Source organism: Mustela lutreola, chromosome 1, assembly GCF_030435805.1.
Source record: "Mustela lutreola isolate mMusLut2 chromosome 1, mMusLut2.pri, whole genome shotgun sequence".
Lineage (NCBI taxonomy): Eukaryota > Metazoa > Chordata > Mammalia > Carnivora > Mustelidae > Mustela > Mustela lutreola.
Window position 1 is genome coordinate 239,815,070 of NC_081290.1, and position 1,148,658 is coordinate 240,963,727.

A 1,148,658-nucleotide genomic window follows, 5' to 3' on the forward strand; every position below is an offset into this window, starting at 1 on the left:
GGGGGAAGCAGGCTCCCCGCTGAGCAGAGAGCCCGATGCGGGCCTCGATCCCAGGACCCTGAGATCGTGACCCGAGCCGAAGGCAGAGGCTTCAACCCACTGAGCCACCCAGGCGCCCCTGTAAGTGAAGTCTTATGGGACAAAGGTGCGTGCACACAAGCAGACACTGTTTGAGCAATCTGCACATCTGGGGTTCCTTGCTGCCTCATTCCCAGGGAACACTTACATATTCCATGAGCAGACAATTCTGGTGGGCCCTTGATACCTGGGAGCTCAGCAAAGCTAGCATGATCTGTCTACAACCCCATCAGCGGGGGTGCTGACTGTCCTGACAGAGTATGCTTTCCCTTCAAACCAGAACTTGCTTCCAACACAGAAAGGCGGCACTGGAATTCTAAGAAACACAAGTGACCAAGGAACCCTATCACATTCTTACATATGTGACTTCCTTGTAGCAATCACTGGCTAAAAATGATGAAATAGAAGGAAAAGGGAAAATTAGGGCAACCTATAGTCCCTTCTCCTTTCAGTCCTTCCCTACTCATCAGTCAGAAGAAGGCTGAGACTGTTGGTAGAATGTGCATATATCAAGAAGTGAAATAAAAACAGTTGAGTTACTTTTGGCAGCATTTCTGTTATTCGTGTAAGAATTGAATATATATGCATGTATGAGCTTCAGAGTAGAACTGTATTATTTCAGAGAGTCCACACACGGGTAAATACTCTTGTATTTGCATTTAAAACCGGCACAGCGCAATATAATGTAAACTAATAATGTACAATTTTAACTTTTTCTTTACTTAGAACAATGTTAAATAGAAAATAAAATACCATAACAAGTCAAGGAGACTCTGGAAGAAAGGAAAAAAATCTCTTTATTTTTCTGTCTTTAATGGCACCTTTATTCCCCCTGCCTTTTGAATAAAGGGCTCTGCATTTTGCATTGACACCTACAAATTATATAGCTGGCCCTGATTATTATTCTCTGAATTGCAGCGGCTGGAAAACTACAAACTTTCAATACTGGAATTCTGCATGCAAAATAGTTTCCACAAATTAGAAGCCCTTGCAAGAAATTTGAATGGAAAAGAGAAACAGATGTTATCTTCCTGCTACTTTTGGCAGTGTTCCATGGGCAGGAAGGATTGCAGAGATGTCCATGGTCCATCTCCAGCCTTGCTGGTGATATGACAGAGTTTTAGTGGTATAAGTAGCAGGATCTTTCTTCCAGGATCTAAGAAGCAACATAAAATTCTTTTAAAAAAGATTTCCTGGTATATTCTCCAATCCTTTCATTTTTAAATTTTTGTTTAAGTATGCATTTATTGTATTCCGTTTTAAAATTATTTAAGTAATCTCTACACCCAACGTGGGGCTCAAACTCACAACCCCAAGATTGAGAGTCGCATGCTCCTCTGATGAGCCAGCCGGGTGCACCTGTATTTTTTTTTTTCTTTTAAAGATTTTATTTATTTGAGAGGGAAAGAGAGAGAGAGAGAGAGCGCACAAGATGAGGTAGGGAGGAGGGAGGGGAAAAGGGAGAGGGAGAAGCAGACTCCCCACTGAGCAGGGAGCCCAGACATGGGGCTGGAGCCCAGTACCCTGGGATCATGACCTGAGCTGAAGGCAGACACTTAACTGACTGAGCCACCCAGGCACACCCCCTGTATTGTTTATTTCAATTATTACATATATCATACTTAATGTTTTTACCTAGTTCTTTATAATTTCTTTTTTTAAAAAATATTTTATTTATTAATTTGACAGACAGAGATCACAAGTAGGCAGAGAAGCAGGCAGAGAGAGAGGGAGAAGCAGGCTCCCCGCTGAGTAGAGAGCCCGATGCGGGGCTCGATCCCAGGACCCTGGGATCATGACCGGAGCCGAAGGCAGAAGCCCTAACCCACTGAGCCACCCAGGCGCCCCTTCTTTATGATTTCTTGTTCTTGCATATTAATATCTTTATCATCTTGAATATTTTATTTTTAAATGTATCTGATCCAATAATTCTGCTTTAAGTATTATACATTGTTCAATTTATTGTCTTTCTTTCATAGTGATTGTTCTTAGCTGTTATCTTGCTTTAAGACTTCATGTTCTAATACTAGTTACTGTTTATTTTATTTAAGATTTTATTTATTTTGGGGCACCTGGGTGGCTCAGGGAGTTAAGCTTGGGTCATGATCTCAGGGTCCTGGGATCGAGCCCCGAATCGGGCTCTCTGCTCAGCAGGGAGCTTGCTTTCCCCTCTCTCTCTGCCTGCCTCTCTGCCTACTTGTGATCTCTGTCAAATAAATAAATACTCTGTCAAGTAAATAAAATCACTTGACAGAGACACAGAAAGAGACACAAGCAGGGGGAGTGGGAGAGGGAGAAGGAGAAGCAGGCTTCCTGCTGAGCAGGGAGCCTGATGGGGGTCAGGAACCCAGGATCATGACCCCAGTCAAAGGCAGATGCTTAACAGCTGAGCTACCCAGCCATCCCTGGTTACTCCGTTTATACGTGTTGAGGAGGGGCTGAAGGCAAAGCTATAGTGTCTTTCTCTGTGAATTTAAAGCACATCAGTAAAGATTCTTTTTTACTGCCACTGTACTAGGCCACTCCTCTGGCCAGGAACTTCACCTGGGAAGTCTTCTTCTCTAGGGAAGAAACTCCAGTCTAAGAGGCAGTCTCCTTAGTTTATGATTACTTGGTCCTAGATGGAGCAGGGAGAGAAAAGAAGTGATACTCACCAGTTCTTCACCCCAACAGGACTTTTGCACTATGTTGTCATTCTGGTGACACAGTGAGTCTGGGCTATAATTTAACACAGGAAGGGATAAAACAGAACTTCAAAGCCCCATCATCTCATTGTCTTCTAGTCCTCCACCATGTCTATAGCTGCTAATAATAGTTAACACACACACACACACACACACACACACAGGCAAAACTAAAGCTTTTTTCCTCCCCAGGGGTTTCTCTTGGTGTTTGTTGCTGACTTCTCAGACCTGTGCTTCTCTCTTGCTTCCATTGTTTCCCTAGGGTTGATTTTGGGGAGGAAGCTAGTAGGTTATGCTAGTTCACCATTTTGATAGGAGATGAGTTTTTAAGAGATAGTGCTGGCTGCCGTGGAGAAAATGGATTTTAGGAGGGTGACCTTGGGACAAGGCAGACAAATTAGGTTACTGAGGTACTTCAAGGCAAAGGTAATGATGGACTTGGATGAACTAGGATGCTAGCAGTGAAGATAAAAGAAATTAGATTCGAGAGTTCTGGAGGTACAATCAGTCTTGCTCATGAACTGTTTTCAGCTGAAGAAAGAATAATGGTGGAGAAGCAGGCTCCCTGCTGAGCAGTGAGCCCGATGCGGGGCTCGATAAATGGAGCCACTTTTAGGATAAAGACTGACCGGCAAAATTAGGGGACTTTTGATTTCAGAGTTCTGTATCGTATATTCTTATTGCATAAACAAACAGCAGAACCCCTAAATTGGGTGAGTTCCCAGGTAGGGTCTTCTGCCACTCTCCCCTCTCAGAACCACATCTTCCTTTTATCTCTGTCCCATGCCAAGGCCTATCATACATAAGCTTCCTGATGGTCTCAGGGTTTCATTTCAGAGTCTCTGTCACATGTAGGGGAAAGGACATGGCATGTATAAAATCAAAGCTTTTTTCTCACTGGGATCAATCACTGTTTAGTATCTCATTTCCAATTTCCCACTTGTTGCTTTTTAGTTAACTTGAATCCATTTCCCCTTCCTGTCAGCATCCCAATTTCTTTCTGCCTTAGCTTGGTGGAACTGTAATCAGGTGCTCTGCTCTCCCCTGGCTGAGTGGGGGGGGCATATGACCCCTGGAATGTAAATGCTGAGCAAGTGACAAGGTGAAGACAACTGTACTTTATTCATTCCATCAGCAGTAGCCCGAATTCCTGAGGGCATTCCAGTGTTTCTGGGTCTGGGCCTCCAGAGGTGCTAATAAATGTCCTTGTGCTCAAGCCAGAGTGAGTTCTTGTTGATTGCAACCAATGAACCTTAATAATAAACATACTTTATTAGGTTCTAGGACATGAGTGCAGCCTAGCCCCAATGCCCAGCTTCACCGTAACAGTAAAAATGGGCTAGTGTTGACCCTAACACACCCTCATCCTCCCACTCCCAAGCATCCCTTTGTTTTCTCATAACTGTCCCCATATACTGAGGCCTGCTAGGATTCTGTTTTGTTTGTAATCAAGACTTCCCATACATTCACAGCTGAAGTAAATTATGCTTTCAGACAGCATTTTGACCAAAAGAGAATGTGTTTATTTCCATTGTCCAGAATCTAGCTCATTAGGCCTCTGAACTCTCTTCTAGCTCAAGTCTGAACTGAGGCCTCCCTTCCCAACAAGGCTGGTTAGAATTGTTATCTGAAGACGACCAGTGTCTCATCCTGCATCTACTCCACCCAAATTAGACCCCTAAGAAAGATCAGAGAGCCTCTCAGGTCTTTTGGGGTTTTAGTTTCTATACTTCACTAAAAATCACTCCTATAAGCGTTTAAATCTAGCTAAGACTGCTGTTCCAAGGTGCATCCCCTAGCGCCCTTATCACATGACTTAATGAAAATCTCCCAAGCCTTACATATAAAGATTATTCTTCCTTCCTATTTTTGTGTAGCCAGGGGCTAGCTATATATATAAATTCTGACAATTCTACATGTTCCCAAATACATTTTATGAGGAGTCACACATACCACTAGTTATATGAGTACCGGCACCTTTGACACCACATTATATAATTCTTGATGACAAAGTCTAATGTTCTGTATCTATCACTATTCCTTCATTATTTCCTAAGCCTCTCCTTCTGTAATGTTTTGGCATATGTTCTAACCAGAAGTTCCAATTTTCCTCTGTTGTATCTATTGCTATGTCACGTCTCCAGGTAACAGTTGCCTATAACCTTGAATTAGGTTTCTCCAGAGAAACAGAACCAACGTGTGTGTGTGCATGCGTGTGTGTATGAGATTTGTTAGAAGGTAGTGGTTCGTGATTATGGAGGTTGAGAGTGCCTGCCATCTATTGTCTGCAAGCTAGAGACCCAGGAAAGCCAGTGGCATAGCTGGAAAGTTTGAGAGACAACAATGTCAATTCTAGTCCAGGTCTAAAGGCCTGAGAAACAGAAATGCAAGGTGCAGATGATCAAGGTCTCAGCTTATCAGTCAGGAGGAGTGAATTCAACCATTTTGTTCTGGCCTTGAGCGGATAAAGCTATCTGCTTTATTGCAACCACCAATTCAAGCGCTAATCTCTTCTGAAAAACACCATCACAAACGCACCTAAAAATAATGTTTAACAAGCTATTTGGATGTCCCAAAGCCCAGCTGAGATTGACACATAACAACAAGGGCTTATTAATTGGAGCAACTGGATGGCTCACTCGGTTATGCATCTGCCTTCAGCTCAGACCCTGATTCCAGAGTCCTGGGATCCAGCCCCACGATGAGTCCCAAGGTGAGTGCCAAGTTAGGCTCCTGGTTCAGCGAGGAGTCTGCTTTTCCTTCTCCCTCCCCCCAACTTGTGCACGCCTTCTCTAATAAATAAATAAACCATAAACAAAGAAGGACTTATTAATCTTTTTTTATCAATTTCAGAGAATTCTATCATATCTGAGCTATAAGGAACCTGGACTTTAGAACTCACTTGTACCAGATGAGAAAAATGAGGCCGAGCTTAAACAAATTCCTCCTAAATTCACCCAGCCTAGAAAGTTTTCCTAGATAAGGAAAAAAAGAAAAGAAATGAAATTGCGCTACGATTCACTTTCTAAACATCTGAACTATAAGCCCTGAATTATCATTTACACACCAGGAAAGCTTCAGCCCTTTTGATTTATTCTATCCATTTTCAAAAAAACCAAAGAGGGGTCCTGGGTGGCTCAGTTGGTTAAGCATCTGCCTCCGGCTCAGGTCATGATCCCAGGATCCTGGGACAGCCCTGGGTTGTACTCCCTGCTCAGTGGGGAGTCTGCTTCTCCCTTTCTCGACTCCTCTCCCTCTCCCTGCTCATGCTCTCTCTCAAATAAAATTTTAAAAATCAAAGAGAATTTTTATAGAGAAATCCTAAATGAACTAGAACTTAGATTTTTTTTTAAAAGATTTTATTTAATTATTTGATATATAGAGAGAAACAGTGAGAGGGAACACAAGCAGAGGGAGTGGAAGAGGAAGAAGCTGGCTCCAGGGAGCCCAATGGGGGGCTAGACCCCAGGATCCTGTAATCATGACCTGAGCCAAAGGCAGTCGCTTAACAGCTGAGCCACCCAGGCGCCCCAGAAACTTAGATTTTTACTTGTATTACTTACCTCTATAATTTTTTTTGACCTCTACAACTTTAAAAATTGATATAAGATTATCAAAAGCCAAGTATAAAAATTAAAGGTCTTTAAAAATTTCTTTGGGGGTGCCTGGGTGGCTCAGTTGGTTAAGCGTCTGCTTTAGGCTCAGGTCATGATCCCAGGGACCTGGGATCAGGCCCCCTGCTCTGCGGGGAGCCTGCTTCTCCCTCTCCTTCTGCCACTCTCCCTGCTTCCACTCACTTATTCTCTATCAAATAAATACAATCTTAAAAAAAATTTTTTTTTGTTCTTAGATGGGAAAATGTGCATCAGAATTTTAGAATATATTTTAGTTCAATGAATAAAATGTTTTTTAACATAAATACTTCCACGAAATAAATCCCAAGTACTACATTAAAGTTTTTTCAGTACAATTTATTCTTATTACATTTTAATTTGCATTTATTAAGTAGCTTAGAAATATTATATTCAAAGTAATAGAACTCCAGAGAAAGGCCACTAACTAAGGTGAACAGTCTCAGCATGTCAGCTTCCTAGTTAGCATGCTTGACTCTTTTTATACATACTTGCTCTCTGGTGGTTATTACTATGTAACTGTCTTCAAGATGTGGCTGAAGCTTGAATCTATATCTGGGATCAGGCCATGTCTGTAAATCCATGAATACAGGTCACTGACTGCGTTTAGGGTAGAGTCAATGATGATGAATCTGAAAAAGACTGGCTATTCTTTTGGAAGAAGAAAATACACCCCACCTAAATGGCAGCTCAGTTTTCTAAGAAACTCTGAAAAGAATCATCAGCAAAGGGAAAGAATCAATAATAAGGATAGAGATAATACTCTGAAAATAGAGTAAATACAATATATACACACTGAAGTAAGTAGGCTTCTCCTGAGTCCAAGGTCTTACTTTTATTTTTAAAAGTCTGATAAAAATGTACTCAACTACATTTTACACAGTAATATTTAGCGAACTTTGTTCAAAAAGACTTATGTTTTAAGTTCATTTGTAAAAATAACAAAAGCTGTATCACTCAATCTCTGGTCAATAAGGAAGGAAGAAAAACCTTGCTAGAAATGACAATAAATAATTACACACAAAAGGCCAGGTGACATAAGAATAGTATATTAATTAATATATTTTCTTTGTATTTACAATAAATCCATTTGTTAATACTGTGATAGAAAAAATAATCAGTCCACATTATGTAGTAGAAACAAGCTTTGAGGATGACCATTCCTCTCACAATAAAAACATACAAGGATTTCTCCCACAGCTAAAGTACTTTTCAATGTGACAGTCTTGGGTGAAGGTGAAACTGACAGAGTACTTTACCTTATAGATCAGCTATGTCCTAGAATCAAGACTTCAAGGGTATTATTAAGCAGCAAAAAGCTGTTTAGTTTTTCTAGGACCATTTAAATGTAATAGTTACCATGTGAGAATTTAATTTTACTTTGAGTTATAAAAAGTAAAAACACTAAGTTGGGTAACTACATTAATCAAAAGCAATCCCCAACCAAAAAACCCATCAATAAAAATGAAACAAGGCATTCTTGTAAGTGTATCATGCATAAAAAGGATAATTACATAATATATACTTTAATGACCAGACTAATAAATAAATGAGGTAAAATTTTCAGTTATTGAAATAAACTGTATTTAACCACATTAAGTGTTATGCTGCCACTGCTTCAGTTTCAAAATATAAAGTAATATAATTAATCTATCACCTAAAAACTGCATACTTTGAATGTTTACTTTGATCCCCCTCTGAGACAGTAAAGGGAATTGTGTAACAAAATATTATCCAAATATAAATTATCAACACCAATATAATACAATTATCATGTAATCACCATTTTCATATGCACAGTGGAAATACTGTGAAAGCTAGAAAAAAGGTGAAAATAGACTGGCCAGAATTTTAAATTTCAGACTAACCCATGATAATCTAGAACAGGAAAAACAAAATAAATTTAGAAAACAGATATAACTTGATATCCTTTCCAAATTCAATAATCTACCAACATGCAGCTTCTAAACATATCTATTACCTCAAAGTTAAAAAAAGAAAATGTAAATCTCTTTTTGAGCTTTAGTTTTCAAGTTTATGCTCTTAACAAAGACTAACATTAGCAAGAACTATAATACTACTTTTTAAAAATCTAGAATCTATGTTTTTTTATTTTGTGTTTGCTTTCCCTATTTCAGTTATTATTAAGGGAGTAAGAGGGAAAAACACTGAATTATCCAGTCAAGGGTAAGTATGTGGAGCCAGTTCATGAAATATATTAAGTTGAATTAGTTGGATCAAGAATTTCCTACTGTGCTGCTACTAATTATCTATAGCTACCCTGAAGTAGTGATTTAGAAGGTGTCTATCATAACTATTGACAGTACTTTTCATGGTACATCAATTTCTATTTTTACTTTCTTCCCTCCCTTGCCACTTACATGCATTACTTTAACTGTGTGATCAGAAATTATATTTTACAAACTCATTTCAAATTACTGAACAGGTGATTTTAACACATAAACCTGCCAATCCTGAGATGATGATGATGATGACAATGATGACAATGATGATGATGATAGGAAAACTAAAACCCAGATAATTTCTCACTCAAATTTCTGCTTTAGTTTCTTTTGGAAGATGGCTGGCAGAATGGATAGAAAAGCCAAAATCATTAGAACGAATACTGAGTTCCAGGAAACAGCCTCCCCGGCTGTCGTAAGCTGGTAAAGTGTTGTTCCAGCTTTAATTGCGACAAAAGAGGGAGGTGCAACACCTAAAATAAAAAATAAAAACATCAGCAGTAATTTTTAAAAATAAGATTTTGTAATATACTTTACATTCACAAGATTATTCATAACTTATAACAGCACTAACATTATTCTAACACTTTGTTATGTAATATTTTAAATGAATTCAAATAAATCCATATTCAAATTTTTAAAAATTAAAATTTTCTCTGTATAAAATTTCTTATAAGAATATACTGATCTCCATTTTGGAAAAATGTAACTTAATTTAAAGCCCCTCACATTTATTTCCATATAAAGAACTAAATCTTTCATAAATACCTCTGAAGGATAATGAACTTAAAAACTCAAGAAAAATTTCTGTAAAATAATTGACCACATTTATCAATAGCTTTAAAAAAGAGAATGTACTTTGATTCAGCAATTTCAGCTTTAGGAAATACTAATGTAGGGGTGGTGCCTGAGTGGTTCAGTCGTTAAGCATCTGGCTTCAGCTCAGGTCATGATCCCAGGGTCCTGAGATGGAGTCCGGCATCAGGGTCTCTCTGCTTGGTGGGAGGAAGCCTCCTTATCCCTCTCCCACTCCCACTGCCCCCTGCTTGTGTTCCTTCTCTCACTGTTTCTCTCTCTGTCAAATAAATAAATAAATAAATAAAATCTGGGGGGGGGGGGGATACTAATTTATATAAGCAAAGATCTAGTCTCAAGGATTTTCATCAATGCATTATAAGTAACAAAAAAATCTGGAAATAATCTAGATGTTCAAAAATAAGATTGAGTGGATCTGTCATTCATTCTTGACAGAACATACTTAAAAATGAAGTGGTAGAAGATACTCAAAATATGAGTAAGAGCAGTTTATACAACAGCATAGGTGGAACAATGTTTTATTAAAAACCAGAACAGGGGCGCCTGGGTGGCTCAGGGGGTTGAAACCTCTGCCTTCGGCTCAGGTCATGATCCCAGGGTCCTGAGATCGAGCCCCGCATCGGGCTCTCTGCTCAGCAGGAACCCTGCTTCCTCCTCTCTCTGACCGCCTCTCTGCCTACTTGTGATCTCTGTCTGTCAAATAAATAAAATCTTAAGAAACAAAACAAAACAAAACAAAACAACAGAACAAAATGGAAAAATAATTTTAGACCAAGTTGAAGTTAACTAATTCTCTAGGCATTCCACATGTAAAATAAGAAGATAAGGATAAATTCTCTATTCTGATTCCATGAACGTAACATTGTTTTACAAAATCCAAAATTATCCCTGCTAAGATTTTCAAGTTTGTCATGAGTTTTTTTTAAAGCAGCAACAAAAAATTGATTATTCTTTTCAAGATCTATAAATACTAACTTAAACTTCAACACACAGTACAAGAGAAATCTGTTCATTTCATTGTTATCTAAACAATTCAAATTAAATTTGAAAGAAAAGCAGAATACTCTTACTAAAGAACCATCAGAACTCACAAAATGTACAAATGAATTTTTATGTCCACTAATTAATTTCAAATTTAAGTGCCAGCTCCTTGAAAGCAGGAACATTTTATTAATACTGCTTGCCCCATACTTCTGGTAATGCCCATAGTAAATACTTATGTCAATAAAAAAGAAAAATATATCAACTTTCTACTGAACATTAAAGTTCAATATTTCAATATGTGATTAAAAGACAAGGGAGTAAATTATTCAAAAAGGGTACCTTGATTTTCTTTTCTCTCCACCAAGGAGAGAACAGAGTTAGTTAAAGTTCTGCTCAAACCTGTGTGATTATAAAAATATCCAACAGAAATTGCTCTTCTTTAAAAGAAGTAAAACAGAAATACTTAAACACAATTCAACAAACATTTCTATTTAAGTATGACAGGCTCTGTGCCCAAGAGTTATATATGGTGCTGGCATGTGCGCAAAGAATCCGAAACCTAGCCCAGCCAGACACTGTTAGGTACATACACAACGAGTTCTAAGACACTGTGAACCAGAAGCCTTACCTAGAAAAGTGCCAATAAAAAAAACTTTCAGTGGCACATTTATCACAGGGGATGTAATATTAATAAACCAATTGGGCAGAAATGGTGTTATTCTCAAAAATATAATGTAGTTAATGAGATGTTCTCTATGACGTTCAACCTGTCATAAGAAAGAAATCAGTTAGGATCAAGATAAGGCCAATATTGAAAATAAGTTGCTTAATATAAAATATTTATTTTGAATTCTCATTCCCCGATAGTTCAGAATCTATCTAATTGAACTGATCAAAAAAGGAGCTTGAAAATGACAATGAACTACTTAACACATGCTCTTTACCAGAGCTAGATGAGACTTTTTTTTTAATTGTATTTATAGCTTAATGTTATACTACTAAAGATGGTTCTGTATCAGCCTAGCTAATACGGCTCAACAATAACACTTTACACCTCAAAAAGCAAAATTGGGGACACCTGGGTGGCTCAGATGGTTAAGCGGCTGCCTTCAGCTCAGGTCATGATCCCGGTGTCCTGGGATCGAGTCCCACATCGGGCTCCTTGCTTGGCAGGGAGCCTGTTTCTCCCTCTGCCTCTGCCTGCCACTCTGTCTGCCCGTGCTCACTCACTCTCTCTCCCTCTCTCTCTGACAAATAAATAAGTAAAATCTTTAAAAAAAAAAAAAAAGGCAAAATTGAACTTAAAACTATATACAAGATGCACATCAGGTGACTAATATTTTAATGCATTTAACTTCCTACAATGTAAAGGACTAGAACAGCAGCATGTCACTAAACCTAGCCTCCTATTTAATCTTTATTTTTCTGTTATTTTGATATATATTACATGAGTGATTCATTCATTAGATAAATGAGATTGCATAAGTATATGGAGATATTTAGCCAGTTAAATAAAAGCACTGATTCGTTTATACTTCTAGATCTTGCTTTACAAATAATGATGGTGATTTGCAGCAAAATGCTTACTTTGTCATTTCGTAGTCTGTAAAGCAAAAGGGTAAGGCAGAATGATTTCTACAATTCTACTGGGGTTTAACAGGTTGTTTCTTCTAATTCTTATAAAAATAAGATTTTCTTAGCAACACTGTATTAGACCTTACTGTGTAGTGCTGCTATTATTTATCATCACTTGTCTTTGTAGAGATCCTGCCTAAGAGAACAGTCATTTCTACTGATGAAATGCATTCAAGGAGTTGGCTGATGAAAGTTTTTCAGTGACCCACTACAGTGGTCTGCATCAACCCAAAACAGGTGAGGTACCCAAAACTGCAAATGCCTTCACACGTTGACTTCTCTGCTCTGACTGACCTTACTAGGAATGAAGAACTAAAACTCCTGTGACAGGGAAACCTGGGTGGCTCAGTCATTAAGTGTCTGCTTCGGCTCGGGTCATGATCCCAGGGTCTTGGGATCGAGCCCTGCATCAGGCTCCTGGGATCGAGCCCTGCATCAGGCTCCTTGATCAGCAGGAAGCCTGCTTCTCCCTCTCCCACTCCCCCTGCTTGTGTTCCTCTCTCGCTGGGTCTGTATCAAATAAAATTAGTTACAGGGGCGCCTGGGTGGCTCAGTGGGTTAAGCCTCTGCCTTCGACTCAGGTCATGATCTCAGAGTCCTGGGATCGAGCCCCGCATCGGGCTCTCGGTTCAGCAAGGAGCCTGCTTCCCCCTCTCTTTCTGCCTGCCTCCTCTCTGCTTACTTGTGATTTCTCTGTCAAATAAATAAATAAAATCTTTTAAAAAAACAAACAAACAAAATAAAACTATTTTTAGAGCACAGAAACTTCATATTTGAAAGGATTAACATTCATTATTTGCCCACCACTTTAATTTACTTAGGTGGAATGATCATTTTTATTAAAGCCCAGGGTCTGGCTTAATTCTTAGAGAGACCATACACTGATACAATGACCTCCCAATTAGCCAAAGAATTACATTAAATAACTTAAAAAATACATGCTTACCTGCTGTGACCATTTTACTGCTTTCTCTGTTAGGTATTTGTATACAACTGGCCTCCCAACTAAATAGGAGAGCATATAGCAGAATGAGGCACCGAGTCCCGAACACTAAGAAATAACAAGAAGCCATAAGCATTATGTACCTTTCCATCTTAGTCATATAGATATACTCACTTAAGGAAAAGTTCAACTAGTATGCTTTTTTCGGGGTTAGGGGAGGATACTCTGCATGACTCCTCTCTGTGCAGAGAACAAGAACCCATTTGATCTAGTCCTTTCTCAGTCCAAACCAGGACTAAAATGAGACCAGCTGAAACTAACTGGCACTTGTGATTAAACTTAGTGACTATATCCAAATAGTTAAGGACCGCATCTAGCCTAAGAATAAGACTTAAAGAGCCAATTCTTTTTTCAGTTGCTATGCCCCGCCATCCTGGACTTAACTCACTGTGCGCACCAACACTCTTGGACTGTTTGAATTACAAAACACAGTAAGAAGGAAAGGCTAAAACAGAGCCTATGCAATTAAGTCTGTGATGTCCCTGTTCCAGGAAAAAAACAAACTATAACATCTGCTTATGGGAAGACTTAAAAGATATTACTTTAACATTAATCACCTCTTAAAACTAATGAGTTTATGCTTACATAGACTGGTGGGACTAGACGCCATCCTTCTCCCTCATCATTCTATCAAAAGCTACTTTTTTTCCCTAGTCTCCCAAATTCATTTTATATACTTACCAAACAAACAAGAAATAAGGCTAGCGGAAAAGGATAAAGAAACCCTGAGAGTATACTGAGAAATATAGAGCCCGGGATAGCGAATGTTTGCAAGCTGTTAACTTTTAAGTTAAGGACTAAAACATAATAAAATGGAATTTTTAAAAGACAAATCAAACATCTTAGGAAAAAGTATCAATATAGAAGTTATATTTTAAGATTATATCCATATTTCAGTATTAGTAAAGCAAAATTATATCTAGAAGTTTAAAAAACCTACAATTCAGTTATAATGCCTTTAACTCTAAACTGACCACTTGCTAGCATTATCATAAATACAATGCTAATAAGAGTGTGTTATTAAAAGAAAAACCAGGACAAATATCCAACATGTACCAGATAAAGAACTTTGGCAAAAGAAAAGAACTTTGAACTTTGGAAAGAACCCTTTGGCAAAAGAAAAGAACAAAAGAAAAAAAAAAGAACAAAGGAGGCCTTCGGTATGTTTCTCTAATGCACTGCATATACTCCTAAAATGTGTACAGGAAATAGGATTTCCGTGGAAATCTAGGTACATATGGGGTATAATAATTACTTGTTTTTAACTTAACTTATAAACATTTACTTCAACTCACTACTCATTTAAAAAAGGATAGGGATTAGAAACTATAGTAAAAATCACAAACTATATTTTAAAAACAGAATTATGCTTTTTTACTACTTCCCTCTTGTTCCCAGTTTTAGTGTGGAGGCACCCCTCCACCCCCTGACCCCAGCACCTTTTTAAAAATTCCTAACATGATTTACTTATAGGTCGGTCAGAATTGAGTGGATTCCCTCAACATCTACCTTTAAAATGTCTATCTTCAAGCGCACCTGGGTGGCTCAGTCGGTTAAGCATCTGCCTTTCACTCAGGTCAAGGTCTCAGGGTCTTGGGATCAAGCCCTATGTAGGGCTCTCTGCTCAGCGGGGAGTCTGCTTCTCCCTCGGGGCGCACACTATCTCAAGATTTCTATCTTCCCTCATTCTCCCACTCTTCTTTTCCTCTAATTCCCACTTTATTCATGTTTTCATCTCACTCTCCTCTTCTTCCTGGCTTCTTTCATCTTCAGCTTCTTGCTCTTCCACAGGATCCCTCCTATGGAAAACCGCTCAGATGCCTATGAACTCAAGAAAACCTAGGCTTTCCTTGACTGGGATATTCTCCCCACCTACTGCGTCTCATCTTTACTTCCCCATAGAAGATTCCTTCCTTGTCCCCTTGCAACCTGACTTATCCATCTACCCACTCTACTGACACTTCCTCCTGGCCCAAAATAATGATTTTGGGGGCACCTGGGTGGCTCAGTGGGTTGAGCTTCTGCCTTCAGCTCAGGTCATGATCCCAGGGTCCTGGGATTGAGCCCCACATCGGGCTCTCTGCTCAGTGGGGAGCCTGCTTCCCTCTCTCTCTCTGCCTCCCTCTCTGCCTACTTGTGATCTCTGTCAAATAAATAAATAAAATCTTTAAAAAAAATGACTTTTTTCCTGTTTCTTTTTTCATTCTGACTTAATTGGTTTTAAAATTATGTAAAATATTTACCTGGTTCTAAAGTCAAATCTACGCAATGAAGTACACCTAGAGGTTTCACCTCCATCCCTGTATCACATTTGCTCCCCATAGGTAAACACTGTTGTTGGTTTTGTTTTTTTTTTTTAAGATTTTATTTTGTATATTTGACAGACAGAGATCACAAGTAGATAGAGAGGCAGGCAGAGAGAGAGAGAGGGAAGCAGGCTCCCTACTGAGCAGAGAGCCTGATGCGGGACTCGATCCCAGGACCCTGAGATCATGACCTGAGCCGAAGGCAGCGGCTTAACCCACTGAGCCACTCAGGTGCCCCTGTTGTTGGTTTTTAAAGATATCCTTTCTTTTCAAAAAAAGCTAACAAAATATCTGCATCTGTATGTGTGTACTCACATAGATAAAACACAGCATACTGACTTACTATTTTGCCCCTTGCTCTTTTCATTTAACAAGATAGCCTGGAAGTAACACAGTAACAGCATAGAGAGACATTTCTCATTCTTTTAATAGAGTCCACTCCAGTGTTTACATTTACTATGGCTTATTCAACCAGCCCCCTATGGACTAACACTGGGTATGGATATTTAAATATTTAATTGATATTTGAATATTTAAAATTCTGCATTACCTAAATCATCTAAAGTAAATATTACCTTCCTTTCCCAACCTATTCTCTTTTTCTCAAAAAGCCAAAGAAAGGTAACCAGCAAGAACAAAACTGGCATAATATTGATAACTGCTGAAACTAGGTGATGGGTCCGTAGGAGTTCATTATAGGACTTTCTCTACTTTTGTGTATATTTCAAATTTTCCATAATAAAATAAACTTTTTAAGTTACTCAAAGATTTTAGTCTTAGGGAAATAAACAAAAAGGGATGATGGCGACACTTTTAACGTCATCCACAGCTTAAAAGTCCTCAATGAGTACCCAATTCCAACTGAATATTCTAAATTCCTTAGTCCTCTACAGACTGAGTGCAATATCTAGCCTATCTTACTAGCTTATTTCTCTATCCTCCCTTTTTCATACCCTAAACTCCAACTAAACTGGATGGCCGATCACTTCTTACAAATGCCCTGGGCTTGCAAACTCTGCTCTAGACTTGCTCCAACTAGAATGAGACTGTGCCACGCCTCATTGCTCCAGTAGTTGTTCTACTTTTGAACGCCCAAAACACTAGATTTGTAAACAGCATATAATTAATAACCCCAAAGCTGAGAGGCAAAATAGGGCAAAACAAGATGACTTTCCACAGTAAACAGAAATTATAGGTCTTGTTCCCAAAAACCTTTTAAAAGTCAAATGAAAAAAATGAACCAAGTTTTTATCTTACCCAGGAAAAATATTTTAATTTATGGTTAAAGTGTATAAAGGCAAAATAATCCTTAAGTCTAACACTATGATTTTCCCAGATAGGCTCTAAAATAGAATTAGTAGGTAAAGGCAGCATTTATGGGTTTCTTAAAACAGTTTATTACTATTAAATTACTTTACAAATAGCTGCTAAATAACTTGTTGAAAGATAAGTGCAAAATAGTAATTCTCTAAATTTTCCCTTTGATTTTTTCTCACAGTAAATAAATAATGACAAAGTTCCTACATACAGCACACTACCTAAATAAAAATGTATTCTCACTAGATGGATAAGAGTCATGTTTATATCATCATCAGATTTTGTAAATGTACCTGTAACAAACTGCTTATGCTAGGAATAACTGGTGCAGTGCGCTTAAGTATACAGCCAAATTTGTTAAATATATAGCACTTATATATAAATATATAATAAATATATTTGTTAAATATATATACTGAATTTTAAGAGAAAAAGTTTACATTGACAAGTCCAATAACCAAAAATTCAGGAAATAAAAGATGCCAAACAGAAATAGTTTGAAAGGAAAAAAAGTTTGAGAGAATTAACAAAGTAACTAATTTAAATTTTATTTATTTATTTTTAAAGATTTTATTTATTTATTTGACAGAGATCACAAGTAGGCAGACAGGCAAGCAGAGAGAGGAGGAAGCAGGCACCCTGCTGAGCAGAGAGCCCAATGCAGGGCTCCATCCCAGGACCCTGGGATCATGACCTGAGCCGAAGGCAGAGGCTTTAACCCGCTGAGCCACCCAGGCACCCCACTAATTCAAATTTTAAAAATAAATGCTGGTTGGGAGGATGCCTGGGTAGCTCAGTTAAGCCTCTGACTCCAGCCCAGGTCATGATCTCGGAGTCTTGAGATCAAGCCCTGCACCTAGCTCTGCGCTCAGCAGGTTGTCTGCTTAAGACTCCACCCATCTCCTTCTGCCTGCCGCCCCCACCCCCACGCCCCTCCCCACTCCATCATGAGCACTGGATAATGATTACCTTTCCAAAATCAAGAGATAATGTCTTTTTTTTTTTTTTTTTTAAGATTTCATTTATTTATTTGGCACAGAGAGAGCAAGGAAACACAAGCAGGGGGGAGTGGCAGAGGGAGTGGGAGAAGCAAGCTCCCTGCTAAGCAGGGAACCTGACATGGAGTTCAACACCAGAACCTTAGGATCATGACCTGAGCTGAAGGCAGATACTTAACCGACTGAGCCACCCAGGCACCCCAATAATGTCTTCCATTAATGGAGAAGATCTGAAAATAGGTTGGATTAAAATAAAAAATACAAAAAATCAGATTGACATTAAAGTCCATAAATTAGAAGATTATTGACCAGTAGCATAAGCCATTTGAAAATATGTAGGAAGAATAAAGATATTTTCCTGACTAGTTAACACATGTTTCTATAAAATGAAATACATACCAGTCATTATTTTAAAAATTCATATTCTTTGAATTGACTAATTAACCTCTTAAGATCTTTTTACAAAGAAACCATTAAATGGAAGGGAAAAATCATGAACAAAAAGATTTCTAACTGGACAAGTAGAAAAATAAAAAATTAAATACAAATTATATCTTCAAACCTAAGGGAATATTTTTTAAAATTATGCTGTAGTGGTTATTAATTCAACATAACTAAACTAAATTATAATAATCAATTAAGTAATATAATCATAAATTAAATAGATAAATAAAATAATTATCTTGAATAATACAGAGGAAAGGAAGATGTTTATGATAAGTGAAATAAGCAGAAAACAAAAGAACTGGCAATAAATATTCAGAAATAGTAACTGAGTTGTGATAGTTTTAAAGTGAGAATTTTTTCCATTTTAACTTTTCTATATTTTATTAAATTATACTGAATTAACAATTTTTAAAAGAAAAAAGTTATGCATAACTAAACAGAACTTTTAAAACTTCTTTCTTGAATAAAACTAGAAAACTTTTTTTCAGTAAAAAGGATACAAAATATATGTAGCAAAATAAGCTACAAGTACTTGTACATAAAAGGTGTCCTTATATTTGGATAAAACTTTTCCTAGAGCCTTGGCATCATCCATATCTCTGGGAACCTTCATATTCACTCTTTCTTCTCTAAAGAAATAAAATTAAAGTGAAAAATTTTAAAGCAGAAAATTTGCCAAGATAATTTTATCAAAGTTCAAAACATGAAATTTTATCCAAAATGATTTGATACCTTGATCTATAAAATAGTAACCATAAATTTGTAAGTTTTAAGTTCAAAAGCCTATAAATTATTTGTTTTTCATGCTTTATTATGATTTCATGAGACCTGTAATCTATATATGAAAGTAAGGATGATCCAAACTCAATTAGGTTAAAAGCATTTACTCCAACACTGGTACAAATTTTGAATTAATTAGTGAACTAATGATATTAGCATATTTAAAACATATTCAGCATCATTTTGGGTAATCCTCATGATAAACAAAGGTCAATAATTAATTACAACTAAAATTAAGTAAAATTTTTGGTGAAATTACAATTCACATCTTTTCTGGAATATCCCAGCCCAAAGTTCAGATAAAAACGGAAACATTTTTCTTTTTCTATTCATTTTACTTTCTATTTGGTGCCTTATTTGGAACTGAATGATTTCTTGATTATAAAAGCCTCAAATAATTACCTTCGTGTTTAATGCATATTGTGCCCATTTGTTTACATGATACAATTTAACTGATCTTGCATAACAATGACAGGCTGCTGCTTAAATTCTATAAAAATAGCAGGTAAACTGTGTTTTTTCATTTATAAATTTAAAAACTTTAAAAACTCATTATAGGGGTGTGCGCATGCATCTGTATCCGCATGCACACACACAGAAATAAGCAGAACATAACAGATTTATAATAGCATACTTATATACAAGTCTTGTTATCATTCTTACAGCAGACTGAGAGCAAAGACAACGTCAATTTATACTCTATATTCTTGCCCTCTTCAGTCAGTTCTTTACTTCCTCTCCTTGATCAAAATCAGAAAGGATCTAAAATTCAATCATGCTAATGTTAACCATCAATAGGAATGTTAGCCTCCCAAAGGCACTTATACTGATGTAAGAAATCAAAGTACTAAAATAAAGATAAGTTTAACTATAAAATTTCAAGCATAAGGAATTGTTAATGAAAGGAATGTAGGGCAAAACAGGAACTTCCGAACACCTTGAAATATTTCATAGTCATCCATTACTACACCAGTCTGACCCTGGCTGAAAGTCTAACTACATTTTAATAGTCCTTTATGTAATCTATGATTATACAAGTAATATATGATTATATATTACTGTTTACATGATACAATTTAATTGATGGGGAATGACAAAAAAAACACACACAGCCCTGGGGTATTTTGCCTTCTTAAAGTGTGTTTCAGGTCCATAATCTCTTCCCTAAAATTCAAAAACCTCTAAAAACCAAAAGTGCTTTATACCTTGTCAGCAAAAGTTGACCCACACTTACATAATTATTCATATAGTCTTTTATGATGCCCTTTTCTGTGCAAAAATATTAATGTATTTGATTATGGGATGCTGCCCCAGATCCCGCTAGAGATACTACGTAATATACAGTATGTATTCCATGTAGTCTTCCCCAAATGGAAAAATTCTAAATTCTGAAACACATTTCACCTCCAAGGTTTTGGCTAAGAAATTTTGGACGTATACTAGATAAGGTATACAAGGTTTACACAAAGTCCATTTCACTGTGAAAACTACCTTTCCAGACCATATCATTTTCATAAAATGCAGAAAAGAAAAAGAGCGAGGAGAGAGAGATGTGGTGGGATTGGAAACGGATGAATAGAAGCAGACAGAAATTGATCACAAGAAGGAAGGGAGAAGACATGGATGGACGGGTGAGGGAAGGGAGGAGGCAGAGAAGAAGAGCATCAATATGTTTCAAACTGCAGATCAGTATCTTTCATGGATTTTAAAATAAGTTTGCTTCCTCACTTATGGCATTAAGAAATAAATCGAATAATTTAGAAAATATAAGAGAACATGACCTGTTTCATGAAACTTTAAGTTAATTTTATATGTACAGATGTATGCAAGTGAGCAAGAGAAAATGGACAGGCAAATGCATGCAGGATCGTGATATAAAAACATATTTCTTAATGTAGTTGTATTTTTTTTAAAACATTTGAAAGCCATTAGAAAAATGAGACTAACTAGAGGAGCAGTGCTAGGAAACCCCCGCGCAGAAAAGCAAGAGGCAAATTTGGAAAGGAGTGTTTAAATAACAGTGTCAATATGGACTTGCTACAAACCGTGAGAGTTGATATACAATCACCATGACATTCTGTTGCTTAAGATTAGTTTAACTTTTAATCCATCTATAAATGTCTAGCATTTTCAGTTTCTTTCTGTATACTTACTCACTAAGCTGAGGAAAATTTTTATATACCAGAAACATAACAAAAGCTGCAGATAAGAAAATGGACACCAATATAAGAAGTGACATTCTTGCTGACCCAGCTTCTGCACAGGCTTTTTCTGAAAGGGGGAAAAAAAAGAGGCTGTAATTAAGATAAATATTTTAAAAAGATAAGTATTCCAAATCAACAAATAATTTCCTCAAAGAATTTCCTTCCCCAAAAAACTGTTCACACTTTTGTCCAAAACACTGTTTTAACATAAAATTTTTACTACTATTGTATTTGACATTTATTAATCAGGCATACTACTTTTGGGGGGGGGATATATCCATTTCAGAAGCATGAAAAACAGAACCACAGAATTTGTAGCCTTGATTTGTTGATAAGGCAAAGAGGAAAGGGGGCATCGCTCTAAATACTACCACTGACTTTCAAATTTATTTATCTATATTGGGAGCTGACAGCACAGACAAATGGCCTCTTAGGAAAAATGAAGTAATTTGGCAATTACTTCAACTGTCATAAGAACCCAGAGATTGACTAATACATCTGGTAAATATTATAGTTCCTTTTTTACACTGAGGGCTTCAGAATATAGTTGAGTCTTGCATGTTTTCAGTGGCTCTCTGAGACCCAAAGAATGGCAGAATTTGTTTACATTCCCTCACAAGGTAATCTTAGTGTTATCTAAAAAATTATATGCAAAATAAAAGTATGGAATGAGATCCAGGAGACAGCAAGCAGAAGAATGGGCAAGGCTGTTTCTACCAGGAAATGGTCAATAGTGGGGAGGTTAAGGTACCTTAGTAGTACTTACTGGGAAAAGGCAGAAGTGGGGGGGGGGAGGGGCTCAAGTTTTACTGCCTATGTTTGCCATTATCCCATGTATATACAGATAACACTCAGATTTTAAAAAAATACATGTATGCTATGATAAGGATTATTTTTAGTTCTCTGAGAACTAAATGGATGGATCTACAATGCCCATTCCCTAACTACTGTCTATGTAACTTTTATACACACTTTTATAAAAGTATCCTAATCAAATGCCTGCACTCTATTCATTAATTTCACAAATATGCATAGTAGAACATAGTAGAACACCCTCTTTCTCTAGGAAACTTTCCCATGTTCCCCCTCCCTCCAAAGAGACTAATCTCACTGGCCCTATTACAGTGTGATTCCAACCCTCTACCCACCCAAACACAGAAGGCTAAGTTGCCCAAGATTGGACACCTGAGTCAAGTAGAAACACTTCATTAATGGCTGATGAAAAGCTGGACTAAAACAAAGAGATGCTCTTGTCAAGAGATGCTAGGTTTTTGTTTTCGTTTTTGTTATTAAGATTTTATTTATTCATTTGAGAGAGATACAGCGACAGAGACAGGGAGAGAGAGAGAGAGCATGAACAGGGTACGAGTAGCAGAGGGAGAGGGAGAAGCAGACTCCCCACTGAGCTGGGAGCCTGACATGGGGCTTGATCACAGGACCTGGAGATCATGACCAGAAGGCAGATGCTTAATTATCTGAGCCATAAGTCAGGTGTCCCAAGAGGTGGTAGGTCTTGAGGCTGAAAGGTCAAGCAGTAAAAGCCACAGATAACAACTGTGGCAAGCCAAAAATATGTATCAGAAAATAAAAGAGAGGAGACTGAAACATAAATCCAGAGAAACTGACTGATTTCTAACTTTCTCACTCTCCTTGAAGCCTGGCTATATTTTATTTCTTGTTCATAAATGCCAGTGAGGTTGTCTCTTATATTCTTTTTCCTATATTCTCCTCTTTATTGGTGCTGGCTTAAACTTATTTCTGCTCCTTTCAACCAAAAAGCCTTAATTAATTAAAAAATAAACTTCATATTATTCCCTATCTCATTATGGCAGCTTTATATATTTTACAACTGAATTAGTAAGATTTTGCTCAATTCTATGTTGAACATGGAGCAACAGAAACCATCTAGCTCAGTGCTATCCAAGACGTACTGCATGGGCCACTTGAATCAGCATCACCAGAAAGTTTGCTGGAAATGCAGATTCTCAGGTCAACATCCCAGAATTACTAAACCAGAATCTGTATTTTAACAAGATACCCAGGTGATCTGCATGTACATTAAAGCTTAAGAGGAAACAATAGGGTAACCATGTACATTAAAGCTTAAGAAGAAACAACATGGTTAAGTACTTATCATAAGTGAGTAAACAGAAGCCCTAAGGAGGTTGTACTATTAAAAAAAACTAAATCCTTAAAAAAATTTTTTTTTTTTTTTAAGATTTTATTTATTTATTTGACACAGAGAGAACACAAGTAGGCAGAGAGGCAGGCAGAGAGAGAGAGGAGGAAGCAGGCTCCCTGCTGAGCAGAGAGCCCGATGCGGGACTCGATCCCAGGACCCTGAGATCATGACCTGAGCCGAAGGCAGCGGCTTAACCACTGAGCCACCCAGGCGCCCCATTCCTTAAAAATTTTTAAAAATTAAAAAAAAATCAGGGGCACCTGGGTGGCTCAGTGGGTTAAAGCCTCTGCCTTCGGCTCAAGTCATGATCCCAGGGTCCCGGGTTGGAGCCCTACATCGGGCTCTCTGCTCAGCGGGGAGCCTGCTTCCCGCCCCCTGTCTCTGCCTGCTCCTCTGCCTAGTTGTCTCTCTCTGTCAAGTAAATAAATAAAATATAAATAAATAAATAAATCATAAGCAACCAAATAGCGTAAAGTATATCTCTAAAGCCTTTTAATAGCCATTTATAATCAACTCATAATTTCTGTGGAAATACAAGTTGCTTAGGTTAGTGCTTTGATATACTAGATATAAATTATTCTTAGCAGGTCATTAAAGCAGATTTCCTAAAAGACAATACGAGGTTTATCAAGTTCTAGTATTTTGTGAACACTAAAGACAAAAAATTTTACTTTTCCAATTTTCTGTAATCTAAACATTAATTTACTTTGTTATCATCTGACTCTAAAAAAGGGACTTTACTTCAAAAACCAAGTCACAAATAGAAACTTACTTTTTCATTTCATACTTCTAAAATTTACTGCAGGAAGGAATAGGATCATAAAATAATATAAAATATGCCTTCAATGCAGTAATAAACCAGGCATGCCTGCCACTGAATACTCCAGTTAATTAACCCACTAACGTATTTATATACATGCTTTTTTGCAGCACAGAAAATTAAACAGAGACTTTAAATATCCGAGGTGGGTCAAATGTGAAAAGGTTTCTCCAGAATCTTATAATAACAAATGCCTAATTGTTCATATCTTTGCCGTGGTTATGATATCTAACTCAATGCATGTCTTGAGAATTTAAGATATCATATCTATTCACCCTGAAAAGAAATGAGCAATCAGCCAAAAGTTACAAAAATATCAGTGTGCACTAAAACTAATTCAGCCAAAAATGTAGTTTTAAATAGAAAATTCACTCAAACACAAACTTCTCATAAGGCTAAAATGTTATTTTCCTACTTTATTAAATAAAGAAGTGATCTACTGGAAAGAAATTAGAGTAATATATAAATACTGAGGTTTTGGGCATAGTTTTCTATGTGCTGATAACAAAACAAAGACATATATATAGTCTGTACAACATATATATATATATAACATATATATAGTCTGTACAACTTTTTCAAAGGTCTGCTACTTCTTTTTTTTTTTTTTTTTTTAAGATTTTATTTATTTATTTGACAGAGAGAGATCACAAGCAGGCAGAGAGAGGGGAGGAAGCAGGCTCCCTGCCGAGCAGAGACTCCGATGCCGGGCTCGATCCCATGACCCTGAGATCATGACCTGAGCCGCAGGCAGTGGCTTAACCCACTGAGCCACCCAGGCGGCCCGGTCTGCTACTTCTTAAAGGCGTGTTCCTTTTAAATCTACCTGGAATTACCTTGCTCACCCTTCATTTTTCACTAACTTCCCTGCTTGAAGTCCAGAGTACAAAAAGGATTGGGCATCTTTTAAATTCTTCAAAACCACTGCTTTTTTGTTTTTCATCCAGAAGATATTTGCAGACCCAGAATTACTCCTAAAAATAAACGGATCATTCCCCACCACCACCACCCCACCCCTTTCTTTGTACTTTTCTTTAGGATTTCTACTCTGCAAAGTACACACTCAAATGCAGAGTTACTCAGAACTATCTGCTGAACATCTATTATATACAAAATGTTCTGCTCAGCCTCTGCTTTTAAGAAGTAGATACCACCATTAGCTAATTTCCCAAAGAATGGCAGAAAGAGGTTTTGAGTATACAGAGAAGCAAGATTACTGGGCTAGAGTAATGGAGACAAGATTCCCAGAGCAGGGAGAAATTTGGTTGAAGACTGAAAGATGAGAAGAGCTTCTAGCCTTATAAACTATAACCTGTAGCTAAATACATTTTTAAAGATTTCAACAGATTATATCATTCTCTTAAATTAAAAATTAGGGGCGCCTGGCTGGCTCAGTTCATACAACGTGCAACTCTTGATCTCAGGGTTGTGAGTTTGAGACCCATACTGGGCATAGAGATTACTTAAAAATAAAGTCTTTGAAAAAAATTTAAAAAGTCATTTAGCATGTTAGCTCTAAAATTAAACTATAATATTTTTCTTCCCAATATTTTTTTTTAATTTTATTTATTTATTTGACAGAGAGAAATCACAAGTAGATGGAGAGGCAGGCAGAGAGAGAGAGAGGGAAGCAGGCTCCCTGCTGAGCAGAGAGCCCGATTCGGGACTCGATCCCAGGACCCTGAGATCATGACCTGAGCGGAAAGCAGCGGCTTAACCCACTGAGCCACCCAGGCGCCCTTTTCTTCCCATTATTAATTTACCAGTCCTAAGTAAGGGGTCACAGGGAAGAAAGGTGTCAGGGAACATTTAGCTGGACTACAGAACACCACCTGAGTGTTCCCTGAGTACACATTTCTCTGACTCCTGCTTGTTGTCTTACGGTTGACTGATGAAATATATAGACAACTGAATAAAATTAACTGCCACATTTAACCTGATATCAATTTTCTGCACTCTTTAAAAGAAGGCAAACTTTTTCAAGCACTATGTTTAACAGTAACACAGAAAACAAGAATGTAAAAAATAAAGTGACATTCAAAATTGAAGCTCTCCTTTCATTGACACTAACTGGTAACTAGGGGTTTGTTAGTTACTATGACTCAACAATTCTTCTTGAGTAGCATTCTATCAAGTCCAGAGACTAGCATGTAATTGATTTAGAGTTCTAAACAGATAAAAGTTGAAAATTTTGGGGCGCCTGGCTGGCTCAGTTGGTTAAAGTCTCTGCCTTCGGCTCAGGTCATGATTCCAGGATCCTGGGATCGAGCCCTACTCCGCAAGGAGCCAGATTCCTCCTCTCTCTCTGCCTGCCTCTCTGCCTGCTTGTAACCTCTGTCTGTCAAATACATTAAAAAAAAAATTTTTTTTTAAATTGAAAATCTTGCTTTAATGATAATTCTACATTGATATGTATAGCATGCATAATTTATAATGCATCTCCTCTTGGTTGCATTAGATGTATGTCATTTAGCATCTGAAGTTACCCACAATAGTACTTTATATATTCATTAACCTTCAAATCTTCCATCATAGTAATTCTCAATCTGAATTATCCCATTATCTGCTTTCCAACCTCCTCCAGGCCAAAGATACTGTTAGAAAGAGTCAAGATTATGTTCTCTTGGCCTCCAAGGCCACATGCTTTTCTATCTTCAATTACAGTTATCACGGGCAGACAATAATCTTTTCACAGCATTCTCTAAAAAGGCTATTTCAAGTCTCCTCAAGCCTTTAATTCTATCTTCGTCTTTTCTCAAACAATGACTCTGCTTCCACACTTCAGTAAGCTCCCCAATCTGTACCTTAAGATTTGTTCCCCAAATTATCTTCCCTTGCCCCTTATCTCTGCATTAAATGCTAACACATTTCCTTTCAGATTTTGCTCCAAGAACTGTCTCTTCTCCATTCACCCTGTATCTCCAATTCTTCCTCTTAAGAGCACCTTTTCTCTAACTCCTAATATGCATTTATCCTTTCTGAAAAATCCCAGGGTCCTGGGATCAAGTCCCAAATTGGGCTCCTCGCTGAGCGAGGAGATCATGGAGGAGTCCACTTCTCCCTCTGCCTGCCACTCTCCTGCTTATGCTCGCTCTCTCTGACAAATAAATAAAATGTCAAAAAAAAGAAAAAAAAAAAGCAGAGGTTGGGGGGTACTTGGGTGGCTCAGTTGTTAAGCATCGGCCTTCGGCTCAGGTCATGATACCAGGGTCCTGGGATGGAGCCCCACATTGGGCTCTCTGCTCAGCAGGGAGCCTGCTTCCTCCTCTCTCTCTGCCTCTCTGTCTCTCTGCCTACTTGTAATCTGTCTGTCAAATAAATAAATAAAATCTTAAAAAAAATTAAAAATGGTAGCAGTATCATCAAGTATAAATTCAAACAACTAAGATAAATATAAAATACAAATAATTAACTATTAAGAACAGACACAGAGAGAAAGCATGTTTGTAGGTAGAAGAAATAAGACTACCAATTTTGTATAAAGGCTCATTCTCTAAGGCTTATGCCCTACAACTGTGCTGCCACTCAATCCACACACCCTCACTCTCATCTAACCACTTTCGCATGTGTCCCCCCCATTCACTAAAAAGACTGAGATCAAGCTTATAGTAAACTTCATAATCCTAAAAGATCCATCATCCATTTAGATAATCCACCAGATCCACCAGCCTCAAAATTCTTAGACCTTCATTTTATTTTTAAGATTTTATTTATTTACTTATTTGACAGAGTTCACACACAAGTAGGCAGAGAAGCAGGCAGAGAGAGGAGGAAGCAGGCTCCCTGCTGTGCAGAGAGCCTGATGTGGGACTCGATCCCCGGATCCTGGAATTATGACCTGAGCCGAAGGCAGAGGCCTTAACCCACTGAGCCACCCAGGCGCCCCTAGACCTTCATTTCTATTCAACTTTAACCACCTACTTCCAATGATAAACTAAGTTCTCACATCCCGAGACTGCTCTACCTTGAACATTTTAAATCCCAATATGCCATTCTTCGATCACCTTTATTCTTTCCTGAGCTTACTCCCTCCATTTCCTCCCTTCCGTTGGGCCCCTCACTTTTCTTCCTTCCATGCCCAGCCTCAATTTCACTGTGTATCTGAAGCAGCACCTTTGATTGGAATCCTTCTTCACTAAGATGGTTGACCACAAATTGAGAAAAATCATGAGTGATCCATCACAGCGATCTATGTCTTTGGGAAAACTGACTTGGCCTCATTCCTACTCCCATTTTTTTAGGTGTCAAACATGAATCAGGTTGAGCTAATTGGATAATAGGGATAGGTTCAGGGACAAGCATTACTGAGACAATCTAATCAGAATGAATATCTAAACTTCTATTGGTAATGCTAGGAAAAAGATTCTCAAAGTTATGGGAGGATTTAGCTCACCTGGACCATCAAGAGAAATCAACCTTAAGGTTAAGCTGACATTAAACTGGGTTATGGACACTGGGGAGGACATGTGCTTTGGTGAATGCTGTGAAAATGTGTAAGCCTGATGATTCACAAACCTGTACCCTAGGGCAAATAATACATTATATGTTAATTTTTTTAAAAAGCTGACATTAAAGATATGAAAGAAATCAGATCCTGATGATATCATTAGGCCACGGTTCCAGACTGAAGCCAGTGAATCCCACTGAATCTCTCAATTTTTTAGTTATATAAGTCAATCAACTTCTTTTCAGCAAGTTTCTTTCTTTTTTTTCTTTTTTTTAAGATTTTATTTATTTATTTTGACAGAGAGAGAGATCACAAATAGGCAGAGAGGCAGGCAGAGAGAGGGGGAAGCAGTCTCCCCACTGAGCAAAGAGCCCAATGCGGGGCTTGATCCCAGGACCCTGAGACCATGAACTGGGCTGAAGGCAGAGGCTTTAACCCACTGAACCACCCAGGCGCCCCTCAGCAAGAGTTTCAATTGTATTTTCTATTGATCACAAGCACAAGAAGCCTGATACATTCATATTTGGGTTGGGACTGGCATCAACAAATTATACTAATAGCTTGGCTGATGCCTAGTTGTCAATTTTAGTCTTAGTTCCCAGTTATCAGTAAGAGCTTCCTTCTTCCTCTAAGCTAGTACCTTGCCCATAGCAGATGCTCAAAGAATATTTACAGAAAAACCAAATGAGCAAGGCAGGATTTAGAACAGACATCTAAGAGGGGTTTGTTATCCAAGTTTGAACAATATTGTCTTCTAAAAGCAGTAAGATCAACTTTGAGACAATGTTTCTCAAACATTTTTGGCTGAATCACAAGAAGCAACTTTATATCATGATTTGGTACATACAAAATCTACAAAATTAAAATATAAAATTCCAAGAACACTTATGCCTTACCACATGCAAAGTACTCTATCTTCTCTTCCATTTTTAAAAATGTCTCATCATTACCCATCAAATTGATTTCACACTGCTCACAAGGATGATGACCTCTATATACTGGAAATACACAGCCTTATGAGCTCTTTTCTTTTTTTAAGTTTATTTATTCTTTTTCAGTAATCTCTATACCCAATGTAGGGTTTGAACTCATGACCATCATCATCAAGATCATCAAGATCACCAAGAGTCGCAAGCTCTTCAAGCCAGCAAGGCATCCCAGAATTTTCTTAAATCAAAATGGGAAACTTCTATGACTTGTTAGTAAATAGATCAGCCAGGACAAATAACACAGAAGAAAATAAATACCCTGGTCCAGGCACCCTTGCAGATAGATTAGATCATGAGCTTCTTCAGTACTTCTACCTCTTGTCTTGTTTCTTGTCCTTCCTCATCATTCAAGAATGAGACTTTCAGCGGCACCTGGGTGGCTCAGTGGGTTAAAGCCTCTGCCTTTGGCTCAATCATGATCCCAGCGTCCTGGGATCGAGCCCCACGTTGGGCTCTCTGCTCGGCAGGGAGACTGCTTCCCTTCCTCTCTCTCTGCCTGCCTCTCTGCCTATGTGTGATCTGTCTGTCAAATAAATAAATAAAATCTTAAAAAAAAAAAAAATTAGACTTTCAGGGTCCTTGTTCAAGTTTTCACAGTCTGTAAGGCTAAGATGTAAGAATAGAGACCACAGTCATGGTAAGGGACCTACTAAACGTACCAAACACTGCAGATAGCATGTAAAATATTTCAAACATACACACAATGACAACTATTTATCAAAGTTGGGTAGGTATGTCAGTTAAAAAAATACAAATTCATTTAAAGAGTCTTGGAATTTATAGGAACATTCTATTACTATGTATTTCTCAATCAAAATTTTAAAAAATTTTAAAAAATATTTTATTTATTTGTCAAAGAGAGGGCCTGCTCGGACAAGCAGGGGGAGCAGCAGGCAGGAAGAGAAGCAGGCCCCCCACTGCGCAAGATCCCAGAACCCTGGGATAATAATCTGAGCCAAAGGCAGATGTTTAACCAACTGAGCCACCCAGGCGTCCCTGGAGTTACTAAATTTTTATCTCTACTCCAAAACATGTAATTTTTCTGAATGCCAAACTAAATAACACCTGCAGTTAACAAAAACTGTTTATCATAATCTGGAATATTGGTTGCTAAGTAGTTACTAATGGCATCACATCACAAGTAAGCAAACCCTATCACGTAAGGGATCTACAAAATCGTTTGCCCAGAAAATGAATTCCTAACACTAATTAAAGAGAGACAGAGACAGAAACAGAGAGGCAGAGAAGAAAAAGACAACACTGGGAATCACTAATTAACAACATGGATCAAAAAAGTTCCTCAGCATAGCACTTAAATCCTTCTGTACCAACACCATTTTGATCATGGCCAATCTTATCTCCTACAAAAACAGAAATCCTCCACTCCCAACAAATTAATCTCTATACTGACACAAAGATTCACACTAACCTCCCAGCTTAATGTTTCCCCCAGAATCCCCTTACTATCTATAAGTCCAAAACCTACTGCTCCATGAAGGCATGCCTTCACATCTCCCTCTATCTTCCTATAGATTTGTAGTCCACAGAAGTGGTATGATAGGGGCGACTGGGTGGCTCAGTCCACTGAGCATCTGACTCTTGGCTTCAGCTCAGGTCATGGATGGTCTCAGGTTGGTGGGATTGAGCCTCATGTGGGGCTCCATCCTCAGCAGTGAATCTGCTTGGGATTCTCTCTCTCCCTCTGCCCTCCACCCCCCACTCCCAGGCACTCTATTTCTTTCTCTCTCTCTCTCTCTCATAGTTTTCTTTAAAAAAAAAAAAAAAAAAAAAAAAAATGGGAGCACCTGAGTGGCTCAATGAGTTAAGCACCTGCCTTCAGCTCAGGTCATGATTCCAGGGTCCTGGGATCAAGTCCCACATCTGGCTCCCTGCTCAGCGGGAAGCATGCTTCTCCCTCTCCCCCTGCCACTCTGTGTGCTTGTACTCCCCCTGTCCCTCTCTCTATCAAATAAATAAATAAAATTCTTTAAAAAATATATATATTTTTTAATTAAAAAAAAATGGCACAGTCGGTTAAGCATCAGACTCTGATCTCAGGTCATGCAATCAAGCCCCATGTCGGGCTCTCTTTATCTCCCTCTGCCCCATCCTGCCATGCTCCCTCTCTCTCTAAAGTAAATAATCTTGGGCGCCTGGGTGGCTCAGTGGGTTAAGCCGCTGCATTTGGCTCAGGTCATGATCTCAGGGTCCTGGGATCGAGTCCCGCATCGGGCTCTCTGCTCAGCAGGGAGCCTGCTTTCTCCCCTCTCTCTCTCTGCCTGCCTCTCTGCCTACTTGTGATCTGTGTCAAATAAATAAATAAAATCTTAAAAAAAAAAAAAAAAAAAAAATAAAGTAAATAATCTTAAAAAAAAAAAAATTGTGCTGAATGTGTCATCTTAATGATAAAATAAGATAAACAATTATAAAAGCACTTCAGAAGTTTCAAGGTTTTATTTTCTAAATAGCTTTAGGTTAAAACAACAACAAAAATCAGAAATACACAACTGACTGCTACCACAAACCAAATAATAATCTTTAGGGATGCCGCATCTGGAAAATACTTTTCTGAAAACCCTTGGATTACTCTCCACAGCAGCATCTTCAAAACAATGTTCCTTTAATTTAGAGTGGATTTATACTTAGACAATTCATTTCTGAGTTTTTGAAGTTATGTGGCCCTATGTCTATAAGATGGAGAAATATCCAAATACATAAAGCTTAAAAAGTCAAATTACACTGGGGATATTTTAAATTATTTGAAAAGAAAATACCATTTTCTGCAGGATACTTTTTAAAAGTTTTATTCTCTTTTAAACTTCAGCTGTATGTTAAACATATGATCTTTATATATATAAATATATATTTTTAAGTGTGCAATACTTTATTGTTGATTGTACTTATAATGTTGCCAGACAATTTAAAAAGACCCTCTCCTTACCCATCACTGGTAGTGGAACACATCACTGTAAGCTGAAAACAACTGAATGGACATTTGTTAGGATTTCTTCAAGTTTATGGGATTTTTAAAAAGCATTTAAGGGGCGCCTGGGTGGCTCGGTAGTTAGGTGTCTGCCTTTGGCTAGGGTTGTGATCCCAGATTCCTGGTATGGAGCCCCACATTGGACTCGCTCTTCAATGGGAAGCCTGCTTCTCCCTCTCCTACTCCCCCTGCTTGTATTCCTTCTCTTGCTGCCTCTCTCTCTGTCAATTAAATAATAAAAAATAAAATATTGGGCACCTGGGTGGCTCAGTGGGTTAAGCCTCTGCCTTTAGGCTCCGGTCATGATCTCCAGGTCCTAGGATCGAGCCCCGCATCTGGGCTCTCTGCTCAGCAGGGAGCCTGCTGCCCCCACCCCCTGCCTGCCACTCTGCCTACTTGTGATCTCTGCCAAATAAATAAAATCTTAAAAATAAATAAGTAAATAAAATAAAATAAAAAGCATTTAAAAAGTTTAGTCATTTCAACTGTTGAAAAGCAATGAAAAACTCTATGCCAAGATGGAATAAAAGGATTTAGTTTCTAAGTATACTTTCTTTCAAAATAATATTTAAAGTCCTGAAAAATGGCAGAATGGTGTAATGCAAAAAAGATTAAGAATGAGAGATCTCAGTTACAATAGTAATCGCTAATATTTATTTAGCTTCCACTTCACATAAGCCATTACAACAAATGCTTTACATCAATTATTTTGTGTAATGCACATAGCAAGCTAAGCAGAGACTACTCTTACTATAATCATTGTCATCCTCACTGTACAGTTTAGACACTGAGCTCTGAAAGATAACAAGTCCAAAGTCATAAGTGGTAGAGCAGGGACTCACACCCAAGTGTTCCTGCCACCTGGAAGAGGCACCTGTATACAGTTAAAACCTTGCTCTTAACTACTTGACTAATCTGGCTTTGTGACTTTATGCAAGTTCCACATCTATTGTGGGCCTCAGTTTCTTCATCGGTAAAAATAAAGTGCTGAAGTTCCTTTCCGTTCTGTCTAGCTTCAATATTGTCAACCTTACGTCCTGCCTGAGCTTCAAACAAGCCAGTGTCATTAGTTCTTTTATTGAATTCAACTACAACAGCATTTACGACGCACCTCCTAGGTGTCCGGCCTTGCGGTGGGCAGCGGCCCAAGCCCAGGTCCCCCACCCTCTCTGCTCCAGCGTCCCTGGGTGGCAGCAGGCCTCCTTCCCCTCGCAAATCCCCGGGGCCAACTGAGGTCCTTTCCACCCCAAATCACCCCCCGGCACACTCTCGCCTCTGGGCCAGCCCCAGCTCTGGTTCCGGTTTTACTCACCCTTCAGGTGGTCTCCGCCGCTCTGCGCCGTGAGACCCCGTGTCCCCGCTGACCTGTCCCCCACGGGGGTCGTGTGGAGTGCCGCCGTCTGCGATCGTTCAGAGACTCTGCCTTTCGCCATGGCCGCTGCAGGGAAGGTGGAGGAAGAGAGGTGATGCTGCCCCCCTTAACAACAACTCTGCCGCAGGCTCCTTACAACACCCAGGGGCTACGGCCACAGCCACTTCCGGGGCGACCGCCTCACCTGAGCCGACCTCAGCCCCGCGAGCACAGGGACGCTCAGCTGAAACCTACAGCGCCCACTCGGACTAGGCTCCGCCCCGCACCATCCCCGAGCCTCGCGCGCTCACGCTCGCCCAGTAACCGCGAGACAAGTCAGGGTCCCCAGTCACTGCCCCGCCCCGCCTCGCGACTGCAGGGAGCATGCGCAGTCGCGGTGCCGGCGGCCCTCGGTGGGGCTGGAGGACGCAAGCACCTAATGCGCAGCCTTAATTATCCGGAAGTGCCGTCCCTGAGACTTCAAACCCTTTGTCCCGGCCGCCGGAAGTGCTCTCGAGTGATTAGTTGGCGTTTCCTGGCGAATGCTGATTCAGCTTACTGACTAAAACAATTCCCCAAGCTGCTGTCTTCGCTTTGGATGATGTAGGTGATGTTTGATCTGAAGACGCTGGAAAATATACAGCCTGAGCCGAACCTACCGAGTTAAAGGACAGTGAAGGCCCAGAGAGGAGCTGTAACCTGTGAAGGTCACAGGATGGCAGAAATGGGTCTAGAAGCTTTCCCTGTTCATCACCCTGCCGCCCCTCACTAGTAAAGCCGGGTCAGCTTACGTAGCTTTACCTTTGCTCAGCCCAAACGTGCCATTTTTTACTTAACTTTTTCCACTCTGAAATCTCAGAGCAGTATTTAGCTTCCTCATTGGCGAGTATGTATTGGAATTCCCTCATGAAAGCAACTTGGCAGTCTGTATAAAAATACTCTGTTCCTATCCAGTAATTACATTTCTAGGAAACTATTCCATGGAAATAAATGAGAATACAGAGGGAGTTATTCCTAACAGCATTATTTATTAGTATAATGGTAAATGTGGAAGAAATCTAAAAACCTAACATTAAAGAATAGTTGAGTAAATTATGAGATTATTCAAGGGAACTGTTTTATGTACACAACCTCTGCCTACTTATATTAAGACCTTCAGTGGCCGCTCTAAGAAGTAGCTCCCTATTTTATTTCCTTCATTGTCGCCATTAAAAGCGGTAATTATTTGGATTCTTTAATTGTTCATTGTCTGCCATCTCTACAATGTGATCTTAACTAAGGATTTTTTTTTTTAATTTTTAAAGATTTTATTCATTTATTTGACAAAGAGATCACAAGTAGGCAGAGTGGCAGGCAGGGTGGGGGGGCAGGGAGCAGGCTCTCTGCTGAGCAAAGAGCCCAATGCGGGGCTGGATCCCAGGACCCTGGGATCATGACCTCAACTGAAGGTAGAGACTTTAACCCACTGAGCTACCTAGGCTCCCCTCAATTAAGGATCTTTTTGTTCACCATTGTAACCCCCAGCACCCAGAATGCCAACACCTTAAGTGGACATTCAATAAATTCACTGACTAAATTTTCAACCATAGATAATTATATTTATGAAGAGACTAATAATGTGGACAATGCTTATTCAAAATTAAAATCAAAGAGTATAAAAAACAAATATTAAATACATAAGAAAGTAAATTTATATTTTTAGGATAAAATCTTTTTTTTTTTTTTTTTTTTTTTTTTTTTTTTAAAGATTTTATTTATTTATTTGACAGAGAGAGTTCACAGTAGACAGAGAGGCAGGCAGAGAGAGAAGCAGGCTCCCTGCTGAGCAGAGATCCCGATGCGGGACTCGATCCCAGGATCCTGAGATCATGACCTGAGCCGAAGGCAGCGGCTTAACCCACTGAGCCACCCAGGCGCCCCAGGATAAAATCTTTTTTTAATGTAATCTCTATACCCAACTTGGGGCTCATACTCATCACCCCAAGATGAAAAGTCACATACTCCACCAACTGAGCCAGTCAGGCACCCCCAGGATAAAGTCTTCAGGAAAACACAACTATTTTAATTATTTTAATTTTATATTACTTATTTTTTAAAAATAAAACTATTGTTAAACATTTGACATATTTTACTACATTAATAAATTAAAAGTAACTGTAACAAAACACCAAAAAAAAAACCTAAGAAACCCTTCCAAACCTAGGAACAGACTGAAAAGATATTGCCACGTAAATAAGAATTACTGCAAACTGGGGCTTCTGGCTGGCTCGGTGGAGTATGTGACTCTTGATCTTGGGATCATGAGTTTGAGCCCCACACTGGGCGCAGAGATTAACTAATTTAAAAAATTTTTGAAAAGAATTATTACAAATCATTAAGAAAAGCACAACTCAACAGGAAAAACGAACAAAGGATATGAATAGTCAGTTCACTGAAAATAATTAAATACACCGGGGTGCCTGCATGGCTCAGTGGGTTAAGCCTCTGCCTTCAGCTCAGGTCATGATCTCAGGGTCCTGGGATCTAGCCCTGCATTGGGCTCTCTGCCCATCGGGGAGCCTGCTACCCCTCCTCTCTGCCTGCTACTCTGCCTACTTGTGATCTCTCTCTGTCAAATAAATAAATAAAATCTTTTAAAAAAAATTAAATAGCCAACAAATTAAGAATAGGTGAACAACTCATTAATACAGTATGATAACACTTACTGAGAGGCTCATAGAATCCAATAGCAATAGAGAGGGGTATCTAAATTCGAACAGGTTGCAGTGAAGGCCTCCTACATAGAGTGATTCTTAAAGTGATTTAAAGGATGAATAGGAATTAACAAAGGGGAAGGAAACATTTGCAAAGGCTAGAAGCTACTGGTAATCTTTGAAAAATAAGTAGAAGCAGAGTACGAGAATGGAAAGAAATGAGGGAGATAAGACAAAGGACTTGTCACTAAATGCTAGAAGTTTGAACTTAATCCTCAGAGATATCTGGTCATTAACTGGAGAGGAACAGACTAGGATTTGTATTTACAAAACTTATTCTGACTTCTCGGTGATAGATTTGAGGAATGCTCTCGTAGCAGAAAGAAGGTAAGAAATTATTATAATCCTGGCCTGACCCAGGGTAATGGGCTGGAAACAAAGATCTGACATCAGATATAAGATGATATATGAGAAAAACTACATTTAACCTTTTATTATTTTAATTACATGAGTAAATACATAGTCATTCCGGAAAAGTCAAAAAGCAAGCTATCAGGAAAACAAAGATCATATCCTGTCATCCATAGATAACCATGATATTTGGAGTTTATCCTTCTGGAATATTAGAAACGTTAAGGAAGTAGAACCTAGGGTACTAATGCCCTAATTAGACAAGCCTACTAAGTGAAAGGGAAGAGACTAGAGAGTTTCTGATTTAGGAGGTTGGGGGAAATACTTGTGCCTAAGAGATAAAAAGAGGAGTCAGATTGGAAGGAAAGGTGCTGAATTTTGTTTTGGATACCCTCAATCTAAATTTCCTTACTTCCTGACTTCTTCCACCTTTTCTCAGTTAAAACTGCTCTCATTAATGGTCACCAGTAGGCTTCTTTTCACAGGATTCAGTGGTCAGTTTTTAGTCATTTGCCACCTTTATGCGTTGTTAACACATTAACTGCTTCCTTCTTCATGGTTTCCGTGACAACTCTGACTCCTTCATAGACTCTTGAAGGTCATTCTTTCCCCACCTGTTAAATGCTAGTTATTTCCCCCAAGATAGTCACTCTCTTCACAATCTACAAATTTTTTCTAGGCAATCTTGACCATGATTTCTGCAACTGCTAACACATACATAGAAGACAAATAAATATTTATCTCTAAAACCAGAATGAGACCTATGAAGTTTATTTATACCAGGGTGTACTACACACAAACACTGCAAACTCAGAACATCCAAATCTGAAATCAATATCTTACCTCCAAACTTTTTCCACTCCCTATATTCACAACCTTGGGAGATGATACCATCCATTCCCCTTTTGCTCAAGCCAGAAACGCAAGAATTCTCATTTCATATTCATTAAATTCAACTTGGTTTTTGGTTTTTGGTTTGTTTTGTTTTTGAGAGCGAGGAAGGAAGGGAGCAGGGCAGGGACAGAGGGAGAGGAAGAAAGAATCTTAAGCAGACTCCAAACCCATCCTAACAAGAGGTGCAATCTCACAACCCTGAGATCGTGACATGAGCCGAAATCAAGATCAAGAGTCAGACACTTAACTGATTGAGCCACCCAGGCACCCTTCAACTTGTTGAATGAATGAATGAATGAATGAATGAATTTTTCCTTTCATACTCACATCCAGTTAAATCTTGGGTCTAGTCAGATATCCGTTTCCTTACTCACTTCATTCAAATCCTATGATACCTCTTCTCATTTGCCTCTAAGCCATCTTCCATATTACCAGTAGAGTGGTCTCTAAGAGATAATCTTGAAGCCACTCATAATCTGAAATAAACTCAATGGTTCTAGCTGACTCTGAATCCAACATGAATAAACATATCAGTGAATAAGCCATTCTGAACCACACGTGCCCTGAACATACCTTACTCATTTGTGCTACTGTGCCTCTGCATAAGTTATCTCTCTCCCATAAATGTCTTCTCCCCAGTGTTTCTGTATGATCAATTACTGCTTATCTTGGGAGGGTTTGTCTTAGGATACCAGTCCTGAGAGGTACTTTCTGTCCTGGATTTCCTGTATTTTAGCAATTATCTAATTATTTTCTAATTGTTTACTTATCTGCCACCAGACTATGAGCACCCTTTGGTAATCACCACAGTGTCTTTCTCAGTATGTTTTTACACAATGAATGCTTTTGAGATGCATGAAAACTCTCCAGTTATCACTAGATAATTAAATGTACAAGTCTGTTGCTCAGCAGAGATTAAAACAAAGTCAAATATTGATACTTTTTGAAAAAAGGAAGACTGAGGATGGTAGACCTGCATCAGCAGATATAAAAAACACTATAAAGCTACAGTAATTAAAACAAGGGTATACTGGGGCAGGAAAAAAAGTAAATAAATGAGATCAAATAAGCTTACATAATTATAAGGATTAGTATATGATAAAGGAAGCATTTTAAATCAGGGGGAAAAAAATTACTCAGGGGCACCTGGCTGGCTCACTCAGTGAAGCACAAGACTCTTGATCTTAGGATTGTGAGTTTGATCCCTGCACTGGGTGTGGAGATTACTTAAAAATAAAATCTTAAAAAAGGAATTATTCAATAAATGAGTAAGTGGTATGGGATATTTAACCAATTTTTAAAAAGTCAGATGCCTGTCATACTATATACAAAATTAATTATCAAAAAGTTTTATTTTTCTAAGATTGATTTATTTATTTTAGAGAGAGTGTGTGTGTGTGCACTAACAGGGTGGGGGAGCCTCAGAGGGAGAGAATCCCAAGCAGACTCCTCAGTGAGTGCAGAGCCCTACAGGGAGCTAGATCTCACAACCCTGAGATCATGACCTGAACCAAAACCAAGAATCCGACAATCAACTGACTGAGCCACACAGATGCCCCTATCAAATGATTTTAAAGCTTTGAATTTAAGAAACAAAACTATGAAATTACTGGGGAAAAAAAAAGAATGCTTTTGTTACCTTGAGCAAAAAGACCTTGCTTAGTAAATCCAATAGGAAAGCCTCTGATTTTACCCTCTTGCAACCCTTAAAAACAGAATATAACACTTCGTCACATACCCAAAAGAAAATCTACTCTATATAAACAATAACAAGCAGCATAGAGTTTACTGAGTTGTTTGTTTTTGTTTTTTTAATTAAGTAGGCTCAATGCCCAAAGTGGGGCTTGAAATCATGACCTTGAGGTCAAGCGTCACATGCTCTTGGACACATGGGTGGCTCAGTCATTAAGCGTGTGCTTTTGGCTTCAGGGCATAGTCTCAGGGTCCTCGGATCTAGTCCCACATCAGGCTCCTTGCTTTGTGGGGAGTCCGCTTCTCCCTCTGACTGCTGCTCTCCCTCTCTTTCTGACAAATAAATAAATAAAATCTTTAAAAAAAAAAAAAAAAGGGCGCCTGGGTGGCTCAGTGGGTTAAGCCGCTGCCTTCGGCTCAGGTCATGGTCTCAGGGTCCTGGGATCGAGTCCCGCATCGGGCTCTCTGCCCATCGGGGAGCCTGCTTCCTCCTCTCTCTCTCTGCCTACTTGTAATCTCTATCAAATAAATAAATAAAATCTTAAAAAAAAAAAAAAAAAAAAAAGAGTAGCATGCTCTACCAACTGAGCCAGCCAGGCACCAGAAGAATTTATGGAATTGTTTGAAGAAAGAGAAACAGTTAATAAATTCCTTTAGACATTTCTCTTCTTCTTCTCTTTTATTATCAGCTCCTTCCTCTTTTTTCTTCCCTCGTAATCTCTAGAACAAACCATCTTTTTCTGCTTTTAATCTTGACTCACAGACCAGGAAGGCCTAGCTTTATTGCAAGTTTTAAAAAGCCTTTATCTAATAAAGTTGAAATTTCCTTTTTGAGAATCTAAAACTAATATTGGACTAGGAAAAACATTTAAGTGTATTATACATAAAGAAAAATTGACATAAGTTTACAGCTTGCTGAATATTCGCTAACTCAACATGGGAGCCCCTAAATCAATAAATAGAACATTACTGATAACAGAAGATCCCATATTTCCTTCCAAGTCACTATGCATGCTCCCCATGATAAAAAAAATTACAAAGGCCTCTTAAAATACAATGTAAAACCAATTTGTAATATAAAGCCAATTTGAGATTTCCACGTATAGCTATGACAAAGTAATTGTACCAGACCAGTCTTCCCACTGCAAACAACTAGAATATGAACTCTGAAATACTGGTTTTAGGTACCAAACAGTAGTCAGGAACTATAGTCCTTGGGATAATGGAAACAAATAAGACAAATCTCATGATCACCATGGCTTTCTGCCTAGAAGCACTTTCTGGACCACTATACAAGGAGAGGTAATCTAAAGAGGGAGGGCACAGTGGTGTTACTGAACCAAGGAGAAAAGGATTGGAATTCAAGGCTATCAGTATGGCTGGAATTTGCAAGGCAGGATATAAGAGAGGGGTAAAGAATAAGGTTTAGATAGCTGCATAGGAGTCTGTTTGGGTTTTTTTTTTTTAAGATTTTATTTATTTATTTTTACGAGAGGGAAAGAGAGAGAGCCCACTGTGTGCAGGAGTTGAGGGGGAGGGAAGGAGGGGCAGAGGGAGGAACAGACTCCCCACTGAGCAGGAAGCCCAATACAGGACTTCATCCCAGGACACCGGGATCATGACCTGAACTGAAGGCAGCCACTTAACCAATTGAGCCACACAGGCACCCTCTGTTTGGATCTTTTGTTAAAAATCTACACAAGCCAGGGTGTAGACTTATATGAGGTAGAGCAAAGAACAAATGCTGGGAAAATTACAAGTGCTGAAATTACAAGTGCTGAACTATGAGCTGAATGGAGATACCAGAGCTTTCATGGGGCTCGAAGAAATTAAAGTTCCAATCAACCAACCAAAGTGGAGAAGGGCAACCCTTTTGGGTCCCTCCCTCCTCAAGAGCTTTGTACTATCATTTTGCTATCATTCAATAAACATTGCTTTGCTGCCCACCAAAAACAAATAAAACAACCCCATAAAAACAAAAAGCACCAAAGTGGAGAAAACCATATTGGGCATTCAGAAAAGACCCCAAAAGAGGCAAAGCCTAGGCATTAGGGATAATCTAACCCTAGAGAAAGGATTATTTTAGACACACCCTAATAAAGTTTAAAAACAAGAATCAAAGGATTAATTTGATGCACAGTAAAGTTTTCTTTAAAGATTTTATGTATTTATCTGACAGAGAGAGAGAGCAAGAACACAAACAGGGGGAGTGGGAAAGAGAGAAGCAGCCTCCTGCTGACCAGGGAGTTCAGTGCAGGGCTCAATCTCAGGACCCTGGGATCATGACCTGAGTCAAAGGCAGACACTTAACAATTGAGCCACCCAGGCACCCCAGCTGCACAAATAAATTAATTGCCTACCAGAAGAAGCCTCAACATTACTCAAAGTACAATTTTTTAAAAAGAGAAAACAGGGAGACACCTGGGTGGCTCAGTCAGTTAAGAATAAATCTGCAACTCAGGTCGTGATCCCAGGGTTCTGGGATCAAGTCCCACATGGGGGTCTTTGTTCATCAGGGAATCTCCTTCTCCCTCTCCCTACTTCTCCCTCTGCCTTCTGCTCCCCCTGCTTGTGCTTGCTTGCTCTCACTATGACAAATAAATATATAAAATAATTTAAAAAGAAAATAGGAGTGCCTGACTGGCTCAATCCATTAAGCCACTGACTCTCAATTTCAGCTCATGTCATGATCTCAGTGTCCTAGGATAGAGCCCCAAGTCTGGCCCCACATTCAACATGGAATCTGCTTGAAGATTCTCTCTCTCTCTCTTCCACTGCTCCTCCCTCCAATTTCTCTCTCCCTCTCTAAGATAAATAAATCTTGAAAAAAAAAATTTATTAAATAAAAAGAAAATCAAATTCTATAGCATGGAATCCATCATGTTCAGCCTGTAATCTAACATTACTAGACATTCAGGTGCCTGGGTGGCTCAGTTGGTTAAGTTTCCACCTCTTAATTTCAGCTCAGGTCATGATCTCAGAGTCATGAGATGGAGCACCACATTGGGTCCCACACTCAGCAGGGAGAATCACCATATGCTTGTGATTCTCCCTCTTCTGTCCCTTCTCATATTCATACTGTTTCTCTCTCAAATAAATAAATAAATAAATAAATTTTAAATTGTTTAATAAATAAAATTACTAGACATTCTCAAAGAAGCGGGAAAAGGTGATCCATAATCAGAAGAAAAATTAATCAATAGAGAGAGACCCCCCAAAAAATAAAGACCCAAAAATGACTTTTTAAAAAATCTGTCATTAGGGGTGCCCGGTGGCTCAGTGGGTTGAGCCTCTGCCTTCAGCTCGGGTCATGATCCCAGGGTCCTGGGATCGAGCCCCACATCGGGCTCTCTGTTAAGCGGGGAGCCTGCTTCCCTCTCTCTCTCTGCCCCTCTGCCTACTTGTGATCTCTTGCTCTGTCAAATAAATAAAATATTTTTTTAAAATCTGTCATTAAATGTTCAAGGACTTAAAGGAAACCATGAGCATAATAAGGGAACAAATGAGAAATGTCAATTAAGAAATGTAACCCATAAAACAGAACAAAATAAAAATTCTAGAACTAAAAGTGTATTATCTGATATGAAAAACTCATTAGATTGATTTAACATCAGATCAGACACCATATAAGAAAAAAACAGTGACCTTGAAGACAGGGCAAAAGAATCTCTTCAAACTATAGCATAGAAAGAAAAAGGCTGAGTCTAACATAAGCCTAATCAGAACTTCAGAAAGAAGAAAAAATAAGGTACCTGAAGTACTTTAAGAACTAATGGCCGGGGGGCACCTGGGTGGCTCAGTGAGTTAAGGCCTCTGCCTTCAGCTCAGGTCATGATCCCAGGGTCCTGGGATCGATCCCCATATCAGGCTCTCTGCTTAGCAGGGAGCCTGCTTCCCTCTCTCTCTCTGCCTGCCTGTCTGCCTACTTGTGATCTCTGTCTGTCACATAAATTTAAAAAAAAAAAAAAAAAAAAAAGAACTAATGGCCAAAGAATGACAAGTACATATCAAAAGGATTCAAGAACAAGCTTGAAGAGGTTCCAATGATGAAATCAGGTATAATGTGAGCTGCAAAATAAATAATGATATTAAATATTAACAGACAGTAGCTCATTAGATAAAACATGAAATTATGAATTTATATCAATAAAATCAATGAATAAACTAAAATTCTGATGAAAATAGAATAATAGTTTCAAAAAATAATAAAATATGATTAACTACAAAAGGAAAAAGTAACTCCACCTATCATATCAACAACTGCTGGTAAAAATTTTGAAAGAAATAAATACACAAATCACAGCTATAGTTGACGATTTCATTACTCATCTCTCAGTAGTTAACAAAACAAGGAGATCCTGATTGTGACATTGGTTATGAGTCTGTATCTTTGCTAAAATTCATAGAACAACACTGCAAAAACTCAATTAAACTGTAGGATAATTTTTTTTTTTAAATTTTAAGTAGGCTCCATGCTCAATGTGGGGGCTCAAACTCGCAACCCAGAAATCAAGAGTCACAAACTCGGGGCGCCTGGGTGGCTCAGTGGGTTAAGCCTCTGCCTTTGGCTCAGGTCATGATCTCAGGGTCCTGGGATTGAACCCCACATCGGGCTCTCTGCACAGTGGGGAGCCTGCTTCCTCCTCTCTCTCTGCCTGCCTCTCTGCCTACTTGTGATCTCTCTCTCTCTGTTGAATAAATAAATAATATCTTTAAAAAAAAAAAAAAAAGAGTCACACACTCTACTGATGGAGACAGCCAGGCACTCCACTGTAGGATAATTTTTTAGATAAAATAAAAATAATATATTTACAGTTACCTGGGTGGCTCAGTTCTTAAGCATCTGCCTTCAGCTCATGTCATGATCCTGGGGTCCTGGGATCGAGCCCTGCATCAGGCTCCCTGCTCTGTGGGAAGCCTGCTTCTCCCTCTCCCTCTACCGCTGCTTGTGTTCCCTCTCTCGCTGTCTCTCCGTCAAATAAATACATAAAATCTTTTTAAAAATACGTATATACACATATATATTAGAAAGAGTGGCAGAGTAAATTAATAACCTAATTATACACCTTAAGGAACTAGAAAAAGAGGAGCAAACTGACTCCACAGCTAGCATTAGGAAGAGAATAATGGAGTAGGGACAGAAACAATAGAGAACAGAAAAACAATAAAAGGAAAATCCACAAAAACAAAAGCTGGTTCTTTAAAGAGACCAACAAAATTGACCAAATTTACCTAGGTCTACTAAAGTGTAAAGTGAGAAAAATGAAATTACTAAAATTAGGAAAGAAAGTAGAACATTACTACAGATTTTACAGAAATAAAAAGGATTATAAAAGAATATTATGAACAATAATATTTCCTTCAAGGAAAAGAACTGGATGGCAAGGAAAAGTGAAATTTCACTATTTGAAATTTGTCCTATGTGCATGAATAATATATTTAACTAATAACAACAAACTTCTGAGCACGAGAACAGATCAAACAGAAAATAATATATTAAAGCATAAATTATGGGTTCCTGGGTGGCTCAGTCATTGATTGTCTGCCTTCAGCTCAGGTCATGATCATGGGGTCCTAGAACTGAGCCCCGCATCGGGATCCCTGCTCAGTGGAAAATCTGCTTCTCCCTCTCCCACTCCCTCTGCTTGGGTTCCCCTCTTGCTGTGTCTCTGTCAAATAAATAAATAAAATCTTTTTTAAAAATTAAAAAAATAAAGCATAAATTACTTGTACTGTATTTTTCTAGCATTTTGAAATAAGCTTGTGTTACCTTCATGATTGAAATGAAAACGATTTTTAGATGTTTGTAATGTCAGTGTGCATACAATTTTGGCTGTTTCTTTAACTTAATATCCTATCAATTCTTACCACTTCTTTGAGTAGAGGAATTTAGTGAAAACAGCTTAGCTGTGAGTAGGAACTGGAACCCCCAAGCTTTGCATTCCCAGGTGAGGAGACCTCAGTCTGAACTGGGCATGGAAGCAGTTTAGAAACAAAAAGAAGAGTAGTTTCTCAGGGAAAAGAAGGAGGATTGTCCTAAAAATAGACTGGAATGTGGTGACTGGACTCGGGCATTTAGAACTAATTTTTAAGTTCCAGTGTTCAGGCAGCTGTCAGACAGGGCAGGCCAGAAGCCAGCAGGATCAGGTCCCTGGAAACCAGTTGGTGAAGCTGGAAAGAAAAAGCAGGCAATGAATGTGGGGTAGGGAGGGTCAGCACCTTCAGATACTGGCATAGCAGTGAGTTCTGTCCCCAGACTGGGTAGAGAAAGGCCTGGGCTCTGGTCAAGAGCAGCCAGCCGGGTCAGACTCTCTGGACTGACATCACTCTTCTGCCCAAAGAATGTAGGCAGCTCAGACTGCCTTTTCATTTTTACTGGGTGGAGAGAGTGCAGAATGACTTCAAATGGTTGGTTCCAGGCTTCAAGGCTTGCTTGGCCCTCTGGCCCATTTCCCTCAATGCCATCTGCTTAGCCCAGTAAAGAATCCAGGCCTCTAAGGAGTCAAGAGTATCTGAACAGATCAGAATAATTTTTTTTTTTAAAGATTTTATTTATTTACTTGACAGAGATCACAAGTAGGCAGAGAGGCAGGCAGAGAGAGAGGGGGAAGCAGGCTCCCTGCTGAGCAGAGATTCCCCTGATGCCGGGGCTCTATCCCAGGACCCTGGGATCATGACCTGAGCCGAAGGCATAGGCTTTAATCCACTGAGCCACCCAGGCGCCCCTAATTATTTATTTATTTATTTATTTATTTATTTTTTAAGATTTTTTATTTATTATTTATTTGACAGAGAGAGAAATCACAAGTAGGCGGAGAGTCAGGCAGAGAGAGAGAGAAGCAGGCTTCCGCTGAGCAAAGAGCCCGATGCGGGGCTCGATCCCAGGAAACTGAGATCATGACCTGAGCCGAAGGCAGTGGCTTAATCCACTGAGCCACCCAGGCGCCCCTAATTATTTATTTTTAAAAAGTATTTTTCCCCATAGGACATGTCATCAATCATTACTATATTGTATGGCATACCTGTATGGATTTTGCTTTGTTCTGTTTTGTGTTGCTTCCCCAGTTGGAATGGAAGTTTCACGAGGACAGGGGACTTATTCTGCCTCATTCATTGCTGTGTTCTCAAAGCTCAGGAGGGTGGCAAAAACAGTGGCTCAGAAGATTTTTGTTGAGATACAAAAAGCATCATGGCCGAAAGCTGGTCCCAGAAAGTTCAAATAATACAGTTCAAAAGGAAAAAATTTAAGGGACCTTGTCCATATCTCAATCTGATTTAGCTCCCGAAGATAACCTTAATAACACTTCTGTGTGTATGATACTAATCCTAGAAAAATCTGTCTTATTCATTTCTGTACCTCTTAGGCAGAACACAGTGCCTCGCACTGAAGTACTGGTCAAAAACTAGCTGAAAATCCACTGAATGAGTTATAAGCGGTCTTAGATTAAGGGTGGAGGGAAAAAAAGGGTTGGCAGCTATAGGCTATTTCCCCAACCAAGTTAGAGTGAGTTCCTTCATACATCACAAGCATTGAGGGGCATGCCTAAACACTCTACCAATTATTTATTAAGTACTTACTCAATGAACCACCCATATACTGTGGAGAGAAATTTGATTCTCTGGCCTGCAACACTACTTTGGGCTTTCTTGCATACGACTCTTTGCCCCATTAAATTGGTCCAGTGCCTTCATATCAGAGCATGTTGGCCCCAGGGCAGAACTCCCATCCCAAGGGCTCGCTATGTCTCTTGACTGTTGGCAAGACAAAATGAGAAGCCCCTCCTACAGGCCAGCAAACACAGACACCCGTCCTCATGCCCAGCCTGTCTGGATGGAACACTGCCCAGTCAGATCCTCAGAGACAGAGATCTGTCAGCATCTCTTTGTGAGGATGTCTCAGGGGATTTGTCCGAATGCCAGCTTCTCTGTGGAAAATGCAGTCAAAGCCAGAGAAAAACAGCAACTCAGCCACACTGAAAATACAATATTGAAGCATTATGCTGTAATGTGGCAATTTACAGCTGTCACACCACACTCACTAAGTGAAATCACATTTTGTGCCAGATTTCCAAGGACATAATCACATGAAAACTATTTTTATTGCCTTGATGCATGGTTAGAAGCAGTTTACCACAAATGAAAGAAAGTCATATACTATAAGATCTCTGTTGAGCATAAATACAGAGAGCAAAGTAGCTGTTTTCTACTTCAGGAAACATTTAGTTATAAATAAAATGAAATAAAATAATGCACTAAGCACAGAAGAGTGACTTAGGGTAGATTCCTTGCTAGTTAATAACATCATTGAATCAACAAAACAATCAAATCTTAGAATTCATCTTCTTCACAGAAAAGCTTCTCAGTGGGATAAGCTATACGATGGGATTCAATTCACTTTTACTTTCTTCCTGACTCCTGCTGATCTTCGTATCAGGTCTTTTAACTTCCAGAAGTTAAACAAAATCTTCCCATCTTCCTCTGTACTTGTCACCGGGTTCTTGTCAGTGAGGGTTGGGAGGAATGGAGAGAGGACTTATATTCTCAGTATCCAAAACATTAAAATTGCCAAGTAATTCCCAGGCACTTGCACCTGCTAGTCCCTTGTTTTGAGAGACTCTTTTCCCAAATCTTCGAGTGGCTCCCTCCTCATCATTCAGGTTTCAGTCAAATGTCAGTCCTCCCTGACTGTCCTATTTAATAACAAATACCCTCTTCCCATCTCTCTGTTTCATGTCACTTAGTCTTACTGTTCTCACACCACATCATCTGAAATTATATTATTGATCTGCTTATTGTATGTTTCCCTAGGTAAGACCTAGGGAAATGCTGTTTATAGCAGCATTATATAATAGTCAAGACATGGAAGCAACTCAAGTGTCCACCCATAAATGAACGGGTAAAGAAGTGATACAGGTGTTATATAATATAAAATATATAAAAAGTATAATATATTTTTATATTATATATATATTATATTATGTATTATATATAAATATAAAATATATAAATATATAAAAGTAAAAATATATAAAGATGTATATAATAAACTACTATTCAGCCATTAAAAAGGAATGAAATCTTGACATTTGCAACAGCATGGATAGACCTAGGTGGTATAATGCTAAGTGAAATAAGAAAAGTCAGAGAAAGACAAATATCATATGATTTCACTCATATGTGGAATTTAAGAAACAAAACAAATGAACAAAGGAAGGAAGAGACAAGCAAAAAACAGACTCTTAAATTTAGAGAACAAACTAGTGGTTACTGAGGGGGGCGGTTAGGTAATATAGATGAAGGGGATTAAGAGTATACCTATTGTGAAGAGCAATGTATAGGATACCTATACAGAGCAATGTATAGGATTCCTGGATCATTATATTGTACACCTGAAACTAATACAATACTGCATGTTCATTATACTAGAATTTAAAAGAAAGAAAGAAAAGCTGGGGAGAAAAAGACTACCAGGATGGAAAAATTAAGATATTTTATGCCCTTGGGGCACTTGGAGGATCACTCAGTTGAGTATCAGACTGTTGGTTTCAGCTCAGGTCATGATCTCACGTCAGGCTCCACACTCAGTGGGGAATCTGCTTGAGATTCTGTTGCTCCTTCTGCCTCTCCCCTTTCCCCTGCTCGCTCTCTCTCTCAAATAAATAAATTTAAAAAAAAAAAAAAGGATATTGTGTGGCCTTTGTATTTGTGGTGAATTGATACCAAGTAAAGCTCTATGTTTGCACCACAAATAATTCATATTAATAAACACAGATTTATTGTAAATGTCCAAAATAAAACTTTGGTAATATTGCCTCTCTGAAATCTTAACTAGATTTCTGGGTCGGTATAGAAACTTGTCTTTAAGAAGCAGGGCCCTCAGAAAAAATGACAATTGATTTCGTTCCTTTTACCTTCACTTTCCTCATCTGTTAAATGGAACTAATAATCTTTATCACATAGAATAGAGACGTATACCTAGCTTTAGGTGTAAGCACCTTGCTTTAGAAGATATTCAGTAAATGTTATTTTGGATTGTCTCTCTCTCTAAAGTACTTGAGGTCCAATACTTGAGTCTAAAGTACTTGAGTAGCATCTGGCCTTCTGGTCTGTGATCTGCTTCAGCCACATTGAGCCCTATGACAGAATGTAACACTAGGGGAGCTTGGGTGGCTCAGTGGGTTAAAGCCTCTGCCTTCGGCTCAAGTCATTATCCCGGGGTCCTGGGATGGAGCCCCGTGTCAGGCTCTCTGCTCTCTCTCTCTCTCTCTCTGCCTGCCTCTCTGCCTACTTGTGATCTCTGTCTGTCAAATAAATAAATAAAATCTTTTAGAAAAAGAAAAAAAAGAATGTAACACTAACAAGGTATCTGGGGTATGACTGAACAGTGTGCATTAGGAGCCTATGCACCCATTCAGACTTTATCAGAGACCCCATCAGGAGCAGAACAAAACTGAACCCCAGCAGTGAATTTCAGGGATACCTCCCTAACAAGTGGCAGCTAACTGTGTGAGGAGAGCTCTGACTGACTCATCCCTCTTCCTAATCCCTTCCCAAGAACTGGCCCAAGTGCATGACCTAGATATACCCGCCCTCCAGGGCTCTAGAGTGGGAAAATGATTGAAAAAGTCAAAAGTCTCCTCCTGAGTATGTCTAGCTTGTATTGGGCAAGGCAGAACGTTTTGAACCAAACAGGAGGCTGATGTTTTAAGCCAGATTGATCTGCACTGTAATAGTCAAGTCATAGAATCTGCCAGGGGTGTCATTAAGGTACAAGAGAGGGGGCTTTGGCATCTCAGTTGAAAGTGGTGATTGAAGGGCGCCAGGGTGGCTCAGTTGCTTAATTGTCTGCCTTTGGCTCAGGTCATGATCCTGGAGTCCTGAGATCAAGGCCCACATGGGGCTCTCTCTTCAGCGAGGAGTCTGCTTCTCCCTCTCCCTCTACCCTTCTCCCTGCTCGTGCTTGCTGTCTCTAGTTCACTCTCTCAGATAAAAAAAAAAAATCTTTAAAAAAAAGAAAGTGGTGATTGAAAATAATAATAACACCTAATAATTACCAAATGCTTACCAGGTGCCTAGCCTGTTCAAGAACTTTACATATATTAACTTGTTTAACCTTCATAATAACCTTGTGAGTTAGGTCCATGACAATCTCCACCGGACACAAGAGGGAACTGAGGCATGGAGAAGTTAATTTGCCTAATTTCAGCCCCAACAGTCCTGCTCCACAGTCAGCCTTCCATCTAATATGCTCTACTGCTTCTTATGCCCCTGATAGGTTTAGATTTCCTCATGTATGTGCAGCTCACCCCATATCCAAACCACATAATGTGTGAGTTCAGAGTTCTCTCTTCCACTTCCTTAAAGAATAAAATCTCTCATGATATGAATTTCAAGAAATCTCAGCTTCAACAAAGCAGAGGTTTTAAAGGTAAGGCCCACCTGAGTTGTAGGATCAAGGCCAAATGCTGTCACCTACCAAGAAGAGTTAAGAGGGTGTCTGCCCTTTCTGCTATTGTCTGTCTCTACTCCTTTTTTTTTTTTTTTTTTTTTAAGTAAGTTCTACACCCAATGTGGGGCTTGAACTCACCACCCCGAGATCAAGAGTTGCATGCTTTATCTACCTGACTGATCCAGCCTGGTGCCCCTCTCATTCCATTTTTTTTTTTTTTTTAAGATTTTGTTTATTTATTTGACAGGCAGAGATTACAAGTAGGCTGAGAGGCAGGCAGAGAGAGAGGAGGAAGCAGGCTCCCCGTTGAGCAGAGAACCCGATGCGGGGCTTGATCCCAGGACCCTGGGATCATGACCTGAGCCGAAGGCAGAGGCTTTAACCCACTGAGCCACCCAGGCGCCCCTCTCATTCCATTTTTTAACAGCAAAGAATTTATACAAGAGAACATCTCCCCAAAGGATTAATGTCTTTCTTAAGCTACTTTGCCTCTTGTCAAAGAACTCTTCAGTTTTTTGTTAGTTTCTTCTATGATTCAATTTGACAAATGTTGTTGGGTGTCTGGATTGCATTATTGTTGGGTGTCTGTCATTTTTTTTACTTTTTGGAGAGGAAGAGAGAGAGAACCACAAGCAGGCCCCACACCCAGGGCTGAGTCCAACGTGGAGCTGATCTCACAGCACTGAGATCAGGACCTGAGCCAAAATCAAGAGTTGGACATTAACCAACTGAGCCCCCCAGGTTCCCTGTACAGTGCACTCTTATGATAGTTTCTTCCCTCAGGAAAAATCACATTCTACCAGGAGAGAAAGGAAAACACATAACTAGCAATAACTCCAATTGGGTTATAGTATTTGTTCTAGCGGTTCTGTGGGAACCCAAAGAAGAGAATGATGGGTCCCAACAGAGTATATGTCAGGAGGCTCCATGGAAGAAATCAGCATTTGAGTTGGATTTTGAAAGATGAGTGGGATTTAGGTAGGAAAAGGTGGGGAAACAGCATTCCACAAAGAAGGAAAGGAGGAACGGAGGCATAAAATGCATGACATGTTCTGGGAAAGTGGTACCCAACAAAGCAAAAGAAGGAGGATAAATGTTGGGACAAGGCAGCATTTAGACAAGAAAGTGAGAATTGGAATGGGTACCGAGAAAGGGAACCTAGGGGAGAGAAGAGGTGTTGAGAAAGGAAGCCTGCAAGACTGGGCAGGAACATGGAAGAGAGTGTGGCTTGCCAGAGAGGTTCTGTATAAGAGCTACTGCTGGCTAGAAAAGTAATTTGGTACTAGATTAGGAAAAGGAGAAATTCAGCTTGGGACATGTTTGCAGTGTTTGCTTATTATGTAGGTGAAGATATTCATCAAGAAAGTAAAAATTAGGACCTAAAGCTCAGCAAACTTCAAGGCTATGAATAATAAATGAGGAAATGATTCATAGGAATTAGCTTATGAGTGAGACAGAAAACTGTAGTAGTGGATAAAATTATTCAGCAAAGAGGGTAGAGCAAGAGGGCAAGATGTCTAAGAACAGAATCTCAGAGGTCTCTATAGGGCAAGTGGAGAAAAGAAAACAGTAAAGGATACGGAGTAAGAGCTGTCAGAAAAGTAAAAGGAGAATCTATGCATGGGGGAAATCACAGAGACTGAGGGAGAAGAAATTCAAGAAGGCAAAGACAGTCAACATGGCAAAGAAGGGAAATTGAGGGGCACCTGACTGGTACATTTGGTAGAGTGGCTTTTTTTTTTTTTTAAGTTATTTATTTATTTGACAGACACAGAGAGAGACGGAACACAAGCAGGTGGAGTGGTAGAGGCTGAAGCATGCTTTCCCCTGAACAGGGAGCCTGTCTCTATCCCAGGACTCTGGGATCATGACCCAAGCAGAAGGCAGACACTTAACAGACTGAGCCACCCAGGTTCCTTTGTTTGTTTGTTTGTTTTTTAAGGGACTCCACACTGGGCTTGAACTCCCCATTCTGAGATCAAGACCTCAGCTGAGATCAAGGATCAGAAGCTTCGCGGAATGAGATATCCAGGTGCTCCTCACTGAAAATTTTTAAAATTGAGTTATATGCAATTGAAAGAATTCAGAATTTCTGATGATAAAAGTTGTTAAACCTCAGGATGGTTTCAGAGAAAAGCTTTCATTCTAAAGAAACTCTCCAAGAATTGTCTACAATAGACAATTCTTTTCTTAAAAAGGCCTCAAGTCCAGATTTTTTTCCCTATCATTTCAAAAGCAAGTGACCAAGAACAAATCACTCAATTGCTTCATCATCTCCCTGGGGAGGCAAGAGGTATTAAAATCGCAATCTGACCCAAAGATACTGAATTATTTTGTTTTCATCCACCTGTCAATAGGCCTGCTAAGAGTGGAAACCCCTTTTTAGCCTCAGGACTACATTTTTTCCTTTTCAAGAGTAAACTGCAACAGATCAGCAGTTAACAAGAAGGAAGGTAAACTTCTTGAGCTCATTTATTCCACCTTAAGTAAACACTGGCCCCTCCCTTAGTCAAACATCCTAGGTAGAGTCAGGCAAATGATCCCTTGAGCAGAAGATATGATTGGGAATTAGCTCCTTTAGCATTTAATCTTTTTCACCCAGTTATTTCTGCACAGCTTTCCTTCTCTGAATAATCTTTCATCATTTACTCTTCAGGGAATCTGAGCATTGCATTGCCTTTTGAGATCTGGTCATGAGTATTTCAAGTCCTTTGGTAAGAGTAGGATTTCCCACTGTGAGAAAAGTATTTTGCTAGTATAATAGCTGTTACCTTGAAGTTGGGGGGTGGGGGTTGTGCAGCCCTTTACATCCTAAATTAAATATTTCTGACTTGTTTGAAATTTTTACAATGATCATGGATTGCTTTTGTAATCAGAAAATAATGTGAACATATATTTCTTTAACATGTTCAATGCCTAATAAAAGGCAACCCACAGAAAATAACTTTCAGCTGTGGAGCTCTCCAAGGAGAGTAGTATTTTGTCTAGTATCTTGCATATGCTGTCCTTTTTCTCTTCTAATGATGAAATCCTGTGCTTTTCTAGAAATGTTAATGTCCTAAGAGAATTATAACCTCAGGTCTCTGCCTCCAGCCTTGCTCTTTTCAAATCATTACCCACACTGTTACCAGAGTGATCTTTTTAAAGCATAGATCTGAGCATGTCCCATCCCTGCTTCAAATAATCTGAGAGTTCTCTTCCCCCTGCAAGCCCCAGAGACTCCATGAACTAGTTACCCACCTGATTCTCTAGCCCCATTGCCCTTTACCTCTCACCTTGCTCCTTAAATTACCAGACTAAGTTATAAGACACAGCATCTCAAGGTCCAAACTAAACCATCTCCTTCTCTGCCTAGGTGAGGAAGGACAAAGACTTCTCCAAACACTTGACTTTGTTGGGGTTGGACTCAGGTGTGCTCCTGTGAGTAGGACTGAAGCTATAGGGATGGAGACTGAGTTGGCACTGAAACATGTGGAGTGTCATCACGTTGGTGACCATCTGCAAACATCTCCTCATTCCTACCTTAACAACAGCAGAAACACTAGTGCATCTCTATGTCCCCTTAGTAATGGCTTTCTCTGTGATTTTAGGGGCTTGACATAACTCTCTGGGGACTATTGCAATGTCTGCTAAAGGGATCACCAGGTATTTCTAACTCAGAAACAACCTCAAAGTGAATGTCATGTAGATCACAAGCTGCTGTGGCTTACCTCTACTGGGCCTCTTGTGTTCCTGTTGTTGTTAAAGGATCAGGAAGTGGGGAGCGGGGGAAGGGGACTTAAGGAGGAAGAGAGGCCACACCAGAATAGTCCTGTGCCCCAAAAGACTGTGTTATCAAAGACCAGCTTGCTTCTTGCCTGCTCTTATTGTGCAATAATTGGAAGCACCCCAAGCTTTCCTCTTTTTCAAGCACAATTTATTATTGAACTGGTACGCTATAAGAACACAGGAAGTAGGTGCTAGTGATTACATCCAGGGCAAATACGCATATAAGTGGTCAAGATCTGGAAAGGAATATGCCAAAAATATAATTAGTACTGTGTCAGGTTAGTGGTATAATGGGTGACTTTTTTTTTTTAATGTTTAAAACAGTTCACCTTTTAAATACCTGCTAAGAGAAGAGGGAGTGGGGAAGGGAATACTGTTGCACCTTTGTGGCCTGAATTTCTAACATCCAGAGTAATGGACTGTGTTATACCGTAATAACCCATTCTACTCCAGGAGTCACTGTAGAGTTCAGCCGAATACCCCCATGGAATTAGAAAGTCACAGAAGGTGACTTAAAGACAGTCTAGTCCAGTTCTTGCTTTTCATAGAAAAGAAAGCTGAGACCCAGGCAGAGCAAGTGGCTTCTTTCCACACTAGCCCAGCTAATAAGTGGAAAACCTGAAAAGACAACTTGGGCTTCTTCTCTTTTATCCAAAGGAAAGAACAATTTTATTCTTTCTTACTACTGCCTTTCAAACTCTGTTAACTCTCCCTTCCTATCCCCTTAACTTACCGTCTTTGGTCCTCCAGCCTCTGACCCATCCTCAGGTGGGATAAGACATCAGTCTCTCTACCCTGCAACTCCCCAACTCCCGGGGCTCAGGTCAGACTGTCCCAAGCACTCTCTTCCAGTCACCTCAGGGCATTGCTTCCATTCAGCACACATGGCCATAAAATGTCAGTCAATCTCCCCTCCTGGTAGATCCCCACTCTTTACCATCCCTTGACTGGAGAGTAAGGGAAACACAGCACTCTGATAGTTCTCTTCAGAGAAGTCCTCACTTTTTTAGCCTCTTCTCTTTGTCTTTGCTCAGGCCCAAATTGGGTGACAAGCGACAGGTTTCAGAACCAATTAGGGCACTGCTCCCTGAGCAAGTCACGCATAAATGATCTGACACATCTCCTTATAATATTAGGACACTTGTCACCTATTATTCTAAGCTCTGAAATGAAAGAAATAGGGAAATCTCATTTAACATCCTGCTACAAGGGCATCAAGTTCTTTCCCAGGTCTCTCTGTTTCTTAACACATTCCAGCTGAAATTTTTCAATTTAATTTTTTATTACGTTATGCATTTCAATGAGGGAACACACGCCTCTTACATTTTGAAATTCGTTAGCCCCTGTGATGGGACCAACCTCTGTCTCCTTCCTTTCCTTTAGCTGAGACCACCAAGCACCTGCAGCCTCAGTCTTGATCAGTCACTGGATCCTAAACTGAGGCAGGAGGAATTTATGGCACTCACTCTAGGGTTTCCTATGGAGGCTGTTGCTAGGCTGAACTTATGCCCAAGTTCTATCAGATAGCTGACCTTCAGTCTCATTCTTAAGACAGCCCTGCTTTGGACTCCAGACCCAGTCCATGGATTCCAGCCTTGGGCCTCATATCCTATCCCGATAGTCCTGTCCCTGGGGCAGTCCAGCCCCTTTCAATCATCCACTCCTTGGGATTGGAATGTCCCTGAACTTTAGCTAAGTGAGGGGAGTCCTACTACCTGCTGACCAGACTTACCTGTTTGTCTGAAATGGAGTATTATCTACTATCATAGAATCCTCTGTCTCTCAATAAGACAACATGCCATTTTCTATTTGGCTTCAGATACCACCGGCTTGCCTATGGCACTGCTTGCTATTGGCAAGTGTGCCCTCCCAATGGCAGATTTGACCTGCCCAGTGCTTCTGCAGCTGACACTGTGTCCCCTCTCAGCTGGTCCTAGACCACCACAGACCTCAAGCCAGGCATGAACCATTTCCCTGAGCAGGATGTTTTCTTATACAGCTGGTCGGAAGAGCAGTGCAACCCTTGGGACCAAACCAGGAAAAGCACAGCCCTGTGTTAATGAGCCCTTTGAGGACGGATCAGAGAATCTTCCATTGTCTCTATTCAGGCACAGTCAACCTGGATCAGGGATTGCTGAGTCCCAGTTCAGTGGACATCCATTTTGCCTGCCCATCACCCCTTCTGGTCTGATACCATGATTTTCCCTTCCCCATTCTCAAGCCGTAAAGTTCTGGCAGAGTTGACCCATACTTACTCCAGCATTAGCCCTGGTCAACCAGAGCAACACAACGCACCCAGAATCAGTGATTGGTGTAGGGATGTGCCCATGACCCAAGCTGGACCAGTGACAGTCTTACCTGAGGAGAATAGAGATGCTTTCTGCCAGGGTTACTAAGTTGGTAGAATGTAAGCTGGAGCTGCTGATGGCCATCTTTGTTCCCACATAAGGAAGCCTCCCTGGGAATGAAGTCAGCTCAAAGGAAAGCAAAACTTAAAGAGAGAAGCAAGTTTCTTACAACACTAATCCAATCCTAAAGCCAACAATCCACCAATGGACTCCTTAGTTTATTAACTGACATATTTACTTTTATTGTGTAAGTCAGTAGGATTTCTGTTTCTATTACTTTTTTTTTAAGATTTTTATTTATTTATTTGACAGACAGAGATCACAAGTAGGCAGAGAGGCAGGCAGAGAGAGAGAGGGAAGCAGGCTCCCCGCTGAGCAGAGAGCCCGATGAGGGGCTCTATCCCAGGACCCTCAGATCATGACCTGAGCCGAAGGCAGAGGCTTTAACCCACTGAGCCACCCAGGCGCCCCTGTTTCTATTACTTTGAAATTAATACAGGTGGAGCACCTGGCTGGCTCAGTCGGTAGAGCACGCAACTCTGGATCTCAGATCATGAGTTCAAGTCCCACGGTAGGTGTGGAGTCTTTTTAAAACAAACAAACAAACAAACAGGGGCACCTGGGTGGCACAGTTGGTTAAGCCACTGCCTTTGGCTCAGGTCATGATCCTGGAGTCCCGGGGTGGAGTTTCACATAGGGCTCCCTGCTCAGCAGGGAGTCTGCTTCTTCCTCTGGTCTTCCCCACTCTCATTCTCCCACTCTCAAATAAATAAATAAAATCTTTAAAACAAAGAAACAAATAAGTAATTTAAATTAATACAGCTGACAAGGCTGACTGACAAGACTGGCTTATTTCCTCCCATTTTACCAGCTGGTTAAACCTCCAGGTTGGAAATACAGCAAAGAAAAGCAAGTTGAAGAAAAATGTGCTCAAAAAGATATTCTTTCATTCGTTCAACTATTGCATGAGAACAGCAGCATTGTGCAATGAAAACAACACAAGCTTCAGAGCCTGTCAGAGCCCTGTTCAAATCCTAAACCTTCTGTAGTCTAGCTGTATATATGGGGCATGTTAATTAATACTTCTGAGGCTTTGTTTCCTCTTTTGTAAAATGGAAATAATATTACCTACGTCATAGGATTATTATGAGGAATAGAAATTATGTATATGGTGCCTGGCACTAAAAGGCTTTCAATAGATGATGCTTATTTTAATCATCAAATATCTTGAGCTGCAAGGACTTCGGGCTAGGGCATTTAAAAAACAAAAACAATGGGTACCTAGTTGCTTGTGTAAAGTATGTGACTCTTGATCTCAGGGTCATGAGTTTAAACCCAAATTAGGTGTGGTGCCTACTAAAAAAAAAAGTTATATAAAAAAAAGTAGGAGCGCCTGGGTGGCTCAGTCACTTAAGCCTCTGCCTTTGGCTCAGGTCATGATGTCAGGGTCCTGGGATGGAGCTCCATGTCAGGCTCCCTGATCAGTGGAGAGCTGGTTTCTTCCTCTCCCTCTGCCCCTCCCCCCTGCTGTGGTCTCTCTCTTTTGCTCACTTTCTCTCGAGTAAATAAAATGTTTTTTAAAATAATAAAAATAAATAAATAAGAAAAAAATCTAAGTAAGGGAAAAACACAATGTTAAAGAGAGACAGGCAGTATAAGCTGTCTTGTGGCTGGCAGAAGACTCAATAACTTGAAGGAAGGAAGATAATTCCCTCCGGTGTGATGAAATAAAGGCTTCATGGAAGAAGTCAAATCTGGGCCCTAGAATGAACAGAATTTTTAAAAGATTTTTAATGTATTTAGTGGGGGGGCATGAGCAGGGGGAAGAGGAGAAATAAGCAGACTCCCCACTGATTGCAGAGCCCTATTAGAGGCTTGATCCCAGTACCCTGAAATCATGACCTGAGCCAAAGTCAGACATTTAACTGACTGAGCCACCTAGGCGCCCCTAGAACGAACAGAATTTTTGATCAGCAGAGATTGGGAGAAAGAGAATTCCAGTTAAATAAAAGACAGCAGTGAGAAAATGGCTCTATCTGCAGGATTACAGGACATGTCAACATGGCTGCATTGTAGAATCCGTATAGGAGAGGTTGCTGAAGCTGGAGAAGTAAGCTACTGCCAATCCAGGGGTGGGGTGTGCTGAGGAATGCAGTTTCTGTCCTCTTCTCAGGGACTAGAGTCTTTGAATAGAATGAGGTGATGGGAAACTTTAAACATTTTTGGACAACCTTTGTACAGGATGAAAGTTCTGATGGATCAGAAAAACCACTTGGATCTTCTTTCAAACTGCACTTTTCTATCAGTTGTCGCTAGAAACCCTGCCTCAGTGAACCACTGTAACCAAGGAGAGCATTTTTTAAAAAGATTTTATGTATTTATTTGACAGAGATCACAAGTAGGCAGAGAGGCAGGGAGAGAGAGAGAGGGGGAAGCTGAGCAGAGAGCCCAATGTGGGCTTGATCCCAGGATCCTGAAATCATGACCTGAGCCAAAGGCAGAGGCTTAACCCACTGAGCTACCCAGGGCCCCCTAAGGAGAAAGCATGTTATAATCCTCAGCCACGTGCAGGAACATGAAAAATGACTGGGAAACATCTACCCAAAAGCAGACACACTATTTCAGAGACTGTTGTGTGCACTCAAAAGGGATCAGTAAGCTGTAGAAAAAAAAGGAGGGGGCATATAGGAGAGGACCTGTATTTGTCTGTCCCTTGGACTGCTACAAGCATTTCCTCCTGGCTGCTCTTTCTGCCTCTGGGCCTTCTGCATTTCTAAGTATTTTATATTTCACTATCAGATTAACCTTCCTGTTCTGATCCTGTCATCCCAACTCCAAACTCTTAAAGATCTACAGAACAGACTGAAATTCTTTGGTTTCCCATAGAAGGGTCCTTTTATATGAGGCAGAAACTACTTTATAGACCTCATTTCCTACTATTTGTTTGTTTGTTTGTTTTAAAGATTTATTTATGTATCCGATGGAGAGAGAGAGAGTAGGAACAGGGGAAGGGGCAGAGGGAGAGAGGGAGAGAGGTAGACTCCCCGCTGAGTGTGGAGCCCACCAAGGGGCTCCCTCAGGGGCTCTATGTGGGCTCCATCTCACGACCTTCAGACCATGACCTGAGCCTAAATCAAGAGTAGACACTTAACTGACACCCCAACTTCCTGCTATTTGTTGTTCTGGTCCAGCCAACCTATCAAGAGTCCCTTGATTTCCTGTCTCCATGCCTCTTTTGTGCCATTCCTCCTGCCTGGAATACCGCTCCACAGTCCCCTTCTCATCTTTCTTCATCTTCTCCATCCCGGAAGGCTCAATTCACAGGCCTTTTGCTTCAAACCAAAACCAAACCAAACCAAAACAAACGATTGTAGTAATTTATATTTTTTAATAGATTTTATTTATTTATTAGAGAGAGAGCATGTGAGAGAGAGCACAAGCATGGGGAGCAGCAGAGGCAGAGGGAGAAGCAGGTTCCCTGCACAAGCAGGGAGCCCAATACAGGCCTTGATCCCAGGACTCTGGCATCCTGACCTGAATTGAAGACTTAACCAACTGAGCCACCCAGGCGCCCTGGTCATTTATTTTTAAGAAATCAAAATTAAAAATACAAAACAGTGTAATAAAATAAAAATTGTACATACTCTCACCACCCAGAACTACCAATTTTTTAACAGTTTCCCTCCTCTCTATCTCTCTCTTTCTGCTAAAAAAAAAAAGAAAAATTAATTGTGGTTAAATACACATAACATAAAATTTACTATCTTAACTATTTTAAGTATACAGTTCAGTAGTGTTACATATATTTACACTGCTGTGCAACTAATCTCCAGAACCCTTTTTCTTCTTGCAAAACTGAAACTCTAAGGGTATGTACATTTTTAACACATTAAGTACATGACTTATGATTTATTTCGCCTACTAAACTGCAAGCTTTATAAGTGCATGATTAACATCTTATTAATTTTATATCAAAGAGCCTAGTACAGTAATTTATTTTATTTTTTTTAAAGATTTTATTTATTTGTCAGAGAGAGAGAGGCGGAGAGAGCGAGCACAGGCAGACAGAATGGCAGGCAGAGGCAGAGGGAGAAGCAGACTCCCTGCGGAGCAAGGAGCCCGATGTGGGACTTGATCCCAGGACGCTGGGATCATGACCTGAGCCGAAGGCAGCTCCTTAACCTACTGAGCCACCCCGGTGTCCTGCCTAGTACAGTAATTTAATAGGTAAACATATAGCAAGTATTTGTTGAGTGAGTGAAAGAACTAATATTATTTTCACAGTTTTAGTGGAATTTTAGTGAGATAAACATCTCACACAGGTGAGATCCTGGAACTCAGCACTCAGCTCTGGCAATCTTACATATTTGGAGCATACCCTGCAAGCCAGAAAGGGACAGCAAGGACCTCTGACCAAAAAAGAAAAAAAAAAAAAAAAAATCAGTGCTCTAAAAGCACATGTACTTTACCATAAGAGAATCCCTTCTGAACATTTATTTATTTGGAGTCTACTTACTAATTTAATATTTGTATTATTTTTTTAAATGGCACATTTGGTGCAAAATTAGGAGATCACAAGAAAACAAGAAAATGTATAAAAATAGGTTTTAAAAAAAATCTGACTTTGTTGCACATAGAGAGATGTACTGGTCAGAGTTCCCCTCAAGAAAGAACTTACTTCCCAGTTGACAGCATTCAGCTGTTAACCTCATGGTCATTCTCAGCTGTCCAGCCAAGGTCAATCCGTTCTCAGAGTGGCCCAACCAATGAGGATGGTAGGTAGCAGTACAAAGGCCTGTTTATTTCTAGCCATCACAGAACACCTCCGATAGGCCCTTTCTCCTCCAAAGTTCCCTGCTGTGCTGGGAAAGATTTTATATCACACCAGCCCAATTCTACTTTCTCCCCCTTTTTTTATTGGTTTAACTCCCTGACAAACTTTTTCACTAATTCCAACTCAGCATTTGCTTCCTACAGAACCCAACTGACACGATCTTAATTCCATAATCCTAATTCCCAGAGACACACAGCATAAGCATTCTAAAGGACTACCATCAAGTGTCTGTTTACTAAGAATTTATGTACTTTTGCATTGCTTTTTTCCCCTCATTTTTATTTTTTTTTTTAAGATTTTATTTATTTATTTGACAGACAGATCACAAGTAGAGAGGCAGGAAGAGAGAGAGGATGACCTGAGCGGAAGGCAGAGGCTTTGACTTACTGAGCCACCCAGGCACCCCTCCCCTCATTTTTAAATTAGTATTTTACCCTGAAATTAAATAATTCTCAAGAAGCATCATGATTTTATACATTTTTGCACTGTTAGATATTTACATTGCTGCCATTTTTTTGCTCCTAACTATATTATCCTACAATGGCTATTGTATATAACTTGTTGCCCTTATCTGTAATTATTATCTCAGTATGTACATAGAAATGAAAGTATGGGAGGGGCTCCTGTGTGTCTCAGCGGGTTGAGTGGCTGACTCTTAGCTTCAACTCAAGTAACAATCTCAGGGTGGGGAGATAGAGTCCCACATAGGGCTCTATGCTCAGTATGGAACCTGCTTGAGGAGTCTCTTTCTCTCTGTCTCCCTCTGCCCCTCCTTTTGCTCTCTCTCTCTCCCTCTTTAAAATAAACAATTATCTTCTTTTGAAAAAGAAATGAAATTATAGAAGGATGAGTTTGCATGCTTTTATTTTTATTCATGTAAAATTAGTTTAAATTTATTTTCACTGAAAATGTTCACTAAAATATCAAAAAATATTTCAATACTACAATACTACTAAAAAAATGTATAGTGAGGGGTACCTGGGTGGCTCAGTCCATAAGCATCTGCCTTTGTTTCAGATCATGAGCCCAGGGCCCTGGGAGCCCAGCCTTGAGCTCCCTACACAGCAGGGAATCTGCTTCTCCTTCTGTTCCTCCACCTTTCTGTTCTCTCTCTCTCTCGCATGCTCTCTTTCTCTCTCAAATAAATAAATAAAATCTTTTAAAAAAATGTAGATTGGTGCTTGGGTGCCTCAGTGGGTTAAGTGTCTGCCTTCAGTTTAGGTCATGATCCCAGAGTTCTAGAATGGAGTCCCGAATTGGGCTCCCTGCTTGGCGGGGAGCCTGCTTCTCCCTGCTTGCTGCTCTGCCTGCTTGTACTCCCTCTGTGTCAAGTAAATAAAATCTTTTAAAATATAAAAATAAAAAAATTTAAAAATGTATAGTGGAGAAACAGTTGTCTTCTGCCTTGCTTGGTCTTCTTCATAGCCCAAGAACAACCATTTTCTACCTTCCCTGTTGTTTCGGCTATTTACCTCCATATTTGAAATAATGTGTTTATGTTGCTATTTCTTGGTCTGTGTTAAACATGCTTTATGGCCTCACTGCAGTGGTAGATAAGGATGTAGCACCCTTACAAATACACCAGCTACACAATCCCACTTCTTCTTCCCCATCCTCTCACAGTAGTGAAATCATAAATTTTGGCCTTTTTTTTTTTTTTTAAAGATTATTTATTTTAGAGAGAGACAGCATGCGAGCACGCTCACCCTTTCCAACCTTTCCCCTTTCGCCTCTACTTAGTTGCTCCCTATCCTGCTCATACTTACCTCAAAGCACTTAATATACGGTTTTATAAGTATGCGCTTATGTGTTTATCTCCCCAACCCCCAGCTCCTGCAGGGGTGCCACAATGCAGGATGAAAAGTGAGCATAAAATATTTATGGGACGGATTCGGGGTGTGGACGAGCCAGGCTTCAGTGCTTTAAATACTAGGAAAAGGACTTTCTACTCAAACCAAAAGACAACAGGGAAGTGTTACATTTTCTTGAGCAAGGCAATGTCTTAATGAACATAGCCGTGCCTTAAGAATGTACCAGGTCATTGTGTGAGAACTGGATGGGAATGCAGCAAAACCAGTTAGGAAGTCACTGCAGTGGCCCTGCACTGGGATGTAAGAAGTGCCAGATGGTTGGGGTGTCATGGTGAGAGGAACAACTACAACTACTAGGTATTTCAAAGGAAATTAAAAAACCAAAAAACTGAGATTTGCCAAGGCTGTGACACCACCACCGAGGTGCGTGCGGCCTCCCCCCGCCCCCCATTTTACCCATGTGCAAAGTGAGATTTGTAACTCTCTGGGGTGTTCCACTTCTGCCCAGTGATGGAGCTGAGCTGGCAACCTATGTCTGTCCTCGGCCTCAAAGACCCTCGGCTGCCCTAGACCTCAAGAGCCCAGATCAAGATTATTCACTCCGCACTGCGGGCTGAGGAAGATTTTCCTGAGCTGAGATCTCAACTCCTCCACCGGGAAGGGCTTTGCAGGGCCCAGAACCTGCAGTTCAGGGACGCCTTAAGGAGCTGTCAGTCCCTTTCAGGACCTTCGAGGCCCGCCACCTAAGGACGGAAGAAGGCGCGTCGCGGCGGCGGCGGGTCAGTGCGCCTCGAGGCGGAAGCGGCTGAGTCACCGCGGGGCAGGACCGCCGCGCGCGAGGCGAGGGCCAGGCGCCCGGCAGCTCCGGCGCCGGGGGAGACCTGACGCCCGGCGTCGGCATACTCAGGGCTTCAGGCCGCAGACCGCGGCCGGAAGAGCTGAGTCAGCGGGTCCGGGCGCCGCAGCTCGGGGGAGCGGGGGCTGCGCACGGATCCCGGCCATCCGTCTGCACCGCTCCTCTTGGACGCGATTAGGCGCAGGCTCGCGCGGTGGCGCCCGGTGGGGACTGGGAGCGGAGACCGAATCTTCAGGTGGCCCGAAGCAGCAGGTTTCAGCTACTGACCTTGGAAAAGCAACAAGCTGTGTGTCAAAGACAGGACAGATCTTGAAGATGGAAGGGACTTGCCCAGAACCAAAAAATGATTTGTCTTAGTTCCAAAATGCCGTGAATAATAATTAAAACACTCACACTCAATATTATTATTATTTTTAAGGATTTTATTTATTTATTTGACACAGACAGATCACAAGTAGGCAGAGAGGCAGGCAGAGAGAGAGAGAGGGAAACAGGCTCCCCGCTGAGCAGAGAGCCCGATGCGGGGACTCGATCCTAGGACCCTGAGATCATGACCTGAGCCGAAGGCAGCGGCTTAACCCACTGAGCCACCCAGGCGCCCCTATTATTATTATTTTTTAAAGCAAAAGCAAAACCTCAAGAATTCCAGGAGAAAATAAACCTTGGAATAAAGGTTTACCAAAAATAGAGTTCTGCCTGAATGAGAGCATTGCACAGGAAACTTTCTAGAGGTCCCCGGTAAACTGGATGGGTAGCTCTTTCTCCAGTTTCTCCCCACTACTATACTACTGAGGCCAGAAACCCATTTTTGTGTATTTTATTGTTTTTAGTCAAGTTCCTGTTTTTTGGTCAAAACGGTACTACAGAAATTTCGGGGGGGGGGGGTCATACCTAATTACAGTCCCTAAAAGTGGAAACCACAATTACTTTTGCTTCTCCCCTTACATTTCTGTTCACAATAAGAGGTTTTTCCATAGCTGCATCAGAGCTATCATTTTCTATTTTACTGTCTTCAGGTAATGTTATATAAACATTTACCCATGTCTCACAGATCTTCAAGATTATTTTTTTAAATAACTTCCTTAAGTTCACCACATAAACTAATAAATTATCCTCCTGTGGTGTACTTATAGATTGTTGACTGGAATCGCTCTTTTCTTGCTTTTGATTGTCCATGTTTGTACTCCATCAGGAAACCTCACTGGACAAAATGGTAGAACCTCATCTGGGAAAGTGGCTCCCAACCCTTGCACTATAGGAAAGCTTTTTTTTTTTTTTTTTTTTTCTTTTTAAGACCCGGCATAATTTCTCCAATTATTCTTTTGATATTTTATCCTACTCGGATATTCATAGCGTTTCTTATATCTATTTATTTACTTTAAAAAGCTTATCTAGAGGTGCCTGGGTGGCTCAGTGGGTTAAGCTGCTGCCTTCAACTCAGGTCATGATCTCAGGGTCCTGGGATCGAGTCCCGCATGGGGCTCTTTGCTCAGCAGGGAACCTGCTTCCCTCTCTCTCGCTGGCTCTCTCTACCTACCTCTCCGTCTACTTGTGATCTCTCTCTGTCAAATAAATAAATAAAATCTTTAAAAAAAATAAATAAAAGCTTATCTATCTATCTCTCTATTTATTTATATGAGAGAGGGCACGAGTACGGGGAGGGGCACAAGGAGGGGGAAAAACACACTTCCTGCTGAGCTGGAGGGTGGGACGGTGGGGGGTCACTGGATGCTCTGTGAGGAGCTCCATCCCAGGACCCTGAGAATAGGACCTGAGCTGAAGTGAGATACTTTAAGAGACTGAGCCACCCAGGTGCCCCTATGAGGTATACGTGTAAAAAGACTAGACCTTTCCAGGAGTCTGACTTAAATGGGATTCAGAGTTGTGTCTGAGACATTTTCAGATTTCCATCAAGCAGTTTATGTTCAGCTGCCACTGTTTACAGTCTTCTGTGTGACTTGGAACAAATTATTTATCCTGTGTCGGTCTCTTATTTCTTCATCTGAAAAATGGAGTTAATTATAGTATAAACCTTGAAAACTGTTGTGAGCACTAGATGAAATCATATTTGTACAGTGCTTAGAATGATGCCTGCACAGAGTGCTGCATAGATGTTTTCTTAAAAATATTGTCTTTTTGCTACTAAAGACAACAATAGCTATGTATTGAGCAATGACAGGCACATCTATCATGGCTACCAAGGCTGAAATTGTAGAAGTAGTTCCTTGCAAACTTTCTGCACTGTTTGAAAATCAACTCAATGTGTAAGTCTTCGCCATCAGATCAGTAATTTCATAGTTAGAGAAAATGGATAAAGCTGAAAAGAGGTATAATGTCACAAGATCTTTGGAACAAAGTTTGTGTATAGAAACTTGTACCTATTTAGAGGCATTGGTATTAAAGATGGGGGAAGAGGGAGATCAAGAAGCTGTTACTTTTTATCTTAAACTCTCCAGTACTACATTATAACTATGCAAATATATTACTTCTTTTTTTTTTTTTAAGATTATTTATTTATCTGAGGGAGAGAGATTAAGAGATCTAGTGGGAGGAGGGGCAGAGGGGAGAAGCAGATTCCCGGCAGAGCAGGGAGCCAGATGCAGGACTCAATCCCAAGACCCTGGGATCACAACCTGAGCTGAAGGCTTAATCGACTGAGCCAGCCAGGAGCTCATTACTTCCATCTGAGTCCTAGATTTGGTTCTGGTGTAACACACACTAGAATTCTCTTTTTTCATTTTTCTGTTTTAGGTACTTTTTAATCTACTGTTATTCATTCCTCCATTCAACACATATTTAGTAAGTGGCTATAATGGGCCAGGCACTACACTATGTGCTGAAGATGTTTCTTTAAATAATCAACCAAAATTTGGAACATGTGTGCCAGCTACCTATAATGGATTTTTATTCAAGACTTGTGTTATTGTAGGGATGCCTGGGGGGCTCAGACGATTAAGCATCAGCCTTTGGCTTGGATCATGATCCGAGGTCCTGGGATGAGCCCCACATCAGGCTCCTTGATCAGCGGGGAGACTGCTTCTCCCTCTCCCTCTGCTGCTGCTCCCCTTGCTTGTTCTCTAGATTGATCGATCTCTCTCTCTCTCCCTGTCAAATAAATAAAATCTTAAAAAAAAAAAAAAGACTTCTGTTATCGTCATTTCTTGGGTTTGTTGCTAGAAAATCTTGAGATGATCTAATAGAATGTAGCTTTTTTTTTCTTTTACTTTGCCTTTTTTTTCCCCCAACAGAGCTGGATCTAGAAATTCTGCTTCAGACTCCAGGGTCCTGCGCATGAGAAATGGAGACACGACTGACTTTGGGTCCTATGGTGAGGGAATTGCTTCCACTATTACTGCCTTTCTGGAACTCTGCCCTAAGATAATGTTATACCAAAGGGCCCTGTGGGTACTTTGCTGGAGATATTATTTGATTCAAATCAATTCAATTCAAAATCATATATTGAGTGCCTACTACTTAGAAGCACTGGGGTAGGAGTGGGAGATCAGCCAAAGATGAAAACAACCCAGACCTTGAAGTTCGTCATCATTTAAGAGTCTTAAATCTTCCTGAAGTTCGTTCTGATCCAGACACTTGTCCTTTTAAAATCTTTAATGGGTATCTTTTGCTTTCAGATTTTTTTTTTAATCCCCCAAAATACTAAATTTAACTAGACACTATGGTTGGGCCTGATGATACCATTTCAAAAAGTTACATTGCTGATTGCAGTGTTGCTGATGACATCTGAGTCACCAACACAACAAGCTTGTATCAGTCCAAATTGCAACTGTAACATTTATAGTTTTGCTATGTATAGTTGCAAGCATCTGACTACTGCTTTATGACTTCTGGTATAGCTATGCATGAGCAATTACATACTGAAGTACGTATTATTTTATTATAAGTAACTTTCTTTTGGGTTTTTTTTTTTTTTTTGGTAATACAGTTAGAGCACTTTGTTAATTTTAAAAATATATATGTGTTTGTGTAGTTAGACTATAGTATCTATGTACCCCATTCAAGAAGAGTAGAGAGTTTTAAACAAAAACAAAAAAGGAAGAAAGAAAAAATAATAGAACATTACAAAAAGGGGTCTGATAGGGTTGAGAACTCTGGCCTAGTTAATTAAATCTAGATGACTTATCCTGGCACTTATGGTCATCATTGTCTTGTCCCAGGTTTATTCCTCTTTGTTATACCTAAGATCAGCCAAGTTGCTCTACTTAATACGTCTAACATTGGCGCAGTGCCTTCACCCCAAGCTGTGAGGTCACCTTGTTCTATGCCACAGGACTCTCTCACCTTTGACACATCTAATTGACCATTCTATTCATAGCCTGTTCAAATGGCCAAGGGAGTTGCTCAATGAGAAGGATAATAATTAATCAGATCAATTAAGTTTTCTCTTGCAAAGATTGAATTTGAGACCTAGACAGTAAAGTGGTTAATAGCAGGGTCATAAGATGAAAGATATACAGAGGAAAAAGTGTAACTGGAAGTTCGGACACAGCAGAAGCCAGGAGTAGACAGAATCTTGAGTGTGCAGAAACAAAACAAGATGTTAAGTGGCAGTAGATGCTGGAAGAGCATCCCTATGTAGTGACAGACCACAGAAAGGGATCCAGGCAAAACACCTAATCCTTTCAGGTGCCTTGGATCCAGTATAACCTCCCAGTTCCCAGATAGAATTTAATCCCCCATGAGGCCTCAGTCCCACATGATTGAAATTCCTGTGTTCTTTATTTCCCTGCATAGCCTTGAAAGTAATCTTTTTAAAAAATTTTTAAAAATTTATTTGACGAGAGAAAGATCGCAAGTAGGCAGAGAAACAGGCAGAGAGAGAAGGAAGCAGTCTCCCCACTGAGGAGAGAGCCCGATGCAAGGCTCAATCCCAGGACCCTGAGATCATGACCTGAGTGGAAGGCAGAGGCTTAACTCACTGAGCCATCCAGGCATCCCTTGAAAGTAATCTTTATCACCTAAAGTATTATTACATCACTTAAAGCAATACAATCTTTGCAACCAAAGATCCTGACTACCACATTCTCACAAACCACGCTCTCCCATTGCTGGGCCTTTGTCATGTCCTCTGCTTGCATTGTTCTGCCCTTGGTCTTGTTACTGTGCCACGCAAGTGGAGCCCAGCTCAGATGCCACCTCCTTCATCTACCCAACCCAAAGTCTCAGCAGCAAGGGATGCTTCCCTCTCTCCTCAGAGCTCCCTTTTCTACTGCCTTTAAAAACATTTTCCCCTCCCAACTCTATATTATATGTATTATATAAAAATACCATCTTTATTAGATTTTAGGAGCTCCTTGAAGTAAATACAAAGACTGTCACGTACGTTTCCTTTTTAGCAGGGCTACACATGCTCAGAATGGGTGCTTAATTATTCACTCTTCCTTCAACTGTTATGTTGCTTATCTTCTCCCCATTTCTCAGATCTCAATCCTTTCATGGTGTCACTATCCTAAGGAACATGGCATTGAACCAAAACTAGTGGGCACATAGTAGATTTTCAATATGTGTTAGCTGAATGGAAGCTCTGTGTTTTACTTGAGACTAGCTCAGCATCACATCCTGTGTAACAGGCATCAAAAGGATGCCTGTTGAGTAACGAACATGTTCCTCTTACTGCATTGCACATTTATTCTATTTTTTTAAAAGATTTTATTTATTTACTTGACACAGAGAAAACACAAGGGGGAGCAGCAGAGGGAGTGAGAGAGGCAGGATCCCCGGGAGCCCGACATGGGGCCCGATCCCAGGACCTCAGGATCATGACCTGAGCTGAAGACAGACGCTAAACCTACTGAGCCACCCAGGGCCCCTGCATGTTTATTCTAATAGTGTTACCACCCTCCAATCACTCAGACTTAAAAATTTTATGTTGTCTTTCCAGTTCATCTTAAGTTGCATTGCCATAGTCTGGGTTTCCCCCGAAGTAGAGCCTGGGCCATAATGCTAGCAGTTTATTTGGATGTATAATTCCAGATGGCAGGAGTGAGGAATAAAACTAGGAAGGAGAAAGAGCCAATACAAGGAAAGGTTTCAGTTGTCTGCTACTAAGGGAGATGGCCTGTGGGATTGTGAGATTTATGAAAGGTATCTTGGGACCATCTGACCAAGAGGAAAAAGAGAGAAGAATCAGCTCTTATATTCTCATTGGTATAGGATTTGCCTCACAGACTATTAATTTTCTAGTACTTCTAGGTTGCACATGCAGAAGAGCCAAGCATGTTTCTGTGGACATACTGTAGGATAACATCACAGAAGCCCTGGGGTAGGAAGTGAGAAGCCTGAGGTTCAGGCACGAGGCAAGGCCCAGTCACCCAGACAGGTTGTATACGTATATGTCAAGAACTGTATTTGCGGGCTCTGGGGTGGCTCAGTCGGTTAAGCATCTGCCTTTGGCTCAGGTCATGATCCCAGGGTCCTGGGATCAAGTCCCTCATGGGGCTCCCTGCTCAGTGGAGAGTTTGCTTCTCCCTCTGTCCCTCCCCCTGCTTGTGCTCACAGTCTCTCTCTCTTGCAAAAATAAATAAATAAACAAACAAATATTTCTTAAAAAAAAAAAAGTACAGTATTTTCAAGCCACAGTTATAGGGATGCTGACAGAAGTTAAAGACTCCTAGGTCAGAGGCAAAAGACTTTATTACTCACTACACAGCAGGCAGCAGCAGTTTTATGTTCACATCAGTACTCTATTTCTGGAGTCATGGTCAGTCTCAGTAAGAGCCAACTGCTGTCCCTCCAGGACGAGGGGATCTGATGTAATCAGTCTGCTACCAAGTGTCCAACTAGTTTCCTCAAGAAATGGAGTGATATTGTGCGCTCAGCATTTATCTCTTCTGCTGGCGGGTTGGGCACACATTAGGTAACAACAGCCAGATCAACTCTGATTTGAAGGAACCCATAATGTTGGACCCATGCAGAGCCTCCATCCCTGCTATTATGGCCACTCCATTTGTAGACCCATTGTTTAAGTACTGGGATGGCCACAGAGAGAGTCTGGCTGCCATCCACAAGACAAGTCATCCTGCCTGCCTAGTTTCTGAGTGCATTTTTTGTGATGTTTAGTCTCTGGTGGACATTATAAGGAGGCACAAAGATCTACACACTTTGTGCCTATTTCTTTAAGTCCAGCTGTTTACGTTCCCGAGTTCTCTTTGTTCCCATCTTCCAGTGTTTCTTTTTCTAGCACCCTGATTAACCAGATAAAACATTCACCCTAGAGTCCAAATATATCCATATCTCAACCACTTACCCTGCCATATAAAGTGATGAGCAAGTGTACTGTTATCAACTCCACCTGCTGGGAGAATTTTTCTTCACCACCAATGGGCTCTTTAGAGCCACCCCCTGAGTAGAGCTGTGGTTCAGCATAGTCCATTTTTCGTTAGGACCAGCATATTAGCTGATCTTTCTGTGAACCAGGCCTACCTTTCCTGTTCCCATCATTGAAGTGAATTGAAAGAGAGGCTTCAGTGCTACAGCGGTAAGTGACCCAGGAGTTGGGGTCACATGTTACTGCAATTCACTTATGCCTTCCCACCCTGCCTAGAACCAATCCCAAATCCAGCATTTCTACTGGACTACGGAATGCTAGACCTTTCTCTTTTTTAAAAGATTTTATTTTAAAGTAATCTCCATATCTAAGTGAGGCTCAAACTCACAACCCCAAGATGAAGAGTCGCATGTTCTACTGACTTGAGCCAGCCAGGCGCCCTTGGAATACTTGACCTTAGGACATGGTAGATCTTGTAACACCCGGCACATCATTGGGACCTCTGATTGCCTGGTCACCAGTGTCCCATGGAATAGCACTTGGGCTCCACTGGATCCCAGTTAGACACAAGAAATTGTTTCTCAAACAAGTATTTAAAGGATCAAATAGTAAATATTTTATACTTTGTTTTTTTTTTTTTTAAGATTTTATTTATTTATTTGACACAGAGAGAGAAATCACAAGTAGGCAGAGAAACAGGCAGAGGGGGAGGGGGAAGCAAGCTCCCAGTTGGGCAGAGAGCCACATGTGGGGCTCAATCCCAGGATCCTGAGATCATGACCTGAGCCAAAGGCAGAGGCTTAACCCACTGAGCCACCCAGGTACCCCAATATTTTATACTTTGTAGACAACATATAATCTCTGTTGCATATTCTGTTTTATAATACCCTGTTTAAAAAAACGTGAAAACCGCTTTTAGCTTGTGAGTTGTAAAAAACAAACCCAAGGGCGCCTGGCTGGCTCAGTGGGTTAAGCCGCTGCCTTCGGCTCAGGTCATGATCTCAGGGTCCTGGGATCGAGTCCCGCATCGGGCTCTCTGCTCGGCAGGGAGCCTGCTTCCTTCTCTCTCTCTCTGCCTGCCTCTCCATCTACTTGTGATTTCTCTCTGTCAAATAAATAAATAAAATCTTTAAAAAAAAATAAAAATAAAAAACAAACCCAAACAAACTGAAATAAAAACCAAACAACCGACAGGATGAATTGACCCCCCAAGCCATAGTTTTCCAACCTCTGGTCTAAAAGCCTAAAAATATGTGGCAACTCTCCTTTAGAGCTTGCAAGAGTGGTTTTACCCAGCATGGATCCCTCTGACGTATCCCATCTACTGAGTCATATGATCCAGGTGACAGGACAGCTTTTCTCTGTTGCTTGGACCTTTTCTGCAGCAGGGTCTCCCTCTTGCTCTTGGTCTGTCTCAAAATTGGGAGCTTTCTTACATAGCTGATAAATGGATAAAGCAATATCCCCAAATGTGGGATAGACTGCTTTCATAACTGAAAGAAGTCCACCAAGAACAAAAGAATGCTGTCTTTCTTTGTGTAAGGGGAAGCAATTTGTCCTTAAACTTTTAAGGGATGTCACAGACCATAGGATCCCTAAACACTTCACCAATGTGGTAGTCCCTTAAGCCTTCATGTGTTTTATCTCTCACTCTCTGGTCTGCATTTGTAAGACTAAGGTATTTGGGGGATATTTAACACTTCTGCTCACCAAGTCCAATTAGTATGATGTATATTGGACCAGTGTTATGCTCTATAGCACTCTTAAGAATATTCTTAAGAGATCAAGATCACTACAGACTAGATAAGGACAGAACAGGAGACTTAAATAAAACAGTCATGGGGCAAGGCAGTTAATAGGTATGAATGTCTTTTCCACTAAAGGCAAACTGGTTTTGGTCTTTACTTTCTACAGAGCCATAGCCACTTACTAATTACTAGAAGCTGTGTTCATGTGTTGATATACATTCCTTATGTTCAAGCTTCAAAAGAGCCATTCCTGGCAGGGTGCTAGAACTAGCTCCAGGGTTGCTCTTGCCAGAACACTGAATTTGAGTTTTGGGCGAATGCCTCCATGCTAATAAATTCTCACCTACTTAGCTTTCTGTCTTACCCTGACTCTTTAACACGCTCAAGAAAGACTCCTTTGGTTTCTGTTGGGGCATATTAGCCAATTTCTAGAATTCTTTTGGTATATAATTGATTTTCTCTTGGAGCAGCAATGATCTTTCCCTTCCAAGGCTGTACCGAGACCAAATCCTAGGTACCAGTATTAGCCTGGAACAGTGAAGAGTGGCAGGAGTAGATCTTAAGAAGGACAAGTGTCATCTTATGAGAAATCTGCTTCAGATTACATCTTCAGATGACAGATCCTCAAGTGAAGGGAAGGACTGCTTCTAGCTGAACTTTTTTCTGGCTTCTGCGAGCTTGAAGGATTTAAGAGAATCCAGTGGTTCAAAATTCTCATGCTTATCCATCTAATTATCTTTATCCTAGATCTCAGAGTTCCACTTTTTATCAGGGATTGACTTTGACATAAGAGATCCATTGAGACTTTGAAGCAATACTGTCCTTATGATTAGAACATATGCATGATTTTCAACACAGGCTACATTTTTTTTTTTTACCAGCCTTGGGGGTCTCCTGAAATGCTGTTGTAGAGGCCCTCTCTTTCATAGCTTAGAGTAGTTAATTGGTTTACAGGAGTTTGTCCTTTTCCTTTTTAATTCCAGTCTACCAGTGCTAACAAAAGTGAACTCCATCCGTAATTTCAGAGTTATCACTGCCCTATGTTGTTCAAGAGCCACAACCACTATATATGTAGCCAATATTTCCTTTCACCTGCACTTCATCCCAATCAACCACAGGTGAGATTCTTAGTAAATGGGATTCCAGGGCAGATCAGAGGTCTTCTAACCCATCTAACTAAGCCTGTTACCAATAGCAATGACGTCCTCATTGGGTGATACAATTCCCTCCTGAGGGTCTGCTTTCGAAGACCATTTTCTGTATCAGTGCTCTTAGCCTGGGTTGCCCTGGTAGCAGACTCTGAGACAAAGGCTCATGTATTCATTTTAGAGTGTCATTTCAGAGGGCAGAAGTAAAGGAAAGCATGAGTTATAACAAGGAAAGAGGCAGAAATCAAGATAGAGACGGGCTATGGAGTTAGCCACTGTTCTGGACTACAGAACACTAGGTCCTGGGAGATGATCTGAGGAATTATTTGAAATGTATCTTGGGACTGTCCACCTAAGGGAAGAGAAGGGGAACCATCCGTCCATTCCTGTTTGCACTGGCTAAGCGTTGCCCCACAAGGCTGAAACCTGCCTGGGCACTTCAGGGTTACTCATGTGCAAATAGCCAAGCAGGTGCCCTCAGATCCCAAGATGGGAATTAGAGAAGTCCTAGGGCAGGAAGTGAGAGGTAAATTGCAGGCTTGAAATGAAATGCTGACAGGGAGACTGAGTGGCGCAGTTGGTTAAGATGAAGTGTCCCACTCTTGGTTTCAGATCAGGTCATGATCTCAAGTTGAGCTTCAAGCTGGGCTCTGTGCTCAGCGTGGCAACTGCTTAAGACTCTCCCCACCTGCACATTCTCTCTCTCTAAAATAAGTAAATAAATCTTAAAAAAAAAAAAAAAAAGTGAAGTGCTGTCATGTTGTACCTTGATGTGAGTGAGGGTAGATGAAACCTGCACAGAACTGTTCACTATTGCTGTAGTTATGAGGATTTGAAGTGGTGTATAGGAGTATATAAAAGACCCTTGAACTTTACTTCCTGAAATATTACTCTCTAGCAACACTTAGATCTTTATTGTCCCTTACCTAGATGGCTACAGCTCACTTTTATCTGTTATCTATTCTTAGTCTCAGTCCTTCCAAGTCAACCTTCGTATTATTACCAGAGCAATCTTTCTTTCCTTTTTTTTTTTTTTAAGATTTAGTTATTTATCTATTTATTTGGCAGACAGAGATCACAAGTAGGCAGAGAGGCAAGCAGAGAGAGAGAGGAAGGGAAGCATGCGCCCCGCTGAGCAGAGAGCCCGATATGGGCTCCATCCCAGGACCTTGGGAACATGACCCGAGCTGAAGGCAGAGGCTTTAATCCACTGAGCCACCCAGGCACCCCTAGAACAATCTTTCTAAAACACAGGTAACTTTCTGATTCAAATAATGGGCATGATGAGAACAATGATGATGATGATGATGACAAAGATAATAAAAATAATAATAATATAAGTACTAATAATAATTCAAGTCCTGAATATTTACTATGTGCCAGTTACAGTGTTTATATTTTTAAAGATTTTATTGATTTGGGGGTGCCTGGGTGGCTCAGTCAGTTAGTGTCTGCCTTCAGCTCTGGGTTCTTCATGGTAGGTGTTTGCCATGATCTCAGGGTTCTGGGGTTGAGCCCCACATTTTTCCCTGTTCAGTGGGGAGTCTGCTTCTCCCTCTCCATCTGCCTGCTGTTCCCCCTGCTTGTGCTCTCGAACCCTCTCTCTGTCAAATCAGTAAAAAAAAAAAAAAAAAAAAAATCAGCTTGGGTTTAAAAAAGAGAGAGAGATTTTATTTATTTGTCATATAGAGAGAGCAAGCACAAGCAGGGGGGAGCGGGAGGAAAAGAGAGAAGTAGGCTCCCCGCTGAGCAAGGACACTGATGCCGGGACTCCATCCCAGAACCCTGGGATCATGACCTGAGCTGAAGGCAGACCCTTAACTGAGCCACCCAAGTGTCCCCAGGTACAGTATTTAGAGCTTTACTTGCATTTATGCATTTCTCACAATTCACTGAGATAAATATTATCATTACTTAAATGTTCATGAGAAACTGAGTCTCACTGAGATTAAATAACTTGCTCAAGGTCATTTACCTGCCATGTGGGACAGTTCAAATTCAAGTCCAACTCTTTTTTATTTAAATCTGAGCTTTTCAAACACACCACAGTACTGTCTTAAATACCTTTACCTATAGCAGAAAGTTTAACATAACACTTGAACGTTTCAGCACTAACTGACCTTTCTGGACTCATCTCTCATAACTGTCCTCCCTGTTCCTCTCCAACAGACTCTGTGCTCTCATTACTCTATGTCTGTACACCTACTATGTCTTCTTCCTGAAATGCTCATCTTAACTCCATTTGTAGAAGTGTCTCTTTGTCATCCTTTGAGTTCAAAATAGTCATCTGAAAATCTTTCTGGACACCTTAAAAGTTCCATCTTTTTAGCCTTATATTTGTCCTTCTATTCTTCCTACCTCTCTGTCTTTCTCGCTTTCATACTTTACTTTCTGGGTGGCAGATGTGAAAAGTTGAGTTAATTATATATAATCTCAGTTCTTAACACATTATCATCATTAGCCTATGTGAGACTCCTTTACTTTTCCTCCTTTCATCTGAGACTCTCATTAGCATCTCCTTCCCCTCCACAGGCAATACTTTAATATGTTTGATATGTATCCCTGAATAATTATAATCTTTGTAGAATATATAATATTATTCTGTGTGAGGATGCATTTTTAAAAATTTTTAAAAAAGGTTTATTTGCTGGGGCACCTGGGTGACTCAGTCGTTAATTGTCTGTCTTTGGCTCAGGTCATGATCCCAGGGTTCTGGGATTTCTCTCACTGTGTCTCTCTCTGTGAAATAAATACATAAAATCTTTTGAAAAGAGATCTATTTATTTATTTATTTATTTGAGAGAGAGCAAAAGAGAGTATGAGTGCAATGAGGAGCAAAGGGAGGAACAGACTCCCCACCAAGCAGATAGCTCGATGTGGGGCTCGATCCTGGATTCAGGATCATGACTGGAGCCAAAGGTAGACGCTTAACGGACTGAGCCATCCAGGTGCCCCTCGTCTTTAAATGTTAAGTACAACAGACTTTAATGAAAAAAATTTTTGAGATAAAAAGAATCATTTCATAATGACAAAAGTTTCACTTCACCAGGAAATAACATAGCCCCAAATATGGAATGTAAAAAACCTATTGATAGAATTATAATAATAAATTTAGAAATCCACAATCATAGTTGATTTTTTATTTTTAAAAATTTTTCAAGAAGCAAAGAGGACTTAGAAAGAAGAGAAGAGGGGTGCCTGGGTGGCTCAATGGGTTAAAGCCTCTGTCTTCAGCTCAGGTCATGATCCCAAAGTTTTGGGATTGAGAATTGAGCCCAGCATTGGGCTCTGTGCTCAGCAGGGAGCCTGCTTCCTCCTCTCTCTCTGCCTGCTTCTCTGCCTACTTGTGATTTCTGTCTCTCAAATAAATAAATAAAATCTTAAAAAAAAGAAAAGAAAAGAAAAAGAACAAGGGATATTATATTGTGTCCCCCCAATATTCCTATGTTGAAGCTGTATGGGTACCTCAGAATGTCACTGTATTTGGAGTTAGGGCCTTAAAAGAGGCTAAGTTAAAATGAAACCATTAGAGTGGGCCCTCATCCAATCTGACTGGTGTGCTTATTAGAAAGGAGAATAACTCTACAAAAAGATACCAGGGAAGCACATACACAGAAGAAATAGTATGTGGGGACACAGTGAGGAGACAGCCATCTGCAAGCCAAGGAGAGAATCCTTGGGACAAACTAACTCTGCTGACATCTTTTTCTTTTTTTTTCTTTAAATAACCTCCACACTCAACCAGAGATCAAGAGTTGTGTGTTCCTCCTGACACAGTGAGCCAGGAACCCACCCTGCTGACCTCTTGATCTTGAACTTCTAGACTCCAGAACTGTGAGAGAATACATTTCTATTATTTAAAAAAAGAGTGACAACATGGTTTATTTTTATTATTGTTTATTATATTATTTAAATTTATTAAAAATTAAAATTAATATATAAAATAGTGTTATTTCATGGTATATAAAAATATATTTATCATTTTATATATTAATGTATACTTTTAAATAATTATATATTAATATAATATGTGTAGTATATATTATATTATTTTATATATATTATATATATTTTTAAGTAGGCTCCACAGGTGTGGAGCCCAATGCAGAGCTTGAACCCACGACCCTGAGATCAAGATGTGAGCTGAAATCAAGAGTCAGACGCTCAACCCAGTGAGCCACCCACGCGCCCCTCATTATTATTATTATTTAACTTTTTACTTTAAAAGAATGGCAAACTTGGGGCGCCTGGGTGGCTCAGTGGGTTAAGCCGCTGCCTTCGGCTCAGGTCATGATCTCAGGGTCCTGGGATCGAGTCCCGCATCGGGCTCTCTGCTCAGCGGGGAGCCTGCTTCCCTCTCTCTCTCGCTGCCTGCCTCTCCATCTACTTGTGATTTCTCTCTGTCAAATAAATAAATAAATAAATCTTTTAAAAAATAAATAAATAAAAAATAAATAAAAGAATGGCAAACTTTACAGGAAGAGTCCAAGAATCCTCATATACCCTTTTACCTTGATTTTCCAAATGTTAACATTTTACCACATTTGCTTTATCATTCTCTTTGCATATATATTTCAAAAAACTTTGAGATTAAGTTGGCAGACATGATACACCTTTACTGCTAAATTCTTCCATGTATATTTCCTGAAAGCACATTAGAGCGTTTGTTTTTAAATTTTAAGGTGAACCTAGTGTCGGTTTTTCTTTAAGACATGATCCTTGGGACACCTGGGTGGCTTAGTCAGTTAATCTCCTGCCTTCAGCTCAGGTCATGATCCTGGGGTCCTAGGATCCAGCCCTGCATTGGGTTCCTTGCTCAGCAGAGAACCCACTTCTCTCTCTGCCTGCCAGTCTCCCTGCTTATGCTCTCTTTTTCTGAAAATAAATTAATAAAATCTTTAAAAAAAAAGAGAGAGACATGGTCCTTACACCTAAGCTATAGTCTTTCTAGTGATTCTGCTGAAGTCCAGGGATATTCATGAGATTTCTCCCCTTTATCAGGACAAAAACTCCAGTGACCCCCAGACTGCTTAGTCTGTAGTATCTCTGTTCCATTCTCAAGCTTCTAGGAGATTCTATCTTGCAAAACTTCAGTGGTCTCATGGTGTGTGTGTACGGAAACCACTACCCAGACTTCCAGGGATCATCTCTATAAAACTCCCTCTTCCACAAAATTGTACTCCAAAGATCCTAGTAATTTCACCTGTCTTGAATTCTGATTCTGCCTCCTCACATCAGCAGGATCCTTGGGTTCTGCCAGAACCGGGTTCTGTGAACTCTAGGTAAGAATTATTCTCAGACAGGTAAATGGACAATCACGGGACTCACTTTCTAAGTTCCTTTTCTCCAAGGGATCACAGTCTTACACTGTCTTTTTCTTTTCCTTTACCCCAAAATCAATACCTCATATATTCTAATTTTATCATTGTTTACAATGAGAGGTCTATTCCTGTAATTACTCCATTATGATCAGAAGAGGCATGTGTGGGGCACCTGTGTGGCTCAGTGGGTTAAGCCTCTGCCTTTAGCTCAGGTCATGATCCCAGAGTCCTGGGATCAAGCCCCCTATGGGGCTCTGCTCAGCAGGGAACCTTTTCCCCCCTCTCCCTCTGCCTGCTTCTCTGCCTACTTGTGATCTCTCTCTTTCCATCAAATAAATAAATAAAATATTTTATAAAAAAGTGGCATGTGTATGGACTTGTAATTTACATCAATGTCATTATGCTGTAAATTTCATTGAGTTGCTTCCTTCTTCGCACAACAGTGTGTTTTCAAAGATCTGTTCATATTGTTGTGGGTAGGTATGTAGAGTTTGTTGCTTTTACCTGCAGCATAGTGTTCCACGGTGTGAATTTACTACTTTTATCTTTTCTTGTGCTCTAGTGATAGATATCTGGGTTACTGCCTACTTCCCCCTACAACAACAAAAAGCCATGAAGAATAAACTCTGAAATATAAACCTTTGGACTGGGAGTATAGCCTTATAGTATGTAAGCATTATTTAATTTTGCCAAGTGCCAACAGATTACTTTCCAAAATAGCTAAACCAGTTTATACTCTTATGAGCAGTGCACAAGAGTACCTTTTTTTTTTTTTTTTTTTGAGATTATACTTATTTGACAGAGAGACATAGCAAGAGAGGGAACACAAGCAGGGGGAGTGGGAGAAGGAGAAGCAGGCTTCCCGCTGAGCAGGGAGCCGGGTGTGGGCTTCCATCCCAGGACCCTGGGATCATGACCTGAGCCAAAGGTAGCTGCTTAACGACTGAACCACCAGGTGCCCCAGAATTATGCTTTTCAAAATGATGTCTTTGATCTTTCTGGGATCCACTTATGTATATGGTGTGAGGTAGGAAACCAGTTTAATTTCTTTCCTTATAAAGGGCCAGTTTTTCCAAAACTACTCACTACACAACCTGTACTCTCCACATTACTTTGGGGTGTCCACTTTGTCATATATGAAATCCCCATATATATAAGGATCCAGCTTATAGCTTTCGGTTCTGTTCTGTTTCTGAGCAAGTGATTGTTGCATGTTTTAAATTACTATGATTTTATGGTATATGAATATAGTATTATAGTGAATCATATCGTATTTCCTATTATCTTTTCTAATTGGTTATGGTTGATGTAGGCAAGATTGTTTCTTTTAAAAATTTATATTGAGGGGGCCCCTGGGTGGCTCAGTGGGTTAAGGCCTCTGCCTTCGGCTCGGGTCATGATCCCAGGGTTCTGGGATTGAGCCCCATGTTGGGCTCTCTGCTCGGTGGGGAGCCTGCTTCCTTTCCTCTCTCTGCCTGCCTCTGCCTACTTGTGATCTCTATCTGTATAATAAATATATAAAATCTTTAAAAAAATTTTTTATTGAGGTATAACATGTATAATAGAGTACACAAATCTGAAGTGAAGAGCTAGGTAATTTTTGCATGTGTGTATTTAACACTTGTAACCACTATCCAGACAAATAGAAAACACCTCCATTATCCCAGAACGTTCCTTGTGTCCTATTTCTGTTAGTGTCTCCTCCAGGGGTAGATGCTATTCTGACACCAATGATTAGATTTGCATGTTTTTTAATTTAATGTAAGTGGAGTCATATAATACATACTGTTTTGTGTGTGACTTCTTTCATTCAGCATTGTCAGGGAGACTCAACCATGTTGTGTGCATATCAGTGGTCTGTCCTTTTTCATTGCAATGTAGCATTCTATTGTATGAATTTATTTGTTCATTCTTTTAGTAGATATTTGGGTCATTTCCAGTTCTGAACAATTACAAAGAAAACTACCATAAACATTGTCATACCTGTCTTTCGATGGACATAAGCACTAATTTCTTTATGGTATATATGAAGGATCATATGTATGCTTAGTTTTAGTCAGCACTGCCAAACATTTTTCCAAAGTGATTGCACCAAATTAAATTATACTCCACCTGCAAAGCACTCCACCCACAAAGAATTCTAGTTGCTTTATATTGTGAATCATTACATTTTTTTTTAATTTTTTAAGGGAATTTTTAATTTTTATTTAAGATTTATTTATTTATTGAAGAGAGACAGAGTGAGCATGAGCAGGGGGAGGGGCAGAGGGAGAAGCAGATTCCCTGCTGAACAGAGAGCCCAATGCAGGGCTCGATTCCGGGACCCGGGATTGCGATCTGAGCCGAAGGCAGACGCTTAACCGACTGAGCCACCCAGGCGCCCCATGAATCATTAAATTTTAGATGTTCTTTGGTGAGTAATGCTACCTAATGGTGTTTTTTTTTTTTTTAAGATTTTTTTTATTTATTTGACAGACAGAGATCACAAGTAGGCAGAGAGGCAGGCAGAGAAAGAGGAGGAAGCAGGCTCCCCGCTGAGCAGAGAGCCCGATGCGGGACTCGATCCCAGGACCCCGAGACCATGACCCGAGCCGAAGGCAGCGGCTCAACCCACTGAGCCACCCAGGCGCCCCCTTAATGGTGGTTTTAATTTGCATTTCTTTGATGGTTAATGATGTTGAACACCTTTTTATATGTTTATTGTGCATTTTGTTTTTCTCTTTAGTGAGATGTCTATTTAAGTCTTTTGTACATTTTTTAAGATATTATTTTATTTTATTTTTGAGAGAGAGAGAGAGAGAGAGCATGAGCAGTGGGTGGGGAGAGGGAGGGAGAAACAGGCTCCCCGCTGAGCAGGGAGCTCAATGTGGGGCTCGATCCCAGGACCCTGGGATCATGACCTGAGCCAAAGGCAAATGCTCAACTGACTGAGCCACCCAGGTGCCCCTAAGATTTTATTTGTAAGTAATCTTTACACCCAACATGCAACTTCAGCTTGCAACCCTAAGATCAAGAGTCAAACCTTCCACTGACTGAGCCAGCCAGGCACCACAGTCTTTTGTATATTTTTAAATTGAGTTGTCTGTCTTTAAAAAAAAGAAGAAGAAGAAGAAGAGGGGCACATGGGTGGCTCAGTGGGTTAAGCCTCTGCCTTGGGCTCAGGTCATGGTCTCAGGCTCCTGGGATCGAACCCCTGGATAGGACTCTGTGCTCAACAGGTAGTCTGCTTCCTCCCCTCTCTCCACTTGCCTCTCTGTCTCCTTGTGATATCTCTCTCTGTCAAATAAGTAAATAAATTCTTTATTTAAAAAAATGATTCGGGGTGCCTGGGTGACTCAATGGGTTAAAGCCTCTGCCTTCGGTTCAGGTCATGATCCCAGGGTCCTGGGATCGAGCCCCACATCGAACTCCCTACTCAGCAGGGAGCCTGCTTCCCCATCTCTCTCTCTCTCTCTCTACCTGCCTCTCTGCCTACTTGTGATCTCTGTCTGTCAAATAAGTAAGTAAAATCTTAAAAAAAAACACCAACTGATTTGTAGGAATTCTTTATATATTTTGGATATAAGCCCTTACCTAGTTTTGTGTATTTTATTAGCTTGTCACTATTTATTTATTTATTTGTGTTTTTAAAAAAAATTTTTTTTCAAGTAATCTCTATACCCGACATGGGGCTCAAACTCACAACCTGGAGATCAAGAGTCACATACTCCACCAACTGAGCCAGTCAGGTGCCCCAAGTTATTTGTTACTTGTTATTTTTTAAAGATTTTATTTATTTATTTGTCAGTTAGAAAGAACGCGTGTGCATAAGCAGGGGGAGCAACAGACAGAGGGAGAAGCAGGCTCCCCACTGAGCAGGGAGCCGATCTGGGACTCGATCCCAAAACCCTGGGATCATGACCTGAGCCAAAGGTAGACGCTTTAACTGACTGAGCCACCCAGGCATCCCTATTTGTTATTTTTTAAAAACACTTTTATTTTTAAATAGCTTTAGATTTGCAGGATTACTGTAAAGATAGTACAAAAAGTTCTCCTATACCTCACACCTAGTTTCCCTTATTATTTTTTTAAAGATTTGTTTATTTGAAAAAGAGAGAGAAATTGAGAGAGAGAGAGAGAAAGAGCATGCATAAACCTGGGGGAGGGGCAAAGGGAGAAGGAGAGAAACCTTAAGCTGACTCCCCATTGAGCACAGAGCCCAAAGCAGGGCTGGATCCCAGGACCGTGGGATCATGACCTGAGCCAAAGGCAGACACAAAACTGACTGAGCCACCCAGGCATCTTGAGAACAGTAATTTTAAAAGATATATGCACCCCTATGTCTTTTGTTTTGTTTTATTTTGTTTTTTAAAGTTTTATTTATTTATTTATCAGAGAGAGAGAGCAAGTAAGCACAAGCAGAGGGAGGAGGAGAGGGAGAAGCAGACTCCCGCTTGAGCAGGGAGCCCAGTGCAGACTTGACCAGGACCCTGGGATCATAACCTGAACTGAAGTCAGATGCTTAACCAACTAAGCCACCCAGGTGTCCCTGTACCTCTATGTTTATAGCAGCATCATTTACAATAGCCAAAATATGGAAGCAACACAAGTGTCCTCTGATAGATGAGTGGATAAAGAAGATGACAGATAGATAGATAGATAGATAGATATCTCAGAAGAATAATACTCAACCATAAAAAAAAAGGTGAGTACTATTGCCATTTGCAACAAAATGGATGGATCTAAAGGGTGTAATGCTAAGTGAAATAAGTCAGTCAGAGAAAGAGAAATAAAAAGATTTCATTCATATGTGGAATTTAAGAACCAAAACAAATGAACAAAGGAAAAAGGAGAGAAAAAAACCAGACTCTTAAATTTAGAGAACAAGCTGGTTGGTTACCAGATGGGAGGTGGGAGGGAGGAATGGGTGAAATAGGTGAAGGGGATTAAGAGTACACTTATTGTAATGAGCACTTAATAACTTACAGAACTGTTACATCACTGTATTGTACACCTGAGACTAATTGTAACACTGTACATTAATTTTAAAAAATAGTACAGAGAAACCCTGAGTATACTTCACCCAGTTTCCCCATTATATCTTAAGTAGCACAATTTTAAAACCAGGAAAGTGACATTGGTGCAATGAATGTACATAGTTCTATAGCATATTATAACACACATAGATTTGTGTAGCTACTGCTGCAATCAAGATAATGTTATCGCCACATCGCCATTGTGCTATTCCCTTCATACACAACTTTTTTTCCCCCTTCTCTGTCTCTAACCCTTTATAACCACTAATTTGTTCTCCCCTTATATAATTTTATCATTTTACCACTATTGATTTTTGAATTGATTTTATGTTTTTAGAGCACTTTAGAAAAAGTGAACAGAACATACAATGGGTTCCACTTGTCCCTTCACCTCTTCCTAGATAGTTTCCCCTACTATTAATATCTTTCATTGATGTGGTACTTCTATTATAATTCATGAACTGATACTGATATTGATATATTAGTAACAAAAGTCTATCATCTACATTAGGATTCACTCTTTGTGTTGTACATTCTATGGGTTTTGATAAATACATAAGATCATATAGTACCCACTGTTACAGTATCATGGAGAGTAGTTTTACTACCTAGAAATCCTCTATGCTCCTTCTATTCATCTTTCTCTCCATCCCTTGAGTCCCTGCCAAACACTAATATTTTCACTTTTTCCACGGTTTTGCCTTTTCCAAAATGTAATTTAGTTAGAATCATAAAGTATGCAATCTTTTCATGTTGGCTTCTTTCACTTAGCAACATACCCTTAAGGTTCCTCTATTTTTTTGTGGTTTGATAGCTCATTTCTTTCCATTGCTGAGTAGTATACCGTTGCATGAACATCGTGGTTTATTTATCCATTCACCTATTGAACAATATCTTGGTTGCTTCCAAGTCTGGCAATTATGAATAAAGCTACCATAAATATTCATGTACAGATTTTTGTATGGAAATATGTTTTCAACTCATTTGGGTAAGTACTAAGGAAAACAATTGCTAGATTGTGTGGTAAGAATATGTTTAGTTTTGGGGCACTTAGGTGGCTCAGTCACTTAAGTATTTGCCTTTGGCTCAGGTTATGATCCCAGGGTCCTGAGATGGAACCTTTCTTTGGGCACCCAGCTCAGCGAGGAACCTACTTTCTCTCCCTCTGCTGCTCACCCCTCCATTTGTGCTCTCTCTCGCTCTTGTTCTCTCTCAAATAAACAAATAAAAATTTTTTTTAAAAAAAGATTTCAGGGACGCCTGGGTGTCTCAGTTGGTTGGGCAGCTGCCTTAGGCTCAGGTCATGATCTCAGTGTCCTGGGATCGAGTCCCACATCGGGCTCCTTGCTGGGCAGGGAGCCTGCTTCTCCCTCGTCTCTGCCTGCCATTCTGTCTGCCTGTGCTCGCTCTCTCTCCCTCTCTCTCTCTCTGACAAATAAATAAAATCTTAAAAAAAAAAAAAAACAGAAAAAAAAAGATTTCATTTATTTATTTGACAGAGATCACAAGTAGGTGGAGAGCCAGGCAGAGAGAGAGAGGAGGAAGCAGGCTCCCCCCCAGCAGAGATCCCGATGCGGGGCTTAATCCCAGGACCCTGCCATCATGACCTGAGCTAAAGGCAGAGGCTTAACCCACTGAGCCACCCAGGTGCCCCTAAACAAAATCTTAAAAAATAATATGTTTAGTTTTGTAAGAAACTGCCAAACTTCCAATGTGCCTGTACCATTTTGCATTTCCACTAGCAATGAAAGAGAGTTTCTGTTGCTTCACAGTTTCACCAGGTTTTGGTGTTGTCGGTGTTTTTGACTTTAGTTGTTCTGATAGGTATATTGTGATATCTCATTGTTTTCATTTGCAGTTCTCTAATGATGTATGATGTTGAGCATCTTTTCGTATACTTATTTGCCATCTGCATATCTTCTTTGGTGAGATGTCTGTTCAAATTACCACTTGTTGAGTTTCCTGTACTCTGTGTTCATGGCTTGTGCTAACTACTTGGTATATATGATCTTACAACAATCTAATGATAGAAATACTATTGTTCTATTTTACAGAATAGCAAATTGAGGACTTCAGTCATGTCAAAGCTAAGAAGTTAAAGAGTCTCTCTCTCTCTCTCTGTCAATGTATATAATAGGGTATAACTAAGCCATTAAAAAAAATGAAATCTTGCCATTTGTGATAACATGGATGGACATAGGGGACTAGGCTAAGTAAAGTAAGTCAGAAAGAGAAAGACAAATACCACATGACTTTACTTATATATGGAATTTTACTTATATATGGAACAAAGTAGAAACATTCTCATAAATACTGAGAACAAGTTAGGGGTTACCAGAGGGGTAGGAGTGGGGGAATGAGTTAAATAAGTGAAGAGGATTAAGAGATACAAACTTTCAGTTATAAAATAAATAAGTCATGGGGATAAAAAGTACAGCATAGGGGAAATCGTTGATAATATTGTAAAAACTTCGGTTACAGATGGTAGCCACACTTTATCATGGTGAGCATTTTGTAATGTATATAATTATCAAATCACTATGTTGTACAACTGAAACTAATTGTTTCAGTTAGTGATTATCAAATCACTATGTTGTACAACTGAAACTAATACAATATTGTGTCAACTCTACTTAAATTTTTAGAATTCTATCTAAAAAGAAGAAAACATTAAGGAGAGAACTAAAAATAATAATAACAAAGTAAAAATTTAGTGTATGCCCCCCCAAGGTCTAAATAGTCCTATTCTATTAAAACTTATATTCATAATTCAAAAATTTTTCCAGAAAGAAAACTCCAGGGATCAGATAGTTTCACTGCTGATTTCTACCAAATATTTAAAGAAGAAATCAAATGCCAGTTCTACACAAATTCTTTCAGAAAACAAAGATGGAAGAAGAGTATTTTAGGAGACTAGCTTTACCTTAATATTAAAACTAGGTAAAGCCATCTAGGAAAAGAAAACTACTGACAAATACCCCTCATGAAGATGGGTACAAATGGTCTCCAAAAAATTAGCTAATTGAATCCAGCAATATATAAAAATGTTTTTTAATGTTAATATATTATGACCAAGTGAGGATTATTTTAGGAAAGCAACATGTAAAAAATCAATTAATATAATGCCCCACATGAACAGAATAAAGAAGAAAATGAATACGATGGTATCAATAGCTCTAGAAAAAACATGTGACAGAATTCAACATCCTGTTCATGTCAAAAATTCTAAGAAAACTAGAAATGAAAGGGAAACTTTTCAACTTGTTAGAGAGAATCTATGAAAACTCTATGGCTAAAGTATGGGGAGAAACTAAAGCCATTTTGAAATGCAGAAGATCTAATTATATGCACAGGAAATTCTAAAGAATTTAGAAAAAAATACTAAAATCAGTAAGTTAACTTAGCAAGACTGTAGGATACAGTCAAAATACAAAAAATCAATTGTCTTTCTAGATATAAGCAAAACCAGTTAAAAATAATGAGTAATGAAATAATATATTTAAAAAACAATTTGAAATTATACATATATTTTATATAACATGAAATATTCAAGGATACATTTAGGGAAATATGTGTGAAATCTATGTACTGCAAACTAAAAATATTGCTGAGAGAAATTTTTAAAATATCCAAATAAATGGAGAGATATACTATGTTCAAGGATCAAAACACTCAATATAGGGGGCTCCTGGGTGGCTCAGTGGGTTAAGCTGCTATCTTCCGCTCAGGTCATGGTCTCAGGGTCCTGAGATCGAGTCCCGCATCGGGCTCTCTGCTCAGCAGAGAGCATGCTTCCCTCTCTTTCTCTCTCTGCCTGCCTCTCTGCCTACTTGTGATCTCTCTCTGTCAAATAAATTTTTAAAATCTTAAAAAAAAAAACCACTCAATATAGTTAAGATGTTAATTTTACATCTTAAATGTAAAATGAACAAATCTGAATGTGGATATATGTTTTCATTTCTCTGGTAAATAGCAAGCTGATGTGCAGATTCTTTTTAAGATCTTATTTTTAAGTAGTCTACACACCCAATGTGGGGCTCAAATCCACAACCCCAAGATCAAGAGTTACACCCTCCACCAACAGAGCCAGTCAGGTCTCCCTGGTGTGTAGATTAAATGCAATATCTATCAAAATCTCAACAGACTTTTTAAAAAAGATTTTACTTATTTATTAAGTAGGGAGAGATTTATTAAGAGGGAGAGATTGTGCGGGTGCACATGAACAGTAGGGTTGGGGGACGGGTAGGGCAGAGGGAGAGAGAGAGGCAGACTCCCTGGTGAACAGGGAAGCGGTGGTTCTATTCCAGAACTGTGGGATCATGAACTGAGCCTAAGGCAGACACTTAAACTGAGCCACCCAGGCCCCCCTCAACAGACTTTTTAAAATTTTTAATTTAATTTATTTTTAAAAATATTTTATTTATTTATTTGACAGAGAGATGGAGTGCAAGTATGCAGAGCGGCAGGTTGAGGGAAAGGGAGAAGCAGGCTCCTCCCTGATCAGGAAGCCTGATGCGGGACTCCATTCCAAGATGCTGGGATCGTGACCCCAGTAGAAGGCAACTGCTCAACGGACTGAGCCACCCAGGCCCACCTCAATAGAATTTTTTAAAACTGGAAATTAACAAGCTGAATTTTCCAAATGTATTTTGAAATGCAAATAACCTAGAATAGTTTAAACAATTTGAAAAGAGTAACAAAGTTGGAAAATTTACACTACTTGACTGTAAAACTTACTATAAAGCTACATTAATCAAGGCACTGTGATATTGACATAGACAGATAAATAGATCAATGGAACAGAGTAGAGAATTCAAACATAGAACTACACGTATTTGGTCAATTAATTTTCTACAAAGGGGCCAAGGTAATTCAATGGTCAAGGATAAACTTTTTTTTTCTTTTTTAAAGATTTTATTTATTTATTTGACAGAGAGAGATTACAAGTAGGCAGAGAGGCCGGCAGAGAGAGAGGAAGGGAAGCAGGCTCCCCGCTGAGCAGAGAGTCCTATGCGGGACTTGATCCCAGGACCCTGAGATCATGACCTGAGCCGAAGGCAGCGGTTCAACCCACTGAGCCACCCAGGCGCCCCAAGGATAAACTTTTTAAAGAATTCTGCTGTACTAACTAACTCGATATCCATATGCAGAAACAAATAACTTCAACCCTATCTCCATCACACACACACACACACACACACACACACCTCTCAAACTGGACCATAGATCAAAACATAAATGCTAAAACTACAAGATTTCTATAAGAAAATATAGGAGAAAATCTTTTCCTTTCCTTCTTTCTTTTTTTAAGATTTTGTTTATTTATTTGACAGAGAGAGACAGCGAGAACTCTCACTTGAGAACACGCACACACAAGCAGGGGGAGTAACAGCCAGAGAGAGATGAAGAAGCAGGCTCCCTGAGGAGCAGGAAGCCAGGAAAGCTGGATATGGGGCTCAATTCCCAAACCCTGAAATTAAGACCTAAACCAAAGGCAGATACTTTACCGACTGAGCCACTCAGGCGCCCTCAGCAGTTTCTTGTAAAGTTACATATACACTTAAAATACAAATCAACCGGGCGCCTGGGTGGCTCAGTGGGTTAGGCCACTGCCTTCAGCTCAGGTCATGATCTCAGGGTCCTGGGATCGAGTCCCGCATCGGGCTCTCTGCTCAGCGGGGAGCCTGCTTCCCTCTCTCTCTCTCTGCCTGCCTCTCCATCTACTTGTGATCTCTCTCTGTCAAATAAATAAATAAAATCTTTAAAAAAAAAAAAAAAAGAATTTCTTAAAAAAAAAAAATACAAATCAACCATTCCATTCTTTGCTATTTACCAGAGAAATGAAAACATATATCCACATTCAGATTTGTTCATGAATGTACATATCAGCTTAATTCACAATAGCAAAAAACTATAAATGACCCAAATGTCCAGCAACGGATGAATGAATAATTGTTGTATATCAGGTAACGGACTGTCATTTAGCAAGGTGGGAACTGCTGATACCCTCAACATCATGGAAGGAAAAACTAGACACAAAAAGCACTTTCTGGGGGCACCTGGGTGGCTCAGTGGGTTAAGCCTCTGCCTTCGGCTCAGGTCATGGTCTCAGAGTCCTGAGATTGAGCCCTGCATCAGGCTCTCTGCTCAGCAGGGAGCCTGCTTTCCCTCTCTCTCTCTGTCTCTCTGCCTACTTGTGATCTCTCTCTCTCTGTGTCAAATAAATAAATTTTTAAAAAAAGCACTTTCTGCATGATTCCATTTATATGAAAAAGTAGGAAAGGCAAATCTGATTGATAGTAATAGAAAACACATTGGTGGGCATATGAGGCACAGAGCTGAACACATAAGGATTAATCGGGAAGGGCTGATGGAGACAATCTACATGTTGATTGTGGTAGAGTGACATGAATGTATAACTTTGTGAACCCTCATTGAATTTTAAGTAAATAATACTTTGATGAAGTTTATCTTTAAAATTGTTTATGTGGTTTAGGGCATGAACTCCAATTTTGTGCAAGTCAGTGTATTTAAAAGAAATGCAATAAAGAATGGTCTTCATTCAACAATTTCTGTACAACATTGTCTTTTACTTTTTCTTGCACATACTAACCTTTACACACGTACCTATCGAGCTGCCGAACGTGCAGAACCACAGCTGCCAGGAAGGATGCTCTGAAGAAAGTCCTCCTTTCGTCACCTTCTATAACTCTCCTTCCTTGCCCTCTTACTTTCCTTTCTCCTCAGTCCTTGCCTTAAAATACCAATAGCAATTTACTTTTGTTCTGAGCTTTTTAATTACAAAGCACTCCCCAACTTCATTTGATTCTCAGAATAATTTTGGGAGCCTAGGTAGAATTATTTAACACTTCACAGGAACAACAACAAAAGAGGGCCAGTGGGATGAAAGCTTTACTCAAGGCAATACAGTTGGTACATGGCTCAGAACATAACCAATCACTCTTTTTTTTAGCTTCCTTGTCTTTTTTTTAAATTCCCACCTTTTTTTTTTTCTTCCACTGTGGTCCCAGGAGTTAGCAGACACTGGGAAAGGGTATTGCACAGGAAAACTTATTTTATTTGTTTATTTTTAAAGTAAACTCTACCCTCAAGGTCAGGCTTGAACTCACTACCCCAAGATCAAGAGTACCAAGCTCTACTGATTGAGCCAGACAGCCACCCTAACCCCTACATTTTTAATTGTTTAGAGTAAAAATCTTTTTTTTTTTTTTTAAAGATTTTATTTATTTACTTGAGAGAGAGACAGTGAGAGAGAGCATGAATGAGGAGAAGGTCAGAGAGAGAAGCAGACTCCCCATGGAGCTGGGAGCCCGATGTGGGACTCGATCCCGGGACTCCAGGATCATGACCTGAGCCGAAGGCAGTCGTCCAACCAACTGAGCCACCCAGGCGTCCTAGAATAAAAATCTTACCAAGGTGTAAAAATGAATTTCATTTAGTTACAAGTATAATGATAACCATTATTGAAAAAATTAAATTTCATGAAAAATTTTGTCTGAAATATTTGGGATGTCTGAAATAGGCCTAACAAAAGATATATAGGATGTGAAGCTTCAGTAATTGTGGAATGTCTTTACAAAATCCAGTCATCTCAGACACATCTGTCTAGGTCTTAAGATACCTTTGGGTGCTAGATATTTATCCTCAAGGCTTTATCACTGGTGTTCATCCACAAAAGCCTCCAATGGAAGTTTGTAAAGAGTAAATTGATTCTTTTTGTTTCCTTATATTATAGTTGTATGGTCACGCCCTGAACCCTCCTTTCCTTTCATACTTGCAGAAGATATGCCTTTTTTCTGTGTGAACAACGGAACCATCATTTATAAGATTAACCAAGTCATTTATAGTTAACCAAGTCACCCCTACATTGTTCCTTACCTCTGTTTTTGTCCAATTGCATTCCAGCTTAAAATTATTTTATACTTTTCTGAATTCCTCAGATTAATCTTGCCCGAGAAGGTATTTTATCTATATTGGCTATTGTGGTACTAGGAATTGGGATTGAACAATGAGATAAAAAGTTTATCTACTGATGTTTATACTGACCTAATGTGGCATTTTTTTCTTTAATTTTCACACATTTATTTGTTGAGCACATGTTCATTTCTGTGTTTGCCACAAAGAGATAGACATGGTCTCTGCCCTGGAGGAGCTAACATCTGTATTTCCAGTCATATATTTGTCACTTGCTTGACAAAAAAACAATAAACCTACAAATAAGTTGGGTATACTAATCACCCTGCAGCTAACCTTTTGGAGGGTCCTGGAGCCACGTTCCTTGTGTGGATAAAGGAGCTCTGGCTCCCCAGACGGTATCTAGCATCCTATGGGCTCTATCTGAAGCATGAGACACAGGCCCCACTTCAGCTTTAGATCTGCAAAACTTGCTGGTTCCCAGTTCCCAGTACTATAGCTTAAAAACCCTATTTTCCACTACTACTTCTTTTCCCTTTCAGTTTCAGGGAAAGAGAAATAACATTTTTTAAATAAAGATTTTATTTGACAGGCAGAGATCACAAGTAGGTGGAGAGGCAGGCAGAGAGAGAGGAGGAAGCAGGCTCCCTGCTGAGCAGAGAGCCCTGATGAGGAGCTCAATCCCAGAACACGGGATCATGACCCCAGCCGAAGGCCGAGGCTTTAAACCACTGAGCCACCCAGGCGCCCAGGGAAGTAACATTTTTGGAGCACTTTTATACATTGTGCTATGCTATAATTGTCACAATTTCATAATGTACAAGTCAATTCTGGAATCTAAAATAGATATGTAGTAGTGTAAAGAGGACTGGCTTTGGAATCATGAAGATTGAGGTTTCAATTCTGGCTCAACGACCAAGTCATCACTAGTTCATTTATCCCTTTCTTCATTTATTCACTAAAATATTTATTGAACTCTTAGCAGACATTTAAGCTTCATGATTAGGAGATAAGGATACAAAAGTGAATAAAACATAATCCTTATTTTTAAGGCTCTCACAATCAAGGAATGTGTAGGGAGAGGAAATTGGTTTTTTTTTTTTAAGTTTATTTTTAAGCAATCTCTAGGTGTAGACCCAATGTGGGGCTCAAATTCAGGACTTCAAGATCAATAGCTCATGACCCCAAGATCAGGAGTCACATGTTCTTCCTACTGAGCCAGTCAGAAGCCCCAGGGAGAGGAAATTCTTAAGCAGATTGTATCAGTACACTGACAGAGCTAACAACAAGTTATATTATGGAAATTTTATGATCTTTCACAATTTAAATAGCTTATATGAGCCTTTGATTCTTCATTCATAAATTAGGAATAATTACATAAACCTCACTTCCAGGCACAATGGTTGGCGTATAAGAGATATTAATATTGCAAAGTCCATTATTCCAGGGAAAAGCTTTTTTGCACCCCTTTCTCCTTTCTGCAAACTGAAAACAATAAGTGACCTTTTAACAAGTTGCATTTGAAGATTTATGATTAATTTTACATAACTATGTTTATATAATCTTATTACAATGATGATAAATATAAAAGGGAATTACTCAAAATCTCACCATCCTAGAAAATCAATTGATTTTATTTGCCAGCTTTGCTTCCCAGTTTTTGTCCATGTTACAAAGCCATAGCATCACATAACTTTTTGTGTTGTTACAATGTATATAATATTTGTAATTTTTAATGGCTGTGAAATATTTAATTGATTGAATTCTTTTAATTTGCTTGACAATCCCCACATTGACATTTTTCTTGAAAGGCAGAGTGATTCAGTGAAGAGAATGAAAACTTTCGAAACAGAAACATCCTAGGATTTGAAATCCTAGGTCAGCTTCTTAGGAAGTGAACTTGGGGGCAAGTTATTTAATCTTTCTGAAACTGTTTAACTGTTTTAAAGAAGGTGGGATTCTAATAGGGATTATGTCTTATTCTGCATTTACAGGTGATTTATATAAAGTTCCTAACCAAAATCTGGATACTCAATAAAAACCCTCCTAATATTTGGTAATCATAAATATGTAGTGTTATAATACCTTTCACGCATAAAGCTCATTTAATCTTTTGTGTTATTTTCTTAGGATAAAGTCTCATGAATGGTAATTTTTGGGGCAAAGATTATGAGCATTTTTATGGCATTTAGAAACACAGATCAACTGCTTTCCAGAAGATTACCTTCAATTACAAAGCTACTAGCCATGGATCGCATCACACATTGCATCAGATTTACTTCACGGTTACTATAGGCATATTATTCTCGGAAATTTTTTTGCGTTCGATTGCTTTAATTTTTTTCTTGCAGTTTGAACATTTTTCGTTTTTGAAAAACAAGACTAGTCTCTAGGAGAGACAGTTCAGGGCCACGTGGGCTGCGTAAAGCTCTCGTGGACTACATCTCCCAAGGAGCCCCGCGTTCGCGCCGACAGGAAGTGGCTGGAGCATCTCCCGCCTCCACGCCGAGGCGAAGAGGTTCTATCCGGGGCCTTGGCGCTTCTCTTTCCTTTCGCGCCGGTTGCCGCTGCGGAGCGCGGCGGGTCCATGTGCGCAGTGAGCGGCGCTATTCCTGGCCCAGTAGCACCCGAGCCCCGGGTTTGACCGAGTCCGCGCTGCGATGGACCCCAACACCATTATCGAGGCCCTGAGGGGCACCATGGACCCAGCCCTGCGTGAGGCCGCGGAGCGCCAGCTCAATGAAGTAAGGACGCCGGGCGGGCGGCTGACTGTGGCAGGCCGAGCCCTCTGGGCCTGGCCAGAGGCGCGGACGGCGTCGCTGAGGGGCCCAACTGGAGGTGTGGGGCGGGGACCTGACTACGAGTGCCACGCCAGGGCGCCTCGGGCTGCTGCGGTGGTGGTGGCGGCCAAGGCAGCCTTTGCGTCGGATCCTGAGCTGGGCCTCTGGCTGCGGTCAAGGCATGAGGAGCCGGCTGAGGCGAGGCGGGCGTGACGGGCTGGACACATGGCTGGCTTGGGTGGCCGGCCGCCCTCTGGCTCATTCCCAGCTCATTCCTCGCGCCCAGGAGGGGGCGAAACTCACTAGGAGGTTTTTCAGACGTTTCCGGGAGCAGTCTCGCTGGCGCCGGGGTCGGAGGGGCTCTTGGGAATGCAGAGCCGGTCCTTTGGGGGTTTCGCCTGTCAGCTTGTCACTTCAGTGGGCTGATCCGTGATCTGTACAACTTTCTTCTCTGCGACTGAGCGGCCAGGGAAAGCTTTCAGAGGCAAGCCCCCGCCTCTTGGGCAGGGCGAGGGTAGTGCGGGCTACCTCTATCAGTCTGATTCACTGTTCTACTCTGCTAATGCCTCAGTCGGGGAGGCAGGGCGGTGTAGTAGAAAGTGTCAGGTGAAGTGCACCCTTTAGGTAGAGCTGAACCACTAATTTTCTTGACTGACCTTGGACAAGTCACTTAACCTCTTGATGCTGAATTTCTCCCATTCATAAAATTAGGCCACAGGGTTGCTGTGACGGTCAAAGTGAGACAGTGTAAAGCAGGGTGCCTTGAAACGTGCCAAGCTCCTTATCAGCTTGCGGAGGATTGGTTCCCTTTTCCCCCTTTATTTTCGGGGGACCACCCTTTGGAAAACAGCCGTAATATGTGGGGTATATTGTTGTACTGTCTTCAGTTTCATTGTTTGTTTCTAAATTTCTGCAACTTTTTATATTTCAATGAGTATTTTAAAGGCATCTTAAAAGGACCCCTGTAATTTCCTATGCCAGTTAATAATTGTCTTTTGGTATCCCACTGAGTCTGCAAGCTTTAGTGAAGTTCAGTGTACATTTATTTTTAAATGGAAAAAGAAGCCCCTCTTTAAGGTAGAAATTCAGTTATTTTAATGCTCCTCTTATCTAATTTAATGCTCCTATTTAATGCTCTTCTTAGTAGGAAACTCATTTAAAAACATTATATTGACTTTACAGAAGCCACAGGAGTATTCCTAATTGGACATCTTAAATGTACAGTGCTCTTTTTAGAGATCTCTGCCCTCAAGGAACTTACATTTGAAGACTACCTACAGAGTTTAGACAAATCAAGTGTACAGTTGTTTTAAAATAAAAAAGTTAAGTCTTAATATATAAATATATACATAAATGCGACTGTTATTAGCTCAACCAAGAGTGATATTCAAAAAAAAATTTTAAAGATTTTAGGATTAAGTAACCTTCACCCAACATGGGGCTCCAACTTAAAACTCCTGGCTGGTGAGTCCCATGCTCCACCCACTGAGCCAGCCAGGCCGGAGGCCTCACCCCCCATACTCAAATTTTTAGGCTCAAAGTCACCTTGGGAGGAGTTTAGATTTCTTTTGTATAAAATAATGTGCTGAAACAAATTCCTCTTTAGAACCATTATGAAAATATGGAGGGAGTTATGGGTCACTTTTTATTTTGATTTGTTTTGTGATACAGGTTAAGATGAACATTATTTTGTTCATGAAGTATTTATAGATGTGTAAGTTAAGGCACCCTAAAAATTTAGTTACAGTGATTTCTACCATGATTTTATTATTCTGACTAAACATGCTGTGTGTAATAATTTTAAACATTATTTGAAAAAAGAGTTGGCTCCCTTGCAGAAAAATCTGAAATTCATTCATCCCTCAAGCAGGTATTGAATGTCTAGTTATATGCACTGATATCTTGTAATTGAGACCTGGAATAAATACTTCACAGGCTGATCTTTAGAAGTGAATAATCAAAATAGTATTCATAGCATTTTTTTTGCTTAACTCTTAAGCAACATAAGTTAGGGTTTTGGAATACTCTGGAATAGTGAACACTGATTTTTTTTTTTTTTTTTTTTTTTAAGATTTTATTTATTGGGGCGCCTGGGTGGCTCAGTGAGTTAAAGCCGCTGCCTTCGGCTCAGGTCATGATCTCAGGGTCCTGGGATCAAGTCCCGCATCGGGCTCTCTGCTCAGCAGGGAGCCTGCTTCCTCCTCTCTCTCTTTGCCTGCCTCTATGCCTACTTGTGATCTCTCTCTGTCAAATAAATAAATAAAAATCTATTAAAAAAAAAAAAAAGATTTTATTTATTTATTTGACAGAGAGCGATCACAAGTAGATGAAGAGGCAGGCAGGCTTCCTGCCAAGCAGAGAGCCCGATGCGGGACTCGATCCCAGGACCCTGAGATCATGACCTGAGCCGAAGGCAGCGGCTTAACCCACTGAGCCACCCAGGCGCCCCTGAACACTGATTTTCTGTCAAAGAAAATTTGTGGTCTAACCTGAATTTCTGTGATTGTTAGCGGTTTACATTTTGCAGATTTCTTTCAATTATTCCACCTTAACTTATTAGTAATTTTCCTAAGGTAACTTTTCTTTTAATTAGAATATCCTCAGCTCTAGTCTTCATTCTGTTTTAATGAAGTGCTTCCATTTGGACACTTAACTTGCTTGGCAGAACCTTGATTTAAGAAATAGATCCCAGATAAATCTTGAAGAAGCTTGACTGAAGTAAGAATGAGGAAGTAACATTTTTATTTCCTTAAGTCTCTTCTCGCTTTGTATAAGACAGATGAAGCAATCATTCCATACTGTTTTTATTCGATTGAAATTATATTTTGGTTCACTTAGTTAAAAGAAAAAGATTACTGAATTTGAGTAAATCTCTTCCGCTAAGTGAAGTAATCACTAGCTGTAAAAATTATAAATGTTATCAAAGTATTCTAGTGCAGATAGTTAAAAACAAAGTGCTCTGCTCTTGCCTCACAGTGATTGCACTTAACTGTTCCATCTGTTTGGATCCGCTTTTAGTCAGTTATCTCCCAGACTTGATCTATCATCATTTAAATTCCTTCATATCACTGAGGAGTTCCACTGACTACAACACGCTAGACATTCTACATCTCTCTTCATTTATTTTTCTCTGTAGCACTAGTTTATCATACATATTTTATTCTCACTAGTGTAATTTTAGAGTTTTATGAGATGAGGAATTTTTGTCTTGTTACTGTAATTCTTTGATTTGTCAGTATTAAGCCTTACTTAATTATAGCAGATAATAATATAGGCTTTAGCACTGTTATACCACCCCCCAAATCAAGGATTTTTAGATTATTTATATATTTTTTAATATTACATATAGATAAAATTAAGAAAGTTCCATTAGACTGCTGGAGACCACAGTAAGGACTCTCTTTTTGGCAGATATTTTTGAGATAAATTTTAGTATTAGGGCACCTTGGTGGCTCATTCAGTTGAGTGTCTGCCTTTAGTTCCAGTCATGGTCCCAGGGTCCTGGATCAAGCCTTGCATTGGGCTCCCTGCTCAGCAGGGAGGAGCCTGCTTCTCCCTCTCACTCTGCCTGCTGCTCTTCCTACTTTGCCTCTTCTTAAGAAATAAAATCTTTTTTTAAAAAAGCTGAATTTTAATATTCCCCACTGACTACTCTGTAGCATAGCATGAATTTTGGTCCTTTTTTTTCCTAATGCTGTTAACAATTTTTGATCGCATTGTCATTTCCCAATTTGAAATATCTTCATGTAACAAGCTTTGCCTCAAACACTGGAGAAAACCAATAAGAAGTACAAGCTTTCTTGGAAATAAAATTGAAAACCGCTTAGTTATTTGATTTTTTTTTTTTTAAATTATGAAGCATTTTGTACTAGCTGGGAGATGTTAGGAAAGTTATTTAACTTCTAAGCATCATTTTCCTTACGTACAAAATAAAAATAGTAATAGTATATATGTCATAGTGTCATGTGGGTTAAGTGAGATGCATGTAAAAAATTCAGCAAAGTGTTTGGCACCTACTAAGTTCTCTCCAGATTATTTGAATCGTGCATAAGTGCCCATTGATTAACCCATCTACCATGCCATACATTTTATTTCCTGTCTCAGTCTAACTGTAGTAGTTGTATATTTCTGTGGAAAACAATCAGCACTAATGGAGAAAGAACATAAGTACCTATTTAAACAGTGAGATCATTAGTAAGTAGCTTATTGTAACTTGAAAATTGGCACAATTATAAGCACAATGCCTGGCACACTGTGGACTCTCAGTAAATATTTGTTGTATGCAAAGAGAAGTAAGAACTTGTATAATACTAGAAATGTCTTTCAGTCTTTAGAGTTCTGTACAGGAATCTCATTTGTCACTTAAATTATATACTTTGAGATTAATTGACTTCTGTATGTCTTGAAGTACAGTTTTAAAAATTTGGTTTTTGGGGCACCTGGGTGGCTTAGTTAAGTGTCTGCCTTCGGCTTGTGTCATGATCCCAGAATCCTGACTGCTTAAGGCAGGCTTCTGGGATTGAACCCCACATGTTGCTCTCTGCTCAGCAAGAGAATCTGTTTCTCCCTTTCCCTCTGCTCCTGCCCCCGCTTGTGCTCTTGGTCATTATCTTTCTTAATAAATAAAATCTTCAAAAAAAAAAGTTTTTGTTTTTTTTTTAAGGAAGTCTAAAATCTATGGCATTTGGTATTCATTTATTCAACATTAATTGTTTATTATGTTTCCAGAGACTGTTTGCTACTTCCTATTCTCACTCAGAAATACTTGTTTCTTCATTTATAAGATGAAGTTAAGACATCTCTGAAGATTTGGGGAGGTTATTATAACAGACATAGTCTCTGCATTCTTCCTGCTTTCACTACCCGTGTTCTCAGTGGAAACCTTCTATACAAACCTTTGCTCCTGCTGCCCACCCTGCCTGTTAAGCTCTTAGCACCTAAAACTAAAAGTTTTCCTATTCGGTGGGGGGGACCTGGGTGGCTCAGTGGTTAAGTATCTGCCTTCGGCTCAGGTCAGGATCCGGGATTGAGTCTCTCATTGGGCTCCCTGCTCCGTGGGAAGCCAGCTTCTCCCTCTCTCATTCCCCCTCCTTGTGTTCCCTCTCTCTCTCTCTCTCTGTCAAATAAATAAATAAAATCTAAAAAAGGGGGGGGTTCCTATTCACAAATCTCATTATTCCCATCTTAAATGCTATCTTTTCCTACTCTGACCTTCTGTGATACTTGTAAACTGAAAGTTCATACCATTTTTTAACACCTAGTTTTCTGTATTCCTTAAATTTTAACTATTTTTATTTGAACTAGATGATTGCTCTCTTTTCTACTCTAAAAGTTAGTGGACTTTGAACTTATCTCTAATAGGAATAAAATCAGTAGATGAAGGTTTTTTTTTTTTTTTTTTTAAATTAACTGAGAATGGACACTAACAGCTAATTGTTTCTGATTATTTTCAAATATTTTAAAAATATTGCCTATCATGTGGCAGATTCTGTCTTTATGCCGGGGATCTGATACTGTATACAAGACAGAGTCCTCTTTATCAACAAGCTTACATTTGAACTGAAGTTTTAAATGTAATGTCAGGAGAGGGGCCTGGGTGGCTCAGTCAGTTAGCGTCTGCCTACCACTCAAGTCATGAACCCAGGACCCTGGGAAGGAGCCATCCCTCAGACTCCCTGCTCAGTCGGCTTCTCCTCTCCTCTGGCCCCTCTACCCTCATTTGTGTGTGCTCTCGCTCTCTCTTACTCGCAAATACGATATTTATAAAAAATGTAATGTCAGGAAAATTTTTTTTGAAATGTTTATTCTGAATAACAGTTCCCAATCTGGTTCTACTTTTTTTAAAAAACTTAATTAAATTTGATTAATTTATTTTTAAAGATTTTATTTATTTATTTGACAGAGAGAGACACAGCCAGAGGGAACACAAGCAGTGGGAATGGGAGAGGGAGAAGCAGGTTTTCCCGCTGAGCAGGGAGCCTCATGTGGGGCTCAATCCCAGAATCTTGGGATCGTGACCTGAGTCAAAGGCAGACCCTAAATGACTAAGCCACCCAGGTGCTCTCCCCCAACCCTTTTTTTTTTTAAATTTCAGAGAGGGAGACAGAGAGAAGGCAGAGAGAGAAGGAGAGAGAATCTTAAGCCAACTGGTGCTCACTGCAGAGCCTGACACAGGGTTCAATCTAATGACCCTGAGATCCGGACCTGATCTGAAACCAAGAGTCGGGGCACTTCACCGACTGTACCACCCAGGTTCCCTTGGTTCATTTAATAGCAAATGTCTTTATGATAGACACTGAGCTAAGTGGTTAATAGAAAGTATTCATGATTTCCTGCCTTTCTGGAGTTTCATAGTCAACACAGCCTTCACAGATGCATGTGGTTGGGACTTATAATAGAGCTGTGTGTAAGTTTTAGATGAGATTCTTAAATTTGACTTTGCTTAGAGCAGATTTGATCTCAGCATCAGTATTCCTTCCCCTCTTACACTTGCAGTAAGAAAAATGCTCTAAGTAGAATTAGGAGGCTTACCTAGGAGCCTTTTAAACCTTCAGTTCCTAAGCTTAATGTGCTATAAAATGGTTATGTAGGTAGAAAAGCTGCTCATATGCTTTATGTGACAAAGTAAGTGGTCTTGGCTTTGCTAAGTTTCTTGATACTTTGCGTTTACCTTTTAAATTCATAAACTAAGTCACTTCTAGGATTTTCACAGATGATTACAATTACTACTGTAAGTGATACATTTTACTTATAAGTGATGAAGTTGATTTTTCTTTTATTAAAGGACCTATGAAATGTGCAGTTAATAAAAATGTTAGGTCTGGAGAAGTGCAAAATGATGGCATGTTAATAGTACAATTTGGCATGTCTAGAAATTCGGCAAAATATTTATGAGAATATAATGTATATTTAACATTCCTTAATTAAGAATATCCCTAAGTAGATACTGTTTTGAATTTGGGAGAGGGAAAGTCCCTGGATACTTTGGCTGTTACACAGAAGTTATTCAGTGACATAGCATGTGAAAGATCTGAAAGAAAGATAATCACTGTATTAATATATTTATAAGAAAATTTCTTTTTCAGATACAGTAGATGGATATACTATTTTACTTACTGTTTGTTTCTGTCAGTGGCGCATTAATGAGTTTGATTTAAAGTGTGTTTTTTCTTTTGGTTACTAAAGTAATTTGCTTTTGTTTTTGTTTTTTAAAGATTTTATTTATTTATTTATTTGTCAGAGAGAGCAAGGGAGTGCACAATCAGGCATGGCAGGCAGAGAGAGAGGCAGGCTCCCCGCTGAGCAAGGAGCCCAATGGGACTCGATCCCAGAACCCTGGGATCATAACCGGAGCCAAAGGCAGTGGCTTAACCGACTGAGCCACCCAAGCATCCGTGTTTTTTTGTTTTTAACTAAAGTAATTTGTGATTAAGAAGTTATTTTAAACTCCTTGGTTGAAAAGCATTTAAGTACCACTATTTAATGAAAAGCTGGAAGACATAATGAAGAGCCTCAAGCCTGGCCCTGATTCTACCACTGTGATGATTTAACCTCACTATGCCTAATATTTTGTGTAGATAAAATAGGGATAGTATTGTCTTTGTCATATTATTTTTATTTATTTATTTATTTTTAAAGATTTATTTATTTGAGAGAGGCAGCACACTAGAGGTTGGGGGAGACAGATGGAGAATCTTAAGCAGACTGTGTCAACTCAATAATCACACTGAGATCACCATCTGAGCTGAAACCAAGAGGCAGATGTTTAACCAACTGCCCCATGAAGGCGCCCCTGTCTTTGTCAAATTCTTTAGTACAACAGAAAAGTTAGAAATCACTTTGCTCTTGAATTATCTGGTTATATTCATTGATGTACTTTGATGTCACAGTGCCCTTATGCCTTTGTTTTTCCTTATAAATAGTGTAAAGTACAGTAGCAATTGAAGCTCTCTTCATTTGGATTCCAGTGGAGAGAAATAATAAAAAGTTACTTCTTAAAGAGTAACTATAGAAAAAAAAAAAAGAGTAACTATAGAGGATACTGACATTAGTTAATTACATTGGAAAATGTCAAGTAAATAAAATATTTTTTAAAAATTGGAGAAAAACATAACTTGAGTATTAAGTCGGATTTGAGGAGCTGGTAAACATCAGATAGAAAATGTATAGCAGGCAATAGAGAATATGGAATTGAAGGTTAGGAGGGAAACCAACAATGGAAAAGTTATTTTTCTCAGTAAATTAAGAGGAAGGGAGTATGATCTAGAGGTGTAGGATGGACTGGAGGGCTTCACCGTTGGCCATGCCCATTTTTGGAACTTTGAGAAACAGGAAAAAGGAGAATTGTGCATAAAAGTAGGAGGAACAAGGGCGCCTGGGTGGCTCAGTTGGTTAAGCAACTGCCTTCAAGTTCAGGTCATGATCCCAGGGTCCTGGGATCAAGCCAAACAAAAGACTCCGGCTTAGTGGGGAGCCTGCTTTTCCCTCTCCCTCTGCTGCTCCCCCTGAAAATGTGCTGTTGCTCTCTCTGTCAAGTAAATAAATAAAATATTTTTTAAAAAGTAGGAAACAAGAAAAGGAATTTTAAGTAAGAAGGTTGGTTGTGGGTAATTAGTTTTCTTTTTACTTAAATGAATTTCATAGATTTTTCTACTAGTAAACATGAATTACTTATGTAATAAGTAAAAAGCTATTAGAAAAAGAAAGGGTTATTGATATTTCCAAATGAGGGGGGTTAAAGCAGAATGAAGACTTTGGGGGGAAAGCTTTTAAAATATTGGTAACCTTGGAGAAAGCAATTTTCTGAATACAGTGTTAGAATGCTGGAAAGGGAATGGGAATAAGACTGTAGGTTAAAGGCATAGTAGGGTCAGGGGAAATTTGTTTATGTATGTGTGCTTTTCATCTTTTTCTTTTGTAAAGTTAGACATATTTGGGGGAGTGGGGAAAGTCTACCCATGGAGTAGTTTTCCAGGCCTATTACTATGTGGTAATAGCTTTCTACCTGTAATGTTTTATAGTCATATACCCAGAATTACATCCATGATACTGCTTTAAGACCTTATCTTCCAGGATGCCCATGTAGCTCAGTCCTTAAGCATCTGCCTTTGGCTTGGTCGTGATCCCAGGGTCCTGTGATCAAGCCCCACATTGGGCTTCCTGCTTAGGGGGAAGCCTGCTTCTCCCTCTTCCACTCCTCCTGCTTGTATTCCTTCTCTCACTGTCTCTCTGTCAATTAAACAAATAAATAGAAATTTTTAAAAAAAGACCTTATCGGGGCGCCTGGGTGGCCTCAGTGGATTGAGCCTCTGCCTTCCGCTCAGGTCATGATCTCAGGGTCCTGGGACTGGGCCCAGCATTGGGCCTACTGAGCCACCTAGGCGCCCCTCTTAATAATCTCTTTAATATAACTCTACTTTGGGATGCCTGGGTGCCTCACCGGCAGAAGGATAGGGCAGGTTCCCTGCTGAGCAAGAAGCTGGGTGCAGGACATAATCCCAGGAACCTGGGGTCATGACCTGAGCTGAAGGCAGACCAACTGAGCCACCCATGTGTACCCACAATCTAATTTTGGAATATTTTCATTATCCCAGTAAGATCCCTCCTTCCAGTTGATTTTTTATTTTTATTATTTTTTTAAATTTTATTTATTTATTTGAGATAGAGTGAGAGTGAGAGCATGAGTGGGGGGCGGAGGGCGGGTGGCAGAGGAAGAGGGAGAAACAGGCACCCCACTGAACAGGGAGTCCAACTCAGGGCTTGATCCTAGGACCCTGGGATCTTGACCTGAGCTAAAGGCAGACACTTCACTGACAGAAGCACCCAGGAGCACTAATCCTTCCTTCCAGTTTAATCTCATATCCCAGGCCTAGGTGATTGCTAATCTACTTTCCCTCAGAATTTTAAGAATCTCATGTCTGATATTATTATTTTATGTCCATTTGTTAAACTTTGGGAGAATAGAAGGCATTAGAGATTCCAGCTGGATGGAAATTTGTATAGGTCAAGTAGATAGATGTGCCAGGTTGAATTTGCTTCTGTGATTTCTGCTGTTAGAAACATTCTTTCTCATTCTTTCTTACCTCTTGGCCCAGCTCAGCTGTCTGAAAGTAACTTTTTCTCAGTTGGACTTTTTAGATTTGTACTTGTGTATTTTTGAAGGCAAATGACTTTGAAGAGTAGTAAAATCAGTACTTTTTTTCGTAGTTCAGTTTTGATTTTTTTTTTTTTTTTAATAACTTACTGAATTCAGCCACTTCGTAATGTATCCAGTTCAGTGGTGGTGGTGGTTGTTGCTGTTCTTTAAGATTTTATTGGGGTACCTGTTAAGTTCAAGCCCTAGTTCGGGTCCTTGCTCAGCAGGGAGCCTGCTTCTCCCTCTGCCTACCATTTCCTGCTTATGTTCTCTCTCTTACTCTCTGTCAAATAAATTATTTATTTATATCTCAGGTATTTATTTGAGAGAGAGCATGAGAGCCTGGGTGCACAAGCTGGGGTGGGGCAGAGGGAGAAGCAGAGTCCCTGCTGAACAGGGAGCCCAATGTGGGACTCAGTCCCAGAACCCTGGGATCGTGACCTGAGCCAAAGGCAGATGCTTAACTGACTGAGCCCCCTAGGCTCCCCAAATCAAAATTTATATAACATTTCTATTGGCTTAGAATGTTCCTTTGAGACACTTCCCAATTAATACCTTTCCTCCTTCAGGTTGCCATTATTCTGACTTCTGTTGTTCTGACTTCTGTTAACTGTAAGACTAGATTTGCCTGTCTTTGAACTTCATATAAATAGGATCACCTGGTATGTACCCAAGTAGTCTAGCTTCTTAACATGTTTTTTGAGATCCATATTACTTGATTCCACAGGTAAACTTTTTTTTTTAAGTTATTGTATAGTATTTCATTGTATGACTTCTACTAAAGTTTGTTTTTGCGTTCACTTGTCAGTGGACAGGTATTGTGGACACAAGCACTTTTCTTGGATATGTAAAGGTGAGATTGCTAGGTTATAAGGTAGATGCATGTTTCAAAATGCCAGTTTTCCAATAAGGTTGTACTGTTTTATGCACTGTGTGTATGAGTTCGATATTTTTCACATCCTCACTAGTGCTTTCATGTATTGCATACATTGTTTTCAGGTAGGATTGTCTGCTTGTACTGATTTTTCGTAATTTGCCTGCATATGTTTGCTAATATTTTTTTAAAGATTTTATTTATTTGACAGAGAGAGAGGGATCACAAGTAGGCAGAGAGGCAGGCAGAGAGAGAGGGAAGCAGGCTCCCTGCAAAGCAGAGAGCCCTATGCGGGGCTTGATCCCAGGATCCTGAGATCATGACCTGAGCCCAAGGCAGAGGCTTAACCCACTGAGCCACCCAGGCGCCCTTTTTAAGTGATTTAAAGAACTAAGAACCATTTGGCAATGCTCAGTTTATGCCAGAACATACTCTGAGAAAGATGAGATTCTACTGTGTATGGAGATTAAAAACAGCATAACAATTTTTTATGTCTTGACATTTACTATAATATTTTACATATTGTACCTTTTTTCAAAAATTTTGTTTATTTATTTGAGAGAGAGTGAGAGCTAGAGAGCACAAGCTGGGGGGAGGGGCAGAAGGAGAGGGAGAAGCAGACTCCCCGCTGAGCAGGGAGCCCCACGTTGGGCTCCATATCAGGACCTCGGGATCATGACCTGAACCGAAGGCAGACACTAAACCAACTGAGCCATCCAGGCACCTTGTTCACTTACTTCTTACAGCCATCCTGTGAAGCAGATTTTGTTAAACTAATTTTGTAATTAAGTCTTAGATTTACTGAAGCAACTTGCTCAAGATTTAAAAATGTTGGAAGTAGCATCACTTGTATTTATAATCAGACTGTCTGAATCTAGCTGTCCTTTCCAGGGATTCATAATTTGATGCAGGAGATAAGATATATACTATAATATAAATGTCCTAAAAAGAGCTACAGTGTTAGTGTAGATAGTAGTGTCCTTTGTGGTTTCATCTATCTCTTTAATGTAAGTTCTCTTTTATACTACACTGCTCCTAGGTGCTCACTGCTGCTTCCAAGACATTTTTTTGTTGATTCATTTCAGTTCTTCATTTAATAAATTCGTTGAACACCTTAAATACCAACCATCATGAAGAACTGGGAATAAAAATAGTAATAGTTACTGTTAATGAAGCTTAAAATCTAATAAACAGAAGAGATGGACATAAATCAGTCTACAAATATGTAATAAATGTTACAGGAAAAAAAAAACCCTGGAGATTATGAGAGTTATAGGGAGCCCTTCTTTAACTTGAATGATCAGTCAGCAAAGCCTTCTCTAAATGTTTAGAGAAACTCAAAGAATGTGAAGCTATGGATCAGTTAACTCCAGTGAGCAGTGGACAGAAGAGTGTTATAGGTAGAAAGTCACAGAATGGAAAGTGTAGTAATTACGTTTGTTGTTGAAAGAACCTAAAGGCGGCTGGTAGCGTGGGACGTGGGACGGTGGGAGGTGAGAAAGTTTCTTTCAATGAGACAAAATAGGTAGGGGCAAGATAATACAGATCCTTATACAGTCTTTGGGAAGTAGAGTAGAAAGCCATTGGGACGCCTAGGTGGCTCAGTTAGTCAAGGTCTCTGTTCAGCTCAAGTCATGATCCCATGGTCCTGGGGCTAATTCCCACATCAGGCTCTTTGCTCAGCAGGGAGCCTGCTTCTCTCTCTGCCTGCTGCTCTCCCTGCTTTGTGTGCTCTCTCTCTCTCTGACAAATAAATTAAAAAAAAAAAAAGATTTATTTATATGACACAGGCTGAGCGAGATAGGAAACACAAGCAAGGGGAGTGGGAGAGGGAGAAGCAGGCCCCTGCTGAGCAGTGAGCCTGATCTTGAATGGCTCTATCCCAGGTCCCTGGGATCATGACCTGAGCCAAAGGCAGCTGCTTAACAATTGAGCCACCCAGGAGCCCCTGACAAATAAAATTTTAAAAAAAAAATATTAAAAGGGTTTTTTTTTTTCTTTTTTTAAGGGGGTTGGTTTACAATTTTAAAGACCTTTGGCTGTAAAGAGGAATGGTGGAGGTGAGGAGTACTTACTTACATAAAGGAAAATGATAGTCGTTTGGATGAGGTTGACGTTAATGGGAATGGAGAAAGTGGGTATATTAATTATAGAAGTATTTTGGATATAGAATTGACAGGACCTGAAATACTGAATTGGAATAAAAAAGAGGGAAGTATTAAAGATGTCATTCAGGTATTAGACATAAGTAACTGAGGTTGGTGATGAAAAAGGTGGGAAGAAATGGTACAGGAAAGTAGAAACATAGCTTTTAGGGGAGAATATGCTTTGAACGTAATAAATTTGAGAAGCCTGTGAAGGTAGGGATGTTAAAGAAATCTCTTAAGAGTGAACTAGACTGGAAATAATGTATCTGACATAGTATTTAAAGACAGTGGTTGGATGAAATCAGCTGGGAAGTGTAAAAGATGGCCTATGACTGAGCAGTTACAGTTTAAATAGGATAAGAAACCAGCAAAGCAATCTGAGAAGGAACAGTGTGTGAATTGCATAGTTAGAAGGGTGTTTCAGGAAAGTTATATGGTTAATGGTGTTTAGAGTACCAGAAAGGACAAATACCTATCATTCATCCACTTAACTACTCCCATTTGAGTCTTTACCCGTTACTTCTAGGTTGGAAGATTCTCCTTTTGATTCTCCCATACTGTGTCTACCTCTTCTACTGTACTTTACTGTAATTACTTGTTTGATTATCTTCACTGTCCTTCACATTAAACACTTTTCCATGAGGTCATGGAACCTTACTGTTTTGTTTCAGCTTTGTATTCTCAGCTCCTGCCATGGGGTCTTGCACCAGGAACATTTAAATAAAACAATTTTTGGAGTGACTGAATTCCAGCTTCTACTATGGAAGAAATTTTTTATATCCAAAGGGAAATTTTTGTTTCTAAGAATGTATGGAATATTTTTGTGGGGGAAAGTCTGTAAAGAAGAAACTAAAATAAAAATTACTATTGTTTATGTGAACATGTGCAGAAAAAATACTAAAACTTGGGCAGAAAGGAAGAGATGACATAGGTGGTAGTTATATTGGGGGAGAGAGAATACAACTCTGAAAACATTTAAGAAGGGATATAACTTGAGTGTTTTTTTTTTTTAAACAGAAGCAAATATGACAAGTTTAGGAATCATTAAATAACTTTTTTATACTGTTAATGAAAGTGTCCAGGGTCTGTAGTATAAACTGGAAAATAGAAAATATGTGAAGAATAGTCCCTTTATAATCCCACCACCCTAGAGATAACTATATTAACATTTTGGGTGTATTTCTTTATTTTCTGTATATGCTACATTGGAATTTCATATAAATGTATTTATTAAATTATCAACATATGATTTGTATCCTACTTTTATTATATGTTCAGAGCTATTGATTTCTAAACTTCTGTTTGAATGTAACATGCATACGGGATAATAATTGAAAGGGTACTGTTGATTAATTTTTACAAACTGAACACTTCGGTAAAATAGCCACATTCCAAAATAAAACATTATTAGCACCTTGGAAACCACTTCCCAGGCTATTAATTTTTACTGATTCAGTTTGTCTGGTCACTCAGTAGAACATCTCTATGGAGAAATTATTACTGAATTGGGGAAGTAGGTATTAAAGAGGATATTGTTCTTGAGCTGTTCATGTAAGTTAAGTGTAGGTAGGTTAAGAGTACCAGTTAGGATAAACGGGAAGTGGAGCAGTATGAAATGAAGGCAAATGCAAACATCCAGAATATTTTAGGAGTTAGGTTATTCTTTTTTTTTTTTTTTTTTTTTTTAGTTCATTGTTGGTGGGTGATGGGAAATGAGGCTTGGACCAACTTGTGGGTGGTTAGCCTTTTGTGCCAGTCAAACAGTAGAACAGAGTACTGGGAATATTTATTTGCAGAAATTTAAAACCTATTTTTTTTGTTTGTTTGTAGGCACACAAGTCTCTGAATTTTGTTTCAACACTGCTTCAGATTACTATGTCGGAACAACTGGATTTACCTGTGAGACAGGCAGGCAAGTTACTGAATTATTTTTGGGGGTTTTTGTAAATCAGTTATTGAAAAGGTTCAGAGTTGAATAGCAGAGGTATATTGGGGTGGCCATTCAGTGATTTTCTTCCCTGAAAAGCTGTTTGCCCTCATGTCTTTACTATAACAGCTAGTGCCTTGTTATTGGTGGCAGAGTTAAAGGAATGTGGTATTTCGTTGAATTAAAAGAGAAGCTGGAAAGAGAAATTGATAGGGTTTATTAAAAGATTCTTTGTAGCCCAGTGGATGATTCTAAGATACAAACCCCTTTGTTTATGCACTTGCTCCTTAGAGCTTGTGCATTTACTGATTTTAACCATTTAAAAAGTACTACAGTAGCCGCCCCATCCATGACTGTTACATTTTAAGTCCACAGTGAGTGCCTGAAACTGTATAGAACTGATGATGCTATATGTACTACGTATTTTCCTATATGTACATACTAATAAAATTTAATTTGTAAATTAGGCAAGTAAGAGTTTAGCCACAATAATTAATAATAAATTAGAATAGTTATAACAGGATACTATAATAAAAGGTATGTGAATGTGGTCTCTCTCTCAAAATATCCTATTTTACTGTACATACTCTTGTGATGATGTGTAAAGATCAAATCCCTGTGTAATGAGATGAGGTGAGATTAATGATGTAGGCATTTTGACGTGGTCAAAATCTATTCTGATAATATGTCAGAAAAGGTCATATGCTTCTTGACTGGGTAACCATGGGAAGTGAATCAGTGCATAATGGGGGGGACTACTGTATTTTTTAGTTCTAGTTTCAATAAGATATTGAACAGTTCTCTCAGTAACAGATGGTCTGTGAAAATGTGGTAGGTTACTTCTCATATTATCTGTTGGTCTGCAAAATAATGGAATTCACATCTTCAGTGTCCTGTTACTTAATTTATTTGCAAGTGTATTAATTTTGTTATAGGAAATATAAAGTTACTCATAATTTCACCATTCTAGAAAAACCAGTTATGTTATGATACTATTTATCTATTTCTTCCTGTTCTTTTTCTGTACATCAGTTTTGTTAAAAAATTTTTTTGCTTCATTTAATGTATAGTAAGCTCATCCCTTTTCTTTACATAGTGTTAGTCTTAAAATTTATTTCAGTGATTAAGTAATTTACCATAATGTGCCATGTGAAGTGAACCATTTTTCAAGTGAACCATTTTTCAATCATTTAATCTTAGATTTGTTTCATTAATAGTTGTATTCACAGTACCTAAAATATTGCCTGACACACCAAACATACTCAGTAAATAAGTGAATGCATATAAGTTTATTATCTTTTAAAATATTGGTATTATATAAGTAGCACCACAATGGAACATTTTTGGGGGCCTATGAAATATAGTAATTTCACTAGGCCCTGGTCAGCTGTAAGTCTTTTTAAAAAATTTCTAATTAATAGAAAAAAGTTGCCTTTATTTTTTTTAATTTAATTTTATTTTTTCAGTATTCCAAGATTCATTGTTTATGTGCCACACCCAGTGCTCCATGCAATATGTGCCCTCCTAAATACCCACCACCCGGCTCACCTATCCCCTCACCCCCGCCCCCACTCAAAACCCTCAGTTTGTTTTTCAGAGTTCACAGTCTCTCATGCTTCCTTTCCCCCTCCAATATCCCCCAATTCACTTTTCCTTTTCTTCTCCTAATGTCCTCCATATTATTCCTTACGTTCTACAAGTAAGTGAAACCATATAATTGACTCTCTCAGCTTGACTTCACTCAGCGTAATCTTCTCCAGTCCATCCATATTGATACAGAATTTGGGTATTAATCCTTTCTGATGGAGGCGTAATATTCCATTGTATATATGGACCATATCTTCTTTTTTTTTTTTTTTTTTTTTTTTTTTTTAGATTTTGTCCATTTATTTGACAGAGAGAGATCACAAGTAGGCAGAGAGGCAGGCAGAAAGAGAGAGAGGAGGAAGCAGGCTCTCCGCGGAGCAGACAGCCCGATGCGGGGCTCGATCCCAGGACCCTGGGATCATGACCTGAGCCGAAGGCAGAGGCTTTAACCCACTGAGCCACCCAGGCGCCCCTGGACCATATCTTCTTTATCCATTCGTCTGTTGAAGGGCATCTTGGCTCTTCCCACAGTTTTAGCAATTGTGGCTGTTGCTGCCATGAACTTTGGGGTACATATGGCCCTTCTTTTCACTATGTGAAAAGTTGCTTTTATGCATTTTAACTGTCATTCCTCTTCTGCTAATGAAGTTGGCATTTTCCCATTTGGTTATTTTGTAGATAAGAATCTTTGCCTCAGAAAAATACCATATGACTTCACTCATATGTGGAATTTAAAAAACAAGACAGGTGAACATTTGAGGAAGGGAAGGAAAAACAAGGTTAAAATTGAGAGGGAGGCAAAACATAAGAGACACTGAACACTAGGAATAAACTTAGGGTTGTTGGAGGGTGGTGCATGGAGGGAAGGAATAATTGGGTGATGGGCATTAAGGAGGGCCCTTGATGTAATGAGCACTGGGCATTATATACACCTGATGAGTCACTAAATTCTACTTCTAAAATGAATAAAATAATTGCCTTTAAATCTCAGATTTTTGCTAAGATGTTGAAAGGAGGAGGGACAACCTTAATTAACATTTTGAGACTTGATTATGTGCATTAGCAAAATTAAATTATACTAGAAATTTGTGTAGTTAGTATGTACAAAACCAGAAGCAGCCAGACTGTGGAATTAGTCAAGAATTTTAAAATCTAATCATTACTTTACAAATTACATTCTTTTAATAATTGAATGATACTCTTTAGTGTAGGGCATATTGTGATTCCGTGGGCTAGACTTGAGAGATGCATTTGGTCTTTGTAGCAGAGTCCAAGCATCCTGGATGGAATAGACTTTGAATCACGGTATTCTTACAGTGCAGTTCTCACTTGTTTATGTGTTTTGGAGACCAAAAACCTTAAAATACTGAATCATAATTATACAAATAAATATATATACCCATTCTTTTTTTTTTTTTTTTTTTTTTTTTTTTTTTTTTTCAGATTTTATTTATTTGTTTGACAGACAGAGACACAGCGAGAGAGGGAACACAAGCAGGGGGAGAGGAAGAGGGAGATGCAGGCTTCCTGCTGAGCAGGGAGCTGGAATGTGGGGCTTGATCCCAGGACCCTGGGATCATGACCTGAACTGAAGGCAGACCCTTAACGACTGAGCCACCCAGGCGCTCCTGTATACCCATTCTTTTATGTATTATGATAGAAATACTCAGAGACTCTGTGCAGAAGACATAGCACTGTGTCACGTCTTAATTTTAATCTGTTCTGTTTTGGAGCTAAAGAATCAAAATTCTGGAAATAGTACTAACCTAAAACATGTTACATATACTGAGTCAGTGTTCTTTACTGTAGAGGTAGTTTGTCTTAAAACTTTTGTTGAAGGGATTTTAATGTGCAATCAATCTTTTTTGAGATACTGTAAGGTGGAGTAGTATTTTAATTCCCAAGGTAGAGCCAAGTAGAATATAAAAGTCATAGATATATGAGTTATGCTATTCCAATAGGTATAATACTCCAGGTAAGAGTTAATTACTAATCAGAGAAGGGCTGTGTTTTGTAGAATTTAGTAATTGATTAATTTTGAATAATTTCCATTTCCTATACATCCTATACATTTGTGGTTGAGCTATACAATGAGCTATACAATGTAGCTCTCATTTGGGGGTAGAGGACTGGATAAAAAGCACTGTTAGCAATCTAGTTCATCTTGTGTTGACCAGCAGTATTGAAGATAGTGGTATGATAGTTAACAGAAAAAGTAATCTGTAATTTTTGAACACAGCATATTTTCCCATAAAATAATATGAATTTGAAGTGGTTGATAGTGGTATATTAATGAAATGCCTAAATTTATAGACTAAAAATTTTTATGCTGTGATTTTCCTATGATAAAAAGTAACAGCCTTTGTGTGTCTTAGTTTGGGCTCCTGTAACAGAATATCACAGGCTGGATGATCAATATATTCCTCAAAGTTCTGGAGGCTGAGAAGTCCAAAATCAAGGAGCAAGCAAATTTGGTGTCTGATGAGGACCCACTTTCTGGTTCTTAGAGCCCAACATGTTGAGTGGAGAGGAACCTCTCTGGTGTTTCTCCTATAAAGGCTTTAATCACAAAAGACCCCACCCCTAATACCATCAAACTGGGGGGTTTGGATTTCAGTATGAATTTGAGAGGACCACAAATACTCAGTCTATAGCAGTGTTATTATGTATAGTATAGTATGTATATGTAGTTTTGTCTTTAGAGGCTTCATTTGGAAAATTAATATGGTTAAATCAATCCAAATAGCATTCCTACAGACAGCAGGATAAAAAGTATAAATGTGATGTAAAAAGTCTTAATAGTCTTGTTTGTATAGTGTGTTTATTTGTAGAGTTTCTTAGCCTGTATGTTTAATACTAACTCCAGGGGTGATTACTGTAGCTAAGAATTAAACTGTTTTGATTATCAACTTTGAAAATAATAAAATATGCAGTATTTTAAATGGAGGTGTGGACACTTAAAAGGGATATTCACAGTACTTTCACAGTAAACACTCTCTTGTCAAATTTATCTACATTTTAGGTGTTATCTATTTGAAAAATATGATAACACAGTATTGGCCTGATCGGGAAACAGCACCAGGGGATATATCCCCTTATACCATTCCAGAAGAAGATCGGCATTGTATTCGAGAAAATATTGTAGAAGCTATTATCCACTCTCCTGAGCTCATCAGGTATATGTATATTTTAAAACTTACCCATTGTTTCAGGTACATAATTTGTGGAGTTTGAGAGGAGACAGCACAGTGGGTTCTTTCAGAACATAAAAACCTGTCTTTTTATAGTGGTAAACTTAATAACAGGCAAATTCCTTTTGTATTTTCTTACTGTTAAGTTTTTGTATTTATAAAAACCAAGAACAACTTCTTTTATTTTTAAACCAAGAACTTCTAAACTTCTTCATGTGAAATTTATGAAACAGTGTGATCAGGTGAGAGGGGTTAAAGAAAACGATAGAATGCTGACTATATATTATATGGTCTTGATCACTTAAAGTTCTTATTTTTATATGATTTTGTAGAATTTTTTTTAAGAATTGTATTTATTTATTTTAGATAGAGAGCAGAGGGGCAGAGGAGAGGAGAGGGACAAGCAGACTCTGCACTGAACATGAGCCTGATGCAAGGCTCGATCTCACAACCCTGAGATTATGACCTGACCCCAAATCGAGGGTCAGATGCATAACTGACTGAGCCATCCAGACACCCCGATTTTGCAGAATTTTTAATGAAAATAGCTGTGTTTTAAATGAAACACATTAGTTGATGATAGGGATGAACGATAAGGAAAAATAAAATCACCTACATTTGTAACATTTGTTGGGTTTCTTTTAAATCAGTAGGAATGAGTAGTTTTTTCTCAGTGACTTATTTATTTTTACCTAACCAGCCATTTTCTTTGTGTGAGCAGAATTTTATCTAGGTACCATTTCTTTCTCCTTAATGTTTTGTTTATTTATATAACCTTTTGTTTATTTTTGACTTTCAGGGTACAACTTACTACATGCATTCACCATATCATCAAACATGATTATCCAAGCCGCTGGACTGCCATTGTGGACAAAATTGGCTTTTATCTTCAGTCTGATAACAGTGCTTGTTGGCTAGGAATTCTTCTTTGCCTTTATCAGCTTGTGAAAAATTATGAGTAAGTGTCTCTCAATTCCTACAGAGATTTGAGAAGTAGGAAAAATTTGGAAATTTTAAGGTATTTTGTTTGAACATTTAAAATTACATTTGGTATATAAAAATTAGTGAATTATATATTGATTTTAATGCAGTATTTTCTTTTTAAAGTAGCACTCTTATTTTAATTCTTAAGTCACTTCTGTTGATTCAGCTTAGAAACTTGTTGTGCCCTTTTTTTTATATTATCTGTTTCCCTTTCAAAAACTGGGTTATCTCTAATTCCTCAATATGGGCTCCTCAGTTTGTGCTGATAAAAGGCCTAAACATAAGCTTTTTTAAAATGTGAAGGGTATCAGAGTACTTTGAGCATTAGAGCTTATTTAACTTCTGGCTTTCTGTGAATTTTTTACCTTAATTTGGGGTCTTGATAAGTTTCAAGAACCTTCTGTAATTCTTTAAGAAGGATATGTTGGGATTTCACATGATCATTTTTAATCATTGTGTTTTAGGGATTCAGTCACCTGTTTCAGTGTTTGCATATTTGAGCAAATTATAGTTCATATAAGTAATTAGTATCAGTAAGAAAGATTTTAGGCCAAGGGATCATTTTAGATCTGGGTTTAGGGATAAGAAAAAAGATCTAACCTTGGAAGCTGAGGTATAGCATTAAGAGTGGTAAGCTATACATTGAAGGGATTATCTCAATCGTGTAGTGGAAGTAATGAAATTTGTAGGCATTTGAAAGTTTTGATAACAGAAAATTTTGAGGAAGGCATGAGGAACACTTACACCATGATGGTGGCCTTATTTCCAGTCCTGACAGCTGCACAGATGCCATTGTGAGCCCGTTAATTCTGGGGCCTGTAGTTAGCCTCCGATACCCTTTTTGGGTCCCAACTAAAGTAGCTGATGAACTGCTGCTTTTCTTCTGAGCAGGAGAGAAGTATACCATTTACAGCATTGGTACTGGTGTTTTCTTGTGTTCCCACCAGCTACCCATCTTCCTGCTAAGGAATGTTCCAGCTGTTGCTCCAACTTCTATCAGAGTGCCAGTTGTTGTAGTTCTGGTAAGTGAGTGACTAAAATGAGAGAGAATAACAATAATAAGCTGTTACTGTCATTGAGGAGGTTAAGTCTCTCCTGTCCTATAATCTTAGCAGGAGAGAGTGTGACAGATTTTTTTAAATGGGAGACGTAGGAGGCTGCTACAATATTGGAATTCCAGTTCATTTTCAGCCAGTGTTCGATTGTGGAGCACAAGGTGTTCACAAGGGATCTGTGTGGACTGAAGTAGTTCTAAGAAAATTCATGGAGAAATTGGAAGTTGTGGTGGTCTTCAGGAGCATAGATCCTCAGGAAATGTTTGTCAGTTGAAAGAGCACAGTAGGAGCATTTGAAGAGAAAGGCATGTCACACAGTATGAACAAAGAAAGGTACAGAGGCAGAAATGAGATATTATCTTCAGTGGGTAGTGAGTAGACCACCAATAGTATGGATAATTTCTGTTTAGAGGCGGGGGATAAATTTGGAGCTGGTAAATTGGGACCATGTTAAAGATAGTTTTGAGTGCCTTGATGGAGAATTTGGATGTAACCTTTTAGATACTAAGTACCATTGGAAAAAAAAAATTTTTTTTTTTTTTTTTAACAGTAAAGTGATGGGCTAGTACTTAGGATTTCCTGTGAGCATGGCTCACCAGATTGGCACATTGTAACCTTGTAGTAGTCGGCTTTTATTAGTGTCACATTTTTGTGCTGTCAAGAACTCTCAGGTCTTAAGGGTTAGTAATTTGTTTCCTACCATAATTACTTTCATATACCAATTAGTGTAGATTAGCAGCTAGTACCACCTAATTTCAAGTCCTCTCCTGAATGTAGAGAGGGAGGTAGGAAAGAAGAATGTGTAATATGGACTGGATACTCAAACCCTCTTAATGTGGGTGATCATCTGGGTTGGGTAAATGGAGAGAAGTGCATAATATAGTTCTGCCTTTGTAGTTAAAAGGAAGTACTGTCTTTAATCACTGTAGTTTGTGTAATCAGATTGGAGACTGCAAATGGCTTCCTTTCATAAATTGTTAATTGTTTTTACTGACTGAAAGAACTATACAGATGTTTTAAAATGTATGGTAGGTGTAATTTCTCAGCATGTTAAAACAGTATTTTAAATAATCTGTGAGTTAATTGTTCAATAGTCTCAATCATTATTAGAACATTTGTTGTGGTGGTTTTTTGTTTTTTGGATTTTTTTTAGATTTTTACTTATTTATTTGACAGAGATCACAAGTAGGCAGAGAGGCAGGTACGGGGGGTGGGGTGCAGTGGGGAAGCAGGCTACCGCCAAGCAGGGACCCCAATGTGGGGCTTGATCCCAGGACCCTGAGATGATGACCTGAGCTGAAGGCAGAGGCTTTAATCCACTGAGCCATCCAGGCGCCCCTGTGATGTGTTTTATTCTTGGCAATTTATTTCGGTTCTATTTCCATCTATTAGGGGAAAATAATCTAGCCTTTTTACCTTTACCTTTTTTAAAAAAGATTTTATTTCTTTATTTTGGAGAGAGAGTGTGTGTGAGTGGGAGTAAGGGCAGAGGGAGAATGAGAGAATCTTCAGTGGACGCCTGCTGAGTGCAGAGCCTGTCATGGGGCCTGATCTTAGAACTCTTGACCCAAGCTGAAATCAAGAGTCAGGTGCCTAACCAACTGAGCCATCCAGGTGACCCTTACCTTTACCTTTTAAAAATGCGCTCAGATACTCAATTCTTAAATATATTTTGTTCTTCAAGAAGGCTACCAATAGATAAAACTGGAATCTGGTAGGAAAAAACAATTAAAAAGCAGTTTAATCTAAAAAGATAAATTCAGTTTTTTAGAATAATGACTTTTTTTTTTTTTTTTAAGATTTTATTTATTTATTTGACAGAAATCACAAGTAGATGGAGAGGCAGGCAGAGAGAGAGAGGGAAGCAGGCTCCCTGCTGAGCAGAGAGCCCGATGCGGGACTCAATCCCAGGACTCTGAGATCATGACCTGAGCCGAAGGCAGCGGCTTAACCCACTGAGCCACCCAGGCGCCCCTAGAATAGTGACTTAACCACTAGTAAGCTTTTGTAAAGCCATTCTGCCTATCCACTCCTTAATAATAGAAGGTGGGGTGTCATTCCTATAGTTCTTTTTCTTTAAGATTTTATTTATTTATTAGAAAATCAGTGATGGGAATGGGGAGAGAGAGTGAGAAGCAGACTCCCTGCTGAGTAAGAAGCTGGGCTCTGGCCTTTCCCAGGACTTAAAGATCATGACCTGACCCAAGGGCAGATGCTTAACCAACTGAACCATCCAGGTGTCCCCCTATAGTTCTAATCTGTTAATTTACTTGTTTAAGGTTTTGTTTTGTTTTGTTTTCATTGAAGCATAGTTGACACAGTGTTTTTTAAATTGAAGTATAGTTTAATTAAAAATAAATAACAGACCTTTTTAAATAATACTGTTAAAATGCTAAGAAATCTATATATGGAAATTTCTCACTTAGGGCAGCAGTTCTTGGAGCCCACATCCTTGGAGCAAATGTGATTCAGAATTCAGAAGTTTTTGGATTTTAGAAAGATAAGAAGGTTCACATAATAATACATGTTAAACACTCCTGTTGAAATTGGACCAACACCAGTAGTCAGATGCATATTATCATATCTGCTATAAAATACATGAATATCCACTCCAGATGGGATAAATGAAGACCATAAATAGCCTGTTGAAGTCAGGTTTTGTTGCCAAATAGGTTACAAAAGAACTTCCTGTTTATAAAGTGCTTATTTTCTGCTTTTTGGATGCCACTTCTGCCTTAATGCTTTTGGTATGTCAATAACTTCAGGAGGGTAATAGATAATCAATTTTATATCAGTTACCTGCTATTAAAAGCCAAGTCATTGTAGCTCCTCAATTGTATAAGTATTCACAATTAGAGACTGAAGTGAGGGCAGACCTTGGATCTTGACTGCTGAAGTTCATACCTAGAGGAGTATGTTGAGGAGGATACTGCTCTGTGCTTCAGTTTCCTCAAACTGTTGAAGTGAGGATACTAATGGAGCCTTGAGGATTTTTTTTTTTTTTTTTAAGATTTTATTTATTTGATAAAAAGAGAGTAGGCAGAGAGGCAGGCAGAAAGAGAGGAGGAAGCAGGCTCCCTGCTGAACAGAGAGCCCAGTGTGGGGCTCAATCCCAGGACTCTAGGATTGTGACCAGAGCTGAAGGCAGAGGCTTTAACCCACTGAGCTACCCAGGTGACCTGGATCCTTGAGGATTATTGACTTCATAATGAATGCTCAGAAAATTTTAGATACTTTGTTATTATTTGAGGCTTTTCTTAGGTTGCTTTTGCTTGTGATATAGTTCCATTGTTGGTTTTTCCTTTTTTTCCCTAGGAATCTAAAGTTGCTTAGGAAGTATTTGCTTATATTTGTGTGGACAAACAAGCAGTTTAATTTTGTGTCTCATTCATATAAATGAAATTGTGATGCAAATTCTTACAGAATTAGTTTGTATTCCTACCCAAAGGTACAAGAAACCAGAGGAACGGAGTCCACTGGTAGCAGCAATGCAGCATTTCCTGCCAGTTCTAAAGGACCGTTTTATCCAGCTTCTTTCTGATCAGTCTGATCAATCTGTCCTCATCCAGAAACAGATTTTCAAGATCTTTTATGCTCTTGTTCAGGTAATTGTTATATATAAAAGTCTATCTTTTGCTACATTAAAAGATAACAAATAATTTCCATGTCTTAAAAATAATTTCACTTGAAAATCTAGATTACAAATGGATGATTTGCTAGTCATATATAAATTGCCAAAATTATGTGCGCATTAAAAGTCTAACGAAGCACACTTCCCTAAATACATAAACAAGACTGATAGATCTTAAATTTTAACTGGTCAATCTTAAATTCTCTTAAATCATCTGACACTATTTACAAAATTTTAGTAAAAAATTTTTATGCCTTTCACCTTAAGAATTAACAAGTCTGAAAATCAATTAGCAATAATCGTGCCTCGAGCAAACCCCATTGGCTATGATACTGCCACTGAGCAAAGCTCACAAGTCTGAAAATCAATTACTGAAATTACAATTTATATCTAGCATGAACCTGATGTGCCAAATATATATAGATTGTCCCAGTGATTACAAAACCTATACCTAAGTTTAACAAAAATACTAGTACTGTGGCTTGGCTGGCACACAGTGATGGGCTTCATCATTTTTACATATTTTATATCTTCCTGGGATAAAAGATATCCACTGAGGAAATGATTGTGTGTATTTTCTCAGTGGGATATAATTACTTAAATGAAACCGGTTTAGATCAAGATTAAAATTTCAGTTCTTTTTGTGCCATATAGCCGTAGAAGGATTCATCTCATCTACTAGAACCTTTGGTTTCATTTATATACTTACTTAACTTCAAAATCTCATTTAAATAGACCTGTGACTTCCACTAAGATTGTAACTGACTCACCATATTGTTTGGTTGGATTTTGTGTGTCTTTGCTAGATTAGTAAAGATAGTCTGTTATCTCCCAGTCTTAATCAGAGGACACTTTGATGCCATTCCACTGGCTGCTTCTTAGAGAATTTTTACAAGTGATTTGGGTATATAATACACTGTTTTTGTTTGTTTTTTAGTTGGTAAGATTATAACTTTTAGATTAAGAATAAGTTATTTTTGTAAATTGTTCTAGGGAATAGGGCAAGATATTTATCTTCCCAACTAATTTTTTGATTCTAGCATACCCTGATACTCAGTATAGCCCTTTCTCACTTGTGAAAATAGATATTCTAATGTCCCAAATAGAGTATTGATTTTATGAGCCTGTTGAGAGGATTTATCCAAGGAATGCAAGAAAGAGTGGATCAGTGGTTAAGAGATCAGTTTCTATGATTACCTCTTTTTTTTTTGAAGATTTTATTTATTTACTTGACAGAGAGATCACAAGTGGGCAGAGAGACAGGCAGAGAGAGTGGGGGAAGCAGGCTCCCCTCCGAGCAGAGAGCCCAATGCATGGCCCAGTCCCAGGACCCTGAGATCATGACCTGAGTCAAAGGCAGAGGCTCAACCCACTGAGCCACCCAGGCGCCCCTATGACTAACTCCTAGAAGAAGACCTATAACCATCTCTAAGATTGCCAGATAAAGCATTTGATAACATTTAATAACCATTCCCACTTTAAAAAAACAAAAAACAAGCTAAGATCCTGGAATAGAAATTTTCTTTACTTGATAAAAGACATTGACTAGAAATCCACAGTATCACTCTTAGGGTAAAAATAAGATGTATTCCCAGTAATTTGGGACTAAGACAAGGATGGTCACTATAGTGCCACAATTCTCGGGTTTGGATAACTGATCAAATCAGCCAGATAAGAAATTTGCTTGTGTACTAAAAATGGGAAATGTGGATTGAATGAAATACTTTTTATAGGTTTTGTGAAGAGTTAAAGGAAGTGGTATTTTCTTTTGTAATGATTTTAAAGTATTGATTCTCGATTTTCATTTAGTATACACTACCATTGGAGCTGATAAACCAACAGAACCTGACAGAATGGATAGAAATTTTAAAGACTGTTGTGAACAGAGATGTACCAAATGTAAGTCTCTATGTGTTCTTGTATTACTGAAATATCTAATTATCTTTTGGGAATTTTAACTGATACTTTTTGTAACATTTTTATGAGTTTATATAATTCATGATGCAAATTATTCTAGATAAAGAGACCATTTTGTGTGTTTACTTATGTGCAATTCTAATTAAAAATTGTGCGCAGTGTTATTTCATATACTGTTGTTTAGGTACTTATATCCTAATGCTTCTGTTTCTTCTCAGTTTTTAATTTTATTTATTTATGTATTTATATATAAAGTTTTTTTATAATGTGAGAGAGAGAGAGTGAGAGAGAGCAAATGATTGGGGTTGGGGGGGTGGGGGCTAAGAAGCAGACTCCCCAGTGAGCAAGGAGCCCAATGCAGGGCCTGAGATCATGACCTAAGCAAAAGGTAGACATTCAGCTAAGAGCCACCCAGGAGCCCCTTCATTAAAAAAAATTTTTTTTAAAGTTTTATTTAAGTACTCTCTACACCTAACATGGGGCTCATACTCATAACCCCGAGATCAGAAGTCACATGCAACTGAGCCAGCCAGGCATCCCATCTTATCTTCTCAGGTTTTAGTTAAGAGTTCATAATATATATCATCTCACATAGCTACAAAATCCTTTTCTTTCTTTCTCTCTTTCTTTCTTTCTTTCTTTCTTTTTTAAGATTTTATTTATTTTTTTTTACAGAGACCACAAGTAGGTGGAGAGGCAGGCAGAGAGAGAAGAGGAAGCAGGCTCCCTGCTTGATCAGAGAGCCCGATGCAGGGCTTGATCCCAGGACCCTGGGACCATGACCCAAGCTGAAGGCAGAGGCTTTAACTGACTAAGCCACCCAGGCGCCCCACAAAATCCTTTTCTTATGAGAAATGTTTTTAAAGATTAATTTAGAGAAAGGGAAAGCGTACATGGGTGAGCAGGGGGAGGGGCAGAGGAAGAGAGTATCCTCAGACTGCCCCCTGAGCGTGGAGGTCCACGCAGTGCTCAATCCCAGGATCCTGAGATCATGACCTGAGCTGAAACCAAGAGTCGGAAGCTTAATCGACAGAGTCATCTAGGTGCCCTATGATGAGAGTTTGTTTTTTTTTTTAAAGATTGTATTTTTATTTATTTATTTGTTTGTTTGTTTGTTTGCTTGTTTGTTTAACACAGAGAGAGAGAGAGATCACAAGCAGGCAGGGAGGCAGGCAGAGAGAGGAGGAAGCAGGCTCTCCACAGAGCAAAGAGCCTAATGCGGGGCGCCATCCCAGGACCCTGAGATCATGACCTGAGCCAAAGGCAGAGGCTTTAACCCACTGAGCCACCCAGGCACCCCAAGATTGTATTTGTTTATTAGAGAGGACGCATAAGCAGGGGGAATGGCAGGGAGAGTGAGAAGCAGGTTCCCTGGTGAGCACAGAGCCTGACCTGGGGCTCAGTCTCAGGACCTTGGGATCATGACCTGAGCTGAAGGCAGATTCTTAACAAACTGAGCCACCCAGGCAGCCCCATGATGAGAATTTTTAAGATCTACTCTCTTAGCATCCTTCAAGTATATAGTACAGTACTGTTAACTATATAGTCACTATGCTGAACATTACATCTCCAGAACTTAGTTATCATACAACTAAAAGTTTTTACCACCTTCTTAAATTTACTGTGATAATCATTTCACAGTGTATACCTAATATCATATCGTTGTGTTATATACCTTAAACTAATACAATTTTATATATTAATTATGTATTTTTTTAAAAGTGCTTGCATCTGGAGTTATCCTAATAATTTGTCAGCTACTCATGAACCAGAAGACTTTGTAGTTAGTTATATTACTTGTTTTTTTAAAAACAGTTTTATAGAGAGATATACATATTCCATAAATTTAACCTTTTCAAAGTGTACAGTTCAGTGGGTTTTAGTACATACAGAATTGTACATACAGAATTTAGTACATAGGAATTGTTTTATTTAGTCACTTTTTAAAAAAAGATTTATTTTTGTGAGAGAGAGAGCGCATGCGCACACGAGTTGGGGGTGAGAGGCAAAGGGAGAACCAGACCCCTATCTGATGAGCAAGGACCCTGATGCAGGACTCAATCCCAGGAAGACACCCAACCAGCTGAGCCACTGAAAAGCCCAATTTAGTCACAATTTTTAAAGTAAATGCAATTTTTTTTTTATAATCTAGTTTTCTAGAGAGGTAAGGGAATTTATAAGTCCTAAATACAAAATACGCTTTAAGTGCTTTAATATTCCTTACTTATTTAATCCTCAAAAAAATGTCTCTGAATTAATTTTTCTCCCCTGTCCCCTCTGAATTTATTTTGAATGGAGACATTGAATTATTATATAATTTATCCAAAACAATTTTATTAGTGGCATTAGTGAGACCCCCTTGTTTTATGGTTTATTGCTTAAATTCCTATTTAAAAGGAAAAACAGTGTAGGGGCGCCTGGATGACTCGGTTGAGTGTCTGACTCTTGATCTCAGTTGGCTTAGTTCTTGATCTCACGGGGTTGTGAATTCGAGCCCAGTGTGTTTGGCTTTGCAGTGGGTGTGGAGCCTACTTTAAAAAAACAAAACAACAGTGTAGAAGAAGTGAAAGAAAATTTCTTCCTCTCTGTCGGAAACTAGTTTGTTGTATATTTTTCTGAACACATTTTTTTTTTTTTTTTCTGAACACATTTAATATGTTCAAAATAAAATGTTAAGTTTTCATTTACAACCACTCTGTACATTTTGGGTATAATTTATAAACACATATTATAAATAAATAGTCCAGTGAGTTATCATTTGCATGTATCCATGTAATCATCACCTAGAATATTTGCTGGTGGCTAGTTTTAGTCTTTCCTATCATCACCATTCTCATTTCTAGCACCATAGATTAATTTTGCCTGTTTTAGAACTTAAAATAAAGCTAATTTTTGGTATTTACCTTCTTTTGCATGGTATATTTATGAGATATATTATGTTGTGTTAGTCTGTTTCTTATGTATTTATGTTGTGTTATAGTAGCTTGTTCCTTTTTATTACCAGGTAGTATTTTATTGTGTGGATATACTACAATTTATTTATCCATTCACAAGTTGATGGACAGCTAGGTGGTTTCAGGATTTTAGTAGTACTAATAGAGCTGCTATGGATGTCCTTAACACAAATCTTTTTGTGATCACATGTTTTCATTTTTCTTGAGGAGATTACCAAAGATTAGAATGGGGTCATAGGATAGGTATATGTTTAACTTTATCAGTAACTTCTAAACTGATTTTCAAAGTGGCTGTATCATTGCTCTCGCTTTTAGTTTTAGTTTGTTAAACTAAGACTTGGTTGCTCCAAGTCTTACTTTCCATTATAAATTAAAAATATGTCTGGATATTATAGGTCAATATGTAAGGATCCAGTCTTTTTTTTTTTTTTTTTTTTAAGATTTTATAGATTTATTTGACAGAGACACAGCAAGAGAGGGAACACAAGCAAGGGAAGTGGGAGAGAGAGAAGCAGGCTTCCAACAGAGCAGAGAGTCTGAGGAGGGACTCAATCCCAGGACTCTGGGATCATGACTTTGGCAGAAGGCAAACTTGTAATTACTCAGCCACCCAGGCGCCCTAGGATTCAGTCCATTCTTTTAGTGGTTGTATAGTAGTATTTTATAGGTGTTCCATAAGTAATCATCCTCTTATTTGCAAATGTTTACCGTGGTAGTTTTTCACTATTGTTTTTAAATTAATGTCTTCATCTGTTTATCCTTTTGTGTTTATACCAGTATTTCTGAAATTAGATTTTTGAAATGGTGTTTCTCATGCCCTTTTAATTTGAACTGTACTGTTTTGTTTTGCTTTTTAAAAGAATTATTTATTTATTTGATAGAGAAATCACAAGTAGGGAGAGAGGCAGGCAGAGAAAGATGGGGAAGCAGGCTCCCTGCTAGGCAGAGAACCCAATGTGGGTCTCGATCCCAGGACCCTGAGACCATGCTCTGAGCTGAAGGCAGAGACTTAACCCACTGAGCCACCCAGGCGCCCTGAACTATACTGGTTTTGATTAAACTACTTTTCATGGCCTTGGCTTTATGTTAATTGGATTTTGACTAAAATGTATGTGTTTGAGTTTGCTATGTAGCCAAGTAGTAAAGCAGATGAAAGTGCCTCTTATATTTAAATAAGAGTTAGTACTTTTCCAAATCTAGCCTTTTATTTCTAAAGGCCAACATAAATGGTTTTTGTGAGTCTCTTCTCACCTCATGCTCTTCTTCTTAGATTGTATCATCTCTTACTATCATTAAATAAATCTCTTTGAAGGAAACACTTCAGGTTGAAGAAGATGACAGACCAGAGTTACCATGGTGGAAATGTAAGAAGTGGGCTTTACATATCTTAGCAAGGCTTTTTGAAAGGTAAGCGTCTCTCAGTGTATGATGACTTAAGTTTATTTTTTCAAGCTCTTAGTTTTATAAGTGTCAATATATAAAGCATTATAAAGAAACAGTGGGCATTTAAATGTTCTTTTAGGTATGGAAGCCCTGGCAATGTTTCCAAGGAGTATAATGAATTTGCTGAAGTATTTCTGAAGGCGTTTGCTGTTGGTGTACAGCAAGTAAGTCTAAGAACTTTTCTAAATTGAAATATTATTATTAGGTTAATTTCTGCCCTTTTTCCTGGTTTATTGGTACCAAAGATTGAATGTAGCAGTCTTTAATATTTTGAACCTTGTATCAGTTCTCATTTTTTGGTCTTAGGTCTTCCTTATTACCTAAATTTTTGAGAGCCTCAGCAAGCTTCCATTTATGTGATTTATACCTATGCTACTTATCATACTAGAAATTAAAATTTAAGAGTATTAATTCATTAAAAAATAATAACAAACCTAATGTATATTAACACAGAATGTGTTGTTTTTGTTTGTTTTTAGAATGTGCTTTTTTTTTTTTTTTTTTTAAGATTTTATTTATTTACTTGACAGATAGAGATCACAAGTAGGCAAGAGAGGCAGAGAGAGAGAGGAAGAAGCAGGCTCTCCACTGAGGAGAGAGCCAGATGTGGGGCTCGATCCTAGAACTCTGGGATCATGACCCGAGCCGAAGGCAGAGGCTTTAACCCACTGAGCCACCCAGGTGCCCCCAGAATATGTATTTTTTTTTAACTGTTTCCCAAAATGAAAAGTTTTTAACAAAAAGAAATGGTATTGTTAAACAGTTTTACTAAATTTTTAATGTATGGCTTAATAAAAGGCAGTTATATGCTCATCTACCTATGTATTTAGTCTTTTTAAATTTATTTTGATGGACATAACTGCAGACACTGGCCCAGATCAGTTGGAAAAGGAAAGATTTGTAAACTTTTCACAAAATTGTGGAAATTCTTTGATATCACATCAAAATATGATAATGATAGTTTTGTTTTTTGTTTTTAAGTAAACTCTGTACCCAGTGTGGGACTCTAACTCATGACCCCAAGATCAAGTGACATGCTCTACCAACTGAGCCACTCAATAGTGGTAGTTTCTTAAAAGTTAATTGCGGTGTAAAGTTTGTTAACAACAAGCATTTTATATTCTTTTACATTATCACCTGTTGATCTATATTGCACTTTGAATGGATCATTTATCCATACATGATTTTGTAACAGCTAGTCATTTGGAAAACTGAGTTAATGAACATTTTCCAAATGTTAATATACTTCATTATGCAATTTTATTTTATTTTATTTTTTTAAAGATTTTTATTTATTTATTTATTTGACAGACAGAGATCACAAGTAGGCAGAGAGGCAGGCAGAGAGAAAGGAAGGGAAGCAGGCTCCCCGCTGAACAGAGAGCCTGACGCGGGGCTTGACCCTGGGATCATGACCTGAGCCGAAAACAGAGGCCTTAACCCACTTAGTCACCCAGGCTCCCCTTATTTTATTTTTTAAAAGGTTTATTTATTTTAGAGAGAGAGCAAGGATAGCATGCATGAGCAGGGGGTGGAGCAGAGGGAGAGGGAAGAAAAGCAAGCTACCCACTGAGCGCTGAGCTTACTTACCATGGGGCTTGATCTCACAATCCTGAGATCATGACCTGAGTGGAAATCAAGAGTGAGCCACCCAAGGCGCCCTTCATTATGCAGTCTTAAAAAAGAAATCGGGGCGTCTACTGAGCCACCCAAGGCGCCCTTCATTATGCAGTTTTAAAAAAGAAATCGGGGCGCCTGGGTGGCTTAGTGGGTTAAGCCTCTGCCTTCAGCTCAGGTCATGATCTCAGGGTCCTTCGATCAAGCCCTGCATCGGGCTCTCTGCTCAGCAGGGAGCCTGCTTCCCCTCACTCTCTGCCTTCCTCTCTGCCTACTTATGATCTCTCTCTCTCTCTGTGTCAAATAAATAAATAAAATCTTTTAAAAAAATCATATTTGCTAATATTACCACTGATGTTATCAGAAATATCTTTAAATACTGGAAACTAATTAAGCAGATCTAAGTCTTTGCATCTAAGATTTCTGAGAATTCTAATTTTGTTTAAAAGCTCAGATTTTAACATCAGTAACATACTCTCAGTTATTTTCCTTGAGGTGACAGGCTCATTTTATTCATTTTTGAGGAAAAATATGCCATACACACAAGTCTAAATAACCAAAATTTGTCTGTCAGTTTTTCTTTCAAGCATGTGATAGCATTTGATAGGAAAGCTATTTCAGCTTTTCTTCCAACCATTGTACTTTGGTATGTAGAAGAAGTGCTATATGTTGTATACTCCCCGTTTAATATTTATATTTCTCATTCATTAAGAGTATTCTTAAGGAATGAATGTCTTGAATTTAATGTGGCTGTGAAGAATATGATGACTGCTGGTACACTTGGGTGCCACTCCTTGATTCATGTTAGGCACTAGAGGATTTGCCACCATTGCTTTTGTACCATCGATGCAGATGTTACGTAGTGATACTGTCTCAGCCTTATTATGAAAATAGTTTTGACCTCACAGACCCTTCAGGAGGTCTGTGGGCCAGATCTTGACAATTTCTATTCTCAAATACATAGAATTAGAACTCCTGCCAGACGGCAGACATTAAATTGGTAAGTGGTTTGCATAAGGTTTTTCTGGGAGGTAAACAACAAATCAGGGCTATCTCAAAGTTATGGCATGTTCAGTGAGTAACCTGTGGTTTTCTTTTTATACTTAATCAGAAACTAGTCCTTTGACATAGTATTAATTCAATTTGTTATTTGACTACTTTGGGAATAAATACGGTTCTCTGACACAAAAATTTCAAAATTACTTTCTTTTTAAGAGAATATGGTTGTTATTTTAGGATGATAATCTGGGTATTAAGATATGGGTCAGATGCTTTTGCCGACTTATAAAGTGGTTAAAATTTCTATTTAAGTTTTGGTTTCTGATCAAATATTTTTTTCGAAGGTCTTATTGAAGGTATTATATCAGTACAAGGAGAAACAATATATGGCTCCTCGAGTTTTACAACAGACATTAAATTATATTAATCAAGGAGTTTCTCATGCCCTCACCTGGAAGAATCTGAAGCCTCATATACAAGTAATAATTTTCTTTTTTTTGTTTGTTTTTTTGTTGTTGTTTTTGTTGTCATTGTTTTGTTTTGTTTTTTGTTTGTTTTTTGGGGTTTTTGTTTAGTAATATTTTCTATCAGATGTTTTTCTGGAAAAGATAATTGAAATAACGTAAAGGTTGAAAAATGCTTATTTTTTACTTGTGTTATTCTAGTTCTGTTAATTGTTTTGAAGGTATAGAAGGAAAATGAGAAAATACCTTGACATAAACTTATAAGAGGTATTTTGTAAATATTCAGATTCCTTTTAATCTAAAGCTATTATCTTAAAATTTGCATTTAAATTCTTAGTGCTGGCTTATGATGATAACATTTTAGTCCTATAATTTGGAATAAACTAAGGACTTTCACCCGATTGGTTTTGAGGGTAATTAGCTTATGTATTATTTCTGTGAGTGATTTATTTGCTTTATTTAGAACTATAGGAGTTGATGGACCAAAATGTCATAATGTATTTTTTCAGAATACTTAATTGCTACCTATATGCACAAATGTCTTACTTTATAATTATTTGTTACACAAACTACTATGTACCTTAATAGTTGATCTGAGAATCATTACTAAAGTTTAGTATTAAGTTTTAAAATATATATTATTGGGGAAAAATTTTTTTAAATATATAGATACATTATTGGATTGCTTTTGTTTCAACACTTATCCAAAATTGAAGGTTTAAATTTAAAGACCGACCTCAGGTTACTTTCTTAACTTTTAAATTTCAGGGCATTATCCAAGATGTTATTTTTCCATTGATGTGCTATACAGATGCTGATGAAGAACTTTGGCAAGAAGACCCTTATGAATATATACGCATGAAGTTTGGTAAATTTTCACCTTCTTAGAAACAAAATATGCCAGTAGCTAAGTTTGTATATAGTATTCATAGTGGTATCTTAAGGCCTCTCCTTTGGTACTGAAAGATCTTTGTTGTTTTAATGTAATTTATCCATTTTTTAGACTTTTGGGGGTGTCTTCACTAGTTATGGCATTTAATAATGACAGTCTTCATTTTTAGCAGACACTGATAGTAGTGTTAATAATTTACAATTATTGGATGTGCTTTTGGCACATGCTAAAACGTAGAAATTCAAGATTACACCTTAACACCAAGTGTCAAAACTATACTTTTGGATCCCATGTCAGTCATCATATGTATGGGAATCGAGAAGACATATATTGGAAGCTGGAATCACGTAGAATCTCTGCATGGAACTAAAGGATTATAATTTGACTAATGTTGTATATTAGTCCTTCGTACCAAAATCTTTTGTATTTGTAGTAAATTGTACTATTGTGACCATATTGTGAAAATTCTCATGGTAGTTGTGTTTTTTATGAAAGATAATGATCCTTAAGAGAAATTAATGGATTAAAATTTAATTTGTGCTGAAGAGACATGAAATTAGACTATTGCAAAATTATATAGGAATCTGGTTTCCTCTTAATACCTAGCATGAACATTCAGCATAATTTTAAGGTCGTACTTTTACAGAGCATCATTTATAAATTACTTGAAAATGTTGAAGAAATTGAAATTACTGGTTTTCGTATTAATTTTAAATTTATTCTCCAGATGTGTTTGAAGATTTCATTTCTCCTACCACTGCTGCCCAGACACTCTTGTTTACAGCTTGTAGCAAGAGGAAAGAGGTGAGTTGTTTAATATAGAGAAGTTTTGCTTTAATATTTAAAATCTGTTCAGATACACACTAAGCTTTTAACGTTAGCCATGTAAGTCATTTTGTCTTTTTTTTAGCGTTGTTAAGGATTGTTAGGAAATTGAATAAAGCATTAACTTTTCTTTTTTAATCTAGGTACTGCAAAAGACCATGGGATTTTGCTACCAGATTCTTACAGAACCAAATGCTGATCCGCGAAAAAAAGATGGAGCCCTGCATATGATTGGCTCTTTAGCTGAAATACTTCTGAAGGTATTTCTTCTTTTGTGTGCAGGTAGTTTAATAACAGTTTTATTGAGATACAGTTCACATACCATACTCTTTGCCCATTAAAGTGAGTAATTCAGTGGTTTTTATTATAGTCACAGAGTTGTACAACCATCAACCCTGAAAGAAACTATTAGCAGTTAATTTCCATTTTCTTCCAAACTTCTCACCCCTGGCTACCCCCCAATCTACTTCTCATCTCTATGGATTTGTCCATTTTGGACATTTCACGTAAAGGGAATGCTATGTAACATGTGCTCCGTAAGAAATGGCTTTTTTCACTTGGCACAATATTTTCAAAGTTCATCCGTGTTGAGGCACATGTCAATACTTCATTCCTTTTTGTTGCCAAGTAATAGCCCATTGTATCATATACCACATTTTATTTATGCATTCATCAGTTGGTGTACATTTGCACTATTTCCATTTTTTGGCTGTTTGGAATACTAAAGCTGATCATTTATGCACACATCTTTGTGTGGACATAATATTTTCACTTCCCTTGGGTCACATACCTAGGAGTCAAATTGCTGTCATATTTTGAGAAACTGACAGACTGTTTTCCAAAGTGGCTGTATCATTTTATATTTTTTACCAGCAGTGTATGAGGGTTCCAATTGTCTTCACCAACAATTAATACCTTTTTATTGTAGCCGTCCTAGTTGGTGTCAAACAATACCTCATTGTGGTTTTGATTTACATTTCGCCGATGAATAATAATACGGTGAATCTTTTTATGTGCATATTGGCTATTGTATATCTTCTTTGGAGAAATGTATATTCAAATCCTTGGTCTATTTTTTAACTGGGTATTTGTCCTTTCATTGTTTAATTGTTAAGAGTTCTTTGTTTATTCTTAATATTAGACCTTTTTCATATATATCATTGCAAGTAATTTGTGGGTTATCATTTCACTTTCTTGATGTTTTTTGAAGTACAAGTTTTGATAAGATTCTGAAATTACGTCCAGTATATGTTTTCTTTTGCTGCTTGTGCTTAAGGTACTCCTTTTGGATGAGTTGTTTTATATTTATGTTGTAAGATAATTATGAAATAGTGTTTTTGCCTTCAAAAAATTTATCTCTAAAGAAATTTATAAACATGAATGAATCCATTCATAGTCTAGGAACGTCATGCTTTTGTGACATAAATTTCTATAAAGATTGACCCTGGATTAGATTTATATTTAGGAATCTCAACCTAATTGTACACATTGTGTCTGACTTCATAAATGCGATCTGAAAGTTATTTTGCTTAAAAGTTAATAAGTGGTAACCAAAGTGTAAGTGGATATTTAGTCACAGAATCATTTAACTCCCAGGAACCTTGTTCCATATCACCGTGAGTTTGTAGGTATATTTTGTTTATATTTTAGTTTTTTTATACCTGTCCACCCATCCTTCTGTTAGCTTATAAGTTAAAAGACAGTGTTTATTTGTTACATGGCAGGATGGGACTCTTCAGTGAGTTCTCTTGGCAAGTTCAGATTTTTCTGTTTTAACTTTCTATTTTTAAGTAATTTTAGACTTACAGAAAAATGGCAAAAATAGTTTCTCATTACTCTTCATCCACCTTCCCTTAATGTTAGCATCTAAGATAGCCATGTTGCAATTCTCAAAATCAAGAAATTAATGTTGATAGCCTACTAGTCACTAATCTTACAGACCCCTTTCACATTGTGCAAGATTTCCCACTATGTCCTTCTTTATGGGCCATGATTCAGTCCAGGATCCCACATTGTATTTAGTTCCTATGTCTCAGTCTTCAGTTTTTCAAGCATATATTTTTAGATTTGATATAATATGCAATTCCAGGATTTCTTCTTTTTTTTTTTTTTTTTAAAGATTTTATTTATTTATTTATTTGACACAAAGAGAGAGATCACAAGTAGGCAGAGAGCCAGGCAGAGAGAGAGGAGGGGAACCAGGCTCCCCGCTGAGCAGAGAACCCGATGCGGGGGTTCGATCCCAGGATCCTGAGATCCTGACCTGAGCTGAAGGCAGAGGCTTCACCCACTGAGCCACCCAGGTGCCCCCAGGATTTCTTCTTAAAAGCTTGTTACCACTTAGAAAAGACTCTAAAGATTCATGAGAATATTGTTTTTCTTTCCTTAACCATGCATTTTTAAAAACTTTAAATTTTATTTATTTGTTTATTTAATTTTTTTTAAGATTTTATTTATTTCTTTGACAGACAGAGATCAAAAGTAGGCAGAGAGGCAAGCAGAGAGAGAGGAAGGGAAGCAGGCTCCCTGCTGAGCAGAGAACCTGATTCGGGGCTCAATCCCAGGACCCTAGGATCATGACCTGAGCCAAAGGCAGGGGCTTCAACCCACTGAGCCATCCAGGCGCCCCAGAAAATTTTTTTTATTTTTTAAAGATTTTATTTATTTATTTGAGAGAGAGTGAGAGTGCATAAGCACAGGTGGGAAGGGGGAATAAGAGAGGGAAAAGCAAACTCCCCCCTCTCCCAGCCGGATACCCAACATGGGGCATGATCTCCAGACCCTGAGATCATGACCTGAGCTGAAGGCAGATGCTTAACCAAGTGAGCCACTGAGGTACCCTGAGAATATCTTTTTAGGTAACCAGATAATTACTTCGTGAGCAGGGTCTTTTCTCAGACTGTGTTGTATTCATTTAGAACTTTTTCAGTGAGGCTTTTTTCATTATAATAGTTTTATAAGGTAAGGAATAAAATTAACCACACTCCCATTACTCAAACATGATTGCTGTTAAGATTTAGTAGAAAAACTTCCTAAGCAAATGAGGTAAAAGATTAAAGAAAAGGTATTCAGTGTTTTTTGATGGTGAAGTTTGAGAATGAGAAAATTAGATATGGATCCTGAGGTACAAAGAATCAGAATAAGTGTTTTTACATAGTTATTTTTAACATTTGTGTATTTATTTGGCATTTGAGTTGATTATATTTGGAATTCTTTGAAAAATAATTGTTGTTTATATTTACAGAAAAAGATCTACAAAGATCAGATGGAATACATGTTGCAGAATCATGTATTCCCTCTCTTCAGCAGTGAACTAGGCTATATGAGAGCAAGGGTATGTTTTCATCCTTATTCACTTACATATTTATGTTTTGTAATGAATGACTGCTTATGTGGACTTTTATGTGGAGCCTCTTTAATGCTCACCTTAATAAAAGCCTTATTTCCTTTTAGACCTCTGTTTCATGTAAATATTAAATGGCTGCTGTAATGTGTGCATAGTTTTCATCTGTGTCTGATAGCAGTGTCTGTCTGTGTTTTGCGTTCAGACCTTGCTATCCACACAAATGTCATGCAGCCAAAGAATAATTTGGGATCATAGTACTGGTCTAGTGTTGTGTCTCTGGGCATATCTACCACTGGCCAGCCTCCAGATTCCCACACAGAACTTTTGGAATAGACATACTGTAGCTTGGGGCAGTTTAAGGATAGGATATCTATAGTAACTCACTGCATTTTTTAATAAAAGGCTTGCTGGGTCCTTCACTATTTTTGTGAAGTAAAGTTCAAAAGTGACCAGAACCTGCAAACGGCCTTAGAGCTGACAAGAAGATGTCTGATTGATGATAGGGAAATGCCCGTGAAAGTGGAAGCTGCCATTGCACTTCAGGTGTTGATCAGCAATCAAGAAAAAGGTAAAGGATTTATATCTCAAAAATAGTGCAGTGTTTTTACAAATAATTTTAAAAGGCATAATCCTAGAAACTTGACACATTTTCTTCCCCTGTATGGGAAAGTATCTGTTATTTGATATATGTTATATCAGGTTTTAGGAGGTTTGGGCCAAATTTTTTTTCTCTTACAGCTAAAGAGTATATTACACCATTCATCAGACCTGTAATGCAAGCTCTTCTTCATATAATAAGAGAAACAGAAAATGATGATCTTACCAATGTAATTCAGAAAATGATCTGCGAGTATAGTGAAGAAGTTACTCCTATTGCAGTAGAAATGACACAGCATTTGGTATGTTATTTGAACCAATCATTTATTCAGTACTTAATCTTTTATTAAGTATGTTCATAGAGCTTACTGTATATCAGGTAGTTTTAAGCCTCACATCTGTATTTAATTCATACATTTAGCTCATTTAATTCTATATAAAGAATATATTTTTATATATTTATATATAAAATATATTTGTATGTTTTTAATATATTCATATACTGAGAGAAAATGTGAGCTCTAAAAAGAGCCATTCAGGTACCCCAGGTAGTTTTCTTTTCTTTGTTTTTTAAGATTTTATTTATTTGACAGAGAGAGAGCATAAGTAGGGGGAGTAGGAGAGGGAGAAGCAGTCCTCCTGCCGAGCAGGGAGCCCAATCTGGGCCTCAGTCCAAGGACCCTGGGATCATGACCCCACCCGAAGACAGATGCTTAACAACTGAGCCACCCAGGCGCCCCTGTTGTTGTTGTTGTTGTTGTTGTTTAATGAAATTTATAAACAATAGCTACTCAATAGTTGGCCTTTGTTTACTGTACATAGCCCCAAACTTTTGAGAATTAACAATGTAAATTGTTTAAGGGTAATAGAAAGCATGAACATGCCCTAACAACTACCATTCATAATCCCAGTACAGTGATTTATTTGATGCAGTTTATATTTTTGCTGAGTATTGAGGTTTCAGGAATCTAGGTCTTGGTATCTGCTGTGGATTTAAGCAAAAGCAGAGTTTTGTGAAAACCTGATTTTGAAATGGGGAAGGATATTTGAATAACTGTAGCAACATTCATTAAATATGTATATTGCATTTATAATAAGCTGGTTATTAATTAGGACTCCATCCTTTACTCCTCAGAATTTTGACAAAAAGCCTTGATTAATGTACCTATATTTGGGCATTGTCAAATGTTAGCCAATAATATTAATAAGAATATTGATAATATTAGGCAGTTTCTATGCCTTACCTCATTTAAGCCTCAAAGTATCTCTATGATAAAGTTCTCAAATGAAATGTCAGGAGACAGGTCAAGTAACTTAAGGTCAGCTAGTAAGTGGTAGTACCTTCTGATTGTAGAGCCCAGACTCTTAATATTAATCAGTGGTAACATTGATTGGTTTTGCTGTCTCTGTGAGAACATTTTAAAAATTAAGTTTTAGACCAAAATGTGTTTATACTGCTATAATGGCAAGTCTAAATTTATATTCTCTTAATTCTAGGCAATGACATTTAATCAGGTAATCCAGACTGGGCCAGATGAAGAAGGAAGTGATGACAAAGCAGTTACTGCTATGGGAATTCTGAATACCATCGACACACTTCTTAGTGTAGTTGAAGATCATAAAGAGGTAAAATGATTCAGTGTTATAAGGTTTTTGATCCAGGTAATGATCCAAGTTTTAGGGAATTTAAAGCCGTTTTTCAGCAATAGTTCTAATGCATTTTTGGAAGACTCTGGCTTATGTAAATTCTCTGACTGTTCCATCTTTTAACTAGTTCCCTTTTTTAAGGAAAAGATTGGTATTTTACAAATATTTTAGGTTCTTTAGTATTAGAAGGAATAGGAAGGAGGTATTTGTATTACCGTATCTTTACTTCAAGGCTTTGGATTTTGGCAGCCTCTTAGGTTAACTCTCAGATCCAGATCCAGTAGTGTGGTAATTCCTAGGAAAACCTTCCTAGTTCCTAGTTTTCCCATTTTATTTTATTTTTTTAGGATTTTTACTTATTTGTTTGACAGAGAGAGATCACAAGTAGGCAGAGAGGAAGGCAGGGCAGGGGATTGGGAAGCAGGCTCCCTGCTGAGCACAGGGCCCCATCCCAGAGCCCTGGGATCATGACCTGAGTAGAGGTAGGCAGAGGCCTAACCCACTGAGCCACCCAGGCACCCTGTTTTTTTCTTTAGAAAGGGATGGTCAAAGGAAGAGAATCTTATGCAGACTCCATGTCCAGCACAGAGCCCATTGCAGGGCTCAATCTCAAAACCCTGAGATTTTATTTTATTTTATTTTATTTTATTTTTTTTTAAGATTCTATTTATTTATTTGAGAGAAATTACAAGTGGACGGAAGAGATAGAGGGAGAAGCATACGGGCCTTGGTCTCAGGAGTCCAGAATTATGACCTGAGCCTAAGGCAAATTTTTTTTTTTAAATTTTATTTATTTATTTGACAGAGAGAAATTACAAGTACACTGAGAGGCAGGCAGAGAGAGAGAGAAGGAAGCAGGCTCCCTGCTGAGCAGAGAGCCCGATGCGGGACTCGATCCCAGGACCCCGAGATCATGACCCGAGCCGAAGGCAGCGGCTTAACCCACTGAGCCACCCAGGTGCCCCACTAAGGCAAATATTTAACTGATTGAGCCACCCAGGCGTCTTTTTAGTTTTTATTTTTATTTTATTTATTTATTTTTTTAATTTTTTAAAAAGGTTTTATTTATTTATTTGACAGACAGAGATCATAAATAGGCAGAGAGACAGGCAGAAAGAGGAGGAAACAGGCTCGCTGCCGAGCAGAGAGCCCGATGCGGGGTTCGACATGACCTGAGTCAAAGGCAGAGGATTAACCCACCAAGCCATCCAGGCGCTCCTAGTTTTTATTTTTTAATTAAAATAAAATTTTCTTAATGATGGTAAACTACACATAACATAAAATTTACCATCTTAACCATTTTCAAAGTACAGTTGAGTGGCATTAAGTATACATTGTTGTGCTACCATTACTATCATCTTTATAGTTTTCTCTTATAGCTGTCTATTTTTTTTTAATATTTTATTTATTTGACAGACAGAGATCATAAGTAGGCAGAGAGGCAGGCAGAGAGAGAGGAGGAAGGAGGCTCCCCTTGATGCAGACAGCCGGGTGTGGGGCTCGATCCCAAGACCCTAAGATCATGACCTGAGCTGAAGGCAGAGGCCTTAACCCACTAAGCCACCCAGGTGCCCCATCTTACAGTTGTCTTTAAAGAGAATTGTAATCATGAATTTTTAAAAATGGAGTAATTTAAGACGTTCAAAAAGGATAAAGAACAGAAAACTATAACCAGTACCCTTTAGCTACCACCTAAATTTATTAGATTTTAACATTTTATAGTATATCCTTTAGACTTCATTTCCATTAAGAACAACAATTTCAGATAGATGTAATTGAAGCCTTTGGAGGACCTCTTTCTAATCTCATTTCCCTGCTTCTTTCCCTTAGAAGTAACCAGTGTCCTGAATTTGGTGTTTATAATTCCAGTGCAGATATTTATATCCATATATCATAATTCCATGTTATCTTCAAATTGCCTTTTGCAACCAGAGATTTTTGGTAAACTATTTATATTCTGCATTATAATTGGAGATAGGAAGAAGCCATGAGGAATTCTGTAGCTGTGTCTGGTTAACAAAACAAATGTTACTATATTTGAAGAGTTGAAAATGTTTTAAGTATATGTAATTGAAATGAATGTCCTGGTTCTGTATCCAGTTAGTAAATTTTATTTTGTCTCCCCTCTTCACTTTTTAAACATTCTCATGGCTTCCAGAGATTTGGGATCTGATTGAGGATTATACTGACAGTTAACGAGGAATTTGTGTTTTTGGTCTTGGGGTGTGGTTCACTGTAGCTAACAATTGTGTGAATAGAGGTGACTTAAGAATTAGTGAAAGTGGTAAAAATAATGCCTTTTTTCAAATAATTTTTCTGTAAGCTATTGAGAGTGACTCTTCAGTTACATCAGGGCTGAGTTGATCTATATTTAAACACAAAAAGGTCTGTAATCTATCTGCAAAATGATTTGGCTCCTGTATTTTCATAATTACTTACATTTTCCCAAGGTACTGTTTTTTCCTTTACTTCTTAGGTAAACTGTGCAAGTGATTTTTTTTGTGTGTGTTTCATTATAATGGTATTTTACTAAATTTCAATTCCACATTGACCCACAATTTTATAATGAGTCACTTCAAACAAAGATTTAAAATGTATTTTAATAAGCAGTGAATTGCATTATACATTACTTATTAATTAATAAACTGCTGTGCTACAGTTACATATACTTTTTTCTTCTCTTTTAGATAACCCAGCAGCTTGAGGGAATCTGCTTACAGGTCATTGGAACTGTTTTACAGCAGCATGTCTTAGGTATATACCTTTACTTATGCTTAGAATTTCCTGCTTTTTCATATCAGCAAGCACTGTCCGAATGACTCCATATTCTCTTTCAGAATTCTATGAAGAGATCTTCTCTTTAGCACATAGTTTGACGTGTCAACAAGTGTCTCCACAAATGTGGCAGTTGCTACCTCTAGTATTTGAGGTTTTTCAGCAAGATGGCTTTGATTACTTTACAGGTAAGACAAGTAAACATAGAAATACTGATGATTTCCCCATTTTGATTTATTTTTAGTATATCACTTGAACATATGCTTTTGAATATTCTAAGGCTTCTTTATTTCCAAGTCTTCATTTGTAGTTAATGCTCAAAGATGATAACATTGATTTCCATTATATATTTTGATTTAGTTATCCTTTGTTTCCTTTAACACATTTTCTCAGCATCCTGCTCCTGTCAGTCTTTTGTACAATATATAATAATACTCCTTGCATTACACACACACACACACTCACTCTCTCTCTCTCTCTCTCTGTTACAGACCAGTCGCATATTTGCTTTCTTTTTCTATGGCTATTTTTCAGAAACAGCATTTGTATTAGTAAAGATATTTGACTTAAATTACTTTTTATGTTTTTAACTCATTTTTAATATTTTTATGCTTTTTGTTAATACAGATATGATGCCTCTGCTCCATAATTACGTAACAGTTGATACAGACACACTTCTCTCTGATACCAAGTATCTTGAAATGATATATAGTATGTGTAAGAAGGTAGGTCATTTTTTAGTTAATATAAGGAGATATGTCATGAGGCTGGTGCTGTGATAAGTATGAAATTGTGAAGTCACATGACACATTATAGTGAACACTATATGGGTCTGACAGAATAAGGGCTTTAAAAGTTATAAACTAGAAGACTGATTCCTACATGCCACAATAATGGCTTTGAGGAGTATTTGTCTTTTGTCTGCCCTGATTTTTTTTTTTTTTTTTTAAGACTTTATTTACTTCAGAGAGGGCGGGCACGAGAGGGGCAGAGGGAGCAGCATACTCCCCGCAGAGCAGGGAGCCTGACATAGGACTCAGTCTCAGGACCCTGGGATTGTGGCCTGACCTGCAGGCAGACACTTAACCCACTGAACCACCCAGGTTCCCCTGTCTGGCCTGACATTTTATTGGAGTTATAAATGTTTTTATGTTTAGAGTGCCTGGAGCTTACCTTGGCCTAGTTCTTTGCTAGCCTTTGAATCAGAAGAAGGAAAGAACAAGAATTTATTTGAGAGATATTTGAAAGGATCAGAAATAAAGAGGTTTCGTTTTAAGATTTTATTTATTTATATGACAGAGAGAAACAGTGAGAGAGGGAATACAAGCAGGAGAAGCAGGATAGGGAGAAGCAGGCTTCCTGCCAAGCAGGGAGCCCAATATGGGGCTTCATCCCAGGACCCTGGGATCATGACCTGAACCAAAGACAGACACTTGAAGACTGAGTCATCCAGGCCCCCCCCAAAGATGTTTTATAAAGAAAATTCTTGGAAGATACAGGTTTATGAAGGCTTTACAGTGATTATTTAGTAAATAGCAAAATTGTAAAAACCAAGGGTTTACTTCAAGTCAGAAGTAATGGGGCACCTGGGTGGCTCAGTGGGTTAAAGCCTCTGTCTTCGGCTCAGGTCATGATCCCAGGGTCCTGGGATGGAGCCCCCACATTGGCCTCTCTGCTCAGTGGGGAGCCTGCTTCCTTCCCTCTCTCTCTGCTTGCCTCTCTGCCTGCTTGTGATCTCTGTGTCAAATAAATAAAAATCTTAAAAAAAAAAAGTCAAAAATACTGTGCCGTTTCTTGGAAAACTACAAGTAAATGTATGCCGAGTGTTTTGTGTGTTGTTTTGTTTTATTTTGTTTATTAATGATTTTCTTACACAAGAGATAGGGGATATAGTTTTTGAATTGGGATCCTTCAGTATCAAAGTCAGTATAATTGGGTTTGCATTTCTAACAGTGCTAAGAGACAGCTAGCTGTTTAACAACAGGCATTTTAGGGGTGCTTGGGTGGCTCAGTCAGTTAAGTGTCTGCCTTCAGTTCAGGTCATGATCCTGGGGTCCTGGGATTGAGGCCCAAGTCGTCAGGCTCCCTGCTCAGTAAGGAGCCTGCTTTTCCCTCTGCTCCCCACTTGTGCTCTCTCTCTTGTGCGCTCACTTGCTCTCTATCTCAAATAAATAAATAAAATCGTAAAAACAAAGCAAAAACACCAGGCATTTTAAAAATGATTTTGGGGGTGCCTGGGTGGCTCAGTCATTAAGTGTCTGCTTTAGGCTCGGATCATGGGATTAAGCCCCGCATCAGGCTCCCTGCTCAGCAGGAGGCCTGCTTCTCCCTCTCCCACTCCCCCTGTTTGTGGTCCCTCTCTCACTGTCTCTGTCAAATAAATAAATAAAATCTTTAAAAAAAAAAAAAAAAGAAAAGAAATTATTTGCTCCATGGAATTTTTAGAGGGGTTTGTCTTCATTGATATCTTTCTTTCTGAACACCTAGTCACAAAATAATCATCTGGTGTACTATTCATTATTTATTGTCAATTATACAGTTAATGTTAATACTCTGGTAATAGTGATATCTGTCTGTACCAAATCCTTTCTTTTCCAGAAGTTACTCATAACACTTGAGAGTTCTCTAAGTAGCAAGCCAAGTCCATGTTTTTTATTTCTTGCTTGGGGATAGCATTTGCCATCAACAAGCTGCTGCTGCTTCCTCCTCTCCCAGTCCAGTGACACTGTTTTTTATTTTATGAGACTTGTGTAAGGAAATGTCTTTCTGGGGCGCCTGGGTGGCTCAGTGGGTTAAAGCCAGGATCTTGGGATCAAGCCCCACGTCGGGCTCTCTGCTCAGCAGGGAGCCTGCTTCCTCCTCTCTCTTTGCCTGCCTCTCTGCCTACTTGTGATCTCTGTCTGTCAAATAAATAAAATCTTTAAAAAAAAAAATGTCTTTCCTAGCAATGTCAGCTTATTATTATTACTTATTTTTTTGTACTTCTTTACATAGGAGCCTAATATCCCTGAGAAAGGTAGGGTGCTTTAGCTATGATGGTTGTATGAGAAGATAGTGTTTTTCAACATGCTGTAGTTCAGAATGGCACTACAAGGGAGGTGATTTGATTATGTAGACTAAGGTGTGGGATTGCTGAGATACAGCCAACCAGTAACTCCAAATCCTCACAGTTGCTTTAGATTCGTGTCTGTACAATGAATATGTAATGATTTATATTAATTAGAGTATCTTAAAAACTCCAGGGACTATAGACAGAGGACAGGTATTCTCTGATTTAAAGGTTTCATGATGCCTTATTGCAGTTTTTTGTTTTTGTGTTGATCAGGTTCTTACAGGAGTTGCAGGAGAAGATGCAGAGTGTCATGCAGCAAAATTGTTAGAGGTCATTATTCTACAATGCAAAGGGCGTGGCATTGACCAGGTCAGTGAGGCTAAGTATTTATGATTCCCATTTGAGGCTTCATAGAATCTTTGTCTCCACTTTTCTTTCTTTTGGGACAGTTGTGTATTTTCTTTATTATTGTTTATTATGACACTAGATAACACTTTTTAATCATTGGTCTACAATTTAACCAATATATAATGATCATGTGTTTAAATATGTATGGAAATATGACTGACAAGTTTTATGGCTGTTTGTTATCATGCATGGTAAGATTTATAGTTGGCTGTGAGCTTATTGTTTGCCACATTATCACTTTACAGTAAGATAGATTTAGTTGTTAAATTTCCATGGTCAGTTTCCAGCTTTACTGATATATTTGAAATACAACATCATATAAGCTGAAGGTGTATGATATGAATTGATACAGGTATATATAGTGTGAAGTGATTATTACAGTAAGATTAGTCAGTAAGAATACTGTGGATCCAGCTGGCTATCGTGATGAGGCTCTGATAGCCTGGTGAAGACTTGTTTTCTCTAAAGTTAGATTTCTCAGTAAATGCCTCAATAGTAAAAACTATTAGGTTATCTAATGAAGACAAAAAGAGGTTAGTTGAGGCAACAGTTAATATGGTAGGATGGTTAGACTGCTGTCACTTAAGGTTTTGGAATATTTTCCTGTCTTTCTTTATAGTGCATTCCCTTATTTGTGGAAGCAGCTTTAGAGAGACTGACAAGAGAGGTGAAGACAAGTGAACTTCGGACAATGTGCCTGCAAGTTGCCATTGCAGCTTTGTATTATAATCCACACCTGCTTCTCAATACCTTAGAAAATCTTCGCTTCCCTAATAATGTTGAACCAGTTACAAATCATTTTATTACGCAGTGGCTTAATGATGTAGATTGTTTCTTAGGGTAAGTGACATATGTTGGATCTTTGTTTATTTAACTTTGTGAGAAACTCTGCTTATTAAAAAAAAAGAAGAAGAAAATCTTTATTTTATTTTATTTTTTAGGCTTCATGACAGAAAGATGTGTGTTCTGGGTCTCTGTGCTCTTATTGATATGGAACAAATACCACAAGTTTTAAATCAGGTTTCTGGACAGATTTTGCCAGCTTTTATCCTTTTATTTAATGGATTAAAAAGAGCATATGCCTGCCATGCAGAACATGAGAATGACAGTGATGATGATGATGAAGCTGAAGATGATGATGAAACTGGTAAGGGATTTGTGGTGGAAGAAGCCAAACTTACCTAGTTAGAAATCAGTGGCCTTTTTTTTTTTTTTTTTTTAACCTTCTAAAGAAATGTAGAATCATATGCAAATGCTTTCATGTTTGTTCATTCATAGAGAGACTACCTTATCTTCCTGCTAGAGGATAAGGTCTGTGAAGGCAGAACTTGGGCTAGGTCTCATGACATGTAAAGCATTTCTAGCCATTTATGGTTTTTGCTGTTGACAAACATCTATCATTTATTAGTGCTAAAACCTGAGTATACCTGTATCATAAAATTAATTTGATTAGACGTTAGCTAATACATTCCTTCTTCTAGACACCAGTCTACCAAGAGTATAAATTGATAGAATGTTGGTTAAGAGAAATTATTATAATGGTTTCAGAATAAGATAGGTATTGCCATTTTTGTCTTTTATCATTCACCAACTTGGCCTTTTAAATAAAAACTCATAAAAAATGTTCTGTGGATACAAGATAAACTGTATTATTTTAGGGGCGCCTGGGTGGCTTAGTGGTTTAAGCCACTGCCTTCAGCTCAGGTCATGATCTCAGGGTCCTGGGATTGAGCCTGGCGTCAGGCTCTCTGCTCAGCAGGGAGCCTGCTTACCCCTGTCTCTCTGCCTGCCTGTCTGCCTACTTGTGATCTCTCTCTGTGTCAAATGAATAAATAAAATCTTTAAAAAAAAAAAAAACTATATTATTTTACTCTTGGTGTTTGGTTCAGTATATACCATAAGGCCCAGAGCGCAAGTGCTGAATCTCATATTATGTAATCCTTTTTCAAACCTCTGGTATTAGGAATTGTGGTTGGGTTTCTTGGATTTCTGTGATATTTTTTTATTCTACTTATTCCCAAATATTGTATTTACTTAACTGTTTATTTGAAAGAGAGCATAAGAGCAGGAGTAGGAGGGGTAAAAGGTAGGGCAGAAAGAATCTCAAACAGATTTTACTCTCAGGGAACCCCAGCTTGGATCTTGATCTCATGACCTGAGCCGAAACCAAGAGTCAGATGGTTAACTAATTGCACCAACTAGGTGCTCCGCAGAATATTGTATTTAAACACCAGTTTCTGGAACTTGAATTTATTTAGTTGTGATTTGTAATTTACTAAATGTGATCACTGTCAGTTTGTTGAGTAAGAGAATACTTCATTGTTAACAAATGTACCTATTTATGACTTACAGAGGAACTGGGGAGTGACGAAGATGATATTGATGAAGATGGGCAAGAATATTTGGAGATTTTGGCCAAGCAAGCAGGTGAGGATGGAGATGATGAAGATTGGGAAGAGGATGATGCTGAGGAGACTGCTCTGGAGGGCTATTCCACAATCATCGATGATGAAGATAACCCTGTTGATGAGTATCAGATATTTAAAGCTATATTTCAAAGTAAGTCGACTTATGTAAGATTTGTAATTCCGATAGCTCTGTATGATCCATTTCTCTGTACTTGTCTGTTCTTATTTGTGTCTGTCACTTAAAGAAGGGATTTTAGGTATATCAAACCCAAACTTGACTTGATTGATTGAGGGGATTGGTAGCTGAAGTATCCAAAGTTACTATTGTTGCCATAGAGTTGTAGAGCATTTCCTCATTTTATTACTTTACTTCTATTTAAGTTATCATATTGAAACATGCACATTATAGGAAAGTAGTATATTTCAAAATTTATACAATGACAATTCCTCTTTCCCACTTCTGATTGCTCTTTCAGCTTTCTCCAGAAGTATGCACTCTTGTATCTGTTTGTTGTGTGTTTATGTATGTGTATCTTTGTTTTCCCCTCCAGCTAAAACCATAGTTAACTTTCTGAGAAGTTGACCATTTTTAATATTAATGGTCTTAGAATCCCTTTTTTTCCTGTAATACATTGTATGTGCCTTTGCCATCCTTTACTTGGACTTCAACAAAATATAACATCTCTGTTCTGCCCAACTTAAGAAATTAAAATTGGCATTATATTTGAAACACCCTTTCTCCACAGAGTTATAACTCTTCTATCATTCCTATGTATTATGAGAACTTTGATGTGGAATAAATTCTCTGATAACCAAGGCATTAGTCTTCCAAACCCATGACAAACCAATTATGATGCAAGGTACAGAAACACAAAGGAATGGTTTCTGAGCTACATGGCAGGCATCAAGAATTGATTGGGTGCCATGAATTACTGACTTGTTTTTGTCTGTGACTGTATATAAGTCTATAAAATACAAAGTTAATCCCAAAGGATGGCTTATAGTAGAGGGCCTGCGAATAGTAAGTGCAGTGAAGTAGAAATAGAAAAGCATGTGATTAGATGTCCTTTAATCCCCTTAATTTCCCACCCACCCCCCAAAAAACCCTGCCATCTGGTACATGGGGAAATCAGTTTTCAGTCGTGGAATTACTGTGTTAAAAACTTCTTTTGTGGAAAGTCTTTCTAGAGAACTTTTTTCTCTGACTCCGCAGACACCTACCCCTTTATATAGCTGCTTAATTGAAATAGAGAAATACATGGTCAGACTTGATACACTTATATGTCAATTTATTAGTGCATAATTTTTATGAAACACTGAGATTTTAATACCTGGTCATGTCACATGCTGGCAAAATTTGTTAACCATTTGGGCTATAATATAAAATGTGAGCATTTCAATACTGCAGAACTACCATTGGAAAAAGACAGTAGATGTATTTAAGGAAAGTTTTTGACAAGGCAGCACAGAACAAAATAAGGCATTTATTTTGTAACCATTCACTCCTTTCTTGATCTACTTAATGCTTCTGATTTTTGTTTTTTAATTTTGGAATTTGAGAATTCTAACCAAGGTAGCCTTGATCAGTTGCTTTTAACTCTGAATCTTTTATACAGGTTGGTTTACTTTTAAAGTTTCCCTACTTTGTTACTTAATAATATAAGAACTGGTTCAGGGGTGCCTGGGTAGCTCAGTGGGTTAAAGCCTCTGCCTTCAGCTCAGGTTATGATCCCGGGGTCCTGGGATCGAGCCCTGCATTGGGCTCTCTGCTCAGCAGGGACCTGCTTCCTCCTCTCTCTCTCCCTGCCTTTCTGCCTACTTGTGATCTCTATCTGTCAAATAAATAAAATCTTTAAAAAAAAAAAAAGAAAAAGAAAGAAAGAAAAAGAAAAGAGCTGGGTTCAGCTCTGATTTCTTTCCTTTTTTTTTTTAAGATTTTATTTTTTATTTTTTTATTTATTTGATAGAGAGACACAATGAGAGAGGAACACAAGCAGGGCGAGTGGGAAAGGGAGAAGCAGGCTCTCTGCTCTGCAGGACTCTATTCCAGGGATCATGACCCGATCCAAAGGCAGACACTCAACAATTGAGCCACCCAGGTGCCCCAAGCTGATTTCTTATTTGCTGGAAATATGAAGTATGATAATAATTAGATTTTTTTGTAGCATAAAGCCAGACCAGAATTTTTTTTTCCCTTTATCTTTTGTTTCACAAATAACTTAAAGTAACTTAAATTACTTCTGGGAAGATATAAAGTAGATCAGAATTTCAGAACTGGAGGTGAAGTAGAAGGAACATATTATAAGGAACTGTCAGGCCTTTCATATTATTGCCCTTTTCCCCCATGTTTGTTTGTGTTTTTTTTTTTTGATAGCTATACAAAATCGTAATCCTGTGTGGTATCAGGCTTTGACTCACGGTCTTAATGAAGAACAAAGAAAACAGTTACAGGATATAGCAACTCTGGCTGATCAAAGAAGAGCAGCTCATGGTATGTCAATTGACCACAACCCCTCTTTAATGCAATTGATGACTTAATACAGCTTTAACATTTTATATTAAATGATTTAAAATTGTATAAATCTACAGTTGTTGCAGGTTATTGGAATTATAGAAGAATGAAATGTAGAAATGAGTTTTGTTTTTGGCCATAGTTAACTGACTTTAAGTGTAGTTTCAGTGTGCAATAGCTTTGATAAAGTTGCTCAAGCTCCTGGTGATGGCTTGATAGTAGAAAATTCTGTTAAAAGTATAAAAAAAATTTAGGTTATGAAAACTGTGCATTTTCTTAGAAATATTATATGCATTTTAGGAAAGGACATTTTAGATAATAGACAGCCTAACAATTTTCTGTAGGTCTTAATACTATTAGTCATATTTGTATTCAAAAAAGTATCCTCCTTATAAGGAAGGCACAAATTTCTAAGATATTTTATATTTAGATTCATTACCTGTTCTTCCCTTTGTTGAAGACTGAGTTCTAATTCAGTATTGGACTCAGAAGGGTGTATTTAAAGATTTCTTTTTACCATCAGGAAGTGAAAGTTGGCTAAGAAGTCTACTGTATATAACATGAGGGTTTATCTTCTCTCTATAATGTACATCTTCCCTTCTCTTACTCCTATACAAGAGAAGGAGGGAGAGGACAACTTTGGAACTTTCTGTTTATTAAGTGGGTTAAGCTTTTGTTAATGTCTATCAATTCCTTCTGTTCTCCAAAGTAGTAAAGATGATTAAATATTCTTTTAAACTTTCACTTACTTGTTTTTTTAGAATCCAAAATGATTGAGAAGCATGGAGGATACAAATTCAGTGCTCCAGTTGTGCCAAGTTCTTTCAATTTTGGAGGCCCGGCACCAGGGATGAATTGAGTTATCACTTTCTTTCCTGCTGTGTGATTGTAGTGAAGAGCTTGTGTTCCTCCTAGTAGCGGTTCCAGAACTGGTTCATGTTATCTACTCTAAACTAATTGATCAATAGATGGACAAAAAAACCCAGGAGGTGGGACCTGATCATGCAACTTGGCACTGAAAAAGAAACCAGAGGGATTTTTGGGGGGAGGGTGGTAATTTGGGGGTGGTATTTTCTTTATTTTTTGAAGAAAGATTCTGACTGAAAGTTCAAGTGACACTGTGGAAATCTGAAACGAGGGGATGTCATGAAGGCAGCTTTTCTTTTTCTGAGGAAAAAATAGGCATGGGCTACAGGACTACTTAAAATGTCTCATTTACAGTATAAGCTCAAAGGTAGATGTAATTTTTACACCTATGAGTATTTGTCCGATTTCTGTCTCTTCCTCACCATTGGGTATCTATTCTTTATATGTAAATAAGATAAGGTAATCGATAGCCTTATTCAATCTTCATCATTTTCATTCATCAAAGATTGTTCCTATGTAGATTATTGGACATTTATTGTAGCACTACATAACTGATTAAAAAAAAAAATCTGTAAATGAATTAGCACTTTCATATTGAAACAAGCCTGCTAGCCTATGTATAAAATAGCAAAATGTTTGCTGTTTATAAAAAGAAGGGATGTAATGGGGTGGGGGGCAGGGTAATTTCAAGTTATTAATTTAAAAATGAAATAGCAATTTTGTACCTGGTGACTTTGTGGTGCACTCACCTCTGATAGTGACTTGAATTCGGTATGTTAAAAGGGGTTAGTGATATTTCATTGCTGCTAAAAATGGCAACTCCCTCTGTGTCCTGTTTTTTCTTAAAGCTCTCAGTGTACAAGTGGAGACTTGGATACAAGACCTTACTGTATCAAATAAGAAAGGTGATATTTGAAGCATGTAAATTGGATATAAAGTTCTACTCTTAAAGAGTTGATCAAAGAGTATGGCTAAACATCTATATATGCAATCTATTAAAAGAACTTAATTCGGCTATTATGTCTTGATTTGATTGCAGTTTTTTCCTAATTATAAAACTTTTCCCTCATTGGCCTGTTTTTATTCTGTACCTAGAAGAGTGCAAAATGCACACTTTTAAAATTTAACATCTGCTCATATTCTCCTCCCCCCTTCTTCCTTACCCCTCTTGATTGTGGTATCTTCTCTTAAATAGCTAGGCTAAAGGCACACGGTTCCCTCCAAAAACCACTATTGATACCACTGCAAAAACAAGCCAGCAACAAAGACAATGTGGAGAGGTTGGCTTGCTTCCCTCTCTCCTAACTGCATGTTGAAAAATAAGCCTTTATTGATCTTAAACATCTGTCAGATGAGTCATACATTGGGTTATTTTTTTATATACATGTATACACACAATATTTCAAATTGAAAGCAACATCTCAATGGATTCAAAACTATTAAATGCTGTTGTCTATAACAGACTAGGAAATTTATAACTGTAAAAATGAAACAAATGCACATATTGATATTTAAAATGCATAATGAAGAAAACCCATTGGTGTTGTGTTTTTCTTGTATGCCAATAATTAAGCCACTACTGTTGGCACTGTTTGGTTTTCTATTTTAACACTGAAGGAGTGAAAGTATTTCCTATATTTATGAATTTACTATGAAAATCTTGGCAAAAAACAAACAAACAAAAAAAAAACAAAAAAATTGTCTGTCTAAAATGTGTGAGTGAAAACTGTTAATCAAGTGTGTTTCTACTTTTTTTCCCCCCAAGTTGGATACCATCTGTATACCCTAGGTTGCTTAAGGGGATTTCACTATTATATAAAATCAATAAAATTAAAATGGAGTAGTTGTATATATGCAACATTGTGTACAGAGGGGATATATTGAATAGTATTAAACATTTTCGTCTTCCTTTACCTTTTATCCCTTAATATCTAGTCTACTTTTTTAAACTTCAGACTTCAATGCTCTTTGAATTGATAATTCCAATTTTCACATTGTTATTGGAAAACCATATCTAATAAAGGTTTTAGTTATTCCCATGCACAGTATGAAAATTCTCATTTGCTGAGCTTTTATTCTAAAAAAATGTACTGGTATGTCTTTGAGAAAAGTTTTATTGTCTCCTCTGTCATACAATCCAAACTAATCTCCATTTATAGATTGTAATTGAAATTAAAGACCTTTAAATTATATTAAATAGTTTTCAAGTGTTAGTTTCTAATGTCTCAAATATATATCAGTTATTTACAGTATTCCCTTAAATTTAACATCAAATTATAGTTTCTTACAGATTATGCACGTTGATACTTGTCAGTGCTTCTGAGTAAGGGTGTAGGACTTTGGATGAGTATTTACAGACTTGTAATGGGTTGCATGTAGATATTATTTAATATACAGTCTTTCCCACAGTTTCACTAACCTGTAACTTATTTAAATTTATAGAAGTTCTGATTTTGTTTGGGTTTCAATTTTTGTTTTGTCAAATGACTGACAGCGTAGAATCTTCACTTTTTGTTAAACTTAAGCTGTCTATTTTTTTTCCAAAAACTATTCGTTGATCACTATTAAAGGAAGTTATTAATCTGTTTCTCTCCAGGTAATAAAATGATGATTGCTAAGCTACACACCTTATCAAGATAGTGACTGCTGTGCTCTCCTCCGGAGGAGACCAGAGTGTAGAGCTGGGGTGGCCAGACCACAGCCTTACGATTATATGCTTCTGTTCAGCCCTAGATGTAGGCCCTGAAGCAAGCATGAAGAAAAAGTCATTAAGAACTGTATTAATACAACTAAACCATGTCTTTGGGAAGATCTAACACAATGCCTTAAGCATAGTAGGCACTCCATAAGTATTTGTGAAATGAATGGCCTAAAATTACATTAAAACATCCATCACAAAAATGTCCAGTTCTGTTTTATATCATTTAAATTTTGGTGAAGATCTCTGTGACTTTTTTTTTTTTTTAAGCATTCCTGAATTCTGCATTTTACCTTTGATGAGGTTGGCCACTCTTGTAATAGCACTTTGCTGAATGTGGTTCTTAAAAAGGGAAACTAGGTGTTTAGCTAGAAATCCAGGATTTTATTAATATGTAAGGAAAAAGTGTCTTTTAAATAACTTTTTTGTGAAGTAACAGACACACACCCTTCCATGTTTGTTTGTTTTCGATTTTATTTGACAGATCTCAAGTAGGCAGAGAGGCAGGCAGAGAGAGAGGGGTAAGCAGGCTCTCTGCTGAGCAGAGCCTGATGCAGAGCTTTATCCTAGGACCCTGAGATCATGCCCTGAGCGGTAGGCAGAGGCTTAACCCACTGAGCCACCTAGGCACTCTTCCAGGTTTTTTAAAGCATAGGTGACCTTCTATGTATGTCTGGATTCTGCTTTCATGTATAGATTGAAATTTTGTCAGTTATACTCAGTTTGGATCCTGTATTTAAATGCTTCCCATCTGAGTCTTAAAGATTAAAAAAAAAAAAAAAAATCCTTTAATAAACTCAAACTAGAAGTACAAGGGAACTCCTCAGACTGAAAAATGGCATTACCAAAAGCCTAAAAGCTAGTGGCTGTAATGAGAAACTAAAAACCTGGCGCTGTGATCAAGAACCAGACAAGCAGGTTCCCTGTTGCCACGTATATACAGCATTGTACATACAAGACTAGCCAGGGCAATTAGGCAAGAAAAAATAAAAAGCATCCTACTAGATTAGAAAGCAAGAAGTGAAACTATTTGACATGATCTTGTAGAAAGCTTATAGGAATCCTCTCACAAAAAAGCTGACTTCATCATGGTTGCAAGACACAAGATTAATATTTAAAAATCAATTGTAGGGGTGCCTGGGTGGCTCAGTGGGTTAAAGATTGTGCTTTCAGCTCTGGTCATGATCCCGGGGTCTTGGGATCGAGCCCTACATTGGGTTCTCTGCTCCGCGGAGAGCCTGCTTCCTCCTCTCTCTCTGCCTGTCTCTCTGCCTACTTGTGATCTCTGTGTCAAATGAATAAATAAAATCTTTTTTTAAAAAATCAATTGTACTGAAACAACAGTGGAATTAAGGAAATTTTTATGACCCATCAAAAATTTTAGCAAAACTGAAAAACCTGTGAAAACTATGAACACTTGAGAGAAGAACTAAATAGATGAGAAGATGTCCTATATGCATGAATTGGAAGACAGTATCATGAAGATGCCAGTCCTCCCCAAATTTATCTATGTGTTCTATGTAATCCCTATAAAAACAGCTAATTTTTTTCAGGAAATGACAATTTCTATGGATATTCAAGGGGACTCAAAACTAGTCAAAACAATCTTGAAAGCGAACATGATTTTATAATCATGGCAGTGGTCTTAGGTATAAGGATAGACATGCTGAGAGATGGAATAAGATTGAGAGTCAGAAATAAACCCTTATGGTCAACTGATTTTTGACAAGGGTGCCAAGACCATTCAATATAAGAAAAATCTTTTCAACAAGTGGTTCTGAGACAGTTGGATATCTACCCTCACACCATATGCACAAACTAACTCAAAGTGGTTCAAAGATGTAAACATTCAAACTCCAACAAAACTTTTTTTTAAAGATTTATTTATTTTACAGATAACACAAGTAGGCAGAAAAGCAGGCAGAGAGAGGATGAAGCAGGCTCCCTGCTGAGCAGAGAGCCCAAGGGGCTCAACCCCAGGACCCTGGGATCATGACCTGAGCTGAAGGCAGAGGCTTTAACCCACTGAGCCACCCAGGCGCCCTTCCAACAAAACTCTTAAGAAAAAATATTGGCATAAATATTTGTGACTGAATTAGGCAACAGTTTCTTGGATCTAACACCAAAACACAAGCAACAAAAGGTTAAAGAGGTAGCTTGAACTTCATCAAAATTTTAAACTGCTTCAGAGGACCCTTTCCAGAAAGTGAAAAGATAGCTCAGAGAATATGAGAAAATATTTGGAAATCCTGAATATATAGAGGACTCTTAACACTCAACAAAGAAACCCCAATTTAAAAAGTAAAGGGGTACCTGGCTGTCTCAGTCAGTAGAGCCTGTGACATTCTGGGTGGTGAGTTCTGGGCCCATGTTGGGCATAGAGCCTACTGAAAAAAGAACTCCCAAAGATGTTGAACATCCCTAGTCATTAGGGAAATTCCAAGTAGATATTTCATACTTTAATAACGTCTTTAATCAAGAAGGTGAACATCACAAGTTTGGTAAGGATGTGGAGAAATTGGAACCCTCATATATTGCTGGTAATATGAAAATGCTTATTTTAGAAAAGTTTGGCAGTTCTTCAGAAGATTGAAAATAGTGTAACCCAGAAATTCTAGATAAACATAACGAAGAGAAATGAAACACATCTGCACAAAAACATGCACAGGATTGTTCATAGCAGCATTATAGCCATGCTATATAACCATGGACAGATAAATATAATTTGTGGCCATACAGTCCGTTAGATATTAGGCAATTAAAAGTAACAAAGTACTGTTACATGCTACAATGTGGATGAACCTTGAAACAGTGAAAGAAGTCAGACAAAACATTCCACTTATATGAAACTTCTAGAATTGTCAAGTGCGGAGACAGTCGTAGCTGTGGGGGTGGAGAAGGAATGAAGAAATGCAGCTAATGGGTGATACAGGGTTTCTTCTGGGGATGATTATTTGCATTAGACAGTGGTGATGGTTTGTACAGCCTTGTGAATATACTAAAAACCACTAAAGTGGAACACTTTAAAATGCTGAATTTTATATAAATATCTACATTTTCAGTTTTATTAAAGTCAAATTTGGTTAAAGTTCTCTAAAAGGTAACCTGAAATATTTCCAAATTAAAAAGTTTTACTCATGGTTATTCAGTTGTAAATAGTTTAGAGATTAGGAGTAGGGTCGCCTGGGTGGCTTAGTAGTTAAGTGGCTGCCTTTAGCTTGGGTCATGATCCCGGAGTCCCAGGATCAAGCCCTGCATGGAGCTCCCTATTCAGCGGGAAGCCTGCTTCTCCCACTCCCCCTGCTTGTGTTCCCTCTCTTGCCATCTCTCTTTCTGTCAAATAAATACAATCTTAGAGATTAGGAGTAAATAGTTTGATTATATTTCCCCATATTTCATTTGCTACTAGCTCATTTTTTAATTTTTGTTATTAAGTAACTCTAGGCTCATCGTGGGGCTCAAACCCATGACCCCAAGATCAAGAGTCGCAAGCTCCACCAACTGATCTGGCCAGGTGCCTCATTCATGTTTTAAATTCCATCACCCTATCAAACAGTCCTATTACTGTAACTGGTGCCAAAATTTTGGAGGCAGATACTTTTTTAAAAAAATATTTATTTAACATAGACTCAGCAAGAGAGGGAACACAAGCAGGGTGAGTGGGAGAGGGAGAAGCAGGCTTCCTGTGGAGCAGGAAGCCCGATGCAGGGCACAATCCCAGAACCCTGGGATCAGGACCTGAGCCAAAGGCAGAGGCTTAAAGACTGAGCCACCCAGGGACTCCTGATACCAGATCCTTAAAATTCTCTTTTTAACTTTTTTACAGTAAATGTTACATCTCTCTTATTTATTTATTTTTTTTGTCAGAGCACAACCAGGGGAAGGGGCAGGCACAAGGAGAAGCAGGCTCCCCTTTGAGCAAGGAGCTGGCTGCAGGACTGGATCCAAGGCCTCTGGGATCATGACTTGAGCTGAGGGTAGACACTTAACCGACTGAGCCACCCAGGTGTCCCTAGTATTAGGAATTTAAGACTGAACCAAACTTTTTTCTCAAAAAAATTACAGCAGTTAGTGTCTTTCTATAAAATAATACCAATCTTAATGCTTATTTGGAGACGTGAGTTGTATTTAAAAAAAAATTATTGGGATACCTGATGCTTCAGTTAAGCGTCTCTTGATTTTGGCTTAGGTCATGACCACAGGGTCATAAGATTGAGCCCCTGGTCAGGCTCTGCACTCACTGGGGAGTCTGCTTGTGATTTTCTCTTTCTCCCCCTTTGCCCCTCCCCCGGGGCACATGTGTGCACCCTCACTCACTCTCTAAAAAAATAATTTTTTTTTAAGGTTTTATTTTTTTGACAGAGACACAGCTAGAGAGGGAGCACAAGCCCCGGTGGGACAGGGAGAAGAGGATTCCCACAGAGCATGGAACCCAATGTGGGGCTTGATCCAGGACCCTGGGATCATGACCTGAGCTGAAGGCAGATGCCTAACGACTCAGCCACGCAAACGCCTCTAAAAAATGAATCTTTAAAAAAATTCTCACTTTATCTCAAGATTATGTTTTCCCTGGAGTGCCTGGGTGGCTGTCAGTTGAGGATCTGATTCTCGGTTTTAGATCAAGCCCCAAGTCAGGCTCTGTACGGGAATTCTGCTTATCTCTGTCCCTCCCTCTGCTTGCATGTTGTCTGTCTCGAATAAATGAAATCTATGGGGTGCCTGGGTGGTTCAGTGGGTTAAGTCTCTGCCTTTGGCTCAGGTCATGATCTCAGGAGGACCTAGGATCATGCCCCGTGTCGGGCTCTCTGCTCAGCAGGGAGCCTGCTTCTCCCTCTCCCTGCCTCTCCTACTTGTGATCTGTCAAATAAATAAACAAAATCTTTTTTAAAAAATCATAAGCTTATTTAAAAAAAAAAAAGGTCTTAAAAATATGAAACTATTCTTTTTTCTTTTTCAAGATTGTTGGGGCATCTGAGTGGGTCAGGTCGTGATCCCAGGCTCCTGGGATCGAGCCCAAATTCAGGCTCCCTGCTCAGCAGGAAGCCTGTTTCTCCCTCTCCCACTCCCCTATCTTGTGTACCCTCTCTTGCTGTCAAATTTAAGAATACATATTTAAAAAATAAAAAAATATTGTTTCCCCAGAAAAATAAAATCATGTTAAAACCAGTCGTTTCATTCCTGGACTAACAACGTATTCTGCTAAAATGCTGCAGATTTACTATGCATATTAATGAAACTGGTTTTACTGTCTGTAATGCTCTACTTTAAGTAAATGTTAATTAGAAGCCAAAATGATAGCTAGAACATCATCAAGGTAGCCAGTTTTTTTTTTTTTTTTTAAAGATTTTATTTATTTATTTGACCAACAGAGATCATGAGTAGGCAGACAGCAGGCGGGGGTGGGGGTGGGGGGCAGGAAGCAGGCTTCCTGCTGAGCAGAGAGCCTGATGTGGGGCTCAAGATTCCAGGACTCTGGGATCATGACCTGAGCCGAAGGCAAAGGCTTTAACCCACTGAGCCACCCAGGCACCCAAGGTAGCCAGTTTCAAAGGAACACCTGAAATCTTAAGGGGCTTTACAAATGTGTGGATTGAGTATTTTTAGCTTGCCACTAAAATAAACAATACACATTAACCACAACTGGTAAACCCTGAAGCTCACTACTTGGGTGATTTTTTTCAAATGGGGTTAACCAATTAGTCCAAGCACAGAGTTGGCAAAAAGAAAAAATTACATTCATATGGGCATTATCAGTTTGAAGTAAGGAAATCACGCAATTAGTCACTAACAACATTACCAGTTTTTCTTTTAAGATTTATTTAACAGAGACTTAGCGAGAGGGAACACAAGCAGGGTGAGTGGGAGAGGGAGAAGCAGGCTTCCAGCAGAGCAGGGACCCTGATGCAGGGCTGGATCCCAGGACCCCAGGATCATGACCTGAGCCGAAGGTAGACGCTTAACGAATGAGCCACCCAGGGACCCCAACATTACCACAACATTACCAGTTTTATGATACCTATGCTTTATCATCAGCATATATACTGAGAACTGAGATGGGAATGTTTTAAATAACCTAATCATACACTTCCTAAAGTATGTTCTAATTAAACCTTAATTAATGGAATTTCAGCCCCCCCTTTCTTAAGATTTACTTTATTTTAGTGTGAGCAAGAGAATGGGGAGGGTCAGCGGAAGAGAAAAATTTCGAGCAGACTCCCCACTGAGCAGAGTCCAAGGAGGGACTGGATCAGAGGACCCCGAGATCATACATAACCTGAGGTGAAACCAAGAGTCTTGACACTTAACCCCTTAACCAGCTAAGCCATCCAGGTGCCCCAGAACTTCATTTCTTTTTATTTTCTTATTAAGATTCTGTCAGAGAGAGAGCTCCTCTGCTGAACAAGGAGCCCAATGCAGAACTCAATCCCAGCTGGGAATCATGACCTGAGCTGAAGGCAGACACTTAACCAAGCCACCAAGGTGTCCCAGAACTTCAAGCTTTTTAGTACGTCTTAACGTAGCTTTCATCTGAATCTCAAAGGTGTTATCAAGGTGCTTAAGAACCAAGACAAGCTAACAGAAGTATATGAGAAGCATCTCTGGTAAGTAGAGTGCTACATTTATCTACATTATCATATATCCTCCCAATTACATTGTGAAATTAAGCATGTTTTACCAGGTTCTGAAACAAGACAATTCTACAACTCCTAACGGAGAGAGTAAGCTACTAGTTTGGTTTTATTTATTTATTTTTTAAATATTTTATTTGAGAGAGAGAGCATGAGAGGAGAGAGAGGTCATCGGGAGAAGCAGACTCCCCGCCGAGCAGGGAGCTAAATGTGGAACTTGATCAGAGGACTCCAGGACCACGACCCACGCCAAAGGTAGTCACTTAACAAACTGAGCCACCCAAGTGCCCTGGTTTTAAATTCTTTAGTGCTGGGGAAAAAAAAATCTTCAAATTCATGATGAAAAGATCCATATTTATTACAGAAAAAATAAAACCCTCTCCCAGAGATACTTAAAATAGTTTAATGCATCCTTTCTCTTTCTTCTGTGCATGTAGTACTTTAATGGTCATGTCACTATACGAACATGCCAAAAACAATCATTCTCTAGAAAAGTTTTGAGATACTGAAAGGAACGTTTAAAAAAAAAAAAAAAAACATGATGGTAACAGTTTTTAAAGGGGGCTAGAAATGTTTGCTTATTTCTAAAATTGAGGAAATGGTTCAGCTTTAAAAGCCTGGACTAGGGCGCCTGGGTGTCTCAGTGGGTTAAAATAAAGCCTCTGCCTTCCGCTCAGGTCATGATCCCAGGGTCCTGGGATCGAGTCCCACATCCGGCTCCCTGCTCACCAGGGAGCCTGCTTCCCTTCCTCTCTCTCTCTGTCTACCTCTCTGCCTACTTGTGATCTCTGTCAAATAAATAAATAAAAATCTTAAAAAAAAAAAAAAAAAAAAAAAAGCCTGGACTAGCACTGATTGGAAGTATTCTCAACAAGCCCTTAATTTGACAAAATGTACTGATATGAGACAGGAGGTGATGTGGGGAAAATCTGAAGATTATGAATGGCCTTGAATACTATGTACACTTGAACTCTGTTCTATAGTCACTGGTAAATACTGTTAACATAAAGTTCCATTACCTGTAAGAAAATCTGAATTAAGGTTTCCCTCTGAATTATTGGAATTATAACCCCCTATCCACCACCATTCAATTTTTACAACCACTCAGAAGGTTCTGGGGACATGAAGATGTCCTGTAATTGCAATCTATAACTACAGGGTGATTTTTTAAATCTTTATGAGATTTTATATTTATAGTGCTTTAAGTAGATTAAAGGCATGGGACTCAGTAACAACTGGCTAAACTACATGAAAGTATTCTGATTAATGATATACCTGCTTATAAAATGCAGATATAACAGCTGGAAGGTACTGAAAGTAATTAAAACATTTTTCATCTGAACTCCATTTCTCAAAGAGAATGTATCCATTGGGTACATGGTCTGTTTTGTAAGCCAATTCCTCCAGCTTCAATTAACCTAATCCAGTTTTGTGTCATATTTTCCATCTTTATAAGGACATAAAAAATAGAAACTACTTTAAGCTGCTAAAGAGTATTATTCAAAAGAAACTCAAAGTCCTATATGCCTTCTAATGGAGTTTGGGCACCAATTATGCAACTATGCTTTGGTTATAGTTAGTCGACCTCCATTCCCCACCAAAAAGAAGGTAACGTTAAAAATCTGAAACCAGACTCCATTAGTAGGCTGGGTATCTTTAACACCTCTTTGCCTTAATATTTTGGCAATTCCATAATCACCTGAAATCCGAGTCACTAAATCAAACGCCATCAAGCTCTTCAGTTTTTGTAGGCAGGTCACAAATGTGTTGAAGCGATCAGCCACCTCATTCTCTTATTAACTACCTAATTCTACACCTGGAATACACGACTGAACAAATCTTGTCTCCACACTATCTCACCTTTACGAGGCCTTGTTGTCAAAGCAAATGAACACTTAATGAATATTCCTGAAAAGACTAGTATTTCCAATAGTTTAGAAAAACTCTGAGCTGAGAGTTTTGCGGAGCCCAACCAAGACAATGCTTTCCCCACCCTCCTTACTTTCTTTTAATTCTCAACACACAAAAAAGGGAAAGTTAAAAACGAGGGTGACGACACCATTTCAGCCCACTTCAAACTTACAACCTAAGCAACATGAAAGCACAAAAGCACCCGCAGTGTCTCCCAGCAGAGACCAAGACGACCGCCCCGTTGCCAAGCTCCATCGGAGCTTTGGCAGGGGCAGGAGGCCCACTCCCCCACCAACTGATGCCCCGGCGACTTGAAAAGCCCGAGCAGGCTTGGCAGCCAGTGAGCGGCATATAGCAGTTCCTGGGAAAGCAGAGCCCTCTCTCCAAACCAAAGGCCTCGGCAGGCACCGAGAGCCCCCAGGGAGCGGTCAAGCGTCTTTTCCTGTCCTAGGCCTCCCTACCACTGTCCTCCCAACGGGGCGACACTCGACAATCTCTAAGCAAAGCCCAACCATTCACCAGAACGCGCTCCAGGAAGCCCACCGGGAGAGTCAAAGCCACCTCCTAGCCCCTGTGGGGAAAATGGCGCCTGTCACCCCATCTCCCTCCCGGCTAGTCACAAGGACCAACCTCCCTCCCTCGCTACAAAATGGCGCCTCCCGCTGGGGCCCCAGAATCGGCATAAATCACTTGTCAGCGAGGCGGTATCTGTCTAGGATGAGCGGTTCTGCCAACCAGTCAGACACAGGAACTTTAATTCCGCACTTTGCACAAGCCATTCAGGCGCTGGCTGCAAGGCCAGACGAGGCAAACGTCACGAAAAGGGGGCGTGAATGAGGCGGTCTCCTTTCGCGTCGCCTAGATTTGAACCAATGGAAAGCAGGAAGCGCCTCGTGAGTGACGTAATGACCGCCCAATGGAGGCTGGGGGCGGGCCTCAGACTCGCTATGCGGGTTGCGGGGCCAGGGGGCCGGGCGGCTGTTTCCTGTCCTGGTGCATGGTGGTCGGACGAAGGAATTGTTGGAAAATTTTCTCGGAGGTTCGTATATAAATGTGTTTTTACCCAGTGTGCATTATTCTCCGCCCGGCCGCCGCCCTCAGCGCGGCGGCGCGGGCCCGCTTGGGCCCGGGCGCTGACTCCGGCTGCTCAGCCTTCGCCGCAGGCCTTGCCGATCCTACGGCAGGCCTCGGTAGCCGCGCCTGGGCAGAAGCGGAGTTTATTAATAACCCGCGGCCGCCACTCTGGGGCGGCGGAGCTTTTCTCGCTGAGGACGCACCCCCCCCCCTTGTCTCTGCGCGTTGCGCCCCGCCTGTTCCCCTCAGGGGACCGCCGAGGGGAGGGAGTGAAAGAGGGGAGGGTGGAGCCCTCGGGAACCTGGCGGCGCTTCTCTGCTTGACCTCCGCGCGGGGCGAGTCCCCAGACGCCGCCGAGGCAAAGCTCCTCCGGCTGGGACGCTGGGCCACGGTTCGCACCAGGCCCCAGCCCGACGCCGGCAGCAGAACTGGCCCAGGGCCCGCTCGGGATCCCGTTTGCAGATCGCACCCAGAATTTTCCTTCTACCTATATCGTGCACAAATTTCTTGTTTTTCTCTCTCTCTCTCTTTTTTTTTTTTTTTTCCTTAATTTTTAGGTGACTGGGGCCTCTAACATCGAATATTAGAAGTTGTCAGTTTTACCATTGCCTTTTTTCTCGGTTTTGGCCAGAGCTAACGAATCTTTCAGTTGCTTTGTACTGTATTACTGTGGAACGTGAATCAATTTTTATTCCCTCCCCTGTGCTTTTTAAAAAACATTTTAAGTTTTCTTTCCGCATTAACGAAGTTAAGCAAAAATAGGAAGAACACCATTGCTAAACCCATTGTTTGTTTAAAATCAGCTAAAGCTTTTGCTTTGGAAGTGTCTAATCAGCTGGTATGATCTGGTAGTGGTGTGATGAAAAATTGTAGGTTCAAGGTTGTGGTCGTCTTTTTCCTGAGTGTTAGTAGAAGACAAATGTTTGCTGAGTTAAAAATCTGTGCAGTATTTAATGCTCTTACCGGATTCCTAGTTTATTGTTAAAAGTGTTTAGTAAGAGAACAGGTAATAAGGACATCACTAAGATAAGATGCGCAACTAATTTTATCCAGGCAGATTTTGATTACTTTGGAGAGTAATTATTTGGCAGTTTACAAGTACTTGAGTGGCTATTTTTTCAATACCACCCTTTTATTTTTTAAAAATAATATCTGTATTGATAAAATTTATGTACCTTACAATTCACCCATTTGAAGTACGTAATTAGGTAGGTTTCATAAATTCTGTTGTGTCCCCATCATCACAGTCCATTTTAAAACATGTCCATCACCCCAAAAGAAACTGTCAGTTAAATTACTCGTTTACCCTTAACCCTGCCTCCTTCCCCAACCACTAATCTACAGATTTGCCTATTCTGGACATTTTATGTAAATGGAATCACACAGTATGTGGGCTTTGTGACTGACTTTTTTCACAGCATAATATTGGCAAAGTTCATTAATGTTACAACTTGTGTTAGTACCTTATTTCTTTTTATTGCCAAATAATACTTCATTGTATGGACCTAAATTTTATTTAAATATTCATCTGTTGATGGACATCTGGAGTTTTTTTGGTCTATTCTGCTGTGAACATTTGTGTGTAAGTTTTTGTGTGGACGTATGTTTTCTTCTCTCTGAGATATGTATATATACCTAGGAGTAGAATTTCTTGGTCATACGATTACAGTATACTCAGTCTTTTGAGGAACTGTCAAATTTTTCCAAAGGGGCTGCACCATTTTGCATTCCTCTCAGCAGTGTGTGTGAGTTCCCATTTCTCCTCATCCTTGCCAACACTTATTATTATCAGTCTTTCTGGTGGTAGCCATCCTAGTGGATATGAAGTGGTATCTTTTGTGATTTTGATTTGCATTTCCCAATGGTGTTAAGTGTGCTTTTCATGTGATTATTGGCCATTTGCATATCCTTTGGAGGATGGATCTTTTCCCCTATTTTGAAATTGGATTGTCTGTCATTGAGTTGTAAGACTTCTTTGTGTAAAAGTCTTTATCAAATAGATGATTTGTAAAATGTCCAGAGCCCTTTGCTGCAAGCTGGGTAATTGCAGTGAATAAGCATTCATCATGTTCTTCATGGAATGATGACCTAGTTAGGTTGGGGAATTATACCCCCACCATTACTTTTAGCTATTATTATTTTTGATGCATATGCAGTTTATTATTGTTTTTTTTAAAAGATTTTATTTATTTATTTGACAGAGATCACAAGTAGGCAGAGAGGCAGGCAGAGAGAGAGAGGGGGAAGCAGCTCCCCACCGAGGAGAGAGCCGGACACAGGGCTTGATCCTAGGACCCGGATGGTGACCTGAGCTGAAGGCAGAGGCTTTAACCCATTGAGCCACCCAGGTGCCCCAATACATATGGAGTTTATGATCATGTTAGGAAAACTAACCAACTTACTTACTTTCTTTCTTTCTTTCTTTCTTTCTTTCTTTCTTTCTATTTATTTATTTATTTATTTATTTATTTATTTGAGGAGTGCCTGGTTCGCTCAGATGGTTAAGCGTCAGCCTTTGGCTTAGGTCATGATCTCCAGGTCATGGGATCAAGCCCTGTGTTAGGCTCCCAGCTCAGCAAGAGTCTGCTTCTCCCTCTGCCTCTCCCCCTGCTTGTGCTCTGTCTCTCTTAAATTAAGAGAGGATTAAATTAAATCTTAATAAATTAATTAAGAGAATAAATTAAATCTTAAAAAGAAAATAAAGATTTATTTATTTGAGAGAGAGCAGGACCCTGAGATCATGACCCGAGCCAAAGGCATATGCTTAACCGACTAAGCCATCTAGGAGCCCCAGGAGAACTTTGAGTCTGAGGTTTTTGTGATTATTTAATTTTGAAGTTTTGTTTTGTTTTGTTTTGTTTTAAAGCTGAGGTTTTACCTAGTTCTGAGTCTTTTTGCTCCTGGTTTGATTTCAGGACATAATTCTTAGAGTTGTGTTGTAGTGTTTCTCCTTACTGTGCTTAGTTTGCATTCATTTTAAGGGGTGGCCTTTATAGGACAGTGTTTTAAACTTTACTGTCAATCCAAATGATTTTGTTTGTAAGATGGATTTAGACTGAGAAATCTCCCTCCCCCTCATAGAAAAGAAAAATTAAAAACAGTGATACACTTTTGTCTACACTTTCCCATAAATCGAATCCCAGTTTAAAACTATGCTGCAGGGGCACCCAGCTGGCTGTCAGTAGAGCGTGCAACTCTTGATCTCAGGGTCATGAGTTTGAGCCCCACGTTAGGTGTAGAGATTATAAATAAACTTTAAAATGCTGCTATCAACTATTATTTCATGAAATAAATAATATTAAAACTATGCTGCAGTGGGAAATCTGCACCCTGTAGAGATAACTTGTCCATTAATGTGTAGACACAGGAATTTAACTCCACAAACTACATTTTTTTTGTACTTAAAATACCACTTTACTTAGCATTTAATTTCCACTAGGCACTGAGTTAAATGATTGAGTGGTTTACATTTATACATAAAACTTTTTTTTTTTAAGATTTTATTTATTTATTTGACAGAGAGAAATTACAAGTACACTGAGAGGCAGGCAGAGAGAGAGAGAAGGAAGCAGGCTCCCTGCTGAGCAGAGAGCCCGATGCGGGACTCGATCCCAGGACCCTGAGATCATGACCTGAGCCGAAGGCAGCGGCTTAACCCACTGAGCCACCCAGGCGCCCAAAACTTTTTTTTTTTTTTTTTTAAGATTTTATTTATTGGGGCGCTGGATGGCTCAGTGGGTTAAGCCTCTGCCTTCATCTCAGGTCATGATCCTGGGATGGAGCCCTGCATTGGGCTCTTTGCTCAGCAGGGACCCTGCTTCCCCCTCTCTCTCTGCCTGCCTCTCTGCCTGCTTGTGATCTCTGCCTGTCAAATAAATAAATAAAATCTAAAAAAAAAAACCCATTGCATTAAAAAAAAAATATTTTATTTATTTGAGAGAGAGAGAGATCACAAGTAGGCAGAGAGGCAGGCAGAGAGAGAGGAGAAAGCAGGTTCCCCACTGAGCAGAGAGCCTGATGTGGGGCTCCATCCCAGGACCCCAAGATCATGAACTGAGACGAAGGCAGAGGCTTAACCCACCCAGGTGCCCCTATACATAAAACTATTACCTTCATTATGAACCTAAGTCAAATACCAGAGTTATTATTCAGTAGCATACCAACTTCTTTAACTTCTAAAATGTAAGATGTCTGTAGTTCCTAGAAAGATACAATTGAGTACTGTACATAATATGTTTTAGGAGGGATGTTTTCTGTTATTTATGCATGTCTTTAAATAATGCCTTTGGCCTTGTATTGAAAAATAGAGTTTTTTAAAATATAGTACAGATGTAATGGTTACAAGAAGTTGGAATCCTTTAAATGAATGGTGGTTTACATATGCAATATATACACAGTACATAACATAAAAAGTGAGGCATAATGAAAAGAGCACCGGAATAAAAGAAGACCTAGTCTTAGACCTGTCTCAGGCAGTTAATTTGCCATGTCTCTATACAAATTGTATTCATTTGTTGAACAAATATTTAGTAAGGATACACCATGTGCCAGGCATTCTTGTGGGCCCTGAGAATTCAGGGGTGAACAACAGATGGGGGCCCAGCCATGATGGAACTTAGAGTTCACTTAGAAGTTCTGCTAAGTACTATGAAGGAGATGGAGTTCTGTGGTAAAGAATAAGGGGACGGTGGTAGAATGGATATTTTAGATAAGTGACATGGAACAGTACGTGCTAAAGCAGGAAGGTTAGCATGGCTGGATGTATACAACGGAGGACATTTGTAAAGCACTCTGCAACATGAGTTATGTTAAACTCATTAGATATTTATTGAATATATAATCTTAGGTATCAAAAATTTAAAAGACTCACAGAACACAGTACCTGCCTTAGAAGGCTGATAGTCTAATTAGGCATACTGGACATGGGATTTTAAGGACTGGTAAGAGGAGAGAAGAGCAGTAGATATCAGGAATCAAGACTTTCAGCCACAAACGAGGTTCGTAAACCTCATTTTTCCTCACCTGTAGAAAGAAAACTGGCAGGTTTTGAGTACATCTTGAGTGCTGACGTCTTTATGTACTTACTTCCTTTCTCACAATAGACCTATCAGGTGGATATTCACTCATTCTTTCAAAAGAAAAAACGGAAGCTCAGCATCAGGTTAATTGCCAGGAACTGAGCAAGATTCAAATACAGAGCATACCAGCAAATTACGAAGCCATATACAGATGAAACCTATGATAATAAAAATGTGATTGGTAATTCCCAGTGGTCTAGACTACAAGCCAAATAGCTGCAAATACTATGGGATTTAGGTGATGACTGAGGGACGCCTAGATGCGTCAGGTCATGATCCCAAGGTCCTGGGATCAAGTTCCATACTGGGCTCCTTGCTCGGCCAGGTTCCTGCTTCTGTCTCTGCCTGCTGTTCTCCCTGCTTGTGCTGGCTCTCTTGATCTCTCTCTCTCTCTGACAAATAGAAAAAATAAAATTAAAATAAATAATTGATGACTGAGATCTGGCTAGTGAGGGAGAGGCACCATGGAAGAGCCAGCGGCAGTTGTAAACTGTTACCTGTGCCTAAACTGCCCCTTCTCCTACCCCTAGGAAATGTTTGTGTTTTTATGCCTAAATTTACATACCATCATTTTTGATCTCTGAGGCAAAATTAGGTGCTTCTTACTCTCTTAATGCTTCTGTTTATAGTAACTTTTTTTTTTTTAAAGATTTTGTTTATTTATTTGACAGAGATCACAGGTAGGCAGAGAAGCAGGCAGAGAGAGTGGGAAGCAGGCTCCCTGCTGAGCAGAGAGCGATGCGGGGCCCGATCCCAGGACCCTGAGATCATGACCTGAGCCAAAGGCAGAGGCTTAACCCACTGCGCCACCCATGCGCCCCTAAAGTGACTTTTTAAAGGGAGATTTATTTATTTGTTTATTTTAACGATTTTATTTATTTATTTGACAGGTAGAGGGAGAGAGAGCACAAGCAGAGGGAGCAGCAGGCAGAGGGAAAGAGAGAAGCAGACTCCCTGCTGAGTAGGGAGCCTAAGGCAGGACTCAGTCCCAGGATCCTGGGATCATGACCTGAGCCAAAGGCAGAAGCTTAACCACCTGAGCCACCCAGGCCTCCCACTACTTGAGTTTATATATATAAATACTAGCATGTGCAGGTATTTATATACATTTTTTAAAACATGAATATAGTCATAGCATAAATATTCTTTTTGCAATTTGCTTTTCCTCCGCTTGTAATATATCTTGGATCTGTTTCCTACCATTTAATAACTTTTTTTTTCCCCATTCTTTTTCTTTTCATTCGTTCTTTTTTTTTTTTTTTTTTTTTTTTAAGATAAGATTTTTTTTTATTTATTTATGTGACAGACCACAAGTAGGCAGAGAGGCAGGCAGAGAGAGAGAGGAGGAAGCAGGCTCCCCGCAGAGCACAGAGCCCGACGTGGGGCTCAATCCCAGGACCCCGGGACTATGACCCGAGCTGAAGGCAGAGGCTTTAACCTACTGAGCCACCCAGGCACCCCTCTTTCTTTTTTCTTTTTAAGATTTTATTTCTTCATTTGACAGAGACATAGCGAAAGAGGGAACAAAAACAGGGGGAGTGGAAGAGGGAGAAGCAGGCTTCCCGCTGATCAGGGAATACTGATCAGGGAATGATGCAGGGCTTCATCCCAGGACTCTGGGATCATGACCTGAGTGGAAGGCAGAAGCTTAACGACCGAGCTGACCCAGCCGACCGAGCCACCCAGGCACCTCAATCCCAGTCTTTTTCATGTTTGCATGTTTCATTTATGAATGTCATTTAATATATTCTTTTGGGTGCACTTTTAGATTGTTGACTATTTTTTACAACTGTAAATAATACTACAATGGACTTTGCACACTTGAGAGTGTCTAATAAGTCCCAAGAAGAATTACTTGGTTGAAGATTTACATTTAAAATATTGATAGTTCTGGGACGCCTGGGTGGCTCAGTTGGTTAAGCAGCTGCCTTCGGCTCAGGTCATGATCCCAGCGTCTTGGGATCGAGTCCCACATCGGGCTCCTTGCTCCGCAGGAAGCCTGCTTCTCCCTCTGCCTCTGTCTGCCATTCTGTCTGCCTGTGCTTGCTCTCTCTCTCTCTCTGATAAATAAAATCTTTAAAAAAAAAAAAAATAAAAAATAAAATAAAATAAAATATTGATAGTTCTAATTGTTGTGGGGTCCATCGCCTGCCACCACACATTGTGTTTTAATGATCTGTTTTCTTTTTTTTTTAAGATCTTATTTTTATTATTTATTTGAGAGAGGGAGAGCATGGCCAAGGTGAGGGACGGAGGGAGAAACCGACTCCCTGCTGAGTGAGGAGCCTGACACAGACTGAGATCCTGACCTGAGCTGTGACCTGAGCCAAAGGCAGACTTAGCAAACCTTAACTGACCGAGCCACCTAGGTGCCCCTAATGATCTGTTTTTACTTGTGTCCCACCATGGAATAAGTTTCTTAAAGGCAAAGACTTCTTTTTTACCTCTCTAAAAGCTTGTGTGTGCACACACACATATTAATACATATACATGTGTGTATACACATATTCACATGTATGTATATACACATACATGTATATATTATGTATACATATACTACTCAAAATATCAGTCCTAGATATTTATCTAACAAACATATTTTTTTCCAATAGTTGATCATGGTAAATTTAAAGACCTAAAAGAATAATAGGAGATGAAGTTTGAAAAATAAATGGGAACCAGATTGGAAAGTAGCCTGAATGTCAGACCAAGGAATTGGACTTACACCTCTAAATGGTACAACTATGAGCGATCATAGGGGAAAATGTTCAAATCTGGAGGATCCTATCTCATCATTCATTTGCAAGGATCTTAAGTCCTTGCTCTACTTTAGAGTAACCTGAACTTGGGGCACCTGGGTGGCTCAGTTAAGTGTCTGCCTTCAGCTCATGTCATAATCCCAGGATCCTGGGATCAAGCCCCACTTCTGGCTCCCTGCTCAGCAGGAAGTCTGTCTGCTTCTCCCTCTCCCTTTTCCCCTCTCCTTGCTCCTTCTCTCACTCTCTAAAATAAATAAATAAAATCTAAAAACAAAACAAAACCCTTTAAAAAAAGTAAAGAACCCTAACTAGAATGCATCATGCTAGTGATTTTTGTTAAAAAGTTGATGTTGAGGGGCGCCTGGGTGGCTCAGTGGGTTAAGCCGCTGCCTTCGGCTCAGGTCATGATCTCAGGGTCCTAGGATCGAGTCCCACATCGGGCTCTCTGCTCAGCAGGGAGCCTGCTTCCTCCTCTCTCTCTCTGCCTGCCTCTCTTCCTACCTGTGATCTCTCTCTGTCAAATAAATAAATAAATAAAATCTAAAAAAAAAAAGTTGATGTTGAATAGATCCACACATCCAATTCTCAGAGAAAGGGCCTCGACCTGTCAAAAATTGATGAATATGTCCAAATATTTAAAATACTTAAATTATGTATCATTTTCATGCTTCCCTTTAGTCTTTTTGAGTAATCATCCATCTGTTCTTAGAGCTTCTAGTATAATAGCCAGGGCCAGTAAAGATTGGTAAAATGAGCATAGTAATTATGTTACTGGTGACAGTGCAGTCAGTGTACCACTTTTTTTTTTTTTTTTTACTTTTTTTTTTTAAAGATTTTATTTATTTATTTGACAGAGAGAGATCACAAGTAGGCAGAGAGGCAGGCAGAGTGAGAGAGAGGTGGAAGCAGGCTCCCTGCTGAGCAGAGAGCCGGATGCGGGACTCGATCCCAGGACCCTTAGATCATGACCCGAGCCGAAAGCAGTGGCTTAACCCACTGAGCCACCCAGGCACCCTGGAAATGATTCTTTTTAACTTTCACATTTATATTACAGTGTTATATGCGATGAAAATTTTAATGGTGTATGAAAACAAGATAAGACAGTTGGCAGTGTTATTAACTGGAAGGATGAGATTGGAGCAAAGAGTGGTAAAGGTGTTACTGCAGTAGTTAATGTGTGAGAAGGTGGAAAACAAAGGTTTTGAAGTATAAAAAGTCATGAAGTTGGCAGTTGCTCTGTTGTGAATTTAAGACTGGGTTTAGGGGCACCTGGGTGGCTCAGTCAGTGAGGAACTGACTCTTGATTTCAGCTCACATCATGTTCTCAGGGTCATGATCTGAGGGCCTTGAGATCCAGCCCCATGTTGGGCTCCATGCTCAGCACAAAGCCTTTTGGTCCCTCTCCCTCCCCCTGGTTGTGTGCATACACTCTGTCTGTCTGTCTCTCTGTAAAACAAATAAAATCTTTAAAAAAAAAAAAAAAAGCAATCCCTTCTTCCAAAATCTACTTAGATTTCTATTTTTTTAACATAAGGTTGTGGTGATGGTTGCTGTTTTGCTTTAAACTACTTTTAAACAAGAAATTGAAATATGTACATAATTATTTTGTGAGAACTAATTGTAGTTTCCTTATGTTAGCTTTTTTTTTTTTTTTTAAAGACTTTTATTTTTGAGGCTACCTGGGTGGCTCAGTCATTAAGCATCTGCTTTGGGCTCAGGTCATGATCACAGGGTTCTGAGATTGACACCTCCCCCCCCCACAGCCACTGGTCTCCCTGCTCAGCGGGAGGCCTGCTTCTCCCTCTCCCTATTCCCCACGCTTGTGTTCTTGCTCTGTCAGATAAATAAATAAAATCTTTTTTTAATTCTTTTTGAAAAAGATTTTATTTATTTATTAAAGAGAGAGAGCACAAGCAGGGGTTGCTGCAGGCAAGGGGAGAAGCAGCCTCCCTGAGCAAGGAGTCAGATGTGGGACTCTGATCCCAGGACCCTGGAATCATGACCCCAGCTGAAGACAGATGCCTGACCACTTAAGCACCCAGGTACTGCCACGCTCAGTCTTTTACAACTGGTGATTCAACCTGAAACATTAACTGTATGAAAGTCATATATGGTGAAGATTTTTTTTTTAACCTACAGAATGCATATAGTAAAAATTATACTTTTTTTTTTTTACGATTTTATTTATTTATTCAACAGAGATCACAAGTAGGCAGAGAGGCAGGCAGAGAGAGAGAAGAGGAAGCAGCTCTCCGCTGAGCAGAGAGCCCGATGCGCGGCTGGATCCCAGGACCCTGGGATCATGACCTGAGCCGAAGGCAGAGGCTTTAACCCACTGAACCATCCAGGCGCCCCCCAAAATTATACTGTTCTTTAATGCTGATCTGTTTAACTGAAGCATACTATGAGAATTTTAAAAACCTGGTTATCCTCTGAACTAATCTTGTGTAAATTATGATTGTCTTTTTGTTTCTTTTGGTTATTCAGTATACTGGGTGCATAAACCTGCTATTGGCATATATTACCTTGATTTGAAATTTTCAATTTAAGTAGTCTAATTCTCATTGAGTGAGTAAAGTTGAAGGGTTGCACTTAAAAATGCATTTATGGGGCACCTGGGTGGCTCAGTCTCTTAAGAGTCTGCTTTTGGCTTCAGTCGTGATTGCAGGCTTTCTAGATCCAGACCCCTGTCAGGCTCTCGGTTCAGTGGGAGTCAGCTTCTTCTTCTGCCTCTCCTCTGGTTTGTGCTCTCTCCATCTCTGTCTAATTAAATAGTCTTTTTAAAAAATACATTTATGGGGGTGCCTGGGTGGCTCAGTCGTTTAAGTGTCTGCCTTAAGTGTCTGCTCAGGTAATGATCTTGGGATTCTGGGATTGAGCCCTGTGTAGGGCTCCCTGCTCATCGAGAAGCCTGCTTCTCTCTCTCCCATTTCCCCTACTTGGGTTCGCTCTCTTGCTGTGTCTCTGTCTGACAAATAAATAAATAAAATCTTTTTTAAAAAATGCATTTATAATAAAATGCTACTTTTAGCTGTTTCTTATATTTGGGTTCGAGATAATATTTAGTTTGAAAAAAGGACCCTAACTGGGGCGCCTGGGTGGCTCAGTGGGTTAAAGCCTCTGCCTTCGGCTCAGGTCATGATCCCAGGGTCCTGGGATCAAGCCCTGCATCGGGCTCTCTGCTCAGCGGGGAGCCTGTTTCCCTGCTCTCTGCCTGTCTCTCTGCCTACTTGTGATCTCTGTCTGTCAAATAAATAAATAAAATCTTTAAAAAAAAAAAAAAAGGACCCTAACTGCTAATAAAGATTTTAAATCTTCCATAATATGCACTGAATTTGAAAATGGTGTCCATTTCCCAGACTGAATTGGTGGTTTGGAAAATGAAGTATACCAAGAGTAGAAGTATCAAAACTAAAAATCTGAAGATTCTTTAAGGTGAGCATCTTTTATTTTATCCCTTGTTGAAACTGTATTCCTTGAGGCTGAATAGGAGGACAACCCACAGAATGGGAGAAAATATTTGCAAATCCTCTATCTGATAAAGTATTAATATCTAGAATATATAAAGAACTCTTACAATTCCATGATAAAAAGACAACCCATTTTAAAAAATAGAGAAAGCAGCGGCACCTGGTTGGCTCAATTGGTAGAGTGTGCACTCTTCATCTTGAGGTCTTGCATTCAAGCTCCACATTGGGTTTGGAGCCTACTTAAAATTTAAAAAAAAAAAAATTTTTTTAAAACTTAAAAAACAGGCAAAAATAGACATAGGATCTGAGTAGCTATTTCTCCAGAGAAGATATACCAAAGGTCAGTAAGCATATAAAAATATGGTCAACATTATTAGCCATAAGGGAAATGTAAATCAAAGCCACAATGAAATACAACTTCATACACACAAGAATGGCTATAATCAAAGACTGATAAAACTGTTAGCTAAGATGAGAAATTGAGAAATTGGAAGCTGATACATTGCTAGTGGGAATGTAATATGGTGCAACTGCTTTGGAAAAGTTTGACAGTTCCTCAAAATTTAAGCATAGAGTTACCATATGACCCAGCAATTACATACATATCCCCAAGAGATGTGAAATCTATGTCCACACAAAAACTTGTACACCAGTGTTTGTAGCATTATTCATGATGGCCAAACTGTGTAAAATGGCCCAAATATCTAGATACAAACAATTCAAATGATTGGATAAATAGTATGTCCATTCACACAATGGATCATTATTCAGCAATAAAAGAATGAAATACTGATCTATGCTACAACATGGACGAACCTAGAAGACATTTTAAGTGAAAGAAGCCAGTCACAAAAGATCCCATACTGTGGAATTCCATTCATGTGAAATATCCAGAAGAAGATCTATAGAGATAGAAAGTAGCTTAGTGATTGATTGCCTAGAGCTTTAGGGGGTAGGGTGGGAATGAGGTTTTCTTTTTGAAAGTGATAAAAATATTCTGAATATAGGTTGTGGTGTTTGCACAACTTTGAATATATTAAAGCCATTGAATTGTATACCTTAAATGGGTAAATATTGTGGTATGTGGATTATACATCAGTAAAGTCATTTTTATTTTGTTTTTTATTTTATTTTTTTAAACTCAGAGCTCCATCCCAGGACACTTAACTGAGCCACCTAATTCTTTTTTAAAAAATTATGGTAAAAAAGCAGAACATAAAATTTACATTTTAACCATTTTTAAGTACAATACAGTAGTGTTTATACACAGGGTTGTGCTACAGACCTCTAGAAAGTTTTCATCTTGCAAAAATGCGTCTCTGGGGAGGAACAAGTCCCTCTTTCCCCATCCCCTAGTCTCTGGCAACCACTTTCTAAGAGTTTGACTACGTTCGATAACTCATATTAGTGGAATCATGCAGTATTTGTCTTTTTTTTTTTTAAGATTTTATTTATTAGAGAGCACAAGAGAGCACAAGCAGGGGGAAGGGCAGAAGAAGAGGTAGAAGCAGACTCCCTGTTGAGCAGGGAGCCTGATGTGGGGCTCCAACCCAGGATCCTGGGATCATGACCTGAGCTGAGGGCAGATGCTTAACCGACTGAGCCACCCAGGCGCCCAATGGTATGTTTGTTTTTCTTAGGCTGACCTGCATTATTATCTTCCAGAAAGGCAGGGAGTTTGTTTATTATATACTGTGTCTTCTTGGAGTTTCCTGTGGTGCTTCAGGATAGCCTCTTCTGTGTCTGACTTTGGCTCATGATTCATTATTAAAGCACATGAAATTGACTACATTTCATAAGGTGGCCCTTTCTAAGATGTTATATATATCTCACATGTTCATTTCCACACATCCCAAAAATGTCAGTGACAGAAATCATCAAGAAGACATGATGGATAAGATATGAGCAACAGCAGAGTGTTGGGTCTGTGGCCCATTTTTGCCTTTTCTTCACTGTCCTATTTCCCCCCATGTGATCGTTTTCTAACAAAGTCCTTTGTATCCTAGTCTTTTCTTTAAAAAAAAAAAATGCACTGTATACCTGCCATCACTTATTATCTCTGGTAATTGTGCCATTTGAACTCCTCTAAGCCCTTTCTCCCATCACTCCTTCATGTATTTGCCATCAGTTTGTGTCCAGGAAACAGTTGTCTTTTCTTCCTTCAGCTAATATAGCTTTTCTTCCCCCCATTAGGTTGAAACTGTAGGCGCTGAAGCCTTCCTAAAGAAATTTAACAGGGCACCTGGGTGGCTCAGTTGGTTAAGTGACTGCCTTTGGCCCAGGTCATGATCCTGCAGTCCTGGGATGGAGTCCCACATCCGTGCTCAGCAGGGAGTCTGCTTCTCCCTCTGACCTCTCTCCTCTCATGCTCTCTCTCTCTCCCAAATAAATAAATAAAATCTTAATAAAAAAAAAAAAAAAAGGAAATTTAACAGTTGACCAGCTTTCAGGCAAGGGAGAACTTTTATTTATTGCAGATGTGTTAGTTACCTATTGATGATATATATTGTAGTTATTTGGAGATTGTAGGTAATTGAATGAAAATAACAAACCTTAGACATTTCTTAATATCATGACCCAAATTATCTTGTAATTTGCCTTTTAAAAATTTCATCTCCTAGAATACTCCAGAAATCACAATGCTTACTTACTACATCTTTATAGGTGTTTCCCTTCCATTTCCTTATCTTAATTTATTTGCATTACAGAGTGAGAGAATTTCTTCGAAAATTAACCTCTCCCAATCCTACTCTCATCAGGCATCTTCACTGCAGAATACTAGTATTACTCTGAGACTTCTCTGTTAGCCCTTAGAGGCAGCAAGGAAGTGTTGAGGTTTCATACTGCTCCGTGAACAGTTATGGGTGTGAATCTTTCAGGACTCCCTGAAAAGTCAGTCCTTGATTGACTTTTATCACAGTGGTGATTCTTTTCTATGAGCATAAATTACCAGTTCTGGCTTTAATCCAGAGGGTTTCTAAAACAAAATCTTCAAGTAATCATAAATATAATTGTAAATTATTACTTTCTGAACATTGTTGTTTTAAATATTGGCACTAAAATCAGATCTTTAGAACTGGAAAGGCCTCAGGAGATCCTCTGGACCAATTCCTTGGCACAAGGCAGCTAAATTATACCATCTACTGTTTGAAGCAACTCACGGCCCAAGGAGATAATAATGGGACCTGAAAGTAGGAAAAGAGAAGAAAGAGGTTGTGATGGTGACTGGTAAAAGAGCCATTCATCCATTTTAGCACCTATTGTATGTCTGTTATGTGTGAGTCAGCGGTAAGCAAGCAGATAAAAATCCCAGTGTGTTCTCATGAGGGAAAAATAGATAAGAAAGGAACTAAATAGGGGTACCTGGGTGGCTCAGTCAGTTAAACATTGACTCTTGATTTTGGCTCGGGTTATGATCTTAGAGTCATGAGATTGAGCCCCATATTGGCCTCTGCACTGGGTGTGGAGCTAGATTCTCTCTCCTCTTCTCCCTCTGCCTCTCTTCACCCCCACCCCTTCTCCCTCTAAAACAAACAAACAAAAAGAAACAAGCTAAATATATGTCATATGTCAAATATTAAGTGCTATGTAGAAATATAAAGGAAGGAAGAGGGCTAGGGTATATCATGGTTGGGAGGGCAGCTTGAAATGAAGTGAACAAGGAAGCTCTCATTGGGGTGACAACAGTAAACAAAGACTTGAAGAAAATGAGGGAATAACAAGTGAAGAGACTGTAAAGCACGTTTCGGGCAGAAGGAACATGAAATGTAAAGGTTGCAAGGCAACATCACCCTGTATGTTTGAGCAAAAGGAAGGACACCAGTGTGGCTGAAATGAAATGAATGAGATGGAAAGCAGTAGGAAGTGAGGGGCAAGATCATCGGGCTCATCGGCCAGGGTGAAGACTTTTGGCTTTACTCTGGTAAGTTATCAGAAGGTTTTGAGCAGCAGAGGGACATGATCTAACTTTTCCCTTCTAAAGGGCACAGTGACTGTTGTATTGGTAAGAGACCGTGGGGAGGTCACAGGGCCAGCAGGGAGACCCGTTAGGATGCTGTAGTGTGGCAGTTATGTGGGCAAAAGGTGGCAGTGGCTTGAATTAGGGCAGTGATGGCGAAGTGAGAAGTGGCCAGAAGCAGGGCAGCTTTCTGCAGATTGAGGCAACAGGATTGTGGGAATAAGTGGGAATCTTATGTTAAACCCAAAGTTGTGAAAACTAGACATAGGACAAAACCGATAGGCCAGAGTTGTCAGTGTGCTCAATAGTTTACTGATGGATTATGAAAGCATGCTTTGGACTGTGGATGGATACTCTTACCCTGCATATTAAGTGAAATTTCAGCTTATTTCAAATACTGTTTATTTCTGTAGCACATTTCTGTGGTTCCTAAATATTCTTTGTCGTTTTTGTTTTATTTGCATTGTTCTTTGTTCTCAAGTGCTTGTATTTTTCCTCAAGGTAGAAAATGTTGTTAGCCCAAATAAATCGAGATTCTCAGGGAATGACAGAGTTTCCTGGAGGAGGAATGGAGGCTCAACACGTTACCCTGTGCCTGACAGAGGCAGTAACGGTGGCAGGTGAGCAGTTTCATTTGACGGGATCATGGGATTCTCCTGCTGTGGACACTGGGTACAGTAGGGCAGGGAAATATTTTTTGTAAATGCTAGAAGAAATCCCATTTGAGTCTAAAGCAATCTGCCTTATGCCTGATTTTCATTTAAAAAATTTAGCACGTAGTTTTGACAGTTATCTAAAGAAAATAACTTTTTTTTAAATAATAGATGGTGACAATTTAGAGAATATGGAAGGTGTAAGCTTGCAAGCTGTAACACTTGCAGATGGTTCCACCGCTTATATACAACATAATTCTAAAGGTATGTGCCACATACACAGCCCATTGATTAATACCGGCAATTTGTAACCTCAGAGTTGGAGTGCCTAGCAACTACCCACCCCCCTTCCCGGCCCATCATTAAGCCTCTGTATTGCATGTGGTAATTTTCAGTAGTTTCAGGTTCACTTAAGTGTGTTTTGATAATTTGGGGACAACCTTTGAGACATTTAGAATATACTCTGGGGTGTCAAAATTAATGGGGGGTTGTCCCCAACCACTTTCTAGTAAGACCCCTCTTGCTTTTTTACTTCCGAGTTATCATGTAAGGTCTTTACAAAATATACATGGAAGTATAAACGTTTGGTTTTGCTTTTATAACATTATCTGTAAATCAGCGTTTACTTTTGCCAAGAAATAGCTCAGTGCTCCCAACTCCTTGTTTTTATGGGAACCTACTGAATGCATGTATACATAGTTGAGGGACGAATAGCACCTAGGAGTGAGAAGGACATCTGGCCTCAGATACACTGATGAATCTGTCAGTCTTCTCAGTTTCAGCTTCCCTGCAGTCAGGGTCACTGTTCTAAGTGGCTCTGAAAGGTAAAGAGATTCAGCTCCCATAGCTTGCCGTGATGAGCCACTCTTCCTCTTGAACTTAATTAACTGAAAATTGGAGGGGAGGAAGAATGGCTGAGGGAGGATTTTCTGCTTTCTGTAGGATCACTGGATGTGTTTTTGAATTGCCTCAGAACATTGAGGGAAGAATCAAGATGAACATGATCTTAAGTAGTGTATGTTTTTATAGTTGATACCATTTTGAAATTGTATAAAGTTTAAAATGTTTGCTTGGGCTAATTTATTGGCTTAAATCTTTTGCTCCAGATGGAAAACTCATAGATGGCCAGGTCATTCAGCTGGAAGATGGTTCTGCTGCCTACGTTCAACATGTACCCATACCTAAAAGTAGTAAGTATTTGATACTTACGCTCCTGATTCTCATCCTTGGGTATTTGCTGCCTCCAGGTGTAAACTTGGAGTGTAAACTCTTACTGGTGTAAACTTGGTTCAGGTCTCTAGTCCTTCTTTTGAAAGGGGAGATCAGTAGGTGGCAAAGAGAGGATCTAAAGACCATTTGGACTTCATTGAGACTTTGTCTTAAAAATCACAGAAAAGAAATTACTGGACTGTACTCTGGAGATAAATGGACAGTAATCCTACGTGAATATTTCTATCACTTGAGCTCACTCCCGCATGTCTCTCATTTTCTTTTATCTCCCTCTTTTTTCAACTCTCCTTACTTACTAGTAGATATTCCTAAAACAAGTATTCTGCTATTTTTTTTTTACTAACACTTACTTACAGTAGCTTTACTGAAAATACTGTAGTGTTCAAGGACTCCTAAAGCACGTGTAGGTTTTTATAATGTGTTTAATGGTTTATTGAGTCTTATCGCCGAGTTATCCGATCGTTAGGAAACGTGGGATCTAAATGTAATCATTGTTCTTGAGCAGGGGACAGTTTGCGTTTAGAGGATGGTCAAGCAGTGCAACTAGAAGATGGAACGACAGCGTTTATTCACCACACCTCCAAAGGTAAACTAACTTTGGAAATAGGAAGAAGGGAGGAGTGCAAGAAAAGTAAGACCTGTCTGTATTTGCTGAAATGCTGTCACGTAAAAGATTTGTACTTGTTTTCCGAAATACAAGATGGTGGATTTGGGCACATTCTAAGGAAAAACTTCGTGATCATTTGAGCTGCCCAGTAACAGGTTGGAAGGGCAAACCCCTGGTCTCTGAAAGACTTCAAGTAGAGGCTACTATTTGAATATAAAATTAAACATTTGAAATTTAAATTATTGATTTTTTCCCTCTTAAATATATATTTTTTAAGATTTTATTTATTTGAAAGAGAGAGTATGAGCTGCGGGGGAGAGGGAGAAGCAGGCTCTAGGCTGAGCAGGGAGCCCAATGTGGGGCTTAATCCAGGGCTCCGAAGTCATGACCCGAGCCAAAGGCAGACGCTCAACTGACCGAGCCATCTGGGCACTCCTCGAATATAACTATTTTTTTTAAAGATTTTATTTATTTATTTGACAGAGAGAGATCACAAGTAGGCAGAGAGACAGGCAGAGAGAGAGGAGGAAGCAGGCTTCCTGCTGAGCAGAGAGCTCGATGTAGGGCTCGATCCCAGGACCCTAGGATCATGACCTGAGCATGAGGCTTTAACCCACTGAGCCACCCAGGCACCCCATTGAATATAATTTTTAAGCAAGATCCTTTGCTATTATGTTGGTCTTTAAGATGAAATAAAAATTTTAAATTTATTTGAAGCCAATGTGGCAAAAATGTTAACGCTTTTTAACTTCGTGTAGGGAGTTCCAGGGGTTTGAGGTGGAATGCATAGTAGTAATGAGCATAGCTCTGAAGCCAGACTGTCTGGGTTCAAATCTGGGCCTGCTGTCTTTTAGCTGTGTGACCTTGTTCAAATTATTTAACCTATGCTTCAGTTTCATCCTCGGTAAAATGAGTGTTACAGTAAGTATCCACATCATAGGGTAGTTTTGAGGACAAAATGTGCAAACATATGTAAAGCATACTATTTGTTACCTAGTAAAGGCTTGAAAAATGTGAGCTATTATTACCTTATAGAATATATTATAGAATGACATTACATGTTTTAGAAAGACTTTAGTTGTGAAACCAAAGGGGGAAATTTTTTAAAATTTGGAATACTTAAATTTGTAAGTAATTTAATTAAAGTTAAGAAGATGTAAACTTTGAATTTTTTTCTTTGGCAGGAGAACTTAATCACAGATTCATTGTGATTGTCTAGATTTATGATTTTACAAAGCTCTATATATCTGAACATGCTTATTTAGAAGGGGGGAAAAAAAAGCCCATGGACTTTGGAGTCATCCTGGCATGAGTTTAGATCCTGGTTCCTCCACATACTGATTTTGACTGTTAAATGTTAGTTTTTTCCATTTTCTGGTTTCTAAGGAAAGTGACTTTCCTTCCCCCAGAACTCAGTTTCCCTTTTCCTGAATGAGGGTGGTACATACACCTACCTCACAGAATTGTTGTGAGGAATTGAAGGAGAGCACACATGTGAAGCACATGGACCTACTCAGCCAAAGTTCCTTCCCTTCTTCCTTTAAATCTGTAACTCTGTCAGACTACCTATAATTTCATGCCCTTCTCTTCCTCTCCCCCAGACAGTTATGACCAGAGCGCCTTACAGGCAGTGCAGCTGGAAGACGGCACCACTGCGTACATCCACCATGCGGTGCAGGTCCCGCAATCGGACACCATCTTGGCAATTCAGGCTGATGGGACGGTGGCAGGTCTGCACACTGGAGATGCCACGATTGACCCCGATACCATCAGTGCTCTGGAACAGTATGCAGCAAAGGTACAGCATTTTACACTGTCAAGAACGTCCCAGATATAGCTTCTTTGCTTTTCATTAAAATAAAACAAAAAAAGTCTACTTTATCGAAGAAGAAACTAGCAATTCAAAGTCAAAATCAGACAGCCTTAAGGAGATCAGCATTTATCTTAAAAGAAGTAAAGTGTAGGAAAAAATAGTTAAGTACAGATAACAAGAATGGAATAAGAGCTTATAGAAAAGAAATGGGGACTGATAAGTCACAGAAAGATATATTCAAGGATGAGTGCCGTAAAATAAATAATAAAGTATAGATGGAACAGTTTATGAATTAAGAAGCAGAAATTAGAGATTGGAAAAAGTGAAGGAAAGTCTCAGTGAAGTTTTACATCAAAAATACTGGGTTTTTTCCTTGCATGGAACATGTATCTTTCATACAATTTAAAAGGTTTCTTTTCCCCACTTTTTATAGTAGAAAATTTCAAACACACACAAAAATAAATGATAATGAATCCCTGTGTACTTATCACCCAAAGAAATGGCAAAGGGTGAAACTTTTTTTTTAAAATATTTTATTTATTTGACAGACAGAGATCACAAGTAGGCAGAGCAGCAGGCAGAGAGAGTGGGGGAAGCAGGCTCCCCGCTGAGCAGAGAGCTCAATCCCAGGACCCTGGGATCATGACCCGAGTCGAAGGCAGAGGTTTAACCCACTGAGCCACCCAGGCGCCCCAAAAGGTGAAACTTTTTAAAGCTTTATTTTATTCTTCTAGGTGTCCATTGATGGCAGTGAAAGTGTAACAGGTACTGGGATGATGGGAGAAAATGAACAAGAGAAAAAAATGCAGGTATGTAGAGCTACTTTTTTACAGAAGAATTTCTTTCCCTTAGCATTTGAAGGCCCTTCTGTGAGTGAAAGCAAGAGTAGAGAACTTATTACTTCTGTAGGAAGATCTTACCAGGGAAAGAGTGTACATATTAGGCAGTAGCTTTCTCGAACTACCTCCGGTCTCAGGATTTATTATGGATCCACAGTGGCACTAAAGAAATAGAAGTATCCGAGAAATCCCAATGAAGTTTATGTTCTGGAATCCAAGGCAGTTTTGGAGGCTGGCATGGCAGGTTATGGATCCTTCCTCTGGGGCCCCACAATTACTGTGAGGGCACCCTTACAGGGAGCACCCTCCCTGCTTTGCTCGTTGTGTCTTTTTGTTTCTTTTGCTTCCACCTGGTTCCCCATACACTTTCCTTTTCAACTTCCATAGAGAAGGTCCAGCCTTGCTAATCATCCTTGTTCCTACTGGGCAAAGCCATTTATGCTTTTTGTACCAGATTGCTTCCCGGGCTACACATGGCCACGGGTTGGCTATCCTTAATTCAGATGCTCACCCTGGGTCCAGTCATTGGGCATCCATTACCCAAACAACAGCCCACAGCAGCAGTGTCTTTAAAAGTTTTATACTAAGTGCAAAGTAGTCACAGATGCATCCTGGGAGATATACAAGTCAAAAATCCCAAACTGGCATAATTCAGGATTCTGCTTTGAATTACCTCTTTGTGTGGGGAGTTTGGTAGGTGTTTGGGAGTTATATAATCCTTGTAAAATATTCTTGTTTTAATGCTGCACCTTATTTTTTCAGCAGCTACCTCTAATAGTTTGCCAATTGTTCCCTCGTGGCAGTTGTTCACATTCTTTGACAGTTTTGTAATACTTAACTCCTGTTCTAAAGTGATTCCTTCCAGGCCACAATTTTAACTTGAACGTTAGTATCACCACTTACCACAGAGTGATACTATTAGAAGTTACAGAGAAGATTTTACGTTTATAATAATAGTAAATGATTAAATGACAGGAATCACTGAAATTGCTGGTAGAAATGTGATACTTATTTTATTTTATTTTATTTATTTATTTGTGAAAGAGAGACAGGATGAGAGAGGGAACACAAGCTGGGTGAGTGGGAGAGGGAGAAGCAGGCTTCCCGGAGAGCAGGGAGACCGACGTGGGGCTTGATCCCAGGACCCCAGGATCATGACCCGAGCCAAAGGCAGTGGCTTAACCAACTGAGCCACCCAAGCACCCCCAGAAATGTAATACTTCTGAACATTGGTGAAGAGCCAGCATTTGTTTCTTTTCTCAAGTGGTATCACGAAAGGGTGGTAGTATGAACAGTAGTTAGCAATTCACCAAGCCCATCAGCTTTGATACTGTGTGATTGTTGGTGAAATTTTCAAGTCTTTGAAGTCATAAAATGAGAAATATTTTTTGTACTGCAGTATGTCAAATCCACCGAGTCAAGTTCTACTAAAATGCAAATGAGGTATGAATATATTCAAGAGAGGTAGGTCAGTGCCTTGGAGTCTGTCCCTTATTAGTAACTAACAATTAAGTTTTTAAATAATGAAATATTTTATTTATTTATTTATTTATTTTTAAAGATTTTATTTATTTATTTGTCAGAAGGAGAGCAAGCGAGCGAGCACAAGCAGACGGAGTGGCAGGCAGAGGCAGAGGGAGAAGCAGGCTCCCTGCCGAGCAAGGAGCCCGATGTGGGCCGTGATCCCAGGATGCTGGGATCATGACCTGAGTCGAAGGCAGCTGCTTAACCAACTGAGCCACCCAGGCGTCTCCAATAATGGAATATTTTTAAAGAGAGACAGTTGTAGCTACACTTGTAATAAACTAACATAGAATGGGTCTTAAAAAATCGAGTGAATTTACCACTGGACTGTATAACATTATTCTGTTACCATAAAAGTCTCTCATAAAAGTCTATTACAGGGGCACTTGGGTGGTTCAGTCAGTTAAGCATCTGCCTTCGGCTTGGGTCATGATCCCAGGGTTCTGGGATGGAGCCCCACATCGGGCTCCCTGCTCAGAGGGGAGTCTGCTTCTCCCTCTGCCTCTCACCCTGCTCATGCTCTCTCTCACTCACTCACTCTCTCTTTTGCTGTCAGATAAATAAAGTCTTTTTTTTTTTAAAGTTCTATTATCATTAATAATTATTTCTGAATCCAGAAACATAACTAGAAATTCAGTACTGCTAAAGGAAAATGTTGTAAAAAGCCCTATTACTGCAGACATATAACCATTTGGTGTTGGTGCCAGTAGACAAGGAAACAGAAGGAATTTGAATAGGATTTATTTTTTGTAGCTGTAGCTTTTTGTCCTTTGCCTTTTGTGCCTTCCCTTTACAGGTATCTGATATGGTAGCCACATGGTCGCTGTTGAGCACTTGAAATGTGGCCACTCAGAATTAAGATGTGCTGTGAGTGTAAAATACATATAAGATTTTGAAAACTTATTATGAGAAAAAGAATGTAAAATATCTCAGTAATTTCTCATATTGATTATATGTTGAAATAATATTTTAGACATTGAGTTAAATAAAAAAATTACTAAAGTTAGTTTCACCTGTTTCTTTTTACATTTTAAATGTGGTTACTAATTCATCATTAGTAGAACATATTTTTTTAGAATTAGAGTCCAGGCCCAGTGTGGAGCCCCAACACTAGGCCTAAATTCACAATCCTGAGATCAAGACCTGAGCTGAGATCGAAAGTCGGAGCTTAACCAACTTAGCTGTGCCAGTGCCCCTAGAACATTTTTAACTATATACATGGCTTGCACCCGTGACTTCTATTTCTCTTCATTAATGCTGGACCAGAAGTTCATGAATCCTCCATCCTTTCATACAATTTAGTACCATAGTTGACGTTGAGCGTCCAGTACATAGTATTAAAAGGTCAAATATCGCAAAAGAACCACTGCAAATAAGCAGCACCTCCTCTTGGTACTCCTACTTCTGCCAGAATGCTTAAGAACTTTTAACTCCATGCCTGGCTGAACTTTAAATAAAGAGATCTGTAGCTAATACAGTAGATTTTTTTCTAAGTAGTCTTGTTTCACAGCTGTAGATTTTTTCTTTTCATTCTGATGCTTACAGTTTAGAACTCTTTCTTTCATCTATGACATAAATATACTAATTGTGCTGCTGAGTTGCTCTTGCATGAAACCAGATTTCATAAGACAAGAAATACCTAGAGGATCTAAAGCAGCTGTGCTCATGGGGTTGGGCAGAACTCCCCCCCTCCCCTCCACCACCAGAAGACAGTTAGCAATGTCTGGAGACAATTTTGGTTGTCACAGTTGGGGGAATATTACTGGCATGTAGTGGGTAAATGTCCTGCAAGGCATGGGACAGCCCCCACAACAAAGAATTATCCTGTTCAAAATATCAGTAGTGCCGAATTTTTGAAAACCATGGTCTAAAGTACTCGATTTAAGAATGCCCAAGTGTTCATTTGTGGGTACTATAAGGCTAATGGGGTAGGTATTTGGGGGAGACTCTGACTGCTATCATTGCCCTCATGCTGTACCACCCTTAGTTAAGTAGAAAACAGCATGGTATTAAAGTAGCACAACTGTGTAATAAAAAGTCCATGTAGTTTCTATTCTGCCATATAATAGCTGTGTGACTGAGCAAATCATTTGACTTCTCTGGATCTGAGTTTTCTCATCTGGCAAATGAGAATAACTTGCCTTACCCATCTCATGAGGTTATGAAAACCAAATGAAATTTTCATTTGGTTGACATTTTAGGTAACACATGAGAACATTATTTTTAACTATGTAAGTATTATATGACATTGTTCATGCTTTACAACATGAATACTAAGAATACTAGAATACTAAGGCTTTTTTTCATGGTAGCCATTAGTTTATTTTAACTTCATTTGAAACTAATTCTAAATATTGGAGATCAAAGTATTTTGGCTTGGTACTTTTAATCAGATAGATATTAATCAGATAGATATTTAATCAGATCATATCTGATTTAATCAGATATTACTTTTAATCTAATAGAAAGTACAGAAAGCCAATGAAGCCAGCTCAGGAAAAAAGAGATCTTGTAAGCCTACAGCAGAGCTTATAAGAAGCCAAGAGCATGAACTGATGGATAGCCAGACTTCACAGGAGCCAGAATTGCAAAGAAGTCAGGACTGGAGGTTGATCTCACTCCTTTTTCTTCCTCCTCCCCTCTTCCATGGCATCTCTGCTTTCTATGCAGACAGGTGTCCTGTTTTCATTGTATTTGCATATGGCTCATCACAGCCATTCTTTTTTAGGTTTACCACCAACAACTAACTCAACATTTTCCTTTATTTCTCAGGTCATATTCCAGGGAAGGAAAGTTGGACTTAGCTTGATTTTTAAGTTGAGCCGTGTAAGGCATAGGTTACTGGTCAGCTTTATATATACCATCTGTTCTGATTATCAGGCTCTGTGGCTGGTGTGGCAGATCTCCCAGAACATGGGTTGGGTGATTCCCCCCAAACCTGCCTGTATATATAGGCAGTTTTAGTGTGGATCCTATTCTATGCATATTTTCTATACTTTTATCTAGCTATGTGATCTTGAGTAAACAAACCTTGCTTTCCTAAGCCTTTTCTTTTCATCTCTAAAAGGAAGGTATTTGATCAGTGGTTGTGAATCAGGGGCAAACATGAGATTGAGTTACAGAACTTTTAAAAATAACCCCTGACTGGGTCATGTGGCTCTGTCGGTTAAGCCTCCGTCTCTGGGTTTTGGCTCAGGTTATGATCTGAGGGTCCTGGGATTGAGCCCCGAGTTGGGCTCCCCACTCAGTGGGGAGTCTGCTTCCCCTCCCTCTGCCCCAACCCCCCACTCACACTTTCCCTCTTTTGTTAAAATAAATAAATAAATCTTAAAAAACAAACAAAAAAAAAAACCCATGACTAAAATCATTTTCCAGAGATTTGATCAGTAGGTCTGAGATAGAACCCAGGATTTTTTCAAAAAATACGTTTAGTAGGTTTTTTTTAAAAATTATTTCAAAGAAGTACATTGGCAAAAACCAAATGACCAATTACCTTACTATGTAGGTAGCTACTGCATACTTTTTTTTTTTTTTTAAAGATCAGCTTGTGTACTTTTAGAAAATCCATTTGTTGTCTTATCTTCCATTTCTCTCATCAGTGTTTTATAATTTTCAGAGTACAGGTCTTCATCTTCTTGGTTAAGTTTATTCCTAGGTATGTTATTCTTCTTGGTACAATGGGAATGTACCGGTTTTCTTAACTTCTCTTTTTGCTGTTTTATTATTAGAGTATAGAAATACAAATGATTTCTGTGTTTTAATTTTATATCCTGCTACTTTACTGAATTAATTTATTCTAATAGTTTTTTTGGTGGGATCTTCAGGGTTTTCTATATATAGTATCATGTCATCTACAAGTAGTAACAGTTTAACTTCTTTCTTCCTAATATAGATGCCTTTTATTTCTTTGCTTGTCTGACTGCTGTGGCTGGACCACTTTCTTATACCATATACAAAAATAAACTCAAAATGGATTAAAGCCCTAAATGTGAGGGGCACCTGGGTGGCTCAGTGGGTTAAGCCTCTGCCTTTGGCTCAGGTCATGATCTCAGAGTCCTGGGATCCAGCCCTGCATCAGGCTCTCTCTGCTCAGCAGGGAGCCTGCTTCCCTCTCTATCTCTGTCTGCCTCTCTGCCTACTTGTGATCTCTTTCCCTCTCTCTGTCAAATAAATAAAATCTAAAAAAAAAAAAAAAAAAACTTAAATGTGAGCCCTGAAACCATAAAACTCTTAAAGAAGAACAAAGGCAGTAATTTTTCTTGACATTGGCTATGGCAACATTTTTTGCAGCCAGATCTCCTAAGGCAAGGGAAGCAAAAGCAAAAATTAAGTATTGGGACTATGCTAATATAAAAAGCTTTTGCACAGTAAAGGAAACCATCAATAAAACAAAACAGCCTACTGAATGGGAGAAGATATTTGCAAATGATATATTCAATAAGGGGTTATTATCCAAGTTATATATTAAAAAAAGCTTAAACAGTTTGGGCGCCTGGGTGGCTCAGTGGGTTAAGCCGCTGCCTTCAGCTCAGGTCATGATCTCAGGGTCCTGGGATCGAGTCCTGCATCAGGCTCTCTGCTCAGTGGGGAACCTGCTTCCCTCCTCTCCCTCTGCCTGAGTCTGGGCTTACTTGTGATCTCTGTCAAATAAATAAATAAAATCTTTAAAAAAGAGAGAGAGAAAAAAAACTTAAACAATTCAACACCAAAAAAACAAATAATTGGATTAAAATGGGCAGAGGACCTGAAAATACTAATTCAAAAAGATATATGCACTCCTATTTTTATTACAGCATTACATACAATAGTGAAGATATGGAAGCAGCCCAAGTGTCTATTGACTGATGAATAAAAGAAATTATGGTATATATAAAATGGAATATTTTGCAGCATAAAATGAAAAAAATGAGATCTTGCATTTGTGACAACTTAGATGGACCTAGAGGGTATGCCAAATGAAATAAGTAGGAGAAAGACAAATACCATATAGTCTCATTTATGTGTGGAATCTAAAAAAACAAGACAAATAAATTAAGAAAAAAGCAGAATCAGACCTCTAAATTCAGAGAATAAAACGATAGCTGCCAGAAGAGAATGGGTGAAGGGGAGAGGGAGATACAGGCTTCCAACTATGGAATGACTACATTGAGGGAATAAAAAGCGCAGCACAGGGAAACTAGTCAGTGTTGCATGATGACAGGCAGTAGCTATATTGTTGTAAGGGTGGCATGTCACATAGAGACATTGAACCACTATGCTCTATACCCATAGCTAATACATCATTGTGTGTCAACTATACTCAAGTAAAAAAAATTAGATTAAAAAAAAACCTTATCTCATTGTACCCTTAAAAAAAATCCAAATGGGGAGCACCTAGGTGGCTTAGTCAGTTGGGCGTCTGCCTTCCGCTCAGGTCATGATCCCAAGGTCCAGGGATTGAGCCCCTTGTCGGGCTCCCTGCTCGGCGGGGAGCCTGCTTCTCCCTCTCCCACTTCCCCTGCTTATGTTCCCTCTCTCACTGTATCTCTCTAAGTCAAAAAAAAAAAAAAAAAAAAAAAATCCCAGTGGTACAGAGAGAGAAAAATAAAAAGTGAAGGACCGCTACCCAATAATAACCATAGTTAGAATGGCTATGAAGGATTTTTGTTTGTTTCTTTAAGTAGGCTCTACACCCAGTGTGGGACTCAAACTCATGACCCTGAGATCAAGACTCACATGCTTTACCGACTGAGTCAGCCAGGCACACCTTTGTTTTCTTAAATCTTCCTGGCAGTTCTTATGTGTCCCCTGTTCCCTAAAGGTCCCTCTGTTGCCACACTTCTTCTTCGATTAATTCCTCTCTTGAAAGAGAACATACTTTTGAAAATTATTCAGGTTGCTTGAATTTTATCCTTTCCCAAGCGTATAAATTATTGACATCCTAATATATACAGATTTACATAAGTCAGATAACAAAAGTCCTATTTTCCGTGTGTATCAGACCTTTACAGTAAATGGAATTTCAAGCACTGAGCTAGGCAGTAAAAGCACCAGTTTTCCACAGCCCTGTCAGCTCAGTCACTGCAGCCACAGAAGCTCTGCCAATGCTGCAGCCTAAAGCCCGGTGGCTCACTAGCGTGAACTCTGGAGCTCATCTGCTTCAAGTCCTACTTCCCAGCCTTTGACCTTGGGCAAGTGACATTACTTAACTACCCTGAGCCTCGTTTTTCTTATTTGTAAATCATAGGAAATAGTTAATTCATTGGATAGTCACGGAGGACCAGCAAGGCAGCACACAGGCAAAGCACCCCCCACCAGGCAGCACAGAAGTGCACCCCCTCAGGGAAGGGCAGTGAACCTCTTTAGTATTGAAGTCACTTTGGAATTCAGTCTTGGGCTCCGCCCTTTATTTACCAATGGGATTTGCACATCCTCAGAACCCAGGAATGTTAAAGCTAGAAAGGAATTAGCATTATCTTCTCCTACCTATCAGAGTTTGAAAACCACCATTTTTCGGTGGGGGCTGGTCCTAGGGTTTCTTTGCTGTCCCTCCAGGACTAGCAGAGCTTTGAGCCACCCATACCTGCCTGGGCCAGCAGAGGCAGGAATGCTTTTATCTGTTTTACGCAGTAGAATGCTATGTAAGATCTCATCTAGCAAAGGAATTTAACTCCTAAAGAAAGTTTAAAAAAGAAAAAAAATCACTGATTTAGGACAGTGTGTTCTTTATACAGACAAGCAAGCCCTACTGACTTGCAGAAGGTCACACAGTGAATTTATGGCAGAGCTGAGGTTCTCTCAATTCCCAGAACATACATTAAGCAAGGTAGTAATGAAGTCATTTTCTGTAGATGGTTCTAGAAGCTGATTAGCATTTCACTGGTATTAGCTTCTCTATTGCCCTTGAGACATTTCCCTTTCAATAATACATCAGGCTTTTCTTTCGACAAAGACTATGTCTGTCCTATACTGAAATAACCAATACAGCCCTGCCTCTTCATTTAGCTTTTGAAATTTGGACTCTGTCCACTTTCATCCTTAAAATATCTGCAGAATCATCTATTGCTTTCTATTCCTTGGTCATTGTCCTAGGCTGGACTTCACCACTTCTTCCCTGCATATTCATGATTACCCAGACTTTAGTTTCCTTGCGTCTTTTGTCTTTCACTGTTGCATGCCATTACCAGAGTTCTCTTTATAAAACACAGAACTGATCTCAGTCAGTCCCTTACTTTAAAAATGTTGGGGCCCCAGAGAGCATGTGACTCTTGATCTTGGAGTTGTGAGTTCAAGCCCCACATTGGGTGTAGGACTTGGTTAAATAAATAAATAAACTTAAAAAAAAAATGTTAATACCTGCCTTTGCATTCATTATCTAAGTTTACTCTTCAGAATGGCTTCTGGGGACACCTGGGTGGCTCAGTCTGTTGGGTGTCTGCCTTTGGCTCAAGCCATGATCCCACAGTCCTGTGATCAAGTCACACATTGGGCTTCTTGATCAGCAGGGAGCCTGCTTCTCCCTCTGCCTGCCACTCTCCCTGCTTGTGCTCTCCCTCTCTGACAAAATGAATAAATAAAATCTTAAAAAAAAAAGAAGAAGAAGAAGAATGGCTTCTAAAGCTCTTCCCAAATGTGATCTTCAGCTTCCCCTTCTTTTTCATGTTACTCAACTGCTATATAGACCTAATCCTCTCATACTAAGTTTCTAGTTCTTCCAGGCACACTTCCATATTTTCGGTCATACTCTACTTCTGTCTGGACTGCTTGCCTCACTTCTCATTTTCAGCCTTTAAATTTCACTGTGAAACAAGGCACCCTAACCTACAGCTCTGTCACCCCAGGGACCAAAGAGGAGAAAGTTGTTCTTCCATTTTTATGGTATCTTAATTTCTAAAATAGGTGGTCATCTTTAAAAACTTCTGAAATCAGGAAAATTGTTTGAAGTCTTGTGGTGTTGAGTCCCAGAAAAATCTCCTGAATATAAGTATAGACTAGGATCAGATGCACTGTACTGTCTCCTGCAGGTGACGGTAACAGCAACATAAACCCCTCGTTTTTCAGTGCTTTGAAAGGCTCTTGAAGTTGAAAATGCTCTTTACGTTGTTTTTAGAACAGATGTCCTATATATATATATATATTCCTTGAGCCTGTCATGGAATACTTGCATACAATGGTGATGCTTCCTGGGTAGAATTCTCTAGAACGGGAATAGATCTGTGAGCTCTAGCTCTGCCCCCTCGTGGAGCTCATCTTTTGACTTCTTCCCTAGCTGCTGACTTTAGCTCTGGAACAGAAATAATCTAACTGGTTCAACATGACAGAATCTTTATAAAATAATAATCTGAATCTGGAAACCCACATTATAGTTTTTTATCTTTTTTATTCTGCACATAGTAATTTCATCTACCTTATTTCTGTATGAATAAACCGTACTTTTTGTTTCATCTAGATTGTCTTACAAGGACATGCGACAAGAGTAACTGCTAAATCCCAGCAGAGTGGAGAGAAGGCATTTCGCTGTGAATATGATGGATGTGGGAAATTGTATACAACAGCTCATCACCTTAAGGTATGTTTAAAGGAAATGCTCTATCTGGGTAGGACAATAATGAGGACATTAAATGCCAACACCATATGTTGATAGCATTAAAAGCCGTTATTTTCCCTCACTTACCAGGATAAAGACACACGCTCACACTCGAACAGGCCATGCAAAACCCTATGCAGATTTTAGAAACTGTCAACTCTCCAAGAGCTTGAGCTGTTCCTTTCTGTCTCCCTAATGTCTGTCGTTCTACCTGGCACATGGTAGATACTCTGTGTATTTGAATATATTTTTGTCAGATGTGAAATTTATGTAAGTTTAGGAGAGCTGGTGGTGTAATTCTGTTATCAGTGATTTGCTGAAATCTAGCAGAAGTTGCTGTTCATGTGCCCTGTCTTTCAAATATATCATGTGCCCTGTCTTTCAAATATATGGGGCACATGGGCTACACACAACATACCACGACTCAGTAGCTAACACTCACTGAATAACTTACAATGTGTCGGGAGGCAGTCACTTAGCCTGTTTAGAATAGCAATCTCCATTACTCATTGGTGTGTAACCTTGACATGTTGTTACTTGGTGTCTTGGGGCCTCATTTCCTTATGGTAAAAGCATCTCCCTCACAGAGCGGTTATGAGAAATAAATAGGTAGATTTTATATATGTAAAATAGCGAAAAAAAATGGCGTGGTAGAGATTCAGTAAATGTTGGCCACTGTCGTGATTGTTCATTTGCCACGGCAGCCCTCTCCAGTAGATACGGTTATGTCTTGGCTTTACAGAGAGGAGTTGAGGCTTAGAGAAGGCAACTGCCATGGCCATCCCACTAGTCCATGGTGAAGCCTTGCCTCGGGGCAGGGCCCCTCTCGCAGGACAGGCCCCTCTCGCAGCCTCCATGCTCAACCTTACGTTGTGTAGCTTCCCTGTGGTCTGCTCCTAGCACTCACCATGTCTGTGTTCCATACGGACACCTCTGACCACCTCCAGTACTTCTGTTCTGTAATTAAAATAAGTACTTCTTAACATACAGGATTTAGGTTTGTATCGAGAATTGGTGGGCTATAATTTTTGAGAAAAGCTGTCTTTTGTTTTTAAAAAAAAAGCACATACAAATAACAGACTGAAGTTCAGCCTCGAACAACACAGGTTTGAACTGTGCAATCCTCTTACATGTGAATTTTTTCAAATACGGTATAGTACTGTAAATGTATTTTAATAACATTTTCTTTTCTGTGGCTTCCTGTTTGGGAAGAATATAGTATGGGAAATAATGTGATAACATGATAAACTTTCATTATGCTTTATGTTCTTGGTAACGGTTCTGTTCATCAGTAGGCTATTAGTAGTTTACATTTTTGGGGGGTCAGGAATTTATACACAGATTTTCAACTGCATAGAGGCGGGAGTCAGCACTCCTAACCCCTATGTGGTTCAAAGGTCAACTGTAATTCAACGGGGGGGGGGGGGGGGGAATAAATAGGTCTCTCTTGAGACCATCTACCTGAGGGATGCCTGAAGAAAATAGACTCATGCCTGCATTTTAATGACAGGTCCATGAGCGATCACACACGGGAGACCGGCCTTATCAGTGTGAGCATCTAGGCTGTGGGAAGGCATTTGCAACAGGTAAAAACATTAATTTTCTTCATTTCATAGTTCCACTTAGGGGGCAAGCAGGGACTGGCCCGGGGCAGGGACTGGCCAGGAGCAGGAATTGACCGCTTGCCTTTGTCTGAATTAGTAGATGCTCAATAACCAGGGTTTCGGTCTCTCCTTTAACTTTCTCCTGTCCTGCTTGCTCTATTCTCTCTCTTTCTCTTTCTGCTTCCATTTTTCTCCTCAGGCCTACCTCTGCCTACGGTGGTGTTTCACTCCATACTCTGCTTTCTTTTAGCAGAAAAATAAAGGCCAAGCATTAGAAGCAGACACAGAATTTAACATTAGGACAGACCTGAGGGAACCATGGGCAACAGGGGCTTAGCAGGGGTTGGGGCCTGCCTGGGGAGACATCCAGCAGGGCCAGCACTGGGACCAGGCCTCCTGACTTCCACCCTATTCCTCATTTAATCTCAATACCACCTCAAGCTTTTGGGGTAGGAGTTGTGAACATCTAATAAGATTTGGGCACTTTAAAAAAGAAACACATACAACTTCTTCTAGACAGAGTTGAAACTATGGAATTTCCAGCATGATGACCCTTAGCTGTCATATTCTTGTCGATTGTTGATAGCTGCTCTGTTGTGTTTGCCAGTATTATATCATATTTTTCAATTGTTTAATCTCAGTTGGCATGCTTAGAGGGATCTCAAATAATGAAATTTCTTTTATATTTTTCTTAAAGGTTATGGATTAAAAAGTCATGTCAGAACTCATACAGGAGAAAAGCCATATCGGTGTTCAGAAGATAATTGTACTAAGTCTTTCAAAACTTCAGGAGATCTACAGAAACATATCAGAACTCATACAGGTACTGGTATGAAGAAATACCATATGTAGGCCGGGATTTGACTGATTGATTTAAGGCCAGGAATTTTTTTTTTTTTTTTAATTTTATTCATGTATGTGAGAGAGAGAGAGAACATGTGTGCCCATGAGCTGCGGGGAGGGGCAGAGGGAGAGAATGAGGGACAAGCAAACTAAGCAGACTCCCCTCTGAGTGCAGAGCCCGATGTGGGGCTTAATCCCAGGACTCCAAGATCAGGACCCAAACTGACGTCAGAAGCTTAACTGACTGAGCCACCCAGGCACCCTTAGGCCAAGGATTCTTAAGAAAAAATTTTTTTTAAGATATTATTTATTTATTTGATAAAGAGACAGCAAGAGAGGGAACATAAGCGGGAGGAGTGGGAGAGGGACAAGCAGACCTCCTGCCGAACAGGGAGCTGGATGCTGGGGGCCCATTCCAGGACTCTGGGATCATGACCCCAGCCCAAGGCAGGCGCTCAACCGACTGAGCCACCCAGACGCCCCAAGGCCAGGAATTCTTAATCTGCAGGGAGGGGACTTGGGGAAGGAGTCTCTGGAAATTTCAGAGTTAGCTTCAAGGGTTTCTCTTAAACTCCTTGCTGTTTGTATCTTTCCAGGATGAAGGCCCATAATTTTGTTAGATTCTCAAAGGGGTCCATGTCCCAAAAAGGATGAACAACATAGATACTCTTTGTAGGTATTATAGTCATAGTCAATAGACTATAGTCATAGATACAGTTTGTAGGTATTATCTGAGCAATAGGCTTATTTACCGAGGATTGCTCATCTACTTAGTAGCCCAGCTCAGACTAGAACCTAAGGCACCCAGTTCCTTCTCAATTCAGCATTGCTTCTCCTGTGTTAAGTTGCTGCTAAAGAAAATGAACTCCTAACTGCCCTACAGAAAGAAAGGCTTATTACTTCCTTGTGATCATCTCTCACCTCCTTTAATTTCCTCCTCTCCTTTTCCTAAAGGGTACTTTGTTTTTATCTCCCCTCCCCTCTCTTTCTTGTTTTTAATTATTTGTGGAATTGGAATACCGATTTTAAAGGTAATTATTTGCTTTGGATGAGAGCTGGAGGAATCTCAGAAACTGTTGATAAGAGATGCTGTTACAAACTATTGATTAAGCTTATTTATAGCTTAATAATTTAGTTTAAAATTTTACCACATAGTCTGATAACTTTGTCCCCAGATACTTCTAAGTATTCTAAAATAGTTCAGCAAATTTCCATTGAGGACTTGCTAGTCATTAAAATTTAGCTTATATTTCATACATGATCCCAGATACGCTTTGCTTTACAGTGTTCAGGAACAAAGCTATAGATCTCTGCTTCTATTTTATTCATGTAGTTATTTTTTTATTCATTGTTATCAGATGCAAGTGTTTCCAAATTCCTGCAAATTCTATTTGGATTTGCTGTATAATGCCAACCTGTTATTTAAAAGTTACATAAAAACACAATCTAGTTCCATTAATATTTGGTCAAAACATTGGGATTGTGATTCCTTTGATAGTACTCACTTAGCAAACCATATAGTCATGCATCAGTTTTTAAATTGTGAGTATTTTCATTGGTAAGATGTTGGATTGAGTAAGCGGGCTTCAGGGATGTCTATTACAAACACAAATGATTTCAGCAAAAACAAAGCAAGGTGCTACAGGTCAGAGGAGTAGTGTATATAACACCATGGGAATTGCTGGAATGCTAGATTCCTTATCACAGCATGTCAGAGCTGGGAAAATGTTAAGGTCATCTAGAGCCAGAGAGAAGGAACTTACCCAAGACAGACTCTTTTCCTTAAGTTAACATATTGAGGGGGGAAAAAAACTTTCTCTAAAGAAAGGATCAGAGGTTCCTGCTCCTTTTTAAATAATTTCATACTTGAGGTACAAATATTTTGGAATGATTTTTACCAGCAGGTAAATCATAATTTCACTTGGCCAAAATAAAATAACCAACTTTTATATATAGGTAAATATTTGTTTATCTATACACACACAGATTATTTTTTTTAACCACAAAAGTTGTTTGCTGAATTTGAGCTTATTCTAAATAGGGCACATGGGAATCAAAACCAAAGACTGCTTCCTGCCTAACAGTTTAAAGGCCCTTTAAGTTCTGAGGTTGTATAAAACAAGTATGAAGAAAAGGAATGTAATTGGCAGAATAGACTTTTTCATAAGCTTAGATTATGAGCATAATAATATATTCAGCAAATATATTGATATGTATTATATGCTAGACACTACTAGATTTTTAGAAAAAAAAATTTTTTCAAAATATTATAAATTGAGTTAGGATATAAGCTTTTGGGGGATTCTAGAGTTCAGATATTTTTTTCTAGTTAATTGATTTTTTAATTTATTTTTATTTTTTATTGTTCAAGTATTATTCTTACTCTTAAAAAAATTTTTTTTTAAATAATTTTATGTATTTATTTGTCAGAGAAAGAGCAAGAGAGAGAAAGAGCAAGAGCGCTCATGCAAGCAGGGAGAGCAGCATGCAGAGGGAGAGGGAGAAGCAGGATCCCCGCTGAGCAAGGAGCCCAATGTGGGGCTTGATCCCAGGACCTTCGGATCATGACCTGAGCCAAAGGCAGACGCTTAACCAACTGAGCCCCCCAGGTTTCCCTATAATTCTTATTCTTGACTCTATTTTTCTTTTGTATTTCTTTCTGATTTTTTCTCTCTACTTTTCTTAGCTCATTTTCTTAATATGCCCATCTGGATGACTCCATCTTGGGAAGTCATGCAATCAGTGACAAGTTTTGAACTATATTCAGATTTCCTATAGAAATTTAAATTTGGGGGCACCTGGGTGGCTCAGTGGGTTAAGTCTCTGCCCTCAGCTCAGGTCATGATCTCAGGGACCTGGAATCGAACCCCACATCGGGCTCTCTGCTCAGCAAGGAGCCTGCTTCCTCCTCCCTCTCTGCCTGCCTCTCTGCCTACTTGTGATCTTTCTCTCTGTCAAATAAGTAAAATCTTAAAAAAAAAAAAAAAAAAAAAAATTTAAATTTGGAGTTGAAGATACTATTTACAGGGAAAAAAAGGAAAAAACTCTGAAAGGGAAGCCCTGTACCGGAAGACTAGAGTCTTGAGTATAATCCTAGGCAGAATTGAAGGATAAGACATTTTAATTTTTGGAGTGCCTGGGTGGCTCAGTTGGTTAAGCATCTGCCTTCAGTTCAGGTTGTGATCCCAGAGTCCTGGGACCGAGACCCACATCAAGCTCTCTGCTCAGTGGGGAGTCTGTTTCTCCCTCTCCCTCTACCCCTACCCCTGCTTATACTCTCTCTCTCATTCTCTCTCTCTCAAATAAATAAAAGCTTTAAAAAAAAAAAAAGACATTTCAATTTTCTATGTATTTTTGCACCATGTAATTTATTCTTTTTTGTGTTTTCAGGTGAAAGGCCTTTTAAATGTCCTTTTGAAGGCTGCGGTCGGTCTTTTACAACATCAAATATCAGAAAAGTGCACATTAGGACACATACAGGAGAAAGACCATATTACTGCACAGAACCAGGATGTGGGAGGGCATTTGCCAGTGCAACCAATTATAAAAATCACGTGAGAATACACACAGGTAACTGTCTCCAATTTTTTTTGTCTCTGTCTTTCTTCCATAAACCATTTTCTAGTCATTCCTTCCCTCCTAACACTTGGCGTGGTGGAGGGGGATTAAGCAACTTCAAAAAAACCTTCCCATTAGCTTTTATACACTGATTTATTTAATAGACACTGAACATCTGTTGTGTGTTCCCCTGCCGAGCATCAGAGATACAGAGACAGATACGACATGGTCAAGGGCAATTAAACTGGGGAGAGATGATAGACCTCTAATTGCTATGGAGTGCAGAGTGTCTCCCATTCCTTGAACAAGATGTTTTGGGAGTAGAGAGGGGAGCAGCCATCTCTGTGGGAAGGGAGAAGCGTTCAGGGAAGGCTTTCCAGGGGAAATTGACTTTTATTTTATTTATTTATTTATTTATTTTTAAAAAGATTTTATTTATTTATTTTACAGACAGAGATCACAAGGAGGCAGAGAGGCAGGCAGAGAGAGAGAAAGGGAAGAGAGCCAAGGACTCGATCCCAGGACCCTGGGATCATGACCTGAGCTGAAGGCAGAGGCTTTAACCCAGTGAGCCACCCAGGCGCCCCGGAAATTGACTTTTAGACGGAATCCTAAAATTTGCTAGGTAGAAGGAAGGGGGATCATGATTCCTGACAGGGGAAATGTCACAGTTAAAGACACAAAGTACAAAAAACATGATTTATTTGGAGAATATGGCAGGCCTAGGGCACACATAGGAGACAAGCGTGAAGTGAGGTTGGAGGGGCAGGCAGGGGCCTTGTGTATGTGCTGTCATGGTGAGGGTGTTTTTTAAACTGGCCTTTGTGGTATTTATGGGGCAGAGGGGGAGGGGCAGTCTGTGGCTATATTCTTCTTTAAAAAAACAGCTTTATATAATTCACATAATGTATAATCACTTAAAAATCTGATTCATTGTGTGCCAACTCTACTTCAGTAAAAATGAATAAATTCATTAACTAAAGTATATAATTCACTGTTATTTAGCATAGTCACAGGGTTGTACCATCAGCACAACCCAATTTTAGAGCATTTTTATTCCACCTAAAAGAAACTCCATACTTAGCGGTCTCCTCCCACCGCCACCCACTAGCTGTAAGCAGTCTTCGTTCTGTCCTTATGGATTTGCCCATTCTGGACATTTTAGCCACATGGAATCCTATAACCTAGGGGGTTTTGCATTTGACTTCTTTCACTTAGCATGGGGTTTTGAGGCTCAGCCATGTCACAGCATGTATCTGTAGTTCTTTCCTGTTAATTACTGAATATTATTCCATTATATGAATGTGTCACATTTTATTTCTCCATTGACCAGTGGCTTTCACTTTGGCTGTTATGAATAATGCTGCTCTGGGCATTCATGTACAAGTTTTTGCATGGAATTCTATTTTCATTTCTCTTGGATGTATACTTAGGACTGGAATTGCTGGTTTACATGGCAACTCTGTATTTAACATTTTGAGGAACTTCCAAACTGCTTTTTCTCTAGTGACATGTGAGGTTTCCAGTGCTCCACAACGCAGCTATGAATTATTATCTTTTTGCTTGTAGCCATCCTAGCAGGTGTGAAATGGCATCTATCTCATTGTGCTTTTGATTTGCATTTTCCTGTATCCAAAAGATGTTGAGCATCTTTTTCTGTGCTTATTAACCATATGCAGGTCTTTGGGGAACTGTCTACTCAGATCCTTTGCCCATTTTTCAAATTTGGTTCTTTTAATTGTTGAGTTGTAAAAATACTTTATTATATTCTGGATACAAGTCCCTTATCAGATACATGATTTACAGATATTTTCTCCCATTTTGTGGGTTTTCTCTTCACTTTCTTGATGGTACCATTTGCAGTACAAAGGTTTTTAATTTTGATGCCGCACTTTGCAAATGTATTTTTAGTGGTTGCAAAGGGAAAGGCAAAAGGGAGGCTAAGGCAGAATGTACATTAGTTTTTCAAGAAGTTGTTTAATACATTGTCTTGATTACTGGTATTAAGAGTAACTTTGGGGATGCCTGGGTGGCTCAATTGGTTGAGCAGCTGCCTTCGGTTCAGGTCATGATCCCAGCATCCTGAGATCTAGTCCCACATCGGGCTCCTTGCTCAGCAGGGAGCCTGCTTCTCCCTCTGCCTCTGCCTGCCACTCTGTCTGCCTGTGCTTACTCTCTCTGACAAATAAATAAGTAAAAAAAATAAATGGGTGGAAAAAAAAGAGTAACTTTGCATTAATTTAAAATTAAAAGACATTTTTACAGAAGTTGCAGTGTTTCTCTGGCTGTATTCCCCGGATCCCTGAGTATCTCTGGAAATCTTTTCAGGGATCCACAACAATCCCTTCCCTTTGAAGAGAATACATTAACAAATTTGAATATCATCATGGGCAGAGAGGAAACCTTAAGAGGATTTAAAGAAGGTTTGCCTTTTTTTTTTTTTTTTAAGATTTTTATTTATATTTGAGAGAGAGAGAGCACACAGGGAGGAGAAGGAAAAGCAGGTTCCCTCCTGAGCAGGAAGCCTGATGCAGGACTCAGTCCCAGGACCATGGGATCATGACCTGAGCCGAAGGCAGATGCTTAACAGATTGAGCCACCAGACACCCAAACATTTGCTTTTTCTTAAGAAAAAAATCACTCAGTCCATATTATTGAGAGATTTTTTTTTTTAATTTTATCTATTTATTTGACAGAGATCACAGGTAGGCAGAGAGACAGAGAGAGAGGGGAGCAGGCTCCCTGCTGAGCAGAGAGCCTGATGTGGGGCTCGATTCCTGGACTCCAGGATCATGACTTGAGTCAAATGCAGAGGCTTAACCCACTGAGCCACCCAGACACCCCTACAGAGAGAGATGTTAAAGGGAAATGAGACCAATGGCAAGTAAACTGAGGGCTGTTAGAATATTCAAAGTGAGTATGAGATGGGGAAGGATACAGATGAAAAGACATTGAAGAGGTATCTGCACAGGACTTGGTTAGTCACGAGGTGTAAAGAAGAACCTATCAATCTGGGTTGTGTGAATCATAAAATGGGGGAGAGCAGGTTAGAAAGGGAAGATAACATCGTCACTTTGGAATCTACAGTCTCTGGGTCTCTCTCCCCACTTGAACTCTAACCATCTGTATGTTTGCTATAAGGATTTTCAAAATTTTTACCCAAAATTTATGATCCAAACTGAAAGCCCACTGTAATGAATCTACTTGTGATGCATTTTTCTGTGAAAGAAAAATATTTTAAGTGAGTCTATTGTGAAAACATAGGACATACTGAAGTCATATTTCTGTACGGTCATGTCTTGTGCTTACATTGTGTAGTATGCGTTATTGCCCTCGTGTTCCCTCCATTATTACACTGTTCTCTAAAAAAATGGAAAAGAAAACCATAGATTAGAAGGAAAAATTATATTTTCCTACTATAATGTGTTTTTCTTTTATATCTTTAAGATACTTGATTTTTAGATTATTGTATGTTTGTGTTCTAAAAGGAAAACAGAATTCCTGTCTGATTCTGTACTGGATCATTGTGTATTACAAATCATCATATACCTGCTACTGAGTTCCCTGAATGTTAAATAATTAGATAACTGGTGTTTGAAGTGCTTCATATTAGGTAGATGTTCTTGGTGGATTATAACACAGGTGCTTAAGAGCCTTTGTATGATATTTGGGGGAATTGGCTGTTTTGTTGGTTTTTTTTTTTAATTTTTAAAAGATTTTATTTATTTCTCAAAGAGAGAATCCACAAAACAGGGGAGACGGGCCTAGGGAGAGGGAGAAGCAGACTCCCTGATGAGCAGGGACCCTGGGATCATGACCTGAGCCGAAGGCAGATGCTTAACCAACTGAGCCACCCAACTGCCCATTGGCTGGAATTTTTAGATGGTCTGGGAAAACATTATTTTTCCCATTTAAAGCAAGTGGAATATAGATGCATTACCTAAGAGTTTACTGTTCCACATGTTTAATGGGCAAATTAGATTCCAGTAAGAGGGATGCCTACATTAAGTTTAGAGCTTTGGAACATTTAAATAAAGTCGTGCTCTTGAATGTGACCGTACATTGGATTCACTTTTCTAAAAATAGATTATTCCCCATATTCTTTTTTTTTTTTTTAAGATTTTATTTATTTATTTGACAGAGAGAAATTACAAGTACACTGAGAGGCAGGCAGAGAGAGAGAGAAGGAAGCAGGCTCCCTGCTGAGCAGAGAGCCCGATGCGGGACTCGATCCCAGGACCCTGAGATCATGACCCGAGCCGAAGGCAGCGGCTTAACCCACTGAGTCACCCAGGCGCCCCGATTATTCCCCATATTCTGTCTGCACAAGTCTGACATAATTTTATGGAATGAAACCCAGGCATCGGTATATATTTAGAAAGCTCCAGGTGTGTGTGTGTGTGTGTGTGTGTGTAAAAATACATAAAGAAATTACCACCCACCTGGTCTTTTATGTGATTGAGAAGCAGTGAAGTATCGAGATATAGTACATAGCTATAATTTTTGGTCTGACCCAGAGGATGTCTGGAGTGGAAGAAAAGATTAGCTAATGATATCAGGTAGATAATACAGTAAATGCCCACATTATGCTATAAGTGGAGTGCAAATATTCAGCTATGTAAAATGCAACCCATTCTTTCAGGTTTGGTTAGAGGATCCAGTTAAGGCTGCACAGATAGCCAGTAGAGAGCGCCAAAGTCCAATTCAAATCCACTTCTGTCTTGACTGTGGTTTGCTGCCACCTAGGGGCGGTTTCTGCTCCAGCCTGAATATCAATGGAGCAGCTTTTCTGTTTGGAATTGCCTGCCATTTCCCTTCCTGGCCTTGACCTTACCAGGTCTGTCCCACAGACGGTTACCAAGATAAGAACATTAACCTACCCGGCTTTGGGAACATAGACTGGGCAGAGGAAGGAAGCAATTTCCAATTACTTTATGCTCAGACTTATGTTACAGATGACATCAGGGTGAGATTTTACTGTTTGTGGGTGGTTCTACTGTGTTTAGAACCATGCAAGAAAATGTGATTACGCAAGGAATGGTACAAATGAGAATGAAATAAGACATGCGCGTGTATACACACGTGCATGTGCACATTTTAGAAATTATATGGGTATGTCCTTTTAGATTTCTAAGTGTCTAGACCATGTCTAGTGGACTTTTTAGGCAATCATTTTTTATTGTCCTTATAAAACCCTTAGGGAAAGATGTATTTGTTTTAAAAATAACTGCATTTATTATTTTTTAGTATAGTATTCATATCTAGCTTGTCTAGTTGTAGTTAACAATCAATGAGTTTTATCAAAGCTTAGCATTAAACTTGGCAACTTCTCCGTCCTTTTCTCATCCCTTGAAATTAAGGGAAAAATGGTATTCAGGCACGAGATAAGACTCAGAAATAAGACTACCTTTTGAGCCAAGACAAAAACCATAGTTAATGGAGTCTTTTCTTATGTTTTGTCTTATGGCGTTATAGAAAGAGATCTGAGAACTATCTATTTTTGCTATTAGTTGCCCCCCCCCGTGGGAGAAATGGATTGATTATGCCTTCGTATGCAACGTTGATTTTCTGTGTGTGTGTTCTTTACTTAGGTGAAAAGCCATATGTTTGTACAGTCCCTGGGTGTGACAAAAGGTTTACAGAATATTCCAGTTTATACAAACATCATGTTGTTCACACTCATTCCAAACCATACAACTGTAACCACTGTGGGAAGACCTACAAGCAGATCTCCACGCTGGCCATGCACAAACGGACAGCCCACAATGACACTGAGCCCATCGAGGAGGAGCAGGAAGCCTTCTTTGAGCCTCCCCCAGGTGAGTGTACTTTCCAGTAAAACTCTATGTTGGGGAATTAACAGCTATCATAATTTGTGATTCATAGCATTTTCTCAGATCACAGAGTTTTATTCAAATAATCACACAGACATAGAATTTACAACTGTAGTAAGTGCTGTCAAAGAAATGGGCTTGGTGCTCTGGGACATCTATGGGAAGTTAACCTAGTCTGGGAGGTGTTTTTGTTTTGTTTTGTTTTGTTCCCTGTTTGGTTCTCCTCTTGTTAAACAGAAGGATCGCAATAGAGTGGGTTTAGGACACACAGCTTAGCTCAAATGGCAGTTTTTCTTTTGTCAGACCTGGTTCCATTTGCATATAGGACAGAGGGTTTTAGCTCTTGACTGTGGCTTCTGTTCAGCAAGGAAAGCTGTATTGTCACTAAAGAAGTCCTGGAACCTGGCAGCCTGAAGATTAAGCTTATTTCAAGTGACAGTGGCCTCTAGTGGTAGGAGCAGAGGGGTCAGCCACACCGGGAAGCAGAGGAAGGATCCACTGCTAGATATCTAGAGCAGTCTCGCCTTGCTTCAAGCTGAGTTTGAGTGACTTCTTTTGCTGCTTAATAAGTGACCTCTAGGTATAATAGACTGTGAAGGCAAAGAGTTGCAGTAAATCACTTGCAAAGGCTATGTGAGCTTCCTAGTTTTGTAAAGTTCATTACAGGTTAGCTAGGCACAGTTCTTAAATAGGTTAAAGTGACAGCTACTAGGAGAGATGGGAGAGGGTGGATGGAGGTAAATTTGGTGGAGAGGCAAGGATTTGGCAAGAAGGGGAAATAAGGAGCAAAGTCAAGAGGACATTACAATAGAGGGAAGGGCGCATACAGAAAGCCCTCAGGGTGAAGGGAGCAAAGTAAATTGGAGAGACTAAAAGAAGTCTGGCCAGGGGTGCCTGGGTGGCTCAGTCAGTTGGGTAGATGCCTTCAGCTCAGGTCTTGCTGGGATTGAGCCCCGTATTGGGAGTCTGTCTCTTCCTCTCCCTCTGCCTACTGTTCTGCCTGCTTGTGCTGTCTATCTCTCTATCAAATAAATAAATACAATCTTAAAAAAAAAAAAGAAGAAGAAGTCGTCTGGCCAGTGGGGCGCTTCTGCCCTAGAAAGGAAGGGAGGAGCAGCTAGGCTATTTGGGTGCCCTGACGATGTTGGTCTTAAGCATTAGAGCGGTGTAGCACTGCCAAATAACTCTTCATTGATTCATGTGCTATTCAGCAGTGTTGTAGGAGACAGAAGCATTCATTTCGATAAGAATAAACTCTTGGGAAAAAACATTAGAGGATTGATTACATTCTGTAATTTCATAGGTGAGGAAGTAGAGTAAGTGAAGGTTTTCTTAAAAAAACAAAACCTAGGTTGCCCTGCTGGTCACCACATACCTCCTAAACAAGATAGATTTGAAAATGAAAAGAAATCATATTTTCCCGTTCTTAGAGTGAAGCGTTGAAAAATTTTTAGGTGAAAAATGCTGGTTGGAGAATGAGGGGAAGAGCACATCATTTGCTCCCTGCTGCGGTGGTTCCCTGTAGTTCTTGTTTGTCTTTTCAGACGTCTGTCATGTGTCGAAGTAACAGCTCCTTCAGTCCTGGGTGCTGTGTTTTTGGCAAAGTGCTGTGAGTGCGCACGGTCCAGTAGCCCCCCAAATGCTGGGTCCTTGCAGTTAGAAAGCAGGCTTTGTTTGTTTGTTTGTTTGTTTTTAAAACGGTCTTTAATGATGATAAACTCAGGTTTTAAAATTCTTTTTTTTGTTGTTTTAAGATTTTATTTTTTTGTCAGACAGAGAGAGCACAAGTAAGGGGAATGGGCAGAGGGAGAGGGACAAGCAGGCCTCCCACTGGGCAAGGAGCCGGATTCGGGGCTTGATCCCAGGACCCTGATATCATGACCTGAGCCAAAGGCAGACACTCAACCCACTGAGCCAGCCAGGTGCCCTGGAAATTCTTTTTTTAAGCTTCTTCAGTCTCTCCCTTCAAAGTTGATCTTGCAGATGGTCTGAATTTCTTGTATTCTGGAAATAGTCCGTGAAATACTGGCGTACATTTTGTTAAAAAAATAATCAACAAAGATTGTTTTTCCAAGAATACCGATGTGTTTGCATTCCTTTCCTCTCGTATGATTCTTGAGGTTTTGTAGCCCATTCAGATCATAGTATCTGAATGGCTGTGACACAGAACAGACAGGCGTGAAGTAATGACTGCCGTGGAGATTACACGCCCGGGATCAGAGCCATATGCGTGCAAGCATCAGCCACTACCATGGAGAAGTACTCTTAAATTAGCATAAGTCCTTCCTTGAAGGAAAAAAAATATCCCATATTTGCCCTTTTTCTGGCTTCGTGGGAGGTAGAAAGCCATAGAAGAGAAGGATCAGCAGGCTTCCTGGTTGCCAAGTATAGCAGTAATGGACTGTTGAAATTGCTGTTTACTTGCTGGTTCTTTATGAAATAAAGAAGTGGATGGGGGTTCCTGTTCTGTCCCTCATTAAATGATTAACCTTACCCCAGATAATATGCCATTACCTTGTCTTTACACAATGTGGTCATTGTGTACTGATGACTTGCAATCAGTCACTTGTGTTAAAGAGTAAGTAATTTAGTATTATAGTAGTTTCTGTTGACACCACATTCTGGTTTTGTGGTTAATGTTTATGAAGATTGTCTTATCATTTTTAACAGCTTCTTAAGTGACTGCAAGAACTTCATGCATACTTGCCCTGTTGGAAGGGTTGTTTGCCAGGCAATTTTCCTGTCCTGTACCCCCCATGCCCTGGCACACATGCATGGTATCACAGAATGACTCCAAGTCATAAGAATAAAAGGGGTCTCCAAGAATAAAAGGACTCCAAGAATAAAAGGGGTCTCCCAAAATTAGGAGTTTTTTTTTTTAAGACTATTTATTTATTTGAGAGAGGGAGAAAGAGATATCCTGAGCAGGGGGAGGGACAAAGGGAGAGGGAAGAGCAGTCTCCCCGCTGAGCAGGGATCCTGATGTGGGGCTCCATCCCAGGACTGATCAAGACTTCAGCGGAAGTCTGATGCTTATCCAACTGAGCCACCCAGACACCCTCGAAATTAGAACATTTAAATTTGATTTGGAAAGCTTCGGTTTGGTCTGCTTTGATTCGGTTTGGCTCTACAAAATTGGAGGTGGAAGAATTGGAAAGAGGTGCTGGAAGCCATTTTTATGATTTGGAATATAATACCTATACACTTTATCTATACAAGTATTTATGTCGTGTTTAAAATATTGTCTTTTTATTTTTTTTTTTAAGATTTTATTTATTTATTTGACAGAGAGAGAGATCACAAGCAGGCAGAGGCAGGCAGAGAGAGAAGGAAGCAGGTTCCCCACTAAGCAGAGATCCCGATGCAGGGCTCAGTCCCAGGACCCCGAGATCATGGCCCGAGCCTAAGGCAGACGCTCAACCACTGAGCCATCCAGCCGCACCAAATATTGTCTGTTTTTGAAATGCAAATCCGAACTACACTGCAACAGAATGACTAAAATCACACAGGTGTTGGTGAGAAAAGAACCCTTGTACACTGCTGGTGGGAATGCAAACTGGTGCAGACACTGTGGAAAACAGTATGAAGGTTTGTCAAAAAAGTTAAAAATAGAATTACCCTATGATTCAGTAATCAAATTACTGGGTATTTACCTGAAGAATACAAAAACACAAGGGGCACCTGGGCGTCTCTGTTGGTTGGGTATCAACTTTTGGTTTCAGCTCAAGTCAGGATCTCAGGCTTGTGAGACTGAGCTCTGAGTCGGGCTCCAGCTCAGTGTGGAGTCTGCTTGAGATTCTTACCCTCTCTCTCCCTCTGTCCCTCCCACTCATGCTCTTATTCACCCTGTGTTTATAGCAGCATTATTTACAATAGCCAAGGTATGGAAGCAGCCCAAGTGTCTGTCCATCAATTGATGAGTGGATAAAGATGTACACACACACACACACACACACACACACACACACACGACAGAATGTTAATCAGCTATAAAAAGGAATGAAATCTTGCCATTTACAATGACATGGATGGAGGCAAAGAGTATATGCTAAGTGGAATAAGTCAGAAAAAGAGAAATACCATGTGATTTCACTCATATGGAATATGAGAAACAAAACAAATGAGCAAGGGGAATAAAGGAGAGACAAAACAAGAAATAGACTCTTAACTATGCCAAGCAAACTGATGGTTACCAGATGGAAGGTAGGCAGGGAGGGGGGTGGGTGAAATAGGGGACGGGGGTTAAGGAGTATTGTGATGAGCACCGGGTGATGTATGGAAGTGATGAATCACTGTATTGTACGTTTGAGGCCAATATCGCACTGTGTGTTAATGAACAGGAATTAAAATAAAAATTTAGGAAAAGATAAATAAGAAATATTCAAAGTGATTTAAAAAAGAAAATATACCCTCTGTTTTCTAAACAGCTTGGTTGGTTGGTCAAACAAATGATTCATTTGTTTTAAATAGGTCAAAGTGAAGATGTTCTTAAAGGGTCCCAGATCACGTATGTTACAGGCGTGGAAGGGGATGATGTTGTGTCTACACAAGTAGCCACGGTGACACAGTCCGGGTTGAGTCAACAAGTTACACTTATATCCCAGGATGGGACTCAGCATGTGAGTATCCACCAAAAGCCAAACGAGTTAAATAATATTTCTTTGAACATGGACATGGAAGGCAGGTTCAGCCCCAACTGAGGAAAGCCTTGAATATCAACTCCTTAAAAAAAAAAAGAATATCAACTCCTAGGCAGTGTGAGAGCTAAAGGTGTTCCTGTAGGCCACTGAGAGAGGCTCCGCACAGGGGCATTAGGAGAGGGAGGATGCCTGTGACTCCAGCGTTGGTACTGTTGGAGTGATATTGGTATAGTTACTGGTATAGTTCAAAGGTAATGTGATAAAGGTCAGAACCACAGTGAAATTGAGGGCTTGAAAAGTAAATGGTTCATGAGAAATATAAATCCGAGAAGGGCTAGGATTATTTAGTAGTTGATTAAATCCAGGAGGTAAGATTGATAAACCAGTAGAGCCTTGTCTGAGGAGATGAGGATAGGGAAGCAGCATTGAAAGATCCTGGGAGGGGGTGCCCGACGGGCTCAGTCTCAGTGGGGTATGTGACTCTTAATCTTGGGGTTGTGAGTTCAAGCCCCACATTCAGTGTAGGAATGACTTAAAAATAAAATCTTAAAAAAAAAAAAAAAAAAAAAGTCCTAGAAAGTTAGCAATGGGCAAAACTGTAAAATTTCCAGCATATGTGATTTTCTCCCTACCTGGAGTTAATGGGAGTTCACTTAACTTACCTCCCAGAATTAATGGACCAAGTATCTTTATTTCCCGGGGTAAAGCCATGTAATTGTTATTCTCCAAATAATTGGTTTCTAGATGCCACTAGCCTAAAATAATCCAGATTTGATTTCTTTTTTTTTTTTTTTAAGATTTTATTTATTTATTTCACAGAGAGATCACAAGTAAGCAGAGAGGTAGGCTTAGAAAGAGGAAGGAGCAGGCTCCCTGCTGAGCAGAGAGCCTGAAGCGGGGCTCGATCCCAGGACCCTGAGATCATGACCTGAGCTGAAGGTGGAGGCTTAACCCACTGAGCCACCCAAGCACCCCACTGATTTCATTTTTAATCTCCAATTAAGGTTGTCTTAGTACCTGATAGAAATAGACATATGGGGCTCTTTATCCACCTATAACTGTCTTCCATGGAGAACTCTCTCTTTCCCTGTCTTTCTCAGAGCTTACCTCCCTACCCCATGATGAATCTGCCTTCGTGTTGGTAACTGTTACTATGCTGATGTTAATTAGGAGACAGAACATGTTCAGGATTGGCAAGTTCAAGGTGTTTTTACCATCCCATTCATTCCCTCCACCATCACAACACTACTTCCTCACCATATTCTTTGTCCACTTGTTGCCATGAAAGATTAAATATATTTACTAATGCAGTTTTTTAAAAAGATTTTATTTATTTATTTGACAGAGATCACAAGTGATGGAGAGGCAGGCAGAGAGAGAGAGAGAGAGAGAGAGAAGCAGGCTCCCTGCTGAGCCTAGGGATCCAGTCTAACCTTATCTAAACCATCCTCTACCTTGACACCTTTTTAAGAAAACAAATTTCGGGGCACCTGGGTGTCTCAGTAGTTAAGTGTTTGCTGCTCTCAGCTCAGGTCGTGATTCCAGGATCCTGGGATGAAGCCCTGCATCTGGCTCCCTGCTAAGTGGAAAGCCTGCTTTTCTCTCCCACTCCCCCTCCTTGTGTTTCCTTTCTCACTGTGTCTCTTTCTCTGTCAAAGAAATAAATAAAATCTCAAAAAAAAAACACCCAAATTTCATTTCATTATGCTCCCTCCTTATATCCCCAGTGACCTCCCATCACTAGAGTTCAGACTTCTTTTTTAGAGATCCCAGGACCCTGAGATCATGACCCGAGCCGAAGGCAGCGGCCCAACCCACTGAGCCACCCAGGCGCCCTACTAATGCAGTTTTAATTTAGCATCAAACCCAAGACTTTCTTGAACTAGGTCAAACAGACAAAGACCCTCTTGAAGTCATGCTAAGTAACCTTCCTCCCTCCTGATACAGGAGAATTTTCCGCTACAGCAGCCCCCAAATAGATAAGGCAATTTCTTTCGTAAGAGGCACCCTGTTCCATTGTTGGATAATTCTGTTGTTTATCAGACTGGAACCTACTGTTGTCAACCACTCTTGGCTACTCTCTGACCAGATAAAATGAGTCTCATCCCCCTTCATGTGTTCCAGAACAGCTATTTTCCTTATCGTGAGGTATTTTCTCCACATGTAGCCTTCCCATTTCCTTCAGGGATTAGATATTTTCTTCCATTCCTTTAGTCAATTAAATAGTAAACAATTACTGAATTCTACCCAGTACCAGATATTTTGATAGACTTCATGTGGGGAGTACAGAAAGTAGGGGTGGGTATCATAGTCTAGTAGGAGAGAGCTATTCCTAAATGACCAATAACTTCTTATAATGATGGTCATATGATTGAGGGATGTGTAAAGTACAGTGTCATCCTGGAGGAAGAAGTAAATAATTCTTTTTTTTTTTTTAAGATTTTATTTATTTATTTGACACAGAGAAACACAGCGAGAGAGGGAAACACAAGCAGGGTGGGTGGGAGAGGGAGAAGCAGGCTTCCTGCTGAGCAGGGAGCCTGATGTGGGGCTCGATTCTAGAACCCCGGAATCATGACCTGAGCCAAAGGCAGACACTTAATGACTGAGCCACCCAGGTGCCCCAGGAGTAAATAATTCTTCCAGAAGGAATGTTGGAAGCCCTATGGAGAATGGGCATTTTTTTTTTTTTAAGATTGATTGATTTATTAGAAAGCAAGCATGAGTGCGGGGGGAGGGGCAGAGGAAAAGGGAGAAGCGGACTCCCTGACGAACAGGGAGCCCAGAGTGGGGCTCATCCCAGGATTCTGAGATCACAACTTGAACTGAAGTCAGACACTTAACCAACGGAGCCACCCAGGTACCCCAAGAGTGGCCATTTAGTTGGATCATGAAGAATTTTCATAGTTTGGCAGGCAGAATGAAGGGATGGGAAAAGTCACGAAGATATAACGGAATATGACACTCAGGAACTGCAGATAGTTAGTTGTGGCTAGGAATGCCAGATGCTGGTTTTGAAGTAGTAGAAGATGAGTCTGGAGAAGCTGTTAAAGGCCATATTGCAAAAGACTTGTAAGAAGTCTGAATTCTGGGGCACCTGGGTGGCTCAATAGGTTAAAGCCTCTGCCTTCGGCTCGGGTCATGATCCCAGGGTCCTAGGATCGAGCCCACATCGGGCTCTTTCTGCTCAGTGGGGAGCCTGCTTCTCCCTCTCTCTCTGCCTGCCTCTCTGCCTACTTGTGATCTCTGTCTGTCAAATAAATAAATATAAATAAAAATCTCTAAAAAAGAAGTCTGAACTCTAGTGATGGGAGGTCACTGGGGATATAAGGAGGGAGCATAATGAAATGAAATTTGGGGTTTTTTTTTTGAGATTTTATTTATTTCTTTGACAGAGAGACACAGTGAGAAAGGAAACACAAGGAGGGGGAGTGGGAGAGAAAAGCAGGCTTTCCACTTAGCAGGGAGCCAGATGCAGGGCTTCATCCCAGGATCCTGGAATCACGACCTGAGCTGAGAGCAGCAAACACTTAACTACTGAGACACCCAGGTGCCCCGAAATTTGTTTTCTTAAAAAGGTGTCAAGGTAGAGGATGGTTTAGATAAGGTTAGACTGGATCCCTAGGAAGAAGTTATATTATTGCAGGAGGTCAGACGAGAGGAAAATAAAGGTCTAAATGGGCAGTAGAGATGGAGAGGAGGAAATGTACTTCAGAAATAGTCAGTTTTGGGACGCTTGGGTGGCTCAGTGGGTTAAAGCCTCTGCCTTCGGCTCAGGTCATGATCCCAGGGTCCTGGGATCGAGCCCCGCATCAGGCTCTCTGCTCAGCAGTTTTAGGCTGCCTGGCTGGCTCAGTCGGTAGAACATGTAACTCTTGATCTCAGGGTTGTGAGTTCAAGCCCCACATTGAGTGTAGAGATTACTTAAAAATAAAACCTTTAAAAAACGAAAAGAAATAGTTTTTCTGATTATCTCTTTCTAAAAGAGTTTATTATTACTATTTGCTCCCTCAGAGTAGATTTATACAAGGATCAGGCCTAGTCCTCAATAAGTATTGCCAAATATTTGGAGCACCTGGCTGGCGTAGTCAGTACAACGTGTAACTCTTGATCTCAGGGTCATGAGTTCAAGCCCTACATTGGGCGTAGAGCTTATTTTAAAAACTGGAAAAAAAAAAGAGAGAGACTGATTTGTAAAATGCATTGTATTGCAGGTCAACATATCTCAAGCTGACATGCAAGCCATTGGCAATACCATCACAATGGTAACGCAGGATGGCACACCCATTACAGTCCCGGCTCACGATGCAGTCATCTCCTCAGCAGGAACACACTCTGTTGCTATGGTTACAGCCGAGGGCACAGAAGGACAGCAGGTAATGATATTTTCTTTGGATATGAGTCAGTACACGTGTCAATATCATAACCGTTATGTAGATATGCAGTGTGATATGGTGTTGTGAAGCACACAGACTTGGATTGAATCCCAGCTTTACAGCTCGTTAGCCACACAGCTCTGAGTCTCAGTTTTTCATCCTCTGTAAAAGAGGAGTGATTGTTGCATCCACACCAAAAGGCTGAGGTAAGGACTGAATGAGAAAGTGCATATTAAGTAGTTAATACAAAGCCCCGGTGTATATTAAGGTGTTCGTTAATCGTAACCCCTCCAGTGATCATCATCAGATAGTTAGGAAAAGTTGATTTGCAAAATTTACTTAATATTTTGAATATGTAATATAGTCACATAGTTCAGAAATCAAAAAGTATACACAAGTGTGCAGTGGAAAGTCTTCCCCCTAGCCCTGCCTCCATCAACCTAGTTCTTGCCCCCACAGAGATAATCCACGCTTGCTAGCTTCTTGTGTAGCCTTCCAGCAATTCATGAAGTGTATACGAACAAATACGGTCGTCTTCTCCCCTTCCTTTCTTTCTTATGGTAGTAAACTATACTGTTCTTCACCTTGTTTGTTTTTCTGTTTAACTTAATTATACATCTAGGCAATATTTCTGTTTCATTATACAGACCACTTCCTCATTTTTAAAAACTGTACCATGTTTCATTATATGAACACCATGGTTAAAAACTTGTGCTGTTTCAAACAACGTATCACCTCATGCTCCTGTGACTTGGCATGTGTGTAAGTCTGCTAGGCAAATCCTGGAGTGCATTTATAATTGCGATAAGTAGTGCCAAGCTTCCATTCCACATGACGATGCCCAGCCACATGACCACCAGCAGCATTTGAGACAGCCTCTTTCCCTTCTGTAGAGTCAACACAGTAGTATCAAATTTTTGCATTTTTGCCAATCTGATGTATCTCTTTGTAGTTTTAATTTCTCATTTCCTTCAAAATACAGGCTATTAATACATTTTACAGTTGTTCTTACGCTATGCTGAAAGCAGTGCTGAGATTTGCTGCAGCTGCCTTACCATGTTCAGTGAAAGAGTCTGTCAAAAGTAGTAGCTCTCATTCTTCATAAATTCATTTATAAATTCCATAGCCTCACAATCAAAATTCCAGTATGCTCCTTTGAAGATATTAAATAATCTCATTTTAAAATTTACATGAAAATGAAAGGACCTTTGATAAATAAAACAACCTAGAAAAAAGAACGAAGTTGAAGGTCTTTACACCTTGAAATACAAAACTCAGAATCATAAAGCTTCTGGAAGAAAAGTGAGTATTTTTGTAACCCTAAGATAAAGATTTCTTAGGATAAAAAAAAGCACTACCAATTAAAAAAAAAAAGATAAATTGGACTTCATCAGAATTAATTCTGTTCACCAAAAGACCTCATTAAGAATGAGATTGGGGGACGCCTGGGTGGCTCAGTTGGTTAAGCAGCTGCCTTCGGCTCAGGTCATGATCCCAGCGTCCTGGGATCGAGTCCCACATCGGGCTCCTTGCTCCGCGGGGAGCCTGCTTCTCCCTCTGACTCTGCCTTCCACTGCTCTCTCTCTGACAAATAAATAAATAAAATCTTAAAAAAAAAAAAAAAAAAAAAAAAAGAATGAGATTGGGAAAATTTCAGATTGGGAAAAATATATTCACACTATATATCTGACACTGGATTTATATTGAGAATATATAACAAAATTCTACATATCAACAGTAAAAAGATGAATAGCCTATTAAAAGTGAGCAAAATAAATACAATATTGTATTTTATTTTATTTAAAGATTTTATTTATTTATCTGATAGAGAGAGAATACCAGCAGGGAGAACAGCAGGCAGAGGGAAAGGGAGAGGCAGATTCCTCTCAGAGCAGAGAGCCTGCCTTGGTGCTCGACCCTAGAACCCTGGGATCATGACCTGAGCCCAAGGCAGACGCTTAACCATCTGAGCCACCCAGGCACCCTTATAATTTTTTTTTAATGAGCAAATCATTTGACTGTTCATTTGAACAGACCTCTCACAAAAGAAGATATAAAAATGGCCAGTAAAAAGGGCACCTTGGTGGCTCAGTGGGTAAAAGCCTCTGCCTTTGGCTCAGGTCGTGATCCCAGGGTCCTGGGATGGAGCCCCGCATTGGGCTCTCTGCTCAGCAGGGACCCTGCTTCCCCCTCTCTCTCTGCCTGCCTCTCTGCCCACTTGTGATCTCTGTCTGTCAAATAAATAAATAAAAATCTTAAAAAAAAAGAATGGCCAGTGTTCAAATCTGTAGTTATCAAAGAAATGCAATTTAAAATCGCAATGAGATACCACCATTTCAGACACAGGAAGATTACTAAAACTGTGAAAAGACTAAGAAAATGGTAAAGATGCGAAGCAACTAGAACATTCGTATATGCTGGTGGGAGTGTAAAATGATATAACCGCTTTGAAGAACTGTTCGGTGGTTTCTTACACCCCACCACCCAGCAGTTCCACTAGAATACGTATCATATGATTTCACTTACATGGAATCCAAGAACAGACAAAACAAATCCATGGTGATGGAAATCAGAACATGCTGCTTGCCCAGGGGAAGGAAACTGATGGGATGCAATATGAAGGAACTGTCATCTCTTTTGTTTTAGAAAAGTGATGGTTCTACAGATGTATCTAACAGCCAGAACTCAACAGAACACCTAAAGATTTGTGCATTTATTGCTTGTTAATTATAGTCTCTGCAAACACAGAAACAAAAGCAAAACCCAGCCACTAGCTTTCAGGCTGTCTTACGGAGTGGTCCTGGTCATTTCCATAAGTGTAGGATCCCTGGATGGCTGCACGGTACAGCATGGGTACATATACCTTATGTCAGTTAGAGTTGCAGGTCTGGAAGGGTAGTGACCCCAAAGCAAACATTCTTTTGTAGTTTATCTGTAGCCTGGGGAGTAGGAAAATTTTCAGGAGAGGCAGCTTTGAGGGCTGGAATGAAGCCAGGCAGCTTCCAGCAACCAGGAATATTACAACAGGAGTGGGGGTTTCGTTGGAGTACCAGATGCCCCCATTGCTTATGCTGCTGCAACTGTAGGCCATTGGGCGAACTTTGGCTATCCACTTGGGGTGTCCAGACACCACCTGTGAATTATCTGTAACGCTTAAATTGCCTAGTTCTTCACATGCATGAGAAGAAAGCAAATGGTCCTTCACTGGCTTTTCTTTGTGTGTGTGTGTGTGTGTGTGTATAGAGTTAGGATTATAATTTTGTGCTTGTCATCCATTCTTCGACTCAGTTTTGTAGATGCCTCTGGAATCCTAGTTAGCAGGTAGAGAGAGAAGAGTCCATGCTCTCCATGTTTTAGTTTGAGATTACGAAAATAATAAATATTCCCAGTGTAATAGAATAGAAAGTCAGGAAACAAACTCTCACACAGTCAGTCAGTTAAATTTCAACAATTAAAATTTGACCATTCAGTGGGAAAGGATGGTCATTTAAACAAATGGTGCTGGGAAAATTATATCCACTGAGAAGGAGTGAAGTTCAACCCTTACATTATAGCATATATAAAAAATAACTCAAAAAATTTTTTTAAAAGATTTTATTTATTTATTTATTTGACAGAGAGAGATCACAAGTAGGCAGAGAGGCAGGCAGAGAGAGAGAGAGGAGGAAGCAGGCTCTCTGCTGAGCAGAGAGCCCGATGCGGGACTCGATCCCAGGACCCTGAGATCATGACCTGAGCTGAAGGCAGCGGCTTAACCCACTGAGCCACTCAGGCGCCCCAAAATATTTTTTTTTAATATTTATTTATTTGAGAGAGAGAAAGTGAGAAGAGCATGAGCAAGGAGAAGGTCAGAGAGAGAAGCAGACTCCCTGTGGAGCTGAGAGCCCGATGTGGGACTCGATCCCGGGACTCCAGGATCATGACCTGAGCCAAAGGCAGTCGTCCAACCAACTGAGCCACCCAGGCATCCCTAAAAATAACTCAAAATATTTTAAAGACCTAAATTTAAGAGCTAAAACTACATAATGCTTAGAAGAAAATATAGATGAAAATCTTCATGACCTGGATTAGCGAATTATTTCTTATGTATGATACCAAAAGCAGAGGCAATGAAAGAAACAGATAATCAAACTTGTTCAAAATGAAAAACTTCACTCACTAATTAGAATTTAAAGAAAAATTTGAAAAAGAAAAAATATATATATATATAAAATAAAATAAAAAATTAAAGACTTTGTGCATCAGAGGCCAGGACCAGGAGAGTGAAAAGACAATCTACTTAATGAGAGGAAGGTATTTGCAAATTATATGTGTGATAAGGGATGAATATTTAGAATAAAGACTTTATATAACTCAATGACAAAAAAATAAAAAAACTAAGCCACCCAGTTTAAGCCAGAACAAATGACTTGAACAGACATTTCTCCATCAAGATTTAGAGATGGCCAATTAACTCATGAAAAGATGTTCCACATCATTAGTCATCAGGGAAATAGGAATCAAAACCACACTGACATACTACTTTGCTCCCATTAGGTTGGGCTATTATTCAAAAGTCAGTAACAAGTGTTGCTGAGGATCCAACTCAAAAATTGGAACTCTGGTGCATTGCTCATGGGAATGTAAAATGATGCAATACTATGGAAAACAGTATAGCAGTTCTAGGTGCCTGAATGGCTCAGTTGATGAAGTATCTGACTCTTGGTTTCAGCTCAGGTCGTGATCTCAGGGTTGTGAGATCGAGCCCCGCGTCAGGCTCTGTGCTGAGCATGGAGTCTGCTTGGAATTCTCTCTCTCCCTCTGCCCTGTTCACACTTTCTCTCTCTCTTTCTCTAAAATAAATGAATGGGGCACCTGGGTGGCTCAGTGGGTTGGGGCCTCTGCCTTCGGTTCGGGTCATGGTCCTGGAGTCCTGAGATCAAGCCCTGCATCGAGCTGTCTGTTTAGCGGGGAGCCTGCTTCCCCCACCCCCTATCCTGCCTCTGCCTACTTGTAATATCTGTCTGTCAAATAAATAAATAAAATCTTAAAAATAAATAAATAAATAAATAAATAAATAAATAAATAAATAAATAAATGAAATCTTAAAAAGAAAAAATTGAACGTAAGGGGGTGCCTGGCCGGCTCAGTTGGTAGAGTGTGTGATTCTTGATCTTGGGTCATTGAGTTCAAGCTCCCTATTGGGCATAGAGCCTACTTAATGGACATAGAATTACATGTGATCCTGTAATTCCACTTGTAGCAATATATTCAAAGTAATTAAAAATAGAGACTCAAACTAAAAATCTGCTGTAATCGGGGCACCTGGCAGGTTCAGTCAGTGGAGCATATGGCCCTTGATCTCAAGGTTATGAGTTCGAGCCCCACAGTGGGCTTAGAGATTACTTAAAAATAACATATTTTTTTAAAAATCTACTATACTCTTTTGATGTTAAAATAACTAGTCTCAACATTTAGAACTACTTACTTTGTGTATGTATGTATGTGTGTGTGTGTGGGTACAGAGTTAGGATTATAATTTTGTGCTTGTCGTCCATCTAACACTGTGTTCTGAGCACTTTCTTATACCAATTAAATGGTCTTTTAAAAGGATTTTTATCATTTGTAAAGTAATCCATCAAATGGACCTTATTAACTCATGCCATATACAGAAATTGTTGTATAAGACTTTGGTTATATTCATAGGAATAAATTCTAGACATGGAATTATTGAATTAATGGTATAAAGTATTTTAAGCTGTTTGCTACATACTGCCAAATTGTTTTCCTAAAAGTTTGAACAATTATGTCATGGGTCTAAACGCTTCCTGGTTCTTCTGTACTCTTCTTGCTAGAATTGAGGATTTTTTTTATATTTGCATAATTCACAAGCAAAAGTTGAATTCTGTTTTTATTCTCATTTGTCTGACCATTAACAAGGTTTTTCATATCAGCCTACAATGTTTTTTCTTAATTGTGGTACAATTTACATACAATGAAACATACAGATCTTTTTTTTTTTAAGATTTTATTTATTTACTTGACAGAGATCACAACTAGGCAGAGAGGCGGGGAGGGGGGTGGGGAAGCAGACTCCCCACTGAGTAGAGCGAGCCGGATACGGGGCTCAATCCCGGGACTGAGCCCTGTGTGGGGCTGCGTGCTCAGCGGGGAGGGAGTCTACTGGAGATTCTCTCTTTCCCTCTCCCCCTGCCCCTCCCCCTGCTCTGCTGTCTCTATATAAAATAAACAAATCTTAAAAAAAAAGAAGAGTCTAGAATAGACAATATGTAAGTTCTCTTCCAGCTTTAGGCTTCTACAAGTCTGTGGTCAGAAGGGAGTTTTTCCTTTCAGATCCAAAGACAGTCCCTTGTATTAAGCGGAGTTTAATGTACTTAATCATAGCTTTCCTTCTGTGTCCTTTTTGATAAAGGTTGCAATTGTGGCTCAGGACTTGGCAGCGTTCCATACTGCCTCATCAGAAATGGGGCACCAACAGCACAGCCATCACTTAGTCACCACAGAAACCAGGCCTCTGACCTTAGTGGCCACATCCAACGGCACCCAGATTGCAGTTCAGGTGAGTATGGTGACAGCCGGACTCCTTCATAGCTCTCGGCCTCTTACACTGCCTTTCATTCATAACCTTCACAGGAGGCAGGACACAGAATAATGTGTGGCACTTAGCTCCTTGAAGAGAACTGCTGTTTGCGGTGCACTCGAAAAGACCGGCACTTTGTTCTCTAGTATCTCTGCGTGTTTTAGGGGTTTATAGCAAGAAAAAAGAAAAGCTGCTGGTAAACATCCCAGCGTGCCCCCACCCAGCCATCTTTACTTTCCAAATAAGTCTCATTAGGCGGATTCTGTAAAGCACTTAAGAGCTCCTCCTTGCAAATGAACCTCGTGTAAACAGAGACCCTAAGTTAATCCCCTGAGAGTCCCTGCACAGCTGTATTTCACACTGGGGGGAAATCAGAAGACAGAAAAAACTCTTCTTGGGGAAGTCACTGGATTGAAGCTGAGAGTCTAGAATGCTAGGCGCAGATTACCTTTCCTGGGGAAGAGTTGTTTCTCATGTAGTTACTTGGAAAAGAGAACACATTCAGGAAAATGCTGACCATTGGTTTTAATTTAGTTTATGGGCACAGAAGCCAAAGGCGCAGGGTGTTCTCAGTGCCCCCATTGGAAAAGATGAGCACCTTTTTTCTGTTGTACGAGTGAAGGTTTATCAAAATCCTACAGAAACAAGTTACATCATTCTGCAAGAATTTTTTTTTTAAGCTCTTAATGATTGGATCAGCAGTAGTGTCTTAAGTCCAGCTGTCAGAATTACAGAAAGAAATTTTTCTTCTGGGGGCACCTGGATGTCTCAGTCGATTAAGCATTTGCCTTCAGCTCAGGTCATGATCCCTGGGTCCATGATCCCTCTGCTCAGCAGGATCCTGCTTCTGCCTCTCCCTCTGCCTGCAACTCCCCCTTCTTGTGCTGTCTCTTTCTCTCTCTCTCTCTGTGAAATAAATAAAAGTCTTGATTTTTTTTTTTTAAACTTCTGGCATATACTATTTCTTTGGTATTATCTTAACTATGCCCATGTGTTTGTTCCTGTTCCAGCTTGGAGAACAACCATCTCTGGAAGAAGCCATCAGAATAGCATCTAGAATCCAACAAGGAGAAACGCCAGGGTTGGATGATTAGTCCTCGAAACAGTGGAGCACTACATCGGGAGGAGCCTTTCATCTTCAGGCAGCAGACATCCGAGAGCCCGGGCCCAGGAAAATTAGAGTTTTTCCATTCCTGACATACTGTACACATTTTTATGCAAGAGTGGAGAACATTTTATTCTTGATGCTTTTGTGTATATAACTCTTGGAATAGATTCCCAAACTGATTCATTGTGTACAAGGATGTATGAAATTAGGGCAATACGGTAAATTTTCACGTTACTCTTTTATCACTTTGCAAACTCCTAGAGTCTACGTGCAAGATCAGTGGAGTCTTTCGGAGTCTTATGATGGATTTTTAACTTACTGTGAAAAAGTAAAATAAAGGCTGTATCTAAAACGTCAAAGGTTCTATACTTCAAACAATCAATTCCAAAAGCCATCATGGATAATAAAGGATGTAAAGCCTTCGGATATTTCCCCAAGTTAATAGAGTGTCTGCAGTTTTTGTTCTACTGTATACTTGTATGTTTTTATTTGTACCTCACGGTTTGAAGACTATTCATTACAGTTTCCATCCCTGTTAAAATACCACCTCTTCAAGCTGAAATGCTAATTATATTGAATTGGATCCATTACATTGGATTATGTATGAAATGACAAAGTTTGGTTATTTAAAATTAAAAAGTTAAATCCAGTGCTTTGGTTTTGTTAAAGATTTTACTTAGCGTTCAATTTTTTGTTACTGTTTTTTAAAAATAATGAACTATCAAAGTTTGACCACAGGCTGGAGCCCGGGATAACAGTGCTGTAATTGAAAATGGCTTTACTCTGAAAATTAGGTTAGTGGGTCGGTGTAAATTATTTATTTTTGCTTATGTACTTTTGTTTTAAAGCTTATTTACCCTAAAGTTTATTATTAATTTTGAATACAGTGATTTTTAAATTGTTACCTTTACCTTTGTTTTATTAAACTGGTATGGGGGTGGGGGAAAGTGTTGCAGAAAACACCACCAATGGCATCGATTATAACCCAACACACGTATATCGAGAGTATGTTGTTGATCAAGCACAGAATAAGTATTTTTTCATACATTTTAATGTACTTAAAGCAAATTTGTGAAATACAAAGGATTTATTATCCCCCCTTTGTACAAGCGGAAACAGTTTCCAAAGAAGCTAAATGCCTTCTGGGGCCTCTGGCTGTGCAGAAGGAGGGCAAAGATAGGGCAAAACCCAGACTTTGTGACCCCCTCATCCCACAAGCCTTCACCACACCGAAACTGTGCCTTCTCAGATGACAATTTGTGGCAGAGATGATCAAGATGAGCTCTGGTGTTTTCTGATTGCCTAATGACCTGAGCACTTGAAAAACCAGGTCTGATGTCAGAGATTCAGCTTAGGGGCCACCAAGGTCCCTAAAAAGGGGGGTTGAGTGAGGGAAAGTTTGTCTTGCAATAACCACTCCTTCACTGTGGTTCACTGTGCTTTGTTTGCCAGAGAGCTGAAAAGGGGCTCGTGTTTCATTCCAAGCTTTACAGTAAAAAAGGGAAAACTGTTGTACTGTTTTCTTCAATATAAATGTTATCTTTGATGAGGTTTCTTTGAAGTCTTGTTAAAAAGGGTCATGACTCAGTCATCTGAAATGGGGGTTGGGCCGGGACTGGTTGCTTTCCCTTCAAAGCTCCTCACAGATAGTCAACATTAGAAAAGGTCTTAGTCCCACATGGATCCAGTCTTCAGTCTTAGACTGGAACACACATAGAAGAACTGCCAGCTGAGGCCTGCTGAGGCTCAGATAGGGGCTGACATGGGAAGACTGAGGAAGAAGAGCAACTGCAAAGTCCCAGGGTCATGGCCACTGACCGGGAGCTCCTCCACTGGGCCCATTCAGGCCCCCTGTGCTGCCCAGAACCAAACCCAGGCTTGCAGCCTCCCTGTCCCGCTGACAGCGGCCTTTGCTCAGATCCCAAGCTTTCTCCCTCACCCTAGCTCCTTTGCTAGCTGGACTGGACAGGGCAGAGCTGGACTGCACTGGCAGGCCCGATTATCCCTCAGCTTGAGAAGAGGGCAGAGGGAGGCTGCGGGTGTGTCCCCTGCCTGGCCACCTGGCTGCCTGCCTGGGAACAGGACCTCGGGCGCCTAAGGAAGGGGCACATTTCCGCCAAGGGAAGACTCCAGCTGATGTGCAGAGAGGTGCTAGTAAAGCCGGTGTGCGGTTTCTTCCCAGTGTAGGATGCAGAGAGGAGCCCTCCGAAGTTGAAAATTCCCCAAAGACACTTGATGAAACAAGAGTACTTTACCAGTGGAGCTGCTTGGAGCATAACTCAGCAACATGAGCTGGACAGGCCTCAAGGCAAAACTTCGTCCAAGAAAAACCCCCACTCTCGCAGACACACTGGAGGCCACTACAAAAAGAAAGGGTACTGCCTACGGTCTGCAGTTGTAAGAATTCAGGGAATAGAATGAGAGAAAGGCTTGGCTTCCTCAACCCTCCAAATGCAGCAGCTGCCCAGATGGCCAGGGGAGCCCTGTGCCCCCAACCCCACCCCACCCTATGCCCCCAGGCTGGCTGGGGCAAACCAGCTTTGGAGGGTCTCCCATGCTACCCATCATGCATGGCACCTCTGGGACTACGGAATTAACTTGGGAAACCCCACACTTAGCGCTGAAATGGACTGGATTCAGGGACTTACAGTCCAGTATTTCCTAGCTCAGGTAAGACTATAGACCAGACAATCGGCAGATCCCAACAGTGAGCAGGGAGTGAGAGGGTGAAAATGATAGGGCACAGCTGAGGTCTGTTGGTGAGCAAGGAAAGGGAGCCCAGGCCCCTCTGCTGTAAGCACTCTACCCTTAGGTTTCCTTAAGGAGGAGGAGATCTGGGGCGCCTGGGTGGCTCAGTGGGTTAAGCCTTTGCCTTTGGCTCAGGTCATGATCTCAGGGTCCTGGGATTTCAGTGATTTCAAATACAAGTTAAATATTATGATATTTTCATTTAAAACTAGCATTGCACTTGGGGCACCTGGGTGGCTCAGTCGGTTGAGCATCTGCCTTTAGCTTTGGTCATGATCCCAAGGCCCTGGAATCAAGCCCCACATCAGGCTCCTTGCTCAGCAGGGAGTCTGCTTCTCCCTCTCCCTCTGCCTACCGCTCTGCCTGTTTGTGCTTTCTGCCTCCCTCTCTCTATCAAAATACATGAATAAAATATATTTTTTTAAGATTTTATTTATTCATTTATTTCTGAGGGGGGCGGTACACATAGGCAAGAGAGTGGCAGGCAGAGGCAACAAGAGAAGCAGGCTCCCTGCCGAGCAAGGAGCCCAGTGTGGGACTCAATCCCAGAATCCTGGGATCATGACCTGAGCAGTGGCAGTGGCTTAACCCACTGAGCCACCCAGGCATCCCAAATACATAAACAAAACCTTTAAAAATACTAGCATTGTGCAATAAAAACATAAAGGGTAAAATTCACACTAAAAATTTGAAATTAATTTTTCTTTACTTAGAACAATATTAGATAGCAAATTTAAAAAACTCAAGACAAGTCGAGAGAGAGACCTTGAAAGAAGGGAAAAAACTCATGTATTCCTGTGTGCATATGTGGGGGGGGGTTGTAAAATATATATAACATAAAATATGCCATTTTAACCATTTTTGAGTGTACAGTTCAGTATCATTAAACACCTTCAAATCATTGTGCAACTATTCCCACCATTCAACTCTAGAATTTTTTCATCTTCCCCAACTGAAACTCTACCCATTTAATGATAGCTCCCATCCCCCCATCCTCCCAGCCCCTGGCAACCACCCTTCTTTCACTTTCTATAAATTTGACTACTCTCAGGACCTCACATAAGTAGAATCACTAGTTGTCCTTCTTCTTCTTCTTCTTCTTTTTAAGATTTTACTTATTTTTGTGTGAGAGAGTAAGAGCACTCCAGCATGAGCGGGCGGAGATGGGGGGCGTTGGCCAGAGGGAGAAGCAGACTCACTGGTGAGCAGGGAGCCCGATGTGGAATTGGATCTCAGGTCTCCAAGATCATGACCTGAGCTGAAGGCAGATGCTTAACCCCTGAGCCACCCAGGTGCCCACTCTTTGACCTTCTGTGTCTGGCTTTACATGTACCTTTAACAGAACTTTTTCCCTGTTTTTTGACCAAGAGGCTGGCATTTTTCTTTTTGCACTGAGTCCCACAGAGTCTGTAGCCTGCCCAGCTGAGGAAAGCGCTTCTCTTAGCCCTTCTCTTTTCTTGCCACACAAGAGGTATGACTTGTGTTTTGGAAATACATTATCTGCTTCTCCTTTTAGAGCATGGGCTCCCTTAGAGTAACTGGGGACTGCAGCTTCCCCATAACTCCCAGAGGCCTCACAGAGCAGTGGGTCTCCTCTAGCTGCTGCCCCCAGCTCTAAGCTCACCTGGCTTGAGAAGTACAGAGAATCCTCCAGACCCCATGCAGGGGTTTCATTTGGCTTCCGAAGCACATCTAAAATTGAAGGGCAGAAGGTCACGCTGAGAACAAACAATGCTCAAGATCTGGGAAAATTGCATAAATAGTTAAAATGAAAATTACCCAGGGAAAGTTTTTCTTGTTACTTTTCTGCATTCTTATGAAGGAGGATGGGATTCCTGCTCTAATGTCAATCCCAAATGTCTCCCCGGTTTGCCTCACCTCCACAGGGTTTCTCTGGGCCCACTGGAAGCATCCACAAAACACTTTTGGTAATCTGTCCCAAAGCCGCACCTGCCTAAGAAAGGGTTGTGGAAAACAGCTCTAATCTTGGTTACAGATTCAGTTCTAGTGGTCTCCAAATTCTGCAATTTCTTTCTTTCTTTTTTTTTTTTTTTAAGATTTTACTTATTTATTTTTTTATTTGACAGACAGAGATCACAAGTAGGCAGAGAGGCAGGCGGTGGGGGTGGGGGGGGGGGAGCAGGCTCCCTGACAAGCACAGAATCTGATGTGGGGCTTGATCCCAGGAACCTGGGATCATGACCAGAGCCAAAGGCAGAGGCTTTAACCCACTGAGCCACCCAGGTGCCCCCAAAGTCTGCAATTTCTATGGAAAAAGCAAAGAGGTGAAATCTCTTTTGCCGCAAGGGGGTTGTCTTATCTTTCTCAGTGGGGAAGTTTTTCTCCAAGCCAGCCACGGGCTTTTGAGCTGATGAGGGCCCTGGGAGCAGCTCTTCACACTCACCAGATCTTTTACCCAGATACAGTTGATCAGGCAAGGAGCTTCTCTGCAGTCTTAGGGCTAGTTTCTAACATAAAGCAATCCTGAAATTGCTTTATGTTCCTTTCAACAGAAAATCAGGAACAGTAGAAAACTGGACCATTTTTTCTGCTCAAGTGATCTTAGCTGGGGCACCTGGGTGGCTCATTGAGCAGCTGGCTTCACCACCTCCTTCTCGAACAAATCAACCTGCTGTGCCTGGGCCAGAGTGGGGTGGGGGGAGGTGGTCTTTTCTCTACCTGGAAGGAAATTATTTAATGCTGGGAGAAAACAGGTTGAGTGATGGGAAAAAGACCCCAAATGCCTCCTCAGGTTGCTGGGATGATACTAAGGAGGACGTGCCCACACCAGACCTGGGAGACTAGCTTTGTCTCCTTGCCCAACAGGAGATTGACAGTCACTTTTGGATTTATAATCAAATTGACTAAAGAAATTTTTTCAAGGGCATCTCAGATTCAGTCCTGAGATGCCAGTGGCAATCTTTGTGACTTGGATCACGAAACTTTGTGACTCTTACACGGACACTGACAGGGCAAATCTCTGCCAGACCTGAGGATTCCCAAGTCCCAGTCACTCAACACTCCTAAGGCCAGTCCTAATGGATGGGCAGGTTGCTGGCAGTATTTGGCATTCTGCATCACATCACAGTCTCAGGGGGAAGTGGAAGGTCTATAGGGACACTGTCCTCCATCTCCAGAGTCACTTGCTCACCCAAAGACAGAGCACAGCCCAGGACCCCATTGTCTATCATGACTGGAGGCAACAGGATGCCCATAGATCCTATTCCATGTTTTTAGACAGCAGCTCTTGGGATAAATGTCCTTTGCTGCCCTGCGCTTGGCTCCAAGTCTAGTAAGTGGGCTCTGACCTTGTTCCTGGTCAATCCAAGACAGGATTGACTCTGTCTTGGTCACCTCTCCTGGTCTCCATACTTGCTAAACTGTGGCCACTGGTCCAGCCTATCTGACCCAGGGACCAAGGACAGCATCTAAATGAAGTGTCTACTGAAGGTGAAACCCTTCCTTTGCTGGTTCTCGGTGCTCCCATCCATGCATTGGCATTGGAGTTGGAGCCCAATGGAGTTGACAGAGAAGTCAAACCACCACTTGTCCAGGCCATGAGGAAAGAGCAACCTGGATCTTCTCTCAGAGATTAGTTCATGAAAAAGGTACGGAAAGGCCTCTACCCGCACTGGCAGCTCTCACAAGGGCAACTGTATTGACAGGCCCATGGGCATTTGCACCTTCTACAGAGATGTCCTCAGACTCCTGTTCTTTCTGGCCCTTGAGTTTGGATTTTTGAAGTACACAGATGCTCTGGCTTGATGGTCTTCCCGTACTTGCAAGTTGAGTCACGAGAGTCCTTCCCAGCAGGAGGGAGGGCACGCTCTCTAGGAGGACCTGAGGATGGCCAGGTAATGACTTCCTCCTGGAGAATCACTTCCCCCCGTGACAGTCCAGGAGTGCCAATGCCCTGGTCAGAGCCAGCACAGTGGGAAAGGCCTAGAAGCCCTTCCTCTGTGCTCTACTAGGGCTCTGTTTGATCACGCTGTGTATCTGCCCTTCTCTCTTCCCTGTGAGAGATGAAGAGAACAGGATCCACCTGCTTAGTTTTTGACTGGAGAATTATGGATTTTGAAAATATAAATCTAAATGAGGCTATATATTAACAGGAACAGAAAGGTACATAACTCTAGTTTTAACACCAAGGAGGAAAAAAGGGCCAGAGAAAAACAAAAAATGCTCTAATTTTGGAAGAGCAGATTCAGAAAATAGAAGTTTTATTTGCACTGTATATTCCAGTGTGACATTTCCCCTTCTGGAGCATGAGCTATGGACGGCCGTACATCGGAGGCAAGAGAGTGCTGACTGACTAGAGCTGAGGAAAGAGGCAGAACTACAGCCATCTGATGCTAGCTTCATGCTCTGGACCACAGGACGACTGGGCTACTGCAGGCTCTTCTGCAAGTCTGTGTTCTCCGGCCGTCACCTTCCATTGTGCTCTGTCTGCCAACCATGGGCTGTGAGTGGAACAAGACACACACACTCACTGATCAGCCTGATGACCCTCAGCTACATACAGGGTACCCGCCCAAGACAGTGTGTTAGTAAATACGAGGAGCTCTGTGCTTTCTCTGTGCTCTCTCCCAGGGCAATCTGTAGTCATTGTAACTTAGCTACTGATCATCATGACCAGCAACCTTCTGGAGGGAGTGATGCTTGCCCATTCCAACTACTTATTTTGGGGACGCCTGGCTGGCTCAGCTGGAAGAGCTTATGACTCTTGATCTCAGGGTTGTGAGTTCAAGCCCCATATTGGGTGTAGAGATTAAAATACATAAACCTGAAAATTAAAAAAAAAAAAGATTACTCAGTAAAAGAGTAAAAGCAAACAGCTCACTGGCAGAGCATTCAAGATCTCCTCCATCTCACTTTCCAAATTCACAGCAGCCTTGAATAAAACGGAGAATTGTGACTCTTCGAAAGAGAGGAGAAATATATATAAGGTTTGAAACGCTCTCTTAACACATGGTCACGGTTCCAAATCCTCTCCAGTGTTGTAAAACAAAAGACTGTGACCCCAGTAAATGTTAAAATGAATTACTGAGAAGGAAAGACAGAGTTTAATTAAATAGTTAAAAGATAAATTATAGGCATAAGGAAAATTTTGGGTTGACAGAAACATTCTAAAACTGGATTGTGGTGAGGGCACATAACTATAAATTCACTAAAAATCACTGAATTGTACACTTTCATAGGTGAATGTTATGGTATGCAAATTTACCTCAATAAAGATGTTAAAAAACTTTTTTAAAAATTATGGTTCATCTAGATAACAGAATACTATGCAGCCTTTACAAAGAATGGAGGCATCTAGCTAGCTCAGTTGGTGGAATATGTGACTTTTGAGGGTCATGAGCTTGAGCCTCCTATGGGTGTAGCAATTACTAAAAAAATAATAATAATAATAAACTTCAAACAAAATAAAAAGAATGAACGGACTAGTCCTATATATATTAACATGCAGCAACATCCAAGAAACAGTAAATGAAAAAGCAAGGTGCACCTCATAATATGCTACAAGTTCTTATACAAATATTTAAAAGATTTCATATATTTGCATAGACCATTTCTGAAAGGATAGACAAGAATATAATGCTGGTTGCCCCTGAGGAACAGGCTAGAAGCTGGAGTTGAAAGGGAGGCTCACCTTCGACTATATAGCTTTTTGTACCTTTTGAATTTTGTATTATGAGCTTTTTATTACCTAAAAATGGATAAATCTCAGTCTCAATGATAGACCTTTCACCTCTACCTGGAGCACTTCGTTGAAAAGATTGTCTATGTTTGGTCACCAAATTTGTGCTACAGGCCTTCATTAAATATAAGGTTGGCTGGTGCAAGTTGATTTTAGTAAAATAGTTTGAATTTAGCCTTCAGCATTAGGTTGGAAGTGTAAAAGAGTGACTGGCTTTTAGCAATACTTTTTTTTTTTTTTTTTTAAGATTTACTTATTTGAGAGAGAGAGAGTAGTAGGAGGGAGGGGCAAAGCAGGAAGGAGGCAGTCTTAAGCAGACTCCCTGATCAGTGCAGAGCCCGACCCAGGCTCCATCTCATAACCCTGAGCTAAAACCAAGAGCTGGGGTGCCACCCAGGTACCCCTAGTGATAACATCTTTTAAGGACCAGTGGACTACTTATCTGGTCTCATCCCTGAATATCCAACCATTTGCAATGCCAGAACTGTAGCCAGTTGTCCCCATACATAGAAAGGGCCCACTGGTCACTGCTCCAGGACAACCTGAGGTAATGGACATGCAGGGGACATTGCTGTTTGGATCCATGAGAGAAGTCCTGTGTTTTCCTTGACCTGACAAAGGACCCAATTTCTTTCCAGTTTCCTTGGCAACTCACAAGGCTGACAGTATGACCTCGGTCCCTTTGTCTACCATCTGTGTGTGCTACTACTCTGGCAAAGTTCAAAAAAAACCTCTGCCTGGAGAGGCTAAAAAAGATGTTGCCTTTAACTTTGGCTAACTTCTTTCTTCTTCATTGTGTATCAGGAGAACATGATGAAGGAATAAAGCTCACTGTTTCTTACTATATATTTTTTAATTAATTAACTAATTTATTTTGAGAGAGAGTATGAGCAGGGAGAGGAGCATAGGGAGAGGGAGAGAATCTCAAGCAGACTGGGTGTGGATGCGGGGCTCGATCCCAGACCCCTGAGATCACGACCTGAGCTGACATCAAGAGTCCCATGTTTAACTGACTGAGCTGCCCAGGCACCTCTCTTACTCATAGGGTATGTTCTATGAGTAAGGACTCACTCATTCAGAGGAAAAAGAGCCTGAATTTAGGCAGTTGGTCCTTAGTCACCCTGATGCACTCAAACTAGGAAAATTTTCAAGTTCTCTTAAACAACCCTTCGATCAGCAACAAACCAAAACTGAATTAACTATGTAGCAATGAGAAGCTATGAACTTCAACTACATGTGAAAGTATGGATGATGTCCACAAATATAATGCTGAGCAGTGGGAACTAGACACAGAAGAGCTCAGGCAAAGCTATTCTTGTCATCTGAAGTCAGGAGAGTGGACACCCCTGGCAAGGAGGTGGGTGAGGGATGGGTGGAGAGCCCAGAGGCGTGCCTGCCGGGCCAGTTTCATTAGTGTGCACACAGGACCCTGTGTTTAGAAAGATCCCATGGTGAGGGATGACTGGGCGGCTGTCGGTTAAGTGGCTGCCTTTGGCTCAGGTCCTGATCCCAGGGTCCTGGGGTAGGTCCCCAGTGTTGATCTCCCAACAGGGAGCCTGCTTCTCCCTCTGCCTGCCGCTTCCACTGCTTGTGCACTCTGGCTCCCTCTCTCTCTGAGATTTTAACAAAATCTTAAAAAAAAAAAAAAAGAAAGAAAGAAAAGAAAGATCCCACACTGGCTTTAATGATCTGCTGTCACGCATCTTATAGGTCTTAATAAATGTGAACATTATATTTCCATTTCTCACCAGGCTCTATAAATTATGTAGTAGTCCTGGGTACTGGTAATATCCTTTCTTTCTTCCTTTCTTCTCTCTCTCACTCTCTCTCTCTTTCTCTCTCTCTTTCTTTCTTTAGATTTTATTAATTTATTTGACAGAGAGAGCACAAGTAGGGGGAGAGGTAGAGGGAGAAGCAAGCTCCCTGCTGAGCAGGAAGCCGGATCCAGGGGACCCAGGGCTCTATCTCAGGACCCCGCGATCATGACTTGAACCAAAGGCAGATGCTTAAACAAATGAGCTACTCAGGTGCCCCAGTTAGTTAATCTAGGTGTTGAATTTGTGAATATTCACTAAACTGTACATATATTGGTGTGTTTGCCTTTCTGTTTGTGTATCATACTTCAGCACAAAATTTTAAAAACTGAATTATAGGCTATTTTAAAAATAACTCAATGAAACACTATTTATGGAATGCTGCCACAGTTGTATTCACAAGAAAATGGATGGCTCTAAACACTTTAATTGCTAAACAAGAAAAAAGAAAAGTTTATTAAGAAAGCAGACAACAGGGGGGCGCCTGGGTGGCTCAGTGGGTTAAGCCTCTGCCTTCGGCTCAGGTCATGATCCCAGGGTCCTGGGATCGAGCCCCGCATCAGGCTCTCTGCTCAGCAGGGAGCCTGCTTCCTCCTCTCTCTCTCTGCCTACTTGTGATCTCTCTCTCTGTCAAATAAATAAATAAATAAATCTTTTAAAAAAAAAAAAAAAAAAGCAGACAACAGGGACGCCTGGGTGGCTCAGTTGGTTAAGCAGCTGCCTTCGGCTCAGGTCATGATCCCAGCATCCTGGGATCGAGTCCCACATCGGGCTCCTTGCTCGGCAGGCAGCCTGCTTCTCCCTCTGCCTCTGCCTGCCATTCCGTCTGCCTGTGCTCGCTCTCTCTCCCTCTCTCTCTCTGACAAATAAATAAAATCTTAAAAAAAAAAAAAAAGAAAGAAAGCAGACAACACAGGAAATTAGAAGGGGGGAAAAAAAGCCACAGCAGAAAGCGAAATGCAAAGACAGTGAAAGGAGTTAACAAAGACACAAGAAACATAAATGATTTCAGAATCAGAGAAGAGACATGACTGATGAATAAACCTAAGATCTAGTTCTTTGGGTTGGGAGGAAGCAAACAACAAAACTGATAAGCCACCAGCTAACATAATAAAAAAGAAAGACAAAACAGAAATGCACAAATTAGGAATGAGGAAGCGTTTACAGATGGGTATAGGAAAAATGGGAAATACAAGGGAGAGGGTTCAGTCAGCATTTATCCGATTCTACCTATGCTAATGTAATTTAAAATCTGAATGAGGGGCGCCTGGGTGGCTCCGATGGTTGGGTCCTGCCTTGGGCTCAGGTCCTAATCTCCAGGTGCTGGGATCAAGCCTTGCATAAGGCTTCCAGCTCAGCAGGGAGTGTGCTTCTCTCCCTCTCCCCCTGCTCATATGTGCTCTCTCTCTGTATCACTCTGTCTCAAATGAATAAATAAAATCTTTAAAAAATAAAATATAAAATCTGAATGAAATGGGTAATGCCCAGGAAATATAAATTACCAATAGGGACTCAAAGAAAAGAGAAAATCTAAACACAAATAATCATAGGCAAAAGCTGTCAAAAGCTATACATCTCCAAAAAAAAAAAAAAAAAAAAAAGCAGAACCTAGATATGTTCATGAGCAACTTCTTTCAAACTTTCAGGAAATTAATCATTCTTACTATTAAAGCTACTCCAAAGCATAGAGAAAGAAGTAAATAGCCCAGTGTTTCATGAAGCCAAAATTTTATAAATTATCTTATAAAAAATCTTATAAATCTTATAAAATATTATAATCAAGCCCCACTTCAGGCTCTCTGCTCAGCAGGGAGCCTGCTTCCCCCTCTCTCTCTCTCTGCCTGCCTCTCTGCCTACTTGTGATCTCTGTCAAATAAAAAATAAAATCTTAAAAAAAAAAAAAGATTGTACAACAGAAAAACTAGGGAGCAGTCCTATTTATAAATACAGATGCAAAATGCCTAAATGAAATATATGAATATAATTTTCCAGGGTATTTTGAAAATGACTTGACTAAACACATTTATTTGTTTCAGGAATGATAGAGTAGTATAAGGAAATCCATTAATCCAATTCACAATAGAGATAAATCAAAATAGGAAAAAGCAAAATAATTAAGAGAAATGCTAAAAATTTAATATTTATTCCTAACAAATATTCTGATAAAAGGAAAAGAAGACTTCTTTAACATAACACAGGTAGAAATCCTGTGCCTGTGTACTCACACACGTGTATACATCCATCAACCAGTATTACTTTTTGGGTGTGTATATATGTATGTATGTATGTATTTAAAGTAAGCTCTAGGCCCAGCATGGGACTTGAACTCACAACCCTGTGATCAAGGGTTGCATGCTTTACTGACTGAAAGAGCCAGACGCCCCGAGCAGTATTACTTTTTTTTTTTTTAAGATTTTATTTATTTGACAGATCACAAGTAGGCAGAGAGGCAGGCAGAGAGGGAAGCATGCTCTCTGCTGAGCAGAGAGCCCGATGTGGGGCTCGATCCCAGGACCCTGGGACCATGACCTGAGCCGAAAGCAGAGGCTTTAGCCCACTGAGCCACCCAGGCACCCCAGTATTACTCTTAATATTACCATTAAAGTCAGGAGGAAGACAAGGCTCCTCACCACCTCTCCTATTATTAGCACCATGCTCTAACCAACTGAGCTAACTAGCCATTGAACACCTCTCCTATTATTTAATGTTGTTCTGCAAGTGCTAGTTAATACAATTAGACAATACAACCAAAGAAGTCATAAATACCAGAAGAATTATTATTAATTATATGATTGTCTACCTAGAAATCAGAATAATCGACTGAAGAATTATTAGAAACTGTGTAAGGCCACAAAACATTTTTTTTTTAAAGATTTTATTTATTTGACAGAGAGAGACACAGAGAGAGAGAGAGGGAACACAACCAGGAGGAGCGGGAGAGGGAGAAGCAGGCTTCCCGCTGAGCAGGGAGCCCGATGTGGGGCTTGATCCCAGGACCCTAGGATCATGACACGAGTCGAAGACAAACGCTTAACAACTGAGCCACCCAGGTGCCCCAGAACATTTTTTGAGTATTTATTTTATACTGGCCATTTTTCTGTGCTGTATGTTGTTTCTAACAACTGGTTGACAAGCATATGGATACACAGGGCCAGGGGAAGTTAGAGGATTTTGTTAGTAGCAGTGGGGAGTAAGGGTGGGCACCAAACACTTAAGGGTTAACTACTTCAGAAACCTTGATGGCCATGCAGGTGGTTTGGTCAACACTGGCAGGAACCCATGTGAGCAACCCCATTCCCCAAACTGAGCTCCTGGCTCGATTATATTCTGGAGCTGGGAACCATGGATGAAGCCTTTTTATTCTGCCCTTAGAAGTGAGCCTGTAGGGGCGCCTGGGTGGCTCAGTGGGTTAAGCCGCTGCCTTCGGCTCAGGTCATGATCTCAGGGTCCTGGGATTGAGTCCCACATCGGGCTCTCTGCTCAGCAGGGAGCCTGCTTCCTCCTCTCTCTCTCTGCCTGCCTCTCTGCCTACTTGTGATCTCTCTCTGTCAAATAAATAAATAAAATCTTTAAAAAAAAAAAGTGTTAAAAAAAAAAAAAAAAGAAGTGAGCCTGTAATAAATCAGAGTGGTCCTGGAAGCCCTCTTCCTTATCAGCATCTCGCCACAGACTGCAGCCAGAGCACAATGTTGCTTGTGTGAGAAGAGAAGGAAGACCAGTCCAGATGAAGTAACTGGGCTCAGAAAACAGAAGCTCAGGACCCTTTCTCAAGAGCAAAAGGAGCGGGGGGGGGGGGGGGGGTAGGGATGTGGGGAAGCGAGGAGAGGGGAGGAGGGCTCAGACATCAGCGGCCTGAGAGGAGAGCTCCAAGTACATCAGGAAAGGCAAGGGTATACGTCCCTGGCAGTGGAGAGACCATGATCATGAAGGTGGTTTTCCCAGGGCGAGGCTTATCTATTGCACCCTTGTGATTCCCCCAGATGTGGGAAATTCTACTGCATAATTTGTGGTCATGGGCGACTGCATTTGTGCTCTCCCCTGATTGGAGAAAAAAAAAAACAAAAGACAAAGGTATGGTTCTTTAGGACTTGTGTCTTTTTTTTTTTTAAGATTTTATTTATTTGACAGAGATCACAAGTAGGCAGAGTGGCCATCAGAGAGAGAGAGAGAGAGAGAGAGAGAGAGAGAAAGGGAAGCAGGCTCCCTGCTGAGCAGAGAGTCTGATGCAGGGCTCGATCCCAGGACCCTGAGACCATGACCTGAGCTGAGGGCAGAGGTTTAACTCACTGAGCCACCCAGGTGCCCCAGGACTTGTGTCCTAATCCTGTCTGCCCCATTCTGTTTTTAGAGACTTCAGTAAGGCCTACCTTACTCTTTAGTTAGGCTCTTTCTTTAGTTGGCACCTAGGCACTTCGACTTGTTCTCTCATCCAATCCATACAACAACTCTTTAACAGGTGGTTGGTTTTGTGTGTGTTTTTTTTTTTTTTTTGGACACTTTTGTGTATTTCCTTAGATGTCTTCTGTGGGATAAATATATTTGTTCAGGAAATTTTTTTAAAAAATTGAATCATTCTGCAGTTTTTGTAACTTTTTTTTCATCTTATCTTAGCTATCTTTTCATTCAGTACATACAGCCCTCTCATTATTTTGCAGAGTGTGGTTACTGAGTACTTGACAGACATTTGGGTGGTCTGCAGTTTTGGGTATTAGAAACAATGCCTAGAATATACATCCTCCAGATGTCATTTGGCTGATTCCCTCACTTCATGCAGATTCCTGCTCAATGCTGCCTTCTCAGAAAACCCTTCCTACATGACATGATATAAAATAGCATTTCCAGGGTGCCTGGGTGGCTCAGTGGTTGAGCCGCTGCCTTCGGCTCAGGTCATGATCTCAGGGTCCTGGGATCGAGTCCCGCATCGGGCTCTCTGCTCTGCAGGGAGCCTGCTTCCTCCTTTCTCTCTCTCTGCCTGCCTCTCTGCCTACTTGTGATTTCTCTCTGTCAAATAAATAAATAAAATCTTAAAAAAAAAATAAATAAAATAAAATAAAATAGCATTTCCATCCAACCCTCTACCACTTCTTAATCTATTTCCCTTTTTGATGGCACTTATCACTATGTGATTTTTTTTTTTTTTTTGTACATTTGCTCACTTATGCATTGTGTTTCTCCACCAGAGGCCTCACAATTTTCATGAAAGTAAGGACTTTGTTTTATTTCACTCATGTGTGCCCAGGGATGTGCCCGAAGATGTGCCAAGCTCAGAGGAGAATCTCCCTAAGTATTCCCTGAATGAACTAATAGAACAATAAACATACTTTTACATATTTTTTTGCAAATCTGTGCAAACATTTCAGTAGAATTGCTAGGCCAAAGAGTATACATACTTAAATTATAACAGAAACCATCAAAACAATCTTTTTTTTTTTTTTTTTTTTTAAAGATTTTATTTATTTATTCGACAGAGAGAGATCACAAGTAGGCAGAGAGGCAGGCAGAGAGAGAGGAGGAAGCAGGCTCCCTGCTGAGCAGAGAGCCCGATGCGGGACTCGATCCCAGGACCCTGAGATCATGACCTGAGCCGAAGGCAGCGGCTTAACCCACTGAGCCACCCAGGCGCCCCAAAACAATCTTTTTTTTAAAGATTGATTTATTGATTGAGAGAAAAGGTGGGGAGGGGCAGAGGGAGAGGGAACCAGAGGGAAAGAATCTCTAGCAGACTCTCCACTGAGTGTGGAGCTGGAGGCGGGGCTCCAGCTCAGGGTCGTGAGACCCATCTCACGACCCTGAGCTGAAATCAGGAGTTGGATGCTTAGGGGCCCCTGGGTAGCTTAGTCGTTAAGCGTCTGCCTTCAGCTCAGGTCAAGATCTCAGGGTCCTGGGATGGAGACCCACATCAGGCTCCCTGGAGGGAGCCTGCGCCCCCCTCCCCATGTCCCTCCAAGTTCCCCTCCTCTTGCTCACCCCCTCCCTGTCCCCCCTCTGTCCCTCTCACCTTGCTAATGCATGCACTCTCTCTCTCTCTCATAAATAAATGAAATCTTTTTTTTTTTTTAAAGATTTTATTTATTCAATAGAGAGAAATCACAAGTAGGCAGAGAGGCAGAGAGAGAGAGAGGGAGGGGAGGAAGCAGGCTCCCCGCGGAGCAGAGAGCCTGACATGGGGCTCCATCCCAGGACCCTGGGATCTTGACCTGAGCCGAAGGCAGAGGCTTTAATCCACTGAGCCACCCAGGCACCCCAATAAATGAAATCTTTAAAAGAAAAAAAGTTGAATGCTTAACTAACTGAGCCACCTAGTCACCCCCAAAACAATCTTTTTTAAAAATGGTGCCAATTTATACCCACCCCCCATATAGTAGACAAGAATGCATTTCCCTACACCCTACACAACACAAGATAACATCAATCCTTGTAGCATTTCCTCTTGAGTTTAAAATGTAAAATACATGTAGATTTTATGTAAAACAAAAAAGTAAAAGGTGCAAGTCTAACTCTCTGGATCGCACTTCCCTCACTCACACCAGATAAGGCGTATGGCCTGCTGTCTGAATCCTAGCATCACACTGCATGACTGTCTGACTCACCGGCTGGGGCCAGCAACCTTACCTTCATCATGTCTTTTTTTTTTTTTTTAAGATTTTATTTATTTATTTGACAGAGAGAGAGAGACAGAGAAGGAACATAAGCAGTGGGAGCGGGAGAGGGAGAAGCAGGCTTCCTGCTGAACAGGGAGCCTGATGTGGGGCTTGATCCCCAGACTCTGGGATCATGAGCTGAGCCAAAGGCAGACGCTTAACAACTGAGCCACCCAGGCACCCACCTTCATCATGTCTTACTGTTCATTCTCACCCTCACCTTACCCCACTCCTGCTGAAGTAGAAAGAGCTAGTCTGAAAGCCAGTAGTAATACAGTCTCCAGAATATAGTCTCAGTAGTCCTAGCACTATGGTGTAGGTAGGCATCAAACCTATCTGGCTTTCATTTCCTTCTGTAAAGTGCGAATAAAGTACTTCTTTCATTAGTACTTTAGAGAGTAAATAAGGTGCGCCTGGGTGCCTCAGTTGTTAAGCATCTGCCTTTGGCTCAGGGCTTGATCCCAGGGTCCTGGGATCAAGCCCTGAATCAGGCTGCCTGCTCAGCAGGGAGCCTGCTTCTTCCTCTCCCACTCCCCCTGCTTGTGTTCCCTCTCTCGCTGTGTCTCTCTCTGTCAAATAAATAAAATCTTTAAAAAGAAATAAATGGGGGCGCCTGGGTGGCTCAGTGGGTTAAGCCGCTGCCTTTGGCTCAGGTCATGATCCCAGGGTCCTGGGATCGAGTCCCGCATCGGCCTCTCTGCTCAGCAGGGAGCCTGCTTCCTTCTCTCTCTCTCTCTCTCTCTGCCTGCCTCTCAGTGTACTTGTAATTTCTCTCTGTCAAATAAATAAAATCTTTAAAAAAAAAAATAAAATTATTATTAAAAAGAAATAAATGGAGTGAATAAGATAAATATGTAAAGCGTCTGATTCAGTACCTACCATATAGCAGGTAGTATATCTACCTTTCCCAGCTCCTTCAAGTACCCCAGATCTTTGTAGCACTTAACACATTTCTCATATTCTTTTTTTTTTTTTTTTGAAGATTTTATTTATTTATTTGACAGACAGAGATTACAAGTAGGCAGAGAGGCAGGCAGAGAGAGAGGAGGAAGCAGGCTCCCTGCTGAGCAGAGAGCCCGATGTGGGGCTGGATCCCAGGACCCTGGGATCATGACCTGAGCCAAAGGCAGAGGCTTTAACCCACTGAGCCACTCAGGCGCCCCCACATTTCTCATATTCTAATCTTCATAAAGTTAATGGGGAATGGGTAGAACATAGATGGTGCTTGAACACAGCAGGCACTGAACAGGTGACTGCCAAGGACAGTTGATTTCTGCATTCAGAACTAGTTTCATCCTTGCTGATATGTTTTTTCCACGTACATATTTACACCACCAATCAGCTGATTGGACCACACACTACCCAATCCTCTCTACCCAATGAGCTATCAAATGAGCTCATCGTAGTCCTGTCTGAGCTGAACAAGGCCTTTTACAGAACTTTAAAACTCACTACTGAGTCATCAAAATAGCAATACCCAAACACACTCCTGTTGCTACACAAAAGAGCAGCATGGGACGTCTGCCTTATCTCCTTTCCCTCTCCTAATGGGACTGAACCCCTTGACTCACTGAAGAAGAGTCATCACATCTTTTGTGCTGCAATAATAAGAACAAAGCTGGCTTAAATAATCACAGTGTGGTCAGCAAACAACAGTAGTCCTTGTGGTTATCCAGGTCATTTCCTGAGCATGTCACTGACCCAAGAGGAGAGGCAATTAGTCAATTACTCAAATGTGTATTGAGCACCAGCTTTCTGTTGTGCACTCATGATTCCTCCTGTTTATAACATTTTTGTGAAGTGACCTTTTCAGTTATTGAAACTCACTGACAATGTAGGGAAAAACAACCCTTTGTGCTTCTGCAAAGGGAAAAAAAAGTATTATTGGAGAAAATGGGGCTACTCGGTTCCATCCCAGTAGAAAGGATTTTTAAAATAGCGAAGAGGAAGCATGGTGTTTTGGCTAACTGCTTTATAGAGCTCTAGTTTTAAATATGTTAACTGAGAACTCCTTTCTCATCTAGGACTGATAAGGTCAGTGGTCAGTATTTTTTCTTGGGAAAAGTCTTGAAGTTAGTATCATTGCCAGAGGCGTGGCTGATTGCCATGGACTATCAAGTCTTTCAAGATTCTGAGGCCTGTGTAAGGGCTAAGATAACTGGGAGCAGGCCTGAAGGCTTCTTTCACAAATAAGGCCTGTTACAGTCACGGTTTTGGACATGTGTGGATACAACTTTTGAGTACCCCAGCAGGATCTCTCATAGCTGAAGACACTAAAGGAAGAACTGAATAAGAATCTTAGGTCCTCAAACTTTTTGTATGCAGACCATATCATTGATATAATCCATAGTTAAAGGATGTAATGAAATGTGCCCTTTATCTACCTGATATAAATGTTAAAAGGATAAAGAGAAATGGTAGTAGTAGTCTTTAAAGATTAATTAGGCATGACAAGAAATAATATTTATTTCATTAAAATACAAGTTTTCAGCTGGCCACTTTTCCTGAACTATATTTTTCAATTTCTTATTATAGCAATACAGTTGACCCTTGAACCACATAGGTTTGAATTGGGCAGGTCCACTAGTACATGGATTTTTTTTCTATTAATACAGTACACTACTGGAAATGCATTTTTCCCTTACAATTTTTTTAAGGTTTTATTTATTTATTTGACAGAGAGAGCATAAGCAGGGGGAGCAGCAGGCAGAGGGAGGAGAAGCATACTCCTTGCAGAGCAAGGAACCTGGTGTGGGGCTTGATCCTAGGACCCCAGGATCATGACCTGAGCTGAAGGCAGACACTTACCCAACTGAATCAACCACTAGCCCCTGGCTGCTTCTGCTTCTTCTTTTTTTAAAATTAGGAATCTAGGCATGCCTGGATGGCTCAGTTAGTTGAGTGTCTGATTCTTAGTTTTGGCTCAGGTCATGATCTCAGATTATGAAATTGAGCCTCAGGTTGGGCTCTGCGCTCAGCACTTGGAGTCGGCTTGAGATTCTCTCTACCCCCATGTGCCCCTCCTCCCAGCGCCCACATACTCTCTCTCTCACACTAGAATAAATAAATACAATCTTAAAAAAAAAAATTAAAAATCTATCAGAGAGCAGGCTCTTGTTTAGAGAAAGTTATTGTTTCCCAGAATCGAAAGCATAAACTAGAAAAGATTGAGCTTTGCGTAAAGCCTAACTATTCTTACGAAACACTCCTACAGACTGTGAAAATTAGTTACTAGTTCTGTAGGATCTTTTATTCAAAAGTACAGGCTTATGTTAATAAGAATATGCATACATATTTATGTGCTTGCATGTATTAAAAGTATTTGGGAGGGTGATTTAGGACTCTCAATTATAAATCTTCAGGGCAGGAATATTGTTTATTTTGCTGCTAAGGTAGGCGAATTGTGCCAACAATGGTGGTATTAAAGCCTTATACTTGCTAAGTCATCTGTCTAAAGGGATAAACTGGTTAAGTTTGTTTTCCCAACACTTAGAAGCAAGATTTTTTACTCAGTTATTACAACATTACCACAAACTTGTGGATTCTGCAAAAGTTGCCTAGCAACATTACAGTTAGGTACAACACTGGGTGGAGAAAGAACAGGAAATTTGAATTAGATATGCCCTGAGGCAGGTGGGCGTAACCCCATTCTTCCAGTACAGTGAGTCCTGTACTTGGAGGAGCATGAAATTGAAAAAATCAGATCATTTAGAATTTCAGTTAGGACACTGCTGACAGTTCAGCCATAACACTATGCCATGTTGTCAGCTGGAGGGGGTAAGGCCTGGGTTTCTTACTTATTTTGGTACTTTCGTTTTAAAGAACACGGAGATTTTTATTCCAGAAACATTTATTTAAGTACCTTCCCAGGGGCCAAGACACATTGCTGGCTCCTGAAACTCTGAAGATAAATAAAACTTGATCTGAGCCCTGGATGGAAGGGCAGCCAGACAAGTAAACAAAGAGTGTTTACATTGTCCATTACAGGTATGGTGGAAAACCTGGTGCACAGTGTCTCTTTTACCTAGAAGTGGAGAAAGTTAAGGAAAGGCTTTAGAGAAGAAATGGTTTTCCAACTGAGCCTTTTTCCCAACTTTTAAAGACACTCCTTCTTTCCTCCGGTCATTCTATACATTCAGTGGAAATTTACCTCTCCCATTCTGTGGGTGGGCTTGGGTGCCAAGTATTCGAAGTACTGGGGCTGTGTACCAAGAACTCTTCCCTTCCCGTTCAGAAGCCAGGCCGTTTTGCTCCAGCCTACTTTAAGGGCCTCCCAGTTTAGAGAAGCAGACAGGTGGCATAGTTAAGAGTTGGAAGAAAAAAAAAAAAAAAAGTTAAGGGACAGTTTACCTCCAAGAACAGGCTATACTGGGGTACCTGGGAGACTTCTGTAGCAGTTGAATTTATACTGAGATAGAAAAATAAACCAATCAACAAATATTTAAATAAGGGTTCTGTTATCATTCAGAAGATATTGAAGGCCCAAGCCATGCTAGAACACTGCAATAAACAAAATAGAAAAGGTCCCTACACTCAGAGAGCTCATTTTCTAGAAGAGGATAGTAGTAAACAAAGAATCAACATATTTTGAGATAGATATAAGTATGTCAAGGGAATAAAGCAAGGCGTTGTGGAAGAGTGAAGAGGGAGGGGATGTGAGTTTGCAGGGACAGCAACAGAGGATACAGAATTCCTACATAGGAGGGGGTTAGGAACAACATTCTAGTTGCAGAAGAGGTTATCTACAGGGCTTTAAAGTTTACTTCGGAAACACGATTTTTACATACAACTCATGTTAAAGATCAATAAAAAGTCATTTTCTCAAATTATTTTTATTTACACTCACATGAACTTGAGAAAATCAACTCAATATAGTCAACTAAGCATATCAAAGAAACATATTTGCCATTAGGAGTGAAGGAGAGGAGGTGTTGGAGGGAGAGTGCTAAAAAACCATTCCTTGGCTTTGGCCTGCAGGCATCAGAGAATACCTCTCCTTTGAAACACACAAAAGGGTAGACAGAGTTCCTGTCTTGCAGGAGCTTAACACTGAATTTGGATTAACATGGAAAAAAAAAAAAAAAAGACATATATCAGGTAGCAAATGTCTGGAGAAGACAGCTGTCTACCCTTCACTGCATCTTCATGTGCTAAGTATGGAATTTCCCATGTGATAAGTATTAAAGTATGTTCCCATTATTAAAAATCCAGTTTGAGTTTAGCCTCTGAAAAGTGTTAGAACAACATATATGGCAAAGTGTTAGTATTCATAAAGTGCTACAATAAGAAAAAAACAATAGAAAAGTATAAATGGCCACTGGCACAGGAAAACTGTCCAAGGATATGTATCAAAACAACAAAATTACATTAGCAAACATTAAATATCCACTTACGTCCAGAATTCATGAGCAGTGTACTCTAAGCCACTGCCAATGACAATGTAAATTGTTTTTTTCTGGAGGTTAGTTTGGCAGTTTATATCCTTTGACCCAGTAATTCTCACTTCAGTGAATTTCTTTAAAAAAAAAACAACAAAAACAAACAAAAACCCAAACCCTCAAAGAACGCAGAGAAAAAAACCGCAAGAGAAGTTAGAATATTCATCACGGGGTTATTTGCAACTGAAAAATTACAAGAAACTTGTCTGTGCAAGATAAAGGGCAGATAAAATCACTATTTGACGGAGTCCTGGGGGAATTTTTTTTCTCAAGTTGCGTTTAAGTTTGCAGAGGGGTGTGCCAATCTTTTTTTGCCAACACTTGCCCACGTGCTGGCAAACCAATATAAACACCGTGGCAGCGTGGTGGGCGCTGGGTTTCGGGCTGGGGCTGGGGCAGACTACGGTGCTGCTGCTGTTTACTCTGGACTAGTGTGTGTGTTGGGGGGGAGGGGAGACTGCAAAGGTGGCCACCACCTAGGGGAAGCTCACCTCGCAGAGGACACACCCGACCCTAACAACCATGGACGGGGGGGAACTGAGGCCTTCCCCACAGCCGGTGCCTCCGCCGCAAGTTCTCGTATGCTGGCTTCCTTGTTGATTACGGTGCCCACGCTAAGCAACCCGCTCAGTTCGCAAAGCTCCCGAGGCCCCAGTCACCATTTCTGGCTCAAAACTCTACGGGGGAACGTGACTGCCACAGCAACGCCCACAACGCCCCAGGCCTGCACCAAAGAGACGCGGGACCCCGAGGCCGGACTCCCTGGGCTGAGCCCAAGGGCCACGGTGGTTCCGCGAACGCTCCGACCCCGCCGGGACCAGAAATGTTCCCCACCCCCCACCTCAGATCCCAGAGCGCCTGAGGGAGCGCGGGCAGGTCGCCTCCAGGCTGGCGTTCGGCTGGGCGGGCACCCTTCGCCCCTCCCAGAGAGCTGCCTCGGCTCTCCCGCCCGGCCCCGACCGGGCTGCTCCCGGCACCGCTCCCAGAAGTCCGGCTTCCTCATAGGCCCGCGGCCAGGCCCGCCTGAAGGAGGAGTGGGGGGAGGCGGAACCAGCGGGTTCGCGCCAAAATCGCGTAGTTGATCCCTCCCCCGCGGGCTACGTCGCGCCCTCCTTTTTTTTCAAACCCAGGGCTGGGCGGGGATTGGTCCGTCGGGCACTCACGTGGTTAACGGTCGCGGGAAGCAGCGGAGCCCGAACCTGCGGCTGGACCTGCGGAGACCCCAGCCTCGGTGCTCAGGCCGCCCCGCCTCTGCTGGACAGTCCACGCCGCCGCCGCCGCCACCACCGCCGCCGGCTGCAGCCCCGAGCGCCCCGAAGCCGCAGCCCACCACCGCGCAGGTCCGCCGCCGCGGCGACCAGGCGCGCCCAGTCGCACGTGGCGGACCCGCCCCCTGGGCCGTCCGCGTCCTGGACTCCTCCGGCTCCGGCTCTCCGGTCCTCGGCCCCGGTCCCAGGGGCGCGATGAGCTTCCTGAGCCGGCAGCAGCCGCCGCCGCCCCGCCGCCCAGGGGCTACCTGCACTTTGAGGCAGAAGCTGATCTTCTCGCCCTGCAGCGACTGTGAGGAGGAGGAAGAGGAGGAAGAGGAGGAGGGCAGCGGCCACAGCACCGGGGAGGATTCCGCCTTTCAAGAGCCCGACTCGCCGCTGCCGCCCGCTCGTAGCCCCACAGAGCCCGGGCCCGAGCGCCGCCGCTCGCCCGGCCCGGCCCCCGGCAGCCCCGGGGAGCTGGAGGAGGACATGTTGCTGCGGGGCGCCTGTCCGGGCGCGGACGCGCCGGGCGGCGGGGCCGAGGGCGACTCGTGGGAGGAGGAGGGTTTCGGCTCCTCGTCGCCGGTCAAGTCGCCGGCAGCCGCCTACTTCCTGGGCAGCTCGTTCTCGCCGGTGTGCTGCGGCGGCGCGGGGGACGCGTCCCCGCGCCGCTGCGGGGCGCGCCGGGCTAGCGGCGGCCCCTGCTCGCCTCTGCCGGACCACCCAGGCACCCCGCCGCACAAGACCTTCCGCAAGCTGCGGCTCTTCGACACGCCGCACACGCCCAAGGTGAGAGGACGCGGGGCCCCGGGCGCCCCGAGCCCCCGGAGTCCGCGCCCGCCCAGCCTTTTAAAAAGGCCGCGGCGCCGGGAGCTGAGCGCGGCGCTGCCCGGGTTCGGTTACATAACCGCCCGGCCGCACCCCCACTCGTTCCCCTGAGCCGCAACAAAAAGTTGGCAGCCCCTCTTTTTGGCCCTGCCCAGAAGTTGTCCGTTAAGATTATGTAACTGAACAATGGGCCTCTTCTGGAACTTCTTCATCTTTCAAAGGGGTTGATCGGCGCCGACCAGGTGGCTGATGATTTCACGCCCGTCGAGTGGGGGCCTTTCCGACAGTGTCAGCCCGGAGTGTGGCCCTGATAACGTGGTTTGGAAGGATGTTGGAGTGCTGCTGGCCCGGCCACCTGACACTCCTGAGCGCCGCAGCCATATGGTGCCTTTTAAACGCAGTGATGGGCCCTGTAATTTGGGCGGCGCACGTAGGAGTTCGGTTAAAAAATTTCATGCGCCTATCGTTTCGTGTCATGACCTTAAGGGGTTAAGTTTGAGGTATGGAGGGGGACTGCGCTTCGACTCCGGAGAAAAGGCTGGCCTTCCAAGCATTTCCAGTCTTAAAAGACTCCTTAACCCAGAGTAGCATTTAAGCTACTGTCCGTACATGGTATTTATTGGGGTGAGCGTTTGTTTACACCCTTGGGTTTGCAGTGCCCATGTGTGGTCCCCCTAACTGTAACGATTAGGGACATCCAGCTGTTAAAAGCCAGCATCGGTGGAGTTTCTTGGACCCTTGTGCTCTCATATTGCTGATAATATATCACAATGAAGGAGGACCTGTTTGTTGAGTAGCAAGTGAGTATGCAGATTAGTACTTCTGAAACTTTAGATGTAGCGGCAGATTTTAAAAGCGGACCCATCACGAAATTGAGACAAGTATCGCGTTTATAAGACTCATATGGAAAATGTACCTTTTTGAGTCCCTTTCAGTACCGTGGGTCGTAAACTTAACGAAGAAGTGTGTTTTTGGAGCGTTACTGTTTATTAGGGACTTGCCCAAAACATGATCCCTCTGGAAGTGAGGGGAGGAGTCAGCCGGAGGTGGTTTTCAGAGCCCTATTTGGATGGGGGGAAGGGAGCTTTTATGGTGCTCCCTGACTGCTTTCTATTTTTAGATGGAATGAAAGTTTTTGTTAACTCCTGGACTCTAGAATAAACTTAATTTCAGTCTGCATTTCTACTGTTTTTAGGGTCAGAGACCTATTTTATGTGGCTATCTGTTTTAGAAAGGGTGGTTGGTATCTACCTTTCAGACTGCTGTAGTTATCCACGGTTTGTTTTGCTGGAGATGTGACAGAGGCTTGTGTGTTGCTTTGATCTACACTATTAGACCTGTTGAAGGCTTGTTGAAGGTTGGGTTGAGAAGGCTGTCTGTAGGACTTGGAAACTAAAAATTTCATTTTTCCTGTCCTAGAGTTTGCTCTCCAAAGCGCGAGGAATCGATTCCAGCTCTGTTAAACTCCGAGGTGGTTCTCTATTCATGGATACAGAAAAATCAGGAAAAAGGGAATTTGACATGCGACAGACTCCTCAAGTGAATATTAATCCTTTTACCCCAGATTCTGTGTTACTTCATTCTTCAGGACAATGTCGTAGAAGAAAGCGAACACATTGGAATGAGTAAGTTATTTAGTATTCCACAGTGTGGTCCCCAACCACTCACGACTGGTTTGTGGTACTTATCAAAATTCAGTTTCATCTGAATTACATGGAAGTTTGTGCTCTGAAATTTTTCTGTTGCTAGCACCCACTTTCCAGGAGAGGTAGGTGGAAAGTAATCAGCTGTGGAAAAGTAGTGGTGTGAAAAAGGAAGGAATAAAAAGCCTAGATAGCTTGTAGAAAATCTGCTGGTGTCAAAAATGAGGCAGGCAGAGAGAGTTGATTTAGACTTTAATTTTGATATGTGTAGTGGTGTTGGCTTGTAGTTAATAAGTATATTTCAGCAGGGACAGCATTTTCATCAGCTGAGCCATATCTTATGATTATAAAATTAAGTGCTTATCGTTTTTTATTTAAGATTTTATTTATTTGGGGGCACCTGGGTGGCTCAGTGGGTTAAGCCGCTGCCTTTGACTCAGGTCATGATCTTGGGGTCCTGAGATCGAGTCCCACATCCGGCTCTCTGCTCAGCAGGGAGCCTGCTTCCCCCTCTCTCTCTGCCTGCCTCTCTGCCTACTTGTGATCTCTCTATCAAATAAATAAATAAATAAATAAATAAAAAGATTTTATTTATTTGGGGGAGAGAGAGAGAGCATGTGCATAAACACAGGCTGTGGAGAGGGGCAGAAGGAGAAGCAGACTCCCTGCTGAGCAGGGAGCTGGACACAGGATTCAGTCCCAGAACCCTGGGATCATGACCCAAGCTGAAGGCTTGCTTAACTGACTGAGCCACCCAGACGCTCTTTCTTGTCTGTTTCTATTCATTAAAATATAATTTCACCGTACACCTATCAGATTAAGTTTTGGATTTCTAGTTGATGTGTCTGTTAGATCTCTTGATGGAAAAATACATAATATTTTTCAGTTCTTGTGGTGAAGACATGGAGGCCAGTGATTATGAGTTTGAAGATGAAACAAGACCTGCTAAAGTAAATATCTTTTCATTTTCTTTTTATTGTTTCTGAGATTTCATTTTCTACTTCTTAACAAGTTTCCATATATACATTTTAAATATCCATTAAAACATAAGATATAATGACTTTTAAGTTTCACATACAGTGCTATCATCATAGCAAAAAATCATTTTTATATCTTTGTATTACGTATATGGATACGCTTTTTTATTACAGAGAATTACAATTACTGAAAGCAATATGAAGTCTCGGTATACAACAGAATTTCATGAGCTAGAGAAAATTGGCTCTGGAGAATTTGGTTCAGTGTTTAAGTGTGTGAAGAGGCTGGATGGATGCATATATGCCATTAAACGATCAAAAAAGCCATTGGCTGGCTCTGTTGATGAGTATGTATTAAAAATTTTGTCTTTTGCTTTTTTATTCCCTATGGTGTTAACAAACCTTAAGGTTTTACATAATCAAGCACTAAGATTCTTTCACTTTTGAGAAGCTATAATAATTTAATCATGTCCTTTTCATTTTTTGCCATTAATTCTTATTGGACTTGGAAGAATTATATGAGTAGTCTGATTTTGAAACCTAACTTTTTTTTTTAAAGACTTTATTTATTTATTTGACAGACAGAGATCACAAGTAGGCAGAGAGGTAGGCAGAGAAGCAGGCTCCCTGCTGAGCAGAGAGCCCGTTGCCAGGACCCTGGGATCATGACCCGAGCCGAAGGCAGAGGCCCACTGAGCCACCCAACCGCCCCTTGAAACCTAACTTAAATTTCTTTGTTCTGATAGCATCCATGAATTCAGAGTAAAATGGAGTTTCATTTTTCCCAAGTTCTAGGGCCAGCAAGGTTCCTTATTTGTAACATTCTTCTTTAATGGAATCCTTTAGAAAAATCTGGTACAGAGGTTCTCACCCCCTCTCTCTTAAGCAAGTTATCCTTCAGCATAATGATTGATGACAGAAGTTAAGTTTCTCTTATGAAGTCAGATAAATTTGTTCAGTTTAGGCTTGAACAAAAATGATTTACCATTCTATCAATCTCAAATTTCTCCTAGGCAGAACGCTTTGAGGGAAGTATATGCTCATGCAGTGCTTGGACAACATTCTCATGTAGTTCGATATTTCTCTGCATGGGCAGAAGATGATCATATGCTTATACAGAATGAATATTGTAATGGTGAGTAATATGTTGGTTCTGTTACAGATTTGTGAGCTCAAAAAAATGAACACTGAGGAAATCGTTTTTATTTGAAATCCTGCTCTAATTCTATGCCTCTTTTATCTCTTATAAATTCAAAGAGAGCCTATCTTTTTTATAAATTGAAGAAGCCTAACCTGAGTTTCAGTGAAGTTCATTGCTTACCTGGATATTAAGAAAAGATTGAAAACCTTGTCCCAGTTACTTCAGTAGTAGAATTGTGCATGGTAGTGTGCCTGTTAGTCAAACTGATCTTGAGAGGACAGTGGTCTTGCCATACATATTTTGGCATCCCTAGCATGTAGCATAGTGTACGTAGGGTATGGTAGTACATAATATAGGTTCAATTCATTTTAGCCTTCCCTTTCCATTTCATTTTATGAAATGAAGTTAAAACTGATGCTGGTTAATCATAAAGTGACTGTAACTCTCCATTGTTCCAACTTCAGCCATTTGTTAAAGTATTCTATAATCTTGCCCCCCATTCCCATTTTTTCCAACCTAGTTTACCATTAGAATCCTCTCATAATTTTCTGTTAAGTTATGCCTTTTGTTCTCTAGCTGTGCCTCTCTCCCTCATTTCGTCCCCAAAACAAGAAACAAAGCTTCTGTAGAGGATCAACTTTGGACCTCTGGAGAGCTTTCAATTTTCAAAAAGTCCCTCAAGGACCAACTTTGTTCCCCCCTTCTTAATTAAATCTTTATCAAAACCCTAGTCTCAATTCTGATTCTTGTAAATACCTATTATTAAATAGGTAAATCTTTATATATGCTGGGTTTCCATTTCTCTATATCTTCTGTGAATATTAGAGAATTTGGAATTTAGTGAGCAGTTGGGAGGTGATAGCAAAGGTTTGTTTCTTTTTTTTTATTATTCTCGTTATTTTTTCCTTCAACAAGACCAGCCTTCTCATAGCTTGTTAATAAATAAGTGGTGTAGGTAGTGGATTCAGGTTTTCAGTATTTAAAAACATTGAACAAAACGGAAGTAAAAGATCCATTTCTCACACCTAGCTTTTTGTTGAGTTGTCATTATATTAATTCTCTGTACTTGAAATAACGAAGTGCTCAGTATATAGCATTGGCGCTAATTTGTTTCACACATCTCTTGAAATGTTTCTATTCATATCATCAGAATATTTACGTAGCTATCATGACCTTGTGGACCAATCTGTTTCTTAACCTTCAGTTTTCAGTTACTGCACTTAATATAGGGCAGTTTGACCATGTCTTTTCCACTAGATGTTTGCTAGATGCCATCTTCTGGTTTCTTTCTCCCTTTCACTTTGTTGATGTAGTTGGTCCTCTTAACAAGTATTTCAGTAGCGGTCCAGGGATCACACATTTGTAACAATCCACCAAATAAATAATGTGGTTATATAATTCAGATGATTTTGAAAAACTTTGGGCCTGAGGGGATAGGGAGGGGTGAGTTGATGTCCTGCCCTCTCAGATTATAAAGACCTTGTCCTAAAAAACAAAATAAAACAAAACCCTGTCTTGTAATACAGTTAGATTATAAAATAATATTTTGTAACAGTTTATTAATTTGGAACCGTATAAAACACTTAAAGAATACACAGATCTTTAAAAATAAATTGACCTGTGTGAAAAGGGTTGCCTCTTAGATTAGTTGTCTTTTCTGTTTAGATGAAAGGAAATGAAGCTACCTATATACATTCCTAAACTCTTCTATTTCCTTCTGCCATCATTGTTCTCTCCACATAAAGCTTTGAATGTCCTAATAATAGGCCTGATCTTCAGATCGTTTTCCACAGTTCTACGGGAAATCATTCTATTATTTCACTTATACATGGTGATTAACTGATGTCCTTTATTGTTACTAAGTTTCCTTATTATCTCAAATAGTCATTTACATTTTAAGCCTTTTGTCTTGGTTTGGTGATAGACTGAAATTTTTACCCTGTAATCAAGTGTGGGAAAATGTTGATGGGTAGGGGAAGAGAATGTGAAATATCAGATGAGTGTCTTGCTCTTCTTACTTCTCTTTGCCTTTCAGCAGTGAAATAGAAGGAACTGACCTAGCTATAGCTGGTAGATACACTAAAATGCTTATTAAACTTAGACTAGGACTTCAAGCCCTTTTATAGACCTCCCTTCTAGAGCCCTTTTTCCTGCAGCTCAATATTTGTTATGAGTATAGAGAACATACTTAAGTCTAAAATACTGAGGTGTGTGATTTATTTTTATTTTTAAAATACATTGGACATTTTGCTACCTAGTCTTTTTTTTTTTTTTTTAAGATTTTATTTATTTATTTGACAGAGAGAAATTACAAGTACACTGAGAGGCAGAGAGAGAGAGAAAAGGAAGCAGGCTCCCTGCTGAGCAGAGAGCCCGATGCGGGACTCGATCCCAGGACCCTGAGATCATGACCCGAGCCGAAGGCAGCGGCTTAACCCACTGAGCCACCCAGGCGCCCTGCTACCTAGTCTTATTCAAATTGTATTCCTGGCTAATCTTTCCTGACTAATGTATACTAATACACCTTCCTGATTTTATTACCCTGGTTCTGATTTCATTATTCCTAACTAAGCTTTAGACAGAAGTGGTTTGTTTTGGTTTTTGATTTTTGTTTTGTTTTACGTAACTCCTCTTTTCCTAAGATAAATTATAAACTTAAAAATGTTTTTAATAAAACTTAAGAGTATAAACTTAAAAGCTTTTTTAAAGTATAAACTAATGAACTGGTTGGTTTGACCTATCCTACAAAAGCAGGTTTTATTCTCATTCATAATAATAGTAGTATAAGTTAAAACTATTAAAATACTGGTTTTTACCTATAAAATTTATAGACTGTTGTCAAGGGTGTGGGGAAAACTGTTTTTCTCATACGTTAATGATGGGAGTGTAAATTGGTACGGGCTTCTCTATGGGAACTGTGTGTGTGTGTGTGTGTGTGTAAGTATAAGTAAAATTGCCCCATATTTGTCTTCCAAAGCCTCAAATTCACATAAGGCACATGTTAGCAAAGTTTAAGTACTGGCCATTTTGAAATCAGAAACCGAATACGTTGTTACTTTTTTTATGTGAATTTTCAAAGGCCCTGTAGTTTTGGCAAGGCTGGTGTGAATACCAACCCTTTTTTTAGCAGGATAAACAGAGAAACGTCCCTCTCAGCTATAAAAACATATTCTATATATAAGATAGTATTTCACACACATACTTGAGCCACATATTACCATTGTTTTGTGACTAAGCATATCCTTTAATTAAAAAAAAAAAAAGATTTTATTTATTTATTAGAGTATGTGCATGAGCATGAGGGTTGGGTACGGAGAGGAACAGAGAGGGATAAGCAGCCAGCTCGAGGGAGGGCTTGATCCCACGACCCTAAGATCATGACCTGAGAGTCAGATGTTCAACCAAGTGCCACCCAGGCACCCCATATATACCCTTTAAACCAGCAATTTTTTTCTATAAGATATGTTGTTAAATGTGTGTGTGAAATGACCAATGTACAAAGTTATTCCTTAGACTATAGTATATAGTAGTAAAAGCTTGGAAATTACTTTAAAATATTCATCAATTAGGAGACCAGCTGATACATTGCCATTCATTTACACTATGAAATCCTGTGGAGACACAAGAGAGAACAGGGTATCCTTTGTATGTTAGTAAAGAATGATCTTCAAGATAATGAAAATATGTTGTCATTTGTGTGAAAAGGAGTTGAGAAAAATATATAAGAGACCAATAACATTGGTTTATTCTGGGAAAAAGAACCAGGTAGGCCACTGGGGTATATGGATGAAAAAAACTTTACATTTTATTTTGTACCCATGTGAATATATTACTTATTGAAAGAATAAATAAAATTTAGATTTCACAAGCAGGAAAAAGAATAGGTTATATAAAATGCTCCTTTTTTTCTTGAGTTTGTGGCCACTCAATAAAGATGGAGGGAAGAGAAGTAAGATCTCATGAAGAGGAAATTGCTAATTTTTCCTGTGTTTGTTAGGTGGAAGTTTAGCTGATGCCATAAGTGAAAACTATAGAAGCATGAGTTACTTTACAGAAGCAGAGTTGAAGGATCTCCTTTTGCAAGTTGGCCGGGGCTTGAGGTATATTCATTCAATGTCTTTGGTTCATATGGATATAAAGCCTAGTAAGTATTACAAATTCTCTGACCTGTGTTCTTTAGTGTTATAGAGAATAAATTATTTCATTAAAAAAATATGAAAACATATACATCTTACTACGGTTTTTTGTTGTTGTTTTAAAAGACCTTTGAGCCACATACTGTTTTATGATTTCCTTTCACTTCTTCTCCTGTTATTCCAAAGTATTTGAGGTAATTCATTTTTAATAAAAGTTGGAAAAATTTGCTATATCTTATGGAAACCCCGTAGTCATGAAGTGGGACTCTGATGGGAAGACTAAGAAGACTTCCTAGTGTTTAAAGTCCTATTGTTTAAAGTCCCTCTCTTCTAGGTTATAGAACTATAGTTACAAAATAGTGCTGGTGCTGCTAACAGGTTTGTTAGAATAAAATGAGATATTTGAACATATTTTTGGAAACTTAAGTGCTATGTAAACATGGTGATATTTCTAGCCTGTATACCATGAAAGTGTTACTGCATTATTCAGAAAACAAATGGCATATGCAGTATGGTTATCTTGCATTTTTAAAAGGGTGCAAGTGAATGCAGCTATAACAGCGTGCACATCCCTCTCATTTTATTAAAATAACCTCATAATGTGTACTTTTAAAAGTTGTAAGTCAACTCTACCTTTTTGTTTCAGTAAATTTTCATCTTTTCTAATAGCTAGATCATATTAAAATTTTTTCCAGGTGACCCAAGTCTTTTTGGTTTACTTGTCCAAACTAGTATCCGTTTTCAGGACCATGCATTCCATCTGCTTCTATTTCCCGCCCCCCTCCCCCGCCCTTTAGGTTTTGCCCTTCCTCTGCCTTAAAAAAATAATACTGATATGGACTTTGTCATATAAGATGTCCTTTTTTATGGATTTGATTGGTTGCTCCCTTGCATCATTTATCTTACTCCTTTTTCCCCTATGTTTCCTATAAATTGGAAGTTAAAACTAACAGATTGATGAATTCAAGTATGAATTTTAGGCTAGGTATTTTTTTTTTTTTAACATTTTATTTATTTATTTGACAGAGAGAGATCACAAGTAGACAGAGAGGCGGGCAGAGAGAGAGAGAAAGAGGGAAGCAGGCTCCCTGCTGAGCAGAGAGCCCAATGCGGGACTCGATCCCAGGACCCTGAGATCATGACTTAAGCAGAAGGCAGCAGCTTAACCCACTGAGCCACCCAGGTGCCCCTAGGCTAGGTATTTCTAAGTTGAACTTAATGAAGGTTTTTTTGTTTTGTTTTTGTCTACGGAAATGTGTGATTCATGAGAATTTAAATCATTTTACACAATTACATGAAGAATTTATCTGTATGTTAATAACTCACTAAAATTTTTATTTTTCAAATGGGGAAAAAATAATATTTGAATTGATGGCAGTAAATAGAAATTAGTAAGGTTTGCCTATACTCACTCATACCTTGTTTTAAGTGTCAGACAAACATAGTAGATCCTTATAAGTACAAAAGTTGAAAATATTAAGATGTGGAGTTTTAAAATTTCAAATTTATAAATACCATTGAAAAATAAGTAATTCCATAAATAAAGTGAAATTGAAAGATGACTTAAGTGAGTGTAACATTTATAAACTCAGTAGTTTATTTACATTTTACATTTACATTACTTATTTATTTACATTGGTAAAACTATTAAAATGAAATCTGTGACTGAAACTTAATGTTAATCATGAACTTACCTGAATTTGAAGAAGAAAAGTGTATGTATAGTAGAGGAACCACAGAGCCACATTGGGATGTAGATACAGCCAAACTCAAGTTATATTACTTGTATTTTTCATACCAGCCCCTAGCATTAGGTTAAAATTTATGATTTGGAAGCACCACCGATTACTACGTTATTGCCTTTTTTGTATTGTTTCTATGTAGTTAAAACTAAAGATCAATGTATAGATTAGAGTCTAAGGAAGTGGTTTCCAGGTGTTCAAAGATCAGTACTAGGCCAGAAAATATGTTCCTTAGAAAATACAACCCATTTCCTCTCCCCTGAGATTCTTATTCTCATTGGGCTTTAGGGTAGAACATATGAAAATCTATATGTTTGAAAGCTTTTGGGATGATTTTGATGTATGGCCTTGTTTATGAGTTTTGGTTACACTATTAATTGTTAGTGCAGCTGACATAAATAACTGTTTGACAGGTAATATTTTCATATCTCGAACCTCAATCCCCAATGCTTCCTCTGAAGAAGGAGATGAAGATGACTGGGCTTCCAACAAAGTTATGTTTAAAATAGGTAAGAAAGAAAGATAACCAGATTATTGCCTTAAAAATAAAGAAAGAGCCTATTTAACTCTTGACTCTATTTTTTTCAATACTTATAGGTGATCTTGGACACGTAACAAGGATCTCTAGTCCACAAGTTGAAGAGGGTGATAGCCGGTTTCTTGCAAATGAAGTTTTGCAAGAGGTAGTTTTTTTCTTTAATAATGCTATTTGTTTTATAATAATGCAGACATATTAAAATTTTAAGCTCTAATAACTAGTAAAATCTTAAAGAAAGCCTAAACCATCAGCCAGGGATATTTAATCTAGCAAAATTCAGTAAAGGCAAAGATTTATAGTGTTCAACAATGATGGAGTTATAAAAGAAGTTCACATACACTACTGGTGCAACTGTAAAATGGCATAGCCTTTTAGGAGATCAAAGTATTTGTATCTATCAACATTTTAAAATGCTGTATCCTTTTACCCAGAATTTCCTTTCTAGGAGTCTTATCCACAGAAATGTTCATATACAAATAAATTGAGAACAATGTAAATGTTTAGCAATAGAGAAATGGTTAAATAAATTATAGCATATAGTTAATAGTACTGTTTGAAAAAGTGTGACCTAAAAAAAAGTATGACAAAATATTTCTTGATAAGAGTTTAGAATGAAAGTAGAACAAGCAGAACAAATAAATTGCATGATCCCCTTGTTTTTCATAATTATATGTGTATTTGTAACTTGTCAATGTATGTATGTCTCCTGTATTCATATATGAGTGCCCCAGGATAGGAGTTTATTCTGAGAGATGAATTGGACTATTGAAAGAGAGAAGGCATTTACTTTTACTCATCTCCCTGATTGTGTATGTATTTGTGATATTAAAAATCTCCTCAAATTTAACTTCTTCTCTGAATAGGTTTTAAAGGTTAAATGTGGCACTGGATATTTTAATTTAGTCTTCTTTCTCACCTAAGTCATCCCTGAAGTGTAATTCTACTTTATTTTGGCCACTTTTATATTCCCTTAAAATTTTTTTTTTTTTATAATTTTACAGAATTATACTCATCTACCAAAAGCGGATATTTTTGCCCTTGCCCTCACAGTGGTATGTGCTGCTGGAGCTGAACCTCTTCCCAGAAATGGAGACCAATGGCATGAAATCAGACAGGGTAGATTACCTCGGATTCCTCAAGTGCTTTCCCAAGAGTTTACAGATTTGCTAAAAGTGAGCATTTTTGGTATATAATGCACTTTTTATTGACATGGTTTTATATTTGTTAAATTGCATGTCTTTGCTTTATTTTTACTTCTCTTTCTAAGGTTATGATTCATCCAGATCCTGAGAAAAGACCTTCAGCAATGGCACTGGTAAAGCACTCAGTATTGCTGTCTGCTTCTAGAAAAAGTGCAGAACAATTACGAATAGAATTGAATGCTGAAAAATTCAAAAATTCACTTTTACAGAAGTAAGTGAGAGTTTTATGGAATGTATGTTTTAACTTTCTCATTTTCATTTTCAAATTTTAATGAGCAATGATTTAGGTTTTCTGTCAGTGAAGGCTGTAGTGGTTTGGTATGTTATACAGTTAAATTTTGGGGATTTCTGCCTTAAATTATTTGTGACATATGACTTGGTATTGTTCCTAAACTTGGAAATTATGGACTTAAAAAATTTTTAAGACTAGCATGTATTTGCAAGTGGTATTAATCCCCAATCCTTAACTTACAGCAAAAACTAAGTGAGCCTGTACAATAGACAGGCTTTTTTTTCCCCCTTAAAGTCTCACCGTAGATTAAGTTTCCTTCATTCGTTCTATTCATTTTTTATGGAGGGATTAAATGAGTATCAGTTAAGTTAGTAGATGAGTCTCATATTTTGAATGACTTTTGACATTTCAGAAAATTGATGGGAATGATAATTCTAATTCATTTGCTTTATTGCTGATTTTAACCTAATAAAAACTGACTTGAAATATAAAAGGTTTATTTGCCACTAATTTGATAGCCATCACAGTTTATACAAATGGGACGTAGAAGTTTCCTTTCATCTCTATTATGTAATATTTTCACAATATGAATTAGAGTTCTGGTTGAAATTATTTTGTATTACAATTCTGTCATTACTAACATCTTTATTACTTAGGTCCAAGTATATATGATATTTTAATTCTGAGAACACAAAATAAAATCATTTCATAAATTTAAGTTGTTTGAGCACAAGCTAAAGTTTCATACTGTAATTTTTTTCCTCAGTTGTATCTTAATAAACTAATTATTATTATTCTAATCATAGCATGCTAATAAGATCTCCCAGCTGATAATATAGTTTGTGTTTGGCCTCTTAGGATCCTTCCTAGGATTAATACAATAGGTGAAAAGTCTTGTTTCCTATTTTTATGTTCTTAGAGAACTCAAGAAAGCTCAGATGGCCAAAGCTGCAGCTGAGGAAAGAGCACTCTTCACTGATCGGATGACCACTAGGTCCACCACCCAGAGTAATAGAACATCTCGACTTATTGGAAAGAAAATGAACCGCTCTGTCAGCCTTACCATATACTGAACTACTCAATTCCCACCTCCCCCAAAAAACTGTGACAAGAGGAAGCTAGGTTGAAATCACTGCTAGAATCCAGTTTGCAATTACTTTCTCAATCGGTGTCAGTAGTTTTACTGAAATACCTTTTAGAACTTTTATTTGTGAATTACAGTTGAAAGCTGTATCTTGACCAGTGGTATATCAGGCTTTCGTCTAGTCTTACTAGTCTGTCTTCTGTAGGATATCAGTGACTGTTGGATGTTACACCAGCCTTTCCAGGGTTAACCACTGTGGTGGTGTGCTGCTTATAGTTTGCTGTTGCATTGTAATAAAAGGTGTCTTTCCCTGTAGTGACCTGTAAAAGGGATGCAGGGGCTTTATTACAAACATATTCTCCCTTTGAGAAGGGGAATGCTAAGAGACTCAGTACTACTCAGCCTTCAATGTACCTGTGTGTCAATCTTATATTTCTTTTTTTTTTTTAATTGTGAATTATACTTATATATCCAACTGGGAGCACTTTGTAGGCATTGCATCAACCATGGAATGATAATTCTGTGGAAGTATTGCCTTGTGAATTTGCTGCTATTTTAGTTTTGTCTTTGCTGTAAAATTGTAGCATTAAACAATCATTGTTAATAGGCTTTTTTGGAAAACAATTATGTGAAATACATAGCTGCTCTTGATGACAAGCAGCTATTTGCCTTTTTTTCTTTGAACTTTGAAGCTAGTGCATTGGAGTAATGCACCTTTTTTTCCCTTTTGGATTGCTGTATTAATGTAGTATAATTATTACTGGTTTTGTAATTTTTCCTGATAATGCCCTTCCCTGACTCTTTTTTAAAATGTTCCCTCCCTCTACCCAAGTTTTGTACTTGATTGTATTGTTAGTCTGTTTTTAAATGTTTTGCCCAGTTTCTCTTCAATATTTGTGTATATAAACTAATCTTGGTGATAGTGTATATAGCTATTTGAAATGCCAGAATGACTTCTGACTATTCCAAGCTTTACACAAAATATATTTTATCAATGATAAGCCATTTGACTAATAATACTGGCTAACCAGACATTGCAAAAAACAAAAACATAGAATTTGTCTATTATTTGTTTTCCTATTAATTTTGGTTTACAATTTGTTTGCACTTGTCTGTTTGACTTGTGTTTTATTAACATTGATTGGCATATTAAAAGTCACTCTGAGCTTACCTTAATTGTCTAATTCCTTGTGATGCCTGTTTTCTACCATTTTGTCTCTAGTATCACTACATTTTAACGTTTAGTAGAGTATAATGTATATAAAGTACTAAAAGAGGGCACAGTTTTTGATAGAATATGGAACATTATTTAATGATGAGTTTTAGGCTATATTAGTTACATTTGGTAATTGGAAGAAAATTTGTCCATCAACCACAAACTTTTTGTCACTGTAAATATTTAATATTTGTGTATCACATTGCATATTATGCATTTGATCTGCTAGAAATGTAAGATAATGTAGTTTAAAATAGCTTTAGATATTAAGTGGATATAAAGACCCAGCTTTCTAATTTAAGCTGAGTCACACAAGAGCTTCAAAGTAAGGCTGTAACTCAACTAGGCTAGATTTTTTAAGAACTGAGAGTGCAAATTTAAGTGATAAACAGTGCTAATTCTATGTGACATCTTTTTCTGATACAGATTAGAACCAGAGTAAGCAGCAAAGGCCTTAGAGCTTAGAGTGGATTTCCCCCACCCCCCACAAAAAAAAATGAAACAAAACAAAAAAAAAAACAAAAAGGATTTCGCAAGATCCTTGTGCTTTTTGATCGAGGGTACATAATTTCTGTTGATTAAGGTCTCTTTCTTCCCACTATAACCATTTCTAATAAGCTTAATTACTTTAGCTTTGAAGCTTATGACATGTTAAAAAGCACATTTTAGAGGTGTGAGAGGAATTAGTGCAGACAGGTAAATGAGATAAAAACTCTGATAGGTGGGGTTGAGGAAAACATACTGCAGAGACTGGAGTAGGTAACATTTCAGTAGTCACTGAAGACAAAACTATAAAAAGTATAATCAGTGTACATGAGGGTCACTCAAAGTCACTAAGGTGCATTTTTCTAGTGCGCTAGCTTCAAAGAAAAAAAAAATCAGGTGTTTTCCAAGTTGATATTTGCAGTAAATTTTTCATATTGTTTAAGAATATTAGATTAAGTAGAAAAAAGTCTGGTTTTCTAGGAAAGAATTCTTAAGCCATCTAAAAGCTGATCGAGTTGGGCTCATATTCACCACAGGATACTTAGGTTGAATGCCTTTTGTGTACTAACTGGTAGACCAAAGACTTGTAAGAAATAGTCTTTGCCCCTCAGTACTCAGAATAAAATCGAGGAGACCCATGTAAACATAAAATGACAATAAAATCTGATAAGTGCTATGTTGGAGGGATTCTGCAGGTAGAGTGATAGCTCAAAGGACAATTACTTAGCTTGCAAAGATGCTGGTGGTGGTAGAGCAGAGAGTAGATCCAGGGAATGACATTTAGACTGATTTCAAAGTCATTGTACTGACTCGGTAAGAGTAAAGGGCCTGAACTAGGACCCCTGTGGACAGCCACACGAGAATAGGGATTTCATTAGTTGGGAGCACTGTACACTAAACAGTTTTTGTTTTTATATAATAGAATGAGAACTTGTTAGCATAACATCAGGAGGAAACTACAAGTGCTAATATGGAAGCATTGAAGAATTTTCCAGAAAAGTTAACCAAAATGTAAGGGCCTGTTACTATTTGAGACAGATCTCTAACTACTGTTTTGGAAAACTGACTTTAGTAAAGAAAGATTTTAAAATATTGACTATGTAGGTAGGTAGGAGGAATCATACATTGCAGTTGACTACAAATTAAATTGCCTTACCTTTAACTTGACATGAATCCAAGGCATCCCCTTTTAACTAGGGAGCTAATGTCTTGAAGAGCCAGTTCTGAAGCGTTGGTTTTCACTCTGTTCCAGAGGTGAAGAAATAATGGTACTTAAATATTGCTAACACCTGGATTTGGGTACCGCTTTCAGTTGTCTCCTAATCCTTAAAGCAGCAGCATCCTGACATTAGAGTAGTTTTCTTCCTCCCCAATTCATCTCCACAAAGCATCTCCTTAACTTTAGTCAACAGATCAAATAAGTGATTGCATCCCTAAGATATTTTTATGTGTGAAATTTTTAAAGACCAATTAAAGCAATCAACAAAGGATGGATCAAAAAAGAATTTTTGGACGTGTTTTGGATATTGTGAAAATTGTAAGTGAAGCCTGGAACTAGGAATTTGGAGGAAACTCTCACTCAGTATTTTGAGGCATTTGTATAACTGTAAAAAACATCACCATAACTGATTTGACCCTGCAGAGTGAGTGGATCTAGAAGTTTCTCCTGCAAACCCGGTTATGTTGTTAGAAACTTCTCAGAAGCTCAGCAAGGTAGATTTTTATAAAAATGGAGAAGTAAGACATCATTGAAACTGCCCCTTTCCCAGCAATTAGCTTTTTAAAACTTTGAGAAGCATTCATCTGAACATCATTGAACTTTTTTTTTCTTTGTGGCAGATGACCCTAATTTTCAATGCAGTTCAAAGGTCTCTGGAATAAGGAAAAATATCTATGTATGCTCTAGGAAGATTTACCAGGAAAAGATGACATGTTCTGTCCAAACTTCATTAAACTAAGAGTCTAAGAAACCTCGGCCAGTCCAGCCCATGAAGAAAAATACCTCAAGGAACATTTATATCATAGTTCATATTGTTTAGTTTTATATGTTAATAAATATTTTGAAGAGCACCTTATTTGAGTTTTGACATTCTTATGATATGAACTGGGTTTCCAGGCCTGGAATTCCAGCTTATGCCTACTAATCCGTAATGCCAACGGGAAGTATGGGTTTAATGTACAATGACTCTATTTCCGATGATTATCCAGAGAGAGGTCCCTTTTCGCTGATGAGACTATAGAGGCCAAGGTCAGTTAAATAGCTTAGGAGCTCAGTTTGCTAAGTGGGAAAGCGAGAATTCCAACTCCAATGTTATGGCAAAGAATCCTGCTTTTTCTGGACACGTGAAAGTTGAGGACAAATACTAATTAAGGGAAAAAGTGCAGTGCAGGCAACAAAGGAGAGTTAAGAAGATGCTGTCTGAATATTAGGAAAACTGGGAAGACTAATGTCATGGTAACCAAGAGAGAATTTTTTTTTTTTTTTTATCAGAGAGAGAGAGAGCAAGCACAGGCAGACAGAATGGCAGGCAGAGGCAGAGGAAGAAGCAGGCTCCCTGACGAGCAAGGAGCCCGATGTGGGACTCGATCCCAGGACGCTGGGATCATGACCTGAGCCGAAGGCAGCTGCTCAACCAACTGAGCCACCCAGGCGTCCCCCAAGAGAGAATTTTGAAGAGAAATTAGGTACGACTGTATATGGAAAAGATTAAGAAGTGACTCAAAGCTCCATGAAGGCATCTAGGGTGGAGATCTTTGGTGAGCAGTTTTAGTGGGTGAAGAGGGGCATGGGGAACAAAAGCTAGATTGTAGTGAGTTGGGGTATAAATGGGAGATGAGCAAATTAGAGATAGCATGTATAAATCATTTTCAAGAAACATGGCTGAGAGGCGCCTAGGTGGCTCAGTCGGTTAAGTGTCTGCCTTCGGCTCAGGTCATGATCCCAGGATCCTGGGATTGAGTCCAGTGTCAGGCTCCCTGCTTGGCTAGGAGTCTGCTTCTACCTCTTGCTCCCCCTGCTTGTGCATCCTCTCTCTCAGTCAAATAAATAATCTGTAAAAAAAAGAAAGAAAGAAAGAAAGAGAAAAGAAAAGAAACATGGCTGAAAGAGAAGGGCAAGAGAGGACTATAGCTAGATGGGAATCTGGGTTTTTCTGTTTTCACTACCACTTATTGATCACCTAGTATGTGCTAAGTGTTTTACATATATAATATAATCTTCATAAGAGCTCCATAGCAAAAATCCCTGTTTTACATATAGTATTTGGAAGAGAGGCAAAAGGAGTTTCCCAGGGGTGCCTGGGTGGCTCAGTGGGTTAAAGCCTCTGCCTTCGACTCAGGTCATGATCCCAGAGTCCTGGGATGGAGCCCCGCATCGGGCTCTCTTCTCAGCAGGGAGCCTGCTCCCCGCTCTCTCTGCCTGCTTTTCTGTCTACTTGTGATCTCTGTCTGTCAAATAAATAAAATCTTTAAAAAAAAAAAAAAAGGAACTTCCCAGATTATATCACCACAAATTATTGGGATTTAAACCTGAACTGTTTGCAGCACTATCCAAATTCATAGCAAATCCTCTGAGCCTAGAACAGGGGAAGGATGAGTGAAGATGAGAGTTTGGGAGTGTTTAGAGGAATGAAGGAAATGGGGGAGGAGAACTCCAGTATGATGGCTCCTTTTCTGTAGCTGGAATTGAGTCCCATGAACTGTATAGTGCCTGAGGCCAGTGCTCGTTTCTGGGAGGAATGCTGACTCACTCCACCACCTTTTTCCTTCTGAATGAGGTGGTTAAAAGTTTTCAACTTTGTGTTGAAATAAAAAGCCCCCCCCACACACAATAGCTATTTAAAGCAATGTTTTAAGAAGTTTTATGGGGAAATGCATGTGTTATACTGAAGTAAGAATCAGGAAGAAAAGTTACATATACGGGATTTAAAAAAAAATATTAAAACAGAAGGCTAACATGGCTGTCGTTTGAGTGGTAGAATTATGGGATATTTCCCACTCCTTTTTCCATTCCAAACTTTTTATATTTTATTTTTTATTTATTTTTTAAGATTTTATTTTATTATTTTTAAAAAATATTTTATTTATTTATTTGACAGAGAGAGAGATTACAAGTAGTCAGAGAGGCGAGCAGAGGGAGAGGGAGAAGTAGGTTCCCTGCTAAGCAGAGAGCCGATCCCAGGACCCTGAGATCATGACCTGTGCCGAAGGCAGAGGCTTTAACCCACTGAGCCACCCAGGTGCCCCTAAGATTTTATTTTTATGGAATCTCTACACCTAACATGGGGCTTGAACTCACAACCCTGAGATCAAGACTCACGTGCTCTCCCTACTGAGCCAGGCTGGTATCCCTGAACTTTCTATATTTTGAACAATGAGAGGTGCCTCGGAGGCTCAGTCAGTTAAGTGACTGCCTTCGTCTCAGGTTATGTTTCAGGATCCTGGGATCCAGCTCCATGTGGGGCTCTGGGTTTAGTGCAGAGTCTGTTTCCCTCTCCTTACCCTTCTGCTGCCCACACCACCACCACCCCCAGCACACCCCCACCGCCACCCTGTGTTTAGTCTTTTCTTTCTCAAATAAATAAAACTTTTAAAAAATGAAAAGGTATCTGACATTATTAATAGCAATCAATACAAATTATCAAGTCACCTAATTGGCAAAGATTTGTCCAGTGATCATGCTTGTACTCCCCCAGATTTCTGGTAATGGAGACCACTCCCTTGAATACAGGGGCACTTACATGATCTCGCCTGAGCCAAATGGAGTTTCTCCTGAAACCTTGTAGATGCCCCAATTGCTATGTGGGCCAAGATTTCCACTGCCTGGAAAAGGCCTATCCACAGGAGAAGGAGTAAACAAACACAGAAGCTGACTTGAGAAAGGAGGAAAGTAAGATCTGACAGTGATCAGTCCTTGAAGCCAATCTTGGTTTGATTCCATAACTTTGTATATTCCTCTTTTTGGCCTGAATTATTTTGAGGTGAATTTACAGTTTCACAAAACTACGCTATTTTGAGGTGAGTCTGAGGTGTAGCTTGCAATTAACAGTTTAACTGGTGCAACATATTTTTCTAAACTGGCGGCCATAGTCTAGATGTGTGACTGAGAAATGTATGCCACAGATCCTAAGCTTCCTGGATTACTCCTTTGTTGAGCCTCCTGCTGTGTCAAGACGGGCGTGGGACATCACAGACTCCGCAGCATCTGCTCCTGGCCTACCTCATTTTCCTGGTTGCTTATGGTGAGAACATAATTTTTTTTTTCTTTTAATTTATTTACTTGAGAGAGAGAATGAGAGAGGGCACAAGAATGGGGTGAGGGGCAGAGGGAGAAGCAGATCCCCCCACTGAGCAGAAGTCCAATGTGGGGCTTCATCCAGGGGCCTCCAGGACCACGACCGAGGCTGAAGGCAGACACCCAACTGACTGAGCCACACAGGAGCCCCAGGAACATAAATGTTCTAATGAATACTTTGTGTAAAGCACCACCACTGCAGTTCCAGAAAGAACTCCACAGGTAGAAGTTGATCTCTGCTGAACAGGATGAGACATCACACGGTCTCATTAATAGTTAAAGGGACTTTGGAGATATTAGGCAGAAACAACTAACTATATACAGTAAAACAAGGGCTCTTTGAGGGTTCGCCGAGATCACTTTGGAACAAAATGATAAGCAATTAATCCAGTGGACAAAGGGATGGATATTGCTGTTCCCAGGAGTAAAAGTTTGCAAAGTGGATAGGGTAGAAGGGGTTCCTAGGCAAAGGGATTTGCATGAACAAGGTACAAAGAGTGAAACTGCCCAGGGTATGAGGAAGGTGAGGGTACATTGTGTGTGTTAGAGGACAAGGAAACTGGCTGTGCACAGTGATATTGGGAACCCAACTTCATTTTTGCCAGGTTTGTGATTTTCATGTCTAGGTGTCAGTTCTGTGATAAACTGCTGAGAAAAACAGATTTCTGTCTGTTCTTATTCAGAGAAGAGTTGAAAATAAATGATGAATGGAGCAAGTGAAAGAAAAATATGTAAGAGGTCCGAGGCCTTGCAATCAAGGAATATTGAGTCCTAACAGTTCTAAGAGGAAAAGGAGAGAAGAGCTTCCACCACCATGGAAACTTTCGCCTTTTCCAAGCTCCATTTTCTCCTGAGCCGGGCCCAGAGAATCTGGTCCTCCCACAACTTTGGCCCGGCTCTCTGCTCCTTCAGCAGGTCAACCCTGGGCACTGTCCCTCCTGTCCCCTGTGTTCCTGGTGCTGTCTTCCCCGGGCCAAGGCCCTGTGCCTGAGCCTTGGGTGTTGCCACCTCTGTTCCCCTTCCTATCTCCTGGTCTCTGAATACTGAGCAGCCCCAGCAAAGAGATAGGACTGGCGGCTGGTGGTGGTGGCGAAGGGCTCTGCTTTGGAGTTGAACATCCCTTCCCCGTTGGTAGGGGCAGCTGCCTCTCCTTTCTTCTTCCTCAGTGCCCAGAAAGAACCAAGAAAATAGTTGCCTCTCTCATCTAAAGACAACATATCTGCTGGTGAGCCTCCACGCTGTTGCCGTTGTGAACTTGGCTGGAGTGCTTGCCAAGTCGGCTGAGTTGGGGCTTTCTGGGTCAAGGCTGAAATTAGAGAGACAGATCCTAATCAAAGTTATTCACCAGAGGCTGAATAAGAGCTAAAATCTTCGGGGGCAACAAGAACCAGTGCAGAAAACCAAATTCAACTCCAAGTCCAGGCAGAAGGCTCGGATCCTGGCAGGACCCGGAGTAAGTGGGGTGGGGGGCGGCACGATCCCATCTGCTCTCTCTTAGGTTGTCAGCCGTGTCCAGCTAATGTGGCCAACTGGCTCACACACTTGTTCACACACATTGGCTCACATCTGGGGGGCCAGGGCATACCTTGGTTTCGTCCAGGGAGGGACCCAGATCTGTTTGGGGCATCTGCAACACGAATGCTCCTTCCTTGACTCTTCTTTCTGCAACCTGGCCTTGGAAGGAAATCCTTCCTGGACCACCAGTCTCTGTCTGTGAAATGGGAACATGTGCAGACTTACATCTGTATGCATTTTTCCTTCTCAGGAAGATGTCAAGTCTCTCCCTTTGGGCATAGTAAAGACAGCGACTCGGAGGCTGCCAGTGAGAAAAACACAGGGAGGAAAACACAGAGGGCGGCCTGGGCAGGCGTGGAGGCTCAGGCAGCTTGGGAGAGGGGCCATGGGCTACAACCTTAAAAGGGAGGGTGACCGAGGAACCTAAGAGGGAGGAGGACGGAGTAAGGAGACTCTGGCTCAGATCATGATCCCAGGATCCTGGGATGGAGCCCGGCGTCAGCATAGGCATCGGGCTCCCTGCTGTCAAATAAATCAAATCTTAAAAAAAAAGAAAAGAAACACTTATTTAGTAGTGATGTAGTGATCCCTACTAGGGATGGGTGCCGCATTCCAGTTCCAATATTTTTTTTTTTCTAAGATTTTATTTATTTATTTAACAGAGATCACAAGTAGGCAGAGGGGCAGGCAGAGAGAAAGAGAAGAGGAAGTAGCCCCCCCCCCCCCCCCCCACCAAGCAGGGAGTCTGATGCAGGGCTTGATCCCAGGACTCTGGGATCACGACCTGAGCCAAAGGCAGAAGCTTTAACCCACTGAGCCACCCAGGCACCCCCCAGTTCCAACATTCTAATTCTTTTTTTTTTTTTTTTTTTTAGGGGTTTTAAATTTATTTATTTGACAGAGAGACACACACACAGAGAGAGAGAACACAAGCAGGGGGAGTGGGAGAGGGAGAAGCAGGCTTCCCACTGAGCGGAGAGCCCTATGCTGGGCTGGATCCCAGAACCCCGGGATCACAACGCCAGGACCCTGGGATCACGACCCTAGCCTAGATGCCCCTATTCTAATTCTAATTCCAACATTCTAACACTTCCTTCTACCCTGGAAAGTATCTTTGTTACCTCAGGCAGGTGCCTAACAGCCAGGCTATACTATTAGACCCTATCCTCGTAGCATAACTGATTGGTCCAGTGGTAGACACTCAAATTTAGAGGGCTCTTCACAGTCCAGCCATAAATAGTATGGGAGCCAGCCTCAACCCCAGCCAGGCCAGAATCCCTCCTCATAGCAAAGAGAGAAAAGGCCAGCCCTCATCTCCTGCGGGATAGGTGGGATGTGAGAGAGGCCAGAGCTATTGGCACTCAGCCACTCCAAGGAGTCCAGTCTGTAGCAGGGACAATTGAGCCAGCACTGAACCAGACATTGAATCTTTATGTCATTTGGATCTAAGATCAAACTCAGGGTTTCCTCCCCCATCCTCCAGTTTAGTTGATACTTGAAAGACTCAATTATCCTTCCAGGAAGCCCCACTCTGTACTTTTCTTTCTTAAAGCAGCGGGTTCCCTTTTAGTTTCATGCATCATGCACCAGGAATTCTCACACAGATGACAAACTAGGTAGATGAAATTAATGCTATCTAAAACTTTGCTTGGGACCCCCGGGGGGGCTCAGTCGGTTAAGCGTCTGCCTTTGGCTCAGGTCATGATCTCAGGGTCCTGCGATCAAGCGCCGCATCAGGCAGAGAGTCTGCTTCTCCCTCTCCCTCTGCCCCTCCCTACCCCCACTCGTTCTCTCTCTCTTCTCTCAAATAAATAAATAAAAATCTTTAAAAACACACACACAACAACTTTGCTCATCCTCAGACCTCAGATTACTCTGCTTCTGTCAGAGAAACTGTCAATAGGCCATTTTTGGAATGTTCTGGTACCAGAGCTAGATTTGCCTTTCTAGGAAACTTCACTTAGGAAAGAGCTGATCCCTAACTCTGGGAGCCCACAGTTCAGGAGAAGAGAGGAAACCCAGAAACCTAGGCCCTTCAACTTGGGTCAACTGCTACATTTGGAGAATGGGATTTTGTCAGAGAGTGTAGCTCTGCTAAACAATGACAAAGCTCAGAGTGTGTACAAGGGGTAAGTGGCCCAAGTGGAAAGAAGGGTGGTTGAAGATGATGGAATCAGAGACTTTAAAATTAAGATAGAGAATGTGTCACCCACAGAAACACTAAGTCATCCAAGATGGTGGCAGTATTTCCCCTTGGGAACCCTGAGAACCAGGGACCCAAGTCCTGGTGAACATTGGGAGGTAGGTAGATGGTAGTGCCAAGAAAGGGAATCTCAAAGAAAGGTGATGGTCCTAGAGTGACAGTGAGGGATCAAGGATGCTGACCACCCTCCTCCTTGTGCCATGGTAGGTGGGCTATGGGAATGAGTTAGCCTCTCTCAGAATGGCAGCAACAGAAGCTGTGTCCTCAGCGAAATTTCAGTTAAGGCAGAAAATGGAGGAAGCTTCTTTCTATAGGTGAACAAAGGTTCCAGGCGATAGGCTCAGGAGTCTGGGTGTAGTGGCAGGCAGGGCAGAAAGCAGCATCAGCCTAAGAGTGCAGGAGAAGTCAGGTTACTGGACTCACTTGCATTTAGGAGTTCGCCTGAGATGATGGTGGGGAGGGAGTTCGGTGGGACTGGTTGACCCGAAGCCAAAGGAGACCATGACTGAAATGGCCTCCATGCTGTGCTGTTTAGGGATCTGTACCAGGTTCCCAACAGAAACTTGGTGACATTTTGTGGGAGCTTCTGCAGGGTCTGGCCCTGATGAAGGGATGGGTAACTAGACCTGAGTAAGAAAAGGAGTAGACAGTGGTCCTCCAGCATCTCCAGCCCTGGTCGGGGAGGAGGGGATATTCCTTTGTTGTGGATCCTGTGGTGGGTCCCTCATCCATGGTCACCCTTTCCTTTAGATGGAGGGGCCCTGCTCTTTAGGTAGGATTGACTTCACCTCCAGCCCTAGTGGTGTGTCTTCAGCCAGTTAGCGAAACCCCAGCCTCCTGGCCGGTGACTGGTTCAGGGAGGGACCTCAGCCCTCTCGTCTTCCTCTGCATGTTGGCTTTCCTCTGGCCACAGCGGTTGCTTGGGGGTGGACACATGATGGACATTGGCCCCAACAGATTGAAGCCCAGTCATCCGTAAGGATGCTGTGGTCTAAGGATATACACCTGAAAAAACCAATGCTGTTTCTGTACCCATTCGGAGAAACAGAATAAGGCCAAGGCCAACATACAGAGCAGGGCAGAGTTGAGGGAGTCCTGAAAGAGGCCAAGACTCTGAAGATCTTGGGAATTTCTGGATCGAACCATTAGTACCATTAGTCAAGTTCTCATTGCTTCTGAGACAATAAAGGCCCTTTAGTGTTTAAACTAATCTGAGTTGAGTTTTCTGTTACTGTCTTAGGCACCCCTTTCTCCCATTGGCTCTGCCACATCCCACTTCAGGGCCAACGTCTGTCTGTGGGGCAGGGCATGGCATGAATTCCGGTGTTCTTACCCCTCAGAGGACTGTGATTCTGAAGACGGAGCTGGAGGTATATAAACTAGGAGTCAGGGAGGGAGCCAGTCTCTGCCCGAGAAGAGCTGGCCTCCAGCCTCTACCTTGGTGACCCAGATGCTTATTTCTGTTTTTGCAGTCTTCTGCACTATTAACCTGCATCCTTAGCAATCTCCCTAAGTGACTACTCTGTTAATGTTTCTCCTCGTCTCTTATCTTTACCACATTGTTACTATCTGCTTTCCCTACCCCCTCTCATTCAATCAATGAGTATTTTTCCAATGCCAACCAGGTGGCAGGCACTGTTCTGGGCACTGGGGGTACATCAGGGAACAAAAAAGATATGTGTCTGTATATTTAGATTCAGATAAAGTGGAAAATCCAAAGTAGGGAGACTTTTTTAAAAAAGATTTTATTTATTTATTTATTTTAGAGAGAGAGAGCGAGCGCAATTGCGGGAAGGAGCAGAGGGGGAGGGAGAAAGGGAGAAGGAAAGAATCTCTAGCAGACTCCGTGCACTGAGCCCAACTCAAGGATCCATCTCACAACCCTGACATCATGACCTGAGCTGAAACCGAGAGTCCAGCTTTTAAGCGGCTGAGCCAACCAGGTGTTTCAAAGCCGGAAGTTTTGTGGATGCTTGCCTCACTGAAAAAGTTGTTTTGTTGCTTTGGCTTCTGAGTAAAGATCTGAAGGAAGGGAGGCATTGATCATATGAGACTCTGAAGGGAAAAAGCATTCCGAACAGAGGGAACAAGTCCAAAGTCCTCTAAGTGGGCTGGTGCCTGTTGTGTTTGAGGAGCAGCAAGGAGGCTGGTCTGACAGGCCGGAGTGAAGGAAAGGTCAGAGGAGTAAGTGAAGAGGTCAGAAAGGTTGGGCCGTTAGGACGTAGTGAACTCTTCAGCTTTTACATCTGATAAGGGGGGAGATAAGAACAGGTTTAAATAGAGGACTGACTTGGCCTGACTTGGAAAAGAGAAGTCAGAATACCTGGGTGGCTCAGTGGGTTAAAGCCTCTGCCTTAGGCTCAGGTCATGATCCCGGGGTCCTGGGATTGAGCCCTGCATCGGCTCTCTGCTCAGCGGGGAGCCTGCTCCCCATCCGCCCCCCCCCCCTCGCCTGCCTCTCTGCCTGCTTGTGATCTCTGTCTGTCAAATAAATAAATAAAATCCTAAAAAAAAAAAAATAGGAAAGAGAAGTCAAGGATGGCTTCGTGTAATTGGTTTGAGCAAATGAAAGAACTGACTTGCTATTTACTGAGAGGAGACCGTTGGAGTCTTCTTCGTGGTGTGTGTTGGTGGGGTATGTGTGATGGAGGGATGGAGAACAGGTGGTCACTTTTGGATATTTAAGTCTGGCATCCATTTGGTGAGGTCAAGTGGGCAAATGGATATTTGAAACTGGATGAAGTTCAAGGCTGAGGAAGTTCAAGGTTAGGGATCTGTTTGAGAATGGTTGGGCTCGTTGATCCCCCAAACTGGATAAACCTACTAAAGAACAACCACACTTTTGTCTTTACTTTGAACACCCTTTCTCTAAATTGTGGCAACACTTTAACTCATATCTTTGTATGCTTCATTTAGAGAAGGGCTGAGTGTGCTGAAAATGAATAAGTAACATTTTATGGAAGATGATGGGGCTAAAACAATCTTTTTGTAATGTCACCTACCATGGGGGCTAAGGTTTTGTTAGTTTAGTGAAGATAAAATAACATAATTGACAATACTATATCAGTTCAGCTTAATGAATTCATCATTGTTGTAATATGTATATAAAGTAAACAAATTTTTAAAATATTCCAAGTATTTTATTTAATTTTTTTCCAAGCATTTTATTTTATTTTTTAGTTTCAGAGGTTGAGTTTAGAGTTAGTGATTCATCAGTTGCGTATAACACCCAGTGTTCATTACACCAAGTGCCCTCCTTAATGTCCGTCACCCAGTTAGCCCATGCCCCCCCACCACCTCCTAAAATATTTCAAGTACTAATGCATGATTAAAAAGGAATCAAATGGGGGCGCCTCGGTGGCTCAGTGGGTTAAGCTGCTGCTTTCTGCTCAGGTCATGGTCTCAGGGTCCTGGGATCGAGCCCTGCGTCGGGCTCTCTGCTCAGCAGGGAGCCTGCTTCCTCCTCTCTCTCTGCCTGCTTGTGATCTCTGTCTGTCAAATAAATAAATAAAATCTTAAAAAAAAAAAAAAAGGAATCAGATGGTGTTCTAGTAGTCACATGCCCTTGCCTCAGGGTCGTTGTTCTTTCTGTTCCCTATAACCTGGAGCACTCTTCCCACAAATATGAACAAGATTTGTCTCTGTTCGGATGTTATCTTATCCCAGAGCCTACCCTAGCCAGATTCAAATAGCACATCCCATCACTAGTTGTTCTATTTTTCTCCTGTGGTGTACATCTGTTTCTTGTCTGTTCTCCTCCATGACAATGAACTTCTCAACAGCTATTTGCTACACGAATGTAGATCAGTACATTGCTGTTCAAAAGAAATGTATGGACTATGGTGACTTTATTATTTTACCAACTTGCTAATGTTATACATTGCAATCTTACAATATTTTTGCTACTTTAGTAGGTGTAAGGTACTGTGTCAAGGTTGTTTTGAGTTTAAAATTTTTGATTGTCAAGGACAGCCAACATTTCCCCATGCATTTGTGTACTAATTTTATTTCTCTTGGTGAATTATATTATTTATTACCTTCTTTGTCTATTTAGTTATTGTTATCTTGATTATTTTTACATGTTTAAATAAGCTTTTATACATTTTTGGCATTTCCTGATGCAAATATTCTTTTTCCTCAAGATTTTGTCTTTTCAAAATCAAGTTTAATTTTTTTTTTTTTTTTTTTTTTTGAGAGAGGGGAGGAGGGGCAGAGAGATAGAGAATTTTAAGCCCAGGGCAGATCTCCTGCTCCATTTCAGGACCCTGAGATCATGACCAAAAGCAAAATCAAGAGTCTCACGCTTAACCAACTGAGTCACCCAGGCGCCCTGAAATCTTTAAATGTTAATCTTTGTTTCTTCTATTGTTTGAAAGCCTCCAGAATGTTGACAATTATCCACAAAATAACTGTTTTATCCTACTTAATATAGTGTCTCTAAATATTTAGCATTTCAATCCTTTCAGAGTTTATTTTGATGAATAATGTGGAACTTGGATTTTTCTTCTCTCCAAATTTTCATTCCTAAGTAACCCTTCCTTACAGCGTATTTGGGAATACTACTTTCCCATGCATACACACGTTCTGTTTATTCAGTCTCGTTCCTTTGCGTTGAGCTCAGCTTCTATTTTTAGCTCAGATCTCAGGTCCGCAGACCGCAGTACCCCGCCCCGGGCTCAGAAGAACCAAAGGAACATTTCGCCCCCTGCAGGCGGCAGTGGTTCCCCAGAATCAAGGAAGTCTGCGACCCAGCAGCAAGGGTGCTCACGGCTCTGGAACCTGCCCTCGGGGCCCCGGAGATATGGGGCCTGCAGGACTCCTGGGGCCTTTAAGTTTCCCTGATCCTGTATCTCTGGTACCCAGTGGAGCCGGACCTGAGCCCTACCGTCGAGTGAGGACCGTCGCCGCTGGGCTCTCTTATTTGTATCTTTCCACCCCGCTGCCCCGGGGCACTCGGCCTGTGGTTCCCACAGAGGGCGCTGAATTCCGCGGCCCCGAGGCGCAGCGCTCGGACAGATTCTGGGCGCAGCCTTTCCTGCGTACCAAGAAGCTGCCTCTGGGCCGGCACATTTCCCTCCACTTCCTCACTCTCCCTCGCACATTACTGACTGTACCCACTCTTAACAGGGGGCTAGCTGTTGGAAGTGTTGAAGCACACGCAATTCAAACAGGAAAAAGAAAGTATTTGCTATATTCAACACATGCACACATAACTACTGTGTGCCAAATACTGTTTGGGGCGATGGTCTTGCAGCGGGCAGCAACGGGGTATGGGCTGGGCTCTGCACCCTTCTACTCGCTCTCTACCCATGAATCCGCCAGCCGCCGAGATGGGGTGGGGGGTGTCCAGGGACCGCACAGTCCCGGCGCGGTGCCGGCCAGTACAAGACCACAGCTCGTCTGGGGGCTCCCAGAGCCCCCGCGTCCGCCGCCGCGCAGCGCGAAGGCGGTGGGCTCTCCAGGTCAGGGCCCGGCCCACGGGCGCTTCCAGCGGAGGGAGCTAGCGGGCCGGACATCCCGCCCACGCCCGGGCCTCTCGCGGCTCCACCCAAGGGCGCTCATCCGCAGCGACCTCAGCGCCGGCCTCTCGCGCTGGGGGGCCCACGCCCGTAAGTCTGGACACGGGCTGACAGTCGGCGTCCGGAAAACCCAGTCGTAATTGGAGAGTAAATCGTAAATACATGCGAACCGACCAGCCACTGCGGCATTTCCGTGAAACACCCCCCGCCCGCGCCCCCCCCCTCCCCGAAAAGCTAGGGTAGGCTTCAGCAGATTCTCCAAGGTTGCGATCTGGAGCCCTGCACCCTCCAGTTGCCTGGGGCCTGGGGTAGGGGAGCGGCCAGCAGGAGACAGCCTTGCTGCAGGGATGAGGGACACCTGCGCTAAGAGGCGGCTTTCGTCCTCCACAGGCACTTACTGTCTCTCTGGAGAACATACCCAAGTCTCTGAACCAAGTATTTCTTTTACATGAATTTGTATTTATTTATCACAGTCCTTTCAACAGGCTTGGAAAATAGCCTTCACGTTGTATACCTGTAGGTAAGACATTGTATTTATTATGGCCCAGCGGGGGTTCTTAATCTGGGGGACAAATAGGATTGTTTAGTCGGATTTGGTGGAGGCGGGGAGGAGACATCCATGAAAATGTTTCAAGTTTTTGGGCTGATGTGCATTTTTCTGGAAGGGGTTCTGTAGCTTTTATGCTTGCCAAAGAGCTTACAACCTTAGTTTGGTTAAGTAGGGCCAGTCTAAATTTAAGGCTCAGTGGGTTTAGGGACTCCAAACCGTTTGCGCTAACACTGAGGGTCCGAGAGCCACGAATCTGGACCCCTGTGGAAGAGTATGGTTCTCTGCTGAGGGTCGTGGCAGCCTGAATTTACTCTCGCTCCTTACAGAAGGTACTCCCCTTCCCCCCACTAAAACTTAAGGGGCAATTTTGGTTTCCTTTTAAAGGCAAGTTAGGTTCAAGTTGATTTACTTCTGCATTTCTCTAAGCTTAAATAGAAATAACTCTCTGGTGGGTTTTTTCCCTGGGTTAGTCATGCAAATGCCCTACGCTTCATTTGTACTTGGTTTCAGCCTCTGGGGCAGCCCTCTGCATAAGCCCAGCCCAGGACCCCTCCCTCCAGGCGTGGGAGTCTCTAGGGGGGAACTTAGGTGCTGACTTCAGGGGGCTGGGTTTTCCTCAGCCAATGTGACCAGGGAGTTAAAACGTGTTCCTTTTAAGGAAAAAAGAATGCAAGATTTTCGTGCCCATGTGAAGAAAAAAAGTTACAAAACCACCCATAAACCCGCTAATAGGCCTAACAACAATAACTAATTTTGTTTTTAATATCAGCTCTCCTATGTACACATAGGATTATGTGATTATAGCAGTATCATTATTATATATTAAGAACTGTTCTTGTGGCAACTGGCTGACTCAGTTGCTGGAGCCTGTGACTCTCGCTCTCTGGGTTGTGAGTTTGAGTCCCACGCTCGGTATAGAGATTGCTTCAAAATAAAACTTTTTTCTTTTTTAAGAAGTTATTTATTTATTTGACAGAGAGTATGTATGTGCACAAGAAGGGGGAGTAGCAGGCAGAGGAAGAGGGAGAAAGTAGGCTCCCCACTGAGCAGGATGCCGAATTGCTTGATCCCAGGGCAGCATATCTGGGATCAGAGTTTCCCACCTTCCCAAACAGCTCTGTAGGGCTGCTGTGTACACTGAGAGCCTTCCCTTCTCTCCCCACCTCCTGTGAACCGCCTGAGGCCAGTCAAGTCCTGGGGTAGGGTATGTTGGCCCATGGAGGGGGTGCTGGGAAGACCTATCAATTAGAAACTCATCTGAGCTAACCAGCAGGGGTTTCAATCGTGCAGGTTTCTGAAAGGAGTGAGATGATTTGGAATTAGGGTTAGCAGTACCCCAGGAAAGGAACCTACCTGTAGGGGTTACGCACAGACAAAGGTCCTTGGCCCCCAGGGATCCAAAAGCCACTGGACACACGAAGGGTGTCGCAGTTTTATCCTTAACCACCCTGAGTGTCTACATTTGTGTACCACTTACTCCACATCATTTCCCACTTGGGCGGTGGTATCATAAAAAGCATCTCATTTTGTAAGTATGGTTGCAGAAATAAGATGGCGCAGGACAAGGTGAAACTTTCACTTTTTATACTTCGGTATTATTTGAATTCTTAAAATGAGCAGGAGTTAAATTTTTTTTTAAATTATTTATTTATTTATTTTTAGATTTTTTTTCTTTATTTATCTGACAGAGATCACAAGTAGGCAGAGAGGCAGGCAGAGAGAGAGGAGGAAGCAGGCTCACTGCAGAGCAGAGAGCCCGATGTGGGGCTCGATCCCAGGACCCCAGGATCATGACCCAAGCCGAAGGCAGAGGCTTAACCCACTGAGCCACCCAGGTGCCCCAGGAGTTAATTTTTGTTATTTAAAAAATCAATGGTGGATAGGGCCCGTGTAACAAAATCACTCGGTCTCAAGGGAGGCCATGCACTGGAGTCCTCAGTAGATTGACTAAATTTACTGCAAGTTATTCTGATACTTTTAAAAGGAAAATAGGAGGGTGGGGGAAGCGCCTGGGTGGCTCAGTCTTTAGGCGTCTGCCTTGGGCTGGGGTCATGATCCCAGGGTACTGGATTGAGCCCCGCATCAGGAGCTCAGTGGGGAGTCTGTTTCTCCCTCTGCCTCGCACCCTGCTTGATCTCTCTCTTGCTCTCTCTCTGTCTCTCAAATAAATAAATAAAACATCTTAAAAAAAAAAAAAAAGAAAAGAAAGGGGCACCTGGGTGGCTTAATGGGTTAAGCCTCTGCTTTTGGCTCAGGTCATGATCTCAGGGTCCTGGGATTGAGCCCCGCATCGGACTCTCTGCTCGGCGAGGAGCCTGCTTCCTCCTCTCTCTCTCCGTCTGCCTCTCTGTCTACTTGTGATCTCTCTCTGTCAAATAAATGAGTAAATAAAATCTTTTAAAAAAATTGGGATAAAAACACGGACACACAGATAAGCCAGTGAGTGTCAGTATTCCTGACCTCTTTACCCTTACCTCTACCCTCCATGGTCCTGCCTTGATTTAGCCCTCATTCTCTTTTCTCCAGGCTCGTGAACTCCAGGAAGGCAAGGCCGGGGTTCCTATCGGGTGTCCGGAGCACAGTACAGCTCCCAGCCGAGTGGCCAGTCTGTCCATCAATAAATATTAACGGTGAGTGGGCTATGGCAGTGATCGCCTATTGGTCTCCCTGCCTCTTACATGTGCTCCTAATTAAATTCAGCAGCCGTACACCTGATGCTCCTACAGGCCACGTGTTCCCTGCTATCGTCCTCAGCCAGCAGTCTTTGAACTGTCCAGTTTCTCTGTGTTCTCTGAAATCAGTTTTGGAATTTGTATTATAAGTTTGAATAATTTCAAAGGACAAAATAATTTCTGGCTTATTGTATATATTGACATTTAAAACTGTTATAACATCTTTTAGAAAATGTATCTAGTGGAATCTACATACCAGAGTAGAGGCTGATTTAGTTGGTAGAACATGCAACGCTTGATCTCAGGCCCATTAGTTGGACCCCGTATTGAGCGTGGAGCCTACTTAAAAAAAGGAGAGAGAGGGGTCACCTGGGTGGCTCAGTCGGTTAAGTGTCTGCCTTCCTCTCAGGTCTTGATCCCAGGGTCCTGGGACTGAGTCCTGTGTCAGGCTCCTTGTTCACGGGGAGTCTGTTTTGTTCTCTGCCCCTCCACTAGCTTTTTTCTCTCTCTCTCAAATAAATAATTAAAATTTTAAAAAAGAGAGAGAGAAAGAGAAAGAATGAGAGAAAAAAATAATCTGAATACCGTGGCAGCTCAATGCCCACCATTATCCATTTTTCTAAAAATAGACAAAGTCTTCTTAAAGTTGGAATTTTATCTTGTGCCATTCTCTTCTCAAATTTATAAAATCCACTGCCCTTCTCCCTACAATATTTTATCCTGATGTAACATATTCTTATCCTTGAAAGTCTTTTATTGATTACCTTATTATTCTTTTCTGTAATAACAATATATAGGAATTGAAATTTTAAAAAATTTCCTGCCATCATTAGGTTTATAGGTGCTGTATTTCTTCTGGACTGAAGAGCATTGCAACGATTATTAGTACACACTTGGTCAAAAAAAACCAAGTATATTATAAGTTATAAATAATTATTAAACATCAAAACAAAATTTTAGTGACACTGTCTCTCTTGGGCCTGTGTTTTTATTAGTCCATGAATTGGTAGTTAAATGTTATCCTGCTTACAGAAATCAGTAAATGAGAATGGAAGGAGTTTTGTTATTTCAGCCTTTCTTACTTGAGCCACTTCTGAGTTATGTGCCAAAAATCACATAGTAATCTATTATCAAAAATTACTTTTAATAACTGACTGGCTGGTAACTTGATTTTCAGTTTTGTTAAAAGCAAAGGCACTGGAAATCACCTGACTTTCAAAAGGATTTGTTGCCCAGTTAGACTCATTCACTTTTCAGTTTCTGGGAAATATACCAAGAAGGGCTTTACGAAGATTTAACAAATTAATGTTACTTGTATCTTTTATTCTTTCATATAGAGGCTCTTTCTTTAACTCCATGTACTCAGAATTGGAAACATAAAAATATTAATTTTAATATGCCTTGCCAATATAATTTTTACAGATCAAATGCTTTTGTCTTATTGTAGGTTTTATGTATACTTTGTCAAAACCTTGGAGCTGCATATGTAACTCATTCAATTTAAGAGAAATGTCTACCATTATGAAAAATTGGTGGGCACCTCAGTGGCTCATTTGGTTAAACGACTGCCTTTGACTCAGGTCCTGATCTTGCGTGGAGTTCTAGGATCAAGTCCTGCATTGGGCTTCCAGCTCAGTGGAGAGTTTGCTTCTCCCTCCAACCCTCTCCTCTCTCATGCTCTCTCTTACTCTGTCTCTTAAGTAAATAAAATCTTAAAAAAAAAAAAAAAAAAGGAAAAGAAAGAAAAGAAAAATTGGCAAAACCAGTGTATTTTCAAATCAATCAGCCAACCAGGCTTTATTTTTTGAGCGTGATAAGCATGTTGTGTTTCCATCAAACACATCTCAACTGAATTCTAGTTTTTTTTTTTTTTTTTTAAGATTTTATTTATTTATTTGAGAGAGAGACAGTGAGAAAGAGCATGAGTGAGGAGAAGGTCAGAGAGAGAAGCAGACTCGATCTCGGAACTCCAGGATCATGACCTGAGCCGAAGGCAGTCGTCCAACCAACTGAGCCACCCAGGCATCCCAAGTACTTTTTTTAAAAAAAGATTTTATTTATTTATTAGAGAGAGAAAGCGCGCATGCACTCATGAGAGAGAGGGAGAGAGAGAGAGCAGGAGCCGGGGGGGGGGGGGAGGGCAAAGCGAACTCCTCGCTAAGCAGAGAGCCCAATGTGGGCCTCTGTCCTGGACCCTGAGATCATGATATAGGCCAAAGGCAGATGCTTAGCTAACTGAGCCACCCAGGTGCTCCCAGAATTCTAGTTCTAAATTGACTGGCTGGAGAAGGCAAGAGAGCCTGGCCATGAGTTTGTGTCTGGATGATAAAAGATGTTGCCACTCCCAGTATTTCCTACCAGACTTCCCTTCACTTTGCTCTCACAGAATTCTCTCTCTGCAGCAGCGCTTTCTTTTACAGCACTGTGAGGCAGGAAGAAGTAATAAAGCTTGTCATTATTCCTTGGACCCATTTGGCCATATACCTAAACTGGAACATTTCAACATGTGCCAAGTTACCCCGTTTCCAATATGGTACTTCAAACTTAACAGAAATGTGTATGGGACAGGGGAAGACACAAGGCCTACCATAGGTTTCCTGTTTAAAGAGATGAATTTTTTATATTCTGGGTCAATTAATAATACAAGCTTTAGGATGGGTGAGAGATAAACCTCTCTTCCATCAAGAGAAGGAGGATTGTGAACAGGGTAGAGGGGAAGGACAAGAGGCATAATGGTACACCCAGAAGGTCATTTTTTAGCAAAAGTACATATGAAGTCAAAGACCCTCCCTGAACAGGGGGTCTCGAACACTCCGTGCTGCATCCCCTTTGAAACCCCAGTTTTAAGACCACTATCTTCAAGCGCTGTTCTGATCACCAACTTACTGGCTGGAAGATGGAGGGGGCAATGTGACAGGGATATGGGCAGTTTGGAGAAGATGATAAAGGCTCTGGGCTCACAGCCCGCCAGGAAGTGGGCACCTGAGCCTAAAAACTCTGAGGAATGAATTTTTTTTTTAAGATTTTATTTATTTATTTGGCAGAGAGAGCAAGAAAGAGAGCACAAACAGGGGGCTTGGCAGGCAGAGGGAGAGGGAAAAGCAGGAGGGAACCCATCATGGGTCTTGGTGTAGGACTCCATCCCAGGATCCCAAGATCATGACCTGAGCTGAAGGGAGATGCCTAACCGACTGAGCCACCCAAGCGCCCCAAGGAACTAAATTCTGTCAACAACCTGAGTGAACTTGGAGGAAGTTTTATCCCCAGAATCTCCAGAGACGAATGCAATCCCATATCTCATTGCCTTTCTGAGACTCTGAATAGAGGACCCAGTTGAGCCATGCTGAACCTGCATTTCTGACCTACACAGAACAAGGGGGTAATCCACGGGTGTTGTTTTAAACCACCTCATTTCTGGTAATTTGCTATGGCAGCAACAGAACATGAATCCACCATACAGTAATTATTTGGCCCTATTATATAAGACACTGATGCCACCACACTCTCATTACTGATCAGCCCCCTCATGCCTTTACTTCCTTTCTTTTCCAACTTAGACTCTCTAGCCTGCCATTACAATTATTTCCTTATAAGGATCCTTAGCTCTCTCGTTCTTTCCTTTTTATTGCAGTGCTGAGCACCTTGATTGGGCATAGCATCAGAATCATCTGAAGGGCTTGTTAAAGCATAGACTGCTGGGCCCTCTTGCAGAGTTGCTGATTCAAGAGTTCTGGGGTAAGGCCCGAGAATTTACACGGTCTGGGGACCATGCACTGAAAATCACTGCTTTGCTACAACCCCCTGACTGAACTCGCTTCTGTCTTCTCAAGAGAAACTACTGAGCAGGGTGACTGGTTTTGTTGAAATTCATGATTATTGATCCCAAATGAGTCCTCATTAACTTTCTGACTATCCTTTCACAGTTCTCTAGGACGGTCTCTATCTGTCTGCACACTCTTCTGTCTCCTCTTCTCAAACCTCCAATCCCCTGCCCACCGCTTAATTTCGGCTGGTAACTTCACCTCCCACACTTGAGTGAGGTACTAGAAGCCAGAAGGGAACTCCCTCATCTTGCCATCAATGAGGCATTAACCGCTGGATGTTGCTCTTTCCTCCTGTTCAAGGGAAGGGTAGATCTCCGCCCATCACAGTCAATCTCTCCTCCTGGGTTCTGGCCCCTGTTGTTTTCACCTCTCCAAGAACTTGGCTTCTTCAATTTCTCCTTTTTCCTATGCTATTAATATATGTGTCGATCTGGATTATTCCTTGTATCCTCATTGGTAACCCTCCATTGACCATATAACCTTTTCTGGCCACCATTCCATTTCTCTGCTCCCATTCCACAGCCAAATTCTTGAAAAAGTTGTTGATGGTGTTTTTATATCCCCATTTCCCATTCACTCTTTTAAAAGATGTGTGGGAAGTGGATTTATTTCTGGGATAGATATTACCCTGGATATTTGATATTTGTTGAGCACTGCTCTACTCCCGCTTTCATGGAGTTCACGGACAGACCACTAAATATGGCATTTGCAGCTGGTGACAAGTGTTATGCTGAAAACAGAGGGATGTGATGGTTTTTACAACCCAAAAGGACACACAAGGAATACACACGGAGCACCCACAATGCACCAGGAGCTCTAGGCTCTGAGAATGCATCAGTGAAGAAAGCAAAGATTCTGGTCCACACATTTGCATTCTAGTGGGAGGATATAGAAGAAAAGCAGTGACAACAAAAGGTAAAAAATAAATGTCAGTGACGTGAGATATAGAGAAAAATAAAGCAGAGAGAGAGAGATGCAGGGAGATAATAATTTTCTTTCTTTCTTTTTAAAAGATTATTTATTTATTTGACAGAGAGAGACAACACAAGCAGGGGGGAGTGGGAGAGGGAGAACAGGTTTCCCGCTGAGCAGAGAGCTCATGAAGGTCTTGATCCTGAAACTCTGAGATCCAAACAGAAGGCAGATGCTTAACGACTGAGCCACCCAGGTGCCCTGGATAGTAATTTTCAATAAGGTGGTCAGATAAGGCTCACTGAAGAGGTGCGTTTGGGTAAAGCCCTGAGAGAATAGGACTCTGGATGGCTAACTTGGGGAAGAACATATCTCGCAGAGAAAACAGCAGGAGCAAAGGCCTCAGGGCAAGGGCGAGCGTGGCTGGTAGGAGAAACTGTAAAAAATGCAAGGAATGAGCAGGTGGCCAGTCTGCCTGGAGTTATGTGAGCCAAAGGGTAGATGACCAGGGGAGGAGATGAACAGAGTCACCAAGGGGCCAGCTATGCAGTGCAGAGTTTGGCAAATTTTTCTGTAAAATACCAGATAGTAAATATTTTAAGTTTTGAAGGTCACATATGGTCTCTGTCATGCGTTCTTCCTCTCTTTTTAATTTTTTTTAATAGCCTGTTAAAAAATAAGTCTGGCAATACAAAGATTTGGCAAACGGGCGAGAGTTTGCCAGCTCTTGGGATCTTGTAGGCTGTTGTTGTAAAGATTTTGGTGTTCCTCTGTTGTTGTAAAGATTTTGGTGTTCCTCTGAGTGAGATGAGAAGCAATGGAGTATTGTGCCTGAGAAGTGATGTGATCATATATATATATATATATATATATATATATATATATATTTCTTTTTTAAAGATTTTATTTATTGACAGAGAGAGAGTGCACAGAAGCCAGGAGGAGGGGCAGGCAGACAGAGAGGGAGAAACAGGCTCCCCGCTGAGCAGGGAGCCCAATATGGGGCTCGATTCCAGGACCCTGGGATCATGAACTGAGCTGAAGGTAGAAGCTGAACCCACTGAGCCACCCAGGTGTCCCTAATCTCTTATATTTTAAAAGAATCAATCCAGCTATTATAGAGAGAATAGACTGCAGATGGCGAGGTGTGAGGGTGGTAGTGAAGGAGAAAGCAGAGACAGTAGAGTTTATGTTATATTTTGTGGCAAAATAAGCTCCCCTATAACTTAAAGGCTTAAACAAACAAACTCTTATTATTACTCATGGTTCTGTGGATGAGGAATTGGGACCAAGCACAGCCTGGCTAGCAATTCCTCCTGGACCTGGAACGTCCACTATGGCTTCTTCATTCACGTGTGTTCATCAATAGCTGGGGGCTGGCTGCGAGATCCGCATGCGCATCAGATGTTTGGGCGCTTTGCCGTTGCTTGGACTCCCCGGTTTACCTCTAGGTGGTCTCATATACTCTCCCTCTTCATGTGGCCTCTCCAACAGGGTAGCTTCTTCTTCTTTTTTTAATTTTTTAAAATTTTTATTTTTTAAAGATTTTACTTATTTTTTTGTCAGAGAGAGAGCGAGTGAGAGCGAGCACAGGCAGACAGAGTGGCAGGCAGAGTTAGAGGGAGAAGCAGGCTCCCTGCGGAGCAAGGAGCCCGATGTGGAACTCGATCCCAGGACGCTGGGATCATGACCTGAGCCGAAGGCAGTTGCTTAACCAACTGAGCTACGTAGGCGTCCCTAACAGGGTAGCTTCTTACATGGCTGTTCAGGGCTACAGGGCCTTCTTGGATTTTTGTTTTGTTTTAAAGATTATATTTATTTGAGAGAGAGCATAAACAAGGGGGAGGGGCAGAGGGAGACAAAGAATCTCCAGCAGACTGCGCTGAGCACAGGGCTCAGCGTGGGGTTCGATCTCACGACCCAAGATCATGACCCCAGCTGAAACCAAGGATTGGATGCTTAACTGAGCCATCCGGGCACCCCAGGGCTATGGGGTCTTCTTAAGGCTTTGGCTTATCACTGGTAAGCATCAGTTTTGCCACTTTCTTTTATTTAAAGCAGGGTACAGGGCCAGTGCGGATTTGAGGGAGTGGGTCCCTCAAGAACATGAAGACTTTAAAAAAAGGAAAGAAGAAAGAATAAAAGGAGTGTGTGGCTGGCTCAGTGGCTAGAGCATGCAACTCTTGATCTCAGGGTCATGAGTTCAAGTCCTACATTAGGCATGGCGCCTACTTAAAAAAAAAGAAGAGAAAGAAAAACGAATATGAATATAGGAGCTGTAGTTTATTGGTGGCATTCAATGACAAGGGACAACAGTGATAGTTCAACACCACTGACTTGAAGGCTAATAATAGAGGCCAAACTTGATGTGGTGTAGACCCAGGTGTTAGCACTAGAGATGGTAAGAATTCACTGGTTTCTGGGTATGTTTTGAAGGCAGGGTTGAGGGGATTTCCTGACAGTGCTGAATACGGGTGTGGCACAGGGAAGAGTGAAGGGTGACTCTGATTGAGCACATGGAAGAAGGCCATTTACTGAGGAGCAGAAGATGGAGGGAGAGGCAGGTTTACAGGACTATCAGGAGTTTAAATTTGAAATGTTAAGTTTGAGGTTTCTATTGGATATACACATGGAGGTATCAAGGAGCAGTTGACTGCAGGTTTGGAGAGGTCTGGTGTGGATAACTAATTTGCTAGTTGTCATTATAGATGGCATTAAAAGCCATGAGCTGGGATGATGTCACCAAGGCAGCTTGGGAGCAAGAAAGGGAAATCCCCAGGTACCAGAAATTAAAGAGGAGCTCAAAACTCATATGGTGAGCAGAATCTGAAGCTGGAACAAAATAGGTGTAAGGCACTGAGGATGGGATTTTAATGTTGACATGGAGATGAGGCCTTCACCCTAAAAAACTTGAAGCTGGAATGAAGGCTTCATCATGAAGTATGAAAGAGCCCATTAAAAGTCTAGCAGAGAGTAAAAAAAAAAGGTGGGGGGCGCTTGGGTGGCTCAGTGGGTTGAAGCCTCTGACTTCAGCTCAGGTCATGATCCCAGGGTCCTGGGATTGAGCCCCGCATCAGGCTCTCTGCTCATCAGGGAGCCTGCTTCCTTTCCTCTCTCTCTGCCTGCCTCTCTGCCTACTTGTGATCTCTCATTCTCTGTCCAAAAAAAAAGTCTAGCAGAGTGAATGAAAATAGGTACTCTATGGAGAAATTCCAAAACAGGTGGGCAAGGAGACATTCCTAAAACCTTTTAGAAAGGAAGAACAGTTTTCCACAAGGCTCAAGGATCAGGTGCATCTGAATTCTCAGTTTTCTCATGGAAAACTATGAGACAATGGGAAAATGCCTTCAAAATACTGAGAAAGAAATAATTTCCAACTTAGAACTCTAACCCTAACAAGATACCAAGTGAGAGTAAGAAAATATTTTCAGAAGTGCAAAATCTCAAAAAATGTTCGTTCCAGTGCACTGTTGGGATACAACAGGAGAATTTGCTCCACTAAAAAGGGGGGGGAAGGGGCACCTGGGTGGCTCAGTTGTTAAGCATCTGCCTTCGGCTCAGGTCATGATCCCAGGGTCCTGGGATGGAGCCCGCATTGGGCTCCCTGCTCGGCGGGAAGCCTGCTTCTTCCTCTCCCACTCCCCCTGCTTGTATTCTCTCTCTCTTGTGTCTCTCTCTGTCAAATAAATAAATAAAATCTTAAATAAAATTTAAAAGGGGAACAAACCAAAAGGGAAGAATAATGGGACCCAGGAAACTAGGTCTTCATTACAGGACAGAGGTGAAGGAAATCACCAAAATAATGCTGAATAGAAATTCTAAGGTAGGGATGATGCCATAGGCTTTGAGAACAGCCAGTTCATTCTGGAGCAAGTCCGAAGGCTCCAGCAAGAGCTCTTCGAGTAGCTGGAACAGACAGAGTGCCTAATGGGAATGATCCTGGAGAGCACATTTGCACAGCTGTTGGAACATTCAATGGCATATTAGGATAAGTACCTAGAAAACTAAGCAAATAAAAGTCTAGACCTTTCTTTTAAGAGCAAATAAAACTAAAAATAAAAGTTTCTGATTGGGGGAGCGTGGATGGCTCAGTGAGTTAAGACCTCTGCCTTCGGCTTGGGTCATGATCCCAGGGTCCTGGGACTGAGGCCCTCATCAGGCTTTCTGCTCAGCAGGGAGCCTGCTTCCCCCATCCCGGTCTCTGCCTGCTTCCCTGCCTACTTGTGATCTCTCTCTGTCAAATAAATAAATAACAAATAGCATGGAGGACATGGGGAGTTAGAGAGGAGAAGGGAGTGGGGGGAAATTGGAAGGGGAGGTGAACCATGAGAGACTATGGACTCTAAAAAACAATCTGAGGGGTTTGAATTGGCAGGTGGGTGGGTGGTTGGGGTATCAGGTGGTGGGTACGATAGAGGGCACGGATTGCATGGAGCACTGGGTGTGGTGAAAAAATAATGAATACTGTTATGCCGAAAATAAATAAAAAATAAATTAAAAAAATATTTCTAAAAAAAGTTTCTGATTGATTGTAACACATAATGATTTTGGATGTGAACATATAAACAGACGCATGTGTTAGAATCAAAATCCTGTAATTTAGCAAGGACCTGTGAGTAGCAAACATTTCTGTTTTTATATGCTGAGCTCCCCTCTGCCCCAACATGTGAATAATAATTTGCCCGAGTATAAATTTCTTTCATTTGTAGGATCTTTTCTTAAATTCTGGGAATAAAAAAGCTCAGTAATTTTCTCTTCAAATATTGCTTTTTCTGTTATTTCTTTCAATTGTCTTTCTCTGGAACTCCTCTATTATATACATATTTAAACCTCATATATTCTGCATGTTTTTAATTGCTGGGTTTTTTTTTTTTTTTTTTGAAAACCTAATTGGCTTTATTCAGTGATTCATGAATACATCACACCTAGCAAACAGAAAGGAGCTCCAAAGAACTGCAAAAAAGGAATAGGGTTTTGGGCGCCTGGGTGGCTCAGTGGGTTAAGCCTCTGCCTTCGGCTCAGGTCATGATCTCAGGGTCCAGGGATCAAGGCCTGCATCCGGCTCTCTGCTCAGCGGAGAGCCTGCTTCCTCCTCTCTCTCTGCCTGCCTCTCTGCCTGCTTGTGATCTCTCTCTGTCAAATAAATAAATAAAATCTTAAAAAAAAAAAAAAAAGGAATAGGGTTTTTTTTTTTAATTAATTTTTTTTTGCTGTTTTTTTTTTTTTTTTTAATCTCATGCTGTGTTCTGAGTAAATTCCTCTGTTCCCTCTTCCAATTTTCTAATACACTCTTTGAGAGTAACTTGCTCTAGAATTTCTCCCTTTAATGGCCCTTAGATTTCAACTAGAGTATTTTTCTTTTCTTTTTTTTTTTTTTTTTTTTTTTAAAGATTTTATTTATTTATTTGACAGAGAGAAATTACAAGTAAGCAGAGAGGCAGGCAGAGAGAGGAGGAAGCAGGCTCCCTGCTGAGCAGAGAGCCCGATGCGGGACTCGATCCCAGGACCCTGAGATCATGACCTGAGCCGAAGGCAGCGGCTTAACCCACTGAGCCACCCAGGCGCCCTTTCTTTTCTTTTTTAAAAGAATCTCAGCCCCCAAGGCAAGGCTTGAATTCAAGACCCCGAGATCGAGTCTTATGCTCTACTGACTGAGTCCAGCTAGGTGCCCGTAGGGTATTTTTCATTTCAAGGATTTCAATTGGTTATGGTGCACGTTGTTTCATTTCTGCGTATTTTTGCTTCACACTTTCCTTTTGAAATGGAAGTTGTACATTCATCTCTGAACATGTTCAACATACTATTTTAAAGCTTCCTTATGCTCTTATACAAATTTCCAGAGGAAATTTCAGAAAATTTCTGATTTGGTTGTTCATTTTAAAGGTTAGCTTTCCCACAAGGAGGTCCTTTCATATGTTTTGGAATTATTATGAATTAGTATTTGGAATTATTACTATTCATAAGCTTTTGAATGAGGAAGTATTTGTTTTTGTTTGATTTTTCTCTCTTTCTTACTTTCCCCTCATCCCTTCCCAGGATGCCTCCATCTGGCCTTCTGGGTGTCAACCTAGAGCCAGGCCCTCTGCCCATGGTTCTCCACCCCCAGATTTCAGGGAAATGGCGGATCTAGTCATGGGGCCAGCAGATGACTTGACAATTTCTCTTTGTTCCTCACCTCTCGGGGCTCTAATAAAGACAGAGCCCACAGATTGACAGCTATTTTATTCATCTTTTTTTTTTTTTTTTTTTTTAAATAAGCTGTGGAGCCCACATCATCCTCTGGTATGGAGCTGTGAGCATCAGTCTCCCACAATGAGGGGAGCACTTTATTCCCAAAGGAGCTGAACTCTTGACCAGCTGCTGCTCTACAACTTCTAGACTTAGAGCCCCTAAACCTAAGACTTCATACTGTGTTCTATTCCATTTTTGGTTCATTGGGATAGCTAAGAGTTCAGCTATGTCTTTTTAAAAAATCATTTTTATTTTTAATTTTTTTTTCACTTTTACATTTTTAAATGCCATGGCTATACGTTTGAAGCAAAGGGGTTTTTGGAGATAAAAATTTACTTCCTTGTGCTGACTTCAGAGTTCTGGCACCTGCTTTCTGTCCTCCACCCCCACCCCCCCAATTACTGAACATGAAGTCAGGTTCGCTTGTGATTTCTAGGTTACCAAATCCAATGGACGTTTCTCTGCCCTAATTGTTCTTGACTATTTGGCAGTTTTTAATGATTATTTATTTATTTATTTATTTGACAGAGAGAGAGAGAGAGAGTGCGCACCCAAGCAGGGGAGCAGCAGTCAGAGGGAGAGGAAGAAGCAGGCTCCCTACTGAGCAAGGAGCCCAATTAGGGGCTCAATCTCAGAACCCTGGGGTCATGACCCAAGCCAAAGGCAGATGTTTAACCACCTGAGCCATCCACTTGCTCCTATTTGGCAGCTTTTGACATAATTAACCACCTGTTTTGTTTTTTTCTTCTAATTGTGATATAACTGACATATAACATCATATTTTTTTAGGTGTACAATGTAATAATTTGATATATATATATCAAAATGATTACCACAATAGGTTTAGTTAACGACCATTACCATACATATTTACAATATTTTTCTTGTGATGAGAGCTTTTTTTCTTTAATGGTTTTATTTATTTGTTAGAGAGAGTGAGCACAAGCAGAGGGAGCAGCAGGCTCTCCAATGAACAGGGGAGCCTGATGTGGGACTTGCTCCCAGGACCTTGGGATCATGACCTGAGCCAAAGGAAGACGCTTAACTGACTGAGGTATGTTATATACCCATGATTTATTTATCTTATAACTGAAAGTTCATACATTGACTACCTTCACCCATTTTGCCCACTCCTCCAACCCCCAGCTTTGGTAGCCACCAATCTGTTTGAGTTTGAGTTATTTATTTTTTTAGACACCCATATAAATAAGTGAGATGAGACAGTATTAGTCTTTCTCTGACTTATCTCATTTAGCATAATATCCTTAAGATCCATCCATGATGTTACCAAAGGCAGGGTTTCCTTTTTTATGGCTATATCCAGTGTGTGTGTGTGTGTGTGTGTGTATGTGTGTGTGTATGTGTGTATGTGTGTGTGTGTATTACATTTAATTATCTATTTATTCATTGATGGACAGTTAGGTTGTTTCTATGTTTTGGCTATTGTAAAGAATGCTGTATTGCTGCCTGTTTTTTTTTTTGTTTTTTTTTTTTTAAAGATTTTATTTATTTATTTGAGAGAGGGAGAGAGAGCATGAGAAGGGAGAAGCAGACTCCCCAAGGAGCTGGGAGTCTTATGTGGGACTCGATCCCAGAACTCCGGGATCATGACCTGAGCTAAAGGCAGTGGCTTAACCAACGGAGCCACCCAGGCATCCCTTACTGCCTGGTTCTTAAAATATCACTTTCTGTGTGATTCCTTGTTACTCTCCTGATTCTCATTTTTGTTGTCTTTTTCAGCTCCATAGATTAGCAGTTTTAAGATATCTCTTTGTCTTCTGGCATTTATCATTGCTGATGTTGAGTAGCTTCCTACAGTTTGTTAGTCTTTTGTAGGTACTCTTTTTAATAGATTGCTTTTACGTTTTTTGTCTTTTATAATTGATGTTCTTCAATCTTATTATGAATTTGGAGATATGAATTTGCTTCTATATTACTCAATATCTTGGGACCTACCCCTAATGGATAAGGCACAGGACCTGATATACCTGTGAGTTCAGGTCCTATGCTGGTCAAAAACAGGTTTGGGGCTCCAGTTTATCACAGACGATTGTTCTCCTTGTAATCTGGGCTAATGGCAAGTTCTCTTGCTCCTTCCCCTCTTTGGTTTTTCTATCCTCCTATGGGGAGCAGGTAGGACCTCTTTTACCAATCCAGATCTCGTCAGGGCACAATACCTCATCTTTTGTTGCCACATCGATGTTAAAATGTCCTTAATCTCTAAGGCCATCCTGTCCCAGCTTCAGATTCTGTTCACTGTGCTAGCTTTGGCTTTGATTTCTGGCTCCTGAGAACTTCCCTTTCTTGATTTCAGTCTCAAAGAGGTGAGTCTTGCTTCAGATCCATCATCTTGTCCTAGTTTCACGATACCATTTTGAAACTTAGAGCCAAGAATGTGACTCTTTCTCCTCACTTGGTTCTTTTGAATCTTCTTTCCAGGACCTTATCCCCAAGACCTTGTACAACCAAGCTTAGCCAAAACTGAGTTCCAGTCACTTGAAACCAATTCTTCAATATAGTGGGGTTTGGAAATTTTTGACATTCAGGATAAATTTCAAGTTCCCCAAACATGCTGATCATAAATAAGCTTTCTATTATCTTCTCTTGTCCCCCCAAAGCATTGGACAAACCAAAGTACTTGCTCTTGTCCAGCTACCCCTGAGTTTCTCATATCCATGACCTTGTGTATGATGTTTCCTTTACCCATAGTTGTTTTGTCATGAGCTTGAGCGGAATCCAGCCTGTCTTTCACAGTCCAGCTCAGCTAGTACTCTTATGAAGCCTGGCTAATCTCTCCAGCCTAGTTATTTGTGCTTCCTCAGGATTTCTGTGACTGAGGGAAGCAGTTGTGATGTGAAGGACTGAACCAACAAATTGATATCAGGGCTTGTGGGTTCTGGTTGGGGCTCTGCTACTCCTTAGCTGGGTTTTTTTTTTTTTTCTTTCCTATATGATCTTCAATGTTTCTTTTGTGACACAGAGATGGACATATTTATCTCATAGAGTTAGAGCCTTTTTTTGTGACTCTTTTTGTTTCAAGTAACAGAAAACCCAACCCAAATCAGCTTCTGACAAAAGGGCACTTAATGGTTTACACAGTTGAAAAGTCTAGGGGGAGAGATGGCTTCAGGCATTGGTGAATTCAGAGCTCTAATGATATTATCAAGACTCTCAGCGCTGCATTTTACTGACGCCTTCAGGCTCAGATTCAAAGAGTGACAAGATGGCTGGCAGCAGTCCGAGAACCCAAGCCCTGCTTCAACTCCAGCAGACAAGCTCGAGAACTTTTGCAGGAGTCCCAACCAAGTTTTCATTGCTCTAACTGGGTCATGTTCCCATCCCTAAGGTGGTCCCTATGGCCAGAGAATTGGCTGCTTGGATCAGCTGGGACACAGAAGACTTGTCCGACCTCAGACGCTGGGGTGTAGTCTTGGCAACAGCACATGGGATGAGAGTGGGTAGGTGGAGCTTCTCCAGTGAGAAGTTAGGGTACATTGATCAGAACGGTGAGAGGATGCTAGAGAAGAATCACAGCAGGTGTCTGCCACAGGTGTGCTGAGGAGCAATTGAGATAATATAAGGAGACTGATTTTAGAAAGTCCCATTTAAATATAAATGAGTATTATGTGGTTCTCGTTCTCTCTCTCTTTCTCTCTCTCGTGATACTTAGCATTTTTTTCCCTCTATCTACAGCCTTCTAATTCATGCTTTGTCTCCCCTCTACCCCCTGAGCAGCTGGAGAGCAGGATCTGTGCTCTCGTCATTCTGGAGTACTCCCCCACTCCTAGCTCAGCACCTAGAAAGTCAGTTAATTCCCAATAAATGATTGTGGGATGACTGAATGAACCTAAAATCCAAAGCATTCCCCAGAATTCTGTTTTTCCCTAGGCCAAACTCTCAGAAGGCTTTGGAGAGCTTTAACGTTCTGCTGGAGTCATAGATAAGTCAGCTCTGGCTTTTTTTTTTTTTTTTTTTTTTTGTACTGAGTGGAGGGCGAGGTGAGATAAACAATTTCAGGCGGATGTGTCCTTGCACTGATTTATTGACCTGGCCAAGCTATGACCAGTCAGGAAAAAAGAAAAGACCTGGCTTATTTTTTTAAGTTTCTGCTTTACTTTTTCTCTCTCCATCCATATTGTAGAGCAGTGTGCATCAGGAAAGTACAGACTGAATGAAAAATCTTCCCCCAAAAAACTCTGGCCAGTGGGACAGAGTTGGGTCTGCCTTCTGCTCCTCAAGGCCTAAGCTCCTAGGAAGTTTTGAGTTTAACGGAAGAAACTGGGTGTCAGTTCTAGTCGAACAGCTGGGAACTCAAGCCAGTGAGTCTGTTGTTCTGTGTCTCTGTGGTTGTGCTCATTTCTTTAAATTTCCTATTTGAGCACAGAGTCTGGAGTCCCTACAGCCCTCTGGAGTTTGGGAAACCAAGCTGTTAAGAGCACAAACTTCTAGTTATAAAATAAATAAGTCATGGAGATGAAAAGGACAGCATAGGGAAATATGGCCAGTAAGATGGTAATAACATTGTTTGGTGACAGCTGGTGACAGCATTTGTGGGGAGCGTTGGGTAATGTATAGAATTGTCAACTCATTAGGTTGTACACCTGAACCTATGGTAACACGGTATGTTAACTGTACTTTTTTTTTTTAAAGATTTTATTTATTTGGCAGAGAGAGACAGCAAAAGAGGGAACACAAGCAGTGGGGGAGAGAGAAGCAGGCTTCCTGATGAGCAGGAAGCCCAATGTGGGGCTCAATCTCAGGACCCCAGGATCATGACCGGATCATGACCCGAGCTGAAGGCAGATGCTTAATGACTGAGCCACCCAGGCGCCCCAATGATACTTCAATAAAACAGAAGAGGGACCCAGATTACCTCTTAAAATAATGTATAGAGAGTCTTCCCTCTGTCCCCCCCGCCCCCCCTGCAACTGGAGTTGTCTTGGAGCTGCTCTTTGGCTGATTTCACAATACAGATACTAACTATTTTCAGCCACAAGGGTTAAGTAGGAAAATCAGTGTGGCTTAACATACCATATACTGGGGCTCTGGGGACCCATTGGTTTCCAACCTGCCCTCTCTTATGTAGTAGCAATGATGCTATTCCAGGAGCCTGGGCCCTAGCAGGGTGGAAGCACCAGGGCCAATATTTTAGAGAAGGGAGGTTATACCATTTACAGGTATTCTGAACACAAGCATAAACCCCTGACCACATTGCAAAGCCATTGCTGGAAAGTGTTCCAGTTCCTGTACATCAAAGACAACTGCTGGCGGGTGGGACAGTGGGAACGGGAGTTGTCCAAGGGCGCTGTTAGCAAGTCAGGAGTCACCTAAGGAAAATCTGAGCTGGGAGGGTCAGCGGCATCCAGCCTGGTGCTTGGCAGGCTCAGCAGTGCAAGGGGGGGTGTTGTTTCAAAGGAAGTCCCTGGTCACTATCTTCATTTCCTGGACTGTCCATGTCTGTGTAGACTCATATTCTAAAAGGATATCCCTTGACTTCCAGGTTCTGACCTCGCCTCCCCTTTGTGTCTCTTTCTCCTCCCCGGTTGGCATCTTATCTCTCTTCCTGACGCTGGTTTCCTTTTTTGGGTCTCAGCAACGCTCTCACAACTGTTTTGGGGAATATTTTCTTTGCTGGAACCTGCCCTTTGGTTGCTCTTCCCCCAGGTAGTTATGGGGGCTCTGCCAAGGGACCTGCAGCAACATGGTCTCATAGAAGGAGCCTAGGCTTGGAAGTCCCACAGAGATAGGTTCTAACCCTAACCCTGCCAGGGTGAAGCAAGTTATTTTCATCTCTCTGAAATGAAGTTCAGCTTCCTCATCTGTAAAATGGGGATAATTGGTCTTACAGGGGTTTCTGGGAGGACTTGGTAAGGACCTACAACAAGGACCATGTTATCAATGGCAGCTCGTACTAAGTGAGGAGCAGGCTGGTGGAGACATCTCACACCAGCGCTGCTGACTTCAGTGATAGCATCTGGCAGAATCAGGCGTTTACCCTCGCGGAAAAGTCCAGCAGAGACGTAGCCTCTACTTCCTCATTCATAACCTGCTCTCATGTTTCACAATCTGTTCGTCAGGAAACTGTTCTTAATATCTAACCTAAGTTCCTCCTGTTACAATGTGTCATAGCACACGTATTTTAAAATAACACACAAATAGACCCATGAAAATGAGCAGATTTTTCTATGAGTCAGAGGCATTCACAGACCTTGGGTTTACTCTTAAGTCTTCGAGAAACCAGGGAATATTTGTCATGTGACCCCTGCAGACTGTGGACTGTGCTGGGGAAAACTGGGAAGGTCTGGAGATGTGTGATGAGGGTCCAGTGACTAGAAGAATCAGTCTGTGTGTGTGTGTGTGTGTGTGTGTGTGTGTGTGTGTGTCTAGTTTCTCTCATCTGTGAGTGAATGGTTGATCCTAATTTAGAAAGCCTAGGAACACAAAAAAGGAGTTCAGCAGGACTGAGCTAATCACTTGGATCTGGCAGGATAGAAATGCAAATTATGTGTCACTCTGCTTTGAAGCAGAGGACAACATTAAAAAAAAAAAAGATTTTGTTTATTTGAGAGAGAGAGTGAAAGAGAGAGAGAGAGAGCAAAAGAGAGAGAGCATGAGCAGGGTGAGGGGGAGAGGGAGAGGGAGAGGGAGAAGCAGGTTCCTTGTTGAACAGGGAGCCTGACACAATGTGGGGCTTAATTCCAGGACCATGGGCACATGACCCCCAAGCCCAAGGCAGCTGCTTAACTGACTGAGCCACCCAGGATCCCCAGAGGACAACATTTAAGCAGCCCCACATGACATATCATTCATTCAACTCTGCAGGTACATTTTGCAGCTAATCCTTCTGGCTGGGCTATTGGTATGAATCACCTCTTTTGGGCTTGGTGGCCCTGAATTTAAGTGTCTAAGAAGCACCTGTGGGAGGGAAATGGTGGCCCTAGCTGGCAGCACAGGACAGATGTCACAGCCGTACACATCTGCTCTATGGGAATGCTACAAATCAGTGGGGTGAGGTTGCAAGCTGGTAGCCTGTGGACAGCCTATAGATGTGTTTTGTTTGGCCACACAAAGTTTTGCTTTTATTTTTGAAGTTGAATTGGTTAGCTTGATCTAAAAATTCATATGATCCAGGTTTCTGGCTTTTCTTAAAAGGGGACAGTCTGGCAACACTGAAGCTGTAGCTTTTCCTCATAGTAACATCATCTGGGGCTGGGATCCTCTAGGTGGGACTGTCATTTCCTGCTGCCTCACTTCCACTCAATTTCAGTCACAGAAATTGCCTGAACCCTAAAGGCATTTGAGTTGGGGACTCTTGGCCTGTGAAGTCTCCTTTAGTCACTGACAGAGAGCATGATGACTTGTGTTTTGTTCCTTTGGGTTCTCTAACTTCTATTCCTCCACCAGAAACGATACCAGAAGTCAGTGTTTGTGATTCGGACAGATATGTCTTCTCAGAGTTTATATTTAATGCCACAGTTGAAGATGTGTCAAGTTACCAGTAGGTTTTCATACAAGGATCAAGGGAACGAATCCCTCTTTGAAAATTGTCTGTTGGTGCTGCTTCTAGGTTCTTCAAAGTCCAAGGGGCTTCTGCGTGTGCAGAGGAATTCTCTCTGCAACTCCCAGTATCAAGACAACTGATGCTCAATTTATCAAACTTACGTGCTTAGTAAAACTTAGAAAATAAAAATTTCTTAAACATTTTTACATTTAAATCCTGATTATAACTTCTATTTCTTTGGGGGTGACAATAACAGAAAACCCTAACTCAAAGTGGCTTAAATAATAAGAAAATAGCTTTACTATAATAAGGTAAAGCCCCATGGTAGGGTGGGCTTGGTTCTACTCTTCTCCGTGTTTTGGCAACACCCTCAGGCTCTTCAAGACAGGGCTGCTGCAATGACATTATCCTATGCAGACACAACATTTCAGATCAGGAAGTGGGACTTTTATTTCCTTGTTGTGGAGTGGAGACCATGGAAACCTTTCCCAGAAGCCCCATGAGTGGACTTTTGCTTACATCTCATTGGTCAGAGTTGTGTCACATGTCTATTCCTAGACCAGTCACTGGCTAGGACCATGGGACTGCCAATTGCCTTTTTACTAATTATCCCAGAGTGAATGAGTGTAGGGCAATCCGCCTTAATGATTACTGTATACACTTAGTTAAATTCACTTAAACAATCCAAATTAGATGCACAAACCAATTGATTCTTTGAACATTTCAAACATCCTAACACACAAAATGGCAGGCAGAAACACGAAAATAAAATAATCACAGGCTAGAACTACGCTTAAATCTAATTTTAAAATATTAAAACCACAGATTTTATTTATCTCTATAAGTAATATTTATTTTGATACTCTTCTAGGGTTACAGTAATTTTAGTAATCCCCAATTAAAATAATACCATTTCATACTGGCCACAGTTGTAGGTTACTTATGTTTGGTTGTTTGTGTAGGTTGGAGTTATTTGTAATTGATTTGTTATTTGTAATTATTTGTTATTGGCTGGCAGCAGGGGGGTGGTGGGAACTTCTAATCCTGAACTGTCAGACATCAGGCTGACCTTACTTTCATAACAGCTTTATTGAGATAAAATTCACATACCATGCAATTGACTATTTAAAGTTTACAAGTCAATGGTTTTTAGTATCTTCAGAGCTGTGCCACCATTAGCACAATCACTGTTAGAACATTTTCATGGAGGGGTTCCCGGTTGGCTCAGTCAGTAGAGCATGTGACTGGTGATCTCAGGATCATAAGTTCAAGCTCCACATTGAGCATGGAGCCTACTTAAGATAGAAAGAGAAAGAAGGAAAGAAAGAAAGAAAGAAAGGAGAGAAAGAGAGAAAGAGAAAAGAAAAGAAAGGAAGGAAGAAAGTAAGGAAAAAGAATATTTCCATCGCTCCAATAAGAAACTGGTTAGCATTCACACTCCATTTCTTCCCTCCTCCAAGCCCTGAACAACCACCAAACTACTTTTTGTCTATATGGCTTTGTCTACTCTGGACATTTCATACAAATGGAATCATACACTATATAGAAACTTGACTCCTTTAAAACATTGAACTTGGGGCACCTGGGTGGCTCGTGGGTTAAAGCCTCTGCCTTCTGCTCAGGTCATGATCCCGGGGTCCTGGGATCAAGCTCTGCACCGGGCTCCCTGCTCCATGGGGAGCCTGCTCCCCCGGCCCCGCCTCTCCCCCCGCCCCCCTCCCCCTGCCTGCCTCTCGGCCTACTTGTGATCTCTGTCTGTCAAATAAATAAATAAATAAAATCTTTTAAAAAAGTTATTAAACTGTACTTGCTCCATCAGTGTTATTTGTCAGGCCTACACCTTTCATGGGGGGGGGAGTCCTGAAATTATGTGTTGTTGATTTTTTTAAAAAAGATTTTATTTATTTATTTGACAGAAACACAGTGAGAGAGGGAACACAAGCAGGGGGAGTGGGAGAAGGAGAAGCAAGCTCCCTACTGAGCAGGGAGCCCCATGCTGGGCACGATCACAGGACTCTGGGATCATGACCTGAGCCAAAAGCAGATGCTTAATGACTGAACCACCCAGGCGACCCTGAAATTATGTATTTTGAAAGTTTTATTTGGTATTGTATGATTGGTTGTATTGTCTTTTGTTATGTATTGACCCAGTTATTTGGAATAACTGGAAATAAAGAGAAATACAAACATGCCATATATATTAGTCATTCACTTCCTTTTTCTCTTTCTCCATGACTGCCTGCCTGCTTGCCTCCCTTCCTTCCTTCCTTCCTTCTCTCCTACCATCTAACCCTTGACATACCATCCTTCTATGTTATTATCATCATTTATATAAACTTTTCCAGTGGTGGCTGGGTAGCTCAGTTGGGTAAGGTAATCCCAGGATCGTGGGATCCAGTCCCACATTGGCTTCCAGCTCAGTGGGGAGCCTGCTTCTCCCTCTGCTTGTGTGCTCTCTCTGTCAAATAAATTTAAAAAATCTTAAAAAAAATATATAAACTTTTCCATCATGCTGAATTATCTTATTACAATAACAAATCATGAAATATATATGAGTTGCTTTGTTATCAGGTTTCACTTGATTACAACACTATTCTATTCATTTATTTTATATTTATACCGAGATTCTTATGAAAAAAGGATTTGAATTGAAGCAGAACACAGGTCATCTATAAATAACCATGGTATAGACAGTAAGAGTTAACTGGAAAATCTTTCTTACAGTTGAGTACTAAATTTATTTTGGACCAAAAAAGAATGCAAACAAATTTGCATCAGTCAAGAGACTTCTGGATGGTGATTCAAATAAAGATTATAAAAGAGAAGAGGTTATAATATAGATTTGGTGAGAGGTTAAAAAAGGAAGTATATGGTATGTTAAGGAAGTATATTTTTGTTAGAACAAAAGGAATTTCCAGTTGGATAAAAATGGAAAGTTTTCTTTCTTTTAAAGAATTATTTATGTGTGGGGTGCCTGGGTGGCTCAGTGGGTTAAAGCCTTTGCTTTTGGCTCAGGTCATGATCCCAGAGTCTTGGGATCGAGCCCGCATTGGGCTCTCTGCTCGGCGGGGAGCCTGCTTCTTCCTCTCTCTCTCTGCCTGCTTCTCTGCCTACTTGTGCTTTCTGTCTGTCAAATAAATAAATAAAATCTTTTTTTAAAAAAAAGAATATTTATGTGAGAGAGAGAGACGGTTCGAGTGTGCAAGAAAGTGCACGTGTGAGTGGGGGGAGGGGCAGAGGGAGTGGGAGAGAATCCCCAAGCAGACTCCTGAGTGTGAAGCCCACCATGGAGCTCCATTTAGAGCTCAGTTCCATGACCCTAAGATCATGAGATCATGACCTGAAGCTGATTATAAGATTATTCTATTTTTAATTTTTTTGAGGAAACTCCAAACTGTTTTTCATAATGGTTATACCAGAAGAAAAGATGTTTGATGCCTCTCCCAGAAAGAGAATGGATGGAAAGAGATGTCCTCTTCTCTACTACTCTCTCCATCAGTTTCCTCTATGGAGTCTGAGGACCTAAATTGTTCTGTCCTTGCTGAGAGTCAATAAAGGGAAAGAAGAAAGAAGGATATTCAACCTGAAACTGAACTACACCCAGGACACTACTGTTTGGCTTGTCCTAGTTCCCAGAGTTTCTAGGTATGCATGGCCATCAGTTAGACGTTCCCAGCAGATTCAAACCATGAATACCCCCCATTAAAAATGGAGAGTAGGGGCTCCTGGGTGGCTCAATTGGTTAAGTGTCTGACTCTTAATCTCAGTTCAGGTCTTGATCTCAGGGTCATGAGTTCAAGCCCTGCACTGGCCTCCACGCTCAGTGTGGAGACTACTTAAAAATTAAATTAAATTAAAAATGGGAGGTGGGAAGGAGGGGACCACGTGAGTGTCACTAAATTAGGACTTCAGAGGGACTTCATAGCTGCTTTCAACTCTCTCCTTGGCTTCTTTTCCCCAAGCTGAAGTAAATAGCCAGGGTGGCCACAACTGAAGTTTTCTTTACCACTCCCAAGTAGGCTGAACGTTTATCCACTGGAGATGAATTTACACTTGGAGATTTACACTCAAGGATGAAGGTAGAGAAGAATTGGTCATTCAAATCTAAACGTGGATCACTTTGTCTCAGATTGCTTTCTCACACTCAGAAGAGGAGTTTTGATGGAGAGGGTGGAGGGGGAAGAATCAAGAATTAATTCAAGAATGAGGGGCATGACCTCTCTGGCTACATTTTTTTAGTCCTTTTCAAGGACTCCTCTTCAAACCATCCCTTAAATTTTGGTGTTCCTGGACTCTAGACCCTTCTTTCATCTTCGGCTTTCTCTAGCTGGTCTCCTCCACTCATCTACTTGTATGTCCCATCTGGGATAGACATTAACCCGTAAGCCCTCAGGTCAACCTCTTGCCTTTGACCACAGGAACCATGTACAAATCAAGCACGTCTTCAGGCTCTGCCTCCCACCCCTGAGTTTGGAGCTTTGGTTTGGCTGCTCTCCCTGATTTCTGCACCACTGCTTTTGTACCCAATTCCCCTCCTCTCTGTGTAGTCCTTTTTCCAAAAGTGAAATCTAGTAGATTTTACTACTCATTTGGAGGCCCTGTCTGGCTTTTGCATTCAGTTTCACCTTAAACACACACACACACACACACACACACCACACAAAACTCTTTTTGGGGTCATCTTTCTGACTGCAAAGACCAAGGTGTCTTAACCTATAATTCTGAAACCAACTATGATGTGTGGGTTTGTCCTACACCAAGCAATTCTCCCACACCAGCTGGTGTCAATTCTGACATGATCTACCTGGAGATAGCATCAGATGCTACAGTTTAAGGGCTCAGTCCCACCGGGCAGACGTTAACCACCAGTCCAAGCATGGGTTATTACCAGGGCTTCTGATAGACTAGCTAGAAATCAGAGGTTCCTACACCCTCTTCCTGCATCCGATTGGTTTGTTAGAGTGCCTCACAGAACTCAGGAAACCAGTTCACTTACAAAATTACTGACATATTACAAAAGATTTTAAAGAATGAATGAACAGCCATATGAAGAGATACATAGGGTGAGGTCTTGCACATGGAAGCTGATTTCTGCAGAGTGTGGGGCCTTGCACATGGGTGTGGGCTGGCTCACCAGCCCAGAAACTCTTCAAACCTTGTCTTCTTGGGCTTTTAGGGAGGCTTCATCACATCACAGAATGATGAATGATTAAATCACTGGCCATTGGTGATTGATTAAACCTTCAACCCCTCTGCCCTCCCTTGGTGGTCAGAGTGGAAGTGGAAGTTCCAACCTTCTAATGATATGGTTGGCTACACTGGCAACCAGCCCTCATCCTCAGGTGCTTTCCAAAAGCTCATGAACATAAAAAAAGACAATTTAGTCATTCTCATCACCTAGGAAATTCATGGGCTTTAGGAATTCTGTGCCAGGGATTGGAAGAAGGCCAAATACAGTTGACCCTTGAACAACACAGGTTTGGACTGCATGGGTCCACTTACATGTGGATTTTTTCGAAACAGTGGGTACAATAAATGTATTTTCTCTTCCTTGTGATTTTCTTAATAACATTTTCTTTTTTCTAGCTTTATTGTAAGAATTCAGTACATAATACATATACAAAATATATATTGACTGTTTATGTTATCAGTAAGGCTTCCAGACAACAGTGGGCTATTAGCAGTTAAGTTTTGAAGAAGTCAAAAATTATACACGGATTTTCAGCTGTGAGGTGGTTAGTGCCCCTAATCTCCACACTGTTCAAGGGTCAACTATATATGTTTCTTATTATAAATCACAATATCATGTAGCCCAAATGCTATTTTTTAAAAGATTATTTATTTGAGAGAGAGAAAGAGAGAGAACAAACGGGGAGGAGGAAGAGGAGTAGAGGGAGAGAGGGAAGCAGACTCCCTGCTGAGCGGGGACCCTTACTTGGCTTGATCCAGGGACTCTGGGATCATGACCTGAGCCCAAGGCAGATGCTTAACCAGCTAAGCCACCCAGGAGCCCTTAGCCAAAATACCATTCTACATTCTTCCTTCTTTTTTTATCTCCCTGAAGTTATTTTTTATTTTATTTTTTGGCTTTCATACTTCTGCACATTCACCTACCTCTTTCTGAACTGTCCTTCCTTCTACTCTCCAGCTGTCTGTAACCTTTAATTAATTTTCAAGACTCAATCTCCACCTTTGTGAAGCCTACCCTTATCCCTATCCTCAGTGGGTAATGTTGACATTGACTTTCATGCATTCAGTGGGTCAGTAGATCTGACTTTGGTCTCAACAGAAGATCATTAAGTCAAGATATTCCATAGAACACTGGGCTCAGCCTAAACTCCAGCTACTGTTGTCTGAGAAGGCTTTAAGAATTAGCCCTGTCACACGGTTCTCATCATTAAAAGCTCAAATTTTGCTCCTTTTGCACCTTGAGCAAACCACCCAACCCTAAAGCCTCAGAGGTTTTTGTCCTTGTTGGCATCAGAACTCTATTATTATTCTCCTTCTTCTTGTTCGTCACTATTGCCCCTCCCATTTAGATAGGCTTTAGTGAATATGGGTGCTTTCACAGATAGTATCTTATTTGTTCCTCATAATAACCCACCCCTGTGAGGCAGAGAGGGCTATTGTTTTTCCCAGTGGAGGGGATTGCGATTTCACCTGGCTTTGAGGATGTGGAGCTGGCCTGACTCCCATAACCTGATTTGTGAAATTTCCCATGGAACCAGAAGCTTCCACTTGTCCTTAGGAAAGCTGTGGTATGGCCGTAATAGAGATGCTATCAGCAGCCGAGTGGCCAGGGGCTGGACACCACTCCCACATCTGCAACTTCAGGCCGAGCTGTTGAGCTGTTCGGCATTTCTGCTCCTTGCTGCCAGATCGTGCCACTGATTACGTGGTATTTCAGACCCCTGGGGAAGATAAGAGCTCTACAGACCTAACTGACAGGCCTGGCGCTCCTTGTTTATTTGGCCTCAGATGCCAACCTCTCCAATTTCTTCTCACTTCTCTGCTCTCTCTGTTGTTCTCCACACTCTACACTGGCCTTCACTTGGGTTTCTTGATTAAACCATCCTCTATGTAGGCTCTTATTTGTCTGGAAGTTTCTTCTCTCACGTTGGCCCAGTTAGCTACAACTCATCCTTCAGGACTCAGCCTCACTGTCCCTCCTCATTTGCAGCTTTCCCTGTTCCGGAGAGCGTAACATGTTCACCTGTACACACTCATATCAACCCATACTTTTCCTCTGTAGCACTTAGCAGAAAAACACAGCGTGGTCTGGAATGGGGTCCAAGGGGAGGGAGTGCCCTTTATAACACTTAAAAGCCATAAGTATTAGCCATAATTAATCTGGTCCTGAATGAAAGAACAAAGTCTATCTAGCCAAAACTATTTGAAAAGATTTCAAATCCTTTATCTATACCTTGCAAAGGCTATGAAGCTCATGGAGTCTTCCATGAGACTTGTGAGAATCCCCCCTTTCCTACCCATTGCCTTCACATGCTAGAGCTGCTTTTCTTTTCTTCTCAACAACTGTCCCTTCACCTCTTCCCCCCACATCCCAAATTTCTGCATTGTGGTCTTCTTTCCTTCTTCTTTTCTTCTTAGTTCTCCATGACAAAGAACAGCTTAAGAACTGGTCTGGGAAGGTAGAACTCCCCTGGAAATCAGGGGAAGGGAAGAATGAGTAGGCCAGACCAGAATCTTCTTTGGGGAAGGAAACATTATCTTGGGAACATTATCTTTTCACTGTTGTTCAGTTATCTAATCCTACATAACAAACCACTCAAAACTTAGTGGCATGAGACAACTACCATTTCATTCAGGGGGTCAGAAGTTTGGGCGGGGCACAGAAAGGATGGTTTGTCTTTGCTTCCCAGCGTCTGGGGGCCTCAGTGGTGATGGCACAAAAATGGCTGGAGATGGTAGGGACAGCTTGACTGGGGTCATATGTCTGAGATTTGGGTTCTTTTCTATACAGTGTCTGCTGGGGCTAGACCATCCAAGATGGTTCCTTCATTTATGTCCGGGCTGTATGTTTGAAACAGCTAGGATATGGCCAGCATTGTTTTCTCTCTTCATGTGGCTTTTCCATGTGACCTTAGCTTCTCACAGCAGGGTGGTGAGGTTCCAAGAAGGAACATTCCAAAGAAAGAATTCCAAGAAATCCAGGTGAAAGCTGAAAGGCGTTTTGTCATCTGATTCCCAAGCTGAAGTCCCAAGCTGGTGCTCGCTTCGGCAGCACATATACTAAAATTGGAATGATACAGAGAAGATTAGCATGGCCCCTGCACAAGGATGACACGCAAATTCATGAAGTGTTCAGTATTTTTGATTATGCTGAGTGAACTAAGTCAAGCAGAGAGAGTCAATTATCATATGGTTTCACTTATTTGTGGAGCATAACAAATAACATGGAGGACAAGGGGAGATGGAGAGGAGAAGGGAGTTGAGGGAAATTGGAAGGGGAGGTGAACCATGAGAGACTATGGACTCTGAAAAACAATCTGAGGGTTTTGAAGGGGGGGGTGGGAGGTTGGGGAACCAGGTGGTGGGTATTATAGAGGGCACGGATTGCATGGAGCACTGGGTGTGGTGCAAAAACAGTGAATACTGTTATGCTGGAAAGAAATTAAAAAAAAAAAAAAAAAAAAAGTCCGAAGCTGTTACTTCGCCACATTCTGTTGGTCAAATAAGCCGCTCAATCCAGTTCATATCCAAGGGGAGGAGAATTAGATTTATCTCTTGATATTTATTTATTTAAGATTTTATTTATTCATTTCACACACACACACACACACACACACACACACACACAGAACAAGTAGGCAGAGCAGCAGGCAGAAGGAGAGGGAGAAGCAGGCTCTCTGCTGAGTAGGGAGCCTGATGTGGGGCTCGATCCCAGGACCCTGGGATCATGATCTAAGCTGAAGGCAGCGTCTTAACAGGCTGAGCCACCCAGGTGCCCTTACTTCTTGATCTTTAGATCAGTATGGATCCATAGAGAGGAACAGAGTTAATTGCTACCATCTTGGAGACCATCCACCATAGTCCTTCCCTCATCCCAGCCACAACAATTCATGTACCTTTCATGGAATTGCCTTGAAAGTCCAGGATTGCCCAAGTCACGACCAGGTGTATGAGGCTCCTTGACTGGAGCTCTATTTCATCTGAAGACCTGTGAATTAAAGAGACAGGTTATGTGTCCCATTCCTCCCACTGGAAAATATGAGATTTTTTTTCTTTTTTGAGATAATGTTTATTATTGTTTTAAGCTAAATTTGGTTTAATTGGTTACACAGTACTAGAGAACTAATACAATTTGTTAGGTTCCAAAGCACAGCTCTTTTCATGACATCTATCTGCTTTAAAACTTGTTTGGATTATGAGAATTGGGATTGTGGGAGAAATGGGAATTTGGAAGTTCAGAATATCCTAGTCATGTGATTATATATATGTAAAAAGCTTTGAAATACCTGTTTGGTGCTAACAGATACTGAGAGAACCACCTACTGGTTAAACTGAACCCTGAGAATAAGAAGAGTTTCTTTTTTGTCACTGCCTAGGGAAAGCTGAGTTGGCCTTCAGAAATTAAAGGTTGAATCATGTGTTTTTCCTGACTGGCAGATTTAGCCTGGAGCTGGGAAGATAAATGATAGAAATGATACTGGCATGTCAACATAAGTCCTGGCAAATGGTGATAGAGTGAGGTAGGGCCTCAAGGTCAGAGTGAGGGACCAGCAGTCCCTCTGCTTATGCCCCCTCCCTTCACCTAGGTGATCCTTTCCTCTGGCCTACCAAGTTCCCTTTGGTCTCTAACTCATTGAGCAGTTCCTTCCTTTTCTGCCTTTTCCCAATCCCCTTCCTTATGATGCTTTTCCCCTTTTTTATAAGGTACATATGTGTGTATTTAGGAACATAAAAGAGGAAAACAAAAACCAAACTTGATCTGAGAATGACCTTCTTTTGAAAACTCTTGGTATTTGTTCTTCTGTCCATATTGCCCAGATTTAGTTTTGGATTGGAGAGGCAAGGCACTAACTGTGCCTGGTGACATCATCAGATTGGAGTCAGCCAGCAATCCTTATTATCCCAGGATGTGAACATGAGAGGAACCCCTCCAGAACAGCTGGTGCAACATGCTCATTTGTATGTGGAGGATCTGAAGCCTAGAGAGCTGAGGTGACCGTCGTTAACAGATACTAATTAAACATCTATGATGAAGAGGTTGCTGTTATAGGCTTGGCTGTGTTCGTTTAAATGGTCCGCCCATTCTAACTAGTAAAATAGGTGGAGTGATTTGCTGTGATTCTCTCATAACTCCTATTGTGCAAGCACAGAAATACCAAGAACGGCACAATAACCGGGATCAAACCCTTCCTAAATTGCGAACTGACCCTCAACAGCTGAGGTTTAGGAAGAAAGGGTTGCCTGACTCTGTGGCTTCTCAACTAACCTTAAACCTCGTCTCTGTGCCCCCACGGCCCACGACATAGTGGGCATCAAGGAACGTTTGATAAGTTAATATAAACCTTCTCTCAGAAGCCCTTCCCTGCCTCCCCCCTCCCCCCAACATCCTCTCTGGCTAGGAGCTGCGCTAGCAATGGACCCCCTGCTCAGGGGCTTTTCCGGCTCTTCTTAGTTCTCCCGAAGACAGTGGCGCGTCCGCGGGACAGTTGCGGGGCTCTTTTTTTCCCACTGCGGTGCGCGGGCTGGAAGCTGCCTCACCCCGATTCTCATTTTTCCTAGGAATGGGGGTCGCAAGCCCCAAAGGTAGCCCGAGTAGGTATGGGGTACACGAGCACCTGCGGGGTTGTGCTCAGCGTCCAAGTCGGGAGGGAAGGCCAGCACGGATGGGAAGCCCGGTGCACTGCCGAGTCCACCCTGCACTCCCACCCCAGCGCGCCAGGCTCGCAGCAGGAGCCGAGGGGGCGGGGCTTAGAAGAGGCGGGGCCTGCCACGGTCAGGTGACTGAAAGGCCCGCGGCTGTGGCGGCGGTGACGGAGGGGTGTCAGACTCGCCCTGGGGTCCGCGAGGCAGGGCTGGCAGTCAGGATAGCCACGCCGCGGCCATGGGGGGCTTGAAGGACGAGCTGCTCAAGGCCATCTGGCACGCCTTCACCGCGCTCGACCTGGACCACAGCGGCAAGGTCTCTAAATCCCAGCTTAAGGTGGGCGCCCCCCCCCCCCCCCAACCTCCGACGTCCGAGTCCCCAAGCCCGACTCTCCCCGGCGCGCGCTCCACCACCCCCCGGTGGTGGAAACCGGCCCGGGAGGGCGGTGAGCCCAGGGTGGGGGGGTGAGCAGGAATGCGGCCGGGCGGCCTGTTCCGCGCACAGGGGCCAGAGACAGGGGTTTGGCGTTCTGCCTGGTTCCTGCCTTCGGGCGGTGCGCTGGGGCGGGTAGTTAGTCCCCTCAGGGCTTCCCGTGAGCGGTGGTGGGAGGGTTAGGCGGGGATGGGGTCTGAGGGTCCTGGCGGGCTCCTTTCGGCAAGGTACGGTGGGGGGCGGTTGGGGGGACGCCCAGAAAGTCTCAGACTCGAAGAGGGCGATGGGGAGCTCCTCATTAGACAGAATACCCAGGTTACCGCTGTACTCTGGAAGAGGAAGGGACTTACCCAAGGTCGCTAGGCAGAACCTTCTGCAGAGCGCACGCTCCACACCCGGGCAGCCCTCAAAACCCAGCTGCACCGGAGGCAGTCTGGCTGTTCAGAGGAGGGAGAAGTGCCCGGCGCCTGGTCTCCAGCGGCTTCCTCCTTTGGGGGCTTTGGTGATGGGGCACTTGTTAGAAACACCTCACCGCCTAGCGGGCTTTAGGTCGGTCACTCGTGTGCTGCGTCCCTCAGGGACTTTAGTTCCGGTGAGGAGCCCTGATCTTTCTGGCAGAGTCTTTATTGTGACTGCCAAAGACCCCATCATTGAGAGTATAGGATATAAATAAAGGAATGCTTGTAAACTGAGTAACCCCAAGCAGGGAAAGTGGCACTTAGCCAGGAGAAACTGGCAGCTTCTTGAAAGTATAAAATATAGAAACAGACAAGAAGAGCCATTCACAGGCATTTTCTAATATCCACATTTTGGATCTGAATGTCTGGTTTTCTTAGCCTCTTCTGGGAATGAGTTTCTGAAGATTGGATTTGCTTTGTTTATTTTGTGCAGTAATCAGAAGGGTTTTATGAGTGGTGGCTTTTTTATGTCAGTAGGATTTAGCATTCACCCTCCTCCCTTGATCTTCCTTTCACACTCCTTTCTTCTTCTCATTCATAAAATCATAGTCTGGAAGGGTTCACAGAGATCATTCTCTTAATCTTTATTTTACTTTTAAACTCCAGTAAAATTGACTTTTTGATGTACAGTTCTATGAGTTTAAACACATGTACAAATCTCTATGGAATTTAAATCAGGTTTCCATCAGTTCTGTCATGCCAGAAAGTTTCATATTGCCATTGCACCTCCAGCTGTGGTCAGCCAATGGTGTGTTCTATTCTTAATTGCTATAGTTTTGTGTTTTCCACGGTGTCATGCAAATGAAACCATTTGGTATGTAGCCTTTTGACACTGGCTTCTTTTATTCAGGGTAATGCCTTAGACATTCATCCATGTTATTGTGTGTATGTATTAATACTTATTTTTAAAAAAAAGATTTTATTTATTTATTTATCAGAGAGAGAGAGAGAGCAAGTACAAGCAGGGAGAGCAGCAGGCAGGGGCAGAAGCAGGTTCCCTGCTGAGCAAGGAACCTGATGAAGATCTCTATCCCAGGATCCTGGGATCATGACCTGAGCCAAAGGCAGATGCCCCAGTATGCATACTTATTTTTATTAACTAATCCATTGTCTGGATATACCCAAGTTAATCCATTAATCCTTGAATATTTGTGTTATTTCCCCTTTTTGATGATTACGAATAGAGCTGTGTTTTACTTTTTACCTTTTTTTTTTTTTAAAGATTTTATTTATTTATTCAACAGACGGGAGATCACAAGTAGGCAGAGAAGCAGGCAGAGAGAGGGAGAAACAGGCTCCCTGCCGAACAGAGAGCCCAATGCGGGGCTCGATTCCAGGACCCTGAGATCATGACCTGAGCTGAAGGCAGAGACTTAATCCTCCAGCCACCCAGGCGCCCCTACTTTTTACCTTTTTTAAAAGATTTTATTTATTTACTTAAGAGTGAGAGAGTGCACACAAGTGGGGGGAATAGCAGGCTGAGGGAGAAGCAGGCTTCCCATTGAGCAGGGAGCCCCATGCTGGACTCAGTCCTAGGACCCTGGAATCATGCGTGACCTGAGCCAAAGGCAGACACTTAAGTGACTGAACCACCCAGGCACCCTTACTGTTTTTACTTTTAATTTAATTATACCACTATATTTAAAGTGGATTTCTTCTAGAGAGCATGTAGTTGGGTCTTGTTCTTTAATCCATTCTGACAATCTCTGTCTTTTAATTGTTGTATTTAGGCCATTTACATTTAATGTAATTATTGATATGGTTAGATTTAAGGCCACTAATTTTACTATTTGGTTTCTGTTTTCCAATTTTTTTGTTCCACTGTTTCTCCTTTCCTTCCTTCTTTTAGATTAATACTGAGTTTTTGTTTTTGTTTTTAAAGATTTTATTTATTTATTTGACAGAGAGAGATTACAAGTAGGCAGAGGCAGGCAGAGAGAGAGAGAGGAGGAAGCAGGCTCCCTGCTGAGCAGAGAGCCCGATGCGGGACTCGATCCCAGGACCCTGAGATCATGACCTGAGCCGAAGGCAGTGGCCCAACCCACTGAGCCACCCAGGCACCCTGTTTTTAAAGATTTTATTTGTTTATTTGACAAAGAGAGAGTGAGCACTAGCAGGGGATGCTGCAGGCAGAGGGAGAGGGAGAAGCAGGCTCCCTGCTAAGCAGGGAGCCCAAAATGGAGCTTGACCCCAGGACCCTGGGACCATGACCTGAGCTGAAGGCAGATGCTTAACCGACTGAGCCACCCAGGTGTCTTGATACTGAGTTTTTTGACTGTATTTTTTTGTATAGTTTCCTTAATGTCTGCTCTAGAGTTTATAATATATACTTAACTGTTCAGTCTACTTAGAATTAATATTTTACCACTTTAGGAGAAATGTGGAAAACTTATGACCATTTAGTCCTTTTAACCTCCCCGCTTTATAATTGTCATATTTATTAATTTACACACATTGAAAACTTTACCAGACAATGTTAAAATTTTTTTCAAACACCATTTTTATTTTAAAGATCTCTTAAGAATAATTTTTTCTCCTCAGATAACTCTTTTAACTTTTTAATTTATGTATTTTATTTATTATTATTATTATTTAAAAAAAGATTTTTAAAGATTTATTTGACAAAAAGAGACACAGTGAGAGAGGGAACACAAGAATACAAGCTGGGGAGTGGGAGAAGGAGAAGCAGGCTTCCCATGGAGCAGGGAGCCTGATGCGGGGCTTGATCCCAGGACTCTGGGACCATGACCCGAGCCAAAGGCAGATGCCCAATGACTGAGTCACCCAGGCGCCCCACTCTTTAACTTTTTTAAAAAAAGATTTTATTTATTTATTTGAGAGAGAGAGTGCGTACAAACAGGAGGAGTGGCAGGCAGAGGGAAGGGGAGAAGTAGACTCCCCACTGAACAGGAAGCCCAAATTGGGGCTCAATTCCAGGACCCTGGGATCATGACCTGAGCCTGAACTGAAGGCAGACGCTTCACTGACTGAACCACCCAGGTACCCTGATAACTCTTTAATTTTATAGGTGAGGTGGATTAAGCTTATGAGATATTTGATGGCTTGCCCAGACTCCCAGTTGTAAGTAGCAGCTGAATCTAGTACCAAGATTTTTAAACCTTTGAGCCAATTTTTTTTCATTTTTTTCTCATTTGGTTGATGACATAAATGAGATGTTTCTATTACTTTTGTTGCACTCCCTTCAAAATTGTCCTTGCAACTGCTTATAGAGAAAGGGGATTCTTGACTGAAAGGCTTGGCAAGAAATAGTAAATCCCAGTACAAGTGTTCATCCACAAGATGTTGATAATGCTGCTATGCAATTGTATTTTGTCTGTCCCTTGTCTGCTTCACTGAGAGACTTTGGGATTGATTTAGTTCTGTTTATCTTGCCAGTCTTCCTGGAATGGAAAATATTAAGAAAAAATTTCTGTTTAGATCTTTCCTTTTTGTTTTGACTCTGAAATTTGAAGTCCACTGATTTTATTGTCTAGGAGTAGAGTTTTGCCTTAATATGTTCATTCATTTGTTCATACAATAACCTTTTGTGTGTCTATTCTGTGTAAGATACCATGTTAATTTCATATCAAGATTAGTATTTTTAAGCTCTTTTTTCTTTATTTTCTTTCTTTACTTTTTATTATGTATAATGTATTATTTGTTTCAGGGGTTCGGGTCTGATTCATCAGTCTTACACAATTCACAGTGTTCACCATAACACATACTCTCCCCAGTGTCCATCACCCAGCCACCCTATCCTTCCTACCCCTCTCTACTCCAGCAACCCTCAGTTTGTTTATTGAGATTAAGAGTCTCTTATGGTTTATCTCCCTCTCTGGTTTCATCTTGTTTATTTTTTTCCTCTCTTCCCCTCTGATCCTTTGGAATTTGTTTCTCAGATTCCACATATCAGTGAGATCATATGATAATTGTTTTTCTCTGATTTATTTCGCTTAGCATAATACCCTCTAGTTCCATCCATGTTGTTGCAAATAGCAAGATTTCATTTTTTTTGATGGCTGCATTATATTCCATTGTATATATATACCCCATGTCTTCTCTGTCCATTCATCTGTCAATGGACATGACATCTAAGCATTTTCCTTAGTTCGGCTATTGTGGACATTGCTGCTATAACATTGGGATGTACGTGCCCCTTTGGATTATTACATTTGTATCTTTTTTTTAAAGTTTTTTTTTTTTTAAGTTTATTTATTCATTTGTCAGAGAGAGGGAACACAAGCAGGGGGAGCAGGAGAGGGGAAGCAGGCTTCCTGCCAAGTAGAGAGCCAATATGGAGCTCTATCCCAGGACCCTGGGATTATGACTTGAGCCAAAGGCAGATACTTAACAACTGAGCCACCCAGGCGCCCTACTACATTTGTATCCTTGGGGTAAATAACCCAGTAGTGCAATTTGCTGGGTTGTAGGGTAGTTCTCTTTTCAACTTTTTGAGGAACCTCCATACTGTTTTCCAGAGTACCTGCACCAGCTTGCATTCCTACCAACAGTATAGGAGAGTTCCCCTTTCTCTGCATCCTCGCCAACACCTTTCATTTCCTGACTTGATTTTAGCCATTCTGACTCATGTGAGGTGATATCTCATTGTGGTTTTAATTTATATTTCCCTGATGCTGAGTGCTGTTAAACACTTTTTCTTCACTTTCATGTATCTGTTGGCCATTTGGATGTCTTCCACCCATTTCTTGATTGGATTATTTGTTCCTTGGGTGTTGAGTTTGTAAGTTCTTTATAGATTTTGGATACTAGCCCTTTATCTGATATGTCATTTGTAAATATCTTCTCCCATTCTGCTGGTTGTCTTTGGTTTTGTCCACCTTTTTTTGCTGTGCAAAAGCTTTTTATCTTGATGAAGTCCCAGTAGCTCATTTTTGCTATTTTTAGGTTCTTAAGAGTTAATATCATAATTGCTTTATTAAGTACCAGACTAAATATCCAAAACAAGTGTTATAATTTATCACTTTGTAAAATTGTTTGGACATTCTAAAATATTTTTGAAATGGATATTCACTAACTATTTAATAGATACTTCATGTGTTAGATACTGTGCTCAATGCTAGGGATGGTAGTAGAGTTGGGGGAGAGGGGAGAAACAAATACAAATTTTTGCCTTCAAAGAGATTAAATTTTGGTAGGCAAATTAAGAAATTAATCAACCATTAGAGATGGTTGGTTCTCTCTCTCAATTACATTACTCAGGTACCTTATCCTTAAGAAATGTAAAGTCTTCTTCTCCCTCTTCCTCTGCCCTCCCCCACCACTTGTGTGCTCTCTCTCTGCTCCTTATCTCAAATAAATAAAATCTTTTTTTTTAAGTTTTATTTATTTATTTCACACACACACACACACACACACACAGATCATAAGTAGGCAGAGAGGCAGGCAGAGAGAGAGGGGTAAGCAGGTTCCCTGCTGAGCAGAGAGCCCGATGTGGGGCTCATGTGGGGCTCGATCCCAGGACCCTGAGATCATGACCTTGGCCAAAGGCAGAGGCTTAACCCACTGAGCCACCGAGGTACCCCAATAATTAAATTCTTAAAAAAAAAAAAAGAAATGTAAAGTCTGGTGGTTGAGATAAGAAATAAGTATTATTGGATAGAGGATGTTGAGTGGGTTAGAAGAAGGCACCATTAGACTTTAAAGGAAGAGGTGATTACTTTTTACTGGTGAGATTATTTCATGAAAAAAGCTTCTTTGAAATAAACTCCGAAAGAGGGGGATGTGATTATATAGAAACAAACAAACGGCAGGAGGGAGGGGTAGGCCCATTCTAGTCATTCATTCTTTCATTCATTCATTCATTGGATATTCATTGGATATTTGTTGACTGCTGTTAGCTCCAGGGCATCCCTGTGAACTATTGCAGCAGTCAGGAATTAATCAGTCATTTATGGGGACTTCCTTTTAATTTTTTTTTGATTGCAGTATAGAATATTCTCTTAAATATAGAATATTTAAGAGAGAGTTATTGCTGGTGATAAAACAATAGAAATAGATTGTGGTTAATGCATGGAAGACTTTGAGTACTGGGTTAGTGGGGTAGGTGCCATAGAGCCTCCAAGGTTTCTGAGAGGTGATGGGCCATGGACCTGGGTTAGAGTGGATTGGGCATATATGGAATTAATAAACTATTGTAGTAGCCTTAATGAGAGGTTATAGGGCCGGAGGTGGTGAGGATGGACAAGTGGGGGATGGTGGGTGAAGGAATTTTGCTCTCTTGTAGCCGGCTCATGATTGGGTGTGAGAAATGAAAGGGACAGTCAGAAAAGTTTCAAATTTCAACTGTGGATGACCAATGGATTGTAGTGGTTTTTAACAGAAACAGGAAAGCTATGAAAAGGAACTGTTTAGAAAAGAAAGGAAAGTTAGCTTTTAACATGTATAGGGTTTTGTTTACTTTGTTTTGTTTTTGAAGTCCTTGTTGGAGATGATATCCTTGGCAAGGGTGGGGCTGTCAGTACAGGATCTGATTAGTTGAAACTTGGAAAAAAGAGAGGCGAGATTAATTAATGGCCTTGGGGAATGGCTAGAGTATGTGATGAAAGGAAGAATAGAAGCGAAGGGTCCAGAAAGGAGAGCAAGAACCACTTTGGAGCAACACTGGAACTGAGGGAGAAGAGACTTCAAGGACGACATGGTCTCTTATCTTTGAGAGTTGAGTTATTATTATTATTGTTCTCTCTATATATGTATTTTGGAGATTGTAAAGTAATGAAAGTGTCTCTTCCCTGCTATAGCTTATAAACTACATATTTCTTCTCTAAAGTGAAGTTGTGAAAAGTTTGAAGTTTTGGCATCGTTTTGGGCGTAAATTCATTTTTTTATTTTTAGGAGATTACTTTGTAGTATAGTACTCATTTAGGTAGATGTGTTTGAGTCATTGCTATAATTAGTAAATATTGGGGCACCCACCTGGCTTAGTCGGTTAAGTGACTGCCTTCAGTTCAAGTCATCATCTCGGGGTCTCCTGGGATCCAGCCCTACATTGGATTCCCTGCTCAGTGGAGAGACTACTTCTCCCTCGCCCTCTGTGCTCCAACCCCCTCCCTGCCCCCGCTTCATCCTGCATGCAGGAACACTCTCTCTAAAAGAAATAAAATCTTTTTAAAAAAATTAATGAATATTTTCCTTCAGGGTCTCCAGTTTAGTACAAAAACTTGTTTTATACATAATTTTTATTAATTAATTGTCTCTTTTTGAGAAAACAAAAATTACTACCTCAAAAACTTGAAACTTGAAATCCAAAGAATAAACAACATATTATTTTGTTTTGCAGCCATAGACTTTCATTAAATTTATCAGTAAGATAAAAATATGGAACACAAAATTGGAACACCACTTGGGACTTGCATAAGCTACTATAGAGGCAAGTTGTTGAGGTTGTTTAGTCACTGTGATGCTTCTTTGTTAAGACAATTAGGCATGAGGTCAATGTAGGTCAATATCTTCATGATCTTCATTAATGAACCCTTCTCCTCCCCCCCAGCCCCTGTTTTCTGTACCCTCCAAAAAAGGGGGAACCACCTCTGCCTCACTTTTCTTACCCTTCATTCTTTCCCCTCGTCCTTCCGCATTCCCTGTGATCTCTCAGGCTTCTTTCTTGGAATCTGTACATCCTCAGCAGTAGCCTTCTCTTTGGCCCCAGTTGTGTTTCTGGCTCCCCACCTGAGCTGCAGATGTACAAGTCTTCATTCCCCAGCACACTCAGACTGTGTATTCCCATAGAAGTCATCAGCTGTATTAGTGTAATTTGTGGTGGGATTGTTAGAAGGCAGCTTATTTTTTTTAATTGTCATATTGATTTGGTATTATTCTGTTTTTCAGGCTGGATACAGAGGGACATTAAACTGAATTATTATTTTATTATTTTAAAGATTTTTATTTGAGAGAGAGAAAACGCAGAGCAAACCAGAGGGAGCACTAGTTGTGGGGGAGGGGCAGGCTGAGGGGGAGAATCAGGTTCCCTGTTGAGCAGGGAGCCAGATGAAGGGCTCTTCATCCCAGAACTCTGTGATCAGGATCTGAGCTGAAGGGAGACACTTAAATTACTGAGCCAGCCAGGTACCCCTGAATTATTATTTTAAATTAAGCTTTTCCTAATGTGTAGTGATTTAGTTGTTGATGGCTGAAGTAGATACAGTGGGGAAGGAAATCTTCAGAAACACATTCTCTACTTGCTTTTAAACTTGTATTTATAGTCTTTCCTTAGAACAAACTATAACACTATGACTTGCTTTGAATGCAATTTTTTTTAAAGGTTCTTTTTTAAAGATTTTATTTATTTGTCAGGGAGAGCGAGAGAGCGAGAGTGCAAACAAGCAGAGGGAGCAGCAGGCAGAGGGAGAAGCAGGCTTCCTGCTGAGTAAGGAGCCCAATGTGGGACTGGATCCAGGAGCCCAGAATCATGACCTGAGCCAAAGGCAGTCACTTAACCAATTGAGCCACCCAGGCACCCCAGCCTTTTTTTTTTTTTTTTTTTTTTTAAAGATTTTCTTTACTCAGATGCCTGGGTGGCTCAGTTGGGTTAAGTGGCTCGGCTGGGTTATTAAGCATCTGCCTTTGGCTCAGGTCATGATCCCAGGGTCCTGGGATCAAGTTCTACATGGGGCTTCTTGCTCAGTGGGGAGTCTGCTTCTCTCTCTGACTGCTGCTCCCCCAGCTTGTGTGCTTGCTCACTCTCTCTCTCTGACAAATAAATAAAATAAAATCTTTAAAAAATTAGTTAAAAGTAAAGACTTTATTTATTGATTAGAGAGAGAGATCATGAGCAGGAGGGAGGGGTATAGGGAGAAGCAGACTCCCTGCTGAGCAGAGAGCCCAAAGTGGGCTTGGTCCCAGGAATCTGAGATCATGACCCGAGGCGAAGGCACATGCTTAACCTACTGAGCCACCTAGGCATCCGTGAACAGACATTTCTGCAAAGAGGACATCCAGATAGCCAACAGACACATGAAAAGATGCTCAGCATCACTTACCATTAGGGAAATGCAAATCAAAACCACAATGAGATAACACCTCACAGCTGTCAGAATGACTAAAATAAAAAACGCCAGAAACAGCAAGTGTTGGTAAAGATGTGGAAAAAAGGAATCCTCCTTCACTGTTGGTGGAAATGCAAACTAGTGCAGCCACTCTGGAAGATGGTTATGGAGGTTTCTCAAAAAATAGAGAATTACTGTATGATCTAGTAACTCCATGACTGGGTATTTATGAAATATGAAAACATTAATTTGAAAAATATATTCACCCCTCTGTTTATTGAAGCATTATTTATAATAAGATATAGAAGCAACCCAAGTGTCCGTGGATAGATGAATGGATAAAGAAGATGTGGCATATGCACACAATGGAATATTACTCAGCCATGAAAAAGAGTGAAAAATATCATTTGCAACAACATGGATGGATCTAAAGGGCATGATGCTAAGTGAAGTAAGTTAGGCAAAGAAAGACAGATACCATATGATTTCACGCATGTAGATTTAAGAAAAAACAGATTAAAAAAGAGAAGAAAAAAGACTTAAATATAGAGAACAAATTGGTGGTTACTCAAGGAGAGGGCCATAGGTGCAGGAAGGGTGATTAGGAGTACATGTATTGTGATGGGCACTGAGTATTTTTTTCTTTTTTCTTTTATTTATTTATTTATTTAAATTTATTTAGTCAGAGAGAGAGAGCGAGAGCGAGCACAGGCAGACAGAGTGGCAGGCAGAGTCAGAGGGAGAAGCAGGCTCCCCATGGAGCAAGGAGCCTGATGTGGGACTCTATCCCAGGACACTGGGATCATGACCTGAGCCGAAGGCAGCTGCTCAACCAACTGAGCCACCCAGGCGTCCCTATTTTTTTCTTTTTTAAGAATTTATTTATTTGAGAGAGAGAAAATGAATGGGGGCGGGCATGAGGGACAGAGGGAGGCAGAGAGGCAGACTTCCCCAATGAGCAGGGAGCCCAAGTAGAGCTCAGTCTCCGGTCTCTGGAATCATGACCTGACCCAAAGGCAGATGCCTAACTGACTGAGCCACCCAGGTGCCCCAGAGTAATGTATTTTTTTTTTTAAATATTTTATTTATTTATTTGAGAGAGATTGAGAGAGAGCATGAGAGGGAAAGAGGTCAGAGGGAGAAGCAGACTCCCCATGGAGCTGGGAGCCCGATGCGGGACTCGATCCCTGAACTCCAGGATCATGACCTGAGCCGAAGGCAGTCGCTTAACCAACTGAGCCACCCAGGCGCCCCCAGAGTAATGTATTCTTGAATCACTATATTATATACCTGAAACTAATATAGCACTGTGTATTAATTATACTGGCTTAAAATAACATAAAAATTTAAAAAAAAAATGCATGTAATTCAAGAAGATAAGATAATGAAAACTATTATGTGAACTCTTGTATATCAAAGAGAAACTTTCGAATAATTCATATAAACACATGGTATAGGATTCATAAAGTTCCGTGTGCCTGGATGGCTCAGTCAGTTGGGCGTCTGCCTTTGGCTCAGGTCATAATACCAGGGTCCTGGGCTCAAGCCCTATGTCCGGCCCCGTGCTCTGTGGGGAGTCTGCTCTCCATCTCCCTCTGCTCCTCACCCCCACTTATGTTCTCTTGCTCTCTCTCTTGCTCAAATAAATTAAAAAAAAAAAAAAAGAATTCATAAAGTTCAAAAGGGCATCTACAGAAGTGAAAAGTAAATTTTCTTCAATCCTTGTCCTTACACTATTTTCCTGCTCTGGAGGTAACCATTATTACTAGTTTACTATGTTCCTTCCAGAGATCAAAATGTACTTTAAGATTAATACTCTTATTGTTTTAGTAAGTGTTGTCCTTTTATTTTTTATTTATTGTTATTATTTTTAAAAAATTTTATTTATTTAATCTGACAGAGACAGAGACAGTGAGAGAGGGAACACAAGCAGGAGTAGGAGAAGCAGGCTTCCCACTGAGCAGGGAGCCCGATGTGGGGCTCAATCCCAGGACTCTGGGATCATGACCTGAGCCCAAGGCAGATGCCTAATGACTGAGCCACCCAGGCGCCCCAAGTGTTGTCCTTTTAAATAGAGCCAAGTCTAGTGATATTTTTTGCAGCCTTTATTATAACTTTACTTTGCAATTATGGTTGGAGTATGAATTACATGTCAGTCCTGGAAATGTCTTGAAATAAGCTTTTTGGTTGTACACTTTTATTCTGTTGTTTTTAGAAACACAGGGTTGTTGTTTTTTTTTGTTTGTTTGTTTCAAATTGTGCCCTTTTGAAGTAAAACAGAATCTAAGTGGAAAAAATTTTTTGGGAATATGGGTAGTTTGAATCTTTATTCATTTCTCAATGATCATTTTTAGCAAAATATTTTTATTCTTTGCTTTGCAGTTTTTGTATCTTATGAATAGAACATTATATTATATTTTTAGGCATTTAGCCTTAAAATTTTTGAATCTTATTAGTACAAAAGTAATTGAGCCTGGGCAGTGTGTCAGTTGAAAATACAGTAGTCCCTACTTACCTGCATTTTCGAATTTCACAGTTTCATTTACTTGCAGTCATCTGTGGTCTGGAAGCAGATGATCCCTATTCTGACATTTTTCAGAAGTTCTCTAATAGCATAATAGTATGTCACAGTGCCTCCATCATTCACTTATCTCATCACGTAGGCCTTTTATCATCTCTTATAATTATAGGAAGGGTAAGTATAGGGTAATATTTTGAGAGAGATATGACATTCACATAACTTTTGTTACAGTATGTTGTTATAATTATTCTATATATATTTTTAAGGATTTTATTTATTTATTTAACAGAGAGAGAGAGAGATTACAAGTAAGCAGAGAGGAAGGCAGAGAGAGAGGAGGAAGCAGGCTCCCCGCTGAGCAGAGAGCCTGGTGTGGGGCTAGATCCCAGGACCCTGAGATCATGACCTGAGCCGAAGACAGAGGCTTAACCCACTGAGCCACCCAGGCATCCTATAATTATTCTATTTTAGTATTTGTTATTGTTGTTAATCTTTTTACTGTGCCTAATTTATAAATTAAACTTGATCATAGGTATATATGTATCTAAAAAAACATATATCTAGGGTTCAGTACTATCCGATAGGATTTCAGGATTCCACTTGGAATATGTCCACTGCATAAGCAGGACAACTGTATACAGGAAGCAAGTTGTAAAAGGCTTTTATTGTGTGAAACACAATGTAAAAATATGTCTAATTTTTGTGAACTTGGCATGTATAATATTTTTCCCTAATTTTTTAAGGTGTTGAACTTTATTTTTTTAATATTTTATTTATTTATTTGACAGAAAGAGAGCACAAGCAGGGGGAGCAGCAGAGGGAGAGGGAGAAGCAAGCTCTCTGCTGAGCAGGGAGCCCTGTGTGGGGCTTGATCCCAGGACCCTGAGTTCATGATCTTAGCTGATGGCAGACGCTTAACTGCCTGATCAACCCAGGCGCCCCTTTTTCCTTAATATTTAGTATTAAGTTTCTGTTAACCTCTGTGGTAAAAGTTCTTTCTGTTGAAGAACTAAAAACTCTAATTAAAAAATGGGATTCAGGAATTGGAATCATGAATATGCCTTTGTAAATATTTTTTATATTTCACCAAAACAAAATAGTAAAGACAGTTCTCCAAATAAAGAACATGTAAGAGACATTTAAAAATCTTAAAATGGTAATAATGGATTCTGGGTTATTTCCATTCCTCATTCCTTATTTGCTAACAGCTTTTCAATGAGGTGAGTTGGAAGTTTTGGGGTTTTTTTGAAATAACATGTAAACTTCTGCTTTATTGAAGGTAAACTGTGAGGCGCTGTGTGTGTGTGGGTGCGCACCTCCATCTTAAGAGCCAGCGTGCATTTCTAATCTTATGACTCAGAGTTCTTTTTTTTTTTTTTTTTTTTTTTAAAGATTTTATTTATTTATTTGTAAGAGAGGGAGAGAGAACAAGCGAGCACAGGCAGACAAAGAGGCAGGCAGAGGCAGAGGGAGAAGCAGGCTCCCCGCCGAGCAAGGAGCCCGATGTGGGACTCGATCCCAGGACCCTGGGATCATGACCTGAGCCGAAGGCAGCTGCTTAACCAACTGAGCCACCCAGGCGTCCCATGACTCAGAGTTCTTAACCTTGATCTCCATTTCATACTTCCTTTTGGGTCTCACTATAATCCTGAGGTACATAGTACCTGGAAGCTAGAGACAGAAGAGGCTTTGCATGACCATTTCTCACTTATTCCATTTGCCATCACAGAGTAGCTATGTTCTCATTCCCTCCCGACAAGAGGCTTATTATGTAATCCCCTCAGTGGCTAATTAGCACGTTGGACCTCGAGGTATTCCAGCTTGCCTCCACAGTTTGTCTTATGTGTGCCCCTGTTCTTGTCCTACTACATAAGTCTAAGGTAGCCCTTTGTCTCCGCTTCCTTTATCTTCCCCAGGGATTCATTTCATGAATCTATTTTTCTGCTCAGCTTTCTGCTTTATTTCCTTTTCATTGTACCTTCAGATTCCTTTTTTTTTTTAATTCAAAATCTGTGATTCCTTGAAACTGCAATTCTCAGCAACTAATTAACTGTAGAAAGGTGTTTAGGAGTAAATCTGCATGTAGCTGAATTTTATAAATGAAGAGATCTTGTGATTAGGGAAAGATTTCTGCAATATTGGAAAAACTAATTTTTTCATCTTGGGATTCCTCTCTGCTTTCTATACCTTTTGCTTCCTTAGGAATAATTACCTTTGTTTGGTAATCAAGCATGGAGAGTGGTGTGTATGTGAGCACGGTGTACCAGCCGGACTCCGACACATGCTGAACAGTGTGGAAGGTATTCTATTTTCATTGCGTAAGTAGCTGTGGGAGGATGGAGCATTACCTTGCCAGGCAGCACATCCCCATCAGTTCTTTCAGCTCATAGGGTGATGGATGTGGGGTTACATTTTCAATCCTGTACAGAATAGATGGTTAACATATATTTGTTGACTGACAACATTAGTGCCAGTACTTCAGAACTGATCCTATAAAGGGGAAGTTACGAAAACTTTTTAGTATTTATGACAAAGGTAGAGTTTTGAGATTATTGTGATGATGTGGGTGTGGTAATTAGAGGTGAGAGCCTGGAGATGGGAAGACCAATTGGGGAGCATCTGTGAAAGTTGATGAGTCAGTTGATGAGGGCTGGACTGGGATGGTGGCTGTGGGAATCAAAACAGGTTTGTTCCTTACCCTTATAGAGCTTTAGTCCTGGGATTGATGGAGACCCAGCAAACTGTCAATTCAAATATAGTGAGATAAAGTACACATTTCACCTAAGCCTTGTGGAATCTATTCATAACACTTGCCTGTAATGAATTATTTTATTGTTGGGTGCAATATAGTGATTTTTTAAAAAAGATTTTTATTTATTTGGCAGACAGAGATCATAAGTAGGCAGAGAGGCAGGCAGAGAGAGAGTGGGGGAAGCAGGCTCCCTGCTGAGCAGAGAGCCCAATGTGGGGCTCCATCCCAGGACCCTGGGATCATGACCTGAACCAAAGGCAGAGGTTTTAACCCGCTGAGCCACCCAGGTGCCCCAATATAGTGAATTTTAAGATTAGTTTTATCATTTTTGTCCATTTATTAATTGTCATTCTTGTTTAAAGACAAGCATTCATTTTCTAACTATTTTTAAATTAAACTTTCACCAGAAAAAAAGTGCTGGATGCACAGAGGAGGGGAACTTACTTAGCTTAAGGGGAGGATTGGAGGAGTTAGGTCAGAGAATACTTCTAGAGGAAGAGGCATTTGTCGTGGACCTTAAGGGATGATGCGTCAGACTTGTCTGTAAGAACATCTATGATGAAAGATACAGAAAATAAATCCTCTGGAAAAACAGGAAAAAGTCTCAGGAAAGAGCACTTTGTTGGGGAGTCAGGAGAACTGTCTTTGCTCTGATACTTGTGTAGCCATGGGAAGTCACTTCTTGCTGGGCTTCAGCTTCCTCATTTGTAAAATGTAGAGTATCTGATGAGGTCTTTGAGGGTTAGCCTTCTAATTTAACTATGTTAGCTTGGTGTGTTTACCACAGTCATATCCTGTTGAGTGTTTGCTCTGCAGCAGCTCTTTGTTGGAGTCTCAGAAGGGAGAATGGAACCTGCTGCTGAGGATGCGGAGCCCCTGTTTCGCCAGCATTACATTCTCTGGTTAGCCATAAGTTGATAGAGCAGTTCATTCAGTGGAGAGAGGAGTTGGCCTTGGGGGGTGCTGAATTAGATTTAGCAATAGGACAATCTTTAAGTTAAGGAGGTACAAGAAGAGTAGAGTCCATGATTTGTTGTGAAAGGAATGATAGTACCAAAGTTAGCATCAGGGTGGGAAGCCTGTTTTTTGGGGAAAAAGGTGATGAATTCTTTGGGTTTTTTTGGATGTGAGGTAAATTTAGTGTAGAAATCTCTAGATGTAGGGATGTAAATCAGAGGGAAAGACCAAAAGGAGATGTGAGAGTTATTAAAATAGAGGTAACTTAACATTGTCAGAATAAAAGCACTTTTGAAGAAGAGAATAGGGAGAAAGAACTCAGGGTTGAAAATTGAGCTTTGGTAGAGGTGCCTTTATGGGTTCACCTCCCTCACCCCTCATTTTCCTAAGGAGAAGAACCAACATAAGTCTAAGAGGATGGGGGTGATCCAGATTGCCAAGTGCTAGCAACTTGGGAGAATGACTTGTTCAGAAGGTGTCTGTCCTACGATAGGTTCTCCAGGAAGCAGATGGTGAGACAGAGTTGGGATTGCAAAAGGGCTACTGAGAAGAAACACCTATGGGGGGAAAAAAGAGAGAAAGAGGAAGCAGAATTGGGAAAAGGAGGTTATCAAATTGTGATACGGACCTGACAAAACTAGGAACAAATGATATCACCACCTTGCTCGGTCATTGGCTGAGGAGCCTAAACGTGTCTGCCACAGAATCCTTTTGAAAAAGCAATTTCATGAGATTGATAAGGATGGGAGCCATATTATGGGGGCCATAAGGAGACAGTGATCAGAAGAGGGGACAGCAACGATAAACCTCAGATTTGTGATGTTTATCATCACTTTGGGTGTATACTGTGTCTTCAGATTTTCTTTTGGAGTAGAGTGTACTAAATTGAACGACCTAATTTTTCTCTCTTCTGTTACAGTGTTCTCTCTCACAGTTGCTTAATTCTTACTGAGTCCCTTCCTCAAAAATCTCAACTTGAAAAAAAAAAAATCTCAACTTGAATTTTGAGGAAATGGATTGCTTTACTAGACTGCAGGTCAAATGAATTACGCCTGCTAGTTCTGGTGGCATGAATAACTAATGGGGGCATTGGTTTTTACTCTAAAAATGATCTGAATTAGAGATTCCAATTAAACAAAAATGCTCTCCAGTAGAATATAGTAGTAGTACAATGAAGTAAATTCAAAGACTTAGATCTAGATAAAAATGATGGAGAAGCAAACTAAATTAAAGAGAGAGAGACATAAGAAAATTCTTAAATAGGGCTCATTTAGCACACATTTGTTGAACATCAGGTACTTTATTAGGCTTTGGTATTGTACAGTTGGATAAAATATAGATCTTCCCTTTACAGAGCTTACAGAGTAGTGGGAGAGATAGATACACTTATTGGAGTTAAATATTTTTATACATGATTTATCTTAAAACATTTGCTTATGCTGTAATCCAGCAGGAGGGAGACTGGAATCTAAGGAAGTTGTCCCAGATTGGGAGACTTTGTTGCCCATCATGTGGCTTCTTTAAGAGGCATGGCAAAGCCTAGTTCTTTGTGATGACTGAACTGAGTTAGTTTCATCAATTCTATATTCCTAGAGTGATCTCTTCATATTTTTGTAATTTTTTGTAATTTTATTGGTGTTCCCTGGAACCTCCAGACATACTTAATTTTTAAGTTTTCCATAAATATAAGAACTTCACTTTTTCTGATTATAAAGATAATATGTAGAATATTCAAACAATGCGTTGAAGTATAAAGGCAAAGTTAAAAGTACCCAAAATTCCACCACCAAGGGCAGATGCAGTTAACTTTTCAGTGAATATCTTTCTAACATCTTTTCTGTTTCTTCCACCGCTTTTTCCTCCTTCTCCTTGCTCTTTATGCATATACACATGCATGCACACAGTTGCATATACACAAACATACTCATCCTTTTATATAAATGGGACTGTATTTCATATACTTTTTAAACCTATTTTCTTTTTATTCTTTTTTTTTTTTTTTTAAGGTTTCTTTTGTTTACTTGACAGAGAGAGAGAGAGAGAGAGCGAGCGCGAGAGCAGGAACAGAGGCAGGGAGAGTGGGGGAAGAGAGAAGCAGGCTTCCCGCCCAGTAGGGAGCCCGATGTGGGGCTTGATCATAGGACCCTGGGATCATGACCTGAGCCGAAGGTAGACGCTTAACAGACGGAGCCACTTAGGCACCTCTGTAACCTATTTTCTTAAAGAGGTGTTAGGGTTATCTTTGCATATCACTCCTCATAGATACAGACAGCATTCTTAATAATGGCTATAAACTATTTCACTGTGTTGATGCACCATGTTTTATTTAACCACTTTACTATTGTTAGATATTTGAGGTGTTTAGATGCTTTCAACCAGTAAACTTGTTTGGTGGGAATTGTATTGTTGGTACAGAGGGGTAGGAAGAAATGCTAGAAAGCTAACAAGGGCCTGATTTGTCGAGTGGACTTAAATATACAGATGAGATACTTATTTGGTTTTTTACTTCTGTAGACTTTTTTTGAATTTTAGATGAGGGAATAATGTGGTATAAGCAGCACTTAAAGATTAACTTAGTAAGGGGCGCCTGGGTGGCTCAGTCCTTTAAACATCTGCCTTTGGCTTAGGTCATAATACCAGAATCCTGGGATGGAGTCTGCTTTGGGCTCCCTGCTCAGCGGGGAGTCTCCTTCTCCCTCTGCCTCTGCTGCTCCCCGATTGTGCTCTCTAGCGCGTGCTCTCTCTCTGTCAAATAAATAAATAAAATCTTCAAAAAAAAAAAAAAAGATTTATTTGGTAAAAGTGTCTAGTATTGCATTTAGGCCTGAATCAACATTGAGTTGGAGATTTCTGAGGTTGAATACAGTAAAGATAATTTAAGAGAAAGCAAGCAAGATTGAAACAGTGATAAGCAGGATGAAAGGATATTGTCAGGAAAGGGAAAATGACTCTATGTGGTAAGGGGCAGGACTTCTATTAAGACAATGCTCTTAAGGCAGGGCATAATACTGGTAGGAAATTGGTCATTCTGCTTCATTGTTAGGAAGAGTTTTCTGGTAATTTGCCATTAGCTTGAAATTTTATAAATCAGACAGGAATTTTCATGTTTTTTTTTTCCCTAAAGATTGCTTATTATGAACTATAATTCTATAATTGTGTTGGTTCAGATAAGCTTATTGGAATAGAGATCCCCACCCCCCTTTTCTTCAGTGTTGAAGTTTGCCCATTACGCACATCCTGTAAAGGGAAACTGTGTGACTTGTGGGGGGGGCACATTTCAGAGAACCTTTATAATCTCTACATCTTGGGAGGGAGGAGGGTAAAGATTATGCACTCATGTGTGTTAAAACACTGCTTAGTCGTTCGTCATCCTTGGTTTTGTTTTCATGATAGTTGGAGTAAAGTGCTTAAAAAGGGTAAATGGCAAACCACTGAATAGGAACAGACCAATGAACAGGGCTCATGCAGCTAATTAGTCATCTCTCTTCAGCAAAGGCCCTGCAGAGGCAATAGTAGATATGAAAGGACTGGAGAGATGGGTTGTTGGCATGGATATGGATCTTTTATTATAGTAACAATAGTTTATTCTTCAAATCAAGGGAATGAGAGCAAAGTTGCTTAGCAATCATGTGGGCGCTAGAAGAATGGCCTTTGGAAGCAGGCATTTGAAGTGGGATCAATTCAACTTTTTTGAGAAACTTGCAAACAGTCTGATTAGAGTGATTCATGGGCAGTCCTCATGCAAATCGAGAACTTGCAGCCCTCTTGTCCTGATTGCTTTTGTCCTGATCTATTTTCCAGCTTCCTCATCTGGAGAGGCTAGCACTTCTTGGAACTGGTTCCCCCAAAGATGGCTGCTAGGAGAGGGGCTTCCTGAGAGAGAATGGTTCCAGAGTTCTAGGCATGTGTAGTTCTTTGCCACTGGATTTAACTTGGCTCCACAAAATAGTGCCAGACATCTTATTGGGTCCTGGAGAACTGATTAGGTAGGGCTAGGCGAGTACCAGTCCATCAGTGCACCTTATCTACAACATGCATACGTGGCCACAGGGTATTGGGCTCTCTGTTCTTCCAGAAACAGAGGGCAAGTGGCAAATGTGGAAGGGGCATCAGAACAGGAGGCTTGGGTTCTGGCCCAGTTTCACTACACATAAAATTCTGTGATTTGGGGATATCTCCAAACCTCTGACTCAGACTCTTCATCTGTAAAATAGCAATAATACCTACCTTTCCCTGGGGTGAGACTAAAACCACCAATGGACGATGCCAGTCTACTCTAAAAAGCATAAAGTACTATACAAGCTTACGGAGTGTTTACTTCTTACTAGTAGTTTGTATTCTGGCCTTTAAGATTTTGATTACTTTATACATTTTTTTATTAAAAAACTTGAGATACCATTCAGGGTTTTAAAAAAAATTGCTGATAATTAAAAAAAAAAAAAGATTTCATTTATTTATTTATTTGAGAAAGAAAGAACACAAGAACAGGAGGAGAAGGAGAAGCAGACTCCTCACTGAGCAGGGACCCCAATGTGGGACTCTACCTCAGGACCCTGGGATCATAAACTGAGCTGAAGGCAGATGCTTAACTGACTGAGCCACCCAGGCATGCCACCCCCTACCTTTTTAAAAGATTTTATTTATTTATCCTGATAAAATTTTTTTTTTTAAAGATTTTATTTATTTATTTGACAGACAGAGATCACAAGTAGGCAGAGAGGCAGGCAGAGAGAGAGGAGGAAGCAGGCTCCTTGCTGAGCAGTGAGCCTGATGTGGGACTCGATCCCAGGACCCTGAGATCATGACCTGAGCCAAAGGCAGCGGCTTAACCCACTGAGCCACCCAGGCGCCCCTGATAAAATTTTTTGAAAAGTTTTAAAGATAGCACACTTTTTTTTTCTGTTTTATTAACAAAACCTTTTCAGTTATCTATTATTCAGTTTGTTATTTTGTTTGACGAAGACTTCCCTATTCTAGGCCATATTAACAATGAAAAAAAGCCAGTTTATAATCAAATTGTAGTGCTTTTGCTGAATTCATAAAGCAAGTTTGGGTTGACAGTTAAGGATTGGTCTTTAAAAAAATTTTTTTTTAGAAGCAGGTTTAACACCTTATTCTGCAGTGAGTGTGCTCAGTATGAGCAAATAGGTAGCAAAACATTAAAGCATTATAAAATGGTAAGTGGCAAACCACTGAGCAGGAACAGACTGCATGAGCAGGGCTAGCGCTCAGATCTTCTCTAGGGTCATTGTTACTATTAAGTGTTGTCTCCCTCTGTTTGTTTAACTAAATAAAATAAAGAAAGGCAGTTAAGAAAATTCTAGAGAAGTCTAGAGTTCAAATCTAAATCTTCTTTGGTGGGATCACTGAATTGAACTAAGCACCTACACATAAAAAGAGCATTGTTTGTTTACTTTAGAGACCTAAAACTATGATGTCCTTTATTACTAGAGAGTGTTGGACCAGGGATTACAAAACCTGAATTCTAGTCTCTGTTTTGCTAAGTAACCTTAGTTAAAAACAAAACAAGAGAAATTTTATGTCTTTAAGCCAGTACTTATCAACTATAGGATGAGGAGGATGACAATATGGCAGGTAAAGCTCCTGCCAGGACTTTAGTTGGAAGATCTATAAAACCCGAAGGCAGAGAGAGAGGGGTGTGGGAGAGATTGGTGTATCCTTTTTGTACCTTTGGGAGTTTGCATTGATCAACTACTTTTCTCATGTTACTCCCCTATCTAAAAGCCTTCTAATTGCCCTTTTCTGTCCAAAAAGCTCTCCATATTTTAAGGCCTAGATTACATATCACTTCCTCTGTGAAGTCACTTTAACACACATTGTTTTTCTTTTCTGAACTCATTGATTGTCCTTACATCACACTCATCTGTTAATCATGGTAATTGCTGTGGAAAATGCCTTCCTTTTATACCTATCTCTAGAGAGTGGATTAATGTGAAAGAAAAAATATAGACTTCGAAGTTAAATAGATCTAGCTGTATGATCTTATGTCAGCCACTTTCTAAAAATACATGTTTAATTTTTTTTAATAGAACATTTTTGATTAGATAAAATTTTTTTCAAGCTTAAGAAAAAGAGGAGGTGCAGTGAAAAGTCTTCCTTCCTCAGGTCTACCACCAAGCTAGTCTTTCCCCGACTGTTACTAGTTTTTTATATATTCTGCTAGAGTTTTTAATTTTTTAAAGAAATAGAACCTTTATTTATCTATTTTTAAGATTTATTTATTTGTCAGAGAGAGAGCCCAAGGAGGGGGAGCAGCAGACAGAGGGAGAGGCAGGCTCCCTGCTGAGCAAGGAGCCTGATGTGGCTCTCTGGCATGGGATTCCAGGGCCTTGGGATCATGACCTGAGCTGAAGGCAGACACTCAACCTACTGAGCCACTGAGGTGCCACTCTGCTAGAGTTTCTTATTTTTTCTTTCTTTTTCTTTTACATAAAAGATGGCACACTAAACATAATCTTAAGCACATTACTTTTTTCACTTATCTTAGAGATCTTTTCATATCACTAGATAGTGAGCTTCCTTATTGTTCTTAATGTTTTATGAATGCATCATAATTTAACCAGTGGTTGGGAATTTTTACTCGAAGTCCCAAATGATTTCGGATTTGAATGACCTTTGAGCCTTTTCTGAGAAAATCACTCCTTATTTCTCTAAACTCCTATTTCTATGGTGCTTTACAGGTTTTAAGCGCTTTATGTACTTGAAGTTGATCCTCACAAAACCTCTTTGGAAGTAGGTAATTTACTCTGTAAGTTTTACTAGGTAAATAGAGAAAGGAAATATCTATTTAGGTTTCTGCTGACTGCGGTACAAGATTCTTCAGCAAAAGCTCTACCGTGCTCTTTTCATGTGCTCTACTATTGGCAAATAGAGATTTTGCTTGAGAAACACAGCCTGCTTTGTAGGGGCTGATAAAAGTCTTCATTACTTCATTTATAACCATTTGTGAATTTACTTCCTTTCCTTTACTTACTTCCTTAAAACCAGTAGAGCATGTTGAAAAGGATCTCCAGATAAAGGAAGCTTTGAGAAACAAAACAAATATAGAGAGAAGATATGCAAATATTCTTTTTATAGGTTACTTTTTTTAATCTTAAAAAATCCTAACTGAAACATGTGTATGCAGAAAAAAGTGACTTGCTTAATGGCATTAAGATGAATGTGGTTCTTCAAGTGATTAAATGTGTAGGGCTGAGAAAAGTAGGTAGTATTTTAACCTGGAATTTAACATTTGGTAAGATTCTCTGTTAAAGTACAGCCAGAGCTCTATAATTGACCTGTACAGAATGCACAAATGAAAACGGGAGGGATTTAAGTTTTACTGTAAAACTTTCATTTAATGCAAAATGAGGTTAGTACTCAGAGAGCCCAAACTGCTACTTGAACTGCCTGAGTATTAATTATGAGCTCAGGTTATGCCAAAACCAGTAACGCTTTGTATATGGAATGCAAATTTTCTACAAAAGACTTTTAACCATTTTGGTGACTTCTGAGATATTTTTTCAATAAATTTTCTCCTATTTCTTCTAAACCAGGCCCTTGGTTTCTTTTTTCTTTTTGTATTTATTTTTTTTTAATACTCATGCTGAAAACAGTCTAGTATCCTAGGATTTTAGAGATATTTGGACACTTAGCGATTGCTAAATAATGTTTGGTACCTTTGTATATCAACTTGGCCCTTTGTGTTGTAACAAGTGAGAGAACACTGGAGCCCAGAAAGGTATGATTGGCCCTGGTCAGTCACTTTGTCCAGAACCCTCAGCTGCAGCTGTCCGGTTCCACGTTCTTTCTCAGACAGCTCTCACTGACACTGCTCTACCTGGGGAATTTAATTTTGAAAACATTGTTTTGGCCCTTCCCAGCTCTTTTTAATTTCTTTCTTCTTCTTCTTCTTCTTTTTTTTTAAGATTTTATTTATTTATTTGGCAGACAGAGATCACAAGTAGGCAGAGAGGCAGGCAGAAAGAGAGAGGAGGAAGCAGGTTTCCTGCCAAGCAGAGAGCCCGATGCCGGGCTCGATCCCAGGACTCTGGGATCGTGACTTGAGCCGAGGCAGAGGCTTTAACCCACTGAGCCACCCAGGCGCCCCCCCTTTTTTCTTTCTAATGTGGGCCAAGTAATAAAAAACTCTAAGGAATATTATAGTCACAGATATGTAAACATATTTCTTTTTAGTAGAGTTGACACACAGTGTCTAGAAGTTTCAAGTGTACAGCGTCGTGATTCACCTTCTCTATACTTGATGCTGTGCCCACCACAAGCGTAGCTCCATCTGTCACTGCCCAGCACTGTCACAGTCTTATTGACTGCATTCCTGTTGCTGTTCCCTTTATTCCTGTGTAGAGTCACAGATCTGGCGTGGAGCCGACTCATTGTAGGCACGTAAAAGAGACTTTTTGAAGTGAGCCAGAACTAGGGAGGGAATGAGGTAACAACCAAGTGAGGAGCAGGCAGGCGAGCAGTACTCACCCAGCATTTGTTAGCTCATTTCTCCATCTTTTTTTCCTAGGGCAGGGAGCAGCCAGTAGTGCTCAGACAGTGAAGCTGCCATGTGTTGGTTTGTGGATGCCTTTAAATGACTTTCTTTCCCCCTTAGGTCCTTTCCCATAACCTGTGCACGGTGCTGAAGGTTCCACATGACCCTGTTGCCCTTGAAGAGCACTTCCGGGATGATGATGAGGGGCCTGTTTCCAATCAGGGCTACATGCCATATTTAAACAAGTTCATTCTGGAAAAGGTATGTTTCTGATGTCTTCTTGCTTTCAGAGTGGTTTGGTTTGCACATTTCAAGTGGGCCCCAGAGCCTCTTGCTGGTGAGTTCGTTCAGTAAGGATTTTAGGTGTGATGCATCAGGAGGATAAGTCAGTCAGAAACGAAAGAAAGAATGGGAGACTGACATTTCCTATTTCTTCCTCTTCACTGTCTTCTTAAAGTTGGTTTGGTATTTTGCAGCTTGGCTCATTTTTTGAAATTAAGAACTGTACTTTGTATTAGTCTGTAATGTTTCCTTAGAGTGCTTCCCCCCCCCTCCTTTTAAAATTCTGGTTCCACATGTACTGGCAATGATTGTTAAAGCATGGGTGTGTTAGGGTAAAACATGAATACCAAAGGTGATATTAATTATCTTTACTAAATAGCTATTGTACAGCAAAGTTTTCATCATAGACTTTTCAGGGTATTGCTCAGATGCTCCCTCTGGGGTATATAATGAATAAAGATGCTGCAAAAACCTGTTTTGTGTTTGGAAGCCAAATATAACCTATTGGCATTGCTGCCATGTTCAATTTCTCTTCTGGTTTGGATAATTAAAAATTGACAGAAGGGGCGCCTGGGTGGCTCAGTGGGTTGGGCCACTGCCTTCGGCTCAGGTCATGATCCCAGGGTCCTGGGATCGAGTCCCACATCGGGCTCTCTGCTCAGCGGGGAGCCTGCTTCCCTCTCTCTCTGCCTGCCTCTCCATCTACTTGTGATTTCTCTCTGTCAAATAAATAAATAAAATCTTAAAAAAAAAAAAAAATTGACAGAAGAAGGTGTTGAATTTAATGTACTTCTATTTCTATTTAGAAGAAAATAAACGGATGGCACCTTCAAATAATTTTAAAAAATCGGTGATTAAAAATTATGAAAGGTTTCGTATGCTTATTAAATAGGCAGTTAATACAAAAATATATGAAATAAAAAGTGAATGTCTCTTTACTCTTTCTAGTCTCACGCTCCATGAGTAACCACCTTTAACAGTTTGGTGAATATCTTTGCCAGTCTTTTTAAATATATGCATGTAAATATCCCTGTACATAATACATAGTGTTTGTTTCCATAGGGCTTGGATCATGCTATACATAAACTTCTTCAAATTGTTTTTTTTTTTAATTTTTAATTTTTTATAAACATATATTTTTATCCCCAGGGGTACAGGTCTGTGAATCGCCAGATTTACACACTTCACAGCACTCACCAAAGCACATACCCTCCCCAATGTCCATAATCCCACACCCCTTCTCCCAACCCCCTTCCCCCCAAATTGTTTTTTTTTAACTGAATGATATATTAGTGTCATTTTTCCATATTGTCTAACTTTGTTTAGGTATGAAATTAATTATATATTCACATGAATGGCTGGGAAATTCCTGCTTTGGCTATTTATAACACCAAGCATGAAATTTTTGGATATATCTTAAAAATGCCTTTCAAAAAGTGACAGTGATAATACTTTTAAATTAAAAAGAAAATACATTTAGGGACACCTGGCTGGCTAAGTCAGAGGAGCATGTGACTCTTGATCTTGAGGTTGTGAGTATGAGCCCCACATTGGGTGTAGAGAGGACTTAAATAAATAAACTTAAAAAAAAATTTAAAAACTATATTTTCCCATCACCTAAATACCACAACTTTTTATATATTTTTTCCTATGGTTTCTTTGGATTTTTTTTTTCCCTGGTGGTCTAGTGGTTAGGATTCGGCGCTCTCTTTGGATTTTTTTATTGCTGTATTTGTATACATTTTTTATATTCAATATCTTTTTATAATAGTAAAGTACAGTAATTAAAATTTATGAGAATAAGTTAAGTTAGTAGTTTGGAAAAGGTCAAGATGTTGGTCAAGGTTCTTTTAAAAAGTCTCATGTTTTAGTGTGCCTGGGTGGCTCAGACGGTTGAGCATCTGCCATCAGCGCAGATCATGATCCCCGGGTCCTGGGATTGAGCCCTGTGTTTGGCTGCCTGCTGAGCAGGGAGCTTGCTTCTCCCTCTCTCTCTCTGCCTGCCACTCCCCCTGCTTGTGCTCTCTCTCTTTGTCAAATAAATAAATAAAATTTTAAAATATAAAAAATCAGATTTTTCAGAAATTTTATTGCAAAAGTTGTCAAGATTACAATGTTTTCATTTATGTAGGATTCTTTGTACCTGTGTCTATTATTCCGTATCAGCCTCACAATACAATTTTCTTTCTTCTTTTTTTGTTTTTTAAGATTTTATTTATTTATTTGACACAGAGAGAGAGAGAGAGAGATCGCAAGTAGGCAGAGAGGCAGGCAGAGAGAGAGAGGGGAAAACAGGCTCCCCGTTGAGCAGAGAGCCCAATATGGGGCTCGATCCCAGGACCCTGAGATCATGACCTGAGCAGAAAGCAGAGGCTTAAGCCACTGAGCCACGCAGGCACCCCACAATACAATTTTCTGCTCTTTATTTGTGTTTGTTTTATGTGTATATGTGCTTATATGTGTTTTAAGTATTCCCTGTAGAGATGATAACATTGCTTTGATCATGCCTAATTATTAGGAAAATAAGAGAAATCTACCATAATGAAATACAAGATTTAATAAGGCTCACAGAAGCCACAAATTATGTGATTCCACTTATATGAAATGCCTAAAATAGGCAAACAAATAGAGATAAAAAGTAGATTAGTGGTTGACAGAGGTTGAGGGGAAGTTGGAATGGTGAGTAACTACCAATGGGCTTGGGATTTCTTTTTGGAATGATGAAAATGTTCTAGAATTAGATAGTGATGGTAGTTGCAAAACTTTGTGAATATATTAAAATCTATTGAATTGTACACTTTAAAATGCAAGTTTTATGGTATGTGAATTATGTTTCAATAAAAAAATTGTCTAGGGTCGCCTGGGTGGCTCAGTCAGTTAAGTGCCTGCCTCTGGCTCCAGTCATGATCCAGGAGTCCTGGGAATGAGCCCTGCAGGAAGCTCCCTGGTCTGTGGGAAGTCTGCCTCTCCCTCTTCCTCTGCTCTACCCCTTGCCTGTGAACTTTCTCTCTCTCCCCCTTTCTCTGAAATAAATAAATAAATAAATCTTTAGAAATGTTTTAAATCAGATTATATGGAAACTGATTTGTGAGGTCTCAAAATTTCATATGATGCTGTACTATTTTCTGGAGCTTTTCCTGGGTGCTGTTCTGTTCACTGATGAGGTAGTTCATTTGTGCTCTGTAGTTGTATTATAAGTAAATATGTCTTAAATTCCACAAATATTTGATGCCCTGCTGTGTGAGTGTGTTTAATCTTAAAAATTAAAGATAGTCAGTGGCACCTGGGTGGCTCTGTTGGTTAAGCATCCCAACTCTTGATTTTGGCTTAGGTTGTGATCTCAGGGTTCTGAGATTGAGCTTTCCCTTGGGGTCTGCACTGGGTGTGGAGCCTGCTTAAGATTCTCTTTCTCCGGGGTGCCTGGGTGGCTCAGTGGGTTAAGCCTCTGCCTTCGGCTCAGGTTGTGATCTCAGGGTCCTGGGATCAAGCCCCACATCTGGCTCTCTGCTCAGCAGGGAGCCTGCTTCCCCCTCTCTCTCTGCCTGCCTCTCTGCCTACTTCTGATCTCTGTCTGTCAAATAAATAAATAAAATCTTAAAAAAAAAAAAAAAGAAAGATTCTCTTTCTCCCTCTCCTTCTGCTCTCTACCCTCCCCCCAAATTAAAAAACAATCAGCAGAATTGTGTCTGTTAGTAAAATGTAGAATGTACTGGGAAGTATTCAGAAATCTGAAAATTGCCTTTTCAGTGCTAGAATTTGTGTAGGGTGGGCCAGTGGATAGAGAAACATGGTTTCATGTCTCAAAGTGCTGTACCCTAATACTGCATTTTGTTCTTGTTGGTGTAACTTTCATTAAATACCTTGAATTTTAAGCTTTAAAATGTTTTTTCCTTTAGTATTTAGGTGTTTTAAAGTTTTGTAATGGGGGGAGCAAATATAGCAGTATTTAAAAAGTTCAAAATTAGCTACTAAGTTTGGAGAAAAACTTACTCAAAATGAATGAGGATATGATGAAACAGTAAGTTCTTGTTTATTATTGCTTAGCCACCTGGAGTGGAATTTTGCCAGTCCTTCAATCCAAATAAAACAGCCAAGGTTTCCATGGTGTGGGTTTAAATTGAAAAAGATTAGTGCCTTGTTTTGAAACTTGGTTGAAAAAGTGCCAATAGTGACTGGAGAACGTTAACATAAAGTTTAGAGATTCTAATTGGTTATGCAAAAGAAATAGAAAATAATGATTAAATTTGCAAGATGTGATAACATATCTGTGTGTGTCATACATATACATATACATAAACATACACACACACACACACACACACACACACATACACATCACACACTATCTCATTCGATCCTCATGTTAATCCTGTAATGCATAACTGGAATTCTTACTCCCATTTAACCTAGGAGGAAGCTGAGCATAAGGTTGCCTAACTAATAAGGGTTAGGGAGATTTTAAACCTAAGCCATTTAATTTCTAGATCAGTGTTCTTTTAACTGTACTGTTGAGGGATTAATTACTTCCTTTAAGAATTACTGTTTTTCCAATTATGGGGTATATAGGGGAAGGGGAAGAGGCTTAAAAGCTATTCTGACAAATCTCAAACTCTGTCAGCCTCTAGTTTCTTAGGTTTTTTTCTCAAAAAACATGAGTTTTAACATGAGTCTTTTCTCATAATTAGTATCTTGTGTTCTTTAGTGTTCATTCTCATCACATTTTCTCCAGGTGGTTTTAGAGGTTTTTTGCCTTTGTCTAGGTTAATTATTCTGAAGGGGCTGGGACTGAGAGATAAATTATGTTGAAATTCACTTTCTAAAAACTAATTTTTCCAATTGATTTCTGTATTTGCTTTCAGAGATAATCATATTTCTGTTGTTCTTCATGATGACAGGATTTATTTTCAGCTTTCCTGAGACATCAAATGATTAATATGCCTGTGTTCTTGTATCAATTATTTTGCCTTCCCAGAGTGTTAACTTTTATTTTTTTACTTTTTTGTTAAATTTCTTCTTTAGTAAAAAATGGGATTCTGTGAACATTTAGGAAGAATGTTTTTGTGAGCCTCCCCTCTTCTTTTTTTGCAAAGAGACGTTATATCTGGATTATCTGACAGTAAATAATTGAAGAAAGCAATATATTTGTTACCTTTTTACTACTGAGCCCTGATAGATTACATCAAAAGGTAATTCTACTTCAGCATATTTATGTAGCAATCTAATTCTCTTATGAGATTTAATAACTTGTTAGGCTTTTGGGTCTGAATCATTTTCAGTTCTTTTTCCTGATTCCACATTTTAAGGGTTGTTCTGAGCTATTTATGACTAAAACCAATAGTAATCTGTTAGCAAGATGCCTAGTCTCATTGGGGAATTTGCTGCTTTCCTAGAAGAATCCTTTTCTTGGGCACCTGGGTGGCTCAGTGGTTTAAGCTGCTGCCTTTCGCTCAGGTCGTGATCTCAGGATCTTGGGATCGAGTCCCGCATTGGGCTCTCTGCTCAGCAGGGGACCTGCTTCCCTCTCTCTCTCTGCCTGCCTCTCTGCCTACTTGTGATCTCTCTCTGTCAAATAAATAAATAGAATCTTAAAAAAAAAATCCTTTTCTTTTTTGCTTTTGGCTTTTTGGAAACATACATACACATGGAAGAAAAGCAAAAAGAAATGTTTCGGTTCAATATAATGTCCTTTCTCTAAAGGCTAGTAGCATCTGCATTCTGTTTTCTAGGCTGACATACCAAAAGCTTGCTGTTCATGTCAGTTCTAGTTCTTCCATAAAATGAAGTTTCAGATTTCTGTTGCTTGAATCCGTATATCATCAGCAATCAAAATATCTTCAAATGGGTGCCTAACAACTGTCATTCAATAGGAAGTCCTACTGCTCTCAACTACCCAAAACCATGTTTTTGTACAGTTTTTTAAAATTTATTAGCCTGTGTTATTTTTTCTTTCATTGTTGCTTAAGAGTTACGTAGTATTATTTTGGCATAATGGTCAAGTCAGACTCTATATTTTCATCACATTTGTGAAGTTATACAGCACTAAGGACTTTTTTTTTCAATTTTAATTTTTTGAGAGGGGGAGAGCATGTGTTTGAGGTGAAGAGGTGGTTGGAGAGGGACAGAGAGAGAGGGAGGGAGAGAATCTTAAACAGGCTCCATGCCCAGCACAGAGCCTGATGGGTGCGGCCTGATCTCATGACGCTGAGATCATGACCTGAGCGGAAATCAAGAGTTGGACATTTAATTGACTGAGCTACCCAGGTGGTGCCCAGCACTAAAAATTTCTGGTGAAAAAAGAGGTTAAATGCTGAAAATTGTGGATGACTTTATGCCACTGAGTACTGTGGCCAGCAATATAAGAGTGACATGGTTTAAAGAAATACTGTTTTTTAAAATAAAAGCCTTATTTAAAGTGTATAATTCAGTGGTTCTTGGTATAACCACTTCTTTTTTAAGATTTTATTTATTTGTCAGAGAGAGAGTGAGCACACAAACAGGGGGAGCGGCAGGCAGAGGGAGAGGCAGGCTTCCCGCCAAGCAATGAGTCTGATGTGGGACTTGATCCCAGGATCCTGGAATCATGACCTGAGCCAAAGGCAGATGTTTCACTGACTGAGCCACTCAGGCATCCTAGGGACTTTAAAACAAAAAAACAAAAAAAACATTTATTTGTGTATTTTAGGGAGAAACACGAGTGTGAGCAGGGGGAGGGAGAGAGGTAGACAGGTAGACTCCTGCTGAGTGGGAGCTTGACATGGCTCAATCCCAGGACCCTGAGATCATGGCCTGAGCTCAAGCCAAGAGTCTGATGCTTAACATACTGAACCACCCAGTGTAGTGTAGTGTAGTGTAGTCACTTCTTTTGTGCAGACAACACCATAGTCAATTTTAGAATATTTTCTTTACCTTCCTTCAAAAAAACTGTATCCATTAGGACTCACTCTCTCCTTCCCCACACTCCTAAGAAACCACTAATCTATTTTCTATTTCTATAGATTTGCCTATTCTGGACTCATAAATGTGAGGCCTTTTGTGTCTGCCTTCTTTCATTTGGCATGTCTTCAAAATTCATCTACATTGTAGCATTTAATGGTACCTCATTCCTTTTGATGGCTGAATATTTCATTAAATTTTTTAAAAGGATCTATTTATTTTAGAGAGAGTGCATGAGGGTGGGGAGGGGCAGGAGAGATAGAGAGAGAGTCTTAAGCCTAATCCCTGCAGGTGGAGCTCAATCTCATGACCTGAGCTGAAATCAAGGATCAAGAGCTTCCCTATGACCTTGCAATTGTCTATGGGGTATTTACCCCAAAGATACAGATGTAGTGAAAAGAAGGGCCATCTGTACCCCAATGTTCATAGCAGCAATGGCCACAGTCACTAGACTGTGGAAAGAACCAAGATGCCCTTCAACAAACAAATGGATAAAGAAGATATGGTCCATATATACAATGGAATATTATGCCTCCATCAGAAAGGGTGAATACCCAACTTTTGAATCAACATGGATGGGACTGGAGGAGATTATGCTGAGTGAAATGAATCAAGCAGAGAGAGTCAATTATCATATGGTTTCACTTAACTTGTGGAGCATAAGGAATAACACAGAGGACATGGGGAGTTGGAGAGAAGGGAGTTGGGAGAAATCGGAGGGGGAGACGAGCCATGAGAGACTGTGGACTCTGAGGAGCTAACTGAGGGTTTTGGAGGGGCGAGGGGGTGGGAGGTTGGGTAAGCCTGGTGGTGGGTGTTGTGAAGGGCAAGTATTGCATGGAGTACTGGGTATGGTGCATAAACAATGAATTCTGGAACACAGAAAGGAAACTTAAAAAAAAAAAATGGACGCTTAACTGACTGAGCCACCCAGGCGCCCCTCTGCTAAATATTTTAAACAAGTGTTCTGATTAATTCTTTATATCAGCTCCATGGGTTAAGTACCATCATCACTGCCATTGTAAAGACAAAGAAACTGGGCTTTGGGTTACATTACTTGACTCAGGTCACCCAGCCGCTAAGTGGTATTCAATGACTGTATGATAATTTTGTCCTGTGGCTTTATAACTATGCCATTTTTGGTGGGCTTATATTTTATTTTTTTCCACTACTCTTATAAACAATAGTGACTATTCTAAGTAAATTATTATCTGACTCTGATTCTCTTTCTAGGATAGATTATTTGAAGTATAATTATTGATGGGAGAGTATGAATACTTTTAAGATTTTATTTATTTATTTGACAGAGAGAGAGAGAGAGAGATTACAAGTAGGCAGAGAGGCAGCAGAGAGAGGGTGATGCAGGCTCCCTGCTGAGCAGAGAGCCCAGTGTGGGGCTCGATCCCAGGACCCTGGGATCATGACTGGAGCCAAAGGCAGAGGCTTTAACCCACTGAACCACCCAGGTGCCCTGGGAGAGTATGAATACTTTCTGAGAAAACAATTTCTACAATCAGTTTCCAAAGCATCAAACTGGCCAATTTCCCTATCTTCTGAGGACTGTGTCTGTGCCACAGGAACTTTAGTCTTGAGCTGGTTTGGATGAGAATTCTAGTTTAGAGAACATGTGTGTTTAGTTTTGTAAATACTTTAAGTCTTTTAGTTAGAATTGAGGTCTATAAATAGCATCACTATCTTGTATGGATTTTAGTGAGAAGGAAATATGTTGAAAATGAGAACAACTCTATACACTTCTTTCTAGGGTATTATCTTCCATTTGGATACCTTGAAACCACTGGCAGCCGTTATCAGTTTTTTAAAAGATGTGAGACTTTCAATTGATTATGTGTGATGTAAACTGGGATTTTGGAGCAGTTTGTAATCTTAGATGAGATGGAGTATGGAATCATAGATTTCTAGACCTTTTATAGTTAGAATAGACCTTGAAATCTTCTCAGTGTATAGATTTATTTTAATCTCGCAAGCATTAAATATTGAGCCCGTATCCTTCAATGGCTTGTGTTTTTTAGGTGAAGCCCAACGTCCTTATCATGGCATGCAGAGCCTGTTTGATTTGGCCTCTGCTGCCTTCTCCAGCCTCCTTTTCTTCCTCTCCCCTTCTCGTTCACTTCAGTGCAGTTATGTTGGTCTTCTCTCTTCTTCTCTCTGTTCCTCATATTACCAAGACCCTTCCTGCCACAGAGCCTTCAGACATGTCGCTTCCTCTGTTGTAAGGCTTCCTCCACCCTTAAAATGCATCTAATTCCTGTTCATCCTGTAGGTCTCAGCTTGATTGTTACTTCCTCAGGGAGGTTTCTCCAGGGAGCACACTGCCCTTCCCAGAGCTAATTTGCTGTCTTATAAAGTGTTCTTACACTTTCCTGTGTTTTCCCTTTGTAGCATTTACCAGAGTTTTCATCATGTAGATGGTTAGGTTATTGCTGTATTGCTTGATACTGATACCCCTCCTCCTGGAGTGTAACTTCTGTGATGGGCAAGGACTGGTTCACCATTGGGCAACAATAGAGCCAATTAAAGTAATCTATTTTTTACTTTAATTTTGTGCAGAAGTTTTAAAGTTTGATGTAGTCTTAGTTCTTTTTGCTTTTGTTGCCTTTGCTATAATTGTCATATTCAAGAAATCATTGCCCATTTCAGTGTCGTGAAGCTCTTCCCCTCTGTTTTCTTGTAGGAGTTTTGTAGTTTCAGGTCTTACATTTAGATTTTTACTCCATTTTGCATTAATTTTTGTATATGGTGTAATATAAGGGCCCATTTTATTCTGCTGCATACGGACACTTAGTTTTCCTAGCACCAGTTGTTGAAGAGACTTTCTTTTCCTCGTTATATAGTCTTGGCATCCTTGTTAAAGATCATTTGACTACATACATGAGGATTTATTTCTGGGCTCTGTTTTACTGGTCTATATGTCTCTCCTTATGCTAGTACCATACTATTTTGATTACTGTAGCTGTGATATATTTTGTTTAAGTATAAGGTCTCCACTTTTGTTCTTCTTAAGATTATTTTGGCTATTCATGGTCCTTTGATATTCTGTGTGAATTTCAGCATGATGTTTTCTGTTTCTGGGAAAAAAAATGCCATTGGGATTTTGATAGGGATTACATTGAATCTGTAAATTGCTTTGGGTAGTGTGAACATTTTAGCAATAGCAAGTCTTCCAATCCATGAACATGGGAGGTCTTTCCATTTATTTATGTCATCCTTAATTTCTTTCAGTAACATTTTGTAGTTTTCAATGTACAAATCTTCTGCCTCCTTGGTTAAGTTTATTTCTAAGTATTGTATTCTTTTTGATACTATGCTAAATGGGATTTTTAAAATTTCTTTTTTAGATTGCTTATTGTTAGTGTCTAGAAACAGAACTGATTTTTAAGTGTTGATTTGTATCCTGCATCTTTGCCAGACTTATTAGTTCTAACAAGTTTTCTTTGTGGAATCTTTAGAGTTTTCTACATAAAAGAAAGAGCATGTTATCTGCAAACAGGTAATTTTACTTCTTCCTTTCTCATTTGGATGCCCTTCCTTCCTCTCTTCCTTCATTCCTCCCTCCCTCCCTCTGTCTTGTTATGTCTTGTCTTGTCTTTCCTTTTTCTTTTTCTTTTTTCCCGTTTCTTTCCCTTCTTGCCTGCCTGACTGCCTGCCTATTGCTCTGGCTAGGACTTTCAGTATTGTGTTGAATACAAGTGGTGAGAGTGGGCATCCTTGCCTTGTTCCTGATCCTAGAAGAAAAACTCAGTTTTCCACTGTTGTGTACAATGTTAGCGTGGGCTTTTCATACATGATCTTATTTTGTACTTTTTAAAAATACGTAAATGCCTTCATTTAGTATGTTTTTATTCTTGAGCATGATGAAACTGAAGAATAGTGCATTAAATTTTAGAGAAAGGAATGAGCCAAACAGACAATTTATTAAAATTAAGTTATATGGTGGATTTGGATCAAAAAGCCACTATTTATTTCCTGGGAAAATTTATGGAGAATTTGCTTGGTTTTTGATGTCGTTGCAATCTGATTTTTACCCAAACTTCTTGGCTATCTTGAAGGTAACTAGTAACCACTAAGTTTCTAAACCAGTGGTCTTTTCTCAACTCCTTTTTAATCTCTGTAGTATTTGGCACTATTGATCAAACTTTCTTAAATGTTTCCTCACTCAATTTTCATATCTTTGTGATTCTTCTACCACTTTGATTGTTCTTTTGGTCATCATAATTCCTCTTCCTCCTCTTGCTTTGTAAATGTCTATATGCCCCGAGGTTTTGTTTTTTGATTCCATCTCTTTTCTCGATTTACGTATTGTGTCAGTGATCTCATTGACTATCATGGCTTCTGTTGTCAACAGCATACAGTTGATTCACAGATCTGCTTCTCCTCTTAGGCTACATTCCACTTTGTTTGTCTTTGGACACCTCCATCTAAATATCTTACCAGACCTTCAGGAAGATGCTCATAATTGAAAACTTTATCTTTCCTTCCATCCTGTGACTATTCCCTAAACTGCCATACTTTTGGTTGGTATGATGTGATGGTGTGATGTTTCTGCCATACCTTTGCTCATGCCATTTCCTTTTCTGTCTTTTGTAATATTTTCCCTTGCACTCTTCATATACTTCAAGGTCGGCCTCAAATACCATCTTTCTGCAAAGTAGTAATCAGGGCCACTGACGACCTGTTCTCATTCTCTGCTCTAAACCCCTTCAATTGGGGGTTTCTTATTGTGTTTCTTAAAATTACAAAGCTGTTTGTGATTTGGTTTGTTTGCTTTTTCTAGCTATAAGTCTAGCCACTCCCCCTCAGAAACCCTATAATTCATCAGATAATACACGTAGAATCACTTCTTGTTCTTCAGGGTAAGGCTACATGCTTTTTTTTTTTTTTTTTTTTTTTTTTTAAATTTTATTTACTTATTTGACAGAGAGAGAGATCAGAAGTAGGCAGAGAGGCAGTCAGAGAGAGAGGGGAAGCAGACTCCCCACTGAGCAGAGAGCCTGACTTGGGACTCCATCTCAGGACCCTGAGATCATGACCTGAGCTGAAGGCAGAGGCCTAACCCACTGAGCCAACCAGGTGCCCCTACATGCTTTTGTATACATGTGATTCCCCAAAGTGTTTTTTTGGGGGTGTAGGATAGAGTTGATGGTGGTGGCCTGTGAAACGAGTCCTGTAGAGATGTCTTCTATCGCACAGAGGTCCTCCATCTACTGAGTTCTGTAAGCAGTTTAGCATAGTGGAAAGATACAGCATTTGAGCTTTGATTTAAGCTCTAGCTTTTATATTTACCAGCCATGTGAACTTAGTATTCAGTTTTTCTGAACTTTTGTTTCCTCAGATTTACAAGCCATGTGAACTTGATAAAAGTACTCAATTTTTCTTAATCTCTATTTCCTGATATGTAAAATAGGGGCAATATTTGGCCTTACATGGATACTATAAAGTTTAAGTCAGAAACTGCATATAAAATGCCAAACATACACACTAAAAGTCTTCATAAATGGTGTTAAAGAAAAAAAGAAAAGAAAAAGAAGCTGCATCAGCATCTACTGCTTTCCCTTTGTGGGATCAATTGTGTACGATTGGGGTGTGGGAAATGGTGCCAGACTGAGACAGGGTACTGAAAACAGAGCACAGAGGATATCTTCGTACTCCTAGGGAACTGGTGTGCCCACCACAAATTCTAGGTAGAGATCAAGAGAAATTTCTCACTGCTGTCTGTTAGTGACTCCTTCCTTATGGTACACATAGCACTTTGTTTCTCTCTTTCCAAAAAGAAATGCTTTGTTCATATCGTCCTGCCACCCATTCTGCCTTCTCTAGTACATTTTCCTTATTGTCCCAGAATATGGATTTTTAAATGCAGGTTGTAAGGGGCGCTTGGGTGGCTCAGTCAGTTAAGTGTTTGATTCTTGATTTCGGTTCAGTTCCTGATTGGGTCCTGGGATTGAGATACAGCACAACTTCTTTATCCATTCATCTGTCGATGAACACTTAGGTTGTTTCCATGTCTTAGCTATTGTAAATAATGCTGCTAGGAACATGGGGATGCAGATATTTTTTTGAGTTAGCATTTTTGTTACCTTTGGATACATTCCCAGAGTGGAATTGCTGGATCATATGGGATTTTTTTTTTTTAAAGATTTTTTTTTTTTTTTTTTTTTTTAATTTATCAGAGAGAGAGAGGGGGAGAGAGCGAGCACAGGCAGACAGAGTGGCAGGCAGAGGCAGAGGGAGAAGCAGGCTCCCCGCTGAGCAAGGAGCCCTATGTGGGACTCCATCCCAGGATGCTGGGATCATGATCTGAGCCGAAGGCAGCTTCTTAACCAACTGAGCCACCCAGGCGTCCCTCATATGGGATTTTTAAAAAAATTATTTTGAGGATCCTCCATTCTGTTTTCCATAGTGACTATAAACTGTTTGATATTTAATGAACCTTTAGGACTCTACTCTGTTGTCATGTCACTTTTTCTGCAAATCTTCCCCCAGTTCTTAAGATTAGATTAGTTTCTCAGTGTTCCCACAGAACCCTCTGCTTACCTCTATTATAGTACTTACCATACTATATTGTAATTGTCTTGACATTACTTGGAGACATGGGCTAGTATTATATTAAGTATCCCTAGCAGATAATAATTACTATCTAAATCTTATCTGTTAAATGAGTGAAAATCTATTGCATTATACATGGTATTATATTAGAATTTGTCTGCTGCATATCTATTTTCCCTAATAAACGGAATATTTTATGAGCAGAGACCAGTTCTTAATCTTTACATCCTTAATTTGTAGCATAGTACTTGGTTCATGGTAGATGCTGAGGGAATATCGAATGCATGATTGAATGACTGTATGTCGGGGCTATCATTTTAGAATTTCAATTAAAGCTTCCCTTCCCCCCAAAAAGAAAATGTCTTCTTTGACTGTACAGGTAGAGATGAGATATTTGCATATGGCTCATATGAAGTAATTGACATTCTCCACTCCTCTGTACCAGGGTTGGTAGTTTTATTTAGAAGAGAATGTGTACATGTGAAAAAATAACTATTCAACAAGCTAGTATTTTATGTGCCAAGTGAGTGATTTGGACAGGTAGATGTTACTTTACTGTCCCGCTAAATATAACATTCTTAATTGGGCTTTTGAAAGTGTGGTACACAAGCAAGTACTTAGAAAATGCTTATTGGTTAATTGGATTGGTTAAAACGGAAACCTGTATCTGTTCTACTTGGCTTATATCCTGCATATTTTAGAATATTTCCTCACTCATTGGAATTTTTTCACTGAAATTTTAACTCATTCTTTTTTAGGTCCAAGACAACTTTGACAAGATTGAATTCAATAGGATGTGTTGGACCCTCTGTGTCAAAAAGAACCTCACCAAGAGTCCCCTGCTCATTACAGAAGAAGATGCATTTAAAATATGGGTCATTTTCAACTTTTTATCTGAGGACAAGTATCCATTAATTATTGTGCCAGAAGAGGTAAGGTGTGGCTCTGGGAAATTCTGATGTGGTCATCATAGCACTTAATAGATCTAGCATGGAAGTATTGTGCTAATTCAGTGTAGATATAGAAGGAGATCCGGGACTAGTGTTTTTGGATCAGAGGCAAAACAGCCTGAGTCCAAAAAAGTCCAAAACTGGGGCGCCTGGGTGGCTCAGTGGGTTAAGCCGCTGCCTTCGGCTCGGGTCATGATCTCAGGGTCCTGGGATCGAGTCCCACATCGGGCTCTCTGCTCAGCAGGGAGCCTGCTTTCTCCTCTCTCTCTCTCTCTGCCTGCCTCTCTGCCTACTTGTGATCTCTCTCTCTGTCAAATAAATAAATAAAATATTAAAAAAAAAAAAAAGTCCAAAACTCAGTGATTTGGGGTCATGTCATATCCCTGGAGATTTGCAGACAGGGTGGGACTTTTCCTCTCTAAATTGCTATAATTATGGATGACTCCGTCTTCATATCCAGAGTCTTTATTCAGTACAAGTTACAACATAATTTTCTGTCTACTTACATATTGGCAAAACCAGTATGGCATTTTAGGAGAGCAGGGCAAAATTGGCTGAGTGTTGCTATATGGAAAGCATAGACTCCACATTGTTATTCTCAAGGCTGTTTCGTGTGAGGAAATACTATCCTCATTTCAAAGTCCAGAATGGTGACTTTTTATTGTGCTTTCCAAAGTAAATGAAAAAGGGCATTTGCTTATTCTGTTTTGACTTATTTTCCCTGAGCTTCCAAAGTAAAAAAAAAAGACAGGAGGAGGGTTTCTGTGCTATCTTTCTGCCTTAAAAAATTACATATGTAATGCATGCTTATTATAGTAGTAAGTATAGAAAAGACTAATACACAGAATTACAATCAGCTGTAGTGCTCCCCTTAAAAGAAATCTGTCATTCCTTAACTTTTTTTTTTTAAGATTTTTTATTTATTTGTTTGACAGAGATCACAAGTAGGCAGAGAGGTAGGCAGAAAGAGGAGGAATCAGGCTCCCTGCTGAGCAGAGAGCCCGATGTGGGGCTCAATCCCAGGACCCTGGGATCATGACCTGAGCCGAAGGCAGAGGCTTTAAACCATTGAGCCACTCAGGCGCCCCATTCCTTAACTTTTGACAAATTATTTCACCTCTTTTTTTTTTTTTTTTTTTTAAAGGTTTTATTTATTTATTTATTTATTTGATAGACAGAGATGACAAGTAGGCAGAGAGGCAGGCAGAGAGACAGGAGGAAGCAGGCTCTCCACGGAGCAGAGAGCCCGATGCGGGGCTCGATCCCAGGACCCTGGGATCATGACCTGAGCCGAAGGCAGAGGCTTTAACCCACTGAGCCACCCAGGCACCCCAAATTATTTCACCTCTTGAGTTTTAATTTACTCACCTATAAAATAGGGCTCATCACAGTGTTTAAGGGTTAGGAGCTTCTACATTTAAAGGACTTAGCTCAGTATGTGGCATGTAGGATGTACTCGGTAAATGCATCAGCTGCTGGGACTACTGTTGTTGCATGTTTGCACACTAGGCTGCCTATTTCCTTAGGACAAATTTCCAGCAGTGGAATTCTGACTTCTAAAAAACACACTTTCAAGGTATTTGCTGAACAGGCAGTATTACCTGTCAGAAAGGCTGTACTAATTTATACACCTACCAGCAGTGATTGAGGGGGCCTGTTGTTACCCCTCCTGTCAGTTCAGAGTTATTAATATATTTTTAGGAAAATTTGTTTAAAAGTTCATACTGCAGTACTTTATTTAAAGTCAGCAAGCGTTTGTTGACTGCCAACAATAAGCAAGGTGCCAGGAGGAGTGCAGAGTGAAAAAGATTACTGCCTGCCTTCAAGGAATTTGTAGTCTGTTCAAGGAAAAAAGTAAGTCAAGTGTAATTCGAAGCAAAATAGGCTGCCTGTTATAAGAGAGGTGCAAAGGCCATGCGAATACTAAGAAGGGAAAGATTTATTCCAGCGTGGGGAGGTAAGGAAGGAAAGCTTTGTAAGAGGCAATGTAATCTAATGGGCAAAAGTAGCGTCTTAAACTTTTTTCCATAAAGGACCAGACAATAAGTATTTGAGGCTTTGTGCCCTTTTAGGCCCTATTGTCTCTGTTGCAGCTACTTAAATCTGCTGTTATGGTAAGAAAGCAGCATAGACCATATGTTGCTGTGCTTTAGTAACACGGACTTTGAAATGTGAATTTGTGAATTTTATATAATATTCATGGATCATGAAACATTATTCTCCCCCCCCCAACCATTTGAAAATGCAGAAACTGTTCTTAGGTCTTGGTTGTATAAGACATGCCATAAGTCATGTTTGGCTGATGGACTAGAGTTGATCCGTGGCTGTCATTTGCTGTTCCCTGGTTAAGGGCAGGGGTCTGAAGTCAGATTTCCTGGATGTGAATTGTAGCTCTATCACTGTTCACTAGCCATGTGACTTTGGGTGATGTGCATTGTTTGTTTTTGCTGTAGTTTCAGCAATAAAATAGGGTTAATGCTAGTATCTGTCTCCTACTGTTTTTGTGAACATTGGACAAGGAGAATGCCTGGCCTTTGGAAAGTGGTCATGAAATATTTGCTTTTATGTTTATGGGGAAAGTAGCACTTGTGCTGGGCCTTAAAAGATAGGAAGAATTTTGACTCATGGAGAAGAATTCTGGGTGGAAGAAACAGGGGGCAAGGTCATGTGAGTCAGGAAAGCAAAGGGCATGTTTTGAGGTGAGTGAGGTATTCCACTTGTCTGAAGAGCTAGTCAGGAAGCTTACTTAGAAACAGCTGACGGCCTGAGTGATGCCAGAAAGGATATTGGGTAGCTCACAGAGTGGTCATGATGGCAGAGAAATCAGGTTTGAATGCTATCAGTCTGGATCCATACTTGTCACTCCAGTGAGGAATCACAAGCAAAATGCTGCTGCCTCCAGAGGGTGGGGACTGTACTTGTGCTGTGGGACAGCTCTGGCCCTGCACACTTTTTGTGGCCCAGGACTCCAGTCTTCCTGCAGTTGTTCTTGCTACCAGAGAGAATTCTCTGTGCCCAATTTCCAGTTCAGTCGGGATAACACATCTGACTAGTTACGGCCTGTGTCAGGTACCATGAGGTAGCTGCAAAGCAGGCCTGTAAAAGATTCATTTGGATTTTTAGCTTCTTTATCGGATGGTAGGGAATTGCCTAGACATAAGAAGGGGATTAGATGCTAGGCAGTCAAAAAGAATGACATGCCATTTCTAACTGGAACATGATGGCTATGAAGAGGAGTGGTACTAGATGAGGCTAGGAAGAGTTCTAACTTTATCCTGTAGGCAGTGGCGAGCTCTGAGCCACTGATGATTTTAACCAAGAGAGTGACGAGTAATAAATGAAATACACAGAGAAAGGAGATGGGAAGTTGAGAGAAGGTAACTGGTATTTGAGGACTGAAGTATGGTAATGTCAGTGGGAGTGGAAAAGGTCAGATGGGAGAGATCTGGAGGTGACAGGAAGAAGTTCATAGTGCCTGACTGTGTAGGACTATGGATAAATTTCAGGCCTTGACAATCAGAAGGTAATATAGTGTGGTTGTTTAAAGCATGATCTTTGAGGGGCGCCTGGGTGGCTCAGTGGGTTAAAGCCTCTGCCTCCAGCTCAGGTCATGATCCCAGGGTCCTGGGATTGAACCCGCATTGGGCTCTCCGCTCAGCAGGAAGCCTGCTTCCTCCTCTCTCTCTGCCTGCTTCTCTGCCTACTTGTGCTCTCTGTCTGTTAAAAAAAATAACAACAACTTAAAAAAAAAGCATGATCTTTGAAATCAGATTGCCTGGTTTAAATCCCAATTCTACCACTTTTTAAGTATGTGACCTTGAAAAGATTACTTAAGCTCTTTGGGTTTCCCCATCTGTAAAATGGGGAAAACTATTCCATTTATTGGAATTTTGTGAGGACTAAAATATTTGATGATGTGAAGCATTTAGCATAGTGTCTAGCCCCATGATAAGTGCTCACTAAATGTGTACACACGTGTGTGTGTATGAATGAATGACTGGATTATGAATAAGTTGGGGATATGGTGTCTGATGATGGGTTGGGTATATTGGTGTTTTAGGTGGAACATATTTGTGGAGCTGTCCTGTATTCAACTGGAAGTGGACTTCTAGGGCTTGTGAGAGGCCCAGACTTTAGACAGAGATTGGGGAGCCATGGAAGTAGATTAGATCAGGGAAGAAGAAACTGTTGTGGGAGAAGTGAGGGCTGAGTACAGAACTTTGGGACTGTTTCTGTAGCAGGAAGAGGAAGTAGATTTGATACAGGAAGCTGAATTGAATAGTCTATGAGGTGGGAGGAGAACTGGGAGAGTGTTGAGTCATGGATGCCAAAGAAAGAAAAAGTTCTAAGAAGCAGGAAAGTAGTTACTGGCATTAGATGTTAACAGAAAAATTAGAGGGTGATGAGTAAGAAGTTGCCTTTGGATTTACTAATTAGGTGGTCATTGGTAATCAGGTAGAACACAGTTTTACTGTAGTGGTGGGAACAGTTTCTTAGTGCTAGTAACAATAATGATGTAATATTGCATGTATGGTAAAGGAGATACAGGGAATAAAAAGTGCTGTAGAGTCTTGCACACCAAAATTGTCTAGCTTAATACAGAGACATATAGAAGGGGATGGAATATTGATAGGTGTTGAAAAAGATGTACTGATGGCATTTTAAAAACCTAGCTGTTGCTTGTAAGAATTATGCTAATAAAACTTCCAGTATTGCCTTTTAAGACATTTTGTAGTTACTCTGTATTCTAAATTTGTTTGTGTTTTCTTTGGCACTGGAGGTAGTGTGGGTCTCTTACTTTATCTTTATGGGCTGATAGTAACGTCTTTGCTCCTTTTCCTTTCTTTTCTTTTGCCTTTTCTTCTTTTCTTATTTTTACCAGATGCTATCTAGTATTTATTTATATAAAATATTTTTTATTTGTTTAAATTAGATTTACATATTATTTTATTCATTTAGGGAAAAAACCACGCTGTTAGAATGTTTAGATTTTTTCCCCCTCTGGTCCTCTTTCTAAATAAATTAATCTCAGTTGAAAAGAGAATAACCTCTCTTTGACTTGTTTAGAATAGGCAGGCAGCATACCTTGTTAGTGATACTATTTGGACTTACTCTGTTTTGACATCCTTAACTCTCTCAGCATTTCTGCCTAGATGTACAATTTCTCTGTGGCTTGGAGTACTTGTGTGGGGAAAGAAGGAATCATTGGGAGAGATTTATGTGGAATTGCTTTGTCCGGTTGCTGAACCAGCCTCCTGAAGTTTAAAATACAGCTTTGTATTTATTAAGCTCTTAGCACATCTCTTGTCCTTAGACCAAGCACTGTAAACTCAAGGTCACACTATTTTATGGAAAATACTGAATCATAATATTTCTTACGGTGGCCATTGTCTGGGGATGTCTGGGTGGCTAGGTTAGTTAAAACGTCTGCCTTCTGCTGGGGTCATGATCCCAGGGTGGTGGGATCGAGTTCCACATCAGGCTCCTTACTCAGTGGGGAGTCTGGTTCTCCTTCTGCCTATCACTCCCCGGCTTGTGCATGCTCGCTCTCTCTCTGTGACAGATAAATAAGTAAAAAAGGTGGCTATTGTCTGTTATGTTTTGCTTCCTTCCTAAATACTTTAGTACATTTTTTTAAAACATGATTTGAACTAGTTTTTAGACTAGTTAATAAATTTATTAATTTTAATTAATAAAATGATTAATTAATAAATTATTAATTTATTAATTTTTATTAATAATTTATTAATTTTAATTAATAAAAATTTATTACATTAATAAAATCTAATGTAAAGACAGGCATATTTTAAAAACAAAATTTGGAATATAATGTCTTAATTTGTCACAAGTATATGTATGAATTTAATTTGTAATCTTACCAACAGTTTTTAGGCTTTATACATTTAAGGTAATTTTTATGTTTTTAGTTATTCATCCATCTATCATAATGATTATTAGTATTTTGTTTAAGTCTAGAATTTTTTTAAAAAGATTTTATTTATTTATTTGACAGGTAGAGATCACAAGTAGGCAGAGAGGCAGGCAGAGAGAGATAAGGAAACAGGCTCCCCACTGTGCAGAGAGCCCTACGCGGGGCTCGATCGCAGGACCCTGAGTCCATGACCTGAGCCGAAGGCAGAGGCACCAACCCACTGAGCCACCCAGGTGCCTCAAGTGTAGAATGTTTTTAATTAAGATTTTATTCGCTAGCTTCGATTAATGCTATAAAAGATATAAATAACAGTGGTAGTTATATGAATGACATAAGTTGTATAAATGTTTGCTTTTGACTCTGTTTCCCAATACCTAGAAAGTAATGTTAAAATAGTCAAAAATATTAAATATATATTTATATATATTAAAATATATATATATATAATAGTCAAATATTAAATATTTAAGTGAGTTAATCATGTAGAAGTCAAGATACAGTATGTTCCTGTTTAAGATGGTTCTGTAATTTTTGTCAAATGATATTCCTGGAAATGTGTGTCGGTAGTTTTTTCATTAGTATTCATTTTCCACAGAGCCAAGAACAAAACAGGATGTGTCTGTTATGGGCTTATTTGGAAGAATTGTCTTGATGCAATTAAATATCAAATCTAAAATAGTTTTTAGAGACCCTTAGTGAAATAAAACCTGAATTGTTGTTAAGCCAATGGAGGCCGTTTTTAATGATGACAGGGAAAGAACTTGTAACAAAATAATTTTTGGAGCCAAAGGCCTTAAAAATCACATGCAGCCTGAAAGTTTATTCTTTGTTATTTTTGGTGAAACTTGCTTGGAAGGAGGAAGTAAGCTGCTTCCTGAAACTGAATGAGCTCTTAGAATTGATGCAGGCCACTTGAGACTAACACAGTGGCACGTGATTTATTATTTAGTACAATTGAGTAGTTGAGAATGGTAATGTTTGTCTCCCTGGCCCAATATAATGAATTAAGAGGTCCTTCAATTATTTGCTAATGATAAGTATATGATTGTGTTGGAAGTCAGCAGGAAATGAATCTAGATAATTTGCCTGGGACAGTCCAGGCAGATGCTCAGTGCTGATGACAAACGCAGAAGGCTTTGGGAATGCGCCTTCAGAAAGGTTCAGGAGGAACCTGGGAGGCTGCCTTTAGAACCGAGTTTGCTACTAATAGGCACTCTGAGTTACTAACATTATAAAAGACCATTCCATATACAAGAGGAACTGAAGCTTGGAGTGGGAGGGACTTGGGTGTATTCACAGTGGTATGTGAGAAAAAGCTGAGACTGTTTCCTGACCGTAGTATGAATGGTCATTCGGATGCACCATTTTTTTTGTCATGCGTGTACACGTGACCATAGGCATGTACGTACCTTCTGTTGGCTTTACTACTAAAACTTGTGATCAGACAGCCTGGGCCCTTCTTTGTGCTGCTAAGTTAGTGGGACTGAACTTCTGTGCATGTTAATTTAATGCCTCTAATATATTTTACTTTGGGCATTTATTTATCTTAATGTCCTTTTTGACTTTTTCTCTCGTCTCTCTTTAATCTTTTCTTGTCGATAGTCTTTCTTCCTTTTCTTTTCTGCCCCATTCTCTCCTCATCTCTTCTTTCTCTGTCTTGTTGACCATTTTTTTCTCTCTCCTCCACTGACTATCCCTGTTACTACTTCTTCTTTTTTTAAAAAAGATTGTATTTTTAAGAAATCTCTACACCCAATGTGGGGCTTGAACTAAAAACCCCAAGATCAAGGGTTGTATGCTCCACCAACTGTGCCAGCCAGGTGCAAATGAACTTTTCTTTTTTTTCTTTTAAAGTAAGCTTTACTCAATGTGGGTCTTGAACTCACGACCTGAAATCAGGAGTCACATGCTCTATGGACTGAGATAGCCAGCCCCCCTCTCCCATCCCTATACTTCTATTTAAAAGCCAAGGGAGTAATAACATCTGATAAGCTTAATAATAGTACATGATCTGTTTCCAACAAGAGAAAGGAAGGATCTAACTGTGCTTTTTCTCCAACAAGTAAACATTGTTGATTGCCTACCATATGCTAGATTTAGAAGAGAAGATCATTTCCACACCAGAGGACTTATTTACAGTATTCTATCAAATTAAATACATAGAACTCTTGATATTTTTGACTCTGTGATATTTTGTGGATATACATTTCTTTGCAAGCACATTTTTCCTATTGTTGACCTTCTTTCTCTGCTAAAATACATTATTTCACAGACATCATTACAACCAAATTAGCACAAGTGCAAAGGAAAGAAAGAAAAATTAACTTACAATCTTATCTGTAACAAATTAGACTTACTGTTTCTATGTTTTCCTCTAGTGTTTGTCAAAATATTTGTGTACTCTTTATGCAGTGGAAACTATAAGTAAATTTAATTTTGCATTCTTCTTTATGTTATTTCATAAATGCTCTCTAAAATGTAATTTTATTTTGTTTTATTTTTTAAAAAAATATTTTATTTATTTATTTGTCAGAGAGAGAGCACAAGCAGGCAGAGTGGCAGGCAGAGGCAGAGGGAGAAGCAGGCTCGCCTCTGAGCAAGGAGCCTGATGCGGGACTTGATCCCAGGACCCTGGGATCATGACCTGAGCCGAAGGCAGCTGCTTAACTAACTGAGCCACCTAGGTGTCCCCTAAAATGTAATTTTAAATGTTTGAATAATATACCACTCACTCAATGCAAAAGGAAGTAATGTTGATGGGGTACGTACTGTGTCAGACACTATACAAAATAATTAGTAATTGTCTCATTTTATCCCCATAGTAGTTCTTTATGACAAGTGTTACTATGTCCATTTCATAGATGAAAAAATTGAGGCTTAGCTTAGTTTATTTCAGTTTAATAAACGTTAATTGAGCTCTTCCACATTCTAGGTATGATGCTGATTTCTAGAGATTCAAAGATGGGTGGGACATGGTCTCTTGTATAAGGAATTCAGAAAATGATGAGGAAGAAAATGAGTAAAGAGATGATTTCAGTATAATATGCTAAGTTCAGTGACATAGAAGACCACCTAACCTGGATTAGGGTTGGTCAGAGCAGTTTTGCTAGAGCAGTGCTTCTCCAACATCAGTGTGCATGGGGAAGTACCTGGGGTTCTTGTTATAATGCAGATTTTGGGGGCGCCTGGGTGGCTCAGTGGGTTAGGCCGCTGCCTTTGGCTCAGGTCATGATCTCGGGGTCCTGGGATCGAGCCCCACATTGGGCTCTCTGCTCAGTGGGGAGCCTGCTTCCCTCTCTCTCTCTCTGCCTGCCTCTCTGCCTACTTGTGATCTCTACCTGTCAAATAAATAAATAAATAACATCTTTTAAAAAAAAATAATGCAGATTTTGATGTTTGCGTCTTTGGTAAGGTTCAAGATTCTTCACTTCTAACAGGCGTCTAAGTGGTGCTGTTGCCGTTGTTCCACATACCTCACTTTAAGTAGGAATATCCTACATGATAGAGATTTTGGACAAATACCAGTTAGCTGGATATAGAAATGAGGAGAGGTATTCAAAACAGAGAGGACAGCATGGGGAAAGGCGTAGAAGCATAAAAAGGTGTGTTAAGTTGGTAAACTCTTTATAATCTATGGCAGGTGTTGGCAAACTATGGCTCATTGCCAAATCTAGCCCATAGACTATTTTTGTATAGCCCATGTGCTAAGAATAGTTTTTACATTTTTAAAGTGTAAAAAAAAAGAACACCAACCAAAACAAAGAGTAAATTATAATAGAGATGCACAAAGCCTAAAATGTTTACTACCTAACCCTTTACAGAATAAGCTTGAGACCTCTGATCTGTGTATGGTGGAGTGTAAAGTCTGAGTGGGCATGGGGGAAGACATGTTGGAGACAGATAGTAAGCCGGGGTGGGCCTGGGAGGGTCGTGCTCACCAAGGGATGCAGAAGAGCTTGGCCTTCATCTTTGAGGTGACACAGAGCCAAGACAGGATTTAAAGAGGGAGGTGACAGGCTCAGCTTGTGTTTTAGAAGAATATCTCTAACAGTATAGATGCAAGGGAGCAATGCTGGAGTCAAGGATACCAACTGGGATGCTGAACCAAGGCAGCTGGAGTAGGAAGGAATGGATTTGAGAACTGCTGGGACAACGTTTTTCATTCTCTTTTGACTGTAATCCGTAGGAAGATAAGTATTTTATTTCATGACCCTGCATACATAGACACACCACAAAGCCAAACTTACCACAAAACATTTATCTTTATTATAGGTGAACTCAAATATTTTCATTCCATTAAGGATAATGGTGGTTATTACCTAATAAGTCGATTTTATATTGGGTTATAATGTACAGTTTGAAAAACACTGATCTAGGGAAGTAAAAGCGGTAGGTTATTATCACTGATTTTTGGTATAAAGGAGTGGGGAACAAGGATTGGCATGGACGAATGATGGTGTTCCCAGCTGAAATCAATAATAGAAGGGGAAGCCATTTGGAAGGTAGAAGTGATTCATTTATTTTTGGACCTGTTGAATTCAAGAGCCCTGTAGGAAACCTAGACTTTTTGGAAGATAAGATACCAATTTTTCATTCAGTGAATATTACTGCCTCACTCTTTTATTCATCTGCTGCTACTTCAATAGCAATATTTTCTACTGTATTTCTACACAAAGGTATGCGTTTCAGGATTTCATCAGCTTTTCCAGCGTGGGCTAAAAGTTCAGCCATTGTTGCTGACATTGTCAACATTCTAATGGGAGGAAGCATTATAACTTTCAAATAATTGGTTATGTGGAAAATGTGTAAATTGAGGACTAACTTGTACATTCTACTTTGAAATGCTTATTTAATTTAGTACTTGCATATTAGTTCAGTAAAATCAGTATTCTGGTATATTGAAATACTCATCCAACAGAGAGTAATGAAATCTCATCAGTTAGTTTGTGTATGGTACTGTATGTATGCAGTTTGCGTACTGATACACTGTACTTTTAGAGGGTTATCAGTTTTTGAAACCTTTACTTGTTTCATAAGGTTAGTATAAGACCAGTGTATCCATACCTTTCCCCATGATAGTATCATGATTATTTAAAGATATGCTTTTGTAACTGGAAAAAAACATGTCCTAAGTTGACCCTATCAGTGTAAGTAACATAGATATATATCTAAGTTTTAAGAAGTTTTTTTTTAAACTAGGAATTAATACTTTTACATTTTTCTTTGTACAGATTGAATACCTACTTAAGAAACTTACAGAAGCTATGGGAGGAGGTTGGCAGCAAGAACAATTTGAACATTATAAAATCAACTTTGATGACAGTAAAGATGGCCTTTCTGTGTGGGAACTGATTGAGCTTATTGGAAATGGACAGTTCAGCAAAGGCATGGACCGGCAGACAGTGTCCATGGCGATTAATGAAGTCTTTAATGAGCTTATATTAGATGTGTTGAAACAGGTAAGAGTCCTGTCTCCTTACCTTTAGAATGTATGTTTGAAATAAGATATTTTCATTGAGTACAAGTCATTTATACTTTTACACTGATTAGAACAGGAATAAAGTTTCTTATTTTCCTAGTCTTATATAAGGCTTTAATTAAAAAAAATTACTGATATAATTTTAAAGTATACTTAAGCATTTAAGTGAACACATTTCTTACTATTTTTGAAGTACTTTAATGTTATGTGTACAGCCATATTTGTTGATCTGAAAGATCCTTATGGCATATTGTTCAGAGAAAAAATCAGGTTGTTGAACAGGAAGTATCTTACAACCCCTTGGATGGTCACCAAAATGTTAAAAGTGATCTGGATTGTGGGATTTCTGTAAATTTTATTTTCTTCTTTATTCCTTACTTGTTATTGAACTTACTACTTTATATGAGTCTATACATGAATGTATGTATATGATTATATATATATATAGAGAGAGAGATATATATATTTTTAAAGATTTTATTTATTTATTTGATAGAGATCACAAGTAGACAGAGAGGCAGGCAGAGAGGTGGGGGAGCAGGCTCCCTGCTGAGCAGAGAGCCTGCTGCAGGGCTTGATCCCAGGATCCTGAGATCATGACCTGAGCCGAAGGCAGAGGGTTAACCCAATGAGCCCCCAGGTGCCCCTGATTGTGTATTTTTTTTTTTTTAAGATTTTATTTATTTATTTGACAGAGAGAGATCACAAGCAGGCAGAGAGGCAGGCAGAGAGAGAGAGGAGGAAGCAGTCTCCCCACTGAGCAGAGAGCCCTATGTGGGGGGCTCGATTCCAGGACCCTGGGATCATGACCTGAGCTGAAGGCAGAGGCTTAACCCACTGAGCCACCCAGGCGCCCCCCTGATTGTGTATTTTATAAAATCGGAAAAATACCCTTATTTTGGAGAGAAATACCTTTATATAGCAAAACTGCATTTATTTTATAGATTATGACCTGCATAGCATCTGATACACATATGGGAAGCTTAATGTTTAATAGAATTTATATAATTATATATATTTTTAGTGGCTTTTTCAGATTTCTTAATTATTATTATTATTTTTTAAAAAGATTTTATTTATTTATTTGGCAGAGAAAAATCACAAGTAGACGGAGAGGCAGGCAGAGAGAGAGAGAGGGAAGCAGGCTCTCTGCCGAGCAGAGAGCCCAATGCGGGACCCGATCCCAGGACCCTGAGATCATGACCTGAGCCGAAGGCAGCGGCTTAAACCACTGAGCCACCCAGGCGCCCCCAGATTTCTTAATTATTATACTGAATAATAACTCCAAGTTGGGATTTCCTTACCTTGGTCTTTTATTTATTCAGCAGGTGATATTGTTGTCTTTGCTCTTTTTCCCTAATTGATTCCCATCAATAAACATTAATTGAGGTTTCATTTGTCTAGGTTTTTAGTGCTAAAAAGAAGTGTGAGACATGGTCTCTGTCCAAAGAGTTCTAGGCCTACCAGGATGGCAGGATAATCAGACTACAGGTGAATTTCAGTATGAGATAGCTTTTACTTAAATGTCTAAGGATTAAGAAACTGAACAAGTATATGATTAGAACTTGGCATAATAATCAAATGATACAGCAAGGTAATAAATATTTAATGATAACATATAGTCTGCTATAGGCCATCAGCCCTTGTACATTTAATACTTAAATGTTAGCTGTTCTTGGGGCTCCTGAGTGGCTCAGTCAGTTAAGTGTTTCGCTCTTGGTTTTGGCTCAGGTCATGATCTTGAGGTGGTGAGATTGAGCCTTACACTAGGCTCTGTGCTCCATGGGAGTCTGCTTGGGATTCTCTCTCCCTCTGCCCGCCCCCTTGAGCACATGAGCACTTTCTCAAATAAATAAATAAATCTTTAAAAAAAGAAAAAAAGGTCAGCTATTCTCAAACAACCCCGAAGGGCTTGGCCTGTAATAATGTGTCATTTTGTTTAAGTAAAAATATGAATTATGCACCTTCATGACTACTATCTGGGAAGGAAGTATAGGCCTAGACGAAGTGTGAGTGTAGAAGCTACATTTTGAAGCCAGAATCCTAACTGCTCATTCCTTTTCTGTTCATCTGGAGCAGAGTTCTTCCTCCAGAGTAGTGAGAGAGGGAGGTCGGTAGAAGGCTAGGTTGGTGCCTTTGGTTGAAATATATATTTGGCCAAGTTTACCCTTTTCATTAATTGAGATTTTAATTTACTGAGAATCACTATAAAAAAGTTTATATATAATTTTTTATTATCCAGGGGCACCTGGATGGCTTAGTTAGTTAAGCATCCAACTCTTGATTTTGGCTCAGATCATGATCTCAGGGTCATGAGATTGAGTCCCATGTCAGGCTCCATAGTGGGTGTGGAGCCTGCTTAAGATTATCTCTCCCTGTCTTTAAAAAAAAGAATTAAGGGGTGCCTGGGTGGCTCAGTGGGTTAAGCTGCTGCCTTCGGCTCAGGTCGTGATCTCAGGGTCCTGGGATCGAGTCCCGCATCAGCCTCTCTGCTCAGCAGGGAGCCTGCTTCGCGCTCTCTCTCTCTCTCTCTGCCTGCCTCTCTGTCTACTTGTGATCTCCGTCTGTCAAATAAATAAAATCTTAAAAAAAAAAAAAAGAATTTAAAAAATGACAATGCTTTTAGCACCGGGAGTTCTAAGGCTATAAGCACTGGGAGATGGGGTGTGGGGCGGACTGTTGTCTCTGCATGTCCAGAATTCTGTGTAAACTTCCATATGCATGTATTTGACTGGATTTAGTGCCCTCGGCCTTCATAGATCCTTAGTGGGTTCAGATCCACAAAGGTCAAGAACCACTGATATTGTCTCCAATAGATAAAAGGCCAGGCATTTATACCAGATTTAATCCTTCGTAGGGTTACATGATGAAAAAAGGCCATAAACGGAAAAACTGGACTGAACGCTGGTTTGTACTAAAACCCAACATAATTTCTTACTATGTGAGTGAGGATCTGAAAGATAAGAAAGGAGACATTCTCTTGGATGAAAATTGCTGTGTGGAGGTAAGAGTCTCTTGTTACCTCTTTCTGATGCTGCCCCCTGCTGCTGAAGTCTTTTATCTTGCTTCTAGATTATAGAACCTTAAAATAATCTTAAAATTAATACTTAGAAAATAGTATAGGCAGTTGCAGATTTTCTGAACCAAAACCAAGATAAACTGACAAAAATTTTTTGTGATGTGAATTTATTTTTTGTCTCATGAATAAAGTATGGGGATTACGTCAGATTTATTTGAACACTAAGGAAATATTTATTGAATAAAATGGAGTTATAAAAAAGAAAACACAAAAATATTCAGTAAGACAGTGTTTGAAATCACGAATATATGAGGCAATCTGGGCCATTTTGAGTACAGTAAGTAAAATTAAAGAAAATACAAGCATTCTCTTTGAATATTTTAGGTGACTTTCAGTCAGGATACCTTATTCATTGCTGTTAATTCTGTAAAGAAGTGAAGCCTTGAAGAAACATAAATTTTGAGTTTTAATTTATATCTGAACTATCATCACATCTGTATTTGATGAAGAACATTTAAATTACCTAAAATCTTGCTCATAAATGACAGTGTATTTTGATGGATGAAATAGTGTAGCTATATTAATACCCCAGGGTGTACACTGTCCACGAAGGGGTCTTCTTAGATTTGGCTAAACATGGAGACTCACAAGATTTACCATAGGCCATACCAGTCTGCTTACGGATATAGAACAGGAGCTACAGCTTGCTCTTAATAACAGCTCAAGTGCAAAGAGAATGGATCTGCATCAGGCGGACATGGGAATCACCCTGGCTTAGTAGTCTAGTAGTGCACTGGGTCAGTACCTGTTGTAACAATGTGGATATACCTTCCAGGGTTCCTGTAAGGGGTGTGCTCACATGCAAGAGTTCCTGTGCTCGGGAGAGCCAAAGCAGGTGTTGGGTGGTTCTCGCAGTCCACATGAAGTATCCTAATCAGGGGTCATTGTTACCATAGGTAATGTTGCCTAGAGAGTAGCATTTTGTAAATCAGAAATATGCTCTTGATGTTGAATTTCAGCTGGATTTGTATAAATAATTGAGATTAAATTTAAATGCTTAAAAATAAAATTAAAAAAAACTGATTTTGCTTTCTGTGTTAGTCCTTGCCTGACAAAGATGGGAAGAAATGTCTTTTTCTCATAAAATGTTTTGATAAGACCTTTGAAATCAGTGCCTCAGATAAGAAGAAGAAACAGGAGTGGATTCAAGGTAAGACAGTTTTTATTATTTGTCAAGATATAATTTGAGAGCTCTGACTTTGTATTTTAATCTCATTAAAGATGCTAAAGGCATTGTTCTCTTTTTTGCCTGCAGCATAGTAGCTGAAAGAAAAACAAATTGAGAAGAGTTCCCGAAGTTTTCATCAGTTTCATTTGCATAATAAGATTATGGGAAAATTATAGACTGGGTATTTTAGGTTTTATTAACTTTTATTGTTTAAAGAGAATGGAACTTCTACTTTTAAGAACTAGAAGGATTTTTAAGTGACCATCTTGAATTTTTAATAAACAGAAAACAAAAGAGGAATAATGCAATCACTTTAGAATATTTCCAGTAATTTTTAAGATCTGTTATTTAAAAAAAAGATCTGTTATTTTCATAAGAAATCACTAGTTTTAAATAATTATTTTAAGAACACAAACTTTTGATTTAATAACTTATAAAGTATTCTAAAATTAGTAAAGAATGAAACACTACATATGAGATTTTCTTTTTTAGTCATGAAAGGAGCTTCTGAATATGATATTCTTGGACATAAGTACAATTATACTGAAAATTTTGGTCATTTTGATGTGGCTTAAGATTTTGAGGCAAGTGCACCTAGGTTTAAATCCTCTTTCCTAGGTCACTTGAATTATGAATTTTGTAGCTGTTTTTCCTTTTCCATAGAATGGGGATAATAATAGTACCAACATCTTGGGGCAGCTGGGTGGCTCAGTTGGTTAAGCATCTGTCTTTGGCTCAGGTCATGATCTCCGGGTCCTGGGATTGAGTCCCGCATCAGGCTCCTTGCTCAGTGGGGAGCCTGCTTCCCCCTCTCCTCCCTGCTCATGCTCTCACTACCTCTCTCTCAAATGAATGAATCTTTCTTTTTTTAACTGATAGAAGTCTTCTTTGTTGTTTCAAGTGAAGTTATACATAATTTTTAAAAATTTTTATTTTTTAATTTCTTTTCAATGTTCCAGAATTCATTGTTTATGCACCACACCCTGTGCTCCATGCAGTACATGCCCTCCACAATACCCACCACCAGGCCCACGCAACGCCTCACCCCCCTCCCCTCCTAATCCCTTAGTTCCTCAGAGTCCATAGTCTCTTGTGGTTCGTCTGAATAAATAAAATCTTTTAAAAAAATAGTACCTACCTCTTAAGGTTTTTGTGAGGGTTAACAGATAATGAAGATACACTTGCACATTTAAAAAATGGCACATCATTGCAGAAATGTGGTAGATTGTAGATAACCTAAATGTCCATTAATTGCAAAATGGTTGAATAAATGATAGAAGAAACAGTTCTGTACAGTATGTATAATGTTTTATTTATTTGTTTTACTTATTTTAAAAGATTTTATTAGAGAGAGAGAGAGAGAGAGAGAGAGTGTGTGTGTGTGTGTGTGTGTGTGTGTGAATGAGAGAGAGCATGAGCAGGGGGAGGGGGAGAGGGAGAGAGAGAGAAGAAAACTCCCCGCTGAATAGGGAACCTGATGTCAATCCCAGACGTTGGGCTCATGACTCCAGCCGAAGGCAGACACTCAACCGACTGAGCTACCCAGGTGCCCAGTATAATGCTTTATACAGAAAGCTATCTAAGATAAATTAAGTGAAAATAACCAAGGCTCAGAAGAGTGTATTATGTCAAAAGAAGATGGAGGATGCATATGCATATTTATTTGTATATGTTTAAAATATCTCTAGAAAAGATGCACAAGAAACTGTTAACATTAGTTGGTAATGGAGAGGGGAAGCCAGAACTTGGGATAGGAGCAGGAGGGAGACTTTTCCTGTATGACTTTCCATGCTTTTGAATTTGAACAATGTGAAAGTAATAGCTGTTCAAAAAATTAATTAAAACAATCAGGAAAATACATAAAAATGAGATGATGCATGTAAAGATACACATACAGCAAGTATTCAATAAATGCTAGCTACTCTTACCATCTCAGGAAGGGAGTGTATAAGGATATGGTTTCATAAGGCATAGATAAGGGCAGACTGAACCCAGCATGTAGCAAATCAAATATCAGGAAGTTTGAATCTCAGCTCTTACTACTTCTTGTTCTTATTTGGCCTTTTTAGAAATACAGAGAAGGGAATTGAAAGTGTTGTAAGTTCTTCAATTGTGTGCACTATTCCCGTGTCAAGTATCTGTTTAAGAATAGATACGCAGTTATGGAATTTTGGAGCTAGAAGGGACTCTGGAGATCACATCTTTCATTTCAGAGATGAGGAGACCGATGCTGCAGGTTATGACTCAGTGGCAGAAGCAGAATGTCCACTGGGCCTCTGGTTTTCTTCCCACTATGCCATCCGCATTTTAGGCTTATGAAGAATAAACAGTTCATCCCTTTTTCTGTCCTACACCTTTTACAGCCATTCATTCTACTATCCATCTGTTGAAGTTGGGCAGTCCCCCACCACATAAAGAAGCCCGCCAGCGTCGGAAAGAACTGCGGAAGAAGCTGCTGGCTGAGCAGGAGGAGCTGGAGCGACAGATGAAGGAGCTCCAGGCTGCCAACGAAAACAAGCAGCAGGAGCTGGAGACCGTGAGGAAGGTGGGTGTGGACACCGGGCTGGGGGGGCTCTCCCTTCCCTTGTAGGGGCCACATCTACCTTCCTGACAAGCTTTGGGTCTACCAAGACCAGGTGCGTGCAGTTTTAGACAGCTTCTTTGGTAAATTATTTTCTCAGGAAGTGTATCTAGATTGCTGAGTGAGACATCCTGGTTTTCTCAGCCTTGAAAATATGAGGGCCTCAGGTCAGCAAGCCATTTCATTGACCGGACAAGAACATGTATAAGAATAGTGAGCACAGTTGAATTTTGTCAGAGAAAGATGAGAAATTTTATTTCCTCGATGTCAAGGTCACTTTTGGTGACCTGGGCGTGATGTGTTGCTTTTTTAGTGCCCCCCCGCTAGCTTTACTTATGAATACTCTTAGTATAGAACTGTGGGTCTCACTTACCTTTTGGAATCAAAGATACAGTCTGGGTCAATTTCTCCTTCCATCTCTGGGCTAGGAGATCAAGTACTATTGATTGTATAGGATAATTGACATTCATTGGAAAACCTTGTTGCTCAGGTGTATCATAGTTCTGGAGGTGACGGTCCTCATTGTATGGACACTCTCCTTGTTTCTGCCTTGAATCAGTGAGCACCTGCTGTCTACAAGATCAAAGACCCTTTTGTGTCTCCTATCTCTTTTGTAGCACCTTTGCTGTGGAGTATGGGAGATACTCACAATATAAGCCCCCACATTCCTGGTGGGGTTCTTCCTTTCTAGTCCATGGAGATGCCACACTTTGTGCTGACATCCTCTGAGTAGATTCACAAAGAATTTTCTAGTACTTTTGTAACCTTAGGAATTAATGTGGGTGTACGAAGCTAGAAAGTTGCTCCTATCCATCATACCTTTCTTTTAAAATTTTTTTTTAAGTTTTATTTATTTATTTGACAGGCAGAAATCACAAGTAGATGGAGAAGCAGGCAGAGAGAGAGTGGGGGAGGGGAGGCAGGCTCCCCGCTGAGCGGAAAGCCCGATGTGGGGCTCGATCCCAGGACCCTGAGATCATGACCTGAGCTGAAGGCAGAGGCTTAACCCACTGAGCCACCCAGGCGCCCCTCTTTTTAAATTTTTAATTTAAATCCAATTTAGTTAACATATAGTATATTATTAGTGATTCATCAGTTGCATACAACACCCAGTGCTCATTATATCATGTGCCCTCCTTAATGCCCATCACAGTTACCCCATCCCCACTCACCTCCCCTCCAGTAACCCTGTTTGTTTCCTGTAGTTAAGAGTCTCTTATGATTTGCTCTTTGTTTTCATCTATTTTATTTTTCCTTCTCTTCCTCTATGTTCATCTGTTTTGTTTCTTAAATTCCATGTACGAGTGAAATCATATGGTATTTGTCCTTCTCTGACTTATTTTGCGTAGCATAATACCTTCTGGTTCCATCCATGTTGTTGCAAATGACAAGATTTCATTCTTTTTGATTGTCGAGTATATATATGCCACATCTTTATCCATTCATCTGTTGATGGACATCTGGGCTCTTTCCATATTTTAGCTATTGTGGACATTGCTGCTATAAACTTTGGGGTGCAGAATCACTATGTTTGCATCCTTTGCTGGGTCATAGGGTAGCCCTACTTTTAACTTTTTGAGGACTCTTCATACTGTTTTCCAGAGAGCTTACCTACTTTCTTTCTTCTTTTTTTTTTTTTTAAGACTTTATTTATTTATTTGAGAGAGAGATAGCACGAGCAGGATGAAGGGCAGAGGGAGAAGCGGACTCCCTGCTGAGCAGGGAACCCAATGTGGGGCTCTGTCCCAGGACTTCAGGATCATAACCCAAGCCGAAGGCAGGCGCTTAACAGCTGAGCCACCCAGGTGCCCCGACATGCCTACTTTCTAAAAGCAGCTTCTTAGGTCTTGTTGCTCTTCCTCCTGAATCACTCTTGCATCTTGCCTTTCTGCTGTAATATGTTTTCTTTAAAAACTCCCGTAAGTTTTTAAAACATCCCACTAGGATGAGCACCTGTAGTATGTGATCACTGCTTCCATCATCCACTGTACATATGGCAGTAGTGGATGTTAGCAGAGTGGGGTGGAAATCTGGGCTGGTTGTCCTTCTTTCATAATTTTTTAAAAATTATGCAATAGGTCCTACAGAAGAGAGTACGAAAGAGTGTGTCCGAAAGCATCACAAAGTGAATACCCCTGAAACTATTACCCAAGTAGGATAGAGTATTGCCAAAATTTGAAAGTTCCAGTGTCCTTTTTTTTTTTTTTTAAAGATTTTATTTATTTATTTGACAGAGATCACAAGTAGGCAGAGAGGCAGGCAGAGAGAGAGAGGAGGAAGCAGGCTCTCCTGTTACCCAAGTTAGGATAGAGTATTGCCAAAATTTGAAAGTTCTGGTGTCCTTTTTTCTTTCGTTTTAATTTTTTGGCAGTTTACAAACAGTAAGATTCATGGTTTATATATAGTTGTGTGAGTTTTTACATGTGTCTAGATTCTTGTAACCAGCACAGACAGAATGCAGAACAATTCTACTGCCCCACAGAATTTCCTCACACTGCCCGCTGTACTCAGACTGTCCACAAATTCCTAACCCCCGCAACCGCTCATCTTTTCTCTGTTCCTGTATTTTTGCCTTTTCCAAATTGTGATATAAATGGAACTGCTCAGTATGTAAGTTTTCAAGACTGTGTTCTTTGACTTGGCATCATGCATTTGAGATTCACCCATCTGGCATCTTTTTGAACCTTTAGACTCTTTTAAACTCTGTCTCCCATGAGGATGTAGGTGCCCTGCTCTGCTTTATGTGAATGTATGCCCAGAGCTGGCAAGGCCTAGGCCAAACTAGACAGCTCTCCTCCTACCTCGATTTACAGAATTATTTAAGAAACTGATTTGGGATTTGTTAAGTGTTGAGAAGTTATTATAGATCCCTTAATAATCTTTAGTTTTCCTTTTCTCACAAAGAAATAAAATTCATCAAGTTTTCGTTGAAACATATTTAGGGAAAAAACTGCTTAGATGAATATTTTAATCACCTGGAATTCATAATGTTTGTGGGTTTTGTAAGACTTGATTGGCTTCACTTAATTTGGAAGAAAGAACAAGAAATCATGTAGTTTTTGTAAATTAATACATTTCTTTAAGGGGGCTGCCCACTTTTTTTTGTTTGTTTTTGAAAAAGCGCTTTATTTTTGTAGGGCACTTTTAGATTCACAATAAAATTTGAAAGGAAGATACAGAGATTTCCCATGTCCCTCCGGTGTCAACACACGCACAGCCTCTCCCGTTCCAGAGTGGTACATTGGTTAAAATTGATGAATCTGCACTGATACTCATAGCACCCAAAGTCCGTAGTTTCTCTTAATGTTCATGCTGGTGTTCTGCATTCTGCGGGTTTGGACAAATGTATAATGCCATGTATTTACCATTACAGTATCATTCAGGCTTATTTTCCCTTCCCTAAAAATCCTCTGTGCTCTCCCTGTTCATCCCGCTCCTCTGCCAAATAACTTTTATTTCTACGTGGTTTCTTTAGAAAATACATAATCTTTTGTATAGATAATATAATCATAGGGTTCAAAAATTTAAATTATACAAAAGAATAAATCCCACTTGATCATGGTATATGATCCTTTGAATGTATTGTTGAATTTGGTTTGCTAATATTTTATTGAGGATTTTTGCATCTGTGTTCATCAGGGATACTAACCCCTGATTTTCTTTTCTTGCTTTTGATATAAGGGTAACACTGGCCTCATAAAATGAGTTTGGAGGGAAAGTTTGAGAAGAATAGACATTACTTCTTCTTTGGATGTGTGGTAGAATTCACTAGTGAAACTGTCTGGTCCTGGGACAGCTTGTTTTTTTGGGGAGGTTTCTGATCACTGATTGAATCTCCTTCTAGTAATCAAATTGGTTGTATGTTTTTAGGAATCTGTAAATTTCTTCTGGGTTGTCTGATTTGTTAGTGTATAATTATTCCTAATCTCTTATGATCCTTTGTAGTTTGTGGTATCCTCTTTTTTCCTTGGTGAGTCTAACTAAAGACTTGTCAATTTGTTTATCTTTTCTAAGAACAAGCTTAGTTTCACTGATCTTCTCTTATCTTTCTGGTCTCTTTTATTTATTTCTGCTCTAGTCCTTGTTACTTTCCTTCTAACTAACTTTGGGCTTCATTTTTTTCTTTTTCTGGTTCCTTGAAGTGTAAAGTTAGGTCTTTTGAGACTTTGCTTTTAAGATTTATTCATTTATTAGTGAGAGAGAATGTGCAAGAGTGAGCAGCGGGGAGGGAGAGAGGGAGCGGGGAGAGAGAATCCCAAGCGGACTGTGCCGAGTAGAGCCCAATGTGGGGCTTTATCCCATGACCCTGATAATATGACCTGAGCTGAAGTCAGATGCTTAACCGACTGAGCCACCCACGTGCCACCATTTTTCTTTCCTAATGCACCTCCACTCTAATATTTATTGCTTTTCTGGGGGTGGGTTTTTGATTGGGTAGAAACTGGAAGAAGCAGCATCTCGTGCAGCAGAAGAAGAAAAGAAACGTCTTCAGACTCAAGTGGAACTACAGGCCAGGTTCAGCACAGAGCTGGAGCGAGAGAAGCTTGTGAGTGCCACACAGCTGGGAACCTGGGACCTGCTGCCTTCGCTCACAGAGCCAGTTTGGGTGAAGGGGGAGGGACCAAGGCCTGGGAGGCTGGAGGGAGGCCAGCTTGTCAGCTGGGCTATGCTTCTGACCTGCAGGGGGCTCTAGGGAAGTTCTGTGTTTCTTCATTCGGTATGGGCTTATTGAGCACCTATGTGCCAGCCACCAGGCCAAGGATATAAAGGTAAAAGATGTAAGCCTTGCTTTTAGTACCCCAGAATAGAAATTCATGGAATGGGGTGATAAGTACTGTGGTTAGGGTGACTGTATGTCTTGGTTTGCTGGGCTAGTCCTTGCCATCCTGATATAATTATTAACAGCATTCTTTTTCCTTCTCAAAGAGTCCTGGCTTGGAAAATAAGTAGCTATGGAAAAAGTAAGCACGGGTTCCATGACATTCCTCTTCTGTCATGAGCAAAGTGGGAGGTTCTGAAATCATGAGAACATATGAATTCTGGTCTGCTTCCCTTAGCAGCTCTGATTCATCCCCCAAGACACCCAAGAGCCAGGCTGCTGGAGGTGATTAGCTAGTTCATTGGAACACAGGTCTTACGTGGAGTTGTAATGTATGGGAGAGTACTGAGCCCAGTGCCCATCAAATAGATGCTGGTGACATTTATTAAGTTTTTGTTGCTTGGAGTTGAGATAGATATATTCATGTTAGGAGAGAAAAGTTCATAGGCAAGCAGCTGTTGGGGGAAGGAGCGCTGTACTCACAGCCAGAAGAGCTGGGTTCTTTCTTTTCTACTCCTGCTTTTGAGCATAAGTTTTCTCTTTACATTGGAGGTGTTGTCATGTGATCTCTCATGACTCTTAGGACAGGGAAGTGAGCAATGAGAATATTTTATAAACCACAAACACATATGCTGGTGTGCTGTTACATTGAGATATCCTTGTCTTCCAATTTTTGAGATTCAAAACTGTTTAATACAGAAAGGAGAACCCATATACTTGTTAGGGTGATAACTTGGGTGCTTGAGTCCCCCCAAGGCTGGATGTGCCCCAGGGAGGAAGAAGAGGGGCCTGGAGGCAGCCAGGTAAGAGGAGTCGCTGGCTGCTGGTCAGTCGTCCCTTTCCCCTTTAACCCTCCCTCTGGCTGTTCTAACTGGGCAGAGGTTCATTCCTTTTAGAGAAGACTATGGGTAAAGAGGTTGTGGTTGTATAATAGAAAGGACTTTAAAGAGAAATTATTCAGGGAAACGATTTTTCTTGACTTGAATCTTAAAGTGTGGAGTGGAAGGGATGGAATGTTCCCTGGGCAGAAAGACAGCATGAGGGCTGTAGCCTGTGGCCCCGACTGTGCTGCGGTCTCAGTGTTGGTATTGGCTGCGGTGTTCTCCTGGCTCCATCTTCAGTCTGGGAGTGGGGGACGGGGCCCTGCCCACCCTGCTGGGCTGCGGCAAGGGCTGGCCATCAGGAACAGCCCCTTGAGAGCAGCGGGAGACCTTCCCTGGGGATAAAGTCAGCCTGAGTGTAACATGACCCTTTTATCCCATCAGATCAGACAGCAGATGGAAGAACAAGTTGCCCAGAAGTCCTCTGAACTGGAACAGTATTTGCAGAGAGTCCGGGAGCTGGAAGACATGTATCTAAAGCTGCAGGAGGCCCTGGAGGACGAGAGACAGGCCCGGCAAGACGAGGAGACTGTGCGGAAGCTTCAGGCCAGGTGCCATTTCTGTTTGTCTCCTGTGTCTTTATGTGCTTCGCTGGGGCGAATGTTGTTTCTAGGAATGACTAACGTTCTGGTGAAGAGGGAGGAGTGTCTGCCAGACCGGAGAGACCTTGGAGGCCTGGCTGGCTGGCCAACTTGTTTACTCTTGGTCTAGGGCCCTGGAAGACCCTGGCTTCTAGGGCCCTAGACAGGCTTTCCATCTGTGTAGAGCAGGCAGGTCGCCAGGCCTGAACACAGGCATGAACCAAGGCTGAGCAGCCCAGCCACAGCACCAGCCAGGCTGGGGGGAGAGCGCTCTGAGGATGCCACTGACGTCAGCACTGGCACCATGTGTGGGTCCCTACGCCTTCTGCTGTCACTCAACACGGGATGCTCCCACCTCCAGCAAGATAAAGTCTCCACTGTCTCTGCTCTTTTGTGTGGGTTGCTTCAGAGTCCAAGTTCCAGAGTCTCGTTTCTTCCTAATGCATCTGCTTAGGCAGGCCCATCTCGGGCTTCCACTGTGCCCTGGCTGCCAAAGGGCAGGAGGGCAGGGGTCTGGCCTTGGCTTCCATAGTGGGAGATGGGCCCTGCTTCCCATCAAGATGCCCATTGTGCAGATTCCTTGGACACGTGAAGGGGATTCAGACCGGGCAGCCTGAACACCTGCAAACGTGCATCCCCTTCTATACTCTTACCACTAGGATGAAAAAATAGGCCTTTCCTGTTCCATGTTGTTTCACCAGTGCCTAGAAAAGCACACAGAAGGTGCATCATACATGCACATATTGAGTGGGTGGACAAACACTTGTCACAGCACATTTGCAGTGTTGTGTTCAGCTGTGGGTCTTACACTCCGGAAGACATCTAAGGAGGAGTGGCCGGTCCTGTGTAGAACTAGGAGCAGTGGATGGGAGAGCTATTCCTAGTCTAGGAAGAACTTTCCACGGCTGCCCATAAATAAACTTGCTGGATTCGTGAAGCAGTGGGCGGGCCATCCCTCAGACGGTTTGAGCAGAGTCGGATAAGCACCCTGCAGGGTGTCGCAGAGGAAGTTCTCACGGGGTGGGGGGGTGGGCTGCGGCTTGGGGTGGTGACATGAGGCCGTCTGGTCCGTCACTTTACTCCTCCTCGCTGGCTTTGGAAGAATATACTGATGTTTGGGCCACTGGAAGTGTGTTGGTCCTGGGCCGGCATCTAACCACACCGTCTGTACTTGGTACAGGTTTGGGCTGTACCTCAGTTTATTTAAAAGCCTCTGTAGCTCGATATTTTAGATAGGCAGCCTGTGACTCAAAGATAGCCTTTTGGAGTCACACAAACCTTGGTGAAAAATCCACTACTAGCTGTGTAATGTACTTACACCCTGACTTTTTATTGCTTCATCTGGAGGGATGACAGTACCTTGCAGAACTGATGGGTTAGCAGTCGAGAAGTCAAGGGAGTGACATACACGTAGTGATTGTTCAGCCAAGTGGGAGCTGATTTAGTCTGCCTTCTGTTGGCTCCTTCTTCCCTCACTTAATTAGTTTGTTAGCATTGTCCTTGGTTGTAGGTCTGTACGAGATGAGAAATGTTTTGCTGTTACAGCAGCCCAGGCACATTTCACAACTTGGCCCTCCCACCTGCCAGGTGAATGACGTGGTACAGGTCACTTAGCTTTTGTGCCTCACTTTCTTCATCATTGAACTATGAATGCTGAGAGCACTTAAGTTTATTGTGGGGATTCATTAGGAAAATACACTTAGTTCTTGGCCCAGTTTGTGGCACAGTAAACCTCTCATAAATGTTAATTTGTTTTCAAACAAGAGTGCAACAGAGAGGAGCAGGACAGGCGGCAAGGGTCGCCTTACCAGCTTTAGGAATGTGGGCCTCTGCTGCTCGTTTCTTCCTTGTGAAAGAAGGGGGTTGGCTGAGATGGCCTTGGGGGCTCTGGCATCTGCCGGGTGTGGGCGCCCGGGCAGGTTAGATCCTGAGCGCTCTGTGTCGCAGGTTGCTCGAGGAAGAGTCTTCCAAGAGGGCTGAACTGGAAAAGTGGCACTTGGAGCAGCAGCAGGCCATTCAGACGACTGAGGCGGAGAAGCAGGAGCTGGAGAATCAGCGCGTCATGAAAGAGCGGGCCCTGCAGGAAGCCATGGAGCAGCTGGCGCAGCTGGAGCTCGAGCGGAAGCAGGCGCTGGAGCAGTACGAGGTGATGCCTGGATTTCAGGTTTCCAAAACAAATGTTTAAGCACCCGAAACTAATCTAGTCCTCTGGCTTAACTAACTGGACTTAAAGTAAAAACTTAAACATTTAGAAAGAACAACAGTTGCTTAGCTGTAAGAAGCTGTAGTGAGAATTTTGCCTAGCTGTGAGTAGTAGTAGTTTTTATAGGTGGAGAGGGGGATCAGGTCAAGTCCAGTCAAAAGGCACACAGTAATCTGAACAGGAGAGGTCTAATATAAGCAGTTATTAGCCACAATAAGGGGATTGCCTGCTAGGAAATGAAGACTCTAAGGAGGCAGCAATGGCAGGTACAGGAAGCAGCCCATGCCTCTGTGCCTGAAGCAGGGCACCCAGAGAGGGGACCCAGCTGGAAGAGGGTCCCCCTTTGATCCTGGCCCCTTATGCCCATGACTGTGATCCCGACCTCCTTGGAGAGAGCATGGCCTTGGCCCCCTGGACGGCAAAAGAGCAATGACTGGGAGGCTGTCCTCTGGCCACTGGGGTGAGCCCCTGGGGTGCCCCCTGCCACAGTAGCTGCTGAGAAGAGCGGCAGGTTCTCAGCAACCGAGAAGGGTCCAGTAGAACCCGGAAGCAGAGGCCCTTCCTCCAGTGTCCCTTCAGTGCCCTTTACTGACCAACCTTAATGGTGCCCACTGGCAAGGAGAGTTACCTGCTGTCACACACAGGACAGGGGAGGTGGCGTTTGGAGCCAAGGAGTGGCGAGCCGTGATGCTTCCACAGGGGTCTTACCCGTTCATGTGTAGCAGTGTCAGTAGGTCCCCTAGCTGACCTCAGGCAGGTTACTCAAGCTCTCTGCATCTGGTTTCCACATCTGTAAAATGGGGGTAATAAGAGTTGCTCCTCTTGAGAGTGGCTGGGAGGATTTCCTGGAATAACCCGCAATCATAGAGTCAGCACCCAGTCATTTTTTATTTGGCTCTTGAGCTCCCGTTGTGTTTGCATCATCCAAAATCTCCTTGTGTTCCAGGGAGTTAAGAAGAAGCTGGAGATGGCAACTAGTAAGACCAAGAGCTGGAAAGACAAAGTGGCTCAGCATGAAGGATTAATTCGATTGATAGAGCCAGGTAACACACTCCTTGGAGTAATCAGATATTCTCCCAATTTTTTCCTCTCTTTTATTTGTGTGTTTGAATTGTGCTAAAAGTCTTCATTAGTCCAAATACATAGAAACCAAACTGTTTGGGGTCAATTGCTCTTGAGTAACTTGCCCTGTAATAGATAAGAAGGCCCAGGAATTCCCTTTGCATTCGTCTTCTGGTGGTTTTGGGGGGTATGACATTGATGGATATTCCTCAGAGGAGAAATAAAGGAGAAAGTGACTGTTTTCTCTGTGGGGAAATGGGTATGTTAACTGAAGGGTGTGGTACTTCCTCTATTTAAGGTGTGTTTGTCCCTTAGGTTCCAAACACCCTCACCTGATCACTAACTGGGGCCCTGCGGCTTTCACCCAGGCAGAGCTGGAAGAGAGAGAGAAGAGCTGGAAGGGGAGGAGGAGCACGGAGTGAGGGGGGCGAGGGGCCGGGCCCATCGGGGCGCAGCCCCGTGGAGCTGGAAAGCTCGATGCTAAAGACACAGGAACTGGCTTTGCCGCTTCTGATCTTCCTTCTGTGCCTCCTATCAGGTCAATATACTAAGGAAGCCATCTGATTTCTCTGCCTGAAAATCAGGGCTCACCTGAAAAGAAAAAAAATTCGACACTATCAAGCTCTTTATCTACTCTTTCCTTGAAAACTTCAGCTTCTGAAAATTCCCTTTAGCTCCCTCAGGTGCTCGTGGGAAGTGAGCCGCGCACACACCGTGCGGGGGGGCGCCGTCAGCCGCCATGGGGGACGGGGTCGCTCTCCCTCCTCTGTGGCAGCAGTTCCCTGTCTCGGAGCGCAGCCTTCTAAACCAGCCCGCTGATCTGCTGCGGGTGCCGCTGGCCAGGAGGCTTGCAACTGCTGCTCTGGCCATCTGGCAGCATGTGACCCTTATCCCTGCTCGCGGTCCCCGATGCAGTTGTGTGGGGCTTTCTACCCAATGCGTTGCCGCTGATCCACGTCCTGGCCCAGGTGGCCCCAACTCAAGGGAGCGAGTGCTTTGGCTGATAGATCCTGAGGAATGAAAGATAGCACAGAGATGAACTAAGCCCCATTGGAGTGGTGATTTGATACTAACTGAATTCTTTCTAATATTTAAAATGGTCTGGAGGGTCAACCTGCTGCCAGACCCCCTTGCTTTTTGTAGTTACTGTACAGAAAATTTCAGGAGTGTGTGAATGCTTGTTATAATCAGGCCTTTTCCTTAATAAATAGGGATATGATCATTTATAGGAATTACACATGAAGAAAGTTTTAAAAATGTATTTTTATGATGTCCTATGTTGAGAGAGAACAAATATTTATAATTTGCAAACATTCTTACCTAAATATTGTACAATGTAATATGCTGAACTTTCTTAATTTTTTGCTAATTTTCTAAGATATATTAAAAATGTTTTGTATGTTTGGGTTTTTTGTGGGTTTTTTGGTGTTTTTTTTTTGTGTGTGTTTTTTTAGTAAAATGGACTTAGAAAATTAAAAACACAAGAACAGCATGCATTTTAAACTGCCTGATTTACTAGAACAGGGTGAGGTTTTGTGGCTATCTGTATATTTTCACATAATGAGATGGACTTGAGTTGAGGGATACTCCCTGAAAACCCTGAGTTTGGAGCTTGGACCTCCAGATGAGTGCGGTCACAAGGTGAACTAAGTCTTCATGTTTGGTGTTTGAGTTACTCCTGTGGGAAACCATGGCAGATGTGTGCGCTCACAAACGGGAACTTTTAAGATATCTCCCTCATTGTTGCTCTTACCTCCAAATCCGCTTAACCTCTGCTTTCCTGAATTTTCTTTTTATGACTTTTGGTTTTTCTTTCAGTTTTACCAGAGTAAATAGTGTGTTTTTTGTTTTGGTCTCACATGGTTGCCAAGACTGAAATGCCTACTGTGGGCTAAGCCAGCCCACTCACTCAGGCCAGCTTGATTGTGTCTTGGAAAGCTGATCTTTCCCTTCTAGAAGGAGAGAACACACTCGCTAATGTTTTCTTAAACATCTTTCTCTACTGTAGTGGTTCTCAACAGGGGACACTTTTGCGCCCCTCTCCCCCAGGGGATATTTGGCAATGTGTGGGGACATTTGCGGTTGTCTCAACTGGTACTGTTACTGGCAGTCTAGGTGGGTAGAGGCCAGAGATGCTGCCGAACTTCCTACAATCATGGGACACTTCCCTGTAGCCAAGAGTCCTCTGGCCTGAGCTGTCGATGGTGCCAAGATTGAGAAGACCTGCTCTACAGAAAGGCAAGTTCTAGTGCCCAGAACACAGTCAGGGTTTTCCCTCAAAGAGTCCCAGGAGTAGGGGTGCCTGGGTGGCTCACTCATTAAGCGTCTGCCTTCGGCTCAGGCCATGATCCCAGGGTCCTGGGATGGAGCCCCACATCGGGCTTCCTGCTCAGTGGAGAACCTGCTTCTCCCTCTCCCACTCTCCCTGCTTGTGCTCACTCTCTCAATGTGTCTGTCAAATAAATAAATAAAATCTTAAAAAAAAAAAAAAAAGGAGTCCCAGGAGTTGTCCTGGAGAGAGGCTGCCTGCTCTGGTAGCTGGCAGAGAGCCGAGGGCAGGAGGCCTGGCACAGCCGGCGTGGGGTGCTATGCTTCAGAAACTCTCATTGTTTTGCCTTTTTTTTTTTTTTTTTTTTAACATTTTATTTATTTGACAGAGAAAGAGACAGCAAGAGAGGGAACACAAGCGGGGGAGTGGGAGAGGGAGAAGCAGGCCTCCTGCACCTGAGCCGAAGGCGGACACTTAACCGCTGAGCCACCCAGGTGCCCTGAGTTTGCCTTTTCCACAAAGATCCGGAGGGAATTGCTTGGGTATGTTTTAAAGTCTTTCTGTGTTGCAGGTTGCTGAGGTTTGAAATATGAAAGTTACCATGAGCTTGATTTTCTTTCCACGAGAGAGAGGGTCTCTCGCAACCATTGAGCAGCTGTTAAGGAACGAGCGTTCATTGCTGGGCCTTGTACTGGCGCCTGCTGTGCTTGGCAGAGCCTTGTCCCCTCAGCAGAGGCCCGCAAGGCTTGGCGGCCGGAGGAGCCGGGATCAGGCTCACCTGAGGCCTCGAGCATGTGCGGCAGACGAGACGCGCCGCCCAGCCGTCCCCAGTTCACCGCAGGAACTCAAAATGTATCGAAAGGATCAGTCCTGGGAATTGTTTAAGGAATATGTTTCTTTCTCTTCCCCTCTATTTCCTTGTTTATTTATACTCATTTTGAGGCCCATAAAAGTCACGTCCCTGCTTGGGGAAGCTATTTGGTAATATCTACTAGAGCTAAAAACAACATGTGTCCAGCAGTCAGCAGTTCCACCCCCAGGAGAACTGAGGTCTGTGTCCCCACCAAGACCCAGCGGGAGGGTCGTTCACAGCAGCTTTCGTGGGATGGCCCCAAAGCAGAAACCACTCAGCGCCCACCGGCGGGGAGACTGACGAACTGGTGTATCCAAAGGACACGACATTGTAATGAGAAATATCACATCACTGAAGGATGGGAAAACATGAATGAATCTCACAGACATCACGTAGAGCAAAGAAACCGGAGAACATTCTGCGTGATTATAGTAATTTCCAGAACCAGCAAAGCTAATCTGTGGATTTCCAAATCAGAAGTAGAGTGACCTTGGGGTAGGCGGGGTGGTTGATTGCAAAAGAGCATAAGTGAACCTTCTGGGAAGCTGGAAATGGGCAGCTGTTCTATAAGTAAAATGCATCCACTCGACACAATATTTGTACTGTTGACTGTTGGTAACTGTAGTGCATCTAGAATGCTAGAACTGGCTAGTCCCTAGAGGTCAGGGGGTCCAAACCCCTCACTTTGCAGAGAAGGACCTGGAAGGGGAGGAGCCAAGTCCACACTGGAATGCCTCTCGTAGGATGTGGTTCAGTACCTGCCCTGGCTCCCCTTTAAGCTTGGACATCAAACGTGTTCATCTCCATGTATTTCTGTCCCCATCACCAGCCAGTTGCATGTCCATGCCTCACCTTGCTCTGGAGGAAAGGCCGTGACCGCTCCAGTCCTATGCTCAGCTTCTGCTGGCCTGAGGCTGCTGTGTCTTCGGCCCCACGCCATGGCTAAGCTGCTGTGGACAGGGAATGCCAGCCCGAGCTAGCCTCAGATCCCTCCTCCTCTACACAGGCATTGCACACAGTTTCTTTAGGTTGTGTACCACAGGAATGCAAGCCTTTCCCCCGTTTGGGTCCACCTCCTCAACAGCGGTCCACAGCGCCTCGCTGAGAGCCAGTAAGGTGTGAGGAGGGGGGAGAGGCAGGCAGCCCCCTTTCCGTTCAGCCCCTGAGGCTAGCAGCTGACGCTCCCTCCCCATCCGAACCCCTCATTTCCTGTCCCTGCTACCCTGCTTCTTCCCCTCAGCTGATGCTTTGCTCTGACCTGCAGCCCACACGGGGTCTCTGGGAGCAGGCCTCCCTGGGCCCCATTTTGTACATTCTCCCTGCTCTGATCTCAGGCCCCCTGCCCTCCTGATGGGCCATCGTGGGCCAGCTCCCTGGGGAAGACGCCCTGTGAGCCCACGGGCTGGTTTTGCGGTGGAGGAGGGTGCCCGGGATGAGAAGAGGAATCAGCGCTGCTGTTGATCCTGCCAAACTGGGCTCTCTGTTCCCATTTGGAGGCCATTTGCCTCCGAAATACTCGCTTAGCAGGAACACACAGGGAATCCAAAAAGGTGTGCAGAAGATTTCACCCCTGAGTCCCGAGGCCCTGTACTGCCCACAGCACGGTGAGCTGTAAGATGGCTAAAGGGACAGGGAGAATGCTTTTTTCCAGCGTGGCTGCCCTCTCAGCCCGAGATCACAAGGAGTCAATGTCCTTCAAAAGTGCTGAGCTGGGGGCACCTGGGTGGCTCAGTGGGTTAAAGCCTCTGCCTTCAGCTCAGGTCATGATCTCAGGGTCCTGGGATCGAGCCCCACATCGGGTTCTCTGCTCAGCAGGGAACCTGCTTCCTCCTCTCTCTCTGCCTGCCTCTCTGACTACTTGTGATCCCTCTGTCTCTGTCAAGTAAATGAATAAAATCTTAAAAAAAAAAAAAAAGTGCTGAGCTGGAAGAGGCTGGATTTCAGAGTGACACAGACCTGGGTTCTACTCATAGTTCTACCTTACTCTGTCACCTGAGTTAGATTCTGTATTCCCAGAGGGGTCCTGCACAGGTCATGTGTCCTTCTGGGGGTGTCACACCTAGAAGCACATGATGTTCATCTGTCCATCACTGGTGAGGGAATATAAACCCGTTCAGGTTTCTCCACACTGCAAAGACATGCTCTCCCCGCAGCCCCTCCCTGGCCGCCTTGCTTCATCTGGGTGCATTTTCTTTAGAAAGTCAGGTGGTGAAGGGGCTTTCCATCTTGGCTGGGCCAGGACACAACAGAGAAATTGCTGGTGAACTGGCAGGCTCTGAGAAAATTCTGTAGGTGACTGAAGTAGGTGATCATGCAAAGCCACTGGAGCGTGCTCTCTTTGCATTTCCATAGCAGGTGTCCTGCAAAGGCCTGTATTTGGCAAACGTTTGCATGGCAGAGGTCCTAAAGGTGATGGCTCCTGTCCAGTGAGACTCCCACTTCCCAGTCACACAGGCCCTTTGGGGGGGCCGCAGCCAGGCTCTGAAGTGGATCTCAAGGGTCTGGGACTACCACCTCCCAGGGCCTCATCCAGCTACTGTTCCTGCTGCCAATTCTGATGTTCTTGCTGATTCTGTCTCAACACATGTGGGGTGAGGCTCCCCACTGCTCTCTAGCCCTGATGCGCTTTCTCAGCGGTGAGCCCAAGGCTCCTCCTTTTCTTTTAAAGATTTTATTTGAGAGAGAGTGAGAGCGAGAGAGATCACTGAGGGAGAGGGCGAGGGAGAAGCAGACTTGCTGAGCAGGGAGCCCGATTCGGGGCTCGATCCCAGGACCCTGAGAACGTGACCTGAGCTGAAGGCAGCCGCTTAGCTGACTGAGCTGCCCAAGCCCAAGGCTCCTTAAGGGTGGGAGATCCTCCTCATGGCTATATTGACACCGAGTAGGTACTTAGTAGAGGCTGGCTTTTTAATGGCCCCTTTGGCACGACACCCTTGTCCTCAAATATGTCCTGGATATAGTCGCCTGGGCCTGATCAGAGCTCACAGGAGACAACAGTGACTGACCTGCAAGCAACTCTCTTCTACAGAATTTCTGGTCTGTTTAGAGCATTAACGCCACCACCCTGTGCAGAGGCTGGGGCTACTTTTTCTTGCCTTTCTTAAGAGAGTTAATGCCAGCTTATGTGAAGGATGGACCATCAGTCCTAGGGTCTCGAGTCCTAGTCTCCATTTTTCCCAATAGAGATACTAGAAAGTCTTTCAAAATTCCCTGATGGACAAGTCAATTAGGCCCCCTCCCTGATTTTTTTTTTTTTTTTTTTAATAATGTTCGGGGGCTCTTGGGTGGCCCAGTCAGTTAAGCAACCGACTTGATTTCAGCTCAGATCATGATCTCAGGGTAGTGGAATCTAGCCCCGCATCCCCGCATCCTTGAACCCGGTTTCAAGCTGGGTGCAGCGTCTGCTTGGTATTCTCTCTCTTTCCCTTTGACCACTCCCCAAAATAAAATCTTTAAAAAAAATGTTTGTAGTTTTTTCTCATCACAAAGTAGTACATACCAAATGTGGAAAATGGAGACAAAGGAAGTATGCAGAGACAATAAAATACCCCTCTAACCCCACCCTCCAGGGACAATGGACCATGGTTGCCCAGGGTCTCAGGCCTACTTTCGGCTGGAAGGAGGGTCACGATCGCCCCCTATCCAGAGTCTCCCTGGCAGGTCCTGAAGCAGCCCAGACCCAGGAGCAGTGAGCTGTTGGTGCCTTTTGGGGGAATGACCCTGTGTCCCTGCAGCGCTTGGCCAGGCAGAGCCGGGGATGCGGGATGCCGGCCTGGGTGACGCCGCTGGGGGCCGCCAGGTGGCAGGCGTGCGCCGCGGCCACGTTCCCGGCCACCCTGCCGTCCCTTGTCGCACCCGCAGCAGGGCGGTCCCATTGGGGCGGGTGGGAGCGCCAGTGGGTAGTGGCCGTGTCTGCTAAGGACTGAGGAAACCCACGGGCACTGAGCCTACCGGAGGCGGCCGTGGGCAGTACCATTGTGTCATCAACAGCCCAAAAAGGTGTTGTTTTTTTCCTGCTTTACGGATGAGGGGAATGTGGTAATTGCCCAAGGGCAGGCAGTGGTGGATGGGGGACAAAACCCACGTGTCCGGACTCAGAGCCTCTCCCAGCCCTTGGGCATGTACCACACGCCTGCAGTGCCTGCCCGCTTGGGGGGCCTGGGAAGTGCCCTGCTGGTAGTTTGAGGCATTCAGGTCATGGCTCACCCCTCCCTGCTGCCCCCAACACACACAGCCAGGGCCCTGTTCCTGTAAGAGCCTAGGAAGGGACAGTCCTCTCCCCTCTGTGTCCTCTGTGGACAGGCTTGGCTGGGGGCCCCCCAGGACTGGGATGAGAGTGGGTGAGGAGGGAGGGGGAGCAGCCAACAAGCAGGGGCCTGTTTCCTGACTGGTCTGACCCTGGCTGTCCCTGCGGAGGCCCCAGCAAACGGAGCAAGGTCATCCAGGGCGAAATTCCAGCCTGAGCCCTGAGCAGGAACTTTGGTTTTGCTGATAAGGCTCAAGAAGCGACACCAAGTGGCCTCCCCACACCCCCACCCTGTCAGCACCTCCACTCCTGTGAAGCCTCTGCCGCAGACAGTCTGCCTCGGAAAGAGACAAAGATAGACCCTTGGGCAGATAAGGAGAGAGACCGCCGGGGATAGACGGGTCAAGGAGCACAGAGGAAGAAGACAAGGAGGGACCAGGCGGTGCCATAGCTGAGGCTGGGGATCTGGAGCCCCAGAGACTGGAAATGCTGCCGGGGTTGTGCCTGCTAAGGCTGCGACTGGGAGGTGGAGAAAGAGGTGATCATGGCTGAAATGGGAGAAGTTGGAGTATGGGAAGAAAATGGATCGGGCTGGCCGCTCTGTACCCCTCAGCCTGGTTCCTAATGTATGCAGACCTGGCACTCGTGGGTGGGGGAGACGGAGGAGTCCGCATGTCGCACAGTCTCTAGGCTCCAGGAGGCCAGGCCGGAGAGGTTGGGATGAGGGCCCTTTGCCAGGGGAGGGGCGGAAGCAGTGGGGCCCCGATCGCTTACTGGAGGCTTCTGACTTGGGACTTTGTCCCTGCACACTCTGTGCAGAATATGTGCACCCAGCACCGGCTGTTGGGCTTGGCAAGTGAGCAAGGTGTAAAGTCACAGCTGGCCTGGGGGCACCCAGTCATGGAATGCAGTTGAGTCAGTCACAACTGCTTCCCCCACCCCCTGGGGGCAAGGGCTCCCGAGGCACACGCAGTCCTATCCGCACAGGTACCGTACAGACGCCGGGTATAGCTGAGTCACAGCTGCCTCCTCGGAGAGCACGTGCCTGCACGCACAGGCTCACAGGTGCCCGCAGATGCCACTGAGCCCCGATCCTGAGTCACAGGCAGCGTGGAACCCTGAGGAGGGTGCTGAGAGTATGTTCTGCCATCCCCATTTCTACACAGATACCCACATATATTTGCACACACACACACACGTGCCCACCATACATCCTGCTGTGCCTGTCCCGTCATACGAGGGGATCAGTAACTCTATGGGGAATGAATCAGTGAGGGACCGAAAGAATGAATAAGCAGGTACGTGCGAATGTGAGTGACGCTCACACTGCTTGGATAGGTAAAATTGGTTGGGGCAGCGCTGCAGGGTGGGTCCCTAGTCTATGTCTGTAGGGAGTTGTCTTGCTCCAAATATAGCCTCCGTGGGCGGCAGGGAGCCAGGGCTGCCTCCCAAACTGTGACTTCACTGGGCCTGAGGCCCAGCCTCTGAGGAGTTGGAGAAAATTAACAGAGAAGAGGCCCCAGCTTTCTGTAGCCCAGGCTGAGCTGTGACACTGGAGTTGGTGGTGACAGTGTACTCTGGAAATGTCACTTGCTCAGGGGCTTGAGCTATAGGGCAGAGGGCTCTGTAGATGGGCCCAGAAAGGACTGGATCTGGGCTGAGCCCCTGAGGACTGCCTGTCCTGAACTTCTGGGGCCATATGTGCAGGAGGCACAGCCCTACCTAAGAGCTGGGGCAGGCATGGTGCCCAGGCCCACCTCGGGGGCTGCCAAGCTGAGGCCCATTCGACGGTCCCCCACCTGGACAGGCCTGCTCCCAGGCTGCTCCGGTCTTCTCCTCGAAGCTTCCTTTCCCTAGCCACTCAGCTTTTGCCCTACTGCATCATCTGAAGTATTGGATTATTACCCCAACCGGTCTTCCTGCTTTAGATTACCTCCTCTCATCCATCTTCTTCACAACCGCCAGTGTTCTATTTCTAAAATACCAATCAGATTACTTAACTTTTCTCTCTTCCATAGCTCCGCTGGCATTCAAGACCCTCTATGATTTGGCCCTATGCTACCATGTAGTTTTGAGGGGCTGATGTGCAGAGCGACAGTTGTTTGTTCTATCTGGTAGGTGGCTGGGTGGACTCTGGGCAGGCAGATGCTCTTGGGGATGAAGGGCCCAGTGGGCTGTTGGACTAGTCATGTCTAGATGACCAGATGTCTAGATGCTTGGAAGGCTGGATGTAGGGTGGCGATGTGGAGGGTGGGTAGAAGGACAGTGCTTGAGTCAAGACTGTATTGCTTCCAAGGAGCAGAAGCCCGCATCATCAGGAAAGAGGTGGGAGACAGTGGAGGATAAAATGAGCCACCTCGCAGCCCTCACCAACACTCAAGTCACATGCAGATTGGACCTGGCAGGTCCAGAAGGGCGCCCTTCTCTCCATCTTTTGTGGATCTCTCGGTCTGTCCTTTCTGATCCTCCCTCAGCTGGCTGGCATCCTCCCTGATGCCCAGTGACCATCCTCTCTCAGCTACTTCCGCTCCTTCCTCCAACACGTTCCTGCCAAGTGATTATTTACGTGCATGTTTGTGCTTAACCATGCTTGCATGTGTTGAGAGACTCTTAACAGGAATTATGGCCTTCACAAAGCCGGCTTTCTGAGGGGAGGGACAGGCGGCTGTGCCAGAATGGTGAGGCTCTGGACATACCCAGGACATGCTGGGGGCAGAGAGGGGAGCAAAGTGAGGGGTGAGCTCAGGGAAGTCTTCGGGAGGAGTGTCCCAGGAAGAGGGCAGGCCAAGTATGTCGCTGCTGGTGCAGGTGAGTGTGAGGCCCTTGGGCAGAGACGAGGCCTGGCTGGCAGCAGAGGGAGGGGTCGCCACAGGGTTTGTAGGTGTTGTAAGGTCTTAGAGACTTCCAGTCCAAGGAAGAGGGAACAGCACTGGGGGATGTTGGACAGAGGATACCCTGAACTTACATTTATAAGGGCGCCCTTGGTACTGTTGGGTGGGAGCAGGGAGACTGCCGAGGGCGCTCCTGCACAAGCGTAGGTGGGAGGCGGGGCAGGCTGGCGGTGGCGAAGGCGATAAGTGGTGAGGCTGAGGGTGTATTTTGAAGGTAGTGTCAGCTGTGGATGTGAGAGCAAGGAACATCCCGTGGAGGACGACTCGGCCTGGGGCTAAGGGCAAGTGTAAGGAGTTCCCGGTTCAGAGGAAGTGAAGCAAGGTTTCTTTTTGGGTGGGCAGGGAGTGCAGGTAGAGGTCGGGTGGAGGCGTCCAGAGGCAGCCAGGGCTCGCGAGGAGGCTTAGGCCTGAGTTGCGACAGCGATGAAGCGGCAGCGCCAGCTCTCCAGGGAGGGGGCAAGCAGAGACAGGATCCCGGGCGTTGGGGACGACAGGCAGCACTGTCGGTCTGTGCGGAGTGGACGGAGTGGACGAGAGGCTGGAGGGAAACCACGAGACACTGGGTGAGAGCATGTCTGAAGCCAGAGGGGGTGCTGGCAAGAGCCGCGGAGAGCTCGGGAAAGGCGAGGCTCCGGCTTATGACTGGTGTCTCCGTGCCCCAGGGTGACGTGCCCCGGCGCACAGGGAGGGCCGGGGTACGACGTGGCCATCCCAGCTCCGCCTTTCGGCACGGACGCCCGCCTGTGTCTCCCGGGGCCCCCAGGGGCCTAGCGCGGACACGCAGGTGTGCCGGCGCGGCGCTGGCTCTTTCCAGGCAGAGGCGAACGGCAGCTTCGTGGAAAACCCGTGAGTGGAAAACTTAGAGCAACAGCAGCTTGCCGTCGTTCAGGATGGAGCCTGGCACTGGGCGCGACTCGACTTCTCAGGGATGCCCCACACTCGGATGAGAAGTGTGTGTGACCGTGTACGTCTGTCACCTCCCGGACACACGACCTCATAGTGGCCGAGGTCTACCCCGGGCTCCCTAGTCTTTCAGGCGCGTGCGTTCGTGTGCGCATGCGCGTGCGCTGGGCGGGGCGGGGAGCCCAGGCCGCGTGGCCGCGGAGGACAGCGCCCCGTCGTGGCCGCGTGCGTACCTCGCTCGAGCTCGGCCCCTGAGGTGCGGAGTGGCCCTGGCGGGGTCCCTGCAGGCTCCGGGCGATCTTTCTGAGGGTCATCCCTGCTCTCGAGGCTGTTAGCAACCCCTCAGTGACAAGCCTCGGCGGCTACGCATAAACACGCTTGCTTCTCGCTCGCCCTAAACACGAACAAGCCAGATCCTGTCTCTGACCCCACAGCCCCCCCGCCGCTGCACAGGGCAGTTCCTCCGCAGGCCGCTCCACTGCTTCCCTCTCACGGCCTCCTGGCCCACTGCAGCCTGCCTCATCGGCCCCTCCCTCACCTAGAACGTGCTCCCTGAAGTCGTCAGTGACCCCAGGACACTGTCCACTCTTGCTCTTCCCAGTTGTCCAGCAGCCTTCAGCGCTGGCTCGAACTGCCCTTCTCCCTTCCTTGTGGGGCGCAGCATTCTGGGTTGTTCCTGTATCTCCGGCCGCTCCTCGTGGCTCCTTCCGGGTCCACCCAGCCCAGGCCGGCCACTCAGCGTTACTGTCCTTGGGCGCAGGCTGGCTCTCTCCTCTTCTCTGAACTCTCGCCTGGGGCCCCCTGTCCGCCTCTCAGCTTGGGTTACCATCTGCTGTCCTGCCTCCCTAGTGTGCACTTCCGGCTCATTCCTGTCTGATTCCAAATATTCACTAGGGCACCTGAAAGGCACCTTAGCCTGGATGATTCAAGGCAAACTGGAGTCCTTCCCCACAGCCCTGCTCAGCCCCTGATGCTCCCCAAGAGTCTTTGCAACTCAGAAAGCTAGGGGGCCTCACACACCTCACCCTGCAGTCTCCGTGGCCAGACTACCGCCCCTTTCATCCTGTTGCCTCCATAGCTCTGAACTCTTCAGTTCTTCACAGCCTCACTGCCCCTTCCTAATCCTCACCACCTGCACTCTTCCCCTGGATCACTACAGCCTCTTACATGGTCTCTCCACAGCCCTTCTCACTTGCCTCCCTCCAAGCCATTTTCCATGTTGTAGCCACTCTGCACCCGGGCTCTGCCTCAAGCCTCAGACATGGGGACACCAGTCTCCTAGAGAGAGTAGGGCCTGCTTAGGGTCGCAGTAGGGCTGGAGTTTCCAGGGCAGGAAGGCGAACCCGCATGCAGGCTGGAGGTTAGACACAGAGCTCACCCAGGCCTCCTTGGGAATGGTGAGGAGGCTCTGAACTTAGCAGTATCGGGTTTCAGAAAACACGGGGTCAGGGTCAGCAGAGCAGCTGGTAGTGGGGAAGGCCAGGCCCAGCTAATTTCCTGTCAGAAAGGCCCAGAGGCCCCAGCCCCTCTCTGGGCTGGCCACAGGGGAGGAGATGCCGGGAATGGCTCACATTCCTCTGGCTGGGGCTGCACTGAACCTCGGACCTCGGGGGAACTGCAGGGAGTGAGGAGGCGGATCTCTGAGGCCAGAGTCGGGGGTTCTCTGCAGGGACCAGGCATCTGGTGTGCAACCCTTCAACTGGAATGGGGCCAGAGACTGTACAGCAGACACAAAAGAGCGTCACAGCTGCTGAAGCTTTAGGGTAAATGAGCCCAGCCTTACATTGCAGATGAGGAAACAGGCTCAGACAGGCCCAGATCTCACCAGGATCCCATGAGCGTCCTTGTTCTAAGCCCTGAACTCGGTTTCTTCTGGCTGGGTGTGCATTTCCTGGAAGGCCGAGCTTTGCTGAGCTGTGTGACAGTGGGGGATGATCTGGGCTAGGCCTGTGCTCTTCTTGGCAGGGAGGCAGGAATCCTTGCTTCCAGACAGGGATATATGCGTCTCAAGTGGTCTGTGGGGTGCGTGGCCCGTGTGGAGAGAATGTAAGGGAGCTGAGTCAGTTGTGGGCCCCTCTGTCCTCTCCTGGAAGCCCTAGCTCATTCCATCCGCAGAAGAAACTTGATGTCCTGGTCAAGTCCCCAGGAGGGCGAGGTCATGGCAGTGTGCTCCTGGCCTTGAATGGCCCTCTAAGTGGCCTGGCTTGGCTGGTTGGGAGGTGGAGGTCAGTGATCCCTACTAATCTCCTTTCTCTGGTGCCGAGACTGGCCTGGTTGAAGTATGGATGACTAGGGAGGGCGAGATCGGGACACCGTCAGTCACTCAAGCCTGGGTTCAAGCCTGTCTCCATCAGACACTACCGTCTGACCTGGGCCTCTGACCTCTCTCTCCAAAGCAGGGAGCCCTCAGCTGCAGAGCAGAGGGTGGCCACTCCAATTCTCTCAAGTTGCATGGTGTGTCTGTGACTTGGGCAGGGGGGCCACCTGCCTGATGCTGTGGGACACAAGCCCTCCCAAGAGCCTGGCAGGGCTGCCCACCCCCTCTCCAGCAGGGCCTGCCTGGCCATCTTTCCTCCACTGGACTACTCAGAGGCTGCGGCCATTTTCAGGTCTCTCAGGCACCAACCTGATAGTCTTGTCCCTCTCCCCTCTCTCCCCACTGACTCCAGCAGGTAGGCCACCTCAGGGACGTCTCTCCAGCCCTGCTGCCTGCCCTCTCAGATCTGAACAGCCACAACAGCCCCCAGCCGCCCCCCACTTCCCAGTCCCCCTGTGCGTCTTCAGCAGGGAGATCTTTCTAAACACATGTCCCATCCTGGCTTATCTGCCTTTCCTTGCCCTCCTGCCCTTCCCCTTTGCCCAGCTGGCTCCCTCTTGTCCTAAGACTTAGCCTCCATGTCATGTATTCGGGTGTTAACCCGAAAATAAGGAGCCACAACAAGACGAAAATGAGGGTGTATTTGGGATCTAGGAATTGCAGTGCGCAGAGCACAGACTCTGGCAGTAACTGGGAAAAGCATCCTCCTGCCTAGGGGCAAGAGCGAGGGAGAGGAAGGGGGGCATTTTCGTGACTTGGTGCTAACAGGCCGCCCTGCTGCGGGGTGCACACTGATTGACTCTTGGGTTAACAACGGAACTATTCCTGGTATGCTCTAGAGACCTGCTCTGTCTTTCCAAAGCCCACAGCCAGCAGTTTTATGGCCAAGAAGGCTGCTGTCCACGGACTGTTGAGTCTGTGGACGATCTTGCCCAGTTCAAACACGGGCAGGTAAGGCGGTTTTTCTGTAGTGACCTCCTCCCCCCGCCCGCCGACTCATTTTAAAATGACTCCAGTCACGTCAGTTTTTCACGCTGGGAGGTCTTCTCTGACGCCAGGGGCTGGGCTGGGGTCTTCTCCCATAACTGTCCCCACCTGGTCACAGTTCTGATTACGCTAGATAGGACACCTTGCAGGTGTGGCTAATGGTTTATTTGGGGTCCAAAGTAGCCTCAACGGGCACCAGCACACAGCAAGTACCTATAAATGTACTGACTGACTGAACAATGAGCAAATGCATGGAAAGATGGGCCTCCGTGGTTTTGAGTGACTGCACCTTTTGTGGTAGGCTCCATCTCACGGTGGGAGGTTTGGGAGGAACGCACACCCCATCAGGCTTCCCTGGCACCTTGCCTCCTGAAGTCCCTGCAGAGAAATGACTTCCAGCCGCCTCCCACTGTGAGGCTTCAAGTGATGGGGGTCACAGCAGGGATTCCCAACCCCACCTGTCAAACTCATCTGCCCCTGGGAAACGTGGATGTTGAGAGAGGTCACCAGAAACAGGTGGACTGTAGGTGACAGGTGGGCCTGTGTCTGACAGTGTCTGCATGCAACGTGCCTGTGTCACCAGGTGGGCCTGGCAGGAAGCCCCTGCTGGCGCAACCCCCCAAGCCCACACCTCTCATGGCATTCAGGCCCTCTACCTCCCTCTCCCCTCTCCCTGGGCCACCCCGCAGCCAGCATCCCTGTCCCGGGCTCCTGTGCCCTGCACACGCTTCTGTCACTGCAGGTCACTTGTATCAACCTGTATTTGTTTTCTGGTGCTGTTGTGACACATTACTGCCAACGTAGAGGCTTCAAACAGCTACTGATTGCTCTCCCGGCTCAGACTTCATCTGGTGACATGGCTACGTGCACCAAGAAGGGCAAGGTTGTTGCTAAGTGTGGGATCTGTTGTGGTGCTGCCTCCCTCAGGAAAATGGTGAAGAAAATGGAAATAAGCCAGCGTGCCAAGTGCACCTGCTCCTCCTGTGGCAAAGCCAAGATGAAGAGATGAGCTGTGGGGATCTGGCATTGGGGATCCTGCATGAAGACATGGGACGCGGGCCACCTGGGCCCACAGAACCACTTCTGCCATCACAGTAGAGCCCGCCACCCGAAGACTGAGGAGCTGAAAGATCAGTAGAAGCTTCACCATTTGAAACATCGCTAGTCTGTAATAAATGGGTTAATTTATGTAACAACAACAAACAAAACCCAGATTTATTATCTTACAGTTCTGAAGGTCTGAAGTCCAAACGGGTCTCACTGGGCAAAACTCCAGGTGTTGGCAGGGCTGCATTCCTGCGGGAGGCTTGAGGGGAGGAGGTTTTCTTGCCTTTCCCAGCTTCCAGAGGCTGCCCACGGTCCTTGGCCCCCGGCCTCGGCCCCCGACCTCTGGCCCCTTCCATCTTCTAAGCCTGCAGTGACTGGCCATGTCTCTCATGTCACCCCTCTCTGCCACTCGCTTCCACCTCCTTCCTCAGCTTACAAGGACCCTTGTGATGGCACTGGGTGCGTCAGGATGATCTCTTGAGATCAGCTGATGCACAGCCTTAATTTCATCTGCAACCTTAACGCTCCTTTGCAGCAGCAGGTAGCACGTTCACAAATTCTGGGGGATGTGGCCGTAGATGTCTTCAGGGTCAGTGGGCATTATTCTGCACACCACAGATGGCCTGTCTCTTTCCAACTCTTTGGGCCTCTGACTCATCCATAGACTCCTCAGAACCCAGCCTGTACTGGGTTTATTACATATTTTGATAGATCTGATTCAGTCAAGTGATATACTGAGAACTCATTTGTGCTGGGTACTTTCATATGTATTATCACGACTTTTGTTCCCATTCTACAGGTGAGGAAAATAAGGCTCAGAGAAGTTGGGCCAAAGAAGCTGTATGTGACAGAAACAAGGAGCTTCCGTATATACTCCCTCAGGTGGAAAATGCAGACATCTTTGCTCCTTTGGGTCTAGCGCTCCAATGGAGAGAAACCCCTAGAACTTGGGTGGTGGCCATGAAAATGCACCTCTCAGATTTCAGACTGGCCCTTGTGGCTGCATTCTCATATCCTCAGGGTTTGCACTGAGGCCCACAGGCTGCTCTCAGCCAGTGACTAAGATGGGTTCCTTCTTGCGAGATACAAGATTTCTCTGACAGGCGGTTTTAATGACACAAGGGCTCCCCATTGGCCTTGCTCCTTTTAGATCCCAACTGCAGCCTCCAACTCTTCCACCCCGCCTCCTGTCCTTCTGTCTCTCGTTCACAGGGTCAAATCTGCATCACTGCCTCACGTTCCTCCCAACCTCCCCGACCTGTGCTCTGCTCATCTTCCCTCACACGTGTTCCCCTGTAAGTCTCTTGCACACAGAGAGTCCTGTCTTTGTGGAACGACCAGAACTAACATAAGTGGTCTGCGGAAACAGTGGCAAGATAGGGATTTGGGCCTGTTTGAGAGCGGATGGGGAAGAGGAAGCCGTCCTGGTTGATGGGGGCCCCAGATAGTCCCTTGAGTAAGGTAGCAGCTCAAATGCTAAAGATTTCACGGGTAAAGACCTGGGAAAATTTCCTAGGGGAGGGGAATGTTGTGGTAGGTGCGATCATCCAAGCATTTAAAAAATAAGGCGGGGGTAGGGGTGGGTGGCTGGGGATGGAAAAATGCCCGCTAAGAACTGACTGGTCACCGTGAACGCAAGCTGATATTCTGCGGAGGACTGAAGAGGGACTGCGGGCCACTGACAAGCAGTTACTGGGGCAGCGTGCAAGCCAGCAAGCTTCCATGGAAGCTTACAAAGCAGCACTTATCTCCGGCCGTGGAGAACAGATGCAGCGGAGCGGCAGGCTGAAGATCAGAGTTGCACAGATAAGTCTGAACGCTCAGCCAAGCTACTTCTGTGAAGGTCAGAAAGTCTGGAACCCTGCGACATGAGATAAAGACATCAGCGTGGATGCCCTGAGGATGTGGGGGCTGCAGCCTTCCTGAGCCTCCAGGCTTAGTTAGAGACGGCCACCCTTCCTCCTAAGAGCTACCATTTCTGCTGTGCTGAAGGATGCCACAGAGGCCTCACCCCTGCTGGGCAACGGGTACTTTCTAGGGAGTTGCCCCCACTTCTTCCCCTACTGGCCATGGACGGTGATTAGGGTTGAATTCCAGAATAATCCAGCTGGGGACATACTGAGCCCGGTGGTGAAGGAAAGAGAGTAACATGAAAGAATAGTTAACTATCATAGACATTAGCAGGAGCCAGAGGAATGGCTCTGGGCTTGGATTTAGGGAACGCTTGATTAAGGGGGCTAGAAAATAAGACTGGATAAGCAAGAAGTCATGGATTTGGGGGCACTTTCCTGAGACACAGATTTAATACCCTGGATGGGACATGAGGCGATAGGGCAGATTCTGCTGGGGTGGCTCTTAGAAGTCTGGAAAAAGCAGTGGAAATACCCGAGTTTTCCTGGCAGATGGTAAAGAAGAAATAAAAGAAGCTGGGCCAGAGTGGGGGTGCTGGAATGGATGTATTATGTAAGGCCAGTAAGGATGGAGGCTCAACCCACAGAAAGTTGTGGAGAAGGCACGTGGACCATGGTGTCCCTAGGTACAAAACAGGCAGCCAATAAGGTTCTGCTTCTTAAGTACAATGAAAAAGCCCACAGGAATGGAGGTGCAGGAGGCAGGCTCAATGTAAAGTCTTGGTCCCTTGCTCAGTTTCCAGACCTGAGCCAGTCTGAGGATCCGGAACCCATAGTCTAAAGAGGGGCCAGGGGTCTATGAGGAAGGACCCTGCAAAACTGCAGCAAGTATATATGGTGATTCCTGAAGTTTTCTCCCAAAGGTCTATGGCCATTTATTTGGGTGACTGTTCACTAGAGACAAGGGACTAGTGGATACCGGAGTTCTAGTTCACATGAATCTATGAGACTCAAAGCATCATCATGGGCCCTTTTTTAGAGTGGGGCCCCTGGGGGTCAGGGAAAAGGGGAATCACAGCTAAGGTCTGACTTGCAGTGGGCTCGCTGTGTCCACGAAGTTGCCCAGCAGTCCCTTGCACCGAGGTGCTCCATCAGAACTCATATGCTCTTACAGCTGGAGTGACCCCCACATCAGGCCACTGGCTTACTGGGTCAGAGCAGTCATAGCAGAGAATGCCATGTGCAGACATCTGAACGTGCTGCCTTCTCCTGGCTCCCTCGCCTTGCCCAAAGTAGTAAATGAAAACATCTCATCTCATACCAGGGTATATGGCAGAAAGTAATGCTGCCGTTAACAACTTAAAGGGCGAAGGGGTGGTGGTCCCTGCCATTTCTCCTTTTAATGCACCTGTCTGACCTCTGCATGAATCTGATGGATTCCGGAGGAAGACTAGCTAGACTGCCTCTGGCTGAACCAAGGAGGAGCCTTGCTCGCAGATGCTGTGCCAGACATGGGTCATTGCTAAAGCAGATTAATAAGGCCGTAGGTATGTGGTCTGCAGTCATTTGGTCAATGTGTTCTTTTCCATTCCAATTGGAAAAGAGGATTGGGAACAGTTCATATTCACATGGGATGGACAACAATATTCATTTACAGTTTGCCTCAGGGTTGTGTAAACTGCCTTGCCCTCTGTCTTAATGTCATGTCAAGAGATCAGGGCCATGTGGACATCCCACAGAACACCACACTGATCCATTACATCAATGACCTTGTGCTGATCAGGCAGGATGAGTAAGAGGTGTCCTGTGCTGGCGGTCACGGCTCAGTCACATGCACTCCAGAGTATAGCATATAAAACTGGTAAAGATTTAAGGACCTGCCACTTTAATGAGGTTTTAAGGGGTTCAGTGGCCAGTGAAAGAAAGTCAAGAGTAAGAGAAATTATTGTATCTTCTATCCCTTGCCACTGTGAAGGAAGCACGGTGGATGGCAGCTATCTCTGGGATTAGGGACAACACAAGTGTTCTGGATGATGTGTAGGGCTGTCGGCTGCAGGGGGGTCCCACAGCAGGGGAAGGCTCTGCAACAGGGCCAGGCTCCCGTGCTTGGAAGCCGGAGGTGTTGGGAATGTTGGCAGTGGGAAAGGGGAAGAGGTAGTATGGTGCTTACGGCACGGCTCAGTGGGAAAGTCCCAAAGCAGGCCCCTTGGATGCCCCAGCAGGGCCATGTTAATAGCAACAGCGAATTACACACCATTTTGAGGAACAGTTTCTAGCATGTTACTAGAGACAGAACACCTCACCAAAGTACACCAAGAGGGACATCTGAAACTGTCCATTATGACTTGGGTTCTATTGGATGCATCAAGTCATAAAAATGGATGGGCCTGGAGGCAGTCCGTAAGATGGAAATAACTACCTCTGGGATTGAGCCTGAGTAAGGCAAAGGGCAATGGGTAAACTGCACGGGGATACAGCATTAATAATTTTTTGGAAGGATTACATGTTGAAATAATATTTTTGTTATACCGGGTTAAGTAAAAATATATTAAAAATAAGATGAAATGTTATTAAAATCAGTTCCATTTGTTTTTTAAAATTTTATTATTTTTTACTCTGTTATGCTAGTCACCATACAGTACACCATTAGTTTTTGATGTAGTGTTCCATGATTCATCATTTGCGTAAAACACCCAGTGCTCCACGCAGTACGTACCCTCCTTAATACCCATCACCGGGCTCACCCATCTCCCCACACCCCCTTTCTAGAACCCTCCGTTTATTTCGAAGGGAAAAATGAAGGGGGAGGAATTGGAGTGGGATACGCTACATCTACTTTTTTACTTTAAAAAATATACATTATATGGCTTGCTTTATGTATCTGACAGTGCTGCTTGAAGCCCTCTGTCTGCATCAATACTGCCTTATTCTTTGCTTAACCCATAGCTCCAGTGGCTGGTGCTGAAGGCATGTCCCAGTTATCACTCTGAGATGGTTCAGAAATTCTTTATGGGATGATGGGGTTATTTAATAACTCTTAAGAGAACTCCCAATGAAGTATTTAGAAATGTCTATTTCTGTTGAGAAGCAAACATGCTGTGCCATTAGCAGTCTAAGCCCTAGCCCCACTGGGCAGAGGGCTTTGGGAAGTGAGAAGAACGAACCTGGGCCAAAGGGCTTGGGAAGCCGGACCTGTACAATGTGCTCCTTTCAGGATCTGCATCTTTCCAGAGCCCAGCCATAGAAAGGTTTGTCACAAGCGCCAAAGGGGAGGGGTGGTGGCAGCTAAGCTTCTTACAAGGTGCAAGGCCTTAATCTTTCTTCCTTGGAATGCAGTGTTCTTCCCCCCCCCCCCCCCCCCCCGCCATAGCTAAGACCTGAAGAATGAAGGGCATCCGGATATTCTCGTACTCAACCCCCAATCTCAGTAGTTTCTCTTGTGAATGAAGCAGGGCAGAATCCTGGGACCAGTGAAGCCTGAGAGCCCCTGCCTGGATCACCTGAGCCCTCTAGACTGAGGCAACCTGAAGGCTTCAAGGGCCCATTCTGCCTGGCTCAGAGTGGGATCCTGGATATCAAAAGACTGAGAGGTTCAGCTCTGGGGTGAGAACCCCAATTCTGTTGGCTCCATGTTGAGATGTAGCTAAGGTCCCCAAAGTAAACTCAAGGGTTCAACCAGAAGAAACGTTGCCCAGAATGGAAATCACTGATCCTTCATTTGTGCTGTTTTAATGATTTCCTGAAACAGAAAAGCCAGCCACCTGACTACAGTTCAGTTGTTCCTGCCTAAAATTCTCACTAACTGCTACATACCATACATAGGAGGTAAACCTGTGACCGAGAAGACGAAAAGGACTCCAACAATTTCACACTGCCATGAGAGGCACAGGGTGGGAAGAGTGGCTTCCGGTCTCTTACTTAAACTCGGCGGCTGTGTGTCTAGAGCCCAGAAGCTCAAGCCAGCATGTCCAGTGTCTAGTGACCACCTAAGCAAGGCACGAAATGAGCTGTTCCACCCTTGAATTTTTAGTCTCATATATAAATCCTGGATTTTGCCTTCTGAGCAGTATGCACTACACAGTGAGTTTTATTTCACAGCAAATGAGGATGCTTTTTCTTAAGAAATAAATTTAATTCAAGGTGGTTAGTGACTGTAAGGCATGGAACACCTTTACGAAAGTTAAAAGAATCCAGTTATAAAAGAAGCACTGTGCACAGTCTCAAATAGCTGAAGGTACAATGGGCTCCATATTTTACAAAGTACAAAAATTATTTCATATACAAAGAAAAAATACAAATAATGTGCAAAAATCATTTTCACAGGTGGCAATTTATAAAATGAAAATGATAGAAAAATCCTTCATTCTTATTTTTCCCCAATTTCTTATATATTAACACAGTTCTATTTCCTAGTGTGTAGATAATTTTAAATTTGAAAATCTGATTTATTTGTAATCTACAAAGACAAAGTGGTTTCTTATCTTTTAAAAAGGGAACTATTTTCATGACTGAAATCTTATGCATGAATCAGTTAATTTTATATTAAATTATAAGTAGGCTATCTGAAAAACAAGGATATAGAAATCATATATACATATTTTTGAAATATTAGTTTGGTATTTAACATATTAACATTTCAAAATGACGCTCTAGCTACCTCTGACTCCAGCCGGCCACAGCGCCTGTGAGCAGGGATCTCGCTGCGGCCGCTGGTGGGGAACACACAGCATTCCTCAGATCTTTAGCTGAACAAAGACAATATTATCAAAAGTAAAGAAAATCTACCGACCGTGCTTACTCTTCATGTGCAGAAGTGCTGTTTGGGCAACTGATCATGCCACCGTGCGAATGCTGTCTACACAGCCTGTCACAGGTGTGCTGTGCTCATGGACAGCTGGCTTCTGTCTTTCTAACATCTTCACTTCATTAAGAGTTCAGTGCAAGGGTTTATTTTGTGAGTTAGTGCATTCGGCTTTTTGCATGTTATTTCGTGTAAGAAGCTGTCAGGGAGCAGAAGAATACATAGGAACACAAAGTCCTGGATCCTCAGGGCACCTTTGGCCTAGAAAATTCAGTGTTTTGGAAGCAATATTTTCCTGCATTGGCCTGGTCATTGTTGCATCATTCCCTGCCATCTTTTTCCTTCAGGAGAATCCTGTGTGTGCCCCCTTTGCCTGCCACTGAGCACTGAGGTTCTTGTATGATCCCCAGTGGCCAAGCAGGGGTTATGGAAGCACCTTTAGGCAGCACCAGAGAACTGAGCATCTCTAAGGTCAGACAGTAAGAGTAGGAAATATTCTGCTGGGAAACCTGTTCCAGACAGAATGTAAGATCAACTTGGACAGTTTTGATTTTTGCTTGTCAGAAAGTTCTTCAAGGAAATTATGACCTTGGTAACAAAAAGGATCTAGTTTCATCAAGAAGGAGTCAAGTAAGTGGTAGCCATTTTGCCTAGGGGATGGATGACAGTTGGCTCAGGAAGCATTCTTCTGGTCCCTAACCACTAAGACCCTGTTAGAACAACCTAGTGCAAGACACAGGGAGTGCCTGGGGCTCTTGGCCAGCCCTCTGGGATGCATTCAATCAGGCTAAGCAGACATAGCAACTGCTCAAAGAGGGCACTGGGTAAGACTGGGCAGGAGAACTTCAGGCCTGGGATGACTCTTTAGAACCAAACAGGAAGCTGTCAGCTGCTCAAGGATTCATGCACTTTGTTCTATCTGGCAGCTTGAGTCCTTCCTCCCTCTTCTGCTTGGGTTGACCAGGGACATCAGGCATCAGAGATACAGCTCTGAATCCTGTCCATCCACTGCTGGGCACTCTGTCCATCCTGGGCACAGAAGTTATACACACGTTTGCTGGTCTTGAGCTACAAAACCGAAAGACAAGAAACACAGATGAAGGGCAGGCCTGCTCTATGGCTTTGGGCAAGTGTGTGAATCAATCCCAGTGAACTTCCCTTCCCATGCCACCCCAGAACCTCTATGTTCTCTCTCCCCTCCACTACCATACTGTCATTGCCTTGATGGTCACTTCGTGTTTTGGGTCCCCAGAGTCACTGAAGATGTTAATAGAAGGGCACTGGCAGAAAAGGAGACATGCTAGGAGAGTCTAACTTCGCATTTTCCTGGGCCTTCCTTGACTAAAAAGGCGGGTCAAGAAGGGCTGCGGAGTCTCTGGCCTCTCGCGGAGTCACAGATGCAGCAAAGGTGCCACGGAAGCTTCCTGTGATCCTCTGTGAAGCCTGAGAATCGTCCACACCATGAGCAAGTCACCTTTCCTGTCCTCTTTCTATCCCTTTCTCTAAAGGCTTCAGCTGGGGCCACCCTGGAAGCCCAGACTCAGGGAAATGGCTTCATAGCCAGAACAGAGCCCTCACTATGACTGTGCTCTTTATGAAGCCCTGCTTGGCTATGGGAACTAAGCAGAACTAAGAACCCCATTGTGTGGCCCATAAAATGCCCCAAGGCTCACCTAAGGGCTGCTGAAGATGTTAGGGCAAAGAGTCAGCATGTATGACTATGGACAATTTTTATGGACAGTCAAGCATGAAGACCACTGGATCCAAAGGGAAGTAGCATCTTCTTGACAGTAGGTGGTGAGTAAAATAACTAACAATATTTAACAGGGAATTCATTTTCCTCCATATGTGGCTGGATACCCGCTGAAGAAGTCCTTTGTGCAAAGTAATATGCAGCCTTTTTGAGACATCTGAACAGCCAGGAGAGGTCAGATTTGGGCATTGAGTGCTGAATTCAAATTCTGTAGCAATTCCCATATCCAGGGGGTCTGCAACCTATCTGCTGTCTCCATCAATTTCTCTGAGGCCCCATAATTCTTATAGATGGATGGGTTGTAAGGAGTCATGTACAGATAGAGTGAGAAAAAGACAAGATCAACTTACATCAAAGAAAGCCTTGTCACTCGTGTGCTTTGGGGCTCCCATGCTGGGGCCAGCAGGGATGACCATTTCTACTTCAGCCAGATCAATGTGGCCTTTACAGTTTGTGTCCTCACCTGAGTCATAGTATCGCAGCTGGAACCAAAAGGATACAGATGGGATATAAGACACACAGAAAGGGAAAATGGCGTGGGTTTTCAAAATGTATTTGAATACCTTCCTCTGTATCTTGCTAACCTATGCCTAAAAGAATAAATAAGAAAATAAAAACACTGCTTGCTTCTTGGTGGCTGACAGAAAGGAGGAAAAATATTTTTTTTTGAAATTTGAATTCATAAAAATACTACATATTAAAAATAAAATTAAATGTCAACTAACAATTGTAAAAAATATATATAACATATAAAAAAGAGGTTCTTTATATATTATTTATATAAAAAATAAAAAAATAAATAAAAAATTATTTACTATTGAGAAAAAAAAGAGGTTCTTTAGAATATGTACAGAATTCCTAGAAATCGGTAAGAAAAAGATAATCTAGTAGAAAAATGATTAAAAAAGCTCAGTGAGCAAGTCACAGAGGAAATACAAATGACCTATAAACATCTGAAAAGATGTGCAACCTCGGTGATGGAAGAGGGGTAATGTAATCAGTAAGATTTCACTTTTCACGTAGATTAAGAAATATTAAAAATGGCTGATAATATTCAGGTTGATTGTAAGGCACTAAGTATTCTCAAACACTGTTAGTGGGTATATAATTTGTTAGAAACCTTTTGGACTAAATTTGGCAACAGCAACTCAAATTTAAAATGTTTATGCCTATTGATATGTCCTTCTCACCCCTGCAGAAACACTCCCACAAGCATGCAGAGACACAGAGAAAGAGGTTTCCTTCAGCACTATTTTTATTAGCTAAAAATGGAAGAGATGTATCTGTCTTTCAATGGGGGTGTTTGTTAATTAAATGATGGTTGGTTAATTATATCAGTAATATGGAATACCATAACTTTTCAAAAATGATAAGGAAGATCTTTATGAACTGGTAGGAAAATATGTTCAATTATAGTATATAAAAATATAAGTTGCCAGACAGCATGTAGATATAAAATGATTTTTGAAAAACTAGCTCAACATTTGATTGAGCGGTTATTATGTGCCAGGACTGGGTATCACTCTGTAACTTATACGGCAGAGAAGTGTCTAGTGCCTCTGTCACTACAGCCTGGCCTCATACTTACCTCTGTTTCTCCAGTCAGGCATGGGTAGAAATAGGTCGAAAATGGAAAACTGTACGTTTTGTGTTCAAGAAATGCAAAAGTTGGTAAGAATGCAAGTATAATTTGGTGTAATTATAAATAATAGAAAAATTATGAGATTGTCCTGTGTTATATTTAGTGGTTTAATGGAACTTGTCTCCACAGCATATTCTTATGATTTCAGAGACATTGTTATGTTAAAGTACAACCTCCCCTAAAGGGCTTCCATTGCATATTTGTAAATAAATTCTCTATATTCTTCCACAAAGATTCTGTAACTTTTATGAAATGCCCTGAGCAGAGGGAAACGTGGTCCCCACTTAAGATCTTTATGTGAAAATGGTCTTCTAGATGCAGGTCCTACAGAACACTGTACAGGGGTACCAGTTTGTATTTTTCTCAACAGCCTTTATTTTTTATTTTATTTTATACATCTTATCTTATCTTAAAGTAGGCCCCATGTCCAGCATGGAGCTCAATGTGGGGCTTAAACTCACAACCCTGAGGTAAAGACCTGAGGGAGATCAAGAGCTGATGCTTAACTAAGTCACCCAAGTGCCCCTCAACAGACTTCATTTTAGAGATGAATGTGTTGAGAAACAAAAGGGTTCTCTGCCTCCAGGCTGACTGGTCAGTTCTGAGGTAGAATGAGGCCACAGTCTAGCCTAGAGAGAGGTGATTCTCTGTAGGCTTTGACAGTATTATTACCTGATGTTTTGTTACATCCAACACAAACCAACGGGGTTTCCAACCTTTCAGCAGAGCCCCTCTTTTGTAAAGCGTTCCCTCGAAGGACCTAGAAGAAATGATGACAGGCAATTAATTTTGGTTTTTCATTTAAAAAGTGCTATGAAGGGGATGTCTGTTGTTTTTGCCAAGTCTTTCTTTCCCTTGATAGTCCAAAAAAAAAGCCAATCAGAATTCTTTCCAGATTCTTTTTCACTAGGCCTTTGGGGGAAAGACTGCTTCTTTCTGCTGGAATTAACAAACTTGTAAGGTTTGGAGCTCTCAATAGTCATCTTTTGTGCCATGTTGAGAATGATGCAACCACTAGAGGAAAACTGTGAGAAACTGGCACATCCTTGGCCTTTCCAGGGTCTGTGATTAAATGCCTTAAAAAAAAAATTATGTATTTATTTGACAGAGATCACAAGTAGGCAGAGAGGCAGGCAGAGAGAGAGAGGTGGGGGGTGGGAAGCAGGCTCTCGGCTAAGCAGGGAGCCCCATGTGGGGCTCGATCCCTGGGATCATGACCTGAGCCGAAGGCAGAGGCTTTAACTCACTGAACCACCCAGGTGCGCCAGTAAATTCCTTTTTGCTCAAGCTAGCTCGAGCTGAACTTCTGATGTCTACCACTAAAAAAGTGCTGACTAACACATACTCTCTCAAACGATCTGACAGGCATGAGATAATAATAACCAGGACTCAACCACAAATCACCATAACCTCTTGGCGTTATTTTAGTTGTAATTTTGACTTCTCCTCTTCAAAGAGCCATCTGACACATTTACAACAGAAACGAAGAATGAAAGCAAATCCATCTCAGGGTTACAGAAGGCTGTCCTGCCCAGGCCCAGCAGCTCGGCACGCCCACCTGTTCTCGTCATTCCTGGATGCGAACTGGCTGTACAGCGTGGCTGCTCTGCGGTCCACGCCATTGGACGGGGAGATGCTGGCGCTGTGCTCCTGGCCCATGCTGCTGTCTGGGAGGTGCAGCAGAGACCTCTTCTGACAGGAGGTCAGGTTGGTAGACACAATTCCTGGGGAGCCTGAAGGGTGTCTCTGCAGCTGAAAAAGAACCATACTTTGATAAAAAAAAAAAAAAAAAAAAAAAAAAAACCCAAACTGTAAGATGATAAATTTGCATTTTAAGTTAAAGGAAAAAAAAGAGCTAGGAAAGCCTTATAAAGATTTTATTGAGCAACTCATCCAGTAATTTCATTTTTAAAAATTTATCTCAAGGAGAAAACTGAGTAACTCAAGGAGCAATTAAAAAAATACACATACAAAGATGTTTATCCTGGAGTTGTTTATGATAATAAAAAACCAGAAACAATGTAAATGTCTATCATTAGGGGACTGGTTAAAAAAATGGTATTTCCAGGGGCGCCTGGGTGGCTCAGTGATTTAAGCCGCTGCCTTCGGCTCGGGTCATGATCTCAGGGTGCTGGGATCGAGTCCCGCATCGGGCTCTCTGCTCAGCGGGGAGCCTGCTTCCCTCTGTCTCTCTCTGTCTGCCTCTCCATCTACTTGTGATTTCTCTCTGTCAAATAAATAAATAAAATCTTAAAAAAAAAATGGTATTTCCGGGGTGGCTGGGTGGTGGGTGGGTTAAACCACTGCCTTTGGCTCAGGTCATGATCTCAGAGTCCTGGGATAAAGCCCCGCGTCGGGCTTTCTGCTCAGTGGGGAGCCTGCTTCCTCCTCTCTCTCTGCCTGCCTCTCTGCCAGCTTGTGATCTCTCTCTGTCAAATAAATAAATAAATAAATAAAATCTTTTAAAAAAATGGTATTTCCGTAGAGTGGAATTCTAGACAGCCAACAGAACTGCTGTGCTGACATATATGACAAATGGAAGGTCATGTATGCCTCATATATTTTTTTTAAAATATTTATTTATTTATTTATCAGAGAGAGAGAGAGAGAGAGGGCACAAGCAGGGGGAACGGCAGAGGGAGAGGGAGAAGCAGATTCCCTGCTAAGCAGGGAGCCCAATGCAGGACTACAGCTGAGGATGCCGGGATCATGACCTGAGCTGAAGGCAGATGCTTACCTACTGAGCAACCCAGGCGCTCCAGAAAGCTGGTTTTAAAACAGTATGCATAGTAAATCCCTTTTTATGTGTGTAAGAATGATACAATAAGTTTGACAGCTCGCAATTTATTTCTAGGCTATAAATTGTAGGTGATTTTTATCCTCTGCTTATAACTATCTGTGTATTATCTTACTTAAAAGAATAGATATATCTCTCATAATCAGAAAAAATATCAAGAAATGGTTTTATTCTTCTGAGAATTAAAGAATAAAGCTTTGAGAATTAAAGTCAGACACCACCTGCCTGTGGCCTGACAATAGTTCCCTGAGTTGCCATCTGAAGGCAAGAGTGAGTGCCTGGAGGACCCCTTCTCAGCATGCTAGAGGCTTTCTTCTGTGCCCCCGTCTCCCTGTCCCTCTGTGACATGTGAAGTCCCTTCAGAACACCCACAGCTGTCCTGATCTCCCTTCTGTTCCATCTGGAGCCAGTCTGAAGTGGGTTTGATGGTGGCTGTATCCAATATGAGGTGTGTGATCTCTGTGCCTGTCCCCTCGCATGTGAGCAGGGACACGACCCCCTCCCTGTGGGCTGCAGAGGACACTAAAGTGTGGGTGGGGCTCAGCACCGTGTCTTGCACCTATTCCATGCCTGATAGAGGTTGAAGTCAAAAACAGAAGAGGGACTGTGAAAGACAGAAAACAGTGTGTGTTTTTAAAATATTGTTATGATAAATGTTTCTTAATTCAGAAACAGAAAAGGGGGTGTGAGCAAGAGAAAGTAGCATAATCTGTCTTTTAAAAATATTTTCTTTTCTCTGGCTATTTCTCTGAAGGAAAGATGGTCCTGGTGTTCCCCTCCCCACTCATGTGGCAGAAAATCAGCTGAAACCACAGAGGCGCAGATAGAAAAGAACCCAGTAATTTTCCCTGAGTACGGGGCCCTGAAACACAAGTCTTATGTCACTGTGGTAAAGTGAGACACTCAGGAAGTATTCAGTCACTTGGAACCTTCTGCCCTGGACCTCCAGGGTATGACCCCACCCTCTGGCCATAAGCCCACCTGGGTTACCTGCAGCAGCAGGCCCCACCTGACCGAGCAGGCTCAGAAAGCTCAGAAGTAGCTCCTCACAGGATTTTAGCAACTCACACGGTCTGCTCTGGGTTCTTCCTTAAGGTCCACTGTTACTCTTTCCCACAGCTGCTGCCACTTCTCAGGGGTTTGGTTCAATTTATGCTCCAATTTTTCAATTTCCTGTGAAGTAATTAAAAGGAGTTTTTTCTGACACTAAGAATTTCATAGAAATCAGAAAGTGTCCCCAGAGCCAAATCTCCTCTGTACTGGGCCCGATGAATACCATGGCCAGAAGGCAGAGAAAGCTGGTGGCCTCAGAGGTCTCTCAAGGCAGGAACAGGGGTGGGAGCTCTAGCTGGTGTGACGTACTGTGGCAAAGGTACACCTTCACCTCTGGCCACCCCGCAGGAAATCTGATGGCCACAGCAAAAGGTCAAGCACTGGGCTGGTGTCCAAACCCTAACAGCAAGGTGGAGGTCTGTTCTTGACAAAGGAACCCCCACCTCTGATGATTTAAAACCAGATGTGGAAAAAATGAGCCAAGAACTGCCCAAGAACGGAATTTCCTTTGGAGAGGGATGCCGGTGAGCAGAGCAGCTGCCCTATGACAGCACCTTCCCTGCAGCACACCTATGCCCCGCTGGTCACAAGAAGGGACGAAGACTCTTCAGGAACTGTTTGGCCCAGATCAGGGCTCAAACCCCTTCCTCCAGGCTGCTGCTCTCATCAGGGTGGCTACTGCTGGGACTGTTTCACTCCAGAATATTCCCTGGAGAAGATGGTTGGCAGCACGCCATCAGGCCATCAACTACCCACACTTCTGACCAGAGGAAGCAAAGCACCCACAAAAGCCATAATCCAGGACTGACTCAGGCTGCTGGGCAGCTAAAACAGCTGGGAAGCTGCAAATTGCTCCATTTGCTTGATTGCTTCCTCATAATGCTGGAAAACTTACTGTTTTTACTCTTTTCCAGTAGTTGAGTCTGATCCCCTGCTGCTGCTGCTGGGGAGCAAATTTGGTTTCCTCACCCTCCTGGGGTGCCACGTAGAACACTAGCCCAGAGGGAGGAGAGCCATGTCTAGAAGTCTGAGAGCCAGTTTTAACTGAACCTGGCTCCTGAGGCCTCAGGTGCCCTACATGCATGTCTCCGTGGGCCTGACTTACACCGAAGAGGCTGGTGAGTGCATCAGGCTGAGCACAGCTGACATCATCATAGCATGGCCACACCGTTCTCCTTTGGCTCTGGGGCCCAGCTCCTCCGGCCGCTTCAGAGTCCTCACAGGGGAACTGCTTGGGAGTTAGCATCATCCAGTCATATGAAGGCCCTGTGGAAAGTGTTTCCTCTATGTAGTAATCCCACTTCTTGAGGCTGGAGACATTTACATTGGGCTTCAGGGCCTGTTCAAAGAGAATTCTGAAATATAGTTTCATCTTGACCTCAAAGTACCTCAAGTGCACAGGCAGGCTGGCCCCTAACATCTGCAGGGTCTAGGGCAAGAGCATGAATGGATGTTCAATACCATATTCTAAATATTTAAATGGTATACATTAAGATAAACTATTAAATAAAATATGTCTCTCCTCCTAGCTTGATAAATAAAACTTCCTAATGACCTGCAAGACGACGCTCAAAATGAGAGAGCTTGGACTCTTTAGAACTCTACACCAGACAGTGGTAGCACTGGAGAAGCTGGGCCCAGCAACCAGACTCCTTGGCCTAAGTCCCTGCTCCTCTCACTCTGGCTCGGTCTTATATTGTGAGGGTCTTTCATGAATGTGTATATATACTCCGACACACAAGGCTAAACCCTGTTTACTCTCTGCCAAACAGCTACTTCTTAGGCACACTTGGCGCTGAATGAGGGGCACATGTACTGGCTCGGGAGACAGACTGGAAGTAGCCTCGTTAGTAACTTAGATTTGGGTAAGAAATTTTGGGGTAACAGAGCATGGTTTAGATAAAGAAGGAGTATCTAAGCACAAACACTTGGGTTTTTTGTGTTCTGCATCTTATGAGGAAGGGGTTGCTGGAGAAAGGCCAGGGAGGGGTCCTAAGAATGGAGCCAAGGACAAGGGCCTTCTTGTTCCTGAGGAAGGTGGTCCTGCTCATCACACCAGTCTGTCCCATCCCAGAGCTTACTTCCTACAGACGTGCATCACACAGCATGGTTGCCCCTGAGATGTCCTGCTTCTTGGGCTGGGCTCCAAACATCCCTGCTTCCCATGGCTTTGGTATAAGTGGACTTTAAAGAAATCTTTCCCAAAGTATTTTAGACCTTTTTTTTCCAGCTTAGATAACCAGTTGCAGTTTCAAGTTTTGTTTGGGTCTTTCATCCTGTGGAAAGTTGCCTTGCTTTGACTTTCTTTAAGTTACCCTTTCTAGATTTGGGGGTCCAGCTCATAATTTTTATGGTCAAGAATATGAAGAACAGTTTCCATTCCACCATAACCCAAACCTATGGTGTATCAAACTTTTAAATAGCTTCTGGTATTTTCAATAGCTTCCTAGTCCAATGTTTAGAAAAAACTTTAACAGCTTATATATACTTAAAAGTAACAACACGGAGGACGTGGGGAGATGGAGAGGAGAAGGGGGTTGAGGGAAATTAGAGGCGGAGATGAACCATGAGAGACTATGGACTCTGAAAAACAATCTGAGGGTTTTGAAGGGGTGGGGGGTGGGAGGTTAGGGGAGCCTGGTGGTGGGTATTATGGAGGGCACGTATTGCATGGAGCACTGGGTGTGGTGCATAAACAATGAATTCTGTTACACTGAAAAGAAATTAAATTTTAAAAAAAGTAAGGAAAACTTTAACACTAAACATTCAGAAAATGAAAAATAAATACTTTCTTACTATACCTCTATTTCTACTGGTGAATATAAATAATTAAAGAAAATGGGACTCCTCTTGTGCATTCTATCGATACACTCCCAAATACAAATTCCTTTTTTGGCATGCTTGTCTCCTTTATCATCAAACAAAGTTCCTGTAAATAAAAAAACAAACAAACAAAAACAACCCAATAAACAAAAGTCAAATAAATCAACAGTTTGCCTAAAACTATGATGCATGTAGCAGATGAAAAGTGAACTCTATCTTATGGCTCTCAAAACAGCAATGTATGTGCAGAAACCTTAGGAGGTCACTTAAAGCTAAGGACAGGAATGAATTTACTGCTATAGGGAAAAAAACCCAAATGGAAGGAAAACATCTGATAAAGTTTTCCCAAGTATTTAGCAGCACATCATGACCGTCTTTTAATCCACATCCTACGTCTATATCTAGATTCAAAGAGCTCCATGCCAGGCGTCATTCTACACATTTTTCAGGAGAAAAGGGAAGGACTTTGAGTTGATGTGATGAAGTTCGGTTAAAAACATAATTTTAGGTTTCTTTTTCCAGTTTCAGCTGTTCATTAAGAAGCTGTTTAAAGTTTCTTCTTGTTTAAATAGTTTATGTATACTGCAAATCGTGGTCATGGAGACTTTGGATGATAGAAAGGTGTGGTCTGTATCTTTGGGTGACTTAACAAAAGCCAAAGGTAGGGGCGGGGGTGATTCAGGCTTTTTCTGATCTTATTCTATACCTATCAAACCCTCAATCTGCCACTCACGTAAGCTCACTTTGGTTTTAACAGAGAAGATGTGTAAGGGTGAGGAAGGAGGGTACTTCTTCAAAGGGCCAGGAAGGGTGCTTCTCTTAGCAGTGCTGTCTTGCTTTGAATGAAATGACATAGTCAAAAGTCAACAAGCATTTTACCAGTTGATCGGAAAAGATGTTTCAAGCCCAAGGCTGCACAAAATCCTACAAGAGGCCTCCAAGACTAATTATTGTTTCTTGTCTAACTTTTACCCGCAGAGCCCAGTTTGGTAGCTCTCAACCCTGGCCACACATCAGAAAAATCAAGGGCTTTAAAAAATCCCAGTGCTTATTAGGGCTTGCTTCGGACCACTTAAATCAGAATCTCTGAGGATGGGTCCCAGATACTAGTCATTTTAACAGCTCTCTAAGGGACTCCAATGTCCAATGTAATCAGTTCTCCTTACTGTCTTTCCAACACACAGTGCTTAAGAAATTAGTTTCTGATTATGACGAGTCAAAAAAGGTCTGGAGTATAAATAAGAACCAGTGCTGTCTCCTTTACCAAAAGTATGAAACACCCTACTAGACCACCTAATAGCATCACTGGAACTGTAACATTTTCAGATTTCATTTTTTAAATTGAGGACATCAGTAAATATTTTTAGCCAGTAGAAGAGTTCTCTTTATGAATATCCAGGTACATATATTGGAAATAGCTATTTTTTTTCCTTTACTGTTTTCTTAACAACATCCTGTGTATCATCCCTTCCCTTCTCCCTAAAACAACAACGAATGTAAGAATGTAAAATCCCTGTGGGGAATGTTTTCATAGAGGCTAACTTTCAAAATCTACTCTTTACAAGTATTACTACTATTAAAAATTATAATAATAATGGGGATATCTAAAATTCAATGAATGATTATTAAAAGCTAAAAACTGTGCTAAGAAATTTATAACTATTTCCTCATGTGATCATTATGGCCAAAGGGGTAGGTGCTATTATTGTCATCATTTTTAGAGATGAGGACACTGAGGAAACTCAGAATACCTAACTTGTCCAAAGTGCTCAGCTGGGACTGGAAATACTGGAACTGAACCCTGATCTATTTCTCCGGAGCCCATGGCCTTTCCTGCTATTCACACTGCCTCCAAAAGCAGGAGCTTTCCCTACTATAGTGAGTATACCAGGGATGGAAAAACTAAGTAAAATGTTCTCTTTAAACAGTGATACCACTTTGAGATGTTAAAATAGTAAGCAGATTTCACCTTTGCTATAGGGATGACCACTTGTCTAAGAGTTAGCCTAAAAGTTAGCACAGCACATAACCTGAGAATTTAGGCACTCACTCATATCTATTCTACTTTTATAGTTCAGGGTAAAACCCTAAAATGACCTTGCCACACTTGGGGGTAGTAAGTTACTAGAAATTTTAATTAAAAACACACAAAACTAACAAAAAAGATGGAATAAGGGAGTGCAAACACATACCATGCTCTAATCTTTCATAGTCCGAATCCAGGAGAAATGTTTTAAAGCGATTAGACACATAGTGGAAAGCCAAGAACTTTAAGTAATAGAGATTGAATTCAAACTCTGTTGGATATTGGTTGTGAACCTGAAACATACACGACAAAGAAAAGAGTAAAAATCAAACTTAACAAAAACTGGATGCTATGCCACTGAATAGTGACCTGAAATCTGTGGGAGACCGTATGATCCATCAACTGAGCCCCTACCATGAGTGGAGGTGGGAAGGGAACCAGGCATTCTCAGTGCCTACTACATGCTAGACACCATGCTAGGGATTTTTATAAACATAATTTCATTTAATCTCCATAACAACATTATAAAATAGGCATTACTCTTTCCTGGCTTTATTGAGATATGACTGACATATAACATGGTCAATTTACGGTATACAATGTGATGACTTGATACACATTATCTATTAAGAAATGATTACCACAATAGGATTAGTTAACACCTCTATCCCCTCACATAAATTCATAAGCATCTTTCTTAGTGAGAAAATTTAACATCCCGTCTCTTAGCAACTTTCAAGTAAATAATACAGAACTGTTAACTACAGTCATCAGGCTGTACATTGAGTTCCCAGAACTTACTCTTCTTACAAGTAGAAGTTTGTATCCCTTGACTGGTATCTCCATATTTCCTCCAATCCCCAGCCTCTGGCAACCACCATTTTACTATCTCTATGAGTTTGGCTTTTTTAGATTCCACGTATAAATGAGATCATACTGAATTTATTCTTCTCTGAATTATTTCACTTAGCATAATGCCCTCAAGGTCCAGCCACATTGTTGCAAATGGCAAGATTTCCTTTTTTTTTTTGTTCCCCCTCTCATGGCGGAATAATATTCTATTGTGTGTGTGTGTGTGTGTGCATGTGTGTATAAAACATTTTCTTTGTCCATCTATAGATGGTCACTTAGGTTGTTTCTATATGTTGGCTAGTGTGAAGAATGTTGCAGTGAATACAGAAGTATAGCTATCTCCTTGAGATACCAAATTCACTCCCTTGGATGCGTACCCAGAAGTGGGATTGCTGGATCATAAGGTCATTCCGTTTTCAATTTTTTGAGGAACTACTTTTCCAGTGGCTACACTAATCTACATTCCCACCAACTATACACAAGGGCTCCCTTTTCTCTGTATCTTGCCAATACTTGTTACCTCTTGTCTTCATGATACTAGCCATCCTAATAGATGTGTGGTGATATCTCATTGTGGTTTTGATTATGCATTTTCCTGATATTAGTGACGTTGAACACTTTCTCATAATACTCATTGGCTGTCTGTATGTCTTCTTTGGAAAAATCCCTATTTAGAGCCTCTGAAGATAAGCATTATAATTCCCACACCCCTCCTCATTTAGAAACAAAGAAGCTGAGGATGAGTAAGATTAAGTAATTTCCCAAGGTCATTTGACAGAAACCAGTGAGACCAAATTTGAACCCAAGGTTTGGACCTCATTGACTGCTTTATACTCTGGTAGGTTCTTGACAGACATACATTACCGTAAGTCATAACTTGCTTTTCAGGTACTTGCGGTATACAGTAGTGTGTAATAAAACGAAAGTTGTACAGAGAAGTTTGGTGGTGAAAGGAATGAGAAGAGGAGATGGTAGTTTAGAATACAGCAAGACATCTTTTCAGGACAAAAGAAATATATGGCTGTCTGAAGACAATGCAGGAGAAGCCAGTAGACAGAGAACAAATTGTGGCAAAAGATCTGATAACTAAGAGAGCAAGGCCTGGGAAAGCAAGAATGAATGAGGCTAAGGGCTCAGATATAGGGAATAGCTTAGAAATGAGAAGGGATAGAAGAGTAGATTAGAAGAAAGAGATGTTCAAGTGCCAAAGGAAAGGGGAAGAGCTTATGCCTTTTAACTTAATTGGTGATCATTAAGTTAGGCAGTGAGGTCACTGGACGTAGGAATAAGGATGAAGGCATGATACGGGAGAGCAGGAGCAAGGCAGAGCTTGGAATGGTCACTGAGCTACAGTGTACTTTAGATAAGCTGTATGCAGACTCCGTGGAGCCTTCTTATGTTCACAGAAGGTAGGCTGATGACCTTGTGACACTCCATTCCACCTTGCAATCCCACCTGCATATTGCTCAATCTCTCAAGACTATTAGAGAATTCTGTTTGGTTGAGATAAGTTCCAATCACAATTATATTTGCTTAAAAGCTGTTTCAAATGAACATGTTAAGGCAGGCTGTCTAGAAGCCAGCTTTTATCTCCATGTTTAATTTGGCAATGTAGGCCTACATTTGGTCAGCCAAAGTGAGCAGGCATGTGTGTAATATGTTGATGTTAGTGCCTAATAGATCAGTGAGAATTTAAAGTCATGAACTGGGTATCATTGATTTATCAGAGTTGATCATCTGGTTAGAAACCTAGTTTTCTGTGATTAAAGGTTTTTTTCTCCCTACAACATTTTCTTATTGACTTTTAAAATGAACTAAAATTTTAGCTCATAAGTAATTAAAATAAAATGGATTTTAGGAAAACATATTAAGAGAGAGTATGACTTTCATTCAGTGGGCTTGTATATTGCAGAGCTGCTTCCCATAAGATGGGACAGCTTTCTATGGGACAACTGTGACATGGCCCTGAATAGCCAGGTGGTGTGCCCTATCTCAGGGTTTCAGAACTGTACGCACTCTAGCCCAAGCTCCTGGTTTGGAATCAATGGCACCACTCCAACAGCCAGTGTTGATAGAGAGGTGTGACTCAGATTGTGGCTGGTAGGACAGAAGGAGACAGACCCAGGATGGAACTTGGTTCCTTTCCATCTGAGAGTCTCAGGGAGGAGGAATCTGCAATGTGCTCAAGGAGAGTGAGCTCCAAGAACAACTTTGCCCCAACAGACATTGGAATAAACCTTGTTAGACACAGGGGAAGAAAAGTTTAGGGCTATTTCTAAGGACCCAGTCCATAACAGGTTCTAAAAACTTAAAAAAAAACTTTTATTAAACAAAGTTGCAAATAACAAAACCGTTCTCTCAATGACCACTCTCCATAGAAACCACTGCCTCATAAAAATCTGTATCTTTCTTTGATTATTCTGACACTTCATGTGCTTAAGTATATGATTTTGAAGACTCACTTATGTGGTAAAGTAGAATGGAAATGATAATGAATATGACCTTAAGTTGAACTTACAGGCATTTCAGGGAGATCATATGCTAGGACTAGAAGCAAAACTCCTCTACAAGTGGAAAAATACTTTCATAGCCCACTGTACTGAGTGACTGGGCCTCACCACAAATCCTGGAGCATACAATTATGTTAGAAAGGTTAGACACTTCTCAAGGCCACTGGCACTCACCCTGCTTGAACTGTAATTGGTGCTTAGATAGCATCACAGTGTCAGTACTTGGGGGCACTGTGTGTGTGTCTGTGTGTCTGCATGCCACAAGGGCACCTGCTGGCGCTAACTGCTTGAGGTCGAAAAACAATCTGCCCCTAAACTGGGGTTAATTATCAGGTCTACTGGAAGTAGAAAAAAAGATATAAGCATTTTTAAAAAAAAATTCTTTAGCCACAGTTTAAGAAACAAGCATGTGAGGATTTTCTTCCATGAAAAAAGAAAATCAGACTGACCTGAATGCTGGGTTGATTAATATGTAGAAAGCCACATTTGGAATCTGACATTAAGAAACATGGGAAAAATACCTATTTAGATCCTCTGCCCATATATATATATTTTTAATCACTGAGTTGTAGGAGTTCTTTATGTATTATGGGAACTAACCCCTTTACAGATAGATGATTCGCAAGTATCATCTCCCATTCAGTAGATTGCCCTCTCATTTTGATGTTTCCTTCATTGTTCAGAAGCTTTTTGGTTTGATATAGTCCCATTTGTTTATTTTTGCTTTTGCTTCCTTTGCCTTTGGAATCTTCTAGGAATTTTATAGTTTTGGGTCTTACATTCAAGTCTTTAATCCATTTTGAGTTAATTTTTGTGTATGGTGTAAGATAGTGGTCTAGTCTAGTTTCATTCTTTTGCATGTAGCTGCCCAGTTTTTCCATTTATTAAAGATTGTCCTTTCTCCATTTTATGTTCTTGGCTCCTCTGTTGTAAATTAATTGTCCATATATGTGTGGGTTTACTTCTGGACTCTCAATTCTGTTTTCTGAAATGTCTTCTTACCATAACAAGAGACAAAGACCTGACTGTATTTGCATGACAAAATATGGTGCTTATATTTCCAGTAAAAAAGAAAAAATATACTTTCTCCATTTAGTCCTATCTCCCAAGGACTCAGTTTGTCTACTTCATTGGCATTTTTTCCTCCTTGTCAATGAGACACCTAGATTCTTCTGCTATAAAATACCACAGCAGTTTCCATAAGAGCACAATCCACATGCTTCCTTCCCCTTCTGTTAAGTATTGTTTTATCGTTTTAGTATTTTTATTTTTTGAGTTTTAATTTTTTATTTTTATTTTATTTTTTTGAAAATTTTGTTTTTGCATGCACATGCATGAGAGAGAGAGAGAGAGAAAGAAAACAAGTGAGAATGCATGCACAGAAGCAAAGGTAGTGAGGGCTGTAGGGGAGGGGCAGAGGGAGAGGGAGAAGTAGATTCCACTGTGAACAGGGAGTGCAATGCGGGGCTCAACCCCAGGACCCTGGGATCATGACCTGAGCTGAAGGCAGATGCTTAACAACTGAGTCACCCAGGTGCCCCATCTTCTTATGTTTCCTTTTAGAAATCGTATAATGTTAGGTCTTATATTTAGGTCTGTGATCCCTTTGGAATTAACTTTTGTATTGGTGCTAGATCTGGACAGAAGTTGGTTTTTTATTTGTTTGTTTTTGCATCTGGAAATCCAACTGTCTTTCAACTATTTGTTGAAAAGACTACCCTTTCTCTATTGATTGCTTTTTCACCTTCATTGAAAATCAGTTTTCCACATATTACATATAGTGTGGGACTATTTCTGAACTCTATTCTGTTCCACTGACCTATCTTTACACCAATTATCACACAATCTTGATTACTGTAGCTTTATAATAAAATCAGATAGTGCTAGTCTTCCAATTTGTGTTCTTTTTCAAAGCTTTTTAAAAAAATTTTTAAAAAGATTTTAAAATTTTATTTATTTGACAGACAGAGATCACAAGTAGGCAGAGAGGCAGGCAGAGAGAGTGGGGGAAGGAGGCTCCCCACCAAGCAAAGAGCCCGATGCAGGGCTCGATCCCAGGACCCTGAGATCATGACCTGAGCTAAAGGCAGAGGCTTAACCCACTGAGCCACCTAGGTGCCCCTCAAAGCTGTTTTGGCTATTCTAGATACTTTGCATTTCCATATGGCTTTTAGAATAAGCTTGCCAATTTCTACAAATAAGCTAGCTCCTGGGAGTTTGATTGTGATTGCTCTGAATCTTTCCATCAATCTGGGGAGACTGACATTTCAACAATATTGAATCCTCTGACCCATAAACAAGAGGTCTTTCTTGACTTATTTAGGGCTTTACTTTCTCTCAGTAATGTTTTGTAGTTTTCAGTGTCTAGGCTTTTAACATATTTTGTTAGATTTCTTTCATGTTTCTTGATCCTGTTGTAAAGATAATAATTTTTACATTTTAATTTTCCAATAATTCATTGCTAGTATGTAGAAATACTAGTGATTTTTGAATACTGATCAGGTATCCTATAGCTTTGCTAAATCCACTTATTCTAGTAGTTTTTTATAGATTCCACAGACAACCATGTTGCATGTGAATAAAGATAATTTCACTTCTTTTCTAATGTGGATGTCTTTATTATCATTATTTTCTTGTCTTATTGCATGGCTAGGACCTTAATTTAGTACAATGTTGAATAGAAGTGGTGAAGTAGACATCCACATCTTGTTCCTATCTTAGAGGAAAAGCATTTAGTCTTTCACTGTTAAAACAGATGATGTTAGGTGTAGGTTCTTAAGAAATAGATACTATTTAGAGTTTGAGGAAATTTATACAGATTTAAAAGACAAAGCTATGTGAGGTTATTTTAGTTTTGTTTTCCATTATGGAGTGAAACCTGCCACTTTTACTTATTTATAAGAAAAGGCTCTAAAATGGAATTTGGAGAAACATGAATTTATAGCGTCTTATTTTTTGCCCATGTGTCACTAAGTACTTTATAAAATTTAAAGGCCCATAAAATAAGCTATGACTCAAATCCCAGGAAAGATCAACATTTTGGGAATAAAATATAGTAAGTTAACATTGGATTTTGCTTTCAAGAACTAGAAACGTTAAGCTACAAGAGACCCTATATAGAATGGTATCAACATTGGAAAAACTGTGCGTATGACAGACATAGCCTAGAAAACAGGTAATTAATGTTAGTTTTTATTATTTCAAGATAAAGATTTAACAAACATTAACTGTGCCGATCGCTTTACATAAAATTTGTGATCCTTCTGATAGCTATCTATCCACGTATCTATCTAGAAACCAAAGCAAAGAGAGGTTAAATAATTTATTAAAGATCAAAAATTAGTAAGTAAGACTGATATGTAGATACAAATTTACTTTATGGGCTCAAAAACTTAAATGTAAAATTGTTTTGATATTAAACAAGTTGGGTTATGTCAATTTCTGCCAGTTTTCAAGTGAATGGGAAGCGGGCAGACACAGAAACTTTGAATATACCATTAATCCATTAACTGCAGTTATTTTGCCAGTATTCATGGATAAATTTTGGAGTAACCAAACCGTGTGAGGGCAGCTTAGCTTCTCACACATGTGCTCACAAGGAAAGTTCCTATCTTCAAGAGATGAATAGTTTTTCTTTTTGGAATAGGACCTAGCACAGTGCTGGCATGTGGTAACCATGAGGAGGACTGTATCACACAGGCAGACCAGAGAGAGTAAATTTACAACTTCAATAAGCTTCAAAGCAAAGTTATAACTGTTACTTGTTTTTCTCAAGGTAGGAAATAATGAAAAAGTTCTAAGAAACACTCAAAGATTTACTCTAAGTTGACATAGAGGAGATGCTTGCTTATACTTCATGTTTTCGTTCATATTATACATGTCTGGTCCCCTGGTATTATATTTTAAAAATAAATTTTAGGTAAAAATTTCATTTTGTATTTTGGATGTATTTCTTTTTGAATTTGGTTCAACTATTTTAAGAAAAGGAAGCATCCTGTAATGATATCATTTGAACTATGCCAATTTCTTTTAGAAGCAACAAAAAATTTGCCAGATGTTGTTATTATGAAACAGTGATCTAGCATTTATAATTCATCTGACACCTGGACATACTGGCATAAACAATGGCTTTTTATATGATGAGGCAGTTCTAATTTAAGATCAGTGCTTCATCTGTTTTCTTTGTAACTCTATTAGTACTAATGGACAAGTCTAGGCAAATTTCCATCGACTGCCTTTTGGCATTCAGCATGTTAGAAATGGTTAATAAGCAGTGAACACATCCCACCTGGGAGTTTCGTTTGCTGCTGCGTAATTTCAAATTTTTTTTTTTTTAAATGTTGTTGGACCTGGCTCTGTTTTGTGTCCCTGAGAGGCTGAGGACAGCAGTAATTCAAATTGTCTGGCAAAAGTTGGAGACATGTAAAGCACTAGTATTCACTTGAAAGGTATTCAAAGAAGGCGTTTTCTAATGCCTAAAACTAGTATGTAGGAGATGATGAAACACTACCTTATAATTAAGTCAGCAAGAGTCAGAAGCACTATTTGTTAACTACAGTCTTCTATAGTCCTCTGTTTTTGAATGAATAAACAATCCCTATTCAGCACAAAGTAATTTGCTTCACCAAAGCTGATACCTATCATAGCCAAGCATCCTTTAAATACTGCAATTAAGGTCATATGCTTGCTTTGCCATGACTTGCCTCCACTCAGGTTTTATGTGTGAGGGTACTAAGGCAAAAGAGGGTTCAGGCAAATTTTTAAAAATTCATACTTTAATTTAAAAAATTTTAATGTAAGGGCACCTGGGTGACTCAGTAAGTTAGGTGTCCAACTCCTGATTTCAGCTCAGGTCATGATCTCAGGGTTGTGAGATAGAGCCCTGTGGCAGGCTCCATCCATGCTCAGTGGGGAGTCTGCTTTCTCTCTCTCTCCCCCTCTGCCTCTCCCCCAGGCTCGTGGGCTCTCTCGATCTCTCTCCAAAATAAATAAATCTTTAAAAAATTCTCTATAAATTTTTAATGTGGTACAACCAGATTTAAATACATATTAAAGGAGTCTTTAGGCCCTGAACAATATTATTTTCTACAGTTTGTCAAGCATTCACCTACAAACCACTGAACTGTCACTAAAGCTCAATTTATATAGAACATTTGAATTTTAACTCATTATTTAAAATAAGAAGTTACTAGAAATTAAACATACATCCTAAGATGTTTTGGATAACATTATATGGTTTGAGCATCTATTGTAATGTATTCTAAAGATAACAGGAAAATAATTTATACTTCACTTTTGTTTATATTAAGTTACTTTGTTTATACCACTTAAGGGGTACTCACAAAATATAGGGTACTTTGCAATTCTAGACTACTCACACTCCTACCTACCCCCAACAATAAAATATAAGTATTCAATATCAAGTAATTATTATTATACTTAGGGTAGAATGATGTTCTCATTTTCAAGAACAATATGTCTTCTATGATAACCTCCCATCTCTTACTGATGGTGAGTGGATTCTTTTCCCAACTCTCATGTTAAGGTATGCAGAACTCTGCAAGCTGAACATGGATATTTAACATATCTATCTATCTATTTATTTATTACTTTTAAAGATTTTATTTATTTATTTGACAGAGAGATACAGGGAGAGAGGAAACACAAACAGAGGGACAGGGCAGAGGGAGAGGAAGAAGCAGGGAACCTGATGCAGGCTTGATCCCAGGACCTGGGATCATGACCTGAGCTGAAGGAAGACGCTTAATGACTTGAGCCACCCAGGAGCCCCATTTAAAATATTTAATAGTGCATTTAACTTAAGCCAAATTAGGCCATATATACTTAGCCCCCTGCAACTCTCCCTTAATTAAAGGAAAGGAATTTCTGTAAGACAAAAAAAAAACCTAAAAGGAGGTGGGGAGAATGGGAAGGGAGAAAATTGCATGTCGAGAAAGTTCAGTACATTTATGAACAATGGAAAATAGAAGGAAGAAATAGAAGATGAGAAGCTACATTGGGATGCTTATAGGATGAAAATGATTTGACAAGGTAACAGCTTGCCCTGTAAACCCAGAAAGGCTCAGAACTCAGAGGCTCAAGAGCAGAGAAACATATATAGGGGAGAAATGGGAGCGAAAAATGAGGACTAGGTGTAGGTCTATAGAAGAAGTGGTGAGATCTCTAGGGTACTTTCCTACTCCATGTAGTAATGTGATTGTCTCCTTGAAAAGCAAGGGATTAGAAGTCTGTCCTCTGGAAAAACCAAACTTGACTGAGCTCTGGACTTGGGAACAGCACATACAGCTGGGTTAGTGATGAGGCTTGAAACTGAAAATAGCATAGATAAAGAACAAATCTACACACTTAGGAGGGATCTCCCTGAACCTATTTCCTGCCCTATTTCTAAAGAGCAGACAGCCAGGCTTATAAGTATTCTCTGGGCACCAGACTGACACATTTTTCTCTGGAGAAACTAGATAGCTGCTCTTTTCTTTTTCTGTAACTCCAGTTAACTGAAATGTTGGACTTAATAATTAAAATTTTATTTTTCAGATTCATTGATATCCAATTTACAAATAATAAAATTTCCCTATTTACAGCATACAGGCTGATTGATTAGCTTTGGTCATTTGTGTAATCACCACTACAATTAGGACTGATTAGTTACCTCATCTTAAAAAGTTTGGTCATGCCCTTTCATGGTACCTAACCACCAGTCCCAAGCGACTATTGATCTGTTTTCTGTCACTACAGTTTTGCCTTTTGTAGAATTTTCTATAAATGAAATCATATACTGTGTAGTTGTTTTTAACATGCCTCCCCATACCTCTGCCAGTAATACTGAGAAATAACTGACTGTGTAAGTTTAACGCAGACAGCCTAGACAGCCTAGGTAATAGCAAGACAGTAAGAAGTGCTTTCATGAAGAACTCATATGCTTTCACCCATCTAGACATGAGAAAAAGATGCTTGCTCCTCTACTTTGGTCTCAGTTAAATTTTCTGTTTCAGAGACAATGGACTCCAAATGTCTCCCTCATCTATCTGCCAAAAGGAGTATGAAATAAAAAGGCTTATATTCAAATAGTAAACAAATACACCCTTTGATGCAAAGATTTAAAATGTAAGCTCAACCTTGTGACCAGCTTCTCCAGATGCTGTTCAGACAGAATTAACTGAAATTACTCAATAGATTTTTTTTATTTAAGAAGCTCACTAGAATAATCAAAAACAATCACCAGAGTGTGTGGATGTGGGGACGGGGTGGGAGGGATGCAAATTCACTGCTAATGGGTAGAAAGTTTCTTTGTGGAGCGGTAACATGTTCTAAAATTGATTATGGCAATTATACAACTCTGTGAATATACTAAAAACTACTGAAATGTATATACTTTAAATAAATGAAAAATTATGTAGTGAATTAATAAAGCTGATCAAATAATTAATAGACTAAAAAAGTGAAACAAAACAAAACCCATACACCAAGCTGGCCTCTTTAGAAGACCCAGTTTCAGTTCTGGTTCCTGAAAACATTTCCACCTCTCATGCCAATATACCTGAGGCCAATCTATTTCAAAGAGGCTCACTGTTCTGACAAATATGCGTGACATGCCAGAACCCATTCATTGTTGTGGTGCAGATGAAACAAAGCTGGAAATGTCAACCTAGCTTTTCTTAGGCCAATTTAGCAAACCCAGTGCCCTGCAATTCTCAAGCCAAATTCTGATTCAGGCCGCATTAGGAAATTTTTACCTGATGTGCCTGAGAGGAGGGTCGGAGGGAGCCTAGAGCATTCGCATCTCCCCCAACCCCTGCTCCCACTGGATCTGAGTGGATTATATACCTGGGTTTCTGTCTGGTCTCTTGATTAGCCCTGATTAAGTCACTCAGTAGAACCAAGCCAGTGTTCTCAACCTCACAGGCTTGTTTGATTGGGCCCTGATTCTTTCTCAAGGGTTAGGCTCTACCTTCTATACTCCTAGGCACAAGATAAGGTCCTCCCACACTGGGAAGACCACCTGCTGGATTCCAGGCCCTGCCACTACCTAGAGATTCCGGCTGTTCTACCATAGAGCAGTCTTTCCTGGACAACAAACCCAAGTGTGCTCCTCTTCTTGGGAGATGATAATTTAGAGTGCTGGCCACTTCACATGGGGGCAGCCCAAAAGACAGCTTTGTGTGCCCAAAAGACAACTCGGCTATCCGAGTTTCAGAAACCAACAAGTTCTTTTCTTTTCCTTCTCTATTCCTAGGAATCCACTGCTAAGATTTCAACAAGTCTTATGGCTGAGTCCATCAGAGTCATGACATGAAGATACCCAGCACAGCACTGCAATGCGCGATAAATGCTAGTTCTTCTCTTTCCTCCGTATCAAGATCAATTTAAGTTTGCTCTACTTACCTGGTGTACGCAGTCTAAGAACTGCAGGAAGACTGGAGTAAAACCACTACCCTGACAGTTGAGGGTCAAGCTGCTCCGCTGACTAAATTTATGACCAAAAGAAAGCCATTCTTTTTCGACCAACATCCGGAAGCCTTCAAGTGTCCTATAAAAGGGATCACTGAGTAACTGAACCAGGGATGTCACCTAGGGCACAAGCAGGATGGATATTTCATTACTTTCAGTCCCGAAAAAACTTTGTTACTAAGACAGATAAAGTCACCTGAACAGCAGATTTGTTCATTAATTGCCTCAGGAGAGCCAATCAAATTAATTCTGCTAACTTTCCAGTAAAAATGAAAACTCAAATTCATTTTGGCTACATCTTTTCTTTCAGAGCATTATGATTTTAATCTTTATCTGAACAGTTTGCTGACTGTAGCCCTCTCTTACAGGTCAATTAATAAGGCTAGAGGATCAGTTCAAACCTATTATCTACTTTCTGGCAGGTATAGATTAACGTCTTACCTAGTTATCTTTATACTTTTTTTTTTTTTTTTCCACTCTAGAGTGGGTAAAGGAGGAGCTTATTGAAAGCCAGGGAAAGGATTGACAAAACCCAGGAAGGATGACCCATGTCCTATCCTCTGATCAAGGGCTCCATTTGTGTGCTTACATGGTGTGTCTGTCATGTAGGCGCCTGCGGTCCTGGGCCACAGCTCCAGGCTGTGTAGCACCTAGAAGCTCAGGGCACAGAGCTTTCTGATGGACACTAAGTGGTTTTTAACACAGTACTTTCTCTATCTATAAACACATTAGTCATTATACAAAAGATTCATCTGCAGAATTTAAAAACAACTGAATTTAAATATAAATCTAAAACTAAGTATATAAAACTATGTTTTAATAGTTTACTTGTGCAGTGATGTCCCAGCCTTCCTCCAAACAGACCAAAACTGAGGAACCATTCTCAAGTACTTCTGATACAACCACAGCCAGCTGCATTATCCTGTGAAGCTAAGAGATAAGAAAGGAGGCCACAATTAGACCAGTCACTTTCTGAGCACCACAAACAGACCCAATATCAACCTTAGGTTATGAAACAAGTTAGAATAAAGTACATGGACAAAAGAACCACGAAAGTTTTAAATGCTTAAAGTTCTTTGTCAAAATAAAGATGAAACAATGACTTTAAAAGTAGACATGATTTAAAACAATGTGTTCAAATGATAGACAATGAAATAAACTGACCGTACATGACCCCCCCAGGAGAAGAGCTAGAGAATTCCATACAATGGAAAAGAGTTCAAGTGACTCTACCAACAGTTATTGGACTTAAAATGTGTTTTCCTATGATGTAGTCAGTTCTAGTTCAGATACTCTTATTTTCCTGTAATTAGATAGGACAGTTGCACAAGTCTGTGAATATACTACAAAGCACAGAACTGTATACTTTAAAGGGCTAAATTTATGACAAATGAATTTTATTTATTTATTTAAGATTTTATTTTTTTATTTGACAGAAGGAGACACAGCAAGAGAGGGAACACAAGTAGGGGGAATGGGAGAGAGAGAAGCAGGCTTCCCGCTGAGCAGAGAGCCCAATGGGGGGCTTGATCCCAGGACCCTGGGATCATGACCTGAGCTGAAGGCAGCCACTTCATGATTGAGCCACCCAGGATCCCTGAGTTTTATTTTTTTAAAAGGATACTCTTCGGGCGCCTGAGTGGCCCAGTTATTAAGAGTCCGGCTTCCACTCAGGTTGTGATTCTGGGGTCCTGGGATTGAGCCCTGCATCAGGCTCTGCAGGAAGCCTGCTTCTCCCTCTCTCACTCCCCCTGCTTGTGTTCCTTCTCTCACTGTGTCTCTCTCTGTCTAAAAAATAAATAAAACCTTTAATAAAATTTTAAAAAATATAAAAGACACTTATTTGTACTGTGTAGTCAATGGGAAGAAAACTTGTATTTGTGCTTAGCTTTTTAAGGCGTCGACAGATTCAAGTCCCTAATGTACAACTAGGTTGTGAGCAGAGCAGATAGATTCAAAACCGATTGTGTATTATAGTTTAAGACTATATTTTAAGTATCATTTGATATAATTTGTAGAAGAAATCCAATTGTCAACTATATAAAACAAAATACCTCAACCCACATCCCATATTTTAAATAGAGCTGGGCTACTTTAAACCCAGGAACAAGGCACATGTGCTCTCCAGCATTGGGAAGCTCCTCACTCACTGTTCCTATAACATAGCTATTGTCTTGGGCTTACCATTTGCCCTGAGTTAACTTTGTAAATGCCAATATCCTGAGCAGGGCGATATTTTCTGCTATTTTTTGTCACCAACTTCTGGTATGGATTCACTTTGGAGCAGAACAGAGGGGTGCCTGGGTGGCTCAGTGGGTTAAAACCTCTGCCTTCAGCTCCAGTCATGATCCCAGGGTCCTGGGATCGATCCCGTATTGGGCTCTCTGCTCAGCAGGGAGCCCGCTTCCTCCTCTCTCTCTGCCTGCCTCTCTGCCTGCTTGTGATCTCTCTCTGTCAAATAAATAAATAAAAATCTTAAAAGAAGAAGAAGAAGAAGAAGAAGCAGAACAGAGAATGTACCAGAAAGAGACAGGTTGGGTGGTGGGAACAGTTTGGGGCCAGGGCTCATAGCTGAGGGACAGAATGGAGTTTTGATCAGCTCTTCCATGGGCATTCAAAAGTACCTTGAACTATCATAATAGGCATTAACACATCCTGATCTAGATTTATAGCTAACTGTTTATGTGGCTGGATTGTTTTTTTCCTCAATAGTTATAGTATCTCGAGAACAGTCACTGCCCTGGGTACTCCCATTATTTGCTGACTTATGGAAAACAACTCTTTTTCCTCCTTAAGAGAGGTAGGAAGCTTGAGGGCGATAGGAACAGGGGATTAGAGGGACTGAACTCCTACAGGGGGCAAAGGAATAATGGGCATAGCATTAGTGGCCTAAAGACAAGGCTGAAGGGTATACCGCAGAGATGCTCTTAGCCAAATGTCTGCATCAGTGTCTAAAACATGCATGTCATAAATACCTCTCTTCTGTGGTTTGGAAGAAAGGAGAGTTATGTTGCTGGCATACCTATTTTTCCTTAATTTCTCAATAAGAGTTTAATTAAAAACATCCCAAACTTGACTGAGCTGAAGAAAGGATATGCAGTTTTTCCTAAACCCTAGGGAGGCTTTAGGGCTTCCAATATGACCTTGGTGGCTGCTCTGAGGGAGAAATCTAAAATCTAGACACATGGAAATGGCAAACACACACGGGACATGAGAAAGTAAAAGGGAAAGGTTCTTGGAGTCATCTAGAAATCACATTCTGTCCTGGATCCTTACTCTGCTGACAACAGAGAAGGATTCCTATAAATATTTGTTGATTAAATTTATTACATACAAAAAATTTCCATCTAACAATAAAGACCTCCTCTTTAGACCTCCTCTATGAAGACCAAGTTTTCAATGATAGAGAGAAGAGAGTCCTGGGATGAAGAATTCTAGACCCGTCTTCTAGATCACATGGTTTCCTGGAACTGAAAAGCCTTTATGGAGGGCATACAGTAAGGGGAGAGTGTCAGGTAGTAGGGGAACACAATATCTTTTCCCCTCAAATTCAATTCTGTATATACAACTGGACTTCTCTTTCCTTGAGTTATAAGACAAGCTGTTCCAGACATTACCTGTGGGAACCACTCAGAGTCTCCCAGGGCTTTCAGGAAGGTCACTTCTGAGTCGGTAGGGATGGTGCTTGGGACACAAGCTCTCATCAATTTTTTAAAACTGGCTTTAACTTGCCGGATGTCATGAAATTCAACAGGAACAAACTCACAATTTAAAGCAAATTCTAACTTGAAGTTCTGTGGGTAAAGATGCAGAGAATTAGGCAGATGAAGTGCTATACGTAAAAGGGCAGTTTTTAACGGGGCAATACTTAATTATGTATAGTCAGTTGAGGCCAAGTAGCTACAGAGGTTGCAGAGGTGAAGAAAGTCAATCTTGTGTGGCTAATGTGTCAGTATTACTGGAAAGAGCCATTCGGTAAGGTCTTGTGGTTTGACTTGGCTTGCTGTCATTCTGAGAATTTGGAGACTACTGGTAGGCTGGAACCTGATGGAATTTATAATACCATATATAAGCCAATAATAAGGCCATGAACCTGAAAGTCTAAAGAGGAACCAATACACGTGGACAGCATGATTAATCCAAAACTGTAAACTAAATCTCCCCAAGATATATACTGTAATAAAAAGGTAATATGCTGTTGAGTTCCAGAATTCTACAAATTAAAGTTTGTAGACATACACATATTTGTTTCTTATTACGCAAGTAAAACAAAGTCATTGTAAAATGAAAAAGAAAGTAGAGATAAACATTGAGAAGGAAATAAAAATCACTACCTCACTGCCATAAGACTACTGACATTGTAGTTACTCTTTTAAAGTTAATAATACAAAATTCTACATAGAGTAAAATCTGAAAGATTTTGTAATTTCTAGCTTGGGACAATATTTTTTCCACTCAATATGACACATGTATCAATCTATTTATTTGAATATTTTTATTATTTACAACTTTAATCCGTATGAAATTTATTCCACATGAGGTTGTATCTACTATTTAAAAATGCTAAACTGATAGCCCTTTGATCTCCTTTGTTTTGATAATCTAGTTCTGCTTCTGCAGATTTAAAAGTTCTCAACTTTTTAATGCCTAAGAATGAATTAGTTTTCTCACATTCTCTGTGCTTTCTTCATATTCTGCCAAAATTACTCTATTGGATTATTTGCTTTTATGAGTAAAACTGCTTTCTGGAGATTGGGTGTATAACAGAGTGAATGTACATACCATTACTGAACTGTGCACATTAATATGGTAAATTTACGTTATTTGTATTTTATCACATTAAAAAAACTGTTGCCAAGGACTTATGCATAGGGTCTGTTTAATGTTTTATACTGGTTATTTTAGAGTATTTTAAAAAAGGTATATTAAAGTTTTAAACTAAAAAGCAAAAACTTCTAATTCTTTTTTTAAAAATAGCATTTCTAATATGTATTAAGGAAAAGAAGTTTCAAGAAAAAAAGTTCCTTTGTCTTAATAATTCCTCTTTTAAAAAGGAAGCTACCCTAAAGAAATAATCTAAAACGTAGAAATAAAACCCAACTGAGTCGTATCTGAATAAAAAAATAAAAAACTATATGCTTGTAAATGTGACTGCAATTTCACATATAGAAGATAAATGTAAAAATCCAACAATATGGGGTACTGTGTAGTGATTAAACTAATTATGAAGACTATTATACAACATGGAAACATGTTCTTGAGATAAGAACTTAGAAATATACATGAGTTCTTATCTGTTAGTCTTTTTAAAAATTTATAATAGATAAAAGATAGTTTACTTTCCAGGAAAACCAGGTTCCTTTCTATTTCTCAACTGTACATGAACTAGGTATGCTTATCTTATGGACCAGGAATTATCAATCACAGTGTTGACATAAACTACATTATGAGGAATTTGTTTCTAAGTATAAGGTATTAGAGTATGTAAACTGAAAAAGGTAAATAAGGGCAATTCAGGATTAATTAGAAAAGGTCTTTCTCTACTTACTTTCCCATATGTCTCCTTTGTGGAGAGAGGAAAGTGTCGGGCTGCAGCTAGACAGAATGTGGCACACATCAGACAGTGTATCTGTACACTGTACAGACTCACTGTACACTGAGTAAATAAAAAAGGAAAGCTTGAATGCAATATATAGAAATCCTAATAACTACTGTGCTACGATGGTAAAATTATGTTTTTAAAATATAATACTTTATGGATAAAAGGAAGAAAAAGCAAGAAGGAAGAAGAGAGATGGGGGAAAGGGAGGGAGGGAGGAAGGAAGAAAAAGGAGGAAGAGTCACAAGGAGTCAGTCCTTCTTACTCAGATATGCACGAGCACACAGCGCATCTGAGGACTGAGTGCAAAGGCAAGGGCAGAGGAGAGAATTTAGGAGAGAAGGCTTGGAGAGTGATTTAGGTCATGAATAAGTGGTGTGCTGAAGTGTGGAAAGTCTGTGCTCTGGGAAAGACACTGGTGCCAAAGAGGCTGGCCAGGCAATCCTGGGTTACTGCTGAAAAGTGTTCCAACTATTTTCTGGTTATAAAGTTTCCTGCTGTATCAGAAGACACGTGTGTACACTTAAAAATTGAGCATTACCCAGCAGTTTCATGCCCTCTTCCCTAAAGGTTGTGACTAAGTGATTGCAGCAGGCCTGGCAGTGGGAGAAGAGCAAGCAAAGCTAGCTTGCCGGAGAAGAGATGACTCAGTCCCTGGCATCTTGAGAAGCAAGCGTGTGGGATCCTGCTCAGAGCCCCGGCTCCACAGTTCAACTGAAGGTCTGTCTAGATTGCCCGGTGCTGACTGAAGCACCAGGCTAAAAACCATGAGGGGATTTCTGAATTAACAAATACTCTTATTTCCCACAAACCTATCAGTGGTAGTGAAATTTCTTTTGTAATGTAGGCATTGCTAAAACAAACCCGAGGAATAGCTACTTTTGGAGGTAGAGCCTATCTTTACAATTGATAGGACCGGAGCATAGTCCTCAGATCTTCAGCATAATCATTTAAAAGTGAAAAAAGTTGATTAGCATCTAATATTTTGCAATTTCTGACTTGCTTTAGGACATGTATCTCTGTATATATAGCCATAGCCTTCTTTTCACTCTCCTACCTTCCTGTGGCTTTTTTATTTTTTTAATCAATACGGATCTATTTTGCCTGGGGCACAGTTTCCTACGGAAGCTGAACTAAGACAAAGGAAAAACACAACCTGAAAGAGCCTCATTTATTTTTTGTATGTATACTTCTTAATATTCCTGATGTTTGATTTTTTTAAGCAATTGTAAGTAAGTATATTTAGACATATATAATACATATGAGCCAAAATTTGTTTGAGTCTGATTATTAACTCCAGGTTAAGAATCTATGCTGTAAAACAAAATTTCTAGAAAAACATGTTTGAGATGAGTTTTATAACTGCCTTCATCTACCTATAAAGCTTCCAAGTGAAAAAAAGAAATCTTACCCTTAGTTGCGACTTTTCACCAAATATATAAAGGGCTGCTTGGCGTTTTGAGAGCTGGTTTTGCAAGTAGGTGCTGTTACTAAAGGAGGCCGAGTGGTCCCTGCCTGCCAGCCGGGCACCAACATCAATGAAAGAGGTTGGAGAGCTGATCAGGCGAGTGCTAGAGCGAAGACTTGCCCATACACCTTCACAAAAGCCAAAATAATTGAGTGAAATAATCTGATGTGGGAATGCCACTGAATAGGGAAAAAGATGCATGCTCTGTAGGTACAGTTTTAGAGGTAACAGCAAGTTAATTCATCTAAGTAATCATGAATCATATTGGTCATTTGTAGTTTATGTTTGCAACACATAAGCATTATTCAATACAGCATTTTCAAATCACACAATCTTAGGGTTGAAGGGACCTAAGAAATCACCAAGTCAATCCTACTTTTGCATTTTGATATAAAGTCAGTATTTATAAATGAATGCTGAGATCATAAATAGAGAGAATGCATGACACAGGGAAACAACAAATGTGGGGAGAAGGCAACAATGAGATAACACAGAATGACTCAGTTTCTCAGGGTTTCATGAAAGATGTAAGGAACACTCCTCTGCTTTAGCCAATCAGCACAACAAGAAATGTACATTAAGTAATAAATTAGAACTTTACTACACCTACTAAAATCTGAGGCTGGATTTAGAATTAATATTTGTGTGTCATGCCAAAATGACATAATTTTAAACCAGCAAATATTATATTATTATCTTTTTGTCCCAGTATCCATGAAAAATGGTAAGAAGTTATAAATTTAGTAATTTGCGTTTCACTGATACTTAGGAGGCTTTATTTAAAATTTCAGTCAAAAGCAGATGTCTTCTAACGGAAAGCCCAAAGCTAAGCTGCTAGAAGAATCTTGTGTTATAATCTATAATTAGAAAAATCAAGAATTTCTACATGCAAGTGAAAAGTAAATATTCCATATCCAAATACAGAGGCAAACACTAAGCCTCAAAATTTGACTAACACTGTAGTACCTACCAAAATACCAATCCTTAGAAATGTCCATATGGTATTCACGCTGGTGATGGGGTCATTGGGATATAGGACACTGCCACTGCTTCCCTGAAGTGAGATTTCTTCTCTAGATGTAGAAAGGCTCTTTGAGAGGCTTTAATATTTGTCAATTATTAAATTAATCCATGTCTCCAGGTGACTGGAAGTCACCATAATAATGTTTGTCTCATCTGCTTCTCTCTTTATAAACATTTATAGGGTTAGGAGACCTGTTCCCAAGAAAAGGTTTTGTAGGTGATTTCTGCTTAACATGGATGAATCTTTCTATGTAACCTGAGTTCATCTTAGATATTATGGGAAGTGTTTATAAATGGAATCACAGAGCAAATTCAGAATGTGGATGAAAATAAAGGACAAAGTTTGGCAAATGTGAAAAAGTGACTTGTAACAAATATGCTTTCATATGAAGATGGTTAAAGAGAGTGACACATCAGGACAGATAATACAGTACCTTGATTATGGACTCTTCCCTTAGTTGAAGATTTGGGATTTGACTGAGTAAAACATTTATCTCTGTACCCATGCACTGGTAAGTGAGATTAAAGACAGAAGGAGGAATGAAATGTAGATAGCAGCAAACAGAGCAAATTGAGTAAGAGAAGAATTGGTTATTTAATTTTTGAAATTAAGTTAACATAGGGGGAAAATGTAAATATAATAAAAGTAAAAAATATGATTAACAAAAAGCTGCACAGTCACACAAAAAGGATGAACTGAGCGCCTGTTAAATGAAATGTCAGCACCTGATTATAAATATTATAAGCACAATGAAATGGACAGCACAGCAGAGTGCCACAAACAAATTATACCAAATGGAATAAGCTTTTGAAGATTGTCATTTGGTGAGAAACAAATTTATATAATAGAATTAAGTAATTGGGGGTGGGGTATAAACATTAGGAATGCATTGGCCCTAGTATTTAAGGAGGCTAATTGGCAAATGCTACGTGTTATATAACACGTTCATTCTTCGAGCAAGGTCATCACATCAGGAATGAAGCTCTAGTCACCATTTGGAATAACTAAGGGCATATTTTTGCAGTAGAGCATCAAGCATTGCCACACTAGCTTCTTTTTTTCCTTTTCCTTTTGAAATTATGTTTATTTTTAATAGACGGTATGAGCAGCAAAAATTCACGATCCTGTGACAATCCCCAATGCCACTAAAAATACAGCTTGGGATGACTGAAATAATGACTTCTCCTAAAATCCCTACTTGCACCAAAATGATAGGCAGTATTAGAGATAATACTTTTGTAATTTGAGTAATATTGTTTTTTCCCTGACAGAAAAAAAGTGCTCCGTGACTGTGGCAAAATTCAGCTGGTAGTAACAGTTCTGTTATTTCCCAAGCAAAGGAACTGCTCAAATAAATTAAGGAATATGATTCTGTATTTATTCGGGATTGAAAATGTTAACAACAGTAGTAAGCTATATATTGCAAAACTGCACATGATGTAATTTGATAAAAGGAAAACCATTAGTGGTGATTTTTCATTTCTGCCTCACTCCTTTTGGAGCAGAAAATGAAGGGCATTAATGGCTTTAGTGGCCAAAGGAATTCAGAAAGCTAAGGGCTGTGGAGGCACTGGCTGACTGCACACAAGGAATTCTATAGCAAGACAGAACAAAGACCATGGGACAACATGGTAAAGGCACAAGGCCTCCTGTGTGCTGGCCAGCTCCTGTCCTTTCTGCTAAGATTTTGAGCTTTCCTAAAGGAATATGGGACCCTAAGTGTTAGGGGGAAGTTTGACTGGTTGGTTCCTGATTCTGAGGTATTGTTTCCTGAACATCTACACTTTCGTATGTTAGTCCCTTTGCCTGGAACTAATTCTCACACTTCTCTACCTGACAAACTCCTTACCCCTCAAAATCCAGGAACAATGTGAACTCCTCTGAAAAGCATTCCTCACTGTCCCCACAGTTGTAGAGAGCTCTGTCTGAACTGTGATCACACTGCACTATGATTATTTTGCACACTACATGCTACTAGATTTTATGCTCCAAAGGGTAGGGATCTAATGTACTTATTCTTACATCCATGCTGAGAACCTAACATATCGACACTAAAAACAGTTGTTGATTATTTTCTTTTTGAAAATTGATACATTTGGAGTTGCTGTGGTCCTTCTACTGTAGCTTCAACTCTGATTACTTGCCCCCAGAGAATGAAAAAAGGGGTATTACTAATAAAAAAAAAATTAAGAACTTCCCCAAATAGAGGCTCATTAATGAAAAACTGCCAAGTGTTTATCACATAGCAGAAAATCAACAAGGAGCAAATGGCCTGTACTGATATGGGGTCAGCAGAGGGCTTTGAGAACAATAATCCCATGTGGCAGCCATGTTAACCAAAGGCATCACATCCCGCCTTAGTGGTCTTTGTAGTCACTTTATTAGGTCAAGTGAGTATTTTTAAAGAAGTGAAATAGATTAGAATTTGAAAATACTATGTATGCTGCATGTGGTACAGATGAAAATTATTTTGTGAAACTTCTGTTTTAGTATATACACATTTTGCATTGTGCTTAGTGTTACCTGATACTTCTATATTGTAATATAATATTAAATATATTTTTAAGTATGAATCATGATCAAAAAAGTTTGTAAGTTGTTGGCCTAGACCTAGAGCAGATGCCTTCTATCTTCTTGTGTGAGGCCCGTAAGGAGCAACCTGGTTTAAGGTAATTTAAATGCAAATGTAGACTTTCCTCCCATTTCAGTGGAGTATTAGGCAACTATGACTAATAACCACCAACGATCATGGAACTAACATTGACTGAGTTCCTATTATGAACCAGTTACTAAGCTAATTGCTTTACATATATTATTTCATTTGTTCCTCATAACAGCTCTAAAGCTAGATACTATTTATTATCTGTGCTTTACAGATGAGGACATTGAGCATTAAGAGGTTTCCTAAATTGCTTAACAATCACACATTAAGTGGTAGCACTGTGGTCTGAACTCTCAGTATTTTGTCATGTAGGCAGCCATGTGACCTGGAATTATCCAGCAGGGTTTGGCTAAGCACACTGCTTCAGGGAAGAAGTGGTACAGCCCATCCTACCCATGGGAATGCACCCGTGTTCAATATGAGTGTCTCCTAAGTACTGGTACTATTCCCTCCACCCTGTTTAGGCCAAAGAAGACGAAAGAGATGCTTGGGTTGGATGTGGGGATGGCTCTGAATTTATCAAGGTGGCCTTACATGTGCATGAGGTATACACTGTATTTAGTGAATGCTGCACTGAAATGGACTGAAACCATTGCCAGTACCAGCTATGCACAGTGCATGACGTACACGCTATATTTAGTGAATGCTGCACTGAAATGGACTGAACCATTGCCAGTACCAGCTATGCTATTTGCTAAGTGCTCTTGGCCAAGTCCCTTCATTTCTCAGAGCCTCTTAAAATATGTATCCTAGACATTACTATAAAGATAAACTATCACATGTAGTGAAACTCAGAGGGCCGTGGAATAATGAAGGATGAAAAATTAAAAGGCTGCCTCCATGTGACTACTTCTTAAATACACTGAACTGTTATATTTTTGTATTTGAGAGGCAGTAGCAATTTTTAAAAATTAATTAACCAATTTAAAATGGGCTCCACACTAGGCGGGGTTTGAACTGACAACCCTGAGATTGAGACCCAAGCTGAAATCGAGAACTGGACACTTAACTGACTGAGCCAACCAGATGCCCCTTTCATGACATTTTTCTAGTCAACCAAATAATTTATCTAAGTTATATGTGCTTTCTCCACAGGGCTCACAAGTGATTTTAATTTTAAACGAAAAGCAATGTGCTGTATTCACATCTTCTCTGTTTCTTAACTGGTTCTTGTGTAAGAGAGGTTGCTTCCCTGCCTTAGGAACTCATCAACAGGCACACAGAATGCAAATCGCCCTGACTGAAAAAGGGTGATGGAGAAGGTGGAGGTCAATCTAAACTCTTGTTCATCATGAGTGAGAAAGGCATATGGTGAAAATAACCTAAGAAAAAAACCAGGATCCAAGACCATGACCACGAAAGGAATGCAAAGATAGCAAAAATGCAGAGAAGAGGAAAAAAGGAGAAGTTCAGAAGGAAGATTTAGAGCTAGGAGGCTCTTCCCACACAGGATAGATAAGGAACTTGTGAAGAAGTGGTGCCTAGCTATCTGGAAAAATGAAGAGACTATCACTGAACGTAGGTACAAGGAAATGAACTATTTACAGGTTGTGCAAGTGTCTATACTTCATCTTGCCCTGGCGCATCGGAGTGTGTGTCTGCCTGTCATGGTCATGTTAACAGGGAATCTTCGAAGACTCCCAAACTTGCTTGCCCCAGGCCATTCCTGCTACTCTGTGTGAGGAGGAATGATACTGTTGGAAGAGACAAAGGAAGCAGCTCTAGGGATCAGAGAAGTTGAAGGTGCCAGGAAATAGCACTATCTTATTTTCCAGTTAACCACTGGGACCCTGGAAGATTTGGGAGGCTTTGGGAGAAAAGAATGAAGAGATGGAATAAAAATATAAGATTTGCGTTTTTGGATCCTAGTTTAAGATGCCAGAATGATGGGCAAAAAAACTGTCGTAAGGGAACACACTAAGTTCACAGTAATTTTCAGAAGAAAATAATTTTCAAATTATTACACAAGAACCAGTTAAGGGTGTCAGAAATAATAATTATGGCCTCACTATGCATAGAATGGGTCAGAAACAAATTAAAGAGGAGATTTTGACCCTAAGAGGTAAAGATAGCCTTTTAGGTACCTTTGAGAATAGTGAAGAATGAACTCATGACTAGACTGCGACTATAAATGGGGATCCCCTTGCATAAAAAAAGCTGAGTCTGAGGCCAACATTAAAAAAGAGAAGATAATGTAGGTAAAACTTGGGGAATATCCACGAGCCTTAGGTACTAAGATAGAAGAGATAATTTTGTACCTGAAATTTATATTGCAAGTCATCTGGCCAAGTGGAGTAACAAATAATGTGTTCTTGATGAAGTTTACAAAGGCAAAACTCAAGAGCAGAGTGTGGAATAACTGCCGATATGCCTTGCTGACAATATAAACTTTCAGATGGTAAACAGAACAATAGGGGGAACTGCAACCTTGAGCCAAATTCTGACAGGAGCTCTTGGCAACAGAAATAGCAGGCAGGAAACTTAGGAGAGAGTCACTGTACTATTTTTTAGTTCAAATTCACCAAGAAATGGTAAGAATGAAGTATGTATCTTAAACTTTAAAACAGTGGTATTTTAAAAATCCAGAAGAAAGCTTTTTATGACTGTTATGGGTTAAACTATATGCTTCTGCTCCAACTTCTATGTTGAAGTCCTAACCCCCAGTATCTTAGAATGTTATCTTATTTAAAAATAGGGTTATTGCAGATATAATCAGTTAAGATGAGGTCATACTAGAGGGGAGTGGGCCCCAGATTTTATATGATTGGTGTCCTTATAAAAAGGAAAAATTTGGAGACAAACACCCAGGGAGAACATCATATAAAGATGAAGGCAGATATCTGGGTGACACTTCTACAACCCAAGGAATGCCAAAGAAGGCTAGCAAACCACCAGAAGCTAGGGGAGAGGCATGGAACAGATTCTGCCTCATGGCCCTCAGAAGGAACCAATCCTGAAAACAGCTTGATTTGAGCTTCTAGCCTCCAGAAAACTCTCAGACAATCATTGTTTAAGACAATCAGTTTGTGGCACTTTGTTACAGTAGCCCTATTGAACTAATACAGTGACCTTCAGGCCTGAAACACTAATTCAGAAAATGACTGAAGAAGGTTGAAAGCTATTAGGAAATCCTGCATTTGCATAATGTTCTGATGAGGTAGAAAAAAAAAGTATATGACTGCCAGGAGATGTGCATAGTAATCTTGGTCTTCATAAGGGGAAAAAGTGATTTTTGTGAAATAGAACCTTCCTTTATGTTGATTCTGAACCAAATTATAGAATGGATTGCTAATGGATAATTTATGATTACTTAGGAAAAAGCACTAATCCCTATAATGAGTCATGGTAAACTAACCATATAATCTTTTGTGATATAGTTAACAGTTGGGAAGAGTGGAAAATATCGAATTAAAAAGATTGACAGAGATTTAGAAATATGGGTCAGGGTGGCTTAAGTAGGACTTTTAACTAGTATATATTAAAGACAATCTCTTTCTTCAGGGAGGCTTCTAAATTATTTTGATGAAGACTTCTGCCCTTAGGTCTGGGTTGTTCAATATTTTTTAAACAACAAATTACACCACAACAGAGATCAAACTGATGCATTGATAAGAGGCTAATATACAGGTAGACAAAATCAGGATCCAAAGTCTAAAATAATAGCCCATGTAAAAAAAAAGATGGAATTTTGTAGGTACAGCCCATAGTATATTTAGGTTCAAAAATCAACCCTCAAGGCTATATACTGTTAAGAACAATAGCACAGGCTTGGGAAGGGACCCACTTCTCTAATCATGTACCAGAAGTGGGCCCCTGTAGACTGCAAAAGAGAGGTCTGATCTTACTATACCTCTGTCCCGGTCTAAATGTAGAGCCCTGGTTTAATGGAGGGAGAGCTGGGTGCCAAAACTGTTTCTTTGTCTGATATACTAAAAATTGCTACATAAGAAGGGTGGCACTTACGTTGAGGTGGGAAAATTTCTGATGGGAAAATTTCTCAAAGGAGAGTGAAGGCAGTGCATATTGTTACATACTAGATACTCAGTGAATATTTTTTAAATAGAAAAAAAAAGAACAACGGCACACAGAAGGTATTTCAAGTGATATTAATGTCAGTATGGGTCAACCTAGTGATGGGGCCATCCCCATACCTAATGTAATCTGAGGCTGCAGGAGTTCAAATCAATGGAGCTCACTGGGTGGCAAAGATGGTGAAAAGAAGGCAAACATTCGAACTGGGGGTATTTGGAGTTAAAGTTCTCAGAGCGAAAAGATGATATCAGCTTTTAAATCCAAAGGGCTGTGGTATGGAGAGTAAGATTTAGAATTTTCTAACTTTAGAGGGCACAAGAGCTAGGGCCAATATGTAAAAGTTACATAGTGGCAGATTTTTAGATCAATATGAGAAAGAATTTTCTAACAATATATAGAGTTGCTTACAAATGCAAGGGACTACTTTTTAGGAAGAAATGAGTTTCCCATTACTGATGATGTTCAAGTAACTTGGATCATTCACTTGGTACGTTTTCTTTTCTTTTTTTAATGTTTATTTATTTATTTGACACAGAGAGAGAGATCACAAGCAGGCAGAGAGAGAGAGAGGAGGAAGCAGGCTCCTGCTGAGCAGAGAGCCCGATGCAGGACTCGATCCCAGGACGCTGAGATCAGGATCTGAGCCGAAGGCAGAGGCTTTAACCCACTGAGCCACCCAGGTGCCCATCACTTGGTACGTTTTCAAGGGGATTCAGCACTGCATGGGAGTGAGAAGAAAAGCCCAAGATTCTGTGAATCCAGTGGGAAGTAGATTTTTACAATCAAGATACGTGCTTTGGAATTTCCTCTGAAAAGTAAAAGAATCTCACATAATCTCCAGAGACCAAAGTGGACCACCTCTGGAGCTAAAAGAGCAAATACAGGCCTTTCTCTACTTCCTTATGCCAGCAGTGAAAGCCCGGAGGAAGAAAAGAGTAACCTGAGTATCATTCTCTTTTGTTCCCTAACCTAGTATTTCAGAGAACAGAAGTAAAAATTACAGGCACAGGGAAGCACAACTCTCTGAGTCTCGTATTACTTCTCTCTAGCTGTTTCTGCTCCGTGATCAGCTTTTCTACCCTGCAAACCTGAAGCATTGTAGGTATTTGCAGGGCTGACCATTTAGACACATCCCCCTTACCTCCTGCGATTTCCAAACTCATCAATACCTAAGATTTCAGCAATTATTATGCCTCTTGTTCCAGGAGGCTAAACTTATCTGTCAGTGACACCAGTAACAAATTCGCTAATTTATTTAGAAAAGGGTAATTAAGAACAATCGGAACCATAATTAGTTGATTTCAAATATGACTATCTAGAGTAAATTTTTTTAAATTTTAAGGTCGTATCAGTGCTCAGTTATAAAATCAATCTTACTAACCTCCTCGAGCAAAGCTATTGGATGGGTTTACATCCAAATGTCCTGGCACTACCTGCTTAAGCACAGTGGACATTCTTGAAGTCCTCCTTTCAGTCCCTGAAAGTCAGCCAAAAAGAAGAACAAAGACCATGTCGTTCAGGTTAACATTACTCAAATGACAAAAAGTTATCTTCATGTGTAGCATGTCTAATTGCTGCCAAACACTGTACTTTTTAAGTACCCATCGCTTTAATAGAGATAACAAGGCACTGTTACTATTTCCTCAGAGATACACACATTTGCAAGATTATAGAGAGTTAGGTTTGGCAAGTGCAATCAGAGAATTTAATGATAAATGAAGCAAGGCATGCATGGTGTTACTTTACAAGAAAAGCCACTTTCTGCTTATGTTGAGCTAATTCAAATAGCTGATTAAGCCAAGGAGACCAACTTTTCAAGTCACATGCTCCTGTGTCTAACACATTAGGGTTACCTCTACATGAACCCTTTGGGGTTCCATCACATGATAACTGAAACAGAATATTAGTACAAGTCTTAATGGTTTCATCCAAATCTAGTGAAAACAAACTGTACTACAAATCATAAAAGGCTGCAGAAATTTCAGGAATTTCAAACTTATACATGGCAATTTACTACATACACATTTCACAATCAGGTGTTCAACTTAAACATTCAACTTTGTAATAATATGTTAAAGTCTATGTAAAACAGATTCTAGGAAAAAAGATGACTTTATGTTCCCCACTCCTATTATTCTTTTAAAAAGGAAAAAACGGAACCCCCACATTTGGTTACTAGACATTAACAGTGGCATGCTGATTTTTAAGTAAAAGGAGCTAAAGTTATAGCCCCACAGGGCAAAGCTTTAAGGGGTCATACAGAAAGAACAGTATAAATAACTAAAGAGACTAACCCTGGGAATGAATCTGACCTCTCGTGGTTGTCAAGAAGAAAAATATTATCAGATCTTACCTGGAGACAGAGCAAGTGCTGGCCTGACAGTAAGGGTGTTATTGCCACTGAGTTTCTGATGGACAGAAACTGCATTCAGTAAGGCTTGCAGGTATTTTTCCTGTTCAATGCTACTGGAAGATTCTAAGGAGGAGGTAGGAGCTGTAAAAGAATAAGTGAATAGAACAAACTGTCTCTAAGTTAATAAAAGAGATATTTACTGATGTATCTTATTCTTTCTGTATATAATCTTCAAGTTACCACACCCAAATACAGAAACCAGACCCACTTTAAGCTGTAAACTATTAGATGGCTCTTCTCCTTTAATATTGGTTTCACCACACCTATTTCTTTGTTGCCTCATCATCCTCCCAGAAAGAGCCCAGGTCTGGAAAGCCAGCACAGGGCTGACCTTCCAAACATAGGTGTAGCTTCTCATTATACAAGCAACTTAGAATAAAGAGTCACGAAAGGCAACATCTGCTTGATGATGTCCCCTAAATTATGCTGTCCATGCTACTGTCTGGGAGCAGAGGATGGAGTGGGTTCCTTTGGCAACCTGGAATGGACAGAGGTGAGAATTCCCATACTGGTAGCTTTCTTCTAATTCTGCCACACAGGTCTAACATGGCACACAAACTTGTAGGGGTTCATTGAAGGAAGAGTAGAGGAAGATGGGGAGAAGGCAGCAACAGCTACTAACAGATTCCCTGGTCCTTCTAAGAGAGGGGCAGAGGATATGCACAGAGGGAAATAAATGTGAGAGCAATTCTGAGCAATTCTCAGACTCAGTAATCTGAGTCTGGTTTGTGTGGAGCAAAGAATCATTGAAATTGGCCTGGGCACTTTAAAGAGGCAGCATTCTGGGCTCATTAGAAGGACAAGAGATATTAACAAATTTTTTACATCTTGAATTTAAGAAGTTAGAAAAATTATATTTTATGAACTTTTAAGATGCCATTATTATATTTTATAAACTCTAAGATGTCATCAATTATAAGATCTAATTATTTTATGTACTAAGAATTAAAAACTCTTCCATTTAAAGTATGACAATTCTTTCTGATCACATATATTTTAAGATGCATCCCAATTTCAAATATATTAAAATGCAGGCATGTGTGTGAGCTCAAAAATATGAAAATTTTTATTTTGTTTATTTTTAAAAAATATTTTTATTAATATATAATGTATTATTTGCCCCAGGGGTACAGGTCTGTGTGAAATGTTTTTATATTATATTAAAAAAATCAGAAACCAGTGGAATAAAATAATTTCAATTTTTTTCCAATGAAAAGCTCAGTGATATATCAAGGCTCCTGAAATGACTCCCTCACTTTATATAAGTAACTTCCATATGCCATGTTCTATTATATCTACTTTGTGGCTTGGGAGGATTCCCCAGTGTCAAAATAGTTCAAAGCCAATTGCCTTTAATTATACCAATGCTGAGACTCTAAGACAGGTTGGATAATAATGACAATGCTGCTGCTGCTGCTGCTGATGTATTGTGTGTGTGGTACCCTTAGTCAAGTGAATAGTCAAGGAGACACTGGTCAACTTTAAGAATAAAAGGAGGAAAATGGATGAGAATAAAAAGGAGATATCAAAAGCACATAGTTTTACCTACTGAACCACAGAACTTGACTTACCTCACTTCCAAAGGGTTAAGAACACAGCCAAGCCTAAATTGGATCTGATATCTTGGTGGTCTATTGTTTAATTTTACTGAGCATCTACTATAAGCTAGAAATTATGAGAAAGGTCAGCAAAATACAGCTCTTGACTGACTTCAAGACCTCAAACACAGTGCTTAAAAATATCCTCAGAATAAAAGGACAGCAGTACTGCCTGCTTTCTTAAGCTGGTGTCCCTCTAGCTTTCAAAAATATCCTTTGTTTGAGAGCTTCTTTAAAGGCAGCATTTTGGTCAGTAGTTTGCTAACTTGTTTGTGTGTGTGCATGTGATTTATAGGAATGAGATAAAATATCTCAAATTACGTGGGACAGAGGATCCCTACTTGCTTTGAAAGCTGTTAAGTATTCTTGGATGCTTCCCAGAAAGAAAGAGAAAGATCAGCATAATCTAGTTTTCATCTATGGATACTCTGGTTTGCTGGAATGAAAACAGCCTAGAACCACAGACTTTATTATGATACAGACAGATATATTAAGCAAAATGACAAATTCAAGGTGTAACCCCACATTGTCAAGTAGTACATGTTTTATATTGCATTGCAGAAAGCCTGTGAGAGAAGTCTCAATATAAGGGTATGGTTGGCATTCCAAGATATTACCTCCTTTATTTTTAGGAATTCTCTGAAGTAAAATGATCATAACTGTGCTATGGAGAGAGGCTTACCTGCCTGAGGGGAGTTCTGAGATTTGAAAAGACCAACTACTCCCTTCCCATGGAATCCTCCAGATCGGAGAAGAAGGGTACTACTTCTTGAGTTCTTCCAACATACAACAGGCAGGCGATTGTGTCGATAGCAGCGGGCAACTCTTGGTAAACTACTGTCTTGTATAGCTTGAGGTACAACTAAAAGGCCAGGATAGCTTCAGGGACATGGAAAGGAGAAAGTGAATGATTTGGGTTGCAGGGGGGAAGAGGGGAGGAAGAATGGAAAAGAAATGGGGAGAGAGAGAGAGAGAATATGAGAACATGAACATCATCATATCCTGTAATTTTCTAAGGCTCAGAAATACACTGGTTGAGGGGTAAGATATTTTTTATTTTTAAATTTATTTTAATTAACTTATTCTTTGGGGGGTAAGATATTTTTTTAAACATGGAACTTAGTTTCAGCTCAGTTCTTTAGGGGTTGAGAAGAAACAGCCGAGATGGTGAAAACAATTAAATAAATCCATTAATCTGTAGTCTTTTTTGAAATAAACCCCCTTTAATAATAACTGCAGACTCATGTATAATAACCTAAACTTAGAAAATAAAAATGCTATGTAGCATTACTAAAAAGGCCTCTGTTAAACTGATGATTCTCTTTGCCTTATACACTACTTTCTGTCAACTTGAAATAAAGATTGTAAGATTACTGGATTAATACCAATTTTATGGGGATGACAAGTCAAATTGTCAACTCATTAGTCTGCGGAAATGACAACTGAGAATAGAGTACACTAATATTAGCCTGTCTGACATGTTGAAAGAACTAAAAATCAAAACCAAATGATTTCTGGTATGAGAACAGTACATTCAAATGTCAAAACAAGTTTAAATATTAACACTACATGTTGATAATTTAAAAAGATTAGCTCATAAAGTTATAGGATACGACGCTGGGGAAATACAAAACAGACAGGAGTACTTTGTTTTTACAGACTAGGAAACACAAGAAGATAGGCAGGTTTCAGAGTCACTTCCTTTAGATTATTTAGAAATATTATACTAGTGCCCGCTTCGGCAGCACATATACTAGAAATATTATACTAAAGAGATTTCATATTAGTAACCTCCCAACCTCTAATCCCATATATTTACATGTGAGTACATTACCTGTTCTTCCTCTTTTTTTTTTTTAAATGTAGGCTCCATGTCCCGTGTGGAGACCAGTGTGGAGCTTGAACTCATGACCCTGAGATCAAGACTTGAGCTGAGATCAAGAGGTGGATGCTCAAACTACTGAGCTATCCAGGCGCTCCAAGATAACTTACTCTTAATCCCTATCACCTATTTCATTCATCTCTCCATCTACCTTCCTCTGGTAACAATCTGTCCATTCTTTATAGTTAAGAGTCTGGTTTTTTGGTTTGTTTCTCTCCTTTTTTTCCCTTTTTCATTTGTTTTGTTCCTTAAATTCCACATGAGTGAAATCATATAGTATTTGTCTTTCTCTGACTGACTTATTTTGCTTCGCTTCATCCACCTTACACTCCAGATCCATCTATGTTGTTGCAACTGGCAAAATTTCATTCCTTTTTATGGCTGTGTAATATTCCATTAATATTCCATTCCATTAAATATATATATATTTAAACACACACACACACCACATCTTTATCCATTCATCAATTAGGTTGTTTTCATACTTTTGTTAATGTAAATAATGCTGCTATAAACACAGGGATGCATATATTCTTTTGAATTAGTATTTTCCTATTCTTTGGGTATATATCCAATAGTGTGATTATTGGATCACAGGGTATTTTTAACTTTTTGAGGAGTTTCCATACTGTTTTCCAGAGTGGCTGCATCAGTTTGCATTCCCACCAACAGTGACCAACGGTTCCTTTCTCTCCACATTCTCACCAATATTTTTTCTTGTGTTTTTGACTTTAGCCATTCCGACAGGTATGAGGTGATATATCATTGTGTTTTTCTTTTTAATTTTATTTTTTATTTTTATTTATTTTTTAAGTTAATATTTCTTTAAAAAAAATATTGTATTTGTTTATTTGACAGAGAGCACAAACAAGTGGAGCAGGAAAGGGATAAGCAAGCATCCTGCCAATCAGGGAGCCAGAGGAAGGGCTCACTATCAAGACTCTGGGATCTTGACCTTAGCCTAAGGCAGAAGTTTACCTGACTTACCCACACAGGTGCCCTAAAGATATATATATATATATTTTTTAATGGCACAGTTAAACACAGAAAGCAGTACAACTGGGCAAAATTTGTGTTAAAAAAATAATCCCATCCCTTTGGACCAACCCAAATCTTCATATATAGGCATGTATATAGACTGACAAAGAAAGTTTACATTTTTGAATAAAGATGCAAAGTATGCAAAAAACATTAATACTGATGCAAAAAATGAAAAGAGATTCAAGGCAGAAGAAGGTGTTTAAGCTCTCCTGGACCCACAGCAGCCTGGACCAGGAGGATCCCAGGGCCGCCTGGAGTGGGGCAGTGTCCCCCCACGGCCCAGAAAGAGCACCACTGCCTCTGCTCCAAGCCTGGCCAGCCCGGCAGCGAAGAAGGTCCCTGAGGGGGGCTAGGTCGCCAAGTCAGGCTGGGCTGCCGCCAACAGAGAGACCGCCGCTAACAGAGAGACCGTATCACTGTGATACGTTCAGAAGTTTGATTTACGTTTGATTTACATTTCCCTAATGATGACTGACGCTGAGCATCTTTTTTCATGTGTCTGGTGGGTGGTATTTGTAAATTTAAACTGTTATTTAAAATAAGAGATCTGGGGCACCTGGGTGGCTCAGTGGGTTGAAGCCTCTGCCTTTGGCTCAGGTCATGAACTCAGGGTCATGGGATCAAGCCCCGCATCAGGCTCTCTGCTCAGCAGGGAGCCTGCTTCCTCCTCTCTCTCTGCCTGCCTCTCTGCCTACTTGTGATCTATCTCTGCCAAAGAAATAAATAAAATCTTTAAAAAAAAATTTGTGGGGCGCCTGGGTGGCTCAGTGGTTTAGGCCGCTGCCTTCGGCTCAGGTCATGATCTCAGGGTGCTGGGATCGAGTCCCGCATCGGGCTCTCTGCTCAGCAGGGAGCCTGCTTCCCTCTGTCTCTCTCTGTCTGCCTCTCCATCTACTTGTGATTTCTCTCTGTCAAATAAATAAATAAATAAAATCTTTAAAAAAATAAAATAAAATAAAATAAAAAGAAAATTTGTTTATGGGGCGCATGGGTGGCTCAGTGGGTTAAGCCTCTGCCTTCAGCTCGGGTCATGATCTCGGAGTCCTGGAATCTAGCCCCGTGTCGGGCGCTCTGCTCGGTGGGGAGCCTGCTTTGCCCCCTCTCTCTGTGTCTGCCTCTCTGCCTACTTGTGATCTCTGTGTGTCATATGGATAAATAAAATCTTTTAAAAAAGTAAAAAATAAATAAAATAAGAGATCTACAGCTTCTTAACAAAAGAGAGAGAGAGAGAGAGAGAAAGAGAGAGATCTACGGCTCTCCAGTATCAGAGGAGTTGAAACAAATAGTAACATTAAACTAACTTTCTAAAATATGTACAAGGCTTGTACATATACAAGCAATATACAAAGTACTCTCATAGCATTATTCTATTCAATCAAATTGGGAATTTATGAATGCAAAGGAAACAACTTATCCGGAGATGAAAATGATTAAACTTGTGGATGGCGGAAATGTAGTTTTAATAAATATAAATATAAAGCATGGAACAGAACTTAACTGATATAGGAAACAGTGAGAGATGGCAAGAACAGAAGAAAACATGTTCATTTACATTCTCTAATACCTGTGAAAATATTCTAATTAGACAGCATAAGAACACCCTGCCTACACTTGGGTCAACAAATACAGTGTGTGCCAAAACAGGCCCCACCCATTCATTTATTTCCCATCTATGGCTGCTTTTGTGGCAGAGTAGGGGCAATGAGACCATATGGTCTGCAAAACTGAAAATGTATACTATCTGGCCCTTTAAAGAGAGGGAAAGTCCTATTTTTATTTCAAGTTCATTTATCTTCAGGCATGGTAGAAAAGATGCAAATGCAAGGAGAAAGACAAACAAAATCATAAAGGTGACAAAAACTTTTTACCTTTCACCTTTCATTCTAATCTAGGCACTATTCATCGATGTAATTACACTTCTGAGAATGCCAAGGAGATGCTTGCTCATGCTGTTAAAAAGTGTCCCTTAAACACACATACCCCTGGAGATCTTGCTCCTGATTTTCTGGTATTTTTCTCTGTCTGGGTTATGGTGACAAATAGCCCATTCAAGACAAAATAGAAGAACGTTAAGGTGTCTTTTGGAGCCCACTAACAGACTTACCTCCGGCAGAGTGAATACATCCTATTGGAGGCAGTGATTCGAAAATACTCTGGTTTTGAGCGAGAAGAGCTGCCACTTATGGTTCCCAGACCTAAACGCTGATAGTCTCTGAAACATGCTTTTTCCACTAACTGTTCCATTGTAGACTTCTCTGACGCCTTCAGAGTGGTACTTGTGGGGAGTTCACTATCATCTGAAACTGTGAAGGCAGAATTCATTAGCCATATTTTTCTGTTTTCAATCAGGCTTGCTTATTAATGCCAAAGTATAGTGATTTCTATTTAGGACTCTATAAAATAAACATTCAAATTTTGTTAGAGGTTAACCCATAGTAAAATTTATCTTTAATATGATCACTATAAAACTTTATCATCCAGGTTTCAGTTAACTTTTCAGAACATAAACTTTTACTAGAAATTTCTAGATTAGGCAGAAGTTCACTCATGGGAAAAGACCTGTCTTAGAGAGATATTAAGAGGTTATACTTTTTTTGTGGAAAATATTTTTGTCAGAGGATGTGGTATACATGGGAAACTCCCTCATAATTTTGCAATCACAGGTTACAGAATCCCTTAAGATTTTAGATGTGGAAGGATTTGCCCAATAATAAGCATTTTAGGGAGGATTTAAGAAAAAAAAAAAAACCCCAACATTCCTAATTGGTACTGAATGTTCTAACTTAAAAAAAAAAAAATCCATGTTAAAAACTGCCTAATTTACTTTCTTATTTATTTCTACAGTGAGAGAAGTCTAATTAAGGTTTCAGAATTTTTGGATATGTACTCAAAGTTCTAATGTCAAAGGGAATTATATGGCTCTCTTCCATTTAAAGAAAAAAATAAACCATTTAACAGTTTATACCTACAAATATAAAAGACTTTGTGTTTTACTTTGTGAACTTCACAATGCAAATACGCCATCAACTAAAGGTTTTGTGTTGGCTTTTTATTTTCAGAGGAGTGAAGAGCATTATTTAATTTGGTCTTTTGGTGGAATAAATGTCAAATAATAGGTTTTCGTCCATGTAATCATAAAAACTTCAAATTAGAGGAGTCAAATACCCATGGGTAATGTTTTTATGGCTTTCTATGTGACTGTAAGGAGGCCAGGGTTCCAAAAAATGGTCATTCCAGTAATGCGATCGTGGGTCTTTTCGTTGCTCTCCAAGTACGTAGGTACACATATTGAAAAGGAGATCTTTAGCTAGTGATCTTTCTAAATATGAGGTTTCTTTCTTCAAAACGTCCTTGTTATTATTAGAAGTAGTAGTATTATAGTTACTGGTGATTGACTCTAAGATCCTGAAAAGAAAAAATGTACAAAGGCATCCTGCCTCCTGTTAGATCAGAATTTTCCCTAGTGTTAATTCCATAGACATAATCCATAGTGGTTTAAGGAACAGAAAACAGTCAACAAGAAATTTTGTGACTGGTTTCCTGCCTGTATTTTCCCAACCAAGAGGTATCTCAGCTTCTCAGACTCTGCCCTTTTTTTAATTACCATCTAAGAATCTCTTCATCTTTGGTCCCTCATTTTGATTCAGAGTACCCACAATGTTCTTACCCCAAACCCAAATCTTTAATTTTGAATATCCAATGTCCTTGTTTCCTTATTCTTACTGTGTAACAATAAGGTACAGGGGATTACTTTCTACCTAAATTTCCCATGCACTGGGTTTCTTTCTTTCTCCCTTTGATGAGACCCATGTAACAATGGCCAATGAGCTCTGTGGATTTAGTAAGAGAGAAGCATAATTCAGCAAAACCTTTTCTGAACAATGGAATTTGGGAAAATAACTCCCCCCCACCTATTTTGAGAAGCTGGTAAGTGTCCTCCACTCTTCTTATGAGATCTAGGTTCTTGTGAGTCAAAGTTTAAGGACAACTACATCCGAGATTCTTATTCTTACTCATAAGAGGAAAGAATAAAACCAATTCATGAAGGAAAAAAGGAGTTCTCACATACCTGATATATCATCTTCTTCATTCCATCCAGGACGATTCACTCTCTCTTCCACAATTGTCCCTGTCCTCCTCTTCAATAAATACTGCCGCCCAATTGTCATTTTCCCTGCCCTTTTGGCACCTTTCACAATTGTTTTTGAGAAGGTGCTGTAAGTCATAAAACCAAAGAGGCCATCAATTTAATATGAGGACATCATTTACATTTTTTGACACCTACACAGCTCAACTTACTCCTTTTCTACACCCACAGCTACTAGGATTATGGAGCCCTTCAGTAAGTCTCTCCTTTTTAGATCATTTTGTATATGGCAGAGACTAATTTCCTATAAAACACTGTTATCATCAGGACAGCTGAAGGCAAAAAGTGCAAGAACCCAGAGTAGCACATAAGCTACTTATTCCAAATCTAAACTCAGTTGGACTTTTGGTCAAACATGCCCCTTAATGTACTCTGGTTACCCATGCCACCTCCTCCACCAGCTCCCACAAACTGCTGGTAGAAGTCCTCCTTCATGGTAGCCTGTCTGCTCCACTCTCTACTAATTCAAACTCTTTCTACTAACTCATAGGCTTTTCTTTGAGATCATGTAAGAATTATATTTAGCATGTGTAAGTATGTATGTGTGGTGTCCTGCCTTCTGACACTGTAAACCTTTACATACTCAAGACAATTCTGAGTTGTTTTAAATCTCAAAATTGCGATATCTATCTTGTAGCTGGACAGATTAAGCTTGATACAGAAAACGTTGATTTTATGTGTGTGTGTGTGTGTGTGTATTTCCTCCCACAGTCCATAGATTCTAAACATAAAATGCCATAAAACCTTCATATCTTCCATAGAGGGTTGGAATAAGAGATGTCACAGGCTCCCCTGTGACTCCATCCTGCAAAGACAAGATGTCTGGCTCGCTGGTGTAAATGCCTAGGAAGCTGCTCATGTTTCAGTGTATCATTTCTGGATCTCCATGGGCCCCTTCACTTACCAGGGAACTATGGTACAGGTGGTCAGCTATGCAATTTAGTAATGACACACTATCTGGAACCTCAACTCTTCTATAACCTCCAGCATACCCCATTTCTAGCAAAGAAAAGGGCTCTTCTCCTAAGTCTGCAGAATACTCCCTAATACGTAATTTGTACTAGCAGATGCCCAAATTCTAAGTGATTAATAGTGAATGAACTGAGCTTTTGGCTCCTATATTTTATTACTAATTGAAGATAAATTTTAAGCAATTGTTATTTTGTAATAACCGAAATGCAAAAGTTTCAACATAAATTACTAAAAATTTTCAGAAAACAAGGGGTCCCACAAAGATAAATAAGACAACTAAATGCAATGTCTGATCCTGGAATGGATCCTGTACTAGGCAGAAAAAAAAAAATAGCTATAAAGGATTATCAGCAATTTGAACAAGGACGCTGGATTAGATATAAGTTATATACCAATTCAATTTCCTGGTTATATACCATGGTTTGTTCTTAGAAAATACGTATCAATATATTTAAGGATAAAGGAGTATTATGTATATAATTCAAATGGTTTAGAAAAAAGACATATGTGAGAGAAAATGATTAAAAAATGGAGCAAAACATAAACAATTGTTGTATCTAGGTAAATGGTATATAGGAATTCTTTGTGTTATGTTGCAACTTTTCTGTAAATTTGAAACTAAACCAAAACAAAAAGTTACAGAAAAAGAAAAAACAAAGGCTACCATCTCTAGATCAAAGCAAAACTGTCTACTAGGTCTGGATATCAAAGAAAACTGAAGGGCCTGCTCAAAGCCAGTTAGAAAGGAATCAAGATGGGAAAAAGGGGGAACAGAGTTTCACATTCAAAAAAATACATTATGAGCAATGGACATATTGGTCAAAGCCTCTTATAGCATTTAGTTTTTGAAACTTGCTCCACACATCAATGCTACTGCTCCATAACTTTCCGAGCTATGTCCAATGGGCTTCACAGGATGGCAAACAAAAACAGCAGTCACGTATACACTGACACAAAGGAGAGGTCACTTCCCCCGTCGGGGAGTTATGAAAAGGCTGAAATGAAGAAACTTGACTGTCTTCTTACCGGAAGGATGTGTTCTTTTCCTTCTGTTTGGGTAAAATTATTTGTGGGGTAGTTTGTCCAGCAGCAAAAGCAAAGGTGGTGAAAATGGACTGAGGATAACGGAACTTCATTAGCTGTTTCTTAAAGATCTCTACTACCTCTGGACTCACTTCTTCATCAAACGCTACTTTAATCAACTAGAAAGAAAAGAGAGAAAATACCTCAGGATTAATTAAGGATTTCCAGATAACATCCTCCCAAGTTATTGAAATACCAGAAAGTTAATACTAAATGGCAGAAATCCAGAGGTTGAGGGGACCTTGGATATCATGTAATATAATTTTTTATTTAAAAAAAGGGCTCAAAAAATTTTTTTTAAAAAGGGCTCAGAAAGGTATACTTGCATAGATGGTTCACTGGCAAGGAAAATCATGTATCTTGAAGTTGGGTTTCTTTAAGACTACCTTTTCTATGATGGGATAGAGAAATTAACTTATAGTGTCTGAATTAGGAAACATGTCTTTCTTTTTTTTCAACTATTGGCTCTAGATAGGGAAGGAAGCTTCTTCTTACCCAGAATTACTATAAATCTAGTAAGAAAAAGTCTGCTTGACTAGAATCCTAAGCAAGATAGCAGGCAATATTCCAGTTTAGAGTCCTCTGGCAGGTGGACCAGTGAAGAAATCCCCGGGTGGTCCCTGCCCCCAGGTGATGGGGAGTAGGTCTGGAGCCTAGAGATCAGTAGCCTCACATTTCACACAATGAGCACATGGAGGTCCTAGGGGTGGCTGGAAGAAATGCAGCAAGAAATGGCGCCCTCAAAAATCTGAGAAGTCAGAGACAAGGCATAAAAATAGGAAGAGCAAAATTTTATAGACTAAGAACTGTTAAAAAGGAAAATCTAAAAGAAGATCACTCTTCCCATGTCTGCTTTTATCAGTAATTCCACAAGTTCTGATATGTTTAAAGCTCCCTAGAAAATCCTCTGCTTAATTAAAAGCTATTTAGTTAGTACCAATAGTACTTTAGCCCTGACTATAATTCTTAAGAGTTTTATCTCTTCCACAGAAGTGCCATAGGGCATTTCCTTCTGAAACAGGTGCCAAGAGAATTGTTTTCTCTCTAAAGCCTTTATCAAACACAAAGGTATGACTTGGCAGAGAACAAGAGCCAACTGTATGTGTCTGAATTTCTAAGATCACTTATTAGTGACAGATACCTGTTGGTACTCAGTTGGCCAAGGGGTTCAGTAAGTGAGGGATTAAATACAGAATGATTCGGGTTTACTCAGTTGAAGATTACCCTCTCAGACCCTCTGATCCTCATCCTCTAACGTCTGAGTCCATTACCACAGAAAGTAGCCACATCGTTTGTAGAAAACTCTTAAATAGTAGAGAAATGGTGGCTCCCTTTAAAAAAATTTTTTTTGGAAAGATTTTATTTATTTGACAGACAGAGATCACAAGTGGCAGAGAGGCAGGCAGAGGGAGGGGAAAAGCAGGCTCCTTGCTGAGCAGAGAGCTCAGCACAAGGCTGGATCCCAGGACCCTGGGATCATGACCTGAGCCGAAGGCAGAGGCTTTAACCCACTGAGCCATCCAGGTTCCCTGGCTCCCTTTCTTAATACCTGAAAAGATGCTGATGTAATCTGTAGTCCCTCTTGCATGTTCTGCTGCAGCTGGTTCTGCATGGTAATCTTCTTCTCCTTGGTGATGGAGGCAATAGGAAAACTCCGCACAACTGTCTGCTCACCAACTACAGGAAAGAAGGACACAGACTCAGCAACAGCACTTTATTGCTTATTTATAGAATCCCTGCTTCTCATTTTATCAGCCTCTGCTAACAAAATGTATCAGGAGAGGCTGATGCCCAGGAATGCAGTGAGAAAATGCCATGATTCCAGAATCACATTCATTGATTTTATTGCATGGCAATTCACTCCTGAGACATGATCCTTTCCTGGAGTGAATGAACCATCCCAGTCTGCTCGCCTTCATTCTTTCTACTTCTCCGAACGGCTGTGTGCCACACCAGATCACCTGATTTAAGGCAATCTTAAAGATTTTTAATTTTAAAGGCATCCATGACATTTAATGTAAATATAAAGCAAAAGAGAAAAGATTTTTAAAATGTGTTTCCATTTATGATAAAAGGTGCTGTATCATGTATTTGTGCCTTCAGAAGATACAGGACTAAGTGTAGGCTGAAGAGTTTTTAAAATTTAAATATTAAAGCAAGGAAGGGAAAATGTAAATAATTATCAACTACTAGAGGTTGTGAAGATGCAAGCCTAGAAAATAAGTAGTACATGCAAAGCCTCACTTGGAAAGTTCAAAGATGCCCATGGGAGAGGAGAGTCACATGCTGAATATAACATGTCATTAGCTCCTAAGTTTGAGGGAACAGAGATTTAAATATTTCAGAAAGGGAGAAGATTTCTGCGAGCTAGATGGCTAGAGAATGATTCCTGGAGGAAGTGAGAGGGAAGGTGAGGTTTGAAGAGAGCGTAGGCTTAGATCTGAAGAGGGGGAGAGAAGGGAAATTCAGGCAGTGGTACAAGTGAAAGACCAGGAACAGCAATGAGCAAGGCGCCTTGGCTAGTGAGGCAGATGGATGAGAACTGAACTAGGTTTATGAGTTCACCCATACATCTACTTATCATCATCAGAATTTCTCATTTCCTGGATCTATCAACTCCTAACCTAGAAAATTCTGATTATCCTCTTATGCTGAGCTCATATCCAGAGGCTAAACTAAATTGGGATGTATACAGAATTTATACAGAATTTAGTCCTAGGATGTATCAAACAACCTATACTTATACAATACACATAAAATTATCAGATTTCTAGGTGTCACTAAAGGAGATATTTTAAATTAGAAATTTAAAAAGAGAAATAAAAGAGGTAATAAGAAGGCTTTCTCTGATTAAAAATAGGTTCCCTAAAATGCAAAATTAATCCCAAAATTGACAGGAAAAAACAAGAGAACAATATAAGCCTTTATACTAAGTATGGTTTTGATTTTTTTAAAAGGAAATAAACAACTTAAGTGACCAAATATCTTATATATTTATATCCCCAGAATATATGTTTGTGGCCACTAAGCTCACAAGCCACAGTACAAAAGAAATTTTAAGTATAGATATTTAGTTTCTTTTAAAATTACATTTGCTTTCAAATACAAATATAATTTATGTGTGGTGATATGGCAGGAGAGGGCTGAATAATTTTGCTCCATTTTCTCTCTTTTCCAAATGAATACAACTATGTCCATAGATTCATTTTGTTTATTAAATTTTATGAGATTTTAAAAAATTACATGGTAAGTACTCTTTTATGAATAAGACAATAAACCATCTTGATTCTATCCAACAGAGGAATTACGCAACTGTGAGATTTTAAGGATACTACATTTTATACACCTAAAGTCCACTAACAAAATGTACAGCACATATAGTACATCTCATCAAATGTTACGGATTGAAAAATTGCAGATGAGGAAGGAACTTAGTGACCATTTATCTCAATGGTTCTCAATCCTTACTATGTATTAGAACCACTTCTGGGGCTTAAAAATGCACAGATGCCTGGGTCTTTCCATTCCTAGAATCCTATTCCAGGTATTAATTCAACTGTGTGAGGGTTGGGCCCAGATTGGTAGTTCTTTTTTTTAAGCTTTCTGACAATTCAAATATGTAGTCAAGGCTGAGAACCACCGAATTATCACCAATCAAGCCCAATACCCTAGTTTTATAAAAGGGGAAACTAAAACTTGGAAGAGAGGTCAGGGGACTTAAGATATCACAATTAGCCAACAGCAGTCTGAATCTGAGCTGCTTATTTAGAGAGCAACAGCTCTAGCCCGAATGTTTTATTTACGCTTTTCCCATCAACCAAAAGAGTTTAGAGATTACAGTGATTTTAAAAAGATAATTCAGACTTGATAGGGCATGCTATTCCTTTCTAATATGGAAGAGTACACAGAGTAGTAGAATATGGAAATAGAAGTTGAGGGAGTTTAGTGAATGAAGTTGTCTGCCAAAAGGGAAATGAGGTTAGTTGAAATGTGACAAGAAGAAGTGGGGTTAGTTAGTGCTGTACAACCCTGTGATGCTTAGCGTATCTTTCCACAAAAGGAATCATGTGTCTGGAAGACCTGAACCTCGCAGTTAACTACGAACCTTGCAGTTAACTATGCGACTCAGAAAGGTGGGACAAATCGGCAGGAGACCTCGTTAGCAGCTTTATACTGTGAATATCCCTAAGTCACAATATACTGCCTCATGAAATTCTGATTGTTTCAGTGAATAAACCTCATAAAATTATGATTGTTTCAGTGAATAAACCTCATAAAATTATGATTGTTTCAGTGAATGAACCCTTGATGTACTGTTTAGAAGATACCCTTGGTTCTTTAAATAAGACTTTAAAATCCAAATAATCATTAGCTTTGACAGACAAAGGATTCTAAAAACTACTTGGTGACAATAGGCTTTCTTTGAATTTGAAATGATCTGCAAATTACTGCACACAAATGGAATCAAAACCTCAAGCAGCACATGGATATCCATATTCTGATGGCATAATAGGAGTCATACCTAGCTGATCATGGGGAGTCCCCCTGAAAAGAATTCTATATGTGGTAAGGAACAAGGCTCCTTCTGCTGGCAGGAGCTGAGGGCCTCCAAGAAGGCCTCCAGTAGCTTCTTCTCTTCCATCAGGGTCTAGCAGGACTCGAAGACCTTCACAGACGATTTCTTCTCCTGGCAGGAGAGCAGGCCTAAGAATCTTGGGCTAATAACAGAGAAAGTATTTCAAACACAAATCTTATGGGGTTTCTAACACTTACACCAAAGTTATCTTTTCAGTTGCAGATCTAAAAAACCCAAGTCAGACTGCTTAAGTAGCCAAAACAAGAAAACAGATTAGGGAAGAGGCAGAAATGACGTTTTTGTATCCAAATGTGAAAAGATCCTTTGTTCATTTATTTATTTTTTTTAAGATTCTTTATTATTAACAGTAAAATCATTGGAAATTACTAAGATGTTTAAAAATATCTGTTCAATGGAACATTTTGCAACCATTACCTAGATCTGTATGTGTTAAAATACAAAGATATCAAGGGTACACTGTCAAGTAAAAAAAGGAAGCTGTAAACCAGTATGTATATTATAATTCCCTCTTTTTGGAAAAAGGAAAAATGGTGAGAATATGGACTAAACTGTTAAAGGTGGTACTATCATGGTTAAAGGCAGAGGTGAGGTAGAGTTGGAAAGACCATGGAGGACTTTTACCTTGTTTAATGTGTATTTCTTTAATAATTTAATTTTATACAAAGAACACTGTTACTTCTATAAACTTAAAAAAACAAATAATTAGAAAAACAGATGCATCTTTGAAAGGATCTGCCCTTCTTGGCCTTTATTGAAGATTAACACAAAAACTGGCCAAGTAATGAACATTTACACATCTTGGGAAATGTACAACCACCTGATACACTCCTCTGAAGATAACAGTGCTAGGAAAAAAAAATCACCTCTCCTGAAGATCTAATACGCTTACTTTTTACTAAGCAATAAAAACTATATAAATCAGTACTATTCTTTTTGTTGGCTCTAGGAAGCTCAGAGCTAAATGTAAAGCCAAAGTTATAATGATATTCAATTTCTCATAGAAATATCTTTCCTATCCATCTGCCTTCTAATTTTTCCTTTGAATTTATTTTTAATAGTTCTGTTATAGAGGTAAGTCCCGACACTAGTCCACAGACTGGTGCCAGATTAGCTGCAAAATATTCATCTGGGAGGCTTGTATTTGAAAGTATAGATTCTCAGACCAAGTCTCAGGGAACTCCAATTCAGGAGGCTGGGGTGGGGTTCAGGACTCTCAATTTTTAATAAACTTCCCAGATTCCCAGATGCTTGGGAGGTATGCTTACAATGTAAACAGATTCAGGAACCTGGTATTTTTATGGTAATTGCCTTAAGTCCTTTTTTTCTGGAAGTGGGCAGGGCATAAAATCTTGTCTTGGGCTTGGAAGTTAGAATGTTCATAATTTATGCCCTGCCTATAAAAATAGACTCAACAAGAGGCTATTATGGCTCCTTTGTTGAATCTACTATTCTCCTTCAGTATCTGTTTTATGAGGATCTACCTGGTAAACTCCTCTGAAAGTTTAATGTATCATTAAAAGTGGAGTCTCTGTAAAAGGTTAGGAGAAGGTGCTTTCTGGGGCACAAAAGTGTATTGTTGCTGTTTTTAAGAAGAGATGTTATAACCTGAAAGCATACAGTTGGAATAATTACCTTCTGTATAGGTGGGAGTCTTCTACTCTCTCGATGTACTGCTTCTAGGGTCTCAATGTGCATAGCTACAATTCCTAGGATAAGTCAGGGTATTCAAAATAAAAGAGAACAAAATAAGCAGAATTAATATAAATTCTGAATGTTTTAGAATTAAAAACTAATCACAGTTTAGTGGTTCCTCAAAAAGTTAAACACAGAATTACCATATGATGTAGCAATTCCACTCCTAGGTACATACCTAAAAAATCAAAAATAAGCACTCAAACAAATACTTGTATGTGGATATTCATAGTAGCTAGAAGTCAGAAACAATCCAGATGTCCACCAACAGTTGAACGGATAAACAAAATGTGGTATATCCATACAATGGAATAGTATCTGGCCATAAAAATGAATGGCATTCTGATACCTCCTACAACATGGAAGAACTTAGAAAACATTATGCCAAGTGAAAGAAGCCAGACACAAAGGAACATATATTGTATGATTTAACTTATAAGAAATATCTAGAATAGGCAAATTCATAGAGATATAGAGCTTACCAGGGACTACAGAGATGGAGAACGGGGAGTTAGGGCTTAATGGGTAGAGTGTGTATTCAGTGATAAAAAAGTTTTTGGTAAAGGATAGTGGTAATGACTGCACAACACTGTGAATGTGATTAACATCAGTGAATTCTACACTTAAAATAGCTTCAAGTGGCAAATTTTACATTATATATATCTTACCATAATTTAGAAATATTAAAAAAATTAATCAGAACATAAAATGGCACACTAAACTACACAAAAGACAAGTATTGTAGGTGTTATGCTGAAAAAAATAGATCCCTAAAACAATTCTTACTCAATTATTTCCAATATTCTTTTTCTCTAATATCTGTAAGTTGGTTACCTGGTATCATGCAATGAAGGCTCTTGATGTGATCCTGAGTAACTCCACTCTCTGTGCAAACCTTGTCAATAAATCGGGTAATGAATCGCACAACAGAATTGGCGATGTCATTATTCTCTGAATCTTCAAACCCACTTTCTGTATCATAGCTCTCAGCTACGCTTCCTGCAATACTGAGAAAATCAAGGAAAGAAATCATGGTTAGTAATCAAATGTAACAAATGACTATTCTATCACCGTTAATTTTGACAGAAATTTAAATCTGCCTACATTAGGAGATTCTATTTGCCTACATTTGAAAGCTACTGTCGGGCATTGTCCTTTGGACCCAGACTTATTTTTGTAAGAAATACCTCTGTCATTCTCCTAAAAAGAAACTCAGGAACCACAGAAACTAAAGCAAAAACAGACTCTTTCATTTATTATCTGATACTTGAAACTTCTAAAAAAAAAAACAAAACAAAACCAAAAACCTGTTCTCTCAAGTTAATTACCACACAGAACCAGACAAAGTAATATTGCTATCTTTGGCCTTTGAGAACTAGGAGACATGTTCCCTGGTAGGCGAAGTGAAAGAACTTTTCCCAGAAAATAGCATATTGTTTCAAATGGAAGAACCAAACTGTCCTGCGAGCCTTTCTGTTGCCAATATTTGTCTCTTTGAGTGAACCACAGCACTTTTATTTATTTTTTTTTTTAAAGATTTTATTTATTTATTTGACAGAGAGAGATCACAAGTAGGCAGAGAGGCAGGCAGAGAGAGAGAGAGGAGGAAACAGGCTCCCTGCTGAGCAGAGAGCCCGACGCGGGACTCGATCCCAGGACCCTGAGATCATGACCTGAGCCGAAGGCAGCAGCTTAACCCACTGAGCCACCCAGGCGCCCCCCACAGCACTTTTAGACACTTTGAAGCCATCAGTCTTCTGTACATGATAAAATCATGCAACAGAAGGGAATGAATTTGAAATAATGGATGTGAAAGCGCAATCCCTGTCTTTGCTGCTTATTCAGTTTCCACTGTTCGACAAACACTCTGGCCTCCTATGCCTTCTTTTAGACTGCTCATCATGGAAAAGACTCATTTGTTTGTTCTAAACTACTTAGTTCTCTTTCCTCCAAATCCAACTACATTAGCTGAATCAGTCTTAAGGTAAAGCTAAACCGTGAATATGGCCTCACACCATCCCAGAGCATTAAAGGACTTAAGTGTCTTAGCCATTCACTACATAGACTTTCAAGGAGCTTGGTCATCTATAGTTTGAAGCAATGAAGGCCTAGGCTATATTGTTCACATAAAATAACTTCTCTGTAGGAGGAAATAAGAGACCTGTGCAGTTGACTGCATAGTGTAAAAGGCTGACTTTAAAACAACAAAAAATTGTTTAGCCTGGAAGACTAGAAGCTCTCGGGTATTCTTTATTTTTTTTTTTAATAATTTTTTTAATGAAGTGGCGATGCAACATGGGGGCTTAAGTGGGTAGGAGAAGAATAAATGAAAGCTCTCGGGTATTCTTGACAAAAATAAAGTATCTGGGATAGAGAGATTGAGAGGTTGGGGTCAGAGATGTGGGCTGTGGATGAGTTTCTAAGAGAGTATGAAGTGTGTGGAAAGGGGACTGAGAATGGGGGAGAAGAGAAGCTGCCTGAAAGAGCCTGAGAAGGATTTATAAGAGTTAGAAGAACTACCAGCATGTTAGAGTATCACTGAAGACCTAAGAGGTTAGAACATCACTTCTGTTGGGTAAGCAGTTCATGAATTCATTCATTTCATCATATGTTCAACCAACTACTTATTGGGTATGTACTACATGCAAAGAGCTGGGGGTACAGCAATGAATGAGTCATACAATAAGCAAATATACGAAAACAAATCAGGTTGTGGAAAGTGCCATGAAAGAAAAAAAATGCAAGGTAGGACAAAGAATGATGCCTGTGCAACTTAAGATAGGGAAGTCAGGAAGACCTCTCTAGGTAGATGGCACTTGAGCAGAGAATTAAGTGAAGTGAGGGAGTGATTCTTGTGACTGTTTCAGGGAGTCTATTCCAGATTGTGGGAAGAAATACCAAGACCCTGAGGTGGTATTATGTTTAGAGTGTTTGAGGATTAGCATTAGCAGGGAGACCAGTTTTCTTGACAGAAGAATGACAGGAAATAAAGTCAGAGCAGTCGTCAAGAGCCAAATCCTGTTAGGTCTTGTAGTCCATCATTCTTAATGGCACTGGAAGTCCATGTCGGGTCGGGAGCAAGGTACGGTTGTGGACATGATTACAGACAAATGCAATGCACACACTGAAAAAAGGAGGGCCCAGAAACAAAAAGTTACTAATGAATTTGTAATTTTCCAGAGTGCTCTCTGTAAATTGCTATGGCAGAAAGTAACTGAAGGGCTTGATCAGTAGTGGGTGAGACAGCTGAAAAAATTAGGTCATGAAAGAAGAGAGACTGTGGGAGGTGATTACGAACAATCAGATGAAGTGAAGGTCTTTTATATGAAGTTGGAAAAAAAAAAGAGTTGAGCAGCTCTGCAGGTAAGGCAAATGCTTAAAATTTTGAAATACGTATAGCAGTATTTGCCCAAATACTTTATTTAGTCTGTTAAGCGAAGAACAGGAGGGTCTCTGGATGTGCGCTTTTTGGTACCTGTTCGTGACAATGCTGTTGCTTCCACTCTCCCAGTCTCCTGGTGCCGACGTTCTCAGGAGCTTGTTTTTACTCGTATCCAGTGGAACTAGCAGGTTGACCATGAGGTTTGCGAAATGAATGGCCTGACTGAAAACAGTGCTTTCCTCACGCTGCACAAGCTCCTGCTGAGTTGCTTTGCTCAGAGAAGGCCAAAGGCGTAGCTGCTCAGCTGCCAGGTCCATTGCTGTCTTCTCCTGATTCCGGTCATCTGGAAGCTTCTCCTAAAAAAATGAAGCAAAACAATGTAAATCCATGACCCAGGTTTCACAAATCATGGAACATGTTTCAATTACCCATCTATTAAATACCCATGTCACCAAAAAAAAAGAGAAAGAAAATATAAACAATAACAACAGAACAAAATCAACTCTTCTTTTTCCTGCCACGTCCAGCTGGACTTCAGTGGAACAATGTGCTAAATCCAAGGAAGTAGCAGCAAAGCCTTTTACTTCGAACATTTCATTGCATTTATTTATCTCTATGGCCCTGTTCCTTTCTAACAGCTAGTTATAATAAACTGTCGACAGGAAAAACGTATAAATGAATGTAGGTCCAGTAGTATTTACTAATATTCTGATATGTTTCTTCTCTTCTGTTCTTTGGGAGGAGAAGACAGAATGACAAAAGTCACAAAAAATAGAGCTAGATATCCTGGTAAATGTGGGAGTCAAATACTATCAGGACATAGGTATAACAATGGAGTCTATTTTATTTTATTTCATTTTTTAAAAAGATTTTATTTATTTGGGAGAGAGAGAATGAGAGACAGCATGAGAGGGGAGAAAATCAGAGAGAGAAGCAGACTCCCTACAGAGCTGGGAGCCCGATGTGGGACTCAATCCCAGGACTCCGGGATCATGACCTGAGCCGAAGGCAGCCACTCAACCAACTGTGCCACCCAGGCCCCCATTTATTTTATTTTTTATCAAGTTTTAAATTTTATTTTTATTTATGTATTTATATTTTATTTGGGCCGAGAATTTTTTTTGGCATATTTTTAAAACATTATCGATTTTTATTTAAATTCAATTAATATATAATGTATTATTGGTTTCAGAGGTAGAGGTCCGTGATTCATCAGTCTTACATAGTACCCAGTGCACTACATCATTTGCCTTCCTTAATGTCCACCACCCAGTTACCCTATGCCCGGCCTCCCCTCCCCTCCAGCAATCTCAGTTCATTTCCTATGCTTAAGAGTCTCTTACAGTTTGTCTCCCTCTCTGATTTCATCTTGTTTTATTTTTTCTTCTCTTCCCCTATGATCTTGTTTTGTTTTTTATTTTTTATTTTTTTTTTATTTATTTATTTTTTTTTTCTAAGATGTTATTTATTTATTTGACAGAAAGAGATCACAAGTAGGCAGAGAGGCAGGCAGAGAGAGAGAGGAGGAAGCAGGCTCCCTGCTGAGCAGAGAGCCCGATGCGGGACTCGATCCCAGGACCCTGAGATCATGACCTGAGCCAAAGGCAGCGGCCTAACCCACTGAGCCACCCAGGCGCCCCTTGTTTTGTTTTTTAAATTCCAAATGTAAGAGAGATCATATGATAGTTGTCTTTCTCTGACTGACTTATTTCCCTTAGCATAATACCCTCTAGTTCCATCCATGTTGTTACAAATGGCAAGGTTTCATTTTTTTGGTAGCTGAGTAGTCTTCCAGGGTGTATATACACCACATCGTTATTCATTCATCTGTCAGTGGACATCTGGGCTCTTTCCATAGTTGGGCTTTTGAAGTCCACTGACCTTTAAAACTCCAGGTTTTAAGCCCTGCTGGTTGCAAGAACTCATGAAATTTGGACCCTCTTACTTTCTAAGCCAAATGCTATGGGAATTTGTTTTCCCCATGCACTCCCCTGTGTGCTAGGTAATATCTCACTCTCCTATGCAACTGTGGCTCCCTCCATACTGCAGTGGCCATGAACTATTTCTCTCCCAAACCTCATCTCTGCACTTCCTACGTTCTTTGACATGGCCTCTTCTCTATCTTAGGTTGAGGAGTTGGTTTTGCCAGTCTTCAGAATGATTTCTGGGATATTTAGGATAGCTGGATAGTTACCTAGCTGTATCTATGGGATAAGGCAAGCCTATGACCCTCCTACTCTGCTGCCATCTTCTCAAAATCCTTATTTATTTATTTATTTATTGTTTGTTTATTTATTTGACATATGATGTATTATAAGCCCCAAGGGTACAGGTCTGTGAATCAGCAGGTTTATCCACTTCACAGCACTCACCATAGCACATACCATCCCCAATGCTCAAAATCCTTTTTTCTGAGTCTGACAATAGGATTTTATTTTTATTTTTTAAAAAGGTTTTATTTATTTGACAGAGAGAGAATGAGATCACAAGTAGGCGGGGGGTGGGGGGCAGGCTCTCTGCTCAGCAGAGAGCAGATGTGGGCAGGCCCCTGGGATCAAGACCTGAGCTGAAGGCAGACATTTAACGCATTGAGCCACCCAGGTGCCCCTGACAATAGAAATTTTCTTTTTAATTTTTTAATTTTTTTATTAACATGTAATGTATTATTAGCCCCAGGGTTACAGGTCTGTGAATCGCCAGGTTTATACACTTCATAGCACTCACCATAGTACATACCTTCCCCAATGTCCATAACCCACTCCCCCCAACCCTCAGTTTGCTTTGTGAGATTAAGAGTCTTTTATGGTTTGACAACAGGATTTTGAAGAGGAGTTTCTTAGTAGGCTGAAATGCTAAGAAAAGCTAGTATACTAGTTTTACTTGTCTCTAATCTAGGTATCATTGAGAGACTTCTTTAGAAGAAAGGACAGAGAAGCAGTGACATGTGTTTGCTCTACAAATGCTTTTGAGATATATCAATGTTAGCTTTATATCTGCTTTAAAAAACTATCAAAAGCACCACACTAGCCCAAATATTTCTGGAGCATGACCTCAAACTAATTTGCATCTGTTACAGTTACCCATTACCCAAGTGTATTTGGAAATACCCAAGTGTATCTGTTTTGAAAGAAAAGTCAGAGTTTTACATTAAATTAAGTAAATAATTCACACTAACAGTGTATAATAATAATTTCGAATACAAGATAAATGTCAGATAGTGGTATTTTTTAAATTAAAGTTTCCATTTTTATCATTGTCAAGAATAGACAATATTTAAAATTACAGGAGACACAGAAATATTTGAATAGTACTATGTAGTTCTAAATTCATTCATCTCACATAATATAAAGTCAATTTAAAATAGCAGTTGAGGCAAGATGCTAAACCAACTAAGCCACCCAGATGCCTGATTTTATTATCTTAAAATATTTTTGTGATATTTTTCTTAAGTATAATTCATGCTGATAAAATATATGGAAACATATTTTTCTCCAAAAGGAGAAATAGATTTATTGCTGACATACTTTCAAGAACTATTGAATTTTATATTTATTTCAGAGTCATTTTGTTTTGTTTTTGTTTATTTTGTTCAAATTCAATTAATTACTATAGGATATACTATTAGTTTCAGAGGTAGAGTTTAGTGACTCATCAGTTACATATCATACATAGAACTCATTACATCAAGTGCCCTTCTTAACTTCCATCATCCAGTTACCCCATTTCACCACCCACCACCCCTCCCGCAACCATCAGTTTGTTTCCTGGTATAAGAGTTTCTTATGGTTTGTCTCCCTCTCTGATTTCATTTTACTTTATTTTTCTCTCTCTTCCCCTATGATCCTCTGTTTTGTTTTTTAAATTCCAAGTATGAGTGAAATCATATAAAATAATCTTTCTCTGCTGACTTATTTTGCTTTACATAATACCTCTATTCCATCCAGGTTGTTACAAATGGTAAAGATTTCATTCTTTTTGATGACTGAGATCTATCTATCTATCTATATATCTTTCTATATATATATATATATATATATATATATATATATCTCATATCTCCTTTATCCATTCATCTGTTGATGGACATTTGGGCTCTTTCCATATTTGTGGCCACTGCTGCTAAAAACATTGGGGTGCAGGTGCCCCTTTGGATCACTATGTTTGTATTCTTTGGGTAAATACCTAGTACTGCAATTGCTAGGTCATGGGGTAAACTGTTTTTAACTTTTTGAGGAACCTCCATACTATTTTCCAGAGTGGCTGTACCAGCCTGCATTCCCACCAGCAGCAGTTCCCTTTTCTTTGCATCCTTGCTAACGTCTGTTGTTTTCTGACTTGTTAGCCTTTCTGACTGGTGTGAGGTGGTATCTTATTGTGGTTTTCATTTGTATTACCACAATGTTAGTGATGTTGAACACTTTTTCATGTGTCTGTTGGTCACTTGTATGTCTTCCTTGCAGAAATGTCAGTTGATGTCTTCTGCCCATTTCTTGATGGGATTATTTGTTTTTTGGTTTTGAGTTTGAGAAGTTCTTTATAGACTGGATACTAGCCCTTTATCTGGTTAGACATTTGTAAATATCTTCTTCCATTCCATTGGCTGCCTTTTGGTTTTGTCAACTGTTTCCTTTGCTGTGCAAAAGCTTTTTATTAGAGTAATTTAACTTTAATTTGACACGTCTTCAAAAAGTTAATTGCACAAAGACATCTGCTCAGGTATTTTCATTTTCTTTTTTCTGTTCAACTTACTATAATCATTTCCAAATAATTCCTATTTATTAGCATGTAATAAAATAATTCCACTGCTAAAGACTGTATTAAGAAGCTATTATGGAAAAATATAATACCAGAAATCAACAGAAGAAAGATGATCACCACAGGACTCCCTAAGATGAACCTCAAACACAGTGGCAGAAAGTGGATAGATAGATTTCCTTTTGCTCTGGGAATACTTGAATAAGCTTTCCTTGAAGCCACAACACCAGTTCCACACTAGTATCTTTTTCTTAAAATTTAAAGATTTTATTTATTTATTTGAGAGACGGAGATTATAAGTAGGTAGAGAAGCAGGCAGAGAGAGGAGGAAGCAGGCTCCCCGCTGAGTAGAGAGCCCAGACGGCCTGATCCCAGGATTCTGGGATCATGACCTGAGCCGAGGCAGAGGCTTCAACCCACTGAGTCACCCAGGAGCCCCCACACTAGTATCTTTCTTCTCTTACCTTTCGCTTCAGATGTGGGGCATGATTGTCTTCTGTGGCTGAGAGATACAGGGAGCGCACCTGTTCCTGCACTGCATTGTAGAAGGTTGTCTCCCAAAATTGCTGATTTGTCCAAATGGGGTGGTCCTGAACACAGGTGTAAGCAAACTGGCTGACTCCATGGGCCAGTTTCTGTGAGAACACACAATACGCATCACCACAGGGCCGACACAGTCATGACAATTCAAAAAATTACAGGGGTCACGGTTAACCACAGATATCATTAAAGGGTTTATCTAAACATGATCTTAGGGCAGTAATCAGAAACTTATTCATTTTTAACTGGCAACTTTGGGCTTGCTATTGAATCCTTCAGGGTCTCAGTCTTTCTATGGACATTTTAGCAATAGCTAGAAATCGAAGTTACCATATGAATTAGAGAATGTATGAAAAGTACCTGGCACTGTACTGTGCACACTGTAGAGCTGATAGCTCTTAGTACAACTGGGTTATGTAAATGAAATTCATCACAACCTAAACATTAAACTTCAGACAATTAAAATTTTTTTTCTACAGTACATTTTTGGGGGGCATTGACTGAAATGTGAGAGAGCCTGCAGCTCGGCCTTACACACAGAATGAGGGCATATCACGCATTTGAGACTCAAGAAGTGTCACACCCTCCCTACTCTAGCTCTTTACCTCCCACCAAGGCTACTGCCTGCCTCACATACTCCCTAGCAGACTGTCCTAGGCTTTGAGGGCATTTTCTGCTCACCAAATGGTCATGGGAACGTAATCTCAAACCATACCTTCCTTCCCAGGACTTCTGTTGGGCTTCAAATTAAGAGCAAACCTTACTCTGTTATTTACAGTAGAGAGAAGGAAAACTAACTCTGCAGGCATTTAGGGCACTTCATAAATATTTACACACCTCATTTAATACTAAATATAAGACGCACATTATTATTGCCAATTTACAGAACAGGAATCGGAAGTTCAGGGAGGTTTAAGCAATTGTCTAAAGTCAGATACCAAGTTACATAAGTAGTAAAGCTGGTTTTTTGCTTGGTTCCAAAATCCCTGCTCTTTTTTCTATACTGAATTGTTTTGCAAAAGAGCATCATGAAATAAATACTAATTAGCACTGCTGTTTTTTTCTGCATTTTAGGATTTTGTTTCTCAAAGTAATATTCTGCACTGAAGATCTGATATGATTTTAATTAACATTGTATTTTTGCTTTTACATATGATTCATATTGTCAAGTTTCAGTTAATGATTTAAACCATCTTTCCACAGCTCTTACTTTCATCTCTAAAGATTAAAGATGTTTCAAAACTTTTTTAATCCATCATTTCTCAGGAAACAGCAGGTAACATTCTCAACGAACATCCTTTTTGTCCATTTTATTTTTTTTGGAATTGAGTAGAACTAAAGTTTCTGATGTGTTTTCTTTTAAAGCAATTTAATAAACTGACTTCTTTCCATTTGATCTTAGCCAAAAGGCTGAGAAGCAAGTAAACTGATTTCTCTCTTAGAATATCAGACACTGAAGATTACATTAAGGTTATACATGTTACTGTTATGTACCAAAAGTTGGTTCATTTCTTATGGATGCTTAACAGATGAATTAGGCATTTGGTAAAAATGATATCCTCAATACATGCTAATTTTCTTTTGGCCTAGAGCAGACTAAACCTAGAACTGAAAATAGGCACCACACATACCATGAAATGTAGTACTTATGTAGTACTTACATGTACTAATGCAAGTGGGACGGCTCTTATTTTGCCTATGAGGGTCTACATATTTCTGCATCCCATGTGTAAGTCCCTTTCAAGACAGGACTATGTACTGCTGCTGAGGTGATTGACTGTAACTCCAATCAGGTGGCTATAAGTTGAGATTGACTGTGATACAAAAATCAAGAGTTCCCCAACAGTAAGCTGCATAAGGATTGCTGTTGATCTTCATACTTCATATAGTATATGCTTATATAGTTGTTTAAAAATACAGTTCCTACCTCCCAATGGGAAATTATGGGCAAAATGTGGTTCTGTGAGTACGTAAGCAGAAGCCACAGACAAAGTGAATCACATGTTCCTCCTATACTCTGCTTGCAGATACGTGGGATGCAGGTTGTGTGTGTGTGTGCGCGCGCGCCCTGCAGCATTCTAAGGACTAACAATGTTCATTTTGAAAGGGATTTTAAAGACATGAAAGTCAAACAAGACAAAAATAATTCTCAGTTGCCTTTCCCGTAGGTGTAGTCAGAGGCAGCACTATTTTCTACAAATGTGATGTAATAAATACCAGCTCTTAAAATTTTGGAGTTCTGAAATTAATACAGATGGGCTCAGAAAACCAGAGCTTTTAGCAAATCCTTATCATTTTTTCAAATAAAGAAACCTACTTTTAGGATCGCTGACACACCAAAAAAAACCCTATTATTAATTACAGATCTTTTATTACAAATTGTCAGAGCTCCCCAGGGATCTGAAAGTATAATGAAGTCCTGTCTTTGTTTTTCAGCATTTTTCTTACTGATGTTGCATATTCACTCTCCTTGGTAGTTACTTACCAATTATTATCTTCCTATTTATTGACAAACTAAAAATGAATATGCAAAAACTCACTCCCCTAAATCTTCCAAACAAAAGTGGAAGATGGTATAAAAACAATGAAAGCAGCTCAAAGAGTCAGAACCCACAACGTGTTTACCAAGTGAGAAACTGTAGCAGTAGGACAACTATAGGATAAATACTTTTGGGTGACAAGACAGTTGCACATGGTTATGGCATCTGTTATATGCATAAGAAATCATTAATTTCCAAATACTCAAATATAATTATTTTTCCAAACATGAAATTCACCTCCTTTCTTTGTGTTTTCCTGCTACGTCTTCCCAAGCATAAGCAAGACACTGTGTCCAAGCATAAGCAAGAGACACCGTGTCTGTCAGTGTTGGGATGGGCAGGGCCACTGCACTGATGGACAGGTGTGTTCTTAGGACCAGCAGAGGGCAGTAGCACATTATTCTGCCTACATCCCATCAGGACTTAACGATGGGAATTACAAAAATGGAGCATTGTGGTCTGGCTGGTCTTGAAAGTAGGTGGTAAGGTGAATACTTCATGTCTTCACTGTATATTTGAGAGACCTTACAAAGAAAATGGATTTACCTAAGGTCATCCAGTAAGATGGGCAGAAGAGAAAGGAACAGAAATAAGGTTTTCTATTATTCAACATCATTTCTGTAAGTTAAAAAAAAATGAGATATTCCACAAAAGAAAACTATATTAATTATCTAGAGAAAGATGTGATGAGATTGTTTAGGGTTTCTAATGTGCTATATCATACGCTAATAGTTTCAGTCATAAACAAGGAAAACAAGCACCTGTCTATAAAACTATCTCCTGATTCTAATCACTTCTTTGGTTTGAAGAAAAACCTTTCTTAAAATCAAACTGGCCCATATGCCAACTTCACGACCTTTTATTTTGCTCAAAGGTGAGACTCAATTCCCACAGAAGGTCTAAGGGTGATGGTGGTGGTGGTGGTGGTAGGGAATGTTGTTGTCAAATGACATCTCTTCCTTTCTCTCCAATTTTGCAACACTATTCATTTTACACTTCATAATAATTCTTATTATTCTTCCCTAAAGAAACAAGTGATATTTTGGCATGCAATTTTATGAGATGTTAAAAAATATATTGACTGCCTTCCTTATCTAGAAAAAAATAGCCCTGATGGTACTAGATTAAGCAATGCTATTCATTTTACACAAAGCATTCAAAGGCAACCTCAGCATGAGATAGGATATGGAGAATAACTTAATGAGGTCACTGATAAGCAGGCCAGATTCAAATCCAAATAAATGGACACAAATCATCTCAGAGACAAGTTGGTCAAGGGAAAGGTCAAAATACCAGTATGTGGGGCCTGTCCTAAGGTCTGCCTGGCTAGACAAGTTTGGTCTCCAGGCCCAAGGCCCCAGTTAGGGAGCTTAGAGGGAAACCAGATTTCAGGAAAAAAAGTTAGCTGGTAGGACCAATTCCATAAATACATAATGGTCTTAAGGAATAATGCAGAATACAAAGATTCATTGTTTAAGTTGCTGGGTATTTCCTATCGAGCTCTGGATACCAGAATAGAAATATACCTCTTTGCACAGTTTGGGGATAATGCCAGCCAGTCCTTTTATGATTCTATATCAGCCTAAGTCCAGATATTAAGTCACTTTAAAAGTCTGAGTATTTTTTTGTTTCAAGTTTTTATTTAAATTCCAGTTAGTTAACATACAGTGTCATATTAGTTTCAGAAGTAGAATTCAGTGATTTATCACTTACATCAACACCCAGTGCTCACCACAAATGCCCTCCTTAACACCCATCACTGCCCCCCATCTTCCTTCAGCAACTCTGTTCTCTGTAGTTAAAAGTCTGTCTTATGGTTTGCCTCTCTTTTCTCACCCTCAAATGCTTAGTCTTGAGAGACAAACAAAAGGAAGACAGGAATAGGAAAAATGTGAGTCAAAAACCTGTATTTACCAAATCTTAATCAAACCTTTAACATATTGGCTTCATGCATTTTTTTAAAACAAAGAACATTTAACATTATAGATATGATTGAAGCCCACCATATACCCCTCTTGACCCCATCTGCCTCTGAATTCAGAGGTAACAATGATCCTGAATTAGGTATTTTTCATTCCCATTTATATGGCTTTTATACCTGTGTATGTCCACGAAGAATATTTAGGATTATATAGCAATTTCATTTTATCTCTTATTGGTGATATTTCTCAAAGTATACAACTTTTTCATTGATTTATGTTACATTTAATTAAACTATGTAATTAATTGAAGCAAAACACAACGAACTCTATGTAAACATACAATCAAAAGGAGCAGAAAGCAAGCAAGTGGCCTATAAGCAGGGAGTATATAGGATACTGTGTGCATTAGTCAGTGTAATTTACAAAATGGCAAATAATCCTAATAGTTAAAAAAAGGTAACTGTGAGAATCTACTATAGTTTTTTCTTTTCTACTACCTGATACTCTACGTTTGAACAATGAAAGTAACCTCAAATTCGTAATGGTCTAAACCTCTCCTGAGTTACTTAGAAAATCCTGGCACACAATTCCTACACAAGAAGTATTCATTCACTAGCACTGCCCGGTATTCATTTGACGTGCCATTTCAGTAGCTGGAATGACAGGGTTGAAGTCTTTAAATGACTTATCCTGCTAATGATTCTTTGTATTAAGTTGCTTAGTAAATATTAAGAGATCAGATGACCAAATCGGACTTTTTTCCTTTGTGGTCCAAAAATTAGAAGGAATCAAATACAAGCTTGTTGTCAAGTCCTTTGTCAGAGTTTTTTTTTTTTTTTTTTTTAAAGATTTTATTTATTTATTTTAAAAGATTTTATTTATTTTAGTAAGAGAGGGTGAGAGAATGAGTAAGTCAGGGGAGGAGCAGAGGGAGAGGGAAAGCAGCCTCCCCACTGAGTGCAGAGGCCAGAGCCCTGACAGGACCAACGGACTGATCCCATGTCCCTGAGACCATGACCTGGACCAAAACCAAGAGTCAGTCGCCCCACTGACTGAGCCACCCAGGTGACTCCCTGGGTTTGGCATTCTTAAAACTACAAGACAGGACCTAAATTTCTTCCCTCCCCCACTTTCTACAGGTTTTTAAACTTTATATAAATGATACCACATTGTGTTTTTTTCTAGAATTTGGTTTTTCATATATTATGATGCTAGACTTATTTAGTTCATGATAACAAATGATAATAATTATTAAAACTAACCTAACTGAGCTTTCACTATGTATATTTATCAACATACTTAGTCTTTACACAACCTGCGATCCACTGAGATAAATACTATTATTTAGTCGTGGTTTAAATGTAAAGGAACTGAGGTACAGAGAAGTTAAGTAACTCGTCCTAGAGAAAACTGCCAGGAAGTGGTAGAACTAGAGTTGGAATCAAACTCTAGTAGTTTAGCTATGGAATCTAGTTTCTTAATTACTGCATAATTTAACTAAAGTGTATGGAATTCCATTACATGAATATATAGCATTTCCTTATTCCTGCTAATGGACATTTTTATTATTTTCAAATTTTTCCTATTATAAACAGTGGTGTATGAATATTATCAACACATGTCAACTGTCAACTCTGATTATTGGTTTCAGCACCATTTAATAGTGCCTGGAAATGCTTGACAGGGGCCTAAAAAAAAGATAATTCCCATTGCTTCCTTTACCAATAAACATTTTTGGGTTATTGATAGACTGGCCATATTGTCAAAAAGAAATGGTTTCACGCAGATTTTTAAAAAATCCACTATTTTTAATTTAATTTAATTTAATTTTAATTTTTAAATAAATTAATCATTCTTTAATATCAAATATCTAGTCAGTATTTGAGTTTTTAATTATCTTATAAATGTTAAATGTTTTTCTTTGTTTTTTGTTTTTGTTTTGTTGCACAGTTTGTCTGATTCAGGAAGGACCCATATATGATCCATATGGATCAATAGGTTCCTCCACCATCTGTCTGTCTCTTTCTGTCTCTTTTATTTTCCCTCCCACTTGTGATCTATTTGTTGAGAAACTGGATCATTTATCCAATAATTTCCGTTAGTCTGGTGGTTGCTGACTGCATCCCAGTGGTACCACATGACATATTCTTTTGTCCTCTGTATTTCCAGCAAATTGATAATTGGATCTAGAAGCTTGATCATTTTCAGGCTTGACTGTTTGGCAAGAATACTTAATGGATGGTACTACTATTATATATGGTTGTCTCTCTTTTTGTGATGTTAAAGGCTATTGACCATCAATGCTTATACTCATTAATTATTAGGAATAATAAAATAGTTATATTTTCATTTTAGCATTATTTCCTGACTTACTAGTGAGTTTCTAATTAGCGAGTTTCTCTAAAAAAGAAACTTCCCCTCATCAACCATTTGGTGACCAAACACGTAGCCTGTACTGGTAAATACATGAGATTATCCCTTCATTTATAAGTTTTAAAAATAACACATTGTTTTCTAACATACATTAGAAATGACCACTTTTTTAAAATTCATATTTTTATGAGCTCATGGATTTTTTTAAAAAAGATTTATTTATTTGATAGAGAGAGAGAGAGAGATCACAAGTAGGCAGAGAGGCAGGCAGAGAGAGTAGGGGCGAAGCAGGCTCCTTGCTGAGCAGAGAGCCTGATGTGGTGCTCGATCCCAGGACCCTGAAATCATGACCTAAGCCGAAGGCAGAGTCTTTACCAACTGAGCCACTCAGGCGCCCGAGCTCATGGATTTTAAAACATATTTAACTATTCTTTTTTTTAGATTTTTTAAAAATTAATTTATTTGACAGAGAGAGATCACAAGTAGGCAGAGAGGCAGGCAGAGAGAGAGAGAGAGAGAGAGAGAGAGAAGCAGGCCCCCCGCTGAGCAGAGAGCCTGATGTGGGGCTCTATCCCAGGACCCTGGGATCATAACCTGAGCCGAAGGCAAAGGCTTTAACCCACTGAGCCACCCAGTCACCCCCATATTTAACTATTCTTAAACCTGTTTAGGATGAAACAAAAAAAAAAATCTATCCATAAGTGTTTACTGGAAACTTGCACTTTTCATTACCTCAATAGCAAGTCCTATGTCTACAAAGTATTTATAATCTCTATGGAGAGACAAGACTCCACGTGCGATAACTGATGAGCCTAATGATATCGTGTATATAATAGCACTGTAAAGTGATACGATTGAGGTCCTGACTGGGAGAACATCCTCAGCAAAGAGGCTAGTAGATATATAACAAGGTGTTTTCTCTGAGATATAACTACAAAAGGAACCAAAGAAAAAGAGGCATCAGCAAGTCCTTGCAGAGGAAATGGAGGACATTTGGTGAGTCATAGCTCTCACTATGTGTACTTGCAAATGGCGCCAAAGCTTTACAAAAATGTTTATTATGGCATTATCTTTAATAACTATACCCCCCACCAAAGTTAGCAATTTTAATGTCTAAGCATAGAAAGGTTAGGCAAATGACAGAATATTATTAACACAAAAGAATATTATGCTACCATTAAAATGGTTAATATGATGACGTGTTTATGAATGAAGTAATTACACTACATTTAAGAAAATCAGCCAAATATGCTATGATTACATCCATAAGTACACAAAGACTAGGAGAAAAAGGCAAAATGAAAATGAAGTAAAAGTAACAGAATTTTGACAATTTGTTTTCCTTCTTCCAAAATAATTTTAAGGGATCTTTTTATTAAATGTGGTAGACTGAATATTCTTTTGCCCCTGAACCCCAGTGAAATGACAGCAAAAGAGAAAAATGGTAAAACGTGTAAGAGTAAAGAGAATGAGAAAAAAGACAACACCATCAGTGATGTTAACATAATTTTAGAAGTCATAAAGTAGACTTATAAGCAGTAGCAAATTTTGAAGATCAGATAAAGCTGAAACTCCATACTACTTAGAGAAGGAAAAGCCCTTTACACACTTAAAAAAAAGTGAATTTTATGGTATATGAATGAAATCTCAGTAAAAAAATGGAAACAACTCAAATGTTCATCAGCTGATAAAAATGTGGCACATACATGCAATGTAAGATTATGTGGCAATAAAAAGATATGAAGTACTGATACATATTATATCATGGATAAACATTGAAAACATTATGCTGAGTGAAAGAAGTCAGTCATGAAAGATTATATGTTGTAAAATTTCATTCATGTGAATGAAATGTCCAGAACAGGCAAATACATAGTGGCAGAAAGTACCCTGCGTGACTTGAACAGCACAGCAACAAAATACCCATGCTTTTCAAGTGCATACAAAATATTTACCAAGAAAACCTGAATTGCAGGTGATAAAATAAGTCTTGAAATATTTTATTTTTTTTAAATTTTATTTTTATTTGAGAGCTGGAGAGAGAGATAGTACACTTGCACAAGTTGGAGGAGGGACAGAGAGAGAGGGAGAAGCAGACTTCTACTGAGCAGGGATCCTGACACTCGGCTCAATCCTACAGACATTGGCATCATGACCTGAGTCAAAGGCAGATGCTTAAGTGACTGAGCCACCCAAGCGCCCCAGTCTTAATAGATTTTAAAGGGATTCAAACTATACAAATATATTCTCTGACCAGAATGGAATTAAATTAGAAATCAATAACAGAAAATTATCTGGAAAATCTCCAAATTTGGAAGCTAACTAACTCATGGATCAAAGAATAAATAAAAGAGGAAATTAGGAAGTACTTTGCACTAAATGCAAGTGACAATATATCAGATTTTGTGAGATGCTACTAACCCATTTCTCCAGGGGAGATATATAGCACTCAATGCCTGTGTTAGGAAAGAAGAATGGTTTCAAATCAATGACCTCAGCTTACACATAGAAAAATTAGGAAAAAAGAAACAAACAAACAAACAGCAAATTAAAGTCAAAGCAAGCAAAAGAAGGGAATTAAGATTAAAGCAATCATAAATGAAACAGAAAAACAGAAAAATAAAAAAAATCAATAAAATGAAAAGCTGGTTCTTTGAGATTAACTAATAAATCTTTAGTCAGACTGATTAGAAATAAAAAGACAAAATTACAAATATCACAAATGAGAGGTACCATTACTGAAGATTCTACAAATATTTATAAAACCATAAAGAAATATGAACAACTTTATGTCAACAATATTGACTACTTGGATGAAATGGACAAATTCTTTAAAAAAAAAAAACAACTAAACCACACTCAGGAGGAAACATAACTTGAATACGCTTCTATTAGAGAAATTAAAATTGTAGTAAAAAGTCTTCTCACAAAGAAAGCCCCCAAAAGAAATGGCTTCATTAAAAATTCTCTTAAACATTTAAGAAATAACTTATGCCAATTCAAGACAAACTCTTCCAAATAATTAACAACAGAATACTTCTCAACTCAATCTATGATTGTGTTATATAACCAGATTGTGATTATAAAACCAGAAGACATTACAAAATTATACCAATGTGCTTCATCAATACAGATGTAAAAATTCTAAACACTATTTTAGCAAATCGAATCTAGCATATATTAAAAGGATAATACATTTTAACCAAGCAAATAGGACACCTGCAAATTCAAAACAAGGCAATGGCCTAGTGAGTGAGGGTAGAAGAGGCAATGACGAATTAATGGTTCCAAAGCCCAGGCCCTTATGCTCGGCAGATTCCAGAGATGAAGCGACAAATAAAAAGAAGCTACATATTTACCCCAAATAGCACATGTTCTCAAATAACTTTAATTCACGCATTGATGAAAATGAATATTGTTTCTAGATAAAACTAATAGATTAGCCACTCTAAAAATAGCTAATATTTCTTAGATTCCAATTTATCAGAGATTAAGGGAACTTAATGCAATGTTTTGAACTTAATGCAATGTTTTCAGTAACTTGAAGCAATCACTCTAAAGCAATTTTTACAGTGTGTCACAGAGGTCTAAAGAGGTGAGAATTACAACAGTATAAAAATATTATGACATTGGATTTGGCAATGATTTCTTGAATATGGCATCAAAACAAAAGAAACAGAGATAAAAGGCACTTCATGAAAATTAAAAATTTTGTGTATCAAGATACTATCTGCAGAGTAAAAAGGCAATCCACAGAATGGGAGAAAATATTTGCACATACGAGAGCCATACTCTGATAAATATTACAAACCATGTATCTGATAAATATTCAGAATATACAGAGAACTTCTAAAACTCAAAAATGAGAGTGACAAGAAAAACACCTCTGATTAAAAAAATGGTTAAATGACTTGAATGGACATTTCTCCAAAGAAGATAAAAAATGGCCAACAAGCACATGAAAAGATGCTCAACATCACTAACCATAAGGGAAGTGCAAATTAAAACTATAGTGAAATATCACTTCATACCCATTAGGATAGGTACTGTCCAAAAAATCAACCAACCAACCAACCAACCCAGAAAATAGAATGGGGGGAATGGGTAAAATGGGTGAATGGGAGTGGGAGATACAGACTTCCAGTTATGGGGTGAATAGGTCACCGGGATAAAACATACAGCACAGGGAATACAGTCAACAGTATTCTAATAGCATTGTCTGGTGACAGATGGTGTCTACTTTTGTGGTGAACACAGCATAGTGTATAGACTTGTTGAATCACTATGTCATGCACTGAAACAAATGCAACACTGTGTGTTGGCCATACTTCAATTAAAAAATACTTTAAAAATGCACAAATTAAAAAAAGTGCTCCACATCACTCGGCATCAGGGAAATACAAATCAAAACCACAATGAGATACCACCTCACACCAGTCAGAATGGCTAAACTTTAAAAGTCAGGAAATGACAGATGCTGGCGAGGATGCAGAGAAAGGGGAATCCTCCTACACTGTTGGTGGGAATGCAAGCTGGTGCAACCACTCTGGCAAACAGCATGGAGATTCCTCAAAAAGCTGAAAATAGATCTACCCTACGACCCAGCAATTGCACTACTGGGTATTTACCCTAAAGATACAAATGTAGTGATCCGAAGGGACATGTGCACCCAAATGTTTATAACAGCAATGTCCACAATAGCCAAACTATGGAAAGAACCTAGATGTCCATCAACAGATGAATGGATAAAGAAGATGTAATACACACACACACACACACACACACACACACACAATGGAATACTATGCAGCCATTAAAAGAAATGAAATCTTGCCATTTGCGATGACATGGATGGAACTGAACTAGAGGGTATCATGCTTAGTGAAATAAGTCAATTGGAGAAAGACAGTTATCATATGATCTCCCTGATATGAGGAAGTTGAGAGGCAATGTGGGGGATTTGGGGGGTAGGAAAAGAATAAATCAAACAAGATGGGATTGGGAGGAGAGAAACCATAAGAGACTCTTAATATCACAAAAAAAACCACTGAGGGTTGCTGGGGGTAGGGGGTAGGGAGAGGATGGTTGGGTTATGGACATTGGGGAGGGTGTGTACTATGGTGAGTGCTGTGAAGTGTGCAAACCTGGCGATTCACAGACCTGTACCCCTGGGGTTAATAATACATTATATGTTAATTAAAAAGTAAAAAAATTATATTTAAAAAATCATGCCAGATACCTTAAAGTTACATAATTAAGCATGTCAATTATTTCTCAATGACCTGGAAAAAAGCCCCCCGCCAAAAAAACAAGGGCCAGTGAGGATGTGAAGAAGAGGGAAGACTTGTGCACTGCTGCTGAGAATGTAAAAAGGTACAGCTGCTGTGGAAAACAGTATTGTGGTTCTTAAAAAAATCAGAAAAAGAATTTCCATATGATCCAGCACCTCCACTTCAAAAGAATTAAAACAGAGTCTCAAAAAGGTATTTGTACACCCATGTTCATAGTATCATTATTCAAAATGGCTAAAATGTGGAAGCAACCCAAGTATCCATCAACTGATAAATGCATAAGCAAAATGTGATATACACATACTAATGGAATATTATTCAGTCTTGAAAAGGAAGGAAATTCTCCAATATGCTATAACATGGATGAATTTTGAAGATACTATGCTAAGTTACTGTGTGATTAAGCCAGTTACTGAAAGACAAATACTGTATGATTTCACTTACAGGACGTACTTAGGGTATGTCAACTCATACAGACAGAAAGTGTAATGGTGGTTGCCAGGGGCTGGAGGTTAGAAGAGTGGGGAATTATTGTTTAATAGGTACAGAGTTTCGGTTTTACAAGTTGAAAAAAGCTATGGGATGTATGGTGGCAGTGACTCCACAGTGATATGCAGAATGTATTCAATACCACTGAACTGTACACTTAAAAATGATCAAGGGGCACCTGGGTGGCTTGGTTGGTTAAGCGTCCAACTCTTGATTTTGGCTCAGGTCATGATCTCAGGGTCATGGTATCAAGCTCTGGATCAGGCTCCGAGCTCAGTGGAGAGTCTACTTGAGATCTCTCTCCCTCTCCCTTTGTCCCTATCCCCACTCACACATGCTCTCTCTCCCAAAAATAATTAAACAAATCTTGAAAAAAAAATGGTCAGGGTAGTATATTTTATGTCTGTTAACAATAAAAAAGAAAAAAATTAGCTCACAGTCATAAACAGTAGTTGTAGTCATTCATCACAGTCTGATAATTCAGAAGATACATTATGGAAGTAAAGCTACGAAGATTATGTTATACTATGCTAACTTCATTTTCAGGTAGCTCTGCCGCATGGAAGTGGGAAGATGTAAAAATACTCATCACAGTACCTGGCACTTGATATATATTTAGTAAACAGTAGCAGTAGCCGGGAAATCATGGAGATAGTATGGGCAGTAGCATAGTTGTACAGGTCATAGTACAACAGGTGAAAGCCCATGTGGGCAGGCATGGATATCTTAGAAAAATACAAGCAACTGCCTAGGTAGACAATAGGCAGTTTTAGAGGTCTGCAGAGGCAGCAAGGCAGGCCAGGCACCAAGAAAGTTGCCTATGGCTGTTCACCTTTAAATAACTTGCATGTGATTGGTCACTACTATATTAGGATAAAAAGACAAAGGCGTATTCCCTGGAAGCACACATTTCATTCTTTGTGTGATTAAACTTTAAAGTTAAATCTTCTGATTAAATTTGGATACCATCACTACTTGAGAGACTATTCTGATGACGAAAAGAATCCAGAGGAAAAAAACAATTAGCAAGCTCTGATTTTGAACTTGAATTATATTACCAATAATCTAAGAAAAATGAACTTCTTCCTTATACTATTTTCTGCTTTTTATTAGATGAAAGCAGAAACCACAGTATTATTGAATTACAATTCTGTAGTACATCTTTTCCTTTCATAGTTTCCATCTACTCAACTTTTCCAGAGACAAAGGGAAAAAAAACCCAAAACATTAAATTATTTTGTTGTAACTATGAAAAGCTAAGTAAGTCTTGAAGGCATTTCCTATAAACAACAGAATCAACATCTTGGGGCCTACATTTCTGAACTTCACCGAAGTTTTGACTCAAAAATTTAAGGCCTTTGTCAATGACCAAATAAAGACTTAAATTGTAGGTTGCGTCCATGGTACACTCAACTGTGGGTGAAGTAACTGCAACTGTTACTTCAGTGCCTACATTTTCTAAGGGTTTTATTTTGAAACTGTGGTCTTCAGAGAATGAGTGACGGACAGCCAGTGTGATTCACTAAGGTGGTGCCTACGCAAAGTGGAGGTCACAGAGCAGTAAATACTGGGGTTGGACCTTGAACAATTTCTGACTGATAGAAAATTCTCAGATGAGTCACCTAAGCTGTAGCTTAAGTTCATTATGAAGATAACACCTTCCTGACCTGGATGTGTATCTGAAAGAGGTAGGCTAACCTATTTTTGAGAAGAAAAACTTAGTATTATAAGCTGACTAAATATAGTGGGGAAAGAAAATATATTTCTTAAAAAGAAATATGCCTGTTTTTGAGGAAAACAATTCTTCTTCAACTTTGGTTCTACTCCTTCTTATTTAAGTTGGAAAGATTCATTAAAACTAAGCCTCTAGGGGCGCCTGGGTGGCTCAGTGGGTTAAGCCGCTGCCTTCGGCTCAGGTCATGATCTCAGGGTCCTGGGATCGAGTCCCACATCGGGCTCTCTGCTCAGCAGGGAGCCTGCTTCCTCCTCTCTCTTTCTGCCTGCCTCTTTGCCTACTTGTGATCTCCCTCTGTCAAATAAATAAATAAAATCTTTAAAAAAAAAAAAAAAACAAAAAAAAAAAAACTAAGCCTCTAAAATGAGGAAGAAGTTCTTAACCCAGTAGCCATTTTATAGGAAGAAGAATTATCTACTCAATCATATAGATTGAGTCAAAGTTATCCATAAGTGTTTGCATAGGTAAGCCCACAAGTATACCTAGAATTCTAGAAAATAAGTAAATAGTTGTAATTATTTTGCTAAAAAATAACCAAGACAGCTCCAAGGTTAAGAATAAATAGTTGTAAAGTATATTAGAGTGCTCTAGGACTGAAGATGGTCTTTAAGCTCCAGGGGATCATTTTTTACTTCTAAGGTTTTTAGGAAGACCATAAAATTCACCTCGTCACCCCATCCCTACACTCTATGTCCATATATTGTCTAGAATTTTACTGTTTATGTTTCATTCCTGTAGTTTAAGGCCTAGTTCCTGTTAAAAAGGAAATACTGCTTTGAATCAATGAATTCCTTACCCAGGTGCCTACGACTGACTATGAAAAAAGGCTTTGAGATTAAGTTTCTTTAACAGGCCAAAAAAAACAAAAACAAAACCAAAAAAACAAAACAAAACAAAAAAACAGTCATGAAAGAATCAGAAGCCTAAAACAGGAGAAAATAAAAGAGCCAATGAAGTTGGAAAAGGGCATGGAACAAGGTTGGGTATTTCCCCAATGTGCCTGGTCAACTCTCTCTGGGAAGTCCAGTTGAATCATGGCAATATGTAGAAAAAAGTTCCCAATTCACACAGAGATGGGAGGAGTATAATTCAGGTTGGTAAGTGGCAGCAGATTTTTCTGCCTATCATCAAACACTTGCAGAAGTGTGTATATCTACTGCTATGAGAGCACAAATGTGAAAGTATATGGGCATACAGAAACACATAATACTTGTGAACTTAAATCACTTACTTTTTTGAAGTACAGACTCATTAAAGTAAATGAAACCCAGGAGATAATTTTTTCAATGACACATGGAATGCTGAGACATACAGAAGTAGTGGGGCATAACCAAGGTCACAGAGCTAGTTATAGCAGTGCTGAAACCAGAAAATGATGTTTTATAAGGTACAAAATAATTTGGCCACATCCTTTCCACATCCTCTTTGACTTCCCGAGTATTATTCACTTGTGTAGATGTCATCCTGCAGGTGAAAGAGCTGACTCCCTGTGTGCTAAATTTACTCTCTGCTTTCTCACTGCTGTGACACAGTTAAGCTATTTCCTCCTCTTGGAGTCTCTTCTTCCAATCTCTAATGGTTAAAATCCTACCCATTCTCCAAGAGCCTATTCTAATGCTACCTTTTCCAAAATGCCTTCCCTGATTGTTTCCTGTTTCCGATCTGTTATAAACTATTTATGTCTCCTAAAATTCATATGTTGAAACCCTAGCCCTCAGTAAGGTGTATTTTGAAAGAATTGAGATTAAATGGGGTCCAAAGGGTGGGGCCTTAATCTGATAGGATTAGTGTCTTTCTAAGAAAAGATAACAGAGTGTTTTCTCTCTCTCTTTTCCTTCCCTTTCTTGGTGCATACATGCACTGAGGAAATGTCATGTAACGACTCAGCAAGAAGGCAACTGCAAGTCAGCAAGAGTATCCTTGGGATGCCTGTGTGGCTCAGTCAGTTAAGTGTCTGCCTTCAGCTCAGGTCATGATCCCAGGATCCTGGAATCAAGTCCTGTATCAGGCTCCTTGTTCAGTAGGGAGCCTGCTTCTCCCTCTGCCTGCCATTCTTCCTTATTCTGTTTCTCTGTCAAATAAATACATAAAATCTTAAAAAAAAAAAAAAAAAAAAAAGAGTGAGTCTTTAACCAGAAACTGAATTGGCTGGAATCATGATCTTGAATACCTAGTCTCCAAAAGCACAAGAAAATAAAGGTCTGTTGTTTAAACCACAGTCCATGCTATTTTGTTATAGCAACCCAAGCAGACTAAGAGACTGTGTTATACAGAACTTTGTTTATACTTCTCTAATAATTATTTCATTCTATTTCTACATTTAGGACATTTTTGCTCAAGCATGTGCTGAAATGATAGGTTAGAATCTCAGAATTATACAAGATGGAATAGTTTTTGACAGATTTTAATTGCCATTATGCTTTATTTAGTAGCAAGAAGAAGTATTGGTATTTTTATTATAAAATAATCAAGATACAGAGGGTTTTAAAAAATAATTCTTTGCTGTTTTATAAGAAGATATACTATATGAAATCAGTTCCTACAGTGTTCTGTTTTTGCATGCTCATTAAGAGGATTATAAATACTTATTAAAAAACCAACAATTTACTAGGGTTTTATAAACAAAGTACTGAACTATTAATTAAACATAAATAATTTAAAAATTTTGTATATATACAATCTCTCTCCTAATAGCCTTTGAAAGCAGAAACCATCTCTGGCACATCTTGGCATCTACTCAAATGTCTGGTTAAAGTATCTTAAATATGAGTATTATAGATATACAAAATGCTTGCTGAATTCTAAAGAAGTTAATTGCATATTTTCCAGGGGTTTGCTTCTAACATTACAACTTTTATTCTAATTTTATTAGTTGGAAATATCACCTAAGAGTAAAATAAAACTATCTAGTTTCTCATAGCCATTCCAGATGGTTCTCTGATTTTTTCCTGGTAATCCCCTGCCATCAGTATGAAAGCACCCCAGTGACTGAGGGTTCCCCCAGTGCTTTCATTTCTCCAATACTTAAATCTCCATCTGAATGTGGTCTGTCTTTGTGTCTCTCACATCATGTAAAAATCTGTCAGTGACAAAAAGGGACGACTGCAAAGCTGAAGAAATTAAAAACAGACCTCATAAGTTAGGTACAACATGTTTCCCTTTGGACATAAAGGGAATTTGCTGAGTCACTGAGTCAAGTATTTATAGCACTACATAATTTATTTTCTGCTGTAATAACTTCTGCAATTCAGCAGCTCCTCCACAAGTCCCCGTCAAATCTATGATTTCTCAAAAATGCCAACAATGCTGACTAATAAGAAGGAAACAATGCTACCTAAGCAAAATTAAGCTAAATGAGCAATCTATTTATAAAATGCTCTTTAGGGACAAGTTGTTAATAAAATCTTGGCTTTTGCTACCCATAAAAAGAGTCATGAGTTTTGCATTTTCCATTCTTTTCTCAATTATGTTATCAGGCTGTACTCTACCAGAAATTTTCTAATTCCTGTCCTTAGGTTTTTTTTCCCTACTATACTACACAATAAGAATTCACAGCCAGAGAAGCTAGAAGCTACAGGTTATAAAAGCTGGCATCCTACTAGCTGCAGATGTGGGCTGTTTTTGTTTTCATTTTTGTTTTTTTTTAGCTGTCTAGAAGTGGTTTTTTTTTTTTTTTTAATCAAGCCAACATTTACAAATGAAGAGATTTCATTTAAAGGTTAGATTTTCAGCTTCTCTTCAAAATTTGAAAAACGTGGTAACAATTGTTTCTGCATTCCTACATGGTGACAACTGATGGAGCTCAGTGGTAGCTGTCCTTATTAGACTTGTTCCTCCTTTGACCTGTTTAACTCATTTGCATTATTTGTTGGCCTCTTTGGTTTATAACCCCCCGCTAAAAGCAAACCATGCTCCAGATAACTTTCCATGTGGATTTCTCCCTAAGTACTATAATCAACATTTGTCTGTCATAGTAGCCCACTCCATGGCCTGGGACCTCTGTTCCTCCAACCTCTAAATCCTCCTGAATCTCTTCCACACCGTTAAGTTTCTGAATCACAACCTTGTCACTGCCTTGTTCAAGAGTATGCTATTGGATACTTCTTGGTGACTGGAGAAAAATATTAGTCTAAATTCCTTAATATGACATTCTGAAACTGCTAGAGAAAAGTAAAGATGGATAGAAATTAAAATGGGACACATAAATGCTTCAGCAAGACTTGACTTTAAATTCAACAAAACTTTCTCCTCATTCTCAAAGCCTCCCCTTCCCTTGTTTTTCTGTAGAATTTTTTGTTCCAGGAACGCATATTAAAACTGACATCTCGCTTACCTCAATGCATACTTAGTAATGAGATTCAAGATTCGGATGGTCAGAGCCAGCGCTAGTCATGCGACCACCTTGATGACATAATGAATGTGGCTGACAGCATGTACCAGGTTCCTATGGAAAATGCCCAGATCCTGTATTTTCCTATAACACCCCTCAGTCTTTTACCCTGGGAGGGTCTGCAGTTTTGAAGGCATTAGCCTGTTGCAACCTCCTTTGCCTGGCGAAATAATAAAACTACCATTCTTCCTTATCTCAAAACTTTGTCTTTGTGTTGTGTTGTGTTTGGCTCCAGAGCAAAGTCTGGTTTTTGAAAATTCTAGGCAATCTGTGATTTGATTCCAAATTATTTTACCCATCACATTTTCTACATCTAATGATTAAGTAGAGTGACACTATTCCAAAAGGAAGTGTCAAGTAGTCTGCTATGAAATTCTGCTCTTTCCAACATTTTTATCAATGGCTGAGATAACATGAAGTATGATTTTCAAATTTAAGTAGGAGAAGGAATGGGAAGTATTTATAATTATTTACATCAATCCTATGAGATGCATGCCTTGATCCTTTTGCTGCCTTTGGCAAGTGCTCATCATAGGAAACAAAAAGATCTGGAGTCAATGGTATTTTAAGATTACATACATGTCAATCATAAATGTAAAGATACTAATATTCCTTTGCCTTTTATAGCACAGTAAGCATTCCTAAAGCATTTTTGGATTAGAATCTCACTTTTTCAAGACCCAAAAGAAAAACATGATGACAGACAAAAGAATTAAGCAATGATTAAAAAAATAAGATCTATATTTGGCTAGAAGACTCTGCACAACCACAGGTACTTAAGGATAAATTATAACTACGAACATTTTTCAGAGCACCAAAGACGTGACTAGCACTCTGCTGGGGGCTATGATGGTAATTCTAAAATGTACTGTCATGTACAAGGTTTAAAACATTGGGATGAAGCCACTGGCATGGTATACAGTTCCATTAGGAAGAACAAGTAACTGACAATTGTGACATAGCATCCCACTAACAGAGTGAATTGTTCTGTAAAAATGTAACATTGATAAATTCCAAAAAAGGTGATACAGTCCAGATAATTTATTTTTTACTCAATCCTTTGAGAGCATTCAGTTCCATTCCTGGTGGACCAACCTCTCATGATAACACTTTGGTATGGGGCACACCCATATGTCAGCTACAATGCACTTCCCAGAAGTCATATCAACTTCAGTTAATTTTCTTGGATGGAGAAGACAACAGATTTTAGTGTTGGCCAAATATAGTCTCCGCAGTCTCCTCCACCCCCAATTAAATAAATGAATTTATTTTGTAAGAAAAAACAGTAAAGCAAAATGCGTTGTTTTTCCACAGCTTCCCTTGTGATACCACAGATCTTTATAACATAATGAGTCAAGCCATCAAACACACAATTGGGAAATCAATTATTTGGTAAATAGATAAAAATTCTGGTCTAATACAAATGCCTTCTTAACTTGAGACATAGCAAAAATGCAAACGGCAGCCAGAGAGCTTTTCAGAAACAGCACTGTGAGGTTTGCTTGAACAAAACAAATCTCTTCATTATTTGTTAAACTCAGAATTATGAATTAGTACTTTCATTGCTATTCTATAGAAAATCTTAAAAAAAAAAAAAAAAAGATTCTCTCTTCTCTCCCTTTGTCCCTCCTGCTTGTACTCTCCTCTCAAATAGATATATAAATAAATAATCTTCAAAAAATCTTCTCTTGCACTAGTCAATATTCCTTTTAAGCCACAGTCCACTATAAAGTTAATAAAATATTATTTAATTAATGTTGTTCCCCTCACCTGAGTACCTATAACAGCCCCTCATCGATCCTATCTGGATGTCAGAACTTGGCATCAAAGATCTACAGAATAATAATAACATCGATATTAAGGGAGAACTTACTATGAACCAGTATATCTGTTATCTATTGCTGTGTAAAAATAACAGCCCAAAAGTTAATGGCTTAAAAACAACCATTTTATTGTTATCTTACTACTTAATTGGCTGATGGATGATTAAGGAGAATGGGTTCTGAACTCAGACTACCTGCGTTTCAATAACTTTGGGTGAGTTAATTTTTCTGTGCTTTATTTTCCTCATCTGTTAAATAAAGATAAAAGTAGGGTTTTAAATTTCACACTTCTCAAGGTTATGACTGTGAGGATTAAATAGCATGGCACATGTAAGGTGCGTCATACAGTGTTTGTAGTTAGGAAATGTTCAATCAATGCTAGGTATTATTATTATTACTGCATTTACAAGTTCTTTTTTTTTTTTTTTTAAGATTTTATTTGTTTATGTATTTGTCAAAGAGAGAGAGAGAGAGCACAAGCAGGCAGAGGCAGAGAGAGAAGCAGGTTCCCTGCTGAGCAAGGACCCCGATATGGGACTCGATCCCAGGACCCTGAGATCATAACCTGAGCTGAAGCCAGTGGCTTAACCAACTGAGCCACCCAAGCACCCCTACAAGTTCTTTTTCTCCAACTCAACTATAAAAAATCACAAGTTCCTCAAAGAGAGAGGCTAGATCTTTTATGTTAAGGTTCCTCGTTTAGCTTACCAAAGGGTTCAGCTGAATACATATTTTGATTTAAATCAATAGGTACAATTAATGAAAACAAGAATCTTTCATTTCTCATTGGCCTGTCTTTCAGAATTTTTTTTTTTTTTTTTTTTTTTTTTAAGATTTGTATTTATTTATTTTTTTTTTAAATTTTTTATTTTTTATAAACATATATTTTTTATATACATATATTTTTATCCCCAGGTCTGTGAATCACCGGGTTTACACACTTCACAGCACTCACCAAATCACATACCCTCCCCAATGTCCATAATCCCACCCCCTTCTCCCCAACCCCTTCCCCCCGGCAACCCTCAGTTTGTTTTGTGAGATTAAGAGTCACTTATGGTTTGTCTCCCTCCCAATCCCATCTTGTTTCATTTATTCTTCTACCCACTTACAGATCTGAAAAAAGGCATGGAGTTATTTTTTGGGCCCTAAAAGTACCATTCCATCTCCCCATCAACTCTGGAGAGTACTATCTTTACAACAATGTCTATTGGCAAAGTATGTTAATAAGCTATATGAGATAGCATCAGCATTTTCACAAAAGGTAATGGGTTTTAGGACCCTTAAGGACTTCTGAGTCCAACTGAGCAACTCTTAAGACACTGATGTCCAGACCTTAGCCCCAAGGATTTTTGGCTTTTGATGGGAGTTTTGCACCTGCTGTCTTTACAATCACTCAGGTGAGTAATGTGCAACATGGATGAGAGTCCTGGATCCAGGCCCAAGAATTAAAGCAAAGAATTGATCTGGAATCAATCAAGGAGGACATGGGCTCTTGTACTGAACTCTGGATAATCAATTCAACATAATTTTTGGTGACATTCTCTTGACCATTTAAAGATGGAAGTGGGTTTCAGACCTTTTTTGAAAGTGGAGTTTGAGCTTCAAATGAAATCTTATTTGTAAGTTCAATGAGTGTAAAAGACACACAAGATACATGAGTTGGGGTTAGGAAACTCTACTATATTGCATTAGCCTTCCCATTACTCTTCTGTGTAGGAAGCTGACTCTCTAACTCTTTCTTTTCCTCTTCTAGTTTTGGTAGCACACTTGCTTCTTACGTCAAGGCTGGGAATTTTACTTTTCCTGTGATACAACTGAAATGAGGATTAGCAACTGTCACAGAGCTGGGGGTGGGCAAAATACTTGCGCTCACAAGAATCCTGGCCCAGGAGGGTTTCTATCTACTCAAGGCCTGTGGAAGGCACTATACTATATGTCCAGCTTCTGACTTCTCACCTAAGATGGTCACATGTATCTTCTGAACTGAATTAAGAATTAGACACTTTTCTACAATTATTCTCTGTAATATTAAAAGAAAATCTAACAAAATAAGCTATGTATTCAATCATGTTGAATGACTGATTCATTCAATCAACTTTCTAGTGAAACACCCTAAGGCAGTAAATAAAAAAACCAAAGCTTTATGGTATCTAGATATTCAAATAAGTGTAACATTTTCCCATTACTACACATCTTGTCAACACTTCCAAGTGGCTCATGTACTTTTAATTTCATTATTTAAAAAATTAGAAATATTCTCTAAATAATTTAATATCTACAGTCTAATATTTTCTTCTAACCCCCATGTTGCCCATGAATAAAATCCTATCTAGTCTAGGCCTGTATAATTCATAATCATCTCACCTACCACAGTACCCCTCCTCATCCAGTTTTGCAATACATGGGACAGTGGGTAGAAATAGCAGAGATTTTACTGGTTCTAAGAAAAACCAGAGTGTACATTAAAGCTGGCTAGTTCCTTTCTCAATTTGGGGGACACAAAAATTTTATTTTTAAAAAATTTATTTTTATTTAAATTCAATTAAGTAACATATATTATTGGTTTCAGAGATAGAAGTCAGTGATTCATCAGTCTTATATAATACCCACTGCACATTATATCACGTGCCCTCCTTAATGTCCATCACCCAGTTACCCCATTCTTCCACTCCCTCCCCTCTAGCAACCCTCAATTTGTTTCCTTTGATTAAGAGTCTCTTATGGTTTGTCTCCCTCTCTGACTTCATCCTGTTTTATTTTTTCCTCTCTTCCCCTATGATCCTCTGTTCTGTTTCTTAAATTCCACATATGAGTGAGATCATACAGTGATTGTCTTTCTCTGACTGACTTATTTTGCTTGGCATGGACATTTTATACTATATTCTATATATGATGATAGCAAAGTAAGAAGAGATACACTTTTGAGAGAAGTTCATTTTCTCTAGAAGATAGAAACATTCAAATTTTCATGTTTTGATTAAGTTATTCTGTAAAATTTTTTAATTTTTTAAAAAAGATTTTTTGTATTTGAGATAGAGAGCTAGAGTGAGCACAAGCACAAGCAGTGGGAACAGTAGGCAGAGGAAGGAGAAGCAGGCTCCTCGCTGAGCAGGGAGCCCGACGTGGGACCCCGTCCCAGGCCCCTGGGATCATAAACTGAGCCAAAGGCAGATGCTTAACTGTAAGCCACCCAGGTGGCCCTAAACTTTTATTTGTAAATCAATACATCAGGAATTATTTGACCGCCCTGGAATCCTGCAATAGGATCCAGGATGCTAGATATACTGAATCTGAGGCAGAATCAGAAACATAGCTAAAGAGGACCCACCTCTTCAGCCCTGCCCCCATCTTCTTGCGTGACTCTTCAGCAGATGGGATGCTGCCTCCCTTCAGTGCATTTTCAGTATATTCTCTCTAAAAAGAAATATACTTGGAGGGGCTAATAGAATACATCAAATTCCATGTTCCTGTGGAATAAATTAGAGCCTAGCTTCAGCTCATAATTACATTTCCTTTCTCATTGTTTCCTCGTGAAATAAATGATTAGTTGATTTTAACAGCACTACATAACCTACTAAAAGACCGCTCAAATTAGCAACTTGCTTTTAACTTCTGTTCTGAAGTAGGAATTCAGAAATTTCTTTTGATCTCCTGTATGTGAACCTCTTGTGCTGTCTCATTCTTTGGCTATTCTTCCCCTTCTCATTCCACAGATTTTTTCCAAGCTTCTGACCTCTATTATTTTCTCTTCTTTCTCCTCCCAACTGGGCTTGGTAGCCATCTCTCTTTACAAGACTCTCAAATTCATATTTTTAGCCAGAACTATCTTTCAAGTTAAAGTGCTGCTATTCTCATTGTTTCCTACATAGCTCCACACAGAAGTTCTATAGCAGAGGCTACAGACAGGCAGCTTGTACTTCTTTTGCTTTGAATTTTATCATTAATAATTAGGAAAAATTGTAGAAGTGGATGTCCTCTTTGAAAAATGTGGGACCTGGTAACACTATGCCCACATTTTTGCCTGACAAGAAATGACTGGAACTAAATAGATACTCCTCTAACACAAAACAAACATTTTCCAGTTCTGTACAATTTCCCCTTCAATCATTTACATCACTTGGCTGGTTTCTTCAAGCACTTGAGTTTGTAATCTTGAAAGAGAGGATAGGAAGAACAGATTGCAGGGTTGGTTAGAACTTTTAGATCCCTTTTATCCCAAAGTATCAAATGTTTAGTGACAGATTGCCTCTAAACACATATATATGACATGATACCATTGGGAAGTTAGTCAGATATCTTGTATGTTTTCAGTTCAAGTAATCAGCATATGACCTTTTAATAGGGACTGTATAGGCTGATAAAGTATGTATGTGTGTATGGGGGGAGTGTTGTTATGGAGCTCTTGGAGGTTTATCCCAAAGTTCTCTTGATCTAAGAGCAATATACAAACCATGTCCTCCATTCTTCAACTCCACCCTTTCCCCACATGACTGATATGTTCTTGCCATCAAAACTCAGCACAGACAGAGCCAATAAGAAGTAATTGCACAGTTGGTCTGAATGTTGATTCTTGTGTTAAGACACCCAGGGTGTCCACCTATAGGACTTTCCACTGGCTTTTACCACATTCATAAGACCTTTTGGGAGAACTGAGTTAACTCGACAAGAGGAAGGGAAAGAGGAAAAAGAGGAGCAAAGGTACAGTAACAACAAAAAAATGAGAAGCAGTCATTGACATTTATGAAGGGCTTATCATTTGCTGGGAGGGAAGCATTTTACATGTGCTATTGCATCTAATGCTCATATTAACCCTACAAAGTAGATACTATTATCATCCTTATTTGTAGTTAATGACACTGTGGTGCAGAGAAATAAAATAACATGTCCAAGATTATAGAACCACTAAGGCCTTGTCAGTGGAACTCTGATATCCAATTACTAGATAGCAAATTTTGTGAAGGTGGAAGGAAGCTGTATTTTGGAAGCTGTGTACTGTGTAATGGTTAAAGGGATGGATTCTGGAATTAGACAAAATGGAATCTGAAGTCTAGTTTATTCTTCAAAAAAAAAAAAACCAAAAAACTCTGAGCTGTGTTGATCTTCCTTACAATATTTTTGTTTCCACATTTCATTAATTTCCTTTAGTCATTATGGAAGATCAATTATGTGCCAGATACAATCCAGGAGATGAGGATATACCAATGAACAAATGAAACTTCCTGCTTTCCTGGAGCCTATGTTCACATGGCAAGACATCTAAAAATATATAAAACAAATATAATAAATATATGTGATGCGCACACACACACATAAGAGCAGGGAAGGGAGAATAAGAGCGTTGGAGAGGGATGGGCAGAATTTTAAATAGGGTTGTCAGGATAGACCTCACTGAGAAAGTAACGTTTAGGCAAAGACAGGAGGAAACTGAGGGACAAAATCATGGAGTTAATTTAGGAAAGTGGTTCTGAGTAGGATGCAAAGCCACTGGCAGATTTTGAGCAGAAGAATGACATGACTTGACTTATGCTTTAAAAGGGAGCCCTGGCAGCCCTGTTGATGGAATATGAGAGGCGAAGGTGAAAGCGGGGAAACCAGTAAGGATAATAATTCAGGTGAGAGACTACCATGGATTAGAAATTGTTTCCTTAAATTATAAACATGTTTACAAATTTCAGTCTCCTTACCCAAAACTGAAAGCTCTAGGTTCCACGTATTACTAGCTGTCTTTAGATAGCTTAATCTGTGGCAGCAGATCACCTCAGATTCCTGCCACCTTTTCATCTTACACTCTTGAAGATTTCCCTTACTTTCCTGTGCTTAGTTATACACTTAATAAGATATCTGTATTTTACCCTGCATTATTAGTGTCTTTTTGCTGCTGGTGGTGGTGGTATTGGGGGAAGGGGTATTTCAGAATATTTAGTATGCCATATTGCTAGACCGGAAGTTGCTAGGTTTGAATTCCATCCTTTTCTATTTACTAGTTTTATGACCGTGGCAAGGTCTTTACATTTATCTAGACCCAGTTTCCTTAAAGACAAAATTGACAGAGTTTGACTTAGACCATGGGGTTGTTGGAAAGATTATGATCTAATTAATGTACATAAAGTACTTAGCCACAAGCATGGCACATAAGAAAAGGCTTAATATCTTTAACTATCCTATCATCATCATCATCACCATCTTTGCAGCATCTCATACATAGTAAGTACTAAATAATTACTAAAGTGACCTACTGAAAATGAATTACAAATGGGCAGTGTGCTTGATGGGAAAGAGATTCGTCCTTCCCATTGGAAAGAAAATGGATAGGGGCTGTACTCACACAGCTGTGATTCATTAAATGTCTTCAGTTAAACACCCATGCTATGTTTATTGTCACCTCCCACTACTTCAGGACCAGAGCAAAGGGGGAGGTAACCAGTCAAATATCAGATCTAACCACTTCATGCCTCTACAAATAGTCAATTTATGCAAACAGAGGGAAAGAAGATTGAATCTCTCCTCTGTAACTTGTGGATCCTACTGAGATACTGTTTTTTTTTTTTCTTCCTTCCAGGCAGTGTTTTCTCAGGAGGTCTACAGTTGACTGGTGGAGGTGGGCTTCCTCTTCCCATGAGACTATTATACTCACTAGCTATTAAATAAGATATTATCAGACAAAAGTTTAATTGAACTCTACCTTAAAGTGAGTATAATTAAATTTTTTCTATAAAAAATTTTTTTAAGTATAAATCAATGTTATTTGAATTGTAAATCATAAACAACCTTATAGGTCAATGCAAGTATTTCTAGAGAAGTGGGTGAAAATTTGATTTCACTAAGAACACTGGCTTTCCACTAAAAGGAAAATTTTATTTAATAACCAAACTAATCATGAAGGGAATCTAGCATAAAAACACATGGCTCAGAGCTAACTCAATTCCTCTCCTGAAATCAGCTCTCAGTCCTTGATATTTGGTGGCTGGGTATTATCCATTGTCCTACCATTTCCTACAAAGGACTAGGCCAGCACATACTAATAATACAACAGATGATTAAATATTACATCATATATTTTACACATAATATATAATATTAATATATTGTTAAAATAATAAAAATATAGTTCTGAGGTTTAAGAAGTTAAAATGGCTTTGAATATGGCTTATTTTTGACTCTGATAATATCTTTGTGGGCACATATTTTTTATTTCATGGTGAATTCTGTATATAAACTAAAATATCAAGTATTAGAAAATCCAGAAAAAATTATTTCATGGGCTTAGACTCTGTTTTCTAAAACCTAGATAACTGAGCTTTAGATAAGCCTAGACTATAGATGACAGGAAGTCAGACAATGTCTTAAGGAAGAATTTAAAAGTAGACAATTGCGGCACCTGGCTGGCTCAGTTGGTTTAGTGCTCAACTCTTGATTTCAGCTCAGGTCTTGATCTCAGGGTCATGAGTGTAAGCCTCACATTGGGTTCCACAGTGGGTGTGGAGCCTACTTTTAAAAAAAAGTAACACAATTATACCTTAAACATGGAATAGTGGGGATTTGGAGAGCTTCTGTGTTGGTGAACATAGAGAGGTTTGGGGAGAGAGGCACACCTAGAAAGGGCACAGAAGCTATCCACTCTTTCCCCACATCTGGTCCTTTGCATCTTTTCCTTCCGGCTATTTCTGAGTTATAGCCTTTCATAATAAGCTGGTGGTCCAGCAAATAACATGTTTCTCTGAGTTCTTTTAGCTGCTCAAACAGACTAATGGAACCCAAGGAGGTGGGTTCAGATGCACAGTAACTCCCTGTAGGTTAGGGCTCTATGCTCACCTTTTCCTCTACATACAACTAGGTAACTATCAAATCATCCTAAATACCACAGAAATTGCCTGAAGACCTGCAGAACAAACACCACAAGTAAAGGCAGAGAAGAGGCCACATCAAAGACTGTAGGAAGTGTGGAGACATTGTTTAGGGGAGAAACAGATTCTGGCTGCTACAGAGGGGAGGGATGAAGCTGTGGTCATGGAGAAGGGCAAAAGAGAGGGGCACACAGGGGAATATGCAAGGAGAACATTTCCCCATGGCCAATGGTTTGGAAAGTGACAGGGTTGAATTTTGTGAATTCTTGCAACAAGAGAGGCTTTAAAAGCCTGGAGTTTTATGCTGTCAGTGGGTTGGACTCCGGGCGAGTCCAGAGACATCAGGCTGCTCCTGGAAAGAAGGCAGGAAAACAACCCGGGGACAGATGGTATGAAAATAGTGGGCTGAAGAGCACCTAGGACACAATGGGGAGATTATTTGCTCTTAATGGAGCATGTCCCTAAAAGGCAGCATTCACTGAGACTGCTCCAGGAACAAAGCAGGGTAGGGACTCATGTCTCACTGAAGTGAGGTCTTATTTTAAAAGCAGACCAAAGCACACCTATTAAAACTTGGCACATTCAGGCCAGGGACCAAACACTGCCCACAGCAGGCAAGTAGAGCCTCTGCAGCTGACTGGCCTTAAGGATAGAGCATCCAGAACACAACAGCACAGTGTATACAGCACACTCTGGAGATGCTCCCTAAAGTTCTAGGCCCTGGGAACTACATGACCTCTTCTTCATAAGGCCATTATTTTTTTTTTTTTTCAAAAGATTTTATTTATTTGAGAGAGAGAGTGAGTATGAAAGAGAGAAAGCTAGAGTAAGAGAGCAAGAGTGAGAGAGAAAGCATAAGCAGGGCAGGAGGGAAGAGCAGAGGGAGAGCGATAAGCAGACTCCTTGCTGAGCAGGGGGCCCAACACGGGGCTCCATCCCAGGACCCTGGGATCATGACCTGAGCTGAAGGCAGATGCTTAACTGACTGAGCCACTCAGGCACGCCACAAGGCCATTATTTTCATGAGCAAGAGACATAACTGGCCTTTCTAAGACAGAGAAGCAGGGACACAAAATGTCTAAATGTTCATTTAGACAAAATGAAAAGAAAGGAATTTAGTCCCATATGAAAGAACAAGATAAGACCACAACCACAGATCTAAGCAAAACATACCTGATTTTTTTTTTTTTTAATTTTTTATTTTTTATAAACATATATTTTTATCCCCAGGGGTACAGGTCTGTGAATCACCAGGTTTACACACTTCACAGCACTCACTAAATCACATACCCTCCCCAATGTCCATAATCCCACCCCCTTCTCCCAAACCCCCTCCCCCCGGCAACCCTCAGTTTGTTTTGTGAGATTAAGAGTCACTTATGGTTTGTCTCCCTCCCAATCCCATCTTGTTTCATTTATTCTTCTTCTACCCACTTAAGCCTCCATGTTGCATCACCACTTCCTCATATCAGGGAGATCATATGATAGTTGTCTTTCTCTGCTTGACTTATTTCGCTAAGCATGATACGCTCTAGTTCCATCCATAAAACATACCTGATTTAAATCAATGATCATAAGGATATTCACTGGACTTGAGAAAAGAGTGGAGGACATTAGTGAGACCTTTAACACAGAGATTGAGAATAATATAGCAGAGATAAAGGGCTCAATAAATGAAATGAGAAACATACTTGGTGGAATGAACAGCAGGAGGGAGGAGGCAGAGGAATGAATTAGTGACCTAGAAGACAACAGAGAAAGAAGAGCCACACAAACATGGATAGACTTAGAGAACTCAGTGACTCCATCAAACGTAGTAAGATTCATTATTATAGGAGTTCCAGAAGAAGAGAGAGAAAAGGGGACAGAAAATTTACCTGAAGAAACAACAGCTGGAAACTTCCCTAATCTGGGGAAGGAAATAGATATCCAGGTCCAGGAGGCAAGGGGCCCCGAAAAAATTTTAGAAAAGCAGAAAAAAAGAGCCACACCAAGACATCTTGTTATTAAAATGGCAAAATACAGAGAAAAAGGAAAATATTAAAAGATGGAAGACAAAAGAGGACAGTTACATAAAAACAAAACTCCATAAGGCCGTCAGTAGACTGGACACTTTCCAAGCCAGAAAGGAGTGGCATGATATATTCAAAGTGCTGAGTGGGAAAAAAAAATCTGTAGCTGAGAATACTCTACCCGGCAAGACTAGTAATATTCAAAATAGAAGGAGAAATAAAGAGATCTGTAGACAAACAGTAATTAAAGGAGTTCATGACCACTAAACCAGCCCTGAAAGAAATACTGAAGGGGGGTGCCTGGGTGGCTCAGTGGGTTAAAGCCTCTGCCTTTGGCTCAGGTCATGATCCCAGGGTTCTGGGATGGAGCCCCGCATCGGGCTCTCTGCTCTACGGGGAGCCTGCTTCCTCCTCTCTCTTTGCCTGCCTCTCTGCCTACTTGTGATTTCTATCTGTCAAATAAATAAAATCTTAAAAAAAAAAAAAAAGAAAAGAAATACTGAAGGGGATTCTGTGAGTGGAAGAGAAAAACCGAAAGCAACAGTATGAAAGTAGGAATTGCAAAAAAATTTAAAACGAATTATTTCTAAAAATATTGTTCAAGGAACTTACAAAATAAAAGAATGTAAAATATGATACATATACTTAAAACATGGGGAGAATAAGAATAAAGAATGGGTTCAAACTTAAATGACCCATCAACTTAATATAGACTGCTATGTGCATGCAGAAGAGGTTATATATAAACCTAATGGTAACCACATAATCAAAAACCACTAATAAATATACAAAGAATAAAGAGAAAGAAATCCAAATAAATCAATAAAGAAAACTAGCAAACCATGAAAGAAAGAGAAGGATCAGAGAAAATCTCCAGAAACAACAAAAAACCCAGCAATAAAATGGTAATAAATAGATATCTGTCAATTACTTTGAATGTAAATGGACTAAACACTCCAATCAAAAGATAGAGGGTGACAGAGAAAATAAGATGACTCATATATATGTTGCTTACTTTACTTATTTACTTTAAAAGATTTATTTGAGAGAAAGAGAGAGAGAAACTGCAAGAAGGGGAGGGGCAGAAGGAGAGGGAAAGAATCTCAAGCAAACCCTCACCCCCCAAAGAGTGCGGAGCCCTAAGATGGGACTCGATCTCACAAACCTGAGACCATCACCTGAGCCAAAATCAGGAGTTGACACTTAACCAACTGAACCACTCAGGCATCCCTACAGAGATGCATTTTAGTTGTAAAGACACCTGCAGAGAAAGTGAGGGGGTGGACAAACATTTTATTATGCAAATGGATATCAAAAGAAAGCCAGAGTAGCAATACTTAAATCAGACAGACTAGACTTTAAAAACAAAGACTGTAACAAGAGATGGAGAAGGGCACTGTATAATAACAAAGGAATTACAAAAGGGATAATCCAACAAGAAGATACAACAACTGTTGAGGTTGAGGTTTACTATTGGTAACAAATTATCCTTTGTGAATAAATTTCTTTACAACATTATAAGTGTCTCGATTAGTGTGGCTTTCATGTATATTACATATGTATTTTAAAGATTTTATTTATTTATTTGAGAGAGAGAGAAGGAGAGAACACACCAGATGGGGGAAGGGGTTAGAAGGAGAGGGAGAAGCCGACTCCCCATCAAGCAGGGAGCCTGGCTTGATCTCAGGACCCTGCTCTGAGCTGAAGGCAGATGCTAAACCGACTGAGCCACCCAGATGCCCCAGCTTTCATGTATATTAATGTTGAAGGAAATTCTAAGACTTGTTGCAACAGAAGCAATAACAGAAAGAGGATTCTGAGAAGGAAAAGAGGAGAAAGTGAGGAACAAGTCCAGGAAAGTATGGAGAGTTGATTAGAAAGTCTGACTGAGAAGGCCCTCACATGAGGGAGGGAACAAAACTCACACATACCCAGGCCTGAACCCAGAGGGAAAGGGAAGAAGTGGAAACAGTCACCGTAAATCACAGTGTCATTATGTAAGGGAGACTACCAGGGTATGAGGTATTTAAATAAAATAGGGTAGTCTCCTTCGTCGTTGGCACATTCTTCAGTACCACAGTTCACTTTGTTTCCTCCTTTTTGCTTACTACTAATGATTTTCATGCCTGTTTGCCCTATAAGATAATCAAGTACTGGAGAGCAGAAACCATGTCTTCTGTATCACTGCAGCGCATCCAAGGCCTAGTAGACTTTTACACAAAGGAGACATTCAGCAACCTTGGGAAAATATAATTTTCTACCAGGTGATTAGTATAACTTCGCATTTATAAGTAACCATGTTCCTTCAGATCTTCAAACTCCATAGTTGCCTTATAGTTCTAGGTGAAACAGTGAAGATAAACTAATATTAATAAAGAATGGTAATTCTAAAGCATTATAGTAATTGAGTTTCTCAGAAGCAGAGGTCTTCCAGGACTAGGAGGAAAGGAGTAGCCGCTGCAAAGAAATACTGGGAGAAGCAAGAAGAGGCTGTGCTGACAGGGGAGGAGGAAGGAATGCTAAGTTGTCTGAAAGAACAAGAAAATGAAGGGAGGAAATAAAAGCAAGGAACTATCTCTGGCCATTCTAAAATTCTGCTATGCTGGAGGCATCTGCTGTAATAAGCACATTCATATCTTTCCCAGGCCAAATTTGGATTCAGCCCACTGTTGATGCCTGTCTTCACTCTCAAATGTTTTTCTGCTAATTTATTTTCAAGTTTAGTATTTTATTTTATAGCAAAAAACCAAACCAAACCAAAAAAAAAAAAAGATGAAAAAAGACCCTTCATCACTACCTCCTGCCAATTTTTCCCAAAAATGTAATCCTTTGAGGCTGGCTGTAGGAAATGCAATGTATCCAGATCATTAAGTTTAAGAAAAACAAAATTCTTTTCCTATTTTGTAGACTTTTAAGAACCTCTCTTATCACTTACCAATGGGGAGGGGAGGACTGATGAAATACCATTTTTTTTTTTAAAAATTTTATTTATTTATTTGACAGAGAGAAATCACAAGTAGATGGAGAGGCAGGCAGAGAGAGAGAGAGAGGGAAGCAGGCTCCCTGCTGAGCAGAGAGCCCGATGCGGGCCTCGATCCCAGGACCCTAAGATCATGACCTGAGCCGAAGGTAGCGGCTTAACCCACTGAGCCACCCAGGCGCCCTGAAATACCATTTTTTATATTATTTTAAGATTTTTCTTCCAGTAACAATCTTAATAACATGAATGTGGGCTCATCTGGATTCTATTGGTTAGAATTACCTATAAGCTGTCATATCTGTAGTAGGACAAGCAGGGTCCATATTAATGACTAACGGGCAAAACCAGTTAGTTATTCAAGGAACTTCTAAATCATCAGAGAAGCACAAAAGTGCATCTGCTCTGATTCTGAGTACTTAGTATGTTTTCTTAGAAATATATGGAAGTTAGAGATTTACACATAATGATATGTGATAATTATTAACTAAACATTCAATTAATCAGCATATTCTGATTTTTCCTTACAATTTGCTCACATTTCTCTACTTTTAATGAGTCATATGTAACTCATGCTTTAACTTATGAAGCCTTTCCTGAAGAAGCCAGACATAAAAGAACATATATCATATGATTCCATTTATATGAAACAACCAGAAAAGGCAAACTTATAGGGACAGAAAGTATATTAGTGTTTGCCTGGGAATAAGAAGTGACTGCAAATGTACGTGAGGTTTCTTTTTGAAGTGATGGAAATGTTCTAAGATTAGACAGTGTGATAGTTGTGCAAATCCGTAATATACTAAAAACTGCTAAAATATATACTTAAAATGAGTGAAATTTATGGTATATGTTATACCTCAACAAACCTGTTAATAAGAATGAATCCTCTGTGTGTCTGGACACCAGAGATTTTTTTTACATGTTTAATGAAATGAAAATTTTAAAGAGGAACTAAATCTACTTCTATTGAGAATGAGAACCTGAATAATGCTCTTATGAAGTAAGACCTATCCTGAACAGTAAATCATCTGCAAAGTGCCACCTGCGTATGGGGGATCTTTGGAATCTGGGAAGGGAATGTACCACTTCGGGGTGCTTGAATTTAAGATAAACAGGTTATTTCTATTTTTTCCAAGTGTACACATGGACTACAATGAGTACTAGGAGAGAAAACTTCAGTTCTTCTGGGGATCATTTTGAGTATCAGTAACCAACCAGTGTGTCTCAAAGAAGTAAAAGAAGGAATCACTCCTATTTTGATAGATTCTAGGATACTCTCTGGATTACCTGGGTGATTAAGAACTATAAGAGGGTGACTCTAAGAGATATAGATCATGGAAGAGAGGGCATAACACAGTGCCTCATGATGAAGGGACCCATGGCCTTCACTGTTGCCTAAAGGTATCCTATTTTGTTTCTATTTCTGCTCTGACTATTGAGTTTTAGCTTAATCTTTTAATTCTTTTTACTCCAAAAGAGTGACATTTACACAAGAACCCCTGCTTTAAACTTTGAGTATATACTTCAGTTCTTAATTTAACAAACATGATTTTTGAATAAAAAGGACCTAAGTAAACAAACGGTAACCCAATGTTATTATTCGATAACTATGAAATGTTCCTCTGTCAATAGCTGATTAACGAATATGAAAGGCCATTAGATGGTTTGTTTCTTCAGGGTAAGGACCCAGGTGCTATTCACCTGCAACTCTACAACAAAGTTAGCACAGGGCTTGCCATTCCTAATTACTGTTTGCTGAACTAAGAATGAAAGCATCATATAAATGATAAGCATAATATAAATGTAAATGATTACACTGTTTTTCACCATTAAAGTAATCCTTAACAATTTTTTTTTTTTTTAAGATTTTATTTGAGAGAGAGAGCATAGGTGGGGGCAGGAGAGGCAGAGGGAGAAGGACAAGCAGACTCCTCAAGGCGTTCTATCCCAGGACCTGGAATCAGGACAAGAGCCAAAGGCAGATGCTTAACTGAATGAGCCAACCAGGTGCACCAGTAATCCTTAGCAATTTAAACCTGGTGGGTACTCTGCCCAAGCCCAAGAGGTAGTAGCTGTTTCTAAAACTGTTTCTGTATTACTGTTTCTAATACTGATCTATTCGTTTCTAATACTGCTCTATTCCTTAGAGTTATCTTTACTTTTTACTTCTCTTTACTTCTTAGCAGTTAATCCCCTGTTACTACTTAATAACTTAATAAAAATTTCCTGCTCATATTACTGGTGTGGTTTCTGGCTCCTAATTCATGTGCAAACCAAATCAAATCAAACCAAGCCAACAAGAAAGAATTAAATTCATAAGCCCACCCCTACAACATAAGTTTGAATTATTGTTTGATAACACAGAGAAACAGTATGGCATTTAGCCCAACTTATTAACTAACTTATTAACTACTTAAAAACTCCAAAAACTAACCAGTATGATGGTTTTGCACTGAGTAAACTAATCTAAGCTAGGACAACACTTCCCAGAACTTTCTTTCCACTATGATTCTAGGGTTCAGATTGGCCACAAGAGAAATTTCTCTAAGATTTGGACAAAAATGAAGCAGCAGTCATTATACTCTGAAGGCAATATAGGATGCACTGCTACAGCTCATATGCCTTGTCACTGATCTGCTGGCTCATGTTGATATGGGGAAGGGACTCAGCTCACAGTTCCTCCAGTTCCAGCCGCATCTCCTTCAGCTTCTCCTAGCCCAGGGCCAGGTGCATGTGTAGCTCTGTGGCTAACAGTGCTCCTTCTTTTGCAGGTCATTTGCATTGTGTAGGTTAGAAAAAGTAAGAGATACACACAGACTGCAGTTTGTCCTTGGTCTTCCCTGTGTCATGACTGACAGGGACTTAAGGCCCACAAGTAGAGCCTAATTCAAAGCTTTCTATAAACTTTCCCCCCAATTTCTCTAACAATATAAGGGCTGGCCCCTTATAATAAGTTACTTAATTATATCACTCATGGTACTTCTGCTATCATGATCAAACCCTCACTAATATATACTATAAAATGGTTGAATGATTCTCCTTAAAAAAGAATCATAAGCGATCAGTCACTCAAGCAATTGAGTTTCTATTGTCAATTCTTATTTTCCCTATGATTCTTATTTATTTCTACATAGTATTTAAGTTTAAAAAATATTTTAGACATTGAAAGTGGGAAAGATTTAAAATGCCCATTTTCTTTAACAACTGCCAGGTGAGGGCCTATATGAAGACAAGTTAGACAGTGGACTAAGTTTTCTAGCTGCTCTGAGATACAGAAACAAATTTCCTAGGTGGCTTAGGATTCAGGACAGCCTGGCTAATTTTTGTAACAGTGTTCTCCATGCTAGCAGGGGAATGAGATGAAGGGATCAGGGAGTTCACAGAAGGTTAGTATATGTGCACTGAAGGAAAAATGGAATAGGCCTGGAGCTAGGGCTAAGCCGGGGAGGGAAGGCCAAAAGATGATGTACAAGCTCCAGTTAGTCGTCATCAGCTTCTAAACCTAAAATTCATTTGTTTGACTTTTTTGAGATTTGTCCTATTTCCTGAGCATGTTCAGTATGACTTGCCAGTTCTCAGAAGTGTGAATGTCAAGAATTCCACTTTCTGTTTTAAAAGAGGGAGGGAGGCAGGGAGGGTGGGTAACTAAGAAGAAAGAGGGATATGCAGTGACTTAGAGAAAGAACTTCTGATTACGGAGAACCTTCGGGTTAAGATCTTTAACTGTGGACAGGCTGTTTGAAATAAAGTTAAAAAAAAAAAAAATCCCAAACTGGCCTTATCAATTAATATCTCTCAGAAAATATCCTAGACTCATGGAATTTATTTTCTATGGTAGGGGAAAATACTCAAACGTAAATAAATGAATATACAATTACAAGTGTTACAAAATGCTATAAAGAAAAATAAAGTAGGGGCTCCTGGGTGGCTCAGTCATTATGAATCTGCCTTTGGCTCAGGTCATGATCCCAGGGTCCTGGGATGGAGCCCTGCTTTGTGCTCCTTGCTCAGTGGGAAGCCTGTTTCTCCCTCTCCCACTCCCCCTGCTTGTGTTCCCTCTCTCGCTGTGTGTCTCCCTCTGTCAAATAAATAAAATCTTAAAAAGAAAAATAAAGCAAAAAAAAAAAAAAAAGCAGGGATGGAATGGGTGGAGTTCTATCTTAGGAGATGATTTAGTATTATATATTAGATTTTTCTACACACAGTACATTTGGCTCTTGAACATTGCGTGGTTGGGGGCACTGACCCCTTATGCAGTTAATAATCAATGTATAACTGTTACTTCCCTAAAACTTCACTATTCATGGCTTAGAGTTAACTGGAAGCCTTACTGATAACATCAACAGTTGATTAATACATATTTTATATGTTATATGTACATAAACTGTATTTTTACAATAAACTACAGAAAATGCTATTGAGAAAATCATAAGGATGAGAAAATACATTTGCAGTACTGTACCAGAAAAAAGCCACAAATAAGTGGACCCGTACAGTTAGAATCTGTGTTGTTCAATGGTCAACTGCATGCAATAAATATTATAATAAATATAACCACAAATATATCTTTGATATACGAGTGGAAAAGATTCATGTTGTTCCATGATAAACCAAACTTCAGATATTTATATAAATCATACGGAGCTTAAATATAAACCAATGAAACTTACCCTGTAGAAAGCACTGGTCAAAGGGAGCAATGCTGCAGCAATGTTATATTCTTCTAAACTTGAACAATCCTTAAAACAAAGAGAAATGAGCATAATTAGGACATTAACCAGAAATCACAAATATATGGACACAAAAATCTAGGACATACTGTTTACTGTCTTATGGGGTTTTTACTTTTATTCCAAATTGTCACCAAGTCTTAAGTAACTTTGAAAAACAAAACTGTCCTTGAAGCACATTATTTTAGAAAAGAGATGAAAATACATTTGAGATAGACTTTTTAAAATTTTTATGTAAATTCCAATGAGCTAACATACAGTGCAATATTAATTTCAGATGTGCAATATAGTGACTCACCACTTCCATACAATACCCAGTGCTCATCACAGCAAGTGCCCTCCTTAATCCCCATCACCTATTTCACCTATCTCCTCACCCACCTCCCCTCTGGGAACCATTCGTTTGTTCTCTAAAGTTAAATAAGAGTCTGTTTCTTGGTTTCCCTCCTGCTTTGTCTTTTCCCTTTGTTTGGTTGCTTGTTTTATTTCGTCAATTCCCCATGAATGAAATCACATGGTATTTGTTTTTCTCTGACTTATTTCACTTAGCATAATATTGTCTTGCCCCATCCATGTTATTCCTAATGGCAAGATTTCATTTCCTTTTTATGGCTAAGTAATATTCCAATGCATGTGCACATGCATGTAGACACAGACACACACAGACACACAGACACAGATACACCCCACTATCAGCCAATGGACATTTGGGTTCCTTCCATAATTTGGTTATAAATAATGCTGCAATAAACATCGGGTACATGTATTCCTTTGAATTAGTATTTTTATATCCTTTGGATAAATACCTAAGTAGTGCAATTGCTAGGTCACAGGGTAGCTCTATTTTTAACTTTCTGAAGAACCTCCATACTCTCTTCTGGAGTGACTGCATCAGTTTGCATTCCCACAAACAGCGCGAGTGGGTTCTCCTTTCTCCACATCCTTGCTAACACCTGTTTTGAGATTTATATGTTAGCCCTTCTGACTGGTGTGAGGTAGTTTTGATTTGCATTTCCCTGATGATGAGTGATGTTGATCATCTGTTCTTGTGGCTGTTGGGCACTTGTATGTCTTCTCTGGGGAAATCTCTGTTTATGTCTTTTGACCATTTTTAAATTGATTTATTCATTTTTTAGGGGTTGAGTTTGACAAGTTCTTTGTATATTTTGGGTACTTACCCTTTATCAGATATGCATTTGCAAATATCTTCTCCCATTCTGAAGTCTGCCTTTTAGTTTTGTTGACTGTTTCCTTCACTCTGCAGAAGTGTTTTATTTTGATGAAGTCCCTCCCAATAGTTTATGTTTGCTTTTGTTTCCCTTGCCTCTGTAGACATAACTAGTAAGAAGTTGCTACAACCGACATCAAAAAGGTAGCTGCCTCTGCTGTCCTCTACGATTTTTATGGTTTCAAGTCTCACATTTAGGTCTTTAATCCATTTTGAACTTATTTTTGTGTATGGTATAAGAAAATCGTCCAGTTTCATTCTTTTGCATGTAGCTGTCCAGTTGTCCCAACACTATTCGTTGAAGAGACTATCTTTTCCCCATTGGATATTCTTTCCTGTTTTGTGGAAGATTGACCATATATAGTTGCGGGCTCATTTCTGGGTTTTCTATTCTGTTCTATTGATCTAGGTGGCTATTTTTGTACCAGTGCCATACTGTCTTGATGACTACAGCTTTAATATAGCTTGAAGTTAGAAATCACGATGCTTTGCTTTGCTTTTCTTCTTCTTCAAGGTTGCTTTGGCTATTTGGGGTCTTTTGTGGTTCCATACAAATTTTAGGATTGTTTACTCTAGCTCTGTGAAAAATGCTGATGGTATTTTACAGGGACTGCAATTAAATATGTAGATTGCTTTGGGTAGCATAAACATTTTAACAATATTTGTTCTTCTAATCCATGAGCATGGAAAGTCTTTCCATTTCTTTGTGTTCTCTTCAATTTGTTTCATCTGTGCTCTATAGTTTTCAGAGTACATATCTTTCACCTCTTTTTTTTTTTTTCCATTTAGAATTTTTTTTTTAATATAATTTTTTATTTTTTATAAACATATATTTTTATCCCCAGGGGTACAGGTCTGTGAATCACCAGGTTTACACACTTCACAGCACTCACCAAAACACATACCCTCCCCAATGTCCATAATACCACCCCCTTCTCCCAAACCCCCTCCCCCCAGCAACCCTCAGTTTGTTTTGTGAGATTAAGAGTCACTTATGGTTTGTCTCCCTCCCAATCCCATCTTCTTTCATTTATTCTTCTCGTACCCACTTAAACCCCATGTTGCATCACCACTTCCTCATATCAGGGAGATCATATGATAGTTGTCTTTCTCTGCTTGACTTATTTCGCTAAGCATGATACGCTCTAGTTCCATCCATGTTGTTGCAAATGGCAAGATTTCATTTCTTTTGATGGCTGCATAGTATTCCATTGTGTATATATACCACATCTTCTTGATCCATTCATCTGTGGATGGACATCTAGGTTCTTTCCATAGTTTGGCTATTGTGGACATTGCTGCTATAAACATTCGAGTACACGTGCCCCATTGGATCACTACGTTTGTATCTTTAGGGTAAATACCCAATAGTGCAATTGCTGGGTCATAGGGCAGTTCTATTTTCAACATTTTGAGGAACCTCCATGCTGTTTTCCAGAGAGGTTGCACCAGCTTGCATTCCCACCAACAGCGTAGGAGGGTTCCCCTTTCTCCGCATCCTCGCCAGCATCTGTCATTTCCTGACTTGTTGATTTTAGCCATTCTGACTGGTGTGAGGTGATATCGCATTGTGGTTTTGATTTGTATTTCCCTGATGCCGAGTGATATGGAGCACTTTTTCATGTGTCTGTTGGCCATCTGGATGTCTTCTTTGCAGAAATGTCTGTTCATGTCCTCTGCCCATTTCTTGATTGGATTATTTGTTCTTTGGGTGTTGAGTTTGCTAAGTTCTTTATAGATTCTGGACACTAGTCCTTTATCTGATATGTCGTTTGCAAATATCTTCTCCCATTCTGTCAGTTGTCTTTTGATTTTGTTAACTGTTTCCTTTGCTGTGCAAAAGCTTTTGATCTTGATGAAATCCCAATAGTTCATTTTTGCCCTTGCTTCCCTTGCCTTTTGCGTTGTTCCTAGGAAGATGTTGCTGTGGCTGAGGTCGAAGAGGTTGCTGCCTGTGTTCTCCTCAAGGATTTTGATGGATTCCTTTTGCACATTGAGGTCCTTCATCCAAACTCATTTTATGAGGCCAGCATCACCTTGATCCCAAAACCAGACAAGGATCCCACCAAAAAAGAGAGCTATAGACCAATATCCTTGATGAACACAGATGCGAAAATACTCAACAAAATACTAGCCAATAGGATTCAACAGTACATTAAAAAGATTATTCACCACGACCAAGTGGGATTTATTCCAGGGCTGCAAGGTTGGTTCAACATCCGCAAATCAGTCAATGTGATACAACACATCAATAAAAGTAAGAACAAGAACCATATGATACTCTCAATAGATGCTGAAAAAGCATTTGACAAAGTACAGCATCCCTTCCTGATCAAAACTCTTCAAAGTGTAGGGATAGAGGGCACATACCTCAATATCATCAAAGCCATCTATGAAAAACCCACCGCAAATATCATTCTCAATGGAGAAAAACTGAAAGCTTTTCCGCTAAGGTCAGGAACACGGCAGGGATGTCCATTATCACCACTGCTATTCAACATAGTACTAGAGGTCCTAGCCTCAGCAATCAGACAACAAAAGGAAATTAAAGGCATCCAAATCGGCAAAGAAGAAGTCAAATTATCACTCTTCGCAGATGATATGATACTATATGTGGAAAACCCAAAAGACTCCACTCCACAACTGCTAGAACTTATACAGGAATTCAGTAAAGTGTCAGGATATAAAATCAATGCACAGAAATCAGTTGCATTTCTCTACACCAACAGCAAGACAGAAGAAAGGGAAATTAAGGAGTCAATCCCATTTACAATTGCATCCAAAACCATAAGATACCTAGGAATAAACCTAACCAAAGAGACACAGAATCTATACTCAGAAAACTATAAAGTACTCATGAAAGAAATTGAGGAAGACACAAAGAAATGGAAAAATGTTCCATGCTCCTGGATTGGAAGAATAAATATTGTGAAAATGTCTATGCTACCTAAAGCAATCTACACATTTAATGCAATTCCTATCAAAGTACCATCCATCTTTTTCAAAGAAATGGAACAAATAATTCTAAAATTTATATGGAACCAGAAAAGACCTCGAATAGCTAAAGGGATATTGAAAAAGAAAGCCAACGTTGGTGGCATCACAATCCCGGACTTCAAGCTCTATTACAAAGCTGTTATCATCAAGACAGCATGGTACTGGCACAAAAACAGACCCATAGATCAATGGAACAGAATAGAGAGCCCAGAAATAGACTCTCAACTCTATGGTCAACTAATCTTTGACAAAGCAGGAAAGAATGTCGAATGGAAAAAAGACAGCCTCTTCAATAAATGGTGCTGGGAAAATTGGACAGCCACATGCAGAAAAATGAAATTGGACCATTTCCTTACACCACACACGAAAATAGACTCTTTCACCTCTTTTGTTAGGTTTATTTCTAAGTATCTTATTGCTTTCGGTACAATTGTAAATGAGACTGATTCCTTAATTTCTTTGTCTGCTGCTTCATCCTTGGTTTATAGAAATACAACTGATATCTTTACGTTGATTTTGTGGCTTTAGTGAATTTGTGTATCAGATCTAGCAGTTTTTGGTGAAGTCTTTTAGGTTTTCTAAATAGAGTATCATATCATCTGCAACTCATGACAGTTTTACTTCTTCCTTATCAGGTGAGCAGCTACATTTACTTTCCTGTTTTATAAAATTGTATTAAAAGCTGTGTAATTTATATTTTAAAAAACTTTTGGAAGGGATTTCAGTATATTTATTATATTTCAATGCCTCTAAGATACACATTTTTTTTCATACTTTAACTTCTCTAAGACTTGAATCTCTCTTGTAACTAACTGGAAATGTTTTTTCTGTTTTAGTGTTGAATTCAAAGGGTATTTTGTTATTGATCAGGCAAAAGAGATGTTATTTATGCCAAAATTCATTGGGTGAAATGTTGGGGAATGGAACAGTCAGAAGAGCTCAGTGGGAATGTAAAATGGTGCAGCTGCTAGGAAAACAGTATGGCAGTTCCTCAAAAATTGAAAAACAGAATTACCATATGTTCCAACAGTTCTACTTCTGGATATATATCCAAAACAACAGTAAAATGAACAGATATTTGTACATTTATGTTCACAGAGGTATTATTCACAATAGCAAGAGGTGAAAGTAGCCCAATACTTAGCTCTGCAAGGAAGACTCCTTGGTTTTCCAAGGAAACATATCTAAAGGTTTCCATAGGAATCCAAGGGGAGTGTACTCAAACTTGCACAAACACTAGTTTTACAGAGTATTGATAGCTATTATTTGTGGGCAGCTGGGAGTTGGGAAAATGCTGGGTAAACAAAATTAAATGAAGTGCCCTTGCTTGTTTTTTAATTTTTAAAAAAAGACTTTATTTATTTATTTGAGAGAGAAAAAGAGAAAAGGCATGAGCAGGTTCCCCACTGAGCAAGAAGCCTGATGCGGGACTTGATCCCAGGAACCTGGGATCATGACTTGGTCCAAAGGCAGACACTTAACCAACTGAGTCACCCAGGTACCCTCTTGTTTTGTTTTGTTTTTTCTTTTCTTTTCTTTCTTTCTTTTTTTTTTAAACTGTAGGACTTTTCAGGGTTTTTAAACTGTGACTGTATGGAGACAAGTTGGTCGGCAGCATCTCCAAACTGAATTTGAATAAGAACATTTTTTAAGAAAGTAGTTAAAAATATATTTTGGATTGGGAGGGAGACAAACCATAAATGACTCTTAATCTCACAAAACAAACTGAGGGTTGCCGGGGGGAGGGGGTTGGGGAGAAGGGGGTGGGATTATGGACATTGGGGAGGGTATGTGATTTGGTGAGTGCTGTGAAGTGTGTAAACCTGGTGATTCACAGACCTGGGGATAAAAATATATGTATATAAAAAATATATGTTTATAAAAAAAAAAAATTAAAAAAAAAATTAAAAAAAAAAAAAAAAAAAAAAAAGAAGATGAAAATCCCAGGGAGGAAAAGAAAAAAAAAAAAAAATATTTTGGAAAAACGATGATTCAATATAATCAAAAATCCGAGAGAATTCCAAACAAAGGATCACCTTAAAACTTGTTATGGACTTTTACTTTTATTTTTTTTTTAATTGAAGTATAACTAATGTATAATATCCTATCACTTTCAGGGGAATCAGAGTGATTCAATATTTTTCTGTATTACCAAATGGTTCCCATGATAAGGCTAGTTAGTGTCACCAAATAAGTTATTACAACATTGACTAAATTCCCCATGCCGTATATTATATCCCCATGACTTATTTTATAACTGGATGTTGCTACCTCTTAATCTCCTTCACCTATTTTGCCTACAACCCAACCACTCTTCCTTCTGGTAAGCAACAATGTGTTTCTTGTATCTGAGTCTATTTCTGTTTTGTTTGTTCATTTATATTGTTTTTTGGATTCTACACATAAGTGAAATCATACAAGATTTGTCTTTCTCTGCCTGATTTATTTCATTTAGCATAATATGCTCTAGGTCCTTGCTGTCACAAATGGCAAGACCTCAGTCTTTTCTCTCTCACACACACACCACATCTTTGTTCATCTACAGAAGGACACTTAGGCTGCTTCCATCTCCTGGCGATTGTAAATAATGTATCAACAGAGGAGTGCATTTATCTCTTCAGATTGGTGTTTTCTCCTTCTTTGGATAAATGCCCAGCAGCAGAACGCCTAGCTCATATGGTAGTTCTATTTTTAATTTTTTTAGGAACTTCCATACTGTTTTCCATAATGGTTGCATTTCCCAACAACAGTATAAGAGGGTTTCCTCTTCTCTATATCCCTACCAACACTTGTTGTTCTCAGACTTTTTTCTTGACTTCTGTTAATTTCATATTTGACAGACACTTTTGTTGAACAATTAAAAGATGCTAGATAAAATGTTTAAAAAATGTTAATGCAAAGCAATAAACTGGCAAGGACCTAATGAATACTCAGACCAAAATGTAAGTTAAGTGGAACCTAGAGTGGTAAACAGAGCACTGAAGTAAAATTTTACCTCAGAAGCAGCTTGTGAGCAAAGTAAATCTGAATATTAATTTTGAACAACGAAAGGACTCAAGGGACAGGAAACAAAGCCCAGTGCTTGCTAAAGGTAGGAAGTCCATTAGGAGAGCTACCATAAACCTCGAACCCCTAGAGCCACCTAGAACACCAGATAAGAAGGCTGGGGTATAAAAAAGATAATTACACAAGGAAACTCATAAATATGTGGGTAAATCTGAACACACAGTGATATAAAACAATGATAATTATGTCTTTTGGTATTAAAGAAAATTAATAATACAAGTAACATATACAACCACAGTAGCACAGAAATTGTGAGGTGGTAGTCTAGAACTGGATATTGATAAATTAAGTGAGCATTTAAAGTTTTCTGTATTATTACCAAAGGAATATAGAATGGGTTATAACTTCTAATCTAAAGGAGAAAAAAAAATGGAGAGGAAAACAAACACAAAACTTATAATCCAAAGGAAAGCCAGAAAGAGGAAAAGAAACTCCCAAGGAGAAACAATCAGAAAATAACAAAATAACATGGTAAAAATAAATAAAATTGTGATAGCCAAAATAAACCAAATATTCTGGCTAAAAAAGCAAAGATTGTCATTGAATAAAAAGCTACAGTCTAAATATTTGTTGTTTAAAACTTAAGAATACACAAAAGGTAAAAGGCTGGAAAAAGATGTACCAAGCAAATACCAAAAGGAGTTGAGATAGCTATATTAACAATCATACAAAATAATCTTTAGGAAAAAGGCATTACAAGAAATAAAAAGAAGCATTACGTAAAATAGCTCAACTTATCAGAAAGATGTAACAATTTTAAATGTGTATACACTTAATTAACATAGCCTTCATCTAAAAACACATAAAACAAAAACTGACATATAAAAATAAAAATTCACAATTACATTGAGAGATTTTAATATACCATTGCCAGTACTTAACATCTCAAGCAAGTAGAAAAATCAGTACCAAAGATTTTTTAAGAAGTCAGAGCTAATGGGTATACATTGAATACTATATACAGAGGGGGAGGAGCAAGATGGCAGAGGAGTAGGAGACCTAATCTGGTCCCAGGAATTTAGCTAGATAGTTATCAAACCATTCTGAACATCTACAAACTCAACAGGAGATTGAAGAAAAGAATAGCAGCAATTCTATGAACATAGAAGTGACCACTTGGGCACTGGGTGGCTCAGTGGTTTAAGCCTCTGGCAGAGGCTCAGGTCACGATCTCAGGGTCCTGGGATAAAGCCCCGCGACGGGCTCTCTGCTCAGCGGGGAGCCTGTCCCCTCACCTCCACCCTCTGCCTGCCTCTGCCTGCTTGTGATCTATGTCTGTCAAGTAAATAAATAAAGTCTTAAAAAAAAATGACCACTTTCTGGAAGGTAGGATGTGTGGAGAAGTGAATCTGAGGCAATATATCAGAAGATAGACCACAGTGGGGAGGGAGCCTCTGTTAGCTGGCTCCCAGCAAGTGACAGAGCAGCAGAGTACAAGATCAAAACTTTTAGAAGTCTGCTCTTATGAGGGATGTCACTCCAGTGGCTAAGGGGAGGAGGGAATGAGGTGGAATTGTCGCTGGCACAGTGTGGTCTCAGGACCCTCGGGGTCACAGAAAGACCAGGCGTGCCTGAGTTTAGTGGAGCTCCCAGGTATCAGAGTGGGGAAGCTGGCTGCAAAGACAGAGATGAGGAGTGGGCTGTCAGATTGGGGTTGCCATAAACTGTGATCTGCAGTACAGTTTGGCTACTACTCTTTGAGCAGGGACCCAACAAGCCACTGATCCAGGGAGATGCCCCCCTTTCCTCCACTGAGAGGAGTGGTGCAGGCTGCAGGATTCTGCTGGGTTTGGAAACTCCAACTGAGGTTGTGTGCGAGAGATAGAAACACTTGGTTATAGGCTGGGTGAGCACGGAGTGTGGCCAGAGACCAGGGAGACAAAAGTGACTGCTTTTCTCTGAGGACACACTGAGGAGTGGGGCCCCAAATTCTTGGTTTCTCTGGGGCCAGAGGTTGGGAGACCACCATCTTCATTTTCATCCTCTAAAACTGTGTGGAAAGCCTTCATAGAACAAAAGCAGTTGAGAACAAACCAGAGTGGATTACTTAGCCTGGCCCCTGGCAAGGGAGGTGTAATTCCAACTCAGGCAAAGACATTTAAGAATCACAGCAATGGTTCCTCCCCCAGAAGATCAGCAAGAACATCCAGCTAAGACCAAGTTTACTGATCAATGAGAAATGCAAAACTCCAGTGCTAGGGGAATACACACATAGATCATGGCTTTTTTCCCCTATGATTTGTTAGTCTTTCTAAGCCAATTTTAAAAATTTTCTTAATTTTTTTCTTTTCTATTTTTTTCTGAATTTTTCTTCATTCCTTTTTCAACCAACACCTCATATGCTCAATTCCTTTTTAAAAATATTTTTTAATTTTCATTTTTACACTCATATTCAATCACTTTATTGTATTTAATCTTATTTTTTTGTATATATATAAGTTTTTCTTTTTTTAAATTTTGGGATACACTTACCTCTTTTTTTTTTAGACCAAGATTTTTAATTTAAGACATGTGGGCGATGCAATTACATTTGCTGAATAACATTACTTAAACAATCAGATGTAGTAGGCTTCTTCTTACACTTACTTCTAACAGACCAAAATATACCCCGAATCTAGTGTATGTCTTTGTTCTAGTTTCCCACCTGATCACATTCACTTTTCTTTTTTTGTTTCATTTATTTTCTTTCTTTTTTCAACCAACTTCTTTTTTTTTTTTTTAAAGATTTTATTTATTTATTTGACAGAGAGAGATCACAAGTAGGCAGAGAGAGAGGAAGGGAAGCAGGCTCCCTGCTGAGCAGAGAGCCCAATGCGGGACTTGATCCCAGGACCCTGAGATCATGACCTGAGCCAAAGGCAGCGGCTTAACCCACTGAGCCACCCAGGCACCCTTCAACCAACTTCTTATCAATTCTCTTTTAAAATCATTTTTAATTTTCATCTTTATAGTCCTATTCCATCCCTTTATTGTATTTACCCTTATTTTTGTAAATATGTTTCTCTTTCTTTAAAATTTTGGGAGGCAGTTTCTTCTAACAGACCAAAATACACCCAAAATTTAGTGTATGGCTCTGTTCTATTCACCAGCCTAGTCATATTTTTTTCCCCTTTCTTTTTCTCCAGTTTTGGGTCTCTTCTGATTTGTTTAGTGTATATTTCTCTGGGGTCATTGTTACTCTTTTAGTATTTGGTTCTATCATTCATCTATTCTTCTCTGGACAAAATGACAAAATGCAAAAACTTACCTCAAAAAAAAAAAAAAAAAGAACAAGAGGCAGTACCAATTGTCAGTGACCTAATCAATACAAACATTAGAAAGATGTCAGAACTAGAGTTTAGAATGATGAATCTAAAGATACTAGGCGAGCTTGATAAAAGCATAGAAGATACTAGAGAATCCCTTTCTAAAATCTAACGAAGTCAAAATAAAAAAGGCTACTAGTGAGGTGTAATAAAAAAATGGAGGCTCTAACTGCTAGGATAAATGAGGCAGAAGAGAGAATTAGTGATACAGAAGACCAAATAATGGAGAATAAAGAATCTGAGAAAAAGAGAGAAAAATCATGAGGGTAGAATTCGAGAGATAAGTGATATCATAAGATAAAACAGTATTCGGATAATTGGGATCCCAGAAGAAGAAAGAGAGGGAGGGGCAGATGGTAAAATGGAGCAAATTATAGCAGAGAAGTTCCCTAATTTAGGGAAGGAAATAGGCATCAAAAAACAGGAGGCACAGGGAACCCCCCCAAATCAATAAAAACAGGTCAACACCCCATCATCTAATAGCAAAACCCACAAGCCTCAGAGACAAAAAGAAAATCCTGACAGCAGCTTGTGACAAGAGGTCTGTAACCTACAGTGGTAGAAACATTAGATTGGCAGCAGATCTATACAGAGACCTAGCAGGCCAGAAAGGACTGCCATGATATATTCAGAGCACTAAATGAGAAAAATATGCAGCCAAGAATACTATAGCTAGCTAGGCTGCTGTTGAAAATAGAAGGAAAGATAAAAAGTTTTCAAGACAAACAAAAACTAAAAGAATTCACAAACACCAAGCCAGCCCTACAGGAAATATTGAAATATTTGAATATTTGAATATCTGAAATATTGAAATACTGTCCTCTAAGCAAAGAGAGAGCCTAAAAGTAACATAGACCAGAAAGAAACAGAGACAATGTACAGTAACAGTCACCTTATAAACAATATAAAGGCACTAGCTTATTATCTTTCAATAGTTACCCTGAATGTAAATGGGCTAAATGCCCCAATCAAAAAACACAGGGTATCAGACTGGATAAAAAATAAGACCCATCGATATGCTGTGTGCAGGAGACTCATTTTAGACCCAAAGGCACATCCAGATTTAAAGTGAGGGGGTGGAAAACCATTTGCCATGCTAATAAAAATCAAAAGAAACCTGGGTTGGCAATCCTTATATAAAACAAATTAGATTTTAAATGAAAGACTATAATAAGAGATGAGGAAGGATACTATTTCATACTTAAAGAGTCTATTCAATATGAAGATCTAATAGTTTAAATTATCTATGCCCCTAACACAGGAGCAGCCAATTATATAAACCAATTAGAAACAAAATCAAAGAAACATATCAACAGTAATACAATAATAGTAGGGGACTTTAACAACCCCCTCACTGAAATGGACGGATCATCTAAGCAAAAGATCAACAAGAAAATAAAGGTTTTAAATAACACACTGGACCAGATGGACTTTATGGATATATTCAGAACATTCCATTCCAAAGCAACAGAGTACACATTCTTCTCTAGTACACATGGAACATTCTCTAGAATAGATCACCTCCTGGTTCACAAATCGGGTCTCAACTGGTACCAAAAGACTGGGATCATTCCCTGCAAAGTTTTGGACCACAATGCTTTCAAACTAGCACTCAATCACAAGAGGAAATACATGGAGGCTAAAGAGCATCCTAGTAAAGAATGAATGGGTCAACCAGGAAATTAAAGAAGAATTTTAAAAAATGCATGGAAACAAAAATAAATACACAAGTGTTCACCTAACACCCCCATCCACCTTCCCTCTAAAACCCTCAGTTTGTTCCTCAGAGTCCCAGATGTACTGCATGGAGTGAGCACTGGCTGTGGTGCATAAACAATCTTGGAACACTGAAAAACAAATTTTTAAAAAACCACAACTGTTCAAAATTACTCAGCAAAGGTAGTATTAAGAGGAAAGTATATAGCACTACAAGTCTTAAGAAACAAGAAAGGTCTGAAATACACAACTTAACCCTATACCTACAGGAGCTGGAGAAAGAATAGCAAAGAAAGCCTAAACCTAGCAGAAGAAGAGAAATCATAAAGATCAGAGCAGAAATCAATGAAATAGAAACAAAAAGAATAGTAGAACAGATCAACAAAACTAGGAGATGGTTCTTTGAAAGAATTATTAAGATTGATCAACCCCTGGCCAGACATATCAAAAAGAATAGAGAAAGGACCCAAATTAATAAAATCGTGAACGAAAGAGGAGAGATCACAACCAATACCAAAGAAATACAAACAATTATAAGAACATATTATGAGCAACTATACACAACAAATTTGACAATCTGTAAGAAATGGATACATTCCTAGAGACAAATAAACTACCAAAACCAAAACAGGAAGAAAAAGAAAACCTGAGCAGACCCATAACCAGTAAGGAGATTGAAGCAGTCATCAAAAGTCTCCCAACAAACAAGAACCCAAGGTCAGACGGCTTCCCAGAGGAATTCTACCAAACGCTCTTTTTCCTACCCAACATTTAAAGAAGAATTTATACCTATTCTCCTGAAACTTTTCCAAAAAAATAGAAATGGAAGGTAAACTTCCAAACTCATTTTATGAGGCCAGCAGTACCTTGATCCCAGAACCAGAGAAAGACCCCATCAAAAAGGAGAATTACAGACCAACAAGCTTGATGAACATGGATGCAAAAATTCTCACCAACATACTATCCAATAGGATCCAACAGTACATTAAAAGGATTACTCCTCGGGCGCCTGGGTGGCTCAGTGGGTTAAGCCGCTGCCTTCGGCTCAGGTCATGATCTCAGGGTCCTGCGATCAAGTCCCGCATCGGGCTCTCTGCTCAGCAGTGAGCCTGCTTCCTCCTCTCTCTCTCTCTCTGCCTGCCTCTCTGCCTACTTGTGATCTCTCTGTGTCAAATAAATAAATAAAATCTTAAAAAAAAAAAAAACCTGATTAAAAAGGATTACTCCTCACGACCAAGTGGGATTTGTTCCTGGGTTGCAGGGGTGGTTCAACATTCGCAAATCAATCAATGTGATAAAATATGTTAATAAAAGAAAGAACAAGAACCATATGATACTCTCAATAGATGCAGAAAAGCATTTGACAAAGTACAGCATCCTTTTTGATCAAAACTCTTCATAATGTAGGGATACAGGGTACATACCTCACTATCATAAAAGCTATCTATGAAAAACCCACAGTGAATATCATTTTCCATGGGAAGAAACTGAGAGCTTTCCCCTGAGGTCAGGAACAAGGCAGGGATATCCACTATCACCACTGCTATTCAACATAGTACTAGAATTCCTAGATGTAGCAATCAGACAACAAAAAGAAATAAAAGGCATCCAAGTTGGCAAAGAAGTCATCAATCTCACTCTTTAGCAGATGATACGATACTTTATGTGGAAAACCCAAAGACCCCACCCCAAGACTGCTATAACCCATATAGGAATTCAGTAGTGTCAGGATATAAAATTAATGCACAGAAATCAGTTGCATTTCTATATACCAAGAACAAAACAGAACAAAGTAAAATTAAGGAGTCAATCCCATTTACAACTGCACCCAAAACCATAATATACCTAGGAATAAACCTAACCAAAGAGGCAAAGAATCTGTACTCAGAAAACTATAAAGTACTCATGAAAGAAACTGAGGAAGAAACAAAGAAATGGAAAAACGTTCCATGCTCACGGATTGGAAAAACAAATAGTGTGAAAATGTCTATGCTACCTAGAACAGTCTACACATTTAATGCAATCCCTATCAAAATACCATCAACTTTTTTCAAAGAAATGAACAAATAATCCTAAAATTTATATGGAACTAGAAAAGACCCTGAATAGCCAAAAGAATGTTGAAAAACAAAACCAAAGCTGGTGGCATCACAATTCTAAACTTCACACTCTATTATTACAAAGCTGTAATCATCAAGACAGTATGGTACTGGCACAAAAACAGACACATAGATCAATGGAACAGAATAGAGTCCAGAAATGGACCCTCAACTCTATAGTTAACTAATTTTCGACAAAGCAGGAAGGAATGTTCAATGGAAAAGACAGTCTCTTCAACAAATGATGTTGGGAAAATTGGATAGCCACATGCAGAAGAATGAAAGTAGACCATTTCCTTACACCACACACAAAAATAGACTCAAAATGGATGGAAGACCTAAATGTGAGAAAGGAATCCATCAAAATCCTTGAAGAGAACCTAGGCAGCAACCTCTTCAGTCTCAGCTATAGCAGCTTCTTCCTAGACACATTGCCAACGGCAAGGGAAGCAAGGGCAAAAATGAACTACTGGGACTTCATTAAGAGAAAAAGCTTTTGCACAGCAAAGGAAATAGTCAATAAAACTACAAAGACAACTGAGAGAATAGGAGAAAATACTGGCAAATGACATATCAGATAAAGGGCTAGTATCCAAACTCTATGAGGAACTTATCAAACTCAACAACCAAAGAATAAATAATCCAATCAAGAAATGGGCAGAAGGGGGCGCCTGGGTGGCTCAGTGGGTTAAAGCCTCTGCCTTAGGCTCAGGTTGTGGTCTCAGGGTCCTGGGATTGAACCCCACATCAGGCTCTCTGCTCAGCGGAGAGCCTAGTTTCTCCTCTCTCCCTGCCCGCCTCTCTGACTACTTGTAATCTGTCTATCAAATATATAAATAAAATCTTAAAAAAAAAATAAATGGGCAGAAGACATGAACAGAAATTTGTGCAAAGCAGATACCCAAATGGTCAAAAGACATATGAGAAAGTGCTCAACATCACTCAGCATCAGGGAAATACAGATCATTAGCAAGTCAGGAAACGACAGATGTTGGCAAGGATGAGGAGAAAGGGGAACCCTCCTCCACTGTTGGTGGGAATGCAAGCTGGTGCAACCACTCTGGAAGACAATATGGAGGTTCCTCAAAAAGTTGAAAATAGATCTACCCTACGACCCAGCAATTGCTCTACTGGGTATTTACCCCAAAGATATAAACGTAGTCATCTGAAGGGGCACATGCACACCAATGTTTATAGCAGCAATGTCCATAATAGCCAAATGATAGAAAGAGCCTAGATATCCATCAACAGACAAAGGGATGAAGAAGATGTGGTGTGTGTGTATGTGTCCATATATATATATATATATATACACACACACACACATATATAGTGGAATATTATGCAGCCATAAAAAATTAGAAATCTTGCCATTTGCAATGACGTGGATGGAACTACAGGGTATTATGCCTGGGGAAATAAGTCAATCAGAGAAAGGCAATTATATGATCTCACTGATACGAGGAACTTGAGAAGTCAGACAGAGGATGATAGGGGAGGGGAGGGAAAAATGAAATAGGATGAAATCAGAAAGGGAGATAAACCATTAGAGACTCTTAATCTCAGGAAACAAACTGAGGGTTGCCGGACTAGAGAGGGGTGGCAGGAGTTGGGTGGCTGGGTGATGGACATTGGGGAGGATATGTGCTATGGTGAGCACTGTGAATTGTGTAAGACTGGTGAATCACAGACCTGCACCCCTGAAACAAATAATACATTATATGTTAATTAAAAAAATACTATATACAAAAACCTACTTGGATCTATTTATACTCTAAACCTGCACCTGTAACTGTTCAGATGCATTTAGAAAACCTGACTTTATACTAGGCCAACAAGTAAGTCTCAGGAAATTTCAAAAGATTAATAGATATGGTCATCAGACTACAACACAATAAAGTTAATAATCACTAATGTAAGTAAGATACTTAAAATTGTACCTAGCACAAAGCAAAAACTCAATGTATTGTGTTTTTTTATTATCACAGAGCTTAGGAAATACTTAGCATAGCACACTACATTGCAATTACCTATTTATTTTTCTGTCTCCTTACTAAACTATTAGCTCTTTGATGGTACTTTTAAGCAGTGAAAAAGAAGCATTATCAATGTTTATGGAAAGCTGATGAATGATTTATCCCTTTTCCAGACTTTTACAAAGCAGAAATATTTTAGAAACAAATTATTTTGCTAAGCCTTAGATTTCCAGAATGAGTGTTGAGAGTAGTTCGCAGGATATTCCTTTGAAAACAATTTTCATTCATTCAACAAGTATTATCTTAATGAACTCAGGCAACTATCCCAAGAATGAAAACATATGACAAATAACAACACATTTTATAGGACTAAGATAAACCTGTGGCTGAATGGAACACATCCTTGAAATACGAGGGACAACCATATTCATCCAGGAAGTGCCTTTGGAAACGACTGCTGAAGTCAGATTATGGGTTGGACAGATCTTAACTTAGATCAAGTGATCTTTGGTTTTAAATTCAGGAACATGAATTTTAGATACAAAAAGAGTGACTAATAGAACTATTTCAGTAATGTGTTTCAGTCATACTAGTAGAAAAGGGTGTGTATTAGAAGGAGAGGAAGAAAAGGAGGGGGGGAGAGAAGCAAGGAGGAGAGGGGGAAAGGGGGAGAGAGAAGGGGAGAAGGAAGAAAAGAGTAAGGGAGGGAGGGAAAGGGGAAGGAGGAAGAATATGAATCAATCAGAACTCACTTCAAAGACAATGATATAATCAACTGAGAGATGATTTTGAAGGCAGTGACTGCATTACCTTGGAGTCACATTTAGGTTTTTATTTTAAGATATAGTCAAGCTGGGAAAACTAGGTATCTACATGCGGAAGAATGAAACTGTACCCCTTACTTATACTACACACAAAAATCAACTCAAAATGGATAAAAGACTTGAATGTAAGACCTGAAACTGTAAAACTCCTAGGAGAAAATGTAAGTGATATTGATCTTGGTAATAATTTTTTGGATTTGTTATCAAAAGCAAAGATAACAAAAGCAAAAACAAACTAGTAGACTACATAAAAAGCTCTGCACATCAAAGGAGACCATCAATAAAATGAAAAGGCGACCTATGCAATGGGAGAAAATGTATGCAAATCCCATATAGATAAGATGTTATTTTCCAAGCTATTTAAGGAATCCACAAAATGCAATAGCAAAACAAATGGACGAAAACAATAAAAACCCCCAAATAACCCAATTTAAAAAATGCGTAAAGGAACAGAACAGACATTTTTCTAAAGAAGACACACCAATGGCCAATGGCTACATGAGAAGGTATTCAACATCATTAATTATCAGGGAGAAGCTTATCAAAGCCACAATGAAATATCACTTCATACCTATTAGAATGGCTATTATCAAAAGACAAGCAATTACAGGTGCTGGTGAGTGCGTGGAATATACTGCTGGTGGGAAAGTAAACTAGTATAGTGACAATGGAAAACAAAAGGGAGGTTCCTCAAGAAATTAAAAATATAAGTACCATATGATCCAGCAATCCTACTTTTGAGTATATATTCAAAGGAAAGGAAGTCCTTATCTTGTGGCGATATCTGTATTTCCATGTTCACTGCAGCATTATTCACAATAACCAAGGTATGGAAACAACCTAAGTTCCATCAATGGATGACTAGGTAAAGAAAATGCGGTATACATTTACAATGGAATATTGTTTAGCTTTAAAAAGAAGGAGGGGCGCCCGGGTGGTTCAGTGGGTTAAAGCCTCTGCCTTCAGGGTCCTGAGATCAAGCCCCGCATCGGACTCTCCTCAGCGGGGAGCCTGCTTCCTCCTCTCTCTCTGCCTGCCTCTCTGCCTACTTGTGATCTCTGTCTGTCAAATAAATAAATAAATAAAATCTTTTAAAAAAATAAAAAATAAAAAAAAATAAAAAGAAGGAAATCCTGCTATTTACAACAACATGGATTAATCTAGAGGGTATTACGGTAAGTGAAATAAGCTGGGCAGAGAAGGACACATACTGCATGACATTACTTATAGGTGGAACTTAAAAAAAAAAAAAATGTTGAACTCAATAACAGGGTAGAATGGTGCGGTTTCCAGGGGTTGCAGTATGCGGGAAATGGGTAAAGATTGCTAAAAGGGTAAAAACTGAATTGTAAGATGATAAGGTCTGAAGATCTAATGTATAACATGGTGACCTATAGTTGATAATACTGTACTGTAGAAATGAAATTTGCTAAGAAAATAGAACTGAAGTGTTCTTACTTCCCAAAAGGTAAATATATGACTATGTGAAGTGACAGATATATTAACTAACTCAATTGTGGCAATCCTCACAATTTATAAATAGTCATGTTGCACATTTTAGATATATTACAGTTTTGTCAATTTTACTTCAATAAACCTGGGAAAAAATATACAGTCAGGCCATGTAGGAAAATATCACACCTTTTTCCTTTATGTTATCACCCACTGTATGTTCTCTCTCACTTCATGGATTTTATAAAATAATCCCAGAACAAGTAAAAAGTGTAAATCATCTTTTTCTTCCTTTATCCTCACTCCCTTGCTTAGAACACCGCTATGCACAAGAATGTCATCCCCCTGTGTCCTAGCACATCTGAGTTTCTTTAACAGAAATGCCTTGCATGTTTGTGAAGACTGTCATGAGGCCCAAGGCAATAAAATTCAACAGACTTGAGCTGTAATCTTCTCCTAAGGAAATGGTTGGGATGCCAAGATGCCTTTTGACTTTGATTTCACAGCAGGGCTTCATTTGTAATGATGCTGTCCAAACTTTAAATGACAACAGCTGTGATATGAAGCCCCACACACTCATTTATAAAAATTTCCCACAAATTAAAAAAAATTAAACAATGGGGATTTTCAATCCATGACCAATTAGCAGGGAACAGGCAATCATAAAACATTTAGGAGCTATTTATTATCGTACAAAATGTTTACACATTGTAGTAAATGTCTCAAACCTGAGCGCCAGTCAAATGCTGATTGCAAAATATAAATATAAAATTCTTTGCAAATCACATTAGAGACATTCTAAGTTAATTAGGTTGAAAAATGGAAAAATTTTAAAACAATAAGCCTAAAACTATTGACATAGCAATAGCATTCCAGAATAGTGCAGTTATCTATTGGGTGATCAGTCCATAAATACACATCCTGAAGTCCCCTGTGCTTTGGCCACATAATAGTAATGTAGTTGCAGACGTAACAGGCAATTTATAAACTTGCAAGGACTTGAATACTTATACATGTTTTATTCTGAAATTTGCTATGTAGTTTACCTTTAATTTTCCTGCTACAACTGAAGAGTGAGCCCTGCAATCTTAATTTCCCAATAACCACAGTTACTTCATACTTTAAACAGCATACCTTTGAACTGTTATGGCTCAGTATTCCTATTTCACAAAACTTTGGAATTTCTCAAAAATGAAATATTTAAATATTAAAGAAAAATGAGAAAGAAAGGCATAATGTCGGTTTTTTTTTTAATAAAGATTTTTATTTATTTTCTTGACAGAGAGAGACGCAGCGAGAGAGGGAACACAAGCAGGGGAGCAGCAGAGGGAAGAGGGAGAAGCAGGCTTCCTGCTGAGCAGGGAGCCTGATGCGGGGCTCGATCCCAGGACTCTGGGACCATGACCCCAGCCAAAGGAGATGCTTTACGTCTGAGCCACCAGGCACCTAAAAGGCATAAAGTCTTATAGAACTATTCTTTAGAGTTCAGATATAAACTCAGAAAAAAGTTTGTTTGTTTTTTTTAAAGATTTCATTTATTTATTTGACAGAGATCACAAGTAGGCAGAGAGGCAGGCAGAGAAAGAGGAGGAAGCAGGCTCCCCCACTGAGCAGAGAGCTCGCCACTGAGCAGAGAGGACCCCGGGTTCATGACCTGAGCCAAAGGCAGAGGCTTCAACCCACTGAGCCACCCAGGCGCCCCACTGAATTGTCCAAAATACTGAGAAATTTATTTATATTTTCTACACAGGGATACAAATTAAAGCTACCATAGCCAAAAAGATTCTTTAGATCATATTACTCTCCTGTTCAAAAATCCCTGACCATGACAGAATAATGACCAAACTCTTGTGTCAGTCTTGTCAGCCCTCCATGGTGTGGACCTACCTCCAAAACCAACTGACCAAACTGGCCCTCGTACTACATGCCACAGCTCTAGCCAGTCTGCTTTATTTATCACCTATTTCACATCATAGTAATTCCTACCATATCTAATAGCCTTGTAATACCATCCATGCCTTGCTTTGTCATTTACACTCTTGCCCCTTGGCACCTACATATGATGTCCCCTTATGTTCCCGTACTTTCCAAATACAGTTCTAAGCACAAAATAAACAAAAGGACTCTTACTATAGTTTCATCCTCAGTTTATATTTTAAATTAATTTACACAATCATAGAGAATGTATCATAATTTTGAACACTATGGTTATTTAATAAGTACCATGACTCCTACTGCAATAGAAGGTTAGGCTAGACAAATAGTATCAATCTTTGTTATAGTTTTTGAGTGAATGTTCCAAGTCTGCTTCAATTTTATATGCCTGGAAATAAGAACACAGCACTTGGCTATAGTAATAATAGCTAACATGTAATGAATGCTTATAAAGTACCAGACATGTTTTAAGTATGAATTTACATAAATTATTTCATTTAATTTTCACATCTCTACAAGATAGACTATAATTATGTCCATTTTGTTGATGAAGGAACTGAGGCTCTCAGAAGTTAGAAGGCTACAAATGGCAGAGCTAGAATTCAAACCCAGGTAATCTTACTCCAGGACTTGTACTTTAAACCTCTGTCCTCTTGTCTCTCAAATGCAATAAGGTATGATAATGGAATCTAAAAATGGCATCTGTGGAAATATATAATTCAGATTAAAGTAGAAATCTTCCAGTAATTATAAATAATATCCTCAAGAGAGTTTGAAACTATATTACATCTATAAAAAAGCAATTGAAAATTTAAAATGTACTTGCTAAAATTAAAATACAAAGGAAGGACTGGAAGATCATTTTTTTTCTCATGGTATCATTTTATTCCATCTCTATCTTCAGGAATTTGAAACAATTAAGAAACAGGGGATTAAGTTTCAAAAATAAACCCAACAGGAGTGCTACAAATAGAAAACCGAGAAAGTAGGTAGGAGAAAGTAAAATAAATAATGAAAAGAAAATAATGGCACTGGTGAGTGTCGAATATGATGAAAAAAAAATATTCAGCAAAATCAGTAAAATGTGGTATAATGATACAAAGAAATACCACGTGAAAGAGAAAATGAATGAACTATAGGTATACCGACATCATGGATGAGTCTACCAAACAGTTTTGATCCAAAGAATCAAGACAAAAAGAATATATCACCACTATCATCATTACCATCATCAAATTAGTCACTTCTGAAATATACCTTCTTCTTTTTTTTTTTTTAAAGATTTTATTTATTTATTTGACAGAGAGATCACAAGTAGGCAGAGAGGCAGGCAGAGAGAGAGGAGGAAGCAGGCTTCCCGCTGAGCAGAGAGCCCGACGTGGGACTCGATCCCAGCACCCTGAGATCATGACCTGAGCCGAAGGCAGCGGCTTAACCCACTGAGCCACTCAGGCGCCCTGAAATATACCTTCTTGATTAACATTGGCTTCTACCTCTACTTATCCCATCAAATCGCATTATGGTAAACATGTGCCAATAGAATATAGGATGTCATGAAGTCTACTATAGTGACGTCAAAGAATTGCTTAAATCAAATCATACTGACAAAGGAGAATCTAACAAAGTCAGATCAAGTTAAAAAAAGATAATGAGTTAGGATAATTTTATATGTGCATTAAAAGAAAACAATTTGATGTCAAAGTATTAAGGGAGTCCTTTGGGAAAAATAATAAAGGCTTTAAATATTTTTGCAAAATGATCTTTAGGAAAGTGCTTTATAGCCAAACACAAAGTAAGCCATCATACGATTTTGTTAGAAAAAATATTTTAAATATCTTTCCCTCACCCAAATAAAAATCAAATTTATACTTTGGTTCTAAAATAATCAACATATGGTAAAAATTGTAACCTAAATATTTTTTTTAAAAGATTATTTATTTATTTATTTATTTGACAGAGAAAGATAACAAATAGGCAGAGAGAGAGAGAGGGAAGCAGGCTCCCCGCTGAGCAGAGAGCCCGATTCGGGACTCGATCCCAGGACCCTTAGATCATGACCTGAGCTGAAGGCAGCGGCTTAACCCACTGAGCCACCCAGGTGCCCCCTGTAACCTAAATATTTTTAAAATAAAATTTATATATATTTTTAATACCCCTATTTTATTTATAAAATATAAAACATTTTTTATAAATATAACATATTATTTATTTTATTTAGTCCCTATTTTAGATGGATTTACTGGGGTGATAATGAAACTTAGTTCCACTCTATGGATCTAAAGGATTCAGGAGTAATGGTTTCTGTCTTACCTCTGTTTAATTCTCCAGTCTGGTGTCTGTAGGAACCAGATGCAGATATGTAACAAAGATGTGTTATCCTTGCTAAAGCAGATTATCATAGCCTCCCGTATGCTACATGAAACCATTGATTTGGAAAAAGTTCTTTTTTATCCCTATCAGAGAGGACAATCTGAAACAGTCCGCATTTATGTGAAAGGGACAATGGTAAACAGGATTATCGTAAGCAGGATTATGTTAACTAAAACCCTTTCCATTCAAATTCTATGTGAAGATTTTGGGACCATTTGAACATCACACAGAATATTACATTTGTTGAACTACATTGATGACATCATGCTAATCAGGCTGGATGAGAAAGAAGTGGCTATCATATTTGGAACTCTGGTAAGGCATATGTACCCAGAGGATGGGAGATAAGCCTTATGAAGGTTCTGGCATTCTGGGACACTTCATTCAAAGTATATGATAATTTGTTGCATCTTGTATCTCTCACCATGAGGAAGGAAGCACAACTTCTGGTAGGCCTCTTCAGATTATGGAGGCAGCAAATTCTACATCTGGGACTACTGTTCTAGCTCATACCACGTGATACATAAAGCTGCAGCTATGAATGGGGTTCAGAGCAATAAAGGGCTCTGTAGGAGATCCAGGAATCATAAGCCCTAACTTATGTACGTGTAATGCTTCTCATTACACGTACGGGCCCACTTGGAGAATTTGCATTTTCCATTGATATATGCCCTAGGATCAGCAGATTACGAAAAGAGTCATCATTTTGGCAGAGAGAAGTGGATTGAGTTAAAAGATTTTTATGAAGTAAAAATCAAGATTAACTTGATGTCAGGGATGAGGCTGAAGGTGTCAAGGATGACACAGGATTTTGTTTGTGTAACTGAATCAACAACGGTAAATTTGCCAAGACTGGGAACAATAAAAAGGGATCAGGTTTTTAGGACTGAGGAGTAGAGAAAACAGGTATCATAAGTTCAGTTTGTAACCAAAGTTGAAGTGTCTCTGAGATAATGAAAATGAGATATCAGGTAGTCAGTTGGATATCTGGGTGTAGAGCTCAGAGGCAAGGTTTGAGGGAGAGAAACAAGTTTGCAAGTTAAATTGTGGGTATGGAAGAGATCAACTTTTAAGAGGATATAGAATGAAACAAAAGAGGAATATGAAGCTTTACAAATTAAAAGCCAAGTGGAGAAGAATAAGCTTTCCAAGATGGAAAAGGAATGGCCAGAGAAGTAGGAGGATATGTAGGAAATGTTTCATCATGGAAGCCAACGAAAGAGAATGCTTCAAAAAGAAATTCTAAGTAATAAACGACTTCCTGTATCTTCAAAGTGAGGAAAAGCTGGTGGACTTCTCCATGAAGAGATAACGTTAATAATTTATATAGTTTACATAGTTTCAAGGTAGCTTTTATACTGTATTTTTTGTTTGCTTTCCTTTGTCCCTCCTTCCTCCAAAAGAGCATATTTTAAGTAATTTCCTTTGAGAGGAAAAAAAAAAGTAAATTATAAAGCTGTCACAGTTTCATGTATGTATGTAAATGTGGTTATAAAGAAAAACCAACAGTTATTTTAGTATTTTAAATCCGTAAGTTACCATTATGCTGCCTTTATAATATTAACAAAAGATAAAATACTTGTATAACTAATTATCAAAATAGAGATAATTTCCTACATGATCTACATTGTGAAAATAAAAAGATCAGAAAAACCTTACTTAGCTCTTAGTTTCAAGAAGAATATTCTGAAATGTGTAAGACAATTATAATTGCTCAGCGGTATGTATGAAAATCTTTTTGAAAGTCAAAAGCAGATTCCATACAATGAATGAAATACATGAAAGTGAGACTCAATTAACCACATCTAACCTTACTTAAAGATAAATAGGCAAAGAATTGTCAACTCTGTGGTTATTATTATTTTTTTTTTCCAAAGCACTGATAAGACAGAAAGTAAAATGTGAAGTGTTACATAAGGTTAGGACAGTAACATGAAAGCAGCCCTGGGAATCCTAAGAAAACAATGTTCTGCACTTATTTCTTAATGACAACATAAAACTAGACCCTGACTAGAAGATCAACCCCCCTCCAGATTGGTTTTGGCCTTCTGAACCCCTACCCCCACTTTGACTGGCAAAGGTCACCAACAATAACCTCTTACTTGTTAACCAAATGGATTATGTTTAGACATTTAATTTAATCTCTATACCATTTGTTAAAATTAAACACATGCTTTTTTTTTTTTCTAAACGATTTCCCTTAAACACGACCACCACGACCAAAACGCACAATTTTCATTTCATTACAAAAGACGTCTGAAATACAGGTAAGTAAAAAGAAAGAAAAACATCTTTGTGATAAATCCCACAACCCTTAAACAACTAATGTTAACATTTGGTGTCTATACTTCATATTTTCCCTAATCACAAATTATATGTTTATTCATACAATTTAAGTTTTCTTTAAGTAGTGATTTTACTCTTAAACTAATTTCCTTCCTTGGCCTCCATGACTCTACTTTTTCCTTTTACATCTTTTCTTCTCTTATATCTATGATCCTTTCATCTCAATATCCTTTATAGGTTTTTATTATTCTGCCAACCCTCTAAATGTATTTCTCAGCTCTTTTTTCAACCTTGGATCTTCTCTCTTATAGTACCTACTTTTCACTGGCTATCTCGACCATTTCTTTTTCTTTTCTTTTCTTTTTTTTTTTAAGATTTTATTTATTTGACAGAGAAAGAGACATCACAAGTAGGCAGAGCAGCAGGCAGGGAGAAAGGGGAAAGCAGGCTTCCCACTGAGCAGAGAGCCGGATGTGGGGCTGGATCCCAGGGCCCTGAGATCACGACCTGTGGCTTGACCATTTTGAAGGTATAAGGTGCCATTGAAATTTTTATTTCCAGCCTAGACAACCCTCTTCAGCTCCAGCTGACAATACAAAATACAATATAAAAACCTCAAACTCAACATATCTTAAACAGAACTATCTCCTACCCTTTGCCCTCACCTTCAAACCTTATATTCTTCTATACTGTCTTGGTAAAAAGGACCAGTCTCTATTCAGCACCTAGCCAGAAACTGATGACATCATAACTCTCACATTCAATCAGATACCAAGTAGATGCTTCCAACACAAACTTCCTTCCATCTATCCATCCAACATATCTTTTGTTGAACTAGGTGCATTGTGCTGGGGGTTGTGAATTAAACAGTTATATAATCATTGCGCTCTTGAAGCTGAATCAAATTAACACATTTGTCACATGTTCCCTCATCTTCATAGTCACTACCTTTACTTGGTCTTTCACCAAAACTTCCTTACTCTTCTTTACTTCTTTCGCCATAATTTCTTTACTCCTACCAATTTCTGAGTTTTGGGGGGAGTTCTGCTATAGAAATTAGCATGTTTTTCTGCTTTCTTCTCATGCTCCTAATTTAGCTTTTTCATGTCTGTTAAGTCACTGAACCACTTGTCCACTTATTTTCTGTCTTCCAGAATTTTTTTTGCTAATATTTCTTTACCTGTATTGTCTTTGTGGATTTATGTTTATCTTTTAAAAAATCCCTCTACTATTTTTTTTTAAAGATTTTATTTATTTGACAGACAGAGATCACAAGTAGGCAGAGAGGCAGGCAGATAGAGAGTGAGAGAAGGAAGCAGGCTCCCTGCTGAGCAGAGAGCCCGATGTGGGACTCGATCCCAGGACCCTGAGATCATTACCTGAGCCGAAGGCAGCGGCTTAACCCACTGAGCCACCCAGGCGCCCCCAAATCCCTCTACTATTACTTCTAGTTGTGTTTTGGGAGGGGAGTGGAAGTAAATGGGTGGAGGTATGTTACCAGGAGCCCATCATCAGGACATTGTAGAATTGACAATTTCTGGAAGTTTCCTAGGCCATCACTGTTTGAATATTTTAGTATCTTTTCCTTCACATTTCCTAGCTACATGGTTTTCCAGCAAGATTTAAAACAGCTTCTTCTTCATTCCTTTTAGAACAATAATTAGTGTCTTATATAGTCCTATAATCACTGAGGAAATCAGAAATAATATTCAGTAAGGAGGCAAGTGTATTAGGGGAGTATAGCAATCGTGGATAACTCTTTAGGCTCAATACTGTGTAAATATTAGTGACATACACCTTGGGCCTTAAATCTCAGGTGTAAACTGTTTTTTACTTTAGAACATGAAAGTTTTTCAAATGACTGTCATGACAGCCACTTAAATTCTTTTTCTGATTTTAATTAAACATTTTAGAGAACTATGTATGTTTCTTCCATAAAACTTCTGGAATGAACACACAGACACACACAGACACACACACATACACACAGAGTCATGGTATTTTCAAAAGTATATAAGTTTGAACCTAACAATCATCCAGATACAATACATCCAGAAAATTACATCCTTCTGGGTGTAATTTTCCTAAATAACACAGAAACACAAAATAGATAGTATTTGGCTAGCTTATAACTACTTCAGAAAAGACAAAAGCACTATAAGGATTGCAAAGGTACTGGACATGAGAAAAGGAGTCAAAAGTTTACTAGAAAAAAAAGAGGAATCCTTGTTGGAGAAGGGAGATCAGGATTTTTTTTTTCCCCATGAAAAGACAGGCAGAATTGTGAAGAGAAAGAATTTATTCTAAGTAGGTCATCAAGCTTTGGACAGGAGTAGGGGGTTGAAGGTATAGAAGGAAAAGGCAAGAGCCAGGCCAAGCTCCTGTATATAAGGGAGCTATCAGTTCTGAGTGTAGTTTATAAGACCTAATATGGATACCATAAGAACCAGCATAAGAAAACATATGATCAATTAGCAGACATACGCTAATTCCAAAAATAGAAGGGACAGGAACATTTCCAAACTCATTTTACAAAGCCTGCATTATCCTGATTAACAAAACTGGATAAGGAAGCATAAGAAAAGAAAATAACAGGTCAATATCCCTGATGAACACAGATGAGAAATCCTGAACAAATTATTAGCAAATTGTATTTAATAATACACTAAATAACCATGATCAGGTTGGATTTACTTCAGAGATGAAAGGATGGTTCAACACTTGCAAATCATTGCGTTACTCCACATTAATAAAATGAAGGACAGGCATGCCTGGGTGGCTCAGTTGGTTAAACAACTGCCTTCAGCTCAGGTCATGATCCCCAAGCCCTAGGATCAAGCCCACATCCTTTTGGGTTCACTGCTCAGCAGGGAACCTGCTTCTCCCTCTCCCTCTGCCTGCCACTACCCCTGCTTATGGTCCCTGTCAAATAAATAAATAAAGTCTTTAAAAAATAAATAAAATGAAGGCTAAAAATCACATCATCATCTCAATAGATACAGAAAAGCATTTGACAAAATTTAACATTGGTTCATGATAAAAACTTTTACCAAAGTGGGTATAGAGAGAACATATCTTAATGTAATAAAGGTCATATAGGACAAGCCCAGAGCTACCATCATACTCAAAGGTGAAAAGCTAAAAGCTTTTCTTCTAAGAGCAGGAACAAAACAAGGATGCCCGTTCTTGCCATGATTATTTAACATATACTAGAAGTCCTAGCCAGAACAATTAGATAAGAAAATAAGGAAAAGGCATCCGAATATCTCTCGCTGTTTACAGACAACATAATATTACACATAGAAAATCCTAAGAATCTACTACAAACTGTTAGAACTAATCAACAAATTCTGTAAAGTTGCAGGATATAAAATCAATATAGAAAAATCTATTGTTTCTCTACAGTAGTAACAAACTACCAGAAAAAAAGAAAACAATGCCATTTACAGGTATATAAGAAAGAATAAAATACCTAAAAATGAACTTAATGAAGGAGGTGAAAGACTTGTACATTGAAAACTGTAAGATAATGATGAAAAAAATTAAAGACAGAACTAAATGGAAAGATACTCTGTGTTCATTGATTGAATTAGTATTATTATGTCCACACAACCCCAAATACTCTAGATTCAATGAAATTCTTATCAAGATTCCAAAGATATTTTTAATAGAAATAGAACAAACAATCTTAAACTTCGTAAGGAACCATAAATGACCCCAAGTAGCCAAAGTAATCTTGAGAAAGAATAAAGTTGGACTAATTACTCTTCCTGAATTCAAAGTATATTATACAACTACAGTAATCAAAACAGTATGGTACTGGCATAAAAACATAAACAGAGATCAATGGAACAGAGGAGAAAGCCCAGAAATAACCCTACACATACAGGGTCAATTAATTTATGACAAAGGAGCCAAGAATATACTATGGGGAAAGAGCAGTGCCTTCAATAAATGATGCTAGGAAAACTGGACAGCCATATGCAAAAGAATGAAACTGAACCATTACATTATAGCATATGCAAAAATCAACTCAAAATGGATTAAATAATTTAAGAGCTGAAACCATAAAACTCCTAAGAGAAAACATAGGTGGTATGCTCTATGACATTTAGGACCTGACTCCAAAGGCAAAGGCAACAGTGTTTGTTGACTGATGAATAGATAAAGAATATGTGGTGTTCACACACACACCCCAGGTTATTACTCAGCTATAAAAAAGAACGAAATCGGGCGCCTGGATGGCTCAGTGGGTTAAGCCGCTGCCTTCGGCTCAGGTCATGGTCTCAGGGTCCTGGGATCGAGTCCCGCATTGGGCTCCCTGCTCAGCAGGGAGCTTGCTTCTCTTCCTCTCTCTCTGCCTGCCTCTCTGTCTACTTGTGATCTCTCTCTGTCAAATAAATAAATAAAATCTTAAAAAAAAAAACAACGAATAAAACCTTGTCATTTGCAAGGACATGGATGGAACTTGAGAGCATTATCCTAAGCAAAATAAGTCACAGAAAGACAAATACCATATGATTCCACTCGTACGTGGAATTTAAGAAATAAAACAAATGAACAAAGGGGAGAAAAAAAGAGAGGGGGAGGCAAACCCAGAAAAAGAAGAAAAAACTCTTAACTAGAGAGAACAAATTGATGGTTACTGGAAAGGAGGTGGGTGGGAGGATGGGTTAAACAGATGATGGACTGTAAAGGGTGCACTTGCTGTGATGAGTACCAGGTGTTGTACAGAAGTATTGAATTGCTTTATTATATACCAAAAACTAATATTACACTGTAAGTTCACTAATTGGAATTTAAATAAAAACATAAAAATTAAACAAAACAACAACTCAAAGGCAAAGGAAACAAAAGCAAAATAAACAAATGAAACTATATCAAATTAAAAAGCTTCTATATAGGGAAGAAAATCAACAAAATAAAAAAGCTACCTACTGAATGGGAGAAGGTAGTTACAGATCATATATCCTATCAGGGCTTACTAACCAAAGTATAAAAAACTCATACAGTTCAGTAGCAAAACAACAACAAAAATCTCATTAAAAAATGGGCAGAGGATTGGAAGAGACATTTCCCCAAAGAATATACACAGATAGCCAATAGCCACTTGAAAACATGCTCAACATCACTAATCATCAGGGATATGCAAATTCAAACAATGAGGTATCACCTCACACCTGTCAGAAAGCCTATTACCAAAAAGACAAGGAATAACAGGTATTGGCAAGGATGTGAAGAAAAGGGAACCCTTCAGTAGGGTTCCCTACCAAAGTGCAGCCACTATAGTGCAGCCACTATAGAAAAGAGTATGAAGGTTCCTCAAAAAATTAAAAATAACAGTATTATATGATCCAGCAAGTCACTTCTGGGTATTTATCCAAAGGAAATGAAAACACTAACTCAAAAAGATATATGCACCCCCATGTTCACTGCAGCATTATTTACAATAGCTAAAATAGGAAAGTAACCTAAGAATCCATCAATGGATGAATGGTTAAAGAAAATGGGAAATATATACACAATGGAATATTATTTAGCCACAGAAAAGGAAGAAAGTCTTGCCATTTATAACAACACAGATGGAACTAGAAGGTATTATGCTAAGTGAAATAAGTCAAATGTAAATACTGTATGATCTCACTTACAGGTGGAATTTAAAAAAATCAAAACACCAAACTCACAGACAAAGAGGACAGATTGTTGGCTGCCAGAGTTAAGTATAGGAAGGTGGGTAAAATGGGTGAAGGAGGTAGAAAGGTATAAACTTCTAGTTATAAAATAAGTAAGTCATGGGATCTAATAAGGTATTATATAATTGAAAGTTGTTAAGAGAACAGATGTTAGATGTTTTATCACAAGAAATAAAATTTGTAACAGTGTGTGGTGATGGATGTTAACTAGAATTACTGGGGTACTCATTCTGCAATATATACAATATTAATTATTATATAAATATAATATATAATACAAATTGTTGTATATCTGAAATTAATAAAATATTGTATGTCAATTACATCTGAATAAAAAATAAAAACAGACAACAAAAGCCCTGCCTGGTCTGTCTTTCACAGCATAAACCTACAGAGATTTTGTAAACCGAATGAAGATGACTATCTTTTCTTCTCGAGTAATGAAATTTTTTTTCTTTTCCAAGAAAGGAAAGAGATATTATCTAAAAGCTCTTTATGATTCTATTTTTTTCTTCCTTAAGATTTTGGTGCTGGGTACAAAGCAGTCATTCAAAATACTGGTTTTAAAAGACTAGCTACAGAAAGAGGCCAATTTTCTGAAACAAAACTGATTGGCTGGCAAAGAGTACTTTTGAGAATGTCTAGTACTTTTGAGAATATCCAGGTGTCAAGGCAGTAGCATCCTAATCAGGGAGATAAGAAGTGGAAAGAGGACATGTCTTCTTAATGTTTTGGTGTTGGTTTGGGACTCCACAACTCTTCTACCATTAAACTTCTCACTCAATGTGTACATTGGTCCTACTTTTCTCTTTCCCTGCTTCAGTTTGCCTCTATTCTTTTTTTAGTCTATTTGTCTGTAATAGCAGTTCACAAAATGTTGGCCAATGGACCAGCAGTGCAGGTATGATCTTACAACTTGCTAAATATGAAAATTTTCAGGCTCTATTCCAGATTTACTAAGTCAGAAGTCCAGGTGTGGGGACCAGCAACCTGTCTTTTGACAAGCTCTCCAGTTATTCTTTTTTTTTTTTTTTTAAAGATTTTATTTATTTGACAGAGAGAGAGAGAGAGAGATCACAAGTAAGCAGAGAGGCAGGCAGAGAGAGAGGGGGAAGCAGGCCCCCCACCGAGCAGAGAACCTGATACCGGGCTTGATCCCAGAACCCTGAGATCACAACCCACACTGAAGGCAGAGGCCTAACCCACTGAGCCACTCAGGCACCCCTACAAGCTTTGAGAATCACTGGTTTATAGTAAACCAATATTGTCCTTTCTGATATGACCTTGAACCACTCCAGATAAATAGGGCTATATCTGACTTGATTCTTAGATTTATGTGAATGTGTGAAATATATTGTTATTCAAATTACTCTACATTTGCTTAAAGTAACCAGCACCAAATTACTTAGACTAAAATCCAAGTGTTTTAGGGGAGCCTGGGTTAAGTGGTCAACTCTTGATTTCAGGTCTGGTCATGATCTCAGGGTCCTGGGATGGAGCTCTACATCAGGATCACACTCAGCACAGAGTCTGCTTAAGATTCTCTCTCTCCTTTTCCCTCTGCCCTTCCCCCTGTCTCTAAAATAAATCAATTTAAAAAAATTAGAATCTAAGTGTTTTTTTAAAAAAGTTTATCTTCGTTTATACTTATGTCTTCATTTTTCAACCAATAAATATGGGCCTACAACTTACATATGGTATCTATCATTAGAGTTAGTCTGTCTTCAAGGGGCTTACAAACTAATAAAACTAATACACAGGTAGGCCTAACATGAGCTAATGCAAATCAATGTGTTTAACACACCAGAAGTAGAAAAAGGTGTTATGGGAGCAAAGTATAGGGAGTGATTCTGCCACAGCAATCAGAGAATGACTTATAAATGAAGGGCATTTAAGCTGAATGGGAAGATGAATAGGCTCTTTGGATTCATTTCTCTCCTTTCACATCTCTAATTGTTTCCTTCTATGTACCATTAGTTAATGGCTATTAGTTTGCATATAGTTTTAGTTGTAGTGTTTTAAATATAAAGCTGGATACAGATATGTATGTATGTATGTGTGTATATATGTGTGTGCGTGTGTGTGTGTGTATGAAATGAGGTCCACTGATTTTGATTTTATGAAAAGTATTATGCTTTGCCTCAAGAGAAATTTCCAACATTGAGCAAGTTTATGTTTATTTAAATGAATTTTTAAATTTCCTTAAATAAATTTGAAAAAATATTATGGTTATAGACCAAACACTACTTTATTGTTTAAAGACCATGTGTAGTATACTAGAAAAAGAACAGGGATGAACATTATTAAACCACATTCTTTTTTATTCCCCCCATAAGACTATTTATTATTTACACAGAGACATAATTAAAGATATTATTAGACCACATTCTTATCCACAGTATGCCACTATCTTCGTTGTGGACTTATGGGGATCATGCTACCTCTCTGAACTTTAGTTTTCTTCACCTAGAAAAGAGTTTGATTTCTAATGACTTTTATTTATTTATTAGTTTTTTACCTAAGCCCTTCTAAGTGCCATTTATGATTTCAACTGGTTCAATTATTAAAATATTCATCAAGAAAGGGAATGCCTCTTTTTGCGGCTATCTAGGCAAATATCTTCCGCAAATACTTTGGCTACAAGGGTAGATTCCCGAAGCTAGTCTCATGAAGTTTACAGAACACAATGTTAGGCTCAAAATGTGCTCATGACAGACTACGTTAGGAAAGAGTATCCTTAAAATTACATTACTTCATCTCTGGGGGTTGAACCTCGTGGTGGGCAGGTATTTCATGGGACACTGGATGTTGTGCATAAACAATGAATCTTGGAACACTGAAAAAAATAAAACTAAATTTAAAAAAAAAGAGAATAAAAAAAATTACATTACTTCATCTCTAACGAGAAGTGCCTCATGAGGCTAAAGCAGTGGTCAAAACCTTGGCTGAACAACTTTCTGATGCATTACTGATAGAAGAATCATTCCTCAAACTGAGAAACTTGCTTTAAAACATACCCTAACTGGGGTGCCAGGGTGGCTCAGTGGGTTAAAGCCTCTGTCTTCAGCTCAGGTCATGGTCCCAGGGTTCTGGGATCGAGCCCCACATCGGGCTCTCTGCTTGACGGGGAGCCTGCTTCCTCCTCTCTCTCTCTGCCTATCTCCTCTGCCTACTTGTAATCTGTCTGTCAAATAAATAAATAAAAATCTTTAAAAAAATAAAATAAAATAAAATAAAACATACCCTAACTGAAAACAACAACACAGATAAGGCCAGAGTTGCATCCACAATGGGGAGCCTGAGAAATTTAAATCAAGTGGAAGAAGGTTTGCAACTGTGAGACAGATGGAGATTAGACACTCTGAAAATATGGCTATGATATTTCAGTCCAAATACAATTTTTTTTTAAAGATTTTATTTATTTACCTGACAGACAGAGATCACAAGTAGGCAGAGAGGCAGGCAGAGAGAGAGAGAGAGAGAGAGAAGCAGGCTTCCCGCCGAGCAGAGAGCCCGATGCGGGGCTCGATCCCAGGACCCTGAGATCATGACCCGAGCCGAAGGCAGCAGCCCAAACCACTGAGCCACCCAGGCGCCCCCAAATACAATTTTTTAAAAAGATTTTATTTGTCAGACAGAGAGAGAGAGTGAGTGCACAAGCAGGGGAAACTACAGGCAGATGGAGAAGCAGGCTCCGGGCTAAGCAAGGAGCTGAACACAGAACTTGATCTCAGGACCCTGGGATCATCACCTGAGCTGAATGCAGACAATGAACTGACTAAGCCATCCAGGTATCCCACCAAATATAATTCTTAATGCACAGGAATATAATAGCAACTGTATACTACGGTTGTGAAATTTTGAACCTCTCAAAGGTTCAGTAACCTTTAAGAATGAAAAGTTACTATAAAAACGGGCATATCTTCCTGACTATAAAATAGGTTGTAAATCCTTAGCATTTTTTATTCTGGCTCCTTCCACATGGAGGTCACGCTATGAACTGTAGGAAGAAGAGTGTAGAAGTGACCTTTTGGAATGTACCAACTTACTGGCCAAGTGTCTGTACTATTTGATTTTCCTCACCCTATTAAGAGTGTATCTCTAACTCCTGGTCCCAAATGCCTGCCTAAACTTCAGCTAAATATTGCAGTAAGATCCAAGCTACATGGATTTCACTAAAGTGTGAAGTGTGAGGCAACACAGAGTTACAGACCAGAAAGTTTAATAGTTTGGGATGAGTTCTGTGCTAATTCCATTATTAAAAAGCATCATTGAGAAATCTCCAGAAGACTTTTGTTCTTCTCAATTATTCTTTTTTAAAACCAGTCTTTAAAATGAATATAGGTAGAGTGAAGCAGGAATAATGTCTTAGGCTGAGGTCTGAGTATGGGATTCTATAGCTATGACTGACAGAAATATAATATGAACCATACAAATAATTTAAAATTGCCTAGTAGTCTAATTTTTAAAAAGTAAAAAATAGGTAAAATTAAATGTAGTAATATTTTATCTAACCCAATATACCTAAAGTACAATAGTTTCAACTTGTAATCAATATAAATACCATTAATGAGGCACTTTATGCTTTTTCAAATGAAGTTTTCAAATTCCAATGTGTATTTCACACTGACAGCCCATTTCAATTTTTAAAAAAGATTTTATTTATTTATTTGAGAGAGAGAGAGGCAGAGGGAGAGGGAGAAGTAGGTTCAATGTGGGACCCAATCCCAAGACCGCAGGATCATGACCTGAGCCAAAGTCAAATGCTTAACTGGCTGGGCCTCCTAGGTGTTCCAACCCATCTCCATTTTGACTAGCTACATTTCATGTACTTGGTACCTAGTTTTATATACCATCTGAAGTAATGTTGCATTAGACTGCAATACATTTACTATCTGGGAATTATAGATCCAAAGTTATGGAAACATTTTCCCCTCCTTTTTCTTCCCACAATAACTTCATCCCTGAGTTTTGATTGCAATTTTTGAAATATAATTAAGGAAAATTTATGGCATGGGATACTAAGCCAGTGCATTAAACTCCCTCTAAGACAACCAAAAGTATCAATCGCTGTTGCTAAAGAACAGGAGATTCTGAACTAGGTAATAAAGTATTTTTTTAAAAAATGAGTCATAGAGAAAAGATAAGAGATCAGTCTGAAACTCAAAGAGGGTTCCTTTTCTGCTACATCCTCACCAACACTTATTGTTTCTTGTGTATTAGATTTTAGCCATTCTGACAGGTGTGAGGTGATAATAGTAGTTTTTGATTTGCACTTTCCTGATGAGTGATATTGAGCACCTTTTCATATGTCTGTTAGTCATCTGTATGTCTTCTGTAGAGAAATGTGTGTTTATGTCTTCTGCCTCTTTTTTTAAATTTATTTTTTTCAGCATAACAGTATTCATTGTTTTTGCACCACACCCAGTGCTCCATGCAATCCGTGCCCTCTCTAATACCCACCACCCTGGTTTTCCCAACCTCCCACCCTCCGCCCCTTTAAAACCCTCAGATTGTTTTTCAGAGTCCATAGTCTCTCATGGTTCACCTCCCCTTCCAATTTCCCCCAACTCCCTTCTCCTCTCCATCTCCCCTTGTCCTCCATACTATTTGTTATACTCCACAAATAAGTGAAACCATATGATAATTGACTCTCTCTGCTTCACTTATTTCACTCAGCATAATCTCTTCCAGTCCCGTCCATGTTGCTACAAAAGTTGGGTATTCATCCTTTCTGATGGAGGCATAATACTCCATAGTGTATATGGACCACATCTTCCTGATCCATTCGTCCATTGAAGGGCATCTTGGTTCTTTCCACAGTTTGGCGACCGTGGCCATTGCTGCTATAAACATTGGGGTGCAGAGAGCCCTTCTTTTCACTACATCTGTATCTCTGGGGTAAATACCCAGTATTGCAATTGCAGGGTCATAGGGAAGGCTCTATTTTTTTTTTTTAAGATTTTATTGATTTGACAAAGAGAGAGAAATCACAAGTAGGCAGAGAGGCAGGCAGAGAGAGAGAGAGGGGAGGAAGCAGGCTCCCTGAGGAGCAGAGAGCCCGATGTGGGGCTCGATCCCAGGACCCTGGGATCATGACCTGAGCTGAAGGCAGAGGCTTTAACCCACTGAGCCACCCAGGTGCCCCGGGAAGCTCTATTTTTAATTTCTTGAGGAATCTCCACACTGTTCTCCAAAGTGGCTGCACCAACTTGCATTCCCACCAACAGTATAGGAGGGTTCCCCTTTCTCCACATCCTCTCCAACACATGTTGTTTCCTGTCTTGTTAATTTTGGCCATTCTAACTGGTGTAAGGTGGTATCTCAATGTGGTTTTAATTTGAATCTCCCTGATGGCTAATGATGATGAACATTTTTTCATGTGTCTGATAGCCATTTGTATGTCTTCGTTGGAGAAGTGTCTGTTCATATCTTCTGCCCATTTTTTTCTGCCTATTTTTTAATTGAATTATTTGGTTTTTGGTGTTGAGCTGTGTTCTTTATATATTTTAGGTACTAACACTTTATCAGATATGTCATTTGAAAATATCTTCTTCATTAAAAATATCTTCTCCTATCTTCAGTAGGCTGAATTTTAATTTTGTGGATTGTTTCATCTGCTGTGCAAAAGCTTTTTTTTTTTTGATACAGTCCCAATGGTTTATTTTTGTTTCCTTTGTCTCAGGAGACATATCTAGAAAAATGTTGTTACAGCCAATGACATAGAAATTAATGCCTCTATTCTCTCCTAGGATTTTTAGATTTTCAGGCCTCATATCACAATCCATTTTTTAAAAAAGATTTTATTTATTTATTTATTAGAGAGGGAGAGAGAGAGAGAGAGCACTAGTAGTGCAGAGGGCATGAGGGGGGAGAAGCAGGGCTGCATGGTTGGCTCAGTGGGTTAAAGCCTCTGCCTTCAGCTCAGGTCATGATCTCAGGGTCCTGGGATCGAGCCCCACATTGGGCTCTCTGCTCAGCAGGTAGCCTTCTTCCTCCTCTCTCTCTCTCTGCCTGCATCTCTGCCTACTTGTGATCTCTGTCTGTTCAAATAAATAAATAAAATCTTTAAAAAAAAAAAAAAAAAGAGGTAGAAGCAGACTTTCTGCTGAGCAGGGAGCCTGATGCAGAGCTCGATCTCTGAACCCTAGGATCATGGCCTGGGCTGAAGGCAGACGCTTAACTGATTAAGCCACCCAGGTGCCCCTAGGTCCTTAATCCATTTTTAATTTTGTGTACGGTATAAGACACTGGTCCGGTTTCATTCTTTTGTATATAGCTGTCCAGTCTTCCCAACACCATTTGTTGGAGAGACTTTTTTCCCCCCATTGCATATTCTTGCCTCCTTTGATGTATTTGTTATAGATTAATTGACCATATAATTGCAGGTTTATTTCTGGGCTCTATATTCTTCTGTTCCATTGATCTATGTGCCTGCTTTTGTGCCAGTACCATACTGTTTTGATTACTACACCTCTGTAACATAACTTGAACTCTGGAATTATGATGCCTCCAGCTTTGTTTTTCTTTTTTAAGATGGCTTTGGCTATTCGAGGTTTTTTGTGGTTCCATACAAATTTTAAGATTGTTTTTTATAGTTGTGGAAAATGATGTTAGCATTTTGATAGGGATTGCTGTAAATGTATAGATTTCTTTGGGTAGTAAATACATTTTAACAATATTTGTTCTTCCAGTCTGTGAACATGAAATATCTTTCATTTCTTTGTGCCATCTTCAATTTTTTTCAGCAATGTATTATAGTTTTCAGAACACACGTTTTTCACCTCTTTGGTTAGATGTATTTCTAAGCATTTTATTATCTTTCGTATAATTGTAAATGGGATTCTCTTAATTTCTCTTTCTACTGCTTCATTATTAGAGTATAGAAATACAATTGATTTATATACATTGATTTTTATATGCTGTGACTTTACTAAATTCATTTATAAGTTTCTAATAGATTTTTGGTGGAATCTTGCAGGTTTTCTTTTTTTATAAAATTTTTTATTTTTTATAAACATATATTTTTATCCCCAGGGGTACAGGTCTGTGAATCACCAGGTTTACACACTTCACAGCACTCACCAAAGCACATACCCTCCCCAATGTCCATAACCTCACCCCCTTTCCTCCAACCCCCCTCCCCCCAGCAACCCTCAGTTTGTTTTGTGAGATTAAGAGTCACTTATGGTTTGTCTCCCTCCCAATCCCATCTTGTTTCATTGATTCTTCTCCTACCCACTTAAGCCCCCATGTTGCATCACCACTTCCTCATATCAGGGAGATCATATGATAGTTGTCTTTCTCTGCTTGACTTGTTTCGCTAAGCATGATACGCTCTAGTTCCATCCATGTTGTCGCAAATGGCAAGATTTCATTTCTTTTGATGGCTGCATAGTATTCCATTGTGTATATATACCACATCTTCTTGATCCATTCATCTGTGGATGGACATCTAGGTTCTTTCCATAGTTTGGCTATTGTGGACATTGCTGCTATAAACATTCGGGTGCACGTGCCCCTTTGGATCACTACGTTTGTATCTTTAGGGTAAATACCCAGTAGTGCAATTGCTGGGTCATAGGGCAGTTCTATTTTCAACATTTTGAGGAACCTCCATGCTGTTTTCCAGAGAGGTTGCACCAGCTTGCATTCCCACCAACAGTGTAGGAGGGTTCCCCTTTCTCCGCATCCTCGCCAGCATCTGTCATTTCCTGACTTGTTGATTTTAGCCATTCTGACTGGTGTGAGGTAATATCTCATTGTGGTTTTGATTTGTATTTCCCTGATGCCGAGTCAATATGGAGCACTTTTTCATTTGTCTGTTGGTCATCTGGATGTCTTCTTTGCAGAAATGTCTGTTCATGTCCTCTGCCCATTTCTTGATTGGATTATTTGTTCTTTGGGTGTTGAGTTTGCTGAGTTTTTTATAGATTTTGGACACTAGCCCTTTTTCTGATATGTCGTTTGCAAATATCTTTTCCCATTCTGTCAGTTGTCTTTTGATTTTGTTAACTGTTTCCTTTGCTGTGCAAAAGCTTTTGATCTTGATGAAATCCCAATAGTTCATTTTTGCCCTTGCTTCCCTTGCCTTTGGCGATGTTCCTAGGAAGATGTTGCTGCAGCTGAGGTCGAAGAGGTTGCTGCCTGTGTTCTCCTCAAGGATTTTGATGGATTCCTTTCACACATTGAGGTCCTTCATCCATTTTGAGTCTATTTTCGTTTGTGGTGTAAGGAAATGGTCCAACTTCATTTTTCTCTTGCAGGTTTTCTACACAGAGTATCATGTCATCTGCAAATACTGAAAGATTTACTTCTTCCTTACCAGTTTGAATGTCTTTTATTCTTTTTCCTTGTTTGATTGCTGTGGCTAAAACTTCCAGTACTATGTTGAATAAAAGTGATGAGAGAGGACATCCTTGTCTCGTTCCTAACCAGAGAGGAAAAGTTCTTTTTTTACCATTTACTATGATGCTACTTGTGGGTTTTTCATATATGGCTTTATTATGTTGAGATATGTTCCTTCTAAGCCTACTTTGCTGAAGGTTTTTATCATGAGTAGATGCTGTACTTTGTCAAATGCTTTTTCTCCATATACTGAAATGATCATATGGTTCTTATCCTTTCACTTATCAATCACCATTGACTGATTTGCAAATACTCAACTGCCCTCATAGCCGAAGAATAAATCTCACTTGGTTGTGGTGAGTGATTTTTTAAAATAGATGTTTTGACTGATTTGCTAATATTTTATTGAGGATTTTTGCATCTATGTGCATCAGAGATATTGGCTTGTAGTTTTCTTTTTTTGTGGTGTCTTTATCTGGTTTTAGTATCAGGGTAATGCTGGGCTCATAGAATGAATCTGGAAGTTTTCCTTCCTTTTCCGTTTTTTGGAATAGTTTGAGAAGAACATGTACTAACTCTTCTTTAAAAGTTTGGTAGAATTTGCCTCTGAAGCCATCTGATCATAGCGTTGCTCTTTGGAGTTTTTGTGGGTTTTTTAAAAAATTACTATTATTATTACTGATTCAATTTCATTGCTGGTAATCAGTCTATTCAAATTTTCTATTCCTGATTCAGTTTTAGAAGGTTGTATGTTTCTAGGAATTTATCTATTTCTTTTAGGATGTCCAATTTGTTGGCATGTAGTTTTAAAAAATACTGTGTTAGAATCTTTTGTATTTCTGTGTTGTTGGTTATTATTTTTCCTCTGTCATTTCTGAGTTCTCTTTCTCTCTCACTTTTTTGTTTTTGTTTTTGTTTTGGTGAATCTGGTTAAAGGTTTATCAATTTTCTTGATCTTTTCAAAGAACCAGCTCGTGATCTGTTCTATTGTTTTTTTAATAGTCTTTTTTTCCATTAATTTCTCCTCTAATCTTTTATTATTTCCTTACTTCTACCAGCTTTCAGTTTGCTTGTTATCTTTTTCCAGCTTGTTTTGTGTAAGGTTAGGTTGTTTATTTAAGATTTTTCTTGCTTTATGAGATAGGCCTGTATTGCTATAAACTTCCCACTTAGAATAACTTTTGCTACATCCCAAAACTGATTCCTTGAGAAATTCAATAAAATAGACAAATCTCTGGCCAAACCAAACATGAAAGACAAAAAGGACAACATATTATTGCTAGGAGAAATAACATAACTATAGATTCTACAAATATTAGAAAGAAAATAAAATGTGATTAGCAACTTTGTGTTTAAAAATCCAACAACTTGGATGAAAAAGACAAATTCCTTGTAAGAAAAAAGATACCAAAGTTCTAAAAAAAATTACTAATTATTATGAAATAATTAAACTGGTAGTTTAAAAAACCTCCCCATAAAGAAAAATTCAGGGCTAGAAGGATTAATTAGTAAATTTGACTAGATATTTAAGGAAGAAACAATACCCATTCTGGACAACCTCTACCAGAAAATTGAATAGAAGGATACACTTGCCCACTCACTTTATAAGATAGGCAATGCTCTGTTTCCAAAATGAGGCAAAGACATAAAAAGAAAACTGGATTAATATCCCTCATAAACATAAATAGAAAACTTCTAAACACAATTTCAGCAAATCAAATTCACAATGTATTTTAAAGTTAATACATCATGACCAAGTAGAATGGATAATTGGGTTTCCACATTAGAAAACTAATACAAATCATCATGTTAAAAAACTTAACTTAAAAGAGGGGCACCTGGGTGGCTCAGTGGGTTAAAGCCTCTGCCTTCCACTCAGGTCGTGATCTCAGGGTCCTGGGATTGAGACCCGCATGGAGCTCTCTGCTCAGCGGGGAGCCTGCTTCCCATTCTCTCTCTGCCTGCCTGCCCCTCTGCCTACTTGTGATATCAAATAAATAAATAAAATCTTTAAAAAAGAAAAAAAAACTTAAAAGAGAAAAAAATATGATCACCTTAAAAAATATTTTAAAAAACACATGACATAGTGCAACATCTATTCTTGATAAAAACCTACCATTGTAGCAATCAAAGAGTTTCCTAAAACAGATAGAGTGTCAATAAAAAGCCTTTATCTAACATGTACAATTACATCTACACTTGATGGCATAAGACTGAATGCCATCCTCCTAAGATCAGGAAAGACAAACGCATATCTGATTTTACCACTTTCATTCAATGTTTTAATGGAAGAGATAGTCTGTGCAATAAGGCAGGAAAAAGAAGTAAAAAGCATTTGGATTGGAAAGGAAGAAGCAGTATTGTTTTTATTCATAGACATGATTACCTATGTAGAAAATCCACTTAAACCTATAAAAAAAAATCCTTATAGATCTTACAGATCTAAAGGAGTTTAGGAGGGTTGCAAGATAACAAGATCAATATACATACAGTAATTATAAAAAATCAACTCAGTCCACAATAGCCAAACTATGGAAAGAACCTAGATGTCCATCAACAGACGAATGGATAAAGAAAATGTGATATATATATATATATATATATATATATATATATATACATACATACACTATGCAGCCATCAAAAGAAATGAAATCTTGCCATTTGCGATGATGTGAATGGAACTAGAGGGTATTATGTTTAGTGAAGTAAGTCAATCGAAATAAGAAGCAAATAAGACAATTATCATATGATCTCCCTGATATGAGGAAGTGGAGATGCAACGTGGGGGGTTTGAGGGGTAGGAAAAGAATAAATGAAACAAGATGGGATCGGGAGGGAGACAAATCATAGAGACTCTTACTGTCACAAAACAAACTGAGGGTGACCTGGGGGAGGGGGGTAGGGAGAGGGTGGTGGGGTTATGGACATTGGAGAGGGCATGTGATATCATGAGTGCTGCAAAGTGTGTAAACCTGGTGATTCACAGACCTGTACCCCTGGGGATAAAAATATATGTTTATAAAAAATAAAAAAATTAAAAAAAAATAACAGTAAGGGGTGCCTAGGTGGCTCAGTGGGTTAAAGCCTCTGCTTCTGGCTCAGGTCATGATCCCAGGGTCCTGGATTGAGCCCCACATTGGGCTCTCTGTTCATCGGGGAGCCTGCTTCCCCCTCTCTCTGCCTGCCTCTCTGCCTACTTGTGATCTCTCTCTGTCAAATAAATAAATAAAAATTTTTTAAAGATTATTTATTTATTTATTTATTTGACAGAGAGAGAGAGATCACAAGTAGGCAGAGAGGCAGGCAGAGAGAGGGGGGAAGCAGGCTCCCTGCTGAGCAGAGAGCTCGATACAGGGCTCTATCCCAGAACCCTGGGATCATGACCTGAGCTGAAGGCAGAGGCTTTAACCCACTGAGCCACCCAAGCGCCCCTACACAGCAGGCTTTCTTTGTCCAAATTGAAAAACTCATTTCAAAAGTCATAGGAAAATGCAAAAAACTTCTTAGTATAACCGAAACAACTCTGTAAACAACAAAGATGGAGAACTAACTATACCTTATTCCAAGATGCATTATAAAACTACAGGGATAAGTGGGTAGGAGAAGAATCAATGAAACAAGATGGGATTGGGAGGGAGACAAACCATAAGTGACTCTTAATCTCACAAAACAAACTGAGGGTTGCTGGGGGGAGGGGGTTTGGGAGAAGGGGGTGGGATTATAAACATTGGGGAGGGTATGTGCTTTGGTGAGTGCTGTGAAGAGTGTAAACCTTTTGATTTACAGACCTGTACCCCTGGGGATAAAAATATATGTTTATAAAAAATAAAAAATTAATTAAAAAAAATAATAATAAAAAGAAGGTATGCAGTATAACTATATACTTATAAGAATGGGAAGAAAAAAAAAAGCTGAAAAGCAGATGAATAAATGGTAGAAATGGAAACACTAAATCCTCAACTAAGAATGGGGAAAACCAAGAATAATCCAATTGATACATGAAAATCTTCAAAGGCTCATGAACTGGCATAACTAGCTACTTCTAAAAATGGGTGAAGAAAGACTTTAAAAGAGGGCTATTTATAGACATTTTAAATGAAGGTAGACCACCAGACTGTCTCATCTACCCAACACAGCTGGATACTGCCCCTCTCCTACCCCAGTGGACGCCTGTGCAAAGTACAATAGATCATCACTGAACTGAAGCACACCAGACCCAGTTGAAGGTTGGTGTACTACACTGAAAATGAGCAAAATTAAGTAAAATAATACACACTGAGTGTTAAAGACACCCAGCCCTCTTACCTACTGGGCTTCTAGAATTCTGGCAGACTGGTCTTTACATTCCCAGTAAGACGCTAGAAGATTATTTTTTGGGAAATCTGAATAGCTCCCTAACACTATCTCCATGCCCCCCCAAAAAGAAAAAAGAATTAAAAATATTGATATTGAGGGTTCCCAAATAAGTAGACAACTAAAGATTACCAGACATCTGAACAAAGCTTCTAATATAAAAGACAAAGACCAAAAGAAAAAAAATGGCCAAAAGAATTATGGATAGACAGAACCATGCAAGAATAAGAAAACTGTGATCTCCCCCCATAGACTCTCTCTCACTCACACACACACACACACACACACACACACACATGTGCATGTGCACACAATCAGTATCTTCAGAGAGATATGCAAAATGATTATGTGAAATCATGAAACAAAATTAGAATATTAAAAAAGGGAATATTCAGAGACTAGAAAGTGCTCCTGCATAGAAAACATGATAGTTGGGATGAAAATTCAATAGAAGGGTTAGAAGATAATGTGAGATAATCTCCCAAAAGGTAAAGCAACAAAGCAGAGACTGAAAATAATAGTGAAAATAAAATAAAATTAGAGGATTATTCCAGGGAGGTCAACATCTGAATAGTAATCACAGAGGATTAAATTGAGAAAATGAAGGAAAAGAAATTCAAGAAAACAATTCACGAATCACCCACCATTTAAAGACAGACTGAAAGGACCTATCAAGTACCCAGCACAACGCATGCAAACAGCTCAATGACATCAGGGATTGTCAAATTTTAAAAGACAGGAGTCAAAGAGACAAATTTCCCTAAAAATTTCTACAGAGAAAAACACAAGTTTTGGTTGGAGAGTAAAACAGTGCAAGTGTGGTTGAATGAAGGAAATTTATCAATTTAATGCATCTTATCAACACATAAAGGAAGAGAAAAACATAGTATTATAATAGATGCTGAAAAGCCATCAAAATATCAACCAAAACACATAATAATTAATTAAAATGGGAATAGAAAAAAGCTCATTATATACAATAAAAGAATATTTAATAAAGCCAAATAAATATTATTTTAAATGACAAAATACTAACCATCTCAATTAGGAATGAGAGATGACTTCTATAAGATTTTTTATTTAACACTGTCTTAGAAGTTCTGGCAAATACAATCAGATGTGAGAATGAAATAAATGTTATAAACACAGGCAAAGAATGAATAAAATTTGGGGGGAGTGGTACTACTGTATGTCTGGAAAACCCAAGATTTAATAGAATACTAAAATTAGTAAGAGAAGTTGGTAAAGTGGATAAATTTACATCAATAGTTTTATTTTTTAAATTTTTATCTATTTATTCATTTATTTATTTTTGTGAAAGAGTGAGTGAAAAAGCGTGTGCAGGAGGGAGGGGTAAAGGGGAGACAGAGAGAGAATCTCAAGCAGGCTCCAAGCCCAGCAAAGAGCCTGACACTGGGCTCAATATCAGGACCTTGAGATCAAGACCTAAGCTAAAATTAAGAGTCAGATGCTTAGGTGAATTAACCATCCAGACACCCAAATATCTTTGAAAAGGCAACTAGAAGTGGAAATGGGAAAAACATTTCATTCATCACAGCAATATGAACTATAAATACTATGGAATACATTTAACAAAGCAAAGTATTTATAAGAAGAAAGCTTTAAAAATTTATGAAAAGGAAAAACAAAAATTGAAAAATGTACTAGTTGTTGGGGGCAGAAAGGGTTAATATATCAAAATATTAATTCTCCCTAAATTAACATACAAGTTACTTGCAATTTTAATTGATTTGCATTCTCAATTCTAATAGATTTTTATTGGAAACTGAAAATTATCATCTTAATATTTATACAAAAGAATCAATCAATGGCCAGGACTGGCTAACAAAGAACAAAGAAGAATATCAGTGTAGGATAATTTGCCTTATTGGGTATCAGAACATGATAAAGTCCTTTACTTAAATCAATATTAGTTTAGGGGCACCTGGGTGGCTCAGTGGGTTAAGCCTCTGCCTTCAGCTCAGGTCATTATCTTGGGGTCCTGGGATAGAGCCGCACATCGGGGGGAGTGGGGAGCCTGCTTCCCCCTCTCTCTCTGCCTGCCTCTGCCTACTTGTGATCTCTCTTTGTCAAAAAATAAATAAAATCTTTTTAAAAAAATCAATATTAATTTAGATATACATAAATATCCATGCAGCAGAATAAGAAATCTAGAAGTAAAACATAGTATGTATAGAATTCCTTATATGATAAAGGTGGTAGTTCAATTCAGAGGGAAAGCTATAAATTATTTTATATGTGCTAGAAAGTAGAAAGAAATAAGAAAGAAGAAAATAGAATTGGACACTTATAATACACTATGCAATTATAAGTTTCCAGATGGAATAAAAATCTTAAAAGAACATTTAGACAACACATATATCTTGAGAATGAAGAAAGCAAAGTGAAAATAAATATACAGAAGTTATTAAAAAAACAGCTAAAATCTGAGCAAAAAATTATAGTTTTGCTATGGCAAAAGATAAAATACAGAGCCAATAAATAATGTGTTTGGGGTAAAAATTGAAAAGAACAATATCTATATTAAATAAAGTGCTTCTACAAAATGGCTAGAAAAAGCCAAACAACACAAAAGAAAAATGGGCAAGAGGTATGCATAAGCGAGCCCCAAAGAACAACTCTGGAAAGGTCAAATGAACATCTAAACTGATGATAAAATTCATTTACAGTCAAAGAAGTGCAAATTAAAGAAACAATGAGGCTAGTTTGACTGGTTGATTCATTCAGTCCTGATTCACATACTCCATAGATAGTCATCGAAGCTTTCTATGGTCCAAGCACTGTTTTAGGTGCTAGTTCAGAAGTAAACTAAACCAAGTCCTTTATATGTACTTTCTGCCATATCATCTTTACCATCTGGAAAACAGAAAATGTTGAAAAGAACTACTGAAACTTATACCTATTTTTGGCAGAGATGTGGGGAAGAAACATACACTTCAATAACTGCTGGCAGAAACATGAATCAAAACAGCTTTTTTTTGATGGGGCGCCTGGGTGGCTCAGTGGGTTAAGCCTCTGCCTTCGGCTCAGGACATGATCTCGGGGTCCTGGGACTGAGCCCCACATTGGGCTCTCTGCTCAGCAGGGGGCCTGCCCCCCCTTTCTCTCTGCCTGCTTATGATCTCTGTCAAATAAATAAATAAAATTTTTAAGAAAAAAGAAAGAAAGAAAGAAACCGATGGGGTGGAGAAACTTTTATCATGCAAATGAATGTCAAATGGAGGCCAGAGGAGAAATACTTACATCAAATAAACTAGACTTTTGCTCTTATATTGTTTTTATCTTGCTGTGATATCAAGGCAGTACTGGCCTGATGGAATGACTTTGAGTGTATGTTCTTTATTCTATTATTTGTAAGATTTTGATAAAGATTGTCATTATTTTTTTTGAACGTTTGGTAGAATTTACCAGTGAAACCATGTGGTCTTGGGCTTCTCTGTGCTATGAGATTTTTGATTCCTAATTCACCATTCATTCTAGTTATTGGTCTAAGAAGATTTCCTAGAAGATTCAAGATGTATGATTTAATCTTGGTAACTTATGCCTTTTTAGGAACTATCTAGGGTTTTTTCTAAGTTATCTGATTTGTTGGTATACAATTATTTATAGTACTCTTTTATCACACTATGTATTTCTGTGATTATCTGTTGTATTATTTACTCTTCCATTTCTCATTTTGGTTTTTGGGTCCTCTCCCTCTTTTTTCTTAGTTAATTTAGTTAAGGCATTACCAATTTTGTTTAGTTTTTAGGAAAAATTGTCACTACTTTCAATGTTATGTTGTTGCTTATTCTCATCTCTATTTTACTTCTGATTTTTAAAATTTTCTTCCTTTACTCAATTTTGGCTAAATTTCTTCTTTTTCTAGTTCTTTGTGGTATAACGTTAAGCTTTTTATTTTTACTTTTATTCTTAGTACAAGAATTTATAGCATGAATTTCACTCTAACATCTGCTTTCACTGCATCCCAGGTTTTAGAATATTGTATTTTCTTCTTCTTCTTCTTTTTTTAAAAAAGATTTTATTTATTCATTTGACAAAGAGAGAGAGTTCACAAATAGGCAGAGAGAGGGAGGGTAGTGGGCTCACAGCTGAGCAGAGAGTCCAAGGACTCAGGGCTTGATCCCTGAGATCATGACTTGAGCCGAAGGCAGAGGATCAACCCACTGAGCCACGCAGGAGTCCGTGTTTTCTTCTTTATTTGAGATTATTTTGATATGCTGTTTGATTTCTTATATGGCCCATTGCTTATGCGGTAGTTGTGTTCTTTAATATTTACATATCAAATATTTAGTATTTATGTTTAGATTTTCCAGCTTTGTTTTATTGTTGATCTTCAGTTTTATACCATTGTGGTTGCTAAATATACGTGGTATGATTTCAATCTTCTTAAATGTGTAATATTTGTCATGTCTCTTTTTATGTAATTTAATCAGGGGATTCTATGCATACTAAAAATGTGTATTCTATTTTTCTTGGATGGATTGTTTTATATGTATCTCTTATAACCATGTATTCTGAACATGCTTCCAGTAAAAAAATGTTCTTGTTGGAAAAGAACAGTAACTCTAACTGAGGGTACTTTTTAAAAATAAAGCATATCAGAGGGGACGTGAGTGGGGGAAAGGGTGAAATAGGTGATGGAGATGAAGAGTACATTTGTCATGGGGCACCTGAGTGGCTCAGTGGGTTAAAGCCTCTGCCTTTGGCTCAGGTCATGATCCCAGGGTCCTGGGATCGAGCCCCACATCCGGCTCTCTGCTCAGCGCGGGGCCTGCTTCCCTTCCTCTCTCTCTGCCTGCCTCTCTGACTACTTGCGATCTCTGTCTTTCAAATAAATAAATAAAATCTACAAAAAAAAAAAAAAACCCTTTATAAAGAGTACATTTGTCATGAAGTATACTGAGTAATGTGTAGAATTGCTGAATCATATTGTACACATCCAACTAATGTAACCATATGTTAACTATACTGGAATTAAAATTTTAAAAAAGCAAAAGGTTTGTAGAGTAATAAAACTGGCAAAACCAATTTTAAAAAAGAAGAAATCTACAACAGACAAATTCCCAGGAAAAAAATTACCAAATAAACTCAAGGAAAAATTATTAACCTGGATAGTCTATAACTGGAAATTTAAAATATGCCTACAAAGAGAACATGGGTTTAGATGGCTTTACTGCTGAGTTCTAACAAACTTTTAAGGAACATGCTATTTCAATTTAACCTTCACTCTTCCAGATAGGAGATACAGTGGGATAACCTCTACTACATTTTCTTTCTTTCTTTTTTAAAAGATTTATTTATTTGAGAGAGAGAGAGAGTACATGAGGGAGGGGAGGGGCAGAGGGAAAGAGAGAATCAGACTCCTTGCTCTGAGAAGGAGGTCAGTCCCAGGACCCTGGGATCATGACCTGAGCCAAAGTCAGATACTTAACAGACTGAGCCACCTAAGAGATCCTCTACTTCATTTTCTGACACTAAGTATAAGCTTGCTCCAATACCAGTCACAAACATTAAGAGAAATAACAGAATAATCTCAAATAATGGAAACAATCATGGGAAAATTCCTAACTTATCAAGTTCAATAATTCACGAAAACAACCAATATTTGGAGAGAGCATTTCATGAAACTCAACACATATTAATGATAAAAACTTTTTATCATTAAAAAGAGGACTTTTCCCCCACGCTGTATGATATTTAATTAGGTTTCTTTTGTTTTTGTTTTGGAAGAGGACTTTTTAACCTGATATAGGACATTTAACAAAACTTGATGAGCACCAGGTGTTGTATCTAAGTGTTGAATCACTATATTGCACACCTGAAACTAATATAACACTATGTTAAAAATAAGATTGAATATTAAATGCTGTTAAAAAAAAAACTTTTAGCAAATATAAAGCTCAATGATTAAACTTTAAAAGAAAGGTGCCATCATTTCTATTTAATGTTACACTACAAATTCTTGCTACACAGTAAGAAAAAGAAATAAAATGAATACAGTTTGGAAAACAAGGTAAAAAGCACTATTAGATGACATGGATGATACTGGATGATATGAATGCCAATATAAGAACTAAAAAGAATATGTAGGCAAATTATTAGATACAATGAAGTCTGCAACATTAATAAACTTACTATATTTCTATACATCAGACAAAAGCAATTAGGATGACTGGAATTTCACAGACTCAAAGGATCTCATGTTAAATTAGGGTACTGACTGGGAAGAACAAAGTAGTGACTTGTACTGTATCAATTTAATTAACTGGAACTGTGTTTTCTAGAATTCCTTTCTCTAGATGGTTCTGAGTTAGAGTTGCCAGAAACTTGAAGGTAGAAGTGGAACAGCACTCATGTTTATGTTTAGGGGTCAGTGTAATGTCACCAATTTTCTAGCTTGTCTTGTCAGGTCTTGCAGCTCTGCTGAGCTCTTGCTGCATTTCCTTTCAGCTTCTTTGCATTCTGAGCTAGAGAATGTGCAGCTCTATAGTAAATGGAATTAACTTTTTCTGCAAGCCAATCGCATCATCAAAGTAGAAGGCTTAAATTTAGGCAGTAACAGATTAGCAGTGGCTCCAATTTGTCCTTACTTTCCCTCTCTTCAAAAACAGGCACCTGGGTGGCTCAGTGGGTTAAGCCTCTGCCTTCCGCTTGGGTCATGATCCCAGGGTCCTAGGATGGAGCCCTGCATTGGGCTCTCTACTTGGCGGGCAGCCTGCTTCTCCCCTCCCTCTCTGCCTGCCTCTCTGCCTACTTGTGATCTCTGTCTGTTAAATAAATAAACAAAATCTTAAAAAAAAAAAAAAACAGATAAATATATGGGCTAAATAGTCTACAAGCATCAATCAATTACAGATGTATAATAAACCCTATATTTTAATTCACGTATTAAGCAAGGACAAATCTAAACACTGTACTTTATCACAAAGGATTCTCACAAACCTTAGCGGGAGTGTAGTTCCCTCAAGCGAGGGACTGGCTGGCTGAGGATAGAGAGGAACCCAGGCCAGAGGGCCAGGCCTGAGCCCTACTTAGTCTGGGCTGTGGCTAGTGTGCCAGTAGGGGGAGTGGAGTAGACTTCTAAACCCCACAGGGCTGCAGCCCCGCTGGGGTGCAGTTCTTTGGCTGCGGTTCTCTGCACTTTGGCTGTGCAGTTGGTGGTACTAGGAAGAGCGGGGCGGGGGAAAAATAGGCTTCATCTGTTCTGGTGCACTCTGGCTGACACAAACAGGCGCTGAGCACTCTACCGAAACCAGTTTCTTTCTAAGTTTCTGTCTAGAGAACCAGCAGGACCCCATGGCCTCTCCATTGGGAGCACAGGTTTTCTTGACCTGAATCTTCAGGAAAGCTACCCTGACATACCGAAGGCAGAGGGAAGCAGTAGGGCCCAGAGACACGTGTTCTTCACCCCAACTCACCAACAGCCCACTACTTGGTCCTAGTCTACTTGCCTGCTGTGCCCTATATCCTTCCCCTCACTCCTTTAATGCCTTTAATATCCCTCTCCCCTCCTCTCTCTATTAATCATCTATCCAGGACTATTGCTGTGTTAGAGGGTATATACATAGTCTCCTTTTAACTAAGCACCACCTGATTGCTCTCCAAAATAACTATACCTATCTCTGTTCTTCACCAGCAATGCATGAGGAATGAGGATTGCTATAATGCCACATCCTTACCAACACTTTGCATTATTCTACTTTCTAAATTTTGCCAGTCTTAAGAATAAAAGTTATTTTATTACAGCTGAAAAAAAGTTATTTTAATTTACATATCCTTATAGCTTTTCCAGTTCTCTCTTTTATAAAGAGCCTACTAATATCTTTTTTTCAGTTTTCTTGTCTTTTCTTTTTTAAAGATTTCATTTATTTGAGTGAGAGAGACAGAAAGTACGCAGGAGAGAAGCACGAGGGGCCGGGAAGGGCAGAGGGAGAGGGAGAAGCTCAGTGGGATGTCCAGTGCAGGGCCTGATTCCAGGATCCTGGGATCATGACCTGAGCTGAAGGCAGACATCCAACCAACTAAATCCCCCAGGTGCCCCACTCTTTTTCAATTTTCATTGGGGTTGTTGTTTAACGTTTGGTGGTTTAGAGGATTTTTTTTGTGTGTATTCCAGATATTATTTCCTGGTTGATTTTAGATAGTAAAATAAGATTTATGAACATTTGTATATTAATTTAATTCATGCTGTCCTTCATTGATTAAAAAGTTTTATGGGCACCTGGTAGCTCAGTTGGTTAAGCGTCTAACATGTGATTTTTGCTCAGGTTGTGATCTCATGGGTTGTAGACTGAACTCCATGCTCAGCCTGGAGTCTTCTTGAGAGTCTCTCCCTCTGTCTCTCCCCCAACTCATGCACGCATGCTCTCTCACAAATATATAAATCTTTAAAAAAGGTTTTAATGACTTAAGAAATCCATCTGGTTTTCTATTCCTTGTATTTATATTTACTTTGCATTATTGCATTTGTGTTTTAAATTTTAAGAATTTCCTCCTTGCTTAGGTCACCAAGATACTCATCTTCATTTCTATTAAATTTGGAGTTCCATCATTACATATAGATGTTTAACCTATCTGAAAACAACTTTATAAGTGTCACTATCTAGAAATGCTTTATTTCTCTTCACATAGTGATCCGTTTCTCCCAAAACCATTTATTAAATAAGTTCTCCTTTCTCCACTAATTTGTGATATCTATTAAGTTCCCATAAATACCATATATAATAAATGAGTAAATGAATAAGTGAATGATATAAAATAAATATATGATAAATACCCGTATGTCTCTACGTACTCAATCTTATTGGTTTATTAGTCTACTTGTGTTCTAATACAACACTAGTTTTATTATGATGATTTTAAACTATGTACTGATATCTGACAGAAAGTTCCCTCTTTGCCCTTAAAGTTTTTTCAAATAAATTTTAGAGTATTACTAAGTTCCTCAAAAATTCCTGCTAAACTAATTTAAAAATGGCCAAAGGACTTAAAGAGACATTTCTTTAAAGAACATATACAAATGGTCAATAAGCATATGAAAAGATGCTCAATACCACCACCATCATTAGAGGAACACATACAAAGTTTCTTTATTAACTGTAAGGCTTAATGTAGGTCTTTGTTGTGTAGGTTTTACCAAATGAAAGCTTTTCTCTAATATCGTTTCCTAAGAACGTTTCTTTTTCTTTTTTTAAAGATTTTATTTATTTATTTGACACAGAGAGAAAGATCACAAGTAGGCAGAGAGGCAGGTAGGGGGCGGGGAGAAAGCAGGCTCCCCAGTGAGCAGAGAGCCTGATGTGGGGTTCAATCCCAGGACCCTGAGATCATGACCTGAGCCAAAGGCCCAGGCTTAACTCACTGAGCCACCCAGGTGCCCCTCCTAAGAACTTTTAAATAAACACACACTGGATTTATCAAAAGCCTGTTCAGTACTGATTAAAATAATCCTAATTTGGGGTGGCAGGGTGGCTCAGAGGGTTGAGCCTCTGCCTTCAGCTTGGGTCATGATCACAGGGTCCTGGGATTGGGCTCTCTGCTTCGTGGGGAGCCTGCTTCCCCCTCTCTCTCTATGCCTGCCTCTCTACCTACTTTCTCTCTGTCAAATATATAAATTAAATCTTTAAAAAATAAAATAAAATAAAACCATCCTAATTTTTCTCCTTTAATCTACTATTGGGGTAAATTACACTAAAAGAATCCTGTAATCAATTCCAATATATCATGTTTTATTTTCTAGTGCACTACTAGAATCAATTAGCCAATTTTTTCTGCATTTACACTGATATGAAAAAAATGGAACTAATTTTACCTTTACTTTTATTGTATTTTTTTGTTTTTGGTAGTTTTACACTAGGCTAATAAAATGGTATTAAAAACATAATGTTGACTGACAAAAGAAACAGAATGAAATATATAACATACCACTTATATACATTAAAAACACATGTGCACTAATATACATTTTTTAAAGAACATCTGCATAAATAATATGTTAAACACATTAAAATGGGGGAGATTGGGAGCATAATGGTTATAAAAATAAGCAAACAAGTAAATAAAACAAGATAGGAATCTTGCACAGACCAAAGATGTTTAATGTGTTATGAATTGAGGACGGCTAGGATTGTTCTTAGTAATAGAACTATTACTTACTAAGAAAATATTAAGTAATAAAAAAAAGAAAAAGGATCCTGAGATCACGGAATTCAGAGCAGAGGTAAGAGGAATCTTGGGAGCATCTAGTCCAACCCCCCTGACAGTGTAGGAATCCTTTGTCAGCTTTCCTGAAAATGACTAAAAAGTATTTTGAGGCAATGCTCTATCAATGGGGAATACAGATCTATAAAACAATCCATATCACCATTAAGTTTTAAATGTTAGCTCTAATCTACCCCCTCCCAAACTTACCAGATCAGAATCTCTGATAATGGGGCCCAGAAACGCACATTTTAAAATTTTAAGAAAAGTTTTAGAAATGACTACACTAAATAATAGGACATTAATTATTCAACTCTAGCTACCTATCAAATTTACCTGTGGAACTCTAAAAAAAATACAGATCTTAAGCTTCATCCCTGATGATTCTAAACTTAACAAACCAGGTATGAACACTTGAGATTTAAATATATTAATGACAGTACTGTCTACCTGCATGTGAACTTCAAGTTTTACTTTTAAACAGAGGTATGAAATAGTAAACTATCCATCTACATTCTCTAACCAAGATATTCCTGTGCATAAGGCATAAAAGGTGAACAGAGCCTGGCTTTGGTTGGAGATTAGATTACTAGTAGTCACCCCCCTTATCGACAGGGGATGTGTTCCAAGGCCCCCAATGAACGCCTGGAACTGAATAGTACCAAACTCTACATATATTGTTTTTTCCCATACATACATACCTATGATAAAGTTTAATTTATAAGTTAGGCACAGCAAGGGAAGAACAATAATATAATAGAACTATAACAATATACTATAATAACAATTATGTTAACATTGTCTTTCTCAAAATATTATACTGTACTCACTCTTTTTCTGGTGATGATGTGAGATGATAAAATGCCTACATGAGATGAATTGAGGTGAATGACATAGGTATTAAGACACAGAGTTAGGCTGCTGTTGACCTACTGACCTATCGATGAATAACCAGGAGGAGGACCATGGGCTTCCAACCTGTAACTGAAACTGGGGAAAATGAAACTGTGGATAAGGGCAACCCTGGGTAACCAAGAAGGGGTAAAAGCTACAAACCTGGGTAGGGATAGAAACTGTATAAAACTGAAACTAAAATTAGCTGAGGTAAGTCGCTACTCATATTACATTCACTTATTCATTTACCCATTCATTAAATTTTTATTGAGAAACTACCTCATGCCAGACATAATGGAAGAGAAGTCAAAGCAGGCAGTTTCATTATTTGTAATAAGCACAGTTGCAGGGTCATGATGGATAGGATGGGGGCAGTATAAGATATAGTGTAAGCACACAGAAGTGGCTACCAATCCATAATTAATGGACTGAGGAAGGCTTTCAGGAGGAAGTGACTTAAATCAGGATATCGGAATTTGGGCTACCTGGGTGGCTCAGTGGGTTAAGCCTCTGCCTTCAGCTCAGGTTATGATCTCAAGGTCCTGGGATTGAGTCCTGCATCGGACTCTCTGCTAGGCAGGGAGCCTGCTTCCTCCTCCCACTCAATCTCTCTCTCTCTGCTTGCCTCTCTGCCTACTTGTGATCTCTGTCAAATAAATAAAATCATAAAAAAAAAAAGGATATCGGAATTTAAGGAGAGAGAAAGTAGGTGGAATTGAGAGATACTTAGAAAGTAGAATATACAGGACTCAGTGGCTGACCACATAGGAGGATAAAGCTAAGAGAAAGCCTAATTCCATGTTTTAGACTTATTGGTGCCATTTGTTGAAGTAGGAAACTCAACAGGAAGAGTTTGAGGGTAGTAGCTGGAAGTGGGGTAAAAGATGTTATTTCAGTTTGGAACATAACATAACATCTAAATAGCTTTGGAACATTCAAGCACAGATGGATAATAACTGGCAAGATATTCAGCTCTGAAACTTAAGAGGCAGATTTGAGCTTGAGACACAAATTTGGAGGGCATAAGTAAAAGATAGTAATGGGGATGATTAAGATTGCCCGGGGGGAATCTTAGACTGGCAGATAATCTAAAAGTGGATCTAAAGATGCAAATGAACATCACTATTTGCAAGGCTGAGGGAAGAGAGGCCATATCAAAATGACTGAAAAAGAAATTCTATAGAAGAAGAAAACCAGGAGAAATATTATGATCAAAGATAATGGAAGAAGGTTTTGTAAAAAGCATCATGAAATGCTACCAAGTGTCAAATAAGACAAGAATTGAAGTTTCCACTTTATTTATCATAAGTTCTCTTCAATGATCTTGGTTGATTAGTGCTAGCTGAAGATTTGTTCTAAACCTTACAGCTGTTAGAATAATTAACTTCTTAATGAATTCTCTCCTAAATCTGAAACTCAAAATTGTAAACAACCAAGTTAGTTCCTTAATAAGTAACTTAGAAAAGTGGAATCTTATTTCAATAATTACTGCTTCCAAGTCCAAGGACCGTTGTGCTGAAAAAATAGATACCAAAGGTGCTAACTCAGAAGAGCTCAGCAACCCTTGAATCTTAAGCCTTGAACCCTCGCCAACCTCAGGAACCATAATATTGGGAAGAAAAATTTTTTTCTTTTTGAAGACTTCTGGCTTCATTTTATACTACTTTGCAATGGGTTGTATTTATTTTCAAAATGGTTTTTTTTGTTTTTATTTTCTTGGCAGGTTTTATTGTGAGCTTTCTAATTATGAAGCAAAATTTCTTTTTCTCACCGGGCTTTATATGATAGTATTTAAAACTGATGTGAATTATTACATCAAAAAACTCATTAAAGAAGTATTTGGCCTTCCTGAGCAATTTTTCCATCTTTTGTAGTTATCTTTATTAAAAAATTATACTTGGAGTAGCGCTTGGGTGGCTCAGTGGGTTAAGCCGCTGCCTTCGGCTCAGGTCATGATCTCAGGGTCCTGGGATAGAGTCCCGTATCGGGCTCTCTGCTCAGCAGGGAGCCTGCTTCCCTCTCTCTCTCTCTCTCTCTCTCTGCCTGCCTCTCCGACTACTTGTGATTTCTCTCTGTCAAATAAATAAAATCTTAAAAAAATTATATTTGGAAAAATTAATTATATAATCATTTATATATTCAAATATATCTGAATACTTTCTGTGTACCAGGTACCATTCTGGATGTTGGGGGTACAATAATGAACAATACAAAGTCTATTTCAATTCGGTTAGGGTTGAGTTTTTCAATAGCAACTGTTATTTTTAAAAATGAAAAAAAAAAATCCCCAAGTTTCCAGAATACAGGCTTCAGATCTAAATTTAAATTTAGCTAAAGAGCACCTAATTGCCACCTATTGTGTTTTGAAGAACACAGCACTGGTGAGTAAAGACACAGAGTGGATAAAAACAAAAAACAAAAACTAGATTTTGAACTCACTTCTTTGATTTATGAGCTCTGTGATTTGGGAAAACTATCTGGGCCTATTTCCAGAGGGTAGTAGTGATTGTGGCTAACCCAGTTTCAGAGCCAAAAGAAAGCTGAGGTTGTCTGAGGCCATCAGAGTGATATACGTACCCAAAAAGGGCAGGACAATTATGGGTGATGACTAGAAGGTTCTCTCATGAGGGCGAGTGGGGAGTGAAATCAGAGTTGGGGAACAATGGTAACAACTTTGTTTTGGGGACCCTTCTGCTTAGGTCATATCCCACATGAGTAAAGCAAAGAATGACAAAATAAAAACAATGTGTACATGGTGAAGCTTGTTGACTGCAAGCTCCATTTTAGCATGATCTCGTTGACCTATTTAGTTGAGAAACTCCTAATCTCAGTATATTTAATAAAATCTTTTTCTCTCTGGCTGTTGACATTTCTCAAAGAACTGTTTTCCAAAGTCCTGACCTGAGAACAAGTTGCCAGAGTCCTAGGAGCTGAAGGCGGAAAGTCTACTAGTATTCTCAATATTTGGCATTCACTTAACTCCCTTGTTTGCAGGAAACCAGAATTTCCCTCAGCCAGACCTAGTGTCTCCCAGGGTAGTGATGGCCTCTCTTAAAAATAAATACACAAACAAACAAACAAACCTCTCATCTTCTACCAGAGTAAAGGAGGGGCAGCTGGCTGTTTACACAGAACTGAAAAATGATCTAGGAGGGCAATCCAACTGCATCTTCAGGGGACTTTCAACCAATCCTCGTTTATTGTTTTACACTCTCCCCTCAAAATCTCCTGTTTTCAGAGATTACTTGATGTCCCCAATCCCTGAGTCTTTTGCAGTTCCGCAAATTGGGCTGCTTCAAGGCTTTTACAACATCAGTTAGGAAAAGGCAGTCTTGAGTCTGCTAAATAAAGTCATTCACCATCAGCTTTCCCGTATCCAAAATGTCGTTGCCCTTGTCTCCTCTCCTGTTTTGCCTATGGGTTTCTACATTAAAAAAAAAAAAAAAAAATCCTTTACTTTTGTTTTACTGGGGTTTTGTGTAGTGGCTGAGGTTCAATGTCCATATACAATCTGTTCACTTTAACCAGAAGTCACTCTACCTACATCTCTCATCTCCCACCATCTTTCTACCCTACATCTGGCAACACAGAAATATTTTTTAATTTTCAAAAACACAGGCCCTTTCTGTACTTTTTTTCTGCTAACAAATTCCTCTATCTGGAATACTCTCCCTTTCATTTCTTGTCCAATAAATGCCTTCTGTGACCATGTCCTTCCCACTCAAAAATCCGGTAATCCCGTAATAGCATTCAGAGTTTTACACAAATCTCTATCAGTGCATATCTCACTATATTATATTTACTTGTGAGATTTTCCTTCTGGATTGTGAACTCCTTAAGAACCAAGATATCTTAATTACTTCAGTATGAAGTGTACCTCCATATCTAGTGTAGAGACTATTATATAGTAGAAATCAGTAAATGGAGGAAGAAAAGAGAGGAAAGAAGTAAAAAACTTACCCTGATTAAGTAAGATGTATTCTACTCATTAATGTATTCTTAATGTATTAGTCTGTTTGGGGCTGCTGTAACAAAATACCACAGACTGAGTGGTTTATACAGTGGAAATTTAGGAGGTTGGAAGTTCAAGATCAGGATGCCAGCATGGTCAGCTGAGGGCCCTCTTCTACGTTATAGACTTTTTATATCCTTACATGGTAGAGGAGACAAAGGGAGCTCTGTTGACTCTCTTTTATATAGGGATTAATCTCATTCATGAGGGCTCTATCTTCATGATCTTATTACCTCCCCCAAAGCCCCCCTCCTAATACCATCACCTTAGGTGTTTGGTTTCCAACATATGAATCTGGGAGAACATATTCAAACAACAGCACTTAACAAAATCCCCAAATCTGCTACCTCATACATATGAACAGTACATGAATGTCCTTAAAAATTTCTAGATTGCTTTTCCACCTTAAGCCATGCTAGTGAGTGGAGCTGCCACCATGTCTGCCCACCTACAAGGTATGGTCATAGGAAACTGCTCCAGCTTCCAGATCAAGAGAAACAAACAGATTTACAGTACTGTGCCCAGTAATCTGAAGGCTGGCAACTCCTTCTGCTACACAGGCTGATTCACTATAAGACTGTGGGCCCATGGCCAAGGGCAAAGGTGTAGTGGTAGTCATGAAGTAGAAATCTCAGTGAAAATCTGCCACCTCCTACGTGCAGGCCACCATGAACAAGAATGCCTGGGCCACACTCAGCAGCATCATGCACGTAATCTGCAAGAACAAGTACTGCCCAGTTCTGCACACGGATGCCGCTCACAGAGCCAGCACCATTCTGCACAGCCAGAAGCCTACAATGGTGAAGAAGGAGAATCGTACCACCAAGAGCTCCTGGGCACCTGCCCTCTACCTCCAAAGCAATAAAAATGTTAACCACCTCAAAAAAAAAAAAAAAAATTCTAGATTTAGTCAATCTGATGGAGAAGTTTGGGTTTCTCATACTTCTCAACTCCTATGTGGTTTCCTATATTATTCTGAGTCAACCTAAGAAGCCCAATATAAGAATCTACCCAGCAACAAATGAAATATTATGAAAACATTTTTTTGGTGTCTGGAATTCTCAGCCTTGACAAAATCTGGAGATTAGATGTTTGAAGGCTCTCTTTAGTAAGGCAAGATCCTTGGTTACTTTCTGAGATACTACCATGAGCTGAAGTCACACTTAGCCCAATGTTTAGTAGCTTGCTTTTTGCTTTTTTTTATAGTAAGACTCTCTCAATGCAAACAAAGTCACTGATCTGTACTTGACCACAAGTTCCTTACCATGTCACAGACTAGCACTTTGAACAGTACTGTATTAGACCACTTCACTATCTCCTCCTTGTATCTTCTCTTCCACATTTTCCATCTTCCTGTTTCTCTTTGCTCCACTGTGTAACTGCTTCACGTGTATATTTCAGTTCACTAGAATTCTTTCACTGTATCTAGACTGATGTTTAACTTATCCTTTGAGTTGTTTGTAATTATGTATTTCTTTACTTATTTAATACCAATACATTTCAAACATATGTCAAAGTTGAAAGAATTTTATACTGAACACCTGTGTATTTCCCCCTGGATTGTACCATGAACAGTTTACTAGGCTTGCTTTATTATTTATCTATCCATTAATCCATATTATTTTTAGTGGATTTCAAAGTAAATAGCAGACATCAATTATTGTGAAATTATTGGATCATAGGATAGATACATGCTTAGTTTTATAAGAATCTTTCAGACTTTTTTCTGATGTGACTATACCGGTTTAAATTATCAACAATAAAGTATATTTCCAATTACTTTACAACATTGCCAACCTTTTGCATTGTCAGTCTAATTTCAGCATATGGATGGGTTATACAGTAGTATCTCACAGTGATTTTCATTTGTATTTCTCTGACGACTAATGATCCTGAGACCGTCTTCATGTGGTTACTGAGCATTCACGTATTATTTCATGAAGTATCTGTTGAAGTTTTCCATTTTTAAAAATTGGTTTGTTCAGCTTAAGTTGTAGAGTTCTTTACAGAAACACAATACCAGTTCTTTGCCACATATATATTTTGGGAAAAATTTTTTCCCAGTTTTGCCTATTCATTTTCATAATGGGGTCTTTTGAAGATCGTAAGTTTTAATTTTGATGTAGTATAATGATCATTTTTTACCTTTTGGTTATCACTTTCTGTGATCTAAGAAACTGTTGCCCATTCTTAAGTCATGAAACTATTTCATATTTTCCCCTAAAAGCTTTATGGTTTCATATTTTATGTTTAGATTTATACTCTATACCTCAAAGTTATCCTTGGGTTTTATGTGACATAGAGGTTCAGATTCATTTTTCTCCATATGGATATTCAGTTATTTCAATACTATTTTTAGAAAAATTCCCCCTTCCCTATTGGGTTTTTCTGGCGCTTTTGTCAAAAATCCTGTAAATGTAGGTCTATTTCTGGGTGCTCTTTCCACTAATTTATTTCCTGATGCTTATGTCAGTACCACACTGTCTTGATTATTGTGGGTTGATAATAAATCTTGAAATCAGGTAGTATAAGTCATCCAATTTTATTCTTTTTCAAGATTTTTGACCATTCTAAATCCTCTGCATTTCCATATAAATCCTAGAATCCACCTGTCAATCTCTATAGAAAAGTCTACTGCAATTTGGATTGGGATTGCATTCAACCTACAGATCAATTTGCTGAGACCAGACATCTTAACAATACTGTCTTCCACATCCTCTGAATTTTTATTTTAAGTGATTATACAAACTCAGCTGGCCATTTTTGTTAGTTTCTGGTTATTGGCTTATTTTGTACTCCATCTTTTATTTATTTAAATATTTTAATTATATATTCAAGTTGGATAATTCCAAAATATTTTTGAGAGTGCAAATCTGTTGTTGCTTGTTTCTGTTGACATTAATTCATACTGGCTCACTTCCTTGGTATTTGGTCATTTTTAAATAGTGAGTGCTTATTTTATTAAATTTAATCTGTGGGAACCCTGACTACCTAACCTGGAGCTGCATTCTTCCAGAAAGGATTTACAATTGATTCTTTTAGAGGAAAGGGTGAGGGGCATGTCACTATTGCATAGGGATTATTTCAGCCTAACGCAAAACTCTCAGGTTCAAACAGCTCTCTTTATAGAGGACAATGCTTAATTGTGCTCACAATTTTAGTTTTCCCTATTTGTCCTTTTCCTGAGAGTAGACGAAGGGCCTATTAGACATTTCCTTTTCTTCTTAGAAAAAACAATGTGCCCAAATCACTATTTTTCTTAGATTTATTTCTACTACATTAGTGAGAAGGTTCTTCTAGCATGCAGTTGTTTATGATGCTGAAAATGGAGGACTTCACTAGTTTTGGGGTTTTTTTTAAAAAGATTTTATTGATTTGAGAGAGAGACTGAGAGAGAGACAGAGAGCATGAAATGGGGAAGGTCAGAGGGAAAAGCAGACTCCCCATGGAGCAGGAAGCCCAATGCGGGACTCGATCCCAGAACTCCAGGATCATGACCTGAGCCGAAGGCAGTCGCTTAACCCACTGAGCCACCCAGGCGCCCCTTCATTAGTTTTTACAATTATAATTTATTGTTAAAGAAATTTTTAGCTGTGGGATGCCTGGGTGGCTCTGTGGGTTAAGCATCTGCTTTTGGCTCATATCATGATCTCAGGGTGCTGGAATTGAGCCCTGCAATGGGCTCCTTGCTCACTGGGGAGCCTGCTTCTCCCTCTGCCTGCTGTTGCCTTGCTTGTGTGCTCTCTCTCTCTTTCTGACTGATAAAAAATAAAAATCTTTACAAAATTTTAGTTACAATCCTGACATCATATATCTGATAAAGTTTTAATCATATCTCTGCTAAAAATGAAAAGAGTTAAGGCCATGATATTTTTGGAGAGATTTATAATAATCTGTTATAAAAACACCCAAAATATGATTAATTATTTGAAATGAGATGATATATAGGAATACTCTATAACCTCTACAAACCAGTCCTTTAAAAAATAACCCTGGCATTGAAAGAACCTAATAAATAAAATAGTCCTCTACAGTACTCATGTTCCACTTAATTTTCCCTTGAGGACAGGGAAGGACAGAATAATTTTAAGATCACGAAAAGCAAAAATTGCTAAAGTTTTTGAATCGCTAGCAAAAAATTAGTTCATTTAGTTAAGGTTTCTTTCTTAAAATACCAACACAGATGTTTGGCCTGCCTTGAAACTCTACGCTTTTGTAAAAAATGTTCAGAATGTCACGTTAAATCCCCACAAGTAACATTGTTGCAACAAGAATGTAAATACTAACAAATCCCAAGTTAGTAATAAATAACCCATTAAAATAAAAATATCACATGTGAGCCCATTTATAACTGAGAAGAGCCTCTCTATAATGTTAAACAACAGCGTGTGCTGGAATAAAGACAGGATCCATTTTTATGTACTTATGAAATACTGAATGAAAAATTATTAAGTGCCCTGGCCAAGGTGTATTTGAAAGCAGAAACAAATCCTTGCCTTTTGCTCTCCAGAAATATGATTATTCAATTGAAAAAGGAAAATATTTGTAGCCTGAGGGTACCTGGCACTTCTATAAATGACTAATTGGTGTACACTAAAGCTAAGTTTAAAGAAACCTTAAAACTTAATTCCTAAATTAATAAATAGCACAAAAATTATTAGTGGGAAAAAAAAACTTCCTAGAATAATTTTTGTAGTTTTATCAGCAATCATAGGGTTTCAAGAAATTACCAAACTTTAGGGCTTCTAGAAACCTTCATCTGTTAATCAAATTCCTTTATTCTCCATAATTATAGTATCAAAGTAATGGCAGCAAAGTAACAAAAGACAAGGCTTTATTCAGGACAAATTCATTGTTTTACTCTTCTTATAAAGGTGCTCAATGATTTCCTTCCTACAAAAAGAAGATCTTTTTTTTAATGTATAAAATGTACACTTGTGTTTTATACAATTTAACTATGTGTATGTGTGTGCCTAATCCATCTACCAGAAGTAACTACTGTTGAGGATTTACTGTAAATATCCTTCTAAATTTTTAGGACATTAAAATATACACGTGTAATTTTAGGTAAACAACAGAATCATATCATATCTACTTTATGTAACTTCCTTTTTCCCTACTTAGTAATATGTAAGTTTTTCCATATGGGCACATATTACAGATCTATGACTTTTTATGTTGTAGCTGAGCAGTATTCCAAATAGTTGTACATAATTAAATTAATCAATATCTAAATGGTGAACATTTAGGTTGCTTTTAATTGCTGCTATTATTATAAACTATTATAGCTAGTAAATTATACTTTAAAGTAAAAATGTCTTCCAATAAAGGTGAATCATCCTCTATCTTGTCAGTATGCTTTAACAAACTACAAAGTGCTTGTTACAAGACTGCATTTTTGATGCTAGATTTTAAGTCAGAATTTCGGAGAAAGATATCCTTCAAAATACATTTGAAGAGAAAAATATACCCTGCAAAACACCCTAATAGCAATACCCCAAGACCTGAAGGTTTCTAAGTTGCAAGGTTATAAAGAACAAAAACACAATGAATACTCATACACCTAGTTTAAGAAATAGAGTAATAGCATTACCACTGAAGATCTCTACGTTCCTCGACCCTTCCTCTCTGTTCCACTGAGGGTAATTTTTTTCAATATTTTCTTTATTATTCCCTTAATTTCCTTTTTTCTAGTTTTATTGAGGTACAATTGAGAAATAAAATTGTAGTGTATAATGTGATGATTTTATATATGTATGTAGCCTTGCTTTTCTTTTCCTTTTTCAAGATTTTATTTATTTATTTGACAGAGCGAGAGAGGGAACGTAAGCAGAGGGAGTGGGAGAGGGAGAAGCAGGCTTCCTACCAAGCAGGGAACCCAACGTGGGGCTCCATTCTAGGACCCTGGGATCATGACTCAGGTCAAAGGCACATGCCCAACAACTGAGCCACCCATGCACCCTTGCTTACTTTTCTTTATGGTAAAACCATATATATTATATTCCTAAATTACATATTTCTAAATAATATATTACATGCTTTAAATTTTATACCAATGGAGCCATATTGTAATTGGATTGTTCTTTTATTTTTGTTCAAAACTATCTTCTTTAAGATTCATTGTTCCTTATAGCTACAATTCATTTTCTCTACTAAAAAATATTCTAATATAAAAAGATACCACAAGGGCGGGGCACCTAGGTGGCTCAGTGGGTTAAAGCCTCTGCCTTTAGCTCGTGTCGTGATCCCAGGGTCTTGGAATTGAGCCCCACATCGGGCTCTCTGCTCAGCAGGGAGCCTGCTTCCTCCTCTCTCTCTGCCTGCCTCTCTGCCTACTTGTCACCTCTGTCTATCAAATAAATAAATAAATAGATAGATAGGTAGATAGATAGATAAATAAAACCTTAAAAAAAAAAAAAAGATACCACAGGGGCACCTGGGTGGCTCAGTGGGTTAAGGCCTCTGCCTTTGGCTCGGGTCATGATCCCAGGCTCCTGGGATCGAGTCCCGCATCAGGCTCTCTGCTCAGCGGGGAGCCTGTTTCCCTCTCTCTCTCTGCCTGCCTCTCTGCCTACTTGTGATCTCTGTCAAATAAATAAATAAAATCTTAAAAAATAAATAAATAAAGATACCGCGATTTATTCATTCTATTGCTGGTTGACATATTAGTTGTTTTGTTTTCTGCTATTTTTTTTTTAAGATTTTATTTATTATTTATTTGACAGAGAGAAATCACAAGTAGATGGAGAGGCAGGCAGAGAGAGAGAGAGGGAAGCAGGCTCCCTGCTGAGCAGAGAGCCCTATGCGGGCCTCGATCCCAGGACCCTGAGATCATGACCTGAGCCGAAGACAGCGGCTTAACCCACTGAGCCACCCAGGTGCCCTGTTTTCTGCTATTTTAAACAATGCTCCTATGAACATTTTTGTGCATGTCCCTGGTATATGGGTAAGAGCTCATCTAAGAGTGGAATCACTGGGTCATTGAATATATTCTTAATTTAAATGCAGTCAAATTTATCACTCTTTTCTTTTAAAATAAGCACTATTTGTGATTTGTTTAACAAATCTATCCCTACCCCAAAGTCAAGGATATCTCCTTTAAAGATTGTTTGAAAAACTGTAGAGGTTGGCTTTTCATATTTAAGTCTGTAGACCACATGAAACTGTGTTTTAGTGTATAGTGTGGTATACATACACCCATGAGGTATCCGTACGTTTTCTGAGTACATAGTCACCTCATTGTTCCAGCACTAATTATTGAATTTTTTATCCTCTTGTCATTGATCTGAAATGACAATTCTGTCATAAGTCACATTCTCATATATGTGTACCTCTGTGTATTATTTATAATCATCTGTTTATAAACTGTCACATATTCTGTTATTTTGGTCAATCTCTTTATGATTGTGCCAAAACCACACTGTCTTAATTACCAAAGTCTTAAACTAATTAAAAATTGTTTTAAGTTTTACTGAGGTATAATTGATAAATAAAATGATAAAATATTTCAAGTAGACATGGTGGTGATTTCATATACACATACCCCGTGAAAGGATTCCCATATATATCTGTTTTGTTGTTGTTATTGGTTGCTGCAAATATTTAAGTTCTACTCTCTTAGCAAATTTCAAGTACATAATACAGCTTTATCAACTACAGTCACACATTTTAAATTAGATCCTCAGGCCTTAGCCACCAAATAGCTAAAAGTGCGCTCCTTTTACCAACTTTTACTTATTTCCCCCAACCCTCAAGCCATGGCAACCATTTCTTTACTCTCTGTTTCTAAGAGTTTGACTTTTTTTTTTTTTTTTTTTTTTAAGATTCTACTTATCTGTTATATCACGCAGTATTTATTTAGTTTTCTCTGTCTGGCTTATTTCACTTATCATGATGCCTTCAGCATCTTTCCATGTTATTGCAAATGGCAACACTTTCTTCTTTCTCAAGGTTGAATACTTTCACTGCTTATATATAACACATCTTCTTTTCCTATTCATCTGCTGGTAAACACTTAGGTTGTTTGCATATGTTGGCTATTGTTAAAAATGCTGTGGTGAACACAGGGTGTAGATACCTTTTCTATATCCTGTTTTCCTTTGTATAAGCTCATAAGTGGGATTGTTGGATCAGATGCTTGTTCTGGATTTAATTCTGTTTTTTTCATAGTGGTTGTATCAATTTACATTCCTACCAACAATGCAGAAGGGTTCCCTTTCTTCCACATCCTTCCCAACACTTATCTTAAATCTTTTTGATAACAGTCATTCTAACAAATGTGAGGTGGTATCTCATGGTGATTTTGATTCATACTTCCCTGATGATTAGTGATGCTGAATATATTTTCAGGTACCTTTTGGCCATTTGTATCTTATTTATTTATTTGTCTTCTTTTAAACTAATTTTTTTATATCTAACAGGACCAATTCCCAACTGTGTTGTTGTTGTTTTAGGAGGGTGTTGGTAATTCTTAGGCTTTTGCTCTTCTAGCTGGGATTTTGATAGAAATTGCATTGCCTCTATTGATTATTTTGGGGAGAACTTCACAATATTGAGTTTTCCAACCTGTGGACATGGTATATCTTTCATGGTATATCTTTCCATTTAATTAGGTCTTTTTTCACCCATAAACTTTATTATTAATTATACCTAGTAATTCTCATTTTCTAGAATTTAACATGTATTTTGCTTACTTTCTCTAGCGTCCCACAGATAGGCTTTGATTTTTTTTTTTTTTTTTTAATTTAGTTGACAGACAGAGATCACAAGTAGGCAGACAGGCAGGCAGAGAGAGGGAAGGGGGAAGCAGGCTCCCTGCCAAGCAGAGAGACTGAAGCAGGGCTCGATCCCAGGACCCTGCGATCATGATCTGAGCTGAAGGCAGAGGCTTTAACCCACTGAGCCACCCAGGCACCCCTAGGCTTTGAATTCTTAACGTTTAATTACATTCTTCTCCTTGTGTAAAAAGTTTGAGAAATAATATTTGTATCACCTATAAAGAACATGATGCCAATGTCATAAAATAACTAACATGTGAGACAGGATGGGGAAATCAGATTATTTGCTTCTCCTAAACTGACTTCACTATTTTGTTGGAAGTTTATTTCTGTAAGACTGTGTGTGTGTGTGTGTGTGTGTGTGTGTGTGTGTATCCCAAGTAGAAGTATTTTTTGACCTTTTATGCATGGTGCTTACCAAATACTTAATCAAGTAATTCATTTATAACTTGAATTATCCATCACTCATTATCCTCTATCTTAATAGTACAAATAAAAACTAACTGAAATGAATAATTATTAAATAATTTAACATTAAGTAACATAAAACTGAATGTTTTGAAGATGACCTTTCACTTTTCATTTTCAGAAAGTTTGCTTAGAGAACAAAATAACCCAGCTTTTTTTTTTTTTTTTTTTTTTTTTAAGATTTTACTTATTGTATTTGAGAGAGAGAGAGAGCACAAAGGGAGAGAGAGAGGGAAAAGCAGACACCCGGTTAAGTAGAGAGCCTGACTCAGGGCTCAAGCCCAGGACCCTGAGATCATGACCTGAGCCAAAATAGACGCTTAACTGACTGAGTCACCCAGGCTTCCCTACCCTAGTATTTTTCAAGAGACTACAATGGTAGTATAAAAAACTCAATACTTATATCAACTAATAAATAAGTATTTCTGACAGAAATGGTATGGCTATTAGTTCTTCATCCTATTCACTGTGGAAGACTCAAGGACGTGACATATCAGTAACTACAGAATCTCCTGAAAAAATAAAAAGTATTCTCAAATATTAGGAATAATCTGAAAGAACTGAAAATTACCTGTAGAGTACAGTTCATCATCCTTATTATATAGTCAAACTGTTGATGGTCTAATATAGCCCGGTTTTGCTGGACATGTAAACCCAACTCATCGGTGAGACACTGTCTTGCTGCCTTTCCTTTAAGGGCTCTCAGTGCAGCTGGAAGGGTCTAAGAGAAGAGAAGCAGAAGTGAACAAAAGGTATCAATGGAAAGAAACAACATTTAATCACACTAAAAATTCAAGTGCACCCTATAAACCATGTAACAAAGATATTAGAATTAAACTTCCAGAAAAGAGTTGATTTGCTATTAAGAACAATTATAAAATAATAGATGGGTGTATAGTTATTTTTATTTGTAAGTCAGTATGAAAAATAAGTAGAACTGATTTATGTAATAAGTTAAAAAACATTAACTTCACTTAATAAAAAAACTCAACAAAACTTCGGCTACCAAAACACTCATGACATTTAGATACTTTCTTTCAATAACTGGCCACATCTCTGTGGCAAAACTAGAAGGAAAAATTAAAATGACAAGAAACACAGGTGATTTTATACTTTTAAACTGGTAAGTTATTTAATCACTAGTCAGTTTTAATTTACGATTAGAAAATTCTCCATCTCCTCTCCTCATTTCAATATCATAGTGAAGAAGGGAAAAGGACTCAGATCAACAAATAGAAATATCTAGATTTATGCATTAAAATTCTTTCACTTGATCACCCAGAAGAATGTCTCTCCCAGTTCACCATTTAGCGCTTAGTTAATGTACTTTATTTAAAATAATAATAGGCTTATTTAACTTTGAAAACCTAAAAAAATACAGAATAAAAAGTAAGAAGGAAGGGAAGAAGTCTGAGAGCAGGAGGGCATAATATTGTTAAAGGCAGGTATAAGAAACAAGATGTAAAACCTGAAAGCAAGAAAAGCAGAAAGAAATCTATTACAACACTTCAAGCACAAGAGAAAATGGAAACCAAAAAAAAAAGTCAAAACCTAAAAAGGCTTGGGTCATTTACTATATTTTACTATAAGGGTAAAAAATGTTACTCTTTTCATGCTTTAGCCTCTTGTTCAGAGCTATAATGAGTCACTAAGATTACATTATGTTTAATACATTTCTTTCTTTTTAAAAAAATTTTATTAACATATAATGTATTATTTGCTTCAGGGATACAGGTCTGTGCATCATCAGTCTTACACAATTCCCAGCACTCACCACAGCACATACCTTCCCCAGTGTCCATCACCCAGCCATCCCATCCCTCCTCGCCACCAGCAACCCTCAGTTTGTTTCCTGAGATTAAGAGTTGCTTATGGTTTGTCTCCCTCTCCAGTCCCATCTTGTTTCATTTTTTCCCTCTGTACTCCCCACGACCCCCGACCCTGCCTCTCAAATTCCTCCTATCAGAGAGATCATACGATAATTGTCAATTTCTGGTTGACTTATTTCGCTTAGCATAATACACTCTAGTTTTTTCCTGACTTGTTAATTTTAGCCATTCTGACTGGTGTGAGGCTGTATATCACTGTGGTTTTGATTTGTATTTCCCTGATTGTTTCACACAGTTTCTTAAAGAAGGCAAGAAAATGTGCTTTAATAAGGCATATTTAAGTTGAATATCACTGTTTTTATAATTCATTTCTTATTCTGACTAAATTCTTAGCAATAAATAAAATTATATTCAAAATGTTAAATTTCTAAGAAATATGTCTAAATAGATTTAAAGAACAATGTTTAAAAGTTTAAGGAAAAAAATCACTAACAATATTTCTCTGGTAGCCATATAACTAGGCATGGCAAAGATTTTAAATCTCAGACACGACTCATTTAAAATGATCAAAACAATGAAAAGACACTTGATAAGGAAAAGAGATGGAATTAGAGGAGAGGTTATTTGGTAAGCTAAACATGTAAATCTGAAAGGGAAATGATGAATGCTTACTTGGGAAAGAAAGCATTTTATTACCTTTTCAGTCTCCAGTGTTTTATTTTCAAATATGAATGAGATGCAGTTTCTAACAACTTCCAATCTCTGTGCACTGTTGAAAACTGTTGTCACCTTATCCATTATCGAAACTAGCAGAGGAATATAAAGACAACACAAACAAGTTAAACTTCTTTGGCAATTACAAAAGCAAAAGGACTATTATTGTTTACAGTTTATATAGTTGTAACTATCTGCATAACCAACATTTAAAATTTATTCTTTTCCCTGGTTACATGGCACTGAAGGTATTCCATTTCATTACTTTTGATTACAGATTGAGGTTTTGAAATGTCAGGCTAGTCAATGGCTCATTGAGGATAATTGCACGGATAGATTCCAAAGATTAACTGAACTCTTCAGCAAATTAATTCGTATCACACAGTAAAATTGTATTAAGCAAGAGTAAACATCCACTTTTAACTTTAATTGTGAACAAACTGATAAATGTTTGGGGTATAGTATCATGACAAAAGCTGCTAATACTTATATGTGAGAAGACTACTAACAAAAAAAGAAACTGGTATTTCTAAAACATTACCAAAGAAAAACCACATATCACAAAAAATCACATACTACAAATTAGAGTACAGGTACTCAATAGTGTTTGAGAAAGCACTATACAAAAAGAGAAATGATTATGGCTCAAGAATTACTATATAAACTTGGGAATTTTTTTTAGTCCTATGAACTATGTACCAGTCACATTTACTATAAAATCGAATAATTCTAGTCTAATACACAGGCTAAAATTACTTAAAATAAATTCAACTTACTAAAATAATATGAGAAGGATATAAATAAAAGTAATATTAGTTAAACAAAAGTATAATTTCACCAAAACCTTTATTGTATCATTGGTACAAAAGATGTAGTATCAATAATTTTTAAGCCAAAAAGAAAGACCCTTTATATATATATTTTTCTTTCTACTTGAGTGTAGTTGATGTACAATACTACATTAGTTTCAGGTGTACAACTTGGTGATTTGACAAGTTATACATTATGCTTTGTTCACCACAAGTGTAGCTACCATCTGTCCTGTTACATAGTAATTACAGTATCATTGACTGTATTCCTTATGCTGTCTTTTCTTTAAGATTTTATTTATTTATTCGAAAGAATGAGAGAGAGCAAGAGAGAAAGAGAGCACAAACAGGGAGAAGAGTATGGGAGAGGGAGAAGCAGGCTCCCTGCTCAGGAGCCTGACATGGGGCTTGACTGCAGGACATGGCTGATGATCTGAGCCAAAGGCAGATGCTTACCCAACTGAGCCACCCAGGCACCCCCATGCTGTGTCTTTTATTTCTGAAACTTATTCATTCCATAACTAGAAGCCTGTATCTCCCACTCCCCATGCCCATTTTGCCCAAACCCTTCCCTCTCCTGGCAACCATCAGTTTGTTCTCTATATTTATAGGTCTGATTCTGCTTTTTAAGACCCCTTATAATTTTATGGCTACTCTTGGAATCTAAAGGCATAATCCCTTCACTCCCCCTCATACCTAAGAAGAGAGAGTATCATATCTTACTTACTAACATCCTTTTCACTTCATCAATATAAAATCTTATATCCTTCAAATCATTTTTAAAACTTTCTAATTTTGAACAATTTTAAGCTCACAAAAAGTTACAAAATAGTAAAGATTCATGTACTCATCACTTTAGCTTCCCCCAATGGTGACATCTTACCTAACTATAGTGCTTTATCAGAATCAGGAAATCAATTGGCACCATATAATTAACTAGACAACAGAATACCAATTTTATCAGTTTTCTATTAATCATTTTTAATCATGCAACACAGATATTCTGCATGACCATGATAGTTAATAGATTATTTCACATGACCCTTCTATATGAAATGCTCATTCTTAATTGTGTGCTCTGGGGCTTCTCACAGGTAGGTCAGTGGAATAGACTGAAATAGAAATCGATCTATATTTAGAATAGGAAACTTCTTAGAGTCTCCAAATAATACCACATACTTTATTGAGCAACATCTTTAACCCGTGTTTATAAACTTTTTAAAAAAAGATTTTATTCATTTGATAGAGTGAGAATGAGAAAGAGAACACAAGCAGGCAGAATGTGAGAGGGAGAAGCAGGATTCCCACAGAGCCCAATATGGGGCTCGATCCCAGGACCCTGGGATCATGACCTGAGCCGAAGGCAGATGCCTAATGACTGAGCCACCCAGGTGCCCTAATCTGTGTTTATAAACTTTTAATTCTAAAATCTCTTCAGCAGCATTTTAAATTTTCTTTAGGGCAAGCTATTAAAAAAAATAAACAAACACCTTTTCTGGTAATAAGTCTGTTTACTCTTTAGAGAGTTATTTGAGAGTATAACTTAGTTCACTCCCAGAAGAAAGTTCTTCACTTGGAGTTACTGATATTTCAGATTGGCCAAATCCCCAGCTGTGGCATTCTAATACTCACTTTCTAACATCTGAAGACAACTCTGTTTTATGAGTACTTGACTTCCCAGGGCTTCCCTTCTAAGGTATTAGCCTTCCAGTGCTAGTTCCACCCAATCATCATTACTCTGGCTCCTCTGAGGAACGGGTGAAAATTAAGTAACCTCTCAAAATGTGAATGCCTCATAAGGTGACAGAGCAATTTTACACTCATATTAAATGAATAAAATGTAAAATGGAACATTTATACCTTTTAATTTTAGTACAAAGAAAATCCTGATTCTGATCAACCAAAATGAGCCAGAAAGTTGGACAGAGGTTCCTGTATTCTTCATTCATTCATTCATTCATTCACTCAAGTTTTACATGCAGGGCTAAATACTTTGTCATGTGTACCTCTCTCACTGATTACAGTGAGATACTCTATCTACATGTGCCTAAAGAAAGAATTCAGAAAAAAAAAAAAATAAAGAAAATTCGATGTGGATTGAAAATGAGGAAAGTAAAGAGATGATATAAAAATAATATTAAGAATTAAGGTGACAACTCAAGCAAATTGAATTTTAAACAAACTTTTCATCTGTTCATGTGGGTATTTAAAGAAAGTACTCAAGATCAAAAGCTTTTGCACAGCAAAGGAAACAGTTAACAAAATCAAAAGACAACTGACAGAATGGGAGAAGATATTTGCAAACGACATATCAGATAAAGGACTAGTGTCCAGAATCCATAAAGAACTTAGCAAACTCAACACCCAAAGAACAAATAATCCAATCAAGAAATGGGCAGAGGACATGAACAGACATTTCTGCAAAGAAGACATCCAGATGGCCAACAGACACATGAAAAAGTACTCCATATCACTCGGCATCAGGGAAATACAAATCAAAACCACAATGCGATATCACCTCACACCAGTCAGAATGGCTAAAATCAACAAGTCAGGAAATGACAGATGCTGGCGAGGATGCGGAGAAAGGGGAACCCTCCTACACTGTTGGTGGGAATGCAAGCTGGTGCAACCTCTCTGGAAAACAGCATGGAGGTTCCTCAAAATGTTGAAAATAGAACTGCCCTATGACCCAGCAATTGCACTATTGGGTATTTACCCTAAAGATACAAACGTAGTGATCCAAAGGGGCACGTGCACCCGAATGTTTATAGCAGCAATGTCCACAATAGCCAAACTATGGAAAGAACCTAGATGTCCATCAACAGATGAATGGATCAAGAAGATGTGGTATATATACACAATGGAATACTATGCAGCCATCAAAAGAAATGAAATCTTGCCATTTGCGACAACATGGATGGAACTAGAGCATATCATGCTTAGCGAAATAAGTCAAGCAGAGAAAGACAACTATCATATGATCTCCCTGATATGAGGAAGTGGTGATGCAACATGGGGGCTTAAGTGGGTACGAGAAGAATAAATGAAAGAAGATGGGATTGGGAGTGAGACAAACCATAAGTGACTCTTAATCTCACAAAACAAACTGAGGGTTGCTGGGGGGAGGGGGTTTGGGAGAAGGGGGTGGGATTATGGACATTGGGGAGGGTATGTGCTTTGGTGAGTGCTGTGAAGTGTGTAAACCTGGTGATTCACAGACCTGTACCCCTGGGGATAAAAATATATGTTTATAAAAATAAAAATAAATAAATAAATAAAAATAAAAAAAAGAAAGTACTCAACTAGCTTATGAGTTTTAAAATTACCTAACTCCTTCAAAACATAGCTATTTACCCTAACATGTCTACCTTATCCATCCTTTTTTCTATGTCAAAGTCCAATCATCACTTAAGTAAAAGCTATTAATTCTTAGAAAAATAATGGCAAGTTAACATTACTATGTAAATACATAATGACTATACTATTATCCATTGATAATAAAATTACACTCACTTCTAGGTATGATGGGGCAGTTTGTAGCAAACTAAAATTCCTACCAAAAATAATTACAGAAGTCAGATAAAATGCAAAAGGATCTACTTAAATATATTAGATTGCTACAGAAGCACAAGGACTGGAGGACCTAAAATTTCAGAGAAGGAAAAAGAAGCTAGAGACATGAGTTAACACACACACATCTACTTTTTCCCTAGGAGATTTGCTAATTTGGGGTACAGACAGAAGGCTGAAAATCCAGTCTTGATTCTAGCAGATGGCTAGGCTGACCTGCAAAGTCTGGTGAAAGCTGAACTGGCAAAAGTAGATGTGTGTGAATGGCCCCTAGGTAAACCACTAAAAGAATAAACAAATGTATAAACAAGTTAACAGAGATAAATTATGGAATAAGAAAAATAGTTTATTAATCCAATAGAAAGCAAGAAAGCAGGGGGAAACATAAAACAGGAAGATTAAATAGAAAAAAAAACCCCACCCAGTAAATAACATTAAAGCCATTAATATACCAGTAATTATATTTATGTAAATACTCATAATGCTATTAAGTAATATAAGAAGTATAGTAAGATAGACTGGTTAAAAAAATACTATATGCTGTTTATAAGAGGTATTCATAAAATATAAGGCCCTAGAAAGTTTGAAAATAAAAGGATAAAAAATATAAACCATACAAACACTAAGCAAAGGAAATCTGGTATAGCTATATAAATATCAAAGTATACTTTAAGGCAAGAAGCATTATTAGAGACAAAGAGGAATATTTCATAATGACAAAAAGATCAATCACTGGGATGCTATAATATTTACAAATATATTTGCATCCAATATATCATCCTCAAAATATATGAAGAAAAATACGGATTGAATGAAAATGAGAAATAGGCAATTCTACTATTATCATAGGAGACTTGAACACATCTCCCTCAATAGCTGAAGAAGGAAGAAAAGATAAAAATCAGTAAAGAAAACCCATAAAATGGGAAAAAATAACTGCAAATTATATTCTCTGATAAGAGACTTGTATACAAAATATATACAGAACTCTTATGAATCAATAATAAAAAGACAAGTAGCCCAATTAAAAATGAACAAAGGATCTAAATACACATTTCTCCAAGGAGATATAAAAATTATAAATAAGTACATGAAAAGTTGTTCTAGAACATTAGATGCATATGGAGAAATCAGAATGCCCAAACATTGCTGGTGGGAATGTAAACTGGTGTACATATTTTGGAAAACTGTCTGGCAGTTCCTCTAAACATTAAACATAGTCTTAAACCATATGACCCAGCAATTTCCACCTAGGTATATACCTGAGAAAATTAAAAACATGTATCCATACAAAAACTTACACATGAATGCTCACAGCAGCATTCTTAATAGTAGCCAAAAAGGAGAAACAACCCAACGATCCACCAAATGGTGAATGGGTAACAAAACGTAAATACACACACACACACACACACACACACACATCCATACAATAGGATATTATTCAGCCATTAAAAGCAATGGAGGACTAATTCATGCCACACAGATGAACCTTGAAAATATTATCCTAGAGATAGTCCAAGATGGCAGAGGAGTAGGAGACCTTAATTTCCTCTGGTCCCAGGAATTCAGCTAGATAGCTATCATATCATTCTGAACCCTGTGAACACTCAACCAGAGATCTAAGAAAAGAATAGGTGCAAGTCTACAAAAAGAAAAGCAACCACTTTCTGCAAGGTAGGAGGAGGAAAGAAGTGAATCCGAGGGGATACATCAGAAGATAAGCTGTGGGGGGAAGAAGCCTCTATAAACCGGCACCAGAAAGTGATACAGCATCAGAACCAGAAGTGGGATGTAATCCTTGCTGGGATAGTGTGGTCTCGGGATCCCTGGGATCACAGGCAGACTGGGAATGCCTGAATGCAATGGAGTTCCTAGGCATTGGAGCAAGTAAACTGGCAGCAATCAGAGAGCCCAGGAGTGGGCTCCCAGGTTGGAGTTGCCATATATCATGAATCATGGCATGGCTGGGTAACAACTCTCTGAGAAGGGGCCCAGAGAATGGCAGAATGGCACGAAGACCCCATTTCTTTCCCTGGGAGGAGTGGCATGGGTGCACGCTGCAGGAGTCTACAGGGTTTTGAGGCGCAAAATGGGGTCACATGCCTGAGCTAGAAACACATGGTTACAGGCTGGGTAAGCATGGAGTACAGAGGAAAGCCGGGGAGACAGAAGTGACTGACTGCTTTTCACTGAGGGCACTGAGGAGTGGGGCTGCCAAGCTTTTGGCTCCAGGGTTGCTGATTAGGAGGTCGCCATTTTCATTCTCATCCTCTAAAGTGGCACAGAAAGCCTTCATGGAACAAAAGCCACACAGAACAACAAGAGCCCCTTACTTAGACTGGCCACCTGGCCACAGCAGTGCAATTCCACTGGTGACAAAGACACTTGAGAATCAACACAACATGGCTCTCCCCAGGAAGATCCACAAGAACATACAGCTAAGACTAAGTTTACCAATCACAGAGAACTGCAAAACTCTAGCATAGTGGAAAACAGTATAAGAATTCATGGGATTTTTTCCCCCCATGATTCTTTAGTCTTTCAATTTTAATTTTTATTCTTTCCTTTTTCAACCAATTTCTTGTTTTATCAAAATTTTTTTTAAATTTAAATTTTTATTTTTATAATTACATTCTATCCTTCTACTGTATTTAATTTCATATATATGTTATATATAATATATCATACATATATATATACAAATGTATCATATACATTAATTTCATATATACGTGTGTATGTGTGTGTACACACACACACACACAAACACACACACACATTTTTTTCCGTTCTTTATAATTTTGGGATGCAGACCAAAATACACCCAGAATCTGTCTGATCACCTATGGATCACATATTCTTTTTTTTCTTCTTTTTTGGGGGGGGGAAAGTCTTCTTTTAATTTTTGTCTTTACAATTACATTTTATCTTTTCAATGTATTTAATTTTATTTCTGCATATATATGTTTTCCTTTCTTTACAATTTTGAGATGCAGTTTCTTCTAACAAACCAACCAAATACAATCAGGATATCATGTATTGCTCTGTTTTGTTCACCTGTTCATATTCCTTCTTTTTGTTTTTTGTCTTTTAATTTTCATTTTTACAGTTACACTCTATCCTTACAATGGTATTTAATTATATTTTTATACATCTATAAGTTTTTCTTTCTTTATAATTTTGGGATCTAGTTTTCTAACAAACACACCAAAATACACATAGGATCCAGGGTATTGCTCTGTTCTGTTCACCTGTCTGATTGTATTTCTTTTATTTTTTTTAAACTCTTTTTTCCAGTTTAATTATTTTCCAGGTTCAGGTCTCTTCTGATTTGTTTAATGTATTTCGTTGCCATTTTAGTATTTCATTCTCTCATCCATCTATTCACCTCTGGACAGAATGACAAGACAGAAAAACTCACCTCAAAAAAGAACTAAAGTACAATACATACAGATTGCCAGGGATCTAATTAGTATGGATATAAATAAGATGTCAGAACTATAGTTCAAAATAACAATTAAAAAGATACAGCTGGGCTTGAAATAGCATAGAAGACACAAGAGAATTCCTTTCTGGAGAAATAAAAGAACTAAAATCTAATGAAGTCAAAATTTAAAAAGCTATTAATGAGGTACAATAAAAAATGGAGGCTCTAACTGTAGGAAAAATGAGGCAGAGGAGAGAATTAGGGATATAGAAGACAAAATGATGGAGAATAAAGAAGCTGAGAAAAAGAGGGGTAAACTACTACTGGATCATGAAGGGAGGATTCAAAAAGATAAGTGATACCATGAAGTAAAACAACATTAGAATAACTGGGATCCCAGAAGAAGAGGAAAAAGAAAGGGGTGGGAGCAGGCAGAAGATATACTGAAGCAAATTATAGCAGAGAACTTCCGTAATTTGGGGAAGGAAACAGGCATTCAAGTCCAAGAGGTACACTCTTGGACCCCCTCAAAATCACTAAAAATAGGACAACACCCTCACATATAATAGTGGAAGTTGTAAATCTCAAGACAAAGATAAAATCCTGAAAGACGCTCGGGACCAGAGGTCCATAACCTACAGGAGTAGAAACATTAGACTGGCAGCAGACCTAGCCACAGAGACCTGGTAGATCAGAAATGACTGGCATGATATATTCAGAGTGCTAAATGAGAAAAATATGTAGCCATGAATACTTTATCCAGCTAGGATGTCATTCAGAATAGTGGAGATAAAAAGATTCCAGAACAAACAGAAACTAAAAGAATTTCTGATTATTAAACCAACCCTGAAAGAAATATTAAAAGGGATCCTTTAAGTGAAGAGAGAGCCCCAAAATAACAAAAGACCAGAAAGGAATACATATAATATACAAAAACAGTGACTTTACAGGTAATATAATGGCACTAAATTCATTATCTTTCAAGAGTTACTATGAATATAAATGGGCTGAAGGCCCTAATCAAGACACATGGTATCAGATTAGATAAAAAAGCAAGACACATTGAGATGCTGTCTGCAAGGGACTCATTTTAGGTCCAAAAACACCTCCAGGTCAAAAGTACAGAGGTGGAAAATAATTTTTCATGCTAATGGACATCAAAAGAAAGCTGAGGTGGCAATATTAGATTTTAAACAAAAGACTGTAATAAGAGATGAGGAAGGACACTATATTATAATTAAAGTGTCTATCCAACAAGATCTAAAAATTCTAAGTATTTATGTCCCTAATGCAGGAACAGCCAGTTATATAAGCTTTGTTACTAATTGAATAACAAAATCAAAGAAGTACACTGATAATAATACAGCAAAAGCAGGGGAGTTTAACACCCCACTCACTGCAATCAACAAATCATCTAAGTAGAAGATCAACAGGGAAACAAGGGCTTTGAATGACACATTGGACTAGATGGATTTCACAGATATATTCAGAGCATTCCATCCTAAAGCAACAGAATACACATTCTTCTCAAGTGCACATGGAACATTCTTCAGAACAGATCATATACTGGGTCACAACTCAGATCTCAACTGGCACCAAGAGACTGGGATTATTCCCTGTGTATTTTTGGACCACAATGCTTTGAAACTGGAATTGAATCAAAAGAGGAAATTTGGAAAGAACTCACATACATGGAGACTAAAAGGCCTACTAAAGAACAAATGGGTCAACCAGGAAATTAAAGAGGAATATAAAAATTCACGGAAACAAATGAAAATGAAAACAACCATTCAAAATCTTTGGGATGCAACAAAGGCAGTCCTAAGAGGCAATTATATAGCAATACAAGCCTTTCTGAAAAAACAAGGAAGGTCTCAAATATACAACCTAACCTTACACCTAAAGGAGCTTAAGAACAGCAAATAAAACCTATACCCAGCAGGAGAACAGAAATAATAAAGATCAGAGCAGGTATCAATGAAATAGAAACCAAAAGAATAGGAGAACAGATACATGAAACCAGGAATTGGTTCCTTGAATTAGTAACATTGATAAATCCCTGGCCAGACTTTCAAAAAGAATACAGAAAGGACCCAAATAAATAAAATCATGACTGAAAGAGGAGAGATCATAACCAATACTGAAAAAATGCAAACAAGTATAAGAACATATTATGAGCAACGATATGCCAACAAATTAGGGAGTCTGGAAGAAATGGATGCATTCCTAGAGACATATAAACGACCAAACTGAAACAAGAAGAAATAGAAAACCTGAACAGACCCATAAGCAGCAAGGAATTTGAAACAGCAGTCAAAAATCTCCCAACAAACAAAAGCCCAGGGCCAGATGGCTTCCCAGGGGAATTCTACCAAACCTTTAAATAAGAATTAATACATATTCTTCTGAAGCTATTTTGAAAAATAAAAATGGAAGGAAAACTTCCTCACTCTATGAGGCCAGCATTACCTTGATCCCAGACCCAGAGAAAGACCCCATCAAAAAGGAGAATTACAGACCTATATCCATGATGAACATGGATGCAGAAATTCTCACCAAGATACTAGCCAATAGGATCCAACAGTACATTAAAAGGATTATTCACCACAATCAAATGGGATTTATTCCTGGGTTGCAAGGGTGGTTCACCATCTGCAAATCAATGTAATACGCTACATTAATAAAAGGACAGGAACCATATGATACTCTCAACAGATGCAGAGAAAGCACTTGACAAAGTACAGCATCTTTTCTTGATTAAAATTCTTCAAGGTACAGGGATAGAGGGAACATACCTCAATATCATAAAAGCCATCCGTGAAAAACTCACAGTGAATATCATTCACAATGGGAAAAAACTGAGAGCTTTTCCCCTAAAATTAGGAGGATGTCAGAGATGTCCACTGTTACCACTGCTAGAAGTCCTAGCTTCAATTTTTTTTTTTTCAAGATTTTACTTATTTATTTGACGGAGACAGTGAGAGAGGGAACACAGCAGGGGGAGTGGGAGAGGGAGAAGCAGGCCTCCCACTGAGCAGGGAGTCCAATACAGGGCTCGATCCCAGGACTTCGGGACCATGACCTGAGCTGAAGGCAGACACTCAACGACTGAGTCACCCAGGCACCCAAAGATTCCTTTCAACAAAAAGAAATAAAAGGAATCCGAATGGCAGAAAAAAAGTTAAACTCTCACTCTCTGCAGATGACATGATACTCTATGTGGAAAACCCAAAAGATTCCACCCCAAAACTGCCAGAACTCACAAAGGAATTCAGCAAAGTTGTAGGATATAAAATCAATGCCCAGAAGTCAGCTGCATTTCTATACACTAACAATAAGACAGAAGAAAGAGAAATGAGGAGCTGATCCTGTTTACAATTGTACCCAAAACTATGCATAAGATACCTAGGAATAAACCTAACCAAAGAGGTAAAGGATCTGTACTCAGAAAACTATAGAACACTCATGAAAGAAATTGAGAAAGACAAATAGAAATGGGAAAACGCTCCATGCTCATGGAATGGAAGAACAAATATTGTGAAAATGTCTATGCTACTAAGAGCTATCTATATATTCAATGCAATCCTTATCAAAATACAAACAATTTTTTTTTTTACAGAACTGGAAAAAATAATCCTAAAATTCGTATGGAACCAGAGAAGACCCAAGAAATAAAACCAAAGCTGGAGGCATCACAAGTCCAGACTTCACACTCTATTATTACAAAGCTGTAACCATCAAGACAGTATGGTACTGGAACAACCAGACACACAGATCAAGGGAACAGAAAAGAGAACCCAGAATCCAGAATCCAGAATCTCAACTTTATGGTCAAGCAATCTTTGACAAAGCGAGAAAGAATATCCAGTGGAAAAAAGACAGTCCTTTCAACAAACGGCGTAGGGAAAAGGCAGCCACATGCAAAAGAATGAAACTGGACAGTTTCCTTACATCATATACAAAAATAGACTCAAAATGGATGAAAGACCTCAATGTGAGACAGGAAACCATCAAAATCCTAGGGGATGGGGCACCTGAGTGGCTCAGTGGGTTAAGCCTCTGCCTTCAGCTCAGGTCATGATCCCAGGGTCCTGGGATCGAGCCCCACATCGGGCTTTCTGCTCTGCAGGGAGCCTGCTTCCTCCTCTCTCTCTGCCTGCCTCTCTGCCTACTTGTGATCTCTGTCAGATAAATAAAGAAAAAATCTTTAAAAAAAAAAAAATCCTAGGGGAGAACATAAGCAGCAACCTCTTGGACCTCATCCGCAGCAACTTCTTTCTAGAAAAGTCTCCAAAGGCAAAAATGAACTATTGGGATCCCATCAAGATAAAAAGCTTTTGCACAGCCAAGGAAACAGTCAACAAAATCAAAAGACAACTGACAGAATGGTAGAAGATATTTGCAAATGTCTTATCAGATAAAGGGCTAGTATCAAAACCTATTAAGAACTTCTCAAACTCAACACCCAAAGAATAAATAATCCAATCAAGAAATGGACAGAAGACATGAACAAACATTTCTTCAAAGAAGACATCTAAATACCCAAAAGACACGTGAAAAAAATGCTCAGCATCAGTCGGCATCAAGGAAATACAAATCAAAACAACGAGATACCACCTCACACCAGTCAGAATGGTTAAAATTAACCAGTCAGGAAGTGACAGATGTTAATGAGGATGTGGACAAAAGGGAACCATCTTACACTGTTGGTGGGAATACAAGCTGGTGCAGCCACTACGGAAAGCAGTATGGAAGTCTCTCAAAAAGTCGAAAATAGAGTTACCCTATGACTTAGCAATTGCACTACTGGGTTTTTACCCCAAAGATACAAATGTAGTGATCCAAAGGGGCACATGCACCTGAATGTTTATAGCAGCAAGGTCCACAACAGCCAAATCATGGAAAGAGTTCAGATATCCATTGACACACAAATGGGAAAAGAATATGTGGTATATATACACAATGGAATACTACTTAGCCATCAAAAAAATGAAATCTTGCCATTTACATTGATGTGGATGGAACTACAGGGTATAATGCCAAGGAAATAACTCAGTAGGATAAAGACAATTATTATATGATTTCACTCATATGTGGAATTTTTTTTTAAAGATTTTATTTATTTATTTGAGAGAGAGAGAAATTGAGAGCAAGCACGAGAGGGGAGAACATCAGAGGAAGAAGCAGACTCTCCGTAGAGCTGAGAGCCTGATTCGGGACTCAATCCTGGGACTCCGGGATCATGACCTGAGCTGAAGGCAGTTGCTTAACCAACTGAGCCACCCAGGTGCCCTCATATGTGCAACTTAAGAAAACAGAGGAACATAAGGGAAGAGAGGGTAAAAAATAAGACAAAATCAGAGAGGGAGATAAACCATTGGAGACTCTGAATCATAAACAAACTGAGGGTTGCTATAGAGGAGGTGGGTGGAACGATGGGGTAATTGGATGACAGACATTAAGGAAGGCAGGTGATGTACTGAGTAATGGGTTTAATCACTGACCTCTACCTCTGAAACTAATAACACTTCTATATGTTAACTGAATTTAAAGAATGATAAGTAATAAAAAAGAAAAGAAAGAAAATACACTAAATGAAAGAGGCCAGTTACAAAGTATACAAAGTTATAAATTAAAACTTTATGTATAAAAAATGTTAGAGGACAAGCAAATCTATGAGGATAGAAAATAGATTATTGTCTAATGCTAGGGAAGGAGTGGTTTGGGGGGAAAATGGGGAGTCCTGCTACTGAGTATGAGTATTTCTATTTGGCATAAAGAAAACATCCTGAAATTAGATAGTGAAAATGGGTGCACAGTTCTGGGATATGTTAAAAATCACTGAACTGTGCACTTTAAAGAGTGATCCTTATTGTGTGTAACTTGTATCTCAATATAGCTGTTTTTTTAAAAAGAAAAGATTCTGTAGTGGTAGCAGATAGGTTAATGGTTACCATTAGGGAGAGACAGTGAATGGAACGGTGTTTTGAGTGCTGATGATGCTCCAATTCTGGTTGGGCAAGTTTGTTAACTGGTACACTTTCATTTTTGTGTCTTCTATCTTTTTTATTGTTTAAAGATTTCATTTATCTGACAGAGAGAGAGAGATCACAAGCAGACAGAGAGGCAGGCAGAGAGAGGGGAGAAAGCAGCCCCCCTGCTGAGCAGGGAGAAAATGTGGGGCCCGATCCCAGGACCCTGGGATCATGACCTGAGCAGAAGGCTGAGGCTTAACCCACTGAAAAACCCAGGCACCCCTGTGTCTTATATCTTGATGAAATGTTTACTTTAAAACAAAAGAACAAATACATACCAACAGGTGGACCTGCTGGCACAACACATTTCTTTTCCATTCGTGAAGCAGGAGGTGCGTTCTGGTTCTTAGCAAGATTTTCTTGTATTAATTCCTGTACCCGAGTTTCATTAATCTTTGGGAAAGGAAGAATATGAACTCGCAAGTGGGATCCTTCTGTCGGGCGTGGAACTTTCTGGAATGCCATATGAGGGTTGGGATTCTCCTGCAACATCAAACGGTAAAATTAGTCAAAAGTTAAAAACAATGGCAGATTGCCAGGCAGAGTGGGAACTCAGAGAGCCCACAGACTGAAATTAGATGAATGATTACACAGAACTCAGATAAATGCTATAAAGGAGAGTACCACAATCTTACTTCGTATGTGACCTATCAGCAGCATCTGATACAGCTGATCACTCTTACTCCTTTTCCATGAAGGCTCTCTTTATTAGGTTTCTAGGTCTTCTTGCTACATCTTTGTCTACTTTTCATCTTCCTAATCTCGCAATTATATGAAAACCCCAGGGCTCAGAGTTTGGGTCTCCTTTTTATTTATACTTATTTCCTTGGTGACAGCTTTCATTCTCAATATTTAAGCCATAAAAACACCAATGATTCATAAATTATTATCCCCCACTGAGCTTTCTTCTAAATACCATACCTATACATTCAACTGCCCACACACAGGATTTCCATTTGGATTTAAAGTAACATCTTAAATATACGTCCAAAATGGAACACTTACTCTTCATCTCTTCCAAATCTGCTTTCTACAGTGCTCCCCACTTTAGTAAATGCCGTATTTATTTTTCTACTCAGGTGAAAAGCATGGAGTCATCTTTAATGCCTTTCTCTAACATCCTATTATCCATTCTTCTACAAACCTTTTGGACTTTGCCTTTCAAACATGTCCATAATCTGACCACTTTTCATCAACACTGTGGTTGAAGCCAACATCTCTATATTACCACAGAAGAACAGTCTCCTGACTGTCTCTCTGCTTACACCCTCACTCCCTCCCTTACTTTATTCTTAACACTGCACAGAGTATGTCAAACCATCACCCAACAGCTAATCTGCTCATTCAAATGGCTCTTCATCTCACTGAGTAAAATCCAAAATTCCTAAAATAATTTACAAGATCTGGCTTTCCTATAGGACTGTGTCCTGTTACTGTTTCCTTCATTCTGCTCTAGCCACAGAGGCCTTCTTGTTCTCACCTCAAGGCCTTTGCACTTAACTGTTCCTTCTGCCTATCCCCCTACAATTTGAACAGCATCCTCTATCCCTTCCTGCATTCCTTTGTTCAAGTGCCACCTTTCTTGGCCACCCTGTCTAACATTATACTCCCTAACACACTCCCTATTACTCTTATACTTTTCTCCTTAACACTTACCACCTTTTCACATACAATAAATTTTATTTAACTTGTTTATTGTCTACTTTTCTCTTACTAAAATGAAACTACATGAAGGCCAACATTTCAGCCAATCAAAAAAATATTTTTGTCCTCTGCTGTATTCCTGTTGCATCCAGAAACTGCCTGGCACATAGCAGTTAGTCTAAACTACTTCCTACTCTTTCCTAATGAGTGGGACACAATGTTGAACACATGTTAGGCTTGCAATAATTGAATGAAATGTGTCAGTTAGTATTTTCACAGACCCTTAAGGCTGTGAAGGCTTTGAAGGCTGTGCTAAATTTTTATCTAGTCACCTAGTTAAGCAGGATTATATTTCAAATACTACAGGCAGAATGGAATCCATTTTTCAATGATGTTCTACAGAGAAGGCTTTTTTACCACCATTACCTTTTGCAACCAGAAAATGCCCTTTTGCCTCTGAACCTGTTATTCATATTGTAGACTAAGCTCAATACTACTGCATATACTCTTCAGACAGTTAAAATGGACATCATCATCCTCTACTAGAGCTGGTCCCCACAATTCTTTATGGTTATTTGGCCCAGACCCTGATAAAGAAACAGTTGGGTCATGGCAGATGATATAGGTAGCATATCTCAACAACACAATGGAACTAATACTCTTTTAAATGTAAAAAAAAGCCTGGTTTTAAGTTTTTGTTCTACTCATTATGAGATACTGGGTAAAAAACTTTGCCTAAAGGATATACTTATGCTTCTCTTACAAGGTTCCTGAGAGGGTGAAGTCAGATATAAAACTTGTTCTTGCCAAAGTATCCTTCATTACTTTGTATGTTCCCTTTTCATCTTTAGCAAAGGCAGGGGAAAATAAATAAATAAATTTCTCTCCAAGTCTTCATGATCACCACTTTCTAAACTATATGCTGAAAAAGTGTTCTAAAATTATGCCTGGATTAACATTAACACACTTGTCTGTAGTTTCTGAAACTGTCCTTTCAAAAGTAGTATGTTTGTTTTTCCCTGTTCTTTAGGCACAATGTCTAAGATACTGTCTCAAAGTCACAAATATCAATTTTCTAAAACTCACAGGTGATTTTTTTTCAGGCTGGAAAGGTAATTCATGTGGATTTTGAGGTCTGAATCAGGATCATTTAAAGTACATTCTTATTACTTCTGCTTCTATTCACATTTATTTTGTTTATAATAAAAACGAAAACCTCAAACTTATTTTCTATGATGTAAATAATATTCACTGTAACAAATTTTAAAACTTGGGAAAAAAATAGAAAATGAATCATAGTGATGCTAGTATCTTTTCTAACTCTATTTTAGCTATCTCTCTTACTGTATATTCTTCTATCTTGTTCCAAGAATGACTTAAGGTCATCTAGAAAAATAAGGATATACATATTATTTCTAGTTAAAATCCTGCAGTGTGGTTAAGTCCATCCTAAGCTTTATAAGGAAGACTAAAGATACCAAAATTGTCAAGATAATTCCAAAGAAGAGTAAGTGGAAAAGTCAAACTTCCCAGATATCAAAACTTCTATAAACCTGTAATAATTAATTTAGTATGGCATTTGATATTGTTAAAGGATTAAAAAGGCTAATGGAGTAAAGAGCCCCAAAACAGGACTCTGTAAGAATGTAAGACAGGTGGCACTACAATTCAGAGGGAAGGATTAGACAAGTCAATGAGACAGTAGTACAATGAAGTATTTTTAGTACCTGGTCTCTGATGTCAGACCTCTGTGTCAAATTCCAGCTTTGCCACTTCCTGGTCATGTGACCTGGTGCTATGTCAATTCACTCACCACTTGTGTTTTAGTTTCCTCATCTGTAATCTAGATAATACTATAGTACCTACTTCGTAAGGTTCTTGTGAGGACAAAATGAGTTGTTATAGGAAGGCTTTCAGAACACTCATATACACAAACTCCCCCAGAATAAATATGAAAGCTATTTTCTAAAAATTCAAAGTACATTCATTTGAAAAAATATTTATTCACTGCACATACTATGGTATCACACCATGCCTCTAAAACTTAAACTATATTGTACTCTGAGAATTCCATTATATCACCAGCTACCTACATTTCAAAAACAATAATAACTATAGTAAGGCTTAAAACAGAAATCACTTATTAAAGAAAATATATTGCTATTAGTCATTAATAGTGTTCTTCTTCTCATAAGCAATTTGAAATATTACAAACCAAATCTATACACAATTAAGACTAAAAAGTATTTTTTAATCATTTTAAAACAAAGTTCAAAGATGAAGCTATCCTAGAGCTGTATAGATAGATATTCCTCATAAAAATTCAGATTATGGGATAAAGTTACTGAATTATATTCAATTGTGTTTAGAAGATGCAAAAAGGGCTCATGCCCTTGAAATACAAGTATTGAGTTTTCTGGCCACTGTGTCTGTATACTACTGCCCTCTAACGGGCAGTGTGGTAAATATAAAGAAATATATTTGCTACCTTACACCAAACTTGGTCCACATAAGGACTTTTGAAAAGACAAGAAATGAGAAGAAGTTTAAGGCTCAGTGAACTCTGCGTATTCTTAGAAACATCTGCTCTTACTTGGAATTTCAACTGCATTTGGGCAAGTCCATTGAATATCACTGAGCTCATTAAAAACCACAGCCCAATTTTGTTGTTGAACATCCTTGTGGAAACAAGGAAATTCATTATTTTCAATAGAATAAAGACGCTGCCAAATTTTCATCTTTGACTGCAGAGAAATGCAATTATAAATTACTAACCAAGAATTCAGGCAGCTAAACACTTAGGTGAGCATGGTAACAATTTTGTCCAAGGCAACCAAGATAAACTGCCCTAAAAAAGCCAGCAAAACACACTATTGTTTGGAGGGAATTTTAAAATTAGATAATGATTTTCAAGAAATGGGCTCTGTCATCTGCTTTGAGAATATATGACAGTACTGGGAAGTACAGTGAATTTCTCAGACTTGAAAAAATGACACACGTACCATCTGGTCTGGAAACGTGGAATTTTCTTTTCTTTTCTTTTCTTTTTTTTTTTTTGGCAAGCCAAATGAGAATATGCCTAGGGCTTATGGAAAACAAGGCTGAGAATGCACTTGAAATAAAAGCAAAGCAAACAAAATAAAACAAAAGCCCCAAACCCTTCTGGAAATCCAAAGTGGGCAACACTGGGGAAAAAAATTTCTTACTGTATGTTGGTCTCAGCAGTCAATGACAAATCAATGAGACCTTGTTTGCAGCTACAAAATTTGCCAAAATAATTTAGGTTATTTAGTAATTATTTAATGTGTATAAACTACTCATAGAGCTGTATGGGATAGCAAGTTATACAAATCTTTACAAATACTGCTGAAACCAATACTATCACTAGACTAAGTCATTAAACATTGACAAAATGTAACTGTAATTTTTAAGGTTGCCTAGCTGTGAATACAATATTGATGGAAGGAAACATTCTCAATTTTCATCCTCAGGACTTTCAGTGATCACCCAACTGCATTAAAGTTGCATCCTTAATGCAAATAAATTTGGTGTATAACTTTAATATCGAATGGGCTGGTTGTCCTAAACCAGGGTTTCTGTACCATGGCACTATTAACATTTTGACTTAGATAATTCTAGTTTGGGTAGGTGGGTGGGTGGGGGGTAGTGGGTGTCTTGTATATCGTAAAATGTTTAGAAGCAACCCTGGCTTCCACATACTAGATGCCAATAGCACACCCTCTCCAGCTGACAAACAGAAATGTCTCCAGACATTGCCAAATTTCTAGAGAGGAGGGTTTGCCCCTGTTGAGAATCATTGCTCTAATTTATGATTCAAGATAGAGGCTTTATATTCTAAGACAGGTACTCCTTTCACAAGTTCCAAGGGAGCATGTAGTGACTAGGTAGGAGACCTATACTTTCACTCACCTGCTGACATGCAAATTAAAACCATAAGATACCACCACACACCTATGAGAATAGCTTAAAACAAAACAAAACAAAAAAACAACCGAGGATACCAAACGTTGTTAAAGATGTAGGACAGGGGCGCCTGGGTGGCTCCGTGGGTTAAAGCCTCTCTGCCTTCGGTTCAGGTCATGATCCCAGGGTCCTGGGATCGAGCCCCACATCGGGCTTTCTGCTCAGCGAGGAGCCTGCCTCCCCCCCTCTCTCTTCCTGCCTCTCTGCCTGCTTGTGATCTCTGTCTGTCAAATAAATAAATAAAATCTTTAAAAAAAAAAAAAAAGATGTAGGACAAATGGAACTCATATATGTGGCTGGTAGGAATGCAAAATGGTATAGATATTTGGGAAAACAGTCCAGCCGTTTCTTATAAAGTTAGTATTTTGTTACCATATATCCCAGAATCTTAACTTCTGAGTATTTATCCAAAAGAAATGAAAATTTATGTTCACACAAAAACCAGTGCAAAACCAGTGGTTTTGTTCATAATGGCCAAAATTGCCCTTCAGTTAGTTAAAAGATAAATACAAGCTTGATACATCCATATAATGGAAAACAACTTAACAACGAAAAGGAATAAACAACTGATACATGCAGCAACACAGGAGAATCTGGAATGCATTATACTAAGTGAAAGAAACCAAACTCAAAAGCTAAATACTGACATTACAGAAAAGGCAAAAACTTCAGAGACAGAAAACAGATCAGTTACTAAGAGTTTGAGGGGGCAGCAGGAAGTGATTATAACAAATTAAGGAACTGTGGGGGAGGGTGACAAAAATGTTCTATGTCCTTATTGCAGTGGTGATGGTTGTATAGCTTCATTCATCAAAATCTAGAGTACATTTTAAAAAGGTTAATCTTACTATACGTAAATTGTATCACAGTAAACCTGACCTAAAACTGAACAAATAAATCAGGTAAGATAGGGGAAGAAGGTGTGACTTTTATGCTTCGGTTAGGGGCTTCATTTCATCACAATAATCTAAGTAAGTTGTTTATGGTTTAAGACTAAAGATGATCACAATATTTTACTTTCTTCCTATAACAACAATGAAATCCTTTAATTCACAGTTGGCAAAGAGTACAGATATCAGTGTAGATTAAATTTGCCTGGTAGTGAAATTAACTTTATGCAGAAATGTAAAGGGTATAGACTGTATATGATTTACAAAGGCTCTTCCTGTATGTGGGCTTTAAATCCCATTAGGATTTTAAGATCTACTCACTGTAATCCTGGGCAATGAAATATTCTTAGGCATAAATAGAAATTTTACATTAATTTATAAGAAAGGCCAAGTCTTCTCATTTTTCCTTCGAGTTTTAAGAAAGCTGTCAAATTACACAGTCTAACAAATATTTACATACTATTGCATATACAAAACAAATTAGAAAAACTGTACCACGTAAAATAGCAAAACACATGTCCAACTGATTTCTTGATGCCTTAGAATGAAGGTTGTATAAAGCTCTTATCTTGGCCTATCTTAACATATCATTTTGTGTGTAGTTAGTGGTTCTTTATAAATGTGTATGAGAATCATAGAAACAAAACCACTAAGTAAATAAACGTGCTGTCACAAAGACATAAAGATTCTGAAAGCCAAAGTGAGCGGACTCAGACCCAGTATTATTAACTGAGAATGAAAAGAAAAGCTGTATAATGAATGACTGGTAATCTTCATGGTATAAACCTTACCAACACTGAACACAATTTGTCTCAAATGGAGTTATTCCCTTCCTTCTCCTTCATATCCCCTTACCATTCCCCTCCTCTACTTACGTCACCAAGTTCTTTCCTTAGTTATTTAGGAAGCTCCAGAAAGTTAAAAGAGCACCTAAACCCAGTTATAATTCATCCTACTCATGTTTCCTCACATTCTGACTCTGAGAAGAAACTGAGAAATTAAGGTTCATTTTTGAGTACTTCAAAGATAAGTGAAGCAGAGAGACTAGGTACCATACCCGACTTCACTGTAACAGTATTTACAAACATCTAAGTGGAATCACCAGGTCTCAATTCTAACCCAATAATAAGGAAACAGTCAAATTACATGGTTGGTTCTTGCCTACCATTAGGGAATTTTAGAATGTGATAAAAAAAAAAAAAAAAAAACTTACTAGTTAAAAATAGAATCATTTGGGGGCGCCTGGGTGGCTCAGTGGGCTAAAGCCACTGCCTTCGGCTCAGGTCATGATCCCAGGAGCCTGGGATCGAGTCCCGCATCAGGCTCTCTGCTCAGCAGGGAGCCTGCTTCTTCCTCCTCTCTCTCTCTCTCTCTCTGCCTGCCTGTGATCTCTGTCTGTTAAATAAATAAATAAAATCTTAAAAAAAAAAAAAAAGAATCATTTGGATCATTTTTCTTGCATTGAGACATCCTCCCTCCCTCCCCTAGACTTCCCGCATGCCCCAAGAAAGTAACTTTACCATGATGCTCTGCTTCTTAACTTTGTAATGTATTTACTTCAGAAATGTCGGGACCATGTGGAGTTTATAATCTTACAACTAGAAGGAATCTCAAAAAGTCTGATGACAATCCATGGGGATATTCTGAAATTCTCACTCATCATGTACATGTATCCTCTTTTGGAGGATATTAGGGGAATCATGTACCTAGAAATTGTTTCGCACTAGTAGACACCTAATAAATACATACTGAAAGAATGGAATTGATCAAATTAAATGGAATAGAATTAGACTGAGGGATAAAAGCCCAATAAGGGTTAAAAAATGTAGAGTACATTTGAAGAGAGATTTAGGTCTCCTACCTAGTAATACAGTCTCTCACGGTGATCACTTTAAAAGCATTGTTTTTAGGGGCACCTGGGTGGCTCTGTGTTAAGCCTCTGCCTTCAGCTCAGGTCATGATCCCAGAGTCCTGGGATCGAGCCCCGCATCGGGTTCTCTGCTCAGTGGGGTCTGCTTCCTCCTTTCTCTCTGCCTACTTGGGACACTTCTCTGTCAAAAGATAGATAGATGATAGATAGATAGATAGATAGAACTTTGTTTTTAAAGGATAGGTGTGGTTAATGTTTTACATTTACCTTTAAGAAAGTATCATTTTTAGCTGCTTGTGCCTTTCCCGTGCCAGCCTCCTGCCCACCAGGACTGCTAGTGCCCAGGACCCTCCAACACTTCCCTCCAAATCCAGGCAGGCTGCTAGGGCCTGCAGGGAGATGACTTGGCCAGAGGCACCCTCCACCTGTGCCACAGCCAAGTGGCTGCCCTTGCTTCCTCCGGAAAAGAACTAAGCCTTTCTGTTGGGAGCCTGCAGCTGGAGCACAAAAGGAGAGATTTCACCTCTTGTGGAGAAAACAAGAAGCTCTACTTTAAGACCCATACCCTAGTACATTTACTCGAAGAAAATGGGTTCACAACCCAGTAAACAGAAATCACCATCTGTGTGTTGGTCAAGATCAGGGACATCAGCATGGATATTGTCTACAAGGATATGGTAACCAAGATGCAGCAGGAGATGGCTGTTCAGCAAAGAAGGCCTTAGACTGCTAATGTGAAAAATGATATTATTTTGGAGAAGAGTGAATTTTCAGCCCTCAGAGCAGAAAAAGAGAAAATAAATCTTGAACTACAACAGTTAAAACAAGAAATGAATGAAGTAATCAAAGTCCAAACAGATAGCAAATTAGACTTCAATCTACACAGGGGAAGAATTGTATTTGTTGAATGAAAGGAAGCTTCTGGATATGAGGACAGAAATGGTGTCATTGCATGCGCAGCAAGACGGGGCTGTCACCCAAGCAAATAGGAAGATAGACACTAAGGTCACTGGCCTCAAACCATATAGGGATCGCACAAGCTTAATAACATTAAATATTTAGCAGGGTCTGTATTTATGTGCCTAACAGTAGCTCTGGGATTTTATCACCAGTGGATATAATTAAGTGTCTATTTAATGAGAAAAAAATGTATAATTATTACTTATTTTATTGCAGTTTTCAGTTTTGTGTTAGCTTAGTGTAAGCTATGTAATGTAGTATAGCGTGGAGTATGTAGTGTAAACTATCATAAAACTTAAGTTCTAGGGGTGCCTGGGTGGCTCAGTGGATTAAGCCACTGCCTTCGGCTCAGGTCATGGTCCCAGTGTCCTGGGATCCAGACCCGCATCAGGCTCTCTGCTCCGCGGGGAGCCTGCTTCCCCTTCTCTCTCTGCCTGACTCTCCGCCTACTGTGATCTCTCTCTCTCTGTCAAATAAATAAATAAAATCTTAAAAAAAAAAAACAAAAAAAACTTAAGTTCTAGGATGGCAAGAAAGGAAATTATTTTTGCATCAAAGTGGCTTGGCATACTTCCTTACACACACTATGTACCCTGTGATGTAACAGAGAGAAACCTGTGTGAGAACCACAGCTCTGGTCACTTATGGCTATAAAATTTTACGGTTTTGGAATATTCCTATAAAGATTTAAGAATAAACATTCAGTTATTCAAGGGCTCAGTCCCAAAATCTCAAACACTAATTCCTATTTGATGTTTTGCTACTTTAAAAAAAAAAAAAATCCATCAGTAAATCACTCCCAGTGGGCAAGAAAAAAAAATTCTACCTTCAGTTTCCTCACGTATCAACATCTGCCCTGTTTATCTCACAGGGTCATTTAGAAGATCAAATGAGAAAGTACGTTAAAGTGCTTTAAAAAGAACAAAGTATAAAAGTCAGTCATTGGAAATATCACTATTTTTCCAGTTGGAGATGAGCCAGCCTAATGGAGGGAAAGAAAATAGGCTTAGGAATTGGATAGATGAAAGTTTCTGAATTTAAAATCTGGATTTAGTCACTTCATAGGCATATGATCCTGAGCCAACTATCCTCAGTAAAATAGGGATAACAACACCTATCTTAACACTGGGGTTGTGAAGATTACAGATGATGCCTGTAAAGTGCTTAATCCTCTGCCTGGTACATTGTGCTGAACACTCAATATTTATTATTACTATTACAATATGTCAACAGAAATTTCTCATGTGGTCATGCTCTCCATTAGTTCTACACAGTCATCATAAACCACCACAGAACACACATTTTACTTCTGACAGAACTCTTTTTGTTTTAGTGTTAGCATGCTAATCAAGAAATAGATTATACTGGACACAGTTATACGTGAAGTGCAGGGTATTAGTCAAGGGATAAATTTTTTTAAAACTTCAGAAATAAAATTCATAAATAATTGAATAACATGAAACAAACACAATGTAGCATTCCTGTTTTTATCTTACTGGGTCTCAGATTTCAAATGGATGTGACAAAGCACTGACTTATGACCCAATGTCCAAAAAGGTTTATCTTTGAATAGATAATTTTAATTATTTGAATATAATTAAGATAAACCATCACAGTGATACTGACCCTGAATCTTTCTTAAATATATTTCCTGAAAAATGCACCTTCCCTCAACTTTCCTCTGGAAGATCATACTTTCTATTTACTTTCCTTTTCTCAGTAGGAGTTTCAACTCTGAAAAGCTTCCAGGTAGAAGTATGACTAGTAATCATTCGCCAAAATCCATTTTTCTACATGCACGTAATCTCCCCATCACCTTAGGTTCTCTTCTATCTTGGCATCTAAAAGATTACTTCACACTTTATCACATCCCAATCTTTATAACTTATTGCATTTCTTCTATATACGGAATATTTCCACCCTTGAATCTCTGTGGTCACTTCACAATCTGCTCTCTTTCTTTCAGCTTTTTACCCCATCTGCTCAAAACAATACAAACTCAAACAATTTTCCTGATTCAGCTGACAGTCACTGCACCATACTGAAGTGGACACATTGGTCAGTTCTAGTTCTGGTCTCCAGTGAGTCTAATCTTTATGTCTTAAAAATGAACAGTATGCACTTAGGAACACAGGATCCTAAATGAAAATCACAATGAGGGCACAAAACAAACTGGAAAACTGTGACTAAGATGTTTTCGTAACATAGGTGATTGACAGGAAAATCACTCTGAAAAATGAGTTCTGTTTTGATGCACAGTACCAACTGTAATATCTTGTAATTTATAATCCGAAAGGTTTTAAGTCAGAATAAAAAGATCCTTACTAGAATGATGAAACTTCTTAGTTTTTCAAACATAATAATTACATACTTTTAAAATTAATGACTGTCTGTGGTGCTTGGGTACCTCAGCTGGTTAAGGATTTGGCTCCTGATTTCAGCTCAGTTCATGATCCCATGGGTCCTGGGACTGGGCGCCCAGTAGGGGAATCTGCTTATCGGGGTATCTGCTTGAAAGATTCTCTCCCTCTGTCTCTCCCCTAACTTGCGCACACACTGCTTTCTTTCTCTTTCAAATAAATAAATCTTTTCAAAAAGTAAAATAAAACAAAATTAATGACTGTCTAAAATATACTTACTTACATTTTTGAATAGTTGCTCGGCAAGTTCTCTGACATGCTTTATTATCTTCAATGGGTTATTTTCTTCAACTTTAATTCGCTCTACTTCAAAAGCTACCAACTTGGAAAAAGAATGAAATGGCAAAACATCAACTCCAAAATATGCTAAATGAGAAAACTATGTGATAATTTCTTACAATTTGCAACTCAAAAAGCATCTAAAATATATGCTATTATTAAAACAAAGTATTTTACATTTTTACTGGGTTTCATCTCTATTCTAGAGTTACAGAATCAGTTGAATCCTTGGATGGTCTGGTGGTCTATCCTTGATGATTTGGGGCCCTATTTCTTCTTAGAAAAAGTCATTTCTGAAGCTGAGAGAGAACCTCTCATTTGAAAGGCCTCATTCGGAGGCCTTTCAGAATTCTCTCACTCGGAGAATTTCAGATGATGAGAAAGTCTCCAAACATTTCCCTAACTCACAAAACATGAACTAAATGTTCAGGTGACTAAATCAGGTGACTCAGACTTTAGTCCTAGCTCTGTTGACACTGTGATTTGGAACAAGTCACTAAAACTACTGAGCTTCAGTCTCTTCATCTCTACAATCAGATGGAAAAACAAAATGACCCTTGGCCTCCTTCCAGTTCTCAAATTATATAACTCTAATTCATTTCCCTACTAAACTAATTTACTGGAAGAACTGTGTGAGTGTATCCATTTCAAGCAGAGATAAGAATAATGACCAGAAAAAAATGAGTATGGGAAAGAAGAGTAAAAGATGGATTTTTTTTTTTTATAAAGGGTATAATATAGGACTTTTCCTTCTAGAAACAGATTCACTGAAGCAGACAAACATATAAAACTCTAACTTCACCTATTCTAGGCTAGGAATCAGAGACTGTCAAACAAAGGCAAATATATTTTTCCTTCTAACAGGCCTACGTGATGGGAGTGTGGGGACAAGACAACACACAATGCAGGCTGCCTCTTAAAGGCTCTTAAATCTTCAGTGTGGTAGGCCGCCCTAAATTAGATGAAAACATGGATCCCTTCCCCAAGAGCAAATGCTATTTTTCTTTAAAAATGTATTTCAGGCAAATTAAATGACCCATGAGAAATTATTTAGGTCTGGCATCTCATTGCTTTTAGGCCTTTTGACTCAAATAGACATATAACCACTGGCTTTTAAGTAACATCAAATAGACACCAAAAATCATAACTGTAGGCAGAAAACAGAACTGGATGAATGCTAAGGGGAGACTTAGTAGAACTTAGCTCTTGCCTTATCGTCATTTCCAATCAAGAGGTTATATGTGTATCTTATATACATAAATGTAGATAATAAATGATAAGTTGCCACCTAAAGCTAGAGACCTAACATAAAGCTTTATACAGACCAAGTGGCTTTCAGAGTCATTTACTCTGGGAAAGTTTGGAGGAAATGGTGAGGTAAGAGCAGAGCATGAAAAATAGGAAGCCATGGTTAGCCTGAAAGGTAGAGGGACAACACTCCAAGCAAGGGAAGGATTTACAAAAACAGTCAGAGATTATGGCAAACAAGTTTACTGTAAGCAATCACTCTGACTTAATAGTTGTGATGAAGCTGCCAGAAGGAGTTACTAAGAGAATTCAGATAGGAAAAATGGGGGATATATAAACCAATTTTACATTTCAGAATGCTTCAGAGACTAATAAAATGTGAGAGCTAGAAAGGTCCTTGGAGAGCATCTCATATAACTCCATAAAACATTATGTATCAATTACTTAGTTCAGGATATAAAAGCTGACGTATACTAACATCAGATAGTGATCAATCATATTAAATGTTGGTACTAGGGAATCAGTGATTAGTAATTGAACAGAAAGAACTGCTTACCATGGGGCAATCTCTCCTACATTTTCATATGCTTGGTGTTATTAACTAAAGTTTTTGGTGCAGGTCTCCATACTCAGAACTACAGCATGTGCCCATTCTTTCATTCTTATCTGTAATTACTTAACAATCTTTGTAGAAAAAAGATCCTTCTAAGGATCTTTAAGACCTTGATTCCTGTCTTCTCTATACAAAATAAAAACCACCTAGAAGTGCCTGGGTCACTCAGTTGGTTAAGCATCTGCCTTTTTGGGTCAGCTCATGATTCTTGGGATCCTGGGATCTAGCCCCACATTGGATTCCCTGTTCAAAAGGAAGCCTGCGTCTCCCACTCCCACTCTCCCTGTTTGTGTTTCCTCTCCTGCTGTCTCTCTCTCTCTGTCAAATAAATAAATAAATAAATAAATAAAAACAAAAACCAAAATAAAACCACCTGCAGGAAAACATAATCACTATTATTATTCTTTACTATCTTGGGTGCTAAGAGTGTTTTCTTTTTACACACTTTACAGAACTTTCACATTTATTGGTTCCAATACAGTACCCTTTTAGAAATTGCAATGGGAATAATATTCATTGTTCTACCCACCAGAATGAGCTGCTATAAATGCAGTTAAATGATAAATGGAAAGATGTGTTAAAATAAATCACAACTAACACAAAATAGTATCCTTATTTGGAGTGACATTTGTCCTAAATTTTCCCTTTATATGGCCAATTCCTTGAAGACAGAAACAAAATCTGCCTCCCATACATTTAAGATCTCCTAAGGGATACAGGCAAATGTTGATTATTGATTAGCATGAATGCCACTGAGCGAGGTGCATAGGATGTAGAGGAGAAAAGGAAATAAGATGAAATCAGGGAGGGAGACAAACCATGAAAGACTCTTAACTACAGGAAACATACAGGATTACTGGAGGAGAGGTGGGTGATAGAAAGGGATAACTGGGTGATAAGACATTAAGGAGGGCACGTGATGTACTGAGCACTGGTTGGTACATGCAACTGATGAATAACTGAACTCTACCTTTGAAATTAATAATACATTATGTGTTAATTAATTGAATTTAATAAAATACAATTTAAAAAAAAGAATGCCACTAAGCCAAACTATGGCTCTATAACACTAACAGACTAAATGTAACTGCAGTTTGAAATAACATACCTATATATTAAACCTAGACCTTTCTCTCTGTGAAACTGATAAAGGAATCCCTGTATTACTGCCTTCAAAAATAAGAGCTTTATTTATATAATCACTGTCACTTTTTCAAAAAGATTTTAATGAACTATTTAAATTCATTTGTTCAAGATGTTTATGTACTTCTGTGACATCCTATAGTTTCCTAATTTTTCAAATCCACATTATAAATACCAAGATCTAATAAGCATAATAATAAATAACACTTAGATTATTTGATATTCAATTTATAATATATTTAGGATTTTGAGCACTGGGTGTTAAATGTAACTAATGGTCTTGAACACTACTTCTGAAATTAATGATATACTATAAGTTGCCTAATTAAATTTAATTTAAAAAAACTACTTCTTTACTTTTAACCCCTAGTCCAATTTTGACTGTAAATATACACTCCTTTGATAAAAACTATACCTCATCAAAGAGATCACAGGATCTAAACGGAGGACCTCTTTCTGAAACAAAACCTGCAAATGCCATTCCATTGAGAACTTTAGTGAGGAAATCATTCTCAACCAAACCACGCTGCCCCAAAAAAGCTGTCTGTAAAGAAAGAAAAAGAGAAATGAATAATTTATCACTTAGTAATAGATGAATGGTCAAAACAAAAATAGAAAGATCAAAGCCTGAATAAATATCTTCATGCATAAATGTGTTGTTATAAAATACATTCTCTCTCTTTTGATATCTGAAATAGTACATGTATTAGAAAGAATAAGAATAAGTTTGTCCATAAATGAGGGGAGAAGAAATAAAAAATTAACACACAATTAAAAAAAAAAAAACCAATTTAGGCATGCATGAGAGGCCCAGGTGGCTAAGCAGCTGACTTGCTTTCAGCTCAGGTCATTTTCTCAGGGTGGTAAGATCATAGTTGGGCTCCGCACCCGGTGGGAAGTCTGCTTGAGATTCTCTCTCTCTCCCTCTGGCCCCACTGTACCGCCCCCCATGCACTTTTCTTTCTCTCAAAAATAACTAAATAAATCTTTAAAAAAAGAAAAGAAAAGAAAAACCAATTTAGAGTTGAATTTTAATTTTTGTACTTTTAATAACTTTCTCCAAAATAACTAAATAAATCATAAAAAAGGAAGAGAAAAAACAACTTAAAATTAAATTAACAAACTCTAAAGAAAAACATGTTGGTTCCATAGTGTCATTAAAAATCATCACCTACTGTGAAGTATGTGTAAACCTGGCGATTCACAGACCTGTACCTCTGGGGATAAAAATACATGTTTATAAAAAAATAAAAAATTTAAAAAAATTTAAAAAAAAGAAGATAAAACATGAAAAAAAAAGTCATCACCTAATCTAAAAGCAGAGACTTAAAAAAGAACCACATTTGATAAACTAAGGTCATGGCTAAGAAAAAAGACAACCAAGTTGTTTTATAAATTAGAGGCCATGTTTTGGACACATACAAGATGGTAATGTATCATCTTACCTTGTGAAAATGTATTACTGGTTCTGCATGAATTCTTATAAGCTGTAGGCATGATCTATACCCTTGGAAAAGTTGTGCAAATAACCTAAGAAAAACTGCACGTACTTCTTTATCCTGAAAATATAAGAAGAAACAAGTTAGGTAACTGAATTTCTTTAAAAAAATGAAATATCACAAAGACAAAACGTTGAAAAGAACTTGAGAGATTCTTCAATCCATCTGTCTGCACTTCCTACACATAAGTCTTACTTATGACAGCCCTGAGTGGTGGGCATCTAGCCCATCCCACTGTTGAACAGGGTAAGCTGTTAAATAGTTCTTTTTTCAAGTGAACCAAAGAAAACTTGTCTCTAGTATATCCAATTTCCTCTCAGAAAAAGTCAGAGTCTCCCCCTTCACCAAGTTAGAGAAGAACACCTTTCCCAAGCCATTTGATTTTTATATCCATCAAATATAAAAAATTTATATATACACATATACATATATGTATAATATATAAAAGTCACAAATAGAAAAAATCTCAGAAAACTGTATCTTAAAGCTTATGAAATTCTTCTAAAGTTTATCCAACTTATAAAAATCTATTTCTATATTAATAAGGTATGACTGATTATTGATAATTCAGGTTTTAATAAAATCATAGTTTTAGAAATTAAAGGAAACTTACAGATTTATCTGGTCAACCCTTAGATGAGGAAATGCTCAAGGAAGCTTAAATAACTTATCAAAGGTATCCAGTTCTGTAAGGCTCCTGATTGGGCACAAAACTCAACTCTGAGAAATGCATTGGGCAAAACTTTAAATGGGTCTTTATTATATACTAATTCTTACTTACGGCTTCTAATTGGAACTATTTTCATCTACCCCTCAAACTCGACTCTCTCATTGTCAACAATATCTGTTTCCATTTTTTGTAAGCTTCCCCCTTATCCTTGCTTGGCCCTTTCAATTTGATACTTGGCATAGTTTTCCAGGCTATGACCCACACTTACTCTTGCCTCCTTAGGGGAAGTCTTAGCTGTACCCCATTCCAGTCAATGTGCTGCTCTTTGGCCCCTCTGAGAGCAGGTCACAAGATCAGTGAGTGAGAGTTCTAATTTCTAATCTGGTACATTTATTACTAGGCTGTACATCTGACTCTCGCTACACTCAGCCTCTTTAACAACCCTACAGATGACAGTACAGTTCTATTTTAAAATGCCACATTTAAATATTAAACTTCTTACCAGCATTTTTGAGTGGGATAAAGCTGTTCGTGGAGGGGGGAAAGCATGATCTGCTACTTCCAAATCTGGATGTAGAATCTAAAGCAAAGAAGTTTGGTTACATTCAAAATTTTGGTATCAATAAAATCTATTATTTAACCTACTTGGAGTACTAAGATGAAAAAGTGTCAGTAAATAAACAACAATACATTTCTTTCAGGAAACAATGCAGTTAGCTGAGGCAACTCTGTCTGTACTATTGTAGAAAGATCTCCAAGAAGGCTTAAGTGGGTAGAAGAAGAATAAATGAAACAAGATGGGATTGGGAGGGAGACAAACCATAAGTGACTCTTAATCTCACAAAACAAACTGAGGGTTGCCGGGGGGAGGGGGTTTGGGAGAAGGGGTTGGGATTATGGACATTGGGGAGGGCATGTGATTTGGTGAGTGCTGTGAAGTGTGTAAACCTGGTGATTCACAGACCTGTACCCCTGGGGATAAAAATATATGTTTATAAAAAATAAAAAAATAATAAAAAAAAAGAAAAAAAAAAAAGAAAGATCTCCAAGATAAAATATTTAATGAACATGTTCTAGAAAAACACACAAAAGAATGGTTTCATTTGTTTAAAAGTAAAACAAACCTTAAATTGCTCTCTTAGTCTATTGATGTATATGTATATATCTCTCCACACACACTAAATATATAAATGAAAATATAGTGTTCTGAAGAATATACACTAAACTATAAAATATTAGTTACCTCTGGGAAGGGAACAGGAACAGTCTAGGGCAGTGTTATTTGTCTATATTGCTGGAATGTTAAGCAACCATTTGTTTGTTTTTTAAGATTTTATTTATTTATTTCTTATTTATTTGTCAGAGAGAGAGAGAGCACACAAGCAGGCAGAGTGGCAGGCAGAGGCAAAGAGAGAAGCAGGCTCCCTGCCAAGGAAGAAGCCCGATGTGGGATTCGATCCCAGGACTCCGGGGATCAAGAGCCGAAGGCAAGGGCTTAACCGAATGAGCCACCCAGGCATCCCCAAGCATTCGTTTTTATGTTTATTAGTGTAATTTAAAATTTATTAATTAATTAACTGAAATGTGACAACCAAGTGAATAAGCTTATGAGCCTCAGGGTCTAGAGGGGTAAAAGTACAAAACAATGTGCAAGTACTATAAATATATAAGGAATAATATATGAAACATCAAGTAAGTCAATGTAGGGAAAGCTGGGGAAAAAAAACGGTAACAGTTGAGTTAGGCTTTGAAGAAGAGCAGGCTGGGGAACACGTAGGTAAAGAAGATCTATGCAAGACTTAACACAGAGAAAAAGATGAAATTTCATCAGTAAGTAGCAAATTTTTATCTTTGCAGAATCATTTTCAAATACTCAGGTTTAGGTAGTATACTTAAAATAGATGAAAATACTTTGGTCAACCCCGGATGAGGGAGTGCTCAAGAATGCTTAAATAACTTATCAAAGGTATCCAGTTCTGTTAAGGCTCCTGAATGGCCACAAAGCTCAACTGTAGGAAATGTACTGGGCAAAATTTTAAAGGGGACTTTATTATACATTAATCCTTACTTACATGGCTTCGTAACAATACTTAAAATCGACACTAAAAATACTGACAGTATTTATAACCCAATTACCCAATCATTACTACAATATAATAATACAGTATAATTCATATCTAAAAAATTATCAGTTATTATACAGTTCAAGTACTGTGTTGCCATTTGATCACAATTATTTAGTAAACAAATGAAGCTCCTATAATTGTGTGTCAAAGCTCCCACTCAGTTCATCGAATATTTCTTTTTGGTTCTAGTTTGGTAATATACTATGCTTTCATGTCTTATTTACAAAACTACACTGTACCACAGAATCAACCATTGTGCTTGACAACTACAAAAAACATGAATACTCATACCAAACTCATTGACCAAATTTAGTGGCACAGGTGCTTCAGGTCAAGATATACCAATGTGCAGCAGAATCCTTACCAGGAGACATTGAATTAAGAACTAAAATCTTGGGGCACCTGGGTGGCTCAGTGGGTTAAGCCACTGCCTTCAGCTTGGGTCATGATCTCGGGGTCCTGGGATCAAGTCCTGCATCGGGCTCTCTGCTCAGCAGGGAGCCTGCTTCCCTTTCTCTCTCTCTGCCTGCCTCTTTGTCTACTTGTGATTTCTCTCTGTCAAATAAATAAATAAAATCTTTAAAAAAAAAAAAAAAAAAGAACTAAAATCTTAGGGGCACCTGGGTGGCTCAGCTCAGGTCCTGATCTCAGGGTCCTGGGATAGAGCCCCATGTGGGGCTCCCTGCTCAGTGGGAAGCCTACTTCTCCCTCTCCTCCCTGTTCCCGCTCTCTCTCGCTATCTCTGTCTCCCTCTGTCAAATTAAAAAAAAAAATCTTAAAAAAAAAAAGAACTAAAATCTTAATATTTTTTTCATTTTGGTACTTAATCCCTGCATAGCTATAAACATCATTATTAAGTAATCATATATAAGATTAAGAAATTTATAATTTCTAGAAATATTAAACATTTTCTCAATCATTCAAATACTACCTTCTCAACTTCTATATACTACCAATGTAGTTATTGAGTAGTATTTTTCTTTAAATTGTCTTTAAATCAACACACCTATTTTTTTTTAAAGCTTTTATTTATTTATTTGACAGACAGAGATCACAAGTAGGCAGAGAGGCAGGCAGAGAGAGAGAGAGAGAGAGAGGGAAGCAGGCTTCCTGCAGAGCAGGGAGCCCGATGCGGGGCTCGATCCCAGGACCCTGCGATCATGACCCGAGCCAAAGGCAGCAACCCAAACCACTGAGCCACCCAGGCGCCCCAACACACCTATTTAAATCTAGTAGTTTCTTAGATGATATCATAGGTTTTTATGTTATTTTTATTATAATAAATACATAATTACTACAATAAAAAAGATTTCTACATGTGACCCCAAATCATCTCTTCACTTTGGTAAACAGTTCTTTCATCATCCTATGCTTTCAACATTTATCCTATAGATAAAGTCCAGGAAACAGAGGCCTAGAGATAGAATGTGATTTGCTCAATAGTATCAAGTGGAAAGAAGCAGACTAGAATTTAGGTCTCCTGGGTACTGCATTAGTATTTCCACTCCATCACATCTTGTATTCTAGATTATGTTAGGAAAAGTCAGTCTTCTCTAAATATTCACATCCCATAGATGCCGCTATTAACAATATAAAGACTAATACAAATTTGAAAATGTTCTAAGAATAAAATCCTTCCTGGTAATCCTAGACTTCTGAGTTCCTATTTAAGAAGAAAATTTTTTAGGTTTATTTATTAGTTTCTACATCCAATGTAAGGCTTAAACATGACCCTGAAATCAAGATCAAGGATCATGCTCTTCCAACTGAGCCAGCCAGGCACCCCACAAGAAGAATATTCTTTTAAACAGTTCCCAGATTGGACTATTATTCAAGAATATGAAGGCTGGGGTGTCTGGGTGGCTCAGTTGGTTAAGCATCCAACTCTTAAGTTTGGCTCACATCATGACCTCTAGGGTTTTAAGATTGAACACCATGTCAGGTTCCATGTTGAAGGCTGTATAAGATTCTCTCTCTCCCTTTCCTTTTGCCCCTTCCCTCAAAACAAAACAAAACAAAAACAAAAACAAAAACAAAACCCACCAAAACTTAAAGAATATGAAGCTTTAGTTCTAGCTTGAAAGAAGAAACTTGAAAAAGAATTCAGAATTTCTAAGTTTCCATTTTCTTTTCTTTTTTTTTTAGGATTTTATTTATTTATTTGACAGAGAGAGATCACAAGTAGGCAGAGAGGCAGGCAGAGAGAGCAAGAAGGGGAAGTAGGCTGCCCGCTGAGCAGAGAGCCCGACGCAGGGCTCGATCCCAGGACCCTGGGATCATGACCAGAGCCGAAGGCAGAGGCTTTAACCCATGAGCCACCTAGGCGCCCCAAGTTTCAATTTTCTGATAATGAATAAATTGGCACCTAAAATTTTGTCAGTAAAATAAAACGCTCTGATTTTAAAAATCAACTAAGGTAAGAGGCGCCTGGCTGGCTCTGTTGGTAGGGCATGTGATGCCATGCTGGGTATTGAGCCTACCTTAAAAAAAAATTGTAAAAAGAAAAAATCAACTAAGATAAAATAGCTATAAAAACAGTAAATGTGTCAGTGAGAAACAGCCAAGCTACAGGACTTATTAAAACTTTACTTCGAAGAATGCTGGATATTTAATTTATCAATAAGTTGCAGATTTCTGTAGTAATTTGAAAACATTGGCAAGACAATATCATACTGTTTGCAAGTAGCACATCTACCAAAAAGAAATGAGATGTCAACAAGAGGGCTGAAGGAAAAGGAGTAGGTACTATCTTCTAATAAGGGATGTTAGGGAAACCAGGGATTTTGAGGCAGTCTGGTCTATTTTCACAGCTGTGTTGGTACATTTTCAATACCTAACACAGTATTCAGTATATAGTAACTACTAAATAAATATTCTAAATGAAACGGTGAATGTAGAACAAATACATAGTCAAAATTTAAAGTATATTCTTCAGATAATATGTAAGGAATTACTCTAAATATTCCGTAAGAATATATTCATGTTTTAAGAACATATAACTCTTTTTAAAGTAATTTTACTGCCAATGATATCTAATTCCAATTGCCTGAGTTTATACTTAAATCAAAAGAAAATTATTATTAAAAATGTCATACCAAAGAAAGAGCTGCTTGAGTCTGATGTAGAAGTGGTTCCGGCAGGGAAGAGAGGTGAATACATTCAGGAATTTTTATAGTGCCTCCATCCAAATCTGCTATGATTACATCTAGCTAAAGGAGATAAAAATTAATCAATAATTAATAGAATGTATTTATTGCTAAGAAAATTAATCTGACCTTCATTAATTCAAAATGGTGTGGAAAATACTCTTGACTGTCCATAGCAATAGAATACTGGGTTCATGACTTCCCAGCTACCACGTATTTCTTAGCTTCCTTTGAAATTAGGTGTGACACCTGACTAAGTTTCTGTCAATGGAATGTCAGAAGTGATGTGTACAATTTCAGGTATTCAAAATAGAGGGGATGGAAGGCTCTCCTATGCTTTTTCTTTCCTAAGGCTGAAACTATAATGTACCCAACAACCCAACCTTGAACATTCAGATGATGCCAATGCCTTAGGCAACTCTGGTGCAGAACCAAGAAAGAAAGAAGCTTGGACCATGAATGAGTTCATGGAGTAAGCCGGTCTGGTATAATGGAACAGCACTATGGACTGCTGCATGAGTGTTAAATAAAATTCCACACTGTATTTTGGAAGCTTTGGTATAGTAGTTTAGCTCTATTCTAAATAATATAGTACTTACTACAAGAGTTAACAACCAAAGCAACTGATATAAATCAAAATGGTACTGTTTGGGTGCTTGAGAAAGAAACTGATTTTTAGCATTTTATGAGTCTACTTAAAAATAACTTACATAAAAATATAACAGAGAAACTAGCCAAGACTGCTGAAGTTATTTTGTTGATAATAGGTTTGAAAATCATTCTAATTTATTTATCAAAAATTAAGAAACTTATTTTTTGAAACATTTGCTTGTCTTACCTCCAGATACTTTATATTAGAGGGACAAAATTACCTGTCAACCAGATGGGTATGCTTCTAATTAGTACAAACTGGGTTTTACTAAGTATGTTTATTGATTTGATACATATTTTTATATGGTGATATCAAAGTTAAATAGGAACTAGATATCAACATATAAAGGTAGGAAAATAATTAGTATATGAATGAGGGTCTTGTTTATAATTACAATGTTGAACTGTCAGTTTTAATGACACCTGTGATTTGATTACAATTATAATTATGTATAAGTACCAACAGAGCTACCTCCATTGGCAACTAAAACTAAAAGTAGGATTTCAGAATCTGAAGACTCTCTGGATCGAAGATGTCATATAGCCCAACCTTTAAGTAAAGCACTTTTCTTAAACTCCCTGAAAGTGTCATGGAATTTGCTCCTTGCACTCCACTTACAGTACTTGAGGTTATATTCCTTACATAAGGCAAGCCATCCTTCACCATAGGGCAGTTCTAATAGTTGGAAGCTTTTCCACTGAGGAGAAATTTGTCTCTACAGCCACCACATCCACCAATTTTCTTTCAACTTTTCAGAATTACAAAAAATGAACCTTCCTACAACAGTCACTTCAGTATTTATCTTTAGCTATCAAACAGTATCAGGTTATTACCTGAGAAAATTTCCTTAAGGGTCTCACAGGATATAGTCCCTAAAGTCTTGACAATCCTGGATGTCCTTCTCTGAAGCACAATTTTTTTGTGACAGTCCCTCTTAAATAATTTCAGTACAGAGAAGTAAACACATTATTCTAGAACCGGCTTAAATATAGAACATTCCTTTCTTCTTTGGTATTTCTATTCATATGGCATTAAGAAAAGAATAATTTGATGGAGCTCATACCGAAGGGTTCATATTTAACTATAACCCTTCACTCTTTTGCAAATGCTTTTGGCTTTTTAGCTACCAGCCACTCAGGACTGACAGAGTCTCATTTCAAAATATGAATATATCATTGCACTTGTAACAAAAGTATAAATAGAATACAAGTTAACGGATTACTTCATCTTCCTTTCTCATATACAAGATGGAGAATACAGAAAGATAAAAATAATATGCCAAAGAGCATATAAAACTATTAATAAGTTCATTTTGTAGATCTTCCATATTTGCTATAAGAAGAAACTAATATATTTGTATTTTTCAATGATGTTTTTTCTTTCAGCCAATCTTTCCTATTGGGAATGCAACAGATCTGAAAATAGTAATTAGTAGAAATGTTATAGGATTCAAAAAATATGATAAGATTTTGGCCTCAATAACTGTACTTTAAAGATGAATACTTACAAGTTCATGGATATCAGTTTTAAAGATAGAATGTACTCCAATAATGAAAGGTGTTGGGGAACTTAGAACTTCCAGTAGCTGAGCCGGGAGAATGGGAATATAAGGATAACTGGAAATAATAAAAGCATATGTGAGATATATTAGTTTTCTCATAATACAATCATATTTTCTTTCATTTTTATGTGGTACGAATTTCAGAATACCTACATTTAGAAATTATCAATAATGTTCTCATGGCTGTTCATATTAAATTTTTAAAAAGAAAGGTTAAAAAAAACCTTCATGTGAAAGAGATGATCAGATAGAAAAAGATAAAAAGGAAATGGAACCAGGACAGCTTCTTTATCCCTTATCCCTCTGAGGTAAGAAGTCTCCTTAGGTTTGTCAATCTTGCTTGAAAATATTTTTTCCTTACATGAAAATCTGATATTAGGAGGTAACAATGACTCCCTGATGGGCCCTTTTCCTCAATACTGATAATGATTTGTCTAAATAAAACAATCATTCAAATTCCATTTTCTATACCTGATGTTCGAATTCACTCCAAAAGGCAGAGTACAAAAATTTAAGGCCTAGAATGTTCTCTTATCTAGGGGTTAAGAAAGGCACATAGTTTAAAACAAACAAACAAAAAAATTTTTTAAATAAAACCTGGAAACGGTCTAAATTTTTTTCTAGTTTGTATGAACTTAAGTTTCCAGAATGGTTTGACTATCAAATTCATAAAACAGATGTTAGAAAATATTTTATTCATAACACTATCAGGGCATCACTGTTTAGATGTTTTGTTTTTTACTTTTTACAATGGAAAATTTTAACATCCACCATCTCCCCCAGAAAAAAGAGGAAAAAGGAAAAGTAAGCCTCATGTATTCAAAGCAGATTTGACAATTATCAGTGGAAGGTCTCATATATGTTTCTACTCATTTTTGTTCTCTCCCCTACTATATTATTTGAAGCAAATCCCTGACATCATATCATTTATACTTAAATATTTTAGTAGGTATCTGAAAAAAGGTAAGGGATCTTTTTTAATATAGCCATAGTACCATTATAACTCCTAAAAATTAATAACTCTTTAATATCAAATAATCAGACAAAACTAACTTAAGACCTTTATCACTAACTATATTCAAAGAGAATTAAATGTTGCTGACAATACGATTCAAATTATTTTTTCACTAAATTAATCAACACTCAGTAATGAACAACTTGGGAAATTTCCAAATTCTAGGTTAGATTTCCATCAGAATCATGTGTATAGAATAACTTTGTAAAATATGCCCTTGTGGTTCAAAACTATTGTGCTATGACATTGCAACTAATCATCAATAAATAATGCAGAATTTGGGAACAAATTAAAGAATCAAGTTAAAAACCTCACCTATATTTAAGAGGAAACATTAAAGATTCCAGGGCTCTGCAAGCATCACTAAGTCTCTGGAAACTTGCAGAATGGAAGAGAACCTTATTTTCTGTGAGAACTGCACAAAAGAGGCTGAGGACATTTTGAATTCCTGAAAACACAAGAGCAAATGCTTACCAAATGCATTTCATTTTATATGTGTTGTCAACAGACAGACAAAGAATGACATGGAATGGAAAAGCCAGTATTTCTGAAATCTCTAAAGAAAACTATTTAAACTATAAATTCCATATAACCTATGAGTGTTTTCCCAAACTTTCATTTTGTTTGTCTTTATTCTTCAAATCAATGTAACAATCATTGAACATATCAGCTGTTTGGAAATACACTTATTACTTTCCTTTCAACTTTATGTTCATGGACCGTACTTAAATTCCTGTTTTACATACTGGCAATGTTCAAATAAGTTTTTTCCCCCTTAAAGTCCATTTGTCTGATGTTAATATAACCATGCCAATTTTGTTGTTGAAATTTTCCTGGTATGTCTTTTTCCATCTTTTCACTTTAACCTTTCTCTACTTCTTGGAAATATAGTTGACATTTTAAAAAAATCCAGTCTGACAACCTTCATCTTTTAAGTAGATCATTTAATTGACTTACAGTGATTGTTTCAATATATATACATACATACAGTATCTTATTTAATACTTTTTATTTGTTCTACCTTTTTCCCCCTTTTCTAAATGATTAATAATTATCCTGGATCTTCTTTTATCCCCTCTCCTAGTACAGAATTTGTAAGTCCTGTTTCTATTTTTCTAGCAGAAACACTAGAAAATATAGCATTCATACTTAATGAATTAAAGTTAAATAGGGACGCCTGGGTGGCTCAGTTGGTTGGATGACTGCCTTTGGCTTGGGTCATGATCCTGGAGTTCCAGGATCGAGTCCCGCATTGGGCTCCCGGCTCCAAAGGAAGTCTGCTTCTCCCTCTGACCTTCTCCTTGTTCATGCTCTCTCTCACTGCCTCTCAAATAAATTAATAAAATCTTAAAAAATAAAATAAAATAAAGTTAAATAAATACAGTTTCTTATCTTCTCCTATTTACTACTGAATCGTTTTTCTTTTTAATATCACTATTAGGGGCACCTGGATGGCTCAGTGGGTTAAAGCCTCTGCCTTCAGCTCAGGTCATGATCTCAGGGTCCTGGGATCGAGCCCCACATCGGGCTCTCTGCTCAGCAGGGAACCTGCTTCCTCCTCTCTCTCTGCCTGCCTCTCTGCCTACTTGTGATCTGTCAAATAAATAAATAAAATCTTAAAAAAAAAAAAAAGAGTCACTATTAGTCTTCTAAGGTAAAATACTTCCTTTAACTCCCTTTACCATGGTTTGTCCCTTCACATGAGGCATGCAAATTTCTTCTTGGCCCATTATTAACTGCTTTCCTCTTTTATCATTCCCAACTTATCTCATATGATACATCTGAACTCACAATTCATGTTTTTAATTTTACCTCATATGGAGGTAAAATTATGCCTTATTCTGATTATGCCACTTTCATGATTCAAACCCTTCGGTATCTTCCCCATTTTTTGGGTATTTTCAAATGTATTCTGTTCCAAAGAAGCAATTTATGAAGAGAACCTTTGCTTCAACCTATTTTATATACGAATTGTTGTGAGCCTCAGTTGGTAAAATGAGAATAATTTTTTTTTAAGATTTTATTTATTCATTTGACAGAGATCACAAGTAGGCAGAGAGGCAGGTAGAGAGAGAGGAAGGGAAGCAGGCTCCCTGCTGAGCAGAAAGCCTGATGCGGGGCTTGATCCCAGCACCCTGAGACCATGACCAGAGCCGAAGGCAGAGGCTTCAACAAACTGAGCCACCCAGGCACCCCCAAATGAGGATAATTTTAAGACCTATCTAATATGGTTGTTATAAAGAAGAAATGAGATATTGCATGAAATTCTCAGCATGGTACCATGGTAAATAATCAAACTACATTAGCTGATATTATGATTATTATTATAATTATTATAGTTGCTACCATTAATTTCCTTTGAAGTCAGGGTTCTGATGCTAAAAATGTTTGAAGACACAAGACTACTAGATGAAGTCTGAGCACAATGCCAAAATATCTTTATGGTTTTACATTCATATTTCCAACCCAGTTGCCACCTCTCACACTTGCATGATCAATAGTAAACTACCTGAGCTCTTAGAACACTTCTTTCATTTTGATAACTCTGCTTCTTCTGTTCTTCATTGTCCCTGATATCCTCTTCATTAAAATGTGAGTCCCTCAATGATAACACTGGGCCTTATACACTGTTGTATACCCCCACCAAGCACTGACTATATAGTGGTCACTCAAAAACATTTCAGTAAAAAGCTCTCTGAAAGCTCTCTGAAAGCTGACATGAATCACTATAAAGAAATATTAAAACTTTCATTAAATGATGTCACAGAGTATCTCTAAAAATTCAGATAGGAAAAGTGTAAAATACACAGATCATAAATCAAAAGATGAATAAATTCCATTATTTTAAATTGAAAATTTCTGTGAAAAAATAACATTAAAAAATAAGGACACGTCTCAGACTGAGAGAAACTACATACAAATAAATGTAAAAGGATAATCAGCCAAAATATGTTGCCCTTGGCTAAGGAAATGAATAAAAGAAAAAAAAAATACAGCTAAGACCAAAGTGAAAGAGCTTACTGCCTAATTTTTCTTCTAGGAGCTCTATGGTTTCAAGTTTTATATTTAAGTATTTAATAACATGAATTTATTTTTCTATGTGCTGTAAGAAAGTGGTCCAGTTTCATTCCTTTGCATGAAGTTGTCCACTTTTCCCAACATCATTTATTGAAAACACTATCTTTTCCCGATGTATATTCTTGCCTCCATTTTTGTGGATTAACTGACCAAACAAGGATGGATTTACTTTTGGACTCTAGACTATTCCACTGATGTATATGCTTCTGTGCCAGTATCATATTTTGATAACTCTGTAGCATAGTTTGAAATCAGAAAGCATGATGCCTCCAGCTTTCTTCTTTCTCAAGATTTCTTTGGCCACAATATTGTTCTTTAGAAATTTTTCCCTATGGTTAGCATTTGTTCTAGAATTAGATACTCCACGTAGTTGTTATGTTTCATTAATCTCATTCAATATGAAACATTATTACAACCTTAAAAATTTTTTTACTGAGATAAAACTTGCCTACCATCAATTAACTATGTTAAAGAGAACAACTTATGTTGAACTATCACTGCATCCCAGGAATAAATCTCACTTGACTATGGTGTATGAACCTTTTAGCATGTTGATGAGTTGGGTTTTTTTTTTGTTTGTTTGTTTGGTTTTTTTTAGATTTTACTTATTTAGTTATTTGAGAGAGAGAGAGCACACAAACATGCACATCCAAGAGCAGGGGGAGGGGCAGAACCGGAGAGGGACAAGCTGACTTGCGCAGAGCCTGACACTGGGCTCAATCCCATTACCCTGAGATCATGACCTGAGGTGAAGGCCCCGATAAAAAGGAGAATTACAGGCCAATATGCCTGAAGAACATGGCTGCAAAAATTTTCAACAAGATACTAACAAATCAAATCCAATAGTACATTAAAACAATTCTTCACCACAATCAAATCGGATTTATTCCTGGGCTGTGAGGGTGGTTCAGTATTTATAAATCAATCAGTGTGATACACTACATTAATAAAAGAAAGGGTAAGAACCATACAAGTCTCTCAATAAATACAGAAAAAGCATTTGACAAAATACAGCATCCATTTTTGATAAAAACAGTCAACAAAGTAGAGATAGAGGGAACATACCACAACATCATAAAGCCCATATACCAAAGACCCACAGCTAATATCATGCTCAATGGTGAAAAACTGAGAGCTTTTCCTCTATAGTCAGGAACAACACAGGGATGTCCACTTCCAACCACACTATTTAACACAGTACTAGAAGGCCTAGCCACATAAATCAGACAATAAAAAGAAATAATAGGCATATAAATTGGCAGAAAAGAAGTCAAATTTTCACTACTTGCAGATGACATGATACTCTGTGTAGAAAATGTTAGACTCTACCAAAAAAAATTTGCTAGAACTGATATATGAATTCAAAAAAGTCACAGGATACAAAAATCAATGTACAGAAGTCTGCTGCATTTCTATAAAACAATAATGAAGCAGCACAAAGAGAAATTAAGGAATCAATCCCATTTACAATTACACCAAAACAATAAAATACCTAGGAATAAACCTAACCAAAGAGGTAAACGATCTGAAAACTATAGAACACTGATTAGGTAAATCGAAGAGAAGACAAAGAAATGGAAAGACATTCCATGCTCATGGACTGGCAGAAAAAATATTGTTAAAATGCCTATGCGACTGAAAGCAGCTTACACATTTAATGCAATCCTTATCAAAATACCAACAACATTTTTTGCAGACCTAAAATAAACACTTCCAAAATATGTATGGATCCACAAATGACCCTAAATAGCCAAATCAAGCTTGTAGAAGAAAAGCAAATCTGGAGACATAATAATTTTGGACTTTAAATTATATTAAAAAGCTATAATCATCAAGACAGAATGGTTCTGGCATGAAAACAGACACGTAAATCAATAGAACAAAACAGAAAACCCAGAAATGGACCCACAAGTATATGGTTAACTAATCTTTGACAGAATATTCTTTGAAAGAATATCAATGGAAAGAAGAAAGTCTCTTCAACAAATGGTGTTGGGAAAACAGGATAGCCTCATGTAGAAGATTGAAACTGGACCAGTTTCTTACAACATACACAAAAATAAATTCAAAATGGATGAAAGTTCTAATTGTGAGACAGGAAACCATCAAAATCCTAGAGGAGAACACAGGCAGTAACCTCTTTGACATTGGTCATAGCAACTTCTTACTAGATATGTCTCTGGAGGCAAGGGAAACAAAAGCAAAAATGAACTAGTGGGACTTCATCAAGATAAAAAGCTTCTGCACAGGTGAAGAAACAATCAAAAAACTAAACAGCAACCTACAGAACAGGAGAAGATATTTGCAAATGACATGTCTGATAAAGGGTTAGTATCCAAAATCTACAAAGAACTTATCAAACTCAACACCCAGAAAATGGATAACCCAGTTACAAAATGGGCAGAAGACAGCAATAGACATTTTTAAAAACAAGATGTCCAGATTGCTAACCGACACATGAAAAGACACTCAACATCATTCATCATCAGGGAAATACAAATCAAACCTACAATGAGATCACCTCACACCAGTCAGAATTGCTAAAATTAACACAGGAAATAACAGGTGTTGGTGAGGATACAGAGAAGGGGAAACATCTTGCACTGTTGGTGGGAATGCAAACTGGTAGAGTCACTCTGGAAAAAGAGCATGGAAGTTCCTCAAAAAGTTAAAAATAGAACTACCCTATGATCCAGCAATTTCACTATTAAGTATTTACACAAAGGATTAAAAAAATACTAATTTGAAGGGATACATGCACCCTGATGTTTATAGCAGCATTATCAACAATAGCTAAATTATGGAAAGAGCCCAGATGTTCACTGACTGATGAATGGATAAAGAAGAGGTGGTATATATATATATATATATATATATATATATATATATATATATATATATATATATATATATATATATATATATATATATATATATATATATATATATATATATATACCATGGAATATTACTCAGCCATCAAAAGACTGAAATCTTGCCATTTGCGATGACATAGATGAAGCTGGGTTCCTGCTAAGCAGGGAGCCCAATGTGGGGCTCAATCCTAGGACCCTGGGATCATGACCTGAGCCAAAGGCAGATGCTTAACGACTGATCCACCCCAGGCACTCCGCTAGAAAGTATTATGTTCAGCAAAATAAGTCATTCAGAGAAAGACAAATACTATATGGTTTCATTCATATGTGGAATGTAAGAACAAAACAAATGAACAAATGGGGGGGGTGGTGGAAGAGAGAGAAAGGCAAACCAAAAAAAAAAAAAAAAAAAAAAAACACTCTTAACTACAGTGAACAAACTGATGGTTACCAGAGGGGAAGTGGGTGGGGGAGATGGGTGAAAAAGGTGATGGGGATTAAAATGGGCACTTGCTGTGATGGGTATTGTATGGAATGGTTGAGTCACTATACTGTACACCTGAAATTAGTATTACACTGTATGTTAACTGACTAGAATTAAAAAAAAAAAAACTTAAAAAAAAAAAAGGATCAAAATTCTGAGTATTAGGGTAATGTTAGATCATTTTTACTGGGAGTCTTTGTTCCTGGGTCACTTCTGTAGATAAACATAAGAAATATAGGCATGCACACACAACTACACGCACGCATACATATACAAATATATGAACATATATATATGCATATAAACAGACATGTTTAGATGTATACATACATACATATAAATCCTAAGTTCATACCATTACTTTCCCAATTTTTTTGTTTGTTTTAGAGAGAGAGAGAGAGTGTGCCAGAGGGGTGGGGAGGTGGTTTTAAGTGAGGGGAAGAGAAAGAGGGAAAGAAAGAGAGAGAGAGAGGATTTTAAGCAGGCTTCATGCTCAGCACAGAGCCTGACACAGGGCTCGATCTCATAACCCTGAGATCAGCTCATGACCTGATCTGAAATCAAGAGTCAGCCACTTAACCAACTGAGCCAACCAGGCACATCTCCACACAATTCCTATCTATTCCTACAGGATCTCCCCACTGACTCTAATACATATTTGTGTGTCCCTTCCAGTGAGAACCCTGGATACCAGTAACAAACATATTTATTCATCTGCTAAATCTTACATTACATGTAAAATCGTTAAAAAATTTCTTCAGGGGGCGCCTGGGTGGCTCAGTGGGTTAAGCCGCTGCCTTCGGCTCAGGTCATGATCTCAGGGTCCTGGGATCGAGTCCCGCATCGGGCTCTCTGCTCAGCAGGGAGCCTGCTTCCCCCCCCCCCTCTCTCTCTGCCTGCCTCTATGCCTACTTGTGATCTCTCTCTGTCAAATAAATAAATAAAATCTTTAAAAAAAAAAAAAAAAAAAAAAGGGTGCCTGGGTGGCTCAGTGCGTTAAGCCTCTGCCTTTGGCTCAGGTCATGATCTCAGGGTCCTGGGATCTAGTCCCGCATCGGGCTCTCTGCTTGGCAGGGAGCCTGCTTCCTCCTCTCTCTCTCTGCTTGCCTCTCTGCCTACTTGTGATCTCTCTCTGTCAAATAAATAAATAAAATCTTTAAAAAAAAAAAAAAATTTCTTCAGCCATTCTAACTCAAAACACCATACTAACTAAAAGGAGCTCACAATTTGTTTGAAATTCTCTCCTAGGGATGCCTGGGTGGCTCAGTGGGTTAAGCCGCTGCCTTCAGCTCAGGTCATGATCCAAGGGTCCTGGGATCGAGTACCGCATCGGGCTCCTTGCTCAGCGGGGAGCCTGCTTCTCTCTCTGCCTCTGCCTGCCTCTCTGCCTGCTTGTGTGTACTTGCTTGCTCTCTCTTTCTCTGGTAAATAAATAAAAAATCTTTAAAAAAAAGAAAAAAATAAAAAAAGAAATTCTCTCCTCAAATCTGTCCAAAACTGAGGTTAGTCAAATACTATGTACATAGGTTATTGTGAGTAGTTTTTCCTCTTCAGTGTGGTTAGGTTTTTCATCTGAAAGACAGTAGAGTTTGCTTCTGTGTCCTTTCAGTTTTAATTTTATTTTTTTTGTTTCTAGTTTCTTCCCATCATGACTCATCTAGTATATTTCTGAGTATGTAAAACTTGACACATACTTTCAGAAGTCAAATCTATATAAAATGGTCTACTCAAAGAAGTGTTACTTCTTCCTTGAATTAATAGCACTGTGCCCTGGTTCAAGCAGGTTGAATCAATTTTCTGGTTGTTATAATGTACTATAATTACATTAAATATTATTGCTGTATACGTGATTTATAATACTGTTATTTACTTGAGGATTTTCTGCACCAATTTAGCTACTTCTTTTGAGCCAAAGTATTTAAAAACAGAAATTTATGTTAAAAAAAAAAACTCCATTGTTGTATTAGTATCCAATGGTTGCTATAATAAATTACGACAAACTTGATGGCTTAAAACAACACAAATATATTATCTTTTATATTCTATTTTTTTAATATAGTAAGTCATTGTCATTAAGTGGTTGTCACTTTGACATGGAGGAAGTCCACATTACGTGCTGTTCTTTTCTAGTAACAAGATGTTCGTTCCTTCCTAGCTTTGTCTAGTTTATGGCACCTTAACTATAACTATTCAGAGTTTATCTGGAGAAAGGAAACATCCCCATTTTATCCAGGAGACACTTCTGAAATCTTACTTAAGCTATGTTGTAAGTTTTACTGCAAAGATGTTTCATATTTTAGCCAAATATTTTTACAGTAAGAATCACAGACCCATATACCTGAAACAAATATTATATATTAAAAAAAAGAATTCAGAATTATTTTACACATTAAAATGGTTGCTATGATATGGCATATGTCTCCTACTGAGCAGTAGATGTTTACTGTATAGCAAATAGAATTTCATGACATTTTATGAAGTTCTCATCAAAAACTTTAATAAAAGTGAGAAGGTTTTGATACGCTCTTTTCTTTGATACTATTGCATCTACCTATCTTTGTCTACAATTCATGAACAAATGAATGCTCTGCAAAAAAAATAATTAGTGCCTGTGTTATAATTATAATAGGTGGTGAGGATAGGGTAGCGAGAGGCTGCTTCTTAAAATAATTACTTTAGGTTAAGCCAGTGCTTAAGAGGGAGTATGTCAAGTACTTAGTCATTCCTATTATGATATTAGGCAATATAGGTTTTCTAGAAGTTTGGATCTGAATTTGTTATGAATAAAAATAGTAACAGATACTTTATGGGAAGAATTTCAACCTGTTCCTGATCACTTTTTAATAAAAACTCTTCAAAACATGTTAACCAGTAAAAAATATACAATACTTAGAAGCTCAATTTTTTTTGGTTTATGGAAATATCTATGTAACTGTGAAAATAAGTAATTTAGAATTTTGATTAAAGTGAGTATTTGCTTAAAGAACCAAAAACACACTGTCTTAAAGTTCAGCAGGACAGAAGTCCTATTTTGGGGTTTTCTAGCAACTACCGACATTCCTTAGCTCACGGCCCCCCTTCTATCTTGAAAGCGGACAAAAGCCAGTTGAGTGTTTCTCATTTATGTGAGGTCAGAAGGCATCATTCTGACACTGACTCTTCTGTCTCCCTCTCTCATTTTTTTTTTTTTTAAGATTTTTATTTATTTATTTGACAGAGAGAGATCACAAGTAGGCAGAGAGCCAGGCAGAAAGAGATGGAAACAGGCTCCATGCTGAGCAGAGAGCCCGATTCAGGGCTCGAACCCAGGACCCTGAGATCATGACCTAAGCTGAAGGCAGAGGCTTAACCCACTGAGCCACCCAGGCGCCACCACCCCTCATCTTTTAAAGGCCCCTGTGATTACACTGGGCCCGCCAAAGAACTGACCTTTGAGTTAGATTTTGAAGAATAAGCACAAGTTAGTAAGGCAGACAAGAGAAGAAAGGCTTTCAGAGCTGACAGAAAACCGAGTGCAAAGAAACAGAGGACTAGGATGAAAAAGCACTGAAAAACCTGTAAATAGTTCTGTCAGGGAATGTTCAAAAAGAATCTGAATACCATGAAAAGGAATCCAGACTTTCTTTCCTAAGACTCTGGTGAAGAACTTTTTCCTTTCCATTAGTATCGGAACCCTATGTAATCTCCCACAAAAAAGAATCCATTATGATAATCCATCAGAAGATAAAATTCATAGTATAATTTAGTATTAGATAAATTGTGAAGAAGGCAGGCATTAAGTTTTAAGGGACTCTATCCACTTACAGTAGTAAAAACAATTAGTCCATGATACCAATGGGAAAATATTATATTATACTTACTTATATTATTATATTATACTTACTAAGATAGGATTTAAGTTAGAATTTATATTAGAAATGAGTTAGGGACAATATTCTCATGCTTAACGGGGGACTTTTCCATTATCCAGAAAATAATATAGTATATACATACAAATAATTTACCCATGCCTAACTGAAGATTACTTAAATTTTATATTCTTAAATATCACATGCTTTCTTGATTTCCAGATAAACAATCTCAAGTATTTTAAGAAACTACTGTTTTTTATTTCTGTGTTTATAGCTATACAGTCATTGAGAAATTCAATTTCTTTGAACTACAAGTCATAATCAGTTTTCTACATAATCTTGAATTGTTTCCTAGTCTTCGGTAGTCAATGTCCATCTAAAGCTGCACAATAACAGTAGAGAAGACAAACATTCCAGTGATAATTACTACTGATTTCACCACAATGGTTCACACACATCCTGTTGATTATTCAAATAGTAAAACATTCTGAAAAATTACTTCCTGATCTTAACTTTTCTTTAGGGGTTAAAGTTCTAGAATTCATAGCATCACACATTAACAAATGTGTTTATTTCCTGTTTTGAAAAAACACCACCAAAACATTTTCTCCAGAATTTTCCCCTTCTCTGAATAATAACGATATGCTGCACAGATACAACACTATGGCCCAGTGTTCAAATGGGCAAATTGAGGAACTGAAGGCCATGTTTTCAAGATAGGATATATATGTTAGGAAGGTTTAAACAACTTATTATACCTCTTTTACATAAATCCACAACAGAGAAAACAATATAATAATGGTCTTGACTTAACACAAGTCAAGGAAAAGGAAATTTCTCATTTATTTGATCAATATTTGTCAAATATCTATCGTGTTTCAGGCACTAGGAATAAAGAAATAAAGAAAAATAAGATCTCTACCTTCATAAATTAAAGCTTTCTATAGGTTTATATAGTTTAGTTTTATAACTGTTTCACTGAGAGGCAATGTTTAATATGTTACAAATTCAGTATGTCATTTCCATATATGTTAGAAATGGAAATCTTCCAAGTAAAAAAATAGTTTAAAATATAGTAACTGAATTGGGCAACCATGTATATTTTAGTGGTTATGAACATGGGCTTATTCCCTTGAGTGTGACATGAATTAATCATACTTTATGGACCTATAAATAGGTGATGTGTGGTAATCTTTAAATATATGAAGTCAATTAACAAATACATATAACCGGGGTGCCTGGGTGGCTCAGTGAGTTAAAACTTCTGCCTTCAGCTCAGGTCATGATCCCAGAGTCCTGGGATCGAGCCCTGCATCAGGCTTTCTGCTCAGCAGGGAGCCTGCTCCCCCCACCCGGCCTGCCTCTCCTCTCTGCCTACTTGTGATCTCTCTCTGTCAAATAAATAAAATAAAATCTTTAAAAAAAAAATGACCACAAATAATTCAAATCTAAAATTGTGTATAACTCAAGTAACAATCCATTAACAGCCCAACTTAACCAAAACTGTGTAAAACAGATACAACATGGGGCGCCTGGGTGGCTCAGTGGGTTAAGCCTCTGCCTTTTATGCTCTACATCATTGCTTATGTTCTTCCTTCCTAATGTCTCTGCTTAGCAGGGAGCCTACTTCCTCCTCTCTCTCTGCCTGCCTCTCTGCCTATTTGTGATCTCTCTGTCAAATAAATAAATAAAATCTTAAAAAAAAAAAAAAGATACAACACATTTCTTTTCTTGTTTAACTCTACAATTGATTCTGAGTCTGGGGTAATTACATCAGATTATTCCAATCCCAAATGGCCCAGATTCCTAGTCTGTGCCTATTTTGACTGACCAGGTTTTTAAATCTCTTTTAACATCTACATTTAAGCAGGAAGCAAAAGGGGTCTTGGGAATAGAAGAGCAAATAAAGGAGGATAATATATTGAGTAACTGAAAAGTTAAAGGATTAAACAAGAGGGAAGTACCTTGGCAGAAATAACATTTAGTTAAAACTTCACTTTCTTCTCCTCTTTCCTCCTTTAATAGGCCTTTATCAAGCTGCTGAGATATACAAGAAATTGCTAAAACTAGGGATGGATATAAAGAAATGGGAGGCAGTCTCAGAGGAGTTCACAGTTCACAGTGAAGATGGCAGGTTGATAAGTAAATAATTAAACACAACAGACTAGAGACACGTACAAACTGCTGCAGAGCACAGAAAAAGAGGGTAATTTATCCTGCCATCATTTGTAAGTTGCATACTTCAATAATGGAGTAGCCATATTTTGTAAGAATATTAATCCCTAAGAGCTGAAAGCAAAACGAAATTTTAGACAAGAGAATTTTGTAAGAACGAAGGACAATTCTTGGGGCTTTTTTTTTTTTTTAAGATTTTATTTATTCATTTGAGAGAGGCAGAGACAGAGAGGAAAGCATAAGCAGTAGGGACCAGCAGAAGCAGATTCCCCATGGAACAGAGAAGCCAGCTAGATCCCAGGACCCTGAGATCATGACCTAAGCCAAAGGCAGACTCTTAACCCCAAATGAGCCAACCAGGCGCCCCATGGAGGACAACTCTTTATGGCTATCTTGCCTCAAAGCATTTGAATTCATTAAAAGATAACTCAATACAAAGAGAGAGAGAACTATTTAATAATAGCATTTAAGCACCAGGAAAGCAAAAGGGAGAAGATAGTTTTGAACCAAGATACTTCTGAACTGTTCTCAAATTATATCATGCAGCAACCATATGCTTTATTTATGTGTAATTCCAACTAGTACACTAGTCAATAAGCACTCAATTGGTCACCGTCAGTCAGTCTTTGGTATTTTAAAAATGGCTTCCTTTACAAAACTAGCATAAATACTTAATCTTTAATTTTCAAAAGAAAAGCAATGAATTTCTGATCACAGCCTACTAAGCTTCATCAAAACTCTTACTATTTTATGAAGACCTTTTATGCTCTACATCATTGCTTATGTTCTTCCTTCTGTCTGTGATGCCCTTTGTCCTCTTTTCTAGCTAGTAATGTATCTCCTGGTATCTCTCTTACCTCTTGGTATTTCTAGTATCGAATTTATTATATACTGTAATATAATTTTTAAAATATGTGTGCTTCTCTACCAGTTAAAAGTATATCTAGTTAAGGCCTGTGATTTTTCTCATCCTTATACCACTAGTGACTAGCACAGACCTGGCATATGGTATTAGCTTTGTAAACATCTGATTTTTTAAAAAAATGCTCCTATAGGTGGGCATTATAGGAACTGCATTCTTTGTGCTATTTATTACAAAAAAATTAAATTGGAACAGTTTCCCCAAGAGATCTTTAGGTCCCCAGAGTAGAACACACATGGTAAGCAGTTCCTTCAGAAAAGTGTCCTAGAACAGATTAGTGAAAAGTTTAATTTGTTTCAAATCCCCACAGAAAGTACTTGATATTCAAATTATCAAAAAATGATTAATCACATATACAGTTATAGTAAAACATTAAATTTCCCACTTCCTCTTTTTCCATCAATAGCGCAATATACCATTCATAGTAATCATCTAAACTCCTGTATGCTCAAATTCTCTAACTATTTAACTACATATATAAAGAAGATGACTACTTAATTTTTCCCATTATAATTGAGAATAAGACTAAAACAAGTAAGAATGTTATATGAATAAGCTGAAAAAAATGAAAACAGAAACATGATCCAAGCCACCAGATTTCAATCACTTAATGTAAAAAGACAAAAACTATTCTATAATTGATGCATTAATCAAACGATTCATAAACTAACCAATCAATATATTCTTCATAAAGGTATTAAGGTAAAAATAATATTTTCTACCCTCTAAGCCTTCATTATTTCCTCTGGCATCTTTTTATCTTTCTATTTCAGGAACAAAATTATTTTTTATATTCTTGTAAAAGTTAATGTCACTTCAGGAATAATTATATAGTGTTACAGACAAAAACTTTTCCAGGGAAAGACTAAAGAGAATACCAATTTTTTTCCATTAAAATATTCAGGAATAAAAGTAACTTCCCAAATTGAAAGTTACAGCTATATTCAACATTTTAAGGATGTTCATGTAAAAAGTAAAAATAATGATAATAAGATAAACTAAAGAAAAAATTTTGGCTGTTTTAGTAATTTTTTAAAACGCATCTATATTTACTATTAGAGACAATCAACAGAAATATTGATCTAATAATAGTTAATGAAAAACTGGCTAAAGTTAATTTAAGTAAGCAAAAAGGAAGTATACATATAAAAACATTCATACCAAGACTGAATCATGAGGAAATAGAAATTTTGAGCAGACCAATAATACATAAGAAGATTGAAACAGTAATCAAAACTTCCCAACAAAGAAAAGTTGAGGACTGGATGGATTGGTAAATCCTACCAAACATTTAAAGATGAATTAATACTAAGGCTTCTCATATTTTCAAAAAAAAAGTGAAGAGGAGTGAACACTCCCAAACTAATTTTACAAGGCCAGCATTACCCTGATAACAAAGCCAGATAAGGACACTATAAGAAAAGAAAACTAAAGGTTAATATCCCTGATGAACACAGGCAAAAATTCTCAATAAAGTATCTGCAAACTGAATTCAGCATCACATTAAAAGGCTCATACACAATCATCAAGCAGGATTTATATCTGGGATGTAAAGATGGTTCGACATACACAAATCGAACAATGTGATATAACACATTAATAAAATAAAAGATTTTAAAATCACATGGTCATCTCAATAGCGCAGAAAAAGCATTTGACAAAATTCAACATCCTTTCACGGTAAAAATTCTCAACAAATTGGGCATAAAAGGAATTACCTCAACATAATAAATGCTATATATAGGAAGTCCACAGCTAACATCTTACTCAATGGTAAAAGGTTGAAAGATTTCCTGCTAAGATCAGGAATAAGACAAGGGTGCCATTTTTTTTTTTTTAAGATTTATTTATTTATTTATTTGGCAGACAGAGATCACAAGTAGGCAGAGAGGCCCACAGAGAGAGAGAGGAGAGGAAGCAGGCTCTCTGCTGAGCAGAGAGCCTATGGCAGGGCTCAGTCCCAGGACCTTGGGATCATGACCTGAACTGAAGGCAGAGGCTTTAACCCACTGAGACACTCAGGCACCCCAAGGGTGCCCTCTCTTAAACTATTCAATTCAACATAGTACTAGAAATCCTAGTTAGAGCAATTAGGCAAAAGAAAAAATAAGAAGCACCCACATAAGGAAGGAAAAAGTAAAACTGTCTCTGTAGATGATATGATCTTATATAGAGAAAATCCTGAAGACTCTACCAAAAAGCTATTACAACTAATAAACTAATTTAGTAAGTTGCAGGATACAAAGTCAACATACAAAAATCAGTTGCATTTCTATACACTAACAAAAAACTATCTGAAAAGGAAATAAAACAATCCCATTTATAACAGCATCAAATATAATTAAAAACGTGGGACAGATGTCTAATAGACATGTGAAAAAATGCTCAACATCACTAGGCATCAGGGAAATACAAATCAAAACTATAATGTGATACCTAACTCACACCAGTCACAATGGCTAAAATTAGCAACTCGGGAAACAAGAGATGTTGGCGAGGATGTGGGAAAAGGGGAACCCTCTTACACTGCTGGTGGGAATGTAAACTAGTTCAGCTACTCTGAAAAAGTGTGGATATTCCTCAAAAAGGTTAAAAATAACACTACCCTATGACCCAGCAATGGCATTACTAGGTATTTACTGAAAGGATATAAAAATAGTGATTCAGGGGCAGCCGGGTGGCTCATGGGTTAAAGCCTCTGCCTTTGGCTCAGGTCATGACAGCATCCTGGGATCGAGCCGTGCATCGGGCTCTCTGCTCGGTGGGGAGCCTGCTTCCTCCTCTCTCTCTCTCTCTCTCTCTCTGCCTGCCTCTCTACCTATTTGTGATCTCTCTGTCAAATAAATAAATAAAAATCTTAAAAAAAAAAATAGCTACTCAAAGGTGCACAGGCCCCCCAATGTTTATAGCGTCAATGTCCACGAGAGACAAAATATGGAAAAGAGCCCAGATGTCCAATGACACGTGAATGAAAAAAGAAGATGTGGTACATATACACAATGGAATATTACTCAGCCATCAAAAAGAATGAAATCTTGCCATTTGCAATGACATTAATAGAACTAGAGGGTATTATGCTAAGCAAAATAAGTTAGTCAGAGAAGAGAAATACCATGATTTCACTCATACATGGAATTTGATAAACAAAACAGAGGATCATATGGGAAGGAAAGGAAAAATAAAATAAGATAAAAACAGAGAGGGATTCTCTCTCTCTCTCTGCCTGCCTCTCTCTCCATCTACTTGTGATCTCTCTCTGTCAAATAAATAAATAAAATCTTTTAAAAAAGAAAAAAACAGAGAGGGATAAAAACTATGAGCCTCTTAATCACAGGAAACAAACTGAGGGTTGGTAAAGGGGAGGCAGGTTGGGGTATGGGGTAATTGGCTGATGGGCATTAAGGCACTTGATGTAATGAGCACTGGGTGTGATATGCAACTGATGAATTACTAAATTCTACCCTTGAAAATAATAGACTATATGTTAACTAAATTGAATTTAAATTAAATATTAAGATACAACAACAACAACACCTTAGGGATAAGTTTAACCAAGGAGATGAAAGATCTGTATGTTAAAACCAGAAGACTTTAAGAACCTAAAGAAGACACAAATAAATGGAACAATAGCCTGTGTTTATGAATCAGAAGAATTAATGTTGTTAAAATGTTCACACTACCCAAAACCATCTACAGATTCAATACAACCTCTATCAGAATTCTAATGACATTTTTCACAGAAACAGAAAAAAAAAAATCTTAAAATTTATATGGAATGATGAAAGACCCAAAATAGCCAAAGCAATTCTGAAAAACAACAAAACTGGAAGCATTACAATTCTTGATTTAAAATTGTATTACAAAGCTAGAGTAATAAAAATAGTATGGTATTGTCATAAAAACAAACACATAGATCAATAGGAGAGAAACTATATCATAGAAATAAATTCACACATATAAGGTCAATGGATATTTGAGCCAGGAATATTCAATGGGAAAGATAATCTCTTCAATAAATGGTGCTGGGGGGCGCCTGGGGGGCCCAATGGGTTAAAGCCTCTGCCTTCGGCTCAGGTCATGATCCCAGGGTCCTGGGATCGAGTGCCACATCGGGCTCTCTGCTCAGCAAGGTGCCTGCTTCTCTCTCTCTCTCTCTCTGCCTGCCTCTCTGCCTATTTGTGATCTCTGTCAAGTAAATAAATAAAATCTTAAAAAAAAAAATGGTGCTGGGAAACTGGATACTCACATGTGAAAGAATGAAATTGGTCTATCACAAAAAATTACTCAAAATGGATTAAATACATAAACATAAGAACCCAAACTATAAAACTACTAGAGGAAAAGCTTCTTCATATTGGTTTGGCAATGATTTTTTTCAATAAGACACCAAAAAGAAAAAAATAAAGAAGTGGGACAATAGCAAATTAAAAAGTTTCTGCACAGGGGCAACTGGGTGGCTCAGTGGGTTAAAGCCTCTGCTTCCGGCTCAGGTCATGATCCCAGGGTGCTGGGATCGAGCCCCACATCTGGCTCTTTGCTTCGCAGGGAGCCTGCTTCCTCCTCTCTCTCTCTGCCTACCTGCGATCTCCCTCTGTCAAATAAATAAATAAAATCTTAAAAAAAAAAAGTTTCTGCACAGCTAAAGAAATAAATCAGCAAAATGAAAAGGCAACCGACAGAATAGGAGAAAATATATGCAAACCATCTATCTGAGAAGGGAATAAAACTAAAATATATTAGGAACACATACAACTCGATAGCAAAACAAACACCTATCAGATTAAAAACTGGGCAAAGGACTGAACGGACATTTTTCCAAAGACATAATAAATCCCATGAAAAGATGCTTAGCATCACTAATCATCAGGGAAATGCAAATCAAAACCACAGTGAGTTATCATCTTACATTTGTTAGAATGATTACCAAAAAGATAAGAGGTAACAAGTGTTGGCAAGGCAGTAGAGAAAAGGCATCCTGTAAGCACTCTTGGTAGAAATGTAAATTAGTGCAGTCATTTCGGAAAATAGTATGGAGGTATCTGAAGAAATTAAAAATAGAACTACCATATGATCCAGAAATCCCACTTCTGATTATATATCCAAAAGAAATGAAATCCCTATCTCAAAGAGATATCTACATTCTCATTACATGTTCATTACAACATTATTCATAACAGCTAAAACAAGGAAACAACCTAAGTATAAATGGATAAATGAATTAAAAAAATACATACAATACAATGGAATGTTATTGACCACAAAAAGGAAGAAATCCTTTTTTGGGACAACATGGACAGACCTTAAAGGCATTATGTTAAGTGAAACAAGTCAGACAGAGAAAGACAAATACTCTATGTTTTCACTTATGTGTGGAATTAAAAAAAAAAAAAAGCTGAATTCACAGAAATAGAAAGTAGAATGGTGGTTAACAGGGACTCAGGGGTGTGAGAAATGGGAGATGCTGGTCAAAGGGCAGAAATTCTAAATATAAAATGAATAAATTCTGGAGATCTAATGTATAGCATGGTGATTATCATTAACAAAACTGTATTATATGCTGAAAAGTGGTTAAGGGAGTAGATCTTAAATATTATCAGCATACACATAAAAATGATGATTATGTAAGGCGACAGAGGTGTTAACTAACCTTACTATAGTAAACATTTCACAATATATATTTGAATCAAGTCATCACGTTGTAAACCTTAAACTTAAATAAGCTATATGTCAAAAATACCTCAATAAAGCTGGGGAAAAAAGTATTAAGTACAAATGATACAAGACTACTGTTTATGAAAATAGAGTGATAATAGCTGAAGGTCCAAGATCATTTTAGTCTGTGACTTTAAAGACTTTAAAAATGTCTAATAAGGGGCACCTGGGTGGCTCAATGGGTTAAGCCTCTGCCTTCAGCTCAGGTCATGATCTCAAGGTCCTGGGACAGAGCCCCGCATCAGGCTCTCTGCTCAGCAGGGAGCCTGCTTCTCTCTCTCTCTGCCCGCCTCTCTGCCTACTTGTGATCTCTATCTGTCAAATAAATAAATAAAATGTTTAAAAATACTAATAAAATAAAAATGTCTAATAAGGGAAACTTGGGCTCAGTCAGTTAAGCCTCTGCCTTCAGCTCAAGTCATGATCCTAGGGTACTGGGACTGATCCCTGCATCAGGCTCCCTGCTCAGTGGGGAGCCTGCTTCTCCCCCTCCTGTTCCCCCTGCTTCTCCCTCTGTCAAATAATTAAATAAAATCGTTAAAATAAAATAAAACAAGTCTAATAAATAATATACTGTAAAAACTGTGGAATATTCTGAAACTAGTGTACTTGCTATTAAAATCCAAATTATAGCTAAACGGATATAATAAAACATGTCCTGAATATTTCTTTTACTTTTTTTTTTAAGATTTTATTTATTTATTTGACACAGAGAGAGAGAGCACAAGTAGGCAAACAGGCAGGCAGAGGGAAAGGGGGAAGCAGGCTTCCCCACTGAGCAGAGAGCCCGATGCGGGGCTCAATCCCAGGACACTGGGATCATGACCTGAGTTAAAGGCAGTGGCTTAACCCACTGAGCCACCCAGGCGCCCCACAACATGTCATGAATATTTCACAAAATTATTTGGGTTAAGGAGGGACATCTGAGTTAAATAAGTATGGATTAAATGATAAAATGAGATGGGCTATAAAACCAGCCCTATGAATACAATCTTACTAACGTTAAAAAACAAAAACAAAACTAGTTTTCCACACTTAAAACACAAATCTTCAGGTAAACAACAATAGTTCACATAGGCTAAAAGAAACAAATAAACAAGATGGAAAGTAAGAGATAAAGGTGACTGACAGGAAATTATGGGCTGATGGTAAAAGTCCACATAATTATTTCAGGCAAACACAGAGACATCTCAAACTATGAAAAACAAATTCATTATCCTAACAATCCTTGGAGAGAAGAACCAAGGAAATGGTATCATTACATTTAGACCTTCCACAGGAAAACTGGTCAAGGCTACAACTTGTCTGCTTCCTGTCTGTGTTTTATAAAATCCACCACTACGATCTCACCCCAACCCAGGTAGTGAACTCTGATAATAGTCTAATATTGGCCTTCAACAACAGTCCAACCAAAATGACTGGTGATAAGAACATGCCTTTAGTCAGAATTATCAGTACCACATGTTCTGGAAACTACAACTCTGCACATGGCGCTGTTTTAGAGGCATCCTTCTTTTTCCTTCCCTTTCTTATCTTTTCCTTATTTTTTCCCTGGAAAATTAAATTTTGAATATGTAAGCAAAAGATAATTCAGCTCAAACATACTAGAGAGTAAAATAATGAAATGTGATCTTCAAATTACTAATAATCATACATTCTGGCACATTTCATCCATAGATAGAACATCTGATGCAATAATGATTGCCATTTTCTTCACGGCTAATATATTCACTCATTTAGTCAAAAAATACTAATGTCTTCTGAGTCCAAGGTACTATACCAAATATAGAAGACACACAGAATACTAAGATGAGGAAGTTCTTAAAGCTCACAGTCTTATTAACTTCTTACTAATAAACAGGGAAAAAGCATGGAGGAGAATTTCCATACCATCCCTGAAGACATCTGGCAATCAACACATCTGTCCTGTACTGCTTCTATACTTCTACTTCTAGACTTTCTATTATCTGAGGATAAAATCTGTTTAAGCACTGTACTTTTTAAAATAATAAAAGTTAAAATAGTTTTATAAGTTTAAGATTTTATTTATTTATTTGTTTATTTAATTTATCTGATAGAGAGAGAGAAAGAGAAAGAAAACACAATCAGGGAGGAGAAGCAGAGGGAGAGGAGTAAGTAGACTCTATGCTAAGTACAGAGCCTGAGGCAGGGCTTAATCCCAAGACCCCTGAGATCACAACATGAGCTGAAATCAAGAGTCCGGTGCTTAACTGACTGAGACACCCATGTGCCCGTAGTTATATACGTTTTTTAAAAAATATTTTCATTGGAAGATTAAACACAAATATAGAAAATCATGCAAATAAAAAAGATGGCTTAAGGAATTATCTTACAAACACTACTTAAGAAAGAGAACTTTGCCAGCAACCCTTCCACATGCAACTAATCAGAGCTACCTCTCTAGTGCCACGAGTAACCTTTATCTTGACTTTTCTATTAACCATTTTCCTGATTTTTTTTCTATAGCTTTATCACCCAAATGTGCATTCCTAGACACTATAATTCAATCTCACTCTATTAAAAAGGGGATTTTTAAAAAAAGATATTTATTTGTTTATTTATTTGAGAAAGAGAGAGAGAGAAAGCACAGAGGGAGAGGAAGAAGGAGAAGCAGACTCGCTACTGAGCAGAGTCTGGCTTGAACCCAGGAACCTGAGATCACAACCTGAGCTGAAGGCAAACATTCAACGGACTGAGCCACCAAGAAGCCCCCCAAATAGGATGTTTTACAACTCTTTTAATCTAGAGATTACTCCTCCTTTCCCTTCCTTATAATTTATTTATTAAAGAACCTGGGACATTTGGCCAATAGAGTTTCTACAAACAGATTATTTTTTAAGTTTCTAATTCTAATTCCAGTAGAGTTAACATACAGTGTTGTATTAGTTTCAGGTGTGTAATACAGTGATTCAACAATTCTATACATTACTCAGTTCTCATCATGATAAGTGCGCTCTTAATCCCCTTCACCTATTTCCTCCATCCTCCCACCCCACTCCCCTCTAGTAAACATCAGTTTGTTCTCTTTGGTGAAGAATATGTTTCTTGGTTTCTCTCTCTTTTTTCCTTTGCTTATTTTTTTTTCTTAAATTCCACATATAAGTGAAATCATATGGTATTTCTCTTTCTCTGACTTATTATGCTTAGCATTATACCCTCTAGCTCCATCCATGTTGTTGTAAATAGCAAGATTTTAATTCTATTTCATGGATGAATAATATTTCATCACATATATAAACCACATTGTCTAAGAACCTAATTTTGACAACTGCAATCTAGTGCAGTTCACTATGTTCCCCTATCTTCTATATTTTCTGCAATCAGATTTAATCCCTCCCGCGAAACTACAGGTACTGTTTGGCAAGGCTAGATCTGTCTGTTTTCTTTCCTAACATAATACTTGTTGATGCTGAGAATTTCAATTACTAAAGAATGTAAAATGATGAAGTTCTAGCACTATATATTTTTTTCATTTATTGATAGAATACTTTTAAAAAGAGATAACTTCCCTAATCGACTACTGGGTTATCCTGTATTACAATTCATATAGACAAGACAGAATAAATGCTGCATTCTTTTCCTTTATTGATAAGTTTTCAAGATAACAAATCATTTCCCTGTCACATTCTAAGATAGTTTTTCATTTAATATTATTACAAATTCATAAAAACGTTTGCTGGGGGCAGCTGGATGGCTCAGTCAATTAGGCATCAATGCTTGGTTTCAGCTCAGGTCAAGATCTCAGGGTCGTGAGATTGAGCCCTGTGTTGGGCTCTGCACTCAGTGGGGAGTCTGCTTGAGATGCTCTTCCTCTCCCTCTGCTCCAACATTCATGTGCTCTCTCTCTCTCTTAGACATATATAAATAATTTTAAAAATTTTTTTAACTAAAAATTGTTTTAAAAGATAAAATATCTGCTGGGTTTCAACAAATTGCAATTTTCACCATTTATGAAGCTCAAATTATACCATTGTAGATCCATGCAAGTCTCTTCAAGATAGCTCCTGAATTCCTTTGACAAAGCCCTAATAATTTTTTCTTTATTGAGTTATAATTCATATACCATAAAACTCACCCTTATATAGCATACAGTTCTGTGGGGTTTAGCACAGTCATAGGTTGTAAAACCATTACCAGTCTCTAACTCTAAAGCAATTTCATGACCTGATGAGAAACCTAATTCTCATCATCAGTCACTCCATTGTTCTCCCCATCAGCTCTTGGCACCCACTAATCTCTCTGTCTTGATGGACTTCCCTATTGTAGACATTTCCTATAAATGGAATCACAAAATATTATGGCCCTTTGAGACTTGCTTCCTTCACTTTCACACAATGTTTTCAAGATTTGTTTCATTTGTAGCATGTAACAACAATCACTCCTTTTTATGGCTGAATATTATTCCATTATGTGGATATACCACGATTTGTTTATCCATTTATGAGTTGATGGACACCTGGGTTGTTTTTATTTTTTTGGCTATTATGAATAATGCTGCTATGAACATTCATATATAAGTTTTTATATGAATATAGGTTCTCAATTCATTTGTAGAATTTAATATACTTTAACATATGCACACACACATATACCATAAATCATCACACAATCAAGATAATGAACACAAACATCCCAAAGTTTCCTCCTAACTCTTTGTCATCCCTCTCTTCCCACTCCCAGGGCAACCAGTGACCTGTTTCTATTACTACAGATTAGACTGTATTTTCTTGAGCTTTATAGAAACCAAATCATACAGTATGCATTCTTCTTTGTAAGGCTTTTTAAATTCAGCATAATTATTTTCTGATTAATCCATGCTGTAGCATATATCAATAATTCATTACTTTGCATTGCTTAGTAGCATTCCACTGTATGGATATATCAGAGATTATTTACCCATTATCATCACCATTATCCACTGCCATTGATGAACACTGATCTTGTTCCCAGTTATATACTATTACAGAAATGTGAATATGAACATTCGTATACAAGTATTTTATGGACAATGCTATCATTTTCTTTAGGTAAATGGAGTGAAAGCCTTAGGAGTGGAATGACTGGATTATTTGGTTTAAACTGTGCTCTAATTCACATTCTCATCAGCAGTGAATTAAATTCACAACTCCCCTATAACTTTGCCAATATTCAGGTAGCACTCTGAAAAGCTGGAATATTGTTTTCCCTCTCCCTCCCTCCTAAGGGATATGCCCCAAGTTGTGCACCTTCTGCCAACTGCCACAAGCAGCGATGATACAGCAAGCTCTACCCTTCACTCTTCTTTGTTCTCAGTGGCATCAAAACAGTGCTGATTCGGTCAGTGCTCCAAATGAGTTGAGACAGTCTCACCCTCAGGCAGCCCTCCATAAAGCTGGAAAATTGCATACATACTCCATTCTTCTCCTTCCCCCTCCCCCAAGGAGAGGTGGCAAGCTGAGGTGTCCTCTCCCAGTGCTGAGCTGTGCTGGCTTAGGAGAGAGGCTGACAGGGTAAAGTGAAATTGTTCTTTTTACCCATTTTAATGTGTCTGTTCTCAGCTTTGTGATCACCTGGGGTATTGGAAATTCTTTGCTAGATTCTGGAATTCTCATAAAGGTATTTTGGTCAGTATATCACTATTAAAGCAACGCTCCTGTGGAAGAAAAAGGACTAGGACTTCTTATGCTGCCATCTTGCTGATGTCACCCCCCCAAATTCTAAGTCTTGACTGTTTATCTCCTTCACTATTTTAAGCACAATTATTTAAATATGTGGATTTGCTAACTATTTTTCTGGTGCCCTGTGGGTTTTTATATTATCTATAGTTTCTTCTGTATTTCTTTCATATAGGATTAGTCCTCATATTTCTATAGTTTCTTCTGTATTTCTTTCATATAGGATTAGTCCTCATATTTCTGGTCATTTTTGATTGAGTGCTGGGCAAACTCTGTAGACATACTGAAGACCTAGAATGCAATTACCTTGTTCCAGAGAGGAATTTACTTTTACTTGTACTATATGGCTAGAGACAGTAGCATCAAGGATCATAATAATCATTTCAAGGAATTAAAATGATTTCAAGTTCCACTTCATTTTCTCAAGGGATCTTGTGTGGACCTTGTTTACTTGTGATTTACTCATTCCTATGTTGTGATCCTTTGTAGTCTCAACTCAAAGCATGAGTGCTTTATAAAGAAATCTCCCTTGATAAAACCTGACCTCAGTTTTCATGCTCCCTGTGGGATATCAATACTGCTGTGATCAGCTTTTCAGTTAATTCTTCCAAAATCAACAGATGCTCTGGGAAAAACTGGTCCCAAATATATGGCTCACTTCTCTAGGTTTCCTTTAGTATCTTTACTGCCTCTCATGCTTTCAAGTAGATGATGTTCATATTTACATAGTTTTTCTAGTTGTTATTAAGACGGTTAGTCTAAATTATATAGTCCACCATTACTTGAACACATGTCCAGGTTTTATAAATTATACTTTATCTACAGTAGTTTTTCACAGTGGGAGTGCTACCGGTCTTTTTGAGGTTAAAAACTCTTCTGGTACACATACATCATGCATAAGGGATGTTTAATATCCCTGGTCCTGGGCCCTAAATGCCAGTAACATCCCTCCCCTCCCCCTGGTCAAACCATTGTAAAAACTCAAAAACATAACAGGGTTCTAAAGCACTCATTAAGATAAAAGGCAGATTATTTTATTTGTGTCACTATTTTTCTGTTCCCCTTAATGGTAAATCTTTGTTTTTACTAACCCTTGTATGAGGTATACAGTCTCTTCTAAAAGTAAAAAAGTCATGTGAATAACCCTTGGCTAAAATCAACCAAGTCAATGGTTAGTAGGGACCATGGACAGGGTTCAGATAACCAATGAACTCCTGAAAATTATTTCTAGAAGATTATGGAAAGAGTATTTAATCAACAAGATATTCTTGGGGCACTGGGTGGCTCAGTGGGTTAAGCCTCTGCCTTTGGCAAGGGTCATGATCCCAGAGTCCTGGGATTGAGCCCTGTATTGGGCTCTCTGCTCAGCAGGGAGCCTGCTTCCCCCCTCTCCGCCTGCCTCTTGTGATCTCTCTCTCTCTCTCTCAAATAAATAAATAACATCTTTAAAAAACAAAAACAAAACCAAGATATTCTTTAGAGAACAAAGTACCACCAGGGAAATTACCTATTTCACCTATTAAGAAAAAATATAGCTTTAATTACATTAGGACTGAGTTGAAATGACTTAGTGAGCAGCAGAGTATTTTTGGAGGGGAGAGATGAAGGGATAGGTAATTTTTTAGTGTTTGAACTCCTGACGGGAAGCAGATGTAAGGGATTTTTAGTAATAGGATTCCCTACTACTTTGGGATTGGTATCACCATTAATCTTTACTAAGATACTATAAAACTGTATATTTACATTAATTTCTTCTGAGGCTTTCTAAATTTGACAACTGAAGTCACAGCAGAAGAATAAGGATGGGACCATTAATGAAAAAGGAGTGACAATTTAGAAAGCTGAGCTAGGGGCGCCTGGGTGGCTCAGTGGGTTAAGCTGCTGCCTTCGGCTCAGGTCATGATCTCGGGGTCCTGGGATCGAGTCCCGCATCGGGCTCTCTGCTCAGCGGGGAGCTTGCTTCCCTCTCTCTCTCTGCCTGCCTCTCTGTCTACTTGTGACCTCTCTCTGTCAAATAAATAAATAAAATCTTAAAAAAAAAAAAAAAAAAAGAAAGCTGAGTTAGAAGCAAAACTCAGCATGAAACAGAAGGGAAACAAGAGGCTGGAAGTTTTGTGTAAGGTAATAATAATCCCATGGATAATAACATGAACCCTACGGAAGGGAAGGTTTCAATGTAACTTAAAAAAGACAAAGACAGATGGAGAACAATGACAAAGACTGAATCAAAGAGAGTGGGACACTCATACGCAGGCACATATAAAGGACAAGTAAGAGGTAGAGTAAATAGGAATCTCTGGCAGCCCCAATCAGAAACATCTTCACTTTAAAGTTGTATGATTCCTTAAAGGAAGTACAAGCTGTCCGATAGACAGAGTGCACTTTATTGTATCCTCCCTGCAATTCTTGAGCCTTTTCATTGCTAGAAAATATGGTGATAAAGTTCCGATCCAGATCATGGATTAGAAGGACAGGACTTTCTGTTTCATTCGACAAGGTTTCTGCAAAAGTAATTCAGTAAAGGAAAAGCAAAATATACCATCTATTCATCTTTTAAAACATAAGGAAAATCTGCCTATTTTCTGTATGTCTAACTGACTCCAGAGCAAAAGAGGCCAGAGTTAAAAATCTTTTAAAAGAATAAGCATCATTCAGAGAAAGGGGAACCCTCCTACACTGTTGGTGGGAATGCAAGCTGGTGCAGCCACTCTGGAAAACAGCATGGAGGTTCCTCAAAATGTTGAAAATAGAACTGCCTATGACCCAGCAATTGCACTACTGGGTATTTACCCTAAAGATACAAACGTAGTGATCCAAAGGGGCACGTGCACCCGAATGTTTATAGCAGCAATGTCCACAATAGCCAAACTATGGAAAGAACCTAGATGTCCATCCACAGATGAATGGATCAAGAAGATGTGGTATATATACGCAATGGAATACTATGCAGCCATCAAAAGAAATGAAATCTTGCCATTTGCGACAACATGGATGGAACCAGAGTGTATCATGCTTAGCGAAATAAGTCAAGCAGAGAAAGACAACTATCATATGATCTCCCTGATATGAGGAAGTGGTGATGCAACATGGGGCTTAAGTGGGTAGAAGAAGAATCAATGAAACAAGATGGAATTGGGAGGGAGACAAACCATAAGTGACTCTTAATCTCACAAAACAAATTGAGGGTTGCTGGGGGGAGGGGGGTTGGGAGAAGGGGGTGGGATTATGGACATTGGGGAGGGTATGTGCTTTGGTGAGTGCTGTGAAGTGTGTAAACCTGGTGATTTACAGACCTGTACCCCTGGGGATAAAAATATATGTTTATAAAAAATTAAAAATTAAAAAAAAAAAAAGAATAAGCATCATTTAAGATTAGGACCCACATGTGCCTGGGTGGCTCAGTGGGTTAAGCCGCTGCCTTCGGCTCAGGTCATGATCTCAGGGTCCTGGGATCGAGTCCCGTATCGGGCTCTCTGCTCAGCAGGGAGCCTGCTTCCCTCTCTCTCTCTGTCTCTCTCTGCCTGTCTCTCCATCTGCTTGTGATATCTCTCTGTCAAATGAATAAATAAAATCTTTAAAAAAAAAAATTAATTAAAAAAATAAAAAAAAAGATTAGGACCCACATAATTATCTATTTTATGTATCAGGTATTGTGCTTAAAATTAATCCACAGGAGGACACTGACAATGGGGGGAAAAACATACCCAACTGCTGAAACAGAAGAGCGACGCTAGTGCCTGTGACAGGAAGACTATCATGCAAAGGAGTCTGGATCAGCTGTCTGTCTCCTGCACCCAAGGAAAACAGCTTCTGCAGAATGGGAAAACACACACAGAAACATAAATGATTTCTTTTCAGACATTTTCTTAAGACAAAAAAAAAATCCCTTTAAGTTCAAATTTTTAAAATTTTTTTGAATATTGAGTTGGTGATAACCCTGTAAGACCCAATTAGTAGATGCCAAGAATAAAAATGTAGCTGATAACATTCAAGTTACACTATGCTCATATGATCATGGTATAAGAAAATTCAGTAAGGAGAAAGCTGCAATTTATTAAATGATGAGATATAAAAATCGCTGACAATCACAGTTACCTAAAAAATAATAAAACATTAAAGTCAACGTTTTTATGCCAATTTTATGTCAATAAAACTTGGAGGAAGAAATAAAACTATATAATATGAACCATATATGCAATATTTTAAAATTTTAGTAGCCACAATAAAAAGTTTACTTTTTTAATTATTTTTTTACTTATTTGTCAGAGAAATGGAGAGAAAGACAGAAAGAGCACAAAGGCAGGGGTTGTGGAAGCAGAATCTGGAGAAGCATGTTCCCCATAGAGCAGGGAGCCCGACACAGGACTCGATCCCAGGACCCTGGGATCATGACCTGAGCTGAAGGCAAATGCTTAACCACCTGAGCCATCCTGGTATCCTCCAACAAAAAAAAAAAAATTTTTTTATTTAAGATTTTTATTTATTTATTTGACAGACAGAGGTTACAAGTAGGCAGAGAGAGGGGAGGAAGCAGGCTCCCTGCTGAGCAGAGAGCCTGATGCGGGGCTCGATACCAGGACCCTGGGACCATGACCTGAGCTGAAGGCAGAGGCTTTAACCCACTGAGCCACCCAGGCGCCCCACAAAAAAATTTTTTTAATTAAAAAATAAATTCACAAAATAAAGTTAGCAGAAATCCCACCATGATAAAGGTCCATGAAGCAATTCCACTGCTATCAAATTTATGTCATTTGTGACCAAACTCATATTTTATATTCTTCCCTTGGAGCAGGGGGAGAAGACTGAGGGAATAGGGAACAGGAGGGAAAAAAGGGAATAAAAATTAAAGAAAAACAGAAGATACCAGGTAAGACAAAACACAGTTAAAAGGCAAAGGGTAAAGCAAATGGATGTCCGTTTCACTGCAAGTATCATCTCTGTCAGACTGAGGAGGATAAACAATTGAAGTTTTAGAGGGCTGTCCTCTTCTACAGTATTACACAAGAATAAACAAAATACACAATCAACTAATCAGTTTTAGGGCTTAAGGAGAAGAATTTTTTTTTTTTTAAGTTTGGTCCTCTAGAAACACTGAGACATAGAAGCTGAGGTTCTACTGCAGAGAGGAAAATAAAAATCCTTGGACAAACAAGATGAAAAACCCATGACCACTCTAACAAAGTTTTGTTCCAGTAAAATAATTTAATGTTCTCCCTTAAGGCTAAATATATGACAAAATCCTTGGGAAATTTTAAGGAACAGATTACACTTTTTAGGAAAGATCTGTGATTCCACATGATCATCAACATTATTATTGCTAAAGGTAGCAAACTGAAATAAGAAAAATAAGCCACCTTCTTTCAAAGCTTACATGTGAGCTATTCTGTTAAAGATAACAAACACAGAAAAATGGTTTTAGGGTCATGTATAATTGCTGTTATCCAGGAAAATGAATAAATAAATAAACCTATTCAGAAGTAGTTATAAGTGCTACAAAAAAAATGTTTTGAGAGTTTTCTTAATGTTATCTCCTAATTTTTAATCACTTATAAATTTTTTATATAAGTTAATAAAATGAGCCATAACTACATAGAAGAGGAAGAAAGGCAAAAAGAATGTATTTTTTAAATGTTTAAATATTTTAAAAAGTGTGTTTCCAAGAAAATGTAAACTAGAGTTCAAGTTACACAAAATATGACTACTAATTATGCTATGTTAAAGGTGAACCCGGAGTTAAAATTAACCTCGTGACCTAAGAAAAGAATGGAATCTTGGGTCTCTCTCTAGAAGGCAGACCATAGGGATAATGGTTAACTAAGATCTTCTTTAAAATGAGAATATTCAAGGACCTTTTTTTTTCCCCCCTTTCCTTCATAAATTAAATTAACTGGAGGAGAAAAAAAGAGGAATAGGTCCTCTTCATTTCCCTTCTCATTCTATTTACCTGAGACCCTCCAGCCGCTGGGACAAGGCATGCACACAGGTTTGCAATGAGACTTTCCAAGGAGACATTCAGACTATCCACATAAACAGTGTAGATCAAACCTAGGCAAGCCTGCAAAGAGAAGATGCATGCAGTTTTTTCATGGAAAAAGTAAGCATTGAAAATAAATTGCTGCGACATCTGCTGCTAGGAAATTTCCCTTTGAAGTCAGTAAAGTATATCCTACAATGACCACAGAACAAATTTTTAGCAGCAAATGTTATTAGGTTTATTAAATTTTCTTCCTTAATCAGACGCTCTAAATGAGCTTTTGAGGTAAGTTTATAAAAAACAGAAATCTATAATTTGTAAAACAGGGGCTTGAGCTCAGATAACCACTTTAGCAAATTTGTAGGGCTTTAAAACTGTTTTTCTCTTACTTTGCAAAACTCCCAATTTCAAGATAAAAATTAAGAAATTTTATATTTTTGTGATTCTTACAAATTCAGAACATCTGCTTTACAGAAAAATTCTGTGAATTATTACAAAATAGAGGTTAGTAAAATAGAGATAAGATATTATAAACACTTTAAGCTCAGAAGAAGGTAGATAGTAAAATGGAAGACAAAATACAACCTTTACAAATGATTCAGTTTATTTAAATTTGTGACTTTAAAACATTAGAATTTGTTAGAAGTTACCCATTATCACTGAAATCTTGAAATGAAGCTAATTTTTATACAATATATAATCTCAGTAATATACAAAGTTTTCCAGAAATTCCAAGTCCTTGGGAAATGTTAAGGTATATTTTATACCCTTCAAAAGATCTGTGATTTTGGACAATAATCAACATTACTATTACCAAAGGTAGCAACTGAAATAAAAGAATAGCCCTCTTCCTTCATAGCTTAAATGTATTTATAACTAAATAAAAAAATTTTTGCATTGGAAAAATTCTGAGTGTCTCAAAAAGGAAAATATCTGGAAGTAAAGAATATTTTAAAGCCATCCTGGCAATCAGAACTTTTTGAAATTGCAAATATCCATTCTACTTACTTGGGCCTGATATTCCTCAAAAGAAGATAAATAAAAACAGACAGAATTGTTCTATTGCTAATGCATTTTAAATTTGCTACAAGCAATCAAATAATTTCTTTTAGATTCATAAATTTTGGAATCAGTAGCCATGGGATCTATATTAAAGCAAACACTACATCTTTATAAGTTTAAATAGTCATATTAACTCAGGAATTTATTTTACCCAACATAAACACATTTTTCAGTTCACACTAAATTTGTTTTATTGATGGATCCCTAAATCAATTTAAAGACATTTTAAATAAAAAATCATGCTACCATGGTTCACTCAAAATAGATTCACACAATAATACAAATCAATAATGACAACTGTGAGTTCTTTACCCTAAAAATTTCTGGATAATCTAATCTGGATACCAACACCAGGCTTTTGGGAGCAAACACTTCTGCAGGCTGAATTAAACCAGACACTTCCACTTCACCTTCAATCTCTTCCTTCTTTGTTCCCTAGAAAAAGATGCACTGTAATCAAGAGACAGAATTTCCTAGGTTTATAACACAAAAAACAGACATATCACACATTTTCACGTAATTTATAAAATCCAAAGTTAATTATAAAATATAATTTATAATATAATTTACAAAACTCAAAAGTAAAGACACAGACTTTGACAGGAATCTAAGAAGCAAGTAAGCAGGCAAAAAGTTATAAAGGAAGGCACGCTTATTTCACTTCTGAAAAGCTCCTTATGCTATAGATTCATACCACAGCTTTATAGGAGCATTTGGTTTCTGAGGGAGGTACCAGTAATCAAAGGTAAAGAAAACACATTCAAATTATTTAAATAGTGACCCAAACAACTAAAAATGACACTCACTTAAATGGAAAGTCAGTTTTTAAGAAAGAAAAGATCTGTTTCAGAAGTAAGGCACTAATTTTCATTCTTGTTTTTCTAATTGTTTCAATCTTTCAAACAAAAGTGATGATCATTTAGGATTCTAAGACTTACAGAATGCTCAGTGTGCTTAGAAGTAAAGCCCAACTGGCTCTAAATTCCTTTTGTTAGTAAGCAACATTTTTTGAGAAGAGACAATATCTTTATACACAAAACTAAGTTTTGGAATATACTTACTACCAGTGAACTGTACACTTTAATAATGGTTAAAATGCTGAATCTTATGTCATGTATTTTTAGCACAATAAAAACATCTATAATAAAAAATATCCTACATTTCAATGACTAAAAGTACTAATTAGTGAAATAAGCTTTGAAAACATTATTCTCATTTATGTGTCCACAAATATTTCCCATGTACCTACTGTTCCATAATACTTTATGATACACTATAAAACTTTCATAACAATATTTCAAAACAATATTTCAAAGAAAAAAAGACAAGAGAGTAAAGCATTCAGATTTATTTCTAAATGATATTCTAAGATGCCAGGTCATTTTCCCTAACCAGAATCCTCTTCCTTCTCTTTTCCATTAATCAAAGTTCCAGCTCAAAATTTGATCTCCCTCCTGAAAGCTTTCTTTATTCATTTTTCTCCTAGTCTTACTTCTCAGCACAGTTTACCAAGATATCATACATCTCCAAACTCCTTTCTCCCACCAAACCTCTCCCCAAAATGCCACAAAAAGCCATATCCAACTGTCTGCTTTACAGCTCTACTTAGATGACTAACGGTATCTTTTTTTTTTTTTTTTTTTTAAGATTTTATTTATTTGACAGAGAGAGACACAGTGAGAGAGGGAACACAAGCAGGGGGAGTGGGAGAGGGAGAAGCAGGCTTCCTGCCGAGCAGAGAGCCCAATGTAAGGCTCCATCCCAGGACTGTGGGATCATGACCTGAGCTGAGGTCGGATGCTTAACGAATGAGCCACCCAGGTGCCCCCACTAACAGGTATCTTAAGCATGTCTAAAACACAGCTCCAGTGTTTCTCCCTGAACTCTATTCCTCCTACAGTATTTTCAGCCTCTGTTCATAGAAATCCTCTTTCCATTTGGCAGATCAAAATCGCTGATTCCTCTCTCTTTTGTATCTCATATCCAAACTGTCAGCAAATCCTGACTGCTTACCATGTCCACTGCTACCACAATACTATAAGCCACCATCACTGCCTGTCTGCATTATTTTACCAGGCTCCTTCAATCTCTCCCATTCCACTTTAGCCCCATTCTACTTCCTTGTAGCTCTAAAACGTGCTGGACATGCTCCCAGCCAAGGATCTTATTACTTTCTTCCTCTCCCTAGAATACTCTTTTCACAGATATTCTAATGATGAATTCCCTCATTTCCATTAGGTCTTCATTCAAGTGACTTCTGCTGTTAAGCCTTTGCTGGCACCCTATTTAAAATTGGAGTTCTGGGGTGCCTGGGTGGCTCAGTCAGTTAAGTCAAGTCCCCCATCAGGTTCCTGTTCTGTGGGAGTCTGCTAATCCCTCTGCCCAGCCCCTGCTCATGCTTGAGCTCTTGTAAGCTCTCTGTCTCTCTAGCTTGCTCTCTCTCAAATAAATAAGTAAATAAATAGCTTAAAAATAAAATAAAATAAAATTGCAATTCTCTAACATGCCCTGCCTTCTTCCTTTGCTTTATTTTTTCCCATGGCACTTGTTACCATCCAACATACTACCCATTCCACTTATTTTTTGTTTGTCTGTCTCTTCCATTAGAATATGCTCCATAAAAACGAGGATTTCTGTCTTGCCTACTGGTAATTTCCCAGTTCCTAAAACAAAAGTTGGCCACATGCGCACATACTTTCTGAGTATTTCTTCACTGCAGGAATGAATTTTCTTAGAATAGTTTTCTGGATATTTTACTAAGGGAAGTATCCTTCCCCACACGTAGAAGCCAAGAACTATATTTTCTATCTCCTTTGGAGCCCGTATATTTTCTAATACTGTGAAATATAACCAAGTACTAGATGTCTATGGAATGCACATATCCAAAAGGAACTATCTGTTTACTTTTTGTATGTGTTATAAGGTCCCTATGCTCTTGAATGATTTTCATTTGTTGCAAAGCAAAAGCTTTGTTAAAGGTTGGTTTCTGAAATCCTTAGAAATAATAAAAATGTGATGAATATGAATTGCCGAAGATTTCCACACATAATGAATCATATTCTTTGTGGATTACTAACAAATCTGAAATGACAAAAGAATGACTAAAATTCCTCAAAGAGATAAAGCTATTCATTTTATGAGACTGTGATAAATCCCCTAGAGTACCATTAAAAGCCAGCTTGACTAAGGAGATAACCATTTCAATTAAATGACTATTAACCTACTTTGACCAAAACATAAAATAGAGTGCATTGATCATCTTTTTTTTTTAAGATTTTATTTATTTATTTGACTGAGAGAGAGCACAAAACTGAGCCATTCAGGCGCCCTGCATTGGTCATTTCTTAAAGCTATTCTTTAACTAAACATTCACTAACCGAACAGTTATTAACAAAAAGATATGGAAACGTAAAAATAAGCAGTAAATTTAAAACATAGGATATGAATCTTATGACCTTATAATAATGATTTCAAACTTGATTTTTTTTTGAAGATTTTATTTGTTCATTTGAGAGAGAGAGAGGGAGTGAGCAAGTGAGAGAACACAAGCGGCAGAGAGAGAAGCAGGCTCCCTGCTGAGCAGGGAACCCATGCAGAGCTGGATCCCAGGACCCCAGGATCATGATCTAAGCCAAAGGCAGACACCTATGGGCTGAGCCACCCAGGAGCCCCAACATTTAATACTTTGTAGCAGAAAACATTTTCACATATTTTATCTCATGAACAACATCTGCAACCCTTTTCCTATCCTAAAAGTATTCCTATTTCTAGTAGGTCTGATTAAAGATACAAATTCATCTTTTTTTAAAGATAATAAGTTTATCTTCAACACTCTTCACTGAATTAACTCACAAAGTCACCTTACCCTTTGTACCTATCACAGCTTGCCCATTTACAGATTTTTTTTCTGCCTATTATTACTATGGACTACACGTACTAGTGGAATTCTCAGCTTCTGTGTAGTTTACATTCTATATAGGTCACAGACTCTTTGCTTCAATAATATGGGATAAGTTAGTATTCACCATATCAATCTGCCTCAAAAATGCTATTGCCCTTTGAACATATCTTGAAACAAAAATGCTAAGAATTATTAGATTACAGATTTTATGGACTGACTCCATAGGCATATTATTCAGGAAGTTCATCCTATCACTTAGGTTTAATCCATCAACCTCAACTTTGTTGCATTCTTGATACTTGATTCCTATCTCTTCTATCTTCTTGCTGAATACAGTATCATCTCTGTGCCAAGCTCACTTTCAACAATGCTATTTCATACTAAACCTCCTCTTAGAATATTTCTTTAAACATTCCGGTTAGAAAGGAGGTTAAAAGGAGGGCACCTGGTTGGCTCAGTCATTAAGCCTCTACCTTACGCTCGGGTCATGATCTCAGGGTCCTGGGATGGAGTCTGCACCTCCCTCTTCCTCTGCCCCTCTCCCACAGCTCCTACTCTCCCTCCCTCTGCCAAATAAATAAATAAATAAAGTCTTTTAAAAAGAGTATAAAAGGAATTACAGAAATAAAAAATTATCAGTTCTACCTTTCCCTTTTGAAATATAAGCAATTATTTACAGTGCGCTACTATATAAAACTGCCTTGGTTATGCAGTTTAAGGACTTTAAAATTTTCCAATTGGAAATAAAAGAGAATAAGTAGTTGCAAAGTTCTGTAAGGTCTATAATTCTCCCCGAAAAGCTACTCTGTTTCTTGTTAATCATGTTGACACGTCCACATGATAAAACCTGGTTTTTCCTTGCATCAGTCTAGAAAACAATGACTACATGAGAAATACACATATCAGGATAACAGGCCTTCAGACAAATCAGGCCAATAGTCAGAATTAAATTTACCTTTAGCAAAGACAATATCCAGATATTTTCCCCCTTTAACAGTTCCTGGGTTCTATAGTGTTCTGAAGGTAGAACAAATTTATTTGTAGAGCTACTATATTTTCACCCAGAAAGCTTTCTATTTTTAAGTGGCACATAGTCCATAATTTTTAAGATATACTAAGGAAGCATTTTCCAAAGTGTTTTCTACTGAAAACTAATATATACTACTTAGCAAAAAGGTTTTCAAATCAAATAATTTTGCAAACAGTAAGTTAAAGCCAAGTAAAACAGCTTTCTTTACTGCACAGTTTCTCAGACTTTGACATGCAAATACTGTTTGTACAATGCCACGCAAAGGAGATATAAAATATTTCTCAAACTTTTTGGACCAGTGAAACCTCTTTATTACAGAACATTTAGAGGATCTAGTGCCCTATGGAATACACTGGGAAAGGCTATCATAAATTATTTTAAAATACAAAATATGTGAAACTGAAGTGTGTTGATGTTCATAGGTTCTATATCCTTAGAAAGTTAATAAACAGATTAACAGATTATTCTAGTTGGTATCTGTTTCATTAATTTATTTCATAAAGTAAGGTAAGCTCAGATGAGAAAACAATGCTGCTGGGAGCCAGGGTACTGCACAGCTACTACTGGAATATATTTAGCATATCTGTGGTCTCTTCTCACTAAATGAGTTATGAACTTCTACTCTTGATCAACAGTTCTCAAACTTCAGTGTGCATCAAACCATGCAGGGCTTGTTAAAACAGATTTCTAAATCCCATCCTTAGTGTTGCTGATTCGGTAGATCCGAGGTGGGGATTTACATTTCTTTTCTTTTTTTCTTTAAGATTTTATTTATTTATTTGATAGACAGAGATCACAAGTAGGCAGAGAGGCACACAGAGAGAGAGAGGAAGAGAAGCAGGCTCCCCGCCGAGCAGAGAGCCCAATGTGGGGCTTGATCCCAGGACCCTGGGATCATGACCTGAGCCGAAGGCAGAGGCCTTAACCCATTGAGCCACCCAGGTGCCCCAGGATTTACATTTCTAACAGGTTCCCCAGTGATGCTGATACTGCTGGTTCAGGGACCACACTTTCAGAATCACTGCTCAAGACTAAATAATATGAAAATAACAACTAACATACACTCTATACTATACTAAGCATCATATCACTGTTAGTTAATTCATTTTACAATAAAGTTTTATTAAATACTATTTCTCGTAAAGAAAACCAGAACTCCTTGGAGAAATGACATTCTATATCTGGGTCAGAAAAAATGTATACAATGAGTCTATTCATTTTATTGTGTCAAGGAATAAAAGAATCAAAATGAATAAAAATGAATAAAAACTGCAGTTGATTGAAACTCCTCAAACACACAAAATGCAAGAGTCCATAATAACAATTTTTTAAAGTGGTCACTAGTGCCGATTGCTAGGGTACTAATCTACTATTCTGACTTTTTTTAAAAAAGAATAACTAAATTTACTAAACTTTCATATCAAGGTATAATTGATAAATGTTCTATTTTATAGATGAATTTCATTCAGTTAATAAGTGCAGAAGGGGTAAGAGAATGAGGAAATCATCTTTTTGCAATTCCTACTGAAATAATGTATTTAGGCAATGATCATCAATAGATACTAAAACGGTCTAGTGAAGGGTAATACTACCCAAACCCACAAATCAATCTTAACATTACTAAAACTAGAGCAACCAGAAATTAAGTTCCTCTTGATAATGACAAAATAGGAAGTACAGCACACTATTTGAATAGTCTTGCTTTAAAAATTGAATGTGGATGTAATTAAGCCTCTAAGTCTAATTATCACTTCATGGAAAATATGCCAAATAGAAGTACAAGTTAAATAATAATATGGGGAATTAATCAGCCAAATCCAGAATGTAGGGCCTTCCATAGGAGAAATGACCCAGTTTCTCCACCACATACAAGAGTGGGACTGTTACAGAAAAAATTTAAGAAATATCAACATTACAATGTATAAGACTTATCTGGAGTCTGACTTAAATAAACCAAGACATTTCTGAGACAATAAGTTAGGTATCAGATATTAAGGAACTATTCAAAATTATAATTAATTTTGTTAAATATTATAATGGTAGATTGAGATGTAAAAAAAAAAAACCCTTACAGTTAGAGATGCATATTAAAATATCTATAAAGGAAATATGGAGTTTTCATTAAAATGCCTCTCCTTCAAAAAAAAAAATTAGATTTTAAAAGACTGACAAATACTGGTAATCTTTATTTAAAAATTTTTTTAAGATTTTATTTATTTATTTGATATAGATCACAAGTAGGCAGAGAAGCAGGCAGAGAGAGAGGGGGAAGCAGGCTCCCTGCTGAGCAGAGAGCCCAATGTGGGGCTCAATCTCAGGACCATGGGATCATGACCTGAGCCAAAGGTAGAGGCTTAACCCACTGAGCCAGCCAGGAGCCCCTATTTTTAAAAAATTTTTAAAGGTGGATACAGTGCAATGGAGTTCATTATACTATTGACTTTAATTTTCTATATGTTTAAAAATTTCCATAATAGGGACACCTGGGTAGCTCAGTGGTTTGGGCCTCTGCCTTTGGCTCAGGTCATGATCTCAGGGTCCTGGGATCGAGCCCCGCACTGGGATCTCTGCTCGACAGGGAGCCTGCTTCCCCCTCTCTCTCTCTGCCTACCTCTCCGTCTACTTGTGATCTCTATCAAATAAATAAAATCTTTAAAAAAATTTCCATAATAAAAATTAAAGGAAATAAAGCCTTCACTGAGCATCTGCTATGTGTTGACATGGTTGCATGTGATAGGAATTCAGAAGTCAACCAAAGAGACAAAGATCTATATTCTTTCCATAGATCTATATTTTTCTAGATGTAATTATATTATCTCATTAAACCCTTCCAACAATCCTCTGAAGTAGGTGCTATTATCATGACTTACCCATGATGAAAAAATTTACATAGCGTGAGGTAAAGTAATTTACTGGAAGTTACACTTATGTAGTAAATTTAGAGAACTAAGGTCTGAATCCAGAGACTAGTCTGTGAAATTTTTTAAAAGGGACCTTAGAAAAACATCTAATTAAAACTTCTCAAAGGATAAGCAAATAGAGATTGAGAGGTTACAATGTTCACACATAAACTATAAAAAATGATTAGTGATATGTAAACTTGTCTGTCCATTTAACGTGTTTTACTAGATGTCCGCCAAGTGCCAAGCACTAAGGCTGCGGTAGAGACAAAGCCCCTGCCCTTATGAAGCACACATTCTGGGAGGGAAGACCAAATGAAAAGATGAATTTAAAAAATGAGCAAAATAATTCATTTGTGTTAGGTCCTATGGAGATTTTTTCAAAAGTTGAACAATGGAGAGTGACTGGTCAAGGGAGCAAGGGAGATCAGAGAAAGCTTCTCTGAGAAGGTGAAGTTGGAGCTGACGTTTCCAAGACTAGCAACTAGTTTCTTGAAAATCTCAAGCAGCACAATTCAGACAGAGACACAGACAAATGAAAAGGACCTTAGGTAAGAAGGAGTTTGGTATATTTTAAGAAACCCAAGAGCAGCAAGAATATATAAAACCCAAGTCATTATAAAGAAAACTATGGCTCACCAGAAGTGTAGCTACCATCTGTCACCCTACAACACGATTACAATATCATCGACTGTATTCCCTATGCTGTGATATTTATTGCTGTGATTTATTTATTCCATAACTTGAAGTCTGTGTCTTCCACTCTCCTTCACCCTTTTTGCCCATCCTCCCACCCTCTTTCTCTGGCAACCATCACTTTGTTTTCTGTATTTATAGGTCTGATTCTGTTTTTTTGTTTATTTGTTCATTTGTTTTATTTTTCAGATTCCACAAGAGTGAAATCATCTGATATCTGTCTTAGACTGACTTATTTCACTTAGCTTAATACCCTCTAGGTCCATCCATGTTATTGCAAATGGCATGATCTCATGCTCTGTTATGACTGTGATATTCCACCGTATATCTGGAATATTATACACACCTTCCTTATCTATTTGCCTTAAAAAAAAAAAAAAGATTTATTTATTTATTTATTTGGCAAAGAAAGAGAGACACAGAGAGAACACAAGCAGGGGAAGCTGGAGAGGGAGAAGCAGGCTTCCCGCTGAGCAGGGAGCGTGATATGGGGCTCGATCCCAGAACCCTGGTATCAGGACCTGAGCCAAAGGCAGAGGCTTAACCCACTGAGTCACCCAGGCACCCTATTTGTTTACTGATGTACACTTAGGTTGCTTCCACATCTTGGCTATTGTAAATAATACTGCAGTAAAAAGAAAGGTGCATATATCTTCTCAAATTACTGTTTTCATTTTCTTTGGGTAAATACCCAGTAGTGGAATGATTGGATCATATAGTATTTCTCTTTTTATTTTTTGGGAGACCTCCATACTATTTTCCACAGTGGCTATACCAGTTTACATTCCTACTAACACTACACAGATTTCATATCCTTGCCAACACGTTATTTCTTGTCTTTCTGATTTTAGCTATTTGAGAGTTGTTTCTGATTTTAGCCATTTGAGAGGTGCTTCTCATTGTGGTTTTTATTTGCATTTCCCTGATGATGAGTGATACTGAACATCTTTTCATATGTCTGTTGGCCATCTGTAAGTCTTCTTTGTGAAAAAGTCTATTTAGGTCCTCTGTGCAATTTTTAAAAAAAGATTTATTTATTTGAGAGAGAAAGAGTGCACAAGCAGGGGAAGGGGGTGTAGAGAGAGAGAGAATCCTGAAGCAGACTCTCTGCTGAGCATAGAGCCCAGTGCAGGGCTTGATCCCAGGACCAAGAAATCATGACCTGATCTGAAATCAAGAGTCAGCCGCTTAATGGAACTCAGCAACCCAGGTGCCCCCTCTGTGCATTTTTAATTAAAACTGTTTCTTGAAGAGTTTTAAGCAAGGAGGGTAATCTCAATTCTGTTTTGAAAAAAATCACTCTAATGTTGAATGGCGAATACCTTGCAAAAGTAGAAATAGGAAGGCATTGTTAGAAGTCTGGTAGGTGGGTGGCTGGGTTATGGATGTTGGGAAGGGTATGTGCTATATGGTAAATACTATGAAGTGTTTAAACCTGGTGATTCACACCTGTACCCCTGGGGCTAATAATATGTTATATGTTAATAAAAAATTAAAAATAAAAAAAAGAAGCCTATTAGATAAGGCAAGATGTACAGTAGAGTAGATAGGAGATAGAAGAAAAGTAGTGATTAAGGATTCAATCTGGAAGTAGAATTGACAGGATTTGCTAATGGCTAGAATGTGCAGGAGAAAGGGAGGGTAAGTGGTAATTCTAAGTTTTATGTTTGAACACATGGCTGGATAGTAATGACATTTACTAAAAATAGAAAACTAAAGAAGAACAGATAGGGGCTGGAGATGGAAAGAGGAATGGGGAGTAATCAGGAGACAATATGACTTGCATATTTTAAAGGCTCAATAAATGTGAGCTCCATTCCTCTTTCAATCAGTTTTTTTTTTTCTATTATTATAAAAACAGGACAGCAAGAAGCTAAAGCTCTGTTTAGAAATAATGACTATAAAGTCAATTATATCTCAATTTAAAAGAAAAAACAAAAAATGGCTATAAAAACAACTTAAAGGTAATTAAAAATAGGCATAGGAATATACTAAATGCAACAAGTTTAAAAAGTAGTAAACAGTATTATAGGGTTAATTATTTTTACTTTTTTAATAAAGATTTTATTTATTTGACAGAGACACAGCGAGAAAGGGAACACAAGCTGGAGGAGTGGGAGAGGGAGAAGCAGGTTTCCGGTCTGAGCAGGGAGCCCAATGTGGGGCTTGATCCCAGGACCCTGAGATCATGACCTGAGCAGAAGGCAGATGCTTAACAACTGAATCACCCAGGCGTCCCTATGTTTACATTTTTAATGTGGAGGAGAAAAGGCCTGCAAGGTTATACTCCAAAAAATTAGCATTTTTCTTAGCATGTGTCTTTGGTCATGGGATTATGGCTGACACATACCACATAAAAATATACAAATATCTAGTGAAAAATAATTTGCTAAAATATTTACTCTTGTACTATCTTTTTAACAAAAAGTTTAAAGTTTTAAAAAGTAAACAGTAACGTTTATCAGTAGGTTTATTTAACACTTACTGAATGGTTGGCCACACATAGCAGGTGTCACAGAAGGATAAGGTGTAGTTTTCTGTGTCAGGAAATTTATATTCTAGCTTAAGCGCTAAAACCAACACAGGTGAAATAACAGCAATAAGTGCAAAACAATACTGTAACATTTTGAAGTTCATATTTAAAGTGCTTGTGAAACTCTGAGAAGGGAAATCAGTGAGACCCACAGCAGTGAGCTGGAATTTAAAGGATAAATAGAAAAGTCAGAGATAAAGGTAAAGGGAGAAAAAGAAATCCAATGAGACAAGTCAAAGCATCCAAAGAGTCAAACTTAGAAAAAAGCAGTATGCTACGTACATGACCAGCTTGAATTTTAATATGTATCTAATCTACTTATTACATTTTCCCAATTTTAGCCCTTATTTACCTTTTAAAAATATGAGCTAAACACTAAATTTTTATGCTAGGCATGTTTAAGTAAAGTGTGTTGCCTATGTTCACATTATTAGTGGATAAAATAGATTAATTTGTAATATACTTTTTAATGATAATTTGTTGAAGCTTTAATTTTTGACATCTTTTATTTCAGTAATTCTTACTACATACTGTTTTTTAAACGCCCTTTACCCTCCAGTTAATATGCACTGAATAAAGCAGTTAATAAGTTAATCATCATTAACTGAAAAATATGATCACTGTTACTATGTTCCTTATCCTTTATCCCCAAGACATAATTAATTCAAATCAATTGTTAGCTATTACTCAAGAATTCTTTGGTATATCTTTTAAGATTATTAAGAGCATCTAGGACTGACTTCAAATGTCAACATTATGACAAATACTATTAAGCTAATCCTTATCTCTGAAGAAAAAGAAATAATTATCACAAACTTTTGTATGAGGTAGGAAAACTGCAAATAAACTTGTTTCTTTCTAACAAGGTTAACCAACTCCAAATTAGGTTCTCATAAATTCAAGAATATTATTTTGTGAAATACAAAAGTCAATGGGCTCTTTTGAAAGTTCTTTTCCATTATGTGTTAAAATTGGTAAAAAAAGATTAGAAATGACAAAACATTAAATTAGCTTTTAGATGAAAAATTGTATTATTTGGTGAGTTATAAGATCATAGGACTTAAGTTTACAAATTCATAATTTAAATAACAGGTACTTCTCTGGAATCTCTAATTTAGAAGTTTATAATGTTGGGCACTAAGATCCAAGATTTCAGCTTTATTTTTTTAAAGAACACATGCTGAAACTTTATTGATTATGTAACATGGCATAGTGAAACATTCCATAAAAACACAGGACATTTGGTCATATTAAATATATTGGTCTAAAAAGCAGGTGTTATTCAGATGATAAAATATTCTGTGGATCACAATTTATGTAGAAACTCTATATTTACTATGAGCAAAATTAATATATATCTCTAAAATCAGAAGTAGTTAGGGGTGCCTGACTGGCTCAGTCAGAAGAACATCGTGACCTCAGGGCAATGAGTTTGAGCCCCGCATTGGGTATAAATTAAACAAATAAAATTTAATTAGGGGTGCCTGGGTGGCTCAGTCAGTTAAGTGTCCAACTCTTGATTTCAGCTCAGGTCAAGATTTTAGGGTTGTGAGACTGAGCCCAATGGCTCCCTCCTTGGCAGGGACTTTGTCTTTCCCTCTGCCCCTCACCCCACTCTTGCTCAAGTGTTGTCCCTCTCTCTCTCTCTAAGATGAATAAATAAATCTTTTTTTTTTTTTAAGATTTTATTTACTTATTTGTCAGAGAGAGAGACAGCACAAACAGCAGGAAGCAGCAGGCAGAGGGAGAGGCAGAGGGAGAAGCAGGCTCCCCGCTGTGCAAGAAGTCCCACTCGGGACTCAATCCCGGGACCCTGGGATCATGACCTGAGCTGAAGGCAAATGCTTAAACGACTGAGCCACCCAGGCATCCCAATAAATCTTTTTTTTTTTTTTTTTTTAAAGCATAAAATCAGAGGTAGTTAACATGATAGAATAATAAAACAATATAGTACTAGAAGGTAACCACTTCATTTTACAAACAAGGAATCTCATGCCTAGACATGAAATCACTTGCTATGATCATATAGCTCATTCAGTGTAGAATGGGGATTAATAAGTCAAGTCTTCTAACTCGTGGGTTAGTTCTCTTTCAGCTATCTTGTATTCATATACAACATTTAAAAGAAATAGGTATTAGTTCAAAGAACTGTTTAGAAGACATGACATACGAAAAAAGTCAAGCTATAAATCTGGGAAGATGTCCACACTTTATTCCATTAAGTATAGCTGCATGTAATAATCCTTCTTGTATTTAAATTAAATAGCAACAACAAAACACAGTTCTTGCTGCAGCCCTTCTTATTGTAAAATTGTCCAAATTTAAGCAAAGGGATTTAATATTGAAGGATTTTGGGAACTTGTTCTCAAAAGTTTGTCCTCTTGTTTTAATGTCTCATACATTTTAAGCATATAATACTAGTCATAACTAATTCAATGAAATGTTTTCCCTACAGAATGCATCTGTGATGGATGTCAAGAGGAGTGCTAAAACACAGCATTCTGTGCAGTAAGAAGTTCTCAGTTTGAAAAGGAAGAGGATGGAGAAAGAACCCTTGCACAAAAAGCATAATCTTCCATTCCTACTACAAAGAGAATCCTATGTGGATATTTGTATATGTTGCAAATTATCAAACGACAGAATAAACTCAAGATATATGTCCCCCCAATTCTTATGTCTGTCTGAATTATGTTACTTATGCTAGTTTTCACTCAATTCTCCTCATTGAATGAGGTCTGAGGTTTAGTCTCTAGGATACCATCAAGTATAATGCTGACTAGGGGTACCTGGCTGGCTCAGTAGTGTGTGACTTTTGATCTTGGGGTTGTGAGTTCAAGCCCCAAAGGGGGCATAGAGATTACTTTAAAAATAAAATCTTAAAAAAAAAAAGTATAATGTTAGTCTTCTCTAATTTTTTTTAAGATTTTATTTATTTATTTGACATAGCGAGATCATAAGCAGGCAGAGAGGCAGGCAGAGAGGGGGGAAAGCAGGCTCCCTACTGAGCAGAGATCCTGATGCAGGGCTTGATCCCAGGACCCTGAGATCATGACCTGAGCGGAAGACAAAGGATTAACACACTGAGCCACCCAGGCACCCCGGTCTTCTCTAATTTCTAATTTAGTGAGATACATAATCATTGACAAAATCCTCCTTAATAGAATCAAGATTATTCCAAAGAGATATTCATAACTGTGTTATTCATAATATTGATAAGAGAGGAGATGCCCATTAGGAGATGGTTTAAGTATATTGTATCCAAGGTCAATGAATGTGTAGACATTAATTATATCTATAAAGAGTTTTAGTTTTTTAAAAAAATTCTTATTAAAACAAAATACATTTAATTACTGTTTTTTTTTTCTGTTCTCTTTTGTTTTTCCCCAATACATTCTAAATTTTCTACAATGAGCACAATTTAAGTGTTTGATAACCAAGTGAGGGAAAAAGAAATAAAGAAAAAATGATTAGGTTATTCTTCAGATAAATCAAATGTTTTATGTGATTTCCTACACTGCTCCAAGTTTTCCCAACAAGAGATTAGTTTAGAAATCCATTTTTATTACTTCATTTTTCCAGATAAATTGCTCAATCATTTGGAATTGCTGTATTTTACTATGAGCATTTATTTTTTCTCACAAAATTCAATAACTATTTAAATAACACTTGTTAAAATGTACAGATTCCATTGATTTGTAATGTTTCTACTGTCAGATACTGATAATAACTAATAAGTAAGACCAATTATGGTATCTTCTTGACAATTTTTCTTGAAATAATATACAATGATATAATTTTGCAGCCTTGTAATATATGTTTTAGTATTTGATATTGATATTTGGTCTCTGGAGACGGACAAATTCAAGCTTTTTAGTTTAGTTACCAGAACTCCCTGGGTAAGTCTTTTAGCCTCATCCATAAAATGGATGGTTAAAACTTACCAAGTGCTGTTCTTTTTTTTGTTTGTTTTTAGATTTTATTTATTTATTTGAGAGAGGGAAAACAAGCTGGGGGTGGGGCAGAGGGTGAAGGAAAAGCAAGCTCCCCAATCCCACCTGAGCCAAAGGCAGATGCTTAACTGGCTAAACTACCCAGGCACGCCTTGCCCCAAGTGCTGTTCTTGAGAGAGTAAAATAAAATAAATTACCTGTGAGTTAAATAATATGGAATAAAGGTTCTGTAAAACTTTCAGCACAGTGCCTGGAACATGATAGACCTTCAACGTATCATAAACAGGATAATCTTTTTTTTTTTTTCTATCCATAGCTTTTTGCCTGGACTGCCCTTTCTATTTCCTCTACTCTAAGCTTTTATTAGCTCTTGTTTTTTAAATGGCCACTGGGTCCTTTAAAATCTGTAATATTTATTTCAGCTGCATGTCGTTAATTATTAACTCCATCACTGAACCGGTACTTAGCATAGGTACTTAGGAGAATCTTCATACTTAAATTTTGATTTTGCCTTACACACCAGATTTTAAGCCAACTGAGATAAACATATCCTATTCCTTCTATGTACCTCTTTATTCTTCATCTTAGTTCTCCAATGTACCTTCAATCATCACCCCCCATCCTTTGACAATTTATTTGCTGACACACCAAATGTCTTTACTGTGAATTGCATCATTACTATTGCTTCATAAACATAATTATAAACACAGTAAAAAGACTTTAAAAAGATACAACTAAATAAAAAATTTAGAGAGGTCTATCTTTTAGATAAGCCCATAAAAAGCAACCTTATATTTACCTTCTTTTAGTGATTACATTAAAGAATTACAATCATATTGTCTAGTTGAATAATTTGGGGAACACGCTTTCAAAAGTTTAATACAAAGATTTTGCTTGTCATTATTGACAGTGTTACTGTATCCTGGAAAGATAAGAGCCAACATTCTTAAAGTTGCACAATTATACTTTGGATGGTGTGTGTCCCTAAGTTCCTCCTCTTCAGGCTTCCAAATAATGTGTCATAGTATATTTGGTATGAAGTAATTCACACAAAATGAGAATTAAAAGATCTATTTTTGAACTGATGATATGTTCCAGAAATAAAAGAAAAACACATTTTTAAAAAAGAACAGAGTTAACTCACACCAAAAATGGGGAAAACATTAATGATGACCTGGAAAGGAACATCATGAGAGTTTTAATACTATTTACTGAAATTCTGCCTCATTGTTTGTGCCATTTTGGGGGACCAATTCCAAACAACATTAACTTTCTGTTATGAGCACAGAAAAGCTATCATATAATACAATTCCAGTGAGTACCTTACTACCTAACTGCAATTCCCTAGGAGCCAGAATTCTCACAGCTTATTTTCATTTTCAGAAACTTGGGAAAACTCTTAAGAAGCAGAATATAAGCTTCTGATTATAAAAACTAAGTAAATTATAATTTTGGGTCCACTTAAAATGGAAAATGGGCAAATATCTAAGCTTAAAAAGAAAAAAAGGTTTTTAAATATTTGTTCCAAATACACAAGAACCTATATCTTGTTTCTAGTATTATTGTCCAATCAAATGAGCCAAGGATCCTTGGAAAAATGGCTGATTTCAAGGCCGAGGGCAAGGAAGGAATAAGATGATCCTGGATCAGCTTATTATGACACAAAATTTTTAAAATGCTTTAAAAAATGATGAGGCCTTTTCACAAGAAAATAGGAACCAACTTGAAGGATACAAGTCTAGGACAATTTGTGCATGAAAACCATTAATTAAATACTATTAAAGAAAACACAAAGTGGAAAAAATGAGTCTATAGCTCAGACAGACAAGACAGGAAAAGGTCTTCCCTGCTTATAGTAAAATGTCAACTACTGACCAGTAAAGGTAGAAGATGTTTGGAGGTGGGAATATGAATATTTACAATTCTTAAATCCTCTTGATGGGCTGACTACTTTATCATTATAAAATGACCTTCTTTGTCAATTATTACAACTTTTAGATTAAGTCTATTTTGGGGGTGCCCAGGTGGCTCAGTTGGTTAAGCATCCCACTTTTAGTTTTGTTTTTTTTTTTTTTACTCAGGTCATGATCTCAGGGTTGTGAGATCAAGCCCCCACTGGGTTCTGCATTCAGTGAGGAGTCAGCTTGAGATTCTCTCTCTCTAACCCTCCCCTCATTTGCAAGCAGCCATCTCTCTCTATATATAATAAGTAAATTTCTTTTAAACTTTTTTTTTAAGATTTTATTTATTTATTTGACAGACAGAGATCAGAAGTAGGCAGAGAGGCAGGCAGAGAGAGAGGGGAAAACTGACTCCCTGACGAGCAGAGAGCCAGATGCAGGGCTCGATCCCAGGACCCTGGGATTGTGACCTGAGCCAAAGGCAGGAGGCTTAACCCACTAAGCCACCCAGGCGCCCCCCAACTTTTTTTTTTTTTAAAGATTTTATTTATTTATTTGACAGAGAGAAATCACAAGTAGATGGAGAGGCAAGCAGAGAGAGAGAGAGGAGGAAGCAGGCTCCCTGCTGAGCAGAGAGCCCGATGCGGGACTCGATCCCAGGACCCTGAGATCATGACCTGAGCCGAAGGCAGCGGCTTAACCCACTGAGCCACCCAGGCGCCCCCCACCTTTTTTTTAATAAGTAAATCTTTTTTTTTTTTTTTAAGATTTTATTTATTTAAGAGAGAGAGATCACAAGTGGACAGAGAGGCAAGCAGAGAGAGAGAGAGGAGGAAGCAGGCTCCCTGCGGAGCAGAGAGCCCAATGTGGGACTCGATCCCAGGACCCAAGCTGAAGGCAGAGGCTTAACTCACTGAGCCACCCAGGTGCCCCAAATAAGTAAATCTTTTTTAAAAAGCCTATTTTGTCTGACAAGTATAGCTACTATAGCTTTCTTCTGGTTTTCATTTGCATGCCATATTTTCTTCTATCTTCACTTTCAGTCTGTATCTATCTTTAAAGCTTAAGTGAGTCTCTGGTAGGTAGCATTTAGTTGGGTCTTATTCTTTTTAATCCATTCAGCCATTCTAAGTCTTTGGATTAGAGAACTTAATCTGTCTACAATTAAAGTAATTACTGATCAGTTTATACTTACTAATGCCATTTTATTCCTTGTTTTCTGGATATTCTGTAATTCCATTGTTCCTTCCTTCCTCTCTGGCTTTCTTCCTTTGTTACTTGATGTTTTTCTTTAGTGTTATGCTTGGATTCCATTCTCTTTATCTTTTCTGTATCTACTAGAGGTTTTTACTTGTGGTTACCGAAGTTTGCATAAAACATTTTTTTTAAGATTATTAATTTATTTATTTGACAGACAGAGATCACAAGTAGGCAAAGAAGCAGGCAGAGAGAGGGAGAAGCAGGCTCCCTGCTAAGCAGAGAGCCCGATGCAGGGCTTGATCCCAGGACCTGAGATCATGACCTGAGCCGAAAGCAGAGGCTTTATCCCACTGAGCCACCCAGGTGCCCCAGCATAAAACAATTTTTAACAGTCTACTTAAGTTGATAACAACTTACATTAAAACATATTCTAAGGGGCGCCTGGGTGGCTCAGTGGGTTAAGCCACTGCCTTCGGCTCAGGTCATGATCTCAGGGTCCTGGGATCAAGTCCCACATCGGGCTCTCTGCTCAGCAGGGAGCCTGCTTCCCTTCCTCTCTCTCTCTGCCTACCACTCTGCCTACTTGTGATCTCTCTCTCTGTCAAATAAATAAATAAAATCTTTAAAAAAAAAAAAAACATATTCTAAGCACTACTTTTTAATCCCCCCTCACCTAATTTATGTTTTTTGAGGCTATAATTTACATCTTTTTTTTAAATCTTATGTATCCATTAACATGTTTTTATATAGTTATTTTACTACCTTTTCTTTAAGATTTTATTTATTTATTTACTTAAGAGAGAGAGAGAGAAAGAAGAGCAGGAAAGGTTCAAGCAGGATCTATACTGAGCATGGAGCCTGACCCGAGGCTCGATCTCATGACCCTGAGTTCATGATCTGAACTGAAATCAATAGACACTCAACCCAGCTACCCAGGTAGTCCTCTACTTTTGTCTTTTAATCCCTTCATACTAGGCTTTATAAGTGATTAAATCACCATCTTTATAACATTAGATTTTTACAACTAGGATTTACACTTTAATATGTTTTCCTGTTATTAATTAGTACCCTTTCATTTCAGCTTAAAGAACTCCCTTTAACATTTCTTATAAGGCCAGTCTAGTGGTGATAAACTTCTTTAGCTTTTGCTTGTCTGGAAACATGTTTATGTCTTCTTCAATTCTGAAGAACAACTTTGCCAGGTAGAATATTCTTGGCTGAATGCACCATGCCACTCCCTACTAGCCCACAAAGTTTCTGCTAAGAAATCTGCTCATAGGCATGGGGGAGCCCTGTATGAACAAACTGTTTTTCACTTCTACTTTCAAGATTCTCTCCTTGTCCTTAACTCTTGACACTTCAGTTTTAATGTGTCTTGGTGTTGGTCTCTTTGGGTTCACCTTTATTGGAACTCCACAGGCTTTGTGGACTTTGATATCTGTTTTCTTCCCCATGTTAGATTTCAGTCATTACTTCTTCAAATAAGTTTTCTGCCCTTTTCTCTTTTCTCCTTCTAGAATACCTAAATTGTGGATGTTGGTCTACTAGGTGCTGTCATATAAGTCCTTAAAGCTATCTTCACTCTTTTTCATTCTTTTTTCTTTTTGTTCTTTTGATTGGGTGATTTCCACTGTCCTGTCCTCATCTTCTTTCTTCTCCTTCATCTTGTCTGCTGTTAAATCCCTTTTGGTATTTTTCAGTGTGGTTATTCTATGCTTTGGCTCTGTGACTTGTATTTGGTACTTTTTTATGTTTTGTGTTAAACTTCTGACCTTATTCATTCTTCTCCTGTGCTAAGGGACCATCTTTATAATCATTATTTTGAACCTTTTGTCAGGTAAATTTCTTACCTCCATTTCTCCTTTTTTTGAGGTTTTATTTTGTCCTTTCATTTGGAACATATTCCTGTTTCTTCATTTTCCTTGACTTTCATTGTTAGTTTCTATGCATTCCTAATCTTGAAGGAGTGGGCTCTCCTAGGAGGACGAACCTTATCAATTCAATCTTCCATAGTTCTTTGCTATCTCTCAAACCTCTGTGATTGTCAAGCAGACTACCTTATTCTTAGTGCTTCCTGTAGTTGAGGGTGTATCAAGACTTGTCAGTGTGCTAAAGAAAAGGACCTCAGCAACCACATTCTGACTGACTAAAAGCCAGGTCCTGAGGAAGCAGTTTTTAATGTATGCAAATATACGTCTTTCAGTGAAAGACTTGGAGATGGGTATTTCTGTCTGCTGCTTCTGCACTGAGTCCTGGGTGGGGATGGCCAGGTAAGAACTTTCTTTTTTTTGCTTAAGTCCTGTGGGACCTTACAATTTAAGCCTTCCTAGCTACCAGAGCCAACATATTAAAAGGGTGCATTCCTTAGGCAGCAACTGCAAATCTGAAGTGCCAGACATGGGCACAGATCTTTTAAGGGGAAAACTGGTGAAGTGAAGTGGGCCAGAGAGAACACAGAGATGCACCTGTTAGCCTCCCTGGTCTCCCCTGAGGTCCCCAGCGATATGCTAAATTAGAAACCTGACCCTAAGGCAGGAACTTTTAAAGTATACAAATAGGGACAACTGGGTGGCTCAGTTGGTACAGTGCATGTCTTCAGCTCAGGTTATTATCCCAGTGTCCTGCGATCAAGTCCCACCCTGGGCTCCCTGCTCAGCAGGAAGCCTGCTTCTCCCTCTGCCTGCTCTGCCTGCTGCTCCCTCTGCTTGTGTTCTCTCTCTGACAAATAAATAAAATCTTTTTTAAACATTTTTAAATTTGGGTGCCTGGGTGGCTCAGTGGGTTAAGCCGCTGCCTTCGGCTCAGGTCATGATCTCAGGGTCCTGGGATCGAGTCCCGCATCGGGCTCTCTGCTCAGCAGGGAGCCTGCTTCCCTTCCTCTCTCTCTGCCTGCCTCTCTGCCTGCTTGTGATCTCTCTCTGTCAAGTAAATAAATAAAATCTTTAAAAAAAATTTTTTTTTAATTAAAAAAAAAGTATGCAAATGGGACTCTTTCAGGGAAAGACTGGGAGATGGAGAGTTCTGTTCTCTTCATCCTGAGCCCTAGGGAGATAGCCACAGAGAATTTTTGTAAACCTATTAAGAACTCTAGTAGTTTGCTATAGACTGGTGGGTCTCATGGATAGAACCATGTGTCCATGAGACCCACTTGTCTCATGTATGCAAATATAATGTGCATGTGTCCATGAGACAAGTGGGTCTGCTTCTCATGGACACATGAGACCCACTTGTCTCATGGACACTGGCTTTCAAAGTTAGGTGTTTTGGATGCCCATCTCTCAGGTGCAAGTCTTTTTTTTTTTTTTTAAAGATTTTATTTATTTATTTGACAGAGAGAAATCACAAGCAGGCAGAGAGGCAGGCAGAGAGAGAGAGGAGGAAGCAGGCTCCCCGCTGAGCAGAGAGCCCGATGCGGGACTCGATCCCAGGACCCTGAGATCATGACCTGAGCTGAAGGCAGCGGCTTAACCACTGAGCCACCCAGGCGCCCCACTCTCAGGTGCAAGTCTTAAACATTATCCAGTTGAGGCTAGATGTTGGGTCCAAATGCCTTACGCATCAGGGAAAAGCTGGAAGTTATAAATTCCTTCCCAAAATCACTGTGCAAGGGGTAAGATTTATGATAAGAGTCTGTCTTAGCCTTCCCTACTCATTTCAGTGTGGGTATTTTTGCGCAGTGTGAGTTGCTCAGCTAGTTTCCGATTTCTTTCAGAAGGAATCATTCAATGGCAGCAGCAGATCTGGTGTGTCTGTGGGAGGAACTGAGTTCAGGAGTTTGCTATATCACCAATGACAATGGAGGAACCCCCTACATCATCTTAATGTATTACTTTTCTGTCAGTTATTTTGGGGCAAGAGGGGTTGGCTGTGAGGGAGAAAGAAAAAAGAACGTGAAAAATCACGGTTTCATTGGGCAATTCTAGGGAATTGTGAAGAGATACCATCAGCAATAGAGAAATAAGGGGCCCCTGGGTGACTCAGTTGGTTAAGTGTCTACCTTCGACTCTGGTCATGATCCCGGGGTCCTAGGATGGAGCCTCACTTCAGGCTCCCTGCTCAGCGGAGGGCCTGCTTCTCCCTCTCCCTCTCCCTACCACTCTGCCTACTTGCACTCTCTGTCAAATAAATAAATAAAATCTTAAAAAAAAAAAAAATAGAAAAATAAAATATTTTCAGAACTAACTTAAATTCTGAAGATCAACATAGAAATGAAAGGTCACCTAAAAGAGATAGGCTTTTGGCTAGAGAACACTTTTAGACTAAATTGATAAAAAATGGGAATTTGATTATTATTTGTTGGCAACATACACTCAAACACTATCCACAATAGAAATGGCTATTGTCACTGACTTCTAAGTTTTTGTCCCCACTAACAACACAATCTCTAATCTCAAATAGAAACAGTGGGCTATGTTAGTCTAATAGGCATTAATATTAGACATAAAATATTCCTTAGTTTGATTCCACAACCAAAATGCTTCAGATTTTGAAATGGCTTCCCACAAAGATCTGACAACAGAGAGAGAATTTATTGATAATACAGATGATGCATGTTTTGTTCTATGTTAACTTTTAATTTACCACAGTAAATTAATAAACTAGCATGCTGGTTTTAATACATCAGTCTAATGAATGTGAATAATATAAGTCTGTGTCAAGAAAGGTGACATCTTCTCTTGTACTACAAATTCAGATTTCTGCCTCTGGTAACATTCAGATATTGGAGTTTTAATTAGAACAACCCAAACAACAAATGCTTCTTTGTGAGGCCATTTTATTTTATTTTATTTTTTAAAGATTTTATTTATTTATTTGACAGAGAGAGATCACAAGTAGGCAGAGAGGCAGGCAGAGAGAGAGAGAGGAGGAAGCAGGCTCCCTGCTGAGCAGAGAGCCCGATGCGGGACTCCATCCCAGGACCCTGAGATCATGACCTGAGCTGAAGGCTTAACCCACTGAGCCACCCAGGCACCCTGTGAGGCCATTTTAGAAAGCAAGCCAATCCTTTATTCTGGCGGTGATACTCATTCACCTGTGTGTAGCAGAAAGTACTGCAGATAATGCAGATCAGCTTACTCAATATCCTCCAAACTCTTTCATAGTTTCTTTTTTGCACCATAGAGCTTTGAAAGCAAAACAAACAAACAGATGCATAACAACAACAAAAAATGTTTCTGATTCCTTTCCAGGGGGGTGGGATCTGCATGGACTCTGACTTCCACAAGGAAACAAACCATGTGAGATTTAAAGCAAAAGTCACCAGTGTAAGATTAAATAGGCTGCACATGAGAGGTTAGATTTTTTTAGGGCAACATGTAAAGGTTATATTGTCTAGTATGCAACATCATAAGTGCCAAGTGGTCAAAGGCAGAAAAAGTTACTCAAACAGACCCAAGCTAGGCAATTCCTAGTACCCAAAATTGGTTCCCAGCTCACCCATAATCCATGAAATTAAGTAAGCTGCCCAATACATTGTCATAAATCCTTTTATGCATAAATTAGAGAAAGTAGATTCATCTGTCTGAAACTAAGAGCCCCAACAAATACTCTGAGAAACCAGTATTTTTCATTTCTATGGTTCTAGCCTCTGAATCTCAGTCTTGTCATATTGATACTCCCACTACTAATAATAATGACTTGACATTTAGTTGGGTACTTAAAAAATAATATCGAGCATTGTGATTGGTGATTTATAAACATTCTGATTATACTCTATATTCTATAAAAGATCTCTCAAGAACAGGACTGACAGGGAATAAACCAATTCATGAATATGCTATTCTTGGAAATACTCAGATTATGATCAGTATTTTAAAAGAAAACAATTAAATTTTACTTCTTCCTCTCTTCTCCAACAGCATAGTACCTCAGTCTTTCTAAAGTAACCCAAAGAACTTAAACTTATAGTTCTAACAACAACAACAACAACAACAAAAATGGCATTTTAAAAAAGATTCCTAAATATTGTTCTTTTGGCTAGAAAAGTTGTTGTACCTGAAGATTGATTTCTGCCTCATAGAAGGTCAGGCACGAGCAGTAATGTCGATCTGAGTCAATATCTGTCAGGACCACCACAAAAAATGTTGGCTGCTTCCTTTCTCTGGACAGCTGCCACCCGCCAGGCTGACAAAACTAAATGGGATAGAAAAAAACTGTCACATTTTAAAGGTATAATGAAAATTTATTACTTATAAATTTTTGTGAAATGTTAAATATCCCTCCAGTGTAAAAAAAAAAAAAAAAATCCAGCTCATATGGTATGTTACCTAAGTCAATATATATGTGTGTGTACAATAGCCAATATATATATCTACTTTATATATATTAAGTACATATTTACAACATAGAACACTTTCTCCAATGCACATAAACATTTTAAGAAAACAGCCTAGATTTTCCACAGATGCCACTCATTCTTAGACACAGATTGGCATATATAGATACAAATCACCATAAATGAAAAACTTTCCCCTCTTTAGAACAGATCATGAAATGAGTTGAAGACAAAGTGCTAAGTATCTATCACTGATGGAAAGGAGAATTATTTAAAAATTACTTCATTAATCTAAGTCTTCAATTCAATACAATGAAAAAGATATCTTGTTCATTAAAACAGACCATGTTATACGCTATGTAATGTATATCAATGTATTGTAAGGAATAGAAAATATACAATGTATGCTCTTAGGGGAGCATGGGAACATGGCAGTGAACTGCTCTAAGATGCCGCAACAGAACTGGACTAGTAACAGAAAAGTAGTTGAAAAAGTCCCAAATTACTTGGACGTTAAACAACACACTTCTAAATAATACATGGGTCAAAGACAAAATCTCAAAAGAAATTTGAAAAATATCTGAAGGAAAATACAACTTATTAACATTTTTGGGATTCAGCAAAAGCAGCGCTTAAAGAAAATTTATAGCATTGAATGCATATATTAGAAAAGAAGAAAGATCTAAAATCAATAATCTAAGCTTCTATCTTAGAAAGCTAGAAAAAGGAGAGTAAATTAAACCCAAAGTAAGCAGGTAAAAAAAATTTAAAAAATCAGAGCAGAAATCAATAAAATTGAAAACAAAAAATCAACAGAGAAAATCAACAAAACATAGCTGGTTCTTGAAAAAGATCATTAAAATCAACAAGCCTCTAGCCAGTTAACTAAGAAAAAAAAAGATATGAATTACTAATATCAGAGGTTCATATACAAAATATCAAGGTTCATATACAAAAGTTAACTGCCTTCCTATATACCAAGAAATGAACAAGTGTTGTTTGAAATTAAAAATACAGTACCATTTACATTAGAACCTCCCCCAATTAAATAATTAGGTTAAAGTTGACAAAATATATACAAGATTTACATGAGGAAAACTACAAAACTTTAAAGAAAGTAATCAAAGAAGTACTATATAAAAAGAAAGATATTCCATGCTCATGGATAGGAAGACTCAATACTGTCAAGTATCAGTTCTTCCAAACTTGATCTATAGTTCAATGCAATCCCAATCAACATCCCAGCAAGTTATTTTGTGGATAATGACAAACTGATTTTAAAGTTTTAAATCTTTTAAAATCAAAGTTTAAAATTAAAGTTTAAAATCTTTTAAAATCTTTTAAATCTTTTAAAATCTAAAATCAGATTTTAGACCCATTTTTAAAGTTTACAGAGAGGTAAAAGATCCAGAACAGCAAACATAATACTGAAGAAGAAGAAGAATGTCAAAGAATAAAGTCATTATTTGACTTAAAGACTAATATTAAGCTAGAGTAATCAAGACAGTGTAGTATTGGTAAAAGAAGAGACATACAGATTAATCAAATAGAACAGAGACCAGAAATAGTACACCCAAATAGAACAGAGACCAGAAATAGTAAACCCAACTTTGACAAAGAAGTAAAGGCAATGCAGTGGAAAAAAAGATAGTCTTTTCAAAAAATGATGCTGAAATAACCTGATATTCATATAGAAGAAAATGAATCTAGACACAGATAGACCTTGCACTCTTCATAAAAATTAGCTCAAAGTGGATCACACAACTAAATGTTAAAAGCACAAAACTCTAAAGCTCCCAGAATATAGGAAAAAATTTAGATGACCTTTGGTTTTAGCAATAACCGTTTAGATAAAACACTAAATTATTAATAATAGAAGAAATAATTGATAAGCTAGACTTCATTACAATTAAAATTTTTTTGCTGTGTGAAAGATACCATGAACAAATGAGAAGACAGTCGGGGCACCTGGGTGGCTCAGTTGATTAAGTGTCTGCCTTCAGCTCAGGTCATGATCCCAGGGTCCCAGGATCGAGCCCCATGTTGGGCTCTCTGCTCAGCAGGGAGTTTGTTTTTCCCTCTTACTCAACCCCTTTGTGCTCTCCCCCTCTCTCTAATGAATAAATAAAATATATTTAAAAAAAAAAAAAAAGCAATCTTGGCTGAACAGCAGCCTGAACATTAAAAAAGAAAACGAAAAAGAAAACCACCCAAGAAAAAACTGGGAAAAGGTCTGCAAAAGACATACTAAATAATGTATAGTCATCCAAAATATATAAAGAATTCTTAAAAGTCAACAATAAGAAAATGAACAACTCAATTAAGAAATAGGCAAAAGATCTGAACAGATACCTCACTAAAGAAGATACACAGGAGAAAAAAAAAAGCATACGATAAGACATTCAACATCCTATGTCATTACAGAATTATAAATTAAAATAACAATGAGTTATTATTACATATCTATTAGAATGGCCAAAATCCAAAATACTGGCAATGCCAAATACTGACAGGATGTAGAACAACAGGAACTCTAATGCATTGCTGGTAGGAAGGCAAAATGGACAACTACTATAGAAGATAGTATGACAGTTTCTTATAAAACTAAGCATATTCTCAGTAGACAATCCAGAAATTGTGTTCCTTGGTATTTACCCAAAAACATGTTCACAAAAGAAAACTTGCACTTGGATGTTTATAGCTGCTTTATTCATAACTGCCAAAACATGGAAGCAACCAAGATGTCCTTCAGTAGATGAATGGATAAATAAATTGTGGCACATTTGAGACAATGGAATATTATTTAGTGCTAAAAAGGAGTCATGAAAAGGCATGGAGGATCTTTATATGCATATTAATAAATGAAAGACCTCAATCCAAAAGGGCTACATACATTATGATTCCAATTACATGACATTCTGAAAAATACAAAACTACGGAGACAGCAAAATAATATTAAGGGTTATCTGAAATTGAGGACATTGCAGGGACATGAATAGGCAGAATACAGAGGATTTTCAGGGTATGGAACTTGTATAATACTATATGCACAATATTGTATAATACCATAATACTGTATAATACCATATACATAAAACTGCATAATACTATAATGGTAGATACATGTTATTATACTTTTGTCAAAACCTACAGAATTGTGTAACACCAACAGTGAATGCTAATGTACATTATGGACTTTGGGTGATAATGATGTTAATCAATGTAGGTTCATCAAGTGTAATAAATATACCACTGTAGTTGGGGAGATTGATAATGTGGGAGGCTGTGTGCTTTGAGAGCAGAGAGTATATAGGAACTCTTACTTCTTTCTGTTCCATTTTGCTGTGAATCTAAAACTGCTTTTCCTAGTCTCCAGAAATATGAGGGGGGGGGGGAGTAAAGTCAATTTTCAAAAACCTGAATAAAACAAGATATCTTGATTAGCAGTATTGTTCGAGATGGAACAAAAACAGAAATGAACTGACCAATACAGTAGCTTTCTGTGCCAGATTACCTTCTGTCACTGCTCAATAACTGTGCTATCTTGAGCATTTTATTTAACCTCTCAGTGTCTCAATTTCCTCATCTGTAAAAGGTAGTCTCTGAGTACATACCTACTAGTACTCTTGGGAAGTCTACATGAGTTAATACATGGAAAGTGCTAAGAATAGCCCCTGGGATAAAATCCAGTGATGTAAACACTACTCCCTTGAATCCAACTTTAGTTTCTGTCATCATATATATAACACTTTCTTTCTCCTTCTGTATCAGTTTCTTCCAAAACCTGCCCCTCCTTTCATTGCCTCATTGCCTCCTTGACTGAGTCTAATGAGACATCGAAAAGGGAGATCTGGATAATTTCCTACATTTGGAGAGAGATATTAATCATGTTCAGAACTTTTCTACCAGCAGAAAAATTCTATCAGGCCAATTTCTATAAGCAAATGTCATAGGAATAAAGAAATAGCATGAAAAGCTTAAAAATATCACTAATTAGTAAATAAGTGAAAACATTTTTTATATTTTTATTTTGAAATAACTATTTTTTTAAAAGATTTTATTTATTTATTTATTTGACAGATGGAGATCACAGAGAAGCAGGCAGAGAGAGAGGAGGAAGCAGGATCCCTGCTGAGCAGAGAGGCCGATGCGGGGCTCGATCCCAGGACCCTGGGATCAGGACCTGAGCTGAAGGCAGAGGCTTTAACCCACTGAGCCACCCAGGTGCCCCAAATTAACTATTTTTTTTAAAGATTTTATTTATTTATTTGACAGGCAGAGATCACAAGTAAGCAGAGAGATAGGCAGATAGAGAGGAGGAAGCAGGCTCCCCACTGAACAGAGAGCCCGACACGGGGCACAATCCCAGGACCCCAGGACCATGACATGAGACGAAGGCAGAGGCTTTAACCCACTGAGCCACCCAGGTGCCCCTATTTTGAAATAACTATTAACAAATATTTATTGAGTACTTGAGTATCAATTGTTCTGAGAACACTTCTCTGTCATTCCCAGTTATCTCCAGCACCCTCCAGACCCAACAATCAAGTTCCTCTCCTGTGTTCCAACACTATTTTTGTACCTTTTTATTACAGTAAGTAATCTTAATAACAACAACCTTTTCTTCTTATGTATCTCCCTAGAACTTATTGTCTATTCTACTAATTTGGTACAGAAAAGTTGACCTGTCATTTTCTTTATGCGTATATTTCTCAACACTCCACCTATCCAAGTTCTTGTGGCCATGATAAGGATTTTTTATTCTAAACAGAATTAAAGAATGTTTTATTCTGATTCATTGAACAGAATCAAAATGGGTACAGAGATTCAAAGGCATCCCAGTGGTAAAAACTATTTTCATAATAATAATAAAAATTAGTAGTTTCTTTCACTTTGTTGACATTTACATTGATGGTGCTAATGTAATGGCAAGTAAAATTGCCACCACCTTAACAGAAATGAAGGCAGCAATCCCCAAATTATACTTGTAGTCACTGTATTCTTCATAGCTGCACATGTGCTGTTTAAAAAAAAAAAAGTCAATTTCAGTTTAAAATGTCCTTGATGAAGCAATAGTTTAATTTCATTATTACTCAACCCCTAAGTATACAACTTTTTAAATATTCTGTGTTTCAAATAGTAAGTAGATATAAAGCACTTTTACTTCATATAGAAGTAGGACAGTTGTTCAGAGAAATACTACTCTGTAATTGTTTAAGTTGTAAGCTGAACTAGCTGCATTTCTTTTTTTTTTTTCCTACCATTTTTTACTGGAAAGAATAAATGACAGACAAATATGCTTATACAGATTTATGTATATGGCAGACATTTTCTCAAAATAATGAAGTGGGCCTGTCATTTTAAGATAAGGATCTGAGATATGCATTACCAATGATAAATGAGCTTTCAAACACAATCATGAATCTCATAGCTTTTATATTTCTTTTTTTTTTTTTTTTAAAGATTTTATTTATTTATTTGACAGAGAGAAATCACAAGTAGATGGAGAGGCAGGCAGAGAGAGAGAGAGGGAAGCAGGCTCTCCAATGAGCAGAGAGCCCGATGCGGGACTCGATCCCAGGACTCTGAGATCATGACCTGAGCCGAAGGCAGCGGCTTAACCCACTGAGCCACCCAGGCGCCCAGCTTTTATATTTCTGATGAATGTGACAGTAACATTAACTAATGTAGTACTTAAAGTATTATATATTAATATATGTCGATATAGGAAATATCTGTATAACTCATTGATTCCATATTTGCAAAATGACCAATGTATGATGTTACAAAATCATGGATGGATAAAAGACCCATTCAAAGTGCTAGTATACCAAGAGATTTTTTTTTTTTTTTAAGATTTTTATTTATTTATTTGACAGAGAGAGACACAGTGAGAGAGGGAACACAAGCACGGGGAGAGGGAGAGGGAGAAGCAAGCTTCCCCCCCAGCAGGGAGTCTGACATGGGACTCCATCCCAGGACCCTGGGATCATGACCTGAGTCGAAGGCAGACCCCTAATGAGTGAGCCACCCAGGCATCTGAGATTTTAATGTAACAGTATGAAAAGTTCATTGATGTGTTTACAGATGTCACACCACATCTAATTTTTAAGAAATTACTACTTGTTGAGTTTTGGTATATCATTCAAATAAGAGTTTCCATAATTATCTTAAAAAGCTATTAAAGTACTCCTCCTTTTTTCCAACTACATATTTGTGAGACCTGGACTTTCTTAGTATACTTTAATCAAAACACCATATTGCAAGAGTTTGAATGCAGAAGCAGGTCTGAGAATGCAGCTGCCTTTTAGTAAGTCAATATCAATGATATTTACAAAAATATAAAACAATAGCACTCTTTTCCCTATTTTCTACTTTGGAAAGTATAGTTATTTCTTTATAAAAAATACGTTATTTAATATGTAATGGCTTAGCTATTCACTACAGAATACTACATATTTTCACAAAACTTAAATGAAACAATAGGTTTCCAATGAGTATTAAGCTAAATCTCTTTATGTTATTTCTAATTTTATCAAATATACTGACTTCTCAATTCCACAGTACCTGCCACAGAGCAGAGTTCACAAATAACTTTTATAACCAATCACTTAAATGAACAAATACTTTGCTGCTTAAACCAGAAAAAGCAACTCTTATTATGCCTTGTCTCAAATATTTTATATATACACAAAATAAAAATATTATAGAATAACCAAAAATGTCCAAGCTATTATTGTGATTAATTTGAATAATCACGCAAAAGTGAAATATTATAAAAGATTCTTTGGAGAAGAGTCACCCTGAATATTTCCAAGACCTTCATCCACATCTAAAAATTTACAACTCACTGAGACATATTTTACTGTGAACTTTAATTTAAAAAATTAATGGGGACGCCTGGGTAGCTCAGTCATTAAGTGTGTTCCCTTGGCTCAGATCATGAATCTAGGGTCCTGACTGAGCACTCCATCGGCTCCCTACTCAGTGGAGTGGGAAACCAGCTTCTCCCTCTTCTACTGCCCCACCTTGTACTCCGTCTCTAGCTGTCTCTCTCTCTCTCTCTCTCTCTCTCTCTCATTCTGACAAATAAATAAATAAAATCTTTAAAAAAATTTTTTTAAATGTCTCTTTTAAAAAGTGTCTCTTTTGGGACGCCTGGGTGGCTCAGTTGGTTAAGCTGCTGCCTTCGGCTCAGGTCATGATCCCAGGGTCCTAGGATCAAGTCCTGCATCGGGCTTCTTGCTCAGCAGGGAGCCTGCCTGTCTCTCTGCCTCTGCCTACTGCCCTGCCTGCTTGTGTTCTCTCTCTCTCTCTCTCTGACAAATAAATAAATAAATAAAATCTTTTAAAAAATAAAAATAAAAAGTGTCTCTTTTTAAAAAATGAAGCCTGTAGGAAGATTTATTCTTCTAACAGAAAATAATAAATATAAAACATCCAAAAGGAAAATATGCAAGTTTGGGTAGTTAAGATCTCCTTAGTTATTTATCTTTTTTTTTTTTCCTTAGTTATTTAAATGGCCTCACTGTTTACATTATAAAGGGAATTCTGTTAAATTCTGATAAGAAAAAAAGTATTAGAAATAAAACTTCTGGGAAATTCCAAAGATCGCTTTTCAGATTTAAGAAGTACTTCAAAACTAAGCTTAATGTGACCACAGTTAGGATAGTAATGATGAGTCACGGCAGACCTGTCAGATATATTTTACGAAATTTTGCAGGATGTAGTCAAGATAGTCAACTACGTACTGGTTATACATGAGATCTCTTATATTACACATTAAATTACAGCAATAAGGGAATTATTTTACATTATGCATTTAAATAGGGGCACCTGGATGGCTCAGTCAGTTAAGCATCTGACTCCTGATTTCAGCTCAGGTCATTATCTCAGGGCTTTAAGATGGAGCCCTGTTTTGGGCTCTAAGCTGGGCATGGAGCCTGCTTTTACGATTCTCTCTCTCCCTCTCCCGCTGTCCTCTCCCCCCTTGAAAAAAATTCCTTATAGTTCACAGGAAATTTCAACTGAATTAAATATTCAAATGAAATGAATATGCAAACAGTCAGAAAATAAACAGTAGCTCACACAATTGAGTTTATAAAAATGTTTTTTCAAAGGATATCAAATTTCAAGAATTTTAAAGGATTTTCAAGGTTTCAATTTTCAAAGGAAAATTTAAACTTCCAGTTAAAATGTCTACTTTCCAAATTCACTATATCATATGATATATTTCAAAAATGAAATTACATTTCATTTTATATTCATATATTTATATATGTATATATTGAATATATAACGAATTCATTATATTCATATATTTATATTCATTTTATGAATTTTAAAGGATTTTCAAGGTTTCAATTTTCCTTTTTTTTTTTAAAGACTTTATTTATTCATTTGACAGAGAGAGAGATCACCAGTAGGCAGAGAGGCAGGCAGAGAAAAGGGGAAGCAGGCTCCCGGCTGAGCAGAGAGCCCGACTCGGACCTTGATCCCAGGACCCTGGCTGGGATCATGACCTGAGCCGAAGGCAGAGGCTTTAATCCACTGAACCACCCAGATGCTCCAGTTAAAATGTCTACTTTCCAAATTCACTGTATCATACGATTAAGTAATAACAGAATTGGGGGTATCAAAGATGATCCCACTTTTTGTTTTTAAGATTTTATTTATTTATTGGACAGAGAGATCACAAGTAGGCAGAGAGGCAGGCAGAGAGAGAGGTGGAAACAGACTCCCCACTAAGCAGAGAGCCCGATACGGGGCTCGATCCCAGCACCTTGGGATCATGACCTGAGCCGAAGGCAGAGGCTTAACCCACTGAGCCACCCAGGCGCCCCTGATCCCACTTTTTTTTTTTTTAAGATTTTATTTATTTATTTGACAGAGAAAAATCACAGGTAAGCAAAGAGGCAGGCAGAGAGAGGAGGAAGCAGGCTTCTCGCGGAGCAGAGAGCCCGATGCGGGGCTCGATCGCAGGACCCTGGGATCATGACCTGAGCCGAAAGCAGAGGCTTTAACCCACTGAGCCACCCAGGTGCCCCCCCCCCATCCCACTTTTAATAAGAAGTATTCCTTGGGGCACCTGGGTGGCTCAGTCGTTAAGCATCTGCCATCAGCTCAGGTCCTGATCCCAGGGTCCTGGAATTGAGCCCTGCATCAGGCTTCCTGCTCAACAGAAAGCCTGATTCTCCCTCGCCCACTCCCTCTGCTTACATTTCCTCTCTTGCTGTGTCTCTGCCAAATAAATCTTAAAAATTAAAAAAAAAAAAAAGTATTCCTCATAGGATTTGGGTTAAAATATAATAATGCTAACTGGTTCACACACTTCAAATCCTAACTGAAAGTGTGCTAAGGAAGTCATAAACAATGAGGGAGTGGACACTACAATTCTTGAACCTGAGCTCAAGTCACATTTCTGATAGGAATGTGAGAAAATGTTTAGACAGCTGGAAACAGAATAGTCACTACAAGATAGTAAGCAAAATGATAAGCATTAAACAAACAGGATAAAATCAGGATTTTGCTCTCCCCAGTGTCTTTACTGACAAACAAGAAAAAAAATGCTATCACAGGTGCAAATCCCAAACTGTTTAGAACTGACTGTCATAACTGGCCATCATTTTGCCCTTCTTTATTAAGTCACTGAGGAAACACATCTATTTAGAGTGATATCATCAATGAAAATACTATATAAGTTGACAATATTGTTTTCACACATAAATGAGCATATTTGCAACGGCTTATGTTTTTGACTATTCCCTTTCACCTGACCCTCATCATTACACAGAGATCGTGCTCATACAAATTTTACAACATATCTGGGAATAGTCAATATGGGGATTCCTTTTTGGGATGTTATCTTTGTTCAGCATACTTTAGCATACTCTGGAAACAAATCATACCTCAACGCTGCAAGGTCAGACAGGCATTGCTGGATTCCACACATTAATGCAAACTTTGCTTACTTGCTTATCTAATTGCCCAAATGTGTGGAAATAGCCCATCTATCTGCAAACAAAAGGTAAGTGCCAATAATTCCTCATATTTGTTAAACACTATACATAATTGTATCCCATAAGACTCATCTTATGAATGATGAAACCAAAGCTATTAAATGTTAAGGTCATATATAGCTAGACTGCAACAAAGGCAGGATTAGAATTCAAGTTTCGGTACCTTTAGGAACTGTGTCTTCTCACTGCTAAATTATCATTAAAAACCACCTAATCGGTATTATTTTATGTTTATATAAATTCACAGTAGAAAATTGAGGAAAAAAATGAAAATGAACTAAGTTCTTTAATATGCAAACTTTTGCTTGCAACCATTTATCTCTCGATTTTTTTAAAAATAAATTATGAGTCCTATTTTTATCTTCTGGAGCATGTAGACACCATCATATACATATATACTAGTACCATAACTTAGCTAATCCTCTACTGTTGGTTGCTTCAGGTGTTGGCAATTTTTTCTTAATAACTAATGTTAGGATATGCATGGTATTATATAAATTTTTCCAGGCATGTTTTATTATTTTTTTAGGGAAGGAGAATTGATTTTGTAAATCATAACCAAAGTGGCACAAAAATGTTTAATTATCCTTGAATTCCTTTTTAAAGGTTAAGCAACCCCAGAGTTATTTTGTTGTACTGATTTCTTTTATAAAGAGGGTAGAAAAGAAGTGATAATAAAGAAATGTTATAATGAACTATATCCTGACCAAAGAAGGACTGTTTGAGAAATAAAATAACAGAAACTTTAGGAAACTGACCTCTGCTACCAAGCCAACACACGGAAGCATCAGGTGTATATTCAATCCTTTGGATGGATTATATTTTGAGAGTTCAGAGAAAACACCATAGTCGTAAGACTTCGGATGAGAAAGTAACTTAAGAGCTGGGAAACTCTCTAAATGTTTTGTTGCCATAAAATAATGGTTATCACATATATGTGCCTAATTTTACTGGGCAACTTTTTATGATATATACTTTCAGAAAGATGATCCAAAGCAATTTGCTTCAAATGAAGCTTAATTTAAAATAGGTCACTTCCGGGACACCTGGGTGGCTCAGTGGGTTAAGCCGCTGCCTTCGGCTCGGGTCATGATTTCAGGGTCCTGGGATGGAGTCCCATATCGGGCTCTCTGCTCAGCAGGGAGCCTGCTTCCCTCTCTCTCTCTGCCTGCCTCTCTACCTACTTGTGATCTCTCTCTGTCAAATAAATAAATAAAATCTTTAAAAATAAATAAATAAAATAAAATAGGTCACTTCTACTGCTTCTAGTAAAAATTTACATTCAGGGGTGCCGAGGTGGCTCAGTGGGTTGGCGTCTCTGCCTTCGGCTCGGGTCATGATCTCGGGGTCCTGGGATCGAGTCCCTCATCGGGCTCTCTGCTTGGTGGGGAGCCTTCCCCCTCTCTCTCTGACTGCCTGTCTGCCTACTTGTGCTCTCTCTCTGTGTCAAATAAATAAAATTTAAAAAAAAAAAAAATTACATTCAGATGTTTTATTACTACTACACAACATTACGTTGTCCTCAACAGTGTAATAAAACTTTCAGTCTGTATAAAATAAGATTGTCTGCTTGCAGAATCCAAACAAACTGATTTAACATTGCTGGAATGAAGAGTTTAGTTATAGGGAGCCTGGGTGGCTTAGTCGTTAAGTGTCTGCCTTTGGCTCAGGTCTTGATCCCAGGGTCCTGGGATGGAGTCCTGCATTCCTGGCTCAGCGGGAAGCCTGCTTCTCCCACTCCCCTTGCTTGTGTTCTCTCTCTCTCTGTTAAATAAATAAATAAACTCTTAAAAAAAAAAAAGAGTTTAGGTATACAGGCAGACATAAGAAGACATAATCAATAGCTTTCTTTTATAGCAGCAATAAATAATTAAAAATACAGAGCCTATTCATAATTAAGATTATGAATTAATGTGTTATCAAAACCACAGGTTGAGCTAACCTAACTTCTCAAGTTTTAAATATTTTGGCAAATCATTCTCATAAAGAGTCCTACACAATGCTTTAAATATAAAAATTTCAAGAAGCGGGCGCCTGGGTGGCTCAGTGGTTAGGCCGCTGCCTTCGGCTCAGGTCATGATCTCGGGGTCCTGGGATCGAGTCCCGCATCGGGCTCTCTGCTCAGCAGGGAGCCTGCTTCCTCCTCTCTCTCTCTCTGCCTGCCTCTCTGCCTACTTGTGATTTCTCTCTGTCGAATAAATAAATAAAAAAAAAAATCTTTAAAAAAAAAAAAAAAAAAAAATTTCAAGAAGCAAGCTCCAAAGAGAAAAATGAACATTCAGAATAGATTCTTTCAAGTTTTGAAAAAATACAACCACATGATTTACCAATTTAAAACAATTTTAAGATGAAAAGCACAAAAGAAATGTTATTAATGACTTCTGGTTAAGCAGCACAGCAGATGAAACAAATGTGTTTACTTCTGAAAACCCTCTAAAATTGTAATAAAAAAATACAAATGGGGCACCTGGATGGCTCAGTTGTTAAGTGTCTGCCTTTGGCTCAGGTCATGATCCCAGGGTCCTGGGATCAAGCCCCGTGTCAGGCTCCTTGCTTGGTGGGGAACCTACTTCTCCCTCCTACTCCCCCTGCTTGTGTTCCCTCTCTCGCTCTCTGTCAAATTAATAAAATCTTAAAAAAAAAAAAAGGACAGCAAAATAATGTGAAAGGAGATAACAGGTATAAGATGTTAACAAGAATTCAGAAGCTGGAAAACTGGTTTACACTACAAATTCCTGGAAAAAATAATGAATGGGAGGTACTAGGTGCATATGAATGTCACCAAATACTGAGGCAAAACCAAAACAAACAAAAAAGGAACTCCATGACCTTAAAGACAATGTAAGGAGATGCAGAAAATTTCAAACACAGGAAAACGAAAAAGGGATCAAAACATTAAGAAGAGGAGTTCATATATCAGAGAACATTTACAAAGCAAGAGGAATATAATAGGACTTTAAAATACAGAAATTAGAACACCATCCCAGTCGATGTCCAAAAGGGACAAACAAATGGAAAAAGAGAGGGAAAGAAATTAGATCACTGCAGGAGTTCTAATTATTAGGTAATAGGAAATTCAAAAAGAATACATCCAAAGGAAAAATTTACAACCCCCCTCCCCCAAAAATACAACCCTCTCCCCCACCAAAAGGCCCAGATTCTTGGGAAAGGACTACATTTCCATATGCCTAGCATAATTAAGTAATTTTTTAAAACCATTAATCTTAGCAGATCATCACAAAGTTTCAATAAATGAAAGGCAAAGAAAAGATCCTAAAGGGAAACCAATAAGTAAAAGTGAAAAAAAATGGATTTGTGTATTTTACAATAGATCAAAGATCAAAATAGTAACAGAAACCCATTATATAATTAATCAAATTAATAGATATAACCAGAAAATAAAATCAACTCCAGAATTTAAAACATAGGACATAATTCAAAATAACATACATTCTTTTTTTTTTTTTAAGATTTTATTTATTTATTTGACAGAGAGAGCTCACAAGTAGATGGAGAGGCAGACAGAGAGAGAGAGAGAGAAGCAGGCCCCCTGCTGAGCAGAGAGCCCAATGCAGGACTCGATCCCAGGACCCTGAGATCATGACCTGAGCTGAAGGCAGCGGCTTAACCCACTGAGCCACCCAGGCACCCAATAACATCCATTCTTAAATAAATTATATAATGAGTTCCATTATCATTGATATCATTTACTAGACACATTAGCTGAAGCAGTATACAGAAGAAAGAAATTAAAAAACAATGGAAGGTAAAATTATTATTTCCCAATGACAAGACTGTATAACCTGGAAAAATGAAGAGGGCCAACTAAAAAACCACTATGACAATAACAATTCAATAAGGTAATTGAATATAAAATTAATAGAGACAGAGGACTCTCATTGTTGGACAAGATTTACCATGCAGACTGAAATACCTTAAAAAGTTGGACAAAATATATGAAATAATGGTTTGCGAGACTCTGAATATAAGGCAATGAAGGACAAAGATCCTTGAAAGGAGGAAACAACATAAGCCCTACTACTGGCCCTGTTCTATGTCTTGAGAGAGTTTAGAGTCAATGGTGTAGGGAGGAGGAAATGAAAGTAGAGCTGACAGGACTCTCTAGATAAGGAGACAGAGCAGAGACTCTTCAGAGATCAAACACCATAGAGGAGAGAGCCACACAGAGAAAAAAGGTGGGTGATCTGCAGAGTTACTCCTGAGAAGTCAGCAGGACACTGATCAGTGCATGTGTGTAAAGAAATCACCTGAGGCTGGCAGGAGAGCCATCTACAAAGTTTAGGAAAAACAGTGGCCATTGCTTAAGCATGGCTGGGAGAAGTGCCCATTCCCATTATCCAGACTGGAAAAATGCATAATTCTCATGAGCTTGGAAAGAGTACACAGAAAAGTCTTGCCCCAGTAGTGGAAATAATTAGTTCTAAACTGGATCTGCTTAGAACTCACATAACAAATCATAAAAACAGGACCTAAAAAGATCAAACTGTTTATAAGTAACTTAACTGCATCTCAGGAGCTCAAGAGGATTTAAAGGAATACAAAATATCCACCATCCAACAAGATAAAAGTCATGATGTCCCATATCCTATTAAACATTAAGAAGTATGCAAAGAGATAGGGAACAAAACCCCGTAAGGAGAATAATCAAACAAAACTGGCCTGGAACTGACAGAGACACTAGAATGAGCAGAAAAGACACAGAGTTATTGTAACTGATTCTCATATGTTAAAAAAGTTAAATGGAGACATGGAAAATCTAAAAGAATCAAACTTCTAAAGAGGAAAACTACAATTTTTTGAGAAAAAAACACAGAGTAGGATTCATAACATATTAAATGTCACAGAAGGAAAGAACAGTAAACGTGATTTGACATTAATAAAAAAATCTTAAGTGAAATATAGAGAGACTCCTGGCTGGTTCAGTTGGAAGAGCATGAAACTCTTGATCTCAAGGTCATGAGTTTTAGCCCCATGGTGGGAATAGATAGATAGATAGATGAGAGAAAGAAAGAAAGAAAAGAGAAAGAAAGAAAGAGAGGTAGGGAGGGACAGAGGGAAGAAGGGAGGAAGGAAAGGAAGGAGAAAAAAGAATTCTTCAAAATGAAATGAACATCAGTGAGCTCTGGGACAACTTCAAGCAGCCTAATATACAAATAATAAAAATCAAGGCAATGAAGAGGAGGAACAGAAAAAACTTCATTTGAATTAATAATAGCAGATAATAATACCAGATAAAACTATGGATCTATACAAAACAATGAAAAGCTCCAGCAGTGGTAACTATATGGGTAAATAAATAAAAAAGATTTTTTTGTATTATTTAAATCTCTTATTAACAAAGTAACACTGCAGCATGGGGTTTAAAATTAAAATGGGGGCATCGGGGCGCTTGGGTGGCTCAGTGGGTTAAGCCTCTGCCTTCAGCTCAGGTCATGATCTCAGGGTCCTGGGATCGAGCCCTGCACTGCGCTCAATGCTCAGCAGGGAGCCTGCTTCCCCCTCTCTCCGCCTGACTCTCTGCCTACTTGTGATCTCTCTCTCTGTCAAATAAATAAATAAAATCTTTTTTTAAAAAAATGGGGGCATCTAGCTGGCTCGGTTGGTGGAGCAAGTGACTCTTGATCTTGGAATCGTAAGTCTGAGCCCCACTTACAGATTAGAGATTACTTAAAAATAAAACCCCCAGTAAGATATAGATATAGAGATTACTTAAAAATAAAATATTAAAAAATAAAATACAAAATGTAATTGTATTTAAAATAAATGCAATTTAAGTGTTTTTATAAAATGTAAATTAAAGAAATGCAAAAATAAAAATTATCTTAAATGTCAAAAAAATCTTCTTAAAAAATCATAAAATGATATCAACAACTGCACAAGTCAGGAAGGGAAAATGGAACAGTACAGTGGTACTATATGGGTTCATATATCAAGTAAAAATGACATAGTATCACTTGAAGGTAGAGTGCATTAAGTTAAATACACTGTAAGTTAGAGATGCATAAGCCCCCAAAATGACAAAACAAAGAGTTAAAAATAATAATAATTCAACAAAATAAATAAAACGGAATAACCAAGAAAAATCATTAATCTAAAAGAAAGAAGAAAATAAAGGGGATGAAACGACCAATGAAATGAATATAACACAAAAAGAAAAATACTCATGACTAAATATACTAATAATTACATTAAATGGCAGAGATAGTGTTCTTGGATAAAAAAGCAAGACTCAGGGCACCTGGATGGACTCAGTCAGTTGGGTGTCCAACCCTTGATTTCAGCTTGGTCATAATCTCAGGGTCATGAGATCAAGCTCTGTATTAGGCTCCATGTTCAGGGTACAGCCTGCCAGAGAGTCTCTCCCTCTTCCTCTCTCTGCCCCGCTGCTCCTCCTCCCTACTCTCTCTCTTCCACTCTCATAAATGAATGAATCAATGACTCAACTATGTGCTAACTCTAAAAAACACTTTAATTACAAAGTTCTAAAGAAGTTAAAAGAAAAAGGACTGAGAAAACATATCTAATGCTAACATTTATGAAAACAGGGCTGACATAGCTACATGGGTATCAATGTAGATTGCAGAGCAAAGAATATTAACACAAACAAAAATGGCATTTTATGACAAATGGCCAATTCACAAAGGGGACATAAAATCTTAAATATCTGTGTTCCTAATAAATACCTTCAAAATACATAAATCTAACAGAACTGCAATCAGTTAATCAATAAATGGATTTCCACTACTTTAGTCAAAGATTTCAAAATCCCTCTCTTGATAATTGATAGAACAAGTGGACCAAAACACAACAAAACAAAAACTAAGGATGTGGATTGGAGTAACACTATCAACCAACCTGACCTAATTGATGTGTATACAAACCCTTCATGGGGTGCCTGGGTGGCTCAGTGGGTTGAGCCTTGCCTTCAGCTTAAGCCATGATCTCAGGGTCCTGGGATAGAGCCCCACATTAAGCTCTCTGCTCAGCGGGAAGCCTACTTCCCCTGCTCCCTCTGCCTGTCTCTCTGCCTACTTGTGATCTCTCTCTCTGTCAAATAAATAAATAAAATCTTAAAAAAAAAAATCCTTCATAAAACAACAGCAGAATATACATTCTTTTCAAGCATACTTGGAACATTTACCAAGATAGAGCATATCCTGGGCCATAAAACAAGTTATAATAAATTCAAAAGGATTCAAATCATAAAAAGTATGTTCCTATACCACAAAGGAATTAAATTAGAAATCAAAAACAGATCTTTGGAAATTCTACAATACTTGGAAACTAACAATTCTAAACAACTCAAGGGTCGAAGGAGAAATCAAAAGGAAATTATAAGGTATGTGGAATAAATGAGAACGAAAAGACCACCTTTCAGAATTTGTAGGATGCTGCTAAAGTAGGAGTTAAGGAGAAAGTTATAGCACTAAACACTTAAAATAGAAAATAAGAAAGGTCTGAATGATCTTAGCATCTATTTAAGAATTAGATAAAAAAAAAAAAAGAAAGTTTAACTCAAAGTAAACAATAAAGGAAATAACAGGGATCAAAACAAAAATCAACAATATAGAGAACAGAAACAATAGAAAAAGATAATGATCAGAAAGCTGGATAAACAAAATAAAACAATACGAAACCAGAGAGGGAGACAAACCATAAAAGATTCTTGATCTTAGAAAACAAACTGAGGGTTACTAGAGGGGAGTGGGTAGGGGTATAGTGTGGCTAGGTGATGGACATTGGGGAGGGTATGTATTGTGGTGAGCACTGGGTGTTGTTTAAGACTGATAAACCACAGACTTGGACCCCTGAAACAAATAATACATCGTATGTTAATTTTTAAAAAATAAAAATTAAAAAAACTTGATAAACATCTAGCCAGATTTATCAAAAAATAGAAGATAGAAATTGCCTATATCAGGAATGAGATATGACATCATCAGAGACTACAGATATTAAAAGGATTATAAGATAATATTATGAATAACTTTTTACAAATAAACTTGATGAGATGAAATAGACAAATTCTCTGAATAATGCAAACTACCTGAGCTCACTCATGAAGAAATAGAATACCTAAATAACTGTATTATCAAAGAAATTGCAATTGTAGTTAAAAACCTTCTGTGAAGAAAAACACAGTCCCAAATAACTTCACCAGTGAATTCTACTAAACACTTACAGAATCAATAATAACAACTCTACAAAAAAAGCTTCCAAAAATTGAAAAGGACAAAATACTTCCCAACTTCATCCTATGAGGCTAGTATTTCCCTGATACCAAAACCTGGCAAAGATATTATACACATGAACACAGCTGTAAAAATTCTTTTATAAAATGTTTTTTAGCAACCTGAATCCAAAAGTATAATAAAAGGCTAATAATACATCATGACCAAGAGGGCTTTATCCCAGGAATACAGGGTGTGTTTACATTTGAAAAGCAACTGCTATAATTCATCATTTAAAAACCTTTACATAAGAAAATATAACAAACTAAAAAAAAGAAAAATGATATTTTAATAGAAGCAGAAAAAGCATGTGACAAATTTCAGCATCATTTGTGTGAAAAATCGTTGAGTATGCTGGGAGTAAAAGTGAATTTCCTTAACATGATAAAAACATCTATGCGAAATCTGTATCATTCTTAATGCTGAAAAACTGAATGCTTTATTGCTAAGATCAAGAATAAGACAGATATGTCTACAATCACAATTTCTACTCTATTTTGTACTATAGGTTCTAGCCTGAGCAATCAGGTAAAGGGAGAGGGGAAGAAATGGTAGATGTATCACCCAGAAAAGAGATAAAATTGTCCCTATCACTAATACGACTGTCGAGGTAGAAAGACTAATGGAATCTACAAAAAATGTCTAGAACTAGTAAGGGAGTTTAGTAATAAGATTGTAGGATATGTGATCAACCTACAAAAATCAACTGCATTTCTACATACTGGTAGTGAAAAATCAAAAATAAAAATATCATTTACAATAGCATCAAGAATAAGAAATAGGGATAAATGTCAAAAGATAGGAAATACCTGTATACTTAACTACAAAATATTGCTGAAAAGCTAAAGAAGACCAAAATTAATAGAAAGATATACCTTATTCAACTTTTGGTCTATTCAGTATTATTAAGATGTCAGTTCTCCAAATTAATCTTTATGTGAATAAATCTATAAAGTCAATGCAATTGCAATCCAAATGCCAGCAGGGACGCCTTGGTGGTTCATTTGGTTAAGCATCTAACTTTGGCTCAGTTCATGATCTCAGGGTCCTGGGAGAGTCCCATTGTCAGGCTCTGTGCTGCGCACTCAGCCGGGAGTCTACTTGCCCTCTGCCCTTCCTCCACCCCCTTGTGCTTGCTGTCTATCTGTATTGCACTGCAGTCACTCTTCTTCTAGTGATGATGTGAGATGATAAAATGCCTATATGATAAAATGAAGAATGCAAAGGCACTGTGATCTAGCCTTAGGCTACTACTGACCTGATTATCTGTCAGAAGGAGGATCCTCTGCTTTCAGAACACAATGGAGCACAGGTAACTGAGATTGTGAACCCAATCCCACAGAAAAAGCAAGGACACACTACTACGGTTCTATCTGCTTCCTTCCCAATATTGTTGAACCACTTATATACACATTTATGCGAATATACAAATATTCAGTTTTAATTCAAATAGTGCAATCAAACTCATCCATCCCTATCTAGATTCACTGTTAATATTACACCACATATATATATATTTTTAAGGTTTTATTTATTTATTTGACAGAGAGAGATTACAAGTAGGCAGAGAGAGAGAGGAGGAAGCAGACTCCCCGCTGAGCAGAGAGCCCGATGCGGGACTCGATCCCAGGACCCTGAGATCATGACCTGAGCCGAAGGCAGCGGCTTAACCCACTGAGCCACCCAGGCGCCCCTACACCACATATATTTACTTTTACTTTTTAACATAGGCATTTATCTTAGCCTCCAAGGTAGAACTTATTAAGACCATAGTTACTAAAGTTGAAATTTTATAAACCACTTCTAAGAAAAGATGAATCATATCATCAAGACTTTGTACAAATTTTATGGAAAATAAGATTCTAGTCAGTACTGAAAGCTGACATTTCAAAACCCTTTAGGCCCAACAAATCTGCTTGCTCACTTACAGAAACTCATTACCCTTTATTTTATTTTTGTTAAAGATTTTATTTATTTATTTGACCGAGAGAGATACAGCCAAAGAGGGAACACAAGCAGGGGCAGGGAGTGGAAGAGGAAGAAGCAGGCTTCCCGCTGAGTAGGGAGCTAGTTGTGGGGCTCAATTCCAGGACTCTGGGATCATGACTCAAATGGAAGGCAGACACTTAAGGGTTTAGCCACCCAGGTGCCCCCTCATTGCCCTTTACAAGTCAGAAATACTCAGATATAATGGTCCAGGGAAACAGTAGTAGATATATTTTTCATTGAAAAACAAAGGTAACAAATGAGAATTCCTTGGTTCTTTAGAATAAATTCAAAATGCAGTGCTTACATAGAGGAAATAAGGTGAGTTCTGTTTCAATTCTTCTTCCATTCCGGCTTATAAACATTGTTTATAAACATTGGAATTTTACTAATTTCCTGGATAACAAATGGAAGGAATGTTCTCATTTGGGGCTTTTCCACTTATAATTCCATTATCATGATCTCAAAACACAAATACCCACTGGAATCTTGATTTCAACTGACTCCTTCAAAAGACTTATACATAACATGACTGATATTACTGAAATTTAAACATACATAAAATTACACCACGTGTGAAACATTCATTTGCCTTCTTATCCTTTCAAGTGCTTCATAACAACCAAGGAACATAAACTTGAGAATTACTGGCCGCCTTCTTCAAGAAAATAATTCAAAGGCCTGCAATCCCCTAACATAGCCTCATCTAAAGAACAGAAAGAATGCAAGGTGTCAGACACATCTTTAAGGGAAAGTTTAGCAAAACAAAAGGAAAAAGCAGACACTACCTACCCAAGGAAAAATGATTTACTTATTAGCAGGTCTGAACAGGGAAAAATTGCCCAAAGTGAAACCTTTTATAAAAGTAAAATTGCAGGGCGCCTGGGTGGCTCAGTGGGTTGAGCCGCTGCCTTCAGCTTAGGTCATGATCTCAGGGTCCTGGAATAGAGTCCCGCATCGGGCTCTCTGCTCAGCGGGGAGCCTGCTTCCTCCTCTCTCTCTCTCTCTGCCTGCCTCTCTGCCTGCTTGTGATCTCTCTCTCTCTGTCAAATAAATAAATAAAAAATCTTTAAAAAAAAGGTAAAATTACATACTGTATATTAAGCTCAGTATACTAAAAACTGGCTTCTAAATAAAGTACATGCAAAAAAAAAAAAAAAAAGTCTCAATAAAACATTAACAAATGGATTCCTGCAGAATATTAGAATACTAACCCAGAACGGTGGATTTTATCCAGGCAACTTAAGGCGAGTTCAATATTCAAAAACAAATCAATATTACCTCATGTAAGAAAAATCATAGGATACCATCCATAGAACATTAAAAGCATTTACTAAAATTTCAATACCCATCAGAATAAAAATTTTCAGCAACCCAGTAATAGAAGGATAAACAGAAGGGTACTTCTTCAACCAGATGAAGGATATGTGTGATAAACCTATAACTATCATAGTAAATGGTAAAAGATGGGATAATTTCCACTTATGTGCAGGAACACAAGGATATCTATATTCACCATTCTGACAAGAAAAGATATATACAGCAAGGAGTAAAACTGCCCCAATTTGCAGATAACAAGAATGTCTATATAAAAAAATCCCAGGGAATTTACAAAAAACACTTTTAGAACTAATATGAATAAAATTGCAGGTTATAAGGTCAACACACAAAAATCACTTAAATTTTTATATACCAGCAATAAACAATATGAAACAAAAAAAAAATTGTGCCATTTATAATAGCTCCAATAAAATGGAATTACTTAGGCATAAATCTAACAAAGCATGGCAGAGATGAAAGAAATCAAAGAATACCTCAACATATTAAAGGTGTCAATTTTCACTAAAACGACCCATAGGTTTAATGCAGTATCTATCAAAATCCAAGCAGGGTTTTTTTTTTCTTTTTTTTTGAGACATAGGTAATGACATAGGTAAGTTCATTCTTAAATATTATGTGGTAGGACAAAAGTACCAGAATAGCTAAAAGAATTTTTACAAAAGAAAATTAAGTTAGAGGAATCATACTACTGAATTCCATGACAATATAAGGCTACACTAATAAAGATAGTATCATACCAGCTAAGAAATATAAATAAAAATACTAAAGAGAGCAATGGAACAGAATAGATAGTCCAGAAATAGACTCATACAAATATGGCCATCTGATTTTTGACAAAGGTGCAAAAACAGTTCAACTAAAAAAGAGTAGTTTTTTTCAACAAGTGATGTTGGGAAAACGGGTCATCTATCTGCATGCAAAAAAGAAAAATTAGGGCGCCTGGGTGGCTCAGTGGGTTAGGCTGCTGCCTTCGGCTCAGGTCATGATCTCAGGGTCCTGGGATTGAGTCCCGCATTGGGCTCTCTGCTCAGCGGGGAGCCTGCTTCCTTCTCTCTCTCTCTCTCTCTGCCTGCTTCTCTGCCTACTTGTGATTTCTCTCTGTCAAATAAATAAATAAATAAATAAATAAAAATATTTAAAAGTAAAAAAAAGAAAAATTAACCTCAAACTAAACCTCTTATCTTATACAAAGATTAACTCCAAATGAATCACAGGGCTGAATATAAAACAAGAAACCATAAACCTTGTAGAAGAAAATATAAGAGAAAATCACCGGGTGTTAGGCAAAAAAGTTCTTAACATCAAAAGCAAGATCCATCAAAAAAACTAATCAGAGTACATCAAACTTTAAAACTTTGTGTCTAAGAAAAATACTGTTAAAATGAAAAGTCAAGTCTCAAGAACATATAAAGAACTCTGAAAACACAGTAATAAAAAAACAACCCCATTAGAAAATGTGCAAAGATTTTAGTAGATATTTCTCCAAAGAAGAATGGCCAGAATACACAAGATGCTCAACATCATTAGTCATTAGGGAAATGCAAATAAAATACATAAGATAGCACTTCACACACATTAGAGTGAGTATAGTCAAAAAGACTGATAAAAGTGTTGATGTGGAGAAATTGGAACCCTCATACACTTGCTGGTGGGAATGTAAAATAAAGCAGTCTCTTTGTAAAGCAGTCTGGCAGCTCAGGACAAGGTTAAACACAGAGCTGCTGTATGACCCAGTAATTCCAGTACTAGGTACATACTCAGGAGAAATGGAAATGCGTGTCCACACAAAAATTTGTACATGAAGGTTCACAGCACATTATTCATAAAAGCCCCAAACTGGAAAAAACCCAAATGCCCTTCAGTAAGTGAATAGATAAATATATGGTATATCCACATAATGGAATACTAAGTAAAAAAAGGAACAAACTACTGATAATGGCAACAACTTGGATGAATCTTGAATATATTATACTAATTGAAAGAACCCAGGACCTGAAGGTTATATACTGTATGATTCCACTTATAAGGCATTCCTGAAAAGATAAAGTCACAATAATGAAAAACATATCAGTGGTTGTCAAGGGATATAACTGATAGGAATGTGACAACAAAGGGACAGCATTAAGAAGTTTGCTGAGTGATAGAACTGTCCTGTATCCTGATGGTAGTGGTGGTTACTCAGCTCTAAATATGCAGTAAAATAGGGCTCTATACTAAACAAATAAAAAGGTCAATTTAACAATGTAATAACTTAAAAAATAAAAAATTTTCAAAGAATAAAAGACAAAATTCTATTAATCCCAGCAGCTTCCTATAAGAAGTAAAACAAACAAAAAACAAACAAACAAAAAAAAAAAACCTTGGCCAAATTAGGAGTGTTTAAAGCCAAATAAACAGGATTCTTTTTCCAAGGGGGTCTCTGATTATAGTTTCCCTAAAAGCAGATCCTGAAATAAGAATTTCAGTGCAAGTAGTTTATATGGGAGATAATCCCAGGAAACCGTGGGAGAGGAGTAGGAAAGAGAAGGCAGCCATGGGGTACATCAACAAGCAGGCTACCGCCGGGGGCAACTGGAGCTCAACCACGCTGCTGAGACAGTATAGGACATGCATTCGAGTTATCTCACCCAAAGGGAAAGAGACCTAGAGGCTTTTCTCTCAATTTCTGTAAGTCGTCAATTGAAGGCTGCTCCTGAGGTGGCAGGCACGAATATCCCAGAACTTCTGGCCTGCCCATGGGCAGAGACAGAGCAGGCTCCAGGGGATAAAGAATGCCCTCAAGCTAAAAATCACGGAGGCTGGCAATCAGATATGGAGACAACATACACAGAAATGGAAGGTGCTGAGGAAAAATGTGCAGGATGCTGACAACATTTGCTCCAGATGAGTAAACGTATGTAGTTGGATATTAACAGAATTATCTCTGAAATAAAACCCAAGACACTGCCTCTAGAAGGTCAGAATGGGAAAGACATTTCACTTTTTATTCTTTTTGAATTTTTCATCGTGAACATAAATACAACCTGTTCAAGGCTACTGCAATCATTCAGGGAAAGATGATGGCAGCTACAATTGTGCTCATAGTATTAGGGATGGTGAAAATTCATGAATTATTTCAAAAGAACAGTTAATGGGAAGAATGACATATGTTAGGGAAAGATGAGAACCTAGAATGAGATTTAGGTTTGTGATTTGAGCAACTGCAGTATTTAAAATGCGGTCAACAATAGTACCTTTGTCAAAGGGTTGTTGTGAATGTGGCAGTGGGTTAGAACAGTGCCTACCATGTAAGCACCCAATAAAAGTTACATTAAAAAAAGAAATAAAGTAGGCTCTTACATATACTGAGTTATATTTCTGTTTCCTATATTCCTTATGAAACAGAAATAAGATTATTTGAAATTATAAATTATTAACATTTCTTTCATTTTTAAATTCCTTATTAAATTGAAATAAGAAAGCAATTTCTTTTTTTTTTTTTTTTTTAGATTTTATTTATTTATTTGACAGAGAGAGAGATCACAAGGAGGCAGGCAGAGAAAGAGGGGGAAGTAGGCTGAGCAGAGAGCCCAATGATGCAGAGCTCAGCAGAAGGCAGAGGCTTAACCCATTGAGCCACCCAGGCGCCCCAAGAAAGCAATTTCTTTAACAAATGATTTGCAATGAAAATTAAAGTAATATGTGGATCTTGTCTGGATGTTGATTCAAGCAAATCAACTGCAAAAAGACAGTGAAAGAGCAATACATATACATAAACAAGTGAAGAAATATGAAGACTGTTGCATATTTGGTGATATTGAGGAATTACTCTTAATTTTTTTAAGTATGATAATGACAATGAGATTGTGTTAATAAACAAAAAGAGGTCTTTTCTTCTAGAAAGGCAGAATGAAATATTAATGAATGAAAGGATACAAGTTGAACCATACGCAATTATTTTGTAGGTCAAAATGGATGGATATACATTTTCATATACACTTTCATATGACCCAATTAATATGATATCTATTTTTTTTTTCTTTCTAAAATACTCCAACTGGAAAAGCCCGAGGCTGGTAAATGGATAGGCCTTCCAGGTGAAAAAAGAATGACCACTGTTAATGATTGTTGTAGCTGAGTGACAAGTGTATGGGTGTTCACTATTTTCTATTTTGACATGTTAATTTTTCCATATTTTGAATGATAAAAAACTGAGGACAAAAACCCCACCTTATATAACTGTGACCTCCCCAATGGTTATTAGCACTCTAGAAGACACACAATACATATAAAAAACATAGATGTTGAAATGATGTCTAAATATTCTTCTCAAAGAGGCACATCTGTAAAAAAAAAACGATGGGCTAACAAAAACACTGTGTAACTGACAACCTAGAGGGGGACTAAAAACAAAATAAACAAACTAGTGAGATTATCCAAGGAAGGTAAAACAGAAAAACAAAAATTAGGAAAAAAATGTTCTTTAAATGTTACCAAACTCTCACATCTAACTTATTATGATAGACTTTCATAAAACTTATTATGATATAGTCCTCACATTACAGCCTCTTTTATCTACTTTTAACTAGTATTTTATAGTTTCATTTAGGCTAATTAAACACCATCTGCTCTGAATTCTATTACCTATCTCTTTATTAGATATGGATGTAGGTATCGCCCAGGTAAAGGTTACAGAACAATTTAAATACGTTCATTAAGTTCTTTTTTTAAAATCACACACACACAATCACATACCCATCTGAAAGAGATTTCCTGCTTTTATATATATATATATATATATATATATATATATATATATATTTTTTTTTTTTTTTTTTTAAGTTTTTATTTAAGTAATCTCTACACCCAGTGGGGGCTCAGACTCATGACCCAGAGTTCAAGAGTTATATGCTCTACCAACTGACCCAGCCAGGTGCCCCATACATATATTTTAAACACAGTTTGAGTAAGAATAGACTCATTCCACCTTAGATATCTCTGGAAAAGTTTAATGGCATTATAAGTTTAAAAGTTATAAAAACATGTATTAATGTTTCTTTAATATTATGAAAAACCTTTTAAGAATTATGGCTGTTAAACAATGAAATTATCTTCTAGAGAATAAGAGCCCCTTACCAGAAATATTAAACCAGAAGCTTGATGGCAATTTATTAGATATACTGAAAAACAGGGATGCCTCAGTGGCTCAGTTGGTTGGACGACTGCCTTTGGCTCAGGTCATGATCCTGGAGTCCAGGGATCCAGTTCCGCATCAGGCTCCCAGCTCTACGGAGAGTCTGCCTCTCCCTCTGACCTTCCCCTCGCTCATGCTCTCTCTCACTCTCTCTCTCAAGCAAATAAATAAAATCTTAAAAAAAAAAAAAAAAAGATATACTGAAAAACAGATTCATAAAGAAGGCTAACTTGATAATCTCATAGCCTTTGTCACCAGCTAGAAAGGAATTGAATCCTGAGTCTGGGCCTAATTTAGGGCATGATTTTGGTGAATTTCTCTGAACCCCAGTTTTTCTTGAACCTAAAATACCTCATATTTTGCTGATAAGATTAAGTGATATAATGCATTGTTAATTACTTAGAATAGTATCTACGCCATAGCAAATGATTAATAAACCCTATTATAGAATCTGTGGCCTGTCACAAGCTGATACTCAGATATACTAGCAATCGATAGAATTTTCATTATTATTGCTATTGCTATAATTATAAAAGGGAACAGGGGCATCTGGGTGGCTCAGTCAGTAAATATCTGCCTTCGGCTCAGGTCATGCTCCCAGGGTCCTTGGATCAAGCCCAACATCAGGCTCCCTGTTCAGAGGAAAGCCTGCTTTCTCCCTCTCACCCTCTGTATGTGTTCCCGCTCTCACTGTCTCTTTTTCTGTCAAAAAAGAAAACAAAAAAAAAAACAACTTTGAAAAAAAGCGGGGGGATGAATAGTATACGTGACTCATGACTGGAACAGAGTAAACCTTCCACCTTAATGGTAGGATAAAAGAGGAAAGAGAAGGCCAGTGTTGGGGGATAGGATCCAGATCCTCTATGTCAGTAATTTCTATAAGCAATAGAAGCAGTAATGGTAACTCTGAGTAATTACTCTGGGTAATTAATTCAATTCATTTACTGAACAACTACTTTCTGCCAAGCACTAAAATTACAATAAAAAAGATAAAATCCATGTGGGAGTTTACTTTCTAGTGTTTTTGGTGATTCTGATGATAAGGTATTACTTAAACATAAAGTAACTCAAGAAAATATCTGAACCTACTGTATATGTATATAGTAGTTATCTCCTAAGTAGACCCAGTCAAGAGGGCTAGAAACAGTGATAGCCCTTCAAGATTGGTACTATAAAGTGTGCAAAGGAACGATACTTCAAATTATAGCAATATCTGATATAGAAGCCACCAAGTAAATAAACCTCACAAAACACCTGTAATGAAATCCTTTGGCAGCCAAGGATCAAATAAAAGTATTTCCCCAAGTCTCAATTCAATCCATGGCTGAGATTTCCATGACAAAAACAAACCAAACTACTGTAAATGGTGACTGCTGGAACACTGCACAAAAGCTATCATTCTTCAAAACACAGAATACAATATAACTTGTGATTTGGAAATAAACCAAAACATACATCTAAAGAAACTGATGAAATAGGATTCAAGCAATTCAAAATTTGTTAGTTTTAGTTCTCATGAGCTTAATGAAAATATGTTTGGTATGAAATGCTAACACTGTTTTTGATAAGACCTGTATAAACAAGATGAGTATTATTTACCAAAACAGAAAAGCAATGTTTTAGCCTGATATGGGCAGTTGGCTAGCTTTAAATTCTATCATCTATCAGTCACCAACTGTATTTACTGCTTGTTTACTTAATGCAGCCTTTCTGAGAAAGGCCTTGCAGAATATTCACTGGCTGCTAAATATTATTGTTAGAAGCAGCAACCAGAGATGGTTATCTGTTTAAGCTGTTTATCTTTGTCCTTTAAAGAAAAAAAAATTACAGCAAATAGAACAAAATGTTCTGCTGCAAAAGTTTGGTCTAAATGTATCTGGATAATAGCAAATAGTGTTTCTTCAGAACTTCAGAGGTAACAATCTCTGAATAGTAGCCTGGAGGGGAAAATCTACTTTTCAATTATTACATTATCAAAAAAATACAACACACAGGAGAACATTTTTCTCTTGAAGAAGCAACATCTAAATCAGTATTCACAGAAGAGAGAAAGACTGACCACAACACCACAAGAATACGCCTAGTCCAAACCACCATGACCAATAAAAACGAAGATTTACTAGCAAGGACAGACTTAAACAACAAACAAAAAAGGTAAAGAAGAAATGGCTAGGGGCACCTGAGTATCTCAATCAGTTAAGCAACTGCCTTCCACTCCAGGTCTTGCTCAGATCTCTATCTCAGAGTCCTGGGATTGAGCTCCCGGCTTAGCAGGAGTCTGCTTCTCCCTCTTCCTCTGCCTCTCCCCCAACCACACTGGTGCTCTCGCACTCGCTCTCTCTCAAATAAATTAAATCTTTAAAAAAAAAAAAAAAAAGAAGGAGAAGAAGAAGAAGGGGGACACTGGGTGGCTCTGTTCGTTACGTGTCTGCCTTTGGCTCAGATCATGATGTCAGGGTCTTGGGATTCAGCCCCACATCAGGCTCCCTGCTCAAAGGGAGCCTGCTCCTCCCTCTCCCTCTTCCCGTGCTCACTCTCTCTCAAATAAATAAATAAAATAAAATAAAATGAAATCTTTTAAAAATAAATAAAAAGAAGAAGAAATGGCTAAGTGTTCTCCAATCAGGTCAGCTCATGGGAAAATATATGGCATATAAAATAATATATGTATATTATATAATATATAAAATAATAGCATATCATATATTTACATAGCACCTTGGCATTTTTAAAACCCTAGGGTTTTAAATCAAAGATCAGCTCCTCCATGAAATTTCTGCTTATTCCTGAAGCCTAAACTGCTTCTTTTTTAGGTTGTCTTAATTTGTTGTTTAATATCTACATTTAAGTATTCATCACAGACTATTCTGTATTATAACTGATTATAAAACAGGCTATATAGGGATGTCTGAATGGCTCAGTCAGTTAAGGGTCCAACTCTTGATTTCAGCTAAGGTCACGATCTTGGGGTTGTGATATCCAGCCCCACATTGGCTCCCCACTCAGTAAGGAGTCTGCTTAAGATTCTCTCTCTCCTTCTCCATCCCCTCCAAAATAAATAAATAAACCTTAAAGAACAAAAATAAAAACAGGCTGTTTGTCCCCTGTATTATAAATAACCACAGAACTGTGTTTTATTCAATTTCCCTAGAACCTAGCGATATGTCTTTCTCCAAACAGGTGCTTAAGTAAAACATTGCTGAACTGAACTCTAGTATCTTCTATGATGTTCACAAATATCCCATCAGACAGTGAAAGCAGATATTATACATGTTTTATAAAGGAGGAAACAAATACAAAAGATTAAATAATGTTCCCAGAATAATCCAGATAAGCTCTAAGACCTCAGACTTCTAGGCTAACAATATCTCTTTGTATGACGGTGTTCAGAAGAATTGATAGCAGAAATTCATGAGAAAATAACTGTAGAATTTAGTATTAAACTAAGCAATCACAAGTGAGCAATACTCAATAAAGAAGCCACTTACATATTATCTATTGCAGAGAACCAATAAAAGAATAACATTTGATTTATAATTCTAAGTTTTCTTTGCCTTCTCTTAACAATTAACAATCAGGAGGAACAAGGCCAGGTATATTTATTCTGAAATCTACTAACCTGGGAATGTGACTTCAAATCAGAATAACATAATGGTAAATCTCTAATCACTAAATGCATACCAAAAACATGGCCAGGACATATAAAATACATGAAAAGATAACACAAAAGATAGAGTCAAGTTCAAAAACAAAATAAAGATTTCTAGCAGCCACTAATAATACAGAAATGGTTAATAAAAAAGTAAAGTTGGCTAAAAGCTCAGAACTGTTGATTATAAGACCTTAAAAAGGAATGAGAATTCAGTACCATGCCAGCCCTAGCCACCACCCCCCAAAAGGAGGTTCAAGAAAGAAGACTAGAAAGCACGAACATACACACACATCAATCTTCACCTAGAGCTTCTAGAAAAATGCTTGCCTAAGGGAGAGGGTGTTGGCATAACCTGTTAACCAAATATCAGAAACTGAAGCAAAGTACCAAAGTGTTTCTATAATATCTTCAGTATGTAACTTATGACAGAATCACTGAAATTCTGGAATAAGACTTGGGTCTGGATTGGGGACAAGGCGGGTTAAGGTGAAAGTTAACTGAATTCCTAGAGACAGGTATGAGTAGACAGAAGGAAAGAGAGAGAAAAACAACAGCAAAACATAACTCCTGCTCAAAATCAGCCATTAAACCAATATTCAGAAATCACATGGAGAAATCTAATGCTAAAAATTAAAGCCAGAAAAATCAATAATCAGAACATGACTTTATTCAATATGAAAATAATTTTAAGGGAATAAATTTTTAAAACCTTAAAAATAAGTTCATACAGAATGTTCATAGACATACATGAGGGCAAAACTTCAACTGAAAATAAATAAGAAATAATGAAAACAAAAATAAGGGGGGAAATGTAGGTAAGAAAAGAACCCAATTAGAAAATTTGAGGGGCACCTGGGTGGCTAAGTGGTTTGGGCTGCTGCCTTCAGCTCGGGTCATGATCTCAGGGTCCTGGGATCAAGCCCCGCATCGGGCTCTCTGCTCCGCAGGGAGCCTGCTTCCCTCCCTCTCTCTCTGCCTGCCTCTCTGCCTACTTGTGATCTCTGTCAAATAAATAAATAAAATCTTTTTAAAAAAATAAAATTAAAAAAAAAAAATTGAAAATAGGGGTGCCTGAGTGGGTCAGTTGGTTAAGCATCTGTCTTCAGCTTGGGTCATGATCCCAGGGAGTGAGCCTGCTTTTCCCTCTCCTCCCCACTCTCTCTCTATCAAATAAATACATAAAATCTTAAAAAAGAAAATTTGAAAGTAAAAAATATAGTCATTGATATAAAAAATCAATAGATGAAATAGACTTTTCTCTAGATAGACTGAAGGTAGAATTCTTTTTTAAAAAGATTTTATTTATTTATTTGACAGAGAAAGAGATCACAAGTAGGCAGAGAGGCAGGCAGAGAGAGAGGGGGAAGCAGGCTTCCCGCCGAGCAGTGAGCCCGATGCAGGACTCAATCGCAGGACCCCAACCAAGATAATGACTGAGCTGAAGGCAGAGACTTAACCCACTGAGCCACCCAGGCACCCCTGAAGGCAGAATTCTTGAATTAGAAGATAGTCCTGATGCATTCACTGAGCACTCAGCACAGAGTCAGGAAAAAAAAAAAAATTATTGAAAACACAGCTAAAAGACATATAAGGTGCATTGAGAGAATCCACTATTAATGTAATGAGTTTAAGAAAAAGGGACTGAAAGAACTGGTGAAGTACTGGGTATGGTGCATAAACAATGAATTATGGCTCACTGAAAAATATAAAATTAAATAAATAAATAACAAACAGCAGGGGGAAAGAACTGGTCAAGAAACAATAAATGGGGCGTGTGGATGGCTGAGTGGGCTAAAAGCCTCTGCCTTTGGCTCAGGTCACGATCCCAGGGTCTTCGGATCGAGCCCCGCGGATCGAGCCCCGCATCGGGCTCTCTGCTCAGCAGGGAGCCTGCTTCCCCCGCTCTCTCTCTGCCTACTTGTGATCTCTGTCTGTCAAATAAAAAATAAAAAATCTTAAAAAAAAAAAAAGAAAGAAAGAAACAATAACTGCTGGTATGCCTGGGTGGCTCAGTGGGTGGGTTAAGCCTCTGCCTTCAGCTCAGGTCATGATCTCAGGGTCCTGGGATTGAGTCCTGCATCGTGCTCTCTGCTCAGCAGGGAGCCTATTTCCCCCACTCTCTCTGCCTGCCGCTCTGCCTACTTGTGATCTCTCTCTCTCTCTCTCTGTGAAATAAATAAATAAAATCGTCTTTAAATTTTTTTTAATTTAATAAAAGAAACGACAACTGTTGAACATTCTTAAGGACAAAAGAAAAAAATCAATCTTCAGATTAATAATGACATTGGACATTTGGAGTCAATATCCAGAAAAGACTTTTTGAGATTATTTAACCTATGATTTTCCCATAGATTTCTCCCCACTCAACATCCTACCAGTCTATCAAATTACACATTTTTATGGAAATTAAGGTTAAGTGGACCAATTGGGTCAGATGATGTCTGGTGGAGTTTTGGGCATAGTTCCACTCACCTAGCTATAAGAGGTAGAGTTGTCAGATGGGAGTGGAATATAAAAATTCTGTTATCAGGGCTCCAGAGAGAGTTCATTTGACAAGCAAGGGAAATGCAGTAAGATAGTGGCTTTACTCTTCTGCTTCTTATCTCCTCCTTTCATCCAGCTCAAGTAAACTCAAGGAATAAGTCAAATTTGCAATAAGCACTTACTGAGTACAAGGCCCTGTACTACATACTATGAAGGGCACAAAAGCTGTCTTCAAGAATTTGCCATTTAGATAAGATAAAAAATTGAAAAGTAAAAGATGGGCCAAGATGAAATAACAGGGAACTATATTTAATGTCCTGAGGAAACAAATTAAAACAACAACAACAACAAAAACTGGACAAGGGGCACCTGGGTGGCTCAGCTGGTTAAGCAACTACTTCTGCTCATGTCATGATCCTGGAGTCCTGGGAACGAGTCCCACATGTGGCTCCGTGCTCAACAGGGAGTCTGCTTCTCTCTCTGACCTCTCCCCTCTCATTCTCTCTCTCTCTCATAATTCTCTCTCAAATAAATAAATAAAATCTTTTTTTTAAATGGACAAAATATATATATGAGTAACAGTTTTCTAAACACTAGACATCAGTTAATAAAATGTGTGATCTTTGAGAGGTGAGCAGACTTTTATGATTGTCTCACCTTCCCACACTGAGCTTCCATATTACAGCACAGAGAGGCAGAGAATCCAAGAGACTCCCTAAATTGAGAAGGCATGGCAGATAACCCAGAAGAATCAAGGACCTAGAGTTTGCAGAGCAGAGCACCACAGGAGAGAGAAATGCTCAAAAAGGAAACTCCAGATATTTGCAGATAATTCCTCTCAAATATCCAAGAGTATGGATCAGAAGCAGAAGAAGATAATAAAGATCAGAGGGATCTTTCCTATAAAAGGAAACAGAAAGACAACAGAGAAAATCAATGAAACCAAAAGCAGTTTCTCTGAAAAGTTCAAAAAAATTTATAAAACTCTAGCCAGATTGACAAGAGGAAAAAACGAAGACATAAATTATATCAGGAATTTAAAAAAAAAATTATCACAGATTCAACAAACGTTAGAATTATAATAAAGGAGACTTTCAAATAACTTCATGCTCATAAACTGAACAATTTATATGAAATTGGTTAATTTTTAAAAAGACACAAAGGGAAAAAAAAAAAAGACACAAAAGAAACAGATGTCCTGAATACTCTTATGTCTCTAAATTCTAGTTTAAGACCTTCCAATAAAAAAAAGTTCTAGGCCTTACAGGTTCATGAGCAAATTCAATTGAACATTTCAGCAAGGTACAATATTAATTCTCCATAATAACTTACTAAATATAGAAAAGGATTTCCAAACCTATTTTTGACAAAGGTAAGCATTATACTGAGACCCAAACCAGACAAGAACATAACAAGAAAAACACAGAACAACATCCCTTGTGAATGCAAATGAAAACCCCCCAACAAAATATTAGCAAATTGTAACCAGTGATGTGTAAAGAGGCTATATCTGACTACATGAAGTTGATCCTGGGAATTCAAGGCTAATTCAGTATTTACAAATTGACTGCTATAATTCACCAGACCAAGAACTGAAAAAAACTTGCATATGATCAACTTAACAGAGAAGAAGCACACCCATTTATAATTTAAAGCTAGCAAAGGAGGAATAGAACAAACTTTTCCAACCTGAAAAAGTTTATCAACCTGAAACTTAAAGCTAGTATCATATATAATGGAGCAACACTCCATGTTTTTGCCTGCAAACATGGAACAGGTAAGGATACCTGTCATCACCACTCCTACTTAACACTGTGGTGGATGTACAGTAAGTGTGACAAGACAAGAAAAGGAAAAGAGGCCTAAAGATTAGAAAGGGGAAAAACAAAACTGTCACCTCGATTTGTAAGTGACACAACTATCTACATAAAAAATTTGAAAGAATCTACAAAAGCTACTAGAACTAGTAAGTGAGATTAGCAAGGAACGAAACACAAAGATGATATTTTTTATTAAAGTATCATTTACAAGTGCATCAGAAAACATGAATTATTTAGAAAATAACAAAATATGTATAGGATTTATATGTAAAAAACTACAAAACAATAATGAAGGAAACAAAAAAAAAATCTCTCAAACCCTAATTCAAAGGGATAGATGCACTCCTATGTTTACTAAAACATTATTTACAACAGCCAAATTATAGAAGCAGCCCAAGTATCCATCAATAGATGAATGGACAAAGATGTGGCATATAGGGGGTCTCCTGAGTGGCTGAGTAGGTTAAAGCCTCTGCCTTCGACTCAGATCATGATCCCACGGTCCTGGGATTAAGCCCTGCATCAAGTTCCCTTCTGGGCAGGGGGTCTGCTTCTCCCTCTCACCTTTTCCCCTCTCCCACTCTCTCTCTCTCTCTCTCAAATAAATAAATATTTTTTTAAAAAATGGAAAGGACACTACAAAACTACTAGAAGAAAATCTTTGTTGACCTCAGGTTAGGCAAAGCTTAGAAATGTTGCCAAAAAGAAAAAGTTATAAAGTAGACTTCACCAAAACAAAAAATTTCTGCACTTCAAAAGATGCTGTCCCAGGGCGCCTGGGTGGTTCAGTGGGTTAAGCCTCTGCCTTCGGCTCAGGTCATGATCTCAGGGTACTGGGATGGAGACCCGCATCGGGCTCTCTGCTCAGCGGGGAGCCTGCTTCCCTCTCTGTCTTCCTCTCTGCCTACTTGTGATCCCTCTCTGTCAAATGAATAAATAAAATCTTTAAAAAATAATAATAGTAATAATAAATTTAAAAAAACAAAACAAAAGACGCTGTCGTAAAAAGAAGACATGAACTACAGAATGGGAAAAGCATAAATACAAAACAGGGGTGCCTAGGTGGCTTAGTTAAATGTCTGCCTTCAGCTCAGGTCATGATTACAGGATCCTGGTATCAAGCTCCACATTGGGCTCCCAGCTCAGCAGGGAGTCTGCATGCTCCCTCACCCCTACTATTGCTTGTGTTCTCTCTCTCACACTCCCTCTCAAATAAATAAAATCTTTAAATATATATATATATATATATATATATATATAACATATTCATAAAACATATATGTGTAGAGAATATATGAAAATTTTTTCTTATATTTCAATAATAAGGCAACAACTCAATCTAAAAAATGAGTGAACATATAGACCTTTTACAAAGAACATATTTCAGATGACAACCACAATAAGAAACCAGTACACACCTATAGAAAGGCTAACATTAAAAAGATTTAATCTACCAAGTATTGTCTAAGACGAAGAAGAGCTAGAAGTCTTATGCCCTGCTTGTAAGAATGTAAATTGGTAAAATGTGTTTGGAAAACAATCTAGTAGTTTTCTTTAAAAGTTAAGCATATACCTAACATATGATCCACTCATTTAACTTTTAGGAATTAACCCAAGAGAAATGAAATTATATATAAACATAGAGAGTTTATATGAATGTTCTTAGCAACTTTATTTATAATAATAAATAACTCGAAATAACCAAATGTCCATTAACACGTGAATGGATAAAACTGTGGTACATATATATGAAATACTATGACTCAGCAATAACAAGACAATTTATTGGGGCGCCTGGGTGGCTCAGTGGGTTAAGCTGCTGCCTTCGGCTCAGGTCATGATCTCAGGGTCCTGGGATTGAGTCCCACATCGGGCTCTCTGCTCAGCAGGGAGCCTGCTTCCTCCTCTCTGTCTCTCTCTGCCTGCCTCTCCGACTACTTGTGATTTCTCTCTGTCAAATAAATAAATAAAATCTTTAAAAAAAAAAAAAAGGCAATTTATTGAAACATGCAACAACAAACACTTATCTCAAAATAATAATGCTAAGTGAAAGGAGCTAAATCAAAAAATGCTGCATGATTCTATTTGTATTAAATATTCTAGAAAACACAAACTAATCTATAGTGACAGAAGTCAGAATATAAGACAGGGGAAAAAGCAAACTTGGTAAATTATACATATACATTCATTTCCTTTTTTTTTTTTTAATTTATTTATTTGACAGACAGAGATTACAAGTAGGCAGAGAGGGAGTCAGAGAGAGGAGGAAGCAGGCTCCCTGCTGAGCAGAGAGCCGGATGCGGGGCTTGATCCCAGGACCCTGGGATCATGACCTGAGCCGAAGGCAGAGGCTTTAACCCACTGAGCCACCCAGGCGCCCCATACATTCATTTTCTTGACTGTGTTAAAGATTTTAAGGAAGTACACACGTCACCCAAACTGTATATTTTCTATATATATATATACATTATTATATCTCAATGAAAAACACGTGTAAATAAAAACTCCAGAACCCTGAGAACTTAAAATATCTGATCCTCTTAAAGAGTGAAATGAAATAGTCACATGATTTTGTAAATATTAAATACCTAACCAATTTTTAATAGGTTCCTTTATTAAACTTTAATCCAAACTCTATCAAAATCATTAAAATAGCTTATTTTGAAAAATAATGAACTAGCTGATCTATTTTCTGTCCATCCAAAAGTTTTACACATAAATCCTTTAAGAAATCAAGCTTCAAAAAATTTATAGGAAAGAGAATCTACTTGCAAGATTAAGGCCTTTAAAAGCAAAACTGTAATTTACTCATCCATTAATAAGCAGCGCCTAGGACACTAGCTAGAACAGAGTAAATTATTTACTCAGTTAATGAATTAATATTCTCAAATCACTTTTTGCCCCTGTTCCTTCTCAATAACTCACTGGCAAGGTCTAATGTTAAGGCTCATTATAAACAGAAAGAAATGAATCTTACTATACACTCATAGATAACATGGTCATGCTAATATTAATTCAAATAATTTTTAAATACTAAGATTATATATTCTTAATAGAACATATCTTAAAAGAAGTAGAAACATATTTTGAACTTAACTTACTAGGTTTACTGCTGGCAGTTTTATTGGTTACTATGTTTCTGAAACTATTTTAGGTTTACTGTATGTTAGTATAAACAATAAAATGATGTTGAGAAACACCCCCCTCCAAAAAAAACCTTATTATAATATGTAATTATTCCACTGCTAAAACCTCAAACTTGAACCTTTTCTTTTTCCCAGTCCCCACATTCTCATCTTCTCACAATCCATTACTTTCCCCAAAACTCTAAAAACCAATTCATAATACTTCTTCGTCTCATAAACCTGCTACTCATCCTAAATCCCAAAGGAACCAGGTCACTGAGTAGAAGAAACCAAACTGCGTTGCCCCATACTCAGACTTCCTTATTCTTTGCTTGCTCCTTATTCCTTCCTTATTCCTAAACAACCCATGCGCTAATAAACTTCCACTGTTTTCAAACATACCTGGGACTTCCTTGACTATCTTTCAAATGTTCCTTCTTTGAATGCCTATCTCATCCTCCAACTGTTCATCAAAATATTACAAATCGTTCAAACCTTAGCTCACTCTCACTTCCTCTGTAAACACATCCCTGGTTTACTTTAATTCAATTAACTCTACTGTCTCTATGGATGACCAGAGTAATTTATCTTTATGTCTTATAAGCAAATATTATGTAAACAGAGGGCAGTCAGGTACCCAAAACATCTGTAAGTAAGAGAAATAAAATTGTTTTCTAAGTTAAATTTTAAAGAATCAATACATTTGGGGCACCTGGGTGGCTCAGTGGGTTAAAGTCTCTGCCTTCGGCTCAGGTCATGATCCGAGGGTTCTGGGATCGAGCCCCACATCGGGCTCTCTGCTCCGTGGAGAGCCTGCTTCCTCCTTTCTCTCTGCCTGTCTCTCTGCCTGCCTCTCTGCCTACTTGTCATCTCTGTCTATCAAATAAAATAAATAAAACCTTAAAAAAAAATCAATACATTTTAATATAATAAAGTCATCTTTTAAAGAGATTCTAGCCCACAGGCCAGGCCATGATCCAACTAATGGCATTTTGAGTTATTTAAAAACATAATCTCATAAGAATTGTATTAACTAGAAAGGAGGTAGGGAAAAACGTGAAACACATGAATACTAAATTAAAACTTAGTTACTATACCAATGTTCATAGAAGTATTATTCACAACAGCCAAAAAATAGAAACAATCAAAATGTCTATCAACAGACAAATGGATAAACAAAATATAGTATATACATACAATGGAACATTGTTCAGCTTTCAAAAAGGACAAAAATCCGATACATGCTATAACATGGATGAACTTTGAAGACATTATGTTAAGTGAAACAAGCCAGACAAAAAAGGACAAAGACTTCATGATCTACTTATATGAGATATCAAAAAAAAATTAAATTCATAGAGAGAAAGTAAAAAAGTGGTTACCAGGGGCTGGGGGAAGGGGAAAAGGAAGAGTTATTATTGAACAGGTACAGAGTTTCTGTAAGGGATGATGACAAAGTTGCAGAAATGGATGGTAGCAATAGCTGCACAGCAATGTGAATATATTTAAGGGCCACAGAACTGTATACTTACAAATGGATAGAATGGTAAATTTTATGTTATACATATTTTGCCTCAATTACATATATAAAAATTGGGTGGAAGAAGAACTGACAGGTATCATTCAAATACTGACTCAAGCAGAAGAGACATCCATCTAATAGATACAAATTTACTATGAAAAATAAACACACACAATCAGAATCTGATATAATTAAATAATGCAAAGAAAATTTCCTACTTCCTAAGTCCCAAATTTTAGGCAGACATCCTAAATCACTCACCTCCTTTTTTCTCCCCACTTCCTGAATTTCCAGCTCCGGAAGCTACGAAAAAGGAGCTACTATTAAAGAAACCTAACTTCTATGGTACTGCAGTTCTCCTGCAGGAAAATGCAAGAAAGTGGTATCTGAGAAATAATTACTGGAAATTCGTCAACATACCTTCTAGAGATGATGTAACTATGGAACAGCACTGAATACCTACTATATGTAAGATATTATGCTACAACTACATATAAGGAAGTACAGCAGTATCTTCACTTTTCAGAAATATAATAATATAACTAGTTTGGGAGTAGATAGGTAAGTATTAAAAGGTAAACACAGTGAGTGGCACAAACAAAAGATCCTGAAGGAGCTATGAAGAAATCTCCAGACCAAACATAATATTCTCATATATACTTGTCCATGGTTTTCAAGAAGTGCCAGTTCTCTACGTGGTTACTACCCTTGTCTAGATGAAGTCTTCCCTAATTATTTTAACCTTTCTGTAACATTTACTATGTTTATATGCCATATTCTGTATTCAATTTCTTATAAGCAGGTTTGCCACACCAAGAGTTATGTGTCAATACATATTGCTTAGCATAATTCTATACATTAAAAAAATGTTCTATAAAGGCTTGAACTACAATGAAGATTTAAGCAGTTAGGAATACTGCCCAGTATATAAAATAAATACAAAAAATTAATTATTATTTAATGTCTGCCACACAGGCAACTTTGGGGATGGGCTGGGAAGAGGGCCTATATTTTATCCCTTCTCCCTTCAAAAAGTATTAGCAGTATGGATATGGAAAAGTTCAACACCTGCTTTTATTTCAGGATAATTTTATACTTTGTAGGTGACCCGGTGCCTATTTTGTGGTTTGTTGTAAGAGATATATTAAATGAAGAATGAAATGACCTATAACCAAGAAAACTGTCAATTATGATAGAGGTTCAGTTGCAGGTTTCTAGAGAGTTTTTGGGTTTTGCTTCCATGTTTCTCTTGAAAGAGGTCCAGAGAGTATTAGCCTAATTTGAAATACTAAAGTGAAAAGTTTAATTCTGTTTATTTGTACTATAAAACTTAGTTACCCTAAACTAATTTAAAGAAATTTAAAAGTTCAAGACTACTCAATTATACTGAAAAACCACATCAAACATGATATGAAGAAAATATCTAAAGAATGTAACTTTTCAAATAACATAGAAAAAGAGAGCAAAAGCAAAGTTAGTAATTTTAAGTAATAAAAATTAAAATAATAAATCCCGGGGCTCCTGGGTGGCTCAGCTGGTTAAGCATTCAGACTCTTGATTTCAGCTAAGATCATGATCTCAGGGCGATAAGATCATGCCCTAGGGCAGGCTCTGTGCTGGGTGTAGAGGCTGCTTGGGACTCTCTCTCTCCTTCTCTGCCCCTCCCCTTTTCCCATGAGCACACACACTCCTAAAAAAAAGAGTACACCTATATTGACGAGCACTCAGTAATGTATAGAATTGTTGAATCATACTATTCCTATTACTATAGGAATATATGTAATAATACATATTATTTTATATATTTCCTATTATTATAGGAAACTAATATAACACTGTATGTTAATTATATATCAATTAAAAATAAAAAAATAATTCCAGCAGGATTTTATTTTTAAAAACTGAATAGCAGATTACATACGGAAATGCAGAGGACTTAGACCAGCCAAAACAACTCTGGGAAAAAAGGGGGAAGGGGCAAAGTCCAGATTTCAAGACCCATTAGAAAGACATAATATTTAAAATAGTGTACTATTGATATCAAGACAAACAGATCTGGAACAGAATAGAGAATGCAGACACAGATTCACTCATATATAGACAACTGATTTCTAATAAAAGTGCAACAGCAAATTCACTAAAACAAAAATAGTCTTTTCAATGTCTGGAATAACTGGATTTCCATAGACAAAAACTGAACTTCAAGCTACAGCTTGCACTCTATGCAGAAAACAACTAAAAACAGGTCATAGACGGGGTACCTGGGTGGCTCAGTGGGTTAAGGCCTCTGCCTTCCGCTCAGGTCATGGTCCCAGGGTCCTGGGATCGAGCCCCGCATCGGCCTCTCTGCTGTGCAGGGAGCCCGCTTCCTCCTCTCTCTCTGCCTGTCTCTCTGCCTACTTGTGATCTCTGTCTGTCAAATAAATAAATAAAATCTTAAAAAAAAAAATAGGTCATAGACTTCATTTAAATTCTAAAAATAAAAAAGTCTTGGAAGAATCTTGATCACCACTTTGGATTAGGCAATGATTCTTAGATGTAACCAAAAAATAACCATAATCCATAAAAGAAAAATGTTTCATGAAATGGACATTATTTAAACTTAAAAATTCTACTCATTGGGACGCCTGGGTGGCTCAGTTGGTTAAGCAGCTGCCTTCGGCTCAGGTCATGATCCCAGCGTCCTGGGATCAAGTCCCACATCAGGCTCCTTGCTCAGCAGGGAGCCTGCTTCTCCCTCTGCCTCTGCCTGCCGTTCTGTCTGCCTGTGTTCACTCTCTTCCCTCTCTCTCTCTGATAAATAAATAAAATCTTTAAAAAAAAAAAAAACTTTAAAATTCTACTCATCAAAAACAAAACAAAATCAAAATATAAGCCAACCCCTAAAATTTATTTTTGCAAAGCATAAGATAAAGGACTTACATCCATTATATAAATGACGACTCAAAACTCAAAAAGAGGAAAACAATTAGAAAACTGCAAAATGTGTGAATAGACACTTCACCAAAGAAAACCTCTAGATGGTAAACAGCATGAAAATATGTTCAACATCATTAGTCATTAAAGAAATACACAGGAAATTCATTTGATACTTCTACATATCTGTTAGGATGGCTAGAATGAGAGAATGTGAAGGAACTAGAACTGGAACTAGAGTTCACGTACACTGATGGTGAAAATGTAAAATGATATAACCACTTTGGAAACCACGTACACTGACGGTGAAAATGTTAAATGATATAACCACTTTGAAAAAAGGTTTAAACATTTCATCCCTAAGTTAGACATACACCTACTATCTGATCCAGCCATTCCATTACTCAATTTTTATCCAAGAGTAAAAATAGTATATGTCCAGAGAATATATAACATTAATGTCCATAGCAGCTTTATTGGTAATAGCCAAAACTGGAAATAATCCAAAGATCCAGCAACAGGTAAATAGCTAAACAAACCATGGTATATCTATACAATGGACTATTACTCAGAAGAAAAAAGGGGGGAAAAGATCTTCTGATACATGATAAAACATGGATGAATGCCAAAACATTATGCTGACTGAAATAAGCCAGATGGAAAACAGTACATAATAGGATTCCAATTTATATAAAACTCTAGAAATTGCAATTTAATCCACGGTGACAGAAAGCACAGCGAATGTCTGGCCGAGGGAGGCGGATGGGGAAAAATTCAAGGGAGAGATTATAAAGAAGCAATAGGAATTATTACAGATGATGAATACATTCATTATCTTTCTGGGTGTTAATACATGTCAAAATTTTCAAGTATGTTTGCTTTTAATACGTATAGTTTAGTCTATGTAAACAACACCTCAGTAAACCTGTTGAAATGAAAAAATTTAACAACAAAACATATTGTGTACACTATCTAGACAATAATCTCTGAGATACAACATGCAAAAAAAAAAAAGATTTAAACACTGACAAAATTAGATTTAATTAAAGAATTTCTGTTCTTTGGAGCACCTGGGTGGCACAGTGGGTTAAATATCTGATTCTTGGTTTCTGCTCTGGTCATGATCCCAGGGTCACAATATCAAGCCCCACGCCCGGCTCTGTATTCAGCATGGAGACTGCCTGGGACACTCTCTACCCCTCCCATCCCACACATGTGCATATGTGTGCACTTATTCCCTCTCTCTCTCCCTGACAAATAAATAAGTAATCTTTTTAAAAAATTTCTGTTCTTTAGAGTAGAAAGCCCAGATATGGACCCTCAACTCTATGGTCAAAATAATCTTCAACAAAGCAGGAAAAAATATCCAGTGGGAAAAAGGCAGCCTCTTCAATATATGGTGCTGGGAAAATTGAACAGCTATGTACAGAAGAATGAACCTCGACCATTCTCTTACACCATACACAAAGATAAACTCAAAATGGATGAAAGACCTCAATGTGAGATAGGAATCCTTCAAAATCCTAGAGGAGAACATAGGCAGTAACCTCTTTGACACCAGCCACAGCAACTTCTTTCAAGACACGTCTCCAAAGGCAAGGGAAACAAAAGCAAAAATTAACTTTTAGAACTTTAACAAGATCAAAAGTTTCTGTACAGCAAAAAACAGTCAACAAAACAAAGAGGTAACCCACGGAATGGGAGACAATATTTGCAAATGACATGACAGACAAAGAGCTGATATCCAAGATCTCTAAAGAACTTCTCAAACTCAGCACCCAAGAAACAGATGATGAAGTCAAAAAAAATAGAGAGAAGACATAAATAGATACTTCTCCAGTGGGCGCCTGGGTGGCTCAGTGAGTTAAGCCGCTGCCTTCGGCTCAGGTCATGATCTCAGGGTCCTGGGATCGAGTCCCGCATCGGGCTCTCTGCTCAGCAGGGAGCCTGCTTCCCTCTCTCTCTCTCTGCCTGCCTCTCCATCTACTTGTGATTTCTCTCTGTCAAATAAATAAATAAAATCTTTAAAAAAAAAAAAAAAAAAAAAGATACTTCTCCAGTAAAGACATAAAAATGGCTAGCAGACACATGAAAAAATGTTCATCATCATTAGCCATCAGGAAAAATCAAATCAAAACCACACTGAGATACAACCTTACACCAGTTAGAATGGCAAAAACTAACAAGGCAGGAAACAACAAATGTTGTAGAGAAAGGGGAACCCTCTTACTCTGTTGGTGGGAATGCAAGCTGGTGCAGCCACTTTGGAAAACAGTGTGGAGATTCCTCAAAAAATTAAAAATAGAGCTACCCTATGACCTGGCAATTGCATTACTAGGTATTTACCCCAAAGATACAGATGTAGTGAAGGGCCATGTACCCCAATGTTCACAGCAGCAATGTGCACAATAGCCAAACTGTGAAAAGAGGCAAGATGTCCTTCCACTGACAAATGGATAAAGAAGATGTGGTCTATATATACAATGGAATATTACTCAGCCATCAGAAAGGGTGAATACCCAACTTTTGCATCAACATGGATGAGACTGGAGGAGATTATGCTGAGTGAAATAAGTCAAGCAGAGAAAGGCAACTATCATAAGGTTTCACTTACTTGTGGAACATAAGGAATAACATGGAAGACATTAGGAGAAGGAAAGGAAAAGTATACGTGGAAATTGGAGGGGAAGATGAACCAAGAGAGACTGTGGATTCTGAGAAACAAAGAGTTTTAGAGGGAAGGGAGCTGGGCGAGCTTGAAGGTGGGTATTAAGGAGGCCATGTATTGCATGGAGCTCTAAGTGTTATACATAAACAATGAATCTTGGAACACTACATCAAAAACTAATGATGTACTGTATGATGACTAACATAACACAATAAAAAAAATTTCTGTTCTTTGAAAGGTACTTATAACAGAACTAAAAGACACAACACAGAGGGAGAAAAAAATTTATAAATCACATACCTGGTGAAGAACTTCTATCTAGAAAGAATTTTTTAATCTCTAATTTCAATAAGAAAAAAATCCTTTTTAATAGGATGAGGACTTGAAAACATACCTCACAAATAAGATCTGCACATGGCAAATGAGCACATGAAAAACTTCAATATTATAGTTCATTAGGAAAATGAAAATTACAACTATAATGAGATGCCACTGTATACCAGTCCTAGAGCTAAAATTAAAAAGACTGACTAGAGGAAGAATTGGCCAACATATGGGGAACTGAAACTCTCAGATGCTACTCTAAGGACTGTAAAAAAGCACAGTGTTTTCAAAAAACCATTTGGCAGTTTCTTGACAAAGTTAAATATACTCGGACATTCAACTTCTAGGAATTTATCCAAGGAAAATGAAATCATATGTCCACACAACAACTTGACACAAATGTTCATAGCAACTTCATTTATAATAGCAAAAACTGGAAATAACCAAATGTTCATCAACTAGTGAAAGGTTAAGCAAAATGTGATACATACACACACACACCATGGAATATTACTCAGCAATATAAAGTTTCTTTACATGCAATAACAAAGATGGATCTCAAAATAAATATGCTGAATAGAAGAATCCAGATAAGAATGACTACATGCTGTTGTAACTCTATGTAAAATTCTAGAAAATAAAAACAAATTGACATAAACTTGGTGGCTTAAGACAACAAAAACTTACTCTGTCACAGTTCTAAAGGCCAGAAATCCAAAAGTCAAGGTGTTGGTAGGGTTAGTTCCTTCAGTAATTTCTGAGGACTTATGTATCCTATGCCTCTTCCCTAGCTTTGGGGGCTGCCAGTAATACTTGGCAGTCCTTGGCCTGTAGATGCATCACTGCACAGTTTCTACCTCCATTACATCACCTTCTCCTGTTTCCATCTTCGTCCTTTTATAAGGACAGTTGTCATTGGATTTAGGGCCCACCCTAATCCAGGATGAGATCATCTCCAGATCCTTAATTACACCTTCCAAATAAGGTCACATTCACAGGTTCCAAGTGGACACATCTTTTAGGAGGCCACAATTCAACCCACCACAAATGTACAGGACCTAACAGCAAATTAGTGGTTGTCTGGAGATGAGAAGGAAGGATTACTAAGGAGCATGAAAAAGCTTTTAAGGTAATGGATATGTTCATTACCTTGACTGTGGTAGTGGCTTTATGGATATACGCATTTGTTAAAAGTTATTAAAGTGAACCCTATATAATAACACCATTATTTCTCATTTCTGAGCCTAAACATACAACCATCAACAGTACAAAAAGAGAAGATGATTTGGAAAGGATATGGAATTGAGAAAGATGAATAGAATAAACTGAGCTACAAATTATGAACAACAGAGGCTAAGGAAGGAGTTCCATTTCATGAAAGCGAAGAAAGGCAAATCAGACAGCTTAAAATTAGTACTCTGTAAATTGCCTACTATCTAGACCCTCAAGAAATACTTTTAAAACTTACACACACACACACACACACACACACACGCACGCACACACAGAAAGAGTCAATGTATCAATGAAGCATTTGTTCAGAGTACTCTGGGGTGATGGTAAGATAATATTCATAGAACCATAGAGCAAAAAATAAGGAGCACAGAACATCAAAGAAGGTTACAAAAGGAAAGGATAATAGATAACTTTTTTTTTTTAAGATTTTATTTATTTATTTGACAGGCAGAGATCACAAGTAGGCAGAGAAGAGGCAGAGGGGTGGGGGAAAGCAGGCTCCCCGCTGAGCAGAAAGCCCAACATGGGGCTCGATCCCAGGAACCCAGGATCATGAGCTGAGCCAAAGGCAGAGGTTTTAATCTACTGAGTCACCCAGGCGACCCCCCTTTTTTTAATAGATAACTTTTTAAGGTGACTACATGTAACAATACAGCAAACCAGATTTTCTAACAGTAACAACAGTATAAATATGATAAAAAAATTAATGTTCCATCTTAATTCTCATTTGCCAAGAACAAAATCTTATGTGCCAATGACTAAAGTGGGAAGAAAGGCTAAAAGTAGGAGTTAAAGGGGAAAGAAGTAGAAGCCCTTAAGGCCTGGCTCCTTATAAGACACTTATAATACCTACCATTTGATGATGCAGTGGAAAATCTGCTGAAACACAAAAATTCTTATCCTATTGTTTAGGAATCACTAAATTAGACACATATGCAAAATGCATTTTTCTATTCCACAGAAATATAGATAAGCCAATAGCTATAGATTTATGTACAAATAAACTTTATTATGTTATTATATAGAAAATGTATCACATGTTAAAGGGTGAAAAAAGAATTCTTAAAAAAAATCAAACATCCTCTTTAATGAACAACATCCATTTGTTCTAGTGTTATCAAGTTTAATTCACATGACTAGCAGCCTGGTTTGGCAGCCTCAATGCATAATACAAATAATTCATAAATGTTTGACAATGTTATTTTTAGTTCATATGCTTCTTGGACTGATTGAGCTCACAAATGCTTCTACTTTATGCTACTCCAGGGATTCCATTCAGACACAAATACATCCATTAGCCATTGTGACACTGAGGGAAGAACTGAGTACATAACACCATTATATTTCCAAACTTATAGACTGCATTTAGGCAGATATTTAGAAGTGATTAGAAGTTAAAAAGTGATTCTTATTGCTTCTATTTTAAACAGAGTCAATGAAGTGTGACAGTATAATTGAGGCTACACTATACTATGTACAAGAAAGTACATTACAACAAATAGTTAGGGTCACTGATGATCATGACCTGGTAGGTTTAACAATTTAATTGATCTCTCTTTCATAAAACATTGTTTGAGAATGGTCCCACAAAACATCTCTTTAAATGTAAGTGTTTACAAGTACCTTGATATTATGAAGCACAAAACATTTTTATTTTTAATAAGGGAGAAATATATCTAAAATTAGAACTTAACACAAACATCTGAATCAATTGTTTCCCCAACTTCTTCCAAACAAAATATTTCAAATTCCACAGAAGATTCTGCAAACCCATGAGTACAAACTCTAATCTTGACACTGAATTTGGATCATCTCCATGGAGGAAATCCATGAACCAGATGTGAATTTATTTTTCCAGATGTATTTTATATGTTTGAGGAAAAATAAAACATTTCTTCACTGTCTTTTCTGAGCATACAAAACTACACCAAGGTAGAGACAGCAAAAAAGAAAATCCTACAACTCCTGAGTCTTCCCCTACTCTAAAGCAGTAATTGAATTATTATGAAATTACCAAACTACAGGTATAGTTACTATATCATCAATGAAGATAAACTTGTAACACAGAATAAATTTAACATTTACAGACCTCTATTTTTATGTGTTAAGTAGCCATACTAGTTTTAACATAAACTGTTTTAAACAATTGTTTTGAAAATATATGGAACTTAAGAGAAAAATATACCTACAGCTTTTTTTTTTTTTTTTTAAAAGATTTTATTTATTTATTTGACAGAGAGAGATCACAAGTAGGCAGAGAGGCAGGCATAGAGAGAGGAGGAAGCAGGCTCCCTGCTGAGCAGAGAGCCCGATGCGGGACTTGATCCCAGGACCCTGAGATCATGACCTGAGCCAAAGGCAGCGGCTTAACCCACTGAGCCACCCAGGCGCCCTATACCTACAGCTTTAACTAAAATGTCATGACTTCAACATCTGAGATAAATTTCTACACATTAAAAAAAAAAAATGAATCACCGCAAAATTTAATAAAATTAATAATATACCTGAATCTAATTGCATGGTGTCAAAGTTTTAAACCATTTTAGAATACCAATAAACACAAGTCCCAAAATCAAGAAATTTAATATCACAAAAACCAACATCCATCCTATTAAGATCTTGGCTAACCAGAAACACATACAAGAATGGATCTTCTAACACATACATTTCTTCTACCAGACATCCTTGAAGTACTTAACAGCTTCTATTTAAATACTTACCCCCAAAAAATGTCTAATCAGGAAAATGCATCATCTTATTGAATGTTTAATTTTATCCAGCAAAGAATGTGTACACGTACTAAATTTGTTACAATAGTTGTGAATGGGTATAACTTTAAGACTTCTTTTATATGAAAATTATTTAATGCACTAATAGTAGCTAACCATGCATAAATTCATGTTATAGAAGTATACATACATAAACACACAAAGCACTTTAAACTTACTTAATTTCTGTCCACCTTGTGTTTTCAATGATTTAATAAGAAAGCTAAAGTTATGTTACCCTGGCATAAAATGACTACTTTAAATGTGGTAACCCATTTTTAACATACTATAATATAATTTTACATGATTTCACAGAAATACTCTGTGGTTATTCCAAGAATTTAAATTCTAATCCAAAAGAAGAAACTTTTCCAGGTAGGAAATATTATATAAATAAACAGGTTTTAACCTAAGGGAGGGGAATGATTTCCCATATGCATCAGAAATAAGTGCAAGGAGTACCTGGGTGACTCAGGTGGGTTGAAACCTCTGCTTTTGGCTCGGGTCGTGGTCTCAGGGTCCTGGGATTGAGCCCTGAGTCGGGCTCTCTGCTCAGTGGGGAGCCTGCTTCCCCCCACCCCTCTGCCTCTTCTCTGCCTATTTGTGATCTCTGTCAAATAAATAAATAAAATCTTTAAAAAAGGAAAAGAAAAGAAAGAAAGAAGTGCAAAGCAGAGTGCCTGGGTGGCTCAGTCAGTTATGCATCTGCCTTCGGCTCAGGTGACGATCACAGGACCCTGTGCCAGGCTCCCCAATCAGCAGGGAGTCTGTTTCTCCCTCTCCCTGTGCCCCTCCCCACTGCTCATGGGCATACACACTCCCTCTCTCTCAAATAAATAAACAAAACTAAAAAAAAAAAAAAAAAGTGGGAAGTAATAGACAAGAAAAGGCACTATGGTAAGGTAGAGAGAAACTTAATCCCTATGTTATATACCTGACACTGTGTGTCAATTATACTCAAAAAGTTTCAAAGCAAAACAAAAAAAGAAATACTTAATCACAGACATTTTTCAGAATAAACCACTTTCCAGTGAATTTTGGAGAATATAAAAGAGAAAATAAAGACTTTAAATCTATTTAATAACAAGAAAAAGAATATATGTTATGGACGTCAGTAAAACTGCAATAAATCAATCTGAGAAACAATGTTACTTTTCCAAAACTGTAAAATACCAGAAATAATCCTTTTACACCCACACATATTTATTTAACACAAAATTTTGGTGTTTTGCCAATAACTCTTAGCTTCACTAAGATATCCTCTTTGGAAGTAAGTAACTGTGGTTGGATTTTTTTTTTTTTTTAAAGATTTTTTTATTTATTTATTTTGAGAGAGAGACAGTGAGAGAGAGCATGAACGAGGAGAAGGTCAGAGAGAGAAGCAGACTCCCCATGGAGCTGGGAGTCCGATGCGGGACTCGATCCTGGGACTCCAGGATCATGACCTGAGCCGAAGGCAGTCGTCCAACCAACTGAGCCACCCAGGCGTCCCAGTGGTTGGATTTTAAATACAAATAAATTCAGAACAAAAATTTAACTTAAGTGCTCTGTTACAGATGTTTCCTTCTATTAAAAAAAAATCTCTCAAGCACAAAAACTCATTCATTTAAGAAGAAACCAGTTACGAGTTTTATTTAATTTTCACATTTGAGGGGCGCCTGGGTGGCTCAGTGGGGTAAGCCGCTGCCTTCAGCTCAGGTCATGATCTCAGGGTCCTGGGATGGAGTTCCATATCGGGCTCTCTGCTCAGCAGGGAGCCTGCTTCCCTCTCTCTCTCTCTGCCTGCCTCTCTACCTACTTGTGATCTCTCTCTGTCAAATAAATAAATAAAATCTTAAAAAAAATTTTTTTTCACATTTGAATTTAAATGATATCAGAAGTTATTCTGAATCACAGAAAGATGAAAAAACTGATTTCAAAGAACACTAGCCATGAATAAAATGTCACATTCCATACATGGCAAGAATGAACCCTTGATTTCTAAAATATATCTGGCTTTTCCTTTATTTAAATTCATGAAATGGGGTGCCTGGGTGACTCAGTTGGTTAAGTCACTGCCTTTGGCTCAGATCATGACCCCGGAGTTCCAGGATCAAGTCCCACATTGGGTTCCCGGCTCCACGGGGAGTCTGCTTCTGCCTCTGACCTTCTCCCCTCTCATGTTCTCTTTCTCTCTCTCTCAAAAAAAGTAAAATTGTTAAAAATAAATAACTCATGAAAGAAAAACAAAAAACCTGAGTAAGTCTGGCATTTATCATCAGATAAACCTTTAATAAGATTTATTAATCTTTTTTTTTTAAGATTTTATTTATTTATCAGAGAGAGAGAGGGAGAGAGCAAGCACAGGCAGACAGAATGGCAGGCAGAGGCAGAGGGAGAAGCAGGCTCCCTGCTCAGCAAGGAGTCCGATGTGGGACTCGATCCCAGGATGCTGGGATCATGACCTGAGCCGAAGGCAGCTGCCCAACCAACTGAGCCACCCAGGCGTCCCAAGATTTATTAATCTTTAAAAGGCCGCTAACACATCTTGGGAGAGGATAAAATTTGTAGAGCGCAAGAAACAGAATATACAAGCAAAATTAATAAAGAGAAGAGGTAAGAGGAAGGAAAACAAAATCATTTAAATCTGACATACCTCTTTAAATAGTAAAGTGAATTAAAGAAAAGAATATAAGAAAATGTTCCTGTTAAGACAAAAATGTACTAAGTATGTTGAAAACAGCATAAAGAATAAACAAGGAAAAATGCATAAAACTGTGTACTTAGGACAGAGAACAGGAAAGAGGATTTTTTTTATATCTTCCACTAAATTATTTTTTAAAGTATCGAAGAATTGTTATATCTCATATACGTCATTCTCTAATAATAAACATGTTTAAAATTATATCCTTTTTGGGGGGTACTCCTCCCCAGCTTTATTGAGATATAACTGACAAATAAAACTGTAAGGTACTTAAGGGTACAACACGGTGATGTGATATATGCATACATCATGAAAAAACTCCCCTATTAAATTATTTAATGACTCTAAAATGGTACTTTAAAATTCTTATGTATTTTATCCAAAATTTTTGTATTTTTAGTTACAAGTCTGCTTAAAGTTGTTATTTTAATTTTTAAAATCTCAATATATAACCTCTATATTATTAACATTATTAGTGGCTACTTCTATTATTTATCCATCATTCCTGTCAAGGGTGATTCAACCTGTTCAAATACGACTTCATCATTTATAAGTTATGTTACTTTTAACTTCCCTGGGCTCAGTTTCCTCAAATTTTATGTTATGCTATGTTATGTTATGTTATGTTATGTTACTTTACTTTATTATCTTATTTGAGGGAAAGAGTAAGTGCAATTGTGCACAAGTGTGTGGGGTGGTAGGGAGAATCTTAAGGAGGCTCCACGCTCAGTGCAGAGCCCTAAACAGGGTTTGATCTCACCAACTGAGATTATGACCTGAGCCAAAGTTAAGAGTCGGACACTTAACCAACTCAGCTACCCAGGTGCCCCAGTTTCCTCAAAATTTAAATAGGAATAAAAATAGTAATTTTCCTGAAGGATTATTGAAGAAATTAAGTAAAATAATATATGTAAAGTAATTAGAAGATGCTTGGCAAATATTAAGTATTCAATAAATACTACGTGTGGATTTTTTTTTTTCAAGATCTTATTTATTAGTCAGAGAGAGAGAGAGCATAAGCAGGGTGAGGACAGGCAAAGAGAGAAGCTGGCTCCCTGATAAGCAAGGAGACTGATGCAAGGACTCTATCCCAAGACCCTAGGATTATGACCTGAGCTGAAGGCACACGCTTAACTGACTGAGCCACCCAGGTGTCCCTAAGTGTGGATTTATTTTTATGCATCTTGTTCAGGATATAGGACACTTCTTTGATCTAAAATCTCATGATTTTCTTTAATTTTGGAAAACATATGGCCTTTATCTTCCTTTCAGACATTATCTCTTACTCATTTTCTCTATTCTCTGGTTCTGAAACTTCTATTACACTTAAGTTGGACACAATCTGTCTTCAATGTTCTTAACATTTCTAATATAAATATTTTTTCTCTTTGTATGTCTATGCCATTTTCTGGTGATATCCTCAAAGTCCTCTTCAAATTAACTAATTCTTTTATAAGTATTACACTATAGTAAGAAACACATTATAACACATAAAACATAAAAGTTTGTTAACTGAAAATCACTGACATTTTAATTTCAAGTACTAGATTTTTTTCATTTCTAAGTATTATTTGGTCTCTTTCAAATCTTCCTTTTTCCTCTTGCATATTGCTCAAGTTTAATGTTATAGTTCCTATTCCTTCTTTTAATCTCTAATCATTTAAAACAAACTTGCTTTATAGTCTCTTTAAGGTTTTTCTATTATCTCCAGTTCTTGTATTTATTCTGGTTTGTTGTATCTACTTACTCTCTGCCTGGTAGTTTGTTTCCTCCTATGGAAACAATGTCTACAACCGTTCAGCAGAGGTTGCATTATTCTATGAGACCTGGTTTGCCCTGAGCTGTGAAAACATACCCAAAGGACAGGTACATTTCTTCATTTGTTTTTGCCAAGCCCCAAGAAATTTCACTGGACCCTGACAAGGTAGATGGTAAAGAAGTTCATCTGCACACTTGAGTTTGTATGAATTATTTATATATGCATATCCTTTTGTGTATTTTAGATTATTCTTTTAATTATGACATGGATGATTTCATCACTGTTACAGAAATTCCTGACTTCAATGAGCAAATAAGTATAATATTCTCTTAGAATATTTTTTCTGAAATAATAATACATTCAAATCATATCAGAAATGTATATTCCTATCCCAAGTACTAGAAGTTCTAATCTTTTCTATAAATCATCTTTTTAATAAAGAACTGTATTACACAGCTGTGTCTTTTTAGAAATAATAATGATAATTGTTGGGCTGGCAGAAAGAAAGGGCTACTTAAGATGGCGCAAGTTCCCGCCACAAAACCTGAGCTCAGACAGGAGAACAAAGACCCAAGCAGGAATTTGAAACACCACCCCCCAACCCCGGCTCCGGGCTCCCGTGGACCAATGGGACCCTGACAAGTGGGAATCTGAGACCACTTTGGGCTCCAGTGGACCAATGGGACCCTGATGAGCAGGCGAAATATCCAAATAAGGGAAACTTGCTAAAAGACCCCTGAACTCCCCTCCAGACCCCTTAAAAGCCCCCTTCTCCCTGCCTCTGGCGCCACTTCCCCTACTCTACTTTCCAGAGTTGCGGAACCTCGCCTGAGGGTGCCCGCCTCCTCCCAGCGCAACTTTCTTGGCTCCCCTTCTCCTGAGCCTTGAAACTTCGCCATAGAGTGCCTTTAATAAATCTTGCCTTGCGCCTACCTCGCCTGATGTCCTGTTTATCTCTCCTATAAAACCTTACAATAATAAAACCATTTGGGCAGGGATGCCTGGGTGGCTCAGTTGTTAAGCGTCTGCCTTCAGCTCAGGTCATGATCCCAGGGTGCTGGGATCAAGTCCTGCATCAGGCTTCCTGCACAGTACTGAATCTGCTTCTACCTCACCCTCTCCCAGTCCCTCTGCTTGTATTCCCTCTCTCGCTGTCTCTATTTTATTAAATAAATAAAATCTTAAAGGGGAAAAAAACATTTGGGCAGTATGTTAAGAGTTTACATAATCCTTTAAGCACATTTAAAACACAGTGTCTTTCATTTGTTCCTCAGAACCAACCCAGCAAGATAGGGCAGGATTTACTACCCTCCATTTAAGAAATTAAAATCAGAAGTCCAAAGTTGTTGGTTCATGTATAAACACAGAAATATACTGTATTCTCACTTACCATTCATTCACTGTACACATATCTGATTTCCTATTACTGGCAACTCTTCTTTTTGTTTCCTGCTAATTCTGGATATTAAATCCTACAACATTCCCCACCTATTTTATTGCTTCAATTATTAGCACATAGTATTAATCGAGACTCCAAATCTACTAGAGATATATATCTGCTATGAGCATTATGAAAACATCATATAATCTCAATTCTAAGACATATCTTTCACACTTAAATGTTTCTACAGTCAGGACAAAACTTCCAATTAATATCAAAAGAAACCTGCTAGTAATAATGCAGAAAAGCAAGTTATGACCCTCAAGGTGCACATTACAAACACAACTGTGCACATAAAATATCTATTTGTTTATCTCAACATCACAATGGTTGAGGTATTTGGATTTGCAGCCCCAAGCGTGGTTGAATTTTTATTCAAATTTGAATCCCAAGGTGTCTGCTAAGTTTTTTAAAATCTCTATACCCAACGTGGGGCTTGAACTCACAACTCCAAGATCAAGAGTCCAGTCCTAGTAAGCCAGCCAGCTGCTACTCTGTTAAGTTTTGTGTTTTGTTTTCCCCAAGATTATACTGAGATGCTTCTCTGAATGTAAAAATACATAGAAAGTTGATTTTTATATGCCAAATTTCAGTTACCAAGATAATTCAGTACAGAAGAAAACTGTTAAGTGTTTAAGAATTATGGGGCACCTGGGTGGCTCAGTGGGTTAAAGCCTCTGCCTTAGGCTCAGGTCATGATCCCAGAGTCCTGGGAATGAGCCTGGCATTGGGCTCTCTGCTTAGTAGAGAGCCTGCTTCCACCTCTCTCTCTCTCTACCTGCCTCTCTGCCTACTTGTGATCTCTGTCTGTCAAATAAATAAATAAAATCTTTAAAAAAAAAAAAAAGAATTAATTGTCAGGGGCAGATGGGTGGCTCAGTTAGTTGCATGTCTGCCTTGAGCTTGGGTCATGATCCCAACGTCCTGGGATAGACCCCTCAGGGAGCCTGCTTCTCCCTTTCCTCCCTCCTTGTGCTCTCTCTCTTACTTCCGTCTCTTTCTCTCAAATAAATAAATAAAATCTTAAAAAGAAAAAAAAATAATTGATTGCCAAATTCCAATGCCAGGACAGAATACTTGTATCAGGGAAAACTGAGGTATTCTCTTCCAAACATTCCAATAAAACACTGCTGATAGAGTAATTTTTTTTTAAAGATTTTATTTATTTATTTTATTTGACAGACAGAGATTACAAGTAGGCAGAGAGGCAGGGAGAGAGAGGAGGAAGTAGGCTCCCTGCTGAGCGGAGAGCCCAATGCGGGCCTAGATCCCAGGACCCTGGGATCATAACCTGAGCCGAAGGCAGAGGCTTTAACCCACTGAGCCACCCAGGCGTCCCTGATAGAGTAATTTTTTAATACATTCTTTTATCGTGTTACTTTCCTGTTCAAGAATCCACATCAGCTTCTTACTGCCTCTTCTAATTCAAATACACATTTCTATACAACTTTCCTCCATTATTTGGCTTCACACATTTATGCCATTTTAATTTCCATTTTTTCCCATTTCTATCTCCCTGAGTCTCTGTTTCAGTCAGGTCAGTCTGTTACAGGAAATCTCCACCTGTCTTAAAACTCTGCCTTGAGGGGCACCTGGGTGGCTCAGTGGGTTAAAGCCTCTGCCTTCGGCTCAGGTCATGGTCCCGGGGTTCTGGGATCGAGCCCTGCATCAGGCTCTCTGCTTGGCGGGGATCGTGCTTCCCCTCCTCTCTCTCTCTGTCTCTCTGCCTACTTGTGGTCTCTGTCTGTCAGATAAATAAATAAAATCTTTAAAAAAAAAAAAAAACAACAACTCTGCCTTGACCTGTTCACTACCTCCTCCCCTCCCCTCCCACCATCCTCTTCTTCCTAGTGACTAAAACCATACTCACCATTTTATCACATTTCAAGTCTTAATCTACTTAATTCTAAGCATCTGTTGCAGCTAGAGACACTATTATATAAGTCACCAATGACATTTATCTATTTATTTGTTTCTTAACTATGCCTTTTTCCTAACTTAGATTTTAAGAGGTTTGGGAATATGGAAAAATATCATTTATCCCTTCTCTTCTTCATTAGAGGAGAGAAATTCTATTACAAAGAAATGGAACTCATAACATACAGATTTGTCAAATTAAGAAAGAAAAGGAAGAAAGCAAGCAAGCAAGGAAGGGAGGGAAGAAAGAAAGAAAATTAAGGCTTAGGGAACTAAACCTCAGAGAAAAAGTGCCCATAACCAAGAGGCTGAATAGTTCAACCAAGTCAAAAGGCCAGTTTAGTGTTCTTTCCCTGCAACACAGGATTGATGTATGTGATGTAAGGGGCAAAACAAAAGATATGTATTAAATCTAAGTCCTGTGGCACATGGGTGACTCAGCTGGTTAAGTGACCAACTCTTGATTTTGGCTCAGGTCAAGATCTGAGCCCATGTGGAGCTCCATGCTGGGAGATTTTCTCCCCCTCTTCCAGATCACCCATTCCACTCCCCCAAATGAATACAAACATACATACATACATACATACATTCATTCATTCATTCATTCATTCATACCGAGGTCTTATTTTGCTTTTCAGCTTAACACATTTTTTTTTAAAAATCACAAACCAGGCCCATTATATACTTCGGTTTCGTCCATGTTAACCCGGTGACATTCCTCTTTCCCAAGTAGACTGAAAGTTTATGGATTTTCAGTAAAGTTCCAATACAAATTAAGTTGATTATTCAGAGGGGAGGAGAGAGAGAAAGGATTAGTTATAGACTTGCTCAGAGACACAAAGCTGTATTTAAACTTGGTAAAGCAGCCTTAAGAGTCTCTCTTGGGAGCTATTTACAATTTTTTTTTTCTGATTACAATCATGCAATATGATTCCATTTGGGATTTCGAGTAAAGCTGGAATGCTTTATTCCCTAAAGAACGAAAAGTGTTTGGTTTAAAAAAAAAAAAATGGAATGTGATACTTCTGGTCAAAAGTTCTGTTTCTGGAATTCATGATAAATGAAAAGAATTTTGGCAGTTCCTATGTCATTCTACATCTCACAAGCAACGTGCAATTCCTCATGTCACTACAATTTGGTTATTCACTGAAACAACTGATCTTATTACAAAACAAGTTAAAGAAACAAACAAAGCCTCCTTCAGTTCCTGCCTTGATTCATTATGAGAATTCACCTTTCCTTTCACCTCACCCACAATCCCAGATATTGAATGCCAAATATTGGTCTCACTGAAAGACAGGACATTAGACACTTAAAACATCAGCGAAATTGAATTCAGCTATCCTTAGTCACTGACTAATGACTCTATTCCTATTTGCACATTTTTAAAGTAATACTATGTCCTTCCCGGGCAAAAAGTCAAGTGTCAGGACCAGAATTAGAAGCATATACACATATGTAGGTAAGTCTGGGTCAAATTCCTATTCAGTAGGAGATTAATCTTTATAAAAGATTTTAAAGAAATATTACCTAATTTAGCCTAAAGAGAATTCTGCCTTATTATCAAATTTAAAATGTGACCAGAGAGTGAGTATTCTAACATAGTTAAGAGGAAAGTATTAACAAAGTATAACGAAGTATTCTAACATAGTTAAGGGGAAAGTATTAACAAAACAAAGTATTAACAAAGCATTTTTAAAAGTTTGTAATAAATATTTGACTGCACCATGCATCCTGTTTTTCTAATGCCACGTGATAATCGAATTTAAGAACTGTTACCACCAATTTTTCATCTTCCACTTTAGAATTGAAACTAAATAAATCTGCTCTTCCCCCACATAGTAATATAGTTAAAATTTACCTAGAGGAGTTTCAAAAAAACAATTTTATAAGAATACTAGAAATCGCCAACATTTAAACAGTTGTACACACAATATACATAAACTGACCAGAGTTCTTTTAGCAAATGACTACTGTCTTTACTTGTACTGCTGATTACCTGCTAGAGCACCAAAAAAAAAAAAAAAAAAAAAACAAACAAACAAACAACAACAAAAAAAAAACACAAAACAACACATCTTCCTCTGTTAAAGTCACATCTGCAGGAAAAAGGCTACTAAAAAAAGAACCGTCTGCTGTTCCAAGTTAATATCCTGCCAGTAGATATTTTGCAATGTTCAAGGCTGGAAAATGTTTTCAAAGAAATAATTTCATATTCTCATATACTTAAGGTAGAAATTCTAGAATTAGAAAATTAAAATGGTAGTTGTATTATTCATTATTATATTTTACTAAATAAGTCTGTCACTTTTGTCTGAGTTTCCACAGTTTTCTTTAAAACTCTAAAGAACAAAAATTGTCTTATTCCCTGTTCCCCTTTGTCTTTTGCATCAAATATATTTACCACTTTTAATTCATGTGTAAATACTATTATCGGCAACAAACAAGAAACAAATTCCCTTTTTAAAAAACCAAAAGAGCCCAGCAGTTGGACTTATTGATAATTATACGAAGCTTTTATGATGAATCAGATAAAAAACCAAAAGAAGGGACGCCTGGGTGGCTCAGTTGGTTAAGCAGCTGCCTTCGGCTCAGATCATGATCCCAGTGTCCTGGGATAGAGTACCATATCGGGCTCCTTGCTCGGCAGGGAGCCTGCTTCTCCCTCTGCCTCTGCCTGACATTCTGTCTGCCTGTGCTCACTCTCTCTCCCTCTCTCTCTCTAATAAATAAATAAAATCTTTAAAAAAAAAAAAAGAAGAAGAAGAAGAAGAAGGCGCTTCTGCATGGCTCAATCACTCAAGCCTCCAGACTCTTAACTTTGGCTCAGGTTGTGATCTCAGAGTCACGGGATGGGGCCTTGCATCGGGCGCTAGACTGGGTATGGAACCTGCTTGAGATTCTTCTCTCCCTTTCCCTCATCTCTCCCCTGCCCTCAAAAAATAAAATAAAAACCCAAAAAGTGAGGATTTGGAAATATGTACAGAAAAAAATGTTGAAGGTATAAACAACAAGCATAATTCTAGCTGAACTGCACTAAATCTTTCAAATACAGCAAAGGTTTAGGTTAAATGTTATTTAACTGTATGTATGCCACTGCAAAGTTAAAAGCAGATTTAGGGGCACCTGGGTAGCTCAGTCCTTAGGCTCGGGTTGTGATCCCAGGGTTCTGGGATACAGCTGCATCACACTCCCTGCTCAGCAGGAAGCCTGCTTCTCCCTCTCCCACTCCCTGTTTGTGTTCCCTCTCTTGCTGTCTCTCTCTGTCAAATAAAGTCTTTTTTTTTTTAAGTAGATTTAAAAATTCTTTTTTTTTTTTTTAAAGATTTTATTTATTTATTTGACAGAGAGAAATCACAAGTAGTTGGAGAGGCAGGCAGAGAGAGAGAGAGGGAAGCAGGCTCCCTGCTGAGCAGAGAGCCCGATGCGGGACTCGATCCCAGGACCCTGAGACCATGACCTGAGCCAAAGGCAGCGGCTTAACCCACTGAGCCACCCAGGCGCCCCAGATTTAAAAATTCTTAACCAAATGATGTGCTATTATAGGTGAAAATCGTTCATGAGAGAACTTGATTCATTTGTTTTTACAAATATCTTCAAATTACTATTAAAAGGGTTCTCTGATTTCAACTCCGATGGCTGAATTAATAAACAATTGCTTAGTAAATCAAAATTTAACAGTATGTGAACGAAAGAATATTTAATTTCCTGGAATGAAATTATTTACAACACATGATATCATCTACCTAGTAGCTTGTCTTACACTTCCTTATGTGTTTGGGGGTATTTTTGTTTTTGTTTTTGTTTTAAAGATTTTGTTTATTTATTCAAAGGAGGGAGAGTGCATGCACAAACAGGGTGAGGGACAGAAAGAGAGGGATAAGCAAACTTCCCATTGAACAGCAAACCCGATTTGGGGCTCAATCCCAGGACCCTGAGATCATGACCTGAGCCAAAGGCAGACACTTAACTGGCTGAGCCACTCATGTGTCCCTAATTCCTTATGTTTTCATGCTTATTTCAGTGATTCTTAAACCTGAGTATGCTGTGGAATCACCCAGGAGGCTTTTAAAATTTTTTAGTGCCAGGACTCCATCCCAAACCATATAAATTGGAATATCTTGGCAGTTCGACCTCAGTAGCAATATTTTTTAAAAAATTTTGATCATGGTAAAACACATGAAACTTACCATCATAACCATTTTTAATTTTGCAGTTCAAAAGTGTTAACTATATTCACATTGATGTGCAATAGACTCTAGAACTTTATCATCGTGCAGGGCCAAAACTCTATACACACAGAACAACATCTCAACATTTAACCTACCCGACAGTTCCTGGCAAATGCCATTCAACTCTTTGTTTCTAAGAGTTTGACTACTTTAAAGATTTCATTTAAGTGGACCTCAAGGTTCATCCATGTTGTATCATGGGATAGGATTTCCTTCTCTTTCAAGGCCAATATTCTATTGTATACATATGCCACATTTTCTTTATCCATTCATAAGTCATTTAACACTTGGGTTGCTTCCACATTTGAGCTATTATGAATGATGCTGCTTTCAACATGGATGTACAAATATCTCTTTGAGACTACTTTCAATGCTTCTGAATACATATCCAGAAGTGGATCTGCTGGATCATATGATAATTCTATTTTTAATTTTTTGAAGAACCACTATACGGCAGCTGTACCGTTTTACATTCCTATCAACAGTGCACATACACATCCTTGCTAACACTTGCTATTTTCTGGGCTTTTTCAACAGTACTCATCCTTGTCAGTGTGAGGAGGTATATCACTGTGGTTTCTATTTCCATTTCCCTGTTAGTGATGATTGCCAACATTCAATAAATGAAGGTTATTCTCCAGTCAAAGAAATGGAATTGACATTCAGAAGAGAAAATAATCATGCAAAGAGAGATAATCGTTGAAATACACTTAGATAATAGATAAAACTTCGGTAAGACTGGTTTAATTCTTCCATCCCTCTCAGCCTGCTTCCTTCCTTGAACCTCTCCCCATCTCTCCTTTTCCTGTAGCATATTCTCTCTTTTAATCTAATTCTGTTTCTAAGGAAGAATTTAATATAAATTTGGGAATGTTTCTCATTTCTCCCCAGAGAATTTATATAAGACTTAACATTGTTTAGATAGGGAAAGATTTTTTTTTTCCCGCATGGCAAAAAGAAGCTTTAAGCCACAACTTCAAAACAGAAGTAACTCAGAGCTGGTACTCTCACAAGCCAGTTTTAAAGATGACTCTCCAGTAGTTGGTCACCTATTTTTCCCTAAGGCTGATTTTTTTTTTTTTTAAATAAACTCTATGTTCTCATGAACCCAAGATCAAGAGCCACATGCTCCACCAGCTGAGCTAGCCAGGTGCTCCAATAGTACTTTTTTTTTTAACGTAATCTCAATGTCCAACATGGGGCTCAAATTCACAACCCCGAGATCAAGAGTCAGCTCCACTAACTGAGCCAGCCAGACATCCCTAATGATTTTTAAAATAAAAAACAACCACAGTCAATATAAGAATATATAGTGGTATACATCAAGCATTTATTTGAACACTATAGAATAAACTGTGTATTTCTTATGTATCTTAGCATGTGGAGCAGAAACTCAAAGCAGGTACTGAAAATGTGCTTGAAATTTGAATCATAAGAATTTTCCAACATCTCATTTATTCAACACCCTCAATCATGCAGAATAGGACCAAGATCCTAAAAATAGGCTGAACAACCAAATAGTTAAAGAGTAAAATTAGACATAAAAAATCCTTGCTAAAAGGCACTTGATTTCCTTATAAGAAGGGTCCTTTGACTCAGAGTTACTGGACACTATCAGTTTACACATAACTTTAGTAATGTATATTATTTTCCAATCAGTAACTAATGCATTTACACTGGGGATGAAGATGGAAACATGGAAATCTGAACAAACACACTTACAAGCATCACTTATTAGAGCATATTACGAGAACTGATACTCATACTGAGTAGTCTTATGCATTACAGATTAAGTTAATTACAAAAGCTTAGATGCACAGCTGTAAGGTATATACCTCTGCAGCTGTGGTGTACACATGTGCAGGCACGCACGTGTATGCACACACACTCATACTCCTTTCTTCTCCTTTGGCCAAGAGCTACTCAAACCTTGATTTCTTCATGAGTCACCACTTAAGTAACTCATGACTTTGGTTTATCCCTCCCTGCCTAGTCTCACCATTCCAACCACTTGACTCAACTGGAGGAAACCCTCCCTCTAGCTTACATACTGAAAGTGAAGAATTCATTGGGATTAGAAGGTCTCAAAATACTACAAAACTGAATCAAAGAATGTTACCCTTTGAAAGAGAAAGGCAAGGAGAAAGAGTACTGAGGAAAAGAAATAGATATAACAAGTAAAACATGACGCCCAGCTCACAAATAATTATAATTTATTTGAATAAAAATATCCATTCCTCCACTCTTCTTTTTTTAACAGACACTTTGGGGTATTACATACTTATTTTATAGCTTTCGTCCTCTTTAATATCAGTAAGAAGAACCAAAGGCTTTCCCTAGTAACTGCATAATTTTACAAAATCCCACACAATAGGAAATCTTCCAAAGAATGCTATTATTTCAGTTTTTTATTATTATTATTTTTTAAGAGTTTATTTATTTATTTGACAGAGAGAGATCACAGTAGGAAAGAGGAAGGGAAGAGATCACAGAGAGAGAGGAAGGGAAGCAGGCCCCCTGCTGAGCAGAGAGCCCAATGTGGGACTCGATCCCAGGACCCTGAGATCATGACCTGAGCCAAAGGCAGCGGCTTAACCCACTGAGCCACCCAGGTGCCCCCAGTTTTTTATTATTTTTAAAATACTATTAAAATCATCTACTTCTACTTGAAAAAATAAAGTAAAATATCTCCTTATGCCACTATAATAAACAAATATTCCTCCATTTCTTCAGACCTACCTATAAATACACACACCTAACAGTTTTTCGGGCACCTGGTGGCTCAGTTGCTTAGGCATCTGCCTGTGGCTCGGGTAACGATCCCAGGGTCCTAAGATGGAGTCCCTCAAGGGCACCCTGCTCATCGAGTGGAAAGTCTGCTTCTCTCTCTCCCTCCACAACTCCTCCCTACTTGTGCTCCCTCTCTCAAATAAACAAAATCTTTTAAAAAATAGTTTTACAAGTAAAAATTTCTTATCCGTCCACATCTTCTTTTTCTCACTTAATGGTATGAAGAGCTTTCCAGGCAAACCTACCTAATTCTTTTCTGTAAATCTGAAACCTGGTCTCTTTACCTAACTACAAACCTACTGAGAAATTTTTCTGTACTGTTCTGTTACAAGAAATACCAAAGAACATGCTTGTTGTAACAAATTAAAACCTCATCATCAGTGTGTGAATATACCTATACAGTTACCAACACTTACTTACAGGCCTTTATAATTTGGCCAGTCTGACTGCCAAACTATTCACTCACTGTTATTTTAATTTGCCTTTTAAAATTATAACTGAGATTAGAGGTAACTTCTCATGGTTACTGGCAAAGTGAATTTCTTCTTCATTGAAAAGACAGTTTGTATTCTTCCTATTTTTTTCTATTGGGTTTTATTATTCATTTCTAGGTGCTCATCGATTAAGAATAGCAACACTATTTGTCTTTTAACTCATTTTACAATGTCTACCACGGTATCCAGTGCTAAAAAAATATATCCAAAACTTGGAAATGAAAAGAAAATATACAGCATATCTTTTCATTGTCATACCGGAGCATGGTTTTAATAAGCCCACCAAAGGATTACTTAATTTTTTAGAATAAACATGTAATAGAGTTTCTAATTTATTACTTCATTGAAGCATCTATAACAATATGGAAGAAGCATACTGTACACAAATTTGGCATTCAATGATTAACGCTGATTAATACTGATTAATGAAATGGCTAATATTTTAAAAAGTCCAAAGAATTTACACAGATATTTATATCATTAACAACATTTTCTCTTCCATTCAAAAAAAAAAATTGATTCTTACTTTCTGAAAACTAAAAGCAAGCAAAGGTTATATTTTGGAAAAGGATCACCACAGAAGAACCAACCTATGTTCTAATACCAAGAACAGATGGCCAGGTAAAGAATCTGTAGTGGCACATTGGTTAAAGACTTTGATAACTTTGGAATTAGATGAAAGTATAGTTACTGAGCTTCAATTCTTCAAAAAAAAAAAAAAAAAAAAACTATTGTTGTTTGGACTGAAAATGAGAAATAAGTACATTTTGTCAGTTTTATTTATAAACTCAATTTATAGGAAAAATGTTCAATAAAATAAAAAATAGTGAATTTATAGGGTTTTAAGTCTTTCATCAGTTTAAAACAGGTAGGGGAAATAGCTGCATTCTCTTTCAAACTGTATTTCCTAATTATTTTATGTAAGTGTATTCTGTTTGTTTTCTTATCTAGTTTAATTCAGCTATCAACACAGGAATTTCTCTTCATCTAGACCAATGCAGGTAATATTCAAACAAGCTGACAACAAGCTGAGAGTCATGTTTCCCATGGAATACTATTTCTTGCTACTTTGCTATTATTTCCTTGGTGGTAATAAGCCTTGATAAAAGTGGTTTTATGGTACCTACATGAAACTTCTCTCTTCTCCTCATAACAATCAATAGCTATTTATTAAACACAAAAGCCATGCACTGTGCTTAAGCACTGAGAAAACTAAGAAATTAAATTACAGTTGACCCTTGAACAACAGGAGTTTGAACCCCACAAGTCTGCTTATATGTGGATTTTTTATTCAATAAATACAGTACAGCACAATAAGTACACTTCCCTTCCTTATGATTTTCTTAATAACATTTTTCTTTTTTATTGTAAGAATACAATATATAATACACAGAACATACAAAATATGTGTTAATTGGCTGTTTGTTATTGGTAAGGATTCAGGTCAACAACAGGCTATTAGTGGTTAAGTTTTAGGGGAACCAAGTCATACACAGATTTTTGACTGAACGGGAAAGGGGAAATGTGGGTGTCCCTAAACCCCATGTTGTTAAAGGGTCAACTGTATATGAATTTTTGCCTATAAAAAGAGATCAAAGAAAGGCATAACAGGTAGAAATTTGCTGACTCCCATGATACAGTCCTATGTGAAACAATATGCAATGAAAGATACTGACAAAATCTTTTGGAACCCAAACTGGTAGAAAATAATAAGTAATAAACAAATAAAAGATAGATAGAAACAAAGGCTTAGAAACAAAACATTTTCTTAGTTTGTGAATAAAATACTATGATAAAAAATTTTAGGGGCGCCTGGGTGGCTCAGTGGGTTAAGCCACTGCCTTCGGCTCAGGTCATGATCTCAGGGTCCTGGGATCGAGTCCCGCATCGGGCTCTCTGCTCAGCAGGGAGCCTGCTTCCTCCTCTCTCTCTCTCTCTCTGCCTGCCTCTCTGCCTACTTGTGATCTCTCTCTGTCAAATAAATAAATAAAATCTTTAAAAAAAAAAAAATTTTCAAAGGTCATACTGACTGAGATAACACAGTCACAAATAAGTTACCATGATGTGAAAGTTCAAGACTACTTTCTAAATAAAAATAATACAAAATAAAAGCACTCAAAAAGTTTAACATAAACTCACAGAACTAATAAATGATCTTAGCAGGTTTATAAGATAACTATAAATCACTGATGAAGGAAATTACAGAAGACCTAAGTAAATGGAAAATAATTCTGGGTTCATGGATTAGTAGATTGATATTGTTAAGAGGTCAATTCTCCCCGAAACTGAACCATAGATTCAATGCAGTTCCAATCAAATTGCCAGCATGGTTTTTCATAAATATCAGTAAGTGAGAAAGCCAACGTTGGTGGCATCAAAATTCCGGACTTCAAGCTCTATTACAAAGCTGTCATCATCAAGACAGCATGGTACTGGCACAAAAACAGACACATAGATCAATGGAACAGAATAGAGAGCCCAGAAATAGACCCTCAACTCTATGGTCAACTAATCTTCGACAAAGCAGGAAAGAATGTCCAATGGAAAAAAGACAGCCTTTTCAATAAATGGTGCTGGGAAAATTGGACAGCCACATGCAGAAAAATGAAATTGGACCATTTCCTTACACCACACACAAAAATAGACTCAAAATGGATGAAGGACCTCAATGTACGAAAGGAATCCATCAAAATCCTTGAGGAGAACACGGGCAGCAACCTCTTCGACCTCTGCCGCAGCAACATCTTCCTAGGAACAACGCAAAAGGCAAGGGAAGCAAGGGAAAAAATGAACTACTGGGATTTCATCAAGATCAAAAGCTTTTGCACAGCAAAGGAAACAGTTAACAAAATCAAAAGACAACTGACAGAATGGGAGAAGATATTTGCAAACGACATATCAGATAAAGGACTAGTGTCCAGAATCTATAAAGAACTTAGCAAACTCAACACCCAAAGAACAAATAATCCAATCAAGAAATGGGCAGAAGACATGAACAGACATTTCTGCAAAGAAGACATCCAGATGGCGAACAGACACATGAAAAAGTGCTCCATATCACTCGGCATCAGGGAAATACAAATCAAAACCACAATGAGATATCACCTCACACCAGTCAGAATGGCTAAAATCAACAAGTCAGGAAATGACAGATGCTGGCGAGGATGCAGAGAAAGGGGAACCCTCCTACACTGTTGGTGGGAATGCAAGCTGGTGCAGCCACTCTGGAAAACAGCATGGAGGTTCCTCAAAATGTTGAAAATAGAACTGCCCTATGACCCAGCAATTGCACTATTGGGTATTTACCCTAAAGATACAAATGTAGTGATCCAAAGGGACACATGCACCCGAATGTTTATAGCAGCAATGTCCATAATAGCCAAACTATGGAAAGAACCTAGATGTCCATAAACAGATGAATGGATCAAGAAGATGTGGTATATATACACAATGGAATACTATGCAGCCATCAAAAGAAATGAAATCTTGCCATTTGCAACAACGTGGATGGAACTAGAGCGTATCATGCTTAGCGAAATAAGTCAAGCAGAGAAAGACAACTATCATATGATCTCCCTGATATGAGGAAGTGGTGATGCAACATGGAGGCTTAAGTGGGTAGAAGAATAAATGAAACAAGATGGGATTGGGAGGGAGACAAACCATAAGTGACTCTTAATCTCACAAAACAAACTGAGGGTTGCCGGGGGGAGGGGGTTGGGGAGAAGGGGGTGGGATTATGGACATTGGGAAGGGTATGTGATTTGGTGAGTGCTGTGAAGTGTGTAAACCTGGTGATTCACAGACCTGGGGATAAAAATATATGTTTATAAAAAATAAAAAATTTAAAAAAAAAAAAAAAAAAAACCACAATGAGATATCACCTCACACCAGTCAGAATGGCTAAAATCAACAAGTCAGGAAATGACAGATGCTGGTGAGGATGCGGAGAAAGGGGAACCCTCCTACACTGTTGGTGGGAATGCAAGCTGGTGCAGCCACTCTGGAAAACAGCATGGAGGTTCCTCAAAATGTTGAAAATAGAACTGCCCTATGACCCAGCAATTGCACTATTGGGTATTTACCCTAAAGATACAAATGTAGTGATCCAAAGGGACACATGCACCCGAATGTTTATAGCAGCATGTCCACAATAGCCAAACTATGGAAAGAACCTAGATGTCCATCAACAGATGAATGGATCAAGAAGATGTGGTATATATACACAATGGAATACTATGCAGCCATCAAAAGAAATGAAATCTTGCCATTTGCAACAACGTGGATGGAACTAGAGCGTATCATGCTTAGCGAAATAAGTCAAGCAGAGAAAGACAACTATCATATGATCTCCCTGATATGAGGAAGTGGTGATGCAACATGGAGGCTTAAATGGGTAGAAGAATAAATGAAACAAGATGGGATTGGGAGGGAGACAAACCATAAGTGACTCTTAATCTCACAAAACAAACTGAGGGTTGCCGGGGGGAGGGGGTTGGGGAGAAGGGGGTGGGATTATGGACATTGGGGAGGGTATGTGATTTGGTGAGTGCTGTGAAGTGTGTAAACCTGGTGATTCACAGACCTGGGGATAAAAATATATGTTTATAAAAAATATATGTTTATAAAAAATAAAAAATTAAAAAAAAAATAAAAAATAATAAAATAAAAAATAAAAAAATAAAAAAAAATAAAAAAATAAAGTAGTATATACACACAACAGAATCTTAGAAACGAATGAGATCTTGCCAAAATAAATAAATAAATAAATAAATAAATATCAGTAAGTGAGAGTTAACAAATTCACAGAAATGTGTATGCCCACTAAATATTTTCTGAACTTAACAACTTCAACTCTTTTCTACCATAGTCATGATCTCCATTATCATTATAACTAATATATACAAATAGCCAGGATAATTTTTAGTCCCCTACTCAGAGACATAAAAAAAGACATGGCTAGCTTTCTTACTAGACCCTTATTCTGACTGTATATAATTTCATAAAAATAAGTAAACAAGCCTTCATACTGAAATCAAAACTATGCCCCTGGTCAAAAGTATAAGTGTGACAAATGTTTGCTGAGTAAACACATATAAGGATAAACAAACCTGAGACACATTCCAAGATGCTGGACCGACGTAAGAGTTCCATTGTCTTTTTCTATGATCTTTTTGTTTGTTTAAAGATTTTATTTATTTATTTGACATAAAAAGAAACAGCAAGAGCAGGAATACGAGCAGGAGGAGTGGAAGAAGGAGAAGCAGGCTTCCTGCTGAGCAAGGAGGCCAATGCAGGGGTCCATCCCAGGACCCTGGAATCATGACCTGAGCAGAAGGCGGACACTTAACAACTGAGCCACCCAGGTGTCCCTTCTATGATCTTCTATATTCAAAAAATCTTTATGTTCCCTTTGCACACAGAAAAAGTTTAAACCCACTAATGAAGCGTTAAAAGCCACAAACAATTGGCCTGTACTAACTTTGCAGCTTTCTCTTCTGTTAGGAACTAACATCCCTCCAAACCCAAAATAAATACTAAGGTTCAGGCAATTTAACATCCTATCTCAGGACTTTTACTAAAGCAGTAAGGAGCCTTTTCTCTAGCATGTTCAAATTCCATTTATCTTTCAATTACTCTTGCTGCATAATAAGCTATCCCAAAACACAGTAGCTTAAATTAAGCACCATTTTATTATGCTCATGGAATCTAGAGATCAGAAATTCAGACAGTGCAAGGGCAGAGCACTATTCTCATTCTCTAAATAAATATCAGCATAGAGGATTAAAATCAACAGAATATGATTAGTTATTTCTGGAGAAGAGCATTAGTGATGAAAGAAGGGGTATTAAATGTTAATTTAACAATTTAACATTTAAATTTATTTTAAGTTGACTGAAATGGTTTAAAATGTTTCAAAAATAAATTTAAGTTTCAGCTACATTGATCTGTTTTGTTAATAAGTGAATATATTTTACTGAATAAAACTAATGAGACTACAAAAGCTAATCTTTTAAGCAATGTAACTGGAAATGCTTCAACTTGAAAATAATTGATCATGTTTTAATTCTATTTTAAAACATATCTCCCACATTTTGTTTCTGGATAAAACAGTTTAGACTTAACACTCCAAAGAAGAGCATTTGTAAATATAGCAGGTACAAAATGGAGGCATTTAGTTCTTGCTGGGTTTCTTCCCCCAAGTCTGTGTAAAAAGGTAAACTGCTAAGTGAAAACAAGAATAGGCATGAATGGGAGGTTAAATAACCAAATAAGGATAAAGGCAGAACTGGAGCAATTACCTAATGTATTAAATTCATAATCACACATGACTTATACCTTCTGGAATTGGGATGAAATCATTATAGAAACACTAGTCAGCATTTCTTGCAAGACTCCTAGATAACTAAAGGTTCCTCCCAATTTTCTATACTAAAGGTTGCCATGCATCTTCCTTGGAGGAGAATGCATTTATATATCACCAAATCTTAGATTCTGCTATACATGATCTCACCTTCTAAAGACTCAATAACATTTGAAAATGTCTATATTCAATTATACATACACACACCATACTTAATACCACTAAAAATGTCTATGATACAGTCCAAGTAATCCAGTTTTAAAGAGGTTCTGTAATGATGACAAGAAAATCCTTAGCATAATTTTGCTCACCTGGATCTCTTTCCTCTGCATCCTTCCACTGACTAGAAAGAAAAACCACAGATTCCATACATCCAATGACACCTTTCACTAGGATTCCTTTCCTCCCAAGAAACAGCACACCAGCTTTGAAAATAGTAAAGAGCTACTCAAATGTTACTACTGCACAGAGCTTATTTTCTTGGCTATAAGAACAACTCCCATTCACAGAATTCTTTATAGATCACTAAGTATACAGCAGGCAATTAGCTGATTGAAGAAATCAGTGAAAGAAGGGAATCACAAAAAAATGAAAAACATCTCTGAATTTTTATTTTAACTTAAAACATAAATGTACGTCATTTTATCATATGAGAAATTTTTAGGTTGTTTAGAAGAAATATTATTTCTGTTGCTTTATCATAACTTAAACCAAAAAATTTTTAAAGATTTTATTTATTTATTTGACAGAGAGAGATCACAAGTAGGCAGAGAGGCAGGCAGAGAGAGGGGGAAGCAGGCTCCGTGCTGAGCAGAGAGCCCGATGTGGGACTCAATCCCAGGACCCTGAGATCATGACCTGAGCCGAAGGCAGAGGCTTAACCCACTGAGCCATCCAGGTGCCCCCAAATTTTGAGTATAATATGAAATTATAGATTGAATAACTCTGGCTACCACAGAAGGAAGTTCTACCTTTGGAGGTCATTTCACCTCCTCTTCCTGTTCATATTTTGATCCATCTATCTGTGTTGTAATGTGTATGATATCAACATCATTCATAATTTCATTTTCCAACTAATCATCAATATTAATTACTATATATCACCTTTACTAAACCTTAGGAACATACAATTTTATAAATGGTAAAGTATTTTCATTTTCTTTTTGCAATTCATTAATTTCTATAGCATTGTCAAACTCACTCACTGGTCATATCTAATATTTAGTGAAAACTGAGCTGGGATTTTGTTCCATTTGTAAACACTATCTTTAACATTAACTTATAGATGATGCAGAAAGCCAGCACCATGTATTCTATTCCAAAACACAACTTAAAAATTTTCACTTTTAGTGGATTTCTTGATCCATGTGCAGAATTAAGGATATTAGTTTTATTAGTTTTTAAAAAAACTTCTTATTATTGTCTTAATTTCCTTACTATTGAGATCTAAAGAAACACTGAGTGCCTACATAAATATGGCATCCCACATCAAAGTATACTGTAAGATATGTATAAACAATGAACCAAAGACATAGTAGACTCTGGCTGAAGAAAGCAAAGAAAATTTCCACAGATGAGCAAAACTGGCATGAATGTTAAATATAAAGTAAGAAGGGAAGAGAAAGATAATTCCAGGAGAAAAGAACAGCTTGATCAAAGGTATGTCGATGTAAGAAATGTACTCCATTAAGCATTTTTGGAAAAGAAAATCAGTTTAACATGGCTGGAATACAGAATGTATGAAAAGAGGCAGAAAAGGATGGTAATACTAGATGAGGCTTTCTTAAAATAACTTGTAGCCAAACAATGAAAGACCTTGTCTCCTGCAATAAAGAAAATGAATTTCATTCTGTAGATAATGGGGCTACTACCAGAGCTTTTGGAAATAGGAAAGAGTGTCAGAATGAGATTAGTATTTAGGAATAATAACTCTAGAAATAGTGAAATATAAATAGTGATAATGAAGCAAAACTGGATGGGAAATTGTGACAATTACCAAAAAGAAAGATTTAAGAACCTCAAACATAAGTAGTAGAAGTCAAGATAGACCATATTCTGGGCCATGAAAAAGTCATTCACTAAACTGGAAATTATTTGAATCACACAAACCAAATTCTCTGACCACAATGGAATTAAATTAAAAACTAATAAAAGAGAGATTATCTACAAAATCCCCAAATAGTAAGAAACACAACTCTAAATAACTTATGGGTCAAAGAATAATTTAAAGGGAAGTTATCTTTCAATTACTTTTTACCATTTACATTTTACCATTTATCTTTCAATTACTCTTGCTGCATAATAAGCTATCCCAAAACACAGTAGCTTAAATTAAGCACCATTTTATTATGCTCATGGAATCTAGAGATCAGAAATTCAGACAGTGCAAGGGCAGAGCCTCTGCCTTCAGCTCAGGTCATGATCCCAGGGTCATGGGATCGAGACCCGCATTGGGCTCTTTGCTTAGCAGGGAGCCTGCTTCTTCCTCTCTCTCTCTCTCTCTCTCTCTCTCTGTCTCTCTGCCTGCCTCTCTGCTTACCTGTGATTTCTGTCAAATAAATAAATAAATAAATAAAGCTTTAAAAAAAAAAATCAGTTGTGTATGTATGTGTATTTGTGTCTCTACCTTTGTTTAGATTCTTTCTTCTGTTCTACTGATGAATTAATATTGTTCCATTATCTATCTTGACTCCAGTATTAAACTATTTTGATCACTGCAGCTTAATGATATGCCTTCGAGTCAATTAGTTTAAGTCCTCCAATTTTGTGAAAGTTGTTTTCCTATTCTAGTTCTTTCACATTTCCATATGTATTTGAATTCCAATAGTTCATTGTTAATATTCAAAAGCAATTTTTGTATATTGATCTATATTATCTTTTACAACCTCCCTGAATTCATTTATTAGTTCTACTATTGTTTGGTGATTCCTTACAATATTTTACACATTAATTCATTTCATCTACTCATTTCTATACTTTTTATCCCTTTTTTTCCCCTCCTTTACAATGATATAGTTTGTAAGGCAGTTTCTGACCTATCTTTTAGTATACTAATTCTCTCTGCAGCAATGCCTAATATGCTATTAAGTCAATCTTCTGGCTACTTACTTCACTTACTGTATATTTTCAGTTCTTGAATTCAATTTAGTTTTTTCATTCATTACCAACACTCTGACAAAATGCTAATCTTCTATTTTCTTTAAACATATCAAGCACAGGTTTGTCTGAGTGCCACTATCTAAATCCCTTGTAAGTCTGTCTGTTTCTTGTATCTTAGTTTTTTGTGATGTTGTTTTGTCTTCTTGGATGTCTGATTACTTTCAACTGGATGCTGTGTATTTTATGTTTAAAAAAAAAAAAAAAGGTTGAAATAATTTGAGATTCTGCATGATCTTATCTTCCTCCAACACAAATTTATGTTTTCTTTTAGCAGGCAAGTACCTGAAAGGCTCTAGAAATAGCAGATAACCTTAACCCAATTAGGAGTTCAAGTAATTCAAAGCTCGGTTGCAGCCTCTATGAGGGCTGATCTCTTTCTAATTCACCCATAGATCTACAATGTAGTCTATTATAACACTTATAAACCCAAAAACTGATTTAAGTTAAAAAAAAAAAAACAGAATTTACCCACCTTTTGACTCCAACAAAATCACAAAATTCTTACTACCTATTTTATTATTGAAAGCTCTCTGAATAACTGAATACTCTTTCTCTCTAAAGCCAGATTTGGTGTTAAACTTTAACTAACCAAACTTACTTTTTAACTGTAATACACAGCAGTAAGCTACACTGCTGTTCACATGGAAAATAAATGCTAGTCAACTTTATTTTTGCTAATAGTTACAATTTAGTAAATGTTTCACTATCACTCAGAAAAAAATTGTCTTATACCTTGGTCACACTTAATCCACAATTTTATCTCCCTCAAAATAAAAACAGAATATTCAACTGTTAGAAAATATAAAAGCCATTAATAGACATTAAATTTTATAACACCATTGCATGTTCTGCTGACAGATATTTTAAAAAGGTGAAATAAACTTAGTCTAAAAGTGCATAAAGTGTTCTTGGTTCAAGAAAAGGGGCAATATCATGCTAAAAGATATACTCCCCATATATTTGAATTTTTCAAAGGGAGATCTAAAATTGAGACTCTGGGGCAGTGACAAAAAATATATATATACATCTTCATAATCTAAAAATTCTGTATGTTCTTTTGTTAAAATTTTATTTTATTTCTACTTCAGAAGAATGGTGATAAATATTTTAAAAGATCATGTGTATATGTGTGTGTATATATATATACACACACACATACGTATATATACATACACAGAGTTAAACTGCTAAATACCCTTCATATTTCTGACAATTTTCACCCCCTTCTTCTCTTAAAATATGGTATCTTTTAAAATGTCTTCTTAATTTTATTTTTCTAGTCCTACCAGTGTTTTCACATTACAAGAACACTTAGAAATGGGGAAAACTGCCAAGCACTTTAAAGTGTTTATATCTGAGGCACCTGGGTAGATTAGTCATTAAGCATCAGGTCATGATCCTAGGGTCCGGCATCAGCATCGGGCTCCCCATTTCTCCCTCTCCCACTCTCCCTGCTGTGTTCCCTCTCTCGTGTGTGTGTCTCTGTCAAATAAATAAAATATTTTTTTAAAAATTGTTTATATCTTTAAAAAGATGAGCAGAAGACATGAACAGACATTTCTGCAAAGAAGATATCCAAATGGCCAACAGATATATGAAAAAGTGCCCAACATCACTCAGCATCAGGGAAATACAAATCAAAATCACCTCACACCAGTCAGAATGGCTAAAATTAACAAGTCAGGAAACGACAGCTGTTGGCGAGGATGTGGAGAAAGGGAATGCAAGCTGGGGTAGCCACTCTGGAAAACAGTATGGAGGATCCTCAAAAAGTTGAAAATAGAGCTACCCTACAACCCAGCAATCGCACTACTATTGGGTATTTACCCTAAAGATACAAATATATTGATCTGACAGGGCACATGCCCCCAAATGTTTATAGCAGCAATGCCCACAATAGCCCAACTATGGAAAGAATCTAGATGTCCATCAACAAATGAATGGATAAAGAAGATATGGTACACAACACACACACACACACACACACACACACACACACACGGGAATACTATGCAGCCATCCAAAAACAAAACAAAACACTGAAATCTTGCCATTTGCAACAACGTGGATGGAACTAGAGGGTATTATGCTAAGGGAAATAAGTCAATCAGAGAAAGATAATTACAATATGGTCTCTCTGGTATGAGGAATTTGAGAGGTGGGGGGTTGTGGGGGGTGGGGGGGGGAATGAAACAAGAGAGGACTGGGGAGGGAGACAAACCATAAGAGACTCTTAATCTCAGGAAACAAACTAAGGGTTGCTGAGGTGTTGTGAGGGAGGGACAGGATGGCTGGGTTATGAACATGGGGAGGATATGTGCTATGGTGAGTACTGTGAATTGTGTAAGATTGATGATGCACAGACCTGTACCCTTAAAGCAAATAATACAGTATATATGTTAAAGAAAAAAAATTCACCTGACATGCTATCAGGTCATTTACTTTACTGAAAGTAACTGAATATCACACAAGTGGCTAGATAAAACCCATTTCTATACAGTGTTCACCTTTCAATTCACTAAAGATATTTAAAAATAAAAAAAAAAAAAGCCAAACCTAAATGATTGAAAACTAGGCTCTTTTAATGTTAAAAAACTGCTTCCCACAAAACAAACAAAAATCAGTATTTATTTATATTACTCTAAATATTTTTAGACATAGAATATCTAAATTTTATCAAATATAAAAGCAAGTTGTGGAGGTGTGACTGCAAAGCACCAACCATCCACAACTATACCCCATACTACTATTCTAAAGATAATTTTTTTAAAAAGCCAAAAAAAAATCTTTTATCTGATCCGATCAACTGCTGCTTATAAGCAAAACTGATTTAAATGACCTCACATCCCCTGTTTTGACTTTCCCTTTTTCATACATGGCATCCTTCAAGATATATAAGTCAATTATGTGATACATATCCAATGTCCAAGAACATTCAGAAGCAGGAACACTAGGGAAAGGCTATATATATTTTTGTTTTTTCTGGAAATTTCCTTTGCTCTCTGACTCCTTCCCCAATGACAAGGAAAAGTAAAATGGATGGGTAGAACAAAATTACGAACTTCAAATAAATCATAGGTACTAAATAAGGTTTTCATTTTGGTTTTTAAAAAAATCAACTGCATGAGTATATTATGGGGAAGATTATCTTGCTAAGCTCTTGTGTAAACAAAACCTAAGTTAGGGGAGTACCAGGTGTTCGACTGTGACCACAAGGTCAATATGTTCGGCCAATATAGTATAGTTATTATAAAGAAAGGGAGGGGGAAGCAATAATACAACCAAAGCATTAACAGATGCAACATGTATCCTAAAGGAGAAAATATACTCATTTTCTCTGCATTACAACTTCTACATCTAGTTATGTACAGCAATAGTGCCAAAGTTGAGATTCTGAGAGAAAAGCAACCAGAAAACAAGGAACACTCACTATCAGCACAGAATATATCTGAAGTACTAGAAACATTAACTTTAATATCCTCCTGTGTGATGACTTCCAAATTATATCCTGACCTGCCCCAGGTTTCAAATGCATAACCACATACCTGCTGAATATATTTACTTGACTGTTTCACTCACATTTCAGCCTCAACCTGACAGTACAGTGTAAAGAGCATGAACACTGGAGGCAGACTGCCATGACTTAAAATCCAGAACATGGATTCCAGGGTGTCTGACAGTTACAGCTAATGCAGACCTTGAACAAACTGTGTGACCTCTTTATGCCTCAACTTCCTCATCTATAACATGGGAATAGTTAACAGTTTATAAGGTTGTCCCTGAGATTTAAATACATAATTTTTGAAAGCTCTTAAAATAGAACTGGACACATACTAACTGCTATAGTTGTTTATGAAAAAATTTTAAAACATACCTAATAAACAAATTCAAACTCTCATCCCCCCAAATTATGCCTCTTTTATAACATTTATTTCAGAAAATCTAAGACAGAACTTTGCTCCTTTCTTTACCTTAAGCCTACTTCCCCGCACCCCCCCGCCTGCCTCTCTGCCTACTTGTGATCTCTGTCAAATAAAATCTTAAAAAAAAAAAATCCTAGTACATACATAGAGCACACATCTCAGTAAGTTTAATAAGTACTCTTTATAAGCTTGTCTCCCTCTTTCCTTGAGATAAAGGAACACACGTACTTCTTTTCCTACTCCAACATCTAAAGCAGTACCTGACACAGTAACGGACCAAAAAGTTTGTTGTGCTAATGACTCCAAAGTCATATTATTTCTATCTTATGACGTTGTCTCTCTAGAGCTGTATAAAAGTTGAAAAGGTGAATTCCTAAAATAACAGATTCTCAGTCTGGGAGTACTCAAAGTGAAACAGAATGCTACCATTCTTGTTCTTTCAATCAGTTAATGATTCACCAAATATTTATTTACTACCCCATATATACCTGATATTGGGGACATAAGGATAATTTAAAATGAGTTTTCTTATAATGCTTAGAGGTGAGGAGAGGAGAAGACAAATAATGGCTAAACACGAAAAGCTACTAAATAAACACTAGTGAACTGTCCCTAAAATTGAGAAGTACATTTCTAATAGAACATATAATGAAGAACATCACCATATTTGGAAAGAGCATAGATTCTGAATTCGAAATGAGATTTGGTTACCTGAAGACAGTAATTTTAATTTTTCTTCCTTCTTTTTGGACTGTCACATATATGAATACACCCAGAGTTATGCATTCTTTCTACAACGTACTAAGTAACTACACTCCTAATAAACAAGGCATGAAGCCCAATAGTGCTTACCAGTTATACCATCCCTTTTTTAAAAGAAAAACCAAAACAGGGGTGCCTGGCTGGCTTTGTTGGTAGAGCATGAAACTCCTAATCTTAAGATTGTGAGTTTGAGCCCCATGTTGGGGACAGAGTTTACTTAAAAAACAAAAACAGGGGTGCCTGGGTGGCTCAGTGGGTTAAAGCCTCTGCCTTCGGCTCAGGTCATGATCCCAGAGTCCTGGGATCAGGCCCCACATCGGGCTCTCTGCTCAGCAGGGAGCCTGCTTCCTCCTCTCTCTCTGCCTGCTTGTGATCTCTGTCTGTCAAATAAATAAATAAATAATCTTTAAAAAAAAAAAAAAAAACAACAAAACAACAACAACAACAACAAAAAGCAGTTCTTTATGACTTGCAAACTTCAAGAGTTCAAGACTTCAAGAGAAACCAATCTTAATTTCCTGCCACAAACAATTAGTCCAGGAGTGTCTGGCGAAGTATGGCTTACAAGGACTCTATACTGGAGGACACTACCATCACAGAATATATCTGAAGGTACTAGAAACATGACAGAGACAACCAGCTGCCAACTCAATTCCAATTTTTCCCTTTTAACCACATTAAGAGATTTTGCTGGGGCTGGCAATACTCTCAGCTTTAAAACCAACAAACAAAAAAAAAACACCAAATTTTTCTGCCCTTCTTGTAGTAGGCATAGTTACATACTAGTTCTGGCCAAGGAGATGTAAGTAGAAGTCCCTTGGTACACTTCTGAGAAAGCTCTTCTAAAGAAGGAGGAAGACTCAGCCACATTTCTAATCCTCTCCCCTTTTTCCCTTCTTTCTGCCTAGAATAAGAAAATAAAAATAAGGGTAACATCCCATAAAGGGAAGAAAAGAAAGTTAGAGCTGAGCCTTTAATGAAATCACAAACTTGCTACACCAGCATCAAACCACATACCTCCACACTTTACAGGGAAGAAAAATACATCCCCAACTCACTGAAGCTCCTCTTGTGGGTTTTCTGTTATTTGTAGTTGAATCTAAGCCTAATAAACGCTGATGATAAATAATGAAACTAAATTAAACCTCTGTCCTAGGGAGCAATGGAAGAATATAATTCCCAAAAACATAGACAGCCAAGAGTGGAAAGACACACCCTCATGCTGCACACTCAGAGCAGAGTTGCCTGAAATAAGAACTCAGGGTACAAAGCTATCTGAGCAGGTTTCTTCCTTGCAGCTAGACAGAGCATTAACAACAATGGCACTGCTTTCTCTTCTGGGCAAGGATATTAGAATGCAGCTGGGAACAACATTATTTTTTAAATGATCTTAAATATGCTCTTTAAAAAAATTAAATAGAACAGTCACAGGTTTTGATAGATGAATCAAACTGCTATGCACATTCCATATTCAAACATTTATCTGCATGCAGTTAAACAGGTTCATTAAACATTTATAAGAAATGGACAGAAAACAGTGTGTATAGCATAGCTTATTTAAAGTAGAGGGAAATCAAAACTGTATGAATTCTACAGGCCTACGAATATCTAAGGACAATCCTGTTTACTTGTGGGCTTCCTCTAGTCTGACAGCTTTCCTTAGACTGTCCCTTTCATCTGTAATTTCTGAAAAATGGCCTTTCCAGATAAATCTTTAAGTTAAAGTTCCTGTGAGAAAGCAATTTGCTTCCTGTAGGTTCCATGAGAACACTAGGAAGTATATGAAGGTAGAAGTAAGCAAAAACTATGCAGGATAATCTAAAATACTAGATAAATTCATTGAAGGACAAAGCTAATGCTATGCAGTGAGGTCTAGCAGGAAAAAATGAAATCTGACATCCAAGCTGGGGATTTAATTGAGATAAGACAGTGTCCAGACGAGGGTGACAAAAGTAGGAAATAAACATCTTCAATATGGCATTTTAAAAGAATCAAAAAGAATTATAATTACAGTTATAAAATATTTCCAAACACCTTTTCCATCTCAGATTTCCTTAAAATACACAGTAAGACTAACATGGTTTAATAATTAAAACTGCACAATTGGATGCCTGAGTGGCTCAGCTGATTAAGCAACTGCCCTCAGCTCAAGTCACGACATTAAGCTGGAATTAAAACTCAAGCTCTAGGAGCGCCTGGGTGGCTCAGTGGGTTAAAGCCTCTGCCTGCAGCTCAGGTCATGATCCCAGGGTCCTGGGATCAAGCCCCGAGTCGGACTCTCTGCTCGGCAGGGAGCCTGCTTCCCTTTCTCCCTCTCTGCCTGCCTCTCTGCCTACTTGTGATCTCTGTCTGTCAAATAAATAAATAAATAAATAAAATCTTTTAAAAAAAACACACACAAAAAACAACAAACTCCAGTTCTAGAATCCATGCTCTTAATTATTCTACCAAATTGTCTTTCTAGGTGTTGTAACACCTAAATTCGTTTGTAGTCAAAATGGACAGATATGAAGTTATTTCTTTTCTTTTTTAAGATTTTATCTATATATTTGACAGAGACAGAGAGAGCACAAGAAGAGGAAGCAGCCCAAGGAGAGGGAGAAGTGGGCTCCCAACAGGGAGCCTGATGTGCTCAATCATGACCTAAGCCAAAGGCAGACGCTTAAGTGACTGAGACACCCAGGTACCCCTGAAATTATTTCTTCTGTTGTACTATTTTGTCAAGATACTGCTATTCTCCAAGCACCCAAATTTGAATCTGTGTGGTGACTTTTGGTCTTTCGGTGCATTCCACAGTCAGTCACATAACAAAATCCTGTCAGTTGAATACCACTCCATTTCTACTCCTACTGCCATCGTCCTGGTGATTCCATAGCCAAAAACTGCATCGACTTTTCAAGAAGCCAACAGCTCATGCCAAGCTTACTGATAAAACATCTTTTTCACATGAACTACTATCTCTTACATTAGTTTGTCATTCTAGCCTATATCTTAACTTTCCCTTCCAGATATATACCAAACACTAGAAAAGCAAAACTGTAAAATAAGAACGTATCAATCTTATTTCCTATTGTATTAACACACAGAGACTTTAAAACTTCAGCACTAGGGGGGAGAAAAAAGACTTCAGCACTAGAAATGAAATCTATAGGAAAGGACAGTACTGACAGTAGGATAGTGGCCTTTTAACTTCTGGTGTTCTCACTTTAATTACCATAATCATAATTGATATGACCCTCAAGAAAGCACAGCGCTTCCTTTAAACCTTTTTGATTCCAATCGGTATTAATGAGACCATTTGGAGAGGTTAAAAGACATCACCAAATAGAAACAAATAGAAATAGAGGCTTACGAGTTTAAAAACAGTCCACAGCATATAATAAATCATAATGTTTCTAACCTTTTTCAGTTCCTTTAGTCACAAAACTGTTCATAGTCCCTAATCTCAATATCTCAACACAAAGATGACTCAGCCAAGTGATACAAGGCTTCACTTGGCAATTTCCACACCCAGCTACCACACCTTGTTTGCTCTTAGCATTCTTAAATGTAATCTACTCCAAAGCCAAAGGATCATCCAAAGCCCTAAAACAACTTTGAAGGTCCCTCATATGAATTCCTTGTTTCCTAGTTCCCTTCATGGCAGTATGTGGGAAATGCTATCTTCTGCTCTTCCTCTTGAGAGGCAGAATGAAATAATACATAATCCTGGCCTATACCTTGGATCCTCCTATTTCACTTGTTTTAAATCTGGAAGAAATGCCTCATCTAGTTGCTTGGTAACTGACACATTAAATGACTATTGTCAAATGGTAATCTTTTACCTTCATATACAAAGAGTAGCTGATCTGAACCAAAAAGCTGAGGTGATCTGAGATTATAGAATACATCAATATTGGCATCTGAAACTTGCCACAGATATTAATCCAGTGTGATATGGATCAGATTAACTTCACATTTTCTGTGGCCTTGTAAGGTCTTCATATCCTTGCAGCACTGCAGCTAACACCTCAAAGTGACACCCACAGAAACAAGAGCTCACAATTCTACTAGCAGTAGCTAATACCAGTCTGTAGTCTCAATATGATCTATTGCAAAGCTAGCTAAAAATAATGTCCAAAGATATGCCAGAGTTGGAATTTCTTTTTGAAAAGCAGAAGGTAACTTAAGATCCTAAACCTTCACTGACACAGTATAACATCCAGTACTATGTGGAACAAGATCCCCATTTTTGTCATCTCAACTAGATTATGTGTCTGAAATCCCACTCTCAGTATAATGTAATTAAATAGGATGATAAGATTCAACATTCTGCCCTGCGTGTGTACTAGAAAATCCAATTTTATTACATTAACAATCCTATACGATTTGTTCTTTGTTTTTTTGTTTGTTTGTTTGTTTGTTTTAAAATAATCTCTATACCCAATGTGGGGCCTGAACCTATGACTCTAAGCTTAAGAGTTGCACATTCCACCAACTGAGCCAGCTAGGCTGTCCTGAGTCCTATAGTATTTGTAATTTAATAATGCTTCCAAACATTTTAGAATGTCCAAATTTCAAAAAAGGAATATGAATATGTAACTATCCTAACAGAAATTTAGTAAACAGGATTTGATAAGGAAAAAACATAGTATTTCCAAGTACAGGGGGAAAAAATGGACTATTAACCCTAATAGGTCAGGTTACTGCTATAAATTTATGGAAAAGAGCAAGATGATACGTATAAAACTATGAAGGTGATAGTTATATATGAGGATAGACCCTCATATATATATACATATATATGGGGAAGTTCAACATCACTATAAAAATGCTACAAGACTGAATATGAAGGCATAGGACACATCTGTCTTATTTACCATTGCATTCCCAACACCAAACAAACTGTCTGCACATAACAGGCACTAAGAAAATACTCAAATCACTGGAAGTATTAGACAAAGTATATATAGACAAAAGTATATAGACAAAAGCCACATGATCACGTGGCAAGAGAAATAAACTGATTTAACCATCAAAACAGAAGTTGGAATTAGATCAGGAAAACTTTAAGGATTCTGTAACATTTTCATCATCATCCCAGATTTCAAATGGGGGTCACACTCTAAAAGGAAGAACTTTTAGAGAAATGCCAATAACTAGAGGCTACATTATAATCTACCAGTCAGTCAGTCTCTTTATACAAATCTTTGTCAAGTGGGAGAAAAAAGAAAGAAGGGAAAGTGAATCACTAAACATTAGTGGTCTCAGAGGACAAACTATATCTATCTACCTATCTCTCTCTCTCTACACACACACACACACACACACACACACACACACACACATTTCTATATTTAGAAACTAAATAATCATATTAATCTAAAAAAATGACCAAGCCTATGAATCGTATTAAAAGAATTGATCCTTTAGGCAGCTGGGTGGTGCAGGTTAAGTGCCTGACTCTTGGTTTCAGATCAGGTCCTGATCTCAAGGTCCTGAGATGGAGCCCAGACTCAGGCTCCACGCTTAGTTCAGAGTCCACCTAAGACTCTCCCTCTGCACCTCCCCGACAACCCCCCCTCAAATAAATGAATAATTAAGAAAAAAAAAAAGAAGAAATCTTTATGTGCTATATTCTATATATTAACAAATAATTAATGGAGGATATGTCCCTGGTATCAAAAGTACATAGAAACATCTTTCCTCCATACAAGCCCCAAACTGAAAAGTCCTGTAACAACTGCTTAATTAAACAACTGCTTAGTTGCAGGATTAATTCAGAAAAACATAGGATTTTTATATTTGTACTTACCTTGCTTTAATGATAAACTATAAATTTGACTCTTCATCCCTCTACCCTTTCCCCTGTACTTGTATGAAACACAAATATTTTAGAAAATATTGCATCATATACAAATAGGTTACACATTAAATGCATAAACTATTTGATCACAGAAAATTATAATCCTGATCATGTACACTCATGTGTCTGAATAATTCTTGGCTACTTTAAGTAAACAAACTAACGTCCATTACAATTTCATATTAAAGATATTTTTGTTAATAATTTAGTAAGGCTAGGGTGCCTGGGTGGCTCAGTCAGTTAAGCATTCAACTCTTGATTTTGGTTAGAGTCATGATTTCAGGGTTGTGAGATCAAGCCCCATGTCAGGCACTGCACTCTGCATGGAGTCCACTTATTCCTCTCCCTCTGCTCCCCCCATAACTTGCTCTTTGTCTCTCTTTCTCTCTAAAATAAATAAAATCTTAAAAATAATAATAATTTGGTATATATAAACTACGTATATATATTTGGATATATAAACTACAGGGCATATAGTTATAATTTTGCTTGGTAATATCAGAAATATTCAATATTCTAAAAGCTATTTAACCCTGCTCATTTGCTTTCCTTAGACTATTTGGCAAGCAGCAATAGGCTGCCATGGTTATTTACACACGAAGGGGCCACCACTGTTTGTGTCACTTCTTTTTTTTTTAATTGCTTTATTATTTTTTAGTAGTGCTTATCACTTCTCACATATTTTAGAATTTACTTATTATGGTTAGTCCCAGTCTCTTTCCACTAGATACTTAAATTCTAAGAAGACAGGATTTTATCTGGTTCACTGCTGTATCTTCAACACTATGCCTGATATATAGTAAGTGCTCAATAAACAACTGTTAAATAAACAAAATGGCATTAAATCATAGCTAAATTTCAAAATTGCCATAAATTTTAAAGCAAAATTCTGGACAAATGAGCAAATTACCAAAAAAGGAAATTGTGTTTTTTGTAACTACTCACAAGCTTGTACTTTAATGATCTTCTCTTTAAAATCACGTTATAAGGGCGCCTGGGTGGCTCAGTGGGTTAAGCCGCTGCCTTCGGCTCAGGTCATGATCTCAGGGTCCTGGGATCGAGTCCTGCATCGGGCTCTCTGCTCAGCAGGGAGCCTGCTTCCTCCTCTCTCTCTCTCTGCCTGCCTCTATGCCTACTTGTGATCTCTCTCTGTCAAATAAATAAATAAAATCTTTAAAAAAAAAAAAGATTCTTAAAATCACGTTAGAAGAACTGATACATAAATTCAGTAAAGTCACAGGATACAAAATCAGTGTACAGAAATCTGTTGTATTTCTATACACCAGTAATGAAGCATCAGAAGGAAAAATAAAAAAACAATCCCATTTACAAAAAAAAACAATAAAAAAAAACTAGGAATAAACCTAACCAAAAAGGTTAAAGATTTATACTCTGAAAATGATAAAACACTTACAAAAGAAACTGAAGATGACACAAAGAAATAGGAAAACATTCCATGTTCATGGATTAAAAAAACAAATGTTGTTAAAATGTCTATACTACCCAAAGCAATCTACACATTTAACACAAAGCCTTTCAAAATACCAACAGAGTATTTTACACAGAGCTAGAACAACAGTCCTAAAATATGTATGGAACCACAAATACCCTGAATAACCAAAGCAATCTTGAAAAGCAGAAATACAGGTATCACAATTCTGCGCTTTGTAATTATATTACAAAGCTGTACTGATCAAGATGTATGGTACTGATACAAAAACAGACACATAAACCAGTGGAACAGTATAGAGAACCCAAAAATGAACCCACAACTCTATGGTCAACCAATCTTTGACAAAGCAGGAAAGACTATCCAAGGGAAAAAAGAAAGTCTCTTCAACAAATACTGTTGGGAAACTGAACAGCAAGATGCAAAAAACAGAAACTGAACTGCTTTCTTACACAAAAATAAATTCAAAATGGATGAAAAAACATAAATGTGAGAAAGTAAACCCTCAAAATCCTAGAGGAGAACACAGGCAGTAACCTCTATGAGACTGGCCAGAGCAACTTCTTATTAGATACCATTCCACGGCAAAGGAAACAAAAGAAAAAATAAACTACTGGGGCTTCATCACGATAAAAAGCTTCTGCACAATGAAGGACACAATCAACAAAATGAAAAGGCAACCTACAGAATGGGATAAGAAATTTCCAAATGACATACCTGATAAAATCTATTTAAACTTATAACACTCAACACCCAAAAAACAAATAATCTAGTTAAGAAATGAACAGAAAACATGAATAAACATTTTTCCAAAGAAGACATACAGATGGTCAACAGACATACATAGAGATGATCAACATCACTTGGCATCAGGGAAGTGTTTCTTCCTCTACTTCTCTGGCCTTTCAGAAAGTAAAACATTTAAAACAAGAATCCAGGTCTCTACTCCATCTTATTTATTAGCTCTCAGAAGTCTCAGGAAAAGCTGTTTCCGCCTGGAAGCCTGTGTACCTTGACCAATGTAAATCGCAATTAATTCACAAACTGAAGGCACATCTCTGGAAGGACCTATTTAGCAGAGGCTTCCATCAGGGTTAAAACAATAACCTTGTTGTTTAACCCTTAAACTGTCCCTGTTCCCCTTCCCCCAGGGGACTTAAAAACAAGTCTTGGAAACCAGCCCCAGGTAACAAAGCTCAAATACAAGGGTGGGTCAGGCCAGGTGAAGACATCTGATCAGTGGGGGGATGCATACTCTCTCCCTAGTTACCAAGGAGTATGGGCACCTTTTGGGCGCCAATTCTGACCAAGGTGATAGGCTGGTTCAAATGTCTACTAGGGTAAACTGTAATTCAATTGGTCACCTAGCATGACTGTGCAGCTTTCTCTGTGTGTTACAGTTTCATTGGCCACCTGTGCGTGGCCAGGCTCAACCTCATGGTCTTTGCCGTTAAAAGCTAGTCTGTGAAACAGAGAAAGGTCGCCCTCTCTTTTAAGAGGCATGGCCCTGGGACGCCTGGGTGGCTAAGTGGGTTAAGCCGCTGCCTTCGGCTCAGGTCATGATCTCAGGGTCCTGGGATCAAGTCCCGCACTGGGCTCTCTGCTCAGCGGGGAGCCTGCTTCCTCCTCTTTCTCGGCCTGCTTCTCTGCCTACTTGTGATCTCTCTCTGTCAAATAAATAAATAAAATCTTTAAAAAAAAAAAAAAAAGAGGCATGGCCCTGGCCAGTCAGTTTGATTCTTGATGCCTGGTGCGAAATAAAGATTTGCTTGACCTTCGCTTTCAGTCTCGCTCCTTTAATTACGGACCCATTTTGGGAGGGACCTAACAAGCTCATATAAGTTTTATATTAGTTTATTTCTCTCCAAAGTACATACTACTAGATTTGAGAAAAATACTTAAGATCCTACTATATTCTCTCTTTTTTTAAGATTTTATTTATTTATTTGACAGAGAGAGAGAGAGAGATCACAAGTAGGCAGAGGGGCTGGCAGAGGAAGCAGGCTCCCCACTGAGCAGAGAGCCCAAAGCGGGGCTCAATCCCAGGACCCTGAGTTCATGACCTGAGCCAAAGACAGAGACTTGACCCACTGAGCCACCCAGGTGCCCCAAGATCTTACTATACTCTTAATGAAATCTTTCTGTCAGTTATGAAACCAATAGTGCAATCTAACTTCATTAGAATACCACAGTTGTCATAATCAAAGTTATTCCCAAATTCACATGTATGATAGGCATTTTTTATAAAAACAGTTTCTTTTTGGAGGAAATAAAAAATACCAACTCCTTAGTTACCACAGATTTGTATCATTAGACTTTCCTGATTTTAATGTTGAAACATTTTTCAAGTCTTTCTAATATCACTTAAGCCTAATTAGAATAAGGCCTATCCTGTTAACTTAATCATTTTTTAAAGTAGCAGGGAAAAAAACAACTTTTTAAAAAGAATGAGTTTGTCCCCACTAACACAAAGAATATTTTAATTTCTAAAAGGCCTTAGTAAAGACTCAAAGGACCAGGGTTTTATCATCTCAGCCAACAGTTAGGAGCTTTACGATCTTGGACAACTTATTAAATCTCTAGATTTCAGTATCTTGTTTTTAGTATGAAGGCAGATTAATTTCAGCACTTAAAAAATTTTAACTTACCTAAAACTGTCAGTTTTCTCTTTAGTTTTTCAAATCTTGAATTTATATAAATTTTCCCAACTTCTACATATATTTCAGATTCTGGAGAATTCCTTTTTTTTTTTTTTTTTAAGATTTTATTTATTTATTTGACAGAAAGAGACACAGAGAGAGAGGGAACACAAGCAGGGGAGGGGAGTAGCAGAGTGAGACGCAAACTTCCCAACCAGCAGGAAGCCCGTTGCGGGGCTTGATCCCAGCACCCTGAGATCATGACCTGAGTCAAAGGCAGATGCTTAACAACTGAGCCTCCCTGGCACCCCAAGATTCCAGACAATTCTTGGCTGAACTTGAATTATCTTTAAGTTAGCCAGAATTCGCTGTTTAAATAAATAAACCTTAAGGACTTATTATCTTTATCATTAATTTATGAAATACTGATACCTATTTTTATCTTTTATTATATTTAAGGAGACATCAGAAATTATTCTTACCATCCCCCTGCATGGACACATCTCAGAACAATTCAATAGTACACTATTGCTACCTAAGTACAAACTACATAGAAATTATTTCCAGTAAAGATACATGTATATCATTTCAAGGGATTTCTTTCTTTTTTTTTTTAAGATTTTATTTATTTATTTGACAGAGGGAGAGAGAGTACAAGCACTGAGAGCAGCAAGGGGAGAAGTGGGCTACATGCTCAGTGGGAGTTGATCCGAAGGCTTTTATGCCAGGACCTCAGGATCATCATCTGAGTCAAAGGCAGACATTTAACCAACTGAGCCACCAAGCAGCTCTCAATGCATTTCTGAAAAATAAAGGAAGTCTAGTGATGATAAAATTTGCTCTAAATTAGTAGAGACAACCACATCACTGACAGATTCATAATTGACAAATATATAACTGATTAATAAAATTTTAGTTCTCAATGATCAAAAAAACTCTTCCTTGATAAATCCACATATATGTGTTTTGTCACCTTAGTAACTCTTTCTCCCTAAAATTTTGTATATTGGTGATATTAGTGACTTTTTATAGACACATAAGTACCACTAGAGGCCACCAAATACCTCACTTTTTAAAACTTGCTCATTTATAACATAAGGAGATGACCGTGCACAGTAATATCTATAACTTGCAGAGTTCCACATGAATACTCAAAGATAATACCAACTCAAGCAAAAATATCTGAACATATTCCATATAATAAATAAGATGTCTAAATTACAGAAGAACTTGATTACACCAAAAGCTAAGGGTTGGGGAGATAGATAATATGAAAACATCATTCCTTGTACACCTTTGAAAATAGATTATATGACCTAGGAAATGGATGCTCTCTCTAAATAGCTGTTGTCATTTATAATTAAATTATTTATCTATACAGAGATATATAGATACTGATATAGACAGATAAATAAAATCCAAATTTCACTATTTTTTCTTCCATACCACAAAGTATGGAAGTCTTTCACATATAAGAATGTTTTCGTATCTAAAGTTGGCTACCGGGACGCCTGGGTGGCTCAGTTGGTTAAGCAGCTGCCTTCGGCTCAGGTCATGATCCCAGCGTCCTGGGATCGAGTCCCATATCGGGCTCCTTGCTCCGCAGGGAGCCTGCTTCTCCGTCTGACTCTGCCTTCCACTCTGTCTGCCTGTGCTCGCTCTCGCTCGCTCTCTCTGACAAATAAATAAAATCTTTAAAAAAATAAAAAAAATATAAAAAATAAAGTTGGCTACCATCTACAGCAATTAAAATTAAGAAATTCTATTGTCAAAGTCACCCCACATATTTGAATCCAAAATTCTGACTTGAAGAATAAAATCTGGCTCAGAATCATAGAGAACACCTGAAAAAACTTTGCCCTGAGTTTCTAGGTAATCTGTTACATGTCCCCTCATTTCTTCCAATGTCTTCCTCCTCACTAAAAGAAAAGAGAAAAAAAAGAATAGAAGGCTCAAGTAGCATCTAAATTCTGTAGATCCATGTGAAATCTATGAGACAAAATGGGAATTCTTGCTATCTGAATATCCACCTTTTTTGCATAATGATATATTCCACTTCAAAGGTTTCCAGGTACTCCAGAAAAACTTTATTTAGTCATGCTTTCGGTGTTCTATCTAAAGTCTTTCCTTAAGTAAACACTGCAAAGACATTCTCTTAAGTTCTCTTTTAAAACCTTTTAGTTCCAGCTTTTACAGTTAGTCCATAATCTATTTCAGGTTAATTTTTCTGTGTAGTGTGAGGTATGACTAAAATTCAAGTACAGAAGACTAACAGAATACTGATACTACCACTTCCAGAGAAAATAAAATGGGCACACACACACACACACACACGAAGAAAACTGACATAGTAATCAAAATAGTATAGTACTAGCAAGAAAAAACACAAGGATTGACACATAGATCAACGGGACAGAATAGAGAGCTCAGAAATAAACTCATGCTTACAAGGTCAATTAATCTATAACAAAGGAGGCAAAAATACCCACTCTCTTCAACAAATGGAGCTGGAAAACTAGACAGCCACATGCACAAGAATGAAACTGGACCATTTTCTTACACCATGTACAAAAATAAATTGAAAATGAATTAGAGGGTGCCTGGGTGGCTCAGTGGGTTGGGCCGCTGCCTTTGGCTTGGGTCATGATCTGAGTCCTGGGATCGAGTCCCGCATCGGGCTCTCTGCTCAGCGGAGAGCCTGCTTCCCTCTCTCTCTCTGGCTGCCTCTCCGTCTACTTGTGATTTCTCTCTGTCAAATTAATAAATAAAATCTTTAAAAAAAAAAAAGAAAGAAAAAAAAAAGAAAATGAATTAGATTTGTAGGTAGGATCTGAAACCATAAAAACTCCTATAAGATAACACAGGCCATAAGCTGTGGGACACTGTCTTAGCAATATTTTGGAGGGACCAGTCTCCTCAGGGAAGGGCAACAAAAGTTGAAACAAATGGGATTACATCAAACTAAAAAGAGGATATTATGCTAAGCAAAATAAGTCAATCAGAGAAAGACAATTATCATATGATATTTCTGACATGAGGAATTTGAGAGGCAGAGTGGGGGGCTGTGGGGGTAGAGAAGGAAAAAATGAAACAATGGGACCAGGGAGGAAGACAAACCATAAGCGACTCTTAATCTCAGGAAACAAACTGAGGGTTGCTGGTGGCGAGGAGGGATGGGATGGCTGGGTGATGGACACTGGGGAAGGTATGTGCGGTGGTGAGTGCTGGGAATTGTGTAAGACTGATGATGCACAGACCTGTATCCCTGAAGCAAGTAATACATTACATGTTAATAAAAAATAATAAAAAAGCTTTTACACATAAAAGAAACCATCAACGAAACTCAGAGGCAACCTAATGAATAGAAGATATTTGCAAATCATACATCTGATAAGAAATTAATATTCAAAATACATAAAAAGTTATACAACTTAATACCAAAAACAACCAACCTGATGTTTAAAATGGCAGAGCACTTGAACATTCTTTTTCAAAGAAGACGTACAGATTTCCAACAGGCATATGAAAAGATGGTCAACATCACTGATCATGAGGGAAATGCAAAACCACAGGGTAATATTACCTCACACCTGTCAAATTAGCTACTCTGTAAAAAATAAGTGTTGGAGAGGCTGTACAGAAATGGGAACCCTTGGTCACTATTGGTGGGAATGCAAAGTGGTGCAGCCACTGTCGAAAACAGTATGGAGGTTCCTCAAAATATTAAAACTAGAACTACCAACGATCCAGTAATTCCACTTTCAGGTTTTATCCAAAGAAAACAAAAACACCAACTCAAGGGATGCCTGGATGGCTTAGCCAATTAAGCATCTGCCTTTAGCTCAGGTCATGATCCCAGGGTCCTGGGATTGTCCCACATCCGGCTCCCTGCTCAGCGGGAAGCCTTCTTCTCCCTCTGCCTGCCACTCCACTGCTTGTGTTCTCTCTGACAAATAAATAAATAAAATCTTTTTTTTTTTTTTAAATTTTTATTTATTTGACAGAAATCACAAGTAGGCAGAGAGGCAAACGGGGGGGGGGGGAGCAAGCTCCCCGCTGAGCAGAGAGTCCAATGCAGGGCTCAATTCTAGGACCCTGGGATCACAACCTGAGCCAAAGGCAAAGGCTTTAACCCACTGAGCCACCCAGGCACCCCATAAATAAATAAAATCTTAAAAAAAAAAATTCAATGAGTTATATGTACCCTTGTGTTCACTGCAGCATTATTTACCATAGCCAAAATATGGAAGCAACCTAAGTATCCATCAATGGATAAATAAAGAAAATGTACCACAAATATGTATGTATACATATGAAACAAACCCTCTGAAATTTGTTCATCAAATTAGCATGATGAAGACTGTCTTGTACATTGTCTGACACCAAATGCATGGGGTTTTTTTTTTCCAATAACAACTAGGTGTCCAACAATTCAAGAATTCTGACACTATCTCCCAGTGTTAGCATAGACTCTGCAGGTCAAGGGCTCAGGACTCAGGTTCCACAAGAATGCCCTCACTTTAGATAATAGCTGCAAACTGGGTCCCTAAGCTTATCCACTTCTGCATGCAGAATACAAATCCAAAATACCACCTCTGCCTCAAGTTCAATAATCTGTTAGAAAAAGAGAATTCAATAAAATAGTATTTGTATTTATCAATCTATTATAAAGAATACAACTGGGGAACAACCAAATAGAAGTACTAGGCAAAGTATGGAGAAGGGGGACCTTCAGAGCCTCCATACCTTCTTGAAAGACACTACCTTCCCACCATATCACCAATACAGAAGATCTCTGAACCCTTTCATTTAGGTGTTTTTATGGTAAATTTTAGTAGATAGTCAAGACTGATTAAATCATTGGCTGCTGGTGGTCTCCAGCTTCTCATCCTTCCCTAGGGAGGGCTGAAATTTCCAAACTTCTATTCACAGGGTTGGTTCCTGAAGCAATCTAGGGTCCACTAAACCAATCATTAGCATAGAAAAGACAGAATAGTAAATTCCAAGAGTTTCAGGAGCTCAGAGCCAGGAACTGACACAAAGACTAAATATTAGCGATGTCACAAAATAAAACTTGAGTCAAGGAGAATTACGATAAGGAAAAAGACATTCAAATTCAGCAAGAACACTGTGGTAGAGAAAAGCTAGCTGTTCACTAAATGTTTCACTTTTCTCCTAGGCACATATCTAGGCTTTATTTGCCGATTAAACTTCCATTATAGTTAAGAGGGTGGGGGGCTACATTACTGACTTCTGATAAATCGAAGGAAGTGACGCGCACACCCTCCCAGGCCTATCCCATGAAAGTCAACCCTATCCTCCATGCTTTCTCTTACCACTCTGTCAGTGGCAATACCCAAGATGACCTTGAGAATAACACTCTGAAGATGGTAAACCCCATACCCATCTATCCCATGCCACTAATTAGACTTCATGAGTGTAAGAAGTGGCTAGCCACACTTCTTATCATGCTAGCCACAAAAATCTCAAGGTTTATCTATCATAACAGCTATTATTACCTTCATGAAATAAGAAAATATTAAAAACTTCAACTTTGTAATTTCAGAATGGGAAAGACATAAACTACACTTCAGAATAAACCCTTGAGATGTGAGTAAGATGGGTGATGAGCTGACAGTGGATGGCAAGAAATCATAATACTACAGCATATTAAAATATTAACAATCACCTGATAATAGCCCTTAGAAGAAGTAATATTATCAGAAAGGGTAAATGAACTTTCAAAGTTTTAATTCTTGATGCCATATTCTTTCCACTGTACCACACTTGTCTCTCAGAGAGAGCAAATCAAGGAGAATCTTTTGAAACATATTATAACAGAGAAATAGGATAATAGCTAAAAGAGATAAAGTCAAGAAAAGATTTTTTTAGCTAGTCTTAACAATATACTTGGGATCAATGGAAAGAGAAGACTCAAAAAAGGAACTGGAAGTTAAGACGAGTAGAAGAATCCATAGCAGTGCCACAACAATTATAGGACAGAAGAGCAGCAGCACTCCCTGAAGTAATGAGGGCCAGGCTGTTTGCAAACAATGGGAATTTGTAGTAGGTTAGGCCTATGTAGATCTACATCTTCCTCAGGAAATTCTCTAGGGCTGTGAACCTTGCCCTACGGTGGCTCTGAAAGCAGTACTGAAGTAGCAGACCACAGAGACTGGGTAGCTGAAAGGTTCTACGGCATAATGGAGATTATCAATGCATCAATAAAATAAAGAGAATTATAAGTAACTGAAAGTCTAGTATAAGATAATAAGCCTCTTCAATGAGCATAGAGGAATGTGAGAATAACATTAAGACTGAGTATCCTCCACTTCAGAGATGCTGAGAGAGATGCATGCTCTAAACTACATCAGGTTCCAACCTGCCTCGTGGTTTTACTACTTCAAAGGCACAACTGTCTAGGAGTAGAAAACAAAAATGTGAGTTCAAACCACCACTTACCAGCTTAACCTCCATTTATATCTACTTGCTTTGTCATGAACAGAACTTTAAAAGTTCTTTTTGTAGTCCCTAGCATGTTTTAAAAGCCATGCAAAACTGAAAGCCCTTCCACAAAATCTTCATATCATCTTTTAAAATGATCATCAGCAGCACCTGGGTGGCTCAGTCAGTTAGGCTTGGTTTTGGCTCAGGTCCTGATCTCGTGCATCTGAGGAACAAGCCCCCGATGGGCTCCTTGCTCAGTGGAAATCTGCTTTAAGATTCTCCCCCTCTGCCCTTCCCCCAACTCACAGCACATATGCTAAGATACATAAATCTTAAAAAAGAAAGAAAGAAAGAAAGACAGAGAAAGAAAGAAACCAGAAAGAAAGAAACTGAGGGCTCCTGGGTAGCTCAGTCTGTTAAGTGTCTGCCTTCAGCTCAGGTCATGATCCCAGAGTCACAGGATTGAGTCCCACATGGGGCTCCCCACTCAGCATGGTATCTGCTTCTCCCTCTGACCCTCCCCGCTCTCATGCTCTTTTTCACTATCTAATAAATAAATAAAATCTTTTTTTTTATTTAAATAAAATAAAATAAAAACTGAATTCTTCACCAAGTACCCTATGTCAGCACAAAGGCTTTGGACACTACCTATAATATCTTTTGTAAGTATCTTTTATGATTATATATTTTTTATTTTTAGCTGTCCTCATGTATTTCTCAAATCTCTCTGGCTGGCAAATTATCCTGCCTTCTTTATTCTAAATAATTGTTCATACAGGTGGCTTTTTATACTCACATGCAGAAACCCACATTTTTACCTATTGCCATATATTTCGTCTTCTTAACTAACAGCCTATAGTTACAGCCTTTTAAAATCTTTGTGAATCTTGATCCTATCATCCAATATGCTCACTACCTTTCTCATTCTCCTTTCATATATACTCCTCTACAAAAAAAGGGCGAATATTCTCTTCGTTCTTTTCTACACTCAGTTCCCTGACCACCCAGGACTTATATCTTGGTCAAAAGGACAGCTGCTATCCCATTTGTTATGCTTGATGCATTCTAAATGGCTTAAAGAATTAGAGCATTACATGGTACTTATACCAACTTCTCTGCACAAATAATATCCCATACTAAGACTACTTCTATGTTAAAACTGCAGAATGTTGCATACATTATTTTTTTCCTCTTTTTTCCAACCTATACTCACAGTTACAGAAAACTGGATTCATACTAATGGTGGTCAAATCCCTAGTCTATAAATAACTCAACTACTTTTTTACAAACATGAAACTTAAAATTCTATCTAAACATTTATTACTCTTTTACTCAAGCCACATTTTTTTTATCATACTACTTTAGTCTTCTAAAAAAATCAGATAGTTCTGCAAATGCCTCAGTGCAGGCATTCCAGTGAAGAATATGGAATAAAATTTTCTGAATAATAAGGATTCACTTCTGAGACTGGGCATCTTTAAAAAGAGCTAGTGCCAGAACAATACTATTTTGCTTATGTCCAAACCCTAGCCAATAAAAATACTTCATCCCATAATCAGAAATAGATTGTTAGCCATAGAATTCCTCTGCAAAACAATTCTTACTTTTTCTTTGAAATATTGTTACTAAAATTAACTGTAACTTTATTTATATGACTGTCTGTGGTTTTCATGTGTGCCTAAAAAGCACGAGGAAAAGATAAAAATATCCCAGAATTGGAAAAGTAGTCATTATGTTTGGTTTAGCTTATTTTCATATTTTTATTTTTAAAATCCATCCAAATTAAGTTCAGCATTTCTCAATAGATGAAAGGGAAAAAAGGGCAATTTTTTACAAAAGATTTTATTTGTTTGAGAGAGAGAGAGAGAAGAGGTGGGAAGGGGGAAGGGAAAGAGAAAGAGAGAAAGAGAGAGAGAGAGAGCAGGAGCCAGGGGAGGGGCAGAGAAGCAGACTCCCCACCGAGCAGGGAGCTGACCTGGGACTCAGGACTCTGGGATCATGACCTCAGCCGAAGGCAGACACTTAACTGACTCAGCCATCCAGGTGCCCAAAAAGCAAATTCTTTACATAAAAACAGAAGGAACAAATTCAGCATCCTCTAAATTAAATTTGGGTTTTTACTTATTAGTGAATGGATACCTAAAGTCCTTTCCCACAAGTCATAAAGTTTAATCTTCAGGCTAAACACAATAACTTGTGTCAGAACTTACATACAACAAATATATGCTGATTGAGGAGAGATGACAATAGAAAATAATTTCAGTATTATACTCTGAATCCATATTTGTCCTCAGGCAAAATAAACATGTGAAGTTGGTTTCTATACAACACAGCATTCTCTTAACATTTCTGAACCTCAGGTCTTCAACATTATAGAACCCTGTTTTCAGATCCTGCCCTTAGGCTAAAATATAAATATAGTTTAAAGTGTCACTCTCAGAATATTCTGAGACTGTGGCTGAGACTAAGAGTCACTACTTCATGCGGTAGTGGGTTTAAAACCTAGCTCTGATACATCTTAGCTGTTAGAGCTTAGTGAATTTGTTTTAGCTTCCTAATCCTCAGTTTACCTATTGTAAATTAGATAGACTACCACTATTCAACCAATTTATGTGAGTTCATCATATCTATCAATCCTATGCAACTGTTAGATATTAATATTAACATTATATGCTAAAAGTTGTGACACTACTTTGGAAGGGCTAAAATCCCCCCCCCCAAACCGCCGTAAACCACTGGCATAGGGTCACAATCACCCTGGAATCAACGAACCATTTCGGGGGGGGGGGGGGTGCCTGGGTGGCTTAGTCAGTTATGTGTCTGCCTTCAGCTCAGGTCATGATCCCAGAAATCTCGGATCAAGCCCCGCAAAGGGCTCCCTGCTCAGTGAGGAGCCTGCTTCTCCCTACCCCTCTGCCTGCTGCTCCCCCTGCTTGTGCTCTCTCTCCCTCTCTCTGTGAAAATTAAATAAATAAATAAATAAACAAACAAACAAACAAACACTTACGGACTGAGCCAGATCACCTCCAACTAGACTAAAATTTTATCAGGCTTATATCTGGTCTAGATACGACAGGGGTTACTTTAAGTTACACAGTATCTCGCAGTTATTCAAATTATTATTCAAGTGCAGAACAGTTACATGCCCCTAACGCATCAAGCATAGCACAAACAATAAATAATAAAAAGACAACAAAAATTTAAGTTAATGAGTCTATTATGTTTTTAAAATGGGCTTTAATACATGTTAGATCAACAGATTTATTTTGTATTTTACAAAGCACAACAGATATTAAGAGTATCAAAATTGCTATTCAATGATGAAAAACTTAAAAAGAAAAACAATTTCCAATGTAATCCAGCAGATCAAATACTTTTTAAATATTAACCCAACACCAAAAAAAAACAAACAAACAAACAAACAAACCACAAAACAAAACCCAACTTGAAATGCTTTGCTAAGAATCAGTCAAGAGGTCATCTAGGAAAATCTTAGATGAGGAAAAGTTCTGTCAACCTCTTAGCTCCTCCACTTCACCAGTCAGTGGCACATGACTCTACTTGTTACTGGAGATACACTGAGAGCACCTGAACATGGGCGTGTCTGTCACACAAGGGAAAAATACCATTTACTAGGTAGTGAAATCAGTATGTGTCTCTCCCTCCGTATAGGAAAAACACCAGACACATCAGGGTATCCATTTCAAAACACAAGAATAACCCCTTCCCAGTCATAGCTAAATAGCCCCAATAATGTCTGTTGTTCTTGAAACATACAACAGTGGTTTACTGTTCACACTGTCAAAATGATGTAGTTTACATTCCTCCACACTCTGTGAGAACTCACGAAAAACTTTTCAATGGTCCCCAGCACCAAAATTTTTCCCTTTCAGTCATCACTAGAAAGGATGCTGAAGCAGGGCTTAAAAGCTTTATTAGCGCAAATACCTGCTTATTCATAAGACCAATTACAAGTGTATGTATGCATGTGGGGGAGAAGAGAAAGGACTACAGTAAGGAGATCTCCAGAAAGTTACTTTTCCTGAGATCCTCACATTCTTTCCCCAATTTTTTAAAAAAGATTTTATTTATTTATTTGAGAGAGAGAGAGCATGAGAGGAGAGAGGTCAGCGGGAGAAGTAGACTCCCTGCCAAGCAGGAAGCCCGATGTGGGACTCCAGGATCATGACCTGAGCCAAAGACAGTCGCTTAACCAACTGAGCCACACAGGTGCTCTCTTTCCCCATTTTTAATACCAAACTTCAAGATTTGCCCTCTCTGTGTTTCTACAGAACACAGAGCTCTCTTTATACAGTTGGGTTATAACAAATTAAGCATTCGACAATGTATCTTTTATCCTCTATAAGCAGAAATGTACAGTCATTAGCTAGAATGAGAAAATTCCCAGTTTTCAACATCAGTTTTATTCCTACTGGGTATTTCAGACCCATGATAACAAGAGAATGAACAATTCTGCTGCAGGGGCTGGGGAGAAAGGGGAGATGCTGCAACATGTCGAGCAAGCAACAATGATAGCAATCATCATCATCATCATCAACAAGCTACCTCATTTGCTGAGTACTTACTTAATGGAAACCGTTGTTCTCAGCATTCTGTATATTTTTTCCCATTTTATCTTTATAAGACCCTATGAGATTGGTACTGTCGTTATCCTCATTTGATTTTTATTTTTTTTATTTTTTTTTAAGATTTTATTTATTTATTTGACAGAGAGACATCACAAGTAGGCAGAGAGGCAGGCAGAGAGAGAGAGAGGAGGAAGCAGGCTCCCTGCTGAGCAGAGAGCCCGATGTGGGACTCGATCCCAGGACCCTGAGATCATGACCTGAGCCGAAGGCAGCGGCTCAACCCACTGAGCCACCCAGGCGCCCTATCCTCATTTTATAGATGAGGACACTGCTGCTCAAAGAAGTTAAGTAACTCGACTAAAGTCATACCATACAGCTGGGATTTCCACCCAGACAGTCACCTCCAGAGCCTACACTCTTCACTATCAAATCATACCAAATGTTCTCTCAACAAGAACTGCTTTAGAGAAAAGTTCTCGTGTGTGTGTGTGTGTGTGTGTGTGTGTATACACTCACACGATATAAATACATACAGACACACACATATACACATATACACACTCCACTATGTTTGAGAACAAAACTTTATAGTCATTGCAAAATACCTTTGTTAAGTATTTGTTAGTGACACACTACCAATGAAGCCACTAGGCTAAGATTTTAACTAACAAGTCAGGAATTGTTCAGCTTCTATTTACATAAAGATCATCAATTTCTTCTTTAATATTATAAAGAAGTTCAAAAGAGAAAAGAATAGCAAAAGAGGCATTCCAGAATCAATAAATTCAAAGGATACTGTACTTGAGGACAGTAGGATTATTTCTAGTAACATGTTACAGTTAAATCACCAGATTATTTAACAGTAACTATAAAATAAATAGAACCATAAATGTAGCATAAAAAGAAAAGAATCACTATAAAAGCACAATGAAGCAACACCAACTTACCAATTCAATTCCCTGTGGAAAAGGTGTATCATCCCAGTCCTTCTGCGGAAATCTCTGGATTATTTTCCCCAGACCTGCTCCTGATCCTATTAAAATCAAAGTGAATTAGTTACACAGCACAAAAAAGTCTTAATACTTGTTATATTAACACTTATTTATAAATGTGTATTTGTTGAAGAAATCAATATATTAATTAAATATTCTCAAGTTTTAAGAGGCTTAATAAAAGTATTTACCTTCTAAACATAATACTGAAATACCAAGCAATCCCTACCCTATAGACCCCAAAAGAGTGACACATATGAAAAGCTAAGAAAAATAAACAGAGGCATTGATATCTAGAACCTCTACCATACCATGAGAGAATTACTCCTATTCCTAAATAAGGAAAGCCATCTTCTCAGTCTATCTAGTTGAAACCTAAAGAAAACTCTTCTAGGGAGACAAGGTAATCTTAAAGTGACGAATGAAACTGGACTATTAGGACTATGCTTCAGTTATAGGGTACATGGGCACTATTACAGGTAAAGTAAGGTTTTTTTTTTTAAGATTATTTATTTATTTATTTATTTATTTATTTATTTGACAGAGAGAGATTACAAGTAGGCAGAGAGGCAGGCAGAGAGAGAGAGGAGGAAGCAGGTTCCCCGCTGAGCAGAGAGCCCGACACGGGACTCGATCCCAGGACCCCAAGATCATGACCTGAGCCGAAGGCAGCGGCTTAACCCACTGAGCCACCCAGGCGCCCTAAAGTAAGGATTTTTAGAGTGGTCTGAGAACCTGACAATTGTGTAAGCAGGGTTTCTCAACATCAGCAGTACTGGCATTTTGGGCCAGATGATCCTTTGTTGTGTGCTGGGGGTCAGGGTTGGGTTCGTCCTGTCTAGGATATTTAGTTTAGCAGCATCTTTAGCTTCAACCCACTATCACCACCAAGTCATTACAACCAAAAACATCTCCAGACATTGCTGTGTCCTGGGAAAAGGGGGCAAAACTGTCCCAGGTTGAAAGCCACCAGCCTATAGTGTCACTGTCTTAATTATCCTGTGATTCTAAAGAACAGATCAACTTATAATTGAACACTGGAGATATAATCTGTGGGTAAATTAGGGATGGAAAGTACATGTTAGATCTAAATTACATTTTGCTATCCCTTTTATTTATTTTTTTTTAAGATTTTATTTATTTATCAGAGAGAGAGAGGGGGAGAGGGCGAGCACAGGCAGACAGAACGGCAGGCAGAGGCAGAGGGAGAAGCAGGCTCCCTGCCGAGCAAGGAGCCCGATGTGGGATTCGATCCCAGGACGCTAGGATCATGACCTGAGCCGAAGGCAGCTGCTTAACCAACTGCGCCACCCAGGTGTCCCTTGCTATCCCTTTTAAAGAGCGTCGGGTCCTTGCATATTTTACGTTTTGTCCCAGTTGACTTCATAGCAAAAGCACTACACTCTGGTTATTTGTACACCTACCTTAAGGGATCCTTTAACACCTGATTCAATTTGCTAATTTAAAAAATTACCTACTCCCTGTGAAATCAACTTCCCCCTTGGCCCTCATGTAGAGTTCAATCACTTTACGGACAAATTTTATCTTTAAGGGACAAATAAAAAAAAAAGTTTAATTCATTTAACTGAACAACTCAGTACTGTGTTCTAAAAATGAGGTCACATTTGAAAAGGCAAAATAAAAACATTCTCAATTAAATTAACAACTCTGCAGTATAGTAACTCCTTGTATATACATCATTATAGGGGAATAAAGGATCTCATTCAAGGTAAACCTAAATTAAAAATGGTTTATCACAGGGGTGCCTGGGTGGCTCAGTGGGTTAAGCCTCTGCCTTCGGCTCAGGTCGTGATCTCGGGGGTCCTGGGATCGAGCCCCGCATCGGGCTCTCTGCTCAGCAGGGGGCCTGCTTCCCCCCTCTCTCTGCCTGCCTCTCTGCCTACTGTGATCTCTCTGTGTCTAATAAGTAAATAAAATCTTAAAAAAAAAAAAAATGGTTTATCACAGGCACTTACTTTTTCAAAATCTACCTCAAACACAACCACTTCTGACATGGCAAGCAGAGCTAAGTCAGTAAATTGCTAAGTACTGGGGATAAACAAATGAAAAAGACATGGCCCCTATCCTCAAAAAATTCATAATTATTAGGAGAAACAAATAAACTGATAATTTCAGCATATTATGGTAAGTACAAGGATAGAAGGGAATTTAACCCAGCATAGCAGAGAATACTATGGAAAACATTCTAGAAAAAATGACAATGAGCTTTTACTTTCTTTTAGTACCACCTTTGTATCCCCAAGCACAGAGCATCCTAAATACCTAGCATTTAATTCATAGAGTTAAATGTTAATTTTAATAAATTTGTTAATACTGACATAAATTGTTTTCAAATCATATCTCCCTGTCTTTTCAAACAGAGATAAATGCAAGTTACTTATGTTTAAAAAGGTATCCATATATTGCTTATTCAGTTCTAAGAGTGATATGTAATACATTTTAGGCTCAAGAAATACTTTATATTAATTTTTACACATTTATAAAAATTATAAATGTTAATTGTAGAAAATTTTTTAAATATATAAAAATATAAAGAAGGAATCACCCATAATTCCACAGCTAGAGAAAATCACTGTCATTATTTTAAACTATTATATCCCAAGTTTTTTTGTGAACACATGTATTTTTGTACACATGTTTTTTTTTTTTAAGATTTTATTTATTTATCAACAAGTCAGGAAATGACAGATGCTGGTGAGGATGTGGAGAAAGGGGAACCCTCCTACACTGTTGGTGGGAATGCAAGCTGGTGCAGCCACTCTGGAAAACAGCATGGAGGTTCCTCAAAATGTTGAAAATAGAACTGCCCTATGACCCAGCAATTGCACTACTGGGTATTTACCCTAAAGATACAAACGTAGTGATCCAAAGGGGCACGTGCACCCGAATGTTTATAGCAGCAATGTCCACAATAGCCAAACTATGGAAAGAACCTAGATGTCCATCCACAGATGAATGGATCAAGAAGATGTGGTATATATACACAATGGAATACTATGCAGCCATCAAAAGAAATGAAATCTTGCCATTTGCGACAACATGGATGGAACTAGAGCGTATCATTCTTAGCGAAATAAGTCAAGCGGAGAAAGACAACTATCATATGATCTCCCTGATATGAGGAAGTGGTGATGCAACATGGGGGCTGAAGTGGGTAGGAGAAGAATCAATGAAACAAGATGGGATTAGGAGGGAGACAAACCATAAGTGACTCTTAATCTCACAAAACAAACTGAGGGTTGCTGGGGGGAGGGGGGTTGGGAGAAGGGGGGTGGGGTTATGGACATTGGGGAGGGTATGTGCTTTGGTGAGTGCTGATTCACAGACCTGTACCCCTGGGGATAAAAATACATGTTTATAAAAAATAAAAAAAATTTTAAAAAGATTTTATTTATTTATTTGTCAGAGAGACAGAGAGCAAGAGCGAGCACAGGCAGAGTGGCAGGCAGAGTGAGAGGGAGAGGCAGGCTCCCTGCCGAGCAAGGAGCCCGATGTGGGACTCGATCCCAGGACGCTGGGATCATAACCTGAGCCGAAGGCAGCCGCTTAATCAACTGAGCCACCCAGGCGTCCCACACATGTATTTTTTTCTACAGAATTAAGATCATACTAAACTCTACCTATATCTATTCAAACTCTAGTTATATCTATTCATTTATTACCTGGTATTTCACAGTAAGTCTTTGATGTTAAAGACACATTTTCTAGTTACTATTATAAATAATACTGCAAAAAGCATCTTTCTATATGAATCTTTTATCTTCACCTCTGTTTTCCCCAGAAAAATTCTTCAATATATAACTACTGGGTGAAAGAGAATGAAAAATTTTACAACTAGCACAATCCCATAGAGTCCATCAGAAGACATTCAACAGTCTTTTTACATTCTGTAAATTCTTTAAGCATAAGGTCAGCATTTTCACCACATTCTTATCAACTATTCTAAACATTTGTTTGCTTTAACTACTGTCAATTTGAGAGATTAAAAGTTCTTCCTTGGCAGCAGCATAACTTTCCAAAGTTCTCCGTAAGTAACATATTTACTGATTTTATAGCTCAGTTTGAAATACTGATATAACATTTCTAAATGCACACAGAAATATGATTCATGAGTGATATAACTTTCAGTTATATCAGATAATGTTATCTGAAATCAGATAGTTATCTGAAAATGGAAATTATGTTAGAAAATAACAAAAACGGTAAAATAATATCTCACCACAAATAAAATGCATATAAATTGCTGCAGCTACCAACTTTTAAGGAACTTATGAAGATATCTTACAAAAAGTAAATGAACATTGTTTCTTGTTTCTTAATTTTTTTAAGCATTTAGTCGGAATATTTAAACTCATTTTCCTGGTTTATATATTTTATCTGACACTTATTCTTATAGGCAATACTGTTTGTATGTAAGAATGCTAAGAAAATGGCATTTTACATTGAGAAGCAAGCTGCAGTGAGGGAAGAGTGTTCTAGAGTCAGATGTCCACTGTGGACTGATCCCTATGTCCAGAAGCAAAGTACACCATGCCAACCAGAGTGGCTGCAGAAGCAGCTCTTATTTGTACCACATATTAAATGGGGCTGAGTTACTGAGTTAGGGAGGAAGAAATTCCTTAAAAGAAAGGGGACACTTCCCACAAAGGAGAGGTGCTAGGCAGACAAAATTGTGATTGTCCAATGCACTGTATGTAGCTAAACTGGAAAAGGAAGGGCCAGTTAGTAATCAGTGTCTTCATGTTTTCTTTCCAGTCCCTGGTCTCCAACCCCATCATAAAATTAAGAAATAGGATGACTGATGTAGTTAATATATTAAAAGGGGATGTTCAGCAGGATACCAACACATTTGGAAATGCTTTTCTTTGAAAAAAGTATATATTCTAGACAAACTGTCCAAAACAAATTTAGGAAGAGTGAGGAAATACTGGTGTGGTCGGGCACACTTTTCCCTCCTTTTTGTTTGGAAACTCACTATCCCCTGGGTCCTGCTAGAGTTGCGGGCTACCCAGCTCAACCACAAAGATTAGCAAGTAACCTAGGATGATCCAACCATCCATCACCACCCCCTGACAAAGTGACTTGGCCAATGACCCCAGAAGAGCCCAGCATATTCTCTGGGGTTGCTAAGAAATATACTACAGGTATGGCATTGCCAGAAGTTAGAAGGAAGAAGTATATATGCAGAAGAACTACTGACTGAGTAAGGATTGATTAGGCAGTGAAATGTAATACTCTGCTCCGCACAAAACAGGATGCTTGATAATTTGTTGTTTGCACCAATTGACAAAAATCAGTTATTTGAGTGCCTTCTCTGTGTGTTTAGAGTATAGATGTACAAAATATATACTTCTTGGTTTAATATAGACTCTGAACTTTGAGAGTTTCTACTCTAATATATGATTCACTAAATCTTCCTATGATATGTTTATCTAAAAAAATGAGATCAGGGGTTACCCACACTAGACTAGCGATATGATGTCCATCTGTTCACATCATTTTCTATCAAAAATGGCATCACTCACAGTTCAAGAAAGGGTGGCAGTAACATTCAAGAACATACAATCCTACCACTCCTCTCACCAGCCAGAAAAAAATTACTAAATCCTTTATTTGGTTTTTATATTTATTGTTACTTGTCCGTCTCATCTCACTAGGATGAAAACAATGATTTTTGTCCTACTTTGTTTATTGATGTATCCTAGGCACTTAGAATAATTCCTGGTATTTATTAGATATTCAATAAAATACTTGTTGAATAAATAAATGGGACTGTAGGTGGGTAAGGCCATCTATAAACTGGCAAGCAACTTATGACCAGAATGACCTGGCTGTAAAAGCTATTCAAGACAAATCAAATCCTACTGCGAGGGAATTCTGAATAGGAAAAGTGAGACGAAAGCAATAAAAAACAAACATACAAATGTATCAAATTTTGTGATGATAGGTGTGCCTGGGTGGTTCAGTCAGTTAAGGATCTGTCTTCAGCTTAGGTCAAGATCCCAGGGTCCTGGGATCGAGCCCCACATGGGAATCTCTGCTTAGTGAGGAGCCTGCTTCTCCCTCTCCCTCTGCCACTACCCCCTGCTTGTTCTTGCTTGCTCACTCACTCTCTCTGTGTCAAATAAATGAATAAAATCTTTTAAAAAAAGAAAAAGGAAAAAAAAAAGTCTTGTTATGATGTAGAAAAAGGTCAGGCACCACAAATGGTCATGTGTAAAACCCAAGTTAGAGAACAACAAAAATTCTAGACAGACTTGCTAGCAGAAACAAGTGAAGAGTATACACACATAGAAGGAAGCAGAGATGCCATAGGAGAAAGGTTGTACTGCTAAATTCTACCTCCAGTAAACTCTGGCAGCACTATAATGACTGTCACCAAACTTTAGAGGTGTTTGTTTGTTTGTCTGTTTGTTTAAGAGACAGTGAGAAAGATCACAAGCAGGCAGAGAGGCAGGCAGAGAAAGAGGGGGAAGCCGGCTCCCCGCTGAGCAGACAGCCCAATATGAGGCTCAAACCCAGAACCCTGAGACCAGGGCCTGAGCCGAAGGCAGAGGCCCAACCCACTGAGCCACCCAGGCGACCCCAGAGGTATTTTTATGATATCCTTCCCTCAAGTTAGAATGAACAGGTCCATATTACTTGTCACTAAAGAATCCAAACTAGGGACGCCTGGGTGGCTCAGTTGGTTAAGCAGCTGCCTTCGGCTCAGGTCATGATCCCAGCGTCCTGGGATCGAGTCCCACATCGGGCTCCTTGCTCAGCGGGGAGCCTGCTTCTCCCTCTGCCTCTGCCTGCCATTCTGTCTGCCTGTGTTCGCTCTCTCCCCCTCTCTCTCTCTGATAAATAAATAAAATCTTTAAAAAAAAAAAAAAAAAAAAAAAAAAAGAATCCAAACTAGAATACACTGTATCAAGCACCCTGATAGATCAGCTCCCTCAAACTGATAAAAGATCTGGAAACAATTACATTAAAAGCTTTAGTCAGAAAACTTAAAAAGAAAAGTTATAGGGCCTAAGAGACTATCCTGCTCTAAATACCTGAAGAGCTATTACATGAAAGAAGATAGAGTGAAGCAGACTACAGCCAAAGATTTAATTCTGATTATTTTTTAGTTATTTTTGAGTCAACATAAAGAAAGAACCTTCTAAGAATGACAATTATTAAAAAAAAAAAAAAAAAAAAAAAAAAGAATGATTTGCCACAGAAAGCAATGATCATACCTGAAGTTTTAGAACAAGCTACCAATTTTTCTGGTCTAGAAAACCATACAGAATGGTAAGAGAACAAATCCAGAAAAGCTGGCAAGCAAACTATCACATAAATTCTTTTATTTTATTTATTGTTATTTATACAATAACCCTATGCCAGGTTTGTGTTAGGTGCTGAGAAGACAAGGATAAAACTTGCTGTGAGAATATTTAGAACTTGAATAGAGGTTTTTGAAATGCAAATAAAAGGGCAGATGTAGGCACAGTATAAGACAGTAAAGATTAGGAAAGAAAACCATATTATTTAGAAATCAGGTCATGAATCTAATGAAATCAGAGACAGACTAAAAAATTCCAAACTAAAAAAATCCACATTTTGGAACAGAGCTATTTCTTACTTCCATTTTGATGTACTAGCAGCATCATTTAACCCAAAGATGAGAAATGTAAAATTTCAAGAATCCAAATAAAAATAACTAAGGGAGTATACAAAAGAAGAAGCTTTAAAAAAAAAAGAGAGAAAGAAAGAAAAAGCTTAAAAGCTGACATCCTTTCATGGCTTAAAAAGCAATAGAAAATTGTCTATAAGTGTACAATGCTCACATGAAGACTTCTCACGATGACTTTGTTTTTTTAGATGATTTATACAGTCTAGTATTATACTTTAATACTGCAAAGATATTCATGGAAAACTGTGGGAATTTAAGTATGGACTTTCTGACTGACTAACACATTTCAAACTAAATTTATTATTATTTACATGCAAAAACAAAAGTTGCGGGACGCCTGGGTGGCTGAGCTGGTTAAGCAGCTGCCTTCGGCTCAGGTCATGATCCCAGCGTCCTGTTATCGAGTCCCACATCAGGCTCCTTGCTCCGCAGGGAGCCTGCTTCTCCCTCTGACTCTGCCTTCCACTCTGTCTGCCTGTGCTCGCTCTCGCTCACTCTCTCTCTGACAAATAAATAAATAAAATCTTTAAAAAAAAAAAAAGTTGCTTTAGTTCTATTAATAATGAAGTGTATTTGTCTTTTTATGTGTAGCTTTTTCACTTAGCATTATACTGGGGGGTAGGGGAAAATAGGGAAAGATTAGTAAAAAGGGTAAAAACCTTCAAGCATGAGTTGAGTAAGGTCTTTTCAACGTCTGTTTATGATAAAAATTCTTAATAGGTGGGTGTAGAGGGAATGTAACTCAATATGATAAAGGCTATATATGACAATTCCACAGCTAACATCATACTCAGCAATAAAAAGCTGAAAGCTTTTCCTTCAAGATCACAAACAAAATGAAGATGCCCACTCTTGCCACTTTTAAAACATAGTATTGTAAGTCCTAGCCAGAGCAATTAGGCAAGAAAAAAAGAAATGAAAGGCATCTAAATTGGTAAAGAGGAAGTAAAACTATCACTATTTGCAAATGACATGATATCATATACAGAAAACCTTAAAGACTCCACCAAAAAAAAAGTTGAAACTAATCAACAAATTCAGAAAACTTGCAGGATACAAAACCAATACATAAAACTTGTATTTCAATACGCTAATTAGAAAAACTATTGGAAAGAGAAACTATGAAAATAATCCCATTTACAATTACAACAAAAAGAATAAAATACCTAGGAATGAATTTAACCAGGGGGATAAAAGACCTGTATACTGGAAACTACAAGATACTGATGAAAGAAATTAAAGACACAAATAAATAGGAAGGTTTTCCATGCTCATTAATGGAAGAGTTTTTCCATATTGCTAAAATGTCCATACTACCCAAAGCAATCCATAGATTCGATGAAATTCCCATGGCATTTTTTATAGAAACAGAACAAGCAATCCTAAAATTTGTATAAACCACAAAAGACCTCGAATAGACAAAGCAATCATTAGAAAGAACAAAACTAGAGGCAACAGAGTCCTTGATTTCAAGCTATATTACAAAGTTATAGTAATCAAGATAGTATGGTATTGGCATTGGTCATGATCTCAGGGTTGTGTGATGACGCCCTGCATTGGGCGCTGTACTCAGCAGGGAGTTGGCTCAAAATTTTCTCTCTCAATTTCCCTCTGTCCTCCCCAACCCCCGCAGCCAGCTCATGCTCTCTCCCCCTAAAATAAATAAATAAATCTTCTTGTTTTTTTAAAGAACTACAACTTAACAAAAACCAAGTGATCAAATAAAAATATAGGGAAGGACATGAAAAGACATTTCTGCAAAGAAGAAATACAAACGGCTAACACCATGTAAAAAGATTCTCCGAAAATAAATAAATAAATAAATAATAAAATATTCTCAACATCACTAAATCATTGGGAAAATGCAAATCAGAACCATGAGATATCACCTCACATAGATTAGGATGGCCACTATCAAAAATCCAGAAAATAAAAAGTATAGGTAAGAATTCAAAGAAACTGGAACCCTTGTGCATTATTGTCTAGAATGCAAAATAATTACAGCCATTATGGAAAACAGTATGGAAGCTCCTCAAAAACAAAACAAAACAAAAACAAAAAAACCCCAACAACAACAACAAAAAAAAAAAAGAATCACCATATGATACAACAATTTTACACCTGAGTATACACCCAAATGAATTGGATATAGGATCTCAAAGAGATATTTGCACATCTGTGTTCACTGGAACATTACTGACATTAGCCAAGAGGTGGAAGTAACCAAAACATCCACTAACAGATGAATGGAGAGGGGTGCCTGCTTGGCTCAGACTCTTGATTGCGTGGAAATGATGATCTCATGGTTTTGAGATCCAGCCCCACATTCCACTCACACTGGGTAGGGAGCCCACTTAAGATTCTCTCTCGATCTCTCTGCCCATCCCCCTTTTTCCCCCATCTATTAAAAAAACAAAAACAAAAACAAATGAATGGATAAAGAAAATGTGGCACATACCTACAATGGAATATTACTCAGCCTTTAAAAAAAGTAAATCTTGGGGCGCCTGGGTGGCTCAGTGGGTTGAGCTGCTGCCTTCGGCTCAGGTCTTGATCTCAGAGTCCTGGGATCGAGTCCCACATCGGGCTCTCTGCTCAGCAGAGAGCCTGCTTCCCTCTCTCGCTCTGCCTGCCTCTCCATCTACTTGTGATTTCTCTCTGTCAAATAAATAAATAAAATCTTTAAAAAAAAAAAAAAAAAGTAAATCTTGTCATACGAATGAGTTTTGAGGACTTTAGACTAAATAATATAAATCTGTTACCAAAAAAAAACCCAAACAAACAAACAAACAAAATCGATTCCATTTACATGCAGTATATAAAGTAGTCAAGCTCTTAGACAAAAAGTAAAATGGTAGTTGCCAGATGCTGCAAGCAGGGTGGAAAGGTGAGTTGTTCAGTTAGTAAAAAGACTTCGTTTTGCAAGATGAGAAAATTCTGGGGATATGTTATAAAATGATGTGCTATAGTATATGTATAATAGTTAATGCTACTATATTATATACTCAAAAATGTTTAAGATGGTATATTTTATATGTGTTTTTTACCACAATTAAAAAAAAGAAAAAAGATGGCAAAACCAAAAACTCATGGACAACATTTCCAACAAAACTAGGTGAAAAAGTAGGCACCTAGATTGCTCAGTTGGTTGAGGGCCTGCCTTTGTCTCAGGTCATGATGCCAGGATCGTGGGACTGAGTCCTACATCAGCCTCCCTGTTCTGCCTACTTCTCCTACTGCCAATCTCTCTCTCTCTGCCTCTCATAAATAAATAGATAAAATCTTTAAAGAAAAAAAAAAAAAAAACCTTGGTAAAAAGGTATCCCCCAAAATACTGCAACTGGAGAAAAACTACTAACAATCACAAAGCCTACAAAGTATCAGCATCTTTTGTACAAGAGTAAGAAGGAAGCAAACATAATGGCTTGAGAACAGCAGATAAGAAAACAAGAGAACCCCGAATACCCAACAAGTATTCACTGGAAACCTGAAAGGCCAACTTAAAAACAGCAACTAAACATGGAAGAGCAAAGACAACATTTCTGCAATAAGAACTAAAATTGCTGGAGTAATCAAGGCCCCCATACTGAAGAAACTACAGGGAGTGGAATCAAAATTGAGCAGGAAAGGACTTTACTACCTGACTTAAAGTCTTTTATAATAAAGCTACAGAAATCAAGAAAATGTCATACTGCCAGTAAAATCAATAAATAAATTATATTAATAGACAATAAAAGGAAAACCTTAGAACTGTCTCAATAAATGCAGAAAAAGCATTTTAGGGGCACCTGAGTAGCTCAGTGGGTTAAGCCTTTGCCTTCTGCTCAGGTCTCTGTAAGATCTCAGGGTCCTGGGATCGAGCCCCACATCTCGCTCTCTACAGGGAGCCTGCTTCCCTCCCTCTCTCTCTGCCTGCCTCTCTGCCAACTTGTGATCTCTGTCAAATAAATAAATTAATTAAATATTTTTATAAATAAATAAATAAAATAGGGACGCCTGGGTGGCTCAGTGGGTTAAAGCCTTTGCCTTCGGCTCAGTTGTGATCCCAGGGTCCTGGGATGGAGTCCTGAATCAGGCTCTCTGCTCAGTGGGGAGCCTGCTATCCCCTCTCTCTCTGCCTACCTCTTTGCTTACTTGTGATCTCTCTCTGTCAAATAAATAAATAAAATCTTTTTTAAAAATACCATATGCCGGGCGCCTGGGTGGCTCAGTGGGTTAGGCTGCTGCTTTCGGCTCGGGTCATGATCTCAAGGTCCTGGGATCGAGTTCCGCATCGGGCTCTCTGCTCAGAGGGGAGCCTGCTTCCCCCTCTCTCTGGCTGCCTCTCTGCCTACTTGTGATCTCTATAAGATAAATAAATAAAATCTTTTTAAAAATAATAAATAAATAGATAGATAGATAGATTTTGCCTATGGAAGGAAGAAGAGAGTCCTGACACAACTCATCTGTAATGTATACATTCCTCCTATATTTCACCAGGCTCTTCTAATCTGTGTTTGGACAGGTATTGTGAAACAAAAGTGCAGTATCTCAAAGCAGCCTATCTTACCTTTGGATTATTATCATAGCAGAAGATCTTTCTGAGAAACATATATATGAAATGTTTAATTATGGACATATGTTATCATAATCAAATTATCAAATTCTTTTATTTTAAAAATGACACTAAATGTAATATGTGAATTGAAACTGAGAAGACAAGTGTATCTGTTAAAATTTAAGATTAGTTATTTTTCTCTCTTTTCTGGCTCTCTTTTTATATACCTTTTGGTTTTTCATCACAATATAAACAGGAATCTTTAAATAAATTTGAATAATTTAAAACCCCAGAAGATAGGACATGTGTTTAGTTTTTCGATACATCAGGTTGAATAGTGTACCTCAAAGATTCGTGTCTACCTACAACCTCAAAATGAAACCTTATTTGGAAATATAGTCTTAGAAGATATAAACAGTTAAGTTGAAGTCATAGTGCATTAGGGTATGCCTTAATCCAGTGACAGGTGCCCCCGTAATAAAAAACAGACACAGGGCACCTGGGTGGCTCAGTTGATTAAGCATCTGCCTTCAGCTCAAGTCATGATCCCAGGGTCCTGAGATAGAGCCCCAGAGCTCCATGTTGGGCTCCCCACTCTGGGGAGTCTGCTTCTTCCTCTTCCTTTACCCCTCCCTACCACTCGAGCTCTCCCCCACCAAATAAATAAAATATTTAAAATAAAATAAATAGAGACAAAGATAAACACTCAGGGAAAATATCACTTGAAGACAAAAGCAAAGACTGTAGAGTTGTAACTGTAAGTCAAAGAATGCAAAAGATTGCAGGCAACCACCAAAATAGGAGAGAGGCAATGGTATCGACTTTCAAAATACTCCAGAAAAAAAAAACCTTGCCGAACACCCTCATTTCAGTCTTCTGGTTTCTAGAACAGTGAGAATAAATTTCTGCTGTCTGAAGCTACCACCAATTTGCAGTATTTTCTTATAGCACTCCTAGAAAGCTGAAATATTTGGTAATAACCACTTTATTACATTAATAGGTATTTTTATTTTGTTTACATGAAAAAAACTTGAGAAAAAATATGTTTTGCTATACTATCTACCTGTTGGTCACAGTCTACCTTCTTGGGATACAGGATAAATTTAGTCCCATTTCTACTTTACAGTCCTTCAAATATTTTAATACAGCTAACAAAAATCTTGTCCCCATGCCTCTCCTCACTGCCCCAATCTTCTCTAAATATTTTCAATTTGCCCCATGGATCCATATATATATATAGGCAGAGAGGCAGGCAGAGAGAGGGGGAGGAAGCAGGCTCCCTGATTAGCAGAGAGGCCGATGCGGGACTCCATCCCAGGACTCTGAGATCATGACCTGAGCCGAAGGCAGAGGCTTAACCCACTGAGCCACCCAGGTGTGCCTACAGAAATTAGTTTTGAATGAAGTATGTAAATTTTTTTAAAACATTTTGATTCTATCAGGTATCTATATAAAGGTTTCAGACTCAAGTTATATCTCTGTGAAATTTTTTTAGTCAGCCCAGCACATTCACTTTTTATTTTTTAAGATTTTATTTATTTATTTATTTGACAGGGAGATCACAAGTAGGCAGAGAGAGAGAGGACAAAGCAGGCTCCCTGCTGATCAGAGACCCTGATGCAGGGCTTGATCCCAGGACCCTGAGATCATGACCTGAGCTGTAGGCAGAGGCTTAACCCACTGAGCCACCCAGGTGCCCCAGCACATTCACGTTTTATATCCTATGTCTATTACCTACCATATTTATATCACTGGGTGTTGTTTGTTTTGTTTTGGTTTGGTTTGGTTTTTAGTTAGGACATAGGTATCAGAAAATGGGACCACTTTAACAGTTTCATGAATACTGACAAAGTCTCAGTAAAAACAATTTCAGTAAAAAAAAAACAAAAATTGGGGAAAAAATGACCATGATCTGTGTTGTACTAAAAAAACTGCTCAAGGGGCACCTGTCTGTCTTCAGCTCAGATCATGATCCCAGTGTCCTGGGATCAAGCCCCACATGGGGCTCCACGCTCAGCGGGGAGACTCCTTCTCCCTCTCCCACTCCCCCTGCATGTGTTCCCTCTCTCACGGTGTCTATCAAATAAATAAATAAATAAATAAAATCTTAAAAAAAAAAAAAACTGCTCAAGAAGTTCCTCCAGTGGGGCATCTGAGTGGCTCAGTGGGATGAGCCTCTGCCTTCGACTCAGGTCATGATCTGAGAATCCTGGGTTCAAGCCCCTACCCCACCCTGCTCAGCAGGAAGCCTGCTTCCCATGCAACCCCACCTGCCTTTCTACCTACTTGTGATCTCTGTCTGTCAAATAAATAAGTAAAATCTTAATAAATAAATAAATAAATAAATATAAGTTCCTCCAGAGAATATTTTCCAAAAAAAGAAAAAGAAAGAGAAAAGAAAAAGAAAACCCACTACATTAATATTGGTATAGGTCTGATTAAATTTTTAATTTAATTTACCAACTAGAGTCATAGAGCCAAATTTCTACTTAGAAAACGTCTTGGCCAAACATGCAATAAACACATTACTGATGTTGGTACCAATCCTATTGCATTCTATATCAAAACAATCTGCTTGGAACTTCAGTGATATGCCCAGTACCTCTTCTCTACTTCATTGAGAATGTCATCTCGGGGGGAAATGATTAAAACAAAAGCACAAGGCTAGAAAAATCAGAAATTCTGACATTTCAGGTACATACAATTGACTTACTCATCTTAATGGGGTAGAAGCTGACCAACAGAAACTTAATTTACATGTTCATAGGTAAATTTAAATGAGGATCATATTCAACTTGAAGGTCCTAAGCTTCCCAGCCTCAATTTATAAATTCTGCTTTTGAGCAAAAGATAATTGTTTAAATGTTGTTTACTTGTTCACCAGAAGACTTAAGTTATCGAAGCTCATCAAAATAAGTAGATCTGATTGTGTCAGTGTAGACCAATTTTCAAAGGATAAGGAAAATTAAAAACTGCTCATTCACTGAAATAAAAGCATGCAGGAAATTATTCCAGAAAAGGCTTTCATATTTGATCCATTTAGTATTTAATCAAAGAAATCTGTTTATTTCAACTGAAACAAGTCTTTTGTGGTTATTCAATAATTTAGGTAGGAATGTAATATGATTTTCTGATTTTCCAGTATAATCTCCTATTATTCAACAGGTTTATTTAAAACACACAAACTATTTTTTTCTGGAGTTAAACTAAGCAAAGAGCCCACGGGCTTTTACAGAAGTGAAAAAGAATGCATTTAAAACTAAACAGAATATGGGACGCCTGGGTGGCTCAGTTGGTTAAGCAGCTGCCTTCGGCTCAGGTCATAATCCCAGCGTCCTGGGATAGAGTCCCACATTGGGCTCCTTGCTCCGCAGGGAGCCTGCTTCTCCCTCTGCCTCTGCCTTCCACTCTGTCTGCCTGTGCTCGCTCTCACTCTCTCTCTCTCTCTCTGACAAATAAATAAATAAAATCTTAAAAAAAAAAAAAACTAAACAGAATAGAGAACAAAGTATACCATTAAAAATAATAAATCAAGGGACGCCTGGGTGGCTGTTGGTTAAGCAGCTGCCTTGGGCTCAGGTCATGATCCCAGCGTCCTGGGATCGAGTCCCACATCGGGCTCCTTGCTCTGCAGGGAGCCTGCTTCTCCCTCTGACTCTGCCTTCCACTCTGTCTGCCTGTGCTCGATCTCGCTCGCTTTCTCTCTGACAAATAAATAAATAAAATCTTTTTAAAAAATAATAATAATAATAATAAATCAAGAACAGCTATCCAACTTTTGTCTCTAGTAAACAGAAAATTCATTGATAATGCATAAATCCAATGATTTAGAGAATAAATGTCAGGATTAAGAAAAACAGAAAAAAGGGGCACCTGGATGCTCAGTTGTTAAGAGTCTGCCTTTGGCTCAGGTAGTGATCCCAGGGTCCTGGAATCAGGTCCCATATGGGGCTCCATACTTAGCAGGAAGCCTGTTCCTCCCTCTCGTACTCCCCCTGCTTGTGTTCCCTCTCTCATTGTCTCTTTCTGTCAAAGAAATAAAATCTTTAAAAAGAAAAAAAAAAAAGGAAAAACAAAAAAGAAAACAAACTGAATATAAAACTAAATGTATAACTTTGCATATTGGGGCGCCTGGGTGGCTCAGTCATTAAGCGTCTGCCTTGGGCTCAGGTCATGATCCCAGGGTCGTGAGATTGAGCCCCACGTTGGGCTCCCTTTTAAGCAAGAAGCCTGCTTCTCCCTCTCCCACTCCCCCAGCTGTGTTCCCTCTCTCGCTGTCTGTCAAATAAATAAACAAAATCTTTTAAAAACCTGCATATTATGAAGCTCTTTAGAACGCACCTTCTTACTTAATAAAATGTTTTCTTTAATAGCAGTAAAGAAAGAACTATAGGCAGTTTGAAATGCTATGAAAACTATACAGTTGGGGTGCCTGGGTGGCTCAATGGGTTAAAGCCTCTGCCTTCGGCTCGGGTCATGATCCCAGGGTCCTGGGATCCAGTCCCCATCAGGCTCTCTGCTCTGCAGGGACTATACAATTGCTATTGTATACAAATACAAACTATACAATTGCATATCATTATTTTTAAAAAGAAAGGCTTCTCAAGTCTGTACCTCCAAATACCTTCCAAATGTGCCCTCACACCGAGCACCACTAATGATCACCCCAGTTCACTCTCATCATCTTTCACCTGGAAGACAGCAGCAGCCTCACCACCTCACTCCCTGAGATTCCTGCTTCTCTTCACTCCAACATGTTCAAGCATCTGGCAGTATGGAAATAAGCTCTGCAAAGTCAAAATTTATCATGCTAACTTTCTTTTTTTTTTTTTTTTTTAAGATTCTATTTATTTGACACAGAGAGAGAGATCACAAGTAGGCAGAAAGGCAGGCAGAGAGAGAGAGGGGAGGAAGCAAGCTCCTTGCAGAGCAAAGAACCCGTCACGGGGCTTGATCCCAGGACCCCGAGATCATGACCTGAGCCGACGGCAGTGGCTTAACCCACTGAGCCACCCAGGCGCCCCTCATGCTAACTTTCTTTTTTTTTTTTTTTTTAAGATTTTATTTATTTATCTGACAGAGATCACAAGTACGCAGAGAGGCAGGCAGAGAGAGAGAAGAGGAAGCAGGCTCCCTGCTGAGCAGAGAGCCCGATGCGGGACTTGATCCCAGGACCCTGAGATCATGACCTGAGCCGAAGGCAGCGGCTTAACCCACTGAGCCACCCAGGCACCCTCATGCTAACTTTCTTGATCAAAATCCTTAAATGATTCTCCCAGTGGCTACATAATAAAATTGTCTAAAGCCATTACTTTAGGAACTTCCACATCACCCAAGATGGAAATAACAATGACTGAATTTATCCACCAACCTGTAACAACTAAAAGCGAGGCAAAAATATGTGAAACAATGGTTTTCAGACACTGACATCAGGCAGTAGAGGACAGTGAACCGTGAGAGAAAGTAAACAAATAAGTGGGCCCTACAATTGCTCCAGCTTACTCCCTGGTGAGCATTTCCAGACTGCAGGAAGGGGGAAAGGGAAATCCAAGCAGAGTCCAACAGTATCCCTGAGCTGAAGCAATAGAGTTAGGAGTTCAGGAAAGCCAATAAGGTTGGAATTCACAGTGCAGAATACTAAAGAGAAGAGAGAGTCAAAGGAAGAGAGACCAGAGATCCATAGATGGTCTCCTGAGTCTTCAGCTAAATACCAATTAGTACTTGAGTATGAGAAAACCAACTCAGAGGCCAGGGAATAAACCACATGAAAGGAACAGAGAAAATGACTCTCCAGAGCTCACAAAAGGCAGGAATAGTTTGTGTTCCCAACAGCCAGGAAGTGGGAGGAGGGGGAAAAACTATTTTAATTCCTTGGGCCTCACGAAGAAATTTCAGAACAGTATATTGCCTTAGTAGTGTGGAAAAATCAGCCCTTAAACTAAATGCTGCTGTGGGCCCACCTAACAAAAAGGAAAAACAAGACTCAAAAATATCAAACCATTTCCAAGTGATTTAATTACATTTGAGGACAAAGTTCAAGAATATATACAAGAACTTAAAAATATTCATCACTCAACAGAGTAAAATACGCAATGTCTAATATCTAGCTAAAGACTACCAGCCATGAAAAGAAGCAGAAAAATATGAGCCATAATGAAAAGAAAACCAACTAACTAAAATAAACTTCAAATCAATACAGGTGATGAAATTAGGAGATAAGGACATTCAAAATTATTATGAGTATAATGCGTATTTCCAGGAATAGTGACATGAGGGCACCTAGGTGGCTCAGTCAATTAACGTCTGCTTTTGGCACAGGTCATGATAACAGGGTCCTAGGAACAAGCACTACATCAGGCTCTGCTCAGCAGGGAGCCAGCCTCTCCCTCTCCCTCTGCTACCCACCCTGCTTGTATATGTGTAGCACTCTCTTTCTTTCTCTCTCAAATAAATAAAATCTTTAAAAAAAAAAAAAAAGGAATAGTGACAGGAAAAATATACTGAATAGAATTAACAAATTAGACACTACAGAAAAAACGATTCATAAACTTTAAGTTATATCAATAGAAACTACAAAATTGAAAATGAAACACAGGAACAGCCCAAAAAAGTACAGAACAAAGCAGCAATAACCTGTGGAATAATTTTCAATGGCCTAGCATGCATGATTAAAGCAGTACAACAAACTCCAAATACAATAATAATAATAAAGAAAACTGTACCAAGGCATATCATATATTGTTTTAAAGATTTTGTTAATTGTCAGAGAGAGAGAGAGAGAGCAGTAGGCTCCCCGCTGAGCAATGAGCCCAATTAGGGACCCGATCCCAGGACCATAGGATCATGAGCTGAGTTGAAGGCAGCAGCTTAACTGACTGAGCCACCAGGCATTCCCACATTATTATTTTAAAAAGACAGAAAGCAAAAATGTTGAAAACCATAAGAAAAAAGGCACATCCTATAGAGTAACAAAAATAAGAAAGACAGCAGACTTCTCACAAACAATGCAAGCTAGAACATAGTAGAATCACATCTTTAAAATACTTAAAGAATGGGGCGCCTGGGTGGCTCAGTGGGTTAAAGCCTCTGCCTTCAGCTCAGGTCATGATCCCAGGGTCCTGGGATCAAAGCCCCGCGTCGGGCTCTCTGCTCCAAAGGGAGCCTGCTTCCTCCCCTCTCTCACTCTGCCTGCCTCTCTGCCTACTTGTGATTTCTCTCTCTGTCAAATAAATAAAAAATTTAAAAAAAAAATACTGAAAGTAAAAAATAAAATACTGAAAGAAAAAAAAAATCAAATCAACATTTTGTGACCTATGGGCCTTAGATTAATCTTTCCAACCATGAAACATCAGACATCTCAGCCTGGGGAACAGTTTTACCACAGTAGGCAGCACCAGCATGAACCAGCAGGAGAACCACATAAACCAAAAAGACCAAAATAACACTGCAAAAGCTCTGAAAATTAAACTGCCACTAGAACAACAACTCACAAAATAAGACCATGTTCCATGTGCTAAATCTAAATAGAATGACTAATACAACGGCCAAAATGGCCAGGATATAATAAAAAATCACCCATCATACCAGGAACCAAACCTGAATGAGAAAAGACAGTCAACTAATGTCAACACAGACATGAATCAGATATTGGAACATATGACAAGGATTTTAAAGCAGCTGTTAGGGGTTCCCGGGTGGCTCAGTCAGTTTGGCACCTGACTGCTGATTTCAGCTCAGGTCATGATCTTAGGGTGGTGGGATCTAGCCCTATAACAGGCTTTGTGCTCAGCATGGAGTCCGCGTGTCCCTCTCCCTCTGCAGCTCCCCACTCTGCTCATGCACACAGACTATCTCTAAAATAAATAAATAAATAAAAATCTTAAAAAAAAAAAAAAGCAGTTGTCATAAAAATTCATCAAAAATCAATCACAAATTCTCCTGAATGATGAAAAACAGAAAATATCAGGAAATAGAGTCATAAAAGAAAATTCTAAAGCCAAAAAATACAAAATAACCTCCTAAATAAATAAATTAATAAAATTCTTGAGCATTAAATAACAAAAATAAAATTCTCAAAGAATAGATTCAACAGTAGACTAGTTATGGTATAGGTTAGAATTAGCAAACTTGAGGACAAGTCAGTAGAATGTACCCAATCTAAACTAAGAGAAAATAAGGAAGAGAAAATATTGAACTAAGAGAAATATGAAGAACAGAGCCTTGGGAAACTCAAGGGACCATAACAAAACATCTAGTGTTCATAACATTGGAGTATTAGAAGACAAGAGGTGGCACTGAAAGAGTATTTAGAGACAGTAATGGCTGAAATACTCCCAAATGTGGCAAAGCAACCAAAAAATTCAAGAAGTTGAGTAAACTTCAAACAGAATAAACTCCAAAGAAATTTACATGAAGACACCTCATTATTAAATTTCTAGAAACTAAGAAGAAAAAGCTCTTTGAAAGAAGCCAGAGAGAAAGAACACATTAACAACAGAATAACACCAACTGAAATGACAGCAAACTGCTCATCAGAAATCATGAAAGTCATGGGGCGCTTGGGTGGCTCAGTGGGTTAGGCCTCTGCCTTCTGCTTAGGTCTTGGTCTCAGGGTCCTGGGATCGAGACCCGCATCGGGCTCTCTGCTTGGTGGGGAGCCTGCTTCCCCCTCTCTCTCTGCCTGCCTCTCTGCCTGTGATATCTCTCTAAATAAATAAATAAATAAATAAACAAACAAAATCTTTAAAAAAAAAAGAAATCATGGAAGTCAGAGGAAAGTGGTACAACACTTTTTAAGTGTTAAAACAAATAATGGCCAACTATGAATTGTGTTTCCAACAAAACTATTCTTCAGGAGTGAAGGGAAAATGAATGTTTTCAGATGAAAAAAACTAAAAGGTAGCAAACCTACCCTTAAAGATCAGTTAAAGGAAGTTGTTCAAACAGAAAGGAAATGCTACAAGAAGCAATACTGAAGCATCAAGCTGAAAGAACAACAGAAAAAGTAAAAATATTAAGTACATAGAGTAAACTGTCATTGCTATGAGTTTTATCAATCATATTTGATTAAAATAAAAGTTATAACAATTTAATCCAACGTCTGAATACCTTCTAAAACATTCCTCAATACTTGTTCATCCTCTGCCTTAACATCTGAAGTGAAATGAAATCATTACCTCCCAAATTATTAGAAAGTTCTTTCTTCTGTTGAAATAGCTGTTCAGAATCCAAGTCTCCCTAGGACTGGGGATTTTTATTTTCGCTCAGGTCAGTCACCCTCAGATCAAGATCCAACCAACACTTTTTTAAAGATTTTATTTATTTATTTGACAAAGAGAGAGATCACAAATAAGCAGAGAGGCAGGCGGGGAGGGGGCGCGGGGGGAAGCAGGCTTCCCGCTGAGCAGAGAACCCAATGCAGGGCTTGATCCCAGGACCCCGAGACCAGGACCTGAGCCAAAGGCAGAGACTTAACCCTCTGAGCCATCCAGGCAACCCCCCCCCTTTTTTTTAAGATTTTATTTATCCAACCAACATTTATAAGTACAGCTATTATACATGAAGCATGTACTCCTAACAACCTATGAAATAAAAATATTAATCTCCATTTTACACATAAATAAATCAGATAATGCTCCCAAAGTCACACTGTATAAATAAGTGGCAGACCACAAATGTGAATTCACATCATCCTAAATCTACTATTCAAATGCTTCTCAACCAATGGCTAGTGCCCTAGTATCAACTGAATCCACGCCTCTTCCCAGTGCAGTATCATCCACTCTCTATCCTTATTCTAATAGGCTTCAGGATCACTTAAAATTTCTCTGTCCTTGAAGCTTATTGCTTGCCTGACTTGCAACATTTAGCTGTCGTATAGGGCGGATGAATGGGGGCTGCAAGAATCAACTCTTCTTTCAACATAGAACTTAATCTGTATATGACCCTGGTAAATATGTCTAGTCTGGCTCTCTCTTGTTCTTTCTGTTCTACTGAAAGAAACTAGACCATTCCAGGTTTGAAAGCCCAGAGATATAATAATTAACATTCTTTGTACTCAATGTAAACAAGCTAAAAATAAGCTCAACCATCTCCTATAAGTAATCAACTACTTAAAGACAATACTATGTCTTCTCAATTTGCTTTCCATTACCCTTCTCACATCACTCATTCTCCTAAGTCCAAACACTTTCTTTTCTCAAAACACTACTATCGTAAAGACACAACAGTAATTACGAATAGAAAAAAAATGAAAATGGGGGCGCCTGGGTGGCTCAGTGGGTTAAAGCCTCTGCCTTTGGCTCAGGTCCTAATGGCCCAAGGTCCTGGGATCTAGCCCCGCATCAGGATCTCTGCTCAGCAGGGAACCTGCTTCCTCCTCCCTCTCTCTCTGCCTGCTTCTCTGCCTACTTGTGATCTCTGTCAAATAAAATAAATAAAATCTTTAAAAAAAAAAAAAAAAGAAAATGTAAATATCTTCCCACAGTAAATACCTTCAAACTAGTTTAAGAAACTCCTCACAGATAGACACATGCACCATTAAGTCTTGTTAAAAACAAAAACAAAACACTACATCAAGAGCTCTCAGGCCTCTCGGTCTTGGTCTCTCACAGAAAAATGATCTTAGGTCCCTTCTGGATCTAAAACTCTACATATAACAAATACCAGAAAATGTAAAATGTATACATTTTACCACTAGAGGGCATAAAGCTATGATTGTTGACAAAAACCTCTTCCAAGTAGACTACCTTACTAGGAAAACTATACTATTTAAACTGTATGAATTTAAACTAAGCCTCAATAATTTGTCTGCTGGCTAAGAACTCCAGGCTACTGCCTAAACATTGTTATTTTACATGATGTAGAATAAAAGACCTCTCTCTGCACTGGTTAAATTTATCTTGAACCAGTACTTTTGTAATACTGAGAAAACAGCAAACCTTGCAAATGAAAGAAGAGGTAGAAGAAGAGAAGAAAGAACGGAGGTATAAAGAAAAGAGAAGGAAGGAGGAGACTGGTGGAGGAAAGGGGTAAATGGGTGATAGGCATTAATGAGAGCACTTGTAATGAGCTCTGGGTGTTACATGCAAATGCTGAATCACTGAATTCAACCCCTGAATAATAACCCCTGTAATAATACATTGTATGTTAACTAATTTGTATTTTTTTAAGAATTTATTTATTTATTTGACAGAGATCACAAGTAGGCAGAGAGGCAGGCAGAGAGAGAGAGAGGAGGAAGCAGGCTCCCCACTGAGCAGAGAGCCCGATGCGGTACTTGATCCCAGGACCCCGGGACTGAGCAGAAGGCAGAGGCTTAACCCACTGAGCCACCCCAGTGACTCACTAATTTGAATTTAAATACCCTCCCCCAAAAAAAGAGAAGGGAAGAGAAAAAGCAGCTTTAAAAAAAAAATTTCTGCAGCATAATACTGTGCCTTTCAAAGCATTTTAGAAATGGATTACCATTATATCAGAGAGTATCTAACCACTGTTCATAATACAACAGAAAAAAAAATTCCCACATGAACATTTCAGATAAATTTCTTAGAAACAGTTTAAAAATACTAATAAGTTAGCAGTATAATATATCCATCCTTTTACAATGAAAAGAGAATAGCAAATTCTTAACAATTCCTGAAACAATTCCTTTCTACTACAACTTGCTGTTATCACTTTAACTATGCCTTTTAAGTTTCCCTCCTATAGAAGACACTATGTGACAGGTACTTAGTTTTAGGTACATAGTTACTATGTGACAGGTACTTAGTTTTAGCATAAGAATCTTAAAATAAGCATGCCTGGATGGCTCAGTGGGTTAAAGCCTCTGCCTTCGGCTCAGGTCGTGATCTCAGGGTCCTGGGATCGAGTCCCACATCGGGCTCTCTGCTCAGCAGGGAGCCTGCTTCCCCCTCTCTCTCTGCCTGCCTCTCTGCTTACTTGTGATCTCTGTCTGTCAAATGAATAAATAAAATCTTTAAAAAATTTTAAAAATAAAAATAAAAATTACAGAGTAAGAATACCTGAAGGTGGGGGAGAATACCCGGAGTCAATCCAAATACTCCAAGTGTCACCATTTCAATTCTTGGAATCTCACTCTTTTCCAATCAATGCCTTAACATATACCAAAGAAACCTGATTAAGCTGTGAACTCAACCCACATTGTAGGTTTAACAACTTGTTGGATCAGACTCTACACCTAATTTGGTTCTGACAGCCCTGGAATCACAAGATGTGAAAGATTTAAAGTCAATTGCAAAACCCTTTAGTTCTCTAAATCATTTCGCCAAGAATTTTAAATGTGATGCCCCTGCCATATGCTTTAAATCAGAGTTTCTCCAACTCAGCACTACTGACACTGTGGCCAGGTAACTCTTTGTTGTATGGTGGAGCCTAGGTGGCCCTGTATAGCAGCATCCCTGTTGTCCACCCACTAAATACTAGCAGAACCTTCCTCCCACAGTAAAGACAACCAAAAATACCTCCACACATTGCCAAATAGCCCATAGAGGGCAAAATCACCCCAGGTTGAGAACAAATTTTTTAAACTCTGTACTGGAGTTAAAAATAGCTAATCCTCCCATAATCTTTATTCCTTTATCTCCTAAAATACATCACCACTCAGTCCACCTAAGCATTGCCTTCAAGAGGTACTCCATTCCAGGTGACTGCTTTGAAAACAAGTAACTCTTACCACAAGGCACCCTGGACTGATTACAAATGACCCATCTCTCTCTTTTTTTTTTTTTTTTTTAAGATTTTATTTATTTATTTGACAGACAGAGATCACAAGTAGGCAGAGAGACAAGCAGAGAGAGAGGAAGGGAAGCAGGCTCCCTGCTGAGCAGAGAGCCCGACACGGGGCTCGATCCCAGCACCCTGGGATCATGACCTGGGCCGAAGGCAGAGGCTTAACCCACTGAGCCACCCAGGTGCCCCAATGACCCATATCTCTTGAGGATCTGTTGCCTGTAACACTTTTGGTAACAATTACTGTATTGGTCCAGGGTCAGAATCCATTTTAGGTAGTTTAAGCAAAAAGGGGTTTAATACAAGAATCAGATGTTCACAAAATCACTGTAAAAATGTAGAGGCAGGCTCTATCTATACAGTGAATGACCTCCCAGAATCAACTCCTAACCCATAGAACCATCCTACCTCAGCCATAATCAGGAAAACTGTCACCATCACTGCAGGAAGTTGGCAAACAAGGAAGCTGCTGCAGAAATAGAAAGCCAACCATTTAATTAGGAAACTACTGCACAAACTACTAGCTCAGAACCTCTCTCTCTCTCTCTCTCTCTCTCTCTCACACACACACACACAGTCTATACCAACAAAATTCAAATTCAAATTCTCTCTCCTTGTGATTCAGTTCCAAATCAATGTATACCTGGAGGGTGGAACCTAAATCATGTCCAGAAACAAAATAGCTGGTAGGAAAGAATGTACTGGTCAGGAACACTATTAAGTACTCTCACTCTGAAAGTTACATTTCTCACTGGCATTTATATTAAAAAATGTATTTTCAAAGAGATATATTGAGTTTTGACCTATAAATAATGCAATTTCTGGGCACCTGGGTGGGAGAGTTGGTTAAGCCACTGCCTTTGGCTCAGGTCATGATCCCAGACTCCCAGGATCGAGTCCCACATCAGGCTCCAGCTCCACAGGGAGTCTGTTTCTCCCTCTGCCCTTCTTCCCTCTCATGCTCTTTCTTTCTCTCTCTCAAATAAATAAATAAAATCTTTTTTAAAATTAAATAAATAAATAATGGGATTTCCTTAGCCTACCTTACTGAAAACGAAATTTCAAGGCAAGGTAAACATCATCTTACAGGAACCTCTTTGTGTGATCACCTGGCCTTCCATAAAAAAGAATCCTCTTCATCAATAACAAGCATGTATCTTGTACGATTTTGAAATTCAATATTCTCCCATACCTACCACAATGAGTTTTGCTTTGAGTCCTCCTCATTTCTCACCAATGACTTCTTAACTGTTCTTCCTAACTTCATTCCAAATTTTTTTTTAAGATTTTATTTATTTATTTGACAGAGAGAGAGATCACAATTAGGCAGAGAGGCAGAGAGAGATGGGGAAGCAGGCTCCCTGCTGAGCAGAGAGCCCGATGTGGGGCCCGATCCCAGGACCCTGGGATCATGACCTGAGCTGAAAGCAAAGGCTTTAACCCACTGAGCCACCCAGGCGCCCCTTCATTCCAAATTACTTATTGACTTCTCCTCACATTCAGGATAATGATTAACTTCCTAAAAATCCGAATGTTATCTCTCGTCCATACCCTCATGCACACTCTAGTTTCAACAACCTTTGTAGAGCACCCCAAACAAACACATCAGTTCAAATTAATCCATCTGCCTTTAAATATGTTGTCCCTTCTGCCAGAAACTCACCTCGTCAATCTCATCTCCTTTTCTCCCATCATCAGGTTAACTCTTACACATTTTACATGATTAAGTTCAAGCGTCATATCTTTTTAGAAATGTTTCCTGACACCTTTGTCTCAAGACTAAGTATTCCTTTTCTGTACTTCCATAATATCTTATTTCAAATCTTTAAGGAGGAAAAGTCCAAGTTCTGTAATCTCCAGAAGGACTTACCTGCTTTAAAACGTAAGAGAAATAAATGAATTGTTAGGCTCATTCAATGCTGGAAGTATTTAATTGAAAAAATTGGGAGAACAAGGAAGCAAGGGTAGATGAGAACAAAGTTAAATAGCTATGGAATTCTAACCAGGAAAGGGAAAAAATGATACTAAAAGGGAGCTGAGAGATTATTTCACTCTATTGTTGAAAATATCCAATTATCTTATAACCTCCTTTCTCTTTACACAGAGTCAAAATCTTCTCCAAATTTTCTCACCAGTTGACATCCCCTGTAATTACAAAGAATATGTCTATTCCTTCCTTAACATATACAAAGCTGTATGAAGACAATAATCATGATTCTACCATCCTGCCCTCCCATTTCTTCTAATGGAACTGAGAAATCTTCTCATTATAAGTTGCTCTAATCCTTATTACATGTGTCTAATTAGAGTTACACAACTTAAGGAATATGAAAAAATGGGATCAAAATAAGAACTTTTAAAAGAATTAAAAAGCTAAGAGACAAAGAAAATTCATCTGGCGTGCCTGGGTGGCTCAGTGGGTTAAGCCTCTGCCTTTGGCTCATGTCATGATCTCAGGGTCCTGGGATCGAGCCCTGCATCAGGCTCTCTACTCAGCAAGGAGCCTGCTTCCCCGTCTCTGCCTGCCTCTCTGCCTACTTGTGATCTCTATCTGTCAAATAAATAAAGACAAGAAAAGAAAAAGAAAATTCAGCCTGGGGAGAAGCAAATATCTAATTTATAAACAAATTAGTGTCTAAATAAGCAGTCTAAAAAGTCACAGCACATAATTTAGGAACTAAAGATAAGCATGAGGTATTCTAATTTCCTTACTTTCCATACTAAGTAATCAGCAGACACACTACACTTGATACCTCAAGGATCTGAAGTTTAGATAATATAATTTAAATATTCTTCTAGACTCACAACATTAACATAGCAAACAAACTATCAGGAATTAGAGGGACGAGGTAGTTATTAGGTTTACTACATTGACCAACTCTTCAAATTACTAAGTGTCTTGTTTAAAAAACAAAACAAAAACAACCAATTAAAAATAAAAGCTATTATTACATAACATGAAAAAAATAAGTAGTTAAAGTTGTTATTAAATACTCAAGAAAAAAAAAGCAAATGAAACAACCACTGACAAGTTTATTAGATAGTTTCTTTTATTTATTACTTTGAAAGTATCATCACTGTAAAACCACAAAATGCACACTGCTACAAGTCAGGGACAGTGATGCCGCTACCAGCCAATATATGCAGCTACTTCTTGATATTTATGAAGGCAAAAACCTCTAAGCTTTAGAGAGATGTTACCATATTTTATAATAATTTCTGAAAGATAACTACCAATTACTGGACTTCTTGTGCTTTAACACAGTATATACAACAAAACTATTACCAAGACCTACAGCTTCTCCTAATTTCTCACTTGAATTCATTCCCTCCTCTACCACCACACTCTTGGGCTCATAATTTCTTGCCTTAATGTATCCATACCTCCCATTTCTCCCCCTGCTGTGCACAAATACTAAAATAAACATGATAAAACATATAAATCTGGTTATGTCACATACACATTTAAAACATGTCAATGGCTTCCCACTACCTATAATTTAAAGTCCAAAGTCCTTGACATGATCTGGCTCCAGCACAATCTTGCTGGCTTTCTATTTTCACATATCTCCATATATATTCTATAATTCAGGCCACATAAAAACTACCCACAATTTTTCTAAAAGGTTATTTATTCTTAAGATCCTACATATTTATTTATGTTCTTTCTTCTTCCTAGGAAGCCCCCTAATCTATTTTTTTAACTTTAATACCCTTATTTCTTATAGATACAATATAGAAATCACTTCCTCTTGAAAGTCTTCTTGGTCTCCTCTCCTCACAACCAGATCAGGTTAAGGTTCCCTTTCTTTGTGCTTTCCCTAGTGTCCTGTTTATGCCTCTATCTTGTCTCCTTTCATTTATTAGTTTCTGTTTGCTTGATTATCTTGTCCATTAGAATATTACCGTTTAAGATCAGGAAGTGTGACTTTTCTCTTTGGGTAAGGCAATTTACAAAAGCAATATTCAAAATGACAATGTCTTAACTAATTAAATTAGCACATGATAGGTCTAAAAGCTGGTATCTACAGTAGGGAACTTAATATTGAAAGGACTTTCCCCACACAAAAAGGAATAAGGTAGAGTTCTGCTTCTGGTACAGCTAAATAAGCACCTTCCAGATCAATCCTCACACAGATAACTATAAATTAAAAACAAAATTCAAAAATCAAGTACCTAAAGAAACAAACAAACAAAAAAATGAAAAGTAACCAAAAGAAGGCAAACATCAGAGGGGAGTCAATACTTGGAAAGGAGTGTTATTGGGTGAATTTCTCATTTACAGCTTTTTCCTGAGGGTAGGTCCAGTTAGCACCATGGGGGTACCTAAAACTCCATATAAACCTCACAACCTTACCATCTTGAAGAACCAGAGAACAGAGTTCAGGGATACCACAGATGGCATAAAGAGAAATCTCGGTGGCTGAACTAAGACACCCAGTTTTTTACACAGTTAGCTCCCTCTAATCCTTTACATGTTTGTTTGTGTGTCACCTCCTCGGAGTGCTTATCCTGACTACCTTGTCAAAAATAGGAATCCCCATTACTCTCTACTGCACTATTACACTATTTTTCCCGTTATAACACTTGTCACAAATTCTAATTATGGTGCTATTTTGTTTTGCTTTCCTCTCCTTTGCTTTTTATTGTTTGAGACCCATATAAGACTATAGCTCTATGAAAACAGAGACTATGTCTGCGTGGTTAACCAGAATGTCCAATAGCTAATACAACATGAATATTGAAAGTGCTTACTAATTTTTTTATTTCATTAACTGAAAGCCAAAAATAGGCTAAAATAGTCATACATCTCAAATACCATTTTAATGTTCCATTTTAGGGTTCCATTTTAAAGGTTTATTTAACATCCCTGTTTACAATCCTGGGAAAAGAAGATTTGAGGAGACTGACTTAATAAATGTTCATACAAAAATTTTATTAAAAATAAAGAGAACAAGGGTGCCTGGGTGGTTCAGTCGGTTTAGCATCTGACTTCAGCTCAGGTCATGATCTTGGGGTCCAGGGATGGAGCCCCACATTGGACTCCTGGCTCAGGACGGTGTCTGCTTGTCCCTCTCGCTGTGACCCCATGCAGCTCATTCTCTCTCTCATTCTCTCTCAAATAAATAAATAAAATTTAAAATAAAATAAAGAGAACAGGGGCAGCTGAATGGCTCAGCTGATTAAGTATCCAGCTCTTGATTTCAGCTCAGGTGATGATCTCAGGATTGTGAGATTAAGCCCTGTGTTGGGACTCCAGACTCAGCAGGGAATCTGCTTGAAATTCTCTCTCAGGCTCCTGGGTGGCTCAGTGGGTTAAAGCCTCTGCCTTTGGCTCAGGTCATGATCTCAGAGTCCTGGGATCGAGCCCCGCATCGGGCTCTCTGCTCAGCAGGGAGCCTGCTTCCTCCTCTCTCTCTGCCTACTTGTGATCTCTGTATGTCAAATAAATAAATAAAATCTTTAAAAAAAAAAATTCTCTCTCTCCTCTCCCTCTACCCTTTCCCCCTCCCAGTGCTTACTTAATCTCTTTCTTTCTCTCAAATAAATAAATCTTTAAAAAATAAAAATAAAGAGAATATAAAATATTTCCTTTACTGTCTCTGAGAATCTGTATTATACAGAATGAGGATTAAAAAATTATTAAGCTGGGCGCCTGGGTGGCTCAGTGGGTTAAGCCGCTGCCTTCGGCTCAGGTCATGATCTCAGGGTCCTAGGATCGAGTCCCACATCGGGCTCTCTGCTCAGCAGGGAGCCTGCTTCCTCCTCTCTCTCTCTGCCTGCCTCTCTGCCTACTTGTGATCTCTGTCAGATAAATAAATAAAATCTTTAAAAAAAAAAATTATTAAGCTTATATAAATCAAAAAAACAAAATCACTGACAATCTTCCAAACTAATTCACATCAGGAGCATATCTTAAAATACAACTTTAGATTATTAACAATAATATTTAACAGTTTCAATTAATAGGGGTGTCTGGGTGGCTCAGTGGCTTAAGCATCTGCCTTTGGTTCAGGTCATGATCCCAGGGTGCTGGGATACAGCCCCACATGGGTCTCCCTGCTCAAGGAGGAGCCTGCTTCTCCCTCTCCCTCTGCCCCTCACTCCCACTCATGCTCTCTGGCAGCATTCTGAAAACTCAATTTCCTATCAAGAAAGCAGTTATCTAAGTGGTATAAGAATGTTCTTTAAAAAAAAAAATAGTAAACATCCAAATTCGAGACAAGAAGTACTCTCTGTCCCTAAAAACTAGTTGTAGAGGCTGTATTTGTGCTATTATAAATAGAAATTTATTTCCTAATAATTGTTCTATCTTTATTTCTTTTATTATCTCTACAGGATAACCACATGACAATGACTACAACATCTTTAAAAGAGAGAGAGAGAGAAAGAGCTGGGGTTTTTTTGTTTTTTTGGCTTTTTTGCTTTCATTTTTTAACTCTATTAAAAGCAATCTTCAATTCATCTATCCTGCAATGGAAGATCTTAAAAAACATTCTGTGCAGTTTACTTCTAACTATCCCAAGGGAAACTATTTTTACTAGTACCCAGGAACATTTCATCATTCTAGACTCAAACATTTGTAGCATTTGTAGTAACTTAAAATATGATACAATTTACTATCTATTAGATTGGCAAAAGTTAAACTGACAAGACCCAGAGCTAATAAGGGGATTTAAACAAAAACAAAAACAAAGAACATCATTCATATACCTTGCTGGTATAAGTATAAATTGGCAAAATTTAGAGATCAATTAGTAAAGTTTCAGAAGTTTTAAAAACATGCAGGCTTTTGGAGTACCTGGCTAGCTCAGTTAGTTGAGTATGTGACTCAGGATCTCAGGGTTTTAAGTTCAAGCCCCATGCTAGGAATACAGATTACTTTAAAAATAAAATAAAATCTTTTTAAAAATAATAATTAAAAATAAAATTTTAAAGTGCAGGCCTTTATTTATTTTTAATTTATTTACCTATTTAAAGAGAGAGAGCACAAGTAGGCAGAGCAGCAGGGAGAGGGAGAAGCAGGCTCTCCGCTGAGCAGAGAGCCCAATGTGGGACTTGATTCCAGAATCCCAGATCATGACCATGAGCCGAAGGCAGATGCGTAACTGACTGAGCCACCCAGGCATCCCTCAGGGCTCACATTTATTTCTTTAATCCACTTGAGTTTGGGGTGCATTTTTTTTTTTAAGATTTGTATTTATTTATTTCAGAGAGAAAGAGAGAGCGCGCACGAGCAGAGAGAGGGAGAAGGAGAAGCAAGCTCCCTACTGAGTAAGGAGCCCGATGTGGGGCTTGATCCCAAGACCCTGGGATCATAACCTGAGCCAAAGACAGATGCTTAACCGACTGAGCCACCCAGGTGCCCCTATTTGTATATAAGGTCTAAGAAAGCAGTCCAGTTTGATACTCTGGATGTAGCTGTCCAGTTTTCCTAATGCCATTCATTGAAGATACTGTCTTTTTCCCATTGTATATTCTTGCTTCATTTTTATAAATTAATTGATCAAATAGGTATGGGTTTACTTCTGACCTCTCTATCCTATTCTAATGATCTATATATATATTTTTGTGTCAGTACCACACTGTTTATATTACTACAGCTTTGCACTATAACTTGAAACTTGGGATGATACCTGTAGCTTTGTTGTTCTTTCTCAAGATCACTTTGGCTATCTGATATTTTAGGTGCTTCCATGCAAATTTTACTATTATTTGTTCTCATTCTGTCAAAAATACTGTTGGTATTATTACAGAAATTGCACTTAGTCTCTAGATGGTTTTGGGTAGTATAAACATTTTAAGGATAACCATGAGAATGCTATATCTTTCCATTAGTTTGTGTTATCTTCAGTTTCTCTTACCAGTGTCTCAGTTTTCAGAGTATACGTTTCTCAGCTCTTTTTCTTTTTTTTAAAGATTTTATTTATTCATTCGACAGACAGAGATCACAAGTAGGCAGAGAGGCAGGCAGAGAGAAAGAGGAGGAAGCAGGCTCCCCGCCAAGCAGACAGCCCCATGCGGGGCTCAATCTCAGGATCCTGGGATCATGACCTGAGCTGAAGGCAGAGGCTTTAACCCACGAGCCACCCAGGCGCCCCATCTCAGCTCTTTAATTAAATTTATTCCTATGTATTTAGCATTTTTAGTGAAACTGTAAATGGGGCTGTTTTCTAAATGTCTCTCATTATTTCATGATTAGTGTACAGAAATGCAACAAATTTCTTGCATTATTTTTGTATCCACAACTTTACCGAATTCATTTACCAGTTCTAATAGTTTTTTTATGAAGTCTTTAGGGTTTTCTACATAGAGTATCATGTCATCTGCAAATAATGGCAGTTTTACTTCTTCCTTATCAATCAAAGAGGAACAGCAGCCTGTGTGGCTTAGTAAGTTAAGTATCCAACTCTTGATTTCAGCTTGGGTCATGATCTCACGGTCCTTGGTTTGAGCCCCAGACAAAGCTCTGCACTCAGAACACTCTGATTCTCTCCTTTTGCCTCCCCTCCTCTCTCTCTACAATAAATAAAATCTTTGAGGCGCCTGGGTGGCTTAGTGGGTTAAGCTTCTGCCTTCGACTCAGGTCATGATCTCAGGGTCCTGGGATCGAGCCCCGCATGGGCTCTTTGCACAGTGGGGAGCCTGTTTCCTTATCTCTCTCTGCCTGCCTCTCTGCCTGCTTGTGATCTCTGTCAAATAAATAATAAATAAACTCTTTAAAAAAAAAAATCTTTAAAAAAAAGTCAAAGTGGAAATCAAATACATGGGGACAAATGAAAATGTAAACGAATGCTCCAAAATTTTTGGGATGCAGCAAAAGCAGTTCTAAAAGGCAAGTTTATAGTGATACAGGCCTACCACAAGAATCAAGAAAAGAAATCTGAAACAACTTTAACTTCTACCTAAATGAACTAGAAAAAAGAACAAATATTGATATCCTAGAAGAAATGGATAAATCCCTACCATACAGTGAAACAGTATGGGTTTGATCCCCATACTGGCTATAGAGATTTCCTTTAAAAAAAAAAAAAAAAAAAATTATTTTTTTAAGTGTTTAAATGGTGGGTAGAGTTCACCTGTAAAACCATCTGATCCTAGGGGCACCTGGGTGGTTCAATGGGTTAAAGCCTCTGCCTTCGGCTCAGATCCTGGTCCCAGAGTTCTGGGATCAAGCCCCAAGTCAGGCTCTCTGCTCAGCGGGAAGCCTGCTTCCCTTCCCCTCTCTCTGCCTGCTTCTCTGCCTACCTTTGATCTCTGTCTGTCAAATAAATAAATAAAATCTTAAAAACAACAAAAAAATCTGATCCCAGACTTTCTCAAATTTCTTTTATTACTGATTCAATTTCATTACTAGTAATGAATCTGTTCAGATTTTCTGCTTCTTCCTAATTCAGTTTTAGAAGACTGTATGGTAGGGATTTATCCATTTCTTCTAGGATATCCAATTTGTTGGGCACATAATTTTTCATATTCTCTTAAAATTCTATGTATTTCTGTGATGTTAGTCGTTATTCCTCCTCTTTCATTTCTAATTTTACTGATCATCTATACTCATGAATCTAAATTTTATCAACCTTATCCTTTCAAAAAAAAGATTGGTTTCGTTGATCTTTTCTAATGCTTTTTGGTCTCTATTTCATTGATTTCCACTTCCCTCTATTAGTTTTTTTTTTTTTTTTAAGATTTTATTTATTTATTTGACAGACAGAGATCACAAGTAGACAGAGAGGCAGGAGGGCGGGGGCGGGGCGGGGGGGAGCAGGCTCCCTGCTGAGCAGAGAGCCCAATGTGGGGCTCGATCCCGGGACCCTGGGATCATGACCTGAGGTGAAGGTAGAGGCTTAACCCACTGAGTCACCAGGCACCACCTCCCCACACTAGTTTTTAGCTTTTTTGTTCTTTTTTCTAGTTCATTTAGGTAGAAGTTAAAGTTGTTTCAGATTTCTTTTCTTGATTCTTGTGGTAGGCCTGTATCACTATAAACTTGCCTTTTAGAACTGCTTTTGCTGCAACCCAAAAATTTTGGAGCATTCGTTTACATTTTCATTTGTCCCCATGTATTTGATTTCCACTTTGACTTTTTTTTAAAGATTTTTTTTTTAAAGAGTTTATTTATTATTTATTTGACAGAGATCACAAGCAGGCAGAGAGGCAGGCAGAGAGAGATAAGGAAACAGGCTCCCCACTGTGCAAAGAGCCCATGCGGGGCTCGATCCCAGGACCCTGAGATCATGACCTGAGTCGAAGGCAGAAGCTTAACCACTAAGCCACACAGACGCCTCAAAGATTTATTTATTGTAGAGAGAGAGGAGGGGAGGCAAAAGGAGAGAATCAGAGTGTTCTGAGTGCAGAGCTTTGTCTGGGGCTCAAACCAAGGACCGTGAGATCAATGACCCAAGCTGAAATCAAGAGTTGGATACTTAACTTACTAAGCCACACAGGCTGCTGTTCCTCTTTGATTTCTTTCTTGACCCAGTCACTGTTTAATAGTATATCATTCAGCCTCCATGTGTTTGTGTGTTTATAGTTTCTTTTTTTGTAATTGATATCTAATTCCACACTCCTGTGGTCAAAAGGATGCTTGACATGATTTTGATCTTCCTAAATTTTTGAGACTTGTTTTGTAGCTAACACATGGTCTATCCTGGAGGATGCTACATGTGCATTTGAAAGAAAGTATATTCTACTGTTCTGGAATAGAATGTTTTATGTATATCTGTTAGGTTGATCTGATCTAATGTGTTATTCAAAGGCACTTTTTTCCTTAGTTTTCTGTCTGTATGACCTATCTATTGATGTAAGTGGGGTGTTAAAGTCCCCTCCTATCACTGCATTATCGTTAATTTCTTCCTTTATGTCTGTTAATACTGCTTTATGAATTTAGATATTCCTTTATTGGGTGCATAGACATTTACAACTGCTATATCCTCTTGTTCAACTGATCCCTTTGTCACTATGTATTGTCTTTGTCTTTTGCTAAAAGTATTTGTTTTAAAATCTATTTTGTTGGGGCGTCTGGGTGGCTCAGCAGGTTACGTCTCTGCCTTCAGCTTGGGTCATGATCTCGGGGTCCTGGGATCGAGCCCCGCATCAGGCTCTCTGCTTAGCAGGGAGCCTGCCTCCCCCCTCTCTCTGCTGCCTCTCTGCCTACTTGTGATCTCTCTCTATCTGTCAAATAAATAAATAAAATCTTTTTAAAAAAAATCTATTTTGTCTGATATAAGTATTGCTGCCCCAGCTTCTTTTTTCATTTCCATTTGCACGATACATGTTTTTCCATTCCTTCACTTTCTGTCTGTATTTGTCTTTCACTCTGAAATTAGTCTCTTGTAGGCAGCATATAGACATATCTTGTTTTTTTTTATCCATTCAGTCACCCTGTCATTTTGACTACAGCATTAAACCAATTACATTTAAAGTAAGTATTTATAGACATGAACTTATTGCCATTTAGTTAATTGTTCTCTGATTGTTTTTGTAGTTCTTCTCTATTCCTTCTTCTCTTGTTCTCTCAACATGTGGTTTGATGACTTTTTTAAGTGTTATGTTTGGATTCCATTTTATTTTTTTCAGTAAACTCTACCCCCCAACCTGGGGCTCAAATTCATGACCCTAAGATCAAGAGTCACATGCTCTACCAACTAAGCCAGCCAAGCACCCCTCCGTTCTCTTTATTTTTTATGTACCTATTACACATTTTTGATTTGTGGTTACCATTTGGTTCATATATAACATCTTTTGTGCACAGCAGTCTATATTAAGTTGATGGTCACTTATATATGAACACATCTAAAGCACTAAATTATTAGTCTCTCCTCCATGTTTTATGTATATGATATCGTATTTTACATCTTTTTGTTTTGCGTATCCCTTGGCTAATTTTTGTAGACATAATTTATTTTACTATTTTTGTGCTTTAACCACCATATTGGCTTTATAAGTGATTAATCTGCTACCTTTAATATATGCTTGCTTTGACCTATAAAATTTTTTCCTTTCATTATTTTATTACTTCTAGTTATGGCCCTTTCTTTTCATTTACAGAATTCCCTTTAACATTGCATGTAAGGCTGGTTTATCGGTGATAAACTTAACTTTTGTTCACTTGGGAAACTCATTATCTCTCTTTCTATACTGAATGATAACCTTGCTAGGTAGAGTGTTCTTCATTGTAGGTTTTTTCCATTCAGCACTTTGACACTATTGTGCCGCTCCCTTCTGCCGCTCCCTGCCGCTCCTTTCAGTTTCTGCTAAAAAATCAACTGATAGACTTATGGTGTTCCCTTACATGTAACTATTTTCTCTTGCTGCTTTTAAAGATCTGTTGTTGTTCTTTTAATTTTCCTCTTTATCATTTCTTGTTCACATTTTAATTTTTATGTGTCTTGGTGTGGGTCTTCTTAAATTCATCTTGATAGGGGCTTTCTATGCTTCCTAGACCCGATTGCCTGTTTCCTGCCCCAGAGTAGAGAAGGTTAAAGCTATTATTTCCTTAAATAAGTTTTCTGCTCTCATTCCTTTCTCTCTTCCTTATGGGATCCCTATAATTTCAATGTTGTTATACTTGATGTCACAGAGTTCCCTTAACCGATTCTCATTTTTAATTTTTTTTCCTTTTGTTGTTCAGCTTAATTGTTTTCCATTACACTCTTCCAGATTTCTGGTCCATTTTTCTACATCCTCTAATTGCTATTGACTCCTTCCAGTGTACTTTTTATTTCAGTTAATGAATTTTTCAGCTCTGACAGGTTATTTTCTCTATTTTCTCTTTTTATTGAAGTTCTCACTGAGTTCATCAACTTCTTCCTCAAGTCCAGTGAGTATCTTTATAACTATCAAGTTAAATTCTTTACCATGCATATTGCTTATTTCCATGTAATTCAGCTCTTTTACTGTGATTTTGTCTTGCTTCTTCATTTGGTACATATTCCTCTGTCTCCTCATTTTGTCTAACTCTGTTTGTTTCTACATATTAGTAGGCCAGCTACTTCTCCTCATCTTGAAAGTAGCAGCCTTGTGTAGAAGAGGTCCTATGATGCCCTACAGTACCTGAACCAGAACCAAGAACTCTAGAAGTGTCCCCTGTGTGGGCTGCATGCACCGTCTTATTGTGGCTGAGTCACAATTATCTTCAGCCTGGCTACAGTAATGCTCTTTGCCTGCTGTAGATGCACTGGGCAGGGCTTGCTCCTGGCATTGTTAAGAGGCATGTATGTGGCCACCATGGGCTCACTGCTGGACAGGGCTAGTACTCAGCCTGGCTGGAGGCAATTAACCTCTATGCCACAGCTGCCAGTACAGTGAAGGAAAGGGCTTGCTTTGTGTCTAGCCAGCTAAGCCTAGTATAGACATGCTGTTGTGCAGGATTTCCAACCAACCCTTGCCAGGGGTCAGTTTGGGTCAGCTACAGTCCCAGCCATGGCTGCTTGTTAGGTGCGGCAGGGCAGGTGTCACTCTGGAGGGATGTCTGCCAAGGAGGGTGGGTTGGCTCCTATGCCCATTTTTTAATTGGACTGTTTTGTTTTCTGTTATTAAGTTGTATGAGTTCTTTGTAAATTGCAGATAGTAACCACTTATCCAGTACACGGTTTGCAAATATTTTCTCCCACTTCATAGGTTGCCTTTTCATTTTATTGTTTCTTTTGATGTGCAAAAGCTTTCAAGTTGGATATAGTCTCAATTTGTTGGGGCGTTTCTTCTTGTTGTTTGTGCTTTTGGTATCATATCCAAAAAACTCATTGTCAAAACCAATGTTGAGGAGCTTCTTCTCTAGGTTTTCCTTCTATGAGTTTTATGGTATCAGGTCTTATATTTAAGTCTTTATCCATTTTAAGTCAACTCTTGTAAGTGGTATAAGATAGAGGTCCTTTTTTTTTCTTTTTTCTTTCTCTTTTTCCCCCCATGTGGTTATCCAGTTTTCCCAGCACCATTTGTTGAAGAGACTATTCTTTTGCAACTGAATGTTCTTGGCTCCCTTATCAAATCTTAGTTCACTGTATTTGCAGAGGTTTAATTCTGGGCTCTCTATTCTGTTCCATTAATCTATATGTCTATTTTTATGTCAGTACCATAATATTTCATTACAATAGTTTTGTAGTATAGTTTGAGGTAAGGAAGTGTGATACCTCCACTTTTGTTTTTCTGTCTCGTGATTAATTATGTGGGGTCTTTGTGGTTCCATATAATTTTCAAGATTGGTTTTTGTTTTCCTATTTCCTTGAAAAATGTCATTGAAATTTTAATAGGAATTATGTTGAATCTATAGATAGCTTTGATTAGCGTGACTATTTTAACAATATTAATTCTTCCAATCCATGAACACAAGATGTTCTTCAATTTGTTTGTGTCTTCTTTGATTTCTTCCAACAAAGTCTTGTAGTTTTCATTGCATAGATCTTCAAATTCCTTGGTTTATTCCTATATATTTCATTATTTTTTATGATGTTGTGAATGGAATAGTTTTTCAAATTTTTAGTTGTCACTGTATAGAAATGTAACAGATTTCTGTCTTTGTATCCTACAACTTTACTGAACTTATTGATTATATCTAACAGTTTTTTAGTTGACTCTTTGATATTTTCAATGTACAGGACATATCATCTGCAAATAATGATATTTTCTATCTTCCTTTCCAATCTGGGTTCCTTTCATTTCTTTGCCTTCACTGACTACTCTAGCTAGGACTTCCAGTATTATGTTGAATACCAGTGGTGAAAGGGGCACACTTGTATTTTTCCTGATCTTAGAGGAAGCACGTTTAATTTTTCTCCATTGAGTATAATGTCAGCTAGGTTCTATACCCGACCTGCCCAGAGGTGGGGTTTTTTGTTTGTTTTTGTTGTTGTTATTGTTGTTTTAAGTAACCTCTTTGCTCAATGTGTGGCTTTAATGCATAATAACCCTGAGCTCAAGAGTCACATGGTCTACTGACTGAGCCAGCCAGGTGCCCTTTTAAGGCTTTTATATCATGAAAGGATGTTATATATTGTCAAAAACCTTCTCTGCACCTATTGAGAGGATCACAGGATTTTAATCTTTCATTTTATTAATGTGATGCATCACATTTATTGATTTGCATATGTTGAATCTAAGACAATTTTTAAAAAATATTTTATTTATTTATTTGACAGAGAGAGAGAGATCACAAGTAGGCAGAAAGGCAGGCATAGAGAGAGGAGGAAGGCTCCCTGCTGAGCAGAGAGCCCGATGCAGGACTCGATCCCTGGACCCTGAGATCATGACCTGAGCCGAAGGCAGAGGCTTAACCCACTGAGTCACCCAGGCACCCCCCTAAGACAGTATTTTCTTTTTTAAAGATTTTATTTTTTTATTTGACAGAGAGAGATCACAAGTAGGCAGAGAGGCAGGCAGAGAGAGAGGAGGAAGCAGGCTCCCCGCCAAGCAGAGAGCCCGATGCGGGGCTCCATCCCAGGACACTGGGATCACAACCCGAGCTGAAGGCAGAGGCTTTAACCCACTGAGCCACCCAGGCGCCCCCTAAGACAATATTTTTAAGTCAATATTTTCTTTTATCTTTTTAAGATCTTATTTGACAGAGAAAGAGAGATCACAAGTAGGCAGAGCAGCAGGCAGAGAGAGAGAGAGGGAAGTAGGCTCCCTGCTGAGCAGAGAGCCTGATATGGGGCTCATGACCTGAGCCACCCAGGTGCCCCAAGTCAATATTTTCAATTAAAGGAGATAAAGGGGTAAATAAGACTCATTTTTAATACTGATTTTCATATCTGTTTACTATGTCTTCTCTTTAAAAGCTTCATCTGGAGTGCCTGGGTGGCTCAGTGGGTTAAAGCCTCTGCCTTCAGCTCAGGCCATGATCTCAGGGTCCTGGGATCATGCCCCACATCAGGCTCTTTGATCAGTGGGGAGCCTGCTCCCCCCTCTCCCTGTCTCTCTGCCTACTTGTGACAAAGAGAGAGATCTCTTTGTCAAATAAATAAATAAAATCTTTTTTTTTTTTAATCTTATTTATTTGACAGGGAGAGATAGCTCACACAAGCAGGGGGTGTGACAGGCAGAGTAAGAGGGAGAAACAAGCCTTCCACTGAGCAGGGAGCCCAATGCAGAACTCAATCCCAGGACCCTGGGATCATAACTGAGCTGAAGGCAGAGTTTAAACAACTGAGCCACCTAGATGCCCCATTCTGAGTAATTTTTTTTTCTAAGATTTTTTATTTATTTATTTGACAGAGATCACAAGTAGGCAGAGAGGCAGGCAGAGAGGGAAAGGGGAAGAAGGATCCCTTTTGAGCAAAGAGCCCAATGCGGGGCTCGATCCCAGGACCCTGAGAGCATGACCCGAGCCAAAGACAGAGGCTTTAACCCACTAAGCCACCCAGGCACCCCGTATTCTGAGTAATCTTTACTTCATAATCTTATTTATACCACTGATACTTAAGATTCTCTACACTAAAAAGGATCCATTTATTTTTCTTTAACCTGTTGGTATTGGTATAACCCCTAGCCAACAAAAGAAAACATTTTTTTATATAATTTATAATTGCTTTATTATTTTAAACAACCTATGATACTTCTCCAAAAAAGGAAGGAAGGAAGGAACTGCAATTAGTATTGCAGCCAGGGAGATAAACCAGGTCTTCTTTTAAGAAAGAACTTAGGGGGTGCCTGGGTAACTCAGTGGGTTAAGCCTCTGCCTTCGGCTCAGGCCCTGATCTCAGGGTCCTGGGATCGAGCCCCACGTCGGGCTCTCTGCTTAGCGGGGAGCCTGCTTCCCTCCCCCCATCTCTCTCTGCCTGCCTCTCTGCCTGCTTGTGATCTCTCTCTGTCAAATAAATAAATAAGATCTTAAAAAAAAAAGAAAGAAAGAAAACGATACTTCAGAACAATATAAAAACTGACACTCTTTATAAGTTAAAGGGTTTAATTTTTGTATCAAAATAAGGAATGACCTTCAGGGGGAAAAAAGATTGATATTAAGGTATAAAAACAGATGTGCAGAAGAATTTTAATGTTTTATTTGGAAAGTTGGTTGATAGTTCTTTTTACCCCTCATTTTGATCCTGCATATGTTTTATTCTGGTGTATTTTCTTCTGAGCCAATTCCACCAAGCCAATGTCCTAGCTTGATTAATTTTCTGTATGTAAATTTTTTTAAAAATTTTAAAGACCTTTTTTTAATTTTTTTAATTTGACAGAGAGAGAGAGATCAGAATTAGGCAGAGAGGCAGACAGCGAGAGAGTAGAAGCAGGCTCCCCGCTAAGCAGAGAGCCCAATGCAGGGCTCAATCCCAGGATCCTGAAATCATGACATGAGCCAAAGGCAGAGGCTTAACACACTGAGCCACCCAGGCGCCCCTAAAAAAATTTTTAAAGTAGGATCCATGCCCAGTGTGGACCACAATGTGGGGCGTGAACTCACAACCCTGAGATCAAGATCTGAGCTGAGAACAAGAGTCAAGAGTCAAACACTAAATCAACTGAGCTACCAGGTACCCCAAATCATTTCTTGAAAAAAAAAAAAAAAAAACCTGTTTTATTTGATGAATTGCTAGAGCAACTTCTCAACATGTACATTCTATAATAACAATTTTTACTTAATATTCATATCAAATATTTTGAAATATTAGCATCTATCATTGTGAATTTGGGGGGGCTCAATTTCTGCCATAATGAGTTTCCTTTCCCTACCCAATTCTTTTTTTCCCAGGTCATATTTAAAGATCTGAATTTAGTCTAGGGCAAGAAGATTTTGTCACTACCAGATTAATCAGTAACAACATCTTCCATGTGCAGTTATAGCTGGTAGATTTTATTTGTGTTACTTCTACCCTGTGAAATGACTGGAACAAAATTCTTTGTAATCAAAAGCCCATATTTCAAAACTATTTTTCTTTATATTGAGGTCACAAGTCAAATGTCATCTTTTCAAATGAATTATCCTTTATCCCTGTGATGAAAAGGATGCAAGTATTCAAATCAGAAAACAACACTGGGGACAAGTCTGGTGTGTTGGTTGGACAAAAAGAAAATCATTGTGGCTGTAGAAGTGTGGTAAAGAACAGTAAGTGGTACAGGATCTCTTAAATGCCTCAGTTCAGATGTGATGCGCCAATCTGCTCATATTTCATGGACTAAAGTTAGTCATATGGCCCTTGTTGTATAGAAAGAAGGCTACAAAGGTAACATTTTCACGTGCCAAGGATGGCAAAACATGTACAGGTGAAGATTTGTGGCTTCTACTACAAATACCTATCTTAAAGCAAAGATTACAGGGAGACAGTATCAAGTTCTTGGCTCACTGCCAACATTTGTGAGTATTCACAAATTTATGTTTTGTTGTTTTTTATGAATATATGCTAATTATGTCCTTTTTCAGGTAATCTTTAAATGTTTTTATTTTGTTTTGTTTCGTTTTTTTAAGATTTTATTTACTTATTTGACAGAGAGCGACACAGTGAGAGAGGGAACACAAGCAGGGGGCATGGGAAAGGGAGGAGAAGGAGGCTTCCCACTGAGTGGGGAGCCCAACGCAGGGCTCAATCTCAGGACCCTGGGATCATTACCTGAGCTAAAGGTAGATGCTTAACAAATGAGCCACCCAGATGCCCCGCAAATGAGCCACCCAGATGCCCCTGAAATATTTTTTAAAAGCCATTGAGAACCCTGACCATCACTAACACCAAGTATATAATTATATGAACTTCTTGCCTTTTGTGAAAACTGAGAAAATACTTACATATCAACCATCTTTCTAACATTTCTTCACAATTCTTTGGTGACCATCACTGACCACACTCTAAAACCATCATTGACAACACCCTAAAATTTTATTAATCCATGACAGGAAATTCAAATCATAAGTACATCTAGATATTCACCACCCAACATGAGTATCAATAACCTTTTCAAGAAGTATGGTCCTCATATGACCAGGAAGGTACAAAAAAAAGAAATAAAAATAACCATGAACATTTGAAAAATGTTCAAATTAAGCAGTATGACTTTTATTCCTAGTCATGTGAATTCAGTAATTCAGACTAACTTTTTTTTTTTTTTTTTAAACATTTTATTTGACAGAGGGACGCCTGGGTGGCTCAGTTGGTTGGACGACTGCCTTCAGCTGAGGTCATGACCCCGGAGTCCCGAGATCGAGTCCCGCATCAGGCTCCCAGCTCCACGGGGAGTCTGCTTCTCTCTCTGACCTTCTCCTCACTCATGCTCTCTCTCACTGTCTCTCTCTCAAATAAATAAATAAAATCTTTAAAAAAAAAAAAAAGATTTTATTTGACAGAGATCATAAGTAGGCAGAAAGGCAGACAGAGTTCAGGGGAGGAGGGGGCAGCGGCGGGGGGAGGAGCAGGTTCCCTGCTGAGCAGAGAGCCCGATGCAGGGTCTAGATCCCAGGACCCTGAGATCATGACCTGATCTGAAGGCAGAGGCTTTAACCCACTGCGCCACCCAGGCGCTCCCCAGACTAACTTTTCTAATGCAAACAATTAGAAAAGTTGAACAAAACATGAAAATCATCTGATTACAGGCATTAAAGAATCACCAAGACAGAAAAAAAGAATTATTGGAAACAGATTCAGAAGAAGGAGGAAACCAAGAATGAGCTGTATTTTGGGCACTCTTTCCCTAGTGCAACTATGCAAATCTAGCGAAAGAGTTAGAAAATAAGCAAGGTTTTTGACAAGCACTTAACATAAAGAACAAAAACTAGAGTCCAGAGTCCACTAAGAAAAGGCCTATAGTTAGGGACGCCTGGGTGGCTCAGTTGGTTAAGCAGCTGCCTTCGGCTCAGGTCATGATCCCAGCGTCCTGGGATCGAGTCCCATATCGGGCTCCTTGCTCTGCAGGGAGCCTGCTTCTCCCTCTGACTCTGCTTTCCACTCTGTCTGCCTGTGCTCGCTCTCACAAATAAATAAATAAAATCTTTAAAAAAAAAAAAAAAAAAAAAAAAAAAAAGAAAAGGCCTATAGTTAAATACCATGTGTTTGGAATCCATACCTTGAAGGGCTCCTCCCAAGAAAGCCTAAAATAAACTATCTTTAGAATTACAGCCTAGCTTCAAATCCTCTCAGTACTTAAAACTGGATTAAAGGGCACCTGAGTTGCTCAGTCGGTTAAACCATCTGCCTTCAGCTCAGGTCAAGATCCCAGGGTCCTGAGATCAAGCCCCACACTGGGCTGTTTGCTCAGGAGGGCGTTTGCTTCTCCCTCTGCTTGCTGCCTCCCCTGCTTGTGCTCTATCTCTCTGACAAATAAATAAAATCTTTAAAATTTAAAAAAAAAAAAACTGGATTATGGTGATACAGAATCACTAATGCCCCTAGTCACCTGCCAGAAGCAAGCATAAATCTTTATACTTAAACCTTAAGCTATTTCTATAACTTTTCTACTTATAATATCCAATACTCAACTAAATATGAGTAGGCATAGGGGCACCTGGATGACTCAGTGGGTTAAGCCTCGGCCTTCAGCTCAGTTCATGATCTCAGGGTCCTGGAATCAAGCGCCACATCAGGCTCTCTGCTTGACAGGGACCCTGCTTCCCCCTCTCTCTCTGCCTGCCTCTCTACCTACTTGTGATCTCTCTGTCAAATAAATAAATAAATATTTTTAAAAAAAATATGAGTAGGCGTAAGAGGAAGGATTTTTTTTTTTAAAGCAACCATACATTCCTCCACGGTTTTCCAGAAAACAGAGTTATCAGAAATAGACTGCAAGGAATGCCGGGGCAGCTCAGTGAAGGTCTGAATCTTGATCTCAGTTTAGGTCTTGATTTCAAGATTGTGAATTCAAGCCCCACATTGAGCTCCATGCTGGGCATGGAGCCTACTGAAATAAAATAAAAGGAGAGGAGAGGAGAAGAAAAGAGAGAGAGAGAAAGAAAAAGAGAGAGAGAGAGAAAAGATGGAAGAAAGGAAATACCCATGGCTTATGCCCATGATATACTTATACAAGAATGTTCCTAGCAGCTTTATTTGTAACAACCCAAAACTGGAAACAACCTAAATGTCCTTTAATAGAACAATGGATCAACAACCTGAGTTATATCCATGCATTTGAACACAATTCAGCAGGTGCCTGGGTGGCTCAGTGGGTTAAGCCTCTGCCTTAGGCTCAGGTCATGGTCTCAGGGTCCTGAGATAGAGCCCTGCATCAGGCTCTCTGCTCAGCAGGGAGCCTGCTTACCACCCCCTCACCTGCCTCTCTGCCTACTTGTGATCTCTCTCTCTCTCTGTCAAATAAATAAATAAATAAAATCTTAAAAAAAAAAAAAAGAACACAACTAAGCAATAAAAAGAAACTATTTAATACATACAGCCACAGGGATGAATCTCAAAATAATTATGCTAAGTGAAAGAAGCCCCCCAAAAAGCACATGCAGTATATTTATATAAATTTCTACACATACAAGTGATCTGCAGTAACAGAAAGCAAATCAGTGGCTACTCAGGGATAGAGGGTAGTATGCATGCTATAATTTAATAAAAGTTCATCAAAAGATACTTTAGTCCACATTTACTGACATGGAAAACTTTATATTTCTGAGGAAATTAACTTCTGAGAAAAAGAAACTACTCAGCAGCAGTTTTACCTCCTTTTTATAAAAATATTTTGCATATATACATTATGCTCAAGAGGATTCTGAGAGGGTACACAACAAAAATATCAATAATAATTCTATCTGGGGCACCTAGGTGGCTCAGTCATTGAGCATCTGCCTTAGGCTTAGGTCATGATCCCAGGGTCCACTCTTCATCTGGCTCCCTGTTCAGGGAGAAGCCTGCTTCTCCCTCTCCCATGCCCCTGCTTATGTTCTTGCTCTCACTATCTCTCTGTCAAATAAATAAATAAAATCTTTTTTAAAAAATAATAACAATATTGGGGCGCCTAAGTGGCTCAGTGGGTTAAGCCGCTGCCTTCAGCTCAGGTCATGATCTCAGGGTCCTGGGATCGAGCCCCGCATCGGGCTCTCTGCTCAGCAGGGAGCCTGCTTCCTCCTCTCTCTGTGCCTGCCTCTCTGCCTGCTTGTCCTCTCTCTCTGTCAAATAAATAAATAAAATCTTTTAAAAAAAAAATAATAAAAAAATAAAAATAAAAATAATAACAATATTATTATATCTGACTGACATAAATACGGGTGGCATTTTTCTCCCCATACAGGTCTGTTTTTTAAATTTACAACAAACATGGAGATCTCACATAATAAATATATTTGATAAGTAATTGTGGAAGAACAATAGCCCTTTTATCCTCTCTATTCTGAAAATAATTCTCCTTCAAAGTGATGGCTGCCAGAGGAAAGGTGGGGTAGGGTTATGGACAAAATGAGTGAATGGGAGAGGAAGGTAGAGGCATCTAGTTATGGAATTAGTTAATCACTGGAATAAAAGTATAGCTTAAGTAATATACTCAATTGTGATTGTATTACATGGTAACAGATGGTAGCTACACTTGTGGTGAGCATAGTATATCCTACAAATTTGCTGAATCACTATGTTGTATACCTGAAACTAATGTAACACTACATGCCAACTACACTCAAATAAAAATAAAAAATAAGAGATAATTGTCCTTGAAATAAAAGATCAAAGCCAAATGGGAATAGAAAAGTTCTATTTTCACTCTGACAATTTACTAATACAACACCACAGTCCAAACAGCAGGACTATTCTTTTTCTTTGTTGTTACTGCTACTAAAACAATTTTAAAAGCTTTTTATGTACTTAAACATCGTCATAAGCTTCATTCCAAGCTTTGACCTTCTCCACACTATTTTTACACTCTGGTGTCTCGCTTTTATAGTTATCTCTGTTTATATGGCTGTCCTTCTCCCCCTTTCCTCCTGCCCCTGAAGATTTTATTTATTTATTTGAGAGAGAGCGTGAGCAGGGAGGAGAGGGAGAAGCAGACTCCCTACTGAGCAGGGAGCCCAACATGGGGCTCAATCCCAGGACTCGGATCAGGACCTGAGAGCTGAAGGCAGACACTAAACTCCCTGAGCCACCCAGGCACGCCTGTCCTTCCCTTTTCTATGTCCTTTGAATATCTGCGCTCATCAGCACTCCCACCTTATGTTACCTTCGCTTCTTCTCACAGAAAATACCTCATGATTTTTTTAAAATGGTTTCATTCCTTCAAAGAGCGAGACACTAGAAGATTAAAATTTCACCAATTCTACCATATCAAAACATCACATTCAGATGTCTCTCAGCTCTTTTTTTCACTAAAAGTACATAACTCTTTTATAGTTAACTATAAAACACTGCAAACCCTTTCAATGCAGTTACCCAATATTCAACATTTTATGTGCTTCATTTTGGGGTTTTCCCAACACTGTTTTGACCAAACCTTTAAACAGTAAAATAAAATGCACAAATATTTACCATAACAATTTATAATTATTTAATTTTACTTGTATTATATAAAATTTATACATTGAGAGAAAAAAACACATGTGATTCTACCACACTAACACAACTAATTTTGGTATACTTCCTCCCTTTATCTATTTTCATTTCCTTTTATTTCACAACTATAATTACTTTGCATGTATGATTTTGGTATTTGGCTTTTTTCCCCAAATATATCATAATCACCTTTCCATGTGTCTATATGTTCCAACATAACATTTTTTATAATGATCATTATGATATGATATGATCAATGATTTCATTATAATGATCATTATAATGATTCCACTGTTGTTTAAGATTATGGTTGTCTTCAATATTTCATTATAAATAATGCTGTAATAAACATCATCACAGAGTAAGTTTTGCATATTTTATATTATATTCTCAGGTTAGATTCACAGTCTTCCCTACCGTATCACGAAAAAGGTAGAACTTGAAGTGTATTTTTGGTTTTTAGTTTTCTGGTTTTTTTTTTTTTTTTTTTTTTTTAACAACAGAAATTTAGGGGCACCTGGGTGGCTCAGTGGGTTAAAGCCTCTGCTTTCGGCTCCGGTCATGATCCCAGGGTTCTGGGATCAAGCCCCGCATGGGGCTCTCTGCTCAGCAGGGAGCCTGCTTTCCTTCCTCTCTCTCTGCCTGCCCCTCTGCCTACTTGTGATCTCTGTCAAATAAATTTTTTTAAAAAAATTAAACAACAGAAATTTATTCTCTCACAATTCTGGACACTAAAAGTCTGGAACCAAGCTGTTGATTTCTCCTTGCCTCTTCCTAGCTGCTGGTAGGAGGCATTCAACATCAATCTTTGGTGTTTGTTTTTTTTTTAAAGATTTTATTTATTTATTTCAGAGAAAGAGAGAGCATGCAAGCGGGCGGGGGAGGGGGGCTACAGAGGGAGAGGGAGAAACAGGCTCCCTGCTAAGCAGGGGAGCCCAACGCAGGGCTCCATCCCAGGATCACAACCTGACCAAAGTCAGATGCTTGCTTAACCAACTGAGCTATCCAGGCACCCCAGTACAGAAGATTCTGAATAGAGAGGAGAAAGAACATGCAAGACCCTGAATCTGAGCTCTGTGGAAAATTAAAAACGATATATCTCCATAAATGAAAAGAGTAAGAATAAAAATTGGAAATGGGTTGCAACAAGATAATGAAGGAATTTTATTAAGTAGCCAGGGGACACCTGGCTAGCTCAGTTGGTAGAGCATGCAACTCTTCATCTCATGGTTGGAAGTTCAAGCCCCGCAATGAGTGTAGATTACTTAAAAATAAAATCCCTGAGGGATGCCTGGGTGGCCAAGTTGGTTAAGCATCTGCCTTCGGCTCAGGTCATGGTGCCAGGGTCCTGGGATCAAGCCTCACTTCAGGCTCTGCATTGGGCTCTCTGCTCAGCCTGGAGTCCGCTTCTCCCTCTCCCTCTGTGATCTCTCTAGCTTTCACTCTCTCTCAAATAAATAAAATCTTATAAATAAATAAATGAAATGAAATGAAATCCTTGAGTGGTGCCTTGGTGGCTCAGTCAATTAAAAGTCCAACTCTTGATCTCAACTCAGGTCTTGATCTCAGGGTTGTGAGTTCGGCCCCCACACTGGGCTCTTCACTGCGTATAAAGCCTACTTTAAATAAACAAGTAAGTAAATAAATAAAATCTTTTGAGGTTAAAAAAAAAAGGAGACAATGGAGGGCATATGAAGTGTTTTTCTAATCTGAATAATGCACAGGTTAATGTAACTGATAGCTATTTCATAAAACTAATAAAAATCTTAAGGGGCTCTGAATGTGTAAATAGTACTTGTGACATATTTTTATATGGAGACCTATCTTAAACTGTAAGATTATAAAATATCCTCTATATCAGAACTTTTAACTTCCAATCTTTTCAGAATCCCCTTCTAAAAAGTGAGCCAAATTCAAGAGAATGAAAAGACAAGTCATAGACTGGGGGAAAAAATATCTTTAAGCAACATATCTGATAAAGGACTGATAAAGGATTTACCCAAAATATACAAAGAATTCTTAAAACTCAAAACTGAGAAAATGGACAACCCAATAATTTTTAAATGAGCAAAAAATCTGAAGAGACACTTCACCAAAGATGATATGCCGAAAGGGCAAATAAGCATATAAAAAAATGCTCAGCATGTTATTTTATTAGGGCACTGCAAATTAAAACAATGAAATACCATGACACATCTATTAGAATGGCCAAAATCTAAACACTGACATCAAATGCTGACAAGAATATGAAGCAACAAGAACTCTCACTCATTGGTGGTAGGAATGCAAAATGGTACAGCCACTTTAAAAGACTCTTAGACAGTTTCTCACAAAGCTAAAGGCACTCTTCCTATACAATCCAGTAACTGTGCTCCTTGGTACTTACTCAAAAGAGTTGAAAATATATGTCCACACAAAAACCTGCATACAGATGTTTAAAGTAGCTTGATTCATAATTGCTAAAATTTGGAAGCCATTAAGATGTCCTTCAGTAGATAAACAGATTAAACTACTATGGCACATACAGACAATGAAATACTATTCACAGCTAAAAAGAAATGAGCTATCAAGCCATGAAGAGACATACAGGAACCTTAAATACATATTACTAAGTGAAAGACACCAATCTACACATACTACATATACCATAATATCAATTATATGTCATTATGGAAAAAGCAGAACTATGGAGACAATAAAAAAGAACAGTGGTTGCCAGAGGTTAAGAAAGAGGGAGAGATGAACAGAATGCAGAGGATTTTTACGGTAGTGAAACTGTTCTGTATTTTGTTTGGACTTTGGATGATTATATGTTAATTTAGGTTCATCAGCTGTAACAGATGTCCTGCTCTGGTACAAGATGTTGGTAACAGGGAAGACTGTGCATACGAGAGTATAGGGTACGTGGGAACTCTGTACTTTCCCTTCAATTTTGCTATGAAACTCAAACTGCTCTAAAAAGTAAAGTCTATTACTTTTGAAGTAGTTGATGATATCTCAAAAGCACCTATGAGTCCTGTATGCAATAAAACAATGGTTCATCGATGCTTTGGGTTTTTTTCATTTAATGCATTATCAAATCCTAGTGTGATCACAGAGAGAGAAACATCAAAACAAGAATGCCAGAAGCCATCCAAGTTAAGCATCAAAGTCTTGAGATTTACATTACAAGAGTGCATTTGTGTGTTAAAACTTAAATAGTACATATATGATCTATGAATTTTTTATACAAATTTTACTTCATTTTTTTAAAGTTACAAAATAAAAGATAAAATCTGATTTTAAAAATAAAAAAGCATCAAAGAAAACGGTCTTTAGAACTGCAACCATGTGTGTAAATAGGGAGAAGGTAAGTGGAGAATTTAAATACATAATTACTTTACTCAGGACAGAATATCTAAGGAACTGATATGTAATAAATGGCTCTTCAAGGGAAACTGTGTAGCTAGGAGGCAAGAATAGGACAATTTTCATCTGAACTTTGGTATCTTTTTAATTCATGAGGTTTCCTATTCCATTCAAAACAATTTAAAAATGTATATATAGTCATGACCACTTTTAAAGTAAAAATCAACCCAAAAGTCCTGTTAACATTAAACTACCTCAGTTTGAGTGATTAAAGTCTGAACTGATAATTATATCCTTGACATTCAGAAATGTGGTCCTCAAACCAAGCAGCATTAGCATTACCTGGAACTTGTTAAAAATGCTGTTTTTACAGTGGTTATAACAATTGGATAGATGTAGATACATACATACATGTTGAAAGTTGACTTATATACCTAAAATATGTGAATTTTATCATATGTAAATTATAGCTAAAAAAGATAACTTTTTTTAAAGAAAGAAATGGAGAATATCAGGTCTCACCTCTCACTTACTGAATCATAATCTACATTTGTAACAAATCTCCAGTCAGTTCATATCCACATTAAAATTTGAGATGCACAGTTTTCTTTGTTTGTTTGTTTTTTTTTTAAGATTTTATTTATTTATTTATTTTTAATTAACATATAATGTATTTTAGCCCCAGGGGTATATGTCTGTGAATCGCCAGCTTTACACATTTCACAGCACTCACCATAGCACATACCATCCCCACTGTCCATAACTCAACAGATTTTATTTATTTAATAGAGAGAGACACAGTGAGAGAGAGAACACAAGCAGAGGGAGTAGGAGAGGAAGAAGCAGACTTCCCAACCAGCAGGGGGCCCCATGCCGGACTCCAACTCAGGACTCTGGGATCCCGAAAGAAAGGCAGACACTTAACGACTGAGCAACCCAGCCAACCCGAGATGCACAATGTTTTATAGTATTTGTAAATATTAACATAGTTTGACATTGTAGGCAATCGTAACTCAAGTCCTTTTTTTTTTTTAAAAGAAAGAGAGGGAGCTGAGGAGAGGGAGGAGCTTGCAGATGAAGAGGGAGAGAGTTAAGCAGGATCCATGCCCAACACTGGGCTTCATCTCACGACCCTGAGATCACGACCTGAGACACAATCAAGAATTGAATGCTCGGGGCGCCTGGGTGGCTAAGTGGGTTAAGCCGCTGCCTTCGGCTCAGGTCATGATCTCGGGGTCCTGGGATCGAGTCCCGCATCGGGCTCTCTGCTCGGCGGGGAGCCTGCTTCCTCCTCTCTCTCTCTCTCTACCTGCCTCTCTGCCTACTTGTGATCTCTCTCTGTCAAATAAATAAATAAAATCTTAAAATAATAATAATAATAATAAATTAAATTAAATTAAAAAATAAAAAAAATAAAAAATAAAAAATAAAAGAATTGAATGCTATACCTACTGAATCACCCCCGGTACCCCTGAAAGCTCCCCCCCCCCCCCGAAAGCTTTTCTTTAATGTCTCTCAAACTGACTATAAACTCCACACTTAAGAGCAGGGGCCATGTTCATTTTGTGCATTACTGGCACATAACAGAGGCCAGTAAATAATATCAATAAATATTTGCCAGATGAAAGGAAAAAATGGCTCACATTTCCTTACAATTATTACTAAATATTTTATTTTTACCAGAACCCCTTTCTATTCTGGCTTAATATCTACCTATCTTAACCAAAAGGTAGAGCTGAGAGCTTACAGAGAAAAGATTCATAGCATCATTTTGTTATGACTATAATGGAAAAGGAAGAAAAATAGTATCAGCCCTAGCCAATAAAGCAAAGTAGACACACGTACACATTTTTCAGTTGTTTTCTTATTGCAAGAAAGACTATCTTAATTTTTAAAAACACCTTTTTAAGGGACACCTGGGTGGCTTATTCAGGTGGGCATCTGACTACTGATTTCAGCTCAAGTCATGATCTCAGATCATGAGATCAAGTCCCAAGTCAGGCTCTGAGCTGGCCATGGGGCTTGCTCTGGATTCTCTCCCTCCTTCTCCCTCTGTCTCTCTCCCCATCGCAGCTCACACTGTAGACAAAGAAAAAAAAAAAAAAAGCACCTTTTTCAGAGTTGATGTCTCATTTTATTTATTTTTTAAGATTTTATTTATTTATTTGACAGAAAGAGAGAGCACAAGCAGGAGAAGCAGCAGGCAGAGGGAGAGGAAGAAACGGATTCCCTGCTTAGCAGAGAGCCCCATGCAAGACTGGATCCCAGGACCCTGAGATCATGACCTAAGCCAAAGGCAGATGCTTAACCGACTCAGCCACCCAGGTGCCCCTGACATCTCATTTTAACAAAGCAAACAAACCTTGCAAAATAAGTAATACCCAGGAAATCCTGAAATTTTAAAATGATTTTGCAGAAACCTGACTGGGTGTTATGGTCAATAAGCAAAATTACTAGCAAAATTACTAGAATTTCTTTCTGTTTCAAAAGTTTTAAAATAAAGGAGAGTTGCTAGCAAAGAAACAATGATTGGCAATGCAATCACAAAGTTGAAAGGCTGCTGTTTAAATTTAGCTGAATCAGCTCACCTCAGAACACTAAATCCTAAACTATCACGAGGGATGACAGGAAGCTACCTGATTTACACTTCAGAATTCTCAAGAAGTTCTGCAGTTGGCAGTATCAGATACTTCTAGAAACTAAAGGTGAGAACTGTTTAAAAGCCTAGTTAAGAAGCATTTAGATCCCCAGATACTCTCCCCTCTATATATACCTAAGTGACTGTACTTGCTCCAACCCACCAGAAGAGTTGAGATTTACTATCAGGAAAAAATTTAAGGGGCGCCTGGGTGGCTCAGTGGGTTAAGCCGCTGCCTTCGGCTCAGGTCATGATCTCAGGGTCCTGGGATCGAGCCCCGCATCGGGCTCTTTGCTCAGCAGGGAGCCTGCTTCCTCCTCTCTCTCTCTCTCTGCCTGCCTCTCTGTCTACTTGTGATCTCTCTCTGTCAAATAAATAAATAAAATCTTTAAAAAAAAAAAAAAAAAAAAAATTTAAAAGAGTATTCTCCTAAGTATTCCTATGGGAATACTTAGCATTTGAGAGCAGGGATATCAAAACTGAAAAGAGAGGGAGTTATGTAAAAGTTTACATAGTGAATTCTGCAAACTCAAATCTTCCTCTACCCCACTCCCCAAATTCTGGCAACTAAATCTGTATCTCCCAGCAGGAAATAAAAAGATCTTTCTCCGGCGGCGCCTGGGTGGCTCAGTCATTGCTCGTCTTCCTTCAGCTCCAGTCATGATCCTGAGGTCCTGGGATCAAGGCTTGGGTCGGGCTCCCTGTTCAGTGGGAAGCCTGCTTCTCCCTCTCCCATACCCCCTGCTTGTGTTCCCTCTCTCTGTGTCTCTCTCTGTCAAATAAGTAAAATCTTAAAAAAAAAAAAAAAAAAAAACTTTCTCCAGTAACTCTTGACAAACCAAAGGTAAAAATATTAAAAACAAAGGAAGTTATCAAACCCGATCCCAGCATGATCACCCATTTTTAACCAATGGTGAGCTCAACAGTCCAAAACCTCACAATTAACTACAATATTAGGAGAAAGCTAAAGAAAGCTTCTAACATGAAAGATTAAAACAAAAGTGAGGGGAGAAGCTAGAAAAAAAAAGACTTATTCAAGGAAACAAAAACATTTTTTAACATCAGTAATATCTTTAGACATAAGAGAAAATACTGCAACCATTATAAAAAGAACCAAATGCTATGAAAAGGAATATTAAGAGACAAAAGAGCTGTTGAAATAGTTTTAATGACAGTAGAAATGAATAGGAAATGGAAGAAAAAGAGAAGAAACTAAAAGAATAGTAAAAAGAATAAGAACAGCAAAAAAACAACAACAATAAACCAGGGACACCTGGATGGCTCAATTGGTGAAGCATCTGCCTTTGGATCAAGTCATGATGGGGGCGGGTGGTATTCTGGGATCAAGTTCTGCATGGGGCTTCCTACTTAGCCGGGAGTCTGCTTCTCTGTCTCCCTCTGCCCTCCCCCTCCCCTCTGCCCTCCCCCTCTCTATCTTGCTTGTCCTCTCTCTCTGTCAAGTAAATAAATAAAATCTTAAAAAACAAAAACCAAAGAGTTTAAAACAAGGCTTCCAGAAAAAGAAGAGAAATGGTGGGAATGGAAGGACTTACAATCACAAGCTACCAGTTTGGAAGAGCCTACTGTAGGTCTAGAATAATGAATACAAAAAGACCCACTAAAAGCCACAAAGTTTCAAGAACAGGAACACATGTAAGATCCCCAAAATTCTGTGGGAGGGAAAACACCACCACATAAAAGACTGCGAATCCAAGTAGCACTAGATCCTCTGCAATCTTGAAATATAAAAAAAAAAAACAATGGATCAATAACTTCAAACTTCTGAGGAAAAATTATTTATAGTTAATCCAAATTATCAATCACGAATAAAAACATTTCAGTCATGCAAGCCCTCAGTAATATTACTTCCTTTGTACCCTCCCTTAGTGAAGATGCCCCTAGAAGATATACTTCAACAAAATTAAGGGGAAAAAAAAAAGAGGTGAGATCCAAGAATAAAGAGATCTAACACAAAGAAGAGAAAAAAAGGCAATCCTCAAAATGATGGAGGAAGATAAATTCCAGGACATCTGTGGTGCATCATACAAAGCAATCAATACAGATTAAAGCATCTCAAAAGGCCCAAGGAGAGAGATTTTAGATAACTGGCAGAACTAGTTGAGTTTGAAATGAACAACAAAAGATTATTATTAAAATATTATTAAGTTGATTTACACAGTCAAAATGAAAGCACTGAATACTGACTTCACCAAAACTACAATGTAACAAGATAACAGGAAGATGCTAGGTGAGTGGGAAGTGTGTCTGAGCCGGCAGGCAAATGTAATAGATTAGGTCAATCCCCATTTTCATAACAAGAAATCAAGAAATATAGTCAAATATTTTAATCAAAAAAAAAAAAAAATAGTAGTAGGGGCGCCTGGGTGGCTCAGTGGGTTAAAGCCTCTGCTTTCGGCTCGGGTCCTGGGATCGAGTCCTGCATTGGGCTTTCTGCTCAATAGGGAGCCTACTTCTTCCTTTCTCTCTCTCTGCCTGCCTCTCTGCCTACTTGTGATCTCTCTCTCTGTCAAATAAATAAATAAAATCTTTGAAAAAAAAGTAGTAGTAGGATTTCTTTACAAACATGAAGGCATATTCCTTAGGGCTAGGTTGGGCTGCAGGAGACCAGAAACCTCAAGAGCTTAAAATGGAATTTTTTTTTCTCTTCCACATAAATGAAGTAATTTTAGGACTGGTATGGCGAATCCATGATTATCCTTTCATTCTCAATCTTTAACATAATAGTTTGTACTTCCCAGTCCAAGATAGCAGCTCAAATTCCAACTATAACATCCACCTTTTTTTTTTTTTAGTTTCATTTATTTATTTGCCAGAGAGAGAGATCAGAAGTAGGCAGAGAGGCAGGCGGGGGGGTGGGGGGAAGCAGGCTCCCTGTTGAGCAGAGAGCCCAGTGTGGGGCTTGATCCCAGGACCCTGAGACCACGACCTAAGCCAAAGGCAGAGGCCCAACCCACTGAGCCATCCAGGCGCCCCAAACATCCACCATTTTTTGTTAAAAGATTTCATTCATTTATTTGTCTCAGAGAGAGACAGAAAGTACAACCAGGGGCTGTGGCAGGCAGAAGGTGAAGCAGGCTTCCCCTAAGTAAGGAGGTGGACAGAGGACTCGATTCCAGGACCCTGGGATCATGACCTGAGCTGAAGGCAGTTGTTTTAACTGACTGAGCTACCCAGGTATCCCTAACATCCACCTTTTAACCAGCAGGAAAGAAGGTTAATGAAGGCTCTGCTCCTTACTCTTAAAAAACACCTCCCAGAACTCATAGGTGACTAACTGTTCAGTACTTAGTCATACTGCCACAACTAGCTACAAGAAGACTGCAGCATGTCTACATTCCAGGTAGCAATTACCCTGCTAAAAACCAGAGGCTCTATTTCTGAGGAAGGGGGGGACAGCCAGTAGCCTCTGCTACGAGCAGTAAATATCAAAAGAATCAGCTTTAAAAGTTTCCAGAGTTGCCTCTGGGGATGAGAAAATCAAAAGGGGGTGATGACAGAGTAGTGGAGAACAATACTGGGTTTTTAATATGCTTCGGAGAACTATTCGATTTTAAGCTATAAGAATATATAACTTGATTTTTAAAAATGTTTAAAGAATCATGGGGGGGGGGCGCCTGGGTGGCTCAGTGGGTTAAGCCACTGCCTTCAGCTCAGGTCATGATCCCAGGGTCCTGGAATCGAGTCCTGCATCGGGCTCTCTGCTCAGCAGGGAGCCTGCTTTCCTCTCTCTCTCTGCCTGCCTCTCTGTCTACTTGTGATCTCTGTCAAATAAACAAATAAAATCTTTAAAAAAAGAAAAGGAAAGAAAAGAAAAGAATCATGGGAAAAGTAAGTAGGAACAGAGCCACAACTTCTGTTTCTGAAAACGTCTTTTTTTTTTCTTTTGGGGGGGTGCAACAGATAGAGGTAAGAACTGTATAAAATCAAAAGTAAGCCGGGGGCGCCTGGGTGGCTCAGTGGGTTAAGCCGCTGTCTTCGGCTCAGGTCATGATCTCAGGGTCCTGGGATCGAGTCCCGCATCGGGCTCTCTGCTCGGCGGGGGGCCTGCTTCCCTCTCTCTCTCTCTGCCTGCCTCTCAGTCTACTTGTGATTTCTCTCTGTCAAATAAATAAATAAAATCTTTAAAAAAAAAAAAAGTAAGCCATATCAGTACAGTAGTGCCCAGTCTTTAAGGCAGTGATTTTAACTACTTAGAATATTTTTTTTTTAGGCAACACAAGCTCAGGGCAGGCCTGGTGGGCAGCAGAAAGGAAGGCAAGTTGGAATGTGCTTAGCTGGACGCCACAGCTGTGCAGCCATGAATCTGTAGCGGCTGCGGAAGTGTACTGGCCAGTAGGTGGACCAGCCACAGTATCAAGGTGCTCTATTCTGTGCAGAAAAGAGGCTTCACTCCCTCACAAGGAACTCCAAGACATATATTGGTTGTCTATGTCTTTATCTGACAGCGCAGTATCACAGAGCAGCTCATATACTTCTGTCACAAAACCAGACAAACCGTATCAGCAGGCTCTTGATATTCTTGATAAGGAGAAGCCAATCAACTAAAGGTTATCTGAGAAATACCTGATAAAAGTGGCTGTAAAGACCCCTCCAATGACTGGAAAATGCCATAGTCCTCGAATAAGCTCCATTTGTCTCTAACAGGGAAAATCTCAGATGCCCTGGATAACCCTGCCCTAGCAACCTATACTTACAAAGACATTTTGAAACTCCATGCCTACTGTTTTGAAGCATTTGCTCTTCTATTGTCACACTACATGTTGACAGCCTAAGGAAAAAATTAACTGCCTGAGTCACTACCTCTTAACATTGCTCTGAACTGAAGAACAAGAATTGCTATGCTTCCTATTTGAGAACACATTTTTAAGTATAATAATCCTAGTGAAACTGTACTCCCTGCTTATGTAGATGGTTTGCAAGAGAATGTGGATGTGATAGTGTCTTTAGCTAAAAGACATTATTATAATTGTGATTTTTTAAATGTGCTACAGGGGCACCTGGGTGGCTCAGTGGGTTAAAGCCTCTGCCTTCGGCTCAGGTCATGATCCCAGGGTCCTGGGATCGAGCCCCACATTGGGCTCTCTGCTTGGCGGGGAGTCTGCTTCCCCTCCCCACCCCCCACCTGCCTCTCTGCCTGCTTGTGATCTCTGTCAAATAAACAAATATAATCTTTTTTTACAATTTATTTATTTATTTGACAGACAGAGAGCACCAGTAGGCAGAGAGGCAGGCAGGGTGGGGGGAAGCAGGCTCCCCGCCGAAGCAGAGAGCCCGATGCTGGACTCGAGCCCAGCACCCTGGGATCACGACCTGAGCCAAAGGCAGCGGATTACCCACTGAGCCACCCAGGCGCCCTAAACAAATAAAATCTTTAAAAAAAATTTATTTTTAATGTGCTACAAACTGGACACCTGGGTGGCTTAGTCGGTTAAACATCTGACTTGATTTCCATTTAGGTCATGATCTCAGTGTTGTGAGATGGAGCCCCACGCAGGGCTCCCCCATGACAAGGAACCTGTTTAAGATTGTATCTCTCCCTCTCCCCCCTCCCCCACCCACCACACGGTCAGCATGCTCAATGGTTGGATGGATGGATGAATACATGAATGAATGAATGAATAGTGCTACAAGCTTACTTCTGTAGTAATGGTGAAAGATTCTTTCCATGCAAACTATTTACCTGAACTTACAAGGGACACTTGTAGAACTGAATAAAGCAAATGAACTTTTGTCTTTCTCATTAATTGGTGTTCAATCCTGTGTCTTGTTTTGCAGTGGGATGCTATTATCTCATGCTTGGTCATAAATATGAACTTGCCAGAAGGTATCTCAGCGAAATAACAACAGTTGAGAAGATGTACAGGCCAGTGTGGGTAGCATACAGGCACTTGTGTGCAGCTGAGGGTGAGCATGACCAGGCCATGGTTGCTTACTTCATAGGAGTGGAGGTGATGAAAGGGTCATTTGCCAATGCTCTACACTGGATTATAATATGGGACTGACCAACAACTCAAAATTGGCTGAAAGATTCTTTGGCCAAGTGCTAAATTTTGCACAAACTAAGCATTGCACTAGAACATCCTTTTGTTATGCACAAGGTTGGTATGCTTGCATTTCAGAATGGAGAATGGAAAACAGAACAAAGGTTTCTTGATGCTCTGGAAAAAATTAAAGCAACTGGGAGCAAGGTAACAGATGACAAATGGAAACCTTTGTTGAACAACTTGGGACATGTCCACAAGAAGTTTTAAAAAGTATGCCAAGGGGGCGCCTGGGTGGCTCAGTCATTAAGCGTCTGCCTTCAGCTCGGGTCATGATCCTGGGGTCCTGGGATCGAGCCCCACATTGGGCTCCCTGCTCAGCAGGGAGTTTGCTTCTCCCTCTCCTGCTCCCCCTGCTTATGTTCCCTCTCTCGCTGTGTCTCCCTGTGTCAAATAAATAAATAAAATTTTTTTAAAAATTATGCCAAGGCACTGGATTATCACCATCAGGCACTGGTGTTAATTCTTCAGAACTCATCCACTTAGTCTGCGATGGGGTATATCCACAGTCTGACGGGCAAATTTGAAAATGATGTTATAACCACAAAGCCCTTAGTTTCAAACAATATTTTCTGTTGCAGTGCTTGGTTATTACACTGAAATGTACATTGGTGATTCTGAAGCTTACACTGGAGCAGACATTAAAGACAAATTAAAATGTTATGGGGTGCCTGGGTGGCTCAGTGGGTTGAGCTGCTGCCTTCGGCTCGGGTCATGATCTCAGGGTCCTAGGATCGAGTCCCACATCAGGCTCTCTGCTCAGCGGGGAGCCTGCTTCCTCCTCTCTCTCTCTCTCTGCCTGCCTCTCTGCCTATTTGTGATCTCTCTCTGTCAAATAAATAAATAAAATCTTTAAAAAGTAAAATAAAATGTTATGAATTTGATGTGCATCACTGAAAACACCAAAAAAAGCTACTTCACTTCCAAAGGATTTCAGAAAATTTGTAGTAGGAAAACAGATTGCGGAGGAAACGGGGTTTGCACTACTGGAAAACTCCAGATTCCAGAATTTCCTTGGCAGAAACCTTTGAAACTGAAATGAATTAAAGTGACATGATGTTAAGAGACATCTATGTCAGACCACAGTTGATGATTCCAAACAGGTCTCAATTCCATTTTGTCTTGGGGTAAGTCAGTGATTCCTCAGATCCTTGCCATGCCTAAGAACTTCCCATTTCTTTCTTTCTTTTTTTTTTAAGATTTTAATTATTTATTTGACACAGAGAGAGAGAGAGAGAGAGAGAGCGTGCACAAGCAGGGGGAGTAGCAGACAGAGGGAGAAGCAGGCTCCTCGCTGAGCAGGGAACTCCATCCCAGCATGCCAGGATCATGACCTGAGCTGGAGGCAGATGCTTAACTGACCGAGCCACTCAGGCACCCCAAATTTCTCACTTTTTTAAAAGATTTTATTTATTTATTTATCAGAGAGAGAAAGAGCCAGCAAGCACAAGCAGAGGGAGCAGCAGGCAGAGGTAGAAGCAGGATCCCCGCTGAGATGGGAGCCCAATGTGGGACTTGATCCCAGGACCTTGGGGAGCCCAAGGGAGCCACTTAACCAACTGAACCACCTAGGTGTCCCAACTTCTCACTTTTTAACAGGAATCCAGACTATACCTTTACATTTAGGTATGGAGACCTGCCATATAGACTGGATTATACACACCTTAGCAATAGATATTTTCTGATTCTACAAAGTAATTACACACAGAGGAATAAAGAAGGTAAATTGTCAAAAAAAAATTTTTTTTTCTTTTTTTAAAGCTTCTGTTTGGGGGCGCCTCAGTGGCTCAGTCATCAAGAATCTGCCTTCAGCTCAGGTCATGATCCCAGGGTCCTGGGATGGTGCCCCACATCAGGCTCCCTGCTCAGCAGGAAGCCTGCTTTCCCTCTCCCACTCCCCCTGCTTGTGTCCCTGCGCTCTCTCTCTCTTTCTCTGTCAAATCAATAAATAAAATCTTTTTTTAAAAAAAACTTTAAAAAAAAGAGCTTCTTTTTGTTTCTGACTGTGTTCCTGATTCTTTTTTTTTTTTTTAAAGATTTTATTTATTTATTTGACAAACAGAGATCACAAGCAGGCAGAGAGGCAGGCAGAGAGGAGGAAGCAGACTCCCTGCTGTGCAGAGCCTGATGCAGGCCTTGATCCCAGGACCCTGAGATCATGACCTGGGGCCAAAGGCAGAGGCTTAACCCACTGAGCCACCCAGACACCCCGTGTTCCTGATTCTATTGAGAAACAAAAAGTTATAACAAATCTCTAAATCACAGAATCTACCAATACTTAAATATTAATCGGGGCGCCTGGGTGGCTCAGTGGTTTAAGCCGCTGCCTTCGGCTCAGGTCATGATCTCAGGGTGCTGGGATCGAGTCCCGCATCGGGCTCTCTGCTCAGCGGGGAGCCTGCTTCCCTCTGTCTCTCTCTGTCTGCCTCTCCATCTACTGTGATTTCTCTCTGTCAAATAAATAAATAAATAAAATCTTTAAAAAAAAAAAATACTTAAATATTAATCTATCAATATTAAGAGCACAGTGATTACTTTGGGGACAGTCTGCAATTGATTTTGCTAAAGAGCACTTTTCTCACAAGAGGTAAGAATTACTACTGACCTAAGATATTACTAATAGTGAATCATAGTATAATTTAGTTTATCAATACTTTTTTGTTGTTGTTACATAAATTAACCCATTTATTATAGGCTAGCAATGTTTCAAACGGCGGCGCTTCTACTGGTCTTTCAACTCCTTCAGTCTTCTGAATGCAGACTTTACTGTGACAGCAGAAGTGGTGTTGTAGGTCCAGGCGCCACCAGCGACGGTTTTCATGCAGGAGCCACAATGCCAGATCCCCATAGCTCGTCTTTTCATCTTGGTTTTGCCACAGAAGGAGCAAGTGTACTTGGCGTGCTGGCGTATCTCAATCTTCTTCACCATCTTCCTGAGGGAGGCACCATAACGGGTCCCATATTTGCCCACGATTCCGACCTTCTTGGTGCGTTTAGCCATGTCAACTCAAACCAGGTCTGAGCCCTGAGAGGAGTTTATCAATACTTTTAAGATAATTCATAGATCAAGATTCTCCAATAACTACCAAAAAAGCACATTTGGTCTTTTGCCCCCTTATCAGGTTGACTCTGGATGAAAAGTCTAGAAAAGCACTGCATAAAAATACAAATCTACTTGTTTGTCAAATTCTTTAGAGGAAATGGTTATAAATATTTGAAATATAAATAAAAGAGAGAAAAAACAAACACACTGTAGCAAAAGCAGACAAGTTAATGTCACATCTATGAAAATATATTATCCCTTTTTCATAAACAAAAGAGAATAATGCTGAATAATATTAGACTTTCCTAGTTAAGCTGCATCAATATTTTAATGTTTAGTTAGATTGTTATTATTTCCTCTCATTTTCCAATTTTATTGCTATCTGTAACCATTTCTAAATGCTGTGAACAATGAACAATTTTGTTAAAAAGCTGATTTTCTGGGCAGCTGGGTGGCTCAGTAGTTAAACATTTGCCTTCAGCTCAGGTCATGATCCCAGGGTCCTAGGATCGAGGCCCACATCAGGCTCCTTGCTCAGCAGAAAGCCTGTTTCTCCTCTCCCACTCCCCTGCTGTGTTCCCTCTCTTGCTGTGTCTCTCTCTGTCAAATAAATAAATAAAATCTTTTAAAAAAAAAAAAGAAAAGAAAAAAAGCTGCTTTTCCTGGGGTGGGGGAGAACCAGTTTGACTAATTCAAATTACAGAAAGAAAACTGGCCCATGAAATTAAGAGAATTATCTAAGATCATACATAACTAATAGGTAACAGAGCCATACACCTGGGTCTCTTCACTTTAATACTGGGGAAACTATGTCAAATAAGGGATGCACAACCTCGGGGCGCCTGGGTGGCTCAGTGGGTTAAGCCACTGCCTTCGGCTCAGGTCATGATCTCAGCGTCCTGGGATCGAGCCCTGCATCGGGCTCTCTGCTCCACAAGGAGCCTGCTTCCCTTTCTCTCTCTCTCTGCCTGCCTCTCTGCCTACTTGTGATCTCTGTCTGTCAAATAAATAAATAAAATCTTTAAAAAAAAAAAAAAGATTCTCTCTCCCTTTCTCTCTGCCCCTCCCCCTGCTCACTTGCTCTTGCTCTCTCTCTCTCTCAAAAAAAAAATTAAAATAAAAAAAATTTAAAAAGGGATGCACAACCTCTATTAAATTCTCTGGTGAATAATGCCACAAGCAAAGTCCCTGTTCTTCCCACCCAGCTAATCAATTAATCCCATTTACATCAACTAAGTGAATTATTAAGCTTTACTTAAAGGATGTAGAGGTGGTAGTATTAAGCTACTCGGGCTCTTTCCAATTGCTAGAACTATATGCAGATTCATTTAAATTACTTCACAACCATAGTTTAGTGCAAGAATATGTGGGATAGTATAGAAGCTCAAAAGACTCCACAATTAGGCCTCACTGAAAACTGGAACACTAATCAGAATAAAATAAAACTGGTATCCAGGGGTGCCTGGGTGGCTCAGTCAGTTAAGTGTCTACCTTCTGCTTGGGTCATGATCTCAGGGTCCTGGGTCAGGCTCCCTGCTTAGCAGGGAGCCTGACCCTCCCACTCCCTCTGCTACTCCCCCTGCTTGTGCTCTTTGCTTGCTCCCTCTCAAATAAATAAAATCTTAAAAAAAAAAAAAAAAGTAAGTAAGTAAGAAAAGAAACCACTGGTATCCAGTAAGAACTCTATACAGTAAGAACCATATACAGTGGCTATGTTTTATTCTCCACTAGGACTACTCTTTCTACTGCATGGTTTCTATTGTCCTGAGCTTCTGCTGTTTTCTCTGGTTCATATTCAAATTTCCGAAGGGAAAGGATTACATTGAGGGAATTCACCATTCTGTAAGACAGAACTACTGTACAGTTCTTAGGTCAGCCTCATTTATAAGCTAATGGCCTACATATATATCTCTGATGCCAATCCGTGGTCTGATTAATTGTGGCAGAGTAGAAAGGACTTATGATACAAAATGTAACAACTGATGCAAGCCCTTTTTTGTTGTTCTTGTTGTTTTCAGAAACAGGCTGCAGCTTTATCTCACACTTTGAGCATTATGTGTATTGATATACATTTGATTTATAAAGCAAAAGCTCTTTAGGTAAATTCAGACTTAAAAATCTAGCCACCCTCTCCAGGGCATGGTCTATCACCATATTGTCACCCCCTAGACACACACTCCTACACAGATCTCAAATGGTAACGACACCAACCTTCAGCCACCCCAGTGTTTTCTACTCCTGAGTGCAGAAGAGTTAACAGCCTCTTTGATAATAATCAAATTAATTTATTTTAATATATATTTAATATATTATACATGTGTAATGTGTATATTATTATATGTATATGTGCATGTACATACATATATGTATGTACATGCACATATGTATATGTGTATATGTATATTATATACATATATATGTATATTATTTGTATAACAATGTAATATATATTATTTTGATAATAATCAAAATATTGATACCTTTTCTCTGAATTGAGATTCTCCTTTGAACCCACATTAATTCCATATTTGTACTAATATTAAGTCTAACACATGAATTATGCTAGATAAAATTATTCATGTATAAGATAATTTCCTATTATAGAAAAATGATTGCCCTCGGGCGCCTGGGTGGCTCAGTGGGTTGAGCCGCTGCCTTTGGCTCAGGTCATGATCTCAGGGTCCTGGGATCGAGGCCCGCATCGGGCTCTCTGCTCAGCGGGGAGCCTGCTTCCCTCTCTCTCTCTCTGCCTGCCTCTCTGTCTACTTGTGATCTCTATCAAATAAATAAAATCTTTAAAAAAAAAAAAAAAGAAAAATGATTGCCCTAACTGGTACACCCAAACATCTTCTAATAGAAACATAGGTAGTTTTACAGGTTGCAACTTACTTAGTAGTTACTGTGTCAGATACTGGACTAAGCACCCAAAAGGAAATATCAAGATTAGCAAACTGAGACCTGTAAAGATTAAGTTTTGTTGTTGTTTTTTTTAAGATTATATTTATTTATTTGAGAGACAGAGAGAGCATGAGCAGGGGGAGGGGCAGAAAGAAAGGGAGAAGCAGACTCCCGGGTGAACGTGGAGCCTGACATGGGGCGGTGATCCCAAGACCCTGAGATCATAACTTGAGCCAGTCAGAGACTTAACCAACTAATCCACTGACCTACATACGTATCACCCAGGTGTCCCAAGATTAAGTTCTTATGTAAAATCACATATGATAAATAGTAGTGCTGAAATTAAAATCCTATCTATGTAGGCCAAAGCCCGTATTTTCAACAATCATTGGTCTTCTGTCAATGACCGCTAAATAGAATTACCAAAAGCATTCTGTAACACTAACCAAAAAAAGAAAGAAAGAAAATTCCTACCTTACTCTAAGGCAATATTTCCCAAAACACTGCTCAGTGAGATATTATCTATTATATATTAGAAGTTCTGTAATCAAATAAGTGTGGGAAATGTTATTCTAAAAAGAGCTCATCAAACTTTCATATTGCAGGGATTCTCACAACCACACTATAAATCTCCAAGAAGTAAACACATTAGACAGAATTTTCCATACATATTTCACCGAAGTTACTACTCTTCACAGGCCATTGCCTAGAACTATTTTGTGGAGCACACCTTAGAAAATATTTGTCTGGTAAAAAATTCACATGACCTTTTTTTTTTTGATAACTCACCTAAACTAGTCAATCAGTAAGTCTTATGACACCTGCTGACTCATACCCCACTTCTGGTGAAAATGTCATGGCCACACTGAGGGCCAATGGCCATGTTTTGGATAAAGTCGCTTTCCCGCTGTTCAAAAAGTACTCAAAGGGCAATCCATTCACTTATGTGGTCTACCTCAAAAAGGTGAGAAAAGGCAAGATGATTTATCCCAAGAAATGGAAGAGAGCAGAGGGGCCAGCAGAGCCATACAGGGGCAGCGGAACAGCTAGTGGATGTCACAATGAAACAGGAAACCCTAGGGCGCCTGGGTGGCTCAGTGGGTTAAGCCGCTGCCTTCGGCTCAGGTCATGATCTCAGGGTCCTGGGATCGAGTCCCACATCGGGCTCTCTGCTCAGCATGGGGCCTGCTTCCCTTCCTCTCTCTCTGCCTGCTTCTCTGCCTACTTCTCTGCCTACTTGTAATCTGTCTGTCAAATAAATAAATAAAATCTTTTAAAAAAAAAAGAAACCGGAAACCCTAGAGAACAAAGAAATCGGCGAACAGGAAAAAAAGGGGACTTGGGGGCACCTACATGGCTCAGTGGGTTAAGGAACTGCCTTCGGCTCAGGTCATGATCCCAGGCTCCTGGGATCGAGTTCCCCATGGGCTCCCTGCTCAGTGGAGAGCCTGCTTCTCTCTTTCCCTCTGCCTATCACTCTGCCTACTTGTGCTCTCTCTCTCTGTCAAATAAATAAATAAAATCTTCAGGAAAAAAAAAGGGGGGGGGGAGTTGAACAGAGAAGACCTGCAGAGATAAGCAACAGACAGGCTATGCACCTGCATTTGGGAGCTAGTGCTAGCTCCTATGAACCAAGTCCTTGGATTTCTCCATCTTTTCTGTACCTCTTATAATAACGTCCCTCTTTTCCTTGGGACCAAACTCATTTAATTTCAAAAAAGGAAAATCTAATTCATTTCACTAAAATGAAGCTACACAGCTCAGATGTTAAAAGAATACAGGGGCGGGGCACCTGAGTGGCTCAGTGGGTTAAAGCCTCTGCCTTCGGCTCGGGTCATGATCCCAGGTCCTGGGATGGAGCCCCGCATCGGGCTCTCTGCTCAGCCAGAGGCCTGCTTCCTCCTCTCTCTCTGCCTGCCTCTCTGCCTATTTGTGATCTCTGTCTGTTCAAATAAACAAATAAAATCTCAAAAAAAAAAAAAAAAAAAAGAATACAGGGGCACCTGGGTGGCTCAGTCGTTAAGCATCTGCCTTCCGCTCAGGTCATGATCCCAGAGTCCTGTGGTGTGGGATCGAACCCCACATCAGGCTCTCTGCTCAGCAGGGAACCTGCTTCCTCCTCTCTCTCTGCCTGCTGCTCTGCCTACTTATGACTTCTCTCTGTCAATAAATAAGTAAAATCTTTAAAAAAAAAAAAAAATGCTTGGGATTGAATCCCAGGTCCTGCACTATAAGATGCAAAACTCTAGACAAGTTACCTAAAGCCTCTAATTTCCATCTGTAAAGTGGAAATAATTGGAGTATCTCCACATAAGTAATCTATGATTAAATGAGATGTTTGTAATGTGTTTGTATATCTAGCAAGCACTGAATAAATGTTAGCTATTACAATTAATTTGCATGTACTTCTTTTCCTCTCACTCAAAATATGCTGTCCTTAAGGGTGCCTGGCTGGCTCAGTGAGAAGAAGGTGCAGCTCTTCATCTGGTTGTGAGTTCAAGCCACACACTGGGTGTAGAGATTACTTAAAATTTTTTTAAAAAAGGAAAAAAAAATCTTATCTTTAGACCATAACTGAGAAAGAAGAAAAGAAAATCTTACTTCTGGATGTAAAAATCTGATAAATATTGTTTTTTAGAAAATTACTAGTACGAAAATAAATAACTAAAATAAATTAAAAAAAAAAATTTACAAGTACACTGTAGCCACAATGCCTTAACTGCAGAGAATCTCTCACCCTTTGTACAATTTGCAGAAATAATAATATCAAATACTCAGAAAATATCTCTGATCCTAATGAAATGATTTTTCCACAACAGGGTAAAAATGTTTTATCAATACCAGATATACCTTATCTAAACCATCAACATTTTAAGAGTCCAAAACATAACAACTTTTAAAGGACAACAAAATAAATCCATTTTATAAAATAGTTTTTTTTTATTCTAAGATTATTATAACTGGAATCAATTTGTAGACCTACTAAAACAACAAGAAATACAAAGAGAACAAATACATAGTAGCTTCTACTGAGGACTTTTAATAACAAGCAACTTCAAATCCAAAAACAAGTGATCTCATTACCATTCACTGTGTTTTTAACCCCAATAATGCCTGGACCATATTAGATAAACTTCATATATTCAAATAGTTATTTACTTCCTAAGAATAACTCATAGTTGTTGTTTTTTTAAAGATTTAAATAAATTGTTATTCATCTGAAAAAGAGAGAAAATCTTAAGCAGACTCTGCACTGAGCACAGGGGCCCGATGTGATACGAAATCTCACAACCCTGAGATCAAAACCTAAGCAGAAACCAAAAGGCAGACACTTCACTGTGCCACCTAGGCACCCCAGTTCATACTTATTTTAAGATATATCTGTATCATTCTCCTCTGATTTGGATACTTTGGGTTCTCAAGTTCCATAGCAAAGAAATTAGTTAGATCACTTTAAAAATCACATCAAGGGGCACCTGGGTGCCTCAGTCTTTAAGCATCTGCCTTTGGCTCTGGTTGTGATCGCAGAGCCCTGGGAGTGAGCCCTGCTTCAGGCTCCCTGGTCAGCAGGAAGCCTTAGGCTTCTCCCTCTCCCACTCCCCTTGGTTGTGTTCCCTCTCTCGCTGTGTCTCTCTCTGTCAAATACATTTTTTAAAAACACTTTAAAAATAAATAAATAAATAATCTTTTTTTTTTTAAATTTTATTTATTTGACAGAGAGAGAGATCACAAGCAGGCAGAGGGGGAGGGGAAGCAGTCTCCCCGCTGAGCAGAGAGCCAGATGAGGGGCTCGATCCCAGGACCCTGAGATCATGACCCGAGCCAAAGGCAGAGGCTTAACCCACTGAGCCACCCAGGCGCCCCATAAATAATCTTTTTAAAATAATAATCAAATCAAAATATTTCAATTTCTTTCATAATTTACCCTCACTACCCACAATTTGTTAATAACATTAAAAGTCTACATTATTTTTATTTTAATAAGACTAATGATCTTTTACAGGTAATTGAATCTGTGTCCACTAAGGGCACACTCTGGTACAGGAAGAAAAAACTAATATTAGAGTACCACCACATATAAAGTAACAAGTCAATAACAAAATGACAATCCAATGTTCACATGGGTAAATGATTTGAACAAACACTTTACCAATAAGCACAAGAATAACCAATGTTATCTATCACTGGAGAAATCTAGAAATTAAAACCACAGTGATATATTAGAACACATATTACAGGGACACCTGGGTGGCTCAGTCAGTTAAGTGTCTTGCCTTCAGCTCCAGTTCTGATCCCAGGGTCACAAGATCAAGCCCCACATCAGGCTCCCTACTCAGCAGAGAGCCTGCTTCTCCCTCTGTCTGCCCCTCTCCCTCCTTGGGCTCTCCCTCTGACAAGTAAATAAAACTTCAAAAAAAGAAAAAACACATATCACAGAATGGCAAAACTAAAAATTACAAATTACAATTAACCCACTGAGCCACCCAGGCGTTTTAGCAAAGAAATTAGTTAGGTCACTTTACAAATACTAATGAGATTGCAGAATCACTGCAATTCTCATACAGTGTTGGTAGGGGAGTAAAATGCTACAATTCTTTTGGGAAAAGATGTGGCAGTTTTTTATAAGATTAAGCATATACCCACCTATGACTTGGAATTCAACTGCTAAATACTTACTACCAAAGAGAAACGAAAATGTATTTTCACAAAGGACTCAAGAATATTCATAGCAGTTTTATTCATTATAACCAAGAACTGGAAATAGTACAAGTATCCATCAACAAAAGGGTTAAACTGTTGTATATTACGGCAAAAAAATAGAAGAAACTGGGGCGCCTGGGTGGCTCAGTGGGTTGAGCCGCTGCCTTCGGCTCGGGTCGTGATCTTGGGGTCCTGGGATCGAGTCCTGCATCGGGCTCTCTGCTCAGCGGGGAGCCTGCTTCCTCCTCTCTCTCTCTCTCTGCCTGCCTCTCTGCCTACTTGTGATCTCTCTCTGTCAAATAAATAAAAAATCTTTAAAAAAAAATAGAAGAAACTTATTATAGAAATAACAAGTTGGATACATCTCAAAAACATACTGAGTGAAAGAATTACATAAAAGAGTATATGCTATATGATTCCACTTATATGAAGTTCTGGAATGGACAAAATTAATCCATGATGGAAAAAAAATAAAGAGTGACAGTAAGGGATCAAAATAATTTTAGCATAACTGTTTAATATTTTTCCCAATGTATTAATCTAGGTAACATAAAAGTCAAACCTGTCATGATTTTTAACCAAATGTAATGGATTTTTTAAAAATAATACTCCTGGAGACCAACTACATAAGGAAGTAATAGCTATAGTGAGCAAAAAATAAAGTTATACTGGTTAAGTTTATTTTACCACATCCTTTGAAAGACTTGAGAAAAATAAAGCTAACCACCAACACTGATGAACTGTATATAGAACAAAAACACTTGGTTAAAATAAGGAACTAAAATTTCTGAGAATGGTAAATACGTTTGTTTTTTTGTTTTTATTTTATTTTATTTTATTTTTAAGATTTTATTTATTTATTTGACAGAGAGAAATCACAAGTAGATGGAGAGGCAGGCAGAGAGAGAGAGAGAGAGGGTAGCAGGCTCCCTGCTGAGCAGAGAGCCCGATGCGAGACTCGATCCCAGGACCCTGAGACCATGACCTGAGCCGAAGGCAGCGGCTTAACCCAATGAGCCACTCAGGCGCCCTGTTTTTTTGTTTTTAAAGATTTTATTTATTTATTTGTCAGAGAGAGTGAGCATAGGCAGACGGAGTGTCAGGCAGAGGCAGAGGGAGAAGGAGGCTCCCTGCTGAGCAAGGAGCCTGCTGCAGTACTCGATCCCAGGACGCTAGGATCATGACCTGAGTCAAAGGCAGCGGCTTAACGCCTGAGCCACCCAGGCATCCTGGTGGGTGTAAATAATAATTATTATTATTAAATAATAATAAATATTATTGATATAATTTATTATATTAATTTATTATATTATTATATAATATTATTATATGTTATAATATATTATATATTACTATGTTGCTATATTAATTTATTATAATAATATAAGATATTATTATTTAATAATAATTTAATAATTATTTAATTTAATAATTATTTAATAATAATAACTTATTGATAAACTGATTATTCAGGGGGAAAAAAGAGTGACAGTGACAGCCCCTGGGAGGACAGAGGCAAGAATGGACTGGAAACAGGCATAAAGGAAAACTTTAAGAAAATGGTACTATACTGTATCTTGATAAGGAATTGGGTTATACAGTGTATAAAATTTCTAAAAATGTAAACTTTAAGATGTATATCTCATTATACATAAATTTTACATCAAAAGAAAAAAGGTCAAAAGAATGTTTTTTTTAATTTATCTGACCTATCATCACATAACTCTGAAAGAAATCATCACATAACTCTGAAAGAAATTATTATTTATTTCTATTTAGAGGGGCTGCCCTCACTGTCCTGCATGAATGAATAAAAGAATGATTTTTATACTCTTTTTTCTTATTAACATATAAATGTATTATTTGTTTCAGGAGCACCTGGGTGGCTCAGGGCGTTAAGCCTCTGCCTTCAGCTCAGGTCCTGATCTCTGGCTCCTGGGATCGAGCCCCCCCACACCCCCACATCCCACACACCCCCGCCCCCCGCAGCAGGCTCTCTGCTCAGCAGGGAGCCTGCTCCCCCCCCCCCTGCCTGCCTCTCTGCCTACTTGTGATCTCTGCCAAATAAATACATAAAATCTTTTTTTAAAAAATCAACATTTAGATAGGGACAAAAGGAAATAAGCACATATATCATTCATATTTTATAGTGATTTTAATGATTCTAGATTTTTTTTCAGAGGGGGGAAGGTGGCGGAAGGGACAGAGGGAGAAAATCTTTTTCTTGGTAACACTGAACAGTAATATTTTGTTTTTTTAATTAACATATAATGTATTATTTGTTTCAGGGGTATGGGTCTGTGATTCATCAGTCTTACACAACACCCAGCACTCACCACCACATATACCCTCCCCAATGTCCATTACCCAGCCACCACATCCCCCTTCCCACCCCCAGCAACCCTGTTTCCTATGATTAAGAGTTTTGTCTCCCTCTATGGTTTCATTTTGCTTCATTATTTCCTCTCTTCCCCTATGATCCTCTGCCTTGTTTCCTAAATTCTGCATATCACTGAGACCATATAACTGCCTTTCTCTGAATGACTTATTTTGCTTAGCATAATACCTTCTAGCTCCATCCACACTGCAAGATTTTAAATTTTTGATGGCTGTGTAATACTCCATTGTAGATCTATACCACATCTTTATCCATATATCTGTTGACGGATATCTGGGCTTTTCCCATAGCTTGGCTATTGTGGACACTGCTGCTATAAACACTGGGGTGCAAGTGTTCCTTCGGATCACTATATTTGTATCTTTGGGGTAAATACCCAGGAATGCAATTGCTGGGTCATAGGGTAGCTCTATTTTCAACTTTTGAGGAACCTCCATACTGTGTTCTAGACTGCCTGCATTCCCACCAACAGTGTAGGAGGGTTCCCCTTGGGAGAAAGAATCTTAAGCAGGCTCCATGCCCAGCACTGAGCCCCACATGAGGCTCGATCTCACAACCTTGAGATCATGACAAGCCAAAATTAAGAGTCAGATACTTAGGGGCGCCTGGGTGGCTCAGTGGGTTAAGCCGCTGCCTTCGGCTCAGGTCATGATCTCAGGGTCCTGGGATCGAGTACCGCATCGGGCTCTCTGCTCAGCAGGGAGCCTGCTTCCCTTTCTCTCTCTCTCTCTGCCTGCCTCTCCATCTACTTGTGATTTCTCTCTGTCAAATAAATAAATAAAATCTTAAAAAAAAAAAAAAAGAGTCAGATACTTAACTAAGCCACCAAGGTACCCCTCCACATTTTTATCCCCAAAAGACATGAAGCTAGAAATATCAGATATAGCAAATAAATACTCAAACAAGTTTTTTTTTAATTTATCTGACCTATCATCACATAACTCTGAAAGAAACTATTACTTACTTCTATTTAGAGGGGCTGCCCCCACTGTCCTGCATGAATGAATAAAAGAATGATCTTTATACTCTTTTTCCTTATTAACATATAAATTATTATTTGTTTCAGGAGCACCTGGGTGGTTCAGTGGATTAAGCCTCTGCCTTCAGCTCAGGTCATTATCTCAGTGTCCTGGGATCAAGCCCTGCATCAGGCTCTCTGCTTATCAGGGAGCCTGCTCCCCCCACCCACCCACCCACCTGCCTCTCTGCCTATTTGTGATCTTGTCAAATAAATAAATACATAAAAATGTATTATTTGTTTCAGGGGGATTCATCAGTCTTACACAATTCATAGCACTCACCATAGCACATACCCTCCCTAATGTCCATCACCCAGCCACTCTGTTTCTTCCACTCTCCTTCCCTCCAGCAACCCTCAGTTTGTTTCCTGAGATTAAGAGTCTCTTATGGTTTGTCTCCCTCTCTAGTTTCATCTTGTTTCGTTTTTCGCTCCCTTCCCCTATAAGCCTCTGTCTTATTCCTCAAATCTCTCATATTTGTGAGATCATATGATAATTGCCTTTCTCTGGTTGACTTATTTTGCTTAGCATAATACCCTCTAGTTCTATCCACACCATTGCAAATGGCAAGATTTCATTTTCTGATGGCTGCATAATATTCCATTGTATACGTGTGTGTGTGTGTGTGTGTGTGTGTATCACGTCTTCTTTATCCATTGATTCTTATACTCTTGAAACATTAATGGTAACTATGATTAATTCAAACTACTAAAATGTCAATTACTATTAAGAAATGCAATAACTTCTAATGGAGTAAATTATGAACTTTGTTTATACATATGTCACAGATTCATACTTTAATAGAGTACATATACATACATGCAGGCATGTGTGCAAAGTTTAGCATGCATATCTCTGCCTCTGTTTATCAGGTTACATGCTCTATATAAATAACAAATAATGTTCATTTTATTCATTCATTTAATTTCTACAGAATTCAGGTTTTCTAAAGTACACAATTTAAAAATTAGCTTATCTCTAGAAATTAGTTAGGCCAAAGAACACTGCATGTTCTTTCTCATAAAAGTTTTTTTTTTTTTTTAATTGAAGTAACACTAGTATATAACACTATGTAAGTTTCAGGGGTACAAAATAACACACACACAAATTTTTTTTTTTTTTTTTTTTTAAGAGAAGGAGGGGAGGGACGCCTAAGTGGCTCAGTTGGTTAAGCATCTGCCTTCAGCTTGAGCCATGATCCTAGAGTCCTGGGATCAAGTCCCACATCAGGCTCCTTGCTCAGTTGGGAGCCTGCTTCTCCCTCTGCCTGCCACTCCCCTTGCTTGCATTCTTTCTCTCTGAGGAAGGCAGGCTGGCAGGCAGGCAGACAGGCAGAGAGGGAGGGGCAGGGTGGGGTAGAAGCAGACAAAGAGAGTAGGAATCCCAAGTAAGCTCCACACCCAGCACAGGGCTCAATCTCAACACCCTGAGTTTACAATCCCTGCCAAAGTCAAGAGTTGGATGCCTAACCAAGTAAGCCTTCCAGGCACCCTAACTTTACTACAGTTTTACATCTATATATACTACAAAGTGATCACCACCAAAAATCTAATTACCAACCACCACCACAAAACTGACCTCTTCATCTATTTTGCGTACCTCCCAACTCCCTCAGTCTATTCTCTAGTAACCATCAGTCTATTCTCTGTATCTAGGAGGTTCTATATTGCTTTGTTTATCCATTCTGTTTTCTAAGATTCTACATACTAATAAGATCATATTATGTTTGTCTTTCTCTATCTAACTTAATTCATTTAGGTTCATCCATTTTGTCACAATGGCAAGATTTCCCTTTTTATGGCTGAATAATATTCCATTCTATGTACTCCACATTTTCTTTATCCATTCATCCACTGATAGACACTTAGGTTGTTTCCACATCTTGGCTACTGTAGATAAGGCTGCAATGAACACAGGGGTGCATTTGTCTTTCTGAATTAGTGTTCTCATATTCCTTAAATAGCCAGAAGTGTAATAGGTGAATTATATGGTAGACTGTTCTTAATTTTCTGAGGAATTTCCATACTGTTTCCCACCAACAGTGTACAAAGCTTCCCTTTTTTCCATATCCTCTCAAGCACTTCTTTCTTTCTTTCTTTCTTTTTAAGGATTTTATTTATTTATTTGACAGAGAGAGACACAGCAAGAGAGGGAAAACAGGCAAGAGTGTGTGTGCATTCTTGGTTCCCTTGTTATAAATCAATTATGTGTGAGTTTCATTTCTGGGCTCTCAGTTCTGTTCCAATGATCTACATGTCTATTTACAATGCCAATACCATACTGTTTGATTACTACAGCTTTGTAGCAGAGTTTGAAATCAAGGAATGTGATACATCTGGTTTTGTTCTTTCTCAAGACTGTGTTGGCTATTTGGCATCTTTTATGGTTCTGTACAAATTTTAGAATTATTTGTTCTAGTTCTGTGAAAAATGCCACTGAAATATTGATAAAAAGTCATTGAGGGGCCCCTGGGTGGCTCAGTCAGTTAAGTCTCTATCTTCGACTCAGGTCATGATCCTGGGGTCCTGGGATCAAGCCCTGGGATCAAACCTCCCCACCCTGATGGGGGCCTGCTTCTCCCTCTCCCTCTGCCTGCTGCTCCCCCTGCTTATGTGCTCGATCGTGCGTGTGCTCTCTCTCTCTCTCTCTCTCTCTCTGTCCAATAAATAAAATCTTTTTTAAAAATTGTACTGAATCTATAGATGGTTTTAGGTAGTATGGACAGTTTTAACAATATTAACTCTGAGTACAAAATATCTTTCCATTTATTTGTGTCTTCATTTTCTTTCATGAATGTATTACAGCTTACAGTGTGTACAGGTGTTTTACCTCCTTGGTTAAATTTATTCCTAGGTATTTTATTCTTTTTGATGCAATTGTAAATGGGACTGCTTTCTTATTTTTTCCTTTCTGATAGTTCATTAGTGTATGGAAATGCAATAAACTTCTGTATATTGATTTTGCATCCTGCAACTTTACTAAATTCATTTATTAGTTCTAACAGATTTCTGACAGAGACTTTAGGATTTTCTATGAATAGTATCATGTTATCTACAAATACTGAAAGTTTTACCCCTTACTTTCTCATTTCAATGCCTTTTATTTCTTTTGTTTGCCTTATTGCTGTGGCTAGGGCTTCTAATATTATGCTGAATAAAAGTGGCATCCTTAAAAAAAAAAAAAAAAAAAGTGGCATCCTTGTCTTGTTCCTGATCTTAGAGGAAAAGCTTTCAGCTTTGTTTTGTTTTCTAATATAAGCTCTACTCCCAACATGGGGCTTTAACTCCCAACCCCAAGATCAAGAGTCACATGCTCTACCAACTGAGCCAGACAAACACCCCAAGGTTTCACCGTTGAGCATGTTAGCTCTGGGTTTGTCATAAATGGCCTTCAGTATACTGAAGTACAATTTCTCTATACCCACTTTGTTGAGAGTTTTTATCATAAACGGATGTTGAGTTTTGTCAAATGCTTTTTTTTTTTTTGGACCTATTGATGTATCATTTTTAGCTTTAATTTTGTTAAACTATATTGACGATATTAAAAAGAAGAATATGACATATCAAATGGAAAATTTATCCTGGCTGAAATTAAAATATCTGGAACACATTCAACATATTAAAAAATCCTCATGGGAAAAGTAAGGGAATACTTGAACATCTATTATCCCTAAAAACCAAGGAAGTATTTAACATTCAAAAATAATACAACTCGGGGCACCTGGGTGGCTCAGTGGGTTAAGCCGCTGCCTTCGGCTCAGGTCATGATCTCAGGGTCCTGGGGTCGAGTCCCGCATCGGGCTCTCTGCTCAGCAGGGAGCCTGCTTCCCCTCTCTCTCTCTGTCTGCCTCTCCGTCTACTTGTGATTTCTCTCTATCAAATAAATAAAATCTTTAAAAAAAAAAAAATAATAATAATACCACTCAACCACTACTTCAGAAAAATTACCCAATTAAGTCTTAAACAACAACCTGATAACTACCCCAAAATTCATGATTTATAAAGATAATATTAAAAAATAACACTGTAAGATAATTCAAGATGTTTATATGACTGTGCTTCCACCTTAGGTAAAGTCTACTATGGGACATTTGGAAATAGCAGACAGCTTGGAGACTTTAACACTTAACATAGTTAAATTCAAAGATGGTTCTACAGCCATACTAACCTCTTCATGGCTCCAGGGTACTTATAATGAGAAAGGAATAGCCAGCAGCCATGATCTTCCCCCCTACTCCCATCAATAATTTATATAGTGACTCAGTCTTCCTCATTTATAACCCTAATAATCAAAGTACTTCAGGAAAACTAAGCTTATCAGGAAAAAAAAATGAGAATAAATGATTTTTTTAATTTTCTTTTAAAGATTTTATTTATTTATTTGACAGAGAGAGAGATCACAAGTAGGCAGAGAGGCAGGCGGGGGGCGGGGGGGAGCAGGCTCCCCACTGAGCAGAGAGCCTGATATGGAGCTCCAACCCAGGACCCCGAGACCATGACCCAAGCTGAAGGCAGAGGCTTGACCCACTGAGCCATCCAAGTGCCCCAAGAATAAATGATTTAGTGTTTAAAGATCTGATCTTTATACTAGGAGTTCTCATTTTAGGGAAAGTACCTGTTGCGGGGGGTGGGGGGAGGAAAAGGATGGCATCCTGGCTACCATCTGACATAAGTAAATTGTTCATTCAAAATGCACTTCACAAATATTTAATAGGGTGTTTTTTATGTGCCAGGTATTTTACTAGGGACCAGGAATTTTTAAAAAGAAAGGAAGGAGGGGTGCCTGGGTGGCTCAGTGGGTTAAGCTGCTGCCTTCGGCTCAGGTCATGATCTCAGGATTCTGGGATCGAGTCCCGCATCGGGATCTCTGCTCAGCAGGGAGCCTACTTCCCTCTCTCTCTCTCTGCCTGCCTCTCTGTCTACTGTGAACTCTCTCTGTCAAATAAATAAATAAAATCTTTAAAAAAAAAAAAAAAAGAAAGGAAGGAAGGAAGGAAGAAAAAGAAAAATGAGTAGGATACAGTTCCTTTCTAGAAGAGCATTATAGTCAAGTACAAAAGTCAGCAAAATAATCAGCACAAAAAGCATCTTTTTTTTTTTTTAAGATTTTATTTATTTATTTGACAGAGAGAGACACAGCAAGAGAGGGAACACAAGCAGGGGGAGAGGGAGAAGTAGGCTTCTGGCTGAGCAGGGAGCGGATGCAGGGCTCCTTCCCAGAACCCTGGGATCATGACCTGAGCAGACGCTTAACAATGGAGCCACGCAGGCACCCCAAGTATCTGTTTTTTAAATGTTAAACGACCCGTATCCCAGGACAATTAATATGAGAAGATCCAGGGAACTCAATAAAAACCATATCCAACTGAAATTTTGTGAAATACGCCTAAATATTACATACATCTAGGTAAAACACATCAATATAAAAATAACAAATGCCACTTTAAGGTACTTTTTCTGCTAGGCAGAAGACCCTATTTATGAGTTCATGTAATCTTCAACAATCTTAGGAAGCAGAGACTACCATTACTATTATTGTTACTGTTATCTCATCTCTAATTTCTCAAATTGTGTCCTCTTCTATTTTGTACTTTTTCAGTGAGGATATGCATGAGGTAATGTAACTGGCTGGTCACACCTGAGCATAAATTCTCGAGTCAGACAACCTGAGTTTGAATTTCTTAACCACCTACTAAAGTATGACTATACAAATCAATTTATCTTCTGTAAGCCTGGGATAGTGGTAACTAGGATGTCTCAGTCAATGACAGAGCACTGAGGCCTTAGAGGACCAGGAGACGCCAATCATTGGTGGAGAGTATGGCCCTGTCATGCAGGACACCATGACTGCAGGATACAGATAAAGCAGATTTCAGATGTCCTCTGCCAATGACACTTCAAATACCATAAGGCATCCTAGGTATGAATTTGAAGCCAAACTACTGAAAAATTAAACACAGTGACACGACCATTTTATTGAAGAAAAAAAATTACTCTTGTTTTATCTCCAGGATTTTAAGTCTTCTTTAACATATGAAAATCCCTTTAGAAACTTCCTTTATCTCTACCCTACCCCTATAAACAATTTAAAAGTATATAATCAATCTCTCCTCGTAATCACAGTTTGGCAATTTTTGCCCATGGGTCTTGTGTCCCGTGCTATAATAAAAGCACCTTTTTGCACCCCCCCAAAAAAATAAAAATTACTCTGGTAGCAGTATGGAACTAGACAGAGAAGAATTTAACCAAAAAAAAGAAATAAGTATATTCCTATAGCAGATCACTAGCTACCTCCTAATAGCTACAATGATAATGGTGGTGGTGGTGATGGTGGCAGTTGACAGAAGCCCCAGTTTTAAGTAGGGATACGGATCACATTTCTCAGTATCCTGTCAACTAACTTTCAACCAAACAAGGTGATGTGGGCCTAAAGGGAAGGAGTCATCCCTCTTCTCCACTTCGTCCATCCTCTTACTCAGCACACAGATGTGACAGGGTTAAGATGTTAAATATAAAGCTGGAAGCAGTCTATACAAACCCAAAACAGTCTAGACCCAAGACTTTACATGAAAGAGAAATAAATTTCCATATTGGGGTTTTTTTATTGTTTTAAGATTTTTTTATTTGACAGAGAGAGAGAGAGAGAGAGAGAGAGCTGAGAGCAGGAACACAAGCAGGGGGAGTGGGAGAAGGAGAAACAGGCTTCCTGCCTACAAAAAGCCCAATGCCAGCTTGATCCCAGGACTCTGGGATCATGACCTGAGCCGAAGATGGACACTTAATGACTGAGCTACCCAGGAGTCCCAAATTTCTATATTGTTGAGAACATTTATGTTATTAGATCTCTACTAAAGGCAGTCAAACGTCTATCAAAACAGAGTGCTCTTTATAGCAATGGAAAAGGACCCGAACCATGGCAGTGACAGTAGAAACAGAAAGAAAAAGAGGAATGTGAGAAAAACTTAAGAAAAATAAAATACTTTTAAGTGAAAATGAAGGAGAAAAGGAAAAATGTGGCAAGCTTCTGATATGAGTGAATGACCAAGGTGAAAAGGTTTGGAAGAGCAAAGGATATTTACTCAGCAATGCTGAATTTCCAACTCCTCTAAGACTTAGGTGGATGTTTTTTTTCTGTAGGCAGTTCCACGTCCTAGTCCCCACCTACATACCCTTGCTAGTATCCTCTTGATGTCTGAAGGCTGTCCAAAAATCCTAATGATTACAAATTTAGTAGGTTTCATACTGATAAGGATGTGAGCCTTTTTTTTTTTTTTTTTTTAGATTTTATTTATTTATTTGAGAGAGAGAGAGAGTGAGAGAAGGTACAGGGGGAGGAGCAGAGGGAGAAACACACTCCCCGGATGAGCAGGGAACCCAACATGGGGCTCAATCGATCCCAGGACCTTTGGATCATGAGTTGAGCCAAAAGCAGATGCTTAACCAACTAAGCCACCCAGATGCCAAAGATGTGAGTCTTTTAAGTAATTTTTCCATTTCTCTGCTAGTGAGACTGATCAAGCATAACAAAATTACAAATTCCTCAAGAACAAGGCCAACATCTACACCCCAACCTGACCACTCACTCAATAGACATTTGACCGACTGGCTTAAAGGAAGCCATTTGAAAATTCACTTATGAAAGTCTGCTGATCTTTCTCTGAAGGTGAAGGGTCTGATTTTTTTTCTAAATGCTCTACTCCTATTAATAGAACCTGTAAAAGAGGGTGCCTGAGTGGCTCAGTGGGTTAAGTGTCTGTCTTTGTCTCAGGTCATGATCCCAGAGTCCTGCAATCAAGACTTGCATTGGGCTATCTGCTCAGTGGAGAGTGTGCTTCTCCCTCTCCCCCTCCCTGTGTGCTCTTTCTCATAATTCTTGAAGAAAAAAAAAAAAAGAAAGAAAGAAAGAAAGGAAAAAAAGGAAGAACCTGTACAAGAGAACTTTCAGTATCTGGCTTGTTTTTTGCTGTAGCATGATGCCTGGCCCATAAGAGCCTCAAATAAACAAATAACTAAACAGTATATTTACCTGAGAATTCCCCAACTTCAACAGGGGACTGCACACAATGTAAGAACATGAGCCATGGACTTTAAAAACAAACAAACAAACAAACCAGGATTCAGAACCTGATGCCACCAGTCCCAGCTATATAACCCTGAACAAATTACTTAAGGTCTCCAAGTCTCAGTAACTTCACTTATCTTATGTATTTGTTGAGAGAAATTAATGATAAATAAAGTTTGGCATATGGTATTTGATAAATGACAGCCATGTTAATGGAAACTATCTATCCCATCCTTCAATTTAAAAAGGCCAGATAATGTTATCATATAATCTCCTGAACTATATTGTGGTAACTTTATGAAATGTTACAGTGTTTTCAAATATCCTTCATGCTTCTACAACCATATTTCTCAAACACACAATCTGAACAATAGCAGTGAAAGAAAATTTGGGGGACAAAGAAGAGTAATACAGTTAACTTGCGTTTTTAAAAGCCTTCAGTTTTTCACCAATCTAAATCAATCTTTAGGGACGCCTGGGTGGCTCAGTTGGTTAAGCAGCTGCCTTCAGCTCAGGTCATGATCCCAGCGTCCTGGGATTGAGTCCCACATCAGGCTCCTTGCTCAGCAGGGAGTCTGCTTCTCCCTCTGCCTCTGTCTGCCATTCTGTCTGCCTGTGTTCGCTCTCTCTCCCTCTCTCTCTGACAAATAAATAAAAAAATCTTTAAAAAAAAAAAAATCAATCTTTATTGTTGTTCCCTCTCAATTTGTTCCTCCTTTAAAAAAAAATGAGTTTTGGGGCGCCTGGGTGGCTCAGTGGGTTAAAGCCTCTGCCTTCGGCTCAGATCGTGATCTCAGGGTCCTGGGATTGAGCCCCACATCAGGCTCTCTGCTCATCGGGGAGCCTGCTTCCTCCTCTCTCTCCCTGCCTCTCTGCCTACTTGTGATCTCTGTCTGCCAAATAAATAAATAAACTCTTTTTTTAAAAAATGAGTTTTGTTAATCTAGTCCTGTGTGGATCCTGATTTATGCAGGCTACAATTATTTGGTAAAATATCTGTCTCAAAAGAAAAACAAGTAGCATTCTTTTCAAATTCCATTCAACCGCGTGGGACAATTACAAAGCATTTGTAAAATTCACTCCAGTCCCAACTGCTACTTTCCATTGTAAATTAATGTTCATACTATTATTTTCCAAGCTTGTTCTGACACTTGATTTCTTTCTCTAAATGTAGCTGGACTTAGCTTAAGCTGGAAAAAACGAAGCACATATTTTTACCTACAAGCAGATGTCAATAAGTATAAACAGATTTTTTTCACTTAAAAACTTGCCTCGGGGTGCCTGGGTGGCTCAGTGGGTTAAGCCTCTGCCTTTGGCTCAAGTCGTGATCCCAGGGTCCTGGGATGGAGCCCCACATTGGACTCTCTGTTCAGCAGAGAGCCTGCTTCCTCCTCTCTCTCTCCCTGCCTCTCTGCCTACTTGTGATCTCTGTCTGTCGAATAAATAAATAAAATCTTGGGCGCCCGGGTGGCTTAGTGGGTTAAAGCCTCTGCCTTCGGCTCAGGTCATGATCCCAGGGTACTGGGATCGAGCTCCTTGTCAGGCTCTCTGCTCAGCGGGGAGCCTGCTTCCTCCTCTCTCTCTGCCTGCCTCTCAGCCTGCTTGTGATCTCTGCCTGTCAAATAAATAAATAAGATCTTAAAAATAAATAAATAAATAAAATCTTTAAAAAAAACTTGCCTCAAAACTAGTTATTTTCTTTTTTAAAAAAAGATTTTATTTATTTATTTGACAGAGATCACAAGTAGGCAAAGGCAGGTGAGTCGGTGGGGAGGAGGCAGGCTCCAAGCTGAGCAGAGAGCTACATGAAGGGCTCAATCCCAGGACCCTGAGATCATAACCTAAGCCTAAGGCAAAGGCTTAATCCACTGAGCCACCCAGGAACCCCAAAACTAGTTATTTCCTTAAAAAAAAAAAAACAACTATTTTCTCTAAACCAAAATCTTCAATTTCAAGTTTTCAAGCCTATATTTTAAATAAAGTGAATTGATAGCATATTGGCTTAAAGGAGAAAATAAATTGAGATGTCAAGTTCCCAAACACATTGTTTTTTCAAATCATAGTGCTGACCTTGTAAATTAATAAAATATACAAAGAGCTACAAACAATGGATCAAGGGAAAAGAAGTAATCTACTTCTGATGGTCTTATCAATGGAAAATGGGAAGATACAAATTTTTACTCCTAACTCAGTCTATTAGGGAAATCACTAAAAAGAAAGTTCTATAAATCTATCTATTTGATAAATGCCAACTAAATAATTAGTCACCTCTGATTAGGTAAAGTAGTCTGCTAAAACAACATAACTATCTGGGGCACCTAGGTGGCTCAGTGGGTTAAGCCTCTGACTTCGGCTCAGGTCATGATTTCAAGGTCCTGGGATGGAGCCTTACATTGGGCTCCCTGCTCAGCAGGAGGCCTGCTTCTCCCTCTCCCACTCCCCCTGCTTGTGTTCTCTCTCTTGCTGTGTCTTCTATCAAATAAAATCTTTTGGAAAAAAAAGTACACCTATTTAAAAAAAATCTCTAAAAAGAAAAAACAAAACAATATAAGTATCTCTGCTGAAAGGATTTTTTCTCCAGTTTCAAAAATTTGTCTATTCAAAGAATATTGGGATTTATTTGGGCCATGCCCTCAAGGAACTCTCAGTCTAGATAAATCAGACAAATACAAAAGGGAAGAGCATATAATTTTCAGAACTTAAATTACTGGTTTTAAATATGTTTGGGACATATAAAGGCCTAGGACATATAAAGGCCAAAGACCAGTAGCAATCTCTAACTTTCAGAGACATAATTTGAATTAGGCATATATCTGATATCTCTGCTCCAATTCCTTAGCATTTTCACCCACATGAAGCTATTCAGTTTACTCTGTTGCTGCTTAAGCCATAAATCTTATTAAGCGATTTTTTTTCTAATTAAAATCCCTCTGAAGAAAATGGGAGTATGAAGTAACACAGTCTTTCTGGAAGAGAACTGAGCAATATACCTCACAACTATTTTTTTTTTTTTTTAATGTTCTTTTGGCATTCAAGCATGGCTGGAACCAGAAATTTGAGTGATGTTTCCAAGCTCTGTCTCTCTCTCTCATGCTTTGGCTATCTCTGACTTTATTCAATATTCAGCCAGACTCTCTAAACACAGTACGGAAAATACACACCAGAAACCCCAACTAAGTCACAATCTCCAACCTTAGTCACCCTTGTAGAAAGAGAATGTCTTGTTCCTTCCAAAAGAAAAGATCCAGAGATGGCTCTTATTAGCCCAGTTTAAAATAGGGGGTGGGAGTAACTAGGACTAGCATTTTCCCTGGGACTAAAAGAAAGAGAAGACATGCCTCCCAAAGAAAAGGATGTTGGAGAAAAAATTAGCACATGTCCATATAAATAAACATATCCTTTGATCCAGCAATCCCACTTCTAGAAACTAAAACTTGCACTATTATTGTGTTACAATTTTTATTATTTTTTATTTTATTTTATTTAAAATCAATTAACATGGGGCACCTGAGTGGCTCAGTTGGTTAAGCGACTGCCTTCAGCTCAGGTCTCGATCCCAGGGTCCTGGGATTGAATCCCATGTCGGGCTCCCTGCTCAGTGGGGAGCCTGCTTCCCCCCCACTGCCTGCCTCTCTGCTTACTTGTGCTCTTTCTCCCTCTGTCAAATAAATTAAACCTTTTTAAAAATTATAATAAGATAAAATAAATTAACATGGTGTATTACTAGTTTCAGAGACAGTTTAATGATTTATCAATTGCATATACCACCCAGTGCTCATTACATCAAGTGCCCTCCTTAATGCCAGTCACTCATTTACCCCACCACCCTCACTTTCCCTTCAGCAACCCTCAGTTTATTTCCTATACTTAAGAGTCTCTTATAATTTGTCTCCCTCTCTGATTTCATTTTATTTTATTTTCCCCTCCCTTCCTCTATTTCATCTGTCCCATGTCTCCAAAGCCATAAGAGACCTAGGAATAAACCTAACCAAACAGGCAAAGGATTTGTACTCAGAAAACTACAGAACACTCATTTAAAAAATTGAGGAAGACACAAAGAAATAGAAAAACGTTCCATGCTCATGGATTAGAAGAACAAATATTGTTCAAATGTCTATGCTCCCTATAGCAATCCACACATTCAATGCAATCCCTATCAAAATGCCATCAACTTTTTTCACAGCTGGAACAAATAATCCTAAAATTGGTATGGATCCAGAAAAGGCTTTGAATAGTCAAAGGAATGTTGAAAAAGAAAACCAAAACTGGTGCTCAAAATTCTGATGCATCTACAATTTTCTCATATGTCTGTTATCCATCTGTATGTCTTCTTTGGAGAAGTGCCTATACATGCCTTCTGTCATTGATTGATTGAATTATTTGTTCTTTGGGTGTTGAATTTGGTAAGTTTTTTTTACAGATTTTGGATACTACTAACCTTTTACCTAATATGTCATTTGCAAATTTCTTCTCCCATCCTGTCGGTTGTCTTTTGGTTTTGTTGACTGTTGCTTCCTTTGTTGTGCAAAAATTTTTCATCTTGATGAAGTTCCAATAGTTCATTTTTGCCTTTGTTCCCCTTGCCTTCGGAGATGTGTCTAGCAAGAAGTTGCTATAGCCGAGGTCAAAGAGGTTGCTGCCTGTGTTCTCTAGGATTTTGATGGATTCCTTTCTCCCATTTAGGTCTTTCATCCATTTTTAGTCCATTTTTGTGTTTGATGTAAGGAAATAATCCACTTACATTCTTCTGCATGTGGCTGTCCAAGTTTCCCAACACCATTGTTGTAGAGACTGTCTTTTTTCCATTGGATATTCTTTCCTGCTCTGTTGAAGATTTCTTGACCATAGGGTTCAGGGTCTATCTACCTCTGGGTTCTCTGTTCTGTCCCTGATCTACTTGTCTTTGTTTGTGCCAGTACTATATTGTGTTGACGATTACAACTTTGGTTTCTTGTTTTTTGTTTTTTAAGATTTTATTTAGGGGCACCTGGATGGCTCAGTTGTTACACATATGCTTTCAGCTCAGGTTACAATCCCGGGGTCCTGGGATCAAGCCCCATATCAGGCTCCCTGCTCCGCAGGAAGCCTGCTTCTCCCTCTCCCACTCTCCCTGCTTGTGTTCCCTCTCTTGCTGTGTAGCACCCCAATGTTCTCCTAGCTGCCTGTTGAGCCCAGCACCCAGCCACGGCTTGTTGCTGGATCAAGCCATTGACCTCCTTGTGGCCATCTTCCACAAGTACTCAGGCAGTGAAGGGACAAGAACACTCTGACCAAGAAGGAGCCAAAGGAGCTACTCCAGAAAGAGCTCACCACTGGCCAAAAGCTGCAGAATGTGGACACTGCAAAGGTGATAAAGGACCTGGACCAGAACAAGGACCAACTGGTAAACTTCCAAGAATATGTCACCTTCCTGGGAGCCGTTCTGTTAATCTACAATGATAACCTAAAAAATCAGGAAGGCAGAGATACACTCTGTCAGGCCTAACTCAAATCCAGTGGTGGGTAACTGTACAAAAAAATTTTTTTATTAAAAAAAAAGTGAGGGCGCCTGGGTGGCTCAGTGGGTTAAGCCTCTGCCTTCAGCTCAGGTCATGATCTCAGGGTCCTGGGATCGAGCCCCACATCAGGCTCTCTGCTTGGCAGGGAGCCTGCTTCCTCCCCTCTCTCTCTGCTTGCCTCTCTGCCTACTTGTGATCTCTCTCTGTGAAATAAATAAATAAAATCTTAAAAAAAAAAAAAAGTGATAGGAGAGCTTTTAGAAAACATTATTTCAGTTTAACTGTACAAATTAAACCAGTCCAGGATTTAGATGTTTGGGGATTTGAACTACTGTTTTTTAAAAACTGCTTCAACAAACATTCATGCTTACTGAGTAATTCAGATTAAAATCAAACAGGAAAGATTACAAAGCATTAATTAAATATGAACACATAGTTCTACAAAACTTATTTTTCTTTTAAAGGTAACAGAAAATGTGATGCTTGTTTAGCTGCACTTTGAGTTGTGGGTGAATGTTATGACCATGTTTCTAGGTAACATCAAAGTTTTGTCAATGCTGAGAACATGGGTGGAAAACAGGTACAAATACAAAGATGCCCTTCTTCCCACAGTTCTGTATACGCTATATTATTCTTTTCCTATGCTGAATTCTAATACAGCAGACCAGCTGGTGCTGTAGTTTAAGGCCTGTGGTTAAAGAATGAAATGTCTCCTAAAACACAGTCCTGACATAATCATCTAGAAGAGACAGATCCTTGGACAGGAAACTAGAACCAGGAGAGTGTACCTTAAACAGATCTGACAGGAATAGACTATTTGACCCCCATCTAAAGCCTAGACCTAAGGAAACATATATTTTTTTAATATTTTATTTATTTATTTGAGAGGTAGAGAGAGACAATGAAAGAGAGCATAAGAGTAGAGAGGTCAGTGGGAGAAGCAGACTTCCTGCTGAGCAGGGAGCCCAATATGGGACTCGATCCCAGGACCCTGGGATCATGACCCGAACCGAAGGCAGTTGCTTAACCAACTGAGCCAACCATGTGCCCCTTAAGGAAACATATTAAAAGAAAAAACAACCTCTATTAACTGATGGCAGGCCAGAAACCAGCTAGGACAGTATCTCTTTTGGAGACCAAACAGAATTAAACTATACCTTGCAGACCAGAAGACCGACTTGAAAGTTACTCTCTGACTTCATTATTACTGTTTTGTTTGTAGCCTTTAGGAAACTCTCATTTCAGATGTGTCTGGCTGAGCAAACAAAAATGACTAGATGGAGAGGTCCAGAATGTTAAGAAAAAGTGATATTCCACAAGAACACTAAAGAAACAACCATGTGGTAGCTTTCCTTCCATTGCCAACCTTAGAGGACTGGAGTTTATTGTATTACAAGAAATATATATACAAATAAAATGGAATATACTCAGCCATAAAAAAGGAATGAGATCCTGCCATTTGCAACAACATGGATGGACGTAGAGGGTATAAAGGTAAAGTAAGTCAGTCAGAGAAAGACGAATATGATTTCACTCATATGTAGAATTTAAGAAACAAATGAAAAAAGAAAAAAAGGGACGCCTGGGTGGCTCAGTTGGTTGGACAACTGCCTTCGGCTCAGGTCATGATCCCGGAGTCCCAGGATGGAGTCCCGCATCGGGCTCCCAGCTCCATGGAGAGTCTGCTTCTCCCTCTGACCTTCTCCTCGCTCATCCTCTCTCTCACATAAATAAATAAGATCTTTAATAAAAATTAAAAAAAAGAGAGAGAGAGAGAGAGACAAAGAGACTTCTAAATGAAAAGAACAAAGCGGTGGTTGCCACTTGGAAGGGGCACAGACTGCTGACCAGGAAGATTAAGAATACACTTACCATGATAAGCACTAATGTACAGAATTGCTCAATCATTATACTGTACACCTGAAACTGATATGACACTGTTGGTTAATTGTACTTCAGTAAGAAAATAGTAAATGAAAAAGAACTAGAAAAAAATTTTATATGGTAATTCTATGTTTATTTTTTTTACCTTTTTAAAAATTATTTTTATTAACATATAATATATTATTAGCCCCAGGGGTACAGGTCTGTGAATCATCAGGCTTACACACTTCACAGCACTCACCATATCACATACCCTCCCCAATGTCCACAACCCAACCACCCTCTCCATACCCCTCTCCCCGCAGCAACCCTCAGTTTTTTGTGAGATTAAGTCTCTTATGGTTTGTCTCCTCCCAATCCCATCTTGTTTCACTTTTTCCTTCCCTAACCCCCAAACCTCTGTCTCTCAAATTCGTTGTATCAGGGAGGTCATATGATAATTGTCTTTCTCTGATTGACTTATTTCACTCAGCATAATTCCCTCTAGAATTGGAAAATTTCTATACAAATACCTAGAATAAAATTAACTGTGACAAGTCTGAAGAGACAGGTACTACGGTCAAGATTCAGCACCCTTCTATAATGTTTAAAATATTTATAATAAGTATGTATTACTGCAGTAAATCAAATATAAAACAATTTAGCAACAGAGAAGTAAGTAAAAGCATGAAAGTGCTGAGTATTAGAACCATGTCAGTATGAGTTAAAACCCGAGTAGAAAAATAGATGAGGAGAGTTTCTAATCATCTAGACAAAAGAACTGAAGAGCCAGGGGCGCCTGGGTGGCTCTGTGGGTTAAGGCTTCTGCCTTCGGCTTGGGTCATGATCCCAGAGTTCTGGGATCAAGCCCTACATCGGGCTCTCTGCTTGTCAGGGAGCCTGTTTCCTCCCCTCTCTGCCTGCCTCTCTGCCTACTTGTGGTCTCTGTCTGTCAAATAAATAAATAAAATCTTTTAAAAAAAAAGAATTGAAGAGCCAAACAGAAAAAGATCAATCAGAAACTGACTCTGTTTCTCAGTCAGAAATAGGTCTCCAAGTAGGAAAAGTCCAGATGAGTAAAACAAGATGGACAAATTACAAAGGAGACCTGACCATCTAAAGGAGAGGCAGAGAGCAGAGTGATGCTGTCATAAATCAAGAAAGTCTAGAGACACCAGAACCTGGAAGACACAAGGAAGGATTCTCCCCTAGAGTCTTCAGAGGGAGCACTGTCTTCCCAGCACCTTGATTTCAGACTTACAGTCTCCAGAACTGTGAAAGAGTAAGTGTTGTTTTAAGCCACCAAATTTGCAAGATGTGTTATGGCAGCCTTAGGAAACTCATAATGCTGGAGATATAAACTGTAGCTATTATAGGGGTGCCTGGGTGGCTCGGTGGGTTAAAGCCTCTGCCTTCGGCTCAGGTCATGATCCTAGGGTCCTGGGATTGAGCCCTGCATCAGGGGCTCTGCTTGGCAGGGAGCCTGCTCCCTCCTTTTTCTCTGCCTGCCTCTGCCTACTTGTGATCTCTGTCTGTCAAATAAATAAATAAAATCTTTAAAAAATAAATAAATGAACTGTAGCTATTACAGTTAAATGTTGTTAAAACATTTATTTTTTTTTAAGATTTCACTTATTTATTTGACAGAGAGAGAGAGAGAGCAGGAACACAAGCAGGGGACTGGGAGAAAGAAAGCAGGCCTCCTGCAGAATAGGGACCCCAACGTGGGGCTCGATCCCAGGACCCTAGGATCATGACCTGAGCCGAAGGGAGATGCTTCAGGACTGAGCCACCCAGATGCCCCTTGTTAAAATATTTTAAAAAGTGAAGATTACTTCTCTGATATTTCCTATAAAAGTGTCAAGGCTCCCTTAAAATACAAGTATTTACTTTCTTAATCTTTTTGTTCCTAATTCCAAAATAATCAATTGTCTGTAAAACCATACACATAACATTTTTTTTTAATCTAGCCTTTCTGAAATTCATCTAAACTTAGGTAGTAGTTGTATGAAATATTTACATAGGCAAAATTACTTTTTCATTCTTTTTTTATTTTTTTCAGTAAATAATGAAATATAGTTTAAAAAAAAACAAAAACAAAACACCTCTAGGGGTGCCTGGTGGCTCAGATGGTTAAGTGTCTGCCTTTCGCTCAGGTCATAATCTCGAGATCCTGGGATCAAGCCCCATGTCAGGCTCCCAGCTCAGCAGGGAGTCTGCTTCTCCCTCTCCCTCTGCCTCTTCCCCTGCTTGTTCTCTCTCTCTCTGATTTTACGAAATGCAAAGATCCTGATTAACTCCACATGTCCGTGATCTCTCTGCTACACCTGACACTGAGAAATGTTCCTTCACTTTCTATGACTCTGGACTTCCAACACAGAAAACTCTAATTTATAGTAGTTTAACCATATAAGGTTATAATCTTTCATGTAAAAAAACAAACAAACAAACAAACAACCCTCAGGACGCCTGGGTGGCTCAGTCGGTTAAGGATCTGCCTTTAGTTCAGGTCATGATGCCAGGATCTGGAATGGAGCTCCACCTCAGACTCCTTGCTCAACGGGAAGCCTGCTTCTCCCTCTCCCTCTACCTGTGCTCTCTATCTCTAATAAATGAATAAAATCTTTTTAAAAATTTCAGAAGGCAGTTATGACAATCCCACTACATATCATTAAAGCCCAGGTTCTTTCTAGGGTGTGGGCCCTCCTCTACATGGCCAAGATGCCTACTGGAGCTCCAGTCTTTATATCAGCAGGCCAGTCTCAGGAAGGAGAAAACCTAGGAAGGTACACCCTTTAAGGCTATTTTTGGGATATTGAGCTCATTTCCACTTATATCAAACTGGCCAGAACTTATTCACATTTATATTTCTAGAAACATGAAAATGTGAGCAGGAAAAACAATGGTGGGGAAACAAAAAGAAACAAAACTTGAAATCTGTCCCTGCATGGCCACATGACCAACCAAAAATCTGAGGTTCTATCACCCTCCAAATGTCTCTCCCAAACTTTACAATCCTCCTGCTATGGCTCCTTTTACTTTCAAACTTCCTTGCAATAGATTACCCAAAACTCAGTCTTTGGTCCTCTATTCTTCCACTCTACACCAACTTTCTGTGGGCATTCACGGTGTCATAGCTCTATCATAATGACTCTCAAGTCTTTGTGTTCAGCCCCTACCTGTCCCCTTTTCTGAAGTCTCCATTTGGATGGCTATAAAGTAAAACTCCATCATCTTCCAAGCCCACAAAGACAAAAAATGTCAAGAGAGGGGCAACTGGGTGGCTCAGCGGGTTAAAGCCCGGTCACAGTCCCAGAGTCCTGGGATCGAGCCGCATTGGGTTCTCTGCTCAGCGGGGAGCCTGCTTCCCTTCCTCTCTCTCTGCCTGCCTCTCTAGGCGCCTACTTGTGATCTCTGTCTGTCAAATGAATAAATAAAATCTTAAAAAAAGAAAGAAAGAAATGTCAAGGGAAAAAGATTTTCAATCTATTTAAGTCAGGGTATCACAAATATCCCAGACTTTCATGTTTAGAATTTTAATATCATCTCTGACTCCTCTTTCCACTTCCCACAAGCCATGGGAGGCAGGTCATCGTGAGCTTCTAAAAAGATAATAAATTAGATTCTGTGAAGCTCATACAACCTATGACTTAGGATGCAATTTCTCAAAATGGCTATGGCCCCGCCCACAATTCTACTGTAATGTTCTAAAGTCACTATCCTTATTTTCAAGTCCATAAGCCTATTTGCCATAGACTGTATCCCCCCCAAAATTCATATATTGAGACCTAACCTCCAGTGTCCTAGCATTTTGAGGTAGAGCCAAAATGATAGTATCTGGAGGTGACTAGGTCACACAAGCTCTGCCTTCATGAGTAAGATTAGTGCCCTTATAAAATAGGCCCCAGAGACTTCCCTTGCAACCTCCACCATGTGAGGATATGATAGGAAGAATGCTATCATTGAGCCAGGAAGCCAGTCCTCACAAGACCCTGAATCAGCCTGGGCCTTGATCTTGGACTTCACAGCCTCCAGAACTGTAAGAAATACATGTTTGTTGTTTAAACCTCTCAGTTTATGGCAGTTTGTTATAGCAACACAAATGGACTAAGACACTATTGTTAGTCCTCATTATACATGACATCTTGAGACCTTTGACATTCATCATTTCCTCCTCCTCAAAATTCTCTATACCCAAGGTTTCCATATCACATTATCCCACTTCTCTTGCAATACCTCTGACAATTCCTGACTATTACTGCTCTATCTACCCCTTAAATATTGAGTTTTCTCTGGATTCAATTCTTAGGCCACTCCTCTTTTCCTTCTATACACATTCTTCAAAAATCTCATTTTTTTCTTTATATCCGACAACCACTTGGATATTGGTAATTGCCAAATTAAATCTCTAATTTTCACTTCTCTTATCTCCTGACCCAGAACTTTTCATAATCTTACCGGAACCCACTCTATCAAAGTTCACTTCAATTCCCATTTACACTACATTTCTCTCCATTCCTGGAACAAGACATTCACACATTTACATGTTTTTCTCTCTGCCTTTAATCTCCTTTACTATCCTTTCCACATGGCAGAGCTTATTCGTCCTATAAAACTTGGCTTAAACACCACCTCTCATAAGAAGCTTTATCTTTCTCTCAGTAAAGTGGATCCATATCATTATTTCAAGACCGTCCCCATTAATAACTAAGGTAGGGATAGCATCTTACATTTATTCTTTGTTTTTGTTCTAGGACTTAGCACAATGCCTGGAAAAGCAATAAATACTTGTCAAGTCAATGAATCCCAAATGGTGCTTGACAGCTGGCAACAACCAACCAAGAAATCCCAACCACTGTACTTCAGTATAGAATGAGGAAGGGGAAGACACCCAGGCTGACTATGAATTACAATGGTTCAATAATAACCAATTATCGATCTTTAAAATATCTCAAACTATATTTCAAATATTGTGCAAAAGTTTATCTCTTAGCTTAACTCACTCATACTCCCTAAATAAAACTAATGAAATATATAAGAAGTACTTCAAACCTCTCTCTAGTATACTTAAGTGGGTTGATATGAAAGAATACAAGAATGTCAAATGATTAAGATACTTGACTCCAGGTTAAATACGATATAGATAAATGGATTTAATTCTAAATGTATTAATGGACAGCAAAAATAAACAAAAAGAGTGGTGCCTGGCTGGTTCAATCAATAGAACACAAAATTCTTGATCTCAGGGTCATGAGTTCAAGCTCCGCATTTGCTACAGAGTCTAGTTTTTAAAAAATAAAAATTAAAAAAGACATTTAAGTTAAAAAAAAAAAAAAAGTAAAAGAAAAAGAAAAAAGTAAAGCCATATAAAGGATTTAACCCATGTGGTCATTATCAATTTTTCTTGGACAAATCACAGTAAAAGAAAGTAAGAACAAAAAGAAAAATAAAGATAGGAATGCCTGAGTAGCTCAGCTGGTTAAGCATCTGCCTTTGGCTCTGGTCATGATCCCAGGGTCCTGGGATTAAGTCCCACATCAGGCTCTCTGCTCAGCATGGAGCCTGCTTCTTCCTCTGGCTGCCACTCCCCCTGCCTGTAGTCTTTCTCTCTCTCTCTGACAAATAAACAAACAACAAAACAAAACAAACCTTTAAAAAAGGTAAAGAAAAATAAAGATCATTGGAGTTGGGGGTCGTGGTACACCTGGGTGGCTCAGCTGGTTAAGCATCTGCCCTCAGCTCAGGTCATGGAATCAAGCTGCTGCATCAGGTTCCCTGCTCAGCAGGGAGCATGCTTCTCTCTCTCCCTCCTCCCGCTCGTGCTCTCTCACTCTCTCTCAAATAAATAAATAAGATCTTAAAAAAAGAGAGAGAGAGAGTTCACCAAATAACTTCACCTCTTAGAAACAAATGATAGGGGCACCTGGGTGGCTCAGTGGGTTAAGCGGTTGCCTTTGGGCTCAAGTCATGGTACCAGGGTCCTGGGATGGGGCCCTAAATCAGGCTCCCTCCTCAGCAGAGAGCCTGCTTCTCCCTCTCCCTCTGCCTGCTGCTCTGCCTACTTGTGTTCTCTCTTCATCTCTCTAATAAAAAAAAATCTATAAAATTAAAAAAAAAAGAAGCAAATGATATTTCCTAACTTCCTAAGTACTGTGCATAGTCTTTTGCAAAGTCAGTAAAATAAAGTCTTAATTTCAAAATTATCAAAATCAAACTGTCATAAAATAGTGTTTGGGGTTTCTTTTTAAAATTTTATTTATTTGACAGAAAGACACAGTGAGACAGGAAACACAAGCAGGGGGAAAGGGAGAAGGAGGCTTCCCGCTGATCAGGGAGCCCATGTGGGGCCCGATCCCAGGACCCTGGGATCATGACCTGAGCTGCACGCAGATGCTTTTTTTTTTTTTTTAAAGATTTTATTTATTTATTTGACAGAGAGAAATCACAAGTAGTCAGAAAGGCAGGCAGAGAGAGAGAGAGAGGGAAGCAGGCTCCCCGCTGAGCAGAGAGCCCGATGCGGGACTCGATCCCAGGACCCTGAGATCATGACCTGAGCCGAAGGCAGCGGCTTAACCCACTGAGCCACCCAGGCGCCCTGAACGCAGATGCTTAACAACTGAGTCACCAGGTTCCCAAAATCAGTGGTTTTGAAGGTATGTTCTCCTCAGCATGACAGTATATTATAAGAATACAAAACTGGAAATACATTAAATACCAATAACAAATGATAAAATTAAATTAATATACCCCTAAAATGTAATAATTCAGCCACTGAAGATGATGTGGAATTTCCCTGGAATTTTACAGAATAACCTTTCCTTATGTCATCAACATTTAGGGAAAAAGAATACTACTAATATCTTTTTATCTTAAAGCTTTATCTTTTTTTTTTAAAGATTTATTTATATGACACTGATAGAGAGAGATCACAAGTAGGCAAAGAGGCAGGCAATGGGAGAGGGGGAGTCAGGAGTACTGACTCCCTGCTGAGCAGAGAGCCCAATGCAGGGCTCAGTCACAAGACCCTGAGACCATGACCTGAGCCTAAGGCAGAGGCTTAATCCACTGAACCACCCAGGAGCCCCTTATAGCTTTATCTTATAGCTTTTCTATTTTACTTATTTTAAGTAGGTTCCACACCCAACATGGGGCTTGAACTCATGACTCTGATATCAAGTCACATACCCTACCCACTGAGCCCACCAGGTACCCCTCTTACAACTTTTTTTTTTTTTTTTTTTTTTTAGATCACTGTGAAAACTAACATAGAAATGCCATTTCTCTTTACCCAGTTTCTCCCAATAGCAGTATCTTGTAAAATCATACTACATAATCAACATCAAGATATTGACTTAATACAATCTACTTCCTTATTCAGAGCCCCCCAGTTTTACTGTATTTATTCACATTTGTTGTGTGTATTTACTTCTATGCAATTTATCACAAATGAAGGCTCATGTATCTGCCACCTAGTAAAGATACAAAACAGTTCTATCACCACAAAAATCCCTCTTGTTATCCTTTCATAACCACACTCCTTCCTTATAGCTTTTTATATTTTCAGCCATTGTGTATTCATTCAAACATCTTTATTAAATAACTACTATATGCCAAGCACTCTTCTTTGTATACACTTCAAATAGCATGGATTATTTTTTCCAGTTTGTAAATGCAATTTTTCAAAAAAAACAAGGTTTGTAGATATATGGAAAAAAATCAACTGAGAAGTATTACTAATGGAAAAGACATTTTAGGAACAAATATAGACTGCATTGATTGAATAATTCCAGGAATAATGTGGTAATAAGCACACAAAATTTCAGTATATTATCATAATCTGATTAGCTTTAGAGAGATTTGGGTAATAAAATCATACTAACTTCCAAGGAAAGAAATCTTTATAATAAAGATTTACAGGATCAATTAGGTTTATTCTTTCTTCATTTACAATTCAAAGAACACAAATTTAGCAGATTTTCTTCCAATAAGTTTTTACAGCAAGCTTTACATAAAAAGGACAACTCAAAGGATACAATTCAAGATATAAAAGTATTCAAATGTTGAGCGCCTGGGTGGCTCAGTGGGTTAAAGTCTCTGCCTCCGGCTCAGGTCATGATCGCAGGGTTCTGGGATCGAGTCCGCATCGGGCTCTCTGCTCAGCAGGGAGCCTGCTTCTCCCTCTCTCTGCCTGCCTCTCTGCCTACTTGTGATCTCTCTGTCAAATAAATAAATAAAATCTAAAAAAAAAAAAAAAAAAAAAAGACGACAACGAAAAGGCAAACCACAGACTGAAATTATTTACAAAATACCTAATAAAGACTTGTATCTGAAATTAATTTACCTATCTATCTTTTTTTTTTTAAAGATTTTATTTATTTATTTGACAGAGAGAAATCACAAGTAGTCGGAGAGGCAGGCAGAGAGAGAGAGAGAGAGAGAGAGGGAAGCAGGCTCCCTGCTGAGCAGAGAGCCCAATGCCGGACTCGATCCCAGGACCCTGAGATCATGACCTGAGCCGAAGGCAGCGGCTTAACCCACTGAGCCACCCAGGCGCCCTACCTATCTATCTTTAAAGCAAGCTCTACACCTGGCGTGGAGCCCAGTATGGGGCTTGAACTCACAACCCTGCGATGAAGACCTGAGCTGAGATCAAGAGTCCCATGCTTAGGGCTCCTGAATGGCTCTGTTGGTTGACCAACCAACTCTTAGTTTCCACTCAGGTCATGATCTCAGGGTCATAGGATCAAACCCACTCAGCAGGGAATCTGCTTCCCCTCTCCATCTGCCTTCCCCCTGCACACTCTCTGTCTCTCAAATAAATAAATAAATCCTTTTTTTGTTTTTTTAAGTTTTTTAATTTATTTATTTACAGACAGAGATCACAAGCAGACAGAGAGACAAGCAAAGAGAGAGGAGAAAGCAGGCTCACCGCTGAACAGAGAGCCCAATTCAGGGCTTGATCCCAGGACCCTGGGATCATGATCTGAGCCGAAGGCAGAGGCTTTAACCCACTGAGCCACCCACATGCCCCTAAATAAATCTTTTTTAAAAAGAGTCAGATGCTTAACTGATGCAGCCACCCAGGCACCCCTGTATTTGAAATTTAAAAAAAAAAAAAAAAAAAAAACCGTAATAATAAGAAGCTAAGCAATCAAATAGAAAAGAAAATTTGATCTTGAGACTTTGCAAAAAATATTCAAATGCAATAAATACATGAAAAGCTGACTAACATCATTAGTAACCAGGAAAATATAAATTGAACCCACAATGAGATACCACTACATATCCACTAGAATGGCTATAAGTTGTTTTATTTTAAATAATTAAAAATAAATAAAATGGGATGCCTAGGTAGCTCAGGCGAGTAAGCCGCTGCCTTCAGCTCGGGTGATGGTCCCAGGGTCCTGGAATAGTCCTGCATCAGGCTCCTTGCTCAGCGGGGAGCCTGCTTCTCTCTCTACCTGTGCCTGCCACTCTGCCTACTTGTGCTCTCTCTAACAAATAAATATATAAATAAAATCTTTTTTTAACAAATAAATAAATAAAAAGGTTAACTGGAATCTTTATGCATTGCTGAAGTATGCAAAATGGCACAGCCAGTTTGGAAAATAGTTTGGTGGCAGTTTCACAGCAAGCTAAACAGATACTTATCGTATGACCCAACAATTCTTCTCCCATGTATTTACCCAAGAGAAATGAATCCATATGAACACTCAGAGATCTGTATGTAAATGTCCAGAATAACTTTGTTCTGGAAACTCAAATTTTAACCAACTGGTGAATTGATAAATAAATTGTACTATATTCAACAACAAAAAGAAACTGACAATGCATATAAAATGGATAAATCTCAAACATTTTTTTAAAGATTTTATTTATTTATTTGACAGAGATCACTAATAGGCAGAGAGGCAGGCAGAGAGAGAGGAAGGGAAGCAGACTCCCTGCTGAGCAGAGAGCCCAATGCAATGTGGGGCTTGAGCCCAGGACCCTGGGACCATGACCCAAGCCGAAGGCAGAGGCTTTAACCCACTGAGCCACCCAGGTGCCCCTCAAACATATTTTAAGTAGAAAAAAAGGCCAGACATAGAAAACTATATAATTCCATTTAGATGACATTCTAAAAATAAATAAATAAAATAAAAACAAAAGAACAGAAGACAGATCAGTAATTGCCACAGGCTAGGGAGGGAACTGACTTCACAAGGTCAGAGAAAACTCCTTTTTTTTTTTTCTTTTTAAGATATTTTATTTATTTCAAAGAGAAACAGAGCACAAGCAGAGAGGATGGGTAGAGGGAGAAGAGAGACAGACTCCTTGCCAAGTGCAGAGCCTGAGGCCAGCTCTATCCCAAGACCCTGAGATCATGACTTGAACCAAAGTCAGACATTTAACTTATTAACCAATTAAGCCACCCAGGTGTCCCAAAAGAACATTTTGTAGGGACAGAAATGTTCTATACTTAAACCTTAATTGTGGTAGTGGCTACATTTATGTATACACCTGTCAAAACTCACTGAATTGTTCAGTTAAAAAGGTGAATTTACTACACGTAAATTATACTTCAAAAAATGTGACAAAAGAAAAATTATTACAAGTAAAAAATATATATAATAAAAATCATACATTCTACTATCCAGATTGGACAATTTATAAAAGCTTCTGTTTTTTTTTTTAAGATTTTATTTATTTATTTGACAGAGAGAGATCACAAGTAAGCAGAGAGGCAGGCAGAGAGAGAGGAGGAAGCAGGCTCCCTGCTGAGCAGAGAGCCTGCGCGCGGGACTCGATCTCAGGACCCTGAGATCATGACCTGAGCCGAAGGCAGCGGCCTAACCCACTGAGCCACCCAGGCGCCCCAAGCTTCTGGATTTTTTTTACTTAAAAAAATAATCTTCCCTGGGATGCCTGGCTGGCTCAGTACAGCGTGCGACTCTTGACCTCGGAATTGTGAGCGGAGCTTCATGTGTGATGCAGAGTTTACTAAAAAATAAAAAACAGGGGCACCTGGGTGGCTCAGTTGGTTAAGCAACTGCCTTCGGCTCAAGTCATAATCCCAGGGTTCTGGGATCGATCCCAGCACTGGGCTCCCTGCTTGGCAGGAAGCCTGCTTCTCCCTCTCCCACTCCCCCTGCTTGTGCTCCCTCTCTCGCTGTGTCTCTATCAAATAAATAAATAAAATCTTTCAAAAATAAAAAAATAATAAAAAATTAAAAATAGGTCATCTTGGTGGCTCAGTCAGTTAGATGTCTGAACTCTTGATTTCGGCTCTGGTCATGATTTCAGCATTGTGAGATCGAGCCCCGCATGACTCAAGTGGCTGGGCCTGAGCCAGCTTAGGATTCTCTCTTTCTCTCTATCCCCACCAAAAAATAATACATAATAATAAAAATAATAAAATAATCTTCCCTTTCCCTCCTGTGGGATGGTGAGTAATCCTGTTAGCCCTGAGTGTGGTGGGGGTTGTCAGAGCCCAAGTGAACCAAGAAAGGAGTCCATATGGGAAGAAGACATGTGTTCAACCCAAGTACTGGAAGAGGGTGTCAACACAGAGGGGCAACCTTTCATGGGACACTAGGTCTCAGAGAGTGAAGAGGATATCTTCACATGAAAGCAGTCCAATTTAGGGCATCAAGGCCTAATTGGGGTGAGAAATACATCCAGAAATAGTGGGGAAGCTAACATGGGGCGTTAGAATCAGAACAGGTTGAAGAAGGTATCCCTAAATTGAAGCTGTTAGCTTCTTAGAGGGGTAGCAGAACGGAAGGGATATAAGGAAGAATCAGCAGAGAAAAAAGGCATCCAGGAGAAGAGAGGGTGGTAGCAAATATTAAAGTTTGTTTAAATACAGGAAGATAGGGGCGCCTGGGTGGCTCAGTGGATTAAAGCCTCTGCCTTAAGCTCAAGTCATGATCTCGGGGTTCTGGGATCGAGTCCCACATCGGACTCCCTGCTCAGCAAAAAGCCTGCTTCCTCCTCTCTCTCTGCCTACTTCTGATCTGTCTCTGTCAAAGAAATAAATAAAATCTTAAAAAAAAAAAATACAGAAGATATGAACAAATAAGTAAACATATTAAGGATAATGGAAGCCACATTTCTTACTATGAGAGAAGAGTATTATATCTCATAATATATGTATATGCATCTCTTTATCTATATATGAGTATATATACTCATATATATGAATATATATATATTTCTTACTGTGAGAGACAACTACTACAAATATGAAAAAGAAAAGAACTAGAACTTGTACTGAAATGGGAAGTATTAGTGTGAACTCATCATTTACAATATATACAGATAAATAAATATAGATATAAACATATGTGTACATACATCTATGTATTCCCAGCTTCATCCATTAAGAGAGTGTGAGAATATTAACAACCCAACAACAACAAACATATTAGCACTGAGACTGTAACTTCAAAATGTCCGAGAAACAGCCAACTGCAGGACTAAGGCAGGTACAGTATAGGATAAATCTGTGCGAAAAAGTAAAGACATGCTCAAGGAATGATGGTGACATGTTATAAGGACACAAAAGCCAGCCTGAATGACTCTTATTGGCCAAATGAGGAACAATCTAAACATCAAAATAAATAGTAGGGGCGCATGGGTGGCTCAGTCATTCATTGGGCATCTGCCTTCAGCTCAGGTCATGATCACAGGGTCCTGGTATCAAGCCCAGCATCCACATCCCGCTCCCTGCTCAGCGGGAAGCCTGCTTCTCCCTTTCCCACTGCCCCTGCTTGTGTTCCCTATCTCACTGTGTCTCTCTCTGTTAAATAAATAAATAAAATCTTTAAAATATATATATATATATATAGTAAAAGAATATAATCCACTGAAAAATATTCATACAGATAGGGATACAGGAATACATTAAAAGTTAGATGAGGAGGGGTGCCTTCAGCTCAGGTCATGATCCCAGGGTCCTGGGATGGAACCCCATATGCCATATCCAGCTCTGCTCAGCAGGGAGCCTGCTTCCTCCTGTCTCTCTGCCTGCCTCTCTGGCTACTTGTGATCTCTATCAAATAAATAAAATATTAAAAAAAAAGTTCTTAAAAGTTAGATGAGGAACAACATATTTACATAGTTTCAAAGTACTCCACACAAAACTATATATTAACAATTACATATTAAGTTTTTAGTGAGGAAGCCCAGCAGGCATTGCTTATATCAAGTAAGTAATCAAAGTAAAAAATCACCAGTAATGGGATAAACTGAAATTGTGTACCACCTGATAGACTGCAATGAACATCACTTTTGTGATTTTTCTACCCAAGTATATAACCTGCATGTATCTAATAAGAGAACAGATAATCCCAAATTGAGGGGCATTCTACAAAATAACTGCCCTATAATCTTCATAAATGTCAAGGTTATGAAAGTCAAGAGAAGATGGAAGAACTGTTCCAGAATGAAGACGAAAGAGATATAACAAGTAAAAGCAACATATAATTCTGAATGGGATCTTTTTGCCAGTAGAAAGATTAATGGCAAAATCAACAAAGCTTGAACCAGTCTGAAAACTAATTGGAGTACTGTATCAGTACAAATTTTCTGATTCTGACAACTGCATTGTGATTATGCAGGAGAATATTGTTTGTAAAAAAAAAAAAAAAAAAATGCACACTAAAGCATTCTGCGGTGATAGGGCATTAGGTCAGCAGCTTCCTCTCAAATGGTTCAAAGAAAAAGTTCTTTGTACCTTACTTGCAAGTTTTCTTCAAGTACGTGATTGTTTCAGGTTTTTGGTTGTTATTTTTTTTTTAAGATTTTATTTATTTATTTGACAGAGAGAGAGATCACAAGTAGGCAGAGAAGCAGGCTCCCCGCTGAGCAGAGAGCCCAATGTGGGGCTCCATCCTAGGACTCTGAGACCATGACCGAGAGACCATGACTGGAGCCAAAGGCAGAGGCTTAACCCAGGGAGCCACCCAGACACCCCTGATTGTTTCAGTTTAAAGTGAGGCAAAAAAACAATGTTGATAAAAATGAAATAGTATTAAAAATAAACTGTGATTCTTCATATTGTTAATCTTGGTTAGACACCAGACTATGCAAAATTACTAGGAAATCAAATGTTGGAGCCAGAAGACACTTTAAATACAGCCCAACCCCTTCTCTTAACAATTGACCTCAATCAGGTTGTGAATAGTGAAAGCTTTAAAAATATAAAACCCCACTAAAGGAAGTTATTAGAAGAGTAATAGTGAAAGGGGCAGTTGACCAAGAGTGGGTAGAACAATGACATTCTGCCACTACAAATGGCTGTAACTATCAGCAAAGCACAATCTCAGCATCTCCTCCAAAAGATGAAGGGCCTTGTCTGCCGCTATCTAAAATTCCTTGCAAACGTGCAACTGGAAATACCCTGAAATAGCTGTGCTTCCCAGTTATACATTACGCTTAGCTATACAGTAATACAATGAAATGCAAATACAAAACAAACGTGCATGAACCCTGAACTTTAAGTTGCACAAGTCCATCATGAAACTGAAATACAAAAAGCATTTGCCAAATTGCTCCTTATGAAGAAAGTTTTGTGATGAATCATAAAAATAATTAAAACACACATTAAACACTGCATGTCAACTACACTCAAAAAAAAAAAAAAAAAAAGAAACTTTTTAATCCAAAAAATATTTTAAGCCGCAAATCAACGTGAAGCAAGACTTTCAGCGGTCGGCTGACTGTCCTTACTTAAAGATAGTGTCCAGACACTCTGAAATGACCGTCATATCTGTCCTGAAAGAACAGGGAGCATTTCCTAGAAATGTTTAAAAGTGCAAGGATCCTCTCCCCCTCGCCGGTACCACGCGTTCACTGGCGCGGTGACTAGACAGGCCCCCAACGACGCAGGGGTAAAGGAGCACTGGACTCTCTCAGCATTTCCTTTCGGAGAGGACAGCCCCCTGCGTCACTCGTTACTCACTCAGGATGCAGGGCAGAAGTTTATCCCCGACGAACTTAACACAGTTGGCTCCCGCCCTCCCAACCCCGCAGTCCTGCCCAATCTCGCCAGCACCAGGGCGCTGCCCCTGGTACCCCGCCTCCTCCAGCGCGAGGATCGCGACACCCAGACTAGCCTCGAGCTCGCCCAGCTGGGCCTCCCGGAGCCCCCGCGTACGCGGCCTCCTCCCCCTATTCTCCCCTCCCCCCACCCCGTGCCGGTCCCTCACGCCCACCGCGAGGCTCAGCCCCGCCAAGAAGGCCGGACAGCCACCCGCAGCTCCGCCGTTGCCCGGCCCGGCCCTCCCCGCCTCCCGACTGCGACGCCCTGCCCCGCAGAGCCCACTGGATAGCAGCCGGGAGGTGGGAGTTAGGGGGGACGGGGGCGGGGAGGCCTGGGGGCGGCGCCCGCCCCACACCCTTACCTGGCTTCTCGTGGTCATAGCCTACTACGATGAAGTAGTCAGCCAGCCGAGCCATGGCCGCCGCCGCCGCGCCGGAGAAGCAGGTGCCCGTAGCCGCCCTCGCCGCCGCCGCCCACCGGGCCCGGGAGGGCTCAGCATTTTCCCTGCAGCGGCAGTAGCGGCAGCGGCGGCACTTCAGCCATGTTTGACAACCGAGGCGCGGTCTGCGCCTGCGCCGCGCGGAGCGCCCGCTCCTCCCCCGCCCCCACCCCCGCTGACTTGGGAACCCCTTGCGGGCGGTGAGCGGACTCCGCTGCATCTAGGGCCGCGCGGACAGCTGGTTTGCGGAGTAGGCGGCCGGGGGTATTCCCGCCACCTCAGCCACTCCGGGCGGTTCATTTGAAGCCTGGCTATCCCTTCGTGGCCCACCTCCGCCTCCCCCTCCCCTATTTTTTCAAAAGCAGGCGTCCTTCCTTCCGCCTTCTCTATTCTTTCTTTCTGGATCTGGTTAGAAGAGACATGGATGGTTGAGTGTTCTCCTGGAAAGTTTGGTTTCTCCCCTCCCCCGCTCTACTCCCCTCCCAAAGACGAGATTCTCCCGCCTTCGACTCGACCATGGAATTTGCACTGCCAGGGCTTTTGCTGCACGTTTCCTGTTTATGTTGTGCAGATGGGAATTTTAGGAACATGCCACCGAGCAGGCGGGGGGGGGGGGAGAGGCTTTTGCGCAATCTTGAGGCGCCTCTTGCTTTAGTGCTGAGTGGGCTGGGGAGGTTGGTCTGGGCTTCCCCGGGAATGCCCGAAGTGGGAGAGGGCAGGGGTTGGGGGCGAAGGAGGGGGTGCTGGATTCCGCCAAAGAACAGGGCATCACCGGGATCCTCCTAAACTGGCGGGATCCAACGGAGTACAAGGGAAGAGGCTTTGTCTCTCTCTCAATGGAGACCCTCCCTTCTGCATTTTCTCTGCTTGCAGCGTTCCGAGGGCTTTCGAAGCCAGAGCAGGTGGTGACTTCAACTCCCCTACTCAAGAACGCAATAAAATGAATTAGTGGGTCTCATCATCCAATCTAGGAATTATCTAGGTCATTTTCTTGTTTGCTATTCGTATTGATCATTTCGAATTTGGCTGGTGAGTCACCCAGATGACTTTGTTTTGTCAATTGAGGAAGTTTTAGTAGTTGGATAAGTTACAGGTGGTAGACTGAAGTTTTGGGCTCTCCATGATTTGCAAATATAATCATCTTCGTGGTTACTTATCACTACTCATTAATTGAGGACTTGACCCTTACCATTCATATCTAAGAACTCTGACCAGTGTCTGGTATACAGTAAGTGCTCAACTATTTTTAATGGGTGATGGTACGATTTACCCCAACTACCAACAGGAAGTTGCAATAGCTTGAATTCTGAACTCGAAGTCCAGAGGGTTGGAGTTTCAACTTCTGAAAGTTCAATTGATCATTTCCTCTTTCTGTGCTATACTTTCTTCATCTATAAATTGAGAGGGCTGGGCTAGGCTAGAACTGAAATTCCCAGGAAGGAATACCTTAACTCTAGGAATTTGTTTGCAAATTGCCTGCGGTCAAACTGAATCAGCCTAGTTACAGGGGTGGAGGGAAGATAACAGATTACTCTTGAAAATAATTAAACCAAAAAAAGCCTCAGTCACACATCATGTTAAGAATCCTCTCTATAACTTCCCTGAAGAGCTCATCATCCAGCTTGTACACTTTCAGTAAGGAGTAACCTAACTTCCTTGGAAGACAAGGAAGTTTATTTTTATTTTTATTATTTATGTTTATGTTTATTATTATTATTATTTTAAGATTTTATTTATTTGAGAAAGAGAGATCACAAGCTGGGAGGAAGGGTAGAGAAGCAGACTCCCCACTGAGCAGGGAGACTGATACGGGACTCAATCCAAGGACCCTGAGATCATGACCTGAGCTGAAAGCAGACACTTAACTGACTGAGCCACCAGGAGCCCCCATTCCACTGTTTAAAAGACTTATTGTTAGGTCTTCCTCATTTATGTTAGAGTTGTCCTGTAACTTCCCCTAATTTTGCTCTCTGGAACTACCCAGGGGAAAAAAAAAAAAAACAACAATCTATCTTTCAGATAGAGTTCCACATTTTTAAGGCAGCTGTCATGTTCCTTCCCCATTTTACTTTTCTTTAAATTAAGGCAAAGGGGTACCTGGCAGACTCAGTTGGAAGAGTATGTGACTCTTGGTCTCAAGGTCTTGAGTTCCGACCACATGTTGGGTATAAAGATTACCTAAATAAAAAAAACTTTAAAAAAAATAATGTTATGGGGCGCCTGGGTGGCTCAGTGGTTGGGCCGCTGCCTTCGGCTCGGGTCGTGATCTCGGGGTCCTGGGATCGGGTCCCGCATCGGGCTCTCTGCTCGGCGGGGAGCCTGCTTCCTCCTCTCTCTCTCTGCCTGCCTCTCTGCCTGCTTGTGATTTCTCTCTGTCAGGTGAATAGATGAAATCTTTGAAAAAAAAAGAAAAAAAAAATCTATCTTTCAGATAGAGTTCCACATTTTTAAGGCAGCTGTCATGTTCCTTCCCCATTTTACTTTTCTTTAAATTAAGGCAAAGGGGTACCTGGCAGACTCAGTTGGAAGAGTATGTGACTCTTGGTCTCAAGGTCTTGAGTTCCGACCACATGTTGGGTATAAAGATTACCTAAATAAAAAAAACTTTAAAAAAAATAATGTTATGGGGCACCTGGGTGGCTCAGTGGCTTAAAGCCTTGGCCTTAAGCTCAGGTCAGGATCCCAGCATCAGGATCCCAGGATCTTCGGATCCAGCCCCACATTAGGCTCTCTGCTCAGCCGGGAGCCTGCTTCCCCCCCACCACCACCATCTCTCTCTCTGCAGGCCTCTCTGCCTACTTGTGATCTCTGTAAAATAAATAAATAAAATCTTTTTTTTAAAATGTGAAATTTACATATCATAAAATTAACCCCATTAAAGTGTACAATTGGGTGGTATTTAGCAGATTCAAAATGTTGTATAACTACCACTTCCATCTAGCTCCAAAACAATTTTGATCATATCCAGTAAGCAGTCACTCCCATTTCCCCTCCCCCAGCTCCTTGTAATTACCAATTTTTTTTCTCTGTGGATTTGACTATGATGGATATTTTATATAAATGGAATCATACAGGGGCACCTGGGTGGCTCAGTGGGTTAAAGCCTCTGCCTTGAGCTCAGATCATGATCCCAGCATCCTGGGATCGAACCCCACATGGGGCTCTCTGTTCAGTGGGGAACCTGCTTCCCCCTCTCTCTTTGCCTGCCTCTCTGCCTACATGTGATCTCTGTCAAATAAATAAATAAAATATTAATAAAAAAACCAGAATCATATAATATGTGACCTTTGTAGGTTCTTTCATTTAGTATAATGTTTTCAGATTTCATCCATGTTGCAGCATGTATCAGTATTTCATACTTTTTAGTGGCTGAATAATATTCCATTTTGTGTATATACCATATGAAATATAATGTATCTAATTTTTTTTTTTTCTGTGTTTTCGGTTTCATATCTAATGCCATTGACAAATCCAAGGTCATAAAAATTTGCTCCCATTTTCTAAGAGTTTCATAGTTTAGGCTCTTGTATTTAGGCCATTTTGAGTTTTTTGCACATGATATAGGAGTCCTATTTTACTTTCTAAATGTGTTGAGTTTTATTTTATTAATAAGTGTTGGCTCGAGTTATTTAAACTCTTTTTTTTTTTTTTTTAATCAAAGCTTAGTTGTTTTCAAAGCCTAGAATTAAATGCTGTGTGCTGTAAGGCATATTCCATTCTGCTGGGTGGGCTGCCATTCCATTTCCAATGCATGTTCTGTAGCAAAAGGATTTTGACATATCCTAGTTGTATGTATAAAGGACCATATGTTTATATACACATGTGAACATATTTAGCATACACTGGAGCTGTGCTTTGTTTCTTGGCCAACAGCTGCTAGTCTGCTGAAACTGATAAACCCTGATGAGGCCACTAATTACTGAGGTTGGCTGAAGGCCAGACCATCCCCTTGAGATAACCACCATCACCTTTCTCCAAAGAGTGTGGGAGTAAAGCAATCCCAGATTTGTTTTACTGATGTCTGGCAGGAGCAGGAAGGGAAGAAGAATATGCAACACAATGATACGTACACAGCAGATGCCTTTCATTCATGCTTTTAGAAGAAAAAAGGGCCAATTACTAGTAAGCAAGAATTATCAGTCCTCTCCTCCTACAGCTGGCTGTTGCGGAGTGAGTGGTTGATCTCTGCAGTCATTTCAAGTGCTTCCTGTGGTTAGCCACTACAGTTCAGAGAGGCAGTATGAGAGTTAGACTTAACCAAATGTCCATGGGTGGGGCTGGGGCCTCTTCAAATGGTCTCTACAACCAATAACAAAGGAGACCACTTAGAAAATTGCCTGATCCATTCCCATATCTCCATCCACTCAGCTGCCTAGCAATAAACTTAATAATCTTTACCCTTGACATAACACCTCTCTCAGCCCTACATTGATCACTCAGCCCTACTGATCTTACTTCCTAAATGTGTATACTGCTCTGTACCCCCATTGCTACCCCACTATCTGAGCCACTATGTGAGCCACTATTACTTTCCACCTTAACTATTGCAGTAACTTCCTAACTGATGTCCCTGTTTAAGGGGTGGTTCCAGAGTTTCCATGTAGGTAAAACTTAAGGACAATAAGTGAGCTATGAACCTTGTCTTCAAGTTAAATTTGTATAGCAAACACACTGTTTCTATGTGGGGTGTATGTTTGGAGTACAGGAAGGAGTCTGTTCCACCTGTTCATGATGGAAATCAACCATTTGCTTTTCATACATGTGATTATATGAATAGTTGAATCCTGTCACACATATTAAGTACCCCTGACATTAGCAGCTATAGTGTAAGTATATAAGTGTATGTAAGTGCTGTGAGAGTTTGCAGGCTGCTTTTACTTAGCTTGCTTTTTATTTGGTGAGCAGGACTGGCTATATAATTTGTAGAACCCAATGCAAAATGAAAATGTAGGACCCTCTGTTCAAAAATTATTAAGAATTTCAAAACAAGGGGCGCCTGGGTGGCTCAGTGGGTTGAAGCCTCTGCCTTCGGCTCGGGTCATGATCTCAGGGTCCTGGGATCGAGCCCCACGTTGGGCTCTCTGCTCTGTGGGGAGCCTGCTTCCTCCTCTCTCTCTGCCTGCCTCTCTGCCTACTTGTGATCTCTGTCAAGTAAATGAATAAAATCTTAAAAAAAAAAAAAAAATTTCAAAACAAGGGGCACCTGGGTGGTTCAGTTGATTAAGGATTGAGCCCCGCCCACATCAGGCTTCCTGCTCAGCGGAGAGCCTGCTTCTCCCTCTCCCTCGGCCTGCTGCTCTGCCTACTTGTGCTCTCTATCTCTGTGTCAAATAATAAATAAATAAAATCTTCAAAAAAAAAAAAAAATTCAAAACAGGGCCCCTAGACAGCTCAGTTGATTAAGCATCTGCCTTCAGCTCACGTCATGGTCCCTAGGGTCCTGGGATCCAGCCCTATGTTGTGCTCTCTGTTCAGTGGGCTCCTGCTTCTCCCTCTCCCTCTGTGTGTCACGCTGCCTGCTTGTGCGTGCTCTCTCTCCCTGTCAAATAAACAAAATCTTAAAAAAAAAAAAATGTCAAAACAGTGACAAACAGAGCATTAAACAGAGTGTAGGACCCTGTGTGACAGAACATGGTACATGTTCATGAAGCTGCCTCTTGGTGAAACTTAGGGCAGAGTGTGAGTGTGTATGTGTGTATAGGGGTATATTAATAGAGATTTTAAGGGGAATAGGCCCTCACCTGTCTCTCCAGGGTGCCACCATTGCAACTGTTGACCTTCTTGTTCTTCTTTAATCCATTCAACACATTAAATAGCCAAAACAGGGGCTCTGGGTGGCTCAGGAGGTAAAGCGAGTGACTCTTGATCTCATGGTCATTTCAAGCCCCACTTTGGCAATATAGATTACTTTAAAAAAGTAAATAACCAGTGGGGTGCCAGAGTGGCTAAGTGTGTTAAAGCCTCTGCCTCCAGCTCGGGTCATGGTCCCAGGGTCCTGGCGTTGAGCCCCGCATCGGGCTCTCTGCTTATCAGGGAACGTGCTTCCTCCTCTCTCTGCCTGCCTCTCTGCCTACTTGTGATCCCTGTCAAGTAAATAAACAGAAATCTTAAAAAAAAAAAAAAAAGAAAGAAAGAAAAAGTAAATAGCCAAAATGTTCCTTTAAGTAAGTGTATGTCAGATCACGTCTCTCCCAACTTTAAACCTGTCAATGGATTCCCATGTCATCATGAATAAAGTGCAAAATCTTCATCATGTCCCAAAGGGTCCTATTTGCTCTAATCCTGATGACCTTGTTAATCTCATTTCATGCCCCTCTTCCTCCTCACTGAATACTTTTCAATTATACTGGCCTCTCCCTAATGTACCAAGCACTTTCTTAGCCCTAAGACTTTGTTTGTCCTGTTTCCTCCATTTGGAACACCACGTCCCCCTAGTTTTGCTTTTCCTTCAGAACACTTACCATAGTTTATAATCATGTATTTATTCTTTTGAAGATTTATTTATATCAGTCTACCCCATTATGCTGTAAGCTCACTGAAGACAAGAATGATGTTTGCACTGATGATTTCTGTATGTACAGAGCTAGGCATGTAATACATGTTCAGTAAATATTTGTTAAAGGAATAAATGCACTTTCAAATTATGCAAGCCCATATATAAGAACTGCTTCAGGGTGCCTGGGTGGCTCAGTGGGTTAAGCCTCTGCCTTCGTCTCAGGTCATGATCTCAGGGTCCTGGGATCAAATTCCGCGTCGGGCTCTCTGCTTGGCGGGGAGCCTGCTTCCTCCTCTCTCTCTCTCTGCCAGCCTCTCTGCCTGCTTGGTCTCTCTCTGTCAAATAAATAAATAAAATCTTTAAAAAAAAAAAAAAACTGCTTCATTACCATGTATGGTGGTTCTAATCTGTTAGGATAGGATCCCACCTGGAGGCAGGTAGCATAATTGTTGATCTTGTTAACACCGTTGGCTATAGCTGAAACCCAAATGATCTAATCATCACTTTTATAATCCATTTATTTTATTTTATTTTATTTTTTATTTATTTATTAGAGAGAGAGGGGGAGAGAGCAAGCACAGGCAGACAGAATGGCAGGCAGAGGCAGAGGGAGAAGCAAGCTCCCTGCTCAGCAAGGAGTCGGATGTGGGACTCGATCCCAGGATGCCGGGATCATGACCTGAGCTGAAGGCAGCTGCTTAACCAACTGAGCCACCCAGGCGTCCCTATAATCCATTTATTAATGATACACATTGTGTCATCAGTAGTAAATTTCTCTTGAAGTCATCTTATCTTATTCTGTTATAGCTGATAGTATAACAAACTTTCATATGTTTACCTTTTTCTCCATATTCTCTTTCATTTATCCTATAGCAATTTATATTCTGTTAAGCTTCAGGGAGGTTTGTTTTCTGGTTTTATCACACACAAGGACTGATTTTTTTCTTTTTTCTTTTTTAAAATACATATATAATTTTTTTTTAAGTAAACTCTACTTCCAGTGGTTCAAATTGACCACCCTGAGATCAAGAGTCGCATGCTCTATAGACTCAGCCAGGTGGCTCCAGAACTGATTGCTTCTGTCCATCTATTTTGTGTAAAAGCACAAAAATGAGGCAGCAAATTATATGCATATTTTACACTCAGTTTGGTTTATGTACATGAATTATGTACAAGAATTTTTCTGTAAAAGATCTATATTTTATTAGCTCTTTGGAGAAGTGAGAGATCCCCAAAACAGCGCCAAGTTTTGAAACCTGGTTTACCTCTCCCTGTGAGTGACCAAATCTGCAAAGCTGATTGTGTCCTTTCCGTAAAAACTATTTTGTGTTATGACTCCAGGAAGTATCTTAAACCTTGTTTTCAGTGGGTTAAAGCCTCTGCTTTCTGCTCATGTCATGATCCCAGGATGCTGGGATCAAGCCCGCATGGGGCTCTCTGCTTGGCGGGGAGCCTGCTTCCTCCTCTGTCTGCCTCTCTGCCTACTTGTGATCTCTGTCTGTCAAGTGAATAAATAAAATCTTTTAAAAAAACCCCAAAAAACTTGTTTTCAAACGGACTTTGTAAACAATCCCTCAGCTCAGCAGTGTTGATTTGAAACATATGAATAATAAATGCATTATAAAATTTGTTTGAAAAAAGAGGCATCTGAGATAATTATGCAATGCACTTAGCTACTCGCTTTTATTCTTATATCATTAATATTATATATTGCTTCTCATTATTTTTCTTCATGACTTGAGTGTGGTCACACTGGCTTTAGCTGAGAAACCACCGCCACTAATTTTTTTTTTTTTTTAACTCCAAACATTACTAAGAATAAGGCTTGGGTTGAGGGCCTAAAAATAATGCAGCTGGAATGTGAAGAAGAAATGAGACACCAATACAACAAATATTTAGCATATTTGTGTGTCTTTATATATGATTTCGGGATACATACATTTATTACCCTGCTTTGGGGTTTATTTACAATCTGACCCTTTAAGAATTCTTGGGCACAAAAAGAAAAAAGTGGATCTTCACTAACCAGCATTTCTTTCTTTTTTTTGTCTTTCTCTTGACAGTGAGATTTTAAAGATGTTTCTTCCTTCCCTCCTTCCTTCTCTTCCTTCCTTCTTCTACTCAGTGTGAATCTACAATCACTGCAACTTGGATGAAACTCCACGTTAACAAATCACCAGAAGCAGAACTCGCGCTGCGGTGTTTCCTTCTAGATCCGACCGTTTAACTGAAAACTCAGTCCTGTGTATTTCTGTGTGTGCGTGTGTCTTTAGCGATAAGTAAGCGAACACTATGTTACACGCGGGAAAAACACATGCCAACATTTGGCAAATTTTATATACTTTTCCAATTTATGCCCCACGATCCCCAAGGGAAACACTCTGGTTCCAGTCGGCCACCTACGCACACGCAGACACACGCGAGAGCGCGCGCGCGCGCGCACGCACACACACTTTCGAAGACAACGCGGGTTCTAGCAAAATCCCGAGCTGCCATTCCAGTACTTTGCTTTAAATAAATAAATTAATTAATTAATTAATTAAATTGGCGGGGTTTTCAAGCGTCAGACCTCTAAGTGCTAGAGCGACACGGCGCACCTGAGCTGATAAGAAGTGTGCCAAGTCTGTCAGGTGGGAATTCCTGTGGTCGCTGCTATGTCGCTGGAGCAGGCAGGGGAGCCAGGAGGAGTGGAGCTGAGTCCACTCCTGGGTTTGCTGTGCTAGTTGAAGCAGCCCCAAGCTCAAAGCGAAGTTTGCATCTGGATCACGCTTTGCGATCCTGCAGGGGAGCTAGAGCGAATTCTCCGCACTCCCCACCCGCTCCCACGGAATCGTGGGCTTTCCAAAAGACACAGTACCTCCGCAGTCCGCCCCCTGCCCCGCCCCTCCCCCCCCCCCCCCCGGGCTGGTGGGAACTGGAAGGAACGAGTCCAGACCACGGGACCTGCCCCGGCTGTGGGCGAGTGCCCAGCTGTCCTTGACCTCTACAGCAGTTGAGGCGTGCGCGCCAGGGAAATGAAAGTAAAACCTGTCTTGGCATGGATCCAACTGGAAGCTGGCGACGACAACTCGCATCCTCAGAGAATGTCTTGGACCGGGTCGGTGCGAAGAGCCTGACTCTCAGGGAACAAACTGAAACGAAGAGATGGGAAGTGGGAGAAAAGCAGACTAGTTTGGCTGAGGGCGGCTCCTGGAAACAGAGCAGGCGCACAGTAATACCTACTGTCGGAGGTGGCAAGAGACTAGCCACCCGATCTGGTCTGCTGCAGTGACAGCTTTGCGGACAGCCAGGCGGCGGGAACCCAGACACTACACTGCTGAGCACCCCTATGACTCTGAGCTCTTACCAGAATCAGACTCAGCACCAGGGCCAGAAATCCGTCCCCCACCCTCAGCTGGAACTCAGATCCCTTCAGGTGACTCCCTTAAGGAAAAGTCCCCAGAATAAATAACTTCAGCTTGGGCCATTCCTTCCCAGGGTGCAGTATCCATGGTTCAGTCCTGAGAATGAAAAGCCACTGAACGAGCACTGTGTGGTCCGACCAGGCAAGGTCCCTGCCAACCAGCGCCCAGCCTCCTTTGCACTGGGTCTCAGAAAAAATTTGGCAAGGCAGGTAGGAAGCGTAGAGGTCTGCAGGGGTCACATGACAGATGGGGAAACTAGAGGGGAACCGTGCTGTACCCACCTTCACATAGCCCCAGGGTGGGTACTAGAAGCCAGTCCACAGAGTCCCAGTGGCCCTGTGGGCCACCCCCCACCAGCCTCTGAGTCTAGGCACCAGTCTTCAGGACTTGAGAGTAGGATAGGGGGTGATAGGATACCAGAGGCCTGAATACAAGAACTAGGGAGCTTGGTGGGGCTGAGTTCCCTCCCAGTTTGGCCCTCAGAAGGGAAGTAAGAAAGTAAAGTCAGGAAGGGGTGATGGAGAACCACTTGGGTGGCTCAGTCGGTTAAATATCTGCCTTCAGCTTAGGTCATGATCCCAGAATCCTTGAATGGAGTCCCACCTCAAGCTTCCTTGCTCAGCGGGGAACCTGCTGCCCCTGCTGTTTGTGGGTTCCCTCTCTCTGGCAAATAAATAAATAAAATATTATTTAAAAAAAAAAAGGCAGTGATGGAAGAACCCAAACGGGTGACAAACGTGCTTGGGGTGATTCATCATGAACAGGCATAAATCCCTGGGCGAGGGCTAGGACTCCCCTTTCCCCCTTGACGGAATGATGACCCCAGTCTAGAAATATCCATGCCTCGCCCAAATCTGTGGTGCTTGCTTGCCAGGCTGAGTTAGGACTTTACTGCTTCCTACTTTGGTGTGACTTTGGTCAAATTCCTCCCTCGCTGAACTTAAATTTCCTACTTGGTGAAATAAGAACAGTACTGTCAACCTTCCGACCCTAACTCAAGGGTAGGCGTTAGGGTCAAAGATCAGGAGGTGGCTGTGTTTTGTAAGCCCTACAGCGATTAACATACGTGAAGCATTAGTGTGCTCCTGGGCAGTAAATCCTCACATTTACAATGGGTGAATGAAGGGGCTCCTCGGTGGCTCAGTCATTGGGTGTCTGCCTTTGGCTCTGGTTATGATCTTAAGGTCCTGGGATCCAGCTCCACATTGGGCTCCCTGCTGGATGGGAAGCCTGCTTCTCCCTCTCCCTCTCTCACTCCCCATGCTTGTGTTCCCTCTATCCCTATGTCTTTCTCTGTCAAATAAATAAAAACTTTTAAAAAACAACAACAGGGGTGCCTAGGTGGCTCAGCGCGTTAAAGCCTCTGCCTTAAGTTCAGGTCATGATCTCTGTGTCCTGGGATGGAGCCTGGCATCAATCAGGCTCTTTGCTCAGCGGGGAGCCTGCTTCCCCCTCTCTTTCTGCCAGCCTCTCTGCCTACTTGTGATCTCTGTGTGAAATAAATAAATAAAATCTTTAAAAACAACAACAAACAATGGGTGAATGAAATCTCCGAGGGCATCAAGGCAAACTCTCAGGTTGTAACCTTGTAAGGAATAACGGATTACAAGTGGGGGGAGGGTGGGGAACGAAACAGCATTGTCCGTTCTTTATTTATTTGACAGAGAGAGATCACAAGTAGGCAGAGAGGCAGACAGAGAGAGAGAGGAGGAAGCAGACTCCCTGCAGAGCAGAGAGCCCGATGCGGGACTCGATCCCAGGACCCTGAGATCATGACCTGAGCCGAAGGCAGCGGCTTAACCCACTGAGCCACCCAGGTGCCCCAGCATTGTCCGTTCTAATTTTGGTTATTCCTTTATTTCCAAATAGGCAATTAAATTCTGAAACTTCAGATAATTCTCCCCTCCAAATCCCAATTCTCAAATCAGCCTTTCCGAGACTTGCCCCTATTGCGAAATCTTACTAGCCCATCCCAGAACCTTGGAGTCTCAGCCTTTCTGGGGGTGCTGGCGAGCCCCACTCCTCTAGTCTCTGCTGGGTGTCCTGCCCCTGCGGCTCCGGGGGAGTCTGGGGTCGCGTCCAGGTCAGGAGCCGAGCCGGCAGGGGGCGCGGTCCACTCGAGGCCACCGCTCCCGAGGGCCCGGGCTCCGGATATCCCCGTGGTACCCCCCGCTGACTCTCGCAGTTCTGTGCCAGTAGGCCTCGCACTCTGGGTTGCATAGGTCCTGAGTAAGGACCCCAACAGGTGGTACCGGCTCTACTTCGCCCTGGTTTATATTCTGAAGTTTGTGCCCTGGGAGTTAGGGTTGTGACAGTTCCTACAACAACCTTTGGAGCTCCTGTCTGAGTCTTCTGGCACGAGGGACCCCCACCCCTCTTCCGCCAAACCTTGGGACAAGCAATGCGCGCGCTACAGTGCAGAAGCCCGCGCGCGCCCGAAGAATGGGAGGGTGCAAGGGCAGCTCAGGCCCCGCCCCCTGTGCGCCTATAAAGCCGAGGAACCGGAGCCGGCCACTCAGTGGTTTCTTGGTGACACTAGGCGGAACAACTCGAGCCTTGCCACCTCTGGTTTCTCATCGCAGCTTGGACGCTAGGGTTTTGCCAGTGCCAGAGCGACGTCTCAGACTTTATACTCCCCAGATCTTGGCAGATCACCCCATCAGCAGGTAGGCGCCGCAGGCTGGGCGGATACGCTGTGTGGCGGGAGGGGGGGGGGTCGCGGGGAGGACGGACTTTATAGAGTACTGGAAACGAGGAGTGTAGTGGGTGAGGGTTACAACCCATTTTGTAAGGTCCTCTGTGGATTGCGTCCCATACACTGGGCCCAGCCGTGCACACCACTGGAACTGCAGAGACCCAGTCCTTTCTACTGTGTCACCCAAATTCCCAGAAGTGGAGCAGGAAACCTCTGGGAGGGAGCCTGGCTCTGAGCAGAGGCCTCCCCTGCGGGCCCGTCACCCGCCTGGCGGGTGCAAATGCCGCTGGCGCCTCTCTGCGCCCGGGCGAGATAAGCGTCTGAGCCAGGCGGAGCGCAAGCTGAGTCGGCCAGCGCCCCCCACCCCCGCCCTCTGTGCCCCGCCCGGGCCCTCCTGCTGGTGGGGTGCTCACGCTCCGTCCCTGTCTCTCCTTCCAGGGTCTGCGCATCGCCGCCAGCATGAAGCTGGTTCCCGTCGCCCTCATGTACCTGGGCTCCCTCGCCTTCTTGGGCGCGGACACCGCACGGCTCGACGTGGCGTCAGAGTTTCGAAAGAAGTGAGTCGCAGAATAGCTCCGTCTCCAGTCCTTGCACCTGGGAGATGAGGGAAACTGGCTATTTGCCCCGAGGAGTTGGAAGTAGATAGGAGTCGGTCGGGACCGGGACCTCGCCTGGATGCATGCGAATCGAGTCTGTCTGTGTTTTCTAGGTGGAATAAGTGGGCTCTCAGTCGCGGGAAGAGGGAACTTCGGGTGTCCAGCAACTATGTTACCGGGCTCACGGACGTGAAGGCCGGGCCTGCCCAGAATCTCATTCGGCCCCAGGACATGAAGGGCGCCTCTCGCAACCCCCAGGCCAGGTAACTATGCCCTGCACTGAAGCTGGGTGGGCACGGGGAGATCTCCTCCACTACCCTGGCCCTAGGGGATCGTCAGGGCTGTCTGGCGGTTCAGACGGCGGTAGCAGTTTCCAGTCCCCTCTGGTCCTTGAATGGCTCGGATTCTTGGTGGCTGGGGCCAAAGCCCTGTTTGATAGGGGTCTCATGTTACCTTCCTTCCCTTCCCCAGCAGTCCGGACGCTGCCCGCATCCGAGTCAAACGCTACCGCCAGAGTATGAACAATTTCCAGGGCCTGCGGAGCTTCGGTTGCCGTTTCGGCACATGCACGGTGCAGAAACTGGCGCACCAGATCTACCAGTTCACGGACAAGGACAAGGACGGCGTCGCCCCCAGGAGCAAGATTAGCCCCCAGGGGTACGGCCGCCGGCGCCGGCGCTCGCTGCCTGTGACCGGCCCGAGCCGGACTCCGTTGCTCCCAGAGCCACTGGCGCGCAGGGCTCCGGCCTCCCGGGTGCATCAGGTGCTCGCCAACCTCATTAAGATATAAGCGCCTGTGGCAGCAGCGAACTCGTGCGCGTATGCATCTCGCCGGCTTCCCCCGACCCCCCGCCCGGGGCGGAGGGCTTCCCAGGGTCGAGCCCCTCAGCGGATGGAAACCGGGTTGAGACAGCCGGGCAGACACCAGGAGTCCGGGAGGCACGATCCAGGTCCAGCGGCGAGCCCTGGCTTTGCAGGAGCCCCTTCCGCCCCGGGTGCCCGGTGGGCGCAGAGGAATGCGAGGGAGTGTCTGCCAGGCTCACGGAAGGGAAAAACTGAGAATTAAATGCTTGTGAGACCCCTAGGGACAGGGGTCGGAGTCGCTGCCGTGCCTTCCCACAAACTGATTTCTCACGGGGTGTCATCCCATCGGGGCACAAGCCCCACTATTACTTGAACTTTCCAAAACCTAGAGAGGAAAAGTGCAATGTGTGTTGTATATACAGAGTTTAACTATCAATATTTAAGTTCGTTGCTGTCAAGATTTTTTTTTTGTAACTTCAAATATAGAGATATTTTTGTACGTTATATATTGTATTAAGGGCATTTTAAAGCAATTGCATTTCCCCTCTCCCCACTTATTTTAATACGTGAATGTCTCAGCGAGGTTCAACGTTTGCTGCGTGAAATGTGTGAGGGTGTGCGTGAGAGACTGATTACCTCTTTTGGAAGAAGGAAACACCATGTCTCTGTATAATCTATTTACATGAAATGGGTGATAAGCGAAATAGCAAATCAATAAAGTGTCTCGATGCTGATTAATTTTGGGCTCATGAGTCTTGGGAGGGTCCCAGTGCGTCCGGGAGCCTCTGGCTCCCGCCGCCCCGCGTGGGACGGTGGCACGGCTCCGCGCGCGCTAGCTGGAGGGTCCCCCCGCGGGCCGAGCTGTCCGAGCGCTGTTCTCCTTTTGAGACGCACGCAGCGCGCCTGTTCTGCGAGCGGGTCCGTGCTTCGCGGAGGCCCCTAAGGTCGCATCCTTGCGTGGCGGCTGGGCCTGGCCGGGCGGGGTAGGTGTGCGCCCTAGTGGGGAAGCGAGCCTGGACTGTACGGTTGCGCAACAGAGTCCCAGATTTTACGGAATTGCTTGCGGAACCCCGCGCAAAAGCGCGCCTCGGAGAGTTGGGGTGGTCTCCGAGGCCTTCTAAGTGAGGAGTTGTTCCAAGTAGCCGCGGTCTTAAAGTTAGAAGCTACTCCAGCAAAACGTTCGCACCGCTCGGGGAATTCGGCAGCGGCGCCAGTAACCCCTGTCCTCTGCCGCCGGGTGCCCCAGCGAGCCAGCCGGCTCATCAGCGAGGCTGTGGCGCCCCCAGCCGGCTGGCTGGGAGCCGCCCGAGGGCCGTCAGGCAGTACGTGCGGTTTAATAAGTCCTCCTACGTGGGAGTCAGCACACAGCCTTAATGAGAGAGGAAAGAAAAAAACAGTTTGCAGATGCCAACCAAGGCCGGCCCCCCCAGACCTGCACGGCGGCTCCCTGCTCTGGGACCGTGACTCAGCGCCCACACGCTGAGCAGCGTGCAGCTGCTGGCCGGAGGCGGGGACGGACGGACGTGCCGCCGGAATCGTGCGCCTCTGACGGCCTGAGACCTTCATTGTTCCGCCTCCCCTTGCAGTTCTCCTCTTCCTTCCTCCTCGCCAAGCCTTCGCATTTTTTCTTCACTTCTCCCCAGCATGCCTTTTGCTCCCTCCTTCCTTCCCCTCCTTGCTTTCTTTCTGCCTTATCATCTTAGAAGTGTGACCCCAGGTCCGGTCATAGAAGCTGGACACTAAGCCTCAGTGAGTGACTAGAAGGTCAGGGGACACGGGAACAGTTAGGACAGAAGGGGAGGCTAAGAGGAAGCGCCCCCCCACCCCGTTTTGATTTTCCTGTCCCATTTGTGTCATCCAATATCCTGAAGACCCAGGTTGGAGACCAACTGCTTGATCTTTTCAGAGAGTTTCCCTGGCCTTTCTACTTCAAAGCATGGCTGAAATGTTGGTGCTTATAGGTGATCTCAGATACCTGCCTGAGAAAATTTGAGTTTGGGGAATGGAAATGTTTCCAGGGAAGCCCTACCTTCTCCAGGACCTTTTGCATCAAGTGCCTTCTGACGGCCAGAGATAACTCCTTTCAGAAAAAGCTTGCATATGCAGTAAAGGAGATAGGTCTTAGGTCTGGGGTTCAGAGACAGCCTTCTGAAGCAGTTTCAATACAGAAGAAAGTAGATCCTAGCACCTGGAATTTCCTCAAGATCACACAAAGCCTCAGTTTTGCCCACCTGGCCCTTGATAGTGTCCATCTTCATACAGCTCATTGACCTATTTGATCTCTACGATTTTGTGAGAATCATCAAAATTGAGGAGGTTGTGAATGCAGCAACCGACCATCCTCGTCCTCAAGGGCCTTGTAATAAATACTCAGAATTCTGTTTCAGGCATTGTTAAAGATACAGGGCATGTATGAATGAAAGAGCAACCAAAAACTCCAGTTCTGGAATTTCTATGCCAGTGAGTGGTTCTGGGTGGTCTGAAGGGGTGACAAAGCTGCAGAGAGGAGCAAACACTTCAGCCTCGCAGACAGTGGTTCACGATTAAATATCCTTTTCCTTGCACCAAGGTTTGTCCTACAGCCACAGAGCCCTCTAGCCAAACCTCACCCTGGCAGAACTTCAGGCTGCAGACAAAGCTGCCAAAGGCAGGTTGGGCACTAGCTTAAGGCTGTTCTGAGCAGGGAACAGGCATCTAGCCTTTAGCCCAGGGAGTCTTATGACTCCCTTCAGGGAATCCAAGGCAAGTGAAGGGGATGGTTCAGCTCTGAAAGAGGCAGCTGGTCAGCTAGAATCCTTCCCAACTGAAAATTCTGTGATTGGAGACCTGTCTGAACAGATTAGGGACCCTCCTAAGACCAGTGCGGTACAAGTTCTGAATTGACTGAAGGTCACCATCAAGCCCTGGGACCTTCTCTGTGAGCCATTCAACCTACCTTCTGGATTTTTTTTTTTTTTTCATAAGGTGTTGAAGCCTGTCAGGATAAGGCCTCCTGACGCCAAGAACACATCGTTTATCAACAGTGATGAGTCATTTGTGAGCTGATTCGACATGTCCTCAGCTGAGGAGTAGTCACAGCTTTTATCTTTAGCTACTGTAGCTGGCTGTGGGAAGGGTACCATCCATTTGCAATCAGACAAAGAGTACTGGGCAGTTTCTTGAGAAGCCGACACCTTAACTAAACAGCCAAGGGTGGAAGGGGGTTATGGAGAGGATGGAGCTTGGTTCTTTTTTTTAGCACCTGTTTTGTATCAGACGACCTCTTAGCCACTTTGTACATGTTATCTTATTTAATTCTTGTAGCAGCTTTCTCAAGTAGGTGTTGTTATCTCTATCTACAGATAAGAGAATTGAACCTCAGAGACACAAAGCAACTTAGCCAAGGTCACACAGTGAGTAGTAAGCACTGGAGTCTGGCTTTGCACCCAAGCATGACGGGCTATTTTAATGCTATAAAGCCATGGAGAGTAAGTGGGATAATTTTAACATTTGGACTCTTAGGCCAGATGTCCCCAAATGTCCTCTAATATGAGGATGGCTTGGGTAGGTGATTTACACCTGTGGTTCTGGAAGATTTACAGGAGGCTGGTAGGACTGGAAAGGAAAATGTCTTTGGTGGTATGCTCAGTGAGTGCAAAATAAATAAATGAAGTGAGTTTTAAAATTCTTGGTCCGGGTTTGAAGCATGGGTTATAAATCAGGAATAGCTTTTTCCCCCCTGAATGAATCCACTGACCTCTTTGGTTTTCATTGCCAAATATAGTTAGAACATACACTGAGGCCTCAAGAGCTGGCTTCTGAGGGGGAAAGCTTTCTGAGCTATTCCTGGCCAAACACAGTCCCACTCTGTAGGTCTTGAGTTGCCTATAAGAACACCTGTGTCTACAAAGCTACAAATAGAATTTCTACCCTTGAGGTGGAACCTTTTGTCTTGGCAATTGTTGCCCAAAACAGCTTTACAGAGGCTGTTGTAAACTGACTGTTGTAAGTTGACTGCTTGCTTCCTTCTCTTCTCCCTAGCCAGCCAAGAAGGAGACGGCCTTGTTTTCCTGGGTCCCACTGAGGTTTCCACCAAAGCCAGATTGGAGGCTTGATCTCCATTTGCATGGGAAGAAGGGTGAGGCTAGATAGCTCTCTGGTGATCCCACTGGTCTTGTTTCAGAGCTATTTTGGAACATTCTGGAAAAACAATAAAATGACTGTGACCACAAAGGCAGATGAATTTAGTTGGTTGTTGTACATTTATCAAACAGCAGGAAAGTACTTCTGATTATTAAGATGAATTTTTAAAACACAAAAAAATGCATACTTATTACACAATACTTATTCAGTGCAGAAAAAAGGATTCACCTTTCATACCACTCTTAGAAATAGCCGCTATTAATATGTTAGGATAGACCCATTTATACACATACTTTTGAAAACTGAACTCAAGTACGCAGAGCTGAATTAAACATACTCCCCAGTTTAAGGCAAACTGTCATTACCAGTCTATGCAGGGCTTCTCTCTTGTTTTATTTTAATTATTTATTTATTTTTTCCTCCTTTAATTTCCATACCCCATTCCACCTCCTTCAGAGGAACACTCTTTAACATATCTTTGTGATGGGGCGCCTGGGTGGCTCAGTGGGTTGAGCCGCTGCCTTCGGCTCAGGTCATGATCTCAGGGTCCTGGGATCGAGTCCCGCATCGGGCTCTCTGCTTGGCAGGGAGCCTGCTTCCTTCTCTCTCTCTCTGCCTGCCTCTGTGCCTCTATGCCTACTTGTGATCTCTGTCAAATAAATAAATAAAATCTTTAAAAAAAAAAAACATATCTTTGTGATATTATTATCTCTCTTTCTCTGTTCTTGATCCTTTTTTTTTTTTTTTTTTTTAATTTATTTATTTGACAGACACCAGTAGGCAGAGAGGCAGGCAGAGAGAGAGGAGGAAGCAGGCTCCCGGCTGAGCAGAGAGCCTGATGCGGGGCTGGATCCCAGGACTCTGGGATCATGACCTGAGCCAAAGGCAGAGGCCTTAACCCACTGAGCCACCCAGGCGCCCCTGTTCTTAATCCTTTTATTCCATTGGGTTTTTTTTTTTTTCCTATTGATTTGAAACACTACCTAATGATTAAGAATTTTAAAGTCTGTCATATACAAACATTCCTTTTTTTCCTTTTTGTATTTTATTTTTTGCCATATAAAACTTACAGATATTTATATCATCAAAGTTGTCAATTTCTGCCATTGTTGGCTAGCTTAGGAAGTCCTTCTCTGTCTCACTATTTTAGAATAATCGTTTATTTTTCTTCTAACACTTTCATAATTTCATTTTGTATTTTAAACATTTTTTTTTTTAAAGATTATTTATTTATTTATTTGTCAGAGAGATCAGAGAGAGAGAGAGAGAGAGAGAGCGAGCACCGGCAGACAGAGTGGAAGGCAGAGTCAGAGGGAGAAGCAGGCTCCCTGCAGAGCAAGGAGCCCGATGTGGGACTCGATCCCAGGACGCTGGGATCATGACCTGAGCCAAAGGCAGCTGCTTAACCAACTGAGCCACCCAGGAGTCCCAATGTATTTTAAAGCAACTGGAATTTATTTTGGTATACAATGTGAGGTAGAGATTTAACGATTTCTTTTCTCCCAATTTGTTAGCCAGTTATCTAACACATACAAGTAGTACACATTTTCTGCAGGATTTGAGAGGCTTTCTTCATCATATAGTAGAGAAGTTTTCAAGCTGCGTTCTACAGACCCACAGGATTTTCCTGAGTTATTTGTGTGGATTCCTGGGGAGACAAAGAGGAAGCAAAAGAGCCAGACTCTTGCTGCTGCTTCCAGAAGGAACAGTTCTACTCTTTTGTTGTTGTTGTTTTATACATTGTGGCTCTATTTCAGATTTTATATTTCATTTTTATTTATTTAAAAGCTCTTGTTTTTATTATTTTTTAAAAATATTTTATTTGGGGTGCCTGGGTAGCTCAGTGGGTTGAAGCCTTTGCCTTCAGCTCTGGTCATGATCTTAGGGTCCTGGAATTGAGCCCCCTCATTGGGCTCTGTGCTCAGCAGGGAGCCTGCTTCCTCCTCCCTCCCTCTCTCTCTCTGCCTGCCTGCCTACTTGTGATCTCTGTGAAATAAATAAATGAATAATCTTTAAAAAATACATTTTATTTATTTATTTGACTGAGAGGGAGCATAAGCAGGGGGAGTGGCAGGCAGAGGTGCTAGAAGCAGGCTTCCTGCTGAACAGGGAACCCCCTGTGGGGCTTAATGCCAGGACCCCAAGATCATGACCTGAGCTGAAGGCAGATGCCCAGCCAACTGGGCCATCCAGGTGCTCCTCCACTTCAGATTTTATTTGAAGAAGGAGTTCATCTGTTTCCAAATCAGTAATATAACAACAAAAAATTTTAAGTTTCTATTTTGATTGTAGTTAACGTACAGTGTTATATTAGTTTCAGGTGTAGGATTTAGTGATTCAACACTTCCATACAACACCCATGCTCATCAGGACAAGTGTACTCCTTAATCCCCATCACCTGTTTCACCCATCCCCCACAAGCCCTAAATTCTTAAACAGTAAATATTCGAATCTGTTTCTGGTCCTTTTTTCCTCTTCTATTGTTCAATCCATCTTTTTCTGTACCAGTTTGACAATTAAGAGAATCATTATTCAACTTTTTTTTTTTAAGATTTATTTATTTATTTATTTGTCAGACAGAGATCACAAGTAGACAGAGAGGCAGGCAGAGAGAGGAGGAAGCACGCTCCCCGCTGAGCAGAGAGCCCGATGCGGTGCTCGATCCCACGACCCTGAGATCATGACCTGAGTTGAAGGCAGAGGCTTTAACCCACTGAGCCACCCAGGCGCCCATTATTCAACTTTTTAAATTTATGCAAAAATATAGAGATAATAATGAGCGCTCATGTACCTATCATTAAAATCTAGGGGCATCTGAGAGGCTCAGCCAGTTAAGCATCCATTTTTGGTTTAGGTCATGATCTCATGAGATGGAGCCCCCAGCTGGGCTCTGCCCTGGGCATGGACCCTGCTTGGGATTATCTCTCTTTCTGCCCTTCCCCTGTCTCTCCTCCCCTTAAAAAAACAAAAACCAAAAAACAAAAAAAACTGACACTTAACCAGGGTTGTCTGGCTGTCTTGGTTGGCGAAACACACAACTCTTGACCTCGGGGCTGTAAATTCTTGCCCTACATTAGGTATTGAGTTTACTTAAAAATAAAATTTAAATTAAAAAAAAAAAACCTAACACTTATCAAGATTTTGCGGTGCTTAATTCATCTATCCCCTTTTGTTTTGTATCTTGCCAAAGAATCTGGTTTTCTTTTCTTTCCATCCATCCTTCTCTTTTCCTCAGACATTGTATCATTTCACCCTCACACACACTTATGTATACATCTGTTTTTTTAAAAAAAACATTTTCTTACATAACCAAATGCTATTGTCACACTTAACGTTAACAGTAATTTTGTGGTATCATCGCATACCCAGTCCATAATCAAATTTGCCTTATTGCCTCAAAAATGTCTTTTGACAGTGGTTTGTTCAAAACAGGCTCCAAACAAGATTGTTCCATCTCTAAAGTTTCTTTTAATCTAGACCAACCGCCCTCCCTTTTGTTTCCCGCTATTGACTTGTTGAAGAAAACAATGTTTTAATAGTTGTCATTTAGAGCTTTTATTATCAAGATAAATCCTGATTCTCCACTTCACTCTGCTTGGGGAAACTCAGCCAGAACATCCTGGCCTGTTCACTTGTCAGGGTGGGGCGGGGCCCTAGAGTGGTCAATGTTGCAGTGTTTCTTATGGGAAGAGAGTATCTTGAAATGTTAATCTCTGTACTTTTCTTTGCTACAGTCTTTCCACTTGACCTTTCCCCTAGTAAATCCGAGGCATTGCCTGGAGGAGAATTAGGATTGGTACACCAGGAATGCAAAGAGAATGAAACAGTCAACGTTCAGTTTTCTGACTTTTAAAATAGCCTCTTGAAGCCCACATCAAAAACAATAGTTTTGAAAGCCAAAGCCTTTTATTTGCAGAGAACCAGGTTTTGTTGAGAGAAGAAAAAGCCCTTGAGAATCAAAACGAAAGGCCCGGAAGCAGGAAGGATTGGGTTTTGCCCTCAGGACACATTGGAAAGAGTCTAGAAAGAGAGCCAGACTTCACCCAAGCCTTCCCTAATTGGGGGGAGGGCAGGGACCTTTGAGGTTGGAGGGAAGCCTGGAGAAGAGCCCCACTGAGAAGAGGGCAGGACAGTACCTTTCAGAGACAGCTGGCCCATCAGCCCCAGGAGTCCTGTAGAGGGAGCTTGATCAGTGCCAGGAACTCATCTGCATTTTGAGTGAGTCCCCCTTTGCTGAGCCAAAGAGCCATGTTAGTTTTTTTGTTTGTTTGTTTGGTTTGGTTTTAATTTATTTTTATTTCTATTTTTTACCACTGCTGTTGGTGGGAGCATCTTTCAGCAGCAGCAGCCATACTCAGGGGCGCAGGAGAAGTGACACTTACCTCTGTCCGGTTAGTATTGAGCCCCATTTTCTTTACTCCGTTTAGTAGAAGATGTTAATAAGTCACCCCCAGGTTCTTAGATCAAAACATGGGTACTTTACACGAAAGGGGGCAGTTCAGAGCTGAATGGAGAGCCACCCACCTCTGTATTTGGGAGGGACTGGACACCAGAACACTCAGTGCGTTCTATTCACTAGTCCCATGTGGGACGGGATCTCCCAGTCGACTTCCTGCTGCTCTAGTTTTTGTCTCAACTTGCTGGGTTTCTTTCTCCAGTCGAAGCAGTGATCCTTAGCCTCTTCCTGTTAGGATAACTTCGTGGAGGGGCGCCTGGCTGGCTCAGTCCATGGAACATGGAACTCTTGGTCTCTGGGCTGTGAGTTTGAGCCCCAAGTTGGGTGTAGAGATTACTTAAGGGGCACCTGGATGGCTCAGTGGGTTAAGGCCTCTGCCTTCAGCTCAGGTCATGATCCCAGGGTCCTGGGATCGAGCTCCGAGCTCCGTGTTGGGCTCTCTGCTCAGCAGGGAGCCTGCTTCCCTCTCTCTGCCTGCCTTTCTGCCTGCTTGTGATCTCTGCCTGTCAAATAAATAATAAAATCTTAAAAAAAAAAAAAAATAAGATCTGTGGGGCGCCTGGTTGGCTCAGTGGGTTAAGCCTCTGTCTTTGGCTCAGGTCATGATCCCAGGGTCCTGGGATCCAGCCCCACAGGGGGCTTTCTGCTCAGTGGGGTGCCTGCTTCCTCCTCTCTCTGCCTGCCTCTGCCTACTTGTGATCTCTGTCTCTCAAATAAATAAATAAATCTTAAAAAAAATCTTTTTTTTTAAAAAATCAAATCAAATCACTTGGAGTGCTTAAAATATATATATATATATATAATCAAATCAAATCACTTGGAGTGCTTAAAAATATATATATTATATATAATATTATATATAATAATATAATATAATATATATTTTATATTTATTATATATTATATTTGATTTTTTAAAATTATATACATATTATATATATATATTAATATATGTATAAAACACTAGGCCCCATCCCAAACCAACTGAACTAGATTCTCAATGGGGCATATTGCCATTGTGTGATTGTGGGTAAAATTTTATCTGTGTGAGACCACTTAACTTTATTTGGCCCAGACATTATTTTTAGGACCTATTTAGCCAAAGCACTTCCATCCAGCTAAACAATAATTTTGTTGTTTAAAACTTCAACTATCCCTGCCTCCCTTACCCCAGAGGACTTACTTAAAAACAAGTCCCGGGGGGCGCCTGGGTGGCTCAGTGGGTTAAAGCCTCTGCCTTTGGCTCAGGTTGTGATCTCAGGATTCTGGGATGAGCCCCGCATCGGGCTCTCTGCTCAAGCAAGGAGCCTGCTTCCTCTCTCTCTCTCTGCCTGCCTCTCTGCCTACTTGTGATCTCTGTCAAATAAATAAAACAAAACAAAACAAAACAAAAAAAACCAAGTCCCGGAAACCAGTCCCAGGTAACAAAGCCCAAATACAAGGGTGGGTCAGGCCAGGTGGAGACATCCAATCAGTGGGGAGGCTCACACTGTCTCCCTAGTTACCAAGGAGTATGGGCCCCGCCCTTTGGGCACCTTTTGGGTACCAATTCTGACCAAGGTGATAGGCTGGTTCAAATATCTACTGGGGTGAATTGTAATTCAATTGGTCATTTATGTGTGACCTGATATGACTATGCAGCTTTCTCTGTGTGTTACAAGTTCATTGGCCACCTGTGTGTGGCCTGGCCCAACCACATGGCCTTTGCCCTTAAAAGCTAGTCTGTGAAGCAGAGAGAGGTCGCCCTCTCTGTGACAGGCGTGGCCCCGAACAAGCTTGGTGCGAAATAAAGCTTTGCTTGACCTTCGCTTTGTATCAGTCTCGTTCCTTTAATCATGGACCCATTATTGGGGAACCCAACAGTTATCACTCTCAAGCCATTTCAAAAAATGTACCCCATTGATCACAACAGGCTGAGACCAAAATTTAGTTTATTTATTTAGTTAGTTATTGAGTTGTTCGTTTTAGATTTAGGGCTGTATCCAGTAACACAGCCAGGAATAGAAGGGTTAACTGCAGCCAGCAGGGACAGGTGTTTGGAGAGAAGACCAGCTGCAGGTGATGGGAAGAAGGCCAGCCCAGGGTGAGGTAACAGAAAACAGATGGTTTTGCTGTAAGGAATTGGCATCACGAAGGAATAGCAGAAGTAACAGGACATCAAGAATGGCAGAGAACACAGCAGTGGGCATTCTAGAAGCAAATGATAGGCAGGCTCCAGGGAAGTCCACCTGTAGAAGGCAGAGAGGGGACGCTGCTGCTCGTCACACTGTCAAGGGCTGAGTTGTGTCTCCCCTCCCCTTCAATGTCATATGTTGAAGTCTTACCCTTAGAATCTCACAATGTGACTGTCTTTGGAGATAAGGCCTTTAAAGAGGTAATTAAGCTAGAATGAGGTCTTGTGTGTGAGTCTTAATCCAACAGGACTGGTGTCTTTATGCCAAAAGGAGATTAGCACATAGATAATGGGCAGACGGAAGAATGATCATGTGAGGCCAGGGTGAGAAGGCAACCATTTGCAAGACAAGAGGAAGACCTCAGAAGAAACCAGACCAGTTGGCACCCTGGTGTTGGACTTTCTGCCTCCAGAACTGTGAGGGAAAAAAAAAAAAAAATCCATTGTTTAAGCCACCCAATTTATGGCATTTCGTTCTGGCAACCCTAGTAGACTAAGAATAACTGCTGTTAAACAGATTGGCAAGAACAGGGCAGGGCAGTAGTCCCAGAGGGTATCGTGTCCTGGGGCTCCACCCCAGACATACAACAAGGGTCAGGGAACCAGCACTGGATCACTGATTATAAGTGTTAGCACGATGTCATTCATTCAGCCATTCAATCCATCCATCCATCCATCCACCCATCCATCCACAATCTTTTATTAAGCTCCTACTCTGTCATGAACCCTGTTCCAGGCATTAGATATACAGCTCTTATGGTGGTCCAGATGAGAGATGATGTTGGCTTGGATGAGGAGGGTAGCCATGGATCAGGTAATTAGACGTGAAAACAACCCAACAGGGAGATGATACTCCTTTAAGATTCCCTGACCTGGCAGGGACCTGTCTACATAAGGGTTTGAATGATTTCATTTTCAGGGAGAAGGAATTGTGGGAACGGGGAGCAGGTGGCTTACTTAACTCATGCAGGTAAATGATTTGTCTCCTTGGCAGAAAGGAAAGTTTCAGTTTACAAGGTTTTCACTGGCACCGAGGTCAACAAATGTGGACACTTCCCCTGAATGGCTCCATCTCATGTTCTTTAATTTAACACACGACATTCCAACTTTATCTTAACTTTACTAGTTTTTCAAAAACGTCAAAGTTTCTTTCCCAGCCCATGTTTCAGTGGAAAACTCCAGCGTTTCCAGGCAATAACTCCATCATCTGTGCCACTGTAGACAACCATCAGATAAACTTCCCTAATTCATACCACATCTGCTCTCCCAGCTCTCTATGACCTGGAACAGAAAAAACAACCCTCCAAATTATTTTTTCCCAAAATAAGCATTCATCCTGAATTTCCCCCACCAATTTTCTATTAAATGAGAGAAAAATTGTCAACACTGAATCATCCAGCTTTTATTAAAAGCCGGGAAGTCTTTCAAAAACTTTCAGAATAAACTGTCCTGTTAAACATGACCAGGAGATAGTGGGAAATAGTGACATCTGTGGGGTCCCTGTTGATACCCTTGCAGACTCTGGTAACTGGGGACTGCCTGGATATAGGTATCCTTTTCTACTTTATCACTGTGGAGGACTCATTCATTACTCACCCCATTATTTGAAAAATTAGAGTTATGGGAGAGCCCGCACTGATTTGCACTCTGGCCTCATTTTATTCAGCAGACAGCATGGGGGAAAAGTAAAGGACATAAGCTTTGAAGTCAGGCCACCTTGAGTTTGCAAATGGATTCTTTCTCCTCCTCACCCTGTAATTTTGGGCAAATCCCTTAACCCAAGTCTCAGTTTCATTAGCTATAATGTGGGGATAATAATATTTCCCTTATAGGCTTGTTGTGAGGACAATGTGAATGAAAGCATCAGCCCCGTGCCTGACTGTGTAGTAGATGCTCATTAAATGCCAGCTGTTTTTAATAGTAACAAGGATGTGCTGATGGGGGGGAAAGGGAAAAAAAAAAAAAAAGGCACCCTGCTCTTTCCGTGTTGCCAGAACCCCAGGCTGAAACAGTGGCCCTTACTACCTCACTTTGGATTAATCATTTTAAAAATGAGGAGATGAAATCAATAACCTTAAGTATCCTCCCCTACAGGTCCAACATTCTAAGATCTTCTATTCAGGGGGAAAGGAACAGTGAAGAGCAGAAGGAATTAAAACATCCTTTCTGACTAGTTGCTCTAGAGGGCCAAGCTGTGTTTCACTAGGACATCCGTTTCTGAAGCTTATAGGATTATGTCTTTTCAAGAGAGCTTGGAGGAGGCGGAGGCCTGGGTGGAGAGTACCAGTCAGCTTCATGGCTGCGAAAACACTTTTTTCTTCAGGGTAATAAGATGAGAACAAAGGGGGGCGCCTGGGTGGCTCAGTGGGTTAAGCCTCTGCCTTCGGCTCAGGTCATGATCTCAGGGTCCTGGGATCGAGTCCCGCATCGGGCTCTCTGCTCAGCAGGGAGCTTGCTTCCTCCTCTCTCTCTCTCTGCCTGCCTCTCTGCCTACTTGTGATCTCTGTCAAATAAATAAATAAATCTTTAAAAAAAAAAAAAAAAAAAAAAAAGATGAGAACAAAGGGACGTTTGACCTTTTCAAGATGTTTTTTAATGCAGAATACAAGGTATGCACATAATCTTGTTTTCTGACCAATCCTTTAAAAAAATTTGGCATATTAATGACTCTACTTAAAAGCACTGAAGAGGAGAGCCAGAAGGAAACTTTTTCTTTCTGAACAATGACTGAAAAGGGAATTCTAATGAATATTTTGGCATACATATCTCATTTTCTGGCTGCTTCAGGACCCAAGAGCCAGTAGGTCATAATTAAAGCCAATAATGGCAACTCCAGACAGTTGTCCAAATATTTTCCTGGTGCTGTCAATTCTCTGCATTAAATGATTTAACATCATATTAGGGGAGTGTAAAACATACATGCAGAGAGGGAATTAAATGTTGATACGAATTCTGGAACATTTGCCGCAAGTTGCCCCCAAAGATATTGTTTATTACATTCAAAGGAATTACAGAATGTTTTCCTGAGTAGATAATTTTAAAGGACCCTTTCCATGCAGAGAGCTGTGAAGTTTGTCCTTAAGTCCTCAGAACTAGAGCATATTTTCTGCAGGAAAGAAAAATTCATGTGCTCGGGGCTGAAACCCTGTGTTATGTAAATAAATGAACTTCTCCTACCCCTGCACCTTTCAGGAGTGTTCTCTTTGATCACTAGTGGCTGCTAATGCTGCCGATGTAATTATGTACCTCACAAAAGGCCAAAGCTACTCACTTTTCTGTCAGTTCCACTTCCAAAAAGAAAACCCAAAAATATATCTTGTTTGTAAATCTGTTTAGGATCTTGGAACGAGGTCTTCAATTTTGTCTTTTTGTCTTTTCTTTGGTAGCAAATTTTGTGACTTTAAAAATAATGACTACACAAAATCTTCCAGCCCCATGTACACCCTCCTCCACCTCTCTTTTGATCAGTAAGAGAGTTTCCTCCGGGATGGAAATTAGGCAGCTCATAAAGTAAGTCTGAGAGAGGGGCGGCTGGGTGACTCAGTTGGTTAAGCGTCTGCCTTCAGCTCAGGTCATGATCCCAGGGCCCTGGGATCAGCCCGGCACTGGCTGTCAGGCTCCCTGCTGGGTGGGGAGTCAGCTTCCTCCCTCTCTGCTGCGGGCCCCCGCATGTGCTTGCTCTTAAGTAAAAATCTTAAAAATAAGTAAGTAAGTAAGTAAGTAAATAAAGGAGGTCTACGAGAGCACAAAGTGCCATTTGGAGATGAAATAAACTGGCCAGTCAATTCTTAAAGACAAAACTGGATTTACTCTGCAAAACAGTTCAGCAAAAATTCGGGCTCCCGACTCCAGTGCTGTGCTGTGGCAATGGAAACTTTCCAGCCACAGCTTGAAGTTGGGAGCCAAGCACAATACTAAGGCAAGGAAGACATTTGAGGCCCAACGAGATGGTGACTTTGGCACCATCTGCTCTTGAGCCCAGAGCTACAGCGGCTGTAAGGTGGTGAGGTGCCTAAACCTCTAGGTGCCCCAGAGACCAGATTTGAAAGCCCCTTGTCTCCCCCATCTTTCTCCACCCGCACGTTTCACCCCATAGATTATATCCTAAGAGGTGGTGAAAATGCTGTGAGGTGTATACACGATTCTCAGGCATATTGTCACGTAATCATGCTTGGGTTTCTCTGAAGCCTTCCCCATTGAGTGTGAGCGGCTCCTTGACGATGGCTGGGCAAGAGAACAGGAGACTCAGGGCCACAGTCTGCCTCTGTGATTGGGCAGTTCTGCGGTAGTCACTGACTGTCCTGCCTGACCTACAGACCCAGGCAGGCATCCGGCTTGAGGTTGGGAGAACTTTTTGGATTCTTTTGTCAAAACGCACAGAGTCCACTCAAGAAAGCTCTATATTCTCCATTGGACAAGACGGCAGTGTGCCAGTTTCTGGGCCAGCTGGCTTGATTCCGAGATGGGGGGATTATTCCGTGACACTTTGTTTTCATTCCAGGCCAAAGGATAAAAAAATGTGAAACTTTGCTGCCACCTGCTGTTTTCTTCAGAATACATTCTTGAATGACTCTAGGATGGTTACGCTTTGGTTTATTTTAGCAAAATACCTTGAAGAATTTGGGGGATTTCAGAATATATGTTTGTGTAGTTGGATACCATCTGGCCTGTCATTTCCTAGGATGGATTGTTGGGCCACACAGGTGGCTTCCTTCTTTTTGGCCATTAAGTCTTATCTGTCTCATCTCTTGGGATAAGCTAGTCAGGGGACAGGAGGGAAGGGCAGATTCCCTGACTGACCCCGGACGACATTTCAAGGGAGTCCACACATGGCTCTGAGCAATGAGACTTAGGTGTGGAAGTCCTTTCCTCAGGGGGCCATAATGTTATGGAAGTCATAACTGAAGGCACATTCCCCAAGCCTAGACTCCCAGGGGAGTGCCAGTGGTGGTATCCCTTGGGAAGTACTTTCCTCAGCAGAAGTGGCTGTAAACTTTGGGATGAGATTCTTTTGTGATGTCTCAGAATGTTTTCTTGGTCTTCCTTGAGGAAACAGAAGCTGATTAAGAAAGTGGGTACCCCAGGAAAATGAAGGTAGTCCAGATTGATTCATTCTCGGGGAGAATTCTTGAGCTCAAGTTAGATGAACAGAGTGAGCAGAACAGGGAAAGAACATAGGAAGAGTTAGTAGTCATAAGCTTCCATGGGCCTGGGAAGGGCCTTTAGTCATCTTAGTAGAGGCACCGAGAGCACAGAGATGTCCTAATCTTGACTATATTAGTAGTTGCTTCTGTTCCAAATCAGGAAGTGGGATTTTCCTTTTGCATTCTCCAGGAAGATCCATTTGTATGTAAATGAGTTCTTTTCCATTGTCTTCTAAGAATTCCGTCAGCCGGGATCTTTTTATTGGCAGAGATTAATGAATCTATTAAGTGTTTTTTTTCATACAATTTTAAGTGCCTATTCCTCTTCTTCAAAAGAAAAAAAAAAAAGGTGAGCTCTGGGGTGTCTGGGTGGCTCAGTTGGTTAAGTGATGGACTCCTCTTCTCAGCTCAGTTTTGAGCTCAGGGTCCTGAGTTCAAACCCTTCTTTGGGCTCAAAAAAAAAAAAAAAAAAAAAAAAATCCGGGACTACCTAGATGGAGGGAAATGATGCTTGATCTTTCTCCTATCAAAGAGAAAAGACGTCTCAGTGTTACTAATAGCCATTGAAGCTCCGTGATAATCTATTACTCAGTGTCTGGCATGATAGTTGGCATGTGGTAGCACGTTTGTTGAATGAATGATCACACTTACCACCCAACACCCATTTTCTTGCCCGTACATCTGTGAGATCTACTGGGGAGGAATGGGGGTAGCAAGGAGCAGAATGAAGACTTTTAGAGTTAATAAAGTGCAAAGTCAGTAGGAAGAGTAAATCATAGCAACTAGAATGCTATGGTAGGAGCAAAACTAATACCGTATAAGCTTCAAAATATATGTGTATCACTTACAAATTAAATATAATTCTTGGGAAGAAAACCAAACAAGGAGGCTGTAATGTACGAAATTCCTCCTTCCATGTCTCATTTCCCAGACGTTACCACTGTTCCTGTTTTGCATAAGCCTGTTTATGTTCCACATATTTTCTTGTTTATGTCCCCACTGGTCTTTCTTAGGATCTCCTAAAGGCTTTGGATAAGCTCTGGCCTGTCTTCTCTGTGTAAAGCAGAGTCCAGGGAAGGGGCTTACGTACTCCTAAAGAAATAGCAGAAACTCCCAGAGGGGGCTAATGTACTCATTGATGGTCCTTGGAAAGTGCAGTGGAGACCCAAAGTGGAAAGGAAAACTCTAGAGGATGGGATTGAAGTAGCGATTTCAAATTCCCCTCTCCTCCTGGAGATTGTCTATTTTTTTTTTTAAGATTTTTTTTTTTTAAATTTATTTATTTGACAGAGAGAGATCACAAGTATGCAGAGAGGCAGGCAGAGAGAGAGGAAGGGAAGCAGGCTCCCCGCTGAGCAGAGAGCCCGATGTGGGACTCGATCCCAGAACCCCGAGATCATGACCCAAGCCGAAGGCAGCGGCTTAACCCACTGAGCCGCCCAGGCGCCCCAGATTGTCTATTTTTTTAAAAAAAGATTTTATTTATTTATTTGGCAGACCAAGATCACAAGTAGGCAGAGAAGCAGGCAGAGAGAGAGAGAGAGAGAGAGAGAGAGAGAGAGGAGGAAGCAGGCTCCCTGCTGAGCAGAGAGCCATATGCGGGGCTCCATCCCAGGACCCTGGGACCATGACCTGAGCCAAGGGCAGAGGCTTTAACCCACTGAGCTACCCAGGTGCCCCAGAGATTGTCTATTTTTTAGGTTTTCTTTTTTCTTCTCCCCTTCCCCGAGCTTTATTGAGGTATAACTGACAAAATTGTTTATGCTGAAAGAACACAGAGTGATGATGGAATTTATGTGTGTACTGTGACACGATTACCACAGTTCGTGAACATACCCATCACCTCACACATAGTCACTGTTCAGGTCTGTGTATGCCCTGAGAGTGCAGCAGGTTTACCATTGGGGCGAGTTTGCAGTATTTACCAGAGTATCGGTAACTACAGTCCTCGTGGCTGTACATTCAATCCCCAGAGTTAGTCATCTTATAATTGGAAGTTTATACCCTTTGACCAGCATCTACCATTTTCTTAGCCCTCCCACAGCCCCTGGCCACGACCGTTCTGCTCTCTGATTCCATGAGTTCAGTTCATATTTTTTCTTTCTTTAAGCTTTCACATATGAGTGGGATCATCCAGTAGGACACAGTATTTGTCTTCTGGAGATTATCATGGTAGTGTTCAGGTCACGAATATTTTTTCCAGGAAGGGAATCAACTTCTCAGGAGAGTCATGAGTTTGGTGCTTACCTGTATGCTCGATTTGAGTACCATGGGAGCCCCTTGCTTTGTGCATCTCTTGGTGCCTTGCTCCCCCTAGAAACTGTGTCCCAGACCAAAGGTCCGCTGGAAACCGTAGTCTGGTTCTACTCTCTGGAGTGGGGAAAAGAGCGTAGTAATTGCCAGGAGAACTGAAGACAACTGTAAGGTAGGACAGGTGCTTGGTAAATTCTTTCCTTCATGTGGCTACCAGAGCTTTATCCTGACAATTTTTTTTTTTAAAAGATTTTATTTATTTATTTGAGGGGAGAGTGAGCGAGCATGCGCATGAGCAGGGGCTGGGGGGAGGAGGGGCAAAGGGAGAAGGAGAAGCAGACTTCCAGCTGAGCAAGGAATTCCACACCAGGCTCTATCCCTGGACACCAGGATCACGACCTGAGCTGAAGGCAGATGCTAAAGCTAAAGCGACTGAGCCACCCAGACTCCCCTTGACAAATATTATTTTGCAAGAGCATTTACGAAGCTCCCTGGTGATCAGATGAACAAGAGCATTGCTATTTCTGCAAACCTGTTCTCCGATGAACACATGCTCCTGCTGGATGGTGTCAGGACGTGGTTGTTTGAGTGTTTTAGATACCGGTTTTGGCCCTCCTGTTGTGCTTGGTAACTAGGATGCTGTCAAGAAAATACAACAGGACTTCTATGAACTTAAAAAGAGCATTTCAAAATATTACATTAGCCTTTTGTCCCTTCAGTCTATTTTTCCTAGAACAAACGTAATCTCAGTCCCTACAAATTTTGTTTAAAATAGCTTTTCTGGTGAGTCACCTAAAGTTAAGCTGCAGATATGGTATTGTTTTAGCCATGTCAGGCTTGAAATGTTCGCCGAGTTCTAGTAACTACTCATGGGGGGAGCTAGTTGTATGCTCTCATATGTGTTTTAGGGAAGATCCTAAACTATCCAGACAGAAGGATGTGCCTGACATGAGCTGGTCAGTATTTTGCATCTCAGAATGGGCTGCAGGAGCTTCCAAAGCCTATGGGAGAGTTTCAGCTGGCGCAGAAACTTCTCACGGCCCCAGACACGTGAACACTCTGCCCAGCGTACAGCTGTCCCCACCCCAACAAGTGGACAGAAACTTGGGGAAATCACCAAGAGGCCATGCAGACGGGTCAGAGGACTTTGCAGATGCTCTGAGGAAGAAATTAAAGCTTTAAACAGAACATCATGCAATGGCTTGAAAGGTCATTATCTAGTTCACACTTACATCAGACTCTAAATATTGTCAGAAAAATGGATAATGTTTGCCAGGATCAGGAACCGTAAAATCACTCAAAATAGACCACAGAACTCCTTGAGGGCTGTGCAGCCGCTGCGGGCCCCAACACTAAACCTGACCCTGCCTCATGAGAGACCTCAACGGGAAGGAGCAAGGGCAGCTGCTTAAAGGAGAATTTATACTCAGTGACCCTCAAAACTTGCAAAAGACTTTTGGGCCACAGGAGTGCCTGTAACCTTGTCTTTCCTTCTTCCACCAAATGGAAGAGGGGTAGGAAGGGGAGATGCATGCTCCTTAAAGTCCGTCATCAGAGACTAGCTGTACTATGGCCTTTGAATGCTCTGTCCTTCTCCCTTCCTGGTAGAGCTTGGTGCCGAGTTAGCACTGAGCGGTAGCTATCAGCTTTACCCTCCTGCTGGATCCACCCTGTTGGCCAAAGCCAGGTCACCTCCTGCCAGGCAACGGCTGGGTGAAAGTCCAGAACGGCCTTCCCGAATAAACAAGTCAAAGAAAGGCACTTCCCAGCAAGGATGGGGCTTGCTCCAGAAGTCTATTTGCAAATCTGTCCTTTGGAACTTGGAAGACATTCCCAGGAGGAGCAAAGTTATACGTTGTAGCGGGGTTTCTAGACTAGACCACAGCATTGATTTAACCCAGAATGGACTTGGAAAACAATGTTCTAGAACTCTCCATCATAGGTAATAGATTTGTAGTCTCTTTTCAATTTATAGACATTTGATGAGCTACAGGGTACCAGCTGATGTCCCCACATTCAGAGCTGCCTCAGATTTGTGGGGTGGGTTGATTCAGTGACTCCTGGGTGCCAACACAGTGGCCAAGATCTTTCCAGTTTCACGAAGCCCCTGTTCCCCTTTCCCACCTACACGCTTAAGGCTGATTACTACTCCAGATTTTCTTTAGTTTCATTCCTCAAGATATGGTGGTGTTGGGCCAGACAGGCCTGCTTGAGAATCCTGGCTCCCCGACTTACACAGATGCATGGGCTCCTTGAGCTTCAGTTTCTCCTCAGCAAAACTGGGGTAGAGTATACCTAGGACAGCCTCGGGGGTTGCCTCCCCAACACCTGTTTTTTTCTCTTGGTAACTACCATGGCTTTTGTTAGGGTATTCACATCTCTGCCCAGCAGACTACTCCATTGTTGAAGGCTCAGGCCTAGTACACTTCCATTTCTAGGCCATTCTGTAGATGTAATAGTGGGTGTGGCCTAATTCAGGTCAATGAGCTTGACGTTTCCTGGTTCTTCCAGGAAAAAATAAACGTTACTGTCTCCTGTTAGATAAGAATGGGGGATACACGTGGCCCCAGTAGCATCAGAGAGCCACTCTGAAGACTGCAACAGGGGCCAGCCCTAGATGGAAGCTCTCACCGAGGCTGGTAGGCTGGAAAGTGGAAAGGAGGAGTACCTGAAGACATTGCTGGACTCCTAAATCAACCCACCCTGAAGCCTCTTCTACTTCTGTTGTTTCAGGTGTGTAAACCAGTAATCCCTATCACTTTACACCCTTTTGAGTTGAGCTTTCTGTTCTTGCGATGGAAAAGGTGCTAATCAATACATCATAGCACAGGATTTACTGTGGATATTATTTTTTAAAAATATTTATTTATTTGACACAGAGAGATCACAAGTAGGCAGAGAGGCAGAGAGAGAAAGAGAGAGAGAGGAGGAAGCAGGCTCCCCACAGAGCAGAGAGCCCGACTCGGTACTAGATCCCAGGACCCGGAGATCCTGACCTGAGCCGAAGGCAGAGCCTTAACCCACTGAGCCACCCAGGTGCCCATACCGTGGATATTAAATGAGATAAAGCATTCGCGGTGTGAGCACAGAGCCTGACTTAGAGATATGACCTCCACCCCTCCAGCCCAAGGGCATTAGTTGGACAGACCACAGTTTCTCTGGTCTTTGTTGAGGATAAGGAAGAAGTTCTGGCTCAGCAGATCCTTGGGCATCTTGCCTGAACTGGGAGGTGGCCCTGCTGGACTGGTTTTAGCTTTAGGATCAACTCTTTTGGTGGGTGTAGGCCCTGTAAACCTGTGATTTCCCCAAGCCCCTGGGTATGTATGTGCCCTGAAGAGGGTTTGGGACAAAGAGAGAAGAAAGGAGAGAACCATGATTTGCTGGAATCATAGCAAAAGGACCCATCTTTGGGATCAGGATAAATCTCTTTCCTTCTTTCGCTCCTCCTTTTCCTCCTTACCTCCTTACATGTGGTATGTTCCCAATTCTCAGGCCTGGAGAATGAGGGAAGCCAGAGTTGGGAGGAATTGCTGGTAATGCAGGGAAGAAGGCATTTATAGGAGGTGGAAAGGAGATCATCCAATACTGAACTCTGATGATTTCTTTGCATTTAAGAGTAGCAGGGATCTCCGTTTTCAGACAAAAGGGTGAATTTAGACTCCTATAGGGGTTTGGCAGAGCTGGTGTCTTGAAGTCTTTGCATGAAGAATAAGAACTCTAGGCAGGGCAGCTGTTTCAAGGACAAAGGTTGTGTTGTGACTGTAGTAGGAGGGAGGAGTCATCTGGGGTGCACGTAGCGGTGTTGTAAGTCAGATTTCTGGTCATTTCATCATCCCCAGATTTAGACCTGAGTCCCTGGGGAGAGGAGGCTGCAATAAAAGAATAAGTCAACACAAAACTGGCACGGCTGACATGTGTGTAAGAACCCTGGGTCATGTGACCTCGCTGCTTTATAACCTCACTACGTAACAAGAGGAGACCTCGCTGGCCCATTTTAGCACACTGCCTTTGAGTATGTGAGGACACAGGACAGAGCAGGACTGGAAGGAAATACTTCTTCACAAAGATGGGTTAAGGGGGCCCTGTTCCAATAGTGAAAAGAACGCCTAGAAGGGAAAATAGAACTCCAGTGCGATCCGACTAGAACAGGGTTGAACCGCCAGCCTCTTATCTGGACACTAGATTTATGACTGTGGTCAGGAATTGCCATGGCCTTTGTTTTTATCAGCCACATTCCATTAATGCCTCACAATGAATCCGCAGTCAGTAAAAAAAAAAAAAAAAAACCAGTTATTTTTTACACAAACTACTGCCAAGGCAAGAGTCCCCACGCATCCGAAACTCCGTACAAAACTTAACAATGAGTCTTGTTGGATTTCACGCTGTTCAGGTTCTTTTGCATCTTGCTTCTTTCATCGATTAGCTATTACTCCAAACTTTGTGCTTATCTTCTTCACTGAAGTCATCTAGTCGACATATGCCAGGGTATGAGTGACTGTGACTTTGCACGGGAAATATCCCAATGATGGAAACTCTTTATCAGCTGTGTATATGGCTGTTCAGGCTGCCACAAACCCAGGTCACTACAGTACCACTCACCTTCCCGACCTCATCCATTGCTGGATCGGGAGACACTTCGTCTAATGCTTTACTGAAATCAAGTTACACTGACCCCTAGCAGTCTGGCCCTTCCCAATACCTTGTTCCGGGTAAGCTCTCCATAAATGTTTGTTGAATTAAATGGAATTCCACAAATTACTAGCTTTATAACCATATATTTAAATACAGGGAAAAGAGGTATGGTTAATTGATGAGACACTTGGCATGCTAGTATTCTATGTAATCCTTTTCGTTGTTCTAAATCAAAAGAGAAAAGTGTCACACACACGATAGAAAACTAAAATGTAGACTACACTGGACAATAATCATTACGCTAATTATTATCACTAGAAATACCCATTAGTATATATATTTTTTCTTTAAAAACCATAATCACAGGGGCACCTGGGTGGCTCAGTCGTTAAGTGTCTGCCTTCGGCTTAGGTCATGATCCTGGGGTCCTGGGATCGAGTCCCGCATTGTGCTCCCTGCTTGGCAGAAAGCCTGCTTCTCCCTCTCCCACTCCCTCTGCTTGTGTTCCCTCTCTCACTGTGTCTCTCTCTGTTAAATAAGTAAATAAAATATATTTTTAAAAGATTTTATTTATTTATTTGAGAGACAGAGATCACAAATAAGCAGAGAGGCAGGCAGAGAAAGAGAGGGAAGCAGGCTCCCTGCTGAGCAGAGAGCCTGATGCGGGGCTCGATCCCAGGACCCTAGGATCATGACCTGAGCCGAAGGTAGAGGCTCTAACCCATTGAGTCACCCAGGCACCCTTCTTCTTCTTCTTCTTCTTCTTTTTTTTTTTTTTTAATATTTTATTTACTTATTTGGGGGGCCTGGGTGGTTCAGTGGGTGAGTTAAAGCCTCTGCCTTCGGCTCAGGTCATGATCTTAGGGTCCTGGGATCGAGCCCCGCATCACGCTCTCTGCTCAGCAGGGAGTCTGCTTCCCTCTCTTTCTCTGCCTGTCTCTCTGCCTACTTGTGATCTCTTTCTCTCCGTCAAATAAATAAATAAAATGTTTTTTAAAAAACCAAACAAACTATTAAAAAAAATAGAACATAATCACAGGAAACTTAATCTTTCCTTTAACCTGTTCCGGCCACCTTTCTATGATGAAGCAGAGTTCTATTATATGGATCGCATTTTTTTTTTTCTATTTTAAGATTTTATTTATTTATTTGTCAAAGAGAGCACAAGCAGGAGGAACAGCAGGCAGAGCAGGCAGAGCAGGCAGAAGGAGAAGCAGACTCCCTGCTGAGCAAGGAGCCCAATGCAGGGTTCTATCCCAGGACTTGGAATCACAACCTGGGCCAAAAGCAGATGCTCCAACTGACTGAGCTACCCAGGCATCCCTGGATTACATTCTTTTAAAATGTTTAACACATTCCCTGAGAACTTTAGGTTCTGATTTTACAGTTAATTGTCTTTAAAGTATAGAGCTAATCCATTCTTCCTAAAGTACACCAAATACCTACCTTATGCTGGACCTTGGATCAGAACAGTGAAGACTTAAAAAGAAAAATGAGGGGTGCTTGGGTGGCTCAGTCATTAAGTGTCTGCCTTTGGCTCAGGTCACCATCTCAGGGTCCTGGGATCAAGCCCCACTTCGGGCTCCCTGCTCTGCCAAGCCTGCTTCTCCCTCTCCCACTCCCCCTGCTAGTGTTACCTCTCTTACTGTCTCTCTGTGTCAAATAAATTAAAAAAAAAAAAAGAAAGAAAGAAAGAGAAGAGAAAAATAAGCAAAGCTCTCTGGCCCTTCAGAGGAACAGCTGCCCTGTATTAAGGGTTCCTTCAGAGGAGTGTCCCCCCTATTCTGGGGCCTTGGTTAAATACAGAAGACTGTAATTCTCTCTCTCTGTGGGGGCTTCTTGGAGTTTGGGGTAGCAACCAGGAGATAAGCAGGCAGCGAGTGGAGGCTCTCATCAGAGCCTGAATTCTCCTGCCACTCTTAGACCTGGGACAGCTGACACAAAGGGCCTCTCTGCTTTTGGACAGCTCCTGCATGGGAAGTGGGCACTAAAAGAGGTACTTGCTCTGAGTGAGGGCCCCATGTCCCTTCCCTATATCTGTGTTTATCAGATAGGCCCAGGGTCCTGATCACAGAGATCCTAACAGAGAGAAAAAAAAAAGCCAAGAAAGCAGTAGCCAATGGCCTCAGGCTGACCTTTAAGATGAGCTCTGAGAACTGTAAGTGTGGGTGTGGCCTCTGACTTCTTTCTGATCAAGGGAATACCTCAAAAGGGATGCAATGTACAATGATCATTGATTATGCATATGATCTTAATGCCACCTTGCTGAACTGCGCTGTTGTCCTTGAGGAAGCAAATGGCTATGGCAGGAGCTCCATGTGCCAAGAATCTGTGAGGAGCCTTTAAGGGCTGAGAGTGGCCGCTGGCTGACAGGCAACAGGCACCTGAAGACTGGAGTGTCCTGCAGCCACATGGAACTGAATTCTGAGGGAACTTTTTCTCTAGCCTAGCCTCAGATGAGGCCAGAGCCCTCGTTGACACTGATTTATTTTAAAGATTTTATTTATTTATTTATTTGGTAGAGATAGAGAGACAGCGAAAGAGGGAACACAAGCAGGGGGAGTGGGAGAGGGAGAAGCAGGCTTCCCGCTGAACAGGGAACCCAACACGGGGCTCGATCCTAGAACCCTGGGATCATGACCTGAGCCGAAGGCAGACGCTTAATGTGTTTAATGGGCTTAATGACGGAGACACCCAGGCGCCCCCTGGCTGATGCTTAATTGCAGCCTTCAGAAACCCTAAGCCGGGGGTTCAGTCAAGTCACGTCTGGTCTTTTGAACCATAGAAGCTGTGAGATAATACGCATGGGTTGTATTAAGCAGTTAAAGGTGTGCTAAATCTGTTTTCTTAGTATGTGTGCTGCCGAGGCGGGCACTGTGGTAATATTGTTAAGCAGCAACGGGCAGCTAATCAAGGTCTCTTCTGCCTTCCATAAGAACTGCAGGATAAAAATGGCGAGAGATTAGAGAGGTTGGAAAAGAGACTTAGCAACCTTAAGGAAGAGAAGAAAATAACTAAATGGTGACCTTTTCTGTAAATTCCTGCTGTGTTTATTCGTTCATTCATTTGATAAAGGCTCTTAAATTGGAAGATGGGCAGACACATCAAGATATATGCCTCAGTCAGGTTTCAGGGAAGGAAAGTGTTATAGACTCCATTGGAGCTCCCCCAAATTCACATATGGAAGCTCTAAACCCCACTACCTCAGAATGTGACTACATTTGGAGAGAGGGCCTTTGAAGAGATAATTAAGTTAAAATTAAGATGTTAGAGTGGGTCCCAGTCAAATCTGACTCATGTCCTTGTAAGGAGAGGAAATTAGGGGACACAGAGAGACACCAAGGGTGTATACGCACAGAGGTGTGAACATGTGAAGAGGAAGCAAGATATCAGCCACCTACAAGCCAAAGAGAGAGGTCTCAGGAGACCTCTGCCAACACCTTGATCTTGGAATTCCAGCATCCAGAATTATGAGAAAATAAAATTTCTGTTGTTTAAGTCCCCCAGTCTGGTATTTGGCTATGATAGCCTGAACAGCCTAATACAGATATAGAAACCACTGTAGATATTTTAAGCATAGAAGGATTTAATATAAGGAGTTAAGTGCTTTCAAAATCATTGGAGGAGCTGGAGTACCTAAAGTTAGGGACTACCGCCAGAACTAATGTTTTCAAGACATTGACAAGACAAGACAGCAGTCGCAAGCACTGCTGTGGCTGTGTTTTGGGGCTCACAGAGCTGATGCTTCTTCTCTTAACCCTGCCATGAGCATCAGAGCTGCTTTGTAACATCCAGGAAGGTGGTGAGCAGACAGTCAAAAGCTGAGATCAGCTGCCCCTCCAGCTTTCTGCACTCATGTGCTCATGACCTTGACTGTCAAGGGAAAATGGCAGTGGGGTGATGCTCTCTATCCTACTTATGCCTTCCTAGTTTCATATGAGGACACTTAATTGAATTTAGTATCCTGGCTGCAGGGGAGTTGTTTTAACTTTTTAGCCTTTAACTTGTTAGCATGGGAAGGCACAGAGAAGGATGTGGGAAGGAATGCGGAAGCCTGTAGACATATCCAGCACCACATGCTAGATGCCAGAGCAAAGAAAGTTTACCAAGACAAATTGGTCTATAGGTCTTCAAAGTAGATACCTGAAACTGATAACAGAATTCACTGGGTGGCTCGCTTATATCAATGGTATAAAATGCATGGAAAAGAGAGGACTTATAAAGAGGATTTCTTTGGGAAGGCTGTGCAGTTTGATCACCTACCATAAGTAACAGAACTGAGTCCCTTCAGGGAGAAGAAAGGAAACCAACAGAATCACCTGACAGCTTCATATGGGTCTCCTTCTCTTGTGGGCATGGCAGGGTTCATACTGGGCTTTTATCTGGTGTCTGCTTTGGAAAGTGCAGAAGGAGACAGCCTGGGGAGCTGCTCAGACCTTGGTAGTGAAGGAGGGGGTGCTTGATCTGGACAGCTTGTTCTTCTAGAGTTTGTCGTGGCAGAGAATGTGTCTTGTTTCAAGAACTATGGAACATCACAGGACAAGTGAATTGGAAGAATATGGGGAAGCATTTGTGTTGAATCATTGAAGAGTTAGCTAAGCTGAAATGGGCAGACTATGGCATTCCAGGCGGAGGGAACAGCACATGCAAGGACTCAGAGGCACAAAAGGGCCTGGGATGTCTGTGGATAAGTTAAATGTTCACTGTAGCTGTGGCGTAATTTGGGTGTGTGTGGGGTAATAGAAATTGGCTTGGAAAAATGTCCTAAGCACATGTTGTGTTTCAGAATTTAACCTTTGTCCTTTAGGAATGAAGGAATTATTGGTAGAATTTTTTCCTTTTAAATGAATACACTTTATTTTTTAGAACATTGTACATGTACAGCAAAACTGAGCAGGTAGTACAGAGTTCCCACATAGCCCCACATAGTATTTGCCCTATTATTAACATCTTATATTAGCATGATATATATGTATATGTGCATGTGTGTGTATTTTTCAAGTAGGCTCTAGCCCAACCTGGAGCTTGAACTCATGACCCCAAAATCAAGAGTTGCACGTTCTACCGACTAAGTTAGCCAAGCACCCCAGGGTGATATATTTATTACAATTAACTAACCCATACTGACATATTATTATTAACTAAAGTTCGTGGTTTATTCAGATTTCTTTAGTTTTTACTTAATGCCCCTTTTCTTTCTTTCTTTCTTTTTCTTTTTTTTTAAAGATTGTATTTATTTATTGGATAGACAGAGATCACAAGTAGGCAGAGAGAGAGGAGGAAGCAGACTTCCTGCTGAGCAGAGAGCCTGATGCGGGGCTCAATCCCAGGACCCTGAGATCATGACCTGAGCTGAAGGCAGAGGCTTTAACACACTGAGCCACCCAGGCGCCCCTTAATGCCCCTTTTCTCTGTCAGAATCTCACATTACATTTAATTGACATTTCCTTATGCATCTCTTGACTGTGACAGTTTCTCAGATTTTCCTCTCTTTGATAACCTTGACAGTTTTGAGGAGTTTGGTCAAGAATATTGTAGGATGCCCTTTTATTGGAATTTGTCCGATATTTTTCTCAAGATAGACTGGGATTATGGGTACAATGGATTTTCAGTTTAATTTGATGTATGTTTTACAAAAGTGATTTGAAGCCAGCATAAAAGGTGAGTGACAAGGAGTTGGTACACTTTCATTAGCAAGCCTTACAATGGCTACCATCACGATTATATATATTGGCATGTCTTACTCTTAAATATGACTTTTACAGCCTTATGGGATCTGGACCTACCCTGCTTTTCTAACCTCATCTCCTGACACTCTCCTTGCTCTTTATACTTCAGCCCCATTGGCTTCTGTTTCTGTTTCTTGAAGGCACAATATTTGCTACCCTTGGGACATGGGAATGATTTGAATGATTTTTGCTTTATAATCCAGGTAGAAGAATTGTTGGGCGTAAATGGGAGGAGAAAAGGCAGATTGGAAAGCATGTAAATGGTAGAATTAACAGAATCCTACTGATTGGAGTATGAGATAAAGAAATGAGAAGATGTGAGCACAGTTCTGAGATCTATAGTTTGAACAACTTGATCACTGGACTTAACTAATTGCTGAGATGGGGAAAGCAGGAGGTGGGGGGGGGGACATCATGAGATCATGATGACACACCAAGTTTGGTTTGCTTGTGGGACATTGAGATGTTCTTATCCAGCAGGCAGTTGGAAGTCACGAGTTTTAAATTCAGGAGGGAGGTTGGAATAAGAATTACTGCCAAACAAGAGATTGTGGTGGGGGCTATGATTATTAATTCAACTGGGATAAACCCAAGGGACATATTTGCAGTAATTCAAACCCTTGGCAGCAAATAGTTTAATGTGAACATCAGGTCACTAGAGAAATTAACTTTATTTTGGAGACTATCAGGCAAAAGGAGGCCAGGACTTTTGGGAGGATTTTGTGGTCATTCCACTCACCAGGCTTAGGCTAATGATTGCTTCTTTTCTACTGGAATAAAACTTTGGGTTTGAAAAGGCTGCTGTATTAGCTAATTAATATAGCCTCAGGGGAAAAAAAAACCAGCAGAGAATTTTGGACTTACATGAGTGTAAAAGAGTGTGATGGACTGGCCAGGTTATCAAGAAATTTATCCCAGGTATGACATTTCCTCATAGTCTTTATACTACAATATTTGCATTTAAAAAATATAAAAGTAGTACATTCATGTTTTGCAGACACTGTAGGTTGGCTCACTTAATAATCATTTTATTTTATTTTTATTTTTTTAAAGATTTTATTTATTTATTTGACACAGAGAGATCACAAGTAGGCAGAGAGGCAGGCAGAGAGAGAGGAGGAAGCAGGCTCCTTGCCGAGCAGAGAGCCCGATGCGGGACTCGATCCCAGGACCCTGAGATCATGACCTGAGCCGAATGCAGTGGCTTAACCCACTGAGCCACCCAGGCGCCCCTTAATAATCATTTTAATCACCTTCTACCTTGTCTTCTACCACAGAGTCTGGAAAGCAATACCCACAAATTCCAAGACCTCATCACAATCTGAGATGACCATGAAATATAGTTTGGGTTAATGAGAAGTCCCTGAGGTAGGCTGTCATTTCTGAATAGAAAGACAAAGATTTGGGGTGCCTTGATGGCTCAGTTGTTAAGCATCTGCCTTGGGCTCAGGTCATGAACTCAGTGTCGTGGGATCGAGCCCCACATCAGACTCCCTGCTCAGCGGGAGGCCTGCTTCTCCCTCTCCCACTCCACTTGCTTGTGTTCCCTCTCTCGCTGTGTCTCTCTCTGTCAAATACATAAATAAAATCTTTAAAAAGAAAGAAAGAGAGGAAGAAAGAAAGGCAAATATTTGTGACATGAAGCCTTTTTGCTCTTCTGTCTTCTTCCAGCATGGAACTTAGATCCAATGGCTAGAAGCAACAGCCATCTTATTAACAAGAGAATGAGCAGTAAGCTAAGAAGTTTGGAGTACAGATAGAAGGAACCTGATTCCTTAATGACATCCTTTAGCAACTATACTGGTTCTGGTCTGCCCAAGTCTAGATTTTGTGTTCTGTGGAAGAAAAGCCTTTATTTCTTTAAACCAGTACCCTGGATTTCAAACTCAACTGCCCATTAGAATCACCTGTGGAGGCTTTAAGTTTAAGTTTCCCCATTGTATTTTCAGTCCTTGTTGAAGATTAATTGATCATATAGTTGTGGGTTTATTTCTGGGTTTTAGGTTTTATACCATTGAACTATGTGCGTATTTTATTTTATTTTAATTTAATTTTTTAAAAGATTTTATTTATTTGCTAGGGAGAAAGAAAGAGTGAGTGCACAATCAGGGGGAGTGGCAGGCTGAGAGAGAAGCAACAGGCCCCTGGCTGAGCAAGGAGCCCGATGTGGAACTTGATCCCAGGGACTCCAGGATCATGACCGGAGCCAAAGGCAATTGCTTAACCAACTGAGCCGTGTAGGCTATGTGCCTATTAAAAAAAAAAAAAAAAAAGAAAAAGAAAAGATTTCTTTATGTATTTGAGAGAACGAGAGAGCGGGGTTGGGGGGAGGGATAGAGGGAGAAGGAGACAGGCAGACTCCCTGCTGAGCTAGGAACTTGCCATGGAGCTCAAGCCCCTGAGATCATGATCTGAACCAAAAATCAAGTCAGATGCTTAACCAACTGAGTCACCCAGGTGTTCCTATGTGTCTATTTTTATGCCAACCATACTGCTTTAATTACTACCATTTTGTAATATAACCGGCAGTCTGGAATTGTGATACCTCTAGTTCTTTCTTTTTCAAGATCGCTTGGCAATTGAAGGTAGAAACCACTGCTTTTTGTTTTTGTTTTGTTGTTGTTGTTGCTATTCCCAGGTGGACACTATTGTTACAATACATGTGTCCAAACCATATTTAAACAATAGAAGCCTATAAATTCCCCCATCTCCAATCAGCTCCATCTCTACTACTATCCCCAGGAGAATCACAATCCTCAGAGTACTGTGCCTTTCTTTTTTTCTTTTTTTCTTTTTTTTAAAGATTTTATTTATTTATTTGACAGACAGAGATCACAAGTAGGCAGAGAGGCAGGCAGAGAGAGAGGAGGAAGCAGGCTTCCTGCCTGAGCAGAGAGCCCAATGTGGGGCTCAATCCCAGGACCCTGGGATCATGACCTGAGCTGAAGGCAAAGGCTTCAACCCACTGAGCCACCCAGGAGCCCCTGTACTGGGCCTTTTAAGATTTCTTATCTGCATATGCAAATTTAAATTATTTTTCTATTACAAAAATCCTTCCAGAGTCTGTTCAATGGTTATGAGAAGTGACATCACCATATGGTCTGGAAAAATCAGGACAATGCTGATTGCAATTTTTTTTTTAATCTCCATTGGCCTCTAGACTCCCTGGGAAATGTCAATCTTTTAGCACCCAAACTTCCTCTCCCAGTTTGCCTTTTGCATTCTCAAATAGCAGAAAATGATCTTCCATTGATAACAGTCTCATTATCTCCTTCAGATGCTATGAAAGTGGCATACAACTCTTTGTCTATGAGTAATTACTTAACCATGAGATGAAGAAGAGTCGAAAATTATGTTCCTGGGCTTGAAGGTAGGGTAACTCTGCCACGGCCGCCCTGTACGGGTGGTTCTGTCTCTGTGTGATTTATTTACCGGAGTGACACAGAGGAGAGTACTCCCTGTACCTCAAATAGGCCAATTGCAATTCCTTTTCTTTTCGAACTCAAGCGGTGTACTGCTTATGTACACACGGGCTGAGACGCAGAGTAAATAGGGTTAGACGGGAAAGAGGGGTGCACACGCATCACCGGTGGGTGGAGCCGTCCGGGATTCTGCTCTGGTCCACTTGCTCCCTGGGGGATGAGCGCCATTTGCTGATTGTGCGCTGTGGCTCACCTGGGCGGGTGCTAGTTCACTTCCGCAGCGCGGTGTCTGAGCGGAAATGTGCAGCACGCGGAGTGTCTCTCTGAAGTCCCTCTTGGTCCCATTTTCATGTCCATTATGAGGCAGGAGGTCAACCCGTACCTGACCCTCCAGGCCTGCATCTGACCTTAGCGGAATCAGGTGGAACACCTGCTGTTTCCAGGGGTTTCCAAGTCCATTGGGGTGTGGCATGGAAAAACTGCTCCTTGACAGCTGATCTTATGACGCAGCTGTTCAAAAAGCCTCCTTTTCTTTTGGCACGGTGACAAAGCTGATGCGGCTCTAAGCCTAAGTGACTCCATTTTGTGGAGCAGCTATTTTAAGGGGAGTTATGGAAATTAATACAAATTACAACAGGATCGTAACCCTCGATGGATAGTAACCTTCTGTGTAGTAAAATCCTCTTTGAGCTCCTTCCTCAAGTTTCAGGTGTTTGAGGGATGGTTCTTTTGAAGAATCATCATCTTTTTTGGTTCATTTTTGTTTTATTTGAAGTTGCATATTCAGGAGACATTGCAACTTGATAACATTTTTAGCAGCCCTGCTACACTTGATGGCATTTATAAAAAATGTGTATAAAAATATTTCTCTGTTGAAAAGACCTAGTTCCAGAGGGAGGATGCCTGTGCAACAAGTATTAATTTTGTGACTTTACAAAGTATGTAATATATATGCTAATTTGTTTCTGAGAAGCAGCATTGTGTGGCAAATTCTAGAATGAGAAGGCATGGGCTCAAGTGCCAACTCTGCAGATAAGAAATAGCAAGTGATGGTGAGGATGAGGAAAGAAGGGAACTCTTGTGTACTGTTGGTGGGAATGTAAGTTGGTGCAGCCACTATGAAAAGCACTATGGAGGTTCCTCAAAAAATTAAAAAATAGAAATATCAGATGATCCAGCAATTCCATTTCGGGGTATTTATCCCAAAGGAATGAAACTCTAACTCTAAAAACTGCATGTATTCGCTGGTTTATTGAAACATTATTTACCATAGCCCAGATATGAAAGCAACCTAAGGGGCCACTGTTGGATGAATAGATAAAGAAAATGTGGTATATATATATATACAATGGAGTATTATTCAGCCATAAAAAAGAATGAAATCTTGCCATTTGCAACAACACAGATGGACTTTGAGGGCATCATCATCATGTTAAGTGCAATAATTCAGAGAAAGACAAATTGAGTATGCTCTCACTTATATGTGGAATGATAATAGTAATAATAGTAATAAAGAATAAAAAAGAACTCATAGATACAGAGAACAGATTGGTGGTTGCCAGAGGCAGAAGTACGGTTGGTGGGGTGGGCAAAATGGGTGAAGAGGGTTAAAAAGTATAGACTTCCAGCTATAAAATAAATGAGTCATGGGTATGTAATGTACAAAATGGTGGCTATAGTTACTAATACTATTATTGTATACATTGAAAGTTGCTAAGAGAGTAGATCTTAAAAGTTCTCATCACAAGAAAAAGATTTTCATAATTATGGTGATGCATATTTTTTTTTAAAGATTTTATTTATTTGACAGACAGAGATCACAAGTAGGCAGAGAGGCAGGCAGGGAGAGAGGATGAAGCAGGCTCCCCACTGAGCAGAGAGCCTGATGCGGGGCTCAATCCCAGGACCCTGGGACCATGACCTGAGCCGAAGGCAGAGGCTTCAACCCACTGAGCCACCCAGGCGCCCCTATGGTGCTGCATATTAACTAGATTTTTGTGGAAATCGTTTTGTAATATATACAAACATCAAATCATTATGCTGTATACCTGAAACTAATGTAATGTTATATACCATTATATTTCAATAATAAAAAAAGGGGGTGGGGTATGGGTGGCTCATTTGGTTGAGCATCTGCCTTTGGCTCAGGTCATGATCCCAGTATCCCGGGATTGAGCCCAACATTGGGCTCCATGCTCAGTGGGGAGTCTGCATCTCCCTTTCCCTCTGCCCTTCCTCTTGCTCCTGCTCTCTCTCTCTCAAATAAATAAATAAAATCTTTAAAAAAATTTGAAAATTCTTGTGCCCCTATGTAACTTGGGGTGTTTGACTAAATCTCTGTGCTTCACTTTCCTCATCCATAAAGTAAGGCTATTATTGTGATGATTATAGGGAATGATACATGTAAATATTTAGAAATGTGCCTAGTATATATTAAATGTCCAACAAATGTTAACCATTATGATTGGTTGTATTACCTTGAAAACTTAATCCTGAATACTTATGCTCAAAAGTGAATCCTTTTTGTGAGATTTTTTTTTCTCCTAGACCTTCAGCGAACATGGATTTCTCTTCCCCACCATCCCCTCAATTTCTATTGAATTCCTTTTCAGGATTTGACATTAATATCCTGTTTTCCTCCTCTCGCTCTGCACATTTTTCCCGAACTCTAGTTATCACTATATACTGCATGGCTCCCACATCTGAAGCTCAGTTTAAATTTTTTTCATATATATTCCAGGTTCCTGTGGCCTTTCACATCTCTCAGACAGCCTGTCATTTGTGTCTCTGGATTATCCACTTCTCTCACCCCCTTTGTCACAACTCCAGTTGGAGCCATTGTCTTCCCTCTCAACTACAGTAGTAGCTTCCCACTCCAGCCTTCAACTCTAATATCTCTAAACTGCAATATCTCTAAATTGTAAAATTGTTATGCTGTCCCCTGCTTGAATTTCTTCAATGACTCTCTATTGTCTTCAGCGTAAACCACAAACTCCTTAACGAAGTTTGTAAGTTTATTGATGATCTGGCCCATGCTTAGCCTCCCGGCCTCATCTCTTGTCCTTCCCTTCTTCACCCTCCGAGGTCCAGACTTACTGAATGGATCCACTGTGCTGTCTGCCACCTCAGAGCTTTGGCACTGCTGTTCTCTGAACTATTTTCTCTACTCCTTGCCACCCCCCGCCCCCCGAATATCTTTGTCCTGCTCCACTTTGTCTGCCTAACTCCTACCGACTCTTCACATCTCAGTTCAAGTATCACTTCCTCTGAGAAAAATTTCCTTGACTCCCACGCTTGGGTTAAGATACCTATTTGCCCTTATAAGACCCATTCTCATCATTGCACTTATTCACACTGTGTTGTAATTACCTGTTTATTTATCTGTATCACCTACTACAGGAGAAACAGATAAAACTTGATAGAGACAAAGTCTGTATAATCAGTATCTATCAAGTACTTCCTCTGTATCTTCTGGGAACAGCATACCTTTTCTGATAACTCATTCTCTTGTAGTTTCTGGAGGGTTTGGTAGGTTTTTACATGACTTAGATGAAAGGTCCAGATGAGAATAATCATGGTATAAAGGCTCTGGTAGGATAATGGTAAAGCATAATGAATGCTGGATTCAAATTCAGACTTTTCCTTTTAATAGTGTGTGAACATTTTTGTGGTTTGCCTTCTCTTTTCTTTCTTTTTAAAAATATGTTATTTATTTATTTGAGAGAGAGAGAGAGAGCACAAGCATGGGGAGCAGCCCATGTATTCAGTCCCTGGTATTCCCTGATACCAGGGAGCCTGATGCAGGGTTCCATCTCAGGACTCTGGCATAATGACCTGAGGCAAAGGCAGACCCTTAACCAAGTGAGCCACCCAGGCATCCCTGTGGTTTGCCTTTTCATCTGTAAAATATGTAAAATAATGCCTACCTTCTTGCAGATTCATCTTGAAGCATTGACATGAATTATTGTAAATCTAATCAGGTGGTGGTCACAGATGTAGTTTTATCAGTATCAGCACCTGGCATGCAGCTGTTGATCTGAATGCTTTTCCCCACTGCATTTGTTAGTAAAGATTGTCAGGAGCTGATTGCTTTTAGTTGGTAGCGCCAGCAATATACCTTCACTATCCTACTTGAGGGGTATATCAGCTCTTCAACCCTATGTCATAATCTTGTTCCAAGAGACCTTAATTGCCCTTCCATTCTGAATCACACTGGTTTATTAGGTTGATGATATCATGCTGATGCTATCACGCTTCCTGGTAAGCAGGCAGGAAGCCGCAGCTATGCTAGATATATTAGAAAGATAGATACATGTAGAGGATGGGAAATAGATTCCACAAAAATTCAGGGGCATGTCATCTTGGTAAAATTTCTAGAGGCCCAGTGATCTGGAGCATGGTGAAATATCTCTTCCAAAGTGAAGAAAAAGTTGTTGCATCTGGCCCTCCTACCACTAAAAAAGAGATACAATTACTGATTGGGCTTCTTTAGGTTTTCGAGGCACCGTAAAACTCATCTGGGCATGCAATGCTCATTTACTAAGAACGCTGAGAAGTTGCCAGTTTTGAGTGAGACCCCCAACAAGAGGAGGCTCTGTGTCAGGTCCAGGATGCCATACAGACTGCTCTACCACTCGGTCTATATAATACACAATGATACTTGGAGCGCCTGTGGCAGATAGGAACACTGGGCCAACTTCAGCAGGCTCCTATAGGTGGCTTCACAGGTCAGACACTGAGGATTCGAGGGCAAAGATTTACTATGCTTTGAAGATACATATTCTTTGAAGAAACAGTTTCTAGGTTGTAACTGGGCCTATTTAGAGACTGAAAGACTGACCATGAGTCACCAAGTTACTGTGTAATATAAGTTTTCCATCATGAACTAGATGTTGTCTAATCTTCCAAGCCATAAAATCGGGCCTTCACAGCAACATTCAATCATTAGATGGAAGTGGTATGTATGAGATCAGACTCAAGTAAATGCTGAAGGCACAAATAAGTTGTAGAAGTAAATGGAATGTGTTCCTACAGTCCATGCTCCTACCACATTGCCTCTTTCCTCTCAGCTGGAATCTGTGGCCTCTTGGGAAGTTCCCCATGACAAGTTGGCTAAGAAGGAAAAATTCCAGGCCTGGATTGTATAATAGGCTGGTGCTACCCCAAAGTGGATGGTTGTAGTATTGCAGGCCTGCCAATAGGGATGGCTTTGAAGGGTGAGAGGGAAGGAAAATCCTCCCAGTCAGCAGAAGTGTGGGTCTATATTGACACGTGAGTAGCGGCTAATAGTTTTGTTAGGTAGTCCAGACTTTGAAGGATCATGACTGAAAAATTGGTGATAAGTGTGTGTAGAAATCTCTGAATATGATCAGAGTGTTAAGATATTGTGTCCCATGTGAAAATCAACCAAACAGACATCTCATCAGAAGAGGATATTAGGCAGAAGAATGACCTGTTTATGGATATCTGTTAATCTCTTTTTCAGCCAGTCCTTAGGCCAATGAAAACCAAATGAAATTGCCCATGGGAGTTATTTATTAATGGGCTCAGCAACATGGACTTCCAATTATCACTGCTGAGGGTCCAGCCTGCCAACAGCAGAGACCAACAGTGGTTGGCCCCATTTTCTGGGGGAACACCAGAAAGCCACCTTGTAGAAGGTTGATTATAAAAGATCATCTCAGTCATGGAAGGGATAGAACTTTGTTCTCAATGAAACAGGCATACTCTGAATACAAATTTACCTTTTGTATTTGACTTCTACTAAAACCACCATCCTAGGATTTACAGGATGTCTTATTCACATGGTAGTTCATAGAACATTCTGATCAGAGAATTCACTGAAAATGAAGTGTGGTAATGACTCATGTTCATGGAATTCACTGATCTTGTAATGTTTCCCATTACCTTAAAGCAACTGCCTGATAAAGCCATGGTATGACCTTTTAGTAATAGTAACAACCTTTTCAACTTTGTTATGTTACTAGTTGGATGGAAACATTTAGCGGAGGTAGGGCAAATTCTTCCGGGATTTAATATGTGCTTTAAATCAGCGACCAACTCCTATTTTGCTTATAGCCATTTTTTAATGGGTCCAGGAACCAAGGAGTGGAAATGGGAATGGTTCCTCTTACTTCCTGTTGTCCACTAGCAAAAATTTCACTTCCTATCTACACTATTTTAGGCTCTGCTAATCTAGAAGTCTTAATCCACAAGGGAGGAGGATTTCGACTAGGGAACACCTCAATGGTACTATTAAACGCTAAGTAAAGACTATAGGTTGGCCACTTTGAGCTCTTCATGCCAATAAATCAACAGGAAAAGAAGGGGTTATTAACCTGATTGGGTATACTTAATCATGACTATTAAGGGAAAATTGGATTTTTCCTCAGAGAGGGGCCCTTTAGAGGACTTTGTGCTCTAAGTATCAAGGCCGGGTCTGCTGAATTGGACATGTATTTAGTTAGGATTCTTACTAATTGCAAAGAATAGAATCCCAAATCAAAGCAGCTTGGGAGAAACAAGGAATTTGCTCATAGAATTGTGTTCTAGAACTCAAGGACAAGACTGCAGTTGGCATTGAGGAATGAAGTAGAACCAGGCTCTCAAATGGTGGCAAGAGCTTTCCATATCCCATTTCTGCTTCTCTCTGCACATCAGTTTCATTCTTTGATTTTTTTTTAAAAGACTTTATTTATTCATTTCAGAGAAAGAGAGAGACACAGAGAGAGCAAGTGTGAGGAGCAGGGTCCCTGCTGGGCAGAGAGCCTGATGTGGGGCTCTATCCCAGGACCCTGAGATCATGACTTGAGCTGAAGGCAGAGGCTTGACCCACTGAGCCACCCAGGCACCCTGAGTGTCTGCTTCAAAGCAGTCCAGTTTTTCTGCCAACTAATAATAACAAAAGTAAATGAAGAAATAAATAATAATTGATATTTACTGAGCTTACTATGTGCTAGACACCAAATACATATATGGTATCTAGCACAACATAGGGTTGTTGTGAGGATTTCATGAGTGTGTATATCTGTGTTTACACACCTATATATCTATATCTATAGATCATAATCTATAAGGTAAGTTTAATTTTTATCTCCTTTTTTACATATGAGAAAAAGGAGACTTACAGGGTAAAGTACCTAGTTCACGTAAATAGCTGAACTGGTATTTGAACCCAGACTTAATTGTTTCCAAGGGCCATTCTTGTGGCATGACACCCACACCTCATTCTCCAGAGATGCTGGCTGGGCCTTTGAAACCCTGTGTAGGTCTTGCTAGTTACTTTTTCTGGCCTGGATTTTGTCTCTGGACTCCATGTGTCTGATTCTGTGGAATCAATTGACCCTGAACTTTGGTTTTCTTATGCATAAAAATGGGTCATGATAGGATCACAGAAGCTACACGAAGGCAAATTTTTCTTTTTTAAGAGATTTTATTTATTTGACAGAGAAAGACACAAGCAGTGAGAGAGGGAGAGGGATAATCAGGGAGCCTGATGTAGGGCTCCATCCCAGGCCCCTGGGATCATGACCTGAGCCGAAGGCAGACGCTCAACAACCCAGGGGCCCCAAAGGCAAATATTTTTTCTTTTACATTCACCGCTCACACCTTGCACCCAAAATAGTGTCTCACACTTGATAACTATTTGTTAAATGAATGAATGAGACAAAATGAGACCCACAAGGGTCCTGTTTGAGGAATATTAGGACATTTCTTGTCTTTTGGCTATTAGACTTTCGTGTATGGGTTTAGGCAAGTGACAGGGAGAGATGTGGAAGGGATTTTAAAAAAGCAGTTTCTATCTGGAGGGAGAGGGAGAGAGAGAGAGAGAGAGAAATGAGAGGAACTCTGCCTTCAGGGAGTCAGAGAGGCAAGGGTTGTGGAGTAGAGGAGAGAGAAGACAACAAAGTGTTGGACTCAGATTAATTTAATTTCATTTGATTTTTTAAAGATTTTATTTGTTTATTTGAGAGAGAGAGAGCACAAGCAGTGGGGGCAGCAGAGGGAGAGGGAGAAGCAGGCTCTCCACTGAGCAGGAAGCCTGATGTGGGGCTTGATCCCAGGACCCTGAGAGCATGACCAGAGCCAAAGGCAGATGCTTAACCCACTGAGCCACCCAGGTGCCCCTTGGACTCAGATTTATTAGTGGTCTGCAATTTAAATGTCTCCTCTCTGTCCCCATGGGATCTGGGGTAACATCTATATTACTCACTGTTGCTGTAGTGGTGGCTTTGTCAAGTGATGGCCTCGAGGTGGGGTACAGACACGAGGCTGAGCACACACTGGTTACTCTTCAGTGAGATAAGGTAAGGGAAATCTCTGGCCCAGCACCTGGCTCGTGGAAGCCACCAAGTGGTCGTTTCCTGGGAGCCCATGACCTTGGCTGACCTCCTGCATCTACCCGAACACCCAGCGCAGGGCTTGGCATGCAGAGACTTCTCAGAATGTCAGCCTCCCTGCCAAGCAGGTTTCCTGAGGGCTCTGCTGGACAACGTGACAACGCACTGAACTACGGAGACTTTTGTGCCAGTTCCCTCTGTGCGGAGTTCCTGCATGCCCACAAGGCAAGAGCACAGCTGACACACGCACACTCACAAAGGAAAACACTCCTTAGCCCGGTTGGGAGACTCCTGGGTAAGCACTGATGTCATTTGTTTTCACAAAAGCTCTAACCGGCTTCTGAGTTAAGCATTTGCTCAGCTGGCCTTTGCCAAAAACGACAGTTGCTTTGTGTCATTGCCTGTTGACAATGGTCGTAGTCACACATTGTACCTCAAAGGCCAAAACATTCCAGGGTAACGTGATTATGAGGGAGGTGAGCCACTCCAGGGGTCTGGAAGGATCCCGTTCGGCCCCCCATCCCCCACCCCCCGTTGGGGATTCTACTCCAGCTGGAGAAAGGAAATGACAAGTTCGGGCTCCTGCCGTCCTGGGGCACAAATGCTCCGCAGGGTGGCCATAGATATTTTAATCAGGATGAAGCTTTCATTTGAATCAGAGGAATGAGAGCTCATTCCTTGTTGGCCTCTTCTGCCAGACTTGATGGCTGAGAGGGCAAGAACTCGACTTGTTCCTCAGTCGTGCCTGTTGCTTAGCGTCAAGCTGGGCACAAAGGACACATCTGATGAAACATGGATGCAGTGTCCTCCTTTGAGTCCTCTATTTTCAGGCTCTTCTTTATGTCCTTTCTTTGGCATGAGTCCCCGCTTACTGCAGGTGTCTCCTAAGAGCTTGTGTCCCTACGTTTCCTTTTCATCCTGGAAACGGAAGTTGATTTTGAAGGTTGCGCTATTGTTTGTACCTCTTGTAATCCCAAGCTGAGTGGGACCAATTTGTTGCACGCTTGGCTGGTCTTCACACAGCATGTTTTTGTGATACGTAACATTTCCTTTGGGACTTACTGTGGCCTGGTATCGCGGCAAGAACCAGACCACTCAGGGTTGTTAGTGTTCTCAATTTCAGCTTTCCCACTTTGTAATTGTGTAATTCTGGCAAATTAGTGGATTTCATGGAACCTCAGTTTCCTCTGTCCATAAAGTGGTTACAAGAAGGTGAGCTTAAAAAAAAAAAAAAAAGGTGAACTTGGCTGAGATTGAACCCAAAGATTTTTTGATTTCTTGATGAGTAAAGAGTGCAAAAGGACTGTCATTTAAAAGTCACAAGAAGGGTCGTGCCTCCTAAAGAAGAAATATCTAGGAGAATGCTTCCTATGGGTCTTACGCAAATGTGCGTCAATGAAATGGGGTGGGTTTGACACTGTGTGGCTCCAAGAAAGGAAAATGGTTGGCAAAACTGTGTAAAATGTTGTCCTTATATTAGGAGGATTTATTCTCTTGGACTGGTTTCTTTTAGAGCAGTGTTTATTTCCTAAGTATGCATTAGGACTGCCATCTGTCTCTTTATTATTGTTTTTAGAAAATGGATGAGTCATTTTTCTTTTCTTTTTCTTTTTTTTTAAAAGCTTTTATTTGTTTATTTGACAGAGAGAGAGAGAGAGATCACAAGTAGGCAGAGAGAGAGAGGAGGAAGCAGGCTCCCCCTGAGCAGAGAACCCAATGTGAGGCTTGATCCCAAGACCCTGAGATCAGGACCTGAGCCGAAGTCAGAGGCTTAACCCACTGAGCCAGCCACCCAGGCGCCCAAAGATGAGCCATTTTTTCAACTAGTCAATCACAGAGGTGAGACATTGAGGATGCCTGGAAGACTGTACCAGCTGGTCATAAACTCATGTCAGAAGGAAAACAACGTGACCCGGCTTGACAGGGTTCAGTATGGGCTAGGCTGCAGTCTCATTCACATGCTATCCTATGGTCAGAATGCCTGTTCTGACAGCATTGCAAAGGTGGAGTCTTCCCCCGAATGGACACTTCGATTGTCTAGTCTTTTGGAACGAGATCAATCTGAAAGCAGGAAATAAGGACAAAGGAGATGGGCCTTAGATTGAAGTGTGGGGGAAATAACAACCTCCTTTATCTGGACCTACTTGGGGAATCCAGACTATTCCCACTGTGGGAGGCAGTCTGGCCCTTGCCCCACGGCAGCAATAGAGAGGAGTATCAATGTCAAACCCAGGGCCTGGGAAATTGGAGCAATCATACTGGGTTTTAAGTTTCCCTGTGTCGTAATTCTTTTCTCTTCTCTCCAAGTCTGGGTTATCACAATGGGAAATGGGGAAAGGGTCTGTACTGTTCCTGCTGGGGCCGAGCCGTGGGCTTAGGAAAATAGTACCCGATGGGAAGCAGATGTTCAGACCTGGGAGTCTTGCCTGGGGAGCCAGGCGGCCTGCTGTAGTGGAAAGCACAGGAGAAGTGGTTGGCATACAGACATGCCCAGGGGAGCTTGGGAAAAAGCCTGGATTTTGGGAGATCTCAAGCTCTAATGATTGGGGCATCAAGTAGAAACCTGTGTTCACAACCTGGTGGTGGGATGTGATGCCATCTTCATTTAGCTGTAAGGGACTTGCGGTCGTAGCCAGGTTTTACTTAATGTAGCCTCTGTCATTACTAGTACAAGTGGGATTTGTTGATCTCTGAGATGTCTTCTTGTTCAGAAATTCTGCAAGTCTCACGCATGCCAGTGCTCACTTTGGCAGCACATATACTGAAATTGGAAAGTCTCAGGCATGCCAGAAGCCCCTGTGGAGTCCAGCCTGGCTTGACGGTCCACTGGTTCTCCCCCCCACATCCTCTTCTACTTACTGTCCTGTTTCTGTTCAACCTGCACAGAGTGTGGGGCAATGCTGGACTGTTCCAGAACATGCAGCCATGGCAATGTTGTAATTCACGAGGAGTCATTCTTAAGTGGAGAGAATCTTGTGTTTCAGATTGTCAGTCACATTCTTGGAAATGATGGTTCTGAAGTCTCTCTGGTTGCCGGAGGGCCAATTCCCATTTATCTCGTGACATGTGAGATATGGTTTCAGCATTTCTTAAAAGCAGAAGAGACATCTCAGGAGGAGCATAAATAAAATCTCAGTCTCAAAATAGCAAAACAATAGAAATCTTCCTTAAAATTTACACACGAGCGGATCAAGCCAGGCTGCGGGACGAGGCCAAAGGGCCATGTGGCAGGATATATTTTCCAAAGAGGGCCACACCGGCCTCTCTCCTCCCATGCTGTTCCTATAATGATACCTGGACATTCCTCCTTTGAGAGATGGGATCTATATTCCATCTTCTTGAATATGGGCAGGATTGCGACTTTGGGGGAAGTAATGCTTTGTGATTGAGCCTGGGTCATAAAAAAAGGATCCAGTTTCTGCCTGGTTCTTGTGGAATGCACACTCTCAGAAGCTATGTTAGATACCTATTGCCGCGTAACAGACCACCGCAAAGCATAGCAATACACAACAACACACTCATGCTATTGCAGTTTCTCTGAGTTAGGAATTCAACCTTTTAAAAAGGATTTTATTATTTATTTATTTATTTGCCAGAGCAAGATTGAGAGAGCCCAAGCAGGGGGAGCAGCCGAGGGAGAGGGAGAAGCAGGCTTCCTCCTGCTGAGCAGGGAGCCCAGCTTGGGGCTTGATCCCAGGACCCTGGGAACATGACCGGAGCCAAAGGCAGACACTTATCTGACTGAGACACCCAGGCACCCCTACAGTCAAGGTTTTGACCAGAACTGGGGAGCTCTTCCTCCCTGGCTTTTGACCAAGTTAACCCTCAATTCCTTGTCATGTCTTCAACATGGAAGCTTACTTCATCAAGTAAACAAAAGAGTGGGTCTGATCTAAGGCAGAAGTCACCAATTTCATAACCTAATCATGGAAGAAATAACTGCTCAATGTCACCATATTTTATTGGTTAGAAGAAAGTTATTCAAGGGGATGGGATCCAACAGGTAGGGAGCACTGGGGGACATCCCAGAGGCCTCTTACCACAGAACCTAACCACCATACTATGAGAAAGCCCAGGTCGGGAAACAACCTGTAGATGTTCCAGCATTAAATACATGAGTGAAAGAGCCTCCAGATAATTCCAACACTCAGTATTGAGTAAACTCCAGCCCTCCAGCCTTCTCAGCTGAGACTCCAGATGTGTGGAACAGGTATACTGTCCTTGCTCTTCTGTTTCTGAATTCCTGACCCATATCATCCTTGAGAATAATTAAGTAGTTGTTGTCTTATACCACTAAGTAATGACTAGAACAAGTTACATATCTTAAAGCTTCGTTGATCACATGGTCACCTGGTTTGGCCACATGAAACACCCATTGCACAATTTTTGCACCTAAATTGGTATCACATTTCTGCCCAAAGTCTGTAACCTGAACACACTCTGAGAGTCCACACAGGTTTGCAAAACCTTGAAACTTTCTGGCTGCCCTGGGCACCACTTACTTTCTGGCTCATCTTAAAAAAGGTGGCACCCGATTTGGGTGTCTTTCCTAGACCAGACCGTTTGTAAAATACCTTTACAAACCAGACCATTTGTAAAATACCTTCAAGGGGTATAAAACAAACCAAATTTTTCCAGGCTTTCTGGGATTCAGCTGAGCTTTCATGGCCAAGGGCACACTTCTGAATCAGATAGAATGTTCTAAACTTTCTTTTCAGTCAATTTTGAATAGGACAATGATAGTGTTTAGTCTGGGATGAACTATGCATCAGAATAATTCTGCGTGCTTTTGCTTACACATGTGTATTCAGGTGGAAACAAATTTGAATTACTTTACTATCCGGCACTAGAATTTCTCTATGGGGGGAAGTAACTTGTTTGAAAAAGGAGTTGGTAAAGAAGCATAAGGGTGTAAGAATGTGCTCTAACCTCACTTCCTGCCCCAGCCTCTCTGCATTGAGATACGGAGAGGAATTTGTTACTGATTTTAGAGAAATGGTAGGGGAGAGGAAAGAACAGAAGATAGAGAAGGGAGAAGGAAAAGAGAGGAACCAGAAGATTGTGTGAGGGTGGGTACAGTGAGATGTGACTTGGGGGCCAGTAAAGGAAACGATCATAATCGGATGGCTAACAAGGACAGAGGATAGCAGGGATGTACAATGAGGGTTGCTAGGTTGTCTGATGTATAGTGAATGATGGGACTCCCACCCTGTGACACCCCCAACATTTTGGCTCAACCTGGTTTCTGGCTCCTATGTCTTTCTGCAGTTTTCCACCATTTGTTTTCCCTTGGCTCCTTGACCTGCATGTATAGCCTCAGACCTGTTCCAGGTCTCTGGGACATTCTGGAGATGCAAGATATGTTTAGTAGACCAAACTGGATGGTCTAGGTCTCCACATGAAGTCAACTTTGCTGCTCATACTTCCTGACTTGATGCTCCTGTTCTGAAAACTAGAACCTATTTTATTCTCAAATCAAATTCTTCTTCCTCACCCCAGGGTCCTCAGGACTTTGGAATTTCTTCTCTGGTATTCTACCAACTCATTTCCTCTTAGGAATGAGAAACCTGGAGCTCTAGGCCTAGCCCTGACACAAACTGACCATTTCACTTTTGCAAAGTCACTTTTACTCTCTGGCACTTGATTCCTCACCTGTAAAACATTGTGGTTGGGAGGATGATTATTAACTTGGCAGGCTTGAACACGAGTTATGCAGGCTCCTAAGCAACATAGGCCGGATGGGATAGGCCCCAGGGGTTAACCAGACTTGGCAGGGGCTCTAAAGCTGTGGTGAGTTGTAGCCAGGTTGGGGCAAAGAATTGTGACTGCAGGGCTCCCTCCAGGGTGAGGGTACAGCTGTGGGGCATGAAGTAGAGACAGGCACAGAAGGCTGGTCTTCAATACTCAGACCGTGGAATATACAAACTCAGCCAGGGGCTGGGGATCATAGGGCAGGGTTTGGCCCCACTGTGGTAGGGTGCTGGTCAGGGCAGATGAGGGCAGAGCCTGAGCTGAGAGGACTTGGGGTCAGGGCAACACTGAGTTTGCAGGGGGCAGTGGAAAGACAGTCAAGGGGACTAAGGTTGAAAGGCAGGTGTATGGACTAAATCAACTTAATTGGCAGGTTGAGACTAGGAGATCATGGGGGTTATTTCTAGCTTCCCAGTTTTTGTTTGTTTGTTTTTGGTTTTGATAAAAATAAGGAGATTCTTTCTGGGCAACTATATCAGCTAACATATTGCAATTGCTTAGGATCTTCCTTTTCTGGTCAAATCTGTCCTAGAATAGGGCTAATCCTACCTAGGAGGAAGATGGATTGCTGATACCAGATCTCTCCAGGCCAGATATTCCAGGGTTCTTTGAAAAGTCTCAGGAGGGGTCAAATGAGGACAGCCCTTAGCTCCCTTCACGTTCACAGTGAATCTAGCCAGTGCATACCTGGATCGGGGCCCTTTGTTTCATGTGTGTTGCATCAGCCCATGAGCAGAACACTACACATCCTTGTGGGGTTCACACTGGTGTGGGGGAGAGAAGTCACAGTGTCTGATGCATGGTAGGCCATCAACATATGTTGGTTAAATGAATGAAAAATGTGAGGAAAGTTGAGTAAAATGAACAGAAAGACTGATGGTTGGGAGAAAGGACAGAATAACAATGATCCTAGGAAATAGTTCTCTTGCCCTCATGTGATCCTTTCAACAACCGAGTCTTAACCTTTCCCCTGTAACAAGAAAAATAATTCTCAAAACACATTTTCAGATTATAGATTGCCAGACCCAGGGAGATGTTCCTACTCTTGACCCAGTAATCCTACTCTTGGGATTCCATCATAAGGAAATAATTCAACAAAAACAAAAATCTAAGTGCACAAAGGTATTTATGACAACATTATCTGAGATAGCAGAAAAATGGAAATAGCCCACATGGCCAACAACAAGGGACAGGCTGAGTAAATTTTGATACTGCTACCCAATGGAATATTCTGAAACCATTAAAAAGATCACTGTGAAGATTATGTACCAAACACATAATAAATAACTTTATAAAAAAGAAGCATGCAAAATGCTTCTTACATTATTAGTTCAAAAGTGTTGGGTACTGTTCCTCATGTAGACCAGTTAATTTTGTCCCATTTCCTGTTGCTACGGTTAGATTCCAAAAGGAACGTAAAAGGTACTTCAGAATATCTAATGCTCCTCACCTTTCCTCTGATTTAAAAAATGATACATGTTAGAATCCTGGGAATATGGCACAAGTGAGGCAGCGCAGATTTGAACCTTCTTGAATCATCATATAAAACAGAGCAACTGGGTAACCAAAGTAAAAACCTAGTGACAACATTTACAACAAAACTAAGTGGCAAAATACAAACACTGACAACCATGATGTGTTAGGCGTGTCTGAGCAAGAGAGAGCAGAGGGAAGCCACAGGGCATCTGGTGGACCGGAACGGTAATGAGAGAGTATCAGATGTGATGTGAGGTACATAAGGTCAATTTGAGAGTAGCTGCTAAAACTGGAAGGACGTAGCCCATTCCAATCGAGGATGAGAACAAAGGGCTTTAGGGAAAGGCCTAAAGTTACAGGGCACTCTAGCCTTTTTGAACGTGAACTCTTGGAACTGGGTACCCTGTGTGCCACTTAAAGACAAGACCCCACACTTTGGAAAATTTCTATCAGAGGAATAAAAATTGGTAAGATAGGGTAAAAAAACAACAACACCAAAAACCTAAAAAAAGAACATTCAGCTAAAGTGGGAAGGGTGGAAAAGAATCAGGAACTCTAAGAAAGAAAGTTATTTTTTAAATCATACATTATTTTATTTATTTATATCTATCTATCTATCTATCTAATTTTTAATTTTTAATTAATTTATTTGACAGAGAGAGACACAGTGAGAGAGGGAATACAAGTGGAAATGAGGGAGAAGCAGGCTTCCCACCAAGCAGGGAACAGGACTGGAGGCTCCCTCCCAGGACACTGGGATCATGACCTGAGCCGAAGGTAGATACTTAACAACTAAGCCACCTGGGCACTCCTATTTATTTATTTTTTGAGGATTTTATTTATTTATTTGAGAGACAGATTGAGAGAATGAGTGGGAGGAGAGGCAGAGGGATAAGCAGACTCCCCACTGAGCAGGGAGCCCGATGTGGGGCTCTATCCTGCGACTCCAAGTTCATGACGTGAGCCGAAGGAAGAGGCTTAACCAACTGAGCCACCCAGGTACCCCAAGCCGTTGTTTTTAACAACATCTTTAAAGTACTGAAAGGAACATCTGCCAATCTAAAATTCTCTATCCATGAGCAATGTCCTTTAAAAATGAAGGTAAAGTATTTTTAGACAAATAAGAGCTGAGAGCATCTGTGGCTATTACCTTTACTACAAAAATGTTAAATGCATGTTTTAAAGTATATTATATTATAATTATATGTTAAAGTATACATACTATAATTATATATTAAAGACATATACCATATGGAAATTTGGAGCTACATAAAAGAAAGCAGAGTAGAAACAATGATAAATATGTCAATATTTAGAAAATAATTTTCCCTCATTTCAACAATTTATTAAAAGATAATTCACTGTTTAAAAATAATAACACTATATCATGGTGCTTATAACATATGTATGGATAAAATGTCTGACCACAGTAACACAAGGGATGGGATGGGGAAATAAAAGCACACCATTGTAAGATCAGTGCTATCCATAAAATGGTATATTATTTGAAGGTAGACTGTGGTAGACTGTGATATTTTATATATAAAATGTTAAGCAAACACTTAAAAGCAGAAAAATCAAAAAGCAAAGAACAAAGCAAAAATAAAACAAAAACAAAAGGCAAAAACCAAGCAAATCTCTAAATAAGTGTAGCTTAAAAACTCCAAAGAAGTGGAGATAAAGTGGAATACTGAAAAAGGTATTAAGTGTTCAAAAAGATGTGAGGAAAATTTAAAAAGGGACAACAAAGAACAAATGGACAAGCAGAAAACAAGACGATAAACGTACGCCCATGAATTTATTTATTTATTTATTTAAAGATTGTATTTATTTATTTAAGAGAGAGCATGTGAGAAAGAGAATGAGAGGGGAGAAGGTCAGAGGGAGAAGCAGACTCCCCATGGAACTGGGAGCCCCATGTGGGACTCCATCCCGGGACTCCGGGATCATGACTTGAGCCGAAGGCAGTTGCTTAACCAACTGAGCCACCCAGGCGGCCCCAAGCCCATGCATTTAGAAGTACTCATAAATTATTTAGACATTCAAGTAAGAAATGGAAAAAGATATACCTTGCAAACTCTTATAAGAAAACTGGAGTGGCTATATTAATATCAAAGAAGGTAGACTTCCCAAAAAGAACTATTACTGTGGATAATAAGGGACATTTCCTAATGATGAAATGGTCAGTTCATCATGAAGACATAATTCTAAGTATATATATATATATATATATATATATATATATATAATAAGAGAGCTTCAAAATATATGAAGTAGAAACTGACATAAATGAAAGGAGAAATGCCATTCTCAGTTTTTCATGTGACAGGTCAGTAAGAATAAAGAAAAATTTGTGTACCATCCATCTATTGGACTTATCTGAAATTTATAAAACATTAACACCCCACAGCAACAGACACATATTCTTTGCAAGTGCAGGTAGAACATTAACCAAGATAGAACACATTCTGGGTCATAAAATAAGTCTCAATAAATTTAGAAGAACAGAAATCACAGATAATACATCCTCTAAAAATGAATTGAGTTAGAAGTCCAACCAACTGAGCCACCCAGGCGTCCCTAAAGTAGTGCTTTTAAATACATTTTAGCTTTAAATGTTGATATTAGAGAATAATGGTCCAAAAATCAATGATCTAAGCTTCCATAATAAAAAAAAAAAAAACCCTAGAAAATGAAAAGCAAATTGATCACAAAATAAATAGAAGGAAATAATTTAGATAATTGGTGGAAGCCCATGAAATAGAACACAGAAAAATAATAATAAAGAAAATTAAAAGGTTGTTTTTTAAAAGATCGGTAAAATTGATAAACCTCTAACAAGACTAATGAGAGAGATACAAATTACCAGCATTAGGAATGAAAGAGGAGATATTATTATGGACCCTACAGATTTATTGGTTGATCTTAAAATTTTATTTATTTATTTTTTAATAAGTGAAAACAGGCCTTTTATTTTATTTTATTTTTGCTCAACGGGGATTTAAACTCATAGCCCCGAGATCAAGACCTAAGCTAAGATCAAGTGTCAGACACTTTTTTTTTTTAGCCACCCAGGTGCCCCAGATCCCATAGATTAAAAAAAAAATAAAATAGGGGCACCTGGGTGGCTCAGTTGGTTAAGCGTCTGCTTTCCATTAGGGTCCTGATCTCAGGGTCTTGGGATCAAGCCTGGCATCAGGCTTCCTGCTCAGTAGGGAGTCTGTTTCACTCTCTCCCTCCTGCTCACCTTGCTTGTGCTCTCTTTCTGTCAAATAAGTAAATCAAATCTTTTTTAAAAAAATATTTCTCAGGGGCGCCTGGGTGGCTCAGTGGGTTAATGCGTCTGCCTTCGGCTTGGGTCATGATCCCAGAGTCCTGGAATCGAGCCCCGCATCGGGCTCTCTGCTCAGTGGGGAGCCTGCTTCCCTTCCTCTCTCTCTGTCTACTTGTGATCTCTGTCTGTCAAATAAATAAATAAAATCTTAAAAAAAAAAAAAAAGATTTCTCTCAAATAAATCAAATCTTTTTTAAAAAAAGATTTGATTTATTTGAGAGAGAGAATGAGAGGGAGCATGAGACAGGGGAGAGTCAGAGGGAGAAGCAGGCTCCCACTGAGCAGGGAGCCCAATGCAGGACTTGATTCTGGGACTCCATGATTATGACCCGAGCTGAAGGCAGTCGCTTAACCAACTGAGCGAGCCAGGCACCCAGTAAATAAAATCCTTAAAAAAAATAATAAGAGAGTCTTATAAACAGCTTTATGCTAATGAGTAAATTCTATCAGATATTTAGAATGAAGTAATACTAATTGTATATAAAGTCACTTAAAAAAGTGGAGGAGGAAATCTACCCAGTTTGTAACCTGGGTGGCTCAGTCTGTTGAGCATCTGCCTTTGGCTCAGGTCGGGATCCCAGGGTCCTGGGATTGAGCCTTGTGTTGGGCTCTCTGCTCAGCCTGGAGCCTGCTTCTCCCCCTCTCACTCCCCCTGCTTGTGTCTCTCTCTCTCTTTCTCTCTCTCTGGCAAACAAACAAACAAGCAAACAAACAAATAAATAAATGATCTTTAAAAAACCAAACCAAACCAAACCAACCAAACAAAAAAACCTTCCCAACTCATGTTAGGAAGTCAGTGTTATTATCTTGATACCAAAAGCAGACAGAGATAATACAAAACACACTTAAGAATAATGTCTCTCTTGAACAGAGATAAAAAAATATTCTTAGTGTCCCAGCAAACTGCAACCAACAGTATATGAAAATGATAGTGTGTCATGACCAAGTGAGGTTTATCCCAGGAAATGGGAGGTTGACTTAACATTTGAAACAGAAAATCCATCAGTAGCTGAAGATCAGTTAACCATTCCCATAATTCACCTAGTATTTGTGTAGTTTTATTTCTCAAATTAAAAATTTAAATAATCTGGAATTTATTTAGGTGTATGGCGGCAGGTGAGAATATGACTTTTTGCCAGTTATTTTCCCGTTTGTTGAAAAATTTGACATTTTCCATTAATTTCTTTCCTTCCTTTTCTCCCTCCCTTCCTCCCTCTCTTTCTCTCTTCCTTTCTTTTTTGTTCCAACTGTATTAGTCTCTTTTTATTCATTTGGTAATCTCTTCCAGAATTAACCACTTCCCCTTTCTAGGTGATGGACTGTATGAGGAATCTACTACAAATGTTGGCACATTTGCATGCATGGCCCTTCCCTTTACTTGAACTCAGAATTAAGACATTTGGTTCTTGTTTTTTATATTCCAGTCCCAGAAGTAATTTTCCCTGCAACACTTGTCTGCAGGCCTTAAGCTTTCTAGCAATAGTCTCCAGCCAGGCTCTAGCTTCTCCAGGACACAATGGAGGGTGGATTTAAAAATGTATGAAGCCAAGAGACATTCTTTCAAATGAGTTTAAATGCATTTTAATTTTAGACAACCCATATGACTTTTTTTTTCTTTTTTTTAGATTTTATTTATTTGATAGAGACACACACACACACACACACACACACACACACACAGAGGGAACACAAGCAGGGGGAGTGGGAGAGGGAAAAGCAGGCTTCCCACTGAGCAGGCAGCCCGATGTTGGTTTCAGTCCCAGGACCCCAGGATCATGACCTGAGCCAAAGACAGACGTCCAGTGACTGAGCCACCCAGGCGCCCAACATGGTTTTTTCTTAACAATAATGCCTCTGTTCCAGGGAAGCCAGTGTGGCTCAGTCTGTTAGGCGTCTGTCTTTGACTCAGGTCATGATCCCAGAGTCATGAGATCGAGCTCCGTATTGGGTTCTCTGTTCAGCGGGAAGTCTGCATCTCCCTCTCCCACTCCCCCTGCTTGTATTCCCTCTCTCTGTCAAATAAACAAAATGTTAAAAAATAATGCCTCTGATCCAAATAAATCACAGTGAAAATAAATGAAGAGCTGAAGATGACATCAGTCCCATTTGTCTAAGTCCTGGTGTTGTGTGGATGAAGAGGAGCCAGCTAGTTATGACAACAGGTGATACATCCAAACTAATAGCCAAATTCATTTTTCCATTTCTAAACCATCCTTAAAGGAAGTCATAGGTGGGGTGTGTGGATGGCCAAGTCCTTGAAATAGGGGGGGACTCCTGATTTGGGCTCAGATCATGGTCTCAGGGTTGTGGGATCAAGCCCCACTTCAGGCTCTAAGCTCAGTGGGGAGTCCCCTTGAGATTCTCTCTCTCCTCCCTCTGCCCCATTGTCTTGCTTTTGTTCCCTTAAAATAAATAAATAAATAAATACATCTTAAAAAAAGAGAGAAAGAAAATCACAGATGACAGTCCAGCAGAGCAACCCCACCATCTGGATTCATGTTCTCTCCAATAAAAATCTGGGAGTTCTCGAAATCAGCAAGGTTGTGCTTGATGTGTTCTGCAGTGCCTGTCATAGAAGCCTCTGTTCTTCAAGTTTGCCTTTGATTGATTACATCTTTGATGTCATTCTTGTGGGCTTCTTTTGTGGATCTGGTTTCCTGCAAGTGATGGATGGTGATGATATTGACACCAGTGGTGGTGGTGCGTGGGGTACTTTCAACCTCCCAGTGTTCAGCAGAGGCCCTTCTACCAGTGAATGAGTCATCAGAGTTGTCTGTCCCACTGACCAACTTTCCCCTCCACCCCCAGGCATGGTGGGAGGCAATCTCCCAGATCTTGTAGGTGTCTTGAGAACATCTTGTCCTGGCTGATGAGGTCCAGGTAGAGGGTCACGACAGTGACAGCGCTGGAGAGAGGAGGGTGGCACTAGCTTGGTGGGGGGGCTGGGAGATCTCAGCCAGTAAGATGCAGCCAGAGCCACACTGGAGGGTGTGGGGCGGTGGTGGGCGTGGGGCGGAAAAGCTCCCCATTGATTTCCGATGTGTCCTTTATCACATCCAAAATTAGTAATTTGCATGTTTGTCAGTACTTTTCGCCATTATGAAGTTTTGTAATTCTTTATAATAATAGTTTAAATATATTTTCTATCTGGCAAAACAAAGAATCTTAAACAGTCTTCTTGGAAACATTTCCCCCAGCTTTTCTTTCTTTATATTAAATGTATTTATGGAGAGGTAATATATTTACTTGGCTTAAAACTCAAATCATAGAAAAGGGTATACAAATAAAATAAATGTTGTTATTTAATTTTTTAAAAAAGATTTTATTTATTCACGTGACAGAGAGAGAGCATCGGGCAGGAGGAAAGGGAGAAGCAAGCTCCTCCATGGATGGGGAGCCCTGTGTGGCCTGATCCCTGAACTCTGGGATCATGACCTGATCATGACCTGGTGCTTAACAGACTGAACCACCCATGTGCCCCTATTTTGTTGTTGTTGTTTTGTTTTTAAGGTTTATTTATTTATTTGAGAGAGAGAGAAAGAGCAGGGGGAGGGGCAGAGAGAGTGGGAGAGAGAAACCCAAGCAGACTCCGTGCTGAGCTGGGGGCCCTACCCTTGACTAGATCTCATGACCCTGAGATCATGATCTTAGCAGAAAACAAGAGGCCATCATTCAATTGACTGTGCTGTCCACGCGTGCCATTGCTAGGTTTTTGTTGTTGTGCACTTATTCATAGATATTTTTACACATAATTTAGTAAATATGTAAATATAAATTTTTGTGCTTAGAAAATAATATATACACACAATTGGTTGTAAGTTATGCACAGACTTATGCACTTTGCATTTTCACTTATTACATCTTGGTGGGGGCATCTGGGTGGCTCAGTCAGTTAAAGGTCTGCCTTTGACTTAGGTCATGATCCGGGAGTCACAGGATTGAGACTCGCATTGGGTTTCTTGCTTGTGGGGAGTCTGCTTCTCTTCCTTCTAACCCCCCTCCCCTGCTTACGTTCTCTCTCAAATAAATAAATAAAATCTTTAAAAATAAACAAACAAAACCACATTGTATCTTGGCATTCATTCCATTTCAGGACATGAAAGCTTCCCTATCATTTTTTATAGCTGCATATTATACGATTAAGTGACTACCACAATTTACAGAGCAGTTTCCTATTGATAGATTTATTTCCACTTTCTTTCTTTCCTCTTTAAAAAAAAAAAAATTTTTTTTTAAAAAATTTGACAGAGATCACAAGTAGGCAGAGAGGCAGGCTCCCCGCCGAACAGAGAGCCCAATGTGGGGCTCGATCCCAGGACCCTGAGATCATGACCTGAGCTGAAGGCAGAGGCTTTAACCCACTGAGCAACCCAGGCGCCCCATCTTTCTCCTTTTTTTCAAGATTTTATTTATTTATTTGACAGAGAGAGATCACAAGCAGGCGGAGAGGCAGGCGGGGGGGCGGGGAGGCAGGCTCCCTGCTGAGCAGAGAGCCTGATGGGGGGCTCGATCCCAGGACCCCAGGATCATGACCTGAGCCGAAGGCAGAGGCTTTAACCCACTGAGCCACCCAGGTGCCCCCATTTTCTTTCTTTCTTTCTTTTTTTATTTTTCCATTTTCTTATGTGATAACAATAAATAAGAGTAACATTGCAACCCTTTTTTTTTTTTTTAACATATATACAAGGATAGCTGCAGGATAAATTCTAAGAAAAGGAATTTTGAGATTAAAAGGCATATGCACTTACAATTTTTAAGTATTACCACATTGCTGTCCATAGAGACTGTAGCAATGTATATAAGACACCATCAGCAATGTATGAGAGTATCTGTTTACCCACACACTTGTCAATGACATATTTTCAAATTTTTTGAATGTTAACATTCTAGAGGTTAAAAAAGTTTACATAGTGTATTGGTTTAACTCACATTTCTTTTATTCTCAGTGATTTTTAAAAAGCTCTACTTAGGGATGCCTGGGTGACTCAGTCAGTTGAGTGTCTGCCTTTGGCTCAGGTTATGATCCCAGGGTTCTGGGATTGAGCCCCACATTGGGTTTCCCACTCAGTGGGGAGTCGCTTCTCCCTCTCCCTCTGCTCCTGCCTTCCCCTTCCCCTCTTCTGTCTTGTTTGAGCTGTTTCTCTCTCTCAAATAAGTAAGTAAAATCTTAAAAAAAAAAAAAAAGTTCTTCTTAACTATTGTTTCATTTCTGGAAGTTATCTTGGAATTTTAGTACACAGCATTGCTAACTAAGGTACAGCATTGATAAATAAAGACAGTTTCACCTTAGCACCTTTTGTTTTGTTTTATGCCTTCCTTTATTGCATTAGACTTAATTTCTAGAATAATATTAAATAATAATGGTGAGATGGAGCATCCTTTTCTGGTTACTGATTTTAATGGAGTAGTCTCTAGTATTTCAGTTTTATTGCCGCTCGTCATTATGTTAGGAGATTATCCCACTCTTCCTACAAGTTTAAAGGTTAAAAAAAAACCCCAGAAATGGATGTGGAATTTTAGCAAATGCTTTTCAGAATCAAGATTTGGGTGATTTGTTTTTCTTACTGATGAACTGTTTAATTTTAATACATTTCCTAATGCCAAACAATTTCTACATTGCTAACATAAACCCTATTTGGCTACCATGGTTGATTTTTTAATGTCCTTTAATCCAGTTTGTTCAGGTTTTCTCAAAAATTTTCTGTCCACATTTAAAATTGAGGCACTGTTGTTTCTTTTTGCGTATATGCTGTTCTTGACAGGTTTTGTTATCAGGGTTATGATGACCTCATAAAATGAGCCAGGCAGCCTTTCTTTGCTTTTTTTGCCTGAATTCCTCTCTGTTCTCCTGGCTGGCGAGAGCAGGGCTGGCCTGTGTTCAGAGCTACTCCAGGACCCTGGCGACCTCCAGCATGTTCTGGACCCTCTTCTTGACTCTCTGTGCTGTTGTCTCTGGCATCTTCCTGCTTTCCTTTCTTCTTCAGGCTGACTTCCCAGTGAGCTCCCCTCACCACTGAGCTGCAACCTGAGCTGCCCTCTGTGTGAACTCAGAGGAGGGGATTTCCTTGGCAGATGGTGGTTCTCCATGGGCTCCTCCCACTTCCTCCTGGAGCTCTCTCCCAGCTGCACTCCTAGCTCTCTCCTGAGCTTCTGCTGCCAGCTCTCTGCTGCCCTCACCTGCCTCTGGCCACCATGTCTGTCCCTGACATGGCTTCCTGCAGCCAGCGGTGTGGAGAATGGGACTCACTTTCATAGGTTTGATGTTCACAGATAACTTGAAATCCTTGGGAATTCTCCAGAGTGACTGGTTTGAAGAGGGTGTTGTAGTGAGGCAATGAGTTGTTCTGGCTGCCTCTGGAGAAAATGCTAGAATAGACCCAAATGGCTCTGCCCTTATGGGGGAAAAACAAATTACATTTTAAAAAAAGATTTTAATTATTTATTTATTTGATAGAGATTACAAGCAGGCAGAGAGGCAGGCAGAGAGAGAGAGGAGGAAGCAGGCTCCCTGCTGAGCAGAGAACCCAATGTGGGGCTCGATCCCAGGACCCTGGAATCGTAACCTGAGCTGAAGGGAGAGGCTTTAACCCACTGAGCCACCCAGGCACCCCAACAAATCACATTTATATCAAAGGGCACCTCTGAGGCGATCTGGTGTGGTGTGGCAGGACTTGAATCCCAGAGTGAGGAAGGGGTCACATTTAGTCTGGACCTTTGTCCAGTATGAATATAGTGTTCCCAGAGACAGATGTGGTCCAAGAAGTGTCTATGACTTACACCTCTGCACTCTCACCTGCTGCTCTCGGCCCCCTCTCCCCTGCCCCGCTGCTTCCCTGTCCTTTCCTGCCACCTGAGTCAATTTGTATGTCCAGACTTCTGTTCAGCTGTCAGCTGTGAATGACACCAGGTGGTGAGGCCCAACTATGCAGTGAATTGTCTGGCTCAGGTTGACACTTTTCTTGCCCGTCGCCCCTGATGCCATCTAAGGCTAAGGCCATGGGGAGGCACTTTTGTAAGTATGTTTGTCACTATTTAATCTCATCTAGTGGTTCAGAGTATGACATCTAGAGTCAGGCAGACTTGTGTTTGAATCCTGGGTATGTCATTTGCTAGCTGTGTGATCTTGGGCAGGTAATGTGACTACCCTGAGCCATCGTTTCTCATCTTTAAAATAGGAGTATAATATATATTTGTTAGGTTGCTGTGAGATAATAATACATATAAAGCATTTGGTCTAATGCCTAACCTCATAAAAATTCTATGTATGTTACTTAAGCTACTTCTTTATTCTTTAAAATTAAAAAAAAATTATTTATAACCTCTTTACCCAGTGTGGGGCTTGAACTCATGACCCCAAAATCAAGAGTCACATGCTGTTCTGACTGAGCCAGCCAGATGCTCCTTTTCTGATTATTATGGTATCTCTCCTATGAATCAAGGTAACTTCTTAGCTGACATGAAAGACTCTCTATGATGGGTTTTCAGGCTGGCTTTCCAGCCTTACCTCCACTGCTCCATTGCACTATCAATCAGCCAAAGTTTCATCTCCTTGCTTTTGTTCATGCTGTTCCCTTAAACTCACCTCTTCCCTTCTCATCACCATGTGCTGAAAATCTTCCCAACTATCAAGACCCAACTTAAATACCAGCTAACCCAAGATGAGTTCCTGGCTGCCCCATTCAGAGGTTTTCTCTGCCTCCTCCTGGATCATTATCATTTTAACGGTTTTCAGTTACAGATTGGCGCCTCAGCATAAAATCTAATGACAAAGTTCATGTGACAAATGTCCTGAGTTTCTTTTCTTTTTTTTAAAAAGATTTTATTTATTTATTTGACAGAGAACACAAGTAGGCAGAGAGAGAGAGAGAGAAGCAGGCTCTGCACTGAGCAGAGAGCCTGATGCGGGGCTCGATCCCAGAACCCTGGGATCATGACCTGGGCTGAAGGCAGAGGCTTTAACCTGCTGAGCCACCCAGGCGCCCCTGTGCTGAGTTTCTATGGCTGAGCCCCTTCCTGGACAGTTGATCTCTGAATGCCTTGGGCCTTAGAGGCACTGTTGGCTCTAGACTTTCTCCATTGGAAGGGCTAGGAGGTAGTCTGGTGGAAGGGGAAGCTAGAAATCTTGTTTGTCTGGCAAGGACACTGATTTCACTTGTATCCTATGCTTATCAGGGATGGCATAGGGGAGGGATAAGAAGTTGGGGTTGAGTGCCATGGATGTTTCTCTTTTTCTTTTCTTTTCTTTCTTTCTTTTTTTTTTTTTAAAGATTTTATTTATTTATTTGACAGAGAGAAATCACAAGTAGATGGAGAGGCAGGCAGAGAGAGAGAGAGAGGGAAGCAGGCTCTCTGCTGAGCAGAGAGCCCGATGCGGGACTCGATCCCAGGACTCTGAGATCATGACCTGAGCCGAAGGCAGCGGCTTAACCCACTGAGCCACCCAGGCGCCCCTCTTTTTCTTTTCTTTTCTCTTCTCTTCTTTTTTTTTTTTTTTTAAGGATTTTATTTATTTATTTGAGAGAGAGAATGAGAGAAAGGGAGAGATAGTATGAGAGGGGAGAGGGTCAGAGGGAGAAGCAGACTCCCCACTGAGCAGGGAGCTCCATGTGGAACTTGATCCTTGGACTCTAGGATCATTACCTGAGCTGAAGGCAGTTGCTTAACTAACTGAGCCACCCAAGCAACCTACCATGGATGTTTCTTAATCTGTGAATGAGGGAATGGAGTCTGTAAGCCTGGCCAATAACTAAACAGCTTAAACCTAAGATGTTTTTGGAAGTGAGAATGTAAAGACAAATAAACAACACTTGAGGAGGTCATGTGGAGTCTGTCAGGGAAACAAGCCCGAGTGTTATAATGTCTCATTCCCTAGCCACCTCCAGGTCCCTTTGTGAAAGTTCTGCTAGGACATGGGACCTTTGCCTGGGTTGGGTGGCTTGGGCTGGCTAGCGGGGGTGAGAACTTGAGCTTCTAATCAAAAGGCAGAGAAGTGGGGCCTAGGCAGGAAAGGACCTCACTTCTCCAGCGACCTCGCAGGTCTGTTGGGAACTTGTTCTAGATCTATCTGCCAGGAACCATGGTTAGGTGGTTAGGCTTGGGCTAGAGGTATACTCATCTCTAGGAAGTGTGTTGAGAGCGGTCCCCTGGGATCCCAGGGGTGTGCCCATGGTTTGGAGCATGAAATTTGGTGGGTGTGTGACCTGGTTTCTAGGCATCTTCCCTTGGGATCAAAGGGCTGGGTGAGGGAGGGCTGCAGTGTATGGGGAAAGCCAGGGAATGACCCAGGCCTGACACAGAGGATTCAAGAGATGCTTGCTCCTTTGGACTGCTGTGTGAGGCAGCAAAGGATGAGTGGAGCCCGGGGGTGGGGGGGTCGGGGTGGTGGAGTAACGGCAGAGAGTCTTTCAGAACACAGCCCTAGAAAAGCCTCGTTTTGCCATACTCTAGTCTAGGTCCCAGGACCCAGCCCACAGCCCTTCCCTGACTTACTCTCTGGAAAGTCTGTTCCTCTCTTAGACTTTGAAGAATCATTGAGAATGCCATTTGCCAAATATTTCCAGTTCTCTATTCCAAGCATGTGGTAAGATTGCACTTCCGGGCACCCTTGTGGCTGGCTGGAGCCCAAGTGACCATTTATGGCCAATGGGCTGTGAATGAAAGGCATATACATCACTTCTGGTCCATAGCATCTCATTGCCAATACAAAACCCTTCAGAGCTCTCTTTCTGGCAATGGTTTAGGCGATGTTCAAGAAGATGACTGACCTACTGGCTTAAGTTCCCAAGTGAGGAGATGTGGAGAAGAGCCTCTAGCCATGGATGGATAGCATAGTGGGAAATATACCTTTGTTGTTTTATTTTATTTAAGATTTTATTTATTTATTTGACAGAGAGAGACACAGGGAGAGAGGGAATAGAAGTAGGGGGAGAGGGAGAGGGAGAGGGAGAAGCAGGCTCACCGAGCAGGGAGCCCAATGTGCGCCTTGATCCCACCCCCCGGGAGCATGACCTAAGCTGAAGGCAGATGCTTAACGATGGAGCCACCCAGGCGCTCCACACCTTTGTTGTTTTAAACCACCTCTTTCTATCAGTCTTCCTCAGTGAATGATTAACCCATGGTCCTGTGTATTCCTAGGTCTTACTGTTCCACAATATCTCAAGACTTGCTTTCTTTCTTTTTTTTTTTTCAAGACTCTTTGTCTCTTGATTTACTTCTGTCCACCTCTGTCTTGCTCTCTCTTTTTCTGGTTCCTTTTCTTTGTAAATGTATCCGTGGATCCCAGTGTTACCTTGTCACTGCTTAGCTACATCCTCAGGGTCCCTAAAGTCCCCTCTTTGACCATGAAGAGAGAAGGGTTCTCAGGCAAGATTGTAGAGCTAGAGCAGAAGTGGGCGGAGGGCGTGTGGTAGCCAGCTTCCAAGATGACTCTGCTGTTGCCCACTTCCTGGCATTCACACCCTTGTGTCACTTTCTTCCACCTGGTACCAGGGTAGGTCTGCATGGTCGATAGAATGGGGCAGAAGTGGTGGTCACTTCCAACATTAGCTCATAAACAATTGCAGTTTCTGTCTTGGTTACTCTCTCTGTCTCTCTTTTGATAATTCACTCTGAGGAAGACCTGTCTTCAGATACTATGGCGGATCCACGTGGCAAGGAACTAAAGCCTCCTGCCCTGTGAGTAAGCTTGAGGCTCCAGATCCAATCAAGCCTCAACGACTGCAGCCCTCGCTGACACCTTGGCTGCAACCTTAGGAAAGACCTTGATCTAGAACCACCTTGCTAAGCCTCTCCCAAATTCCTGATTCCATAATAAATATTTGTTGTTTTAAGCTAGTAAGTTTGGAATAACTCATTATGCAGCAATAGATAACTAATTTGGGCCAGATGATAGGGAGGTTGTGTTTTTGGATATCAAAGTACAGTATGGGAATGATGCTAGATCTCTCCTTGGCCTGGTTGTGTCCCTTGCTCTGGGACAGATCTGTCCCATGTCTTTGTGCTTCGTTGCTGAGGAACCTCTCAGGACAGTACTCAACCCAGCGGAGGAGAGGGCAGGACATATGAACACTTCTTGGTGTCTATCACCTAGAAATATCTCTTAACCCAATTCCAAGAGACTCGCTCAAGCTGTCTTGTGATGAACGGGGAGTTTTAAGCAAACACGGAAGCCATTTGATGAAGAGTGTAAAACATTGGTGTACCAGCCCCATTGCTTTGGGACACTCTTGTTCACCATGGAGACAGTAGGAGAGAGAGAGAGAGAGGGAGAGCTGGTGTGACACCATGAGAAGCACACCTATAGTGGTGCTTCTTCGGAGTAATGGAAGCTGGAGCTCTGCGGAGTAATGGAAGTCAGAGATGGGTGAGCAGAGATACCCCCTGGGGGACACAGTCCTTAGGATTGAGGGCCCAAGTTATCAAGGGGTACAATAAGCTGGTGAAATCAGAACTATGACTGTTAAAGCTTCTTCACTCAAGCTTGTAGCCTTGTAGGGCTTGGGAAAATCTGGGGTTCAACAACAGGAACAACTGTAACTGTTCTTTCTCTCATGAAGCAATTGTTATGTCTGACTTCAAAGTAAATGGTTCACGTACATGATCATTTCTGCGCTCTGCAGTAATCTATAAGGTGAACACTATTCCCGTTTTACAGATGAAGAAACTCACATTATATAACTTGTTTCCTCCAAGCACTTTTTCCAAAAATCAAAGCAAGCACCACATGGGCAGGCGCCTTCCATTCTTAAAGACGGAGTCCTCTGGTGACGCCATCTGACTGGAGGACCCAATTCCGGTTGTGTTATCACTACATGTAGATCTGTTCTCCACGTGAGACAGGTCCCCTGGAAGAGAGCCCATGCCACAGCCTGGCCTAAGGCTCCTGGTGATAGGAACCGACCTGCTTTTATCCACGGAGTCAGCAAAATGTTCAGATAACTTATAAGAGCTATTGACTGAATGCATTTGTGGTGAAACGGGAACCTCCTGCACTTCCTTTCTACACCCACAGCATTCTCTGCTGATAGGAGTCAAATCCCTGGAAGCAATCTAGTTACAATGAATGAGGCCTCTGTCCCTTCAAGACTGAGCTCTGGGTAATGACCAAAAGAGGGGTGGGGAGCAACAATCTGGATATGCTCACCACTTCTGAAAGGATCCTGAAAAATGGTGAAGATAGTAAATTTTATGTTATGTGGTTTTTTTTTTTTTTAACCACAATTAAAAATTTAAAAAAAAAAAAGGCAAGGGGGATATGGGGAATTGTCATCAGTTAGTAAATGGAATCTGCTAGAAGGAAGTGACTGGCCTCTGGAGGTTTAGTGTGAGTCTGTGTGGGACGTGGATCAAGAGGCGGAGAGGCGAGTGAATATGTGATACACTGTCAGGTGGGCAAGAAGACCAGGTAAGATGAGCCCAGAAAGTCTACCCAGATCCTATACTGGTGAGGAGGTATGAGTAGTTAATCTTAAACCCCCGATGTGGCTGGGACTGCTGTACATTAATACAACGAAAACATACACACACACTATAATGTAATGTGTTTTACATTATAATGTAAGCTGTATAATGTATATATGTAATACATATACATGCATATGTATTTATATATACATACACACATATGAATACATATATAATTAATAAACAGGAATGTATGGTTGATAAACATAGGATGGGTGCAGTTCTTTCAAATGATCCTTTTGTCACCTTTACAAAGTCCTGGGTCATAGAGGCCTTTCAGATCTGCTCCAGGGGGAGGCCTGCACAGGTAGATCCACAGCATGTAGTCAACATTCCAGGGGCAAGTCCCAGATGAGCTGTTCCCGTTCCTATCTGTCAGGCCTACACAGTAAACCCACAGAAGAGCACAGAAAGCCAGTAAGACAGGAACAGCCTTGTTCCTGATAATCTAGTGGGGAAGTTCTAGCCTCTTTCCTACTCCTTTAGGTTCCCTAGCACGTGGGACACTGACCTGGCTCTCAGAGAGAAGCCCTGTGGGTAATGAGATAAGTGTTGAGTCTAGGAATAGGTCTGTGAATCTTGGCTTCTGCTGAAAGGTTGTGAGGCCTTGGTGCTGGCGTTGGGCAGTCGGGAGGGGAGCTGTGGCTCTTATTTGGCTCCCCGAGAAACGGCCTTTAGAGAGACAGGGCTTGACTGAGACGTGAAACTGGAGTGATGTCTAATTCCTAAAGCTTCTGGGCTCTCTCTTTTTTGCCAAGGCTCTGGGATGGTATTCTAGAGTATCCCTCCTACCTAGCTAGCTTTTCTACCCCCAGAGCAGGGAGGATCTCCACTTTGACCATGCCACATCTAGCTCAGGATTTGAGAATGTCTCCACACCCCCTTCCTTCCTCAACTCAGACCACAGTTGTCTCTTACCCTAGATTACAATTCCTATGAGTGCACACACCATGTCATATTCATCTCGGGAGCTCCTGGAACTTCTCTTTCCCTCGGTCTCTCTCGTACCTTCCATATAATATAAAATAGAGGATCCCAATGACCACTGGTTAAAAACCCCTGTCCCCATATGGTCCTCCTGGCTGTGCTGTCTTTTCCTCATTGCCCTACAAACCAAGTGCTGTGGCTTTATAAATTTACACAGTCAGCCGGCATTCTTAAACTGCACTTTATCTTAGTCTGTGGTCTCTAGATTCTTGCCGGATTGCTCTCTATCTGGCCATATTCCAGATCAATCACAGTCAGTCATATCCATGCTGCACCTCTTCCCAGAATATCTAGCCCGAGGGCAGAGTTAGAAGAGCCGTGGGAGAACATCCAGGAAGCCCTGTTTTAAAGAAGGGAGGGGATCCCTGAGGGGAAAGGGGACTTGCTCAAGGTCATATTTTTGAGTTTCAACCAGAAGTCAGCTCTCCTGCCTCCTAGGAACTCCAGGGCTCAGAAGGCTGGCCTGGTGGCCTCCTTCTTCATACCGCCTGACGTTGTGAAGGGGCCTTTCTCTGATCTTCTCCTTTTAGGCATCACATCTGAAGAGGCAGGTTGATAGCTTGGCCGGGCCAACAGGGTCTGTTCTGGGGCCAGAGAGAAAAGAGCTGGCCCAAGGGAGTGGAGACGAGATCCAGTGGTTCTCTTGACATTTTCTCTGTGCAATGACTTTCTGTCAAATAGTAGTTTGACAATAAACCCAATGAACACATAGTGTCTTGCTCGAATTCACCCTGAATGTGAACTTAGCAAAGCGTTCACGGCCGTTGTAACTCCCCGCCTATCCCATCTAACTGTCCTCTGGCAGGAGGCCTGTTTTGTTTTTGCGACCTTGTGGTCATGTTTTTCTCATCAGCAGAGGTTGATTCCTGCCTGAGTCCTGCCCAAGGCCACTGGCTGCGTATCGTACTGAGTCTAGGAGGAAAAGGTGCTGTTGCTGCTTAATAAGGATCTTTGCCAGGCACTGGTCACTTGGTCCCCAGCAAATCCCTGGGTAACAGGCAGGGAAATCCTTATTAGTCCCTACTCTGTAGACAACATTATGGCCCAGAGAGGATGAATAATGAACCCACAGCCACACAGCCAGTGGGTTACCGACTGGGGAAAACTGTAATGCTAAAATTCTAGCTCTGCTATTTATTAGGAAGATCATCAGAATCTAGGCTCCCTGATCACCAAATTGTGGACCCTTGAGCATTATTTAACTACTCTGCCTCAGTTTCCTCGCTTTTATTTATTTACTTACTTTAAAAAAAAAGACTTTATTTATTTATTTGAGAGAGACAGAGATAGCAAGCCAGGAGGAGAGGGAGAAGCAGGCTCTGACGCGTGGCCTGATCCTAGGACCCTGGGATTATGACTGAGCCGAAGGCAGATACTTAACCATCTGAGCCACCCAGTGACCCCTGTTTCCTCACTTTTAAAATAAAAGACAAAGTATGGCTCTCATTGGAATGTTGGGGGAATTAAATGAGCCAATATATGTAAAGTGTTTACCCCCTGCCAGGCAGTCACTAAGTGCTGAGTAATGCTAGAAATTGTTGTTATTGTCAAGTCTGACTCTGCTGTGAGACAGGACGTGTTTTCTCTGAGCTCAGATGGGCAAAAGTCACAGTGCTGCAAAAAAGCCTTAGCAATAATCCAGTTTGTTTACTCATTTAATTTTATTATTATTTTAAAGCCTGACATTTGAAGATAATCATATAAAATTACTCTTGTGATGTACAGTAATGAGGCACACAAGGTCAGAGGTTTACATAAATGTTTGAAATTTTTATGTTTATGTAGCCAAAATAATTTGAAATTTTTTCTTTTTTTGTTATTCTTTGGAGTCTATAATCGACATCCATGTCAACACATTTCTCCATTACACACACCATTTAATCCTGATTATATGCACTGACAATGACTCACATTAAGAGACAAAGATAGAAAAAAACAGTATTACTCATAATATTCGGGAAGTGGGGGAGGGGAAATGCAAGGAAGTGTAAGGGTGTTAATTTCCCTATCTTTCCTAGCAGCCCGTCAATTGATAGATACTGTCTAAAATTGAAGCATGTTTAAAGGAAAATAATGATTCTAGGCTCTTAATATTCTTTATATTTCCTTAACCTTAGAGGTATCTTTGAAAAATACTATCTCTTGTGGAGAATAAAGGAAGTCAAGCAATTCTATTAGCTTTTCTTTTTTTTTTTTTTTTAAAGATTTTATTTATTCATTTGACAGATAGAGATCACAAGTAGGCAGAGAGGCAGGCAGAGAGAGAGGTAGAAGCAGGCTTCCCGCTGAGCAGAGAGCCCGATGCGGGGCTCGATCCCAGGACCCTGAGATCATGACCTGAGCTGAAGGCAGAGGCTTTAACCCACTGAGCCACCCAGGTGCCCCTCTATTAGCTTTTCTTTAGTGTCATTGTCTTTTGTTACATTCAAGGAAAATTCAATTTTGTGCCTTTTTAAATTTTTATTTTTTAAGTGATTACTACATCCAACATGGAGTTTGAACTCATGACCCTGTGATCAAAAGTCACATGTTCTACTGGCTGAGTCGGTCAGGTGTCTCTCTCTCCTTTTTTTTTTTTTTTTTTTTTTTTTTTTAAAGATTTATTTATTCATTTGAGAGAGAGAGAGAGAACAAGGAAGGGGAGCTGCAGAAGTAGAGGAGAGGCAGACTCGCTGCTGAGGAGGGAGCCTGACACGGGGCTCGATCCCAGGACACTGAGATCACGACCTGAGCCAAAGGCAGATGCTTAATTGACTGAGCCACCCAGGTGCCCCACCAGTGAGATGCCTCTTCTTTTATTAGATAGTATATAAAGTATGATCCCCTTTTAATCAACTATTTCTTTATAATCATTCATCAGTCTATCCTTCCATTCATCAACCCATTCATCCACCCATCTATCCATCTACTCTCTCTTATTGGTTACCTATCTATCTAGCCTCTCTCTGTATGTAGAAAGACAGAACTAGCTGCACTGATGTTCACTTGTACTGGCCACGACTATTCTGAAGTGGTGGGATCTTGACGATTCTTAAATATCTCTTTTGTGTTCTTCAACATTGTGTGTATTCTTTATAATAAGCGTGTATTATTTTTTCTCTAAAAAATAGTTTATGAATAAAAAGTCCTTCATATTATAAGAACAATATATTGCCAATGTAGAAAAGTTAGAGAATATAGCTAAATAAGAAAAATAAAAATGACCCACAATCTTATCATTCTTTCCTACCTTTTTTCATATACATTGGTACACATTTTGTGTATACACATTTTTTTGTTACAAAGATGGGATTATGGTATATGTAGTTAGTTTTTTTTTTTAATTAGCATCTTGAAAAGCATGTATCATTTTTATAAGAATAAAGTCTAATCTTTAAGAAAGAGAGGGAGACAATGCTTTAAGGTTTTCCCAACATTTGGAATTTATTGCCCTTTTCACTGCGCCCCCATTATACTCCAGAACAAGGAGTTTTAGGCTCATACAATACCCACGGTGGTGACACCCCAAGCCCTCATTCCCAGAGTTTATGTCAGGGGTCTTTAGTGTTGGAGAACTTGAGTGGCAGAAAGCTTTTGCAAAAAGGCCGTGAATAACCTGGTAGGGAGGCATATAACTGAGGGAAGATGGTCAAGGACAAGGAGACAGGAAAAGGGCTCTGATTCCCTTCATATGATGAGAGCAAGCCTAGAGAAGAAGAGTGACTTGTTTGGAGCCAGCCGCCTGTCACATACATCCAAGGCAATCAGTTGCCCTGTCAATGGCAATCAATTATTTTCTCCAAGTCCTCCAAGGAAGGAGAGATGTTAGGGCCTCAGGTCCTTATTCTTGGAGTGGAAAATGGAGAATGAAGGGGAATTTCCGGGTGTTTTAGAGGGAGGGTATGGGTAGCTCTCCTTCTAGCAACTAGTCCTGTTTTCCTGTTAGGTTTTCCATAATTAGCCACGTAGGGACTGCAAGACCCCCTGGAGGCATCTATAGCAGCTATTGCACTGAATGTTTAGAATCAGAGGAAAGGTGTCTTGGGCAGATATGTCTGTATTTGAATGGAGAAGACTCAGAAGACTCTGGCAACTGATTATTGTCTTCCCTATTTCAACCAGGGCACATTGGCCTATGTTTACTTATGTTCTCATAGTGCTTTATATTTTGGGGGGGAGGGAGTGGTGGTAAGGGTGTGGAGGGGGTTCTTTCACAATTCTTGAGGATGGCAGCCCCTGTCCAACTCCAGGATATTGTCAGCACCTCCTTGGTGGACAGCTCCATAGCTGCCACCAGACTCTTCTCTCCATGGGGCCACTAGGCCACTGATGTTCTCTGAATGACGGCTTATCTTTCTCTTGTCATCTCTCCTTTCTTTCCTAAGAAAATTCACTTTGTTGTAAGGGGACTTCAATGCAAATGATTTTATTCTTCAAAATACACAAGACAATGTATAAAAAGGAATATCAAGTTGTTCTGAATAAGGGATTCCTCTGTTTAAATATAACAGCCTGTTTGATTGAACTAGAAGCAGCTCAGGCATGTGTATGTGTGTCATAGCTCAGGAATCTTTTGTAATAGGACTTTCAGATCCAAACCAACATCAAGGACACATCATCTTACAAAAATTGTTTTGGGCTAGTTCCCAGTGTTAATGCAATATGGGAGAGGTTAGTTTGACACTGAAATCTTAGAATTTCAAGGATTTTTGAATATTTTATGGCTAGCGCTTATAATATTTGAAATCTGGGATGTCTCAAAAAACCCCGAGTTATGATTATCATGTCCATAACTAGCAGTCTAGAATGACTCAGGTAGAAGAGAGAAGTCTAACTGGAAAAGGAGGTCTTGGAATTTTGAACACCCTGGGGGGCAAAACTTGATGATGTACAGAGATTTCTCTGCTAAGAGTGGATAGAAAGCTTTGAAAAAGCGTGATTCCATCTATTGTTTCACTAAATAGAGGTAGAAGATGGCCACTGAAGCCTGTAGGAAGTTTTGTGTATGTGGCCACGTCAGGTGCTGGCAGGAGAGGCTAGTTAGCTTCCATTAGGCTCCTTATAAAGCCACCTTTACCTGGGAAGTCACCTTGGCACAAAGCCTTGTTCCCAGCCTAGTGGTCTTAAAAAGTGATTTTGTCAACGCTGAGAGTGCCCTTATTTCACTCACAATGAGCTTTCAATGTCCAAACTTGCAACAGCTTGTTTTGCAAGCTATTTGCCAGCTGTTCATTGGCAAAGAGAAAATAGACCTCCTTGGGGACTGGACCTTTGCTTCTAGTCAGTGTCCCCTCTTTTTCTCTAGAAAAACCATCAGGGAATCCAGGTTGTAATCAGAAGGTTGCTTGGTGAGCTTGGAATCAGAAGAAGGAGAGGTTGATTTATGATGGTGGGGTTTGATGGCAACAGGTCTGATCAGCCATTCCTCTCATGTTCAAGAAGGAGGAAAACTGGCCACTGGAGCTGGTTAGGTTTAGGCTTTGGATCAAGGAACTGACTCTCTTTTGGGTGCCTCTGAAAGCAAACCCTGAAAAGAGGATTTGCATGCAAGTAGTTTATTTGGGAAGTGGTTACAGGAAACAATGGTGGCAGAATAGGGAGGTGAAACAGAGAAGGGAGGAAAGCCAATACAAGTGTCTTTCCAAAGAAGTTATCATCATGGGCAACTGGAACTTAACCTCACAGTGTACAATATGCATCTCAGTGTTAACCTAATGCACCTACCCCCCGGCAAGAGAGCTTGACTCTTTATCTACCAACCTTCATAAATCACTGGCTGAGTGTTGATGCTGACCACAGTCTTGGGTTGAGTTGTTAATTTGCCAACATATCCATCCCACTGCCTATGTAGGCAGAATGGACTCCAGTGGTCAGAAAAAGTCCTTGGGTCAAGAGACACAGGTATACTGGTTAGAAGACAGTCTGGTGGACACCAAAATGAATAGGGTTGAGGGGATAGATTTGGGGTCCCAGGGAGCATATGATACACCCTCTGTCTGTCCTCATATTGTGGATACTATCTTTGTTTCTTTTCATGTTCATCCTTTTTGACGGTACTTGCATCACTGACCAATACCCTTTATGATTGCTTCATTCTTTTTATCTTTAAAGTAATTTTGTTAAATCCAATAAATTAGATTTTGCTTTCCCTACTTCTAACCCCAGGAATAGTCTAGGAGTATTGCCTTTTATATGTTTCTATTTTTATTTAGAATGTGGGAGTTTTAATAGTTTGGTTAGAATTTTGGGAGTGCCTTGCTAATGACCGTATGTACTGCTTCCAGGAGGTGGAGGTGGGGTCGAGGAGAAGTGCATCAGCAATCAGAAAAAGAGGAACATTTAGAAACAGATTATTTGATGTGTTCTGAACTTTTTATGGAAGTTGACCGCTAACTCTTGAGTTCATCTGGAAGAGAAAGAACACAAGCCTAGCCAAGAACATTTTGGAAAAAACAATGGTGAAAAATTTGCCCTATCAAATATCAAAATATACTATAAAGCTACAATGATTAAAACATTGTGGTTTGGGCACAAGAATAGTCAATTCAGTGGAACAGAATACAGTCCAGAAATAGAGTCATCTCTGTGTGGGAGTTTAGTAAGTATATGATGGAAATGGTATTTCAAATGAGAAGCTAATGGGAAGGGAATAAGTGTGAATTATAAAATGATGTTATTAGATAGTCCAAAGATAATTCTTTGGAAAAGAATGGAGTTAGATTTTTATCCCACATATATATGAAAATAAAATTCAAATAGATTTAATACTGAAGAACAAACTAAAACAACTTGGAACTAAATATATGAAAGTTTTTTTAATCTCATGGGGGGAAGGCCATTTTAAGTAAGATGCAAAAATTTAAAAGTCTGATAGAGGCTTGGAGATTTGATTGCCTAATATTTTTGTGCAAGCCAAAACAGCATTAATGAGTTACAAACACAAAAGAAACTCTCTGGAATTCTGTCCCCCTCTCTCGAGTTCTTGTCTTTCGATACTTCCTAGTCCCTGGCCACCTTCCCGAGTCCTGGGCTCTTCCTCTCCAAGGCTCTCCCTCTTCCTCCTTGGGTCCCCCTGCACCCTTCCCCACTTCTCGTCTCTGAGTTTGTCTCTTAGTCCATTTCCTTGAGAAACACCAACAGGTCCCAGACAGACAAACAGTAAAAGCATAGACTGAGAAAGCAATAAGAAAAAAAAAGTTGGGTGGGGGAAAGATTTGCAGTAAATACATAACAAAATATTAAAATTTTCAAAGTACTATGGCAACCATAAATCTATAAGAAAAGCTAAGGTGTTAGAAAATCAGGATACAAAGGAAAGGATCTTCATAGGCAATTAAAAGTTAGTAGCTTGGGGGTTGCACTGGTGCACCACCTATCCCTCCTTCAGAGCAGGACACCCACCTTCCAGATTTTGGGACTCTTGGCGCCTTGTGGCTTTCAGCTGATTTCCCCTACAGGAATTGTCATGTATTTGGAACAACAAGACATTCTGTGGTTCCTAGGACAGCAGTGACACAGAAGTCTGACATACATGAAAAATGGTGTCATTGCCCGTCATTTATAAATAAAAGTGGTCTTCACAGCTGCCACCACCATTGTCGATTTCCTAAATGTAACTTCAGTCTTTTTAATTTAAACACTGAATTCTCTCCCCAAATAAAAATGTGAATGACCTAATTAACATTTATGTGGATTACATTTTATTGTCTTAAATGAAGCCCCATATTGGTATCTGCTGGCTTTTATGTCAGCCTGTGAGATGATTGGGAGATTTGCCCTGCTTTCCCTATTCTCTTGGCAGGAGATCTGATCCCCGTCTGGGCTACTACATGCTGTCATACATGTGGGTACCTGAGGGCCAGGAGTGTGTGGCAGCCAAATGCTTCTCTGGGGTCTGACTGTCCTCAGAACACAACAGCACCCTGGGGACTGGAGCAGAACTGCAGTGATGTGAGTTGGTCAGAGGGAAACGTCCCTGACAACAACAACAGCTGGGGTTGTCATTGTGACTCCTCTGGCTGCCCTTGGGATCCGTGTTCTCATCCTCCCACATCGCCTCCCCCATTCGCAATGTGCTAGGATGTTTACTGCCCACCTTAGGCAGTTGAAGTCCAGAAAGGCCAAAGATCTCAGCAAGGAGGGACAATAGCAGGGCTTGAACCCCAATGTCAGACTACACATATTCCTGAAGGAGGGCACGCGCCACCCTAAAAAGCCCTCCCTTCCTCTGTGCTCCTAAAGGCTCTTGTACATTTCCAGTAATTTCAGATCAGAAGTGTTGCTGTAACACTTGGATTATTCCTGTGGCGCATGGGTGGATGTGGGGTGGTTACAGTCCACCACCAGGCTTAACTCTTACTGTCAGGGGGTCATGGACACCTGTAGAGTCCATAACATGCAGCAAAATATTTGCTAATTTTCTCATCAAAGAATTCATGGGTCCAAACAGAAGTAGCCTTAGATATGGAAATGGGCCTTCCCTTTGCTCTCTTCCCTTCCCTTATGGTCTTGATTCTTTTTTCCACTTCTTGACCTCCTCCAGGGTCTGAACTCCATTCTAGAACTGTTGGCATCCTACCCCAAGATCTTTGGGTTTTAATGTCTTTCCAAATTATTAGATAGAAGCATCCATAAAACAAATGATCCTCTTCCTTGTGTTGATTGTCTTCCATAACCTGGGTTTTTTTTTTTTTTTTTTTAAGATTTTATTTATTTATTTGACAGAGAGAGAGATCACAAGCAGGCAGAGAGGCAGGCAGAGAGAGAGGAGGAAGCAGGCTCCCCGCCGAGCAGTGAGCCCGATTCGGGGATCGATCCCAGGACCTGAGATCATGACCTGAGCTGAAAGCAGAGGCATTAACCCACTGAGTCACCCAGGTGTCCCTAACCTGGGGTTTTTATGCTAGCAGAGTTTCTGTTCCTCTACTGGGACTATAACTAGCTTTCCCCACAAGAGATGGTGAGGTTATGTGTACGTAAGAAGTGGAGGAGGGGGAAGGAAAACCTCATGCTGCTACTATATCCCTTGGGGTGGTCTCCCCGCCGGATGGTGGGCTTCTTGAGGGCAGGGATGTGTCACAATCTCTCCTATTCTGCACGAGTCATGGAATCTGCTGCAAAGTGAAAAGTTCAACGAACATTGGATGGCTAGAGAGAAGCAGACCCCAACAACATTCTGGAACCCACACCTCCTCCACATGTGGCTGAGTTGGCTCCTTTTTCTTCACCCATTCAGCAACATTAATAACGCTCTTCACCAGCTCAGGGTCAGAGAGAACAAGGCTCCATCCTTTACCTCTAGGAGCTTCTGAGCTGCCCTGGCAGGAACCAGGTTCCAAAGTCAAACAATCACAATGCTATTTTATTATTCCCAGGACTGGGGTTGACACAGGACATGATGGGAGCTCAGAGGAAGGGTCTCCATCCAGATGGGGCAGGGGGAATTGGGGAAGGTTTGACATTCTTTCTAGAAGCTAAGATCCTGGCCAGAGATGGGGAGGGCGAGGGGAGTCAGCAGAGAGGGAGCTGGCCAGCAATGGGGCCAACAAAAAACTTGGCTAGTCCAGGAAGGGGAGTGAGAAGCCTCAAATGTAGCTTTGACACTGTTTTTCTTTCTTCTGGAGAGCTGCCACGTGCCGCCACAGAGAGAGCATTTCACGGGTAGATGCATATTATTGCAATGTGTTTATCTAGGAAACCAGAGCCCAGCTCCAGCATCTGGTTTTCAGCACAATCCTGAATGAAGTCCAACTTTCCAGTTGGGTTAATGAAAATAAAACTTGGGAAGTTGTGGGCTGGCTGCAGCAGGGGCCGAGTCCCGGGCTCACGCAGGGTCACGGGTTGCAGTGCCGGAAGGGCTTGGGCAGGTCATGGATTGGTTGCGGGTTGGCCCTGAGGCCGGCACTGGAGACAACCTTGCGCAGGGAGGGAGAGCTGCCTGGACTGGCCCCGAGGAACACGCCTCGTGCAGGAATGGCTGTTTGTGGATTCTATCTGTCCTAACCCAACAGAAGTGGACAGAGCACCTATTGGGGCCAAAGGACTGGGCTGGGTGGTGCAGTGGGGGTGAGATGCCCACGTGAACTTGAGCCTGACTCTATGCTGCTGGAGCACAGAACAGTGGGGGAGAGGCCCGAGGAGACAGAGCAGATGGAGCTGACCGAGGAGAAGGATCTGACGACAGCCCCCGTCAGCGCTCACCACTTGGAAGCTGTCAGGAGGCTTGGGCTCAAAGAGGGACCTGTTTTTAAAAGCCAGCTTCGAAAGAGATACAGCCAGGCTTCAGAGAAACCTGGAACCCACCCCTGAATGTCCCCGGGCTCTGCCGGCCTCTCCTGTCAGCAGGCTTGCCCATTTGCTTCCTCGTCCTGTCTCGCTGCAGACTGGGTTTCTCTGCTCTCCAAACTGTGTGGCAAGGAAACATGATTTCTCCATCACTCCTGGATTCCCATGAGCCTCCTCCTCTCTTGCTCTCTATTCCTTCCCCAATTTCAAATTCCCTGGTTATGAGAGGCTCACTCTTGGTAAAAATCTGCTGTGGCTAGGGAGCAGCGTCACATCTGTAAATGTTGCCAAGGGGAGCCCAACCTGAGATCCCACGCCCATGGCTCTTTATCGTAGCAAAGTCCTTACAGTAAGAAACAAATCACAAAGAGCTTCTCCTCTGACCCCAACTCTACCTTCGTGAGGGAGACAGGGCAGGGAAATGGAAGCTCTCCTGTTAGTGTCAGCAACAGGGCTGGACCCATAGCTCCTAACTCCCAGCCGTGCTCTTTCCACTACACACTGTTCCTTCGGTCCTGATGTCAAGCCAGCAATTGTGAAATAGACTTTGCCTATGCAGTTTCCCCTCGGGAACAACTGCAGAATGAGCAGTGTTGATTAGAGAGAATGTTGTTGGCGGATCTTGGAGGGAGCTTGGAGCCAAACACCAGTGGTATGGCTAGTTGTGACCCAGAAGGTGTGTGTGTGTGTCATGGGTTCTTGATAGGGTGACCTCACACAGGGGTGTGAGGATCCTGGGGGAAGGAAGGCCCCTTGCTCTTATCTTCTTTACCTGGACACTGCTTCTGCAGACAGAATGTAGGAAAGGCCAGGGCAAGACATGGAGGAGGGGCCTCTTTCTCCTGAGTCCTGGCTCAAACTAGGGCATCAGAGAGTCATAACATGGCCTTTGGTGGACAAGCTTTTTCCTGAGGCTACAGAAGAAAGTCTTCAAGCCAAGCCTGAGAGCTAGCTCCTGAAGGACCCCAAGGGGAAGGAAATTTGATGTCTCCTCATCGTCCTTCAAACCTCCCGGCAACATTTTTTTTTTTTTTTTTTTTTTTTTTTTTATTTCACCTCTTTCTGTGAGAAGTAATGCTCAGGTTCTCAAGGAAGCTGTCAGTTTTCGTGTACATCTCGCTGCTCCTGCTTGGATCTCTCCAGAATGTCATGATTGCAGCCATTGATGTTACCATTTCCAGGCCCGAGCCCATCCCAGGGCCCAAGCCAACACTGATGGGAGCCTCGGTTCTCATTCATGGGGCTTGAAATCATTTTCTTATCAGTGGCCTGGGTGTGGGGAGCACCAGGCTGCGCTCCTGGTTGGGTTGTTCCAGCCTTACGGTGTTGGTATCTCCATAGACTGGTCTGTTCCCTTGGTCCCTTCTTCCTAATTCACTTGGTTGTACTTTCCTGAGCCCAAACTGCCTGGGGTGTATACTCACTTACAAACTTAGAACCTGCTGTCCATTCCTCTGACCACTGATGAATGAACTTCTGTGAGCCACGAGGCAGCTCTGCCTGGTTCCATGTTCCTCTCATCTCTGGCATCTCTGCCTACTGGACAGGCTGTCTTTGATGCTAGGGCCAAGTAGCAATGCCCTCTGAACTGTGCAGTCACCCATTTCGTAGCTGGGCTGGAACCTCCCGCCTCAGCATTAATGAGGAGGCTCTTTCCCTTTTCTCCTGTTCCTCCCCGTGGCCCTGCATACTTCAGTGTATCCATTCTAGTGACACTTGGCACGGGCTGTGCTTCCTCTCCCACTGGTTCCTGCACTGATCGTCTCTCCTTTCCATTCATTTCTCTTCTGCTGGTGGCAAGGGTTGCTGGGAGTCAGTGGATAGCAGACCTTCTCCATGAGACAGATCTAGTGAACCAAGGATCAAGACTGTCATATAAATATGTCCCAGGGTATTATGGCTCATCCTACATCAGCTCATCGACTAACAGGATTAGCCTGAATATGAGTAGCTCTGCTCAAGGAGAAGAAGGAGAAAAGCAGGCTATATTCTTCATTCTTTTGATTTTAATTCTTCCCATGATGTGGGCAGGTATCACCTGAGCACACTCACGGTTGACCTTTCCTAGCCTCTTTCTCAATGCAGGTACTAAAATGACATTGTTTACATCTTTGAACTTGGGTCTAATTAAGTTTCCTGCAGGTGCAGGGTCTGTTCTGGGTAATTACTTCCCCTTTCTTAGACATGGTTTCTATAGCTTTTGCCCAAGGCTGAAAATCCTTCATTCACCTACCCATCCACCAACCCATCCATCCAGTCTTTCAATAACTGCTTCTTGCAAATTCTGTGCAAGACAATGAGAACACAGCAACAAACAAGCCATTGTTTCTTCCTTCTGGGTGCCCTGCCTCTGTCTCCCCAGGGCCTCTCAGCTGGAGTCACTGATGTGTCTACCTCCAGGCCTGGGCTCATTCTTCTGGGGATGAGAGACAAAGGTCAGAGAGATGGATTATAAACATGTACACAGAGAATTAACTGCTAATTGGGGAAGCATTGTGTAGGAAATAAACGGGACAGCGAAAGAAAATAACAGAGAACGAGAGGGAGGACCTATTTAGAAAGGATGTAGAGAGTAAGCCTCTTGAGGAAGTGACCTTTAAGCTGAGATCTGAAGGATATTGTAGAGGGATAAAAATGTACATGCAGCAGGATATAAAAAAATGCCAGGGCCATGAGGTGGGAAAGAAAATGTGTTCCAGAAATGGAAAGGCTGTGTGGTCCAAGTGTGCCCTACAAATGAGAAAGTGGCATGAAATGAGACTAAGGGGCCATGGAGGAGGCATATCTTTTTGGCTATGGTGAGGAAGCTGGAGAGAGAAATGGCTTAGATGAGGATTGATATGATCTGGTTTACATTTTTAAAATGTAAATTACAAAATATGAATATAAAATATAAATTAAAATATAAATTACTCTAACTGCTATATGGAAAATAGATTGGAGAGGGATCCTGTGGCAACAAGAGACTAAGTAGGAACAACCATAGTCTTTTAGCCGAGAGGTGATGGTGGCTTGATCTGATGTCCTGCATTTTGGATACAGAATAAGAAGATCAGATGCGGTAGGTGAGGGAGACTCCACATACGGCTCCTATGTTTCTGGCTTCAGAAACTGGGTGGATAGTGGTGCCATTAACTGGGAGATATGGAGACAGCATATGGAGACAGGAGAGAAGCTTCAGAGACTCGGGGAGGAAATCCAGAGTTCAGACCTGGGCATGTTGAGATGTATTTATTTATTATTTGATGGGAGGAGGGACAGAAGGAGTAGGAGAGAGAGAGAATCTCAAGCTGACTCCCTGCTGAACGCAGAACCCAATGAGGACCTTGATGTGGGGCTTGATCTCATGGCCCTGAGCCAAAATCAATAGTCAGATGCTTAACTGACTGAACGACCCAGGTGCTCCAGATTTGGGCATGTTAAGTTAAGATCTCCAATAGATATCCAAGTGGGTCAAGTAAGCAGTTAGATAAATGAGACCATCACTCACTCAAGAGTTAAATAAATCATAATTGTCAGAATATGGAGAATAGACAAAACAGGAGGGACACTTTCTGATCTGCTTTCCTGGGAGCTTTGCTCCAGAGCAAATATCTTTCACGCTATCTTGAGGAAAGAGGTCAGGGGTGGGGGTCCCAGAAGACCCTTCTAATAGAAGTAAGAGCTTCTGGGTCCCTGCAGGGCCAGGACTATGCAGAATGATGATTCAATTGGGGCAGAGGAATGTTCTCTTCTCCACTGGGATAAGCCTTTCCTAGGATTGTTCTAAATTCCATTGATTATTTTTTTGCTTTGCCCTGGAAACAACACTTTTTATGTAAGCCCTCTCAGAAAGTGACAAATCATGGAAAAATTCTCTTGAATTTGGATTCAGCCAAGGCAGAGATGGCACATCTCACTCTGTGGTGTGGAGGACATCCCGAGGATGGGCCACAGGCAAGAGAGCTGGGAAGTGGATGCAGGTGGCCGGGCTGAGTCATCGAAATTCTTCACCCCTGAGAAACCCGTGCATAGCTTCACGCAATGTGGAGGGATGGTGGGGTGGGGGTGGGGGGCACTCGGACATGTCTGATATTCAAGGCAGGAAGGAAAGAACTAGAAAGGAAGGAGAAAATGTTTTCTGTGGGACAGAAGGACATGGTGTGCTTCTCTAGCCTCCAGGAGGAATGTTTCCTGGCTGGGGCTCTCGTCTCTCCCTATGGCTGAGCCCTCTGGGACAGAAGACTGCCTGGACCTCGGGGAACCTCTAGTAGAGGTTCCTGCTGCCATCCTTTTTTTTTTTTAAAAGATTTTATTTATTTACTTGACACAGAGAGAGAGCAGGAGAGGGAGTCCGATGTGGGATTCCATCCCAGGACTCTGGGATCATGACCCAAACCGAAGGCAGATGCTTAATCAACGGAGCCACCCAGGCGCCCCCTGCTGCCATCATTCTTAACTTTAGAGGTCACATTTGGGAAAGCAGAGGTTCCTAAGCGACCTCTTCGGGGTGAAGTCTTTAACTCCTCCCTCCTGCTCTTGCTCCTAATTTCTTTGATTTATTTCATCCTTTCTTTCTGTTTCTTATCCCTTCTTATTGTTTCCTGACTCTTCACCTCATAACGGAATGAAGTAGTGTGTAGGGGGTGATAGAATGACCATAGCTATAGAATATTGACAGTGGGAACCGAAAGGGAGGAAGGAGAGAAGCTTCTGTGTGCCCTGACCGAGGAGGAACTTACTCAAGCCTAGAGGCTGTGCGATACTCAGTCATCAAGGAGGAGACGCAGGGTGGAGAGGAACACTCTTGGTGAGCAGGGAGAAGGGGAACAGCTATCTCTCTGGCCACATTTGCTACAAGACAGTTTTTGTTTTTAAAGATCTTATTTATTAGAGAGAGAGAGAGAGAGCGCGCATGAGTGTGGGTGGAGAGAGATAGCAGACTCTTGCTGAGCAGGGAGCCCGATGTGGGACTCGATCCCAGGACCCCAGGATCACGACCTGAGCCGAAGGAGATGCTTGACTGACTGAGCCAACCAGGTGCCCCTGGAAGAGAGTTTTCAAGGTGGGATGTTGACATGACAAGATTATAATGAAGAAAGTTAGTGGAAGCAATGTTGAAAGCAGTGGCGTAACCTTGTAGAGAGGATGGTCAATGTGTGGCCCCCTGGTGGTCCTTCTCCCTCACTACCCTTCTCCAGTTGCCAAGTGGTTCTCCCTAAGGTGGAACCAGGTCCCATTTCTGAGAATAACCAGGTCCCATTTCTGAGTCACTGGAGGCAAAGCAATGGGGCGTCGAGAATTCAGTCACAGAGGTGCCCAGGAAATGCTGGCACAGAGCTCTGGACAGTAAAACCAGCTCTCCCCTTTCCTTTATTGTACACCTCTTCTGGATTTTATGGAGTTAATACTATCAACTCTGGACAAACATTCCACTGGCTTCTTCTTCTTTCTCAGAGTAAAGTTTAAAGTTCTTATCACAGACTTATGATCCTATCTGACTTGGCCTCCCACTACTTCTACTATACTCTCTCTCGTTCCCTTTACTGAGCCAGACTGGCCTTCTTGCTGCTCAAGGATGTCAGCACGCCGTGCCTCAAGGTCTTTGCATTTGCTGTTCCCTCTGCTTGGAAAGCTCTTCTTTCAAAGATCTGCCTGGATCACTCCCTCACTTCCTTCAGGCCTCTGTTCAAATGCTACCCTCACGAAAAGACTTTCTACAAGCATTCTACATAAATCAGACACCTCCCTCCTGGGCTTCTCCACTATCCATCCTCTTACCCTGCTTCATTTTTCTTGCTAGCTCTTGATCTTCCTGTAAAATATTATACCTATCTGTTCCTTGTCTGTTTTTCTATCCTTGAATGTAATTTTTTTTAAATTTTTTTTTGGTTCACTGCTGCATTCCCAAAGCCTAAAATAGTGTCTGGAATGTGTAGAAATTCAATAAATATTTGTGGAGTGAGTGCATGAGTGACTAAATCTGATGAGACCAGAGGTTTGGTGACTCTTCAGCATTGATATGTAATCTGCAGAGGGAATGTTTGTTACACTTATCAACATTTTCTTTAAATTAGATCCATTTTCTCATAATCTTGTCTCATCAGTACAAGGGACCTCCTCAGTGTTGGGTCACGAGCCAGTCTATTCCTGGAAGGATTGCAAGGAGCAGGCCAGGCCAGGAGGGTGATGCTCAAGTTGGATCCTTGGTGCCAGAGAAGAAGGCCACAGCACTGCCAGGATCTCCACAATGATCTCACACTTATTTGAATTTCCCCAGGAAGGCAGCCTGGGCCATGTCCCTCCCTGGATGAACTGGAGAGAAGGGTTGTATTAGAGTTTTCTAGAGAACAGAGAGTCAAGAGGATACACACACACACACACACACACACACACACACACACACACACCTGTATGAGTCTATCTGTCCATCTGGATCAGAAAGCTGGGTGAAGCAGGCACAAGACCTGGCTAAGACTGGACAGGGGGAATCACTTATGGGGGAAAGAATGGGGGATGAGAGAGGTACAGATTTGAAGGAAGTGAAATTGACAGAGTGCCTGTAGATTGACCGCCCCATCCGTGGAGGAGGTGGAGAGGATATTCATAATACTGAGATTGGCAAAGGATGATTTGGGGGCTTGAGGGGAGAAGTGAAGGGCTGCTATTTGGCTAGAAAACTGGGGAGACCTTGGGGGCTGAATGAGGGTTTTCAGGAAGGTTCCCTGTTTAATGGAGATCCTGACTCCACAGTGGAGCTGAACTTCTGTAAGTGACCTTCTTGCAGTCCTCACTGGCAAAGGGTCTGAGATCAGGGAAGAGGGGACTAAAAGTCAGGCAAGCCAGAGGGTGCATGACGGACCTGCCCTGGGAGAACTGGGAGAGGTCCAGAGCCTGGAGTTCACCGGGACGCTCAGGGGCAGGCTGGTAGAAATAAAAAGTAGGGCTGGAGGCTGTGTTCTGGAAGGAGGACTCCAGAGCCGGTGGACATGGCAGGTTTTCTCATGGTGACTGTGTCCTCTCTCCCTGTCTGTGCTCTTTCTCAAGCTGAAACACCCCTGGCACTGACATATCCTGGCAGGAGTGATGTCATGCTCCCCTTCTTCCCTGAACTCTCAAGGTGCATCCAGTCACCTTGACTTGTCCCCTCCTGGCACTTTTCAGGCTGGGTTGAAGGTGACCTTGTCTTGTCTACGCACCCCCCCATTCCTCATGGCCCCCAGCCTCGAGATCTGTGACTTTTTGGGGGGACAGGCGTGAATCTTGCTCATCTGTGGGGCTTCTGAACCTGCACAGCTTGTCTCCCACAGCCCTCTGTGGGTGTTAAATAACTGTGTTCTGAGGGGGTTCCCCCGACCATGGATTTATGAAGGGGCTCCCAGACTGGACAGACTGAGGGGGAGGGGAGGGGCTGTGCTGTGGGGCTGGGTGTCTCTTCACCGCCTCCTGCTTTCCCTTTTCTTTCTTTCCTGCCTTCCTGGTCTGGCTTTTCCATTCTCTGTTCTAGGGAAAGGTGATAGAAAGATCTAGACAGGATAGTGGCCTCAGACATGCCCAGGCAGTCCCTGATGCCCAGCACCCGGGCACATTCAAGCCTGGAAAGGCCTGCAGTGAGGGGACCCGAGGATCCCCGAGGAGGTGGCAGTGGCAAGCAGCCCAAGGGCCCACATGGGATGCCTCTACCCCAGGAGGTCCAGGACTGTGTTCAGAGTCCTCAGCATCACGGTTGGGAAGTGGACCCCAGAGGACAAAGAAGCTGCCTATGGTCAGTTCACAGGATGAGAGGAGTCCCCGTGGCTTGCGCTGCCACTCCTCAGCTGTGTGATCCAGCTACCCACAATCTTACTTGTCACATTCATAAAATGGGGATAATAGTAAGATGATTAAATGTAAAAATGTTCTGAAAGTGCTTTTTCGTATCTGTCCCTGAGAGATCCTGAGCTGTCCCTAGGAGTTAAACTTCCTGATTTCCAGCCTGTTACCCTTTGCATCCATCCAACGTGTTTGGTGGAGCTAAGGTACATGTTCTACTTGGGGCGGGCTACCACTCATATGGTAAGTTCTCAATGAACCACTGTAAATGCCGTGGACTTGACTCCTGCCAGGCCTTTGTATCAGGTGGTGGGGGTGTGGTAGAGAGGGGATTGTAGGCAGCAAAAAGGGAGAAAAATTACTTCCCCCAAACCTATGGAGTCCATTATTTACTCAACAAATATTTATTGAGCATCTATTATGTGGTCAGGCTCTGTTCCAGGCACTAGGGAGTACGGTGGTGAGATAGATGCTACGTTCTTACTCTTATGGAAATTCTGGATCTCTTTTCACCTTTGAAGTCTAGATTTATCCTGCCTTAGATTAGTTTCAGGCTCCTCTACACCAGGGGCCAGTAGGCTCTTCCCACCACCCGAAATCCCAGTCCCTGGCCTCTTTAATGGCAGCCTGTGGGGAGCTCTGTGCCTGGTGGAAAAGGCCAGGCTCAGCAGGAGAAATGCCTGCCTCCCATCTCTCCCAAAGCTTCTTCAGATATTGTACCCCTGTAAGGGTGTGTGGTCTGAGCTTCGTCAGACATGGGCTGTTCTCAGAGTCTGGACTCACTCAGAACAAAATGTAGCTGAGCTGTGGGCTGGTTCTCTGCCCATCCTCTATTTCACACCCAGAGAATTCACTCACTCAAATTCCCTAGCCTAAGCGTTAAGTGCCAGCTTGTGCCTTCCTGAACTTTCCCAGTTGCTGGTTCCTGCTGACTGTGTCCAAGTTTCCAATCCCTAGGCTCCTGCTCTCGTTCCAAGGTCAGGAGCACAGGTCTAGGGCCCCTGAGACATGAAACTGTTGGCTGATAATCTTCAGGCTTCCCAAAAGGCCCTGCTGGGATGGAGGCAGCTTGGACCCCAGGATGGACAGAAGGAGGCCTGGAGTTTGGTTCTTTTCCTCCTACTTGTTTGCTGTGTGATGTAGGGCAAGTCACTTTCCATCTCTGGGCTAGGTTACTTGTTTGTTCATATATCCATTATCCACTCAACAAAAACTTTTGAATATTGTCTATCTGCTGGGATGGTTGGATAAAGTCTCAGCTCCTTCAGCATGGCCTTTGAGACCCTCCATAGTCTGAGCCATCTGGAAGGAAGCTGAGTGCTTCTTGTACTGCTCTTATTTGTCCCTGAATTCCCAGTCCTTCACCTACCACACCTGGAGCTGTAGCTGGTCTCCTGGGCCAGGGGGCATCTCAGGGCATGGAGAAGCTCTGTCTTTCCCAGAATTTCCTGGGAATTCTGGCTGCCTGCTGCTAAAAGACCCAAGTGTTTTAAAAAAAGTGCTCCCAGTCCCCAGTCTAAATTTGGAGGTGGTGAAGCAGGTACAGAGAAGTAGATAATGAAAAGCAAGGAGGTTCAGCTGACCTGGACAGGCTTCCTGGGGTAGGCCCCTGGGTGGATAGCCCAGCAAAGAGAAGGAAAGATAAGAGGATAAAGAATTCTGTAGAAATGGGGACTTGACCCCAGGAAGTAGTCATGGACAGGTTGTCTTGACCCAGAATTTGGGACTTGAGTTTGCTGCCGCCTTAGAATCCATATTTCAGGGGGGGGAAAATAACCTAGACATCCTGAGCTCATGTTTGGTTCCATCACCTGATGATAGTGTGCAGCTCAGGAGGGCTCAACAGCTATCTAGCGAGGTGGGATTCCAGAACTGGAGCAGGAGCTTTGGGGAAGAGACTTGTTCTTTCCCCACTGGCCTTTGATCTGGGAAGATGAAGAGCTAAAGTTGCTAGCAGTCGTTCTCCCTTAGATGTGAAATCTGAGATTGAAGTCAGCAAGGAGAGCAGAGCAGAGGCAGAGGAGACTGGATAATGCCATCATTTGAGCCCTGCGATGAGATGCCTTGCCTGAAGTTAGCCATTCCTGGACTTTTCAGCTTCATGGGCCTTCTTAATGCTTGAGTTAGTTAGAAATGTGTGTGTGTCTGTGTGTGTGTATATGTATGTGTGTGTGTGTGTGTGTGTGTGTAGGCCTAGCGGGTCCCCGCTAATCCACAGACTGGCAGCCAGTATGTGTGTGGGGTTCTCAGGAGAGCTGCTTTATGGCTTCAAGTGAGTTATGCCCAGAGCCAGCCTACCTGGACACAGTTGTACCTGCCTTGTTGTGCCATATGTATTTGTGACTAGGAAGAGATGGGGCTGATTACTGTCCACCTGCACAGCCCAAGGCAATTCTGCTCACAAAGTCTGGGGCAAAGGGAATTATTAGACATCAAGACTGGGATTTAATCTCCTGGAAAGAGCACTTGGGTAGGGAATGTGTGCTTCTGAAGGTCCCACTAAGAAGCAGAGGCTGGGCAAGAAAGCCTGTGGCCTTCTGATGCCCTTCCTCACAGCAGTCGTGAAATTAACACTCCCTCTTCTTTTTCGTCTTCTTTTTTTTTTTTTTTATAGATTTTATTTGTTTATTTGACACAGAGAGAGAGATCACAAGTAGGCAGAGAGGCAGGCAGAGAGAGAGAGGGGGAAGCAGGCTCCCCGCTGAGCAGAGAGCCCGATGTGGGGCTCGATCCTAGGACCCTGGGACCATGACCCGAGCTGAAGGCAGAGGCTTAACCCACTGAGCCACCCAGGCGCCCCAACACTCCATCTTCTGACAACACTTCCCAAGATGGACTTCTGGGTCTCAGCCTGGAATATGGGGGCGCTGGGGAAGATAAGGAGCCAGGGCCTCTGGACTTCAGAGGTCTCCAAATGGATCGGAGACTAAAGATGGCTCCAAAGACGGAGATGGGCTGGAACCAAATACCAGTATGTGTTATGTGGAATTTGTAGTTTGCTGGATTTGTGTTCACAGTATAACTGAAATAACCCCAGCAGTCAGTGGTAGTTCTCATTTTATTTTATTTATTTATTTAAAATTTTAAAAAAGATTATTTATTTATTTATTTGACAGACAGAGATCACAAGTAGGCAGAGAGGCAGGCAGAGAGAGAGGAGGAAGCAGGCTCCCCGCTGAGCAGAGAGCCCTATGCGGGGCTCGATCCCAGCACCCTGAGATCATGACCTGAGCCGAAGGCAGAGGCTTAACCCACTGAGCCACCCAGGAGCCCCTCATTTTATTTTTTTTAAACTTACTTTATTTTGGGTGCCTGGGTGGCTCAGTGAGTTGGGCCGCTGCCTTCAGCTCAGGTCGTGATCCCAAGATCCTAGGATCGACTTCTGCTTCGGCAGGGAGCCTGCTTCCTCCTTTCTCTCTCTGCCTGCCTCTCTGCCTACCTGTGCTCTCTGTCTGTCAAATAAATAAATAAAATATTTAAAAAAAAAACTTACTTTATTTTTTATTTTATGTTATGTTATTTTATTTTTTCAGAGAGAGAGACAGAGATAGCAATAGAACTAGTAAGAGAGAGGAAGAGTGAGGAGGAGAAGGAGATGCAGCATCCCCACCGAGCAGGGAGCCTGAAATGGGGCTTGATCCCAGGATCCTGGTATCATGACCCGAGCCCCAAAGGCAGATGCTCAACAGTCTGAGCCACCCAAGTGCCCTGGTAGTTCTCAATTCAGATGAGCTCTGCTGTCCTCAACAAAGTTTTTGCTACTTGCAAAAATTATCCTCAACTTTTATATGCTCCAACTTTCATAGAACTTTTATGTAACTTACCTTGATATCTTAAAACTGGTACTTTATGTATCAGTTGATGGATGATGATTCTGTGCTTTTTCTTGGTGACCACTTGCTACCTGCTGCTGCTAGGGCATAAAAGGCCAGGTCTCCACTTAGGCGATGGGGTGGGCATGCAGGAGTGTTATGGTGGAACTGGCCGCTTTTTCCTCAGTGTGCTGAGGGGATCCATGAATCCTCTGGCTACCTGACCCCAGGAGCTTGCTTGTAGCTATCAGACTGCTGGACAGAGTGGGTGCTATCTGTGGGAGTGGGGATCTGGGGGATGGGAAGGGGTTCCGAGGCTGGTGGTTCTAGGTGATGGTAAGAGGGGGTCTTCTTGCCAGCGAAGGTAGAGATATTCCTTATGCTGTAGTAGTGGAGGAGATGAAGACAGAGGGAATGGAAGCATCATGGAATACGAGACCTCTCCTGGCCCCATGCAGCACCAGGGGAATGCCATGAAGGCTTTCACCTGCCAGGACCCAAGGCAGGCATACTGTCTGCATGATAGGGATGATATCTTTGCAAATATAAAGCCATATATTGAATAACCCTTTACGTCACTGTTTTACTGTGGAGACCCAGCCATAAAGATCATCACTAGAGGGCAGTAGAGACTGCTTTAGCAAAACAAAGGTTTCCAACCCAGGCCACCAGAGTCCGGGGCTGTGCTGCCTAATCATTTTTTTCCGGTCACAGCTCTCCTGGAAGATGAGAGTATGTGTACGGAACCTGGAATAAACTGAAGGGGACTCGGGGACACGTATATGGGGCTTAGCGAATGCATAACATTTCTTCATGTTATGTGATTACAGTAAGGTACAAAGTAAAAGAAAATATTAACATTGAATTTGTGTAAAATCCTAAATAAAATAATTTCAAATATTTTGTTGGCAAACATAAACTTCCTTGCATTAACATAGCATTTTTTTAAAAAGTTTTTATTTATTTATTTGCCAGAGAGAGAGAGAGAGAGAGAGTGTGTGTGCACAAGCAGAGGGAGTGGCAGACAGAAGGAGAAGAAGGTTCCCTGCTGAACAGGGAGCTCGATGCAGGACTCCATCCCCGGAACCTGGCAACCACTTAACGGAGTGGTTAAGTCTGAGCCATCTAGACGAATTTCAGACTGAAACGGCAACATAAAACTTCTGATCAAGATTTTCAATAATTTCTTCAAATTCTTGCTACCTGCTGCAAGATGATTGCTGGAGGGAAAAATTTTATTAGTACAAGTTGGTGATAAAAAAAAAAATTCTTTATAACCACTCAAAAATGTATAGTAGTTGAAGATAATATATTTAAAGAATATGTTTCTTTATTTGTCCTTTGACACATGCAGTGTTGAAGTCTCTTGTGATAAGGCACTGGCTTTAGCATTCATCACCCTCCCCCCTTTTTTTAAAAGGATTTTACTTGTTTATTTGTGTCAGAGAGAGAGAAAAAGGTGGGGAGGAGGAGCAGAGGGAGAGAGAGAAGTGGACTCCGCGCCGAGCGTGGAGCCAGATGTGGGGCTCAACTTCTAGGACCCTGAGGATCATAACCTCAGCCAAAATCAAGAGTTGGATGCTTGACCGACTGAGTCACCCAAGCAACCCACAACCAGCTTAATTTTGACTCAAAAAGTTTCCATCTTTTTGCAGAAAAGATAGAAACTGCGCACATACATAGAGTGGCCATTGTCCTGACCTGTCCTGAAGGTTCTGACTTACGCCTTATGACCTGACATGACTATTCACAGCACCTTTCACTCAAAAAAAAAAAAAAAAAAAGAAAGTACATCAGTTTGGTGTTGACACATAACATGGATGAATCTTAAAAACATTATCCGGAGTGAAAGAACCCAGATGCAAAAAAGTACATGCTGTATGATTGATTCATTTGTTTGAAATTCTAGAACAGACACAACTAATTTGTAGTGATGGAAAGCAGATGAGTAGTTGTCTGGGGCAGTTGGGGGCGCTGGAGGGATGACCACAAAGGGGTACACAGGAACTTTGGGGGGTCATGGCAATGCTTTTTACCTTAGTTATAGCCATGGTATACTGGTAGATAACTCACTCATCGTACACTTTATTTAAAATGGGTACATTCTACTCTATGTAAATAATACCTCATTCAAGTTGATTTGGACAGAAAAGACTGCACCCATTTGGACAATAAATTGTATGGTTCTATACATATGTGTGAGGAGAGAGCTTTAGGACTGCCGTCTGATGCTGCCCTCCCCCTCCCCCCAGGAGCTCCTTCCAGCTCTCTCTCTCTTGCTTTACCCCTCTGGGTCCGTGCTCTGCCCTACCTGGAGAACACAGAACACACATGCCTCCTTGTCCACAATGGGATGGAGGGAGCTCATTGCAGCTGGCTGCTGAAAGACATGTCCCGGGGTGGGGGCCTTCCTCACTGCTTGGGGGAAGATCATTGTCCTGGCTGCCAGAGAGGTCACCTTCTAAGGAGCTGTAGGTGAGGTTTCCCTCAGGAGTCAGAAGCTCCTGTGCTCCAGTTGCCCCCTGGGGGAATGGGGAGGGGAGGGCCTCACCACACCGCCTTGCTGCAAACCGGTGACCCTTGGAGGCACGCCCGTGAGAAAGCTCTGACTTTGGGAGGGTTCTTCTGCCTGTCCCTCCGGTTTACTCGTGAGGCTGGAGTCAGAAAGGGGCAAGATCTTACGTAAAGGAAATGACTAAACACCCACTCCTTGGTCCCAAACAACTGCAGGAGGAATAAGGAGAGGGAGAGGGGAAATGAGGTGGGGAGGAAGGGGAAGAGGGAAAGAAGACAGATCGAGGGGTCGTAAATTTCTTTTCTGGACTTTGGTCTACAGTAGGTGTTGGCATACCTTTCTGCAAAGGGCTGGAGAGGGAATATTTTAGGCTTTTGGGTAGTCCCTCTCTCTTACACTTAATTCTGCACCTTAGCGTGAAAGCAGCTGTGGACGATACAGGGGAATGAAGGGTCTTGTATTCCAATACAACTTCATTTTTGGATGCTGGAGTTTGAATTCATGTAATTTTCATGTGTCACAAAATATAATTCTTCTTTCGGCTTTTTTCCCTAACCACTTAAAAATGTAAAAACCATTCTTAGCTCCCAGGATCCCAGTTACAAAACTGGTAGTGGGCTGGGTTTGGCTGGCTGGGCATAGCTTGCCAACTTTCTAGGGATCCTAGGGGCGGGGCAGGACTTTTGGAAAAGGATGACCTTTGGATTTCTGAGTTTCAATGTAATTAAAGAAGCCATACCCTTCAGCTTTACTGAGATGGTCTTCATTTCTATTTTTTTTTTTTTTTTTTAAAGAGAGAGAGAGATCACAAGTAGCCAGAGAGTCAGGCAGGGAGAGGGGGGAAGCAGGCTCCCTGCTGAGCACAGAGCCCGACTCGGAGCTCGATCCCAGGACCCTGAGATCATGACTCAAGACCCTGAGATCATGACCCGAGCCGAAGGCTGTGGCTTAATCCACTGAGCCACCCAGGTGCCCCTCTATTTGTTTTTTGCTCGGAACCCAGAAGTTCTCCCAGTCCCTGAAGGGGCTAATATATTTTAACTTCCTGTGTTTAACCCCCATCAGTAATATACAAACCTGTTATTTGATTATCAGTAATTTGAGTTTGACTTTGAAATCCTTCAGCATGACATCAGATAAAATAATGAATGAAGGCCATACACTGATATAAAAATGCAGTAAGGACCGAAGGTTATGAGTAATCAAATTCTGTGTTTTGAGGTCTATAAAAAGGTATGTGTGAAGTGAGTACCTGAGCAAAGTCTAGGGCGGGAGCCTCTTCAGAGCCCACTTGACCTTAGTTGAGTGCTCACTCGACCTTGGGTGGAGAGTCCATTGCAGCCACTCTGGTGGTCCCCAGGGGAGGGAGGCCGAGTAAGCAGCATCCCCCACCCCCCATCGGGAAGGGCTGAGGAGGCCTCTTTCAGGGCACGTGTGATGCTCAGCCCCTGCAAACCTGTAGCGCATGCTGTGTTCAGTTATCCCCGGCAGCTCAGCCTTTGCTTCCTGTCTCCTCCCCCCAGACCCGTGTCACACCCTCCTCTGTACCTGGCCTCCTCTCCTGATTCTCTCTTCTTCCTCCTTGACACCATGCGCAGTCTTGTTGGTTTTACTCCTGGGGCTTTGTGCTGAAATCTGGAATCGGTACCCCAGGATGGGGTTGTGCAGAGGTTTTGGCCCTCCCACCCTGGACACTTGGGGGACTCTCCTGGGTCCACTGTTTGTGAATTGAACAGGGAATATGGCTGTTGAGCTTGGGGAATAGTGAAGCTGGAGAGTCTCCTTGGTTCCCTTCACTAGCTCCCCTCTCGGAAGGCAGGCTTCAGGGTCCTACTCCTGGGGTGGGGTGGCTACCCTGATTTCTTCTCTGTTCCCTTCCCTTGCCTCTTCTGCCCTTCCCACTCATTAGATGTCTTCCCTGTGTGGTCAACAGATTGTAACTATGGGTTCTTATGCCTACCTCCCTTCAGGGGCTTGGCTGGGCTGTGTGTGTCCCTCCAGGACCTAGAACAGGGCCCAGACCAGAGTGGGCCTTGATGATGTCTGTTGTCTGGAATCGAAGCAGCAGCTCCCTAGTGGGATGAGCTGTCTGGCTGGAGACTGGGAGCTCTAGCCAGCCCCTGCTGCCATGTCCTCAAGGGCCCTTGGCCACTGAGGGTGCCTGCGGGTCACTGTATTCCAGAACACTCTGTGGTGTTTACCAACAGGACATTCAGGGGTGGAGAGGCTGGGGATCAAGGAGGGAGTCCTGGAACAGCACAAGGAGGAGAGGGATGGAGACAGGAAGAGGAACAAGGTTAGAGTTACAGAAAGGGACTTTGGCAGGAATGTTGACATGGGATAGGGACAGACCGAGCAGGAAGGAGAGTGAAGGGGGAGTGTGATTTGGGCCCCAGCCCAGGTTTCCTGCTGGGGACCTGCCCTGCGGGGGAGAGAAGCTAGCCGCCTCTCCTGGGAGAACATGCTTCTCAGTGGGGGTGTGGGAGCTCCTTCAGTTTCCCGGGGGGCCTAGTTATGGAGGCCCAGAAACCCAGGCTTCCCCTCCTCTGGTGCCTGGGCAGAGAAAGAGTTCAATCCCCAGTTTTCTTCTGCTGGGGGCTCCAGAGGGTAACTGTGGTAGGAAAGGGCAATTTTGGGTGGCAGGAAAGGGACTTCTCTAAGGTCCAGTATCTTGTGGATCGAGTGAGGCCCTGTGAGGCCTTGGAAAGTTGGTGGTGGATCCGCACAGCGTGGCCCTCTGTGGCCGCACTGCCCCAGTTGTTGCGGCTGCTTTCCTCTTTAACATGTGTGTTCCTTCCTTCACAGGGGACATGAAAAAGAGATCTTTTAGCATCAGATCTGTGTCAGGTGCAGACAGAAAGCTCAAAGCCTGGAAAGTGGATGGGGATAGGTGAGAAAGCAGCTGACGGGTCAGGTGACATACAGTTTAAGAGGGAACTGTACAAAATGATGGGGAGGCATGGGAGGTGCTGTCTGATTCTGCCTGGAGGTGGGGCTCTGGAGGACACTTTCCTAGAGCAACTGGTGCTTTTGTCCGTGCAGGGTGGGAAGGCAGGAAGATGATCATTTCAAGTAGAGGGAATAGTATTTGCAAAGTCATGGAGGTGACAGAGAGCTCTGGTCCTTCCCTTTGGGCAGGAAGCTTTGACACCAGTGCTTGGGAAGGTTACCCAGCCTGGACTCCCTCCCAATAAACACACACACACACACACACACACACACACACACACACCTTCTGCTTAGAACTCCCAAGAAGCCCACCATGTGAGGTATGGTCAGCATTTCTGAGGTGTGGGGAGGGCCTGAAAATGTTAAATACTATGGCTTTCCACTAGAGCCTCCAGGAAAGGAGGCCACTGGCTGTCATGCCCTAGACATGCATCCCGCTATTCCATTCCAGGGGGCCTCTGCACTTCCCCATCTCCCAAAACTCCTCCACCCTAAGTGCAGCCCCTAGAACAAGTCTTGGAGTATGAGAGAGAAGCTCGAAACAAGGTTCTCAGGTGCACCATCATGGTAATGGCTGTCACTAGTCTTTGCTCGTCGTTGTCTCTTGGGAACAGATCAGTCTGAAGGAATGTGGGCCTGGCTCCTACTTAACTGGTCTGGTCTCACAGCTTCAAAATGGCTGCGTATGCACCAGCATTGACCCTCTGAATCTTGACCACAGCTTCGGTGTTGATTTCTGTTCTAGGAATGGATGGTTTGGGGGATATTGGCTCCCATACCGGCCAAATGGAGTTGGCACTTGTTGAAGTTTGCACCATTTTAAAGAACTTTAAGAGCCGACAATTTTCCTAAGCATTCTTGTCCCAGGGTTCTCGAATCCGGAAATGTAATGCTATGCCGAGGACAAGCAATGTGGGAATCAATATGGATCATCTTCCTGAAACATCGGTTTGATGTGAATTATCCGTGGGGGATACTGCTGTTACCCATGTTAATGTTAAAACAAATATACATATAGGAATAAAACCTCCAAGTAGCGTAAGTGTTTAAATGAATGGGGAGCCCCGACGGAAATCTCCAGTGTCAGAAGCGTAGTCAGACTATCCTCCCAGGCCCTTGGAATCTGCTCCTAGTACTGTCACTTTCCCCACATTTTACACGTGAAGAAATAGGTCCCGAGAGGTGGTCAGTGACCTGCCTAAGTGATAACACAGAACAAGAGGAGGGGGTGGGACTAGAACTCGTCGCTGGACTCTGCACGCGGTGTGTTGTCTTCTACACGATGGGGACCCTAAAGTTTCATGTTTTAGTGGTTTGATTTCAGTCAGGCCATGGGAATAACCAAATCCCACCTGTTACAGCCATCTTTGAGCACCATGGGAGGGGCCAGTGGGGCCGGACCAAGAGTCAGGGACTGAAAGTCGGGAGCCTATACATTTTACTCCAAGCATTTCCTGCAATTATTAAGCTTTGGGGCTTTAGGCAAATTGTTTAACTCCCCTGTGCTTTACTTTCCACTGTCTGTAAAATGGTTGGCTACACAAATATTTTCAACAGGCTGGCCTTTTTAGGAGTGGGGTCACTGCCTGCCTTCCCAGAACAACCAGAGCTGAGCTGGGCAGCTCCTGGCCACAAGTCCCTGAGGAAGGGGTGGCAAGAGATGGGCACCTCTGAGTGCCAGAGACCAAGGAAGACGACAAATGAAGCTCGGACAGGGTCTGGAAAAGCAGCCTTATATAGGTGGCCCCTCGTCGTGTTGGAGGAGCATCTGGTTACAAGGGGGAGGTCAGGGCTACTCAGGCTGTTGCTGGAAGGCTGTTTGTGGGAAGGACACACTGGGCAGTGTCACAGCCAGGGATGGGAAGAACTGCCTGCTCCTGGCCTCACGATGAAACCCAAAACTCTCCCCATTTCCTGGGGGGGGGGGGCAGCATCCTTCATCTCAGCTGCTTTCTCCTCCTCTCATCTTGACCGCCTTCCTTTGTTTGCACACAGCCAGCCTGGCATGGGCATAGTCCACCGCTGCTCAGCTGGCCGCGGAGAGAGAGCAAGCGAGAGCAAGAGCACCAGCTGTGAGTTCAGCTGGCTGATGAGCCAGGGAGGGTGAGAGCAATCTCACCACTTTCTATGTGAATTTTACCTACCTCCCTGGCTTTCAGGACAATACCTCATCTTTACTTCCCTGGTGCCCCTCTGTCTGTTATTCTCAAGTCTCTCTGGATTAATTTCTGCAGACACTAAACCATTGATTTCCCACCAGGTTACTTTCCGGAAAACGCAGGATTGGGGGGCGGGGCTCTGGAGGAGTCAGTGCTTCCTCACAAAGACTTTCTTATCCTCCTGTTCTCACCTTTGCTCAAAGTCATGAGCCTTTCTGAGCTTCCGTGATGGGAATCAGCCTGCCTCCTGCTGGTTCCCCTTCCGCCCCACCTTTGCAGTCTCTTGGTTCCGCCTTTTTCTGTGTTGCTAAGTTAGTTACCATTACCCAGCTTCTTACCTCTTCCAGGGGTTTATGAATTTCTCTGGACCTCTGCCACCTTTGCGTCACACGCATTGTTGTGGGCTCGTACCTCTGTATTTCATCATGTTGACTTTAGTGAGTGTTGGGAGGGGATGGAGATACACCTGTGTTTATTTTTAAATTTTTTATTAATCCACTTTTTTAAAGATTTTATTATTATTTCTTAAGATTTTATTATTATCTTTTAAGTAATCTTTACATCCAATGTGGGACTCAAACTTGCAAACCCAAGATCAAGAGTCGCATGCCGTACTGACTGAGCTAGCCAGGCACCTCAGTTACACCTGTTTAAACTTGATGCTCAACTGGAAGTCCCAGTCACAATTCAACTCATCTTCTCATCTCCATCAGTTCTTTGAGACTCTTCTTGTCAAAGATACATTATTTTCATGTCACCAAATCTAATGATCACTTTGTTGTCCTCACAGTACTGTCTCTCAGCCCAATTTCTCATCTTTGATCACAGCCTTCACCAATAACTTGCTTCTCTCACCTTTATGGTAACCCGTTCTTCTGATTGGTCCATTTTGTCTGTGGGCTACCTTCATTTTCTTTTGCTCACTCTGGGAATTCCTGTGAGCGCCTTTCTTGGACCCTCTCTTCTCTTTCCATATACCCCCATTGATCTGAACTAGTCCTGGGCCCTAATTACTTCCTAAAGGTCTCTCACCCCCATATATTCAGCCCTGATATTTTCCTGGGATTCCACCTTCCTGGGTATCCTCATTTGGATACCTAGCAGGCATCTTGAACTTAACACCGATAAATCAGAACTCTTGATTTTCTCCTGAATGTTTTCCTTCCTAGTTTTCATCATCAAAGTAAATGACATGTTCATACATCCAGTTGCTCAAGACCAAACCCAAGATCATGCTTCCCTCTGCTCTTTCCTTCTCTGCTCCCATTTACTGTATCAGCAAAATCCCGCCAGAGTTTCCATAGTGTGCTATCCAATCCACTTCTTTCCAACTCCTCTGCTGATTATCCTAGTCAAGGCTACCCTCATGTCTTGCTTAGGTGATGCCGATTACCTCCTGATTGATTTCCCTGCTTCTGTCATTGCTCCCCACATTCCATGATCCACATGGTAACCCAAATGATCCCATTAACAATGTCTATCAGGGGGGCACCTGGATAGCTCAGTGGGTTAAAGCCTCTGCCTTTGGCTCGGGTCATGATCCCAGGGTCCTGGGTTGAGCCCCGCATCGGGCTCTCTGCTTGGCAGGGAGCCTGCTTCCCTTCCTCTCTCTCTCTGTGTGCCTTTCTGCCTACTTGTGATCTCTATCAAATAAATAAATAAAATCTTTAAAAACATAAAACAAAAAAATAAAAATGTCTATAAGGCATTTACCGATCTACCAGTTCATCTAAAACAGGAGACCAGAAACTGCAGCCCCTTGGCTTAATCTGGCCTGCTACCTGTTTTTATGTTAACCACAAGCCAGGAATGGTGTTTTCATCTTGGGAAAAAAACAAGGAGAAGAATACTTCTTGTCTCTTGAAAATCATATTAAATTCACATTTCTGTGTTTATAAATAAAGGAGTGCTGGAACACACTGTAAGCGGTTGCTTGTGTGTTGTCCACGGCGGCTTTGCACGGCAATGGCCGATTTAAGAGCTTGTGACAGAGAACACCTGGCCTCACAGCCTAAACTATTTACTACCTGGATCTTTACAGAAAAAACTTTTTGACCCCTGACCTAATCATAAATATTGTTCAGTACTTAGATTATTTAAAATGTGGTGTTAGGAATATATGGTCAGCTTGTATTTTCCTCCGGAGAGTTAAGAAATTCTTGAAGTGTTTGTCTTATTGGGAGAAACTCCAGAGTTGGGCTAAATTTACCACAATTCTAATTAAAAAAAAAAAAAAAGGCAAACAGATTCTTGTATCTCCTTTGAAATCTAGGAGCCAAGATGCACTACTTATCAAAGGTAGCTTGAGGTGCCTGGGTGGCTCAGTCTTTAAGCAGTTGTCTTTGACTTAGGTCATGACCCCAGGGTCCTGGGATCGAGCCTGGCATCCGACTCCTTGCCTTGCTCAGTGGGCAGCCTTCTTCTTCCTCTCCCACTTCCCTTGCTTGTGTTCTCTCTCTCGCTGTGTCTCTCTGTCAAATAAATAAATAAAATCTTAAAAAAAAGGTAACTTAAAAGTTCAAACCCAGGGGCGCCTGGGTGGCTCAGTGGGTTGGGCTGCTGCCTTCAGATGGGGTCATGATCTCAGGGTCCTGGGATTGAGTCCCACATCGGGCTCCCTGCTCAGCAGGGAGCCTGCTTCCCTCTCTGCCTGCCTCTCCGTCTACTTGTGATCTCTCTCTGTCAAATAAATAAAATCTTTAAAAAAAAAAAAAGTTCAAACCTAGTCTTACTAAAGGAGTAGGGTGAATAACTCTAACCTTTCTATATTTCTTTTTTTTTTTTTAAAGATTTTATTTATTTATTTGACAGAGAGAGAGAGAGAGATCAAAAGTAGTCAGAGCAGCAGGCAGAGAGAGAGGGGAAAGCAGGCTCCCCGCTGAGCAAAGAGCCCGATGCAGGGCTCAATCCCAGGACCTGGAGATCATGCCCTGAACCGAAGGCAGAGGCTTAACCCAGTGAGCCACCCAGGCACCCCAACCCTAACCTTTCTTGTGAGCATCTTTTAAAAAGGATTAATTAATTAATTATTAAATTAACTAAATATTTATTATATATAGTAAGTACAAGCAGGGGGAGGAGCAGAGGGAGAGTGAGAGAGGAAATCCTCAGGTAGACTTCCTGTGAAGCCTGGAGCCTGATGAGGGGCTCTACCGCAAGACCCCAAGATCATGCCCTGAACCAAAATGAAGAGTTGGATGCTTAACTGACTGAGCCACCCAGGTACCCCATCTTGTAAGCTTCTTCTTAATTTAGAAATATGTGCGCATTAGCAAATAAAATATGAGAGTTTGTATTAGAAAAATGTCTATCGGGTTACGCCATTCCCTTGTTTAGGATTCTGCAGTGATTTCCCATTGCCTTTAAAATAAAACTGGAGGGCGCCTGGGTGGCTCAGTGGGTTAAGCCTCTGCCTTCGGCTCAGGTCATGATCTCAGGGTCCTGGGATTGAGGCCCGCATCGGGCTCTCCGCTCAGCGGGGAGCCTGCTTCCTCCTCTCTCTCTGCCTGCCTCTCTGCCTGCTTGTGATCTCTTTCTGTCAAATAAATAAATAAAATCTTTAAAAAAAATAAAATAAAATAAAATAAAACTGGAGCTTCTCACCAAGACTGTGGTCTTGGTAAGACCCCACACTCCCCACCCCACCCTCCCTTGCTATATAGGCTTTAGCCACATTGGCCTTCCTGTTGCTTTCCCGTTTCCACCCAGGACCTACCCACCTGTTCTTCCTCCTGCCCGCAATGGTCATTGTAGCCACAACTCTTCCTTATTCATGCACAAGGCAATTGCGAATGGTCAGTGAGCAGAGGTAGAAGGGTAAAGGTGAAGATGAGGAGTGAGGCGCTGGAAAGGATTGTGTTCTGTTCCTCTGCCCTGCTAAGCAGCAGTTTTTCATTGTGACATTCTGTAATTTTCCATGAAACTTTCCTGCACAGATTTTTTGGGGGTAATTTTCCATAAGGTCAGTCAGCTCTATCAAGGGTAACAGTGCGGAGGGGGACTGAGAATGGCCGGGAGGCGCTGAGACTGTCAGAGGCCCCTAGTGTTGTTGGCGCCTGTGTTGTTGATGCCTAGTACCGACTCCCAGCTCTCCTCAGTGTAGAAGAGTCCAGGAGGGTGACAGGCTGGATGTCCCTTTGTGGCTCTTTTTCAACAGAGTGGTTAAAAGAAGCCCATTCTGCCTTCAACTTAAAACTGAGATCTGTGGGGGCAGTTTTAAGCTGAAGGCAGAATGGGTCAGTCAGTTAAGTATCTGCCTTTGGCTCAGGTCATGATCTGAGGGTCCTGGAATCGAGTCCCGCATTGGGCTCCTTGCTTGGCAAGGAGTGTCCTTCTTCCTCTCCCTTGACTGCTCCCCTTGCTTGTGCTCTCTATCTCTGATAAATAAATAAAATCTTAAACAAACAAACCCCCCAAATCCCAAAACTGAGATCTGTGGTCTGCAACTCAGGACCAGATGTTAAGACAAACTCTTCCCAGGAGTTTGGGCTGTAGTCTGGGAAGTGACTATTTATCACAATTTCCTTTCCTTTGTGTTTCTAGTGGTCCTTGGAGTTTTGGTTTGGGGAAAAACAAAAATAAAAATAGCAACAAATATATTTATTAAAAAAAAAAAGAGAGAGATGGAGAGAGAAAACTTCAACCGTTTGAAGAAGGCAAAGAGAGAAGCCAGGCACCCGAGCGTGCTGCCTTTACGAGTAGTTGAGGCTTGTGACTGAGGCTCGAGAGGGCCGAGAGTACTCCTGTGGAGTCTCTGCAGAAGCACGGAGTGGGTGGGCCAAGCTCTTGAAGCCTGGGCATCCTCCCCTTGCTGCTCTCAACTTGGGCCAGGCACTCCCCAAAGGTGAACTGAGGGAGCTGCGGGGGCCATGGAGAGCATAACCCATGTGGAGCCCCTGCCCCCCCCCCCCCGCCCCCGTGGGCTTCCTCAGAGGACGCCCTCCCTCCCACCATGGCTGCTGTCCTGGGGCCATGACGGTCCCTCCCTCAGCAGCACAGGAAGAGGCAGCGAGAGAAAAAGGCTCAGTCATCCTCCAGAGACGGGGCATCTCCCAGCAACGCGTTCTTATTGACTTAACAGTGCAGCTGCCTGGCAGGTTCTCAGGGCATGTTCTCAGTTATCTGAGTACTTGTTGTTTCTTGGGCCCCTTCATGTCTGACCCAGTTCTTAGTCCTGACCTTGCTTCTTAATTAATCCATGTGCTTATGTAATGTGGGGCACACCCACATAGTAATGAGGCCTGTTCAGGCCTTGCTCTCGAATGTTCTGGCTTGTTTTACAGTTTCTGAGGAGGTGAGGTGGCGAGGGGTTACCTTCTCCTCCATCTGGGCACTAGGATCGAAGTGGCGACTGCCTGTTGGAGTCTCCTTGTCCAAGGTGTCTTTCTATAATAACCAGTGTCTCTTATGTTCCAGCAGTGTCCCGGCAAGGCCTTGCCCTCAGAGTTCTTCAGGGAAATGAGAACACAAAGGCTGGTTGAGCTGACACGAGGGGAGGAAACCCACACAGTTGGACTGAAGCAAATGCACACACACAAGAAACCACAAGGGAGATGGAAGCGTTGTTTGCTTCTTGATGCTAATCCCTCTTTGCTAGGGGACTGTGATAACCAGAGCCAGATGGGGCAGAGGACAACATCTGTGTCCAGAATCTGCTGTCCTCCCCTTCATTTGTTGTCTTACCTTTGCCTGGTTTTCTTTCTTAGTCCTCTTCTGCATCTGAAGCTGTCTGCATACCACATTCCCATACTGAAACCACTTACTTCCTTGAAGTCCAGTATCACAAGCAGAGAATTCCCCGGCTCTCCAACAGTTGCTCAGAGTTCACAGTAAAGGAGTAAATCTTCAGTGACTGTGTTTTTGAGTTTTTTTGTGTTTCATCCAGTCTGCTGACTCTGTGTGAACTCCTTACGATGCCAGCAACTGCCTTTGGGCAGTGGAGTCATCACCATGTTAAAACAGGTCCCTAAAACATGCCTTCTAGTCCATGACTTTGCACACGATCCTCTTCTGACAGCACTGTGTTCTGACTCACTCCTGATCCTTCTCATTCCTGACTTGGCATTTTTTCACCTTTGACCTCATTTTACCTCTTTGCCCCTGCCATCTGGTCCAGGCTTTTGGGCCTCGCCCTGCCAGTGGCCACCTGGGTATAAACTTTCTTTCCAGCCTTGCTTCCAAAGCTCCTCACTGGCCCACATCCCTCTTGGCAGCTTCTGCCAGGCTTGTCCAGTGGAAGAGGAGGACCTAGACCCATCACAGTGTCTGTCAGCTTCCTGCTGTGCCCAAGGTTGCTTCTCCTTGCCAGTGCCTCATGCTGGGCCAGGGCATGAGCACAGGGTCCAGTGACAGAGGTGTATGCTGACTTGCAAAATGCTTCTTACTGCCAAAATCATTGATTCCCCATCCTCTGCTCTCCTACCATTAAGCGTCTCCTCTTTGTAGCCACTTGGGGTTTTGGTGTTTAACCATTTCATGACTATGTGCATGAGCCACGCGTTTACATTACCCTCCCGAGAGCAGCCTTTTGTAGTTAGTAGTCTTTACATTTGTTCAGTGACTTATGGTCAAGAGGGTACCGAGTATATTCACATATTTATTTCCATACTTTTTATTTTCTTTTGCAAACATGACTCAGGTTCATCTCACCTATTTGGCACATTAGGGCCAAAAATTTTTTTTTTCCTTTTCTTTTGAAAGATTTTGTTTACTTATTTGAGAGATAGACACAGTGAGAGAGTCTCAGAGGGAGAGGGAGAAGCCGGGTCCCTGCTAGCCAAGAGCCAGAGGTTGGACTTGATCTCAGGTGCCCTGTTTTAGTTTCTATTAAAACAACAAAAAGGGACACCTGGCTGGCTCAGTCAGTGAAGCATGCCACTCTTGATCTTGGGGTTGTAAGTTTGAGTCCCACATTGGGTGTGGAGAAGACTTAAAGATAATATCTAAAAAAAAAAAGAACAAAAATAAAGAATATAAAAATAATATATAACAAAGAAACCAATCTGGATTATGTTTACCTTATACCAATCCATTCATAAAATGCAATTTTAAATATCATCTTATAGAAGAAGTTGTTCATGAAGGCAGAAGTGTTTGGAACTCATGAAAGGCATAATGTGGGCCTGATAGGACTGCTGTTCTACACTTCGCACCAACATTGACTTCTTATGTAAATTTGAAAAAGTTTCTTAACATATTAGCTTTTTCCTACCAAAAAAATGAACAGAAAAATTTCTGCCGCTAATCACTTTCCAGGGCTTTTATTAAGACAAAGGATATAACTGGGAAAGTATCTAAACTTTTTAAAAGAAAGGCTTATATAATGAAGGACTAACTCAGCTGCAAGTAACAAGTATCCATCTCAAATCAGCATAGGCGGGGCGCCTGGGTGGCTCAGTGGCTTAAAGCCGCTGCCTTCGGCTCAGGTCATGATCCCAGGGTCCTGGAATCGAGCCCCACGCCGGGCTCTCTGCTCAGCAGGGAGCCTGCTTCCTCCTCTCTCTCTGCCTGCCTCTCTGCCTACTTGTGATCTCTGTCAAATAAATAAATAAAAATTAAAAAAGAAAATCAGCATAGGCAAAAAGAGAGCATATGGGCTCCAAGTTTCAGCTTTAGGCATAGGTGGATCAAGAAACCTTCAAATTCACTTTGAATCCATTTCTCTATTTTCCTCTGTCTTTTGGTCTGGCTTCCTTCTATTTTGGGTTTCTTTCCTAGCACATTTTCCCCACATGTTGAAAGAATCTCAGAGATTTCAGGCTTTAATTATCCTTAAGTTTGTGACCTTAAAAGAAGAGAGATTATTCCAGTAACTCAACTAATTCTACAGAAAAACTCTAATTGGTCTTTTTTTTTTTTTTTAAAGATTTTATTTATTTATTTGACAGACAGAGATCACAAGTAGGCAGAGAGGCAGGCAGGAGAGGGGGGAAGCAGGAAGCAGGATCTCCACCGAGCAGAGAGCCTGATGCGGGGCTCAATCCCAGGAACTTGAGATCATGACCTGAGCTGAAAGCAGAGACTCAACTCACTGAGCCACCCAGGCACCCCTCTAATTGGTCTTTGCTTAGGTGTTTCGAGTTTTCTTGTGGCCAGGGAATGGTGGGCTCTTTGACCCACTTAATCAGTTGCCTTTCCATGACTTGATTGACAGTCTCATAAGGCTCCTTTGGGAGAGGGAGAGAGCAGTTTCCAAATGAGGAAACTCAGACAAAATATCTTGACCATGTCTGCACTGTATCAGTCTATGATATTGTTGTTACTGTTGTTGTTTTTAATTTTTAGTAATTTATTTTAATTAATTAATTAACTTTTAAGTAGCCCCCATGCCCATCATGGAGCCCAATGTAGAATTTGAATTCATGCCCCCAAGATCAAGACCCAAACTCAGATTAAGAGTTGGATGCTTAATCAACTTAGCCGCCCAGCACCCCAGTCTGTGGCATTGTTAATATTATCTCTCTTGTAGGACATTAGAACTGGCTGAGATTTACCCAGGTTAACTTTCCAGACCTGAGTCCTATGGGAGCCCATCAAGTTTCATAGAGACCACATGGATTCATTTAATTTTCATAAATTCCGTGGAGTGATTATTCATTCCACTTTTTTTCCACTTTAAAAAAATTAGTAAGCTTCATTTTCTAGAGAGGTTTTAGGTCCACAGAAAAATGAATGGAAAGTGCAGAGAATTCCCATATACCCCCTGCTGCCACCCATTTCTCCCACTATCAACACCCCCCATCAGAGTGGTTCATTTGTTACAACTGATAAACCTACATTGATGCATCATCATCACCCAAGGCCCATAGTTTAGGGTTCACTCTTGGTGAACCCCACTCTATGGGTTTTGACAAATGTATAAAGATAGGTATCCACCATTATAATATCATGCAGAGTAATTTCACTGCCCTGAAATTCTTCTATGTTCTCCCTCTGCCCAAGCCCTGGGAACCACTAATCTTTTCATTGTCTCCATAGTTTTGCCTTTTCCAGAATGTAGTTGAAATTATATAGTGTATAAAGCTTTTTCAGGTTGGCTCCTCCAGTTAATAATATACATTTGAAAAAAATATGCATTTCCAGGGCGCCTGGGTGGCTTAGTGGGTTAAAGCCTCTGCCTTTGACTCAGTTCATGATCCCAGGGTCCTGGGATCGAGTCCCGCATCGGGGTCTCTGCTTGGCAGGGAGCCTGCATCCCTTCCTCTCTCTCTGGCTGCCTTTCTGTCTACTTGTGATCTCTGTCTGTCAAATAAATAAAAATTAAAAAAAATTAAAAAATGCATTCCTCCCATGTCTTTTTATGGCTTAATAGCTTATTTCTTTTTAAAGCTGAATAATATTGCATTGTCTGGATGTATCACAGTTTACTTATACGTTGATCTACTGAAGGACATCTTGGTTGCTTTCTAGTTTTGGCAATTACGAACAAAGCTGCTATAAATGTTTGTGTGCAGGTTTTTGTATGGATAGAAGTTTTCAGCTCACGTGGGAAAATACCCACAACTACTAGATTGTATAACATGAGTATGTTTAATTTTGTGAAAATCTGTAAACCATCTTCCAAAGTGACTGTACCATTTGGCATTCTCACTGGCAATGGATGAGAGCCCTGATTGCTCCACGTCTTTATCAGTGTTTAGTGTTTGGATTTTGGCCATTCTACACATGTGTAGTTGTACCTCACTGTTCTTGTTTTTGTTTTTAAAATATTTTATCTATTTATTTGAGGTGAGGGGAGCACAAGGGGGGAGTGAGAAGCATACTTCCAGTCAAGCAGGGAGCTTGATGGGGAACTCGATCCCAGGATCCTGAGATCATGATCTGAACCAAAATCAAAAGTCAGTTGCTTAACTGAGCCACCCAGGCACCCCTCATTGTTGTTCTAATTTGCAATTCCCTGATGAAATGTGACTTTGAACACCTTTTTATATGCTTCTTTGCCATCTGTGTTTGGTGAGGTATTTGTTAACATCTTTTACCCATTTTTAAATTGGGTTCATTTTCTTATTGTTGCTGGGATAACAGTGCTTTATCAGATACGTCTTTTGTAAATATTTTCTCCCAGTCTGTGACTTGTCTTCCCATTCTCTTATTAGTTCCACTTTTATAGATAATAAATGCTACAAATTACTGGGAGCTTGCCATACACTAAGCATTATGCTAACCACGCCACATATATTACCTCATAAAAATTCTATGAGGTATTGTGTTTATTGAGGTTCTTTGGAATATAAGCAGCAGAAACCAACTCAGGCTTGTTAAAGAAGAAGAAATATACTGAGAGGATAGATAATAGGATATCTCATGGGATAGGAGGAAGAGTTGAACAGTCAAAACTTGAAAGGATAGGATCTCACTCTTGCGTGGTTTTGTAGGCTTTTTAGAAGGTGGATTTGGGGATAAACCTAGTGCAATCCTATTGGTTTCTAGTTGCTGCTGTGTTTCAGAAGCCGCATTTTTTTTTGGAGGGAGAATCTAATTGGCCCATCTTGAGTTAGGTGTCTAGCCTTGAACCAGTCGGGTTGAAGGGGACACGTAGTACAAGGTCGACCACATTTGTATATGAACAGTTCTCAAACAGAGAGACTCACTGTGAACCTGTTAGCTGCCCAAAGGTATATCTACTGTAAGCATGTAGTTGTACCAGTCAAGGTCCCGCACTCAAAAGTGGGTGATTGAAGAACACTTAATAAGGGGGTTAAATAGGAAGAGTTTAGGGAAAGCAACAAGGGATGTTAGAGTATCCTGGGGCTAGTGATAGTGGGGAAGTGTTCCCATGCCAGGCCTGAAAAGGAAAGAGGAGGTGGTGGTTTTTGGAACCTGTGGGAACAGCTATAAGGAAAAGGCTTCCTGGTAAGTAGCTGTGGTCTTTGGGAGAGGGTTACAACCGGCCTGCAGCAACCCAGCGGTGTGGGATGTAGGGGAATGATACCAAGATTTCACTCTCCTCCCACCTGCACATTTCTTGGACCCAACCAGAAGCCAGAGAGCAATGGAGTCCCTTGATTCAGTTGTTACGGGCCAGCCTCCTAGGACGTAAGTCAAGGTGTGCCGGGGCAAATAGAAGCCAACCAACAAAATAACATAAATACCCGCTTATGGATAAAAACTTGTAGGTGTAGAGGAGTTAGTGACTAGTTTAGGCTCACACAGCTAATGCAGGGTCGGAGATGGAGTCTGACTCCTGAACCTATGCTTTTAACCACGGGGCTCTACCACCTCGCAGATGAAGACGCTGAATTCAAATATGGGATTGACCACACTCGGCTCAGGTCAGTCCTTTATTTCTCTGGGCTCCTTGAGGATTCACCTCTGCTGCAGCTGCAACAAGAGTCCATAATCCAGCCCCCTCAGAGGGAAGTGGATAGAGTCACACTCGCTGGGCTCCCTCTGGTCCCTCATTCCGAGCTTGGCTGAGCCATGGGGTTTGGAGTATCAGAGGTAGTTGAAGTGGAGTCCAAGTTTCTTGCCACTGTGCTGGCAGCTCTGTTCTTCGGGGAGGGTTGCGATGAGATTTAAATTGTACTCCAATTAAGCTTTTCCACTTTAAGTCCTCAGGGAGCATTCACAAGCTTGGACCATGCACTTGTAAGAGCTAATACCATTATCAGACGCCTGTTCATCTCATATAAATAAGCCCACTAGTGCCTCTTCTGTCTGGCCACGTACTTTCCTGCCACTGCTTGGAGCCTTCAGACAAACACATTTCCGATCAGGCAAACAGAGGAAAATATGAACAACAATAACATTCACTGTAAGGTTTTATTTCCTGTCTCATTATTTTCCAGCTTTTTAACTAATAATCGGTAACATCTATTACATACTGACAGCGCTGTTTTACATAGTTTGTCTCATTTCACCTTGACAGTAGATCTTAAAGGTAGGTACTACTTAATCCTCACTTTACAGATGGGCAAACTGAAGTTTACAGGGGTTAATTTGGTGTCTTTGGTGATGTAATTATATTAAGTAGTAGATTTAAGATTTGAACCCAGACATCCTATCCTGACTCTAGAGCCCACACCACATAACCATGATACCAACTTCAGTTCTGGATGGACTAATTTATAAAGTAGTGGGTTCTGATCATGCTTCTCCCCTTTCAAAGGTGAAATTCTGGTATGTTTAGGGAACAGGAGTATGGTAGAGACTACTGGCAATTTTCAAATATCGATGGGTTCCCATCAAGTTTTCATCTCTGTTGCAACTGAGTTGGGGACATGTGACTATGTCCGGCCCATTAGGTGTGGGCTGAAGGGATATGTGTTATTTTTCAAGCCTGGCAATAACCCCCACCCCCACCCCGCACTATCAGCCACTCTCTGTGTCTCATAATGGGTCATAATGAGATGGTAAAATTGCCACCTGTAAGTTGCTCCTTGCTCCTTGGAGAAAGCCATGTTGGACAGTTCCCTGACCTGCATTGATTGGATGGTGACATGAGTAAGAAATAAACTTTTGTTAGGTTGGACCACTTAAATTTTGAGGTTTATTATATTGTATCTTATCATACTCCAAATAATGTAATTATTTTACAGAAGGTTCCTGTCTTATGGTGGTTCGACCTAGAATTTTTTGACTTTACGATGGTGTAAAAATACCACCATACTTTGGATTTTGAATTTTGACCTTTTCCCAGGCTAGCAATATGTAGTACAATACTCTCTCATGCCGCTAGGCAGTGGCAATGAACCATAGCTCCCAGTCAGCCATGCAGTCAGAAGGGTGAACAACTGATACACCAACAACCATTCTGTTGTTCACTTTCAGTACAGTATTCATTAAATTATATGAAATATGTAACACTTTACGGTAAAATAGGCTTTGCGTTAGATGATTTTGCCCAGTTGTAGGCTAATGTAAGTGCCGCTAACAGTCGGGGATGAGAGAAGAATTAGGCACGAACCAGTCCGCTGCAAGAGATTAGGAGCAGGGGACAACAGTCGAAAAGGACGGCTGCCCCGAGCATCGCCACAGTCTCACTTTTATTGGATAGAAAACAATAGCCAACAGAAGGATTGATGAAGGTCAAACGTTAGTCCTGTCTTGCAGATGAGCAAGGAGGAGGGTCAAGTTTATAGTTAACCAAGCACATTCAAAGGACTCGTCTAACTAACAGCGGGCACTTCTGGGATGAGAAAGGAGCGATAAGGGATAAGGGAAGCAGGCGGTTTTCGTTCCACCCTGAGCTGACCGGGCGTTCCCGGGTGCTCGGCTTCCCTGAAGCAGGCGGCGTTCCGCCCTGGGCGGGCCAGGCGTTCCCGGCTGCCCGGCTTGGGTGAAGGGGCGGCCTTCCGCCCTGAGCGAGTCGGGCATCCCCAGCCGCCCAGCTTCACGGTCGGTCGTATATCGTCCTTCTCCCCAAAGACCTGTTGCCAGTATATGTATTTCTTAAGGCCATATCTAAATGTGCTTGGTAACTAGTAAAATCCTCCAGGGGTTACAGTTTAAGTAACAAATTGTTCCGAGGGGCAGCAGCATGTAAGTGTTCTGAGCACATTTAAGGCAGGCTAGGCTAAGCTGCGAAGTTTGGTAGGTTACATATAGGACATGCATTTTGACTGATATTTTGAACCTACAATGGGTTTATTGGGACAGAACTCATTGTAAGTTGAGGAAGATCTGTAAGAATACACAAAGTGGTATCTCTCAGGCCACTGCTATAACAGCTTATTGGTCTGAGAGGAAAACTAATGTTGGAGACTGGAAATATCTCAATGCATGCTCTGTCTTAATAAATAAATCAAACTACTTTTATAAAAGTAGTTTGATTTATTTATTTATTACAAATATTTTATTTATTTTACAGGAGAGACAGCAAGAGAGGGAACACAAACAGGGGGAGTGGGAGAGGGAGAAGCAGGCTAAGCCACCCAGATACCCCTAAAAAAACTACTTTAAAAAAAGAAGGATAGGGGCACCTGGGTGGCTCAGGTGGTTAAGCATCTGTCCTTGGCTCAGGTCATGATCCCGGAGTCCTGAGATTGAGTCCTGCATTGGGCTACCTGCTCAGCAGGGAGCCTGCTTCTCCCTCTGCCTCTGCCTCTCTCTCTGTCTCTCATGAATTAAAAAAAAAAAAAAAAATCTTTTTTTTTTTTTTTTTTAAAAAGAAGATATAGGGACTTGAACAACAGCATAAACAAACTAAGCCTAACATAATAGCAAAATATCTTCCACTCAACATCAGAATATACATTCTTATCAAGTGCACATGGAACATTCTCTATAATGGGCCATATGTCAAGCCATAAAACAAGTCTCAATAAATTTAAAGGTTTAGAAGAATACACATTCCCTGACCACAATAGAATGAGATTAGACATCAGTAACAGAAGGAAATTCACAAATATGTGGAAATGAAACATATTTCTTCTGAATAGTCAATGGTCAAAGAAGAAATCAAAGGGAAATTAGAAAATGATTTGAGATGAGTAAAAATGAAAACATAGCATACTAAAGTCTTATGGGATATAATGAAAATAGCGCAAGGAAAATTTACAGCTATAAACACCTTTATTGAAAGAGAAAAAAGATGTCAAATCAAGAACCTAAGCTTTCATCTTTAGGAATTAGAAGAAGAGCAAGCTAAACTCAAAGCAAGCATAAGGAAGGAAATAACAAAGATTGGATCAGAAATAAATAAAATATAAATAAGAAAAAAACAATAAAAAGGGGCTCCTGGGTGCTCAGTCATTAAGTGTCTCTGCCTTCAGCTCAGGTCATGATCCCAGCGTCCTGGGATCTAAAAAAAAATAAAGAAAATTAACAGAAAAAAAGGTGGTTTTTTTTTTTTAAAGGTTTTATTTATTTATTTGACAGAGATCACAAGTAGGCAGAGAGGCAGGCAGAGAGAAAGAGGAGGAAGCAGGCTCCCTGCTGAGCAGCAAGCCCGATGCGGGACTCGATCCCAGCACCCCGAGATCATGACCTGAGCCGAAGGCAGCGGCTTAACCCACTGAGCCACCCAGGCACCCTGATTTGTTTTTTAAAGATCAACAAAATCAACAAATTGACAAGCCTCTACCTGGAATGACAAAAAAAAAAAAAAAAAAAAAAAAAAGAAAAGAAATAAAACTCAAATTACTAAAGTCAGGAATGAAAGAGGGGTCATTACTGCCCACCTTACAAAAATAAAAAAGAATATAAAGGAACACCACGAACACTTACATGGCAACAAATTAAATTACCTAGATGAAATGAACAAATTTCTAGAAAGGCATAAATTACTGAGAACATCTCAAGAAGAAACAGAAAGCAATTTTTAAAGATTCATTTATTTATTTGAGAGAGAAAGAGCACATTAGCTGTGGGGAAGGGCAGAAGGAGAGGGAGACAATTGCAAGCAGACTCTCCCACAGAGCCTGATGAGGGTCTTGATCCCAGGCCCTGAGATCATGATGCTGAGCCGAGATTGTGACATGAGCCAAGATCAAGAGTCTTAACCAACTGAGCCACCCAGGTGTCCCAAAAAGAAATAGAACACCATAATAGACTTCAAACAAGTAAAGAGATTGAATTAGTAATTAAAAAACAAAACGAAACAAAACTTGCCACATAGAAAAACAGTGGACAGATGGCTTCACTGGTAAATTCTACCAAATGTTTAAAAAGGGGTTAACTTCAGGGGCGCCTGGGTGGCTCAGTGGGTTAAGCCGCTGCCTTCGGCTCAGGTCATGATCTCAGGGTCCTGGGATCGAGTCCCGCATCGGGCTCTCTGCTCGGCAGGGAGCCTGCTTCCTTCTCTCTCTCTCTCTGCCTGCCTCTCAGTGTACTTGTAATTTCTCTCTGTCAAATAAATAAATAAAATCTTAAAAAAAAAAAAAAAAAAGGGGTTAACTTCAATACTTCACAAATACTTCCAAAAAATATAAGAGGAGGGAATATTTTCAAAGTCATTTGATGAGGCCAGTATTATTCTTAAGGCAAAGGCAGAGTAGAGTAAGGTATTCCAAGCAAAGAAAACTACAGACTAATATCACTTATGAATATAGATGCAAATATCCTGAACAAAATGCCAGCAAACTTAAACCAGCAGTATGTACAAAGTATTATATACCAAGTGGGATTTATCTCAGGGGTGCAAGATTGGTTCAACATACCAAATCAATAAATATAATATACCATATTAATAGAATAAAGGACAAAACCCATGTAATCATCTTGATGAGGGAGCAGGAGGCTGGCTGAGGACAAAGCAAAAGCTGGCGCCTTGCACCCCCTCTTCACCCGCTCCCCTCCATATGTGTAGCATTCCTCAGGCACCCCTGATCGCCATAAAACGATAAATAGATAACTTGCAGGGATCGCAATCCTGCAGAACAGGAATCTCCCTTGCTCTACAAGATGTCCTAGAGACCTAAACAGGGAGGTTACCTTATCAATAGCACAAATTTCCAGAGGCAAATAACTCTTGGCTCCTGAAGCCCTAATGTCCCCCTCCCACCATAAACTGGAGGAGACTGGGGTAGAAGGGAATGTAAATGATAGCCAGATCATAATACCCCACCAAGAATCCCCCAATTATTTTGATGTTAGTGCCTGACCTAAAGATGACATTGATCAAGCCATAAGGGCAAAGACTCCCCCCGGCACCTTGTAGGCCCTCCCTAGGATGTGAGAACTCTGTCGAAATCTCCCATTCCTTCACCACCTCCCCCCAACCGTGGGGTATATAACATGCCCACCCTCACAACCCGGGGCAGCAGCTCTTCCTGCCCACGGGTCCTGTCCCCGTGCTTTAATAAACCACCATTTTGCACCAAAGATGTCTGAAGAATTCTTTCTTGGTCATCGGCTCCGGACCTCAGCCCACCAAACCTCACCTAGGTTCTAGAACTTCATCAATCTCAACAAATGAAGAAAAACATTTGACAAAATCCAACACTTTTTCATGATTAAAAATGCTCAACAAACTAAGACTAGAAGGGAATTTCATAATCTGCTCAAAAGCACCTACAACCCCCCCCCCCCCACTGCTAACACAGTACTTAATGGTAAAAGAATGAAATCTTTATCCTTAAGATCAGGAATTAAAAAAAGAATGTCCACTCTTGTAACTTTTATTCAACACTGTACTGTGGGCTGCTCTAGCCAGGGGACTTAGTCAAGAAAATGAAATGAAATGAAATGAAATGCAAAGCATCTAGATTTGAACAAAGGTAAAATGATCTCTGTTTGCAGATGACATATTCTTGAATATAGAAAATCCAAAGGAATCCACAAAAAATCTCTAGAATATAGGGTATAAGATCAATATACAAAATTAGTTTGTATTTCTATATACTAGTAATGAAAAAATAAAGTTAAGAAAAATGAAATTAAGAAAACAATTCTGGGGTACCTGAGCGGTTTTAGTTGGTTAAGCATCAAACTCTTTTTTTTTTTTTTTTTTAAAGATTTTATTTATTTGGGAGATAGAGAGAGAGAGTGAGCAAGAGAGCTCTTTGGGGCAAAGGGACATAGAAAGAGGGAGAAGCAGGCTCCCTGCTGAGCAGGAAGCCTGATGTGGGGCTTGATCCCAGGACCATGAGATCTTGACCTGAGGTAAAGGCAGATGTTCAAGTGACTGAGCCACCCATGCACCCCAGTTATATTTCTTTTTGGGGTGATGAAAATATTCTGAAATTAGATAGTAGTGATGGTTGCACAACTCTGTGAATGTACTAAAAACCACTGAATTATACATTCTAAAATGGGGAAACATTACTGTATGTATAAGATTTGAGAAGCATATCTCAATTTAAAATGAAAAAAGAATGTATTTGGCTGTTTTGTCAGCAGAAATTAAATGGTATAGACAAAGTCCAGAATACTGAGGTCAGTCAACTTAGAAAAGCTGGCCGTGTCTAGGTCCCAAATAGTAAGAGATGGAAATTTAAAAGGCTTTGCGTGACAAAGGCCCAAGAAGATGTTTCAGCTGATTAAAGTGAATCATGGAAAATATCTGATTAAACGTGTGTTCTTTATTTTAGCTAGCTTCAAGAAAATCACTATCACGTTGAAAGAGAGAGCCTGGGGGCAAGAAGGCATAAGAATAAAGCAAATTCGAAGATTGAGTGTTACAAAAGAACACTGAGTATGGATATGGGCAAATGGAATGGTCTGGATGCCAACAGACTAGAAGCTTTACAAGTTTTTGAGAAAATTGTATTGTTAAAGAAACCCAAATTTGTGTGAAAAGCCTGAATTTGTTAGTTAAGCCTTAAAACAACCTCTGGCAGGAAGTTGCACAGTCCCTAGGGACAGCATTCTCCCCCATCTCTCTCTTTAGATGTAGCCAAGGAGAATAAGGGTCCAGGAAGGAGCCAAGGATCATAAAGGATGAGACAGCTCGTGCCCCAGGCTAGGCAGCTTTGATATCTGCCCATTGGTATTTCAGAATTTTAATACCAGTGTGTCTGTGGAACAGTGACCTCTGTAGGTCTCTCAGGCAACCCCTGCCCTTTTCGTTTTTGTTTTTTTTTTTTCATTTTTTTTAAAGATTTATTTATGGGGTGGGGTGAGAGTACGTGTGCATGAGTTGGGGGGTGGTGGTGGAGGGGCAGAAGGAGAGGGAGAAAGAGAGAGAGAATCAGGCTCCATGCCCACATGGGCGCCCTGTGGTCATGGGGCTCAATCTCATGACCCCGAGATCATGACCTGAGCTGAAATCTACTAACCTACTGAGCCACCCATGCGACCCTCAGTCTTCCCCTTTCTGAATGGGAGCGTTTACTGAAGTTATCCTATTCCTGATCCATTATTGTACATTTGTGTGTTGGCATGGGTTTGAAGCAGACGACTTGCCTTTTTAGTTCCCAGGGCTTCAGCCCAAGAGAAACTGCCTCTGATCTTGATGGAGAGGACTACGAGAGGCAATGGCAGATTGGACTTTGCATTGTCTTCCACAAGGACCAGTTGAAGGTGTTTTACTTGTAGGAAGAAGAGAACAAACAAGTGTTTAAAGACCAGAAGAGTATACTCTGGTGGAGACTGTTGTCGCTTACCACATGGGTTCACGAGGGACTCCGCTACATTTCCCGGCCTGCAATATTGGCCAATAATTTTCTTTACTTGTCTTTACTTTAATTGTCTTTCTGATACCAAGGTATCAAGTTTGGCAAGCCTTATAAAAATGAGTTTGGATATTTCTTTTCCTCTATTCTATGGATACATTTGTTTAGATCAGCATTATTTGGACTAAATTTTTGTAAAGCCATTTGGATCTGCAGTTTTCTTTGTGGGAAGAGTTTTAGTTTCAGATTCAATTTCTTTGATAGATATAAGACATTCGGCATTTTTAAATTTCTTCTTGCAGTAATTTTGGTAAATGGGTTTCTAGGGAATTTGTATATTTCACCTTAATCTTCCAGTTTATTGGCATAAATATGGGCAGAGTGTCAATTTATTAACATAAAGTTGTTTATGATATCATCTCACTGTCCTTTTAATGTATGTAAGATTCATAGTGATATCCCATTTTCAATATCTGATTTTGGTATCTGTGTTGTCTCTCTCCCCCGCTTTTTTCTCCCCTCTAGATTTGTCTTGCTAAGGTTTTTTTTTTTAATATTTTATTTTTTGATTTAATTTAGAAGGAGAGAGTGAGAGAGAGAGAGAGCACGAATGTGATTGGGGGAGGAGGTGAGGAACAGAGCGGTAGGAAGAGGAAGAAGGAAAGAATCCCAAGCGGACTCTGCAGACTGCCCATTGCCTGCAGAGCCTCCCATGGGGCTCAATCTCACAACCCTAGAGATCCCGACCTGAGCTGAAACCAAGAGTTGGAGGCTTAATCGACTGTACCACCTCGGTGCTCCTTGCTAGGGGGTTATTAATTATATTAATCTACTTAAAGATTAAGATTTTGGCTTTGTTGATTTTCTCGATTGTGTCTTTTTTTGTTTTTTTAAAAGATTTTATTTATTTATTTGACAGTAGATGGAGAGGCAGGCAGAGAGAGAGAGAGAGAGAGGGAAGCAGGCTCCCTGCTGAGCAGAGAGCCCTATGTGGGACTCGATCCCAGGACCCTGAGATTGGCTTAACCCACTGAGCCACCCAGGCGCCCCTGTGTTTTTTTTTTTTTCCTTAAATTGATTTCTGCTCTTACCTTTTTGCTTCCCTTCTGCTTTTTTTGGTTTTACTTTGCTGTTCTTTTTCTAGCCTTTGAGTTGGAATCTTAGATCATTGGTTTTCAACCCTTCTTGTTTTTTAGTATATAAATTTAAAGGTTTATGCTTTCTTCTAGGTACTGCGTTAGTAGTGTCCCTGGCCACACATCAAGTAGTCAGGGGCTCCTAATGGTGGAAATGTGGGATGGGACCTGCAGGAATCTCTGAGTCATTGGAGGAAAGCCATGCAGAAGAGCTGCCTGGCCTGCATTGGCTTGTGATATAAGAAACAACTTTGAGGTATCTGGCTGCTGAGTTTTCCATCTGGTTTATTTGTTTGTTTTGTAGTTTGCTGTAGCTTGGCCCGTTTTACCTGATACAAGAGGACTTGTCTTATATCAGCGCCTGTGTTGGTCCACATCACAGTTTTCCAAGACCTTTTCTCTTTTACATCCCCAAATATCAATATTAGGAGATTCTTGCTGTCACACAATTTTACTGAAGATGGGGGAGGGTAGTGAAGAAGTATTAATACAGAAAAAGAAGAAGTATTAATACAGAAAAAATCCCTAGGAAAGGGAGGGGGAGGCATGTTAAATTTATCAGTGTTTCCTATTATCTTCTATACTAATACAGAAGATACTAATACTGTACTAATACTGTACTGTATTAGTACAGAAGATAATAGGAAACACTGATAAATTTAACATGCCTCCCCCTCCCTTTCCTAAGGATTTTTTCATTGTCTTTTCAGTCTGACCCTGCCCTGTTGTCAGGTTTTGGGGTTCCCTTCTCTGTTTAGACTCTTCCCATCCCTCCTATTCCAGAGCACCCCAAACTCTCCAACTTTTACATATAGCTTTTCCTTACCTTGGATAAAATAAAATTCCTAGTAATGGTGTCTTTTCTACTGATCAAGGCACACCCAGAGGTCTGGGACAGAAGTGTGGCTGGGGGCCGCCTGACAGAAAATCAGAAGAGGCACTCTGAGTTGAGAGGACTTTCCCCCAGAACCCAGAGTTGTATTTAAAAAGGTTTTCTTGGGGTGTCTGGGTGGCTAAGTGGGTTAAGCCTCTGCCTTTGGCTCAGGTCATGATCTCAGGGTCCTGGGATCAAGCCCTGCATCAGACTTTCTGCTCAGTGGGGAGCCTGCTTCCTCTTCTCTCTCTCTCTGCCTGCCTTTCTGCCTACTTGTGATCTGTCTGTCAAATAAAGAATAAAATCTTAAAAAAAAAAGGTCTTCGGGGCGCCTGGGTGGCTCAGTGGGTTAGGCCGCTGCCTTCGGCTCAGGTCATGATCTCAGGATTCTGGGATCGAGTCCTGCATCGGGATCTCTGCTCAGCAGAGAGCCTGCTTCCCTCTCTTTCTCTGCCTGCCTCTCTGTCTACTGTGAACTCTCTCTGTCAAATAAATAAATAAAATCTTTAAAAAAAAAAAAAGGTCTTCTCACCACCTTTTTTTACATGCTCAAGTTTTTACTTATTTCATTTGTTTTATTTTTCACTTAGTTGAAATCCTGCCCTGCACCCTACTTTTATGACTTAATGTTCTATCATGAGTATTTACTGTATTACTATATGATCTTGGTAAACATTATTTTACATTCACATTTTTTTCCCATTTAAAAACCCAATGATCAGTCCTAAAGGGCGTAGGCAGGAATTGCCAACTTCCTGAAATCCCAACCACTGGACAGAGAGCATTTAACAAATTGGGCTGCATGACTTTGGCACTGACAGCTGATCAGAAAGAATATTAGAAAGTCTGTGGGACAGGACACCTGAGTGGCTCAGTCGGCTAAGCCTCTGACTCTTGGTTCCATCTCAGGTCATGATCAGGCAGTTGTGAGATTGAGCCCTCCATCCAGCTCCTGGTGGGACAGCCTGGTGTCCGGAGAACCAGGATTGCCAGATTCAGATGCATCTGGGTATGTCTGGAGCAGTTTTTTTTGGCGGGGGTGGGGGGTGGGGTGGGGACCAGGCAGCAGTCTGTTGTCAGAAGGGTTTCCCTAGGAACACCCGGGAAAGGGTCCAGCTTGTGAATGTGTCTCGCATGGCCCTGACCCCGCCTCAGAGGCAGGGGCTCTATAATGGTGAGTGAATAAAAGCAGGGCAGCTTCACTGAAATTTCTGTGGGGGTATCAAAACTTCTTCCTTGGTGTTCTCTGCAAAAGTGACACACAGAGGAGGGAAGGGATGGTGGAAAGATCCTCCACCCCCAACCCCCACCCCCTTGATGGATAAGCCTGGGACGCAGGCTTATTGGACACAGCTGCCGAAGCTGTCAACGGAACCAGCCTATGGAAAAGCAGGGTCTCTGAAGAGTTGCCTTAAGAACTGGCAGGATAGGAGTGCCTGGGTGTTTCATTTGGTGAAGCATCTGCCTTTGGCTCAGGTCATTATCTCAGGTTCCTGGGATGGAGTTCCCCACTAAGTGGGGGAGTCTGCTTCTCTCTCTCCCTCTACCCTTCCCCCCTAGCTCATGCTCTCCCTCTCTCGTTCTCTCTCTCAAAGAAATAAAATATTAAAAAAAAAAAATCAACCAACCAAAACCAAAACAAAAAACCAACTAACCAAACTGGCCATGACTTCCAAGTTCAGTCTGACTGAGAACCAGTCACCAGCTAACCAAAAGGCAAGGGAGGTCAGAGGACCAAAGTGGTAACTCAGCACCATTCCCAGATCCTCAGCTGAGGAGGAGAGAGAACCTGGGAGGGGCAGGTGGGCTCAGCCAGGTGCCTGCGGCCATCAGGTTCATAGGAAGGCCTGAAGTTAGAGGCAGGAAAACCCCCGTGCAGAAGAGTAGGGATTTAGCGAGGGGTCTGCATACATAGACAAGGCTGTGAGGAGGAGAATCTGGCTTGGAGTCTGGCTTTCCTGGAAGCCTGCCATGTAATTAGTGCCTCTGCTCTTCAGACTTGTTCTTTCAGGCCCAGGAAGGTAACACCTCTATTAAATTATCTGTTAAATCAATTATCCCAATATGAATGTACCATCCATTTGCTACTAGGACACTACTGATACAGGGCTATTCTGTTGATGGCACTGGGAAGGCCCCCTGGGACTCTGGTTCTCAGCAACCAGCTCTGGAGACAGGATGAGGCCGAGGTTTAAGTGGTGGACCCCTGCAGGGGAGTTGTGTGAGGAAGACACAGCGGGTAAGGAGAGAGACTGATTTCATTGTCATACTCCAGAGATCCCTGTTAGGAATGGAATTTGGCAGTGCAGTTAGGCAGGACACATCGGGATAGGTAGAGATTAGATAGAACCAGTTGGAAGCAGGGTGAGGTGGTGCTATTAAGAGGCAGTGTAACCGTCCCTCAGAACAACGTACTGCATAAAATATAACCCATGAGAAACTATACTAGCCATCAAGCATGCTTAGATTCAGCCTTAAGAAAAACATGTACTGGCAACAGGCCTCTGGGGGAGAGGACGATAGAAAAGCTAATGAAGCAAGACCACAGCCCAGGATCACTGGTCACCCAGATTTTATTCCACTTGCTCTCTGGAGAAGAGCTGAGCAGAATGCTAGACTTGGGTTGGATGAGTGATTAAAGTTAGAGCTCATGAGGAAGGAGTAGGGTGGGTTGGCAGCTCCCTGACGGGGTCTGGCACTCGTGGGCCCCTCTTCAGATTTGGCAGAAGAAATGAAGATGCTTAGGGACACCTGGTTGACCCAGTTGGTTAAGCATCTGCCTTCGGCTCAGGTCATGGTTCCAGGGTCCTGGGATTGAGCCCTGCATCTGGCTCCCTGCTCAGTAGGGGGTCTGTTTTCCCTCTGGCTGCTGCTCTCCCTTCTTGTGCATGCTCTCTCTCTCTCTCTGACAAATAAACAGATGAAATCTTAAAAAAGAGAGAGAGAAATGAAGATACGTACAAAACAGCATAGGGAGGACATTCTTCTCCACTGACTACAGAATATACTCTCATGGAGGAATGTTTGAGACAGTTACTGGAAATACTCAGAAAACCCAAGGGGTTGGCGAGGGTGGGCATGAGGAATTTTAAGACAGCTTTGTTATAAATTTAATAAATGCTGGAAAAGTGACAGGATTTAGAAAAGTTAATTAAAAAAAACCACCCTGGAGCACTAAATCTGGTTTTATTTACCCAGGCCATGTGGTACTTCCCTTAGTAAACTAAAGAATTTATAGACATTGGAAATTGAGGTTTTATTGTGTAAACTTAGAACATGCCATCATGAATACATGACAGAAATAACATGGGGGGAAATGTCTGCAGTATTATTCCCTTAAATTCTCCCAGGGCCTTTGCACATGCTGTTCCTAATGTCTGGAACCTTCTCATTCCTCAGGTCAGGGTTTCTTGTTATGCCCTGATATAATTCTTATACTTTTCCTTTACAGAACTAGCACTATTGGAAGTCATGCTTTTTCTTTCTTTTTTTTTTTTTTAAGGATTTTATTTATTTGCCCCCCCACACACACACAGCACAAGCAGGAGGAGCAGCAGGCAGAGGGAGAAGCAGGCTCCTTGCTGAGGAAGGAGCCCGATGCAGAACTTGAACCCAGGACCCCAGGATCACGACCCGAGCCAAAGGCAGACGCTCAACCAACTGAGTCACCCAGATGCCTGGAAGTCATGCTTTCATGGGGTTGTTTGATCAGTGGCATTTTTTACTCCATAGTCAATAGCCTCCAGGAAGGCAAGGGCTGATCACCATTGTTGCTCTAAAACCCAGAGCCTGACACCTGCCAGATGCTTAATAGGTATTTCACAGATGACTACCTGAAGAACTTTTAAAGCATGCCAAGTTAAGATGGGCTTCCCAAGTAAGAGAAGGTAAAACACAACATAATTTTGGTAACCTGGGCCTATGTTGTCTGCATTTGTCCATGTAAAGACATTCTTCTGACACCATACTAGTAAAATGGGAGCATTTTATACCAGCATGGTAACTGCCTACATTGGGACTTGATGAGGTGAGGGTAGAATCCTGCCCTTGTAGCATGAAACACAAATAACTCCTTTGATTTCCCCCAAATTGCCAAAAGGCTTTCACTTGACTCAGAGGTCTTGGATCTTGGAATGGCTGCCACAACTATGCAAACATCATGGCGTCCTGACTGACCCAGAGAAGTTCTGAGGTGGTGAGGAGATCAAACTGCACTGTGTTGGTACGTTTCCTGCTTTCTTTGATGTGAGATTTTAGGCCTGTTATCATCTAGTTAATCACGAAAGTCTATGGCAGTTATATTTGGAAAGGAAGGCTACGCCTGGGCAGAGTTGTATGTGAAAGAAGAAGCACCAGGGTCATTGGTCAGTGATGCTACGAAGCTGCTCAGTGTGGCCCATGGGAGTTAAGTGGACGTGTGATATGGTGGCTTCATTAAAAGACATTTGGCATATGCTTTCTGACTTTAACTCTCCCTTCCTTCCGTCTCCTTTCTCTTCTCTCCCTCCTTTCCTCCCTCCCTCCCTCTCTCTCTTTCCTTCTTTCAAGAACACTTACCATGAGATTTACAGTCTTGACAGGTTTTTAAGTGTACAGTACTATTATCTATAGGCACAATGTTGAACAGCAGGTCTCTAGAATTCTTCTGACTTGCATGAAATTTTATATATGTAGTATTTGTCCATCTGTGTCTGGCTTATGTCACCCAGCCCAGTGTCCTTAAGGTTCATCCATGTTGTTATCCATTTCAGAATTTCCTTCTTTTAAAGGCTGAGTAATATTCCAGTGGATGTGTATATCATATGTTCTTCACCCATTCATCCCTTGATGGACATTTAGATTTTATCCGTATCTTGGCTATTGCTGCAGTGAACATGGGAGTGCTAATATCTCTTGAGATACTGATTTCAATTATTTTGGATAAATATGTAGAAGTGGGATTGTTGGATCATATGGTAAAAAACTTAATAACAACCCCCTCCCTCCTACCAATAACCTGATTTTAAAAAGGGAAGACTTAAATAGACATTTCTCCAAAAAAGACCTCCGAAAGGCCAACTGTAAAATTGCTCAACATCACTAATCATCAAGGAAATGCAAATCAAAACTGGGGGGATTCTCTGGAATGTGATGGAGACATGAAATATGCAGATGGGCCAGTGACTGGGACTTCTCTTTCAGGGACAGTTGACAGATGATAGATACTGGTGACTTCCAGATGATTTATTTTTCTTTCTCAAAGGCTCAATCTTGAGAAAAATCACGAGTGATGGGAACTTCTGCCCACCTTGAGCCGTTAAGGGGCTTGTCTAGTAATGTGTCCCAAGATTTCTGAAGGTTTCTGGGAAGAGCTTCTGTATCATAATGACCTTTGGATTCTCTGTCCTTGTTATGTGATAAGCCTTTTTTTCTTCTGACAACTGCCTTCTTTTGTTTTCTGGGTTCTTTCAGGGTGGAACAGAACTCTTCCTTCTTTGTTCCCTCAGAGATTAAGCAGTTTTGCCTGAAGATTTGTGGAGTCAGATAGCTGACTAAGAGCCCTTTGCCTTGTTCACACTTAATGATCCAAAGCTGTGAAGTAACAGTTTTTTTAAAATTCAATTTTTGATTTTTTTGTTCTTTCACCTAGTTTTTCAACTATTTTTTATTGTAGTAAAACATATAGAACATAACATTTGCTATTTTTAACATGTACAATTTGACATGCATAATTCAGTGGCATGAATTAGGTTCACAGTGTTGTGCAACCATCACAATTTTTTAAAATATTTTATTTATTTATTTGACAGAGACACAGTGAGAGAGGGAACACAAGCAGGGGGAGTGGGAGAGGGAGAAACAGGCTTCCCGCTGAGCAGGGAGCCTGATACAGGGCTCAGTCACAGGACGCTGGGATCGTAACCTGAGCTGAAGGCAGAAGCTTAATGACTGAGCCACCCAGGCATCCCAACGATCACCAATTTTTAAGTTATTGATTTCCCAAATCAAATTCTTTTCTTTGGAAGATTTATTTATTTATTTGAGAGAGAGAGAGAGAGAGAGAGCACGCAGACGAGCAGGAGGAGGGGCAGAGGGAGAGAATCTCAGCAGATTTCTTGTCCCACTTGGGGCTTGATCTCATGACCTGAGCTGAAATCAAGAGCCAGTAGCTCAACCAACTGAGTCACCTAGGTGCCCTTCCAATCAAATTCTCATACAGAGTCCTCCTTTCTCACCCAAGGTGTTATTATCCCTAGTGAGATCATAGTTAGGCTCATTCCAATGACAGGAATTCAGGAACTGGAAAAATCCCTATGCTTCCCTCTGATAAAATTTCAGCTACTGCCATTCCTCCAGATGTTCCTGGTAGCACCCATGGAGCTGAGGGTGGATTGGGTGTTGAGTACTGTCTGGAGTTTGATGCTCAGCTGGTAAGCAGACATGGAGGGAGAGGATAGCTGCACACTTGTGCTCCCGGCTCAGCCTTTGACCCTGTCACTCACTGAATGGTTGGGCGGGCAGTTCCAAGCCAGGGATTGGGAAGGGGACAGCCTGAGTTAGCAGAATGCTAGAAGCTACAGGCAGGAGGGGTCTTGGGAATGAGTATGACCTAAAGGGTGTGTGTGTGTGTGTGTGTGTGTGTGTGTGTGTGTGTATGCATGTGCAGGGGGCAATGGGGAAGTTGTATCTCTGGGAGACAGAGGTCACAGCCTCATCTGAGACTATTCTGCCCACCACCATCTTATCCTTCCCAGATAATTCTAGAGGACCACAGTCATGCTAGAATTTGACATTTGACTTTCAAATTATAAGGTAAAAGATGAAGGGAGTTGGGGGCAGATGATTTGGGGAGTTCCGACAATGGGTTAAATGTGCAAGGCTGTCTGAGGCTGTGACTTTCATTGTAGAAGTTCAACTGCAGAGTCTCACCAGAATGGTGTTATGGCTCATGGGGGGGTTTTGGAGAGTATGAAAGACACACGACATGGGAATGAGCTAGGGGTGAGCTGGAGCAATTGCTTAGGAGTATCTTGTACAGAGTCTTGGAGAGAAGGCAGAGACAACAGGCCATTCTTAGATGGGGAAGGGAACTGCTAATTGCCAGAGATCATGTGTCTATGAGCACATAGGTGTGTTCTGGGGAGTGTCATCCCCCTGACTACTGAGAGAGAGAGAGAGAGCATTCTGTGGCCATATGCTGGGGGCTCGCACCTCAAACATCCACTAACTGACCCTCCTTACTGCAGTGCCAACAGGAGTGACTCTAAGCCCAAGGTCTCCAGTCACCCCCAGACTCAACACCAGTCCCACCCCTGAGCTCTCCTCTCTCCCTCTGCTTCCTGTCACAACAGCTCCATTTCCACGACTGAGTACATGTGCTCTGGGTCCAGGGCCCAGCTCTCATTCACACTAGTCTTTTGAAGTACTCAGTTTTGACTTTCTCCTTTCTAGAAACCCATTTCAGAAAGAAGGAACCAGCTGTTAACTGTAAGGGGACTGTTCTGCCAACTGTCCATCTCCAGCTTGCTCAGGGCTGATTGATGTCCAGAGACTTAAATTCCTGGGGGAAGGATATGAACCTCAACTTGGAGCGAGAGGCACTGGCACGACACTGGCAAGGGGCCACAAGCCCCTTCTGTGCCCAGAGCCAGGAGAACTGCCTTGGGCACTCTTCTTCCAGCCTCCATGTACTCCTGATATACCTATTTCTATCCGTTGTTAGACCATATGCCATGATTTCAGTCCACTCAATGAGTAGTAGGAATGAGCTAGGGGTGAGGCACTTGGTTTGAAAACTGGGTGTATTTGATGAGGCTCTGTTAACACACTCAGAAGCAAAGCCCCTTTCTCACTGTCCCCTGGGGGGAGGTTTTGGCTTCTATAACCCAGGAGACTATAAAATGAGGCAGAGAAATTGGGTATTTGGAGGCTGCTATGGCCATCTTGGATGTGGGTGTACGTTATGTAACAATCACCCAGAGGAGAGCATTAGTGGGGGTGGAGGGTGGAGCCAGATCCCAAACACCTCTGGGTTGCCAAAAATGCTCGAATAACACCCACCCCCCAGTGGTATTAGGACTCAGAGCACTGTTGGAGGTAATCCGCAGCTCTGATCCCAGTGCTCTCCAGGACGTTCAAGTCTGAATGACTGGAGCAGATGGGAAGAGAGCAGGAGAGGACTCCGGATGTCTGCTACTGGTGGCAGAAGCATGGAGAGAGACTGGAGACTGGTGGTGGGTCTGCTAGGGATGGGAGAGGGGGCTGTATGGGCAGCGACTAGTTACGTGGTATTCACATGGAACCGAGGCAATGGCAGGGATGGATTAAATCAATGGTCTTCAAAGTGGGTGTTAGGATGATCCACTGGCATGTAAAAGAAAAATTAAAGCTTCTATTTATATTTATGTTTGAGACTCAAAATAAATAAATAAAGGTTCACCTATACTTACTATGTGGATTGACATAGGGGCCATAACTTATCCCTTGCTTCCGGTGGTGTCCACATCATGTAGTTAAGGTGTCCTCAAGGAAGAGGGGGGTTCTATTCCCCAGGGGAAGAGGTGACTATGGTGCTTTCACTGGTTCAGTTGCTTTTAAGTGAATCCCGAAGTATGATGAATTATTTGTATCCCAGGTGGTAGAAAGATAGATTATGTCATCTAATTATCATTTAACTAAGTTAATTCTCACAAAAGGAACAAGTGGCTTGAGAAGAGTACTGCAAAGACATCCACAGATTGAAAATAACATGAACAGGGCACCTGGGTGGCTCAGTGGGTTAAAGCCTCTGCCTTCGGCTCAGGTCATGATCCCAGGGTTCTGGGATCGAGCCCTGCATTGGGCTCTCTGCTCAGCAGGGCGCCTGCTTCCCTTCCTCTCTCTCTGCCTGCCTCTCTGCCTGCCTGTGATCTCTGTCTGTCAAATAAATAAATAAAATTTAAAAAATTAAAAAAAAAAAAAGAAAATAACATGAACAGTGTGAGTGAAATCAAACTCAGAAACATGGCAGGGCTAACAGTTTCCAACTACTCCTATGAGATCCATTATGATATATCAGAGAAGGGAGTAGACCAGAAAAAGCTGAAATTTATGAAAGAGACTGCTTTGAATACTGATCTACATCACTGTGATTAACTAACCTAAGGTTGTATTGGGCCCTGAGGTATCGGCTAATAATATAAATGCTCCATTCATAATCAACAAGATGTGTGAATTCTACGTGACCAGAGCTTGAAGACAAATCTCTACAAATTAAAAAAAATTTTTTTTTTAAATTTATTTATTTGACAGACAGAGATCACAAGTAGGCAGAGAGGCAGACAGAGAGAGAGGAGGAAGCAGGCTCCCTGCTGAACAGAAAGCCCGATGTGGGGCTCGATTCCAGGACCCTGGGATCACGACCTGAGCCAAAGGCAGAGGCCTTTTAACCCACTGAGCCACCCAGATGCACCATAATCTCTACAATTTTTTGAGGAGGAATATTCCAAGTCCTGTGGCACTTAGTTGTGTACTTTGTGAGCTATCATTAAATGCAATAAACATGTCTAAAAATTTCTTTTGAGCAAAATCCCTTTTACTTAATAGTAAAAGGCAAAATGTCAGTTAGTGTCATTGGGAAAAACCTCTGTTGCATTTGCCATTGTTAAGGGGGATGGAATTAGTACAGAGAGAAGAAAGTGATACCAAAAGATGTGTTCTGTTGAAAGACACACAAGAAACACTATTGAAGATTTGAAGAAAAGGTTTAGAATACATGATGTGTGTACACATTGCTGACATGTTTCTCCTTACCCTTTTGCCAGACTTTTCAATGATGATATTCATAAAGAAATAATTTTTGTAACCTACTAAAGGAAAGATGTTTACAACCTGAATGGCTTAGAACATGCTGTGGGTTTTTTTTTCTTTTAAAGATAATTTCTACCTTTGAGAGAGAGAGAGAGAGAGAGAGAACCAGCAGGGGGAGGGCCAGAGGGAGAGAATCTTCAAGCAGACTCCCCACTGAGCCCAGAGCTAGAATCGAGGCTCAATCCCAGGACCCTGAGATCACGACTGAGCCAAAATCAAGAGTCAGACGCTAAACTGACTGAGCCACCCAGACGCCCAACATGCTATGGGTTTTATGTGTAATAGGAACCACTGAGGGAGTGGCTGCCCTGACTGGAACACAAAACTGGGAGTTGGGAGCAGCGAGGGTCTACACACGAAACTCATCCACTGCATTACTCATTCATAAATTCTTGATTGTGGGGACGCCTGGGTGGCTCAGTGGGTTAAAGCCTCTGCCTTCGGCTCAGGTCATGATCCCAGGGTCCTGGGATCGAGCCCTGCCTCGGGCTCTCTGCTTGGCCGGGAGCCTGCTTCCTCTTCTCTCTCTCTCTGCCTGCCTCTCTGCCTACTTGTGATCTCTGTCTGTCAAATAAATAAATAAATAAATAATCTTTAAATAAATAAATAAATAAATAAATAAATTCTTGATTGTAATTGAAGTTGGAAGGGCACATAATACTATATGATGTCAATCACATGGCTAATTTGAACAAAATATGTATTTTTTAAATTTTATTTATTTATTTGACAGAGAGAGATCACAAGTAGGCAGAGAGGCAGGCAGAGCGAGAGGAAAGGAAGCAGACTCCCTGCTGAGCAGAGAGCCCGAAGTGGGACTCAATCCCAGGACCCTGAGATCAGGACCCGAGCCAAAGGCAGTGGCCTAACCCACTGAGCCACCCAGGCGCCCTGAACAAAATTTTAAGTACAGTAGCATCTTTACAATACTTCGTAATGAAATATGGAATGAGACTATGAAATCCTTCATATTACTCAAAGGTTTACTGATTATCTCAGGGTGAAGAACTTAAACACTGTGGAATTTAAGATGAGCTTAACAGAAGGACCAAGGATTCCAAATGTGCTGACCTTTGACGTGTGCTGGCTTGTGACTGTCACAGATACATGCATACACATACACACACAGAGTGTATCGTTTCAGATAAAGGTGATATTTTTGCCGTGAATATAATTGTGTTTGAAAGGAATCATGTTATAGGGAAAGAGTTTTGAAAACTGATGTTTGGAACTGTTTCCATTGTCATGTGATTTTAGTGCATCTACTTATCTTTTGAGCTATCTTTTTTGGGGGGGGCAACAACAGCATTAGGACTAAGTATTGACATTAACTGAACTTAAGAACATACTTTGTAGATTCACAAGATATTAAACTAAGATTTATTAAGACCATTTTTAATCACGTTGCTCTCCCTCAACAGATTTTTGCAAATAACTTTAAAGCGAAAGGAAAAAGGTCTATTGTACCATTCATTAAACATGAAGTATTTTTTTTTTAAACATGAAGTATTATCTTAACCACATTGTTTGACATCCGTTTTAGGTATGCTGCATAATATTAATACAGTTGTATGTGCATATCATTTATAAATAAGTAAACTGTAAATACCAGTCTGTGGGGGAGAAGGAATAAAACTGGATGTTTAAGGGAGGCCACTTAGTGACAGCAGTTGGCACAGGGAAGACACAGTGGGTGCTAATGACTAATGACTGGTTCCATCTCCTCCCTTGGTGATAGGTTTGATGGGAGAGATGATAAGCAGGGAGTCAAGGATGGCTCCCCGATAGGGCCTGGAGAGGAAGGTGGTGCTATCATTCACTAAGACTGGAAACACAGGAGCAGGAGCAGGTTATGGCACATTCCTGGGCGGAAATTGGGAGTTTGAGTTTGGGACTACAAATCTCCAGTGGAGATGGCCCCCAGGAAGCTGGATTTGCCACCTGCAGCTCTAGGACATTTTGTGTTGGAGGTGAGGCTCAAAAGTCATTAGGCAGAAGGAGGTTGCTGGGGAGGCCTGCAGAGTGATCGAGGGGACAGGCTGCGCAGGTACCTGGCGGAACACCACAATGAAAAGCTGGGCCTCCAAGGCCGGAAGTGTAGTCACCAAGGTATGTAGGAAATTTGGAGAGAAAGCGGCGGGCGCCAACTCTGGAAACTTTTGTACTTCAAGCGATCCAGAAAGGAAGGCGTGGTCAGCAGGCTCAAACCCTGGAGAGAGCCGAGGGGCTACAAGGCACCCGCTGGATTTAGCAACTAGGAGGTCAGTCGGGACTCAGAGGAGCAGGTGTACAAGCCGGAGAGCAGGGGGAAGGAGTGAGTATGGGAGTGTGAGGGCGTGTGTGTATTCGCGTGTGTGTGTGTGTGTGTGTGTGCGCGCGCGCGCGCGCGCTCCCGGGCGCGCGCGTGTTGGGAGGGGCAAGAAGGTGATCCAAGGAACTAGGCTGACACCCGGCTGATGCTTGCGGGTTCGTTCAGCTACAGGGAGTAAGTCACCTGTTTGGGGGCCGTGACCCCAGACTCTCACCTTGGGAAACGTCATGGTGAGGGAGGAGGCTCGGGCAGGTCCAACCACCGCGGCGAGCGCTCTCTGGGCCCGGCGTGTGGCCGCGGAGGCGAGTTCGAGGAGCCGGGCTGGAGGCTGACCCCGGGCTGCGGCGGGCGCGCTTCCGGCCGGCGGGGGGGACAGGGCGGCCACCGCGCCCCCGGCGCTCTCAAGTTTCCTGTTGGCAGCGCCGCCCGGGCGCCTCAGGTAGCGGCGGGCAGGCCTGGTTGGTGGGTGGCGGGCAGGCGGACCTGCGCGGCTGCGGCGGCCCGGCCCGCGCCCTTCTGCTGCCCGCTCGTCGCCTCTCGGCTCCGCGCCCAGGTAGGGCACCGACCCGGGCGGCGCGCGGCTGGCGGGCTTCTTCTGCGAGGAGGCGGCTCACCTCTTCCCGGCGGGCCGGCCGGGGGTTCAGGGGTACGAGGGTGCGGGCGCTCCGGCGCCGCGGCGCTGAGCCGGCAGAACACTGGGTCCCCGCCCCCGCCGCGGTCTGCACGGCCAGCGCCCGCTCAGCTGGCTGGGGGCGCGGCCTGGCCCCGGCCGGGCCCGTACTGGCTGCGGTGCGGGGCAGCCCCTCCGCGGCGCTTGCGGTGCGCCCTGCCCGGCGTGGCCAACTGCCCTCCAGCCCCGCAGGCCGCCCCCTTCAGGCCCACGGCTGGGCCCTGGCCCCGGCCCCGGAGCCCATGAGTGCGCGCGATGCTGCATTGCTGACCTTGGGCCAGCGGCCCGCGGCCCCTGCTGCCCAGGACGGGAGCCCGAGCCCCCGGAGGTCGGAACCTTGGCTCTGGGTTTCCCAGGCCACCCTGGCGGCGGCGCCAACCCCGGACTCAGCCCTGTCCTGGCCCTTCCCTGTGCTCCTGCTGCTGTCTCTGCGGTGGCCTGGGCTCCAGACACGTCAGGTGAGCCAGCCTCATCTCAGTTCCCTGGCGGCCTACGTTGGATTTGAGAGGTTTATAGAAATTGAGGGACCTGAGACAAGCTGCCCCTTAAGGTCCGGTACAAGTTTCTAGGTGTTTGACGTTCAGCCAGATGCCCACTGCTGAGGTCGGCTTTCCACCTAAAAGGCAGGGGGATGGACAGAATGACAGGGTGTGGGTTCATTTGAGGCCTTCATCCTTACCTCTTTGGCTGCCTCCCAGCATGGGAGGTGTACTGGCCTATGAAAGTCTGCTTTCTGCCCTTGAACTTCCTGGTAGCTGCTTTGCCAGCAGAGTTCCTAATGGCTCCTCTCCCCTGGCAGAGGCCTCTGGGGGAAGTTTTGAGAGACCCTGGAGTAGGAGAGGCTTGCTAACTACAGTGTCATTACCCCAGACTTTAGGTCCTTGCATGTGTCTGGAAGCTTGGGGGTGACAAGTTAGCAAAGGAGCCAGGTGAAAGCTGGAAGGAAAAAAATTTAGCATGGTCCTGAGCCTATGATGTGGTGGCTGACATTTGGTCAGCTTCAGGGAAAAGCTGATGGTGGCTGAAGCCCTCGCTGTGAAGCATTTTGGCTGAGTGGTAGTTGAGCTACTGAGTCAGAAAGACAGAGCTCCTATTAGCTCTCACCTCTCCGAGTGTTGGCTGCAGGTTTGGAGTCATAAGCCTGGGCTGGCTACTTCCCTGGGTGAAACTCTGAGGGTCTGGCTTGCTGTGTAGTTAATGGAATTGAGCTGCCCTAAGAATCATGGAGTTTGCATGAATGGGTTCCTGGGAGCCTCTTGGATCTCTTGGCCCCAGCCTCAGCACACCTTTAGTCCTTTTAAGATCCGAGATGATGGATGAGTAGCTTTCAGCTAGGTCAAAAAGTTCTTTGAGAGGTGAGGCCTCTTTTTCTTGTCCTGATACTAGGTAAATACATAGCTCTTCAAATGGCCTCAAAGCCAAACCCAGATCGTGAAAATATCACGGGCAGATAAAATATAGATAAAATATAACCATGGGATGAAGCAGGAAGATACCTTTTCTCCCCTAAAGCTCATTGGCCTTTCTGGTTCTTCTCCCAAATATATTAATCCCTTAGATCTTCTGTGTGCTGGCTGCATATGGAGGAGAGGAGACCCTGTCTTTGGGCTTTGATATATAAGGGGCCTGGGGCGTAGAAAGAGGGGCTCATGGCCGGAACACTGGCCATGCAGAGTCAGCAAGAAGTATCAATCATGGAGAAGGCTGTTTCTCCTGATCTGGTTTCACATTTAAACATGGTTTCCCTCTCTTTGCTCCCAAATAGGAGCTTGAGAGAGTGCCTGGCACATAATAGTGCTCCATAAGTAATATTGAATAGAAGGATTCAGTGCCTAGATGAAACTTCACTTTTGGTTACTTGTACCTGAAACCATGATGACGATGACGTTGATAAATGATACTTATAAAACATATACTATGTGCCAGGTACTATTCTAAGCCTATTCTAGCATATTTGCACATGCTAACTAACTTAATTGCCATGGCAACCTACAAGGTTGGTACTGTTATTATCCCCATTTTATAGGGAATAAAACCGAGCCAGAGAAACTGAGTAACTTGCTCAAGGTCATGCAACTAAGCTGTAAGATAGGATTTAAACCTGGGTAGTCTGGCTTGAGCCTATATACTTAACCATATACTGTACTGACTCTTGAGATTGCTATAGATAGATTAATCACTTAACTCATTCACTCATTCATTCATTCAATGATTATATTGATACCTACTGTTTTCTAGGCAACAGAGAGATATAATAGTGAATGAGGTGGTCAGGGTTTGCCATGAAGCTGTTATTTGGCCATTAAGCCCCTTTGTCCCACTCCCATGAGAGTCATGCACACCTCAGAAAGATGAGAAGGAAAAATGAACCCTTAGAGGCAAGCCCAAAGCATCCTTTCAGAGGAAGGGAGAGTACTATCTTTCTCGGTGAGACACAATTCGATTCCAGCCTTTCCTGTCCTGGTGTTTGTGAATGCAGTCTGGTTTCCTGGGCAGGAGAATACAGGCCCTGGGCCTGGTTATCACATCTTGCCTTAATTTTTGTTCAAAAAGGAAATAAGGCTTTGAGCTTGGGACCCGTGCTCCTTAGTCCAAGGAGACTTCTAGGCCACATGTTGGGCTCAAGATGGACTTGTGAGGTCATGAGCGTAGTTTGCCCTCCCAAGGCAGAGAGTCACAGTTGGCGCCTACATTGCCACAGTTCTGGAAGCTCTTCTATCTCTTTGGCTCTAGCAGGACCCTTGGCCATTGTCCCAACCTCTATTATCTTTTTTTTTCTTTTAAGATTTTGTTTATTTATTTGGCAGACAGAGATCACAAGTAGGCAGAGAAGCAGGCAGAGAGAGAGGAGGAGGCAGGCTCCCTGCTGAGCAGAGAGTCTGATGCGGGGCTTGGGATCATGACCCCAGCCGAAGGCAGAGGCTTTAACCCACTGAGCCACCCAGGCGCACCCTAACCTCTATTATCTTGACTGAGCTGCTGCCCATCTCTGTCCAGACCTGATGGTGTGGATCGCACATCCATACCTGAGTGTCAGGAAGGCAGCTTTCTCTATGCCGGAAAATGAAGGCTCAGGTGGAAGGCATTTTCCAAAGTCTGTGCCACAGATATTAATAGGTCTTTTTTCCTATGGTGGCAGTAGTGAGAGGCTCAAGTAAGTATGTTGGGCTCAACAGAGTCAAACAGCTTGCTTTACTAAAGGACTTCTGATGTTTAGAATCTGCTAGTAGAAATTGTGCATGAATCCCAATAAGTGATCATGGTATGCAGTATTTTCTAAGCCTTCTGACCTTATATGTTCTACACACCACACTTTGGAAAGTGCTTGTTTAGACTGAGGCTGTCCACGGTCCGGTTACAGGTGCAGAATAGAATTCCCTGAACTGAATCCAGGTAGATTCTCAGATGCATGGGCTAGAATGCTCCCACTGCAGACCCCTGTTGTACCTTCCCCTCCCCAAAACATTTCAGCAGAAGGACTCACTTGCCCTTCTTCCCTTCTGGCAGAACCGTACTAAGGACCTGGATGTTTTTCCCATATGCTTTAAGTTCGTTTAATTATCTAATGAATAAATATTACCCTCCCTCTAGGTTGCTTGTAGCTTGCTGATCTCACTGTTTGTGAAACAGCTGTGAGGACAGGTGGGCTGTAATCTCTGGGTAGCTAAAGCCCAGCGGCAGCCCGAGGATCATGTGTCAACCCTGTAATCCCACTCTGCACACACAGGAATCATTATGTGGGCTCAGGAAGGCGCAATCTCAGGATTGGACACGAGGAGGTGACTCAGGTCCAAGTCAGGACTAGCACTAGCCTCCTGGTAAACAACTGACCCATCCTTTCTGGGCTCTTGTCCCCAGGATGTCAACAGCATCACAGAAATAGCTGTTTTGCTCACGGTTACTTCTCAGACCCACACCATTTGTCTAAGTCACGGTACCGTTCTAAGCCGTGCTTTCAGGGGACTGCTTCTGTGGCTTGCCTGAGGCCACACCACCGTCCCCAGGGAGAGTAGCAGCCGCGGTGGCCAGGGGGTCGAGGGCAGCCAGTGCCCAGAAGGCTCCTCAGAGCTGGAGGCCCACGTGGGAGTCAAGAGTGGCAGTAAGAGGAGGAGGACGGGGTGGGGGAAGCAGGTGGGTCAGGAAGGATGGCCTTCCGTTCTGGTGCGTGCGTATGTGTGTATGTGTATGTGCGTGTGTATGTGTGCGTGTGTGTGTGCGTGTGCACACGTGCGCTGCTGCACTCATGCTCTGGTAGAGCCTGTTAGGCTGCCCAGTCACCTGGGACGTCAGGTCCTTTCAGGGAAGAAAGGAAGCAGAGGGACAAGGCATGCCAGCCTTTCATCCTAAGCCTGCTCCTGTACTGAGAAGTCTCCTCTCCCAGAGTCCCTGTCCTTTCCTGGGAACCAGGGAGCAGGTCAGAGTCCTCGGCTCTTTTAGAGGAGCAGGGGAAGGAGGAACTCTGTTGGCAGCTGGGCTCAGCACCTCCCCGTCAGTCCTGGGGTGCTTTCTGGGAGGTTCCCTGGGGGGGCCTTCTGAGGGAAGGCGGGGCAGGTTGTGGCCTAGGCCATCCCTTGGGTAAAATGAACCTGGTGGCCAGGCCAGGCCTGCCGCGGGGTTCGAATGGAATCAGCCGAGGGGACGGTACGGCCTGTTCCTGCCGGGCTGTCAGGGGTCTGGTCCGCAGAGGGAAGCTGTGGCTTCTGTGCTTGGTCAGGAAGGCCAAATGTTCAGCTGGGTCGGGCAGCAGCGGCTTTAGCTTCTGGCTCCGGAGAGGGGCACGAACCCCGCCAGGATGCCACACGCCGCACGCAGCCGCTGAGGAGAGTTGGCATCACTTGGGCCCTTTAGGACCTTTGGAAATTTTCCACTTACATTTCGTATTCATGGAAGAATTTCCAGCCCGGACGTTTCCTGCTCTTACTCAAGGCTGCGCACAGATATGCAAAGCAGAGACCTCCCACCCCAGCCGCGGCAGGCAGGATAGGCTAGCTGCTGTCACACTGACTCAGCTCAGCCTCCCGGATGCACACGGCCCATGGCCCGAGCGTGTCGCCCGTGTGGCATCCTTGGGGCCAGCCATGGAGACTCCAGCAGCAGGCTCAGGTCTGTGTCATGGGTGCTGACAGTGGGAATATGGCAAGAGCAAGAGACGGCTTCTTTTGTCAGGAGGGGACTTAAGGGGTCCTGTGCTTCCTTTCTGAAGGGGTTGTAGAGCCATGAAAAAGCTGTTTCTTGACACTGGTGGCATTCTATAGCTTTCTAACCTTGGGCCACTTCTCCAAGCCCATCAGAGGGTGTCATTTGTAACAACGGGATAAGCTATACCCTAGCTGATTGACTTCACAGTTAAGCCTTCCAAGCCGGTGGCTTCAGCTGACAAACGGTTGACAAACGGTTGAAAACCAGGCTTGAAGAAGCAGCTGTAGCTGAGCCTCTGCTTAGCATCAACACAGCTGGCTTTTCTGGGCATGTCTGCCCTGCCAGGTGTCTCTGGGTCTGCGAAGAGAGACGAGCCATGGAGGGAGGGGTCAGCAGGTGGGAGCTGTCTGCCCAGGATGTCCAGAAGACAGGGTTATAACTGGCTCCTGAGGCCCACTGACTTAGCCTGGCACCCCAGCTGGGTTCCTCGGTCCATACTGTGGTACGGAATGAAGTCTCCCCCACTTATTTAAGACACTGGTAGTAATTCTGCAGGAGATGGTTATGGGTTCTGCGACAAAAGGGATCTAGATGGGGAAGTGTCCTCGGGCCTTTGATGTGTCTTGGGAATCCAGGGTCAGGAACTATGGGATGGAGCATCTCCCTGATAATTGACCACAAGACCTGTTTCACCAGCAACAAGTATCGACTTTTCATGGGACCCACTTTGGAAAAGGCTGATTTAAACTATTTAAAGAAAAAAGAAGATTTTTTGTAGAAAGCTGCCTCCAGGAAAGTATGTTTAATTGACTTCAGCAAAGTCAATTTTGTGTAAAGACATGGCAGGATCTGGCAGAAGAGTCCTCAGACACGAAGAACCACCCCCACCCTAACCCCATTTCTGAGGAGGCCTGGTACGCTGTGGCTGGTTCATGCCTGGGTGTGTTTATAGGGTAAGGGTTAGGGGTAGGAAGGTGGTGGTGGGCAGGTTCTGTCCAGGGAAGAGATGGGTCTCAATGGTATAATTCCCTTAGCTGGCCTGTTTCTGATGTGGGTTAAGTGGGAGAAGACCTTAATTACCAAAACCTGGGATGTAGAAGTTCACAATTTTTTTCCTATTTTCCTTTCTCTTTAAGAAACTCTTTAGGCTATTTTCTCTCTCTCTTCTTTGTGTTCGTTAAAATGACATTATAACAGTGTTAGGGGCACCTGGGTGGCTCAGTCGGTTAAGCCTCTGACTCTTAATTTTGACTTGGGTCAAGATCTCAGGGTCCTGAGACAGAACCCCCTCATCAGGCTCCCTGCTCAACAGGGGTTCTGCCTCTCCCCAGCCCTCCCCGCCCCCTCTCATGCACACACTCTCTCTCTTTCTAAAATAAATAAGTAAATCTTTTAAGAAACGGCATTATAACAACATTAGTGATAAAAATCAGATATTGCCTCACACACAGGCAATCCTGCCATCTGGTCATTTGAGTATCTCTCCTGCAGCCCTTTATCCTTAAGGGGAGGTATTTTCATATCACTGTACTCAAAGCATGGGTACAGTTTTATGTATTAATTTTTTCATGTACTGTCATTTCATGGCACTTTTTTATGTGATTGCATTTTCCTCATAGTTATAATTTTGGTTGTTTAACTTTTTTTTTTTTCCCAAGTGAGCATGCTCTCATTTGGACATTTTTTTTTTTTTAAAGATTTTATTTATTTATTTGACAGCGAGAGATCACAAGTAGGCAGAGAGGCAGGCAGAGAGAGAGGAAGGGAAGCAGGTTCCCTGCTGAGCAGAGAGCCCGATGTGGGACTCGATCCCAGGACCCTAAGATCATGACCTGAGCCGAACGCAGCGGCTTAACCCACTGAGCCACCCAGGCGCCCTCTCATTTGGACATTTTAAAGCTACATACGAATAGTGCAGGTAAACGTCTTTGCACTTTCCTTCCTGCAGATTCTTTTCTTAGAAGCCATTTCTGGACGTGGGTTTACTCTATCAAATGGCGTAGATACTTGATGGCCCTCGCTGCCCCTTGCCTGGGGCCTGTTTGATGTCTACTTCGGAGATGCCCTGTGAGGTTTTGGAATTCTGTAGTTGACCCGCAGCCTTAGGGTAGGGGGGACAGGGGTCCAGCTTTGTTCTCACCCTCCAGTTCCTCCTGGCTCTAGTTCTTTGTCTTCCTCTCTATTTCTCTCCCGTCACCTTCCTCTCCAAGCCCCGTTCTGATGGTTTCCAGCTTCCCTTTCTGTCTGCTATCAGGATGTGGACATCTTCACAGTTAGCCCTGGTCCCCTTCCTCCGTGCAGGTCAGGCCTTTGCTGTTTTGCTTTCTGCCCCCACAGACCGATACAGTTGTGTGCCAACTTCCTTCCTCCTCAGCAGTGCCCTCTCACTGAACCTGCTGGAGGGGAGAGAGGCCCAGGAAAGGCATGGCCCTGTGGGTGGAAGGAAGGAGGAAATTGGCTTCACAATCAAGGGACCACAGATGTACTTTGACAGGTGTTGCTAGCCTGCTTTCTTCTTCCTGTCTGTATAATGAATGAGGCCCAGTGGCCACAGAGAAGACCAGAGCAGCAAGCCTCCCTGAGCTTTGGAAACCCCTCTGGTACCTAGAAATTACAGCACTTAGAACTGAGAGGGCCTGGGAGACTGCTTAGTCTTTATCTCACAGTGGAGAAAACTGTGAGGCCCAGAGAGTGACTGTCCTAAGGTTGCTCAGTGAACCCCTCCTCCCCCGTAATTGCTTCCCCTCCTGGCCACACAGCATCTGGGTCCTGCCTTACCCTCAGCTTCCTCTCTCACTAACTAAGCCACCTCTCTCTTTAAACCATCCTCAGAGAAACTGTGGTAATAGGTAGACAGGACACTCCTTGTCCAGAGCTGCTCCTAGTGAAGGGGGCTCGTTGACGGGATGCAGTATTCACCCATTCCATAAATGTGATGCTGGGGACAGTGAGGAGACCTCCCTGACGCCCAGGTGGACAAGGAGAAGCTCTAGGGTGCAGTGGTTAAGAAGACAGACGTGGGAACCAGGTGCCTGGGTTCAAATCCCTGAGCAGAGGCTCAGAGAAGAAAGGGGGCGCGGGGCGTGGCAAAGGCTGAGAACAGCACAAGTCCGCCGGCTTAATGAAAGTGTGACCCGGGCACATTAGCTCTCTGTGCCTTCACTTTCTCATCTGTAAAATGTGAATAATAGGATTAACCGAATGAATAAATAGAAAGCGTTTGGCAGAGTGTACTTAATACGTCCTATGTACCCGTCGAAAGAAAGGAACCACCCAGGTAATTTAGGCCACCTACTGATAGTAAGGAAGTAGTAGGCAGATAAGGCAAGCTTCTTTGAGGAAGTGAGTTTTCAGTTGGGCTGTGAAAGGTAAAGAGTATTCCTGACTCGAGAACTTTCTTTTATTTGCTGTGTCTTCTTCAAAGTTCCACAAAGTCTCGGAGATGGTAGACCCATGGCAGTAGACTGCTGCTTTTCAAAAAAAGGCCTTTTTGCATGTGAGGAAGAATGAAGCTATGGATTCCCCTGAGCACTGTGGTCATCTAGTAGGACCTTAGGCTCGTCACAGACCTTCCCTCTGTGTAGGAGGGAGTGAGGTTTGGTCATTGCTGTTCCCAGATGGCCTCTGGACCGTCTGCAGGAGGGAGCCTAAACTCTCTTCTCCCTTCCCCGTCGTGGAAACAAAGCCGGGAAAGGTGGGACTGCCCAGGTGCTGTGGGTTCCTTGAGTTCTGGACAAAAGAAGCGCACATAGACAATTCATTCTTGGACTTCTGAATTTGTTTTCTCATGAAATGTGAGTGGTGCTACCCTCTTCACATCCAATGACTTATGAAGCTAGTTTTTTTTTTTTTTTTAAGATTTATGTATTTATTTGATAGAGACAGAGAGTGGGTGGAGGGACAGAGGGACAGGGAGAGAGAATCTTAAGCAGATTCCTTGCTAAGCGTAGAGCCCAATGCGGAGCTCAGTCTCATGACCCTGAGATCAGGACCTGAGCCAAAACCAAGGCTCAGAAGTTTAACGGGATGTGCCACCGAGGCGCCCTATGGAGCTAGTTGTTAAAATTGGGCTGTTGAGTTTGTTCTGGGGAATTCCTGAGCAAGACAACTGACCTTAAGGGTCAGGCCCTTATTTTAGTACCTTCTCCTCCCCCACCCCGCTGACTCAGGCCTTCCAGGAATTCAGGAAGGTTAACGCTTGTTTCTTTTTCTGCTAGCCGAGATGCCACGCCAGTTTCCCAAGCTGAATATCTCTGAGGTGGATGAGCAGGTTCGGCTCCTGGCGGAGAAGGTCTTTGCTAAAGTGCTCCGGGAAGAGGACAGCAAAGATGCCCTGTCCCTTTTCACCGTCCCTGAGGACTGCCCCATCGGGCAGAAGGAGGCCAAGGAGAGGGAGCTGCAGAAGGAGCTCGCGGAGCAGAAGTCTGTGGAGACGGCGAAAAGGTCTGTCCCCATGGCCCAGTGCCCATATGCACAGTTGTGCAGGCCCCTGCAGGCTGTGGGTGTGTGTCCTGAGATGAGCTGGCCACTCCCTGGGAGCTGAGTTTGTTTCTTAACCAAGACCACTCAATTTACCACTCATTTCTTGAAGAAAGTTTCAGTGCCTGGGTTAAGTTGGAAAGATCAAAACCGCCATTTTCTCTGCTGCTGTTTGAATAACACATCATTTGCAAATGATATTTCCACATTCTTACTGGAATTTGAGGATTTCTTGGGAAACACCAATTTCACTTCTTTTCACCACTTGACAAGTGCTTGGCGTTTTTAAATGAGTCCATTTGCTATTTGCCAAGTGCTGTGCTGGGCACTGGGGATCACTAAAGAACAAAATAGATACAGTCCCTGCCCTGTAGAGCTTACAGTTAGTTGGTCTAGACCATAATTAAGTAAGGGGAAAAATTAGATAAAATATAGCAAGTTCTGATAAGGGCTGTATCAGTGAGGGTCTAACCAGAAAAAACAGAAGCCATGGAAGTACTGGAAATAGGATTTTAATGCAGGGCATGGGTACGGAGGGGGTAGAGACATGAGATGCTTCCAAGATGGAAGCAGGAGATGCCTGGCTTTAATCCTTCTGGCATCTTCCAGTTTCTCCCAGTGGTTACCATCAGTCAGATCAAGCCAGAAGCCAGCTGACACAATGCTGGAAACACAGGGGAAGATGAGGAGTGGATCTGAGGACAAACAGGCCTAGTGTGGGTGCTATGATGTGGATGAATAAGGAGTTTAAGGATAGAGAGAGACAGACAGACAGACAGAGAGAAGGAGGGAGGAATCTCACGCTGGAGGGAGTGTCAGGACTCAGGTCAGGCTGGCCTTGGGCTCCCTGAGAAGAAGTTTGGATCTTAGTTCAAGGGAGATGTGAAGTCCTCATTCTTTCAGTTTATCTCACCCAGCAGAGTGCGATTGAGGAAGAAAAGAGCTCTGAGAAAGCGTCTGGTGGGGTTTTAGCTGGGCGCTTGCCTAGCCAGCAATGGCAGACCCCAGAGCTAACGAACATAGTGGATATTGAGCCCTACCTGGGACCTCATAGCAATCAGGTCCTTCCTAAGATGCCTCCTTATTTTCAAAGGCAAGCCCCTTGCTTTCTTGGTAGCTGAGAATTTCAGTCTTACCTTAATGTGTTGGGAAAGAAGTGAAAAGCTGAGTACTGGTATAAAGGCAAGAACAGCTTCACCGTGCAAAAGAAGTGCTTTCCTTCCTCTGAGGGGCTCTGAGCCCCCGAAGTGAAGGGGTAGAGGGTGCCATCTGTCAGCTGTGAGTGCCAGCCGGTGCTGGGTGAGGGGGTGTGGCTGTTGGCCCCGCAGTGTGCGCATCCCAGGAGGGTCAAGAAGAGCAGGACTGTGGAGATCCCCTCCCCCCCTGCACTGGCTTAACAGAGGGCTGGCTCTAGGAACTGAATGGTGTGCAGGGCCCTCTGTGTTTTATGAATCGTGCATTTTAGACCCTTAATAATGAGAAGAGAAGAAGTCCTGGCATTTTTTTGTTACTAGGAATAGTGGGTTTCTTTTTTTTTTTTTTTAATCTTTTTTTTTTTTTTAAAGATTTTATTTATTTATTTGACAGAGAGAAATCACAAGTAGATGGAGAGGCAGGCAGAGAGAGAGAGAGAGAGAGAGGGAAGCAGGCTCCCTGCCAAGCAGAGAGCTGGATGCAGGACTCGATCCCAGGACCCTGAGATCATGACCTGAGCCGAAGGCAGTGGCTTAACCCACTGAGCCACCCAGGCGCCCCGAATAGTGGGTTTCTGAGGCCGCTTTCCATTACAGGGTGACATCTGCAAAATGAGGTGGTTCTCTTCTTATGGATGCCCAGCCTAACAGCAAAATGGAAACCTTCTTACTCCGGTCCCCATGGTGCTCCGAAGTTTCCAGAAATTCTTCTGTAGGCTCCTCTCCAGAAATCATGTTCTGTCCCTCCTTACTAGGATCGGTGGTCTCAGTTTGCATCTCTCTGGAAGCTCCTTGAGATTGGCCTCTGGCTCCCACTGTATCCCCAGGATCTACCCGGGGACTTAGCCATGGTGGCGAGCAGTGGAGGGTGGCAGAGAAAAGATGTCCTATTCCTTCACTGCTGCTGCAGATACCACATGAGAGCAGCTACAGCTCTCTGGACTGCTGTGTTCTGCCACTCACTAGAATTTTCTGTGACCTTGGAAAATTAGGAAAACTCTCTGTGCTCTAGTCCCTTCCTCTCCTATAAAGTGGGAATGGTAACAGTAGCTACTTCTGTAGGGTATTGTGAGGAATGAGGGGATTGACATGGAAGGGGCTTAGGACAGTGCCTGGGTCACACACAGCAAGCCCCATGTCGCTGTTCACGGCTTGCCCGATTCCCTACCAAGGAGACGATGGCAGTAGATGCTCGGTCCTGGGTTGCTCAGTGGGCTTTGCCTTCTTTAACCCCCACATCAAGCTGATTAGCTGGATGTTCTTACTGACTTCATTTTATAGATGAGGAAACTAGGGCTCAGAGAGGTGAAATTAACCTGCACGAGGATGTATAGCAAGGAAGTGACAGAGCAGGGACTAGAACTTGTGTCTTTGGAATCTAGAACCCCAAATTCGATCACGAGGTTCTTCCATCCCCGGCCAGGGGTGAGGTCTTTGTTTCCACCTATAGGTGCTGGAATGACACTGGGTACCCCTCACCAGGGTCTAATTGCTGGGTTTTGAATGAAAGGAGGGGAAGCTGGGCCAAAGCTCTTCACTGCCCACTGGCTTTTCTCCCAAAGGTTAGACTGGTCCCTGCACTTACCGGTGGGAGAGCCCAGTGGTGTTCAGAGTTGTATGGCCCTAATTCATCTTTCAGCTTGGCTGCTCAGTACAGGCACCGTTATGCAAATACTCATAGGCGAGCCGTCCCTGGAGGAGCTCTCTCCTCAGCTTCCTCTTTCTTTCTGGTGCCTCCCTGACATTCTGGGATATTAATGGTCATATGGAGCCATTCTGCAAGGAGCCCACAGGCCCAGAGCCAGCAGCACATCTCCAGATACCCGGAGTCTGTGGCTCTGTGTTTCGAACTGCGGCATGAGAAAGGGCATCCAGTTCGGAAGAAGCCCTTCCCCATCCTGGCTCCTCCGACAAGCCTGAATATTTCTGGCACTTGAGAAGGCCTTTCTTTACAACCATTGCCTTTTTCTCTCTTATTTAAAAAAGAAAAGAAAAGAAAACAGAAGAAAAGAAAAAAAAAGGACTAATTGTAGGTCTCATGTGAGGGCACAAACTAAAACCAAGACGTAAACCAGCTTCTTGTAAAAGAGGAAAAACTGGACGGTGAGTAGGAAAGATGAGGTGCTGCGGCCTGGAGGCTGGCTGTCCAGGATGGCAGCGGCTCTTAAGAGCCGAGCTGGGTTCAGGCATCTCCCTTCTAGGAGGGGGCCGACTCCAGGAGCCAGTGCTCTGGGCTGCTCAGAGAAGCTCTCCTTTTGCCGGCTGGACCGGATGAGGAGAGCAACGAGGGCAGCTTGCCACCCGCCCTGCCTCCTCAGGAAGATGACATTGGGGCTGTTGGGAGTCCCAGGTCCCTGTTGGGTCTTGGGGGCAGGTCAAGGTGAGATGGTGGGGCGGGCAATCTATGGAATCAAAGTGGGGGGGCAGAGAAAAGCAGACAGGAGAAGCAAGAGGTACCCGGAAGCTGTCCCTTTGTCCACACGGAATCCTATCATCTCCCTAGTCAGAGCTCACCTACTCAGCGAAAGTACAAAGTTGCAACTTAGGGCAATACTGATGGCCACAGGAAGAATATGCAGCCAAAATGTACATTAGTGCTCCCTAGCTCTCCTGTTTCTTCCTTTTACGCAGCTTTATTGAGATATAATTCCCATACCATACAATCTACCCATTTAACGTGTACAATTCATGCGTTTTATTATATTTGCAGACTTAGGCAGCCATCCCCACAATCCACTGTAGATCATTTTTATCAGCCCCCAAAGAAACCCTGTCGTTTTCAGCCGTGATCGCCCCAATACTCCCATCCCTTCTCCTATTTGTTCTTTACAGAGAGTTCTAATAACCGTGGTTGTCCTGTTTCTTATCTTGTGACAGATTTAAGGGGGGAGATTAGAAGTGGGGAGAGGGATCTCCATGGGCAGGGGCGCAGAAGGGGCATGTGGGGATTGTGAGCTCAGGCGTGGCAGTCAGGCCTGGGAGTTCAGATTGACGGCCCTTCTCTGACTACGGAGTGGCCTTGGGGCGAGGCTCTTAACTGCCAGGCCCCAGTTTCCTGATCTGCACAATGAGGATAATAAAGCACCTACTTTGCAAGAATTAAGTGAGCTAATACGCATGACTACTTAGGACAGTGCTTGGAACATCATCAGCATTCTTGGTTTGGTTTTGTCATTGTTATTACCTGACAGTCAATAGTGAAGGAGGAAGTCATGAAAAGCCACACAAGAATTCGAAGCACAGTAGTCTTGGGACAAAATGCCTCTAAGCTCATGACTAGGTAACACAACGATGACTATGAGTCATCAAGAGAATTTTAAATTGTGTTTAGCATGCACTGATTAAAATATAGGAAATATGAATTTCATTTAAAAAAAGAAAACCCACACCATAACTGGCTTTTTTTTTTTTAATTGAGTATAAGGGGACTAGATTTTGTCTGAAAAATATAGCTTTCTAGAACAGCTACTTTCCCAAGTCAAATAGATAAACCAGTATTTGTTAGGAATTGAGCGTAGTACAGCTATGGTGTTATTAAATCATTCTGTTTAATGAAATTTCTAAAATCAGGGGTAGGTAACTTTTTAAATTCAGGGCTGTTAACAAAGGAGCTTCATTTATTTTTTTAAAAAGTTTTTTTTTAATTAAATTTTTTATTTTTTATAAACATACATTTTTATCGCCCAGGGTACAGGTATGTGAATCACCAGGTTTACACACTTCACAGCACTCACCTTTCTAAAAATGTATTTATTTGAGAGAGAGAGAATCTTAAGCAGGCTCCATGCCCAGCATGGTTCCCAACATGGGGCTCCATCTCAGGACCCTGAGATCAAGACCTGAGCTGAAATCAAGAGTCCAGTGCTCAAATGACAGAACCACCCAGGTGGCCCAAAGAGCTTCATTTAAAACAGTTTGATTCATTTGTTTTTGACGTTAGGAATAGAGAGTATTAGGCCTGTTGTAAAAGATAGCAAAGATTGTACTTCATTTTGACCTCTGAGGTCTTTTGGGAGGAAAGGCAGCTGGGAAGGACTGGGGAGAGGGAAGAAGGGAGCAGGCAGGCAATGGAGACCCACATTTGGTCAGGAGGGAGCCAAGGGAGACAGTGACAGTTGAGGGCAGGTTATCAGAGGGAAGTGAAGGGAGAGACCGTGTTTATGCCTGACAGGCTTCAAGTGTGCAAACCAAAGCTACACCACTTGGGCAGGCGACTGGCCATTTGGTGTGTGCAAAGAGTAAGAGCTGTCCACGGGGCCCAAGGGCCTGGCATCCCTTCTCAGAGTGCTCGCCCCTCCTGGGCATGCACCAGTATAGTCAACTGTATCAGCTTTCTCTTTTCTGGATAGACTGTGACCTCAGGTCCCAATCATTGCTCCCCTTTTTAGACCATGGGTCCCCACTTCCCCAGGAATCAGTGCAGTGATGGTGGAAGCAATGGGGGACAGTGGGAGATGCCTGTCCACCTAATGGCATTCAGATTCACACTGTTAATAAATCTCCATGTTGTTTGGGACTAAAGGTTTGGGGCCAAACCTTTAAAAGGGTAATTCTCATCTGGAGGGGTAGAGGCTGCCAGAGTGATCTGAGTGTGTGTGGGGAGGGGTGGGGGAGTGGTTCAAACAAGCCTGCACATTCTGAGTATTCTCCTCTCCCTTTGAGAATGAGGTAGGGAGACTTCTCTGTCCCTGCTGCTTTACTGCTCTCACCCCCAGTCTGACCAGGTGTCTCCTCTGGGATCCCCAGATCTCCAGCGCATCTCACACACCAACCATGTTGTGTGATGACAGCCTGTTGAGTGGTCTGGCCATCTATGCCATCATCAGCCAGCCCCCTGGAGTCCAGGGTAGAGTTTCTCTCTGTTTACCCCTGGGGCCTGGCACTTGGTACTTGATTGAGTAAAGTGAGGTCTGCATGTCGCCCTCTGACTCACTGTACACAATTGAGAGCCTTCGGGGAAAGGTTTGTTCTGCTGACTGGCCCTCCCCGGAAGCCCTCTGGACAGACCACACAGGGCATGTGCTTCAGAGGGTCCCTGGAAAAACACTGGCTGTTCTCTAGAAGATTGAGGAGGGCCTTGAGTTCTTAACTTGGGTTTAGCATATGAACCAAATGTTGTTATAGAAAGGTTTTGGGGTGCCCCGAGCTAAGGAGGTCTGGAGAGTGGCACAGGGTAAGGGATGGGAACACTGTGAATGGCAGGGGCAGCAAAGGGCCATAGAGCTGGGATAGGAATGGTACCAGATAGGTGCTGAGAGGTGCTGTCATAACAGCCCATGTGACCGGTTCACGTCCTTGTGTTGAGGGCCTGTTTGGGCAAGAAGGTCTCTGTGGCCCAGGAGGATCATCCATTTCCAAGAGGACAAAGCTGCTCCTGGCCCTTTGGGCCCTCAGGCCTGGCCTGGAGCTGGTGTCCTCCCAGTCCCACACCCTGCCAGCTCTTTGGTAGGACTGAGTCTCTGCCAGGTGGATATGTGGGTGGGGGAAGGAGGGGGCCTGCCAGCTGTGACAGAGCTGGCTGGCTCTGGTGCCCCAAGGGCTAGCACGAGGTACAACAGATGGGACTGTGGACAGACAGATCTTGGCCCATCGTAAGGAAGTGCTTTCTAACAGTGACAACAGATCATGTTTTGTTCACCTTGTTTGCGTGCTTAGCACTGGCCTGACCCAGAGTGAGTGCTTGGTGAATATATTTTGAATAAATGATTGATGGCTGATGTCTTGTTCAGAAATGTAATGAGCTGTTTGTCAGTGGAGGTGTTTAAGCAGAGGCTGCCTTAGTGAGGGGACTGGGATGTGTAGTTTAAAATCCTTTTCAGCCCAGACCATGGTTCTCTACTTCAGATAAAGCTTATGCTTCCTTCTTTTATTCTTGTTATGCGTGTGGGGCTTCAGATGGTCTTGAGAGGGAGAGAAAGACAGGTGTGGGGACACACACACACACACACACATTCAGTCACACAGTTGCTGCTCTCCACCTTTGTTGGCTGAGCCTTGGTTGGCTGGAATGGATGTTACATATGGGCCTATGGTAGACAGAATTTCTGAAATGCCCCCGCCATAGATGGTCTTCTCTAATCTTCAGACCCTCTGAACATGATTAGGCTATAGAATACAGCACAGCAGCCTTACAGCCGCACAGAGCTGGTTTCTGCCAACCCCGTGCGTGAGCAGGGAAGTGGCTTCTTTCCTCGAGTCTCCAGATAAGAGCTCAGTGAAGCCAGAATCTTGACTTTGGCCTTTTGATACCCCAAGCACGGAGCCCAGCCAAACCCACCCAGACTTCTCACCTACAGAACTGTGGAGCCAATTAAGGCTTGTGGCGATTTGTCATGCAACAATAGAAAATAAATACAGGTCCTCTCCTTGGTCTCCATTTAGCTTTTCCAGTTTGCTGAGATACAAGCTTTGTGCGTGGCTCTGGTTACTCTAAGCCCTTGCCCCATCCATTGACAAACCCGTCCCTTGCACCTATACAGTCGGGGCTCTCAGCCCAGGGATGTTCACATGTGACAATCTGGTACCACTTGAAGGCCTAGCGGAGCCATAATGATGTCTTCAAGAAGAGTTCTTTGGGCAGCTAGGGGGTAATGGCTTCCCCACTATGGCAGAAAAATATGGATATTCCTAGGACAAGCCTGGTGGGCTCCTGGCTTAGGCAGCCTTCCAACTTCCTGAACGCAGCAGGCTTTATTACTTTTCTTACCTGTTACTCACCTCAGACGTCATCTTGCTTCTGCTTGGTGAGACCAGCCCTCGGGCGGTGTTGGCTGAGGCATGGGGGTGGGTGGTAGGGGAATGTTGGCAAAGAGATAAAAACCATGAGCTGGCAGGCATGTGAGTGACACAAATGCCAGAGTCTCATGGGATCCAGCTGAACAGGTCAGAATGTTAGAGGGGGCCCAGAGGAATAGCTCTTCCTGTAGGTATGAACGTCCAGAAGTTGCCAAAATGAGAACTTTATTGCTCAAGGTGAATCTTGAGGAAACCACTGAGGAATGATTGACTGGCAAGAGTGGACATCTTCCTTGGGGCAGGATGCTTAGCTCAGCTCTGTGGAATGCGTGGATGGCAGGCTGGAGAGAGCCTGAGCTGGAGGCTCCTGGAGTTAGGCAGAGTTTCTGGAATGACTCAGTGCCTCTGTTGTGCAGGGCCACGGGATGGGCAAAGTACAACTCCGGAAAAGGGGCTGCCTCTACTTTCCAAGTATAAACAGCCTGGCCGCAAACGAGGGATGACAACAGGTGGGAATATAAGGACCAGGGAGCCATGGCAAGTGGTAGGTGTGTAGACAGAGGAGGGCAGTGTGGTTCCTGAAAAATTGGCAGTGGGCCTGTGAGGAGAACTGGCCAAGTGTCAGGAGGTAGATAACTGCTTCCAGGTGACTCATAAGGCCTCTTTGGAGATCAGGCAGTTTCCCCACCCCTTCTGGGTAATCATGGTGTCTGGAGAAGAGAGTGGTTCTATGGGCTCTGATGGGTGTTTGGGTCCTTTTCTGGTGGCTATGGGCCCTGGTTCTCCTGCTGGGCCCTTAGCTCATTCCTGGCATTGGATACTCCTGGGTGGCAGTGTTAGGGGACCGGGGTCATTAAAGACAGAGAAAAAGACAGGGAGAGGGAGTGCTCATGGCTTCGCCTCATTCCTTCACTTTTAACTCCCTTCCTGGGGATCCTAGGACTTGGGGTGATGTCTTTAGTTAATGAAGAAGGTGAGTTTCATGAATCACTGCAAATAAGCATAAGCTTGTGGCCTTGTAAACCACCTGTGCCCACTTCCCCAAGAGTTGGTGAAATCGTCTTTTTGTGCTAAGGTGACAGGTCCAGAGGGCCCTGAACTTGATGCTGACCACTCTCTTTCCCATAATAGAGATATAGGTCTGTGCCTGCCCGGCAGTGGGAGTGGCTAGGATGGCCCATGTCAGGCTTGAGGAAGGAGCGACAGAAGTGACAGGATGGAGCAAGGTCCTTGGGAGGCTGAGGGCTAGCTGCCACCTTGCCATATGACCTTGAGCAAGCTCTCTTCTATTTCTGGGCCCCTAACTCCTTCATGAAAAAAAGAGGTGGGACTAGTGGGTGGTCATGCTCTCTCTGGGTTCCAGTTTCAAACTTTGTGAACTACAGGGTGGGTGTCACCTGTGACCCTATTCACTGTCCTTCCTGGGGCTGTTCATGTGCTGGGACTTAGAGTTTGGGTGACTTGACCTGGTTGTTTGGTGTGAGACCCTGTGTGGTCTGTCCTCTGTCTCCCAAGACAGTTGCTTTCTCCAGGGTTCTGTGTGCTGTCCAAACAGGCCAGGGCCATGCCCAGTGATTCCAGGGAGGGGTGTCTGGAGGGCTGCTCTATATCTCAGGCGGTGATGTGTATGAGAGGAAGGCATAATTAGCAACTTCTTCATGGTAGGGCCAGCACCAATGACGAATCAGAGGAAATTCTGCCATGTACATAACAAAGACTATAACTTGCCCCAATTCCTGGCTGATGTTTCCCACTTTTCCTTGTCCTTGGCTTTTAGAAAGAAAAGTTTCAAGATGATTCGGTCCCAGTCCCTGTCTCTGCAAATGCCGACGCAGCAAGATTGGAAGGGCCCCCCGACAGCCAGTCCGGTCATGTCTCCCACGACTCCTGTGTTCCCTGGTGCCACTTCCCAGCCCACGCCGGCGCCCTATGCCATGCCCGAGTTCCAGCGGGTCACCATCAGTGGAGATTACTGTGCCGGGGTAAGGCATCTCCCGCTCCCCACTCTCTCCCTGCGCATGAAGGCCATTGTGCCTGTGCAGAGGCCAGGGTCCTTGGGCCACCGGGGACATCCCTTGTGCTGAAGCCTGGTCTGCCTGCGGGGGCCTGGGAGGTGGTGGGCAGGAGGCACAGGAGTCTGAAGACAAGGAGGGTCTTAGTGGAGGTTGTGAGGTGCAGGTGTGGCTAGGGCACTGCTCATCCCTGTGAGGGGGGCTGAGGGCTGTGGGCTGGCATGCTGTGCCTGTGGCCTGCAGGTTCCTTGTGTTCTGTGGGTCCAGAAGGCTGCTCTCTGTCCCTGCAAGCCATGGAGGAAGATGCCAGCTTGGACCCTTGAGTGTTTCCAAATGTTGAGTGGACTCCACGTCCAGGCGTTGGCTTGTTCGCATGGAATCAGTCATTGCCGGTTCAGCTCCTCCATGAGATTCGGCTCAGTATCCTTAAATACAGGCTAGACCCTCCCAACCAGGAAGAGGGCTCCTGATGAGAAAGTGAACATGTAACCAAGTTGGTTAGCTCAGTCACTGAAAATGTGCTAATTTTCCTGGTTGGATGATGCATTTTTATTGCTTCCTTCTTGAAGAGAAGTATCTCTTGGTACAGTTGTAAGTTTGGTTCTCTCTTCCTGGCCCTCAGCCTGCTACCTGCACCTCCCCCTCCCCCCTCCTTCTTCTCCTGCTTCTTCTTCCTCTTCCCCTCCTCCCCGTCCCCCCTCCCCCTCCCTACCCTCCCCCTCCTCCCCCTCTTCCCCTCCTCCCCCTCCTCCTCTCTTCCCTCCCCCCTCCTCCCCCTCTCCTTCCCCCTCCCCCTCCCCCTCCTCCTCCTTTCTTCTTCTTCTTCAGAGAGGGTGCACACACATGAAAGGTGGGGAGAGGGGCAGAGGGAGAGGGAGAGAGAGTTCCAAGCAGACTCCCTGCTGAGCGTGGAGCCCATCGTGATGCGGGACTCCATCTCACATCCCTGAGATCATGACCTGAGCTGAAGTCAAGAGTTGGACACTTAACTGACCATGCCACGAAGGCGCCCCTGAAATATTTTATTGTTTGAGGCTACCCTTGGTTTTGGTTTTCTTATGTGTATCTACAATTAATTGGGCATGTATAATTTGTTTATCTTTACATAGATGGTAGTTTACTATACACATCATACTGAGTCTAGCTTTTTTCACTTAACAGTACATCTGGGAGATAATGCCATATCAATAGATAAAGAACATCCTTGTTCTTGTTCTTTCTTTCTTTTTTTTTTTTTCACAAGTGCCTAATATTCCACTGTGTGGGTATACCACACTTGAAGTTCCTATCGATGGGAATTTTGTTGGATTGGACACAATGCAGGCCTTCTCTGAAGTCACAGCCTCCTGACCAGGAGTCCTTGGTGTCTATCTGGCCCCTGACATGTGGGCAGGATGGGAGAAGGGGGAAATAGAGGCAGGCTAGCAGCCAGCTGAATGGGATGATGTTGGCCTGGTGCAGTAACTAGCTTCTTTCCATCGGTCCCCTGGCACAGAGCCCCTGAAATGGACAGTTGGCCCCAGAGAGCTATGAGCAATGAGAGATAGGCTGACCTTGCAGATCACCTTGACTCCCAGTGGGCTTACTTCCAGGCATGGGGCCCGTGTATCTATGAGCTAGCTGGTGGCTGCTGGTCCACTGGGATCCTGAGCACCTTTTCTGATGCCTTCAGCCATGGTCTGAGCCCCTTGCCCTGCTGAGTCCATTGGCTCTGCCAAGTGTTTGGCTTTGTCATCGGCAGGGACATATTTTTGTCTAAGGTTCTAAGATGTGTGTGTCTATTCACCTATTCCTGCTGCTCTCAGAAGTCATCCACCAGAAGGTCTAAAATGGAATTAACACGCCCTCATGGGGATACTTGGAAACAGGAAAGGAAAAGCTACTTTCTTTCTTTTTTTTTTTCTTTAAAGATTTTACTTATTTACTTATTTGATAGAGATCTCAGGTAGGCAGAGAGGCAGGTGGGGGAGGGCAGGAAGCAGGCTCCCTGCTGAGCAGAGATACCTATGCGGGGCTTTATCCCAGGACCCTAAGATCATGACCTGAGCCCAAGGCAGAGACTTAACCCACTGAGCCACCCAGGCAATCCAGGAAAAGCTACTTTTTTAACAAAAGCTAGGAGCAACGCTGAGTGAAAGTATAGAAACATGCATGGGAAAGCTATGTACCAACTTCCTTCCTCTGAGCCCGGAGCGGAGTGAAAGAGCGGGGAGGGGAGTGTTTTAGCTGTATCTGTGGTGATTTATTTATTCAAATATATAAGAGGTCTGGAACAGTCATGAAAAACATTAAAAGTTTTAGCACTGGAAGGTAGACACATGGGTGTCTGTTGTATTATCTTCAGTGCTTGTTTGTGTATTTAAAATATTTTCAAACTAAAAGTGATTTTTAATTAAAGCAGTGAGGAAACTGCCAGGAACCCCTCTCCCCCGCCCTGTGCTCCACCCGCATCTTGGACCTCCCTCTGCTGTGGGTCGCTTGTGTCCTGTTATGTCTGTCTGTTTAGCTTCTTGTCTCCCCAGACATGTTTGGGTTTCTGCCACATACCTCCTTCCCAGACAGACGGGGACGAAGGAGCCCACTAGAAGGTGGGCATGTATCTCTCTCTTCCTTCATTGAGAAACAGGCAGCTCTGGGGAGACAGAACATGCTTAGGTGCTGGGAACCAGTCAGATCAGAATCTGAAGTCTGACTTTGTAACTTCCGGCGAGTGATTTATCCTTGCTGGCTCACAGTTTCCCCCTCAGTAGGATGGGTTGCCGTGAGGACCCAAACGAAATCCAACACTTAGCCATAAGTGCTTGTGGACTGGGTGAATTGGTGATTCACAGACGAAGCAGAGGCCAGGGGATGGCAAAGCAGCAGACTGAGCCCTGCAGAGTTTTTATTTTCATGTCTGGGGGACCCCTGGTTTTTCGCAGATGAAAGTGGTGAGCCTCACCCTCATCAGGGATGTGGTCCAGGCCCTTTTCATGCTCAGGGTGCATCAGCGGGTGGCTTAACCAGCGGGTGGCTTAATCATCTGTGGCTTAACCAGTTGCATTTGATGCCCGTCCTGGGGTTGCAGGCCGGAGCACTTCTGGGTCTCCAGCAGCCCTCATTCTCCACCTGGGCCGGGAGTCCCCGGGCTCAGTCATTCACTAGGAGGACACCTCGGACCCAGCCCAGAGGTGCTCAGGACTAGGATTTATTACAGTGATCAGATGCAGAGTGAAGTCAGCACAGGGAAAAGGTACAGAAAAGGTACAGACAGGAGAGTCTGGAGGAGCCCAGGCGCCTCTCCCGGTGGCATCAATAGAACACACTTCATTCCTTCACCATAGCCGTGTGACATGTTTGAAGTGTCGTCTACCCTGGAAGCTCATCAGAGACTCAGCACCCAAGGTTAATAACCTTGTCTTCCAGACTCCCAGAAAAAACCAGGTGTTTGGCATAAACCGTAGTGTTTGTACAAACCACTGAGGCCAGATGAGCCGCTCCTGTTAGTCAGTGAGTGGTGGGCATACACCTGAAACGCAAGTTCTCAGCCGTCAGCTGAAAGCCAACTTAGCAGGAGATCTTGCTATGGACAGTCATCTCAGTCCTACTATGTGGACTCTTCTCTGCCCACCCCCTTATGCAGATCACTGTGGAGGACTATGAGCAGGCTGCCAAGAGCCTGGCCAAGGCCTTGATGATACGGGAGAAGTATGCCAGGCTTGCCTACCACCGCTTCCCACGGACCACTGCCCGCTACCTGGGTCATCGGCGGGGAGACACTGTGCCTCCGGAAGAAGGCCTCCCAGGTAGGGCACTGTGGGTGTGGGGCATGGGGGTCCTAAGTGGGGCACAGCTCAAGAGTTGGTCAGGACTTCTTACTGGCTGTATGTATTTGGCCCAGATGGTGTTTTAAGGAGAGGGCCCTGGCTTGGGCTTCCTACACCCATGTTTGCTGGTTTCCCCCAGCATTGCGTCTGCACGCACTGTGTGCTCTGCTCTGGGTAGAACTGAGCTATAGAAGTTCAGAGAGAGGTGAAGGACAGTCCCTGAGCTTGATAGTCCCCCAGAGAGAGGCAGTCTCATCCTGGATATTTACAACAACACCATTAGACAGTAAATGCTGAATTTGCCGACGGAGTGGGATAGAGTGGGGGGGTAGATGCAGAGTGCATGTTCTGGGAGCAGGGAAAGTAGGCTCTGGAGTCGAACACACCTGCATTCTGGTCTTAGCTCCACAACTTTCTTGGGCAAGGTATTTCTCCAAACCTCAGTTTCTCAGTCTGTAAAATGGGACTGATATCTCTGTCCTGGGTCTGTTCTGAGGATTGAATGAGAGAGTGCACGTGAAGTACTTAGTGCAGTACTGGCATGACTGAACACTCTGAGTGAGTGTTGAGTCAATGGTAGCTGCATTTATGCTAAAGAATTTGGAGAAAGAAGAGATCAGAGATAGGCAGAGTGGTTGCTGGGGGACTCTGGCCTGAGAAGGACCTAGGAGCAGTAGAGGCTGTAAGTTGGGTAAGATGAATGAAGACAACAAAAAGCCACCATCTACAAAGTTGGCACCAGAGGACCAGGCAAGGGCCTGCTGGTCTGTGCCTGTGCCCAGGACTCTGGCTGCCCTCTGGGTGTAATAGGTGCCAAGGGGTCTCCCGTCTGGGTTTTCCTTGAAGCTCTGAGACCTGGATGTTGAGCATGTGTGACTTCCTGGGACCCTGATTAAATCTCAGCCCTTCTGGTTCCATTTCCCTGAGGCAAGTCGATGTCGCCTGCCTCAGTCTTGACAAGGGCCAACAGAGTACCCAGGGGGCCTGGGAATGAGTCTGGTGAGGCCGAGGCTGTGTCTTCCTGCAGGATCCTGGTTCACTTTAGGGACTCCTGAGCTGGCCGGGGGCTGTGCCTAATGTGGGCACATGCTTTAGCCCCTGTGATGCCTCACATCTGCTCTGGGGTGGTCTGTTCCGAGCAGTGCCCGGGGGGATACCCAAGCAGGTCACTCGGCCTTGGCTGCTTTCTTTGATGAAGAGTCCCAGGCTTCCCCCTGCCTGGGCTGGCAGCTGAGCAGCTGGACCCTGTGGAGGGTTGGCTGGTGTGCAGAGTCGGAGCCCCCAGATCTATTGCCATCTAGCATAACCTCTGTTCCTTGGCCAAAGGCAGAGCTCATCTAGAGTCAGGAGAAATCATAGGAAGAGTGATGAGAATAATGTTGTCTAATTGATGGGTCAGGAATTACTGTTACAAAGCCCCTCTTATACCGACTTTTGTAGCCTTCACAACAGCTGGTGAAGGCAGGGGGTGTTAGTCTCAGGGGTGGGACCAGAGAGGTGAAGTGCTTTGTTGAGTCTCATAGCTGGCAAATGGCCAAGGGCATTTTTGGTTTCCCATGGGCTAACAGCCCTGGGGACTGAGAGCTCTGTCCTTGCCATTCCCCGCTCTGGGGGGGGGGGGGTGGGCTGCCTAGTCTGTGCTTATCTGGGGAGGAGGGGGACCCCCCTTCTATTTAGCCCCGTGGCTGCCCCGGGCTCAGGAAGATGTGGGAGGACAGAGACAATTATTCCCACTGGGCAGTCCCAGGTGCTGCCTGGGACTATTTTATTACGAGACACAGCGGCCCTTTCTAATGTGCCTGGTGTCCCTCTCATCCCCAGGAGGCTGAAGCTCATTTCAGTTAAATTAAAAACATTTATTGCCGTGCCAGCCATGTGCCAGGGACTGTTCTAGGAAATGGGGATACAGTACTAAACCAGACAAACAGATAGGTCCCAGGATAAGTAAGTGGAATTATTGCCCATAGCGGCAAATGCCACAGAGACGATACAGAGGAGCGAGGGCCACAGGTGATGTCAGGGCAGGTAGGGGTGGCTGGGGTGATGAGGTTTTAGCTGAGATGATGAGGATAGCCCTCCCTGAGTAGGTGACTTCTGAGCTCACGTGAGCTCATGAGGTCAAGGGCACGTTGCCATCACTCAATCCTGTTTTGCAGATTTCCACCCTCCCCCTCTGCCCCAGGAAGATCCTTACTGTCTGGACAATGCTCCCCCCAACCTGGGCTACCTGGTTCGCATGCGGGGGGGCATCCTCTTCGTGTATGATAACAAGAAGATGCTGGAGCGCCAGGAGCCCCACAGCCTGCCCTACCCTGACCTGGAGACCTACACCGTGGACATGAGCCACATCCTGGCTCTCATCACGGATGGCCCCACGTAAGCCCGCTCTCCCTGAGTCCACCTCTCTGCATGGCGGCTGTCCTATAGGAAGGGGCTGTCAAAGGCCAATCAGGTCCCCCTTTTACTCCTGGCTTTCCTGCACTTAAATCACCCGCTTTCCCCCGTGCTTTGTGGGTTCCTGTAACAGTTTTCCATCATAAGCTGGCATGTTCTTAGAGTCGGTACTACCTGTCTCTTCTGCATCCTGGAGTTGGAGCTTCTGCTCATCAGGGCCAACCTGTGCACCTTACAGTGACGGTTCTCCCTCTCCCCAGGCAGGGCGGCATCCTTGCCAGGATCCAGCCTAGGGCATCATAGACGGTGGAGGAGAGAAGACTGTTGCTTTGGTTGTTGGGTTTTCTGTGTTTCTGGAGGGGAGAGTGCAGGGAGCCTGGGAGCTTTGTGCCTTGACCCCCAGGATGCTTGCAGGCTCGGCTTGAGCTAAGCTGGCCGGCTGTTGTCTCCCTACATTGGGCCCCTCCCTTCTTGGTGAGCACTTCAGCTCATCAGTAAATGAGGTTTGGCAGGCCTGGCCCCTGAGCCAGGGTGTGGCTGTGCTGAGTGCTGGGCTGAGTGCTGGGTCAAGTGCTGGGCCAGGAGCGGGAAGGGGGCAGGGAAAGGGTGCGGTCACTGCCCAGGAACCTCTCTTGCCCTGCCTTCAGGGTTTGCTGGGAAAGCAGTGATGCCAGTTTCCAAGCGAGGAGAGTGGGTCCCAGGGGGGTGGGCAGAATGGGTCTCAGGCCTCACTGATCTGAGGGCAGAGCTAAGAACCAGGGAGGAAAGAACAGTTTTCTGGAGGCTTGCCTCTGCCATGTGAGGAGGAGCTTTGCTGGGAAGCTTGGGGAGGGATAGGAGGGGCAGGACCCCGGCTATTCCAGGAGGTTTGGTGTGTGTTTGGTGGGGGGGAAGGGTTGTTCTATCCAGGAGGTTGTCCAGGCCAGTCCAGCAGGGAAAGGGACTAGGTGAGATGGCCTTTGAAATCCCTTCTGACTGCATCTTCCTGCTTCCTCTGAGCTCTGCACTGGGGCTTGGCTTGGTCACCATGACGACACTGTCCCAGGGTGGGCAGCTGCTCCTTATGAAAGGCTGAGTGATTTCATGCCAAGAAAGCTGCTGTTTGTTTGGGGGTCACAGGAAGGAGGGTGGCGTGACTTGTGGTTGAAGGTTCCGTGTGGCTGTGGCACATGGCCAGGCCCCTGGGCTGGGTGTGGGCCTGGAGCTGGCCAGGAGCCGTGAGCCTTCCCACCTTTGGCGGCCTTTGCTGGCTGGCAGGAGCATTAGTCCCTGCAGAGGTTTCCATCCTAGTAACAAACATCTGTACGTTCCTCATCTGCTCAGGATACAAACACCTCCTCCGCTTGTCCTGAAACCTCAGAGCTGAAGGGTCTTCAGGTCTCGGGTTTGGGGAAGGCATTAGGTCACAGGATGCTTCCTCCCCATGCCAAGGTGGGACTCGCCTCACAGTTTGGCTGTATTACTGAGGTTCTGGCAGAGGTGGAATTCCTTTTAAGGACTTAAAGGTGGCTGAGGATTGGTGGGAAGACAGAAGGAAGGAAGTTGGATAAGGAGGGAAACCTTTATCGAGCATCCTCTCTGCTCAGTCCTGGGTACTGCCATTTCCATATGTGTTCATGGGAAACAGAGGTTTGGGATAAACTGCCGAAGCTGGAAGTCAGAGAACCTGGATGAGGTCGCAAGGTCAGCTTTGCGATGCCCCGAATGGACTGTCCACTCCTGTCATAGGGCACGTCCAGCTGGGTCTGCCGAAAGTTGGAATGGCCACACCCCTCCCTGCTGCCCCCTAACCTTCCACCTGAGGGCCCGTCCCCACAGCCACCGGAGATCTCCGAACTGAAGAGCTCCGTGAGACTTCTCCTCAGCTGTGGTTTCTCCCCCTTCCCCACCCGCAGGAAAACATACTGTCACCGGCGACTGAACTTTCTGGAATCCAAGTTCAGCCTGCATGAGATGTTAAATGAAATGTCTGAGTTCAAAGAGTTGAAGAGTAACCCACACCGAGACTTCTATAACGTGAGAAAGGTGCGTCAGTAGCCCACTACTGAGAGCCACCCCTCCCGGGTGCCCTCCCAATCCAGTGGGATGCCCTGAGTCAGTCTGGGGCTGGTCCCCTATGTGGCCTTCCTTGGCCAGAAGATTGTGACGTATACGTGTGGAAGCTAGACTGGTGGGTTGCCTGCCTGCTGTCAGGCCATGCCTCAGACCGTACTTGGTATGACTCTAGGTGGGAACTTTTGTCCGTGTTCTGTATCTGTTGCAGTGCACCCTGTGACTTGAAAAATATGGTACAGTCTGTTAATTGCTCGTAAGACTTGAGGCCAGGCTCCTTTTAAGGTGGAGGATGTATTCATCATGGAGAGAAAAGGCTGTTAAAATATCTTTGGATTTGGGAACTTGTGGTTTAGGAGTAGGGAAGGATCCCATGTGCTCCTGTCTTGCCCCTCTGCTAGGGTGCGTGAGCCGTAGCCTGGGCTCGGGTGTGTGTGTTAAATAGTCCTGGCCTCCAGCTTTTCCATTTTCTTACACTTAACTAATATCACTGATAAGCCTGGGGTGTTTGATGTTGAACGGGAGTCACTGCCTGTTCCTGAGAAGTTCCCAGCCCAGTCCTGTCAGTGTGAAGTATTGTGGCAGGAGTGGCTTCCAGGAAGAGCCTAGAACTGAGCCAACTTGAAGAGTGCATAAGACTCAGCCTGGGCAGGGGCGGAGGGCAAGGGAATGGAAGGGATGGCGTTCCAGGCAGAGGGCACAGCCAAAGACTGAGAGGAGAGAGTGCTGTGCCATGGGAGAGGACAGACTATGTCCAGTGGTGTCACAGGAACTCAGGTGTGAGTGACAGTGTGGTGCTGGGCAGTGGGGAGAGCGAAGTGAGAGGTATGTGAGGTTCTGGACCATGTGGGGGCCCCTGGGTTTCTCAGAGGAAGCAGGGAGGGGCCATGGTCATACTCCGGGAGAGAAGCTCAGGGTGAAGGGTAGGGATTAGGCTTTGCCTCATGGTCCAACCTGAGCTGACTCACAGTGGGCTCCTCATCTCTGGAGGGGCCTCTGTTCAAGATGTGACCCTTTGATGACTGCCCCTCCCCAGGGTCAGCTTTGAGAGGCGGGCGTTAGGGGAGGATATGGCTCATCTGTGGAACCCAGGCCTCCCTGACCTGATTGAGAACACTCTGCAGTAATGAATAGACAGCCTCCCCGAGGTAGGCCCCAGGGTCACTTCTGTTAAGCATCATGGGGTCTGGCATGGACTCCCACTTGGAAGGGACCTTAAGAGGGGGAGGTGGCTTCAGCACATGGGCTGTGAGGCTTATGGAAATGTCTCAGGCGTTCCAGGTAGAAGTGAGGGGTTGTGTTAGAAATCAGCCACCTGGCATTCTCACCCCTGAGCACTGTTTGCTCCTTCTCTGTGAGGCTTAGGTACTCAGACAGGTAGGTGCTTCAGGCACTATGCCAACTCCTCTCAGCTCTGCTGAAATGCACTACAGGCCCAGGTGGGTGCCTGGGGAAGCTCCTTGCCTGGCCTGTGCAACCCCGCCCTCTGCATGAACACTCTGGTCCTGGTAGCTTCCTGCTTTCTGGGGCTAAAGGGCTCCTTGCTAACTGCACTGGCTCAGACACTGTTTGCTTCTGAGGTGGGGCCCCCGTGGGTGTTCCTAGGCCCACTAGCTACTTTCTGGCTGTGATACAGGAGTGAGTCCTGGTTATGAACCCCTAGGTGTTCCCTGTCAGTCTGGGGTGAATGTGTTCTCTGGATAGGGATGACCTTGACCCCTGTGCTGTGAATCATTGGCCTGTTCTCTGGCACCACAGCAGTCCATAAACACGGGCCCAGATCTGCTCCAAGTCAGGCCTCCGCCTGCCCTTCCCTGCATCCTGGTTGCTGGCTGCTTTTTCTGGCCCTGGAAGCTTCTTCGGTGAGAAGAGAGCCAGTTTTCTGAAACTCAGGGTGGGCTGCGAGGGTGGCTCTGTATTTCCAAGGTAGCTGTCAGTGTTGGGAGGGCAGGCTGGAGCTGTGCTCGGAGGCAGAGGCTCTGAGTGGCCACGGGTGTGTGGGGCTGGTCTTTGTGAATGTGTCTGTAGCATCACAGCATCACAACACCGCATGGCTTAGGACACCACGTGGCCCAGCCGGCGGGACTGTGTAACTGAGACATTTGTTTTTTGCTCAGAGCTAAGAACCAGAGCCTAGTGTGTTTACTGCCGAGGACTTGGGTAAGATTGGGTTTTCTCCACGTCGGTTTAAGTGTCATATCAAGCAGAGCAAACTGGCTTCATCTTCTGTGCCAAACTCGACCAATCGGCCGTGGCTACTCCCATGGCTTAGTGAAAATGCTGCATTTGGTTACCGATGTCTGACATGGCTGGGGGAATGGCCAGTGTTGGCTCAGGGACCGGGGGCTGGGCAGCCCTGTTTGTAAACTGTCCTGTTGTGAAAGCCGGGACCCGATGTGAAAGCAGGAACACACTGGTATCTTCCGGTGAATTGAAAACACGGACATCCCATGACGGGCTCTTTTGCGTGTTCCTAAAATAATCACCTTGGACCTTCTAAAGTTTGGGTTGGATGCTTTCTGGATTGTCCAGTTGTTTTTCTCCCTCATCTTGTGACCTGTGGGGGTGAGGACAGCCTGCATCCCCTGCCATGTGTCACTGGTATGCGAGAGGACGGAACCAGAAAACCCAGAATGTGCTATGTCATGCCGAGGTGGTTGAGTCCAGCTGTGTCCGGCTGAGCTAAGCCTGGCTGGCTACTTGGGCGTCCCACAAAAGCCCCGCCTGTCCCTGAGGTGACTGAATCCCTACATGGTGTTTTGGGTGATGTTCTGGCTTTTGGTGCTTTGAGTGGTTTTATATCTTTAATGGCTAGTGGTCTGTCTCTCTTGTTGGAAGGGCAGGATGAATGGCAGGAAGGGCCCCGATGAGTCAGTGATGTGGCCAGTGACATGGACTGGCTTGTATAATGTTCACAGAGACTCAGTAGATCAAATGTCCGGTTTGGCATGACTTGGAGATGCTGGCCAGCTGTGGACCACATTCTTTGGCCACAGGTCAGCCGCCTGCCTATCCCAGCCATGGCAGAGTGCCCAGCTGGCTGCAGCAGGAAGGAATAGCACAGTCCTGGCCTGGGAGGCTGTTGCCATCTCCCTGGGCACCTCTCTGAGGCCCCCTGGGCTCAGGCCAGGGGAGTCAGGATGCGCACTTCGACCATAGGCCATCCCTCAGCCTGGCCAGGGCACCACTGCATCAGGGCTACCCGCTGAAGGGAATGTTCCAAGAGGGGTCAGTGGGAAGGATGGCATTTTGTGGGGCATTTGGCGGGCCCTTGGGGTTACATGAGGATGTGGATATCATCATTTGTTCATTTGTCCATCCATTGATTCAACAAATAAGTCATACTAGGCTCTGGGATAGGCGTTGGAGACTTAGGTGCATCAGCTGAAGCCCCTGTGCTTTGAGGCCTGGGCTCCTGGCCTAGTGGCAGAGTCGACTAGTCTGTAGACTGAATTGGGAAGACATGTACGGTAATGGGAGTGTGTGTGCTAGCTTTCCTGGCTGGGCGGGGGAAAAGCTGGTCAGTGTCCCGGGGTGATCAGGACTGGCTTCCAAGTGGAGGAGGTTATAAGGAATCCCACGTGGGTGGATGAGACTGGTGAGGGGCTAGAAGGCCTGCCCAGCAGAAGAGACATGTGGGCCAAGTGACACAGTGCAGAATAGCATGGTGCCTCGGGCCCCTGTTAGTGCTGGGTCATGGCGGGAGCACAGGCTGGGAGCAGGAAGGAGGGAATTAAGGTTGGAAGTCAGCCCCAGGTGAAGGCATTTGGTCTTTCTCTTGGGGAGACCTGGGGGCCAGTGATGACTCGTTAGCAGGGGAATGGCCAGATCCAATCTACATTTTAGAAAGATCTCTGGCGAGGTCGAGAGGGCAGCAAAGCTAGAGGGAGGACAAGTTTCAAAGTCTAGAGGAGACTCTGGGGGGAGAGGTGCAGGTCCAGGTATCGGCGGGACTATGGGTGCTGAGGTTTCGCACACGACTTTGAGGCTGGGACTCCCCATCTCCTTGCCAGTGGGCGTGGGGGTGGGGCTGGCTCATGGCTGGTGGCGCTGTGCTGCAGGTGGACACGCACATCCACGCGGCGGCCTGCATGAACCAGAAGCACCTGCTACGCTTCATCAAGCACACGTACCAGACCGAGCCCGACCGGACCGTGGCCGAGAAGCGGGGCCGCAAGATCACCCTGCGGCAGGTGTTCGACAGCCTGCACATGGACCCGTACGACCTCACCGTGGACTCCCTGGATGTCCATGCGGTGAGTGAGCCTCCCACCATCCTGGGTGGGTGTCCTGCCCCCAGGAAAGCGGCCCAGTGGCTGTACCTGGCAGATGCTGCGGCTCTGTGGCTTCTAGGCATGGAGAGGTGACAGGGAATTTGGCCTCAGGGAATCACAGGGCCATGAGACAGGGGAAAAGGGTATGCGACCTGGGGTCAGACAGGTCCCAGTTCTAACTCCCCTCTGCCAGCTGGGAGTTATAGGCCCTTAAGCAATTCACTTACGCTTTTATTGCCTTGCTTATAAAATGGGGAATGCCATGTGCCTTGTTTTTTTTTTTTTTTTTTTTTTTTTTAAGATTTTATTTATTTATCAGAGAGAGAGGGCGAGAGCAAGCACAGGCAGACAGAATGGCAGGCAGAGGCAGAGGGAGAAGCAGGCTCCCTGCCGAGCAAGGAGCCCGATGTGGGACTCGATCCCAGGACGCTGGGATCATGACCTGAGCCGAAGGCAGCTGCTTAACCAACTGAGCCACCCAGGCGTCCCGCCATGTGCCTTGTTGATGGGACGGTTATTAAAAGACTAAATGATGATGCAGAAGACAGTATGGAGTGTCCTAGGAAAAAGTTAAATACAGAATTGCCATGTATTGCAGCAATTCCATTCCCAGGAATATACCTCGAAGAACTGAAAGCAGGGACAGACACACATACATGCACACCCAGGTGGACAGCAGCATTGTCTCCAATGGCTGAAAGGGGGAAACAACCCCAGTGTCCATCACTAGGTGAAAGGGCAAACAAGATGTGGTAAATGCGTACAATGGAATATGATTCAGCCCTGAAAAGGAATAAAGTACTGATACTCTGATATGGATGAGCCTTGAAAACATGACGCTAAGTCAAAAAAGGCAGACAGAAGAGGACATTTAATGTATGATTCACCTGTACGAGGCACGAAGAGTAGGCAAATTCATGGAGACAGAAAGGAGTTTGGTGGTTACCAGGGGCAGGAGGAAGGAGTCATGGGCCGTCATCGTTTAATGAGCACAGGGTTTCAGTTTTACGAGAGAGAGAGTTCTGAAGACGCATGGTGGTGATGGTTGCGCGATGTGATGAATGCATTTAATACCATTGAACTGTACACTTAAAAATGGTTAAGATGATAATTTTGCGTTAGGTATATTTTACCACAATAAAAAAAAATCTTTGTTAAACAAACAAAAAAAAACATGGAATGAGGTGATGTGGAGAAGGTGCCTTCCGAAGTCCAAGCAGGAACAGACACACTGTGTTACTGATTGTTCAGTCGTCTGGTGTTTTCTGCTCACTCAGCCAGCTGGGCTCCTAGCCATGGTGCCTTGGAGCACGAGGTCCCTTGGTCCCCACAGAGGGCCCCACTCGAGGACTGGCTCAGTGAGGACAGGCTGGCTGAGTGAGGACACGCGGCCTGGCTCCGGGACTTCCCACGGGCTCACGCAAGAACGGACAAAGAAGACATTGGTCAGCGCGGCTGCACATAAGGCCACCTCTTGAAGGCCTGGAGGGGGAGACGTGCGTGAATAGGAACAATATGGCGACCTGCCTGGTGGTCTCCTCTCTCCAGGGCCGGCAGACCTTCCATCGCTTTGACAAGTTCAACTCCAAATACAACCCTGTGGGGGCCAGTGAGCTGCGTGACCTCTATTTGAAAACTGAGAACTACCTGGGAGGAGAATACTTCGCTCGGATGGTCAAGGCAAGTGAGCCCTGGGCCTCTTCAAGCCTCCCCACTGACCCAAGATGCTGGATAGCACCTGCCTGTGGAGGGTGGGGGCGCTGCAGGCCTCCTGTTTTCCCCTCCCCGAATCCCTGCGGGTCCACCATCCAGCGCGGGCAAGGCCCAGGTGCCTAGGGTGCCCTGGCTACCAGCTCCTGAGCACAGGCGGGCTGGTGCTGCAGGTGCCCACCGCAGGCCGCAAGAGGGCAGGGTACTCACAGTGTCCAGGCTCACCGCCCTGTCTGTCTGCAGCCTGGCTTTGGCTGGGGGCATCTGGAGATGCTTCTGCTGCCTGGCCTGGTTATGCACAGCACCGTGCAGAGGCCTTCCCTCCCCCAAGAAGGAGCCTCTCCTTCCTGGGGTGGAGGAGCAGTTACATGGCAGCTAGGGGATACAGATCAGGTCTCCTCAGCCTGGGAGCTGGTGACGGAGGAAGCTGCTGGATCCAGCAGCTGGCGTGCTCTTGGGCTGACCCGAGTTCTTCTTGGTGCTAGGAGGTGGCCAGGGAGCTGGAGGAGAGCAAGTACCAGTACTCAGAGCCACGGCTTTCCATCTACGGCCGCAGTCCTGAGGAATGGCCCAACCTGGCTCGCTGGTTCATCCAGCACAAGGTCTACTCGCCCAACATGCGCTGGATTATCCAAGTGCCCCGGATCTAGTAAGTGAGGTGGCTTGCTGTGTGCTGTGCCCTCGGGGGACACAGCCCATCGCTCATGGGCTGCTGGGTCTGCACTGTTCTGGTGGGGCTGGTGCTGGTACCGGCTTGGGCCTCTCCTCCCTAGACATTGTCCCATAGCAAGGGGTAGTTGGCAAAGCTCCTTGCGTCACTTCAACCCTTGTTTGTTGACAAACAAGCCTGTGCAAGGCCTAGTAGGAACCACTACCCATCTTCTCACTGGGGTTTGAGGGTGGGTGATCCTTTTGCCTGAGACCCTGGGTGTGAGAAGCTTAGTGGTAGCCTACACTGCTGGCTCTCTCCATGGCTATGATTCAGACAACCACTGGCTTCTTCCATCTGGCCGGTGTGGGGCTCATGGTCCCTCAGTGGGCTGGGATATGCAGTGTAGGGGAAGTGAGCTGAGGGGCAGAGAGTCTGGATCACTGATAAATTGGTGAACTCGTCTCTTAGAGATTGGGTCAGCCTGAGTCCCCAGACCCCACTCCCAGCATGGTCTGTAGCTTGGGAAAGCTCTTGGATGGGCAGGGGTGGATGTTGAGCTTCAAACCAGTGCTTAGTGTTGCAGACCTTGCTGGGAGCTAGAGAGGAGAGGAAGGACCTGTGTTCAAGCTGCATCTCTCGCTCTGCTCTGGGTGTTTCTATGGGAACACAAGCTGCTTGAGCAAAGGATGGGGCTGTCCTCCCGTAGGCCAAGGGGTTCACTTTAATTAGCAAGTCTCTGTTTTCCCCCAGTGACATATTTAGGGCAAAGAAGCTGCTGCCAAGCTTTGGGAAGATGCTGGAGAATATCTTCCTTCCCCTCTTTGAGGCCACAATCAACCCCCAAGATCACCAAGAGCTTCATCTTTTCCTCAAATATGTAAGTGTGGGTGGTGCTGCAGGCGATGTGCTCAGCGGTGGATGGGAGAGAGGATTCCAAGGGGGCTGGGTCAGGCTTCCCTTCTCAGATCCTCTCTCTCATGTGCTCAGGAATGGGCAAGAAACGGAATTTCTAAAATAATGAGTTTGCTCCAGGTAGCGGAAGTCCCCTTCTCAGCCCTGGGGTGTGGGTAGGGTGTCAGGGAGACAGCAGTAGGCAAAGACTGGGGTGGAGTCGGTTCCTGGCCCGGTGGGGCTGGAAAGACTGGTTCCTGTGCCCTGCAGCACCCAGCAGCTGCCCCAGGTCTTTAGAAATGCAGACATTTCAATGGTCCTGCTTTTACCTTGAAATAATGGTCCTCCCGGCTTGTTTGGTTGAGTACCGGTGACGGACAACATTTGTTTTTCTGACTAGTTACGGGAGAGGGAAAGAAGGAATGGAGAGGATACCCAGAAAAGGTATGAGTGGAGCAGGAGCTGATCCCTCCCAGAGTGGAGGTGGCTGTCACAGTGAGAAGTGAGCCCAGAGTTCCATGGAGGTTCTGGGCGTCTGACGGGGAAGAAGGAGAGAAGATTCCAGAGAGCTAAGTGGATGGGGGAGGGCTGTTGAGTCTGTGTTTGTGTTGAGTCTGCCAGGAATGGTTTACGAGACCAGTGCTCTAACCCCTGAGCTACGGAGCCCCGCTGCCGGGAATGGTTTAAACAGGCCGGGGGACATCACTGAATTTATGTTTTAGACAAACATCATTCTGGTTGTTGTGTGGAGAAAGGCCTGGAACAGAAGCTGGCTGGCGATGGGTGGAAAGGGGCAAGAGCAGAGTCAGGGGCCCCACTCCAGCCCTGGAGAGAGATGCTGGGGGCTTCTTGCCGCGATAGCAGCTCAGGGTTGTTGAGTGCTTGGTGCCTCCTCCCGGGGTCCTCGCTACAACACGATCTCATTTCAGTCTCAGGACAACCTTATGTCACGTCCTTTTGTTGGTATTAGTGCTAAACGGAATCCTCACGTGCTTGCTCTGTGATAAGCATTGTTAAGTGCTCTCCATGGACTGTCTCATTTAATTCGCACAGCAGTCCTGTGAAGCTACCAGCACCCGTTCACACAGGAGGAAGAGACATGAAACTAGGAGCTGGCCGAGTGGGCATTCGCAGGCGGGTGTCTGATCCCGAGCAGGGTATTGTCCATGTGCTACAGGGCCTCCCACGTAGGAAAAGTGAGGCACAGGCGGATGGCAGGCTAGGGCCTCTGGGCACGAGGTGGGCATCGCTGTAGTATTGACAGGGCCTGGGCGAAGCCTGAAGGTGGGCTGGGGGAAGAGTCCAGGGTGCCTTCGGGGGTCACTACCACAAGTGGGGAAGAGCAGGCTCATGGAGCAGGAGTTGGGGGTTGGACATATCTTGTGCTTGAGGACACTGCATCTGTGGGATACAGAGCTCAGGAGAGGGGCTGATGTTACCTCCATGCCAGGTCCTGGAGAGTCCAGATAGGGCATGGGGCTAGTGAGGGCATGGGGGGGGCTCCCCCAGCCTCCCTGGCCCCCAACCCCATCCAGGCTGTGCTGGGAGCTGTGGTGGCAGTCCTCTTATTGCCTTTGACACGTGTTTCTATGACAAAGAAGTCTCTGCCAAGCCCTCATAGGTCCCTTGTTCTCGAGGCCCCTCGAATGGGAGGGACTGGCAGACCTGGCTGGGGCTCCCCAGTTTGGGCCAGCTGTGGAACAAGATGGACAGTCTTCCAGAAGCCCCTTCAAAGTGCCGCTGTGGCTGAGAAGCTACATCTTTTGTGGGTTCACTATGGTCAAGGTCTGGGACCAGGTGACCAGGAAGCCAGTGACTAAAGGCAAAGTTCGGGCCCCAGCTGAGGAGCAGCTGCTGTGGAAGGACAGAGGGCTCAGAGGGCAGAGCGCCTCCCTCCTGAGGACCACAGCTCAACCTTCCACGGGGCCCTCTTGGGTGGGACTTGTCTGTGAAGCATTTAGACTGGTTTCCTGTGGGCCCAAATGTGCATCACAGGGGTGTCCTCGACTTACAGCCCCAGAGTCTAGACCTGGAGCCCATTTAGGCTCAGAGCCCGGTTGTCTTGTGAGGGCAAGATCCCTGAGCATTTTGGGCCTGGTTTGTTCACAGGCAAGACCTCCCTCACAGGGTGGCTCTGATGGTTACGTTAGCTGTTGTGTGGTAAGTGCTTAGGGCCTGGCATTTAGTAGGCTGATGGGAAACACCGGTCCCACTCCCCTCATAGCCATGCTGCTGATGACTGTTTCTGCTAGCTACCCTGCGGTGCTCCTCCTTGGCACAGCAGAGAGGTGGGTGGTGGGTATGGCTTCCACTGGTCACTTGGTGCAGCCCGAGTTTTCCCTTGCCATCACCATGATCACACCAGGGCTTGGTACTCTCCAGGCTGGCTTCCTGGGCCACAGAGGGACGGACTGTGGGCTTGTGCCCACTCCCTGTCCTGGGATGACATGGCCTCAGGCTGCACAGTCCCCAGCTAAGGTATGAGCCTGGGATGCCAGGACTTCAAGGCCTCTGGCAGCTCATCGGCCTCAGCTTGAGACAGGACTGCTCCTCCCGCCCAGGTGACAGGGTTTGACAGCGTGGACGACGAGTCCAAGCACAGCGACCACATGTTCTCAGACAAGAGCCCCAGCCCGGATGTCTGGACCAGCGAGCAGAACCCGCCGTACAGCTACTACCTGTACTACATGTACGCCAACATCATGGTGCTCAACAACCTCCGCAGGTGGGTGGGCCTGGCACGGCCCGGCCCCGTACAAGCCCGCGTGCCCCTCGCCTCACACCCGTGATGCGCCCGGCACACGACATGGGACTGCGAACACAATCGTACACAGTGTGGCCAGGCTGTGCCTGTACACACGGGTGCATCCGTGTGCCCCCCAACTCCTGTGTGTACCTGTCTGTCTCTGGCCTCTGACACAGACACGGGACGTGCCAACACACGCCTGCGTTCTTTCCACGATACCAGCGGTGTTCATGCACGATGTGTGTAACAAGTGTGTACCTTCTATGTGACAGGCACTGTCCCAGGCCCAGGACATGGAATAGGGAACAACACGGACTAAACCCATGCCCACATGGAGCTCCCGGCCAGTGGCCTCACCTGTACAGTCTCCCACCAGTGCACACACACACACACGGGGCGACTCTGGCAGGAGTTGGGAGCCCAGGGCAGCCCACACGGACCTGTTCATTACCCCCTTGCAAGTCTAGCCTCCCTCCCGCCCCCTGCTGGGCCATGGGGCCTCGCTGGCTCAGGCTAACCCAGTGTAGTCTGTGAGTAGGAAGGTTCTGGATGGACCGGGATTGAAAAGAGATGGCCTGGTATGGGGGAGGGGCAGTCCAGACTGAGCTTCTGGAGGTTGGGGCTTGAGTTCTAGCTCTGCTGCTGACCTGCCTAGGGGTTCCTAATGCCTGACTCCACCCTCTGGGTTTAACCAGTTTTATGACCACGAAGTGGGACTTGATGGTTTCTCATGGCCCTTGCTGCTCTGAAGGTCTGTGAGAGCCTGGGCTCCAAGGCCTGGTGAAGAGCAGAAGGTGAGGAATGAACGGGGACAGAGCAGGGTCTCTTTCCACCATTCCGTCCCTTATCTGTTCCCCAGGGGCAGGGGGAGGGAGGTGGCATCCCCTGGTTCTGAAGATCCCTGGACCTGGCACTCTATATTTTGGAAGAGGTGGTTTCCAGAGTGCCTGTGATGGCTGTATTGACTCTGCCATGGGCAAGTCTCTCCCCCTGGAGCAGGCCCTGGGCTAGGGGTGCAGGCCTCAGGCCTGTGGGTTCCTAGTAGGGGCCCCTAGTAGGTTGAAGCAGGGGGTCCTTGCTGACCAAGTGCCTCACTTCTGCAGGGAACGGGGCCTGAGCACTTTCCTGTTCCGGCCTCACTGTGGGGAGGCTGGCTCCATCACCCACCTGGTGTCTGCTTTCCTGACCGCTGACAACATTTCCCACGGGCTGCTCCTCAAGAAGGTAACCAGGCGACTCACGGAAGCGTACCCTACAAGGCTGGTCCTGCTCTGGCCTCCCCCCGGGGAGGATTGGGATCACCTGGGTTCCTGTCTGCCCCTGAGAGGCTCTGGCCAGTGACGTTAAAAGGCTGGGGCTTTTTTCTGGGTCGGGCTGTCCATCGTCATCTTGGTTTCATATTTAATTATGAAAGGAATATAATCAAACACATTGCAATTTGGATTTTCCAAAAGATGGAGAAATGGGAAAAAAATCCTTACTGCTATTACTTCAAAAGAAATAGCTATTATTAGCTTTTTGGTATTTAGAATTCCCATCTTTTTTTTACCAAAGCATATTTCTTTCTTTCTTTCTTTCTTTTTTTTTTTTTTTTTTTTTTTTAAGATTTTATTTATTTATTTGACAGAGATCACAAGTAGGCAGAGAGGCAGGCAGAGAGGGAGAAGCAGGCTCCCCGCTGGGCTTTGAGACCGATGCAGGGCTCAATCCCAGGACCGAGACTGTGACCTGAGCTGAAGGGAGAGGCTTAATCCACTGAGCCACCCAGGCGCCCTCCAAAAGCATACTTCTAACATGCTTGTTATTATGAGCACAGGTTTTTTGTTTGTTTCTGCTCTTTGAATAAGCATTTTTCTGTGCTGCAACATAGTACTTATGTTCATTCTAAAGGCGGTTAGAAGGATGGCCCACCGCTTGGACAGTTTATAATTGATTCAACTAGTCTCCAGTTGTTGAACAGAGTCCATCCAATTTTTCGCTTGTGTAAATAATGCAGCTACGAACTCTGCCCATTTGGTCTTCTCCATAGTTTGGATCACTTCCATAAGAAGGATGTTTGCTCAGACTCTTCTTGTGCCCTGATCCTGGGGAGGGGGGTGTCCCAGTTCTGTGAGGGGCAGGCAGTACATCAGAAAACCACTCTAGCCTCGTCAGGCCTGCCCTTCCCATCTCTGAGGAGCTGGAGTGTTTACAGACTCAGCCTGTATGTTTGTGGTCAAAGCAGCAGAACCACCAAAGTTGGGATCTCTCAGGCCGACTCACTGGGGGAAGTCCTGGGGGAGGAGGAGCAGAGTGTGGGTGGGCTGGGGGCAGCCTGGGGCCTCTCAGCTGCCTTCCTGCCCTGAGCGGGATCTTGTTGGCTCCCAACAACTGGGGCAGAGGGCAGCCCAGGAAGAGAGGGGCACGAGATGAACTTGCAGGGAGGGAGAGGTGGGTGGGGTCTGGGTGCCCCGCCCTTGGGGAACTCTGGGCTTGGTGAGGGAATTGCACAGATGCTACCCAGACCCCGAGGCTCCTGCTCGCCCTTCCTCCCTCCCCTCTCTGGCACTCATCACTGAGTTTGGTGGTTCTTTTGCAGAGTCCGGTGTTGCAGTATCTCTACTACCTTGCTCAGATCCCCATTGCCATGTCTCCTCTTAGCAACAACAGTCTGTTTCTTGAATATTCCAAAAACCCTCTGAGGGAATTCCTGCACAAGGGACTGCATGTTTCTCTCTCCACCGACGACCCCATGCAGTTCCACTACACAAAGGTGAGGATGTCAGGCGTCCCAGCAGGCCCCAGTCCTGGCCCGTCCCCCACACTGCAGGCCCTGGAGCGCAAACTCAGTTCTGCTTTTGGGGTGGGGCTTGGTGCCCAGTGAAGGCAAGAGGTAAGCTCCTGGTGAGCAAAAAGTGTTCCTTCCAGGAGCCCTGTCTTTGGAGTTCTTGGACCCTTGAAGGCACAGTTTAATTTTTTGCCCTCTCAATTTTCCCTTTCTTTAGCATTTACTATTTCTGTGATCTTGGTTAAGTTACTTAATCTCTATCTTATTCTTCATCTGTAGAACAGGGATGCAATTGTCTCTATGTCTATCTCTATTTTATTGTGAGGATTCATAAGATAATGAACCATAGTCTGTTTAATAGAGTATCTGAATATAGCACATACTAAAAAAGCTAACATTTGGTTAACACTATTATTATTAGAATACTTGGGATCTGCAGGGCAAGGGAAGAGGAAGGGAGAGATGAGGCCATGCCTGCGGACCAGCCATTGACTAGTGAAAATAGAAGTGCCTCACAGGCTCTCCAAGCTTTGGGGCTCAGGACCCCTTTATACTCTTAGGACCTTAAAGATCTTCAGAAAGCTGTTGATTACATAAGTTATATCTAGTGATTTTTAAGTGTATTATAGAAACTAATGCAAAACTGAAAAATATTAACTCACTTAAAAATAGCTTTAATAACTCTATTACATGGTAACATAAATAGCAATTTTTACGAAAATTAGTCACATTTTCCCAAAACAAACAAACAAAAAATGGCATTGGGAATGGCATTGTTTCACATTTTTGCAACCCTCATTAATGTCTGGTTTAATAGAAGACAGCAGGATTCTCGTCTCTGCATCTGCATTCAATCTGTTGTGATGCCTTGTTTTTATCAAAGCATATGATGAAAATCTTGCCTCACAAAGATAATGGTTGGAAGAGGGATGTCCTTTTTCAAAAGGCCTCGGGGACCCTGGATCTCACTTTGAGAACCACTGCTCTCGGTTACAGAGGCAGTGGGGTGTCCAAGAGCTTGTGACCAATGGCAGACATCTCAAATCCTAGGGGATAAAGTGAAAGCACAACTCAAACCTAAATCCCCTTGGATTACTGTCTCACCGCCTGATCATTTCTCATTCTCTACTTGTCATACTTTATTCAGATTAACTTTGATTTTTGGACAATCTTCAGAAAGTGATGTGAAAAGGCAAAGCTACAGAGCACGTACTTAACATGTGCGTGGCCAGGGAGACTGTCGCAGGAGAGCAGAGGCAGGCATCCCCAGGCCTGCCCCAGGGCTTCAAGGATGTGCCGGTCAACAAATCCACGTGGAGGCATTCTCTAAGACATCTCTCTTGGGAAACCTGCGAATCTGCCAAAAATGCTCTTAGGAATTCATCATTTAAGGGGGCGGTGGGGTGGGAACGTTGTTTGGTTATCCAGGTGCCAGACTTTAAAGAAAAAGTAGAGCTGCAATGTCTGTCTGATGTTTCTAGCTTTGGAGATGTGTGAAGGATTGAAAGGGGATATCCTACTGTCTAATACATTTCCTTTCGGGGGGGATCTAGGAAGCCCTTATGGAAGAATATGCGATTGCAGCTCAAGTGTGGAAGCTGAGCACTTGTGACCTGTGTGAAATTGCCAGAAACAGCGTGCTGCAGAGCGGACTGTCGCATCAGGTATGGGCAGTGACAGTGCTGTCCTCCATCCCTCCTGTCCAACACACATTTGGTGGGTGCCCGCGGCAGGCCTGGCACTTTCTAGGCACTGAGATTCCGTGAAGACAACAAGCAGTGTGTCTGTCACACTGAAACTCATGTCCTAGAGAAACCTGGGGAGACTTCTGAATTTTCAGGGCAGCTCTCTGACCCTTCAGACCTCTCCTCAAACATGACCTCCTCTGAGAGGCCCTCCCCGGCCACCGTTCTACAGTAGCCCCATACTTGCCATTAGTCTCTATCCCTTTGATCTGGTTTCCTTCAACATTTATTACTACTCACATGGTAATATGTAGTTACGTGTTTTGTCTTTCCTTCCAGAAGGTGAGTTCCATTATAGTAGTTCCATTGGACTGTTCTGTTCAGCATTATATCCCTAGGGCCTAGAATAGGCACATAGTGCACATAGAAGACACTTGGTCTTTCTTGGATAGTGAATAGTAGTACCTAGTGAATAAAAAGTTGTAGGGATGGAACCTGGACATCAGCATTTTTACAGCTCCTGAGGGGATATGATAGGGAGCCAGGTTTGAGAACATGGTGTCTTAGGCTCCCGGGGCCCTTCCCTGCGTGACATCACTGGTACAGGAAGAAGCTGCTTTGGTGCCACTCTTATCGGATGCTGATGCAGAGAAGAGCTAACGGTTCAAGATTCAATTGTGCAGGCCTGCTTCCTAAGACCGGGCCTCCCCAGAAACACCTGTTTGGCCCCATCAGCTCTCAGGAGGGACTGAGTCTTCATGCCTTCATCTTGCCTTCTTAATTGCCAGCAGCATTGGGGGGAGCGTCTTATTTTTGTCTCCTGATCAAGGAAAGCACAGTCAGAAATGAAGGGAATGAATGTGGGTGTCAGGGTGACATCCTTGAGGACACAGAGGCCGGGAGAATTTTTAAGAACCTCATGGGGAACCATGTCCTGGCGGAGGATTGGCTTCAGGGGTACTGGTTTCATTTGGCATGGCCAATGTCAAAGCTGCCATGTGGTTATAGAAATCAAACCTAAGGTTTATGGTTTCATTTGTACTTTTCTGGTTCCACAGGAGAAGCAAAAGTTTCTGGGACAAAATTATTATAAAGAAGGACCTGAAGGAAATGATATTCGAAAGACGAATGTTGCTCAGATCCGGATGGCGTTCCGATATGAGACCCTATGCAATGAGCTCAGCTTCCTGTCTGATGCCATGAAATCAGAAGAGATCACGGCTCTGACCCAATAGGTCCAGCAGTGGACATGCATCTTAACTTTTTGGTTTAATTTCAAGTCTGCTGTGATTAACAGTGGTCAACATTTTACCAAACTAGGACCGCCCTCCATGGAGAGGAGGCCTCTAAAGAACTTTCAAACTAGTGATTTTGGTTGCACCGTTCACTTTAAGATCTAACATGCCCACTTCTGTTAGTATTTCTGAGTAATAGATGGTGACTCCTCCTTGGGGATATGGGAGCTGGACACTTGTCTGTACTCATTCCAAATTTTCCAAATATTTCTCTTGAAACCGCTAGTGCTTGCACTGTTGGGGCCAGGATCTTCCAAGGTCCAGTGCCTACTGACATGAGGTCTGTGTGGTTTTCTGCCAAAATCCTCTATAGACCCTGCAAGCTGGTTGGTAGTTGTTCATTTCAGCCTCTGGCTGGCTGGCTGCCTTAAACAAAACCAATTTCAAAGCTCCCTTTCATAAAGGAACTACTTTGAAAGAATGAAAATAGAAAACTTCCTTCTTGACAATTTGCATTTTTTATGAATTTCGTACACTGTTTTCTTTAGCCCTCCACCCTCCTTTCTATTTAGGAAGCCAAATGTGCACACCGAACCAATCGCTCCTATTCTGTGTCTTGGTTTTCTTATCTGAAAAGTGAGGGTTTGGACTAGATGAGTCGTTTTCAAATGTTGTTATGTGAATCCCCTCCAGGGCTGGGGGAGGTTCTGGGTGCTGCCTTCTTCAAAGCAACTCTGCTGTCGTCACTTACACTGGGCCTTCTACATATTTTCATTTGAACTCAGGACTGTGGAAGACATAGGATTAGATGATCTCGGTTCCAGTATTCTGATGGTAGCCCAATTACTATTTTACTTAAGAAGAGTGAGGGCCAGGGAGGTGAAATCTGTTTGAGGTCACACAGATAAGTAATAGGAGCAGAACTAGTTTCCCCACTCCTTATCCAGTCCTTTCCCCACTACTCCATTAGATCTCACAGATGTTAAGAGTTTTTTAAATCACTATAACCTCTGCATTTTTTTTTTTTTTTAAGGTAAAATGTCTCCCTTCTCTAACATACAGACTTCTTCAGAAGACATAGGTGGTCCCAGGGGCCAGGTAGAAAGCACTTCTTCTTTTTTTTTTTTTTAAATTTAAAATCAATTGATTAACATATAGTGTATTATTAGTTTCAGAGATAGAATTTAGTGATTCATCAGAAAGCATTTTTTAAGACCAATCTGAATTTAAGCTTTACCAATGTACTCTTCATCTGTGTTACTAGTGCCTGGTACATAGTAGGTGCTCAATAAATGTACATTGAATGAATTTCTCTTTTGGCAACTTTTTAAGGACATGTGCTCCAAGTATTCAACAAGCTGCTCAAAGACCTTTCTGTCTATTTCTGTGGGCAAATGCAGATTATGATAAGCCCTTCTGAATTATTATAGACTTAGAAGAATTCTATTTTTGCTTGTGAAGATGCTTCTTTGACTTTAGATTGTCTTGTCCTGTGACTTTATAATGCTCGTCCCTTCCACTGGTTAACTTAGCATACAGAACAGTAAATGTAGTCTTTTTATTAGGCAGACATGTGTGCTCTTCCAGCTAATGATGAAACTGACTGAAAACCTAGCATTTATCTTACACATTATTTTTGAAAAACCCCCATTTGTATACATTTGTCCTAACATAGCAATTATTGTACAGTTTTTCATTGTCATTTTATCTGTACCAAGTATTTATTTTTAATTATTAAATAAAGTCTGTTAGGACTGTGGCTCAATAATTTAAAGCTATTTCAAGTTAATACTATTTAAAGCAAAACAAAACAAATGAATAAACAAACAAACAAGCAGAATCAGACCATTAAATACAGAGAACAAACAGATGCTTGCCAGAGGGAAGGGGTGGGAGGGTGGGTCACACAGGAAAGGAGTGTGGGAGATACAGGTTTCCAGTTACGGAGTAAGTCACAGGAATAAAAGGCACAGCATAAGGAATATGGTCAGTGATACTGTAATAACATTGTATGGTGACAGATGGTGGCTGGCTGTACTTGTGACAAAGCATAATGTACAGAGAAACTGAATCACTACCTTGTACACCTGAACTAATGTAACATTGTGTGTCAACTATATTGAGTAAAACATTAGAAAAAAGGGACATCATGAAAAGTTACCAGTAACTACTAATTTATCTTTCACTAAGACTCAGACATGGATGACTTTCACAGTAAATACAAATTTTAAACTGAAGTTCACTAGACCCATAAGGTAAACCTTTACCATCTTTCTCACTCAAACGTCAGCCCTCTTAACAGTTCCTGAGCAAAGCCACATGTGTTCCTTTCCCCTGGATATTACTTTAGTCTATTCAGCTAACACGTGTTCGATTTTACCTGTCCTACAAACTTTTCAGATTACCTTTTTCAATAGCACTTTGCATTTTTATCACATCTGTATACCTAATTGGCCTTTTTTTGGGGGGGGGTAAAATCCCTACTTTCTTTTGTGTTCACAGTTGGAATCAAAGGCAAGTGTACACTAGCTCATATTTCTAGAAGAACAAATTTTGAGGCATGTATCCCTTACTCTAACAGGCTCAGGTTCATGTATGTGTTCCTTCAGACTGCACTGTTTGAAATGATTGAGGATACTGCTCTTTGCCACATGAAAACAAATCACAGCTCCTGGGTTGGTATGTACCGAGGCCTGTCCTGGCCTTTACTTCCTCTTATCCTGGATTAAAACAGAGTTGCAAGCACATCCTTCTGGCTTCCTCTTTATTTGTTTCTGAGCGCTGCACTGGTGAAACAATATTCATCTTTTTTGGGGTTTTAGACACGACTCAAAGTGGAATGTTGGTAATATACCTAAGCACTCGATGCCTGACTATGACTGTTACAAAGGACAAGTGTAACTAACCGCAATGAAAGGAACACTAATCAAAAAAACATAGTTTCTTGGAAATTTTAAAATCCTCAACCTTTAAATAAGCATTTTATCAGAAAGATCAAGGATGCCAGAGAGTAAGGCTATACAGAGCTGCAAGATTATCAATATATTTCTGAGGAGGCTTTTATGTCTCTTGATACCAAAATGTGTACTTCTTCAAGATGATGTACATCAGCAAATTCAATTATAAACTACCATTCCTTCTTATAAAAGGCTTTCCTCTTCTCAGTACTAAGATTCTACCTTGCTTCTCTAATGATATTCTTTATAATCATTTTGAAAGTGATTTTACAAGGTAAACATTAAAACTAATTCACAGTGGAGTATTTTATCTATAATTTTCTCTGTCCTACAGGGAAAAAGGTATGAGCGCAAATGAAAGTCTGTTGCCAACTATTTATATTATATTGTCATTATGTTGCCCATCATAATGTGGGTGATCAGCTGACTTCCCTCATCTCCCAACCAGTTTTTAAATTCCTGGGTAGATAAAGTAAGCCTGTCTTACTTTCTCTCATGAAGAAAAAAAACAGTTAAAAATGCAAATTCTTCAGACTGCCTTTTAATGAATCCAACTTTCCAATGTTAAAAATCATGGAACCAAAAGATATTTTCAAGCCGCCTTATAACCCAGATATATATTAGGTGTAAGGAAATTGAATCCAATTTGAAATGAATTTTAAAACATAGCACACAAACATTACAACTCCCCAGACCACAATACAAAACGGTCCTCTAAGAAATATAAACATTTAGTATATAAGAATGTGAAACTATGTAAGAAAAAAGTCTCTCCAGTAAGCTAAAATTTACTTGCTAAAGACTATTTATTGCACAATATATCAGTTTGTTCTAAGAATAAAGCAGATACTATTATTCTCAACTTCTAAATTCAGTACCTAGTCAAACTAAATTTTCTCAAACTAAAGTTCTATAGCATTACAGTATGAGTAAACTTCTTGTTACTGAGTTAGGATAGGGAAGACTTCATAACTTACAAAACAAATTCCTTACAGTTCATGAAAACATTTCACAGATCCTACAAGGCACACATCATATTTCCTATCTTAGTAAGTGCATTTAAATATTTCATATTTGGAAAAGACAAAGCTGTACAGAATACAAAAAGTGTACATTTCATCCATTAAACAAATTTACAACTTTTATGATTAGTTATAATAGTAGAACCTACCTAACATTCACATCTAAAGAATTATCACCCAGTTTAATGGAGTGAGCAAAAAACTGTGCTCATTTATTTAATAAGACTAATAAAAACACTTTCTATTTCACAGTAGATCAGTTAGTATCCTGGAACTCATATTGGAAAGTAAAAAGGTTTGGGCAACATCAAGTCACTGGGCTTAGTGCTAAATAATTCCTAGAAAGGTGAAGGATTCTGGGGGATAAGATCATTGGCTATACCTGGAAAGATCCAAAAACACATACAGCAACTTTGTTCATTTTCAGAAACATTCTTTAATTAGGCAATCTGAGTTAGACTCAGCAAGTCTAATCCAAAAGGACAGTTTAGAATCTTAGAGCTGGGAAAAGATCTCAGACAACATCTACCCTAAGATTTTCAAAATATGTCCCATGGAATACTAAGACTTCATTGAGGAGAGTCAAAGTTCTGCAAATCTGACTTGAATTTAATTAAAACAATTAAAAAAATAATTTAAAAAACAACTCCTATCATATGACTACATAACTCACTAAATTTGAATATCCTGGATATTGCCAATGCATTCATAAATGTTTTTATCGGTTGACTTTATAATATTTATTATGGTATATAAAGTTTACATAAGGAAATTTTTATCAATAAAATATGACTTTCATATAGAGGGGTGGTGTGTGTGTGTGTGTGTGTGTGTGTGTGTGTGTTGGGGGTATAGCATGTGTGTGTAGGGCTTCTGAGTAAGATTTTATCTGAAAAAAAAAAAGAGGCTGTACTTCTGAAATAAAATAAGAAAATACTACAGATGAAATCTTAGTTTCTAAAGGAACCTACAAACCAGCAGAAGGGACTTTTTTTAAGGTCACACAAATTATCAAGTGCATTGCCAGGTTGGTATGCTAGAGTCCCTGGTACGCTGCCTGTATACACATCCATAGTGAGTGTTCAGCTATTTGATACTGAGCTGTCCCCATCATAAATGTCAACCAATTATCAATATTTTTTGGGTAAAATCAAGCTACCTTTGTCAGACATTCTGACATTAAATAAATGAATTATTTAATCTGCATGCCTATTAAACCCCTAGTATCCAAAAATTCTGCCATCAATAAGCAGCAACTTAAATTGCATATTTTGGTATTTTGGAAAATAGTATCACAACTTACCAATAATAAGTCAGAAAAGTTACATGGAATTTAACACACCTTTTAAAGGAGACATCAGGTTCTAGTTTCATTATATGCTAAAATGTTAATGCTTAACATAAAACAAAGATTTTACCTTATAAGCAGAATTTAGTAAAAAAAATGAAGTGTCACTGAAAATCATAATCCATTATGACTGTACTCTCTCTGAGTATTTCAAAGTACCATGAAACAGCAGAAAGCCAATTTATCTCCTCATTTTCTCCATGTTTATGGTACATATGTTTAAAAGCCTACACCCTATTTTCTCTCTTAATAATATTAGAAATTTGAAGACTTGCAGACCTCAGAAAGATGCCTTCAAGTTAAGAAAATAAAAGCACCATGAACCAATATTGAATGATTTATCATAATTTGGAAATACAAAATTCAGGATCTGAACTGAAGAAAAATTTCCTTCTGAAACTCCAAGGTGCATGAGCATTATCAAAAGCTACTTAGAACAGTTTCCCCGCTGTGGGAAAGCATTTCCAGAATAGCCAAGAAGATTCCCCAGCAGAAATCCATTTACAAGGCAAAATCACGCCTCACCCAAATTATACAGCATGAAAAACAAACAAACAAAAAAGATTTGAGTAACAAACATGTAGTTCCAAACACACTGCTAAAGTTATGAAACAACTGTGGATCATTTCAAGTAAAAATTATTAAAGGAGCAATAATTAACCACAAGGGGGCACACACACTCCTTAGATTCCAGCAGAAAGACTAATTTAAGTAGTAACATGCACTTTGATGTAGTCTACATTTTCAGTCACTTCAAATTTTCTCTCAGTTGGCTACAACTTTTTGACATTCAAGGTTTATTTTAAACCTAACTAAATAGATTCCAGAATACTCCTGCCCTGAAAAATAGTGTTTCAGAAGTCTCTGGAAATGCTGCTGTTACCTCAGCAAAGAATTCAAGAGCTATTAGTTCTAATATATATTAGAACAGATAAATAATAGAAAAATATGGTCTAAAACAGTAGCAAATTTTAGTTTACTATAAATGGAAGACATGGAAAGTTTATCAAAAGAAATGGAACAAATCGTCAGAATAGCGAAAATAAGAGGGAAGGGAAAATTGATTTCTCTGTGTCTGTACCACAATATCCCTGCATTCTTCTCCCATGACCGAAACGTTTGTAGCTCATAATAGCAAAAGAAGACCTTCACCCCAAGGTCATGGCCTATGGGGCTGGCCTGCCTCATCGGCCATGTTAAGAATATAGTTAGCCATATCGTCTTCAGTGGGCGCATCTGACACCACCCAAGATTCATTTGCTCCAGTCATCTGCAGGCGACAAATGGGGCAATTCCTGTGTCGATCACTCCTATCAGAGAAGTCAAATAAAGAACAGTTTGTTTTCTTTTTCTTCTTTTTAAAAAAACCGGTGTCTTTGAAAAGTAATACATGTACAATGTACATGGTTTAAAAAAAAGTGGTTTAAAAAAAAGTGAATAGCAATAAAAGTATACAGTGAAAAATAAATCTCTTCTTTCCACCCCGATCTTTAATTCTTATCCCCAGGGGCAACTACTGTTAGTAGGTTCTTACATACTCTTCTAGGAAAAGACTAAGCATATGTGTGTGTGTGTATATATATATATATATATATATATCTGCTTTTTTTTTTTTTAAACTTGTCAATATCTCTTATAGGCCATTATGTAGCAGTACATGTTAGAGCTATCTGTTCTTTTTAAACATAACACTGTACGGACAAGCCACAATTCATTTAATTAGTCTCCTGCAGAGGACATTTCAGTTTTCCCCTATCTTTTGCAGCTACAAATAAGGGAATGGAAGCATTCAAAGTTTAAAATAGAAGATGAATCTTTTTTTTTTTTTTTAAGATTTTATTTATTTATTTGACAGACAGAGATCACAAGTAGGCAGAGAGAGAGGAGAAAGCAGGCTCCCCGCTGAGCAGAGATCCCGATGTGGGGCTCGATCCCAGGACCCTGAGATCATGACCTGAGCCGAAGGCAGAGGCTTTAACCCACTGAGCCACCCAGGCGCCCCAGAAGATGAATCTTAAATGCAGAATAATTATTCCAATAGGGAAAGAACTTATATATGATCACTTGAATGAGATTATGTTTTCTGAAGGGATTTTTTTTTTGTCTTGACAAATATTATTTTGGAAATTTCAAAAATACCACATTTGAGCCAGAAACATGTCATGCAGGGAAAATGTTTTTCTCCTCATTTCACAGTGAAATCTGAGACCAAAGTAATTAAATTATATCAATTGCTTTGGCTTTTGTACAAAAATTTAGAAATCTGTTCCAAAAACTAAATGTGAAAGCTAGAGCTGGCATATATTATTCAGATTCATTTCTGGTTCCTCAGAGATATTTTATTAAGATAATTATATGTTCTTCTCTGTGCATAAAAGTCACAATTTTGATGGTTAACTTTTGCTTCTGGCCAAAAGGGACCAAATTTATCTTCCCACTTAATTAAAACACTGGAAATAAACATGAAACAAGACTTTCAACACTGGACATCATCAACAACACAGGACAGACATCCCTGAGGATGAGAAGCAAGAAGGTGAGCCCCAATCACTAACTTATTGCCTTGAGAGTTTTTAGGCTGTGGAGCAAGCAGGAGAAGCCCAGATGAAGCCTGGCAGACTCTCTGAGTTGCAGAGACACAGCTGAGACTCTCAGGAGGCCAAGGCAGCTAGAGTTCATAGGACAGAGTACTGAAGTACTTAAGTGCGGAAAGCTGTACAAAGGGAGAATTCTGGAATCTACTGAAGTTCCCCCTAGAGTACATTTGCATGTAAGGAAACTACTTGAGGCTCAGGAATCATCCAAAAGGACTTGAAGGAAGAGTACCCAAAACTCACACAGGGTTTGGGATATTGCCTTCTCTCACCAGACAGACTGGAAAGCTTCCTAACTCCTGGAGCATTGAGCAGAGTGACTCTGAAGGGTCCTGCCTAATGAATCACAAAAGCAAGATCCAAAAGGATCAAACTGTTTCCAAGTTACTATATTCAAGAACAAAGCTCAAGGATATTTATAGGAATACAAAAATACCTAGTACCCAAAAAGGTAAAAATCACAATGTTTGGCACTCCGTCAAGAACTACCAGGCATAAAAAGAAACAGAAAAATACAACCCCAAATAAAGAGGAAAAAAATCAATCAAAACCAATCCAGAGCAGATACAGATGTTAGAACAAGCAGGCGAGAAAATTAATGGTTATCATAACTGTATTCTCTGTATTAAAAACACTGGAGGAAAGACCCAACATATGAAGTAGAGACATGGAAGATATTTTAAAAGCTCAAATCAAACTTCTTGACATGAAAACTATGTCTGAAGTAAAAAATAGACTGAATGGAACTAATGACAAGTTAGACACTGCAGAAAAAAAGACTGGTGAGTTGGAAAAGACAGACCAATTGTAACTATTCAAAATGAAATACAGAGAAAATGACTTCAAGAAGGAAAATAGCAAGAGTGAGTTGTGGGACAACTAGAAATGGTCTAATATATGTGTGTAACTGGAGTCCAAGAAGAAGGGAGAGGACAGAAAAAAAAATTTAAGAAAATAATGGCTGTAAATTTTTCAAAATTGGTATTACAGTAAACCCACCAATCCAAGGAGCTCAATGAACCCTATGCACAAGGAACACGAAGAAAACTACTGAAAGGCATATCATAATTAAACTGCTCAAATCAATGATAAAGAAAAAAGCAGCCACAGGAAAAAGGGCAATATTAACAGGAGTGCCAGGATGGCTCAGTCAGTTAAGCCTCCAACTCTTAGTTTCAGCTCAGGTCATGATCTCAGGGCCCTGGGATTGAGCCCTACGTTGGGCTCTGTGCTCAGCAGGGAGCCTGCTTGTCTCTCTCCCTTCCCCTCTGCACCCCCATGATTTCTCTCTCCCAAATAAATAAAATCTTAAAAAAAAAAAAAAGACAAGATTACCTACAGAGGAAAAAAGATTAGTGTGATAGCATATTTCTCATGGGAAACAAGGCAAGAAAAATGAGGGTGGAGCAACATCATTAAAGTACTGAAAGAAAAACATTATCAGTCTAGAATTCTATATCCAGAAAAAATTATCTTTGAAAAAGGATGTTCAGACATTCAAGAAAGTCCTATGAAATCTACAGAAAAGCTATCAGAACTAGTAAATGGACTTAGTAAAAGTTCGTAGAATACAAGATTGATACACAAAAGTCTAATGTATTTCTATACACTAGCAACAAATGATCAGGAATTGAAATAAAAAATATATTTAAAATAGTATAAAATTCAAAATAATTAAGGATAAATCTGTCAAAGATATGCAATACTGAAAACTACAAAAACTGATGAGAGAAATGCAAGAAGACTTAAATAAATGGAGATGTATACTGTTTGCAGACTGAAAGACCCAATATTGTTAAAAAGTCAATACTTTCCAAATTGATCTATTTACTTAATGCAAAACCTTTACAGGTTTTTTTGGTGGATACTGAGATTGATTCTAAAACTCATTCTGAATGCAAAAGAATCAGAATAAAATGACAAAGAAGAACAAACTAAAGAAGAACTCACAGTCCCTGATTTTAAGACTTAGATCCAGAAAGCTACATTAATCAAGGTAGTGTGGTATTGGTATGAAATAAACAGATCAATGGAACAGAACAGAGTCCAGAAATAGACCCATGTGTATTTCAACAACTGACTTCCAATAAAGGTGAAGGGGCGATTTAGGGAAGAAAAGAAAGTCTTTCCAACAAAACGTGCTAGAGCAACTGGATAGCCATAGGCAAAAAAAAGAAATTTAATTGGTACCTCAAGCTATATACAAAAAAGTAACTCAAAATGGATCATAGACCTAAATGTAAAACCTAAAACTATCAAACTTCCCAAGAACAGAAGAAAATCCTTATGACCCGGGTTAGACAGATTTCTTAGATAAATCACTGTGCATAAATCACAAACTGATAAACTGGACATCATCAAAATTAAAAACTTTTACTCTTTCAGAGACATTCTTAAGAGAATGAAAAGACAAACCACAAAGTGGGAGAATATATTTGCTGGTCAAATATCTGATAAAGGACATGTATTCACAATACAGAAAGAACTCTAAAACTTAATATGAAAACAATCCAATAAAAAAATGGGCAAAAGATGTGAATGGACACTTCACCAAAGAAGACATACAGATTTAGCATATACGATGATGCTCAACATCATCCGTCTGTAGGGAAAAATAGACTATAACTATCATGAGACAACACTACACATCTATTAGAATGGCTAAAATTAAAAGGACTGACCATACTTACCAGAGAGGTATGGGTGGGGAATGGGTGAAATGGTGAAGGGGATTAAGAGCACACTTATGTTGATGAGTACTGAGTAGTATATGAAACTGTTGAATTGCTATATTGCACATCTGAAACTAACACTGTTATTAACTATACTGGAATTAAAATTAAATAAAAATAAAGAAAAAAAAAAAGATTGGGGCGCCTGGGTGGCTCAGTGGGTTGAGCCGCTGCCTTTGGCTCAGATTGTGATCTCAGGGTCCTGGGATCAAGTCCCGCATCGGGCTCTCTGCTCTGCAGGAAGCCTGCTTCCTCCTCTCCCTCTCTCTGCCTGCCTGTCTGCCTGCTTGTGATCTCTGTCTGTCAAATAAATAAATAAAATCTTTTAAAAAAATTAAAAAAAAAAAAAAGAAAGAAAAAAAAAAGATTGACCCTATTAAGTATAGGCAAAGTTGTAGAACAATTAGAACCCTCAGACATTGCTGGTGGGAATGCAAAATGGTACAACCACTTTGGAAAACAGTTGGCAGTTTCTTAAAAAGTTAAACATATACCCACCACATGATCTAGACATTCTACTTCTAAGAATTTAACAACAACAACAACAACAACAACAACAAAACAAAAACAAAAACCCCAAAATAAATGTCCGTAAAAAGACTTGCCTACAAATGTATATAGCAGCTTCATTTGTAATAGCCAAAAATCGGAAACAACCAAATGTCCTTAACAGGTGACTAGATAAATAAACTGTGGTATATCATACAATGAATATTACTCAGCAACAAAAAAAGGGAGCTTCTGTGGGGAACCTGGGCGGCTTAGTCATTGAGCATCCAACTTTTGATTTTGGCTCAGGTTGTGATCTCAGGGTCATGAGATCGGGATTCTCATTTTCCCTCTCCCTCTGCCCCTCCTCCCACTCATGCTCTTTATTTCTCTCCAAAAATAAATAAATAAAATCCTAAAAGAAGGGGAAACTACTGGTAACATGCTACAACGTGGATAAATCTCAAAATAATTACACTGAATGAAAAAAAAGAGCACATGCTGTATGATTTAATTTATAAAAATTCTAGAAAATCCCAATTATTTTTGTAGTGACTAAAAGCAGATTAATCCTTATCTGGGGACTGGAAGGAAGGGCTGGGAAGGAGACTTTACAGTGAGGCACAGAGTCACTTTTGGGGTGATGAATTTGTTCATTTATAGTTGTGATTTTTTTTTATGGGTGTGTACATGTGTCAAAATGTATCAAATTATACTTTAAATGTATGTAGTTTATGGTATGTCAATTATAAAGTCATCTAAATGCTTCATTCTTATTTTATAAAATAATGAACTTGACTAGCTGATCTCTAAAGTTCCCTCCCGGTCCAATAATCAGTATTCAATGATTCATATTATTCCTTTTAATCAAAGATAGAGGAAAAATACAGAAATGAGGAGAAAAACAAAGAAAGAGGGAAATTCGTGATTCTAGACTCAAGTCAGGCACAAATCTTTTTTTTTTTTTTTTTAAAGATTTTTTTTTTAAAGATTTTATTTATTTATTTGACAGAGAGAAATCACAAGTAGATGGAGAGGCAGGCAGAGAGAGAGAGAGGGAAGCAGGCTCTCTGCTCAGCAGAGAGCCCGATGCGGGACTCGATCCCAGGACTCTGAGATCATGACCTGAGCCAAAGGCAGCGGCTTAACCCACTGAGCCACCCAGGCGCCCAAGTCAGGCACAAATCTTAGACCAATAGTAAACTGCCAAAGCTAAGACACATTGCCAAATTTTATAAACTTTAAATATAAAAGTATTTTTAAACAAAGAAGGAAGCATGTCATACAATTCAAAGTACTAAAGAACAAAATCTTATACTTAAATACAATATTTTTGTATTTTTTGGAGTTTATTCATATACACTTTCTCGTTTGACCTTTGCCTATCCCATGACAGCAGCAGATAACTTACCATTTATCAATGCATTTCTGACAAAAGCTGTGAGCACAGGGCAGGATGAGGTCAGCTCGACCATCCATGCAGATACAACACTCCTCCTCATCAGTCAGCTGCTTCACCCTGCAATGTGAAAGCATAAATCTTCTCTGTTGTCATTATGCTTTAACTTTGTCTCCAATGCCTTAGAAAGCATTATCAAAAACCAATGTAACCCTCAATATAAAGCAAAACATGACTCATGCAAAATCAGACTAAATTTTAGGGTTAACAAATATGTTTAGGGAAGAAGTACTAAGAGGGACAAATTTCATAAAGAAAGGCTGGGTCATAAATACTGTGAAGATCAAAAAGAATATACAAAGAAAAACTGGAAATACTCGTCTTTCTGAAAATAATAGTCCATCTTAATCATATCACATTTATATAAATGAACTCAACTGTCAGAAGACTTATTTGCCATGCAGAATACAAAGCTCTCTAAAATATGAACTTTGCCCTTGGACATTACCATGCTGATGCTGATAATGGGCATATACATGAAAGAATAACTTAGTCTGAATAATTGGGGCTATAGGAAATACAAAAGATAGGAAGTTTGCTTCCTATCTTTCTCTGTCCTTAAGGAGCTCTTTCATCTTGGGAAGAGATATTGAACCTTCTATTCCAGCCCCAGTGTTCAGCAGCCCCAAGTCAGCAAAGTGCCTTTGCATGTGGTATTTCCTTTTCCTGGAATACCCCTGTGAGTCTGGTAAACTCTAACCCAAGTAACTCAGCTCAGAATATCTTCTCTCCGCTCTCAAAACCAATATTTGCCTAAATTAAAGGACTTTAAAATATTGCATTAAAAAATATATTGCATTTTAATTGGCTGCTAATTGGTCTAGCTACTAACTCAAAGTTCTTTGAATACAGACAGTTTGTCTTAGGTTCTCAATAAATGTTTCTTTTTTTATTTTTATTTTTTTGACAGACAGAGATCACAAGTAGGCAGAGAGAGAGGAGGAAGCAGGCTCTCCGCGGAGCAGACAGCCCGATGCGGGGCTCGATCCCAGGACCCTGAGATCATGACCTGAGCCGAAGGCAGAGGCTTTAACCCACTGAGCCACCCAGGCACCCCTCTCAATAAATGTTTCTTAAAGTGATTTTAATCTGCTTTTATCCTTCATGTTGTTCTACAGTTTTTAGGTTTTCTTTATCAAGCATGTATCACTTTCATAAGTATGCAAAAACGAAATGTTTCAAAGTATAGTCACTAGACTATAAACTTCTTAAAGGCAGAAGGTATCTCTGACGTTTTGATTCCCCGCTGTGCTTGTACTACTATATACAAGACATTGAAATACCACTGTAGTTGGTGGGAATGCAAGCTGGTATAGCCACTCTGGAAAACAGTATGGAGGTTCCTCAAGATGTTAAGAATGGAGCTACTCTACGACCCAGCAATTGTACTACTAGGTATTTACCCCAAAACCACAGAGGTGGTTTAAAGAAGGGGCACAGGTACCCCAATGTTCATACAGCAATGTCCATGATAGACAAACTGTGGAAGGAGCCAAGATGCCCTTCAACAGATGAATGGATAAAGAAGAGGTAGTCCATATACACAATGGAATATTATTCAGCCATCAGAAAGGATGAATACCCACCATTTGCATCGACATCGGTGGACCTGGATGGGATTATGTCGAAGTGAAGTGAAGTGAAGTAAGTCAAGCAGAGAAAGACAATTATCGTGTGGTTTCACTCATACGTGGAATATAACCAATAGCACAGAGGACCACAGGGTAAGGGAGGGAAATCCAAAGCGGGGGGGGGGGGGGGGGGTGGTGGTATCAGAGAGGGAGATGAACTATGAGAGACTATTGACCCTGAGAAACAATCTGAGAGTTTCAGAGGATAGGAGGGTTGGGGGAGGGGATAACAGGGTGATGGGTATTGAGGAGGGCACATGCTATGATGAGCACTGGGTATTATACTTAACTGATGAATCACTAACACTACATCAAAAGCTAATGATGTATTATACAGTGGCTAACTGAACACACACACACACACACACAAGAATTACCACTTTAAAATTTGTCAATTTGAACATAAGAAAGAATATAAGCAAATGTCAAATATGCAAGTAGTAAGTGCTAACTAAGAAGGAACAAATGAGTATTAATGAGCATTTCAAATCTGTTGGAAAGATGAGGTTGAAAAGTGACATACCTTTGACAGAGGACATTGTGGGTGAATAAAAGTTGGTGAGGTAGGAAAAAAAATACTTCTGGAGTATATATGTAACAATCTGATCCCTGAATGTCAAAATATGTTTAAACTTATTCTGATTGGCAAACTAGAATCAGAGTTTGATCAAAAGAAAAGTGAATCCCCACTGAAATAGTATTTAGGAAGACTAATTGGGAATGCAGTATGGGACATTCTAGAGGGAGGAAAATCATTCAGATCCTTACTTCAGCAATTCACTTGGGAGATAGCGACCAGTAAAGGGACATTACAAAAGACAAATCGTTAGGATGTGGGTGATAGGTTAAACCTCCAGGCAAAAGAAGGAAGCCCCTGAATCAAAGTGGGGAAACTGAATGAAATGTAGATGGACACACACCTCATTTTCTAGATCTATTCGGTTCAATGTTTCCGTATCTCTTAGGTGCTACATTCTGGACCAGACCCAGATAAACTGGGGTCTCTGCTTTTGAGCAGCTTACAATTTGGCTAAGGATGTGTCAGTAGCAAAGACTTAACTGAATCCAAAAAGAGGGACAGAGTTCTGAAGGTTAGAAGGCTGTGAAGAAGAGCACTGCTCTGGACAGAAGTAAAAGAAAGCACAGGAAACACAGAAGCAGCCAGCAGAACCTGTACAATGTTCACTTGATTTCTTGCTACCTTCCTAGCAGTACACGAACTAGAAGAAGGAAGGAGAAAGGGTCTTGCTCTAGTTGTCCTTGTTACACCGCTTGTAGAATGGAATATTGAGTTCTATGCCCTCTACCCTGAAAGATATATTGACAGATAAAGGATTTTCCAGGAAAGCTTCTGGGATAGGAAAGAGACCCAGAGAACAAAGGCCAAAGGAAGTGGGGGTGCTCATCCTGCAGAACAGGGGACCAGTGAGAATTTGATTAATGTTTTCAAATATTTGAAGGGCTGAAGAGAGAACAGATTTGTTTGGTGGGATCCAGAGGGCACTGCTACTGAAATAAGAATACAGTAGTAAATTTAAAATAATGAAAAAAATAATAACAGTGAACTCTTACATATTATTACATGCCAGGCCCTGTTGTAAGCATTTTTCATATCTTGACTCACTTAGTTCTCTCAAGAATCCTATGAAGCAGGTATTATTGTTATCATCCTCTCTTAAAAAAATGAGGGAAAAGAGAAAAAATTGCTCAATAACTTGTCCAAAGTCACACAGGAGTAGAGCCAGGATTTGAACACAGGCAATTTTGTTCTAGAGTCTGTGCTATGCTGCCTTGAGAGAGTCAGATTTTAGCTGTCCTGAGGAATATAATGCGAAAGGGAACATTTCACAGTGATTAGTGCTTGTGTTTGTGTGGTACTGAGTCCCATATACCTTCAGATGTTCAAGTAGAGCTGGACAAAATGTGACAAGACTACTACTCAAAGTCTTACTGGTGGATCAGCAGCAGTGACTCCATGTGGGAGCTTGACGGACTCTCCAGCTCCTCCTCGAAACCACTGACTACAAAGTTTAAGAAGCTCTGTGGTACAGTCTTTACTCATTAGAGAGTAATAATGCAGAGGTTAGGGGCATGGTTGTATTGCCAGCCTCATCTGAATGTGACTCTCAGCTAGGTTAATTTCTAGCCAAGTCATTTATTTGTCTAAACCTCAGATTCTCTGAAATGGGCCAGTAATTGTATCCCCATGGGGTTGTTTTGAGGATTTAATGAGTTTATATGTAAAGCACTCATCAAAACGCTCAATACACTGTAAGTACTCAATAAATGTACCATTAACAAACACATGTATGAGATAGAAGACTAAACCAAATAAATATCCTTTAAAACACCTTCAACTTGAAAAGTCTGTTTTTCTATGAACTAGAGTATCAGGGTAGAACTCAAAACCAAAAAACATACAAAGGCAAGAAGCAGCCCTAATCTACCAATGAGGCACTGAGTTTCCAGGGATAACACCCTTACCTCTTTCATTGAGATGACTACAACAAGAAAAAAGTATTACTTTCATTTGCTACCACACAATTTAAATATCCTGGTAAGTCCTATTCTCAGCTTTCAAGATACTTAAAACAAAACAATAACAACAACAACAACAACAACAAAAACTGCCATTCTGAACAGGGAGAGGAAGAAAAGCAGAAAATCAGACACCTGTCTGTGAAAGATTAACTTTACAAAATACAGAAAATTAAACCCTAAACACTGCCTATCATGTTCTAAAACTCACTTGGCATTTCAGTACCACTTGTACAGCCCAAACCCAGAAAACCAAACAATCCTATAATGATAAACAGAAAATAACAAATGAAGATATAGATTTACCACAGTATAGTTTTGGAAACCAGTTGGCTAAGAATGGACCAGAAAATGCAACTGTAAATCAAGCAATAAAAGAGAAATTCTTGCTAAGCATATTCTTAATTTTAAGGTAAAAAATACTGTCAATACAGATTTTTGCTGTCCATTCAGTATGACAATAAGACAGGATGTCAACATGTTTGGACCCACGTAAGACTTTTTCCAATGAGGCATTTACAATTTAAATTATGGTCATGGTTGTCAAATGGCAACAGGTGGAAGCTTTCACATGCCAAGAGCATTACAGAGAAGGAAAAGAAAGTTTAGATAGAACAATAATACATTAGGCCTGAGTAAACAAGTGCCATCAAAGAAAACTCTGGCTGATTTCATTTCCTTCTGGTAATTCAGTATATGCAGTTCATACACCAACTTTTTCATTCCTGAATGGTCTGCCAATATTTACAATTTTTAATGCTCCAATTAGTCAGATATTTTAAAGGAAAACTGGAATGATTTTGCCAGATTCTTAGACCTAATTCCCTGAAAAGCTTTGACTGTCTAATAACATAAATACCTATTATAAGAGAGATATTAATATCCTCTGTTATTAAATTCAAGCATGTAGAGTGGAGAGTGCATTCATGGAAACTGGATTAAAAGAAACATTAGCTGGTGTGAGCCACTTTAATTTTTCTTTAATTTAGCATTCTAAAAACATCCTGAAGCACAGAATAATCCAAAAGCTTATCTGGGATACAATACAACTGAGATAAAAAGTAATGTGATTCAGAAATCACAAGGGGACCAGCAAACGTATTACTGCAATTTCAGTAGCTTGTGTATTAGAAAACAAGAGAAATATGGTTCTTATGCATTCTATACCTTCCCATCCAAAGACTAGCCTGACAAGATGTTACAGATGATGAGTTTTCATCTTGGTCTTCAGAAGTGGAGCTCTGGGCCAATACTCCTGATGCTTGACTTGTGATGTCTTTATAAAGCTGAATAAACTGGTACAAATTCATGATCCGTGATGCTTCTACAATGCCAGTGCTTTTGTTGATCTAAAAATAAAATTTAAAAAAAAAGGGAAAGAAGAAAAAAAGTTCATAATTTCTCTGGCCATTTTTAAAAAGTTTTTATTTAAATTCCAGTTAGTGAGCATACAGTGAAATATTAATGTCAGTGTAGAATTTACTACATACAACACCTAGCGCTTATCGCAAGTGTCCTCCTTAATCTCCATCACCTAATTCACCCATCCCTCTTCTCTGGTCAATTTTTCCCAAAAAGGGGGAACAAAAATTTAGTCAATCACCGTAGGAAATAAAAGTTTTCAAAGTTTGCAAATTACCTAACAAGAGAAAGAGTCTGAGCAAGTGAGTGGAGTTCAAAGTACTTGCACACATTTATCTCATTTGATACTCAAAATAACCCTGTAGGGTTGATTAGGCATCACTCTGTTTAGAGTTGATGAGGTCAGATAACTCTCCCAGACCTAAAAAATGAATTTGAGAGATCAGTATTGACAATTCTTTTTAATTTCTTAAAGAATTTAACTAAAAGATTTGAATCCAACACTCACATGCCATTCTACTATACTTGAAACAACTACTAGTTTTCTTGAATATCATAAGTTCTAGTTTTTGCTAGAATTTCCAAACTAAAGCAAGAAAATTACATTAAAGTAAATATTAACAAAAAGTGGTTGAATTCTTCCCAGGAGGCTATTTTGCATTTTGGCAAGCACCCCTCTTTGTTTTGGCAAAAAATTCATTTAATACGAAGTAGAACCAGTGGCCTACAGATTGTACCTCTCCTCACTTGAGCTTACATTCTTTTTTTTTTTTTTTTTTTAAGATTGTTTTTATTTGACAGAGAGATAGAGTCAGAGAGCACAAGCTTGGGGGAATGGCAGAGGGAAAGGGAGAGGCAGGCTCCCCGCTGAGCAAGGAGCCCAATGCAGGACTCAATCCCAGGCCCCTGGGATCATGACCTGAACCGAAGGCAGACACTTAACCAACTGAGCCACCCACACAAATCCCTGGAGCTTACATTCTTAATGTGAGGATATATTTGGGGCAAGTGTGAGGTACAAGGTAAGGAGAGAAACTATTGCTTTCATAAGACTTCGGGAGTCATAGAGTGGGTCATATATTTTCTTTTGAAGTAATCAAAGTAAATAGGGTTGAAAGGGGACTGTTCTTGGAAGAACCTGAAGTAATCAGTGACAGGCTAGAGATGTTAAAGACTTTTTTTTTTCATCTATATTATTACATATAGTATGCTTTATTCTCCTTGCTTTACAATATTCCATTGTGTAAATATGCTTCACTTTACTCATTATAATATTCAATTTCATATATATATGTAATCTATTATTATTATTATTCATTTTAGCCATTCATCATGTTATTTTATTTTCTTAGTTAACTCACTACTTATGATCTCTACTATGTTATTTTAGTAACTGCTATATGGTTTATTGCTTTATGCTTTATAGCTATGCATCTTTATCTCACCAGTCTACATTGATGTGATGGTATGACACTTCAGCTATGATAGCCTTAAACAGTACACTTTCATTCTCCCCCCCTTTACTTTTATGCATTTGTTGGCATGCATTTTCCCTTTGTGCAAGTTATAAACTCCGAACTACATTCATATTATTTTTGTTTAAAAATCAATTATCTTTCAAAGAAACTTTAATAACAGAAAATATTCTTAAATTTTTGACATAGCTAACATTTCTAGTACTCATTGTCCATTGTGTAGATATATATTTCCATCTAGTATGATTTTTCTTCTGCCTTAAGGACCTCCTTTTAGATTTCTTGCAGTGTGGGTCAGCTGGTTATGGGTTCTTTCACCTATTATATGCCAAATTTAGTCAAATTTGGAAAATTTTTGGTTATTTCTTCTTCAAATATTTTCTGTATTTTTTTTAAGTGTTTCTTTCTTTCTTTCTTTCTTTTTTTTTTAAATTTCTCTGCAGCGTTAACAGTATTCATTGTTCCGGTGGTGGGTATTAAGGAGGGCACATATTGCATGGAGCACTGGGTGTGGTGCAAAGACTGTTTTTTTAGCACAGGAGATGGTAAGGAAGACTATGGGAACAGAAGCAATGAAATCTACTAAGTACATATCAAAGTTAACAGGACAAACAATATCAGAAAAAATTTACAAAGAAATGAATGCAAGAAGAGGGGGAGAAGGCCTTAAAATTGTGCAGAGTAGGTGTTTTTTTTTTTTTTTAAAGATTTTATTTATTTATTTTACAGAGAGAAATCACAAGCAGATGGAGAGGCAGGCAGAGAGGGAGAGAGAGAGGGAAACAGGCTCCCTGCTGAGCAGAGAGCCTAATGCGGGGCTCGATCCCAGGACCCTGAGATCATGACCTGAGCCAAAGGCAGCGGCTCAACCCACTGAGCCACCCAGGCGCCCCCAGAGTAGGTTTTGAAATGTGTTCATGGAACTGGGCATATAGGAAGGTGAAGTAGATAGGTTACATTTTAAAAAAATTATATCAACATTTCAATTTGGAGTGAAAATAATAATAGTTGTAACTAACATGTATCACCTGTTTATTATTTGAGAAGGCAGTGAGAAAAAAACTAAGAATCAATTATGAGTCAGATTCCGTACTGTGAAGATAGTGGAACAATCTCTAAAACTGATGACATTTTGGGAAGGTAAAATTTATCTGGAGATGCAAATATGTAAGATTCTTTGTAATAAAAGATTATATGTGAGATAGAGGACAAGAATAGAGAATCAAAGGTGACAGGAAATCATAGAGGCCATTACAACCGACTTTCAGAGCTGAGGAAAATAGACGAGACCTCCTTTGGAACTGCAGAGTTTGGAAGAAATAAGGGAATAATTCCTATAAACTTGGTATTTAATAGCAAGATTGATCAAACTAAGCTACTATAATCATAGGATTCATGCAACGAATATTTACTAAGTACCCATTATATGGATATTATGCACATAACTATGTACTGTGTGCACTGTTCTAGGCACTGGTGGCCTACTGTGTATAAACAAAATCCCTGCCCTAACGGAGGTTACACTATAGGCAGGAGAGACAAAGTACAGATCAGATGAAATGGAAATAAGTGTTATGGAGGAAATTAAATGGAGAAGATACACTGAAGGGTTGTAGGGAAGGCCTCACAGAGAAGGTGATATTTAAGAACTGGAAAAGGAGCAGGAATGAGTCATTTGAGTATCGGAGGAGAGATCATTCCAGGTTGGAAGAATATTTCGAAGTGCACAGAAGTGCACTAGGTGAGGAACACGAGGAGTCCAGCCAGGAGTGCAGGGGGGCTGGACTAGAATGAGAGAGGGAATGAGAGTGGTAGAGGATAAGGGTAGGGAATGAGGTGAGACAGAACATATAGGACTTCACTAATCATAGTACTAATTTTGGTTTTTATTATAAGTGCATGGAAAGTCACTGGAGAGTTCTGAGCCAAGGACTAATATGATTTGATTTCATTTCAGATTATATGTGGAACAGACTGGTTGCTGTGCTGAGACTAGACAGAATTATGGGGGCAAGGGCAGAAGCAGGGAGACCAGTTAGGGGGTTATTAGCATAAGCCTTGTGAGAGATGATGGTTGCTAAGAATAGGGCAGTAGTAGTGGAGATAGTGACAACTGGCCAGATTCTGAATATATTTTGAAGAGAAACCCATCAGGATTCATTTATGGATTGACTGTGGGATAGGAGAAAAAAAGAGAAGACAAGGATGGCTGGCGCCACGGTTTTGGTCTAAGTAACAAGATGGATGAAAATAGTATAATTTATAAAGTTTCTTAATAGCCATCTTCGTCTATAATTTTAATTAACCCATTAATTTTTCTTTTTTTTTTTTTTTTTTTTTTTTTTTTTTTTTTTAAAGATTTTATTTATTTATTTATTTGACAGAGAGAAATCACAAGTAGACGGAGAGGCAGGCAGAGAGAGAGAGGGAAACAGGCTCCCTGCTGAGCAGAGAGCCCGATGTGGGACTCGATCCCAGGACCCTGAGATCATGACCTGAGCCCAAGGCAGCGGCTTAACCCACTGAGCCACCCAGGCGCCCCCCCATTAATTTTTCTAATATTATTCCCACAAAATATTTCATTCAAACATCATTTAGATTATTTTTTATAATGAATTAAATATTGTTTGAGGGTAATAATGATAGCCGATGACAGTAAAGAAAAGGTCTTTTTGTAAATACAGGTTATAGTACAATTGTTTAGTTGCTTAAGATTAAGAAATTAGAAATTTCCTCTCAATCAGGTTTTCCTATAGGATTTCAATTTTTTTCCTAATGTTAACATTGACTTCTCATAGATTCTTTCATTAAGAACCTAGGGAATGCAAATAAAACACTTCTTTGGAGTAGATCTAAAAATCAAAAAAAATTACACAAATGAGAACTCTGCCTGCCTACTGAGGGAGAGAGAATCTCAAGTAGACTCTGTCAGCGTGGAGCCTGACGCCGGGCATGATCCCATGACCCTCAGATCATAACCTGAGCCGAAATCAAAAGTCAGATGCTTAACTGACAGAGCACCCAGGCACCCCTGTATAGGTCTTTAATATTTGTGCTTTTCTATTTAGAATCTTAGGGAAGATGTTTAAGTGCATACAGATGTAATGGTTAGAGATACTGAGGTGACAGGAATTTGACTAACAGTAAATTAACATCTTAAATATTAATCCTATGTTTGCCAAAGAGGAGTAACAGAATACCAAGGGTTCGGAAGCCTGATATTCATATTCCCACAGTTCTCTACAGTTTATACTTGCGTCTTCAACATGAGCTGAGTACTTTATGAGGTAAAGATGGAGAGAGAATGTAATTTAGGTATTGTACTGTATCAATCAACAAGGAAAACTTCAGCCTATCCCAGTCATTTAAAATGAGAGTACTTCTACAGATTTTTGTTCACTCAACATATACTGAGTTCCTACCAGATGCAAAGCAGTACAGGCCATAAGAGATAAAAGGATAAATCTAGACAGAGCTCCTGCCCTCGGGAACTTACTGTTTACTAGGGGAGCTTAGAACCTAAATAATTTTATTCTTAATGTAGAATTTAGTTTATGAAGTATAATAAAATGCTATTGGAGTTTGGAAGAGGCAAGAGAATTTCTATTGAGGAAGACTTTATGGATGAGATGGTATTTGAGTCGGACCTTTAGAGACATTAAGTCTAACCATGCAGGAATAAAAAGATGTGGGAGGGGCGCCTGGGTGGCTCAGTGGGTTAAGCCACTGCCTTCGGCTCAGGTCATGATCTCAGGGTCCTGGGATCGAGTCCCGCATCGGGCTCTCTGCTCAGCAGGGAGCCTGCTTCCTCCTCTCTCTCTCTCTCTGCCTGCCTCTCTGCCTACTTGTGATCTCTCTCTGTCGAATAAATAAATAAAATCTTTAAAAAAAAAAAAAAAAAAAAAAAAAAAAAAAAAGATGTGGGAGAAACTATCACCTGATTACCCACAAGCCATTCCCACTTTTCATTGCCAGCAGAGCCCTGATTTTGTTTTTGTGTCTCTCACTCCCTGAAATGACTCAAGTCAGTCCTTGTTAGTCTAACCTAAACCAATCATGGTAATTGTAGCTCTTGGGTCAATGTATAAGAAGGGGACACGAGCTGATAGTGATCCAATAAACTGAGAAGAGGGATCTGCTAGGTCTTTGAATTAACCAATCTGGGAGCCACTTTGTATAAGGATTTCTTAAAAAGTGAGAAAATACATAGTGTTCTTCTTTAAACTAGTGTAACAGGAGTTTTCTGACTTGTAACCGATAGCAATTTAAATGAGAGAGGAATGGACTTTCTAGCTGAAGGAACCAATGAGCAGAGGCTCATTTCCCACCGGGTGGGAAAGTAACAGCTATACAACCTTCAATTAGTTAACCCTGGTGAGACTGGAGTGCAAAAGGTGATAGTGGTAACTGAAACAGAAAAAATAGTCTAGGTTGGTAGATTGTTCAGGACCTTGAATGTCAGGTCAATAAGCTGGGACTATTTTGTCGCCAGTGAAGAACTGCTGCTGAGTTTTAGCCAGGAAAGTGATCTGATGAGAGCTGTGCTTTAGAAAGGTTATCTTAGAATTAAGAGAAGAGTCTGGAAGTCTGGTGATTAATCACAGAATCTAAGGTAATCTGGATGAGAAGAGAAGCCTGAACTATAGTTACAGCCCCCTACAGGGCATGGAATCTGTTTTATGGATAATCTGAAAGTGAAACCCGGTAGAGAGAAAATTGACAAGATCAGAGAGCTAATTACTATGGATAAGGCAAGAAAAGGAGCTAGAATGTTTGTTTTTCAGAAACAACCGTTACGGCCAGAGTTCTTATAAATTCACCCTTGTGTCCTTTGAAGTTTACTTTCATATAATCCTGAACATTATGTGCCATGTAAATTTGCAGCTGTGGGATGATGGGAGTATGGAAGATACTGAGCCTGTCTGAATATACTTTACAGGTTTTTAGCTCAGTTCTTCATTTCTTCTTTACATTATTCCTTTGCAAAGTCAAAAGCTGAGGATTCCCAGAGTTCTTTAGAGAGTATGTGAATTAATAACACTGTAAAAAGAAAAAACCCTAATGAATTTAATATAAATATAATATAAACCCAATAACAAAAACAAGCAAAAAACCCCAGAAAATGGACATAATATGTGGTTGGTATACAAGTTTTGAGTCTAGGAATCCAAGTATAAATAGCAAACAGGATGTTGGATCAAGTTGTCAGTATTTCAGTGTGAGTTCTGTTACTATGATTTGTAACATATTATACACTGTATAAAGTTACACTGCTGCCCACACTAGTACCACATTAGCTACCTCTGTAATAAATACAAAAATTTTTAATGATGGTTCTCTGACAGCTATCATATTGTTCTTTAACATTAGGATTTAAAAATAATCAACATAAGGAAAACAGCATGGCAGTTCCTCAGAAAGTTGAAAACAGAGCTACCCTACAACCCAGCAATTGCACTACTGGGTATTTACCCTAAAGATACAAATGTAGTAATCCGAAGGGGCACGTGCACCTGGATGTTTATAGCAGGAATGTCCACAATAGCTAAACTATGGAAAGAACCTAGATATCCATCAACAGATGAAAGGATAAAGAAGATGTGGTATAGATATACAATGGAATACTATGCAGCCATCAAAAAAATGAAATCTTGCCATTTGCGATGACATGGATGGAACTAGAGGGTATTAAGGTTAGCGAAATAAGTCAATCAGAGAAAGACAACTATCATATGATCTCCCTGATATGAGGAAGTGGAGATGCAATGTGGGGAGTCTAGGGAATAGGAAAAGAATAAATGAAAAAAGATGGGATTGGAGGGAGACAAACTGCAGGAGACTCTTTAGTATATGTGCTGCCGAAGCGAGCACTGCAGGAGACTCTTAATCTCACAAAACAAACTGACGGTTGCTGGGGGGAGGGGGGTAGGGAGAGGGTGGTGGGGTTATGGACACTGGGGAGGGTATGTGCTATGGTGAGTGCTGTGAAGTGTGTCAACCTGGTGATTCACAGACCTGTACCCCTGGGGCTAATAATACATTATTTGTTTATAAAAAAATAATCAACATAAGTAAATGTTTAGTGTGGATAGACCGAGCTAAATGGTATTAAACTATGTTGTGTATTCTCTCTAAATCAACTGTAAACTTTAACAAGTGCCATTCACTTTCAGGCACTTAGCCAAGTATGGAATTAACATCTCTCTGTCTTTGCTTCTCTAAACTCTTTAAAGTTCTTTTACTACTTAAGTTGATTAGAACATCTAATTTGATCAAATATCCATAATCAATCCTTCTACACTTAAAGCATAGTACTGGCAATCGACCCACTGGGAAAACATGGCATATTATTTGGGTAACCTCCAGGGTCCATGACACTAAAGAAAAAAAAAATGTTCTTACCCAGTAGTTCTTTACAGATTGATCAGGAATGGAATTCAGGGCACTCATGAATGCTCAATTTATTATTTAAATGCATATGGGTGGTTTTATTGTTGGCTTTAGGGCAGGAGTTGGGGTAGGAAAAGGCCTAATAAAATGCATTGCTTCATTTTCAACAAAAGGTTTATGGCCTCAAAAAGATTAATTACCACCTCTCTAATCTACCCATTGGTGGATGAGTCTTACTCATACTCTATGACAGCTGCTATTATGTTTTTTTAGCAATACTCAATCACCTAAGATTTAAAAACCAACTAAAAGACAGTACACTGATGGTGAAAAATCCAGTCTGTAACTTAAATATTTCTAAAAACAGAAATGAAAAATCACACAAAAACTATTCTTCTTAAAAGAAATGATCTCCCAAGGTAACTTTAATTTTTAAGGAGTCATCTTAGAGCTAAGTAGGGTATTACCTTAGGATTCCACAGCCAGCTAAAATCCGAAAAGAGAGGTAGTAAGAGGTTACTACCACCTCCTTTGATTATAAAAATCTCTGCATATGGCAACTGTATAACCAATGAGATTCCAACAGTTAACTGGGAAGGCAATAACACTAACAAAACTGTGTTTTATAGAGTTTTACAAATAAATGTTAATAATTAACAAATTATTAACATTTACTTCTAGTATACTACACTATTAAATGTGGTTCTAATCACCAAAAGAATTTAAGTTCAGAGTTGGAAGTCTCTATCATTCTCACCTTGGTACAGACCACACGTACAACGACTTTCCAAAAGGCAGAGGAATCAGACCCAGGTTGTACCTCAAAGAGAAGATGTTTTTCCTGGCCAGAAGCCACTTTAGCAGTTCTGCAAAGAGAAAACACATTTGCTAATTTTATGAAAAGTCTTATAAAACAATGGAGCTATGAAACCAGATTCAAGAAACACTTTAAAACAGAGAAAAAAAATTTGAAGAAAATACAGAGACAGATAACAATAATGATCATAGTAGATTCTTAAACACTGGGATGGAAATGTTTTGATTATAAACATACAACTAAGTTTTTAACATCAACAGCATAGCTGACAGGATATTTACAAATCTTTTTATGCCCTTTCTTAATGATTTTTACTTTATTTATTATTAATTATTATTATTTAAGATTTTACTTATTTGAAAGAGAGAGAATGAGAAAGACAGCATGACACCAGGTAGGGTCAGAGGGAGAAGGAGACTCCCTATTGAGCAGGAGGCCAATGTGGGACTCGATCCCAGGACTCCAGGATCACAACCTGAGCCATAGGCAGTTGCTCAACCAACTGAGCCACCCAGGTGCCTCTCTCAACGGCTTTTTAAATGTTTAACAAAGACATCTAGAAAAAACATGTCCAAGGAATCAGGTACTTAAAGAAGAAATTTAGCTAGTTTCACTTACCTACATTTTGACTATTGCCTTAGATGTATAAAGTGTGAAAAAATCTTACTCTTGGTTGAGTCCTAATTTAAACAACACACACCACTCTGAAATTTTTTTTTTACAATTTGGGACTGGATCAAAACAAATGATTTTGAGACACCTTAAATATAGCTTTGCTGTTTTCCTCTAGCAGAGTAATTTTAATTTAGAGAGCCATAGGATTCTAGCATAAAAATATAACTTTTAGAAGATGATTCAGTATCTTCTTATTAATGCCAATTTAAATTAGATCAAATATATACTTAAGTATTGTGGCTCCCTTTTATCATTAGTCACATTTCTCTTTGAGCACCAGTGGCGATATCACCTTTGAACTAAACGATGTACAGCTAACTAGAGGCCACTGACAATGAAGCAACTAGCCCTAGGTAGCAAAGTCTGCCAGTGGAAGTAATTTATCTGCGCCAGTACCCAGCTATTTCTAGCTATCAAGCCATGCTTTTTCTTTTTCTTTTTTTTTTTTTAAGCCATGCTTTTTCTGTATAGATTTAGCTTTATAATTCTCAGGCAGCACTGCCCTTGTTGAAATGCCCAAATATGACCCATGGAAATCAGTTTTAAGAACTAAATCCAGTCAAGGTCCTATGCTAAATAAATAAAAGGAAGATATTCTTTACCGTCATTTTTGTACTACACAGTAAGCTTACCTTGTGTATCCTTTTACATGACATACTTACCTGGCATTTAAAGCCAAAAGGCAAAAATTTAAAGAACAGATGGTTTACGTAGATAAGTTCCAAAACTCTAAAGGGATGGCAAATGTCATTGACTACTCTTCATCAGAATCAAAACAATAAACTTAAAAAAGCATTCCATTCACGATACTATTAAATTCTTAATCCATTTTTACTCCTTAAGAATATGGTCCCAGAAGTAATGCCTCAAATATTACCATTTGGATAATTTAATAAATAAATAAAATGCCAGAGTTTTATGACTATATTTTTGTTATAAAAGATCAGACAATACATAATTATACACAGTAAAATGTACAATCTCCCTTTCCTGCCTCCCTTTTCACCAATTTCCCAGAAACTTAGTGTGTATACTTAACAGTTCATTTTCTAGGAATTTATATGTATATTCATACAGGATCCATCCATATATCCATACAGGATTTCTTTCTTTCTCCTTTTTTTTTTTAAATGAATGATATCTACTGTTTCTTTTTATTTTTAAAATTCTTTTTAAAAAAATTTAAATTCAATTAATTAACATTAATGTATTATTAGTTTCAGAGGAAATCTGATGTTTCTAAAAGAAACTATCTTCTAAGATAACTAGCTTTTAAGACATTCTTTATTCTTCATGACTGGATAGTAACAGTAGATTCTATTTTAATAGCTTCTATAGAGATCAGTATAAAAACTGATATAATAAAGGAAAAATTCACAAAGAAAAGGCACAGTTCTATTAGATACGTACTTTTAGAAGGCAGAGAAATTTAAATTCTAAGATGGAATTTAAATTTCTCTGCCTTCTAAAAGTGTTAAAATCTCTTTAAGTGTTAAAGAGATTTGAAGATGGTATAGCTAATTAGAAAATATTAATTAAAAATACCTTATTCCTTGGTGGTGACAAATGAATTATTACTACTTATGTGTTTCTCTGGCAAAAATAATGCTCAGTGAACAAACACAGAAGATTTATTAACTAGATGAATTGGCTGATGTATAGAAACCTGAGTGCCCTTTGACTATACCTGGAAGCTTTTTCTAGAGTGGCTAATTAGCTTATTCTCTTCTATTTTGCATACCTTTAGTGCTTTCAAATAAGAACCAATTTATAAGCCTGTGTTTAAAAGGGTTTTGAAGTTTGTTTTGTTCATTGATCCTATATATGTTTTAAAATAGCCACATAGCAGGTCTTACAGTAGGTACTCAATATATAATTGCCTGTTGCTACTGAACCATTCAGTCTTACCAATCAATATTTCTGGTTACCTCTTACACAGTAATAGCATGTGGGGCATGTCAGGTAGAAAAAATAAAATGAAAAAGAGCAAGCCTTACATATCATTAAGTTCTGCTACTCTCCCAAGAAATTCTTCATAAGTTAAGGAGCCACTTTCTCGAACCAATATGACATGTTTTGCTACTTTTTCTGGTAACTTGTTAAGAACCAACTGTGTCTGATCTGAAAATTGCTGTCCCATGATGAAAGGATGTCTTGAAATCCAGAAACAATGTTGCTTCACATAGTTATCTGTCAAATATATACAAAAGTTACTTTTATATACACTATAAAAACAGCAATATACTCATCACTTCAAGAAAATAAGAAAAACTAGGAATACCTTTAAGTGAGAGTTCGGTAGACTTAAATGTGTCTAAGGTGGGATTTATTTAAATGACTATATTTTTATTTTTTAATGATTTTTAAAACAAATTTTATTTACTTGTTGACAGAGAAAGAGAGAGAGTACAAGCACAAGCAGGGGGACTGTAGCGGGAGAAGGAGAAACAGGCTTCTCTTTTTTTTTTTTTGGCTTGAACACTAATGACCACAACCAGTGTTTATTGAACACTTGCCGTGTATCAGGCAGCCCTCGCAGCCACATTGAGAGGTAGATGCTATCCCTCTAAATGTGGAGAACTGGGTGTAGAGTGTAGGAAACCCACCCAGAGCTGCAGAGAGGAAGTGGCACAGCAGGAACTCCCACCCAGACAAGGGAGCATCTTGCATTGGCAGGGGAACTGGCTTCAGGGGGGGAAGCTCTTTCCCCACTCCAAGAAAAGCATAAAGGAGGTATCTTCAGATATCTGCAGGCACGGGGACTTCCTGCCTCCTGGGGATAAAGGGAGAGGCAGCTCTGAAAGCAGGTGCCCTAGGTCTAACCTCATAGCCACTGTTGTTTTAAAGAGATCACCTCCAGAAACCCCCTCCACCCCCACCTCGCCCCAGGCCTCCCTCTGGGGCTTGATCCAAGGATCATATTATGACCTGAGCAGAAGGCAGACGCTTATTGGACTGAGCCACCCAGGTGTCCCTAAATGACTATATATATGTATGTATGTATATATATATTTATTTATTTTAAAATGCATATATATATTTTTAAATTAACATATAATGTATTATTTGTTTCAGAAGTACAGGTGATTCATCAGCCCTCACCACAGCACATACCCACCCCAATGTCCATCGCCCAGACACCCAACCCCTCCCACGCTCCTCCACTCCAGCAACCCTCAGTTTGTTTCCTGAGGTTCAGAGCCTCTTATGATTTGTCTCCCTTGCTGGTCCCATCTTGTTTCATTTCTCCCTCCCTTCCTCTATGATCCTCTGTCTTGTTTCTCAAATTCCTCATATCTGTGAGATTATAACTGTCTTTCTCTAACTGACTTATTTTGCTCAGCATAATACCCTCTAGTTTCATCCACATCATTGCAAATGGCAAGACTTCATTTCTTTTGATGGCTGCATAGTATTTCATTGTGTATATATACCACATCTTCTTTATCCATTCATCTGTTGATGGACCTCTAGGCTCTTTCCATAGTTTGGCTATTGTGGACAATGCTGCTATAAACATTGGGGTGCACATGCCCTTTCAGATCACTACTTTTGTATCTTTGGGGTAAATACCCAATAGTGCAATTGCTGGGTCATAGGATATACTGTTCATATTCTTGACCACTATGATATATGAAGATATATAATCATATATAATTACATCAGCCAGATAACATTTATTGTTGAATTACTTTATTTGTAAATGTGCAGCTTACTTTTGATTGTAAAATATATAAAATTAAACAGGTTTTTGGTTTGAAAACCAAAGAAAATTAAAAGATTAGGTAATTTATTTATTTATTTATTTAAGATTTTATTTATTTATTTGACAGACAAAGATCACAGGCAGGAAGAAAGGCAGGCAGAGAGAGAGTGTGGGAAGCAGGCTCCCCACCGAGCAGAGAGCCCGATTCGGGGCTCAATCCCATGACCCTGAGATCATGACCCGAGCCGAAGGCAGAGGCTTAAACCACTGAGCCACCCAGGTGCCCCTAAAATATTAGGTAATTTAACCACCTCCCATTTTCTGTTAGGATAGAAAAAAAGACCGCATTTTTGCTTTTCAACTTTTCCAGGTGTTTTAAACTTTGAGTTTATAAAATTTGTTTTCTAAGTATGAAGGTGATATTCTAGTTAAAAGGCTAGATTACTACTTTAATAATCTACTATCAATATAGATCAATAAGTTGTTGAATTAACTTAAAAAAGTAATCACAAAACATTTATTGAACAACTAAAGTCTTGAAAGATGTAAGTCTATGAATTGTGGCTAGAGAAGAACTGAATGTGTTTATTCCACAAAGTTTTTTCCTTTGGTAAATAATGATTTATCAGAATATTAAGTATTGAGAATATGGTTAAAATAGAAAATAAAGTTTAGTACTTTTGTTTATGCTGACTTATTCTGTAACTTAATATGAAAATCCCTGTTCATCACAAATACTACTACTAATAGTAAAAGCTAATACTTTTGATCACTCCCATTGCGGATCTTCTGAAGAGACAATCTTCTAAGCACTTTACATGTATTCATGAACAGTCATTTAAATCCCCATAATTACCATTTCATAGATGAAGAAACAGGATAGTTAAGGAAATAAGCTCAGAGAGGTTAAAATAACAAAGTCACATAGCTGATAGGGTTTTTTTGTAATATAAAGTTAGAAGATGAAAAAAGGAGTGCTTGGGTGGCTCAGTTGATTGAGCTGCGACTTTTGATTTCAGTTGGGGTCATTTTCTCAGAGTGGTGAGATCAGCCCTGCTCCCCAGCAGGGACTCTGCTTGAGATTCTCTCTCCCTCTGCCCCCGCCCCTGCATGTTCGCACGTGCATTATCTCTCTAAAATAAATAAATAAATATTTTTAAAAAGAGAAGAAAAAAGAATTACAATTAAAATTATCTGATTCCCCTCCCCAAGAAATTCCATTTTATCTACTCACCAAAAACTATCATTTTTATTGCACACAAATTAATGCTCATATAAAGCTGGTTAAATAGTAACAATTTTATAGGAAAAGTTTACCAGGAAATCTGTTATTATTTAATTAAAAAATAATAAAGGTCTAACTCTTTTTAATACCTATTCATATTTTATTGATTTATATTTTTATTTATATTTTATTTAGTTACAATAAGTAAATAAAATTTATTTATTTATATATTTTATTTATTTATATTTATATTTTTATACATATTTATGAAATGTGTTTAACTCTAAAATATAAAACCATTTACAATAAGAGTTTTCAATAACCATAAATATGTAAATTTGCTTTTGGTATTAAAATTTAAGTTACTGTTCTTGAGATTTATTCTTTCAGTCACATTAAATAAAGGAAAAGTAAAATTATACCTAAAAAAGAAAACCCAACAATTACTGTTTTGAATCTGAACCTACTTGGCAACAATAAATATTACATTACAGAGTTAAATGAAAGGAAGTCATTGAGGAAGACCCATGTCACCAAAAAAATCTCTGAAGGCGAAATTATGTATTTTAAATATAGCCAAGTGGATTCATAGTAACTGTATCCAAAGAGAAAGATCTTAGTTTAGAGATGGTCTCTAGGGTATTCAACATTAATTTCTGGTTTCATAGTCTAGTAAAATACCAAAGTCCCATGGTTTACACATTTATTTTTATTCTCAGTAAAGACAATTTCCAAAAATAGACAAAATACCCCAAAACTTAACAAAAAACTTAAAAAGAACCATTTATAATTTGGAAAGTAGAAGAATGTTAAAATAAGTCTTTCCCAAGAAGGCAGTAACTTCACACTGACATATACCACACATATACATGTACATTTTGTCATTATTTTTCTTGTTCTAATTTCAAATGTATAAAATATAAATGTATAAAATGTGTTAAAACATCATTAGGAGTTGGGGTTGTAAACTGGTGTTGGTAAATGGCCTTTTTAAGGCCATGGAGATACAATAGTGAGAAAAAACAAACAAACAAACACGGTTCTTGCCATCATGGAACATATGATAAAGCAGGGAAGAGACAACAATCACACCAATAAATACATTATAAGATGAAAAAAGCTAAGCCAAACAAGTACAGGGTGCTACAAAAGCCTATAAAAGGGAGGTCTGACTTAGTGTTTTGTCAGGGAAATCCTTAAGTAAACATTTTACTTGAGATCAGTTGGCCAAAGAGGGGCAAAAGCAGGGAGAGGAAAGGACATTTTAGGCAGAGGTTATAGGCAGAAGTCTAATGTATGAAGGAGCATGGTGCCTGAGAGTTAATAAAAAGGGCTAGAGTGACTAAAGCAGAGAGAGAGGGAGACTGGTACCAAGAGATGGTTTACCTTTATACTGACGACCTGAAACAAGCCTGCAAGCCTGTCCATCAAAGTAGATGGCTAAAATTGGTCTGAATGAATAGTGTCCACTGAGTCCTAGGATCAAGATTGAAACTGATAATGATTTTCTGAAATGGAATAAGTTGTGTCATATATGACTAAAAGTTAAACCCTGAATGTTTTGAAAAGTCAACTGCACAAAAACACACAGATAACATGTGCTTAAAAGCAATTAAAATATAAAGTCTGAAGGTTTCAGTTAAAATAAGTCAGCAGTAAAATAAGGACAAGATGATGTTAAAATAGCCCTAAACTTTTGCTAGAAGCAGATGTCCAGATCAAGACCCTAGTCCTATTGTGCTCTGTAATGGGTCTACTACAGTGAAGTACTGTAATCAGCTCTAGACAGTTAAATTATTTATTTATTTCTAAGGCAGGGGCAGGTGAGGGAGGGACCAAAGAGGAGGGAAATCTTTTTTTTTTTTTTTTTTTTTAAGATTTTATTTATTTATTTGACAGAGAGAAATTACAAGTACACTGAGAGGCAGGCAGAGAGAGAGAGAGAGAGAAGGAAGCAGGCTCCCTGCTGAGCAGAGAGCCTGATGCGGGACTCAATCCCAGGACCCTGAGATCATGACCTGAGCCGAAGGCAGCGGCTTAACACACTGAGCCACCCAGGCGCCCCGAGGAGGGAAATCTTAAGCAGGTTCCATGCCCAGTCCACAGCCTGATGCAGGGCTTGATCTCACAAACCTGAGATCATGACCTGAGCTGAAATAAAGAGTTGGCCGACTGGGCCACCCCAGGCAGTTACATTTTTAAAGGACATTAATCATTTTAACATAACTGGAAGAGTATACAAGATGCTATGGATCTAGAAAAGGGGAAAAAAAGTGACTTATTCTAGATAATAATTCAGTAACAACCAACAGGTTTGTTCTAACATTTGGAGATATTTCATGTAGAAGAGGAAGAAAGATTTATTTTATATAGTTACAGTGAAAAGAATGGCAAGTATGAATTAGGCAAATTCAGGTCAAATAAAAAGTTCCTATCATCCACAATTATCCAAAGGTATTAAGGGCCCTCTTGTATGTCAGTTTGTTTTCATTGGAAGTGTGGAGGTGTTTAAAGATTAGAAGTTCATCTAATAAGAAAGTTTTAGAGAAGATTTTTGCTTGGGTGAGAAATAGAGTAGGTGACTTCTAACCTAGTATTTCATTCCCAAAGTGAAACTTAAATTCTCTCCAGCTTTCATGTACGAATCCAATCCAGATGCTGTAAAAAATTCTAACTAACTAGACTGAAAATTTTAAATTACACCTACACACTTAACAAAGAAAAAAATTAAACTTTTGAAATACATGATCTTAATATTTAAGAAAACATGTAATAATTTAACCAATGTGCCTACCAGACAGATATTTAAAAAGAAGCCACGGTCACTTATTTATTGAGTTAGAAAATGATTCCTTTGTTTCTGCATTGTTTTGATCTGATGGTCTAACTTTGAATAAGGTTTAAAATCTGAGGCAGCATATTAACTTTTTATCCTGTAATTGCAGTTGGTATCTGGGAAACCTAATCACTAACTCCTTTGATTAAAAGGTGACACTATTTAGACACTAAGAGAGCCTGGGCAATGGTTCTTAACCTGCTTCAGTGGACAGGGTCTGGATTTACAATTCATTTTGAATACCATACAATAATGATAATGATTAATTTTAATATGTATCACTAGCATAAAAATATGGCTCTGTGATCTATATGCATTATAAAAACAAACCAAGGGGGCATGTTCACAAAAACAGTCTGTTGTGGCCACCCTCTAGCCACCCGCCACAGGTTTTTCAGTGCCCCTCTTTGGTGACTCGGCACATTCTTTTATAAAAGAGCACATATCATCAGTTAGGTCACTTGACCATCCCTCTCTGTGGGCTTCCTGAGGACAGAAGCTGTGTTCTCTCTTCTGGTAGATACATAAACATACAATAAATGTTTATGAACAGATACAATAAATATTGTTGACAGTTTTTTATTATTGTTCACTTAGTATTCTTTTGACTTGCTAATTTGTTCATTCATCTATTAATCAGTTGGAGAGAAGTTGAAATTTTAAAAATATAAGAAAAATATAAAATTGAAAAAATATATCACTAAATTAACATGTATATAAGTTGAGAAATATTCATTATTTGATATTATCAAATAATTACCTCTAGATCATGCAGCAGATCATGCTATACAGAATAGGAATATAATTTGCCAATTACTGACATAGAATTCAGCAAAAGATTAATCTCCAGTAAAAAGATTCAAAGAACTAGCAGGTCTCATACTACTATGCCACCTATAATTTTGTACTTTCTGGCAGGATATAAAAGCACACCTTGCTTTACTGCACATGGCTTTACTGTGTTTCACAAATATTGCCTCTTACTCCCCACCCTAAAATTAAAGGTGTGTGGCAACCCTGCATTGGGCAAATCTATTTGGAGCAAAAGCATTTGCTCACTTCATTTCTTGTAACATTTTAGTAATTCTTGCAGTATTTCCAATTTTTTCATTATTATTATATTTGTTATAATAATCTGTGATCAGGGATCTTTGAAGTTACTAATGTGACTGTTTTTGGGTGCCATGAACTGCACCCATATGAGATAGCAAACTCAATTGATAAATGTTATGTATATCCAGACTGCTCTACAGACTAGCTGTTCCCCCATCTCTTTCCTTGTACATTAGCCTCCCTATTCCCCGAGACACAACAATATTGAAATTAGGCCAGTTAATAACCCTACAACAGCTTCTAAGTGTTTAAGTGAAAGAAGAGTCACTTGTCTCACTTTAAGTCAAAAGCTAGAACTGATTAAGCTTAGCAAAGAAGGCATGCCAAAAGCTGAAATAGGCCAAAAGCTAGGCCTCTTGTACTAGTTAACCAAGTTATGAATGCAAAAGAAATGTTCTTGAAAGAAATTAAAAGTGCTACTCCAGGGAAAACACAAACGATAAGAAAGTGAAACAGCCTCAATGCTGATAAGAGAAAGTTTAAGTGGTCTAGATGGAGGATCGAACCAGCCACACCATTCCCTTAAGCCAGAGCCTAATCCAGAGCCTAACCCCCTTCAATTCTACAAAGAAGGCTGTGTGTGGTGAGGAAGCTGCAGAAGAAAAGTCTGAAGTTAGCAGAAGTTGGTTTGTGAAGTTTAAGGAAAGATGTCATCTCTGTAACATTAAAGTGCAAGATAAAGCAGCAAATGCTGATACAGAAGTTGCAGGGAGTTATCCAGAAGATCTCAGATAAGTCATGAAGGTGGCGGCACTAAACAGACATCCAGGGTAGATGAGACAGCCTTCTCCTGGAAGAAGATGTCAGCTAGGACTTTCATAGCTAGAAAGGAGAAGTCAATGCCTGGCTTCAAAGCTTCAAAGGACAGGCTGACTCTCTTATTAGGGGCTAGTGCAGTTAGTGACTTTATTTACTTTTTTAAGATTTTATTTATTTATTTGAGAGAGAAAGAGTACAAGAAGGTGCAGCTGGCAGAGGGAGAGGGAGAAGGTCAATCCCAGGACTCTGGTATCATGATCTGAGTGGAAGGCAGATGGTTAACCAACTGAGCCATCCAGGAACCTCTGTAGTTGGTGACTTTAAATTGAAGCCAGTGCTCATTTACCTTTTCAGTCATCCTAAAGCCCTTAAGAATTATGCTCAATCTACTCTGCCTATGCTCTAAAAATGGAACAATAAAGTCTGGATGGCAGCACATCTGTTTACAATATGCCTTACTGAATATTTTAAGCCCACTTTAGAGAGGTACTGCTCAGAAAAAAAGATTCCTTTCAAATTATTATTGCTCACTAACAAAGCACCTGGTCACCCAAGAGCTCTGATGGAGATGTACAGTGAGATTAATATTGTTTTCATGCCTGCTGACATAACATCCATTCTATAGCTCATGGATCAATTAGTAATTTCAAGTCTTATTTGTTAACATTTTGTGAGGCTATAAGACAAGACACCACAAGACAGCAATTCCTCTGATGGATCTGGGCAAAGTCAAATGAAAACCTTCTGGAAATGATTCACCAGTCTAGATGCCATTAAGAACATTCATGATATGTAGAAGAGATAAAAGTATCAGTGTGAACAGCAGTTTGCAAGAAGTTGATTCTAGGGGCGCCTGGGTGGCTCAGTGGGTTAAGCCACTGCCTTCGGCTCAGGTCATGATCTCAGGGTCCCTGCTCAGCAGAGAGCCTGCTTCCTCCTCTCTCTCTGCCTGCCTCTCTGCCTACTTGTGATCTCTGTCAAAAAAAAAAAAAAAAAAAAAAAAAAAAAAAAGTTGATTCTAAAGGTCAGGGATGATTTTGAGGGGTTCAAGCCTTTAGTGGAGGAGATAATGCAGATGTGGTGGAAAGAGCAAGAGAACAAGAATTAGAAGCAGAGCCTGAAGATGTGACTGAACTGCTGCAATCTCACGACAAAACTTCAATGGATGAGGAGTTGCTTCTCATGGGTGAGCAAAGAAAATGGTTTCCTGAGATAGAATCTGTTTCTGGCGAAGATGTTGTGAAGACTGTTTAAATGAAAACAAAGGATTTAGAATATTACATAAACTTAGTTGGTAAAGCAATGGTAGGATTTGAGAAATCAATTTGAAAACTGACTCCAATTTTGATAACATTACAAGCTAGAGAGAAATCATTCATGAAAACAAGAGTCAATCAATGAGCAAACTTCATTACTGTCTTAGTTTAAGAAATAAACTATTTCTTAGTTTAAGAAATAGCCATAGCCATTCCAACCTTCAACCATCACCTTGACCAATCAACCACCATCAACACTGACGTAATACCTTCCACCAGCAAAAAAAAAAAAAAAAAAAAAAAAAAAAATTATCACTAGCTGGAAGCTCAGATGATGGTTAGCATTTTTTAGCAATAAAGTATTTTTTAAATTAAGGCATATACTTTTTTTTTTTTTTAGACATAATGCTGTTGCACTTAATAGACTATAGTATAGCATAAACGTAAGTTTTATATGCAGTGGGAAACCAAAAAATTCATTTGACTCGCTCTACTGCAATATTTGCTTTACTGTGGTGGTCTGTTACTGAACCTGCAATATCTCCAAGGTATGCCTGTAATGTGCTTTCAAAAAACCAGGATTGAAGGATTTTCTAAGTAAAGAATAAATGTTATTTTGAAACTCATAAGAATATCAAGAATTCCAAAAATGCCACATTCTCTAGTGGGTGGTAAAATACACTTAATCACTTCTTTTTCTAACAAATGAATTGTTGTAGTTCAAATATTCATTACAAAGATATAAAAATCACATCATGGGTAACTGGCAAAACAAAAAAATGAAACAAAGCAAAAAGCTCCATGAATGTTTAAACCATATCCATTCATAAAAAGGATTAAAGCAAAGCTAAGAAGCCTGAAAGTACAGTAAAATGACTAGATGACAAAGTATTGTAGTATTTAGAAAACCTCTCTGAAACCTGTTCTCCATGAATTTTTGTATCTACTTCTTTACTCACAAAAATGATATTTATAATTGAAATAATCATCAACTACATTCATTGTTAAGTTAGCTTTAACATCAGTGGTAAAAACTAAGTTCTAAAAACTAGATCCTTAAGGGTACTATTTATTTTACTACTCACTGCTTAATCAAATTCTAGATCTGTAACCAGATATTAGCTGGTCTGCAAGACAAGAAATTAATAGCAGCTATTAACAGGTTCATAAGGAAACAATTAGACCAGTTACTATAGGAGCTGGAATACTTGTTCTGGGCTCAAAGATTTTTTTTTTTAAGATTTTATTTTTATTTATGTTTGTGTGAGAGAGAGAGATCACAAGTAGGCAGAGAGGCAGGCAGAGAGAGGGGGAAACAGTCTCCCCGCTGAGCAGAGAGCCCGATGAAGGGCTCCATCCCAGGACCCCGAGATCATGACCCAAGCCAAAGGCAGAGGCTTAACCCACTGAGACACCCAGGTGCCCCTCAAAGATCTTAAGAAAAAAAAAAAATTAAAGAAAGAAAAACTACCAAAAGAGAGTACTTGAGATTAAGACTATGGATTTTTGATAGCATTGCTGTGCTTGCTAAATACATTTCATATTTAGAAAAACACACTAGCTAGACTTGTAAGAACTTTCTCTGGACCTCCCCTGCCTTTTTGGGAGAAGGGGAACAGAAGGGTGTTAAGTGTTTAGACATGAAGTAAGAAGGATCAGGATCAGTTTACACAGTTCACTTACACCAAATGACAAAGAACACATTTTGAAACCTAGGATCATATTCTGGAGGAAACCACTTAGAAACCACAGTCAGGGAGAATAAAAGGGAAGAACAAAAATCCATACTACTTTTGAGTTTTCAATTCAGAAAGCATCATTTCTTAGGAGTGACTTCAGTATAGAGGTTACTTATTTAGGATTGTTGATCCATGGCACCTCATAGCCCAGGTGAAATTCTGAATGGACAGACAAGAGCAGAAAAATAACTTTATGCAGAAGATCTAAGACTTACAAACCACAGTAAGTGTTAAGGCAGCTTTATAAATATACCAGAGGAAAGAACTAAATCATTTGGCAACATGAAATAGGACAGGGCTGGAATATGAACGTAGACTGTAATTTAATAAAAGGGCTAGGGATAAATTTGAGTAACAGCAGTAAATCCACATTTGGTAACACAATACACATAAAAGAATAAATCACTGCAAACGCTAACACAGAAGGCTTCCTTTCTAAGAATAGTTACTACAATTATTAGCAAGATAACTTTTTGTCTCCTATCGGGCCAAGGTAGCCGGTTCGATCAGGCAAGCCCTTTGGGAGGACGGGCAGTGTAAGGTAATTTAGCAACCGGGGACCGGCTCCGCAGACCCACCTGGCCATTTCTGAGCTATCGCCCGAGGCAAGGGTTTCTAATCTGGGGTGTCGAGTGCGGCAGGGGCACACAGGTTTCCGCAGCATCGGTGTGTTTGCTAAGTACACCCGCCACCCTCTGGCCATCCTAGCCGCCTGTGCCCCTCCGCAAGCGCACCTGCACTTTTAACCAACAGCTACGTCCGCTGGCCCACTGACTGCGCCGGCGGCAATATTCAAAAGCGGTTCCCGGCTCGAGGAGGACACACTCTCTCCTGGTTCCCCAGAATCACCCTTCCTACCGGACAAGACATCTGCAGCCCCGGTCACTGGAAACTGGTTGGGGACATAGCGTCCACGGAAGGGCCTCCCAAACCAGCGCTGCGCCCTAAGCCGAGGCCTAGGAAGGGTGGCGGGGCCAGGCCTGTTTCCCCAGTGAAGCGCCTCCCGGCAGCAGAGGACCGGCGGGTGTCTCTCTTCCCAGCCCTAGGGTCTTGGAGCAACAAGGAAGGGAAATGGCGAAAGGACGGCTCTGGGCAGCTCACCCCAGGTTCAAGGCATCGCGCTTCCGGCAGTGGCAGCTCCGCCTCAGCCCGCCGCTCAGACCCGCAGGCGGCGGCGACTCCCCCTTGGCCAGCGACCCGGTCGCACCTCAGTGACGCAGCAGCTCTGCCCCCGCCCCCCCCCCCCCAGCGTGTTGCCTGGAAACGGTGGCCAACCTCTCCCGACAGTCCTTGGCTCCCGCTCTCTCGTGCGGCTTTGTCTGAGAACCTTCGACCCCCGAGCTCCCTGAGGCCGTCTGAGTGGGGAGGGTGGCGGCCCAGGAGGGGGCGGGTGAAGCCTCGCCTGGCAGGCTCCTTGAGGCGCGGCCCTGTGAGGTGGACTTGCCTCTGGCCTGGCCGGCTGCCGCCTCTCCTGGAGACATCTCCCCAGCAGCTGTCGAGGGCCCAGCTGTTGACAAAGGCCGCACTGTAAATCCCGGGTTTGGTCCGGGGTTGGAGTCCAAACCCCGCCTTATTAGGCCTCCAACCTCCCACTGGTCGTAGCTACACAAAGGTAATCTTGTTACTTGACCCGGAGTGGGCTGGTTATACTCACCTAGCTGCAGTTAGGAAGCGTAGAAGACTAGAAAAAATTAAAATTCCAGAAAATCCAATTTATACAGTAGAAGACTGTATGGGAAGTAATTAGCACAGGGTCCCCATCTCACAGATGGCATCTCATAGGTGGCAGCGATTGTTATGAACACATGCTGGTGATACTGTCGCTGTCTGTTAAACATGTATAGTATGTGTGTGTACACACACACACACACACACACACACACACACACACAGTGTGTTGTGGGCCACACACTATATACTAGGTCACCTTCCAGGCATTGCTCTTGTTTAAGTAGTTTGCTCAAAGTTACATAGCCAGTAAACAGCAGAGCAAGGACTTAAACTCAGATTTAAACTACTTAAGGTAGATTAAACTAAATTAAGCTACTTAGCAACTAATTTAAACTATTTATAATTCTTAATGTTTGGGCACCCGTCCTTCAGTCATTTGTAGATTTATCCTGTGAAGAATTAATCCTGCCCTCTAATAATGGATAATATTTATTGATCATTAGAACAAGACCTATTCTAAGTACTTTAAAGGTATTAGTTTAAACCTCATAGCAATCCTATGAGGTAGGTATTATTAATACCTTCATTTTACAGTTGAAGAAACAGGAATATCAATTAAATTCTCCAAATTCTAAACTCATAGACAACAGTATAAGAAAAAAAACACAGTTACTTTGGATTTGGCAAAGATTTCTTAAATATGGCACAAAAAGCATAAATCGTAGAAGGGAGAAATTAACAAATTTTACTTTATCAGAATTAAAACTTCTTTTCAAAACATGAGTAAAAAGGCAAGCCATGGAGTGGGAGAAGGTATTTGCAAGGCATATATTTGATGACTTCTATCAGAATATACAAAGAACTTGTAATTATAAGTCAGTAAGCAAAGAACCAAAATTTTAAAATTGGCCATCAAATTTAAACAAGACACTTCATCGGGGCACCTGGATGGTTTAGTGGGTTGAAGCCTCTGCTTTCGGCTCAGGTTATGGTCTTGGGGTTCTGGGATCGAACCCCACATTGGGCTGTCTGCTTGGCGAGAAGCCTGCTCCCGCCACCCCGCCCCACCTGCTTCTCTGCCTACTTGTGATTTCTGTCTGTAAATAGATAAATAAAATCTTTTTTTTTAAAAAAGACACCTCATTGATGAAGATATATTGATGACAAACACATGAGAAGATGCTTAACATCATTAGTCATCAGGGAAATGCAAAGTAGAAGTACCATGAAGTATCACCATGCACCCTGGTCACAGAATGGCTAAAATTAAAAAGGCTGATCATACAAATTGTTGACAAGGATGTGGAACAATTGGAATTTTTATATACTGCATTTTAAGAATATAAAATCATATAACTATTTTTGGAAAGTCAGACCATTTCTTAAAGTGGAAATTTGGCCATTTCTTTAAAAGCTAAAATAAACATAACACCTACCATACGATAAAGCCATTCCACTCCTAGGTATTTACCCACAAAGACTATAAATACTCATTTCAGCATTATTTGTGATAGGTCCAAACTAGAAACAACCCAAATACCCATCAACTGGTGAATGGAAACAAACTGTGGTATATCTATACAATGGAATACTACTTGACAATAAGAAGGAATGAACAAATGATAGACTCAGAATAGATTTCTGAGTGAAAGAAGCCAGGCAAAAAAGAATAATACAAACTGTGGGATTCCTTTGATTTAAAATTCTAGAAAAATCCAATTTATAGTGATAAAAGGAGATCAGTGGGATGGGAGGGATGAAAAATGAGGTGTTGGGATGGGAGGGAGGGCGGAATCACAAAGGGGAAACATTTTGTAACAATGGACATGTTAATTTTCTTGATTGTAGTGATGGTTTCACAGATGAATACATATGTCAGAACTTCTCAGATTGTATATTTTTATCATATGCAGTTTATTATATGCAAATTATACCTCATAAATTTGGGAGGGAAAAACAGCCCATTTAAAGTTTAAAAGGCTTTATGTTCCAGCCTAATCTGAGCCTGGGAGTCAGAATATCCCTGCATTGCTTTAAAATTCAAGTAGTCCTTTTTATATTTCATAGAGAGTATAGTGAAGATTGCACTATAGGAGAGATTACAAGATTAATATATTTTAAAATTAGTATTATTATCAACATCTCTAGATAATTTCTTCTCATCATAAGAGCTTTTCCCCCTGAATTTGCCAAAGCATAATGATTTAACTAAAATAATAAAACCTTAAGAGAGTAATAAGGATTATCTTAAACATTGTAATAGAAGAGATTAGAAATTCTGAGATAGGAATTACAAAGTCATTTTGTAGCAAGCTAAGGAAACCTTTATTTTTCCTACATATAAAAAAGGTATAGGAAAGTGTTTGTAGGGAACTGTAAATATGAATAGCAAGAGTTATGGAAGAAGAAACCACTAAGTTAATTCTTTTATAAGAGGAGTGGATCCTTTTGCAATAAATCTTATAATTTGTAATATGTATTCATATTTTCATATTTTACACAGGTATTTATCCATTAAAATACAGAGGCTTCAGGATGCCTGGCTGGTTCAGTTGGCTAAGTGGCTGCCTTCGGCTCAGATCATGATCCCAGGATTCTGGGATAGAGTCCTGCATGAGGCCCTCTGCTCAGTGGGAAGCCTGCTTCTCCCTCTCCCTCTGCCTGCTGCTCTCTCTTCCTCTGCCTGCTGCTCCCTCTGCTTGTGCTCTTTCTCTGTCAAATAAATAAACAAAACCTTTAAAAAAAATATAGAGGCTTCAATAAAATTGTAGTAAACACAGCCCTGTAGTGAAGACCAGGAAAATCTGAGAGACTTTTGAAACTCTTTTTCTAGGAAAATATGTTGAATGCTTCCTGCTTTTTGTAAGGTTATTAAACACCTGTGACAGGATCGTGAGAAAATATGAGGAAGGCCCTGAGTGATTTTGGATTATAAACATTTTAAACTTCCTATATTTATTCATAAAAATCATGAAGTTAAAAGAACTAATACATCATTTAGTCCAACAATCTTCCTTTGTAGATGAGGAAATTGAGCTCCAAAGATGACAAGTGATTCACCTAAGGAACACAGAGCAAATTAACTAAACTGGATTAGAATCCAGATTTCCTGGCCACTAGTGTAGTGCTTTTCCTCAATACATTACTGCTTTTAATTATATTAGTGTAGAATACAGAGGAACAACTGGCTACCTGTAATTAAGATTAGAGCTTCATCATATTCTAGGATGATGCATTTTGAGCTTTTTAAAAAATTTATTATTTTTTAAAAGATCTTATTTATTTGACAGAGAGAGAGAGATCGATCAGAAGTAGGCAAAGAGGCAGGCAGAGAGGCAGGGGGAAGCAGTCTCCCTGCTGAGCAGAGAGCCCAATGCGGGGCTTTATCCCAGGACCCTGAGATCATGACCTGAGTCCGAGGCAGAGGCTTAACCCACTGAACCAGTCAGGTAACCCCCTTTTAAGGTTTTTATGTCTTTTCTGGTTGTTTCTTCTCAAGCTTTGTCCTCAGTTTTCTGCTTTTATTTTTGAAAATTTGAGGAACTCAGGCACTCATAACTTCAATTATCATCTGTATTCAGATAATTTCCTAATCAACATTGCCTGTTGTTATCCTTCATCAGTGTTCTAATCCTGTATTTCTGTATTTATATAGAGTATCTCCCAGAGGAATGAATAACTACAGTAATGGGCACCTGAATTCAACAACCTCCTTATCAAAGGAGCTTCAGTATACCTTCTGGTCTCCCAGGCTAAAACTTATGAAGAGATTTCTTTCTGTCTCCTAAAGCATTCTGTCATGCTGTTCTGTACTTTCTTTATAATTTCTTCTAGTTTTATTTTTTTATCCTTTTTTTTTTTTTTTTTTTTTAGTTCTTAGTGTGTACCAGGTACCAAAAGTATTCTATATGTATTATCTCACATAAGCCTCACAATAGCCCTAAAAGATATCAATATCATCTCAATTTTATAGAAAACAGTCCTACAAAGGTTAAATAAATTGCCCAAGTTCATGTAGCTCATAGATGGTAGAGCAGAGATTCAAATCCACTATCTGATTTCAGAACCACAAGTTTTATTTACTTCATTATATTTCTACTATTGCGCTTAACCCATTCCATATTACCATCTCAATATAAGTTCCTTGGTATCTGATAGATAGATTAGTATCACAACATCTTAGCCAATCAACTTATTCTGAAACATATTTATTCAGTCCATCCTGTATCTTGCTGCCAAACCAAGCAACTTAAAACATTGTCTTTATTAAGTCTATACCATAAAGGTGCTGGTGTTCAGTATTAGGCCAGAACATATCAAGAAAATGGAACCCAGTGTTTGGGAAGTTACTTTAAATGGATGATTTTACCATCCCATTGCCTCAAAGATCTACCTGGATCTTGAGGAGAGTCATTCTATATACTGCCTATTCCCATTATTACCGTGTCATTTCAAACCACCTCCTAACACTCTCCCCCACAATCCTTTATTGCTATGGCCTACGGTCACTGATCTCTGCAACTCTTTATAGTTCACTCTGCTTTGGCATACCTCATCTTCACTCACTCCAAACTAGCTTCCTCTCTCCCTTAGCTACCTCAGTTTGACCTCAGGAATTCCCATTCTCCTGCCAACAACTCCTCTGTCCTTACTTGCTTTTCCTTTGAACACTTTCTGCCTTACTGAAATCAGAGGAATCTACTTCTCTGACAACCTTTTTTGGCTTGGAGACAAGTTAACATTCTCTTCCCTAGCTGTCACATCAGTGTTGTAATACTATCAGTCGGCTGCCTCTCTCCTTTAAAATCTTCTAGCTGGAAGTCTGTTTTTTTGTTTGTTTTTTTCCCTAAGCCAGGAAGGCCTAATAACTGTAGAACAAAGAAGTCATGTTTCTCCTTATGCAAATGCAAAACTCAAACCTTACCTTTATCATGTATAATGCAAGGAAAGATCAAGCCAATGTATACTGACAGGGCCAGGGGTAATGAAGTCAGAAAGTTCAAGAACAACAACGAGAATACTTACTCCAAGCCTGGAAGCTATCCACCTTGGTCTTTTGGGTCCTTGTTGCCACAGACAGACCAATGGGAAATGACAAAGTTTTCTCCCAGAGACAGAAACCGGGGTCAGTTTATCACTCTGCTACATGGAAAACAAGGACTAGAAGCAGCAAGTTCATAATTATATTTCCCAGGTTATCTAAAATATGTCCTTTACAGATAATAAATTTGTACTCTTGGGGCACCTGGGTGGCTCAGTGGGTTAAAGACTCTGCTTTCGGCTTGGGTCATGATCCCACATTGCACTCTCTGCTCCTCAGAGAACCTGCTTCCTCCTCCTCTCTCCCCGCCTGCCTCTCTTGCCTACTTGTGATCTCTGTCTGTCAATTAGATAAATAAAATCTTTAAAAAAATAATTTGTATTCTCACTACTATTTTTAAAAAAATATTTTATTTATTTTATTTGACAGACAGAGATTACAAGTAGGCAGAGAGGCAGGCAGAGAGAAAGAGAGAGAGAAGGAAGCAGGCTCCCTGCCCAGCAGAGAGCCCGATGCGGGACTCAATCCCAGGACCCTGAGATCATGACCTGAGCCGAAGGCAGCAGCCTAACCCACTGAGCCACTCAGGCGCCCCTGTACTCTCACTACTTTTTGATTGTTATAGTTGAAATTTCTTTTAATTGAGAATAGTCCTTCTCCCCCTCTTTTTATCATACTAATACCTTCTTGCAGAAACTGGGTGTATTGGGGTTCACCAGAGAAACAGAATAAGTAGGAGATACATACTAAGAGATTTATTGCAAAGAATTGGCTTATTCAGTTTCGAGAGTTGGAAAGACAAGATAGAAATGGAACTCGTGGGCATGAGCTGAAACCACTATGCACAGAATTTTTCTGAACACCCTCCGTTCTGCTCTTAAATTCTTTCAACTGATGAAAAAGACCCATCCAGATTATGTAGGATAATCTCCCTTACTTAAAGTCACTTGACTATGGACTTCATTGCATAGAAAAAATACCTTTATAGCAACACTTAGATTAGTGTTTGCTTGAAATAACTAGGGACTAAAGTCTAGCCACATTGACATGTACAGACTATCACATTAGGTCAGTTGTTGTATAGACTATTCCTACATTCTGGATTTATGTGTTTTCTTCCTTGTAGTGCCATTTGCTTTGTCTCCCCCTCCACCCCATTTTCTAGAAATGAAGCTTGGCTTTAGAGGTTTGATTAGATTCAGATTCCATCAGACTCTTCTGGCAAGAATACTTTCTTGCTACTTTCGTGCCCGCAATATCTGCTTGTCCTACTTTAAGACTGATCGTTGGGGTTCTCATCAATATTTTATCTAATAATTGTATCTATTAGGATGGTAGTCTGAATCCATTTTATTAGGAATTACAAAATGGTGGCTCTCTAATTATTTATCAGTGTCATTTCTGTAAAAAAAAAAAAACCCAAAACACAACTTTTCAATGAACTAGGGCTATTTGGTTACCTTGAAATACTGTCCATATAGGAAAGTCAAGAAAAATGCCAAATTTTTTACTTTTAAGGACTTGGTACCTAATTACTAGCAATCATGTCCAATGTGTGGAATTTAAAATTTTTTTAGTATAACTATAAATTTGTGGGTTTTATATATCTGATCAATTGCATTTAATATTACTTTTGTTGTGTAGTTCCATCTTTAGCCAACTGTAATCATATCATAGTATCTTTTTGACAAGACAACTTTCTTGCATTCTGGTCCCTCCCTGTCTTATCCTCTATCTTCTAGACCTGGAATGAGCCATTCCTCCAAGGAGTTCTGGATCCTTTCAATGAGGAATGATATTTAGAGACTACACTCTGGTTTCTAGATATATTTCATAGTTATTAGATTGTCCTTACTTCTAGTCCTTTTCAAAGGACAGAGCTAGGGAATATATATTTTTTATTTGTTTTTTGGGAATATATATGTTTGAAAAGAAAATAACAATTTAGAATTCATACTATTATTCCTAAATTAAATTTAATATTATAGGGTTTTAAATATAACATTTATTTTAATAGTTTTATCTCTTTAATCTCACATTGAAAATATTATTACCTAATAACATTAAGTAATTATTTATATTATAAGGTGTAGAAAATAGATTCAAAATAAAAATAACAGTATTACTACTGACTATTTGGTTACTGAGTAAAGTTTACGTGTACTTACTCTCTATTTGTCCTTAAAATATGTATTGCTAAAATATAGAGTCAAAATAGCTGTGTTCTAGACCCTTGGAATAATTCTTTTTTTTAGTGGTTCGGCAGCTTGTTTTTTTATTTTTAGAAATTGCTTCTTAAGTTTACTTCACTTTTGAAATGTTAAAGTTTTCACTGTTTCCAAAGTTAGAACTACATAATAAGGCACATTTGGAGAAGTACCATGCCAATTTCCAGTCCTCTACCCTGATACCTCATTTTCCTATATTTAAACATTTTGGTCTTTCTTTACAAGATTTTTGCAAATATAAACAAATGCATACACACACAAATAAAAATGGAAGTAAAAACATGTTTGTGTTTTCCACACCATTTCTACAGAAAGTATAGTGTTCAGTGACTTCTTTTTTTTTTTCACTTAGGGATATATCCTGAAGATCACTTAGTAATTAGAGTAATTAAAGAATAGATATTTTAGAGATTTGCCTCATTTTTTGACAACTACATAGAATTCCAACATATGGATTTATCATAGTTTCTTCAACTAAAACCCTTTTGATGGACATTATTGATTTTACCCATTGAGTTGAACAGTGAATGATCTTTTATGTAAGTAATTTCACTTTTTTTTGCCAGGTATTACCCAAGTTCTCTCTAGGGGAAGAATTCTCAGCAGCAATGTATAAGAGTGCTCTGTGCACCTGGGTCAGAAGAATATTCTGTCACATTTTTTAATTTGTGCCAATCTGTAAAATGGTATAGCAGGAATTAGTTTTAATTTTCATTTTTCTTATTATGAGTGATAGCAAGCTGATTTCTTATATTTAAGAACCATTTTTGTCTTTATTGTGAATTGTCTATTCTTTTGTCTATTTTCCGCAGTGGGCTAAGTTTTTTTGTGTGTTTAAGAGCTCTTCATGTATTAAATATATTAGCCCTTTACTATGTTTTAAATCACAGGTACCTTTTCACACTTTATCACTTGTCTTTTGACTTTGGGATTTGGGGCCATGCAAACTTTTTTATTTTTATATGGTCAGATTTTTCAAAATATATATATAGTCTAGGCTTCATAAAGATACCAATCATGTCCTTATTGCTTCTGGATTTTGCATGATAGTTAGGAAGATTTTCTTTTCTTCTAGATTATAAAGGAATGCACCCATATTTTCTTCTAGTAGTTATAAGGTTTCATTTATTACATTTATTTTTTTTTAAAGATTTTATTTATTTATTTATTTATTTGTCAGAGAGAGAGAGAGAGAGACAGAGAGCACAAGCAGGAAGAGTGGCAGAGAGAGGCATAGAGAGAAGCAGACTCCCCACTGAGCAAGGAGCCCAATGCGGGACTCAATCCCAGGACCCCAGGACCATGACCCAAGCCAAAGGCAGCAGCTTAACTGACTGAGCCACCCAGGCGTCCCTCATTTATTACATTTAAATCTTTGACTCATCTGGGATTTATCCTGGCATACTATGTGAAAGGTAGATCTGATTGTATCCTTTTTACTAAGCAATTCTCCATTGTTCCAATACAATTTAGTCCATCTTTCCCCCTCCTATCTTATTTGTCCCCTTTTAAAAACCATATATTGGGTGGCCCAGTTGGTTAGTCTTCTTCCTTCGGCTCGGGTCATGATCCCAGGGTCCTGGGATCAAGTCCCATGTCAGGATCCTTGCTCAGCGGGGAGCCTACTTTCCTCCCTGCCTACCGCTCCCCCTGCTTGTGCTCTCTCTCTCTTTCTCTGACAAATAAATAAAATCTTTAAAACCATCTATTGCATTCTTATACAAATTTAGGTCTATTTGTGAGATGTCTATTCTGTATACTGGTCTTTTCATGCACTAGTGCTAGTGCACTTGTTTTGATTATAGATATTTTATAATACATTTTAATACCTCAAAAGGATAACTTCCTCCTCTATTGCTCTTTTTTTTTTTTTTTTTCTTTTTTCCTCCTTGGAAGAGAGGTCATCTGAAGGGAAAAAGAAGTCAGGCCATTATGAATGACCATGTAATAAAGACTTAGATGAGGAGTAAATCCTTAGATGAGTTAGATGGAACAAGGCAATTTTGACTAAATTTTGTCCATGAACCAATTCCCATGAAACTAAATAAGTCACAAATTTATCTAGGGATGCTCGTAAAATCTGCAAAGCTGTTTGCACTAAAATGACAGTATATTAGCTTATGGTTAAGTACTGCTATAGTCCAATGCAGGGCTGGATCCCAGGACCCTGATATCATGACCTGAGCCAAAACCAAGAATTAGCCACTTAACCAACTGAGCCACCCAGGCACCCCTGCTGTGTCCATTTCTAATGGAGTTAAGTACAAATGGAACAAGAAGTACTAATTCTTATCTTGTCATACACTAGGATTGGTAGATAAAACACATGACATTCAGTTAAATTTGGATTTCAGGTAAACAATAAATAATTTTTTAGTGTAAGTATGCCTCAAGTATGGCTACTTCACACATGTATATGGGACATACTTACAACAAAATATTATTTGTTATTGACTGAAATTCAGACTTAATTGGATGTTTCTGGTATTTATTTTGCTAAATCCCACAAACCTATCTAGACACATTTCTTAACTTTGGGAACTCAGGGATTCCAGTGCATCAGCACTAGTGTCAGGCAATGTTAACTGCAGTAATACCTGGCAGAGATGGCAGTGCCTGAAGACTTTTGTGGTAACTGAAGGGAAAGGCAGCAGTCTCTAGTAGACAAGTCATCATTTGGTGAAGCAGCATTGTTACTTGGTGGATGCGAACTAGAATATAACCAGGGAAACAACAGAAGAATTTGGCATAGTCAGTGGTTCCTTGTGAGTGTGGCAGTTCCCAGAAGATATAGAAGCAGGGATTAGCAGAGGCAGTGGTACCTGGTAGCTGTGGTGATACCTAGAGGAGATAGTCATGATGTTTGGTCAGAAAGAAAGTAACAAGCAGACGTGGTGAATGCATCTAGTAGAAGACATGATAGTACACTGGAGTGTAATTAGGCCAAGAGCAATGGGAAGAAACTTAATGCCATGTAAAAGGTGACCATAGTTGCTTGTGATCACATCTGAGTGTCCTACTTCTGGAATAACCCAGAGAGTTACTCTTTTTCAAGAAGCAGGATTCTGCTTTAACAGACCTAGAGAAATGCAGGTTACATTGGTGCTTCCCAAGTCATCATTCTGGTAAAAGAGAATAAAGGAAATATAGGCATTGTAATAAGGTAATTATGTTTGACCCTACCCAGACTTGGTAGATATCAGCCAATAACCTCCAGTTCAGGGCTCTCTGCAGAACTTTTGAGCATAGGGCTTTAAACCTGGAGGCTTACGTAGGATCCCGAAAGAGAAGAACACAATAAGAACCACAAGTCCACTTATCTAACCACAAAAATAAAGTGGAAGCGATAGACGAGGATGGGTACCTGGCCTCTAGGGACCAGGCCCTGCCAGGGTCTGAGATAGAAAGCAGACCATTGAGTGCTAGGGATAGTACTGGGCTTTAAAACAAAATAACTCTACCTACCAGTGAAATGTGATCCAGAAGAGATCTTGGCTATTACCAATTGGGTTTCCTATGGGGGGTGGTATTAAGAAAGGGACATATAGAAGTGGGAGCAAGGATGGGAATATTCTCTTGCTTATATTAAAGATTGAGTTGTTCCTCAACTCTGGTTGCCACCACATGACTTTTTCCTCTCGCAGATGCAGGGGACCCACTTACTCTAAGTGTTATTAAAGTGAAATTTGACGGAGTATTTTGATACTTTGACCTACCTGCACTGGGGTGTCAGAAATAGGGCTAGATCCCCCACAGGCAAAGCCATGTTTCAGTCCAAATTGGGATCAGGTTTGCTTCTTCAGATACTAGTCAATACCCATGGTAAGTTCACATGGTCTCTGTTGTCTACTAACAGTATACACCTTGTGCCATCCTCTCTAGATTTACAACCCAAACATATTTTCTGACTTGATCCAATTAGATTGAGACATCGCCTGCCCATAGCTCTACTACATAGAAATTTCTGTTACGTTTTTCCACTTGATAGTATGTCTTTAATAGATTTGCTTTGTTTTTGTTTTTTAAATTAAATTTAGAATTCTAGTATAGTTAGCATACAGTGTTATATTAGTTACAGGTGTAGAATATAGGATTCAGCAATTCTATACATTGCTCAGTGCTCATCATGATAAGTGCACACTTTAATCTCCATCTCCCTTGGAAATTAAATTTAATATTACAGGGTTTTAAATATGGTGGAAACCCATCCCCCTGCCCACCTCTCCTGGTGGCAAACTGATGGTCACCATCAGTTTGTTCTCTGTAGTTAAGAGTTTGTTTCTTGGTCTCTCTCTCTTTTCCCTTTGGTCATTTGTTTTGTTTCTTAAATTCCACATATGAGTGAAATACTCTGGTATTTATCTTTCTGACTGGCATTTTCACTTAGCGTTATACCCTCCAGATCCAACCATGTTGTTGTAAATGACAAGATTTCATTCTTTTTTATGGCTGAAAAATATTCTAACACACACGTGCGCGCGCACACACACACACACACACACACCATATCTTCTTTATCCATTCATCTATTGATGGAGACTTGGGCTGCTTCCATAATTTAGCTATTGTAAATAATGCTATAAAAAATAGGGATGGTGCAGGGTGCTTGGGTGGCTCAGTCATTAAATGTCTCCCTTCAGCTCAGGTCATGATCCCAGGGTCCTGGGATTGACCCCCGCATTGGGCTTCCTGCTCTGTGGGAAACCTGTTTCTCCTTCTCCCACTCCCCCACTTGTGGTCCCTCTTTCACTGTGTGTCTATCAAACAAATAAATAAAAATCTTTAAAAAAATAGGGATGGTGTAGGTATCCTCTGAGTTAGTGTTTTTTGTATTTTTGAGTAAATAACAGTCATGTGATTACTAGGTATTTTTAACTTTTTGAGGAACCTCCATACTGTTTTCCACAGTGACTGCACCAGTTTACATTCCCAGCAGCGCTCAACGGCTCCTTTTCATCCACATCCTTGCCAATACTTGTATTTCTTGCGTTTTTGATTTTAGCCATTCTGACAGGTGTGCGGTGATACCTCATTGTAGTTTTGATTTACATTTCCCTGACAATGAGTGCTGTTGAGCATCTTTTCATGTGTCTATTGTTCATCTGTATGTCTCTTTCAGAGAAATATCTGTGTGTGTCTTCTGCCCATTTTTATTTTATTTTATTAAATACTTTATTTCTTTATTTGACAGACAGAGATCACAAGTAGACAGAGAGGCAGGCAGAGAGAGGAGAGGAAGTAGGCTCCCTGCTGAGCAGAGAACCCACTGTGGGACTTGATCCCAGGACCCTGAGATCATGATGCGAGCCGAAGCCAGAGGCTTTAACCCAATGAGCCACCCAGGCGCCCACTGCCCATTTTTAAATTGGATTATTTGGGGTTTTTTTTTTGGTGTTGAGTTGTGTAAGTTCTTTATATATTTTGGATACTAACTGTTTACTGATATGTCATTTGTAAATATTTTCTCCCATTTAGTAAGTTGCATTTTAGTTTTATTGATTGTTTCCTTCTCTGTACAGAGACTTTTTATTTTGATGTAGTCCCAATAATTTATTTTTGCTTTTTTCCCCCTTGCCTCAGGAGACATATCTAGAAAATTGTTGCTATGGCCAATGTTAAAGAAAATGCTGCCTGTACTCTCTTATAGAATTTTATGGTTTCAGTTCTCACTTAGGTCTTTTTTTTTTTTTTTTTTTTTTTAAGATCTTATTTGTTTGTCAGAGAGAAAAAAAAGAGAGAGAGCGCACAAGCAGAGGGAGAAGCAGGGAGAGGGAAAAACAGGCTTCTGGTGAGGATTCCCATGGTACTTGATCGCAGGACCCTGGGATCATGACCTGAGTGGAAGGCAGACACTTAACTGACTGAGCCACTTAGGCGTCCCTCACATTTAGGTCTTTAATACATTTTGCACTTATTTTTGTGTATGGTGAGAAATTGGTCCAGTTTCATTCTTTTGCATGTAGCTCTCCTGTTTTCCCAATATTCTTTCCTCCTTTGTCGAAGATTAATTGGCCATATAACTGTAGGTTTATTTCTGAATTTTCTGTTCTGCTCCATTGATCTATGTGTCTATTTTTAAAAAAGATTTTATTTATTTATTTGACAGACAGAGATCACAAGTAGGCAGAGAGGCAGGCAGAGAGAGGAGGAAGCAGTATCCCTGCTGAGCAGAGAGCCTGATGGGGGCTCGATCCTAGGACCCTGGGATCATGACCTGAGCCAAAGGCAGAGGCTTTAATCCACTGAGCCATCCAGGTACCTCTATGTGTCTATTTTTATTCAAGTACTGTACTGTCTTGATTATTACAGCTTTGTAATATAATTTAAAGAAGAGTGGAATTATGATACCTCTGGTTTTGTTTTTCTAAGATTGGCTATTCAGGGTCTTTTGTGGTTCCATACAAATTTTAGGATTGTTTGTTCTAAATCTGTGAAAAATGCTATTGGTATTTTGATAGGGATTATATTAAATGTGTAGATTCCTTTGGGTAATATAGATATCTTAACAATATTTGTTCTTCTAGCCCATGAGCATGGAATACCTTTCCCTTTCTTTGTGTCATCTTGAATTTCATCATTGTTTTATAGTTTTCAGAGTACGGGGCTTTTACCTCCTTAGTTAAGTTTATCCCTAGATATTTTACTGGTTTCGGTGAAATTGTAACTGGGATTCTTATTTTAATTGCACTTTTTGCTGCTTCATTATTAGTGTATAGGAATGCACCAGTTTTCTCTACAATGATTTTGTATCCTGTTACTTCACTGAATTCACTTATCAGTTTTAGTAGTCTTTTGGTGGAGTATTTAGGGTTTTCTATATATAGTATATCATCTATAAATAATGAAAGTTTTACCTCTTTATTACTAATTTGGATGCATTTTATTTATTTTTCTTGTCTGATTGCTGTGGTTAGAACTCCAGTACTATGTTGAATAAGAATGATGTCCTTGTCTTGTTCCTGAACTTATGGGAAAAGCTCTTAGTTTTTCCCCATTGAATAAGATGTTAGCTATGGGTTTACATATAAGACCTTTATTATGTTGAGGTATAGTTCCTCTAAACCTGCTTTGTTGAGTGCTTTTATCATGAATGTATGTTGTACTTTGTTAAATATATAGCAAATATATATCTGTATATATTTGCAAATCAATGGAACATTTTCCAGAACAGATCACATATTAGGCCACAAAATAAACTTCAACAAATTAAAAAATATTAAGTCATTCCATGCATCTTTTCTGACCACAACACCATGGAACTAGATATCAACCATAAGAAAAAAATCTGGAAGAAGCACAAGTACATGCACATTAAATAACATACAACTTACTAAACAATGAATTGGTCAACCAAGAAACCAAAAAAGAAATTTAAAAAATTACATGCAGACAAATGAAAATGAAAACACAGCAGTCCAAAATCTTTGGCATACAGCAAAAGTCGTTCTAAGCGGGAAGTTTATACCAAGACAGGCCTACTTAAAGAAAAAGAAAAATCTCAAATAAACAATCTAACTAACTCTACACCTGAAACATCTAGAATCAGAAAAATAAACAAAACCCAAAACCAACAGAAGAAAGGAAATGATAAAGACTAGAGCAGAAATAAATTATACAGAAACTAAAATAAATAAATAAACAAAAATAAAAGATCAATGAAACCAGAAATTGATACTTTGAAAAGATCAACAAAACTGATAAACCTCTAGTCAGACTCATAAAAGAGAGAGAGAGAGGACCCAAATAAACAAAATCAGAAACAAAAGAGGAGAAATAATCAACATCGCAGAAATACAAAGAATTATAAGAGAATATTATGAAAAATTATATGCCAAAAAATTGGACAAACTAGAAGAAATGGATAAATTCCTAGAAACATATAACCTACCAAAATTGAAGCAAGAAGACATAGAAAATTTGAACAGATCAAATACCAGCAATGAAACTGAATCAGTAATCATAACGGCTTCACAGGTAAATTTTACAACACATTTAAAGAAGAGTTAATAATTCTTCTCAAACTATTCCAAAAAATAGAAGAGGAAAGAAACCTTTCAAAATCATTCTATGAAGTCTGCATTACTCTGATACAAAAACCAAATAAAGACATCACCAAAAAAGAGAACTATATCTCTAAACAATGAATTGGTCAACCAAGAAACCAAAAAAGAAATTTAAAAAATTACATGCAGATAAATGAAAATGAAAACAATCTTAGAAAAGAGGCCAATATCTCTGATAAATATAGATGCCAAAATCCTTGACAAAATATTAGCAAACCAAATCCAACCATACATTGACAAAATCATTCATCACAATCGAGTAGGATTTATTCCTGGGATTTAAGGTGGTTCAGTATTCACAAATTAGGGGTGCCTGGGTGGCTGAGGTAGTTAAGCATCTAACTCTTGGTTTTAGCTAAGGTCATGATCTCAGGGCTGTGAGATCAAGCCCCATGTAGAGCTCCATACTGGGCGTCAAGTCTGCTTAAGATTCTCTCTCTCCCTCTCCCTTGCCCCTCCCCACTCTCTCTCTAAAATATTTGTCTTGCTTCTTTTTAATAGATTCTTTTTAAAAACCTACTAATGAAGATTAACATAATATGATTTTAAGATATTTTGTTATGATACAGGAGTTTTATGCAATTTGTAATATCTAAGTCTTTGCTATTATTATTGTGATTTATGATGTTGACTTTTGCTGAAATGATGATCTTTATAGATAAAGAATATGTAATGTATATGGAGGTTCTATTAGGTCTTTGCATATTCATAGAGATTTTTACTTTTAATTTTTTCTTTTTTTATCATAAAAAAAATTGACCAGAATGTCTTCAACTTAGCTAAAGACCAAATCCAAAAAAAATAAGAACACAATTGGAGTAGTAAAAAATAAAAGTGTGGAAATATTCCAAAGGGGATCTAACTTCTAGAAAATGATTGTATTAAGTATGTAGAATTCCAGATTGCCAGGAAAACATCCTAGATTTCAAAGACTAAAATAAAAATCTAGAGATCAGGAAACCAATTTTTTGTCAATACTTATTGGCTTTGTGGTTGCTGAGGCACCTCAGCTTTCTTTGACTTGACTGCAGTTCAAAACACATTGCAGTTTAATTGTTAAATACTAAATGAGATTGCTCATAGCAGTGAGTCAGTAACCTCCTCAAGAGTTAAGTTCAAATACAATCGCCTTTATGTATTCTTCTAGTTTGCATTCTATACTAAAGGTAAAACATCAAGATGAACAATATTTAGGTAGACAGAAGCAGTTGGCCCTATAGTGAATGATCTTAACACTCAGTATAGATAGCTGGATAAAGGTAAGACTCAGAACTCATGAAATCCCAAAGAATATATGCATTCATTCATTTAGCAACTTTCACTGAGAGCCAACTAAGTAGTGCTAGCTTAGCATGTACTACACAAGTGCTAGAGATAAGAGGAAAAAATAAAGTATGTATATAACTTTATATACAACTACATTGTATATAATACAATGTAGCATTATATAAACAAATTGCAAAGAAAAGGAATGAGAAAGATTCATTAATGTGGTGGGAGGCAGCCTTATAAAATGGATCCCAGTGATCCCTGTCTTCTGGTATTTATGGTCTTGCATAATCTCCTCCCCTTAAGTGTGGTCTGGACGTAGTACGGCTTGTAATGAATAGAATAATTGCTAGAGTAATGGGATGTCACATCCAAGATTAGGTCTAAAATATGATTTCCTTCATGCTGTTACCCTCTATCTTTGGCTCTTTCTCTAGCTGGCTTTGATGAAGGAAATTGGCATTTCCTAAGCTGCCCCAATGGAGAGTTCCACATGGGAAAGTACTGAGGGCAAACTCTGGCCAACAGTAAAAAAGGAACTAAATCTTGCCAACAATAATATGAATGAACTTGGGATTGATTCCTTTCAAATAGATCCTTGAGATGAATATAGCCCTGGCCAATATTTTGATTGCAACTCTGTGAGGCTAGATTCTGGAACTTTGCTGCAGAAAAGCCCAGTATCTCCATGATCATGCTTGCCTGTAGCAGTGGCTGAAGTAGCATAAAGTTGGTTCTTCTGTCTCCTTGCTCATGTGGTCATGCAATATTTGGTAGAACTTATTTGATTTCAGAAGTCCAACTATAGGCAGTCTGGGAAGAGTAGTTTCAGTTTTTCATCCTCTCCAGTTTAGGAAGGCACACACTTGAAATGGATGCTGAATGTCAACTCACCAATCTTCTTAGTATAGTAATGTGTTTGGGTTTGCTTCTGGAAAAAAAGGGGAGCCCTCAAAGGTTCAAGGAATGGCATAATAAGTTCTGCATCTGAGAAAATTTATTTATGTAGTATAAGAGGGTGGACTGTAGGTGTGACAGAGAGCTTGCTGAGACTGGAAAAAGAGCAAGAGTATAGAAGAAAAGTGATAGATAAGAGCTTGAACTCAGGTTTGGGAAATAAGCAAGGAGAGGTCAAAGAATGTGTAAGACAAAATAAATTGAATTCATTCCAATACAGTTACTATCTAATGCCACCATTTAAACTCTGTCCCTTATTTCATGTACCCTCAGTGATACTACTCTAGGGATTTTTTTTTAATGTAATGATAGTACAGGAATAATACTTACTGTATTATCAAATCTAATAATTCTTTATCCTTTACTAAGTATAGGTCTCCATGATTCAGGCTTGCAGTGATGCTGAAGTGAAAGAAATACAGCACAACAACCAAAATTAGCTTCAAAATAATCCTGTTTTTCCTGTTTCTCAAAAACTATGATCATACATATGCCACAGCAAAGTTTGTAATAATTTCCTTCCTACCCTATCCATTTCCATCACGCCCCCAACGACTCTGGGGCATTACCTTCCATAAATTCCCCCAATCTCTCTTGACATCTACCCTCCTGTGATTCTTTCTTTACCTCATTTCCCTTGTATCCCTGCCTCTTTCTCATTCCCAAGGTTAACTTAGATTCTCTCCAGCAAAGTAAGCCTTTCCTTTTTTGAGAGGGAGATGCAGGGAAAATTAGACTGGCAATTGGAGAAGTAAAGTTTGCATGTTAGAGTTTGTCTTGCGACAGTTTTCACCGTCAGCTATTAGATATTTTTCATCGTTTTTTTACCTCCAAACTAATTTCTCCTTTTCCCCTACCAAAACACTTGCATGTTAATGCCTTTTAAAAACTTTATCTTTAGTCCTGCCTTTCCCCAAATCTAAAAATTTACTTTCTAGATACTTCCACCCAGATATTCTGTTTCTGTACCAGAAACAACACATTCTCAAACCAAGATTATTATCTTCTAATCTCAAATATACTTTCTCCTCATACCCTAACTAGGCTAGTGAAATAACTATTCGTGTAGTTGCCCAAGTTGAAAACTCCACTGTCATTTTTGAGTTCCTTTGGTATCTCATCAATGAGCCAGTATTTCTGGCTAGTCTCTGAAATATCTCTGGAATACATTTTCTATCCTATCTGTGTTGCCATAGTCCGAACCCTTATCATTTCACATTGGCATGCTTTGTCTTACTGTCTCTAATCCCTCTTTTCTGTAGTTCAGCAATTCCCATTCACTGATCCTGGGGCCAGCTAGATTTGAGTCTCTGGGATTTTTTGCTTTTGTTTGTTTGCTTCAGTACAGCTCTCTAGGTCCTAAACATGAAAACAAAAACAAAAACAAAAAAAATATTGATTCTTTTGGGCTGGGTTGGGGGCCCATGATTTTGAGCTTTTACAAATCTCCATTGTTTGATGATCAGCTAGGTCTAGGTGTGCCTAAACAATTTCTTTAGTCCATATTTTATACCACTACTACTAGAATCATTTCAGAATCCCCCAAATCTTATTATGTCTCTGATGACTTTAATGCCATGATATTTTCCTTTGCCCATCAGGAGCCTAGGAATGAAAACACTGCAGTACTGGTCACTTGCATATCTTCCCAGCTTCATTTTTCCCCCATCTCTTCCCTATTACCATGAAACCTTAGCCTGCAGCCATAATATATAACTAGTTATCTGGGCCTAAATTATGGCATTTAGTATAGTTAGGTTCAAAGTACTGTGAGTTGCAAATTGTCTCTCCTTCCTTCCAGACTTGGAACTCTTTCTTTGCTTAATGGTAATGGTATGTGTATGTAGTGGGCATGGCTGGGGTAGGGGGGATGGAATGTGGAAGGAGAGACAATTGGGAGGGTAGAAGGATTTAGATCCCAATTGTAGGACTTGTTTACTTGCTCTCGGCATGTCTACTTTATCCTAAAAGGTTATCTTAAGTACAGCTCAGAGAATTATTTTCTCCAGTTGATTGCTAAAGGACACTCCTTTGATTGGTATTTATCAATGAGTAAATCGTCACTGGTAAAATGAGGAAAATAAGGTCCATGTAGTCAGCTTTTTAAAAAACTAGACTTACTTAGTGACTTCTTTATTCTGATTTTTATATCCTTGCTCTTTGCTATCTTTTGTAAAATGATAGAAATGGAAGTATAATTTTCAATGTCTTTATCTGAAAACATTAAAAAGTTAAAAAGCCCATTTTGACCCCAACTTTAAAAAAGAATCAATGGTCTATGAAATTATAAACTACTGGGACTGCTATTGCCTGGGTGTCTGGGAGAGGGCCCAGTAACAATTTTTCTTTGTTTAATGGAGAATAAAGTGAATTTGATTAGGAAGAAGGAGACTTTTAGACCAGGCTGTACTTCTAGCTATCTATGACATTTGGCTTCATTTTTTTTTTTAACTTTGTGAAGAATTTTGAGAAACTTATCTTTGACCCTTGTGAGACACATATTTTCTGGCCATATGAGCTGGACCAGGTAAGTCTTTGCTGAAGTTGGTGACTACATCAATGAAGGAACAGTTCTTTTTTTTTTTTTTTTTTAAGATTTTTATTTATTTATTTGACAGACAGAGATCACAAGTAGGCAGAGAGGTAGGCAGAGAGAGAGGGGAAAGCAGGCTCCCCACAGAGCAGAGAGCCCGATGTGGGGCTTGATCCCAGGACCCGGGGATCATGACCTGAGCCGAAGGCAGGCTTTAACCCACTGAGCCACCCAGGTGCCCCGAGTGAACAGTTCTTAAAGGTTTTTAGTGGTTCTCCCTTTTTCCTTGTTATTGCAAATGGATTTAAGAAAAATTCTCTGAAGTTGGGATGGGAGTCCTGAGTTATTTTTCTTACTTGTTTTTGGCATGTGACTGATTTCAAGCTTATGTACTGGAATAGCTGACATCGCTATATTGTCATTTACAGAAAAACTGTTGTGGTGTAGGGAAAGGAGTATGGGCTCTGTGGTCATTCTGACTTGGGATTAAATCCTACCTTTTGGTGCTTAAGTGGACCTGTGACCAAAGAAAAGTGATTTAACTCCTCTAAATCCATTTTCTAACTAATAAAAAAAATGACAGTAATAATTCTTCTCAGAGGAAACATAATGATTAAATAGGACAACATGTGAAAATGGCCATTATGGGGTGCCTGGGTGGCTCAGATGGTTGAGCATCTGCCTTCGGCTCGGTCATGATCCCAGGGTTCTGGGATCAAGCGCTGTGTCAGTCTCCCTGCTCAACGGGGAGTCTGTTTCTCCCTTTCCCTCTACAGTTCCTCCTGCTTGTGCTCCCTTACTCTGTCAAATAAGTAAATAAAATATTAAAAAAAAAAAAAAAGAAAATGACTACCACTTAGTAGTTACTCAGTAAAAGTTTTTCCTCTCTTTCTTCCTCCCTACCCCCTCCCTTTTTTTTTTGAAGATTTTATTATTTTATTTGACAGACAGAGATCACAAGTAGGCAGAGAGAGAGGGGAAGCAGGCTCCCTGCTGAGCAGAGAGCCTGATGCGGGGCTAAGGCAGAGGCTTTAACCCACTGAGCCACCCAGGTGCCCCTCTTCCTTTCCTCCTTTCCTTTCTTTCATAATAATGACAATTACATTTCATCAGTATGTTTGCAATAGGCACCTGGGCTATCTAGTGGATAGGTGAGGTTTTTTTCCTTCCCTCTTCCTCCTCCTGAGTAGGGCATATACCTGTCTAAATTAATAGTAGATGATAATATCCTGACATATAGTAGATGTCCACAAGATGGCATATCTAGTGTGGAAGATCTGATTATTTTTCAGCTAACATACATAGAAGGAAAGCCATTACTTAGGCTCTTTCTGCTTTTTTTCCTTCACTCCCTAAGAACTAGATGAGGCTGATAAAACTTAAGGAATGACAAACCAGAATTTCAGACTCACCGACCTCAGTGCCAGGAAGACTGAATGAGTGAAATGGGCTAGATGTGAAGAAAAAGGGAATATATTTGAGATCCACAGGGCACCTTTGGTTTGGAATGAAGATGCAATAGAGCATGGAAGACTGTGGTAAACTGAAGCAAGCAAAGCCCTCTTAAAGAGGACAGCCACTGCTTAGTCTGAGATAATTATCGCTGTGGGGGAATATGGGCTCTCTATCTCCAGATCTTCCCATTTTTTCAAGGGAACCAGGAATATAAATATGTGAAAACTCTTGACTTTTTAAAAAGATTTTATTTTTAAGTAATCTCTACACCCAATGGGGGGCTTGAACTCACAACCCCAAGATCAAGAGTCACATGCTCTATTGATTGAGCCAGGCAGGCACCCTTTGATTTTTCATTCTTGGCAACTAAGCCAAAATTTAAGATAATACTCTGTGGGCCAACAGCGAAAGGCTATGCCAGCAGTTCATGGCTCGTGAGCTGAAAGGGTCATGGGGCTAGCTAGCTGTGGTGTCACTGGTGAGGGGAAGATGATGTTAGTGGTCTAAAAGGGAAAACCAGAGAGAGGGAAAGAGAAGGCTAGAGAAATAGGACAAATAACAATCCTGCATCCTCAGCTCCCTGTGAACTCTGAAATGGATTGTAATGTAGGACCCAAATGCTAAGTAAAGGACTGTTTATGTGCATGTTACCTGACTGACTTAAAATAAGATCATAAGCAAGAATAGCCCCATATGGTGATATATGTCCTAAATGGTTTGTAAATGTTCATTTTTCAACAACGAATATTTGTTCGTTGTCCCTCTTTTGTTTTGCAAAAAACAGGTTACTTCAATTTTGTGTGAAACGTATAATGTATCTATGTAAATAAGAGAGCAAAGAAATTTTCTGAATACTTTTATTTTTTTGACACAAATATCTCTGTATCTCTTGGGATTTTTTTGCTGAAAAAGGAGAGCTGGTGATACATTTGTTAATGACATTTAAAAAAATGTGCTTCAGTGTATAGAGGTAATAATGTACTTTTTAGGTGTTAATAATAAATTAAGGTTATAATGGCTGCCATGTTAGAGAAAATAATGAATAGATTAGTCTTAGTAAAATATTAGTTTTGCAGAAGATAAGCTAGGGGTATCAAAACTGAAAAAATTAGCTTCAGACATTTTACTGTATACAAGTTTTTGATAAATAACATTCAATTATAGAATGTAATACCTTACCCAGCACCTGACATATTCAATAAATGTTTGTCAAATTTTACTGCTTTTTAACACAGTAATTTTCCTCAGTAATTTCTCAGATAAAATTCGATAAAAGTAAAAAATTATAATAGATTTGTTTTGGTTCCTTATAAAAGTGTATGCTTCTAGAGAAAATAGCAGCAAGAAAAAGAAAAGTGTGTGTGTATTCTAAAAAGTGATTCCGATTCAGATTATTTAAAGATGACTACTTTGACCCTATCTGTAGTTTTAGTCCCTGCTGACAATACGCTGGCAACATCCTTGGCCTCATTCTTTTTTCTCTACTTATTTTGGCTTTACAGAGATCAGGTCTCAAGTCATGGGAATCTCCCTGGCCTTTAGCTGCTGAACTTTTCTTTCCTTCTTTTGTTCTTGCCTGGCTCAGAAGGGCATGCCAGATGATGTGTATTACGTTTCCAGAGTGAAGAAAGGATCTGGCCTGTGGAATCAATAGAGAAAGCCTTGGTCTAGGTGGTTTCTTGGTTTTCAACTCACCTATTCTCAGCCAACCAAGAAGCCTCTTTATAAATGTGTTCTGATTAGCTGTTTTAGGTCCCTGTGCTTTGCGAAGCTCCTTTCTCCCACAGAGATATTATTAGGCCATAGCCAGGCTAGAAAGGCTGTCGGAAGCTTTGGAGGTAGGAGGATAGGATCCAGAAAGGATTGCAGTAAGAAAAAGGGAATTTCATTTGGTGAACTCCATAGTCCAAAGGTAAGCCCTGAGTTGATTCCATTTAGGAACCAAGGGTGGACTTTCTTGTTTGGTTCTTCAGCCTTTTAAGTTTCCTCATCTGGGGCCAGGATATGTATCAGGAAAGAAATCAGCCTTGGTGTGTCCTCTCATTTCTTTCTCTTCTAAACTTCAGCTTCCAGGCATCGTACTGTAGTTTTGGGTGGACTCTTGGGCTCTTCTGGCTTTTTATCAGTTTTCTTTGATTCTTCGTTAGAGTTGCTATCATCAGCCTTCTCCTCCTTTACTACTTTGGTTTCAATCATTTCCTTCTGCTGATTCTTGTTTGTAAAAGGAAAGTTCTTCACATACCTATAAGCATAATTATAAAATTAAAGTGAGAGATTTATATGTAACACATATGGCAATAGATAACACTTTGTCATAGCCCGTATTAGCACAGCACACTGGATACCTTTATTTCAGAGAGATTCGAACACATGCACACTCAAATACATTAATGCATCCCCACTTTAGTGGATTCATTTACATGAGACAGTAAGTTTGCAGGCCATACTTGAGGCTGACCTCATAACCCTCCCACCAAGAACAAAGAATTGAGAATCAAAACAAAACCTATGTTTTTCCTCTAGATGTCAGTCTGTCCCTTTTATCTCTTGATTTTCAAAGGGGTTGCACTGACCTGTTTGTAAAGGCTGGGTGACATGCGTGAGCTGAAATAGTAGGAAAGATTGGGTGGTGGGAGGAAAGGTGAGATGAGGGAGAAAATTTACAATATAAGAAGACTATCATTTCTGTTTTGACCACAACAACCTTAGAAAAACACAAGATAGGGATGTGACATAGATTATAAGGCCAACAATGTGCCAATAAACCCACCTTTTGACGTAGCAAATTGCCAGACCAGCTGCAGCTGCAAAGAAGAGGAGTGCGAGCACTAGCAGAGCCGTGGGGACACCTGGAGGAAACAGACACATGACCTATTGGGTCCTTCGCTTATGCATTGTTTTGTGTTGTTGTTGTTCTTTTTTTTTTTTTAATTTTTAAATTTTTTATTTACATAAAATATATTATTTGTTTCAGGGGTACAGGTCCATGATTCATCAGTCTTACACAAGTTACAGTGCTCACCATAGCACATACCCTCCCCAATGTCCATCATCTACCCACCCCATCCCTCCGCTCCAGCAACCCTCAGTTTGTTCCTGAGATTAAGGATCTCTTATGGTTTGCCTCTTTCTCTGCTTTCATTTTGTTTCATTTTTTCCCTCTTTTCCTCAATGATCCTCTGCCTTGCTTCTCAAATTCCACATAAAAATGAGATCATATAATTGTCTTTCTCTGATTGACCTATTCACTTAGCATAATACACTCTAGTTCCATTCATGTTGTTGCAAATGGCAAGATTTTACATTTTTGATGGCTGCCTAGTATTTCATTGTATATATATGCCACATCATCTTTATCCATTCATCTGTGGATGGACATCTAGGCTCTTTCCAAAGCTTGGCTACTGTGGACATTGCTGCTATAAACATTCGGGTGCATGTGCCCCTTTGGATCCCTACATTTGTATCTTTGTATCTCCTGAGTAAATACCCAGTAGTGCAATTGCTGAGTCATAGAGTAGCTCTATTTTCAACTTTTTGAGGAACCGCTACACTGTTTCCCAGAGTGGCTGCACCAGCTTGCATTCCCACCAACAGTGTAGGAGGGTTCCCCTCTCTCCACATCCTTGCCAATAACTGTCGTTTCCTGACTGGATAATTTTATCCATTCTGACTGGTGTGAGGTGATATCTCATTGTGGTTTTGATTTGTATTTCCCTGATATTGAGTGATATTGAGCACTTTTACATACGTCTGTTGGCCATTTCCATGTCTTCTTTGGAAAAATTTCTTTTCATGTCTTCTGCCCATTTTTTGATTGGATTATTTGTTCTTTGGATGTTGAATTTGTTAAGTACTTTGTAGATTTTGGACACTAGCCCTTTATCTGCTATGTCATTTGCAAATATCTTCTCCTATTCTGTCGGTTGTCTTTTGGTTTTGTTCTGGTTTTTTTTTTTTTGCTGTGCAAAAGCTTTATATCTTGATGAAGTTCCAATAGTTCATTTTTGCCCTTGCTTCCCTTGCCTTTGGTGATGTTTCTAGGAAGACATTGCTGCGGCTGAGGTCAAAGAGGTTGCTGCCTCTTCCTCAAGGATTTGAGGATTTTGATGGATTCCTGTCACACATTTAGGTCTTTCATCCATTTTGAGTCTATTTTTGTTTATGGTATAAGGAAATGATCCAGTTTCATTCTTCTGCATGTGGTTGTCCAATTTTCCCAATACCATTTATTGAAGAGACTGTCTTTTTTCCATTGGACATTCTTTCCTGCTTTGTCAAAGATTAGGTGACCATAGAGTTGAGGGTCCATTTTTGGGCTTTCTGTTCTGTTTCATTGACCTATGTGTCTGTTTTTGTGCCAGTACCATACTGTCTTGATGATTACCACTTTGTAATAGAGCTTGAAGTCCAGGGTTATGATGCCACCAGCTTTGGTTTTGTTTTTCAACATTCCTCTGGCTATTCAGTGTCTTTTCTGGTTCTATACAAATTTTAGGATTACTTGTTCCATTTCTGTGAATAAAGTTGATGGTATTTTGATAGAGATTGCTCTAAATGTGTAGATTGCTCTAGGTAGCATAGACATTTTCACAATATCTGTTCTTCCAGTCCATAAGCATGGTATGTTTTTCCATTTCTTTGTGTTGCTCTTCTAATGATTCTTTATACAGATTCAGACAACAGATAGTGCAGGAGAAAATCCTTCTCTGTGACCACAAAGGGGCTACTTAGAATGTTGGGTCCACATTTGCTTCTTTGCTTCTTGCCTATAGAAATCCTTGGCCTTGCTTCTCATCCTCTCTATATTTTATAAATTGCAATATGACGGAGTCCATTTCCTCTCTGTGACCTTGAGATGATATGTTGGAGCTAATCAATTGTAAACCCTTCCTTTTAAATAAGACAAACTTTTAAATCATAGGCCTTTAAGGTATATATTTTTAAAAGAACTTTGATGTATTAATAGATAGTGATTTATTTTTAAAAGGCTTTGAGTTTTTAAAAGTGAAGCTATTTCATGCTATGCAGCCATCAAAAGAAATGAAATCTTGCCATTTGCAATGATGAGGATGGAAGGATATTAAGGATAGAGGGTATTATGCTGAGCGAAATAAGTCAATCAGAGAAAGACAATTATCATATGATCTCTCTGATATGAGGAATTGGAGAGGCAGGGTGAGGGGGTTGTGGAGGGTAGGGAAGGAAAAAGTGGAACAAGAAGGGATCAGGAGAGAGACAAACCATCAGAAACTCTTAATCTCAGGAAGCAAACTGAGGGTTGCTGGGGGGGGTTGGGGGGCTAGGGATAGGGTGGCTGGGTTATGGACACTGGGGAGGGTATGTGCTATGGTGAGTGGTGTGAAATGTGTAAGCCTGATGTTTCACAGACCTGTACCCCTGGGGCAAATAATACATTATATGTGAACCAAAAAAAGTGAAGCTATTTTATACTCATGATTTTCTGTTTAATCATTAATGTTTTTTAGAGCCCACAAGTTCTACGACTTTATGAAAATTGAGTTTGCGTTAAGGTCTTACTTGTATTTGGCAGGTCCTGAGTGCCTACTCTGGAGACAACATGGTTTTTATGTACTGTCTGTTATACATAAACACACAAACACACACGATGCAATGCAAACATAGAAAGCTTTTACCTCCAAACCCAGTGGCCTCATTCTTGAATGCTGCTTTATTTTCAATATATGACTCAGTTTCTGTTGCTGTAGCTATGGTGCTAGTTTCCACAAAACCTTCTGTTACACAAATCAATTTTCTTTTCCGTTTAGTAGAAGTGGAAGCCCGAGCAGAAGTAGGAGCAAGAGTAGGTGTAGCAGAGTAAGGTACATCAGTAGCTGAAGCGGAGTATGCATTGTCACTGACAGTTTCTGTTGTGTATGTTGCCTCTTCACTATTGAATATGGGATCATTGGTGGTGATAATTTCTGGAAGGCATGAGTTAATCCAAATATCTGTTGGGGGAGGGAAAAATAAGGTAACAAGTAAGTATTAAAACAGTCTCCTAATTTTTATTCTTGCCTCTAGTCTTAGTCCTCTCTAATCTTCCTCCAGTGCAGCCAGAATGATCTTACAGAAATACAGATCTAATCATATCATTTCCTTCCTTAAAATTCTTCAGTGACTGCCTCTATTGCATGACATATAACGCCCCCTGTGATCTGTCCCCTGCTGACATGGCTAGCCTTATCTGATCAGTGTGTCTTTCTTCTTACCTTCTCAGATTTTTTTCTGTTCTTTGATACTCTTTCTTTCATATCCAAGGCTTTGACCATGATGCTTTCTTTACCTGTAAGTCTTTTTGCCCCTTCTTTACTTAGCTCTTACTTATTCTTTAAGTCTCAGATTGAATGTCTTTTTATTAGGCAGATTTGATGACGAGATTGTGTCCCTAGGCATGTTTTTATATACCTCTTTCTACTTCCCTTGTCAAGGTTCTCATTGCACTGCTCTGTACTGGACTGATCTCATCAGGAAGCAGGAACCCTGCCTGTCTTAGTCATTATGGTATGCTTTCTGTGCCTAGCACAGAGTTCATGCTCAATCAATAATTAATAAATAAAGAAAGGATGGAGAAGCAACAGGATGGAAGGAGTAAATGACACCAAATATACACACATGACAATGTACACTTCAGGACAAAGATCTAAAAAAAAAAAAAAAAAAAAACCAGATTTCTCTGCACTCTTCAAAATAAAAAATTGTTTTAAGGAGGGGAGCAGAGGAGGGATATAGATTTGCTTTCCAATCTGTTGAATGTGATAGAGAGGAAACAACATTTTTTGAGCCTCATATCTGAGTTGATCATGACACTTCATTTAATGATTTTATTCAACTCTCATTTTATAGGAGGAGACTGAAATTTAGTGAAACTGAATAACTTGCCCAAATTCACATAGCTGGTAAATGACAGAGCCATGTAACATATTATAGTATGAGTTTGCATCTATTTTAAATTCCTACTTATTTCTGGCAGTAGGTAACATCAGCTGGACTGTTAGTTAAGAAGAAAAAGTTATTCCATTCATTTTTGAAAAATATAATAAATTACCAATCAAGGTCATGGATACTACTGATAAAACATTTTGACTGCACACATTCAGAATTTTATAATTTATTTTTTTACTTTGAAAACATCTGTATTCAAACACATATCATCCTTGACTTTTGCCTTGAACTTTTAGTTTCATTTCTTATTTTTGAGCACATGCTAAGTTTTTCCTTCAAAAAATGAAAATTTTTAATATCAGGGGAAAGAAATACTGGATATAATAGATCACATTGGGAACTGAAAGTACAGAGACATAGAGTAAAGTTTCAATTTCCAAGACAGACGTATTTTGATAAAGGTGAGAGGAAATCACTGGGGATTCACAGAGGAGATGATATGGAGGGTTAATATGTTTGTTCAACAAATATTTGTTGAGCCCCAACTATGTGCCAAACACTGTTCTAAGTGCTAAGGTCATGGTACAAAGAAGACAGAGTCCTTACTTTTAAGAGGCCTATATGCTAATGGAAGGATATATTACAAAAAAAAAAAATTTAAAAAAAAAAAAAAAAGCCAGGATGCCTAGGTGGCTCAGTTAAGTGTCTAACTCTTGATTTCAGCTCAGGTCATGATCTCAGAGTTTTGAGATTGCTCCATGCCAGGCATGGAACTTGCTTAGGATTCTCTCTCTCCCTTTCCTTCTGCACCATCCCTTGACCCTCTTCATCTCTCCTAAAAAGAAAAAAAAAAGTCAGGAATTTTAGAGGGTGATAAATGTTAAGAAATTAAAATAGGATAAAGATTAAACCAATAGGGGTGGGGAATATGAGATGGATACTTCGACTAGGATGATGAAAGTAGAGAGGTGATACTTAAGCTGAAACCTAAATGTTAAAAAGTAGTCAGTCATTGAAGATCTAGGGCAAAAGCATTCCAAGTAAAGAGAACAGGAAGTTCAAGAGTCCAAAGTTGAATGAACTCAGTGTGTTTGATGAATAAAAGACCACTATGACTGGAACACAGCAGTAGCTCCTCTAGTATGGAAGAGGGAATAGAACATTCCAGTCAAAGGAATAGCATGATGCAAGAATCCAGAAGTTTGAAAATGTAGTCATACCAAATAATGACAAGGAGTACAGTGTAGTTGGAGAGTAGGGTGTGTGTATGGTTGGGAGCATGAAAGACTGCAAGCAGGAGATGACTGGTAAGATAGGCTGGAGGCAGAGTTTTGAGATTCATAATTGCCATGTTAAAGCATTTGGAATGTATTTTGTAGGAGATGGAATTTTCAACTGGGTCCACCAATCTCCCAACTAATATATAGGAGTTCTCATACATGCTCACTTTTATGTGTAAAAGGCTTCATAATTTACATCATATTCTCAAGTAAGAAGTCACCCAAGGGCTGTGGAGCAGAGAAGTAATGTAATTATCAGTGGAGGCATGTGGAGGATGAAATGCAGTGGGGAGAGAGTACAGTCCAGGAACAAGAAAGGAGATTATTGCAATTGCAAAGAACTAGAGGAATCTAGAAGTACCTGGAATCCTAAAACTTAGATCTTAGAGATCTCCTAGGAAAGAGTGATTTTGAACTCTGGCTACACGTTGGAATCATCTGTGGAGCTTTTAAAAAACACTGATGCCCAGAACACCCAACCTGGGCCTGGTGTGTTATTGATGTATAGTCATCATCATGGAAGGAGCTATGCGGAAGTAGTATGACTCAAGGTTTAAAGCCTGGCTCTTTCCCTTATTGACTATGACCGTAGCAAAATACATGCTAAGCATCAGTTATTTCTTCTGGGAAATATAAATGATACATTTGTGTCATTTCACTGAGGATTAATGAGATAATAAATGTGTGGGGCTTAGCATAATGTATGGGCATGATAGATAGGCTCTATCTAAGAATTTGTTTCCTTTGCCTCTCTGTTTATTAAATGTAGCCCAGAGAGCCACAGTGTGAGGGAGCAATAGCAGTCTGATCCTGTGATCCCTACTGGGTTGAGGGCACACCTAGAAGTGTTAGGACCTAGCTCTCCTTCCCCTCCAAACTATGAATATAATTTCTTTAAAATATGCCAAGTACTCTGACATTAAACACAGAGTGTGGTTGGACTCCAAGAGGAAAGATAGGAGTAAGGGGTATGGGAAGGCTTCTTGAAGAGGCTGGCATTTGAAAATTGAGTAGAGTAGCAGTTAGCTAAGTGGGGAGGAAGATAGGCATTGTGGCAGAGGAACAGCATGAAACAGATGGTGCATGCCGAACTGTCAAGGCACTTCGGTCTGGTCTCCCAAAGCTTACAAAGAGAGCAATTAAAAAAGACAATTAGGATAAGGTGTTCAGGTCAGGTTTAGGGTTATTTTAATCCTCAGACCTCACAAGATAGCTATAAAAAAAAAGGTTACAAAAACAAAGAAACATAGGGTAAGTTTAGGAGTAGAGTTTGGATAAGGGTTAGGTTAACTCTGACCCTCACAAAGATGGCAAACAGAAGCAGGTGAGCCCAATTTATTTGGAAATGATAATATAACCACATAGATTTGTGAATTTTTCTAGTCACATTTGCACATAGTTGTTTGCTTGTTTTTGCACATAGTTTTTTCGACAATACGCTGTTAGAGGGCTATCTTCTGGGGATTGAAAGAAATGCAAAGAAATATCAAATTTCATTCAATAGGTTCATTATTCCTAATAATATTTGTTTTATAATTTTGAAACTATTATAGGACAAGAAAGTATATTACTGTTATTTATTGGGAACTAAGATCTTCTGTGTAAGAGAAAAAAGATGCAGGTGTAAAACAAACTAGGAAAAATTTGAATTGTTAAATTTGAGTTGGAAATATCAATACAAATTCATGATTTTAGATATATGTATGTATGTGTAAATATCTGGATAGCTATTCACTAAAATTACTGAGAAGCAATGAAAACTCCTTTGGTAATGTGAATTACTTGAATTCAGATCTTGGTTTCTACTTAACATTTTCCATTACAAAGAACCAGGGCTTCTTGGAGAAATAAATGGCTGATTCCACCAGGGGCAGAGAAAGTACAAAGTAAGTCTGGGACATGCTATTATTATGTTAGAAAGAAATCGCTCCAAGACTAATGGAATAAAGGGCACAAAGGTCAACTGGGGGGCTCCTACTCATCAAATTTGAGACAATTTGAGCATCAGAAAGAATAGAAGGATAATAATTATAAAGTTGATAACATGTTGAACACACAAAATAAGTAAAATGTCATGTGTCCATAGTAGTATAAGGAGGAGGGAAGTGTGTGTGTGTGTGTGTGTGTGTGTGTGTGTGTGTGTGTCAGAAAGAGAGAGAGAGAGAAATTCTTCTTTATCAAAGAATGCTGGCTAACAAATGCAGAAGGAAGATTTAGAAAGTCACCATCTTGTGGTCCTACATATAATAACTGATTCCAGGAATAATTACCAATGGCTGCTTAAACTACTAGGTACAAGATGGTTGGGGTCAGAATATTTGCATGGTGCCAAAATATCACAGTGTAGATTACCTACTCATTGCAAGGGGGAAAAGCATATCTTTATGAGTTCATATAGAAAGGTCTAGCATCTTATTGAAATGATCAAAGTTAGCACATTAGTAATGGGACATACTGGTATTAAGTGACTTTTGTTGAGAAGTGATCTAAAGTACACAGTATCATCTATGAAGTCTTTTTAAAAAAATTATTATCAGTTAGCTACTATATAGTACATCATTACTTTTTGATGTAGTCTTTTTGCCAAAAATACTGAACAAGAGTTGAATCAAGCCTCCAGATCTAACTTCAATTATACAGGAAATATAGGGGATTGAAGTACAAGTTAAATGAAACCATGAGGAAACACTCAAATCCAAGTACTCTTCCTGTGACTCCATTTTGTGACGTCCAGAGGACTGGGTATCATATCATCACACTGACAGGTAGGAGGAAGGCAAGAAAGTTAAAACCCCAGGTCATTTGTCAGGCATGAGCTGGCTATGAGTGATACAGGCATGTGAACCACCAATTCCCCAGTCAGAAGTGGTGGGCAGAAGAGGCAGAGAAGAGGATAATGGTGAAGCAAATGTTGGAAGAAGCTTTATGTTCCAGTCTTGACCCTGCCACCAACTGAACCAGCCAGATCTCCAGTCTGAGTATCATTTCATACATGAAATGAGGAAAGTGGACAAAGTATCTTTGGAGTCCCTTTCTAGATCAAAGCCGCCTGATTCAGAGAACCTGCTTGGACCCTTTGTTGCCTTTGTGCAACATAATTTTGCTAGTGCACATAAGATCTCTTGGATCGTAGAGTATGACTTTGGAATCTATCCTTGTATGTGACCACTTAGCTGTCTGATCTTTAGAAGGTCAGATTTATGAGTAGGTGTGAAGGGTAATAAATCAGCAGAGGTTCTTATGATAAACTGAGAACAAGTATTTAGTGAAGGAAAAACTTTCTGAGATGTTCCTTAGGTAGAGCACTTGGGTTAAAATGGTTGTGGTTTCCAAGCAAGGTTAAAAGAACAACTGTGTGACCAAGAGCAAACCAATTCTATTTTCTAGCTTTAACTCCTTCCTTCATAAAATGATCTTAATCCTTGAAGATGTCAGGTGTACCATCTGAATTTCTTCTCTAAAAAAAAAGAAGGTTAAAAGAAAGAGCATGGTTTGAGAGTTAGATCTCTGTTAAAATCTTCGTAGTAGGGGCGCCTGGATGGCTCGGTGGGTTAAAGCCTCTGCCTTCAGCCCAGGTCATGATCCCAGGGTCCTGGGATCGAGTCCCACATCGGGTTCTCTGATCAGCGGGGATCCTGCTTCTCCACCCCCCTCCTCTCTGCCTGCCTCTCTGCCTACTTGTGATCTCTATCAAATAAATAAATAAAAATCTTTAAAAAAAAAAATCTTCGTAGTAGTGAGAACTTAGACAGATGTACTTATGTCCTCTGAGCTTAATTTCCCCCTCTACAAAATGGGGGTCACAAAGTGTACTCTAGAGAAAGATTGTCAAGTTTCAGTGTGATAACTCAGTACATTGCTTTGTCTAGAGTGGGTATTTCCTTACCTTATAAGATGGAGGGGCGTGGGTAATGGAGCCTCCTGAAATACCCTCTCCCTATATTGCCATTTAGTAATACTTTCCCTAACTTTTTCCTCTGAGGGGCACATGGCCACCTCTAGGTTGGTCACCGAGGCATTCTTGGGAGTATTAAATGACCATCACCATGATTTCTTCAGTGCTGTCCAGGGTTACTCTTCTTAAGACGGATCATAGAGCTAGAGAAAACATTCAGAGGCTGTAGATTTGACTTACCAGATGAGTTGTAACAGTAGGCCAAAAACTTTTTGCTGACTGAATTTCTCCAAATCAGGACACCTGTCCCATTCTTCCCACACTTGGGGTTTGGCAGGATCCGAGGGATGACCAAGAACTTATCTGCAACCCATCCATAGCTATAAGAAAATACACATTATTTGAATGGATACATTTATTTCTATTGCTCAAGAACACAGTGCTCAAAGAGCTCCAGCAGTGTTTATGAATCTAGTTGTTTCTCACCTGCAAGTCTCAAAGCCAAACCTCCATGCTGCTTCAACCTGGTCTTTACTGGCCAAAGTTAGTCCCATCAGCCTACAGGCCTCCTGGGCTTCTGCAAAATTCAGCTGCTGGGCTGCCCTTTTGTTCACAAGGGTGACCCCCATAATTCTGCATGGCCCTGAGGTGGAAAGCTCTGCAAAGGAATCACAGAAACCCTTAATTTGCTGATGTCCTTGTTCCCAGCCTTTAGGCTCTTCTTCCTAGTAGAGCATTATTGTCTTGATACAGCAATGAAGCCCTTGTGGCTGAGACTGAAGTTCAGAAATAATGGAACATAAGCCAGGCATTTCCCACAAGGTAAATACTTCTGGGTTAGCTGGGTGCTTGCTCTTGTCCAAGCTATACCTCTCATCAGATTGGAGTCTATCATGCCCCACTGCATAGTTGCCTTGTTCCTTATGTGGAGGCTTTGGCTACCAGTTCCTGGGGTTAGTTTTAGGTGATGCAGTTGTGGCAAACCATTTTGGAGTCTATAAAAAAAAAAAAAAAGGTCTGAGACTTTGAGAAAGATAGAATTCGGGGCTCTGGTTAATAGAATAATTAACAATACTCCAAACCAATGTGGCTTGGGAATACCACTATTTCTGAGATGGGCTGAAAAATGTTGCACTTGGTATAACAGAATGTGAGCCTTCTCAGTTCCAGGTCTTCTCTGACCATTGGGGGGCAGGCTTACTCTGAAGTTCCTGGAGGAACTGGGCAGTAAACCTTGCATAGTGAGGAACCTAAATAAAGAAAGTTGAGTTTTAGAGTTAGACTTGTATTTAAATCTGGCCTATGTCAGAGCCTTGCTGGCTCTGTGATCTTAGGCTAGTTACTTCATCTCTTTGAGCCTCAGTTTCCTTATTTATAAAATTGAGAAAGTAACTATCTATTTTATAGGGTAATGAGAGTTGAAAGAGTTCATTCAAATAAAAATGTTTAGCATAGTGCCTGCTGCATAGTAGATGCTCAGCAAATCATAAATACATCATTATATTCTCTTCAAAGCTTTTTGGTTTTAGTCAGCTTATGATTGATCTCCCTGGGGAAGCTGAAGCAGTTGAACAGATATGTTGTAAATATATTTTACTCAAAGTTAATGAATCCAAGAAATCTTTTGATCCCCTTTATTGATTCTGGGATTTATAGACCTGTATAAAATTGCAAAGTTGTATCACATTCAGGTACATTATTCCTATCGGGCTTTATCCACAAGAGGCGTAAGAGGACGTTACAATCTTCTAAGAAGTTGCTTGTACACAGATCTTTGTATCACATTCAGGTACATTATTCCTATCGGGCTTTATCCACAAGAGGCGTAAGAGGACGTTACAATCTTCTAAGAAGTTGCTTGTACACAGATCTGTGCATTGGAAGCCCAGTTAAATGATTTGACCACTTTCTAGGTTAGTATTTAAAGTTTCTTCTTGCAAATGTTAAAGGAACATTTCTAAGTCTTCCACTGACCTTGCAATGCTCAGACCAGGAAGCTGGAAGAGGGGATATGTATACTATGTATAATAATTACAGATGGCTTTATTTGCTTCCAGACCTTGCTCTCACCAAAAGAGACACTAGAGTGCCAATACCCCATATTAGTGTTTGTGACAAAACAGCCACTTATGACTATGCACTAACACGAATACCTATACCAATACTGGTATTAATACTAATGCTAGTATTAATTCTAACATCTATCATCTGTTTATGTTGCTCTGTGCCAAACCCTGTGTCCTTTAATAGAAAGTGGAAGCTCAGGAAGATTAAGTAACTTTCCCAAGTCCAAGGATATACACCAAAGACATAGGACAGATTGGGAGCACAAACCCAATTATGACTGACCCAAAAACTGCAGTTCTTAACTAGGACACTATTCTGTTTCCTGCTGTATTATAGGGGAGATGAACACACACCCACACCCACACCTACACACTATACAACTAGAACTGGATTCTCCAAACACACATTTTCCCTAGAATTTGGCTTATTTAGTCCATGAGCTTTTTGAGTCATGCTCAAATCCCATGGCTGCAAAGGTTTATTAATTACACTATCAAGTGGTCTTGCTACTTTTTCATCAAAACTTATTTTTACCTTAAAGTTATCATTTAGAATAATGATAGACCTATTCTGGGCAATAGACCTAGCCTTGATTATTTTGTCTGTTATTAATTGGCTCTGGGACTTTGGGCAAGGTAGTGTTCTCATCTATAAAATGGAGATGGTCATATCTTCTTCACAGAATTTTTGTCAGAATAGATAACTTGTACCTAGCAGGGTCTCCATCATAGGTAGTCAACAAATAGTGGTCATTTTTATGCTTTCCTATTTCATTTAAAGACAAAAAGAAGGAGCTGGAATCCAAGAGCTACTCCACTAATCTCTTCCTTAAGATATAAAAAAATATATATTTTATTTATTTGACAGAGAGATAGAGAGAGAGCACAAGTAGGCAGAGTGGCAGGCAGAGGGAGTGGGAGAAGCAGGCTCTCTGCTGAGCAGGGAGCCTAATGTGGGGCTTGATCCCGGAACCATGGAATCATGACCTGAGCCAAAGGCAACTGCTTAACTGACTGAGCCACCCAGGCACCCCTCCTTAAAATTTTATTTTTCCCTTAAAATTTTTTTAGGAAACAGCAGGCATAATAGAAATACCCTATGCTTAGGATCGGACAGGGCTGAATTCAAACCCAAGCTTTATTATTTACCATCTATATGGCATTAGGCAAGTCACTTGGCTTTACTTGAGCCTGTTTCTTCATCTATAAAAGTCTTCTTAGAAGATTAAGTGAAATTTTATATATTACATACATAAAAATTATATGTAATATAAAATAGTTTAATTTCCTTAGGAAATTTTTGCCATCATCAAAGATGGTCTAAAGAATGCGATGGTTTGGGGAGGGTATGTGCTATGGTGAGGGCTGTGAAATGTGTAAACCTGATGATTCACAGACCTGTACCCCTGGGGCAAGTAATACATTATAAGTTAATAAAAATAATTTAAAAAAAGAATGCAATGGAATCATTGTCATAGAATAATTTTGAGTTCTACTTAAACTTAAAGTTTGAGTAATGGCAGCATTGTGGGAAAAAGTGAATAATATCTCCAGAGGAATTTCAAAGAGGACAAAACTAACTTGAAAATAACAGTTCTGGTATTTGAAAACAATCAATTATATAGCTGTAACCTCTCATAAAATTAAATACAGCAATAAATGAAGCAACTCAGGATATCTGATTCCAAAATATTTTATATCACAGAGCATCTTCCAGCATAGGAACACATGATTTTCCTTTTAAAGTGCTCAAATTTTCATTTGCCTAGGGCTGTAATTGAGTGATTTGTGGTTACAATTTTTTTGCCTACATTGCACATGAGGTTACTGGTTGAGCATTTCAAAAGCCCAGAAACCACTTGAAGTCATTCCTTTGGTAGGGAGCTAATGACCAATTTTCAAACCTACATTTTCACAGGTTTTTTTTTTTTCCAGTTAATTGGCTATTTATTTCATATTAAAAACATATATGCAGTATAGTAAAATTGTAATTAAAATAATTGTTCTGGGCAACTATTGCTGACACTTCCAAAAATATAAAATAGGTCAGTATTTAGCACAAGTTGGCCATTTTCCCCAAGCTTAAAATTTATTATAATCATGGTTTGTTTCTGCAGTGAAACACTTTTAAAAACAAATGATCTTTCCTCAATGTTTTGATTCAAGATATTCCCATTAAAAAAAGATTCCATAACCAAAAATGAAAGTCAAGATAACATAAAGGTAAATGTAAATCCTTTTGGTGAAGCCAACAATATGATGAAAACATTTCTGGCAGAGCAATCCTACCAACTAGATCTTCTGTTGACATTGAGGATAACCCCTACTCCCAGCATTCCACACTTAAGAATTTGGTAGGCTTAGGACAATTTGCAAGATCTTGCCTTGCCTCAGGTTGCAAATCTGGTAAGAAACGTACCTTCTATACGGAGAGATGTGACCAGGAGCCTTGTGGTCCAGATGGAGGCGAGAAGCAACACCAGGCTGAAGCATTTGGCCATTATGCCAACCCTTTCTGAGCCAGAGAAACACCCTGGATGGTCAGTGGCTGTAATGGAAGCAGACAATCACCAGTCTGGATGGAGACTTCTGGAAATATGTTGGAGCCCCACTGTTCCACTTCATAACTGAGACATCCGGATTTCCCTGCTTTCAAGCTTCTGACTTGGTCACTGGGGGAAATGAGTGACGTCCCTTAAATGCCCAGGCTGTACTTTGTGGATTGCTTTCTGGAAAATTTAGCTAATGCTGACTCAGAAAACAGACAAATGAGGAAGGCAGATAGCACAGCATGAACTGCTGGAGGTTTCCCCAATTCCCATATTCCCTGCCACCTCCCACTTCCCTCACCAACTCATTCTCACACAATTCATTGTTATTACCTGTGGAGCCTATTCATTTATGTACTCCTAGGAGTGTCCATCTCTAAAGGAGATTGAGCATGGGTTGTGTTTCCTTTCTTCCCACAGTCAGTGATTTTTTTTTTTTTTTTCTCCTCCAGCTGCTTATCTTTGTGATCTGGGGAGGAATGATGCCAAGGCTCATGAAAGCAAATGCCCATTTAAATACTGAGTGCAGGGTGTTTATGCCTCCCTTTTCTTTTATGCACTTGAAATTTCTACACCACTCTCACTGATTCTTTCTTCAAAAAATAAGACATACAGTTCATATTTAGAAAACACAGCTGGGGGACAATTCATGAAATTTTAGTCATTTTTCATTTTACAAAAGGGTTTTTGACTTTATAATAGTAATCACCACAGGGGTCCTTTATATGATAACTTTCTCCTTAAAAATTCTCTTGTGTTATGATAGACCAAAATTCAGTTTAGATTTCCCCTTTCTTCTTTGATGAGTGTGAGGTTTATCTGTACTATATATGAGCAGACTGCACTCTCTTTCCCAGCTGGATATCCAGTGGTTTGTCTGCTATGGTAATTTTGGAATTCTGGCTTGTGAATAATGCTTTGAACAATGGATTATGAGTTTTCTCCAAAATGAAAGTCGTTTATAGGAATAGTATATGCACAACAATTCCTTTTCTGTACAAGTGGTATCAGTCATAAAATTAGATATCTGTACAGAAAATACTCATAATGAAAGAAGAAATTTGCTCTGTACCTAGGTAACTTGCAAGAGACCAGGGGACAACTCTTAAGTATCTCTACTATTTAAATATCTGTAGACCTCATTACCTGGGTGAGCACAACCTGCAGGCTACAGGTACCTCAGAAACGTATGTGATTTATCACCATGGAACCAGGTAGACAAGAAGGCAGGAGTCATGTCTTATCATTTACCTTAAAGCCTAACACCATGCATGAAAGAAAGTTAGCCTTCAAGCATTTGCTAAAGCATTTCTAAAAGAAAGAAGAAAGGAAGACAGGAAGGGAAAAATGAAACATGGAAGGCAAGGACCCAAATTCTGGAAACAAATTTCTAGAAGAGGAATTATTAGATAAAGGGAGTCTGCATGATGGTGCTGGTGCTTAATATTGAGTTTCTGGAAGAGGAAAGAATCTTATTTCATCTGTTTAAATTTTCTAATTCTTCTTGCTTGTTTTGGTAGGTTATTTTTTGGATATCCATATTGAAAGAAGTTAAGCCACCATTGGAATGTGACTGAGAATGCTTGACAGGAATTGTTGCCTCTGTGTTAAATGTGAATATTCTCAATCTTCAGTTGTAGGCCTCTCACTCCAGACAAGTTTCTGAAGAGTTAGTCGCCAGGAGCTAAAAGCTAAACTGGAGAGCTATACAAAAAATATTGCCAGCTAATTTCTCTTCACTGTTTTGAGAAACGGTGTTTAAGATATGGAAAACAAGACAAAACAAAACAAAACCCAGCAGCACTATCCACTTCTGAAATGACAGCTTATGCTTGATGTCCATTGAAGAGGGCATGTGGTGTAATGGGCACTGGGTATTACATAAGACTGATGTATCACTGACCTCTCCCTCTGAAACTAATAGTATGCCATGTTAATTAATTGAATTTAAATTTAGAAAAAGAAAAAGTAAAGTAGCGATCTGCCCTAAAATAAATAAATAAATAAAATGATAGATCATGGTATAATCAAGGAGAATCAACAATTAAAGAAAAAATTTGTAGAATTAGAAGGGAAATTTGAAAAGTTATAACAGCAATCAAGTTGTAAAGGAGAGTAGGAAACAGAATATCCAGACCCATTTTCTTTTTTAATCTGTTTTTAAAATTCCACTATAATATACAGTGTTATATTAGTTTTAGATACACAATATAGTGATTCAACACTCCCATGCATTACTTAATGCTCATCACGATAAATGTACCTCTTAATCTTCATTATGTATTTCACCCATTCTCTACCCACCTCTCCTGTAATAACCATCAGTTTGTTCTCTATATTTAAGAGTCTGGTTTTTTAAAAATCTTTTTTTGTTGTTGTTGTTGTTCATTTGTTTTGCTTCTCAAATTAGACATGAGTGAAATCATATGGTGTCTTTCTCTGGTTGACTTATTTCACTTAGCATTATACCCTTTAGATCTATCCATTTTGTTGCAAATGACAAGATTTTGTTCCTTTTTATGGTTGAATGATACACCATATCATCTTTATCCATTCATCTATTGATGGACACTTGGGCTGCTTCCATAATTTGGCTATTGTAAATAATGCAGCAAACATAGATGTGCTTTTATCCTTTTGAATTAGGGTTTTTGTATTCTTTGGGTAAATCCACTACTGTAATTACTGAATTATAGGGTAGTTCTGTTTTTAATTTTTTGAGGAATCTCTATACTGTTTTCCAGAGTGGCTGTACCAGTTTGCATTCCCACCAGCAGTGCAGGGGGGGTCCCCCCCCCCATCCTCGCCAACACTTGTTTCTTGTGTTTTTGATTTTAGGCATTCTGACAGATGCGAGGTGATACCTCATTGCCGTTTGATTTGCATTTCCCTGAAGATGAGTGATGTTGAGCATCTTTTCATGGATCTGTTGGCTATCTTCGTGATGTGGGAAACAGAGGCAGAAGAAAAATTATTAAATTTCCTTACCCACTGACAAGCCCTTAAAACAGGCAGAGTGACATTCCTCTAGAGACTCAACTGCCTCCACCTTAACACTTTGCTAAGGGCAAAGGGCAATCGTAGCCTGATGGACCCCTACCCCCAACCAGGATCCTTAAATCTACTTTAACAATTCCTTTGGAAACTATCTCTAAACCTTCCAAGATGCCAGTTAACAGTCATTCCCAAGCATATGGCCCATTGATATACATTTAAAGGTCTCACCACAAAGGTTTTATTACCATTAATGAATAACTTTTCCCCAACAATAGCTAGCCCCTCAAGGTCCTGGAAACCTTGCTTCCAAAATTCCTTAGAGACTTAGGCCATCCCTGACCCCCTCCCAGCTTGCAAGCATATAATAGACCATTCCTCACAGCCCCAGGGCAGCAGCAATTCCTGCGCACAGGTCCTGTCCCCATGCTTTAATAAACCATCCTTTTGCACAAAGATGTCTCAAGAATTCTTTCTTGGTCATTGGCTCAGGACCTCACCACACCGAACCTCACTTATATTCTAAGACTTCTTTATCATTTGTATGTCTTCTTTGGAGAAATACCTGTTTATGTCTTCTGTCCATTATTTAGTTGGATTATTTTGTTTTGTTTTCGAGTTGTATAACTTCTTTATATATTTTCGTTACTAACCATTTATTGGATATATCATTTACAAGTATCTTCTCCCATTCCACAGAAGTAGATTGCCTTTTAGTTTTGTTGTTTATTTCCTTTGCTGTCCAGAAACTTTATATTTTGAAGAAGTCCCAATAGTTTATTTTTGCCTTTATTTCCCTTGCCTCAGGAGGCAGATGTAGAAAAATGTTGCTACCACCAATGTAAAAAAAAAAAAAAAAAGATTATTGCCTGTGTTTTCTTCAAGGATTTTTATGGTTTCAAATTTCACATTTAGGTCTTTAATCCATTTTGAGTTTATTTTTCTGTATGGTGTAAGAAAGTGGTTTAATTTCATTCTTTTGCATGTAGCAGTCCAGTTTCCTAACACCATTTACTGAAGACTGTCTTTTTCCTATTGCACATTCTGGTCTCCTTTGTTGTAGCTTAATTCACCATATAATTGTGGGCTTATTTCTGGGCTCTCTATTCTGTTCTATTGATCTATTCTGTTCTATTGTGTCTATTTTTGCGCCAGTACCATACTGCTTTGATTACTACAGCTTTGTTGTATACCTTGAAATCTGGGATTATGACACCTCCACTTTTTTTTTCTTTTTCAAGATTACACTTGCTATTTGGGTCTTCATACAAATTTTAGGATTATTTGTTCTAGTTCTGTGAAAATGCTGTTAGTGTTTTGATAGGGATTGCATTAAATCTGTAGATTGCTTTAGGTAGTATGGACATTTTGACAATATTTATTCTCCCAATCCACAAACATAGAATATCTTTGCATTTCTTGTATTATCTTCAATTTCTTTAATCACTGTTTAATGGTTTTCAAACTACACGTCTCTCACCTCCTTGATTATGCTTATTCCTAGGTGTTTTATTATTTTTGGTGCAATTGTAAATGGCATTGTTTTCTTAATTTCTCTTTCTGCTGCTACTTATTAGTATATAAAAATGCAACAGATTTCTGCATATTGATTTTGTACCCTTTTACTTTACTGAATTCACTTATCAGTTCCAGTAGTTTTTTGGTGGACTCTTAGGGTTTTCTATATATATAGTATGTCACCTGAAAACAGTGAAAATTTTACTTCTTCCTAACTGATTTGAATGACTTTTATGTCTTTTTCTTGTCTGATTGCAATGACTAGGACTTCCAGTACGATGTTGAATAAAAGAGCTGAGAGAGGACATCCTCCTCTTGTTCCTGATCCCAGGGGAAAAGCTTTCAGTTTTTCACAATTGCGTATGTTGTTAGCTGTGGGTTTTTCAAACATGGCCTTTAATATGTTGAAGTATATTATCTCTAAACCTACTTTGTTGAGGGTTTTTATCATGAAGGGATGTTTACTTTGTCAAAGGCTTTTTCTGCATCTATTGAAATGGTCACATGATTTATATCTTTTCTTTTGTTAATGTGATATATCACATTGATTCATTTGCAAATGTTGAACCACTGGGGAATAAATCCTACTTGATTATGGTGAATGATTTTGTTAATATATTGTTGGATTTGGTTTACTAAAATTTTGTTAAGGATTTTTGCATCTATATTTATCAGGGATTGGCCTATAGTTCTCTTTTTTTGTGCTGTCTTTATCTGGTTTTGGTATCAGGGTAATTTTGGTCTCATAGAATGAATTTGGAAGTTTTCCTTCCTCTTCTATTTTTTTGGAGTAATTTGAGAAGACAAGGTGTTAACTTTTCTGTAAGTGTTTTGTAGAATTTTCCTCTGGAAATTTGGGAAAATCTGGTCCTGGACTTTTTTTGTTGGGAGTATTTTGATTACTGATTCAATTTCATTGCTGGTATTTGATCTGTTCAAATTTTCTATTTCTTCCTAATTTAGTTTTGGTAGGTTATAAGTTTTCTAGGAATTTATCCATCTTCTAGTTTGTCCAATTTATTGGCATATTAATTTTTCATAATATTCTCTTATAATCCTTTGTATTTCTGAGGTGTTGGTTGTTACTTCTCTTCTTTTAAAAAATTTTTGATTTAAATTCTAGTTAGTTAGCATATAGGGTAATATTGGTTTCAGGAGTAGAATTTCGTGATTCATCCACTTACATATAACATCCAGTGCTCATCATAACAAGTGCCCTCCTTAATACCCATCACTCATTTAACCCCTCTCCCAGACCCCTCCCTCCACCAACCCTTAGTTTGTTCTCTATCATTAAGAGTCTCTTATGTTTTTTTCCCTCTCTCTCTCTTTTTTCCCCCTCCCCTGTGTTCATCTATTTTGTTTCTTAAATTCCGCATATGAGTGAAATCATACTATTTTTCCTCTTTCGTTTCTGATTTTGAGTCCTCTCTCTCTCTGAGTCTGGCTACTTATCTATTAATTTTGTTGATCTTCTCAAAGAACAATACCTTTTTACTGTCTTAGAGTTCTGTAGGTCAGAAGTCTGGGTGGGCTCAACTGGGTTCTCTGCTGTGGTTCTCACAAAATTAAAATCAATGTGTAGGCAGTGGTGTGCTCTTACCTGGAGGTCCTGGTAAGGCCCACATTCTTGCTCACTCAGGTTAGTGGCAGAACTCATTTTCTTGAAGCTGTAGGAATGAGGTTCTTGTTTCTTGCTGGCTGTCACCTGGGGTCTATTCTCTTCTCCAAAAGGCTGTCTGCTTTTCTTTTCATGTGACTCACTCTATTTGCAAAGCAGCAGTGACACTTTGGGTCCTTGTCATACCTCTAATCTCTTTGACTTCTACTTCTACCAATAGCTAGAGAAAACTCTCTGCTTTTAAGGGCTAATGTGATTACATAGGGCCCACTGAGATGATTTCCCTATTTTAAGGTCAACTTTACTGTATAATATAACAGGAGTAATATTTCATATTCAAAGGCTTCAGGGATTGGGGTGGGACATCTTGGAGGCATGTATTTTGAAATTCTTCCTACTACAATTACTTACCTTTGATTAGATCTTGAATCTGCTTCCTGGGAAAAACTCCCATGTCCCATGTGTCCACTGATCTCTGTAGGTCTCCATTGTCTACAATCTTCTTGGCCACATTTGGAGTAGAAATTAAGGAATATGCCCTCCTGGGGAGTAGTACAGCTTTTGCAGTCCACCTTCTGTTAGTATAAAGCTGAAGATCCCAAAAGCTGTTTTCTAATTTGAACAGTTGAACTTTTTCACTTTGGCTTATGTTTCTTTGTAAATATAATTCCCTCACAAACCTAGACTTCTGTCCTATTTTCTTCTATTTGATTCTATGTGCCAATAATCATACCCCAAATCCTTTCCCAGTCATAATTATCAAGATGTATTTCTTTATTTTCTCAGCTCCATTCTTCTCTCTCTTTCTCTAATTTAATGGTGCCTACATTGAGTTCATTTCAAACCACACATATCCTTAATCTGGTTTTCCCATAGGCTGAGTTGATCTGAGTTCAACTGAAAAATTTTATTGGTTCTTTCCCACTGAAAGCTCTTTTTATTCTTTCTGTTTAGAGTTTAGAAATAGTCAGGCTTTCTAAGTCTTCAGTCTGAACCCTCTGTATTTTTTTTTTCTTTCTACTGCCAAAAAGCCAATTCTTTCCCAAGTGCTTCTTTTTCTTACAATATGTGCCAAAGGTTGCCAATAAAGTTTCACATGGATTTATTCCAGCCACTTCTCCTAGGACTATAGGCTGCCCATGGTCTGCCTTTCAAGTTATCATGGGAAATACTTTGCCAATTTTTTTTTTTGTTTTGTTTTATTCACCACATGAGTCACCATATTTCTAGCTCCTGAAATTAGTTTTCTTGTTTTCTGCTGCTTGACTGCTAAGCCAGTGCCTTGCATTTTGAAAACTTGAAATTGAAGCACCCCATTATGGTTCAAATCTATGTATTAATCAGAGTAGGCTAACTGCTATAAAAAATATAACAATTTCAGTAGCTTAATACACTAAAATTTTATTTCTTGCTCATGGCACAGCTGTATTCTGTGAGTGCCCATTCAGAGATCCAGCTTCCATCTAGTGGTTCTGCCATCTTCTCAGGCCGCAGGTCCTCAACTAAATCCTCTGAATTTGGTAAGAAGTGGGGAAATAAAGACAGTGTGAAATATTGGGCAGGAGAGTCTACTTTAGGGCATTACATCTGAAGGGTCTCCACTCCCCTACATCTAGCTGCAAGAAAGACTGAAAAATATAGTCTAGCTGTGGAAATCATGTTGGTGAAAATACAGCAGTCTCTAGCACAGCAAGTGTATTAATTCTAAAAATTCAAAGAGACAAAAAACTTAAATACAGAAAACAAACTGGGGGTTACTAGAACAGTGGGTAGGGGGATGGGTGAAATAGATCAAGGGGATTAAGAGGGCACTATTTTGATGAGCACTGAGAAGTCTATAGAATTATTGAATCAGGGGCATCTGGGCGGTGCAGTGGGTTGACTATCATACTCTTGGTTTTGGCTTAGGTTGTGATCTTAAGATTGTGAGCTCAAGCCCTGAATCGGGCTCTGTGCTCAGTGGGGAGTTTGCTTGAGGTTCTCTCTCCCTCTCCCTTTGCCCTTCCCACTCATGCTCGATCTCTCTCTAAAATTAAAAAAGAAATCCTAAAATAAAGAAAATTGTTGAATCATTATATTG

At 40.0% G+C, this 1,148,658-nt stretch overlaps 12 protein-coding genes, 2 long non-coding RNA genes, 3 other non-coding genes and 6 pseudogenes across 42 annotated transcripts; 15 read left to right on the top strand and 8 right to left on the bottom strand.

The window, feature by feature from the left end:
- Positions 1 to 7,427: 7,427 nt before the first annotated feature.
- Positions 7,428 to 34,258, bottom strand: TMEM41B (transmembrane protein 41B). Of its 2 annotated transcripts, XM_059135666.1 has the most exons (8): positions 34,105 to 34,258; positions 33,861 to 33,986; positions 21,077 to 21,194; positions 18,644 to 18,772; positions 13,757 to 13,850; positions 13,019 to 13,123; positions 11,066 to 11,204; positions 7,428 to 9,110 (listed from the first exon to the last, which is right to left on the bottom strand). In XM_059135666.1, the coding sequence occupies exons 2-8, from the start codon at positions 33,979 to 33,981 to the stop codon at positions 8,941 to 8,943; spliced, it is 876 nt and encodes a 291-aa protein (XP_058991649.1). In that variant the 5' UTR covers positions 33,982 to 33,986; positions 34,105 to 34,258; the 3' UTR covers positions 7,428 to 8,940. The 2 variants fall into 2 exon arrangements, with proteins under 2 accessions (XP_058991649.1, XP_058991641.1); XM_059135658.1 differs by having other exon boundaries at positions 33,861 to 34,250.
- A 61,348-nt stretch (positions 34,259 to 95,606) lies between these two features.
- Positions 95,607 to 152,182, top strand: IPO7 (importin 7). 2 transcript variants are annotated; one of them, XM_059135680.1, is made up of 25 exons: positions 95,607 to 95,851; positions 110,874 to 110,955; positions 115,580 to 115,733; positions 116,548 to 116,706; positions 121,236 to 121,392; positions 123,228 to 123,317; positions 127,602 to 127,696; positions 127,812 to 127,896; positions 130,693 to 130,827; positions 131,581 to 131,680; positions 132,432 to 132,508; positions 132,673 to 132,789; positions 135,774 to 135,863; positions 136,278 to 136,443; positions 136,614 to 136,774; positions 137,970 to 138,098; positions 140,807 to 140,873; positions 140,957 to 141,082; positions 141,522 to 141,619; positions 144,220 to 144,315; positions 144,974 to 145,194; positions 145,296 to 145,501; positions 146,707 to 146,913; positions 149,137 to 149,253; positions 150,036 to 152,182. In XM_059135680.1, the coding sequence occupies exons 1-25, from the start codon at positions 95,768 to 95,770 to the stop codon at positions 150,131 to 150,133; spliced, it is 3,117 nt and encodes a 1,038-aa protein (XP_058991663.1). In that variant the 5' UTR covers positions 95,607 to 95,767; the 3' UTR covers positions 150,134 to 152,182. The 2 variants fall into 2 exon arrangements, with proteins under 2 accessions (XP_058991663.1, XP_058991672.1); XM_059135689.1 differs by lacking the exon at positions 110,874 to 110,955 and having other exon boundaries at positions 95,608 to 95,851.
- LOC131822836 (U4 spliceosomal RNA) lies at positions 121,630 to 121,768 on the bottom strand. Its single transcript, XR_009350327.1, has one exon. It is a non-coding gene; the product is annotated as a U4 spliceosomal RNA (small nuclear RNA).
- On the top strand, positions 136,013 to 136,196 carry LOC131823013 (small nucleolar RNA SNORA23). The gene has a single exon (XR_009350462.1). It is a non-coding gene; the product is annotated as a small nucleolar RNA SNORA23 (small nucleolar RNA).
- Positions 152,183 to 162,310: 10,128 nt separating the features above from the next.
- Positions 162,311 to 222,397, top strand: ZNF143 (zinc finger protein 143). 10 transcript variants are annotated; one of them, XM_059135786.1, is made up of 18 exons: positions 162,342 to 162,418; positions 173,650 to 173,725; positions 175,205 to 175,381; positions 178,220 to 178,338; positions 178,543 to 178,635; positions 179,478 to 179,561; positions 180,104 to 180,187; positions 181,810 to 182,006; positions 182,756 to 182,830; positions 192,813 to 192,932; positions 194,461 to 194,536; positions 195,252 to 195,377; positions 198,788 to 198,967; positions 204,547 to 204,774; positions 209,260 to 209,408; positions 213,644 to 213,805; positions 220,218 to 220,364; positions 221,396 to 222,397. In XM_059135786.1, the coding sequence occupies exons 4-18, from the start codon at positions 178,227 to 178,229 to the stop codon at positions 221,477 to 221,479; spliced, it is 1,917 nt and encodes a 638-aa protein (XP_058991769.1). In that variant the 5' UTR covers positions 162,342 to 162,418; positions 173,650 to 173,725; positions 175,205 to 175,381; positions 178,220 to 178,226; the 3' UTR covers positions 221,480 to 222,397. The 10 variants fall into 10 exon arrangements, with proteins under 10 accessions (XP_058991759.1, XP_058991769.1, XP_058991734.1 ...); XM_059135751.1 differs by having other exon boundaries at positions 178,224 to 178,338; XM_059135761.1 differs by lacking the exon at positions 162,342 to 162,418 and adding an exon at positions 167,806 to 168,626 and having other exon boundaries at positions 178,224 to 178,338.
- Positions 222,398 to 228,444: 6,047 nt separating this feature from the next.
- Positions 228,445 to 244,230, bottom strand: LOC131809149 (uncharacterized). Its single transcript, XR_009345072.1, has 2 exons — positions 242,545 to 244,230; positions 228,445 to 228,701 (listed from the first exon to the last, which is right to left on the bottom strand). It is a non-coding gene; the product is annotated as an uncharacterized LOC131809149 (long non-coding RNA).
- On the top strand, positions 235,646 to 235,794 carry LOC131822752 (U1 spliceosomal RNA; annotated as a pseudogene).
- Positions 244,231 to 244,985: 755 nt separating the features above from the next.
- WEE1 (WEE1 G2 checkpoint kinase) lies at positions 244,986 to 262,382 on the top strand. 4 transcript variants are annotated; one of them, XR_009345060.1, is made up of 13 exons: positions 244,988 to 245,871; positions 247,330 to 247,535; positions 248,440 to 248,503; positions 248,705 to 248,877; positions 249,544 to 249,665; positions 253,669 to 253,815; positions 255,963 to 256,058; positions 256,147 to 256,232; positions 257,089 to 257,259; positions 257,355 to 257,500; positions 258,441 to 258,529; positions 261,230 to 261,318; positions 262,147 to 262,163. XR_009345060.1 is itself a non-coding variant. In XM_059135699.1 (12 exons), exons 1-12 carry the CDS (start codon positions 245,296 to 245,298, stop codon positions 262,263 to 262,265), a joined length of 1,995 nt encoding a protein of 664 aa, XP_058991682.1. In that variant the 5' UTR covers positions 244,986 to 245,295; the 3' UTR covers positions 262,266 to 262,382. The 4 variants fall into 4 exon arrangements, 3 of the variants coding, with proteins under 3 accessions (XP_058991682.1, XP_058991697.1, XP_058991690.1); XM_059135699.1 differs by lacking the exon at positions 261,230 to 261,318 and having other exon boundaries at positions 244,986 to 245,871; positions 262,147 to 262,382; XM_059135714.1 differs by lacking the exon at positions 262,147 to 262,163 and having other exon boundaries at positions 261,230 to 262,140.
- Positions 262,383 to 274,058: 11,676 nt separating this feature from the next.
- LOC131821969 (uncharacterized) lies at positions 274,059 to 278,385 on the top strand. Its single transcript, XM_059158354.1, has 2 exons — positions 274,059 to 275,357; positions 277,914 to 278,385. The coding sequence occupies exon 1, from the start codon at positions 274,120 to 274,122 to the stop codon at positions 274,975 to 274,977; it is 858 nt and encodes a 285-aa protein (XP_059014337.1). The 5' UTR covers positions 274,059 to 274,119; the 3' UTR covers positions 274,978 to 275,357; positions 277,914 to 278,385.
- A 23,996-nt stretch (positions 278,386 to 302,381) lies between these two features.
- Positions 302,382 to 308,338, bottom strand: LOC131809153 (uncharacterized). Its single transcript, XR_009345073.1, has 3 exons — positions 308,144 to 308,338; positions 305,614 to 305,705; positions 302,382 to 304,777 (listed from the first exon to the last, which is right to left on the bottom strand). It is a non-coding gene; the product is annotated as an uncharacterized LOC131809153 (long non-coding RNA).
- On the top strand, positions 304,754 to 304,860 carry LOC131822849 (U6 spliceosomal RNA). The gene has a single exon (XR_009350336.1). It is a non-coding gene; the product is annotated as a U6 spliceosomal RNA (small nuclear RNA).
- SWAP70 (switching B cell complex subunit SWAP70) lies at positions 307,488 to 375,901 on the top strand. 2 transcript variants are annotated; one of them, XM_059135845.1, is made up of 13 exons: positions 307,553 to 307,697; positions 321,977 to 322,074; positions 332,101 to 332,241; positions 346,518 to 346,691; positions 357,873 to 358,100; positions 360,978 to 361,124; positions 362,241 to 362,349; positions 364,731 to 364,912; positions 369,387 to 369,494; positions 371,033 to 371,199; positions 373,177 to 373,375; positions 374,379 to 374,475; positions 374,810 to 375,901. In XM_059135845.1, the coding sequence occupies exons 3-13, from the start codon at positions 332,209 to 332,211 to the stop codon at positions 374,914 to 374,916; spliced, it is 1,551 nt and encodes a 516-aa protein (XP_058991828.1). In that variant the 5' UTR covers positions 307,553 to 307,697; positions 321,977 to 322,074; positions 332,101 to 332,208; the 3' UTR covers positions 374,917 to 375,901. The 2 variants fall into 2 exon arrangements, with proteins under 2 accessions (XP_058991817.1, XP_058991828.1); XM_059135834.1 differs by lacking the exon at positions 321,977 to 322,074 and having other exon boundaries at positions 307,488 to 307,697.
- Positions 375,902 to 395,965: 20,064 nt separating this feature from the next.
- On the bottom strand, positions 395,966 to 875,208 carry SBF2 (SET binding factor 2). 2 transcript variants are annotated; one of them, XM_059135868.1, is made up of 41 exons: positions 874,987 to 875,208; positions 769,660 to 769,745; positions 668,653 to 668,790; positions 644,860 to 644,982; positions 643,456 to 643,566; positions 641,216 to 641,321; positions 613,054 to 613,186; positions 611,670 to 611,778; positions 609,460 to 609,573; positions 604,741 to 604,818; positions 603,515 to 603,628; positions 602,485 to 602,613; positions 599,010 to 599,108; positions 587,297 to 587,501; positions 573,154 to 573,263; positions 571,200 to 571,349; positions 501,543 to 501,611; positions 463,395 to 463,565; positions 458,269 to 458,531; positions 455,628 to 455,800; positions 454,734 to 454,807; positions 453,027 to 453,222; positions 450,054 to 450,181; positions 448,448 to 448,623; positions 446,372 to 446,517; positions 444,407 to 444,605; positions 440,062 to 440,258; positions 437,722 to 437,862; positions 436,750 to 436,845; positions 427,594 to 427,778; positions 424,201 to 424,377; positions 421,412 to 421,513; positions 420,518 to 420,703; positions 408,919 to 409,045; positions 406,705 to 406,832; positions 405,009 to 405,242; positions 403,919 to 404,023; positions 401,612 to 401,805; positions 400,726 to 400,813; positions 398,762 to 398,893; positions 395,966 to 397,726 (listed from the first exon to the last, which is right to left on the bottom strand). In XM_059135868.1, the coding sequence occupies exons 1-41, from the start codon at positions 875,039 to 875,041 to the stop codon at positions 397,628 to 397,630; spliced, it is 5,646 nt and encodes a 1,881-aa protein (XP_058991851.1). In that variant the 5' UTR covers positions 875,042 to 875,208; the 3' UTR covers positions 395,966 to 397,627. The 2 variants fall into 2 exon arrangements, with proteins under 2 accessions (XP_058991851.1, XP_058991862.1); XM_059135879.1 differs by lacking the exon at positions 436,750 to 436,845.
- On the top strand, positions 561,820 to 562,021 carry LOC131809168 (large ribosomal subunit protein eL28-like; annotated as a pseudogene).
- On the top strand, positions 587,601 to 596,527 carry LOC131818800 (mitochondrial calcium uniporter regulator 1-like; annotated as a pseudogene).
- On the top strand, positions 828,373 to 831,206 carry LOC131809176 (cell division cycle protein 16 homolog; annotated as a pseudogene).
- On the bottom strand, positions 832,649 to 834,117 carry LOC131809162 (large ribosomal subunit protein eL43-like). The gene has a single exon (XM_059135893.1). It carries the CDS (start codon positions 833,115 to 833,117, stop codon positions 832,839 to 832,841), a length of 279 nt encoding a protein of 92 aa, XP_058991876.1. The 5' UTR covers positions 833,118 to 834,117; the 3' UTR covers positions 832,649 to 832,838.
- LOC131818806 (protein S100-A6-like) lies at positions 836,914 to 857,721 on the top strand (annotated as a pseudogene).
- A 12,256-nt stretch (positions 875,209 to 887,464) lies between the features above and the next one.
- Positions 887,465 to 889,797, top strand: ADM (adrenomedullin). 2 transcript variants are annotated; one of them, XM_059135937.1, is made up of 4 exons: positions 887,465 to 887,630; positions 888,098 to 888,216; positions 888,369 to 888,518; positions 888,730 to 889,797. In XM_059135937.1, exons 2-4 carry the CDS (start codon positions 888,119 to 888,121, stop codon positions 889,043 to 889,045), a joined length of 564 nt encoding a protein of 187 aa, XP_058991920.1. In that variant the 5' UTR covers positions 887,465 to 887,630; positions 888,098 to 888,118; the 3' UTR covers positions 889,046 to 889,797. The 2 variants fall into 2 exon arrangements, with proteins under 2 accessions (XP_058991920.1, XP_058991910.1); XM_059135927.1 differs by having other exon boundaries at positions 887,469 to 887,630; positions 888,727 to 889,797.
- A 126,242-nt stretch (positions 889,798 to 1,016,039) lies between these two features.
- Positions 1,016,040 to 1,062,177, top strand: AMPD3 (adenosine monophosphate deaminase 3). 7 transcript variants are annotated; one of them, XM_059135967.1, is made up of 15 exons: positions 1,016,040 to 1,016,143; positions 1,025,996 to 1,026,221; positions 1,035,963 to 1,036,167; positions 1,039,820 to 1,039,982; positions 1,042,160 to 1,042,379; positions 1,044,293 to 1,044,422; positions 1,048,511 to 1,048,705; positions 1,050,272 to 1,050,403; positions 1,050,919 to 1,051,082; positions 1,051,836 to 1,051,962; positions 1,054,538 to 1,054,701; positions 1,055,826 to 1,055,946; positions 1,057,301 to 1,057,474; positions 1,059,043 to 1,059,153; positions 1,060,233 to 1,062,177. In XM_059135967.1, the coding sequence occupies exons 2-15, from the start codon at positions 1,026,001 to 1,026,003 to the stop codon at positions 1,060,407 to 1,060,409; spliced, it is 2,304 nt and encodes a 767-aa protein (XP_058991950.1). In that variant the 5' UTR covers positions 1,016,040 to 1,016,143; positions 1,025,996 to 1,026,000; the 3' UTR covers positions 1,060,410 to 1,062,177. The 7 variants fall into 7 exon arrangements, with proteins under 7 accessions (XP_058991950.1, XP_058991958.1, XP_058991976.1 ...); XM_059135975.1 differs by lacking the exon at positions 1,016,040 to 1,016,143 and adding an exon at positions 1,016,302 to 1,016,408; XM_059135993.1 differs by lacking the exon at positions 1,016,040 to 1,016,143 and adding an exon at positions 1,016,423 to 1,016,522.
- Positions 1,062,178 to 1,063,891: 1,714 nt separating this feature from the next.
- RNF141 (ring finger protein 141) lies at positions 1,063,892 to 1,101,781 on the bottom strand. 3 transcript variants are annotated; one of them, XM_059136015.1, is made up of 6 exons: positions 1,101,634 to 1,101,781; positions 1,089,896 to 1,090,088; positions 1,087,164 to 1,087,272; positions 1,078,347 to 1,078,528; positions 1,072,963 to 1,073,070; positions 1,063,892 to 1,067,046 (listed from the first exon to the last, which is right to left on the bottom strand). In XM_059136015.1, exons 2-6 carry the CDS (start codon positions 1,090,036 to 1,090,038, stop codon positions 1,066,896 to 1,066,898), a joined length of 693 nt encoding a protein of 230 aa, XP_058991998.1. In that variant the 5' UTR covers positions 1,090,039 to 1,090,088; positions 1,101,634 to 1,101,781; the 3' UTR covers positions 1,063,892 to 1,066,895. The 3 variants fall into 3 exon arrangements, with proteins under 3 accessions (XP_058991998.1, XP_058992006.1, XP_058992016.1); XM_059136023.1 differs by lacking the exon at positions 1,101,634 to 1,101,781 and adding an exon at positions 1,101,391 to 1,101,627; XM_059136033.1 differs by lacking the exon at positions 1,101,634 to 1,101,781 and adding an exon at positions 1,101,267 to 1,101,383.
- Positions 1,095,466 to 1,102,063, top strand: LOC131838312 (tigger transposable element-derived protein 1-like; annotated as a pseudogene).
- Positions 1,102,064 to 1,124,592: 22,529 nt separating this feature from the next.
- Positions 1,124,593 to 1,140,897, bottom strand: LYVE1 (lymphatic vessel endothelial hyaluronan receptor 1). The gene is made up of 7 exons (XM_059136170.1): positions 1,140,779 to 1,140,897; positions 1,140,316 to 1,140,444; positions 1,136,317 to 1,136,488; positions 1,136,071 to 1,136,210; positions 1,129,407 to 1,129,721; positions 1,126,520 to 1,126,598; positions 1,124,593 to 1,125,991 (listed from the first exon to the last, which is right to left on the bottom strand). The coding sequence occupies exons 2-7, from the start codon at positions 1,140,395 to 1,140,397 to the stop codon at positions 1,125,805 to 1,125,807; spliced, it is 975 nt and encodes a 324-aa protein (XP_058992153.1). The 5' UTR covers positions 1,140,398 to 1,140,444; positions 1,140,779 to 1,140,897; the 3' UTR covers positions 1,124,593 to 1,125,804.
- Between the last annotated feature and the right edge of the window lie 7,761 nt (positions 1,140,898 to 1,148,658).

Bases quoted from the DNA above. Each gene is read 5' to 3' on its own strand.
- AMPD3 (XM_059135950.1), top strand. From the start codon at position 1,021,718: ATGGAGACTCCAGCAGCAGGCTCAG. The intron at 1,051,963-1,054,537 runs GTAAGTGTGGGT...CCTCCCGCCCAG, and splicing joins TTCATCTTTTCCTCAAATAT to GTGACAGGGTTTGACAGCGT. The intron at 1,057,475-1,059,042 runs GTGAGGATGTCA...GGGGGGATCTAG, and splicing joins TGCAGTTCCACTACACAAAG to GAAGCCCTTATGGAAGAATA.
- SBF2 (XM_059135868.1), bottom strand. From the start codon at position 875,041: ATGGCTCGGCTGGCTGACTACTTCATCGTAGTAGGCTATGACCACGAG. The intron at 769,746-874,986 runs GTAAGGGTGTGG...TGATTTTAATAG, and splicing joins CTATGACCACGAGAAGCCAG to GATCAGGAGCAGGTCTGGGG. The intron at 641,322-643,455 runs GTAAATAGAATG...CCCATTCTGCAG, and splicing joins CAGCGGCTGGAGGGTCTCAG to AAGCTGTTTTCCTTGGGTGC.
- WEE1 (XM_059135699.1), top strand. From the start codon at position 245,296: ATGAGCTTCCTGAGCCGGCAGCAGCCGCCGCCGCCCCGCCGCCCAGGG. The intron at 245,872-247,329 runs GTGAGAGGACGC...TTCCTGTCCTAG, and splicing joins ACACGCCGCACACGCCCAAG to AGTTTGCTCTCCAAAGCGCG. The intron at 258,530-262,146 runs GTAATAGAACAT...TCTTTGTGGCAG, and splicing joins CACTAGGTCCACCACCCAGA to ATGACCCTAATTTTCAATGC.
- LYVE1 (XM_059136170.1), bottom strand. From the start codon at position 1,140,397: ATGGCCAAATGCTTCAGCCTGGTGTTGCTTCTCGCCTCCATCTGGACC. The intron at 1,136,211-1,136,316 runs GTGAGAAACAAC...ATTTTCTTATAG, and splicing joins TTTGGCTTTGAGACTTGCAG to CTATGGATGGGTTGCAGATA. The intron at 1,129,722-1,136,070 runs GTAAGTCAAATC...CTCCCCCAACAG, and splicing joins CTACTGTTACAACTCATCTG to ATATTTGGATTAACTCATGC.
- IPO7 (XM_059135680.1), top strand. From the start codon at position 95,768: ATGGACCCCAACACCATTATCGAGGCCCTGAGGGGCACCATGGACCCA. The intron at 130,828-131,580 runs GTAATAATTTTC...TTTAAATTTCAG, and splicing joins ATCTGAAGCCTCATATACAA to GGCATTATCCAAGATGTTAT. The intron at 144,316-144,973 runs GTCAGTGAGGCT...CTTTCTTTATAG, and splicing joins AAGGGCGTGGCATTGACCAG to TGCATTCCCTTATTTGTGGA.
- ZNF143 (XM_059135733.1), top strand. From the start codon at position 162,377: ATGGTGGTCGGACGAAGGAATTGTTGGAAAATTTTCTCGGAG. The intron at 182,831-192,812 runs GTATGTAGAGCT...TGTTTCATCTAG, and splicing joins AACAAGAGAAAAAAATGCAG to ATTGTCTTACAAGGACATGC. The intron at 192,933-194,460 runs GTATGTTTAAAG...TTTTAATGACAG, and splicing joins CAACAGCTCATCACCTTAAG to GTCCATGAGCGATCACACAC.
- RNF141 (XM_059136015.1), bottom strand. From the start codon at position 1,090,038: ATGGGACAGCAATTTTCAGATCAGACACAGTTGGTTCTTAACAAGTTA. The intron at 1,073,071-1,078,346 runs GTATAGAATGCA...TTCACATTGCAG, and splicing joins GCTAGTCTTTGGATGGGAAG to GGTGAAGCAGCTGACTGATG. The intron at 1,067,047-1,072,962 runs GTAAGTTATCTG...CTTCTCTGATAG, and splicing joins CAGAAATGCATTGATAAATG to GAGTGATCGACACAGGAATT.
- LOC131809162 (XM_059135893.1), bottom strand. From the start codon at position 833,117: ATGGCTAAACGCACCAAGAAGGTCGGAATCGTGGGCAAATATGGGACC.
- LOC131821969 (XM_059158354.1), top strand. From the start codon at position 274,120: ATGGGGCCTGCAGGACTCCTGGGGCCTTTAAGTTTCCCTGATCCTGTA.
- SWAP70 (XM_059135834.1), top strand. From the start codon at position 307,599: ATGGGGGGCTTGAAGGACGAGCTGCTCAAGGCCATCTGGCACGCCTTC. The intron at 362,350-364,730 runs GTAAGACAGTTT...CACCTTTTACAG, and splicing joins GAAACAGGAGTGGATTCAAG to CCATTCATTCTACTATCCAT. The intron at 374,476-374,809 runs GTAACACACTCC...TTTGTCCCTTAG, and splicing joins AATTCGATTGATAGAGCCAG to GTTCCAAACACCCTCACCTG.
- ADM (XM_059135927.1), top strand. From the start codon at position 888,119: ATGAAGCTGGTTCCCGTCGCCCTCATGTACCTGGGCTCCCTCGCCTTC. The intron at 888,217-888,368 runs GTGAGTCGCAGA...TGTGTTTTCTAG, and splicing joins GCGTCAGAGTTTCGAAAGAA to GTGGAATAAGTGGGCTCTCA. The intron at 888,519-888,726 runs GTAACTATGCCC...TCCCTTCCCCAG, and splicing joins TCTCGCAACCCCCAGGCCAG to CAGTCCGGACGCTGCCCGCA.
- TMEM41B (XM_059135666.1), bottom strand. From the start codon at position 33,981: ATGGCGAAAGGCAGAGTCTCTGAACGATCGCAGACGGCGGCACTCCAC. The intron at 18,773-21,076 runs GTAAGTATACAG...TTATTTCTTTAG, and splicing joins AATTTTCCTCAGCTTAGTGA to AGAAGAAAGAGTGAATATGA. The intron at 13,124-13,756 runs GTAAGTATATAA...GTTATTTCTTAG, and splicing joins CCTTATTTCTTGTTTGTTTG to TGTTCGGGACTCGGTGCCTC.